The sequence below is a fragment of the Bos taurus genome, chromosome 4 (genome assembly GCF_002263795.3).
Source record: "Bos taurus isolate L1 Dominette 01449 registration number 42190680 breed Hereford chromosome 4, ARS-UCD2.0, whole genome shotgun sequence".
NCBI lineage: Eukaryota > Metazoa > Chordata > Mammalia > Artiodactyla > Bovidae > Bos > Bos taurus.
The window spans coordinates 63905936-65059368 of NC_037331.1; the positions used below are offsets into that span (position 1 = coordinate 63905936).

General features: G+C 40.9%; 6 protein-coding genes and 2 pseudogenes across 22 annotated transcripts; 5 read left to right on the top strand and 3 right to left on the bottom strand.

Annotated features, from left to right (window-relative positions):
- Positions 1-431: 431 nt before the first annotated feature.
- On the top strand, positions 432-20949 carry KBTBD2 (kelch repeat and BTB domain containing 2). Of its 6 annotated transcripts, none has more exons than XM_059885556.1 (5): positions 432-450; positions 6775-6852; positions 9814-10324; positions 15399-15564; positions 18251-20949. In XM_059885556.1, the coding sequence occupies exons 3-5, from the start codon at positions 10155-10157 to the stop codon at positions 19784-19786; spliced, it is 1872 nt and encodes a 623-aa protein (XP_059741539.1). In that variant the 5' UTR covers positions 432-450; positions 6775-6852; positions 9814-10154; the 3' UTR covers positions 19787-20949. The 6 variants fall into 6 exon arrangements, with proteins under 6 accessions (XP_059741539.1, XP_005205529.1, XP_005205532.1 ...); XM_005205472.5 differs by lacking the exon at positions 432-450 and adding an exon at positions 752-1003; XM_059885555.1 differs by lacking the exon at positions 432-450 and adding an exon at positions 925-1535.
- Positions 20950-38361: 17412 nt separating this feature from the next.
- On the bottom strand, positions 38362-104284 carry AVL9 (AVL9 cell migration associated). Of its 5 annotated transcripts, none has more exons than XM_059885886.1 (16): positions 103977-104284; positions 84069-84189; positions 82313-82398; positions 79081-79152; positions 76480-76569; positions 75736-75802; positions 74606-74646; positions 73338-73376; positions 68982-69051; positions 68163-68695; positions 60934-61068; positions 58731-58950; positions 56112-56229; positions 53546-53599; positions 52942-53030; positions 38362-41738 (listed from the first exon to the last, which is right to left on the bottom strand). In XM_059885886.1, the coding sequence occupies exons 1-16, from the start codon at positions 104064-104066 to the stop codon at positions 41716-41718; spliced, it is 1848 nt and encodes a 615-aa protein (XP_059741869.1). In that variant the 5' UTR covers positions 104067-104284; the 3' UTR covers positions 38362-41715. The 5 variants fall into 5 exon arrangements, with proteins under 5 accessions (XP_059741869.1, XP_059741868.1, XP_024846849.1 ...); XM_059885885.1 differs by lacking the exon at positions 38362-41738 and adding an exon at positions 44875-45374; XM_024991081.2 differs by lacking the exon at positions 38362-41738 and adding an exon at positions 45994-50546 and having other exon boundaries at positions 68331-68695.
- On the top strand, positions 60060-60890 carry LOC782987 (large ribosomal subunit protein uL15-like; annotated as a pseudogene).
- A 4748-nt stretch (positions 104285-109032) lies between the features above and the next one.
- On the top strand, positions 109033-112635 carry LSM5 (LSM5 homolog, U6 small nuclear RNA and mRNA degradation associated). 2 transcript variants are annotated; one of them, NM_001046553.2, is made up of 5 exons: positions 109039-109104; positions 110195-110290; positions 110566-110593; positions 111192-111264; positions 111863-112635. In NM_001046553.2, the coding sequence occupies exons 1-5, from the start codon at positions 109059-109061 to the stop codon at positions 111893-111895; spliced, it is 276 nt and encodes a 91-aa protein (NP_001040018.1). In that variant the 5' UTR covers positions 109039-109058; the 3' UTR covers positions 111896-112635. The 2 variants fall into 2 exon arrangements, with proteins under 2 accessions (XP_024846665.1, NP_001040018.1); XM_024990897.2 differs by lacking the exon at positions 111192-111264 and having other exon boundaries at positions 109033-109104; positions 111863-112121.
- A 67257-nt stretch (positions 112636-179892) lies between these two features.
- On the top strand, positions 179893-239048 carry LOC786199 (sodium/potassium-transporting ATPase subunit beta-3-like; annotated as a pseudogene).
- A 32209-nt stretch (positions 239049-271257) lies between these two features.
- On the top strand, positions 271258-811552 carry PDE1C (phosphodiesterase 1C). Of its 6 annotated transcripts, none has more exons than XM_024991087.2 (19): positions 271258-271645; positions 357050-357100; positions 394925-395096; positions 683832-683945; positions 685784-685966; positions 686944-687010; positions 692727-692843; positions 696194-696334; positions 706569-706669; positions 709546-709674; positions 716528-716629; positions 717167-717287; positions 727008-727089; positions 729102-729222; positions 731992-732167; positions 741780-742010; positions 748204-748281; positions 789203-789271; positions 808925-811552. In XM_024991087.2, the coding sequence occupies exons 1-19, from the start codon at positions 271561-271563 to the stop codon at positions 809092-809094; spliced, it is 2310 nt and encodes a 769-aa protein (XP_024846855.1). In that variant the 5' UTR covers positions 271258-271560; the 3' UTR covers positions 809095-811552. The 6 variants fall into 6 exon arrangements, with proteins under 6 accessions (XP_024846855.1, XP_024846851.1, XP_024846852.1 ...); XM_024991083.2 differs by lacking the exon at positions 808925-811552 and adding an exon at positions 797160-799327; XM_059885887.1 differs by lacking the exons at positions 271258-271645; positions 357050-357100; positions 394925-395096 and adding exons at positions 473912-476706; positions 477310-477412; positions 500296-500322.
- A 41153-nt stretch (positions 811553-852705) lies between these two features.
- On the bottom strand, positions 852706-873924 carry PPP1R17 (protein phosphatase 1 regulatory subunit 17). Of its 2 annotated transcripts, XM_002686828.6 has the most exons (6): positions 873784-873924; positions 868114-868220; positions 864296-864448; positions 862841-862993; positions 855526-855636; positions 852706-854040 (listed from the first exon to the last, which is right to left on the bottom strand). In XM_002686828.6, exons 2-5 carry the CDS (start codon positions 868193-868195, stop codon positions 855557-855559), a joined length of 468 nt encoding a protein of 155 aa, XP_002686874.1. In that variant the 5' UTR covers positions 868196-868220; positions 873784-873924; the 3' UTR covers positions 852706-854040; positions 855526-855556. The 2 variants fall into 2 exon arrangements, with proteins under 2 accessions (XP_002686874.1, XP_010802588.1); XM_010804286.4 differs by lacking the exon at positions 852706-854040 and having other exon boundaries at positions 854094-855636.
- A 23564-nt stretch (positions 873925-897488) lies between these two features.
- On the bottom strand, positions 897489-1013916 carry ITPRID1 (ITPR interacting domain containing 1). Its single transcript, XM_024991088.2, has 14 exons — positions 1013785-1013916; positions 1000266-1000426; positions 998942-998990; positions 998576-998619; positions 983995-984046; positions 981248-981334; positions 979067-979269; positions 974701-975275; positions 969421-969478; positions 919936-920018; positions 918054-919340; positions 913120-913247; positions 912021-912132; positions 897489-911553 (listed from the first exon to the last, which is right to left on the bottom strand). Exons 2-14 carry the CDS (start codon positions 1000423-1000425, stop codon positions 911251-911253), a joined length of 3141 nt encoding a protein of 1046 aa, XP_024846856.1. The 5' UTR covers position 1000426; positions 1013785-1013916; the 3' UTR covers positions 897489-911250.
- Between the last annotated feature and the right edge of the window lie 139517 nt (positions 1013917-1153433).

Here is a 1153433-nt window from a genome sequence, read left to right on the forward strand (position 1 = left end):
AGCCTCCCAGCACCTCTCTTTCTTCCCTGGTCTGGTGTTGTCTAGTCCACCTTGTTCCCACTCCCGGACTCAGCCTGCAAATTTCTGTATTTCGAGAGGTGGAAAAAAATCAGTCTACGGCATAGAACTTGGTGCTTGGCTGTCCGCATTTCCCAGGACTGAGTTTCTTCGTGCTGTCTTTTCACCAGGCTAGGCCTGAAGCCTCCCTTCTCCGCACCCCCTGGCGCCCCACACCCGGGCTCCTTGGAGGGCGACCCCTCCGCCGCGCACGCGCCCTCCACGGACTCTCCGCTGACCTTCCCAGGGAAACCCCTTCAAAAGCGTTTCCCCGTCACCTCGCGCCTTCCCCGCCCTTCCTGCTCTTTCCGCTTCCTCCACGCGCCTGCGCGGACCCAATTGTTTTGGCTTTCCGGTGGGATCTAGCAAAGGAAAAGGGCGGGGAAAGAGAGGGTAAGGGCGGGCGGGGTTGGGGGGGTGGTCCCAAGAACCCGGGAAACAGCGAAACTGACGTTTGTGCTGTTAGGCGCGCGCCTAGGCGCGCGCGGCGGGAAAAGAAACCTGGAGAAGGCTGGGCTACGGTCCGCTGCCCGCGCGTCCCCGGGTTTCGAAAGGGGCCCGCCAAGAGGGCGAGAGCGCGCCGCAGGGGCGGGGTGGGAGCGGCAAGCCAGGCGTCTCGCGGCCCCGGGGCTGACGAGGCGGCGAGGGCGGGCTGTGCGGCTCCCGGGGGAGGAGTCTGGCGGTGGTCGGGCCCAGAGGAGCGTGCGGCGGCGCCCAAAGAGGACGCAGTTTTCCGCTCAGGACTGAGCGGCCGAGGGAGGGCGCGAGGGGAAACCGGAAGGAAGGGGAGGCGGCGGCGCCAGCCTTCCTCTTAGGGAGGCGGAGGCGAGACCCCGGCCCTAGCCGCCGCGGGAGGGCCACGCCCCCGCCGCCGCGCTCCTGGGGCCCAGCGTCTTCGGCGCCGCCGGCCGCACTGGATCGCGACCCTCAGGACTGAGGGACTCGGGTGAGGAGGCGTCGCCAGCCCCGGGCGGGGGACCCGGGGGCGACCTGTGGAGAGCTAGGGAAGAAGGGCTGCGGCTGGAGGGGGTTCGGCCCTTTGTGGCTCGGCGGGCAGGGGGCGGCTGCGGCGGCATCTTTCAAACCGGAGACGTTTCCGCCGCGGGCGGGGGATGGGCGCGGGCGGCCGGCTCCTCTGTCCACACCCGGCGGCGGCCCCGCTGCGGCCCGGCGTCCGGCCGGTGCTTGGGGCAGGGGCGGCTGAGCGAGTCGCTCGCGGGGGCGTTTCCGGCCGCGGGTCTCCCGGGCGGCGCCCTGGCCCCGGCTGGAGCCCGCGTTGCCAAAATCAGGCTGTTTCCCTTGACTACTCGCGACGTGTTCGCGAGACGGTAGGCAGAAGGAGGGCAAGCCCTGCGTTTTTTCCTTGTCCGGTACTTCTTAAGTAACCAAGAGATGTCTAGATTAACAGAGGTCCCATTGTGGGTCTACTGATGATTTTAAAAAGAAAGCAGAAGCTGCCCTTTGAAACGGAGAATTGTGTACGTATTTACTTTAGACTGAAATCTCTCTAAGTTATTTGAACTCGACCATCTTTCTCTCCCTGTGAATTAAGAAGCCGTGGAGTAGAATATCCCCATGTGGAGCGGTTATTTTGAGTTAACGGCTCTTTTATCCCCCCTGGTTTATTAATCAAAGCTCACTTTCTACCATCTCAAAGGGAGGATAATAGGTAACTCACAAATCTCTAGAGTTGTCCGATGCCACGGATGACCCCGTTAAGATGAAAATGGAAAAAGAATCGAAAATGTAAAATTACCTGTGAAAGCTTATGTTTGTGTGAAATATCTAGCTAAAGTATCAGCGTTATAAAAACGTAGGGTACAGGACGTCACGTGTTGTTAACATGAATCTGTACGTCTGGCTCACTTAGCATTCAGGCATTTAGAAACACCCCTATCAGCAGTGTACTCTGACTGCAGTTATTTTTTATCTTTTCTGTTGAGACCACTAATCAACAAAGTGGAATTAACAGTGGTTCTCTTTTAAAGTAAGGTGGGTGGGTTGGTTGGTTTTGCTTCCCGCTGTGTTGTGTGAATTTTTGCTTTAGTTTGAGTCATATGAACTTCAAATCTCGAAATTGTGAGTGGCTTTAGTTAACCTTAGGTTAGGATTTTTTTTCCTTTTTTTTTTTTTTTCCTAAGAAGGACTTTTTCGGACCGAAAGTAAACTGAAAAGTCTAACCAGTCAATTGTTTTCCAGCCTTGATGATGTGGAATTTTGCTAATATTAAGTTTACTTCTTTACTTTGATCTTTTGTTGGTCTAGTGCTTATTGAAGCCCCTTTAGATTGGGCCCTGAAATTCTCAAGAGGTTGTTGTCCTCAGTAAACAGTACCAGGGCTATGGCATTCCTGTTGAGCTTGGTTTATAGTTCATGCTTTTCTACATGGTTCTTTTTTCTCTACAGACAGCTCTTTGTAGGAAGAGTTTTAAGTGCTATAACTCTTCTCTCCTATTTGCTCTCCTAAGCAGTACCGCAGAATCTGCTAGCTTTGGTTATTCACATGGCACTTAAGGAGGTGGTTGGGAATAGAGGTGTCAGTACTTCAGTCCACACTCCTCCACAGATTTTCTTTGTCCTAGTTAATGGAAATAATTAGCTATTTCATAACATCCAAACATTGAACACTGAATGTGTTTAAAGTGAATGGTAAATTTATAGAAATTTGAATGCAGTCTTTAAAAGGCAAAAGATTATTTGGTTTTCCCAAAGATTTTACTCATTTACTTATAAAAGAGTTGTTTTTCTTCTTGCTCATATTCCTAAGAGCAGGAAAAAGGATTGGTCCTGATGTCATAAAAAATATGAGTGAAAATACCGAAGTCCTTCATTATATCTTAGTCTTAATCATTTTCAGTTTTGTAGAGTTTGAATAGAGCAGGTTATGTTCAAATTACTCAGGGTATTAGAAATGATAGGTTGTTTTCAAGTAACTTTTTAAATATGTGAAGCTTACTCCCTGTTCGCTTGCCAGGATTTTTCAGCACTTAGATTCTTCTGTGTGGGAAGGAGGGATTATAGTAGGAGACTCGAGAAAATGTAATCATTTAATGAGAGATACTTTTTCAATTCTCCCCCCCCCCCCTTTTTTTTTTCTTCAGCTCCACTCCCTCCCGTACTTCTGACAAGTGGTAACATGTAAATAGGTTCCATGGTTGGCAGGGGATTCTAGGTATTCCTCAGTTTACCCTTCTATTTTTTTAAGAAACTGAGAAACTTAAGTAGCCATAATTGTAAGTGAGTGTGCCCTTAATGACCTCATGAATATATTTAATATCTGGGAAATAGTTTTGTTATTGTGATTGAAAGAAATCACTGATTTGGTGAAAATTGAAATCTATTGAAAAAGTTAAGGTCAGTTTTACTTTAGTCTATATTTCTTCAGCTTTCTTAAGTCTGTGCAGAGCTGAGAGGAAAAAAGAAAAGTGATAACCAAAATAAAAGGGCATACTACAAGTCATAATTATTCTATCACAAATGGTGTTTCCTTTATGTTCTTGTTTAATTTTTTAAAAGTGAAATAACTTACTGATCATAATGTAGAACAGAAGCCTATTCTTGTGACCTGAATTTACTTAGGATATTGAGCATAATTAACTTGATGGAGTCAGGTAGTCTTTTCACACTCGTTGGAAAAGGGGTCAAGAAGGAGTAGACCTAGGTTCTGAACTTGATCAGAGTAGAGGAAGCTGTACTGACATTTCTCAAACTCATACTTTCTTTAAAAGTCAGGGTGTTTGTTTTTTAATTGATGTTTGTCACAATTCCAGAAAATTCTGTATGTGTAATGGTTGACAATCAATCTGAAGATGAAGTGGTTTTCCAAACATTCCCAACTGTCAGAGTTGTGTTGATAACTTGAAAGCAAACTACTTCTAGCACCAATAGTCCTCCCTGAAGGAGAAACCTATCTTTTCACTGAAATGAAGAAAGGCTTGTTCTATGGCTGGTGCCTTCCTGGCTATCACTTAGTTTTTTTGCACAGGCATCAGCCTTCTCAAGGTTAGTCTTTGTTGTACTAGTTTGTTTCATGATTTGTACCATCAAAAATACTCCCTAAAATCTTTGAATAAATTTCTCTTATCTAAAATGCTACTCACCAAGGCAAAAAGAGAACTGAGTTTGAGTGTTGAAACCTGGTAATTGGGACTCAGACCTGTGTAGGTATGAAGGTTCAGAAGGTGCGAAGGTACTACAAAAAGCTTGACCAGTAAGTGAGTGTTAAGTAAAATAATTACAAATTATTCTTTTTTGCACAGAGTAGTATTTCTGTGTGTCAGGCACTGCTCCAGACTCTCCATAGAGCTCATTTAATCCTTAATCCAGTTGAGAAGAATTCTATTTTTATCCCGCATTTTACAGATGAGCATACTACAGCACAAAAAAGAAATAACTTACGAAAGGTCACACAACTAGTAAGTTGCAGAGTTGGGATTTCAACCCAAGTAATTTGGCTCCACAGTCCATGCTCTAATTTTTTGGCAATACTTGGCATTAGAATAGCCTTGGATTTTTTCTGACAAGTTTAGATCTGCTATATTGACATTTGTAGCACTGGAAGTTAGAGCATCACCTAAGTTAATAATACACAACTTGAAAGTCTGCGTACAGGTGGTGACCCGTAGTCCACCGCTCTTCCTCTTTATCACTGTTTCATCATTACTGTGTAGTTTTTGTGCAGTCGTTGTTTGCAACCTCCTCCCGTTTTTCACCTGGAAAAGGAAGTGGCAGCCCAGTCCGGTATTCTTGCCTGGAAAATCCCATGGACCAGAGCCTGGCTGGCTACAATCTATAGGGTCTCAAAAGAGGAGGACACAACCTAGCTACTGAACAACGACCCTATCTTTTTATCCTTCCTGGTTTCACATGTACAGCTCGATTAATTGCTGATCAGTCTCATTTTCACATTCAGTAGTTTTTCAATCCTTTATTCTTTATCTTCCAGATCTTGTCTGTATAACATTGGAAAACGTCTTTTGTATCTGTTTATGTTTCTGTAGCTATTCTGTGGAAAGGTACTATAAATGACACACTTGGGGGAATGAAAACTAGATTTCAAAGTGAAGTTAGATATATTTGCTTCCCCTACAAAATTTATAGTCACATTGATTAAAGGGAGGAAAACAAGTATTGAAACAACTTTCTGTAAGAGGTATTTCAGATTTTTAAGTAGAATTGTGTGTATTGCTGTGGATTGTTGACTGATTTAATCCTGATGACCATTTAATAACAATGCTCTGAAACTCTTGTGTGGCAAAAATCACTCAGTAGAACCTTGGAGACTTGGGTAGCCTAGAGAAAATGTTAGAATCCAAGTTTTTGCTTTTTTTTTCTCTCAGTTGTAATTCTACTCTTATAGGAAGCTTTTAGATTAAAACATAAGTTGGTCTTTGTTCTCTACTTAACTTGCAGAAAGTTGGTAAAAAGAAGAAAGGATATCATCCTGTATATAGCATTCTAACCTTATTCATTGCTATTATCCACTGGTATCAAATAGATCAATCAAAAATACTGAATATAGCCAAGAACTTAGAAAAAGAAATAAGAATATGTATACTTTTAATGCCAGAGTACATTTTACTTTGTTAGATTCTGAATGTCGTTACACTGTGTTTGTATGACTCCCATTTAATGCTTTTTCTAGTTGGCTTTTCTCACTGTGAAATATGTCCTGACAACTACCTTTAAATTACAGGCCCTTTCTATTCATCTTAAGGTACCTGATGCCTGGAAATGTGGCAACTAATAGTGGTTTCCTAGTCTTTGGCCATCAGTTCATCTGCTGAATCCACGTGTTCATTGAATGTCTTTACACACAATTGTTTTGTACACATCTTCTGTTTTTCAAATATATATAAATAAGTTGTGCCTACTAAGTCCCTTCACTCGTGTCCAACTCTTTGCTACCTTTGGTACTATAACCCGCCAGACTCCTCTGTCCATGGGATTCTCCAGGCAGGAATACTGGAGTGGGTTGCCATTTCCTTCTCCAGAAATGATGTAGTTGATTTTTTTTAAAAAGAAAGAAATTCAAGTGCTTTTGACTCTAAAATAGTTTTTTTTTTCTCATTGTGGGTTTCTTTCAGCAGATTATCTTTAGAAAAGTCCTTTTTTCTAACCTAAATAAAGGATACTCACTGGATTTTTTAAAAGTGTTTGAAAAGTTGACTGAGCCCGTAGTAAATAGGGAAAGTGGTTGTGTGACTAGGTAAGAGACGTTAAAATACTTCAGTTGAAAGGTGGACTATAGACAGCTTAGATTAAGAATTATATTTAACTCAACTTTCAAGTGTTTAAGGTTTGTGCTTTTTCCTTGTTTTTATGACTTGAAGGGGAAACATTCTTCTGGGAAAAATATCTTGAAGTGTGTATTTTTGTTACCACCTTTTAAAAAAATTCTTAATATTTGATCAAGAAGCAGCCTAAAACAGAGATTGGTACATGTAGCCTGTAGTCCTTTTTTGTAGAGAACATTTTGTTGAAACAATCATGTCCGTTCCTTTATATGTTGACTTTCGCTGTTTTCAGACTGCGACAGCTTTAGCATTTGGGACAAAGACTGTGCTTACAAATCCTAAAATATTTTGTTTTTATGATGAGAAAAGAGAGTATCATACCTTTGAAAGTTTGAGTTTTTTAATTAAATAATCATTGCATATATTAACAAAATGTAGAAGGTTTAAGTAAGTCTTCAATAAATGTTTCTTTCCTCTGCAGTGTGAGCCACTGTTAACAGTGGGACAAACCCCAGCTGCCTCCTCTGCTCATTGCACTTGTGCTACAGTTGTTCTTATGGTAAAGAATAAAATTTCTTGTATTACTTCTCTATCAAAAGTTTAGAAATGAAAGATCATGACGGCTAGATTTTATTCTTTTGCCTGCCTGTAGATTTGAATTTGTCTAGAATAAAGACACTCTTTTTAAATGATAGACATGTTTTGGCTGTAGTAAGAGTAAATGCACTTGGTGTCCTGGAGCTCTCGTGGTTGGCAACTCTCAGTCTGAGTACTTACAGTACAATGACCAGCACTTAGTAAATACTCAAAAAACATTTGTGGAGTTAAATTTAAGTAGCCATTAATTTATGATCAAAAATTAAGTAAACAGTTTCATTGATACCTGGGAATTAAGGGCAAATTTGTAAATGTGTCCAATCTTTGGTTATTAAGTAGTATAGTTCAGACTTTGTGAAATGTTTCAGAGCATGTAGTATATTGATTTTAGGGGCCTTTTGAAGGTTATTGGTTGGCCATCTTAAACTTTGCCATTTTTTACATTTTTAGTTAATACATTTTGAACTCTTTCGTTCCCAGAAAAGCAACACTTAATTTTATTTTGAATTGTACTAGATACTGATCTGGGTGAATTATTAAATTTATATGATGTCTGAATGACTTCTGCTGCCTATTTTAATGTTGAGATATCTTAAATAAAAATTGTTAGGAAGACAATGTACCCTAGATTTCAAAGGGATAGGTGGAAATAGGGGGCGTATAAAGCAGTGACAATAAGATTGTATAAAGTTGGCTCACTGCTTAATTTTCTAAAAGCAGACTAGTATTATTTTAATACAGTATCATGAATATGATAAAAAGAAATCAAATCTAATAAAATGGAGACATACATAAATGGGGCTCAGAAAAGGAACTGCAAAAAAATCAGGTTCAGAGAGTATGAAGTCTTAGAGAAATAACCAGAATGAACCTGTACAGCTACCCTGCAAGGAATTCTGGAGTGTAGAGTGTCGTCTAAATCCATCCTGGCTTTGGCCAGCAGCTCCTGTCACCTGGTTTAAACATGGATGGGGACAATTTGGGGTCCTGCAGCTGGGGTTAGGAATTTTAGCCTATCAATATATACATTTCTGTCAGATAAATTTTTAGAGGCGGAATTGAAAGATTGAGATAGTAAGCATTTACAGTGCCAAATATTACATCTTCTGTAATACTTCCTTTGCAATTCTGAAATTCAAAAAGCTCTTAAAGTCAAGTTTTAAAAAATTTGGTTTTGTAAAACTTGATCTGAAGTAATGAGATTCTATATAGTATTATTTTTCATACTATTCATATTTCCCTCAGTGAAAATAGGATGTTCAGTTACAGAGTTCTGTCCTAGACTGCTTGTAGTACATGATATATGTACCACATTAGTTTTATAAGATTTGAGAAATCCTAAATTCCAGAACATAGCTGGCTCTTAAGAGTTTTGATTAAGGGCTTGGAGGTATGTATCAACTTACACTCCTGTGTAAAAATGCTCATTTCTAACACCCAGTTAGTACACTGGGCCTTGCTGCATTATTGATATATGAAAATAGCCAGTGATTTTAGGTATTATTAGCCTTAGAGGTTATGCAATAAACTTAGATTTATAGGGTAACTTTCAGATCTGGAAGAGCAAAGTCATTACCTTAAATGACCCAAAGTCTCTGGCTTTGCACCTGTTTTAGTTACTCCCTTATACTTTACTTGGCTGGAAATTTGACAGTCTACATCAGGTTAGCAGTTTATGTAATAGTATAGCTTGGCCCGAAGTACAGTGTGACCTCTGAGAGATGGATGATATTTTTGTGAGAAAAAGTAGTAGTTCCAAATGATGGTCAGATAGTTTTCATGTCAACAGCACTTGACTTTCTGATTATGGAACTAAGAATCATCTAATTAGGAAACAGGTGATAGTTTTTTTTTTTTAACTATTATTAGTACTCTATATTATACATTCTTTTTCCTTATTTGTAATTCATTTCCCATATGTTGCTGCTGCTGCTGCTAAGTCGCTTCAGTCGTATCCGACTCTGTGAGACCCCATAGACGGCAGCCCACCAGGCTCCCCTGTCCCTGGGATTCTCCAGGCGAGAACACTGGAGTGGGTTGCCATTTCCTTCTGCAAGGCATGGAAGTGAAAAGTGAAAGTGAAGTCACTCAGTCGTGTCCGACTCTTCACGACCCCATGCACTGCAGCCTACCAGGCTCCTCCGCCCATGGGATTTTCCAGGCAAGAGTACTGGAGTGGGGTGCCATTGCCTTCTCCTGCCATACGTTATAAATACTTATTTCCAAATAATATTTGAAAATTAAACTTCAATGCAGCTGGAATTTCTTTGATGAATGGTATTAGATTTTGTTTTTTCCCCCTGGGGGTGTCCAGTGTTATTTGTTGGAATAACCCAGTCTTCTAATTTGAAGACTTCTTTATCATATCTAATACCTTTTCTTATAACTTGAGTGTATTATATTTACTTATTTTTATTTACTTGCCTTTATTATAGAACTGTTAATATATTTTAATATTTGATAAGTCATGAGGAAGAACTTGCCTCCCTTTCACTCAGATATCTTGGCAGTTTGGGGGAATTCTTCCAGATTAATTGTCTAAAAATTGGACTTGAATCTTCTGAAAATTTTAAATTTACACATTTTGAGAACATTCATATTTGTATAATATGAAGTCTTCATGTAGTAATACATTTCTGTATTTTGTCATACTGTATGTTTTTGTTTTTAAAGAACTTTGTAAGTGTATGCATATTGATGTGTTCTTTACTTTCTGAAATGTTTAAATTTTTTATAGAAGTCAAAAATAAAACTACAAATGTAATAAACTTTTAAAGTATTCTTTTCCTCATGTTTTATTTTTATGGTAGTGTCTAAAGTTGAATTACAAAAAAATGTAATTCATATGTAAGTCTGTTTAAATATTGTATTCTAAAAATGTACTGGCCTAGATACTCTGACTGATGTTTTTTTTTTTTTTTAGTTACTCCAGAGGATCCACCAAACATAGGATGTTGCCACAAAATCTACCTCGTGTGTTACTCTCTTTTGAGATGAACAGCAGTTGCAAATTTGAGCAAGATGTGTGCAGACTGTGTTGAAAAACTCTGAAGAACCTAATTAACACAGGATGACCTAATAGTAATTCTAAGCCTATAGCAAGATACTCTTCATTAGTGAGTGTGTCAGTCTTGGTTCTGAATGCTGCAGATAACAGCAAGCAGAGTTTCTCCTTTTTTTATTTCTGAAGCATTCACTTGACCTTCCATCAGTAAGACTGACTTTATTCTAATCTGTTCCTGGAGATATTAATGGAATACAGTCATGTCCACTCAAGAGGAGAAGCAGATCAATACTGAATATGCTGTGTCCTTGTTGGAGCAGTTGAAATTGTTTTATGAACAGCAGTTGTTTACTGACATAGTGTTAATTGTTGAGGGCACTGAATTCCCTTGTCATAAGATGGTTCTTGCAACATGCAGCTCTTATTTTAGGTAAGTACTTTTAATCTTGGTTAGTTTGTAATTTCAAGTGCAGAATGTTAGCTTGTTTTAATCTTTTGATAGAAATTATTTTAAACACTATTTAGAATTAAAAAAATTAGATGTCTTAATGTTTTGCCTAAATTTTCTATTTGGGTGATAAAGTGTTTGCCAGTCACCTCCTTGTGTATGCAAATAAGGGACAGGCAAGGGAAGGTTTTACAAAGATTAAATACAAGAAATTTGAAATTAAGGTTAAGTTTAATGATGCGGAAGCAAAAAGGTTCACAATACAGTACTGTTTTTTTCATTGAAAAAGAAAGGAAAATGAATGGTGTAATTTTCACTTACTCATAAGATTTTAAAATGTTAAATTTAGAAAGTGGTCTTTGTTTATGAATTTAAGAGTTACCGTATACTTGATAATAACTTCTAGACGATAATTGGTAGTGTTTAGATGTGTTAAGAACTTTTATTTCCTTTGAAAAAATGAATTTTTTGCTCATTGTTGGTTACTTTTATCATTTGTGATATCTTTTTAGCCTTACCAGACTCCTTCCCAGATTGAAATAGTTAATAACTGATAATGTTGTTCTCTGTGCCTCAGAATTTAGAAGTTGATTTAATTGTTTGCTAATTATAAATAAAACTTTACATTTTTATGACCTTTTACAATTTTTAATCTTTTTAAGGTAGGTTTTCCTTTGTTATGTATTTCATGGGAGAAATAGAATTAAGGCATAGAAATTCCTGTTTGGTCACTGCCCTTAGGTTGAATTTTTACTTAATATTTGAAGAGGACAGAGTGAGTAAAGATGAATTAAATGTGGACTGGTATATTCGTACAGCAAATCTTCGCTGGCTTAAGTGGCTATCATCAATGAAACTTACTTTATGCTGCTTTTTAGTGGCAGCTATGGACAGGACAGTATAATCTTAACTTTTCAAAGCTAACATAGAGGAAGGTGTAGAAACTTCACGTTCTCCAGTATAACACATCTCATGATGATTAAAGAAGCTTAGACCCAGATTGCCTTGTCAGTTGCTTTGCTCTTCCTGCCGTTTTTTCAGGTTTAACTGTGGATATTTCATAGTTTAAGACATTAAGAGGATCCCCTTGCTGGTTTCCTGGATAAGATGGCGGCCCCCGTGGGAGCGCAGGCCCGGAAACTTCTGAGAGACCTGGCGCTCCGGCCCCCAATTAAAAAAAAAAAAAAAAAAGACATTAAAACTATTTTTATCTTAGAAAACTTAGCATATTTGCAAACAGTGATTCTAGAAAACCTAATGGACCCAGAAAGGATCCTTAGAATCCTCTGGTGTTTCTACAGATAGAGATTCTTGGATTTCAAACCCAGAAGTTAACGATTCTTCTGGATCTAACTCAGTGGGTCCAAGTTAGAGTTTGAGGATTTGTATATTTTAAGAGCTTCCCAGATGATTGTGATTGTCAGGATTGTTTTTGTTTTTTCATTTCCATTGGCTTAGTAGATAGTGTCAGGAATTCAGAGTTACAGATTCAGTCAAACCTAGGTCCATTAGTTCTCCCTTTTTAATGGCTGTTAATTATGAATTGATTATTCTTTATTGGAAAGCTTTATGACTTGTGGATTTCCAGATTGGTATTTGTAATCATAGAATCTTTTGTGGTTATTACCCTAGTAGTTGTCTTGTTTATCTTTTAAACCTATGCAGAAATTCTATTTGCTTGTCATCTTTATCAGGAAGGTAACACATGCGATTACGGGTTAGGTGTCTTACCTTTTTTCCTCCCTTGTTAACTTTATTTTTTATTGTATAGATAACATGCTGTTCTCTAAATTCTCTAGCCATGAGGTTATTCTTTTATCTTTTAACTAATTGGGTTGGAATTGGCTTCCTGGAAGACGAAATAAAAAGTTTAAATATATCATTAGTATCAAAATTTTAAAAGCAACACAATCTCTTTAAGGCTGCTATCACTTTCACTAGTTAGTTCCCTTCTTTAGCTTTGGTGTTCTAAAAGAATATATTCTCCCTAAAGCAAATCAGATAATAGGGATTTGAAGTAACAGTAGAAAGAATAGTTCTGCCCATGTTTGGGATTAAATACATCCGTCTTTACAATACTGTGTCTGGGCCAGTTTCATAATCCACAAGACCAAACACGTGTATTAATTTTTCCTCCTATATATATCTTTTCTCTGGACTGGATAGATAATTATTATATATTCCCACAATAATAACTTGATCTTTTCCCAGGTTTCTTCAACTGGATTCTGTTTTCAACTTTGTAGATTTCAGTATCCTTACATATGTTGCCATCAATTTAACCATTAGAAATTTACTGTGAGAAATTTTGTCCTTTGAACTAGGTACATTCTTTTGCAGTTTACCAGTACCATTCCACCAAGAATTAAAAAAAACCTCTAAAATCCTAAGAACCTCTGAAGTAATAGTTTCTACTTCTTAGTAACATAGATAGTAGAACCCAAGTGAAAGGGATTACTTGAGAATTACTCAGCACCTCTCTCACCATGGTAATTCAGCCTGCTATAATATGCAATTCAGCATTTATTCTTTCTTTGAAAAGCCTGTTTCAGATTTTTATGATCAAGTTGGCTAAGCTTCCCCTAGTGTCTTTCGACTTTGGGAAGCATAAATCCTTCACAGAAGTCCACTATTCTGGTGTCTTAAACTATAGCCTGGAATAACCTGTCTGAGTGTCATCTGTATAGTCAGCTGTTCTCTTGCCCTACTTCCTCTTCCAAAGTTAACTACCTTCTATTGGAACAGAGAAAAAGCACATGACCCCTAAATCTTCCATTTTTACTCAGATCTCTTGTAATTTTTCAGGTTGCTTTTGGTCATCTCCCATGTGAGAGAAGAGACTTGTGAAATAAGTGACACCAGCTGTCTTGGGTGTTTTTATTAGGGTTTTCTTGTTAAATCTCAGATACTTTTCGAGAATAATTCCTGTTCTTTACTTTGATTAGGTTTATGGCCATTCTGTATTCTTTGGGAGGCAGTTTTCAAACACCCTGATTGATGTTTTTGCCACTTTTCCATTCCCTAACTGCTTCAAGTTAGTTGCTGTTCTTACTGCTCTTTGTGAGCTACACCAGAAATCACCAGTGCTTTCCTAATTGCGTTTGCTATGTTTGTTACCCTTGACGCTCCAGTTTTTGTCACCCTGCTTCTCTTGCCCAGAGTAGCATTATACTGACTGGCTTGTTCTTATTTCTCTGATGAATGTTTCTCAACCTTTGGTCATTCTTACTTTTTCTTCTAATAGAACTCTACCTCAGGTTGGTCATTGGGAATCTGGGTGGGTTTTTCTCTTAGTTTTTTAGTCTCTCTCATGTAACTTACTTGGCTTTAACACATGACATTTTGTAGATAATTCACAGTCTATTGCATTAATGCCTGACCTTCTTCATAGTTTCAGTAATATTAAATACTTAATTGGTTATTGTATTATTTCTATTTGACTCAGCTGCCCACACCTTCAATTAAACATATCTAAAATTTAACTCACCTTTTGTCCTCCATGTTACAATTTTCCTCTCAATGGTTAACAGTATTTTTTTTTCAGGCATTTACTTGAAAATAAAGAGCTAGCTTTGATTCTTTTCCTATCTAAGAAAGAAGCAGCAAAGAACAAGATGGTTAGCGTCACCCACTCAATAAACATGAATTGGAGCAAATTCTGATAGTTGAGGACAGAGGAGCCTGGCATGCGCAGTCCACAGGGTTGCAGAGTCAGACACAACTTAGCAACTAAAAAACAACAATCTACTTCCTATTCTTATTGCTAGTGTTCAGAAAATCACCTGATCTTGTTGGGTTTTTTTGTAAAAGCTTTTGTATCCATTTCTGCCATCCTCAGTCAGGTGGTTCTTATTTCTAACATAGATTATTGCAGTAGCCTAAAAAAAGCAGTTTTCTGGCCTCCAGCCTTTGGCACTTGAGGTCTGTCAGTACGGAGTATTCATTCTAGAATATGTTTTATTGTGCTAGTGAATCCATGCTCAGAACCCTTCAGCATTCTTCATTATGTACAAGGAAGTTCGGTAAAAAGTTTTGGCTCTGCTGTTGGGCTTGCAGATCTTACCCCCGATGCAGGATTGAACCCAGGCCCAGGCAGTGAAAGCACTGGGTCCTAACCACTGAACCGCCAGGAATCCCCTCTTGGGTCTCATTTTAAAAGCCTTCTGTGATCTAAATGCCTGAACCTCTTAGGTTCAGCAGTCTCCCCCCCCCAAAAAAGTACTTATATTCTCCCCTGACTCACTACTTCATCCACTTTAAAGCGTTTATAATCTTGTCCTTGAGGTGCCCAGGCTAGTTGTTGTGATACTACACTTGAGATCACTATAGGCTTTTCTATACATACAGTAATAATACTCTTTGCATTTTTTATCTCTCCCCTATATGTGGACATTTAGTTTGTATTCATAACATAATTGCCTTTACAGCATATTTTCCTGCATGTAAAATATTTTTAGGAAACTGTCCTGCATATTTTTAGGAAATCATTTGAATAAATTGAAATTTTAACAGCTTTGTTGAAAGCTAATTTACATACAATTAAGTATTTAAGTATATTTAAAGAGCTGTGCAACCATCTCTACAATCTAGTTTGAAATGTTTCCATCACTTTATGCCCACTTATAGTCTCAGTCACTCACCTTTCTTACCCATGGCCCGAGGTAACTACTAATCTCCCTTCTGCCTCTGTATATTTGCTTTTGGGGGATATTTCATATAAATGGAATCATATAGTATGTGGTCTTTTGTATCTGCCTTTCACTGACCATAATGATTTTAAGGTTTGTCTGTGTACGTATTAAAGAGTTTCTTTTATTGCTAAATTGCATTGTGTGAATATAAGGAATGAATTAATTTTGATATTATCATTCAGAATGGCATAGTGGAATAGTTTGGTATAGCTTTGGCACTGGATTATACTTTTCTGTTGCCTCCCTCAAAAGTTTTTCCCTGTAAGTTGTCCATCAGCAAATACCCTAAATAAAATTCTGTGTGGTCTAGTTTTGGTGTTTTTTTTTAGCTCTACTTTTGTCTCTCCCTCCCACCCTTCCTGTAGGGCCATGTTCATGAGTGGACTAAGTGAAAGCAAACAGACACACATACATCTGAGGAATGTGGACTCAGCCACCTTACAGATAATAATAACCTATACATACACGGGTAACTTGGCAATAAGTGACAGCACTGTAGAACAGCTTTATGAGACAGCGTGCTTCCTGCAGGTAAGCAGTTTTTTCTCTCAGTTGTATGTGTTAACTGTGGTTTATTTTTCTTAAGAAACATTGTTTCATCAGTGATGTATTATAGCTATGTAATTTTATTGCAGATTTTAGAATGTAAAGTTTTTCTTCTCTTTTTAAAATGTGTAAAAGAAAAACAATAGAATTTGATCATCTAGTAAACTTAGTTTTATGGTGGGAACCTTACTGAAAAGATAAGTGAAAATTTCATATTAGTTTCATATTCTGCCTAGTATACCACAGAATTTAGATCTTAAGTAAAAAAGCTTTTAACAGTGTTACTAAATTTAAATGCTTTGGTGTTTTGGCTAAAAGCTTAGATATGCTAATTTTTGATGGTATTACTTTTCATGGAAAATGTCAAGATTCTTAACAGAAGTTATCAAACAAATATTTGTAATAGCATGAGAACACACTGAGCTATTAAGAATTAAACTAAAAGAAAAAGTGACGATATATTTACATATGATAAACTATTTCACTCTCTCACTCTTTGTTTCCCCTTCAACATTTTTATTTATTTTTGGCCATGCCATGTGGCTTGTGGAATCTTAGTTCCTGAACCAGGGTTGGAACCCGTGCTCCTTGCAGTGGAAGCAGAGTCTTAACCACTGGACCAGCAGGGACTTCCACCCTTCAACGTTTCTTTTAAATTTTAAGAGGCATATAAAAATATTTTCCAGGACTTCTGGTGGTCCATTGGTTAAGAATTCACACTTCCACTGCAGGGGACATAGGTTTGATCCCTGGCTGGGAAACTAAGATCCCACATGCTGGATGGTGTGGCTAAATAAATAAATACATTTTTCTCATTTCTTTTCCTATTTGGAATAATTCTTTGTATTTTCAGAAATAAGTTTCTCCAAAGGGAGAATCATCAAACTGAAGGTTAAATTTCGGTTAGCATAGTTCATGATACCTAGAGGGTACTGGATAAATGCGTGCTGAATAAACATCAGTGACATTGGTTGAGCACCAGTTTAAGTAGCTTTCCTCCTTTTTAGTTTGTACTCTTCTCCCCGCCCCCCAGTTGTGCAGTGTCCTTGTGTACCTGTAATTCTGGGGAAACTGAAGCCCATGGTAGCTTCCTGGTGCTTTACAATGGAAGACATTGATATCCTGAATCCAAACCTAAAAGGGAGAAATGCCTACTGTAATGATTTAATTTATTTATTATTATTATATTATTTATTTAATCATTTAATTTAAATGATTTCATTACTTTTTTTAAAAGCCAGGAACTAAAAGCAGGTATTTTTACAATTGCTAAATAATTGAGGAATTTTAAGAAATTTGGATTTCAGAACACTGTTACTGTAAATAGTGACAGCTTTCCTTTTTTTTTTTTTAATCATGTTAATGAAACCCTTAGGCATATGCTTACCCAAATGCAAACCCAGACTCTGCCTCCTCCAGGACTAAGGTTGCCCTGGCAAGTCTGGGATGGGGCATTTTATTACTGCCAGCATGGCTTTCACTATTAACTGCATGAAATGTTTTTATATGCCAGGTACTGTACTGATGCTATATATCAGTTCTCATTTAATCCTAAAATAATCATTTAAAGGATTTCCTCATTTTATGCAGGAGAAAGCTGAGGCTTAGAGAAGAAAGCTACTTGTCTGATATTATACAAGTGTTGACTGGCCTATCCAAGTTTTGAAGCCAAACAACCTGACTTCTTATCACAAACTGTTTCTAGTTAATCACTGTGATCTGGAATAAATATAGGAGGGTAGCACTTGTAACTCAACTGAGATCTGTTTTGTCTTGAGAAAAATCTAGGAAACTTTGAGTGGCTAAGATGGGTTGTTAAATTTAGATTATTTATAACTGCACTATTTTCTTTTGATTGGTTATCCTAGTGCTCCAGGTAAGAAAGGCAAATAACTATCGTTAGGCACTGTGTATATCTGCTTTTTTATGAATATCTTATACACGTTGACAAAACCAGATTCTCACTTCTCAACAATAATCATTTCCTGTACTGATTTATATTGTTCTTACTTGGTTTTCTCAGTTACATATTTTTTAAAGCCTAAAAGTATTTAACTTATGCATGAATTTCCTTACCTTTAGGCTGTTTAGGTTTTTAAGAGTCATTTATTGGGGGGTCTTGTTTTTGTGCAGCATGTGGGATATGGGATTTTAGTTCCCTGACCAGGGATCTAACCCGCACCCCCTGCAGTGGAAGCTCAGGGTCTTAAACACTAGGGAAGTCCCCAAGAGCCTATCTGATGTTATACTACTGACTCCTAAATAGGGCAGTTAAGTAGGCCACTAGACAGGAAGAAAAATGCAAAACAATACATTGTGAAAGTTGCTCAGTCGTATCTGACTCTTTGTGACCCCATGGACTGTAGCCTGCCAGGCTCCACTGTCCATGGAATTCTCCAGGCCAGAATACTGGAGTGGGTAGCCATTCCCTTCTCCAACCAAGAGATCGAACCCAGGTCTCCCGCATTGCAGACGAATTCTTTACCGTCTGAGCCACCAGGAAAGCCCCTGCACAGTCTTCTAGTTTTTTATTACAGGAAGACACTATCTCTTAGCCCACAAGTGTACCTAAAAATAAAACTACAGTATAAAGATTTGATTAATATACTTGTGTGTTACATAGCAAATGTCTGGCTTGCCTTTATCAGCCTTGTTTTTCCCCCATTTTTAGGTAGAAGATGTGTTACAACGTTGTCGAGAATATTTAATTAAAAAAATAAATGCAGAGAATTGTGTGCGATTGTTGAGTTTTGCTGATCTGTTCAGCTGTGAGGAATTAAAACAAAGTGCTAAAAGGATGGTGGAGCACAAGTTCACGGCTGTGTATCATCAGGAAGCTTTCATGCAGCTGTCACATGATCTACTGATAGACATTCTCAGTAGTGACAATTTAAACGTAGAAAAGGAGGAGACAGTTCGTGAAGCTGCTATGCTATGGCTGGAGTACAACACAGAATCACGATCGCAGTATTTGTCTTCAGTTCTTAGCCAAATCAGAATTGATGCACTTTCAGAAGTAACACAGAGAGCTTGGTTTCAAGGTCTGCCACCCAATGATAAGTCAGTAGTTGTTCAAGGTCTGTATAAGTCCATGCCCAAGTTTTTCAAACCAAGACTTGGAATGACTAAAGAGGAGATGATGATTTTCATTGAAGCATCTTCAGAAAATCCTTGTAGTCTTTACTCTTCAGTCTGTTACAGCCCCCAAGCAGAAAAAGTTTACAAGCTATGCAGCCCACCAGCTGATTTACATAAGGTTGGGACCGTTGTAACACCTGATAATGACATCTATATAGCAGGTGGTCAAGTTCCTCTGAAAAACACAAAAACAAATCACAGTAAAACAAGCAAACTTCAAACTGCCTTTAGAACTGTGAATTGCTTTTATTGGTTTGATGCACAGCAAAATACCTGGTTTCCAAAGACCCCAATGCTTTTTGTCCGCGTAAAGCCATCTTTGGTTTGCTGTGAAGGCTATATCTATGCAATCGGAGGAGATAGTGTGGGTGGAGAACTTAATCGGAGGACTGTAGAAAGATACGACACTGAGAAGGATGAATGGACAATGGTAAGCCCTTTGCCTTGTGCTTGGCAGTGGAGTGCAGCAGTTGTAGTTCATGACTGCATTTATGTGATGACCCTGAACCTCATGTATTGTTATTTTCCAAGGTCTGATTCATGGGTAGAAATGGCCATGAGACAGACGAGCAGGTCTTTTGCTTCAGCTGCAGCTTTTGGTGATAAAATTTTCTATATCGGAGGGTTGCACATTGCTACTAATTCTGGCATAAGACTCCCCTCTGGCACTGTAGATGGGTCTTCAGTAACTGTGGAAGTCTATGATGTGAATAAAAATGAGTGGAAAATGGCAGCCAACATCCCTGCTAAGAGGTACTCAGATCCCTGTGTGAGAGCTGTTGTAATCTCAAATTCTCTGTGTGTGTTTATGCGAGAAACCCACTTAAATGAGAGAGCTAAATACGTCACTTACCAATACGATCTGGAACTTGACCGGTGGTCTCTGCGGCAACATATATCTGAACGTGTACTCTGGGACCTAGGGAGAGATTTTCGATGCACTGTGGGGAAACTGTATCCATCCTGCCTTGAAGAATCTCCATGGAAACCACCAACTTACCTTTTTTCACCGGATGGAACAGAGGAGTTTGAAATGGATGGAGAGATGGTTGCACTACCGCCTGTATAGTCAGGAGTTCAGGGAGTGCACGCTTCGTCTGTTTGCTTTTGTCATTTTCTTTGCTTAATGAGAGACTATGAAAGGACTGAATATGAGTACATAAAAAAATCTATCTTTGATAAATTTTATTTTTATGCCCTACTTAATATTTGCATCAGTATAATATATATCAGTGAGTCTTAAAGATATGCTTCCATAATATGAAATAGATTATCCAATAATTGAGAAACTTTTATGTGTATCATGAGAGCATAACAATCTGGATTATCTAACATTGTTAGCCCTGTGTATGTACAGTTCCAAAAGTTCACTTATTAAAGTAGTTTCCTGTTCCTAGTGTGGTATATCGCAAATTGTGCTGAGGTTATTTTGGTAAATGTATTTCATTCCCGTGCTTCTGTTTTGAAGTCCTGGAATGTAGTTTTTTTCAGTGTAGTTAACTGAGCTGCACTTAACACTAGTGTCCATGTTGGCATAGAAATGTTGTCTGAATCCTATAGTTGAGGAAGATCTTCCATTTTATGGTATTGCACAGGGAAAGTATGACTGCAGGATCAGTCTAACTATATACTATTAGGTGCATGTACTCTCTTCACTAACTTATACTTGTCTATCTAGAATACAGGTCTTCCAACCAGCTGGTCATTTACCAGGTGTGGACTTCAGTTGCTGGGCTTGCAATAAGAATTGCTAGTCCCTCATTGTGCGGGTCTGTGTGGAGCTTTAATCAGTAAATGCCTCCACTTTCTGTATTACATTAACATTGGCTCATGCATATAACTACCTGCTGCTGTTGTATTTCTCCATCTTAAAGATTTAGAGTGGGTTAACCAGGTCATTACATCTTAATTTAATAAGCATTACTGTAGAGTGATTGTGTATAGATATTTGTTAGCTGTCAGGGTGTGTTTTTTTTAACCTGTTGTGTGTGGGGGGTAGGATTAGAAAGGTGAACTGTTCAGGAATTCTCTGCACTAGCGGTGCAGAAGAGCAGATAACTAGTGCTGCTCTGGCATTAATCCCAGGAACCACTAGCAGTAGCGGGCCGCCGCCAATCTAACATGAGCACAGGTGCTTCATGACAAACATTACTAGCATGTTCAACTGCATAATGTTCTGGCACTGTATTTTGAATGACATTAATTTATTAAATAAATTGTATATATTCAAAATCTGTTTTTCTTTTGTGATGGGAATGGTGTGATTGTAGTTTTATGGGGTCAGCTTAGTTAACAGGTGATTTCTTCAGAATTTTGTTTGAGATTATATGTATATTTGTCCAATTTGAGCCTTACTGTAGCAACATAAATTACAGATCAATGACTGCCTTTCAACTGCAGTTGCCTATTAGAATCATCTCTGGGTACTTTTGAAAAAACTTGGGACAAAGGAAACCACAGTCTGACAGTCTTCAAAGCAGTAATCTTTTGGAACCCCATTGGTTTAGGCCTTAAAGGTTTGATTCTAGATTACCTAGATTTGATTCTGGTCTACCTAGAGTATATCGTTGATTATGTTTTGCCGCCCACCCCTTATTGAGTGAAGTCCAAATTAGGTCTGTTTCAAAATTATAGAAAATCAAAGAAAAAGAAAAAATCCTGAGAGAAGCCAGGTGAAAAAAAATACCTATACATAGTTATTACATCCAGCTTCTCTTCAGGCAAGAAAATGGAATAAAATATTTATAAAGTGTTTAGAGTAAAAGCAACATAGAATTCTGTGTCCTGCAAAATTATCCTTCTAAAGTGAAGGAAAAAAAAAAGATTTCTTGGCAATTCTCCAAACTTCTTTGCCTTACTATCACTTTTATAACTTGTGGCAAGCTCTGAATCTTAGATGAGTTCAGCTCTGTCTGCCTTACCTAAATACAATTGGGTTAGCTGATAACTGCCACAGAAAATAGCATAATGGTATAGACTGTTGACACTATAAATTTGTGATTATCATCCTCAACTAAGTCCTCAACATTAGCAACCTATCCTTCATTCTTCAAAACAATCTGAAACCTGTAGTCTCCTTAAATCTTCACCTTCCCCAAGTCTGTTAGCAGATTACTTCTGAACTATCCATCACCAAATTTGTCTGTACCTGCATCCTCTATAGGTTCTTCCTCTCCTGTTTAGAAAGCATAAAAGCATGACGGATCTTACAGAGTTTGCTCTATGATTCTACTAGCTCAGAGTCGGACACAACTGAAGTGACTTAGCAGCAGCAGCAGAAGCTCCCAAATTGTCTTGAGCATCAGAATCCCATCAGGAACTTAAATACAGATTCCTAAACTCTAACCAAACCTTAAACGTTGCAAGCCTCCCCAGCTGATTCTTATGTAGCCTTCTCATTCCTCCAGTACTTCAGTTTCTCTAATTGGGTCCTTGTATTTCTTTAAACATGACCAAGCCTTTTTTAAAATAAAAATCCTCCTCAACCTTTTCCCTCTTTCCCACTTATAAACCTGATTCCTTGCCTGATTTGTCTCTTGAAGAATCACAGCTCACAATTTACCACAAAACTCATATGAGACTAGTTTTTGCCACTGTTACTCCACTGAAACTTGAGTTTTTTTTAAGTCCAGAGGATACTTTGCTCATTTTACTTTGAAACATGATAGTATTTTACACTGTTGAACACTTTATGAGACTCTAAACTGCACTTGTCACGTTATGCTCCTCTGGTTTTCTCCCTGCCTCAGAGCCTTTTCTCAGACTCCTGCTGATTTCACCTCTAACCATATCTTACATATGCCCTAAACAAAACTCTTCACCTCAGTGACTTCCACTGATTCTTTTCAGCCCAGATCTTCACCTGAGCCACGCTTGGATACTGTTTTAACTGGAGCTGCTATAACAAAGTACCATAGATTAGGTTGCTTATAAGCAGAAATTTCTTACAGTTAGGGTGCCAGCATGGTTAGATTCTGACAAATTCCTCTTCTGACTTGCAGACTGCCAACTTTGTATCCTCCTGTGGCAGAAAGATTCAGTAATCTCTTGGGCCACTTCTTATAAAGGCAGTAGCCAGATTCATGAGGGTTCCACCCTCCTTACGTAATTCTCAGTGGCCTTACCTCCCAACACCCAGTTGGGATTAGAGTTTCAACTTAACAAATTTTGGGAGGACACAAACAGTCCATAACTTTAGTGTTTTCAAAGTTATCTCAAATTCAACATTTTTATTTCTCCACCCACACCCTCATTTCTGGTTCTGGTGATGTCAGTAAATGGCACCATCATCCATCCTGTTGCTTAAGCCAAAATCTTGGAAGTTAACTGACTTTTCCCTCTCCCTCACCTCCATATCCTGTCAGTCACAAGGCCTTATGGGTTCTCTTAAATATCTCTTGAATTCATCCTTACTTCCAACATGTTAATCCAGAGCTGTTATCATCTCTCACCTGGAGGAAAAAAGCTTTATCGAGCTGTAAGGCACATAGCATGCAACTCAGTGTCTTTGTGTCACACAACTGTAGAATGCTTCGTGACCCCCAAAACCCATACCCACTCTCCACTCCCCTCCAAATGCACAGTGCAATAGTTTTCATTTAAGTTTGCTTAGAACACTCACTGTCCTTAGAATAAAGCTCAAGTTCCTTTCCAACTTATAAGACCTTTATATTTTGGTCTTTGCTTACTTTTCTGCTAATTTCTTTCCTCACAGTTTCAGTTGAGTTCAGTTGCTCAGTCGTGTCCGACTCTTTGTGACCCCATGAATCGCAGCACGCCAGGCCTCCCTGTCCATCACCAACTCCCAGAGTTCACTCAGACTCACATCCATGGAGTCGGTGATGCCATCCATCCTCTGTCGTCCCCTTCTCCTCCGGCCCCCAATCCCTCCCAGCATCAGAGTCTTTTCCAGTGAGTCAACTCTTTGCATGAGGTGGCCAAAGTACTGGAGTTTCAGCTTTAGCATCATTCCTTCCAAAGAAATCCCAGGGCTGATCTCAGCTCACTAAATTAAGATTTTTAGTTACCTTAATGGGCCTTGTCCTCTTTCACATAGTTTTTTCTGCCTCAAACACTTCTCATTTGACTGGTTAGATTTAAGGTGATTATACATCCTAGTTTATGCTTGTTTTCACTTTGAAAATTGTCCCTGTTTGGATAGTAAATGATATGGTAACCGTGGTTGAATTCAATTTACCATTCAGGTAACTTCCTCCAAGGGACTTTTTTTTTTCCCTTCAGCCGTGCCATGGGACATGTGGAATCTTAGTTCTTGGACCAGGGATAAAACCCATGCCCCTTGCATTGCGTAGTCTTAACCCCTGGAGCTCCAGGGACATGTCCCCTCCAAGCAGCTTTAAAAAAAATTATAACATGGTTCCCTTTGTATAAATCTTAAATTTTACTCTCTATTGCCTAACACTTATTAAACTATCTTACTGTCTTCACCACAGTTGAGAGGGTAAGGGCTGTCTACCCTATTTATTTCTGTATCCTCAGTGCATAATAATGCCTGGTACATAGTAGGCACACAGTAAAATCTATATAAAGGCATGCGTAGGTCACATGGGGAGTCTGTGGGAGTAGATAATTCAGACCACCATTTCAGAATTGTAGTAATTAGTAATGGACTATCTCTGACACTATGGAAAAAGGATTTGTCAATAAATTAACATCAAATGAACCAACATTAAAAACACAAACTTTGCAAAAACAACAAACCACAAACTTTCCAACAATTTTGATTTGACCAAGTGGGATTTATCTTAAGAATGAATGGTTGGTTAAACATCTGAAAATCATACATGTGAACAGGATAAAGGAGAAAAATCATATAATCATTTCAATAGAAAAGTTATTCGAGAAAATCTAAGGACCATTTGTGATAAATTTTTTAAAAAGCTACTAGAACAATTTAGCAAGTTTACAGGATACAGGAACAATATATATAATTCAGCTTTGTTTTATGTATTATCAACCATCAAAATTCAAAGTAAGACATGGCAAAATATGAAAAAGGTTTATAAGTGCTAGTATCTCTAATATCTTTAAAGAGTTTTTAAAAATAAAAAGACCAAGTACCCTGTAAGAAATTGAGCTTTGAGATGAACAATAAACTTAATATATGCTGATTTTATTCATACTACGAGTAACACACAGACAATAAAACCAACACTGGGATACCATTTCTCATGTATTAGGTAAAAATCCAAAGTGGGACATACTGTTGGTCAAGAACCAGGTATGCTCACATATTCCTGATACTCATACAAATTATGGTAGTTGTGGGAGATTTGACAGTACTAGTAATCTTGATCACAATCCTAAATCTAGGGATCTCATTCAAAGAAAAAAGCATTTTTTAAAATATATGCACAAGACTTATCCTTTACAATAGCATTCATAACAGGAAAAAGACCAGAAACAACCCCAAATCCATCAGCAAATGGTTAAATCAGGAATGGTTAAATAATGTCAGATCCACCATAGATCTCCAGAACATATTACTAAGCTAAAAAAGTGGGTGTATACAGTAAAATTACATTATTTACAAAATTTGTGTTTAAAAAAGATAAATATAAACATTTTAAATGGTTAACTAGAAGGAAAGGAAAGGAACAGGATGAGGGATCAAAATATATAAATATTTTACATAATTATAAAACAAAGATTTTAAGATGAAGCTAAAGAATCTAAATTAGTATACTGGGGTGGGAGAACCCCAAAAAGGAACTTTTAATCAACTTAAAACAGTAATTTGTACATCTCTAGTGGAATAAGATTTTTTTTCCACTTAAGAAAAAAGAAAAAAATCTTTTTAACTTGTTTTAGTCATATTATTAGTGGTAATGTTGGTGTTCGTTTTCTAATACTATTGTGTGTGTACTGTGGCTAAAGCAAATGAGTAATAATCTAATCTGTTATTACTAGAATCTTCTTAGAGCTGGAATTCTCTGCAGAGGAGAAAGGAAAAACAGAAGAGGATGAGTAAAACCCTATATAAATTTACACTACATTTTATCTTAACATATTTTCTTTCTATTGAATAGGCCGTTGCTCATTGCAATAAGCAATCAATAGATGCAGAAAAAGCTTTTGACTAAATTCAATACTGATTTATGACAAAAACTCTCCAGAAAGTGGTCATAGAGGGAAACTACCTCAACATAGTAAAGGCCATATATCACAAACCCACATGAAAAACTAAAAGGTTTTTCTAAGATCAGGAACAAGATAAGGTTGTCACTCTCACCACTTTTATTCAAAATAATTTTGGAAGTCCAATCATGGCAATCAGAGAAGAAAAAAAAGGAATCCAAATTGGAAAAGAAGAAGTAAAACTTACTATTTGCAGATGATATGATACTGTACACAGAAAATCCTAAGATGCCACCAGAAAACTAGTTAGGGCCCTTCAATGAATTTGGTAAAGTTGCAAGTACAAAATTAATACACAGAAATCTGTTGTATTTCTAGACACTTAACAATGAAAGATCAGAAAGAGAAATTAAGGAAACAATCCCATTTACCATCACATCAAAAAAGAATAAAATTCTTAGGACTAAAGCTACCTAAGGAGGCAAAGGACTTTTCCTCTGAAAACCATAAAGACACTGTTAAAAGAAGATGACACAGATGGAAAGATACCATGTTCTTGGATTGGAAAAATCAAATAGTGTACTACCCAAGGTTATCTAGATTCGATGCAATCCCAGTCAAATTACCAATGGTATTTTTCACAGAGCTAGAACAAAAACAATTTTAATTTGTATGGAATCACAAAAGATCCTTAACACGCAAAGCAATCTTAGGAAAGAAAAACTGAGCTGGAGGAATCAAGCTCCCTGACTTCAGACTATGCTACAATATAGTATAGCTACAATAATCAAAACAGTATGGTATTGGCACAAAAATAGTTTAATGTGACAGAATAGAAAGCCCAGAAATAAACTCACGCAGCTATGATCAATCTATGAAAAAGAGCAGGGGAAACAACAGTCTCTTCAACAAGTACTGGGAAAACTGGACAGCTCCATGTAAAAGAATGAAATTAGAGCATTCTATAACCCCATACACAAAAATAAACTCAAAATGGATTAAAGACCTACATGTAAGACTGAAAAATATTTAAAACTCTTAGGGAACATAGGCAGAACATGCTTCAACATAAATTGTAGCAGTATCTTTTTGGATCCACCTTCTGAAAAAGTGAAAATGAAAGGTGCTCAGTTGCGTCTGATTTTTTGCGACCCCATGGACTATACAGTCTATGGAATTCTCCAGGCCAGAATACTGGAGTGAGTAGCCTTTCCCTTCTCCAGGGGATTTTCCCAACCCAGGGATCAAACCCAGGTCTCCCACGTTGCAGGCGTATTCTTTACCAGCTGAGCCGCCACCCTTTCTAATGAAAATAAAAACAAAAATAAACAAATGGGACCTATTTGAACTTAAGTTTTTGCATAGCAAAGGAAACTATAAATGAAAAGACAACCCTCAGAATGGGAAAAAATATTTTGCAACCAATATGATTGACAAGGGATTAATCTCCAAATATAGAAACAGCTCATGCAGCTCAATATAAAACACACACACACACAAACAAAAAATGGGTAGAAGAGCTAAATAGACATTTCTCTAAAGAAGACATACAGATGGCTGAAGAGCACATGAAAAAATGCTCAGCATCACTAATTATTAGAGAAATACACATCAAAACTACAGCAAGCTATCACCTGCCATGGATCAGAATGGCTTTCTTCAAAGTCTACAAACAATAAATTCTGGAGAGAGTGCAGAAAAGGGAACCCTCCTACACTTGGTGTGAATGTAAATTGGTACAACCACTGTGGGGAACAATATGGCGGTTCCTAAAAAACAGGGGACTTCCGTCGTTGTCCAGTAGTTAAGACTCCATGCCTCCAATGCAGAGGGTGTGGGTTCAGTCACTTGTCGGGAAGCTAAAACCTTATGTGCCACATGGCACAGCCACAAAAAAAAACAGAACTACCATATGATCTAGCAATCCCACTTTTGGGCATATGTGTAGAGAAAACCATAATTCAAAAAGATAGTCACTTCAATGTTCATTGCAGTACTATTTACAATAGCCAAGACCTGGAAGCAACCTAAATGTCCATCAACACAGGAATGAATAAAGATTACATATCACAATAGAATATTACTCAGCCATAAAAAGAATGAAAAAAAAATTAAAAAAGAATGAAATAATGCCATTAGCAGCAATGTGAGTGGACCTAGAGATGATCAAACTAAGAAGAGAAAGACAAATATTGTATGATATCACTTATATGTGAAATCTAAAAAAAAATTTATACAAATGAATTTATTTACAAAATAGGAATAGACCTACAGACTTCAAAAACAAATTTACAGTTACCAAAGGGGACAGGAAACGGGGAGGGATAAATTAGGAGATTGGGATTATCATATGGACATTACTATATATAAACAGATGAATCAAAAAGACTTGCTGTATAGCACAGGGAATTCTACTCAATGTTCTATAATAACCTATATGGAAATAGAATCTGGAAAAGAATAGAAATATGTATATGTATAACTGAATCCCTTTGCTGTATACCTGAAACTAACACCACATTGTGAATATACTCCAATATAAGATAAAAATTAAGTTAGAAGAAGAAGCACCTCAATTGCAAAAAAAAAAAAACAAATGTACAAAGGAGCTTAGAAGATCTTATTTTGCCAGATATAAAGAAAGCTATCAGGGACTTCCCTGGTGGTGCAGTGGATAACAATCTGCCTGGCATAGCAGGGGACATGGGTTGAATCCCTGCTGTGAGATTCCACATGCTGCAGGGTAACTAACCCAAGCGCCACAACTACAGAAAGCCATGAGTTCTAGAGCCCATGCTCCGCAACAAGAAAAGCAACTGCAGTGAGAAGCCTGAGCACAACTAGAGAAAGCATGTGTTCAGCAAGAGACCCAGCACATCCAAAAATAGATTTAAAAAAAGCTATCACAGACTATTAGAGCGTCACATCAAATGACTTTGGAACCCACTGGTCAACAAGAACCACTGACCAGACCTGACTACAGCTCCATGGGATGGGAGACACCTGGGATTCATAATTAACTAGACCCACAGGGACAGCAGGAACTGTGAACACCATTTGAACCCCCTCATCAGTTGCAGAGTGGGGACAAACTCCTGGCCCCAGGAATGTGGCCTAGTGGGGCAGAGGGGCCTGAGGCCCAAGGGCAAGTGGGCAAGAGCTAACTGCATGTGTGCGTTCCACGGTGATTCAGCATCAAGGCTCCCCAGAATCAGTTCCCAGGTCTGGCTGTGTAGGGACAGACAAGGCCACAAAAAATTAAAAGCAAACCAAAAAGCCACTGAGCAGAGAGAGGGCAGTATGAGCAACAGTAAGAATAAAAACTCCAACCAATCAAGAAGATATTTAGGCTAATGATTTGTTGAAAATTAGAGCTTCTGAATTATAACACCTTTCACTTTTATTGTGGTTAATTTTCCCTGTTATTTCTCATTGTACCAGTAACATTATTTTTAGTGGAAAAACATTAAAATACAAACAGTAGATGTATTTGAAAATATTTTCCCAATACTAATCACATATTGTATCATATATTTCCCATTTTGAAAATATTCCTCTGTGGGACAGTGCCAGCTGTTTAATGATATACAAAAGAACTTATTTTTACCCTTAATCCATGGAACTTCCTATAAAATATATCAGTGTTTTTTTTCTTGGAAATGATCTACTAAATAATCTCTTTATTGTCTTCAGAAACAAAAACATTAGCCTGAAAATTTTATTTTTATTTGCGAATATTGTACACATTCAAACATATGAAATATTAAACTCCAAATAAGAGGACTTTATATTAAAAGAAATAGCATTAATCACCTAATATAATGAATGTCAAAAATTCTATTTATGTGTTCCTGCCAAAATATGAAAGTTATTTTTAAATATTGAATTATTTCTGTGTGTCTGTAATTCAGATGTTATTCCGTATTATGTCATTCCATACCATTTTAAGTAAATAGACTTTGAGAAAATATACTGGGAGATTTTGTTTGTTTTTTTGGCCATGTGACTTGTAGGATCTCAGTACCATGACCAGGATTGAATCCAGGCCCCAGCAGTGAAGCACTGAGTCCCAACCACTGGACACCCAGGGAATTCCCTACTGGGAATATCAAACAGATGATGGCAATATTGATGAGAATGTTCAAGTATTTTACGTAAGGAAGTAAGAGGCACCGCTGCCACCATCACCCCCCAGAATCTCTATATTTCATATAAAAAGAGTTCATTGGCATTTAACTAACATTATTCTTTGTAATCTTTGAACCACAATATGCTTGAACAACAGTAAAATCTTCAGAGCAAACCAAAGCATTTTCTTCCACTAGTAGATGTAGCATTTTCAGTTTCTTTAGGAAAAAAAAAATTGATTTGACAGAAAACAAAATTTCTGTAAAGCAATTACCCTTCAATAAAAAATTTTTTAAAAAGCAAACTAATCAACACAACAAAAACTAAACACACAATCCCAAAACAGAACTTGGCATATTTCAGTGGTCCTAAATTTTGAAGTTTCTATAGTATAGAAACAAATAAAATAAAAAAATGTGATTCAACATTTAAAAATGAGGTTGAGCTTCTTTACCATAATTATACTTACTTTATAATTCAAACAATTTAATTGAAGCCATTGTTAACCCAGCCAAAACCATGAATACAACTCAAACTTCCCTTTCCCTAAGATAACTTCTTTAAAAGTTAAATATTCTTTAAAAACTCAAATCCAAGCTGTATAGGTGTAACTTGAGGAAGCAACGACTGACCTTCCAGAAACCACAGCTGTAGTTCTAAGTGATTTTGAAGCTGGGGAGCATATATGAAATCACTGTAAATTGCACATTCACATCAGTAACTTCTTGATAAAACTTTTTTCTCTGCTAATGACTAAAGAAAATAAGCAGGTACTACAGTTCAGCATTTTAAAGACTTCTATATATTTTTACAAAGATGCTTCAGACATATTATATATGTCTCACGTTCAAAATGAGACATACATTTGAGTACTTGAAAACAAACAAGGCTTGAAATGGAGTTTATGTGAAAGAACTTAGAACTCAGTTACCAAACAACTAAAAATACACAACAGATAAAAAGGAATTTATTAAACCCATTGTCTCTAACAATATAAAAATTAAATATTAAGGAATCTTTTGCTCCCATTTGGGTATATGCAGAAAAGAGAGTGTTTTAAATAGGAACCAGCATTTCTATTCAAATGCTTTCTAATGCATTTAGCAGATTTTTTCTCTTATTCCATATACCATTGGACGCTCTCATGATCAAACATCATGTCCTAAACCAAGAGAAAAGTATAAACAGATACTGACTTATTAAAAACCAATTCACCCTTTAAAAATAAAAAGCAACTGCAAAGAATATTATGTATAAAGTTCAAATACTAGTATTTAAATTTCTCTGAGGTAATTTATGCTTCAGTGGTTAAGAGAATGAAGAGATGAAGACTTCAAGATGAGAAGTTTATTAATATGGCTATTTTTATTTGCCACCCCAAGAAACTTCTGGGATCTTAGTTCTCCCACCAGAGATGAAACCCTGCAGGGCAGTAAAAGCTCCACGTCCTAACCAATGGGCCTCCAGGGGATTTCATGAGTTAATTTTTAAAGCTCACAAACAGTTGGTCATTATTAGAGTATGATAATGAATCAATTCATTTTGAAAACTAGGAAATAAAGGGAAACATTCAAGCATTTTATCCTTCCTTTTATATATAAATTGAATGATACAGTAACAAAACAGTTAAGGGCAAATTTTTTCTTTATACCATATTCTAGCTAATAAAGAAATGACAGAATTAAAGTATTGCTACTTCTCATTCCATAGTGGATCTAGGCAATAATCATCAATGGCTGCTAATATAGAAAAAGAGAAAACCAGATATGATGTTTGTAGAACAGACATATAATGTAATCTTCCTAGCTTCCCTCCCCCATCAAGTCTGAATCTGATCAAGCCTCTACACTCAGCTACCAATCTATGAAACTATAGATATTAGAGTAACATGTTAAATTACTTATATCTAAAGGATCCAATCAGCAAAATCCTGATTTTGCAAAACTGTACAGGACAGATGACTCAGTTTCTTCAACAAGTTGGAAAAAAAATACAAAATTGTAGAGGAACCTCTAAAGACTTAAAAGATTTATCAGCTAACGGCATTATGTGGACTTTATTTTGGTACCAATTCAAAGAAACAAATTAAATAGGGCTCCACACAAACACTTGTACATGGGTAATGTTATTTGCAAATAGCCAAAAATGGGTAAACAAAGTGTAGTATCTCCATACAATGGAATACTATCCAGCCACAGCAAGAACTGAAGTACTTAGTCATGCTACCACATAAATCAACCTTAAAAACTTTATACTAAGTGAAGGTATTACCACCAGGTTTGTTTTGCCAGATGCGCAGGAAGTCAAAACAGTGAGATGCAGAGGTTTGTAGCAAAAGGAGACAGGAAAACAAGTCTCCAATCTGCTTCCCTTAAGGCAAGAGTCTCAGGTATGGGATAAAGAACAAAGAAGCAGGGTGGTCTGAGGCCTGGGGAGAAAGGAAAGATGATTGGGAAAAGGTGTGATAATTGTTCTCTACAGGCATAGCAAAGCTACAGGCCTCTGCACGTTCAATACAGCACAAGCAGATGCTCCTGCGTGCCCAGGTGAAGGCCTGGTGGTCCCATCCTGACCTAAACAGCTCAGTTCAGAGCAGACACAGCTGACTTTGGCTCAACTTGAAGCAGATGCAGCTGACTCCAAGTTCCTGAAAAACAACTTGGGCAAACACGTTGTTTAGGCTACGTGCTGCTTGGGAGGACCTGAAAGTCTTAAAACCTTTGTAAGTAAAGGCAGGTGACATGGATTACATCCATGGTTTCAAAAGAAATCAGGCATAAAATGTCACATACTGTAATTATTCCCTTTATATGACATATCCAGAAAAAGCATATCCATAGAAAGCATATTAGTGGTTGTCAGGGACTGATTTGGAAATGGGAAGTAACTGCTAATGATACAGGGTTTCTTCTTGAGGTGATAAAGTAGTGGTGATGATTGTACAACTCAAAATACTATAAACCACTGGATTGAACACTTTAAAAGAGTGAACTCTGAGGCTTGTGAATTGTATCTCAATAAAAAGTACAGCATTCACGGGACACATGGAAATTTAAATACTGACTGCCTGACTGCTCAGTTGCTCAGTTGTATCCACTCTTTGTGACCCCATGGACTGTAGCCCGCCAGGCTCCTCTGTCCATGGGATTATCCAGGCACGAATACTGGAGTGGGTTGCCATTTCCTCCTCCAGGGGATCTGCTATTTGATATTATAATATATAACATTATAAGTTTATAATATTAAAAATACTCATTTTAAAGAGATACATTCCCCAAAATTGATAGATGAAATATGATGCTATAATTTGCTTATTAAATAATACAGGATAGATGGGAAATCATTATTTTGAGTAAAGATTAAGCCAGGCAAGAATCATCAAAGGATGCTGTAATGGCCCTAACCGATGTCCACCAATTCTTTGATATTCTCTGTTCAAAAGTTGAAATTTTAGGGAATTCCCTGGAGGTCGAGTGGTTAGGACTCAGTGCTTTCACTGTGGAAGGCATGGGTTCAATCCCTGGTCAGGAAAGTAAGATCCCATAAACCAATCGATGAACCCACCAAAACATAAAGAGAGAGAGGGTTGGAACTTAAAGTTGGAGCTAAATTTCCCTTCTCTGGAACGTAAGCTGGACTTGGCTCCTCACTTCTAACGAGCTGACTGTAAGTGGAAGTGAGTGTGTGGCTTCTAAGTCTAGGTCACAAGGCTTTGTCCTCTCCTTTCCCTCTTAGGGATCACTTGCTCTAGAGGAACCGAGTGCCATGCAAAGAGGATACCTAAGTGACCCTTTGGAGAGGTCCATCTGGCAGGGAACCTGAAGCCTTCTCAGTTCCCCACTGACTTCCCAGGCATGTGAACGACCCATTCTGGAAGTGGATTCTCCAGCCACAGTCAAGCCTTCAGGTGCCAGCAGCTCCTGGCCAACAGCTGGAATGTAACCTCATAAGGGGACCCTGAGCCAGGAACCATCCAGCCAAGGCAGGGCCAACATGCTGACCCACAAAAACCGTGTGAGATCATAAATATTTATCGTTTTAATCTACTAAGTTTTGGCATAACCTATTATGCAGCAACAGGTAACTAAACACAAATACTGAATGTAGGGGAAATTTTGATAAGCAGAACATTTCTGTGATCTTACAGTGCCTCCCCACAGGCTGTTTATTATTTATAAGAGAGGGGAAAAAAACAGTAATTGTACAGTGATGAAGCTGGGCAACAGCCTTGACTGGTGAAGATTACCACCACCAGTAAGGAGAGATGGGTATCATATAGCTCCCATGTGATGCTCTGAGGTCACACAGCCTCATCTAGGTAATGTTCTGGCCAAGAATGCATTTCTTGAGTCTAATCGTAAGGAAACAGCAGACAAACATCAAATGAGAAATGTCTTGTTAAAAAAAGGAAAAGAGGGACTTCCCTGGAGGTCCAGTGGTTAAGATTATGCTTCCACCGCAGGAAACACGGGTTCAATTCCTGGCTGGGGAACTAAGATCCTGAACAGTGTACAGCATGGCTCAAAAAGAAAAAAAAAAGAAAGGGAAAGGGATTCATTTTCCCAAAATGTCAATGTCATGAAAGACAAAAGCTCTGGAAATGTTCCTGATCAAAAGAGACTAACAACTAAATGTAATACCTCACCCAAAACTGGATGCTATACTGAAGGGGAAAGACACGCTCTAAGGAACACAACTGACAAAATTGGAATAAGAATAGAGTAGATCAAGTAATGAGTCAGTGTTCATTTTACTGAAGTTGATTATACCATGGTCTATTAAAGAATACCCTTATTCTTAGGAAATACACATTCAGGGATAAAGCGTTGTGACATATGTAACTTACCCTCAAATGGTTTCCCCACAAATGTCCGGGAGATAGTGAAGGACAGGGAAGCCTGGTGTGCTGCAGTACATCCGGTCACAAAGAGTCGACTTAGCAACTGAACAGCAACCAAAAAGTGTAAGGGTAGGGTGGGGGGTGGTGAGAGAGAGAAAAAAAGTACTGATGGAGCAAATGAATAAATGTTAATAATAGAGGTAAAGGGTAATGGGTTTTAAAAATATTTTCATTTTAGCAACTTGTATGTAGGTTTGAAATTATTTCCAGATAAGGACTAAAAAGATAATAGGGCCAAAATATTCTATGAGATGGAGGAAAATAAGCGAGGGTAAAGATTAAATAAGACCGACCATAAATTGATGACTACTGAAGCCGAGTGGTTTATTATAAAGAGGTTTATTATACTTTTCAATGTATTTGAGTATTCCCATAATAAAGGAAGGTAAACAGTGAGGAGATTGAACTTGAAGACCCCCCATGTCTCTTACAGTTCAATGGTCTATTTGAGTGTAGTGGATGATATATGATATAAATTTGAGTTTCCTTGGTTCAAGTTTTTCCTCCAAAAATTGGGGAAAATAATTTCTACTAGTAAGATTATTTGCTACTGTTTAGTCATTAAGTCATATGCGACTCCATGGACTGTATCCCGCCAGGCTCCTCTGTCCATGGGATTTCTCAGGCAAGAATACTGGACTGGGTTGGTTGCCATTTCCTTCTCCAGTGGAAATTCCTGGAGCTAATAATCCTATTGGGCTTCCCTTGTGGCTCCGTGGTAAAGAATCCCCGTCAATGCAGGAGACATGGGTTCAATCCCTGGCCCAGGAAGATCCACATGCTGAGGGGCAATTAAGCCCATGTGCCACAACTATTAAGCCTGTGGTCTAGAGCCCGGGAACCACAATTACTGAGCCCACGTGCCCTAGAGTCCATGCTCTGCAACTAGAGAAAAGCCCGAGCAGCAGTGAAGACCCAGTACAGCCAAAAATAGATAAAAGTTTAAAAATAGGATTATTAACGTTGTTTTACACATGTTAAAGTTGTTAGCACGTTGTCTAGCACATCCAGTTGTTCAATATGTGTCAGTAATAACTATGACTACCGGATGAATAAGTAAAATATAAAGATTAATTTCCACTTGATGGTTAAAAGATGGAGTATCGTCTCCCGAAGTTTGTTGGTAAGGAAGTAGACCTGCATAACCACGATCATTATCGGCATGAGATAGTACTGGAATAGGTTCATTTCGGGTGCTGCAGAAAGATAACGTCCTTATGATTAATTAGGTTGTTGTTATTGTTCAGTCGCTCAGTTGCGTCCGACTCTCTGCGACCCCATGGACTACAGCACGCCAGGCTTCCCTGTCCTTCACCATCTCCCAGAGTTTGCTGAAACTCATGTCCATTGAGTCAGTGATGCCATCCAACCATCTGTCTTCTGTCATCCCCTTCTCCTCCTTCCTTCAATCTTTCCCAGCAAGCAGGATCTTTAGTTGCACCATGTGGGATCTAGCTCCCTGACCAGGGATCTAACCCAGGCCCCCTGCACTGGGAGTGCAGAGTCTTAGCCACTGGACCACTAGGCAAGTCCCACTGGAGGGATCTGATAATAGAAATCTTGGTTTAGGCTTTGGATGCTGGGTGAGCATGGGCAAAACTGACATTGGTCAAGTTCACAGGAAGGGGCCTGGTTTTTCTTCAGGAATAAAGTCTTCTTCTTAAGGTCCGAGAACTGTTACTTGCTCACGTTTGGTTTTTCCTGTGCACCCCTTTACAATGGTATTTATCCCCACTTTGCTAGGGTTACATAATTATGCAGATCAGCATCGTGGGCCTTTTTCCCTGGACAGTACTTTCTGGAACTGCTAGACTTCCAGATGAGAACTGTTTATTCTGGATCAGACTTAATTTGGTCAGCTGAAGTCTCTTGGGTATGGAGAGTTTTTCTTACCCTTGGCCTACTTTTTGTGGTGCTAAATATCCTCTTACAGTTTCACCAAGTACTTTGTAACAGAAAATAGTTGAAAGCACTGCTTTCTTAGTTTCTCTGGCTGTATCACTGCATCAGTTACATGGTGCTTCTTGGTAAGTCACAACCACAGAGGAAGGAAAGGAGGGTTTTGTTCATGTCACAAGTGCCTACTATGTGCCATGCTCCTGTCCTCATGGTTCATCACAAAACTGGAACAGTAAGGATGGTGATGGAAATATATTTAGGTCCCAGCAGGGCAGAAAGGCACTGGAAGCCCGAGGCTCTAACTACCATTCAATGAGTTCTTTAGGGCTTCCCTCGTGGCTCAGTGATCAAGAATCCACATGCCAATGTAGGGGACGCAGGTTTTATTCCTGGGTTGGGAAGTTCCTCTGGAGAAGGAAACGGCAACCCACTCCTGTACTCTTGCCTGAGAAATCCCACGGACATAGGAGCCAGGTGGGCTATAGTCCATGCAGTCGCAAAAGGGTCTGATGTGACTTAGCTACTAAACAATGAGTTATTTACCTCTCTTGGTGCTTGGGTTCTGTGGCCTCCTTCAAGACACAGTTCAGAAGCAGAAAATCACCACAGGGTTATTGACCTCATAAATCAACTCATTTTTCCATGTTTCAATAGCAACGTGGGAGAAACTGAGAAAAGACACAGGGAAGAGGGAGGAGAAATGCAGGGGAAGCAAACTGGACTCCCACCTCCTTTACATGCATCACTATTCTGCACTTTGCTCTTCTCCCCGTTATCCCGTTTCCACAGTGATTGTTCTCATAGCCGTCTGATGTGACAGTGAGCAGCGAACTTATTAGTATGACACTGAACACCGTAACTCGTCCTTCCTCCTGTTGGCTGTTTCTAGTTTTGCATTTTTCATTATAATGAAAAATACAATGACAAAGAACTCCATGCACATGGCTTTTTTTTTTTTCCTTTTGGATTATCTCCTTGATATTAACTGTTAGGAATGGAATGCCAATCAGGCTTAGTGGGGATTAAGTCCGTTGACATTGAGTTAGATGCTTTCCTGATGAAGGGACAGGGTCATAAAAAGGTTCACACTTGCGTTTTTGACTGTCTTCCTTAAAAGCCCATCTCTCTTAAAGCAATGAAATAAGTGTTAGCTTAACATTCTGACACGCTTAAAAAAAAAATTCTGCTGGAGTGTGGGAACTCGATACAGTACAGGAAGCACTGAGTCATGGAGACCTAAATGAGGAACGAATAAACAGTCAAGTGCCGGGGGAGGCGTCTTCTTCAGTCAGCACCCGGAGGACTTTGTCTGAGCAGTTTCCCACCTAAGAGAAGATTGAAAACCACTAATCCTCCTCCTTCATTTTATTCAGAACACAGGCCTGGAGTTTTCTGGTTTTTTTAAAAATGTGCCCACGATCACATAACAATCCAGGACTGTACTGTCTTCAGCTTTTGGGGTTCTCAGAACAGAAATCCCCTCCCAATAAGGGAAACTCAGGTAGCGATTGGAACACAATGCAGGAGGCCCTGAGGAAAGCAGCCTGTGTGCTTCCCTGGGCCTTTCCCCTCTTCCCATCTTTTCCCCAGCTTAGAGTGATGAGAGATACCATCTTAAATCAAGTAATGGAATGCTCATTTTATTGTTATCCTGTATACCCTGGTGGCTCAGACAGTAAAGAATCCACCTACAATGCAGGAGACCCAGGTTCCATACCTGGAGAAGGGAATGGCTACCCACTCCAGTATTCTTGCCTGGAGAATTCCATGGACAGAGCAGCCTGTTGGGCTACAGTCCATGGGATGGCAATGAGTTGGAAATGATTGAGCGACTGAGCACACTCATATAACCACATAGATCAAGTGAAAATAGTCGATTTTAATCAACATTATGTTTGGACTTGAAATCTGTCACAGCTTGAAAGTGGGAAAAGCATCTTTTGGTCCCCATAGAAAACAACTTGATGTTTCTTTTCAAAATGCCTTGTTTTGTGACGTTGATATAAAGCTAACTGTACTTTCCAAACTTTACAGCTTACTTGATGGAGTATTTCATACTCCTGACTCTGGGAAGGTGACCACCTCATCCAACAGAGGTTCACAACATATAGATGAACCCTTCCTTACAGGTACTTCTTTTTCTTCCTGTATTGGCAGGGATTTCCCTCCTCCTCATTCTCTTTCCCTTAGTCTTTGTCTTCTCACCAAGGCTAATCTTGGATGGTTTCTATACTTCTCAGGTTCCTTCTGGCTTTAGCACCTCCAGAGACTGTTCACTTCTTTCTCCTCTGTCATCACTCCATATCTCTTCATAGGCCTATAGCCACTGATCCCTTCTTCTCCTGCATCACAGATCATAGGACCCCTGGTTAGACTAAAAATCTGCCCTGATCTTTACTGTCTCTACTCAAAATCTTAACATCTTCACTCAAGGAGCAGTGTGAATGTCACCTCATTCTCACTCCTGTGAATGTCACAGGAAGCCTTCTCTGATTGTTCCAGTCATGGCACTTTATTGGACCTCTCAAGATATTCATCACTCTTTTTAATATCAAAATTTTGAGCAGATCTCTTCTTGTCTCCTGGACCCTTGAACAGCACTTCACCCATAGTTAAGTGGTTTTGTGACTGAATCTTGACTTATTCCCACTGGAGCTGTGCAGAGGGTAGCTATGTTTTCAGCTGTCAAGTTGTAGGTTATCACATTTTTCTGTCTATTGTGTGGAGCATTTCAGTTCTCTAGCACCTTGTACTTATTTGGTACATACTCTGGCTCTCTGACATATAGGCTTTTACGAGCTGAGGCCCAGCTCCCATAAACAACATTGTCCATTAGGAATCCCATTCCACATTCCCTGAGAATTGTATCAGAAACTTTGGAAATACAATCTGCTCTTACAGAATAGCCTGTAAGAACAGAATTCTGGGAGAATAGTCACTGAATTTAACCTGATAACCTAAAAGGAAACAGAAAACATGTTTTCCAACTAGAGAAGTAGCAACTAGCATCCTTCTTTTCCAAGGAGACCCAAGAGGAAAAATCCTAAGGATTCTTTAAGTCCAGATGCTCAAAGGAGTGGAATTAAATGGCACACAAAATAAAAATGTTTTAAACCTCGAGTCTCAAAATGCACAATCTATCACCAATGGAAAAACGCACTTTAAAATATGATTGTTGTAAAATATAAGATTTAAAAATTTCAGTCCTGCTGGCCTTGGGCTTTTAAATAACCATAAAGTGGGTGACACAGACAAAAAATACTCATTTATCTTCATCTGTTAAAACCTTACCTGAGAATTTCCATTTCTAAGGCATTTAGAGGGAGTGAATGATCTTTTGAGGGCACTGAGGCTTTGGTGTCTAAGAGACGATCTTGTACAAAGAACCAATTCAGGATCTCTGCAGCCGAGGCCGGTGCCCTGTAACTTCTGTCTCGGTGGTTTCCAGGAAGTGCTGCTGGGTGACTGTTTCCTAGGGCAGAGCCAAGGGGCAGGTGGAAAGGCTACTTCTCAGATTCTCTTCTGTCCTACTTTGGGCTAATCATTCATCAGAGAACATGGTTCATCTGGTAACGTTGACCAGAATCAAAATTCCATGGATTAGACTGAATATAAATCAAAGTCCAGATGTTAACCACAGATGGACTTTTTGAATACACGAAGTATATCCTTCCTGCTGGTAAACTAAAAAGAGCGTTGCACCCAGGTTTAAATATATCCACACAGCAGTGGTGGCAAGTGTCTCTTGGGTCTCTCTTTTGCCAAAAAGGAGTAACTTCAATGGGGACTTCTCTGGTGGTTCAGTGGTTAAGACTGAGCACTTCCACTACAGAGGGTGCGAGTTCCAACTCTGGTAAGGGAACTAAGATCCATGGCCAAAAAAGGTAACAACTGATGCTGAAGAGTCCTCTATGCTCTCCTGGCACTGCCCACAGTCACTTTGGAGTTGCTTTTCATTCACAAGCCCCTAAATGCTGGGTGCCCAAGCCAGAATGAACTTTTTCAAATGCAGCATCCTGCCACTTGCTCTTAGGAAGCCCTTTAAGGTTTTCCACTGGCCTTTTAGAGCAAGTCCACCCCCCTTTGCCAGGCTGACAGGGATCTCTTTTTCCTGGTCTGGGCTTAGCCTCATCTCTTGCTCAGCTCTCCTTGCCATTTATGTTCTAGCCACACCAAAGTACATCTGCTGTCTCCCAGTCTTTGCCTATGCTGTTCTCCTAAGGCCCTGGAGCTCTCTGTATCTTACAGCTTCTTCCTCTAAACCCACCTCACTCCTAAAACCATCACAGTCTTCAGGGGAAGAAACATCTACAAGTGCGTGTGTGCTCAGTCGTATCTGACTCTTTGCAACCCCATGGACTGCAGCCCACCAGGCTCCTCTGTCCATGGGATTTCCTAGGCAAGAATAATGGAGGAGTTGCCATCTCCTCCTCCAGGGGATCTTCCCAACCTAGGGACTGAACCAGCGTCTTTTGTGTCTCCTGCATTAGTAGCCAAGTTCTTTACCAGCTGAGCCAACATCTACTCAATCTGTAAAAAAGCAGCTGGCCGCCATGCTGTGGTCAAGCTGGGCTGGGCTTTGACCCTTGACCTGGCCTTTACCATCCATGGTAACCATCCATGGTAACTGTCCATCTCCCCCTGCTATGTGTGGGGCATGTACTGTGTGTGTACACAGTAGGCACTCAAATACTTGCTGGGAAGAAGGTGGTATTTAAAATGCAGTATGAGGGACTTGCGTTAGTTTTGAGAGTGATTTCCCAGGGCAAGTCAAATATGTGTACATCTTGGATCTCTGGAGCCTAGTATGCATCTCTGCTACAGTGTTAGAAGTCCTTATTGCTAGTGGCTTCTCTGGACAGTTATGGACACACTGGACATTATGTGGTTGTTAGAATTGGAGAACATCTGCCTTTCAAAATTTAAAAAAAAAAAAAAAAAGGATTCCTTCCTCCATCTTCATAAACTTATACTTAGGCGAAGTTCTGCAAAGGACCTGTAACAAAATGAGAAAAATATGGACAAATTAAACTAGTATAACACAAAGAGTTAATTATTTGATTCAAAGGGTTCTCCTTTACTCTGACCTATGCTCTTCTCATGTTTTGGTATCAAAATGTCTTGGTAAGAAGTGACAGTGATAAGAGAAAGACCAATATTATATGACATTGCTTATATATGGAACTTAAAAAAAATGATACAAATAATTTATTTATAAAACAGAAGTATTCACAGAGACATAGAAAACAAAGCTATGGTAACCAAAGGGGAAGGGGAGGGGGGAAGGATAAATTAGGAGTTTGGGATTAAAATATACACACTACTGTATATAAAATAGATAACCAATAAGGATCTACTGTATAGCGCAAGGAGCTCTACTTCATATCTTATAATAACCTATAATGGCAAAGAGTATAAAAAATATAACTGAATCACTTTGCTGTATACCTGAAACTAACAAACACACTGTAAATCAATATATTTCAATAAAGATTTTTTAAAAAACCAAAAATAAATAAAGAGTCTTACTCAGCAAAATAAGAAGTGCCAAGACTTTCTAGTCATACTGGGTAAGGAAGAGAGGGTGGGGATTGGGAAAGAAATTTCAGGTAGAGAAATTCTTTAAGTATGAAAAGGAAAACTGATACACTAGAAGATTACAGAGAATATCCTTATGACCTTGAGGTAGAAAAAAAATTTCTTAAGTGAAACACAAAAAGATAGGATTTCCTCTAATCTTAAGAGGAAAGATAAAAGTTTGACTACATTAAGAACTTGATTCAGCAAAAGAGACCATAAAGAATGAAGGTAAGCCACAGAACAAGAAATCTGCAATATAGTGAAGAATAGTATCCAGCAATCCCTAACAATATATATCTATAGACAGACATATACACACATACACACTCAAGCAAATAAGAAACAGATAGACTAATAGAAAAACGGGTAAAAAACAAATAGGCATTTCCCCAAAGTGGAAATCTGAACAATCAATCAATAAATAAAAAAGTACTCAATTTTACAACAAGGAAATGCAAATTAAAACCCACAGTGAGATACCATTTTACACTCACCAAATCAGGAGAAATTTAAATTCCTGATGATACCCAAGCACTGGGGACGATGTGTTCTCATGCCCTGCTGGTGGGAGGGTAAATAGCACCATCTCTTTGAAAACAAGTTGACATTAACAAAAAAGTTTAGAGGGATACATATTTCCATGCCTCCAGTTTCATTCCCACATTTATCCCCTACAGAAAACGCGCATTAGGTGCACTGGAGGTGTATTCTAGAAGGGTCAGAGAAGCACTGATCCTCACGAAAACCTCAAACTGGAAATGGCCAACGCCTACCCACAGTAGAGGGGATAACTGTGCAGCTGTACAGTGAGACAGCTTAGGAAGCAGTGAAAGAGAATGATCTCCTAAAACCAAAATTAGGCAGAAAAAGACAATACCAATGAGGTGATTCCATTTATACATGTTCAAAGATCAAAACAATGCTTTGTGTATATATACATAGGAAGAAGGAGGTAGAACTATAAAGAAATAATTATCTCCAAAATCAGAGAACCAAATATCTCTGGAGGAAGAATTATGCTCTGGGAAAGACACAAAGGATGGGGCGTTTTAGGTGCTGGCAATACCCTATTTCCTCCCTGGGCATCGGTTGTATGACTGGTTAATCTTAATGTACACGTTTCTTTCCAGATGTATATCTCACACTTAATTTGCCATCCCTTTCTTAAAGTTTTGCTAGCTGAAAATCTCCAAAACTGGGAAGCATCTATTTGTGTTGGTGCTCAATAAAGGCATCACGGACTCGATGGGCACAAATTTGGGCAAACTCTAGGAGATAGTGGAGGACAAAGGAGCCTGGCATGCTGCAGTCCATGAGGTTGCAAAGAGCTGGACGTGACTTAGCAACTGAACATCAACAATAAAAGCTGAGTCCAAGTATTTTAGAAAGAACTTAGGTTAGCCCCAGGGGAGACTTTGAGGAACACAAGAGGGGTTGAAGCTGACGTTCAGTTAGTGTCTAGCTGACGTTCAGTTAGTGTCTACAGGGCTTTTCTCAATGCTCATCCAACGGCTAGAGGGAAGGAAAGTGTCATCACAGCAAAGGTGTCAGTTAGCCGGGGGCTTGTGGAGGCCAGGGGGTCACTGGAGAAGCTCAGGACATTACTGTGTGGCAGACACTGAGTGCCAGATTTAGGAATCTGGATTTAATTCTGTAGACAGTTAAGTAGACTTGAAGGATTATCATGTAGCAAGGAACAATTAAAAATACCCTAAAGTCTTAGGGAGATGAATCTGGGTGTGAGGGGTAGGGTGGACTGGAAGTAGGGAAACCAGTAAGGTGCAGGCATAATGGACCAGGAATGATGGAAGTGAGGGCTTCCCCAGTGGCTCAGCGGTAAAAAATCTGCCACAATTCAGAAGACATAGGACATAAATTCAATGCCTGGATTGGGAAGACCCCTTGGAGGAGGGCATGGTAACCCACTCCAGTGTTCTTGCCTGGAGAATCCCATGGACAGAGGAGCCTGCCGGGCTATACAGTCCACAGGGTCGCAGTTAGACACGACTGAAGTGACTGAGCACACATGCACAATGGAAGTGAAGTTAGAATGAGATGGAACACAGATGAGTTACTGAGGAACAGTGAGAACTCAGTGACTGAACAAACTTTCAAAAACTTATTTTCTGTCCTTCCCAGCCCTTCCATTCTAAAGTTAACGAGAGAGATTCTGCTTTACAAGGATGAGTGACCAGAACCACATAAGGTCAGAAGAGGACTAGCAGACACTGACTTGATGCTGAGAGCCTGACTGAAGGCCTCAACATTCTCTGCAACTACTTGAGAGTATTGCCAGGGAAGGGGTGGCAGCAGCGGAGCCTTTTCAGCAGCAGTAGAGTTGTTTGACTAGCAAGTTTTAAACTTTTCATTATGAAAATTCTCAAACATATACAACACCAGAATAGTCTAACAAACTCCTGTGTACTCATCACCTGGCTTCAACAATGATTAGTATCTTATCAAGTGACTTGCATCATTTTCCCCACAGTCCACAGCTCTGGGCCCCAGGAGTGAAGCTAGGTCCAGTGAAGGATAAAACCTACATTTAGAAATATATGACTTAGTTTTTGTATTCTGTGGGGATGTCAGTGGTTCCAAAAATAGGTATATACATGGGATCAAGAGCAACAAGTATGACCATTCAGTTCTCCTACCCCAGAGGCTCCCAGCCTGACTCCATAGTCATACAACGCATGTTACCTATGCTGATGACTAGACCTTAGCCATCTTGACTGGAGTGGATCAGTCATGTGACATGAAAGTCGAAGGCCAGTTGGCGGTTTGTTGATTGTAAACTTGGGACAGATCAGTTGTTACTGAGCAGTTCCCTGAGCCTGTGATTACTGCAGGAGGAGGGAAGCCCTTCACAATGGGTGAGTCCTTGGAAGAAACTGGCTCTATAATCATGCTCCTTCTAGATGTTGCCAGATTTGTTGATTATATCTCCCATCCTATGAGAATGAACGCCAGGCAACGCTGATCCAGGAGACGAAGGGGGACCATCCTCTCACCATGGCAGAGCCTGAAGTGTAGGTCCCTGGGAAGGCAGGTCCTAGGAAAAGGGGAGATGCCAGTAGTGTCGAGCTCTACTGCCTCAGTCACCTTGTCAGATCCAGGCAGCAATGGTCCACGTTGTAAGAACACTGGTACCTTAAACTTAATCCTGCACTCAAGGAAGTGCCCATTCCCGGGAGGGCAAAGAAACTTGTCTCCTTCTTTGAAGCTGTTTTGCAAAACAGCTGTAAGGAAAGAAACCATGGTACATGGAAATACATATGAAAATGTGTTAGGAGTCCTCAGTGGCAATGTCAAGGCTATTTTGAAGCTCACCAGTCCAGATGGAAAAATGAGTTGCTTGCGACAATGCCCCTGTCCCCTGGGGATTTCTGTCAGTGCGCATGTGACAAGATGTTCTTGCATGACCAAGCTCTGTTTGGCGGTATGCTGTGTAGCCCCAGGTTCTGAACATTCTTGCTGCAAGGGTAACCACCTCACAGACTCAAGTACCACCATAAGTAATTTCAAAACGACAGAGAAATGAGCAACGAGTCCTCTAGTTCTGCTAGTTTCCTAATAAACGAAGCTGGCCCTTCTGTGCATTGGTGAAACAGGCCAGAAACCACACAGAAACATGAAGGGTACTTCTAAGAAGACAGACCAAATACACTGTATGCAGGACAAACAGGATAATTTATTCTCATTTTTCCTTAAAAGAAGGATACAGTAGAAGTTTTATAATTCAGTATGATTAGACGTGATTTATAATTTTAACATAAAAAAAAATGACAACAGAAACAAATAACTAGTACAAATTATAAAACTAACAGAGCAAAGAGAAACTACCTTTCTGATCGGAACATGTACCACAGCTATACTCCCTTAGAAAACTTTCTAAGTTTTCTAAGCTAAAACTTCTTAGAAAGGGATCGGAGGAAAGCCTTTAATCTCAAGTATTTAAACTATTCCTGTACCCACTAAATGTTTTCAACAACTTGTTAATCAAGTGCTTCCTAAATTTAGGAACCAGTGACCAAGTGGCCTGAAATAAGTCTTGATCTTATCTTTCCAGCTATAAATTATTACTATTTCAAGAAAACAAAATATTTTCTAAGCAACGTTAAGTTTTCTAAAAACTTCAATTACCTTTTCTGGCTCAGTACCTGCCTGACTGAAATGTTCAAATGTTCATATTGCACACAAAAAAATTTGAGCAGCATACTATATGAGTGTGAGAAGCTGATGAATATTAAGATTGAGGAAACTCCCTAATGAGTCACATTTACATGATTTAAATATATACTTTCTATATCTTTAATTAATATAAGTAAAAAGGTAATCTTTAGAACAGCACAGAAATACAAATGCATTAGTTTTATAAAATATATTCAACCCCTTATACGTGCAACAATCTTTTAATTTTGGAGCTGCCACATAAGGGAGCTAGTTTCTTCTCCTTCATATGAAAGCAGGAAGTCATGTGTACAAAGTTATTTATGTGAGAAGAATAAAGAAACACATTCCTTTTCTTTGTCCTTGACAAATATTTATGGAATGTTGGGAATTATGAAAAAACAATTCCAATGTTACGAAGCCCAAAGACTTGGAATGAAAAAACTCCTAGCAACACATTGCTCTACGTGGAATGAGACAATCTTCTAGAAACTAGGGCTGCGTTCTCTATCTTGTTTAGAGGGTACCACAGAACTGGGTGGGCAGACTGAATGCCGTGCCGCTCTGAATACTCTGGCCACACAGTCAGAGCACGCCAGTGTCAATACCATCTCCAAAGTCCCAGCCAACTCCCCAATAGAATAACAGGCCACATTCATCGGCTACCATCCTAACAGGCTACTTTCCAAAACTGCTGAAGCAGGTAATAGTTCAAGGGTTCAGGATTAGTCCACTGGCCCCTCCAAGAGCTGGGTGTTCCTAAACTCATCACCACACCTCAGGGAAAATGGCCACTGGCTTGAACTTCCACTAAACCAAACCAAAATTTGCCTGCCAGGGAGACAAAGTTTCATTTTACAGCTTGTAACTAGCAGATGAAAAACCTAACTTCTTCATTAAAGAACTTGTGCATCCTTTAGCATATTAAATACTGCTCCCAAAATACTTTCATGCAGACTTTAAGAACCTGTCTCTCAGCTTTGCAACAATAAATGTCTCATCTCTCCCTTCAAAGTTTGTTTCCTCCTTGCCTTTCTAAGTAAATTATCCTTAAAAAAAATTCAATGTTTAATATAGGACTCAGAAAGCAAGATAAGATTGAGGAGATCAGGTTATATGCTCTGGTCTGCTGCCCAAGGATATTACTGCTGTGTTTCTTAAAGGAAAAAGTGGAAGAGAATTGTTTTAGGGTCGGAGGGCTGGCAAATCACTAACGGATTTGGGGATAGACTATTCATCCTGGTTACAAGAGCCAATGCAAATACAAAATAACCACAAGCCACACTTCGACAGGCAACTTCTTCTATTCATTAGCCTGGGACACTTGGGGCAGCTTTAGCCCTCTTTCCCTTACCTATGTCATCGTCATTACAGTGCCTAGTAGGAATTAAAGCCAGCCAGGGACTTTTTCCAAGCACTATCTTTAAGTCACCTGGATAGCAGAGAAGTGTCCACCAAGCTGTGGATGCAGTCTGTGTGCCTGGCGCACTCTGAAAAAGCCTGGCTGACCCTAGCTCCCTCAGGCCTACTTAAAACACTCAGTTCTCAGACGAAAGCACTGTGTGGCCAAGCAAAGCACTCATCTTTACCAGTGAGATGTCCACAGACGGCCACATCCGTGCTGGCTGCTACGGCTCACAGAGCCAGTGACTGGAGGAAGCTACTGTTTCCATGCTGCCGCTGGGCGGAGCCCAGAATCCAAACCTGAAGCGCAGGCCCCCAGGACCAGGGGCCAGGCCTCCTGCCTCTCCCTGTGCTGGCTGCCCTGGGGCCCCGCCAACAATGTGACAGCCTGCACTCCCTGAAGACCCCCCTACCTCCTAGAACCTGAAAGAATAAATATAGTTATGGTCTTTTGACCGTCTCTATGACAGAAGTTCTATCTTCTGAAATATTCATTTTATGTTGAAAGCCAGTTTAATGACCACTGTAAGGGTAGAACTCTTAACTGGAAACGTGAAGAGAAAGTTCCATTAAGGTGTGCATTAAAATGGGGAGTGATAGCAAAGCAAAGTTAAATTTTATGTAACTATTTTTATTTCAATGGGATTCCAAAGTGGACTGGGCTGCTTTGAATGACAAGAGATGAGAATTCACCCCAATCATACCAAATCAAACAAACTAAAGGATGAACCAGCAGCATGCTGGCTGACCCTCACAGCACTATGAACGCTATCTGATGCACTATCATACTCTAGCCAATGACGCGCCCTCATGAAACAACGAGATGTTCGTCTCAGTGCAACTTTAAAGTACCTTTTAAAACTTTTGTTCGGTACTACCTTCTTCTCTTCAAACAGTATTTTCCTGAGAAAGCTTTCCTAGAAGTAAAATTAATGTTTCCCACAATAAGCCCTTTATCATCAATGAATTCTTAAATTATTATACTCAAAGGGAAGTATGCTTTAGGTTTGTAGGACTTGTGTTAAAACACAAATTGGAAAATTCAGGGATATTTGGATTATGTCCCTATGCTTCATTTCACACACCCCAGTAGTGCTTCTTACACAAACATTTCTTAAAGGATAAATCAAATATAATCAAGAGTCCCCCTCCCTAATTAGGCCCCTGATTTTCTCAATACTTGTCACATCAAATGTAGATTATATTCACAATGTATTTCCCAAGTATCTTTTGTTACTGAAAAAGCAGTCTGTCGCCTGTAAGTACTCCCTGAGAACACCCAATCAGAGTCCCCTTGAAAAGCAAATGAGAGCTGAGCCTGGCAGCTACATGAGGTCTAGATGTGTAAAAATCTTCAGTTGTGAGCACACCTGTGTCTAACATGAACCCAGATGTCCTTCACAAAACATGACTAATGTCATGGCTGAAGTTTTTCTTCTCTCGCTTTTCTAAATGTGAGCCAAGATGAGAATTCTATTTAATATTTACAGATCATCTTTTCTTTTGTAAATGCTTTTGGAAGGGGGTAGACATTGATTACATGAGGATTTTCTATCAGGGAAGGAGGAAGGCCAAGTGCCTCGAAAAGCTTCATGAAGAGTAAGACTGAGAAAAAACCTGTTAAATCTGTAAACACCCAATGGAAAACCGTCCAAAAGAAGAAATAGAAGGCACAAACTTCGGGTTAAAAAACGCATGTAAAGATTGCAACGTTACTACAGTCAACAGAACCCACCTAGGTCCTTAAAAATCTTGCCCTAAATACACAGTTAAACTGTTTCAACTCTGCTGTAACCATCACCATGCTCATTCTTTGCACATCTACTTGAACAATTAGGAAGAGGAGGAAAGCACAGTGACACTCCTTGACACCTCAAAGCAAGTGTGTAGGGTGGGAAAAGGATACATTAAAATCACAAAACATTCCATCCTCAGAACTACCACTTCTGACTTCTATGTTCCAGGAGGAAGTGAATGACAAATTTGTTTTGTAGGTAAAGAACCCACAAACAAAAAAATCCTTATATAACTCAGCAAAATAACAGCAAAGGGTTGGATTGTATGGCCCCTCCACGCTATCAGAACATTTTAGGGCTCACTTTAGAGAAATTAAAATAGTAATATAAATTAATCTTAGCACATATAAATATCCATCTGGATATTCAAACAGCAACAACAGAACAAAACTTACATCAAGGAGAAACTTTTCTAAAGTAAACAAATGTATAATGTCAGAACTCAAAATTCATTAGAAGGTTCGCTGTGTGTTTTAATCAGGCTCAGACTGAAATAAACGTAGTCAATTTAAACCCCAACCTGGGAAGCCGTCCCGGCTGCGGTTGTGGTTTTCATCTTTTCAGTGTCCCATGACATTCATTTAGATAGAGGGCAACCGTCCATGTAAACAGTTCGACCTATTGGTCCCCTGCTGTGGACCTGCAGCCGATGAAGAGGAACAGTCTGGGAGCAACAGACAGACAGGGGACGCTTAAAACTTAAGAAAGCGACAGCAGCTTCTGGGTGGCTTGCTCGGCTCAGGGTTTCCCGTCAGGCAGCTCAGTGAGACTCTGTGGAGTGGAACTGGTGAAAGTAGAAAGCCATGAAGACATAGCTGTCTTCGCACTGGAAAAAGCTCCTCCAACCGACTGGCCTGAGTGGAAAGGAGGGGAAAAACAGAAGGAAAATGGTCTTCACTTCTGTTAGGAGACACTGAAAAAACCAATGCTACTTAACTGCAACACACTGATATGTTAATAGGTAGTGCAATAAAATTGACACTTGTGGTTTCAAAATAATCCCTTACCATGGGAATGTCTAAGAGGAACCTGACTGGGTATAAGATACTGCTCTCCTAAGTATTTTGAAAGTCTTTGGGAAACTTTTCCCAGGCTAGTGGTTCTTAAACGTCTTGGAGAGCTAAAAACAAACAAAAAAACACAACAAAACAAAACCAAACTTCTATGTGCTCTCTGTAACCCAAATCCAAGTTTATAACTGAAAACCACCTACAAGAAAGAGTTGTTAGGCTGCTTAGGGAAATTTGTTATTGTCATCTAAAATCATGTTGCATCACAGGACTTCCCTGGTGGTCCAGTGGTTGGAAATCTGCCTTACAAAGCAGGAGAAAACGGGTTTGATCCCCCATCGGGGAACTGGCATTCCACATGCCTCGGAGCAACTAAGCCTATGCGCCACAACCACAGAAAAGCCTGCAGCGCTGCAAGACAGGCCCGAAGCGCTCAAATAAATAAAATAAATAACCATGGTGCACCAAATTAAAACATACAGAGCTCTACCTGCCTGAGGTCTGTTTTGCTTTTAACAGCATTATCTCAAAAGCTGATGTTATAATGAAATTATTTAAGTTGAATCATACACACTCACTGTTCTTGGAGAGGGGAATGTGCAAGAAGGGAACAGGCCATAGAATTTAAATATCAGCAGCATCACTAAAAATTAACTGACATCATATACCTTTGATGAAGTAGAATTTTTCTATCAAAAACAAAGAATTCAAAATAAGTCAAAGGTATAATATTGTATGGAAATAAATGCTTATATATTTGATTCTATTCCCTTGTACAGGGGTCACAGGACTGTGTACCCCGTGTTTGTCTTTAAGTCTGTAGAATAGTTCTCTTACCCATCTCCAGATGTACAGGACATTAGAGCTAGGAAGGCCCTGGCACAGAGATCACCTAGTTCTGGGGCTTTAGAGTTGTGTTCAGTAAGGGTTAGTCAGCTAACCTTTAGCTAACCCTTAGCTCTCAGGAGCTAAGGAATGAGATGGGCCCAATTTTTAATACTGATATTACAAAACAAATGTAGCCAAGTGTAAATAACCGGACACTTGAGATAACTGGGAGTTCCCTGTACACTGTTACATGATTTCTTTAAGTCTAAATAGTATAAAAGTAAACAGTTAAAAATGTAGGAAAGAAGGAACAAGAAATTTCTTTAGAAAAAGAGATGGCTGCTACTGCTGCTGCTGCTAAGTCGCTTGAGTCGTGTCCGACTCTATGCGACCCCATGGACTGCAGCCTACCAGGCTTCTCCGTCCATGGGATTCTCCAGGCAAGAACACTGGAGTGGGTTGCCATTTCCTTCTCCAAGAAAAAGAGATGGAATAATCTTCAAAACAGCCAAAGTGAAAAAAGCTAGGTACAGAAGGATATACCTAACAACCATTCGTCTGATTTTGTTATCAGGGTAATATACCCTCATAAAACAAGTTGGGAGGTATTACCTCAACCATTACTTTCTGAAAGAGTTTGTATAAAATTAGCATTATTCCTTAAGTGTTTGATAAAATTCGTAAGTAAAGCCACCTGGGCTTAGATTACATTTAAAAACCTGTAGCAAGCCTTTAAACTTTAACTCAATTATTTAATATATTTAGGGCTATTCAGATTTTCTATTTCTTTACTGCACTGGTTTTGGCAATTAGAGTCTTTCAAGGATTTTGCAGATTTCATCTAAGCAGTTGAATAACTGGCACAAGATTATTCATAGTATTACCTAATTATCCTTTTAATTTCTGTAAGATCTATAGTGGTATCCCCTCTTTCATGCCCAATACTGGTCATTTGTATCTTCTTTTTCTCTTTACTAGTCTGTAGAAGTATCATTAATGTGATCTTTTCATAAAAACAATTGTTGGTTTTCACTGATCTTCTTTACTATGTGATACTACCTTAAAAGACAGCTGCTCCTAATGCCTACTTTATTATTATATAAATAGTACTCTACTATTTATAAAGAACTGTGGGCAGCTCAGAGACAGAAAGAGAAATCCAGAGAAGTTTGATTCCTGATAACAGATATGACAACATTTGCTAAACTTGGTTTGGCATTATCTAGTGTCACAAGCATTGTTTTAATGAATAAGACCAAAATTAAAAAGAAAAACCACTGTATATTCAACCATCTTGCATTATTATGTGATACACACATCTCTGCAACTTTATGTTTTTATCAATGACATACTGAGGATAGAGAAGAGATGTTTTATGATTCCAATCTGTTCCTGCCTAAGACATCCTTACCAACAGCTTTTCCTGTTTGTACAACATTCCGACTTGTTGTAACCATGACGTTTCCAAGTTTTTTGCCACGCTCACTGTTTTGAACAGAACTGAGTAAAGGAGAGAAATGTTAAGTAAGTACAGTTAAAAAAAAAAAAATCACTCACATATACATTAACCACTCTATAATCATCCCCCAAATCAGAATTATTGAGAAAAGAAGATAAATAATTCATTATTTGTTATACATCAATTAATTTACTAATATTTTAAATACAGGAATTTTCAGAAAATTTTAAAAGAATATACAGATGAGCCAGAAAGTGGTGTAAGGACATAAGGATGTATGGTTATACATAATTTGTATGGTCATAATTTGCTGAAGTTACTTCACCAGAATAAAAACGGCAAATCCTGCTATTAGTTCACACCATTCTCCATGGAACAGCAGTGTTTTCATTTTGAAACATACACACTGCTGAGCTAGAGAACGTTATGCACATATTTGGTTACTATTTGAAGCACAAGTCTATGAAGTGGAGAAAAACAATTCCCAATTAGCGATGAAACACATGGCATGAATTCAGACAGAAGAACGTTCCTAGTATTTTCCCTAAATACTCACTGTGAGAATCTTAACTTCATGTCTGACACTGAGTACTGTCCTTGGAAAGGATGGCTGTAAAACAAAGTTTGAGTTTAGACTATGAGTGTCTCACCAGTGAAGCTGTAACACAGAGTTATCACAAGGAAGTGTCAGGAAACTGCACTGGGGTGACTCAGGTGGGCGGCGGCGCTCCAAACGCGACACCGGAAATAGGGCTCCGATCACAGCTCTCCACTCACAGTCACGCAGTCTCTCTCAGCTTATGTACTTTGCTTGTAAAATAGGTGTTTTTTTTCCTTGGGTGGGGTTGGTTTGTGTTAGTGCCGCCCTAATGTTCCTCTTTGGTCTGAGGTGGGGCCCAAGCACCAACATTTTAAAAAAGCTCCTGGGACAGTCAGGGTTAGAGTCGTTGACTTTGGACATGGCTTGATTCTGGCCATCTTATAAATGGGTGCTATTGGTCAAAGGAAGATTTAATCTGTGGTATCAGAAAAGCAACTCAAAGTGCAGATCTTAGGGAAACAGTATGTATAAAAATCAAGCAACCTGATCAACATTACACTATAAAACAAGGAATCAGTAAACATTCAGATTCTTATCTCATACACAGGGCAGGGGTCCTTCTGTCAATGTCTAACAAAGAAAGTGACCAAAAAAAAAAAAAAGTCACCCTGGTGAAATTTGCAGCCACTTATTAAAACATTAAAACGCTATTATGTGGCTAATTCACGTGAATGTATGGCAAAAACCACCACAATATTGTAAAGTAATTAGCTTCCAATTAAAATTTTTAAAATGCTATTATGGCTTTTCAAATGATAACAAATTTATTTACTGGTCACATTAGGCATACATAACAACCTCTCTTTTATCTGGATTTCTGAATCACCAGTTGAAAGCATTGAGAGGACTTAATTTTCTAATCTTTAGGAGTGGAAGAAAGGGTTTCAAAGATCTCAAACCTTACATTTAGTTTTGAATATTTCTAAATTATATCCCCTGATGACAGCTGAAGACTATCATCATTTCTGTTTTTAATTTGGTGAAAATACTGAAAATCTGCTGACTATCATATCTGCATAATTTCCGAATTGAATTTTCTGGTCTTTTGCTTCAGCTTTCTTTCTCCTCAACCTAAATAACCTCAGTTATTTACATAGTTTTAAAAGCACTATTTTCACAATCCTTTAAAACACATGCCAGCTAATCCTCATAAGGACCTGCATTAAAATCTGTAGCGCTGCTTCAAGTTAAAGGCACTACGGCAGATGTAGCAGCTGAGTAAAGATCTGTCCAGGCTAACAGAGCCCCAGGGGAGGAGACAGAGCTGTGAATGGCCACTCCCCCAACACCACTACAACCAGCGCCACTGGGCAAACAAGCTCACATCCGTTTCTCTTCATTATTCTTTAGAACACAGACCTTGAGGTTAGTGAGGGAGAAGACTTTGAACTTAGACCTTTCATTTAATTCCATTAGTGTTTTTGCCTTTTAATTCTCTATGTTTTTACCACATCCAAATGGCAATCTAGGTTTCTGCCATAGCCCAGTATGAGGACAAAATTCACCAAAACTGGTCCTGAACCTAGTCATGGTTCTTGATGGATAAGTTTAGCCGACATGTTCTCCCAAGCCCTGCTTCCTTGCAGATGCTTCTGCAAGTTACAATGACATAAATCCCTGGGTTTTGTGTGTGTAGCCCCACTAAAGCACATTCCCAAGTCAAGTTTACCCAAGTTCCTAAATAATATGGTAATCAGTACTAAGTTGATTTTTGTCATATTTTCATGAAGAAGTAAAGTTTAAAATACAATGATACACCAATAAAAAGTAATTAAAAAACACATACACCAAAAAAACACAAATGAAAACAAAAGTTCAATGTATACTTATATCATAAAGAAATTAAAATCCTTTAATTTAGAAGTTCCCAATATGTACACATTATATCAATTGATCTCCTTAGACTCCACTCTCCCATTCACATGGTATTTTTTTTCTTAATGGCCCAATTCTCTAGCACATTTAAATGCCTTTTACGTGGAATAAAGTCTTTGCCCAGTCAACAGTCAATATTATGACAGGTATTAAATTTTGTTGGATCTTAGAATCTGATATGGAAATGGCACCAGATTTTACTGATTATCTAGGAATTCAAATATTGACTTTAGTTGTTCACACTTCATATTTTACAATAACCTCTCAGTTTTAACCAGTGCTATTTCCCTCAAGGCTTCTATCTCGCTTGACCATTCTGCTGAGGCAAAAATCCAGAGAAAGGGAGGAAAGATCGATATGACATACGAGCATCCCCACAGGCTAAGACTTTCGTCTCCTAATTATACTGGAAGCTGGGAGAAATGTTAGTGCTTCCAAAATGCCTTGTGCTTTGTGAGTAAGAAGTGTGAATAGGGAAGCAGTTTTCAGCTGCTTCCCTGTACTTAGGAGCCTTTTTTATTAAAAAATCTATTTAAGGGATTCTTGAAGATATTCACAGTATCATCAGAGTTCAGACATGATTTTCTTTATTCAGAAACCCTTAATAAGTCAACCACCTCTATCACCCTGTAGAGGATGTGCTTACTTCGGATTTATTTCTGCAAGTGCTGGATGCTTGTTGCTGTTCCAGACCCTGTAGTTGTGAGTGTTCTTCCATGCTGTAACAAAGGTCGTCCCATAGTCCGATAAGATCTTTTCATTATCTGTCAAGTAAATATTTGAAAGTTGGGCTGGACTGTAGCCAGTCAGGGTTATAAAGATTAATAACCAATAACAGTAAAGAAATGGCTTTAGCCTCCCTGTCCCCTGCTGCTTTCTTGGGGACAAAGCCTACCAAATGTCAGGAATCTTGGGTCAAGTTCCAGAACCCTAGTAAGAAGCTATGTGGCTTTTGCTAAGTCACTTGATCACCTGGGATTTCATTTTTCTTACTAGAAAATAAGGGGGTTGAGCCAAATATTTTCTAAGGTTCCTAAAAACTCCAAAATATTTCCATGTTCTCCTCACCAAGGTAAGGAGGCATAGTACTATTTATTAAAAACTACAGACTAGAGTGGGTTAAACATACTGACATATATATATATATGGAGTAGGCAATTAGGGTATTTTAAAAAATCTTTTCACAAATACCATTTTCTAAGAAAGGAAATTAGAATAATTGGTTCTTTTTAGCCATTCTTTTTTCTTTATCTTACTATTCGGTGAAACTCATTCTTGAGCCTCCATGCATTTCACGGTCAAAATACTTAATAAGGGGATTTTCATATATTTAATGCATAAAACTTTTTGGCTTCATCACTATCAAGAGGAAGCTTCAATCCACAGTGCTTCTTCTACTTGGAAGAACAGAAAAGGTTTGGAGAACTAATTCAAATGGCTATTGCTTCATATATTAATTCCAAGTTGCTTGCTTTGAAGGTGAAACATGTGACTTTCGTTGCTGGGAGAGGAAGAAAAGAACATTCATGGTTCTATATGTACCATAAGGAAGTGCTTTTAAGAACATATTCATCAATCAGCTCACTGGGCTAAATTTCCTTTAAAAGCTTGGGTGTGAACCAGACTACTTGGGTTGAAGTCCAGCTCAGTCTCCTACCAGGGGGGAGAGCAAGTTATTTAACCTCTCTGTGCCTCACTTTCTCAAATCTGTAAAATGAGGATGACATGGTATCTACCTCTAAGATTGCTGAGACGATGAAATGAGTTAGTAGATGTTAAGTGCTCTAAAAAAAATAAGGGTGGGTCTCCACACATGTTAAATGTTGCCTCTGAAAATACATAGCTACTGTGTACTCAGGAAAATATTTTTAAGAAGTAAATTAATCACTCAGGAACATACATGACTGGTGGAGACTTGGGTTTTCTTAATAGACAAACTGAGTGATTCTGGGTTAGAGGATTTAATTTGGGGATCTCAGTTGCTACAATTGTAGAAGAGGCAGACACTTAAAAAAAAAAATCCCATTAACAAATAAGGAGTCACTCCATAGATTTCTTAATGAATGAAGAACATGCCTGAAGCCTGGATTTAAAACTCTACAAATACTATCGGAAGAACTAATCTAGGAGGTGGCAGCAGTGGGGTTGATTTAAATATCTACAGACACCACAACTCGAAGGTATTTAAACATTGTGGAATCATACACTTATAAATGGTTAAGACGGTAAATTGTATATGGATTTCACAATTTTTAAAAAAGCAACCTGGAAACAGTTGGAGAGATCTTTGAGAAGCAGGAAAAACAGAAGCTCCATATACTTTTAACAGCCTTACCACCATCACTACCAAATCTGCTGCTGCTGCTAAGTCGCTTCAGTCGTGTCCGACTCTGTGAGACCCCATAGACGGCAGCCCACCAGGCTCCCCCGTCCCTGGGATTCTCCAGGCAAGAACACTGGACTGGGTTGCCATTTCCTTCTCCAATGCATGAAAGGGAAAAGGGAAAGTGATACGACTCTTAGCGACCCCACGGATTGCAGCCTACTAGACTCCTCCGTCCATGGGATTTTCCAGGCAAGAGTACTGGAGTGGGGTGCCAGTGCCTTCTCCGACTACCAAATCTACTGATTTGCTAATATGCAGGGTGGCAGGTATCCCAGGTGTGAAAACTCACTGCAGAGCTTCATTTTCTCCTTGAATATATTCGTTTCTATGGGGAATGAGAATTTTAACACAGGAGTGATTCTATGTTTGCCTGATCCATTTTAAACATTTAATAGGGATACTGTTAGAATGGATAAATTTGAAGGTTTAATCATTCAGAATGTGATCTGCAATGATTTCTACTTTTTAAATTTTTTTTTCCATCCCTCATATATCTTAAAAACATGTAAGCAGTGTTTATAAACAGCACTCAACTACTGATATATCCTTCCATATGGTGGGATACTAAGTCATGTAAAAAGTGATGAAGATCTGCATTTACTCTCTTGATACATGTTTATATTATAAAGAAAAACTAAGCTATAAAAAACATGAAAAATGGGATCCATGTTTGCAAGAGGACTACCATGAACACTACAAAACTAAAATCCAAAACATATGCATAGAAAAAGGTCTAGAAGGATATGAATTACTCAAACTGTGAAGAGTAGTTAATTCTATATGTGTGGAGTGACAGGTAATTTTTCTGATTACTTTATTTCTTATGCAATTCAAAGCATCCAGAGTTACAAAATGAGAAAGTGACTGTGAGCTCCTTACCTAGCTGCAGTGTGGCGGCCAACAGCGCATGAATATAGACTGCAAACTGTGCTCGGATCCACTCGTCACCTCCCTCCCAGCCCGTGCCGTCCAGGAAGACGTCGTCCCGGTTCTCAGTCACATGCCTCACTAGGTAATCTGCGAACCTTAGGTCTGCAGTGGTTGGATTGAGCAGCTTCCTAAGTTCTGGATCATGGATCTGGATCAGAGCTTCTTCTACCTAGAGGGTACCCAGGTACAAGTCAGAGTCTGGGCATTCATGCAGACATCCATGCCACACTTTAACTACTGGGAAGTCGGAGTTGGAAATAAAAAATATGAATAATAGCATTCTCAAAAGATGAGCCTAAGAAAGAGAGGTTTTTTATTCTGAAGCTGTTTCTTATTTTTCACTATTTAAAAAAAATGCTCATTTTTTGTTCTTACATGCATAAATACTTAATTTTGAATTATAAAAGTGATTCATGTTGACAAACATTTTGGAAAATATAGAAATGTACAGTAAAAATCACCTTTATCATACAAATAGAAATGAATACAATTAATTAAATACAATTACTAAAAATTTTTGCTTTGACCACGCACAGATACTTTGGGGTATATTTATTATATAATACTTGACACAGAAAGAACTATATGTAACTTACAGGTTAGTTTTAAAGTATAATAATAAATAATCATCAGCTTGCCAACCAACTAGAATGTAACAATAATGTTTAAGAAAACTCTGTGGTCCTTTCATCTATATCCTCCTGTCTTGGAAGGTATGATATATGTATTTTTCTCCCTCAATATTGGGATCCATATAGCTTTGAATCCCAGATTTTTAATTTATTGTATTATAAACATTTCCCCAGGAAGCACATTCTGGTACTTTCTGTTAGGAACTACAGAAACCTTAGGGTGGCTGAAATCCCCTCCACCCATTTATAAAAATTATTTTAATTGTAAAAGTTAACAAATTATTTATACTTCTATATTAATAAGATATAAAATGTTTATCTCTAGCTCCTTCCACTTGATATTGGGGCATATTAAACAAGGTAGAGGTATTTAAACTATTTAAATGATAAACACACTTTTATTGTGAGACTACAGTAAGACTCGGAGAAGGCAATGGCACCCCACTCCAGTACTCTTGCCTGGAGAATCCCATGGACGGAGGAGCCTGGTAGGCTGCAGTCCATGGGGTTGCGAAGAGTCCGACATGACTGAGCAACTTCACTTTCCCTTTTCCCTTTCATGCATTGGAGAAGGAAATGGCAACCCACTCCAGTGTTCTTGCCTGGAGAATCCCAGGGACAGGGGAGCCTGGTGGGCTGCTGTCTATGGGGTCGCACAGAGTCGGACACGACTAAAGCGACTTAGCAGCAGCAAAGTAAGACTAGATTGCCTTGGTAGGAATCCTGGCTCATCCACTTAGCAGCTGTCTGATCCCCTCTGTTCCTTAGCTTCACAGGTGTGATATGGACAGTAACAATGCCTATCTCACAGGTTGTTATGAAAATTAGATAAGTTCATATACCTAAGGTGCTTAGGATGCCTGGCAAAGGAAGCAATTATGACCACTATTAGTGTTGTTACTATGCCCCAAATTCCATTTAAAAAAGAAAAACAGGCTCTTTCGTCTAGGCCACCGACATGCCATCCAGACTAAGGAAGACCCGGAAACTTAGGGGCCACGTGAGCCACGGCCATGGCCGAGGCCGCACCGGCAAACACCGGCAACACCCGGGAGGCTGAGGTAATGCTGGTGGCATGCATCATCACAGGATCAACTTCGACAAATACCACCCAGGATACTTTGGGAAAGTTGGTATGAGGCATTACCACTTAAAGAGGAACCAGAGTTTCTGCCCGACTGTCAACTTGATAAATTGTGGACCTTGGTTAGTGAGCAGACACAAGTAAATGCTGCCAAGAACAAGACAGGAGCTGCTCCTATCATTGATGTGGTGCAATCAGGTTACTACAAAGTTCTGGGCAAAGGAAAGCTCCCAAAGCATCCTGTCATCGTGAAGGCCAAATTCTTCAGCAGAAGAACTGAGGAGAAGATTAAGGGTGTAGGTGGGGCTTGTGTCCTGGTGGCTTGAAGCCACATGCTGGGAAATTCATTAAATGTTAAGTGCTTTTCAAAAATAAAAAAAGAAAAAAGAAAAACAGGGACCAGCAGTCAAGTATCTGCACTCAGATGTCAACTTACTTCCACAATGGCATCACTGAGGTGTTTCTGTTGTCGAAAAAGGATGTTAGTAGCTCCAGCAACAAATCCTCGAATGGTGACATCAGAGAGAAGATGATGCTGCTGCAATGCCATATAAGGCAAACACAGATATCCCTATGAATTACAAGAGTAGAAAATGTTAGAAAAGTAATGGAACAGCCATGTCTCTCATAACAGCTGGTGTTTTGGTGGTTCCGTCACTAAGTTGTGTCCAACTCTTTGCGACCCCACGGACTGGGCCATGGTAGCCCACAAGGCTCCTCTGTCTATGGGATTTTCCAGGCTAGAATACTAGAATGGGTTGCCATTTGCTTTTCCAGGGGATTTCCCCCACTCAGGGATGGAATCTGGGTCTCCTGCATCACAGGTGGATTCTTTACCAACTGAACCACCAGGGAAGCCCCTCGTCAAGCCTAGACAGCTAATAGTAGGAAAGGAAAGTTCCAGTCTTCCTACAACCTCATGCTATTCCTAACACAGCTGATCTTTGAATCAACACAATAATATACCAATAATAACAACCACAGGTCCTGACTGTATTAAGGCCAGTTAATTGCTAACCTGCTCCATTAATGGTCAAATCTTGGCAAGGTGGTCTAACATGAAGGTTTGTCTTGTGTGACCTCTTGGCTTTCAGTTCAACTTAAAAGCTACTATATATATAAGCTAGGGTTTTTTTTTTTTTCATTTAGGAATGAAGTACTAATATTAAGCCCATTAAAAGTCTGCCGTTTATTAGAAAGCTGTTCCTTCTTCCAGTAAAATTTTAAAACACAGGCATTTGCACATAACCACCAAAGTACTCTTGTGAGAATAGCAAAGCACTGCATGGCAATTATTTTACTGTCCTATAATTTAAAATGATACAGTATTTCAAGATATTTGCTACTAAATGTTCAAAGCAAAAATGACCATGGCAGTAGTTGTGTATTTAAAATTTCCAGTTGAATTGCATTTGAAAATGCCATTGCCCTGAAATTTATATTTTAACTGCCAAACCACAGCAGGGAGTTAAGTGTACAAAAAATAGCCTATATCCTGAGAAAAAAGGAATGCTAACACTGGAATGATGCACTGAAGGAGTAAATGGAATTTCTGCTGAAAAATTCTAAATCAAGATAGGTCTCAACAAGTGGCATAATTTGTGTATAAAGTCAGGAGGGAGGACTCGCTGAACTCCTGAGTTTGTTTTCTATCAAGTTCGATGACAGCTTTATTTATTTGTTATCCTAATCATCTTTAAAAAAATAAAACAAAACACTGAACCACAGTTATCCAGATAATGTCTTGTTTCTACCATGAGAATTTCTCTGAGGGAAGGAGACACTATTTCTGCTACTTCATGTCCTTCGCTATGTCTAGGATGTACCATACCGCCAGCTATTAGGAGAAGACATGAGAGAAGACTTCCAGAAGTTGGAATACATGTCTGGTAAACTGGTTTCATTCTCCTTCTTGACAATGTTTTCCTCCCCTCTATAAAATGCGAAATAGCAGAAGCAGCAAAAATAAACCCATGTCTATGCCTTACACATATTCAGTATATTATAGTGCTTCTCAACCCACGCCCTCTTGTGACTAAAGGTGGAAAGGACCCATGCTCATGCCAAAGCACTCAAACGGCTGGCAGACTCATGGGTCATACTTTACCTTGTGTGCTGCGTATTAAAAACTTGTTACCTGTTTCTTTTTTTTGGTTACCTGTTTCTGAACATAAATACTACAATGCTGAATGCTCTTTAAAACTTTATATGGACTCCCCCGAATACTCCTACCTCCCCAGCCAGGACTGAGAATCCTTGATAAGGGCACTTTCAGAACTACCAATATTTACAAAGATTGATTCAGTTGCTCATAGTATTGCATTTCACAACTGATTCTGTTAAAGAAGAAAAGTCTGTTGTCAACAGTGGAATTCTTGGCTAAGTCGCATGAAAACTAAGAATGTAGTTTTTTTAAAAAGTCAATAGTTCAAAGTTCTTTTTTTTAAATGAAGAAACACAGTCCTTAAAATATTACACATATCCATATTCTTTGACCCAGGATTTTACTTCTTACAATTTATCCTACAGATACACCTGTTCATATGTGAGATTTGTAAAAAGTTACTTATTGCAGCATTACTTATCATTGCAAAAGACAGGAAACCTAACTATTCATGACTAGGGCAATGAATCGGAGAAGGCAATGACAACCCACTCCAGTACTCTTGCCTGGAAAATCCCATGGACGGAGGAGCCTGGTAGGCTGCAGTCAATGGGATCGCTAACAGTCGGACACGACTGAGCGACTTCACTTTCACTTTTCACTTTCATGCACTGGAGAAGGAAATGGCAACCCACTCCAGTGTTCTTGCCTGGAGAATCCCAAGGACGGGGGAGCCTGGTGGGCTGCCGTCTATGGGGTCGCACAGAGTCGGACACGACTGAAGTGACTTAGCAGCAGCAGCAGCAGGGCAATGAATAAATGTTTTTCTATATGATGGAGTACCCTGCAGTAAGTGATGAAGTTCATCTCCAGGGAATATTTTGTTAAAAAAAAAAAAAAAAAAAAAAGGACATAGATTAGGTAAGGTTGGTTACCAACAGAGAGGGGAATAAATTTCCTGCTATTCTCTGAGTAGCAGGGAATGGAATGAGAGAGATTTTTTATTATTATAGATGCTCTGGAACCTTCTTAATATTGAACCATGTAAAAGCATTGCAGATTTATAAAGTTATTTTAAATAGTAGTTCAAAATAACCTTAAAATTTTAGCATCATCACTTTTACCGATGGTCAATCCAGCCTAAATTTAAAGGTCTCCAACGTACAGAGGTATGGCTTCCCTGGTGGCTTAGACGGTAAAGCGTCTGCCTACAATGCAGGAGACCCGGGTTTGATCCCTGAGTCGGGAAGATCCCCTGGAGAAGGAAATGGCAATCCACTCCAGTACTATGGCCTGGAAAATGTACAGTGGCAGCAAGAGTCTGAGTACATTAAAATACAGCAGCCTCTACACCCAAACACACCACCACTTTCCACTTTTCTAGGGTGCTTTAACTTCTACATTCGGGCTGAGGTATATAATGGCCAAAAAAAAAAAAAAGAAACTGAAGAGATATTTGCACACCTATGTTCACAGCAGCACTACTCACAATAGCCAAAATGCAGAAGCAACCCAAATGCCCATTGATGGATAAATGGATAAGGAAAATGTGGTATATACATACAATGGAATATGATTCAGCCTGAAGAAGGACAGGAATTCTGTCATTTGCTACAACATGGATGAACCTTGAGGATATTGTGTTAAGTGAAATAGGCCAGTCACAAAAAGATAAATGCTCTATGATTCTACTTATGTAAGTATTTAAAAATAGTTAAGTTCATAGAAACAGTGATGGGTGCCAAGGGCTGGGTGAGGGGAGAATGGGGAGTTGTGGTTTAAAGAATACAGACTTTCAGTTTTGCATGATGAGAAAGTTCTAGAGATCTGTAGTACAACCATGAGAATACACTTAATACCACATAATTATGCACTTAAAAATGATAGAGTGGATAAATCTTATATTTGTTTTTTGACCATGACTAAAATGAAGAAAAAGATAGCATCAAAAAACACACCTCAGCTTGGAAAATCTGGCAGACCTGTTGTGAGCTGATCTGTTACAGCACTTCAAAAGCATACTGCCTTCTCCGTTGTGACCTGGGAAGGGCTACAATGTCATCAGGACCAACTGCCACTTTCTTATCTCTTAGGTCTGAGATGATAAGCATGTTTGTGAACCGCAAGCCTCCATACTGTAGGGGTGTCAGTTCTCTCCAAACTTTATCTAGCACTTAAAGGTAACCCCTATCTAAATCTTAAGTATAAGAACTTAAGTTGATCCTGAAATTGATGCGGAAATGCAAAGGGCTAAGAAACTCCTGAAGAACAATAGCAAGAGGGGAAGCCTTTTCTCTGCCTGACACGACATAATGGTAATTAATACAGTGCGGGACTGACCCAAGGATAGACAGATACATGGATGAAGCAGCAACAAAGCACAGAGACAGACGCCCTTCCTCAATATACACAAAAATGAATTCCAGGTAGACAAAACCCAAAATGTGGAAGTCAAAACTACAAAGCCTGAAGTCTCACAAATCATGACAATGAGGGAGACAATCCAGAAGGTTTAAACAATTACTACACAAAAGGAAATTCAAAAGGTTACCAAGAATATGAAAAGATGGTCAGCCTCAACAGTGACTACTGAAAAAAAGACAAGAGCCACGAGATACCATCAGACTGGCTAAATATTAGGAGGTTTGACAATAACAACCATTGGTGAGAATGTGAAGCAAAGGGAACTCTTATCCACTGCTGTGGGAATAGAAATTGTCACAACCACTTTAGAAAACAGTTTGGAATTATTCTAGTAAAGCTAATCTACCCATTCCTTATAATCCAGTATTCCCACTTCTAAGCACTGACTCCTAAAGAAATGCTTGCACGTATACAGCCAAGATTACTGAATAAGAATTTAACAGAAGCGTTATTTGTAGTAACCAGAAACTAGAAACAATGTAGATATCCATCCACAGAATTTATATATTGCAGAATAGCCAAAACCAGAAAACTACAGAGGAATAATAAAACACAACTTCATGCAAAATTATGATGAAACTAAAAATCATGTTGAGAGAGGAGGGGGAAAAATTGTGGTGCCACTTAAATAAATAAAACTCAAAAACATGCATCTGTTACTTTTTAGCTAGTCGTCAAGTTATTTATAGGTTCCCTAAATTTGAATATGACACACTGTAAGCAAGCAAACCAAATATAAACTCAGAAGCAATATTTAAAGAAGTTTAATACATGAAACAGAAAAAATTTTGTTTTCCAACTACATTTACTATTAATTCTTTCTTAAGTTTATTGCTTTACTAAAACAGTTACAGACTGAAACAACAGAATTCTAAATTAAGTGATCTTCTGGTGGAGGCAATTATTACTAAATTTTTAAAAGTACCAGATACATGTAATTTAAAAAACTAAGAAGTAGGTGTTCACCTTTTTTTAAAAGTTAAAACTTTCACTTTGAAAAAATTTTTTTTTAGTGAATACCTAAAATCACCATAGATATCTATGAATACCTGGGTACATTTCCTAAATTTTCATCTTTCTCCTTTGGTTCCCTCATTGCCCTCCCCTCATCCCGCGGAATCCTGTCCTAAAGTTGCCACCAGTCCCATCTCCTCCCCCTCAGCAACCTAGTTTCTTCCTCACATCCCTAATTAAGCTCTCAGGAAAAGTTCAAGCATATTTTCGGGTCTGGTACCTATAGTGTTTATGTAATAAGCCTCATCTCTAAGACTGAGAAGAAATGCACCATCAATTTCAAGCCCCAGAGAGAAGACTGGAAATTCGGAGCTTTGGAATCTCTCCAAGCATAACTTTCATATGTGAACACAGTCAGGGGACCAGTCAACTCATTATTCTCTTCAAAGCTTGCTATCTTACTTCAGCAATACTGTGTGGGCATCCAAGCTTCTCTCTGGCTATATTTGAAATGACTTTTCAGGATGTTTTGCTAATCCAGGTCTTCTCTACAAGTATTTTTAAGATCTTCAAGAGAAGGAAAGAAGAAAAGCCTAAAGGCAACTCATTTTTAAGTATATTTCATATTCCAAAGCTGCTGACATCAAAGAATCAGCAATTGTATTTGAAACTGTGATTAAACAAGTTAGATTTGAGTCATTACATAATAAAACAGAAAACCTAAAAGGAAAATGTTTAATTTACCATAATGATGGTGGTAAGCCCATCATATATTCAGTACTAGTGTACAAAGAGAATATTCTGTCAAACAGTTTATTAACAGCACATACAACACATTAACATTGCTTTGTTTAGTTCAGCGACCTCGCAGACAAAACCAAAATCCCCCACCCCAGTTAATCTCCCTCCTGGTATCTCCACAATGATAAAAATTAGAGTGGGTGGGTTAAGTTGCAAAAGTAAGGGCTCCAAAAAGTATAGGCAGTCATGACACCCACGTGTGAGTTCAGAAAACCCACAATTTGTGGCTGTTGAGTACACTTAGTAGTCTGAGGGCCCAGAGTTTTCTCCCCAGGCTCCTAAACTCCAGTTTTAAGCAAATATGCATTAGTTCAATCAAGAAACCGATTAAGATAATTTCAACATCCCCTAACAGACCACAAAATGAACAAAGACAGCATTTTCTGCTAACTATTCAGCAATACTGACTTGGGGCAAGTACTTATTTGTAAAACTAGATAAACCCAGAAAGAATTTACCACATAGTGGAGAAGAACTGATGTCAAGTCAATGCTATCCATTTTCTTTTCCATATAAAGTTTTACTTCCAGCATAAAGGAAGGTATTTAGAGAAAAACATAAATTTTGTTCTAGTTACTGGACAGATGCATCTGTCTTTCATGGTTAAACTGAAAAGCCATGGATACAAGAATTTAGAACCTAGTATAGGGCCTGGCACGTAGGAAGGTAATAAATACTTCTTTGACTGAAAAATGAAATGGGACTTTTCATCTTCTTCATTACAAAAAATAATTCATGAATGAGAATAAAGTAGCTTCTCCTGTTAGGATTAAAAAAAAAAAACCAAACCTCAAATGTAGCTTCCAGAATCCTAATATAGTATTACTGACATAAAGAAATGATATCCTAGAAATAAGATACTAAATCAAAGATGCAATTTGTTTTACTATGGTGTGTTTAAATTATTTAAAAAAATTAGAAATACGTTTTGTATGTTTTTCCATAAAAAGATTAAAGATTAATTTTTAAGGCAAGTTAACCAAAACAGTGTATTATATCTATGAAGGGTACTAATATTTAAGTTAGCCATCTAAGCTTTTTATTCTTTCTTATAAAATTGAAGCTTTTGGAATTATGGTATTTTAATATAGATTCATTAAATGTAATCAAGGCTGTCTTGTTTTTTTTCCCCTGAAGGTAAACCTGACTAATGAAAAACACACCAAACACAGTGATTGCTGACCTCAGTTTCCAAACTCTAATCAAAATCCCCTGCAGTCTTACATCATGGTCACAGGTGTCATAGTACTACACATCTGCTATGTTATTTTACACTTTTCAATGAGAATTTGCACACTTAAATGTGTTCAACACTGAAAGTTAAATTCTGAAAGGAGTTTGTGCTATCCTTATGGGCTTTAATGAAGGACGTTAACTCTTACCTTTGTGAAGATGGCCAGGGGCATGCCATACTGGTCCTCCTCCAAGCCAGAAATCAGCCCTGGTATTAGGACCACCTGGCCGGTATTAGCTTGAGGTTGAACAGTAATCGGAGGACTATCTGAGGGCAAAGAGTCCTTTGGAAATGAGTTTGTCTGTTCTGACCCCACCTGTTCTCGTTCTTTCAAGGAGGAGTCCTCTAAGACAGTAGGATCCAAGGTCTCCCAGTCACTTTCTGAAGACTCTGGAGATGGGCGAGAAGGAGGTTTCAGATACTGATTGCTATCACTGGCTTCTTGTTCACTGCTATCATCTTCTACCTGGAACAAAGGTTCTTCAGTTTTGATGGCTGCATCTCCTCCATGGTTTCCCAGGATTTTCTTGACAGTTCCCAAGTTGGTATTTGAAATGTCAGAAGCAGGCACAGAAACAAATTCATCTGCAGGGGGATTACTTTCCTGAAGCCCAGCATCTTCAGACATACTTTTTCGGGGTCTATACTGAGAACTGTCACTGAGTCCATGTTCAATCATGCCTAAAACATACAATATTGGAGAATAGTTTGGCTTAGAAAAAGATATCAGAAGATAAGAGCTGTGTGTTCTGCTTTAAATAGTGGAACTCCTATAAAAATTTTTAAAGAGCTATGCTTACTCAAATTTTAATTGAAAAAAAGAAAATCTCAGACAAAAGAAAAATCTATTGTCAAAGTAAAAATATCCTATTAAAATAGACGGTGACCCTAACCACTTTGTCCTTGAAAATTTTTATCATTCAAAGGTCCAGAATAAGTAAGAGAATGGAAACTGCTACCCTCTTACCTGGAAAAAGGGATAACACAGTCATCAGGGCACCCACCAATTTATTCACTGGAGAAATATAAAAGAGAACCTGAAATGGAGTCAATCAAAATTAAATTAGAAAATCCACAAGTCCACAATGACACTTTTTAAAAAAGAAAAAAGCAAAGAAGGGAGAGAAGAAAACTCTTCTTTATGGAAGTATAACAGCTAATAAATACAGAATTTATGACAGAATCAGAAAACCATGGTTCAAGTAAAAATTACCAACGGATGCTGAAACTATTGTGCAAGGCTCTTGGGCAACAGGATATTTATTCATATTAGCTTCAAATTTATCATCCCACAGTTCACCTATTAATTGCAAAGGAAAATAACAAGTACTAATATGAAGAAACCTGGCGATCACCACCTTAGTCAAATGATCAAACTTCATATCACCAATAAGAGAACAAGCAGTTATGGGCCTCCAGTTATGATGCCCCAGGAGGACACATCACTACCTATACAATATTCTTGCCAAAAAAGTTTAGTCTGAAATGAGAAAAAGGAAAATAATCATACAAATCTAATATAAAAATGCAACTAATCTGGATTATTAAAAAAAAAAAAAATCCATGTTATAAAAACAGAAACAAAACAAGAAGCGAGGTGGTAGAACTGTTTGAGATTAAAGAGAGCTAACAATGCAATACATGATCCATGGTCCCCAGATTAAGAAAAGCAAACAGTTTATAGCACATTATTATGATACCTAGGGAAATCTGAAAAGGCACTGTACATTAGATATCATTTATTATCTCAGTGTTAAATTTCTTGAATAGGAAAATACTTTTGTTATGTAGGAATATACCCTATTCTTTTTTAAAAGGTTTTATTTATTTACTTTTGGCTGTGCTGGGTCTTCATTGTTGTGTGGGCTTTTTCTTTAGTTGCAGAGAGCTGGAGCTCGGAGAAGGTGATGGCACCCCACTCCAGTACTCTTGCCTGGAAAATCCCATGGATGGAGGAGCCTGGTGGGCTGCAGTCCATGGGGTCGCACAGAGTCGGACACAACTGAAGTGACTTAGCAGCAGCAGGAGCTACTCTCCAGGTGTGGTGTGACAGCTTCTCATTGTGGTGGCATCTCTTGTGGAGCATGGGCTCTAGGGCTCACAGGCTTAGCTGTCCCACAGCATGTGGGATATTCCTGGATCAGGGATTGAACCTGTGTCTTCTACATTGGCAGGTCAACTCTTTACCACTGAGCCACCAGGGAAGCCCCAGGAATATACCTTTATTCTTAAGAAATATATCTGAAAATGTTTAGGGATGAAGTACCGTGGTTCTACAAATTAGTTGAAAATTATTATGATTCAGGGAGAAGAATGAATGTATATAAAACAATGTCATGCAGAAGTGGCAAAATGCTACAACAGATGAAGGATGTAAAGTGTCCATTATAAAATTATTCCATCAACTTTCTTGTAGGGTTTTCAGAATAAAAATTGAGGGATAGGGTTCAGTTAGATACACAACTACAACTAACACTAGTGATAATTAAATGAGATGAAAAAACAAGCATATAGTTGCTGAGGTGAGTTTTTTTTCTTTGTTTTAACAATTAAATCATTTAGTAGCACGAAGTCATATCTAATAAAGCATGGTGCCCACAATCACCTGTGCTCTCCTTAAACATTGATGATTTAAGGAGTAGTGTGCAAATACAGAGAAACCAAGACTTGCATTAAAGGATGTCTTTACCAAGTGAATATAAAAAGGGTATACCTATGATCTGCCATGTTAAATAAAGTCTACTTGATCATAAATGTGGCTAGACTAAGTATTATTTTGCAAAATTTTTTTTTCAGATATATGTAACCATGTGTGCTGCATTGAAAAACATTTTTTTACAATTATAAGTTGCAATAAAAATTTGAAACTTACAACTAAACAACAAAAAACCAAATCTGATTAAAAATGGGTATAGGATTAGGGAAGACATTTCTCCAAGGAAGATATACAAGTGGCCAACAAAAACATGAAAAGGTGCTCACATAACTAATTATTAGGAAAATGCGAATCAAAACCAGGAGATACTACCTCACACCTATTAGGATGGCTACTATCAAAAAACAAGCAAATAACAAATGCTGGATAGAATGTGGAAAAATTGGAACCCTTGTGCACTGTTGGTAGGAATGTAAAATGGTGCGGCCACTATGGAAAACACATCAGTTCCTCAAAACATTAAAAACAGAACTACCATGTGATTCAGAGATGCCACTTCTAGGTATACACTCCAAAACACTGAAACCAAGGCCTTGAAGACATTTACACAGACCCATGTTCACAGCAGTATTATTCATGAGAGCCAAAAGGCGGAAGCAACCCAAGTGTCCATCAATGAATGAAGGGATAAAAAAATGCTCTATGTACATGCAATGGAATATTATTCATCCTTAAAAAGGAAGGAAATTCTGACATCTGTTGTACATGGATGAACCTTGAGGACACTGTGCTAAATGAAATAAGCCAAACACGTATGATTTCACTTGTGAGAAACCTAGAATAGTCCAGTTTATAGAGACAGAAAGTACAAGGGTGGTCGCCAGTGGTGGGAGAAGGGGTGAAAGTGGAGTTATTGTTTAATGGGTAGAGTTTCGGTTTTGCACAATGAAGAGAGTTCTGAGGACAGATGGTAATACCACAACAACGTGAACACACTTAATGCTATGAAACTGCACACTTGAAAATGGTTAAGATGGTTAATTATATGTTACATGTATTTTACAACTAAGAGCTTCTTTTAAAGGTTGAAATATTGCACTAGTACATGCTTCATTCTTTTTTTTAAATTTACTTTCCTGTTTGAAGAAAGAATACATATTCATTCAGAAAACCAGAATAAAGAAAAGTATTTCCTTGTTAAAAAATATGCATGGTCACCAAACTGTTGCTGTCTTTCCTTCCAATCTCATTTAAATGAATAAATACATTTATTTATAAAATCAGAATCCTGGGCTTGATATGTAGTTGGATCACCATTTTTCACTTAACATGCTATGAAACATCTTTCCAATAATAAAACCACTCAGAATCTTTTTTGTTGTTTGGAATTATATACAAGATAAATCAAAACTTAAGTTATCCATTGATAATTTATTATTAAAAATGATTCTGTGAAAGAATCTCTTGGAGCTCTGTGTCAACTCAGATAAATTCTGGAAAATAAATCTCTTAAGAGGACAATTACTGGGCCAAATGGATAAACATTTTTTATGATAATGAATTATACTGGACATTGTGAATGACTGACCTTCCAACATCCATTCCATCTCTATTGAGCACAGTAATAGTGACCACAGATCCAGGGATGGCTCCTGACTAGTCTAAACCAGAGGTCAGCAAACTTTCTATAGAAGGTGAGATAGTAAGCATTTTTCATTTGTGGGCCATTTGGTCTCTGTTCCAACTACTTAACTCTCCCACTGTAGTGCAAAGGCAGCCATAAACAATAAGTTGAAGAATGGCTGAAACTGTGTTCCAAGAAAACTTCATTTACAACAATAGCTGGTGGGCCAAATTTGGCCCTTGGGCTTAAGTGTGCAGACCTTGGTCTAAAATCCCTTATAATTTTTTATCTAAAATCATGGTAATCCCATCCCTTTGTACCAGAGAGTGCATCTGGAACCCAGACTTAAGCCAATCAATACAGGCATTTCTTTAGCAACAATTATTAGTTCTGAGTAGGCATATGGCCTCACAGGCCCAAATGAATTGAAGGGAAGAATTCTCATTAAATTAGGGAAAAGATATTATCTCTGCCACTAGCATATAGCTGAGGCAGCATATAGCTCAACCACTGTTGGCAGTAATCCTATACTACAAGGGAAATCAGGCTCAAGATAAAGCTAGCACTGTGGACTGTAGAGCAAAGAGATGAAAAAAATCTAGGTAATTAATTATATTATCAAACCATTCAGTCAACATACTCTCAAGTCTGAAGCAAGCCAATACATTTTTTAAGTCAATTTAGACTGAGTTTTGGGGACTTCCCTAGTGGTCCAGGGGAAGACTCTGGACTCCTACTGCAGAGGGTGCAGGTTCCATTCCTGGTCAGGTAACTAAGATTCCGCATGCCAATGCAGCACGGCCACATATGCATACATAGATAGAGTTCTCTATTACCTATATAGTCAAAACCACCTTGATAACTGAATACTATCAAACTGCCCCCAGAAAACACTGCACGAATTCACACTTCTATAGTAGTAAAAAAGAATACGTACTTTAAGCTCACCACAATTTGATAGCCAAAAAAGTCTTAATTTATACTTTAGTTTTATTTTAAGAAATGTCAATAAATGTTAAATATTCCATCCATTCAGATCTCACCTTTTTTTCAAGAAGAATTAGTTTAAATAGGATTAGAACCTGAAGAAAGAAAAATAATATTGTATTAAAATAAGAAATCCAAGCCTATTATTCATTTGCCTTTGTCCTTCCTCAAACATAACCATGTAACATTGAGTCAATAATATTAAATAATTCTAGTGCTTTAAAAATAATTGAAAATCATGAACTTATACTGAGAAATTAAGTATCTGAGTTCTCTAAAAAATGTGATGCTGCTGCTGCTGCTGCTAAGTCGCTTCAGTCGTGTCCAACTCTGTGCAACCCCATAAATCACTATCAAATTGGACTTTTGGGAGGAAGTTGTGCCATTTTTTGCTTGAAATATCTGCAAGCCCGTTAAAGGGAAGGTACTTTTCATTTACTTCTGTTTGTCCAGGGCACTCACAGAGCAGACACTCACTATATGTGTTAAGGGAACAATCAATGCGTGTATGCCCCAGTCAAAAGATGTTAAGTATAGATATTTTGCTGGAAAATGTTTCACTCTCAGGGCAGCATACAAAATAGTCTACAAGATTAATTAAAACGTATTTCTTTCACATGTTGTATACACACACACACACACACATACACATATACACACAATGGATTACTACTCAGGCATAAGAAACAATGCCATTTGGAGCAATACGGATGGACCTGGAGATTATCATACTAAATGAAGTAAGTCAGAGGGAGAAGACAAATGCCATAGGATATCACTTACATGTGGAATCTAAAATACAATGCAAATAAACTTATCCATGAAATAGACTCACAGGCTTACAGAACAGATTTGTGGTTGCCAAGTGTGTGTGGCGGGGGTTGTGAGGAGTGATTGGGAGTTTGAGATTGGTGGATGCAAACTATTACGTACAGAATGGATAAACAAGGTCCTGCTATATAACATAGGGAACTATTCTCAACATCCTGTAATAAACCATAGTGAAGAAGAATAGAATAAAATAAAACATGTTTCTTTCCACTCTAATTTCATAATATCCAAAATATCAACAACTGTATAAAAAAGTATCCTATCCTGCAATGAAATAAACAGACACCGTGTACTTTTAGAAATTTCTATTATATAAGCACTACCAACACTTTTAACTATCATTATGACAGCTGTCTCAGAAAAATTAAAACATGGTTATGCCATAATCTGCATTAGACCATGCAGCTCATGAAATCTGCCTAGTTAAATGAACATCTGCCTAGTTAAATGAACATAATTTGAGTACATCATAAATTTAAATAAGGTATCATACCTTATGTCGAAAATGAAGCACAAGATCCCGAGGAGATAAACCTATAATGTTAAAAAAAGAAAAGAAAAGCTAATCTGTGACTATAACCTACTGTTTTTGTCAAAGGAAGTTTTAATCTCCTCCAAAAAGTTGGGTAAAAGTAGGGCTATGCAAAATTTAAATATTTATATAATATCTGATTATGTACACATACAAACAGAACTTCAACACTGTCGGACAGAACGTCCTGAAATAATGGAAATATTCTAAATCTACATTGTCCAATAGAGTAGACGTAAGTGGCCACTGAGTACTTGAAATACAGCAACTGACAAACTGATTTTTAAATTTTATTTAACTTCTATTAATTCTAATCTAAATGTAAAGTTATTTGTGTCTAGAGGCTCATGTTGTGGCTGTGCAACTCTCACACCTTCTCCCCATTCTAAAGCCATCTCACAAATTACACAAGTTTAGAAATCATGAGGCTTTACTTCACAGTAGCAGTCAATCATTTAAACAAGGTTTTTGGGCACTATACCCCATAGGTATTATTTCTGAATCACAGGCTTCTCTTATCGCCTGTCATAAGACAAGATAAATTTATTCAGAGAAAAATATATCCTCCGAAAACGAGTTTTATAACTAGTTCACATTACACATAAGACTGCAAAAGTGAACCTAGCACAGTTTGGCTACTTTATGCTAAAATTCGAAGTGAGTGAGCACAAATCACTATGTGATCAAGATGTGATCATGATTCTTTTTAAAAAATAATTATGAAAATGACTTTTACTGAGTGCCTGACACACCAATGGATGTTCTTGGTTGTGAAAATAGCATAAAACTCCCACTTGAAAAATCTTGGAATAGAAAGACACTAATAAGCAGATCTCTCTCTCCCTCGCTCTCCCTCTGTGTTATGACAAGGAACTGACCTGATCAGCATTAACGTAAGGAAAAGAAAAAACTTCCATTATTATTCTGAAAAGCTGAAATATGCTTTATACAATAATGCTTCTAAATTTTGGTTGGAGAATTTAGATACCATATAGAAATCTAACTCTGATCATGAAGTTTTACATGCAACCAACATGCCAAACAAAAAGAAAAGAGGGCATTTCTTCTGACTTGTAGAAAAAGTGACTTACCAAGATATACCTGGGATCCTTCTAACGAAGTTCCTCCCAGGGAACTATTCATATGTTCATAGAGCTCCTATAAAATAAGATTCAGTTTAGAACACTTTACCATCAGTTTAGACACTGAATCAGAAATAGAATGACCAGGAGAAAACTGGTTCTTTGAAGCAGTTTTGTCTCTTTGAAACTCTGCCAGTTTCCAGCACTCCTTCTTTCTGTACCTCTATATTTTAGAGCTTGATCCATTCCCATGGTGGTATGGATTCCTAGGATAAATTCCCTCTGTGTCCTTGCTAAATAACTGTCTCTCTCTCACTAGAATCCAGGGGAGATCCATGCTGTATACAATAATGGCAGCCTTGAGAAAAACATTATTCTTCAGTAAAATAGTCATGTAGTTTTTCTGTGCTTTTTGATATGGGAGTTAGGATCCAGAAGCCTGATATATAAACATACGATGCAGGGTATTAATGAGATAACAATTGTAGAGAAGCAATGCCATAGCAAAAGGGCTATTACCCACTAACAGAAATATTTGTTATAATCAACTGTAGTCATCATTTCCTAATAAAAGATAGTTTTGTTAAATTTACTAAGTAGAAATTGTACATTTTGGGCAGATCTTTGGCCCTTCAATGTTATTTTCAAAGAAGAATGTCTTTCTTAAGTTAATAAATCATCTCTCACAATATTAAAGATCTACTTGATTCATGAATCTGTCTTCAGACACATCCATGGAGGATAAAAAGTTACCTTTAGAATGGAAATTTGTGAAAAATCCTTCTCTTCAAAATATGCATGTGTAATGAGTTGAAGTTTTGCTTGGAGTAAGCCATAGAGAGGCTTAAAGAAAAAGAGAGATTACCATTAGTTTGATAATAGTAAAAACAAAACAAACACCCCACAATTTTTTAACTTGAAAAGACCAGAAAGGAAAAAGTTACTGACAAAGTTAGTATCTTATTATTGCCTGGAGAATCCCAGGGACAGAGGAGCCTGTTGGGCTGCCATCTATGGGGTTGCACAGAGTCGGACACAACTGATGCAACTTAGCAGCAGTAGGAGTAGCATTCACAGTTGAATGTTGTTAAGTCATGTGTTCTAGTTCCTGGGGTGCAGGTACAAAGTAACCACCACTCAGAGCACTGGGTTGAGACTGTGGGCACAGACCTCCGGCGTGTTGCTCTGGTCACTCAGTCACATAACTCTGGGCACTTAACCTTTCCACATCTGCTGCCTAATGTAAACACAGGTATATGGAAGGATAATCCCATGGAGAGAGGAGCCTGGTAGGCTACAGTCCAAGGGGTCACACAGAGCTGGACACGAGTGACTGACTAACACTTTCACATTGAAAAGCACTTACTAGACTATGTGGCTATAGAAAGCACTTAAATGTTAGCCATTAGTATCATACAATTTAAAACATCGTAATTCTGCACACTGTTCTGCTAGGCTGTGGTTACATTTAATCATCCTTGCAGCACTCAGTTCTTATATCTAGTTGAACACTCATGATTAAGTTCATTTTGCCTTTTTTGGCCTTCAGTAGGGGCTTAAAATCTAAAAAAAACTACTAGTCTGTGTCCTTTATTATATTCTATATAATATTCTTTTGTGTATCTGAAAACAAAGTTACTCCTTAATTCTTACCTATTTAAAACCCTCTTCCTACCATTTCCATCCTTTTATGTTCTTTTCTTATGCTGGGAAAGATTGAAGGCAAAAGGAGAAGAGGGCGGCAGGGGATGAGATGGTTGGATGGCATCTCTGACTCAATGAATTTGGGCAAACTCCAGGAGATAGTGAAGGACAGGGAGGCCTGATGTGCTGCAGTCCATGGGGTCGCAAAGAGTCGGACACGATCTAGCGACTGAACAACAATAAAATGTTCTTTTCTAGATGTTTTCTGGTTTCTATGTCCTTTTCAGGATGCAGAAACTAATGCTGCATATATTCTCTAACTAGTTAAAACAAGTTAATAGTTTTATCCCCCAGTATCCCAGTTAATGAGCTTTCCTGGTGGCTCAGTGGTAAAGAACCCGCCTGCCAATGCAGGAGATGCGGGTTTAATCCTTGTCGGAGGACATGGCAACCCACTCCAGTATTCTTGCCTGGAAAATCCCATGGACAGAGGAGCTTGGCAGGCTACAGTCCCTGAGGCTGTACAACTTAGCAGCTAAAACAACAACAAAAGTCAATAAAAATCATTATGTTTCAATGTAAGGTAGCAATCAGAAAAAAAAAAATATCTTGCACTTAATAAATTAAAGTACTGATTAAGAATCTCAGAAGATATTTATTGAATGAATAAACATCAACCAGAGCACTCTGTGCTAGACTCTGGCAGGCAACAACAAAAATCCTGGTTAATATATCATTATTACTATTTAAACCCACTCCAGTGTTCTTGCCTGGAGAATCCCAGGGACGGGGGAGCCTGGTGGGCTGCCGTCTATGGGGTCACACAGAGTCGGACACGACTGAAGTGACTTAGCAGCAGCAGCAGTAGCAGCACCAAACATATTTTTAAACATAGGCTAAAAGGCAGTATGAACCATCAGATATTTCTGTGTGAGCCAGCTCTCTCCATCTCCCTGCCTGTTTTATCTGTCCAATAAAACTGGATTTTCACTGCAATTTTATCGTTAGCAGTTACATGTCTCTGAGAGACATTTTTTGTCTGAGATGTAACTTTATTTGTGAAACAAGAACAGTAAATACTTAGATCTCTCTTCTTATGAGGTTTAAAATGACAAGGCTATCTAAAAAGTGCCTGCTATAGAATATCTGACATACAGGCACTTGATAAATGGCACCATTATTATTGTTCTTTGAAGAATGATTGTTCAGGAAGCCTTTCAAAATGGTGTATTCGTCCAACATTCAGCACTCCTATACATTGGTCATCTGGTCCAGTATACAAAAAAAATTCACTGATATATATTTTTTCGGGCTACCCTTCGAGAAACTGTGTACAGGAATCAGATTAGCAATCTACCAATTTTCTGATATTAAAATCTTTTATAATCATTTCTTTTCTAGGAGACTATTCTTGCCCTATGTTTAAAATTACTATCTGGGAAGAAATACCCTGATCCTTCAGATCCTATTAGTAAGGTCCATATTATTAAATTATTTTTAAAAATATTTCTCTATTTAGCTGTGCCGGGTCATAGTTGTGGCCTATGGGATCTAGTTTGCAGACCAGGGACCAAACCCCCTGCAGTGGAAGCACAGCGTCTTTACCACTGAACGGCCAGGGAAGTCCCTCTCCTCATTCCAATAATGCTTTATTCTCAAATAAAAAGCTGCCATGAGTGTTTGATATTAACAGGTTATTTAGTCACTTACCAGCTTGCTTAGAACACAGACACTTTTTTGAACAGTCTCTCTGGTGATATCTGCTTGCCGTACTTTCAATGCCTATTATAAACAAATAGTCACTATTAGAAATTTTTCATGGAAATATTTAAAAATCATTGTTTCAATATAAGATAGCAATCAGAAAAAAAATACTTGCACTTAATAAATTTAAAAGTACTTACTGAGAATCTCAGAAGACATTTATTGAATGAATAAATGTCAACCAGAGTACTCTGTGTTAAGACTCTGGCAGGCAATGGGAATGTAAGAGTGAGAGACCGTCTCTGCTCTCAAGGAATTTATAGTCTGGTGGAGAATACTTTATGCGTAAATTGCCACAATCATAATGCAAACCAGTCATCCTTGGTTCCAGTTTTAAAATGGATACTCCTTTCAGAGACTTTTGTTTCTGGTGAGAAGGGGATAGTTTAAGAGCTTGTTTCTCCAGAGATGGAAGAATCGTCAGCAGTTTTGTTATGGTGGTTATTCTCCACTGTTGGGAGTCTGTCCTGGCACACCTGTATCGTACTGTAGTCCAGTTCTGAGCCAAAACTCAGGTCCTGGTGATTTTGAGGATGACCACATAAGATTTCTGCAGTTCTCTGCTAGGAAACAAGACTTGATCAACCCCAGGAAAGGCTGTGAGGGCAGTAAGAGCGACTCTTCCCCTTCTCATGTACTGCCTGATATCTCCTTGGCTCTGAGTCTTCAACTGCCTGAGAACTGATGATCTGTTGTTAAATTACATTGAGAGTAGAGCCTTTCTTCAATCTGCTTCTACCTCTTTACCTTTATTGGATTCATCCATCAGGTCTCACCTTTGTTCAAAGGGAATGAAAGGCTTTCTCCTAGGCTCTATGGCCTCTGATGTCTGGTTTATCTGTCTAGTTATCAGAAAAGGAGAGAACAGCTTGGAGAAATGGGCAACCCTAATAGACTAAAGTGGGTCAGACTCAGGAGGTAAGGGAGACAGGCAGTATGGAGTGCCACTTAAAGGATGTCTAGGCAGAGCATGAGAACTGCTGTTAATAACAACAGTACTGGAGAAATAATTTTACTAGTGATTATACAACTAATTGGAGAAAGGAATGGCTACCCATCCCAGTATTCTTGCTGGGAGAATTCCATGGATAGAGGAGCCTGGCAGGCTACAGTCCATGGGGTTTCAAAGAGTCAGATACAACTGAGCAACTAACACACACACATACAATTTACAGGGGTAAAAGGTGGTAAAAGGAACAGATTTCCAAGAAAAGGCAGCAGCTTGATTCATTCCATCTAGTAATATCAGTGTGCAAGGGTAACAGTATGTGAAGAAATCAAATACAAATTCTCAGATTTCTTTATCTCTAAATTCAGTTATTCATTTGAAGGGCTTCCCAGGTAGCTCAGCTGGTAAAGATTCTGTCTACAATGCAGGAGACCCTGGTTCGATTCCCGGGTCAGGAAGTTCCCCTGGAGAAGGGATAGGCTACCCACTCCAGGAGTTTTGGGCTTTCCTGGTAGCTCAGACAGCAATGTGGGAGACCAGGGTTCGATCCCTGGGTTGGGAAGATCCCCTGGAGGAGGGCATGGCAACCCACTCCAGTATTCTTGCCTGGATGATCCCCATGGACAGAGGAGCCTGGCGGGCTACGTCCATGGGGTTGCAAAGAGGCAGACACGACTGAGCGATTCAGCACAGCACAGAAGTCACCTGAACCACAAACATTTACAATGTGTGTCCTTGGTTCTAGGCCCTGTGCGTGGAGGGTTATTTCATGTAGTTAACTAGCTTGTTTACGCTGGAATTTACTTATTACTTTCTAATGGTTCAGGGAAACACACACAGACAAAGCAAATGTGGTAGAATATTAACAACGGCTGAATGTAGATGGTTGGTATACAGGTATTTATTGTACCATTCTTTTAATTTATCTGTGTTTGAAACGTTCATTATAAAAATTGAAAGAAAAATTTTTATGACTAAGTTAATTACCCACCTGAGGAAGCTTTTAAAACTTTGTGATCGCCTAGGATCAATTATTAGAGATTCTAATTCAGTTTGTAGAAGGAAAGGCCCAGCAATTATGCTTATAATTAAAAAGCTTCCAGGTAGTTCTGGTTAAAAACCAGTGTTTTAGAGCAGTGGTTCATCATCTGGCCTGCATATGAGAATCACCTGGGGAGCTTTTAATACTCCTGATGCCAGAACATTAACTCAGAATCTCTGGAGTGGGGACCCAGTCATCCCTACTTATCTAAAACTCTCCAGGTGATTCCAATGTGCAGCTGAGAACTACTTCAGGCTTCCCAAGTGGCATGAGTGGTAACGAATCTGCCTGCCAATGCAGGAGACCTGGGTTTGACCCCTGGGTTAGGAAGATGCCTTGGAGAAGGAAACGGCAACCTACTCCAGTATTCTTTTTTTAAAAAATTAATTTATTTATTTTAATTGGAGGCTAATTACTTTATAATATTGGCCTACTCCAGTATTCTTGCCTGGAGAATTCCATGGACAGAAGAGCCTGGCGGGTTACAGTCTGTGCGGTCACAGTCGCACATGACTGACACATACCAGTACCACTACTTCAGAGTATTAATGATTTCATAAAAGGAAAGCGATCTACTCAGAAAAGGTATCCCCACTGCAAAAAGAATGGTGGTGCTCAGAAATACAGCAGGAAAGGTGAAGCTACCCATCTCGGTTTATTTGAATTTATTAATCAGAGCTATTATACTAAGTTAGGCATTAAGAGGGCAGGTAAGTTTAAGAATGATCAAAATCTTATAGATAATTAAGATAACTTGTGAGTAGTTTGCAGCTACTGTCAGTACTTTCCACTATTTCTAGAAAGCTTCTAAAAAAAAGAAAAACACTCATTACCGTTCCTTTTTTTAAGGTTTCATACCAAACATTAGAAATAGAAAACTCAAGGATACCATGAAACTGAAATACAGTATTCTAAAGATAAATGGATAGTTTAGGTATCACTATCTAAAAACAATGTACCAAACATTATGATACAAATATAGTCACTAATCTCAATTTAGAAAAACATTCATGTGAATTAACTGGTACAGTAGAGAAAACAGCTAAACAGTTTATAAAAATTTAAAACTATATTACAGGTACCACATAAAAGATAAAGGCTTATGTATTTCCCCAGATTCTACATCTTAAGTGGCCAGTACAAGGAGTTTTCAAGTGTTTTTTTGCTTTTCATTTTAACTGTCTTACCTTGGCTTCAATTTGTCGATAGCAAGAGATACCATATATAGTGGCTCCATTTCCATTTCTGGGTGGCAAGTGAAAAAACACAGTATCTAAGAGATATACAGAAAAATGTAAATACCAAAGTAGACTACTTATATTTAATAATCAACTCTGACATTAGTATAATGCAGTCATTGAAACAAAAATGATGAAGTAACAGGAACCCATGTCAGATTTATTTCTAGCATCAAACCACTAGTTTCTTAGAATTCCTCTCACTGCCTTTCAGTGTATACTCATCACACAAAAAGCTCTAGAGGCTGAATTGTAACAGGATGAATTGAGACTACAGCTGCCCTTCTCAGAAAATACTTTATTATACAGGATTATCCCAGATTAAAAGAAAGTAAAGAATCATACAAACCAAAGGCAACACAGAAATTTTGAACAGATCCAGGAAATTCTTAGGACAATTGAGGAAATCTGAATGTAGGCTGGATAGAAGGTGGTATTATGGAATTACTGTTAAATCTCTTAGCTGTGGTAAAGGTCAAATCCGAAGTCATCCCAGGAATGATCTTATTTTTAGAAAATGTCAGCTGAAGTATTTACAGATAAAGCGTCATGATGTTTACAACTGACTTTCAAACAGTATAGGCAAAACCGTGAAAGTGTTAGTTGCTCAGTCGTGTCTGACTCTTTGAAACCCCATGGACTATAGCCTGCCAGGCTGCTCTGTCCATGGGATTCTCCAGGCAAGAATACTGGAGTGGGCAGCCATTCCCTTCTCCAGGGCATCTTCCTGACTCAGGGATCGAACCTGGGTCCCCAGCATTGCAGGCCAATTCTTTACCATCTGAGCCACCACGGAAGTATAATATAGGCAAAACCGTAGACATATATAAAGAAAATCCGTCAAATATTTACTATTCTTCCAACTTTTCTGTATGTTTAAAAGCTCTCATACTAAAAATATTTTTACAAAAAGATTTGTGAATTGGCTATTCCCGGATACAAAATAAAAAGTTAAAAAGGTTTGTGAGGTTAAAAATACAGCATTTAAATTTTATGTTAAACTGCATAGTAGGATTTGCCTCATTTCATACAAAAAGTAATAAATTTTAGAAAAACAAGCAACCAAACCAAGTTTAATCTGGCGTCTTGGAAGAGCCTATAAAACCATGATAAAGCATATTTCTTCATTAAGCCATTCAAAGCACTCATGTATAGGGTGATAGGCGATTCCGTACTAACTTCACAGCGCTGCTTTCTTTGAGGGTGTTAACACGCTCCTCATGCATGAAAACTTTTAAGCAGACTGTGACGGCAATGCTTCAGGAGGAGAAACAACCCCAGGTGTTTTCAGGTGGGCACTGGGAGATGAAGCTAGTCAACCTGTAGCTAGAGCTTCAGTCAGCCTGCAGCCGGTGCAGGTAACCTTCCTGAGTTTGCCTCTGAGAGGAGTCTGAGGTTTAAATACTGAAAGTGCTACCAATAGCAGATGTCCTAATATGGCTAATCACTTACCTTGGCCAGAGCTCTTGGCAAAAGAGTGGCCAATGTTCACCAACCATTGCCAATATAAGCCTGGCACTCCTCTGCAGATCCTCTAGTATAAATAACTAACTGGTCATCTTCAAACAAGCATTTAAATATTTTATGAACAATCACTAGGCCAAATGTCTTTCCTTACCAAAGTACTCAGACTCTAAGATGTCTGAGCAAATGTGAAAAAAACAAAAAAGGTACCTACTGATTGCTCCACTGTCTGTTTACATACCTTCTTGGTAGTTGTGTGCGCCGTCTGGTAGGGCAAGGAAGGGCAAATACTTCCACTCTTCAGGTAAGGTGTGACTATCATGTCCATCTCCTGGGATCAGGGGTGGGTAAGAGAACTCGACCTAAAATGGTAAGGAATGTTAGCCAACAGGGCGAAGATCAAAGGGAAAGTTATACCTCAACAGGCAAAAATGCTTTCAAACTCTCAATGACAGAAGTAAGGATAAGCCATGCTTGTTGACGCCATTTGACAATATCAATAAACCTATGGGTGTAGAAGAAGAAAAAGAAAAAAGGAGGAAAAGGAGAAGAAAAAAAAAAAAGTAAGCCTTTCCCCTTTGTTGATTTAAAGGAGTTTAATTTTGATGTGTTTAAGGGTAGGGTGTAGGTGGTGGTGGTGACTGAATTGGAGATGTTTGGGAGTTGTTGCCAAATAGATCAATACCCAGTTGTGGATATGACTGGTGATAGAAGCAAGGTCCGATGCTGTAAAGAGCAATATTGCATAGGAACCTGGAATATTAGGTTCAAGAATCAAGGCAAATCGGAAGTGGTCAAACAGGAGATGGCAAGAGTGAACGTCGATATTCTAGGAATCAGCGAACTAAAATGGACTGAAATGGGTGAATTTAACTCAGATGACCATTATATCTACTACTGTGGGCAGGAATCCCTTAGAAGAAATGGGGTAGCCATCATGGTCAACAAAAGAGTCCGAAATGCAGTACTTGGAGGCAATCTCAAAAACGACAGAATGATCTCTGTTCGTTTCCAAGGCAAACCATTCAATATCACAGTAATCCAAGTCTATGCCCCAACCAGGAACGCTGAAGAAGCTGAAGTTGAATGGTTCTATGAAGACCTACAAGACCTTTTAGAACTAACACCCAAAAAAGATGTCCTTTTCATTATAGGGGACTGGAATGCAAAAGTAGGAAGTCAAGAAACACCTGGAGTAACAGGCAAATTTGGCCTTGGAATACGGAATGAAGCAGGGCAAAGGCTAACAGAGTTTTGCCAAGAGAATGCACTGGTCATAGCAAACACCTTCTTCCAACAACACAAGAGAAGACTCTACACATGGACATCACCAGATGGTCAACACTGAAATCGGACTGATTATATTCTTTGCAGCCAAAGATGGAGAAGCTCTATACGGTCAGCAAAAACAAGACCGGGAGCTGACTGTGGCTCAGATCATGAACTCCTTATTGCCAAATTCAGACTTAAATTGAAGAAAGTACGGAAAACCAGTAGACCATTCAGGTATGACCTAAATCAAATCCCTTATGATTATACAGTGGAAGTGAGAAATAGATTTAAGGGACTAGATCTGATAGAGTGCCTAATGAACTATGGATGGAGGTTCATGACATTGTACATGAGAGGAGACAGGGATCAAGACCATCCCCATGGAAAAGAAATGCAAAAAAGCAAAATGGCTGCCTGGGGAGGCCTTACAAATAGCTGTGAAAAGGAGAGAAGCAAAAAGCAAAGGAGAAAAGGAAAGATATAAGCATCTGAATGAAGTGGTGTTGGAGAAGACTCTTGAGAGTCCCTTGGACTGCAAGGAGATCCAACCAGTCCATTCTAAAGGAAATCAGTCCTGGGTGTTCATTGGAAGGACTGATGCTAAAGCTGAAACTCCAATACTTTGGCCACCTCATGCGAAGAGTTGACTCATTGGAAAAGACTCTGAGGCCGGGAGGGATTGGGGGCAGGAGGAGAAGGGAACGACAGAGGATAAGATGGCCGGATGGCATCACTGACTCGATGGACATGAGTCTGAGTGAACTCCGGGAGTTGGTGATGGACAGGGAGGCCTGGCGGGCTGCGATTCATGGGGTCACAAAGAGTCGGACATGACTGAGCGACTGAGCTGAACTGAACTGAACCAAATAGATAGTAACTGAAGACCGGGAGCCCTGAGAAAAACCAATATCCTCCTGAACTGAGTAGGAGAGAGCCAACAAAGGAGCCTGAGAAGTTGAGTCAAGATCTAGCTTTGCTTCCCATCAGTTGACTCCCTTGGTCCCAATACTGGAGCTTATGGTTTCAATGGGCTGTTAGTGGGGGTGAGTGGGCATTAACTACCACTTTAGGTTATTTTTTGCCCCCAGATTGAGAAATGATCAATGAAGTCTCTCTAATACTGTGTCTTATAGAAATAACAAAGTTTTTAGCATAAGCCCGCAGTTTCTGGCATTCCCCAGGTTTACCAGCATTTTTCCCTCTCCTTCTTTGTCTTTTGGTTGTCTCAATGAGAGCTGACAAAATTCAATACTGAAGACCTGGATTGTATCACACTGACTTACATTTAATTTTCTTTCAAAGTATACTTAAAAGGGATTTGCATTGCATCAGTAATAAATACACTAAAGTTGGAACAACAGGGATGAGAATCACTTTTAGATCTCACCTTTAATGTGGAAGGACATGATGGCTGATTTCCCTACATTTAAGGTAATCAAGGTGCCACTAGTCATATGAGACTGATTATAAAAGGGCTTTAGAAATGATTATTTTTGACAGGTAATCTAGTGCCATACTGAAATGTTTAAATTTCCCTGCCCCCCACCTTCAAAAGCAATCAACATTTCAGTTTGAAAGCATTTTTCAAAGGTTTGGTTTATGGAGTCAAACTTTCTCTCCAAGATCAGGTATTTAATATCAGTTAACTGGAGGCATAAATAATCTCAAGTTTTATACTGGCAATTCTTCAAAGTGTGCTGCTGCAGCTAAGTTGCTTCAGTTGTGTCTGACTCTATGCAACCCCATAGACGGCAGCCCACCAGGTTCCCCCGTCCCTGGGATTCTCCAGGCAAGAACACTGGAGTGGGTTGCCATTTCCTTCTCCAATGCATGAAAGTAAAAAGTGAAAGTGAAGTTGCCCAGTCGTGTCCGACCCTCAGCAACCTCATGAACTGCAGCCTTCCAGGCTCCTCCGTCCATGGGATTTTCCAGGCAAGAGTACTGGAGTGGGGTACCATTGCCTTCTCTGTCTTGAAAGTGTAAGGGGAGGCAAAATGTGCCATAAAGAGAAGGATGTAAGTTCAAAGCTGAAGCTATGAATCAGGTAGTTACAAAGTTAAAAAAGAAAAAAAATTACCAACTCAGAATCCTTGGTTTAACAGGAAAAACAACAACCCCCCCCCCCACACACAAAACACCAAGGAAATAAATTATTGTATTTTATGTAAACACTAAAGCCCAATATATAACACTTAACATAAGAAGACTTGGTAATATTACAAAATAATTTCATTTGAAAACCACTAATTTTAATGTATAATATTTACTTAAAAAACATTTAGTATGGAATAAACATGCTTTTAAATAAATATAAGCATCATGGATTCAAATGATCACAAGTATATCAAGAAGTATGTTGCTCTTTATGATCCAAAAAGTTTTTGCCAACTAAAAATTATCACTTGAAACCTGTCTATACAAGGATTAGGTCACTAACCCCTGCAGTCACGGACCTTCAACAAACTCTGCACGGAATTTAGGGCAGAGATTAGGAATGCGGAACTCTGTGCTCTCAGAAGAACTGGCAGAGCAGGCTGTCAGATTATTTTCAGAATATTTATGAGCCTAAATTCTTACATCTAAAATCTTAAAATTTAGATATAATTCTAAATTATATCTAGAAAAGCACTAAAATCATTGACAAGGATATCTGCTCCTTGTGACTAGCAGTAACCCTTTGCCAAATGTGCGCTTAACTCCATGTATCCCCCCTTCTCCAAAATCACACAGTATTGATATATATACTGACCTCCCCAGCTACCTCTTCAGAGCAGTTCCTCAGACGTTTCCTAGAGGCTGTCTCCAGGGCTATACTCCTCATTTTGCCCCCAAATAAAATTTAACTCACAACTCTTATGTTGCGCCTTTTTTTTTTCATTCGACAAGTTTAATCGTGAAAATTCCAAAAGAAAGTAGTACAACAGTGCTCAATCTCTTATTTAAACATATGAAAGTAATTTCAAAATTTTTACTTATCATTGAAAAACATGAAAAAAATTATTCACACTTTGTGTTGACAAGAGTATGGGGTTTGGCTGTGTAACTATAAATTGGTACAGCAGTTTTGGTGGCTATTTGGCAGAATTATCAAATCAATAATACATTTACTCTGACTTAAGTTCTATTTTGGAGAAGGCAATGGCACCCCACTCCAGTACTCTTGCCTGGAAAATCCCATGGACGGAGGAGCCTGGTGGGCTGCAGTCCATGGGGTCGAGAAGAGTCGGACACGACTGAGCGACTTCACTTTCACTTTTCACTTTCATGCATTGGAGAAGGAAATGGCAACCCACTCCAGTGTTCTTGCCTAGAGAATCCCAGGGACGGGGGAGCCTGGTGGGCTTCCATCTATGGGGTTGCACAGAGTCGGACACGACTGAAGCGACTTAGCAGCAGCAGCAGCAGCAAGTTCTATTTTAGGAATTTATTCCATGAATACACACAGATATTCACATGGAGCAGTACAAAAATGTTCACAGTAATATGACTTACTGTAGCGTAAAAATTGGAAAACTAAATATTCATCAGAGGATTGGTCAAGTAGATTTTACATCAGTTCTCTGCAGCTGTTAAAAAGAATGGTAGATTTATATATATAGATAAAGCAAGACAGGTGTGATATACTGTAAAGTAGGTAAAATAAAAGCCCTCCAGACATGTCCACCTCCTAATTCTCAGAATCTGTCCTTACTTTACTATGCAAAAGGGATGTTGCAGACAGGATTATCTCCAGATGGGGATTATCCAGGCGGTCCCAATGTAATCACAAGGGTCCTTATGAGAAGCAGAAGAGACAGAGTCAGAGACAGTGATGATGATTTGCTTCAAGATGCTTTGAAGATGGAGGAAGGCACTTGAGCCTTCAGAAGTCCCTTGAGCGAAGGAGTGCAGGTGATCTCTAGAAGCTGGAAGATGCAAGAAAACTAATTCTCCCTCAGATTATCCTGAAGCAACGCAGAGCTGCCAACACCTTGATTTTAGCCTTACTGAAACCCATTTCAGATTTCTGACCTCCAGAACTCTTAATAAATTTGCACTGTTTTAAGTGTGTGGCTTGTGGTAACAGCAATAGAAAATTAATGCAACTATTAAATTTAATGAGGAAGCAGGGTATCAGTAAATATAGTATAATCCTACTTCTACTGTAATCCCATTTATGCAAATAGTTACATAGCACATCTTTGTAAATGAATTAAAAAACATCCTTGAAAAACATCTTTAATATAAAGATGTTTTATCTCTGGAGAGGTAAATAGAGTTGGAGATAAAGGAATATTCCTGCTTTTTCCTTTTCATCGTTTTTTAAAATTTCCAAGTTATAGAAAATTCGAACAATCTTTTAACTTTCATCTGTATTCACAAACTGCTAATTTTTGTCCACATGTGCTTTATTTGTGTTGCACGTGTATACGGATACATTTTCTAAACCACTTGACGGTAAGTTGAAAATATTATCGTTTACTTTTAGGTAAACTGGTATTTATTTTTAAATGACTGCTTTTAGCATTTAAAAAAAGCAAAAGATAACCACAAGGAGTTCCAAATTTCTGAAGGAAATCTTATTTACATCCTATCATTTTGGAAGCAAAGGGAGGTGAAAAGATCTATTTTTCTGATGATTTAGTTAACAAGTTACCAATGGCCAGAGTCTAATTAATATCTGAGGCTATGTTATGTTCAATATATTCTCCTGATTCTACTGAAGGAAAATCTGCTTTGAGTGACTCTAGTTGGAATATAAAATATAGTCAACTCATCAAACTGTTTTAAGTGTAGATACTATGCATGCTCTAAGAATTCCATGAGTAAATTAAAGCAGCTTTAGACTGATTTGCACCCAGAATATTTTTAACAACACTTCTTTGGGAATATGTATTCAGAATTTCAAACAGCCAACTTTGGTGATACAACTTTTTACAAATTGAACATTGCCTATATTGTGTTGGCAACTTTCTAGAATTCTACTGGTTTACCTGCCACCAACAAATCCTTGCATTTGGAGATGGCTAAACTTGCTAATCAAGTTTATAACACTTCCACACAAACTCCTTTGTGTCTACACATAAACAATAATTTCAATATAGTTTTGTTTCATTATTTAGTCAACTCTCTACTGTTGAATATTTTTATAGCTTTTTTTTTAAACATTATTATTAGCTATACAGGACAGTTAAGTATAATGTAATAAAAATATATATATATTTGACCTATGTCCCTGGTCCTAACCCTAAGCTCCTACAACCCTTTGGAATTTTCCAAGTGATAGGAACATCTTTTGTTATTCAAAAGAAGATGCTTGCAACCACGCCAGTGTCTGAAGGCTGGAGGAGAAGGGGAGCAAAGAGAACAAGATGATTGGACTGGCATCACCGACCCAACGCACGTTAGTTTGAACAAGTTCCAGGAGCTGATGAGGGACAGGGTGGCCTGGCGTACTGCAGTTCACGGGGTTGCAAAGAGTCAGATACGGCTGAGCAACTGAACAACAACAAGCTAAGGAGGTGGACTCTAGGTGGGGTTAAATGACTCTGGAACCGGGCCTGGTCACCAGAATGAGAAAGCCTTGATTCAAAGCTAGGAACTGTCAGCTCCACCTCTCAATCTCAGGGAGGGGAGAGGGAGTGGAGATTGAGTTCAATCACCAATGTCTACTGATTTAATCCATCATGCCTATGTAATGAAACCTCCATAAAATCCCCAAACAATCAGGTTCAGGAAGCTTCTCAGCTGATGAAGACATTGAGGTGCTGGGAGGATGCTGTTCCCAGAGAGGACTTGCAAGTTCCATGCTTCAGCTCACATACTTTATCCTATGCATCTCTCCCATTGGGCTATTCCAGAGAGGTATCCTTAAATAAATCAGTAAAAGTAAGCAGTGTTTTCCTGAGTTTTGTGAGTTGCTCTAGGAAATCTCAGAATCTAAATGGGGAACACGGGAACCCCTGAATTTGTAGCCAAGTTGGACAGAAATGCAGGTAGCCTGGGGACCTGGGACTGGTGTCTAAAGTAAGGGCATCTTGTGGGGCTGAGCCCTTAAACCTGTGCAGTATGAGGCTAACTCTGGGTAGCTAGTGTAGAATAGGACTAAATTGTTAGATACCCAGTTGATGTGTGGGGAAAAACAAAACAACAGTGAATCTGTTATTTGCACTTAATGGGATTTCTAAATCTTAAGGTGTAAATTCTACATGTTTTGAGTGCTGACTGAATACTCTGTATGCTCCCATTCAATATATCCAAAATAATCCACAGACATACAATTCACGGCACAAAGGCTTAAGAGGAATTCTCTTGGAGGTTACCTGAGACTCTTACATAATACTCTGTTGAATCAAAACACAATTTAAACAATAAAGCCAATAAAACTAAGCAGAAAGTAAAGGCAGGTATATAGGCAGTCTCACTGTATAGTCTAGGGGGACCCACCAACAATGGCAGTCTACTGGAAGGGCTCTCCCCTGCAGCCATGCTGTACAGGGTCTGCACACTGTATATGGCAGCCCTGAGTATATGTGAAAAATCACTGACAAAAAACAAAGTATATCTCCAGAGACTAAGAAATATTTAGAATGATTATCATCCAGTAAGAGAACTATTATATAGTGAAAGTTCACAGCCCAAAATCTAAGTTAAATATGGAGATCAAACATGGTATCTGGTAAGGTATTAGCACAGACAGTGTGTAACAAATGTATCAATTGCTCCCCTAAAAATATTAAATTAGTAAATATTAATATATAATATGATATTAATATATATCCCCTAAAGGATAACATTGGAAGGACTGATGCTAAAGCTGAAACTCCAATACTTTGGCCATCTCATGTGAAGAGTTGACTCATTGGAAAAGACTCTGATGCTGGGAGGGATTGGGGGCAGGAGAAGCGGACGACAGAGGATGAGATGGCTAGATGGCATCACTGACTCGATGGATATGAGTTTGGGTAAACTCCGGGAGTTGGTGATGGACAGGGAGGCCTGGCGTGCTGCGATTCATGGGGTTGCAAAGAGTCGGACATGACTGAGCGACTGAACTGAACTGAACTGAAAGGATAACACTAAATATTAAATCACACATATTTCAAATATCTTTTTATGTCAACAAACACTCATACGGCAAAATCTATTTTGATCTCAATTAGCAATAAAATTTTCACACTTAAATAACTTAAAAGAAGATAAGAGGAGGGAAAAAGAAGACAAAGGATGATTGTTAACAAGTGAAAACTGAATTGTTGTTTAGTCGCTAAAGTCAGAACTGGACATGGAATAACGCACTGGTTCAAAATTGGGAAAGGAGTACATCAAGGCTATATTATTACCCTGCTTATTTAACTTATATGCAGAGTACATAATGTGAAATGTCAGGCTGGATGAAGCACAAGCTGGAATCAAGATTGCCAAGAATAACAATAACTTCAGATGTGTAGTAGAGAAGGCACTGGCACCCCACTCCAATACTCTTGCCTGGAAAATCCCATGGACGGAGGAGCCTGGTGGGCTGCAGTCCATGGGGTCGCTAAGAGTCGGACACGACTGAGCGACTTCACTTTCACTTTTCACTTTCATGCATTGGAGAAAGAAATGGCAACCCACTCCAGTGTTCTTGCCTGGAGAATCCCAGGGATAGGGGGGCCTGGTGGGCTGCCGTCTATGGGGTCGCACAGAGTTGGACACGACTGACATGCCTTAGCAGCAGCAGTAGCAGATATGTAGATGACACCACGCTAACAGCAGAAAGCAAAGAAGAATTAAAGAGCCTCTTGATGAAGGTGAAAGAGGAGAGTGAAAAAGCTGGCTTAAAACTCAACATTCAAAAAACTAAGATCATGCATCCAGTCCCATCACTTCATGGCAAATACACAAGGAAACAATAGAAACAGTGACACACTTTATTTTGGGGGGCTCCAAAATCACTGCAGACAGTGACTGCAGCCATGAAATTAAAAGACGCTTGCTCCTTGGAAGAAAAGCTATGAAAAACCTAGACAGCATATTAAAAAGCAGAGAAATTACTTTGCTGACAAAGGTCCGTATAGTCAAAGCTGTGGTTTTCAAGTAGTTACGCACGGATGAGAGAGATGGACAATAAGAAAGGCTGAGCGCTGAAGAACTGATGTCTTTGAACTGTGATTCTGGAGAAGATTCTTGAGAGTCCCTTGGACTCCAAGGAGATCAAACCAGTCAATCCCAAAGAAAATCAACCCTGAATATTCGTTGGCAGGACTAATGCTGAAGCTCCTTACTTTGGTCACCTGATGTGAGGAGCTGACTCATTAGAAAAGACCCTGATGCTGGGAAAGACTGAAGGCAAGAGGAGAAGGGGATGACAGAGGATGAGATGATTGGATGGCATCACTGACTCAATGGACATGAGTTTGAGCAAACTTTGGGAGATGGTGAAGGATAGGGAAGCCTGGCGTGCTGCAGTCCATGGAGCTGCAGTCAGACACCACTGATTGATTGAACAAGTTACTAAGTTATATCCAACTCTTTTGCAACCCCATGGACTGTAGCCAGGTTCTTTTGTCCATGGGATTTCCCAGGCAAGAATACTGGAGTAGGTTGCCATTTCCTTCTCCAGGGGATCTTCCCCACCCAGAGATCAAACCCACATCTCCTGCATTGGCAGGCAGATTCTTTTACTACTGAGCCACCAGGGAAGCCCAAAAGCTGAATAATAATTTTCTAACCACAAGGAATAAAAAGACAATTTTTCAAAATGCTAAATGAACTATGTAAAAAATAGTGACATATGTTTACTCTCCAGGAATAATAAAAGTTACCACCCTTTCCCATAGTTTTCAAGTCAAATTGGGATCCCCTTCCCTGGTGGCTCAGAGGGTAAAGAGTCTGCCTGCAATGCAAAAGACCTGGGTTCGATCCCTGGGTCAGGAAGATCCCCTGGAGAAGGAAATGGCAACCCACTCCAGTACTCTTGCCTGGAAAATCCCATGGACAGAGAAGCCTGGCAGACTACAGTCCATGGGATTGCAAAGAGTCGGACACGAGTGAGTAATTTCACTTCAGTCAGAGTCCATTTACTTTGTCTTCAGAAGCAAAAGGTTGGAAAAACACCAATGAAAAACTACAAAACCAAAACAATAACATAGTGTCCTAATGTGAACTTTGAGTACTTCAAAAATACCCTTGTTTGCTATCTAACAATGCAACATCCACTCCACTGTCAGAGACCCATAGAAGCCACAGTGCCAAACAGCACATCAACTAAACACATCCGTGGACTCCACTGATAAGGATACAAGGCTTACTGAGGGAAGGAGAGGACTTCATGAGATTCTGAATCAGCTGCTCCACTTCTCTGCTTCCTTTGTAAGCATCTTAGGGATTTGTTTTTGTAACAGTCAAAACATTATAGGCACCAAGGCTCTGTCAGAATTTTTCACTTTAAATGAAATGCTGGACATTAAAAGTAGGTCTTCTCTAAGTTATACTTTCCTTTGCAAATTTCTGGAAGATTCAGTGCTAGAAAAGAACTGGCACTCTTCCTCACTATTCTCTAACAAAGTTGGCAGAGCTGAAATTACAAAGGGATATAAAGAATTCCATATACAAAGCCCCTAGAGAAGGAAATGGCAAGCCACTCCTGTACTCTTGCCTGGGAAATCTCCTGGACAGAGGAGCCTGGCAGGCTACAGTCTACAGGGTCGCAAAGAGTCGGACACGACCTAGCGACTAAACAGTAACAATGGGAAGACAGGAAGAGAAATTATTAAAAAAATATCTGGTGCAATGTTGAAGACTGACCTTCTGGAAAAGATGATATAAATGGAACATTAATCTCTAGGCTATTGCGAATATATACTAAGATGACAAAAAATTATTTTCTTACAGGAAAAAAATTAGAAAACTTCTTAATAAATGATTAAATCTATTTTAATAAACTCTGTCTTAGCAATCTGTTACACATAAATTTATTTTGAACATTTCAATACTGAACTTCTACACGGCAAAAAAGATTTCAATTTCTGGGTGTGCACCATACCCACCAAATACAACCTAACAAATTACTAATATCACCTGTGAAGGCTATGGGAGCAGGAACAGGTTTCATTAACAACTCTGCAGTGATTCCCTTAATACATAGGTAGCAAACCTTGTGACAACAAGTTGGATTAAGAAAATACAAGTGCAGAGGGCTGTTTTCAAATCTAACTGAACACCCAAACAGTCTACCCTGAACTTGGACTTCTGACGATTTAATTACCTAGAACACTGCCGACCAGGAACAAGTGAGAAAAGCATCTATCAGCTTAACTAGCTATCATGAACCCCTAGATAAAGAGAATTCTTTAGGTCTTCTTTCAAAATTCATGACTGTCATTGTATTTCATACACATTTAGTAGATATGCCCTTCCAGTCCACAAAAGAAAAGAAGCAACACATGAGAAAGAAGGGAGGGTAAGTTGAAAACTACAGCGTTGTTTCTGGTCGACACTGAGAAGTAACTGCTAACTGCTCCATCATCTCCCTCTCTCTGACTGGTTATCAAAAGCCCCGCTGAGTCAGAGGCATGTGCGAATCACCCTATGTTAAAATAAACCCAGAATGCCACAGTACAATGGGTGACATTTGTGATGAAGACAGAATCATCCAGAGTAATTTAAATTGTGTCCAGGATATTCTGCTTCAAAGTTTATTTTAACAAGCTCTCCATTAAAAAAAAAAAAAGAAAAGAAAAATGGTGCAATGTCACAATGATGTTCTTGGCTGCACTATTTAAAACAGCAAAACACTGGAATGCCACCTAAGTGTCTAAAAAGGAGACCAGTTAAATAAAGATTTCAATAAAATACTTAGCTATTTTAAGATGCTAAAATTCAATACTTCTCAAAATGGAAGATATTAATAGTATAAAGTTACATTAAAAAGGCAGGTCAAAAAACTTGTTTATAGTTTAATACATTTCTGGAAAAAGCTATGTATATTAATTAAAAATGGAGAAATGGAGGAATATTTATTGAGGCAGACTTCTCTAGGATAAAGGATTTTAAGTGCCAGTCTTCTTTTTTCTCTATATTCTCACTTTTCTATCACAGTGAACACATATTACTTCTGAAAAGAAATGTCATTTCTTAAAACAGCTGAAATACTATTTTAAAACCTGTCCAAAAAATCAACTTAAATAACAGCCTCTAAAAATATCCTAGGAGAAAACGAGTTTTTAATCTGATGGCATCTTAACCAAAGAATATAATAGGACCAGTCTTTTAAAAAATTATTCAGTAGATAGGTCTTCATCTTCCTCTTATAGTGCCCATCCCTGCAAAATCTGTGCTCAGCAAAGGATCTGCAATCACACTGATAACAAGGAGAAGACTACCCATGATATTACTTAGGTAACTTATGGGTTACTGGGGATCAAAGACTTAAGGTAAAGAAAGAAATTTATATACTCTTAGGCTCTTGGGCACTGTCTAGCCATCTGCGGAGAATCTTAAGACAAAAGAATCTTCCTGATTTCTTGAAGGCTGCCCCCCTGCCCCCCTATCCTGCTTAGCTGTGATGCCAAGGCCTAAAAAAAAACCTATTCCACTGCTACTAAGTGTTAATGTTGCAGCCCTACAAAGTGAGAAAGTTTCATCATTTCAGCACAGAAAAAGCATGGCTAAAATCAGGTAGAAACCTCCACCCACATATAAAAATGCTATGGAGGGCCAGAAAACGCAATCTCATTTCAGGAGTTTTTCTGCATAGCTAAAAAAAGAACAAAAAACCCCCCAAACTTTAGATTTTATTCTTCCCTAACCTCTAATTCTCACAAAATTTGTTTTTACTGTCCCAAAGACCTATTTAATTACAACAAGAATTATAAATAAGATCTCCCCAATATTTCATCATTGTCACCACAGGATCCCATCAACAGCAGGTGCCTAAACTGTATATTTGTCAGCCAGCCTTCTGTCCCCAAAACCTGAAGTGGGTCAGAACTTGACACTATAACCCTAACGTAAACCAAATGTCCCTCCAGATCTCCTCAACCCACCCCTGAATTTACAATGCTTCATCCTGCCACTCACAGATACTTTCCTCTGATCAGCCCACTCAGTCCAAAAGGAAAATACACTGTTCTCTTCACTGTATCTAGTTGCTTTATTCACTGCTGTAATTAGTGCAAACGTGAGTTCTAGTTCTTTCACGATTCTACCTTTTAGAGAAGTACAGGCTGGTAAAAGCAGTTTCTTCAAGAACTAAAACTGTTAGCTACGTATATAAAACCATGAACTCTACCAGAATAGTGGCCAAAATTAAAGCAATAATTCCAACTGTTTTTGGTTTGGATTTTTTTTTTTTTTTTGGCTGTGCCATGCAGGATCTTAGTTCCAGGTCCAGGGATTGAACCTGTGCCCTCTGCATTAGGTGCACAGAGTATGAACACTGGACTGCCAGGGAAGTCCCTAATTTCAACTTTCTATGACATCATTTTTGGAAAATAACTATTTCCTACTAATTTGAGTGCTTAAAAAAGTTCCACTCTAAGAAATAACCAGATTTATTTGCTATACATTGATTATGTTATTTTGCCAAAATTATGGTGAATCTGACAAATTCAGTTTATATATTTACTTCCACAAAGCAAATAAAGAGCAAGCAAAACTCTGGGACACACAATCTAAGCAAACTGCTACAGAGAAGTCTACAAATTACCTCATGTTAATGAGTCTAACCAGAGAAGGCAATGGCACCCCACTCCAGTACTTTTGCCTGGAGAATCCCATGGATGGAGGAGCCTGGTAGGCTGCAGTCCATGGGGTCGCTGGGAGTCGGACAGGACTGAGCGACTTTGCTTTCACTTTTCACTTTCATGCATTGGAGAAGGAAATGGCAACCCACTCCAGTGTTCTTGCCTGGAGAATCCCAGGGATGGGGGAGCCTGGTGGCTGCCGTCTATGGGGTCGCACAGAGTCAGACATGACTGAAGCGACTTAGCGTAGCATTAGCAATGAGTCTAACTGCAGGTGACTTTTTAAGGAAGAAGAGTTCTTTACTAAGTGCTAAATTTTAAACAATTTCAGGGGAAGAGTCGGAATGAGTAAATATTTCAAAACCATTTGAAATGTCATGGTAGTACCTTAGCTCACCTAAAATGTCCTAAATGTTAAGTATATCAATAAATGAGAACGACCACTAGAAACGAATGTGTACCTATAGAAGAATCCATCCCCATGAATTAACCAAATAAAAGTGAGAAAATAATCAAATGATAACGTTAATAGATGTTCATTCTAATTTAAGAGGCATTTTTCATTTAAAATACATCTGAAGGCCTCAAAGGTGGAAAAATGTCAGAAACAAGATGAAGGAATGAACATCTACATGCCTAGTTTGAGGACCTTCAACACAAATGGCTTTTCCTCTGGCCCATGTGAACGGACCTGACTTCTTTATCACAGCATTATAGAGCACCTTTACAGCAGAATATAGCAGAAGAGTCTACAAAAATTTAGTACATTCCTCTAGATAAAGTCACCATGTTCAACCCAGCACAGTGTTACATGGAGTTACTTTTTTAAACGAAAGTTTAACTTCGGCTCACTTGAATCTAAATATTATAAATTACAACCAAGTATGGAAATTTTTTCTATGAATGATCTCAGTGCATTGAATGAACTGATGCTCAACATGACCTGCAGCATTTTCAGTACTTGGAAGAGCAGTCTAACAAAGCACCCTCAAACCGCCTAAAACAATCCGAAGCCAGCCACAGTTCAATGAGCCATGTACTTTTAATCCTTTACACAAGAAGGTACCTGATTAATTCATCCTGAGGGAAACCTTATGTAATTAAAAAGTCTGAAACACCTGAAGCATTTAACTTTCAGTTCAGTTCAGTCGCTCAGTCATGTCCGACTCTTTGCAACCCCATGAATCGCAGCACACCAGGCCTCCCTGTCCATCACCAACTCCTGGGGTTCACTCAGACTCACGTCCATCAAATCAGTGATGCCATCCAGCCATCTCATCCTCTGTCATCCCCTTCTCCTCCTGCCCCCAATCCCTCCCAGCATCAGAGTCTTTTCCAATGAGTCAACTTTTCGCATGAGGTGGCTAAAGTACCGGAGTTTCAGCTTTAGTATCATTCCTTCCAAAGAAATCCCAGGGCGGATCTCCTTCGGAATGGACTGGTTGGATCTCCTTGCAGTCCAAGGGACTCTCAAGAGTCTTCTCCAACACCACAGTTCAAAAGCATCAATTCTTTGGCGCTCAGCCTTCTTCACAGTCCAACTCTCACATCCATACATGACCACTGGAAGAACCATAGCCTTGACTAGATGGACTTTTGTTGGCAAAGTAATGTCTCTGCTTTTGAATATGCTATCTAGGTTGGTCATAACTTTTCTTCCAAGGAGTAACAGAATATCAAACATATTTGGATTTTTGACAGATTAAGAAAGCAGAGTTGGATACATGCACCCCAATGTTCATTGTAGCACTATTTACAGTAGCCAGGAGATGGAAGCAACCTGAATGTCCGTTGACAGAGGAAAAGATAAAGATGTGGTGCATATATAATGGAATATTATTCAACCATAAAAAAGAACTAAATAATGCCATTTGCAGCAACATGGATGGACCTAGAGATTGTCATACTGAGTGAAGTAACTCAGACTGAGAAAGATAGATATCATATGATATCGCTTGTATGTGGAATCTAAAAAAATGGTACAAATGAATTTATTTACAAAATAGAAAGAGAGTCATGGATGTAGAAAACAAACTTGTGGTGAGTAGGGGGAAAGGGAGGAAGGTTAAACTGGGAGACTGGGACTGACATATATATACTACTATATAAAAATAGATAATAAGGACCTATTTATAGCACAGGGAACTCTCCTCAACACTCTCTAATGATCTATATGGGAAAGAATCTAAAAAATAGTGGGATTTATGTGTAACTGATTCACTTGCTGTACATCAGAAACTAACACATTATAAATCAACTATACTCCAATAAAAATTTTTTTAAGAAAGCAGAGTTGTAGGTCTTCTAGAATCATTTGCAAAAGTGAAGAACATCATTTAAGAACTAATACGACGTATGTTTTGCCTATGTGTTCAGTCATGTCTGACTCTTTGTGACCCCATGGCTGTAGCCCATCAGGCTCCTTTGTTTATGGAATTTCCCAGGCAAGAATACTGGAGTTGGCTGTCATTTCCTACCAACCCAGGGATTGAACTCTTATCTCTTGTGTCTCCTGCATTGGCAGGCAGATTCTTTACCACTGAGACACCTGGAAAATCCAGTATGACTTATATTGGATTTTTAGTACACTTTCTTGATATTTTATAAAAACTAAGGCAAAAAAGGGAGGAAAGTAGGGCAACCAAAAATTAGAAATGTAGTTGAACAAACTATTTTCCCATCTTTTTCTATACTATTACACATCAGCTGAACATCCTATTCCAGCTGGATGAACTTCCACTAATTTATACAAATTATGTCTCCAGCAAAAGTTTAATTATTTTTGACTGCATTGACCTGTCAGTTTTATCAACCAACTCAGTGTGAGAGCCTTTTCATTCATTTGCTCTGCTGTCTGAGTGGAGTGGCTATTTAGCAGTCCCTAGGCACCACCTGACTACCACCACAGAGGATTTTAGAAGTTTTTCAGATTATTAACTCACACAATTATAACTCTCTTTAGAGTCTAGAAATCATAGTGTCATTTCTCCACCCAATTTCAATTTGAGGAGCAATAGAAAAAAAAATCGATTATTAGTAAGTTAAAATTTTTGTGAGAAATAGTAATAGTTCTATTAAAATTATAAGTAAAAACTATAGAATATGCACTAGTTCAATCTAAAAATCACCTTTCTGCTCACTGCATTTTGACTTTGACAAATTATAACAAATTCTTGTTTGATTTGCAGAACCAGGTTCTTAGCTCTTCGATTTCTGCCATTCTATTTAAGTATACTTTAAAAAAAACTGTTTTCAGTCAGCAATAAGACAATAACAATGCATCTTTCACTGCATTGTGGTAGAACCTTTTGCATTCTCTTTAATTCTATCAGCACCCCAGGTGAGAAAACACTCAGTAAGTGTATGTATTAAAAAAATCATTGCTTTGGTCTCCATGAGGCATCATGCAGATTACAAAATATTTTTGTAATATACAAGGCATGTATTTTTCCTTTCTACTAAAAGCCTACAACCTAAAAGTGCTACTAAAAGAGTTGCAGTTATAAAGACTAGGGACATCTGGGCTTCAATGTCAGTGCTGACAATGAGGCTCGTCTTAACCAAACTAGTCAGGCTCCTCTGAACTCTCTTCTCAATGAGGCTCTGACTTTGGGCTTCCTGGTTCACTTCTGCCTTGCCTAATTTTATCAAGTATCCCATTAGGTGGCTTTAGCTAGAAACCCCTCTGACCCTTGATGTAGTAAGTTTCCAGCCATTGGCCCCCACTTTGCTCCTTGGCTATAAATTCTCATTTTAGGGAATCCCCTGGTGGCCTAGTGGTTAGGACTTGGTGCTTTCACTGCTGGGGCCTAGGTTCCATCCCCGGTTGGAGAACTAAGATCCTGCAAGCCAAGCAGCATGGCCAAAAAAACCCAAAACACACAAAACAATCAGTCTCAGGGCTGAAAGCAAAAGCCATATAAATCCTGAGAAAGATCATGGCATCCAGGTTGCTGCTTCACCTCAGAGTTCTGCTTCATTTTAAAATCTGTTGTTTAGTGCTCTTTAATCCCTAATTGGAGAAGGCAATGGCAACCCACTCCAGTACTCTTGCCTGGAGAATCCCATGGACGGAGGAGCCTGGTAGGCTGCAGTCCATGGGGTCTCGAAGAGTCAGACACGACTGAGCGACTTCACTTTCACTTTTCACTTTCATGCATTGGAGAAGGAAATGGCAACCCACTCCAGTGTTCTTGCCTGGAGAATCCCAGGGACAGGGGAGCCTGGTGGGCTGCCCTCTATGGGGTCGCACAGAGTCGGACACGACTGAAGTGACTTAGCAGCAGCAGCAATCCCTAATTAGTATATATTTTTCATACAATAAATCATTTTTCCTTACTGGAAACATAAATTATATTACTTCTACCAATAAAACAGAGAGAACACATAATAATCTTGACTTTAGATGACAAAAATGATTAAAAGATTTTATTCTATTCCCTACGAATATTTTCTTCTTTTTTGTCATTAAAAATTTCGTTTGGTTGTGAACGGGACCCACTCCTTACTTTTTCATACAGACTCCTACATGCCATGTGGCTCAGCTGAATGAACACACGTGGTGCCAAGGCAATTCTAAGCCTGACTCCAGCATAACCGTGGCAAGATCAGTTACTTCCTCCAAGTTTCAGTTTCTTCACCCATATCTGAGGTAAGCGGTGTTCATCATCCTTAGATTTTTAATACTATAAAACTTCATCTCTTTGATGTTAGTTGTCATACAACTAGATGAAGTTTTAAAGTATTAAAAGTCTAAGGATGATGAACACTGTTTACAGGCTTCCTAGGTAGCCCAGTGGTAAAGAACTCACCTGCCATGCAGGAAACGTGGACTCTACCCCTGGCTCGGGAAGATCCCTTGGGTAGGAAATGGCAACCCACTCCAGTTATTCTTGCCTAGAGAATCCCATGGACAGAGAAGCCTGGCAGGGCTACAATCCATGGGGTTGAAAAGAGTCAGACACGACTGAGCATAAAGGCACTACTTACATGCCATAGTACAATTATCTCAAATATTTATTTTCTTACCTCCAAATATAAGGCCACATTTAAAAACCATATATATTCCACTGCTGTTGCTTGGAATTTTCTAATACTACCCTGAACAATGTCACTTCCTCCTTGGTAACTATGTCATTTTTACTTGAAGGATGAGGAATATATTTTTAAGTGAAGCTGTCTTTAAAACACATACATACACAACTACTTTCATTCCATCATTTTTCTGTCATTATCCTCTAATGAACTGAAATTTTGCCAATCAGTCTTTTAAAATATTACATTTTCTTTGAAATGCTACATTACCTAGCGGTAGCAATCAGCATTTTTATTACTTTAAGCATTTCAATTTACTGTTCACTAGCACATTATGACATCATTGCCTTCCAGTTCTGCGCTCATTAAATAATCCTCTACCTTTGTTCCCCTGCCTTCGATACATAGATTGCAGATGTCCTATTGTTCCCGTTCACCATTTCAGTGAAGAAGCTTAAAAATGACTTAATATTTGCACGTTTCTTTGCTCAGTAAATAACACTTCCCCTCACTGCAACTGAACTGGAGAGTCTACCTCTCATCAAAAGGGAAGATCTGGACAAGACTAAAAAGGAACTCGAAGGCCGAATGGGAAGGGGGGCGGAGTCAGTACATCAGCCCAACAGGGGTTCCAGGGCTTTCACAGATAAACAAAGGAAGTTGATTTTCCCACGGTGCCGCATGTGCTTCGACCATCCTAAGGTACTCGTGCGGAAGCCCAGAGCTCATTACCTTGAAAACGCAGCCCAAGTGCTGATTTTTTTTTTCTAAGGGAATCCCACTAAAAGCAGACAACCAGAAAGTCAACGGAGACCGAGATGGATGAGGAAGAGAGTGGGCCGACCATCGATTCCTTCCTCTGACTCCACAGAAGAACCTAAATATCTACCAACCCCAACATACCGACACATAGCTCCTCCGCTGCTCAAGATACAATTTTCAGGGGGAGGGGAAAACAGGGAGCGTGCGGGGTGGGCTTCAGGTAAGGTGAGTGCGAGGATCAGGAGAGAGGAGTCAAGTTCAGGGGCGGAGGGCCGAGGGCACTGGAAGATGGTCTGAGCCGAGCGGAACGGCGTGGGTGTCGGCGGCGCGCGAACGCCAGAACAGCCAGGGGCGGGCACAGGCCCCTTCCTCACCTGGCAGCCCTTCTTGTGATGAAAGCCGACCACTACGATGTGCAGGACGGGCCCCCGTGGGGGGCCATCGCCGCCCCGCCTGATCTCCATGGACGACCGCCGCGGGCCCGCACAACGATGACTTCAGCCGCCGAGGGCGGCAAGCTCGGCGACCCCGCGATCCCCAGGAGGACGGCGAGAGGTGGATTTCAGGTGTCAGCGAGGGAGCCGCATGAGAGCCGCGAAGGGGGCCGGGAAGAGGCCGAGGATCCTGCAGCTCTGCACCGCCCCCCCGGGCCGCGGCCGCGCTTCCCTCATCCGCTTCCGCTGTTTCCGGGCTGTCACCTGATGCCGGGGCCGCCGCGGGCGAGGCGGGACTGGGAAGGACCGGGAGGGACCTGAGAGGGCTGGGCCTGATGGCGGGGCGGGGCCTGGGGAGCGGGGCGGGGCGGGGGCGCTAGGTGGGCGGGGCTGAGGGCGGGGCCTGGTGGGGCCTCTGGGCACACCTGTCCCCAGTTCACCCCCCCGCTCTGTGCTACCTTCTCCCCCTTCCTCCTCTGTCCTTGCTTTTTCCTCCTTAACATCTCCGCCCCTACCCATCTCTTCCGTCAGTTTTTTCCTACCTTTTTCCCCCTTCATTTTCTGTGTATCCAATTCTTCCACCTCCTTCCCTTCGCCTCTCTGACCTGGAGCCTTTATCCTTAAATTTTGGTAACATGGAGACATATCGGTGCACCTCTACATCTGTGTATTCAGCCTTTAAGTTACTTGCTTACCCACAGTTGCTCTTTTGCTTCGTTCTGTGTTTTTTCCTTATTTAAATATTATGTATAGGAGTTTGGAAGCGTTTTAAGGCCTCGTGCAGAATATCCTTGAAAATAAAGTAAATTTACAGGGAGACCTGTAAAAATGATTATTCTAGTCCTGATATTTTATTTTTTACTTTGTTGTGAAAGCGTTGGTTGCTCAGTCGTGTCAGACTCTTTGCGACACCATAGACTGTAGCCGGCCAGGCTCCTCTGTCCATGAAATTATCCAGGCAATACTGGAGTGGGTAGCTGTTCCCTTCTCCCGGTGATCTTCTCGACCCAGGGATTGAACCCAGGTCTCCTGCATTGTAGGCAGATTCTTAACTGTCTGAGCCACCAGGAAAGGCCAATTTAGTCCTGCTATTAAAAAAAAAAATTTTTTTTTCATTCTATCTTTCTGGGTTTAGTACTCTAATCAGCACAAAATACATGGAGTCAGTTATCATCAGAGGTTTTTATTTCCTTACTGATTGTACTAGTTGAATTAAAAAAGAAACTGAATCTCATTTTATGTCAATTTAAAGTGAATAGTGGAAATACTAGCAGATTTAACAAATCTTGTCCAGGGCAGTTTGAAGGTAGGTGCCTGCTTCAAATAGCATTCACAATCATTGCAATAACTAGTTGTGAAGTTTATCATTACAAGTTGCCCATCTCTTAGTTTAGACAACCTTAATAGTTGATGTTTTCCACTCTGGCCTTAAAATTTAAGGACCTACATTCTAATCTAAGTATGGCTGGGAAAAACTGTATAATGGCAGCTCAGATGGTAAAGAATCTGCCTGCAATGCAGAAGACCTGGGTTCAGTCCCTGGATAGGGACCATACACTGTAGAAGGGAATGGCTACCCCCTCCAATATTCTTGTCTGGAGAATTCCATGGATAGAGGAGCCTTGAAGACTATTAACATTGGTGAGGTCTCCAAAGAGTTGGACAGGACTGAGTGACTTTAACTTCCATTTTCTTCTTATTAATAGAACATAGTTTCTGTGATTCAGTAGAATTGTTTTAATGCTAATAATACTGTAGAAAAACTTCAAGTTGTTGCTACTATTTCTTTCTGTATTACAAAATTTTTGGCACTGACTCAGAACTGTGTGTGAAACTATAACATTCCCTGTATACAGAATATGTTACTCTTTTCTTCCATCTGCTTTGACATTTTCCACAATTAGCCTAGCTAAAATTGAAGTGAGATTGAACATTTTTTTAAAAAAGATGAAAGGTCAGGGCATCTTAGAACTCTATATCTATAATGAATGCCAACTGTTTACTTCATTGTGCAGGAGACCCCAGTGATAGCAGTATAAAATCTGTATCAGAACTTTCCTGGTGGTCCAGGGGCTCAATGCAGAGGGCCGGGGTTTGATCCCTGGTCAGGGAACTAGATCCCACATGCCACAGCTAAGAGTTTGTATGGCACATCTAAAGATCTCAAATGCCACAGATAAGGCCCAGCACAGCCATACTCCCCCAAATCTGTTACATTTTGCATGCTAGGGTCTCCAACTAAGATGAAATCATTTATTCCTGACCATTATTTGCCTAAATGTTTAAAAAATATGTCATTTAAAATAATGGTGTAAACAAGATATGTCACAGGGAAAATTGGGAGAGAAAGTAAGCAAGGGAATTTCTAAAAATTTTTCCATCTCTAATTATACAGACTGGTCCATTTAACAATTTAACAACTTTTACATTAGTTTTTAATGAGTTCTATTAATATAAAATACATTCATTCATTAGTGACATTGTCTATAAGGACACATTGAGGGAAAATAGGAATTTCTCCTTTATTTTAAAAAGTGTTGGAAAGAACAAGATTGGAAATAGCAATTTGAGATAATGAAATACTTCCTTAATATTATTTTGAAAGGAAACATTTGCTTGTATTTTATGATGAAATTTATCTCCAGGGAAAAAAATAGAAATGTCTTTCTGAACATACAGTACATTGAAGAGCTTCTTGTAATTATGTGTTATATGATAAATTATAAGTTCTAATTTATATCTACTCTGTAAGTAAGAACCAGGAGAAAAACCCTGAAGACAGAGCTATGATATGTTTTCAAATTCATTTGGAATTGGCCTGTTGTTTCTTTTAGTGTCTTGCCTCAGGAAAGAACTCAATAGAATAAAAACACCTCTTCCTGCAATCCCCATTAACTACTGTGTAAACAAATTGTATCTCCTTTTTCAGAGAATAAGACCTCCTTTATTCTTCATCAATAGTGCTGAATATTGCTAATGTTAATTTGGTTTCTGTAATGGAAAGCAAGATATTGACTTAAAGCTTATTTTCTTGAATTTTAAACTCTATCAGGTAGCAACAATGCCTTGAATTTGGTTGAATTTGGTTCCTATTCACATTATGGTATAGTGAAAATGAAACAAGAATAGATAAAGGAAAAAAAAAATTTCGGGCATTACTTTGTCTTGCCAAAGAATGATGTGACAATTGACTACTTTAAGATCCCTGAAGTTAAGAGGACTTTTTGCTTTACATATTAAATTCCACGTGCCTTGTACATAATGCTTGCTAGCTGTCTTTCTCCCCCATTTATCCTTTAGCTCTTATAAAGGCAGAAGATGTTGTAGCTCTGTTCTTTACACTATTTTATACTGAGCAAAATGCCAATGTTCCAACTAAAGTATTTGTTCGATGAATGAATGATTGGTGCTTTACAGCCATTGTGTGAATGAATGATGTTCTTCCTGGCCTCTCCTGCTTAAACTCTTTAGCTTTAAGCTCCTCAGATATAAACATAAAATCAGATCAGATCAGATCAGTTGCTCAGTCGTGTCAGACTCTTTGCGACCCCATGAATCGCAGCACGCCAGGCCTCCCTGTCCATCACCAACTCCTGGAGTTCACTGAGACTCAACATCCATCGAGTCAGCGATGCCATCCAGCCATCTCATCCTCTGTCGTCCCCTTCTCCTCCTGCCCCCAATCCCTCCCAGCGTCAGAGTCTTTTCCAATGAGTCAACTCTTCACATGAGGTGGCCAAAGTACTGGAGTTTCAGCTTTAGCATCATTCTTTCCAAAGAAATCCCAGGGCTGATCTCCTTCAGAATGGACTGGTTGGATCTCCTTGCAGTCCAAGGGACTCTCAAGAGTCTTCTCCAACACCACAGTTCAAAAGCATCAATTCTTTGGCGCTCAGCCTTCTTCACAGTCCAACTCTCACATCCATACATGACCACAGGAAAAACCATAGCCTTGACTAGACGAACCTTTGTTGGCAAAGTAATGTCTCTGCTTTTCAATATGCTATCTAGGTTGGTCATAACTTTCCTTCCAAGGAGTAAGCGTCTTTTAATTTCATGGCTGCAGTCACCATCTGTGGTGATTTTGGAGCCCAGAAAAATAAAGTCTGACACTGTTTCCACTGTTTCCCCATCTATTTCCCATAAAATAGACGAGTGCAAAAAATTTGTTCGCTTTTTCTTTTCAAAACAGATGCGTAAAAGCACCAAGGTTTCCTAAATGTGCTGTTATTAACATAGAGTGACATCTGGTGGTTGCCTGTTGGACTGTGGAAGAAATAGTGTATACAAAAAGTGTACAGCAGACTCCTAGATATTACAAGATTAAAAAGGACAGTTCAGTTCTGTCGCTCAGTCATGTCCGACTCTTTGCGACCCCATGGACTGCAGCACACCAGGCTTCCCTGTCCATCACCAACTCCTGATAGTAGAAGATAGAAAACAGTAGAAATGGAAAAAATATAGAAAGTAGAATAGAAAAATAGAAAAAGAAAACGGTAGTAGAAAATAGAAAACATACTTAAAATTTCCCCCTCGCCCAGAAGAGTTTTTAAAAAATGCTAGTTGTGGGTTTTCAAATCATCAAACTTTTAAAAGAAGCGGTAGATTTTTTTAACGAAAATTGCAACACAATCGGTGGCGGGAAAATCAAATTTATTGATACTGGTCGAAGAAAGATCCTGGGTTAATATGAGACACAGCTTGATAGGGGAAAATAAGACAGCACAAAGGCTTTCGTTTCGCAAAGTCTTCCGGATTAGAGAAATAACTTATTTATAATACCGGAGATCTCTAAAGTCTCTTGGAAGTTTGGAGAGGAGAGTTACCTGTGGAGAACCTAGAACGCTCAGTGAACTGAAACACTTTCTAGAATCTCACCGCAGGATAAAGTGGCTGGATCTCCTCAATCGCACTCTCGGCCTCAGATTGGTCGAGCCTGCCCGGGCAGGAAAAAAGCGGAAGCGCGCTCTTTCAAACTCGCCGTTCCGACGTCGCTAGAGGCAGGCCACTTCCGGCGTAGCCATGGCGGCTAACGCTACCACTAACCCGTCGCAGCTGCTTCCTCTAGGTAATCTTTGTCCTGTTGGGGAGCGGAGGCGAGGAGTTGAAAGTTAGGGTTGGGGCCGAAGAGCACCGCAGTCCCTAACCGAGTGTTAGAAAAGTGTAGCTTTCTCCGCCGCTCTCCTTTCGGCTCCAAGTCTCTGCGGCCTCAGGCGGCGCACGTCTCTTCGGCGTGGGGGTTCTTCTTAAGGCAGGGATTTTTGACTCCCCAAACCTTCACCGGACAGGTTCACTCTTGGTGAATGCGTCGTCGGCCGTCTTTGTCGTGCGCTCGCCTTTTTAATAGTGAGTAGCAGGCCCATTCCGCAACCGGGCTTTTAAACTACCCGGATTATATCCTGTCTGGCTGGTTTTTGAGTGAGGCACTTGGGTCTGGAATGAGCATTTAAAGAGGCCTCTGAAAACTAGCTCTTGTTACTCATTTATTCAGCAAACAATTACCGCGCATCTGTGCACTAGACACCGTGGTTGGGCACTGTTCAACAAATTTAAATCACGGCCGTTACCTTCAGATAGCATGCAAACCAGTGTAGGAAACAGGATACAGGGCGGACGCAGACTTAATGTCAAGGAGGAATCTCTGGTGAAGACAGTCTGCCTTTTTTTTTCCTTAATATTTTATATTTGAAGGGTTATCGGGTTAGTGGATGTGGCAGTGATTGTAAAGTGTTTTTGCTTCCTGGAACAAATTCTTCTGAATAACCAGTACGTTTCAGGCACTGTCCATTGGGGATACACTGATGAGTAAAAACCACCTCTCAGCTCTCTTTTAGCTTAGAGTCAAGAGGGGCGTTCATATGTTAATCAGATAACTAAAATAATATTAAAGCACAACCATGATAAATTGCTACAAAGGAGGGTTCAATGAAGAACAGGGAAAACTTTGCTGTTAATGGAATGACTGAACAGAGATCCGTAACATAAGGTCCAAAGTTTTGGAGTGAATACTTTGCCTGGCTTATCTTTTCACCATATGCACGTAGTAAGTGTCAGTAGGCACTCAAATATTTGTTAGTGTTATGAATGGGCAAACTAATCTTTTCTCTCTCTCGCCCCCCCCCTCTTTTTTTTTTTTCTTTTAAAAAATATATCCGTAGAGCTTGTGGACAAGTGTATAGGGTCAAGAATTCACATTGTGATGAAGAGTGATAAGGAGATTGTTGGCACACTTCTGGGATTTGATGACTTTGTCAGTATCCTTTTAAAAGGTGGTTGTATGGGGTTTTCTTCAGATTTTTTAAAAAGAACTATAGACTATCAGTACTCACCGATTATTATAATAAAGTTTATTTTCTTGGAAATTGTGATAGTGTTTTAAGGGATGTGGTACTGAAAGATGAAGTTCCTTCCAGTTGCACGCAGCTTGCATTTGAGCCATTGTATTCAATGTTACAATTAAAACTGAACAAAGAAATAAGCCAGAGTAAATTTAATTTGGTATATTTATTTTCTTAACACCAAATTTCAGATATGGTATTGGAAGATGTCACTGAATTGTGAGTAGTGTTATAAATTAAAGAATGCATAGGGGGAATCTCTGTGTTTGATTTAAGGCAGTTTTAGTGCTGTTGAGTCAGTAAAAGGATGTAGGAGAGCACACTGCCTGTTTGAATTATTCTAAAGAGAGAAAGTTTACCTACTGATGTTAGTAAAATTGGATTGGAGGATTATTACCGTAATGTATTTGTCACTAATTGCTAGGAAGTTAGTGGAGACAAAGGTTTAAGGTAAAAGATACTAAAAGCAGCCAGGGATATTAGGGCTCAGATCAAGTAAAGGAACTGATAATGAAAACATTTAATGTTTTAAATTAATTACAACTTATGTATATATATATAGACATTTTGTTTCATATTTGATCTCCTTGGCAAGTTTCAGTTTTTTAGATGAAGATCTGCACTAGTGGATGTGGGTCTTAGGCCAGTCAGTCCACTCTGTTGCCTTTGGAGAATTGACATCATGAGGGAGATAACCTTGTCTCTGGAAAGCGTTTGTACAGTTCATTTACATAGAGTAACTAACCTTTTGGCAGATCAGAATGTTGGCTTTGACTATCACTCTTTATCCTGACTTTTTGAAAATCTTTTTGTTTAGTGAAATCACACCAGAAGGAAGAAGAATTACTAAATTAGATCAAATTTTGCTAAATGGAAATAATATAACAATGGTAAGACAGTGACGGTCTTTTATTTAGACGTTAAGCCATCTTTGTGGGGCAGGGATTACAGAACTAACTTGCTTGACTCAATGTTCTTGGCCCAGCGGTGCTTATGATGGGAAGGGAATGCTCAGTTGATCAGCTTCTGTGGCCAAACTGCTGAAGATGACATTAGGCCTAAGATTAGTTTGTTTATGCCTTTTATCTTATGTATTTTTAAAATATTTATTTTTTTATTTGGCTGCATTGGGTCTTAGTTGCATCATGAAAGATCTTTACTTAGTTGCACCGTGTGGGATCCAGTTCCCTGACCAAGGATCAAACCTGGGCCCGCTGCATTGGGAGCATGGAGTCTTAGTCACTGCACCACCAGTGAAGTCCCTGCTTGTGCTTTTTAATCATTTATTTTACCAAGAATTATTGTTGAAACATTAAATCACTAAGTATTAATTTGATACTGTTGGAATTGTAAACAGAGGTGACATGGGGAAAATGGGAATATGAGGGAGAGGCAAAGACTGATCAATGACCAGTCAGTGAGCTCTCAGTAGGGGTTTTTAGATCATGTAGTACTAAACTAAGTATTAAACTTTTTCCTCCTTTGCAGCTGGTTCCTGGAGGAGAAGGACCTGAAGTATGAATGGATTTCCTTGACGTATGCTAGGTTCTGTTTTGTTTCATAATGACAACAAAGTAGAATTTTTTTTTAACCTTTTAATATTTGTATTCTGTGAAGCCAAGTTTCCCGTTAAAGGGAAATGCTTTGAAGATGCATTGTAAATGCCCATTTTTGTAAGTTAATCATGGTTATATTGGGAAAAGAACAGTTTGTTCTTTGAAGACAAAAATAAACATGTTTTTGTTAACTGTCATTTTATTTATTATACTGCACTAGCCAGTGAAACAAAGCTTGTAGTTAGTTTCACTCACTTTCCTGTCACTTTATGTTTATTTGTGTTCTCATCTACATGACATTCGATTCTCAAACAAAAAGATGAGCCTTGATTTTGAACAGGTACATTTAAAAAACTAGAAATGATTGTTTACAAAACTCATTGCAGACTCTGATGCTTTGAAATGATAATTTTTTTTTTTTTTACTGAACTCAAATTCATTAACTCCTATTAAACAAGCAGCATACCCAGATAATATATGTACATTGTAGACATGTAAAGTGAAAAGGAAAATATTAATCACACTTTGTTGTATATCCTCTTAGACTTCAGTACACTCTGTACATTTTTTTAAAACTTCCTAAATGTACTGTTTTGTTGCCTCCATTTAAGACTTTTTTGAATTTAAATGGTGAGAAAATTTCTATGTCAGATATTTTGGCAACATTAATGTGGGCAAAGTATTAAATGGTTTTACCATAACTTATTTAGCCTATTCTTTATTACTGGTCACAGTAGTCCTAACTAAATCTTTATACAGTTTTAGTTTTCTTAGAATAAATTCAGAAATTTGTATGGTCAGTTTGGTATATATTTACCTTACATGGTAAGGTCAATGGTAGATATTGTCAATTGCCAGCAAAAGTTTATGCCAGCCTCACATTGTAGTTTTTCTTAGTGTGTGTGCTCAGTTGTGTCCGACTCTCTGTGACCCCATGTACTATAGCCCACCAGGTTCCTCCATCTATGGGATTTTCCAGGCAAGAATACTTCAGTGGGTTGTGCTTCCCTGCACCAGGGGATCTTCCCGACCAAGGGATCGAACTTGCATCTCTTGCACTGGCAGGCAGATTCTTTATCACTGAGCCACCTGGGAAGCCGTTTTTCATAGTACCCATCACATACTTATCAACACTGGCTGTGTTCCATTTTTTCCCCTCTTTGCCATTGTGATAGGCAAAATCTGGTATATTTAATTTTTTTAAATTAATGTTGAACTCATTTGTATTTTGTGAGTTATATGAGGTTTTTGCCATTGGGATACTGTTCTTACTAATCTGTAAGAATTCGTAATAGGTTACTCCTAATGCATTTTACAGTAACTTCCCCAGTTTGTAGTTTGCCTGTTGGTACTTTTTTTGAATAATTTTTGTGTTGGCCTTGTCGTTAATGGTTTTTATCTATGATTAGAACCATATGATTATATATATATATATATATATTTTTTTTTTTTTTTAGTGCTTTATTATATTTTGTTTCATTTCAATCTTGAATCCATCTTCAGTTTCAGTGTTTCCAAATGGTAAAAGGACCTAACTTTACTTTCCAAAAAACAAAGCACTGATTTGTGTGTTTTTTTCACTTTCATGGTGTAAACACTCCTGCTTGGCTGGTTTCAAGCTGCTGTGGGTTTAATAGCTGGCTTGCAAACTTTGCATAGATTTAACAGTAGGTTCTTAGGAGTCTGTTATTCCATTCCACTACTTGCGACCCTTGTTGGAAGGAGAGGAGGCAATAGTTTCCATCCTATTATTTTTCCCTTTGGAGGGAACATAAATGAAGTAATGCCATCCTCTTTCTACCCTTTTACTTGATATCCGGCAGGAGCTAGGTGGTTGGTCATGCTCATTTGTTTGCTCCTGGGAGTTAGTAGCCCGAAGGGAGCACATGTTCTTAATTCCAACATGCTACGAGTTCTAGAGAAATGTGACCTCACAAAGGGAGGCCTCCAGTTATCTAGTCTGTGGCAAGCAGATTGGTTTTACTTCTGGGTTTCAGTGACGGGAAGTCCACTTGCCTACAGATGAAGTATGTCTCTTAATCTAGTCTTTAGCTGTAATACCGATGGTCTGACTCCCATCTGCTTATACTTTTGTCTTACATTGCAATTCTTTTAGAATGGATACTGTTGTAAATAAGGGTTTCTTAACCTCAGTGCTACTGACATTTTTGTCTGGATAATTCTTAGCAGCATGCGCGGTCCTGTGCATTGTAGGCTCCATTAGATGCCAGTAGTATCCTTCTCTGCTCCTCCCAGGGAAATGGCTCCAAATATCCCCTGAGGGCAAAACAATCAGTGGGTAAGAACCACTGTTATATATAATAAGAACTCTATTTATTTGGCTCTCTAAAATCCCTCAGAATTTAGTGCATGGGCAAGGAATATTGATTGGATCTAGAGGGGTAAAAATTGGGGAGAAAATGTGACTGAAGATTCTGGCAGAGTAAAAGAGGTGATTTTAAGCTGAAATGATGTGAAAGGATTTTCACTTTGGCACTCTGCTGGTGAATGGCTGTTTTTATACAGGTGTTTTCATTTCTGTGGTGGCCGGGCAGTATATGCTGGGCTCTGTAGTGAAGGTGGGGCCTTAGCAGAAAAGGCTGAAGCTATGCTGGCATTGGTGACTTAGGTCAGTTTGCCTCAGACTTCGGTTTCAAAACTGGTATGACAAGTCAGAATGACTTGGAGAGCTACTATAGGACACAGGCCCAGGCTTACTGAAATAGGACAGGGCCTTTGGCCTTTGCATTTTACCAAGTTCGTAAATTCTCCAGGTAGTTATGTTCCTCACCAAAGCCTGACTCACTGCCTTAGGTGTAGCTTTTTAAGGCAGATGCCACTGAAGAAGAGACTTAATTATAGAGATAAGACTGGGTATATAGATCTTTTACACATTAGTGGAGAGAATAGTATTTGCTGCATTTAAAGTGAAAGACAGGGACTTCCCTGGTGGTCCAGTGGTTAAGGATCCTCCTGCCAATGCCGGGGATATACATGAATTTAGTGCTTGGTCCAGGAAGATCCCACATGCAGCAGAGCAACTAAGCCCATGCCACAGCTACTGAAGCCTGCGTGCCCTACAACCCATGCTGCATGACCAGAGGAGTCACTGCAATGAGAGAGTAGTAACCCCTGCTTGCTGATAACTAGAGAAAACCCACCTGAGCAGTGGAGACCCAGTGCAGCCAGACAAATAATAATATTTTAGAAAAAGATCCTGTTTTTTAAAAAACTGCTCAAGGCAGCTAAGTTCTCTGTCATGCACAGTCCTGATGCGGAGAGCTGACTCATTTGGAAAAGACCCTGATGTTACGAAGGATTGAGGGCAGGAGGAGAAGGGGATGATAGGATGAGATGGCTGGGTGGCATCACCGACTCGATGGACATGAGTTTGGGTAAATTCTGGGAGTTGGTGATGACAGGGAGGCCTGGCGTGCTGCGGTCCATGGGGTCGCAAAGAGTCAGACAGGACTGAGTGACTGAACTGACTGAGGAGGTCAGGGATTTAAGGCTAGCAGGTCCTCTTATCTAGAGTAAGATAAACTAAAGCTAAGTTGGAGGATCGTGCCAGGGGTATTTATTCTTGGTTTCCTCGACAGCGAGGTATTTCTGGTTAGTGCAGGCTGACAGGTTTTGGTTTGTGACATGAGCTGGGTCACTGAGGAGGCCTCCATTTTGTGGATCCCAAGATGAAGTTACCTTTGTCAAGAGTTACATGGGGGTTTCTAAGAGCAGTTTTAACTGTAGCTTTTCTAGATTTCATTAAGAGTACCCTTATCCTCTCAGTTCTCCCTTCTGGTACTTACTTAGCACTGTGCCTGGCGTGATAATTGTTGACTGGTTACTTCTGCAGGGAGTAATGTTAAGTTGAACATTGAACATTCCATATCACCTGGAAATTTAATGTACTTGTTCTTTGGTAAGAGGAAATAGCAAGTTGGTTAGAGGTAGAGTAGAAATTTAATAACTCCTGAAACAGAGAAGTAACATTGAAATTTCAAAACAAAAATACAGCCTATATATATAACTCTATAGCAGAAATGAGCTCCTAATAGAAAAAAAAGTGTGTGGGGGGAGCAATATGCTAAGTACTAGGTTACCTTTGGCTTAGAGTTATATTAGCCTGGGACACAGATGTCAGGAAAGTGACATTAACTTCGTTTTGGTTCTTTTTTTCCTGTAATTAAAAAACACTGAACATTGTTTGAGGTAATGTATTTGCATATAAATAAATGTTAAGTGAAAATAAAACTCCCTCCCTCAGGTATTCTTCCAGAGATATGCAGTTCCCGTATATGCATGTCTGTTTATATAAATGTGTAAACACACACAATCTGTTTTTTCCTGTACACACAAATACAAGCATATGGAACACACTGTCCTGTACACTGCTTTTCGTTTTTTTTAAACTATTTTGGAGATCTTCCTGTATTCATTTTGGGATAATCAACATATTTGACTGCTAAATGATTTAACATTTTAATGTTTACTATGGCTTCCTAATGCCAGGAAAGACATTTTCACTGAACAAAATTCAGAAAATTAAGCTGGAATGAGAAAAAGATCAGAAAATTAATCATCTCTGAAATGACTGTGTACAGCAATTTGAGGACTTGCTCATTTCCAAGCTGTTGAAGTCAAGACAGAATTTTAAATTAGTTACAGTGCCCATGCCCTCTCAGTAAAATTTCTCTGTAGAGACATTGAAGACCTGAGATACTCAGTGGTCCTGCCTCCTTTTCCAACTACTATAAGAAGGGGGTTGCATCCTTATGTCTCAGGCTACATGTTGCATAGCCTGGAATGTGTTAGTACTTGAAACTAAACATTGTCACACCTAAAAGTAATACAATGTTACATGTCAATTACATCTCAATTTTTTAAATTTAGAAAATTTTTTTAAAAAATGAAAATGAGCAGTTGTTGGTGCTGCTTTTGTAGTTTGGCATCCAGAAGCCATTTCTGGATATCCCAGCAGAGCAATGAAAAGTAGAAATTGGGAGTACAGGCATGATCTGTATCCTTAAAACCCTGGGGTCTGAGAGCTCTGTTGGTAGAAGGAAAAGTTGGCTCACAATCAGTCTTCTGTTTGTCTAGCAGTTTTTAAAAAAATAGATGTGCTGGGTGTGAGTTGCAATGCTCAGGTTCTCTGTTGCAGTGCATGGGCATATTCACCGTGCAACATGTGGGGTCCTCCCAGGCCAGGGATCCAACCCACGTCCCCTGCATTGGCACGTGGGTTCTTAACCACTTGACCACCAGGGATGTCCTAGCAGTAGTTCTTTGCTGAGTGCTGCCTGTCTAGCAGGAGTCCCACATCCCAAGTCCCGAGAGGTCAGTAAAGGGCAGAGTGGGTGATCAGGGAGCTGAGCAGCCGACGGCAGCCCCACAGCCCCCTCAGAGGGCAGGACTGGCCCGTAGGGAGGATACTGAATCCAGAGCTGTGGGTCGTGCTGGTGGGGGGGCCTCTGGGACAGATCACCCCCACCTCCTTCCTCTACAAAAGGCTCTTCCCTCTGGCTTTGCTTCCTCCCCCCTGCACACCCCCTTCCTCATTAGAATAGATTACTCACACCCTACCCCCATGAGCCTCTCAGTGTCATGGAAGTTAGGGTAGGTAAATCACACACAATTGTAATGACAGATTGGAACCATGATTAGGTTAAAACTTCTGCCCTCCAATTTTCCCTGCAACCTTTTGCTTTCTCCCAAAAATAAAAAATCAAGTTAGTTATTTTGGTGAATTTAAGTTCTACATCCCAGCATGATGTGGTATAGAAATATAGTATCAGTATATTTATATAGAATCTGACTACTGGGCATATTTTATTAACCTTTAGTTACCAAAAAAAAAAAAAAAAAAGTTGCTCCTGTCGCATCCAACTCTTTGTGACCCTATCCTGTAGCCTGCCAGTCCGTGGGATTCTCCAGGAACACTGGAGTGGGTTGTCGTGCCCTCCTCCAGGGTCTGAGCCACCATGTGAATGTGAAAATCACTCAGTAGTTGTGTCCGACTCTACCAGCTGAGCCACAAGGGAAGCCCTGAGCCACCTAAAAACTAAAAAGACCCTTTTAATTTTGGTTTGTTGTAGTTTTCTGCAGATTGAAATGGCATGTATGAGATCATAAACATGATAGTGGCTATTTTAACTTAGAATGTTATATTTATTATATCAGGAAACTTGTTAGATTTTATGCTTTGTCTCTAGCAGAAAATTTTGTGATCTTAGGATCTGATTTTGTGACCTAGAATCAGAACTTGGAGCTCACAGATCATCTCTGTGTACACTAGTAACTGCTCTAAGAACAGCTACTTTGTTTTCATGTTCAGCTAGCTCTTCTAGGATAGTTATTTCTACTTTTTTCTGTTGTCTGTCTAGCTCTTCAGAAGGTCACTTATGATGACATTAGGATCTCCAGCCCATGAGAAAGCCAGACAATGCTGTGTTCTCAAACAGGTGAATTCCAGTGTTTGTTGGTTTGTTTTTTTTTGCTGTAGAGTTTACACACTCATCTCAGGAAGGTGAGACTAAGCCAGAAAACTGTATACCAGAAGTCCCAGGCAATGAACATGCCAGGGAACTTCTGGTCCACAGACCAACCAAAGATCTGGATGCCACTGGGGAAAGAAGTCAAAGTCATGCAGTGTGAGTGTGGAAGGGTTTCAAGTAACACCCTCAATACACACAAGTTACAGACCACCATTTACAAATGAGTTCACTTTTAATACATTCTCACACCATGCTGTTAAAGTCAGGCCATGATCTCTAGGTAATAGATGAGGACGCCACCTTGCAATTGTTTGTCAGTGTCTGGGGTAAGAGGCAGAGCAGTGCCTTGACTCCAGGGCTTCTGCCTGCAAGGGCATTGGTCTTCTGGACTGTAGCTGCTTACAGAGTCTATGCTTCAGTAATCCTGTAACAGAAAGGATATTCCATGTAGAAATGCCATGGGGGACAAAGGATGCATTGGGGGGTGGTCCCTTGGGTTTTACCTCATCCGGTCCTCATAATCAGTGGTGTTAAGGGCCACGCAGGGTGGGTCTGGACCAGGTGGAGCTGTGTGCACACTGTCCACTGCAGCAGCATAAGATGGTGTTTGTTAAGAAGGGGTGCTGCTGCCTTAAAGACATTGTACAAAGATCCTTCATGCACACAATTAATACAGTGGTTCCCAGCCTCTTTCCCTCATTCCCCATCACCTCAAAGGGACCACCTTCAGCCTCTTTTAAGATGGTTATTTTGAAGCTTATCTGGACTAAAAAAGGACTAAACATACCAAAAGCAAAAAATTTGCTGATAAACTCATCCTGTTTTTAAAAATCTCTTCCAAATCACTAAGCATGGATCAGAAAGTCATGTTAATGATCAGGAGTTAAGTTGTGACAATATCCCAACCTTTAGGTAGAAGGGGTAGGCTTACACATTTCTTCAGTCTAAAGGTTTTAGGACTAAGTCAGGAACTTAAAACTTCCCTGGGACCATTATGTATCCCATTCTTCACTTACCTGCTTTGGTCATTCTTTGCACCCCAGATGTAATCATCTCCCAAAGTTCCCCTTAGGGTGCTCCCTCCCCACTCCTGTCAGCTGTGCCCCTGCCAGTCCTAGGGTGCTCCAAACTCACGCCTCAACCAGGTGTGGGTGGTCTGCCAGTCCAGTCCCTCAGTCTCACCATTTTACACTCCTACCTACAACCCACACAGCAAAGCAAATCAACTCTTGCCAACTTCAAACTCTTGTCTTTTTTTAAAGGTTCAGTTTTGTTAGTCCTCGCACATATTTTTTACTCCTGTGTGAATCAGAACCCTCACCACTTGGTTCTGTTGAATAAAACTGCTTTTCAGCCATATAAGCACTCTCCATTCTAATTTCTCCTATAAAATACTTTATATGCTGGTTGAAATTCCTACAGCACATTCGCTTCATTTCTCTACTCAATCGAATTAGTCGCTTATTGCCTACAGGATAAAAATCTAAGTGAAAAAAAAACACACTCCTTTACCCTATTCTTAGCCTCTTGCCCAATTCCTCACAATTCTCCTCTCTGGGAGGATGATCTAAAACAGTTCTGCTCTGGCTGTCCATTTGAGCTCAGGCTGCTGTCTTCATCCCCACTCCAGACTTTCTCCTTTCACCTCCAAACCACAGATCCTGTCTGTTCCAATTCTCTGCCTCCATATGGACCACCCTTTCTCAGCAGTCCTGCTAGATCGATGTTCTCAACTATGCCAAACCCTCCTTACCACCACCACCCAGATCTTTATCATCTACTAATGTTTCAGATTACACTGCATTTCCCCTGAATGCAGGAATTCTAACTTAAGACCTCTTTTTGCAGATCCTTTGAATATGGGCAGTATAGTTAATAGGGCTTTCCAGGTGGCACGAGTGTTAAAGAATCTGCCTGTTAATGCAGGAGATGTAAGAGATGCAGCTTCGATCCCTGGGTTGGGAAGATCCCCTGCAGAATGGAATTTCAGCAACCCACTCCAGTATGCTTGCCTTGGAGAATCCTATGGACAGAGGAGCCTGGTGGGCTATAGTACATATGGTGGCAAAGAGTTAGACACGACTGAAGTGACTTAGCACACAGCACACTATACTTTAAGTGACAACACACTTTCAAAGTGGAATGCTGTTGATTCACCTGGTAGGGAACCACCACAGACAACCAAATAGTATATGAATCCATTAGTCACTTACACTCCAGTGATTTGTGAGAGGCTCTCCTGGACTGCAGTCCCTCCGACTTGGCCATGGTGGGTTTGCTTTGGAGCCTGACACCAGTGCTTTCACAGTCATCCTGTCGTAATAACAGGGACACACTCACATTGACCACAGACTTGTAAAAACTTGCACTTATTTCTGGTGGGCCAGACTACAAGTCGGGAAGGGACAGGGCTCTTAGGTGGCATCCTGATTATCCTTCCAGCCTTGTGATAAGACCTTCCTGTGGAAGATGTCAGAGGGCCCTGTGGACTCACTTCTTCAAGGAGGCATCCTACCTCATCCATGTCACCCTCCTCTTCCAGCTCAGAGTCTTCTGAATCCTTGAGAAGCACAACGGTCAAGATAGTAGTTTTCTTCAACAGATAGGCTGTCTTAGCATTTGAGAAGCTGTTCATGTCTTTCAGCTTCCTGCCTTTCACAGTCTTTTTAACTTTTGCACACCTTTTCAAGTTCTCATGATATGCCTCCTCAATCTCATCATTTAAGATCACTTCATCTTTATCCACGCTCAGTTTCCTGTTTGTAACTGTTTTTTCCATGATCCCCTGGTTTTGCTGTCTGATGCCGTCTCTTCACCCCTGGAAGGCATCTGCTGGGGAGATTTCTCTACCTGGGCTTTGTAGCAGCTCATGTCGCACTGGATGCCCTCATCCACTTTGTTGACCTGGGCCAAGCAGGTAGGGGAGGAACCCTGTCCCTCATAGTTACTGTTCTCTTCCTCACCTTCATAACCCTGTTTATCCTGGTTCCTACACTCGGTCTGCTTTGCTGCATATCTCATGTCACACTGGATGCCTTCACCCACTTTGTTGGACTGGGTCAACCAGGCAGGGGAGGAACCGTGCCCCTCAGTTATTCTCTACTGCACTTTCATATTCATACTCATCTGCATCCTGGTACCCACTCTCCACTGGCTCTGCTGCCTCTCATTTCCCATTGGATGCCCACATCCAGTCTATGCAGAGTAGGAGGAGGGGAGGAATACTGACACCCCTTATGGAGGATATGATCATCACTTCTGGATGGCATTTGCTGGGGGTCTCTCCAATTGTATGTCCTCACTTCCTTCGTTTTGCAGGGAGGCAGGGAACAGTATATGGGAATAAAAACACTCCTCGTAACTACCAGAATAATCATCATCATCAAATTCAATGAGATCCGCATACTCCCACCATGGTCCTTCACTGCTTTCTTACGATGGCTCGTTCTGCTTATCACAGCACTGAACCATGTGCCCCTGGATGGCCTCATCTACTCTGTTGACCAGGGTCAAGCAGGTAGGGGAGGAACTGCACCGCTCACAGTCACTGGGTAACTCACCTACGTATTCATCCTCATGCTGGTACCCATTCTCCACCTGCTCTGCTCCTCCTCTCATTTCCCCCTGGATACCCTTATCCTCTCTGTACAGGGTGGCATGAGGGGCGGTATGACACTCTTCACGGAGGATGTGAGTGTCACCTCTGGAGGATGTTTGCTGGGGATAGATATTCCCTAAGCTGTATGCCCTCACCTACTTCATTTGGCAGGGGGACAGGGGACATTGAGAGGTGGGGAGTGAACTCGTCATAACTCTCAGAATCAAAATCCATCATCATCAGGTTCAATGAGGTCCCGATAATCCCAGCACGGTCCTGCACTGCTTTCTGATGATGACTCGGGCTGTGCATCATGGCACTGACCCACATCACCCTGGTGCCCTCATCTACTTTGTTGACCCGAGCCAACCAGGTAGGTGAGGGAATACCTCCCTCAGGGTGGCCACTGCTCTCCACCTCTTCCTCTTCAGCCACATTCTCAGGGATACTGGTCACCACTCGCATGTCATGGCTGTTGCCTTCTGAGTTCACATCTTGCTTTTTATCCAAATTTTCAGCCTGCTGAGGTTCAGCTTCTGTTTGCGTGTCTTTTGTTTTCATTTCTTTCCAGCAGCCACCATATTGTTGGAACTGTGCCATGTTATAAAACACTGGGACCATGGATCTTTGGTCAAGAGTAGTGGGTAACAGGGACTGAGGGATGAGGAAGGTAGGATGCTCATTGAGCACCACTGGAAAATACAGACTTCCACTTGTGAAACCTAGAAAGAGAAGGGGATAGTTAGCCATCCTGTCTCCTGCCGCCAGTCACAACATTCAGCCAGTACACACTGCACAGCCACAGCTGCTCACACCCACCACCGGCCTCCCACCTAGTCTTCTACCAAAGCTACCAAAGCAAAGGACATAAAGTCCTCCCCTAGTTGTTACATGAGTAACTCCTAACGACTTTCTTAACCCATCTCCCATGTCTCTCACAGGTCTACAATCCATTTTGCTTCCAGAACAACCTCTGAACAATCTGTGATCCTCACTCCAGTTACGGTAGTTGAATGGCACATCATGGGCTATCAGATAATGAGGGACAGTGACCACATTCCCTAGGATGGCATAAAGCACCTCATCATCTAGTTTCTCACTGTATCACCTCATTAAGATGTCCGTGGTCCAATAAGGACCTAGGCATAGATGGGTCATTCCCCATAAGGTAACTTCCCTTTCCCTCCTTTCCCTGCTATCAAAACCTAATCATCTTTAAAAGGAAATCCCGCCAACACAAGGACCTAGAAAGCTTGAGACATTTTTCTAAGAAAAATCAGTTGGACAGAAAAAAGTAAATGTTGTATGATCACTTTTGTAAAGATACAGAAAAAGTGGAATTGCAGAAATAGAATGGTTGTTGACAGGTGGGAGTGTAGAGAAATGGGGAGATGGCCCATGTCAGAAATCCTAATTCAGCTTATTATACATAAGACAAAACTGAGGCAAAGAAGTTAAATATTTACTAAAATCAACCCATACAGAAGAACATAATTCAGGGAATTCCCTGGCAGTCCAGTGGTTAGGACTCTGCTCTTTCACTGCTGAGAGCACTGGTTCAATCCCTGGTTGGGAAACTAAGATTCCATGTTTCCTGATGTGGTGAAAACAAAACAACAACATATCCCATAAATCAGCCATCTCTTTCAATTCTGTAGGACTGTGTACTCCATGTCTTAATATTCAAAAGGTGTTAAGACATTCTGGATATGTAAAATGCATGGAAGTCACTTAATCCCAAAAGAGTTAAAAAAAAAAAAAAACTAATACAATGCAAGCTTTTCTCAGATCATTCACAGTGAAGTTACAGGGAAAACTGATCCCCAATACTAGACAGCCATGTGAACAGAAAGCCAAAACATACAGGAACGGAAACCCTGTAGGGGATCTCATCTCTATCTGCCAACCACAAGTGGCTTCATCCCTGAATTCCAGGTTTCATAGGACCATCCATCCATCCTAAGTCACTTCATCGTGTCCGACTTTGCAGCCCTGTGGACTGCAGCTGGACAGGCTCCTCTATCCATGGGATTCTCCAGGCAAGAATACTATAGTGGGTTGCCACGCCCTTCTCCAGGGAATCTTCCCCACCCAGGGATGTAACCCACTGTCTCTTACACCTCTTGCACTGGCAGGTGGCTTCTTTACCACTAGGGCCACCTGGGAAGCCCTCATAGGACAATAAATCCTATCAGTCTTTCCTCACTAAAATCTGAGCCATGTTACAATTAAGAAAAACTCATTATAAATTTTATTTCTATTTCCAGCACTTACACTTTTAATTCTCCCAAACCACAACTCTAAAGGACAAATAAAATAATGTAAATCTTAAGGGTATGGGAAAACCAGAGGTATACAGCAACTCTGTGAATTCTCAGAATGTTTAAGATACATTCTTCCTCTCACAAACTTCCCTCCACTCTGTATTCTGTACTCAAGAGACTTTTCCTCACACAATTCTTGTCTCTGCAGCATTTCAAAACAGCATTTCAACATCTGTAGTCATTAGAGAATCTCCAGAGAAACAAACCCAATGGTTTATGTACAGTAAGGTTTCTTGAAGGAAGTGGCTCATGGTGGAGGTGCTAGTCCAACATCTGCTGGGTAGAGACACAGTGAGGAACTGTAGGTCACCGGCCATAAACTGGCTCAAGGTTCTCTTTCTCAGACTGACTACTATTCATCTGGGAATGGTGACTGACGAATTCAAAAGCTCTCCTCATCACACCTGGTTTTCTACTTGGAAAAGCTACACTATATACACAACAGGCTTTATCCACAGCAGGATACTTGGGAGAATCACCCCATGGATCCTCCTGCCTGCCCACAGCCCCTTTCCCCCATGCACTGATGAAATCCTAGATGTCTAACTTCCAGACATTTTCAAGTCTTGTTTGTCCTTCTTCCTCCAAAATACTTTTCTGACCTCACATAATAGCTTTTAGAATGTTTGTTGTTGTTTAGTTGCTAAGTCATGTCTGCCTCTTGCGACCCCAGGACCTGTAGCCAGCCATGCTCCTCTGTCCATGGGATTTCCCAGGCAAGAATACTGGAGTGGGTTGCCATTTCCTTCTCCAGGGGATCTTCCCCACCCAGGGATGGAATCCAAGTATCCTGCATTGGCAGATTCTTTACCTCTGAGTCCCCTTAGAATGTTTAGGCCTCATCAAAAGAAGTATAGAGACCAGGACCTGTAAGGTACCTCGTCCAACCAGACTGGTCTCACAACCCAAGGAGACTTTGGCTGGATTACTCTGTGAGCCTGAGCCAATCTCTGACTGAGAGCCTGCTGCTGCTGCTGCTGCTAAGTCACTTCAGTCGTGTCCGACTCTGTGTGACCCCATAGACGGCAGCTCACCAGGCTCCCCCGTCCCTGGGATTCTCCAGGCAAGAACACTGGATTGGGTTGCCATTTCCTTCTCCAATGCGTGAAAGTGAAAGTGAAGTCGCTCAGTCGTGTCCGACTCTTCGCGACCCCATTGACTGCAGCCTACCAGACTCCTCCATCCATGGGATTTTCAAGGCAAGAGTACTGGAGTGGGGTGCCATTGCCTTCTCCAGACTGAGAGCCTAGGTTCCCTCATTTGGGGAGCAAGGGCAGCAACAATACCGAGCTCATGGGTTGATGTCAAATGAGAGAACCCATTTCTACTATTGAGCAGAATAACTGGCACAAAGCTAGAATTCGCATATTTTCTCTTAACCTGAACCACAAACACTGCTCCATGGGCTGCCAGTCTCTTTCGTGTGAACACAGGGTGAAGGGAAGTAATGGACAAAGGTGTTAGAAAACCTTCAGGCTTTGATTTACAGGGAGGGTCCCTAATCCCACTGAACCTCCTTGGGGATTCAGATTCCTCACCTGCCCCAGGAATGGAGAGTGGATTATAGGCAGGATTCTGGTACCAGGGACCCAGGTGAGGCTTCTGGGCCATGACCGGCACGTAGAAGAAAGGTCTGGAGGTACTGCCTCTATAAGCCTCCCTTCTTTAGCTCAGTGTCTGCCTCTATGAGCCTCTGTGGTGGCACACACGACTGGAACTGCTGTGAACTTGCCTTCAAGGCAGCCTATACTGCGGGTTCTGAGGGCTCCCACCTTTATATACCATGTGGGCCGCACGTGCTAAGTCTGACGCAGGTCTCGCCCCTGCCCCGCCCGGCTAGGCCCCGCCCTCGGCTGTTCCACGCCTGCGTCCTGCGCAAGGCCTCACGTGGGGCAGCTTTCACCCAAGACGCTGGAAGAAGCCGGTGCTGAGACTTGGTGGAGGAAAGCGGTCCCCTGCACCCTGCTTCCTGGTGAATCCCAGTCCTCCCTTCTGCACATCCCTGTGCTTGTGGGCCTTGGCTCTTCTAGAGGACAGAGCCCTTTTGCCCCCCACGGTCTCCCCGACTTTCCCCTCTCTGAGTGTGTTGAGTTAGTTGGATCGTGGCTGCTGGTTTGAGCTCCTGGTCTCCTTCCTTCCTTGGGCCCAAAGCCGCTGACACTTAAGGAGGAGGAGCCTACCGAGAAGAAGCGGAAAGGAAGGAGGCCAACCTGGACCTAGGACAGACCTGAGGGGGGGAAGATTCCCACAGGTGGGGTGAGCAAGAGTGCTTCATGCTGCTGAGACCAACATCTTGGGGGAAGGGGCTCTGGCTAAGAGGACCGCAGCGATCGCTGTAAGTGATGGGACAGGGAGGTGTGGGCAGTCGACTCTGGGGTGATGGGTGGGCAGTGAGAAGGGGAAGCGGCCACCTACAGTATTCTTTGTACATGAGAGAAAAGAAAGACAAAGAGTAGTGAAGAGGGCAGAAATAGTACTTCTAGGGAGCACTGAAAGTTTGTAATGACTGTGTTACTGCATAGAAATTGTGTTTGGCCAGAAATTGCAGTGGTGAAACAGTATTCTTTGTGAAAAACAAAAACAAAAACTCTAGAGGTGACCTGCCAGAGGGCTGGTTTGGTGGCTTCTTGGTTTCACAACTGACCTGATCTAGTTCACTCATTACCCTAACATCCTTAGCACTGGCTTCCTTCATCAACTTGCCCAGTTATCCAAATACCTGTTCCAAACAGAAGGCATGTGGAAAACAAGAGAAGTGGTACAGGGATGGGGAGCAGGGGAAGCCCAAAGCGTGCACAGCTGCTGTGCAGGCGTTAATGTGGTTTTCAAGGAACAACTAGAATATACAACCAACTTCAGATTATATCTCTTTGGTTACCCTCAGCTGAAAAGATGTCTGGGAGTGCTTGTCTTTGAGTTGGACATATTGCTACTTGGAATAAAGTGGGATGCTGTGATTAAGAAAGAGTGATGGCCCACCAGAAGTAAGTACAAGTTATTACAAGCTTGGGCTGAATGTGAGTGCCTCCCTGTGCTTTACAAGTTGAAAGGACAGGATGGCTGTGAAAGCACTGGTGTCAGACTCCAAAGCAAACACACCAATGTCAAACCGGAGAGGTGGGAGTCCATGGGGAGCCTCTCACAAATCACTGGCATGAAGATTACTGTGTATACTCCTCAGGCAGCTACAGTTCTGTGGAAGATCATAGCCTTGGGCCAGAAGCCCTGAGGCAAAGCGCTGCTCTGCTTTTTACCACTTGTTGCTCAAACTACCGCACAATTGCACTCATCTCACACTCTAGTCAAGTAATGCTCAAAATTCTCCAAGCCAGGCTTCAGCAATATGTGAACCGGGAACGTCCAGATGTTCAAGCTGGTTTTAGAAAAGGCAGAGGAACCAGAGATCAAATTGCCAACATCTGCTGGATCATGGAAAAAGCAAGAGAGTTCCAGAAAAACATCTATTTCTGCTTTATTGACTATGCCAAAATCTTTGACTGTGTGGATCACAATAAACTGTGGAAAATTCTGAAAGAGATGGGAATACCAGACCACTTGACCTGCCTCTTGAGAAACCTGTATGCAGGTCAGGAAGCAACAGTTAGAACTGGACATGGAACAACAGACTGGTTCCAAATAGGAAAAGGAGTACATCAAGGCTGTATATTGTCACCCTGCTTATTTAACTTATATACAGAGTACATCATGAGAAACGCTGGGCTGGAAGAAGCACAAGCTGGAATCAAGATTGCAGGGAGAAATATCAATAACCTCAGATGACACCACCCTTATGGCAGAAAGTGAAGAGGAACTCAAAAGCCTCTTGATGAAAGTGAAAGTGGAGAGTGAAAAAGTTGGCTTAAAGCTCAGTATTCAGAAAACGAAGATCATGGCATCTGGTCCCACCACTTCATGGGAAATAGATGGGGAAACAGTGGAAACAGTGTCAGACTTTATTTTTCTGGGCTCCAAAATCACTACAGATGGTGATTGCAGCCATGAAATTAAAAGACGCTTACTCCTTGGAAGGAAAGTTATGATCAACCTAGATAGCATATTCAAAAGCAGAGACATTACTTTGCCAACAAAGGTCTGCCTAGTCAAGGCTATGGTTTTTCCAGTGGTCATGTATGGATGTGAGAGTTGGACTGTGAAGAAAGCTGAGCACTGAAGAATTGATGCTTTTGAACTGTGGTGTTGGAGAAGACTCTTGACAGTCCCTTGGACTGCAAGGAGATCCAACCAGTCCATTCTGAAGGAGATCAGCCCTGGGATTTCTTTGGAAGGACTGATGCTAAAGCTGAAACTCCAGTACTTTGGCCACCTCATGCGAAGAGTTGACTCATTGGAAAAGACTCTGATGCTGGGACGGATTGGGGGCAGGAGGAGAAGGGACGACAGAGGATGAGATGGCTGGATGGCATCACTGACTCGATGGACGTGATTCTGAGTGAACTCCAGGAATTGGTGATGGACAGGGAAGCCTGGTGTGCTGCGATTCATGGGGTTGCAAAGAGTTGGATACGACTGAGCGACTGAACTGAACTGAAGCAAGTAGCTTCTTCATCTATGGAGTAGGGATCATACCCTGACTTCAACAGCACTGTTGTGAGAACAAATTAATGAAAAGAAAGTATACCTTTTTTGTAAAAACAAACAAACCAAAATGTGGAGATAGATTTTAACTGAGCATGTAACTGTCTATTGTAAGGGTTCAGGTCATGAAAGAAGCAGTATTCTCTCACTTCCCTTTGCTCAATATTGTCCCCAGTCATCGTACTCCCTTCTTCCCTTCACAGCTAAGTTCCTCTGTAGAGGATTATAAGCACTCAGCCTTCTCCACCTCCTATTCCTTCACTCACTGCAAATCCAGATTTTGTTACTATTATGCCCACGCATCCACCCTCACCAGGGACACTAATGAGCCACTTGCTGCTAAATGGCGTGGAAACTTTTCAGCTCATATCACTAAACTTCACCTCCCAGGTACCAGCCTAACTGGTTGTCTCTGCTGTCTCTTCTTAAAGGCTTTTACTGACTCTTTTCCCAAATTTCTCTCTTTCATGGTCCTGTTCTCCAGGTTATGGCCTTAAGGTTTTCTCCTTCTCTCTCTTATTGCACCTTCACTGTCTGCGTTTTCACCCTTTTTCAGGACTTCCAATATGCAACCAGCACACTGCTCCAGTCTCTCTACCAGATATTTATATCTCTGCAGAAGACTTTTGTTGTTGTTAGGAGAGGCATGAATGCTGATTTTTATATACATCCTTGTGGGGGAGGCAACATCGCAGCACACCTCCACAAGTGGTGTACCTGTTGGGGCAGTTCTGTTACACACTCGTGAGTGGACAGTATGCTATTTAGACAGCGTGTGGTTTTTCACCCAGCCAAACAGGTTTGTAGGTTTGAAATTGTTCTTTCTGGCAGTATGTTTGAGTATAACAACTTTATGTTGGCGGATAGTTGGCAAACTATATGTAAGACTTATTAGGTCTGAGGGCAGGGCATACAATCCTTCAGAAACCCCCAAGAACACCCTCTGAATAGAAGGCCTTTCCAGTTCCCCTTGGTGGGAGGTCAGGGTCCAGTCTCCTTAGAAATAATGTGTGAGTGGTCCCATGCAGTTTAATACTTCTTACACTTCATCTTTTCCTATATAATTTTCCTCTTTCATTTTCCCCTCTATATTCTACTGTTTTCATTATGGGCAAGAGAAATGGATGAAGGAAAATGGACTATATGTATGCACTGAAACATAGAGTTGTTATAATGTTTGCTTTTTTAGAGGTCAAAGAACTATTTGGACTCATTCTAACCATTTTGAGCACTTTGCAAAAAAGAAAAAGCATATGCCTGTAAATTATTAAACAAAACATTTAAGTAGCAATCGTATAGAACTAAACTATTTTAAAGATCAATTAAAAAATACAAAGCTGCAAAGAGAGTGTTATGGTTGAATTGTGTCCTTTTAAAATCCTTTGTTAGAGACTTACCTGGTGGTCCAATGGTTAAGATTCCATGTTTCCACTTCAGAGGGCATGGGTTCAGTCCGTGGTTGGGGAGCTAAGATCCTGCATGCCATGCAGCAGGCTGAAAAAAAAGGATTAAAAAAGAAAATCCTGTTAAATTCAAACCTCCAGAACTTCAGACTGTGTCTGAATTTGGAGTTAGGGCTTTTACTGAGGAAATTAAGGTAAAATGGGATCACATGGTTGGCCTAATCCAGTGTAACCTTCTAAGAAAATGAAATTAAGGACCCAGATATATGCAAGTACAAAAAGAAAGGTGGTCATAAGAAGAAACCAAACTTCTTGACTCCTTGATCCTGTGGACACCAGAACTATGAGAAATAAATTACTGTTGTTTAACCGACCCCATCTGTTTTATTCATACGGCAGCCCTAGCAAACTAATAGGGGCTTCCCTGGTGGCTCAGTGGTAAAGAATCCACCCGCCAACACAGGATAATCAGGTTCCATCCCTGGAAGATCCCCTGGAGAAGGAAATGTAAACCCACTATTATTCTTGCTTGGAGAATCCGTTAGACAGAGGAGCCTGGTGGGCTATAGTCCATGGGGTGGCAAAGAGTCAGAAACAACTTAGCAACTAAACAAAAGCAGACTAATAAAGGTAATTAATAGATAGGATAGTGTGTTGTTTAAAGTGCCACAATGTGAAAAAGGAAACAACTTTTCTAACAACCAAATCAAGTCAGCATAATTTCTGCATTCTGGTATGATTGGCTTTTATTTCTAATAAAAAAAGAATATGATTGTTCTTGTATTATTTCAAAATATAAAATACCTTCATAATTCAAAATACACTTAAGTGCTACAGTCCACTAAACCTATGTTTTTCAACACATGAAATTATATCTCAAAATATTTTTCTATGAATTCCAGTGACTTACTGTATCAGAAACATCAAAACTTATGCTTTCTCTAGAGAACTGAGAACTATACAGTAGCTTGTTTCCTAAATATTTTTTGGTAAGCAAGATGACCCTAAAAGTTAGGGCATAATTATGGCAATCATTATAATACACACTTTTTAAAAAGAAAGTCTTAAAAAATAAAAATAAGGAAGTCTTTTTTGTTTCACCTCTGAAAGCTTGGTCACAAGCTTTCACCTCTGAATGCATGGTCACAGATCACTTATATTATCTACTTCCATTATTGTTAACCTCAGACAAAGAGTGTCATTTCTTCTCAACCAACAATAGACCACCACTCACAGACTTTTAATAAAGACATTTTCTTTCCTTTTTAGAGGAAACATATCTTTAAAATGAACAGCCACACTATGAATTATCTCTTAAGGCATAACAAATTAAGTGAGGACACTTTCGAGAAGAAGCATTCTGTATTAACTTTGTTATGTTTTATGACCTTATGTGAAACTATAGGTCCAGATGATTAGAAACATGATTTTCCCTGACATTGGTAGATCAGATTGAGAAATTCTGAGGTTTAGGTTGGGCTACATTCTCTTTGCTGGAACATTTATTTGGATGACATTTATACAGTTAACCTCAACCCCCGTAATATTTGGAACTTACCATGATTCATATTCTGCAAGCACTAGTTAGCACCTGTGTCCTTAGGAAACTATCTAAATCCTTCCGATTTTGTCTTTGGAAAGACTGTGTCAAATAGTCACTGTTGAGACGGCAGATGCATCACGAGAACTCAGAAAGTGTCCGTTCTCTCTGCCATTTCAAAGTGAAGAAAGGCAAAACAGGAGAGGACAAGTCCAGCCGAAAAAGAATCAGAGAACTGGGTTTAGGTTCACTTGTGCCACTTCCTGCCTCTGTGTCCTCAGGCATGTCACCTCTGCTTTGATTCCTCACTTAGAAGAAAGATAATCTACCTACTAGGTTGTGGATGTGGAGGATGTCAGAACCCCTTGGTTTGTGTGTGTGTGTGTGTGTTAATTATGGTAGAAACATCATAAACCCATGGATTCCAAAAGAGCTTATTAAATATTGCAGCATGATAAACACATAGGTTTGATTGTGTCTCTTGTTCCTGGCACAGATAACCTAAAACACTTGGGCTTTCCTGAGTGATGGAAAAGAATCTTCTGTTTTCCTAACAAGCCCTTTTGGAGGAGTCCCTGCTGCTGCTGCTAAGTCGCTTCAGTCGTGTCCAACTCTGTGCAACCCCATAGACAGCAGCCCACCAGGCTCCCCCATCCCTGGGATTCTCCAGGCAAGAATACTGGAGTGGGTGCTAATAAGGGGCTCAAGGGGCTAACTACAGGGTGGAGGCCAATCACCAGAAAGATTAAACAAGATTAGAGGGTTTGCTGGAGATTCAGTTAAATAAAATCTTGAACAAGGAGATTAGGAGAGCTTTCAAGCTCTCCCTCCAGATTTTTGACTGTTTTCATAATAGGTGAGAGAAATGGTGTGGGAAAAAAATGGGTTACTTGTCTGTATACTGATGGGATGGGAAGAGGATGTGAGGGCATGGGAGTGCTGTGCCCTTCCCATACTCCCCAAACTTGACTTAGGCACTGTTGTGGAGGGGAAGGTCCGCCTTCTCCACCTCTGGAGGGCTGTGGCTGAACTAATAATATTGACACAGCCAGATTAATGGGAGAAGTAGAAACAAAATTTAATTCATGCGTAAGGAGGTCCTGTAAGAATAGGACCCAAGAGGTGTCCAAATCAGGCAGCTGTTACACTTTTTAGAGACAGATACAATAAATCTGTGAGGTGTACACAGAACAAAACTTAGATTTTAGGTGCTTAATTAGTGAAGAATCTAAAGAGAGATTAGGCCTAAGGTGGTAAATTTAAAGAAGGAATAAGGTGTTTCCAGAGGCATCTTGGCTCTGAATTCCCAACTCTGGGGATAAAGGGGTGTCCTTCTACCTCTAGGTGTGGGGAGGGCACCTTTCACAGGGGAGGTTGATTTCCTGGTTTTCAGGGAGACACAGGAGGTTCAGGATTTCCTATTTCCTGCCAATCCAAGAGACATAAGAGGTGCAGGTTTGATCCCTGGGTCGGCAAGATCCCCTGGAGGAGGGCATGGCAACCCGCTCCAGTATTCTTGCTTGAAGAATCCCATAGACAGAGGAGCCTGGTAGGCTACAGTCATAGGTTCGCACGGAGTCAGACACGACTGAAGTGATTTAGCACACATGCGCTGGAAAAGACAGAAAATACGCTGAGGCATTGCCTCTAAAGGCCATTTGGGGGAGGTCCTCATCGATACACATGCATTCAGGCCTGGCTGCAGCAATGATAAAGCAGCTGTTGGGAAGCCAGAGGAGCAGAGGCCAGAGCCTCTGTCCATCTTCACTCAGAAGTGGTGACTGAGGCTGATGTACAAGGGGAACAAAAAAAAAAAAAAAAAGACTTAAATTTTGGAAAACAGGGAAACTACCCTCCTATTTTTAACTCAGCTACCTGCTATTCTGCAAAAGACAATTTCTAGAACAGTTTTGAGTGGGTAATTTTTCCTCCAGATCCACAAACTGAAGCTAGTGTCTAGCTTACTAAAAGAAAAGGAAAAAAAAAACCAGAAGTGTACATAATATTTAAGACCCTGAGAATTTCATAGGAAAGCTGAATGCTGCTGTAAAGTGCTCTTTAAGTCTTTTTTTTTTTTAATCTTCTAATGAATAAAATTACAGGAATTTCAGGGGACAGAGATGGGATTTGTTGTATGATAAATGTATATATGAGTAGTTCTAGTCTTTGTATATTGAGAAACAGTGATTGGGGCATTTTTAAAGATAGCTGGCTACACTTGTTTTCCTTCATTATAATAAATTTATCATAACTCAGTAAATATGGACTTGCCCTAGAGGTAGTTCTTAATAACTTTGAAATAGTAAGGTCTTGCCAAGGCTTCTGATGAGCCAAATTCATACTCCTGAATATTAAACACAGACTAAGCTTTCTGGTGTGAATATCTTTTTTTTTTCTTTTTAATGTATTTACTTATTTATTTTAAATTTATTCATTTTAATTGGAGGCTAATTACTTTACAATATTATAGTGGTTTTGCTGTACATCACCATGAATCAGCCACGGGTGTACACGTGTTCCCCATCCTGAACCCCCCTCCGTGGTGTGACTGTCTTGAAGGAGCAGTTTCTAAATATACAGAGATAACTTGACTGTCTATGTTTCATCCTGTGTTACATCCCTCCATATTGACATTTGATGAAGATTTTAATTTATATGAAACTTCTAAAGCACAGTCAAAGTTCCTCCTGGGAAATGTCAACTCTTTAGGATAAGCAATCCTATATGAATAATACCAAAGCGTGACCATTTGGTAGAGAACAGACTATTTAAAATGTTAAGTTTCCTGAAAAATAAAATATGCAAGTCTTCAAAATGGCATACACATACAAAAACAAAGGTTAATGCTTCTTGGAGCACATTTCTTAAAGTGCTTGCAAGTGTGTAAATAATTTATGTTACATGACTAGTGACTTCATTGAAAATCTACATAATTTAGTTTTATCTCTGGATTACCTCAGTTGACCTTTGTGAAGGTTTTATCTGTGTAGAATGGTTGTTTGACTTGTTTTAACCTATTAGGATTTTAAAAAATATTCTATATTAATGTAAAATTCTACTAAAAAATACCTTGTTCTAGGGAGCTGAATAGTTCAGTCTATCATTTGCAAAGGGATTGTTGAGACCATATAGTAACTTTTTTTTTTTTCAATTTAAGCCAAATTTAGCAAAACCAGATCCCCCCTCTGTCTCTGCCTTGGAAATGCACTGGGGCCCCTTAGAATTCCAAGTCTTAAGTAAAGAGCTCAAAAATATTTTTTTAGAGAAATTAATTAAAAACAGTGAGATCTAGGGGCTTTGCTGGTGGTTCAGTGGTTAAGGCACCATGTTTCTATTGCAGGGGGCACAGGTTTGGTCCCTGGTCAGGGAATTAAGATCCTATATGCTGTGCAGTTTTTCTCAAGGGCTATAGACAATATTGTGAGCTGTATCCTCTAAGCTGTCTTAGAGATACTGAAACCCCTCATGGGGGAGAAGTTAACTGCATGATGAACAGACTGTAGCCATGACACAAGCTGTCAAAGCTGCCACAATTCCAAGAACTGGCCTCAAGAAATGAAAACAAACCAACCCTGGAACTGAAGAGTAACTGAACTTAATCAAGATCATGCTAGTCAGACCACCTGTGACCAATTTCAAGATGACTGTCAGAGCTGCCTCTGCTGTTTCTGCATGTAGCTCCCTCTCTCTGTCTGTAAAAGCTCTTTCCTCCTGATTGTCACCGGGTTGAGAGGGTAGTCGGCCTTTGGACAGGCGTCTGCCCTCCCAACTCCACCCTTGGTTGCTGGCATACAAAATAAAGCAAACTTTTCTATCAAGCTGGCCTCTTTATTGACTTTTGAGTGAGGAGCAGCCAGACCCCACTTTCAGTTACATTAGGGGTGTTCAAGAATATTGTTCTTGAGTTTCTGCAAATGATGTATTTATTATCAATGAATTAATTATTTGATACAAAAGTAGAAACGAATGAACGAAAGGGACCCAAATACAAACCAGTGGTGAAGACTGGTGGTGTAGCAGTCGTGGATGAGGAAATACATGCCTCCAAGTTGGAGCATAACAGCAACCAGAAAGACATTATGGAGTAGTCGGGACAGAAGCAATGCACTTCGGGTGTCACTGTCTCCCATCACACCAAGATGGGACTGCCTAGTTGAAAGAAAACAAGCTCAGGGCTCCTGCTGATTTGCACTGTGGTGAATTGTATAATTATTTTGTTATATATCACAATGTAATAATAATAGAAATAAAGTGCATGATAAATGTAATGTGTTTGAATCATCCTGAAACCATCCCATCCTCCCAACCCTCACCACCTCTGTTGTGAAAAAATTGTCTTCCACAAAACCAATCCCTGATGCCAAAACGGTTGGGATTGCTGATATACATGATATATTTATTAATTCATCTATGTTATATATTACATAATTGTTTCTGCAGGTTGGAAGTCTGGACACAGAGTGGCTGGTTTTCTGCTTCAGTTCAGTCACTCAGTTGTGTCCAACTCTTTTGCAACCCCATGGACTGCAGCACGCCAGGCTTCCCTGTCCATCACCAACTCCTGGAGCTTGCTCAAACTCATGTCCATTGAGTCAGTGATGCCATCCAATCAGCTCATCCTCTATTGTCCCCTTCTCCTCCTGCATTCAATCTTTCCCAGCATCAGGGTCTTTTCTAATGAGTCAGTTCTTCGCATCAAGTGGCCACAATATTGCAGCTTCAGCTTCAACATCAGTCCTTCCAATGAATATTCAGGACTGATTTTCTTTGGGATTGACTGATTTGATCTCCTTGCAGTCCAAGGGACTCACAAGAGTCTTCTCCAACACCACAGTTCAAAAGCATCAATTCTTCAGTGCTCAGCTTTCCTTATAATCCAACTCTCACATCCACACTACTGGAAAAACCATAGCTTTGACTAGACAGAAATTTGTTGGCAAAGTAACATCTCTGCTTTTTAATATGCTGTCTAGGGAGAAGGCAATGGCACCCTACTCCAGTACTGTTGCCCGGAAAATCCCATGGATGGAGGAGCCTGGTAGGCTTCAGTCCATGGGGTCGCTAAGAGTCAGACACGACTGAGTGACTTCACTTTCACTTTCCACTTTCATGCATTGGAGAAGGAAATGGCAACCCACTCCAGTGTTCTTGCCTGGAGAATCCCATGGACGGAGAAGCCTGGTAGGCTGCAGTCCATGGGGTCGCACAGAGTTGGACACGACTGAAGTGACTTAGCAGCAGCAGCAGCAGGTTGGTCATAGCTTTTCTTCCAAGGAGAAAGTGTCTTTTAATTTCATGGCTGCTGTCACCATCCGTAGTGATTTGGGAGCCCCAAAATATAAAGTCTTTTACTCTTTCCATTGTTTCCCCATTTATTTGGTTTTCTGCTTAGCGTCTCACTGGATTGAGATCAAGGTGTCTTCATGGCTGCCATCCTCATCTGGATGGAGTCTGGGGTGGTCTTCCAAGCTCCCTGCTTGTTGGCAAAATTCATTTATGAGGTCCCTACCCCTTGCTGGCTGTCAGCTGGGGGCTTTGAGTTCTGGGAGGCTTCCTACTTTTTCTTTCCAGGTGACTTCTCCATCTTCAAGCCAGAAAAACATGACAAATCCTTGTGTTTCAAATTTGCAACCAACCAGACTTTAAACTTTTTGAGTTTAAAAAGCTTGTCTGATTAAGTCATGCCACAGAGATAACCACCCAGTCTTAAGGTCAACTGTGCCATTTAACATAACCTAATCATGGGCATATGGGGCCTCCCTGGTGGCTCAGATGGTAAAGAATCTACTTGTAATATGGGAGATCTGGGTTTGATCCCTGGGTCAAGAAGATCCTCTGGAGGAAGAAATTGCAACCCACTCCAATATTCTTTCCTGAGAAATTCCATAGACAGAGGAACCTGGCAGGCTACAGTCCATGGGGTCGCAAGAAGAGTCAGATACCACTTAGAGACTAACAATCTCTAATTGTTAGAGATCATGGGCATAAACCCATCACATTGACAGCATCCAGGGCATGGGACTCAGAATAATTTCTACAGAGAAATATTCTCAGAATATTTCTACAGAGATGTTGTGTTGTCAAGATTGAGTTTTTCCTTTTGTGAAGATAAAAGTTATACATATTCTGAAAAAAAAAATCCATACCTAAATAGTCAGTGAGATGTAGAAAGCAAGGATTAATGGTGATTAGGTGATTGACTATCTTAAGAGTTTGGCTGGATGGTCTACTGACCCTTGGAGCAGTGATGAATTTAGGCTTTGGCTGGTAACAGGAAGAAGCTTGGGGAGCCCCAGCATGGTCCCAGCACCCATGAGTACCATTCACTGCTAACTCTAAGTGATGAAGCTGGCACTTGATCTCCGGTCAGCCTGATGCTCAAATCCATGGTGTGCCTACTCCAGTCATAGGAGTGTGAGGTCATTTGGCAGGAGACTGGAACAAAGAATGGCTGGAAAATTCTGCTTCTGCTTTATCCAAGGTTGAACCTGTCTGAATCTTAGGTTGTTGAACATTTCATTCCTGAACCTTAGAAGAAAAATAATGACATGAGCTGGCCACCAGAGGACACTGTGGACCAGGCTACTAGTTGCTGAAGCCAAGGCAACTTCATTTCTTCCAGATTCTGCATTTCAAATCAAGTCTGGTCTTCCATTCTGCTATACTTACTTTGGGATCACACCACAAGGGCAGGTAAAGGGTTGAATCAATAGTATTTTACACTTATTTTTGAAAAGGAGGAATCTTTTCCTTCATCTTTTCTCCATGAGGTGGTGTAAAAAAAAAACTGTCTCTAAGTATGTAACATGGATAAAAACGCAGGCTCTAGAATCAGACTCACCCTGAGCTCTGGTTCCAATCAATCAGTTATTAGTTGTGTGAGTTTAGGTGTCTACTTAATGTCTCTGATTTCAATCCTCTCATTTCTTCACTGGGGAAAAAATAGCCACCTCTCAGAGTTGTAAAAACGAAAATAATATCTACAATGCATCCAGTATAGTTTTCAATCAGATAGTAAATGCTCAATAAATGGCAGTAGTTATTACTACTATTTAAAGAGACTGTGGATCAACTTATTTTTATGTTTTCTGACACAGAAATTCCATTTCAACAATTCAAGCTGTCACTCAGTCCACAATATTGCCCCCAAGAATTGAGCCCTTTTCATCTTCATATTCTTCTACCACAAAGCTCAGTGCCTAGGCACAAGTGTTCATGTGATTTGTTGAATTAAGTGATGTCAATAGAGTAAGAAGCTATCTTTTAAGACAAGTTTGAGAAAATGGGCTTTACTACTGGGAAAATGGCTGAACTTACAGAGCAATTACCTTTAAGGTTAGCAGAGGAAGTAAAATAAAGAGACAAGGAGATTTCAAAATGTTCCTGTTTATCATGAACAATACAGTCATTTATTCAACACCTACTTCGTGCCTGCCCTCTGGAAGCTCACTGCCTGCCTGGGAGCCAGATCTCCCTAGCCATGATCCAGTGTGGTAAATAGATTAGGTTTTGCAGCACATGGAGAGGGAAGGATGGATTCTGCTTGTGGTGGGGATGGGAATCTGGAATACAGGTGCTGCTGAAAATCGAACCTGGCTCCGAATGGAGTCCTGGGTAGTGTTAAGGCATTCTCTTCTCTGAAGGATCTGTTTGTGTTCTCTAGTTTACAAGGAGGATGAGGGGTCTCTTGGAGGTTGTAGGTTAGACCCATTCAGGCTTATCTGATGGATTTGTAAGAGAAGTGCTACATACAAAGCCAGTTTGAAGGGAGGGATTTCAGAGGTCTCAGAAAGACTTCTTGGAGTCAAAAGTTGGGGGATAACTCCAGGCCACAATAAGTCTAGCTCCTCCCAGAAGCCATCACTTCAAGATCCATCTTGGCCGAGCAGTGTATGTGTGTGCCCCAAGGGAGGGTCCCAGGGTAAGTCAGGTGTGGAAGAAGAAACCAGATAAATGGCTTGGAAGGAAGACAAAGACCCAGAAGAACTGACCTATATAAATGACTTAACTGCCTCTTCACTGTGCTCCTCCTCACTAGGGGGACGCCCACACCCTTTCTCTGGGTGTGCATCTCTGCCTTGCTTCTATCTCAGCTAAACAAACCGTTTCTCTGCGCTCTCCCACTTGTTGTTGTGGCATGTCTGTACTGATAAACTCTGTACCTGCATTTACAGTTTTCTGCCTCCGTGATAAGTGCATTTTTCACTGGGGACAAGGATCCAGGGAAAATTAGCTTCTAGCATCTAGCCCTTGCTGGTTTGGTGGTTAGGATTCCTGGTTTTCATCCAGGCTACCCAGGTTCAGTTCCTGGGCAGGGAATTAAGATCTAATTTCATGCCACTGCTCACTGCTGCCTTGCCAAGAGCACCACCATTTGAGTAGGATTTTTCTCTCTTGAGGCTATACACACTGTCTACTAGCCTGCGAAAGGGTTCCACTCTCCCTTGAGCTGGTCTGCTGTTCTAACAGCATCTCACACTCTAATAAATTTTATTCTGCCTCATGTCTGGAAATTCTTTTCCAACCCGCATGTGTACCATAACAACATCGGCAAAGCCCAAGCATGCTCCTTTTCCCCCTCTAGCAAATGCCACCCCATCACCACCAACTGTGGTGTGTTTGGAATCTGTTGTGTGTTGGTAGCCATTGGAAGTTGGAGGCATGTTCCCACATCTGCGAATCTTCCCATGACTTCTTTAAAAGGCTTTACCATATTGTGTTGGTTTCTGCCATACATCAACATGAATCAGCCATGGGTATACATATATCCCCTCCCTCTTGAACCTCCGTCCCCTCGCCCACCCCATTCCACCCTCCCATGACTTGGGAATCTAGTGATTTTGGATACTGTGGTTACACTTTTAAAGCTATTGTGCTTCCTGTTCTCCTCACTGCCTCTTCTTTTTCTTTTGTTTCAATGACAGTGAACCTGACAACTGTCAGAGTAGAAACCACATGGAGAGGAATCGCAGTCAGGGGTAGGAGCTCTGTCATTTACTTGACTGAGTGAGCTCAGGCAAGCCATTTATCCACTTTGGCTCTTGGTTTCTTCGTCTTTAAGACTGGGGCAGGACCTCTTGCCTTTCCCATCCTACACAGATATTCTGAAGATGCAGGGGGTTCACAGATGTGAAATGCTTTAACTTGGCCAACTTTCTGTATTGATATGAGGATCGATTCTGGATCCTTATTCATTGTCATTGGACACCAGCTGATAACATCCTGGTTGACTTTTTTTGTTTTGAGCAGAGAAACTTTTATTGCAAGGCTGTGCAAGAAGATGGGTGGCTCATATCCTAAAAAGTCCTGAACTTTCAGCAAAGCATTTTTAAAAGTTTGGTGATGGGGTGAGTGTTGCAGGGTAGTGATCAGATCATACAAAATTCTCTGATTGGCTGAAGATGAGGGAATAGGGCAGTGTCACAGGAGTTAACTTTATTAGTCCTTAGGCTCCAGGAGGCCTGGACTCATATGCTCATGGTCATCAAGTAGTTAACATCTTCCATTTGGTGGGGGGTTTTCATATCTGCAAAACAATTCAGGAGATTTGAGTCAAATAATTCAGGGAAGAGCTAAAACAGGATCCTGGTTGATTTTTGAGTCTATACCCTACCACTTTCCAGGAAAAAACTGTGGCATCTTTCAGAATGCCTACAAAATAGTTGATCATTATATTTTCTATAAAATAGAGAAATATACTCGAGTAGAAGATCATGACCATGGGGTGGGATAAATCATAGATACATGGGTCATGGGCTCACTCGCTTCCCCTGATCCCTAGGAAGGAATCTATTTACCCCTTTACAATTGTCTCCTAATTGCAATTTCTTGGGCCATGGGCCCCATTAACACTTCTTCATAGCAACCCTGTTATTTGTCATTGGTTTTAGCCAGCCTCACTATCACCATCTCCCAGGGGTAGTAAGAAATAGGAGGAACCTTATTTGTCCCTCTGCTCAAGTACCTGGAGAGCATCTCTTAGTGATTATAGCTGGAAGTGTGACATTTAATTAGTGGAGAACATTGAGTCAGGGGAGAGGCTGGCTGTGCCTTCCAGAGGGTGAGAGGAGGCTGGGGAAGAAGTGAAATGCTCAGGGGGTACAATTTGGTCCAGGTTTCCTCCCACATCCAGATTGGGTGTGCACATCACTGCAGGTAGAGATTGAAGAAGCTTCAGGAATTTTCCATCATGATGGGAACCATAAATGAGCCCCCCACGGACACCCTGTTTCTTCTGTTCCACCCATGCTTTATCTGAGGAAGCAAATGATGACCTGTCAGGAGGTGAGGACCTCACCCAGTGGAGCCTGGCCTCCTGCTGGCCTAGAGGCTGGTGCTTGGAGATGACCCTCTCCTCCTTGGAGCAGTTCTCTCAGGGTTACTTGGGATGCTGTCTCCAGGGCTTGAAGTCCTAAAAATTCCAACTGAATAAAACATAACCCTTTCAACTTTTAGGTTGTGACTATTTTTTAAGTCACCATTAGTAATCCTGAAGCCCTTAGGGAAGAAAGGGATGCAGATTCTAGTTGGCTCTCCATCACTCCAGCAGGGGGACCCAGCCATTCTGTGAACTGACTGAGAGAGTGGGTGGCTAGGAATTAGGAAAATATACACTCACCTTCTCATTCGAGTGGTTCTTTGGGGCACTGGCAGAGCATACAGAGGGTGTGGTATAAACACCTCCTGCCCCTAGCTCACAGCCACAGTCAAGTGATCTCGAGTAGGTGAATTTGGTGTGTTTTTTTTTCTTTGTGTCAGGCATTGTTCTAAGCATGCTAATCCTTGCAATGGCACAATGAAAGGGGATGTATTATTGTCCCCTGAATCAGTCAGGGTTATCCAGAGAAACTAAGCCAGATGAGATCTCTGCCTCTCTGTCTCTATCTTTACAGATCTATTATCTATCCATCATCTATCGATCTCAAGTAACTGGCTTACACAGCTGTGAGCACTGACCAATCTGAAGTCTGTAGGGCAGATCAATAGGCTTGGGCAGGAGCCTATGTTGTTAGAAGCAGAATTTCTTCCTCTGAGAAACCTCAGTTTTGGTTTATAAAGTTGTTCACCTAATTGGATGAGACGGACCATAAAGAAGACTGCTGCTGCTAAGTCGCTTCAGTTGTGTCCGACTCTGTGTGACCCCATAGATGGGAGCCCACCAGGCTTCCCCATCTGTGGGATTCTCCAGGCAAGAACACTGGAGTGGGTTGCCATTTCCTTCTTCAAAGCATGAAAGTGAAACGTGAAAGTGAAGTCCCTCAGTCGTGTTGTTACAGGAAGGCGGACCCCTTCCAGGGCCCAAAACTGGGCTCTTGTCTAACACTCAGAAATGAATTGTCTGAGGAGGCACATGTGCTGACAAAACAAGAGATTTTATTGGGAAAGGGCACCTGGGTGGAGAGCAGTAGGGTAAGGGAACCCAGGAGAACTGCTCTGCCACGTGGCTCGCAGTCTCGGGTTTTATGGTGATGGGATTAGATTCTGGGTGGTCTTTGGACAATCATTCTGACTCAGAGTCTTTCCTGGTGGTGCACACATCGCTCAGCCAAGATGGATGCTAACGAGAGGGATTCTGGGAAGTGGACAGACATGCGGTGTCTCCTTTCCACCTTTCCCAAACTCTTCTAATTCCGTATTCCTTATCAGGATCTCCTGTCATAAAACAACTCATGCAAATGGTTACTATGGTGCCTTGCCAGGGTGGGCGGTTTCAATCAGTGTGCTTCCCCTAACAACTCCCCCGGAGAGACTTCATACTCAAGATACTTCTTGGGAATTGGGGCGGGGGTCTCTTCCTTCTGTAACTTCTTCCTGCTGTGCATGGGCGTAGGCCTGCCTGGCAGAGCAGAAGTCTCTCTCTACCTGATCTAAGTTGGGGTGTTCCACATCTGAAACCAGCTTCCACCCTTGTAGTAACAGCAATTTAGTTTGAAACTGTTGGCCCCTCTCAGAGACGAAATAGACAAGGGCCAAACAGGAGATCTAACAGGATGGTCATCTCTGGTCCCCAGAAACAGAAGGCAACATTTGGGGTGAGGGCTGTAGGGTTTGTGACCCTTTTTGATTGGTTGGTGGTGAGGCAACAGAGCTGTGCTCCAGGAATCTTGTGTTCAGTCTGGAGTTCAATCCTCCACCTGGGTGGGGGCTCAAAGACATTGTTATGCATATTTCTTTGAGTAGGAACCAGGGCTCTGTCTGGAGGCTGTACCAGCCTTTGATTGTTTCTCCTGTTTCTGTATCCCACCCCTTCCCTGATTAGCATCGGTTTGAATCCACCCTTTGGAACTCAGGGAAGGTCAAGGAGGCTGAATGAAGCCTATATCCTACAGACAAGAATGAAGAACACAGAACAGATCTCTACTCCAGAGCCCCACAGAGTTCTACTCAGTTTTAATTTAGGGAACTAGGCAACTATGACTGTGATAAATTCCTGTCAAAATGGAGCACAGGACTGCCTCAGCTTAGAGTATAGACACTGAATTGGAAGTATTTCTGAGTTCCAAGTTCTAGATCTGAGTCTAAGTGAAGAGGAACTAAAAAGCCTCTTGATGAAGGTGAAAGTGGAGAGTGAAAAAGTTGGCTTAAAGCTCAACATTCAGAAAACGAAGATCATGGCATCCGGTCCCATCACTTCATGGGAAATAGATGGGGAAACAGTGGAAACAGTGTCAGACTTTATTTTTCTGGGCTCCAAAATCATTGCAGAGGGTGACTGCAGCCATGAAATTAAAAGACGCTTACTCCTTGGAAGGAAAGTTATGACCAACCTAGATTGCATATTGAAAAGCAGAGACATTACTTTGCCAACAAAGGTTCGTCTAGTCAAGGCTATGGTTTTTCCTGTGGTCACATATGGATGTGAGAGTTGGACTGTGAAGAAGGCTGAGTGCCGAAGAATTGATGCTTTTGAACTGTGGTGTTGGAGAAGACTCTTGAGAGTCCCTTGGACTGCAAGGAGATCCAACCAGTCCATTCTGAAGGAGATCAGCCCTGGGATTTCTTTGGAAGGAATGATGCTAAAGCTGAAACTCCAGTACTTTGGCCACCTCATATGAAGAGTTGACTAATTGGAAAAGACTCTGATGCTGGGAGGGATTGGGGGCAAGAGGAGAAGGGGACGACAGAGAATGAGATGGCTGGATGGCATCACTGACTCAATGGACGTGAGTCTGAGTGAACTCCAGGAATTGGTGATGGACAGGGAGGCCTGGCGTGCTGCGATTTATGGGGTTGCAAAGAGTCAGACACGACTGAGCGACTGATCTGATCTGATCTGTTGACTACAAAATCTCAATCCCTTGGTCTGCCATTTTAGTGTAACAGACCCAATTAGAAGTAGTTGGAGGAGTGATAACTGGAATTTAGTAGACAAAATAAATCTCATTTCTTTTTATAAGAATAGGCCTGAAACCCAGTCTGGACCTGGCACTTCAGGGAGACAGGTAGCCAGTTGCCTAGTTTTATAAAAAGTAAGGTCGCAGTTACTAGCTTCCAGCAGACACTGTTTTGAGAATGGTGGCATCCAAGCCTGACACGATTCAGAAAACTCAAGTGTTTAGCAATTCAAGGTCTAATCTGAAAGTACACCCATAACATCACCTAGTTATTTCCTAGGATATTGGAACCATAGCTACTCTAATAGCCAAAGCGGATTTCACCATTAATGACGTCAGTTTTCTCTAGGTATGAGAAGATGCAAGAATTGGGACTCATAAAATCTTCTCCTGAAAAGATCTAACTATCTGAAGGCCTGTTCTGCCAGTTTTTCCCAGAGCACAGAGTGCCTCATTCCTGATTTTCACCCTGAACTCCTTTCAGGGGCATTGAAAGTCAGCAGTTGCAGCGGCCATGATTTAATCTTTGTAGATGTAGATGGTAAGTGTCAGTCTTCAGTTGGCAGAGCCCCTTTTTGCTCATAAACTTGACCGTGATTTTGAGGGGGGCATTTCATGACCATTTTATCCCATTGTGCTGAGAATGTCCATTCTCAGGTTTGGCAAAGATTTTGTTGACAGGCCACTCAATGTGCTGTTACTGGACTAGACCATAAAACAGTATCCAAAATTCTCTGGACCACCTGTCTTGCTAGCCTCTTGGTCCAGGAAAATATTCCCTCTTTTTCTTCTTCCCATATCTAGAGTTACACTGTTACCATCATTGATCTCATATGGGACTATATATTATTCTATTAGAGGCCTCAGATACACATTTGATGATGTAAGAAACAGTAATTTTGTAGAACAGGTGAAATACAAATAACATAGCCAGCAGTATTAGTAAAGTCACAAATAAGAGCTTCCATTAGATGTAGCCCAGTATATCTCAGGTCATCTGACTTAGTCTGCTCTGTAGAATCGTTATCTTCCAGGGAAATTACATATTGGCACCGTCTGTAAGGCACATAGCCCCGTTTTCTAGTGTTACTAGACTGATTGTCCTTAGTATGATTTAATTGTTTCCAACACAGAGGAAACTTTAAACCTAAATTACCATAGCCTGGTGTTATCTATATAAATCCATCCCATAATTGTGGGAGATTTTTCCTCCTTTGCTGAAACTTTTCTTGTTGCTCTGATTAAGCTTGAGTAATAGAAAAAAGCTCAAATTTATGGCCAGAGTCAGAGCAGGCATTATTAATTGGCCTGGTGAGGGGATCCCATCTAGTAATATCACAGTAACCTGAATATGACTATAATTTTTTTTTTTTAGTAAATTTCTCAGGGCCAACCAGTTAGAGTCTTGTAGTAGAGAAATTTAACAAGGTAACCCAGAACTAGACACAGGTAATTGGCCACAAACCCAACAATTGAATTGATTTCTAAAACTAGCATAGAATCAGGCCTATGATAGAAAAGCATTTGGTTTATATGCAAAGGTCTAAGAAGTCAAGAAAACATAAATGATCATACGAATTAGGTCCAGCATCTTGGGCAAGCTGTCTACCTCTGATGTCATCGTCTTCTCATCCTGGTGTAATGTAGTTTCTCCTGCTTGAGCATCATTTTAAGATGAGATCAGGTCAGCTGTCTTCTCTATAGACCAATCCACTGTAGGGGCCTTTGGAAGTGGGAATTAATCTAAGAGTTAATTTCCCTTCAGTTTCATTGTGCATGAGCTAGTTAACAGTACCTGGTAAAAAAGTCCTTCCATCCAGGTTGGAGACAGTCCCTTAAATTATGTCTTTTTCCAGTCCTGGTTGCAGGTCATGAGGCATCTGATCTTCATCCAAAGATAGATTACTGAGATAAACTTCAGAAACAAACTTAGGGTGTTCTTTAAGAATTTAATTAAATTTTACATTAATATCACATAACAGCAAATAACTATCTAAGAGATGAGTCTTACTAGATGCAGACCTCCATTAACAAACTGGGATTTAATATTTTTTGAAATATCTTTTTCTCCCTAGAGTTACCCTCATTTTTATCAAATATAACCAAATTAAGGCTAGTTTGTTTGCAAAATAGGTCTGTTCTCACTAATTTTGGTCTGATGATTTATATAACCATAATGGATTATAGACTTTTTATTTTGCTGAAACATTTATAGAGTCTCAGACTGAACTTTTAAAATAAAACAGGGCTGGGAAACACACACCAAAGGCTTATCACAGATTTTGCCTAACAAATCTAGGTGAATTCTTCCCTTTTAAGGTCTCAAAAATTTCTCGAGATTTTTGTACCCTTGAGATAACTTTCCTAACTCATTTGATACTGGAAACCTAAGAATTTCCAATTTTTGGAGGAGTCAGATAGAGAGAAAATATAATTGTTTTGTTTATAACATTTAATTTTACCAAAGTATTGTCATAATTCGTTTGAGAGGAAGGTTTTCCCTACTCCCTGAAAACCCGTAATTTTTCAGATAGAAACCATAAAAGTTATAACCACATTCGCTGGTTCATTCAGTCCTTCTATTAACTTTTGTGAAGTCATCAGGTTTTCTATTAGAATACCAGGACATATCAGATTGTTAAGAACTCCATATAATTTCTAGGATATCTGTATTAGTAATTTTACCATACATTGTAACATAAGCAGATTTATTACTCATTTGATAATCTTTTTCATATAATTTAACCACCCAAATAAACACAGTTTAATATTTCTCTTTGGGATGTTTCAGGGGTCCTCTGAAGCATCCCAAAGTTAGCTAGAGGTCAAAAGAACTTCAAAAGAATTCTATTTAGGAAGTTTCATCGAAAAGATCAATTAAAAGGGTTTAGAACATTTGGTCAGATTTAGTCAATGTTGATGGGGGTATCATTTAGCTTGTTGATATGGCACAATAGGCCTAAATACCAAGGCTCAAGGTCTAGTGAAAGTCAGCTCCGCCATCTTGGACCTAATTGGCTCTAACCAGTTTTCTTTTCTTTTTTTTTAAGAGAAATGTATTGGTTTATTGGTTCAATTCAGTTCAGTCACTCAGTCTTGTCCGACTCTTTGTGACCCCATGAACCGCAGCATGCCAGGCCACCCTGTCCATCACCAACTCCCAGAGTCTACCCAAACCCACATCCATTGAGTCAGTGATGCCATTCAACCATCTCATCCTCTGTCATCTCCTTCTCCTCCTGCCCTCAATCTTTCCCAGCATCAGGGTCTTTTCAAATGAGTCAGCTCTTCGCATCAGGTGGCCAGTGTATTGGAGTTTCAGCTTCAACATCAGTCCTTCCAATGAACACCCAGGACTGATCTCCTTTAGGATGGACTGGTTGGATCTCCTTGCAGTCCAAGGGACTCTCAAGAGTCTTCTCCAACACCACAGTTCAAAAGCATCAGTTCTTCTGTGCTCAGCTTTCTTTATAGACCAACTCTCACATCCATACATGACCACTGAGAAAACCATAGCCTTGACTAGACAGACCTTTGTTGGCAAAGTAATGTCTCTGCTTTTTAATATGCTGTCTAGGTTGGTCATAACTTTCCTTCCAAGAAGTAAGCATCTTTTATTGGTTCAGGTAACTGAAAAGCCTGGGAGTAGATCTGGCTTCAAGTGTGATCTGATTTAGCGACTGAAAAGATGTCATTGGGATCTTTGAGTCTTGGTTTTGCCTTTTCTCTGTTAGCTTCGGGCTCCAGACACACATATTTGCTGATACAAGTTGAGAGGAAAACTCAGTTCTTCCTAGTGGGGCCCACCAAAATCCCCAAACTCATTTTTATTAAACCAATTTGCAGCAAATGCACATTTGTAAACCCACAGCTATAGTTAGGGAGAAGCAGTTTCCATTGATTAAACAATGCCTGAGTCACAAGTTCCAATCCTGGGGTTGGGAATAGAGATCATCTAATCACATCATGTCAAAGTAGAAGAGAGCTGGTTCCCCAAAGAAAGTTATGATACTCTTTCCAAGAAAGGGAGGTGAACACTGGGCAATGTTATCTTCTCAACTCTAGGCAAAGACACAAAATGTCCTAACCTGTTTCCAAGGTTCTAACCAGTTTTCTTATGGCTGTGTCATTTCTAACAAAATCCATTTATCTAACTAATTGTAATCCAACTTTAGAAAATCCTGATCATGCATAACTCTTTAGTATTTTTCACACCTTTTTCTTTCTTTCTTTTTTTAATACTGAAAACACACTTCCTACTTTCATTTAGCAACCAAGAACTAACTTTTATATTAGCATTTTATAGATTGGTGAGCATAAATACCAGTGATAATTTCTAAAACCCTTGCTTTCTTAGAACATTTTAGGATGGCACCAAACATTATTCATTTATAGTCCCAAATCTCTTTAGTTTCTCTGTAAAAGGAAATTAGTGATTAGTAGTAAATGTTTCAAAATCTTATTTTATTTGGAAATGACCTAACTATTCAATAGACTTCCAACACTTAGCACAACCCTTAGAAATTTAAGTTATGCCAATCTGGAGAGACTATTTTAGACAGATATTTATAAAGAATAATTATTCTTAATAGAGTTTATGTAAAAGCTCATTTACATTTTTTTAGAAGTTTCTTCACTCGAGGTAATTTCCTTGTGAACAAACTTGTAACAGATATAATATTTAACTTATATTAAACCTAGGTACAATGAAAATATTCTACTTAATGTTAATTACTCTAAGACATGTCTATATTTCTATATTAGATAGGTCAACAAACAAACATTAATATTAGGTATTTAATACTGAATATTTCCCAATTCACATGAACCTGGAATTTATTGTTTAATTTAGAATTATTTGATTTGTAAACACTTACCTTTTTTAAGCCAGTTAAATAGAGCTCATTTACAAATTAACCTCAAAAATATTACCCAGAGACAAAGACATACCAAGACATATTTAGACAGACACAGTGCCAGATCAAGCTTCATTTTCTAAGTTTAGTCATGAATTAGATATTACAATATAAAATTTACTAGTTTATAAAAAAACAGTTGAAATAAATAAAAATTTTAAAGTCTTTTTCCCCTTTTCCCTCAGTTTCAGGAGTTAGAGATGGTCTAGATAAGTGTTCCTGAGAGCCTCAAGACACAGGGAAAGAAAATCAAGTTCTAACAAAATGGCGGCAGGTCTAAACCAAATGGTGGCCAGACAAAGCAAAATGGCCATCAAAAATCACAACACAGAACACAGAGTTAAAACACACACATATAAACCTGGCAGTCCTCATCAGACACTCCCTTAAATACAAGAATACAGTCTCTCAGAAAACCTCCTATAGAAACACAGAACTTCAGATCCAAGTACTAACATATCTCAGGTCTTCAAAGATTTCAAGGGTGGAAAGGAAGCCCAGTTGAAAGAAGAAGGGGGAGGAGGCAGGAGAGGAGGGCGAAAGGGGTGGCCTTACAGACGTCTCCTGCCACCCACAGATACCCAGGCGTTATGGGGCTTTTCCCTGGGCTTACAGAGAAGGGAGGACTGGAACTCGGCCCTACCAGAAATCAGACCAGACCAGAACCAGAATTCGAGTTCTCTGCCAAGAGGTGATCAGTCTCTAATCCTCAGCTCAGGCTGAGGGCCTTTCGACCAGATTCCTGCGTCCAGGACTGGGGGACTAGAAAAACGGGGAAAGATAGGAAGGGTTAAGGAGAGGAAAGAGAGAGGGAAAGGGAGAGAGGTCAATAAAGTCTCTTGTTCCTTACCCGGTTGGGGCACTCTGGCCAGTTGTCCACGTCAGGAGGAGACCAGGGACAAAAGGGTCCCAGTTGCGGCCGCTGGCTCTGGTCCATTGGCAGGCAAGCTGGCCCCTGAGTACCTCGAGTGGTCAGGATGTCAGTCTCAGCAAAGAAGAGTCCCCGCCAGAGTCGCCATTTGTTGCAGGAAGGCGAACCCCTTCCAGGGCCCGAACCTGGGCTGTTGTCTAACACTCAGAAATGAATTGTCTGAGGAGACACATGTGCTGACAAAGCAAGAGATTTTATTGGAAAAGGGCACCTGGGTGGAGAGCAGTAGGGTAAGGGAACCCAGGAGAACTGCTCTGCCACGTGGCTCACAGTCTGGGGTTTTATGGTGATGGGATTAGATTCTGGGTGGTCTTTGGACAATCATTCTGACTCAGAGTCTTTCCTGGTGGTGCACACATCACTCAGCCAAGATGGATGCTAGTGAGAGGGATTCTGGGAAGTGGACAGACACGCGGTGTCTCCTGTCGACCTTTCCCAAACTCTTCCAGTTGGTGGTGGCTTATTAGTTCTGTATTCCTTATCAGGATCTCCTGTCATAAAACAACTCATGCAAATGGTTACTATGGTGCCTGGCCAGGGTGGGCGGTTTCAATCAGTGTGCTTCCCCTAAAAGTGTCCGACTCTTTGCGACTGCATGGACTTCAGCCCACCAGGCTCCTCCGTCCACGGGATTTTCCAGGCAAGAGTACTGGAGTGGGGTGCCATCGCCTTCTCCGAAAGAAGACTGAGCACCAAAGAACTGATGCTTTTGAACTGTGGTGTTGGAGAAGACTCTTGAGAGTCCCTTGGACTGCAAGGAGATCAAACCAGTCAATCCTAAAGGAAATCAACCCTGAATATTCCTTGGAAGGACTGATGCTGAAGCTGAAGCTCCAATACTTTAGCCACCTGATCGAAGAGCCAACTCATTAGAAAATATCCTAATGCTGGGAAAGATGGAGGGCAGGAGGAGAAGGGGAAGACAGAAGATGAGATGGTTAGATGGCATCACTGACTCAATGGACATGAGTTTGACCATGCTCCTGCAGATGGTGAAGGACTGGGAAGCCTGGTATGCTGCAGTCCATGGGTCGCAAAGAGTTGGACACAACTGAGCAACTGAACAACACCACTCACAATATTGAGAGTAATCACCCTCATTTAAAGTCAATGGATTGCAGCTGTTAAACATATCTACATAATATCATCACAGCAACACCTAGATTAGAGTTTGATTAAATAGCTGAGTGATTTCCCTGGTGGTCCAGTGGCTGAGACTCTGCCTTACTTCCAATGTAGGGGGCCTGGGTTCGAACCCTGGCCATGGAGCTGGATTCCCACATATGCAAGTTAAGAGTTTGCATGCTGCAACTAAAGATCCTGCATGCTGCAACTGAGATCTGGTGCAGCCAAATAAATGAATACAAATAAATATTAACAAAATAGCCAGGCACTATAGTCTGGTCAAGTTGACACTCGAAACTAACCGTCACACCTGCTTTTACACATGAGCAAACTGAGGCAGAGAGTTCATGCCCAAAGTCTGGGCTTTGATATGACAGGGTTAGAATTGCAACCTGGGCTCCTCAACTGTGCCTTTCCCCATTGTGCTGCTCCATGGCCTCACTGGTTGTGATTTCCTCAAGTAAAGATGAGACTGATACTGCCTGCCCCTTCCTTTCTTTCTTTCTTTTTTCTTTTTTTTTCTTTTTTAACATTTTGACAGTGTGGCATGTGAGATCTTAGTTTCCTGACCAAGGATCTAATCCTCGCTCCCTGTGGTAGAAGCATGGAATCTTAACCACTGGACCACCAGGGAAGTCCCTGCCTGCCTCTTTCTGCTCAGAAGATTCCTGTACTTATTTATGTGCTCTTATTCTGTCTCATTCCAAATTGGATTCAAGGAAGCTCTGAGAAATCAACAGCTCAATTCTCATAAAGATATTTGAAGACTATGACGGGAAAACAAAAATCAACATTGACCATGCGCCTCGGTGTTTCAGAAACAATGCTAGCATCTCCGTTTGTTGTCTCATTTAATAGTCACAAAAATGCAACTCCATCCCTGGAGATTCTTTGACGGCATCTAGACCTTGCCAGTTTCCTTGATGCATTTCTCAGGGCTGGGAGCAATGGAGACACATTACTATTAAATGCCTAAGAATTATCATTAAATGCCTAAGAATCAGTGGGATTGTTGCCCAGGGGTGAAACAGGAGAACAAGGCGATTGTTGCTAAGGGCTTCTTGAGTGGGGTGAAGGGTTTTATATGGGATCCAGTTTTCCAGGAGATGAAAGAAGAAGTCTAGATCATGTTGCCCTGAGAGGGAAGGAGTCTTCTCCAGAGACTCTTTGGGGAAATCATCTGCAGGTGTGCTTACTAAAATTATCCACTTATTTAGTGCAACACACTCCCCAGGCTGGAAAACACTGCCACATACATCACCTGGACTCTTTAAAGCTTGCTCCTCCTGTAGGCAGTCACTCCTCTTAATGGGTACTGAATACCTTTAATTCCAAGCCCTGGAAAGTGTTCCTCTGGAGGGAAGTAACAGGAGTAGGCTTCTGCTCTGGCTTTTTCTACATCAATCCCTCCTCGTATAAACCCAAAGCAGAAAAATAGCTGGCCCAGCAAACAGAAGGCTTTGTGTTAAGTGGATGAGTGTGAAGGAGTGGTTTACCTGTAGGCACGGTTTGGGTACTATGTTTGTATTAGTAGAAGATATCCTGGCAAATGGTCTGGTTTATTTCACCCTTGTCTCTGGGAAGACTGGGGCTTTCTGAAGTTCCCTAGAATGTCAACTTGAGTCTTGATCTAAGGGAAATATGCTGAGGTGAAGAGGCACTGGCCTCTTGTCATGTGTTAGGAGGAAAGGGTGTGAGGTTTTGGAATTAACCATGCTTGGTTTGAAGGGGCTTCCTTGGTGGCAGAATTTGTCTGCCAAGGCAGGAGATGAGGGTTTGGTCCCTGGGTTGGCAAGATCCCCTAGAGAAGGAAATGGCAACCCACTCCCATATTCTGGCTGGGGAAATCCCATGGACAGAGGAACCTGGTGGGCTACAGACCATGGCGTCGCACAGAGAGTTGGACACAATTTAGCGACTAAACAACAACAATAGCAACAAATGCTTGGTTTGAGTCTTAGCTGTGTCAACTCCTAGTCGTTTGAGATGGAGCAAGTTACTTTCCAGGTCTGTTTTCATCAGATCAGATCAGATCAGTTGCTCAGTCATGTCCGACTCTTTGTGACCCCATGAATCGCAGCACGCCAGGCCTCCCTGTCCATCACCAACTCCCAGAGTTCACTCAGACTCACATCCATTGAGTCAGTGATGCCATCCAGGCATCTCATCCTCTGTCGTCCCCTTCTCCTCTTGCCTCCAATCCCTCCCAGCATCAGAGTCTTTTCCAATGAGTCAACTCTTTGCATGAGGTGGTCAAAGTACTGGAGTTTCAGCTTTAGCATCATTCTTTCCAAAGAAATCCCAGGGCTGATCTCCTTCAGAATGGACTGAGTTGGATCTCCTTGCAGTCCAAGGGACTCTCAAGAGTCTTCTCAACACCACAGTTCAAAAGCATCAATTCTTTGGTGCTCAGCCTTCTTCACAGTCCAACTCTCACATCTGTTTTCATATATATGTGTATATGTATATGTATTCAATACATGACATTGGGAGATACTGTGAAAAACATAGAGCTGTTTGGGGCATCACCATGAGACAATAATGTACAGGACTTGGCCTGTGGTAGGTGCTCAGGAGGTGCTGAGTCTTATCCTTTCCAGAATAAGGAAAGATTCAGGTTCCTGCTAGAAGCTTGAGGTCAAGAGATAGCCAGATCTCCCTGGGTCCTCATGAGGGGCAGAGGCGCCAGACTTGAGCACCCTCCTGTCATCAATACCTGCCCCCTCTTCCTAGTCCTCCGAGGCTACAGAGGCTGCAGACAGGTGATGTGTTTGTTTGTGAGAGGGAGGGGATGTGCATGGCAGTAAGAAGGCTGGGGTAACCCGGGAGCAAGGACATCAACTATTCCTTGAAACCACTCCCAGTCAAAACACACACACACATATACAAATACGTATGTGTGTGTGTGTGTGTATATATATATATGTATATGTATATACATACATACATACATATATATATATATATATATATATATATATATGTCAAATCTGAAAGCCGAGGGACAGTGTGGAGGATTCGAGAGCAAGAGAAGGGAGGCCTGACTAGTTTATTGTTGTTTTGCTGCTGGCAGGATGCTAATCAATTTAGATCTCTTGTCCAACAAACCACAGGAATAATCTTGCTCAAGTCAACTTTTCTGTATCCTGAATCTGTCACCGGTCTTCCATTTGTCCCATGTTTTTCTCATTCTGTTGGGGTTAATCCCAGTAGATGTTATCTTTAGATCAAGGCCTCTGACTCTACTTTTGCAGTCGTTTGCAAGAAGTTCGAGTTTCTTAACGATTTTCATCTGTTGACTTCTACTGAGGGCTGTTTTCTCCCATATGTTTTACAAAATGCTGAGGTCATTCTGACTTTGTTTCCTGGGAGGGACTCCTCTTGCTTCTCTGAGAAGCATGCTCTCCATCTGATGCTTTGCCTGGTGCCTGTGCTCAACCTCCATAATCTTTCTTTGCTTTACTGCTGTACTCTCTGTGGAAAGAAAAGACACTTTCCTTCTTTTTTAAACAATCTAAGCCACTTTTTTTTTAATACTTAAGAAAAATTAATTATTTGGCCGCACAAGGTCTTAGTTGCAGCATGCAGGACCTTTAGCTAAAACGTGAACTCTTAGCTGTGGCATGTGGAATCTAGTTCCCTGATCAGGATCAAACCTACGGCCTCTGGAAGCCTGGAGTCTTAGCCATTGCACCACCAGGGAACTCCCAAGAAGAGGTGTTTTCTGATGAGGGTCTTGACTGGGCACAAAATAACCTCCCTACAGGTTTTTTTGTTGTAAAAGTTTTCCTGCTAATCAGCAGCTAAAGTAACACATATGGGGAAATTACAGGGGCTCAAGGCATCTCAAAAAGTTCCCATAGTAGTGGTTTTATGGTCTATACCAATATACTGGATATCATTTTCTTTTTATGTTGTAGTTCTTTTTTTGTTGTTACCATGTTATACTTTGAATTAAAATTTTCTTTGGATTTGGAACTCAGTTTTTAAAAAAAGGATGAATATTAAAGCATCAGATCTCTGTTTTAAACCTTGGAACAGGGAATTCCCTGGTAGTCCAGTGATTAGGACTCGGTGCTTTCACTGCTGTGACTCAGGTTCAATCCCTGGCTGGGGAACTAAGATCCCACAAACCATGTGGCAAGGCCAAAAAAAAAAAAAAAAAAAAAATTAAACCTTGGAACACTTCTTTATGGTTTTAGGATAGGGATAGAGGAATATTTGTTTTGTTTTTAATTTAATTGTCTTGAATGAGAAATGTCTGTATTATTTTGCCTTGTTGTGACAAGTAACCTTTACCTTTGTTCTTATGGTACTTTGAGACCACAGTCATATAATATAATTGTACATAATTATATAATTTCCTTATGTAACATAATCCTCTCATGATAATTCAGACTTTACATATATTTCTGAGATTGTTAAAGATAACTTCCTATTAAAACACATTATGTATTAGTTTCAATTCAGTTCAATCCAGTCGCTCAGTCATGTCTGACTCTTTGCTACCCCATGGATTGCAGCTCGCCAGGCCTCCCTGTCCGTCACCAACTCCTGGAGTTTACTGAAACTCATGTCCATTGAGTCGGTGATGCCATCCAACCAGCTCTTCTTCTGTCATCCCCTTCTCCTCTTGCCTTCAATCTTTCCCAGCATCAGGGTCTTTTCCAATGAGTCAGCTCTTTGCATCAGGTGGCCAGAGAATTGGAGTTTCAGCTTCAACATCAGTCCTTCCAATGAATATTCAGGACTGATTTCCTTTAGGATGGACTGGTTGGATCTCCTTGCAGTCCAAAGGACTCTCAAGAGTCTTCTCCAACATCACAGTTCAAAAGCATCAATTCTTTGGCGCTCAGCTTTCTTTATAGTCCAACTCTCACATCTACACATGACTACTGGAAAAACCATAGCCTTGACTAGATGGACCTTTGTTGGCAAAATAATGTCTTTGCTTTTGAATATGCTGTCTAGCTTGGTCATAGCTTTTCTTCCAAGGAGCAAGCATCTTTTAATTTCATGGCTGCAGTCACCATCTGCAGTGATTTTGGAGCCCCCCAAAATAAAATCTCTCACTGTTGCCACTGTTTCCCCATCTATTTGCCATGAAGTGATGGGACCAGATGCCATGATCTTAGTTTTCTGAATGTTGAGCTTTAAGCCAACTTTTTCACTCTCCTCTTTCACTTTCATCAAGAGGCTCTTTAGTTCTTCTTCACTTTCTGCCATAAGGGTGGTGTCGTCTGCATATCTGAGGCTATTGATATTTCTCCCAGCAATCTTGATTCCAGCTTGTGCTTCATCCAGCCTGGCATTTCACATGATGTACTCTGCATACAAGTTAAATAAGCAGGGTGACAATATACAGCCTTGACGAACTCCTTTTCCTATTTGGAACCAGTCTGTTGTTCCATGTCCAGTTCTAACTGTTGCTTCCTGACCTGCATACAGGTTTCTCAAGAGGCATGTACATGTACTAGTTTACATGTAATAATAATATTATGAATATTTGAATAATTAGGGCTTTATTTTGAATGAACATTAGGGAATCATGAGATACCTTGAATGTTGACTTTCAGGGTCAAATAAACCAGTTTAACTGTTTTGCTTAATTTGAACTGAACTTTATTTAGCTAAAAATGGCCAAAGACCCATTTCTTTTCTCATATGAGTTAGAAAAATCAGTGGTGATGTAATTATAAGTAAATGCAGTTTTCTGAATTGCCTTCAGTTCTACTGGGAAAACTTTTAAACCACCACTTCTTAAAACATGTGATAACTACTCACACTTACTTGAAGTTCTAAATCTTAAAATTCCAAAGTTATGTACAGCAATAGAGCTACTTGCTGTAAACTTACCATCAAACTGATGAGCAAATTCTGACTGTCTTAGTGAGCTGCAGATTGAAGTTGGAAGATGTACAGAGTTGCCTAGTTCTTTGAGATGCATTTTAATATACTCTTCCATATTATTCTTTTACATTATATTTTTTAGTTTCTACCCTTCATTTTTCCCTCTTTAATTTTATTTTATGGATTTCCCCAAAATAAAGACTATCAAAATCCATTAGAATGTATCCAGTCTGACACATTAGTTTGCCTTTTCATATAGGAAATAGATGACTTTGTTATGAATATCTCCAAATGCATAAGCACTCTCCTTTTTCTTTGTTTCTTTCTGTCTGATTAATTCATTCATATTAAATATGCATTGCTTTTTGTATTCTGAAGTCTCTTGGGAAAATGATTTTTTAACTATCAGATTTTATCTGAAAAATAATTTCAACAATTGGAGAATGTCAAGAAAAAAGTACTGGTAAATAAACCTTAATTGTTTCATTAGGATATTATTGAAGAATTATCCAAAGTAAAAACAATGGTGGGGAAAAGCCCACTGAGGATTTTGTTATTCACAAACTGGCAGTTTACCACATTTTCCTAAGTGAGACCGCACACTGCCTACACAGCTGAAGAGAGGACTGAACACTTTATACAGACTGAGTGTACATTCAACTTGAATAATTCAGGTCAGAAGGAGAGGAGGGGATTTGCTTAAGTGGAGAAACCCTAGGAACCTTCATTCTGCCCAGTCTTTCAAAAGGGAGAAAATACATTCTGATCTGAATTCTGTGAGTTGAAAATCAAAACTATGGATCAAACAGATTTGAATCACATTTAGAGTTTTGGTTGAATCGTTAAGTCATATCCGACTCTTTTGCAACCCCATGAACTGTAGCCCACGGGATTTTCCAGGCAAGAATACCAGAGTGGGTTGCCATTTCCTTCTCCAGGGGATCTTCCCAACCCAGGGATCGAACCTGCGTCTCCTGTGTCTCCGGCATTGCAGGCGGATTCTTCACTCCTCCAGCCATCGGGCAAGAGTTTTAGATTCATATAATAAGAGGTTAAAATTGAAGCTAGCAAATTTCTTTAAGTTTGTGTGTGTGTGAGTGTGCAGAACTGGTATACTCTACAGTACCTTTAAAAAGTTTTCAAATGACAACTTTATTTTAGTCTGATAAGCTGTACAGCACAACTTATATCTAGAAAGAATTAACTTAGCATGATAAAAGGACCATTTGTTAAAGCTGTGTAATAGTAGTAACTATTTGAGAAATCTGTGAGTTCTGCATTTGGATTTCTTCCTTGCACAAATGGAAATGTAGTTTTTGACCTGTTTATGAAGACATCTTGACATTCAGATACAGACATGTTGGTGTGGCTAAAACAAGTTCATTTAGAGGTAAACATTTTGTTTTGAGATATTTAGAGTTTAAGAATACACTGAACTAGCTTTAAAATGATCCTTGAGAGGGAGAGCTGCCTATGTTGAAGGATACAGCCTGTGGAATTTCCACCTTTTGCAAGGTTGAAATCACGGTAGGTCCAAAAACTGATGCCCAATTCCATTTCAAGGGTATTAAAAAAAATATTTCCTTGCTTTGATGGTCTTATCTTCCTTCAAGTTAAGGTTTAAAAAACCTCCAGCTATGAAAGCAGCATAAACAGGTTTAAATTGTACCTCATCTAAGTTCCAGTGCGGAGAGAAGCTAATGTTAACTCATCATGTGATACTCAATTTGTACTATAAATTATGAACTTGGGAAAAAAATGATCCTCAGACAGAATATATGACTTAACAATCTGTATTGTCTTTCCCTGGCTTAAATTGATTGCTCCTTCATTACTTAACATTACTTTTGTATTTTAAGGTATTTTATACACATTTGTGAATACTTAGGCTGGATTTGGCCATATTCAGGGGCCAAATTTTTAGGGAGATTTGAGGGTTATAATCCAACCCTGTTGATAAAGATTGTCTGTGAGCAGCGGGTCTCAGTGTTTCCCCATCTCTTGCTCCTTATTGATCCAGAATCTGTGAGACTAATCACATTTTCTGGTCACATCTGACTCCGTTGAATGCACAGAGACTTTACCTTTATCTAGCTAAACAAGGCAGTTAGGAAAATATGCAAAAATCATTGAACCCAAAGTTACATTATGTCAGCCAATTTACAGGTGTTCATATGATATTATATGCCAACAATATCCAGGAATAGTGGTACTATTGAGTCTGTTTGGAATATGATGTTCTTCTAATACCATGATAAGCATTTTCTTTTTTTTTAATTTTATTTTTTAACTTTACAATATTGTATTGGTTTTGCCATACATCAAAATGAATCTGCCACAGGTATACATGTGTTCCCCATCCTGAACCCTCCACCCTCCTCCCTCGCCACACCATCTCCCCGGGTCGTCCCAGTGCACCAGTCCCAAGCATCCAGTATCGTACATTGAAACTGGACTGGCGACTCATTTCATATATAATATTATACGTATTTCAATGCCATTCTCCCAAATCATCCCACCCTCTCCCTCTCCCACAGAGTCCAAAAGACTGTTCTATAACATCATGTAGCAAGTGAAAATAAAATGACCAAAAGAACATCCCTTTCTTCTTAAGAATATCTTATTTCTTCTTGGTGGGGGTTTCTGGTAAAGTTGTTCTAGTCAGGTGATCTCAATGAGCTAAAGTAGCTAAGAGGCATATCAAAAACTGCTGGGATCCACAGAGATTAAACAAAAATGCTCAGAGCAACATTAGCCATGATAACCAAAAGGTGGAAACCCACATGTCCATCAATAGATGAACAGAAAATTATCTGTGCAATGGAATATTATTCAGCCATGAAAAGGAATGAAGTACTGATACCTGCTATAGCGTGGATGAACCTTGAAAACATGTGTTTTCAAAACATGAAACGATGCCAGGCATGTAAGGCATGATTTCTTTTATATGATATATCCAGAATAGACAAATCCATAGATTTGGGAAAACCTATAGAGACAGAAAGCAGATTAGAGGCTACCAGAGATGGAGGTAGGGGAGAATGGGGAGGGACTGCTTTATGGGTACAGGGTGTTTTTTTTATGGGGTGATGAAACGTTTTGAAACTAGAGAGAATTGATGTTTGCACAATTTTGTAAATAAAATGCCACTGAACTGTATACTTTAAAATGGCTAATTGTAAGTTTTGTGAATGTTACTATCAGTAAAAGAAATACAGGACGTTTTTTTAAAAAAATCCAAGCCCCTAGTTTTCTCAGCCCCATATTTTGATTTGCCTCCCAGGGAGCATATTTTTTAAAATTTATTTATTTTTTGAATGAAGGATAATGGCTTTACAGAATTTTGTTGGTTTCTGCCAAACATCAACATGAATCAGCCATAGGTATACATATGTCCGTGCCCCAGGGAGCATATTGACCTGCAAGCCCACATTATAAGGGATGTGAGTGAGGTGACTACCTGGCTTAGGGTGACTCATCATCATGTATTAAGCAATCTGGAAGCTTGAGAGCAGTGCATTTCGGGCAATTTGCTGATTCCTTTAGGCAATCTTAATGCTGAGCCCCGTGGGCAGCAAGAACTAGCATGTGATTAGAGCAGAAGCAATTACTCTCAGAAAAGCATCATTAATTTCAAAGGTTCTTGTCCTGAGCTCTGTGGCTAAGTGGAGACAAATTAGGATGCTGTCTAGAGGAGAGAAAATGCAGTCGTTTCCCCCTCTTTAGGACAGAAAAGAAACCTAAAGTGGTCTATTTCAAGTAGTTAATTCTTCCTTTGGGTGCTAGGTGGGAGTGGGGGGTTTGGGGGAGGGTGATAGGAGGCAGGTTAGTTCAGAAGGTGTGGGATTTGGATCAGTTCTACTCCAAACTGCTTTGGTTCTTTGTTGCTTTGTTTCCTTGGTGATACAAAGAAGCTGTTCACACAGGGTCTATTTTATGAGGTGGAAAGGGCAGTGGACCGATTTCAGGGGTCCTGGTTTCTAGGGTCTGCTCTGGGATCTCCTTTTTGGGCCTTGCTGTTCAGTAAGGTAAATCAAACAAAGCAAGGCAGGATCATCTCCCAGGTCCTTATTTAGAAACAGATCCTGAAACAGATTCTTACTAACAAAGAGTTTGAAGCATTTGGACAATGTGCTCTTACTTTTTGCTTCTGAAACCCCACTCAGCCAGCATACATTAATAAAAACAAAATGAAATAAAAACCTCGAGGAATGCAATGGGAATTTGTCAAGATCATTGACCTGATTACCTAGGGTAGTAGCTGCTCTCTCTCTGAGGCTTACAATAACACACATTGGGCAGATAGTATATGGTAGGCTTTCTACTTTTTTTTTTTTAAATTAAGATTATGTCATTGAATGTTATTTTGAAGTATTACTAGCCCCATTTTACTAAGGTCTAAAGAGATTGGAAAACAAGCCCCCAGTCTTGTAACCAAGATTTGAATCTAAGTTTTTAGAGCCCTCCAAATCCAGGGCTCTTTCTACATGACAGTATAGCTGATTTTCTCTGGGAGATGACTTAGCCTACACTACACTTTGTCTTCTAATGCTTCTCCCCTTTCTAATTTCATAATAGAACCCTATTCCTTCAAAAGATAAAACCACAACCGATCTTTAAAATTCTGTATCCCCGCTTCATTTTATAGCCAGATAATATGACTTCTGCTTCCATCTTTCCACGGACACACTCTGCCAAGGGCAGTTTCCAGAACATATGGGTGTACTGAATCATGTTCTTATTGGACCTCTCCCCGGTGGTTGCATTGTTGACCAACATCTGCCTTCTTCTGGTTGCCTGTCCGGGTCTCTCCTGATCCTACTCCTTCTCTGAATATTCTTTTTCCATCTCCTTTGAGGGCTCCTCTACTCAGAATTGTCAACAGTGGAAATGTCCATTGCATTGCAAGGAAAGCCCCATCACCATTCACAGTTACACAATTGTTGGATGAGAGCAGCTTGCCTAGAGGGCATCCAGATTCACTGTTTGAGAAATTCTCAGGGGGTGGGGGATGGGATGAACCAGGAGGTTGGAATTGACATATATACACGACTATGTATAAAATAGATAACTAGTGAGGACCTACTATATGGCACGGGGAACTACTTGGTACTCTGTGGTGACCTAAATGGGAAGAAAATCCAAAACAAAGCAAAACAAAATGGAGATATATGTTTACTTAGAGCTGATTCCCTTTCTGTACAGCAGAAGCTGACACAGTATTGTAAAGCAACTGTACTCCAATAGAAAACACAAAAAACAAAAATGACTTTCTTACAATGTTTTAAATGGAACTGTTCATGAAATACTTTCAACCCACACTACACTTTCAAAAGGCCCTGCCTTAAAATTTTTAAGGGCAGCATACATTCTAGAAGTTGACAGTAAAAAATAATAGCAGAAGGAAAATTACCAGTAAATGGAACTTCCACAAACACTCTCAAGTTCTAAACCACTGCATTAAAAAGTTATTGCCTTAAAACATTTGAAGATACAGAACTAGACAATTGATAATGAAGTGAATTAAATCAATTCTTTGCAGTTCCTATTGTACTTTTTAAATATGAAATTGGAACTTTCTCCATCTTATAGACCTTATCCTACATCTCAGGTGAAGGAGCATGCTGAGACGCATACTTACCAAATCACTCTCCAAAGTGAAAGTGAAAGTGAAGTCGCTCAGTCGTGTCCGACTCTTTGCGGCCCAGTGGACTGTAGGCTCCTCCATCCATGGGATTTTCCAGGCAAGAAGACTGGAGTGGGTTGCCATTTCCTTCTTCAGGGGATCTTCCCAACCCAGGGATCGAACCCGGGTCTCCCACATTGTAGGAAGACGCTTTACAGTCTGAGCCACCAGGGAAGTCTCAAACAAAGATCGGTGATTCTAATTTCAGCAAGATTGACTTCTGGCCTTTTTTTCTAAATTGCCATTTGGACAAAGGGGAAGTCATCTTAAAAATAAAAGGGTTTTTTTTTTTTTAATTAAAAAAAATTAAAAAAAGAACAGTCCAGTGGTTAAGACTCTAAGCTCCCAAATTAGGGGGCAGGGGCTGGATCCCTGTGGGGAAGATCCCACATGCCAGGTGGTGTAGCCAAAACAAAGAAGAAGAAAACTTCTCAGTCAATGGCCCTAGTGATTCTGTTCAACTTTGGTTTCTATCTTCAGTAAGGTAGCAAGTGCACCCCTCCATGAGCTGTCAGCCTCAGCTCATGGCTGACTAGAGTCAATGGATCTTTGAGCACCTCATTTACTTTATGCCCTGCCTGTTCTGCCTCACCAGATGGAAAGGAAACATACAAATCCTCAGGTGCCATTGAGATTCTTCAGGGATTCCAGTAATTGGCTGGCTGTGTGAGACAGACGCCTGTAAAGTTAGTTTCATCATAGCAAGGTCTTGAGAGATTTGGGGAACTGGTCCATTTGACTAATCTTTATATTTAACACACACACACTTGTATAGAAAAAGTTTGAACATGAAATTAGGGTTAATGAAAATAAGGTATGACAACTAGAACTGACTTTGACTTGCTATTTGGGGTGTATTATATATATATAATCTTACAAAGACAGGAATTTTAATCACAGAAGATAGCTACTCTTAGGTGACCTAAAAAACAAACACTTGCCTGAAGATATGAGAATCAACACTCTCCTTACCATATTACCTATCAGAAATTACTCAGCTTACTCTCCATCCATTTTCCCTTGCTCTCCTTTCATCCTACTTATCAACATCTATGCTAAGTTGCTCCGGTCGTGTCCAACTCTGTGCGACCCCATAGACCGTAGCCCACCAGGCTCCCCCGTTCCTGGGATTCTCCAGGCAAGAACAATGGAGTGGGTTGCCATTTCCTTCTCCAATATCAACATCTTTAATACTGAATAATTTTAAATGCTTTGCTTGAGGAATACTATTTGGTTACAAACCCAAGAATGGCTATTGGGCCTTTGAGTGGATAAAGTAGGCTGGAGGTAAGAGACTGCTCAGAGCAATTTCTACAGAGGATGTGTGAAGGAAGGGCAAAGACGGGACGTGGTGAGATACCAGAAGTAGGTCTGGAGGGTGTTTCCAGGGAGAATTGTTGGGGTGAAGGGCTGTGCACTGAAGTTCTCCACTCCTCTGTGTCTGCTTCTGAGGACTCTTCAGTGAAATATCTATGACCAGTCCATTTGTTGAGGAACTGGTCTGTTTTAGGATGTATCAAAATTGCCAAGTCTTTGGATGTGAGGATAGCAGAGCCTGGGTGCTATGAGTAATGTTCGTGGGAAGAACTTCTGTGGTATAATTAGCAGACACAGGTTCTCACACAAAGTGCCTCCCTATTCATTAAGAAGAACTTGGGTTTGATTAATCAAGGACCAAGTTCTTGGGAAGGGTACCGGGTAGGTTGGGAGTAGGAGGTAGAGCCACTGCTGCTTGCCTAATCTTGTTAAAAGAAGCCTGTGTTTTCCTTTTCTTTTTGCTAACTGAGGTATAGTTGCTTTACGATGCTGCGTTAGTTTCTGCTGTACAACAAATTGAATCAGCTATGTGTATATAGCACCTCCTTGTTGTACCTCCCTCCCACCCCACTAGCTTATCACAGAGCACCAAGCTGAGCTCCCTGTGCCATACAGAAAAGCCCCATGTTGTCTGGGACACGATTTCCCAGCCCCAGGTGAGGAATCAGGATTGGCTTAGGCTAATCATGGGATCTCATTTCCCTTCCTTAGTGGTTTAAGGAACTGGGCATATGACCTGGTTCTGGCCAGTGGGATATAGCAGGGGACATTTGCTATGTGATTTCTAGGGACAAGTTTTTTCTCTAATAAAAGAGAGGTCTGTACTAAGAGAAAGGCCTTTCCCACTAGCCCTCTTTCTTCCTGCTTGGACCGTTATTATGTGAGGATGCAATGCTTGGAGCTTTGGCAGCCATCTTGTGATGCTGAGAAGAAGGCCAAAAGCAGAACAACCTTGGAACTACCTATCTCCAGAAATTTTCTTAGGTGAGATAAATAAATACATTTGTGGGTTTCTTTTGTTTTACTTTTCTACACTCTTTGTAAACTAAAAAAAATTCTTAAAATGTGATGGGAGATGAGGCAGTTGCAGCCACTGACACAGCCTGTTCTTGGTTGAAACTTTGTTACAGAATGAAGCAGGAACACAGAGTTGCAATCACAAGGAAGCCCCAGGTGAAACAGGATTTGTTTTTTTTTTTTTTTTTCCCTCAAGAGTAGAGAAAACTTGCTTGGTCCACAGTTGCCAGGACCTAGTACAACGCTCGGAGAAGGCACTGGCATGCCACTCCAGTACTCTTGCCTGGAAAATCCCATGGACGGAGGAGCCCGGTAGGCTGCAGTCCATGGGGTCTCGAAGAGTCGGACACGACTGAATGACTTCACTTTCATTTTTCACTTTCATGCACTGGAGAAAGAAATGGCAACCCACTCCAGTGTTCTTGCCTGGAGGATCCCAGGGACGGGGGAGCCTATTGGCTGCCGCCTATGGGGTTGCACAGACACGACTGAAGCGACTTAGTGGCAGCAGCACAATGCTGGCCGTTCCCGGGCAGTCAATAAAGCCTTGAGGCGGCAGGCCAAGGAGATAAGGCAGGGCCCGGAAGGGTTAGCTGGATTCTGACAGTGTAGGGCTATCCCACTAAGCTCACTCACTCGGGCCACGTGGAAACACAGGGCAGGAGGACGGATGCCCACGTGCCTGAGAGCTGGGCACGGGTCTGGAAAGCAAAGCTCCCCCGCTGACAGGCGTCCAGTCTCCCGGTTCCACAAGGTTGTGGTTAAGCAAGCCGCTGTAGGTCAGGTTTTCCTGATACTCGCAGCTGACACAGAACCCAAGTTTTTTCCCCCCACTTTGTTTACGGGCTAGATGAAATCAGATGCTTCACTGTCCTCACCTAGAGTGCAGAGTTGGGGTTTCCAAGTTGCAGCCCGAGGCAGCTGCAGAATTGAGGTCGTGATCTGGGGTCATGTAGGCTTTGCTCTGGTTGCTAGGCAGTGCGCTGGGGTCTGGTCCCCACAGAGCTCTCTCTCCTTCGTTTACCTCCATCCACGCTCCTGCCTTCTGTGGAGAATGGCATTTTGACTGGAGCAGCAGCCTGTTGCTTGGAGGAAGAGCCCAGAGGCAGCTCCAGCTCAGTTGGACCTGGGTGTGTCCTGCTTGGCTGGGGTCCCTTCAGCCTAGACAAGTCTCCTGGAGCTCCCCACAGCTCACTAGTGTAGACGCAGTGCTCCACCTGCAGCCATCTCAGTCCCCTCTGCAGTGTGCTCTGTTGTGCTATCTGCACCTTCTTTCTTTTCCTCCATGCCCCACATCTTAAGCTCTAGTACAAGTCCTGCTACAGCATTTAACTAAAGTGTAAGTCATTTAACATTTCTGTCTCACAGTTTCCGTGTTGCTGGGTAATTACACCTGTATTTAATTGTTACTGCGGGGACCAGAGGAAGTGGAAATGCCCTGGTCTCAGGTGGGCATTGCTGTTTCTCCTGCTCTGACCTCCTGTTTTGGTTAGGCTGCCCCTGGGTACCTCCCTGGGGGTTGGGACGCAGCCCTCTCCTCATACAACAGAGCTGGTGACTTGTTCTTTGGTTGTCCAGCCATGGCTTCATCGTCTGCTAGACCCTACTTCTATTCTGAATAAACAGCCTGTTAGCCAAACTGGCAAAAAAGTTCTTCAAATGTTAAAAAATAGACAAAGCAAACGCACACAGATCTAAACCACCTCTGTCATTTTCAAAATGCTGCAGATTTGATAAATGGTGGGAGTCTGACATAGCACAGTGGTTAAGAACATGCGTGGGTCTGAGTCAGAAAGACCTAGATTTGAACCTTCATAAACTTGGACAGGTAGATTAATCCCCCTGAACCATTTCCTTGTCCATAAAATGGGATTAATCCAAGCTTGACCCTTGCTGTGTTATAATGATGACATGATAAAGTGACATGCTAACAGGTGTTGATATTTACTATGGCCAGAATTTTATAGAGAGAGTTCAATGTCAAATTTCTTACTATCTTCACCCATTTCACTGAAGAAGAACCTGAAAAAATGGAGATGTGAGATCATCTCCCAACATCACACAGCTGTTAATTGTGGAGCTGGGCTTTGAATCTAGGACATTATCAGAAGCCCTGCCCTGAACAATCAGCTAAGTGCTGCATTTACCAAATCCCCCAGCTCATAGGAAGTGCTTAAGGGGGACTCTCTATGATTATTATTGTTATTAAGCACACTGACTGAAGAATCATTAATTAGATGACTTTGTTTGAAATTCCTTAAAATATTCCAAAGAAGGTAAAATAATAATACAAGCTAACAGATGCAAAAACACTGAAGAATGTTAAAAATTAGTTTTAGTTTATAATATAACTTATGATCGAATAAATTATTTTAGAAGAGACGACCCCCAACTTCCTATTGTCGGGTGTGGTCTGCTGGCTTGCCCTTGCGTATATCAGCTTCTTATAGCTTCTTGGTCACCATTTTTGCCTTCCTGCTGGGCTTTTCATTCTCTTGATGGAGACTCCCAGACAGGCACTGGGGACCAGGCTCCTCAGTCTTGCATTTCTCTCCTCCGGGGCTGGGTCCTAGGCCTGCCACATACTGGCCACGTGTAATGTCCCTCCTACTTTTGTTTGTTCCACTTTATGAGTTTCTGTTCTAATGGACCGGTACACAAATTTTAGTTCAGAATTTTGATAGCTAGTCTGGAGTGAGTTCATCATGTGTAATTGTTAACTACTTCTCAGGGATTAGCCCATTTAATTTTCACAATGAGACTATAATTAACATTAATCTTAATACAGATGTGAAAACTTTTTAAGTAGAAACATCCAGCCAGAGGCATCAGTTTGATTTTAACTTGTGCATGTGGGAGACAAGGAAAGTACCATCAACCTTTTCCTGGCTTAAGGAAAATTTTTAAATATTTGTACCTTCTAGAAAATAAGGATATCAACTTCACTATCGTTACACAGGCAATACATTGTTAAGAAAGATCGTATTTCAAGAAGTGAAAGTAGAATTACAGATTTTAAGAGGTGAAAGTTTTAACAAGCTTCTAACAAGCTTTTCTTGTTAGAAAAGCCACCAGCAAGGGCCACTTTGTGAGAATCCTGCTTGCCTTTCTGCAGCTGGAAGAGAGGCCTGTCCTGGGGAGGTTTCTCTCATAAGCAGGTGGGAGGGCATTTCTTTTTCATGGCCATGCCTGGTGTTTTTCACTAGTTACTACTGACAAAAACAAAGGCTGCCCTGAGAAACTCAGAACCAACAAGGAGAAAAGGGAACCGGTAGAATAGGATTAGCAACAAAAGGCACAGGAGCAGTGTTTATTTTGCACTAGCCTAGCGCCTCCGCCCACACCCCGCCCACCCAACCACCTCCACTTTTTTTTTTTGAGATTTTGGTTTATCCTCACTCAGCAGATGCCTAGAGTCAGGGCCCAGGCTGGGGCTGCCTGGCCCAACCATTGGTCTGTACTATGTATGTACAGCGAACACACACAGTGTGCGTGTGTGTGTGTGTGTGTGTGTGTGTGTGTGTGTGTGTGTGTGTGTGTTCGCACTCTCCAGGGACTTGGGGAGGGCGGGGCCACCCTGCAGTGGTTTGATTTCCAGAGAGGAAACTGGGGACATCGAGGGGGTTCGAGAGGGTGTGGCAGACGCCGGGCCTCTAGCGCTCAGCATCCCCTACTGGAAGCTGCTGGTGCCCTTGCCGCCCAGGTGTGCCCAGCATGAGCAGGTGCAAGTCATCGTGCGTGAACTGCACGCTTGTCACGTGGCTGCCATGACTATGACCCACGAGGCTCGGTGCCTTGGTGCATGCACAAGTGTACTGGAAGTGGTGCACTTTGCAGAAGTAGTTGTCCACAGCCTCCACGCTGGTTGTGGAAGCTGCTCAGGGAGTTGTTGGTTCTATCTGAGCCATCTGGCCACACGCCAAAGCCATGGCAGCCCAGCATGTAGGTGTTGGTGGCCCTCTCCTGGTCTCAGCTCTCATAGTGATCCCTTGTCAGCTTACAGCCTCCAGCCATCTCAGTAAAGGATCTCATAGTCACCAGAACTGGACATGATGAAGTTGCCAATCCTTGGACCAGACAAGGTGAGTGATAAGGCTGCAGTGACCCATTCAGCGGTCAAAGCAGCTGGACTTGGCATCATCACTCTTCTTTATCCTGTGCTGTACCCTGGGATGTAAATGAAATACAGGAGGCCTAGTTAAATTTGAATCTGAAGTTTAGTAAACAGTTTTTGAGTATAAGTATGTCTTATGCAATATTTGGGACATACTTGTAGTAGAAAGGTATTTCTTGTTTATTTGAAATTTAAACATATCTGGGCTCCTGTATTTTTATTAAAGTGGCCAAGCCTAGTTTAGGAGGCTGTCCTGTCTTCACTGCATCAACAAGCTTTTGTCTTCTGGCTTCCCATTAGGTTTGATCAGTGGGAGACGTTGGTAGGAGGGAGGGTGAAGGAAGAGGAGGAGGTGGGGGTATTCTCCTCAGACTCAGTCCAGATTGACTGCAGCTCTGGGGTTGAGTAGCTGTTCCCTCCCCTGACTCTCAGGCCTCTGAGTGGTCTGTCTCCTGCCTTTGCTGATCCTGGGATACTATGCTCTCCCTTTTTGGTTTTTCTTTTTTTGGCCTCACTACATTGCATGCAGGATCTTAGTGCCCCTCCCGGGGATTGAACCTGTGCCTCCTGCGGTGGAAGTGCAGAGTTCTAACCACTGGTCTGCCTAACCATTCCCTCTTCTTGGTTTTTCTATACTCTACCCACACCTTTGTAGATGAGACCCTTTTTAAAAAAAAATATTTATTTATTTTATTGAAAGATAATTTCTTTACAGAGTTTTGTTGTTTTCTGTCAAACCTCAACATGAATCAGCCATAGGAGACCTTTTGTTTATCACTTATATTGTCCAGTTTGGGGGTGCTTCCTCCTTCCTGTCATACCCTAATTGGTAAAACATGTCATGTTTTACATATAAAGAAGACAATTATTATCTCTCTTCTACAGATGAAACCAATGAGGATCAGAGAAAGGTTAAGTAACTTGCCCAAGGTTTCAGTGGTATACATGATGAGAACTAGGTAACAAACCCAAATCTGTCTATTCCCAAACTCAGTTTGCTACTATGCTCTGTTTTATTAATGAGTTTGAGGAGCCTCGAGGCTGGAGCTGCAGGACAGGAGACATGAGCTTGCTTATGCTTTTACACCAGTGTTCAGAGGCAGAAACAGATGCTGTGAGTAGATTGTCTTTGGTCCCAGTTCTTTAGTCCTCCCTTTGGGTTGGGCCTACTTCCCTGCCTTCTCTTCCCCCATAACGTCATTATTTGTTGCTTTATATGAATACTGTATTAAAAGACCATTCCCTGCCTTCTTGACTTGGGTTTGGCTGTGCGAGTTGCTCTGGCCTATAGAATGATGTAAAAGTGGTGACTGCCATTGATAAACCTCAGTGAGCCCAGTGGAATTTGTGAGCTCCAGAAGGACAGAGGAGGGGAGCAGCCCTAAGAACAATGAGGAGGGAGAAGCAGGGCTCCAGGTAGGAAAGTAGGGTTGGGACAGAGGGGCAGAACAATTGCTAATTGGCTGATGCCATTCAATATTCAAGAATGTGCTTCTAAAAAAAAGTCAACAGACTGGTTTTGGGAAGCTGGTACATCTTAGCTTAGTCTAATTTTTATAGAGGTTTTTTTTTGTTTTTTCTTCCAATTTTCTGGTTTGCAAGAGTAGAAGCAACAGTGACTCAAAGATTTCACTTAAAAAAAATGGCAGAACTTAAATTTTCAAAAAGAGAAAGTAAAGAAATCTCATGGATTTATCATTTTGATTGGTAAGCTTTGAGAATATTGTCTTGACAGGAGGACAATTGTAAAAACCGTTTCCTAACTAAGGATCTTTGTAAAAAATATTCTTAGCTCAAGACTGTATAAAAACAGGCAACAGACCAGATTTGGCTCAGGGACCATTGTTTGCCTCTTAACATAAAAATACACTGAGTGTGTTTAAATATAACAGCTGGCAATACAGAAGATATTGTGATTAGTTGTTCCTTTTCCTATGTATTTCTGCTGTGATTTTATATGTCCTTGTATATGGTATATGGTATAATGTATATGATGGTGTGATCACTTACCTAGAGCCAGACATCCTAGAATGTGAAGTCAAGTGGGCCTTACGAAGCATCACTATGAACAAAGCTAGTGTAGGTAATGGAATTCCAGCAAAGCTATTTCAAATCCTAAAAGATGATGCTGTGAAAGTGCTACACTCAATATGCTACTAAATTTGGAAAACTCAGCAGTGGCCACAGGACTGGGAAAGGTCAGTTTTCATTCCAATCCCAAAGAAAGGGAATGCCAAAGAATGTTCAAACTACTGTACAATTGCATTCATCTCACATGCTAGCAAAGTAATGCTCAAAATTCTCCAAGCCAGGCTTCAACAGTACATGAACCGTGAACTTCCAGATACTCAAGCTGGATTTAGAAAAGGCAGAGGAATCAGAGATCAAGTTGCCAACATCCAATGGATCATCGAAAAAGCAAGAGAGTTCCAGAAAAACATCTGCTGCTAAGTAACTTCAGTTGTGTCCGACTCTGTGCAACCCCACAGACAGCAGCCCACCAGGCTCCCCCGTCTCTGGGATTTTTCAGGCAAGAACACTGGAATGGGTTGCCATTTCCTTCTCCAATATATGAAAGTGAAAAGTGAAAGTGAAGCTGCTCAGTCGTGTCTGACTCTTGGTGACCCCATGGGCTGCAGCCTACCAGGCTCCTCTGTCCATGGGATTTTCCAGGCAAGAGTACTGGAGTTGGTTGCCATTGCCTTCTCCAGAAAAACATCTACTTCTGTTTTATTAATTACACCAAAGCCTTTGACTGTGTGGATCACAACAAAGTGTGGAAAATTCTTCAAGAGATGGGAATAGCAGACCACCTGACCTTCCTCCTGAGAAATCTGTGTGCAGGTCAGGAAGCAACAGTTAGAACTGGACATGGAACAACAGACTGGTTCCAAATCAGGAAAGGGGTACATCAAGGCTGTATATTGCCACCCTGCTTATTTAACTTACATGCAGAGTACATCATGTGAAATGCCAGGCTGGATGAAGCACAAGCTGGAATCAAGATTGCTGGGAGAAATATCAATCATCTCAGATACACAGGTGACACCACCCTTATGGCAGAAAGTGAAGAAGAACTAAAGAGCCTCTTGATGAAAGTGAAAGAATACATTTGAATCAGTTCTAATGAGGTGGATGAAACTGGAGCCTATTATACAGAGTGAAGTAAGCCAGAAAGAAAAACACCAATACAGTATACTAACGCATATATATGGAATTTAGAAAGATGGTAACAATAACCCTGTATACGAGACAGCAAAAGAGACACTGTTGTATAGAACAGTCTTTTGGACTCTGTGGGAGAGGGAGAGGGTGGAATGATTTGGGAGAATGGCATTGAAATACGTGTAATATCATATATGAAACGAGTTGCCAGTCCAGGTTCGATGCACGATACTGCATGCTTGGGGCTGGTGCACTGGGACAACCCAGAGGGATGGTATGGGGAGGGAGGAGGGAGGAAAGTTCAGGATGGGGAACACATGTATACCTGTGGCGGATTCATTTTGATATTTGGCAAAACCAATACAATATTGTAAAGTTTAAAAATAAAATGAAAAAAAAAAAAAGAGTAGAGTGAAAAAGTTGGCTTAAAACTCAACATTCAGAAAACTAAGATCATGGCATCTGGTCCCATCACTTCATGGCAAATAGATGGGGAAACAATGGAAACAGTGAGAGACTTTATTTTTTGGGGCTCCAAAATCACTGCAGATGGTGACTAGCCATGAAATTAAAAGACGCTTGCTCCTTGGAAGTAAAGCTATGACCAAGCTAGACAGCATATTAAAAAGCAGAGACATTGCCAACAAAGGTCTATCTAGTCAAGGCTATGGTTTTTCCAGTGTTCATGTGTAGATGTGAGAGGTGGACTATAAAGAAAGCTGAACACTGAAGAATTGATGCTTTTGAACTTGGAGAAGACTCTTTTGAGAGTCCCTTGGACTGCAAGGAGATCCAACCAGTTCATCCTAAAGGAAATCAGTCCTGAATATTCACTGGAAGGACTGATGTTGAAGCTGAAACTCCAATACTTTGGCCACTTGATGCAAAGAAGTGTCTCATTTGAAAAGACCCTGATGCTGGGAAAGATTGAAGGTGGGAGGAGAAGGGAACGACAGAGGATGAGATGGTTGGATAGCATCACCGACTCTATGGACATGAGTTTGAGCAAGCTCCAGGAGTTGGTGATGGACAGGGAAACCTGGTGTACTGTAGTCTCTGGGGTCGCAGAGTGGGACATGACTAAGCAACTGAACTGATAATGTATATGTCTTTCTACCTTAGTGAGCATAGGTTGATACACATATACACACAACCCACATACAAATTTCATATACAATTGAAAGAATATTTTTACATACATATGTTTTATATTCTCTATAATTAAAAACAACATCGTGAATTATGTTTGTTGTTTTTGTTTCAGACACTTGCTCAAAACTGGGTGGGAAGGGACAAAACAGAATAATCAGCCCAATACGAGCAGATGTCTTTTAAAGTCTGAGGGAATTACAGATATTAGGTTTCCTTTCCTAGCTTTATTTCCTGCTATAGGGTAATGACAGTTAAGAGCAACTGAAGCACTCTCGCTAATAGCCTTTAGATTTCAATCACAGGACCTTTGGCAGAAATTCACCCACAATAAAACCCACGGGGCCTTGCTGGGAAATCAGTGGCATGCTTGCCTCTCTCTTCCTGCTTCTGTCTTGGACAGATCCCTGCGTCTTCCCTGCTTTGCCTTCACATGGCTTCAGGTTCTGCTGAGCACAGTGCCGCAGGCAGCCACTACCAGTCAAATGCAGGCACACTCAACCAGACTGATTTGTCACGTGTGTGATATTTTTGTCTCGGTCTTCATCTAAGAAAGCTTAGTTGTTGAAATTTATCATGAGAAGAACAGTTGAAAAAACTGGGAAGGGAGATTTATGTGACTTTCAAATTTGGTCTTTTTTTTTTTTTTTACTTAGACCAAGAAATCTAATTTTTTTCCCCCCATTCTTTGCTTCTTTGAAGTGGTTCAGTTTAATTTAACACAGCTGAGGCAAAACATGAAATTAAGTAACATAGAAACATATGGGGAAAGTAGCGTCCACAAAACAGCCCTGGGGTTTTTGTAGATGACATTCTCTAAGCAAATGGATGGAAGCCAGGGTCTGCTGGATTATAGGGAGGAACACTTTCAAGATACTCATTCTTTCCTGATTAGACCACCCCTGGATCATGGTCTTCTGTCTTGGAATCCAACTTTAAGGGAATTCAACTTTAAACAACAACTGGAGAGTATTAAAAGAAGCACAATGAAGGAGAACAAAGGGCCAGAGCAGCCTGTCATATGGGGATGAACTGATAAAGCCAACAGTTGGCTTGGAAAAGGGAAGATTGGTGGGAGCACAATAGGTATCTTCAGATATAATTTTATCACCTAGAGGCAGCACAGGTTCATTCTGTGTTGCTTTAGGGAATCTTTTAAATAATTGGATTAAAAAATTGTGGTTGAATACAAATAGCATAAAATTTACCATCATAATAATTTACAAGTGTACAAGTCAGTGGTATTACATAAATTTGCATTGTTGTACAACAAATCTCCATAACTTTTTCTTCTTGCAAAACATTAATGGAAAAGGCAATGGCACCCCACTCCAGTACTCTTGCCTGGAAAATCCTATGGATAGAGGAGCCTGGTGGGCAGCAGTCCATTGGGTCGCTAAGAGTTGGATACGACTGAGCGAATTCACTTTCACTTTTCACTTTCATGCATTGGAGAAGGAAATGGCAACCCACTCCAGGGTTCTTGCCTGGAGAATCCCACAGATGGGGAAGCCTGGTGGGCTGCTGTCTATGGGGTGGCACAGAGTCGGACACGACTGAAACGACTTAGCAGCAGCAGCAGCACACCCATTAAAGAACTCCCCATCTCTTTTTCCCCCCAGCTCCTGGTAATTACCATTCTACTTTCTGTTTCTGATAGCTTGACAACTCTAGGTACTTCATAAAAGTGAAATTATACAGTATTTGTCTTTTGTGACTGACTTGTTTCATTCAGCAAATGTCCTAAAGGTTCATCCATATGATAGCATGTGACAGAATTTCCTTCTTTTTCAAGACCGAATAATATCTCACTGAATGTGTTTAGCACATTTTCTTTATCCATTCATCTATTGACGGACATTTGGGTTGGACTTTTGGCTATTGTGAATAATGCTGCTGGGCATAGGGAAATCTTCCTGAGATTCTGTTTTCAATTCTTTTGAGTACATATCCAGAATTGGTATTGCTGGATCATATGATAATTCTATGTTTAACTTTTTGAGAAACTACTACAGTATTTTCCATAGCAGCTGGGCCATTTTATATTGTTATCAACAGTGCACGGAGTTCTAATTTTTTTTCATATCCATGCCAATACAAGAATATAGTATAAGATACTATATATATATATATATATATATTCTTTTTTTTTTTTTTTTTTGATAGTGGCCACATTGGTGAATGTGGTGAGGAGTGTTTTGTAACCTATGGGAACCCATGCTTCTTTTGAAGGAAAAAAAAAATCTCAAGCCCTTTAAAAATGGTATTTGAAATTTCAAAATAAATTTAATATCTTATCCCCAAACAAATCTCAGCAATGGTAAATTTACTTTGCTTTCCCAATCACACAGATCCTAAAATTTTACCAGGGAGACTTTCTTCCTCCCTACAATAAAGTTTTTCATCAGGATTTCCAGAGCAGGGGTTGGCAAGTGATAGTTCACTGATCAGATCTAGTCTGCTACTGTTTTTGTTCCTAGAGCTAAGAATGATTTTTACTTTTTTTTAATGGTTGGGGAAAAATCAAGAATATTTTTTTATATTCTTATACAAGAATAATATTTTGTGACAAGTGAAAATTGTATGAAATTCAAATTTGAATGTCCAATTCAGTTCTCAGGAGGGGCTGTTTGCTGGTTCAGGCTGAGACTGGGCCACAGTGCAGAGCCCTGGAAAAAGGAGAGGAGCTTAACCACAGTTTGTTTACCAAGCATTTGGTTTGATTGATCAGTGGAGATGAAACAGTTCAGCTAATCATTTATGAAGCAAAGAATGGGAATTTGTAGGGTCACTGTTTACCCTTGTCATAAGTAAGCAAAGGGACATTCTTGAGTGTTAGCTAAGTCATCTGGGAAAGGGTGATTTTTTGGTTGTAAGCTGTTTTCCAGGACATGAAAGGATGGGGGATTTCTCCATCATCACTCTTTCAGGTAATATTCAACACTGTCAGTGGTAAAACTCCCAGGATCCAAGGTCAATCAATTTGTGACATCCTCGAAGGATGCTGAGGGGTGAGTCAGATTTTTCCAAGGCCCTTCAATGTGCACTCTGCTGAGCACCCACTGGTGGAAGTCTGGCTGGCTGGGAGCACTCCTGCCCTTGATTGAAGAGGTCAGTGGCCTGAAAAAGGAAAGGCAAGGGTTTGAGAATGAGATCACCTACAGCTGGCATATTCTCTAACAACTCCCTCTTTAACCAAGCTCTAGCTCACCACATGTGGTCCTTTTTTAAAAGACAAGATTGTTTTAAATTTTCCAGGCTTACCACTTCCCACTTGGAGGAGAACTGGGGAGAATCTGATTATCAACAGCAGCATCAACAGTCAAACTCTTAGTTGAGCTATGTCTCCCTCTTGGAGAGGGTGTGTGTGTGTTCTGGGGAAAGGCGTGGGTCAGCCAGTATGGCAGGCAGCGGCGGGGTTGGGGGGGTGGCTGAGAACTTAGGGTGGCTCTTTACCATTCCATTCAGAAGTATTGTTGTTCGATTACCAAGTCATGTTTAACTCTTTGTGACTCCATGGAGTGCAGCACGTCAGGCTTCCCTGTTCTTCATCATCTCCCAGATTTTGCCCAAGTTCATGTCCATTGAATTGGTGATGCCATCCAAACATCACATCTTTTGTCACCCTCTTCTCCTTCTGCCTTCAATCTTTCCCAGCATCAGGGTCTTTTCCGATGAGTCAGCTATTTGTATCAGGTAGCCAAAATATTTGGAGAAGGCAATGGCATCCCACTCCAGTACTCTTGCCTGGAAAATCCCATGGACGGAAGAGCCTGGTGGGCTGCAGTCCATGGGGTCGCAGAGTCAGACACGACTGAGCAACTTCCCTTTCACTTTTCACTTTCCTGCATTGGAGAAGGAAATGGCAACCCACTCCAGTGTTCTTGCCTGGAGAATCCCAGGGATGGGGGAGCCTGGTGGGCTGCCGTCTATGGGGTCGCACAGAGTCGGACACGACTGAAGCGACTTAGCAGCAGTAGCAGCAGCAGCAGCCAAAGTATTGGAACTTCAGTTTCAGCATCAGTCCTTCCAGTCAATATTCAGGATTCATCTCCTTTAGGATTGACTGGATTGATCTCCTTGTTGTCCAGGGAACTCTCAAGAGTCTTCTCCAGCACCACAATTTGAAAGCATCAATTCTTTGGCATTCTGCCTTTTTTATGGTCCAGCTGTCACATCTGTACATGACTACTGGAAAGACCATAGCCTTGACTATACAGACCGTTGTCAACAAAGTGATGTCTTTACTTTTTAACACACTGACCAGATGTGTCATAGCTTTCCTGCCAAGAAGCAATTATCTTCTAATTTCACAGCTGTAGTCATCATCCACAGTGATTTTAGAGCCCAAGAAGAGGAAATCTGTCACTGCTTCCACCTTTTACCCATGAAGTGATGGGACCAGATGCCATGATTTGAGTTTTTTAAAAAGTAATTATTTTAATTAGTTTTTCTTTAATGTTGATTTTTAAGCTGCCTTTTTCATTCTCATCTTTCACCCTCATCAAGAGGCTCTTTAGTTGAAACTTAATCCCAGGTTGCTCTTCCTGCTTCTGGATCCAAGTTAGGTGTCACCACCTTTCCACTGCAGTCAGAAAAGGGAGGGGGCCAGCAGGGCAGGCCCATTAATAGGGTCCCTGATTGCTCTGGGTTCCCTTCATGGAAACCCTGCGGATTGGCTGGTGACTGCCTCCCCGCTTTCCCGAGGAGAACCAGCAGAGTTGCTTCCCCTTACACCATGGCTTCCCTCTCTGGCCTCAGTCCCCCTCCAGGATGAGGGCATGGGGAGGAGGAATGCTGGGAAGGGGATTGCCACGCCTTCCTCAGGGACAGCCAGGAGCCAAGCCTGGCTTTGCAGGAAAGCACAGCCTGGAAGAGTAGTGGTGTTAGCCCTAAGAAGAGAAGAGAAGAAAACAAATGTAGGCTCCTCCTCTGCCTTGGCTAAACCTTTCATCCTCCCCAGGGACAGTGGCAGCCCAGAAGTGTCGACAGGAGCGGGAAGAAGGTGCCAGTCCTTTGGCCCCAGGTGACCAAAGTACAGAAAGTAGAGGAAGAAAGTCTCCCTCCTTTAATGCCACTCTCCTTCCTCCCCTCCAATCCCCAGTAAAGTCTCGGGGCAACCTCTGCACACGGACCCCTCCAAGTGTCGTCATCCACCCTGGATCATCAGACAGGCGCAGACACCGCCTGGGTCCTCCTCAGTCCACCTGGGGTGGGTACGCAGCCTTCCCTGCTGCCTCCTCCTTCTCTCCCGCGCTGAGGAGGGACTGCCACCCGCGGAGTCAGAGGCGGAGCAGAGGCTGGAGGTGCCCCGGCGCGAGAAGAGAGTAAACCTTTGGCAGGCAAGGGGTGTGGGTCCCACCGGGAGTCTTGGCCGCTCATCTGGGCCCAGCCCGGTCCCCTGAGATGGGTTCCGTCTCCTCAGCGCTGGCGCGGTCTCGGTCCCGCAACGCTGTGGTGCAGTTGGGCTCATCGCCGCCACCCCAGCCCGAGGCGCCTCCGGCTGACCCCGCTGCTCGCGAAGACCGTTTCGCGCTGCACAAGACCGGGAGGCTTGGACCCGGGCGTGGAGAGGCGGCCACCCGGCCGGCAGCCTGGGAGGCTCAGCGGGTAGCGCCAAGCGCAGAGGGGCGCGCGAAGTTGGCGAGTCCGGAGCTGTCCCCGGTGCTGAACAGTGACGAGAGTATGCCTCAGTCTCAGCTGTCTCGAAGCCCCAGCGCTGCGGGTAAGTTTCTTTCTTTCTGTAAGGATCGCGGGGAGCCGCTCCGTGGAGACCTAAAGGGGCCCTTTTTAACTTCAAAGGGAGAAGAGAAAGCTCTGTCTCTCAACAGGATTTCGGCTTTTTTGTTCTCTTGCTCATAACTTGCCCAGAATCTCTTGCCCATAAAAATTGCCCATTAACTTTCACAAGTTAAGACTCATTTCTGACTCATTTCAATAAGGATTTATTTCAGAAGGATCATCTTTCACAGGCGTTTAAACAGTAGCTGGCAAGGCAGTTAACCCGCTAAGGGTCCCTTTCCCCGTCTTTGCACTGGCGTCCGCACCGCGGGGAGACATCGTCCTTGTTGTTTTGGAAAGGAGGTGTACCTTTCTCCCAGGGGAACGGGGAGAAGGACAGGAGATTCCTGCTTGTCCAGGACTTATCCATGTGTGAAAAAGGAAACCTGTGTCTGCTGAAGGGACGTGGGGTGTGTGGTTGGAGGAGGACATTTTAAGGGTAAAGAGAGAGGTGAAGAGAGCACATGAGATTTGGAGTTGGTGGTGGGTCTGAATCTCCATCACCTGCTTTCATTGTGATCGTGGGCAGGATACTCTCCTTGTGCCTCAGTTTTATTATCTGTGACATAGAGATGATACCAAGACATTTCTCACTAGGTGGCTAGAAAACCTAACCAGACACAGTGTATGTAGAAGTACTGAGTGCTATACCTGAACAAGATCTCTAAAACTTTTCAGCTGAAACTGAAGGGAGTTGTAAAACTTTTCAGTTTTGGGTTTAAGATATTCAAAGATCCATTTCATAGGGTAGGTCCTGTTTTTGTGTAAGTGGGAGGAAAAGTCCTTAGTTGGTACATGTAATAAAAAAAAATCACACTAGAAAGGTTACTAAATACATCAGCTGGTCTTTTGGTCTCATACATAAATCCTCACTTTCATCCCAAGCAAGGTTGTGATGCTCATTGCTATTGTCCATTGAGTTTTCAAGAAGGACTCATTAGATTTAGTGGGCAATATTAGTTCCTCTAAAGAGAAAAAGTGGAGCAAGGAATTGACTCACACTTTGACTCATGAGAGGCCAGGATATATGTATCCTTGTTCCCTTGAGAATTTTCTTGAGTTTATGGTTTTTATTTGTTATTATTTCACTCAAACAGCTTTTTAAAACAAAAATTAAAAGAATACACATGCACATTGCCCTTGCATGGATTTATCATTATAAAATATGTTAGTTTTTCCATTTATAGGATATTTTTGTGGTGTTAGTGGAAAGAGAACCAGATTTGGAGTCAGGGTACCTAGGTCTTGCTCAGCTTTGCCTCCTAGGGCTGCTGCTGCTGCTGCTGCTAACTTGCTTCAGGCATGTCTGACTCTGTGCGACCCCACAGATGGCAGTCCACCAGGTTCTCCTGTCCCTGGGATTCTCCAGGCAAGAACACTGGAGTGGGTTGCCATTTCCTTCTCCAATGCATGAAAGTGAAAAGTGAAAAGGAAGTTGCTCAGTCATGTCCGACTCTTCGTGACCCCATGGACTGCAGCCTACCAGGCTCCTCCATCCATGGGATTCTCCAGGCAAGAGTACTGGAGTGGGGTGCCATCGCCTTCTCCGCCTCCTAGGGCAGGAGACCTCTATTTCCTAAACCTGTGCTATCTGCTCTTTTAAAATGAGTACAAATAGAGTTGTAGTGCCATCTCCTATGCCATGAAGCTCAAAGGAAACTATGGAGATAAAATCAACTTGTAAACTGTAAGTACTATACAAATGTAAGGTATTATTCAAGCATCTGGAGGCTTAATATTTTCTAATGTGTAGGATACAAAATTTTTTTATATGATCTTATAGTCTATCACAGTTACATTGGATGAAACATGAATTGTTTCTGAAATGATTCAATGTTAGATTATATATGTGTGTGATATCAGTTAAATTACAACTATATATGCCTATGGAAGAATATTCACATATTTTTCATCATACCTCTGGTGATATGAACAGTAGATTTGTATATTGCATAATTCCTGAAAGCTAATTTCTAGGAATTTTCATTGAATTAATTTCTGTTCTAGATTTGATGAATACATCCTGGGAATACTATTAGCTTTAACTTTTTGATTGAATGAGTTTCTTTTTTTCCATTCCTTCCTTTCATAAAGCAAATGAGATTCTTTTTTTCCATTCCTTTCTTTCATAAAGAAAATTTCAAATTAAAGATGACATTCTGAGTGTTATATCACCTAAGGATACTTACACAAAGTTATTCAATTTCTATCCTTTGCTCTTAAAAAAAAGAACTTGAATCTTTGAAGTGTGGTGAGTTTAGATAGTTGAAATTGCAGATAAGGCTCAGTTTTATCATCTTTAAAAATGAGATGAGTTGCGTTTACCTGTGAGTCTGGGTAGCCCTTGCTTGGAATAGATTGGATTTCTCCAGGTATTGGGTAGAACAGCACAGAACTTGTGAATCTGGGAGAAAAGTAGCTGTGCTGCAAACTAAAACCTTTCCTTTATAAGCCAAACTGAATATATACTTGTGTGCTATGTACCAGATGTTATTTTACGAGATGGTGGGATGGGTCATTTAGTTATCATTTTACAGATGAAGATATCAAGGCACAGAGAGGTCAAGTCACACAGCTAAAAAATGACAGCCAGAATTTAAACCTAAATAGTTGAATTCTGGGATTCTTATCTGTTTCTCTATACTACTTGTCTTAAGTGGGTTTATTTCCCATTTTCCAGTCCTTCAGTTTACTAATATTTAGTAATACTCTTTGAAAGCTTTGTATTCTCTGAGCTATACTCAGGGAAACCAAGGAAGGTACATTGGTTCTGGGAGGGAGATATCAGATTAAGGAAGAAACAGTCACCTTGGATATTACTGTGGTGATACTTAAAGCCAAAAATTTTAAGGGGAAAGTTAGACTTGGGAGAGTCAGGCCAGTAAGGCCAGATGTTTCCCCTTATCTACATTAAAAGCTCTGAGGTCCTGAGATTTGTCTCACTGAGGATGGTGTTAGTTTCCTAACTCTTGTCTTATGATACTGTTGTGAAGATATGGTATCAAAACCTGAGGCGGGATCTGGCTTATATTAAGCATGGTGTTTGTAGGCTTGTTTGTTAGAACTTTGTGACCCCACTCACTGGTAGAAAGGAAGGATGAGGTTGATTCACTTTTAATAAAAGGTTATCTCAGTTCAGTTCAGTTCAGTTGCTCAGTCGTGTCCAACTCTTTGCGACCCCATGAATCACAGCATGCCAGGCCTCCCTGTCCATCACCAACTCCCGGAGTTTACCCAAACTCATGTCCATCAAGTCAGAGAGGCCATCCAACCATCTCATCCTCTGTCGTCTCCTTCTCCTCCTGCCCCCAATCTCTCCCAGCATCAGAGTCTTTTCCAATGAGTCAACTCTTCACATGAGGTGGCCAAAGTATTGGAGTTTCAGCTTCAGCATCAGTTCTTCCAACGAACACCTAGGACTGATCTCCTTTAGGATGGACTGGTTGGATCTCCTTGCAGTCCAAGGGATTCTCAAGAGTCTTCTCCAACACCACAGTTCAAAAGCATCAATTCTTCGGCGCTCAGCCTTCTTCACAGTCCAACTCTCACATCCATACATGACCACAGGAAAAACCATAGCCTTGACTAGATGGACCTTTGTTGGCAAAGTAATGTCTCTGCTTTTGAATATGCTATCTAGGTTGGTCATAACTTTCCTTTCAAGGAGTAAGCATCTTTTAATTTCATGGCTGCAGTCACCATCTGCAGTGATTTTGGAGCCCAAAAAAATAAAGTCTGACACTGTTTCCCCATCTATTTGCCATGAAGTGATGGGACCAGATGCCATGATCTTCGTTTTCTGAATGTTGAGCTTTAAGCCAACTTTTTCACTCTCCTCTTTCACTTTGATCAAGAGGCTTTTTAGTTCCTCCTCACTTTCTGCCATAAGGGTGGTGTCATCTGCATATCTGAGGTTACTGATATTTCTCCCAGCAATCTTGATTCCAGCTTGTGCTTCTTCCAGCCCAGCGTTTCTCATGATGTACTCTGCATAGGAGTTAAATAAGCAGGGTGACAATATTTGGAACCAGTCTTTTGTTCCATATCCAGTTCTAACTGTTGCTTCCTGACCTGCTCAGAATAAACCAATAACCAAATAAACAAAAAAAACCTTCCACAACTACCTGTCTATTGTGTAATCATCAGAAATAGGTTGTCTGAGGCTCCTAGCTTTTGTCAGAAATTTCTCTGGATGGAGAGAGACTTTGACATTATTGATTAGGGTAATTTTTGGTTAATAATTTGTGTATTAAAATTGTTGGGGCTTTTTCAATTTTCAGTTGTTATCTCCTCACCCCTTTTTTTGTACTGCTGTTTTAACATTTGGAAAAGATGTATCCTGCAAGAATTGGTTTCAGACTGCAACCAGTATTTGTCAGATGATGGTCTTGAAACACTGTCTTGCTGAATTTGTTTGGTTGTTTGTTTTTGGCTATGCCTGGTGACTTGTGGGATCTTAGTTGGAGAAGGAAATGGCAACCCATTCGAGTATTCTTACCTAGAGAATCCTGTGGACAGAGGAGCCTGGTGGGCTGCTGTCCATAGGACTGCACAGGCTTGGACACGACTGAAAGTGACTTAGCATGTGTGCATGCATTGGAGAAGGAAATGGCAACCCGCTCCAGTATTCTTATCTAGAGAATCCTGTGGACAGAGGAGCCTCATGGGCTGCTGTCCATAGGGTCACACAGGCTTGGAGATGACTGAAGTGACTTAGCATGCATGCATGCATTGGAGAAGGAAATGGCAACCCACTCCAGTGTTCTTGCCTGGAGAATCCCAGGGACAGAGGAGCCTGGTGGGCTACCGTCTATGGGGTTGCACAGAGTCAGACATAACTGAAGCGACTTAGCAGCAGCAGCAGCAATTCCTGACCAGGGACCAAACCCTGGCCCTGAAAGTGAAAGCACTGACTCCTAACACTGGACTGTCAGGGAATTCCCTGTCTTGGTGAACTTTATTGCCTGCTGCTTGGTTTCCATCTACGTCTTCTGTGACTCCTGATAAGGTTACTGCCTTTGGGAGGAAAAGATTTCTTCTACCCACTTAGATTTATAGTCAGGAGCCTGCAAATTAACTGACAGTAGCTTAAGAGGAGAAAAGACAAGGTTTATTTATATTCACCCGAGGGAGTACTTAATAATGAGTAACTTGCGGAATAGCTAGAAGTAAAGATTTATATACCAACTTGACAAAAAGAGAGGCTGTTTAGGGCTTCAGTGGGAAAGAAAATGTGAAAGGTTTTATTGAACTTTTCCATGCTAAGGGACAGCTGAAACTGTGGACTTCCTAGTGCTAAGGCTCAGTCTTTCCTCAATTTTGAAACTCCCTTGGGGGGAAGGGGGTTGTCAATGGCAGCTGTATTTTCTGGACACTCTGCTTAAGTTTTGAAAGTGTTTCTTGCTGTTGCTGTTGATCAGATGTTTTCAGTTTAAAGTAAATATCATACCACTGTGGTGGGCTAATAATCCCTTTACCACTGTTTGCCTCTAACTCTGTCCTCTCATATGTTAGAGGCCCTAGACTGCCACTTCTGGGGTTAAGGACAAAGATCCCACACATACGTCATCCCTGGTGTTATATTGTCTGTAACTTACTCAAATTGCTCAATCTAGACAGTAGTTTGTGTGTGTGTGTGTATTTTTAGTCTGCTTTCTGAGTGGCTAGTTAACACCCTATTGAGAAAGTTTATTCCTCTGTTCTTTTTTTCCCCCATAGTTTTAATTTATTTATTTATATATTTTTTGCTGCTCTGGGTCTTCGTTGCTATGTGTGGACTTTCCCTAGTTGCATTGAGCAGGGGTACTCTCTGGTTTGGGTGCTTGGGCTTCTTATTGCAATGGCTTCTCTTGAGGGGAGGATGGGCTCTAGGTGTGCAGACTTCAGTAGCTGCGGCTCGAGAGCTCTACATCCAGGCACAGTAGTTGTGACACACAGGCCCAGTTGCCCTGCAGTACGTGGAAGCTTCCCAACCAGGAATCAAACTCTTGTCCCTTGCATTGGCAAGTGGATTTTTAACCACTAGACCACCAAGGAAGTCCTGTATTCCTACATTTTTCACCTGTCCCGTTCTTCCAACTGCTCCAATTATGTCATGTCTAATTATATTAAAGGCTTTTAAAATCAGCATGAAAGTAATTGGGAGTAATTTTTCATTGCTTGCAATGAGTAATATTCAAGATATGCCAAGGAACTTCTGCCCTTGTATGAACAAGGAGTAAGAATCTGGTGAATCCAGTCTTCTATACCTGCCCGAGGGACATGTCGTTTCCCTGAGAACCAGACCCTGCCCCACTCTGGGGGAAAGGCTGCTGAAGGGATTTTCATTCACTCTGTGACCTTGGCGATGACTAGTCTGTAAGCCAGCCAGTAAGAGTTTCTGCTTTTTCCACTCTGTCACTTTTTCCATAGCCATACTAATTCTGGGCTCCCCGGGGAGGAGGAATCCTCTCCAGCCTCCAGCCTTTCACTTAATATGTCCTGAGATCTGGGCTCTACTGGGTCAGGAAGCAGGGAGAGGATGAGAGTGTCAGATAATTAGGGGCCGCTGATCACTGCCTGCACCCCACATTGCTTTTCTAGCTGTCTCAAAATGAAATGACCCCCGGTACAAGGTGAGTCCTCTTTTTCCCCTTTGAGAAGTTTCCTCAAAAAAAATTTTTTTTTTAATGGCTTACTTGAATATACAAACTTTGAAAGGACTAGAAAAAATATTTTAATATTTATTTTGTTACTTTGTTACACCTATCTCAAAATCTCAAGTTACACCTATCTCAAAATCTCAATTCTATTAGTTTAGAATATCATTTTTCCCACTCTTACATTTCATAAAACACTTTTCTTTTGGATCTGATTTATTCAATAACTTAACAAATACCTGCATGTTCATTATGTGCCCAAACACATTTATTTACTCTTCTTACAAGCTTTTTTTTATCACTAGTATTATTGTCTTCACTAAAGGCACTTTGGGGTCATCTGACAGTTTTCCAGAGCACAGCATCTTCACCTGTTTGTGCGACATACTGAACATACTATGCTGTTCGTATGACAGCGCTTTTGGAATCTGTGAGTAATGCTGTCACGGGAACTTTTATAAGGTGCAGACTGATGGAGGTTTAGCTTTAAGCCATTCAGATTCACCTCTCCTCCTTTCATGAAATCTGACTTGTAACCTTTATGAAGGAGAGACTTGGGAGCTCAAGTGTCAGTGAGTCCATCTTTCCTGAGGGTTAACTTGGTGTGTACACACACACACACACACATACACACACAGTCCTTGCTGGTCATTTGGGCATACATGGCATTAATGAATCTTTATAGCTAGGAGGGATCAAGGAAAATATATGGTAGTAGATACCTACTTCTTTTAGTATTTTAGTATGAATGGAAAATGGCTTTATTATTTTTATAAACATAATACAAGCTTGTTGAAAAAATGTCAGTGTAGAACAGTGCAAAGAATAAAGCATTAACAAACAGCCCAAGATAATCACCTTAACATTTTGTTGACTATCCTTCCAAGTATCTCTTTAGGTGCACACACACACACACACACACACACGTATTTTATATAAAAGATATCATTTTATACTTGCTATTTTATGATATAATGCTTTCTACTCAGTAATATTTTATGAGCATTTTAAATATCAGTATAGTTATACATCATTGTTTTTAATGGATGCTCTTCTGTGTATAGTATAGTTTATCTCTCACTCTCAAATCAATGGATTGTGGAGTTGTTTCCAATTTTATTTATTATCAACAATTCTGTGATAAACATCTCTAGATTCTGAGTCACAGTTTTAAAGATAAAGGCCGTCTTCTCTAATCTTATCCAAGTCTATCAAGGAATTTTCCCATTTTTTCCTAGTAGTTTTATTTTAAAAAATTATTTTTGCTATTTTGGTAAAATATGCATAACATAAAATTCACCATTTTAAGAATTTTTCAGAGTAGTTTAGTCAGTGGCATTATCTTCACATTGTTGTTTTGCCATTATCACTATCCATCCACAGGACTTTTTTCATTTTGTCAAACTAAAACTCTGTTCCCACTGAGAAACATTTAATATCTCACCATTACCACCCCAGTCATCCCCTGGCAACCACTATTTTACTTTCTACATTCAGATTCATCTCTCTTTCCTTTTTGGTGAAGGCTGAGTTTTTTTTCTATATATTTATTTATTTAGCTGTGCTGGGTCTTAGTTGCAGCATGTGGAATCTAGTTCCCTGACCAGGGATCAAACCCCAGCCCCCTGCATTGGGGGCACAGACTCTTTGCCACTGGACTACCAGGGAAGTCTCCGAAGGCTGAGTTTAATCTGCTGGAAAGGAGAGGCTTGAGAATTTGCTTTATAAAGTGACTACTTTAGGTACCGTATGTAAGTAGAATCACATGGTATTTGTCCTTTTGTGATGGCTTAGTTCTCTTTGTATAGTATTTTTAAGGTTCATCCATGTCATAATAGTGTCAGAATTTTTTCTTCTAGTATTTTAAAAAATTAAAAACTTAAAACGGAGCAAAATTGAAAGAATTTTATAGCAACACTCCTATACCCACCACCTAGATACTACCGTTTACATTTACTGTACTTGCTTTATCATGTATCTATTTATCTATCCCTCTATTCATCCCTTCATTTATCTTATTTTTGCATTTAAAATTATTTTGCAGATATAAGTACACTCTTTCTTAAGTAAATCCACATGCATACCACAAACTAGAGTTTGATATTTGTTGACCCTTTTTTGTTTTGATGTAAAATCTATATATGACAAAGTATGAAAATATTAAGGATGTAACCTAAACCTCTAGCAAGGTAGAAAACAATAGCATCATCCCAGAAAGTCCCCTCATGCCCCTTCACAATCTCCACCCTGTTCCCACCCACAGATTCACCCTTCTGACTCACTGTTCTGATTTTTCGCCATTCTGCATTCATTTTTATGTCTTCTAGAATGTCCTATAAGTGGAATATCATACAGCACAAATTATTTTCTGTAAACCTTTTATCATTCCACATGTTTTTGAGATTCATCTCTGTTGGTTGTATCAAAAATTCATTTCTTTTCAAAAATTTAATTTAAGTTAATTAACTGTTGTTTTTTTTTAACTGCACTGGGTCTTCGGTGCTGCTCACGGGCTTTCTCTAGTTGTGGTGAGCCAGGACTGCTCTTCGCCGTGGTGCACAGGTTCCTCACTGTGGTGGCTCCTCTTGTTGCGGAGCAGTAGCTCTAGAGTGCAGGTTCAGCAATTGTGGTGCACGGGCTTAGTTGCTCCATGATCTGAGAGATCTTCCCAGACCAGGGATTGAACCTGTGTCCCCTGCATTGGCAGGTGGATTCTTAACCACTGGATCACCAGGGAAGTCCCAACAATTCACTTCTTTAGCTGAGTAATATTCCATTGTATGACTATACTACAGTTATGATTTTGTGGTTTTATTTTGTTTCCATTTAATTACATTTGAAGTTTATTCTGGTGTACCATGTCAGGTAAAGATTTACCCTAATATTTTTCCAGGTGGCTCTCTGTTTATCTCAACAGTATTTATTAAAATGTCTATCATAATTCCATTGATTCAAGATGCTAACTTTATTATACACTGACTTCCTATATACATTTGAATCTTTCTGGATTGTCTATTCCATTTCATTATCTATGTATCAGTCAAGTTCCTGGGAGGAAATAGAATTCCACTCTGATGGTTCAAATGAAGGGAGTTTCATGGAAGTTTGGTCAAGGTTCAAGGAACCTGCTAGGGATGAGAAAGCACCCAGACTAGCGATGGTGGAAAGCCATTGCGCTCTTATACCTGAGGGAGAAAGGAGAGCAGAGAATCCTACCAGATTTCTGTGTAGGAGGCATCAGAGCCACTGCCTGAAAAGCAGTGAGGGATCTGGAGGGAACCATCTGACCTTCTCCTCTCACCCTCTGATCTCCAGCCAGGGCCTCCGCTTGGCTGAACCCACAGGAAGCTAGAGGGCAAATGTCAACGGATACATGGAGAAAACAGCAGCGGGGCAGAGAAGGTGGGAGACGAAGTGTGGGTAATGGCCACTGGAGGAAAAGCAGCATAGTCCACCTGCTGTTCTGTGCCAGAACCACAGTGTTCTAATTATTGCGGCTTTGGGAAGATCCCTTGGAGAAGGGAAGAGCTACCTACTCCAGTATGCTGGCCTGGAGAATTCAATGGACTGTATGGTCCATGGGGTCACAAAGAGTCAGACACGACTGAGTGCCTTTCGCTTTAGTAATAGTAGGGCCTGCTCATTGCTTTCCTTCCTCAGAGATTTTCTGGCTGTTTTATTTTCCATATGAATATTAGAATCAATTTGCCTAGCTAAGAATGAATTAGAGATAAAACTCAATTTGTTGATATTTTTGTTTGGATTAAGAGATTTATCTGTTAACCTAGAAGGAAACTAACATCTCAATGTTGCTGAATTGTCCTTTTTATGAACATGTCTTTACATTTATTCAAGGAATGAGCAAGACTTTTCTCTTTAAATCAACAGATATGAATAATCAATAGATTTCCTAATATTGAACAATTTCTGCCCTTTATAGAATCAACTTTACTTGGAAATAACATATTGTTATTTTAATGTGCTACTGTGTTCTGTTGGTTAATATTGTATTTAGGATTTTTGCATTGGTATTCTTAAGTGACATTTGTCTTTAGTTTTTAATATATGTGAAATATTTATTAGATTTTGATATCAGTGTAATACTTTTTATAAAAATAACTTAGGTTTCTCTTTCTTTCTAAACTCTGCATGTGTGGTAGATCACTTCAGTGGTGTCTGACTCTTGGCAGCTCTGAGCTATAGCTCACCAGGCTCCTCTGTCCATGGAATTCTCCAAACAAGAATACTGGAATGGGTTGCCATAGCCTCTTCCAGGGGAATCTTCTCAACTCAGGGACTGAACCCGCATTTCCTATGTCTCCTGCATTGACAGGCAGGTTCTTTACCACTAGGGCCATCTGGAAAGCTCCCCACACCCCCACCCCCGAGACGAGTTCAAGTAACACTGAAATTACCTGCTGCTTGGAAGTTTGTATAGTTCCGCTGGACACTATGGACCTGGTGCTTTTTTGAGGGGCAGTTTTTTCGATAACTTCTTTTCTTTCTCTCCAGCAACTGGACCAATTAGATTTTTGGTTTCTTCTGTGACATCTTCAGGCAAATCATATTTTCCTACAAATTTCTATTCCATTCAGATTTTCAAGATGTATTTATTTAGGGCTGAGTAGTCTTTTATGCCTCTTTGAATTTTATTTATAAGAAGAGTGGGCTCAGAACTCTCTAATTAATGCACTGGGCACAATCTTTGTAGTCACTCCAAGTTTCCAGTTTCTAGATTCTGTGAAGTTGTCCGTTTCTTTCCTCTGTATGTTTTTGCTTGCGCATCACCACCCCACAGCCTCATGGGGTAGCCCTCTGATTCTGTCATTCCCCAAAGTACCATCCACCCAGGATTGTGGGTGTAACTGTTTACAGAAGTCTTAGGGACAGAGGAGATGGCTAACATTGAGCTCAGCAAAGCAAACTGCTTAATACCATACATTAAACTCTTCTTTGCACCATCTCTTGACATACCTCTTTTGCTTTGCTCTTTTCTCTTTCCTACCTAATATCTATCATCTTCCTACTCCTCAGAATTCATCTCACCTGTTATGGAGAGTTTTCTAGTCCTCTTAGTCTTATTTCTTCTCATGTTGATATGCTGGAGCTTATTTTTCACAAGTAAATATAATAAAACCTAGCAATAATAGTGCCCTGGGATGATGAAATTCAGATATAACACAATGGACAATTTTCCTTTGCCTCTGCCCTGCTGGATTTTAAATTCCCGTCACTTGTAGGGGTGAGAGAGTATGGTGAAGTATGGAAGTGACTCCTCTCTGATCACGTGGAACTTCCTCAGTTTAATGTAAAGTGCTCCTGACTCCCTGTCTGAGCCAAGAAATGTCCTCTGTCTTAGGACACTGTCTGTCTTCCAGGCTGGTCAGGCTCAGAGCTTCAGCCCTGTGCGATCCTGGCTTTTCCCTTCTTGTCCCCACCTGTGCAGGGTTTTAACTGGAGCTGTGTTTCCCTGCCTCCCCATCTTAGCCAGGAAAACTGTGCAGCTTCAAGGAGCATCCCCGCAGTCCCACACGCATGGGCATTATACAGTAACTGGAAACCCTTCTGAAAAATACTGCTTTTCATTAACCTTGCAATAATGCACCTTAAGCATTTAATGTAATTGGATTCTCTGGATTCCCTTTTTTTGCATATGGAGGGGTTTTATTATAAACATCAATATGTTTTGCTGAACAGGAGGAAATCTGCAGCCAGCTTAGAATAGCAGTGTTTTCTTCATCATATTTCTAATCCACCACCAAAAATAGAGGTCCTCAATGGCATCTGGAAGAATTTTATGTTCCTTTCCTTGCTATTCTCTCTACAGATTGTACCTGAGTGTAGAATACTTGAAGATTTTATTTATTTTCTCCTCCCAACCTAGGAGCTCCTAGGAAAGACTTCCTTTTCTTCTCTTTGGTTTTTAAATCTCAGTTCCTGACCCTGGGTCTGGTTCATGGTTAGAGCTCAGGAAGTGTGGAGGAAATGTCCATAGGTGAGACCAGGGACTAAATCTCAGGGTGTTGCTGTGATAGCAGCCTGATGGTGCAGACGAAAGACAGTGGGTGATGATTTCACTTCCAGTTGCTTTTTGGCCTCTGTGGCATAAGACACGCAGCTTCTCTAGAAATCTCTTTCTTTTCTGTAAAAATGAAGATAAGCATACCTGTAACATCTAGCTTATAGGATTGTTGAGTTTACCAAAGAATATAAGGGGCGTGAAAGGCACTTTAAAAAGTATTCTGCATTCCGTAAGCATGACGACTCATTGATCTAATGCATGGGGAATGGGTGTGCATCTCATGGGTACACAGCTATACCAATATGCTTCTGAGTTCCATCCCATCTTTATAATGAAATAGGTATCCTGAAAACCTCTTCTTATAAATTCCTAGAATAATTAATAAACACATCTTTTTAAATGCAGAGCTGAGAGTTTGCAGGAAATTCAGGGAACTTCTTGGAGGCCAAAGAAGTGAGATGGGGCTGCAGATCTCAGTAACCAGGGTTTAACCTCTCTGGGGGACAGGAGATAAGGGCTCAGACCTGAGTTAACTAGAGGATTGGAACTGAAACACTTGCATAAAGTTAAGGCCCTTGTGGGAATGTGCTAAAAGACCAACAATAAGAAAAAAATAATGGTATGCTATTTATTTAATTTTAGGTGTGAGTGGAGAAAAGGAAAAGCCCCCTTTTAGCCTCTATCTCTGCAGGTTTGCTGTTACTTGTGTTTGAGTTCTTGATTCACATTCCCTGTATGCTCTGGAGCATTGTAAAATATACCCAATATATATAACATACAAATATATATATTTGTATAATATACAATAACTTACAAAATAAAGTAGATTTGGGTGGGTAGTTCCTGGGTTCTATGCAAAGAAAATCTGATACTTTCCAGAGAGATGTATCCTCAACCCAAGTCCCACGGGGCTCCCTGAGTCTTGCTGAAATAAATACTCCATCTAAAAATTGTAAGCACAAACTTACAAAGAAAGAAGCCACCTTCAGCAGAGGTGAATTTTATTTTTTCTTTTAAATTATTATATATTTATTTATGGCTGCACTGGGTCTTTGGAGAAGGCAATGGCAACCCACTCCAGTACTCTTGCCTGGAAAATCCCTTAGCAGGAGCAGCAGCAGCACTGGGTCTTAATAGCTGCGGATGGGCTTTCTCCGGTTAGGGCAGGTGCAATGCACAGGCTTCTTATTGTGGTGGCTTCTCTTATTGTGGTGCACGGTTTTAGTTGCTCCCTGGCAGGTGGGATCTTCCCAGATCAGGGATTGGACCAGCAGGGAAGTCCCAGCTGAAGTGTTTTAAATGAGAGAAGCAAGATGCTTACATAGCATGATCTCATTTTTAAGAGAACAAACCCTTTCATCTCTCATAGACACATACTTATATATACCCCTCTCTGTAAAGTTTGCATATGATTGCTGCTGCTGCTAAGTCGCTTCAGTCGTGTCCGACTCTGTGCGACTCCATAGACGGCAGCCCACCAGGCTCCCCCGTCCCTGGGATTCTCCAGGCAAGAACACTGGAGTGGGTTGCCATTTCCTTCTCTAATGCGTGAAAGTGAAAAGTGAAGGTGAAGTCACTCAGTCGTGTCTGACTCTTAGTGACCCCATGGACTGCAGCCTACCAGGCTCCTCCATCCATGGGATTCTCCAGGCAAGAGTACTGGAGTGGGGTGCCATATATAGTACAAATTGTGCATCAGTTGTTAACACAGGTGATATGGAGGGAGCCTGTATCAGTAAGAGGGGCAAAGGGACAAGCAGAAATGAAGAAGTTTATACCATTCTGGCTCCTTCCTTCTGCCCAGTCCCTCTATATCACCCTGTGCAGAGTTTACACTGGAAGCGGGTGTCTCCCTGCTTCTCTGTTTCAGTCAAGTAAAACCAAACAGCTCCAGGAAGTACCTCTACCCCCTTGTAATTGGAGTGTGTGTGCTCAGTTGTGTCCAGCTCTTCGTGACCTCATGGACTATAGCCCACCAGGCTCCTCTGTCCATGGCATTCTTCAGGCAAGAATACTGGAGTGGGCTGCCATTTCCTCTTGCAGGGATCCTCCTGACCCAGGGATTGAACCCATGTCTCCTGTGTCTCCTGTATTGGCAGGCGGATTCTTTACCACTGAGCCACCTGGGAAGCCCTGTATATGGAGCACATCGGCACAAAGAATATGTGGAGTCATCAATGCCAGTGGACAAGTAAATAACAACTACTGAAAATTTAAACTCTAGTTAGGTGCCGTAATGAGCAGCCTCCATTTATTCATGCTATGTGGCAGGCACTTTCCAAATGCTTTACCTGTATAACAATTCTGTGAGGTATGGACCACCACTGTGATTCCCATATTATCCACGAGAAAAGGGAAGCATAGAGAAGCAAGAGAACTTGTTAAAGTCTCAGGTCCATTTTCCCAGCTGGAGGAGACAGGATCCAGACCCAGCCATTCACTCTCCAGCCCAGCTGCTTAGTCACTGGGCTAATACAAATGTGTGTATATGGAAGATTTGATGGACTAGCGACAATTTTTGTGTTGGGGGTGGTAGTATGAGTAAGGTCTGGATTATTACTGTAATTTCATTTTCCCTTAAACTTGTTACCCTTAAAATTAAAAAAAAAAAAGGAAAAAAGGGTATTTGTCCTTTTGTAGCCCTATCCCTCACCCCCAGTACCTAACACTGTGACTGGTACTAAATAAGAATGTTATTGCGTGGATTGATGAATCTGTCAGCATAAAATGTGATTTAGAGGGCTCTCTGTCAAAGTGTAGGGGTATAAAAAGTGTTTATTGAATGGAGTCAGACTGAATCATGGAGGGTTTTCACGCTGATTGCAAATTGAATCAACGGTCAACCGAGAGAAGCAAACTGAGCCAATATTTCTGCATATTTAGAGAGGACAAGAGTGTAATTGTTGAAACCTTTATGTTTCTGTGCCTCTGCTGCTGCTGCTGCTAAGTCACTTCAGTCATGTCTGACTCTGTGCGACCCCAAAGATGGCAGCCCACCAGGCTCCTCTGTCCCTGGGATTCTCCAGGCAAGAATACTGGAGTGGGTTGCCATTTCCTTCTCCAATGCATAAAAGTGAAAAGTGGAAGTAAAGTCACTCAGTAATGTCTGACTTTTCACCACCCCGTGGACTGTAGCCCACCAGGTTCCTCCGTCCATGGGATTTTCCAGGTAAGAGTACTGGAGTGGGTTGCCATTTCCTTCTCCATTCCATGCCTCAAGTCACCTTTAATGATTAGTTATGAGTGATTTTAGGACTAGTTTACATTTGTAATATGGCTTCTTCTTTTGGAGGGTCAATACACCTCTGGAAACCAATATTGATTAATTCAAAAGAGGGAAAGTGGTGAGGCAAGAGATTTAAGTGCCATAGTTTAGAACTCAGAAAAGAGCAAAGGAACATCAAAATTTTGGGAAATGAAAGTGTATAGTGGAGAGAGGTGAGACTAAATGATTTTGCAAAATCCAGCTGTTCAGAAAACATGGGATCCAGGTGTTTCCCCACGTCTTGGAGTTTAAAAGATGTCAGTTTAGTAATTTTGTTGCCTTATTTAAAGCATTCATGCTCAGTGAACTCTTCCCATGGTAAACTGAAAGGCTTTCAGAAGTTCGTGTGGTGACCGTGGAGTCAGAATAGAAGTAACTGATGATCTTAAAGCCAGGCGTCATGAAGCTGGGAAGGTCCTGGGTTTCTACCTCCTATTCAGGTGTGTCTGCCAGCCACAGGGATAGGGCAGGGCAGGCCACATGCCCACACATTCTTGCCCTTGCTGGGGCTCACTGCAACTCCCTCTCTAGCACCTTCTTTTGTCAGACAAGGCCTGACGTGATTAACTTTCTTTATACTCTTATCCTGATGACTTACCTTGGCACCTGGAGAGTTCAGCAATAACTGCTAACATTTTTGAACCCAAGTGCCATGTTCACACTGTATAAATCCCGATTCTCTCCATTTTGAATTTACAACAACAGAGGCTCAGAGAGGGTGAGTGTGGAAGGCAGTAGAGAGTGGTGTCAGGAGTTAGGAGTGTGGAGTCAGGCAGATGTGGGTCTCATTTTAGGCAAATGACGTATCCATTTAGTGCCTTGGCTTCCTGAGTTATTAAACGGAGATGATAATATCTTTACTGCATGACAGACATAAGGATAAATAGATAATAAGCATCGAAGTGCTTAGTGGACTGCCTGATACCTAGTAAATCCTTAATAAGTGAGAGGTACTATTACTATTATTATTATTTAATAGTATGTGCTCAAAGTCACATGCCAGCAAAGAGCTACAGTCAGAATTTGAAAGCAAGGCCAATTCAAGCTAAAGCCCATATTGTGCCACACCCTGTTGAAATGCTACAGGATCTCCCCACAAAGGCTAGTCACCTCTCTCAGAAGTGAGAAGCTCCCCTTATCTGCTCAGCTCAGAAGCCTGAGGCGGGCTCTACATCTTCCTCCTTTAGGCTGGTAACCTGAGGGGGAGTACAGAAAGTGGGGCTTATGCACAGCAGAGGAATCCAAGGCAACCTGTAGGGGGCCATGTGAAAACACTAGAATTTTTACTTCTGTTTCCTCATCTGATTTACATTTCTGTGAGTTCTATAGTTATATTACAACAGCAGAACACACCCACAGTTTAGAAATAAATGTATTGGGAGTACATATAAAAATGTTTTTGCTGGTTTGCATATACAGTCAAGACACTTGGGTGGTCTTTTGGTGGTGCAGTGGTTGAGAGTCTGCCTTGCAAGGCGGGGACATGGGTTTGATCCCTGGTCTGGGAAGATCCCACATGCCTCGGAGCAACTAATCCTGTGCTCCACAAGTGCTGAGCCAGCACTCTAGAACCCACTCGCTGCAACTACTGAAGCCTGAGTGCCTAGAGTCTATGCTCCACCACAAGAGAAACCACTGCAGTGAGAAGCCTGTACACTGCAGCTAGACAGTAGCCCTTGCTTGCTGCCACTAGAGAAAGACCACCTGGTGCAGTGAAGACCCACCACAGCCAATAAATAAATAAATGAATCTTAAAAGACACCACTTTGGAGGTCACTAGTGTAGGTAATGGTGTGTCAGTTAGGTCTAGTCCATGGCAATTTGCCAAGGGTAAGCAAAATGGAAGCTGATGCCAGCTGGGAGCTTGGATGGAAAATGGATGCATTTTACTCAAGAACTGCTTAGGCAAAGTGAAGGTGGATTCTCAGAGTCATGGTGAAGAGCACAGGTCATCTGGATGACTTTGGCTTGGAAGGTTTGTGTGACAGTGGGAGCTTGCCCAGCAGTGCCCATAGAAGGTATGTGGAAGGGGACTTTCTATATTATGGCCCTATAAATACAAGCACTATTTAAAATATGTTCATGAGCTCAGTCTTAACATTTGTGATTTCATTTCTACTGTCTAGCTTGAGTATTTTTCAACTTCACCTGGAGCTATTCTGGGACAAAACTATAAATCATCAGAGCAGGGAAGAGCCTTGAATGTCTTTCTTGTTTAGCTTTTCCCAGCACCACTAACTCCATGAGAAAAGTTTTCATGGCCAAATGCACGTGAGAACTGCTGGGAAGACAAAGTCAAACTGATTTCCTCACTGCTGGACTTTTTTTTTTCAAGTTTTTTTTTTTTTTTTTTTAATGTGGACCATTTTTAAAATTTTTGTTGAATTTCTTGCAATATTTGTCCTGTTTTACGTTTTTTGACTGAGAGGCATGTGGGATCTCAGCTCCCTAACCAGGGATTGAACTGGCATGCCCTAGATTGGAAGGCAAAATCTTAATCACTGGACCACCAGAGAAGTCCCTATTGGTTTGTTCTGGAAATGTGCATTTTGCTTTTAAGAGCAGAATCTAGCCTGAAGATTTCTCAGAATTCTCCACTCTCTTTTTTGTTATTTTGCATAGAGCATCTTTCCCTGGGATACAGTTAGGAAAAGTGGATGAGGAAATTCAGAGTTAGAGAAGGAGACTGATTTGTTAAAATCATGTCTTGAGTAAGAGGCAGATTTGGGATTAGAACTCAGGCGTTGCTTCATTCTCCGTTCATGTAATTACAAAATCATTCTCTGTGACAGACACCTCTGTGCCAGGTACCGTGTTATAAACCTGAACAAGAGAGAGTCTTTTTCTGTGGAGAGCTCACACTCTTGTTGGGGAGACAATTATAATATGCTATGAATTTAGAGATATACACAGGATGCTATGTCCTCAGAGAGGGGAACATTCTACATCAATGAATTTATTTTTTATTTTTATTATTTGGCTGCACTGCACAGGTTGTTGCATTTTAGTCACCTGACCAGGCATTGAACCTGGGCCCTTGGCTGTGAAAGCACAGGATCTTAACCATTAACCCACTGGGGAATTTCCTCAATGAGTTTATTTTAAGCATATAAGGTCTCCCTGCTGCTGCTAAGTCACTTCAGTCGTGTCCGACTCTGTGTGATCCCATAGACAGCAGCCCATCAGGCTCCCCCGTCCCTGGGATTCTCCAGGAAAGAACACTGGAGTGGGTTGCCATTTCCTTCTCCAATGCAGGAAAGGGAAAAGTGAAAGTGAAGATGTTCAGTCGTGTCCAACTCTTAGCGACCCCATGGACTGCAGCCTACCAGGCTCCTCCATCCATGGGATTGTCCAGGCAAGAGTCTCTATATACATATATATAATTTCCCTTCCTGATTTGCCGGTAGGGATTTAAGTCCATCCTGACTGGCCTCTGTGCCCTTGTTCACCTCCTCTACAACCATCTTTCACACTCACTTGGCTCCTGAGCAGATGGAATCACAAATATCCCCATACATCCCACCCTTTTCATTCTCTGCGCCTCTGCTCCTGTCTTTGCCTGTGGTTCCTTGATGCTTCATCTTTCTAGGCAGCTTCGATTCTCTCTGTAAACTCAACTGAAGAGTCACCTTTTCTAAGAAGATGTCCCTGATTTTTCATAGCACATTTACTCTCACAGTGGGGCTTCCCTGGTGGCTCTGATGATAAAGAATCTGCCTGCAGTGTGGGAGGCCTGAGTTCAATCCCTGGTTTTGGAAGATCCCCTGGAGAAGGGAATGGCTACCCACTCCAGTATTCTGAATCCAGAATTCCATGAGCATAGGAGCCTGGCGGGCTACAGTCCATGGGGTTGCAAAGAGTCAGACACGACTGAGCAACCAGCACTCTCATAGTGTGCTCCGTCCTATGTTGCTCGATTGCTGTTCTTATGACGTGGCGAGGTGATGTGTTTCACATGTCTTTTCCTTCTTGGTGCCTGTTTCTCCCCATTCTTGTATTATTGGCAACTAGTATAGTTTAGAATAGAAAGTCATGCCTTTGAATTGTGCTGTTGGAGAAGACTCTTGAGAGTCCCTTGAACTGCAAGGATATCAAATCAGTCCATCCTAAAGGAAATCAGTCCTGAATATTCATTAGAAGGACTGCTGCTGAAGCTGAAACTCCAATACTTTGGCCACCTGATGTGAAGAGTTGACTTATTGGAGAAGACCCTGATGCTGGGAAAGACTGAAGGCAAAAGGAAAAGCAGGTGGCAGAGGATGAGATGGTTGGATGATTCATGTCCATGGTTAAATGGACATGAATTTGAGCAAACTCCGGGGGATAGTGGAGAACTGGGGAGCCTAGCATGCTGCAGCCCCTGGGGTTGCAAAGAATCAGACATGACTTAGCGACTGAACAACAACAGTATATTGGCACATAGTATACATTCAAATACTTGTTGAAGAAATGAATAGTTACAGCTCAGTTGATCGCCTTTGCCTTGGAGCAGCCCATCAAATAGTTGGAGATCCCTATCATGCCTGTTCTGCAGTCTTCATTTTTTAGCCCTTTTAACAGTTTCCTCTGTGAAGTTCTTTCCAGATAATCCCTTACTATTTGAAGAAATGTTTAACCAGAGAGTCATTTCATAGTTTTCTACAACCTTTCCATCACTATCAGACCATGCACCTTAATTACTAACCCCTAGGGTTCCCAGTGGAGGGTCAGGCAACTCAGAAACTTTTTGTATACTTGTGTGTGTGAGTGCCAAGTCGCTTCAGTCATGTCTGACTTTTTGTGACCCTATAGACTGTAGCCTGCCAGGCTTCTCTGTCCACAGGATTCTCTAGGCAAGAATACCCGAGTGAGTTTCCATGCCTTCCTCCAGGGGGTCTTCCCAACCCCAGGGATCAAAGTTGTGTCTCCTGGGGCTTTTGCATTGCAGGCAGATTCTTTACTGCTAAGCCATAGGGGAAGCCCTTTTTGTATACTTATTTCTCAACAACGAAATTTTCCACAAACAGCCTTGTACAATAACAGCTCTGTATGATGTCATTTCTATGTCATTAGTGACCTGCATTTTTTTCCTATCCTTCTTAAGCAAAAGGTAACAGGTATATATTTCTTATAAATATTGAACTGTTTGTGATGTAGGGAAAATATCTCATAAAATGTGGTTAGGGGAAGACATAAAAAGGGGTGTTAAGATTTCTTGGCAACAAGAAGAGAAAGTATATGATTTGAGTCTTGGCACAAACTTAGGCCTAATACTTGGCTGGAATTCTGAAGAGATTTCCAAATTCATATGGTTATATTTTTAAATTATTTGAATGCCAGGTCTGTGATTTTTAAAAATGCTGTTTCAGGCTTCTAGTGGCTGAAGCAAGCATGTTTCCTGGAATTATTCAGGAGATAATTACTGAATAGGATGGCTGATCCATCCTAGGAAATTGGCCTTAATTTACAATTGAAATAAAGGCCAATATTTTCATTTTATGTCATAGATTTGTAAATTAAACAATGAAAACAATTAAATGATAGACCACAGAATATTCTTTAGATCTATAGAGCCTCAAACATAGTAGATACATCAGAAGGAGAAGAAATCTGTAAAATATTTTAGATACTTCTACATGTTTATTGAGATTTGCTCTTTCTGCTTGAGTCAATTTCAGTAAATTGAATCTTTTGGGGAATTTGTTCACTTCAACTAACTTGCCTAATTTGTTGCCATAAAGTTATTTATAGTAGTCTTTATAATTCTTTTTACATGTGTAAGGACACACTGAGGGATATTTGGGTAGTGAGATGTGAACATTGTCCTAAGACCCAGTGGTGAGAGGCTTTTGAAAGGGGTGCTCAGGTATTAGGAAAGGCACAGGAATTACTGAAGGGAAGAGTGGCAATCTCTTATGTGCTTTAAGATTAAGGAATGATTTGGTTATTATACTATTATTCTGAGTGACTGAAAAATAGCAACAAAGCTATTATTCTAAGGATTCAGTCATGAAAGTGAAAGTGTTAGTTGCTCAGTCGTGTCTGACTATTGACGACCCCATGTACTATAGCCCACCAGGCTCCTCTGTCCATGGGGATTCTCCAGGCAAGAATACTGGAGTGGGTTGCCATGCTCCCCTCCAGGGGATCTTCCCAACTCAGAGATCAAACCCAGATCTCCTGCATTGCAGATGGATTCTTTACCAGCTGAGCCATCAGGGAAGCCCCCTTTCAATCATGCATACACATAAATATGGAGTTAATATAATTTTTAATACAATTTATTTATGAGAGTGAAAAATTAGAAGCATCTAAGTTCTATTTCCAAGAATATGGTGGATCAGGTTAATTCAACCAAACTTTCCCCTTAAAACAACTAAAGAAAAAAATACTCGTCACAAAAATAATGATGTGGCTAGGACTTCAAGACAAGAGTCAAGGAGAAATGGGCCCAACTCTAGGGAGCTGACTGGGGTCTTCCTAGAAAGCCTGCTCTCAGAGACCAGCAATGGTGTCTCTGGACACCTCCATGGTCAGGAATGGAGGTGGATGGGGAGAAAAAAGTGTGTAAGTTGGACTTCAAGGGGAAAGCTTTCATTTCTTTCTTTTAATTCATACAAGGTAAAGCCATTGTGGACTCTTCTCAGCTTCATTTTCTTCTGATTGGTTGGTCTTTCTGCTTGCCCACCTCTTCCTTCCCACTGAGGGGAAAAATGGAGATGGGAGAAAGAAGGAACAGTTATTGGCTACCTACTAAACATCAGGCACTATGCTAGTGTTTTACAAATGTGATCTTGTTTAATCCTTGTAAACATGCTTTAAGAAAGGTGTGATCGCCTCCATTTTACAGATTAGAAACCTAATGCCCAGAGAGAACTGACTGTTCAAGTTTATTCAGCCTGGTTTAAGGATGGCAAATATATGGGAGAGTTAAGACGTGAATGTAGGCTGTCTGACTTAGGGGCTCATGCTCAGTACTGGTGCTCACCACTACTGAGCCTGTGTGGGAACTACTGAGCCTGCACACCTGTGCTCTGCAGCGGGCGAGACCCTGCAATGAGAAGCCTGTGCACCACAGCTAGAGAGTAGTCCCCACTCTCCGCAACTGGAGAAAAGCCCATGCAGCAGTGAAGACCCAACACAGTCAAAAGTAATAAATAAAATTAGAAACATTTATATAAATATATATATAAAGAGCCAAATGCAAGCTAAGGGCATAGATAGAAGTATAAATGGATCTTTCACTCCTTTAAGGGATTGCAGACCTTTTTTCCACATTGAAATCTATTTTTTAACAATGAGGGCTCAGAGAGAAGTTACTTATACAAAGTCATAAAACTAGTAAATGGTGGTGCCAGAACAATGTTTCTTTACTTTCAATATCATGCTTTTTTCCACCCTAACTTAGAGTAAAATGTGATTGGATTAATTGAGGCTTTACTCTGAAGCTATGACATCCATGTTAGGAATTATTACTGACATTTATTAGGTTTCCTTTTGTGCTGAATGAAATAATATTGGAGAAAAAGGAAAACAGAACTCACAGAGTAAGAGACAAGAGATGGCTCTAAAAGTGTGTTTCCCTGCTCTTTTCTAGGAGAGGGTTTATGCCACATGAAAGAGAGGTGAGTATGCAGATCACCTAGTGGGCCTACATCAGCCTGAGATTCACACATGCCATGCAATCCCATCATTTTTAACTTCCATTGTTAGGAGAGAAGTCACCTGTTAATCTAATGGTTGTCTGACCACAGATAATCAGCTTTTTAATTTTTTTTGCTTTTTTAGATTTTTCTCTCTATATTTAATGATTTGTAGTTTGAATATAGTGTGTTTGGCATGGTATTTTTGTTGTTGTTTTCATTCTGCTTGGAGTTTTCTGGTCAACCTGGGGTCACGTTAAACTGATGTTTGACTTGGGAATTTCTTCCCCACAGGTAGTGTAGATTCCAGCTCTGAATCCATATGAGTAAAACCTTGTGATGAAGAAATCTTTAGGGAGATTCCCGTCCCGCTTCTTTTTTTCATACTTTAGCCTGAGTCAAGGTCAAAACACTCAAGATCTCCACTGTCTACCCATAGTGTGGGAAAGGTTTATTTATTTGTTTATTTTTTAAATCTAGCTCATACCATTAAGGATGGTGCTTTTTTGGAGGTCCAGGTTTTTGGTGAGAACTCTAATTAGTATTCCACCCGTTTTTGGTTCCAGACTTTATTTCCTGTCCTGTTATGCTCACGAGGACCGTTAAAATCGGTCTCTAAGCCAATAGGGACTGACAGATTTCTCTAGAGAGCATGCTGATTTCAGTACTTGCTTATCTCTCTGGATTTATGGTTTCTCATTGTTCCTAACCTCTGAGCATTTCTTTCATTCTCACACCAGCCTAGACATGTAAATGAAGAGATGTTAAAAAAAGTTTTAGTAGCATTTTAGGTGTCTTGTGCCAGGAGTCGACTTCCAAGTCTATCATATTGCTGAAGATGGAAGTCAGTCTATTCACTCAGCAGAAGAGTTTGGCTATTACATTCGAATGTTATCTTGATATCACTCTAGTGCAATAACCATATGAAACTCAGTCTATTGAAGGAGGCAGTTATACACAATAAATCGATGTGCAGGATATGTGGGTCATCTATACAGGGTAAATGGGGACACGAAGGCATGGGAAGTCTTCTGGCACATGCTGACTTGAGCTGTTTTTTTTTTTTGTTTGTTTTGTTTTTTTAGGACTGTTACTATGCCTTTTCTTGTACTTTATTTATTTATTGTTTATATGTTTATTTTGTTTTTGGTTGTGCTGGGTCTTCATTGCTGGCTCATGTGCCCTGCACTGGCAGGCAGATTCTTATCCATTCTACCACCAGGGGAGTCCCTGAGCTGGGCTTTGAAAGGAAAGGGTGGCGAGGTGAAGGAAAGGGTGGAGTGAGCTGAGTCAGTAAAGGCAGGGAAATGTGAAATAGCATCTTTCCAAGATCCCAGTCAGAGCTACATGGTCACCTCAGTCTCTGAAATGGGTCCCAGTTTTTGTCAGTCCAGTCCCATATGGAAAAATCGTTGCCAAGACCACTGTCAAGAAGCTTTTCCCCTATGTTTTCCTTCAGGATTTTATGGTATCCCATCTTAGGTTTAAGTCTTTAATTCATTTCAAGTTAACTTTTGTGAGTGGTGTGAGATAAGGGTCCAATTTAATGTTTCTGCATGTGGTTATCCAGTTTCCCTACACCATTTGTTGAAGAGACTAATTTTTTTTTTCCTCATTGAGTGTTCTTAGATCCCTTGTCAAATATTAGTTGACTGTATGTGTGGGGTTTCCTCCTGTATTTCTTGTTTCTCGTGCCTGCTCCTATCTGGGGCTTATTTGACCTTCTGGGATTTAAGCCCTGCTGAGTTCTTGCTGGTTCTCCTGGGCAAAGTACTGCACGTGACTACAACCTAGCTCCCTCTCTCCACTCTCTGGAAGGCATTATGCCAGACACCCTTTGTAATCTTCTCTCATTTTCTTTTCTAAAATATTCTATGAAGGAGATTGAGTGTGGATTTCAGTGGGCGGAAATAAAGTCCCAGGATGACCTTCCCATAAGTATGTGAGAGGGAGCACTGTTCTCTCTCTCAGTCGTGGCTGAGTCTTTGCCACACCAGTGACTGTAGCCTGCCAGTCTCCTCTGTCCATAAATTCTGGAGTGGGTTTCCATTTCCTACTCCAGAGGGTCTTCCTGACCGAGGGATCGAACCCAAGTCTCTTACATCTCCTTCATTGGCCTCTTAGGTCTCCTGCATTGGCAGGCAGGTTTTTTTTTTTTTACCACTAGCATCACATGGGAAGCCCATTCTCACCAGCAGATCCCAACCATATTTGCTTGTGGGGACCCTTGAAGGAGCAATAGGCAAGCCTAAGAAGGGGAGTACCGTAGAGCTATAAGCTCCCTGCCCCATCACATTGGAAGTATTTCAGAAGCTGCCAGAAGGAAGGAAATTATAGCTCTAGTCTCTTTGGTATTTCAGAGAAGAGAAAAATATATACATGCTGATGGCTCCCAGTTATATGTGTGTGATCTAGAATTTTTTATTTTTACAACTTTTTAAAGAAAAAGTTTATTTATTTGTTTTTGATTTTTGACCATACCCTGCAGCATGTGGGGCCTTAGTTCCCTGACCAGGGATCAAACCCTCACCCCTTGCACTGGAAGGCAGAGTCTTAACCACTGGACTGCCAAGGAAGTCTTGATCTAGAACTCTTTTCTGAACTATGTATCTATATATTCAACTGCTTACTTTGATATCTCTACTTAGAATTGTTAGAGGAACTTCGAAAGAACAGTGTGTACAAAGATAAAATCATCTTCCCTCCCAGACTTGGCTTCTCCTCTGGGCCCCTGTCTTGGTGAATGCTACCCTGATTCACTCAGGTGCCTAAGCCAGGAGCCGAAACACCATTCTTGCCTTCTTCTCCCCAACAAATCCTGTAATATCCCATCTCTACTCATGTATTTCTGTCCCATTTGTCACTTCCTCAGCTCGTTTCCTCACTGTCACTTATCCAGTTGGTGTTCCTGTCTCCTTGGTCTTGCTCTCTTCCAATCCATTTATCAGAATTAGCTGGAGTGACCACTCTAAACCCTTGGTACTCAGAGTGTGGTCCACCGACCAGCACCATTATTAGCATCACCCAAGAGCTCTCTAGAAATGTAGAATCCTAGGCCCCACCCCATATCTGCTGAATCAGAATTTGCATTTATAACTCCCCCCCTCTCAGATAATACACAAGTACATCGGGACTTGAGAAGCATAGCTCTAAAATAAATATCTAATGACATCTCCGCTTTTTAAAAGCCCTTAAAGGCTTTCTACTGCCCTCAGGAAAATCTGCCCTTCTTAATTGAGTCCTTAATGTCTTTTAAGATCCAGTCCCTGTGGACTTAGGTAGATTGGTCTCTTTCCTTGGTGCTGGTGACCTCTGAGCAGCAGTCACTGCCCTACTCTCAGTTCTCTGACAGGCTGAGCTCTGTGTCTTTACTCCAGGATTTGCATTGCTTTTCCCTCTGCTTGGAATTTTCTTTCTCAGAAACGTTTCTTTCCCCAAGGAAGCCTTTGTGACCTGCCATATCTGATTTTGGTTTCCCCTCTATGTGTTCCTATGGCACTCATGATTTTCCTTATCTTGGTAATTAATTCTTTATCAAATAATATTCTGATAATATTAAACTTTATCAAATAATATTCATAAGTACCTGTTTGCTCCATGCTAGGATGAAGCTTCTGAAAATACTCTCGATTCTAGATGCTATTGTCATATCCATTTCTCCCCTACCCACCCCGAAGATTTGAAGCTTAATGTGGCTGGAAACCACGTGGATTTATTCACTTGTGATCCTGAGAATTAGCATAACACCTGGAGCAAAGTGACGCTCAATAAAAACCTGTAAAATAGATGTGGAGTCCCAAGTATACTGATGATGAGTGTGGGATATTAAAGACCTATTTAGTGAATTAAGGGGGGAGGTAGCAAACTTTTACTCCCTTTGATCTAAGTATGCTCACACAGATCTATTCTCAGTCTTCTGGAGACTGGGTGATGGAGGCAATGGAAATGATTATTTCATTTTAAAGATGCAGAAACTGAGGTTCAGAGAGGTTAATGAATCTCCCAAAGGTTATACCAATTGTGAGCGCTGGAGCTGGGATTCCAACCCAAGAGTGGTTGACTCCAAACTGAGAACCTTTTCCAGAGCCAGGACCCGAGTGAAGGTTAGGTTGACCACTCCTGTCCTGAATGAATGAATGAGTGAACGAGTGCATACAGGCATCTGCCCATCATTCTGATAGTTATTTTAGTATATTAGCATTTCACACTCAAAAGGCCAACCATCTCTAACAGAGAGCATTCCTTCCTGGTCTTTTCCATGGACAGCAGACTCCCCCAAAGAAATTTTCCTTTGGCCTCTACTGTGTATAATCTGAAGCCTCTTTGCCTCTCCATAGAATGCCAGATGTAGAAAATATTTCATTAGAAGCCAGTTGGTTCCATCTATCTTTTCATCAAGGCCCAGAGACACAGAGTGACTTATCCAAGGTAACACAGCAAGCAAGTGGCAGAGCTGGGGTCTTGGGCCTTTGAGTAGTCAGCTCAGAGCTCTCTCCACTGGACTTTGCTACCTCGTATGCAGTAGGTATTCAAGGAATGCCTGCTGAGGGTCTTGTGATTGTTGCTGACTGCTGGGAGCCCTGGCAGGATATGGAATGACTCAGGCCTCTGTCAGCGGCAAGTCCCCTGTGATTTTTAGTAAGCAAAGAGAAGCTCATGTCTCGAGCTATGATTATCTGTTCAAATTCCTGCAATTAGTGTCAAAGATAATAACTTGATTGTTATTATTAAATGTAAATGGGGATAGTCCTGAGATGCCCCAATGCAGCTGTCTGTTAATTTTGAACAATGACATCCACTGGCTGAGGCCTTGCCTCAGGACTCTATGAAAGAGAGAGAGTATGTGAATGTGTGTGTGTGTGTGTGTGTGTGTATGTATGTATGTGTGTGTTTGAATGTAACACTCAGACAGTGAGGACAATATGTTTCAGAATTTCCTACCTGCTGTTGTCTTTGAGATGCATAAGGCATCAGCGGCCATGTCCACAGGCTGGGAGGGGTCTGCCTGATGATGGTGAGGAGGAGTAAGGTCAGCACAGGCACTGGAGTCAGACTGATTAGGCTTATATTCCCACCCTGACCTTTGGCAAGTTTTTAAACGTTATAGATTTGTAAAGTGGGTTTGAGACTACCCACCCAATTCACAGGATTACATAAGGTAATATATGGGACGTGCTGTCCACAGTGCCTGGCTCATTGCATGTGACTTAGGGATGGTTAGTGACCATAGACCAGTGACTGGTGAGGTCAGCTGGAAGGGGTTTGTGGGCAGGCTTCTCCCTGTGGGCCAGTTTTGGATGCAGTTACTACTGGGCTCCAGCCACGTTCTGAGGGGTGAGCTGGCTGCAGTGTGGCATGGTGCCCCCAGGGTGGGCTCTGTTCAGATAGCTAGATGGTCAGTACCCGAAGGCCTGTTGGCCTGTGCAGAACTAGAAGCCTTCTTGTCTCTGTGGAGGGCTGTCAAAGGACCCAGTTCTGGAGATAGGGATTCTGGGCAGGTGAACCAGGACAGAGGCTTAGGATTCTTTTGCCAAAGAGTTAGACAGAGGTGAAAGTGAAAGTTAATCTTCCCAGGTGGCACTAGTGATAATCTGCCTGCTAATGCAGGAGATGCAGGAGATATGGGTTTGATCCCTGGGTCAGGAAGACCCTGAAGCAGGAAATGGCAACCCCTTATAGTATTCTTGCCTGGAGAATCCCATGGACAGAGGAGCTCGGTGGGTTGCAGTCCACAGGGCTACAGAGAGCTGGACACAACTGAGCAGGCACACAAGACAGAGGTGAAGCTGCCAGAATGGGGCTCAGCTGTGTGCAGGGCAGAGCCTGCGAGCAGGGCTGGGGCCAAGGCCAGAGCCAGAGTGCTGGAGTGTAAGTCTGGGCAGCATGGAGCCACAGAATTCCTCCAGTATACACACCGAGCTTCTTGAGGGAGGTTCAGTGTGGTGGTTGGAGAGCAGGTGCTGGGGCCAGGCTGTCTGGATTTGAATCCTGCTTCTGCCATCTGCTAACTGTGTGATTTTGATCACTTCTCTGTGCTTCACTTTCTTCATGAAATGGGAATGATAATTATATTGCTTACCCTGTCATCTCTTTGGAGGATTAAATGGATTCATTTATGTAAAGCACTCAGATCAGTATTTGACCTGTGGTGGCACTCAGTGAAGATTAAAGGGTTGTCTACTTGCCAACAGGCTTCCCAGGTTAACAGTAGTAGTAAATAACCCACCTGCCAACGCAGGAGACATAAGAGATGCAGGTTCAGTCCCCAGGTTGGGAAGATCCCCTGGAGAAGGAAATGGCAATCCAGTCCAGTATTCTTGCCTGGAGAATTCCTTGGACAGAGGAACCTGGTGGGTTACAATCCATGGGGTTGCAAGAGTCGGACATGACTGAGTGACTTAACAGGTATGCATACAAGCCAGCACTGTTCCAGGCTCCAGGGATATAGCAGGAGACCAAATAAGGTTTCTCTTCTCGAGGAGCTGATATAGTGAATATATGTGGTGGGGGGCAGACAAATAATGAACAAATACATAAATACATAGACACTCTTAAGAGATAATGCGTAAGGCAGGCTAAGCAGGGCAGAAAGACAGAAGGGTAGGAACTATTCTAGATAAAGAGGTCAGGGAAAGCCTCTCTGACTAGGAGACTTGAAAAGAGGCATCAGTGATTGAGAGAGTCATGTGGATATTAGAGGAGAGTACTTTCCAGGCTGAAGAAAGAATAACTGGGGAGGCTGGAGGTGTAAGCACGTTTGGGTGTTCAAAAAACCATCAGGAGGCTAGGAGGCTGGAGTGAAGGGGGCCAGTAGGATGGTGGGGTGTGAGGTTGGAGAAGAAGTTTGGGCAAGTGGACACAGACCTTGGCTGAGCCACGGTGAGGATACTGGGTCTGAGATGGAAGGCCAGGGAGGGCAGGCAGTTGAGCAGCTGAGCCGTCAGTTTTACCAGGGTGCCCTGATAAACGATCTCTGGCTGGAGAATAGGCTGGTGGGCTGGGGTTGGTGTTGTTCAGTTGCTCAGTCAAGACCGACTCTTTGTGACACCACAGACTACTGCATGCTAGGCTTCCTGATCCTCCACTATCTCCTGGAGTTTTCAAGTTCACGTCCATTGAGTCAATGATGCCATCCAACCATCTCATCTACCGTTGCCCACTTCTCCTCCTGCCCTCAATCTTTCCCAGCATCAGGGTCTTTTCCAATGAGTCAGTTCTTCGAATCAGGTGGCCAAAATATCAGAGCTTCAGCTTCAGCATCAGTCCGTCCAATGAATATTTAGGGTTGATTTCCTTTAGGATTGATTGGCTTGATCTCCTTGCAGTCCAAGGGGTGGGGTGGTGGGGAGCTCTTTGAAGCTATTGCAATAATGCAGGCCAGACAGAGTGGTGTCTTGAACTAGAGAAGAACTGGTGGGGTGCTAAGGAGTAGTCACACTCTGCATGTACTTTGAAGACAGAGTGGACATGGATTAGGAAAGAGTAGAGTTGAGGGTGACTCTAACACCTTTGGTGTGAGCAACTGGAAAAATGGAGTTGCTGGATCCTGTCCACCAGATGTGAAGAAGATGGGGAAGGAGAAGGGTTAGAGGGGAAAACAGTCCTGCTCTGGACATGTTACACTTGAGAAGACTAGGAGACATCCAATGGAGGTGGCCAGGAAGCTGTTCAGGGGAGAGACTGGAACTGGAGGTGTGAAATGGGGCCTGGGTGGCGTGTATGTGGACAAGTCCCCTGGGGAGTAAGAATAAATGGAGAAGACCTGAGCCCTGGGGCTCCCCAAAGTTGAAGATCAGAAGGGATAGGGACAACCCTCAAAGGAGGCTTGGAAGGAATGGCCAGTGAGGTGGGAGGAAAACCAGGAGTGTGGTGTCTGGAAGTCAGTGAGGTGCGTTTCTGCAAGGGGGTGGTGATCAAACGTATCACAGGCTGTGGAAGCGCAATAGGGTGACACCTGAGGTTAACCATTGGCTTGAGAACACAGAGTTGTTGTCGAGCTTGACAGGAGCCACACCAGTGGAGTGGTGGGGGTGAAAGCCCAATTAGGGCAGGCTCAAGAGAGGCTGGGAACAGAGGAGTGGAGGCAGTAATTACAGACACGTCCTTTGAGGGGGTTTATTAGATACAAAATGGACAGAGAATGGGAACAGTATCTGGAAGAGCATGCAGTCAAGTGAGAGAGCATTTTCTTTTATGATGGAAGATATAACAGATTTGTGTGCTGATGAGAATGATCCAGTAAAGAGAGGGACGGCCATAGCAGGAGCCTTGATCTTGAGTAGACAACAGGGGATGGACCTGTGTGCCCTGAGTAGAGGCTGGGCTCTCACCGCTGCTCACACCCCCAGTGGAGCCCTAGGTGCTGGCTGGGCACTTCCTGGGGGCAGCGGTGGCATAGGGAGTCCTGTTCAAGGACCAGTGCTAAATTCCTTTTATAGCTTCAGATTTCTGGTCTTAAATGTATACTGAATTTGATGAACTTATTACCGGAAACCAGACAGGGCACTCGCTACTAACAGCTGCAGGAATTTCTTGGCTTCCAAATTATGCAACTGTCCGTCAACAGCTCAATTAAAGCTCTCAGGCAGCAGCAGTTCATCAGCTGTGTTTGCACTGAACATGGTCAGAGAGAAACCCTCAGGAAAATCAGTGAGATACAAGTCCACCATCGGGCTTATTTTTAGATATTCTCAGCAACTCTTATGCAGGTGGAATCTGGGGCTGCTTTATGTCAATGTCGCTGGAACTGACAATCGACGAGGTTGCCCATTCAAGTAACAGAGAATTTCCTGCAGCTCACGGGCAAGTGTTTTATTTATTTTTATCCCAAGGCATAACTTCTTTTGTTTCAGGAATCCTGAGTGGTAGGCTGTCTATTTGCCAGCCCTAATTATGGCGGATAACCTTGCCGATTGGCTGGGCTGGCTTCAGGAACTGTCCTCAAACAGGAATTTAGGGACTTTGCTGTGGCTGAGAGGGCTTCCCAGGCGGCGCTAGTGGTAAAGAACCCACCTCCAATGCAGGAGATGTAAGAAACGTGGGTTCAATCCCTGGGTTGGGAAGATCCCCTGGAAGAGGGCATGGCAACCCACTCCAGTATCCTTGCCTGGGGAATCCCATGGACAGAGGAGCCTGACGGGCTACAGTCCATAGAATCTGACAAGGAGTTGGACATGACTGAGGTGACTTTAGCACGCACGCTGTGGCTGAGAGCAGCTCTCTCGTCTCTGAGGTTGTTTCTGTTTTCTTCATTACTGAAAGCCTAGCTGCCCTCTCTGTTTCCTTTGGCCTGTAGCCCAAATGACTGTCTCGGTCGGTGCCCCTGATCTTTTCGTCCTTGGCTCAAGGGATCTCCACCTGGGCTGTCCTAAGCTGTGTCCTCTTGTCTGGACTTGGGCTCTCTGTCCTACCTGCCTGAAGGTCTTGCCCTGTATGGCTGCAGTCCCAAGGTCTGACTGGTAGAGGAATGTGCTCCAGTCCCTACCTGAGCACAAAGGAGACCCCCTGAGGCTGGCTGCTTGGACCAGCCTCTTAACTGTACTGATACTCTGCGCTAGCTCAGGCCTATGTTTGACAGTGGAGATTCGGAGACAATCAGGGCTGACGGTACAGTGGGGAGACCAGCCCGGAACTGCAAGTTCTCCGGGCTGGAGCTGGAGCTAATGGGGAGGCAAACCAGAGCAGGAACTTCACACTGTGGGCCATGGGGAGCCACTGACATTTTAAGAAGGCCAGTGACATGTCATATTTGCATTTGAGATTGGCGTGTCTCCCTGGCTTCTGCTGCGAGGAGCATGGATTAGAGGGGATAGGAAAGCTGGTGAGGAGGCCTGATCATCTCTGCACCTGCCTGAACAGGGAGGTGGCAGAGGGGATGAGGGGGCAGATGTCAAAGAGAATAAATGTGCTCAGTTGGCAGGACTCCCAGCTTGGCTTTAGAACACAATGCTGCTGAAGTAACTTGCACAAACTTGCTTTCTTTCAGTCCTTGTGCAAACCCCTTACTCTCCCAAATGTAGGTGGTTTTCAGTGGTGTGACTTTACATATTGCTTTCCCTCCCAGAAATATTCTTTCTCTGTAGAGACCGGAGGAGGGGATTCTCTTTCTTTGTGGACTCCTTTGCATCAGAAATTATAGTTGCAGCCTGTGGGCCATGGAGACAAAGCTGAAGAGGAAACTCATGTTCTGTTTTCAGCTTTTCTTCCTCTGTTATTTGGTTTGCTTGGAGAGAGGTAGCAAAGTATAGTGTTGGAAAACACACATTTTTGAAACTGGATTGACTGGACCTGAATCCCAGCTCCTCCATTTACTAATGATGCTGGACAAGTTACTGAACCTCCCCGTGCCTCAATTTCCTCATCTCTAAGATAAGGATAATAATAGTAACCTACATCATAGTATTGCTGTGAAAATTAAGTGAAATCATACCTGTCAGGTACCTGGACTGGGGCTTGACCCCACCCAATAGGGTTTAATACATTTTACCTATTATTATTGGTGAGTTGAAACGTTTGAGGACCAGAGAGCAAGGATGAAATGCTTCTCAATGGCAACGCAACTACAAAAAGATTCATCAAAATAGTCCTTCTCAACTGGTGTACCAAAGAGGCAGTGATGGGGCCCATAGACTATTAAAAATAGCTAACAGAAAGCACATGTTAATCTAAGGCGAGTATCATAGGCAAACTAAACCTCAATGCACTGTGCTTACAATAGTGACATGAACAAAGTGCTTGGAAAACAGGGAGGCATCAACCCTGCATTTGATGGGAGGGGTGGGAGCAAGGAAGGAGGCAACCAGGCTGCTGAGCTCCTTCCCAGAGACTCAGCCTTGCACACTGTGACTCTTGACCACCCCGGGGGCAGTTTCCACTGCTCAGCTGTTGAATATCCTGGGGTCACTGTCTCATTCTTTTCATTTCATTTCTGGATTGATTGGTGGGCAGAAAGGTAGCGAAGAAGATGGCTGCAGTAGGGACAGCAGTGATTCTTCCCTGGGCCCATGAGGGGGTCCTACACCAGGGGAATGGCTGCGGGAGCATTTTTGAAAAGGGGACGTCATCTGTCTTTATGCTTGTACAGAGGGCCATGTGCTTAGGTGTGTGCTCAGTCGCTTCAGTCATGTCCCGACTCTTTGCAGTCCCGTGGACTGTAGCCCTCCAGGCTCCTCTGTCCATGGAATTTTCCAGGCAAGAATACTGGAGTGGGTTGCCATTGCCTACTCCAGGGGATCTTCCTGACCCAGGGATCAAACCTGCGTCTCCTGTGTCTCCTGCATTGCAGGCAGATTCTTTTCCCACTGAGTGACCTAGGAAGCCTAAAAAAAAATGATCCTGTTTTTATGTTTTTACAAAGGGACATGGGCTTAGGAGGCTCCAGCAAATGCTGACTTAGTCCACTCAGAGCTCTCTGCCACCCTCCCTCACTCGGGGGCCCTTATGTCTGCCTTTAACAGCTCCCAGTCCTCAAGGTTTTATTTCACTCAGCAAGCATTTATCTCCTAATGTCATCAAGGGAAGGTCATTGTAATTAACAAAAGCCAGAAGTTTTCCTTTCTTTGCCATCCCAGTGCTTTGGGAACCCTAAATTTTCCAAGGAGACATTATGGGGTCTTAGCCAGTTGACCAGTGTCTTGGCTGTGAATACCGTGGATTTCCTGTAGTTCTAAAGTGTGAGGGTTGGCTAGAGCCTAGGTGAGCATTGGCTCCAACATTCCATCCCTGTGGCCAGATAAACCAGGAGCTGCAAAGATATATAAGGTCCCTGTTTCCGGAGAGTTCGTGGTCTCCCTGGGAAGCAGAAAATAAAGAAATAACTGTACATAAATACAGCACATTCGGTGATATCTTAGCGATAGGAACAAACTGCTAAGGGAACTCAGATGAGGGAGAATTCATTCACCCAGGTATGGAGAGGCTGGGAGAGCCACAGATAGGTCATGCTGTTTATCATGGAACTTGCTGGGTGTTGAAAAATGGTGAAGAGTTGACTGGATTTGGTAGAGAAGCAGAAGCAGGGGATGAGAAAGGGTGAGGTGGATTCACCTAGTAGGAAAGGGAAGAGAATTGTGACATCTGAGAAGTGAGTGCCATGATGCCTTCCTTTGTTTCAGTAGAAATCCTTTCACCTAGCGAGGTGCTGCAGTGCCGGTTAGCAGCCTGGCTACCCCTCCTTGCTGGGGCTGTGTGCTGTTTATATTAAGTCTGTGGTGAGGAATAAGGGAGGCTTGACTGGCTTCAAGACTGAGATGACCCCAGCAATCTTGCCTTCAGTTCAGTTCAGTTCAGTTCAGTTGCTCAGTCGTGTCCAACTCTTTGCGACCCCATGAATCGCAGCACGCCAGGCCTCCCTGTCCATCACCAACTCCAGCAATTCACTCAGACTCACATCCATCGAGTCAGTGATGCCATCCAGCCATCTCATCCTCTGTCATCCCCTTCTCCTCCTGCCCCCAATCCCTCCCAGCATCAGAGTCTTTTCCGATGAGTCAACTCTTCGCATGAGGTGGCCAAAGTATTGGAGTTTCAGCTTTAGCATCATTCCTTCCAAAGAAATCCCAGGGCTGATCTCCTTCAGAATGGACTGGTTGGATCTCCTTGCAGTCCAAGGGACTCTCAAGAGTCTTCTCCAACACCACAGTTCAAAAGCATCAATTCTTCAGTGCTCAGCCTTCTTCACAGTCCAACTCTCACATCCATACATGACCACAGGAAAAACCATAGCCTTGACTAGATGAACCTTTGTTGGCAAAGTAATGTCTCTGCTTTTGAATATGCTATCTAGGTTGGTCATAACTTTCCTTCCAAGGAGTAAGCGTCTTTTAATTTCATGGCTGCAATCACCATCTGCAGTGATTTTGGAGCCCAGAAAAATAAAGTCTGACACCGTTTCCACTGTTTCCCCATCTATTTCTCATGAAGTGATGGGACCGGATGCCATGATCTTTGTTTTCTGAATGTTGAGCTTTAAGCCAACTTTTCCACTCTCCTCTTTCACTTTCATCAAGAGGCTTTTGAGTTCCTCTTCACTTTCTGCCATAAGGGTGGTGTTATCTGCATATCTGAGGTTATTGATATTTCTCCTGGCAATCTTGATTCCAGCTTGTGTTTCTTCTAGTCCAGCATTTCTCATGATGTACTCTGCATAGAAGTTAAATAAGCAGGGTGACAATATATAGCCTTGACGTACTCCTTTTCCTATTTGGAACCAGTCTGTTGTTCCATGTCCAGTTCTGACTGTTGCTTCCTGACCTGCATATAGGTTTCTCAAGAGGCAGGTCAGGTGGTCTGGTATTCCCATCTCTTTCAGAATTTTCCACAGTTTATTGTGATCCACACAGTCCAAGGCTTTGGCATAGTCAATAAAGCAGACATAGATGTTTTTCTGGAACTCTCTTGCTTTTTCCATGATCCAGAGGATGTTGGCAATTTGATCTCTGGTTCCTCTGCCTTTTCTAAAACCAGCTTGAACATCAGGAAGTTCACGGTTCACGTATTGCTGAAGCCTGGCTTGGAGAATTTTGAGAATGACTTTACTGGTGTGTGAGATGAGTGCAATTGTGCAGTAGTTTGAGCATTCTTTGGCATTGTCTTTCTTTGCGATTGCAATGCAAACTGACCTTTTCCATCCTGGGGAAGGATTAACCTCATCCACCTTTCTTTCAAAGATGCAACCAAGACCAACAAAAGCCAAATTGGGTAAATAAATAAGTTTTAAACAAGGTAAAAAGAAAAAAAAAACAAGAGGCTAAGTAAAGCTTACTTAGGATGACGTGGGATGGAACCTAAAAAAATTACTTGTTTTATCTGAAGTTCAAGTGTGACTGGGCGAGATGTACTTTTATACAGACTCTGGCAACCTTGGGTGGGTGGCACCTGGTGACCCCCAAACCTTGAAGGCTCATTCCTGCCCAGCCAAAAAAATTCTAGACTCTTTACTTGATCAGAAATTCAAAGCTTCCCTTTTAACTGTAAGTGCCATTTGAATGGTGGTGACTGCCTCTCACACTCTGGCTGCCCTTCACTCTACAGAGTCATCTCTGGCTTTCTGAGCTTCTTTGTAGGTGAAGGAACTGTGGTCAGTTACCCGCTACATTTTGAAGGCTACAAAAGCCTCAGGGGGTTGGGAGAGCCTGAAAAACACTTTGTAAAGAAGATTTAGAATTAAAAAGAAAGCCCTAGAAACTTCCCTGGTGGTCCAGTGGCTAAGACTCCACACTCCCAATGCAGGGGCCCTGCATTTTTGATCCTTGTCAGGGAACTAGATCCCACATGCTGCAACTAAGACCCAGCACAGCCAAATAAATAAATAAATAAAATATTAAAAAAATATAAAGAAAGTCCTAAAGAGTTGTGTGAACCCTTAGACCTTGTAGAAATCTTCTAGCCCTGGGATAACAAGTGTGTTTCTTCTTTCGTACTGCATCTCATTGAAAAACCGTAGTAGTCTGGAAGGCTGGCTTGGGGAGGATGATCTGTACACATGGGAAAGGGTCTCTTGTGGGTTGAGTGGCAACAACAGAGAATTCCAGATCTCTCGATTCCTGGGCAGGACTTTGGGACACGTGATGTGGCCATTCTGAACCCATGGGGTATAGACTCTTGCCCTGCAAAGATTTGTACAACCTCATCAAGGTCAGAAAAATTCAGACATCTCTGGGAGTCAACTAGATAACAGCATCCTGACAATGTCATTAGTGAAGTGAGAAGGAGAATTCTCCAAGTTTATCTTCATTGGCCAAATGTTTACATTCATCAAAGCTCAAGGGGGTGGCCTGGGATCTGGTGTATTTTATTCTTCTGAAATTATTTGGTAATTAGGTCTTTTCTAAGAGGTGTAGATGTCATCCTAATCAGTGAGAATTAAAACCATGTAGAGACACAGGTTCGATCCCTGGATCGGGAAGATGCCCTGGAGAAGGGAATGGCAACCCACCCCAGTATTCTTGCCCGGAGAACCCTGTGGACAGAGGAGCCTGGTGGGCTACAGTCCATGTGGTTGCAAAAAGTTGGACAGGACTGAGTGACTAACACCTTCACAGAGGAAGCAGGACAGGTGAATGTCAAAGGAATGAGTATGTCCAAGAGCCCTGCACTGTTGCGCCTTGCTCCCCGCACTGGGGCACTCTCTCAGTGCTTGTGGCCCTTTGAGATCCACTATTGACTTTGAAGGAGACAACATCTGACTTGTAGGATCAGAGGAGACTGTATTGATGTCATGATACTGAATAGGACATGCTGGGAGTGTAGATATGGCTGTCCCTGTATCAGCTCCAAAATGGACATTTCTAAAACAAGACCAATGTGAGAAAGAGAAAAATATCTTCTTCCATAAGATCATTTCATAGACTCCTCCAAGTTTCAGATCCTCTAACATAAGAAGTTTAAGTAACTTTTAGTTAAGTTGATCTAAAAGACAACAAATACGCTCGACAAATTAATTAAATGAAAAATAAAGAATGGAGGTGATACCTATAGACTAAAAGAGGTTTAGACACGTATCAGTCAAGTGCCATGTGCAGACTTTAGTTGGACCCTGATTCTAACAAACTGAAAAGAAACACCGCAACCATTTGACTAATTTTGGGGAGCTTGGATATTAGAACATTGAATGTTTAATGATATTGAGAAATTGTTATTCACTTGGTTTAGATTTGGTGACAATGCTGTGGTTACATTAAAAGAGAACTTTTGTGTTTTAGAGACACATATTGAGGTATATAAGATGAAAAGATTTGATATCTGGGGTTTGTTTCAGAATGATACTGTAGGTGGTGAACTGGATGGAGGTGGATAAAGGACAAAATTGGTGGATTGAGGGTAGCTGGGGCTGGTCAGTGGGTACATGAGGGTCCATTATATTATTTATATCTATATTATTTTGTCTATTTGGGGATATATACAGAAAAGACAATATGAGGTGATGCCACAGGCAGGACTTGGTTAGCTATCACATGATTGTAACGTATCGGGGTAGGAATACAAAGTAAGGACCGTATTATTGTTCACAGAGTAAAGAAACTTAACTTACTTGCATGCAGAGTGTTCTTTTTTAAAAAAGATTTTTAAAGTAAATTTTTTTGTTAAAAGGGAAGTATTTTTAAAAATCGAAGTATAATTTACAGCATTGTGTTAGTTTTAAGTGTACAACAAAATGATTCAGTTATACACATATATGTTCTTGTTCAGATTATTATTTTCCATTATAGGCCATTACAAGATACTGAGGACAGTTCCCCATGCTGTACAATAGACCTCATAGAATATTCTAAACAGAACTTTTTTGGATCTACTTTAGTGAATAGAGGAGACAGCTGTAATTGACAGATGCATTCCTTAATAGATGTTATAAAGGCTAGTTTTGAAAATTCTCTGCTCAAAGTGTTCTTAGAAAATTGTTCTCCAGAGAGTACAGAAGTTAACTTTAGCCCACACATCTCTGGGTGAATTGAATTTCGGGTCTCTTCCCTGGCACCTGCGGTCCTGGCCTTGCCCCAACCTCCTCACTCATCTGTGTCATCTGTGTCTTTATGGGTCAAGCACACTTGTCCTGTGTGTGCCATGGTCTGCCTCACTGTCCAGAGTTCCTTAAGAGCAAGGGCGTGAGTGTCCAGCCACAACCCAGGGCCTAGAGCACCTTGGGGTTCAATAGACACGAACTAAACTGAATTGAATAACATTTGGTCCAGTCTGAACTTTATGCCTTATCTAGAGAACTCCCAAAACCACAGGTCACCTTGAGGGCTACCTCTGTGGAGGGACTCATAAAGGGTCCTTGACGTTTGATAATGAATTTGAAGTGAGCCAGCTGATGAGCCCGTTCATTGTTGTTTTTTTTTTTTTTAAATGGTATGACGCCCCCTGGTGGTCCTTTGTTAGAACAGCTTCTTCCAGGAGCTGTCATTCACAGCTTGGGTTGTGTGGGAGAAAAGAATGTAGGATCCTTCTTTGTCATACATTTAAGCTGCAACTGGCAGCTCTTGTCATTTATTGTTCTTTAATGTAGGAGTGGGCAGTATGAGTGAGCCCACCTGCATATGCCAGAGCCATTGGGTGGTGCAAATATTGTGGCTCTGTAATAGCTTCAGGATCACTTTTTAAAAATACGTCCTTTGCTGGCCTGTTAAGGAGTCCTGATACCCTAGATAAGAAAATGAAGCTGGGCCTTTTGTCTCTAGAAGATCACTGTTAAGATGCACATGGACATTTTGGGTTAAGCAGAAAAGAAGAGTCTTCACATGGGTTAAGAGTAAGGTAGCACTTGTTATTTAGTTGATAAATCATGTCTGTTTTGCAACCCCATGGATTGTATGTAGCCTGCCAGGCTCCTCTGTCCATGGGATTTCCCAGGTCAGAATACTGGAGTGTGTTGCCATTTCCTGTTCCAGGGGATCTTCCCGACCCACGGGTCCCACCTGCATCTCCTGCATTAGCAGGCAGATTCTTTATCACTGAGCCACTGAGAAGCTCAGAAAGTAACATGGAACATCTATCATGCGCCAGGTATTGCTGTAGGCCCTTCCACATACCTTCTCATTTTAAGCTATAGCAGTCACCCATTCTGATGTTAATGGGATAAAATTGATTTCCGATCCAGCCCCATTTCTCCCATAAAGTCGTGTGTGCTGTGCTGTGCTTAGTCACTCAGTCTGTCTGGCTGTTTGTGACCCCATGGACTGTAGCCTGCCAGGCTCTTCTGTCCATGGGGATTCTCCAGGCAAGAATACTGGAGTGGGCTGCCATGTCGTCCCCCAGGGGATCTTCTCAACCCAGGGATTGAACTCAGGTCTTCCGCATTTCAGGCAGATTCTTTAGCATCTGGGCTACTAGGGAAACCCAAGAGTACTGGAGTGGGTAGTCCAACCCTTCTCCAGGGGATCTTCCCGAATCAGGAATTGAATCCGGGTCTCCTGCATTGCAGGCAGATTCTTTACCAGCTGAGCTACCACGTTTAGTTCTCTGGTTTTCCACAGCATCCCAATGGCTCAGTCAGTAAAGAATCTGCCAGCAATTCAGGAGACAGGAGACAAGTGTTTGATCCCTGGGTCGGGAAGATCATCTGGAGAAGGAAATGGCTACCCACTCGAATATTCTTGTCTGGGAAATCCCATGCACAGAGGAGCCTGGCGGGCTACATACAGTCCATGGGGTCACAAAGAGTCAGACATGACTAAGTGACTAAGCACGTACTCATGCAAACTCAGTTGCCACACTTAATAGTCTACTCTCAGATGCCCTGATGAGATGTAACTGTCTTAGAGTCGGACAAAGTTAAGGATGCTTCTTCTGTGTGGGCAAGAGTATATTTTTCTCTTGTTGTTTAATGAATTACTGTAAACATAGCTATTGAACACAAGATACATTTATTATCTCCCAGTTTCAGTGGGTCAGGAGGTTAGTATAGTTTAGCTGTGTTCTCTGCTGAGGCTCTTGTTGGGCTGCAGTTAGGGTGTTGGCTGGACTGCATTCTCATTTGGAGAAGAATCTGCTTCTAAGCTTCCCCAGGTTATTAGCTGAATTGATTTCCTTCCCCAGTTCAGTTCCTGGGTCAGGAAGATCTGCTGGAGAAGGGATAGGCTACCCACTCCAGTATTGTTGGGCTTCCCTTGTGGCTTAGCTGGTAAAGAATTTGCCTGCAATGCGGGAGATCTGGGTTTGACCCTTGGGTTTGGAAGATCCCCTGGAGAAGGGAAAGGCTACCCACTCCAGTATTCTGGCCTGGAGAATTCCATGGACTGGTCACAAAGAGTCGGACATGACTGAGTGACTTTCACTCACTTCCTTACAGCCCTCTAGCTGAGGGCTCCAACTTTTTACTGACTTTCAGCTGCAGGCTGCCTTCAGATCTTAGAAGCCACCCACAACTCCCTGCCATGTGGGTTTCCTTAACATGGGGGCTTACTTCATTAAGCCAGCAAGGGGAATTTCTGACCTCAGGAAGGGCTCTCACCTGATTTAGTCAATCCCACCCTTGATGATCTCCCTTTTGATGAACTAAAAATCAACTGATTTGAAACCTTAATTATATCTGCACAATTTCTTTTTCTTTGCCATATTCTGTTGTTGTTCAGTTGCTAAGTCATGTCTGACTCTGCGACCCCATGGACTGCAGCATGCCAGGCTCCTCTGTCCTCTATTATCTCCCACAGTTTGCTCAAATTCATGTCCATTGAGTTAGTGATGCCATCCAATCATCATCTCATCCTCTGTCATCCCCTTCTTCTCTTGCCCTCAATCTTTCCCAGCATCAGGGTCTTTTCTAATGAGTCAGTTCTTCGCATCAGGTGGCCAAATTATTGGAGCTTCAGCATCAGTCCTACCAATGAACATTCAGGGCTGATTTCCTTTAGGATTGACTGGTTTGATTTCCTTGTGGTCTAAAGGGACTCTCAAGAGTATTCTCTAGCAACACAATTCGAAAGCATCAATTCTTCAGTGTTCAGCCTTCTTTATGGTCCAAATCTCACATCCATACATGACTACTGGAAAAATTATAGCTTTGACTATACGGACCTTTGTCAGCAAAGTGACGTCTCTGCTTTCAAATACACTGTCTAGGTTTGACATGGCCTTCCTTCTAAGGAGCAAGCGTCTCTTAATTTCAAGGCTGCATATTCTATTGGCTAGATGCAAATCACAGATCCTGCCCACTCTGATGGGAAAGCAATTATGCAGGGAATGACCACAGTGGGTAGGGATTCATGGGGGCCATCTTAGGGTTCTGTCTAGCACAATAAGATTGTTCTTGATTCTTTCTTATTCCAGAATCACAGAAAACACAGGTTCCATAAAGACAGACTGGCCAATAGAGTTCTACTCTTTCTTGATTCCTTAAGAAAATTCAGTACCATGTACTACCCAGGTATTGGCAGTACTGTCCCATCTCTTTGCAGATGGCGGTGGTGGTGGGTGTGTGTGTGGATCTTCAGTTGCCCAGGTGTTCTCAGCCTTGGGACGAATCCTGTTTCCTTGGCTTTGGACTGAGGAGTCCCTACACTGCAGCTGCGTCTGCGGGCCTGGCCAGGCTGCCTTATGAGATGCGTGGGTCAGTTGTGGGAAATAGGAGCAAGGACTTCAGATTCTTTTTTTAAGCAACGTTATTGAGATACAATTTGAATACCTTAAAATTTACCCATCGTAAGTGTAGAGTCCAGTGAGTCTTAGTCTTTAAATATATTTAAACCAGCTCCACAATCCCATTTTAGAGTTCTTCCATTACCCTGAATGTTCCCTTGGGCCTTTCACACTCAATCTCTGCTCCCATCCTCCAGCCCCAGATAAACACAGATCTGCTGTCTGAATCTATAGTTTTGCCGTTTGATTCCCTAGAACTACTATATAAATAGAATCATGCGATCTGTGGTCTTTGGTGTCTGCTTGTTTCATCAAGCAGAATGGTTGTGAGGTTCATGCCTGTTGCTGTATAGGTCATTACTTCATTCCTCTTTATTACAGCTTCTTTATTTGTACCTCTAGTGCAAAATGCAAATGCCTGGCCCTTTGTTCAAAAAGCAGGGAAAAGGGCCATCAGCAATATTAAAGCTTAAAGCTTTTCCTTTTTACATTTCTACTAGCAACGTCTGAGGGTTTCTTCATATCCTCCCCAACACTTATTATCTATCTTTTTGATTATAGCCTTTCTGCTGGAGGATTTGTTATGGTTTCTCATCATGGTTTTGATTTGCATTTTCACAATGATCAATAATACTGAACATCTTTTTATGTGTTTACTTGCTATCCTTATGTTTTCTTTGGTGAAGTATCTGTTTAAATCTTTTGCCCATTTGTTTTAAAATTGAATTGTTTGCCCTTATTATTGAATTGTAAGACTTAAAAAAATGTTCTGGGTACAAGTTGATCTAGTTATATGATTTGTAAATATTTTCTCCTGGATGGTGACTTGTCTTTTCATTTTCTAATACCGTCTTTTGAATAGCAAACATTTTTAATTTTAATGAAGCCCATTGAATCAAAAACTCATTGGTTTTGTGGTCCATACTTTGTGTGACATCTGATTCTTTTCATTACTCTCTTTAGAGGAGAAATTGGAGTTGTGGTGAAAGGCAATCACCAATTTTTTACTTGTTTTGGGGGAATTGAGGGACTGATTAATCTTGATTGTATTATAGATATATACAGAGAAAATGAACGTGGTTTTTAGATGAACAGAACTTTGCAGCCTTTGCCTGGCCTCCTCCTCACTGCAGACATGCAGTGCGACATGCCTGGTGGAGAGGCTCAGGGAGGGGCTTAGAGATGATGGAGAAGAGTCATAGACTGAAAGTGTCACTCTCCACATGGAGGGAGAAAACACCACAAGAAAATTTTAGCGATCATGGAATCCTCTGACCCTGTATGAGGTTTTTTCCCTAGAAGATCTGACCTTGTGATTATGCTAGAAGGGGAATGGTTTGAGGCTGAAGCTCTAGTTGTTTTTTTTTTTTCCCCCAAAAATCTAAGCACCACTTGAAATTAATGATTAGTGGCCATCTCAGTTTTAGCTAAAACTGCAGACATGATAATAGGTGCGATGCTCATAGTATAAATGGTAAAGAGACATCTTTTACTCAGGAAAATCTTGTATTATTAATATCTTTCAGCTAGCTAAAAGATATTTACTTAACATCCATTATATGCCAGTCTCTGTTCTAGGTGCCATGGATACTTAAAAAGGGCAAAGCAAACAAAAATCCTTGCTCTTGTGGAGCTTACATTCCAGGAAGGGGAGACAGACAATACATAAAAAGTGAAGAAAATAACACTGTAAGATAGAAGTGACAGATGCCATGGGAAAAAAATAGCGGGGGTTGGGGGTGAAGGACACTGATGATGTTTCATATCATAGAGGGTGATCAGGGGAGAACTCAGTGAAGGGAGCTATTTGAGGTAAGGAAGTAATATCCGGGGAAAGAGCAAAAAAGGAAGAGCCTTCAGCTAGTGCTCAAGTTTCAAGACGATGGTTGGGCCAGGATATTCAAGGACTGATGCGGAGGCCAGGGTAGGAAGAACAGGGAAGAGCGAAGTAGGAGACAAGCCAGAGAGGAAATGGGGCTGGATACCATCGGCCTCAAAACCCATAAAAACTTGAAATCTCACAGAGAGTGAACTAGAACACGTTTTGTGCAACTATAACATCCAAGTTTCTCTTCTGTTCAGGTGTTTAACAGTTACAATTTCCTCCAATGATTTCCTGAACAATGCAAGTAATTCAGTGTGTGATTGAATAGTAGTTAACTTTTAAAAATGGCAAATGATGCTGTGTGGATAATAAAAGTTAACAAATGGATCTAAAATGTTACTACAGCTGCCAAAAAGATTAAAATACTGCTATGTACAATTGAATACAATTTAAATATAAGAATGCATCTATTTTTTTTTTTTTGAAATAGGTTTTAAATGGATTAATTAAAAATAGAGACTGGGAAATGACAAAGATAATTTTTTACGAAGCAGGCTATAAATGGAGAACTACAGTGTTACAGTGAAGGTGTAGATTTAAAAAGTGACTCACCAGAACACGCAATTATTAGGTACAAGTAAGACGCACACTTCCTGGAGGAGGGCATGGCAACCCACTGCAGTATTCTTGCCTGGAGAATCCCATGGACAGAAGAGCCTGGTGGGTTATAGTCCATGAGGTCACAAAGGGTCAGACATAACTAAAGTGACTTAGCATGCACACTTAAAGATATTTTTACATATACCTGAGTAATATGGAATAATATGGACAGTGATTCAATCAGAATATCTTCGTGTGCACTGGAGGCACAACAGGAACACACTAACTCCGTCGGGAATGGGCTGGGCCATCGCTGGAGGTTTGTGAGCCCAGCTCACCATCTAAGAGGAAGTAAGTCTTGAAAGTCGAATGGCAATGTGACTCAGAAAAAGGTGTGGGCTATGTAGCTTAAAACTCAAACCAACATCAGTCATTTAAACCAGAAGGTTCTTGAGGCTGAAACTGGACTTTTAAATATAAACAAAGTATCCTGCCTCAGAGGGACTGGAGTAGGCCCGGAAGTCAGTTTAATGTTAATCTACCTGTTTCTGCCTTTCCTTGCCTTCATTTTTGCACAGCTTTGTCAGAAACCCATTGTTGGCGCCCTCTGGTGGCAGGTTCAAGCTGTGAACTAGAGACTGGCAACACCTTGCAGTTAAGGTGGCCTAACGCCTACTCGATGGACGTGAGTTTGAGTGAACTCCGGGAGTTGGTGATGCACAGGGAAGCCTGGTGTGCTGCAATTCATGGAGTCGAAAAGAGTTGGACATGACTGAGCGACTGAACTGAACTGAACTGAACAGTGCTTACTTGATGAGAAGTGCCTGTACCAACTCATTGCTTGTAAAATCTAGTGTTTCCCTTTGTTAGTGATGCATATTCCAGAGTTACTTGAACGCTAAGTTGGGCTTACAAATAAATAAGCACTTGTAACATTTCTGCATGATAATAACATACTTTCAGAGTTCTTACTGTTAAGTGCTTCATGTTTATTAATTCATTTCAGCCACATAACAATTGTATGAGGTACTATTATATTCCCATTTTACAGAAGGGGAAACTGAGGCATAAAGAGGTCTCATCCATAGAGGGTGACATAACTAGCAAGTGGGAGAGCTGGGATTTAAACTCAGAAAGTCTTGTTACAGATTCTGTGCTCTTAACCTTTGCACCCTACCATGGCTCATGTGGCAGGGTATACAGTTGGTTTTGTATAATGCCTGGTTCTCTAGCACTGTCTTTTATTCTTCAAATACTTTGCTTTTTAAAAGCAAATCAAGGGGAAGTACTTATATATATTTGTATGTGCACACACATAATATATATATTGAAGTGAAGTGAACTGAAAGTTGTGCAGTCACGTTTGACTCTGTGACCCCATGGACTATGCAGTCCATGGAACTCTCCAGGCCAGAATACTGGAGTGGGTAGCCTTTCCCTTCTCCAAGGGATCTTCCCAACCCAGGACAGAACCCAGGTCTCCCGCATTGCAGGTGGATTCTTTACTGAGTCACAAGCCCAATACATATACATTAAGTACAGATATCATTTAAAGACAGCCATATAAAAAGGAAGAACTATAAATATGAAGGAAGATAAATACATGGCTTTGAACTTTAAAAGTATTTGAAAATTTTTTTTTGTGGTGATGTATACATTCTTATAACATTTGCTGTCATTTATGAATTCAAGTCATTCTTCAAATTGGGATTGAAATATAGTTTGCAAGTCTTAATCTCTGTTAGTCTAATATTTTTGGGAGTAGAATTAGGATATGATTTCTCTTTGAGTACCAGTAGTGGGGACTCCATCAATACTTACTGTTATGATGAGCAATGGAATGGATGAGTGGGTACATGAGCTAAACTTTATTCAAAGTATGGCATAGGCATTGTATTGATAGCAAGGGCTCATAGGCCGTTAATGAATTCATCACTTTCCTTGCTATTTTGTACTATCTCAATCTACAGCAACCGTAGGAGGTAGGTACTACTATCCCATAGGTAAGGAAACTGAAGTACAAAGGTTAAATAAACTGTCCAAGCTGGTAAGTAGCAGAGCTGAGATTCAAACCAGGGAGTTTGGCTCTGGAGTCCATGAGCCCAGCCACCATCTGCATGGCTTGAGCTGGCCTTGGCTGCGATGTGTGTGTTTACAGAGCTGCAGGGGTGCACACTGGGGGCCTTTATTTGGGGCTTAATTCTTATAATGGAAAAAGTATTAGGCATGGATGCCTTTCAGCTCTGGGAAACTGAGACTTTACACGCTTCCCCTGACTCTACAACTAAACTCACTGTGCCTGTCCCCCAATCCCTAAACTCACTCCTGTTTTCTGCTCCCTGTCTTAGTGAGGGGCAACAGCAGTCTCTTGTCTGGGCTGCCTTTCTCCAGGGTTGTCCCTGTCCCATCCATCCTCCACATAGTACTCTAGAGTGATTTAAAAAAATAGACTTAATTTTCTTTTTAGTAGTCTTCGGTTCACAGCAAAATAGAACCTAAAGTACAGAGAGTTCCCCTTGCTCTCCCACACAGCCAGCCTCCTACACTCTCAACGTTCAGCCCCATAGGAGTGCATTTGTTACAACTGATGAACCTATGTTGACACATTCTTGCCAAAGTCCACAGTTTACCCGTAGGCTTCACTCTTGTTGTATATTCTGTGGGTTTGGACAAATCTATAATGACATGTGTTCACCGTCACAGCAGCACACAAAGTAGTTTCACTGCCTGAAATAGCCCCTGTGCTCTGCCTGTTCGTTCCTTTTTCTCCTCTAATCCATGGTAACTACTGATCTTTCCTTTTTACTGTCTCCATAGTTTTGCCTTTTCCAGAATGTCAGTATAGTTGGAATCATACGGTATGTAGCTTTTTCAAATTGGTTTGTTTTCCTTAGAAATATGCCTTTAATTTTCCTCCATATCTTTTCATGGCTTGACTGCTCATTTCTTTTTAGCACGGAATAATACTTCATTGGACTTCCCTGGTGGCTCAGTTCATAAAGAATCCACCTTCAATGCAGGAGACCCAAGTCCAGTCCCAGGGTTGGGAAGATCTCCTGGAGATGGGAATAGTAGCCCAGTCCAGTATTCTTGCCTGGAGAATTCTATGGACAGAGGAGCCTGGCGGGCTACAGTCCATGGGGTTGCCAAGAGTCGGACACAACTTAGCAATTAAACCACCACCACCAATACTTCATTATCTGATGTGTCATAGTTTATTTATCAGAGTGATCTTTCAAAAACACAAATCTGATTGCAGTTCTCTCTACTTAAAATCCTCTAGTAGCTTCCCCGTGGATAAAAAATAAACTCATTAGCATGTGATCCAAAGTCTTCATAAAAATAGCCTTGCATTCTTCTCCATTACCTTCCCCATGGTACTTGGCTCTCCATTCTTAATGAACTTTTTTCTGTTCCTCAAAGTGACATATTCTCACTTACCCCAGGGCCCTTGCACTTGCTTCACATCCCCCTACTCTAGCTCACTGTTGTCTTCCTGTTTGGTTGTTCAGGGTGACTTCAGCATCCTTGTAGGTAGTCCATTCAATATTTAGAAATGGAACTTTTATGGTTATATTTTTAATGTCCTTTATACAAATGTCCCACACTTTCGTTAATATCCTGGTATTCAGGTAAAGTAAGTTCATTTTCTAATCACAAATGTGGTCAAAATGTTAGTGGAATTGTGTTAAAAAAATATAGGTCAGGAAAAAACAATTAAATACATAATATATATTTAGTTAGCCCCAAATGAAGGATTTGTATTTAGACGGTTGCAGTTGAAGTTATTTTTCTCTTAGTAATTATTTATTGTCACTGGAGGTAGTTTAGTTTTACTGAAATAAATCTGATTAAATTACGAAATTAGAATAAATTTACTTTTATGGTTTTTATTCTGGGCCTTCTTTTCATTGGATCATTAACTGGTGGTTCAGTTTATTTTTAGTGTTAGTGTGTGTACCTGAAATGGTGTCGGTTCTATGACTTCAAATTTAAGGTTCCAATGCTCTTCTTCTCTGTATGTGTCTGCTTTTCTTTCTGAAATGACAGGGTTGGCATATTTTTAAACATTTTCTGAAAATGTCTATAAAGCAAGTTCAAAAGACCTGAACTTTTGTTCTCACTCAACTGTGGAAAAAAATAGAGACTATTAATGTATTTACTTTTAAATGAGTAGAATTGCAAGATAAACTATCTGCGAGGTTACTGCAGCTGTCTAACATTTGTTAAGGGCTTAATACATAGCAGGCACTTTCCTGTAAATTATTTTCTTTAATTCTTGCTCCAGTCTCACAATTTATGTAGAACTTCCTCCATTTTATATGAGCCAAAACAGAGTCTAAGAGGTTGAATCACTTGGCCAGGGGCACATAGATAAATTGTGGGCCCCAGAGAATGTGTTTTTTTTTCATTTCATAGCACAGTTTTTTGATGACCAGGCCAGCTTCTCAAATCGTTTTTGGGTTTCTTTAATGAGCAGTCAGTGGCAGGGAGCATGCACACACAGAGCAGGTGTGATGATAAAATAATCAGACTCATTTTGTGGGTGGTTATGGGAATCATTCTCATTGTTTTATAGTCACAAGCTACATTGTGCACAGTATATATCCTTGTGGGTAGATGGGTGTGTACATGTATACGTGTACAAAAGCCTGCCTTGGAAAGGATGCAACAATGCCTTTGTAAACTTCCAAAATACAACCAAATCATATAGACAAAACCTAAGTTGGCAGCCAAATGCTGTGATAACAGTACCTCAAGGCTCAGAAAATAAACATTTTAAAGGGGTTTTACAATCTATTAATATTATTTTTCACGCTCATTCTTTTAAGTTGGTGCTTGGCACTGATCGGCTATGACCTTGGTTATCCTCGACTATGCTTTTGGTTATTTATTGTAGCTGTATTGCCCCGGCCTGCCATAGGCAAACACTCTCCCAAAAGATGTTTTTAGAGTATATGTTATTGATGTATAGCATAAATAAGTTTCAATGTAGACAAACCGCAAGGCACAGGTTAATGGTTTTAATGAAATGGACTCGCCCATGTAGCAGACACCCAGATTAAGAAAAAGAACATTACCAGCATCAGAGAAACATCCTCATATCTGGTCTTAACCACATCACCCCCTCTCCAAAGGCTTCTACTCTCCTGGCTTTTATCACCAGTTTTGCCAGTTTTTGAACTTCATGTAAGTTGAACCATAGAAAATTTTGCATTTTTTTTCACTTTTCAACGTTTATTTTGTGAGATTCATCCATGCTCTTACATGCAGTGTTGGTTAGCCACTTTGATTTCTACACAGCATTCTTTTATCTGAATATGTTACAACTAGTCCATTCTCTTGTGGATGTACACTTGAATTTCCCCCAGTTTTTGTTATGAATAGTGCCCCTCAAAACATCCTCATATGTATCTTCTGACACAAATACATATATATATCATTGGATGAATGCACAGGAGTGGATTGCTGGGTTGTGAGGTATATATATATTCAGCTTTAGTAGATGCTGTCAAACACTTTTTCCAAAGTAGTTGTGTCAATTTAAATTCCCATTCATAATATAGAAGAGAGTTTGCTGCTCTGGATCTTTGCCAGCTACTGGTATCATTAGCTTTTTTCATCTTAGCTGTTTGGTGGGTAGGTTCATCATAGTTTTATTCTGTGTTTCTCTAATAACTAATGCAGTTGAGCACCTTTTCACATGTTTATTGGCAACTTGGATATCCTTTTATTGTGAAAGGCCTGTTCACATCTCTTGCCCATTTTCTATTGGGCCGTCTATGTTTTTCTTACTGATTGTAGAACTGTTTTATGTTTATCTCCCAAATGACGTACTGGCTGGAGGTAGTGTAGGAATCCTGGGATCCTGGAAGAGGGAGAACAGAAAGGAGGTTGGGTCACCTGGGTAAAACCTCACTTGCTTCTCCTTTCAGCCCCAACAGCAGAAAGGTATTTTAGGTAGCAAGGCCTCTAGTCCCTGGTGGCTCTGTGTTTCTCCAAGAGATAGCTGGCCCCACTTCTTGCCTATTAGTGTGCATTTTGAAGCCCCATCACCTGGAAATCTTACAGTATTCTAAACATACAGTTTCAGATGCTCTTAGCCAGTCCCAAACTTGGGTGTCATCTCCATTTCCTCACCTTTCCTCCCAGCCCTCACCTCTCCAGTCCCACCAAGTCCTGGCAATTCTGTGTCCAAAATATGCATCCAGGGAGTTCCCTGGTGGTCCAGTGATTAGGACTCTACACTGCCAGTGCAGCGGCCACCGGTTTAATCCCTGGTCTGGGAACTAAGATCCCACTGCAAGTTGCATTTTGTTTCACTTTTCTTTGTTATTTTGTGAGATTCATCCATGTGAATCTCATGTTTATCCACTTTCATTTCTACACAGCATTCTTTTATCTGAATATGTGGCCAAAAAAAAAAAAAAAAACATCCAATAGGATCGCTTTACCCTACTTCTACCACCAGCACCTGGTTCAAGGCATAGCACCCTTCCCCAAGGTCCATGAGATGGCTTCCAAATGGCCTCCAACTGGCTCAATGAACTGTTTAAAACACAAGCTGAACCCTCCTTGAAGTTCTTTATTCTCATGTTGTTATTCTTCATACCCCCTCTTCTTGGACTCATGGCACCACCACAGTTGGTAATTACATGTTTCTTTCTGCCTTTGTTCTCATGCCTGTCTTCTCCCCTGACCTTTCAATTCCACGAAGGGATCAGGCCTGCTTCGTGCACTAGTTCAGCTCAACAGTTGGTGCATTTGAACACGAGAGGTTGAATGAATACCCCGTGTCAGATCTGAACCAAGTCCCTGCTGTCCCCGTCAGGTGTTCATCCAGCCTCTTCTGAGTATTTCACGTGATGAGGCTCTCACTAAACCTGAGGTCACCTGTCCTGCATTGGGAAGGAAAGCAACATACCTCACTCAGTGTTCAAAGAGGAGGCAAAGTGTGTAAGCCGAAGGAAGGCTGAGGTCCCAGCAAGACGGGAAATAGGAAAATCTTCTCAGGGCACCCGTGTCCTTGCTTAATTGTTTTAGTTGGAAAACTCCCCTTAGTCAGCAGATGCAGCTCCTGACTCTTTGGCCCTCACTTCCCTCCCACCCATAGCATTTCTAGGGAACACAGTGCACTTCTGTTCTGGGGGCAAAACAAGCTTGTGTGTTTGTGGGGTCTATCCTGTTCCCATATCCAGCCTCTGACCTCTCCCTCTGGAACTGAGGTCAGAGTGGAACATGACATGACCTGGGGCTCCCAAAAGGGCCTCACCCATCTCTCAGTGGCCCAGTCCCTTACCCAAGTGTGGATTATTGAACACACTGTCATCAAAGGTGGTAGCAGGGATCTAGACGTCCAAATGCATTCCCTGAATGAGACAAGACAGTGGTTTGCAATTCTGGCTGTATTGAGGCCGGGTCCCCAGTGTGGTTAGTCTATTAAGTAGGAATCTCACCCCGTGATGATCTCAATTAATTTGATGTTTTCCCTAGTTCCCTTTAATAGTCTGTACTCAGCACTGTGGGCTCATGAGCAGTTTTAAATCCAACACAGGGAAAGTCCTCCTTGTATCCCCACGGTTCACAGTCAAGGCAAAGTCTATCAGTATAGCTCAACAAGGCCTTGGAGCCAGAGAGAGATGAATTCTAGCTTGATCCAGGCACTTGTCAAGTGGGACCCTGGACATTCACTTACCTGGCTGAGCTTCAATGTCTTCCTCTGCCATGTGAAGCCACTTCTTGCCTCTAGGGCCATTGTGAAGATTCAGTAAGTTATGGAAAGTGTCCAGCACTGTAGCTAGGTCAGAGTAGGTGTCCTGTATAGGATGATTCGTATTTCAAACAGTTTCCCATCTTATGGGAAAGATGACCAAATATGGCTTGTGAATCTGTTTCATTGTTCTGGGGGGTACTACATTTACTCTTGATTTCAGGGCAGTATTTGCTGAATTGCTATAGTGTGAGGTACTGCAGGCTCATTGGCATTTCTGATGGGGAGACAGAGGTAAGGCGTAGAAACTGATTTGAACAAGTGAACTGGAAGCAAGTCCAAACTCTGAAGCTTTTAATACTCTATCTTCAATTCATTCCCAATTAATTCCCATCAGTTATGAGTAAGGAGGACTTTAGTTCCCTCTTTTCCTAGCACATATCTGAATAATTAGAATCCCCCAAATACCCTTCTTTTTTTTTTTAACTTACATAGTTTATTAATTGCCATACATACAGGCCAATGAGGTACATTGTTTAAAGTTCAGGAATCTATAGACAGATTCTCTTTAATGACATTGTTCTATTTCCAAGGCTATAGAAATGAGTCAGTTATGCTTCTTCCCTCAGCTGAAATTGTTGCATCAAATCTGTTATCAAAGTCAAATGTATTGAATTAATCAATCTTTTCTTTTCTTTTCTATTTTCTCTGCTACCACCCATGTCTAGGTTTTCCCAGATTACTACAATAGACTTGAAAAAAAATGTTTATTATGGAAAAATTCAAACTTCAAACATACTAAAAAATAAAGAGAATATTATATTGAACGCTCATGTACCTGACATAAAACTGCACCAATTGTAAACTTTTTGCCATTCTTCTCCTTCATTTTTTTCTGGACTCATAGAATGTCCGTGTGTATCTCTAACAAATAAGCAATTTGTGTCCCCACAGCTTTTTCATTATTCTTTCTCTAATATCATTTTTCTCACCAATCCAAAAATTTCCCACCCAAATATCCTACTTTATCCAGTAATTCTGGACATGTGCTCTTGTGAGCCTTTTGAGTAATACTGACAATAAAGGAAAAAAAGAAACAATGAAGACTTGAGGGGGAGGGAGGGCCCGCTAATTTTCCCTGGGTAATAGAAGTGTGGATGGTAATTATTTTTCTCACCAGTGTCCCACATTTAGTAAGCCATAATGTATTAGCATTATTATCAGAATATGCTCCCCACCAAACTTTCTAAATTAAAACACCAGGCAAGTTAATTTAAATGCTGCTGTACCTGTGAAGTACCAGTTACCCTATATAAAGTGGTCAAAGCAGAGAGCAGGAGGCTCAGGGCACCTTGGGGTCAGCCATACTGGATTAAAAGCTCATCAGCACTGAGAGGGAACACGACTGTGGTTTCTCTTGAAGAGTACAAAGGGCTTATTCCATCAATGGTAGATGCTCAGTAAATAGTGGCTAAGGTGATGAAGGAAGCTGGAATCAAGATTGCTGGGAGAAATATCAATAACCTCAGATATGCAGATGTCACCACCCTTATGGCAGAAAGTGAAGAAAAACTAAAGAGCCTCTTGATAAGCTTGAAAGAGGAGAGTGAAAAAGTTGGCTTAAAGCTCAACATTCAGAAAACGAAGATCATGGCATCTGGTCCCATCACTTCATGGCAAATAGATGGGGAAACAGTGGGAACAGTGGCTGACTTTATTTTTCTGGGTTCCAAAATCACTGCAGATGGTGACTGCAGCCATGAAATTAAAAGACGCTTACTCCTTGGAAGGAAAGTTATGACCAACCTAGACAGCATATTAAAAAGCAGAGACATTACTTTGCCAATAAAGGTCCATCTAGTCAAGGCTATGGTTTTTCCAGTGGTCATGTATGGATGCTAGAGTTGCACTATAAAGAAATCTGAGCACCAAAGAATTGATGCTTTTGAACTGTGATGTTGGAGAAGACTCTTGAGAGTCCCTTGGACTGCAAGGAGATCCAACCAGTCCATCCTAAAGGAGATCAGTCCTGGGGGTTCACTGGAAGGTCTGATGTTGAAGCTGAAACTCCAATACTTTGGCCACCTCATGAGAAGAGTTGACTCATTGGAAAAGACCCTGATGCTGGGAAATACGGAGGGCAGGAGGAGAAGGGGACGACAGAGGATGAGATGGTTGGATGGCATCACCGACTCGATGGACATGGGTTTGGGTGAATTCCGGGAGTTGGTGATGGACAGGGAGGCCTGGCGTGCTGCGGTTCATGGGGTTGCAAAGAGTCGGACACGACTGATCGACTGAACTGAACTGAACTGAAATGAAGGTGATGAATGAATGATTCTTCTCTTTCAATCACCTGGCAACATTTGCTTTTTATATTTTCCTCAGTGACAAATGCCTGCTTAGCTTAGATCCCTCCAGACAGGGACACTATTTTTCAAACCAACCAGTTGATAAACATTTACTGAGTTCTTATTATATGCCAGGCACTTGGTATGCAGTTGTGACCAAAGACAGTCATGTCCTTGCTGTTGTGGACCTCATAAGCTGGTGGAGAAGACAAGATGTAGTCAAATTAAATAAAGAAAGAAGATGGGAGACGACAGGCTCCCACCATCGGAGCGGCGGCCCGGCGCGGCGCAGCGCCGACAGCTTGAGCTCTCATTGCAGCGAGTGTTCCGTTCCCGTCACCGGGCGGCGCCGCTCGAGCCGCAACGCGCCTCCGCGCTCCTCGCCGCTTCCAACCCCGCGGCCGCCGCTCCCCTAGCAGTCGGCACACACACCATGAGGACGTCAACCAGAGCCTGGCCGAGTGGAAGCTCTTTATCTACAACCAGACCACCGGAGAGTTCCTGGGGTGCACCGCCAAGAGCTGAGGTTTGATCTTGCTCTTCTACCTAGTCTTTTATGGGTTCCTGGCTGCACTCTTTTCATTCACAATGTGGGCCATGCTTCAGACTCTGAACAATGAGGTTCCAAAATATTGTGACCAGGTTCCTAGTCCAGGACTGAAATGGTTTTTCCAAAACTATTGTCGGTGTTGGACTTTTCATTCAGCCTGTCTGATTCAGAATCCTATCAAGGGTACATTGATGACCTTAAGAAATTTCTAAAGCCATATGGCTTAGAAGAACAGAAGAATTTCACAGATTGTACCAGCGGAAATTTTTGAGCAGAAGGATCTAGAATACACTGCGTGTCAGTTTCCTCTTGCCTTACTTGAAGCATGCAGTGGTGTGGATGATCCCACGTATGGCTACCAAGCAAGAAACCCTTGTATTCTTGTGAAAACGAACAGAAAAATTGGATTAAAGCCTCAAGGAGAACCAAGGATAGACTGTATTGGAAAGAGTGAAAGCACTGGAGTTCTATCCACTTATTCTCCCAAAGGAATGATAGATTTAAAATATTTTCCATATTATGGAAAAAAAACTGTACGGGAGCTACCTGCAGCCACTAGTTGCCGTCCAGCTCAGCTTTGGTAGTGATGGTGACGTAGAAGAAGTAATGGTTGAGTGCAAGATTGATGGATCACCCAACCTAAAAACCCAGAATGACCGTGACAAGTTTTTAGGACGAGTTGCATTCAAGATCACCACACATGCATAGTAGGAGTTAGGATATCTCCACAGAGTAAACGTTGTGTTGTCTGTCTTCATTTTGTACCAGCGGGACCTGCCATTCCAGAATTATGAGACCACCTTGGAGAAACATGGAGTGGTACATGACACTGGGATAACATAATGTGCTTCCAGATAATAGTGGTCCATGTCTTTCTAAGTAACTGCCTGTTGCCTCTGCTGCCTTTTGAACCATGTACAGACACCAGATAGGGACTGTGAACACCTGATTCTGAACATGTAGGTTGGGGGTCTTGTCCAGTTTTTATGTGGTTTAATTGCCAAGTGTCTAAAGCTTGAACGTGCTGTGCTATGTAAATATTTTATAGATTTAACACTGGTTAACTGTCATATTTTGATGTCAGCAAAGTTTTAGGCGATAAAATGGTACCTGATCAATATCAAATGACTTTATAGCTGCAAGAAATTTAGTGTGTGGAAAAGTTCTGTATGTGAGGAGGAAAAAAGGAAAATAAAAGTGTTCAGTTCAGTCACTCAGTTGTGTCCAACTCTTTGCAACCCCATGAAACACAGCACGCTGGGCCTGCCTGTTCATCACCAACTCCCGGAGTTCACCCAAACCCATGTCCATCGAGTTGGTGATGACATCCAACCATCTCATCCTCTGTTGTCCCCTTCTCCTGCCCTCCATATTTCCCAGCATCAGGGTCTTTTCCAATGAGTCAACTCTTTGCATGAGGTGGCCAAAGTATTGGAGTTTCAGCTTCAACATCAGACCTTCCAGTGAACCCCCAGGACTGATCTCCTTTAGGATGGACTGGTTGGATCTCCTTGCAGTCCAAGGGACTCTCAAGAATCTTCTCCAACACCACAGTTCAAAAGCATCAATTCTTCGGTGCTCAGCTTTCTTTATAGTCCAACTCTCACATCCATACATGACCACTGGGAAAACCACAGCCTTGACTAGACGGACCTTTGTTGGCAAAGTAATGTCGCTGCTTTTTAATATGCTGTCTCAGATCAGATCAGATCAGTCTCTCAGTCGTGTCTGACTCTTTGCGACCCCATGAATCGCAGCACGCCAGGCCTCCCTGTCCATCACCAACTCCCTCAGTTCACTCAGACTCACGTCCATCGAGTCAGTGATGACATCCAGCCATCTCATCCTTTGTCGTCCCCTTCTTCTCCTGCTCCCAATCCCTCCCAGCATCAGAGTCTTTTCCACTGAGTCAACTCTTCACATGAGGTGGCCAAAGTATTGGAGCTTCAGCTACAGCATCATTCCTTCCAAAGAACACCCAGGGCTGATCTCCTTCAGAATGGACTGGTTGGATCTCCTTGCTGTCCAAGGGACTCTCAAGAGTCTTCTCCAACACCACAGTTCAAAAGCATCAATTCTTCGGCGCTCAGCCTTCTTCACAGTCCAACTCTCACATCCATACATGACCACTGGAAAAACCATAGCCTTGACTAGACGAACCTTTGTTTGCAAAGTAATGTCTCTGCTTTTGAATATGCTATCTAGGTTGGTCATAACTTTCCTTCCAAGGAGTAAGCGTCTTTTAATTTCATGACTGCAGTCACCATCTGTAGTGATTTTGGAGCCCAGAAAAATAAAGTCTGACACTGTTTCCACTGTTTCCCCATCTATTTCCCATGAAGTGATGGGACCAGATGCCATGATCTTCATTTTCTGAATGTTGAGCTTTAAGCCAACTTTTTTCATTCTCCACTGTATGCTGTCTAGGTTGGTCATAACTTTCCTTCCAAGGAGTAAGCGTCTTTTAATTTCATGGCTGCAATCACCATCTAGGTTAAAAAAAAAAAAAGATGGACAGATGTGTAGGTGCTGCAGAGGAAATAAACTCTTGATTGGGAAGTCAGGCAAGAGTTCCCACCTGAGGAGGGGACGTGTGAGTTGAGACCTGAAAGGTTAAAGCAGGAAGGTGGGTTGTGATGGAGAGTGGGGTTGTGTTTTAGGCAGAGAGAACAGCGTACAAAGAGATCCTCAAGTGGCAGACAGCTTGGCTTCTTCAAGGCGGTGAGGAGGCTGGTGTGCCTGGAGCACTGTGAAAGATGGAAGATGGGGGTGTGGTTGGCGTGAGATGAAGTTGGACAGGCGGGTAGAAGCCAGATCATGCAGGGACCTGGAGGCTGTGGTTATGCATTTGGGTTTATTCTGAGTACAGTAGGAGCCTGCCCTTGCTTCCTCCAAACTTACTTCACCTGCAGTTTTTTTTTTTCATCTCTGTTTTTGGCAATTCTATCTTTCCAGTTGCTTAGGCCAAAAATTTTGGAGTTATCCTTAACTCTTCCCCCACCCCGCCTTACACTACATCTTCCTTGACAACAAATTCAGCTGCCTGTTCCTTTAAGTTATAATAGACTCTCACCACTTCTCATCACTTCCACTCCTTCCTGATCTAAGCCACCATCATCTCTTATCTGAATTACTGGATTTACTTCCCAGCATCTTGGGCTAAAGATGCTGTCAGATTATCTCCCTCCTGTAGTCAAAACCTTGTAATGTTTCACCATCTCAGAGTGAAAGCAAATCTTACCATTGCACAATCTGGCCCCTCCCTTGTTATTTCCTAGATCGTGGGTACAAAATCAGAGGGGGAATCAGAGGCTATAACCATTTATTCACTCAGTCCTTCAACAAATAGTTATTGAGTATCTGTGATATGTCAGGCACTCCTCTAGGTGCTTGGAACACACTGGGGACAGATAAAAAGTCTCTGCTTCATGGAACTTACACAGTAAAGAAGTAAATTACATAACTTGTTAGAAGGAAATAAGTGTTAGGGGAAAAATAGTTAGGTTAAGGAAAAACCCAGAATCTTGGGTGGGGAGAGATTGTAATTTTATATAGGGTAGCCTTGCCGAGAATGGAAACAGTGACAGACTTTATTTTTTTGGGTTCCAAAATCACTGCAGATGGTGATTGCAGCCATGAAATTAAAAGATGCTTGCTCCTTGGAAGAAGAGTTATGACCAACCTAGACAGCATATTAAAAATAGAGACATTACTTTGCCAACAAAGGTCCATCTAGTCAAAGCTATGGTTTTTCCAGTAATCATGTATGCATGTGAGAGTTAGACTATAAAGAAAGCTGAGCACTGAAGAATTTATGTTTTGTTTTTGTGTGTGTTCATTCTATAACAAGCCTTTATTTTTTATTTTTTAATATAAATTTATTTATTTTAATTGGAGGCTAATTACCTTACAATTATTGTATTGGTTTTGCCATACAACAACATGAATCTGCTACGGGTGTACATGTGTTCCCCATCCTGAATCCCCCTCCCACCATTCTCCCCATACCATCCTCTGGGTCATCCCAGTGCACCAGCCCCAAGCATCCTGTATCATGCATTGAACCTGGACTGGCGATTGGTTTCATATATGATATTATACATGTTTCAATGCCATTCTCTCAAATCATCCCACCCTCTCCCTCTCCCACAGAGTCCAAGACACTGTTCTGTACATCTGAGTCTCTTTTGCTGTCTCGCATACAGGGTTATCGTTACCATCTTTCTAAATTCCATATATATGCGTTAGTATACTGTATTGGTATTTTTCTTTCTGGCTTACTTCACTCTGTATAATAGGCTCCAGTTTCATCCACCTCATTAGAACTGATTCAAATGTATTCTTTTCAATGGCTGAGTAATACTCCATTGTGTATATGCACCACAGCTTTCTTATCCATTCGTCTGCTGATGGACATCTAGGTTGCTTCCATGTCCTGGCTATTATAGACAGTGCTGTGATGAACATTGGGGTACACGTGTCTCTTTCAATTCTGGTTTCCTTGGTGTGTATGCCCAGCGGTGGGATTGCTGGATCATAAGGCAGTTCTATTTCCAGTTTTTTTTTTTAAGGAATCTCCACACTGTTCTCCATAGTGGCTTTACTAGTTTGCATTCCCACCAACAGTGTAAGAGGGTTCCTTTTCTCCACACCCTCTCCAGGATTTATTTCTTGTAGACTTTTGGATAGCAGCCATTCTGACTGGCGTGAAATGGTACCTCATTGTGGTTTTGATTTGCATTTCCCTGGTAATGAGTGATGTTGGGCATCTTTTCATGTGTTTGTTAACCATCTCTATGTCTTCTTTGGAGAAATGTCTGTTTAGTTGTTTGGCCCAGTTTTTGATTGGGTCATTTATTTTTCTGGAATTGAGCTGCAGGAGTTGCTTGTATATTTTTGAGATTAATTATTTGTCAGTTGCTTCATTTGCTATTATTTTCTCCCATTCTGAAGGCTGTCTTTTCACCTTGCTTAGAGTTTCCTTTGTTGTGCAGAAGCTTTTAATTTTATAGGTCCCATTTGTTTACTTTTGCTTTTATTTCCAATATTCTGGGAGGTGGGTCATAGAGGATCCTGCGGTGATTTATGTTGGAGAGTGTTTTGCCTATGTTCTCCTCTAGGAGTTTTATAGTTTCTGGTCGTACATTTAGATCTTTAATCCATTTTGAGTTTATTTTTGTGTCTTGCATTCCTATACACTAATAATGAGAAAATAGAAAAAGAAATTAAGGAAACAATTCCATTCACCATTGCAATGAAAAGAATAAAATACTTAGGAATATATCTACCTAAAGAAACTAAAAACCTATATATAGAAAACTATAAAACACTGGTGAAAGAAATCAAAGAGGACACTAATAGATGGAGAAATATACCGTGTTCATGGATTGGAAGAATCAATATAATGAAAATGAGTATACTATCCAAAGCAATCTATAGATTCAGTGCAATCCCTATCAAACTACCAATGGTATTTTTCACAGAGCTAGAACAAATAATTTTAAAATTTATATGGAAATTAAAAAAAAACTCAAATAGGCAAAGCATTCTTGAGAAAGAAGAATGGAACTGCAGGAATCAACCTGCCTGACTTCAGGCTCTACTACAAAGCCAGAGTCATCAAGACAGTATGGTACTGGCACAAAGACAGAAATAGAGATCAATGGAACAAAATAGAAAGCCCAGAGATCAATCCATACACCTATGGACACCTTATCTTTGACAAAGGAGGCAAGAATATACAATGGAGAAAAGACAATCTCTTTAACAAGTGGTGCTGGGAAAACTGGTCAACCACTTGTAAAAGAATGAAACTAGAACACTTTCTAACACCATAGACAAAAGAATTTATGCTTTTGATCTGTGGTATTGGAGAAGACTCTTGAGAGTCCCTGGGACTGCAAGGAGATCCAACCAGTCCATCCTAAAAGAAATCAGGTCCTGAATATTCATTGGAAAGACTGATGCTGAAGCGGAAACTCCAATACTTCGGCCACCTGATGTGAAGAACTGACTTATTTGAAAAGACCCTGATGCTGGGAAAGATTGAAGGCGGGAGAAGGAGATGACAGAGGATGAGATGGTTGGATGGCATCACTGACTCAACGAACATGAGTTTGAGTAAGCTCCAGGAGTTGGTGATGGACAGGGAAGCCTGGCATGCTGCAGTCCGTGGGGTTGCAAAGAGTTGGACATGACTGTGTGACTGAAGTGAACTGACTTGCCGAGAAGGTGATATTAGCACCTTCTAACATGAGTGGAGGGAGTTAGCATTGCAGGTGACAGCGGTGGCAGGATCTTGGGGCAGTGGAGCAGTGACCTCTCTTCAGGGTGATGCGGGCTGTGGCTGCCACATAGTTTATGCTACCCACAGCCAAGGACAGGGAGTGGTGGTCATGGCTAAGCCAAATAACTTGGGTTGGGACAGTGAGTTTGCAGGACTTTCCTGGTGGTGGAGTGGCTAAGACTGTGCTGCCCATGCAGGGGGCTCAGGTTGGATCCCTGGTCAGGGAACTAGATCCCCCATGCCACAACTAAGAGTTTGCATGCTGCAAATAAAGATCCCACATGCTGCAATTGATTGAATATCAGAGATCCTGTGTGCTGCGACTAAGATCCAGTGTGGCAGTAAATAAATAAATATTAAAAACAGAAGTGTGTCAGTTTCTAGGGATATACCATAAAAAACAATGAGCTCTCCATGTGGCCTTGATGACAATATATTTGTCACATCTCTACTTCCTTTAGAATTGGATTCCCAGAGTGGACTCTGAGTAACAGTTGCCAACAAAAAGATTTCAAAGGGCAAATGTTTGGGAAATGTTGCTTGGAGTTTCACAGGGGACATCAGTATATTAAAGGCTGTGTGGAATTCTGTGCTGAAGAAGCATGTTTAGCTCAACATTTATTTATTTTTATATTTATTTTTGGGAGTATGTGTGCTTATCCGTGTTTGACTCTTTGCGACCTTGTGAACTGTATGTAGCCCACCAGGCTTCTCTGTCCATGGTATTTTTCATCCAAGAATACTGGAGTGGGTTGCCGTTTCCTTCTGCAGGAGATCTTCCCAACCCAGGGATCAAACCCATGCCTCATGTCTCCTGTATTGGCAGGCGAATTCTTTACCACTAACGCCACTTGGGGGGATAACTGCTTTACTCTGTTACACTGGTTTCTGCCATACGTCAATATGAATCAGCCACAGGTATATACACACGTCTCCTCCCTCTTGAACCTCCCTCCCACCTTCCACTCCATGCCACCCCTCTAGGTTGTCACAGCACCGGTTTGTAGCTCAACATTTATTAAGCTAATTTAGTTGTGGAATATATATATTTTTTTTTTTTGGAAAATAGAACTCCTAGTCAAATTCCACAGAAGTACATATTTGGAAATCCTTATACAGACAGATTGGAACCAACTGATCTGGGAAGATTCATTTGGGTTCTCACTAGTAGCAGAGTGCTTGGGGAAGCTGGAAAACAAAGCTGGTTGCTGGGTGAGCAGAGTCCTCCAACTAGGAAAGTCTGGATAGTTATGAGATTAAAAAATGGCTGGGGATGCATCTAGGGTCAGATAATCATTAATCAAGCATCGATTCAATGTTTCCTTTCTCATGGCATGCTGAGAGTTGGCAAACTTTTCTGTGAAGGACCAGAGAGTAAGCGTTTTAGGTTTTATGGGCCATATGGTAGTGTGAAATACGTTAATGAAGGACATGGCTGTGTTACAATAAAACTTTGTTTATGGATACTGAATTGGCATTTCACATAATTTACATGTATTATATTATTTTTCTTTTGATTTTTTTCTCCCATCCATTTAAAGATGCGAAGACCATTCTTGGCTTCTCTACCCTATAAAAGCAGGTGGTGGGCCAGATTTGGCCTATCGATTTGCCAACATCATATGCTATTTGCCTGCAGGGGCTCCCAGCCGAGTGGGAGGCATCTACATGGATAATTACAGTGTTCTGTGGAAAGCCTTGCAGTGGAGGTCAACACGGGGTCCTTCTCTGAGAGCCTCAAGGAGGCACTGGGAGCAACTTGGATGTGTTAGAAGGGGAGCTGGCAGAGAAGGCACTCTGGATTTTGTACTTTGACTTCAAGACCTGGTTGGATGTTGCCTGAAGGCTGTGCCTACCTGAACTCAGGTGTTTCCTCTTCTGACTGGGCTTAGTGTTCAACGTGAGTCTCTCTTCGGGTGCTACTATTTTCCTCTGGGCTCCTTGCCTTGTTCTGTGGTTTATATCCCTGTCCCCTGGTTTACTGTGGGGGCCTTAATACTTCCGTACCATCCTGGCTGCTGCAGCCTTCTAGAGATCGAGCAGGTGTTCCCTCCCTCCTAAGTGCCCTCAGCCTCTCTCCCTCAGGGGTGGTATTTCTGTACCCACTGAACTCTTGGCTCCCTCAGCTTCTGGTACTCACACAGTGGGTGTGCTGGTGCCAGCGCAAATCGGCACTTGACATCCAAAGTACCCATCTCATCCCAAATGAGTTCAGTGATGTCTGGTTGGTAGCTTGAAATCTGCTATGGTGAGAGTATTCACCCCATAGAAATTGGCAAAGGAAATCTGCAAATACAGATCAGTGGTCCCCACTGCCCTTTCCACTGTAGCCATTTCTGCCCTGGAGGACTGGTTTACCACTCCTTATGTGCCCAGGCAAAATTATTTTTTAGGATATCACACAACTGTGGGCTTTCCAGGTGGCGCTAGTGGTAAAGAACCTGCCTGTCAGTGCAGGAGATGTAAGAAATGTGGGTTCAATCCCGGGTTGGGAAGATCTCCTGGAGGAGGACATGGCTACCCACTCTAGTATTCTTGCTTGGAGAATGCCATGGACAGAGGAGCCTGGCGGGCTATAGTCCAGGGGGTCACAAAGAGTCGGACATGACTGAAGCAACTTTAGCATGGCACACAACTCTACTCAGCCCTGGGAGAAATTTAGATCTAGGTGTAGTGTCAGTTACTAAACTATGAAAAATGCTTGGAATATCACTGCCCTCTGGCCCTTCCTGACACATTCCCCCTACACTTTCCCAGTCTGTATTGGTCCCCCTTCCTTGATATGTTCAATCATATGACACTTCTGTGTCATCTTCTGATTCCATGTGGGTCTTTCAATTCTGAGGCCCTGAAATGTGAACTTGGAGAGGCAGTTGTAGTGATTAATTTCCAGGGCTGTAGAGCCAGGCTGTCTGGGTCTAAATTCTGGTTCCATCACTTACAATCTGAGTCATCCTGAGTAAGTTATTAAGTGAATCAGTTTGCTTCATCTGTAGAATTGGTCATATTTGCAAGGTCTAAATAATTTCAATACACAAAAGCACTTAGGACAATATCTGCTCTTAGTATGCATTCAGTGAATTCAGCTATTATTAGTAATCATTTTGTTTTCGATTCCTATCATTGCCTGGCACATGTATGATACACACTTAATGCATTAAATATATATGCTGCTGCTAAGTCGCTTCAGTCGTATCTGACTCTGTGCGACCCCATAGACGGCAGCCCACTAGGCTCCTCTGTCCCTGGGATTCTCCAGCAAGAACATTGGAGTGGGTTGCCATTTCCTTCTCCAATGCATGAAAGTGAAAAGTGAAAGTGAAGTCGCTCAGTCGTGCCCGACTCTTAGCGACCCCATGGACTGCAGCCTACCAGGCTCCTCCGTCCATGGGATTTTCCAGGCAAGAGTACTGGAGTGGGTTGCCATTGCCTTCTCCGATTAAATATATATATTAAATGCTAATTATATGAGCAAAAGTACACATAGAAGTAGAGAAGGGAGTGATTGGGCTGGAGTAAGGGAATTTAAACAGCTGATGGGGGGTGAAATAGGGCTTGAAGGGTTAGTTGAGTGTTGATAGCTAGGGAAAGTTAATGGTTAATTCAGCTGGTACTTCAAAAGTTAGGCCATTTGGTAAATATAGAAACTGAATGTGAAAAATAATTAGCATTAAGCTGATTTCATTTCAATTTAGTAGGAGACCTACTATCAAAATTCCATTTCTCTCTTCCCTGATGTCCTGTGAGGTGTTACTAAGTGGTTTGCTTTAGGAATATAATAGATTTTAATTATTGAACGAAGTACTTGAAGAGAAAGCAGGAAGTCAGGAATGGTCTGTAGCTCTGGGACATTAATTTTATGCGTTCTGGAGAAATTAACATGATGCGGTGACATTTCCATAGCATCCAAAAGTAGTATTATCGATACAATGTCTGAGAGATGGCGACCCTTGATTCTTCCTGTTCTCACATCCATTGTCACTGTCTTTTCTGAATTATTTTTCCTTTCAGAACTCACCTGTGTTGTCTTCTGGCAGATGAACACCAAGCTAATAAAGCACAGTTCTGCCCCGTGATTTTGCTAAAAGAAAAGCAGCTTCCCCAAAGAAGGGAAGGGTATTTATTTGCCTATTTTAGGACTTGCACAGTGATAGAGGTTGACATAATTCTCTTTGAGGTTTTTGTTCTCTTGTTACTGAACAAGTGTTCTTCAACTGATAGGAGTAGATCAGACCAAGAAGATGAGGACTGCTGTAGACGAAGAATCGGGACTGTTTGAAATGTATTCCTTGTCTTCCCCCCATTCCATTTATAGCCTCTAAGCAAGACAGATCTGGTTTGAATGAGGAATCTCACTTTGCAGTGAGTGGTCTAGGACCTGTGGCACACCTTTTATTTTGAGCTTCACTTTTCTCTTCTGTAAATGGGGTTATGGCACCCCTCTGGATGGTGATGTGGGTGTCAGTGATCGAGCTCTGGGGTGACAGTATGAGGCAGAGCCCTGGTGGCTTAGTTGGTGCTTAGGAAATGCTTCTGTACTCAAAGTTTCTTTCTCCCAGAAATTGTTATAGGTATGGTAGGATTCTCCTTAAATATATTTAAATTGACAAAGATACGTGAAAATAACATTTGGATGAAATATCTACTGTATGTGTTTGTGTGTGTATGACCTAGGAAAGCAGGCACGTACAAGTGTGACAATATTTCTAGAACAGTACTTGCATACTGCCTTCAACACCACCTTTTTCTTCTCTTCCATGAAGAAAGCAAATCCATTAACAAAGAGGACTAGAAAAAAGTAGCAGACTGGTCTGAAAATGCATTGGACAATAAAACCCCATTCTATTCTTACAAAAAATTTGATATTTGTGACATACATGATACTTGAAATTCACAATACACCAGCAATTGTCATTCTCAAAATTTACAATACTTTGGATAGTCTCAATGAAATCCCAAATTTGTGAATTTTACTGAGTGTCACTACAGACGAGGGTCTGTCAATAATCTGCCAATTAGCAGGTTGAAGATTAACTGTTTGGAAGATTATCAGTTATTGAATTGACTTAAAATCACAAGTTGTATGAGTTGTGGACAAGGACACTTTGCTCTGTGCCCAAGGCCATGGCGTTCGGGATGATCTTTTACCGGCTCTGTTCATTTGGATTTTGGAACAATAAGATGTATAATTTATTTATCTATGCTCAGGGGGTATAAAAACTATGCAAAACAGAGAAAATACTTTGTAATCATACTTCAGTTCAGTTCAGTAGCTCAGTCGTGTCCGACTCTTTGTGACACCATGAATCGCAGCACTCCAGGCCTCCCTGTCCATCACCAACTCCCGCAGTTCACTCAGACTCACGTCCATCGAGTCAGTGATGCCATCCAGCCATCTCATCCTCTGTCGTCCCCTTCTCCTCCTGCCCCCAATCCCTCCCAGCATCAGAGTCTTTTCCAATGAGTCAACTCTTCGCATGAGGTGGCCAAAGTACTGGAGTTTCAGCTTCAGCATCATTCCTTCCAAAGAAATCCCAGGGGTGATCTCCTTCAGAATGGACTGGTTGGATCTCCTTGCAGTCCAAGGAACTCAAAAGAGTCTTCTCCAACACCACAGTTCAAAAGCATCAATTCTTTGGCGCTTAGCCTTCTTCACAGTCCAACTCTCACATCCATACATGACCACAGGAAAAACCATAGCCTTGACTAGACGGACCTTTGTTGGCAAAGTAATGTCTCTGCTTTTGAATATGCTATCTAGGTTGGTCATAACTTTCCTTCCAAGGAGTAAGCGTCTTTTAATTTCATGGCTGCAGTTACCATCTGCAGTGATTTTGGAGCCCCCAAAAATAAAGTCTGACACTGTTTCCACTGTTTCCCCATCTATTTGCCATGAAGTGATGGGACTGGATGCCATGATCTTCATTTTCTGAATGTTAAGCTTTAAGCCAACTTTTTCAGTCTCCACTTTCACTTTCATCAAGAGGCTTTTTAGTTCCTCTTCACTTTCTGCCATAAGACTGGTGTCATCTACATATCTGAGTTTATTGATATTTCTCCTGGCAATCTTGATTCCAGCTTGTGCTTCTTCCAATCCAGCGTTTCTCATGATGTACTCTGCATATAAGTTAAATAAGCAGGGTTACAATATACAGCCTTGACGTACTCCTTTTCCTATTTGGAACCAGTCTGTTGTTCCATGTCCAGTTCTAACTGTTGCTTCCTGACCTGCATACAGATTTCTCAAGAGGCAGGTCAGGTGGTCTGGTATTCCCATCTCTTTCAGAATTTCCCACAGTTTGTTGTGATCCACACAGTCAAAGGCTTTGGCATAGTCAATAAAGCAGAAGTTGATGTTTTTCTGGAACTCTCTTGCTTTTTCCATGATCCAGAGGATGTTGGCACTTTGATCTCTGGTTCCTCTGCCTTTTCTAAAACCAGCTTGAACATCAGGAAGTTCACGGTTCATGTATTGCTGAAGCCTGGCTTGGAGAATTTTGAGCATTACTTTACTAGCATGTGAGATGAGTGCAATTGTGCAGTAGTTTGAGCATTCTTTGGCATTGCCTTTCTTTGGGATTGGAATGAAAACTGACCTTTTCCAGTCATAAAATACATGCAATTAAACACCATCTTAAGAAAAATTTCTGTAGGACTATTTTCACTTTAGAAGGACTTAACTTTGTGGCCGTCATACCCAGTGGGGTGGCTGTGGGAAGGAGCAAAGTATGCTAGACCCCAGTTGAAGACCTGTGTTCAAATCCTGACTTTGCCTCTTATGAGCTCCATGAGCATATTATTCAACCTCTTGGAGTTCATTTTTCCATTTGAAAAATGGAAGTCATCATAACTACTCACCAAATTGTGGCACATACAAGTAACATTCTATAGTGAAGTTTGTCCTGTGTTTCCATTCCTGCCTCCTCTGGACCAACACTGGCCAGATGCAGGAATATTTGCCTTCTGCAGAACGATTTGTGGGGATCATTGCGAGGGTCTGGAGGAAGCTCCTGTCGTTTTTCCAACCGGTTCCTTTCCAGGGTTGGTTTGCCCATTGCTCAGATGGCTCAGTCCCTTCATGCACTGGCTGGAGAGATGGGAGTCAACAGCACCCAAGGGGGCAGACGATGTCACCTGGAAAGTGAGAAGATAAAAAGGGTCTGTAACAAAGCACCAGTTGCTTAGGGTGCAGAGGAGAGTCCCAGGTCAGCCAGGACGGAGCTGGGCATGGGAGTGCAGGAAGAGCCAAAGTCAAAAACGGAGGCAGAGGAACTAGACAGTTGCACTGGACCCCAGAGACATCCCCGAGGATGGGTTCCTCTGCTTACCTTCAGGTGCCTGACCGGGAATGTTTCTTTTCTTTGCAAATAGAGACAGGAGCCGTGGAAGAAGAGCACCACAGCCCCAGGGAAACCGTGGAGAAACTTGAAGATGCAGGAGAGCAAGGTAAGCCCCACTTGCTGTGTGCAACTGACTGGGTGCAAAATCCTCCAGATGGCTCTCCTTTCCTCTGCTCTTGCAACAGTTTAAGGGAACACAGAAGTGACCAGTACTATCAGTTTCAGTGAAATGAGGAAAAAAATCGGGACTCAGAGCACTAATGCTTTTTCCAGCCATGGAGAAGTTAGGGTTTGAATCCAGCTCTTCTGAACCTTAGACCCGAGCCGTTTGCACCGAACCAGCCACCAGTCTCTCGGGAGTTTCCCGAGCATTTACCAAAGCATCAATGCAGCATTTCCTGCAGGTATCTTGGCCACCAGAAGGCGATGATATAGGATGCCATGCTGTCTCTCTCAGTGGGAAAGTATCCAAGCAAATGTGGTTCATTTTAATGACCTCGTGGCTAGTCCCTTCATGATTTCTAGCCTTTGCTCCTGCTTCTGTGCCTGATGTCCTTCGCCCTGGTCACTTCTGCCAGACAAGTGGGGTGTGCTTTCCTCCTGGTGAGAAGAGACCGGTGGGGTGCAGGGGGAGTGTCACCCCAGAAGGTGCTGGGAGCCCCACCAGCACACAGGCGCCCTCCAGCTGTGCTGGTGCTAAGCACATTGTGTTGGCAGCGCCCAGGTAGGGAGAGCCCGCGTTTTCCAAAGGGAGCTTTCTTGTACTGTGGGTTGTGGCAGTTTGGATTATGTTGGACATAGAAACCCCATGAGACTTTGGAGGGATTTTTATCACACTCAGAAAGACATTCTTTTGGATTTTAAGTATTCCCAAATTAACCCTAGGGGTAAGGTCCTCCAATCTGTTGAATTGTCAGTTCCATTGTCTTCTAGGGCCATTCCCCTCCTTGTTTATGTGAAAATGAAGGCTTTAAAATTTTTTTTTGTTTATTTTTAATTGAAGGATAGTTGCTCTACAATATTGTATTCATTTCTGCCAAACATCAACATGAATCAGCTATCAGATCAGATCAGTCGCTCAGTCGTGTCCGACTCTGTGCAACACCGTGAATCGCAGCGCGCCAGGCCTCCCTGTCCATCACCAACTCCCGGAGTTCACTGAGACTCACGTCATCGAGTCAGTGATGCCATCCAGCCATCTCATCCTCTGTCGTCCCCTTCTCCTCCTGCCCCCAATCCCTCCCAGCATCAGAGTCTACCTATGTCCCCTCCCTCTTGAACCTCCCTCCCCATCCCACCCCTCTAGGTTGTTACAGATCCCTGATTTGAGTTCCCTGAGTCACACAGCAAATCCTATTGGTTATTTATTTTATGTATGGTAATGTATATGTTTCCATGTTACTTTCTAAATACACCCCACCCGCTCCTTCCAGTAGAGCCCAGCACCCACCGTGTCCATAAGTCTGTTCTCTATGTCTGTGTCTCCACTGCTGCCCTGGAAATAGGTTCATCAATACCGTGTTTCCAGATGCCACATATATGCGTTAATGTATGGTATTTGGTTTTTCTTTCTGACTTACTTCACTCTGTATAATAGAGTGAAGTGTTCATCCACCTCATTAGAACTGACTCAAATGCGTTCCTTTTTATGGCTGAGTAATATTCCACTGTATATATGTACCACAGCTTCTTTATCCATTCATCTGTCAATGGACATCTAGCTTGCTTCCATGTTTTAGCTATTATAAATAGTGCTGCAACGAACATTGGCGTACATGTGTCTTTTTCAATTTTGGTTTCTTCAGGGTATATGCCTAGTAGTGGGATTAAAATTGAGACTTTTAAAGGAACTTTCATCTAAGAGTTTAGAGTCTTTTAAAAAAATTATTGAAGTGTTGTTGATTTACAATGTTGCATTAAGAGTTCAGGGTTTTATTTATTTATTTTTTGCATTTTTTTGGGGGGGTTCTTTTTATTTATTTTTTAAAATTAATTTATTTATTTTAATTGGAGCCTAATTACTTTACAATATTGTGGTGTTTTTTGCCATTCACTGACATGAATCAGTCACAGGTTCCCCCCATCCCAAACCCCCCTCCTGCCTACCTCCCCATCCCATCCCTCTAGGTCATCCCAGGCACCGGTTTTGAGTGCCCTGTTTTCATGCATCAGAGTTCAGGGTTTTAAAACAATTTTATCAAGTGTTGTGAAGTGCTGGAAATAACATGGACCGTCAGAAGTTCTGGTGCCAGAACTGTGCTGATTAGTTGTGAGGACAACCTGTTTTCCTCTCTGACTGTTGCTTTTCCTATGACTTCCTACCCTTCACAAGTTACTGGACAAAAAGTCACTGAAATGCATAAGGTGTGAAAATAAAGTAATGACCCAATAGCAGAAGCTGATATTTGTTGTGTGGCTACTATGTGCTAAACACAGCTCTAAGCACCTTTCAAGTGTTAAGCCATTTAGTCCTCACAGCTGTCATTGAAGGAAACTGAGGCACAGCCCAAGGGCAGACAGCTAAGAGAAGCACCAGGATTTGACCTTGGCAGGTCAGGTTTGGAACTTGTGCTGTTCACTGTGATGTTTTTAACACGAGCGAAGTAGGATGAAAATGAATATATTTAGGGTGAAAATGACACCAATGTTGTTTTTTTAAAAAAGCCAAAACCTTATCATTTTTGCTCACATGTTTCTATCACTCATCTCAAAAAAGAGACTAGTGGTGATGTTATCTCCTCCAGGAAATTGTGGGCTGGACTAACAGCCCCATGCTGGCCTCCCCCCATGTCCTGAACTTCCCTCTGTCTATGAATCCTGTTCAGTGATCTTTTGTTCACTTGTGGGTTGGTGCACCTAGACAGTGAGCCGCCGGAAGGCTGGACGATGAGCCAGAGTCTAGCAAGTAGCTTGTGGAGCTTGAATGTTCGGCCTCTGGGTATTGTTGGCATTTTCTCCCCTTCCTTTCTCCAGGCTACTCCTTCAAGCCAGCTGAATCTCCCGCCCATCTTCCCAAGAGAGTCTCTGTTAAGTGGTTCGCAGGGTCTATCTGGGTTTCAGGGAGGCAGGTCTGCAGTCCTTTAAGGGGCTGCTGACTTTAGATGAGTCATCTTCATGACACTTGGGGCTTTCCCACTTCCCCTTGTGGGGCAAGAAGCTGAAGGTGGTCAGTGAGGGGGTAGGGGACATGGGGGTGAGGAAACTGACCCATTTTGTGGATGGGAACCAGGACCACATAAGACACTTGGGGGATGTGCTTGGGGACAGGCTGGGGAGGCAGCTAAGGCTCCTCTTGCAGGGACAGAAACCTCGGGACCATTCAAGGGCACAGTTCTGTATTCTAGGTGAGAGATGGGAAAGGAAGCCTGCCTGTGGTCTCTAACTAGCACTTGTCTCCTCTCTGCTTATTTATTTCTTTGAATTTAATAAAAAAAGGGAGAGGTTGAAAAAGTAAGAGTAAGTAGAAGGGCCAAAGGGTGGGAGTGTCTGGAAATTTCCACCCTTTGAGATAATGAAAACAGGCAACCTGGTGAGGGTGTTGGAGACTTGGGGAGAATTCAGATTGGTCCCCATTTAGACGTGTCCACCTTGCTGCAGCTGGCCTCAGTTTCTTAATGTGTGAAACGGGCACAGTCGTGAGGGCTGAGATTCTTTCTGTAGGTGGAAAAGTCTGTCCCAGTGGTTGAACCTCGAGGAACAGGAGTTGAAAATGAGGATCTATTGACTCTTCTTTCAATTTAATTACTGAATTAACACCTTGTTTTTACCCTTTTCCAGTTCTTATTATTTCCAAAATGTGGTCCTGATTTCCAGCATACTTCAGCAGTTCAATTTTCTTTGTGAGTTGCTTCAGTTGTCACACATTTTTGAGTCAATCCCATAACCGTTTGCTGAATGCAGGCTGCGTGTCGATGACAATGCTTCACGGTTTGTAGGGATATCTTCAAAATCACAGGGAGAATAATTAAGTCAAGAGGCAACTCATTTGGAAAGTGGAAACCCAATAGCTTCCATTCTCTCAAATGCCCTTTGTTGGCGTGAGAGGCATTTTGTTAAAAATTCAGTTGCCAAATGTGAAAGGGAATTTATCACAATGAAAAAAATACCTTTTGGTAACTTAAATACCTGACAAAAGCATCTCAGTATTAAATCGTTAATTCGTTAGTACTCCCACCTGCTGCCAACTATAACTGCTTTCTTTTATCATGATAATACAGACTGTCTGATTCTCTGGCAGAGTTTTTGGGCAGCAGTGAAATCAACATCTGGCAAAATCTGCTTGTAACTCTGAGATTTCAGTCTTCTTGTCAGTGTAGAGACTTCGTGCTTTCCCCACCCATGGAGGTTTTCATAATTCAAGATCATAGTTTAGAATTGCCACCACCCAAGTCTGCAGTCTGTTTCTTTTGGTGCCATCTTGCCTTGCATGGCAAACACGCATAATAGTTTTTTAAAGTATCAGTAAATAATGTGTCACATTACTGATGCTGTGGTAGCAGGACTTTTCTTTTAGGTCCTGTTATGTTGGAAGAATGGAATCTCCTTTGAGAAGAGGAGCCCAGGAATTTTTAGACTATGAGTATGAAGTTTTCTTTACCAATTGGTGGTTAAAGATGCACCATTTATCCTGATTCATGGAGGCTGGTTCGAGCACATCCTTGATTTAGAAGCCTGATGTGTTAATTTCCATATGTCTTCTGTCAGAACCAGAATATTCAAGTGCTCATTCAACAAGTATTTATTAACTGCCTACTCAGCACCAGGATTGCTCTAGGTATTTGGAATATATCAGTGAATAAAACAGGCATAGCCCTCATGAAGCTTACAGTCTACAGATGGGTTATTGATATGGCTCATGATAATTTAATATATTTTTTAAATCATAAAAATGATTAAACATGAAAAATACAGGAATAATTTTGAAACCCATGTTTATATTAACAACTGACTTTTTATTTGTTTTATTCCTTTTTATTTTTTTATGTAATAATGTTTTTGGCTGCACCACACAGCCTGTAGGATCCTAGCTTCCTGACCAGGGATTGAACCCAGGCCACCTCAGTGAAATTGCCAAGTCCTAACCATTCAACTTCCAGGGAATTCTTAATAATTGACTTTTTAAATGCTTTTCTTTTTCTCCCTCAAATTATGGGCAGAGTAAAAAATTTGGAGGACACATTAAAGAAGAAACTAAATTCCACCAAGGTTCCTGGGTAGGAGGATAAGCCTGAACTTGCTGCTTCTGGAAAACCAAGTAACCTGTAACTCCAGCATTACACTATAGACATTATTACAACTTTGGTGTGTTTCCTCTCTGTCTTTCTGAAGTGCATTTTTTACATGGTTGTGACTACATTGTATCTTAGATAGTTTGCTCTTTTTCCCTAAATATAGTTTATCTTTACTCTTACTAACTGTGTTTTTCTGTGACATTTTCTCCAAAACATCAGCATCCTTATCATTATCATCATCAGCAGAGGCCACATCCAGGACACAAAGTGTGTGTGGTGTGTGTGTGTGTGTGTGTGTGTGTGTGTGTGTGTGTGTGTGTGTGTGTGTGTGTGTGTGTGGCTAGCTGTGTATATCTGTGTGGGTGTGTGTTTGCTGGTGATAAGGGATGTATTTGCTGTCCTGTTGAAAGTGAATCACTAAGCTGGAACAAAGTCCTGGATGAATTTAGCTAGCAGTGAACAACAGATGGGGGAGAATCTCTCTATTAAAAGTCATTCCAACAAATAGTTGGATCCAGTCTGGTGTCAGAAATCTCCGTTGGAGCTGCCTGTCTGTTCTCTTTGGTTCCAGGGTTCTTGGTGCTCTTGATGATTCTGTTGCCAGGGTTGCCTCTGAGAGGAGCTACCTTCTCCGGGGATTTCAGAATCACAGTAGGAAAGATCTTGTAACTGAATCTAACGCCATAATTCCATTCTGTGTCATTGGAGGGCTGGAAAGTAGATGTGTGGGTAGAATGCTTAGCCTGGAGCCTGGCACGCGGTGGCCGTTAGATCCCAAAGGCCACTCTGTTAGACCCCAAAGAAACCACGTTCCCTTCCCCACACGCAGGTGCGGGCGCTACCGACTCTGCCCTCAACAGCTATCCATCTGGGACCTACAGCTGTGCAAGCTGTAACCTTGGCTGCTCTGTATTTATAACAACCCCTATTCCTCAGAGCCTCCTCGAGCGCCTTTGATGTGCAAATTTTGCTGGCCTACTGAAGATTACTCACCAAATTTCTTTGTTATGCCCCCGCCTCATAACCAATAACTGATGTTATTGTACTTCTAGATACTTATGTTTTCTAGTTACAGAAAGGAAAAAGTCATATGTCATAAGATGGTGCAATTTTCAACTAGTACATGAATTATCCTTTTGGCTGCTTTCTAACGCCAGAGCTATAACGTGCTATTTTTTTTTTTAACTTTTTATTTTGTAATGGGATGTAGCTAATTAACAATGTTGTGATGGTTTCAGGTGAACAGTGAAGGGACCCAGCCACGCATATACCTGTATCCATTCTCACCCATGTAACAGCATACTATTAAAATTGTTTATACTCTCAAAACTTCTGTAAGTGATAATACCAGTGTCAGGCCACATGAAAAAGAGGGGTTCTTACTAAGGCAAAACTTTAATTTGTATCATGGCTGTGAGCTTAGATGCTTTTTTTTACTTCAGACCAAAGCTCCTGGTAAATTGAAAATTTGGTCAAAATAGTGAAGAGGGGAGTGTTTAAAATGGATCTTAATTCACCAAACCCTCTTTTTTTTTTTTTTTTGCAATATTTAGTTATTTATTTGGCTGTGCTAGGTCTTAGTTGAGGTATGCAGGATCTTTGATCTTCATTGCAGCATGCAGAATCTTTAGCTGTGGCATGCGGGATCTAATTTCCTGATCAGGGATCGAACACAGGGCCCTCTGCATTGGGAGCATGAAGTCTTAGCTACTGGACCACCAGGGAAGTCCCTCAAACCTTCTTCTCTTTCCTAATTTCATTTCCCAGAGCCCCTCTTGCAGTTGGATGGGGCCATATGACTAATTCCGGCTAGTGGAATGTAGGAAGAAGGAATATGTGTTTCTTTCTGCCTCTTACAGTGTGTGTAGGGGGGCGGTCATTGAGGAGATGTGACTGCTGGTTGACCTGTGAGCTGGATTCAGCCAACTGGAGGCTCCCCACCTCCTCCTCTGCCCTTGGCCACTTGCATCCCCTATTTTCAGAAGCTTCTCCAAGGATACAGCTTTAAGATAGAATGTAGTATTGAGACTGTCTGGATGACAGTGTGACTGAACCCAGTTAAATCCTCTATATAAACTTTTAAGATTCGGCGTGTGTGTATGTGAAGACTTACTCATCTTGTGGCTGCCCAAGACAAGCCTGGTAAAAAAGTTCTCTTGTTTATTAAAACTGCCACGCAGTAATCTGCAGTGGTCTGCCTCTTTCTTCAGGCTCTCCCTGTCTTCTATATTTTGGGCTCTGTAACAAGCAAGAAATATACCTTTATTGTGGTGTCTGGCCACTGAGAATTTGGATATTTGTTACAGAAATCAGCCATACAAACTAATACAGGATTTGGGTCATAAATATGTTTAATAAATATTAGTTTTTTTTTTTTCCTGTTGGTCCTCATGAAGCACAGAATGTCAAGAGTCCTCTCAAGGAAGTCTGAACTGAGAAGAGTGGATAGGGTATGTCTAAGAAAAGCCCTTGAGAGAAAGTCAGGAGTCAAGCAGGAAAGCCAGATACATTGCCAATGGCACATGGTAGGGTTTGCAAGGAAGACACGGCCTCGGGTCAGGAGCCAGATAGGAACGTTGTGATGGCAGCAGATTGGAAACAGACTAGGAGTGTTTGGGATAAATGCTGCCAACTGGCAGTGGTTCTCATCCCTGGCTTCTCCCTGGAATCATCTGGAGAGCTTTAAAAAATACCAGTTCTTAGCCTTCCATCCCCATTCAAGACCAGTGAATCAGAATCTGTTTTGGTGAACCCTGATGTCTCTGTGATCAGCTTGTGATCACACTGGTGATTCAGCATGCTGTTGTTGTTGAGACTCACTGCTGTGAACAGGATTGAAGCATCTGTGCCTCACCTTTACTGAGCACTGGGTACTAGTGTGAGGCATGCTTGGATGACCCGAAGGGACTGAGTAATATGATGGCGTGCTAGATAAAGGTCAGAGACAGTTGCAGCCAGAAGAAACCATGGCTCATACACACCATTCCCTAAGACATCTGTGACTTTTTTTCCTGCAGAGATATGGAAGGTCAGCCTGAGGGACTGCCATGGTGCCTTTGAGTTCCATTCCCTATGCCCTTGGTGCTCTGATCAGGAGAATATCTCAGAGTTCTGGAGTCCAGAGGCCCCTTCCATGTTGTCCTCAGTCATGTTCATGCCATCTTGGGGAACAATGGAGCTTCATGTTTATGAGGCTGGCATGTGAAACAGCAGGGAGTTGTTATTAGTAGCCACTGTGGATAACAAGGCATAATGATAGTGACTGCTAGTAAAGTATTATGCCTTTGAGGGTGTGGGCAAGTTAATGGAAGTCAGATTTAAACTGAGCTTAAATACCTGCTATGATTTCTGGAAACCTTATTCAGTTCAATGCCAGCTTATTAAAGTAGACCAAAGTTTTAGTCTAAAGAGGAGTACTGAAAGGTTGTGCTGTAGGCAGAGGAATCACTGGCTCTAATCTGACTTTTTTTCTTTGGGAAACACTGTACTTTTGGAGGTTTACTCAGTCCTGTGACCACTGTGTGCTGTGCACTATTAATTTGTTCATTCATTCATTCAATAACTTCTAATGGTAATTTACAAGTCTGACATCGTGCAAGGTGCCAAACCAGTGAATAAACATGGTCCCTAACTTTCAAAGGGGCTTCCCAGGTGGCTCAGTGGTAAAGAATCCACCTGTCAATGCAGGAGACACAGGAGATGCAGGTTCGATCCCTGGGTCAGGAAGATACCCTGGAGGAGGACATGGCAATCCACTCCAGTATTCTTGCCTGGAGAATCCCGTGGACAGAGGAACCTGGCGGGCTACAGAGTTGGACACGACTGAAGTGACTTAGCACACACTACTTTCAAAGGTCTTTTTGAAGGCACTTTCACTTGTAACTTGTGGATTTATAGGGCCCTGCAAGGGAGGCAGGTTGATACCCATTTTATAGGAGAAGAAAGTGAGAGGGCAATTAAACCACTTGCCTGAGGTCACATATGTGACAGCCCCTGTATTGTCACCCAAGGCTTCTGACTCAGGTTCAAGGTCTCCCCAGGGAGAAGAGCCAATGGCTGCAGGAAGTTGGAGAGGAGAAAGCTGCTGGCCAAGGCTAATGTTTCCTTCCAAACCTAGCAGGGAGAGGGTTCTGAAACAAAGCATGAATGTGAATTCAAGACTATTCTGTTTCACTATGGGGGAAAGTGTGTGAATCTAAAGGCAGATGAGGAAACAGAGGTGGCCCAGAGGGGTCTTCAGGAGTCATCAAGTGCCCCGAGGTTGCTTGGGCCAAGAAGCACAGTCAGATCCGTGGAGAGAAAGAGATCTCCTCACAGACTCATTGTGTCGAGGGCTTCTTGAGCTCAGGCTACCTTTCTCAAATTGCCTTTGGCATTCAGACCTTTCTTAAGGGGTAGACTATGATCCCTGCAGGTTCTCGGATTCCTGGGAGAACTACTTGATGGTCACGAGTATCCATTCCCCATCTTCTCCAAATTCTTTCTTATTGCCTTTGTATTAGACAAAGAAACACAACCAGCAGGATTTATCTGTCTTTCCATCTCTCTGCCTATCTATCTATCTTTGCAGAGAGAGAATGGTTTATTTTAAGGAGTTGGCTCATGTGATTGTAGAAGCTTGGCAAGTCCAAAATTTGCAAGGTAGGGTGACAGATTGGAGACCTAGGGAAGAGTTGCAGTTTGAGTGCGAAGACTGTTGGTAGAATTCCTTCTTTCTAGGGGGAGGTCAGTCTTTTCTATAGTAAGATCTTCAACTGATTGGACAAGGCTCATCTACATTATAGACGGTAATCAGCTTTCCACAAAGTTGACTGACTTAAATATTGATCTCACCCTCCTCCCCCGCAAATATTCACAAACATTCTGTGAAACATCCAGAATATTTGACCACTGAGCTGGGTACCATGGTCTGGCTAAACTGACATAAAATTAGCCATCACAGTCCTCTTGCCCATCACATGTACACTCTACTTGTCAAAGTGTGCATGGAAAATGAAACATCCAAATGCCCACTCTGTTCTCTTCTACTGACAGGAAGTCCCCTAGATATGAATGGGTTCCATTCCGAGAGCACGTTTTTAAGTCCAATTTGTTCGTAAGTCCAGTTTGTTTGTAAGTTCAACAAAGTTAGCCTAGGTACCCAACCAACACAATTGGCTATATAGTTCAGTTCAGTTCAGTCACTTAGTCGTGTCCAACTCGTTGCGACCCCATGAACCACAGCACACCAGGCCTCCCTGTCCATCATCAACTCCCAGAGTTTACCCAAACTCATGTCCATTGAGTTGGTGATGCCATCCAGCTATCTCATCCTTGTCATACCCTTCTCCTCCTGCCCTCAATCCCTCCCAGCATCAGGGTCTTTTCCAATGAGTCAACTCTTCACATGCGGTGGCCAGGGTATTGGAGTTTCAGCTTTAGCATCAGTCCTTTCAATGAACACCCAGGACTGATCTCCTTTAGGATGGACTGGTTGGATCTCCTTGCAGTCCAAGGGACTCTCAAGAGTCTTCAACAACACCACAGTTCAAAAGCATCAATTCTTCGGTGCTCAGCTTTCTTCACAGTCCAACTCTCACATCCATATATGACCACTGGAAAAATCATAGCCTTGACTAGACCGACATTTGTTGGCAAAGTAATGTTTCTGCTTTTGAATATGCTACCTAGGTTGGTCATAAATTTCCTTCCAAGGAGTAAGCGTCTTTTAATTTCATGGCTGCAATCACCATTTGCAGTGATTTTGGAGCCTCCAAAAATAAAGTCTGACACTGTTTCCACTGTTTCCCCATCTATTTGCCATGAAGTGATGGGACCAGATGCCATGATCTTCGTTTTCTGAATGTTGAGCCTTAAGCCAACTTTTTCACTCTCCTCTTTCACTTTCATCAAGAGGCTTTTTAGTTCCTCTTCACTTTCTGCCATAAAGGTGGTGTCATCTGCTTATCTGAGGTTATTGATATTTCTCCCAGCAATCTTGATTCCAGCTTGTGCTTCCTCCAGCCCAGCGTTTCTCATGATATACTCTGCATAGAAGTTAAATAAGCAGGGTTACAATATACAGCCTTGACGTACTCCTTTTCCTATTTGGAACCAGTCTGTTGTTCCATGTCCAGTTCTAACTGTTGCTTCCTGACCTGCATACAGATTTCTCAAGAGGCAGGTCAGGTGGTCTGGTATTCCCATTTCTTTCAGAATTTCCCACAGTGTATTGTGATCCACACAGTCAAAGGCTTTGGCATAGTCAATAAAGCAGACATAGATGTTTTTCTGGAACTCTTTTGCTTTTTCCACGATCCAGTGGATGTTGGCAATTTGATCTCTGGTTCCTCTGCCTTTTCTAAAACCAGCTTGAACATCTGGAAGTTCACAGTTCACGTATTGCTGAAGCCTGGCTTGGAGAATTTTGAGCATTACTTTACTAGCATGTGAGATGAGTGCAATTGTGCAGTAGTTTGAGCATTCTCTGGTATTGCCTTTCTTTGGGATTGGAATGAAAACTGACCTTTTCCAGTCCTGTGGCCACTGCTGAGTTTTCCAAATTGGCTGGCATATTGAGTGCAGCACTTTCACAGCATCATCTTCCAAGATTTGAAATAGCTCAACTGGAATTCCATCACCTCCACTAGCTTTGTTTGTAGTGATGCTTTCTAAGGCCCACTTGACTTCACATTCCAGGATGTCTGGCTCTAGGTGAGTGATCACACCATCGTGATTATCTGGGTCATGAAGATCTTTTTTGTACAGTTCTTCTGTGTATTCTTGCCACCTCTTCTTATCTTCTGCTTCTCTTAGGTCCATACCATTTTTGTCCTTTATTGAGGCCATCTTTGCATGAAATGTTCCCTTGGTATCTCTAATTTTCTTGAAGAGATCTCTAGTCTTTCCCATTCTGTTGTTTTCCTCTCTTTCTTTGCATTGATCGCTGTACTGTAATAGGTTTATAATACTTTTCATACAAATAATACATACAAAAACACAAAACAAAAGGTTTTAAATCTTACAGTACAGTAGTACAGTACAACAGCTGGCATACAGGGGCTGGCATCGAGTGAAAAGGCAAGAAAAGTTATTGGCTGGAGAGGGAGAGGAGGTGGGAGATGGTAGAGCTGAAATATTGTCAGACTAGGAGACAGAGGGCAAGCTGCAATTTCACTCTTTCCTGATTTTGATGGAACACATGTTCACATCTTTGAAAGTTTGCAACTTGAAGGTTAATATGTAGGGGACTTACTGGAGTTAGAATCTTCTTTATAAAAAGCAAATCTGATTTGAGCAATGTAGCAGATTCTGTCAAGGCCCTGTCTCTGTCCCATGCTCTCACCACTCTCAACTGCTACACTGGCATTTCTTTGCCTGGGAGCTTCATCTGGCCACTGGATCTTGCTCTGCTGTCTTTTCAACAAGTCAAGAACACAGTCTGACTTCTGTTTCCATGGGTTCTGCATCTGTGGATTTGGCTAATAGCATATCAAAAATATTTGAAAAAAATTCCAGAAAGTTCTTAAAAAGGAGAACTTGAATTTGCCATGCTCAAGCAACTATTTATATAGCATTCATATTGTATTATCATAAGTAATGGGGCTTCCCTTGTGGCTTAGACGGTAAAGAATCACCCATAATGCAGGTGACCCAGGGTTCAATCCCTGGGTCAGGAAGACCTAGAGAAGGGAATGACTACCCACTCCACTATTCTTGCCTGGAGAATTCCTATTATTAGTAGTATTATAAGTAATCTAGAGATGATTTAAAGTCTATGGGAGAATGTATGCAAGGTATAATCAAACACTATACATTTTATGTGACCCTGAGCATCTAAGGATGCTGAAGCATCTGAAGGCGGGGTCCTGGAACCAATCTCCTGCAGACACCTGGAAACTGGTGCATTCTGAGAGCTACCCTGAACTTTCCCTCTCCTGGTTGACAGTTGAGGCACGTGCCTACCCTGGCTCCTGGTGCCCTGTGGAGGATGAAGCTGCTGTTGCCCACAGGACTAGCTTATCTTTACTGCTACTTTCCCTTCTCTGTCAAACTTCCCCAATCCCTTCCTGAGAGTGCTCATCTCCTATAAAAGCATCTTACAAAATGCAGATTCGATCTCTGGGTTGGGAAGATTCCCCTGGAGAAGGGCATGGCAACCCACTCCAGTATCCTTGCCTGGAGAATCCCATGGACAGAGGAGCCTGGTGGGCTACAGTCCGTGGAGTCACAAAGAGTTGGACTTGACTGAAGCAACTTAGCACATGCATGTAGACAATGTTCCAAAGCACCTGGCCTCTGCATCCTCATTGAACAGCTGAATTGATAATTTATGTGGCACTTAATAATAAATCTTCTTATAATTTAAACCACCCAAGTCAGGGCTTTTTCCTATTACTTGGAGTTGGGAGAAAACATATTAAATAAATATTAGGACAATATCTAACATCAAGAAATGTCTCGATGTCAAGTATTATTTGAAACGTCATCATATAAGCTTATTTGATTATTATAACAATCCTTGCAGAATGTTCGCAGGCTTCCCAGTTGTTGTTGCTAGTGGTAAAAATCCCATCTGCCAATGCAGGTATATGTAAGACCTGGGTTGGGAAAATCCCCTGGAGGAGAGTGCAGCCACCTACTCCAGTATCCTTGCCTGGAGAATCCCATGGACAGAGGAGCCTGGCGGGCTACAGTCCATAGGGTCACAAAGAGTTGGACATGACTGAAGTGACTTGGCACACACACACACACACACACACACACACACACACACACACACGGCACTGCTGCTTGGGGAAGTGATCTGGGCTGGAACTAGATACTTGAGAGTCATTAACAGAGCTATCAAAGTGAAGAGGATTGCTCCGTGGAGAGGGAAGAGAGCGAGAAGAGGTTCTTGCATAAGAGCTTCCCTGGTCAATGACAGCAGTGAAGGAACTGGCCAAGAAAGCTGCAGGGAAAACCAGGAGCAGGTTGTACTCTGGATGCCCAGGGAACAAAAGACATCCTAAATATTGCCACCATGGTTCACAGAGTTAAACACGCCAGGAGGCTGAGAAGATGAAGGCCACATGTCCACTAAATGCAGTGACGCCTAAGTGACAACAGTGCTGTGGGACGGGGAGGGGAATGGGGGTGGTGGCGGGTGGGAGAGCGCCAGAGCATCTCCTGAGGGTTCTTGCTGAGCCAGGCCCTCTCCAAGCTCCAGACTCCAGCTCTCAGGAAGCCTGTGGGTGTCTGCTCTCAGCTGAGAGATGGAGGCTCAGAACCATGGCTTGCTTCATTGCTTAAGGGATGACTGATGCTCCAGAGCCTTGGGCCCATGGTGAATGAGCCCTGCGTCTGTTCTTCTTGCCTCTGGGTATGGCTTATCTCAAGAACTCTATGCAGGAAATACACACAAAAGGGGCCTAGAGTCCTAGTGATGATGATGATGTTTAAAATAACATGACATGTATTGATGGGAATTCCCCAGTGGTCCAGTGGTTAGGACTCCATGTCTTCACTGCTAAAGATGTTGATTCAATCCTGGCTGGGGAATTAAGATCCTGCAAGCCACATGGCTTGGCCAAATTGAAAGAAGAAAACACAACCATATATTGAGAGTTTACTATGAGTCAGGTTGAGGGCAAGTCTTTAATAGAAATTATCTCAGTACAACTCACGTATCCCCTCTAAGATAGTTACTACGTCTCCATTTTACAGAAGATAAAAGTTGAGACTCATAGAGGCTAAGCTACTTGCTCAAGGTCACACAGCTAGCAAACAGAGAAGCTTTTTGTTCTGTTATAAATGTTGTTAACACATTTATCATGAGTTGGCTCTTAAGCTCATCACAGAGGAAGCTAGAGGATGAATGAAGAGAGGGAATGACTAAGAATGACTCTAATGCCCCCATCACGTCACCTCCTGGCTGTGCAGCGTTGTGTGTTACATCCGTGTCCACTGCTTAACTGATCACATGTTTCAGCCTACACTGTGCTTGGGCTGAGACTGAAGACCTACCCTGCTACCAGCAGCTCATATCCTCTTGGGGTGACCAGCTTGCACACAAGCAGTGTGAGTGCAGTGCAGTGGTTCCAGGATAGAGACATGGGGTGGGGCCCAGGGGAGGCTTAAAGTGGAGTGTCTTCTTCCCTCCAGAAGAGGCAGGCAGGAAATCCTTTCTGGAGGACCTGGGACATCAGTGGAGACTTCAAGGATGAGGAGAAGGTGTCTAGGCAAACCAGGTGGACTGAGGGGGAAGAACAGTCCAGGTTTGATAATCCGGGTTACAAAAAAGAAATTCGAGGCTCTCATTTGGTCTCTGCTCCTCCACTGCAGAGTGTCTCCAGTTCTCCAAATCTCCTAACTGCAAAAGGCTATCAGAAAATTCTCCCTAAATCCTTAGAGCCAAAAAGAAAGAATTTACTCTAATTTGCTCCTGATATTATGGGGAAAGCATTGATCTGGGAGTTGCTCAGCTAGTATTTTTTGGAACATGGAAGGATTTTTTTGAGACACTGAAGGCAGGTGTAGGAAATGTCATTTTCACAAATGCACTGCTGCTGCTTCTGCGAAGTCGCTTCAGTCGTGTCCGACTCTGTGCGACCCCATAGACGGCAGCCCGCCAGGCTCCCCTGTCCCTGGGACTCTCCAGGCAAGAACACTGGAGTGGGTTGCCATTTCCTTCTCCAATGCATGAAAGTGAAAAGTGAAAGTGAAGTCGCTCAGTCGTATCCGACTCTTCGCGACCCCATGGACTGCAGCCTACCAGGCTCCTCCGTCCATGGGATTTTCCAAGCAAGAGTACTGGAGTGGGGTGCCAGTGCCTTCTCCATCACAAATGCACTAATGGTATGGAAACTTAGAAAAAACATTGACAAATAGATGAAGGCCATCTCTATCACAAAGAAAAACTGTCTCATTGTGCAAATAAAATTCTGTAATCTCCATCAGGGGCTTCTCTGGTGGCTCACTGGTAAAGAATCCACCTGCAATGCAGGAGACTCAGGGTTCAATTCCTGGATGGGGAAGGTCCCCTGGAGCAGAAAATGGCAACCCACTCCAGTATTCTTGCCTGGGAAGTCCCATGGTTAGAGGAGCCTGGCAGGTTACTGTCCAGGGGGTTGCAAAGAGTTGGACACGACTTAACAACTAAACCATCACCACTACCAATCTGCATCAGGCCTTCAAGGCATCTTTCTGGGAAATTTTTCTGACCCTCAGGTGTGTAGGTACTTTGCTTTTTATTCTGTTTATTTACATAGTCATTGCCTTCCCTGGGCCTAATTAATACGAGAAACAAGAATAGGCTCTAGGGAAGCAATAAGGTGGAAGCAAACTGAAGCAGAAAAGGGTGTTAGGAGAGCTGGAGAGGAGTTTGCTTCCATAAACGTAGACTTTCTGAGACCGCTGTTTTGTTCCGAGCCCTGGTTCCATAGACTGTTCAGGACTTTCTCTTCCTATAAAGTCCTCAAAGGCAGGGACCATTTCCTGGTTAGCAGCAATGCCTATCACATAGTTGGCACTCGGTAATGTTAGTGTCATTCCACTCTTTCTCTGTTTATTTATTTTTTCTTCTCTACATCTCTCCTTGAAGGGACTGTGTTTGATGGATTAGCTAGGATTCAAGATGGCAAGCAACAGAAACTCCCATCTGCTAGCTCACTCACAAAGAGGGAATGTAGTGTAAGGTACTAGAGCATCTCATAGAATTTGCGAGGAGATGCTTTTTAGATTCAGGCTGAAACTGGGCCTGGAATTTCCTGTAACTTTCTCTTCACCTCTCACAATTCCTACTCCAAGCAAAGACACTCATTAGTCTTATCTGGATTGTACCAATTTCAGCCAGAAGAGCAGGGCTACAGTTCAGAAACTTCATTGCCTATGGCATTTCTGTGATGATGTGACTGCAACGGGGTCCTCCCCCCCAATTTAGAGTAGTTGTCACACAGCTGAGGATGTCCATGAGGGCTATAAACAATGCTTTTATTGAGGTAATTTGGTTTTATAATTCTTGGGCGACTGGAGAATTCCAAATGAAGTGCTGGGGAGTTGTCTTCTCTTTGGTATGACAAAAAGTTATTTTCTTAGAAAACTGACTTTTTGATAACACATGCTACATATAGTCTCATCTTTTTCTAGATGTTTAGAAACCAATGAGCACTAGTTTAACAGTGTTAGCTGTTAACACTCTTTCTCTAACATGGAAACAGTTACCAGCCCCTACACAGGGAGTATCAAGGGACATGACATTAGCACCTGAGTCAGATGAGTTTCCTGCCAGATTTTTATTTTTCCATGTATAGTTGTTATATTTTGAAGGACATTATCTGATCCATGAGTTATGAACTGATTTAAGTACTAAATTCATCCTCTTCTACTTTCTTGGGATGAAACCAGATTCATGCATTATCTTGGGAGAAATTAATTTTAACCTAATTAATCTTGCTAATAACTGGATCAAACTCTTATGTATATTGTTTCTTTCCTTCCTTCTTTCATCAAACATTTGTTGCTGTATCTTCCTTGTTAGAATCTATTCCAGTAATTAAAAACAGATCAGTGATTTATTTTATAAATCAAACTTATTTTTTAGTAAATAAGTCATTTTATAGCAAATATAATAGTATTTACTTATTTTATAATAAATATAATAGAATCAGAAGTTATCTAAGCCTAGACAGGTGAAAGATATTTACGATAATCTAGGAATCAGCAACCATTTTCTCTAAAGGGACACAGCAAATATTTTGGGGTTTGTAGTCCATACAGTCTTGGGCACAGCTACTCAACTCCACCTATCGGTTTAAAAGCAGCCACGCGCAATATGTAAACAGATGAGTGTAGCTATGTTCCAATAAAACTTTATTTGTGGACACTGAAATTTGAATTTCATGTAGTTTTAATGTGTTACATGTTCTTCTTTTGAATGGGAAATTTTTGAATTTTTCACTCACTCAATCACTTTTTTAGCTTGAAGATTCTACAAAAACAGGTGAACAGATCTGACCTGCAGGTGTTTGCTGACCCCTGCTCTAAAAATAAGGGCATGGGATTCACCCACCTACTTGGGTATCTTGGTATAGTTTTCTTATTTCACAGGCATTCTTAAAGGAGCATTCCTGAAAGAACAAAGCAATGCTTCTGTTGATCTTGGTGTTGAACTCCTTCTTTCTTGGCTTATGGAATGTTAGTATTCCACTTCACTTAGTGTAGAGTAAGAGCCCCACACTGAGAAGGTTGCTTTTAAGTCTTTGCACTTGAAGCAGCACAGTCAGTGGTTCTGTAGGTGTGCAGTTTCTAAAACCAGGGAGAGAGAGAACAATTCTGGGGAGAAGCAATTTAAAACCAGTTCTAATTGTTCACGCAAGTTATTTTTACCAGTCTTAGGGGTCAGATAAATGATCACATTGTTATTATTTTTATAGATTATATTTCAAAAAGCTTTTCTGCTAAGAGTGATTAAATACCAAGTTTTAATTTCACTCACTCAGGGAAAATTTTCCATCCCACTAGGATTTTTTTTTCTTGATAACTTACCGTAGGAGACTATAACTCAGGGTTTTCAGGAACCTCATTCCAGAACTTCCAGTGACACAGAAGACATGTGATTTTGCTAAATGTTTGGGAAGGTGGAAGAAATACAGGGAAATGAGAATGATAAGAAACTTTTGGGGGTTACTATATTAAAATGCATTATATATAGTATATGCTATTATATGTAATATTATATATAGTATATATAATAAACTATATATAATATAGTATGTAGTCATATATATTATATATAAACATTTTACAGATAAATTTTTTTCTCTATAAAATTAATGATAACAATAGCAAAAATATATTATTGCTACGAAGAATTTTCTCCAGTGTCTACATAATGAAACTTGGGAGTCACCTGGTAATTGCAAAAACTAAATGTCCACAGTATGCCTAAGTTTCACCCATTTCCTCTCGCTTAATCCTCATTGTAAGATCAGGAAAGCAAGACTCAGGGAGGTCTAGTATCTTGCTCAAGGTCATATATTTGGTAAATGGTGGAGCCAGATTTCAGACTCAGGTCTGTCTATCCCTAGAGCTTTCTTCATGCTTTTACACTGTAACCAGTTCCAGTCTCAAGGAGCGCCTCAGGGTTTGACGCATGCTCTACTACCAAGCGAGGATGTGCCATTCTGTGTGACATGAATTCTGTGATACTCATTGCCTTTTTGGCTCAATCAATCTTGCCATTGATCTCAGCAAACTATCAATGTGGTTCTAGGTCTTACCATAGAGAATTTATAATTGAAGTTCCAACTCTATTTGACATTAAAAAAAACCCCTCATTTCTCTCAAAATATATGGTAAATTGAGGAAGATTCAGGTCCTGAGATATTAATCTGATTTCCATGGGGCTTGAGAGGTTTATGGTTCCCCTAAAATTGCATGTGGAATATTGAGAGAAGAGTTCTAATTTTAGTTCGAGTCTGAAGACTTATGACCACTGTTCTCTAAACTCAGAAACAACTAGGGATATACCTGATTGACTCATTAATATTGACAAGTGCTTGGTAAGTGTGTTAAATTCCATCACAACAAATGAGGTTGACTTAACTAGTTCTTTAATAACCTGAGCATAACACTGTCATTCCATGTGTTACACTGGGTGGACTCCGCCAAGGGACTCAACTCTGGTCTCATTAATGTGAACTCCCCAGCCCCTGACAAAGAACACTACAACTGTAAATCCTTAGCACTGCTTGCTGATTGGAGGGAATGATGTCCCTCATATAAACCTTGCCTGGCTCAGTCATTTCAGGTACTGGAAGGATCAGTAATTGATTTGGTATTATAAAGTCAAGCTCCTCTATCCAGACACGGCCACTTTTTAGCTGTAGGACCTTAGTCCAGCCCCTGTCCACCTCAGTTTCCTCTTCTGTGACAAGAGGGGTTAGCCGTAGGGGTGGTTAAATCTCTACCACCTCCACAAGTTCCAGGAATCTCTATTTGGCAACACACTTTGCCAAGTCTATTTGACAAAACCAAATTGGAAAGAGCTCGGACAGTTCGTTTGGAATAGACTAGAACTTGCGCATCTTAGAACCTCTGCATGAAAGCGCTTAGCCACCAATATGGGTTACTTTGATAATTATCTCCTGGCCCGGGAATGCCGAGAAGTAATCTTACCGGGGTCCCAGGCTAGTTCAGGGGACAGCTGCAGGGAGGAAGTGGGCGTGGCGATTTCCCCGACTTCCTTGTTTGGAGCAAACTTTGGCAGCATCTGACCGGCTTGGATGTTTGCTTTTCCATCTGTTGATGTGTTTTTTGGGAGCTCTCTTGCCTGCCAGAGAAAACATCCAAAAGAAGCACGACGCCAAATCTTAGCCATTCCCTTGAGTCCCCAAACCCCACCAACCTCCAGAGAGGGGAAGGCGAAGCTGAGAAAGAAAACAGACGTGCCTGGAGCGCGCTGGCTTCCAGGGAGAAGGTGGCAAAGACAGGGACCTCGGTACCCACCCACCCACCAGCCCGCATCCACGCGCGCGGGTGCGCGTCGACTCCCTTTGTTCGCACTCCTCTCGTGGTAGCTGGAACCTGGCACTGGAGATGGGGCATTTGCGAGGCTCGCTGGCTCCGCCGTGCGCCTAGTGCGTTAGTCGACTTCGCGCTCGCGGTGCCAGCAGCCGGCGCGCTCCGCTCTCAGCGAGCCGCGGACCGGCGGGGACAGCGCCCCGCGCGCCCGGGTAGGGGACGCGGCTGAAAGCGGGGCGCCGGCGCCGGGGTGCGCGCCCCTCCGCTGGGGACCTCGAGACGCCGCCGGCTGAACCATGACGGACGCCAGCAACAGGAAAGAGGGCTTCAAAAAATGCCGGAGCGCCACTTTCAGCATCGATGGCTACAGCTTCACCATCGGTGAGAACTTTCCGCCCTCTGCCCTACTTCCGGCTTTCCGGCGGGTGGCGAGGCTCCTTCCGAGCTAGGGAGGTGGGTGGTCGGAGTGGGGCTGGGTCGCGAGGCGCTCGCCAAGCGGGAGACCCGGGGAGCGGCGACAGTGCCGGAAAGTCGCGTGTGTGGCTCGGCCGTCACCGGGGCTGTCCTCGTGGTGCCCCTCCCGCCGCTCTAAGTCGGCATCCCGCTTAAGCTGGTTTTTAGGGTCACACCTTTCTGAACGGCTCCATTTCCTCGCTGCGATTTTAGTAACGCAAGCCGGGAAAGGAGGGATGGAGGCAGAGAGATGGAGAGGTACGGGGAGAGAGAGCGACACAAAGACGTGCACGACAGACAGTAAGACAGAGACACAGAAAGACGCACAGATAGGAGAGACCGAATGACAAGAGACATCCGGACAGGTACATTAGTAGACACACCTAGACACCAGTTCAGAAATATGAAGTCAGAGAGGCCGATAGAATGTCAAAGATGCGGAGAAAGAGATGATAGAAACAGAGATGAGCTGACTCTGAGGGACAGACACGTAGAGATAGATTCAGAGAAAGAGATTGAAGAGCAGGTTTCACAAAAGTTGAAATGAGAGAAAGGAACACAAGGAGAGAGAGAGAGAGAGAGAGGAAGGAGGTAGGAAGGAAGACAGGGAAAATAAGGCAGAAAAAGAGACACATTTAAAGTCAGAAGAAGGCAGGGCGGGTGGGATGTATTATGCTACTAAAACATTTGAGAAACATCTGTCTCATGTCCTCTGGATTCCCAGCGGCTCCTTTCCCAAACCTTTCACTAAGAGGGGCCTGGAGGTGTCTCCATGGTCCTTAGAGGAAGCAGGACCACAGGGCTGACTCTCCAGAAGCTGAATTTAAGATCAGTTCTTGGTGCTTTTACTACCGGTTCCATGCTGTACTGTTTTGAATCAACTGGTCCAAGGATTATCTCCTCATTTTCCCAGGAGATGGGCTAAGCCAGGGAGGCTTCCTCTCCAGGATGTCAGAGATTGGAGACCAGCAGGGCACAGCTAGGTGTCAAGTAGCTGCTTCAGCTTTTTTACTTCTGTGTGTGCTCAGGGCAGTGTTGGAGCCTTTGAAAGTGAGGGGTATATTAAGGTGCTTTTTGGAAGTGTAGCAGAAATTTGTCAGGGGCAAGAAAAGGCTATTGGAGGGGATCTGGGCCACTTTGCTTCTTCTAATGGAGTGGCCCAAGATTTGGGGGGCATGGGCTGGACACATTACTACCAGAATTCACTCTGAATGCCTTTACCTGCTTCTCAAGTTTCTCCATTCTGGCTTGAACTTGCCCTTCTTGCCTCAGTTGTCATGGCAGATCTGTTTCTTCCACACACTCATGATGGCTTGCCCTGGCCCCCATCCCACCCCTCAGAGCCTTTGCTCAGGCTGTTGCCTCAGTCAGGAATGCCATTTCCCCAACTCTGCATTGAGAAATCTTGTCTATTCCAACTCTCACTTACTTCCTCCTCTGCTTTTCTTCCCCATGAGAAAGAGCTCCTCCTTCTGCACTCATCTTGGCCTCCTAGTCCTGTGTGAGGGCTCACACCTAGCCTTGAACCAGTATTTCAGCAACTATTCCTTGTCCTCTTGCACTGCAGGTTCCTTAAGAATGAGATTGTGCCTAATTTTATTTTTCATCCTCTAATAGTGAGTGCTTGGGAGTTTTTGTAGGAATGAATTAAAGGTTGCCGAGGTCCAAAGTGATTAATCAAAAGGTTGTGTTAATACTAGTTTTTGTGAATCTAGTTAGAAAGCTCCCAAAAATGATTTTTAAGTTTTACCTGGCAGTTCCCTGTGAAATCTTTCAAAAACTGTGGCTTCTAAAACTCAAGTTTATAGTGTGGCTGTCCCGGCCTAACACCTACTCCCTTTCTGCTCCTGTTCTCACTAGAGGAAATGGTCTAGCACGTTGGTGTGGTCTGCTGGTCAGATGGGACCTCAAAAGTGAGCAGGTCACTTCCTGGTGAGAGAGCTGCCAGCTTGTTTCACATCTTTGGGCATTTATTCATTCACTCCTTTCCATCTGCCCTCCTCCTTCCCTCCCTCCTTCAACAAATTTTTATTGAATTTTATGGTATTAAAAAACACAATTTAATAGAATGCCTACCACATGGCAAACATTCAATAAATGGTAATTATAATTATTCAATACCCTAAGCTAATATCATGGGGAGTTGATGAAGATAAGTCAGACCTAGAACCTAGGATTCAAGGAATTCATACTCTTGAGGTGATATGATGTCTTCATACATAACATTTTACAAAATAAAAGCTTTTAAATGCTTCCAGATACATGTTAGAAGTTTTAGGCCAATATAGACATTGTAGCAAATACAGATAATCAAAAAGTAAAAAAAAACACTTGTAATTTTACCACCCACTGCTAAACATTATTAATATTTGTTGTATGTACTTCCAGTACTTTTTTATATATACAATTTTTTAACAGCAATCATAATGTTTGGTAATGGTACTTAATATCATAGTAGCTTTGTTTCATACTCTTATTTGTTTTTATTTAAAAAACTTTTGGCTATTTAGGTTGCTTTTACTTTTTACCATAATTGACAAAGGAAAAAGACTAAATCTTTGAGCACATCCATTTACACTTTTGAGAATTAAATTTCTAGAAGTACAATTGCGTGGTCTAAGCCTATGTGTATTTTTAGGGATTTTAAAGCATATTATTAAATACCCTCTGGAAATACCAACTCACACTCCCACCAGCCATGTATCAGGTGTTCACACACTCTCTTGAGTACTGATAATTTTTGAAGAGTTGTTTGTTTGGGAGGTGGAAGGTAGTATCTTACTTCCACATGTTATTTCACTTCTTTACATTTTATGGCCTTTGCCTGTATGTTTTTCCTCTGGGGAAGTTTCATCATTTATTTTTAATTTTCAAGCACAGTTGACTCTTAAACAATGTGGGTTTGAATTGCGCAGGTCCACTTATACAAGAATTTTTTTTCTATAGTAAATACTACAGTATACACAATCTGCAGCTGGTTGAATCTGAGGATGTGGAATTGGGGCTTTGGAAGAATCACATATAGGATTAGTTATGACACAAATTTTCAACTAACCCTAGTTGTTCAAGAGGCAGCTGTACTCTTAATGTATGTAATACATGTTAATTATACATATAATCAATGTATCAAATGTACATAATATATAATTATAGCTACTACGTATTAATTGTACAATATATTATGTAATTATATATTAATCATGTGATAATTAATATGTACCAATAATACGCATTATGTACACACCTTGTACGTGCGTCTCTGTGTGTATTTGCAAGTGCTGTCTGTCCTGTGTGTTATGTGACATTTTCTTCTAAGCAGGGGGCTTCATATTCCTGCAACATCGACCTGTGGCATTTAGGACTTGGTTTGTGGATGTACAGATATCTTGTAGCCCACACCCATGGTCTCCGGCTTGTCCTATGGTTCCAGCAGGGTGGAATAGGTGGACAGTCCCCCTCTAACTATGTGAGGGAAGAATCTTGAAGAAATTCCAGAGCCCAGATCGCTTTTTTTCTCAGGTGTCCGACATTCTGTCATCAGGAATCACCTTCTTTTCCAGTCTGTTAATTATGCAGAATTTCCAGGTCAAAGAACTTTACTAAAGGAATTTATGTTACAGTCCTGGCGATTCAAGAGATTTTCTCTCAGATTCAAGAGATTGTTACCCCTGGCTTATGAGGCCAACAGGGTTCTTGGCATTCTGCAGAAGAGGGGTGTGTGAGCCCCCACCATGGCAAGGTCAAGAATCAAGTTTCCTTGGAGGGCTCCTGACGGAACTTCTCTCTGTTAAGTGGACGTTTCTGGGTTAGGAGGGGCTTTCGTGATGGCTCAAATTGGTAAAGATTCTGCCTGCAGTGCTGGAGACGCAGGAGACTTGGGTTCGATCCCTGTGGTCAAGAGGTCTTGAAAACAAGACCGTGAGCTTCAACACGTGCCACATCCAGAAAGCGCTGACTGTCGTAGAGCTTTCGTGATTTGAGGGTTGCATTCCTAGGAAACCATTGTAGTTAGGATTGTTGTTATTTAGTCACTAAGTTGTGTCCGACTCTTTGTGACCCCATGGACTGTAGCCTGCCAGGCTCTTCTGTCCATGCAATTTCCCAGGTAAGAATACTGCAGTGGGTTGCCATTTCTTTCTTCAGGGCATCTTCCTGACCCAGGAATCTAACTGCATCTCCTGCATTGGCAGGCGGATTCTTTACCACTGAGCCACCTGAGAAGCCCCAGTTACGATTGTAGCCAATAATTATAACAATTAACATTAATTGAAGCCCATGTGTAGAAGTTCAAGTGTAATTTGACTCTGTTTATGAACTAGTATTTGAATATGAAATGAACAGTTATGGGGAGAGTTGCTCTATTACTATTTTCCAGAAGAACTTTCTTTGTCTCCTGGGGTTTGGATATCTGTTTGGGTTTGTATTAAGTGGATTTGCAGATTCTTACTTTCTCCATGAGGCTGCCCAAAACACACACTTTTCCTTCCAAGGTGAAGTATGTCTGCAGAAAGCAAAAGCACTTTTTTCTTTTAACTACCTGAGGGGGACTCTCTTGATCCCTCTTGGTGCTCCTCACCTCTCAGTTTCCGGATGAGAAAATGGGTCTTGGGGGGGCCCTCATTTTCTCTTCTCCTCAAGGTGATGACCTCTACGGTGTCAGAAGGAAGTGGGTGAAGCTATGGGCCAGGAGGATGTGAAGTTGGTGGGGTGTGTGGACAAGAAGCTGCTTCCTCCACAAATGAACCTGGTGGTGTTGTGGAAAATTCTAGGCCTGTAAGGTGTTGCTAACAGAGGGATGCGTTGCCAATAGCAACTGCCTCAGGCTCCCTTGCCCCTGTGTTTCTCTCTGCAGGGTTGTCCCAGAGGAGGAAAAACAAGGGGCCCCTAGACAGCAGTCAGAGGCCCAAGGGGCAGGGTGTGAGGGTTCCCTGTCCCACGTGGGACTGCTGTTTGCTGGGAACCCCCACTAAGTGGGGAGGTCTGCTGGTGGGTACGTCTTTCACAGGGGTTCTGGGTGGGCGGGGCTCTGTGGGTGGCCGAGGCTGGGATTTTGGGCTGCATGAACTGGGGGTGTGGCCCCTTTCCAGCCCGGGCATAGAGGCTCCTGGCCTTGGTGCACAGGGTCGCAGACTGATCTCAGTGTTCTGTGTCTCGTCTGCCCGTTAGTTTGTCTGGCTTGTTGGGGGTGCTGGTGGGTTGCAAGGAACTGAATTAATATCCAAGGCAAACTGTCCTGCCACCGCCTCCCAGCACCCGTTGCCCTAATTCTCTCCTCCTCCTCCTCACGTCCCTGGGAAAGATTCAAACAGAGCCAGGTGAAGGGGGCATTTGGACTGAGGGCTCATGCACACTGGGACTGCAGTTTCTGCTCTGACTTTCACCTCCGCCCCTGATTCCCCTTCTGCATCTGAGCCACAGTCCTTCATGTGTAAGATGCAGAGTGTGATCCTTAGTTACCGGGCTGTGGTGAGGATCAAGTGAAGTTACATGTGAAAAAGTTGTTTGTTAACCCTGCAATGTCATTAGACAGCTTCTTGTTATGAGGGAAGACAATACTGATTAGAGCTTGTGTGTCCCTCTGCACGGTGCTTGCACTTCAACAAAGAAAGTGTGAGAAATGAGGCTCTCACCTTGGGGTCTTACTGGCAGCCAGCAACTGGAGCGCATGGTGTTAGGGATGTGTGTTGTCTGAGAAGGGGTGTTTGTAGCAGGAAACCCTGGGCGTTGGAGTCACACGAAGACGTACTGTGCTGGCCAAGCAAGTCAGTTAGCTTCGCTGAGCCTCAGTTTCCTTCTCAGAGTAAATGGGGCTGGGGTGAACCTTCCTCCTGGGTGGACCCGGCCAGGGGAGTGAAGTTCCATGCATAGTGCCTGCTGTCACACTGTGTGCTTGCTCAGCAACCCTTCCCTCCCCTAGAGATTATACTGTGACTAGAACTGGCTCTGGCTGCGAGTGGGTGAGGGTTAGTGGTGTGATCCTGAGGGTTAGTAAGTGTGTCTAGGGCAGACTTAGGGGTGAGTCAGTACTGCTGTGTGCTGGCCTGGGAATGGCCACCAGGAGGCCCACATCTTGGCCCCTGACGCCAGATGGGAACAAGAACAGAGTGGGTACTGGGTACCTCCTGCCCTCCCATGGACTGGTGCACCTCCCGGGGCTACCCAGTGCCCCAGGCATGTCTACCAAGCCTCCATGGACTTAGCAGAGCAATGGGCACAGTCCACCTGGGGTCATGGGGACGTTGTGGGTAGTGGGGGAACATCACTGCAGGAATGAGCTTCTGAACTTGACTTGGGAAAGGGGACCAGATGGTAAAATGGGACCTAATAGAGTTCAGAATATAACAACCTCTGGAGTTAGACACTGGGGGTTCAGATTCTGAACCTCATGTTTTTGTCATGATCTTGGAGAGGTGGCATCAAATGGCTAAAGTTCAGTGTCCTCAACTGTGAAATGGACATAATAAATAGTATCTGCCTTGCTGGACTGGGCAATTAAATGAGATCATGCAAGCAGAGCTCCTAGGCATTATCTTATTCTGGATACCAGAACAGAATACCATAGGTTGGGTGGCTTAACAGAAATGTATTTCTCTCAGCTCTGGAGGCTGAGAAGACACCAGCATATTTGGTGTCTGGTGAGGACCTGCTTCCTGGTTCATAGGGGGCTGTCTTCTTACTGTGTCCTCACATGGCACAAGGGGTGAGGGAGCTCTCTGGGGTCTCTTTTATAAGGGCACTAATCCAATTTATAAGGCTCCACCCTCATGACCAAATTACCTGCCAAAGGCCCCACCACCTAATACCATTACAGTGGGGGTTATGAATTTTGAATATGAATTTTGAGGGGACATAGCCTATAGCACTGTTTTTTTTGAGAGATAATAAACATTTGCTGAATATAGCACTGAGTTAAGCACTGTAGAAGGGCCAGGGGAACCACAGGGGAAAACATGCACAGTGTTAGTGGGAAACACATACCAGACTCAGAACTGAAAGTTCTGGTTAGGTTCTTCCTAACTTGCTCTTTAATCCTGGGAAAGTCACTTAACGTGGGAGGTAGTTTCTCCATCTGTAAGTGAACTGGTTGGGTACAGAATTCTCCGTGGTTCCAGCCACTCCAGAAAGGTGGTGAGCTTTCAGGCCTGAAGGCCATTGTAGCTCTCCCAAAGCTGGAAAGTGCAGGAATATGGCTAAGTGAGGCACTTTCAGACTTCTAGTGAAAGAAATTTGTAGAGTTCAGAGCATCACAGAGGCAAGTAGAATGTAAGACTAGCAAAGAGTTGAAATTATTATTAAAGTAAGTAGACTAGATTTTGTGTATCCAACTTTGTATGATAATTCACTGTACTCACAGTGAAGTCTGATAACTATTGAGCTCTCACCAAGGGTAAGTCAATGTTAGCTGCTTGGGCCTTCCAGACTTTTCACCTCTGTGATGTCAAATTCCAGTGAGAAATGGGGGTGTGCACGGAGATTTCCAAGTGTTGCTGTTTGCCTGCAAAGTTAGCTCCTTGCTTTTGTGATATGAAACCTTTGTGGCTTCAATTCATGTTACTACATTTGTTTGTAATGAACAATAAATGTGATGATAGATAATAGTAGTGGAAGGACCTAGCATGGATCCTGCTTAATAAATGTTTGTTGTAGTAGAGAGGCAGTGTGTGTAGAGGTTAAGAGTATGGATTATGGAGCTTGACTACCTTGGTTTGAATTTTGGCTTCATAGTTTATTAGCTATGTGATTGTTGTGATCTTGGACAAGTTACTTAACCATTCTGTAAATGGACATAGTTATGTTACTCGTCTCCTAGGGTGTTGCAAGATTAATGGGTTAATGTACATTAAGCACTCGGAACAACACCTGGTACATAGTAAAGTCTATATAAATGTTTGTTATGATGTTATTTCCATATAATTATTATAATATTCATTACTATATACTGCTCTGCTGCTGCTCAGTCGCTTCAGTTGTGTCTGAGTCTTTGTGACCCTATGGACTGTAGCCCACCAGACTCCTCTGTCCGTGGGATTTTCCTGACAAGCATACTGGAGTGGGTTGCCATGCCTTCTTCCAGGGGATCTTCCTGACCCAGGGATTGAGCCCATGTCTCCTGTGTCTCCTGCATTGCAGGTGGATTCTTTACCACTGAGCTACTGGGGAAGCCTGTACTACTACATATAGTAATAATAATACATTTCCATAATATATAACTAACATGAGGATAGTAATGACTATCTCTGAGACCTTCTTGATCAACACCTATTTACGCTGTTCCTTGAAGGGCCATAAGGATGGCCTTGATCTTCTGCTTTCTGTGGTTCAACATTGCCATTTCCTGCCAAGAGGCATTGACTTGTGTGTGTTCTTGGGTGTTGGAGTCCCAGTACTGTACAGGTGTTCTCACATCCATGGTGGACCTACAGATGCTCCCATCTTCTTCACCAGCTGACCATCTTTTAGGACTCAGTGTGTCACCTGTGATGGCTTTGCAAAGTGAGCCTCTCTTTGCCAGGCCGTTTTTATGTAGTTTACTTTCCAAGGCCAGGATGTCTTGCAGAAAGGAAAGTGATGCAGAAGACCTGGGCTCTTGACCCAGTCCTGGCACTTCCTGTCTCTGTGATGGTGGGAAAGATCATTCGTCTTTGTGAGCCTCGGGTCCCTCATGTGTAAATGTGGATAGCAGTTCCTTCTTTGTTGTGTTATTGGGGGAGTTCAGTAGAATGAGGACCGGATGAACTCTGCACGCTCTGGATGCCCAGTAATTGGTAGCTGTTGGTTGTGATAATGGAGAGGCTCTGAAATCAGGGAACAGGCAAGTCTCCCAGACCCACAGCTGCTTCCCTGGCTGGAGGTCCCCAGCCTGCCCTCTGGCTGCCTCCCCCAGCCCCTGACCAGCCACTGTGTTGTGTGCTGGCGCGGCTGCAAGGCTGCCTTTGTTTGAGTGTAGGATTTCCGATCAGGCCGGGCACCTGGAGCTCCTGCCTCATCCCAGCTGAGTGTTTCCAGCTGGGTTTGGGTAATTGGTGCCAGCTGCTCTGGGGAAAGTGGCTGGCACTTCCTGTGCTATTGGCGGGCAGGCTCCAGAGTGTGGCGGGGGCTTGGCCTGAGAACCAGGCCTTCCCCCAGGGTCCCTGTGGGGGGACTTGGAAGCAGAGCTGCTGGAAGTTGGTTTTTACTTGTCTTGTGGACAAAGGTCCAAATTACTCAAGACTCCGTGAGTATTGGTCCTCAGACACTGCTGCCAATGTTTGCTTCTCAGAAAAGAAATAATTTTAATTGATTAGCTGGTTCCTGACTTTTCTCTCTGATTCTCCAGCAACGGTGCTTTTTCTCTTCTTGATAACGGTGTAGAGTGGGTCAGGTGTGATTCCTGGGGCTTGGAGAAGAAAGAGAAGGATCAGCTCTGCTGGACTTGCATCACTACTAACCATAGGCATTTGTCTAGCCTTTAAGAAGGGGCCTTTAAGTTTCTCTGATTCAGCTTTTATAAATAAGGTTATAGGTAGAGCAGTTACTGGTGAGGATTTCAATGCCGGTCTTGAGCGCTCAGGTTCAGTGTCTTTCCTTTTTTTTTTTTTTTTTATTAGAATTTTTTTTGGGGGGTATTGAAGTGCTATGCTGGATTTGCTGAATTACATATTTTATTCATCAGATATCTTGACTATTAGAGGTCATCTCAAATAATTACTGTGTTGTATAAGGTGGAAAGAATATTCCTTCTTTATTTCTGCACAAACCAGAAGTTGAATTGCTGAACTCTGATGTTCACCAGGCAAGAGATATTTGGCCACACTGTTCACTTTTCTGAATCTTGTAAAGCAGGAATAATAGTATCTATATTTGATTATGCCGTTTGTAAATTGCTGGCCCAGTAATGTGACCATTCCAGGTTCTTATAAACCTTAATTCCTTTCACTTCTCTATTCTCCTTCCTTGGCTCATGCCATACCTGAAGGCATTTTGACTGGGTTAGATGTTCACTGTGATACAAGGTATGAGAACCCTCCAGCCCTTTGGAAACTTGATCTCTCTGAAAGGTCCCCAGAGGGAGCTGGTTTTGATTTACTCTGACTCCTGGGCCCAAGTATCCCAAATGAACACATGGGATTTAGGCAGCGAGTGGGAAAGTGGATGGATTTCTATTTTAAAGTCATTAGCTTACAATTTCCAAGAAAGGCTCATTGTGTTTAGTGACTCATTTTCTTTAACCATTGGAAGTTCCTTTAGATTTTTGAAATTTGTCAAGTCAGTAAGTATTGAAGGGGAATCCAGCATGTCTTAAAGAGGGAACCAGCAGGACTCTGACTGGGACCAGATTCCGGCTGTCTTCTGGGCCCCGGGGAACTCAGCTTTTCAACAAGATGCCTTTTCTTCTTTCCTCATCAGGTCATTCATGAGGCTAACTGTTTAAGACAGGGAATACAGGTTAAAAGATACAGAAATCAGGCCAGTTGTGTAAGACCGTAAGCCTGGTCTTGGTGACTATTCCAAGAAGGCTGTTTTCTGGGGGTGATTATGCAGTTGTTTTGTAATCGGTTGCCCTAATGATGATGATGATGATGATGATAATAATAATAATGTTTTACAATCTGTGAAGTGCTTTCCCAAACATCAGCTCATTTGAGTCTACCAGTAACCCTGCAGGGAAACTATGAACAGCTTCTTTTTACAGGTGGACAAGCTGGGGCTTCAAAAAGTCAAAGTTAGAACAATGACCCAAATCCAATTTCTGCATTTTGGAAAGCTCTGGCATCTGAAGCGGAAATCTGGGAACCATCTTAGTTCTTTTTCTGTGTCCCCACAGCTAATTAGTTATCGGGTCCTGTAGATTTCCTTCTCCAGACTCTTTACAATTCATATTTTCCCCTTCATCTCCTCTACCTTAGATCAGACCCTTCTCTTCTCTCACTTAATCTATTGCAATGTTTCCAAGTGGTTGCCCTATCTCCCCAGTTTGTCTCCATTCTAAACTCCTCTCAACATGGTAGCTAGAATCTAGCAGTTGGAACACGCAGCTAATCCTGCTGCCCTCCAGTTTAAAACTGTCTGGTAGCTCCCATCACTTGCAGGATGAAACCTACATTCCCTAGTAAGACTCACAGGCCTTTTGTGGTTGGTCTTTGCTCTTCCCTGGGCTTACCATGTCCCTGCCTGCCCGTGAATGGTAGTCATTCAAAGGTTGGCCTTTATTAGGTGCCCTCCACATGCCAGCTATTGTGTAAGGAATTAGGGATATAATGTGAGTCAAACTGTGGGCCCAGTGGAACCCACAGATGTTAGTGGTATAGCTGTGCTTTGATGGAATGGCCTGGGTGCTGTGCATGTGCCTGAAAATGGCATGGAGCCTAGTCTGGGGTGTTGGGGTAGAGCCTACCCTGGGGATGGACTCCCCTGATGAGGCGGGTGGAAGAAGGAGGTGGGGAAGCATGCAGATGGAGTAGAGGAGGAATAGGGGTTAAGAAGAGGCCCGAGAGGTGGGCAGAGGTTCTTATGGGCCACCTGAAGCGTTTGATCTTTTTCCCAAGAGCAGTGGAAGGCAACTAATAGTTTTAAGCAGAAGTGACACAATCAGATTTGTGTTCACAAAAGCACAGGCTGTTTATTCTGGGGCAAATCAGTGTGTGAGTGTTTGTTGACTGGAGCTACTCTTGTGTCATAGCGGGCCACTGCCATATATATGCCATTCCTCCTCTGTATCTGAGCCTTCCTATACCCTTCCGAGTAGTCCTTCTGACTTTGGAACAAACCAGACAAACTTCCAGGCTGTCAGAGAGGCAGATTGTCCTTAGGGGCTGAAGGTTTTCTTCATTTTCCTAGTTACTTAATTCATTTTTTTTTTTAAACAAAATGAAGATAGGATAATTAATTTCATTTGCCCATAAAAATGATCCGTATTCATTTTGGGAACTCAGGAAAGAAAAACTCATTATTCAGAGATGACCTCTGTTAATATTTAGGTGAATCTGCTTCCATATTTTCTTTATATTAAATTTGCATGGTATTCTATAACAGTTTTCTTTTTTTATCTAAATGGGATCATCCATGTTGACTTATCTGCATTTTAAAACTTATTGGTGTGCATGAACATTTAAAATTACTCAGCTCTTTCCCTCTCTTAGTGCCTAGGCCCTCTTTGGCCCTGTGTTGACTTCTCTAATCTGGATACAATCTGGACACAAGCCAGGTAAATCTTATTGGAGCATCTCACAGCATGGCCTGTTGGGCAATGCTGCCTCACCAGTTGTACACAAACGTATTTTATATATAAACATACACACCCACATACACTTATTCTCTCTCTGTGTGTAATTGAACATTTGCTATTTGCCAGACACTGTTCTAAGGGCTTTGAAGGCACTAGCTCATTTAATTTCCCATTTTTTGATGATGAAACACTTAAAAAAAAGTAATTAATTTATTTTAATTGGAAGATAATTACTTTATAATATTGTGTTGGTTTTTGCCATACATCAATATGAATGCATGCCACAGGTATACATGTGTCCCCCCACATCCTGAACCCCTCGCCTTCCTCCCTCCCCACCCCATCCCTCTGGGTTGTCCCAGAGCACTGGCTTCGAACTGGCCATCTATTTTACATATCGTAATGTACTTGTTTCAATGCTATTCTCTCAAATCATCCCACCCTCACCTTCTCCCACTGAGTCCAAAAGTCTGAGGAAACAGACACTTGCCCTGGGAATCTGAAGCTAACATGGTTGTGTGTGAGGCAGCCAGGCATGGGAGATGTCAGAGGAAGGGCCTTCTTATACGGGGACAGGCCTTTGGTAAAAATTCAAAGCACTTTTGGGACATCCAGCATCTCCTCTTAGCCTCCCAGATGAGAGGGTTTATGACCTTGAATGGGGGAGGCAACTGGATCTGAAGGTTTTAGGATTAGAATGTTCCTTAGAGTGTATTTCAAAAGAAAGCCACTCCTTCCTTCCTTAACTCTCTTACAAACATTGGCTAGGTGCCTGTCTTATCTTGTCCTCCTTTTCCCTCCCCTTCCCTTTGATTCATTCAGTTTTATTTTTTAAAAATTAAAAAATTAAAATCTTTTGTCTGCAGTGGGGTCTTAGTTCCCTGACAAGGGATTGGACCCCCATCCCCTGTGTTGGAAGTGTAGAGTCTTCTTCTTTTTTTAAGTGTGCCAGTCCATTTGGGACATTTTATTTTTTATAAATATTATTATTTAAAAAACGTAATTTATTTTTGGCTGCTCTGGGTCTTTGTTGCTCTGCAGGCTCTCTGGTTGCAGAGAGCAGGGGGCTACTCTCTGGAGGTGGTGCATGGGCTTCTCATCGCGGTGGCTTCTCTCGTGAAGCATAGGCTCTAGAGCACGCCGGCTTCAGTAGCTTCGGCTCCCAGGCTCTAGAGCATGGGCTCAATAGTTGTGGTGCACGGGCTTAGTTGCTCCGTGCTATGAGGGATCTTCCCGGATTAAGGATCAAACCCATGTCTCCTGCGTTAGCGGGTGGATTCTTTACCATGGAGCCACCAGGGAAGCCCCCTGTCATCATTTTCTTGGGTAGATTTCTACGAGCGGAATTTCTGGGTTGTATGATAAGTTAATATTTAACTTTTGAGGAACTGCCAAACTGTTTTCCAGTTGCACCATTTTACAATCCCACCAGCAATGTAGCAGAGTCCTTAAACCAAGCTTTATAGAAGTAGGAATTAGCTACCTGGTTTTCAGATGTTACAGGGGCAGGGCTGGCTGCATGTAAACCAAATGAGGAGCTTGTCAAAGATTTCTGGGCCCCATGCTTTGGAGATTCTGATTCTATAGTAATGGAGTGGGGCCTGGGAATGTGCATTTTCAGAAAGCTGTCTAAGTAACTCTGATGTGTGGCTTTGTTTGGGAATCACTGAACTGGATGAAGTTCAGGATGGGATGAGCAGGGGAGAATTCTTGGGAAAACTGTAGGCAAAAATGCATGTGTAAGAACAACATAATTTGTGCTTGTAATTAGCGACTGAGCATGCGTGCACACAGTGAGTGGGTTAGCAGTAGCACTGGCCAGAGAGAGAGGCCCTTGAGGAAACTTTGACATTGGTTCAGTCAAGACCAGTTACTTCGTTGATCTATCCATTTAGTTTTCTGTGAACATTTTTTAGGGGAACTAACTTTTTTTTTCAGTACCACACACTAGGCTCAGAGCTTTATATTTAATCTTCTTTCCCCCCCGCAAAATCCAAGAAAAGATTTTGTTTTTATTTTTTATTTATTTATTTTTTGTTTGTTTTAAAATTTTTAGTCTGATAATTTTAAATGGCAAACCAGCTGATCTCACATATAAATACATATTATGAAACTACTTAATTACTTTTCCAAATTATTTACAACAAAATTAAAGGTCAATCCATTTGTAAATACCAAATGATTATAGGATTTTTAAAAAATCAAATAAATAATACTTCATTACAAACTGTAGTTAACATGATGTACATTAGATCTTTAAACTTATTCATCTTACAACTGAATTTTATACCCTTTGATCAGCATCTCCTCATTTCACTCCCATCCTGCCTCAGCCTCTGACAACCACCACTCTACTGTTTCTCTAGACTGGACTTTTTTAGATTCCACATACAAGTGATATCACCCAATAGTTGTCTGCGACTGGCTTATTTCACTCAGTATAGTATCCTCCAAGTTCATCTACATTGTTACAAATGGTGGGATTTCCTGCTTTTTAAAGCCTGAATGATATTTCATATATATATATATCACAACTAGAAAGATAGGTAATAATTTCTTTGTCCCTTCATCCATTATTGTTGTTATTGTTTAGTTGCTAAGTGTCTGACTCTTTGGCACCCCGTGGACTGCAGCATACCAGGCTCCTCTGTCCTCCACTGTCTCCCAGAATTTGCTCCAATTCATGTCCATTGAGTTGGTGATGCCATCCAACCATCTCAGTATGTTTTTATTTTTTAAATTAATTTTTATTGGAGTGTGGTTGCTTTACATTATGTTAGTTTCTACTGTACAGCAAAGTGAATCAGCCATTTATATATGTATATGTATATCCTGCCTTTTTTGGATTTCCTTCCCATTTAGGTCATCATATATTTCAACAACTCTTACTAATTATTATTCTCAGTTTGGGCTTTCCTGGTGGCTCAACGGTAAAGAATCTGTCAACAATGTAGGAGTCGTAGGAGATGTGAGTTTGATCCCTGGGTTGGGAAGATCCCCTGGAGGAGGGCAGGGCAAGCCATTCCAGTATTCTTGCCTGGAGAATTGCATGGACAGAGAAGCCTGGTGGGCTATAGGGTCGCATAGGGTCACAGAGTTGGAAACGACTGCAGTGATTGAGCATGCATTCTCAGTTTACAGATGAAGAAACTGAGGCTTGGGAGATTAAGTAATAGGGCTGGGACTTGAAACCCGGTCTGTCTAGCTCTTTCCATTGTAGCAGTTTGCTGCTACTCTGTGCAAGGCACTGTGTGAACAGGGTCTTGGGATTTCATATTTATTGTGGAAGAATTCATTACGCATTTTCATATTACACTTGATTATCTGGCTTGCTGTGTAATCACTGCTATTTGCTCTTCCTTTCTATGGGTTAGAGATATAGGTTTTTCTAATGGTAATGACAATATTTAAATATTCTAGGGAGATGCAGAATAAGGTCCCTTAGTTAAACACCTTGAGACTTTATGTCTGCTTCAGTGAAAAGTTCTCTGACTGCTTCTTCCCTCCTGGTCCCTGTTCATTGAAGTCGCCTTTACTGACTGTGCCAACACTCGACCCAGGATCTCTGGTGGCTGACAGTCTGAGCTCTACAGAAGGGGGAGATTAGCCTGTCTGTGAATCTGGAGTTGGGAGTTCTGTGGTAGGGCTGTCTTCAGAGTTGGATGCATGATGAGGGGAAACTTGTAGTAATTACTGAACAGATGCTCTTAATGAGGTCTCTGCTGGATTTCCAGCTGGCAGTGAGAGCGCTGCATTGGGACAAGGATGTTGCAGTCACTGGATCATTATGTGACATCACATCCTCCCCTTGTTGTCATAGCAGCTGTAATCATCCCACTGAAAGTGTCCCTCAGGGTGCTGGCAAGCCACATCTTTTTCCATTAATGGGAATCCATGGTGCTTTCTTCCATGATAAGGAGAAAAAGAACTAGTATATTAATGTTCTTGGAAAGGAGAAAAATGCTTAACGATTTTCAGCATGTTATTGCTATAACAATTTTTATGTAAGTTGTACATGTTGATTGCAGAAAAATTTATAAAATAAAGATTGGCAAAGAAAACACAAAATCCTACCTGTAATATCAACATGCATGAGAATTACTGTTAACATTTTGAGAAATTTTTGTTTTTCTGCTATAGTTTTAACCCATATGAACAATTCATTATTGTTTTTTCAAATATGGGTCATTATTGTATTGTTGTTTACTTTTTTCCTCTTACCTGACAATGTATAATTAATGTCATTTCTTGTCAATAGTCTTCATCAGCCGAGTTTTTTAAGATCCCATGATTTATTTAGCTGACCTCTATTGTTTGACATTTAAGTTCTTTCTGCTTTCTTGCTCACTCAGTGACTACCACTCATTTTTACATCTTTATAAAGCATTTTTGCCTTAGGATAAATTCTAAGAAGTAAAGTTGAGTTGAAAGTGTTTAATATTTTTGAAGCATTTGAAATATACATTATCCTTCTCTAGTGTTGAAAGTGAAAGTCACACAGTTGTGTCCGACTCTTTTCGACCCCATGGACTATACAGTCCATGGAATTCTCCAGGCCAGAATACTGGAGTGGGTAGCCTTTCCCTTCTCCAGGGAATCTTCCTAACCCAGGGATTTAACCCAGGTCTCCTGCATTGCAGGCAGATTCTTTATCAGCTGAGCCACACATAAGTATGACTTTCCCTGTTGACCTTTATATTGGCTCTCAACCTTTAAAAAAAATGTTATTTGGTAGGTCAAAAATGGCATATAACTCTACTGTTTATTTATTAGTGAATTTGATTTTAATTTCTCATCTTATTTCTTATATAAATCACATCTATATTCCTTATATAGATAGCATACCTGTTTTTCTATTGGAGAATTCTCTAATTTATGTAAACTTTTTATTTATTAAGGCTATTAAACTTTGATAATATTTGATGTAAATTTCACTGTTTGTAAATATGCCTTTTAACCTTGCTCGATGCTCAGAGTTTAAATTTAAAAATAAACCAATCAGGGACTTCCCTGGTGGTCTAGTGGTTGAGAATCCGGATTCCAATGCTGGGGATGTGAGTTTGATCCCTAGTTGGGGAACTAAGATCCCACGGGCCATGGGGCAACTAAACCTGCATGCCACAACCCTATCCCAGCACAGCGGAAAAAAAAAGTCAGCCTCAAAAAAACAAAACCCAACTTTTTTTTTTCTATTTTTGGTTCCTATTTAAAAAAACCTATTACACTGAAGAGATTATGAAAATATAACTTTCTACTGTTTGGGGCCAGAAGTGTCATAGCTGATTTTCTAAGACTAGTGCAAAACTTTTAAAATGCCTCTTGGCAATTTTTGAAGACTTTGTAAAAGTGAGGTTTCTAGAAAATTTAAAAAGATAGCTATTTATTTTTAAAATTTATTTATTTTAATTGGAGGCTAATTACTTTACAATACTGTGGTGGTTTTTGCCATACATTCACATGAATCAGCCATGGGTGTACATGTGTCCCCCATCCTGAACCTCCCTCCCACCTAAAAAAGATAGCTATTTAAATCTGAGTAGTGTCATATGTTGCTCATTGTGGGAAAACCTGGCACAGACGCAATTTTTAAGTGATGTGGAGTGTAGTGGTATTTTTTTTTTTTTAATGTATCTAGGAGCAGAATAGTGCACAGTTGCTTTATAGAAACCAGGATTTTGGCTTCTGTCTTCTTAACTTTTTGTGCTAACCAAAGCCTTATTTTCCAGCTCTTTCGTTCTCCTGTGGAGGTGATAATGGTAACTGGTATTGTTGAGTGATTCTTGTGGACCAGGAACCATGTTAAGGCTTCATATGTAGTAGCTCATTTAATCCACACAACGACCTTGTGAGATAGTTGTTATTTATTAGTTTTATTCCTGCAGAAATGTCAAACAATTTGCTTAAAATCTCAGAGCTTACAAGTCGGCGAGCCCAGGTAGAAATCCAGGCTTTCTGGCTCTGGGGCCCCAACTCCTAACCATCACACTTCTCTCAAAATAGCTGCCTTTCCTGTAGCTACTTGACCCTCCTCCTAGATCCTGTGTTAGCCATTCAGTTGTGTCCGACTCTTTATTACCTATGGATGGTAGCCTTTCAGGCTACTCTGTCCGTGGAATTCTCCAGGCAAGAATACGGGTGTTAGTCAACTCAGTCATGTCTAACTCTTTGTGACCCCATGGACTGCAGCCCACCAGGCTCCTCTGTCCATGGAATTCCCCAGGTAAGGATACTGGAGTGTTTTGCCATTTCCTTCTCCAAAGAATACTGAAGTGGGTAGCCATTCCCTTCTCCAAGGGATCTTCCTGACCCAGGGATCGAATCTGGGTCTCCTGCGTTGCAGGTGGATTCTTTACTGTCTGAACTACCAGAGAGGCACACTAGATCCTGAGGTTCCATTTAACCCCAGCTCTATCATTTAATGTCTTTTTGCTCTTGTTTTGTCTTTTCTCATCTGTGTTAACAGAAGAGTGAAGATGATATGTTTGAGATGTTTAAGCTTTTTCTTTACCTTGTTTTTTGAGTAGTAGGTAGATACCAGTGAATGTCTAGATAGGAAAAGACACATGTTCATTTAAGTCTGGTTTATACTTTTTTTGTCAGTTCTAGTATTTAATTTCTTGTTTTTGGCTTAATGTTTGTTGCTGTAAAAGGGGGCTAGTAATAGTATCTATTTCTTAGGGTTACAGTGAAAATTAAAGTGGTAATGAATATATAGGGTTAGAACTTCATGGTACAAAAACAACGTGATCAATAAATCTAGCTATTGTTGATATTACGAGCAGTATTATTATAATACAATTTTCTACTTTCATAATAGCCGTTTATGCCCCAAGTAAGTGAAAATATGTTTCATTTTCACAAATTGGCTATCTTGCAGTTCATAATTAAGGTTTCCCAACTTGATGGTTGTTTGTCAACAATTATAGGGTCTCACTAAGTGAACATGATTATGTATCATGTCATTATGTCAGTGAATTTGCTGGATGTTTTTACCCAAATATACCAATTTTCTTGAACATATTAGCAATTGTAAACATGTTAATTTATGTTGCAAGAGTAGTTGTTTTTCTAGTGGAACTTGGAATGAAGCTTTTTCTATTATTTCAACTTATTTGAGATTACAGTGTGAATAGCAGAGCTCCTCCAGTTTGTTTCTACTTATAAATACTAATCTCTTTTTTTTGAACCTGTATAACCAATACATGACAGAGAAATACATCGGATGCTAAACCGGACATAACACGCAACCATCTTTCTCAACTCCCAGTTTGAAAGTTTCACATCAAAATGAAATAGCGTCTAGTTGATTTTGTTTGCCTACTTTACAGTAAATATAAAAGTTTCGGCTTCTAAATAAAATTATTATAAGTATATACCATTATATCCATATTGGGGTTCTGTGTAAAATTTGATTTGAATAAAAGGTTTACTGCTAAAAATATTTGAGACATTGTGCTAGATGTTTTTAAGTATCTTGTATTCTAAAACCCTCTTAAGATTTAACCTTAAGCCTTCCTATTGTTCTTTGATGTACGTTCATCACTATGCAACCCTCCATTCCCCTCTTCTATAGTGAGAATAGTGCTCAGGTCATGTTTCGAGATCTCTGGAAATGAGGAAAGCAGGAGTTGATTTTCTGAGTACATTATTCTCAGGAACCCAGTGAAATGGTGATACTAGGAATCAGTGTTTTTAGATTTGTGGCATCTATCATATTTGATTTCTGTGCCACCACAGTGATGGTATCTACACAACTGATTTTGTTAACAAATCATTCGGCTTGATGCTGACTACAGACACTGTGGCGGCAGTGCCTCCACAGATTGGTTGTACTAGCCTTTGAAGGCAAAATTCAAACTTCCCCTCTGATTCTCAAGGATGTCCTGCTTTGATCATCACTATGCTTTCCAGTCAACTGAATCCTAAAGTGAATTCTGTCTTACTGTCAAACAAATGTGAGGACCCAGTGGATTTTGGAACTTGAGTTCCAGTTCTCACTCTGTGTCTACTGTAGCTGAGGAAATAGTTGTGGGATAATGTCCTCCTTTTCTGTAGCCGCAGCATACTTTCACAAGTATTGGAATTCCAGGAAGTTCTTGGTTTATGTTTATACTTGAATCAAAGCACAGGGGGAATCCCCAGGTGGCTCAATGGAAAAGAATCTGCCTGCCAGTACGGGAGACACAGGAAACGTGAGTTTACTCCCTGGGTTGGGAAGATCCCATGAAGGAGGAAAAGGCAACCCACTCCAGTGTCCTTGTCGGCAAAATCCCATAGACAGAGGCTCCTTAGGGTCACAAAGAGTTGGGCATAACTGAATGACTGAGCATGCACACATACACGCAAAGCACATGATTTTATCAATTAATTTTTTTTAATGGATGGCTTTTGTTTTCCTCTAATTTATTTTGCAAAATACTGGCTGCCTACTTTCCTGGTAGGAAATATGGCAGGTTCTACATTATCAGCCTCTGACTGGGCACTCTTTGCCCTATGTCTGTCATTGCTGCTACTGCAACTACTGTTCTTTTTGCAACTATTTGAATGCTGTGCTGGAAGAGTCACTCCCTGGGTAGCTCCAGGCTGAAGTAGATGTCTCCATTGCCAGGTGTGAAGGCATTTCCTATTGAATAACCTGACACCCCCCATCTCCATCTTGAGGCTGATGCTGCAGAGGTTGCTGATTAATTATTCTATATCTAATATTAAAGGGTTAACTTAGCATATGATAAATGTTTAATAAACACTTAAAGTTATAGCATGGACCTGACTTCTTTTACCAAATGTATTCTTTTACATTGTTATATTTGACATATATACCCAATTAGAATAGATTATATTATTTTAGGTATTTATTTATTTGGCTGAACCAGGTGTTAGGTGCAGCATGTGGGATCTTTAGTAGGGGCATGCAGGGTCTTCTTGTTGGGGTATGTGGTATCTTGTTCCCTGACCAGGGATAAAATCCTGGCCCCCTGCATTGGGAGCTTGGAGTCTTAGCTACTGAACCACCAGGGAAGTCCCTAGAATAGCTTTTCAATTAGCAGCTTTTGCTTTCCAGCTCATCACTTAATATGAAGGCTGCCTCAGCAGTTATCCCCTTTTATCTCTTTTGCTAGAACTGGGTCATATGCACATTCTTAGACCCATCACTGGCTTAGTAGAAGGGGGTTGTCTTTGTTCACTTAGACCAATCATGAGACCAGTCATGAGTCATTCCATGAACTGGGTCCATTGCACTCAAATATAGTCAGGATTCTGTTGGCTAGTCTTTAAAGGGAGATACTCTTAGACAACCAAGAGTATCTGACACAGGCAACCTAACTCTGAATAGTTTGCTGGTTGAAATGTCAAGGTTTTTGCTATGCAGTAAATCTCACTGCAGGCAATACACTTTGATCTTGGGACTCTATTGATTTGTGCAAGTAAGTGTTTAGAATTTTCAGAATTTACTTAAAAATGGAATCACATCCTCGTTGGTTCAATGTGAAGTAACTTATTTTCTGAAATTTCTGTGTGAAACAGGTGGGCATCTATTGGTATGGTCTGGTCTATGCTGCTGCTGCTAAGTCGCTTCAGTCGTGTCTGACTCTGTGCGACCCCATAGACAGCAGCCTACCAGGCTCCTCTGTCCCTGGGATTCTCCAGGCAAGAATACTGGAGTGGGTTGCCATTTCCTTCTCCGTCTGGTCTGATGGGGTGTTTGGAATCTTTGTGCTGGATGTGTGAGAATTTAGTCACTTCTTAGTCTGGCTGCATTCCCCAGCACAGGTCAGTCAAGCTGGGTTATGAGTCTCATTGGGTCTCACCTTGCTCTACATGCCTTCTTATCACTCCTGGTCTGCTGCTCTTTTGGACACATCTGGCTCATCTCCGTCCTCCTGGCTGATCACAAAGGGCAGGGAGATCTGGCTAAGTCTCAGGATGCTCCATGGATACACTCCCCAATCTACTCACCCAAGCTAATGAGCATCTTCCCTTCTCAGGCAAGGTCCCTCCCAGGCTGAGATGCTACTGGGGTGAACAGGTGAGACAAAGTGGAGGTGATTTATAGGTACTTGTTGCAACTAAACCAGTGAAAGAAATAGCAGGTCTTCAGTATCCCGAAAGTTCACCAGCAAGGAGGCCCAGTTTATGTCCTTAGATTCTTCCCTTCATCACTTCATCCTTTGTTTGCAACAAAGAGCCCTCCCAGATGCCTCCCCAGGTGTTCTCCAAGGTGGAGCTAGAAAGACCCCAGGAGGCTGCTCCTCTGACTGGCATTCACTTCCTTTGCAAGCATTTTCCCATTTATCATCATGCTAAGCTAGAGGCCCTGTTGTCAAGTCAGAAAAGGATGGTGCAAAACCTGAGACAAGTGTGCCGGTTTCTTCCTGTTTTGCCTATTTGTCCATAAGTTCTTGTGGGACTGTTAATTTTCCAAAAGTTCCCAAGTAATTTATTTAAGTTCAACTAACTAATACGATGGGCTTCCCTGGTGGCTCAGCAGTAAAGAATATGCCTGCCAATGTAGGAGCAGATGCAGATTCGATCCCTGAGTTGGGAAGATTCCCTGGAGGAGGGCATGGCAACCCATTCCAATATTCTTGTCTGGAGAATCCCATGGACAGAGGAACCTGGTAGGCTACAGGCCATAGGGTCCCAAAGGGTTGGACACGACTGAAGCAACTGAGCATGCGCACACATATGCAACTAATCTGATACCGTAACTTCCTCCAAGGTCATGGATTTCTTTCTGATGAAAAGTACTCATTTCATAGCATGATTCCTATTTCAGCAGTGATCATGTTCCTGAGTAAAAAATTCTTATTTTTAAACTTTTTTTCTCATACATATTTCTTTAAAAATGGTACCTCTTCTTTATCTACTCTAGAATTTCATAGCATTTTATCCTTCTACACATTCATTCAAAGGAAGGAATGCTTGCCCAGTTTAGCACAACAGTATGTACTTAGGTTAAAAAAGAATTCCTTCCATAGGCACTGCCCTAAGTTGTTTAGATTGCCCAGAGGGTTGGCATTGTAGAAGGGACTTTTCAAAGGTCATCTTGTTGAATAGTTCACCCGAGCCTTGCTTGCACCTCTGTTTTATTCATGGAGACAGGAGGAAATGGAGGAAATGGAGACAGAGAGAGGTTAAGGGACTTCTGCCAAGTGCAAAGGTGTATTTGATCTGGATCTCACCTGCTCTGAAGCTGGTACCCCCTGCACTGTGCACCCCCACATGCCAGAAGATTGTTGAATAGGATCTCATGGGTCATGGCATCCAGGCTAGGGGTGCCTCACGACTTGAGGCTAGGTGGCACTCTGGCCACTGTTCCTAACCAGCCCCTTATTTGTGGAGTTTTGAGATTTCATGTATAAAGTTCTTTCCTCAAGTCAGGCCCTGGGAAACCAATCTTATTTTCTAAAGGCTTTTTGGAGAATCTTGATGGGTGGCTTGGGCACATTTGAAATTAGCTTGAGTTCCCGAGAAGTCTTTCATCTCTTTCCTTTCTTGATTGTGCCAGTATAGATTTTCTTGCCTGAAAATCGGCGAGAAAGCCTTCTCCTGGGCCTCAGAACCTCTTGCAAGATTTCTTCTTCCTCTGTCTCCCTCCCTCTTTTCTTCCTTCTTTTTGTGCTTCCTTTATCTCTTCCTTTCTTTCTTTCCTTCTTTCTTCCTTCCTATCTTCCTCCCTCCGTCCCTCCTTCCCTTTCCTCTCTTCCCTTCCTCCCTCAACTCAAATGCAACTTATTATTTTTTTTTAAGATATTTCTTCAGTGAGTTTATTTTTTTAGACTCATTTTTTTTGAGAAGTAATAGAAGAAAATACAATTATTGGATGACAACTGCTCTACAATATTGTGTTGACCCCTGCCATATGTCAACACAGATCAGCCACAGTTATACATATGTCCCCTCCACTACTTGATTATTATAAAAAAATTTAGAAAGTACAGTTGCACAAAAATACAAATTAATTCAAATCACTCTAAAGCCCCCCATCTGGAGATATATACTGTTAGATTTTGCCGTGTATTATTTTAGATTTTTTACATGTAAAATTTGAACATAGAATAGAATTTTTCTGTGTATACTGTTTGTGCTCTGCTTTGAAATGTTTTTAATTGGATGACCTCCTTCTGTTGCCTTACAATCCATCCTAAATGCCTTTCTATATGAATATATGAAGATTGGTATCATCATTTTTGAAAGTGCGAATTATTCGTGTATGCATTTATTATCCTGTCAGCAGGGCCTTGCTACTCAGAGTGTGGTTTGTGGGTCAGCAGTGTTGTCTCATTAGGAAGCTTGTTAGAAATGTGGAACCTCGCCCACAGCCAGGCCTGCTGGCTTGGAATTTGCAGTTTAACGTGACTTCCAGGTGATTGTGTCACTGTAATGTGTGATGAGCCCCGGTTGAACGCAGTCTTCCTCGTAAAACATTCCAGTGTTTTAACTATAAGCAACGCTGTGCTGAACACCTGTTTAACAGTCGTTTTTCTGGAGGCCTCTATACTGCACTTGTCATGGCTGTCATGACAGCGTGCGTTCAGCGCTTTCAGCTGACTCGTGCTTCATAACTCACTGCCTTTTTCAGGCCTCGTGGGGAAAGGATTCACAAGATTTGAGAGGTTCTAGCCAAGTCAGGATTCATCATCAGGGCTGCTAGCTGCTTCTGTGTCCTCTCTTGCCCCCTCCCCGACCAACGTCCAGGAATCCCTTCCTACTCACGAGTTTGAGGATGGGTGACCAGAGGTCTAGTTCAATGATGTTAATTACTGAAAAGCTGCGTGTTACTTGAAATGTTACCTAGTATCCTGACTGCATTTAAACACTAGACTCATTTCTGCCCTTCCTAGGCAAAGGCTGGCATTCACGTCATTGATATTAAAAACAACCTAATGAATTTCGCTGTAGGCAATTTTTCCTCATTTGTTCCCTGAGCCTCTCTGTGGGGAGCAGGCTCATTAGTCTGTCTTTCACATTTACCCAGTCAACAAATATTTATCATGTGCCAGCTGCCTTAACTCTCTTTAGAACAAGGCAAGGTAGAAATTAGTCAATGCAGAGCATCTTCTTTTTATTTTTAACTGTAGCATTTCTTGTATCCTCTGAGTGCTGTGCTTTAGATACTGTTAGTCCTTCTCTCATTCCAAACAGAGAGGTATCATTCGTCTCATTTTCGAGTCAGGGGAGGGAGACTGGAGAGCTTGGTGATTTGCCCATAGCCATGGGGTCAGTGTGTGAAGGGGGCAGGGTTTACTCCCAGGTCTGTCTCCACTACCCCAGCTCCCGACCCAGTCCATGCTCAGCAAGGCAGTCTCCTAAGCCTTTTGGGGAAACGTAGGAATGAATCCTTCAGAAACATCAATACTGAACTGAACTTAAATTCCTGACATCGGGTCTTACCCTCAGGAGCTCAGGGCTGGGTCTGGAAAGAATGCGCACAGGTGGGGCTCTGGTGTGGCTGGGTTGGCAGCACCACGGGACCCTGCTGCTCCCCCAGCTCCTTGTGACCCCCTCTGCTGTGCCTGCCGCATCCCCGGAGCATGGCTTCTTTCTCTACTGACAGGCACACCCTGGTCATCATCATCAGTCATCCCCACTGAGCCTCTTGAGCCTCTATTTCCACTTCTGTAAAGTGTGGAATAACCCTGAATTCCTGGGAGTGCTGTGATGATTAGAAATAATAATGCCGGTAAAGCACCGAGTGCTCCTTAAAGAGAAGGCTGTCTGTGGGTGGCCCCTGCTGGGTGGAGAAAGGAGGCAGTGGCCAGGAGAAAAAGCACTGATTCCTTCACTGTGACATTATATCCGTCCCTGCCAGGGTTGTGAGAGGAGACTCCAGGTGGTCAGGAGTGTCATTTGCTGGGGTGTTAGGGGGAGAGAGAGAGATACAGAAATAGAGAGGGGGGATTTTTCTGCAGTTTGAGGGGAAAGTCCCTTTGGCTCCCTCTTCTCCCAGAAGCCTTCCCTGGCTGCAGTGCCTGATGGATGTCCTCTTCTACCTGGCTCCTCTTTTTTCCTTGTTCCATACCTGGTGGTGCCCCTGGTTTGGGTCTCAGCCCATCTTCTTTTCGCCGCACCTGCTGAGTGTTCCCATCCATGCCAGGCTGTGTGCCAGAGACTCCCAGAGCTCTCTGCCCAGCCCCAAGATCTCTTTCAACCTTCTGAATTCTACTCCCTGCTGCCCACTGGACATCTCCACCCTCATGTCCCCTAGACACATCCCGCTCAGCATGTCCCAAACCGAACACACCCCAGCTCTCCCTCTGCCCTTAGATAAAGTCCTTTAAGCCCAGTTATCTGGATGTGTATCCATCTATGTCAGTCGGGATTTCTTTGGTTGTGTGTGTGTGTGCTAAGTCACTTCAGTTGTGTCCGACTCTTTGTGACCCTATGGACTGTAGCCTGCCAGGCTCCTCTGTCCATGGATTCTCCAGGCAAGAATACCAGAACGGGTTGCTGTGCCTTCCTCCAGGGAATCTTCCTGACCCAGGGATTGAATTTGCATCTCTTACATCTCCTGCATTGGCTGGCGATTTCTTTACCACTAGTACCACCTGGGAAGCCCCCCTTTGGTTGTAAGTGACTCAAATCAACTGACTTTAATGGGAAAAGTATTACACATTGAGTCAAAAATACCAAATAGTAACCTGGCTTTAGGCATAGCTGGATTCAGTGATTCAAATTATGTCCTCAGATTTTGTCTCTGTGCCTCACTTTCCAGCTCTTGACTCTACACTTATGTGTGTTGAGTTCACTCTGAGGAAAACTCTTCTAGTTACCTTATCCTTAAAACAAAAAAGAAAGAACAGCCATCTTCTCCCCTGTTATTGCCACATAAAGTCCCATTATATAGTTTGTTAGCCTGGATTGGATCATGTGCTCATCCCTGAACGAGTTGTTGTTTCTGGGGGACTGTTGGATTCGCTGATGGGCCAGGCTTAAATCAGGTGACCACTCCTAGAGTGGAAGGATGGGGCTGCCTTCATCAGACCTCATCAGTTGAGAGGGCTTGAGTGTGTGCCCTGCCTAGATTTACTCAATAGTCCGTTAGTAAGAATGTAAGTGGGGGCTTCCCTGGTGGCTCAGACAGTAAAAAATCTGCCTGCAATGCAGGAAACCCAGATTTGATCCCTGGATTGGAAAGATTCCCTGGAGAAGAGAATGGCTACCCACTCCAGTATTGTTACCTGGAAAATTCCATACACAGAGGAGGCTGGCAGGCCACACACACACACACACACGCAGCAGGTATCTGGCCTGAAGTATAGTGAAACAGCTCAAAGTGCTGGTGAAATGAATTCCATTCTCTTTTACTTCTTTCTTGCTAATTTTGCCTTCTCTGAGTGTCTTTTCTGTCTTGTTAATAGTTTAAACCCATTAATACTCTTTTCAAAAAATATTTCCTTTTCTGTCTTGTTAATAGTTTAAACCCATTAATACTCTTTTCAAAAAATATTTCTTCTCAAAAGATTTTTATTGAGGCGTAATCAACATAACATTATGCTAGCTTCAGGTGTCCAGCATTTATTACTATTCTTAATTTTGTATATCTGAATGAGTTTTATTACAAACTGGATTGTTGCCCTTGTTTCTTAGCAGTGTCAGCCTGGATTCCAAAGGGAAATGTAATTTGGATTAAAGAACAATAGGGGGCATTGTAGTATGAGGCTGGAGGAACAAAACAGCATCTGGGCATTTTGGAAAAGCCTGCTTGAAAAGAGAGGGAGAAGTTCAAAATACTTCTAGGCAGGATCAGAGACTGTGAGGTCTGGAACACTTTGGTTCATCAGTGTTAGGACAGTTAGGAAAAAGGACAAGATCAGTGTGGGCACTGAATCCAGTGGACCCACTTGAATAATTCCTGGTGCCATTTATTATCCATTTCTTGAGCATTGGGTGCAGGCTGCACCCAGCCAAAGTCCCAGGTGGCATAGAATGTTCCTGCCTGAGGTTTCTCACCCCAGTGGACACAGTGTGATAAGATCTAACAGCTTGGGTCCATATTGGAGGGAATCATGAATCATATACTAGCCATGAAAGTAGTAGTATGTCAAAGGCATGGACTTTGAGTCAGGTGGACCTCCATTAAAATCTCACTATAGTCACTTGGGAGCTGGTTGACTCCAGGCATATTAGCCAATCCTTCTGAGCCTCAGTGTGTTAATCTGTGAAAGAATAGAAACACCTCCCTCATAGAGTCATTGACAAGATGTATATAAATAACTTGAAAACAGTGGGTGCTTGATCCATGTTGGCTTCCCGTCTTTCAAACGTTCTCTCTTATATCTCTGTAATTTGCACATTAAAGCATCAAAACCTAGTGTTTTGGGGTTCTCTACCTAGTGGTTCCATTTCCTGGAGTATAGTGGTAACTTAGAGACTCTTTTTGGAAAGTGGGAGCATTCAATCATCATTTCGCAAACATCACAGCAAAGATTGGATCAGGCAAGAATCATCAGTGGATATGTATCTAGGGGTTGGGTGGGATTTTGATGAAGGGCAGGATACTTGCATCATCCTAAAGCATCTTGCAAGGGAGGAAATAAAAGAATAGCAATATTGATAAAAATATCTGATACCCCCTCTGGTCAAGTGACCAAGATTAAAATGACTTCTGAAAGACAGATGGATATCATTTGCCTCCAGCTATGAGACTCTGTGACGGAAATGCTTATGCCATGTTCTGGCCAAGAATGCAGACCTCAGTCGAATCACGAGGAAACGTCAAACACGCAAACGGAGGAACATTCTCTTATAATCCAGAACAAGTGTGCATGGGTGGGGCAGTTCAAAAATGACATTGTTGTAAAAGATATGCAAAGGCTATTGGAAATGTTCCAGATTCAAGAAGTCTAAGGAAGTATGACAGTTGAATGCAATTCCTGATCCTAGATTCAGTCCTGTTATGGATAGGCAATGACAAGCGTGCTAAGTGGCTTCAGATGTGTTCAATTGTTTGTGACCCTATGGGCCATAGCCCACCAGGCTCCTCTGATTCTCCAGGCAAGAATACTAGAGTGGGTTGCCATGCCCTCCCCTAGGGGATCTTCCCAACCCAGGAATAGAATTCGGGTCTCCTGTACTGCAGATGGATTCTTTACCACTAGCACCACCTGGAAAGCCTGGGAAATGCAGAATATGGATGGTTACTTAGATAAAAGCACTGTCAGTGAAAACTGTATTGTGGTTACTCCTATTCTAAGGAAATACACCTTTAACTATTTAGGAATAAAAGGCCATAATGTATGTAATAAAAATAAATTTATATACATATTCATAGTAACAACCACACCCATATGCAAATTAAATATGTATGAACTATGAGTATGGAGAGACAGGGGGAGACAGAGGAAAGCAAATGAGGTAAAATGTTAACAGTAGGTGAATCTGTGTAAAGTGTTTGTGTGTGTTCCTTGTATCATTGTTTGCAACTTTTTGCAAAATTTCTCAATAGTTAAAAGTAATACATTATGCTTTTCCCACCTTCCCTGCCGCCTGAGACCTGGGGTACTAAGAATGTTGGGGGTGGTGGGGATGAATAGGTGTGCATTTAAAAAACTTTCAAGATGATGCTGATATCCTCCCAACCATGCCTGATTGAAAAGTGGAAGCTGGACTCTGCAGTAGGAATTCCACTTGACGTCTTAATTCTTTAATCATAACTCAGAGGTGGTAAAATCAAGAAACATAATTTTACAGATTCGTGAATAAAATGATGTTTGTGCCTGAGGACTAAAGAATCCAGGAAGAAAAGAGGGGATTGAGGCCTTAAGGGACAAGGAGAGCTTTTGGGTAGACATCTTCACACATACATGTAGGTGTGCAAGACATGTAATCATCCTAAAAGTTAATTTGAGCTTTATCCAAAGCTCCTATCCCAGTTGGTTGGCAAGAAGTTCAGAGAGTCATTACTGGGACCCCCCTTCCCTGGTCCTAGGAGTGAGAGCATCACTGGTTCACACTGGGACCATGGAGATGCCTGGTTCCCTGCAGGTCCCACCCTGATTAGTAGCTTGACTGGCTAATTCTTCACCATATTCAACACACCAGGAATCTTTGGCCAGGGGTGCTGCTGTGCTGGGGGCCTCTTGCAGTCACCCCTGTGAGGTCCTCTCACAACTGCATGGCAGGGTGTGGACCACTACTCCCCATGGGACCCCATCCCCAGACAGAACCTCTTACTGTCTGGGGGATTGTCTCCCTTTACTGCTTCAAAACCTTCAAAGTTGCATAGCACTCTCTGTGTCATCCTCTTGGACTAGCTACTCACCCATCTGCACCATTTTTTCATTGAGTTTAGAATTTTACAAAAGACGAGATGGAACCATAGACTTAGCAACCTAGTTACTTGCTTGGAATTGGGTGTGAGGTGGAGGTGGGGTTACAGAAAAACAAATGAATGTCAAAAAATATCTTGACACATAACTTATCAGCTATGTATATGTAGTCTAGTTTAGATTTAAAACGTATCCCCCCCACCCCCACAAAACAAAAACAAAAACGTATCCCCCCCCAAAAAAACCCCAAAAAACAACAACAACAACAAAAAGTATTCCCATCTATATGTGCAAATTGGGCAATTCTGCTTGGTCTTTGGCAGCTGTTTTCTCACCAGTCACTGGGTAGCACATCTGAAAACTCAGAGTAGCCCCAGGCGTGAAACTCCTATGTTGGAGGTCAGTACCGCCAACACATAAAAACGTCGTTTTTATAAGTATTTTGGTGTTCAGAATGGAAGGCACAGGATGATTTTAGTCCATCACGGGTTTTCTTTTTCCGACTTAAGGACAATCCTTTAGGACTAGTGGCATATTGAAAGGAAAATCTACAAAGTATGATATTGAACTGATGCCAAAGGAATGAATGATTTCAAAACATGAAACACCAAAACATCTGTCTCAGTTCAGTTCAGTTCAGTCACTTAGTCATGACCGACTCTTTGTGACCCCATGAACTGCAGCACGCCAGGCCTCCCTGTCCATCACCAACTCCCGCAGTTCACTCAGACTCACGTCCATCGAGTCAGTGATGCCATCCAGCCATCTCATCCTCTGTCGTCCCCTTCTTCTCCTGCTCCCAATCCCTCCCAGCATCAGAGTCTTTTGCAATGAGTCAACTCTTTGCATGAGGTGGCCAAAATATTGGAGTTTCAGCTTTAGCATCAGTCCTTCCAAAGAAATCCCAGGGCTGATCTCCTTCAGAATGGACTGGTTGGATCTCCTTGCAGTCCAAGGGACTCTCAGGAGTCTTCTCCAACACCACAGTTCAGAAGCATCAATTCTTTGGCACTTAGCTTTCTTCACAGTCCAACTCTCACATCCATACATGACCACTGGAAAAACCATAGCCTTGACTAGACGGATCTTTGTTGGCAAAGTAATGTCTCTGCTTTTCAATATGTTATCTAGGTTGGTCATAACTTTCCTTCCAAGGAGTAAGCGTCTTTTAATTTCATGGCTGCAGTCACCATCTGCAGTGATTTTGGAGCCCCCAGAAATAAAGTCTGACACTGTTTCCACTGTTTCCCCATCTATTTTCCATGAAGTGATGAGACAAGATGCCATGATCTTAGTTTTCTGAATGTTGAACTTTAAGCCAACTTTTTCACTCTCCTCTTTCACTTTCATCAAGAGGCTTTTTAGTTCCTCTTCACTTTCTGCCATAAGGGTGGTGTCATCTGCATATCTGAGGTTATTGATATTTTTCCCAGCAATCTTTATTCCAGCTTGTGCTTCTTCCAGCCCAGCATTTCTCATGATGTACTCTGCATATAAGTTAAATAAGCAGGGTGACAATATACAGCCTTGACGTACTCCTTTTCCTATTTGGAACCAGTCTGTTGTTCCATGTCCAGTTCTAACTGTTGCTTCCTGACCTGCATATAGGCTTCTCAAGAGGCAGGTCAGGTGGTCTGGTATTCCCATCTCTTTCAGAATTTTCCACAGTTTATTGTGATCCACACAGTCAAAAGCTTTGGCATAGTCAATAAAGCAGAAATAGATGTTTTTCTGAAACTCTCTCACTTTTTCCATGATCCAGTGGATGTTGTCAATTTGATCTCTGGTTCCTCTGCCTTTTCTAAAACCAGCTTGAACATCTGGAAGTTCACGGTTCACGTATTGCTGAAGCCTGGCTTGGAGAATTTTGAGAATTACTTTACTAGTGTGTGAGATGAGTGCAATTGTGCGGTAGTTTGAGCATTCTTTGGCATTGCCTTTCTTTGGAATTTGAATGAAAACTGACCTTTTCCAGTCCTGTGGCCACTGCTGAGTTTTCCAAATTTGCTGGCATATTGAGTGCAACACTTTCACAGCATCATCTTTCAGGATTTGAAATAGCTCAACTGGAATTCCATCACCTCCACTAGCTTTGTTCGTAGTGATGCTTTCTAAGGCCCACTTGACTTCACATTCCAGGATGTCTGGCTCTAGGTGAGTGATCACACCATTGTGATTATCTGAGTCATGAAGATCTTTTTTGTACAGTTCTTCTGTGTATTCTTGCCACCTCTTAATATCTTCTGCTTCTGTTAGGTCCATACAATTTCTGTCCTTTATTGAGCCCATCTTTGCATGAAATGTTCCCTTGGTATCTCTAATTTTCTTGAAGAGATCTCTAGTCTTTCCTATTTTGTTGTTTTCCTTTATTTCTTTGCATTGATCGCTGAGGAAGGCTTTCTTATCTCTCCTTGCTATTCTTTGGAACTCTGCATTCAGATGCTTATATCTTTCTTTTTCTACTTTGCTTTTTGCTTCTCTTCTTTTCACAGCTATTTGTAAGGCCTCCCCAGACAGCCATTTTGCTTTTTTTCATTTCTTTTCCATGGGGATGGTCTTGATCCCTGTCTCCTGTACATTGTCGCGAACCTCATTCCATAGTTCATCAGGCACTCTATCTGTCAGATCTAGTCCTTTAAATCTATTTCTCACTTCCACTGTATAATCATAAGGAATTTGATTTAGGTCATACCTGAATGGTCTAGTGGTTTTCCCTACTTTCTTCAATTTAAGTCTGAATTTGGCAATAAGGAGTTCATGATCTGAGCCACAGTCAGCTCCTGGTCTTGTTTTTGCTGACTGTATAGAGCTTCTCCATCTTTGGCTGCCAAGAATATAATCAGTCTGATTTCAGTGTTGACCATCTGGTGATGTCCATGTGTAGAGTCTTCTCTTGTGTTGTTGGAAGAGGGTGTTTGCTATGACCAGTGTGTTCTCTTGGCAAAACTCGGTTAGCCTTTGCCCTGCTTCATTCCGTGTTCCAAGGCCAAATTTGCCTGTTACCCCAGGTGTTTCTTGACTTCCTACTTTTGCATTCCATTCCCCTATAATGAAAAGGAAAAGGACATCTTTTTTGGGTGTTAGTTCTAAAAGGTCTTGTAGGTCTTCATAGAACCGTTCAACTTTAGCTTCTTCAGTGTTCCTGGTTGGGGCATAGACTTGGATTACTGTGATATTGAATGGTTTGCCTTGGAAATGAACAGAGATCATTCTGTCATTTTTGAGATTGCATCCAAGTACTGCGTTTTGGACTCTTTTGTTGACCATGATGGCTACTCCATTTCTTCTAAGGGATTCCTGCCCACAGTAGTAGATATAATGGTCATCTGAGTTAAATTCACCCATTTCAGTCCATTTTAGTTTGCTGATTCCTAGAATGTCGATGTTCATTCTTGCCATCTCCTGTTTGACCACTTCCAATTTGCCTTGATTTATGGACCTAACATTCCAGGTTCCTATGCAATATTGCCCTTAACAGCATCGGACCTTGCTTCTATCACCAGTCACATCCACAACTGGGTATTTTTTATTTTTTTCTTTGGATCCATTCCTTCATTCTTTCTGGAGTTATTTCTCCACTGATCTCCAGTAGCATATTGGGCACCTACCGACCTGGGGAGTTGCTCTTTCAGTATCCTATCATTTTGGCTTTTCATACTGTTCATGGGGTTCTCAAGGCAAGAATACTGAAGTGGTTTGCCATTCCCTTCTCCAGTGGACCACATTCTGTCAGACCTCTCCACCATGACCTGCCCGTCTTAGGTGGCCCCACACGGCATGGCTTAGTTTCATTGAGTTAGATAAGGCTGTGGTCCGTGTGAGTAGATTGGCTAGTTTTCTGTGATTATGGTTTGTGTGTCTGCCCTCCGATGCCTCTTGCAATACCTACCGTCTTACTTGGGTTTCTCTTACCTTGGATGTTGGGTATCTCTTCAGATCTGCTCCTTACCTTGGAGGAGGGGTATCTTCTCACAGTCGCCCCTCCTGCTTTGAACGTGGAGTAGCTCCTCTCGGCCCTCCTGCGCCCATGCAGCCACTGCTCCTTGGATGTGGGGTAGCTCCTCTCGGCCACTGCCTCTGACCTCGGACGTGGGGTAGCTCCTCTCGGCCACCGCCTCTGACCTCGGACATGGGGTGGCTCCTCTCTGCCGCTCTTGCACCGTCGCAGCTGGTACTCTCGGCTGCCGCCCCTGACCTCGGATGTGTCTAGCTTTTCTTATTTCGATCTTTTTTTTGGTCACACGATTGGGCACTTACTGGCAGGTTCAGTGTAAAAATCAAAGTTGACTTAATTACTGGCTTCTGATCCTAGGGCCCAACAGCAAACTCATGGTGCAGTTATGGGAATTTTGAGCTTCTCTCAGTCCCCCACGGGTGAGGAAGATGAGCTCTGTCCACAGAGAAAACAGTCCATAGTCCATGCCCTCCACATACTGGCCACTCAACCCATGAAACAGAGGACAGGGGTGTATAAGGTTAGAAGGGAAAGTGATGCATGTTTCATTGGGACCTTCTCTGTGCCAGATATTTTTCTTGTACATCATCCCATGATGCTTACAGCAGGCCTGAAAAGTAGGGATAATTACATACCCCCATTTTGCACATGGGAGCATTGAGGTCCAGAAAGATTGTAAGACTTTTCCAAGGTCATGTAGCTAGTGAGGGGTGGAGCCAGTCTTCCCCAGATCTCCACTGCTGACTGGATAGTTCATTTACTTTTGGTTGGACTATATTAAACTCTGGAGTAGGAAATGGCAGCCCACTCCAGTATTCTCGCCTGGAAAATTCCATGGACAGAAGAGCCTAGTGGGCTACAGTCCACGGAGTCACAAAGAGTCGGACATGACTGAGCAATTGAGCATGTATTAAACTCAGTTACTGCCCTTCCCATCGTTGCCTCCCTCCATAACCTTGACTGTGGTTTTCATAGACTTCCTGCTTGGGGTCAGGAACTTGAAGCCAAAGTCCTAACCACTGAAGTCTCCTCTGGAGAGATGACCGTCACCAGTGAGCCTGGACACAGAAAGATCCACGTAGCAGCTCTCAGGAGACTTTTTAGGCCCAGTCCTTAGGGTCTAATCACAGTTCTTGGGGAACAGCCCAGTGTTTAGGTGGGACCAGAGACTTTCTGGGCGCTCGTCCATGACTGGGTGAAAGAAAGGACACGCTGAGGGTTTGTTTATGCAGTGACTCTGACAGATGTGTGGAGCGGAAGTCAGCCTGCTGAATACATGGATTCGTCTTCTGCTTGGAGGCGGGAGGAGCTTGTTGAGGGGACAGGTGGCCTCTATTGACCGTGTTCTCTTTCTCTGGATTAATTGGGTCCACTTCGGCTACCGTTGTGATATCCCAGGGTAGAAATGTGAGGATGTTTGTGCATGGTGTTTCCCTGGGAATGGATGAGAGGATGTGTAAAATCCTTCCTGGAGAGTAGTGTTTCTGCTTCTGTGTTTGTTTTGCATTTTAAAACTTCAGCCCAGGGTAATGAGAAACCGTGAGCTTTTAAGTCATAGAAAGACTCAAGTCCTGGAACTTCTCTGGCAGTCCAGTAGATGAAACTTCACCTTCCAATGCAGGGCACACAGTTCAGTCTGTGGTTGGGGAGCTAAGATCCCACATACTTTGCGGCCAAAAGACCAGAACATGAAACTGAAGCAATATTGTGATAGATTCAGTAAAGATTAAAAAATTTAATCAAGATCATTAAAAAATGATCCACATAACGAAAAGATTCAAGTCCCAGGAAGGCCTCATCTTTCCTAAGAGGACACACAGAGGTTTGGAAACTTGCCCAAGGTCCCCCAGCTGCTAGGAGGTGGAGCCAAAATTGGATGCACTGGTCCTGACTCCAAGGCAGTATCCTGTCTGGAACAGAAACTCATCCATATTTGTCCTGTACTTTTGGAGTACTTGTTCCGTTATGCCTGCTTGTGCCAGGGCATGGGGGGAATTCAAGGATGTGCTGATGAAGGGGGAGAAAATGAACAAGAAGCCTGGAGACGGGAGTTCTCCAACTGGGCTCTCAGTGCTGCCTTTTACCAGCCCTGTCTTCCTCCTTGTTTAGATTATGGGACAGGAGTTTATCAAATCTTTTTGGCAGGATCAAAGTGCTGGTGACTGAGTCTGGGGAGTTGGGAAACACACGCCATATGAAATGTTTAAAAATCAGGACTGTCAAAATGTCCATTTTGATAAGTTTGTGCTGATTGCCTACCTTGTGTGATGATCCATTGAGATCCCACCTATGGAGTGAGGTGGGGGCCTGCTGAGGCCCCTCATGCTGGGCACGATGACTGTGTCACTTCCTTCAGTCCCATAGTTTCTCTGAGAGGGACATCCAGTTGTTTTCAGTTCACAGGTGAGTGGACTCGGGCTCTGGGAGGGGCGGTGACTTGCGTCTAGCAGTCCTTTTGAGAGCAAGAGCTGCCTTAGGAAGGAGCTGAAGCTTTTGAAGAATTCTTTTTTGAGGCTATGAGGAAGGATATCTTTGGCTTGTATAAAATAATCACAGAAGCCTGCATGCTTGGCTAGAATAAAGTCTCAGGGAGTTGGCTGCCTTGCCCATTGGGTTTCCTGGAGCGTCCATGTATGAGCCAGTCCCTCAGTTGAGTCTCTTGCATTTACTGGCTTGGCTATTTTTTTTTTTTTTAAATGATGATTCCTCAGGGACCCCGAAATCTTGAATTCCCTTGGCTGGCACAGGGTGTGCTGGGCACACAAAGCTTGTTAACTGAGAATTCCCCAGGGGCGTGACCTCGCCCTTGTCCGTCTGCACCCCAGTCATCCTTGTCATGCCTTGGGCCAGGGGCCCAGCTCTCACAGGTAAGAAGCGAAGAGGTGTTGGTGAGAGAGTCATCGTCCGGCTTCTGTGTTTTACATCGGCAGGTTCACAGGCCGGGGCTGATTCGGTACCAGATGCAATACAGACTGCATTCAGTACAGACATTTGGAGTGTCTCTGCTTTGCTGGGCCTTGTGTTAGGATGATTTAATTCTGAGAAGTTTTTTTTTAATCCCCATTATATAGATGAGGGCACACTGATTGTAAGAGCTTAGGGAACTTGCCCAAGATCTCCAGCTGGTGGAAGGCAAAAAGCAAAATTAAATTCAGAGGCATTTGTCCTTTACCTTTGGGACACTTATTCCTTCATCTGCTGCCTCTGGAAACTTCGCAGAGGGGCCTGGTGTCTTTGAGTCTGTCCTTCCAGCTCCTTGGAGGTTACCCAGCAGGCGGAGTGTGTAGATGGGATGGATATAGTATATAATCTACTGAACCCATCTCCTTGGCTACAGAACAGCCCCGTTTAGGGCTGGTCTCTGTCTGTTTCTTGCAGCTGCATTGTCAGGATGCAATGAGGGCATTTGGTTCTGCTTCCAGAAATGGAATGTGGCCAGAGTTAGAGAGTGCCAGGCAAAGCTTTTCTGGTGTCTGGTGGGGCTAGGGGCAGCCTCCCTGCTGGGGCTCTAGCCTCACCGGTAGCCTATACTGGGTTTGGGCAATTGAGCTGAAAGTGAACTTGAGAGCATTGTGGGTCCTGTTGCCCAAGAGACAGCCAACACCTTACCCATTTCATGATTACTTGAGAATTGATTATAGTAATAATAGTGATGACAACAATAATAATAATAACTCATAGAATGACTATGTTGCTAAGACTGTACTGAGCATTTTATAAATATTAACTCATTTTAATCTTCATACCAACACTTTAAAGTAAGTGCCACCATTATGTACCTCTTTCATAGATGACACTGAGGTACAGAGAAATCACAAAATTTGCCCATGATCACCTTGTAAATGAGGGAGCTGGGATTTGAATTTAGGGAGCTGGTTTCTGATGCATCATTAAAGTGTAAACAAGTCTTCATTGAGCCTCCCTGGTTATTATACTCTGATTGAGAGGCTCTGGTGTGAGCTTCTGGAGGTCAGGAACTGTGTGCCTGGTCACCTCAACAGCTGCGCAAAGTTTGATGCATAAACTATGCTTGGTACATGTTTGTAGAACAGAGTGGTGGAGGGATGGATGGATGGACTGATTAATTTCAGCCCTGCTACGCAGTGATAAGAACTTCCCTGGTGGCTCTGAAGTAAAGAATCTGCTTGCCAATGTAGGAGATGTGGGTTCAATCCCTGGGTCAGGAAGATCCCCTGGAGAACTCTCTGGAGAAGGAAATGGCAACCCATTCCAGTATTCTTGCTTGGGAAGTCCCATGGATGGAGGAGTCTGGCGGGCTTCCATGGAGTCTCAGAGTTGAACACCACTGAGCGACTGAGTGCACTCTTACACACACACACACACACACACACACACACACACACACACACGCATACGGACCCCTTTCCAGGGCAGTCCTTTCTAGAAGTGGACATCCTATAGGGGGCTCTGAGATGTCCTCTGCCTTACCCTGGCTCACCTATGAACGTGCACACATATGCATGTACAGGCACTTAGACATGCATAAACGTTCACATGTGCACGTGCACGCACACACACACACACACACACACACACACATTCACCTACTCTGAGTGCATTTCCCTAAGTAGGTACTGTCCCTGAGGAACAGTAGAGAAAAAAAGTCAGAATCTTTCTCTTTTCCTCTTCGGCCTAAAAAATAACATTTATTGCTTTCTTTGGGAATTTGGTGATATCACTGAAGGAAGCTTTTGGGCTTTATGGCTACATTTTACAAATATAATTATCTTTATTTTTGTCTGTCCTGGGTCTTCAGCGCTGCATGGGCTTTTCTTTAGTTGCTGTGAGCAGAGGCTACTCCCTAGTTATGACGTCTGGGCCTCTCATGGCGGTGGCTTCTCTTGTGGTTCCTGGGCTCCAGAGCACCGGCTTAATATTTGTGGCACATGAGCTTAATTGCTTTGCAGAACGTGGTATCTTCCTGGACCAGGGATCGAACCTATGTCTCCTTTATTGGCAGGCAGATTCTTTATCACTGAACCACCAGGAAGCCACTGGCTACTTGTAAAGTTGGGAGGAAGGGCGAGCAGTTTTTCCTTGTTCTCTCTGGGCTGAATAGAGAAAAGTTGTTCTTTTTTTTTTTTTTAACCTTCTCATGAATGAACAGAGAACCCAAGTTTCCTGGATCTGGCAGCACAAGTGAAATCACATTAGCAAGTCACATGTCACTTGCTTTTGTCCTCACCTGTATAGCATAGGACTTCCAGCCCCCTCAGAGTCTCACTGTTGTTTCTAGAGGTATCCATGAAGGAGTATCATGTGTACACAATCACTTTTTGGTTCTGTTTCAGCTATAACAGTAACGACAAAAATGACCCGCATTCAAATGTGGCGTTTGGTCCAGCCCAGATCCTCAGACTCTGTATGGTTTCATCTCATTGCTTCATTGGTGCACAAGGCCCTTGGTGATTCCCCTGTCCTTGTCCAGTCTTATTTCCTTTCCCCTTTCTCATATATTTTTATTGGTAGTGAGCTTCCTATGGTTTCCAGATGCATCATTCTGATCTCTCTCACAGGATAGTGTTCTTAGGCTTGTCTGCTTGGGAAATTCCTTTCCCTGCTTTCAAAGATCAACCACTGCCTCATTCAAGAGGCATTCCCTGACCCGCTGTCCTCCTGACCTCAGAGTGGACGGCAGAGTGTGTGTGTGTCTGTAGGGCATTCACCCTGCAGCATCGTGCTTTATTATTTGCACATTGTCGCCCTATGTCTGTAAACTCAGTGTTCAGCTCAATGCCTGTCACATTGCTTGTGCCACAGAAATGTTTGTTTGAATGTAACCATCTTTACACGAGATCCTTGAATGAGCCAGAGTAGAGATCTTTGGCTCCATGTTGTGGATAAGGAAACCAAGGCTTTGAGAGGCTGAGTGATGGGCACTGGGTCTAGCAGCAGTTGTATGATGGAGGCGGGTCTCAGGGGCCTCCATCTAAAAAGGCAGAGTCCTTTGCTCCTGAGCTGGGCTGCCTCTTGCCCCGCCCCCACCCCCCGCAACCTTTTCCTTCCTCAGTGTCATAAACTCAATCATCTCCTTTTAAAAGTCATCAGGACCTTTTGGAAATCCATCAGCTTAAGAGAGATGAGAAAATAGTGAAAAGCACAGCCCATTATACTCAGATTCTCTTTCTCCCTCTGGGGTTTCCTTCTTTGCAAGACATTTGCATGAAGAATGGAGGCTGTGTTCTCTGGAAGACTGGGTAATGCTGATGGATCACTGAGGGGTTTCAGTAAAGGCCAGTAGGCTGTAGATGGCACAGAAAGGCTATTTACAGAAGCAGCAATAAAGATTTTGTTATAAGGTCACCAATAAGGTAGCCCTAAGGACTACATTTAAATAAAGCTTCAGAGAGCCTGGATTTACCAGGTTTGGGGAAATGTGAATTCTACTTCTGGAGATGACCTTAAACCTCACTTAATAATGAATGTTGATGACTACCTCGTAAATTATTACAAGTGTTAAATATCATTGCGTCTAAGGAATATCATCTCTCACCAAGACGCCTGAAAGAGCCCCAATTGCCCCTCCTGCCCCAGAGACATTCTCCACACTCCAGCCAGAGTGATCTCTGAAACACGATTCTGGATTTACTTTACCCATGCTTAGAGCTCTTTCATGGCTTCCCATCTACTGTTCCTTGTAAAGTGTGGCCTGTGGACAATTGCCTGCTTATCAGTAAGCCCTGAGAAGGAACATACATTGAGAACAAGTATTTAGAAGCTTTTATAGTAACTGGCAGAATCATTTTATGTCTGTTAAATATGATGAGTAAAAATATTTAGGCTTATGTTTTCTATGTCTTTAAATTGTTTAGTAATCCATTTTCATCAGTCTGGGACTCATTGGAGATAGTTTGAGCAGCACTGGCCTGCAGGGCCTGATGGCTCTCACCCTGCCCGCCGCATTCGAGTCTTCTCACATCCTCTGTGCTGCAGCCTCGCTGACCTCCTCACATTCATCTTCCTTCCACGTGGAGCTTTACAAATGCTCTTCCCTCTGCCTGGAATGCTTCTTCCCTGCTGGTCCTCACCATGGATTTAATTCCCGCTTATTTTTCAGGGCTCAGCTCACACATCAGTTTCCCAAAGAAGTCTTCTTGTTTCTTTTTCCCTCCAGACTGGCTCATTGTATGCTCTCCTTGCACCTGGTTTTTCTTTATACTACTTTACCAAATCATCATCAAAAAATTAATTATATAACTTGTTTAAAGCCTATTTTCCAACTAGGTTGTTTGTTCCACGAGTGAAGGGACAGTTCCTGTTTCGCAGATTGCCTTTTACTATTGGGATAGTGCACAGTGAGTGGCAGGCACTTAGTAGATGCTCAGTAAAGTTACTGATGAGCGAATGAAGAACCAGTTGGCAAATGTGCTCGGTACACATTGCTTATTATCTGTTTATATTAGCTATAATTTTGAAACAAGAGAGCAGTTTACTAAGAGTAGGAGAAAGGAGGGGATGCAGGTGGTCTGTATATCACACAATTAGATCATCACCCCTGAATAACTGGAATTTACCTAAACTACTCATAATCCTTGAGTATAATAAATACAAAATGGAGTCCTCCCTGGACACGTTAGCCTTCAACTGGGTTTCTTTACAACCCGGGGTTGAAATCTGATTGATACAGGCAGTCAGATGAGACCTCAGCTAAAAGAATTTCACTTTGGTTGGACTGTAGAGTGGGATGAGGGAAGTGACAAATGACATACTTAGAGAGATGACTATGACCAACTTTGTAAGCTTTGTACTTAGTTTTAACAGCATGAGGAAGCTGTGAAAGTTTAAGGGAAGTGGAGTAGAGAATGGAGAGTGGGGCACGGGCAAGAGGCTATCAATATTTTAATTGATGGTGGTGGTTTAGTCTCTTAAGTCGTGTCCGACTCTTGCGACCCCATGGACTGTAGCTTATCAGGCTCCTCTGTCCACGGGATTCTCCAGACAAAAATACTGGAGTGGGTTGCCATTTCCTTCTGCAGGGGATCTTCCTGACCCAGGAATTGAACATAGGTCTCATGCATTGCAGGCAGATTCTTTACCAACTGAACTACAAGAGAATTGATGGCTTAGTGTGCATATTTCCCTCCTCTGAGCAGGTACCTCCTCTGTGAGGTGCTGGAAAGAGCAATCCTTAGGTGCTGGAAGAGCAATCCTTAGGTGCTGGAAGAGCAATCCTTAGGTGCTGGAAAGACAGCAGTCCTTAAGACTTGGAAGAATCTTGAGGCCAGAGAGCAGTTGGGAGACTGTTATGGTAGTCCTGGGGGAGCATGGCGGCCAGAACAAGAAACTAGGGTCAACCTGGAAGGCAGGTGATGATGCAAAGAGGCAGACAGACTACAAGTAGAGCTGATGGGAGTTGGTGATGGATTCCATGGAAGTTGAGGGAAAAGGAGTGAAGGATGTTGGATGACTAGGTGCCTGGTCTGGGAAACTGGATGAATCATGGTGCCTTTCCCTGAGCTGAAGCTTCAGGCTGCTTGTGCTGTCTTAGAGTGGGCCAACCCAGCTTCAAATGTGCAGGCAGAGGTGGGTTGGAGGAGGGCCTTTGGGGCCTTAGCCTGGGTTGTCTGCCTTAGACCTAGGTCTGCCCATCTGTGGACATGCGGGCTACAGGAGGGTGGATGTGGAAAAACATGCAGCTGTGAGAGGCTGGGGCCTGCAGAGGCTGGGAGAGAAATAGGCTGATGGGAACTCTGCCGTCACAGCTGGAAGAATTTAGCATGAGCCGTGTGTGTGTGTGTGCGTGCGTGTATAATCCCCATCATTTTCTTGATCTGCATCATGCTTCACTAAAGCTCTTGACTTAATCCAGCTTGACTTGTACAAATGTCACCATCTGGCACTGGATCATGTGGCTTTTCAATCAAAAGGAGTGGAAGGCTTCCATTCAGAAATGCGAATCTGCGATCGAATGCCTTTGCGGTGTGTTGCAGCCAAACTCGAACTTGTAATCAGCCTTTGAGGTATTTTTTTTTTTAAGTGAAAAGCTTATTTGGATTAACCATGAAACAGATTTCATGCAGGAAAAGTTCTCACAGCTTCAGAGGCTTTATTCTGCCCTGAGTCATTAAAACAGACCCCAGGTGGCTGGATGTGCTTGTGGAAGGACTCGGGGCATGTTGCCTCTGAGATGCATGGTAAGAGGATGTGGGTATAGTATTATCAGTCAGCATCATCCAGCATTTTATTAATAGCCCTCACAGCACCAGGCAGATAGCACGGGCGTGTGGTTTAGTAGAAAGAGTATTAAGCAGGAAGTTAGAGCCTACAGCAGAGTTTCTCAAAATGTGGTCAGTGGTTTGTCCACATCAGAATCCAGTGGGAAGGAAGCCAGGATTCTGAGTCCATTGGTCTGAGATGGACCTAGGAAACCCCAGTTTTGACGTCTTGCTCCCCAGGTAATACTGGTACACACCTGGTTTGAGAATCACTCCTTTGAGCCCGTGTTTTTGAGTCAGACAGAACTTTGGCTCCACCTCAGCTACTTACTGGCTATGTGTGTGACCCAGAGCCACTGCTTCTTTTCAGCCTCAAATGTGTCAGCTGTAAAATGAGGATAGTAGCAGTGTCTGCCCCATAGTTAGGTGGTAGAGAAGATTCAGTAAAGTGCTCAAAGCAGAGCTTAGCAGTCAGGAGATACCCAGTAAATGGGAACTGTTGAGTCATTATTCAGCTTCTGCCAGGACAGATGACCTGGGGTGGGGGGTGGGGGTCATCTGTCGTGATACGAAGCTATAGAATTTGATACCCAGGGTGGATGGTAGAGTAGTGTCATATGTACGCTTGATTTATAAAAACTGTGTACCCTCATTTCTTCTCTTATGTAATTTGAAATTCTCCAAATGTATAGTTTGCATGTATATTCTTATATTTGACTTGACTATTACTGCATGCATTTATTTCAGGCACTGTTTAGAATTGTATAAGTCGACCAACGAGACTTTACTTTTCAGTTGATTTAAGGGATTTTCAAAGGCAATCCTTGAGCACATTTGATTTTGTCTTCTGAGCTAACTTTAGAACCTCACCCCAACAGAAGGTATGACTACACTATACTTAAGAGACAATGATTGACTTATTTTTGTGCCTTGATTTTTTTTTTTAATGTGCAAATTGAAATCATCTCATGAGCTGTTGAGTGGATACATGAGATAGAGGTTGTGAAAGGCACTTATTTCTTAAAAAGTTTTAGATTAGTTCAAAGTAGAATTGACAAAAATAATCACCAGTGTGGTTGGATGGCCCTTTAAAATCAGCTTCCAGAAACTGGTCTGGGGCATCTTTTGTCCTCTTCCCACACCTGTCAACAGACTTTGTATTAGGTGGGTGTTTAAGGGGCCTCTCTCCTTTTCCCCAACATCCCGTGGAACCACTGAGGGGACACCCTTGATTATAGCACGAGTACCATTTCCCACGGTCCAAGTAAGGCTATGCTATGCTATGCTATGCTAAGTCACTTCAGTCGTGTCCGACTCTGTGTGACCCCATAGACGGCAGCCCACCAGGCTCCCCCGTCCCTGGGATTCTCCAGGCAAGAACACTGGAGTGGGTTGCCATTTCCTTCTCCAATGCATGAAAATGAAAAGTGAAAGTGACGTTGCTCAGTCGTGTCCGACTCTTAATGACCCCATGGACTGCAGCCTACCAGGCTCCTCCGTCCATGGAATTCTCCAGGCAAGAGTACTGGAGTGGGGTGCCATTGCCTTCTCCACCAAGTAAGGCTAGGATTTTATTATTGATCAGATCCTCTAATGTGCAGTTAAATGCTTGCTTCTGAGGGCCTGCATTTACCCGCTATAAGGAAGGACCCATTGGTGATTCTCACAGCCATATTTTGAAGCATTTAGAAGCACCACCTTCAGTGAAATAATCTAGATTCTTTGCCTAAGAACTGTAGAACCTTAGTATCTTAGAAAGGATTTTCTGTGCCATATTGAAATCTGCTCCATAGCTATCCCTGATAAGAGGTTGTCCAGACCCTGCTGGGACAACCAGTGGTGAAAGGGAACTTGTTATCCCCCAGGGCTGCGGCTTTCTTCCAGATATCTGACTACTGGATACGTTCTTTACAATGTTTCAAGGAATGTTTAACTCCCAAGTGTTTCCATCCACCTTAGGACTTGTGTCCAGTCCCTCTTCTGCATGACAGCCTTTCCTACATTTGAAGACTGAAGATTCTTCTCTTCTCTACCATAGAGAACTTCGCTGCTGCTCCCACCCAGCACATCTCCTGCCTGTTCGTCCCATATGTGCAACGCACGAAAACAAAAGGAAGCTTTTCAGTGTCTTTCTCTCCAGGTGTTTTGTTCTCCAAGAATTGGCGCAGTTTTGCCCATTGGTGTGATTAGAAGTTAATGATGCTGCAGCATCTGGGTCAGAGAGTATTTGCTACAGCAGTGGGTCGTCCTGGCACGTCTGTTTGATGAGAGGTGGTAGTGGTTATTTGCAGAGGTTGTATTTTTCTGTGGTAATCTCAGCTGTCCATCTGGGTCTCTGCTAGCTTACGTCCTCTGGAGGTCTCCTGTCATTCTGTCATGTCATCTGGCAGTGTGTCTATGTAGTTCACTGGGCAGACTTTCTTCTAGGTCCTGGGAAATCCCTTCTGGGGCTGAGTCAAGCTGTTGTTTCAATTTTACATGCTGTTTTCATTCTCCATATGTTTATCTCTTGACTCCCCTGCTAGATTTTAAGCTTGTTTAAGGCCAGATTCTGGTTTGTACGTATTTCTGGTCCATTGATTGTCACACTCTGGGTATTCAATGACTATGGTATTGATTTGAAGAAGATTTGGTCTTCCCTTCAGTACTAAATTCTTTTCCTTGAGAACCTTACCCATTGCAATAGTTTCTGTATAGAGCCCCTCATTGTCTATATCAAACCACAGACTCATATGTCCCATTGTTAATTGATTCTGTTTATACATCCTCCAGGGACCTCAAAAGCAACATATACTATGTTAACTAAGTATCTTTTGAAAGTTTTTATTTATTTATTTTTGGCTGCACTGGTTCTTTGTTGCTGTGGGTGGGCTTTCTCTAGTTGTGGGGTGGGGGACTACTCTTTAATTGTGGTGCATGGGGTTCAATCCCTAGGTCAGAAAGATCCCTTGGAGGAGGGCATGGCAACCCATGCCAGTATTGTTGCCTGGAGAATCCCATAGATAGAGGAGCCTGGCAGGCTACAGTCCATGGGGTCGCAAAGAGTTGGACATGACTGAAGCGACGTAGCACTCCTTCATGGGCATCTCATTGCGGAGGCTTCTCTGGTTTGCAGAGCATGGACTGTAGGTATGTGGGCTCAGTAGTTGTAGCACATGGGATTAGTTGCCCCTCGGCATGTGGAGTCTTCTGGGCCAGGCATTGGACACAGGTCCCCTGCATTGGCAAGCAGATTCTGAGCCACTGGACCACCAGGGAAGTCCAACTAAGAATCTTTTAAACCCCCCCCAGGCCACCCAAACCTGTTCTACATGGCAACGTGTCTTACTTCAACTAACAGCCAGCCCATGAACATACCCATATAGTATATTCAGTTATTTATTGAGTTGAGGCAATTCATCTTTGGAAATGTCTGTGAAATCCATTCTCTCCTCTCCATTTCCACTGTCGCATCTCCTTGGTCACCCTCTCTACTACCATAGAGCTGACATTGTTTGGAGAGACAGGAAATAAATAAAAAATCCTGAGCTTGGCCAACAAGGCCCTTGGCTCCCAAGCCCTCATCTCTGTCCCCTGCTAGTCATTCCCAATCATGCCACACTCATACACCCTTCTTGGCCTTTGCACATGCCGAACTCTTTTTTCATCTATTAACTCCTACTTCTCCTTTATAGGTTCAAGGGTCGCCTCTTTTGTGGAGGCTTCCTTGGCTTTCTCAGGGAGGTTAGTGCCCTCCTCCTAGATCTCCACACAACACTAACTTCCGTACTTCCATTACTGAACCTCTAAGGTTATCATTATCTGTTTCTCTGTCTCTCCCACTGAGTGCCTCTTGAAGGTGGGGCACTGTGTTTTATACCCCCAGCCTCAACACAGTATTGTGCTTGGCACAGAGAGGCACCCACTGTATTGGATAAAAATTAGAGCCATCGTTTCTTGACTTCTTAAGTGCTGTGTGACATTGCATTGTGACAATACGTTGTTAACATGAGTTATCTCATTTTGTTTTTGTAACAGTCTTTAGAGGGAGACACTGTCAGGAAACTCATTTACACCTGAGGGAGCTGAAGCTTTGAGACATTAACCCGCCTAAGGTCACACAGCTGGTAATTAGGACAGCCAGGCTTTGACCTCTCATCTCTTGGACTCCAGAGCCCTTGTTCTGCACAAACATGCCTCCCTGCCTCTTGTAATAGATATTTCTTGAATTCGTCAATTAGAGGACTTCCTAGAAGTTATGTATTTCCATGTTCCTGTACCACTGGCTCACTTTTGCCAAGTGCTGCTTCTCTGAGTTCTAGGCACTGGCGACCCACTCCAGTACTCTTGCCTGGAAAATCCCAGGGACGGGAGCCTGGTAGGCTGCAGTCCCTGGGGTCGCAGAGTCAGACACGACTGAGCGACTTCCCTTTCACTTTTCACTTTGATGCATTGGAGAAGGAAATGGCAACCCACTCCAGTGTTCTTGCCTGGAGAATCCCAGGGACGGGAGCCTGGTGGGCTGCCATCTATGGGGTCGCCCAGAGTCGGAGATGACTGACATGACTTAGTCGCAGCAGCTTCACTGAGTTCTAAGAAGATTCCAAATACATAAACATGGAATGTGTGTACTCAGTTGGGTCCAACTCTTTGCCACCCCACAGACTGCAGCCTGTCAGAGTCCTCTGTCCGTGGAATTTTCCAGGCAAGAATACTGGGGTGGGTTGCCATTTCCTACTCATGGGATCTTCCTGACCCAGGGATTGAATAGTATGGCCAACAGCAAATTAGGGTTGTATTTCCTGCAGGAGTTCTGAACACCCAGGTGTTCTTGGCATTATCTAGTGATAGTTGACCTTGGGGTATATACCCCATCCCCTGCTCTCACCTCTGACCCGCCTCTCAGGAGGCAAAGCCCTTCTTTCATCATGAATCTGAGTCTATGTCTGATGCACTTAGAAGAGAACACAGGAGCACACAATGCTCAGTGGGCTCTCATTGGCTGTGAGCAGAGAGCAGGGCAGGGTTGGGAGGAGGTGGGGGTACAAGGGGGGAGTGGAACGGGCCTGGCTGGATGAAGGACAGAAAATGGCTTTAGGCAACAGAGCTCACAGAAATGAATTCTGCTTTCTTCACAAATAGACTTAGGATTAGCTTTGCACAACCAAGGAGCTTATTATAATGCATAATTATTTTATAAATGCAAAGTATTTCAGGATTGGAAGGGATCTTAGAGGTTTTGTTGTTTCAGCTAAAGATAAGCCAGGAGAGGGGCTGTCTGTCTTTTAGCTTGGGCCTGACTGGGTGGCAATGCCAGGACAGAGTTACCACAACTCCCACCTGTTGCTTTATTTACAAGGAGAAATTTAACTTCCAAGGGCATGAGAAGTCTTGTGTTGTGGCCAGTGCTTTTTCTCCTGGGCAGCACACTTGGCAAGGGAGAGTGTGTGGCCTTTGGGTCCCCTCCAGCCTTGGCTGGCTCCTGCCTTGCCACCCACTGGTTGTGCAAGCTTGACTCCATCCCACAGCATGAGGGGAGAGGGCCTGCCTTGCAGGGCTTTCCCAGGGTCCTGTGAGCCGACACGGACAGAACACCCGGCGCTGCTCCAACAGGAGTCTTTGCTCAAAGAGGTTGAAGGTGTTGTTTGCTCAGTCATGTCTGACTCTTTGCGACCCCATGGACTGTAGCTGGCCATGGGATTTTCCAGGCAAGGATACTGGAGTGGGTAGCCATTTCCTTCTCCAGGGGATCTTCCTGACTCAGGGATCGAACCTGGATCTTCCACATCGCAGGCAGATTCTTTACCTTCTGAGCCACCGGGGAAGCCCTCAGTTTGACAGTTTATGTGCAAAGCCGAGTGACCTTTGGAAGTGTGCTTGGTGAGATTAGAGTTTCCATTGAAAAATGTATGCTTTTAATGCTCCTCTTGTCAAGTTGTGACCAGCTGAGCGTCCTTGCTCCCACCTGGAAGCGTCCCTGCTGGTGGGACTGTAAGAATCCTGGCTGTTGTCAAGGCAGTTTACTGAACAGTGTTAATGTTCCAGTGTGTAACTGACGCCTTCCTTTCTTAGGCTTCCTTTCTTGTCACTGTGAATTCGGTGCTATCAGTTTCTGTTCTTGGTTTCTTAAAGTCTTGTCTTGCCTCAAAATCCTTTGTGAACTCTTTTTTTAATGATTTTTAAAAAAAATTGAACTATAGTTGATTTATACTGTTGTATTGTGAACTCTTAATAGTTCTGGAAATCTCAGGTTCAATAGTTTTCGGACATAAATAATCATGAATCAGAATCATGTGGGGGAAGATTGCTTACAATGCAGATTCCCAGGACACTGTCCCCTTAATTCTGATCCAGAAAGTCTGGGTGGGCCTGAGAATGTGCATTTTATTTTCTTGTGTGATTCCAAGAGGTAGGATGATGACACACTGAGAAATATTTGTTTTATTCCCACTAATAACACTAACCCACACAGTCTTATAATTCATGTGGTATTTCTCAATCCATGGATTTATGGGGAAAAAAACGGTAGTTTTAAGGAACGGGTATAAAGTACCTATTCTCACAGTGAGGTTGGTTAGTGGCCCTAGTTACTCATATGACAATCAAAGAGGAGCCTTAAAACGGAGCTGGTCTTCACGGTGCCTCCTTCTAAGAATATTCTCGGTTCAGCAAAATTGTCAACTTTCCCCTCTTCTGAAGTCCTACCACACCTTGTCTGTTCCTCTTTCGAAGCTAGCATCTTTCAAAGAATCTTTGCATTCTTACTGTTTATTTGTGGGATGAAAGAAGGCAGAGGCTCCTTGCTTTTGCAGAGTCCAAGTCTTTAGTTTAGGTCTGTTTGGTGGGAAGGCACCCTTCCCACATGGCCTGTCTTATGGTGTTGGTATTCCATAGAACTGCATTGGGAAACAGTGCCCCAGACTGAGGGAGCCGTGATTAGATGGAAATAGTGAACACCCAGTAAGGAAAAAGAACTAAAGTCAATTCTATTTTCAGTGTTCAATGTTAGGACTCACAGACACCTGCTGTCAGAATGCTGCTTCAATACAGGACTGGCCAGGACAGGGCAATAGGTTTTGGAATATTGAGTGTGCTTGGGAGGCCAGCTTCCACATATGATTCTGGCTGTATGGCTGCATGGTGTTTGAGTGCACTGAAAGATTTAAGAATGAATCTGGGCTCTTGCCTTCTCTTTCATTATCAACCACTACTTCTTGTCCCTGTTGCCTCTGTGCTCCTGCCTGGGGCCACATGTGGCCACTTTTACACATCCGTCTTTCTCTGCATGAAGAAAAATCATAGCGTTCGTTCATTAATTCCACAAATCAGGTGTGGGGGTGCAGTCTTTGTATCCTGATGCTAGGCCTCTTCCTCCTACATTTCCATCATTTGTCAGAATGTAGAAAAAGCTCCTGAAGAGCAGGAGCGTTATATTATCTTGGTTTTGTAAGGAAGTGAGTCTCATAGTAGCTTTTGTAAAATCTATCTCCTTGGAAACCCACTGACACATAAATCGTCATCTTGAAGGCTTTTGAGACGTGCTTCATTCTACTGCCAGTTCAGAAACTCTAGTGGTTAAGTGTGCTTCCCTATGAGAAATACTCGTATTTCCTTGTCCTTTTACTCACGTCTGTATGTCCCAGATTTTAGTGTTTCTTTCTGGGAAAGAAGGTGATAAGGGAAATTAGCACTGATTGAGTCCTAAAAGCCCAATAGAGTTTTCTCTTCACAACTGCTGTCAAATGTAGACATCATACAGGGGAACTGAAGCTTGGAGGAATGACTTCCAGGCAGGTTTGAACCAGGCTGCTGCCTCTTACCTTCAGCTGTCAATTGTTAGAAGGACTTTTCCAGGCCCCACTGTCACCAACTCTTGCCCCAACCACAATGTTCTCGAAGACCTGACTTTTCTGCTGATCTGTGTGATGGTAGAAGACTTTATTTTGCTGTTTTTAATGTGCAGTTTGAATCATGTTGAGTCCACCCAGAGCCAGTTCCCATGACAGGTGGTCAAGGAAAGTGTGACTCATTGAAAACCACAGACAGTTTCCACATTCTGTTTTAAATTAATGTCATCAACTTCCTCCCACTCAGAAACATCATGCCAAGCTGCTGATCTTTAAGGCTCAAAAGACTAATCCGAGTGTTCCCTGTTCTCCCTGGCTTGTAAATAGTCTGTGCTTATCAACCCAGGAAGACTGGTACTGCCTGTGTGTGGAGCTGCCTTTTACAGTGTTAATTTGTGAAAAACTGTCTTGGAACCATCTCCCTAAAAAAGTACTTCATTCATGTGTTAATTGTGCAAGAGTGTTTTCATGCCCATGTGGTCCACACAAGCCTCACTCTCCCTCCTCCTAATTGTCCCCGGCCGGGGTCCAGCCCCGGTGGATCCAGGGAATTCGAAGCGGGGACGGCGTCGGCGAGGATCAGGAAACAACTGCTTAATTAAACTTTACTTAAGGATATAGAGTAATGGAATAAGGATAGCTCAGTGAGGAAATTCAGTGGAGAAAAGAAGCTGAATAATTCAGCCAGAAGGTAAGAGAAAGAACGACATGGTGAGACCAAGTTTCGGTGAACAAGGCCCGCACTTTATTTTCCAAAGTAGTTTTTATACCTTAAGTTATGCATAGAGGATAATGGAGGAAGGGGTAGAGTCATGCAGCAAGCCAGGCTTTCTTCCCACAAACTTATCATATGCAAAAGCTTAGGTGATTTGCATCATCTTCTGGCCCGGAGGCCTGTTAACATTTTAAGACCCTTTCTTCAGAAAACTTATTTTTCTCTAAAGGTGATAAGTCAAGCGCCACCCTCCAAAAGCATTAGATAAAGTTGCCTTCCTACAGAGCAAAGGTGTGGTGGGCTATAACAAGAAAAAGAATGAACTCAAGGGTCCCAGGTTACAAACATTAAAGCTACTATTTACACCAATTATATTAATCAATACACTGCCAGGGACACAGCAGGTAAGGGATATGGAGACTTAGCAGCAAACATTGGCCCAACAAGTGAAAAACCCTTCACCAATACAATTTCTAATCAATCTTTTAACTGCTCAAAGGAATCTGTATTTAGACAGTTTAGAACATCTCATGCCTCTCACAGTTGGGAGGCTCTGAACAATCACATGTGGCCGGAAAAACCTATTCAGGCGGGCTAGAGGATTTCCAAAGGAGTTTGTAGGTTAAACACTGTCACACCCAGGAATAATTAACTGGAGCTGTAAGCTAACTCTTTTTTTCAGAGAGAGGTAGTGGGGGACAGCCCCCGGTAAAGTCAGAGGTGTAGGTGAACGCACAAAGCAGAAAGTAGGCAGACTCTGGTTTTGGGTGTAAATGCTTGAGAATTTCCAGGGGGACTCCTGAGGCTCGATCCCGCCTTTGCGTATGCCAAGCCTCCTTCCTCATGACCTTTGTCATGGGCGGAGTTCCTCACGCTGGCTCCCAGCAGTGATAGAATTCAGTTGAGCTATTCCAGATCCTGAAAGATGATGCTGTGGAAAGTGCTGCACTCAATATGCAATATGCAATATGCACTCAATATGCAATATGCCGGCTCCGGGCAGTCCCCCTTTCCTACCCCAATCTGCCCAAGACACCATCTCTGCAAGTTGTCTGTTGGGAGTAACTCATTTGTATCAGGCACTCCAGGAAGTCAAGACCCTGGATCATCCATCACCATCTCCCAGACATTCATCTCCACATCACTCTTGTATCTTTTAATTGGACTCAAATTTGCTCTTTTCCCTGTTACTTTAAACCTTCCACGGGGCCCTGTGGAACTCTCATTGTCTTATCAGTAAAATCCCACGTCCTCAATAGTTTCTCTGAATGGCTACTTTACATTTTTTTTCTCCAACTTAAACTGGGCTATCTTCTGAGGACATTGCTTCCTCTGGCGGTTTTATTCTCCCATGCCCCCCAGGCTCAGAGGCGAGCATGTGAACTTCTTATTCTTCACGGCCACGTCAGGCTGTTTTCTTTCCTCCTGAGAAGCCCCAGGTCTTTCGAAGTTCCTGCCTCAGTTGGTACCATCTACCACTCTTCCTCGTTATAATTGTCTGTAAACCCTGTCCAGTCATTCCTTGAAGACTTATACCTGATTCACCACTCGTCACAGTATTTGGTGGTTTCAGTATACCAATACCAAGCAGATGATCCTTGCTTTCTATTAATTTACTTTCTCACCTGCAACACTCTTGTCTTTTCTTAGCCACTCATTCCCTTGAGCATACCCCAGACTTTGTAGTTACCAATCATTGTATTCTCCAACCACTCCCTCCATAATCTCATTAACAAGATCCCACTTGCTGATGGACCCTTTCCTTCCTTGTCATTCCTTCTAAAGCCCACCTACAACAATTATTCAACCTCATGGCAACTCCAAACTGTCGGACCTACTTTGTTTTCACTGTCAGGTCATCAGTTCCCTTCTTACCCATCTCGTTTCCATGTGCCACCATCACAATTGCTCCTGTGCATACCATTTCTGCTTACTCTCTGTTTGATTTGCCGGGCACAAACCCGATAGCCAGGTAAGCCACCAACTGTCTGTCTACTCTCTGACAGCTGAAATGTGGCTGAGAAAAACATCACTAGGCTTACTGTCTCATTTAAAAATTGATGGCCTTGAGATGGACTTGGAGGGTATATTATGCTCAGTAAAAGGTCAGACAGAGAATGACAGATACTGTATTATGTCACTTATATATGGAATCTAAAAAATAAACTAGTAAGCATTAGGAAAATGAAATAGACTTATGGATATAGGGAATAAGCTAGTTGTTTACCAGTGAGGAGAGGGATGAGGCAGGGGTTAGGAGTAGGAGATTAGGAAATATAACGCAAACTACAGTGTGCATAATAAACTATAAGGATGGCACAGGAAATGTAGCCAATATCTGATAATCACTTCAAGTGGAATATGACTTTTAAAAATTGCAAATCACTCAGTTGTATACCTGAAACTTATATAATATTATACAGTTATACCTCAATAAAAAATTCATGACCATGAATCCCGTATCGGACCCTTGTTCTTCCTGGTAAATCTTAATACCCTCTCCTACTTTGAGAGACAACTGTTTTATTTTTTATTTTCGCTGTGCTGGGTCTTTGTTGTGGATCTTTAGTTGCGGTGCATGGGCTTAGTTGCCCTTTAGTCTGTGGGATATCAGTTCCCTGACCAGGGGCTGAACCCACATCGCCTGCATTGAAAGGCAGATTCTTAACCACTGGACCACCAGAGAAATCTCTTGGGAGACTATGTTTGATATACTTTCCTCTCTCCTTAAAATTTTCATTCTGTTTCCTCTTCTTTCTCTGCTGATGACATTGCTACTTATTTCCCTGAGAGAAGCAGCTGAAGAGAACTTCCAGATGCTCCCATTGCCATGTCTTGAATCCTTCCTTCGTCTGTGCTCATATAGTCTGCATTTATATCCTACACTTCCTGTTTCTCCCCGTGTGCTACATGGGCTGGGTCTGAGGCCAATATCCCACCTGTGTAGGTAGACCTTATGTCTTCTCACCTTCGCAGGATCTTTGCTCATGATTATTGTCCTCCATTTCTTCATCAATTTTTCTTTTTCTACTGGGTCATTCTCACCAGCACACAAGCATGCTTTAGTAGTGTCTACCTTAAAAAGAAAGAAACAAATCCTGTGTGCATTGGATTCTCTTCCAGTGATTGCCCCATATCTTGGATCTTCTTGGTAGGAAAATTTCTCAACATAATTTTTATACATGCTGACTCAGTTTTCTTTTTTTTTTTCAATTGAAATATAGTTGACATATAGTATTATGTTCTCTTCAGGTGTTCTACATAGGGATTTGACATTTGCATTCATTATGAAATGATCACCACAATAAGTCTAGTAACCATCTGTTCCTGAACAAAATTACTACATTATAGACCATATTTCTTTTTTTTTTAATTTCTTTTTTTTTTTTAATTTTATTTTATTTTTAAACTTTACATAATTGTATTAGTTTTGCCAAATATCAAAATGAATCCGCCACAGGTATACATGTGTTCCCCATCCTGAACCCTCCTCCCTCCTCCCTCCCCATACCATCCCTCTGGGTCGTCCCTGTGCACTAGCCCCAAGCATCCAGCATCGTGCATCGAACCTGGACTGGCAACTCGTTTCTTACATGATATTTTACATGTTTCAATGCCATTCTCCCAAATCTTCCCACCCTCTCCCTCTCCCAGAGAGTCCATAAGACTGTTCTATACATCAGTGTCTCTTTTGCTGTCTCGTACACCGGGTTATTGTTACCATCTTTCTAAATTCCATATATATGCGTTAGTATACTGTATTTATGTTTTTCCTTCTGGCTTACTTCACTCTGTATAATAGGCTCCAGTTTCATCCACCTCATTAGAACTGATTCAAATGTATTCTTTTTAATGGCCGAGTAATACTCCATTGTGTATATGTACCACAGCTTTCTTATCCATTCATCTGCTGGTGGACATCTAGGTTGCTTCCATGTCCTGGCTATTATAAACAGTGCTGCGATGAACATTGGGGTACATGTGTCTCTTTCCCTTCTGGTTTCCTCAGTGTGTATGCCCAGCAGTGGGATTGCTGGATCATAAGGCAGTTCTATTTCCAGTTTTTTAAGGAATCTCCACACTGTTCTCCATAGTGGCTGTACTAGTTTGCATTCCCACTAACAGTGTAAGAGGGTTCCCTTTTCTCCACACCCTCTCCAGCATTTATTATTTGTAGACTTTTGGATCGCAGCCATTCTGACTGGTGTGAAATGGTACCTCATAGTGGTTTTGATTTGCATTTCTCTGATAATGAGTGATGTTGAGCATCTTTTCATGTGTTTGTTAGCCATCTGTATGTCTTCTTTGGAGAAATGTCTATTTAGTTCTTTGGCCCCTTTTTTGATTGGGTCGTTTATTTTTCTGGAGTTGAGCTGTAGGAGTTGCTTGTATATTTTTGAGATTAATTATTTGTCAGTTGCTTCATTTGCTATTATTTTCTCCCATTCTGAAGGCTGTCTTTTCACCTTGCTAATAGTTTCCTTTGATGTGCAGAAGCTTTTAAGGTTAATTAGGTCCCATTTGTTTATTTTTGCTTTTATTTCCAATATTCTGGAGGTGGGTCATAGAGGATCCTGCTGTGATGTATGTCCGAGAGTGTTTTGCGTATGTTCTCCTCTAGGAGTTTTATAGTTTCTGGTCTTACGTTTAGATCTTTAATCCATTTTGAGTTTATTTTTGTGTATGGTGTTATAAAGTGTAGACCATATTTCTTATGCTGTATATTACATCCCCATGGCTTATTTATTTTGTAACTGGAGGTTTGTAACTCTTAATCCCTTTCACATAATTTCTACCATTCCTGACCTCCTTCGCTTCTGGCAGCCTTACATTTGTTTTGTGTTTTTGATTCCACAAATACAAAAATCATATGGTATTTGTCTTTCTTTGTCTGACTCATTTAACTCAGCAAAATAAACTCTGGATCCATCCATATTGTCACAAATGGCAAGATTTTATTTTTTAGTGGCTGAATAATAGTCTGTTGCTTAAGAAATCCTTTCCTATCCCGAGGATACGTTAATTATACTTTATTTTAAAAGTTTTGCTTTTTGCATATAGGTCTTTATTCTGCCTTGAGTTGAGAGTTGTACATGGTGTGAATCAGGACTTTATTTCTTCTCCAGTTAAGGGTAATGAACAGTTCCAGCATCCATGAATTTATAATGCCTTTTCTGTTATATATCAAGTTTTAATATATAGCAAATATTCCAGGACTCCTTATCATGTTCCATTAGTCTGTGTGTCTACTCTGAGGCTAATGAAAACATTCTTAATGGCTTCATAATTAAATGCTAATGTCTAATAGAATGAGAATTATCCTTCCCACCTCTGTTCTTCAAGATTGCTTTGGCTATTTTTAGACCATTTTACTGCCTTAAAAATTTTTAGAACAAGCTTGTCAAGTTCCATGAAAAACTTTGTTGAAATTTTGATTTATTTCTTCAACAACAGTTATTTGTCACTTATTATGTGCCAGCCACTGTACTGAATGCTTTGCAAATACTTACTCAGTTAAAATGTATACTTTTATTTGGAGAGAATTGACATCTTTATGCTGTTGAGTCTTCCTCCTCATGAATATGGCAAAGGTCTAGCTTTCTTTAATATCTTTTAATAAAGCTTTGTAATTTTCTCTGTAATGATCTTGATGGTTCAGCTAGATTTATTTCTTGGCACTTTGTAAATTTTATTGCTGTTGTAATGAATATCATTTGAAAAATTACACTTCCTAATTGTACATTGCTGGCATAAAGAAAGCAAATATGTATAGATTCTTATTATTAACCTTAAATTCAGCAACTTTGTTTAACTCTTTTGTTAATTCAATTATTTGTCTCTGAATTCTCTTGTATTTCCTAGGTAAAACAATTGTAACCTCTGCTGGTTAGGACTCCTAGTTGAGCAGAAGTGGCGATAGTGGGTATCCTTATTTCATTCCTGATTTTCAAAGAAATTTTTCTCATTTTTCACCACTAAGAAGAATGTTTGCTATAGTTTTCTGATAGATTTTCTTTATGAGATTAAGGAAGTATCCTTTTATTTTTAGTTTGCTGATTTTTGTTTTGTTTTGAATTTTATTTTGTAAATTAATGTAACATTTTTTCTGGTGTATTAACCTATGCTTAGATTTGTATAATCACCACCAGTGAGTTTATAGAACAGTTTTACCAACCCCCCAAAACTCCCTCATGCTATTCTTTTGTACTTAGACCCTCTCTCTGCTTTTAACCTCTGGCAATCACTAATCTCTGCCACTATAATTTTCTTCTTTTCAAGAATGATACATGATTGGAATCTTTTTTTTTAATATAAATTTATTTATTTTAATTGGAGGTTAATTACTTTACAATATTGTATTGGTTTTGCCATACATCAACATGAATCTGCCATGGGTGTACACGTGTTCCCCAACCGGAACCCCCCTCCCCGCTTCCTCCCCATACCATCCCTCTGGGTCATCCCAGTGCACTAGCCCCAAGCATCCAGTACAAGATTGGAATCTTACAGTTATAACCTTTGAGACTGGCTTCTTTCATGGGGGCCTGTGAGATTCATCCAAGTTGCAGATATCAGAAGCTTGCTCCTTTTGTGTGGCTGAGTAGTATCCCACTGTATGAATGTCCCACAGTCTGTTTGTCCGTTTACTCTCTGAAGGGCGTTTGGGTTGTTTTTGGTTTTTGATGATTATGAATAGAGCTGCCACAAACATTTGTATACAGGTTTTTGTGTGACCTAAATTTTCATTTAGGTAGATACCTAAGTGTATGTGTAACTTTGTAAAAAAGTGCCAGGGTATTTTCCAGGGTGACTCTACCATTTTGCATTTGCACCATGTTTGAGAGTTCCAGTCATTCTGGATCTTCACTAGCACTTCATACTGTCAATTTTTTTTACTTTAGCCATCTTATTTGTCCTCAGAAGTGTGTAGTGATATCTGATTACGGTTTTAATTTGTACTTCTCTGATGGCTAATCACGTTGATCATCTTTTTATGTGCTTTTTAAGCCTACTGTATATTCTTTTTGGTGAAGTGACTGTGTTTTTGCCCAGTTTTTAATTGTGTTGTTTCTTTTCCTACTATAGGGTTTTTAAAAATTGTGGTAAAATAACATAAAATTTACCATTTTAACCATTTTTAAGTTTATAACTTAGTGGCATTAAGTACATTCCCAATGTTGTACAAGCATCACCATCATTTATTTCCAGAACTCTTTCATCATCCCATGCAGAAATTGTACCCATTGTATAATAACTCCCCAATCCCTACTCCCCCCACTCCCTGGTAACATCTGTTCTGCTTTCCATCTCTGTGGATTTGCCCATTCTAGGTATCTGGTATAAGTAGAGTCATACAACATTTGTCTTTCTCTGCCTGGCTTATATTACTTAGCATAATGCTTTCAAGGTATGCACATTTTGTAGCAGGTATCAGAATTCCATTCCTTTTTATGAGTGAAAAATGTTCCTATATGGATGTACTGCATTTTGTTTATTCATTTGTCTGTTGATGGACATTTGGGTTATTTCCATTTTTTGTCAATTATAAATAATGCTACTGTGAACACTGGTATACAAATATCCCTCTGAATCCTGACTTTCAGTTCTTTGGGATATATGCCTCAGAGTGGAATTGCTGGATCATCCTTTTTGTCTTTTTTTTTTTTTTGGTGTGTGCTCTTTTATTCTTTGAAAAAAAAAAAAGTATAGTTGATTTATAGTGTTGTGTTAATTTCTGCTGTACAACAAAGTGACTTAATTATACATATATGCATTCTTATTTTACATTCTTTTTTCATTTTGGTTTATCTCAGGATATTGAATATAGTTTCTTGTGTTGTATAGTAGAACCTTGTTTATTGTGTTTTTTCATTCATGAATAAGTATTCTCTGATTTTTTTCAAAGACTCTTCCTACATCTATGGATATGATGTTTTTGTTTTCTTCTATAATTTCTTAGTATGCAAAATCATAAGATTAGTAGATCCTCTAATATTATTCTTACACTTCTGTGATAAGCATAATTTGTTTAAGCTGTATCATAAAAAGTACATTTTTGCTTTCCAGTTTACTAACTGCTATTGTCTCTGGTGTTTTTTTTAGTATTATTTCACCTGTGTGAATGTTCATGTTAGTAACAAGAAAATATTAAAATTTCCCATACTTTTTCCATGTGTTTCTCTTTTAAATAGTTATTTCCATCTGCTGGCTTTAAGATTTACTTTGCTCCTGTGAAGAGAGAAGCTGGTTTTCCTCATTTATAGAAATTGGACTGTCAAGTGTAATGAAAGAGGGCTCAACTGGAAGACAGCTATACAGAGAGAACTGTTAGTGGTCACTAGACCCTTCTTCTAGTAGTTATACATAAAAGCTTCTTCCAGCACCAATTTGCAGGTAACTCACCAGTCTCTTCTCTCCCAGGCTGTGTGCAGGGTGTGGAACCTGGGAATCTGCAGTCCTGGATCTTCCTCCTGCCTGGTTCCTAACCAGCTGTGCACAGGGTCAGTGTCAGGGATTCAAGCAGAAAATGGATGGACCAGGCTCACAGAAAGAGTGTGTGATCATGTTCAGTGATGTCTAAAATGTCATCTAATGACTGCTCTTGAGCCAGGAAGGACCAGTTGAGTGATTTTGAGCAGGTCAACCTGCTCCTCTAAGCTTCAGTGTCCTGGGAGGCTTGGTGTTTCTAGAGGTCTTTAAGGCCATTGTGCCTTTTAGCCTACTGTGGGGATGTCTGGGCTCCGTTGTCTGGGAAGGAAGCTGGGTGACTCTTAGGCGTCTGGAAGGGGCTGTTAATGAGGCGCCAACAGGAGCAGGGCCGAAAGCGGCTTCAGGAGGGTGAAGCGTTTTAATTGGCATCTTCCACGGAATAGCAAATTAAGTGCTCGGATTTCCTCCCTGTGTTCTTTCTCCCTTGGCTCCTGTCACCCTGGCTGGAGCCCAGACAGAATTGAGTTGCTGCTTGGGGACGGTTTTCAGGGTCTCCCAGGGAGGCCTGTGCCGAGTCTGAGTCCTCCCTTCAAGGTGGACGCCGACCGCCCTGGCAGCCACTAGGGAGGGCCTAGAAGCCTCCACTTAGCAACCGTTTCCCTCCCAGGACCTGACAGGCCTACAGAGGGATATACTTCTTGCCTCTCCTGGAGAGGCTTCGGAGGTGTGGCCCTTCCAGCTCCCCCTTCCCCCCAACCTCCTTTGTCCTTAAGCTTGGACTTCAGAGAGTTGTTTGCTAGGGGATTCTCCCTAAAACCCCTCACTTGCTGCCTCCACCTACAACTGAAAAAGTGATTCTGATGCAGAAAATGGATACTCTCTCCTAGGTAATCTAGTTCTGATCGTCTGTGGTTGTACTTTATATCAGGACTGGACCTGCCTTTAGTTATAAAAGATGCAAGTCCCAGCTGTGCCACACCCAGCTGTGTGATCTTGGGCAGCTCGCTTCCCCTCTCTGGGCCTATTTATTTAGTTATTTTTGGCTGCACATGGGCTTTTCCTTAGTTGGGGCAAGCGGGGGCTATTCTCTAGTTGTGGTGCTCAGCCTTCTCACTGTGGTGCTTTCTCTTATTGCAGAGCACGTACTCTAGAGCCCATGGGCTCAATAGTTGTGCTGCATGGGCTTAATTGCCCTGTGGCGTGTGGAATCTTCTTGGACCAGGGATGGAACCCGTGTCCCCTGCGTTGGCAGGCGGCTTCTTATCCACTGGACCACCAGGGAAGTTCCCCTCTCTGAGCCTTGTATTCTTTCAATGCAGAGGGAAAGTTTTGAGGTAAATTATTGATTGCCAACATCTTTTCCATCTGAGATTGTCTAGAAGTCTGTTATCCCATTTCTGCCTATAGAACTATGAAGAACCTTTGACAATGCTTGGAGTTATCCCAAGGAAGGTATAGACATCCAGGGGAAAGACCAAGGGCCATGGAGTCAGACATACATAAAGTCAAATCCCCACATACTGGCAGGGTGGTGGTTATCTTGTAGAACCATTGCTGGCTCCTATGTACCCTTGTACAAACTGGAGAAAGATACCGTATCTGAAGTCACTTTCTGCTGAAAAATTTTCATGACAGATGTATAAATCTACAGACTGTGATGTGGCTTGTGCTCCCTAGAGTTGTGCAGTACACAGCCTGGCCAGCTGTACACCTCAGCTGTCTGTGCCCTTGGGTAAGTTCCTCAGTCTCTTTGGAATTTTGCTTATCTGGAAAAAGGGGATATGATGTCTGCCTCATAGGGTAGTGGTGAGGATAGAATTGTGTACAAAGTCCTGGGCTCATACAGAGTGGTTGCTCTGGAAACATAAATTTCTCTTTTGTTTTTCCAGGAATAATCTTCCTGGGAGATGGTTTTTAGAGCCCAAAGGCCGCACTCTCCAAAAAAAAAAGAGCAGCAGGTGGTAACTTAGTGTTTCCAAGGTGGGTTTGGGAGTTGGAATCACATTCTCTCAGTTTGCCTCAGCTTCTGGTTCTGTCTTGGGAGTTCATTCCAAGATGCCTTGGAATGTTGCTTCGGTTTGCCCTGCAGGAGGGAGGGAGAGCCCCCAGTGGCAGGGTGATTATCTAGGGTATAGAGTGGTGTTATGGTTGCAAGGCAGTGGGAAGGCTCAGGAGACCCAGGGCTAGAAAGGAAGAGGGAAATGGGCTGTGAGAATTCTTGCCTGGCTTGGGGACACCCTGGAGAACCCTCCCTGTGGATGGGGTGAGCAGAGACACACAGGCTGTTCATACCTAGTCCTCCTCCTCCTGGCAGGCAGGGCAGAAGCACTGGTCACCCCCTGAGGCAGGGGACCTGGGGTGGAGGCTGCCATGGCTGGAGTCAGGGAGCTCTCCCAACACAGAGGTGTTGGAAAGAGCACCGCCTCTGGTGTTCGTTTCTCCTGCATTGGAGTTTCAGGATTGCCACTTTTGTCCCTGCTCCCCATGAATTCACATGCATCAGTGGATGTGATAGGATTTGGAGGTGGGGCCTTTGAGAGGTCATGAGAGTATAGCTCCCATGATAGAATTAGTGTCTTTTTGAGAAGAGGAAGAGAGCTAGCCCTGTTGTCATCCGTGCCAGTATGCAAAAGGAAGGCAGGTACATTTGGACAAATTCCTTAATCTTTCTGAACTTCAGTTGCTTCATTTGTAAGATGTAAGTAATTACTTACAAAAGGCTGAGCACAGAAGAGCTGATGTTTTTGAACTATGGTACTGGAACAGACTCTTGAGAGGCCATTGTACAGCAAGGAGATCAAACCAGTCAGTCCTAAAGGAAATCAACCCTGAATGTTCATTGGAAGGACTGATGCTGAAGCTAAAGCTCCAATACTTTGGCCACCTGATGCAAAGAGCTGACTCACTGGAAAAGGCCCTGATGCTGGGAAAGATTAAGGACATGAGGAGAAGGAGGCAACAGAGGAGGAGATGGTTGGATGGCATCACTGACCCAATAGACATGAGTCTGAGCAAATTCTGAGAGATAGTGAAGGACAGAGAAACCTAGCATGCTGCAGTCAATGGGATTGCAAAGAGACAGAGATGACTTAGCAAGAGACAGAGATGACTGAACAAGGGCAACAAAGTAATTGTATTTCTACCTCTAAAGAGTTCAGACCTTTTAGAATAATATTCAACGACTGTCAGGCCCCAGCCTGAACCTCCCTTTTCACTATCATTCCTGAGATGCTTGCACTCCCATCATCTGAGATGCTCTCCCATTTCCCAAACACAAAATCTCCATGCCTTTCCTTCCTTTTTTCTTTTTGTCTCTGCAGGAAATATAGTGTGTGTCTCTTCTGGGCATGGTGAAATCCTCCTTGTTCTTCAAAAGCCTATTCTCTGAAGGTTCTCTAGTCCTTTCCTGTATCAGTTATCTGTTGCTGAGTAACAAATAGTCCTGCAGCTTAGTAGCTGAAAGCAACCATGAACACATATCATCTCACATAGTTCTGTGGGTCAAGAATCAGATTGGCTAGGTGGGTTTTAGCTCAGGCTCTTTCATGAGGTCGCTCCATTCATCTGAAGTCTTGATGAGGACTGGAGGATCTGCTTCAGTGTGGCCACTTGTATGACTGCCAAGTTGATGTTGGCTTTGGTGGGAAGCCTCAGTTCTTCATCATGTGAACCTCCCCACAGGGCTGCTTGGTTTCCCTAGAGAGGCCGTCCAAGGTGTGAGTAGCAGTTTTTCTATGACGAGGACTTGGAAGCCACACACCATGCCTTTCCCAGTATTTTGTTAGTCACATTGGTCAGTGGGTTAGTACCGACTCTGCGAGAACAGGGCACATGAGGGTGTGAGCATTAGGAGGTGAGGCTCATTGGGAGCTGTCTTAGAGGCTAATATCATATTTCCCCAATGAAATAAAGTGTCCTGGTGTTCAGTCACATTCATTTATTGACAGGGTCTTTCTGTGTCCCTGTCCCATGCCAGCTGTGAGAATATAAATGTGAACAAGATAGACAAGGTCTCCTGCCTCATGGAACCCACAGTCTATGAGGGGAGACGGGCATTACTTCTGCAAATCCTGAATCCATTACAGATTTCATAAATGCCATGAAAGAAAGAAAGGAAAGGAAGTGGGTACAGTAAGAACATACGATGAGGGGACCTCATATAGTCTGAGTGAGGTACAAAGGGTGGGCTTCCCTGAGGATATTCCCTCCACTGTGCTCCTAGCACTTTGTACTGAGGACCTCCTTGGTGCTTCTTCAACTGGGCTATTATTATTTTCACCATTTTTTCCTCCAGCCCCCACCCCCCACCCCCCGACCCCTGACCAAATACTGAGCTCCTCAAGAGCAAAAATCTCACCTTACTGCAGTTCCCTTTTCCAAGCCCCGCCCAGAGCTGAGCACCCACTAGGGGCTCAGCAAACGTGAGCTGAGTGACTGTATGATCCGTTGCTAGGGGAGACCTCCTTTCCTCAGGAGGTGTGTGTGTTTGGGGAGAGGTAGAAGGCAAATATGGAGGCAGTAGGATCTAATTACAGAGAAGGCGATGGCACCCCACCCCAGTAATCTTGCCTAGAAACTCCCATGGACAGAGGAGCCTGGTAGGCTGCAGTCCATAGGGTCACTAAGGGTCGGACATGACTGAGCGACTTCACTTTCGTTTTTCACTTTCATGCATTGGAGAAGGAAATGGCAATCCACTCCAGTGTTCTTGCCTGGAGAATCCCAGGGACAGGGGAGTCTGGTGAGCTGCTCTCTATGGGGTCACACAGAGTTGGACACGACTGAAGCGACTTAGCAGCAGCAGCAGCAGCTCCCATGGGGTTGGCGGGGTGGGGGGGGCGGTGGCGGCGGGTATGAGTTTGATCCCTGGTTGGGGAGCTAAGATCCTGCATGTCTCACAACCAAAAAACCAGAATATAAACAGAGGCAATGTTGTAATAGATTCGACGAAGACTTTAAAAATGGTCCATATCAAAAAATAACAACAACAACAACAACAACAAAACCAAAGGATGAAACAGAGTGAATTTTCCACCCTCCTGTGTAAGTACTAATTCTTCATGGCCTCTGCCCATGTGTGGCTGCTTTTTGTAGCAGCATTAAAGGAGCCCCCAGAGAGGAGTTCTGATTGGATGTTGTGATTTGGAAAGATTCGAACTAGTTAAGTGTTGTGATGTATTGGGCTTCCTTAGCTTTGATGTATCCACGAGTGGAAGCTGGCTATTTTGGCAGCAGTGAGAATGCTAATCTGAATCACAGTAGCTCCTGTTTAGTGTGGGCTTATTTTGTGCTGGGCCCTGCAATGTGCCTTCTCGCCACTCCATCATGTCCCGCCTCAGAGCCTTTGCACTAGCTGCCCCCTCAGCCTGCCATGCTTTTCCCTGGATATCCCCACTTCAGGTGGGTGTCTGCTCAGAGGTCCTCATCAGAGCTCCACTTGATCATCTCATCTGAAATTGCATCCCAGTCCACTTCATCTTCCTACCTGAGTGCATTTCTCTTTATTGTACAAATCATATCTGCTACTAGGTTATCTTAAATGCAAACTCTGGCATTTTAGTCCACTTGGGCTTCTGTAACCAAAAGATCATAAACTGAGTGGCTTAAACCATAAGTGTTTGTTTCTCACAGTTGTGGAGGCTGGAAAGTCCAAGATCAAAACACCATCAGGCCCAATTCTTAGTGAGGGCCCAATTCCTTGCTGGTAGACAGCTATGTTTTTATAAGGACTAATCCCATTATGGGGGCTCTACCCTCATGACCCAATTGCCTCCCAAAGCCCTCACCTCCAAATATCATCACATTAGGGCTTCAGCATATCAATTTGGGGTAGGCTCAAATGTAGCACCTGGGGATAAATAAAGAGGTCACATTGTTTGTCTAGGGTTGTAAAAGATTTGTGTTAGTTTAGATATAAAATTTCAGTGTGACCACAAATTATGCTGATGTCTTCTTCACTTCATAGATTACAGTGTTTACTTATAAGGTTGCTCATCGAGCCCTTTCTTGAAACAACAGTGTGAAGAAGGAAGGACAGGTTTTCTGTTATTTAAAAGCCATTTTCTTGGAGAACCAGCTCAGACTCAGAGAGGCTGAATAAGGGAGTCAGGGCCAGGCAGAGAGAGACTGGAATTCAGACCAGGCCCTGGAAGTCTAAACGCAGAGCTCTGTTGCTGCCCTTTGTTGTGAGTGATAAGCTACAGTGGACATCAGAGTCTGCAAGCACATGAAAGTCGCTGTCCTCGTACAGCTTTGCTCACACACAGTTGCCCAAAGTGAGTAGAAAAAACTGTCTCCATTGACTGCATGTCCCTGGCCTTTCAGACACGGTTCATGTCTGTCGGGCTCTGTGCAAGGGCCAGCTGACAGGATGTTGGAAGCTCCAAGGCAGTGTTTTTTCAAATCTCATTCTGAGCTTCAATTCAATTTCCTCAGACAGCGCTGTTCTCCCCAGTCAAGGATACACACCCCTACCACTGCAACCTCACTCTGTATGGGAGTACCCTGGACTTTTCTGTCACAGCACTCATCACAGTCCTTAGCAATCAGACTCCAAGCTCATTAGCAGAAGAAGCTGTGAGAGAGAAAATGAAAGATGCTGCGGTCCTCCAGGTAGTCAGGAGACGCCCCAGGGGATGCGACCATGGTTGTGCTTGGAAGAAAAAGATGCGCTTATGTGAAAACTACAAAGGGAAACAGAAGAAAGCATCAGGAATGCACCCTGAAGATTTGCAATGTGCATTCCAGAAGCGCCCGAGGCTGCCTCACCTCCCCTTAACATGATTTAGTTGGAATGTGTCCTCTTAGTGGGGAGGCTGTACAAATTGAACAAATCCAACCAGGAACCGCCAGATGAGGACTGGCACTCTTTGAGAAATGGATAATGCTTCCTGTCTTTCTGGTTCACCCATAGATTGTGGTATATTTTAATAGTTTTCTCTTAAATGATAAAGTTGGCCACCAGTGCCCAGGTCCCTGGGAGTTTCCCCCATCTACAGCTTGTCCTTCTCTGCCTCCTCTCAGGGACCAGAGGTGGGTCCTCCCCCACATTTTTTTTGTGAGTCAGTTTTTCTAACATAAGATTAAAGGTGCTGAGCACATAGTTTTGTCCATCTCTCAGTTTCTCCCCTTGTTAATGGTAAAACGAAAGGACCACAGTGAGGTTTTGACTTCCTAAGATCCCAGAGCATCTGACTCCAGAATCCAAAGACACCGTTCACCCATTTCTGCAGCAGACAGTGGTTGAGATCTGTGTGTCATGTACATGCTAAGCAGTGAGGATAGAGAGGGAATTAAGACAGTGTTCCTACTTCCATAGAACACACGTTATTGGAAAAATAAACCCAAAGGAAATAATACGAATACCATCGTCTGGCTTTTATTGGGCATCTCATCTCATGATGAGATGGTGCTGGGTAGCTCACCCATTTTAGCATGGGCTTCCCAGGTGGTGCTAGTGGTAAAGAACCTGCCTGCCAGTGCAGGTTACATGTAGTACACATGGTTTGATCCTTGAGTTGGGAAGATCCCCTGGAGGAGGGCATGGCAACCCACTCCAGTATTCTTACTTGGAGAAGCCGATGGACAGAGGAACCTGGCAGGCTACAGTCCATGGGGTCACAAAGAGCCGGACATGACTGAAGCAACTTAGCACATCTCACCCATTTTATCTCCCGTCCCAGTAACCCTGAGAGGTATTGTGACTTAGCTGTGCACATGAGAAAGGGATTCAGGGAAATTTGGTAACACAACAGAGGAGCCCGGATTCCAAGTCAGGTCTGTCTGACTTGAAAGCCTCCAATCTTCCCACCTGCTGTGATAGAACACTGGTGTCCAGAGGACAGAGCAGGATCCCAGAGAGTATGATTCTCTGGGGGTGGTTGCATTTGGGTCTTGGTGTGTGAGTGGGCATTTGTTAGTTGGAGAAAGTGGTTCAGTTCAGTCGCTCAGTCCTGTCTGACTCTTTGTGACCCCATGAATCGCAGCACGCCAGGCCTCCCTGTCCATCACCAACTCCTGGAGTTCACTCAAACTCATGTCCATCAAGTCGGTGATGCCATCCAGCCATCTCATCCTCTGTCGTCCCCTTCTCCTCCTGCCCCCAATCCCTCCCAGCAACAGGGTCTTTTCCAGTGAGTCAACTCTTCGCATGAGGTGGCCAAAGTATTGGAGTTTGAGCTTCAGCATCAGTCCTTCTAATGAACACCCAGGGCTGATCTCCTTCAGAATGGACTGGTTGGATCTCCTTGCAGTCCAAGGGACTCTCAAGAGTCTTCTCCAACACCACAGTTCAAAAGCATCAATTCTTCGGCACTCAGCTTTATTCACAGTCCAACTCTCACATCCATACATGACCACTGGAAAAACCATGGCCTTGATTAGACAGACCTTTGTTGGCAAAGTTTTGTCTCTGCTTTTGAATATGCTATCTAGGTTGGTCATAACTTTCCTTCCAAGGAGTAAGCGTCTTTTAATTTCATAGCTGCAATCACCATTTGCAGTGATTTTGGAGCCCCAAAAAAGAAAGTCTGACAGTCTTTCTGCTGTTTCCCCATCTATTTGCCATGAAGTGATGGGACTGGATGCCATGATTTTAGTTTTCTGAATGTTGAGTTTTAAGCCAACTTTTTCACTCTCCTCTTTCATTTTCATCAAGAGGCTTTTTAGTTCCTCTTTACTTTCTGCCATAAGGGTGGTGTCATCTGCATATCTGAGGTTATTGATATTTCTCACAGCAATCTTGATTCCAGCTTGTGCTTCTTCCAGCCCAGAGTTTCTCATGATGTACTCTGCATGTAAGTTAAATAAGTATATAAATGTATATACAATATTTATATTGTATATAAATAACAATATACAGCTTTGATGGGGAAGGACATGAAAGTCAAGAGAAGAGTGTGAATAAAGGCATCAATAGGCAAGTGCCCAGAGTGGACCCCGTGGGTAGAGGGCTCAGGATGGCTGGTAGGTAAGGATGTGGAAGGATGGCTGGGGCCTCAGCAGTCAGGCATGGACTCTCTCCTGGAGATCAGGCTGTGGGGAGACCACAGATTATATTTAGAAAATGGGACAAGACGGAGGATTGAAAGCTCAGATGCCTTCGGGATGCAGGCAGGTACATAAACGAGGTAATGAAAAGCAACAGTCACTCAGTCGTGTCCGACTCTGCGACTCCATGGGTGGTAGCCTGCAAGACTGTCCATGGAATTCTCCAGGCAAGAATACTGGAGTGGGTTGCCATTCCCTTCTCCAGGGATCTTCCTGACCTAGGGATCAAACCTGGGCCTCTCGCATTGCAGGCAGATTTTTTTCCTACTGTCTGAGCCACCAGGAAAACCCTGATTATCCTTGATATGATTTGTTTCCAGTATCAGTTCAGTTCAATTGCTCAGTCGTGTCCAACTCTTTGCGACCCCATGGACTATAGCACACTAGGCTTCCCTGTTCATCACCAGCTCCCGGAGCTTGCTCAAATTCATGTCCCATCGAGTTGGTAATGCCATCCAACCGTCTCATCCTCTGTCGTATGGTCATTTAAATCTAAAGCCTCCTCTATACTGGAAACCATCTCAGATGATAGAGGATGAGATGGTTTCCAGGATAGAGGAGGCTTTAGGTTTAAATGACCATATCCTGATGTTAACTACATAAGTCCGTCCCATAATTGTGGGAGATTTCATCCTTAGTTGAAATTTTGTTTGTTGCTCTGATTGAACTTGAATAATAGAGGAAAATGTATATTTATGGATACGGTCAGAGCAGGAATTAATAACTGGTTGGGTGAGGGGCATCTCATCTAGTAATATCAATAGTGGTCTGAACATGACTATAATTTTTCTTTTAAGATACATTTCCTAAGTGAAAGTTGCTCAGTCGTGTCTGACTCTTTGTGACCCCATGGGCTATATAGTCCATGGAATTCTCCAGGTCAGAATACTGGAGCAGGTAGCCGTTCCCTTCTCTAGGGGATCTCCCTGACCCAGGAATTGGACTGGGGTCTCCTGCATTGCACATGGATTCTTTACCAGCTGAACCACTAACCAATTAGAGCCTTGGAATGGAGAAATCCACCAAGGTAACCCAGAAGTGCTAGACAGGTAATTGGCCACAAACTCAACAATTGGATTGATTTTTAAAACTAGCATAAGATCATGTCTGTGATAGAAAAACATTTGATTCATATGCAAAGGTCCAAGAAGTCAAGAAAACATTATAAAGGATCATACGAATCAGGTGGAGGATCGTGGGTGAGTTGTCTACTTCAAATGTCATCTTTTTTATCCTCCCGTGGGTTTAGTTTTCCCTCTGAGCATTGTTTGAGTAATTTTGAGGTCAGCAGTCCTCTCTATAGGCCAGTAGGTTGGTTCATATTTGTTGAGGGGGACCTTGTGCAGGGATTGTTGAAGGGTTCTTCTGCGTTCTGGGGTACAGAGAATAAGATTGCTGGGAGCTGCTTTCAGAAAGTTTGTATCCTCTTGTTTTAGGCTTTGTGATGGAGAGATGTGTTCATTCCAGATAGTCCTGAGAGGTACTTGAGATGAGAGGGTGGTGATCAGGGAAGGCCTCTAGGACACGCCATTTGGGTTGAGACCTGGAAAATGAGGAGGCTGCTGTGAAGGAGATGAGATTTATAGAGAAAGACCTTGGAACTAGACCGCCTAGTTATGAATCCAGCTCTACTGTTTACCAGCGCTATGGCGTGGGCAGGTCACCTGACCTCTCTGTGCCTCAGTTACCCCATCTGTAAAGTGGGGTAACCATAGCCCAACCTCCCAAGGTGGTTCAGAGGATTGACTGAGTTAGCACTCATATGTGCTTAGACTGGCACCTGGAAGGCCCGTGAAGGGGTCTGCAGGGGTTGCTGCTACTGTTAATAAGAAACCTTATTACATTCCAAACAGGAAAAGGAAGTGAAAAGGCTTGGGAATGTGTTCAGTGAGTTTGAGAGAGAGAAAGGTGGCCAGGGTAGCAAGAGCTGTCAGCCAGCAGATGGGAGGAGATGAGGTCAGATCAGGGAGGGTTTGTAGGCAGTGATTTGCACACAGTGAGAAGCATTGAGGGTTCTAAGCGGGGAGGCAGTATGGTCTATGGGTTGGCTGCCAGGCGGAGCAGGAGACCCTGGGAATGTGTTAGGGTCATCCAGGTGAGGGTCTCTGGATGCTCAGACCAGTGTTTTAGGAGAGGAGCTATGAGTTAGGGTGTATTTTGGAGGTAAGGATTTGTTGATGGAAGGGCAATGGGAAGGAAGGAGACCATTTCTGCCCTGGAGGGAGGAAGGTAGTGGGGAGTGGCGCCATTGACTGAGAGTGGGAGAGAGCAGATTTTGGGAAGGAACATTTTGCTTTGCCATGCTGGGTTTGAAAGTCCTAGCGCATACCCATGTCTCAGGTAGGCAGCTGGAGGGAAGCGGACCTGAGGTGAGCAGTAGCAATTCATGTCACTGTGGTGAACTGCTCCCAAGGGAATTCAGATCATTTACTTTTAAACACTGCTTGCCAAGCAGAATACATTTGCCTCCAATCTGTGGCCCCCAGTGGTTCCCAAACTTGCATTCATTTTAGAAAGTAAATATAAATTGCTAGATTAAGAGTAAACCTTTAACTGGTTGCTAGCAAAGCTCTTAGGTGTCACGGAGGAGGAGGGTCCCTGGCTACTTGGCCTGTGTCCATCCAGGGGCCTCTGTGACTTCACTGCCAGTCCTGGCTTCCTCCACTCATTTACCAGCCCCTCACTTAGCAGCCTATGTGCTGGCCCTGTTCTGGGCTGGAGGGAAATTGTATGAAATGTGGGCTCTGCTGTGAGAAGCTCATTCTAGCGGGCATCCGAGTTCCTTGCCCAAAGGAATGATATCTTGTGCTAGCTTTTTACTTCTGGTTATCTTTTTTTTTTTTTACATTTAAGATTATGTATTTATTTACTTATTATTGAAGTGTAATTGACTTACAGCATTGTGTTAGTTTCAGATGTACTGCAAAGTGATTCAGTTATATATATGTTTATATAAAATATATATTTCAGAGTCTTTTCCCTTATAGGTTATTACAAATTGTTGAGTGTGGTTTCCTGTGCTCTATAGTATGTTCTTGTGTGCTAGTTTTATTTACTGGAGGCATTTGATCTGTTCAGCCTGCAGGCAGCTGGTAATGATGCAGTGATTTATGGTGCTGGACATATCAGCGATGGCACTGCATGTCCAAGCCACGTATTGGGTGTGTGTGTGTCTGTGTGTGTATGTGTCTGTGTGTGTGCACCTGTGCACTCTGAGGTGCTTAGGGAGTAGCTCTGGTAGTTGTGGCTGCGTGGTTGACCTGTGCCCCAAGTCTGAGGACCTCCTTGTTTGTCTGAGCCTTTGTGCCCTGCTGGTGGCTTGGCTAGGGCAGACAGTGATCTTCTAGGTCATCTGTCCTATTTAATACCTGTGGAGAATCTGAAATATATATTTTATATATACATATATATAACTGAATCACTTTGCAGTACATCTGAAACTAACACAATGCTGTAAGTCAACTACACTTCAATAATAAGTAAATAAATACATAATGTTAAATGTAAAAAAAAAAGATAACCAGAAGAAAAAAAACTAGCACAAGACATCATTCCTTTGGGCAAGGAACTCAGATGCCCGCTAGTTCTATAGGTCATCTGTTCTATTTAATACCTGTGGTCCAAGCAGAGAGAAACTCACCCTCTCTGCCTGGACCCTACTTCTCACATGCACACCCTCTTGGTCTCTGTCCTCAAGTGGGTTTCAGAGTCATACTGGTAGCTGTTGTTTTTAACAGCATGACTGAAAGAAACCAAGGGGACTGGACACTGAGTTCAACAGTGTGCACTTTTAAACCACACAGGGTCTTTCCAGTGAGCTCTCAGAAAGTGTGCTTAGCTGTTCCTTTTTAGGAGGGTTATGTTCTTTAACAGCTCGCTGCTCAGAGTGTGGCTTCTAGACCAGCCCATTGGCACCACCTGGGAACCTGTTTGCAATGCAGAATCCCGGGCCCCACCCCAAACCGACCGAAACAGAAGCTGCAGTTTCACAAGATCCACCAAGGGTTTTTGTGCACGGGGAAGTCTGAGAAACACTGCTTCAGATTGCAGCCTGCTGTAAAATTCAGCCTCTTTGCATGGCTCCTGAATGTACAATGAGAAGTTTCCCAGGTGCCCTGTGTGTCTCCTGAGAGCCAAGCGAGAGGAGAACCTTGTCTGAGAAGGTGGAGATCGGGCTTCGCCTGGAGATCACTGTGGAATGCATGTTCACCAGTGGGTTGCCGAGGCTGTCTTTTCTTTTGTCAATGATTTAAGTGACTTTACTTTTGGGGGTCAAGGCCTTGGGATATTTTTGTCAAATGAGGGGGGAATGGGGCTTGTCCATCAGGAGAAGAGAGGGCTCACGGGGCCGAGGCCATGATCGTTGTCATCAAATGTTGGAAAACCCTGAGAAGGAATAGAAATCAGGCCTGTTCTTGTGAGGGCAGAAGGAAGACCTTCAGAATGACTCCATCATCATGAAAAAGCTTAACATTCAGAAAACTAAGATCATGGCATCTGGTCCCATCACTTCATGGCAAATAGATGGGGAAACAGTGGAAAGACTGTCAGACTTTATTTTTCTGGGCTCCAAAATCACTGCAGATGGTGATTGCAGCCATGAAATTAAAAGACGCTTACTCCTTGGAGGGAAAGTTATGACCAAACTAGATAGCATATTCAAAAGCAGAGACATTACTTTGCCAACAAAGTCTGTCTAGTCAAGGCTATGATTTTTTCCAGTGGTCGTGTATGGATGTGAGAGTTGGACTGTGAAGAAGGCTGAGCCCCGAAGAATTGATGCTCTTGAACTGTGGTGTTGGAGAAGACTCTTGAGAATCCCTTGGACTGTAAGGAGATCCATCCAGTCCATTCTAAAGGAGATCAGTCCTGGGTGTTTTTTGGAAGGAATGATGCTAAAGCTGAAACTCCAGTACTTTGGCCACCTCATGCGAAGAGTTGACTCATTGGAAAAGACTCTGATGCTGGGAGGGACTGGGGACAGGAGGAGAAGGATACGACAGAGGATGAGGTGGCTGGATGGCATCACCGATTCGATGGACAAGGGTTTGGGTGAACTCCAGGAGTTGATGATGGACAGGGAGGCCTGGCGTGCTGCAATTCATGGGATCGCAAAGAGTCGGACGCGACTGAGCGACTGAACTGAACTGGAGGTTGCAGAACTAATTAGAGGTGAAGGGGCCTATCTCCAGGGGCTGAGGTCCCATTCCTAGGCACAGTCCAGGCATGAGCTGGACAGGCCCTGTTTGGGACATGACAGGGAGTCTCAGCAGGCTGTGTGGAGTGGGACCAGTTTCAGTCCTGTGAACTGTTGAAAAAAGAGAAGAGCTCACAGAACGAGGTTCAATTTCAGCTTATCAGACCTGACTGGGGCAAGTTACTAACTTTCCTAAGCCTCAGTTTCCTTATCTGAAAATAGGAATCATAATACTTACCTCATGAGATGGTGTGAACGTTTAATAAAAATTATGAGTCCAAAAAAGTTATTGGTGTAAAGTTCTTGCCAGCCTGGCATGAAATAGGGCTTAATACACTGTAGTGTTTTCCTTCTTCTCTGTATTCATCTCCTTTTCCTTATTTGAATTGAGCTTAATTAGTTAAGAGTTTGAACAGCTGGCGTGATGTTGGATTTCAGTCTTGTTCACTATTGATCTCCTTAACTGCTTGTGGTTGTTCTGGGCCTGGTTTGCTCAATTAGGGGGCATTTTAATGAGGCCAGAATAGTAGGGGGGCCCTGTGTGGGTACTGCTTTGGTCACTCAGGTGTCACCCCTGTTGTGTGCCTGAGGCCTGTGGCCTGAGGTCTGTGGTGGTCACCAGGGCATCATCCAGGAGGGCCAAGCAGAGCCCACAGGCTGTCACTGTCAGGAAGCAATCTGGCCCACTTTGGGTGGAGGGCTTTGGAGTGACTGCTGACCCTGGACCTGTATACCTGGCACCTGAATATGCAGACATATCTGCTCTTGGATAAATTCACATGTCTATCTGCAGATGCAACATGTTTGTAGAGGAGAATGGGAGAGAAGGCCGAGTTGCAGCGAGAGGCATTTTATAATTTATCAAGATAGGAAAGAGCATCTTTCTCTACTTTTTACTACTGCCTCCCTCAATAAAAAGCATTTCTTACTTGAGAAAGGGAGAGATTTGGGGTATAGTTGGTCAGTCTCAGTCTGCCCCGTGGTCCTAGAATGCACAATATTTCTTCCCTCTCCTATCATCCTTTCCACCTCCCTGGCTCTCACCTGTCCCAGGTCTCCTAGAAGCCTCTGTACTCCTTATTCCAGGCCACCCCAGCCTCTCCCTTCTGTAAACAAGGACTCTTCATTTGACATTCAGCAGAGTTTAGGTCAGGCTTCCTAGGTGGTGCTAGTGGTAAAGAATCCGCCTGCCAATGCAGGAGACTTGGGAGACTTGGGTTGGATCCCTGCATTGGAAGATCCCCTGGAGGAAGAAATGGCAACCCGCTCCAATATTCTTGCCTGGAGAATCCCATGAACAGAGGAGCCTGGAGGGCTACAGTCCATAGGGTTGCAAAGAGTTGGACACAACTGAGTGACTGAGCACAGAATTTAGATCATGTTGTATATTAATATTATGTTTTCCCAGCTTGACCTCAGGTTTCCTGAGGTCAGGATCTGGTAGCTTGGCTAGGTGGTTTTTGCAGAAATACCAGTACCATGATACATTCATATTGCAATGACTCTAATAAACTGTGTCAGGAAGCTCAGTGCCAGGCTTCTGGTCTCAGGGGACTACTCAAGGACCAGTTGTATTTATCATTAGTCCAGCAAGACATGTGGAGGCAGGGAGTGGCAGGGAGGACTCTGGGAGTGCTCAGTGGAGGTTAGTAGATTGTTTGAGTAACTGGAAGCCATGTAAAGTTAGTCTGAAACCTGGCAACTTGGAAAGAGAGGCCAGGAAAAGGAGCCAGGACGTGATTGAAAAGAAAAATTTCACCTCTATTAATATCCTAGTTTGTTCCATAAAGGATGGGTGTACAGAGCAAAATAGAAATGAAATATAATTTGTAGAATGACATTGAATATAGATACATAAGTGTACAAAATCAGCACTAGGGAAGAAAGAAATATATTACATGAGCCTTTTCATATGACCTGAATTCCTTCAAATTAATTTTTGAAAAAGTAGAGACAGTCTGTTTCCCAAGGTATCTTCTCGGTTGGCAAGGGCTTCCTTGATTCTCTGTGTGTGTGTGTTTCCTCACACTCTGGGCTGAGTGAGCCAATTTGACCTCTGGCCCACAAGCCTTGCCTTCTGCAAGGATTTGCCCATTACTCCAGGAAAGAAGGGTCTGTAAGGTACACCATCTCTGCCACTCACATCATCAACCCTGATGAGTCATCACTACAAATTGGTTTTATTTTCTTTTGTGTTAGAGCTTGATTCAGAGTCCATTTGACAGCCAAATTGGCCCCAAAGGTATAATGAGGCAGTGCCAAGCATTTCTGAATAAAGAAGTGGAGAAGGGAGCAGGCTGAGGGGGGTGGTGATACCTTTTTTGTCACTAGGGCACATGGTCCAGCTGGATTGCAGAGCTTGGTTCTGTTTACAGAACTGGAGAACAGAGAGCCTTCCTCTGCGGCGCTTCTGACCTGAGGCTAAGTGGAGGCAAGACGAGGAGTTCTCCTGCCAGGTCTGGGTTTCTTGGCAAAAGGCTCATCAAACAGTACTGATACTCGGATGTTAAAAGTGTGATGGGCAGCACATGAGTTAAGAGCACTGGCTCTGGAATAATGTATTGGATTCCATTTCCAGGTCTGCTGTAGTTGTTTCATCACAAGGAATTTTCTCAAGTTCTCAAAGACTCAGTTTCTGCATCTGGAAAATAGGGAAATCACGTGATGGCCTCACAGAGTTGCCATGAGGATAAAATTAGGTGATGAAAGAGTAGCGCTTAGTGTGTTCCTTAGTTATACAGCAGCTCTCATTTTAAGCAAATTGGACAATATATTTTATAGAAGTATTTAATTCAGTGATCTTTTTGAATTATCCACTTTTTGGCTAATTCTTTTATGGCCTATCCAACCTGGCAAAAAGCCCCTGGAGAAGGAAATGGCATACCACTCCATTTTTCTTGCTGGGAAAATCCCGTGGATGGAGGGACAAGTGGGCTGCATCAAGAATTGGACGCGACTGAGGGACTGAGCACGCAGAACCTGGCAGAGATTTCCCTGCACACTCATCCTTCCTGCCCCCTTCAGTCTCCTGTCCCGCCCACGACAGGCTTGGTAATGTGTTACAGACATATCTGGCTACACTCAGACTCAGCATCAGAAGTCTTTCTAACACTGTACTCTGCTCAGCCGTTGCCAATCAGAGTTGTATATGTTTTTATTTAAAATGTATCCTGGGGTTGGCAAGCATCAATATTCATCAAACCCAAGGAGGGCAAAGGAAATGAAAGCCTTTACTTTTACTCCTGACAAATGACTCCGAGGGAGCTAAAGAGGTGGAGTACATTCCCTTCTCCAAGAATGCTGGAATTGGAGGTGGAAGAATTGGATGACATTTCCAGCTCTGATGTCTGGACTTAAGTCTGATCTCGGACAAACCACTTGATCTCTTGGAATGTCAGTTTCTTCTCTTGAAGAGAATCAAGTCTTGCCTCCTAGGAGCTGTTTTTATGAGCTGTACTGATTTCATGCTAAGATGAATTTGGTTCTTATTTCTAGTCCCCTGTTACTGTTTTCTAAGTAGGAAAGTTTTGATCAGGTTACGGAGACACTGGCTAGCTGGCATTCTTGCATGAATGTGGCAATGAAACTCTTCTGTTTGTAACTAGGTTCTTCCTCTTCTGGATCCTGCTGTTGTGAGTCCTGGCCCCGGGACTGCCCATCTCACAAAAGGGCCCCTCTCTACTGACAGTCTCCTGGTCTTGTGCCAGGTATGAGATCCCAGGCAGGTGACATCCCCCTTCCCTGTAGGCTGGTGCATGGCTCTCCCTGGGGCATGAGGTACAGGGTCAGACTTTTGCATGACTTTTCTCTAGGGGTAGCCCTCTCTGGAGCACAGATCTTATCTGCTTGCATTTCTTGGAAGGCAGAGAGGCTAAAGGGAAAGGCCCTGGGCTTTTGAGCCAGGCATACCTTGGTTTGGAATTCGGACACACAAATTTGTGGTCTTGGAAAAGTTACCTGACCTTTCTGAGTTCCTGTGTCCTGTCTATCAAATGGGAATGACGGTCTTACTCAGTGTGTAAGCAGGGACCATGACAGGCTGTTCAGGGCTTTATCTGTGATTTAGTCAATGCTTGATAAGTATTCCTGAAGGACAGATACTTATAGAACACTTAAATGTTTGGTAGGTGTTCGTGTCCTTCTGGTCTGCTTCCAGTTCTTGGCCTCTAGTGCACGCTGCATGGTAGGAGGCTGATCATTGACTCAATAAATATTGTGTATCAGGCATTTAGGCACTAGAGATATGATAGTTCTTGTTTTTGTTTTTGTTTTCATTGGCAGAGGATCTGTGCTTGTGTGGGGAATTACAATGTGGTGGGAGGAAAATGCAGTAAACCCAGTGAATAGAGAAAAGAGCATGTAAGAAGGTGAGGAGTGCTTCCAGGAGGGGTTGTGTGGGGAAGGGGATGAAGCAGAGAAGGAAGGGAAGTTGGGAGCTGTGATCTTAATAAGGTGGTCCTGGAATACCTTAATTAGAAGATGACAGCTAAAGAAGAGAGTTAGTGACCTTGGACCAAGTCTCTTTCTCCCCAGTGTTCCATCCAGTTTTCCTTGCTTAGGTCTTTACAAGTAGAAGGCAAGGTAAGATGAAGCCAAGCATCTGTAAGCAATTCCAAGCTGTACCTTCTGCAGAAACTAGGAGGGGGCCTGGAACCTCATTCTAACACTCTCTTTTCTGAAGTCTCTTATGAATGGTTTTCTAGCCTGAAGACTTCCCAAAGGACCTCACCTGGAGAGGATTCCTGATGAGCCCCAGAGCTCATGGCTGAGCAGCAGCCAGTCAGCATGTTGGGTGGATTTCCTTGCAGGAAGCAAGGCTCTTCTGTGGAGCTGCTTTCTCATTGTGTGTTTGCCCTGGCACCCAGCACCCCAGCTGCATTTATGCTCTGGGTGCCAGGTGCCAGGTTTTCAAAACAAGAATGGCCGTGTTTTGGGTGCTCATTTTGGTTACAAAGCAGTGCACACCTGCCCATGCCACCACCGTGCCTGTTTGGACCACCCTCCCTCCCCACCTCCCCCGCATTCTGATGGCCTGAAATGTTAGTGGCTCAGCTGGGATTGGGATGCTCATTGCTCTGAAATATCTTTCTCACTGTGCTGTCTCACCTGCCCCTCTCACCCTCGAAGCTGGTCTCCTTGGAGAATCCTTACTTTAAGATTTGTTTCTGGCCAGTTTTCTAGTTGGGGGTGGGGGTGCAGAAACATAAAGCAAACATACCAGGGACACACTTCATTTAGAATGCTGCTTCTCAAACATTAAATAGCTTTTGAGGCAGTTGTTTAAGTTCTAGAATCTTGTCTTCCCTTGCAAGACTCTAGTTGAGTGGGTTTGGGATGGGACATGGCATCTGTATCATAGCACCACCTCCACCATCATCACTGTCATCAAGTCACTTCCCTAGCTGAATACACCTGGATAAACCCCGATTGAGAGGCATGGTTTACCTCCCTAACTTGCTTATGTGTCAAAGTTGAGTGAAATCAACTGTGGTCATCCTCCCAGGGTCCAGCCTAGAGCTGAGCTCCGGGGGGCACTCAGTGCACATTTATTGGAGGTTAGGGGCGATGTGCGGTGTATCCTTTTATAAAGAACCCTTCACAGTGTGACAAATTGCCTACTAATTGATCTCCATAGCTATGTTTGCAGTCTTAACTGTTGAATTTTTTTTTTTAAAGCAGAGGCATGTCTCTTTCAGGATTATTATGACAAAACAATAGCATTCTGCAAAGACGAACTGAGTAGGGGTAATTATTTTTGAAGGAAGCTGAGCCACACCTCCCTCCCTGAATGTTGTTTTGATAAAGGTGTCTGAAGTTACACCATTTATTAGTGCTTCTCAGCCTCAGCTACTCATTGGAATCATCTGGGAACTGGGAAAGTATGGAGGCCTGGGTCCCACCCACTGAGGCCCACCCTCTGATCCTACCCACTAAATCTGGGCATCAGGGTTTTTAAAAAGTTCTCTAGTGATTCTGACATGCGACCAGGGCTGCAAACGACTGACTTAGAAAGTGTGGAGCCCCCTGGAGGGGGTGGGAGGGTGATTCATTTCTTGAGTCTTACGGGGAGTCCCATGGGACTACAAAGATGGAAAGTCCCCTGATTTGTGATCCAAGACTGCTCTGACATGTATATGAAATACATTTCATATACATACATATATATATATATAAATATATGTAAATATACATACATATATAATGACCCAAATCACATATAGTAGTTAATTGTTTTATACCCCTTTAATAAAAACATTTTTTTCTGATTGTAAGTATGGCGTGTGCTTATCCAACTGTTGGGTTTAAGTAGCAAAGCATAAAAATGGCTGATAATCTCCCCAAATGCCAGCACATGGAAGAAATAACTGTTAGTATACCTGGTACACCTCCTTTCTGTTTCTCTGTGGCTGAATATACACGCAGCCTAGACATACAATTCGACATCAGTGGCATTAATGATACATACTGGTCTGTGTGTTATACCCAGCATGACTTTTGGTAAATCTACATAAGAACTTCCCTTAAATCTCATAATCGTTTTTTTGAGCTCTTGCCAAATTCAAACTTTAATTGCATCTGATAAATGGAACATCTACTTCATTATTGAAGCTTGCTGGATTTTTTTTTGAAATAGAAAGCAAACAACAGTGTAGGAAGGCCCCCTTGTGTGTCTGAGCTGGCCAGCATTGTGCTGGAGGGCTGTTGAATGTCTTGGATCGGTTTGTGGGCTGGAAACAGAGGGGCTTAGCAAGCTTGGCCACAACCACTCATTGTTGTGTTGGTCTTGGTTGAGCCTTAGTTTCATTTTTTAAAAAATTTTGTTTTTAATTGGAGGATAATTACTTTGCAATACTCTGATAGTTTCTGCCATACATCAGCATGAATCAGTCATAGGTATACATATGTCCCCGCCCTCTTAAACCTCTCCCCACCTCCCTTCCCACCCCACCCCTCTAGGTTGTCACAGAGCATCAGCTTTGGGTTCCAAAATTTCATACAGCAAATTTCCACTGGCTATCTATGTTACATATGGTAATGTATATATTTCAGTGCTACTACTCAAATCACCCCATGTTTGCCCTCCCCCACTGTGTCCTAAAGTTTGTTCTCTATGGCTGCATATCCATTGCTGCCCTGTAGATTTTTAAGCCCTTTAAGAGGTCCTGTTTTCACTTGCCTTCTGGACTCATGTCGAGTATAGAAAGCCCAAATGCCAGTCAGCAAAAAGGTGCCTCCCAAACATGCAGGAGCTGGACCTGCCCATAGGAGGCATCTCAGGGGCAATCCATGGCTGGCCAGTAAGTCTGGACAGTTTTCAGTTCCTGAGAGAAGCCGATAACCTGCATTTATGTTTGAAACCTCTTGATTTTTAAATGCAGACAATAAATTGTTTAAAAATTAAATACGTTGTAGGGGCCAAGCAAAACACATCTGGGGCTTTTTATAGCCCTCTGGCACTGAGGGCTCCATCTACTGAGCCATCTGTGGCACTTGGTATCAATTTCAGTTATCAATGAACTACTTCATTCAGTTCTAAAAACATTGACTGAACACAGTATTCTGCATGCCAGTCACTGAACGATTGGAAACACAAAGATGAAAAGTGATCATCCTTGTCTTCACTACAGTAGTTTATAGTTTAGAGCAGTTCTCAAAATATGGTCCCCAGAAGAATGTTCTCCATATCTACCTGGAAACTTGTTAGAAATGCAAATTCTTGGGCCCTATTACAGGTCAGCTGAGTCAGAATCTGCATTTTAACCAACCCTGCTATCTGTTTCAACAGACCTTCCTGGTGGTTCTAGTGTCTGCTGAAGTGTGAGAACCACTGGCCTGGGAGGGTAGTGAGGCAGGGGCAGAGGTCTATGGAAGGTAGAAGCTGTGCTGGGAGTCAGGGGAGCTTTTCAGAAATGAATGGCTCTGGGACTTCCCTGGCAGTCCAGTGGTTTAAGACTTTGCCTTCCAATGCAGGGAGTCAGGATGTAAGTTCAATCCCTGGTCAGCAGCTAAGATTCCATATGCCTCTGGGCTGAAAAGCCAAAAACACAAAACAATATTGTAACAAATTAAATAAAGACTTTAACATGAAGAAATGAATGGCTCCGGTTGAATCTTAAAAGATGAACAGGAGGGAAGCAGTGGGGAGGGCTGTCTGGGAGGAGGGGGCAAAGGAGCTGTAGCAAAGAGGACAGAGAGTGTTTGAGATTTGTCCACATATAACCTGTGGCTGGGTTCTGAAGCCAGTGCTGGGAGGTACAGTGAGCTGAGAATAGGAGGGGCCAGCTGTTCAGTACTTGGCCAGGTAGACCGGATTGTATCTTGCAGGTGTTGGGGCATCATAGAGACCTTGTGGTATTGGGTCTGCATTTAAGAAAGTAATGCTGGGAGCAGGGTTCAGATTTCTTCTGGGGGAAGACAACTCTCCTGGCATGTCACTGGCCTAGATCTTATTTCCTGCCTCTCCTGGCGTGACTTGGATCTGGGTCAGCAATTCCCACTCTTGGATAGGGTGGCAGGGAGGGGAGGAAAAGCCTAGGGGTGAGGATGCAGCCAGCGATGCCTGTGAAATTGTGATGGTGTGTGCCTACTCCTTCTCTGTCCCTCGGGGAAGACATGTGCTCTCTAAGCTGAATGTTGTAATGGTGGCCGGTGTTCTCAATGATGGCAGTGGTCTTCATGATCCTACTTTAAAAGTGGCCCATCACTTTCTGCAGCAAATATGTTGGAGTATAACCTTGCTCTCTTTCTTTAGAGATCTATAGTGTCCAAAGAGGAAGTGATTTGAACTCAAGCTGGGGAAACTCATGTCTATAGCTAACTAGGTCTTACTACTTTCTCTTGCCCTCCCTTTCTTTCTTTCTGTCTCCGTTTGTCTCTCTCTTTCTTTTCAAAATGCTAGAGTGTGAGATAGTGGAAGCAGGATGCAATGTCACCTCCCCCTGCTGGTCATTTTGTACAATGTCTTGTTTATAATAAATACAGAGTGGAGACAATGGTCCATGGAAATGACAGAAATATAAAGTAGCTGAAATCGAATCCATTAATTTAATAAATTATGGTAAATTAAAAAAAATTTCACCTTTTTGAAAGGGTGAAAGGAATTTTTTGACTCCTTCCATTCTTTGCAAAATGATGTAATACATTTGTGAAGTAGCTATTTCTTGCATCCTGCACTGCAAATTCTCATAGATGAGAATGATTTTAATGATTACATTAGCAATTTCCTTTATTCTGCCTATGTATTGGATGTTCTTTCCTAAACTAAGATATTGAACAAGTTTTTTCCATTTGATTGCTTTGGGTGTTCATTCAAGTTGATCATACATACTTACAAAACACCCAGGGTTATAGTCTTTATGGGCATTGAAAGTGATATTTAAAGTGAATGAAACTTGTGTTGCAGTTTAACCTTTTTTTATTCGTGACGATGGTGTTCATCAGTATGTGTCCATGCTAAGTTGCTTCAGTCATGTCTAACTCTTTGCGATCCTATGTACTGTAGCCTGCCAGGCTCCTCTGTCCATGGGATAAAGATTGCCATGCCTTCCTCCAAGGGATCTTCCCGACCCAGGGATTGAACCTGTGTCTCCTGCATTTCCTGCATTGGCGGGTGAATTCTTTACCACTAGTACCACCTGGGAAGCTTGTTCATCAGTATGCTGCTGCTAAGTCGCTTCAGTCGTGTCTGACTCTGTGTGACCCCATAGACGGCAGCCCACCAGGCTCCCCCGTCCCTGGGATTCTCCAAGCAAGAACACTGGAATGGGTTGCCATTTCCTTCTCCAATGCGTCAAAGTGAAAAGTGAAAGGGAAGCTGCTCAGTCCTGTCGGACTCTTAGCGACCCCAGGCTAAGAGCTCTGCAGCCTACCAGGCTCTGCCGTCCATGGGATTTTCCAGGCAAGAGTACTGGAGTGGGGTGCCATTGCCTTCTCCGGTTCATCAGTATAGGGGATAGTAAAGCTTCTAGAGAAGCTTTCTGAACAATTTTCTCGATCCTCTTATTTGTTAGCTTCTAAATTTAAATATCCTTCTTAACAAAAACCAACCTTACTGTTTTTTTCTGAAATCCTTGCCTTAATTTGCCCCATGGATCAGGAAAATCAGACTGATGTCAGGTAGTTGGGGTGCATTTGTGTGTTGAAGGACATCCCACTGAGAGGCAGCCTGAAGCAGAAGGATGTGCACTGGCTTGGAAGCCAGGCGTGCACACCTCTTACTCTGCCTGCAGGCCAGTTAACTCCCCTAAGCCCAGTAAACTAGGTACTGTTTAGGTTGCCAGCTTAATTCACTGTTTTAATCAAAATGATGAAGACATTTGGCTTCATTTAGGCAGTGAGAGCGGCACTGGAAATATAGAGAGGGAGTGAAGTTGCTTTTATCCTCTTACAATGACTTTCAAACACAGCTTAATAGTGAATCATCCTGAGGATTAGCTGTAGGTTGGCATCTTCTGTAGACACACATGCCTTGTACTTAACTGCATCTTCTGTTTTTTTTTTTTTTCCAGTTGCAAATGAAGCCGGAGATAAGACTGCCAGGCCACTTGCCCGCTTCTCCCGTGAGTAAATCTTGCTTCATTCCTCTCCTGGGCTCCTTCAGTGGCTTTTTGCCTGTGTGGTTCACCCTGCCAGGTGTCAGGGAAACACTGCCCATAAAAGAGTAATATAGGAGGTATATTCAGTGGGCTGATACTCCACTTGAGCCCTATCACCAGTGAGTTATTCATTGCTATTGCTTTTTCAATCTTTGGAATTGCGGTTTATCAAATTGTGCTCTAGGCCTTTGCTATGCTAAGTGTGGTCCTGGGAGCAGCAGAACTGACATCATCTGATGACTTTTTCAGAAATACAGGGTCCAAGGCTCCCCTAGACCTCCTGAATCAGAACCTATATTTCAGCAAATCCCCAGATTCCTGTGCACGTTTGAATTTGAGAAGCACTGCACTGGAGGATCCCCTGAGTGTCCTGCCGTGGGGTGAGACTCATTTCTGAAGAATGAGTACAGAAGAGTCTGTGAAGTGCTTGTAGCTGTCCAGGTCCATAGAAGTGTAGAAGCATCATCACCTCCCAATGTGGACTCAAGGCCTTGCTCTACTGGCTTTGCCTCAGTTCATTGACATTTTGAAACTCAGATGCAATCCATGACTGCTTCTCCTTTGGCACTGGAATATTTGTAAGGGCCTGGGAGCTCCCCATGAATTTCACTTGACTCCTGTCTCCAGCTCTTGATCCCAATGGATGAGCAAGAGTCAAAAGCCTCTTGGTGTTTTCTGTGCCAGAGTGATCAGCAAATTACACAGCAAGCTAATGCATTCCCTTGGATGAAAACCCAGATTCCTTGGAGTGGAAATACCAAGGGAGATTGAGTAGGGTTGAGGGGAGATGCTCCCCAAATGGGTGGAGCATCCAGTGGAGAAATAGCAGAACTGTGAATCAGAATAGATGGATTTTTGTTCCAGCACGATCACTGCTTGCTGGCTTTCACTTAAAGTAATTTAACTGATACTTCCTGTGCCTTAGCTTTCCCATCTGAAAAATAGGAAATTCATATCTACCTTCTCTCCTTTATAAAAAAGTTGCCATCTTTTGAAATGATGCTTTGAGAGGGGTTACACAGATTCTGAGTTAAGCATTGTTCACAAAGGTTGACCCAGTCTTGAGTGTGGATTCTACCATAGTAAGTCTTAAAACCTAGAGGTGCAAAAGTATCGTTTCTCTTTTGTTAGGACTTCTTCTAAACTCTGCCTTCTAGCTCTTTTGTGGCAGGGGGTGGGGAGCTTCAAAAATTTGGGATTGATTCCTAAAAATGATTTTTATAGAACTGTAATAATATATGGTAATGAAAGAGCATTAAGTGCTCACATTTTAGAAACTGTGTAATAAAAGTTGCTTCTCACAGGCCCTGTTTTTCACTGCTCTCCTACTTGGAATCATTATTTCCAAAGTAAGTATGTCATCCCACAGCTCAGTGAGGGTGATGAATATGCTTTTAGTCCCTTTATTTCTGCATCTCCTGAGCAGTAGTCGGCAAATGAATAAGCTGGAGCAGTAATGTGCCCACGCAGTGCAGGCTGCATCCCTCGGGAGTTCCTGCTCTTCTGATGCTCCTCACGAGGTTAGGAAGGGGATGGAGCCCTTTAACCATGAGGCCAGAATGAAACCTGCAGCAGTTAGGCCCTTCACAGAGAGAAGAGGGTTCCTCCTTTTGTAAATGGCTTCCACATTTTCTAAATTGTGACACTGGGTTGGAGGGATGGTGTGTCACTTGAAAGCTTATTTGTAAGGAGCTGAGTGAAGAGATGAGGAAAAATAATATTGATACAGGAAAAAAGTAGATAGTGGCAAATCAGTTAAGTTGGGCTAATTCTGAAAAGAAAAAAAAGTCTCCTGACAGTCCTATGTCCTGGGAAAAAGTCAGATAGCACGTTATCTACTAAATCTTTCTGTAGAAAGTCCTAGAGGAGAAAAAAATAGATGACTTTTAGGAAGGAAAAAAAAATCCTCAGTGTAGCATTGTCTGATTGTCATTCACCTCACTTCACCACATTGAAAATGGCCTCTTTTGAAGTGTTCAGTTTGGGAAGACTGGAAGGGTTTGAATAGTAGACTTTCCTTTTGAGACTGGAAGGTGAAGCACAGTAGCATTCTCTAAAGTTCACACCTCACAGGACACATGAAAGCCCTGCCACACGGCCCAGCACAGAATTAGGAGAAAGAACACAGGCAGGTAGGCTTGTGAAAACTGGACCCTGTTCAGCAGAAAATACCTGCAGAGGGGAGAAGAAGCTGGCACACTGGCTTCCTTAGTAGTCCCAAGGTTTTCATTCCCTTTGGGGTTCTTACATTCATATCCCTGATGCCTCTGCAACATGTTCGTTTCTTTGTAGATTTTGCCCCTGTTGAATCTATATACTTTTCTTGGTTTCCCCTTATTGTAATGGAGATGAATTCTGATGATTATAGTAAGGAATCCTAAAGGAGAACTGGAGGTAAATAGAGTATAGACTCATGAAGACATCTGGCTTTTCCAAGGGCTGGCTTCCTATCCTACCATGGCCATTTCATTTACCAGTCTTGCAGGCTCTCTCTAGTCCAGTTATGAACCAGGATCACTTCCACAGTATAGCCCAGTGCTTGGGTTTCTTCTCTGTGTGACTGATACCACCACCCAGAACACCATGCTTTCCTCAAAGAAGTTGATTCCAAAACCCATGGGTTAAGCTTACTTCCTATAAGACTTAGACTGGAGACACTTGCTGTGCCATGAGGTGGTGGGGTGCCAGGAGGTGAGTCCTCCAAAACTCTGGATCCTGTCAGTCCCTTTGCCATCCCTGTCCTCATCATTTTAGGCTTAGCAGTGGCTTTGGATTAACCTGACCATAATCAGAGCATCTGTCTAACAACAATGGGTACAGTGAGTAACAAGGAAGTCATCCCCCTGGGAGTAGGGGGAAAGGAGCAGGAAGGAGTGGGGAGTGGGATTCAAAGGAAGTAGGGAATATCATCTTCCCCTCAGAAACCTGCAGAAAGATGAGGGTGTCCAGGAAAATGAGGAGTTGAGAGTGACCCTGACTTTCAGGCACTGCTTGAACCCAAAGTACATTGGCTATGAGTCAACAGATGGTTTAGAATGGCTCTTACCACGAGGCTAGCTATCCTAGGGCTGGAGCCCCTGTGTGTGGGGACCACCCCTCTCTCTGCAATGGTTGGGGTGAGTACTGCACTTGAAGCTCTCTGACAGGCAGGGCTAACATTAGCCACGCAGTGTCTCCATTGTTACAAATGAGAACAACAAGGCTGGGAGGAAAGATAGAGAATTGCTCACCGCTGGAATTCTAGGTCTTCCAATTCCAAATCTTGGCTATTCCCAGTGCATATTACTTCCTCTTTGGTCTAAGAGGTTAGAGTTTGCTGGTTCTGGGACTTGGGGGCTCTTCCAGGTCAATGGTGGAGGTGCTAAAGCTTTACTGCAGGGCAGGCTTCAGAGATCCATGTGGCTGTGACCTCGACTACAATTGGTTTCATCTGGGGTGGGAAGACTTTTCCTCCACCATCCCCTTCCGCCAGCTTACTTGTATCAGGAATCACCTAAAGTAAGGGAAAAACCTGATATACAAATCCCCTTGGGAGTGGAAACACAGAGGGTTCATTCTTACTGTGAGGAAAATGATTGATTGATAGCAGATTTAGGCATTGTTTTCCCCAGATACCTGAAAGTGTTTCCTCAGTGTGTAAAGAAAGGGAGGGGACAAAGGGATTGCTTCATTTAATTGCTCACTTGGTCATTCATTTAGTTACTCATTCAAATAGTTACTGAACATCATCATGGGCCTGGCTGTGTGCTAAATGCTAAGGACACAAATTCTGATGAAAGCAAGATCTCTGCCATTAAAGAGCTAATCAGGGAATTGGAGAAGTAAGGGGCTCCAATGGAGTGTGTGGAGGGAAATGCTGGAGGTTGGTACAGAAGCTATGGGAGCCTGATGCTGGAGACCTCATCTGACTGGGGGTGTGGGTGGATTCAGGGGAGCCCTCCTGGAGGAGGCAGGCAATCCTTGAGGCTTGGGGAGTGCATGGGGGTTAACAGGTAAGGAAGGTAACTTCCAGTCCTTCAAAAAAAAAACATAAACACAATACCACTTTTCAAGGAGTAAAGGCCATGTGTAGTGTTCAGACATGGCCACAGTGTGGCAGGAAAAGCCCAGATTTTGGTGTCCATGTCTCCTGCAGGAACAGAGGCCAGTGCAGTGGACAGAGCACTTTTTTGTGACGGAGCATGTGGCATTGGAAGAGACTGTGAGGAGGGAGGGGTTGGCCCCAGAGCTTGTGTAGCTGGGCAGCTCCATTCTGGAGTTTTGATTACTTCCCTAGCTGAGGGAGAATCATTTCTCCCCTGAGATTAGCAATGGTTGAAAAGAAAATAGTGGTGTCCAACTCAATAAGAAAATGGAGCCTAATTAGTAATGCCTACAAATGTGGCCTCTCTTGCTTTGGGAGGTAATCATCCAGATAGTGTTGAAAATAGATTATTCTACAAAGGAACTCGAGTAGTTTCTGTGGATGGATGATAAAGCAAAGAGAAGTCGCCTGGTATTTTTGTACTGGGTGTTTAATTGGGTGAATGGTCCCCTTTCCTGGGCAGAGATGGGCATGGGCAGACAGGGGTGTACAGCTAGGCTGGGTGCTGGATGAGCCTAGTACTTATTACATGATGATGTCCGTTGTGGAGCCCAGGGCAAATTCAGATAATGTCCCATAAAGTGCTTGAGTCTATTTAGAGATCATTTATAAATTGATGGTCATGGTGAGGAGGGTTTGTTGCAGGCATTGGGAGCTTGAGTTGACAGTGGATGGGTTACACAACCAGGATGATGAGAGCAAGGATAGGATAAAATGGGTGGGAGAAAGGCCTGAGAACTGTCAAAAGTGGTTGTGAGCTGTGGCTGTTGGCTGGGCATTCAGTGTTGTCAGCAGTGTGTTCTGTGGATGGTCTACAGCCATAAAAAGGGCCCAGGACAGTGTAGGAAGAGGATGTGATTTCCTGGCTTGTCTTAAACAACTGTAACTGTTTCCAAAATGTTCAGATCCCATGTGGAGCGCTAGGTCCCACCTCAACAGTGTTCACAGACCGAACATCTTCATTTCTCAGTTGCTCCCACAGAAAGTTATCTTCAGCAATGGCAGCTTTAGAGGGTAAGAGGGCAGCAATCCAGCTCAGTGGTCTTCAAAGTGGGGTCTCAGGGAACTTGTTAAAAATATGAGTATTTGAACCCCTCACCAGATCTGCCGAATCAGAAACTTTTTGGGGTGGGTCTCAGCAGTCTGTGTTTTAACAAACTCTAGTCGTGATTCTGATGCACACCAAAATTGAGAACCACTGCTGTAGTTGGAAGGACTGTGTTGTGGTGGAGGTGGCAGAGGCAGAAGCCAGCATGCAGAGCAGTACAATGGTTCTATTTAGTTTCTGTATTATAGAACAATACAATTTATAGTTTTCAATTGCCCCAAAAGGAGAAGGGGGCGGCAGAGGATGAGATGGCTAGATAGCATCAGTGACTCCATGGGCATGAATTTGAGTAAGCCAAGAGATAGTGAAGGACCAGGAGGCCTGGCGTGCTGCAGTCCTTGGGATCCCAGAGTCGGACACGACTTAGCGACTGAACAACAGCAACAACAACAATATGTAATTACATACAGACATAAGACAGAACAGATGTTAATTGTTCTTGTCAAAGAATAGTATATTGTTATTTAATTTTTATTGGTGGAGTTTGTGGGGACTGATGGAGATTATGGAAAGACGATCTAAAAGTCCCCCTAATCCACCTCTGCGACTGGCACTGCTCTGCATCACCTCTTGAATCTAATCTTCTCTTTTCTAAGGTCATCTCCTACCTGGCTCTGGCCTTTCCTCTTCCACAACAAGGTCGTTGGAAGAACTGCTAGGCTGGCCCTTAGCTTCTTTCTTGTAGCTTCAAATCACCCTCCACACTGTGACCTGTACCGTTATGGTCTAGTTTTGGTCATGACGTATTTGTGCTTCAGAACTGCAGTGGGGGACAGGTGCTTCCCTGGTGGTCTGTGGTTGAGAATCTGCCTGCCAGTGTTGGGGACAAGGGTTCAGTCCTTGCTCTGGGAAGATCCCACATGCTGAGGGGCAACTAGGCCCTGTGCATCGCAACTGCTGAGTCCACATGCTGCACCTACTGGGCCTGTGCTCTGCAACAGGAGAAGCTGCTGCCATAAGCCCATGAATCCCAGCGAAGAGTAGTTCCTGTTCACTGCAACTAGAGAAAGCCTGCTCCCAGCAATGATGACCCCACACAGCCAAAAAAGAAAAAGAATGAAAAAGATCAAAACAAAACACAAAGATGGTAACGATAACCCTGTATGCGAGACAGCAAAAGAGACACAGATGTATAGAACAGTCTTTTGGACTCTGTGGGAGAGGGAGAGGGTGGAATGATTAGGGAGAATGGCATTGAAACATGTATAATATCATATATGAAACGAATCACCAGTCCAGGTTCAGTGCATGATACTGGATGCTTGGGGCTGGTGCACTGGGATGACCCAGAGGGATGGTACAGGGAGGGAGGTGGGAGGGGGGTTCGGGATGGGGAACACGTGTATACCTGTGGCAGATTCAAGTTGATATATGGCAAGACCGATACAATATTGTAAAGTAATTAACCTCCAATTAAAATAAATAAATTTATATATATAAAAAATAAAATTTCAGGCATGATCAAAAAAAAAAAAAAGAAAAATAAAAAAACAAAACAAAACACAGGAAGTTATTCCCTCACTAGTGTTCATCCAAGATTTCTCTGTCTGACCACAAGGGTCCCACTGCTCTGACTTGCCCTCTTTCTCCATCCCTTTCATCAAATATAGTCATTATCAGCCAAGTAAATGTGCTTGATTCAGTAAACAGATATATCAACCCATTATCTTAGATATGAAAAATTTCAAGTTAGACTAGAACTTGCAAATGATCCAGTCCAAAGTTCACCATCTCCCATAAAACTCATCCTCTTTATCACATCCCTGTTAAAGGGGTCATGAACACTCCAAAGGAATCCATCCTGTGATGGAAAACTCCCTTTGCCTTGGCAGAGTCCCTTCATGTCTACCTGAAACCATCACAATATTGTTAATTGGCTACACCCCAGTACAAAGTAAATGTTAAAAGAAAGGTAACTTACCTTGTCTTAGAAAAGGTTGATATTATGGTCAAAATGAGGGACTGGACTGTTACGTGTTTGCGGGAATTGAAACTCACTCTGCTTTTCTTGTTTTGAATGTGTTTGATCAAGTCTTTGAATATGTCTACTATATCACTTGATCCCCAGTATGTTAGCCATTGGTCCACCAGTGAATGGTCGATGGTACTGCAAGTAGCTGTCTAGGAGCTTGTGGACGATATGTAACCCAGGTGTTAGCTGGAGGTTCTTGATCTTTTGAGGTCTAGGTGAAGTGTTAGTCGCTTAGTCATGTCTGACTCTTTGCAGCCCCATGGACTGTTGCCTGCCAGGCTCCTCTGCCCATGGAATTCTCCAGGCAAAAATACTGGAGTGGGTAGCTATTCCCTTCTCCATGGGATCTTCCCTTCTTAGGTATCAAACCCAGGTCTCCTGCATTGTGAGCAGATTCTTTACTGTCTGAGCTTCCAGGGAAACCCATTGAGATCTAGGTAAGTATGTTTAGATCACTGTTGTATGCCCTTTTGAGGTTCAGAGCAGACCCCAGTATCCCATGAATACCTGGGATGACTGTTCTTCTGACTCTTATTTCCTACTTCTGTTGATTGTGTTCCTCTATATGCCTCTGGCTTTTTCATATCTGCACTGACATAGACCCAGAAGCAGGCCAAAGCCCCTTCTTCCTCTCTTCTTTCCGAGTAACCAGAGGCTCCTGGTCAAAGCAGAACTTAACTGAAGTTGAGGAAAAGAGAGATCACAATATGCAATTGCATGCAGACAATTAATGTCATAGTTCTGTTCTCAACAATTCTTCCATCCATCCCACAGCCAGTGATTTTTTTAAAAGACCATGTTGCCTATGCAGCTGCTAGCTGACTGTCTGTTGATCCTCCTCTATCCACCTTCCTCCACTCTTTACCCTTTATTTCCACTTCTCTTTTAGGAATAAAAAGACGCTCCTCCTGGTCTCTCGTGTGGAGCAGCATGACCATTATATTAGTTGCTTTGGTATCTATTGACACCCTTGACTTCATCATCTCTCCTCTACTTTCAGTTTATTTCTTTTTCTACATGTAGGTCAGTTGCTTCTTCTTTAGTGGGAATAGTGGTCCAACCTGCTGAGATACTAACAGATATTTAACCCCTTGCCACTTGAAATATCTGATCAGAGCTTTGTGTGTGTATATAATGTGATCCTGAAGAGGGCAGGGAAGACATGGGTTGGCTTTTGTATGCCAAGCATCTCCTCCTCTTCCCTTTCAATGTATAGTCCTTTGAATAAAATTAGGATAAAGTTTCTGATTCCAGTAAGAGGTGGACTAAGAAAACCCAAAAATCCTTTAATTTTTATAAGCGTGTAGAAGTGCTGAGTAAAATATTTTTTAAAAATGTCTTTAAACCAATAGTTAAACTTGCAGTAAAGAAAGGGAACCTTGCAGGTGGTAGAAATGAAAGAGGAATTTAATATCAGTACAGCAGGCTGTAAACATGCCTGCTGAGTCTGCAGCTATGCTCCCTGGGGGTGGTGCTGTTAATTCTGTGGAATCTAGTAACATGTGTTTTAACATCTACCTGGGGAGGGGAGTTAAGGCCTTGGTCTGTGCAGGTTGGGAAGTTGGGGTGAGACTTCTGCCTGAACTTGGATTCTTAAAACATATGGCAGATCATGTTTTCCAAAAATATTTGCAGCTCTATCTACCATCACACATGCTCTTCTTATAGTGTGATGTTGACAAGCCTCCCAATGAGATGTGAAACCCATGCCCCCTCCCCTTGAATATGGGTGGCCTGTAACTGTGGTGGATATGTCGATGTATGACTTACAAAGTCCACTTGGGGCCTGTTGGGATGCTTGTTTTTGGAAGCTACTGTGTCTGAGACTATAGGTTTAGTTCTTTTGTATTAAAATAACCTTGATTATTAGTGGGGCCTATGTCTTCGTGCCTCCAAATAGAGTGCTTTCTTCAGGTTCTCTTGAAGCTTAGTATGATGATGTAACTAATTCTGGTCAGTGAAGTGTAAGCAGAACTGTTGGGGTAGATTTCTGGAAACTTTCATGAGGCTCTTGTGCTCCCTTTATTCATTTTCTTATTTATCCTTTCTCCACCATCCTGCCTGGAACACAAATAAGTTACCTAGAGCTCTAGCTGCCACCATGGGCCATAGGAATCATGATCACACCCAGAAGATTTTGTGAAACAGAGATAATGTATCAGCCCTGAAATGCTTACCTCCAGATTTTATACAGCTGAACATAAACTTCTGTATTGTTTGAAATTTTGGAATTTTGAGTTTCTGTTACTCAGATATATATTATCCTAATAATGCACCTTCCAATAGACTTCCAATAATGCATCTTTCAATAGACTTCTAATATGCATACTTCTCAGTAGCATAATTAGAAGTCTGAAGACAAATTGAATATTTGTGAAATGATGAAGGAAAAGAACTTTGTCAATCTGGAATTCTGTACTGAAAGAAACATTACTCAAGAGTGAAGCCAAAATAAAGACATTTTTCAGGCAAAGAAATTCCAAGAGAGTTCATTATACATATATCCTTTCTTGGGCTTCCCTGGTGGCTCATATGGTAAAGAAATCTGCCTACAATGCAGGAGACCTGGGTTCGATCCCCTAGGTTGGGAAGATCCCTGGAGGAGGGCATGGCAACCTACTCCAGTATTCTTACTTGAAGAATCCCCATGGAAAGAGGTACCTGGTGGGCTATAGCCCATGGAGTCACAGAGTCAGACATGACTGAGGGACTAAGCACAGTACACGCATATTCTTACTTAGAGAACTGTTAAAGGATACATTGCAGGAAGAAGACAATTGAACCCAGAAACAAGAATGAATACAGAAAAAAGTGATGACTCACAATTCTTTTCAGTTCAGTTCAGTTGCTCAGTCGTGTCCAACTCTTTGTGACCCCATGAACCACACGCAGTACGCCAGGCCTCCCTGTCCATCACCAACTCCCGGAGTTCACCCAGACTCACGTCCATCGAGTCAGTGATGCCATCCAGCCATCTCATCCTCTGTCGTCCCCTTCTCCTCCTGCCCCCAATCCCTCCCAGCATCAGAGTCTTTTCCAATGAGTCAACTCTTCGCATGAGATGGCCAAAGTACCGGAGTTTCAGCTACAGCATCATTCCCTCCAAAGAAATCCCAGGGCTGATCTCCTTTAGAATGGACTGGTTGGATCTCCTTGCAGTCCAAGGGACTCTCAAGAGTCTTCTCCAACACCACAGTTCAAACGCATCAATTCTTCGGCGCTCAGCTTTCTTCATAGTCCAACTCTCACATCCATACATGACCACAGGAAAAACCATAGCCTTGACTAGACGGACCTTTGTTGGCAAAGTAATGTCTCTGCTTTTGAATATGCTATCTAGATTGGTCATAACTTTCCTTTCAAGGAGTAAGCGTCTTTTAATTTCATGGCTGCAATCACCATCTGCAGTGATTTTGGAGCCCAAAAAAATAAAGTCTGACACTGTTTCCACTGTTTCCCCATCTATTTCCCATGAAGTGATGTTTAATAGCTAAAAATTAAAAAGAATATTGGGATTTTTTTAAAAAGCAGTTTTATTGGGATATAGTTCATATACCATAAGGTGTACCTGCTAAAAGTGTACAATTTAGTGGCTTTTAGTATATTTGTGGAGTTTTGCAATCTTCATCATAATCTAATTTTAGAAATCTTTTGTCACACCTAAAAGAAATCTTCTGCCTGACAGCTGCTGCTGCTAAGTCGCTTCAGTCGTGTCTGACTCTGTGCGACCCCATAGACAGCAGCCTACCAGGCTCCCCCATCCCTGGGATTCTCCAGGCAAGAGCACTGGAGTGGGTTGCCATTTCCTTCTCCATTGCTTGAAAGTGAAAAGTGAAAGTGAAGTCACTCAGTTGCGACCGACTCGTAGCGACCCCATGGACTATAGCTCACTAGGCTCCTCCATCCATGGGATTTTCCAGGCGAGAGTACTGGAGTGGCTTGCCATTGCCTTCTCCCTGCCTGACAGCAGTCACTTTTAATTGAGACCCACACTCCCAGTTCTAGCATATCATGAATCTACTTTGTGCCTCCATATATTTACCTATTCTAGCCATTGTATACAAATGGATTCATATAATATATGGTCTTCTGTGATTGGCATTTTTGACTTAGCATAATGTTTCAAGATTCATCCATGTTGTAGCATGTATCAGAATATCATTTCTTTAAATTGCTGAATGATATTCCACAGTATGGATATTTTCTATGTCTTTTTCATTTGAGTTGATTCCACTGTGAATATTGTTGCTGTGAATATTCGTGTTTAAGTTTTTGTGTGGTTGTATGTTTTTATTCAGCTTGGATATATACCCAGGAGTGGAGTTGTTGGATTCTACGGTAACAATAATTTAAACATTTTGAGAAACTGCTCAGATCTTTTTCAAAGTGGCTAGACAATTTTATTCCTATCAACAAAATATGAGTGTTCTAGTTTTTCTAAATCTTCCCCTACACTTTGTTATGGTTATTCTTTAAAATTTTAAACCTAGTATGTTTATAATATGAACAACTTCGTACAATATGAAGTTGTATCATATTGTATTTTGATTTCCATTTCAGTTCAGTTCAGTCGCTCAGTTGTGTCAGACTCTTTGCGACCCCATAGACTGCAGCACGCCAGCCCTCCCTGTCCATCACCAACTCCCAGGGCTTTCTCAAACTCATGTCCATCGAGTTGGTGATGCCATCAAACCATCTCATCCTCTGTCGTCCCCCTCTCCTCTTGCCTTCAGTCTTTCCCAGCATCAGGGTCTTTTCCAGTGAGTCAGTTTTTCACATCAGGTGGTCAAAGTTTTGGAGCTTCAGCTTCAGCATCAGTCTTTCTGATGAATACTCAGGACTCATTTCCTTTAGGATTGACTGGTTTGATCTTCTAGCAGTCCAAGAATTACTAATAGTGTTAAGCACCTTTTCATATGCTCTTTGGCTGTTTGTATATCTTCTTTGGAGAGCTAGTTCATTTTTAAGAAAACGGGCAGCTTCCCATTCTCTGATTTTCTAGTTGAAGGACATAAAATAAGATGAAAAGAAGGTGCCAAACTTACTTATGAACCAAAGTTAGAGGAAAACAGAGACTTCAAACGCAGCAGTTCCCAAACTGGACTCATCATCTTTATACACGTTCCTACTCCTATGTTTCCTAATTGAATTGGTGCCATTTTGCTCATTAGTAACATCAACCAAAAACCTAGAAATCACATGTGTATCTCCCGTCTTCCTCACCAGTCATTACATTTACTGAATCCATCTCCTGAATTCTGTTTCCTTCAGATCGTTTCACCCCATTCTCATTGCCACAACTTTATTTTAGCCCCTTGTTTTCTCCTACCTAATAGATTTCACTAAGCCTCCATTTTTCTCTGTGAAGTCCGTTCTCTTCCCTGCCAGAAGAATCTTCCAAAAGCATAGCTTTTGGAATGACATAGCTGACTATGTCATTCCGCTCCTTAAAAGCCTTCAGGTGTGCTTCTGGGAAGATGGAGTAGACATAATTTTTCTTGTTACTACAAGAAGAAATACAACTGAAGCTAAGTATAATGGAAAACTCTGGTCATTTTATATAAAACAAACAAAAGCCAAAAGACTTGGAAAGATAAACAGAAGAAGCCAAACCAGCTAGAGATATTGGGACCTGGGGAATGACACAGTGGTGAGTTTTCTGGGTTTTCTTTTTGCCTTATACATCTCATACTTGGAGGTGGAGAAGCCATAAACCTGGAAATGCCAAAGACCCAGACAATAAAAGCACCTCCCCCCCCTAAACCCTGCTGTCTCTATCCAAAGGACCAGGGAAGGGACAGTCTAGTAAGGTAGAAAACTTTTAGATGCTAGCTAGATGCTGTACTCCAGCCAAACAGTGCAGAAAAAACTGGGCCTCATCCTTACTGCTGCCAACAGTGGCTGGGAGTGGTGAACTGAATGTCTAGCCTCACATGACTACCCCACTATGGTGGTTTCAGAGAAGACCAAGTAGGGATCTGGCCAATAATGAGGCCCCTTCCCCACCATGGTATCAGTGGAGAACAAATGGGGAACATGGAGTTCCACTTCCAGTTGGTAATGAAACATCCTTCTTCTTCCCTGTTGAAGTGATTGATGTCACAAAGTTTGAACCAGCACATCATAAATGACAAATGATACAGACACCATCCTTATCAGATGCTACTGGAAATCACATGAGGAGCTGGAGTGCTCACCGTCTCCCAGCAATAACAAATCTGCCTCTCTTCCTTAGAGCTCAAGGGAACTACAACAGTTAACATAACTTAAAAAAGGGAACAAGGTGCAAAGAATCAGCGTATTTGATTTTAAAATAATGTGTAGCTATAGGAGGGCTTCCCAGGTGGTGCTAGTGGTAAAGAACCTGCCTGCCAATGCAGGAGACGAAAGAGACGCAAATTTGATCCCTGGGTCAGGAAGACCCCTGGAGGAGGGCACAGCAACCATTCCAGTATTCTTGCCTGGGGCATCCCGTGGACAGAGGAGCCTGGTGGGCTACAGTCCAGAGGGTCACAAAGAGTCAGACATGACTGAAGTGACTGAGCATGCACATAGCGGTAGAAATAAAGACTTGGTGGTACTGGTGAAAGGAGAGAGTTATAGATCAGTGGAACACAATAGAGAAGCCAGAAGTAGATCCATACAAATATGCCCAAATGGTTTTTGACAAAAGTTAAAAAGTAATTATGTGGAGATAATATAGTCAAATGGTGCTGGAGTTTTGGGGACTGGACTATTTGGTCATTCATAGGCAAAAACTCCAACTTCAACCTATGTTTCAAAACTTAAAAACAAAAATAGGCTTCAATGTAAAAGGTAGTTCTATAAACAGAAAAAAACAAGAAAAAATATTTGGAGTGTAGGGCTAGAAAAGAAAGACTTGTTATCAAAAACATTGCCTGTAACAGGAAAAAATGAATAAGTTGGACTTCCTCAACATAAAACCTTTCTTATGCCAAATACTCTGTTAAAAAATTGAAAGGATAAGCTACAGTCAGAAAAGATTTGCAAATAATGCTACTATCCAAGAGTTCTGATATCTACAATTCTCAAAACTCAAAAGTAAAAAAGTAAACAGTCCTTTTAGAGTATGACCAAAAGATATGAAGAAACATATTTACCAAAGAAGATATACAGATGGCAGATAAGCACTTGAAATAATATTCAACATCATTAGCCGTTGTATGCATGTGTGCATGCTTAGTTGTTTACTCATGTCCTACTCTTTGCGACAGAATGGACTGTAGCTCACCCGGCTCCTCTGGGAGGAGGGATTCTCCATGCAAGTCCATGGGATTCTCCAGGCAAGAATACTGGAGTGAATTGCCATTCCCTTCTCCAGGGGGTCTTCCTGACCCAGGGATCGAATCCTAGTCTCCTGCACTGCAGGTAGATTCTTCACCATCTGAGTCACCAGGGAAGCCCCATTAACCATTCAGTTCAGTTCAGTTCAGTTGCCCAGTTGTGTCTGACTTTGCGACCCCATGAATCGCAGCACACCAGGCCTCCCTGTCCATCACCAACTCCCGGAGTTCACCCAGACTCATGTCCATCAAATCAGTGATGCCATCCAGCCATCTCAGCCTCTGTCGTCCCCTTCTCCTCCTGCCCCCAATCCCTCCCAGCATCAGAGTCTTTTCCAATGAGTCAACTCTTCGCATGAGATGGCCAAAGTACCGGAGTTTCAGCTACAGCATCATTCCCTCCAAAGAAATCCCAGGGCTGATCTCCTTTAGAATGGACTGGTTGGATCTCCTTGCAGTCCAGGGGACTCTCAAGAGTCTTCTCCAACACCACAGTTCAAAAGCATCAATTCTTCGGCTCTCAGCCTTCTTCACAGTCCAACTCTCACATCCATACATGACCACAGGAAAAACCATAGCCTTGACTAGACGGATCTTTGTTGGCAAAGTAATGTCTCTGCTTTTGAATATGCTATCTAGATTGGTCATAACTTTCCTTTCAAGGAGTAAGCGTCTTTTAATTTCATGGCTGCAATCACCATCTGCAGTGATTTTGGAGCCCCCCAAAATAAAGTCTGACACTGTTTCCACTGTTTCCCTATCTATTTCCTGTGAAGTGATGGGACCGGATACCATGATCTTAGTTTTCTGAATGTTGAGCTTTAAGCCAACTTTTTCACTCTCCACTTTCACTTTCATCAAGAGGCTTTTGAGTTCCTCTTCACTTTCTGCCATAAGGGTGGTGTCATCTGCATATCTGAGGTTATTGATATTTCTCTCGGCGATCTTGATTCCAGCTTGTGCTTCATCCAGTCCACCGTTTCTCATGATGTACTCTGCATATTCGTTAAATAAGCAGGGTGACAATATACAGCCTTGACGTACTCCTTTTCCTATTTGGAACTGGTCTGTTGTTCTATGTCCAGTTCTAACTGTTGCTTCCTGACCTGCATACAAATTTCTCAAGAGGCAGATCAGGTGGTCTGGTATTCCCATCTCTTTCAGAATTTTCCACAGTTTATTGTGATCCACACAGTCAAAGGCTTTGGCATAGTCAAGAAAGCAGAAATAGATGTTTTTCTGGAACTCTCTTGCTTTTTCCATGATCCAGCGGATGTTGGCAATTTGATCTCTGGTTCCTCTGCCAGTTTTCATTCCAATCCCAAAGAAAGGCAATGCCAAAGAATGCTCAAACTACTGCACAATTGCACTCATCTCACACGCTAGTAAAGTAATGCTCAAAATTCTCCAGGCTTCAGCAATACGTAAACCATTAGCCATTAGGGAAATGCAAATTAAAACCACAGTGAGAATGCCATTATACACCTAGCAGAATGGCTAAAATAAAAACAGTGACCACATCAAATCCTGGTGAGGATTTGATGAGAAATTTGGCAGAGAAACTGCATCATTCATATATTGCTGGTGGTACAACTATTCTGAAAAAGTTTGACTGTTACTTAAAAAAACTAATATACAACTACCATGTGATCCAGCAATTACACTCCTTGGAATTTACCCCAGAGAAATGAAGGTTAATACTCACATAAATGTTCACGTAAAATTCACATAATTATTCACATAAATATGTTAATATTCACATAAATATTGTGGAAACACAGTTTGTATATGTGATCTTACTTCTATTAGAATGGCAAGTATAAAGGAAAAAGAAAAAAAAAGATACAAGAGTTGGCGACAATGTGGAGAAATTAAAACACTTGTGCAATGTTAATGGAAATATAAGATGGTGTAGTCACTGTGGAAAGCACTTTGGTGGACTCTCAAAATATTAAAAATAGAATTACCATATGATCCAGGCAATTCCACTTCTGGATATATACCCAGAAGAATTGAAAACAAGGACTTGAACAGATATTTGGACTCTCTTGTTCATAGCAGCATTATTCAGAATAACTAAGAGGTAGAAGCAACCCAAATGTCTGTTAATGGATGAGTCAGTCAGTTCAGTCGTTCAGTCATGTCCGATTCTTTGCAACCTCATGGACTGCAGCACGCCAGGCTTCCCTGTCCATCACCAACTCCCAGAGCTTGCTCAAACTCATGTCCATAGAGTCGGTGATACCATCCATCCATCTCATCCTCTGTTGTCCCCTTATCCTCCTACCTTCAATCTTTCCCAGCATCAGGGTCTTTTCCAGTGAGTCCATTCTTCACATCAGGTGGCCAAAGTTTTGGAGCTTCAGCATCAGTCCTTCCAATGAATATTCAGGACTGATTTCCTTTAGGATTGACTGCTTTGATCTCTCTGCAGTCCAAGGGACTCTCAAGAGTCTTCTCCAACACCACAGTTCAAGAGCATCAATTCTTCGGTGCTCGGCTTTCTTTATAGTCCAGCTCTCACATCCGTACATGACATAGCTTTGACTAGACAGAACTTTGTTGGCAAAGTAATGTCTCTACTTTTTAATAGGCTGTGTAGGATGGTCATAGCTTTTCTTCCAAGGAGCAAGCATCTTGTAATTTCATGGCTGCAGTCACCATCTGCAGTGATTTATGAGCCCAAGAAAATAAAGTCTCTCACTGTTTCCATTGTTTCTCCATCTATTTGCCATGAAGTGATGGGACCGGATGCTATGATTTTAGTTTTTTTAATGGATGAATAGATAAACAAAATATTGTAAGTACATCCAGTGGAATTATTATTCATTCATGAAAGGGAAGGAAATTCTGACATATGCTGTGACATGAATGAACCCTGAGGACTTTATGTTAAACGAAATGATCCAATCACAAAAAGATAAATGCTGTGTGATTCTAGTTGTATGAGGTATCTAGAGTAGTCAAAGTCATAGAGATACAAAGTGGAGTCATGGATGCCAGGGACTCAGAGAGGGGAGAATACTGTTTAATGGGTACACAGCTTCAGTTCTGCAAGATGTAAAGAATTCTGGAGATGGTTTCTGGTGATGGTTTACAACAATGTGGATGTACTTCACGCCACTGAACTGTATACTTAAACGTGATTAAGATGGTAACGTTTATGTTATGTGCATTTACTACAATTTAAAAACCCTGTACATGAATATTTATAAAAGTTCTATCCATAATAACGTCAAGTTGGAAACAACTCAGATGTGTTTATCCAGTGGTTGATTAAACAGAATGTGGTACTTTCATATCATGGAATACTATTCAGCAAGAAAAAGAACAAACTATTGGTACATGTAACAACCTGGATGAATCTCCAGAGGATGATGCTGAGCGAAAAAGCCAACCCCCAAAGTTATAAATTCCACGTGTACAGCTTTCTTGAAATGACAAAATTATAAACAGAGAACAGATTAGTGGTTGCCGAGAGTTAAAGACGGAGTGTGGTGGGGTGGAAGTGGGTGAGGCTATAAATGGGCAGCATGAGGGATACTGGTGGTGATGACAGTGTTCTGCATCTGTGTCAACATCCACCACTGCAACGAAAAGAATTGTATATCTAGGAATAAACTTACCTAAGGAGACAAACGGAGAAGGCAATGGCAACCCACTCCAGTACTCTTGCCTGGAAAATGCCATGGACGGAGAAGCCTGGTAGGATGCAGTCCATGGGGTTGCTAAGAGTTAGACACGACTGAGTGACTTCCCTTTCACTTTTCACTTTTGTGCATTGGAGAAGGAAATGGCAATCCACTCCAGTGTTCTTGCCTGGAGAATCCCAGGAATGGGGAAGCCTGGTGGGCTGCCGTCTATGGGGTCGCACAGAGTCGGACACGACTGAAGTGACGAAGCAGCAGCAGCAGCAGCAGCAAGGAGACAAAAGAACTGCACACAGATAATTATAAGACACCAATGAAAGAAATCAAAGATGACATAAACAGATGGAGAGATATTCCATGTTCCTGGGTAGGAAGAATCAATATTGTGAAAATGACTATACTACCAAATGCAATCTACAGATTCAATGTGATCCCTATCAAATTACCAGTGGCATTTTTCACAGAACTGGAACAAAAAATTTCACAATTCATATGGAAACACAAAAGACCCTGAATAGCCAAAGCTGTCTTGAGAAAAAAGAATGGAGCTGGGGGAATCAAACTTCCTGACTTCAGGTTATACTACAAAGCTACAGTTATCAAGACAGTATGGTACTGGCACAAAAACAGAAATATAGACCAGTGGAACAAGATAGAAAGCCCAGAAATAAACCCATGCACCTATGGGTACCTTATTTTTGGCAAAGGAGGCAAGAATATACAATGGGGCAAAGACAGCCTCTTCAATAAATGGTGCTGGGAAAACTGGATAGCCACATGTAAAAGAATGAAATTAGAACACTTCCTAACACCATACACAAAGATAAACTCAAAATGGATTAAAGACCTAAATGTAAGACCAGAAACTATAAACTCTTAGAGGAAAACATAGGCAGAACACTTGATGACATAAGTCAAAGCAAGATCCTCTATGACCTACATCCTAGAGTAACGGCAATAAAAACAAAAGTAAACAAGTGTGACCTGATTAAGTTTAAAAGCTATTGCACAGCAAAGGAAATTATAAGCAAGGTGAAAAGACAGCCCTCAGAGTGGGAGAAAATAATAGCAAATGAAATAACTGACAAAGGATTAATTTCCAAAATATACAAGCAGCTCATACAACTCAATACCAGAAGAGCAAACAACCCAATCAAAAAGTGGGAAAAAGACCTAAACAGACATTTCTCCAAAGAAGACACACAGATGGCTAACAAACACATGAAAAGATGCTCAACATCTCTCATTATTAGAGAAATGCAAATCAAAACTACAATGAGATATCACCTCACACTAGTCAGAATGGCCATCATGAAAAAATCTACAAACAATAAATGCTGGAGAGGGTGTGGAGAAAAGGGAACACTCTTGAGCTGTTGGTGGGAATGTAAATTGATACAGCCACTATGAAAGACAGTATGGAAACTCCTTAAAAAACTAGGGATAAAACCACCGTATGACCCAGCAATCCAACTCCTAGGCATATACTCTGAGGAAACCAAAATTGAAAAAGATACATGTATACGATTGTTCATTGCAGCACTGTTTACAATAGCTAGAACATGGAAGCAACCTAGTGTCCATTGACAGATGAATGGATAAAGAAGTTGTGGTAAATATACACAATGGAATATTCCTCAGCCATAAAAGGAACACATTTGATGTGTTCTGATGAAGTGGATGAATCTAGAACCTATTACACAGAGTGAAGTGAGAAAGATAAATATCGTATTCTAACACACATGTATGGAATCTAGAAAAATGGTACTGAAGAATTTATTTATAGGGCAGCAGTGGAGAAACAGACACAGAGAATAGACTTATGGAGATGGGGAGAGGGGAGGAGAGGGTGGAAAGAGTAACATGGAAACTTACATCACCATATGTAAAATAGATAGCCAATGGGAATTTGCTGTATGGCTCAGGAAACTCAAATAGGGGCTCTGAATCAACCTAGAGGGGTGGGATGGGGTGGGAGATGGGAGGGAGGTTCAAAAGGTAGGGGATATAGGTATACCTATGGCTGATTCACATTGAGGTTTGACAGGAAACAACAAAATTCTATAAAGCAAGTATCCTTCCATTAAAAAATAAAAAAACTTTAAAAAGCAACTCTGTGATGACCTAGAGGGGTGGGATGAGGGATGGGAGGGAGGCTCTAGAGGGAGGGGATATATGTATACATATAGCTGATTCATTTTGTTGTACAGCAGACACTAACACAACATTGTAAAACAATTATGCTCCAACTGAAAAAAAAAAGATGAAAAAAACAACAGCTATAAATAGCTTTTTATTGACTGTCTCTCTACTAGATTTGGGTCATTTGAAGGCAGAAACTATGCCTTGCCAGACAGTGTATAATAAATGTTCAATAAATATTTGTTCAGTTTGACTGAAAGCAGAGTGAATGGGAATGTTCTGGATCTGTAACAATTCCAAACAAGGGGAGAAATCCCACTCATTGCCTGGACAGCTCTTAGGGATGCAAAGTCAGTTACCTCACTAGAAAGAAGTCAGATGCATTTTAACTTATAGGACTCCCATGATTTTCCAGTCACAACTTCCTGTGATGCCTTCTTTTTCAACAAATATTTATGGAACACCTACTGTGTGCCAAGAACTGTGTCTGCTCCCCCTCCTTTGACAGTTCAGTGGTTCCTGCCATAGTGTCTTTAGGCCCTGGCTAAGTCTTGGGTTGAAGCCCAGGCTGGACACCTATGGCCTATAGGACTGTGAAATGTGCAATTCCAAGGACATCATCCTGCAAACTCAGCTATGAACAACTCCTCCTGCAACTGTACAGTCCTGGAGACTCTGTTGAAATTCTCATATTCGCAGCTGCAGTTCTTGGAACTTGTGAAAGAATTGCTTAGGTTCCAAGTCAGTAATTTTATGAAGCTAGGTTCCCTAATACAGGGCAGGATAAGAAGAGAGGTCAAGATGTGATGCTAATTGGGTGAGAAGCTAAAAACTCTTACATGATACAATTAAAACACATGGAAGAAAAGATTGATGAGAGATTCATTCATATTTTAAATACAGTTTTACAGCCTCAGAAGCAGATATCTAAGGAGGAGATAAAAAAAAGTTAACCTTGAAGGACATTTTGAGTGCAGGAGTGTAAACATGAGTGGATCACTGTTCTTTCCCTAAAGGAGCCAGACAATGCATTGTTCTTACTTTATTACCAGCAGTGGCTAGTTTGGGCCAAAATGAGAAGTTCTTCTCTGTGACTAATAAATATGCTTGTTTTTCTGGAACTCTCAATTAAAACTCCAGATCTCCAAGCAATTACTTCGCATATTCATATTTTTGATCACAGTATACATACTATTTAAACATGTAGCAAAGAGTCAGACGGGACTTAGTGAGTAAACAGACAACAAGGATGAACGTGGCACATTGTTCCGAGTGCTCAGAATACTTTCGTACGTGTTGAAAGTGACTGAATTCATTCCCACCAGGTTTTTATAATGAGATTAAAAAATCAATCCTGGAACTTCCCAAAGGAATACTAGGCAAATTTACAAATGAATCACCCAGCAGATGGTAAGACTTGGATTTTTGCATGCTTTGCAGACATTAGCATACTTCAAGGTAGTTATGCATTGAAAAATTTTACTCAATTATGGGGTGGTGGTGGTGGTGTCTGAATTAGTGGTAGTCTAAATTATAGAAAAATTTAAAAAAATACTCTCTTCTAATTCTCAAACTTCCAAGTTACCCTAACCATTAACAAAGTGTTTGTCAAGTAGACTTCACTCTTAATAGATAAAGTTTCTCTTTTAATTAGCATACTAAATGCATGCTGTCAAAGTTCTTGAAAACAGTCTCCTTTTAATCTTGTCTACATCATTACTCTGCTGAACAGGCTCATCCTTTTGATGTGTGGCAAAGAATAATCGAGACATTTCCTCTTGGAATTGATGGTCTCACTCTGTAGTGATCCACTGCACCAGATGAATTTCTAAATAGACTTTGAAAATTATGTAGGAGCTGTGCCCATCAACTGGGTAAAGACAAATGCAAGGCTTTGCTTTGAAGCAGGTTGGGCACTGTTCTTACTGTTCTCTTTAGGCTTGGGTTATGTATTACTTTTGTGAAAACTAGCTGTTGCATATGAATGTCAGTCTTAACTCTTGGTTCTTTCGGCTGAGTTTATGTGGCAGCCCAGATAATTGAAAGTCACTCAGTCGTGTCCGACTCTTTGTGACCCCATGGACTATACAGTCCATGGAGTTCTCCAGGCCAGAATACTGGAGTGGGTAGCCATTTCCTTCTCGGGGGATCTTCCCAATCCAGGGATTGAACCCAGGTCTCCCGCATTGCAGGCGGATTCTTTACCTGTTGAGCCACAGGGCAGCCCAGGTAGATTAGTGAATGAAACCTAGAGTGACCTACGTGCCTTGCCTTTTAGGAAACAAGTTCTATATCACCTTTTTGCATTCCAGAATGGTTAAACTACGGTCACCCCCCCAACCAAATTATGAAGAACTAGGGAAATTAAGCATCATCCTAAAGACTTAGGGAAAAAGTAGACTTCTGAAAAATGATTTAATATAGAAACTAAAAGAAAAAATGTAAACGCTATTTTGCATTCTCCAGAAGAGGCAAAAAGACACAGTCCCTATGATAGGAGCAGAAAGCTGTTAAGAAGAAGAGCAGGCTGATTTTTAGTTGAGATGCAAAAGTAACAATGCAAAGAAAGTAAATATGAAACATAGGAATTAAAATCTTCTATGCTGAATTATAGAAATGATCCTGGAAAGATTTTCATCAGTGATTGGAAGACAAACTTGAGAAACGGTGTGTTAGACTACAGGAGAAGGCAATGGCACCCCACTCCAGTACTCTTGCCTGGAAAATCCCATGGACGGAGGAGCCTGGTAGGCTGCAGTCCATGGGGTCTCGAAGAGTCGGATGTGACTGAATGACTTCACTTTCACTTTTCACTTTCATGCATTGGAGAAGGAAGTGGCAACCCACTCCAGTGTTCTTGCCTGGAGAATCCCAGGGACGGGGGAGCCTGGTGGGCTGCCGTCTATGGGGTCTCATGGAGTCGGACACGACTGAAGTGACTTAGCAGCAGCAGACTACAGATGAAAGGGATGAACTGAAAATGAGAAAAGATAGTAGTAGGAGGTCAGAGAAAGAAACAACCTAAACAAATTAATGAATCATAGATATTTTGATTCTGAAGCCACTCAATTGGTACAGAAGAAGTAATCAAAGATAAAGTTGAAGCCAGCTTGCCTGAACAGAAAAAAGTAAGGTTTGAGTCTGCATATTGAAAGGGCTTGTGTTCCAGAAAAAAATTTAAAAATCAATGAACATAATCCACAATTACATATATACTAGCAAATTTTTTGAGATACAAAGATAAAGAAAAATGTCTGCCTGCAAAGGAAAAGCAACCACTATCAGCTTGGTTCCTAATTCCCTTTTACAGCATATAAATAGTAGAAGATAATTGAGAAATTGTTCCAAGTTTAATGTAAAATTCAGTAAGTCTGTACCTAAGCTGTTGTTCATGTGTATCTCGTTAACCAACATGTCTTTCCTGAAAAGAGTTATTTGAGGATGTACTTAAGCCAACTGAAACATGAATCAAAGTAAATTCTGTAGAGCTGTCCTGTTTCATAAAATATAACTGTTGAGCACCTGAAATGTGGCTAATTTTGAGATCTGTAAGTATAAAATACACATTGGGTTTTAAAGAAAAAAGGAATAATGTAAGAATCCCATTAATCATTTTATATAGATTACTTGTTTAAATATAATATTTTGGATTTACTGACTTAAAGAATATAATTTATTGAGTTAATTTTACCTGTTTGACTTTAATAAATATAGCTACCAGAAAATTTAAAATTATACACATGGCTTCTCTGTGTTGGACAGTGCTGCTGTAGATGATAAATTATTATGTTAAAGAACTGTGAGCACCAAAACCAGGTCAGTGTATCCTAAGTCCAAAGTTAAGGATAAACAAAGTTGGAAGGCAACACGTAATGTTCAACAGAGTTCTTAGCAGTGGAACTTCTTAATATTAAAATATCAATTTAGAAACAAACTATAAAAATTCGTATAACATCAGTGAAAGAGAATAGAAGAATTGGAAGGCTACCTTTTTGTTGTTGTTGTTGATAGGTAAGAAGTGGATTTAGTCACAGAGAAGTACATTTCACAGACAGAGTGTGGGCCATTGCAGAGGGTGAGTGCAGTGGCCTCAAAATGTGGCATAGTTAGCTTTCATGGGCTGAGTAATGTCATAGGCTAATAAGTGGGAGGATTATTACTAAGATCACAGACCTGGGTTTCAGAACCTAATAAAGCTCAGGTTCTTGATGTCTCATTATAGAAAGAATTCCGTGAGAGACAAAGTGATAGGTAAGAAGTGGATTTATTCAGAGAGAAACACACTCCACAGACAGAGTGTGGGTCATGACAGAGAATGAGTTCAATGGCCAGGAAGGCTAATTTAATAATTTCATACAGGCAGGAGTAATAGCAACTGGGTTGTTATTGATGTTGACAGTAAGATAATAAGAGAAAAAGAATATATAAGAATGTATATTTTTAAATTTAAAGATAACTATCATAGTTTTCCAATTATTACAACTATGTATTATTTCAATAAATAAAGACATCACTTTGCTGACAAAGGTCCGTATAGTCAAGGCTATGGTCTTTCCAGTGGTCATGTACAGTTGTGAGACCTGGACCTTAAAGAAGGCAGAGTACTGAAGAATCGATGCCTTTGAACTGTGGTGCTGTAGAAGATTCTTGAGAGTCCCTTGGACAGCAGGGAGATCAAACCAGTCAATTTTAAAAGAAATCAACCCTGAATACTCATTGGAAGGACTGATGCTGAAGCTGAAGCTCCAATATTTTGGCCACCTGCTGCAAACAGCCAACTCATTGGAAAAGACCCTGATGGTGGGAAAGATTGAGGGCAGAAGGAGAAGAGGGCCTCAGAGGATGAAATGGCTAGATGGCATCACCAATGGAATGGACATGAACTTGGGCAAACTCTGAGAGATGGTGAGGGACAGGGAGGTCTGAAGTGCTGCAGTCTATGGAATCACGAAGAGTAGGACGTGACTGGGCAATTCAACAACAGCATTATTTCAAAAGGCAAAACTAAAACAAAAAAATGATAAGCAAGAATGTTTCAGGCAAGCACAAGGAAAAAGGAGATAGCTATGGCAGTGTTGAATTTTATGAAAAGCAGAATAAAGAGCTGAGTCATTTTCTATTGATAAAGGTTGTAGTCCACAATGCAGATGTGATAGCTGTATATCTTTTTTTCTGCACATAGAGTGAATCTTTTCTTTAAATAAAGTGCCCATGAAATAGTTACAAAAGTTACCCTGTGTTGGATGACTGATGCACATCACTAAATAACCTAAAGCAAGATTTGATTACATAGAGCATAATCTCTGACTATATTGTTATAAAATCTAGAAAGTAAACAGAAAAAATCAATTAAGGAAAGAAAAAAAGGAACAAAGCAAAAAAGAAAATGGAAGAAAGAAGAAAAGCTGAGAAGCTTACATGACAACAACCAAAATACTTTAACCATTTGAAATACGTTTTCAGAAACAGTCAACTTCTGAGTCAAAAAAGAAAATAAAAAATTTCATTGCAGTCTTCTTAGAAAGGACAGTCAATTGGAAGTTGGCATGCCAAAATTGGTGACTTGTACCAAAGCTATAGACACAAATACTCTGCTGAAAAAAAAAATTAGGGAAAACAGAGGAATATAAACTTACTCAAAGTAGAGGGAATGAAAATATAAACCTAAAAGCAAAAACAAATGAGTTAGAAATGAGAAAAGCAGTAGAATGTATTGATTCATGAGCCAGCTCCTTAAGGCAACAAAAGTAACCTTGAGAATGGCACTCCCCATTCTGGCACTCACAGAAAGCCTGTGATGATAGAATGTTTTATATTGGCACTATCCAATGCAGTAGCTACGAGTCACATGTGTCTGTTATGCATCTGAGGTGTGACTGGTGCAACTGAGGAAGTGAATTTTTAATTTTGTTAAATTTAGATTTTTAACTGAAGTAAGTGGAGAGTGAAAAAGTTGGCTTAAAGCTCAACATTCAGAAAACGAAGATCATGGCATCCAGTCCCATCACTTCATGGCAAATAGATGGGGAAACAGTGGAAACAGTGGCAGACTTGATTTGTGGGGGCTCCAAAATCACTGCAGATGGTGATTGCAGCCATGAAATTAAAAGATGCTTACTCCTTGGAAGGAAAGTTATGACCAACCTAGATAGCATATTCAAAAGCAGAGATGTTACTTTGCCAACAAAGGTTCGTCTAGTCAAGGCTATGGTTTTTCCTGTGGTCATGTATGGATGTGAGAGTTGGACTGTGAAGAAGGCTGAGTGCCGAAGAATTGATGCTTCTGAACTGTAGTGTTGTAGAAGACTCTTGAGAGTCCCTTGGACTGCAAGGAGATCCAACCAGTCCATTCTAAAGGAGATCAGCCCTGGGATTTCTTTGGAAGGAATGATGCTGAAGCTGAAACTCCAGTACTTTGGCCACCTCATGTGAAGAGTTGACTCATTGGAAAAGACTCTGATGCTGGGAGGGATTGGGGGCAGGAGGAGAAGGGGACGACAGAGGCTGAGATGGCTGGATGGCATCACTGACTCGATGGATGTGAGTCTGAGTGAACTCTGGGAGTTGGTGATGGACAGGGAGGCCTGGCGTGCTGCGATTCTTGGGGTCGCAAAGAGTCGGACACGACTGAGTGACTGAACTGAACTGATAGTTAATTTACAGTGTTGTGTTACTTTCAGTGATTCAGGTATATCTGAATCACTATGCTGGACACCTGAAATTAACACAACATTGTAAATCATCTACACTTACATATATACTTTTTTCAGATTCTTTTCTACTGTAGGTTATTATAAGATACTGAATATAATTTTAAGCATTCCTTGGCATTGTCTTTCTTTGGGATTGGAATGAAAACTGGCTTTTCAGTTCTGTGGCCACTGCTAAGTTTTCCAAATTTGCTGGCATACTGAGTGCAGCACCTTCACAGCATCATCTTCCAGGATTTGAAATAGTTCAACTGGATTCCATCATCTCCACTAGCTTTGTTCATAGTGATGCTTCCTAAGATCCACTTGACTTTGCATTCCAGAATGCCTGGCTTTAGATGAGTGATCACACGATCGTGATTATCTGGGTCATAAAGATCTTTTTTGTTTAGTTTTCTGTGTATTCTTGCCACCTCTTCTTAATGTCTTCTGCTTCTGTTAGATCCATACCATTTCTGTCCTTCATTGTGCCCATCTTTGCATGAAATGTTCCTTGGTATCTCTAATTTTCTTGAAGAGATTTCTAGTCTTTTCCATTCTGTTGTTTTCCTCTATTTCTTTGATACAGAGGAAAGAAATCTTTGATCACTGAGGAAGGCTTTCTTATCTCTCCTTGCTGTCCTTTGGAACTCTGCATTCAAATGGGTATATCTTTCCTTTTCACTTCTCTTCTTTTCACTGCTATTTGTAAGGCCTCATCTACAACCATTTTGCCTTTTTGCATGTCTTTTTCTTGGGGATGGTCTTGATCACTGCCTCCTGTACAATGTCACGAACCTCTGTCTATAGTTCTTCAGGCACTCTGTCTATCAGATCTAATCCCTAGAAATCTGTATATAGATCAAGAAGCAACAGTCAGAACTGGACATGGAACAACACACTGGTTCCAAATCGGGAAAGGAGTACATCAAGATTGTATATTGTCACCCTGCTTATTTAACTTATATGCAGAGTACATCATGAGAAATGCTGGACTGGATGAAGCACAAGCTGAAATCAAGACTGCTGGGAGAAATATCAATAATCTCAGACATGCAGATGACACCACCCTTATGGCAGAAAGCGAAGATGAACTAAAGAGCCTCTTGATCAAAGTGAAAGAGGAAAGTGAAAAAGCTGGCTTAAAGCTCAACATTCAGAAAACTAAGATCATGGCATCTGGTCCCATCACTTCATGGCAAATAGATGGGGAAACAATGCAAACAGTGAGGGACTTTATTTTTGGGGGCTCCAAAATCACTGCAGATGGTGACTGCAGCCATAAAAGATGCTTGCTCCTTGGAAGAAAAGCTATGACTGACCTAGACAGCATATTAAAAAGCAACAAAGGTCCATCTAGTCAAAGTTATGGTTATTCCAGTAGTCATGTATGGATGTGAGAGTCGGACTATAAAGAAAACTGAGCACCTCGATGCTTTTGAACTGTGGTGTTGGAGAAGACTCTTGAGAGTCCCTTGGACTGCAAGGAGGCCAAAGTAGTCCATCCTAAAGGAAATAAGTCCTGAATATTCATTGGAAGGACGGATACTGAAGCTGAAACTCCAACACTTAGGCCACCTGATGTGAAGAGCTGACTCTTTTGAAAAGACTCTGATGCTGGGAAAGTTTGAAGGCAGGAGAAGGGGATGACAGAGGATAAGATGGTTGGATGGCATAACCGACTCAATGGACACGCGTTTGAGCAAGCTTCGGGAATTGGTGATGGACAGGGAAGCCTGGCGTGCTGCAGTCCATGGGGTCGCAAAGAGTCGGACATGATTGACTGACTGAACTGAACTGAATATAATTTTATTCAATTTTAATTGATCTAAATTTAGTCACCACATATGAATAATGACTACCATATTGGAAAAAACATTTCTGGAAGGTGAACAGAAAAGAAAATAAATAAGTGAAGAAATACTCAAAACTATTAATATATCAGTTAGTTCAGCTGCTCAGTTGTGTCTGACTCTTTGCAACCCCATGCACTGCAGCATGCCTGGCGTCCCTGTCCATCACCAACTTCTAGAGCTTGCTCAAACTCATGTCCATTGAGTCAATGATGCCATTCAACCATCTTATCCTCTTATTATTATTGTATAGGTGAAGATTAAGATACAAAATGTCATAGGAATCCATGCTAACTGAATTGAATATTTCTACAAAATGGCAGTTTCTAAAGGGATATATTGACTTCTGAAGAAATAAATATTCTCAGTGCAACTATAACAAAAAAAGACATTCAAAAGTTTGTAAAATGATGACTTTGCTAGAGATACTTTGGATCCAAAGAGTTTTATAGGCAGTTTTATTCAGATATCAGGGAATAGATTATTCCCATGATAATGACTACGTAAGAGAAAGAATTAGTGGCTAATTTCCTTTATGTATATAATATGCAAAAAAGTCTTAAATAGACTTCTAGTAATGCAAATCTCTTAAGTATAGTACAATAACAATACAATATGACCAAGTAGAATGCATTATTTGAGTAATGCAAGGTGGCTTAAGTATTAAGAAACATTTTAGAGTATATTTCAGATGTCGTATAGACACGACTTTTAAGACCAATACATGGTTATCTCAAATCCTCACCCCACATCTGTTTCAATCTCTAAAATTCAATCAGTGGATTTTTCAGGGGTTTCTCTACATTTCTTCTTATTATCTCTGACTATCTTTTCCTGTCTGTTGAATTTTTTCCTACACTTTCTGTCTTGCGGATGTCGACTTACTCTTTTCCAGACAACAAAAGACAGTTTTTGAATTCTCTCCCCAATATCATTTTTGCAAAGCAACCTGTGTGTGAGATATTTACTCTTACAGAGTGGCGGTTACACTGCAGTTCCACATGCTGCTGCTGCTAAGTCGCTTCAGTCGTGTCCAACTCTGTGCGACCCCATAGACGGCAGCCCACCAGGCTGCCCCGTCCCTGGGATTCTCCAGGCAAGAACACTGGAGTGGATTGCCATTTCACTTAACATAAGCATGGATGTCAGACTTCTAGGTTCTTTGAAAGTTCTTCACTTATTTTTGCAAAATATGATTGCAGCTGTATTGCTCTGCCTTCTCTCTCTCCTCTTCTTTTCCCCCTCTCTTTTGTTCTTGCCCTTCTCTAAATTCTGTTCATTTTGAATGAAGAATAATTTAACTCTTTCTTTGTTGTTTCTCCCTCCTCCAACCAACTTCTGTGATATCAAGATATTTTCACCACAAAGTTCCCTAGAGGAAACTTGATTCCATCTGGAAAATAGGGCTTTTTCTTTTTTTTTCCTTCTCTTATTTTGCTACTAATTTAACACATCCATAGATGAGAGGGAGACAGAGAGGTAGAGAGAAAGAGAGAGAAGAAAAAACACATGATCATCTCAATAGATGGTAAAGTCATTACCATTAAATATTTTATTTCTTGCAACAATCACCCAGACAACTAGCTTATAAAAGAAAATTTATAATAAAACTACAACAGAAAATTCTATAGACATGTCTCTTTTTGAACTTGAGAAGCCGAAATAAAGGAGGAGGTCTTGCACTATCAGATAGATATAAAGTTAAAATAAGGAAAATAATGTGATTTGGTTGTTAAAAAAGGTTAATTTAATATGATAACTCAGAAATAAATCCTCACATATTTGAGAATTTAGAATATGTCATCACAGATCAAGTCGTATTATTATATTTTGCTGCTGCCCACCCCCCCAACCTCAGTGTGTATGATATCTGAAATGGAATTAAATTTTCCAATCTCTTTGAAATTACAGTAGATAGAATTTGTGAAATGTTTATAACACCAAGACTTAGTATGTTGAAAATAATAGAGCAGTACCTGTGTAACTGATTTAAAGGTATTCAAAACATTATTAATCCTTTGCCTTCCACAGCATCAGTAGCATTTTATTTTAGTGAGCAACTGGGCTTTATTAGCTTCATTCCGGACCTCTGTACTCCAGCCCCACTTTTTCTATTCCCTGGGAATTTTAGGAGCCTTATACTCCCAAAAGGAGAGAATGTCTACAAATGCCATGTCACAGATATTTTGAGAACTGTTGAAGGTTTTCAAGGTTTTTTTTTCTTTCACCACCTTTCTGGAGAATTAAATCTCTCTCTCTCTCTCTCTTTTTGTAGGACTCTAACTTCTCAGCCTTCTGCCAGCATACTGCTTGTGTATTTTTTTTTATTAGGAACCAAGTTGATAAGTCACTTGTCAGATTTAAATGATATTACCACATCACCTTGGGCTCCTCCTGCCAGCAGTTTATCAAGCTGCCATCATTAGACACACTTTGAAATGAATCTGTAGTTATTTTGGATTTAGAGTCTTCTCACTTTCTTGCCTTCTTGTCTTTTCTTAACCCATTAGACTCATCTTGCATTATTCATGTCTCCCTGCAGCCTGAACCTCCTTTAAAGTGAGGTAGCGAAAATCACCCAGTTGTATCCATCTCTTTGCGACCGCATGGACTGTAGCCCGCCAGGCTCCTCTGCCCATGGGATTCTCCAGGCAAGAATACTGGAGTGGGTTGCCATGCCCTCCTCCAGGGGATCTTCCTTACTTGAGGATCTTCCCAATCCAAGGATCGAAACTGGGTCTTCTGCATTGCAGGCAGATTCTTTACTGTCTGAGCCACCAGGGAAGCAAGCATGCAGAAGGTTCTCTCTAGTGTCAGATGGGATGTATCTTTATCCTTATGTAAAGGGATATCTTTTTCATAGTAAAAAATGCAGAGCATTTTGCTGGGTCTACACTATGTGTGTGTTTATTGACTCACAAATAAAATACAGTGTGGTGTACCACTCTGAGCCCTGGATTAGGAGAATGAGGGTTTTGGATCAGAGCAATTTGTGTCTTCTCTGTGATCTAGGTGATTTGCTCTCTTGGAGTCTTAATGTCTTAGTGTTCAGTAATGTTTCAGTAATACATCCTGTGGGTTGATTTGATGATTAAATGAAATAATGCTGGTGAAGGTGTCATGACAATGCCCAGAACACAGCAATTACTGAACAAATGTTGGTTACGTCTGGATCTGAGCACTTGTTCTTCTGATAAACTCAATGGTGTGGATGCTGACTTTGTGATTCTGGAAGGTTTATAAGAGATCTGAAGTGTTCATAGGGTACACAAAAAGTTGTCTTTGTGAAGAAAGAAGATTTATGGCAGGGGTGGAGGGGGTATAACAGGAAAGGAGGAGGTTATAGGCATTTGATAAGAGTCAGGAACAAGTCAAAGGAGAGACGAAAGCTGGAACGGGGAGGGGAGGGGAGTGGAGTGAGCAGAAGCAGATGAGATGGAGTGGGCTGAATGGAGTTGCTCATCTCCTACACCTGAGCCACAGTATTTTTGGTACCCTGAAGGCTTATTTTATCTATGATTTCCCTCATGGGGTTTTTGATGTTATTGAGAGAGACCTGTGTGACTCTGTTTCCATGTTTTTGCTTCTACTTAGTCAGAAGGAATTTTCATGCTTTCAAAGTCAACTGAAAATAAATTAGAGCAGGGGAGTTTTTATTTTTCATTTTGCCAGAGCAGACCATTCCAGTGTCCCTGGAGATGGCTCTGCCCACATTTGTGGAGAATCAGAGGAGAAGTTCTCTCCCCTTCTCGTGGAGTTCAAAAAGGAACTAGATGGGATGCCCACCGAACTTTTTTGTCCATTTCAAAGTCTTGAACCATTTCTCTCGACCATGTTTATTGGGGAGGGGTAGGGGAAAACCAATTCATTTTTCAAAAGCCTGGCTCTAGTCTGAAGCAGTCAAGGCTGCCTTGCATTTTTCTGCCTCTCCAAAGTTTTTTGAGAGCAAGGGTGGTGTAATAAAAGTTTCCATATGTCTTGAAGCATCTGACAGAGCTCTGAGTGCTCCATACTTTCCTGGAGTGTTGGCGTCACAAAAATATGAATACATCCCCTTCTGTGGATGGTTGGCGTGTTATCAGTAGAGTCGTGCCCCAGGCATAGCCACTGTTTTGAAGCCTTCCAATTTTGTGCTGTGTTGTTCACCTAAAGTAGACTGTTGTCAAAAATTTACCTTCAGAAAGAGATTAAAACAGATAATAGCAAAATTCTCCTCATAATGCTTTACGTTATGCCAGCTTCCTGGATCTCCCTTGGGTTTGTGCCGTAGGGCCAGGTTATAGATGATAAGACACTAATGAGCTGTTATAATTAGATCCTTGTGGATGGAGCCCAAGTTCTACTTAAATTACAGCTTTTATCAAGTCAGATAATGGCTGGAACACTCCAGGACAGGGCTGGGGTTTTGGTATTGCCCTTCTCTAAAACGTTTATTATTATTTTAGTTTTTTAAATTATTGTTTGGGTTCAGTGAGAAGGGTAATTTTTCCCCCTATGTTATCATGCTATGAAAGTTTTCTTATCTCAGTCACGATAGAAGTACTTGCTGAAATAAGAGTATTCTTATTTGAATCACATAGTCATCATCTGTGTGCTTCTTCTTCATGAATATGGAGGAGATCTTTGCTTATATTTTCTATCTTGAAATGCAACTTTGCAGAACACGATTCAACTCTAGGCCCATGAACTGCTCCACCTTCAGCATTTTCTAATGGCATCACAGTCTACCTTGCTGCTTAAGCAGAAACCTCAGTTCATCTTGCTACTTCCCTCTTCTTCATCCTCTACACCCAATTACCAAATCCTACTGATTCTACATCTCTTAAATTCACCCATTTCTCCTTCATTATCAGTAAGCTTTTCCAAATCCCTCATTTTCTCACGGCCAGTTTGTGTTTTGGCTGACCATCCAATTCTAGACTCTTGCACACTTCCCAACTGGAATGTCCTCTGAATTGCTGGATCCCAACATTTTTTTCTCTTTTTTTGAGCAAAAACTATCCACTCTGCCTTTTTAAGTTAAAAACCAAAACAAAACAAAAAAGAAATCAAAGACTATCCCAAGAGAGTAATTGTTCTCTGGACTCTCAAAGGTCAAGAGAAACAGGCCACTTCCATTTAAGTTTCCCAGAATATTAAAAAATGAGGAAATGTCAAAATAAGTTATAAAATTTTCGTGTGTTATAACTATGCACTTAAGAATTAATACTTTTAGCATGAGGAAACTATGCCATGTAGTTATGCCTTTCACAAGATGATTGGAAGATTTATTAAAATACCAATTCCTAGTACTTTATAGGTGGTGTTTTTTGGATAGGGGGAACACCTTTATATTAATGTGATGAGCATACCTATAACATTTAGGAAAGCATTTGTCTGCAAACAACCGAAGACCTAAGAATGTAATAAGTAGGTATTTATACATCTCACATCTAGGAATCTGCCTATTTATTGTAATTGCATATGGGCTGATTCATCCCAAGGGAACCAGTCTCATTCATTTTTCTATTTCTAGAGCCCAGAGTGGAACCTGGCATATTGAGGGAAATCAAAATGTGTCTATTGAATGAATGGGCTTCCCATGTGGTACAGTGGTGAAGAGTCTGCCTGCCAATGCAGGAGATGTGGATTTGCTTTCTGGGCTGAGAAGATCCCCTGGAGGAGGAAGTGGCAACCCACTCCAGTATTCTTGCCTGGAAAATTCCAGGACTCAGGAGCCTGGTGGGCTACAGTCCATAGGGTCACAAAGAGTCAGACCACGACTAAGCCACTGAGCACGCACATACATATTGAATGAATAAATGAAAGAATGCAGGGAATGGGTGGGGAGTTTATTGTACGGCTTCAGTTAGGTCAAATTTAAGAAAACAGGCTGCTGCTTTTTATCTCTCTCCTAGAACCAGAACTTTGTTAACATAGGACCAGACCTGCATTAATAGGTCCAGATCTTCTTAAGATATGTGTTGAGGACTTTTAAGCAGCTTTTAGGAAAAGCTGTCATGTATTTCAGGAGTTTGAGGGTTCTGTTTCTTGCCCTTAATGTGCTTTACTTTTCTCCTGATTGACACAGAAGCAGTTTGGTTGTGAGACACCCGCCAAGAGGTCAGCTGTGACCATGGTCATTAACAGAGTTGTTTGCAGGACTTCTCTGGTGGTTCAGTGATTAAGAGTCTGCCTACCAATTCAGGATTCATGGGTTCGATCCCAGGTCCAGGAAGATCCCAGATACCATGGAGCAGCTAAGCCCATGGGCCACAACTATTTAGCCTGTGTTCTAGAGCCAGGGAGCTGCAACTACTGAGCCCATGTGTCCTAGAGCCCGTGCTCCGCAACAAGAGAAGTCATTGCAGTGAGAAGCCCGCACACCACCAGTAGAGAGTAGCCCCCAACTCACCGCAACTAGAAAAAAGCTCAGCAATGAAGACCCAGCACAGCCAAAAATTAATACATTAAAAAAAAAGTTTTAAAAAAGATTGTTTTTGGATTCATGTGTGTCCTTGGTGAAGGTTCAGGAATCCTTGTGAGATGCTCCCTTCTGTGTGTAAAGTTCTTTTGCTCTTAACTGCAGAGACAGCCTTCAGGCACAGTAAACTGTGGTGATTTCTTATGTTGAGGGCTGTGGATGGCTGGTCAGGGAGACGTTCCTGTGAGCATACAGATCTATTCTCTACCCCACCCATCACATGCATTTTACTTTAGCTGAAACTGCTCCTTATTCCTCCACGCACATTTCCTCATAATGAGTCTTTGCATGAATTACAAAAATGTCCTTCTTCTGCATGGATCGGGTAGGAAAAGCCAACTCCCTCTGCATGGACACAGTTCCATGGGTGCATGACTTGGAGACCTGACATTATATCTATGCAAAGATAAAGGTTTTCTTTCCTCTGAGCGGAGTGTAACCAGCATTGACCAATGGTAATTGGGTAATGATAATAGTCATGCCCTCAGTCTCTAAAAAAATTACTTGCTCATAGACTTTTAAACTAATAATGATTTTTATTATTTATTTTAAATATTTATTTATATTTCTATAAATTTTAATTTTATAATATTTTTAGATTTATAGAGAATTTGCAAAGATGGTACAAAGAGTTCCCATATATCCCCTTTCAGTTTCCCCTATTTTTAAGCTCTTATATGAGTATGGTATGTTTGTCACAATTAATGAACCAAAATTGATAATACATCATTATTAACTAATGTACATGCTTGATTGAAATTTCCTTAGTTTTTCCTAATATCCTTTCTGAGTTTCAGGAGCCGGTGAGGATACCACATTTAGTTATCAAATCTTCTTAGGTTCTTCTAGGTGGTTCCAGGTTTTCAGACTTTCCCTGTTTTTTGATAAGCTTACTAGTTTTGAGGAATACTGGTCAGATGTTTCGCTGAATGTCTCTCAGTTGAGATTTGCCTAATGTTTTCCCTATAACTAGATTGTTTTAATAGGCTTTATGATTATTTAGGTATGACAAGGCCAGAGGATGACTGCCATTGAAAAGATAGTTTGTTGATCTTCACAGGTCCCCCAAGAGGGAGTACATGTTATACCGCAGAGGCCGCGCTGGAAGCACTGGGGTTGGTGTGAGGCAGAGGGAGGAAGGGACGCTGGGCAGGAGTCTTTGTGTGGTTTCTGCAGTAAGGACTGGTTCTGCCGGGTGAGCAGGCTTAGGATTGGCTAGTCTGAATAATGTCCGTGGGCTCTGGGGCATAGGGACTGTCCCTAGCTGTCTGCTACCTGTCTTGGGTCATCGGGGCGGGTGGGTAGTGGCTTAGGACTTGGAAACTTGGTACGGGAAGTGTCATGCTGTGGACTCTGGTTTGGTTAGTTTGTTTCTGAAAAGCATACCCCTGGGAAGGGGACTCTTCTTGGAGAATTGGGGCGGGGGGAGACGAGGGAGGGAGGAGGCCAAGGCAGGGTGGCTCAGGGATGTGATCTGGTTTTCCAGAACAGAGCGTGTCTGGGGTATGCATGTAACACAGGTGTCTTACAGAACAGCCTACGAAAGCTAGAAACATGCTTAATACATGGGGTTCTATATTGTGGGTTAAAGTGCCACTTTCAATCCGTCATATCAAGGGTACCTGATATCCGTATAACTTATCATTGTTGATATTGACCTTGACTACCTGGCTGATCGGACCGTAATTTGTGGCACTGTACCTACTTCATGTCTGCCTTGAATGTTCATCTCGTATGTTTGGAGTGTTTCTAGGGTAGGATATTGATTAACGTTCAGTGTCGTTTTCCTTGAGTCTTGAGCTTCCAGAAGAATGAACCTGCCTATAGTGGGTTCTGGCTCTCTTTGGTGTGGCTGTCTCCATAGACTAGAGGTTTGAAACTTGGGTCTTGGGCAAGATAAATTCATGGGGAGACTTGTGTCTGAACATCCTGCGTGCATGCATGCTAAGTTGCTCCAGTCGTGTTCAACTCTTTGTGACCCCATGGACTGTAGGCTCCTCTGTCCATGGGATTCTCCAGACAAGAACACTGGAGTGGGTTGCCATGCTCTTCTCCAGAGGATCTTCCCGACCCAGGGACTGAGCCTGCACCTGTTACGTCTCCTGCATTGGCAGGCGGTTCTTTACCACTAGTGCCACCTGAGAAGACGTCTGAACATCCTACTGTTCTCTAAAACGGTAGTCCTGTGTATACTTCCAATTGCTGAATAGACATATCAGTGAATACTGACAACTGTCAGGAGTTAGAGTTGATTACCACTGAAATGAAACAGAATATATATTCGTAATACTTAGCTGTCTGTTAAGATACTCACGAGTATGAACCTATTTTTGTATATAAATTTAAAAAATCCTGGTTACTCCATAAGTTAAAATCTTTTGGAGCCCTCCGATGTTGGTGCAGATCATGAAAAATATGTCAGTGTTACTGCTCTGCTTTTGAAAATCCTGAGTTGGGCAAGGCAGGACATGGAGTTGGTTGGTAACTCACCTGCATCCTTTTATTTTTCCCCTCGTGCTTCAGGGTCTAAGTCGCAGAACTGTCTGTGGAACTCCCTCATCGATGGGCTCACGGGGAATGTCAAGGAGAAGCCACGGCCTACAATTGTCCACGATCCTCGGCCACCTGAGGAAATCCTTGCTGATGAATTGCCTCAGCTCGATAGCCCGGAAGCCTTGGTGAAAACATCCTTCAGGTTTGGTGGATTGCAGCTCAGTTTGTTCCTTCTTGTTTGAGTGTGCATTGATTTCAGTCCAGTTGGACGCATCGTCAGCATGGCCCGAAAATTACCTCATTTCTTTGCACTTACTTAGAATTGATGAAGAAGTGTTTGAATTAGTGCTCACTGGACTTGTGGCTGGATTTCCTGAATGTAGTGAGGACTGTATCAGTAGTTAAGTTGCTGTTGATACTTAATTGGTATTGGCATCTAAATGCTGAGGCAAAGAATTTACTGATATTGGCAATTTGAATGGGATTAATGAGTCTTTTGCTTCAGAGGAGGTTGCAGCATGGAGATAAGCACACAGAGAAAAAGCACGCGGTGGGGATGAATTCAGCGTCCCTTGCTGGGGGAAGAGTTCTGGTTGTGAGAGATGTGAGGGCTGCGGGCTCCTGAAAGGAAGTGGGGGATCTTCTTGTGTGGTTTCCCAGATGGCTGTTGACTCTGTTCTTATTCATCATTTGGTTTTGCCTCTTCTCTCAAAAGTCTCTTGTGTTTTCTTTTCATATGGTATTCCACTTTCGTCATAATTGTATCTGTATTAAATAACAATCAGTCTGAGTATGGATGTGGTATAGAAGTGATTTTTTTTTCCTCAGTGGGTCTTTTCAACTCACTTTTGGAATACATGGTCGTACTGGTATCAGAAATGAAGATTTAATGATTTTGCCAGCCTGCCTTCCTCCCCGCTTCCCTTGTTACCCTAATTTTACTGCTTTCATTTTTCTCTGCATTGTCTAAGACTCTCATACCCTCCACATGGCTAGTAGAATGCATGAACTTCCCTTTTCTTCCCTCATAGACAAATCAGACAAGATTTGGAGTCCAGGAAATACATCTGAAAACTGTGCTCTCCTTTGCATGCAGGTGATGTGTGTAATCGCCCAGTAAAAGCCATTTCATTGTGCGAAGGTTCTTAGTGTGGACTGAATTATAGATGAGTTCTGAAAAGGAGTGATGAATAGGGGGTTGGATTTCTTTATATAATGTGACTGATGCAGTGGCGGGACCAGAATTGCAAGGCAAATGCTTTTCTTATTCCTCATAAAGGTTTGGTTACTGCATTGTGAGGTTTAAATAAAATAAAACCCACTCAAGTAGAGAGAATGAACCTGCAATTCTCTGCAAGTGACTGTGAGGGAAGAGGGGAGGGTGAATGGCTCTCGTGGTCTGTGTGTTCCCGTCTCCAAGCATCTCTGGTGCAGTCAGCCCCTGTGTATTCTGTCTTCTGGTAGCTATGCCTTCCACCCCAAACCAGGTTCATGGTCTTCTTCAATGAATGGCTGAAGAGTTGCTCTCATGAAGAGAACATCTTATTTGCTAACCCAACTCCATTACCATCATCCCTTCTCTTTGCATCCCCTCTGTGCTCTTTAATAGAGAAACTGTACTGGCCATGAAACTGGCCATGAACTTCTTTTGATCCACTAGTTATATTATGTGCCAAGGTCTCAGTTCCAGAAAGAGATTAAGTTATAAGTTTGTTAAGATCAAGATTTACTTCGGGTTCCTTGTAGTGCTTTGGTGTGGTTGGTGTAGTGTTTGGTGTAGTGCTTTTGGTGGGTAGGCTTATTTACACAGCAGGTGTAGATATGCCAGTTGTACAGCAGTGGGAGCCAGAAAGGTATTGGCATTTGTTATTCATTTATTGGTCTCCTTAATGCAACTCTGTGCTATCCTGGAACCATCCTTTGTTTCAAGGAAGATAGTTGATTCCAACAGCCATGTTAGAGGGTAAGTATTCTCTAATGTAGTAGTCCTTAACTGTGGTAGTCATGTCAGTTGTGAGATTTGTTGCAGATAAATTATTATAAGCCAAAGATGGGAACAGCTTGCTTATCGAGAAATAAATTTGAGCAGGATCAAGGTTGCCCTTGTAATAATGCTGCTTGTTTTCTGTATGCCTTTAGAGTTCAGAGAAGGAGTGAGTGATAGCTGGATTGTAAATAATGCTGATAGGAATATATCCCTGTGTGTTCCCCTACCTCACCATTTACTCCAGGAGTGAAAAAAGTGAGAATTGCTGACTCCAATGTTAGTGAGTCTGGGAAATCTAGGAAGACTGGTGTGTTATACTCCTAAACTTCAGGGGTGCATCTGTGATCAGTGCTCTCAACCCTAAGATAACTTAAGTGTAGTCATTCCTTTGCTGAGATTGAGGTGTTGGGTTCTTTTTTCTGACTCTGAAATTCAGAGCCTCTCAACCACCATGCCTTGTGTGTATGTGTGTGTGTGTGCTTTGGACACATTTATACACAACCCCACACCCAGTTAAGGGATCCAGGCATGTGACTATGAACATCCTGCCCTTTGCAGTTCTGCAGAGTTGTGTTTACTGTGGAGGAGCATGTGATTCTCATGAGTTGGCATCATCTGCCCTCATAGCTTCCCTGCAGGAGCGTTACTACTGAGCAACACGGGGTAAGGGGTAACTTAGCTTGCTGTCTTCTCTTTCTCCTTCATCACACATGGAGGGCATTTGGAAATTTGGGGCCACAAAATATGGTCTTTTTTTTTTCTCCCTGGGCAAGGAAATGCCTCTTTATCAGTGCTGGAGTTGTTCCTGTGGGAATCAGACCAAGGGACCCTTATTGGGACCCTGACGCTCAGCTACTTCCTCCTACAGGAGATGCTCTGTCCCAAGGGCACCTCTTCCATCAGCCTCTGTAATGAGTGTATGTGGTAGGTGGGGGCATCCTCCCCAGGCAGCAGCTCGGGACACACCTGCAGGCAGTGGTTGGCGGCCGTCTCCTGCTCCTCCACGCCTTTGAGTGATACACACCATGTGAATTATATCAGACTTGGGTTTTGTGGCTCCAGGTGCAGACACTGTGGGCTCTGAAAGCTCATGAAGCCTCTGGCATGAAAAGTCTGCTTTTAAGACTGAGACTTATGAAAAGAAGAAAGCAGGAACCGTAACTAAATAAAAAGACTTCATTGTTTGGGAAGTAGACAGTCCTGGGAACTGTACCTCAGATGCCTGTCTTCCTTGTTCCTCACCTCTTGTTCCTTTGAACCTTGTTCTACTCAGGGTTTTCTTAAAAGAGATGAGAGAATATGCTGAAACTGGAGCTTAAGGAAGACAGACTGCTCCAGCCAGTCTGATTAGTGACAGGAACCTCAGGAATTACCACTAGAGGACCCAAGAGAACAGGAAAGAGCTGGCTGCTGAGCTTCCTTTTCTCCCCAGCTTCTAGTGTGCACGTTTGCCAAGGTGGGACCTGGCCCAGATTGTACTGAAAGTCAAGGAAACCCATGTTTATTGAGCATCGACTGTGTCTAGGAACCGTCCATTTGGTTGCTCATTTAATCTTCTCAAATACAAACAAGATGAGTAGCGCTATTCCAGTTGTACAGGTCACAAAACTGAGTCCTAGAGAGGTCAGTCAGCTTACCCAGAGCCATCCAGCAGGAGGCAGAGCTGGGAATTTCAGTCCAGTCTGCCTGGTTCCAAAGCCTTACCCTCTCCAGTGTGTTCCACTATCACCACGCCACCTTGACTTTCCTGCTCCTGGGTTTGCTCGTGGTGAAATAAAGATGGCATGATTGGCTCTACTAATTTGGGTGTGCAATTTAGATATGTAGTGAGGCTTATCCTATGAGACTGACCCTGTTCTATTGCACTAAATCCTTTTTCTAGTCCAAATTTATATTTTTAATCCACTTATTCTTCTTGGGTGGGAGCCCTTTAAGGCAAACTTTGTGTCCAAATTCCTTGAGGGATCCTATTAAATGCAGATCCACATTCATTAGATCTGGGTTGTAGCCTGTGAATCTAACAAGCTCCCAAGTAATGTGATGGTCCAAGGACCACCCTCTGAGGAGTGAGTCATGGGCTTTGGAATACCACAGGCACGAATTTGCACACTGTCTTCTAAACTGTGTGATTTGAGTTATGGTTTTGATTCTCAGTTGCCTTATTTTACAAATGAAACAGTGAAATAACAACATAATGGCCTTGGGCCCTATAGCTGGTATTAAGTAAATGATGAATAAGACAGACCCTAATTCCTTTTCTCTCCCAGGTTTCAAAACCCTCTTTAGGAGTGGATTGATCCTCCACACCTTGACCCTTTCTTCTGTGACTGGGCTCTGCAGTGAGCCCCAGGCTGGGAATATGAGCCTAGTAGGTACTTTGTGAGCAAGACCAGCCACTGGTCTTGCCTTTGTGGGCAGTAGTGGAAATTCTGAAGCCAACCAGTGCATTGGCCATTTCAGTTATTAGTGCTTACCTTAAATTATGTGACTCAACACAGGCAGAGTTGCCAGGTTTTGGGAATTTTGCATTTGGAAGAAGAGCATGTTCACTCCCTGGAGAATCACTGGGGGTTTGATGAGCTTCTGTTCCCACGTTGAATGGACTTATCTGGGTTCTGGCAAAAGTGTTCCTGATTCTATACATAGCTTATTGAGAATATGTTCCAGAGAGCAGAATTACATTGAGCCAACACCCTTGGCCACAGATGAGATTAAGTTCTTGTCAGATCCCATTTAATGGATTATGCTTGCACTGCAGAATTACATTTTTGAACTCATCCTCATTTTGGCTTTTGGCAGTCATTTTTCCACTAGGGGCTGTGGCCAAGAAGCCAGTTTCTGACTTGATTACTTTCAGGAAATGTGCAATCTGGCTGATGATACAGTGTGGCATGGGGTAGCATCCCCTGTAGCTTTGGACCCCACCCTGGGATGAGTCATGGGTTACAATTCCCAATTAGCTCATAGGAAGTCTGCTCACATGTCTTTCTTTATAAGCATATGTTGGTCACCCACTGGGAACTTCGGGGACCCTAACTTCTGTGACTTGTGCTGCCTCCTGGGAGTTGACATTTTTCTTCTCTAATCTTCACTAATCCTAAGCAGTAGACTCCTGCTCAAGTCTGTAAAGGGGAAAAAAGAAAGGATGAATTCTGATTTTTTTTTTTTAACTCAGTAGAGTTTCTGTTGTAACTTTGGCTTCCCACAGGGGAAATATTGATATTTAGGCTTTTCTTTATAAGCGAGTTTTTATAGACATTTTTTTCAGTGTTGGAAATTGACAAAGCATATATTATGTAGACACTTCCATCTGCATTCTGCCTAGTCTTTCCATTGGTATTTTGGGAAAGTGGGAGTTTGTCTGTGTGGTAGCCTTATGAATGCACCTTTCCCATCTCTGACCACCGGGAACATGCTTCACCCATGGCCCTGGCTTCTGCAGGAGGATATTTGTCCCTGTGATGGTTCCGTCTGTGTTTCTCAAGGGCACTTTCAGCCAATGACTGAGAGTGCCTGGGGTCCTAAGGGTGACCATTCTTGGGAGACTTGGGTCTCCTCTGATAGGGGCATCTGCTTGAGAGCTCCCCAGTGACCTCCGTGAGCTTTCTTTAGAATTGCACTGTGATCTAAGAGGCTGCCACCCAGCCTATCTCCTTCTCTACTTCACTGGGAGTCAGATCTGCATCTCGCCTTTCCCTACCTCTCTGGCTGGCTGCCCATTTTCTCTTTCAAATGTTTCCCCCTGATAAGTTCTTTGCATATCTAATCCTTCCTTGGTACTTGCTTCCTCGAGGGCCCTGGCTGATGCAGTCTCCCACTATGCTCTGATCCTCAACTGGCCCACCACTGCCCGCTCTGTGCTGTGGACACAGCTTCCAGGCTACTGGCCTAGAAATCCTGGGCCAGTTTCTCTACTTGATTTTATGTCTTCCCCATGGGCTCTAGTAGTGAGATGAATGTGGGGCAGGCCACAATTTTTTTTTTTCTAGTGTTTTGTGTTTTTATTGCTCACTAGGGACTTTGTTAAAACATTGAGATTAACTAAAGAAACTACAGCATAAGAAGGGAGCATTTAAAATTATACCCCAAATATAATTGTTTCATTTGTACAAGGAGATGCTGAAGAATGTTGGACATTGTATAGATGGTTTGCCAGCCAGTGGACCAGTTTCCAGGGCTAACTTCCGCTTGAGAGCACATCCTTTTTCAAGCCAGACACTTTCTCATCAGGCTATTGGGAAGCCAGGTTTTCATTGACACAAATGGTGCTCATCTGGGTGTTCTCAACCTCTCAGTCTATGCCTAAATCAGAATAACCTTTGGAAGCACATTTAGCAAAGTGTAAGTCAGTCATCCTAGGATAATCCCACTGAGAGGAGTGGTGGGGAGAGGTGTCTTCAGAACTGTTTGGTGGGGGAGGGGCTGGGATCCTCCTGGGGCCTCTGTCTCCATTGCTCTGCCCACGTGCAGTCTGGGTCAGCCTCCCATGCTTCCCGATGAACAACAGGAACTTCTGTCATAGGTCACACAGAGACCTGAAGTGTGCAGGGAGTCCCTGAAGTTCTCTCTAAATGAAGGAAGGCCTCTGTTTCTGGCAGTGCTTTGTATCCCACTGAGGTCTGGTCATGATACTCAGGTGCTTCAGGGTCAGATGGTCTGGCGTTTAGTCCTTGGCTACTTGGGCCCCATGTCAACCTCATGAGCTAACTTCCCAGTCATTATTTCAGGTAACTTCTGAGGTTCGGCCTCAGGAGCTTGTGGGGACCTCTGGGGCCTGTCCAAACCACATAGAACCCAAGAGACAATATGGGAAACTAAAATCCAGTCTTCCTCTACCTGACTTTACTGGCCACAAATGTGGAACTTCTGCTTAATGGGTGGATGTCCCTCTAGAAAGAGAAGATGAAGTCTCACCCCTACCTTGTCTGCCTTGGTTTCCCTTCTCCCTATAACCCCCCCAAGTATGAAAACTGGGCCTCTGGCTCCCTGCATCTCTTACGTTATAACCCCCCTCTTCCCTGGGACCAGGCCTTGGGCTAAGTCTTGTTGGCAGATGAGGTAAAGAGACAGATTGACCTAACTGATATGGGCCCCTACCCTGGGAACTACCTCAGAAGCACCATATGTTATGTCTTACAAACTTTCAATGATGAATGACTTTACCTAATTTTTCTGTGGTAAAATTAAAGTTCCCTAAGTGAAAACAAAGCAAAACCCTTTGAAACTGTGCCCTGAAGTAATGCATGTCTGGATATCCCTTGATTGGTGATTGGTCCCTGTCTTCAGAGTGGGGGAACCTTGGCTTACATTATGAACTTCACAATAATGTGACTGTATGTTTTACTCAGTAGAAATTTTTGTTCCCATTTTCAGCCTTAGGACAGGGTTTCTGCCCTTGCTAGCAGGAGGGGGAAGGTTTCCTTCTCGTTGACTCTTTCTCGTAATAGATGCTCTCTTCCCATTCAAGTGTTCAGTGCATGTTCTGCAGTCGTATCCCATGCCTAGTGCTAGAACCACACGAGGTGAACTGAACCCGTACATAGTCCCAGCTCCTGGACTTCGCAGGGATCAGTGACTGTGTTGAATGGCACTTGGTGTAACCATGAAACAAGCCAGCCTGGAAACGTAAAGCTGAGGCCAAATATGGCAGGGAATTGTTTACCATCAGAAGAAGGTTCAGTTTTATTCCAGGCAAAGATCTTTGGAGGCTTTGGAGATCTTTGGGGAAGCATAAAGAAAATAGCATTTTTTTCTGATTAAATTACAATGTTAGGATTTATATTTTCATGCCTTGGTCCTCTTTACATAGCACATCAAAACTAATGTTTCCTGGCCTGCAGCAGAGGCGGAATAATGGGGCTGGAATAATGGAGCTGGAAAACAACATGGGATTTAAACACCTATGGAGAAAGGGCATGGAAAACCTGGAGAAGAAACTTTTGAAAATATGTTTTCCCTCATGGGTATGAACAGGGACCAGTTTTTTCTATTACTTGTAAATGCAGTAGTAGCTAATGGTTATTGATTAGACATCCCCAAAACTGTAGTCAAGCTGTTCCCATTTATTGATTACTGTTAAGTACAGCTAGAGGTGAATTTGCTAAGATGAATTAGACTCCAGAGGCCAGCTTGGTTGGGGAAGGATGGTTATTTGAACCAGAGCTGCAGCATGCTTGTCTTCCTTTGGAAGAGGTAATGATTCCAGCTCAGGTGATGGGGTCAAGTGTTTGAAGGCAGGCACACTGAAAACTGTCCAAGAGTGTAACTTGTGCGCACTCTACAAAGTTAGAAATAGGAAGATATGAATCAAATAGCAAACTTGGATTACAGATCCAAAACCTTGATCTGTTCATCAGTTTCATTGTTTGAAAATGATCCAGATTGAGAATTAGAAAAGGGATATATGAAGGGAGCTGAATTACATTTATTAAATTTTGTGTTTCTTCACTGTTCTGCTAATTATTATCTTTGACCATGTCTGGCCATGTCAGGGTTGAGTTTTCTTTGTCGTAAGGTTTCCATGGGTAGCACTGAATTGGGCTTTTGTGTCTAGCTCTAAGCCAACTGGTAGGTACCTATTAAATATATTGTTTTTCAAAAATGATTTTTGATAATTTTTAAACCTTCAGAGAAGTTTTAAAAATAGGAAAATGAACAGCTGTCTATTTTCCACCTAGAGTCACTTGCTTGCTTGCTATCTAATCAGTCTATCATCTATTTACCTTTGTTTTTTCTGAATCTTTTAACCCTAATGTGTAGACATTGTGGCCTTTCTGCCTCAGCTTGTATTACTTAAGAATGAGACCATTTACTTACACAGTGTAATTACCAAATTCAGGAAGCCTAACTTTGATATAATACTATTTTCTGATATACAGCCCACATTCAGATTTCACCAAATGTTCCAATAATGTCTTTTATGGCAGTCATTTTTCTCATCTAGAACACTTTCCTGAAGCACGTTACGTTGATTGTCATGACTCTTGAGTTTCATTTAATTTGAAGCCGTTTTCTAGTCTTTGTCTTTCATGGCATTAACATCTCGAAGCAAGTGGCTCGTGTGTTTTGCACTGCAGAATGTTCCTCCATTTGGGATTGTCTGATCGTTGCCTTGTGATATGATTCGGGTTATCCATGGTGACAGGACTACTACATAAGTGACGTAGATGTTGTGCCCCTGGTGCAGCAATAGGAAGAGGATTGTCAATTGTCCCATTACTGGTGATGTTAACTTGGATTATTTCATTGTTTGCCCCAACATGTCCACAGTAAAGGTGCCAGTCTGCCCTTTGTAGGTAATAAGTTATCTGTGAGGAGATAACTTTGAGATGATGTAGATGATCGCTTTATTTTATCAATTAATTAATTACTTTTTGGTTGCTCTGGGTCTTTGCTGCTGTGTGAGGGCTTTCTCTAGTTGCAGCAAGAAGGGGCGACTCTGTTGTGGTGCATGGGCTTCTCATTGCGTGGCTTCTCTTGTTGTAGAGCACAGGCTCTAGGCTTGTGCGATTCAGTAGGTGCAGCATGTGGACTCTAGAGGGAGAGCTCAGTACTTGCGGTGCATGAGCTTAATTGCTCTGTGGCATGTGGAATCTTCCCGGATCAGGGGTCGACCAGGGGTGGAACCCATGTCCCCTGCATTGGCAGGTGGATTCTTATCCAGTGCACCACCAGGGAAGTGCAATGATCTCTTTCTTAAAAAACCTTTATGCAATGGTTTTAGCATCACTTGATGTTTCTTGCCTGAATCAATGATAATATCTGACTCTATTATTCTCTATTTATTAAATGGCATTTGATGATAAATAAGAGTTTCCCGTTCCTCCTTCTCTTGCTCCTTTTCTGTATTGTAGTATCAATATGGACTCTGGATTTTTCTTCCATCTAATGTTGTATGAGCCATTATATCTTCATCCTACCTGTACCCCAGGGGGGCTGTTTGTGAGAGAAAGGACACAAAGGGGGTTGGTATGGGCAGTCCTTTAGTCTAAATGCATCAACCCTAATAGGCAGAAATAAGTTTGACTTGGAATGTAAAGAAGTGTATCAGCAAATCCAAGCTCTTATCCCCTGTCCTGCCAGTAGGGATTCCATGGGGTCCTTTCATCTGATGGAAGGCTGTATTTTGACCTGAATCTGTTGGTGCCACTGGAATTATAAGACATTGCAGCGTGGTGAGAGTGGCATTGTTTTCCCATCAATTTTCCATGAAGTGAGAGGACCAAATGCCATGATCTTAGTTTTTTGGATGTTGAGTTTTAAGCCAAGTTTTACACTTCATGGCAAATAGATGGGGAAACAATGGAAACAATGACAGACTTTATTTTCTTGGGCTTCAAAATCACTGCAGATGGTGACTGAAGCCATGAAATTAAAAGATGCTTGCTCCTTGGAAGAAAAGCTGTGACCAACCTAGACAGTATATTAAAAAGCAGAAACATTTCTTTGCCGACAAAGGTCCATCTAGTCAAATCTATGGTTTTTCCAGTAGTCATGTATGGATGTGAGAGTTGGACCATAAAGAAAGCTGAGTGCCAAAGAATTTATGCTTTTAAACTGTGGCGTTGGAGAAGACTCTTGAGAGTCCCTTGGACACCAAGGAGATCCAACCAGTCCATCCTAAAGGAAATCAGTCCTGGGTGTTCATTGAAAGGACTGATGCTGAAGCTGAAGCTCCAATACTTTGGCCACCTGATGTGAAGAACTGACTCATTGGAAAAGACCTTGATCCTGGGAAAGACTGAAGGCAGGAGGAGAAGGGGATGACAGAGGATGAGACGGTTGGATGGCATCACTGACTCGATGGACATGCTGCAGTCCACAGGTCGCAAAGAGTCGGACATGAGTTATCGTCTGAACTGAACTGACAGTGACAGAGTGTGTTGGGGGAGGCATTACTTAGCCATAGAAAGGAGTTTGAATGTATTGTCTGGACTTCTAACTAGTCTCCAGGTCTTTTCTCTCCCCCTCTTTCTGCCATGTTGTGCTGCTCCTTGCTTTCAGCTTTTGTAGCCCAGAGTCTGATATCTATTTCAAACCCCATGGTCCGAAGAGTTGCCTGCATCTTATCACTGATGGGTATAGTGGGAATGCCTGAGTTCCGATTTTAATCCCAGCTCCATCCCTCATCTGCTCTGTGACCTTGAGCAGGCAATTAAGCTGAGCCTCAATTTCCTCATCTGTTTAAAGGAATTAAATTGTTTCTTCCAGGGGTACATGTGAGAAGTCAAGGGGTCCGTGCTTGTCAAGCAGTGTTACTGTGTCTGCTATCAGCAAGTGCTCTATAGCAGTAGGTAATGTGCAGTTCACTGTAGGCCCTGTGTTGTGTGAAGATGTTCACGTTATCTGGTTGTCCCTCAGGTGTGTCCTTTAGTGCTGAAAAGCCACTCTGACACCAGGCACTTTTGAGGCACCTCGCCCTCTCTTAAGTTTCTATCATTTTCCTCTTAATTCTTGTCTAGTCCCATTGTGTGTAATAACAGTAGCTAACCTGACTGAAGATTTTTGTGCCAAGCAGTTTTCCACTGCTTTACATGCTGTCTATTCAATTTTCCCAACAACCCTGGGAGATTTTTTAATTTTTATTGCTTTAGTTTTACAGATGAAGCAACTGAGATGTAAAGAAGTTAACTTGCTGAAGGTCATCCCACCAATTGGTAGGTCTGGGTGGGATTCAGAGCCATACGTTCTGGCTCCAGAACCCACATATAACCGCTAGACCACACTGCCTCCCTGGTCTAGCATGGAGTGGGTCTAGGTTCTCTGGTTTTATTGCTGGTGTGGATTTGCTTTCAGCTGGGCTCCTGCTTCTTGCCTACTTCCCAGTGAAGTGCCAGCATCAGCCTACTCTCTTCATTTCCTGCCGTTTCCTCACGCCTGGGGTTGACTCTTACTGCATCACCAACTGGCCTGCTTGGGCTTCATTCCCTGCCTGTCCCTGCCTCCTGTAGTACATAGCTCAGCCTGAAAATGCAACTTTAGCTGCTGGGCCGGAGAACTGGAAAGCTTAAGACTCACTGCTGTCCTGGCTGTAAGCTCATATGCTTGCTATCCATAGGCCTCTTCTGTGAGCTTGTCCTGCGGTCTTGGACAGAGCTGCAGCATCCCCCTGCAGTCTTGCCAGAGCTCTGTCTCTGGCAAGTGAACCATGGTGGCCATGAACCTGGTACAGGGGCCTGGTAGAGGCAAATGGCTTAGAACTGGGATTTAGAATCAGGCAAAACTGCGTTTCTCTCCCAGTTCTGTCACTTACCTCCTTGGGAAGGTTACTCGACTTCTCTTGGCCTCAGTTTTCTTTCTGCAAAATTGAAACAGTAGTGATGGGAGGATGAAATAAGAAAAGTGTATGGAAAAACACTTAGCATAACAACTAGTGAAATCTGAGTAAGGTTGTAGTTTAGGTAACTGTACTGTGTCCATGTCAGCTTCCTGACTTTGATAACACACTATGGTTGTGTAAGATGTTATCATTAGTGGAAGCTGGGTGACGGGTACATGGGAACACTCTGCACTGTTTTTGCAACTTATTGTGTGTCTACAATCATTTAAAAAAAGATAAAAAAACATTTAATGTAGTCCCAAATCTCAATTAATTGTAGTTTAAATTATAAATTATCAATCACTAGATGTGTCCTTTAATACCGAGAATTCAGTTATTTGACTCAAGCTCAACTTTTTGAGGGGTGGGTGTATGTGTGTGTGAGAGAGATCTAAGTTAAAGTAAACCAGACAAATTCTAAAATGATTTCCCCTTTCTAATGAACAACATCCGTGGTGTCAGGAGCAGCCACAGATGAATTCCCTGTGTGCTGTAGATTCATTGTCTCCCAGTTGAAAACTTTGTCTTTTACTGCACTTGGTAATCTCTGTTCTCTTCAGATTTATGATCTACTTTCTATTTCAGTGGTTCTTTATCCAAGCTGCACAGTATACTCATGGCTGATTAAACTAGCACCCCTGGGGTGGGGCCCGGAGAGCTGTGTGGTTTGAAAGCGTCTTTGGTTCTGTGGAGGCCTGGGGACCACTGTGCTGCCTGCACGGTGGGCTCTCCTTCGGCCCCCTCTGCCTTGGGCCCTCTCTGCCTTCAGCCTTCTCCTACGTCCACGTTGCCTTGGCGTATGCTGCTTCCACAGGGCACCATTTTCTAATGAGCATCAGGGCCTTTTCTGACCATGGTTGCCAGGTAGACTTTGCCCCTTATCCTTATAGTATTTAGTATTATAGTATCTGGAGTGGATGTCTGGAGTTCTGGAATCATCACTGAAGGAGCCCTCCCACCCTTTGAGATGCCATATGTCCGTGCCATTTTAGATAACTGAAGTGTCACCAAATGTCCCTTATGTTGTGTTTCTCCAAAAGCCAGTTTAACAGAATGCAGGCGACATGTGTGTTTTCTCTGGGGAATGTGATGGGTGGAAGTTTTCAGAAGGCTGCTGGGCACTGACTACTTTTGCTATGGTTTCAGTGGCTGACGTGTTTTCACCACCTTCTGAGTAAACTCACTGTGGGACCTTGTCTTAGTTACCAGTCCTTTATTCGTCTTTTGTAGGATGAAGTTTTGTCATAAAAAGAATATACTTACCTTGTTGAACATTTGATGAAGGGTAAAAGAAAAAAAAAAAAAAAACCTGAATACAATCCCTGCTGTCATTTTGGCATTCTTCCTGAAGTCTTTATAACTAAGCCTTCTTCTTATCATCATAATTATAGTGTGGATACAGTTTCATATCCTAATTTTTTTCACTGAATATTTTAAGCATTTTCCTAATTTGCCACATATGTGCATGCACATGCGTGTGTGTATGAATATATGTTGGATGTTTAGGTTGTCTCAAAGTTTCTCATTCTTTACAGGAATGCTTTGGTAAAAATTCTCATGCACCTAGAAATTCCCATATTTTAAACTGTATCCCTAAGGGTGGGCAACTAGAAATGGAAACACTGGCTCTCTTGCATTGCAGGCTGACTCTACTGTCTGAGCCACCAGGCAAGCCCATACAAGCAAAGTGAGGTTCAGACTCCTTGACTCTTAATGAACTGCACCAGAAGAGGAGCCCTGGGTCCCCGTTTCAGTGGGACTTCTTCCAGCAATTCCAATCCTTAGATTGAGTGGGATGGTGCTCTTATCTAACAACTTTGAATTGACCATTATTACTATTTTTTTCAAGATGCCTTGTCCTTTCATTGAAGTCATACAGGGCCACTGCTGATGACTTTTGTGTCTTTTGATGACATAGTACTCACAGGAGTAGTACAGTCACTTTTTGATCGGCTCCTGGTAGATGTCAATATCATCTCTCTCTTACATACAAGCAAAGTGTGTGTTAGTTGTTCAGTCATGTCCAACTCTATGTGACCCCATGGGCTGTAGCCTTCCAGGCTCCTCTGTCCAAGGGATTCTCCAGGCAAGAATGCTGCAGTGGGTTGCCATTCCCTCCTCCAGGGGATCTTCGCAACCCAGGGATCCAACCCAAGTCTCCTGCATTGCAGGTGGACTCTTTACTGTCTGAACCACCAGGGAAGCCCGTACAAGCAAAGTGAGATTCAGAGGAATCAAATCACTTGCCCAAGGGCACACAACTGAGAAGGAGCAGAGCCAAAATTAAACCTGAATTATTTTGGCCCCAAAGCCTGTGTGCTTTCCACCCCACTCCCTAACCCTATCTGGAAACAGGAGCACAGAGACTAGAGTCAGAAGTTGTTCCTGGGGGGAGGAGTTGAAGAGGAGAGGAGAAGGAGAAGGAGAAGAGAAGAGGAGAAGGAAGATAAAATCTTGTGTGAATGATGTACATAGAGTAGAGCAGAACCCACACCAAAGAAAGAACACTTAACAGAGTAAATAAACCTTAACGGGTAAGTATGATACAGACATACTGATTTCTCTAAAATACAGTTACTCTACATCTGAGCCTCACCTGGGAAGGCCCTTTGTTTTTGGATCCCAAGAGACCTGGGTTCACTGGGGCCTCTGGCATATGTCACACAGGCAAACTACTTAATCCCAACCCTAACCCCCAGCCCCAACATTAGTTTCCTCATGTGTAGAATGGAAATGATCACAGTTATACTTCGTGGCTATGGTGAGGATTAAATACAGTACAGTCTGTAAAGCTCAGCACAGTGCTCGATAAAGTACAGATGTTTGTCCACTGATACTAGGAGATGATTAACCAATACTGCAAATGAAGGAAACCTTGACCTTTCATGGTTCTCACTAAGGACTTGGCCCTATTCTAAGTGTTCTTTTAATCCTTATGATAATCTTTTGAGATAGGTACTACTACCAGTATTGCTCATTTTACAGATGGGAATACTGAAATGTAGTTAAATAACTTGTCCAAGATCACTTAGCTCTCAAGTGGTAGAGTTGGATTTTGAATCTCAGTTCTGTCTCCAGAATCCAAGTGATTAATCACTGTACTAAGCTTAACCTTTCAGTTGAATCTGAATGGTTCTGCCCGTCCCTCTGGATGCCCATCCGCAGGATGTGAGATTTGATCACCTTGGCGAGGATCCTTCTGCATTTTAGCCATTGCTCCTCCTGGGGAAACCCTATCAAACTTAGAAGATGGATGGTCTATTTCATAGACAAGGCCAGAGGGAAGCCTTGTAGGGATTGGGCGTGGTCTTTGCCAGCTTCTGGCTTGCTGCAAGGGCATTTCCTGTTCCAGTCTCTTAATCACTGAGGATACAGGTGATCATCCACCTCCCAAGGTGTACAAGGCAGCCCCACAATGATGTGGTCCGGTGGGAGGTGGGTCTGCTGGCAGCCAGCCAGAGTACTTTGGGAATGTGAGCAGCTCTGCTGTGACAATTGAGTGTATCTGTGGCTTGGACTCAGTTCTGCAGAGCTACATGACCTTGGGCATCAAGTTAGACTGTGGCCCAGCAGTTGTCACATCCTTTCAAAGTTCTTGACCCACCCAATAGCTTAGACCGACAACTCAGAGAAAAGGATTATCTCCTTGATTCCAAATGGAAGCCCATGTTCCAAACAAAAAGTAGAAGAAGCTTTTCCTTTACTTAAGCTTCATTATCCATGGTAGGCAAGTGGGCAAGGGGGAATTGAGCTGTGTTTGCCTGTTTGTTTAAAAGAAGTTTTTTTTTTTTTTTTTCTTTAATGTTTCTGTGATCTATGCTCATAGAAAAGGGAAAAGAGGAAAATGCTATTCATTTTTCTTTCTTTTCAAATTGTTAAAATTTGATTTCTTCTATGAATATGTTTAACTTCTTTAATCACACAGTGTCATGTTCTAAGATTTAACATTATAACCTACCCAACATTTTTCCATGTTTAAACTTTCATGAGCATCAAAAACTTTGAAATGTTGTTACTTAGTGGTGGTACCATAATTTAGGAAACCATTGTTGATATTTGAAGTTTTTCTAGTGTTTTGCAAATTTAATGTACTCAGTGCTATGAGGGACATCTTTGTGTTAAATTGTTGTGGATTTAGGATCATTTACTTGGGTTAGATTTTCATACCCTAGGCAGATGTGTGGGACAACTCAGATGAACAGTGTGTTCTAAGAGGTGTTCTGGCTGTCAGTGACTTTGATATTCTTCTCTCAGCACTGCTCTAATCCTTTCACTTGGCATTTTCTTATCAAACAGGTATTAACTGTAATCTCTTTGGTCTTAAAATGCTGTGGCTTAACTTTTATGAAGCAACCATATCTTCCCCTAATTGACACACAGGATCTATGTAATTTTGATATTCATATTATCTATTGATACAGGCATGGGGAGAAAACTTTTCTGGCTGTACTGTACTTTGTGCTGTCTGCAGTGAATTCAATTCTATAACATTTGTTGATCATTAAAGAGCAGCTGTCAGTTTGAAGGAGCTTTAATTGAGTGTCAGAAAATCTAGGTTCAAAATCTGGCTGTGCCCTTTACTAAGTGACCTTATACACAGAGACTAAGCTCTCTGAATTTTGTTTTAATTTTGTTTTCCGTCTGAGAAGTGAACATAGTATCTTTCTCAGTGGGTATTTGTGAAGATGAATAGCTGATGAGCATAGTAAACTGAGTAACATTATGTAAATAAGAGGTAAAATTATTGTCGTACTTGCAGAGTGTTCTGCTTGATACCGTGGGTGACACGAAGGGGAACCATTCATTCATTCGTTTCCTCAACAGACATTTATGGAGTGACTCCTATGTGTAGGGCAGTGACCTGAATGCTGGGCATACAGTGAGGAATAAAACCCAGTAAGCTATTGATGAGTTTGTAATCTAGTAGGACAAAGGACTTTATGAATGAGACCTTTCCACCTTTAAAAATTTATTTTTATTTGATCCTGGGCAGTTATTCTTTAATTCATAATAACTGCCTTCAACATAGGAGATGCAGGTTCCGTCTCTGGGTCAAGAAGATCCCCTGGAGAAGGAAATGACAACCCATTCCAGTATTCTTGCCTAGGAAATCTCATGGACAGAGGAGCCTGGCGGGCTGGAGTTCATGGGGTCACCAAAGAATCAGGCATGACTTAGCAACTAAACGACAACAGATGCTGTGCTGTCCAATGTGGTGGCCGTTTCCTACATGTGGCTAGTGCCACTGAGGAGCTACATTTTTAACCGTATTTAATTTTAATGAATTTAAATGTAAGCTTGACAAAAGAGATTGTTCAATAACTGAGTTATTGGGAAACTCTTCATGTTTTCCATTGAGAATTATGTCTGGAACAACTTGAGTGTGTTAATCTGCATTTTAAACTATACATTGTATGAAATCTAAATACAATCAAGTTTTCCAGTGAAAAGTTAGCTTCCTAATTGAAATATGCTGTAAGAGTAAAGTGAAAAGTGAAAATGTTGGTCACTCAGTCGTGTCCGACTCTGCGACTCCATGGACTGTAGCCTGCCAGGCTCCTCTGTCCATGGAATTCTCCAGGCAAGAATACTGGAGTGGGATGCCATTCCCTTCTCCAGGGGATCTTCTCAACCCAGGGATTGAACTGGGGTCTCCTGCATTGCAGGCAGATTCTTTACCATCTGAGCCACCAGGAAAACCCCAAGAGTAAACTATACACTAATTTCTAAGATTTGATATATATAAAAAAGTAAAATAATTGATAATTTTAATATTGATTACATTAAAATAATATTTTTATATATATTTAATGGATATATTCGTTAAATAAAATATATTGTTAATTCACCTACTTCCTTTTTAGTTACTAAAATGTGGCTATTGGAAAATTAGGCATGTGGGTTGGTTTATGTTTCTATTGGCAGCATCGGTGTAAGTAGAGATGTGTGAGTCACAGTGTGTGCTCTAGAGTAGGCTGCACGAAGGTGCAAAATGCTCTGGGAATTCTGGAGTTGGAGGAGAGAATCATTGCACCAGCAGGGGGTTCAGCAAAGCTTTTTGGAACACTGTCCTTTGAGCCTTTAAGGCAAGCTATGTGGCTATTTTTAAGGTTAGGTTTTATTAAGAAAGAGCAAATTTCAGTAAGAGGCATCAACTTTCACGAAAGTGTAGTGGTCAGAGGGTTTGGGGCATGTTATTAGGAAGTATAACGGACTTAAAAAATGTTATTAACTTCACTCTGCCTTATCTGGAAGCCGCAGGGTTTTTTAACTTAGCCTGAGCTCTGTTCAGGTATCCTGAAATATCATCCTGATCCCCTAGGGGGCAATAGAAAACACATACTCTTTAAAGCACGTTTTCTGGGGCATTCTGGATTAGGGCTGTAACAGAAATATAGGCAGATAGTTTTGGGAATAGTCTTGTGGTGCTCTAGTGATGGAGTAACTTTGAGACAGGATTCTTGTTGGATCCTTAAGACCAAACCACCTGGCAGCCATATGCCTTCTGCCCTTAGGGCTGAGTATTAGCTTCTACTTTCCCCAAACTACCTATACTGCATTCCTCCTGATTTAAATTTTCTTTTTGGGAAAATGTAAGTAGCTTAAAATCTAAAGTTAAATGTTGATGCAGTTCTCAGACTGAGAACTTTTTTTTTTTTTAATTATTAATTGTTACTGCTAGTAATGAGGACCAGAACCAAGAGGAAAAATCACGGTCCTAGGAGTCATAAATCTGGAGTTTAAACCCTGCCCCTGCTGCTTATCTATTGTCATTCTGCTAAGCTGGTGAAAATTAGATCAATAAAACTTGTTTCTCTGGAGCCTATTATACAGAGTGAAGTAAGTCAGAAAGAAAAACACCAATACAGTATATTAATGCATATATATGGAATTTAGAAAGATGGTAACAATGACCCTTTATGCGAGACAGCAAAGGAGACACAGATGTAAAGAATAGTCTTCTGGACTCTGTGGGAGAGGGTGAGGGTGGGATGATTTGAGAGAATAGCATTGAAACATGTATATTATCATATGTGAAATAGATCACCAGTCCAGGTTCAATGCATGACACAGGGTGCTCAGGGTTGGTGCACTGGGATGACCCACAGGGATGGGATGGGGAGGGAGGTGGGAAGGGGGGTCAGGATGGGGAACACATGTACACTCGTGGCTGATTCATGTCAATGTATGGCAAAAACCACTACAATATTGTAAAGTAATTAGCCTCTAATTAAAATAAATAAATTAATTAAAAAATAATACTTGTTTCTGAATTATTGCTAAAATGAAATAAATAGAGATAAATGAAAGTGTATAGGTGGTAAAGTGCTATAAAACATGAAGCATCGTTTTGAGTTGTTAGTAATTACTATTGCTAAGTCACTTCAGTTGTGTCCGACTCTGTGCCACCCCATAGACAGCAGCCCACTGGGCTCCCCTGTCCCTGGGATTCTCCAGGCAAGAATACTGGAGTGGGTTGCCATTTCCTTCTCCAATGCATGCAAGTGAAAAGTGAAAGTGAAGTCGCTCAGTCATGTCCGACTCTTAGCGACCCCATGGATTGCAGCCTAACAGACTCCTCCGTCCATGGGATTTTCCAAGCAAGAGTACCAGAGTGGTGTTAGTAATACTAATTCTGTAATAATTAGCAACTGTAATTATAGGTATTATTAACAGTGCCCACACAATCATTAATAATCACATGAAATCACCAACAATTATTATTGCAAATTACAATTTTACTATATTTTAAAGTACAGTTAGTAAGCAGTTATAAAGAAACACTTTTTTGAGCCTGACAGGAAGAGCTTGTTATCGATTGGAATCGCCATGTCTACTCCCTATCATTTGCTTTTTTCTGTGTGTATGTTGTAGTTGGGAGGCAAGTGAAGTTGAAGGGGCAGAGGGGCGAGAATGGATGAGATGGAAGCTGTCAGTGAAACTGATGCGTCCTCTGTTGCTGCTCTCCATTCAATAAGTAGTTACATCCTATACAATACCTCTATAATTAGTTTCTCCTTTTCCATCCTCTCCAGCTATTAGTTTGGCTCGTGTCCTTGGCACCCCTCACCTTTCTACCATAATAGCCTCCCAACTGGCCTCTTTGCTTTTAGAATCACCTCATCTGACCCATCCCACATTTAAAAATCTTCAGTGGCTCCCCACTGCCTACAACATCTGTGCTCATCTGAGGCACTGGGAAACATTGTTGAATCAAAGTAATTTGTTACTACTAATAATTAGAGAGCAGAAGTCTGTGAATAATTTATTCTCTTTTTGTTTTACTCTTTAAAAACCAATTAGAACAAGGTTTACTGTATCTAGCATGGGAGAATAAGAGTGGAATGAAAGCTAATGCATGGAAAAATTGTGAATAAACCCCAGATATGGCTGCAAGACGGTGTCATCTATCATTTATGTTGTGGGAGAAAACTGTTGAGAAATGGTAGCCTGGAGAATGAAATCCATGTTCCTTTGCATAAAAATGATCCGTGATAAAGTCCTTGTTTCATCCTTCTTCTTCCCCCACCCTCCCACATCACCACTCCTGCCAACCCTCCCCCCTGTATTTTTCTTCAGCCATACCGATTGCAGTGACATTTGTTTCCTACCCAGAATGTGCTGTTTCTTCTGTGAGAACACCAGCCTCATTCCCTCTAGGGAAGCTCTGTTCCTCTACCTTCTGCCCACCTGGCTTGGGTGAGGCTGACCCCACCTTCAGTCTCCTGGGTTGGCCATCTCCCATGCCTGACTGGCAGAAGTATAGGATTCCTCCAACTATGGGGATTGACTGGAGATGGGCTAATCAGAACCAACCTGTGGTTTTGTAGGAATTACTGGGAGCTGGTAGGGTGTGTCTGATCCTTCCAGGGGCTGCGTTGCTGCCATGGTGATAAGGCTACCTGGGTACGAAGCTGACACAGAAGAGAGGAACACAGAGAGGTGGGCACAGAGTCATCACTTGAGACCCTGGATCCACTGGAAGCTAGATAAAGCTTGGTTTTATGAGCCACTCTAATGTCTCTCTGTCTCTCTTAAGTCAGTTTGAATTCAGTTTCTGCCAAAAGTCCTGACCAACATTCTAGACTCTTTACTGTCCCCAATCTTGGCAAGCCCTTTACCATGACGTATTTTTGGTCATGGCCCAGAACGCTCCTCCCCATCTCTCAGCTCAGCAGTATTCTGTGTATCTGTCTCCTTCCAGGTCAGATATCCCCACTGCCTTTCCATCCTGCCTGGGCAGAATGAGTGTCCTATTTGAGGTCCTGTAGTCCAGGGTCACACATGACATTGTACTTTGTATTAAAGCTGCTATACATATGTCGGAATTTCTGACCCCTTACTTATGAGATACTTAATTTCAGGCACTTTCTTATTTAAATGTATATCCCTAACACTTTGCACAGTTGCTTTGAATAGACAATAAATATTTGTTGATCTGAATTTACTAGAAAAAGAGAAATGATAAAAGTAAGACATAAAAAAAGAAAGAGAAAAAGTGCCTTTTACCGTTTAAATTGTGAGTCTTGGACTGTGGATAAAGGAAGATGGGAACTACTTGTTGAGTAACAAGTTAAACCTATTTAATCTCTTTTTCTGAGAACTGTTGGTCTTTGACAGCTGCAAAATATATGGTAGTCCCTAGATGGGAGGAATTTAGCCTAGCACATGGGGATGGTAAAAAGAGAGGCTAAAGAGGTGCTTCTAAGTTATATAAATCACTGTCAATGATCCTGTGTCTGGCACAGCTGAATAACTCCTGCCAGCCGATGGGATGTCAACTCTGGAATATCTCTCAGGACTCTTCCCTTTTCATATTCCCTGGTTCAGGCCATCCCCATTGGACTACTGAAGGAGTCTTCTCACGGGGTTTTCTGCCTGCCTTCTTTCACACACAGCTCCTCCTGCATGTTGGATCAGAATGATCCTGTAAATTTGCTCCCATCACACCCTTGCTTGCAAGCCCTAAGCCCCTAAGATCTCTCTTTAAAGCATTACTTAGGACTTGCTATGAACTCTCTTTCACTGGCTCATTTCCTAGGACTTCCATTCTTCCCTATGGTGTTCCAGCTAAAGTGAACCATATTCCAGTCCTGACTGTTGACCGTGCCCTGCTATGTTGTTTTGGTAGCTCTCCTAGATTTATCCACCTGGGATATTCAGTTCCCAACTCTGCAAGACTATTAACTATCATCCTTTGATGCCACAGACGAATGCTATCCTCTCCCCTTTCCACACTTGGCACTGCCCTAGAATGTTTTAGTTATCAGGGTCATTCGTATATACGTTCTGTATTAGGATAGACTGGCTGCTCTAGCAAACAAGACAAGCTTCAAAGCTCAGTGGCTTAACACAGTGAGGCCTTATTTCTCATTTGGCCATCATCCTATGCAGCTTGAACATCTCTTCAGTCTGCCCACTTCCCAGAAGAAACTCAGGAATCTGGGCATCTTCTGTAATGTGGCTTTGTCATCTAAGAGGCCTTAGCTTCTAGAGAGCAGGAGAGAAGGAGAGAGAATGGTGAATGGTGTGAGATGTTATAGATGCTAGACTGGGAAGTAGCACACGTTATTCCCATCTATATGCCACTGGCCAGAACTGAGTCTTAATGTAAGAACTGCAAGGACTTGCAGTTTCTGGAAATGCAGTTTCTGTGTAAGCCCTGGAAAAGGAGCTGGAATTGGTGAGCCTCTGGCTAGTCACTTGCACCTCCCTGCTAGAGAGGTGTGTCTCATCATTCCTGCACCCTTTGACATTTCTGACCAAAATGCCCTCAACATATAAGATGGCAGTGAATTGACACCTGTGAGGACCATGTGCTACATGGGTAGCACTATACTTCATTTTGCTTTCTTGCTCCTGACCAGCTTAAAACCTTTAGTGCCATCATCTTTATACCTTCTTCTCCCCACTTCTCCTCCCCCCTTTCTTCTCTGTAGATTTTTCCTCCTTATCATCTAATTTTTCCTATTCCCTTTACATCCTTTTAACCTACTTTCATGCTCAGCCAGAAGCCAGTTGCTAGACGTGTAGGTGCACACAGAGTTAGGAATGGATACGTGTGTGTTCTTGGGTAGGTAATAATAGAAAAGAGGGCAGCCACTCCAGTTTCTTTCTTTCTTTCTTTCTTTTTTTTTTTTTTTGGTGTGGGGTGTTAAATAAACCTTTTGTTTGGAAATAGTTATAGATTTACAGAAAAACTGCAAAGATGATAGAGTGTCTCCATGTAGCCCTCAACCCAGTTTCTCCTAATGTTAACATCTTATATTTCTGGAGAACTTTTGTCAGAACTAAGAAACTAACAGAAATATGTTATTAGCTCACTTCCAAGCTTTATTTGGATTGGACCAGATTTTCCACCAACGTCCTTTTTCTGTTGAGAGTCCCAGCAGGGTACCACATTGCATTTGTATTTTGTGTCTCCTTCATATCGCATCTCGTCAGTAATAGTTTCTTAGTCTTTCTTTGTTTTGGATGAACCTTGACAGTTTTGAGGAGTACTGGTCAGATATTGTGTAGACTGTCCCTCAATGTGAGTTTATTTGATATTTTTCTTATGATTAGTCTGGGGTCTTGGGAGGAAGACCACAGAGGTAAAGTTCTCTCTTCATGACATCATATCAGAAGGTAAATTGATAGTCACATGATATAATTCATTATAGTAAACTTGATCACTTGTTTAAGGTAGGGCTTGCTAAATTTCTCTACTGTAATGTTACCATTTTCTCCTTGAAAGGTGAAGTCACTCAGTCGTGTCCAACTCTTTGCGACCCCATGGACTACAGTCCAGGGGTCCTCCATCCATGGGATTTTCCAGGCAAGAATACTGGAGTGGGTTGCCATTTTCTTCTCCAGGGGATCTTCCCGACTGAGGCATTGAACTCAGGTCTCCCGCATTGCAGACTCTTTAGCGTCTGAGCCACAAGGGAATCCCATATTTTGTCCTTTCCATATACTTTTTCACTCGACACCACTCACTAAGGCCAGCTCAAAGCAGATGGAATTAAGCTCCATGAAAGGGAGAATATCTACTTAATTTTATCTGGAGCATCTTATTCTTTATGGTTCCCCTCTTAAATGCTTTCAAAGCCCTAAATAAATTGGTGCCTCAATGATAGACATAAATCATGGCCTCAAAAGCTATCTCTCTGACAGCTAAATGAAGAGCCTTGCAAATTTTTATCCCACAGGTAAGAGAGAGTCCATCCTGAGAAATCAAAACAAAGCAAGCAACTGAACCTATTAGCATATAATCATTGTATGAAGTAGCACACCTTGGAATTGGCTTAATGATTGCAAAAATGCTGCTTGACTCATCGCTGCCTCCATTATTCATGAATGCACATCCTCACTCTTGGGTGCAGTGGCAAGGTGCCTAAGCTTTTCAGAAATGCTCCCGTTCTTTGTGGCAGGCCAAGGTGCTGAGGTGTTCTGTTGGTTGGTGAGGGAAGTGGGCGGGAGGGTGTATTTGGCCACTGTAACAGCCACAGTGACCTCCCCCGACCCTGCCCCAGCTAGCTAAGAGCATCAGCGATGTCAGAGAGGAATCTCAGAATGTCTGATGGGAGGTGGCATTTCTTGCTTCAAAGCCTACTTTCTCAGCTGTCAGGAAAAGTGTGAAGGGAATGCTTTTGAAATAAAAATTGAAATGAGTCACAGCTCTAATTGTTTTCCATTTATAATCATAGTTGGGTGAGATCATCTAGATGGATCACTTTATTCTACATGTGAGAATCTACAGATGATGTGAAAAGTAATACAGCTGAGTGCAGGAACCAGGCCACTTTAAGAGTTACCTTCTAAGTCAGCTGCTTAGTGGGACATATAGTTTTGAGAGGCAGGAGTTGGAAGAGAGGTGCGTGAGTTTTGGCATCACCTGAATTTCAATCGTTTTTTTTTTAATTTGCTTTATTGAAGTATAGTTGATTTATAGTATTGTGTTAATTTATGCTGTATGGTGAAGTGATTCAGCTATACATATATATGTATTCTATTTCTTATTCTTTTCCATTATGATTTATCACATATGTTGAATATAGTTCCTTGTGGTATACAGTAGGACAGTATTTTTTTTAATCTATCCTATATAAAATGGTTTGCATCTGCTAATCCCAAATTCCCAATCCAGCCCTCCCCTGCCCATCTCCCCCTTTGGCAACCACACGTCTGTTCTCTGTATCTGTGAGGCTGTTGCTGTTTCACAGATAAATTCATTTGTGTCATATTTTGGATTTCGCATGTAAGTGTTATCATATGGTATTTGTCTTTCTCTTTCAGACTTACTTCACTTAGTGTGGTATTCTCTAGGTCCATCCATGTTGCTGCAAATGGCATTATTTTGTTCTTTTTTATGGCTGAGTAGTATTCCATTGCGCACACACACACACACACACACACACATATGTATACACACACACACACACACACATATATATACACACCACATCTTATTTCTTCTTTATCCGTTCATCTGTTGTGGATGTATAGGTTATTTCCACGTCTTGGCCACAGTAAATAGTGCTGCAGTGAACATTAGGGTACATGAGTATTTTTGAATGAGAGTTTTGTCCATATATATGCCCAGGAGGGGGATTGTAGGATCATATGGCACTTGAGTTTCAATCTTGACACTGCCATTTATAATAAAGTTTGCAACTGTATGTGTCTTGAGCCCCAGATTTCTCAGGTGCAAAGTGGAGTTACTGAAATTTTTTTGGATAGTTGTTCCAAGGATTAAATGATGAGATTCCTGTTATGTGCCTGCCTGGTATTTAATAGATGGCAGCTGCATCAGATTGCTTTTGGTGAAAATTACAGAAAATCCATCCCAAGGTGACCAAAAGAATCAAAAGAATATTTATGTTATTTCACATAAATAGAAGAATAGTAGTAGGACTACTCCAGGACTGGTTGTTTCAGAGGCTCAACATGGTCATCAGAAGTCCAAGTTCTTTCCATTTTTCTACTCTGTTGTCCTCAGCAGGATGTGTTAAGTCCTCAGAGAAACTCTCCTCACAGTCATATGGCTGCTGAATTCCAGGGATCATATTCATAGATGACAGTCCCAAAGGAAGATGAATTTTCTCTTCTAGTCTTTCTTAAGATGAGGAAACCATTTTCAAAAATAGCACATCCCTGTTTTTCCTATCCTAGTTGACTACTCAGCATCTCATTGATTAGAATTACAATGCAGATTTGTATCTAAATCGTGGTTCACCATAAATTGGTTTAGGCCAATCATGATCCACTCCTGGGACACTGTAACTGGTTAGGCCAGTTAGGATCCATCTGGAGGCAAATGCTGGTCTAGCCTCCCTTACCTGAAAAAAAAAAAATGAATACTGTTAAGAAGGAAGAGCATCTGAATATGTCAAACTTCTGCAGGTTCAACAAACAAGGGTGTTGTGGATATGAGGATAGTCATTGCCAGATTGATTAAAATGTAGATATTTCTTCCTCTCCTCTAAATTAGTCATTTGGTTCACTCTTTAGTATAGAATCTTAGAGTCTGAAGGTATTTCTTTAAAGTATATCTAAAAAATGACTACTTACTCTGCTTGAATTCCCACCAGTATACAGGAATCTGTCCCTGAAGCATGGCTAAATGGCTTCTGGTGAGCCAACCCTGGGATTATTTCTTGAGATGATTATTTACATCAAAATTAATTGCAGTTCAATAAAGTTAGACATTCAATTCCTCCGTTGTGCTAGGCACGTTTCAAGTGCTCAATAGCCCCATTAAACAGTGCCAATTATATTAACACTTCCACCATTGCAGAGGGTTCTTCTGGACACCTCTGCGGTAGCTTGTCCTCCAGACCTTTCCAGTTTTAAAATTCTGAAAGAAGAGACTTGGGATTACCAATGTTTATGTACAGACTTAATATTTTGATGAATGTATTGGTTGGGGAAAAAACAAACATGACTTATGGGTCAACATTTAGAAGTTCTTACCATAAACTTTTTGTCAGCTGATCCATGTGGATTAGAATTAATGGTTTTCAGTGTGCCTAAATTTGTAGTATAAGTTTTAATTAATTAGTATTTAATTTTTTTCATACTCAGTCATTCCTACAAACCTCAATTATTGGGTATTTGGGGAACGATAGTCTCCGATCTTACTATTTTCTCTCTGTCTTGGTCTGCCTAGTACTCGGCATTCCCTTGCTGCTAACATTTGCATCAGCCAGAAGGTGGGAAAAAGAGAGTATATTAAGTTCAAATAGTTAAAAATTACAGCTTTTCAAGTGTCTTGGATGGAGGTTTGGTGGGAAAACATTAGTTCAAATAAGAAGTTTGGACCATCTGTTGATTTAACTATCTGCTGGCCTAACAGTACATTATATAGGCATGTCCCATTCACATTTCCAATTTAATTTAATATTCCTATAAGTTATTGTATTATCATATACAATGGGATAATATTATATTGTTAAATTATCCTATATTATAATAATAATATGTTAGTGCTACACAAGAGACTAAATTACCACTGTGTAACATACATTAGTTGCAGCTAATGTTTTTTTAAATTTTATTTAATTCTTACTTGAATTTGGGTTAATAAAACTCACACTGAATACATATACACACAAAACAAGTGTTTCAAAAGGTCATAAAACTAGAATTTGAACACTGAACTTCTGATTCAAAATTTGGTGCTAATCGTATCTTTGGCTACCTTTGTTCTTTTCTATACCTTGTAACCTTTCCCCTTTGCCTGAGATAATTGACACGTGGCCATGCTAAACTCTCATAGGAAGTTGCAAAATACAAAATAAAGGGACTGCCTTCAGAAATAATCATGAAAGAGCTTGAGGATCTTGACATGACAGGTACCTTATATAAAGGTACATAGACTATAATAGAATTTCCTTCTTCAGTCAGAGATGTAAACACTTACAGATTAATGCAAGTCTCTTATTTACCGTAAGTAGCTATTTCTATTAACATGCTGGGATGGTGTCAAAGAAAGTGGAGGGGAAGAGTAGAAAATGGTGAATTGAATGGACTGAGATGTCTTTCTTCTCTAATGTGTTCTCTATTAATATTGTTTCCAAAGAGGAAACAGTCTTTCAACTGATGTAGACAAAACTTGAATAATTGGTCTAGTGAACTGGATAACAAATACTGAAGTGGAAAGTGATTATTGGATCTTTTCATTAGTTAATCTGATGCTGAGCAGCCTTTGTCACCTCCCCTTCTGTTTCTTATCCAGTGGACAAAGGAGATACAACAGCTGGCGATGAAGCCATCCCTCACTTATTGATATTTAGTTTTAGGACCTTTCTTTAACTGTGGTTGCTAATCAACTTTTTTCCAGGCAGTCTCCACATTGCTTTTTAATCATGGTGATACCCAAGCAAAGCATGTGACAGGGATTAATTTGATTGTGTTGTCCAGAAAATGGAGCGTGGGTTCTAAGGGTGCTACAGTTGTACAGCCCTTGAAGAACCAGGTGATGCAAACTTTTTTCCTAATGGACAGTTGAAGATGGAAAGTGCTGGGGCTGGAGGTGAATCTTGGTCTATTTTTAGATTGCTGTGGATTGCTTGCTATGCATCTTTGCTTGAAGCATGAAAGCTGGTTTCTGGAAGCAAACTTCCCTTCACAATACATAATGTGTTTGGTATCTTGCAAGATCTTTATTGAACCAGACACTTACTCTAAAAACACCGATATTCTCAAGCCCCATCCTGGATTACTATAAACAGGAATAAAATGGATGAATGAATAGATGAATGAATGAATACATGATTCTCTGAGTGGGGGTGAACACCATAAAGAAAATGAAATGCTTTAATTTCAAAAAGCCTCCCAGGTTGTAATCGCTTCCTCCTTTTTCTATTCAGTTCAATTCAGTTTAGTTGCTCAGTTGTGTCCGACTCTTTGCAACCCCATTGACTTCAGCAGGCAGACCTCCCTGTCCATCACCAACTCTCAGAGTTTTACTCAAACTCATGCCGATCAAGTTGGTGATGCCATCCACCCATCTCATCCTCTGTTGTCCCCTTCTCCTCCCACCTTCAATCTTCAAAAGAGTCAGCTTTTCACATCAGGTACCAAAGTATTGGAGTTTCAACTTCAGGATCAGTCCTTCCAATGAGTATTCAGGACTGATTTCCTTTAGGATGAACTGGTTGGGTCTCCTTGCTGTCCAAGGGACTCTCAAGAGTCTTTTCCAACACCACAGTTCAAAAGCATCAATTCATCGGCTCCCAGCTTTCTTTATAGTCCAACTCTCACATCCATACATGACTACTGGAAAAACCATAGCCTTGACCAGATGGCTCTTTGTTGGCAAAGTGATGTCTCTGCTTTTTAATATGCCGTCTAGGTTGGTCATAACTTTTCTTCCAACAAGTAAGCGTCTTTTAATTTCATGGCTGCAGTCACCATCTTCAGTGATTTTGGAGCCCCCTAAAACAAAGTCTGCCACTGTTTCCACTGTTTCCCCATCTATTTGCCATGAAGTGATGGGACTGATGCCATGATCTTCGTTTTCTGAATGTTGAGCTTTAAGTCAACTTTTTCACTGTCCTCTTTCACTTTCATCAAGAGGCTCTTTAGTTCTTCTTCACTTTCTGCCATAAGGGTGGTGTCATCTGCATATCTGAGGTTACTAATATTTCTCCCAGCAATCTTGATTGCATCTTGTGCTTCCTCCAGCCCAGTGTTTCTTATGATGTACTCTGCATAGAAGTTAAATAAGCAGGGTGACAGTATACCTCCTTGACGTACTCCTTTTCCTATTTGGAACCAGTCTGTAGTTCATGTCCAGTTCTAACTGTTGCTTCCTGACCTGCATATAGATTTCTCAAGAGGCAGGTCAGGTAGTCTGGTATTCCCATCTCTCAGAATTTTCCACAGTTTATTGTGATCCACACAGTTAAAGGCTTTGGCATAGTCAATAAAGCAGAAATAGATGTTTTTCTGGAACTCTCTTGCTTTTTCCAAGATCCAGCGAATGTTGGCAATTTGATCTCTGGTTCCTCTGCCTTTTCTAAAACCAGCTTGAACATCTGAAAGTTCACGGTTCACGTATTGCTGAAGCCTGGCTTGGAGAATTATAAGCATTACTTTACTAGTGTGTGAGACGAGTGCAACTGTGTGGTAGTTTGAGCATTCTTTGGCATTGCCTTTCTTTGGGATTGCAATGAAAACTGACCTTTTCCAGTCCTGTGGCCACTGCTGAGTTTTCCAAATTTGCTTGCATATTGAGTGCAGCATTTTCACAGCATCATCTTTTAGGATTTGAAATAGCTCAACTGGAATTCCATCACCTCCACTAGCTTTGTTCATAGTGATGCTTCCTAAGGCCCACTTGACTTCACATTCCAGGATGTCTGGCTCTAGGTGAGTGATCACACCATCATGATTATCTGGGTCATGAAGATCTTTTTTGTACAGTTCTTCTGTGTATTCTTGCCACCTCTTCTTAATATCTTCTGCTTCTGTTAGGTCCATACCATTTCTGTCCTTTATTGAGCCCATCTTTGCATGAAATGTTCCCTTGGTATCTCTAATTTTCCTGAAGTGATCTCAAGTCTTTCCCATTCTATTGTTTTCCTCTATTTCTTTGCACTGATTGCTGAGGAAGGCTTTCTTATTTCTCCTTGCTATTCTTTGGAACTCTGCATTCAAATACTTATATCTTTCCTTTACTCCTTTGCTTTGGCTTCTCTTCTTTTCACAGCTATTTTAAAGGCCTCCTCAGACAGTCATTTTGCTTTTTTTCATTTCTTTTTCTTGGGGATGGTCTATATTCCTGTCTCCTGTACAGTGTCACGAACCTCTGTCCATAGTTCACCAGGCACTCTGTCTATCAGATCTAGTCCCTTAAATTTATTTTTCACTTCCACTGTATAATTGTTAGGGATTTGATTTTGGTCATACCTGGATGGTCTAGTGGTTTTCCCTACTTTCTTCAATTTCAGTCTGAATTTGGCAATAAGGAGTTCATGATCTGAACCACAGTCGGTTCCTGGTCTTGTTTTTGCTGACTGTATAGAGCTTCTCCATGTTTGGTTGCAAAGAATAGAATCAATCTGATTTTGGTGTTGACCACCTGGCAATGTCCATGTGTAGAGTCTTCTCTTGTGTTGTTGGAAGAGAGTGTTGGCTATGACCAGTGTGTTCTCTTGGTCAAACTCTATTAGCCTTTGCCCTGCTTCATTCTGTACTCCAAGGCCAAATTTGCCTGTTACTCCAGGTGTTTCTTGACTTCCTACTTTTGCATTCCAGTCCCCTATAATGAAAAGGAAAAAGGCATCTTTTTGTGTGTTAGTTCTAGAAGGTCTTGTAGATCTTCATAGAACCGTTCAACTTCAGCTTCTTCAGCTTTGCTTGTCCTTGTTCTATTAACGAGTGCTAAATAAACAACACCAAACTATTTCCAATTAAACAAGTGAACTCTGCGTGTCTTTTCACATGAAGATAACTTTTTGGAAAAGGAGACAGACATCTTAGATTCTGTTTGGTTTAGACACTTCCTCTGTTTAACTACAATGCGTTAGAGATTTTTAAAATTCGAATATAAGTGACATATAATATTACATTTCAGGTGTATGACATAATGACTTGATATTTGTATATATTGTGAGTGATGCAGTATGGATTTATCCTGGGAACAAAGAACTGATCTGACACCTCCTCAACATGGATCAGCATTTCAGCAACTTTGGCCAACTGTTATTGATACATGCTTGGTTTGGCCTCTCTCTCTTTGTAAGCAAATAATCTTTTTTTTTCTTTATTAGAAAGAGTCCTTTAATGAGAGAGAATATCAAGAGAGCAGTAACACAGAGCACTTTGAATCAATTTATTCTTTCAACAAATATTTATTGGGCGTTTGCTATGTGCTCGACACTTCTGGGGGCAGAGAAAGCAAAAACGGATAAATAAATTAGGGTTAAGTTAGCAGGGTTGACCATAGAGGGCTCTCTGTGCTTCCTTCAGAATTTACCTTGAGAGGTCTAACTTCTCACCATCACTACCCCAAAAGAGTTTTTTGAACAACCTCTCAGAGGACTTGCTATGAGAGGAGTTCTGGCACCGTGCTTTTCTCTATTGTATCACATTTCCCTTGATGCTTTAGTCTTCCTTCTAGGTTGGCATGTTGGGAAGTAACCCTTAAGACCCTTAGTCTGTAAACTAAGGGTCTAAGAGTCTGTACACTCTTTTGGGGAAGATTTTGGATTCCTGTATTCAGGTTGCTGAATGGTTTTAACTTAAGAGCAAGGCATAATGAGTTTTGCAGTTTAGAAATTCTCTGTTATCAGAGTGAAGGATGGAAGTCTTTGACCCTCTTCTTTGCCTTCCTTTCTTTCTTCACCCTCTTCCTGTTGTACTTTTTTCTCTACCCTATCTTCGGGACTGCTCTCATCTAGGTTCCTGCTGGTTCCCATGTTGCCAAATCTGATTGCAGCTTCTTTGCCTTCATCTCATTTAATCCATGCCACTACATGCTACATAATTAATAAATTCCTTTTTCTTTTTAAAAAAGTATTTTTAAAAAATTATTTTTTATTGAAGTATAGTTGCTTTGCAGTGGTATGTTAGTTTCTACTGTACAGCAGAGTGAATCAGCTGTACGTATACATATATCTCCTCTTTTTTTGGATTTCCTTCCCATTTAGGTCATCAGAGAGCCCTGAGTAGAGTTCTCTGAGCTATATAGTAGGTTCTCATTAGTTATCTACTTTATATGTAGTATCCACAGTGTATATACCAATTCCTTTTTCTTAAAACACTTTTTCTCTTCATTAATGTGACCACTATATTCTCTTGGTTTTTTAAAAAACAACTCATTGGCCATTTTTCCTTAGTCTTCTTTACCAGCTCTTCATCCTTTTCTTGACCTCTCCATTTCAGGGGTATCCTAGGGTTCAATGTTCAGTTTCCTCTCTGGCTTACCTTTGCTTGTATTATCTGTCTCAAGTCTTTATCATTTGTTTTTTTGGTTTGTTTTGTTTTAACACTTAGTATTATGTGCTAGATAATGTGGTTTTCTTGAATACACTCTTTCTGAATCTGTATATATATATGTTTGTATGTATATTATTTACTAAATTTGGGAGGTTTGGGCCCTTTTTTTCTATTATTTTTTCTGGCCCATTTTTTTTCTCTTCTCTTTCTGGGCTTCCCAGGTGGCTCAGTGAGTGAAGAGCCTGCCTGCAATGTAGGAGACGCTGGAGATATGGGTTCGATTCCTGGGTTGGGAAGATCCTCTGGAGGAGGGCATAGCAGCCCACTCCAGTATGCTTGCCTGGAGACTCCCATGGACAGAGGAGCCTAGTGGGCTACAGTCCAAAGGTCTCAAAGAGTCGGACACAATTGAAGCGACTGAGCATAGCACTCCTTCTGGGACTCTATTGTTACCTTTATGATAGACCTTTTTATTTATTTATTTTAATTTAATTAATTTATTTTTATTTATTCTGACCCCAGGGGGGTCAGAAAGATGTCCTGGAGGAAGAAATAGCAATCCACACCAGCATTTTTGCCTGGAGAACTCCACGGACAGAGGAGCCTGGCAGACCACAGTCCCGTAGGGTTGCCAAGAGTTGGACATGACTGAGCAACTGAACACACAGTCACATCAAACTACGATAGACCTTTGGAAATTTCCCACAAGTCGTTGACCTGTTTTAACTTATTGCAAAAACTGTTTTCCTTGTTCTCCAGATTATGACATGTATATAGTCATAATCTAGAAGATAGATGATGACATTTATCTTCAAATTCACCGAATCTTCTTTGTCTGTCTGTCCCTACCATGAACTTCACGAAGTTAGAGTCCATGTCTGTCTTGTTCACTGCAGTGTTCCCACTGTCTGGAACACGGTCTAGCAGTGCTAAATAAAGCGCTGTTGAGTGAGTGGAGACAAGAAGGTAATGTCTGTGGTCTAGTGAGACAAGGAGAAGCTGAACTAGGGCACTGGAAGTCAGAAGAAAGAGAAGATAGACCCAGAGAGGTGTCTTATCATCAATATTATCAGATCAGTTTGAAATCCAATTCAAGTAAATTATTCTAAGGCAGAGAGGGAATGACTTAGCTTTAAATAGACTTATTGACTCTAATGTGGTGGCTTCTTTGGGGCTCCTAAGGTCACTCATTCATTAATGAAGGTCCAGTGCTCAGCTCTGATGTACAGATGACAGCATTTGCTTCTTTCTAAGCATTAAAGGATTTCAAAATTTTAGTTCATCCATCCAATAAACCAATCATCTAGCCAATAAATTATTCCCCCTGCTGAGAATCTACCATGAATTTGAACCTGGGCCAGATCAGGGTGATACAGAGGTGATTATGTACATACCTTATGTTAAGCAGGTGGAGTCAGAGAGTCAAAGCAATCAGTGCCATCCAGCATGATGAAGTGCTCTAAACAGGGTGTGTGCCAGGGGCTCTCACTTTGAGAATGAGTGTAAAGGGTTCAGGGAGCATTTGAAAGGAGATACTTCATTTTTTGAAGGACAAGTAAAACTCCTCAGACACCAAGGGGAAGGCTTGTGTGCAGATCCATGCAGAGAAACCATAATCTGTCCCTACAAAGAGGTCCATAATCTGTGGGAAAATTCCAGCATCTGGTGGTGGAATGTGGCAGTCTTGAGTCACACAGATTTATCCTGACCCTCTCAACTTGAAGAAACCAAGAACATGAAACAGGAATGGGAATACAAGATGCCAACAAAAGTTGCAATAATAATGGCACTTATTACCACCCTTAGTATAGTGGGGGCTGGACAGAGATGAGCTCAGGAGGTTCTCTTGTACTTTTTACATCACTTGCCCAGCTGGGAGGCTGTAAGGGGAGAGAGGCTTTCATTTTTCAGTCTTGCTTCTCTCGTTTTCTTCAGTACAATATTCACAGTGATGCCATTTAAGGACTTCTTTATCTCCTGCACCTGAGGTGGTCAAGGAGGTGAGAGGGGCACAGGGAGTCTGATTTCTGTTGGTTAGGTTGACGGTAAATGCTGCAGGGCTGGCAGAGCTTGACCATAAGTAGTTATGGAAGTAAGGGACTGTGATCATTTTGCACTTGAGGGAAAGGGGGTCTAATGAGGGAAATTCACTAAGCTGAAATTACAGATATGAATAATAGCTTTAATAGGACAGTAATACTTGAGTATCCAAACTCCTACTTAGGAACTCTTCCCCAGAATACAGTGGGGAAGGGAGAGAGAGAGAGAGAAAGAAGGGAAGAGAGAAGAGGAGAGCAGGAAATCCTTTGCGAATATTCATATCTTGACCAAATTTGCGACGTATTTACCTTGTCTTGTGTACTTAGCTTCTATACTTTGTAATAGAGAATTGCTAGTTCGCATTTCTTTCAGGAAAAATACTGTGATATTTTTCCTTTGGAAGGTAGATAGATAGGTAGCTTCTGTATTGAGAGAGATAGAAATTCACATTGTTGTGAATGTGAATGAGAAACTGTTCCTGGTAGGCTCTGCCTTTCCTAATTGCACATGTTAACACTATTTTCTGAAAATAAGAACAAATAAGAACCAGAAAGAGAAATCATTGGTAAAACTATTTAATCCAAGTGAATGGTCAGCTTGGTTATTGGACTTGTATATTAGAAATACATTTTCATTATTATTGTCTGAGGTACGTTGTCTCCAGGTAACAGTGAAGAAAAAGTTTGGAAGGTCAGAATCACAGTTTTATAATTCTGTAACTTCATAAAGTTCCATATAAAAGAACTTTAAGCTTAATTATATTGGAACAATGTGTGCTCTATTTTAATCCTGAACTGAGATAACAAAGTCATTGGGAAGATTATTTCTGTCTTAACTCAGGAGAAGAAGAAAAAAATATAAGTGCATTAAAACAATTTAGGGTCTTTGAATGAAAGCAATAAAGAAGTTATACTATTACAAGATGATTTTTGTGTTATTTCAAGTTAATGTGGAGTGACTTGAGAGAGTAAATGCAAAATACTTTGAATTGGAGGAAAGCTATTTAACAGCAAGGCAATTGGAAAAGCAAGAGTGAGTTTAAATGTTTTTTCCTTTTGACAAAGCACTACTATTGTAACACTTTGATAAAAAAGGAACTTGAGAGCCATTATTATATTTTAACAAATTAAAAATAATTTGTTTTCTTGTTGCAAAAGTATTATGTCACATGTTCTTTAATATACTGAAATTAGTAAGCAAATATGTATATATTAGTATATTAAAGTTTGTGTAAAAATATTAAGCAAAAATTGAAAATGTAATTTTAATAGTCAGATATAATCATTTGCAGTATCTTTTATATATTTTTATTGTGTGCATATGTGTTTCTCAAAAACAATTTATAATTTGTAATTAAATTTTATTATAAATTATAATTACGAAGCAAATTATAATTTTTCTTTGCATGAGTCATATATCAGGGGTGTCTTTCCATATCAGTAGATGTGTATCTTCAGTCCAGTGGTCTCAACCATTTTTTTTTTAACTCCAGTGCAACTGAGGGATTAAACTCAGTTTTGATAGTGGTATTCTATGTCAACTCTTTTTTTTAAAGGGTGAGGAGATGGGGCAGAGAAGAGGGAAGAAAAATGGCTTTATGTCAAAAAGCTCCATGTGGCAAAAACCTATCTGCAACATCACTTTTAATGATTATATAAATTATAAAGTTTTAGAAGCAAGTTCCCAGTTGTTAGTCATTTAAGTTGTTTCTAAGTTTTAATCATAATGTGTAATATTGTGATTAACACTCCTTCCCACCTCCTTCTAATTACTTACTTACAATGAATTTCTAGATGTAGAATTATTCTAGCAAAGAGCCTTTCCTGTACTACTGCTGCTGCTAAGTCGCTTCAGTCATGTCCGACTCTGTGAGACCCCATAGACGGCAGCCCACCAGGCTCCCCCATCCGAGGGATTCTCCAGGCAAGAACACTGGAGTGGGTTGCCATTTCCTTCTCCAAGGCATGAAAGTGAAAAGTGAAAGGGAGTCGCTCAGTTGTGTCCGACTCTTCACGACCCCATGGACTGCAGCCTACCAGACTCCTCCGTCCATGGGATTCTCCAGGCAGGAGTACCGGAGTGGGGTGCCATTGCCTTCTCCTCCTAATACACTGATTTTAGGTCATTGCCAAATTGTTCCCAGAAGTATCATACCAGTTGATACTGTAGCTATATTTTATGAGATTGTCCATATTCTACCATTTAGGCTAAGATCATTTAAAGAAAATCGACACCAATTTGAGGCAGAAAAACATTATTATTGTTTCATTTCCATTTTAAAACAATAATGATGACAAACATTATTATAATTTTATAGACTATTTAAATTTCTTTTTTATATGTGTTTCTTATAATACATATTTATCTCAGTGAATTATAAAAATTAAGACAATACTCCAATTTTGTGTCATTAACATCTTACAATTTCTTGGTCATATATTGTTTACTTTTAATTTTATATGGGGTACTGACATGTAACAATTCTTACAAAGCCAAATTTCTTAATGCTTTTCTTTATTTTTTATGTTCTTCAAGAAGGTTTTATCATTTTTTGGATGTAGTTCTTATTATGCTTATTTCTAGATATATTGCATTTACTGTTGCTATTAGAAGACCCCCATCTTCCATTGGAGTAGGAAATGACAACCCACTCCAGTATTCTTGCCTGGAGAACTCCATGGGCAAAGGAGACTGGCGGATTACAGTCCATGGGATCATAAAGAGTTGGACACAACTGAGCAACTAACACACCTTCCATATTATATTGTCCTGATTATAGTTATATATAGGACATTTAAAATACTATATATATATATTTTTTTTTTTCAGAGTTCTTGTTGGTCTTCTTTTGAGTTTTCCTGGTATTCAATCATAGCATTTGCAGATCGACCCAGGAAAGTTTTCTTCTGTTTTGTTTGATTCTTCTTGTTTCATTAGATCTGCTCTTTCATTAGGAGCTACTATCATGTTAAAGTATAGTGATCCCTCAGTGTCCAGAGGGGATTGGTTTCCAGAGTGCCTGTGGATACCAAAATCCAACAGATGCTCAAGTCCCGGATATAAAACGGCATAGTATAATGAATACAGAGAATCCTCCATATCTGTGAGATTCAACTAAAGGATGTGAAACCTGAGGATATGGAGGGTTGACTATACTTTCTTTGCATTCTGTAGAGCTCTTAAGTTGGTCTTCAACATTAATCTCTTTATTAATTGGGGTTCACTGCAGATATAGACCAATAGGATGTATGTATAGATAGAAAGAGGTTGATTAGAAGAAGTTGGTTCAGATGATTATGGAGGCTGACAAGCCCCAAGACCTGCAGTTGCTGTGCCAGTGACCCTAGAGTGTCAGTGTTATGGTTCTAATACAAATGCTGACAGCCTGGAGACCCAAGAAGGGCAATTTGAGTTCAAAGGTATAAAAGAACCAATGTCCTAGCTGAAGAAAGTCAGACAGACTTACTCTTACTGACGAGAGTCAGTTTTAGGCTGTTATGAAAACTGGAGCCTTTACTCTGAAGCTGTTGCTTTTCTGAGATTCCTCTGTCAGCTCCCAGTAGGAGCCTTAAGTGAGGCGAGCTTAGACTTGCATTTAAGACTTGGGCTTAACCTGGGGCTTTTCAATGTCACTCCGTATGTTTCCAGCTGACAGTTTTGGCTTAGGAGCTTGAGTGTTTGCAGTCTCCCTTCATTTCTTCCAGTTTCCTGAGAATCTTCTTGAGCTTTTTGTAGGCATAGAATTTTTAGTATAAACAAAGGATGTCCAAGTATTTCCATGGTTATTGTGAAAGGCGAGGATTCAGTGATGGAGGGTAAAGGAGAAAATAAAATCTGACTTTCAGTTTGCCATTAAGGTTGGTGTTTTTCAGCTCCTCTGTCCCCATGGACCCTCTCACACATTATTTGACTTAGCATTGGTGCTACTCCCCATTCTGGAGGAGTCCTTATAGAAGAAATTCTGGGTTGGATCAGAATCAGCCATATCACCATAGTATCACAAAGAATATAGGGCAACTGCAAAATTCTTTATGACCTCAAGGTATGAGTACTGTCATGTTTTATTTTTGTTTTTTTAAATGAAATAAAACCTGGCTTTAAGCCCTGCTAACTATGGTTGGGGAAGAATCTAATGTCTCTTTTTATTGGGGCTCTCTTTTCTACTGAATCATGCGAGGACCTCAGCAGTTATATGTGCCTTCTGAAATGGAGGAAGGACCTGTCCTTCAGTCCACAGTAGTCACCAGTATTAGTATCCTCCTATCTGCTCCTACATGCTCCAGCTGACACCTGGTTCTTCATGTATGTCAGGCTCTGTTTCTAGGCTTGCATGGGAGGATTCTCCCAGGATCCCTTCCCATTGACCATGTGATGCTGTGCAACTCCCCACTTCCTTCTCCATATCCTTCACTTCCCCAAACACATTCACATGACTTCCTGGGCTCTGGGAATCCAACCCTTAGGGAAAGGACAAGTCTGTCTTTCTCTTGTTGCCCCAGTGTCCATCCTGTCCTCCCCTGGTCAGTCTTTCCTAAATTACTGTCTTGTTAACTTTTCCCTGAGGGTAACAAACCCAGCCTTTCAAGCCACAGAATCCAGCTTCCTCTTGAGTGGAGAATGGAAGAATAGCTTTTGTTCTTTCAGCTAATGAGTTCACAACTTCTTGCCCCCCAAATTCAAAGCATGCTGCTGCTGCTAAGTCACTTCAGTCGTGTCCGACCCTGTGTGACCCCATAGACAGCAGCCCACCAGGCTCCCCCGTCCCTGGGATTCTCCAGGCAAGAACACTGGAGTAGGTTGCCATTTCCTTCTCCAATGCATGAAAGTGAAAAGTGAAAGGGAAGTCGCTCAGTGGTGTCTACTCTTCGAGACCCCATGGAGTGCAGCCCACCAGGCTCCTCCGTCCATGGGATTCTCCAGACAAGGGTACTGGAGTGGGGTGCCATCGCCTTCTGGTACCAATTTAATTTTTCAATAACTCAGACTATTCTAGAATTTCTTTGCTCATTTAGGGGAGAAAAGGGGAGCAGTACATTTTGAACTTTCCTGGCCACAACCTATGACAAGAAATAGACCTAGCCAGTCTGATCAGGTGAATAACAGAGAAGACAGATGACCAATATCAGCAGTGAAGGAGAGGGCATCACTAAAGATCCTGGTACAAATACATGTATTTGTGCCATGTGTGTTCTCACTTGTGTGGTGAACTGACCAACTATTATAATAAATTTCAAATACTTAAGATACAAAGAGGTGAAGAAGTACTATGCTGGAGTTAGAAGTTTTATGTTGCTTTTATAAATCTGATAATAATTTTTAGCAAGTCTCTCAAATGGCACTAGTAGTAAAGAATTGGCAGGAGATGTGGGAGACCTGGGTTTGATCCTGTGTCTGGAAGATCCCCTGGAGGAGGGCATGGCAACCCACTCCAGTTGTCTTGCCTGGAGAATCCCTTGGACAGAGGAGCCTGGTGGGCTATAGAGTTCACAGGGTTGCAAAGAGTGGGACACATGGAAGTGACTTAGCAGACACAACTGTTATGGGCCTCAGTTTTATTACTGTGTATAAAAGAACATAATATACCTGTACCCTTAGACTCTGAGACCCAAGAGGAATCATGTACATGAAATCATCATACAAACTATGAAGTTCCACGTACATGGGAGATGGGTTTCTTATAGTTATTATTGTTAGCAGAGTTTGGTCAGGTAACTCTTGGTCAAATAGTTTGGAAAGCCTAGCCAGATAAACAGCTTGAGATCATTATTTTTCTCTTAACCTTTAAAACAAAATCTCTCTGAAGGGTTGGATAGAAAGAAAAGTTGAGCATGTCGAGGAAATGAGAAATTTCAAGGCTGTTTTCCCTCTGATGCATACCAAGTAAGGATTTTGATTTCTACATTTTACATCTGTCTTCTCCCAGGAGCAGAGAAGTAGAGGTTTTCACTTGCACTGCTGAGTAATAACTTGCAAATAAGAATACCCTTTCCCATATGGTCCAGGAAGTCAAGTGAGATGAGCAGTGCCAGCACTCCATTTTAACGTTTAGTTTATTGCTGTGAAATGGGCTGTAGGGTGCTGTTTATAAACTTGTCCAGAGATGTGACTGAAGCTCTGGGAAGAACTCTGTAGCTATAAGGGGTGCAAGTTTTGTAATTCTGTAGTTTTATAGTCTAGAACAATAGCCAAAGAGGACCCACATCACCTAACAGGGACTGTGGACTGAAAGGGCTGTCAGATCCACCTCTCTTGTTCTGGCTTCCTCTCAATCTCCAGCTCACTGCTCCTTCAACTCCCAGCTTTCCAAGGTTACTGCACCTTGTATGTTTCCAACAGCTTATCATCCCTCTCACCCCAGGTGGTGGAATCAGGAGAAAGAGGTACAGGTGGCAGGAAAATTCTGGCACCTTCTCTTTTGCTATTTTACATATGTATGTGCCCATTATGAGCAGCCCCCTGCCATTTGGGGAAGTCATTAAGGTGTTTACTTGGAATAAATCTGACAAACCCCTGCCTGCTTCTTCGTTATTATGACGCATCAGCTTTAATCAGAAGCAGCAAGGACACGATCCTCCCATCCCCTGAGAATAGCAGGTGTATTATCTTCTGGGGTCTGCTGAGCACGTTAGGAGTGTCCTTTGGTAATGAGATGGGTACAGCTTTGAGTTGGGAAGAGGAAAAGTATGCCAAAATCCCCTACAAACCGAGTATCATAGGGGCACCCCATAGCAGACATACATGCTGGGATAAAAAGGGGATGCATTGACTGAGCTGATGCCTCTAAAACATCCCCTGAAGTTTCAAAGCACCCTGTAGTTCCGGCCCAGGAAAATGTCACATTTAAGGACAAAACTCTCTTGACTTACACTTCTGTAATGTTTTAGGGATTTTAAAGACTTGGTCTAAGGAGAAAAAACCCTCATTCTCTCTCTTTTTATTTATTTTTAATTGAAGTATATATTTAATTTACAATATTATATTAGTTTCAGGTGTACAATGAGAGTGATTCAATATTTTTCAGATTATTCTCTATTTCATTCTGTCTTTTTCTAGCCTCAGTCTCCTGAAACTTTCTTACACTTTTACTTGAGCAGCCTCTTTTCCCCATGCCAGTTGGTCCCCGCCGTCTTGGTCCCCCAGTCACGTGCAGCTTTTGATGATGGACTTTTAAGTCACATTTCTTTCCATTGTGCAAAGCATTCTAGGGTGTAGTTCTTTCTTCTGATGCTTGTTGTCTTCTGAATCTGCCTGTGCAGGTTTCATCCTTTTTCTCCTCAGAGAGATAGGGACAAGGAAGAAGATAAGAAAGCAAAAAATTGTGGAAATTTGGTAAAATATTTTGTGTTTATTATTGTGTCTTACAAAGATTAAGTTATCACGCTGGTTGACCTAATATTTGGCAGATTGCCTAGATTCATTGGCATATTTTTCCTCAATAGGACTATTAAGCTTCACAGAGTTTAGAAATGGGGAGACTTACAGTGAACCAACTTTGCAAATTGTGGTTATGATTTTTCTTTGAAATTATATTGCAGAGGCAACTACTGGCCAATCACACTGCTGAATATAGATGCCAAAAATTCTAGGAACATTATCAAATTCTAGTAGTATCATGACCAAGTAAAGTGTAGGCCAGAAATGCAAGGATAGTTCAGTACTAGAAATTCATTACGTTATTAGATAAATTGACTTTAGAAGGTAATATCCATTTTTTCCTTTTTCTTATTATTTTTAAAAATTATGATAAGAACACATGAGGCCTACCTTCTTAACATATTTTTAAGTGTAACATTGGCTATATGCATTTCTAAGTTCAAGCTTATAAATAAGTAGAAGAGAGGATAATTATTCTTAGAACACAGTAGTAATGGAGGAAGATTTCCACTATTAGAAATATGGATATAAAGCTATAATGATTAAAATGCTTGTGTAGAGATTCAAGTGTAGACAAAAATGAAGAAAACAGAGTACAAAGTCCAGAAATGGGCCCAAGTATATATGAATTTTACCTGTAATAAAGAAGGTTTTTTAATTGGTTGGTAAAAGATGGCTGAGTCAATGAAATATGTTGGAATTGTAAAACATTTATAAAGTGGAAGTGAAAGTCTCTCAGTTGTGTCCTACTCTTTGTGATCCCATGGACTGTATAGTCCATGGAATTCTCCAGGCCAGAGTACTGGAGTGAGTAGCCTTTCCCTTCTCCAAGGGATCTTCCCAACCCAGGGATTGAACCCAGGTCTCCTGCATTGCAGGTGGATTCTTTACCAGCTGAGCCACAAGGGATAAGGGTATGTCGTTTATACATAAGCTTTAGAAGGAAACAATGTGAAAAGAGGAAGAGGAGGAAAAGGAGGAAGAAGCATGAGGAGGAGGAGAAAGCAGAAGAGGACAATTAAAATAAGCTAAGGAAGTGGAAGAAGGCATAGAAAACACTATTTTGGAGTGAGGAAGGCTGAGTAGGGGGGCTCTCCAGCAGTCTAGGGTGAGAACCTGAAATTGTGGGAGAATCCATGAGAGGCCTCATAGCCACCTTAAGGGACACACATTCTTTTTAAAACAGAGATTCACCTATTATCCCCAGGATATTTAGAAGGTTTTTGTTTTTGATAACTCATCTTTTGGGAACAGAGACCACGTTTTCATGATTGAAGGATAATATTTTAGCCATGAATGAGTTCAAGCAGTGTTGGAAGAAGTTACCAAGATGAGGTTTGGAGAACATCAAGGAAAACCAGCTTTATTCATTTTTCATCAGTATTTTCTTGTAACATCAGATCAGATCAGTTGCTCAGTCGTGTCTGACTCTTTGCGACCCCATGAATCGCAGCACGCCAGGCCTCCCTGTCCATCACCAACTCCCGGAGTTCACCCAGACTCACGTCCATCGAGTCAGTGATGCCATCCAGCCATCTCATCCTCTGTCGTCCCCTTCTCCTCCTGCCCCCAATCCCTCCCAGCATCAGAGTCTTTTCCAATGAGTCAACTCTTCGCATGAGGTGGCCAAAGTACTGGAGTTTCAGCTTTAGCATCATTCCTTCCAAAGAAATCCCAGGGCTGATCTCCTTCAGAATGGTCTGGTTGGATCTCCTTGCAGTCCAAGGGACTCTCAAGAGTCTTCTCCAACACCACAGTTCAAAAGCATCAATTCTTCGGCACTCAGCCTTCTTCACAGTCCAACTCTCACATCCATACATGACCACAGGAAAAACCATAGCCTTGACTAGACGGACCTTTGTTGGCAAAGTAATGTCTCTGCTTTTGAATATGCTGTCTACGTTGGTCATAACCTTCCTTCCAAGGAGTAAGCATCTTTTAATTTCATGACTGCAGTCACCATCTGTAGTGATTTTGGAGCCCAGAAAAATAAAGTCTGACACTGTTTCCACTGTTTCCCCATCTATTTCCCATGAAGTGGTGGGATCAGATGCCATAATCTTCGTTTTCTGAATGTTGAGCTTTAAGCCAACTTTTCCACTCTCCACTTTCACTTTCATCAAGAGGCTTTTGAGTTCCTCTTCACTTTCTGCCATAAGGGTGGTGTCATCTGCATATCTGAAGTTATTGATATTTCTCCCGGCAATCTTGATTCCAGTTTGTGTTTCTTCCAGTGAAGCGTTTCTCATGATGCACTCTGCATATAAGTTAAATAAACAGGGTGACAATATACAGCCTTGACGAACTCCTTTTCCTATTTGGAACCAGTCTCTTGTTCCATGTCCAGTTCTAACTGTTGCTTCCTGACCTGCATACAGATTTCTCAAGAGGCAGATCAGGTGGTCTGGTATTCCCATCTCTTTCAGAATTTTCCACAGTTTATTGTGATCCACGCAGTCAAAGGCTTTGTCATAGTCAATAAAGCAGAAATAGATGCTTTTCTGGAACTCTCTTGCTTTTTCCGTGATCCAGCGGATGTTGGCAATTTGATCTCTGGTTCCTCTCCCTTTTCTAAAACCAGCTTGAACATCAGGAAGTTCACGGTTCACATATTGCTGAAGCCTGGCTTGGAGAATTTTGAGCATTACTTTACTAGCGTGTGAGATGAGTGCAATTGTGCAGTAGTTTGAGCATTCTTGGCATTGCCTTTCTTTGGGATTGGAATGAAAACTGACCTTTTCCAGTCCTGTGGCCACTGCTGAGTTTTCCAAATTTGCTGACATAGGCAGATAATTCATAGGGGTTTATTACTGAGTCTTGTTCTGTCTACCTTTCTGCCCCTGTGCCATTCATATGCTGACCCATAAGGGTGAGATCCCAGCCTTTAAAGAGTGGTAGTACACATCCCTCATTTTGAGCTGTTCTTGTTCTCATCCTGTCTGCTTAGCTCTGACCCTCCCCCTGCGATTCTGATTGCTGCCTGATTGTGATCTAAAGGTCTCCTGGCCTGAATCTTAGTTTCCCAAACTGATTTTGATTTGGTGAGCTGTGGCTCCTACTACTTCTGTGGCTGCATAAGAACCCATCTCCTGACTGTGGTTCTACAATCTCAGGCTGTGACTCAGCTCACCTTGCCTGCTACCTCGCTCCACCTCTAATCCCTGTACTACTTCCCGTGACGAGAGAGTGGTTCCAACAAGTTAAGAGATAACCGACACCCCACACTCATATATTTTTGTGTCTTTAAAATGCTGTGAATGGGGTAATCGTTACAAGATTTCAGGATCTGTAATCACATGTACCATCTTTGGTGTCTCAGAAACATCTTATTGTCATGTCACACCTGCCTCTCTGCTCCAAGCTTGAAAATAGACTCGGAACTCAGTTCAGTTTAGTTCAGTTCAGTCGCTCAGTTGTGTCCAACTCTTTGCGACCCTATGAACCACAGCACGCCAGGCCTCCCTGTCCATTACCAGCTCCTGGAGTCTACCCAAACCCATGCCCATTGAGTTGGTGATGCCATCCAACCATCTCATCCTCTGTCATCCCCTTCTCCTCCTGCCCTCAATCTTTCTCCATCATGACTCGGAACTGGTCATATGTAATTTTGAACTTTCTGATTATATTGGCTTACATTTTCCCAGACTTCTAAGAGATTTTGTCCTTTTGAGCCTCATCTGGAGAGTGCTCTTGAGCTATGGGACAGAGAAGGATCAAACTGCTCATTCTCAGAAGCCTGGTTTTGCCATCTGGTTGCAAACCCTTTGTCTTGCTGTAGTGTATGTGAAAGGCCCTACTCTGAGTTTAATTTGTGTCAGCTCACTGCTTCCCTCTGCATCTCCCAATAGCACCCTCCAGCTTTGTTCACTTAATGAGAGGATGTTCAACGTGAGATGTTTTACTACTGGCGATGTGCAGCTATGCTTGGAGGTGCTCTGGAGTTTTTGAGATTTCTCTGGGGAGCTTAAGGAGGTTTTTTTTTTTTTTTTTTTTTTTAGTTTCCTCTCAGGCAGTTAAAGTTGTCTTCTAATATGCTAAGTTGTTACTTTCCCCACCTGTTTCTGAGGTTTTAAATGCAATCGTTTGGAAAATACCACCCATCTATGAGGCTTAATCAGATGGCAGGCCCTGAAAGGCTGCCAGGTGGCAGCGGCACTGTCTTGAGGGCCAGTAATTCACCAGCATCATCATTACGCTGTGTATGGAGTAAGGTTGGTATTTCACTTTAAGTTAGGCAGAGAAGGCAATGGCACCCCACTCCAGTACTCTTGCCTGGAAAATCCCAAGGACGAGCCTGGTAGGCTACCGTCTCTGGGGTCACACAGAGTCGGACACGACTGAAGTGACTTAGCATAGCATAGCGTAGGCAGAGAGAGAGGGAAGGGGTGGGGAGGGAAGGGGTAATGACAGAAAGGATCAGGGAAGTGGGACCTGGTGAGACACGTGTGTAGCTGTAGCCTTCTTTTGGTCATTCAAAGGAAAGATACACTCTTCCTTAATTATCATGTTTCTTTTTTCATGAGCAGCATAAGAACTATATAATGAAAATAATGCTGAATTATGTATCTTACTTACCTGCCTCTTGAGAAACCTGTATGCAGGTCAGGAAGCAACAGTTAGAACTAGACATGGGGCAACAGACTGGTTCCAAATAGGAAAAGGAGTACGTCAAGGAGGTATATTGTCACCCTGCTTATTTAACTTATATGAAGAGTACATCATGAGAAACTCTGGGCTCGAGGAAGCACAAGCTGGAATCAAGATTGCTGTGAGAAATATCAATAACCTCAGATATGCAGATGACACCACCCTTATGGCAGAAAGTGAAGAAGAACTAAAGAGCCTCTTGATGAAAGTGAAAGAGGAGAGTGAAAACATTGACTTAAAGCTCAACATTCAGAAAACGAAGATCATGGCATCCAGTCCCATCACTTCATGACAAATACTTGGGGAAACAGTGAGAGACTTTATTTTGGGGGGCTCCAAAATCACTGAAGATGGTGATTGCAGCCATGAAATTAAAAGATGCTTACTCATTTGTGGAAAAGTTATGACCAACCTAGACAGCATATTAAAAAGCAGAGACATTACTTTGCCCACAAAGATCCATTTAGTCAAGGCTATGGTTTTTCCAGTAGTCATGTATGGATGTGAGAGTTGGACTATAAAGAAAGCTGAGCACTGAAGAATTGATGCTTTTGAACTGTGGTGTTGGAGAAGACTCTTGAGAGTCCCTTGGACTGCAAGGAAATCCAACCAGTCCATCCTAAAGGAGATCAGTCCTGGGTGTTCATTGGAAGGACTGATGTTGAAGCTGAAACTCCAGTACTTTGGCCACCTGATGTGAAGAACTGACTCATTGGAAAAGACCCTGATGCTGGGGAAGATTGAGGGCAGGAGGAGAAGGGTCGACAGAGGATGAGATGGTTGGATGGCATCACTGACTCAATGGACATGAGTTTGAGTAAACTCCGGTAGTTGGTGATGGACAGGAAGGCCTGGCATGCTGTGGTTCATGGGGTCACAAAGAGTCACACACGACTGAGCAACTGAACTGAACTGATGTATCTTACTATGTGTTAGGCACTGTTCTTGGGCTTCCCAGGTGGTGCTAGTGATAAAGAAACTGCCTGCTGATGTAGGAGACATGAGATGAGGGTTCAGTCCCTGGATCGGGCAGATTCCCTGGGGAAGGAAATGGCAGCCCACCCCAATATTCTTGTCTGGATAATTCCAGGGAAAGAGAAGCCTGTTAGGCTACAGTTTATGTGGTCGAAAGAGTCTGACGCAACTGAGCATAAACTTTTTTTTTTTTTTTAAATTTTTAATTTAATAATTTTAAAACATGTGTTCCCCATCCTGAACCCTCTTCCCTCCTCCCTCCCCATACCATCCCTCTGGGTCGTCCCAGTGCACCAGCCCCAAGCATCCAGCATCGTGCATTGAACCTGGACTGGCATCTCGTTTCATACATGACATTTCACATGTTTCAATGCCATTCTCCCAAATCTTCCCACCCTCTCCCTCTCCCACAGAGTCCATAAGCCTGTTCTATACATCAGTGTCTCTTTTGCTGTCTCGTATACAGGGTTATCGTTACCATCTTTCTAAATTCCATATATATGCGTTAGTATACTGTATTGGTGTTTTTCCTTCTGGCTTACTTCACTCGTAATAGATATTTTGAAGAAGGTTCACGAGCTTTGAAGACATACACACCTGGATCTATCGCTTGTGTGTTGTAATGTGGGTGAGTGACTTTTTAAAGCCTCAGTCTCCTCATCTTTGGGGCTTCCCTGGAGACGCAGACGGTAAAGAATCTGCCTGTAATGTTGGAGACCTGGGTTCAGTCCCTGGGTCAGGAAGATCCCCTGGAGAAGGGAATGGCTACTCACTCCAGGATTCTTGCCTGGAGAATCCCACAGCCAGAGGAACCTGGTGGGTGACAGTCCATAGGGTCACAAAGAGTTGGACATGATTGAGCGAGTATCATTTTCACTTACTTGCTGCTGCTGCTGCTGCTGCTAAGTCGCTTCAGTCGTGTCCAACTCTGGGTGACCCCATAGACGGCAGCCCACCAGGCTCCCCCATCCGAGGGATTCTCCAGGCAAGAACACTGGAGTGGGTTGCCATTTCCTTCTCCAGTGCATGAAAGTGAAAAGTGAAAGTGAAGTCGCTCAGTCGTGTCTGACCCTCAGCGACCCCATGGACTTCAGCCTACCAGGCTCCTCTGTCCATGGGATTTGCCAGGCAAGAGTACTGGAGTAGGGTGTCATTGCCTTCTCCCTTACACTTACTTATCCATAGCCTTACTCTGAAGGATAGTAAGAGAACCTACTGTAACACTGGCTGGTGGCAGGCTGTCATGTCAGTTTTGTTTCATGATCCTTCATTGATTCCTCTTGACCTGGGTGTGGCACACCTCATCTCAGACCCAAACATGTTCTTATCTTGCACTTGTAAAATATACTTCCCTCACTTTATGCATGACCTAAACCTGTTACTGTTCTTCCATGTGATGGTCTAGTGATTCTGTTTGGCCATCCGTCCCTCTGTCCTGAAAGTCCTCACATCCGTCTTGAAAGTGAAGCCCTGCAGAAGGCAGTGGTCAGCTCTCTGCCGCTCCTTCTCTGCTGGGCCAGGAGAGCTAAACAGATCATGCAAGTGCTGTGACTCAGTACTTCACGGAGCTCATGGGTGAGAATGCACACACACTTCCCCAGCCAGAACCCACTCTCTGTGGCCTCAAGAAAGCTAATTTGTGTCATAGATGACTGTATTGGGAGGAACATGTGTACCCTTGCTGGTAAATTTGCATACCTGATATTCAGGTATGTTGGCATGTGCCAGGTGCTGTTCTAGGCACTGGGCATATAGCAGAGAACACAACAGACACAAGTCCCCGGTCATTTTTAGCTCATATTCTTTAGCCGGTAATAAATAAATAAAACGTAGGGTATGTCATGTGGAGAAGGGCTCTGGGGAAAAAAATGTCAAAAAATCAAAAACAGGGAAAGGAGTGGGTGGAGAGTGCTGGAGTCATGGGAGAGGATACAGCATCAGTCTTGGCCTCCCTGAGAAGGTGGCTTTGAGCAGAGACCTTAGCGAGGTGAGGGAGTGAGTCAGGCAGGCCTGTGGGAAGGAACTTCAGGCCAGGGGAAGGGCCAGGGCAGAGGGCTGGAGGAGGGAGTTGGTTGAGGAACTGCGAAGAGGATGGTATGTGGGCTGGAGCAGAGTGGGCAGGGTCGAGGTGGAGGGCAGGGAGATGAGAGGCCAGTGGGGGACTAGAGGGTCACAGAGGTCCCTTCCATCTCTAAAATTCGATTTTGTTCCTGAATTAAAACTCATCTCTGTTCCAGGTATATCTAAGTATGGACATTCGAGATCCAAGCACAGAATTGGTATATTTCATTTTGGGTTTATCAACAAACTTTACTAACCGAGTCGAGTTGTTTATTTCAACTTGAATACCTGGTATTTTAAAAAACATTAACAACTCCTTAAGAAACACATGTTTAAGCTATAACAATCTGAAGATGCCTCAGAGGACAGCCTTACTCTGTAGTGAAGAAAAGACAAATCACCTGTTGCCTCACCAAGCAGAGACAGCCATGGGGAAGACTTGCTGACTGGTAAATACCAAAATCGACCTGTGCCCTTCTAGGCTTCTTTATTGAGGGCAGTGTTTCTCAGCTGGGGACAGTTTTTCTACTCAGGTGCAGTTGGCACATGTCTCAACACATTTTAGGTTGTCACAACTTGGGAGTAGCTATTGGCACCTAGTGGGTGAAATCCAGGGATACTGTTAAAAGTTGTATAACACACAGGACAGCCCCACAACAAATTATCTGGTTCAAAACGTCAATAGATGCAAGGCTGAGAAACCCTCATTGAGACTTATTAGATGCGCTGTCTGTACTTTTATTAAAAAGCAAAAGTGGAATCAAGGGTATACACTATTTTGTGATCTTTCCCCTCGCATGTCAATAAACATCTATCCTTGTATATAAACCCATCCCTCTGTGATTATTAGAGTCTGGATAACGTCTTCTGAATTTTCAGCTATTCAGGTTGTCTCCAACTTTTTGTTTTTGATTTTTGCAATCATAAACAGCAGTATGAGGAGAATTCTTATACATAAATATTAATGCATTTTATTAAATTCTGCACCCCACTGACTCGCACTGTGCTTGGAGAAGGGTGGGAACTTGATAAATGTATCCCAAAGCTGAACTTCCATCTCCCTCAATCCTCTGCTTCTACAGTATTCGTGGCCAGTTCCTTGTGTGTTTCTTTGGCCCAAGGGCCTTATTTTATGTAAAGTCCTGGAGTGAGGACCAGATGAATTAGAGTATGTGTGTGCCAAGGGGAAGGCTGAATTGAAGAGAAGGCACGAACATTGGAACAGAAGCATGTGGTCGTCTGAATACTGCACTGGGTGACTCAGATTCCATTTAAAATCTCCAAGCTCTGGCACAGCCGGTGGGCCTGGCTCTGTGGGCCTGGACCAGGCCAAGAGAGGACCTGGGTTGATATTTGACAATGTGGGATACAGAAAAAAAAAAAAAGTGGCCAGATTTTATAAACTGTGATCATTTATGCTGTGCATCCAAATGCTTATTAGAGCAAGAAAGGAGCAAGTTGATATGGGTTTAGAGCCAAATGTTGATGTTTGTCATGGTACTGGGAACATAGTGAGTACTCAGTCAACCCTTAGAAAAGTATTGGAGCTGTATGTTTTGTATTTCTATAATTTTCTTCTGCATCATGGCCTGTGCAAACCCTTTGAGCTTTCACATTCTTCTGGATTGATCCTCTAATTTTCTCAAGCATATTTCTACTTATGCATTTTTTCCCCTTCTTTGCTCTACTCTGTGGAAGAATTCTTCAACATAGATGAGCTTTGATTGAATTTTAATTGTGTCCAGTTCGGGGAAATGGGTGGTATTATTCCTAATTTTTTCCCTTCTGTTTGCTCTTTATCCAGGACTCTGCTCAGTCAAATATTTGATATTCTGCATTGTCTTCTCATTTAAAAAGCTTTTCTAGGAGTTTCCATGTATTTGTCCTTTATTTTACTTTGTATTAGATTTTGCCAACCTTATCTTCTATCCTTTGTGTTGAATCTGATTTGTCTAATGTATTTAAAATATTTTATAGCTTTCTTGTTTCCCTTTCTTTTTATTTGAGTAGCATCCTCTTCTTGTATCTTGTCTGCAATATTTCTTCATAACTCTGCAGATATTAGTTATTATCTATCTTCAGAAGTTTCTTCTCTTTCCTGCATCATATTGCAACTTCTTTACTGTAGCTTTCTTTTGTTTTGATTCTTGTCATGTTGAAGGATTTTCTTAAATATATGACAATCTTTGTCTATCCGTTCATATTTAAGAGCACTAAAAGCCGATATAGCAAGCCCTCTCTATGGGATTAGGCTTGTCAACTATTAGGCTTTACTGTAGGGTAACTGGGCAGGTTTCTAGCTGATTGTCTTTTTTTGGGGAATCACATCTTAGTACCTAGTGGTATTTTCTCTGAAGCTCTTCTATTCTCAAGTATTTTCCAGTCTCCCAACTGGGCAGGAGTATGTGGGAGATGTCTGTCTGGCTGCCAGCATCCTGTGATAAGAAGAAGGCTAAGGCCTATATCCTCAGCTTCAACCTCATCCCTGAACTTGACCTCACTAGTCTCAGATATTCTCAGGGTTCTGCAGGGTGAATCAGCTCACTTTGCTTTTAGAGGTATATAAGCACTTTGCGGTGTTCTCTGCACTGGTAGCATAGCAAAACTTTATCTGTAGCCCTTCCCTTTTGGCTTCCAATGATCTTCCAACTCTCTTTCACTCTCTGGTCCCTCCTCCACATTCTTTGTGTCCAGTATTTACTCTAGCGGGGCATGGAGAGGGGAGAGGGGAGATTATAAAACCCTGAACTTGGTTGTTTTATTTAAGCAGCATCCCCTAGACCTGTGCTTTTAGCCTAATCAACTCTGTTACTTGGAAATGGCTGCTGAGTCTAGCTGGCCTGGGCAGAAACTTCCTTCTTTTTTTAAAAATTATTTATTTATTTGTCTCTGCCCGGTCTTAGTTGTGGCGCTCATGTTCTGCAGTTGTGGCATGTGTGAGCTAGTTCCGTGACCAGAGATCGAACCCAGGCCTCCTGCATTGGGAGCTTGAAGTCTTAGCCACTGGACTACCAGGGAAGTCCCAGAAATGTTTTTCTTTATTAAATAAGATATGGTTTTATGTGGCTTGTCATGTGCTCCTCAGTCACCTGGAGAAACCCCTCAATCCTGACTTCTCTGTGTGAAGCAATCCCACTGAGGCCAAGGGAAGGCTGAGAGGTCTTCAGGAATACATGTGCAGAAAGCAAAATGGCCATAATGAACCAGCTTCTCCATGGCCTGCCTTTGGCAGCAGGTATCTGGCAGGTGCTTCTGGCAGCAGTCTCCAGGAGGTCACACCAAAAACCTGACAGCTAAATAGTCACCTCAAATGTTACTCTTTGCCCCCAGTCTTCCTTTTGGCAGCATGCCATGCTGTACAAGCAGTTGTCACTCAGGAATGAGTGCAGTTTTTTCCTGGACAGTTGCCTCCTACCATATAGGAAAAGAAGGAAGGAAAGGAATTGACATCGACTGACGTTGGCACCATGCCAGGTGCTATATGTGGGCTTTATACTTCATTCTTGTAACAATCCTTTGAGAATAGTATTATTACACTTATGTTATGGAGGATGAAACTGAGATTCAGGGAGGTTGAATAGCCTGCCCAAGGGCATGGTCACTAAGTGGCAGAATAAAGATTTGAACCCCAGTTTGTCAAGCTCAGAAACTAGCGGACTCTCCAGTAGGCCACTGGATGATGGTGAAAAGGGGGCCTCTATTTCCAGGAGACCTCCGAGGACCCATGATCTGTTAGGTGTGTCCCCAGGAAATGCTCGATAAATGTGGTCTGAGTGAATAAATGTGATGTAAATAAATTCCTTTTCTAATTACTTTTAGTGCTTTAAGAATTCCTGAAATGATAGGTTATTGTTTAGAAGAATCCAGAAATTGAAGTGCCCAACCAATTTTCAATTGTCCTTGAACAAGAAATGTATCTTGGGTATCTGAGAATACTCACATCACATTTTTAGCATAACTCTCAAGTAATTCCCTGTGTGTGGAGAATTCATTATAAGAATAACTTTGAAGGTTGATGTCACACCCAGATGTTTGAGAGGCACGTTGACCTCCTTTTTGTGATAGTTTTTACAAGAACATTTTAAAAAGTAACAGGGAAAAAACACATTCAGGGAGCAAAAGGATTTGGATCTAGGTCATGTTTCTTAATTTCCAGCACCACGATCCTGTATTTAGCCAGGGATCCCAGTGTGAGAAGTGCCATTGAGTGTGAACAAAACATTTAGTTGATCCTGTCTATTGTGCTACGTGGAAATTCCATTAGTTAGAACAAGGTGAGCAGAGCAGTCAGTTCTTAAGTGCATATTTGTCCACTTCTTTCTTTTTCTTCAGCTTGTTTATTCAAGTGCCGGGGAGAACATAAGAACATCAGGCCTGGTCCCGGACCAGATATTGGGACTAGACTGCTCAGCAAAGAGAAAGTCAGGAGCAAGAAAGCAAATGTGTGTGTATCTTTGTACATGCTTCTGCATATGTGTGTGCATGTGTGTGTGTGTGTGTGTGTGTGGTCATCTCAGGCGTTGTTTCAGATGATGTTTGGTATTTGGAGCTCACTTTTCTTATTTTGGGAAGCAGGTAAGTCATGAATGGATCAGTCTAGATGAAAGGAGAAGGTCAATGTCTAACTCTAAAAGGGACTGTAGACTGCTTTTGGCAAAACTGAAGTATTCATGTGGCTTTCTGAAAAGTTCAAGTAAACATCGTCTTTGCATTCTCCTTAATTTAGTAGAAATTGGCAGCTCAAAGCATACGGCAAGAGTGTGTAATTTAAGAGAAAGTAAATTAATATGCCACCAGGCAAGAATTTAATTTATGACATTGGATGACTAATGGGAGGGATCAGAACTATGTACTTTCCTATCAAACATAGCTGAGTTTATACCACCTATTTCCTCAAATAAGAAATTCTTCTTTAGGAATGTCATAGGAAAACAGCTTGAAGTTTGATGGGACATCCAGAAATGTTGCCGGCCTTCCTCTCTTTTTTCCTCCCTGTCTTCCTTCTTTCATCATCTCACAATATATACATGTAAATATGAAATTATTATGTTGTACACCTAAAACCAGTAGAGTGTTGTATGTCAATTATATATCAATTAAAAACTGAACCAGACAGACAACAAACAGAAACAAAAAAGAAAATAAAGATGCAGAAAGTAGAACGTATGCTTTTTCCATTTCCTCTTTTTTTGGCCATGCTGTGCAGCATGTAGGATCTTAATTCCTCACTTCCCCTGCAGTGGGAAGTCCTGAGAACAACTGCTGCTTTTATGTCAGTGGTGAGGATGATAAAGGGTGTGGGCATGAGAAGGTGAAGATCCCAGGAGACCTCACTGAAGAGGTGATAGTTGAATTGGGTTAAGGGAAGAGTCAGGGTAAAGTGGGGGGACATGCCCCAGTTGTAGCTGGATATAAGGGAAGGGGAAGCAGAGTGAGTACCTCTAGCCAGTGGAAAGAACATACTCAAAGGCACAGTGGGTGGTACACTCGAGAAGAGACCATGACTGTAGCTTATAAAAGGTGAGAGTAATGGGAGATGAGGAGCTGAAGCAGCAGGCTTACAGGGCCTTATTTGCCATGCTCAGGAGCTCAGGATGGATTTTGTAAATCAGAGGGATCCAGCAGACATTTTTTGGTCTTTGTTAGTCAAGTAATTTAGTATTTATTTAATTATGTAATATATAAAATCTTGTACAAAATACGCAAATGACACAACTTATGAACTGTTAAAATAGAGAAGGACTTGAGGTATGACTCAATCCACCATTTTTCTTCCAGATAACAACAGTAACACAGTGGAGGTGAAACACACATGAATATGGTGTTTTGCAAAATAGCACACAGATATTGAGTATAAGTTTTTAGAAGCAAAACCAGATTTCTGATTCAGTCTAGAGTTCTCTACAAGGCTGAAGATGACATTTTCTCCCTTTCGTTACTTTCTTTCATTGAACCGAAGAATCTGTGAATAACTTTCTTTTGTAAAAAGACTTAAGTCTTAAATAAAGACTTATTCCTGCCCTGCACATAGGTTCATAGGTTAAACCTATTTTTTCATGAGGGGGAGATGTTTAATACGTTTTACTTTGTTTTTCATGTTTATATAAAGATACTTACAAATTGCTTTTATTGTTCTCTCCTTTCTGTGTATTGTTAAGAACCATTGTTGTTGCTACACCAATTTTTCAGAATAATTCACCCCTACAACATTTACTTACTTAATTATATTGTGATAAAGTGTACATAGAGTTTACCATTTGAACTCTTTACGAGTGTACAATTCAGTGGCATTAAGTGTATTCACATCGTTGGGCAACCATCACTGCTGTTTCTCTCCAGATTGATTTTCACCTGCATCTGATTTTTCATCATGTCAAACTGAAACTCTCCCCCAACCCCTGGTACCCTCCATCATGCCTTTTTTCTCTGTGAATCCCTCATAGTTTTAGTGAAAATTTTCAAATATGTACTTTAGGTGATAGAATTGTATAGAGAACATCGTATATCTATCACCTTGACTGTACAATTAACAATTGCTATATTTGATTTCCACAGATCTGTGCGTTTATCCTTGTCTCTATCATTCATCAATCCACATTATGCCTACCACACACAATTATTTTTTTAGAAATTGGAATATAATTGCTTTACAGTATTGTATTAGTTTCTGCTGTAGAGCACTGTGAATTAGCCATATGTATGCATATATTCCCTCCCTCTTGAGCCTTCCCACCCCCATCCCACCCATCTAGGTCATCACAGAGCACCAGGCTGAGCTCCCTGTGTTGTACAACAGCTTCCCACTCGCTATCTGCTTTACACATGGCACGTATATGTGACAGGGCTACTCCCTCAATTCATCCCACCCTCTCCTTCCCCCACCATGTCTCCAAGTCCGTTCTCTGCTTCTGCATGTCTGTTCCTGCCCTGCGCGTAGGTCCATCGGTACAAGTGGCAGACATCACTATCCTTTCCCCTAACACCGTGGCAGTGAACATCTTTTGAGTTCCACATTTGTTTATGGAAGTAAACAGATGTTTTTAATTTTAAGAATAGGGGACTGACTTGTTCAGAAAAAGTGCTCCATGAGACTTCCCTGGTGGTCCAGTGGTCAAGACTCTGCTCCCAATGCAGGGAGTCCAGGTTTCATGCCTGGTTAGGGAACCCTGCATGCTACAACTAAGACTGGGCACAGTCAAAGGCAAAAAAAAAAAAAGAGCTCTGCGCTTATTCAATGCAAGAGATAAAATGGGAATGATCTTAGAGAAAATTACTCAAAGGTCTGTTGCAAGCTTAAGATATACAGATCTAGAATCACCCTAGAAAGTCCTGATGGTATAAGAAACGAATCGCCAGTCCAGGTTCGATGCATGATACAGGAAGCTTGGGGCTGGTGCACTGGGATGACCCAGAGGGATGGTACGGGGAGGGAGGTGAGAGGGGAGTTCAGGATGGGGAACACGTGTACATCTGTGGCGGATTCATGTTGATGTATGGCAAAACCAATACGATATTGTAAAGTAATTAGCCTCTAATTAAAATAAATAAATTTAAATTAAAAAAAAAAAGTCCTGATGGGTGCATAAGTGGGACAGAACAACAAAACAAAAACCTAATTGAACAATCCTCTCCAACTTAATGCAGTAAAAGGAGTAAAATCTTTAGAATCAGATAAATCTGGATCATTGTCCCAGATGTCCTTATATATTCGGTTTTCTAACCATCCTCCTTCTACTTTGATTTATAGAGAATTTGATGTGGCTTATAAGAATGTAAGAAAAATTGAAATTAAATCCATATGCAGGGATTATATTCAGATTATTTGAAGTTGAGTTTCGTGGCATCTTTAATGAAGGGGCAAATACTTTTATATAATTCTTATTGTCCATAAGGAGAAAGGCTCTCCAATGTCATATAACCTTGAGCAAGTCACTTAACTTCAGAAGTCAGTTCTCTCATCTCTAAGCCTGAGTGATGGTAAGAATGGTGTGGGTCAGTGTCTTGGCTTGGCACGGTGCCTGGAACATCAGTGCTCAGCAATTGTTAGTTACTCTTTCCTTTCATGTCAGGTTACCTTGTGACTTGGATTCCTACTAGAAAAATGAAGTGTAGATCCCAGAAGATCCCAGTAAATCTGGGATTTGGGACAGTCAGAACGCCACAGTGCCAAGCAGCAAGTGGGAATGCCAAATGACAACCCAACTCCAGGGCCAAGATGCCTGAATAACGGAAGAAATAAATCTAGCTAGAATGAACAATTTAGTAATTTTGTCTGCTGCCCTACTAAGATCCCAGCAGAATATGGTCTTAGTTGGAGTCTCACTAGCTGAAGCTTTAGTGCTCCTGGCAACTGTTCTTCTTCTGTACCCACCCATTTCCCAGCGGCAGTCTCAGTTGCTTGCTTTGCTGTTCACTTTTTCAGGGTTGGCCAAAGTTTGCTGGGGTGCTTCACTGCTTTATTCTTTCAATATGCACCAACAGGATTGGGCTACATGATTTAAAAAAAAAAATGCTGTCAGTAGGGGATGCTCGTTTGTTAGCTTGGAGCATTTTCTCTTTCATTTACGATTCTCCAAGGGCTGGCATTGAAGTTGGAGGCACAATTGGTTGATCTTTGGGGTCAGTCTCAGCAGCAGACAAAATTATTAAATTGTTCATTCTAGCTAGATTTATTAAGGGATTTCTTCCATTATTCAGGCATCTTGGCACTGGAATTGGGTTGTCATTTGGCATTCCAACTTGCTGCTTGGCACTGTGGTGTTCTGACTGCCCCAAATCCCAGATTTACTCAACCTGGTTAATTTTATAGCTTTATTTAGATTTTGTGATGGTTAAGTTTATGTGTCATCTTGATTGAGCTCTCAGGAGCCCAGACTTTTGACCAAATATTATTCAGGGTGTGCTTGTGAGACTTTGTAGATGAGATTAGCATTTAAATGGATAGAGTGAGTAAAGTAGATTGTTCTCTGTAACGTGTGTGTGTGTGTGTGTGTGTGTGTGTGTGTGTGTTGGGGGGCTCATCCAGTCAATGGAAGACCTGAATAGAATAAAAAGGCTGAGTAAGAGGGAACTCCTCTTGTCTGATGGCATGATCTGAGACACTGGGCTCTTTGGTCTTAAAACTGAAACAGAAACATCTGCTTTTCTTGGTGCTCAAGACTGCTGACCTTTAGATTGAATTTTATACCACTGGTACTCCTGGGTCTCCAGTTTACCAACTGTAGATCTTGCGACTTCTCAGATTCCAATTTGCATAAGCCAATGTCTTGTAATAAATCTCTCTGTCTCTATCTACCTATATTTGTTGTTGTTATTTAGTCTCTAAGTCATGTCTCTTTTGTGACCCCAGGGACTGTAGCCCACCAGGCTTCTCTGTCCATGTGTTTTCCAGGCAAGAATGCTGGAGTGGGATGCCAGTGCCTTCTCCAGGGGATCTTCCCAACCCAGGGACCAAACGTGCATCTCCTGCATTGGCAAGGCATCTAAGAAGCCCATCTACCTATATACATATCTCCAATTTGTTCTATTTCTCTGGGGAACCTTGACTAACACAGATTTTCCTGTACCAGGACATATACCAGAACTTGGTATAGAACCATCTTCTGTATAGATAGAACATATGTTATTTGCATTAAGACATTGTGGGATGTTTTCCATATCATAAAAAATAATTTTAAGTCATATTAATTATTTTTTATTAGCGATGCTGTTTATTATCTTACTGAATTCTCATAACAATCCTACAAGTCAGATTTCGAGAAGTAAATAGGAGCAGAGTCAAGATTTGCAAATAGGCTTATCTAATTCCCAAGCCTGTGCTCATTCCACCATGATGAGATGTGATAAGATGTCAGGGGGAATGAATGGTTTATTCTCTTGACAGTATTTGATGCTCAGTGTGGCTATAACTGAGGATTAAAAGATTTGTTTTTGAGATTTTAAAATACATTTTCTGTTTAACATTCTGTTGTCTAAACTCACCCAATATATCTCTTTGATGAGGGCTTTAAAGAACATCTTCCAAAACCATTAATGCTTTCTTCCCTCTAGCTTTGGGTGAAGTCCCTCACCTGCTCTGTGATTAAATGAGTTCATGAGGCTAGAGCTGAATTCCCAAGGTTATGCTGGAAGAGCAGCAATGCCTTAAGATGAACCACCAAAGAAAGAGGTGATGAGGATTCCCATGATCTATTAAGTCTGGGAAACACTGCATACTACACTCCATTTTGGAGGTTCATAATACCCCATACCATGATAAGGCTCTCAAATGTCCTCCAGTAAAGATACCCTCTTCATATCCTGTAATCCAGCCTTTCTATAATTTATTTGACCAAAGGCCATTTTAATTTTTATTTTTTTAACACCAAAATATTTTGTACTGGGGTATAACTGACTAACAATATTGTGGTAGTTTCAGGTAAACAGCAAAGGGACTCAGTCATACACATACATGTATCCATTCTCTCCCAAACTACACCCCCATCCAGGCTCAAAGGCCATTATTATGATGCCAGTTTATAATTCTGTGCAACATAATAAGATGGGGAATATTGGCCTAAGCATGGGATAGGCTATGGATTAGCACCTGTTGAGACTGGAGAGGGGTCGAGCATGAGGGGCCTTGGACTGTGTTCTTCTGTAGGCTCTTCGCTTACAGCCTGGTTTGTTTAGGTCTTATTTGGGATGAGGGTCTGGATGACATATCCACATTTGCACAAGGACAGTCTGATACATCTAGTTTCTAAAGTTCAAAAAGCAGAAAGAAAACCTTCCCCAGAAGCAGCATTCTAATTCTGCAGACTCAGTTGATGAGGACCATCCCTGCCGGAAGCAGCATACTGGGGATATTAGAAGGATGCAGCAAAGCTACACTTGTGTTGGAGAGCCAGAGTGGGCTGTATGAGAATAGACACTTCTGTCATGCTTGGACTTCCCACACCCAGGTCAAGGCCAGTGTGATTCTGGCCAAGCTGCACACATACCAAGCTGCACACACAGCAGCTAAGGGCAGGCCAGTCCAGCTGAGGATGGCTTCTGGGAGCGACACATCTTAGATGCCATTGTCTGGAGGGAAGAAATTGCGCATGAGGAGGTGGGATTGCTTGTGCACCCATAGAGGGGCTCCAGCTCTTTTCATCCTGGGAACACAGTCTTTGGTGGTTGTCTTGACTTCAGCCTCATCAGAAATATTGTGGCTGTTTGGTTTCTTTCCTAAGGAGATTTTCAGTCTTCAGGCTGTCTGAGTATGAAAATTGTTCTTCTTAATGAAATAACAAGATGATTCAGCATGCATTTATTAAACATTTCATATATGTTCTGGAGGACAAATTAACCTAGTCCTTGCCTTCAAAGAATTTATTTAGTATAGAGGGCTAGACTGTCTTTTAAAGAAGTAGGGATAATAAATGAGTAGAAAGATGTGCAATGATGAGTGAGCAGTACTAGCAAATGGTGCAAGCCAGGTTCTGGAGAATGCTCCAAGTTCTAGGATCTAAGCAGCTGAAACTTGTCCCCAACAGCCAAATTCATTGATGTCCCCTTAGCAAGACAGTGGGCCAGAGTCCTCGGGTAATTAGTCAAGGATATATAGTGACCAGAGCAAGAAATCTAGCTGACATTTTGCAGCAAACAGATGCAAAAGAGGCCTGGGTTTGCAGAACACTCACAACTACTAAGCTTGCTTTGGGAGCCAGCTGGTGAAATGGATCCTGGTAAAATGTGTAGGAAACTGGGGATTAATGATCTGTAGCATATTCTCACCAAGGGCTCCACTCTTATAATTGCAGAAGACGTTTTGTAACTGGGTGGGAAAGAAACCTGCTCTTCTTAAAGATAAACCCCATAGGAGCCCATATTACCTTGAATAAAGATGTGTATTTGTAACTTTCTCAGTGATGTTTTAAAAGACTTTGTCTACTGAATTGTCTAGGTATTTGTGAAATTATTGCATTTTACATGTGGATATTTTCATTTAAAGGGGCAGCTAGGGTAACTCTCTGGCTGTGGTTTGCCCTAGACTTTCCTGCTAAAGAATATGCCTGCAAAGCAGGAGACCCAAGTTCTATTCCTGGGTTGGAAAGATCCCCTGTAGAACAAAATGGCTACTCACTCTGGTATTCTTGCCTGGAGAGTTCCATAGACAGAGGACCCTGGTGGGATATAGTCTCTGGGCTGGCAAAAGAGTAGGACACGACTGAGCAATGAACACTTTCACTTTTCCCACATTTAAAACTGAAAGCCCAGCATCTCAGGGCCCCACTCAGTCCCAGGCACATGAAGACTATCTATTATCCTGGAGGCAGTTGCTGTGAAAGCTGTGCTTTGAAGTTGGACATCTGTATTGACTAGCTGAGCACTTTGGGTAAGTTGCTTAACCTCTCTAAACTTCTTTTCTCAGAAAAATGGGGAAAGTAATGCTGACTTACCAGATGCTGTGTAGATTCAGCAAGATGGTGCTTCTAGAAAACACTCAGCACAATGCCAGGCACCTTTAGATGTGCAGTAATTTTTCCTTCCAAAAATATAGTTTATCTACCATCTCAGCTTTTCCATTTTAGCATTTAAAAAAAGCAAACCCTCAAAGGAAGCCAGTGGGAGATTTACCCTCTGCCAAGCCTTCAGCACTTTCTGTGGATTATCTCCTTGGCTGAGCAGTCTGAGCCGGAAGTGAGCTCCAGATTCACTTTTGATTGTGTCCAGAGCCGATGCCTCGACATTTGCCTGGCAGCCTAGGCTAACCAGGAATGCCTGGTGAGGGGAGACAGCCCTAGCATCTCACTCTTGGTGTCAGATTCAGGTCACCTGGAAGTCAGCATCTGCCTAAAATTCCCAGTTTCAGAAAGCATCAGCATTTTGTGGCCAGCAGGCATGTGTCCAGTTACTGACCTGGGGTCTAACAGAGGAGGAGAGAAGATTTTGCAGCCTTCCACCTGGAGAGGATCATGCAGCCCTAGACATGAAGGTAGGGAGTCAGACAAAGGAAACAGTCTCCAAAGCTTGCTTTCCAAACCTTAAGTGAAAAACATGCACTTTTAAAGGAAGTTCTTCCTGCCTCTTGTCACAGGGCTACATGGAGAAACATCTCTCTTATGAAAAGAAAGAAGGAAACATCTTTGGAAGCTGTAAACATCATATTATTTCTCCCTAGGTTGATTTTGAGGCTTTGAGAATAAGACAGCAGGCTTTTAAGGCTTGCCTTAGAATGGAAGGATGAGCCTAAACAGATGTCAGTTTTGTTGCTTGGGCCAAAAAGCTTGGAGTCATTCTTAATTCTTCTCTTGCATATGGGGATATGCTTCTCTTTATCTCCACTGCTACCACCTGGCCAAGCCACTGGCATCTTTTGCCTGAATCACTTGATGTGGCCTTCCACCTGGTCTCCCCATTCTTGCCCTGGCCCCTGCCGTGCTTTGGCCTCATGCCAGCAGCCAAACACATCTTTGTAGGATGAGTTAGATTATGCCCCCATCCTGCTCTGAATCTTGCAGCGAATTCCCATCTCATTCTGAGTAGAAGCCAACGTCCTTGCAGTAACTGACATGTGTCCTTTCCACAGTCCCTTGTTATGGGACCCTCCCTCCTATGACCTGATTCTAGCCACACCAGTCCTTGTTCCATGAGCCCACCAGGCATGCTACTGTGCTGGAGCTTGGCTCTAGCTCTTCCTCGCCTTGGCCTACTCCTCTGCACAGCTCACCCCTTCACCTCCTTCAAGGTTTTGCTCAAATCTCACCTTCTGGGGAGGCCGACACTGGTCACCCTGGTCAGGGTTATAACTTGTCCCTTTCTCATACTCTCAGTCCCCCCCCCCCACCCCCGCTTCCTTTTTCCTGTTTCCCACAGCACTGCACCCCAACATTGTATATAATTTCTTGTGTGTGTCTTTGCTTTGGTCTCAGAGAAGATCACATCAAATGTTCATCAAGGTGTAGGGGGCAGGGGGCAGGCAGATCTGAGTTCAAATTCTACCTCAACCATTCATTCTCTGTCTGATTCGTGTAAGTTAATCTCTTGGAGGCTCAGTTTTCTCATCTACAAATTAGTAATAATGAGTTCACTCAGCAAGTGTTCGATAAGCACCAGCACTGTGACAGGCACTGGGAACAGAGAGGTGAATGTGAAAGACACCTTCCTTGTTGTTACACAACTGTGAGAAGAGGAGTTGCAAAAGCACATGTCATATGCCTGGTAGAGAACTTGGCATATATTTGTTGTTCATTAAATGCAATTCCTTGTTTTTGAAGTACTTGAATGTATTTTTAAAATTTTTTCCCAATTTAGTTCATACCATTTTCTTTTGGGGCTTCCCTGATGGCTTAGCAGGTAAAGAAGCTGCCTGCAATGCAGGAGATTCAGGTTTGAACCCTGGGTCGGGAAGATCCCCTGGAGGATGAAATGGCAGCCCACTCCAGTACTGTTGTCTAGAAAATCCCATAGACAGTGGAGCCTGGTGGGCTACAGTCCGTGGGGTCGCAAAGAATCAGGCATGATCGAGGGCAGCAACATTTTCATTTGGTGCTGTGAAAAGCAAACACACACACATACACAACACATGTTGTTGTTAAGCCAAAGCAGGATTTTTGGGAAAGGGGGATGGATGAGCTCTGAGAGGGTCAAAGAGCCTCCTAAGAATATATGTAAATTGTGATATTCACATTTTGTTAAAATAGGTAGAAATAGAATCTGTAATTTTTTAAATCAAATTTTCAAATTTTAAACTTTATCCATTAAAGTTTAAAATCTTTCCAGCACCCCATGATTGGTCTACTTTTCTAGGCTTCTCCAAACAAAGATTTGTAATGGAAACTGTGAAATGATGATTAATTCCAGGGTGGAAGATAGTTTTTTGTCCAGTCTTGATGCTGAGCTTCCTGGGTGGTGAGAGGAAAGCCTGTGGTATGTCAAGGTCATTGGCTTTTGCATCCCTGGTATCACTGGAATTTCAAGGCTTGTTCCCATGCAGATCAAACCAGCCCTGAGAAGGCTGGGATGACAGTGTAAAAAGTGTAAGCACAGGTGTTAGGAATGCGTCATTAATCTAGGTTGAGTACAGATCACAGAAGGCAGAGCCCCTCCAGCCCTCAGGATAATTCTGCACTTTGATTTGGAAAGCTTGAGAAAAGGACCATCCCAAAGAGTTAAATGCAGAAGTATTATTACTTTGTTATGACTGCTATTTATGTCATAAATAGCATAAATAAGGCTGCTGGCTCACTTAGCCCCATGCGTTATTTTCAGCTCTGCAGCATTTAATCCCAGTTCCCATCATTTTGTCTTCATTTGCGTATATCATTCCAGGAAAACATATTGTTTTGATTTCTTGCTTCTTGTAAGAGAAAAATTAGATGAAAGGAATGAGTGGAGTTTAAAAGGCAAGAAAATGGTATCTCCTTTGCTCTGCCTTAATGGATCGAGCAAATGAAATTTTTCCTTGATCTCCTCTCTGCTTGGAGAGAAGGAAAAATGCTGCCAAGCAAAAGCAAGAAAAGGGAGTGGGTGATGGAGGAGTTTCCTCTTTCTTTGATATGCAGTGTTTTTTTCAGAAGTCCTTAAACTGTACTTCTGTTCCTGAGCATGCTTGTGTTTTCCTTTTTTGTCATTTGAAGCTCTTGGGAAGAGAGCATGCCTCCCTGTGAAACCTGTGTAGTACATTCCCCTGAGGTCTGGGGCATCAGCCTGGCAGTCTGTGGCTTTCAGAGACTGTGGGTCTAATCCCTAGACCCTCAAATAAATGATTAAAGGAGTTACCATAATGAGAATTGAAAGCTCCTTTCCACCATCCCCAGCCTTGTTGAGGTGAAAGTGAAAGTGAAGTCGCTCTGTTATGTCCCACTCTTTGCGACCTCATGGACTGTAGCCCGCCAGGCTCCTCTGTCCTCAGGGATTCTCCAGGCAAGAATACTGGAATGGGTTGCCATTTCCTTCTCCATGGGATCTTCCCAACCCAGGGATCAAACCTGCGTCTCCCTCATTGCAGGCAGACTCTTTACCCTCTGAGCCACCAGGCAAGCCACTATTGAGGCTTTATTTATATTTATATTTATTTATAATCAATCAATTAAAAAATGTATATATTTAAGGTGTACAGAGTGATGTTTTGATATATGTATACATTGTGAAACGATTACCATCAAGCTAATTAACATGTCTGTCGCCTCACATAGTTCCCTTTTTTGTGTATGTGGTGAGAACACTTAAGATTTACTCTTCTAGGGTGTGGAGAAAAAGGATCCCTCTATTACACTGCTGGTGGAAATGTAAATTAGTGCAGCCGCTGTAGAGAACAGTATGAGGATTCCTTTAAAACCTAAAAATAGAACTACCATATGATCCAGTGATCCCACCCCTGGGCATATATCTGGAGAAAAAAATAATTTGAAAAGATATGTGCACCCCAGTGTTCATAGCAGCACTATTTATAATAGCCAAGACATGGACTCAACCTTAATGTCCATGGACTATTCTTTATCCATTCATCGACAGAAATACTACTCAGCCATAAAAAGAATGAAATAATGCTGTTTGCAGCAACATGGATGGACCTAGAGATTGTCATACTAAGTGAAATAAATCAGACCAAGAAAGACAAACGTCGTATGATATCACTTATCTGTGAAATCTAAAAAAGATGATACGAATAAACTTATTTACAAAATGGAAATAGACTCACAGACATAGAAAACAGACTTATGGTTATCAAAGGGAAAAGATGGGGAGGGGTAAATTAGGAGTTTGGGATTAAAATATAGACACTACTGTATATAAAATAGATAGCCAATAAGGACCTACGGAGAAGGCAATGGCAACCCACTCCAGTACTCTTGCCTGGAAAATCCCATGGACGGAGGAGCCTGGTAGGCTGCAGTCCATGGGGTCGAGAAGAGTCAGACACAATTGAGCGACTTCACTTTCACTTTTCACTTTCATGCATTGGAGAAGATAATGGCAACCTACTCCAGTATTCTTGCCTGGAGAATTCCAGGGACGGCGGACCCTGGTGGGCTGCCATCTGTGGGGTCGCACAGAGTCGGACACGACTGAAGCGACTTAGTAGTAGTAGTAGTAGTAGCACGGGCAACTATACGCAATATCTTGTAATACCAATAATGGAAATAATCTGAAAAAGAATGTATGTTTATCTGTATCACTCAGCTGTACACTTAAAACTAATACAACATTGTAAGTCAACTATATTTCAATAAAAATTGAAAAAAAGTTGTCAAAAAAAAAGAGGTTTACTCTCTGAGCAGTCCAACTCCTAAAAGCAGAGTAGAACAGTGCTTGCCAGGGGTGGTGGGACAGGGGAAATGGGGAGATGCTGGTCAAAGGGTACAGAGTTTCAGCTCTGCAGGATGAATAAGCTCTGGAGATCTAAAGCACAGCATGGTGACTGTAGTTAATAACACTGTATTGTGTGCCTGAGATGTGCCTTCCAGTGTTCTCGCTGTGGGCTCCTTTCTAGGCCCGCACTGCCACTCTTTGCAAGTGTGGCCTTGGGCTACACTCTCTTCTCTGCTCTCCTCATTTCTATTTGTACAGCTGCTTAAACATGGTTGAAATGGTCAGTAATCGCAGAGTCCCAGTACCATCATCAGAAGGCTTTGGGACAGAGGGCTGTTAATTGTTCAGGCACGGAGAGTTAACCTACCAACTTTTACAGAACATTGGTATGTCTGAGAGACCCCATAGTGGGGCAGGTCAGTGACAGGCTTCAGTTCAAATCCAGTTCTTACAGTGTGGCCTTGGGCAAGTGTCAATGTGAAGGTATCATGGGATATCATACTTGCAAACAGGGAAGTGCATACATACATACCTATGATAGAGGATAGCCATTATTATTATTACTGGTTGTCCTATTGGTAGCAGTATTTATGTCTGGGGAAAGGAGGATTGGATATGTCCTCTGGACACCATCCAGGATTAAACCTGCCCTTTCAGGAACAGTGACGGCTCTGTGCACACGTGGCCTTTCAGAGCTGTATTTTGACAACCGCTCAATTACCCAGATAGCTGAAAAATGTCAGCCGTGGATCCCGATGCATTATTGATGTTGGCCCTTTGCTTCCAGCGGCATTGCATGCTCCTTGTCTGCCGAGAACAGGAAGGGTATTCTCTCTCTGTTCTGTCCCTTGGAGGCAGGCCAGGGTGGAATCCTGCTGCAAAATGTTACTTCCCTCCAAAGGTGAAAAGCGTGAGTCACATCTGGTAGTCCTGGTGGGGTGATTTCCGCGCAGCCTCTCCTCCGCGGGCTTCTCCCTGTACCGCTTCACGGGTGATTAAAGGCAGGGCATCACGCTCTCCTCCGCGGGAGAGTGAGGTCAGAGCCCGCGGTGCGAAGAGGGATTTTCCTCGGCTTTGCAAACACCCGGCGACGTCACAGAGCCTCGGGGGCGCTATCCGTTGCGGCGGTGAAAGCGCGGCTGACGGGATATAGATTCATTCGGCGCGGGGGTGCTCGGCAGCTGAGACAAATCAGGCCTCCTGCCCGGGGCTCCGGCCGCCTTGGCGACCCAACGAACAAGAAACGCGTGGCGGAGTGTTTGCCAGTGCCAGGCGGGATGGCCTCGTCCCGCGGCACGAAATGACGTGGGCCCGGCTGCTGCCAGGAGCCCAGAATAATGTGTTCACGTGTACTTTCGCAGAGCACTCAGATAAGCTCGCAAATGTAAGCGCCTGCTTAATTGGCTTAAAAAAAAAGAAAAGAAAAGAAAAGAAAAAAAGTTCAGTCACAGCATTTTCCCAAGTCCTTTTGCCTTGGCATATTCCGTAGCTTTCTCAGGATTGGTTTTTGTCCCTTCCTCCCCTCCCCCTTTCTTTTGTGTTTTAAATGGTTTATAATGATGCATTTTTATTAGTCGTGACTTCCAGAGCTAGATAGTGACAGTGGGAGGTAGGCTGTCACTGAAATTCTAATCAAAATTTATAATCAAGCCTCCCTTGCCAATATTGTGACATAAACACAGTTTCATTCTGGTGAGAACGTTTCTAAAAGCCACAGTTACCAAATAAAGCTACGGAGGTCACCAGCTGTAAATGACCAGCCCTCTGTCAATAAATCCCTAACCAAGTTTGGCTTTGCTGTGAGAGGTGGAGAGGTTTTTGAAAAGGTCATGCGTTAAAATTTCCTCTCTGATTAGCTGGCTCTGGAACACAGGCACAGAAAAATCCTGCAATGAATTAATAGGAAGTGGTCCCAGTCTCAGGCAATCGGAACATCTTTAGGGATTGCTTAGCATTGATCTGGCAGAAATGGTTGGTTTCTGGTGGATTGAATCATATACTATAGAATTGGAGTACATATGGAAAATTATTATGAACACTAAAATTATGATCATTAAAATTCCGACTTCCAGGACAGATGAGATGGACTTCCGCACAGAATGCAGAAGGCACTTATGCTGGGCTGTATGAATGGGCGAGATGGAGACTGGTTTTCACAGATGCTTTTGTGCTTGGGTTGGGAAAGGGAAGTAGTAAATGAAATCTTTCTTATTTAGAGACTAATTGATTCGGAAGGCTCTGTTCGGTTTACCCATAGTGAAAGCAGAGTGGCTTCTAACAGGATCTTAATTGACTTGATTGGAGGTATTTTCAAGGACTTAGAACTCTTCCCTTTCAGAGCTTTAGTTAAAATTTTCAAGTGCTTCCTAAATCCCACTGAAGACAGTAATGTTTTGTTGCTTCATTTACATTAGCCAGGCTGTGGGGAAGTCACATAACCCTCACTGGAGGGTCCACCTGCTTCCATGGTGGTAATAGAGGCACCCAGTGCTTTTAGAGTTTTTCCCTAATCTGCTTTGCATGCTAATGACTTTTCAGTTGTGTCCGTAAGTTTCCGTTCTCCATAAATCAAGTCCCACTCCTTGCTTATAGGAGTCTGTTTCTGTTTTGGGAGTAGAAATGTAAGCATATATCAACCTGTGATTGGTCTGACAGCCTGTACGTGTGAAAGATTATGGGCCAAATCAAGGTGCCTTCAGGGTCTTTTTTATGAGCATGAATCTGTCAAAAACGTGTGGGTGAAAGGCATTCATGGAGACGTTGTTCTTTTACTCTCCTGGGTCTTAAAAACGCTTTCACTTCTGAGAATCACAGGGACTCGAATGGACCACTTAAATGTCCCCAAGGACAATTTCAAAAATACTGTCAGGAGTAGTTAGTATCTCTCATTCCCTTTGTGTGCTGAATCACACAGAAAGTAACACTTAACTTCTCTGGAGGTGAAGCTGCCAAATAACCAGAAGTTAACATTGTATGCACCAAAATGTAACCTGGGCTTTATTGCCTTTCCCTGGATAATCCCACAGTGGCTTCTGATGTAGTTGAAGGTTCATTTGTTTTCATGGCTCAGATTTGCTCTTTGAGTATAGTTTATATGGCAGGAATCATCTTGGACCATAAATGAAGTAAATTTTACAGTCCTTCTCTGAGGAGCCCATTTTGTCATTAATCAGTTGGTTTGTTATGCACTTGAGGGACAGTAATGGGCAAGACACTTATGATCTTTTGTCGTCCAGGAGAGTAGTCTAGTGAATCCTGTAGTAACCCTGTGCTTGGTCGCTCAGTCGTGTCTGACTCTTGTGACCCCATGGACTGTAGCCTGCCAGGCTCCTTTGTCCATGGGGATTCTCCAGGCAAGAATACTGGAGTGGGTTGCCATTCCCTTCTCCAGGGGATTTTCCCAACCCAGGGATTGAACTCAGGTCTCCTGAACTGCAGACAGATTCTTTACCATCTGAGCCACCAGGGAAGATCTACTCTATTCTGATGCTAGCGATTTTTGTATGTATGGGCTATGCATACTCTTTGTTGTTGTTGTTCAGATAGTAACCCCACCAATAAGGAAATGAATTCATCATCACTGACGAATTAGTTCAGGATAATCACTGTGGATTTTGGATACTGGAGCTCATGTGTCTGGGGTCCCTCCTCAGTTCAGGTCACTTCTTGAGATCATTTAGCATCTTTGATTAAGCCAGAGGATATTCTTGCTCCTTTCCAGCCATTCTTCACATAGCAACCAGTGATCCTTCATAAACACACATCTCTTGTAATCCCTAATGATTTCCCATTTCTCTTCAAGAGAAAGCTGGCCCATAAATCTGCCCTCAAGACTGCTGTGGCTCCACCCACCTGCTTCCACCACCTAATTCCAGGCCAGTCTTCCCTTTGCCAGGTCCCTCCTCCAGTCACAAGTCGCCTCCTTCCAATTCCTTGACCCATCAAATGCTTCTTTCTGCCTCAGAATCTATGCCTGTGCTGTCCCTCTTTATCAGAAATGCTTTTCTCGGGCTTATTACCTGGGTGACTGCTTTTCCTCCTTCAGGTCTTGGCTCAGATGTCACCTGTTCACAGAGGCCATCCCTGACCACTTAGGTGGACTAAAGATGGCTGTAAAATCTGTGTTACTTCCACCCCACCTCTGCCTTGGAAGGTGGAGTTTATTTCTATTGCCCTTGAATCAGAGCTGAGGCCCATGGTTGCTTTAATCAGCCAAATGCAGCAGAAGTGATGCTGTGCCAGTTCTGGGCCTGGCCCTTAAGATGACTGGCAGCTTCTACTTTCTGCCTCTTAGAACACTTGCTCTTGCAATGTAGTTACCATCTAAAGAAGTCTCAGCAAGCCACATGGACAGACCATGTAGAAAGAGGAGGGGGGAGGGGAGAGGGAGAGACAGAGAGAGAGAGAGAGGGAGATCCTTGCCAAGGCCTCAGACATGTGAGTAAAATCACATTGGATTGGATATTCTGGCCTGATAGCCATCTGACTGTAGCCTCATGAGAGACCCCTAAACAAGACCAGAGGAGGAACTGCCTGGTCAACCCACAGAAGCATGAGAGATAAAAGCTTTGTTTGCTGTTGTTTTGAGCCCCTACATTTTAGAGGGTGGTTTGTTATAGAGCACTAGCTGGTTGAAATTCTTGACCTATTTATACATAGGTCCCACTCCCATTGTTTTCTATACTGGAGAAAACAGTTTCTGATTATTTTCTTTTCAGCACTTTTCACAATTTATAATGATGTATTTATTGTTTTATAATTCATCCAGCATCTGGTACCCTAATTAGACGGTTGCTTCATGGTGTAGGCACTGGATGTTTTATTGACCTCTGCATATCTGCCATCACAGAGTGCCTGGCACAGAGTAAGCACTAAGAAAATGTTTGTTGAATGAATGAGTGAATGAAATTTAAAAGTTTCCAGCATTTATTTGTGAGATTGCCACCCTCCCCCACCCGCCCCACCACCTTCCCTAGTACAGAGACAAGAATCTTCAAATCTTCTCTGGTGGCTGTTCAAAAACAATTTTTGAGATTTATTTTTATCTTTCTTCATAAATCATACTTGTTAGATCATAATTCTACTTTGCTTCTACTACACACCTGCTTAGCAGATTTTAATGATTACTTATCGGCAAGAACATAGACAAACTGAGCTTCCCTGTGGTGGTTCAGGCTCACCTTTGTCTGCAGATCCAGTCTTTTTCCATTGTCCCTTTCCTGTCCCCCTGGCCCCCATCACTCCTTGTTCCTTGTTGTGACCTGAGCCACCACACATGTTTCCACTTTCCTGGAGTTCTCTTCCTCTAAATTCTTCTTTTGGAAAGCCTTTGCCAATGACCCATGGGTTGAGCAGACGTCCCTTCTTTATATCTGTGAACCAACCCTTGAGCCAAATCCTTGGGTGGCCACAGGAGCTGTTTTTGAGACCCGGGAAGAAGTTCAGAGATAAAAGAGCCCTGGGCCAGGTTCAGGGGACACGTGTCCTAGTCGCGGCTTTACCAATATCCAGCTCCAGGCCATGTGTGGTTATGGAACCTACCTGGGCTGCACTTTTCTCTCAGTAGAACTTAGGTAAAGGGATCGCTAAGGTCCCTTTCAACACTGAGGCTTTCATATTCAAATTTCCTTTATGGGGATATAAGAACAACCAGCCAATCAATGTATGTGCATTTGGGTCAGAATTTGGCTGACTACAGCATCAGCAGTTTTACATGAACAAAATTTTCAATTTTGTTAGTACAGCCAAGTTAATTCTGCTGGGTTGGCAGCATGCTCTGAGAGGCAGGGTGGCCACTGGGGGCAGGAGTCAGGGAAGCCTTGTGCTGTTACGTTTCCCGGCCATTAGCTGGAGGGTAGACCAGCTGGAGGGCAGCTGAGAGACCTCTCAGACCTCATCCGCTTCATTTCTAAACTAGGGATAACAATAATATGTGTTTCACTCATTCTAGGGTTGTTTTTTTGGAGGGGCTAATGTGTATAATATGGCAGTGCTTTGACAGGCCATTATCAGAAAGTTATTGAAACACAATTTTTGATTTATTTACCAGAAATCAGATTTAATTTATTTTTTATGCATTTATAATAAATATATATATATATAAAATCAGAGACTTTATTAAAATAAAATCTCCTTTCAGCTTCCCTTCTTTCATGTGCTGTTGGACAGATGAGATAGGGGAGAGACTGTTGTCTCATGAGAGCCTTCAGAGTTTAAGATACTGGTCATACAGGTTTTCTTAAAACTCCTTACAGCAATCCCCTAAGAGAGGAGTTGTGTTTGCTAGGATTCTTTTAGTCATCAGTGACAGAAATCTTATTCAGGTTAGTTTAAGTGGAAAAAAAAGAAAAAAACACAACATGGGATGGGGTAGAAGGTATTTATTTTGTTAATGTAAGTTAAAAGTTCATGGGTAGGCATAGCAGGCTCAAGGAGCTCAGAAGATCCTGTAACATTTTATTTTTTTAGTTCTTCTGTCTGCTTTTCTCTATGTTGGTGTCATTTTTTTTCTGGTATACCCTCTCTACATGGTAAAAAAGATAACTTCAGGGCCAAGATAATCTCAAGCCTTTTAGCTTGTTATCTCAGAGAAAAGACAAGTAGACTTCCTCTCTTTTTCCCAAAGGCCACATCAGATTTTCCATAAAGGACCAAGTGCTGGATCTGCTTTAGTTACATGTCACCCTCAGACCACTTTGTTCAGACGTGGGAGGTGGATGACTCGATTGGCCAACCTAGCCGCCTTGTTTATTATAGTCAAATCTAGCCAGGGGCCAGATTCTAGGTTTTCCTACAGCTTTTTTGGGTCCATGAAAAGCTTAGTTAGCTCAGACCAGGCTGCAGGTTTTGAGAGGTTACTGAGCCCAACCCAGCCCTGGCGGGAGAAGAGAAGGGACTTGTTCCAGGTCACATGTGATTCAAAGCTACTCCTGGTCCTTTCCTCTTCCTGTGTCACCTCCACTAGAGGGGTGACACGAATTTCTCCTGTCAGAGCAACTGAATGATCCTTCCAGAGGGAGGGGCAAAAACTGGGTCACATGCAGGTTACATCAGACGACCCCTGGGACTCCATCCTGTCTCTCCTCCTATCTCCTCTCCCTGGCTTTCTGGGCCACACTCTGGATAGATAAGCCACATTTCATGTGGGGCTGAGACTCGGTCCTCTGAGCTTCATCAGTCCACTTTCTCTTTTTGCACCTTTTATTTTCATGGTGGAGGTGGTTCCTGGTACAGAGTCTGCCCCATATTATGAAGCCAAAAAGAGAAGAAATCAAGGGGGAAAGCAGTGTGATCATTACCAAAGAGGCCCCTTGCCAGAAAGAAAAGCCCGTGGGAGAGAAGAGCCTGTGTTGACAGTGTGTCCTGGGGGCTGGCTCACATCCGTGTAGGCGGGAAGGAGGGGCTGCTGTGCCCAGTGGTGCTACTTGTGATGTCCTAAAGGCTTCTCCAGAATTTCCTCATCAACAGACTCTAGATGATGCCATTGGCAAGTCATGAAAAATGTATCAAGGGCAGTGCTTGTCTCATGGAGGTCAAAGCAACTGGTCATATTCTCAAAGCTAGAAGATGAGTATTCATGGGAGATAATCCTGTGTTTTTCCTGACTTTATCCAGCTATCCAGTTTTCTTTATCCAGATCCTCCTTGGTAAGCCCTGGTTATCATTTGCCCAGTGGTTGTTGCATAGTACTGTGGCAGCTTCCCTGAGTTGACCTCAGTATATGATGAATATTCAGGCAGCAAGTACCCTCCACATGTGACTGTGCTTCCCTCTACATAGAGTCATCCATGGCTCCCTGTCATCCACAGAAGAGAGCCCAGACTTCTTCCATGACCACACAGGTCTGGCTGACCCCTCCAGCACTTTCTCTTGCTTCTCTTAGTCATGCACTTATAGTCAAGCTACATAAAATTGTTTGTGGATTGCTGGACACTCCACCCTTTCTCACGCTTCTGTTTCTTTCCCTACAGTTCCCTCTTTCTAGAATGACCTGCCTCCATCCACCTTCCACCTTCAGGATCCAGTTCAGATGTTATCTCTACTATATAACCTCCTTGATTCCCCCCACCCCTCAACTGTGCTGCTGCAGCTCCACCTTCTCTGTTATATATCTTTTGTCTTTTTATGTGTCTGCAGGGAGGAGATATAACTAAGGGAAAAGAACTTTGCACTCTGGTCTGGATTTAAAACCTGGCTTTACCCCTATAGCAGTGCATCTTCACAAAAATGATCAGACTTTTTGGGAGCCTCTCTGTCTTTACTTGTAAATGTTGTTGTTCAGTTGCTCAGTCTTGTCTGACTCTTTGCAACCCCATGGACTGCAGCACGCCAGGCCTCCCTGTCCATCACCAACTCCCAGAGTTTACCCAAACTCATGTCCTTTGAGTCGGTGATTCTATCCAACCATCTTGTCCTCTGTCGTCCCCTCATGCCTTCTATCTTTCCCAGCAATGGGGTTGTTTCCAAAGAGTCTGCTCTTTGCATTAGTTGGCCAAAGTATTGGAGCTTGTAAATGGGCATAATGAATTCTCCTCAAGTGTTTCATTGAGGGTGAAAGTGAGCCAGCCTATGATGTGCTTAGCACGGAGCTTGGCACATGGTTGTTCTCAATAAGCAGTAAGAGTAGTGGTGTGGTTAGTGTGGTTATTACTGAATTGTGACATTGTCACAGTGAAAGGGACCTTGAGGGGTCATTGTTATGTTTGCAAAGCCTGATTCCTACTCCCTTGTCTGATGGTCATGCAGCTTCTGCTTGAACTCTGCCATGTACAGGGAGCTCACTCTCTCTGATCTTGTGATCCTTAATGCTGATGATGCAGAGGTTTTTTGGTACTTAGGTTAAGTTATTCTTTGTCTATTTGGGGAACTGTTTTAATTCCTGAACCAAAGATCTTATTTTTTGTTTTTATTTTTATACAGTTTGTTTTAATGGCTATACTCCACTTACAGTTGTTACAAAATATTGGCTACATTCCCCACGTTGTACAGAACATCCCTGTAACCTATCTTCCACCCTGTAGTTTGCATCCCCTCTACCCCACCCCTCTATTGCCCCACCTCTCTACCCTGGTAACCACCAGTTTGTTCTGGTGGTTTGCAACAAACCATTAGTTTGTATCTGTGAGTATACTTCCTTTTGGTTTTATTCACTAGTGTGTTGTATTTTTTTTGGATTCCACCTATAAGAGATATCACACAGTGCCTTTCTCTGTGTGACTTACTTCACTTAGCTCAGTGTCCTCCAAGTCCATCCATATCACTGCAAAGGACAAAATTTCGTTCCTCTTAATGGCTGAGTAGTATTCCATTGTGTGTGTCTATCACATCTTCTTTAGATATTCACTTGTTGATGGACACTTAGTTTGCTTCATACCTTGATAATGGTAAGCAATGCTGTATTGATCATTGGGGTGCACATATATTTTGAATTAGTGTTTTTGCTTTTTTTTTGGATACCCATGCCTGGAACTGCTGGGTAATATGGTAGTTCTATTTTCAGTCTCTTGAGAAATCTTCATACTGTTTTATGCAGAGGGTGCATCAATTTACATTCCCACAAACAGTGCACAAAGATCCCCTTTTCTTCATGTCCTCCCCACCAACTGTTATCTTTATTCTTTTTGGTGATAGCCATTTTGATAGGTGTGAGGTGATATCTCATGGTTTTGAATTGTGTTTACCTGATGAGTAGAGATGTTGAACATCTTTTCATGTTCTGTTAGACATTTCCTTTCTTCTTTGGAAAAGTGTCATTTCAGTTTTTCTTTCTGCCCATTTTTAAATCTAGTTGTTTGTTTTTTGATCTTGAGTTTATATGTGTTGGACATTAATCTCTTGTCAGTCATATCATTTGCAAGTATTTGCTCCCATTCAATTGGTTGTCTTTTCATTTTGTCAATGATTTCCTTTGCTGTGCAAAAGCTTTCAAGTTTGCTTAGGTCCTATTTGTTTATTTTTGGTTTTGTTTCCATTATTTTAGGAGACAGATCCCCCCCCAAAAATTCTGTGATTTATGTCAAGGAGTGTTCTGCCTATGTTTTCCTCTAGGAATTTTATAGTATTCAGTCTTAAATTTAGGTCTTTAATTCATTTTGAGTTCATTTTTGTATATAGTATTAGAGAATGTTCTAATTTCATTCTTTTACATGTAACTGTCCAGTTTTCTCAGCACTACTTATTGAAGAGACTGTCTTTTCTCCATTGTATATTCTTGTCTCCTTTATACAGTTGACCACAGGCGCATGGGTTTATTTCTGGGCTTTTCATCCTGTTCATTGACCTCTGTGTCTATTTTTGTGCCAGTGCCGTACTGTTTTGATTACTGTGGCTTTTGATTACTGTCAGATTGTGTGAAGTCAGGGAGCATGATTCCTCCAGCTCTGTTCTTTCTCAAGACTGTTTTGGCTATTCAGGGACTTTTGTGTTTCCATACAAATTTTAAATTTATTTGTTCTAGTTCTGTGAAAAATCCCATTGATATTTTTATAGGGATGGAATTGAGTCTGTAGATTGCCTTGGGTAGTATAGTCATTTTAATAATACTGATTCTTCCAAACCAAGAACACAGTATATGTTTCCATCTGTTTGTGTCATATTTAGTTTTTTCATCAGTGTCTTTTTGAGTATAAGTCTTTCACCTCCTTGGGTAGGTTGATTTGGTGAATTATTAAGTTGGCAATTATATGTATGTATATATATGTTATGTATATTTATGTATATATGCACATCTATGTTTAATTAATGATGTTTTACCATATAAGATTTCCTAAAAGGTCTTATTCAAAAAGCTTGGAGAGGAAGTTGCCATGGAAACTGACCTCCAAAGCAAGGTTGCCAGTGGAAATTGTAGCTTGTAATGTTGTGTTGCTACAGTGTGCAAGCATACCCTGTCTGTGATAGATAAAGAGACAACAAAATCTGAGTAACATAATAACATAGTGTATCCAAAAGTAGCAATATTTTGCAGGCAGAGAGAGGATGAATTCTTTCTGATGTGGTTTAGAAAGAGCCTTCAATGAGAAGCAAGGAATCCTGAGGTGTTTTATGGTACTTTGACCTCAGTTTTCTCATCTGTGAAGTGGGAGCATTGGTTACTCAGAGATGGAATATCGAAAAGGCAGAGGTGGGCTTTGACCCTGAGAACTAATTACTCTACTTCCCCATTCAACAAGAGTAGCTCTTTCTTTACTTTTTAAATCTGAGGTATGTATTAAAATCCCTTATAAGTATTAATTTGAAATAAAATATTCTATTGCTTAAAGAATTTGAAGATAATCTAAATTAGATTATCTTTAAGGTTTCCCCAGCTCCAAAAACTACTTTGGCTCTAAAATAAAGTTATGTCCTTATTTTATTTTTTTTTAAATTTTATTTTATTTTTAAACTTTACATAATTGTATTAGTTTTGCCAAATATCAAAATGAATCCGCCACAGGTATATATGTGTTCCCCATCCTGAACCCTCCTCCCTCCTCCCTCCCCATACCATCCCTCTGGGTCGTTATGTCCTTATTAACTTTCTCATACATGTTTACTTTTTTAAAACTTTTCTAAAATGAAACAAAATCATGCTCCACAAACTTATAAAGACTATTTTTGGTCCTCCTTCTCTGATTAGCTTACTTAAAAGTGAAAGGTTATTTCTTTCCTTTTTCTTCCAAAATTTGCTTTTCTCTGACTTGATTAACATCCCAGTAACAAAGAAAAAGTCATAAATATGGTGGATGGCAGGAAACTGAGTATCATCCTTTTAAATTCCCTTCTATCCTTTCTTTCTAGGCCAGTCCTTGGAGAAACCATGATGTAGTTAAAGTATGTATTCAGCAATATGCATCTTTCTTTTCAGCATTTCTTCTCCCCAGTTCTCTCCAGATGACCTCATAGAATCATAAAGGTGAAACAGACATAAAAAACTTTTTGCATAAATTCTTTAAAGATGTGGAAAATGGGATCCTGTGAAGGGGACAGTTTTGTATTGGATAAGGTAATGAGTCATAACTCAAACTCTGGCCTTTTCCAGTTCAGTTCTCTTCCTGGTAGGTTTAGACAACCTCCTTGTGCTTCAGTTTTCTACTATAAATTGGAGATAATAATAGCATTTTCTTTATAATATTGTTGTTGGTATTATGTGAGTGTAGAGCCCTTAGAACAGGGTTGGGACCATAGAAAGTTTCAATATATGCTCACTAATATACGGACGGAAGAGCCTGGTAGGCTGCAGTGCATGGGGTCGTGAAGAGTAGGACACGACTGAGCAGACTTCACTTTTCCTTTTCATTTTCATGCATTGGAGAAGGAAATGGCAACCCACTCCGGTGTTCTTGCCTGGAGAATCCCAGGGACTGGGGAGCCTGGTGGGCTGCTGTCTATGGGATTGCACAGAGTCGGACACGACTGAGGCAACTTAACAACAACAACAATTATCATTACTATGCTTCCATATTATGATAGCAGGTTGCCCAAGGTATACAGTCTGATGGGAACTCCATTTGGGTATCATACACTGTTTTGTATCCCCCAGACAAGTCATTAAAATAACCTCTTAATGTCCAATTCCACCAGGTCATTGTTCTGAGCTTGGTGACATTGGGTGAGTAAATTGGTTTCATTTAGGTAAATGAATTTTATGTTAATATGTTGACTGCTTAATGCCACCTTTGCCTTTAACTCAGTGGAACTGTAAGTGCTTCCAGAAACTCCTTAAGGACCAAGTTTAATGAAGTGACTTAAGATTGTTGTAGGTGAGTGTGTGAGTCCTTTTCAGTCAAAAAGTTCTGTCATCTCACCTTGAAGCAGATACCTTTTCCACTGGAATGAATGGGGCCAGCCATGCCATCCTCATCACTCTTAACTCTAATTTCTGGAAAATAAATGCCCACTTCCCAATGGATGAGCATTTAGGATTTAAACACTCTTACATTTTTCTTTATCAAGGCCACTTGAATGGAATTTTACTTGAGCAATGGAGAAAAGCTAGTTCTCACCTTTACATTTATCTTAATTTTGAGAAGCAGGCAAATATCTGATGGACAGAAAAAGAATACTGGGAGTGTAACTAGAAGAATCATTAACTGCCAGTGGAGGAAAATACCATTATGGGGGCAAGCTGTGTCTTGAATCTCAGGAGCCCTGAGTCCCAGGTTTGACATGGCCCCTGGGAAGTGATGGTGGCTGCATTTAGAAGGGAGTTTGACCACCAGTCTGTGACGTCAGGGCTGAGATCAAATTGTCAGAGTCTTTCTTTTTCTCTTTGGTCTCTTTTTGAATCCCACCTCCCGCCTCCCCTTGTGGCTCAGCTGGTAAAGAATCCGTCTGCAATGCAGGACACCTGGGTTCGATCATTGGGTTGGGACGATCCCCTGGAGAAGGGAAAGGATACCCTCTCCAGTATTCTGGCCTGGAGAATTCCATGGACTGTAGAGTCCGTAGGGTCGAAAAGAGTCGAAAAGACACGACTGAGCGACTTTCCCTTCTTTCCCTCCTCCCCTTACTGCATACCTGATCCCATTCTGTTTGAGCAATTCACTTTGTTGACATTGTGAATGACCTCGGGGGACTCAGATACTGAGTTGTAGCCTCCTGAGCTGAAACTCCTCTCCACTGTCAGCATCTGCCCAGCACAGCCCTGCAGGGACCCTTTGAGAGTCTGTCAGTGGAAACTACTACCGCCTTACTTTTGTTTATATTTTCCTTTTTTCACACCATTTTTTGGCGGCGGGGAGGAAGAATATATCGAGACTTTCTAAGTGTGATGTGTGGTTACTTTAGTCCCTGTCAACTGCTTTAATATTTCAAAATGGAACCGGCTCTCTGGCAGGCGTGGAAGTGAGCGCTGTGAATGAAAGCTCCAAGCACGAACTCCGCGGAACCTCACCTTGGCTGTTTGCCCCACCAGCCGCCGGGGAGGACACAGACCTCGGTTTCCTGGGATTTCCGAGTGTGGAGCCGTGCTATTCATTTTGTGCGGGCTCCGGGAGCCATCGGCACGCGGGGCTGGGGGCCCTGCGCCGCGGCGGGCAGCCCTGGCGCGCGCGGGTCTCCGGGTGCGGGGCTGGAGCCCCGCGAGCTTGTGCCCCGCAGACGGCAGTGCTCCGCGCGCCCCTCCCTTCGCGCCCGCGGGTGCCAGACCTGACGCCGGTCCCTGCGCGCTCGCAGACGACTCTTCGCAGTTGTCAGTTTTCTCGCTTGTCAGCAGAGCTGCTGGTAAGTGACAGAAAACAGAGAAGGGGCACGAAGGCAGCGGGGCAGGGAGAGAGGGACCGGGAGGGGGAGCCTCGGGGCGCCCCAGGGCAGGGGGCGCTGGCGCAGCCAGGGTGTGCGGCCTCAGGCTCAGACAGACCGGCCCCGCGCTGGCTCCTTCTGGGCTCATCCCTCTCCCCGCTTTCCCCTTCTCACTTTCTCCCTCCTCGCCGCCTCTCTTCCCTTCTGGGTCCTCCCTTTCCCCTCCAATCCAGCTGCCACACGGTTCGCTCCCGCGGCTTTGTGTTTGAGGACAAAAAAAAAAAAAAAAAAGAATACGAGTTGGTCCGAGGTGCTTTCCCCTAGAGCAAAAGCACAATTCCTACCCTTGGCACTAGCCCGGGAGCGGGTTCCCGCAGCTGCCTCCGGGGGGCATCTGGGCCCAGGGTCGCCGGCTCTCCGGGCCCGCTTTAAGCCGGGATTTCGGGGGCGCAGAAAGGGGAGCGCACGCAGAAAGTGCGGCAGACGCGCGGCGCCGGGCTGGAGCTAGAGGGCTGGACTGGGCGAGGAGGCGGGAGGGACAGCCCAAACTCACTCGGGCCTCACTCCCAGTGTGATAACCTGCAGCTATGGAGTCGCCCACCAAGGAGATTGAAGAATTTGAGAGCAACTCTCTGAAATACCTGCAACCCGAACAGATCGAGAAAATCTGGCTTCGGCTCCGAGGGCTGTAAGTAAACCTGTTTACTTCTCTTGCCCCATTTCCCTCTCTCATCTGTATTTTAACTACACAGCCCCGGTCACGACTGCTCACCCTCACTCCTACATGGCCCTTTAAATACAGCGGGAGAAGTTCCACAACCGCTTCCTAGTTAATTACAGTCACTGCTGCCTTTCTTTCAACAATGAGACGTGTCTTTCTGAGTGCTGTAGAATGCCTTGCTGTTTCCAAGTCATGCTTTCTTTAGGGAAGGGGAGATGTCCTTAGATTTCACTTACAGTATAGCTCAATATTCATGGAAGTATTTCTTTTTCTTTTAAAATTGATCAGGGGAGAAAAGTTTGGGGACTCAGATCACAGATTTTTAATCAAAGGAAGAGTTGTTCTCTGGAAAATGCTTGCAGACACCTTGGCAGGTGGTCCAAGAACTTACCAACAGTTCAAATTCAATATGCTTTCTGGCTGTTAAATCTTCCTCTTCCTCTCCCTAGCCTACTGCAACTTCAGATATTTTCTTAGGATTCTTTCTAGCAGGAAAAGAGTTACTGGAAGGAAGGGCTGTTTTTGGAGACAGTAGGGTTCAGAAACAATATTGGAGTTTCCTAGCAAGATCTGAACACTGAAATAGGTCATTTGTTTTCAATATGGTGGCCAGAGTTCTAGCTGGACTGAGGGACAGTTATCTCTGAATTTCATTCACTTCATTGGGTTCTGCCTGTTCTTGGGTACTGAGGAGAAGTGATCTGAAAGTACATGTTTTTTTTTTTTTTCTGTGAAAAGATTTCTTAAACAATGAACTGCTGGTTATCCCAGTCAGGAAGCTATAGTGACAGCTGTACGGTTACAGCTTGCTTCTCAATTGACCTGGTAGGTTCCAAAGATACCTTCCATAACCACCAGATATTTGCCATCAAATATCTAGTGCAGATTAAAAAAAAAAAAGGTTTTCTCCAAGTATATTCTCCAGATACTCTGTTCCTACCAAGGGCAGTGATAGGAAAACCAGCTCGTTCGTAGTTGTTTTGCTGTAGGTATGTTTTTGAAAGCACACACGTATGCCTGTGCACGTACACACACACACATACCCCAAAACAAAACAGAAAGGCACTGATCTGAGTTATCTTCATCTTGGGGGAGACTGTATTCCAACCAGGATATTCAGAGTTTCTAAAGGAAAGCAGTAAGATAGGTGTTTCTTTAAGGCATCCCTATTTAAAGTGCACTTTGTAAGAGCCCTTCCATCAGTAATAGAGTGAGTTTCATTGCCATTGATCTAAATGGGAAACCATGCCACGTAGCATGAGTTTTGGATTGTTTGGCTGCTGCAAGCAGAGGCTGTAAACTTATGTGGAAATCTTGTCTTTTTGGCTGGCAGGCTCTTCCAACAGTTGAGATGCATGCAATGCAGCACCTCTTTCACAGAGGTGTTTACAAGTTCACGTCCTACGTAATGAACATCCCATCTCATCATACTGAGGGTCAGCACACAGAAAGTTTGTCGCATCCACAAAGTCTGGGTCCCTGGTATATCCAGTGTGAAGGTGTTGTCAAGCTGGTCTCCTTGCCATCCCAGTAGGAGGGACTCATGTGCACATACTCAGAAACTGCTTCTCTTAGGCTGCTTTACAGTTTCAACCAACTCAACAGAGCTACTCAGGTTGGAGTAGAGGGTTTGGGCAAATCAGCCAGGCTGAGATGGGAAATTTATATGAACAAGTCATTGGAGCTTGGAATGAACACACTGTCTCGTAACTTGCTCTGTTTCATCAGTTAGGCTTCTCTCCCCAGATTGTTGGGGTGTGATGTATCTGCATTTTTGTTTTCATGTCTCATGTTTACCCAGCACCCTGTACTTTTGAACATAAAAGGTGTGGGTTGATTCTTTTCCAAGCATGTGTTTTTGAGTCCCTCTCTTTTTACCCTTCCTGCTGAAACATCCTGCTCAGCAGCAGTCCCAGGAGATCTGTAACTTCACGTTCTAATTTGAAAAAGGACATGTTACTATTGTTATGAGATTATTTTTTTACTACTGTTATGGTTCTTACTACCACTTCAAAATAAAACAGTAGTGCTATAATAAGTTGCTAAAGATTCTGGAGACCAAAGCACATGATTTTTTACACAACTTGGAATAACACTTCTGCAGTTAACAAAATAGAAACATTAGAAGATGGGAAGATGTGTATCTATCTGTCTGCACAGTGCATTAACAATAAGAGAAAAGAAGCTGCTCTTCCACATTTTAGAAAGACTCAATAGCCATAGTTGGATATTTACACCAATTTATTATCATGATACCCTATAGTAGGGGCTTTATACATGACCAGAGATAGTCAGGAATTTGGTTCAGCTCATTTGAGAGCCATCTAAGTTCAGGACTTGATCATCTCCTGCCTGGACTGTTCACTGGCATCTGTCTCCTTCTTCTAAGTATCTTGCTTATTGAATCAATTTTTGAATTTTTCATCTCCTCAATTAAAATGCAAGTTCTTTAGGGTGGTGACCGTGCATGTCTTGCTCACTGCTGTAACCTCTAGTGCCTAAAACAAGGTTTGGTACATAGTAGGTACTTACTCAATATGTGATGAAAGAAGCATGAAGACTCAGAGGTAAACTTTTCAATATTGAAAATGAAGATTATAAGCTTATAGGTCACATGATACTATCAACACAATAGTTCATGAACTAGATGGGTGGTGGGTTTAATTAACATCATTGCCCAGGTTGGGCACAGGAATCTAAACTAAGGTGGAAAGTTGGGAAGGCCAAGGCTTACATTTAGCTAGGTTCTCTTGTTTCCTCCCCTTATCTCTCCTCTTTTCTGCACTGGTCTGGAGTGGTCTTTACCAGCAGCAAGAGGATTATTGCCAAGAATCTACAGTGCAGAGAATATAGGGGATGATCCTCTATATATTATAAGCCCCACACACCCCCCTTTCTGCACTCTACTTTTTTCTTTAGCATGTTTCACTATCTTGACACTATATGTTTATTTGTTATGTTTACTTCCTCCAACTAAAATATATGTTCCCTGAGGACATAGTTCTTTTTTTTTTTTTTTTGGTCTGTTTTGGTTACTGAAGTATCTCCAGTGCCTACAAATACTATGGGGTCTGTAGTAAATTACCAATACATATTTGAAAGCTAGGACTGTTTGACGTATTTCTCTAGGAAAGAATTAGGAAGAACTCTTAATCTAACCTTGTAACATCCTCCGCATACTAATAGTACATCAAATATTGGAAAAGTGAATTTTAAGCACTATCTGCCACCGCTGAGATGACAAAACCCTGCAAGCCCAGGTGTTTATTATGACAACTCCCTCTTCCCTTGAGGGCGGTGCTGCCCACCACTGTGTGGAGGCCATCTGTGGTTCCAGGAGGGGGCGATGTTCCTCAGCAGCCCCCATAGCCCTCTCCTACACATGCTCACATCTCTCCAAGCCAGAAGGGAACACACACTCTACACCTGAGCCTTCTTAATTACATCTGTCAGGGGGGTGCTGTCGTCTTGTGTTTCTGAGAAGAGCCTTTTTGTGTGAGTGTTTCTGTTTCCTGAGCTGTCCCCCAAGTGCTGTTGTCTTGCTCTTTCCTCTGTAGGAGTGTGGGTCGAATTGTTAAGGGCCCCACCCAATGGCTGTTTTGTTAGAGAATCTTCCAGTCAGGGAAAACATGATGAGTGCACTTGCTTCCTCTGGTGATGAGGGGGAGCCTCACGGTGCTCTGGGTTTGAGTCATAACTTGTACCTTGGGTCCCAACCAAGAGTTTGTCTTGTTATATGATGACAAAAGGGTGCTCTCTCTCTCTCTTTTTTTTAAATTGAGGGCAAGAGAACAGGTTTCACTTATTTTTTGGCATTTATTGTCACAATGGTAATTAAGCCATTGTGTATTTGTTTTGCCCAACTATGAGGTAGTCAATAAAATAAATGTTATGCTTACATAATACTCTGTGAAGATGATTGACGCTTTTTTCACATTATCTAAAATAGTATTATGAATATAAATGGAGGTATGATTTCTTATGTTTATTGTCTCTTTCTTCCAACTAAAATACAAGTTTCATGAAGGTATAGTATTTTGGGGGTCTGTTTTGGTTACTGAAGTTTCCCCAAATGTATGGTTATTAGGGTCACAGACTGGAATTATTGTTTCTGTCTATTCAGCATGCTTCCCCCACCACCACCCCGCCCCCCATTATGGCAGTAGACCCTGTCCCCTCACTCCTTTGCCTACTCCCTGCTCCCGGGTCCCCATGGGCTCAAGATGCCAGATTGGCCAATCATTGAATTTTTGCCTTTCTGCCAACAGTGGTCATTCTCAAGTGTGGCACAGAACCCAAGCAGTAGAGTCCTCCACTGAGATTCTCTATTGGCCAAGGGAGAGTGCTGCTTTGCCTTTTTCTGGGTTCTCCTGGTGGTTGCTGCTGGGTTCATTTCTTACTGCATGGAGAGGACGTTTCAATGATTGGAGACAGGCCAACACTTACAGAGAAGCAGAGGGGAGAAGAAGGAATGAAAATCCCTGGGTCTGCTCCCACATTTCCCCATTCCTACAGTTGTTTATCTGGTTCAGTCTGCTGTCCCAGCTACATGAATCCATCAGGCTCTGTTCCTGCTTAGACTCCTTTGAGTTTGGGGTCTCTGAAAGTCTTCACTAAAACCCCACTGAGGTACAGAGAACTTAAGTGACTTTTCCAAACTATACATCAAAAGTAGGCCAGGGGGTAGCGGGGGGATCCGTAGGCAAAGATGCCCAGATCTTTGGTTTCATATTTCTCATTTAATAAAGCCTTCTCATTCTGTATTTTCTTTCTACTCATCTGACATTTTTTAAAAATAGGGTCATCAATGGTCAGGCAGCTGTTCAGAAGTTTAGTCACTTAACATTTACTGAGAATCTATTATGTGCCAGTTACTTTGATAAACTCTGGATATGCCAAAGTAGATAAGCTATAAGGCTATAGCTAAAGAGATGAACACCTGGAAGTGTTGACTGTAGTTACAAAGGGATGTGCGGGGAGCCACTTCCTCCTGGGAGGGCCAGAGAAGGTGTGAGCAGTGAGCTGCCGACAATGTGAGCAGAGTCCTTGGAGTCACGAGGAGGAAACACGCACAGATTTCTTTCATTCATGTTAGCCTTTTGCAGTGACATAAGGAAAAAAGGGAGTCATCCAGTCAGTCCAGAATAAATCAGCTCAGAATTCTGAGCTGTTTTTATGGACCACTGGAGAAGCTGTGCCTACTTACTAGGAATACAGCCTGAGTTCAGTGCCTTTCCCTGTGCTCACCTTTTACTGTAATCCCAAGGGAGAGAGTGCGTTTGAGTCTAGTTGCAGTCATTCAACATGGAGCTATTGGACGGAAATCTCCCAGCTCACCTTGGAGGCAGTGGGCCCCCACATTGGTCCCTGGTCCATCAGCTGTCCAAGAAACAGGGTTACCCTCCCTGTGTAAGACCTTAGATATTTTTCTTTAAAAGGTAACTGTGAGGTATCCTCTGGCAGCTCATCAAGTACAATATTGAGGGATAGATAAAGCTAGTAAGTGGAGGTAACAGTGTGCCAAGGTACAGAGGGATGGGAGGAGGGAGGGATAAAATTGGAAAGGAAGGCAGGGGCCAGGCAGTGACACATGGAATTTTTAAAAAATTTATTTTTGGTTTATTCAAAACTATACATGCTCATGGTTTAAGGAGGCAGGTATTTGCATACATTGTGTGTGTGTGCTAAGCTGTTTCAGTCGTGTCGGATTCTTTGCGACCTTATAGACCGTAGCCCTCCAGGCTACTTTGTCTATGAGATTTTCCAGGCAAGAATATTGAATGGTTTGCCATTTGAGCACATTATACACACATACAAATGTTTTCCAGTCACTCTCCATTCATCTTTCAGAGAATCTTTTTTTGGGATGCATGTAATTTCAAGGACTTTACATTTTATTCCTTAAGTTCTAAGGCAGTGTTAAGAGACTTTAAGCTAGAGGGTAACAAAAGGAGATTTGAATTTTAAGATGGCTATTCTGGAAGAAGTCTGGAGAACAGATTGGAGAAGAGACTTGAGGCCTGGAGATGAGTTGGAGAAGATTCTTCAGTGATGGTAGTACCACCAAGGAGGAAAGAATAGGAGGCATCTTTGACACTAGAAAAGAGAAGAGAGAAAGAAAGAGAGAGAAGTTGTCTTCCAAGTTTGTTTTGCCTCATATGTCTTAGTGAGTTTGATGTCTTTGCCTTGTTAGAGACCACAGAGAGAAGCGTGGGCTTGGATGCACAGAATGATACATTTGGATTTAGATATGGTGAACTTGGACCATCTTTGGAAGGTCCAAGCAGCTGTTAGTAATAACAGCCTAGAAAACATGGAGAGACCTCTGGCCTGGAGCCTAAGGTCTGAGAGTTATAGTTGTGAGTTAAAGCCTTGCAAAGAGATGAACAGGGAAGAGGGGCTTCATCTGAATCTCACTAATAAAGCAAATCCAAAAGAATAATGTTAAAAATTGTTGTTTATTTCCCACAGATTACATATTTTAGGGTATTAATTGGGCCTTCCACTCTCCCATTTAATTGCAAATGTCAGAAAGTTCAGCATATTTTTATTGGATTGCTATTATATATTGGATATTAGGAGCTTCAGAAGAGATATGAAAATATTAGAAAAAAAGCCCTGCTTTTGGGAAACTTATAGTCTAGTTAAGGAGACAAGACAATTCTTTATAGGGGTGAAAAGTTAAAAAAAAAAAGACAAAGTATGGACAAAAAAAAATTAATTGCTGGATAAATGACATTGACACAATGTCCTAGGATTTAGAGAAGGAAGACATTTGTGTTTGAGGGACTGTTTTTGAATCTTTTTTCTCCTAATAAAGATGGATTATCTCCCTGAATTATGTTCTTAATGTATATGGAAGGGGAGAAAGAGGTGAATATCAAAAAGGGTTAAGTAGATTCTTAAATTTAGAATGAAAATTTCTATACTTGAATACTAATACAATATATTAGTACATCGTCACTTGCTTGTCATAATTTGGTTGTGCTAACTTACTAGCTAATTGGGCTTCCCTGGTGGCTCAGACTGTAAAGAATCCGCCTTCAGTGCAGGAGACCTAGGTTTGATCCCTGGGTAGGGAAGATCCCCTGGAGAAGGGCATGGCAATCCACGCCAGTATTCCTGCCTGGAGAATCCCCAAGGACAGAGGAGTCCGGTGGGCTACAGTCCATGGGGTTGCAAAGAGTCAGACACAACTGAGCAACTCAGCATAGCACTAGCTAATTACAACTCAGTATTTTGCAACCAAGTGTTTATTATTTTGATGGCTCTACAGCCTCTGTCTTTTGAGAAGTAGCCCTAAGCAGAGAGATTTCTTCATTTCTAGCTCCATTTTCTGTCTTCAGTTTTCTTTGGTTCATTTTCCTTGGTTCCTGTTTCCTCTTACGGAGGGAACGTGCTCACATGACCCACCTCATAGCTTTTGGAGGGACGACTAAGAAAAATAATGATTAAACGTAAGGCACATTTATATGGCTTTGCTTAAGATCCCTTGTATTGACTGATAGTGTCATGTCCATTACAACATGGGTTTGCAGCAAAGACAGAAACCTGGGGGCTAGGTGGGGTCGTTTCCGCTATTTTAAAGGCAGAAAGAGACCACGACTCAGGAAACCAAATGGAATGAGGCTCTTGTCTTGGACCTTGTGGGGACTGCTGGGCGTGAGCCAGGCAGTGAGGCTAGGAGCTTGGAGCCTGCCCCCTGCAGAAGGGTCTGGTGGAGCTTGGCTGGGTGGATGGAGCTCCCTACACCCTGCAGGAGGCCATCCTGTTGTATAGGCTTGTCCAATGGGTGCAGCCTTGTGCTGCTGCTCCCAAGGTGTCTTGTGGCACACACACTGGGCCTCTGACTCTTGGAGCACCCAAAGTTCTGCGATAGTGCTCACCCTTCACATCACCTCGGCCTCATTCATGGCCCTTTTCCTGACAGCTCTTTGCCTGCTAATTTGTTTCAGTCGTATCCGACTCTCTGTGACCCCAGGGTCTATAGCCTATCAGGCTCCTCTACCCATGAAAATTTCCAGGCAAGAATACTGGAATGGGTTGCCATTTCTTACTGCAGATCTTCCTGATCTAGGGATCAAACCTGTGTCTCTTATGTCTCCTGTGTTGGCAGGTGGGTTCTTTACCATTAGTGCCACCTGGGAAGCCATCCAGAAGTGGTCCCCCCACCATTCTTTTCCACTCCCTTCCAAAGGCCTATTGCAGGGACCCAGTATTCAATGTTCAATTAAAATATAGCTTTCCTTTCCCTTGAGGCCACTAGAAGCATGAAAATCAACTTGAGGATGTATTTTGGCTGAAAGTCACTATTGGACATTCAAAGAACATTAAATACTATTTATCCAGATTCCAAACACCCAAAATTCTTAAATAACCAAGGCTTTTCCTACACTTTAGAGACACTGAATAAATCTAGCAGTGGAATATTAGTCTACTAATATTAAAACTACTCCCCGATGTGTTTTAGTAGTTCAAATTCAGATTAATATCCCCCCCCCCCTTTTTTTTTCTCTACTTCTCTGAGTCTTGTCTGAGGATGGCTCTAAGAGGTCTTCAGTTCAGTTCAGTTCAGTTCAGTCGCTCAGTCGTGTCCGACTCTCTGCGAGCCCATGAATCACAGCACGCCAGGCCTCCCTGTCCATCACCAACTCCTGGAGTTCACTCAAACTCATGTCCATCGATTCGGTGATGCCATCCAGCCATCTCATCCTCTGTCGTCCCCTTCTCCTCCTGCCCCCAATCCCTCCCAGCATCAGAGTCTTTTCCAGTGAGTCAACTATCTGCATGAGGTAGCCAAAGTACTGGAGTTTCCGCTTTAGCATCTTTCCTTCCAAAGGACATCCAGGACTGATCTCCTTTAGAATGGACAGGTTGGATCTCCTTGCAGTCCAAGGGACTCTCAAGAGTCTTCTCCAACACCACAGTTCAAAAGCATCAATTCTTCGGTGCTCAGCCTTCTTCACATCCATACATGACTACTGGAAAAACCATAGCCTTAATTAGATGGACCTTTGTTGGCAAAGTAATGTCTCTGCTTTTTAATATGCTAAGAGGTCTTACAAGTCTTTAAATTACCCCCCCTCCAATATTTTATATTTACTATACTATTCTCTTGCCTGGAAAATCCCATGGATGGCGGAGCCTGGTAGGCTGCAGTCCATGGGGTCGCTAAGAGTTGGACACGACTGAGCGACTTCACTTTCACTTTTCACTTTCATGCATTGGAGAAGGAAATGGCAACCCATCCCAGTGTCCTTGCCTGGAGAATCCCAGGGATGGGGAAGCCTGGTGGACTGCCGTCTATGGGGTCGCATAGAGTCAGACACGACTGAAGCGACTTAGCAGAGCAGAGCAGCAGAGATTCTAGGTTGTTACTTGGAGCCTGGTCTGTTACTATGAGAAACTATAAACATTTTCATGAACAACATCCTTTGTAGCTGATTTGTGAAATATAAGGGTGAATTATTGTAAATCAGGGCTTCCCAGGGGGTGTAGTGGTAAAGAATCTGCCTGCCAATGCAGGAGACACAGGTTCGATTCCTGGGTCAGGAAGATACCCTGGAGTAGGAAATGGCGATCTACTCCAGTATTCTTGCCTGGAAAATTCCATGAACTGAGGAGCCTGGCGGGCTATATGCCATGGGGTTGCAAATTGTTAGACACGACTGAGCGACTGAGCACACACAGCACATTGTAAATCACGCCTCATAAATGTTTAGAACTGCCATTCTGCCTATGAAACCACTGACTGAAATTAGTCATGGTTAAAAAAATGGAAGAACTGTTCAAAGCAGTTGTTTCTGGGAGTCTGAATAGTTTCAATGAAGGTAACTGTGGCTGAGGAGAATTTAGTTTGAATGCTCAACCTATTCATTCGGTTGACTGCGGAGCTCTGAGTGGTCTCTAGAAGTGCATCTGGTAGGTGAGTGGGCTTTTTTCCCCTGTAATTTGAGCATTGACCTTACTTTTGCCATGTTTAAATTGCTGAAATTTGTAGAGTGTATGTCCAGACAGGAGCCTTCTCTAGATGATTCTATTGTGAGAGAAGATTTTGGAGGAAACAAGGACTTCTGCTTTCAAGGAGCTGTAGTATTGACTTAACATTCACCTGAAATTATAAATGACCAACAGCTGCTTTCTGCCAGGAGCAGGTTATGATAACAAGGTGGGAGGACGACGGAAGGAGTGCTACAGGAGTAGATAGGAAAGGCTTAAAAAACATTAGACTGGCCTCTGAAGTTAAATTTGGCAGAAGATACATTTTTGTTCTGGCTAAATCTACATGGGAAAAATAGAGTAGAAAATTCAAGCATCTCTCTGGATAATTCAATTAAAAACCCACCCCTCCTCCGGTTTCAGGGCTATATCTGCAGAGTGAGATTTTGTCTCAATCCTTTGGATTTATCTCCCTTCTGGCAGTGTCGTCACAGATACTAAGAAATATTTTTGTTTTCAGCTTTTCTCATTGATGTTTATCTAAGCAGGAGACAGGCTTCCAGGAAGGAGGTCACAAAAATCTCTCCCATTCCCACCCACACAGTTTTACTGTACTTAGAACACTGTAAGTGTAAGTAAATATGTGAATGGAGGGATAGATCACTTATGCAAAAAAGTACTGTTTGGACATCTGCAAGTGTGGCATTTACTTTCTGTTTTCTTTTTCTAACAGCCTTTCTATATTTTTTCACTGATGCCACTGATGGGCTCACTGCACAGCTGTAAGCAGTGGATGTTAAGCTAGAGGGGAAACAGTGCTTGATCTGCTCACAAATAATGCTTTTCAGAGGAAGGTTTCAGCTTTCTTTTGGGAGGGATCATATTTTGGGGCCTGTTAGACAGTAATCTGAGTGCTGAATTTTTAACCCAGGCCCAGGAGAGAAGCAGGCATGACCAGGAGATTTGGATATTTGTGTCTCAACAGCTGTCTGCAGGCAAATGATGGGGCTGGGGACGGGGAGCGATGAAGACACAGGCCTGTGAGAATGTGGGCGCCTTGGGGATTGTGTGGAGTGACTGTGAGTTGTTGCTGGTATAGATGGGACTTCCTGTGGGGTCTGTGTGTGTGTGTGTGTGTGCATGTGCACTCTCGCATGCACAACGCATGCATGCTCAGTGGCTTCAGCCGTGTCTGACTCTTTACGACCCCATGGACTGCAGCCCTCCAGGTTCCTCTGTCCATGGGATTTTCCTGGCAAGAATACTGGAGTGGGTTGCCATGCCCTCCTCCAGGGGATCTTCCCAGGGATCAAACCCATGTCTCCTGTTTCCTGTATTGCAGGTGAGTTCTTGACCACTGAGCCACTGGGGGTCGTGTAGTTTAAACTAAATCTTCTCTTTAGAGATTTCTCTTTTTGCCACAACCAAGCCAGAACTAGATAGAAACACATTTGCTCCCAGAAATGAGTTAAACATTGAGTATCTTATGCACAGATCTGTTTCAGATGAATATGCTCTCAGTTTTCTGATTCACCATCCTCAACCCCAAACCACTCTTTTGAAGGTTTCCTTCATTTGACTTTGATCTCATCACTAGTTTAAACATACTGGAATTCTATACTTTGGGAGTTGCTGTCCCCAAACATTATCTTAACTTTCTAAGAGCCCTAAATGAAAGAGTATGAATCTATAGGACAATTTTCCCCAATAGACAATCTGGCAGAAAAATTCTTTAGAAAATTGAAGCAGAAACAAATCTTTCCTAATTGTTGGGTTATTCCAGGTGAAAGTGAGTTTATGTCATTTCATTATTTTTTGTTCTGCCTTGGATCTTTGACAGAGCAGGAAAATAGAATCATTGCCCACATGGTTTTTCATCCTATAGCTTATCAGTTAAGAAATATTTGAGCGAGTAAGAGAAGAAAGACTCACTTTCTCTAATATCTTTTTCTCCTTCTCCCCTCAAATAGTCTGCTTGAATGTGCCAGGAGATTGAGATATATATATATATATATATATATGTACACACACATGTATATATATATATATTTTTTTTTTTTCCCCTCATTGGTATTTACTTGTTAAAAATATGGGAGGACTTCCCTGGTGGTCCAGTGGTTAGGATTCTGTGCTTCCACTGCAGGGGATGGGAGTTCAATCCCTGGTTGGGGAACTAAGGTCCCATGTGCTGAGTGGTATGGTCATAAATAAATAAAATTTTACAAAGTAATAAAGCAACAAGGAAGATCAAAATAAAATTACATTAAAAAATAAAAAATGGGAAAATCCGTTAAGCAATTAGAATATATAGCTTTGCAAATCTAGGTTTTAACATGGGTATCATGTAATATGAAATCACTGGTAGAAATGAGAAGAAATGTCAAGGGCCTTCCATTTTCAGCAACATCTAATGTAGTCTGTACAAATAGTTTAAGACAGATTCAGTGGAGTTTTCTGGGGATATCCAGTTCTGCTAAGTCTGTACCCCATATGCCACTAAAAAACAAAACCAGAGGATCAGATGATCACGCAGGTCCTTGCTTCTTTCACGGGTATTTGTGGCATTTTATCCCAGTCCACTTTCCCACGAATGAGCCACACGTGACCTGAACTTGTGAGAATGTGTATTTAATTCCCTGACTCTTGCTGTGTGCTTTTTATTTCTGAGTCTGTCCCCCAATCTCCTCTCCCTTGAGGGAACTGAGGCCTGAGAACCAAAATCTCCAAAGCTGTTTGTGTATCAGTAGCAGTAGTGATCTCAGTAAGGAAGGATGGAGATGGAATCTGATGGGATCTGGAGCAGTGTGAGTCATTATTGCCCAGAAACCCCAGAGAAGATTTCAGGCAGAACTGGAATTCTCACCATGCATGTGGAGTTGTTGCGTATTAAATTTCCCAGACCAGAAAACCTTCTTGTGTTCAACTGGGAGGTATCTTGCTGTCAACCTGGAGCCTAAGCACAAGTTTTGGTTTTCCTAAGCCAGATTGTTTGAATATTAAGCCTATTTATAAACCTCATTATTGCAGTAACCATATGGCTCTTACTCAGAGATACTCACTTTAAAAAAGTGAGACTGCCAGGCACTTCATGATTTAACCTCAATGCTTAATTGGCTCTCACTCACCCAGGCTATCAGGAAGGATTCCCAGGTCCTCTGTTTGACTTTGAAGTATGTGAAACTTACATGTGGTTGTGGGTGTGTCCAGTACTTTGGAAACTCCTAGCTACCAAAAAGCAAACAAAGCTCTTTAAAAGCATCCTCGCTCTCCCCACTCCTTGTTTCTTGTTATTTCCTTGCTGAGTCTACTGGGCTTTTGGCTCTACTTTACTGTGTTTACTGTGGCTGGAACCACTCCTTAAGTTGGCCTAGTTTCATCCCTTCTCTCTCTGACTGGGTCCAAGAGAGGTAAAATGAAGTTCAAGGTCTAGAAGTTAAGGGTCTAGATGACACAGTCATGGACAGCTTTAAGGAACCTTTTACAATATTCTAGAAGTTAAGGATCTAGATGACACAGTCATGGACAGCTTTAAGGAACCTTTTACAATATTCTAGAAGTTAAGGATCTAGATGACACAGTCATGGACAGCTTTAAGGAACCTTTTACAATATTCTAGAAGTTAAGGATCTAGATGACACAGTCATGGACAGCTTTAAGGAAACTTTTACAATATTCTAGAAGTTAAGGATCTAGATGACACAGTCATGGACAGCTTTAAGGAACCTTTTACAATATTCTAGAAGTTAAGGGTCTAGATGACACAGTCATGGACAGCTTTAAGGAACCTTTTACAATATTCTAGAAGTTAAGGATCTAGATGACACAGTCATGGACAGCTTTAAGGAACCTTTTACAATATTCTAGAAGTTAAGGATCTAGATGACACAGTCATGGACAGCTTTAAGGAACCTTTTACAATATTCTAGAAGTTAAGGATCTAGATGACACAGTCATGGACAGCTTTAAGGAACCTTTTACAATATTCTAGAAGTTAAGGATCTAGATGACACAGTCATGGACAGCTTTAAGGAACCTTTTACAATATTCTAGAAGTTAAGGATCTAGATGACACAGTCATGGACAGCTTTAAGGAACCTTTTACAATATTCTAGAAGTTAAGGATCTAGATGACACAGTCATGGACAGCTTTAAGGAACCTTTTACAATATTCTAGAAGTTAAGGATCTAGATGACACAGTCATGGACAGCTTTAAGGAACCTTTTACAATATTCTAGAAGTTAAGGATCTAGATGACACAGTCATGGACAGCTTTAAGGAACCTTTTACAATATTCTAGAAGTTAAGGATCTAGATGACACAGTCATGGACAGCTTTAAGGAACCTTTTACAATATTCTAGAAGTTAAGGGTCTAGATGACACAGTCATGGACAGCTTTAAGGAACCTTTTACAATATTCTAGAAGTTAAGGATCTAGATGACACAGTCATGGACAGCTTTAAGGAACCTTTTACAATATTCTAGAAGTTAAGGATCTAGATGACACAGTCATGGACAGCTTTAAGGAACCTTTTACAATATTCTAGAAGTTAAGGATCTAGATGACACAGTCATGGACAGCTTTAAGGAACCTTTTACAATATTCTAGAAGTTAAGGATCTAGATGACACAGTCATGGACAGCTTTAAGGAACCTTTTACAATATTCTAGAAGTTAAGGGTCTAGATGACACAGTCATGGACAGCTTTAAGGAACCTTTTACAATATTCTAGAAGTTAAGGATCTAGATGACACAGTCATGGACAGCTTTAAGGAACCTTTTACAATATTCTAGAAGTTAAGGGTCTAGATGACACAGTCATGGACAGCTTTAAGGAACCTTTTACAATATTCTAGAAGTTAAGGATCTAGATGACACAGTCATGGACAGCTTTAAGGAACCTTTTACAATATTCTAGAAGTTAAGGGTCTAGATGACACAGTCATGGACAGCTTTAAGGAACCTTTTACAATATTCTAGAAGTTAAGGATCTAGATGACACAGTCATGGACAGCTTTAAGGAACCTTTTACAATATTCTAGAAGTTAAGGGTCTAGATGACACAGTCATGGACAGCTTTAAGGAACCTTTTACAATATTCTAGAAGTTAAGGATCTAGATGACACAGTCATGGACAGCTTTAAGGAACCTTTTACAATATTCTAGAAGTTAAGGGTCTAGATGACACAGTCATGGACAGCTTTAAGGAACCTTTTACAATATTCTAGAAGTTAAGGATCTAGATGACACAGTCATGGACAGCTTTAAGGAACCTTTTACAATATTCTAGAAGTTAAGGATCTAGATGACACAGTCATGGACAGCTTTAAGGAACCTTTTACAATATTCTAGAAGTTAAGGATCTAGATGACACAGTCATGGACAGCTTTAAGGAACCTTTTACAATATTCTAGAAGTTAAGGATCTAGATGACACAGTCATGGACAGCTTTAAGGAACCTTTTACAATATTCTAGAAGTTAAGGATCTAGATGACACAGTCATGGACAGCTTTAAGGAACCTTTTACAATATTCTAGAAGTTAAGGGTCTAGATGACACAGTCATGGACAGCTTTAAGGAACCTTTTACAATATTCTAGAAGTTAAGGGTCTAGATGACACAGTCATGGACAGCTTTAAGGAACCTTTTTAAATATTCTAGAAGTTAAGGGTCTAGATGACACAGTCATGGACAGCTTTAAGGAACCTTTTACAATATTCTAGAAGTTAAGGATCTAGATGACACAGTCATGGACAGCTTTAAGGAACCTTTTACAATATTCTAGAAGTTAAGGGTCTAGATGACACAGTCATGGACAGCTTTAAGGAACCTTTTACAATATTCTAGAAGTTAAGGATCTAGATGACACAGTCATGGACAGCTTTAAGGAACCTTTTACAATATTCTAGAAGTTAAGGATCTAGATGACACAGTCATGGACAGCTTTAAGGAACCTTTTACAATATTCTAGAAGTTAAGGATCTAGATGACACAGTCATGGACAGCTTTAAGGAACCTTTTACAATATTCTAGAAGTTAAGGATCTAGATGACACAGTCATGGACAGCTTTAAGGAACCTTTTACAATATTCTAGAAGTTAAGGATCTAGATGACACAGTCATGGACAGCTTTAAGGAACCTTTTACAATATTCTAGAAGTTAAGGGTCTAGATGACACAGTCATGGACAGCTTTAAGGAACCTTTTACAATATTCTAGAAGTTAAGGGTCTAGATGACACAGTCATGGACAGCTTTAAGGAACCTTTTACAATATTCTAGAAGTTAAGGGTCTAGATGACACAGTCATGGACAGCTTTAAGGAACCTTTTACAATATTCTAGAAGTTAAGGGTCTAGATGACACAGTCATGGACAGCTTTAAGGAACCTTTTACAATATTCTAGAAGTTAAGGGTCTAGATGACACAGTCATGGACAGCTTTAAGGAACCTTTTACAATATTCTAGAAGTTAAGGGTCTAGATGACACAGTCATGGACAGCTTTAAGGAATCTTTTTAAATATTGGGGGTCAGTGCTCTTTGATTTTTGGTATTGCTCCTGCCTCGGTAGCCACTTGTCAGAATGTGCTCAGCTGGACGTAAGGGGACTGAAGGCTTCCAGGGGAGCTCATCACTTCCCCTGTTCTGTATACCTGCCTGTACACGTAACATGTATACACTATTTGATACTTCTCAGGCAATCCACAGTTCCATAGCAACATTCCAGACTTAAACAAATACTGATTTTTCAGTGAAGACCAGGAGTCTTTTAATTTGCCTAGCAGGTGAACGGATGTGGTCCACCATTGATTCTAGTTATAGCATGATATCTCTGTGCTTAGTTGTAACTTCTAGAGGATGCTTAGGGAGTCTGTGTAAGCAACTCACTGGGCTTTAGCCTTTCGGGAATTATCAATAAAAAGGGTTTTTTCTTAAAAGATCATTTTAGATATTTCTAAGGATTATCATAGTGTCTAGTTCCTAAATGCTTAGCTTTTCTTCCTTTTTTTTTTCCCTTTTCCCTTTCTTTCTGAGCAATGATCCAGCTTTGACATTAGAGGAAAGTGTGTGGATCTGCTAGGCTAACAGGGACCACTGCTGGATGGGTGTCAGGATGAACAGCCTGCAGGCTCCCGTAGGCATGGGCGAACACAGAGAGCTGGGCAAGGATTTAGTTCCTTCTCCACTTAGTAGGACTGAGATTAGCACTTGCTTTCTTTGTGGCCCAGCTGTTCTAAAATGTGGAGAATTGGGAGTGTTCAGTTTTTCTACTTTAGAAAACAATCTTAAACTTTATTTTATTTTAAATTTTCTAATCAATGAAAGACTATTCTTTTTCCAAACAAAATGTGGAAACCTATGAAATCATTATTAGTTTTGTGATACTATTCTTATAAATACAGCAGCTGACTTGCACTTGAACATTTACTGGATGCCTGGCACTGTGCTGAGTGTTTTACACCCACTACTACATTTATCTCTCGCATCAGCCTGTGAAGTACACATTACTGTTACCCAAATCTAACAGATAAGGAGACTGGTGGTTGTGAAAGTGATGTAAGTTGCCAAAGGTCACATAGCTTATTGGACACAGTAAGTCGGAGAAGGGATTTAGCTTAGGTAAGTGATCTCAAGCACTATGCCATAATGCCTCTCCTTAAACAAATAAATAAACAAACGACCAATGCCATGCGTGTGTGTATGTGAGTAAGGTAGAGTGCATTCCGGGGAACAGAGCTTGCAAAGTGGTCCAGACTTTCATGGATGCAGTTTCCTCAGTCTGGCCTCATGAAGACGTCCTGCCTTCTGCCTCGGTGTGGGGATGTGCTCTCTCCATCCCCTACTCTGCCCAGATTCCAGAGCACAGCAGCTTGGTCATTCTCTGTGGTCTGAATCAGCTTAGTCTAGCTACCTGAATCTTGGGACTTCTGATGTATTAATTTTCAAAAAATTATAAATTTAAGTTTGAGAAACCAAAACAAAACATTTAAAAACCTTTCCTTTGTCTTTCGGGGCAAATTCTGTTGAAGTTCTTAAAAACAAAAGGCCAAGAATAAACCAGTTTTTAATCCAGCTCATTTCCTGCATTTGGATGGAAGAGCCCAGTACATTTCTATTGTCGGCTTTGTTTGTCTAGTGTCTGAGTTTCCTCCAGGCATTTTTTGACTTCTTTGACTAATTTCCTCAGTTTTCTTGGAGGGCTTCAGAGTTTGCTTTCTATCTCAATCAGTTCAGGATTCTGTATCCTTAGTCAAGTTACTTAAACTCTCTGAGCCTCATTTCCATCAAGTATGTGTGTATGCTTAGTCACTCTGTCATGTCTGACTCTTTGTGACTCTTTGGACTGTAGCCCTCCAGGCTCCTCTGTCCCTGGGATTTCCCAGGCATGAATACTGGAGTCAGTTACCATTTCCTTCTCTAGGGGATCTTCCTGACCCAGGGATTGAACCTGCATCTCCTGCATCTCCTGCACTATAGGCAGATTCTTGACCTGCTGAACCATTGGGCATCCCTTCCATCAACTATAAAGTGACGTTAATCTCCTAAGGTCTGTTGGAGGTCAAAGTGAGTTAATTTAGGTAACAGACAAGGAACAGAGGAGGTGCTCAACAATTGTGAGCATCCCACCACTGTCCACCTCACAGGCCTTCTCTCATTGCATTTCTCCTGTGTGTAGAAAACCATGTCTGTGGTAGATGTCCTCACTGCTTATAGTGAATTATCACTGAACATAAGAAAAATGAGTAGAAAGAAAACATTTTGGTTAGTGTCTTGATAAATCCACTCATTCACACAGCATCAGTGTATTGAGCACTTGTCATTTGTTAAGCACCACGTTAGGCAAGAGGGAACCATTAGCAGATACTGGACAAGCCATCGATCTTGCCATCAGTGTAACAGATGAGCTCAGTCACCATGGAACACACAAAAGGGATGATCCAGTGTGGGAGGCCCTAGAAGGTTTTCAGGAGGAAGGTTTTCAGCTCTCAGCTGAAAGCATAGGACTCAGGCCTCACCATCTTGCTGAGTCAAGATGATCAGTGAGTAGGATCTTGAGTAGAGCAATTTCCATAGATCTGTATTTTCTTTTGTGTTTAAGCAGTGACCTTTTAGCTCCAGTGTAAGAGGACACTGTTTGGGTTGGGTCTCTTTTGATGAGGGAGCTGTCTGTCTAAATGGGACAAAATGGGAAGGGAGAACTTCAGAATGTGTGAGTTCAGGAATGCATTGATGATGGTGGGGAGTGCGTGTCAGGGAGGTGAGTTGGACTGAAAATCAGATTTTTGGTCTCTCTTTTTTGGGTCTACCAAAGGCACAACCCATATTTTGGTAGTTGTGGGTGACAGCTACAGATGATTTATTTATTTTGCCAGCAGACATTTGTTGCATGCCAACATGTGCTGGTTGATGTGCACACCCTTGGGATAGATACAGTGAGCCCTATGACAGGACCCCTAGGCTCAAGAAACTGAAAATGAGGGGCAAAGGGTCCTAAACCTTTTAGAATGGCCCTTACATGGCATGCACTGTGCCGGGTAATTCAATACACTATATTCTCTGAGCTCATTCTTCCCATTTTAGAGATGTGGAGGCTAAAGCTTGCTTTAGTGTTGAGCTTGTCTGAGTCTCAGTTAGCGAGGGAGAAGTTGGGTTTTGAACCAGGTTTATCACATTCCAGAGCCCTATCACCTTTCCACAGAGTGATGTAAGAGGTGAGCCGCCTTCTCTCTGGTGTCCTCTTTTTTCTTTATTACTTTTCTTGATTAGCTTTGTTTTGAGCACTTTTTAGATTTAGAACCTGCTATCTGCTTTCGAATCTGGCTGAGGTGAGCTGGTTTGAGGCCACCAGGCATACCCTCCTCACCTGCTTGCCCCACGTTCTTACATATTTCTCATTGTTGAACTCTGTCCACCCCAACCTTCCCCCACCGCCACCGCCACCCCTGCCCCAGTCCATCAAAACTACCTCTTTGCCGAAGCTTCCTGAGCCATGTCTCAGTCTTGGTTGTTATAACAGAGTAACACTTTTGGTAACATGTCTTAATTTCCTTTTTTAGAATTCACATTCTTTGAGAGAGTGGATCTTAGCAGGGTTATTATGAGGATTAGTGATACATGTCGGAGAAGGCAGTGGCACCCCACTCCAGTACTCTTGCCTGGAAAATCCCATGGATGGAGGAGCCTGGTAGGCTGCAGTCCATGGGGTCGCGAAGAGTTGGACACGACTGAGCGACTTCACTTTCACTTTTCACTTTCATGCATTGGAGAAGGAAATGGCAACCCACTCCAGTGTTCTTGCCTTCTGCCTGGCAGCAGCAGCAGCAGTGATATATGTTAAGTGTTTGTTACTAGTAGTTGCTGAAAATGGAAGCTTTTCTTATTTTTGTCCATTTTGATGCTCTCAGGGTTCTCAGTGGTGTTGGTATGTGGTCCTTTGCAGATGCTGGGAGAGTTCTGTGGAAGCCAACAGCAAAGGTTGTCTTCTTCTGGCCTCTGAAGATGCCCTTTGTTGATAGAACTAGTTGAGTTTCTGGGTGGGAACCAGGGGAATCCATCTGGTCTGAGTGTCCCCTTACCTTCGGTCCTTGCACACTTTCAGTGGGTTGTTTTCCAGTCTTGCCAAACACTTCATAGCTCGGTTTGTCAGACAGCAGTTCTAACGAGGTTCCAGGGCGCGGGTCACACCCATGGGTCACTGTGCTCTGTGCCTGTAGATGAAACCTCTGCCCTTGTTACTGCCTGGTGAGTGTGAGCTGTCACTGCTGGAGAGGGGTGTCTAGGATGGTCAGTGCACATTCATCACAGTTTTTGGAGGGAGTGCAAAACATTGTTTTAAGTGATGGGATACAGTGGCTGCTGCTGCTGCCGCTAAGTTGCCTCAGTCGTGTCCGACTCTGTGCAATCCCATAGACATCAGCCCACCAGGCTCCCCCATCCCTGGGATTCTCCAGGCAAGAACACTGGAGTGGGCTGCCATTTCCCTCTCCAATGCATGGAAGTGAAAAGTCAAAGTGAAGTTGCTCAGTTGTGTCCAACTCTTAGCGACCCCATGGACTGCAGCCTACCAGGCTCCTCCATCCATGGGATTTTCCAGGCAGGAGTACTGGAGTGGGGTGCCATTGCCTTCTCCAGGGATACAGTGGAGAGGCATATAAAAAATCTGCCTTTGGGGAGCTGAAATTCAGGTGGGTGATCTTTATTTCTCACTGTAAAGTCTTGAGAGAGGTTCTCTGATTATTCCCATTTTACAGATGAAGAAACTGAAGCTCAGAGGGGTCAAATATATGGTCCAACACTGTAGAGCTGAGTGGCACAGCCAAGATCGGAACACAGGTAGTTTACTCTAAACCCCAAGCCAAACTCATTAGGTCAACTGTTAGTTGATCTTCTTTCCTACCTATATGTTATAATTCAAACGTGGAAATATTTCTGTGTTCATCCTATAGATATGTATATCTGTATATGTGACTGTGTATGTAGGTGTGTGAATATTTTATACATTTTTTTCTAATTGCAACCTCATTTAATGCTCATTGAAAATAGAAATGCTCATTTAAATAGAAAATATAGAAAATTAATGCAAGTAAAAATAAAAGTAGTGATTCAATACCCTGGGCTCATGGTTATCACTCTGGTGTGTTTTCTTTGTACATATCAGGTCAAGATCACACTGTGGGTTTGGTGCCATACATGGCTTACTTCATTTAACATGTCACATCGTCATATATGTTTTCATTTGAACAAAGTGTCATAGGTTGTAGGGATTCTGAATTTGACACGTCTGTGCCTTTTTTTTTTTTTTTAAAAGCATGTGCAACTTACAGTTCTATTAGCAAATCAGTGGCTTGGCTTCCTGGTGCAGTGACTGTAATGGAAATGTTGGTGTGGACCCAGGGACAACTGGGAAGCGTTGCCCTTCCTGGAGATGCTCCTGGGAGGTGCATTTTCCTCTCTTACCACTTCTTTTCCTCCAGTACCCTCCAGTAAAGAGTCTTCTAAAACTCTTTTGAGGGTCTTTGAAATCTACAAAAGTTGACACAAACGTGAAAAACATTGGGATACATTGGAAAATAAACTTTTATGGCCATTTCCTCCTTGAATGCCACAATGACCCAGGTAAGAGAGACAGGGCAGATGTAACCTCCCTCTGATAGATTGAGAAGCCCCATGCCCAAAGGATTTGCCCCTGGCTAAATGAGGAACGTAAATAGGAGTGGTGGAGTAGACCTCCAGCCACTGTGCTTCCTGGGACTTGTTTTTCTGGGGGACCGAGCTCACAGCTGAGCCAGTAAGTAGCAAGTTCCTGATGCTGCTCTCACCACTTTTGCTTTTAGACATTCCCATTGTCCTCTCCCTTACTCCTTCCTTCTGTGAAGACCTTATGTCTGATCTTACGGTCTAGTTGCATGATTACACATTTATATTTTAAAAGGCAAATCTTTAAAGAGACTTCATTACAAGCTGATGGGAATAATAGTAACAATAATGACAGTACGAATAGCTAATAGTTATTGACCATTTAATATGCCAGGTATAAGACATGCTTTGCAAGTGTCTGCTCACTTATTCCTCAACAACCCCATGAACCTGCTGAAAGGCTGAGATTTGAACCTGGTTCTTGCTGTCTTTAAGGTCTGATCTCAACCAAGATGCTACAGTGCCCTCAGAGGGGAAAGGGCGGAACATCTTCTGGGGATGCTGTGTGTAACTGCCAAGACTGTGGTTCTATGCATTCAAGCTCAACATTCTGTAACACAGAACTTTTAAGTGGGCTTTGAGATCCACCGGCCTCACAGAGAGAACTTTGTACAGTTGATCACCTCTGAGTCCATCCCCACTGAAGCTTTTTCTCACCTACCACCTGCAGCAAACTCTCTTCTGATCTGTGTTTATGCTTCTTTTCCCACAGGAGGAAATATAAGAAAACGTCCCAGAGGTAAGAGCGTCTCTCTGAGAAAGGGGAGCTGGTTGGTTGACTCCTCTGTGTCACGGTTCTTCACAAGTCAAGCTCATGATGGACATTCATTGTAATAAAGAGTCTTGGTTCCTTCTCAGTGAGTTGCCTGCTTTATCTTCTAGTTGTTACTGTTGCTGCAATTAAAAATTGATTGCAGGCATTTGGTGTGGCACAGTAAGTGTATACCCGCACATAAGAGTGGGTCCAGTTGCTTAAAAACTCATTACTGCTGAACTATCCAGTGATTTTACTAAACCTTGACCAGAGTGGGGCTGGGCTGAGGGCGAGTGTGTCAAGGTTTATGGATGGGAGCACAGAAAGGTCTTCAAATGCATGTTCAGGTTTTGGATTCTCCTAGGCTGATTTGCTGACAAAATGCTATTGAGCTCAAAACATAGATACAGATTCCTTAAGGGCAGTCTTTTGATTTAACCATAAAAAGGGTAATTTAAAGTAGAATATCATCTATCATCACCCTCCATTACTCTGTTTTATTGCGAAGAGTTTGGAAAGCACATTCCATAGAAATAGAGCCTCTTAGGTCTTTTATTTGCCAAGCAATAGAAGCCTACGGCTCAGTCTAAAAAGCTAGTGTCTGGTTTTCATTAATTGACTTTGGTATTGTGACTTTAAACAGGTTACGTGAGATAAAAAATTACTGTTGCAATTAAAATCTTCCAGTAGGTTTCAACAATGGTACTTTCAGGGCTTCTTTGGTGGGTCAGTGGTTAAGAATCAACTTGCCAGTGCAGGGGACATGCAGAGCAACTAAGCCCACGCACCATAACCAGAGAGGTAGCCCCCACTTGCTGCAATTAGAGAAAGCCTGCATACAGCAATGAAGACCCAGTGCAGCCAAAAAGAAATACATAAAAATAAAAAAAGTCTTTTAAAAATAGTATTACCTTCAGAAGATGACTGTAATATGACCTTTTCTAGAGAGTCTCATCTCATCGTAGAGGCTCCTATGTCCTATGGTTTCTAAATAAAGTCAGTAATCCAAAGTAGTGGTGTCATCATTTGTGAGGAGGTACACATTCATTGAGAGAAAATGAACTAAAACTTTAAAGTTTCCTAGAGGGGTGCTGTACTATTAATAAGCTTATAAAGATGGCCAATAATTTGGTCTTGTTCAGGTTCATCAGGCTCAGGGTAGTGATTGCATTTGAACCACTAAGAATGGTGTAAATTAATCACTTAGATTAGAGGGCATAATAGTTGTCAGTAGTAAAAGGTAATTTATCATTTTTACATGTAGTTAACTAGGGGTATAAGATGTTTCAGTGTTGCCTCAATTTTATGTTAAGGGGAGATAAATAGACAGGTAAGAGGGAGTTTTACAGGAGACCTGCTCAAACCTGTCAGGCTTCAAATTACTATGTCAACTTTTGAGGAAAGCATATTTTTGCATATCTCACATGAACACTGTTGCATTTTGATGTCAATGTAAGGAAAAAGACCGATTTTAGCTTATTAGCTTTGTTGAAGTGAAGTGCAAATTAATAGAGGCATGGTTTGAGCTCTTCTGTTTTTAATCACATACCTATCCTCATATGAAATAGATCCATGTCTGCTAATCTATCACCACTCTTATGGATTAGAACAAAGGTTTTACTTTGCTCGTGATTTTGTAGGTCAGGAATTCAGGAAGGACTTGTCTGGGTGTCTTGGATCTGACGTACCTGGTGTCATCCAGGGCTGCTGGGGATATAGGACCCATGTACAAGATTGAGTCTTCATTTGCACTGCGGAGCTTTGGTGCTCCTTGTTTCTTCTCTCTCTTCACACGGTGTTCATCTTCCAAAATGTCTCCATGAGCTTGAGCTTCTACTGCAAGGTGATCTCAGGGGAGTTGAACTCTTAGCTGGCTTCTTAGGCCCTGTGTTCCAAGAGATAAAGAGTGGAAGATGCTATCTCCCTGAAACTGGCTCAGTGTCACTTCTGCTGTATCTTATTGGTTAAGGTATTGCACAACCCATCCAGAGTTGAGAGAAGGGGACATAGATTATATCTCTTGATGAAAAGGTGTTAATGAATTTGAGGCTATTTTCATGTATCAAACCTTCAACCTTTTGCAGAATGATCTTGCTTGAGACCTTTTCCAGATATCTGTAAATTGGGAGTCTGTGGATACCTCATTTGATGAATGGTACACAGTTTTAAACATATCTTGATACCTGTCTCTGATGCTGGTATGTTTGAATATATGCTTGTCTCTTGGTTGATTCATTTGGACTGGGAATAGCTGTGATTCCTTTTTCATGTTCAGTTCAGTTGCTCAGTCATGTCCAACTCTTTACGACCCCATGACTATAGCATGCCAGACCTCCCTGTCTTATCACCAACCCCCAGAGTTTACTCAAACTCATGTCCATTGAGTCAGTGATGCCTTCCAACCACCTCATCCTCTGTTGTCCCCTTCTCCTCCCACCTTCAATCTTTCTCAGCATCAGGGTCTTTTCAAATGAGTCAGTTCTTCACATCAGGTGGCCAAAGTATTGGAGTTTCAGCTTCAACATCAGTCCTTCCAATGAATATTCAGGACTGATTTCCTTTAGGATGGACTGGATTTTTCATGTTAGGGACAGGCATACTAGTGTGGATTCAGCTGGTCAGTTGAATTCTAAGTGTAGTTATTTGGCTTCAGTTAATAATGAGTCAAGTTGGTGGCTTCATGTAGGAAAATGAAATGACTCAAATGTTACATTAAAGAGCTTTAAATCTTATAGGTTTGCTTTGAACAAGAGGGGAACGACAGCCTAAGGTACACAAATCATCTACCTTTGTTTAAAGTCTTCTTGCTAAGTTTAATTTAATTTCACTCATGTATTTATTTACCTTCAAAAGCAATGATAAGAAAAAAAAAATCCACTAGCTTGCAAAGTCATCATTATCCAACTACAACCCAACTGAGGTAGACATCTTTCTTTACCTTTTTCATAAAATGCTAGGCAGATCTTCGTAGCCCACAAGAAGGATATTTTGATGATAGTGATTCTACTGAGTCTCACATTTAGTGTTAAGGAAAATGTACTCATCTCTTTCAAGAGCAGAATTTCAATCAAAAGAGTGATGTTACAAGTACTCTTTACTGGGTTAGCAAGGGCACCTGTAGGTAGGAGGTAAGCTTCTCTCCGCATGGAAAGCCTTACTGGATTGAGCTTTAAATCAACACAATTAAGGGGAACCATCTTTTGGCTTTATGAATGGGTGTTGTCCACGAAGGCCAATCATTTCAAGAGATTTACTGAAGTAGTGAAATGGCAATTTGACAGCTAGAGCGGATGACACCGGAAGCCTGCTTCCCTGAGAAATTCTTGTCAGGTCGTTTTCAGTACAGCTACAGCTTCAGGGTGTCAGGTCTGGCTATGAGAAGTTTATATCTTTGAGAAAGCATGCCAGACCATGTATAAAGTAATCACAGATACTTAGAGATAATCTAATATTTCTGGGCTACTCCTAAAGAAAAAAACTGTTACAAAGGATGATGTCTGTTAGAAGAGCTTCCAACACACACACACAAGAACACACACTCACCGTATTTCAGTGTGTGAGGGGAACTGTGACTGTTCTGCACGATTCCAGGCAGAGGTACAAGGAAAGACGTATCCACACACCCGAGGGGCCTCCACGGACTGCTGTGCTGTGTTCATATGACTGGTATCCACACACCCGAGGGGCCTCCACGGACTGCTGTGCTGTGTTCATATGACTGGTATCCACACACCCGAGGGGCCTCCACGGACTGTTGTTCTGTGTTCATATGACTGGTATCCACACACCCGCGGGGCCTCCACGGACTGTTGTTCTGTGTTCATATGACTGGTATCCACACACCCGAGGGGCCTCCACGGACTGCTGTGCTGTGTTCATATGACTGGTATCCACACACCCGAGGGGCCTCCATGGACTGTTGTTCTGTGTTCATATGACGTATCCACACACCCGAGGGGCCTCCCTGGACTGTTGTTCTGTGTTCATATGACGTATCCACACAGCCGAGGGGCCTCCATGGACTGTTGTTCTGTGTTCATATGACTGGTATCCACACACCCGAGGGGCCTCCACGGACTGTTGTACTGTGTTCATATGACTGGTATCCACACACCCGAGGGGCCTCCACGGATTGTTGTTCTGTGTTCATATGACTGGTATCCATACACCCGAAGGGCCTCCACGGACTGTTGTGCTGTGTTCATATAACTGAACAGTGGAAATACTTTGGTCAAGATGGCCAGGAGTTGCAGTTTTAAGGTCACCAGATAGCGAAACCCTCATTAGTGTGAAGGTTTTTGTTAATTTGTTATTAATCCTAGCTCTGTTTAGCTCTTTTAGTGGAAGTTCTGGTTCTGACTCTGTCTGATTGATGTACATATTTCGTAATTCTAGACATTTCTGTGAGCAGTTGAGCCAAACTTGTCTCTCTTCTTGTTAGTTGATATTAGGTTGATAGTTACATGCATAGTACTTTGCAATAATCTCCCATTTTAACAAAAGTTTACTTAATATTTGCTATTGATGTATACTTAAAAAAACACTGGAAATAAGAACATATACATGAAATAACCTCTGTGAAGAGGTTCACAGGCTTGTAGACATGCCTGCTTGCTCAGTCACTCAGTTGTGTCCAATTCTGTTACCTTATGGACTGTAGCCCTCCAGGTTGTTCTGTCCATGGAATGCTCTGTCCAGGCAAGAATACTGGAGTTGGTTGCCATTTTCTACTCCAGGGGACCTTCCTGACCCAGGGATTAAACCCACATCTCCTGTATTGCATGGGTTCTTTACCACTAATGCCACCTGGGAAGGCTTGGGATTGTTAGGTGTGACTGTGAAAAAAATTACAATAAAATATGGTAAGTGCTATAATAGATGTAAATATTGAATGTTATTGGGAATGATTAGGTCTTTGGAGAAGATACTTAAATTATTGTATACTCTTCTGTCACTAGATCACAAAGAGACCCTACAGTGTTTTTTAACATTCATGGTGCTTAGAAGTATAAGTATATTAAAGTCTAATGAGATAGTTGAGTATTTTTGGTTTTCTTCGTGTCTTCAGTTATTTTAAAAATGTATGTTTTGCTGAGTCTAGGTTTTTCTCAAAAGGGCAGTTGGCTTTAAGATATTCTGGACATTAAGAAGACAGCTCAGGATACAGGCACGTGAAAATAATGGATAAAGCGTGTCTTGTACACATAGAAAACAGAATGGCCTCTATCTGCTGCAAGGCAAAACAAGTTATTTTTTTCTCTCAAGTGTCTAATGCTTCTTTCACTTGGATTTTTATGTGACTCAGTAATCACATTTGATGAACCCAATAATTGATTAAATCCAGCAAATGATTCCTCTAGTCAGGTCTGCCTGTGTCAGCCTTCACGAATCAGCATACTTAATGAGTCATCAACGGAACCTCCGCCTTTGCTGTTAATAATAGATTGGTGTGTGTGGGTGGGGATGGGCAGGAAGGTGAGTGGATATCACGCTTTGGGAAGACTGCCTTCCAAGTTCTTGTATTCTTGTGTTGACAGGTCCATCTTTTGCTGAACTGCGCCCATTTCATCCCAGACATATTAGGACTCATTGGTGAATCCTGAAACTCTTTGGCATTGTTGACATAGACTCAATGGATATAGTCTTTTACCTTCACGGTAAAAAAGGACAGCCAAATAACTTGTTGGGAAAGTTAAAGGGGTGATAGGTTATGTCAATACACATATTTCTGCATGCTTATGGATAGTAGTCTTGCATACTACTACTTACTCAGTTGTATTGACATTTAGAGCCCATGTATTAGTGGTGACGTCTAATACAAGGGGCAAAGGAATCTTCTAAGAGATAAAACCCTTTAAAAATATTTTCCTATATGTATCTGTGATGACTAATCAATTCTCAAAGTAGTAGGAACCATGTGATCAGCTGTGAGAATAAGTCCAGTTTAAGTTCCGAGATTGCCAACGGAGTCAGGGTGACTTTACAGTGAATGGTGGCAGGTACAGTGGACCAGAGGGAGGAACAGAGTGGTGTGGTGAGAGCACAGGTCATAGATGGACACTGAGACTTAGCCACAAAGGATACTCCAAAGGCAGTTAACATGGAAAGTGGTCTATTAGTACTGTGATTTCAGGGGAAACAGCGGGGGAGAGTGGAGGGTGACAGAGGGCCCACATAGGTAGTTTGCTCCGATTGTAGCATATAAGGCAGCTGCTGCTCATTCATCCCTTACTTGCTTAGTCGAGCACAGGCACAGGATCTGGATTCAAGAGTCTGTCTAGCAGGAGCTGGGGACTTGGCCTGGGAGGAGAGGGTGCTGAGGTAGAGTAAGTAGCTCAGGCACTAAGTCTGGGTAGTCTGTCTGTCTGTCTATTTAGGCTGTACTGGGTCTTCATTGCAGTGCACAGGGACTTTGTGGGCTCTGGAGTAATAGGGCTCAGTAGTTGCTCTGAGGCAGGTGGGATCTAGTTCCCTGACCAGGGATCGAACATAGCCTTGCAAGGAGGATTCTTAACCAGTGGACTTTCAGAGTTGCATGGGTGGTTTATTTAGATACCAGTAGGAGAAGGCAATGGCACCCCACTCCAGTACTCTTGCCTGAAAAGTCCCATGGACAGAGGAGCCTGGTAGGCTGCAGTCTATGGGGTCGCTGAGAGTCAGACATGACTGAGCGACTTCACTTTCACTCACGAATTGGAGAAGGAAATGGCAACCCACTCCAGTGTTCTTGCCTGGAGAATCCCAGGGACAGGGGAGCCTGGTGGGCTGCTGTCTATGGGGTCGCACAGAGTTGGACACGACTGGTGACTTAGCAGCAGCAGCAACAGCAGCAGCAGCAACAGCAGCAGCAGCAACAACAGCAGCAGCAGCAGGAATTACCTTGGCATTGAGTTGCCATTTTTTGAGTTAAGAGGACCACCTGGACAAAGTCCAGTCTTCTTTTCTCTTCCGTCTCAGTTCTGAGAATCACTACCATTCTCCCACGCATCCAGGATCTCTTGAGTTGCTTTATGTGGACTGCTGTTGTGTGTGTTTTTCCAACTTTAGCTTTGTGTTTTCTCCCTCCAAATGTGATAAATGGGTCTCTAATAAGTTGTGGGCTTTTCCTCCTCCCTCTTTTCATTCTCATGATCTTGGTCCAGTCTCATTATCTGTGTCTCAGAGTCTTGAATAGCCTCCTAACTGCTCTTGTTGCTCTGGTTATTTCATCTCCATTCTGCTCACCCATGTCTGATTCCTTTTTCCACAGTGTCTCTGATGATGTCACATCTGTTTAGAAAATAACAACGGTAACTACAAAAGCAACAAACCTCCACTGGCTTCCTTTAAGCTAGTAAAGACTACTTTCTTATCTAGAACTTGAAGGATTTCTACATCTGTCTCCATCTCAGTTTTCCTACTTTGTCTCCGTTATTCCCTCCCATGCACTTTGAGTTCCCATCAATCTCAACTCTTTGCTGATGTCCTATTTGCCTTGTGTTTTGTGTCATCCCTTCTTCATTCATAATCTTTTCTAGTATTTTGAATGTTCTCATTTTTACCTGTTGAATTCCCACTTTTTCCTCTAGGTCTAATTCAAATGCTATTTCTTTCCATGGGGCCTTCTTTCTATCGTTCTACCTAAAAGAGAGTTTGTTTCCCCAGTCACTACTTTAGTGCTGGGTACAAGAATTAGTTGGATGCTTGTCATTCTTCTTGACATCATTGTGATTTTTTTGAGTAGGGACTGTGATCCCCCAAAGCATGGTGCTTTGGACATGGTTGGTATTTATTAAATGTGGGTTGACTTTATGAGTGGATCAGATTGAGATCCTTCATGTATTTCTACCATGGGTCAGAATTAAAGCCAGAATTACCAGGTGGAACTGGGAGTAAATAAGCTTAGATTGATGAATGACTCATACTTGCAGATCACCACATACTCCCACATTCAGGCTCTATTTGGCCTTCACACTGGCCAGGGTGGAGGCCTATGAGGTCAGCAAGCCAGATGGCATGCAAGGGCAAGAACCAAAAAATACACAGTTGCTTGGGTCATTGCAGATCCTTGGATCTGCTTTTCTGTTTAAGATCTTTTACTATGGAACTCTAGCGTTGGGTGGAAACTCTGAGAGTGTTTTTGCTGTACATCGGTGCTTCAATTTCTCTCTCTCCTCCATTCAGGCCATTAGTCTGGGAGATGTTTAGTGCAGCATCAATGTATTTGTTTGTGGTGCATTATTCTGAATATTTGATAACTGTGTGGTACACATCATTTGACGGTTCTGTGATGTTTTGCCAAAATGGTTTTGAGAATCATTTTCTTAGATTGCCTAATAAGACCTAAGTGCTTCTGTAAGATTTCAGTAGCACTCATGCTGGCATGTCACTGTGCTTCAGAAGTTAAGCTCAGACTTTCATTTGCCTGAGTAGGCATGTTTCTGTATCCTTCCTAATCCCAGTAGCCCTCAATACTGAAGAGGAAGGATTGACTTGATTAATTCAGTCATCAGTGAGGACTTCCAAATGGGCGCCAAGTCCAGTGTCCAACCGTGTCAGCTTATAAGGCAACTTTTGGAGTGTTGGGAGACTCTGGGTCCAGTAGTGCAGATCAGAGTATCCTAATCTTGGTGCTGTTTGTGTTTTTGTAGCAGCTGTCCTTTGCATCATAGGGTGTTTAGTAACATCCCTGGCCTCTACTCACTAGATGTCAATAGCAAACCCCCTTAAAGGTTCGTTGGGGGACAAAATCACCTGTGATTGAGAACCACTGGTATGGATGAAAGATTAAGAATCAGATTTATATTCTGTCACTAGTTTAGCTTTGCAAGTAACTCCTCTCTTATCTCAGAGTCCTCTCAGTAAAAGAGAGAAGCTTGAACATAAGAATTGATATGGTTCCTTTTGGCTCAAAAATGTTATTCTCTGATTCTAATTGCTGAGGTGTTCTACAAAAAAGCTCAGACCACCAACCAACATGTATAGTGATGACAAACACTCTGTGACCTATAACTGAATCACTGGGGCGGAGCAACATTGCTGATGAGCATGGAGGTCACTAACATAGTCTGGCCCTGTAGTGATGGTCCTGTGACCACAAGCCAGATCACCCATGATTTAGATACTTCCAGCTTCACCTAAACAGAGTGAACTAATCATGAGAAGGATATTGAAAGGACAATTGTCAAAACATAAACTTTGGCAAAAACATAAGTATGTCTGAAAGGTACTCTGTTGATCAAATTTATTGTATGTCTACCACATGGTAGGGCTTCATGCACATTATCTTATTTAATCTTCACAGTGATTCTGGTTCACAGATGAAGAACTCAGGGAAAACAAGTAACTTGACTGATGTCACAAAGCAGAGAAATGATTGGGCTAGGGTTTAAAGGCAGATCTTTGAGATACCAAAATGTCTAATTTTTTTTTAAATTTAAATTTATTTATTTTAATTGGAGGCTAATTACTTTACAATATTGTATTGGTTCTGCCACACATCAACATGAATCCGCCACGGGCGTACACGTGTTCCCCATCCTGAACCCCCCTCTCAACCTCCCTCCCCGTACCATCCTTCCGTGTCTGGTAGTTTTATAATTTTTTACAGCTGTTGAAACCCACCCCCACTTCCAAATGAAGTGGTTCAAAACCGAATAAAGTCAAAAGGATCAGAAAAATATGCCTTTTGGAGTTCATTTCCCTACTCTGTCAATTTTTATTTTCTCATCAAGACATTTTACATTTGAAAATTTTCATATTTGGTTTCAGCCCAAAAGTTAAAGTTCTCAGGAAAATTCAATGAAGGCTTAAAAAAACCCCAACAAGCTATATTTAAATAATGTGATTTAAAGGGGAAAGGGGAAAAATTCTTCACCTCTACCACCAAGTAATGTTTTTTTCAAAATTATCTATTTTTGTACTTAACCACTTAAAATGCTTTGAAGCAGTGTAATCAGTCACACATGAATATATAACCCTTTATGCATAAAAAGTAAATAACAAAAATAGAATCAGATAAAGGAAAACTTGTATTTTTCTGTCCTCTGATTTAATATAATAATGACTTTTCAAAGTTCATGAAAAAAGTTCACGGTCTGAATTTTCCCCTGTGTCTCTGCAGAAGTAGAATCATGCTATGCTCTGTATTGTTTATTCCTGTAACTTTGGGGAAGGGGAACCTGCATGAAAAGTTCTAAGCAAGCTGGAGGGAGTAGACTAAATTGAGAACATGCTTTGGAAGAGGCATGTCTGTAATCTTTGCTCATCCGTGAAGAGAGAAGGGCAGAGGGTTGGGTCAAGAGCGGGGGTTTAGAGTCACCCATTTCTAGACTGAAATATGAGTTGTGGCACAAATCTTGCGTCAGGCTTGGGTAGGTTCCCTTCTTACCTGAGCTTTCATTTCCTATAGGTCCAGTGGAAATGTTAATACTTCCTGGGGTTCTTGGGAGCCCAGAATGAAATCGTATATGTGAAGCACATAAGAAGATTTTGGCACATGGAAAGTGCTTAGTCATTGAAGGCTTGGGGGATCCCTCAGAGAGAAAACAGCATTTGATGGTCAGTGTGCAAAGGGCTTGTGCTTTGAGACAGAACAGGGTCACGTAAGGGAGCTGGTAGGAAGCAGATGGCCCTGCTCCTTAGGGACAGGGACTGTGTCTTATTTACTGAAGAGTGGAATCAGCCTTAACCAAGTGATTGGTGACCATCTTTTGGAAAGAACGTTGGAATAGGTGGGGTGGGAGAGCACTGTGCAAGGTCGACAGCCTCTGGGACATGGGCCTTAGTTAGGAAGACAAACTTGGAAGGGCCCAGTTTAATGTGGTCATAAAAGGTTTTTCCACAGGAAGACTCTTACTCATAGTTCATCTTCACATTTAGTTTTCTATTTTGAGGGAAATTTTATGTCATTTAAACTATCACAGAGGGACTTCCCTGATGGTCCGGTGGCTAAGACCCTTTGCTCCCAGGGCAGGGGACCTGGGTTCTATCCCTGGTTGGGGAACTAGAGCCCACATGCTGCAACTAAAGGTCCTGCGTGCTACAAGGGAAGACTGATGATCCCGCATGCCACCACTAAACCCCCATGCACCCAAATAAATAAATATTAAGAAAAAATCACAAAGTGAACAGCGCTTTGTTTTATTGGCTGATGGCAGGCACTGTAGAGTCAGAATGCCAGGCTTCTAATCCCTGCTCTACTATTTTCTAAGTGTATGACATTTAATAAACTCCTTGATTTCTCTAAGCCAGTGGTTCTAAAGTGGAGGTGCTTTGGCTCCCAGAGAACATTTGGCAGTGCCTGGAGAAGGCGATGGCACCCCACTCCAGTACTCTTGCCTGGAGAATCCCAGGGACGGGGGAGCCTGGTGGGCTGCCGTCTTTGGGGTCGCACAGAGTCGGACATGACTGAAGTGACTTAGCAGCAACAGGAGACGTTTCTGGTTGTCACATCTGGGATTGGGATATACCACTGGCATCTAGCAGATAGAGACCAAGGATGCTGCTAAACATCTTACAATGCACAGAACATCCCCACCATAACCAAGAACTATCTGGTCCAAAATGTCCACAGCAAGGTTGAGAAACCTTGCTCTAAGCCTCACTTCCTTCATCTGTATGGAGAGAATAACAATAGTACTTACCTGATAGGGTTGTTGTAGGGTTAAATGAGATAAAGGTTGAGCACAGTAAGTGCACTTCCTGGGTTTTAGTAAATATAAAGGGTCTTTTGCCATTATTATCAACATTATGACCTATGATTCATTGTCTGTATAGCAGATTTATTAATTCTATTTCATTGTTTATGTAGCTGACATATACAGTTTGACAGGTGTTTTGATGCATTTAAATTGTATAAGGAACAAGAAGTACTTTAAATCTTGCATTAAAGGAGATTTTGAAATTGTCCTGAAGGGATAATATTGTTTGGATTATGTAAACAAAGTATATACTCTATGCTGAAACAAATCAGAAATCATAAGTCTACATGCTGTTATATTCTGTTAGACCTAAAAAGTGTAAAATCATGGATCTTAAAAGAAATACTTTGATTTTATTGCATATTGTTACACTGGAAGCAATGAAACAATACAAATTTACAGAGAAACCCAGGCCCATCTCTTATAAGTGGGGGTAAAGTTACCATAGAAATTTCAGTGAAAGCTGGTAACTACAAAGTGAGCCTCAATATAAATTGGGATAGATTTCTACTTAGTACAGCAGACAGCAGAAATGCCCCTTGAAACTGGTACGAGCCCAGAGCCAGTGCACCACCTCTAGAAGCATGCCTCTATCTGGAGTCACAGGGCAAGCTCCTCCTTTCTGCTGTGAATTTGTGAGTTTCAGTGCTCAGCCACTAGGGGATAGGGTTGCCTGTGTTGTCGTGTTGCCCTCTGATATAAATATAAATGAAGGTCTTGTGGGTTGACTTTTTAATAATCAGTTTCTTAATCTATGTTATATCATTTAGATCATAATCAAAGGTTTCTTAGAGTTAGCAAAGCAATTAAATAGCTCAAGAAAAGAACCTGATGTGTGCAGTGTGGACTGTGAGGTACGTGATCGCCTCTGCTGGTATGCCAGGTCCATAACTCCAAACAGTGTTGTCATGATTTTGTGATAATTTTACTAATTGTAGTATACCATATCATTAATACACTAATTGTTTAGTCTCAGTGGTGAAGAATCTGCCTTCTAATGGAGGAGATACAGGAGACGTGAGTTCGATCCCTGAGTCAGGAAGATCCTGTGGAAGAGGCAATGGCAACCCACTCCAGTATTTTTGCCTGGGAAATCTGATGGATAGAGGAGCCTGGTGGGCTACAGTCCATGGGGTTGAAAAGAGTCGAACACAACTTAGTGACCAAACAACAATGATATTGTTAGTAAGAGTAATATATTTGCTTGTTATCATGGCTCACTGATGACCCATCATTAAGAAAGACAGAAAATTAACCCTTTTAGTAGTGTTGACAGTGCTTGTTTGGTGGATAAACAGAAGCCTCGTTCTTTAGGGATCATCAGTTCAGTTCAGTTCAGTCTCTCAGTCGTGTCTGACTCTTTGCGACCCCACAGACTGCAACACACCAGGCCTCCCTGTCCATCACCAACTCCTAAGTTTACTCAAACTCTTGTCCATTGAGTTGGTGATGCCATCCAACCATCTCATCCTTTGTCATCCCCTTCTCCTCCTGCCTTGAATATTTCCCAGTATCAGGGTCTTTTCAAATGAGTCAGTTCTTTGCATCAGGTGGCCAAAGTATTGGAGTTTCAGCTTCAGCATCAGTCCTTCTAATGAATATTCAGGACTGATTTCCTTTAGGATGGACTGGTTGAATCTCCTTGCAGCCCAAGGGACTCTCAAGAGGCTTCTGCCAACACCACAGTTCAAAAGCATCAATTCTTTGGTGCTCAGATTTCTTTATAGTCCAACTCTCACATCCATACATGACCACTGGAAAAACCATAGCCCTGACTAGACGGACCTTTGTTGGCAAAGTAATGTCTCTGCTTTTTAATATTCTGTCTAAGTCGGTCATAACTTTTCTTCCAAGGAGCAAGTGTCTTTTAATTTCATGGCTTCAGTCACCATCTGCAGTGATTTTGGAGCCCCCAAAAATAAAGTTTGTCACTGTTTCTACTGTTTCCCTATGTATTTTCCATGAAGTGATGGGACCAGATGCCATGATCTTAGTTTTCTGAATGTTGAGTTTAAGCCAACTTTTTTACTCTCCTCTTTCACCTTCATCAAGAGGCTCTTTAGTTCTTCACTTTCTGCCATAAGAGTGGTGTCACCTGTGTATCTGAGGTTATTGGTATTTCTCCTGGCAGTGTTCATTCCAGCTTGTGCTTCATCCAGCCTGGCGTTTCTCATGACTCTGCATATAAGTTAAATAAGCAGGGTGACAATACACAGCCTTGACGTACTCCTTTTCCTATTTGGAACCAGTCTGTTGTTCCATGTCCGGTTCTAACTGTTGCTTCCTGATCTGCATACAGATTTCTCAAGAGGCAGGTCAGGTGGTCTGGTATTCCCGTCTCTTTCAGAATTTTCCACAGTTTGTTGTGGTCCACAGTCAAAGGCTTTGGCATACTCCAATAAAACCTTTGGCAAAGTCAATAAAGCAGAAATAGATGTTTTTTTGGAACTCTCTTGCTTTTTTGATGATCCAACGGATGTTGCCAATTTGATCTGTGGTTCCTCTGCCTTTTCTAAATTCAGCTTTAAAATCTGGAAGTTCATGGTTCACATACTGTTGAAGCCTGACTTGGAGAATTTTGAGTATTACTTTACTGGCGTGTGAGATGAGTGCAATTGTGCGGTAGATTGAGCATTCTTTGGCATTGCCTTTCTTTGGGATTGGAATGAAAACTGACCTTCTTCAGTCCTGTGGCCACTGCTGAGTTTTCCAAATGTGCTGGCATATTGAGTGCAGCATTTTCACAGCATCATCTTTTAGGATTTGAAATAGCTCAACTGGAATCCCATCACCTCCACTAGCTTTATTCATAGTGATGCTTCCTAAGGCCCACTTGACTTCGCATTCCAGGTTGCTAGAGGCCCTAGTGCTCCTTTTTGGGAATGAGGTTACTTTTTAATTACAATTGGGATGATAGTGATGCTGGTGGTGGTGGCCCGAGGGCACAGCTCTTCATTAGAAGACTGTAGTTTATGCTTATGAGATCACACTAACTTCATGCTTTCACCTGTTTGCTTTATATCTGCTTTTTCCCGGCTGGTTTCTCTGCATGGAGAGATGTGTTCCGGGAGCATGATTCGGGGATTTGACAGGTGAGGTTCTGATGAAGCCATTGTTAAAGTGAAATTGCTTTCCATTTAGCACCATTATTTTGAATAGAAGGAAAATTTCCTTAAATTAGCCTCTTGTGTGGAAAATGAATCATGTTTAAAGGATACTTTTGATCTTTAGATTGGTGAGGTGGCTGGTTCCCCCCTCCTTGATATCAGTGACTTTCTTCTGCTGTTGGTTTCTATGGGACCTTATAGGGGCATAATTATACCAGTGGTCTATAAAGAAGGCAGTATAGTTTTGGCACTCAGAGCATAGATTTTCAGGTCTGAGAGACCTCCGTTTCAGTATCATTTCCTCCCCTCCTTAACTCTGTGATTTTTCAGCTAGTTAAAAGTAAATATCCGCAGGGTATGGGCTACTGATAGTACCTAACTCATAAGGTGGCCAATAAGAATTAAATGCGACAATGTATGTATGGTTTGTGACCCAGTTCTAGGTATATAGTAGGTGCTTAATAAATATTAGCTGTTAATATAATACGTTCCTTTCCAATAAAAATTAATGGCCACAGAATGCCATTCTTCATCATAATTAAGAATGAGACCTTGCAGACTCTGTAAAACTTGACCTCCCTCAAGGACTTGTGCTACTTGTACAGGAGATGAATTCTTTATGATCTCATGCGACAGAGGAGTACAGTTGGAGTGGTACCAGAAAAGTATGGGTAGAGTGCGTGGGAGAAGCTGCCGCCTTTTGCTTCAGGCTGATCCACAAAGCTGTGAAGATGAAGTACAGGTCTATAGAAAGAGTCTGAAAGAAGGAATCCAGCCATTTTAGCCAGAGATTCTAGGTGTCATCTGTTTACTGCTACCCTCTTGGTCCCTGTATTCCTTCTCAAAGAGATCCTACAGTGCACAGGTTGTGGGCAGACCTACCAGAAACTATCACTCCCACCAGAGTTTTTAAAAAGGGAGATCAGTTATGCAGATGGAAGCCAGCCACGTTGTTTGCATTAACTATATTATTGAGTGATTGAATGAAGAGTTAAAGGTGTCTGGTTTTAAAAGAGTACTACCAAAAGTATTGAGTAAAGTCAAGTTAAGCATATTTTATTTATGGATGTAAATTTTGGCTTGTTCGATTCCACTTGTAGACTCATTTCACTACATGTTTACTGAGTACTGATTATGTGATGGTCAGGCACTGTGAGACACTCCAAAATAAATATAAAGAGCAAGATGTAGTTTCTGTCCTCTAGCAGCCGATAGTATAATGGGAGAGAAAGGGACCCAGGCCGGTTATGTCAATCTAAGTGTTTTGATTGAGGTGCAGAGGTACAGAGGAGGAGTTTTCTGCTAAGTTTGGGGTTCAGTAAAGGCTTGCTGAAGGTGATGCCTGAGCTGAGACTTAAGAATGAATAAATGAATGTATGCTGATGTGGAAAGGTCATATGGGTATTTATTTAGAGGGGATACCATGAGCATGATTGATCATAAAATGATTGATTTTAACCAGTTATGTTATATGAGCCCCAGTGTTGTTATATGAGCCCCAGTGTCTGCTCTGGCTTGAGTGAGGTTTGATTCAAGAGTGTCAGGAAGGGTCACAGTGCTGTTGGTATCCTTGTGGGTGAGCTTCAAGCCTTAGCTGCTGCAGAGAGAAGTGGATAGCTGCTTCTCTAAGGGCTGCAGGCAAAGGGGAGAAGACAGTTCATGAAGACTTGTCTACTTAAAGGCATGCAGTGTGGCTACCTGGACACTGTGGATCTCTGGTCTGTCAGAATGGCTCCCTCCAAAGAAACCAGGAGTCACTTCAAAACAAAATCAAAAGGCAGATAAAAAGAATCTCCTACACCTTCCATAAGGGAGTAGAAATTAAAAGTAATAATGTCAAGTGTTCTCTATTTGCTCAGAGTTTTTGAGAGGCTGGCATTTTTCTTTATTCTGTGTCTGGTAAAATTTATTAGCTAAACCTTATGGGCCTGCATTTTTTTTTCTTTCTTTCATTTTTTTTTTGGCTGCACTGTGCAGCATGTGAAACTTTCCTGACCAGGAATCAAACCCACAGCCCCTGCGGTGGAAGCACAGAGTCTTAACCACTGGACTGCCAGGGAAGTCCTGAGCCTTGGTTTCTTTTGAGACAGTGGTATTCAAGCAGTTCTCAAACGATATCAGAATCACCAGTTTACCTGTTAAAACAACTTGCTGAAACTGCAGCCCCCAAATTCTGATTCCATAGGCCTGGAGTGGGGCTGGAGGATTTACATTTCAGAAAATCCCCAGGCATACCTGTTCCTGCCATTGTGGAGAACCACACTTGGATAAACACTGCCTTAAAAGGAATATGGCTGTTCAGAATTTCCATTTCTTCCTCATTCTTGATAAGTTATATTTGTCAAGAAATTCATTCATCCCTGTGCTGTGATATTCATTGGTATAATGTTGCTTATCATCTTTTTAATATCTCTAAAACCCTGCAGTCATGTTCCTTCTTGCATTTCTGGTATTGGTAATTTGTGCTTTTTCTCATTATTTCTTGATCAGTCTCACTACTTGTGTGTTACTCTCATTAATGTTTTAAAAATCTAACTTTTTCTATTGATTGTCTTACATTTCATTGCCTTCTGCTCTTATTTTGATATTACTTGGGGTTTACTTTTCTAACTTCTTAATATGAAACTTACAGCATTGATTTTAAATATTTTATTTTTTCTGATGCAACCATCTAAGTTCTACAGTTCCCTCTGAATCTTGTTTCTCCCCTGTACCTCTCAGGTGCCTCATCCATAGTCATAATGTTACAGCTGTCAACTGGATTCTTGTTTTTCTCCATAAACCATCCCATAAACTCCTTCATAGAAAGACCCTCTTACGCATTTTGTTTCCCTAATAAACTCATAACGATGAGCGTGTTGAGCAGTAGAGGAGTAGATGTGTTTGATCTAGTGGTTTGGATGCCTCCTCTTTGTCCTTATTTCCTGCATGTATGGTTCTCAGACAAAAGAACACTACTTGCAGGAGGAAAAGTCATTTCTGAAGCAAGCTTTGTGGGAGTGGAGATGTCCTTGTTTTGAAAAACTGTTGTAGTAGGTGTCGGTAAGGCCGCCTTGACACTCAGAGAACACCATTCTGTTGCCTGAATTGGGTGTTGGTTGAATTTTCTCCGAGTTGTCCTCTCTCTGCCATTTCCTTTGGAGGTCAGGCTGCGCTTCGTGCTGAACACCAAGTGGAGTCAAAATGAGATTTCTCTCCATTCAAGTCGAATTTCACAACTGACCAGGTGTGTTAGAGCTGCAGTGTGGGCCGCTTTTCCCGTTTCCTTGGCAGCAGTTGGTGTCTGTGGCTGTCAGAGGCAGAAGTAGCCCTCTGCTAATGTACTTCTGTCCTAGGACACATATGGACTCATCCAGTTGGAATTTCTAACTCCTGGGTCTTCAGAGATAAAAACTCCCAAGTGTGTGAATTTTCTGACCTTTGGTAACTCGTTTAAAGGGAGAAGAATTAGGGTGTTCATTTCCCAGGGGAATGGGAACTTCCCTGGGGGACTGATTTTTGGGGCCCACATTGTACAAATCATTTACCATAAACAATTATAATAAAATATCACATTTTTATTCTTACACTTTAAAATCGATGCCAGTGGTATAGGTCTCAGAACAAAACAGACAAGGTAGGCTGAAGAGAAATCAGACTTCAATCTGAAATGGTAATGAGTGTGATGGCAATAATAGTAGTCATAATAATACTCGACGGTGGGACCTCACTGGTGGTCCAGTGATTAATAATCCGCCTTCTAATGCATGCTTCCCTCCTAGCTCAGTCGGTAAAGAATCTGCCTGCAATGCGGGAGACATGGGTTCGATTCCTGGATTGGGAAGATCCCCTGGAGAAGGAAATGGCAACCCACTCTAGTATTCTTGCCTGGAGAATCCCATGGACAGAGGAACCTTGCGGGCTTCAGTCCATGGGGTCGCAAGAGTCGGACATGACTGAGTGACTTTCACTCACTACGTCTAATGCAGGGGACAGAGTCTGATCCCTGGTTGGAGAACTAGGATCTTCCATGCCTTTGCCATATGCCCACAGCACCTCAATGAAGACCCTCTGCAGTCGAAAATAATAAAATAAAGGCATCACTGCTTAAAAAAATTATACATGATAGTTATTATATTCCTGGCACTGGTTTGAGTGCTTTCCATGTTTATCCCATTTAGTTTTTACCATAACCTCCAAGGTAGGTGCTATTATTGTCCCTATTTTATGGGTGAGAAAATGGGGTCATGGAGAATAGAACTTTTCCAAGGTAGAGAATAGAAAGGCTGGGTTTCAAATGAGATATGACTCTTGACCTCAAGCTTTAAGTCCTGTGCTGTGCTATCTTTCTGACTCTGGTGACATTGGGATGTGGTGACAAAAGTGGGGTTATGACTTTTGTTTTTTTTTCTTTTTTATGTGTTTTTTATTGAAGTATAGTTGATTTACAATATTATATTAGTGTTTGCATTAAAATTCATCAGCAGTGCTGATTACAGTCATTCTGATGTGGATGATTTTGGCCTCTTAATTTCTCTGTTTAGGTTTCTTGGACATTTGCAGCTGAGCATGGCTGGGGGCTACCATGAACATAACTGGGGCAGAAAAGGGAAAAAAATCTTTGTAGAGAATGAAGACCTTAGTGAAAACTCTGCTGACAGCAGTATCTCCATGTTCTTGAGGATTATCTTTTACTGCTATGGGAAGTTCACGCTCTTGATTGGCACCTCTGTGTGAGGCACAAATCTGTGCTAACACAAGTCAACTTTTCTTCCTTTTTGTGAGACTTATGATGAACTGTGGCTCCTGATTGAGCTGTGATTGGAGGAGGGGATGGGGGAGAGAGGGGGAGTATCTAGAAGCCCCAGTCCCATCAATCTGGCCAAGGAGGACTTGATGTCTTCCTCTGTTTATAGAAGCTTATGGAGGAAACTGGTTTTTCCAGTTCCCTTCCCAGGATTCCTCCCTTCTCTTTCCAGAAAGAGCCCCGTTTGCAGATGCTCTGAGGCAGCAAGTAGCTTTCCTGCTTACTGTGACCCACAGTGAGACATACATTTACCTGTGACTCCGTGTGTGTTCGTACTCGTACACACAACTCACAGACACACACATGCACACACTTACACTGAAATATGTTTTATCATACTATCAGTGACTACATCTGATATTTCCTATTATATTCTTTTAACATACAAAATGTTGACTGTGACCCAGTAAACTGATGTTATTATTCACTGATGGGTGGCATCTCATTATTTGAAAATTACTGATGGTGATGTTCAAGCTGGTTTTAGAAAAGGCAGAGGAACCAGAGATCAAATTGCCAATATCCGTTGGATCATCGGAAAAGCAAGAGAGTTCCATTTCTGCTTTATTGACTATGCCAAAGCCTTTGACTGTGTGGATCACAATAAACTGTGGAAAATTCTGAAAGAGATGGGAATACCAGACCACCTGACCTGCCTCTTAAGAAACCTATGTGCAGGTCAGAAGCAACAGTTAGAACTGGACGTGGAACAACAGACTGGTTCCAAATAGGAAAAGGATTACATCAAGGCTGTATATTGTGATCCTGCTTATTTAACTTCTATGCAGAGTACATCATGAGAAGCGCTGGACTGGAAGAAGCAGAAGCTAGAATCAAGATTGCCGAGAGAAATATCAATAACCTCAGATATGCAGGTGACATCACCCTTATGGCAGAAAGTGAAGAGGAACTCAAAAGCCTCTTGATGAAAGTGAAAGAGGAGAGTGAAAAAGTTGGCTTAAAGCTCAACATTCAGAAAACGAAGATCATGGCATCTGGTCCCATCACTTCATGGGAGGTAGATGGGGAAACAGTGGAAACAGCGTCAGACTTAATTTTGGGGGGCTCCAAAATCACTGCAGATGGTGATTGCAGCCATGAAATTAAAAGACGCTTACTCCTTGGAAGGAAAGTATGACCAACCTAGATAGCATATTCAAGAGCAGAGACATTACTTTGCCAACAAAGGTCCATCTAGTCAAGGCTATGGTTTTTCCAGTAGTCATGTATGGATGTGAGAGTTGGACTGTGAAGAAAGCTGACGCCTAAGAATTGATGCTTTAGAACTGTGGTGTTGGAGGCGACTCTTGAGAGTCCCTTGGACTGCAAAGGAGATCCAACCAGTCCATTCTAAAGGAGATTGAGATCAGTCCTGGGTGTTCTTTGGAAGGAATGATGCTAAAGCTGAAACTCCAGTACTTTGGCCACCTCATGTGAAGAGTTGACTCATTGGAAAAGATTCTGATGCTGGGAGGGATTGGGGGCAGGAGGAGAAAAGGACGATAGAGGATGAGATGGCTGGATGGCATCACGGACTCAGTGGATGTGAGTCTGAGTGAACTCCGGGAATTGGTAATGGACAGGGAGGCCTGGCATGCTGCAATTCATGGGGTCACAAAGAGTCGGACATGACTGAGCGACTGAACTGAACTGAACTGATGGTGATTGGTGGGAGCTGAGTGTAAGAGCAGAAACTAAGTCCTTTTGTGGATATATTTGAATGCCCAGATCCAGCCTGAATGCATTAATAAATCCAGGTGCCATATTTCTTTTCTAACTAACTCAATATTCTTTTAGGAGTGTTGGAGTTTTCCCTCTAATGTGAATTAGAAGCAAGTCATTTGAACACCCCTCTCAGGTCTGTGGGTCAAGTCAAAGGAAGTAGCCCACAGAGAAGAAACTTGGTAGAGTTTCACAATGAAGGCCCAGGGCTTTTGACCTTCACCTGCCTACATGTTGTGAAATGAAGGCATAAGTTATGGGAGATGACTGTGTCTTTGGAACCACTTCTTACACTAATAGGCCCTTTGGGAGTTTCAGAGTGGATAACAGCAATAATGAAAAGCAGATTTTTGTTTTCTTTTTTGCTAATGTACTGACAGAGGGCAGAGGGAAGGACATTCATCCCTTTAATGACAAAGGGAATAGGGCTTCTCTGATGCACAGGGCAGGATGGCATGCTGGCTGCTGACATATTCCACGTGCATCCTTCACCCTGCCTTCCAGGCTATACATTCATTAAAGCTACTGAATGAATTCCAGGGTAGGGAAGATTAAGCTGTAATTTACTATATTTCATGGCTTGCTTCTCCCTTTTCTTTAAGCTCATTCAGCTGTGGGTGAGTCACAAAGAGAAAGCAAATTCACCTCAGTGCATCCTGCATCCTAAGACAGCTTTGGGAATTGACATTTGATTCTGCTGGGATGCAATCAGGAGAGACACAGTCCCTCCCCTTCTGCCTGTCCCTGCCTGTGGGTTCCGTCCTCTGTTCACCGTGGGAAGGTCTCAGAGTTGTCAGCTGATCTCAGTTGAGGATGAGTTTTGAGAAGTCACCTTCTGAATGGGTTCTGCTGGTAACAGAACTCCTGTTTTCTAGTTCATGGCCTGGTCTTTTCCATCTCTGTCTCTTTGCTGGTTAGTCCTTCTTTGGATACTTGAGCTTTGCTGCTGCATCACTCCTGGGTACAGTACAAGCAGCACCTCTTAAACATTAATGTGATCATCTGTCAGTGTTGCTAAAATGCAAACTCTGATCCAGTCGGTCTGGGGTGGGGCCTGAGACTCTGCATTTCTAATGGATGCTGCTGGTACCCTGGGTTTCTGGCCCTGCTTTGAATAGTGAGACTCGGTAGGTTGGTGTGTAGGTGGCTGAGAGGGCACTGTGTGTGTGAGTGCGTGTGTCATTTTCATAATACCCTGTATGTGACTGTGGGGTGGTAGATTTTAATCTATGATAAGAGAATTGGGACTGATCATTCCATCTAGGTAGAGCTGCTCTTTACCCTCCAGTCTGATCACTTATCTTTCTGCATTCACCTTGTATTTCACATGTACCTTTTGGGAATAAAGGTTCCATTCCTGGCTGTCTCCACATCCCCTCGGCAGTGGATGGGTTTACTATGACTTCAATTCTTGCTTTGAAGTTGTGAGGAGCAGTGTATGCCCAGGTGGCAGAGAGATGGGGAAACTCTGAGTGTGTGAGAAATTCTTGATAGTGACACATTAAACCAGAAAAGAGCAGTCTAGGCTTGTTGTGAAGTCCCTGCTGGTTTGAGACAGAGCCTAACAATTGAGTGACTGCAAGTTCTCTGCTTTCCTCTTTAAGCCCTGGAGTTTCCACTCCTCTTTCAGAATCCCCTTGATACAACCTATTCTCTCCAGGACTTGTTGTTCAGTCGCTCAGTTGTGTCCAGTTCTTTGCGACCCCATGGACTGCAGCACGCCAGGGTCCCTGTCCATCACCAACTCCCAGAGTTTACTCAAACTCATGTCCATTGAGTTGGTGATGCCATCCAACCATCTCATCCTCTGTTATCTCCTCCTCCAACCTTCAATCCTTCCCAGCATCAGGGTCTTTTCCAGTGAGTTAGTTCTTCACATCAGGTGGCCAAAGTATTGGAGTTTCAGCTTCAACATTGGTCCTTCCAATGAATATTCAAGACTGATTTCCTTTAGGATGGACTGGTTGGATCTCCTTGCAGTCCAAGGGACTCTCAGGAGTCTTCTCCAACACCACAGTTCAAAAGCATCAATTCTTCAGCGCTCAGCTTTCCTTATAGTCCAACTCTCACATCCATACATGACCACAGGAAACACCATAGCCTTGACTAGAAGCCCTGTAGCACACAGCTTTTCTCCAGGAGAGCACATGGCTTTTCTACCTAGTTACAGCATCCTGGATTTCTAAACGCATGTGATTATACCTCAGCACACTACCATGATCAGTTTAAGAGGAATCTTAAATCTTATCTGCTGTTTTGACCTTGCTGTAGCTCTGGTCCTAGAAGGAATTGTAGATGTCATCTTGTTCAGTCTCAGGTGAGGCAGAAAGCTCATATGGTGAAAGGTCATGCCCAAGGTCATACACCTTGCATCTCCTTGACTTCTAGGAAAGTAGAGAGCTTGCTTCACAGCCTCTTGGTATTTCGCCCCCAAGCAGTGCTGCCGTTCTAATGCATAACTGTGGCTTCTGTGCTTGGTGCCCTCTGACACCGTATAGATGCAGAGCCTCCTTGCGGCTTTGACTCCCCCTTCTGTGTACATGTCCGTGGACCTTCTGATAGTGGTGGTGAGGTTTTTCCTTGCCCTTGTTTCCTGTGTCCGGCCAATTCTGGTGATTCTACTTATCCATCAAGCTTCTGCTCAGATTCAACTTCCTCCTTGGACCCAAGATCACTGGGCTGGGTGTCAGGAGTCCTGAGTTCTAGTCCCTTCCCAAAATAAGCCGTGTGACACGGACAAGATCTTTAGACTGATGGGCCCCAGTTCCCTCCTATGACACAGGAACTGAGCCTTGTTATTTCTGTAATTTCATGATACTCTAATTCCACACGAATCACTCTGTGCTCTGAATGGTGGCCTGCCTGTCTGTCAGCTAGACTTGAGTTTAGATTTCCAGCTCTGCTCTTAATCTTTGTGTGGCTTTATGCAAGTTGTTTAATCTCTGGGTCTCCATTTTGTCATCAGTAAAAGATGGGGTTGTTAGGAGGATTAAATGCATAGTAAAATCATCTAACACATAGTAAGTACTGTTAAGATAATTAAAAAAAAAACAACTAGAACTCATTCAGATGTAAAATAAATGTGTGTTAAAGATTTTCATTAACTCATTATTAATGAGGGACCTGGTAAGAAGTTACAAGTAGTACACATGTCAATCCAAAGAATAGACACATTTATAGGTTAGACCCTGCTGCTGGGAAAGTTTGAGGGCAAGAGAAGAAGAGGGTAACAGAGGATGAGATGGTTGGATGGCATCAGCAACTCAATGGACATGAGTTTGAGCAAACTCAGGGAGATGGTGAAGGACAGGGAAGCCTGGCATCTGCATTTCATGGGGTCGCAGAGTTGAACACGACTTAGTGACTGAACAATAGGTTAGAAGTGAGCAAATAAGGAAGGCAAAACTTCTTCCACGTGGAAGAGGGAAGTTGACTGGTATGCCACCAGACAGGATGTATTTTCATGTCCATAGACAAGAATTATTTTGTATTATTATCACTATACACAATTTACAGAGTTGTAAAATAGCTTAAAGGCCATGTGGGGCATGCCTCTTCTGGTGAGGACAGATGCAAGAGAGACACTACTTGGTTACCTTTAAAGCTTTTGCTGTGTTGCAGTGTATGCCATGACTCATTCTTTTGATAAAAGATAAAACAAATCTTATGGCTGATAAAAGATAAAACAAATCTTATGGCTGAATCCAACATCTGTGGATGGAAGAGTGTAGTCCTCCCATGGTGGGAGAAGAGGTCCATATTAGCAAATAACAATAGCATCTTCGGCCTTTAGCATTTATTTTATAAATTTTTAATCAGGTTTATTATAAATTCTTAATCAGGTTTATCATAAAGTTGGTCAAAGATGATGAAGAGCTGTGAATCACCATTGCAATCTCACATCAAACTCGGTATCTGGTTTATTTCTCCGTTTTATGTTTATTTCATAGTACCACCAAGATCCTGATTCATTTACAGATATGTAGATGCATACTGATGTGTTGTTTTACATGAGAAGATTTGCAGAGACCTGATTAAAAAAAAAAAAACAATTCAGAGGAAGTACTTCTCTGTATTGTGGATCCATCCACATGTACAAACATATGCACAGATATGGTAGGAGAAGCTTTATTCTTAGGTGAGCACAAACGCCTAACTAAGTATGAATCTGGTAGGTTCCAATACATTAAATTTTGGACAAGCACATTTGAGGGTGACTTGTTTTTGAATTCTTTTTTCTTTTCTAAAAAAATATGAATATGTTCTCTATAAAAATATATTCTGTATAAAATATGAATATATTCTCTATAGAAAATGAAAAATTGCTTAGAATGTAAAGTGTCCGTCTCTGCTAACTCTCCCTCTGTCCCTCCAACCATCCTTCTCCCAGGCTTTTCCTGAGGTAGAATAGCTCTTATCAGCATAAGATGTGTACATATTTTATATAATAGGTATTTTTCTACAACTGGCTTTTTTTTACTTAGTCATATCTTGGAAAGTTTCGTATGTCAGCTCATAAACGTTTACCTCTTTAAAAAAATCCATAATGTGGCAAAATCATAATGAATTGGATTGTTTTCCTGATGATAGGCATTTAGGTTGTTTCCAGTTCTTTGCTGGGATGAGTTATGCTGCAGTGAATTAAGAAGGCCAATTTTATGTGTTTATTAAGGGACAGTCTTTAAAATGCACAAATGTACTGGCTAAACTGCTTTCTCATCCTTTCAGATTTATCAGTGCATGTGATTAATGTTCATTGCTCTGAAAATCCTTTTTATAACATTTACACAGTCTTTTAGAACCCAGATCACATTACCTGTTAGGGTGAAAGTCATTAAGTTTGAAAATCCTGCTCTCAAATGCTTGATACCTTGAGTTTATTTCTATGAAATTTGTCTCTCTTTCTCTCTTCTCCTCTTTTCCTTTCCTCTTACCTCTCACTACACTTATATTCACTTTTATTTTTTCTGCAGGCCCCAAATAGTATTACACATAATATTTCTTGATTTATTGTGCATCTTTAAAATCTGTAGATTATTAAGACAGAACTATGTGTGACATCACTTTGAATCACAAAGATAAACTTGAGATGAGAAAGTCTTTGCTTTTCCAAACAACATGGGAAAAATATGAATTGGAAATAAATTAATATTAATAATGAAGTTGAACTGATTTTCTCATTAATATAGATCTTAACCTTTTTTAATGTTTTCATAGATTGAAGCAGTGACTGAAGTCTATTACTGTTTCATCCTAGTAGCAAGAAGTGTCATGTGTGAAGATATTTAATAAGTGTATTGGAATGAATAAGTGAATATTTGAGAGAGGGAAGCTTGGGGTCTTTCAGATTTACACTGAAAGTCAAAATCTGTGCTGTTCAGTATGGTAATCACTAGCCTTAGTGGCTGTTGATCCCTTGAAATGTGGCTGCTGCTGCCATATATTAAAGTATAAACATTTGGGTACATTGAGTTAAATAAAATATACCATTAGATTAATTTCATCTGTTTATTTTTAAAAATGTAGCAACTAGGAAGTTTAAAATGCCACATGTGATTGGCAGTATCTTTCTGTCGGACAACACTGTTATAGCTGTTAAATGGGAAAAAGGCGGTCTCTGGCCACGATTGGTTTTGCGTCACCCTCTTTGTTAAGGACATACTTAAGTTCTGATCCCAACTTTAGTCCCTAAAGGTGATTAAGTCAAAATCCCAAGAAGACTTGCCTATGCTTTTTTTCTGATTGGTTTTGAAGATTTAATATGGTTTCAGTGTAAGACATACTGTATCAGATTGTTGCTGCTTTGAAAACAAGAATTTGAGAAAATGGTCATCACTACATTAGCCTAACAGATAAAGATGATTTCTTTTTCAAGTTTTTCTGCAGGAGTTTGTAATGCAGCTTCTAGCAGTGAGGCTCATTTTGATAGAGGATCAGAGTTGTGATTTTTGATGGATAAAAATTACTTCCTTTAGCTTCTTTACCATTTTTGATGGGCTTTTTTGCCTTTGCAAAGAATATTGAAGCAGTTGTGTTCATCTGTGACCTTTATATTTGGAATCTTCTAGTTTCTTACACTGGTAAAGACAGCATTCTTTTTGCATGCTATACCTTGGTATCTAGTCAAACACTCATATAAGTAGACACAGAAACACATGCAGAAGTACAGACACATAATATACCACTAATTTTGCATGCCAGTGGTTTTTGGTTTGGTTTCGCTTTGTCAGTCCCTGAGATTGTTTTTAATCAATAAGATTTACTGTTTTAAGTGAGTTTTAGGTTCACAGCAAAACTGAATGGGAAGAAGGACAGGGAGTTCCATATACCCCTGCTCTTCCACACAGACAGCAGCCCCACTCTCAGTCAGGGAACCTACACTGACACCGTCATCATCCAAAGTCTGCAGTTTCTCTTGGGATTGTGTTTTCTATCGCTATGGACAAATGCATAATGACATGTATCTGTTCATTATGGCATCGTATAGAGTAATTTCACTGACCCTCAAATCCCCTGTTCTCCATCTATTCACCACCCCCTTTCCCCAACCTCTGGCAGCCGCTGATCTTTTTATTGTCTTCCTAGTTTTATGTCTTCCCTAATGTCATATTGTTTATTGTTGTTTAGTTGCTCAGTCGTGTCTGACTCTGTGACCCCATGGACTGTAGCCTGCCAGGCCCCTCTGTCAGTGGGATTTCCTAGGCAAGAATTCTGGAGCGGGTTGCCATTTCCTTCTCCAATAATGTCATATAGTTGGAATCTTACAGTATTTAGCCTTTTCAGATTGACTTCTTTCATTTACTCATATGTGTTTAAGTTTCCTCCAAGTCCTTTCTTGGCTCAGGTTGATGGCTCACTTCTCTTTAGCAATGAATGATATTCCATCATCTGGGTGTAGCAGTTTCTTTATCCATTCACCTACTGAAGGACATTTGTTGCTTCCAAGTTTTGGCAATTATGAATAAACCTGCTGTAAACATTTGCATGTAGGTTTTTGTATGGATGAGTTTCAGTTCATTTAGGTAAATACTGAGGTGCAAGTTTGTAAGATGTTTACTTTTGTAAGGATTTACCAAACTGTCTTCCAAAGTGGTTGGACCATTTTGCATTTCCAATGAATGAGAATTCCCATTTTCCACATCCTCTCCAGCATTTGGTGTTATCAGAGTTCTGGATTTGGGCATGCTAATAGGTGGGTCATGGTGACAGTTGCTTTAGTATGACCAGATCAGTAAGTGATTCAAGTGCCATTCTTTTGTGCCAGCAGAATGCTGTTCTTAGAGGACCAAGTTATATTCTTGATATTCTGAGATGGACCGTGAGTCCCTTCTCTGGTAGCTATTGAAGGGTAAGAGAAGATGGGGTGCCAACATTTCACCCAGAACTGTAAGCCATGGCTGGCTTTACTCTGTGGGTGAACATAAGTATAGCACAGGCTGTGGATTTGGCAAAGGAAAAGGTGGGAATGCTGAGTGTAAGCTGGAGGTGGCCTTTGTTCCGTATCATGCTGGGTTCATTCTGACCACAGTTTCAGCTTTGTATTGTCGTGTGCTTGCGTGTGTGCACATATGGGGGTATTGGTTACCTCAACATGCAGCTTTTGTTTTCTGAGAGCAGCTTGTGTAACCAGCTGTCAGTTGGAGGGGTCTAATTAGCGGTGCAAATTCCTGGGAAGTTATTACAAGGAAATGGACTGCCAGCGCTTGGTTGGTGGCGGTCATGGCTATGTAGGTGTTCTGATCAAATGAAGACTGAAAGAGAAATGTGCTCCCTTGTGAGCAGAGCAGTGGAGCGGCACCTACACCCTGACTGTGTGACCTTTGGCTGTAAGTATGGATTGGAAACTGCCTCTGTGACATGGGTGCTGAATGAGTAATTACAGGCAAGCCAGTCTGAGTCAGCCAATAATCGACCTTAACCATCCTCTCCCCGCTCTGGGGAGATCTCACCCATGGCTGTGCCCCAGTTCTGATGCTGTTAGAATTGCTCACCCGGAGCTGCTGTTCCCATTCCCCGGTACCACCCCCTTCTGCCAGGCTCCTCTGATTGTCTGTCCCATCTTGGAAGTTTCGACCAGCCCTCCTGGGATCGCCCCCTCATGTTCTGAGTGTAGCACCAGCCTGCCATCTCAGTGATGTCGCCAAGCCCTGAATGCACACAGGCTCCTAATTCCTGTCTTCATGCCCAGTGGTTTCTGCTGAGCCCCCCTCCCCCCACATCCCTACTGTTGTGTCCCACCTCCACCTCCTCACCACTCCCACCTGGACTCTGACCTTGGGTTTCAGCCTGTCCTTGTGTTTGACCTCTCTCTAATACTATCTTTTAGGTGTCTGGCATACAAATTTATATAAAAAAGTAGGCACTTTCAGAGATGGGAAAGTCTTTTCTGAAAAGATGGCAACCCACCACGAAGATGATCCTCAGCATGCTGCCCATGTTCTGTCTTGTCTGCTTTGACCCTTGAGGTTAGAAAGGATCCAATGACTCTGGGATATTCACTTCTCCATCAGCTGATTCTGGGGCCATTTCTTGGTTTGCTGGTCCCTGACCTGCTTAACTGTTCCATGTTAAGTCCCCTGGCTAGGTTCCCTCATTGGGCCAGTACTTGAAGACATCACTTTTCCATGTTATGTTTGCCATCTGCTCATGTTACAATAATCCACTGAAAGGGGTGGGGGAAGGGTAGGGGGAGATTATATTCACTGAGAAAAGTGGTATTGCAGTTACCTTGGAAAGGAGACAGAGGTAGAGAGCTTGGGTGTTAAATGTTCAAAGCATGTTGTCGTTGTTGTTCAGTTGCTCAGTTGTGTCCAACTCTTTGTGACCCCATGAACTGCAACACACCAGGCTTCCCTGTCCTTCACGATCTCCTGGAGTTTGCTCAAACTCGTGTCCATGGAGTCAATGATGCCATCCAACCATCTGATCCTCTGTCACCCCTTTCTCATCCTGCCCTCAATCTTTCCCAGCATCAGGGTCTTTTCCAGTGAGTCAGCTCAAAAGCATGGCTCTTGTTACAGAGCTACAACTGTTCAGCCATGGAGCTGAAAGTGTGTATGGAATTCTGTGCTTCTGAGAGCTCATAGAACTGTGACTCTGTAGTTCAGTGATTAAACTTAGACATACTTACAACAGATGTGCCTGGATGAAATGAGTTCCGATTTTGTGTTTAATCTTTGCTGTCTCTGATGGTTGTTGAAGGAAGAAGAAATAATTCTATCAAGAAATAAGGTCATGCAAAAAGGGAGAGTAGAATAAAATGATTTTTTGGTTTATTGGAAGAGCATGAATACTTTTCAGGTCCCAAGTGCTTAGTAAATGCCATATATGTTTCTTTAGTTTGCACAACTGCCTTAGGAAGTGGTGGTCATATCCCTGTTGTATATTGAAAACTTAAGACAACTTTGTAACTTGTTTCCCAAATCAAGTTTTCATCAATTTTGATTTACTAGGGATGTTGTACATCTTCTCTATGTTCCCTCCCTCCCTTCCTTTCTTTAGAAAAGCATTTACAATCAGCGCTGTATATCTATGGATTCTGAATCCCATGGACTCAAATAACCATGGATTCATGCTGCAGATGCGGAATCCAAGGGTATGGAGGGCCGACTATACTATACCACATCAGATAAAGGACCTGAACATCTGCAGGTCTGGTATCTGTAGGGGCTTCTGTAGCCAATCTGCCATGGGTACAGAGGGATGGTGTATTTTGTACCTTAAGTGGCAGTCAGTACTGTGTTTAGTTTTGTTGAAATTCAGTGGAAGTGAACCTCATGACACATTCTGATATGAATTGACCATATATTTTAAAACTTTTGATTTTTAAATAATCATAGATCAATAGGAGGTTGTGAAGGAATATACAGGGAAGTCCTGTGGCTCCATCCTCCAGCCTCCCTCAGTGTTAACGTCTTACATGACTGGAGCATGACATCAAAACTAAGAAATTAACGTTGGTGCAATCCATAGAGCTTCTTCCGATTTCACCAGTTGTGCATGCACTCATTCACATGTGTGTGTAGCTGTATGCAGTTTTGTCACATGTATAGCCCTGTGTAATGACCCCCCACAATCACAAGATTCATGTTACTCCTTTGGATTTATGTGCGTCTCCTCTTGTCCCTCCCGAACCCCTGGCAACTGCTGACCTGTTCTTCATCTTTATAATTTTATTTCCTGAGAGATATAAATGGAACCATACAGTATGTACCCTTTTATGACTGGCTTTTTCTTCACTCAACACAATTTCCTTGAGGTTCACTCAAGTTCTTGTACGTGACAACACTTCCTTTTTGTTGCTGAGTAGTAGTTAACAGTATGAATGGACCGGTTTATTTAATCATTCACTCACTAAAGGTGTTTGAGTAGCTTCAGGTTTGGAACTATGACAAGTAAGTGGCTATGAACATTTGTGTCCAAGCTCCTATGTAAAAAAGAGGTTAAGTTCTTCTGGTTATGTTTAAAATTTCATTTGACCTGAGGCATGAAAAAAAATCACCTTGTATAGAAAGCTTGACAGCTATAGAGTGAAAACTCAATTAGACCTTAATGATAGTGACTGAGATTTTTTTTTAGCAAATATAATCTTTAACAAACATCACTAGTCAGAAGAGATTTCCACCATTGTAAGCCTTATGTTAAAGCTTTCACTAATCTCATCGGCTTTTATATTGATTTTGTTTTATCCATCTTACTCTAGAATTAACATTTCTGCCAGGACCAATTGTGCAGCAGTGTGTCCTATTTCTTAGTTCTTTAATAGAAATAACTCAGCCATAAAAACCAGTAGGAGAAGTACCTCATTGACACATTGGTTGGCCAGTCTTTAATGTGTATGTGCAATTAATGGTGGGGAACAAGCAGGCAAGAGGAAAAATAGGAACAGAGACTTTTTTGTTGACTTTTAAATGTTAGAAAATATCAGAAATAAAAAGACAGACATGAAAAGCTAACTTACACTGGATTGTTATACTGGTAACAAGAAAATAACAATCTATTTCATTAAATTCCTGTATCTTTGGGATTCAAATAAAATAACATGCAAACATTGTAAAATAGTTAAAGGTATGTCATTCTTTTTTTATCGCAGTGTAGTTGATTTACAATGTTATGTTAGTTTCAGGTGAACATAATGATTTGATATTTTTATGGATTGTACTGCATTTAAAGTGATTATAAAATAGTGGCTACATTTCCCTGTTCTGTTCAATGTATTCTTACTGCTTACTTATTTTATGCATAGTAGTTTGTATCTCCTAATTCCATCCCATTATCTGGCCCTTCCCTCCTTTCCTCTCCCCACTGATAACCTCTAGTTTGTTCTCTGTATCTGTGAGCCTGTTTTGTTATATACAGTTGTTTTATTTTTTAGATTACACATATAAGCGATAACAGAGTATTTGTCTTTCTTTGACATTTCACTAAGTATAGTACCCTCTAGGTCCATCAGCATTGCTGCAAATAGCAGAATTTCATTCTGTTTTATGGCTGAGTAACGTTCCAAAAAGGAGTACGTCAGGCTGTATATTGTCACCCTGCTTATTTAACTTCTATGCAGGGTACATCATGAGAAACGCTGGGCTGGAAGAAGCACAAGCTGGAATCAAGGTTGCCGGGAGAAATATCAATAATCTCAGATATGCAGATGACACCACCCTTATGGCAGAAAGTGAAGAGGAACTCAAAAGCCTCTTGATGAAAGTGAAAGAGGAGAGTGAAAAAGTTGGCTTAAAGCTCAACATTCAGAAAACAAAGAGCATGGCATCTGGTCCCATGACTTCATGGGAAGTAGATGGGGAGTGGAAACAGTGTTAGACTTTATTTTTTTGGGCTCCAAAATCACTGCAGATAGTGATTGCAGCCATGAAATTAAAAGATGCTTACTCCTTGGAAGGAAAGTTATGACCAACCTAGATAGCATATTCAAAAGCAGAGACATTACTTTGCCAACAAAGGTCCATCTAGTCAAGGCTATGGTTTTCCCATTAGTCACGTATGGATGTGAGAGTTGGACTGTGAAGAAAGCCGAGTGCCGAAGAATTGATGCTCTTGAACTGTGGTGTTGGAGAAGACTCTTGAGAGTCCCTTGGACTGCAAGGAGATCCAACCAGTTCATTCTAAAGGAGATCAGTCCTCGGTGTTCTTTGGAAGGAATGATGCTAAAGCTGAAACTCCAGTACTTTGGCCACCTCATGCGAAGAGTTGACTCATTGGAAAAGACTCTGATGCTGGGAGGGATTGGGGGCAGGAGGAGAAGGGGACGACAGAGGATGAGATGGCTGGATGGCATCATCGACTCGATGGACATGAGTTTGAGTGAACTCCGGGAGTTGGTGATGGACAGGGAGGCCTGGCGTGCTGCGATTCATGGGGTCACAAAGAGTCGGACATGACTGAGTGACTGAACTGAACATTCCATTGTATATATAAATCACATCTTCTTCATTTTTTCATCAGTTGATGGATGCTTAGGTTACATACATATCTTTTCTACTGTAAATAATGCCGCTATAAAGACTAGGGTGTGTGCATCTTTTTTAATTGATGTTATTATTTTTTGGGGGGGGATATATACCTAGTAGTGGGCTTATGGGATCATACAGTAGCTCTGTTTTGAATTTTTTGAGGAAACTATCCTGTTTTCCATAGTAGCTGCACCAGTTTACATTCCCACTGATAGTATACTAGAGTTCCTTTTTATCCTAATCCTTGCCAGCATTTGTTATTTGTAGACTTTTTGATGATAGCCATTCTGACAAGTGAAAAAGTGAAAGTGAAAATGAAGTCGCTCAGTGTCTGACTCTTTGTGACCGCATGGACTGCAGCGTACCAGGCTCCTCTGTCCATGGGATTTTCCAGGCAAGAGTACTGGAGTGGGTTGCCATTTCCTTCTCCAGGAGATCTTGATAACTCATTGTGGTTTTTACTTGCATTTCTCTGATGCTTAACAATATTAAACGTTTTTTCATGTGCCTATTGATCACATATATGTCTTTTTTTGAAAAATGTCTATTCAAGTCTTCTGCCCATTTTTAAATTGGGTTGTTTGGGTTTTTTTTTTTTTTTGGTATTGAGTTTTATGAGCTGTTTGTATATTTTGGATACAAACCGCTTATATCATTTACAAATATTTTCTCCCATTCAGTAGATTGTCTTTTCATTTTGTTGATGGTTTCCTTTGCTGTGCAAAAGCTTTTAAGTTTAATTAGATCCCATTTATTTATTTTTGCTTTTGTTTCTTTTGCCTTAGGAGACAGAATCATAAATATATTGTTATGATTCATGTCAAAGAGTGTTCTGCCTAAGTTGTCTATTAGGAGTTTTATACTTTCCAGTCTTACATTCAGGTATTTAATACTTTTGAATTTATTTTTGTGTTCTTTTACATGAAGTTGTCCAGTTTTCCCAGCACTGCTTGTGGAAGAGACTGTCTTTTCTCTGTTATATATTCTTGCCTCCTGTGTTGTAGACCAACTGACTGTAAGTGTATGGGTTTATTTCTGGGCTCCTTGTTCTGTTTTGTTGATCTGTGTGTCTGTTTTTGTGCCAGTACCATGCTGTTTATGCTGTTTTTATTGTGGTTTTGTAGTACAGTCTCAAGTCATGGAGTGTGATACCTCCAGCTTTGTTCTTTTTTCTCAAGATTGCTTTGACATTAATTTTTTAAATTCAAGTAGACTCAATTTGATGAAAGGAGGCTTTCCCACTAGATCCTTTGCAGAGAGATAGAGGTGTAATTTGCTACCATCCAGTGGATAGATGGTAGAAGCCATGTTCACATTTGTCTTTTACCTTTAAAGTGCTGTCACACTCAGTTACACAGCTGTGTCTGACTCTTTGTGACCCCATGGATGGTAGCCCACCAGGCTCCTCTGTCCATGGAATTTTTCAGGCAAGAATAGTGGAGTGGGTTGCCATTTCCTACTCTAATTTTAAAGTGCCAGGCCTAACAATTAATTTGTTCATTCATTCAGTTGCTTACTCATTCAAGTGATCTCCTACTCATTAGTAATATTTCTGCTATATAATTATAAGCCTGGATACTAAAGGCACTCCTTTCTATATTCTATACTCTCTTAAAACTCTTTATTTCTCTTCACTCCATGATTTCTCATGTTCATGACTTCTGCTTGGATTTTCTTTTCCCCTTATGATGACTTGTCTGAAATCAGCCTGTTCTTCGAGGTCCCTCAGTTATTTTCTCCATTGACTTGCTCCTGATTTCTCTTATCTAGAATTACATAACTTTCTTCTGATTTTCCCCAATATTTCATTTGTGACCCTTTAAGATTTTCTGCTTTGTATTATGTTATTTATGTATATTTTACATCTTTGCTTCCCTACTGTTAATTGCTTAAATGCTGTATCAATGTTTGATACTTTTTAGTATTTATTTGTTCTCTTCTTTTCTTCTCTTCTACTTTTCTTTTCTGTCTCCTTCTGTTTATTTTTTTCTCTTTCATGGGTGCATGCAGGTGTATTCACTCAGTTGTGTCTAACTCTGAAACTCCATGGCTCTATATATGGCTCTTTGAAACTCTATAGCCTCCAGGCTCCTCTGTTCGTGGGATTCACCAGGCAAGAATACTAGAATGGATAACCATTCCCTTCTCCAGGGGATCTTCCCGACCCAGGGATTAGACCCAGGTCTCCTGCATTGCAGGCAGATTATCATCTGAGCCACCAGGGAAGCCCTTCTTGTGGGTATTCATTAAATATTTGCTTACCACCTGCTGTGTGCCAGAGACTATAATACGGCCTTTGGGTAGAGTGAATAAAAATAAATACTAGGTCCCTGGGTTAACTTGATTATATATTTAAGTTACACATTAGGAATAAAAAAATCTGCTTGCTATATTGAGAGATTAGGGACATATTGAAAGAGAGAGTATGGACTATTCCCTCTTAAAAAATTTAAACAACAGTAAATTGTGTTTTCTTTTTCTGAGAGAGGGATGTATAAATGTAGTCTTCCTTAAATAGGACCAATATCACTCCTAGATTCAGGATTCTATGAATTTAAGAAAAACTATTATGTTCCTAAGTGTTGTTGACAGGCATCAACAAAGTGTCAGTTGATGATGTAAACTGAAAATGTCAAGTAAGGCATGACTGAAATTCAAATTTTATGTTAAAATAAGTTTTACTGGTACCCAAAATGTTTCAGCCAAGTATTTTGGAAGCTCTGAAAATGTAAAAAAGATATGGGGGAAGTAGAGAATACGTATTATATTGTATTGCTTATCATTCATCTCTATGGTATCTGCTGTTGTATATCTTGTCCCATGATGAAGTGCTTGATAAATGGTAAACAGGAGTTGTGTCTATAACAGGTAGATGTGTTTTCCTCATGCTGTCCTCTAACTCTTTTCTGAAACAGTTACTGTGGAAAAAACATGCCCCAAACTGAGAACTTTCACTGAGCATAATTTGTTTAAGAAGTCAGCAGAGTAGGGGTTTATAAGGAAACATCTGCAAAGCAGTCAGAAGTTTGGTTTCAAAGAGAAGTGTAGAGTCTGACAGGTCCACGTCCAGACAGCAAAGTCTCAGGGAAACGTTCCTTTCGGTGAAACTTGAGGAAGGCCTATTGGGAGGATGAGTATGCAAATCTCAAGGAGATGGGCAGGTATAGGGCAGCCTTTCATGACTGGCTTCATGTGGGATCAAATGGACTGTGACGCTACAGCATAACTGGATCATAGTACGCGTTAGGAAAGAATACAGAGGGTTGGATTAGGACTCGTGCTAGAGTTCATTTCTGTATCCTCCTCAGACGTCAGTTCTGTGGAGTTTTTCTTCTCTGGGTAAATTGGTTTCTGTCTGGAGGAAGGCATTTGGCAGCAGAGAAATATAGCTGCCCCACCTGACGCAGGTCATAAGAGTTTTACCAGATGGAGGGTGTAGAAGTTACTGCAATGCAAAACATGGCTTTGAATTGCATGTTCCTGGCAATCTCGACGAAAATAGACACCGTAGGAGATGTACTTTGCCAGGAAGATTTTGCTTTGCTCCCCAAAGTAAAATTTTAAATTTGTGTAAAATTTGTCTGACACAGGCTGAACTCTTTTGGGCCTTGTTGGAATGCAGTTTATCCTTGTACAAATTGCCTGGAGTTGGGGCTGTGGTGTACTTTTCAGAAAATATAACTGCGATTTTACTCTACGTGTTTTTACTCTGTAAAACCAAGAATCTGTAGGTATTTTTTTTTTCGGTCTTGATTTTAAAGGATCTCCAAATTTCTGGGTCTGATGTCGCTTACATTTTTTTCATCTCCCTGCACAACCAGGCTTTTTAGGGGGCAGTGAATCTCTTGGCTTCTTTATACCCCCTTACCCAGGACAGTGCTTGGCACATAGCCTCCCTTAGTATTCTTGGGATGGATGCTCACTGAAGGGGCATGAAGGGCTAGGATGTCTGGGGGCCGAAAAAGAAAAAGCAGATCCTTCAGTGGTCAGGTCTTCGGTGCTCAGGCTGACCAAGCTCACCACTGTGGTCTTTTGTGTTTGGCTTCTTTGAGGTAGCATAATATTTTCAAGACTCATCCCTGTTGTAGCATGTATCAGTATTTTATTCCTTCTTATTGTCAAATAATATTCCATCTAATGGATATATCGGACTTTAGCCACTCATCAGTTAATAGACATTTGGGTTGTTTCCAAAGATCGGCTATTGTGAATAATGCTACTGTGAACATTGCTATTAAGTTTTTGTGTGGACTGTTCTTATGTTTTCATTGCTGCTGAATATATACCTACATGTGGATTTGCTGGGTCATGTGGTACCTTTGGGCTTCCGAGGTGGTGCTAGTGGTAAAGAATCCACCTGCCAGTGCAGGTAGATGTTAGTGACATGAGTTTGATTCCCAGGTTGGGAAGATCCCCTGGAGGAGGCCACTCTAGTATTCTTCCCTGGAGAATCTCATGGACGGAGGAGCCTAGTAGGCTGCCGTCCATAGGTTTGCACAGAGTTGGACACAAATGAAACAGCTTACACAAGTGCGTGGTGCGTCTATGTTTAGCATTTTGAGAAACTGCCAGATAGTTTTCCAAAGCAGCTGTAAAATACTATATTCCCATCGACAAGAAACGTAGGTTTCGGTTTCTCCACATCATCAACAACACTTGTTGTTATCTTTTTTGGATTGTTGTCATCCTGGTGGAGGTGAAGTGTTATCTCATTGTGGTTTTGATTTACATTTCCTCAATAGATAATAATATTGAGGATTTTTTTGTGTGTGCTTATCGGTCTTTTTTATTACAGGTGTTATTATATCTGTAAAAACCTACAAACTGAAGGGCTACCATTTATAAACTTTTCTTTCAGTTTTTTAATTGACATTTTTAGTTGATATACAATATTATATGTTACAGGTATAAAAGGACCACCATTTATATTGTCAACTAAGCATTTAATTCCTCAGTTTTTGGTATCTGTTCAGTAATGTCTGTTTTGCCTCTGAAAGTTATAAATATATAACCATATACACACCTAGAAAGCCAAGCTTTCAGATACAATTGAGGTTTCTGTGCAGGACTGTAGACCCATATTTTTCTATGAACTTGGAAAATACAGCTAGGTCAAAATTAATACTTTATAATCTTAGAGTTAAAAAAAACATTAATGTATTTCTTAAAGATTCAACATTAAGTTTCTTAAATAAAAGTTATTGAAGGTGTTTGCTTCTAAACAAACCATATCTGTGGGCATTAAAATGTCATTACTTTTACATGATCCATTGCTGTGCAAGATGTGATCTTTTCAGTCAGATTACACCAGGGGTTTTCGTTTTGTTTTGTTGACTGTGTAGGTTTTAAATGCTTTCAAACTATCTTCTTAGTGGCTTGACATTTAATGCCTGTTGCATGTAAATTTTCCTTATTTTATTTTCCAAACTGTCAGCAAACTGCTTGTGTAGCTTGCCTTTTTACTAAATTATTGCAGTGCTTAGGGACATCTTTCTAGGCTTGGTCTTCCACTCACATATTACGAAGATGTTAGCCGGACCCATTTCTTCCCTTTGCACAATTCCACAATCCTATTCCCTGGTCTGTGGGAGAAGACAGCAATCATGCATGTGTATACTACACATGTGTAAAAAGACCTTTAGGTTGAACATTTTGAAATATGTGTGTGTACGTGTGTGTGTATTTGTGTATGTGTTTAAAACTTGAAATGTGGTTTTGCTACTTGCAGTTGAAGTAGGATTACATATGCATGATAAAGTGTAATCTTGCTGACACTGTATAACCATTTATACCAGGTAGGATGGGTCACAACTCATATTTGAAAATTGACTTTCGGCTAGTGTACCTTTTGATTTAGCAAAACTCACATTAGCACTATCTGAAACACTGAATAAGAAAGTAAAGACTCAGCTTTCTAGGTTCTAAAAATTGTGAGGTGTATGTCTTGTTTTTCAAGTTAGCTTTTACAGGAAGTTAAAAAGTAAGAATGGGTGATGCTACTATTGTTATTATTAATAATAGCTGCAATTTATTGAGTATTTCTTATGTTTCACTGGGTTGGTTATCAGCTGACATCTGCAATACCTGTGGAAAATAATAAGTGTTACAAACTGCCATTTTTACAGTCGGACAGTGTGAGGCTCAGAGATAACTTGTCCAAAGTAGCAAAGCTAAAAAAAGATAGAGCCAGAGCTTTAGACAGGAGGCCATCTGAACGCGAAATGCATATTTAAAAATCAGCTTTATTGAGTGTAATTAACATGTAATGCAATGTAGTTAAACTGTACACAATAAATTTTGACATATGCACACACCAGTGAAACCATGACCACATTCAATAAAGAATGTGCCCATCACCTCCAGAACTTTGCTCATGATGCCTCCTTTAAAAAAAAAATTGATTTCTGGTAGCATCAGGTCTTAGCTGAGGCATGCAGGATCTTTGTTGGGTTATGAGGGCTTAGTGGTTGCAACACATGGGCTTAATTTCCCTGTGGCATGGTGGATCTTCCCAGACCAGGGATCGAACCCATGTCCCCTGCAATGGCTGGCAGATTCTTAATCATTCGGCCACCAGGGTAGTCCTTCACAACCCTTTTTAATGCTTTCTTCCAGCTCCACCCTGCCGTTCTCTACCCATAAGCCCCTTCCTGTGCAGCCAGTTATCTACTTTCTAGCTCTGTAGCTTATTTTGCATTTTCTAGACTTTTGCATGTATGGATCTACACACTGTGTACTTTTACAAACTGGCTTCTTTCTCTTAGTATAACTGTTTTGAGAGTCATCCATGTCATTGCATGTATCAGAGGTTCAATCCTTATGTTGTGGAATTTTATTCCATTGTATGGGTTTTGTGCCACAGTTTATTCATTCACAGTTGATAGGCATTTGAGTTATTTGAAGCTCGGGGCTGTTACAAATAAAGGCATTAAGAATATATATAGGCAAAAAAAAAAAAAAGAATATATATAGGCAAATTTTTATATGGACGTAGGCTCTCTACTTGTCTAGAGTAAAAACATAAAAGTAGAATGACTAGATCACACAATCGTCACAAGTTTAAAGTTTTAAGCAGGATGGGGAACACATGTATACCTGTGGCAGATTCATTTTGATTACAAGTATGTAAAGTTTAAAAATAAAATAAAATTAATTAAAAAAAAAAAAAAGAAATGGCCAAACTGTTTTCCAAATCTGTGCCAGTTTACATTCCCGCCTGCAGAGTATAAGAGCTCCACTTGCTCCATGTCCTTGAGCCATTTGGTGCGGTCAGACTTTTATATTTTAGCTGTCCTAATGGATGAGCAGTGGTATCTCTCATTGTGGTTTTAATTTGTTTTTCTATTAATATCTTATGAGGTAAAACCTTTTTTCTTATGATTTGAAACCTTTTTCCTCATGCTCATTTGCCATTCTTCTTTGGTAGAACATCTAGTCCGCTCTTTTGCTTGGTTTTAAAAAATATATTTATTTATTTGGCAGTGCCTGCTCTTAGTTGCAGCACGTGGGATCTTTAGTTGCAGCATGTGGGATCTAGTTCCCGACCAGGGATGGAACCTGGACCCCCTGCATTGGGAGTGCGGAGTCTTAGCCATTGGACCACCAGAGAAGTCCCCCTTTTTTCTGATTATAGTTGGGGGCTCTAGGGTCCACAGCATTATCTTCTTCCTGATGTCTATTGGTCCTAAGTGTACCTCATTGCCAACATCAATCATGTATCTCTTCCATACCCAATTTACTCACATATGAAATTTCATCATGTTTTTGTTTCCTGCTGTGCCTCTGGATAGAAGGAAATATTCCAATGTTGAGCACTTATTGTCCATGGAAAATGGTCCCAAACTCTAGGACTGTCAGCACAGATTGTAAGTGATGGGCCTGGTGGTGGAGCACAGGGTTTCTGATTCAGGACACCCACCTACTGGTGGTGTCTGAAGGAACTGGGACCCAGGTCATGGTTCATTCCCACTGTAAACATCCATTACTATAGACACAGGCTTCCCTGGTGGCTCAGATACTAAAGAATCCGCCTGCAATGCAGGAGACCTGGGTTCGATCCCTGGGTTGGGAAGATCCCCTGGAGGAGGGCATGGACAGAAGAGTCTGGCAGGCTACAGTTCATGAGGTCGCAAAGAGTCAGATAGGACTGAGCGACTAAGCATATACTGTAGACATATTTCTTTTCTTTTACTTATACCCTTCACCTCTTTGACTTACATAGTGTGGGAGAGGATTTTGTATTTTAAGGTAGAGAAAGCAATTTTTCTAAATTGATCAGCCCATGAAGAAAATGTTAATTCTTCTGAGAGCACCATTTCTGTAAAGTGAAACTGCTTCACCAATGTAACAAGCCATGAGAACAAGAGGAGAGTCATTTCAGGCAAAGAAGTAGAAATGAATTAACTATAAAAATTTAAGGACTCCTTTTTTAGGTGAGTTTATTCGTGGATTATATAAGTGAAACTCCATACCTTTTCCTACTAGATTGGTTTCAGTCAGAATGAGTGGAACCAAGAAAGTGATAATCCTGTTGTGTGTGTGTGTGTGTGTGTGTGTGTGTGTATGTGTGTGTGCTCAGTTGTATCCAACTCTTTGCAAGCCTCTGGACTGTAACCCAATAGGCTCTTCTGCCCATAGGATTTCTTAGGCAAGAATACTGGTGTGGGTTGCCATTTCCTTCTCCAGGGGATCTTCCCAACCTAAGGTTCGAACCCACCTCCCTTGCATCTCCTACATTGACAGGTAGATTTGTTACCACTGCACCACTTGGGAAGCCGCCAATAGACCTATTATTATTTGCAAAAAGAAAATTCCACCAAAGAAAGGCAGTATTGACATTTTAAGAAGTGACTTTCAAAAGAATTTTTTTTTCATGAATACTTTAAGTTGTCTCCTATTTTTGCACTGGAAAAATCTGATTTAGGTCTGGCTTGACTATCACAGCATGTCTGCAGATACCAACCAAATTTTTGCAAGATCTCTTTAAAATGACCACATTCAAAGAACTGTTGATAAATGGAAATCAGAAGAGACTTGTTTCCTCTTATAACAGGTGGCTCTTTGGATATATTTAGAAGTGTGTTCAGTTCTCAATAATTTGGTATTAAGGAAAGTTTACCTGTTGTATGTTTTCAGACTCATCCAGTGGCATCTGATTTTTTTTAAAAATCCATCATAAATTAGAATAAGAAAAAAAAGTATATTAACCAATGATTTTGAGAATCTGTGAACAAACTGGATTCAGGTGTGGCTTGATCCAGGTGCTCAGATGATGAAGACAACTAGGCCCAGTGTCTCACTCCATCTCCCCACATCCTGCTCCTCGGAGGCTCTGTTCTTTGCCAGGCATACCTGTTGCAACAAAGCCTCACTTACCTCCAAGTTCTGTCCATCAGGATAAAAAATGTAGGAACTCTTATACAAATCCCAGGACCTACATGGACTAGAGAAGCTTGGGTTACATGCCCATTCCCTGCCAGCTCCAGTGGAACTGGAGCTCCAGTGGAACAGCTTCAGTGTGCCCACTGGTGGGTCTGGGTGAGGCCTTCCCACCTGGAGCTGGGAGTGGGGTGATCTGAGAAGGGGGATGAAAGAGTGAGCTACTGTCAGAAGACAGAGGGTGGGGACGCCAGGTGGTCAGTGTACAGCCAGGGTTCACTCCATCTGTGGACCCATTGGTTGTTTTCTTCAGGACTTTGTAACCAATTCCTGCTCAGGTAAAGTTTAGGGAAGGGAAATTATTCTTAACAAGGTAAGGACATTATTCTTAACAAGGTAAGAATATTATTCTTAACAATTCAAAACAGTTTACTTTGTTACATGATTCCTGTCTGTTTTCATGTGTCTTGGGAGTCATTTAAACAACAGGGTCTTTCCACAAATGTCTAAACTACACATAAGGGTCTGACCTGATCTCTTTATGGATCTAGAGATTTTGGTGCATGGAATTGAATTCAAGTTTTCACAGTCCGTCTTAGCTGTGACTTTCTGGAAAACAGAGCAGCATGCTTCTTCCACAAAGCTCCATGGAAATATGGATAGAAATCATGTTAAATTCAGTGCCAAGGGAATTCTTTGCATGGATGCTGCTTTCTTGTCATCCATAATTTTAACTGCGTCAGAAAAACCTTCCTGATTCTTAATAAATCATTACCTGAAAATAGCTTTTATCTGTTTTTCCTCACAAATGGTAAACTCCATAAGAGCAAATTTTTTTTTTTTTCTGTTTTGTCTTCTCTGTAGCCACAGCACCTAGATCTGTGTATAGCACATAGCAGGCACTCAACAAACACGAGGGCATGAATGGATGGCTCCTACAACTATTCTTTTCCTCCTCACGAGGCATAAAGTGTCCTCTGAAAATGAAGTTGGTTGGAGTAACTACAGTAGCTGAATCCAGTCATAGTTATGTTGTTATAATGAATGGGCAATGTAATATAATGAAGTTAATTAACTCCCAAAGTGTGTACTTTATCCAAAAGATGTATTACTGGCTTTAGGCAAGGAATGAGTCTGGCCTCCATGATAGATAGAGCTTACACTTCAAGACAGTAAGCATTGTCCTAGAGAGAGTGTTTAATATTGAATCACACAGTTACGTCTGAGGACAAGCATGATTGTACTACGTAGAAATGGAATAAGATTTGTTATCAATGCACTTTTGGAGTTCACAGTCTCATAGTCTACTTGGAAGAGGTATCTAAGCAGTCACCCTGTTCACAGACTTTACCTTTGTGCCTGGAAGGGAGTTAGAGTTTCCATGGTTAATTCCTCCTATCACTTCTGTCCTCCCACTAAGCCCTGAGAAAGAGAACCGATTCTGGTGACTGTGCTTGTTAAAGCGAGCTTTGTTCTTGTTGTTGTTTAGTTGCTAAGTTGTGTCTGACTCTTTTGTGACTCCATGAACTGTAGCTTGCCAGGCTTCTTTGTCCATGGCATTTCCCAGGCCAGAATACTGGCGTGGGTTGCCATTTCCTTCTCCAGGGGATCTTCCTGACACGGATCGAACCCATGTCTCCTGAGTCTCCTGCATCGTAGGTGGATTCTTTACCACTGTGTCACCTGGGAAGCCCTGGGTGGGGTGGGGGGGGGGTGGGGGGGGGGCGGGCGGTCTGCACCTTCCCATTCCAGAGAGAACCTGGAGATTGGATCTCTGAGTCTGTCTGTGGCAGGCTGGGCTCCTTGACAAATTAGATTCATTTGGTCAAATGTGTTGGCTTAAACTTTGCAGAAATGAAGTTGAATGAACATCAAGAAAAGCTATAGGGCTGATAGTCTAGCACATTAGTGGACCTCAGAGTACAAGTTAGCTTTATTTATAGATATTGCTTTTATGGTGAACTAGCTAAAAAGATATCAGCAAAATGAAAAGAAACTGAATTTCAACATTCAGAATATTGCTTGCAGTCATCACTGTGTGAGTCTAAATGATTCAAAATTTTTCATTCCATTTTGACATTTTTAACAAACATGTATGAGCAATTTCCAAGTTCTAAGCATTGAGAATATAAATTTGAATTAGATAAATCTGTTTTGGGCTTCACTAGTGGCTCAGATGATAAAGAATCCTCCTGCAATGTGGGAGACCTGAGTTTGATCCCTGGGTTGGGAAGATCCCCTGGAAGAGGGCATGGCAACCCACTCCAGTGTTCTTGCCTGGAGAATCACCATGGACAGAAGAACCTGGTAGGCTACAGTCCATGGGGTCTCAAAGAGTTGGACACGACTGAGTGACTAAGCACAGCACAGCACAAGCCTGTTTTGGTTTCAGAAAAACAGTCTCGAAAGGAGAAACATGGAGAAGGAAATGGCAACCCACTCCAGTATTCTTGCCTGGAAAATTCCATGGACAGAGGAGCCTGGAGGGCTACAGTCCATGGGTCACAAGTTGTACATGACTGAGTGCCTTTCACTTTCAAAAGAAAGCAAGAGAAAGAAAAAAAAATATCATCAGCTAACAGTCACATATTTGGTTCTGAAGGACAACTGTTATTTGATACTGTTTTGATTTCTGGAGAAGATAAGATTTTTTAGTACTCATGTATAGGTGTTCTCCTTTCCTTTAGTATTAAAGGACAAAGTTGGAAAGAGAATTCTATATATCTATGAAAGTTAAAGTACATATCAAGGCATATTTGATCCCACAAGGATTGATTTATTAGTACTTGTACAGCCTTACGAAAAGTACATGGTGCGCCAGGTCCCTTGGGGGCGCATTCAGTCTCACAGAAAAGAGCAGCATTTCAGGGTCAGGAACCATGGTTTCATGGGGAGAAGTTCTACAACTGACATCAAAAATATTTTGGAAACAATTATATTCAAAATGTAAAAATAAATGGGAAATGTACGCCTTAAAAAGATGCAAAACCAATGTCTCCACTCCTTGGAGACTGCTGATTAGAAGCTTCAGGGATTTTCACAACATAAATCTTTGTTTTGTGTACTGTTTATTCAAACAGAAATTAATTCAATGATGTGCAATAAAGGTTTTCTCAAAGCAAAAAAAAAGAAAAAGAAGAAACAGATCTGTACACAATTAGTTTTAGAATCTATGATAAGTAGTATGACAGAAGTCTGTGCAGAATACCATAGCAGGTGGCAAGGAATTCTTCTTGGAGTGGTGTGTGTGTGTATATGTGTGTGTGGTGTTTATACTCTGTCTATAGCTTTTTATCTCTAATAATAATGGAAGCAATAAGTATACAACTAACATTTGTTGATTGCTTTTTATGACAGGCGCTGTTCTGACTCAGTTCAGTTCAGTTCAGTCGCTCAGTTGTGTCCGACTCTTTGCAACCCCATGAATTGCAGCATGCCAGGCCTCCCTGTCCATTACCAACTCCCAGAGTTCACTCAAACTCAAGTCCATCGAGTTGGTGATGCCATCCAGCTGTTCTGATTACTTTATACCTATTATCTCCTTTAATCGTTGTAGTAGATTCTATGCAGAAAGTATCTGGATCGTCCTCATTTTGCAAAAGAGGAAACTGAGGTTCATGGAGGATTGGTAACTTGTTCAGGTTTGTGTGGCGGAGTCTGTCTACATCTAGGTAACTCTTGTTACCTGAGGCCTCACAGCACTGAAGGGGGCTGGACCCCCTGCTTCCATGCTAGTTGGCAGGACTTTTTTGAAAGTGCTCTCTGTAGACCCTAAGGGGATGTTTCATTCCCATATAGGTTACTGCCTTTCTATTTGGAATCCATCATGTGTGTGTGCCTCTAAGGTGCTTTACTACTGTCATGGTTCATTTTATATGTCAGCTTGACAGGCCATGGTGCACCCAGGAGCCTCATTAAACATGGTTTCTGAGTGTTTCTGTGAGGTTGCTTCTAAATGAGGTGAGCCCTTGACCCAGTAAACTCGAAGTAATAGCTTGCTGTCCCCAGTGTGTATGGGCATCGTCCGATCCGTTGAGGACCTGAATAGAACCAAGGGTGGAGAATGAAGAAATTTGCCTCTTTTTTCTCGACTACTCCTTAAGCTGGAACATCTTGGCCTTATTTTCTCCTGCCCTTGGACTGAAGTTTACACCATCAGCTTCCCTGGTTCTCAGGCCTTTGCACTTTGTCTGAATTATACCACTAGCCTTCCAGTGTTGCCTGCTTGAGAAAAGTGGATCGTCCATAATTGCATGAGCCAGTTCCTCATGATAAATCTCCTTTTATATTTGTGTGTGTGTATATATATACATTATATATATACATCCCATTGGTTCTTTTTATCTAATGAATCCTGAGTAATATAGCTTGTATCATAGGGAAATCTTACTACATATATGTATACAATGAAATGACATTTGCCGGTTTCTTTTAGAAGGCTCACTTCCTTGTAGTCCCAGCTGTGGTTCTCAAGGGTTCTCAGTATGTCTCCAGCACTGAGTCTAATCTGTTGTGTTTGAATATGCCTACTACTGCTGATAGAAAGCTCTGCCTGGAAGTCTTGGGGATCTGGATTTTGTTTGAGCTCCTCCCCCAACTGTTTTGGAGAAGGAAATGGCAACCCACTCCAGTATTCTTGCCTGGAGAATCCCATGGACAGAGGAGCCTGGTGGGTTACAGTCCATGGGGTTGCAAAGAGTCAGACACGACTGAGCAACTAAATCACCACCACCCAGCCATTTGACTTTTGGCTATTCATATAACTCTGCTGGACCTTAGTTTCCACACCTGCAAAATGGGCATAAGGATGCTTTTTTTTTCTCTCTCTCTCTTTCACCTAGGGGCCATGGGCAGGGCATTTATTCCTGAGTGTTGCTTCAGTCAGCTAGTCTGTGATGATGATCTCATGTGTGGGGGACACCACGTGTGCTATGTGAGTAAAGGCCAATCCAGACAGGAGCCATCCCCATGGAGCTCACAGCCTCACTGGGGACATGTGATGCACATAATTGAGCTTGAGCACAATTATCACTAGACACATAGTTATCATACAAATAATTATACTTTATTAGTTATGCAAAAATTGTATACATGTAATAATAATATTGCAACAGGTAGCTATCATTTACTGATAACACTTAGCTATGTATCAGGAAAACATACTTTTATTCAGGCATTAGGATCAACTTCTGATGTGAGGTTTCTTGCTTACTTATTAAAATCACTTAAAAATTTGAAACAGTACACATGCACTATATAAAATTAATACGTACGAAAGTGTATTAAATGAAAAGTTAGTTTCTTTTTCACTGTAGATTTCTCAGTCCTACTCTCCAAAGAAAACTCATTGTAAACTTTTTTTGTATCCTTCAAGATTTCTTATTCAGGTACTGGCAGTACAGTCATATCCATTCTTTCACACAGATGCGATGTGTTATGTACAATTCTACATTTTCTTTTTATACTTCGTTCACTTTCTTTCTGTCTCTGCCACTGTCTTTGTCTTCCTCTATGTCTGCCTCACTACACACACACACACACACACACACACACACGCGCGCGCACGGGTGTAAGGGGAGAGGTGGAGAGATCAAGCTCCACCTCATTACTTTTGGTAGTGATTAGTACTCTTTCTTGAGGACTCAGTAGGTTAAAAAAAAAAATCGTATCATGTGAAGTATTCTGTAAATGTAAAAATATAAAAAAATAAACATAACCCCTAAGAACAGCCTGAGTCCTGGAGCTCAAGCTAAGTGACCCCTGAAAGGACTCTCCTTCCAGGGCAGCTTACCTAAGGAGGGGGGAGCATGGCTCTGTGGGCAAGTGGCTGGGTGTAGAGACAGTGTCATGAGGCTGTGTATGTCCAGGGCTTGTCTCGGGCGCTGGCTCTGCAGTGAAAGCCCTGATTCCCAGCCCTCTGGCTGGTGGCTAAGCTGGTGAGAGGCTGTGGCACTGGTCACGACTGGCTCATGAACCATGTGGGACAGTACAGCTGATGACAGGGAACTGAAAGACAAGGGCTGCCATCTTGAGCCCCAGGCCTCCCAGACCACTTCCTGCCCTCCACCCCTTTTTTTCCTTTTCTACATTTCCACTCTTCCCACCCCACCTGGGCTCTCTTCCCTGGAGAAATCCTACTCTTCCTTCAGAACCTTCCCCTGTTCCCTCGCAACTCATTCTTAAAGCACTGGGAGTATAGCAGTGGTGAGAACCAAATTGTTTCAGGCTCTCACTGCATTCCAGACATTTAAGTTTTTTTGCAAGAATTGACTCATTGAATCCTCACCTCCACCCTATGAGAGACTCTTATCATCCTCGTTTTACAGATGAGGAAGCCAGAGGCACAGAAAGGTCATGCCTTGAATGAGTGGTGAAGGCCAGTTTCAGATGATGGCAGTCTGATGAACTGATGTAACACCCATAATTGCTACCATTTAGTCCTCACAGTGACCTTGAAGTAGGTGTGGTGATCTCCATTTTTACAGATGAGGAAATGGGAGTGAAGCACCTTGGCAAAGGCATGCAGTAGCAAGAGGTAGAGCTGGGTTCTCCATCTGATTCTCGCGTTCTCTCCCCTCTAACGTGTTGTCTCTGCACCTACACCTTTGACACTAGAGGCCCTTGTGCCCAGTCTCCTCACTACACCTGGGGTCTTCTTTTTTTTCCCCAACCACAGCCATGCTTAGCACTGCTCTTGACCTATAGCTGGTGCTCAGTGAGTAATTGTTTCATGATCAGTCTCTCTCTTGGCTGAGTGTGAGTGTTGTTGCTGTACCTAAACTGACAGGTGTGTCCCACTGCAATCATTTTGAAATTATATATGGAAAAGTATAACATCCTGTGATGATTTAATGTTGTCATGTCACCTGGGCCCTAAGGTGTTTTTGCATCCAATGTGGGAGTGCCTTTTCCTCCACATTCCTGACATTGCCTGAAATCAATAGGTTTAATAATTTATCCTTGTCACATGGGGCTCGTCCTGAGCTGAGAATGAAGTGGCTGCAGGGTCTAAGAGCTGGAAAACCACAGGAATTCCTGGTGCTTCTTTCAGGTTCTACTGTGCCCTACTGAGGGTGTTTGACACAGACCCCTGGCCAAACCCACACCTGTCTGGCTGTGCAGACCCTGAGATGGGCATTTGGATGGAGTTGTGCTGTGCTTAGTGGCTCAGTTGTATCCAACACTTTGCAACCCTTTGGACTGTAGCCCACCAGCCTCCTCTGTCCGTGAGATTCTCCAGGCAAGAATACTGGGGTGGGTTTGCCATTTCCTCCTCCAGGGGATCTTCCTGACCCAGGGATGGAACCTCTGTCTCCTGTGTCTTCTGCATTGCAGGCAAATTCTTTACCCACTGAGCCATTGGGAAAGCTCAGGATATGTTTATAATAGAGTGTATATCAGTAAAATTCAGTCCGTTCCCAGGTGCAACTTGAGCACGTTGAACAAGTGATGTGCCCTTATGAAGAGCATATTTGCGTATTAGTATGTCTGTGTTTTGATTCTAAGCCCTTTACTTCCTTAGGACTGTGCCACTGAATTTTGTGGTTGGGTTTGAGAATATCTGTACGTTTCAGCAGGGCCAAGCCTGTGTCTGATATAACTCTGTCCCCTGGCATGCAGTGAGCTATCATAACATAAATACTGAGTGAATGAATGTTTGTGTCTTTAGGGAGGTGAGAATGGTTCTGGGTGGGAAAGAGTTTCTGAAAATGCTCCAAGTATATCAGTTCCTCTGTTACTGAACCCTGACATTTGACTTGCAAATGATTTGTGGTGTTTCTGACCACAGCCATTAGGAGGTGGCATAGTAACCGTGGCTGTAACCTTGGCGCATTGGCTTTTGGACAGAGAGTTGCTAAAATTAAACTGTTGCTTTGGCCTAGTGCTGTTGATCTGCTTTCATTATTTGAGAAAATGTGCAGATATTAGAAAACTTGCCAGGGGCCAGAATTTGCCTATGGATTTCAGTTAATCCTTCCTTTAGCTAAAGAACTTCTAGCTGTGTGTTGATCAAATTGTTAATTATACTCAAAGCAGTGTGTATGATGAGTAAATTAGCATAATTTTGCTATTAATGGTCATTTTCTGCTTCAATCCTTCAGTTGTATTATGGACCATATACATGATGATCATGTAGCCTTCTTGAATTTAGTGTAACAGTTCTTTTCTGAACCAATGATAGCGGCTTATAGTTGTACCTAGATGTGTACAAGTGTAATTAATGATGATAATCGGTGTATTATCTTTCCTGTTGCTGGAATTAATTGAAATAGTATACATATAACAACCAAGCACAGAGCAGACATATGGTAAAGGATTGCTAAGTTTTTAGTCATCTATCTACTATGCATACATCCGTTTTCCCATCTGGTGGTAGTACTGTTAAAATATTTCTTAGCAGCCATATCAAGCATTTTATTTGATTTATTTTATTTTTTCATTTTTTAAAGTAGATGACATTTATTTTTAAATATTCCAAGTTCAAATTATTGCTCCAGAGACCTATGATACAGAGTTCTAGAATCCCAATTCATTCCTATCTAAACATTTGACAGGTTCATGATGTATATTTTCTTGGAGACAAAGGATTAGCTTTGTCTCTTATCACACCTATAGTCAGCCCTCTGTATGGCAGTGGGATAGCCCACTATCTGGGTGAGACAGTTAAAAAGATGGTTAATCCCACCGTTTGGAAATGAATTCTGCAACAAGTCCCTGATTGTGGTCGAGACCACTGTTACTCTAAGGGACAGACCAGCCACCATTTCTTCAGGTTCTCTGTTGTTGCATCTGACTAGCAGTTTATTTAGACCATTGTAATATCTACACTTTTAGAGGAATACCTTCAAAGGCATTAGGTCTCTGACTTTTTTTTTTCATCCACAGAGAGACCTGAGTGTAACCATTGTGAGTGGGGCCAAGGGATGGGAGATGGAACCAGTATTTTGTGCACTTGCCAGACAGGTACCATGTGAGGCCCTTTGCCTGTGTTATCTCACTTAATCCTCATGACAACCATAAGAGGTGGGTAACATCACCTCCATTTTAGAGATGGGGAATCAGAAATTTCATGTGCTTATGTAGCTTGACCAGTGATCCAGTTACTAATTTGAACCCGGGTTTATCTCCTGCAAAACCCAAACTTTTGTGCTGTCTTGCTTCATGCAGCACTGTTTGTTGTTCTTTAATGTTTTGTTGCTGCTGCTGCTGCTAAGTCACGTCAGTCATGTCCGACTCTGTGTGACCCCATAGACGGCAGCCCACCAGGCTCCCCCGTCCCTGGGATTCTCCAGGCAAGAACACTGGAGTGGGTTGCCATTTCCTTCTCCAATGCAGGAAAGTGAAAAGTGAAAGGGAAGTCGCTCAGTCGTGTCCGACTCTTAGTGATCCCATGGACTGCAGCCCACCAGGCTTCTCCGTCCATGGGATTTTCCAGGCATGAGTGCTGGAGTGGGGTGCCATTGCCTTTTCCGAATGTTTCGTTAATATTTGTCAATTTATCTATTCATTCTCTACATTTTCATGTAGTAAATTTCTCCTAAATTCACTGCTAGAGAGACCAGTCTTCCTATAAATTGATAATACTCAGATCATGAGGATTGTTTCACTTCTCATAGTTTCTTTTTGTTTGATTGGAGAGCCAAATTGAGTGCTCAGTTCTAACAATTCTTATCTCTGATTTCTGGTACCACTACCTCTCCCTTTCCATCTAGAATTCTCTATTGATCTTTTTCTCTTATTTTAACTGCCTCTTAAGCTTCTAAATTATTTCTTAAAATAGACTATAAAATCATCATGCTGTGTGTGCTGTGCTGTGCTTAGTTGTTCAGTCGTGTCCGACTCTGCGACCCCACGGACTGTAGCCCGCCAGGCTCTTCTGTCCATGGGATTCTCCAAGCAAGAATACTGGAGTGGGTTGCCATGCCCTCCTCCAGGAGATCTTCCCAACCCAGGGATCGAACCCAGGTCTCCCACATTGTAGGCGGATTCTTTACCGTCTGAGCCACCAGGGAAGCCCTAAAATCATCATAGAAATTTTCAAATGTTTAAATAGCTTTACCCATCTTGGAGATTAGCTTTAAAAACGTGCAACAAATAGGGAGATATGGGATCCATTTATGCAGTAGCTATATATTTTGTCCTTTCATGCACACATGTGTGCATAAGCGTATCCATGTGCATTCACACACAGTATTGGTAGGGCATGCCCTTTGAGTCTCCTGACCATGACTTGCATCCGTCTGTCTTGTGTAACCTTAGTCTCACTGCCTCTATTCTCTGATCAGCTGATCTGACCAACCACACAATGAAACTAAAGGTCATCCACCCTGAGGACACTCCTCTCACTCCTGTTATTAATGCTGTTTTAAAAGAGGCAGTTTCTGAGTATTTCAAGACTTAACAGTAGATCTGTGACCTTGAAATTTAGTTTTGGACTTATCTAGGATGATCTTTATTAAGTCTTTTCGGCTATAAATTACTATGCCATTCTGGGGACGGGGGCTGCAGTGGGGCAGGCAGGTGGGAAAATCTTTTCCTCCCCAGCAGGGACAAGTCCATGTAGTAATCATGGTGGTTCTTCATTGTGTGCTCCTTGAACCTCTGCCTAAAATGTGAGGCAGACATTTTAGTTGCCAGCTTCTCTGTCCGACTTGCATTTATACCCAATCAGTGCACAGAAGAGAGTGTGTGTGTGTGTGGCCTGCAGCATAAAGAGGCAGATGGTTCTGAAGGCTGGTACAGAGTGGGAGCTTCCTGCTGAACAGATCTGTCTCTGGGGGTAATGCCGGCTGCCCAATAAACTTATGTTTTCTGGCACCTATACCCATTGCCAAGGGTCTTCCCTCTGAATTGCCAACCTGCATCTCAAGTAGACAGAGGGAACCTGGGCCAACCAGAAGTCATGAATAAGCACAAGGCGTTTGCGTGGCCCGGAAGCTGGTGACAATTCAGAACTGATGCTTTTTGTTTGTTTGTTTTGGTCCTTGAATTTCTTGCTTTTTGATAGGAAACCAGTTGCTCTATCAGCTATAAGCAGCACTCCCTCTCTATAGATACAACTCTCTGAGGTTCTTTGGGGAATTTAAGAGTTGAGTGAAAAATCTATTCTTGCTCACAAAAAGCTTATGAGCCAATCAATTTTTCCAATGCCAGAATCTAAGGGAGTAAGGGGGAAAAATCCTTTGGTTCAAAATTTGGAATGTAAGATGATAATTCTGTTATAATTTTTAAAATGGTTTACTATTAAATAGACTTACATACAGTGTTGGACAAATGGGAAAATGCTAGAGAAGTGTTCTCTACTATATAGTAATAGAAGTGGGCCTCTGGGCATCGGGGGTGTGGTGGAGAAGGAGCTGCTGCAGATGGGTGTGTAAGTTTGTATTTTGGGTCCTCAAGAATTGCACAATGGATTATTGATAGCTTAAGGTGAACAGTTTTGAATTCGTGATCTCCGAAGAAGAAAATTTAGCTTTGGGGCCAGGGACCAGGCTTGATCACTCAAGAGCTCTTGTGTAGCAGAGTTTTATTAAAGTGTAAAAAGGGACAGAGAAAGTTTCTGACATAGACATCAGGAGGAGGACAGAAAGTACCCCCCTAGATAGTCTTATAAGGCTTTATATACTTTTACCATACCGACTCCCACAACATACATCTTAAATTAACAAGATTAAAACTAAAAATAGACAAGTCTTACCAGACCCACTCCCCTAATATGCATCTTAAGATAACAAGATTAATCAGAAGGTTCTTGTTAAAGAGAAACATGTCCTTGAGCAAGATACATTATTATTATTGACTAAGACAAAGCAATGTAGAAAAAAAACCCTTTGTCCTTTTCTCCTCCTTGAGAACCCCAGGTCCCTTTCTCCTCCTCAAGGGCCCTGGACTCCTTATTAACCTACCTAAGGATTAACTCTCTCACCATCTTGTCCATTAAATATTTTACAAGATAGACCTCCAACCAAGAGTGGCCTTGCAGGCTCTCTTCCTTCTCCTTATCTTCTCACTCTAATGTTAGGAGAACCTTGTGCAGTAATTACAGGCATTACAGGGGGCACTCAAGGAAAAGAAAAAGCTTCTTTTTTTGAATAAGGAAAAATATCCAAAATAGCATCATGAAACAAGTAAAGATCATCTGGGATTATTTGGGCTTCTCTCTGAAACGGTCCTATTTAGGATACAGGATGGAAAGCGTTTCTAGAAAGCATTATCATGGTCCAGTCAGTCCTGACAATGTGGCTTTTTGTTCCATTGGTGAAGACCATATCATTACATGCTAGCTCTTGCTACATCTCCGGTAGGATCAGGAATTTTGCTGTAATCATTGGTAAACAAGCATTTGCTAACACCTCTGCTGCTGTTGTGTTACAAACCAGTTAAGAATGATGGCTAAATGGATTCCGACAAGGATCATTACTCTTCCCAGATTTGCATAAAGCTATAAGCCTCGGGTTGAATTCACTTCCTTTGTAGATGTTATTTGACCTTCTGAGGATCCTGAAGTTCCCTACTGCCCAGTTGTTGGACCTGTGAAACTAAATGGCTAAAAGAGAGGGGGGATGGTCATTATGTTCCCTCTGACTGGAATGAGGCTATCAAGAACTCACCTTTTTTTTTTTTTTTAATAGTCTGCTCTAGTTCAAGGAATGACATACATTTCGTAATCTCATTTGAATTTGGCTGCCTTGGGGTGGACAGGGAGGATTTTCCAATTTGCCCTTATTAGATGAGAAAACCGAGTGAGAGGTCAGGAGGCTGTCTGGCTCACAGATATCAAACCTGCTGTAAGTCAGTTTTTTATTCCAAGTTCAGTGCCATTAAGCACATTAACTCTCAAATCTAGTAGAGCTTTCTATTCTGAAATGCTCTGATTTTGAATATGTTAAAAATACTTATGTTTTTGATGACAAAGGAAGTTTAGATAATATTAATTACACATCTAGATGAGAAAACTAAATCATGAAGGAATTTGGGGGCTTACTCAAGGCCGTATCATGAAATTAGAGGTGGAGCATTAGAGAATTTGGCTTTGTCTACCACTTTGCAACTGTTGTTTGTGTGTGTGACTCCTCCTGACTTGAAGCACTTGCTGCTACTTGAGGTACTGAAGAAATACAGGAAAAGGGGACTTGGGTGTCTGACACCAAACAGTAGTTTCAGCAACATCATGGAATTTCTACTTTCTAGTTTCTTGTTCTTGGAGGTTTATGATTTATTCTTTTTTTTTGTGCATGCTAAGTTGCTTCAGTTGTGTCTGACTCTTTGCAACCCTGTTGACTGCTAGCCCACCAGATGCCTCTGTCCATGGGATTCTCCAGGCAAGAATACTGGAATGGGTTGCCATTCCTTCCTCTAGGGGATCTTCCCGACCCAGGGATTGAACCTGTGTCTCTTATGTCTCAAACATTGGCAGGTGGGTTCTTTATCAGTAGCGCCACCTGGGCAGCCCAAGTATTTGCTTGGAAAACAGCAATTATTTAGTGGGTTAAATATTCATATTGAGTGATAAGAAACGATCATGTTGTACTACAGACAGAAGGTAAGGTCATAGCTGTTGTCTCAGATATAGCTGAGTCATATTCACAACATTGTTTCATAGTATCTCAGTGTGATACCACTTAAATATTAACCAGTATGTATTAGTAAGTATGATGCTGTGAAAGTGCTGCACTCAATATGCCAGCGAATTTGGAAAACTCAGCAGTGGCCATAGGACTGGAAAAGGTCAGTTTTCTTTCCAATCCCAAAGAAAGGCAATGCCAAAGAATGCTCAAACTACTGCACAATTGCACTCATCTCACACGCTAGTAAAGTAATGCTCAAAATTCTCCAAGCCAGGCTTCAGCAATATGTGAACCGTGAACTTCTTGATGCGCAAGCAGGTTTTAGAAAAGGCAGAGGAACCAGAAATCAAATTGCCAACATCCACTGGATCATGGAAAAAGCAAGAGAGTTCCAGAAAAGCATCTATTTCTGCTTTATTGACTATGCCAAAACCTTTGACTGTGTGGATCACAATAAACTGGAAAATTCTGAGAGATGGGAATACCAGACCACCTGATCTGCCTCTTGAGAAATTTGTATGCAGGTCAGGAAGCAACAGTTAGAGCTGGACATGGAACAACACACTGGTTCCAAATAGGAAAAGGAGTACGTCAAGGCTGTATATTGTCACCCTGCTTATTTAACTTCTATTCAGAGTACATCATGAGAAACGCTGGACTGGAAGAAACACAAGCTGGAATCAAGATTGCCGGGAGAAATATCAATAACCTCAGATATGCAGATGACACCACCCTTATGGCAGAAAGTGAAGAGGAACTCAAAAGCCTCTTGATGAAAGTGAAAGAGGAGAGTGAAAAAGTTGGCTTAAAGCTCAACATTCAGAAAACGAAGATCATGGCATCCAGTCCCATCACTTCATGGGAGATAGATGGGGAAACAGTGGAAACAGTGTCAGACTTTATTTTTCTGGGCTCCAAAATCACTACAGATGGTGACTGCAGCCATGAGATTAAAAGACACTTACTCCTTGGAAGGAAAGTTATGACCAACCTAGATAACATATTGAAAAGCAGAGACATTACTTTGCCAACAAAGGTTTGTCTAGTCAAGGCTATGGTTTTTCCTGTGGTCATGGATGGATGTGAGAGTTGGACTGTGAAGAAGGCTGAGCGCCGAAAAATTGATGCTTTTGAACTGTGGTGTTGGAGAAGACTCTTGAGAGTCCCTTGGACTGCAAGGAGATCCAACCAATCTATTCTGAAGGAGATCAGCCCTGGGATTTCTTGGGAAGGAATGATGCTGAAGCTGAAACTCCAGTGCTTTGGCCACCTCATGCAAAGAGTTGACTCATTGGAGAAGACTCTGATGCTGGGAGGGATTGGGGGCAGGAGGAGAAGGGGACGACAGAGGATGAGATGGCTGGATGGCATCACCGACTCGATGGATGTGAGTCTCAGTGAACTCCGGGAGTTGGCAATGGACAGGGAGGCCTGGCGTGCTGTGGTTCATGGGGTCGCAGAGTCGGACACGACTGAGTGACTGATCTGATCTGATCTGATTAACAAGTAATAGAAGACACCGAAGGCATCATCACTGGAGAAGAGTGATGAAAAGAAAAGCCACTATAAGAAATGTCCCCAAAGCCGTGGGTGTAAACTAATCAGAGTTGAATTATAGACAATACACTATGTAGGTACTGGTTGTATGGTGTGAGGATTAGAGATCAAAATTTATTTGCATTGTGCATATAAAGCCACTGTAGAATGGAAAACAATAAAACTTCAGCTGCTTGTAATTGATATTTATACAGTGCCTTTCTCTCAGGATCCTGACAAGAGCTAGCAAGCTATCATTATCTGTTATCTTTGTGTTGCAGTGAACAATAAGGGTTCAGAATATGTTTGCTTAAAAAAGTCAAGTTCATTAATATTGGTGCCATAATATTTATAAACTATGTTATTGACACAGCTATAATGTAGCCCTTTATTCTGCTGCTGCTCAAGGCACTGAGACTGAACTTCTCCAGTGACTGTGACCCTGGCTGCAGACATCCCTGACTTCAGGTGCTGGCCTTCCTCCTTAGATGTTCACTTCTCTTTGCATCGGAGAAGGCAATGGCACCCCACTCCAGTACTCTTGCCTGGAAAATCCCATGGATGGAGGAGCCTGGAAGGCTGCAGCGACCATGGGGTCGCTGAGGGTCAGACACGACTGAGCGACTTCACTTTCACTTTTCACTTGCATGCATTGGAGAAGGAAATGGCAACCCACTCCAGTGTTCTTGCCTGGAGAATCCCAGGGATGGGGAGTCCTGGTGGGCTGCCGTCTATGGGGTCCCACAGAGTCGGACACGACTGAAGTGACTTAGCACTAGCACTCTCTCTGCATCCCTCCTCAGACCTCCCCAGCCTGTGATGCAAAATGAATCATATCAAGGGAATTCAAATTTTCCTGGCTGGTATTGCCAGTGAGGAGGTGTTACCACCTCACTGCTCTCTAGCAAAGTCTTCCCCACTTGCTTTGGAGTTCCCAGGGGTATGATCACGACACAGTCATTTCATGGTTTTCCTCTGTGAACCCTCTTTTCCCTGATGTCCAAGCTGCTTGGAAACAGCAGGTCCTAGTGCCTCATTCATCTTTGTCTCTGTGGCTGGTGTCCCCTGTAGGAAAATGGCTTTGCCTGGACTGATGGATATTTCTGCTTCTCCTAAAGGTGACAACTTTGTGATAGTCCTAATGCTGTGGTCCCTTGGGTGTCACTGAGCTGAAGTCACATGTGTTCCATTCACAATAAGAAGGGTTTCTCTTCTCTGTTTTCTAACTCTCTTGATGTCTTTGTGAAGGTACTCCTCCAGGCTTTCTCCATGTTCCTCCTCTCAACTGGATTCGGGTCTGTGGTTGAGGACTCCACTGGGAGACAGATACTTTTTATGGTTTGTTCTCTTTTTACTCACCCCTGACTCCAGAGCCTTGTTCAGGCTCTACAGGTACACTTAGGGAAATAGATATCGCCAGGCTGCCTCCCTGCCCCCTTTCCAGACTAACCCAGAGATCTGCAACCAAATAGTAACCCTATACATATTACCAGTCATAAAGACGATGGCTTTGTAACTGTTAGAAGAAATACTGATTCATACCACAGAGGTCCAGGTGCAGAATTATGAGCAAGAGTTTATAGGTTGTTTCAGTGGAAAGGGAACTAAGCTGTTCAGTAGATTGTTTATAGTTGGGGGGGGGGGCGGGTAGGAAGAAAACAACAAAACAACCCAGTGGTTACTGAGTTCTTACTATTCACTGGACCATATACTTAGTATTTGCTCATTTTAGACACACAGTTACATATGCACTAATACATGCACACAAACACATATATGCATGCATTTCACTTTTTTTTTAAACAATACTATATTGGAGCTCATTTTCTCCATAGGCTGGGGCAGGTGACAGGTTCAGAGGCAGAGGGAGAGGAGGAAGGGAGCCAGTGTGTACTGAGTGCCTGCTCTGTGCCAGGCGTTGCGGAGGTGTGTTACATGTGTTACTTACTCAGCCCTTACAGCCATTGCCATTTTGCAGGTGGAGATATAAAGACACGGAGAACATAGTTTGTCAATGGCCGCAAAGTTAGTAACTGACGAATCTGAGATTCTGACCCTGGTCAGAATTGAGACAAGAACCCTGGAGACTTTTTTTTTTTAACTCTGTACCCATTACCCATTTCCAGTTTTGCCTCTAAGACCTTAACCTTACTTACTTCATCAGATTCAGGGCTCAAGGCCTCTAATTTTGACCATTGCCCCTACAATATTTTCTCCTTGAAGATGTTTCGTTTGGTGACCAGATGCTATAGTGTAATAGATTTTTTTCAAAATACAAAAATTGAACTGTATCTGTAAAAATGTTTTCACATCACTGCACTTCTAGTAACACTTTCCCATTTATCACCTGTTGCCATTCCCATTCCTAATTGTTCTGTGAATCCTGCATTTCTGTGATTTGAATGGTCTCTCTCTTCTCCTTTCCCACCATTCACCATTTATCCATTTTCTCTACTTTAACAGGCCAGAGCTCATAGTCTTCAAAGCTGTAACTATCATTTCATGTTATAAAAGTTACCATAAATTTAAGAATTTCTCTCATTTCTCCCAAAATCTGTATGAATAAAAAATGCTTCTAAACACACACACAAAATTGAAGTATAGTTGATTTATAACATTATATTATTTTCTGGTGTACAGCATAGTAATTCAGTGTTTTTGCAGATTAGTATAATAAACTTTTGAGGGCTTGCCTGGGAACCTAAATACTATTAAATATCATCTCTATAAGAAAGTACATGTCACATTCCAATTAAATGACTTACAAATAAATTTTAGGTAGGTAATACATGTTTAAATATATATAAATGATAAATGGAAAAATTCTAAGTTGGATATACATAGCATTAATAGAGTTAAATTTATTTAAAAAGTAGACCTGTCTTCCTCAGTATCCATCACCATCTTTCTTGGTGGTGTGTAAGGACTCTAGGAACTGGTAACCTTACTTACTATTTGGAGGCAGCTTGGGGTTGCTGGTGAAAATCATGTAGAAGACTCCCTACTATGAGAAAATTCCTGTAGTTTAAGCATGAAATAAATATCATAGTAAGATCAAAATGATGTATTGAACTTTTAAGTATAATTTTCAATTTGAATTAATTTTTCTCCTACATCTTGCTGCTCTGAGTGAATCTTCAGCAGAGATATAACTTAATTTTGAAGTTGAATTAAATTCCGTAGTCAGACTCAGCAAAGCAGAAAATTTCTCTTTTCACATATAGAATTCAAATAAAGTTGTGCTGATTTCGTTTAATGAAAACATCTTTCTGCTGCCGCCACTGTGACTGACATTGTTTCCATGATTCCCCAAATCAACTGGATGTTGACAGTGTTTTTCTGTCTAACTCTGGCTTAGAATTAGGGACTTGGTTTAGTGGCTCCTTCTTCTGGGCCTCTTCCCATGAGCCAACTGGAAGACCCCTTCCTGTGGTCTCCCTCAGGACCCTACACTGACACCCATCATCTTCCCAGACCAGACGCACCATAGAACTCTTTCTGTTCCTCTGTGTCCCCGCCAGACTGCAGGCTCCATATGGGAGGAGCTGCTTCAGACCCACCCCTTTCCTATGTCCTGCACAATGTCTAACCCTCAATAAGTGGTTACTAAATAATCGAGTCAATGAATAGCAAAGTGATTTCCATTTTCTTTAGCTGAAGAAAGCAAAGCTCAGACAGGGTAAATAATTGAATGGGATTGCATAAGTAAGTGATGGAGTGGACAAGGGGAAAGTGCCTGCCCAGAAGGCTAAAGACAAAGACACAGCTGACCTCTGGAGCTCTCATAGTCGGAGAGACCAAAGATATGATGGTGTCTCATTAAAGGGAAAAGGGAACAAGGGAGAAAGTAAATTTTCTCAAGATTAGTAGAGACACTGAAGTATAAGGATGTATTAAAAATGTCTGGGGACTTTGCAGGAGACCTGGGTTTGATCCCTGGTCAGGGAACTAGATCCCACATGCTGCAACTAGGAGTTTACATGCCACAACTAGGACCTGGTGCACCAAATACATTAAAAAAAAATATATATATATATGTGTGTGTGTGTGTGTGTGTGTGTGTGTGTATGTGTTTGGAGAATGACTTGACCAAAGGTGAAAATTTATTTTATATCTCTATCCCTATATTTGTATTTGTATCTATATCGTCTATCTGTATGTACATATATCAGAAGAGGAAAATTGGTTTATTAAGAAACTTTTAGTGTAGGATATAGAAGATATCTATATGCAGATATAGAAGATATAATGTATATATGTTTGAGCAAACTCAGGGAGATAGTGATGGACAGAGAACCCTGATGTGCTGCAGTTCATGCGGTTGCAAAGAGTCCGACATGACTTAGCGACTGGACAACAACAAATATGTAGATATAGAAGATATAATGTATGTATGTAACATTTAAAAACCTGCTATGTGTGTTTATGGAAATGTTCTTGGTTTTATGGTGACTTATAATTGAAAATACTTACCTGGCTAGACTTATAACAGCAGCAGCACACATTTATTGAGTATGTGTCTAGCATACTATTATGCAACTAGTTACTAGGTTGGAGGAAGATATATAAATTAGGACTATTTTGTCACTGATCTTAAGGCGTTATTAGAGAAAGAGGATATGAGCTGAATACAAATGAAAATAAAGCAGAATGAGGAAAAGTATCATAAGTCAGGAATAATGCCATTTTAAAAAACACAGAGGCCCAAATGTGGAAGAAAGTTATGCAGTTTGAAAATTTGGGAGAATTTGTTAAAAGGTGATTCTTGACGCGTGGGCAAAATTTCAGCAGGTGAAGGTAGAATGGAGAGACGGGCAGTAAGGTGAAGTCATGTGGTTATGATTATTTATGTGAATAACACAGACATATTTAAAAGAGACTTAGAGATGTTGGCATTGTTGCTTATCAGTCCCAGTTCTGGCTGCAAACCTGTGGCAGATCTAAGGGTTTAATTCAGGGTGGTTTAATGAAGGTTCTCTTTACAGACAGGGAGCAGAGTTAACAGAACCGGAAGGAAAAGCGAGGCACCCAGGGACTGACAGTAACTGGAAGATGTCACTGCCTGGGCCTGATGGGAGGGGAGGGTGAAATAACCAGGGCTGGAAACGTCTCAGAGCTGTATGAAAGGAACCCACCTGTCAGTGCTGAACAGTAGTGATCTCAGAACAGGCCATAACTTCCTTCTCTTTCCACTCTCTGATCTTCTGCTGATGCCTCCAGTAGAAACTGAGCAGGGATTGGAGGGCCAGAGAGATGCACAGGCCATGGAATTCACCCCCGTTGGAGGCACGTAGAGAAGGTCCATCTCTCTCTTCTTACTTAGCAGAGGATTGACTAGCACAGATACATATATTTTCTACTCACTCTAGCTTTATACTGAGAGTTCATTTTAGAACTGTTCACATTGGAGTACTCAGAAAAATAGTTCCATATTGGATATCATTCAGAGAGATTTTACTACTGAAGCTACCAGTAAAATAACCTCTTTGAACTCCACTTCATATGCTAACAAAGTTATAACATGGTTCTCCAGGGAAGAGAAATTGTAATGATGCCTCAATAAGTTAGTTTTATTAGGGAAGGGGATATTTTATTATCCAAGACCTTTTCCCTCATTTCATCCTGGGACTTTGCAGAGATGGTACTCAGAGAACAAAGCCCTCCAAGGAGATTGTTGTTGTCGTTCAGTCCCTCAGTCGTGTCCAACTCTTTGCAACCCCTGTGGACTGCAGCGCACCAGGCTTCCCTGTCCATCACCATCTCCCAGAACTTGCTCAAACTCATGTCCATTGAGTCAGTGATGTCATCCAACCATCTTTCATCCCCTTCTCTTTCATCCCCTTCTCCTCCTGCCTTCAGTCTTTCCCAGCATCAGGGTCTTTTCTAATGAGTTGGTTCTTCACATCACGTGGCCAAAGTGTTAAAGCTTCAGCTTCAGCATTAGTCCTTCTAATGAACATTCAGAAATGATTTTCTTTAGGAAGGAGATTGTGGCAGGAGACTTTTCTTGATTTCAAAGGTCATTCTTTTGTTCCTTTAGGTTGGGGTGTGGTTTTCTCTTTAGGCAATGTAAGAAGTTCCAGATCTTGTAGTATCTTCCAGTTCCTGAGAAGGGATTGAAGAAGGATTTAATTTAGAGACATTCTGGAGGAATGAGGTGGATACTTGGTGAGCTCAGCTGGGTGGGGGCCCACCCTGTCCTTCCTGGTTTCGAAGTGCCTCTGGACACACATGCTTTGAGTCACATATTCCATTTGCATCCTGTTCACTTTTCTTAATCTCCTGGAGAATCCTTAGGGTATTCAGAGCTGTTTGTTCCTGTAACAGGGATTTCCTGATAAAACAGTTTAAAGATCCCTTAAAAAAAAAAAAAAAAAAAAACACAACTCCACTAAATAAATACATGAATGAATAAATACATAAAGGAAATATCTAGTAGCTTAATAGTCCATCCAAGAATGTTTCTACTTAGCTGTTTAAGGAACAGATTCAATGAAATTTAAATCATTCTGACTCTTAAATTCCTTTGATTTAATTAGTGTTGAGATTAAATTACATAAGTTTGGATTTTGTCTTGAAACAGATGCATTTCCCCTTTCTCCTTTCCTTCCTTTCTTCCTTCCTCCCTCCCTCCTCTCTTCCTTCTTTCCTTTCCTTTTTCTTTTGGAAAATTGAAGCTCAGTAAGTTTTGCAATAATTAATCTTTATCAGTCTTTTATCCCCTCAGTTAGTTCCAGCTGCTGTAACAAATTGCCAGAAACGTGATGGTTGGTTTCAAGCAGTAGGAATTTGTCCTCTCGCAGTTTTGTTGGATGGAGGTCCAGAATCAGGTGTTAGTGGGCCATGTTCCCTCTGATGACTCTAGGGAAGAGTCTTTCCTTAACTTTTCTAGTTTCTGGTGGCTCCACACATTCCTTAGTTTGGGGACAGAGTCCCCAGTCTCTGTCTCAGTCCTCACTCTATGTCCTGTCATCTTCTTATAAGGACACCAGCCTTTGTCCATGGGATTTTTTGAGGTAAGAATACTAGAGTGGGTTGCCATTTTCTCCTCCAGGGGATCTTCCCGATCCATGGATCAAAATCATGTCTCCTGCGTCGCAGGCGGATTATTTACCCACTGAGCCATCAGGGAAGTCCATAAGTGTTTCCAGATAAGATCACTGTAATCGGTTTGGGTAATGTTCTCCCCAAATTCACATCTACATGGAACCTCAGGATATGCCTTTATTTGGAAATAGAGTCTTTGCAGATTTTTAATTAACTAAATTAACATGAAGTCATAAATCTGAGGGCTTCTAAGGTGGTGCTAGTGGTAAAGAACCTGCCTGCCAATACAGGTAGATGTAAGAGATGCAGGTTTGATCCCTGGATTGGGAAGCTCCCCTGGAGAAGGATATGGCATAAATCCAATGGCTGGTATCTTTGTAAGAAGGGCAGAGCACCCACAGAGAAGAGGGCATGTAAAGTAGGAGGAAAAGATTGGAATAACATAGCCACAGCCAAGGAACATGAAGGATTGTTGGGGGCCACTAGAAGCTAGGAAGAGAAAAAGAAGGATTCTTCTCAAGAGAGCAGAGAGAGCATGGCCCTGCAACACCTTGAGTTTGGAATTCTGGCATTCAGAATTGTGAGAGAATAAATTTCTGTTGTTTTTAACCACTGAGTTTATGGTTATTTGTTATGTGTCCCTAGGTAACTGACAGCCACATGAATTTGCGGAACACTATTCAATCCACTGTACCTCCTTCCCCTACTCCTCTTCATGTCCACTTTTCAAACATTTACTGAATACCTGCTGTTGCCAGGCACTGTGCCAAGTTAAATCTCCTATCCCCCAAAGAAAGGAAACACAGGCCCTGCCTTCAAGGAGCTCCCAATCTAGTGAGGGGGAGAAAGACATCTGAAGGAAACTATTTTGATGTGTCTGCACCAAGTGCTATGATCCGGTTAGAGGCACAGCACAGAATGCAGAATGCAGAATGGTAGAATGCAGGAATGTCATTACATCAGGAGTGTGTGTGTGTGTGTGTGTGTGTGTGTGTGTGCGTGTGTGCATGCCTGCTGCACATATTCATTAGGGAAGACTTACTGGAAGACGTGACACTATAACAACATCCAAATTGAAATAAGAAGAACGAACCCTCATTTCAGGAAGCCAGGGCAGTGTGTTCACGATAAGGGTCAGAGAGAGCCACTGGTGGAGGACTTTGCGTCCGGGCTTGGCTGGGGTCACACTCTGCTTATGCCAGGTTGAGGGTCTTGTGTTGGTGCCCTAATTTCAAAGCTGGACTGCTGGTAAAGGGAGAGACCCCCGTGCAGCTGGGGCAGGGGCAGGGGAGGGCAGTGGCTGACAGACTTAGCTGAGAAAGGAAGACCATGTCCTAGGACATCGTCAGTTACAGTGAAGAAAGGGAGCTGCTCCACAGCAACACTTACATTAGTGATTAATTCATCCAGCTTAACAAACGCTTTTATATAAATGAACTTCTTATTTGGCCCTTAGCAGTCCTCACTGTGAGGGGAATTGGCCAGTTTTGTTCTACTTGTTTCACAAATAATGCAGTAAAGGAAGGCACCTTGAATTCAGTTTATTTAATTTAATTTTGTTTTGTTTTGTAAATTGAAGTTCAAAACTGTTTTCTCTTGGAGATAAGAAGAATTCTTAAAGTTTCCAAGAAACCATTTCTTTGGGTTCAATTATACATTTGATTTATCTGGTTATATAAATAGCCCTAATATTAAAGATGTGATGTAAGACCATTTAGTGCTTTGGTGGCACAAAGGAGAATCGTGGGAAACTCATGCCTTCCCTTCCCTGTGAGGATGTGTTTTATTTCATGACTGTTAGAGTACTGACCAAGTAGTCTACTTTCAGCCCTTGTCTCTTCCTTAAAAGAGAAATTACACACTCATGGGCTGGTGGTTCGCAACAGCAGTCTCTCAGTGCTTTTCCTTAAGGGTTGCTTTTTGATCATTTCCCCACATTTCTCCTCTAGTATTTTGAAGTAAGGATCATCTTTCGGAGAAGCTGAAGAAGGAAACTGGACTGAGAAGTTTAATGTCCAGATGCTCTGAAAGATGATGTTTTGTTAACTTCCCGAATTTCCTGTCTGAGGCTTCCATTTTTCAACTTGCTGATTTACTGGAATTTCTGAAAGAGAGAAGAAGAGTTTATATTCTTCATGACAACATCTGTTTATGTCAACATTTAATTCAGCACTCAATGTTTTTATAAACTAAGGACATAGAGAATCCACAAACTGATTTAAGAACCATTTTTCAAAAAAAAAAAAATTCAGAATCAATTTTTAAAAGATCATTGCACCAGAGATGACCTTCCTTGGGAATTTCCCCCTGGAACTCTGCATCTAGACTGGCAAATCCCTGAATCTTCCAGTCAGGACCAGCCACATAATTTGTGGAACTCAGTGCAAAATGAAAACATGGAGATCCCTTGTTCAAAATTGATTAAGAATTTCAAGATAATAACAGCGGAGCATTAAATCAAGTGTGAGGGCTGTTGAATCCTGGTGGGCTTCTAGGATGATGACCCAGGATGAGAGCATAGAGTGGAGGGTACAGGTGGGGTAGGTTGCTTAAAGATACAGACGTCTGGCTAGGAGGAACAAGCAAGGAATAAGGCAAAAATACAAAAACAAAAAACAACCCATAACCAGGAAAATAAAGGACGGGGGAAAAACAGTCAAAAGAGAGGGAAGGAAGAGTAACTGAGAGATGGTACCAGGGAGAAGGAGAGGGAAAGGGCTGGATGGTATGGATGCATTTTGCTGCTGATACTGCCTCAAAGTTGTTGCTCTTGTTTTCTCTTTCCCTAAGAATCTTCACGCCGTTTTCTAACCTAAGCATCACTTTCCTTTCTTTGAGAGTCAGTGCCTTGCACTTGATCTTAGCCAAAAGAGTAGCAGATGTAGAAAATAAATTTATGGTTACCGAGGGAAAGGGGAGGAAGGACAAATTGCAAGACTGGGATTGACACATACACAGGACTATATAAAATAGGTAACTAATAAGGACCTACTGTGTAGCACAAGGAACTCTACCCAATACTTTGTAATGGCCTACATAGGAAAAGAATGTAGAAAAGAGTGGATCTGTGTATCCACTCGGATATATATATAACAGATTCAATTTGCTATACATGTGAAACTAACAACATTGTGAATCAACTATACCCCATTGAAAATTAAAATAAAAAAATAAAAAGAGTCTGTGCAGAGTTCCACTCCTCATGCAGACCTTCCCGAATTCCCTGGCCAGCCAAGTGTGGGCGAGCAAGAGGCTTTCAAGGCTTTGCAGGTAACAGCATGTGTAGTTTGACCTTCAGTTTTGCCAGACCGCCTCTTCCTTCCCACTCTCCCACCCTCACAGTGTGTTGCATCCTGAGTGCCTCTCAGCAAGAGGCTTAGTGTTTCTCCCGCCTGGAAGGATGATTCTGGCAAACAAAGTCTGCTGAGAGGTCATTCTTTTTTTTTTTTCTTTTTCCATAGCAACCAATGTACCTTGGTTATTGTTCTTATCAATTGACTGGAAACTCTGTCAGGTCAGGCTGTGTGTTGGGGTTTTTTGTTGCTCTGTCTCTAGGGCCTAGCATCGGGCCATGTACTTAGTAGGCATTCAATTACATATCTGTTTACTCCAGATTATTACTGTTGGCTTACTCATATATTTACCCTCTAGACTTAGAGTTATTTCCATAGTGATGACTGTAGGCATACCTCGTTTTATTGTACGTCCCATTTCGTCTTTGTTTCATTTTCTTTTTTTCACACATTGAAGTTTTGTGGCAATCCTGTGCCGGGCAAGTCTGTCAGCACCATTTTTTCAACAGCATTTGCTCACTTTGTGTCTTTGTCACATTTTGGTAATTTTCATAAGGTTTCATACTTTTTCATTATTTTTACTTTTGTTAATGGTGATCTGTGATCACCATTTGCTTTATTGCAGTAATCTAGAACTAAACTTGCAATATCTCAGAGGTATGCCTGTGTATCTTATTCTCTCTGAATTCCCAGTGAATGAATGAAGGTATTAGTTGCTCAGTCGTGTCTGACTCTTTGCAACCCCATGGACTGTAGCCTGCCAGGCTCCTCTGTCCTTGGAGTTCTCCAGGCAAGAATACTGAAGTGGGTCACCATTCCCTTCTCCAGGGGATCTTCCCAACCCAGGAATCAGACCTGGGTCTCTCTCATTGCAGGCAGATTCTTTACTAGCTGAGCCACCAGGGAAGCCCCTGTGAATGAATGAAGGAATGATTAATTCATTGATAAAGGCCACTGTAGTGTAAGAGGGAAATTGTCCAACTGTGTGGAAGAAGTACAGTTTCCTCATGTCAGTAAAAGTATTGAGGTATGGCAAGGCAGGAGGTGGGGGTAGGGAACTGCTTCTACAGCAATGATTCTCAACCTGGGCTTTACATTGGGATCACCTAGGGAGCTTTTAGGGCTTCCTTGGTGGCTCAGATGGTAAAGAATCCGCTTGCAATGTGGGATACCTGGGTTCAGTCTCTGGCTTGGGAAGATCCCCTGGAGGAGGGCATGGCAACCCACTCCAGTATTCTTGCCTGGAGAATCCTCATGGACAGAGGAGCCTGGCAGGCTATGGCCCATGGGGTCGTAAAGAATAGACATGACTGAGTGACTAAGCACAGGGAGATTTAGGACCCTTAGCACTCTGGCTATACCCCTTAAATAAGAACCTCTGGCATCAGGATTGTTTAAGGTAATTCAAACACATGAAGTCAGATTTGGGACCCACTGTTGTTGACAATGACGCTGATCTCTCCAAGGGAGGAAGGGACTGAAACTTCATCTGATCACACTGTTGAAAAGTTGAGTGACAACATATGCAAAGCAATTTCACAAAGCCTGTTGTTCACTAACCCACCTGTGGTTTTTGTTTTTTGTTTTGCTGAATGTATATTATGAGTTCTTTTATAGATACCTTCCTATTTCCTCTTGCTTTGATCTAGGTGTTATCATCTTCTCATTACAGATAAAACAACAGAGCTCAGAAAGGTTTGCCCAAGCTTTCTCAGCTGAGTGGTGGCCCACGTCTGTCTATTTTAAAGTCATTGGTCTTTCTGAGATAAATACTTCCTTTCAAAAGTTAGTAATCTTCAATTAAGAGGATTTTTTACAAAGAGTTTCAGGTAGCTTAGTTTTTAGTGCCTTGTATATGCCCTGAATGGGGCTTCCCTGGTGGCTCAGCAGTAAAGAATCTGGATTGCCTGCAATGCAGGAGACGCAGGAGGTGCGGGTTTGATCCCTGGATCAGGAAGATCTCCTGGAGAAAGGCATGGCAACCCACTTAAGTATTCTTGCCTGGGAAATCCCATGGACAGAGGAACCTGGCAGGTTATAGTTCATGGGGTTGCAAAGAGTAGGATATGACTGAAGCAACAGCATGCACGCACGCATGTGTCCTGAATATCTTCTCCAACTTCACTTGTTTGGTTTGGCCACTTACTGGAGATTCATCTGCTTGTTGAAGGTTTGTTTACCAAAGATAACCATGACTCTTCTTATTCTTTCTTTACAATGTCCTGTAGAGTTTGATGACATATTCTATGTAGTTTGGCCACTAATTTCTAGAATGATTTTCTGTATGGTTTGGTCACTAATTCCTGCCAGTGTTATTTTTCCTTAAAACTTACTACAGCCAGCCTGGATGGTCATGTGCTTGGGGCTGAAGGTTGCCTGAAAGAAGCAGGAAAAATAGAAACACAGAAATGGGAAAGAAATGCTGGAGTAGAAGGATAGTAGTATGCCTGAGAGATGGCGTGGGAGAGAGAAAGAAGACAGGGTGCAAGGTGTGTGGAGGATGAAGTCTGCCATGTGGAGTAGCTCAAAGAGGTTCTTGGCACCTTTGCCAAGAGTTTCTTTTTTATTCCCGATTAGTTGGTTTTACAAGCAAAATATTTAAGTTGTTGAATGATGAATCGCAGGGTTTCCTAATGTTTACGGTAACTCTCATGTTTAGTGAAAGGAATAAAAAGGCATTTGCATCACACTTCGGAACACGAAAGTTCTGTGCAGCGGTAGCAGTGTTCTTCCCTGTAAACCAGGGCGCTCTTTGATTCTTGTCTCACTTTTCCAGGATCACTTGTTTAACTTTCTGATGATGACAGAATGTTTTGGGTTATCAGCCGTGATAGTAAAAAGAATTGATGTTTCACTGCATTTACCTTTGTACCAGATTTTCTGTTGTGAAAGCGTCTTCATCTATCAGTTGGTCTTAAGTACAGGCTCTTTTTGTATCTACGTCGACCTGAATTGTTCATCCCCAATCCCACCCCTGTCTTATTTCCTTCCTCTTCCATAGAAGCTTTCATGAGACTTTATTTATTTGGCTCCGTTGAGTTTTAATTGAGACTTGCGGGATCTTTTGTTACAGCTTGTGAACTCAGTTGTGGAATGTGGGATCTAATTCCGTGAGCAGGGATTGAACCTGGACCCACTGCACTGGGAATGCAGAGTCTTAGCCACTGGACCGCCTGGGATGTTTCTCATGAAACTCTTTTGACATTTGTCATTTTGAGAAATTTTAGTTAACCAAGTGTGCAGGCATTAAAATGTTCATTGTCTCTGAGTCTGTATAACTAGGAGCAATTGGAAAATGGTTCTGTCATTGCTTAGCCTTGGGGCAATTTGTAGTCTGACTTAAAGGGTGTGACAAGGACAGTTACATGAAGAGTGGATGGCTTAGATTATTTTAATTGTTGTTCTAGTATTTGTCAGTATGACATGATCTGGAAAATGCAGTTTCTCTAAGGAATTTAACTATGCCAGTCACATTTTGTTCATTCAAGAGAGGTATGAAGCAATGTGGATTTCTGTTTTCTCATGTTGTAGATTTTATATAAAATTTTTGAGGGGGATGGGACTATATATGGAGAGATGAAGTAACTGGTTTGTCTGAATATGCCTCAAGGCAAATTTCTCAAGTTTAAATGTTTCAAAATTTTTCTTATGAATTATTTCTTTTTCTATTTTACCTTTTTATTTTGAACTTTTGATTTTTAATTTTTTCCAAATGTAAAGGAAAGTTAAAAGAATGTCATGAACACCTTTACATCCACCACCTAAATTCAACCATTATTACCGTGAGTTGGATCTTGATGTCAATTAACAATTGGCAATTTTGTGTGTGTGTGTTATTCATACGCCCCTTTCAAAAGCTATTGGTTTTGGCTTGTCACTGAGAATTTTCCAAACTAAGAGGAGTCCATTGTTTTTGCCTGTATGCAAGGAAAAAGAAAAAAAAAAAAATTAGAACCTTCTGTAATAATATCTTTAATGACAGGAAGTTGTTACAGTTGTTGGTTTTAAGTAAATATTCTTATTTTTCTGAATTTTATTTATCGTTGTCCTTTCACCTTCTTTTGTATAGGCTATGGAGAGTGGACTATTATGCCTAGCTGAAAGCAGTTCAGTTCAGTTCAGTTGCTCCGACTTTTGTGACCCCTGCGACTACAGCACACCAAGTTTCCCTGTCCATCACCAACCCCCAGAGCTTGCTCAAACTCATGTCCATTGAGTCGGTGATGCTATCCAACCATCTCATCCTCTGTCATCCTCTTCTCCTCCTGCCTTCAGTCTTTCCTAGCATTAGGGTCTTTTCAAATGAGTCAGTTCTTCACATCAGGTGGCCAAAGTATTGGAGTTTCAGCTTCAGCATCCATCCTGCCAATGAAATTTCAGGACTGATTTCCTTTACAATTGACTGGTTTGATCTTCTTGCAGTACAAGGGACTCTCAAGAGCCTTCTCCAACACCACAGTTCAAAAGCATCAATTCTTTGGCGCTCAGCTTTCATTATGGTCTAAGTCTCACATCCATACATGACTACTGGAAAAACCATAGCTTTGACTAGACAGACCTTTGTTGGCAAAGTAATGTCTCAGCTTTTTAATATGCTGTCTAGGTTGGTCATAACTTTCCTTCCAAGGAGCAAGCGTCTTTTAATTTCATGGCTGCAATCGCCATCTGCAGGGATTTTGGAGCCCCCCAAAATAAAGTCTGTCACTGTTTCCATTGTTTCCCCATCTATTTGCCATGAAGTGATGGGACTGGATGCCATGATCTTCTTTTTTTGAATGTTCAGTTTTAAACCAGGTTTTTCACTCTCCTCTTTCACTTTCATCAAGAGGCTCTTTAGTTCCTCTTCACTTTCTGCCATAAGGGTGGTGTCATGTGCATATCTGAGGTTACTGATATTTATCTCCCAGCAATCTTGATTAGTTTGTGCTTCATCCAGCCTGGCATTTTGCATGATGTACTCTGCATATAAGTTAAATAAGCAAGGTGACATTATACAGCCTTGACATACTCCTTTCCCAATTTGGAACTAGTCTGTTGTTCCATGTCCAGTTCTAACTGTTGCTTCTTGACCTGCATACAGATTTCTCATGAGCCAGGTCAGGTGGTCTGGTATTCCATCTCTTTAAGAATTTTCCGCATCTTCTTGTGGTCCACACAGTTAAAGACTTTGGCGTAGTCAATAAAGCAGAAGTAGATGCTTTTGTGGAACTCTCTTACTTTTTTGATGATCCAACGGATGTTGGCAATTTAATCTCTGGTTCCTCTGCCTTTTCTAAATCCAGCTTGAACAGCTGGAAGTTCTTGGTTTATGTATTGTTGAAGCCTAGCTTGGAGATTTTTGAGCATTACTCTACTAGTGTGTGAGATGAGTGCAATTGTGTGGTAGTTTGAGTATTCTTTGGCGTTGTCTTTCTTTGGGATTGGAATGAAAAGTGTCCTTTTCCAGTCCCATGGTCCCTGCTGAGTTTTCCAAATTTGCTGGCATATTGAGTGCAACACTTTCACATTATCATCTTTTGGGATTTAAAATAGCTCAACTGTAATTCCATCTCCTCCACTAGCTTTGTTCGTAGTGATGCTTCCTAAGGCTCACTTCGCTCTCTAGGATGTCTGCCTCTAGATGAGTGATCTCACCATCGTGGTTATCTGGGTCATGAAGATCTATTTTGTATAGTTCTTCTGTGTGTTCTTGCCACCTCTTCTTAATATCTTCTGCTTCTATTAGGTCCATACCATTTCTGCCCTTTATTGTGCCCATTTTGCATGAAATTTTCCCTTGGTATCTCTAATTTTCTTGAAGAGATCTCTAGTCTTTCCCATTCTATTATTTTCCTCTATTTCTTTGCACTGATCACTTAGGAAGGCTTTCTTATCTCTCCTTGCTGTTCTTTGGAGCTCTACATTCAGATGGGTATATCTTTCTTTTTTTCCTTTGCCTTTCTCTCTTCTTCTTTTCTTAGCTATTTGTAAGGCCTCCTCAGACAACCATTTTGCCTTTTTGCACTTCTTTTTCTTGGGGATGGTCTTGACAATGTCATGAACCTCTGTCCATAGGTCTTCAGGCACTCTGTCAAATCTAATCCCTTGAATCTATTTTTCACTTCCACTGTATAATTGTAAGGGATTTGATTTAGGTCATACTTGAATGGTCTAGTGGTTTTCCCTACTTTCTTCAATTTCAGCCTGAATTTGGCAATAAGGAGTTCATGATCTGAGCCATGGTTAGCTCCTAGTATTTTTTTTGCTGACTGTATAGAGCTTCTCCATCTTTGGCTGCAAAGAATAAAATCAATCTGATTTCAATATTGACCATCTGGTGATGTCCACGTGTAGAGTCTTCTCTTGTGTTGTTGGAAGAGGGTGTTTGCTATGACCAGTGTTTTCTCTTGGCAAAACTCTGTTAGCCTGTGCCCTGCTTCATTTTATACTCCAAGGCCAAATTTGTCTGTTACTCCAGGTATCTCTTTACTTCCTATTTTTGCATTCCAATCCCCTGTAATGAAAAGGACATCTTTTTTTGGTGTTAGTTCAAGAAGGTCTTGTGGGTCTTCATAGAACCATTCAACTTCAGCTTCTTCAGCATTAGTGATTAGGACATAGATTTGGATTACTGTGATATTCAATGGTTTTCCTTGGAAATGAACAGATCATTCTGTTATTTTTGAGATTGCACCGAAGTACTGCATTTTGGCCTCTTGTTGACTATGAGGGCTACTCCATTTCTTCTAAGGGATTCTTGTCCACAGTAGTAGATATAATGTTCATCTGAATTAAGTTCACCCATTCCAGTCCATTTTAGTTCACTGATTCCTAAAATGTCGATGTTCACTCTTACCATCTCCTGTTTGACCACTTCCAATTTGCCATGATTCATGGACCTAACATTCCAGGTTCCTATGCAATATTGTTAATTACAGCATTGGACTTTAGTTCCTTCACCAGTCACATCCACAACTGGGCGTTGTTTTCACTTTGGCTTTGTCTCTTCATTCTTTCTGGAGTTATTTGTGCACTCCTCTCTGGTAGCATATTGGTCACCTTCCAGCCTCAGAAGTTTATCTTTCAGTTTCATATCTTTCTGCCTTTTCATACTGCTAATGGGATTCTCAATTCAAGAATAATGAAGTTGTTTGCCATTCCCTTCTCCAGGGGCCATGTTTTGTCAGAACCCTCCACTATGATTCATCTGTCTTGGGTGGCCCTACATAGCATGGCTCATAGTTTCAATGAGTTAGACAAGGCTGTGGTCCATGTGATCATTTTGGTTAGTTTTCTGTGATTATGGTTTTCATTCTGTCTGCCCTCTGATGGATAAGGATAAGGGGCTTGTGGAAGCTTCCTGATGGGAGAGACTGTGGGGGATACTGGTCTTGTTCTGATGGGCAGGGCCATGCTCAGTAAATCTTTAATCCAATTTTCTGTTGATGGGCAGGGCTGTGTTTGTTTGATACAGCCACAGGTCTATTGTTTGACCTGAGGCCAAACTATGATAGGGATAATGAAGGTAATGGCAACCTCTTTCAAAAGTACTTGTGCACGCACTGTTGTGTTCAGTGTCCCAGACCTTGCCGCAGGCACTGTGGGAGACTCCTGGACACTCAGAGGCAAGTCTGGCTCAGTCTCTTGTGGGGACACTGTTCCTTTCTCCTGGCTCTAGGTGTGCACAAGGTTTTGTTTGTGCCCTCCAAGAGTCTGTTTCCCCAGTTCTGTGGAAGTTCTGTAATCAATTCCCACTGGCCTACAAAGTCAAATTCCCTGGGAATTCTCAGTCCCTTTGCCTGATTCCTAGGTTGGCAGAATTTGACATTAAATTCTTGGTTTATATCTGACAATTAGATGAATATCACATGGAACTTTTTCATTCTTTTGAATTCATATTAATATACATGTTGAAAAAAATGTCTGAAAAGCAGGAACCTCAATGGCCTCTCAGAGAAGGCAATGGTACCCCACACCAGTACTCTTGCCTGGAAAATCCCATGGATGGAGGAGCCTGGTGGGCTGCCATCTATGGGGTCACACAGAGTTGGACATGACTGAGTGACTTCACTTTTACTTTTCACTTCCATGCATTGGAGAAGGAAGTGGCAACCCACTCCAGTGTTCTTGCCTGGAGAATCCCAGGGATGGGGGAGCCTGTGGGCTGCCATCTATGGGGTCGCACAGAGTCGGACACGACTGAAGTGACTTAGCAGCAGCAGCAGCAGCAGCAGTGGCCCCTACTGGCGGCTGCTTAGGGACAAGTTGAGAGCCATTCCCTGCATTGCCTTTGGTCCTTGGAAGAGATACTTAACCTGTACATAACTCTGGGTATTTTCACATGGAAAGAACAATGCTTTATTTTGCACTTCAGTTAGAACAGCAGACAAGATAGTGAATGAATTGTGTTGCGTAGCTTAGAAGAGTGTTATCTAAGGTAACACAATAGGCTATTTTTAAGGCCCTGACAAGTGATATGATAGATGGGAAGTTGGTGGTTTGAGTAGAGCTCCTGGAACAACATCTCACATATAAAATGTGCTCAGAAAATGTTCTATTCCCAGTTCCCAGGCATCAGTTTCATCTGCAAGATATGAAACTCCCCTTTTTCTATCTCATATTTAACTTTTATATATAACACTTGCTAAATTGCTTTGATATCATGAAAAGATAAAATATATGCAGTTAACACTTTCTCTGTTATCTCCTCTTTTCTTTTATGTGTTTTGACACATACAACTATATGTAGTGCTATATAAGTATCATCTCCTTAAGCTAAGAAAGTAGGCATGGCTGTCTAGAAAAAGTGCTTGAAGGCAGACATAACTTTTAAAATTAAATCAGTGTTAAAAATTTTTGTGATTTGAGGTAGTTGGGTAAACTGTGGATCGTGGTTTGTGAGGTTTTTGTGCTTGAGTAAAATGTCATTGATCAAAACCCAGAGAGAAAACTTGCTTCAGAATGATGGATCTGTTGGAACATTTGAGCAAAGATTTTTCTGTTAGCAAAGATCTTATAATTAAAATATATGAAATAAACTAAAGACAAATGGTATGCTATATTTGTCTAACAAATCTCACCTATCTATAAATCCATAGGTATATAAATGTACAAAAACAGAACTCAAGATTTAAATTTTTTGCTATATTTTTATACAGATGATATTATAATGCAATAGTCTTGGCTGTAGTCTAACATAATTTATTATTATAAGGTTGAGTTGCTAGATATGAAAAAGGTGGTGTATAGTTACAAAAATATCTGAAAACTTAGTATTTTTGACATTTATTGGTTTTATAGAATAGGAGAAAAGACTTAAAAAATTAAAGCCTTAAGGATCAAGTGGCAGGTAGAATAAGACCCCCACCCCCACCCCGCTGCCAAAGTTGTCCACATCCTAATCCTTGAAATCTGTGAATGTATTGCCTTTGGTGGCAAACAGGACTTTGTAGTTGTGTTTAAGTTAAGGATCTTGAGCTGGAAAGATTATTCTGGATTATCAGGGTGAGCTCAGTGTCATCGTAAGGCTACTCATACGAGGGAGGCAAGAGTGACAGAAATCAAGAGGGATTGAAAATGTCACACTGGCTGGCTTTAAGATGAAGAAAGGGGCCATAACCCATGCAATGCAAGTTGTCTCTAGAGGATAAAAAAGGCCAGGAAATATAAGAAACTCAACACTGCTGATGTCTTGTTTTTAGCCACATAAAACCCTTTAGTTTTTTCTCTTAATATATATATATTATTGAAGTATAGTTGACTTACAGTGTTTCAAGTGCATAGCAACGTGATTCAGTTATACCTATACACATGTATTATTTTTGAAATTGTTTTCCACTATAGGTTATTACCTATATGGCATCATTGACTCAGTGGGCATGAGTTTGAGCAAACTCTGGGTGATAGTGAAAGACAGGGAAGCCTGAGGTGCTGCCGTCCACAGGGTAGCAAAGAGTTGGACACGACTGAGCGACTAAACAGCAGCAATAGTTTATTACAAGATACTGAATATAGTTCCCTGTGCTGTACAGTAGACCTTTGTTGCTTGTTGAATATCTATTTTTCATTAGAAATCTAGCATTCTATTCATACTAAGTCAAACAAGTAGAATCAAAATGTCATAAATTTTTTAGTTAAGCAAAATGCATAAGTTTTCTAAAATATATGTATTATACATATTGTTTATATATATTCATACAAAATCTTTTCTACTATGCTTGAGACAGAGCATCAAAAAAAAAAAAAAACAGATGGAGAAATTAGAAAACAAAAACTAAATGAAACGGGAACACTGAATATGAAATAGAAAAAGTGAAACAAACTAGATAAAAGTAAAACCCACTTCAGATTTCTGACTTCCATAACTGCAGTATAAGATTTGTGTTACTTTAAGCCGCTGAGTTTAGTCAGGAAGCAGGTTGCTCATAGGTATAAACATGCTGTTCTTCGAGAAGGTGAAACTAGATTATGGTTCATTTCCTAGAGTAGTAAACCAAAGATCTTATATAGAAAAACATTGGTAATCCTGCTACCCAGGATTTGCCAAAGCCTTTGGAATTCATCATTTAGGAAGTGTTAGGCAAATTCAAAGTACTTTTATCAAGATGAGTCAGCTGTTAGTAGGTGGAAGCCAGAATTTAAATCATTCTGCATAGGATAAAGCTTTCATTTCTGTATTTCTTAAAATTAAATATTTCTAAAACATAATGTCTTCCTGAAATCTTAATCCTCAGTCCTTACTGACTCACTTTTTATTTGTGACTGACCCAAAACCTTGTGATTAAGTGATTCTGCCCATCTTGGTGCTGGGGTACCAGCAGAATGCTAGATGAAATTGTTAAAAGAAGCCAGCATCTGGGTGGAAGATTCATCATTTGAAGAGCAGAGGGGAGCTGACAGTCATGGAGAAACCGTCCTGAAGTCTAAGCAAGTGTGAAGAAGGCTACTTTTTGCTAAGGGAGCTCTCTGCTAGAACATTGATGTTGGCCTCCATTTCTCCATGGTGATTTATATATTATTTCTCCCCTACTGTCAGGATAAGAAGAGTATTTTGAGATCTTGTGATTTGAGAAGGTTGGTCCTATCTGTCTCCTGTCAGGAAGACAGAGATCAGCATCTTCTATAGCTGTTGACCTGTAGCAAAATAACCTTACCTGTGTCCAGTCCTGCTGCTTCTATTTCTCCTTGTTCTATGCTTGGAGTAATGAAGTAATTATTTGTATCTTTATAGTAATTTTCACATGGAGATCTCAAAGCAAAGCCTGCAAATATGGACAGTCCACCCTCCTTCCACCTCATTTGAGAGTGTTTAGCTCAATCCTTCAGCCCCAGGGTTTTAGACTTCTTACTGTAGCTCATCCTCTGGCAAATCTAAGCTGCCCTCACTGATTTCAGAGTTAGAGGACCACTCTGAATAGCATGGCCTACTTAGCAAGCACACACTTCTTTCATCCTGACCCAGCTTCCCAAAAAGACCAATTGGGTCTGCCTTAATATCTGTTTAATGCTTCCTAATTTGACAATAATCTTCCAAACATCTGTACTCAATTTAAGAGTCTTCTGAAGTGTACATTCTCTAAGTACCCATCAGTTAACATTATAATTTTGTGAGGCTTGGAGGGGCAGAACTGGCTACTTCTCTCCCCAGCTTCCATCTGTAGGAGATCTGACTTGTGAAGACTGCTCCTTTACTGGGGCATCCCTGCAGAGAGACAACTGAAACCCATGGTGAAAATATCTGGGCAGGATAGGATGGTGTTTATGTGTATGAACTTGGAGTTGAACCGACTGAGTTTGAACCCTGGTTCTGTAAATACTGGCTCTGTGTATGCTAAGTCACTTCAGTTGTGTCCAACTCTTTGCAACTCTGTAGACTGGAGCCCGGGAGGCTCCTCTGTCCATGGAATTTTTCCCAGCAAGAATACTGGAATGAGTTGCCATTTTCTCCTCCGGGGATCTTCCCAAACCAGGGATCAAATCCGTGTCTCTTATGTCTCCTGCATTGGCAGGCAGATTCTTTACCATTAACACTACCCGGGAACTGGCTCTGTAGTCTCAGGCAATTCAGTTAACTTCTCTGCATCTCAGTGTGTTCATCTCTAAAGTGGCGATGATCATGATTCTACCTCATTGAACTTGAGGGAGAATTAAAGGAGAAAATACCATAAAAGATTTAACCCAAGGACTGACCCCATAATATGCAGGCAATTTGGGTAATTGTTGTAAGTCAAGATTGAGTCTTCATCACTGTTACTATTCTAACTTTAGGTTAAGAGTTTATGTTGGCTTTATTTGTTAATTTATTTAGTGGCTGTTGAGAACTGTTGTGTTTAACCCATTGGGGCTCCAGTGGTTGATTAGACAGACAAGTGCCTTGCTCTCAAGGAGGCTGTGTTTTAGTGTGCAGACAGAAAGTGAGCACACGAAGCAAATAAGACACAATCAGATTGGGCTAAGTGTTATGATAGAAATAAATAGAGTGATATGGTAGAGAGCAACTAGGGACAGGTGCAGTTTTACTAAGCCCATGGGAAAAGGATAATCGGGTAGTGGTGTATGGGGCAGGCACATTCTAGGCAGAGCTACAGGAGATGCAAAGACCCTGAGATAGAAAAGAACTTGGGAATTTTCTAACAATAGAAAGATGGCCAATGGATCTAGAGCAGTGGTTCTCAAATTCTGTTTTTCTGAATCATTGGAGTACTTGTTGAAACCTAGCTTTCTGGGCCTCAAACCCGGAGTCGTGGGTTCATCAGGTCTGAAATGGAGTCTGAGAATCTGATTTTCTAAAAAGGTCTCAGGTGATGATGCTGCTGATCGTGGGAGCACACCTTGGCTGTTGTGTGGTCGGTAATGCTGGTGGTAGATGATGCTAAAGAGGAAGGTAGGAGCCAGGACATGAGGGTCATGGGTCCATAAGAAAGGATTTGCTTGTTGTTTTAAGTACAAAGCCTCTGATAAATGTTAATCTGGGGCATATAGTTTGATATGTATTTTCAAAACTTCACTCTGGTGTGAGGGAAATTGGTTAGGAGGCTACCAGACTTGCCCTATGAGGGACTGTAGTGGCATGGACCAGATGGTGGCAGGGGTACACTGGTTCAACAAGCACTGTGGAGGTATACCCTGCAGTCCTTGCTGATAGTTTGGATGTGGCTAGAGGGAAAGATCTACCCTGGTGGCTCAGATGGTAAAGAATTTGCCTGCAATGCAGGAGACCTGGGTTTGATCACTGGTTGGGAAGATCTCCTATAGAAGAGAATGGCCACCCACTCCAGTGTTGTTGCCTGGAAAATTCCATGGACAGAGGAGCCTGGCGTTGCAAAGAGTCAGACATCACTGAGTGACTAACACTTTCACTTTTTCAGAGGAAAAGATAAAAAATAATTAAGGATGACTTAATTATATTGAATATTTAATGGAAAGCCCATGTCTGCTAAGATATGTTCATCTTTTATCCTTCTACATACCTATTATGAATTTAATTATCATTGACCTTGACTTTTTTTATTAACTCTGGGATTAAGGGCCCAATAGCATAGGAAATGGCAACCCACTCCAGTGTTCTTGCCTGGAGAATCCCAGGGACGGCAGAGCCTGGTGGGCAGAGCCTGCAGCAGCAGCAGTGACTTAGCAGTAGCACCATGCTTCTTATGCTCCTTTGTAGTACACATTCCACTCACAGATCATAGGTTACCACCTCCTGGACTGGTGCTTTGTCCTTTCACTTATCATTTGGTCAACAAATGTTTGACATGGGGTTGAATGAATAAATTTATTCTTGCCTACTGCTGCTGCTGCTGCTGCTCAGTTGCTTCAGTCGTGTCCGACTCTGTGCAACCCCATAGACAGCAGCCCACCAGGCTCCCCCATCCCTGGGATTCTCCAGGCAAGAACACTGGAGTGGGTTGCCATTTCCTTCTCCAGTGCATGAAAGTGAAAAGTCAAACTGAAGTCGCTCAGTCGTGTCCGACTCTCCGCAACCCCCTGGACTGCAGACTACCAGGCTCCTCCGTCCATGGGATTTTCCAGGCAAGAGTACTGAAGTGGGTTGCCACCGCCTTCTCCGCTCTTGCCTACACTGGATTGCAAACAGAGATCCCATAATTTTTCATCTATGTGGGAGCATGCAGTTACATATTATTTTTATTTCCCAAGTTTTGTGTTATTTTTTTACATGCTAAAATGTTATGTTCCTTTGACATATTCTCTTGGTGGCTCACGGCCTGACAGTGAACATCATCTCTTGGAATAAACTCTACAGACGTGTAGTTTTAAAAGCAGATGGAGATGCTGTAGGACGTGAGACTGGCTGTCATCAGTTTCAGTTGTGATGCTGTTTTGGTCAGTCACACCTGGGCCAAACATAGAGGAGAGTGTAAGTCAGTGATGTGGTTCTTAATGCATCTTGTTTTTGATAATGTCAATTATTGATCCAGCAGTCTAAATAAGGATGTAGAAGTGGAATGACATCTATAAGTAGCATAACTGTGAGGTGTAGGTACAGCTCCATTTTACAGATGAGAAAGCTATGTGCTTGCTTTGATTTAGGCTGTTATAACCATGGAACATTTCTCACAGTTCTGGAGGCTGGAAGTCTGAGGGTACTCGCATTGCTGAGTTCTGATAACCCTCTTCCTGGGTGCAGACTGCCAGCTTTTCATAGTGGCCTTACGTGGTGGAGAGCAGAGAAAGTGAACTCATTCTCTGACCTCTTTTTGTAAGAGCACCCTCATGACCCCCTTATTTTTCAGTGGCCTTACCTCATAATTATGTTTCCCTGATGGCTCAGTACTGTGGTGTTGGAGAAGACTCTTGAGTGTCCCTTGGACTGCAAGGAGATGAAATCAGTCAATCCTAATGGAAATCAGTCCTGAAAATTCATTGGAAGGACTATGCTAAAGCTCAAGCTCCAATACTTTGGCCACCTGATGTGAAGAACTGACTCATTTGAAAAGACCCTGATGCTGGGAAAGATTGAAGGCAGGAGGAGAAGGGGACGACAGAGAATGAGATGGTTGGTTGGCATATTGACTCAATGGACATGAGTTTGAGTAAACTCTGGGAGTTGGTAATAGAAAGAAAAGCCTGGTGTGCTACAGTCCATGGAATTGCAAAGAGTCAGACACGACTGAGTGACTGAACTGAACTACTGGCTCAGTGGGTAAAGAATCTGCCTGCAATGCAGGAAACACAGGAGATGTCAGTTCAATCCCTCGGTTTGGAAGATCCCCTGGAGGAGGAAATGGCAATCTGTACCAGTATTCTCACCTGAAAAATCCCACGGACAGAGGATCCTGGTGGGCTACAGTTTATGATGTCGCAAAGAGCTGGACATGACTGAGCAACTAAGCACTAACTCCTAATACTGTTACACTGGGAATTAGATTTCAACACACTCCATAACCGTCCTCCTTGGGGAGATTAAGTATCAATAATTTGTGCTGTGATATAAGTAGTGAGTGATGGAGCAGGGTTTGAACTCAGGTCTCTGACTTCCAAGTTTGTTTTTACTACTATATATGAGAGATCTTTAAAAAAATTGTTTTTAATACATTCTTTTCACTGATGCTAACATAGTTCTTTGACTTGTATCCTGCAAGCAGAATACAGACTTTGTTCTTTTGGCTCCCTTCCACAGTGGATCACCTTCTTTGTAGCCTCAATCATCTTGCTCATTATCTCTGTAGGTCTTAGGAGGGAAGAAGTGGTGCTCCTTGGGTATTTTGATAGAACTGTAAATGTCTTTGTCATCTTCAAGGAAGAAGTGTTCATTGGCTGTGAATTACTGGATACTTTGGAGGAACACAAGACGAAGTGGCCATTTCTACCCAGAGGGTCAGGAAAGCTTCCCGGAATAAGAATTAGATTGAGCTGTGTATTTTACCCCATTCAGTGCTTGTCAGGCAGCTGCAGTGAGGAAGGCTCAAAGGCAAATGGCAAAGGAGTAAGATGAGCAGATACATAAGGCTGTACACCTTGGATTTTATGAAGACTATATGTTATTCAGTAGACAGAATATAAGTAGAGTGGTAGATCAGAGGGTTGGGGGAATGTGTGGTAAAAAAGATATGATGTGAGATAATCAGGAGCCTTATCATTTAAGGCTCTTACATGCTTTTATGAATTTGGGCTTTATTCTGAAGGTGATGGGGAGATTTTTTTAAAAGAGTTTTATTAATGTGTGATTTCCGTATTGTAAAATCCACCTAAGTGTACAATTCTTTTTAGTAAATTTATGGAGTTGTGCAATTGTCACTACAATGTTTTAGAAAATTTCTGTCAACCCCAAAAGATCTTTCATATCCATCTTCAGTCAGTTCCCTCTCTGCAGATTTTTTTTTTTTTTAAGCATTCTGTATTTCATTTAAGAACTCTAGGAGTGAGGTGGAGAAGAGATTTGAGGGAGGTAAGTACAGAGTCTGGGTCTCTCTCTTTTCCTTCCTTCATCCCTTCTATCCATCACACTTTATTGAACATTTAGTATATCCCAGGATGTCCAAGTGACCTCTCCAGCCCCAGAATAAATGTCATTCATAAACAGTGCTGTCATCTACAGTGAACATGAGTGCAGTTTAGTGTAAAAAAGCACTGCACTTTCCTTCTTGGTTTATACGAAATCACATTTCTGGAAATGGGTTATGTAGTAGAAAGAAAAGATAATGCTGGCCTGGGAATCCTGAAAAGGACAATTTAATCTTGAAATCTGTGCCATTTCTAAATGCAACAAAAGATTTTACATTGTTCAATGTGTTTTTATTGTTTAACTGTCTAATTTCTTTCTTTTCTTCTTTTTTTTTGTATCTTCCTTTTAATTAATAGGATACTGGAGAGATTTGCTTTCTGTATTTGACAGTATATCTGTTTTAATAAAAACCATTTATGATGTTGGTATGTGGAAAATGATATTAACATTGATGTTTAATGAAAGCATTAACCCAAGGAGACCTCCTGCTTATTGCAGCTGTAAAAAAAATCATAGATGTCTTTTACTATATGATTCTGGCAGAAAAATATTGTTCTTATTAAGTACAATTTCTATTTAGAATCAGTTCTGAACAATAATAGTTATTAATATTCAGGCCCACATAACTTATAATGTCCAGCCCTAATATATGTTTAAAGGAAATCAAACAAAAGCAAATAACCAAAATACAGCTAGAACCAAGTCCTGCATTATTCTTTGTCTCCTTTTCTAGTTTATATAGACCTTATAATACTACTTCCAAGCATATTGTTAAGACTATAGATTCTAGAGCAAGATTGCCTAAGTTTGAACTCTGGGCTCTGCCACTTACTAACTGTGTGATCCTGGGCAAGTTAATGAGAATGATACTATTTACTTAATAGATTGCAAATTCAGTGAGTTAGTATTTGTCATGTGCTATGGTTAGTTGTTCAGTTGTGGCCGACCCTTTGCGACCCCATGAGCCATAGCCTGCCAGGCTTCTCTGTCCATGGGGATTCTCCAGGCAAGAATACTGGAGTGGGTTGCCATGCCCTCCTCTAAGGGATTTTCCCAACCCAGGGATTGAACCCAGGTCTCCCACATTGCAGGCAGATTCTTTACCAACTGAGCCACTAGGGAAGCCCAAGAATATTGGAGTGGGTAGCCTATCCATTCTCCAGGAAATCTTCCTGACCCAGGAATCAAACTGGGGTCTCCTGCATTGCAGGTGGATTCTTTACCAGCTGAGCCACCGGGGAAGCCCAGTATTTGTCATAGTGCTCATAAATACCTGACACTTTGTATTCGCTATATTGTATTATAATTATATCTGTCTATCTATGTAGCAGAAATCTGTTAGTATTCTCAGTATGCACAGGCTTCTCAGTGCATAATATCATCAAATTTTAACTTTTTTTATATTCACCGTGTTACTGTTTTTTGCTATTAGTTTTTAGAAGTTTAATTATGATGTGTTTTAGTGTGGATTTCTTTGTGTTTTTCCTGTTAGGGATTCTCTATGCTTCTTGAATCTGTAGATTTGTCTCACCAAATTTGGGAAGTTTTCAGCAATTATTTCATTAAATATTTCTTTCTTTCTTTCTCTTCTTTTCATTGACTGTCTCCCCTCTTTCTTTTTCTTCTCCTTTTGGAACTCTGATGCTATGACTCTTAGGTCTTTTGTTTTCATTTCACAGGTGTCTATTTCTATTGTTCTATCTTCAAGCTCACTTACTTCTTTTCCTTTATCTTATCCATTCTGCTATTGAGCCCTTCCAGTGAGTTTTTAATTTTAGTTATTCATTTTTAGGGGCTTCCCAGGTAGCACCCTGGTAAAGAATCCACCTGCAATGCAGGAAATGCAAGGCACACGGGTTTGATCCCTGGGTTGGGAAGATCTCCTGGAGTAGGAAATGGCAACCCACTCCAGTATTCTTGCCTGGAGAATTCCATGGACAGAGGAGCCTGGCAGGCTACAGGCTACACACATGCAATTCATTTTTAAGTTCTATAATTCCCATTTGGTTATTTTTTGTATCTTTTATATTTTGTGATATTTCCTATTTTTCACTGTTTTAAAGGCATTTGTAATTCCTTTATTAAATAAAAATGAAACATTTCTAATGTATAATATCATATAAGATAACTATTTTAAAATCCTTATTAGATAATTCTAACATTGGATCCATCTCAGTTTTTGACCTGATGCGGTTTGATCGCTGGGTCAAGAAGATTCCCTGGAGTAGGAAATGGTGACCCACTCCAGTATTCTTGCTTGGAGAATCCCATGGACAGAGGAGCCTGGCAGGCTACAGTCCATAGCGTTGCAGAGTCGGACATGACTGAGCGACTGAGCATGTATGCATGGTTGTCTTTTCTCATACAAGTTATGACTTTCATGATTGTTGTGTGTGAAAGTCGCTCAGTTGTGTCTGACTCTTTGCAACACCGTGGACTGTAGCCTGCCAGGCTCCTCTGTCCATGGAATTCTCCAGGCAAGAATACTGGAGTGAGTAGTTGCTCCCTTCTCCAGGGGATCTTCCCAACCCAGAGACTGAACCCAGGTCTCCTGCATTGCAAGCAGATTCTTTACCATCTGAGCCACCAGGGAAGCCCTGATTGTTGGTATGATCTATAATTTTAAATATTGTGTCTTGGACAGTTGGATGTTATGTTAAGAGACTCTAGGGTTCACCTGGGCCTGGGCGATGCCAAGCCTGCAGGATTAGAAGCCTCTCTCTTGAACTTGGGCTGCTCAGTCCTGGCAGAACTCTCACTGAACACTTGCTTGTGCTGCCCGTGAAGGTGGAAGATGCTTCCCTGAGTCTTCCTGGCTCTGTCGCAGTGGTGAGTAGAAGATGCTAGACCTGCAGAGGCAACAGTGCTTCCTTTGGCTGCTCAGTGCTGGTAGGCTCCAGCTCAGTCCTTGCTGGCATCTGCATGGTAGGGGTTAGCACCCACAAGGGCTGTCTTCCTCCCTGGGCTGGGGATCAGGAGATATTGAGCCATGGCTATTCCTTAGGTCTTGAGGATCCTAGCCAGCTGCCTTCTTTCTGCCATTTGGAGTCTTCCTATGATTGCCTGCTGTATTATTTATAAGGTTTTTTACTGGTACTTAGTGGGAAGGAGCAGAAAGTAGAGTTTATGCCATCTCATCTGAAACTAGGCAATCCCATTACTTTTTTCAAAATATTCTAAAACTAAGACCTTGGGTTTGCAGCTGGATTTCTCCTGCACATGACAATAACAATAAGAATTACTCTAACACCTCACATGTTTATAGCACTTTCTTGCCATTGTCGTTTCCTTTGGTCCCTAAAGCAGGTGTGTGAGGTAGGAAAGGCTAGCACTTTCTACAGCACCCCCACATATCCAGAGGATGACACCAAGACCTAGGGAGGGGAAGGGACACTTGTACAGTCACACAGCCTGCCGGAGGGGAAGCTGGGGCTGGAGCTGGAGCTGGGATTTCAGTTTTAATCTTGTGCTGGCCCAGTAGGTTCATCCAACCAGCCCTCTTCTTCATCTCCATAGTTCTGTAATGTTGGAGTATTTTGAAGTGGAGGATCTAAGAGTATGTTAGCCATCTCAGACTGCTGCAACAAAATACCACACAGACTGGGTGGCTTACACAACGGAAAGTAATTTTCCCACAGTTCTGGAGCCTGGAAGCCCCAGATCAAGATGCCTGCAAGTTTGATTTCCTCCGGGGCCTTTTTCCTTGGAGTACAGATGGCCATCCTTTCAATGTTTCTTCTTAACATCTTCCTTCTGTGCAAGGTGCCTCTGGTATCTCTCTGTATGTCCTAATGTCCTCTTCTTCTAAGGATACAAGTCAGATTGGATAAGGGCCTGCCTGCCCCTCTTTAAAAACCTTATCTCCACATACAGTCACATTCTGAGCACTGGAGGTTGGGACTACAACTGTGACTTTTGAGGGCTCATGACAGAGCGTAGCATGTGTATTATGCACACTTTGGCAAACCCTGAACTGCGTTCACTGCATCCTCATTAGTGAGGGGATGCTCTGCGTAAGACCTGGTAGGAGGGGAACTTTGGCCTTAAAAGTGTAACTTTCTCATTTCCTGGTTTTGCCATGAGGTGATTCAGCCTAACTTCACTTTGGTCTTGCTTGTCATCAATTCTTCCTTCCCTTCCCTCTTTTCCATTTTAGGGAGCTGGAAGCTCAACCTGTGGCCCAAACTCTGTTTTTAGTTAGCTTTCTGACATTGGCTTGGGATCATCACGTTTATGGACCTGGGCTTCATTAGCCCTCGAAAGGAAGGGGCTGAATGAACTTCATGCCCTATACTTCCCTTCCAAAAAAAAAAAAAATTCCATAATTTTGTTGACATCTCCATGCCAACTTTGCTGTTTTCTCCTCACATTTTAGCTTGGCAACATTGTTTAACTTTATCTGCTATTATTTCCAGTGTGTAAATGAATTCTGTGAAAAAGATGTGGGAAAGGTGCATCTTAAGTCACTTATACAGCACTCAGATGAGGGTATTGCGTTGATTAAAATGTTCATACTGACAATCGTGAACATTTGTTGAGTACTTAATTTGTGCCAGATGTGGTTCCAGTGGTGGCGGATTGCAGTGGGTCTGGCATGGGGAGTGCAGAGGCAGTGGGAAGGGCACCTCTGATAGCAGGGGTGTCAAGGGGAGCCACAGGCTGGGTTCTCTGAGTGTGTGCAAGCCAGAGAGGGTCTGGTGGGTACAGGACGCCTGTGACATTTGGTGTGGAACAATGAGCAATGCTTTGATTAATTAGATGGCAAAGTGAGCTATATTTTGAAACATCCAGGTGGATGTCTCATTCATTCATTCATCCATTCTTTTATTCATCTACCCATTTATCAAGTATTTCTTTTTGCCTGCTATGTGCCAGGAAATAATCCAAGAGCTAATTAGAAGTTGGCAACTGGAAAGATGAATGTAAATATAGAAACATCCTGACAAAAAGGGTGAACAGATCTGGATGACTAGTGTGTACATGCAAGGAGGCTCAGATGATGAGGAAGTGTGAGTTAGGCTACCTTATTCTTCATGGACTCTGAAATATTTTGATGGCACATCTCTCTAATAAGAAGAAATATTATAAGCATCACTTAACCCACAGTATTTGGGACAAATGCCCTAGTATCCGGGACAAATGCCCTAGTATCCGGGACAAAACTCAGCAGCTGTGTGGCCGTGTGGTGTAGTGTGTAGGGCAGGAAATTGGTAAAAATTCTGTGTCCAGCTGACACTGCAGCTGGGAATTAAGATTGGCAGAATATAATTATTGAAAGTGGCAAGGTGCCAGGCTCTCAGAGCTCACATTCTGTGCCTGCCTTGCCAGCTTGAAGTTTGTTGATGACCAGCAATTGTCAAGACCACTGTTTCATTGCTCCATTCCAAAATGGGAAATTTGCAATGATTCACTAATAATGTGAGGTCACTCATAAAATTGCTTCAAATCATTAAAACTGATTACAGTCTTGTGAAACACTATAGCACATTACTTCAAATGTTTCATCTAATGTGCCGAAGCTTCACACAGCAAAGCTGAACACCAAAACAAAAACTATAAAAAGATTTGCAGAAACAGCAGAACGGAAACACTGAAGCAAACACAAATTTGAGTCTTTGAAAACATACAGTACGCCTCTTTTGGATATTGCATCCATTATCCCTTGAGCTTGGAGGATACCAACAAATGCCCCTGTAATTACTCTTTAACTGAGTAATTACATGCTTATTCATGCCCCCTGGATTGATTAGCAATTACACATGGAATTGGTCGGGAAAAAATGAGACCTGCTGAAGTGACTTCTGTCAAGTGCTAACTGAACATGGTTGAAAGTGATGGTTTGCAAAATGATTCTGGTGGTACTTCAATAATGATGGTTTCCAGGACTTGAAGCTTGTGATAAACAGCTTTCAGAAGGAGCCAAGACAAACTGTGCTGGCTACAGCTGGGGACCTTTTGTCAAGATTCTATCAAAAGTCTTGGTCTTCCTTTTTGACAGAGTAGAGTCATAACAACATTTCATAGAAAGAAAGCTGGATGGTAGTTGGGTGTGGATGGTACTGTGTGTGGGACTGAGTTTGGACTAACTTGGGTAATTGGGGTAGGGCTTTCAGAATGTATCAGAGAACATTTTCAATATCAAGTCACCAAATGACTTTTTCAGTAATTGCTAGTTATACTCTGACAATGCTTCTCTCCCTTCTAAGAATGGTTATTTAATATTTGGTCATTTATAAACTTTTGCTGTCCTATAAATTACTACTGATGATGAATCCGAGTGGTACCTGGGTCCCTCAGTTACTAGCATATGAATTTTGAGTTTCTCTGTCACAAAGGGTTTAACAGGGAGTGGACTCCAACTCAGATGGTTCAAGAGGTTTTACTTGCCAGAGTGGGCACAGGGTAAGGGTGGTGTTGTTCCCAGAGACTAGTAACAATAGGAAGCTGTTATTACTCTTGGTTCTGATAGCACAAGAAGAATTGGTATCATGGAAAGCCAGTGAGATACACCAGCCGGAGTCACGGGGTTGGGGGGGAACTGGGAGTACGGGCACGGGCGTTGCCAGAAAATATAACTCAGTGGAATAATAGAGTGGGTGGAGATTCCTCAACTTCCCCTCTCCTGATCTCTGACCTTTTGTTAGTGGCTCCCCTTGGTCTTATCCAACCAGAAGTGTGCCAGTGAGGGGGCTCTGGGTAATGCATCTCGAGGAGGAAGTCTCAGCTCATAAAACAGGGCAGAGAAGGCAGGAGAATAATCCCAAGTGGAGCTGGGGACGAACAGAAGACTCCATGGAGAGCCTAATAATCTTGGCTGCCGTCTGTTGTGCTGCTATATGCCAAGCACTGTGTGAAGCGCTCTGTACCCACCATCCTCCTCGTGGCCCCAGACCCTCATGATGTTCTCTACCCACAATTCTCAGTGACTGTAGACCCCCTCAGAGTGCTCTATGTACATAATTTTCATAGTGAGGCTTAGACTTGTTATAGCATATGTGAGGCATATACACACAAGCTTGGTAACGTTAAACTAGGATTTGAATATCAGCTCTGCTGTTGACTAGCAGAAAAAAAAAAGTTTTCTTGACATTTTATTGATGAAGAAATTAAGCCTCAATGTGATTAAGTAACTCAAGATCACACAGGGAGTAAGCAGCAGAGCTGGTACCTGAATGGTAGACTTATGATCCCAAGCCTGTGTGTATACCCCTTCCATCTGCTGTAACCATCCCAGGCTCAGTTTTCAAGTTGTAAAATAGGGGTAAAACAACTTCCTCAGAAGGTCATTACCAGGGAGACCCTGTAAAGTGTGAGCATAGTACCAGGCTCCATAGTGATTCGTTCCCTTCCCGTCCCTGCCCCAGTCATCTTTCCAGATCAAAATGAGGGGAAAAAGTGTGGTCTGCAGCCCTACATTCTTGGGATGCTTTCCTCCCTGGTGAAAGTGGAGTGCCTTAAAACGTCTTTGCCTCTCTTTCCTTCAAGGATTTTGATCAAGGCATCAGTTTATAGTGATGTGTTGAGGGAAGTGACTCAATAGAAATTCAGTGCAGGAGCAAAGTTACTTAATAAGTGTCAGTGAAAATTGATAGCTTTACACACTGTTTATTCAACATTGCAATGTTCATTTCTGAGGAAAGGTGAAACTGCAATAAATTCTTTTTTTTTTGTAATTTTGATAATTATATTTATTAACTATAGGAAAGTAGTAAGTTTCACCGTGAAAATAAAAACAAGATTATATAAATGATATTATTTATAATTAAATATTGAATTAATGCTCATTTTGTAAAAGAAAGTTGATTTTGGGGGTACATAAGACTCATTAACAATTTAGAGATAGTCCTGCCTTTACCATATGTGACCATAGAAGGACTATTACCTTTACTAGCTTTGTATTCCTAAAGTGAAAACATGTAAAGTCAGAAATGTTCTTCTGTTGCAGTTTTCTGTTTCTTACCATAAAAGGCTGACAATAAAGGTTTCACTGGTGTCTGGTTTTTATCTATGAAAGATTATGGATGTATTAACTCATATTAAGCATCATTAACCACTGATGCTTCTGGAGCAATAATTTAATTTCATGATTTCTATCTATATAGGACTCTACTTATCATTTAAATATGAAACTAAATTTTTCCACATCTAGATAAATCTGAGAGATGGTTGTGATCAGTCAGTTATTTAATTCAAAGTGTGAATTTATTCTATCTAAAACCAAAAATAAAAGATGGCTAGATAATGTCAAATACTGAGTATATATTGACATGTTTACAATAACTGTTTTTCTTTTTTTTTTAGCAATAAATTCTTAACCAAAGAAAAGAAATTTGTGTCTACAACAGTTGAATAAATTAAGACTCAAGGAAGACAGCAGCCTATGCCTTTTGACTTTCCCATGTCTTAGCAATATGTTTCAACTTTGAGAAACAATTCCATAGTTATCTGTGGTCCCTTTTCCTACTGGCCCCTGAGATTTTCCCATGAGTGTTGTTGATTGTTTTCACTGTTGAAGGAATTATACAATTAGAGTTTAGTGGACTATTGGAGCTCACCATGAAGATATTATCCTGACTTTATATTAAAAAACAATCGCTGTGTTTGTATTGGCTTGTTTGCCAAAATAATATAGGCTTATTTATTTTGGTGGGATCTTTTCCCACCACCTTAGCCCTCTAGATACTTTAACACTCAGCACGAATGAAGTCATGTTACACAACTTAGTGTTTACTGTCTCTGTAGATGCTAAGAAATTTTCATATGTGAACTTCCAACCTCCCAACCAATGTGTAAACTCTTGCATGTCAAGGTCAGTGCATAGAGAATTCTTTTATAACCCTCTAGTGTCTGATTCAGTGCCAAAATGAGTCAATGCTGTTTGATGTTTACTGTATTCTGCACTTGTTTCTATGTCTTGTAGGGAAACCAATCCAATTTAACTTCTAGTTACTCCTCCCTCCATCTGCCACCAGCTTTTAATCCTTATTAGAAAATGCCTTTTGGTCTTCTCAGCAGTGCAGATTACTCTCAAAATTGCAGGGAATCCAAAATAAATAATACAATATATTATATTAAGGACCCTAGTGATAACTGCATCAAGACTAAAACATGAACTCGACAAAGTATGAGCAGAACATATACGAAGAACAAAACGCCACAGTTTTGCAGATGGCTAGAGTGAACGTCGACATTCTAGGAATCAGCGAACTAAGGTGAATTTAACATAGATGACCATTATATCTACTACTGTGGGCAGGAATCCCTTAGAAGAAATGGAGTAGCCATCATAGTCAACAAAAGATTCCAAAATGCAGTACTTCTGTGCAGTCTCAAAAACAACAGAATGATCTCTGTTCATTTCCGAGGCAAACCATTCAATATCAGGGTAATCCAAGTCTGTGCCCTGACCAGTAACACTGAAGAAGCTGAAGTTGAACGGTTCTATGAAGACCTACAAGACCTTTTAGAACTAACACCCAAAAAAGATGTCCTTTTCGTTATAGGGGACTGGAATGCAAAAGTAGGAAGTCAAGAAACACCTGGAGTAACAGGCCCATTTGGCCTTGGAGTACAGAATGAAGCAGGGCAAAGACTAATAGAGTTTTGCCAAGAGAATGCACTGGTCATAGCAAACACCCTCTTCCAACAACACAGGAGAAGACTCTACACATGGACATCACCAGATGGCCAACAGTGAAATCAGATTGATTCTATTCTTTGCAGCCAAAGATGGAGAAGCTCTATACAGTCAGCAAAAACAAGACAGGGAGCTGACTGTGGCTCAAATCATGAACTCCTTAATTGAAGAAAGTGGGGAAAACCACTAGGCCATTCAGGTATGACCTAAATCAAATCCCTTATGATTATACAGTGGAAGTGAGAAATAGATTTAAGGGACTAGATCTGATAGATAGAGTGCCTGATGAACTATGGACAGAGGTTCGTGACATTGTACAGGAGACAGGGATCAAGACCATCCCCATGGAAAAGAAATGCAAAAAAGCAAAATTGCTGTCTGAGGAGGCCTTACAAATAGCTGTGAAAAGAAGAGAAGTGAAAAGCAAAGGAGAAAAGGAAAGATATACCCATCTGAACATAGCGTTCCAAACAATAGCAAGGAGAGGTAAGAAAGCCTTCCTCAGAGATCAGTGCAAAGAAATAGAGGAAAACAATAGAATGGGAAAGACTAGAGATCTCTTCAAGAAAACTAGAGATACCAAGGGAACATTTCATGCAAAGATGGGCTTGATAAAGGACAGAAATGGTATGGACCTAACAGAAGCAGAAGATATTAAGAGGTGGCAAGAATACACAGAACTGTACAAAAAAGATCTTCACGACCCAGATCATCATGATGGTGTGATCACTCACCTAGAGCCACATTGTGGAATGCAAAGTCAAGTAGGTCTTAGGAAACATTATTACGAACAAAGCTAGTTGAGGTGATAGAATTCCAGTTGAGCTATTTCAAATCCTGAAAGATGATGTTGTGAAAGTGCTGCACTCAATATGTCAGCAAATTTGGAAAACTCAGCAGTGGCCACAGGACTGGAAAAGGTCAGTTTTTATTCCAATCCCAAAGAAAGGCAATGCCAAAGAATGCTCAAACTACCACACAATTGCACTCATCTCACACACTGGTAACTGCTAACTGCTAAGTCGCTTCAGTCATGTCTGACTCTGTGCAGCCCCAGAGACGGTGGCCAACCAGGCTTCCCCGTCCCTGGGATTCTCCAGGCAAGAACACTGGAGTGGGTTGCCATTTCCTTCTCCAGTGCATGAAAGTGAAAAGTGAAAGGCAAGTCACTCAGTCGTGTCCAACTCTTCTCGACCCCATGGATTGCAGCCTACCAGGCTCCTCCGCCCATGGGATTTTCCAGGCAAGAGTACTGGAGTGGGGTGCCATTGCCTTTTAAAGTAATGCTCAAAATTCTCCAAGCCAGGCTTCAGCAATACATGAACTGTGAACTTCCAGATGTTCAAGCTGGCTTTAGAAAAGGCAGAGGAACCAGAGATCAAATTGCAAACATCCGCTGGATCATCGAAAAAGCAAGAGAGTTCCAGAAACACATCTATTTCTGCTTTATTTACTATGCCAAAGCCTTTGACTGTGTGGATCACAATAAACTGTGGAAAATTCTGAAAGAGATGGGAATACCAGACCACCTGATCTGCCTCTTGAGAAACCTATATGCAGGTCAGGAAGCAACAATTAGAACTGGACTTGGAACTACAGACTGGTTCCAAATAGGAAAAGGAGTACATCAAAGCTGTATATTGTCACCCTGCTTATTTAACTTATATGCAGAGTACATAATGAGAAACGCTGGGCTGGAAGAAGACACGGTGGAATCAAGCTTGCTAGGAAAAATATCAATAACCTCAACCTATGCAGATGATACCACCCTTATGGCACAAAGTGATGATGAACTAAAGAGCCTCTTGATGAAAGTGAAAGAGGAGAGTGAAAAAGTTGGCTTAAAGCTCAACATTCAGAAAACAAAGATCATGGCATCCGGTCCCATCACTTCATGGGAAATAGATGGGGAAACAGTGGAAAAAGTGGCTGACTTTATTTTTCTGGGCTCCAAAATCACTGCAGATGGTGATTGCAGCCATGAAATTAAAAGACGCTTACTCCTTGGAGGGAAAGTTATGATCAACCTTGACAGCATATTCAAAAGCAGAGACATTACTTTGCTAACAAAGATCCGTCTAGTGAAGGCTATGGTTTTTCCAGTAGTCATGTAATGATAATTTGACTATAAAGAAAGCTGAGTGCTGAGGAATTGATGCTTTGAACAGTGATGTTGGGGAAGACTCTTGAGAGTCCCTGGGACTGCAAGGAGATCCACCAGTCCATCCTAAAGGAGATCAGTCCTGGGTGTTCATTGGAAGGACTGATGTTGAAGCTGAAACTCCAATACTTTGGCCACCTAGGTGAAGTGCTGACTCATTTGAAAAGATCCTGATGCTGGGAAAAGTTGAGGGCAGGAGGAGAAGTGAACAACAGAGGATGAGATGGTTGGATGGCATCACCGACTCAATGGACATGAGTTTGGGGGAACTCCAGAAGTTGGTGATGGACATGGAAGCCTGGCGTGCTGTGGTTCATGGGGTCACAAAGAGTTGGACACGACTGAGCAACTGAACTGAACTGAATTGAGTTGATCAGGAGATATAGGCAGTTATTCTTATGTTTTCATTATTGGCCTTGCTGTCCATCTTCAGGTTAATAATGTTTATCACTATGGTGAGGATCTGGCTTGAACTTCCAGATGTTCAAGCTAGTTTTAGAAAAGGCAGAGGAACGAGACATCAAATTGCCAACATCCGCTGGATCATCGAAAAAGAAAGAGAGTTCCAGAAAAACATCTATATCTGCTTTATTGACTCTGCCAAAGCCTTTGACTGTGTGGATCACAATAAACTGTGGAAAATTCTGAAAGAGATGGGAATACCAGACCACCTGACCTGCCTCTTGAGAAATCTGTATGCAGGTCAGGAAGCAACAGTTAGAACTCAACATGGAACAACAGACTGGTTCCAAATAGGAAAAGGAGTACGTCAAGGCTGTATAACTTATTTAACTTCTTATTAACAGCTTATTAACAGCTTATTTAACTTCTATGCAGAATACATTATGTGAAACACTGGACTGGAAGAAGCACAAGCTGGAATCAAGATTGCTGGGAGACATATCAGTAATCTCAGATATGCAGATGACATCACCCTTATGGCAGAAAGTGTAGAGGAACTAAAAAGCCTCTTGATGAAAGTGAAAGATGAGTGAAAAAGTTGGCTTAAAGTTCAACATTCTGAAAACAAAGATCATGGCATCTGGTCCCATCACTTCATGGGAAATAGACGGGGAAACAGTGTAAACAGTGTCAGACTTTATTTTTGGGGGCTCCAAGATCACTGCAGATGGTGACTGCAGCCATGAAATTAAAAGACGCTTACTCCTTGGTCATGTATGGATGTGAGAGTTGTACTGTGAAGAAAGCTGAGCGCTGAAGAACTGATGCTTTGGAACTGTGGTGTTGGAGAAGACTCTTGAGAGTGACTTGGACTGCAAGGAGATCCATCCAGTCCATTCTAAAGGAGATCAGTCCTGAGTGTTCATTGGAAGGAATGATGCTAAAGCTGAAACTCCAGTACTTTGGCCACCTCATGCGAAGAGTTCACTCATTGGAAAAGACTCTGATGCTGGGAGGGATTGGGGGCAGGAGGAGAAAGGGACGACAGAGGATGAGATGGCTGGATGGCATCAGCGACTTGATGGACATGAGTCTGAGTGAACTCCGGAAGTTGGTGATGGACAGGGAGGCTGGCGTGCTGTGATTCATGGCATTGCAAAGATTTGGACACGACTGAGCAACTGAACTAAACTGAACTGAACTGAGTAATTGGCTTTTATTTTTCTTACTTATATTTTCTGATTTTTCTCAAGCATTGCTTTTGTAGTAAGAAGTTAACAGAAGTTTCTCTAAATCAGAAGGGAAATGGCAACTCCAAAGGCACCATAAGCAAGATGTTCTTGTAGTGGTCCCCAACCTTTTTGGCACCAGAGACCAGTTTTGTGGAAGACAGTGTTTGCATGGACTGGAGTTGGGAAGATGGTTGTGGGATGATTCAAGCACACTGCATTTATTGTACACCTTATTTCCATTTTTATTACATCACTCCACTGCCGAGGACCAGCCCCGGCTGATCCAGGGTATTCGAAGGGGAGACGGCGTCGGCGACTATTTATATGCTAATTAGAGATATAGAGAACAATAGAATGAGGATAGCTCAGTAGGAAATTTCAGTGGAGAAAAGAAGCTGAGTAGCTTGGTTTACGCGGGAGACCAGTAAAACTTCAAGACAAGAAGTTTGCACCACTTACGTAGGCCGCAGGCGCCCTCTCGAATAGCGGAAGGTGTCTCACCCTAGACACCTTCTCGAGTGGGTCTTAGAAGCCCAGGCATGATTAGTAAGCGTGGTGGGTTCCGCGCTCCAGATGGAGACTCAGCTGGAAGTTAAAAGAAAGAATGACATGGGGAGACCAAGCATTGGTGAGCAAGGCCCGTAGCTTTATTTTTAACAGGGGCTTTTATACCCTAAGTTACACATAGAGGATAATAGGGGATGCAAAGTCAGCAGTCTTTGATTCTTATCAAAAACCAAGGTTTCTTTCCTGCAAATGTATCGTATACAAATGGTTTAGGTGATTTACATCATCTTCTGGCCAGAAGGCCTACTAACATTTTATGACTCTTGACAAGGACTTATCAACAAAGACTTACTTTCTCTAAGAGTAATTATTTCAAGGTTTGGCACCATCTTCCAAAGATAAAATTGCATTCCTATAGGGCGGATGTGTAATGGGTTTACAACAAAGAAAGAATTTATTACCTTAAGGGTCTAAAGTTACTAACACCAAGGCCACTACTTATTTTTTCTACATACCCACTATTAATTGATACATATTCAAGGATACAATTCAGGGGATGTGAAAACTTGGCAACAAGCATTGACTCATCAATGAAATCCTTTACTAGTTTATTCTGACAGTTTTTAACTCTCTGAGAGGCTCTAAGCTATTTGAATATCTTAAGCTTCCCATGCCTCTCGAGGCTGGGAGACTGTAAACAATCGTATGCATAGCTGCAGGAGTCCGGGTAAACTTGTCAGGCGAGTTAGAGAGCCATCTGAGGGGTTTGGATTTAAACACTCCTAATTGCCCAGGAACTTTATTAATTGGAGTTGTAAGTTAACTCTTTGACAGAGAGAGAGCGATGGTGGTAGGGGACAGCCCCCAGTAAAGTCAGAGGTGAGAGCACAAAGCAATAAAGGAGGCAGACTCTGGTTTTTTGGGGGAAAATGCTCGAGAATATCCGGGGGGACTCCTGAGGCTCGATCCCGCCTTTGCGTATGCCGAGCCTCCTTCCTCATGACCTTTGTCACGAGTGGAATGCCTCACCGGCTCCCCGCACTCCACCTCAGATCATCAGGCATTAGGTCTCAGAGGTTGGGGACCCTGCTTTAAAGGGACTGAACTCCATGAGGGAATTGACAGGTGATCCACCCCAGCCACAGGCCTGATGATAGACCTGTCTTTGCAAAAGTCCCTCACTGTGTTCATGTTCAGCTTGTGGCCAGTCTTGGTTCTCAAATTATTCCTGCTGACCTCTTGTGTAGCCAGTTGCCTGCCATCTGTGTGAGTCTTGAGTGAAGATGGAGGGGCCTTAGGTGGTAAACTCGGATGTGGGTATGCTGACTCACTCGGCTAAGACCGATCCCAGGTCAGCTGGTTCCCAGGTCTGGGACCCTCCTGTGGGTTTGCTGACCTCCCAGGCCCATTTCTTTTACTGTCAGCATCTTCAGGCCCCCTGAAAATAACCACGTCATCTTCACCTTCTTCTGCCTCCTGCTGGAGCCTTATCTGGTTCTCTGGCGAGAGAGCTGTATCACTACGATCACATTGTTTTAGTTCTAATTCTGTTCCTCCGCTCTCCTGACTTCTTCTCCTGTCCAGTCCCACCCACTCTCAAGCCCTTTAGGGATAACAGTTGAAGCAAAAGTGAGTTACTTCTGAGTGGAAAATGTGGCCTGGGACCTATCCATTGCAGGATTTATTTTCTCTCTTCAAAGAACTGTCTCAACCTGGATATCTTTGGTTTTCAACTGTTGCAAATAGCAGCAAGGGACTTACTTTTCTGTGCAGACTCCCAGAGGTTGCTGGCACTTACCAGCCAAATTAAACTTGCTTTGAAAGATGTTTGTACATATGTGCTTCTGAAGTAAAGAGTTTTTAAGAGTAGGAACACATTTTAAAAATACTATTAATATTTAGGCTCCTCTAGTTAGAATTGGTTTGCTTTCAGGAAAAGACCTGAGAAGTCCATGGGAAAAAAAATGCCCCTGTATTTTGTGTTGTTTTGATGAAAAAGTGCTGGAAGATTTTTGAATATTTAGAAGCAAGAGCTTGAGTTCTGATTATGAAACTCTGGGTGTTATAGTATATCAGGAATTTTCCTTTGATATTTATTCTAGTTTTATGGACATTAATCACTACAAGTTTTGTTTCTAAGACTTGATATTTGAACCATCTGTGCCTTAAGATCTTTTTTTTTTTTTTTTGTACAGTTCTTCTGTGTATTCTTGCCACCTCTTCTTGATATCTTCTGCTTCTGTTAGGTCCATACCATTTCTGTCCTTTATCGAGCCCATCTTTGCATGAAATGTTCCCCTGGTATCTCTAATTTTCTTGAGGAGATCTCTAGTCTTTCCCATTCTGTTGTTTTCCTCTATTTCTTTGCACTGATCGCTGAGGAAAGCATTCTTATCTCTTCTTGATATTCTTTGGAACTCTGCATTCAGATGTTTATATCTTTCCTTTTCTCCTTCGCTTTTCGCTTCTCTTCTTTTCACAGCTATTTGTAAGGCCTCCCCAGACAGCCGTTTCGCTTTTTTGCATTTCTTTTCCATGGGGATGGTTTTGATCCCTGTCTCCTGTACAATGTCATGAACCTCATTCCATAGTTCATTAGGCACTCTGTCCGATCTAGGCCCTTAAATCTATTTCTCACTTCCACTGTATAATCATAAGGGATTTGATTTAGGTCATACCTGAATGGTCTAGTGGTTTTCCCTACTTTCTTCAATTTAAGTCTGAATTTGGTAATAAGGCATTCATGATCTGAGCCACAGTCAGCTCCTGGTCTTGTTTTTGTTGACTGTATAGTGCTTCTCCATCTTTGGCTGCAAAGAATAGAATCAATCTGATTTCGGTGTTGACCATCTGGTCATGTCCATGTGTAGAGTCTTCTCTTGTGTTTTGGGAAGAGGGTGTTTGCTATGACCAGTGCATTTTCTTGGCAAAACTCTATTAGTCTTTGCCCTGCTTCATTCCGTATTCCAAGGCCAAATTTGCCTGTTACTCCAGGTGACCCAGATAATCACGATGGTGTGATCACTGACCTAGAGCCAGACATCCTGGAATGTGAAGTCAAGTGGGCCTTAGAAAGCATCACTATGAACAAAGCTAGTGGAGGTGATGGAATTCCAGTTGAGCTATTTCAAATCCTGAAAGATGATGCTGTGAAAGTGCTGCACTCAATATGCCAGCAAATTTGGAAAACTCAGCAGTGGCCACAGGACTGGAAAAGGTCAGTTTTCTTTCCAATCCCAAAGAAAGGCAATGCCAAAGAATGCTCAAACTACCACACAATTGCAGTCGTCTCACACGCTAGTAAAGTAATGCTCAAAATTCTCCAAGCCAGGCTTCAGCAATATGTGAACCGTGAACTTCCAGATGTTCAAGCTGGTTTTAGAAAGGCAGAGGAACCAGAAATCAAATTGCCAACATCCACTGGATCATGGAAAAAGCAAGAGAGTTCCAGAAAAACATCTATTTCTGCTTTATTGACTATGCCAAAGCCTTTGACTGTGTGAATCACAATAAACTGGGAAAATTCTGAAAGAGATGGGAATAGTGGACCACCTGACCTTCCTCCTGAGAAATCTGTATACAGGTCAGGAAGCAACAGTTAGAACTGGACATGGAACAACAGACTGGTTCCAAATAGGAAAAGGAATATGTCAAGGCTGTATATTGTCACCCTGCTTATTTAACTTCTATGCAGAGTACATCATGAGAAACGCTGGGCTGGAAGAAACACAAGCTGGAATCAAGATTGCCGGGAGAAATATCAATAACCTCAGATATGCAGATGACACCACCCTTATGGCAGAAAGTGAAGAGGAACTAAAAAGCCTCTTGATGAAAGTGAAAGTGGAGAGTGAAAATGTTGGCTTAAAGCTCAACATTCAGAAAACGAAGATCATGGCATCCAGTCCTATCACTTCATGGGAAATAGATGGAAAAACAGTGGAAACAGTGTCAGACTTTATTTTTGGGGGCTCCAAAATCACTGCAGATGGTGAGTGCAGCCATGAAATTAAAACACGCTTACTCCTTGGAAGGAAAGTTGTGTCCAACCTAGTTCGCATATTGAAAAGCAGAGACATTACTTTGCCAACAAAGGTCCATCTAGTCAAAGCTATGGTTTTTCCTGTGGTCATGTATGGATGTGAGAGTTGGACTGTGAAGAAGGCTGAGTGCCGAAGAATTGATGCTTTTGAACTGTGGTGTTGGAGGAGGCTGTTGAGTCCCTTGGACTGCAAGGAGATCCAACCAGTCCATTCTGAAGGAGATCAGCCCTGGGATTTCTTTGGAAGGAATGATGCTAAAGCTGAAACTCCAGTACTTTGGCCACCTCATGTGAAGAGTTGACTCATTGGAAAAGACTCTGATGCTGGGAGGGATTGGGGCCAGGAGGAGAAGGGGACGACAGAGGATGAGATGGCTGGATGGCATCACTGACACGATGGACGTGAGTCTGGGTGAACTCCCGGAGTTGGTGAGGGACAGGGAGGCCTGGCGTGCTGCAATTCATGGGGTCGCAAAGAGTCAGACACAACTGAGCGACTGAACTGAACTGATGCCTTAAGAGTTACCTCAGCAACCTGAGGCAGGATTTTTTTTTTTTTCAAATATCTGGTTTCTTCAGTTCATATATTCATTAACTCCTTTTATTGATAAGGGTAAAAAGAAGGAAAATAGTTTCTGGAAATATTTTTATTGATTTTCATTCTTGGTGAAATGATGTCATGTTTAATATATTCATGTTTATTTGTTCATGTATACGTGTTTATTATGCAACATACTTGTATATGTAGAAATGACTATGCGTGGGGAATGGGAAGATTCAGCAAATCCCAGCATGATCCAGTATGGAGCTATATAGATGGGCAACCAGGAGGGCTAATTTCGCACTCTAATTGACCAGTCTCGCTAACAATGATTTTGTATAGTACAAGTCTCTTATCTCATTTTAGGCCAGTGTTCTTATCTGTTAGATGAGATTGTTTGCTATTTTACTCAGAAGAATAGAGTGGGGGATACAGGAGAATGTGAATCATATACATTCTGAGACCACACAGAAAAAAATATGAAATATAAATTTAAAGCCACTTCACTGGAAGGACTGATGCTGAAGCTGAAGCTTCATTACTTTGGCCACTGGATATGAAGAGCCGATTCACTGGAAAAGACACTGATGCCAGGAAAGATTGAAGGCAAAAGGAGAAGGGGATGGCAGAGGATGAGATGGTTAGATAGCATCACCAGCTCAATGCACATGCATTTGAGTAAACTCCAGGAGATAGTGAAGGACAGGGAAGCCTTGTGTGTTGCAGTTCATGGAGTCACAGAGTCGGACACGACTTTGTGACTGAACAAAAACAATGTCCCTTTTAAAGAAAAATTTCAATATTATGCTTCATGTATTTTACCAGTTATATACAGAGTAACTTTATACATTTTGAATTTAATTATATACTTTGAATTTTTATTTACTATATATATGTTGCATATATATGTATGTATATATTTATATAATGCATATTATATATGAAATATCACATGTATAGGCTATAGGTCAAAGAGATGTAATGGTAATGAAGAGTTTTGGATACATTTTGTTTTCTAGTGGAAGGCTTGTTTTTTTTTTTCCATATGCTGACAGTTTAAACCCAGCTAGATTAATTGTGGATCATTCAACTTTAAACTTAATTAATTTGTTGCTTCTCTAGGCAAAGCAGTTCATGCTTATGGAATAGAAAATGACACTTCCTTTACTCTTAAGAGGGTGGCAGACAGAGAGTGTCAGTTTGTTAGACAAAATTAAGAAAGGAGATGATAGAATTGAACATACACATCTTGTTGCTGGAGAATGTGTGAACAGGAGGAGCTCAGGAGAGTAAGAATTATATGACTGACAAGGTTCCTAACAGAATAAAGAAAGGAAACAATCCAGAATTTGCAGCATTTTGCAACATTTTGACCAATGCACCTGATAAGATTTTGGAAAATTATCTACTTCCTCCCATGTTCTCATTTAACATGTAGATTTTATTTACTTAATTTTGAAATAATTGCAAATCATGGAGAATTGCAAGACTAGTACAAATAACTCTTATATATCTGTCACCCCAGTTCATTAACTGTTAATATTTTGCCAGTTTCACTTCATTCTTCATTATGTCTATCTACCTATCTATTTATCTATCTATCTATCTAGTCTACCTGTCTATCTTCCTCCCTATCCATCCAGTTTGTTTCCCTGGACCATTGGAGAATATGCACTCTCTTATCTTTATGTACTTCAGTGTGCATTCCCTAAGGACAGTGACATTTTCTAAGACACTCAGTATAATTGGCAAGATTGAGAAGTTTAACTAATGAAATACTATTGTCTAATTGTGTTTAAATTTGTCTTGATGCCTAGAATTTTCCCTCCAGATACAATCACCTATTGCATGACTCCAAAACGGTCACTTTATTTTCAGTAGCTTCCATGACCATGGCATTCCGAAGAGTCAAAGTCAGGACTCATTGTTTTGTAGAATATCCCTCCATCTGGGTTTGTCAGAAATGTCTTCATGGTTAGAATTGGGTCATGTGTCTTTAACGAGCATATCCCAGAAGTGGTGTCATATCCTTCTCACTTGGACACGGCAGGAGGCATAGGATGCCCATTGTCCCATTTCTGGTCTGTTAACTTTGACCACAAAATCACTGCAGATGGTGATTGCAGCCAGAAATTAAAAGACACTTGCTCCTTGAAAGAAAAGTTAATGACCAACCTAGCTGCTAAGTTGCTTCAGTTGTGTCCGACTCTGTGCGACCCCATAGATGGCAGCCCACCAGGCCCCCCCATCCCTGGACAGCATATTAAAAAGTAGAGACATTACTTTGCTAACAAAGGTCCATCTAGTCAAAGCTGTGGTTTTTCCAGTAGTCATATATGGATGTGAGAGTTGGACTATAAAGAAAGCTGAGCACCGAAGAATTGATGCTTTTGAACTGTGGTGTTGGAGAAGACTCTTGAGAATCCCTTGGAATGCAGGGAGATCCAACCAGTCCATCCTAAAGGAAATCAGTCCTGAATGTTCATAGGAAGGACTGATGCTAAAGCTGAAACTCCAATACTTTGGCTACCTGATGTGAAGAGCTGACTCATTTGAACAGACCCTGATGCTGGGAAAGATTGAGGATGGGAGGAGAACGGGATAACAGAGGATGTGATGGTTGGATGGCATCACCAACTCAATGGAGATGAGTTTGAGTAAACTCTGGGAGTTGGTGATGGACAGGGAGGCCTGGCGTGCTGCTGCTGCTGCTGCTAAGTCACTTCAGTCGTGTCCGACTCTGTGTGACCCCAGAGACAGCAGCCCACCAGGCTACCCCGTTGCTGGGATTCTCCAGGCAAGAACACTGGAGTGGGTTGCCATTTCCTTCTCCAATGCATGAAAGTGAAAAGTGAAAATGAAGTTGCTCAGTCATATCCGACTCTTAGCGACCCCATGGACTGCAGCCTACCAGGCTCCTCCATCCATAGGATTTTCCAGGCAAGAGTACTGGAGTTGGGGTGCCATTGCCTTCTCCGCTGGCATGCTGCTGCTGCTGCTAAGTCACTTCAGTCGTGTCCTACTCTGTGCGACCCCATAGATGGAAGCCCCCCAGGCTCCTCTGTCCCTGGGATTCTCCAGGCAAGAACACTGGAGTGGGTTGCCATTTCCTTCTCCAATGTATGAAAGTGAAAAGTGAAAGTAAAGTTGCTCCGTCGTGTCCGACTCCTAGCGACCCCATGGACTGCAGCCCACCAGGCTCCTCCATCCATGGGATTTTCCAGGCAAGAGTACTGGAGTGGGGTGCCATTGCCTTGCAGCAGTCCATGGCAAAAGAGTTGGACATGACTGAGTGACTGAACTGAACTGAGCTTTGACCACTTGATTTACGTAGTATTCTTCAGATTTTCCTGCTGTATTGTTACTATTAGCCAGTAGAAAATGATGTTATTTCTGGTGTATTGTCAATATTGATCATTAATAATAGAGCTCTATTACTCCTGAAAGTGTTTGCAACAGAATATTTGATATGATTTGATACCTAATATCATCTTTTAAAAAATAATAGGAATGAGTTCTTCTTTACTAGATGGAAACTAGTTTTCATTCCATCTTCCTAGAGAATATTATATTGCATTTGAATATCTCTTATTGATCACCTATCATGATTTCCTAAAAAATATGAATATTAATCAAGCTATTTATTTACAATTTCTTACAACTAAGTCTTAGTGTTTCCCTCTATATTGGGTTATCTGTACAATTATTGTTAATATAAAATTGATCAAAACTATGTGAATTATAATTTTTTACAACTAACTGTTACATATAAAGGTTTCCCAGGTGGCATTAGTGGTAAGGAACCTGCCTGCCAATGTAGGAGGCACGAGTTCAATCCCTGGTTGGGAAGATCCACTGTAGGAGGGCGTGGCAACCCACTCCAATATTCTTGCCTGGAGAATCTCATGGACAGAGGAGCCTGGTAGGCTACAGTCCATAGGGTCGCATGGAGTCGGACACAACTGAAGTACTTAGCACGTTACATATAAATAGTAAAGCTAACAATGTATCACTTAATAAAATAGATGGAGGTGGTGATGGTGCCTTGATTAAACTAGGGATTGGGGACTCCTATCTTGACTTTTTGTTTGTCATTCTTGAGGTTTCTACAGGGGGAGAGGGGCAATAGGAAGGAGATTTGGCAGGAAGCCTCAACTAGAGGAAGATTAGTTCTGGGAAAACTACACATAGAAGTCAAGGATCTGGAAATTGATTCCCCAGAAGAATACCTCTTTGCTAATTAACCAAATCCAAAGATTTCTTTGGAATTCAAAAATTCCATGAAGTCGTCTACTATCTGAAAGGGAACTAATATGCCTGAATTGTTTCAGAATCATAAACTTGTTCTTGGATTTTATGAACTGTGTCTGGATGCACTATGATATATAGATTAGTTTATGGATCTCCTTAAAATGCCTTAAAACATAACATTTATTGAATGCCACTGTGTGCCAGGTGCCGTGGTAGGCAATCTTATGCTTGACGTGTGATGGCTGAGCGACTGAACTGAACTGAACTGAACTGATGATGTCTGGAAGTTACAAAACTGATACATCAGGTTTGGATGTTCAGATTGCAAAAGGGAAGTTTGCAAAAGAATTAGTCATAGGCTTTCTATAAATAATTCATACTCTCTGTTGCGTGTTTAAAGTGCCTAATTTATTAAAAAATCAGTTTACAGACTGTTCCTTACGAATATTTGACCATTTATATTAAATGCACCTCTATGCCTGAGCAAGTGTTTACAAAAGCTGAAACATGTCTATTTATGATTATAATTTTTAAAGGAAGCAATTATTGATGTCCTTTGGAGGCATATTAGGATAAATTGATGAGACCTGAAAAAATGCATGAGCCTGAATGGGGAAACTGAGATCAAACCTTTCTTATCTGTGTCACATAGCGTGGCAGTAGCATGGATGCAAGGTAATTTACTCTGCAGATGTTTGCATAAGACAACATTGTACAACATTAGATTTAAACCAGTTTGTAAATCAGAAGAGGCTTCTTATTTCATCACTGCAGTATATCCAAGGTTTAGAACTTCTCTGTGAGTAGAAAGCAAACTCACTGGTTTATCCAGCATCTCGTGTAGGGCAAACTGAAGAGCAGTGGCTAGAAACAGTGCTTTTCATGAAACTCAGTTGATTTTCAGTCATTTATCTTAGGAATGGAGACTTGTTAAAAAATTATAAAGCACTTCAGGTCCTTGTTTCTGGGCAGTGATTTGATAAGAGATGATGTTTCCTACTTGCCCTGTCTTCAGCCCCCACCACTGCCACTGGTAACCAGAGCTACACCTGGGATGTGAACTGCTGAGAAAACATGTTTGCTTCACTACTCAGGAAGGGGACACCGGTGCAGGTAATGCTGCATGAAAACTTATGTGGGCAATGATTCTCATTTTTTTTGAAAAGAAAAAGCAACAGTGCTTTAATGGCAGAGGGAAGAATTCTCCTGTTCTAGCACACACACACCTTACAGAGGACTGATCTCAACATGCCCACGACAGCACAGCTTCCAGAGGCTGCATCAGTCCCTGCCATCCTCTTGCTTGGTACCCAGTTCATCAATGAGTTTGTTCTGTCCATACAAGAGGTGGCTTACCCAGGTTCTGTTGTCTGCAGCTGTTTTCAAGGACCACATAGATACTTTTGAATGACAGAGTTGGGTGATGCTGGGCTTACAGGAAGAGGTTGTATTTGTGCCTGAGTCACAAGTTATCTAATGTCCACAGTAGAAGCACAAACGGAAAACTAAAATGTTATCCTTATGCTTGAAATGCCAAATATTTGGTTGCATAAAACTTTTTTATGTCACCATTATAGGAGTGAACTGACTTGGCTGTTAATGAAATGAAATGTAAGACTGGGGAAAATCATATAAATTTTAAAACTTCTATTTTTAATGGCACTGTGGTTTTAATACAGAGCAATTTTTTACCTCTTTATGATTTTTAATGAGTTTTCCAATTTTTATTTCTTACAGTTCTTCAGTTCTTATAACTTCTTTCTTATAGTTCACATATTGGGCCATTTTGCCTCTGGCAAAATTTGCATGTTTAGATTATGAACTCTTTGTAGACTTATTAGGAAGAATATTTGTACTCCAGGAGAAAAATCGCTTCTGCATAGTTGGACATGCCAGTTGATATGAGAATAGCAGTACTCTTGCCTGGGAAATCCCATGGACGGAGGAGCCTGGTAGGCTGCAGTCCATGGGGTCGAGAAGAGTCAGACATGACTGAGCGACTTCACTTTCACTTTTCACTTTCATGCATTGGAGAAGGTAATAGCAACCCACTCCAGTGTTCTTGCCTAGAGAATCCCAGGGACAGGAGCCTGGTGGGCTGCTGTCTATGGGGTCACACAGAGTCAGACACAACTGAAGCGACTCAGCAGCAGCAGTGGCAGAAACCTGTACAAATATAAATTGATTTCATTGTTTATCTGCCCATGATATTGACTGACTGATTTTCAATTTTCTGTTTGTGGATATTTTGAAAAACTCTTACAGTTTTGATAAAGGTTAGGACTTTTGGTTTGGTTGTTGGGTCCTTGATTCTTAGAAAAAAGTAAGTTTGATTTTGGTTTGAATTTTTGCTTGATTAACTCATTCTGAGTCCTTTTCCCTTGGTGGCTGCAGGCGACGTGGATCAGTAGGTTACACAGAAACAGCTTTCAAGACAAGATTCCTAAAAGGGCAAGTTTGAGGTGCTTCACACTTTGACCCTGTAGTAAGAGGGAGAAAAACTTAATTACAAGCCACTTCCATTCAAACCGCATTTAACAAATTTTCACTTTGCTTAATGTGTCTCTGCCTACTGAGAGATTTAAAGAGCACATTGTCCCTGAGAAGCTGGTTCATGCACACATGTGGAAATTCATTTTATTTGTAAATCTATTATTGATCACACAGTGAACATACGTTAAACTCCATGTTTTAAATATTAAAACATTAAAAGTATAAATATTAAATGTTTAAAAATCTTTCATCTTCCATGACTTGCCCTCCAAGTCAAATTGATCATCTTTACCTTTGACTTGGAAAAGTACAATAAGGGCTTCCCTTTTGGCTCAGCTGCCAAAGAATCTACTTGCAATGTGGGAGACCTGGATTTGATTCCTAGGTTGGGAAGATCCCCTGAAGAAGGAAAAGGCTACCCACTCCAGTATTCTGACCTGGAGAATTCCATGGACTATTTACAGTCCATGGGGTTGCAAAGCATCAGATACAACTGAGCGACTCACTTTACTTTTTTTTTAAACTAATTCATATGAGGACCATTCCTTAAGCCTTCAAATTCACATCGAAATTAGAAATCAGGGTCTTCTCTTTCCTTGGGCAGGGCCCTTCTGCTTGTTTGTGTATGGGCACTTCCATGTATGTCTGAGTTGCAGCCTTTTTTAAAGAAACAAACACAAAACCAGAATCTCTCAGTAATGAACAAAAGAAATAGATCCATTAGAAGGGGCTTACTCTACTGTCATGGACTGTCTGATTGGATGTTCAGTCCAAAAGAAAGATACTTACTGAAGCCACATTCAGTTCCAGGACAGAAGGCTCCATGGGTCCCCATCACATCCCCCAGTTTGAGCCCTCTTATTAATCCCATTTTACTGCTGGGGAAACTGACCCTCAGTGAAGAGAAGTGACTAGGTCAAGGTTACTCAGCTCGAATCAGATCATTATGTCTGCAAAGCTCTCAGGATTGTCTGTATTCCTCTAAAGGAAGACTGTACAGTCAGAAGAGGAGCTCTACAGTGAGCTTCTGATACCAGAGTGACATGGAGCCAGGTGACTAGGAGTCACTTGACTGTTACATGGCAGATCAGTGTGTTCCTTCAGTTACCATGGGCAAGTCACTTAGTCTCCTGGGGCCTCAGTTTCCTTACTTTTAAAATGAAACAGTTGCACCAGATGCCGTCTAGACTTGGTAATAGTCTTTAAGTGTCCAGGTATGTACTTACATAGGTTAAATGTCCAGTCTGGAGTACTGCCGTTACTTATTGACAGTAGGGATTTTTCCATTTTAAGATAATCCATATAAACTTCGTACTGCCCGACTCCGTTTTGAGTACAAGGAAATTTGTTTTGAACCTATTCTCTGGAAATTGCCTTCTGAAGTCCACGTTGTTTGACTTCTTTGTTGGACTAGCTCATATTTACCTGATGGTTTGTGCATTTGGTTTTGATTTGAGAGTGAGTAGTTTTACCAGCGGAGAAGGCAATGGCACCCCACTCCAGAACTCTTGCCTGGAAAATCCCATAGACGGGGGAGCCTGGTAGGCTGCAGTCCATGGGGTCGAGAGCAGTCAGACACGACTGAGCAACTTCACTTTCACTTTTCACTTTCATGCATTGGAGAAGGAAATGGCAACCCACTCCAGTGTTCTTGCCTGGAGAACCCCAGGGACGGGGGAGCCTGGTGGGCTGCCGTCTCTGGGGTCGCACAGAGTCAGACACGACTGAAGCGACTTAGCAGCAGCAGCAGCAGTTTTACCAGTGAGGGTAAAACTTTAGTCCTGATTTCTTAACTGCCAGAATAAGGAGGAGGAAAACACCTCAAATGGGTATCCATGCATGTGTTCTGATTTAGCAAGAAGGATTTAATGAAATGGGCAGAGTAGATACCAGTTTGACAAATAAATGAGCAGCCAGATCAGATTGTACATAACAGAAAGAGGTAGGGGGAAGCCACTAGTTGTATAGCATAGGGAGCTGAACTCAGGGCTCTGTGATGACCTAGATGGGTGGGAGGTTCAGGAGGGAGGGGTATATGTATACATATAGTTGATTCATGTTGTTGTATAGCAGAAATTAACACAACATTGTAAAGCAATTATTTTCCAATAAAAATAAAATTATATTAATCAAGTAAAAAAACAAAACAAATTGGGGGCAGAGAAGATTGTCAGCATAAACCTGCATCAGATCATACACAGCTGCTTCCAGGTGTGCTGTGTATCTGTTACATAAAACAGGATTCCTTAGTACCAGAACTATTGCCAGGTCTGTTGGGCTGATGATTCAGAGTTGCAGAGAGTTATGTATGAGACTCTTTGGGACTATGTGAAAAGTTATGTCTTCACATTTTGAGACAAGAGAATGAAATGTCAAGAGAGAGAGAAATGTGTTACTGTCCTTTTACAAAGGAAGAAACTAAGGCTTGGGAATCTGCCCATGGTTACCCGGAATCAACTCTTAAATGTACATCTATCCACTTCACTACAACTCTATTTTAAACACTTTTCAGTGAATAGTAGTAGTGTGGTGTGGTGAGCCAAGCTGCTGCAGATGAATGGAGAAAATAACAGATAACTATTTCAGTAAGCTGGAGGGACAAATTCTTGGCAATCCACATGACAGAAAAGCCAGGAATAGATCAGAGAATCAAATTGTTGGTTATAGAGCAATGGACCCATTAAAAGACATGTCAAAATGAAAAGTTTATAATAGAAAATTAAAATAGCAAATTGGATCAGTTAGGGTAAAGCTAGATTGTTGATGCCTCAGTGTTATTGGACTTCTTGCTCTCATGTTCCTGGTCAAGTGGGTGACCACCTATCCAGTCAGTGATTTGGGTATGCAGGTTCTTTCTGTGCGTTGCACAGTCTATGACACCTCTGCATTTCATAGGCAGGAAGAAGAGTGAAGACAGGGCAGTGCTCAGGATTCCTGGCCCTAAAGTGACACATGTCACTTCCACTCAAGAATTAGTCCCCTGGCTTCCTCACCTAGGTGCCAGGGGCTTGGGAAGTGAAGTCTCTGGCTGTGAAACCACTTCCCCCAGAAACAACTCCATGCCCTGGAAGAGGGAGTGAGAGTCTCTCGGAGATCATCAGCCACTTGGCTAAAAGTAATTAGCCTCCAATTAAAATAAATAAATTAAAAAAAAATTTTTGCTGGAAAAAAAATGGGCCTTCTAGACCTCACGTTAATGAGTTTCACTTACTTATCATAGCAGACGATCAAATGGGAGGATGTCTTTGGGAAAGGAGCAGGGTGGTGTTTAACTTATAATGTAGAGTTTCCAGTTATCATAGTTTAAAATATTCCCATCAACATATTATTCACCATGGTTTTAAAATACTCTATTTCTCTGGTTCTACTCCTGTTTTGTTGTATTTTTCTTAACATTTTACAAACTTAAAAGAACAGGACTTACTGTCTTTTTTTCCTTTCAGTTTTCTATTTTGTTTCATGAGAGATTATGAAACAGTTTCTGAGTTGTGACTCTCTAAACAGAGGCTTGCCAAGAGCCGTTTAAATGGAATTTTCGGAACAATTTCTACAGCTATTCTGATGTGTCAAAATGCATTTCTCTTAACACGGAACTCCTGTGTTAGAGGACCTGGCAGGATGAATAGGTATTTTCTCCGGAGAGTGGTTTGAAATGAAAAAAAATCTGAGTTTACTGAGGAAATCTAGCTAAGAGTCTTCCTAGTGAAGGTTGTCAATTACTCTGATTGTTACTAATTTCCAGTTTTGGTTTCTGTACTTTCAGTAATTTTGCTGAGTATCTGTCTATGTCAAACTTAGACAGTGGGGCAATTTTTTTTTTTTTTTTTTGCTATTTATTTGGAGACTAAAGAGTCAAAGCTTCTTCCTTCCCTCCCAGGGTTCCCCCTCTGCCTTCTGAATGGAATGTGGATTTCCTTAGCTGTGAAAATAGGATATAAATGGTGGAGTCCATTAAGCTGTGTTCTGAGTAGAATCTACTGTGGTTACTAATTGAATCAGCACAGTTGCAAATCTGTGTTCTTGTAGACTTGAATAGCTTCAGGCATATTGGTCAAAGATGCAATTAGTTAATCAGTTAATTTTGAAATAACTTTAATCTGTTGTTTTAAATAGCTGCCAGTTAATACCCGTAAGCATACGTATTTATTATCAATCCAACCAAATGTTTTTTGATGATCACATGGAAAGCACACAGGGAATGCTGGATAAAGGAAGGCCCTGTCAACCTGTGGTTAGCTGGAAGAGGTAAGTAAGAAAACCTGAGAATTGTGCAGTAGCAAGTGAAATAGCTGTTAATTTCACCATTTCTTCTTTGCCTCATTGCTCAGACTTACTGGCTACCAATAACTAAGGATAGTAACCTCCAGTGAGAAAGAGTGAACTTGGGGAGCGATGACAGCTTAACTGAGGGCTGAAAAGAGGAGCTAGTGGCTGAAATACCACCTATAGTTGGTAGGTTCCAAATCACTTGACAGATTTGGGATCTACTTTAGTTTGAGTCTACTGATGGATAATTTCTGGGTCAGATGATTCTTACATTAATAGGAATAATAGCTAAACTCCTGGGAGGTTACCATGCAGTCAGGATTCTTTGTACTTTGGTGAAGATAATGAAATTTCTAACCTTCTTTAATTCTATTTCAAATTCAAGTCTTATTCTTTTTTAATAGGTAATATTTACATGAGATTAGTATCTCGGTAATGTCCACTGTGGATTGATCTTGTGGCGTGTCACAGATAAGTTGTTAATAATAAAGTTTGTGAATGATTCACTTAAATGAATAAGTGGACTTAGGCTATTCCTATAACTCTTACTTTCCTTCAAATATACTTTTCATGAGTGAGAGAGAAAGGGAATGGAGTGCTAATAAGAAGTTACATAGAGCATACAGGAACATATGTGTGCATATAAACTCACTCATGTACTGAAATCTTCCTTGGTGACTCAGTGGTAAAGAATCTACCTGCTAATACAGGAGACTTGGGTTCAGTCCCTGGGTTGGAAAGATCCCCTGGAGAAGGAAATGGCAACCCACTCCAATATTCTTTCCTGGGAAAATCCCATAGACAGAGGAGCCTGGCAGGCTATGGTCCATGGGGTCAGAAGAGTTGGACATGATTTAGTGACTAAACAACAGCACATGTATTGAGATTCTCTGCTAAACAGATCCCTTGTCTAACGTGGTTAGTTAGTTCTCTCCTATTTTGCTTATTTTAGGATGTCAGGGAAATTGGGGTGAGCTATGAGAGTGTGCTTCAGTTATTGACATGGAGGTAGACTTCAGATGTGTTTCAGTTTATCAAAATTGGGGTGGGCTGTGAAAATGTGTTTCACATTTTTCATATTAATTAATGGCCAGCCCTTAAAAAGACCTCTATTTTTATGTCAACACTCTCTTGGACCCCTTGGGAGGTCTTTACATGCAGTGCTGATTGATCATAGTGCCAGAGAGATTTAAAAATATTTAAATGGGAATTTCAGTTTTTTAACCTGTAGAAGGATACCTTCGGAGAAGGCAATGGCATCCCACTCCAATACTCTTGCCTGGACAACCCCATGGACGGAGGAGCCTCGTAGGCTGCAGTCCATGGGGTCGATAAGAGTCAGACATGACTGAGCAACTTCACTTTCACTTTTCACTTTCATGCATTGGAGAAGGAAATGGCAACCCACTCCAGTGTTCTTGCCTGGAGAATCCCAGGGATGGGGGAGCCTGGTGGGCTTCCGTCTATGGGGTTGCACAGAGTCGGACACGACTGAAGCGACTTAGCAGCAGCAGCAGCAGGATACCTTAAGGACTAGGTTAGTTAACTGTTACCAAAATGAAGAAGGAGAAATGGTCAAGAAATACTATCTGCACAAGTATATCTTTTCTTTATTAAATGAGAACAAAATGATATGTACCTTTTTTAATGTGAAAGCTGGATAATTATACTTTCATGCTTATGAAGCTTCCAAAATTGACTGGAGCGGGTTTTGAAGACACAGGAAAGTCAAACACCAGTTAGTCAGGAAAAAAGTAAACTAGCAACTGTTTGTGATACCAGTTGGCTGCTTTTCTGGGCTCGCCATTTATCAGGCATCTTTGGGAAATGAAGTACTCCAAGTAACTTAAGTTACTAGGTTACCATTGTAAGTCAAATTGAGAGACAAAAATGGTTTATTTGGGGTGAAAATTTCTGTAAAATGTTGAAAGTTCTCAATCAAGAGGACAGTCAACACAGTTCAACTTTTTGTAAATATTAATAACTTCATTTCTTATACTCTAGATTGTGAGCTATATCATTACTGAGTTTCATTAAAGGAAAGAAACACTATTATTTTAAAGGAACACATCAATTCCAAGACTGATTTCAATTTCAGAAACATTAGAAAATGAAAACATAGAGGAAAATGATAGTAATTTTTAAAGACCAAACTAGATAGGGTTATTGAAATTGTTCTTTATTCTAAAAGACCCCAGATTTTATTGTTTGAGCAATTTTGTTTGCTTTTTGTAGGTTTTCTTGTGCCCAGTAAAACCACCCACTGGGGACAGCATGTCTACCTATCGCCTTTGCCCACCCCTTAAAACTTGCAATTTCTAATACACTTGGGAGTGGTGAACCAGTTTGTTACACAGTTAAGACATCTGTAAGATTAGGTGTTTCCCAGGAAACTGCACTAATTTGAGTGTATTGACTTTGACGGTTCTCATTTTGCTGTGCTCCAATTTGTGGCTTGTCATGAATCTTGTTGTACTTGCCAGATTTATGATTGCTATTAAACTATGATCTGTCACTTTAACAAAATGTCCCTCTCCTAGATGATCAGGAAAGAGTACCTAGGTGTTAGGATGATAGTTTTTTTTTTAAAAAAAAAAACCCAAAATATAAAAATTCTGCACCCGCCCTGCTGCCCTGCCACAGCTTAGCCCTTCCCTTCAAAAGTATAAGTAATACTGAAACATCGAGGTGGGGGAAAAGTAAGGAAAGAAAGTTAGGAGAAGGAAAAAAGTCTGGAGAAGATGACAAGAAGTTATTTTATCAGTTTATCAGTTATCAGAGTATCAGTTTATTTATTTTATCCTTAAAATCACAAGAGTTGATTCACAACCTTCATGGAGCTAGGTAAATGTAAAGGAACGAGTCATTTCCAAATGATATTAATAAAATAAAATTCAGCTATCACTTTAAGTAATTAACTGTCTTTAAGTTTCAGATGATATATATTTTTTTCAGCCAATATCTGAACTGTTGTAGTAAAGGTAAACAGAACTATACTTGTGCAGAGTTTATCATTTACAGCTTCTATTCCTGGTTGCCAATCAGCTATCTATGTTTACCGAATAGGAGAGTTCCTATTAGTTAGGTTTAAAGTACACATAACTGTATAGATAAGGCAGGAACTCTCACATGAGTCTCTGAAACTGACAACTCTAGGGAAATTGGAATGTATTTTTATGTGAGTGTTTGAAAAGATGTCAGCTAGTTGCCTGGTTAGCTGGGTTAACAAACACATGAAAATATGCTCAACATCACTCATTATCAGAGAAATGCAAATCAAAACTACTATGAGGTACCATTTCACACCAGTCAGAATGGCTGCAATCCAAAAGTCTACAAATAATAAATGCTGGAGAGGGTGTGGAGAAAAGGGAACCCTCTTACACTGTTGGTGGGAATGCAAACTAGTACAGCCACTATGGAGAACAGTGTGGAGATTCCTTAAAAAACTGGAAATAGAACTGCCTTATGATCCAGCAATCCCACTGCTGGGCATACACACTGAGGAAACCAGAAGGGAAAGAGACACGTGTACCCCAGTGTTCATCACAGCACTGTTTATAATAGCCAGGACATGGAAGCAACCTAGATGTCCATCAGCAGATGAATGGATAATAAAGCTGTGGTACATATACACAATGGAGTATTACTCAGCCATTAAAAAGAATACATTTGAATCAATTCTAATGAGGTGGATGAAACTGGAGCCTATTATACAGAGGGAAGTAAGCCAGAAAGAAAAACACCAATACAGTATACTAACGCATATATATGGAATTTAGAAAGATGGTAACAATAACCCTGTGGACGAGACAGCAAAAGAGACACTGATGTATAGAACAGTCTTATGGACTCTGTGGGAGAGGGAGAGGGTGGGAAGATTTGGGAGAATGTCATTGAAACATGTAAAATATCATGTATGAAATGAGTTTCCAGTCCAGGTTCGATGCACAATACTGGATGCTTGGGGCTAGTGCACTGGGACGACCCAGAGGGATGGTATGGGGAGGGAGGAGGGAGGAGGGTTCAGGATGGGGAACACATGTATACCTGTGGCGGATTCATTTTGATATTTGGCAAAACTAATACAATTATGTAAAGTTTAAAAATAAAATAAAATTTAAAAAAAATAAAAATAAAAAGCCCCAGAGAGAAGTCATGGTTGAGGACTAGCAGTGTTTCAGGAGCTGTACCAGTGGGCAGGACCTCGTACCTGATCTGGTTAGTATAGCATTTAGTCTCTTAGTCTTTGACACAATCCTGAAAATAGAAGTAAATCTCAATGTTTTCTGTCACGTTTTGCCACCACCAGCTGTTCCTGACTGCATTTTCTTTTGACTAGTAATATAGTTCGGAGAAGGCCATGGCACCCCACTCCAGTACTCTTGCCTGGAAAATCCCATGGACGGAGGAGCCTGGTGGACTGCAGTCCACGCTAAAGGTCAGACACGACTGACTGTGTCTTCCCTTTCACTTTTCGCTTTCATGCATTGGAGAAGGAAATGGCAACCCACTCCAGTGTTCTTGCCTGGAGAATCCCAGGGACGGGGGAACCTGGTGGGCTGCCGTCTATGGGGTCGCACAGAGTCGGACATGACTGAAGTGACTTAGCAGCAGTAATATAGTTAGACTGATCTCCCCAGGTAAATATACCTAGTATGTGTATTTGAGCTCTTCTTAAGTATGTGTTGAACTAATGTGTTGTAGTCTTATCTTTGCAACTATATTTTAAGCTCCTTGAAGTATGGGATTTCTTTGGAAGGAATGATGCTAAAGCCACCTTTGGCCACCTCATGCGAAGAGTTGACTCATTGGAAAAGACTCTGATGCTGGGAGGGATTGGGGGCAGGAGGAGAAGGGGATGACAGAGGATGAGATGGCTGGATGGCATCCCTGACTCGATGGCCATGAGTCTGAGTGAACTCCAGGAGTTGGTGAGGGATAGGGAAGCCTGGTGTGCTGCTATTCATGGGGTCGCAAAGAGTCAGACACGACTGAGTGACTGATCTGATCTGATCTGATGCTCAGTCATATCTGACTCTGTGACCCCAGGGACTGTAGCTCAGGTTCCTCTGTCCATGGAGTTTTCCAGGCAGGAATACTGGAGTGGGTTAGCATTTCCTACCCAGGGGATCTTCCAGACCTGTGTATCTCCTAAAATGGCTTGATTACAATAGATATTCAATCAATACTTTGAGTGAATGAGCTACTTCAGGGCAGGGACTATGAGAACATTTATCATTGGTGACCCTAAATATATGAAGATCATTGACACAAATCAGTCAAATGATATTTGGAGTTCCTCATTTAGCAGTGGGGAATAATTAGGAATTCCCCTTGTGGTCACTGGAGACCCATGAAGGACTGGCTGACTTAGGAAGTGTGCAGTGATGCCTTTGGAAGTGATAAAGACACCACCTGACTTGATCTCAAAGACCTGCTAGTTGTTAAAGGTAAATTTTTAATAGAGGTAAATCATGGCTCTCTTTCAAATATAACATGGACACATGCTATAATGCTTAATTTTATATGTCAATTTGGCAAGACCATAGGACCCAGATACATTATTTAGATGTTTCTGTGAAGGTACTTTTCTTAAATGAGATTAATATTTAAATCAGTAGACTTTTAATAAAGCAGATTACCCTTCATTTTGTGGGTAAGCCTCATCCAGTCAGTACATCCAATCAGTTAAAAGGCCTTAAAAGAAAAAATACTGACTTCCTGGAAGAAGAGGGAATCCTGCCAACAGACTACTTCAGCTTCAACCTGATATATTATCTCTTCTCTTGGTCTCTAGCCTGCTGGTCTACCCTGAAGATTTGAGACTTAACAGTCTACATGAGCCAGTTCCTTAAAATCAGTCTCTCAATCTTTCTCCTCTCTATCTATGGACAGATTTTATGTATTATATATATATTTATTTATTCTCTATATAAATATTACATATATATATGTGTGTGTATATATATATATATATATATATATAGTATATGCAGGCTTCCCAGGTGGCACTATTGGTAAAGGACTGGTTTGCCAGTGCAAGAGACATGAGAGACACGGGTTCCATCCCTGAGTCAGGAAGATCCCCTGGAGTAGGCAATGGCAGCCCACTCCAGTATTCTTACCTGGAGAACCCCATGGACAGAGGAACCTGGCGGGTTATAGTCCATAGGGTCGCAAAGAGTTGGACATGACTGAAGCAACTTAGCACACATGCATATAGTATGTGCAACAGTCCGTCACTCCTTATCCGTGGAGGATATGTTCCAATACCCCCAGTGGATGCCTGAAACTGTGAATAGTGCCAAATCCTATATACACTATGTTTTTTTCTATACTAAGTAGAAGGTGCCAGAGGATGAAATGGCTGTTTGGCATCATCGATGCAATGGACATGAACTTGGGCAAACTTCAGGAGATGGTGAGGGACAGAGAGGCCTGGGCATGCTGCAGTCCATGGGGATGCAAAGAGTAGGACATGACTGGGCGACTGAAAACAGTGGGCAGGTAGTGGACAAAAGTATCATTCATATCCTGGGTGGAATGGAGCAGGATGGCTCAAGATTTCATCATGCTACTCAGGATGGCACACAATTTAAAACTCATGGGTTATTTCTGGAGTTTTCCATTTAATACCTTTGGACCATATTTGACTATGGATAACTAAACTTTCTGGTGGCTCAGCAGTAAAAATCCACTTGGCAATGCAGGAATCATGGGTTCAGTCCCTGGGTAGGGAAGATCCCTTAGTGAAAGGAATGACACCAGCTCCAATATTCTTGCCTTGGAAATCCCATGGATAGAGGAGCCTGGTGGGCCATAGTCTATTGGGTTGCAAAGATCCGGACATGATTTAGTGACTAAACAACAACCAGAACAACAACAAAAATTGCAGAAACCATGGATATGTGGTGGGGGGGGTGGACTGTGTATAGTTTATATATGTAGTCTTTATATAGTAATATCTAATGATAACATTTAAAACCCCAAACATACTGTGTGTGTGTGTGTGTGTGTGTGTGTGTGTGTGTATATCTACTATTGGCTCTGTTCCTCTGGAGAACCGTGACTAATATACATGCCAAATATTTTACTTAACTCACTTATTAATGAGGGAACTAGTAAGATATTACAACTGGTTCAAAGGAGAATTCGGAGTACCAACACTTTGATAAACAAAGAATGTTTTAAGAATAAATACATGATTATTTTTGGATAATCTGGGCCTTGGAAAATGTTAACATCAGTCATCAGTTTGAGAGATCTTATTTTTAAGCAAATTCCATTTGTGAGAGTGAGTGTGAATGTAAGTTGTTGAAACAGATTTAGTAACTGAATAAAACTGTTTATTAAATTTCTTTAGCACCATATCTCTTCAAACAGTGTTGATACGGCCCCTGGGGCGGTCTTACTAGAAGAAATTTAAAGCATTTGCAGCCTGAAATTTGATTATTCCATATTTGGGCAACCAACTGTATTTGGCATTACTAGAACTTAGTACAATATTTATGGAGCTAAAGAATGTACCTATGTAGATAGTTTGTGAATGAAGGATTATGATTTTTCCATTAAAAACTTTTCCTAACCATTTGATAAAATGGTGGATTTCTATATCCATTTATTCATAAATGGCAAATCTTAATTTAAACTAAAGGCAATAAAATGATAAAATAATAAGCTAGTCAATTGTGAAAATAATTCACAGAGAACCAGACAAAAACCTGTACTAAATATTAAAGAAGACTAATTTATTATAGCTGTTAATATAGATAATGACCACTATATTAATTTTCTATTGTTACTGAAACAAATTACCACAAATTTAGTGGTTTGAAACTCCACAACCATTTTCTTGCCAGTCATTGGCCAGAGGTGGTTCTCAGCTTCTGGAGGTTGCCCACATTCTTGCCTGGTGGCTCATTTCCTACCTTTAAAGCCAGCAACAATAGGTTGAGTATCTCTCATGCTTTGATTTTCTCTTCTTCCATCTTGTCTTTCTGACTGTGGCCAGGAAAGGTTCTCAGTTTTCAAAGGCTCATTTGATTAGATTTGATCCACCTGGATAAGCCAGGCCATGCTCTCTATTCAAAGGTACATAACCTTAATCATTGTCTGCAGATTCTTTCTTTTGCTATTAGCATGTGGACATTTTGGGGGGTGGCGTTATTCTACCAGCTCCTAGCCACGTTGTAAATCATGTGCATGTACTTGTTGACCTTGATGTAGGTGAATACTTGAACACGACAGTGATAGGAAGAGAAAATCAGTAAGAGTCGAGTACGATGAGGAAGTCTCAAAAGAATTTGAAAGTGTTAAAGGGTGCCTTTTGATGGGTCTTGCCTTGGTGATTTGAAAAGTAGGGTTTGGCCTTGTTTAGTCGCTCAGTTGTATCTCACTATCTCACTCTTTGCAACCCCTTGGACTGCAGCCCAGCAGGCTCCTCTGTCCATGGGATTTCCCAGGCAAGAATACTGGAGTGGGTTGCCATTGCCTTCTCTAAGGGTTTGGCCTAAGTGAAGTTCAAATACAGAGTATCAAGGAAACTAGGCCTATTAGTTGAGGTCTGGGGCTGTGGGGAACTGTGCTGAGAGTGAGGGGCAGTTTCCACTGGAGAGCTCTGCTTGACCACTGGATGATTGTGGTTGAGGTCCCTAGTGAAGATGCTGCTGCTAAGTTGCGTCAGTCATGTCCAACTCTGTGCAATTCCATAGACGGCAGCCCACCGGGCTCCCCCATCCCTGGGATTCTCCAGGCAAGAACACTGCAGTGGGTTGCCATTTCCTTCTCCAATGCATGAAAGTGAAAAGTGAAAGTGAAGTCGCTCAGTCGTGTCCGACTCTTCGTGACCCCATGGACTGCAGCCTACCAGGCTCCCCTGTCCATGGGATTTTCCAGGCAAGAGTACTGGAATGGGGTGCCATTGCCTTCTCCCAGTGAAGATGAGGGGGGATTTACCAAATATGAATTTTGTCCTACTTGATATTCATTTGATGAGATTCTGAGATTCTTTGTTTTTTTTACCTACTATCTGTATCTTTAAGAAATGGTATCTTAGATTCCACTCTAGTTTTTCTGAACTTACTGTTCTTTCACTGGTAGGGATTCAACAAAATCATTTAACAGTTTTGATCCCAGTATCTGAAATTCTGGTCATCCTCCAAGGAAATGTGTAGTTTCCCTTTCCTTGAGAGGAAATCCTCATCACAGGCCTCTGGAAAGAAGACCCTTGTGTGCACAGGAATTCTGGAGAGAATTAGTTAAATACCTTGGAAGAATTACTTATTATTTAGGCGTTTATGCTGATGGTAATTGATGTTATGAGGCTACTGTTGGTGGACTTGCTTTCACCTGAAGATTGGAATGCTAGTTTTAAATTGGCAGAAAACAATGACTCTAACGTCTCCAGGTGTATTGCTCTGGGTATGGCAAATCAGTTTATTTATCTACTGCATAAAAAATGCAGAATGAATTAACAATCAATATAGCTCTTTGTTGAATAAGACTTCCGTTGGAACAAATTCCCTGAAGTGGCTTCTGACCCCAAGATGTTGGGTGAGCAGTGACTGACGGGCAGAGGTCAAACCTCATGTTTCTGACCCTCACTAAGCTAAACTTCATGCTTATATACTTTTGATGTTGTGAGATCGATTGTAGGCATGTGGCTTTTAATTGTGACCTCACATGGAGCTAGTCCAGCAGCACTTGGTTTGCATTTATGGCTCTTCTATGTGCATCCTACCCTGGAGCTCAAAGGTTTCTAAACTGCCAAAGGACAGGATCTTTTTTAGGGGTACCCTCACCAGGCAGCACTCCTAGTGCAGGGAGTTTGCATGCTTTATACTATGGACCTGGTCTTGGACACCTCAGCTACTACAGCTATTCCTTCTGCACCAATCATGGCCATTTTTTGTGTTTTTGAGCTTTGTGGACACCTTGCTTTTATAATAAAATAACCTACATAGTACTATTTTTTTCTTGTATACATGTATCTTTATGTTTTCTTTTTTGTGACAGTTTTATTGAGATATGGTTTCATGGGTTTATCATATGCATAAATTCATCAAATTGTATACATTAAAATGTGTAGTTTTGATTATCAACAAAAATAGCTGTTTTTAAAAGCACCTTAGTGATAGGAACAAGATTGTTAGACTTAGAAAAATTTCTTCAGTGAATGAAGAAATATTTTGTTATTACATGTAAGGATCAGCTCTACTGGATGAAATTTCAATGAAGACAATATAGATTGTGTTTGCTTTTCACATTTGAACATTTCCTAAGGATAGCAATCAACTATCATGATAGATCTAATCCAGGTAAGATTTGCTTTTTTTTTTACTGCCTCTAGACAGTAACTATCACTTGTGTCTAGAAATAAGTGGCTTCCAAGAAGAATGATCTCAAGTTACTATCTCAGATCCTTCTAATATTTTGCATTGCTGCTTACTTGCGCAGTATTATTTATTACCTATGAGACAAAGGGCAGCACACATCCATTTTAATACCCCTTGGGTCAATTTCAATCCATGTCATTTCTAAGGTGTATTTCTTCTGGGAATTCAAATGGCTTTGACATCATTCTGCCAGGTTCATAAATTATTGAGGGTCATAACTTAAAAAGTGTACCTTTTTCTGGGGTAACACTGGTAACATAAGTGGATTGCTGCTGTTACTGCTAAGTCGCTTCAGTCATGTCTGACTCTGTGTGACCCCATAGACAGCAGTCCACCAAGCTCCGCCATCCCTGGGATTCTCCAGGCAAGAACACTGGAGTGGGTTGCCATTTCCTTCTCCAATGCATGAAAGTGAAAAGTGAAAGTGAAGTCACTCAGTTGTGTCCGACCCTCCACGACCCCATGGACTGCAGCCCACCAGGCAGGTTATGATAAAAGGCTAGTTTAAGGGCATAAGTTGGGAGCTAGCAACCCTAAAGCTGATACTGTTACTGGAGAAGTTTGGAGGGGTTCATGATTCAGACTGACACAAAATACAATGCTTGATACGGCTTATTATTTCCCTCTTGAGCTGTGGAATGACTCTTCCACTTGGATCTGTAGCACACTGGGCTCTTATTAGTGTGGTTTCCTCTGGCTTCTCTGGAAGGAAAAACATGGGCTTCTTTTTTCTCTATTTTTAGGTAGGTGTTTAGTTACAGTCTTTAGAGGCGAATGTGAAAAGAAAACCCAGAAAAGTTATCTACCTCCTTTCTGTGTATTCACATGAGTAGATATCTATTTCACGGATAGATCTTTGATTCTCAGCTGGAAATATTATTCCGTGTTTTGTACATCTTTGCTTTTTTAAGTACCCACACCATTTTTATCAAATCAGATCACAATTTAAGATCTTAAATTGTGATAATTCTGAAAGAGATGGGAATACCAGACTACCTGACCTGCCTCCTGAGAAATCTGTATGCAGGTCAGGAAGCAACAGTTAGAACTGGACATGGAACAACAGACTGGTTCCAAATTGGGAAAGGAGTACGTCAAGGCTGTATATTGTCACCCTGCTTATTTAACTTACATGCAGAGTACATCATGAGAAATGCTAGGTGGAAGAAGCACAAGCTGCAATCAAGATTGCCGGGAGAAACATCAATAACCTCAGATATGCAGATGACACAACTCTTATGGCAGAAAGTGAAGAGGAACTAAAAAGCCTCTTGATGAAAGTGAAAGAGGAGAGTGAAAAAGTTGGCTTAAACCTCAACATTCAGAAAACTAAGATCATGGCATTCGGTCCCATTACTTCATGGCAAATAGGTGGGGAAACAATGCAAATAGTGATAGACTTTATTTTCTTGGGCTCCAAAATCACTACAGATGGTGACTGCAGCCATGAAATTAAAAGACACTTGCTCCTTGGAAGAAAAGCAATGACAAACCTAGACAGCACATTAAAGAGCAGAGACATTACTTTGTCCACAAAGGTCTGTCTAGTCAAAACTGTGATTTTTCCAGTAGTCATGTGTGGATGTGAGAGTTGGACTATAAAGAAAGCTGAGTGCCGAAGAATTGATGCTTTTGAACTGTGGTGTTGGAGAAGACTCTTGAGAGTCCCCTGGACTGCAAGGAGATCCAACCAGTCCATCCTAAAAGACATCAGTCCTGAATATTCATTGGAGGACTGATGTTGAAGCTGAAACTCCAATACTTTGGCCATGTGATGTGCAGAACTGACTCATTTGAAAAGACCCTGGTGCTGGGAAAGATTGAAGGCGGGAGGGGAAGGGAATGACAGAGGATGAGATGGTTGGATGGCATCACTGACGTGATAGACCTGAGTTTGAGTAAACTTGGGAGTTGGTGATGGACAGGGAGGCCTGGTGTGCTGCAGTCCATGAGGTCGCAGAGTCAGACATGACAGAGCGAATGAGCTGAACTGAACTGAACAGTTTTCAAGCACTTTCATACATCATATTTGGCCAGCTTAGAAACCCTGAGAAACTCACATCATAGTAAGATTACAAATGACAAAGTCTGTGTGAAAAGGTAAGGGATGAGCCCGGGTGATTGGGTTAAAGAGCAGTAGAGATAAAATTAGAGACTTCCCTGTTGGCTCAGTGGTGAAGAACCTGCCTGTGACTGCAGGAAACCAGAGATGTGAGTTCAGTTCCTGGGTTGGGAAGATCCCCTAGAGAAGGAAATGGCAACCCACTCCAGTATTCTTGATTAGCAAATGCCATGAACAGAGGGGCCTGGTGGGCTACAGTTCAGGGGGTCGCAAGAGTTGGATACAACTTAGCAACTAAAACACCACCACCAGAGATAAAAATCAGAAGCCAGGTCCTCTGACAACTTTAGTCCAAAGCTCTTTTTTCAGAATGTCTGAAAGACTTTAATCAGGGATGACCGACAGGAGGATGTTGGAAGGGCAACAAAATCCTTGATATTTACATATTAAAGTGTGTATACTATACATTATTTGGTACCTTCTCTCTGGATCTGTCAAGATCTTAAGAGCAGATATACCCTTTGATTCAATTCTGGGAGCAAGGAGTGAGGCTGCTATTAAAGAAAATAAAGGTTACTTGAACGCGAGCACTTTATACTATGATTGTTGATCGGATAACCCAGATGGCTACTAGTCACTTTTTGTAGTATATGCCAGACAAAGTGATGATTCATGTTCTGGGCTGGATGAAGCGAGATGTAGTGAGATTTCATCACACTGCTCAGGATGACGCATAATTTAAAACTTATCAATTGCTTATTTCTTGAATTTTCCATTTAATATTTTCAGATCACATTTGCTTCAGGTAACTGAAACTGTGGAGAGTGAAACCATGACTAAGGGCAGGGGCGGGCACTGTATTCATCTTTAACAGCCATTTCATTAGAGAGTATGCTGTTTCAAAAAGCACACCATTTGGAGAGGCTAATGATGAGTTCTTTGAAAAGGTGTCAGCATAGTTTTCACTACATGACAGATGAAAATTTGAAGGACGTGAGAGCACAGATGCAAACCTGGGAAAAGGACAGTGGTTTGCAGACTTTTATTTCTAAGCTCTCTTCCTAGAAGCCAGTGTCCAGTGTCCCAGACAAACATACCTACTCATGGGAGCAGCTATATCGTGCCCAGGGTCTACCTGGTGCATTCTTAGATGAGCACTTCCCCAGAGTAAAGATATTGCTTTGAAAAGTTGGGCGTCCCACCCTCAGGAACACAGTCATGCCGTGAGAGCTCTGTCCTTCCCTTCCTGGAAGAGCTGGTGCCCCTTGTGCAAGGTATTTCCTCTTCTCCTGCTCTGCTTGTTGGGGTCCACATCTTCCTGTCTCTTAGGTTCATTCCTTTTGCTAATCTTTAATTAATTCTTTAAGAGATGGTCTGTGGAGATACATTCTGTGAATTCTAGAATGTCTGAAAAATACCTTTTTTCGCCTTTCTCTTTGAATTTTATTTTGGTAGGATACCAGTTCAAAATAATGTCCTGTTTGTATTCAAAGAGAGTAGTTCTTCCTTTCTTAGCACCCGGTTGACAGTAAGAAATTTGATGTCAGTCTCTACCTTTGCAGGCAGTTTGTTTCTTCTCTTTTGAATTGTGTATTACTCTCTTCTTTGATACCTTTTATGTTCTAAAATTTCACCACAGTATACCATGTGTGGTTCCATCATCCTGCTTGGCACTTCTGAGCCCTTTCAAGTTGAGACTTATGTATTTAGCTCTGGAATTTTTTTTCCTTTAAAATTCCTTCGTGTCTTCCTCTGTCTTTTTCTCCTTCTGAGCACCTGTTATATGTATATTGAAATATCTTGCTTTATACTTCATGTCTTTTAACATTTCTTTATTATTTAGAAACTCTATTGTTTTGTTTTGCTTTGCCTTCTGGGAGCGTTCCTTTCTGTTGCCAACGTTTCTATTCAGTTGAATACTATTTACTTTTTAGTCCCTCATTCAGTTTTCTTCCAGTGTTTAACATTTTAATTTAAATGATCTCTAGTTAATCTACTTATGGATAAATATCAAATTCCATCTCTTGAAAATAGTAAATATATTTATTCTAAATTTATCTTCTCTTTGATGCATTTCCTCTTAGTTAGTTCTATTGAGTTTGACATGGGTTTCCTAAAACATTTGGTGGTTCTTATGTATCTTTTGTCTTTGTACTTAAAAATCCCCATTTTCCCTATCATACTGTATCTACAGTTCATGTGGAGGGGACATTCTCTAGGAGATGTTTGCTGTTGACTTGTCTTCTGGGTATCAGCTAATTGCTGTCTTTCCTAGTTTTCAGTAATTCCTGCATCTATGATCCCAGCTCTACATCCACCGCTTTAGCCAGTGATCAATGTCCCTGCTGTCTGTTGCTTAGCACGGGAGAGACAGTGGTGAAGGATTAAGTGGTAAGAAACTCTAAATCTAGCTCCCTATTAGATCACCATGATGAATACCCCAGGACTTCTCCTATATCCTACCTCAGTTGACCTTGAGTTTGGCTTTCCCCAAAATGGCAGTGATGTGAGTATGCTGATAACTCAGAAAATTACAATAACAGCAGTGAAGAAGAGGAGAAGCTACTTTGAAGGAAGTTACTTGAGCAAGAAAATAGCATCTCTATATTGCATAGAAGTTTGTATAACTGCATGGCTCTTCACACTATATAGGTGATTATTTTAAGTTGCTGATCTGTTAGGTTCAAATGGATTTTAAAACCCTGAATTTTTAATCCTCTCCCCTTCCCAGTGTTTACTGATTTTGACATCATATTTTACATCTTTTTTTGTTGTGTATCCTTTAACTACTTTTTGTAGCTATAGATGATTTTTATTATTTTTGTCTTTTAACCTATATATACTTGCCTTTACCAGTGAACCTTTTCCTTTCATACTTTTCATGTTTCTAGCTACAGTCTTTACTTTTACAGTTAGAGAAGTCCCTTCAACATTTCTTGTAAAGCTAGTTCTGTGTAAAGTGGTTCTGTCTTGGATGGAGTGAAATCAGAGTGCCATGAATATGTGATTTGTTAGAGCATATTGTTGAGTTTCCTTTCTGATTGTTTTTTATTTAAAATTTCTAGGAAAGAAATCTTAAACCTTTGTCAGAATTAGGAGAAACAATCCTTCTAATTTGTTGTTTGGAGCATTAGCATTAATGTAATTTGAAGGTGTTGACTTGTCCCAACACATGCAATGAACTTTATGAGCCATTTCTAATTAATAAAAGTTATTTGCAAGTATATAGCTATATGTCATTTAGTCTTTAGGCCTTTAAAGCTGTTTATGCAAATGTACATAGTTTTTTATTTGAAAAAAGTGGATCCTTTTCAGACCACATGTCTCAGTTTCTGGTCTGTAGAACATGGTCACTGTGGAAGCTGTGTTTAGTTGCTGAGTCATGTCTGACCCTGTGCAACCCCATAGACTGAAGCACACTAGGCTTCTCTGTCCTCCACTATTTCCTGCAGTTTGTTTAAATTCAGGTCCGGCCGTTAAGTCAGTGACACTATCTAGCCATCTCATCCTCCACCACCCCCTTCTCCAATTGCTTTCAATCTTTCCAAGCATCAGGGTCTTTTCCAATGAGTTGGCTCTTTGCATCAGGTGGCCAACGTACTGGAGTTTCAGCATCTGTCCTTCCAATGAATATACAGGGTTGATTTTCTTCAGGGTTGACTGGTTTGATCTCCTTGCTGTACAAGGGACTCTCAAGAGTCTTCTCCAGCACCACAATTGGAAAGCATCAGTTCTGTAGAAGTAGGTTATTATTGGAAGTAATTGAAACCTGAACAGAGGTTGTTGCCAATATCAAATGGGAGGTATTCTCTCCTATGTCCCCCTATAGGAAGTGGGGTGAATCCTTATCCCTCTATCAAAATGTGAGAAGTGAAAATAGGCCTTATTGGCCCTACCACTCCCCAACCTATGCAAATGTTGTGGGTATTGCAGAGGTACTCATACAGGTAAAATTGTCCTTCTTCCCTACTAGTTGTCCCATGGAGGTGTTCTGCCCTGATAAATAGGAGCTACCAGAGCCAATTAGGCTTTAGTACCAAGGATCCCAGTCCCTGTCCTTGGGACTACCATAGCATTTTGTCTATACTGCTCTTAGCACATGTGACTTCACTTTAATTCATTTTATTTGTCCCTGACCAGATTTTAAACACCTTGAGACAAGAGACTAAGTCATATTTGTCATTATATTTGTGTCCAAGGCCTAACACTGGCCCTGCCACAGTGTAGGTGGTTGTAAATAAAGAAATGAATCAATGAATGTGCTCTATCAGTGGAATTTCTCTGACCTTGGCATTACTGTATTTTTATTTGTTCTGAGAGTCGCTTTATGAACTTCAATGTGAAAAGCAAGAGGCAGGGGAGAGTGAACTGGGGCCCTGAAATCAGTAAGAGGGAAGTTCTGTCATAGAGTGAAGTGTGGACTTGGGTTCTGGGACAGATTTGGAGTAATGACTTGATTTGTTAAGGAATTAGAGAATGCCCAAGGCCCAGGGTTGCTTGCCAAAAATTTTGTTTAAGTATTGATTTCAACTAAATGAAGGCGTTTGTGACAATATGTGCAACTTTTTGTTACTTTCCACCTACCAAGGATGTTTTCTCTTCATTATTTCAATGTCTTTCAACATTTTAGAATTTACAGACCCATGTATCAATGATAACTTTATTCACTGGCTCTTAATAAAGAAAACACTTGAGTTTTTGTTGCCTTTGTCATAAGACAAATCTATTAACTTGACCTTTTAACTCTTACATGTGTGTTCAAGAAATAAGATTTTTAGTTTAAAAATTCAGTATTATCATTGCATTTTTATAATGAAATTAGACATTATCTCTCACTTTCTTCTATTCTGCTGCCCCCCACTCCCCGAAATCAAATGTTTGTAGGACATTGTTTTTTTGTAGAATCAGACCTTCATGATCTTCTGACCCACAATGATCCTACAGAGAATGGAAGTCAAGCCTGCCTATCAGTCATCTGAGAACAACAAAAATGACTTTTTCTTAGAAAAAGTCTGGTCACACATGGCCCTTAAGAGAATGGTGGCATAAGAAGAAAATGCTCTTCCTCATTTGTACTGCAAATCAGATCACTTTTGAGTGAGTCACTTTTACCATATACCCAGCTGGCATTAACTCATAAGCTAGTGTGAATTTTTTCTTGGTTGTGCTAATTGAATTTGCAGGAGATTATTATATCCCAAATCTTCTACTTCAAAGAGGTTGTGCTGTGAACTTAGACTCTTTACACAGCACATGTTACACAGAGAAAGGTGCCACTGGAATAAATGATAGAGATGACATTCATTATTATGTTGTTATCTGAATTATACCTATCAATAAAAATATTGTTAGTGAACTAAGGCTGTGGAGCTTAGAGCTCTTTACCCAAAATATTTTATTATAGTAAGTGTATCTAAAAAAATTAAATCATTTTGAAATTCATATAACTCTTAACAGCAGAGTTGTACATCAAATATAACATCCCTTTTCATGCTCTGAAAAGCAGTTTTTCAATCCGTGAGTTCTACGTTTGATGCTATCTTAGCACTGTGGCTACCAGAGGATATAAGTATATGGAGCTTCCTAGTAGAGACCTGAGAGGTAGCACTTAGCCTTCTTCAGACAACTCTCTTCTTTCTTCCCATACGATGGAAAAGCATAAAATGGTACAGCACATGTGCAAGTGCCTTGAAAAAGTAAAATTCATTCTGTGGGTGCTATTCATTTGTGTCATCCTCAAACTGTTTCTTCTAATATGATAATTTCTGTTAGAAGGCAAAAGGTTCCCTTTTTTTTTTTTGAGTGAAAAGCTGTTTCTTTGAGTGAAAGTCACTCAGTCGTGTCTGACTCTTTGCCACTCCATGGACTATATAGTCCTTGGAATTCTCCAGGCCAGAATACTGGAGTGCGTTGCCGTTCCCTTCTCCAGGGGATCTTCCCAAGCCAGGGGTCGAACTCAGGTTTCCCGCGTTCGGAAAATAAGAATCCACATAAAGAGGTGGATTCTTTACCAACTGAACCACCAAGGAGGCCCTGTAACAAAGTCTGACTAGTCTCATTCTTTGTTGGTGGTCCTGTGTTTGAACTTCACTCTTGTGAATCCTAAAATTATTTTCATAGCAGGAACGTATTGTCTCCATAAGCACCAACCTTTTCCCCCTGGGGAAAGTGCAATGCTTGTTCTTTCCAGTTAGTTTCAGCAGCAGAATAAGAGCATGGAGCACTGCCCATTTCCTTGAATGAGGAAAGCATCCGGGTAGACACTGCTATAATGTTCTCCTTCTAAACTCTGCCTATATATGAAAGTGGGGTCCCCAGAAGGAAGGAGCAGCTGCTGGATCAGTGGAGGAAATGAAAAGGCTTTTTACATGAACCAGGTGCCTGTGGCTATCATTGATTTGTTGATCAAGCTGTATGAAATGCTGCAAGGCAGGGATCTGTCAGTGGCAGTCATATGCCTGCAGGCTACAAGTGAGTTGTTTTTGGTTGCTTAGGTTGGATTCCAAAGCTGATGGCACAGGAGGAATGGGAAATTTCAGAGTAACCTTCTATTCATCTTTGTGGCAAATTAAAAGGACGCCTTTATTACTTGGGGGAGACCCTGTATTAGCCTCTTCTATTGAAACCCCTCAAATAAATACTGCTAGCCAAGAAGATAGAACCCTCACACTTGGATTTTAAAATTCAGGTTTCTATTGACTTAAAACCAGAGCTATATAGTATTAATAATGGGACTCTAAAAATTCACCTTAGAAAGTTGAGACTATTAGACTTACTCCTGGAGAGTACCTTGGTATAAGCCCTGGACTTGGTAGACCTCACCCTGACTTTGCTGGGACTAAATCCCACTTCTAATCTCATGCAAGTTTCTAACTTTTCGGTGTTTAAGCTTCTTGCAAGTATACTGTGAGACACAGATAAATATAGTTGACAGAATAATTTCAGTTATTCATGGGCGGTGTGCCATTTAAAATTTATAGAATACTAAATTGAAGATGACACAAACAGGTAGAAAGATATACCATGTTCATGGATTGGAAGAATTAACATTGTTGAAATGACCATGCTACTCAAGGCAATTGACAGATGGAATGCAATTCCTATCAAAATATCAAGGGCATTTTTAATAAAACTAGAACAAATAATTTTAAAATTTGTATGGAAACACAGAATATCCCAAATAGCCAAACCACTTTCAAGAGAGAATAACAGAGCTGGAAGACTCACACTCCCTGATTTCAGACTATACTACAATGCTACAGCTGAAATAAGTCAGACAGAACGACATATACTGTATGAAATCACTTATATGTGGAATCTAAATTTTTTCAAAAAATTAGTGAATTCAACTAAAAACAGGCTCACAGAGAACAAACTAGTGATTACCAGTGGGGAGAGTGGCAAGATAGGGGTAGGGGACAAGAGGTACAAATTGATGTATATAGAATAAGCTACAAGGATATGTTATATAACACAGGGATTTAATAACTATAAATGGAGTATGACCCTAAAAATTGTGAGTCACTCTGTTGTATACTTAAAACATATAGTGTTGCCATCAACTATATCTTAATAAAAATTTTTTAAACTAAAAATGCTTTTATAGAGTAGTAGTTGGCCTCATCCATGTTACTCAGTAGATAATCGTTAACCACCATTACATTTTGACTGCCACTCACCCTGAACCAGTGGTTCTCAATTCTAGCTGCTCTTTAGAATCACCTTGGGCCCCCCTCATCCATCTCCTCCCATTCACCAATAGATTCCAGGTTAACTAGTCTGGCCAGGGCCTCGGCACCCCTGGTTTTAAAAAGTTTCCAAATGATGCTAAGATGCAGCCACTGTGCATGAATCCTGCTGTGTGGTTCAAGTGAGAAGCAGCTCAGCACAAGCCAGAAGGACATTTCAGGGCATCTGCCACTGGAATTATTGTTTTGGGGGCTCAGGTTTACAATCCCTGTGGATTTTCTCTGTTTAGAGGATCTCATTGATGCACATTGCTTGGATCTCCCTACTGTGTTTGAGCATCAGCTGCTCAGAGTACTGCTCCCGACATGTCTCTGCCCGTCGGTAAAGCATATGTCATTTGGGTCTATGTTTAGACAATAGCTTCCCAAATGTATACTCCAGATTTGATGAAAATGCACCCAAGCTGACAGAAATGTCTTTATATAGAGATAAGGAAAAAAAAAAAGGGACAGAGGCTTTCAATTCTGGAATAGTGGACTCGCTTTCCCAATTACATTGTCTTTTACTATATCCTTTCAAGGACTTTTGTAATGAATTTTTTAAAATAAAACTCATTTTTGGCTCCACACTTTAATCTTGAAGATTAACATCCCTTTCCCCCTTTTGCTTATAAACCACTGAGTGAATAATTTTATTTGCTTCTTCAACTATTTCTCTAAGCATAGCTGTCAGCCTATACAATTGTAAAAATGCTCCATAAACAGGATGCAGTTCATACATTTTGTCCACCCAAATCACTTTGTTATATCCTCATTTGCTTCAAATACCCAAATGTAATTTGGTTAACTGTAAGAGAAAGATATGCCAGGGAAGTTTTACGACAGCCTGTGCTTAGATTAAAGCCTTTGAAATGCATTTTACCTCTGAAATATGCTGCTTAAAGAAAATAAACATTTATACGCATTCAGAAAAATAGGCATACAGAAAAGTTAGTAGGATTACAGCCTCCAGATTGACACTTTTGGAATATAAATTCAGAATTAAAGCTCTATAAAATCTGTATCACTATGCAAATGATGGAGAAAAATGGCTATTAAATTATAAGCAAAATCTGGCTCTAATTTCAGAAAGCATTCTTGCTTGGGGCAATGAGAGTTTTTATTTTAAAAGCTCAATTCCATTGGTATTTCCAGAACATTCTCCTACGATTGTTAAATAGAGTCTACTCAAAATAATCTGAAGTATTTGTAAGAGGCTGAGGTATTTAGAGGAGACACGGATATTTTACAAGAAAGTATTTAAAGAAAATTAAAGTATTATCAATGTAGACTGTCTTTTCATTTTCCATTTTAGTATAATAATGAAGGGAACTTTGTAGACTGACAGGATTCAGTCTGTAGTTCTACCACTTATCATCTGTCCAACTTTGGCAAATTATTTATTAACCTTTCTTAATTCCAATTTTCTCAACTATGCAACAGATGATTAATAACAGGTATCTCATAAGGATTAAATGAGTTAGCGTACATCAAACACCTTGCATAATGGCTGATACAAAGTAAATATTTAAAAAAGTTAATTAAATTGTTAAATATAATTACTAATAATAGAAGCAATATTGATTCTGTTGAATATTCTATATTCCATTGAGGAATATAGAATAATTTCTCACAAAAATCAGACTCCAGAGTAAGATGGTGACAGAGAAGGCTTCTGGAGTTCCTTTCTCCCATGCACGCACCAAATATACAACTACACATGAATAAGGCCCTCTAAGAGGATTTCAGAAACTAGTTGTGTGATTCCTACATATCAAGAAACTGAGAAAATAGCCACATCAAATCGGGTAGTAAAGACTGAGACATGCTCTCACCAGAAACCCCACTACTGGCACAGCACGTGAAATAGAGAGGGAATCCCCAACTCCCAAAGCTTTTGGACCATACGTCTAGCACCGCAACTTTTAAATCTCATACCAGAAGGACAGACCCCCAAATCACAAACTCTGAACGTCACTGGAGCTTGCGTTCATGAGTCCTACAGGACTATTAGCAAACAAAGAAGCAGTTGTTAAATGGGCAGATAGCACTGTGGCTCTACATCTGGGCTCAGTGCAGAGGCCAAAAACACCCATCTCTGGGTTTCTTCCTGAAAGGGCTTTGACTGTGTCATGTCCTAGCTGCAGCCTGAGGGTCTGGCTCCTGCTCAGCCTGCATCTAGGTGCTGACTATAATCCTCACGTTGGGATAGTGGTGAGTCTTGGCACACCCTCAACAACTGCAAGCCACTTGGACGATCACAAAGGTTTGAGAGGTGAATAGAGGCTCAGGCTGTGTGGGTTAATGAGGTTTATCTCCTGCACAAGACTACACAATCAGTCAAGACTGGAAGAGATGACTGTTTTATCTAGTGCACAGAAACCAACACAGAGAGTCAAGGAAAATGAAGAAATGGGAATGAGTTCCAAATAAAACAATAAGCTAAATCTCCAGAAACATAGCATAATGAGCCAGAGCAACATGATTTATGGAATAGAGGGTTCAAAATAATGGTAATAAAGTTTCTCAGCGAGGTCAGGAAAGCAGTGCATGAACAAAGAAATTCAACAAAGACAGAAAATATATATAGAAAAATACCAAGCAGAAATTGAAGTGATGAGGGTTCAATGAAAATACTTGAACTGAAAAATTGAATAGAAAAGTTCAGCAATGGAAAAGATCAAGTGAAAGGAACAGATGTTCTCTTATCATGTAATCTTTACTCCATCAACCTCAGTCTTTTTACTTCACATATTGGTCACCGTATTGACCATATTGTATTTAGGGCTGTATGAGTTATACCCTGACATCATGACTCAATGATTTTTGTTGTCTGAGCATTAATTCCTATTTTAAATATCTTAATAAGATACTAGTAGCTATCCAAATACTCAAATTTTAACTTTGGGATTTATCTGTAAGTCCCAGCCTAATATATTTTATTCATAGCAGCAGTGCCGCTGATTATTATTTGCATATAACCTGATTCATGAAAACAGAAGATCTGGAAAAAAGAAAAGGAATCCCATTCACTTTACTTTTTCTTAGTCTGTTTCACCTTAAAAGTTAACCATTTTGAGCCAAATAGATTTAAATTGGAATACTAGATAGTTGGGCTTTCCTGGTGGCTCAGTGGTAAAGAATCTGCCTGCAATGCAAGAGACCCAGGTTCAATCCCTGGGTTGGGAAGATCCCCTGGAGAAGGGAATGGCAACCCGCTCCAGTATTCTTGCCTGGAGAATTCCATGGACAGAGGAGCCTGGTGGGCTATAGTCCAGAGGGTCGCACAGAATCAGACTAAAGTGACTTAGCAGCAGCAGCAGTATGTATAGTACAGTGGAGGCTTCTGGCAAAATACAGCAGATTAAATACTTAGGTTCACATCTGCTCCTTTATAAAACCCTTCCATGTGACAGTAAAGCAATGAAGAAGACATAGATGTAAAAAAAAGAGATATCAACAAAAAAATTGAGAGCTGGAAAGCACCTGAAAAGTTGAAAGCTAGTGGCCACTGTCTTAGCAGGCTGGACACAGCAGAAAAGCCTTTAGCAAGAGAAGGTAACAAGAAGCAAGCCCCTTTGTGGGGCAGAACAGAGAGACTGCAAACCTGGGGAAATGAGGAGGCTCCAGTGACTGGCTCACAGTCTTTGGAGGGACAGTTGGACTCCCACGTCCCCTCTGCAACATACCCAGCTAAACAACTCTCTTGTCTTTACTCTGGGTTTTCATGGGTTTACAGAGCTGACCTGGGCATACATGCATGGTATGGACATATACCAAAATAAGTAATGCTTTGCTTCAGAGTTGGCAGTTTGGTGCAAATTTTGTTTGTCATGAGGTGTTCTGCTCTGAAACTCTGCACCCAGAAGGGGAGAAAAGTGTGACAGAAAAGGTCCGTGTTGTGCTTAACTTGAGACCAGGACACTGGAACTACAGGTGTGGTGGGGGAGTCAGATTCGTATTTTATTAATATCTGTCATGGAAATTGAAAATGAACATGTTAAAAAAATCAATAGTTATTCATGGGCCTGTTTGATACAATGAATCAGTAGATGAATTTGCATTTTAATTAAGGAGGCCTAATCACCTTGACCTCTTGTAAATCTTCTGGGGCTTAATATTGGAAAGGTCTTCCATACTAAATATTTTTGACAGTCTTTGATGTATGAAGTGTGAGTAGCACTCAATATTATTTACTATCGTATTATTATTTCCATAGGGTTTAAATCAGGGCAATGATTTAACTATTCAATATAGCATTTCTAACAGAGGCTTTCCTAGAGCAGAGGTATAGATATTTTTAACAGGTCATTTGGCAAGGCAAGTTGATTATCAGACATCATGATTCAAAATTAGAATTGTACTGAAGAATATGGTTATTTGGAAGAAATGCAGAGTTATGACGAGTAGATCAATAGCTTGCCAGGTCCTTAATGTAGGTTTAATATAGTAATTCAGGGAAAAATAATATTATTGATTGATCTCTATGGTTTTTCATGTGTTTCTTGTTAGGTTTGGTTTTTACACTCAGTTACTATATGAAAAAACCTTGTATCAAAGCCTTGTACCCAAACCTAGTATCAAAGCAATTAATGTCATTAAGCAAAATATTTCTTTGGCAGACTTATTCATAGAGCTGGAGAATTAAAACTACTTGACAAAGGCTTGATTTTGACAGTGTAATGAACCATAATGGTCAAAGAGTCATAGGTCTGACTCACAATTTGCTTTAAAGAGCAATACCCATCTGTGATTGTTGCACTGGTAAAAGGTCTTAAACCTCAAAAACCTTAAAATGAAATTGATAACTATAAAAATCTTCTTTTTCTTTAAAACATTCCTGGAGTCTTAGAGCAGATAATAATCTAACCTAGTATATCCTTTCTTTGTAAAAATGAATTATCCCCACCCAAACAGATTCTCTGTTTATCTTGTGGTTGTATTTGAGATGGAACCTGGGTCTGGACTGGGCCAGTTGCTTCACCTGTGGCTGGATAGAAGTGAAGCCTTTCCCATGCAGGAGAACTGCCTTGCTTGGACCTGCTAGAGCTTGCTAGGGCCACGTACATTTCTGTTCATAACTGGTAGTTAGGATTTTTTTCTAGGTAGGTTGTAAAGCATATACTTTCTGCATAGGGATTGGCAGCAAAATAGCAGCATTGCACCCATCTCAGCATCAAATCATTTCCCTTTACTGACCGAGTGTTGGAGAAAACTGGTCCAGTGGCTTCTAGAAAGGGATGTGAATAAATGGGAAGTAAGCTGATATTTTCATTACAGGTGATGTAAAGGAACAACCCCTCAATATTATGCTTCACAGTGCAGTCCAGTGCTCAGTTGCTTAGTTGTGTTTGACTCTTTTTTGACCCAGTGGACTGTAGCCAGCCGGGCTCCTCTGTTCATGGAATCTTCCAGGCAAGAACACTGGAGTGGGTTGCCATTTTCTACTCCAGAGGATCTTCCCAATCCAGGGATGGAATCTGTGTCTCTGGCGTCTCCTGCATTGGCAGGCAGATTCTTTGCACTGTGCCACCTGGGAAGCCCCTATTATGTGTCACACTTATCACAATTTGATATAAAGTAATGTTTTGTTTGTGTAAACTCTCTCTCCCCCAAAATGTTAGTTTAATGAGGCAATGCTTTTAGTCTGTTTGGTTTACTGTAGTCTCTTTATACCTAATTTAAAGTTCTGACACAGGACTGCACAATAAATATATGAATGAATGAACAATGTCTAAGCCACCCTATGCCCTTTCCTTGCCTAAGGGGAAGTATATTTACATAAAATGTAAGGTCACAGTAAATGTATTAGTTCTTTTATCACAAGAACAGTATGGTGTAAAGATGGTGTATGGAACTAGCAGTGTGGGCTTAAGACTGCCCTGCATTCTTGGCTATTTTGGTGACTTCATGTCCTGAAGTAGGCAATTGGGTATATTTTTTAAATTATCTTTGGCTGTGCTGGGTCTTCGTTGCTGCGCGCTGGCTTTTCTCTAGCAGTGGTGAGTAGGGGCTGCTCTCTAGCTGCGGTACATGGGCTTCTCACTGTGGTGGTTTCTTTTGTTGTGGGGCACAGGCTCCAGACTCACGGGCTTCAGTAGTTGTGGTGCATGGACTTAGTTGTCCTGCAGCGTGTAGAATCTTCTGGGACAAGAGATTGGACCTGTGTCCTCTGAATTGGCAGATGGATCCTTAGCCACTGGATCACCAGGGAAGTTTAGGCAATTGGATTTCTGTGGTCATACTTTCAACAGCTATATGATAGATATAGTATTTCTAGATATCTTTTGAAAGTACTTAAGAATTCAAATTTACTTGACAACCACTTATTGCCTGAGATATGCAAATTACCCTTTAGATCTGAAGGGTTTTAAGAATGAAAGAGACAGTCTTTATCTTCAGAGATCCTACAGTTTACTGGAGGAAGTCAATAATAACAGTAATCATAATACTAATACTTATAAAGTATGTATTATCTTCAGGCTCTGTTGTAAGTTTCTAAGTTTTATATACTTATAAAACTTATAAAGTATATATATTTAATGTATTATAAATAATTAAATCTTCATCATATCTTCTGTGGAATATAGTAACATTATTTCCCTTTTACAGATAAGGAAACAAAAACATAGAGAAATTAGTATAGACTTTTAAGGCTAAGCATGCCCAGAGAATAATTCATGGGTTCAATGAAATGTGAAGAATATGTGGGTACCATTATCCCCCAAAATGCATAAGTGGCATCTGTCTAGGACAATTTTGTCAATATCATAACTGGAGGTAGGGTAGGTTTTCATGGTGAGGTAACTTAGCAGCAGGTATAGCAGGGAGGCAGGGATTTTTAGGAAGATACAGCAATATCCAGCCAAGACCTAGATGGAAGAACTGTGACTCAGCAGCAGAACCTTGAATATTGGAAACACTGGAGAGCAAAGCTAAGCCTGGATCTGGGGCTGCTGGGGAGCTTCTGGGTTGAGCTGTTGTGACAGAGATTGGGACATGGAAAGCTCAACTCTCATTGGATAAAGTGAAAGTGAAGTGAAAGTTGCTCAGTCATGTTCAACTCTTGGCAACCCCGTGGGCTATATAATTCCATGGAATTCTCAGAATACTGGAGTGGGTAGCTATTCCCTTCTCTGGGGGATCTTCCCAACCCAGGGATTGAACACAGGTCTTCCACATTGCAGATGGATTCGTTAACAGCTGAGCCACCAGAGAAGCCCCTCGTTGGGTAAGGTCGGGTCTTATTGAAAGACAGAGGCTCAGAGCCTAAAGGTCAGTATATACACAGGAATGTGGATGACTTTTGATTAGATTCTTCAGGAACTTTAAGTCCCATCTTGGCTAGCAAATGGATTAGTTCTAGAGGGTAATGGAATGAGTGAATATTTGAATGAATGAATGAATGGACACCATCTTGGTGAGGCTAAGTAAACAGAGGTAAATTAATGGAGATATCTGGGAACAGACAGACAGACATATCATTGTCACATAAGTGGTTTTTCAGTGATAATGGGTTTATTCTTGAGCAAACCCTCTCGTAGCTTCAGAGAAATAGTGACTGTATTTTTTGTAAGTCAGCTTGAGTCTTGTCTTCCAAACTGTTTTCAAATGGACAGGAATCTTTGGATTACAGATGCTAAAAGGCAGCATTTATAACAGAAGAAGAAACTTGAAGTAACTGTGAAGTTATATTTCTCTATGTAGCATGAACATCTTTTACCAAAGTTGTTTATTGAGATAATATCTTTTTATGTATTTGGTAGCTTAGTATTCAACCTTTGTGATGATTGAAGAAGACATTTGGTAATGGGAGAAAAAAGGAATCGGTCTGCTTTACCCGTGTATCCTTGCCTTGAAAAAAATGCATTTAGAGTGGATTGACTGTAGGTAAAGTGAGAGGTACTATGTTTGGTCTGCTATTTCCTTTCACTAGATTTCTCTTATTATCAAGCAAGTGCAAGTATTCCTATTTAATACACAAATAAAAAAAAAAAGCAAGGTGTGTATTGACATTTAGATGTAGATGGATCAAGATGGATACAGAATTGCTAAATTCTTCCCTGAACTCCTTGTAATGAAGCTTCCATTTCAGCCTATGCTTATTTTTACACATGTAATCTCAACTACGGAGAAGGCAATGGCACCCCACTCCAGTACTCTTGCCTGGAAAATCCCATGGATGGAGGAGCCTGGTGGGCTGCAGTCCATGGGGTCGCTAAGAGTTGGACACGACTGAGCGATTTCACTTTCACTTTTCACTTCCATGCATTGGAGAAGGAAATGCAACCCACTCCAGTGTTCTTGCCTGGAGAATCCCGGGGACGGGGGAGCCTGGTAGGCTGCCGTCTATGGGGTTGCACAGAGTCGAACACAACTGAAGTGACTTAGCAGCAGCAGCAATCTCAACTATTATATTTATCTTGATATCATAGGCTTTTCCAGTAATAATCTCTACATGCTGTAGAGTAGACTATACTTTAATTGAGGTCTTGGCCTCTGACTTCTTTTATCATTGTTTTGGAGATATTTGTGTAATTGATTTGTACTTGGTATAGAACCAACTTTGAATTTCACCTGTAAATCAGATTGGAGCTGCTTAAAAATCATCTGAGTGATTTTGAGACAATCTGAGTTATGTTTATGTGGATTTATTTAAGCTAGTATATGCTTTTTTTTGCCTTGGACTGAATTCAGACTAATTGTATGGAGTGTCAGTAAGAAGGAATGAAGATAATTGCAGTGATAATAATGAGGTTTAAAAATATAGCTGTTGTAGATTTAACTGGCATACAACCTGAGATGTAGGCGGAAGGTGGCAAGTTGAGAGATTAATGAAGTGGACTGTGGAGGTTCTTTTTGAAAAACTCTTGTCTTTGTGCTCATAAACAAAGATGACAAAGTGAAAGTAAAAGAAAGTCACTCAGGCATGTCCTACTCTTTGTGACCCCATGGACTGTAAAGTCCTGGAATTCTCCAGGCCAGAATACTGGAGTGGGGTAGCCTTTCCATTCTCCAGGGGATCTTCCCAACCCAGGGATCGAGCCCAGCTCTCCTGCATTGTGGGCAGATTCTTTACCAGCTGAGCCACCAGGGAAGATGGCAAACTAGCATGTAAATCCTGTTCAGTAGCCACAGCTGAACTGGTTTTAGGACGCTGGGATTGGAGAATTCTGTGTTAGGATGAATACTGGTTTGCACTTGGTCCTTCAAAACAGGTGCTGATGCCGTCTCTTGAAATTACTACAGACTACTCTTGTTTTGGCCCCAGACCACAAATTCCAGACTTGACATGATCACTTGGGCTGCCTTTCAACCTCAAGTCAGCCCACTGCTTGTCCTATTCATTTCAATGTATTTTGTCTGCTATTCTTCGAAGGCACTTGTTGCATCACTCCTGGCCTTCTGACTCCAGGCTTTGTCTTTGTCTTTCTGGCACGATGTTAATTGTTACCATTAGCCTCCCTCCTTCTATATGACCCCAACTGGCCACTGCTTATTTATGCCGAGTGCTTTTTTCCCCAGCCCATTCCTTTATAAAATGGAGCTGGACACAGCTGCTGCAAAGGATTGGCTTGTACCCTGGGGATTGCTTTTCTTTTAATCAGCATCAAAATTTCATTGAAAAGTTTTCCTTAACTGTGTACCACACAGAGAGCTAAAGTGAAAGTGAAAATAGGTTTATGAGTTATAAATAGTGTGGGATAAGGTAAAGCCCCAAATATATGCATCCTTTAATTATGATGATGATAGTGAACCCTTAGCACCATTCCTTTTCAAAAAAGAAATCTGAGATCTGGGATGTTTGTGTCCTCAAATTTATGTGGTAAATCAGGACATTTGGAGTTCTGAGCCCTAGTGTTTTTTCTTTTTTAAATTAATTTTATTTATTTATTTTTGGCTGTGCTGGGTCTTTGTTGCCGAGTGGGCTTTTCTCTAGTTGTGGCGAGTGGGGGCTCATCGCCAGTTGCGGTCCGAAGGCTTTTCATTGCAGTGGCTTCTCTTGTGGAGCACGGGCTCTAGGGCACGTGGGCTTCAGTAGGTGCAGCTCCCGGGCTCTAGAGCACAGGCTCAGTAGCTGTGGCACATGAGCTTAGCTGCTCTGCAGCATGTGGGATTTTCCTGGACCAGGGATTGAACCCATGTCTCCTGCATTGGCAGGTGGATTCTTTACCACTGAACCACCAGGGAGGCACCCCTACTGTTTTTTGATCACCAAACTACAGGTTGAAATATGAAACACTTGTTCTAGCCAACTACTTGGGGTCATAAAGATCAAAATCAAGTTTAACTATGTTGGCAAACATTTGAGTACTAATCTATGTAATCATCCTCAGTGGTTACCTGTTAAATATGTTTTTTTGTGTGCAAAAAATAAAATATATATTTTCCATATCATTTCTAGCCAGCTAGCTATTGTCTTTCTTTAAAAGGGCCCTATTGGATGCATCCTGCTGTCTCAAAGTTCAGTTTTTTTATTGCCTATGTTTTTATTATTTATGTTTTAGTATACCATGATATAAAAATAGTACTTCATTTGCCCCAGTAAATTTCATTTTAGAAATACTGGTTTATCCAAATGGAAGAATGTCCGTATGCCAAGTCAAAATATTCTGAATATTTCTGGTAGTAACTGTGGCTCCAAGACCACACAATTAACTAGATTTGCGCTAGAGTTCTTTCTCCTTATCTGTTGTTTCAGAATTATAGATTTTGTTGCTGATTTTTATCCTCCTTCTGATTATGATGACTTTATATAGGTAACTTTTGGTCTGTTGACATCACTCCTACCTCTCTAGAGTACCCATTTGCTCTGTGGAAACTAATGGATTGAACATTTGATTAAAAGAAAACTAACCCAATGAATTTAACGCCACCTACCTGCACAGAGACAACAGAGGAAATAAGCTTCTGTGACATCTTGGATAGAGGGACAGAGAGTGGTGGTCTTGAGGAGGAACACAAAGGAATGAGACCAATTTGCTTCCTCAGGCAGCATAGATAGCAGGCCTTTAAAAGAAGTAAACAAGGAATTTCAGTGATCAGATTGAGATACGGGCACTAGAGTTTTCACGTGGATGTCTTAGTTGACTTGAGGGAAAGTTACTTACCTTTTCTTAGCTTTAGTTTTTCCATCTGTAAAAGGTGCATCATAAAAGTGTAGATGGTTACAAACAAACAGATATTTGTGAAAATTTTGCAGCATCTGGCTCATAGGTGAAAGTGATTTGTTGTTATTGTTTGGTCACTAAGTTGTATCCAACTCTTTGTGACCCCATGGACTGCAGCATACCAGGCTTCCCTGTCCTCCACTATCTCCCAGAGATTGTTCAAATTCATGTCATTGAATTGGTGATGCTCTCTAACCATCTCATTCTCTGTCACCATCTTCTCCTTTTGCCTTCAGTCTTTCCCAATTTCAGGATCTTTTCCAATGAGTCGTTCTTTGCATCAGGTGGCCAAAATATTGGAGCTTCCGCTTCAGCATCAGTCCTTCCAATGAACATTCAGGGTTGATTTCCTTTAGGATTGACTGATCTGATCTCCTTTCAGACCAAGGGACTCTCAAGAGTCTTCTCCAGATCCACAATTTTAAGGCGTAAATTCTTCAGCACTCAGCCTTCTTGGGGAAGTCCTGGTAGCTCAGTTGGTAAAGAATCTGCCCGAAGTGCAGGAGACCTGGGTTTGATCCCTGGGTCAGGAAGATCCCTTGGAGGAGGAAATGGAAAACCACCCCAATATTCTTGCCTGGAAAATCCCATGGACAGAGGAGCCTGGCGGGCTATAGTCCATGAGGTCCTAAGAATTGGACACGGCTTAGAGACTTAGCGACTAAACCACCACAGACTTGTTTATGGTCCAACAGTCACTTCCATACATGACTACTGAAAAAACTATAGTGACTTCCCTGGTGGCTCAGATGGTAAAGCATCTGCCTATAATGCGGGAGACCCAGGTTCAATCCCTTGGTCAGGAGGATCCCCTGGAGAAGGAAATAGCAACCCACTCCAGTACTCTTGCCTGGAAAATCCCATGGACAGAGGAGCCTGGTAGGCTACAGTCCATGGGGTTACTTTGACTATATGGACCTTTATCAGCAATGTGATGTCTTTGCTTTTTAATATGCTGTCTAGGTTGGTCATAGCTTTTTTCCCAAGAAGCAAGTGTCTTTGAATTTCATGGCTGTAGTCACAATATGTAGCGATTTTGGAGCCCGAGAAAATAAAATCTGTCAATGCCTCCACTTTTTCCCATATATTTGCCAAGAAGTGATGGAACTAGATACCAGTCTTAGTTTTTTTAATGTTGAATTTCAAGGCAGCTTTTTCACTTTCCTCTCTCACCTTTGTCAAGAGGCTCTTCAGTTCCTCTTAACTTTCTGCTATTAGAATGGTATCATCTGCATTTCTGAGGTTGTTAATATTCCTCCTGGAAGTCTTGATTCCAGTTTGTGACTCTAGCTTCATTATCACACAAGTCCCTTCACCCTGACAAGGCTGTGATCCATGAAGGGGTTTCTTGTGGTACTTTGATGTTATTACATTATTTTGGCTGAGCTTATAAAACATCAATTAATTGACAGAGTCAATGAAATGAATAAAAGATGCCTTTTTGCATCAGTTTGGTCAGTTTATAAATTAAGATTTAAAATGTATAATTAATTGTGTCAGCATTTTGAGGACACAGTCTCTACCTGTTAATATTTCTCTTCCTCGGTTCAGTTCCTTCCTTGGATGGCAGTGTTCGTAATACTGGGCATGGTCTTTGGGGTCTATTGATTGTAACTTGGGAAATCTACAAACCAAAATTTAAGAATATCCTTTCTCAAACTCAAGAACCTAAATAAGAATATGATCGTGGTGTTTAGTTTAGTTTATTTGTTTAATCATTTGTTAAATCATTCAATCTTTATTATTTGTTGAATGATGTGATTAAAAACACAGGCTCTGGAGTCAGACGTTATCACTTTCTAGGGGTATAACCTTGGTAGAGTTAAACAAACTAAGCCTTTTTTTTATCTGTTGTGAAATAGGAATAATATTAGCTACTTTATAGATTTGTTTTGAGGACTAAATAAGGTTATCCTGCAAAGTCAGACTGTTTGCTTCTTCAGCTCATGGGCCTGACTTTCAGTCTTTGTGTGTCTTGCACAGCACAGAGCCTGACAGAGGCATACAAGCTGACCATTGCAGCACAGTGTGATGTGCCCTGTTGGTGGTGGATGCCCAGAGTGTGGTGGAAGGATACTGGAGTGAGAACCCCCATGTACTCTTTGCACAGGGGCATTGTGGCCCTCCACTGCCCACTCAGAGAGTGAACCTCAGCATCACCTTCAAATCTTGGCATCGAAATTAATGATGTGATAAAAGAAGAACTGTTTCATCAAGAAGCAACAATTAAAGAAAACGGTATTGAATCTTTGCATGGGAAGCTTGATCCATAATCTCAAAAAGTAAATTTAAAGATCCTAAAGAAATTTCTAGGCTAAAGAGCAGTAGTATGAAATGACTGAATATCACTTTCTTAGGGATTTACCTACTGGGAGTTGTCAAATAACCTCAAGATTATGTGTCCTAGAGTTAAATTATCGTGTGGTTACTGAGTTCTTTTTAACCTTGTCTTTAAATTATTGTTTTACATCTTTCTTTTTTTCTACCCCCCTTTATTCCATGCTCTCATCTGTTTTATTCCATATGGTTTTATTTTGCTCTAGTTATTTGGCTGTATATAAATACTTCTTACTTGCAGGAGTAATTTTCACCTGTTCTCTGGTGATTTCTGATATTGAAAGTAAATGACTCTGTCAAGTATATTTTCAATGAACTTCTGCACAGAGACATTAACTCACTTTATGAATGCCTTCATATGTGAGATGAATTTTCCAGCTATGTATAATAAATCTGCTTATATCTTGGGGATATTTTTTCACATTCACAGATTTTATTGTTTTTTTATTAGATTACTTTTTTACCCTAAAACAAATTGCCTGCCAATGAGTTGCAATACATTAACTTTCAATGAAGAATAAAATGAAAGGGAGGATATAAAATTATAAATAGATGTATAAATGGCGTTATCCTAACAACAGGAGACTTATCATAGTCTAGTTTGTGGGGCATGTGATCACATTCCCATCATTGTTCGTGGGCAGAACAACCTCGCAATAGTTCATATAACCCTTTTGGTTAGGCTCATGTTTCATAAAATGGGACTCAAACACCTGCTTCCCATAAAGTTTTACAGGTTCTAATTTATTAAATACCTTTTATGATTGCCGACTTTTCTTGGTGCTAGTTTCTGTAAAGAATGAGTTATGAGTCACAGTTAATTCTATCTATAGAGGCCTGTATGGTTTGGGAAGGGAACAGTTATGCACAGGAATGCAGGTGAGGTTGGATTCCCATATAATATGCCTTGGATACCACTTTGCTTGCTCTTTACTTCCTTGGACAAGAATATTTATCTTGCTTTTACCCGTAGATTCAGAACTTCTCACCCTCTGTGGTTATCTTTGAACACACACATACACACACTCTTGACATACCAGAAGGTAGTTGGCTTACTCTCAAAATCTGTTCTTGCTCTCAGTTTAACTCTCTCTCTCTCTTAAAATTCTGCCTTGCAACGTAGTTATTTATATACCGAGCAGAATGCCTGCCACAAAGTATACACACACAAGCATACACACTTATGTACACATACTGAGGATTTAAAAGCACTGTGCTAAACTCTCTACATATGTTATTTTATGTAAGTATCACCTAACCTATGATGTAAATACTCTTATTATTCCTATTTTACCAAAGAAGAAATGGAAATATTGGGAGTTTGAATAACTTTGTTCAAGGTTATACAACTAGTAAATAGAAAAGCCAGGCTTTAGAACAGAAGGCTTTAAACTCCAAAGGCCACATGCTGGACTGCTGGACTGTCCCTTCTCTTATTTACTCGTTGGTGCATGAGTGAATGCTTGTCTCCATCACTCAACTGGAAGTTTCTTGCATCTTTTCTCTCTAAGCCTGTATGGCACCAGCCACGGACTTGGCAGAAACAAATACCATTGGCTCAACTATACACTTGACCAAGGGCATAGGGATTCTGATCTATACACCTTCCTCTATCATACCAATCAAAAGACAGTGTATTTCACTCTATAAAGTGAAGTGAAGTAAAGTGAAAGTCATTCAGTCATGTCTGACTCTTTGCGACCCCATGGACTATACAGTCCATGGAATTCTCCAGATCAGAATACTGGAGTGGGTAGCCTTTCCCTTCTCCAGGGGATCATATAGCTAATATGTTTAAAGCGAAAGCAAAGACAGGATTCACATATTGAGCATTATCCAAGCTTATACTGTAATATATAAAAGTTAATACAGGGGGAGGAGCTAAGATGGCGGAGGAGTAGGATGGGGAGAACACTTTCTCCCCTACAAATTCATCAAAAGAATATTTAAATGCCGAGTAAATTCCACAAAACAACTTCTGAATGCTGGCAGAGGACATCAGGCACCCAGAAAAGCAACCCATGTCTTCGAAAGGAGGTAGGAAAAAATATATAAGACAAAAAAAAAGAGACAAAAGAGGGAGGGATGGATCTCCGTCCCGGGAAGGGAGTCTTAAAAAGAGAGAGGTTTCCAAACACCAGGAAACCTTCTAACTGCCGAATCTGTGCCGAGCCTTGGAAGCACAGAGGGCAACATAACAGGGAGGGAAAATAAATAAACAATTAAAACCCGCAGATTACAAGCCCTACTGTTACTCCCTCAGCGGAGAAGCAGCGGAGATGCCTGCATCCGCCATTAGCAAGCGGGGGCTGGGCAGGGAGGCGCGGCGCGGGCTGCATCACTTAGAATAAGGATCTGGCCTGAATACCCCGAGCGCTATCTGAATGAAATAATTTGGGCTACCAAACCAGACTGTGGGATATCTACCACGTGAAAAGCCAGCCCTAACCAAAGACACCGCCAGGCCCGCGCATGGAACAAAGGACTGTACAGAGAAAGCCGGCTGCAGACTATCCCCCTCCAGTGACAGGAAGCCAGAGCCGGAAGGGGGAAATTGCAGCCCCAGAGAGACATTATCTATAAAACTGTAAGCCAGCTTCTTTGCTAACTAAAACTTCTTGGGGGTCTGGACGGTCAACATCCGCCTGAGACGATGCACCAGTTGTACACCTAGATAACCGAGCGGCGGGGAGGCGATAAGTCGCAGCAATCGCGCTCACCAAACACCTCATCACCTGAGCTGCTGGGACCTGGGAAGGGCACAAAACGCAGGCCCAACTGAGTCTGCGCCTCTGAGGACTACCCAAGTGCCTGAACCTGAGTGGCTTGGACCTGGGAGGTGCAGGCAGCCCAGGGCCGGCCACGGATGGTTCCCGGCAGAGCAACCTAGAGCCTGAGCAGTGTGGGCAGGGAGGCTACATACGCCGTGAGGGGAGGCAGGCCCAGTGTGGCTGAGGCACTGCAAGCACACGCCAGTGTTATTTGTTTGCAGCATCCCTCCCTCCCCACAGTGCAACTGAACAAGTGAGCCTAAAAAAAAAAAAAAGGTGTCCACCACTGTCCCCTTTGTGTCAGGGCATAAACCAGACACTGAAGAGACCAGCAAACAGAAGAAGCTATAACAGAGGAAACTGCCTTGGAAGCTACAGGCAATAGATTAAAACCCTGTGGTTAGAACTGAATACATAGGAAGGGGCCTATAGATCTTGAGAAATAAAAGTCGGACCAAGGAACTGGCCGGAAATGAACTGACCCCACAATACCCAAAACAAAACCAGAGAAAGTCCTAGATATATTTTTACTATTTTTATGATCATTCTTTTTTTTTTATTTGAAAAAAAAATTTAAGTCCTCTATTATTCCTTTAATTTTCACTTTTATAACCTACTATTACTTTGCAAAAAAAAAAAAGACTATTTTTTTAAAGCAAACTTCATTAAAAAAAAAAAGCAAACTTCATGTATATATTTTTTATCATTTTTGTGACCTTGTTTTTTTTTCTTCTTTTCTTTAACATTGTATTTGTGAAATTCCAAACTCTACTCTAGATTTTTAATTTTAGCTTTTTGGTATTTGTTGTCAATTTTATACCTATTTTTTTTTTTTATATAATTTTTGTGACTTTTTTTCCTCCTCTCTTTCTTTCTCTTCTTCTTTTATATAACATTGTATATCTGAAATTCCAAACTCTACTCTAGATTTTTAATTTATGCTTTTTTGGTATTTGTTATCAATTTTGTACCTATATTTTCTTTATAATTTTTGTGACTTGATTTGTTTTTGTTCGTTTTTTCTCTCTTTCTTTTTCTTCTTCTTCTTTTTTTTAACATTGTATTTTTGAAATTCCAGACTCTAGATTTTTAACTTTTGCTTTTTGGTATTTGTGATCAATTTTGTACCTATATTTTCTTTATAATTTTTGTGACTTGGTTTGTTTTTGTTTGTTTTTTCTCTCTCTCTTTTTCTTCTTCTTCTTTTTTTTAACATTGTATTTTTGAAATTCCAGACTCTAGATTTTTAACTTTTGCTTTTTGGTATTTGTGATCAATTTTGTACCTATATTTTCTTTAGAATTTTTCTGATTTGGTTTTTTTTTTTTTTTTCCCTCTCTTTCTTTTTCTTCTTTTTTTTAACATTGTATTTTTGAAATTCCAGACTCTACTCTAGATTTTTAACTTTTGCTTTTTGGTATTTGTTATCAATTTTGTACCTATATTTTCTTTATAATTTTTGCAACTTTGTTTTTTTCTCTCTTTCTTTTCCTTTTTCTTTTCTTTAACATCGTATTTTTGAAATTCCAAACTCTACTCTAGATTTTTAATTTTTTCTTTTATGTATTTGTTACCAATTTTGTACCTTTAAGAACCCAATCTTCAGTACCCATTTTTCACTAGGGAGCGAGATTACTGGCTTGACTGCTCTCTCCCTCCTTGGACTCTCCTTTTTCTCCACCAGGTCACCTGTGTCTCCTCCCTAACCCCTCTCTACTCTATGCAACTCTGTGAATTTCTGTGTGTTCCAGATGGAGGAGAACACTTAGGGAACTGATTACTGGCTGGATCTGTCTCTCTCCTTTTCATTCCCCCTTTTATCCTCCTGGCCACCTCTGTCTCCTTCCTCCTTCTTCTCTTCTCTGTATAATTCCGTGAACATCCTGAGTGGTCCAATTGTGGAGTGCACATAAGGAAGTGATTACTGGCTAGCCTGCTCTCTCCTCTATTGATTCCACCTTATCTCATTCGGGTCAGCTCTAACTCCCTCCTCCCTCTTCTCTTCTCCATGTAATGCTGTGAACCTCTCTGGGTGGCCCTCATGGTGGAGAAACTTTTCATCTTTAACGTAGATGTTTTATCAGTGGTTCTGTATAGAAGGAGAAGTTGTGAAACTACTGTAAAAATAAGACCAATAACTGGAAGCAGGAGGCTTAAGTCCAAACCCTAACTCCAGGGAACATTAATTGACAGAAGCTCATCAAATGCTCCATACCTACACTGAAACCAAGCACCACACAAGGGCCAACAAGTTCCAGAGCAAGACATACCAAGCAAATTCTCTAGCAACACAGGAACACAGCCCTGAGCTCCAAGATACAGGCTTCCCAAAGTCACCCCAAAACCATAGACATCTCATAACTCATTACTGGACACTTCATTGTACTCCAGAGAGAAGAAATACAGCTCCACCCACCAGAACACCAACACAAGCTTCCCTAACCAAGAAACCTTGACAAGCCACCTGTACAAACCCACACACAGTGAGGAAACGCCACAATAAAGAGAACTCCACAAACTGCCAGAATACAGAAAGGACACCCCAAACTCAGCAATTTAAACAAGATGAAGAGACAGAGGAATACCCAGCAGGTAAAGGAACAGGATAAATGCCCACCAAACCAAACAAAAGAGGAAGAGATAGGGAATCTACCTGATAAAGAATTCCAAATAATGATAGTGAAATTGATCCAAAATCTTGAAATCAAGATGGAATCACAGATAAATAGCCTGGAGACAAGGATTGAGAAGATGCAAGAAAGGTTTAACAAGGACCTAGAAGAAATAAAAAAGAGTCAATATATAATGAATAATGCAATAAATAAAATCAAAAACACTCTGGAGGCAACAAATAGTAGAATAACAGAGGCAGAAGATAGGATTAGTGAATTAGAAGATAGAATGGTAGAAATAAATGAATCAGAGAGGAAAAAAGAAAAACGAATTAAAAGAAATGAGGACAATCTCAGAGACCTCCAGGACAATATTAAATGCTACAACATTCGAATCATAGGGGTCCCAGAAGAAGAAAAAAAGAAAGACCATGAGAAAATACTTGAGGAGATAATAGTTGAAAACTTCCCTAAAATGGGGAAGGAAATAATCACTCAAGTCCAAGAAACCCAGAGAGTCCCAAACAGGATAAACCCAAGGTGAAACACCCCAAGACACATATTAATCAAATTAACAAAGATCAAACACAAAGAACAAATACTAAAAGCAGCAAGGGAAAAACAACAAATAACACACGAGGGAATTCCCATAAGGATAACAGCTGATCTTTCAATAGAAACTCTTTAAGCCAGGAGGGAATGGCAAGACATACTTAAAGTGATGAAAGAAAATAACCTACACCCCAGATTATTGTACCCAGCAAGGATCTCATTCAAATATGAAGGAGAACTCAAAAGCTTTACAGACAAGCAAAAGCTGAGAGAATTCAGCACCACCAAACCAGCTCTCCAACAAACACTAAAGGATATTCTCTAGACAGGAAACACAAAAATGGTGTATAAATTCGAACCCAAAACAATAAAGTAAATGGCAACAGGATCATACTTATCAATAATTACCTTAAACGTAAATGGGTTGAATGCCCCAACCAAAAGACAAAGACTGGCTGAATAGAGACAAAAACAAGACCCCTACATATGCTATCTAACAAGAGACCCACCTCAAAACAGGGGACACATACAGACTGAAAGTGAAGGGCTGGAAAAAGATTTTCCATGCAAATAGGGACCAAAAGAAAGCAGGAGTAGCAATACTCATATCAGACAAAATAGACTTTAAAACAAAGGCTGTGAAAAGAGACAAAGACGGTCACTACATAATGATCAAAGGATCAATCCAAGAAAAAGATATAACAATTATAAATATATATGCACCCAACACAGGAGCACCGCAATATGTAAGGCAAATGCTAACAAGTATGAAAGGAGAAATTAACAATAACACAATAATAGTGGGAGACTTTAATACCCCACTCACACCTATGGATAGATCAACTAAACAGAAAATTAACAAGGAAACACGAACTTTAAATGATACAATAGACCAGTTAGACCTAATCGATATCTATAGGACATTTCATCCCAAAACAATGAATTTCACCTTTTTCTCAAGTGCACATGGAACCTTCTCCAGGATAGAGCACATCCTGGGCCATAAATCTAGCCTTGGTAAATTCAAAAAAATTGAAATCATTCCAAGCATCTTTTCTGACCACAATGCAGTAAGATTAGATCTCAATTACAGGAGAAAAACTATTAAAAATTCCAACATATGGAGACTGAACAACACACTGCTGAATAACCAACAAATAACAGAAGAAATCAAAAAAGAAATCAAAATTTGCATAGAAACGAATGAAAATGAAAACACAACAACCCAAAACCTGTGGGACACTGCAAAAGCAGTCCTAAGGGGAAAGTTCATAGCAATACAGGCATACCTCAAGAAACAAGAAAAAAGTCAAATAAATAACCTAACTCTACACCTAAAGCAACTAGAAAAGGAAGAAATGAAGAACCCCAGGGTTAGTAGAAGGAAAGAAATCTTAAAAATTAGGGCAGAAATAAATGCAAAAGAAACAAAAGAGACCACAGCAAAAATCAACAAAGCCAAAAGCTGGTTCTTTGAAAGGATAAATAAAATTGACAAACCATTAGCCAGACTCATCAAGAAACAAAGGGAGAAAAATCAAATCAATAAAATTAGAAGTGAAAATGGAGAGATCACAACAGACAACACAGAAATACAAAGGATCGTAAGAGACTACTATCAGCAATTATATGCCAATAAAATGGACAACGAGGAAGAAATGGACAAATTCTTAGAAAAATACAACTTTCCAAAACTGGACCAGGAAGAAATAGAAAATCTTAACAGACCCATCACAAGCACGGAAATTGAAACTGTAATCAAAAATCTTCCAGCAAACAAAAGCCCAGGTCCAGACGGCTTCACAGCTGAATTCTACCAAAAATTTAGAGAAGAGCTAACACCTATCCTGCTCAAACTCTTCCAAAAAATTGCAGAGGAAGGTAAACTTCCAAACTCATTCTATGAGGCCACCATCACCCTAATACCAAAACCTGACAAAGATGCCACAAAAAAAAAAGAAAACTACAGGCCAATATCACTGATGAACATAGATGCAAAAATCCTTAACAAAATTCTAGCAATCAGAATCCAACAACACATTAAAAAGATCATACACCATGACCAAGTGGGCTTTATCCCAGGGATGCAAGGATTCTTCAATATCCGCAAATCAATCAATGTAATACACCACATTAACAAATTGAAAAATAAAAACCATATGATTATCTCAATAGATGCAGAGAAAGCCTTTGACAAAATTCAACATCCATTTATGATAAGAACTCTCCAGAAAGCAGGAATAGAAGGAACAGCAAACATTATCCTCAATGGTGAAAAATTGAAAGCATTTCCTCTAAAGTCAGGAACAAGACAAGGGTGCCCACTTTCACCATTACTATTCAACATAGTTTTGGAAGTTTTGGCCACAGCAATCAGAGCAGAAAAAGAAATAAAAGGAATCCAAATTGGAAAAGAAGAAGTAAAACTCTCACTGTTTGCAGATGACATGATCCTCTACATAGAAAACCCTAAAGACTCCACCAGAAAATTACTAGAACTAATCAATGATTATAGTAAAGTTGCAGGATATAAAATCAACACACAGAAATCCCTTGCATTCCTATACACTAATAATGAGAAAACAGAAAGAGAAATTAAGGAAACAATTCCATTCACCATTGCAACGGAAAGAATAAAATACTTAGGAATATATCTACCTAAAGAAACTAAAGACCTATATATAGAAAACTATAAAACACTGGTGAAAGAAATCAAAGAGGACACTAATAGATGGAGAAATATACCATGTTCATGGATTGGAAGAATCAATATAGTGAAAAAGAGTACACTACCCAAAGCAATTTATAGATTCAATGCAATCCCTATCAAGCTACCAACGGTATTCTTCACAGAGCTAGAACAAATAATTTCACAATTTGTATGGAAATACGAAAAACCTTGAATAGCCAAAGCTATCTTGAGAAAGAAGAATGGAACTGGAGGAATCAACCTGCCTGACTTCAGGCTCTATTACAAAGCCACAGTCATCAAGACAGTATGGTACTGGCACAAAGACAGAAATAGAGATCAATGGAACAAAATAGAAAGCCCAGAGATAAATCCACGCACATATGGACACCTTATCTTTGACAAAGGAGGCAAGAATATACAATGGATGAAAGACAATCTCTTTAACAAGTGGTGCTGGGAAATCTGGTCAACCACTTGTAAAAGAATGAAACTAGACCACTTTCTAACACCATACACAAAAATAAACTCAAAATGGATTAAAGATCTAAACGTAAGACCAGAAACTATAAAACTCCTAGAGGAGAACATAGGCAAAACACTCTCCGACATACATCACAGCAGGATCCGCTATGACCTACCTCCCAGAATATTGGAAATAAAAGCAAAAATAAACAAATGGGACCTAATTAAACTTAAAAGCTTCTGCACAACAAAGGAAACTATAAGCAAGGTGAAAAGATAGCCTTCAGAATGGGAGAAAATAATAGCAAATGAAGCAACTGACAAGCAACTAATCTCAAAAATATACAAGCAACTCCTACAGCTCAATTCCAGAAAAATAAATGACCCAATCAAAAAATGGGCCAAAGAACTAAATAGACATTTCTCCAAAGAAGACATACAGATGGCTAACAAACACATGAAAAGATGCTCGACATCACTCATTATCAGAGAAATGCAAATCAAAACCACTATGAGGTACCATTTCACACCAGTCAGAATGGCTGTGATCCAAAAGTCTACAAGTAATAAATGCTGGAGAGGATGTGGAGAAAAGGGAACCGTCTTACACTGTTGGTGGGAATGCAAACTAGTACAGCCACTATGGAGAACAGTGTGGAGATTCCTTAAAAAAACTGGAAATAGAACTGCCTTATGATCCAGCAATCCCACTGCTGGGCATACACACTGAGGAAACCAGAAGGGAAAGAGACACGTGTACCCCAGTGTTCATCACAGCACTGTTTATAATAGCCAGGACATGGAAGCAACCTAGATGTCCATCAGCAGATGAATGGATAAGAAAGCTGTGGTACATATACACAATGGAGTATTAGCCATTAAAAAGAATACATTTGAATCAGTTCTAATGAGGTGGATGAAACTGGAGCCTATTATACAGAGGGAAGTAAGCCAGAAAGAAAAACACCAATACAGTATACTAACGCATATATATGGAATTTAGAAAGATGGTAACAATAACCCTGTATACGAGACATCAAAAGAGACACTGATGCATAGAACAGTCTTTTGGACTCTGTGGGAGAGGGAGAGGGTGAGATGATTTGGGAGAATGGCATTGAAATATGTATAATATCATATATGAAACGAGTTTCCAGTCCAGGTTCGATGCACGATACTGGATGCTTGGGGCTGGTGCACTGGGATGACCCAGAGGGATGGTATGGGGAGGGAGGAGGGTTCAGGATGGGGAACACGTGTATGCCTGTGGCGGATTCATTTCAATATATGGCAGAACCAATACAATATTGTAAAGTTTAAAAATAAAATAAAATTTAAAAAAAAGTTAATATTTTCTTAGGAATTATTAAGACAAGTTGACATTTGAGAGATAATAACTAATTAGAACCTCATGATACTAGCACTTTGAAAAGAGCCTGAAGAAACTGGAAGATTTGTGTAAGATTGAGTGAGATGATTAAAGGTGTTAAATGTGATATTTGTGAAGAAATGACTTGAGAATGTTTAACATAAAGAAGAGACGCTTATAGTTAGATAATGACTCCAAAGATATGAAGATTTTGAAAGAAACTGATAGTGACCCAATTTGTATTCAATTTACACCCAAGAGGAAGATGTACTTAAAGTAAAATGTTTGTTTTCACACTTATTATTCATAATGTACCTAATGTCCACTGTGATCAACCACAAAGGCTTTAAAATAAGGAATTCATCCACATTAAGTTGTATAGTTGTGACTGTCTGGTTGAAGTGGCAAATTTTTTACTGGCTCTAAAATGTTGTTGTTGTTCAATTGCTCAGTCGTATCTGACTCTTTGCGACCCCTTGGACTGCAGCACATCAGGTTTCCCTGTCCTTTACCATCTCCTGGAGCTTGCTCAAACTCATGTCCATTGAGTCAGTGATGCTATCCAACTATCTCATCCTCTGTTGTCCCCTTCTCCTCTTGCCTTCTATTTTTCCCAGCATCAGGGTCTTTTAAAATGTAGAGGGAAGTTATTTTACACATCCATGGGTAGAATAATTTTGAAAAAAAAAAAAGGCAAATAGAAATTTTCATCTCTAATAAAAAAAAATAGATGGCATAACATTTTATCTTAATTCGATTTTTTTCCAGGCAGTCAAGATAGCAAAGTCTAGGTCTACTGATACCTCATTATATATTTTAGTGATCATACTTAATCTATGAAAATAGAAATGTTGTCTCTTATTTGTATGTCTGAAACCAAATGAACATTGTCAATTTGTGACCTGTTTGCTTTTGTCTCCTTGGGTTTAGAACAATGTACAGTACATTAACAGTCTTCAAATGTTTATTAAATTAAATGGAAGAAGTCATTTGGTATCTTGTAGTGAACTCACACCATTAGACTGTGAGCTGTATGAGACCAAGGTCCATGTTAGATTCCTCTGTTCTCTACAGTGTCTTGCATAGTATCTAGTTTATAGTAACTATATTCACTTAATATATAAGAGAATAATTTCCAAAAAATTCAGCATAGTTTTTTACCACATTTTTAAATTAGATGATGATTCAGTTCAGTTCAGTTCACTCGTTCAGTCATGTCCAACTCTTTGTGACCCCATGAACGGCAGCATGCCAGGCCTCCCTGTCCATCACCAACTCCCAGAGTCCACCCAAACCCATATCCACTGAGTCAATGATGCCATCGAACCATCTCATCCTCTGTCATCCCCTTCTCCTCCTGCCCTCAATCTTTCCCAGCATCAGGGTCTTTTCCAATGAGCCAGCTCTTCACATCAGGTGGCCTAAGTATTGGAGTTTCAGCTCCAACATCAGTCCTTACGATGAATATTCAGGACTGATCTCCTTTAGGACTGACAGGTTTGATCTCCTTGCAGTCCAAGGGACTCTCAAGAGTCTTCTCCAACACCACAGTTCAAAAGCATCAATTCTTTGGTGCTCAGCTTTCTTTATACTCCAACTCTCACATCCATACATGACTACTGGAAAAGCCATAGCCTTGACTAGACGGACCTTTGTTGGCAAAGTAATGTCTCTGCTTTTTTAATATGCTGTCTAGGTTGGTTATAACTTTTCTTCAGGAAGTAAGCATCTTTTAATTTCATGCTGCAGTCACCACCTGCAGTGATTTTGAGGCCCCCAAAATAGAATCTGCCACTGTTTCCACTGTTTCTCCATCTATTTGCCATGAAGTGATGGGACCGGATGCCATGTTCTTAGTTTTCTGAATGTTGAGCTTTAAGCCAACTTTTTCACTCTCCTCTTTCACTTTCATCAAGAGGACCTTTAGTTTTTCTTCCCTTTCTGCCATAAGGGTGGTGTCATCTGCATGTCTGAAGTTATTGATATTTCTTCCGGAAATCTTGATTCCCTCTTGTGCTTCATCCAGCCCAGCGTTTCTCATGATGTACTCTGCATATAAGTTAAATAAACACGGTGGCAATATACAGCCTTGACGTACTCCTTTTCCTATTTGGAACCAGTCTGTTGTTCCATGTGCAGTTCTAACTGTTTCCTATCCTACATATAGGTTTCTCAAGAGGCAGGTCAGGTGGTCTGGTATTCCCACATCTTTCAGAATTTTCCACAGTGTATTGTGATCCACACAGTCAAAGGCTTTGGCATAGTCAATAAAGCAGAAAGAGATGTTTTTCTGGAACTCTTGCTTTTTCGATGATCCAGCGGGTGTTGGCATTTTGATCTCTGGTTCCTCTGACTTTTCTAAATCCAGCTTGAACATCTGGAAGTTCACAGTTCACATATTGTTAAAGCCTGGCTTGGAGAATTTTGAGCATTACTTTACTAGCGTGTGAGATGAGTGCAATTGTGCGGTAGTTTGAGCATTCTTCGGCATTGAGTTTCATAGGGACTGGAATGAAAACTGACCTTTTCCAGTCCTGTGGCCACTGCTGAGTTTTCCAAATTTGGCGGCATACTGAGTGCAGCACTTTCACAGCATAATTTTCAGGATTCGAAATAGCTCAACTGGAGTTCCATCACCTCCACTAGCTTTGTTCATAGTGATGCTTTGTAAGGGCCACTTGACTTCACTTTCCAGGATGTCTGGCTCTAGGTGACTGATCACACCATCATGATTATCTTGGTTGCCAAGATCTTTTTTGTACAGTTCTGTGTATTCTTGCCATCTCTTCTTAATATCTTCTGCTTCTGTTAGGTCCATACCATTTCTGTCCTTTATTGAGCCCATCTTTGCATGAAATGTACCCTTGGTATCTCTAATTTTTTTAAAGAGCTCTCTAGTCTTTCCCATTCTTTTGTTTTCCTCTATTTCTTTGCACTGATCACTGAGGAAGGTTTTTTTTTCTCTCCTTGCTATTCTTAGGAACTCTGCATTCAGATGCTTATATCTTTCCTTTTCTCCTTTGCTTTGGCTTCTCTTCTTTTCATAGCTTTATTTGTAAGGCCTCCTCAGACAGCCATTTTGCTTTTTTTCATTTCTTTTCTTTGGGGATGGTCTTGATCCCTGTCTCCTTTACAACATCACAAACCTCCATCCATAGTTAATCAGGCACTCTGTCTATCAGATCTAGTCCCTTAAATCTATTCCTCACTTCCACTGTGTAATCGTTAGGGATTTGATTTAGGTCATACCTAAATGTTCTAGTGGTTTTCCCTACTTTCTTCAATGTAAGTCTCAATTTGGCAATAAGGAGTTCACGATCTGAGCCACAGTCAGCTCCCAGTCTTGTTTTTGCTGACTGTATAGAGCTTCTCCATCTTTGGCTACAAAGAATAGAATCAATCTGATTTTGGTGTTGACCATCTGGTGATGTTCATGTGTAGTCTTCTCTTGTGTTTTTGGAAGAGGGTGTTTGCTATGACCAGTGCATTCTCTTGGCAGAACTCTTTTAGCCTTTGCCCTGCTTCATTCTGTACTCCAAGGCCAAATTTGCCTGTTCCTCCAGGTGTTTCTTAATTTCCTACTTTTACATTCCAATCCCCTATGTTGCAAAGGACATCTTTTTTTTCTTGGAGGGGTGTTAATTCTAGAAGGTCTTGTAGGTCTTCATAGAACCGTTCAACTTCAGCTTCTTTAGCATTACTGGTCGGGGCATAGACTTGGATTACCATGATACTGAGTAGTTTGCCTTGGAAATGAACAGAGATCATTCTGTCGTTTTTGAGATTGAATCCAACTGCTGTTTTTCAGACTCTTTTGTTGACTATGGTGGCTACTCCATTTCTTCTCTAAGGAATTCTTGCTCACAGTAGTAGATATAATGATCATCTGAGTTAGATCCACCCATTCCAGTCCATCTTAATTGGCTGATTCCTAAAATGTTGACGTTCACTCTTGCCATCTCCTGTTTGATCACTTCCAATTTGCCTTGATTCATGGACCTAACATTCCAGGCTCCTGTGCAATATTGCTCTTTACAGCATCGGACACTGCTTCCATCACCAGTCACATCCACATCTGGGTGTTGTTTTTGCTTTGGCTCCATCTCGTCATTCTTTCTGGAGTTATTTCTCCACTCATCTCCAGTAGCATATCGGGCACCTACTGACCTGGGAAATTCATCTTTCAGTGTCCTATCTTTTTGCATTTTCATACTTTTCATGGGGTTCTCAAGGCAGAAATACTGAAGTGGTTTGACATTCCCTTCTCCAGTGAACCACTTTTTGTATTTATATCTATGAAATGATGCTATGGTCTTGCCCCAGTGATATGTAAACAGTTTGAAATGACCAGTAGAGAGAATCACTCTCAGCTTATTTCTGTCCAACATTTGCTCTTTTTTTTTAAAAAAAAAAAAACTTTTTATACAATTTTAAAGATTACTCTCCATTTACAGTTATTACAAAATATTGGCTGTATTCTCCAGGTTGTATAAAACATCCTTGAGCCTGTTTTATGATGAGTTGTTTGTGCCTTCCACTCTTCTACCCCTGTATTTTCTCCCGCCACCACCACTTGCGCCAACGTTTTGTTCTCTGAATCTGTGAGACTGATTATACTGTCTTATATTTACAGTTCTTTATAAGTTTAGATGCACATATACGTGACATCATACAGCGTTTGTCTAAGTCACAAGCATGATGCCCTCTAAGAACATCCATGTTGCTGGAAATGGCAAAATCTTGTTTTTTTTTTTTATGGCTGAGTAGTATTCCACTGTATGTATGAAAATCCCTCTTCTTTATCCACTCATCTGTTGGTGGACTCTTCAGTTACTTCCAAGTCTTTGCAATTGTAAATAATGCTGCTATGAACATTGTAGTGCCTATATCTTTTCGAATTAGTGTTTTTGTTTTCGGGGGGTGTATATACCCCGGAGTGCAATTGCAGTCATATGTAGTTCTATTTTTGCTTTTTTTAAAGCCTCCATTCTGTTTTCCACAGTGGCTGCACCAACTTACATTCCTACCAACAGTACATGAGGATTCCCTTTTCTCCACATCCTTACCAGCATTTGTTATTTGTATATGCTTTAATGATAGCCATTCTTGCAGATGTGAGACATCTCATTGTGGTTTTGATTCACATTGCCCTGGTGATTAATGATATTGAGCATCTTTTTATGTGCCTGTTACCCATCTGCTTTTCCTCTTTGGAAAAACATCTATTAAGTTTTCTGCCCATGTTAAAAATTGAGGTGTTTTTTTTTTGATACTGAGTTGTATATTGTCACCCTGCTTATTTAACTTATATGCAGAGTACATCATGAGAAACGCTGGGTTGGATGAAGTACAAGCTGCAATCAATGTTGCCGGGAGAAATATCAATAACCTCAGATATGCAGATGACACCACCCTTATGGCAGAAAGTGAAGAGGAACTCAAAAGCCTCTTGATGAAAGTGAAAGAGGAGAGTGAAAAAGTTGGCTTAAAGCTCAACACTCAGAAAACTAAGATCATGGCATCTGGTCCCATCACTTCATGGCAAATAGATGGGGAAACAGTAGAAGCAGTGGCTGACTTTATTTTTCTGGGCTCCAAAATCATTACAGATTGTGATTGCAGCCATGAAATTAAAAGATGCCTGCTCCTTGGAAGGAAAGTTATGACCAACCTAGACAGCATATTCAAAAAACAGAGATATTACTTTGCCAACAAAGGTCCGTCTAGTCAAGGCTATGGTTTTTCCAGTGGTCATGTATGGATGTGAGAGTTGGAGTACAAAGAAAGCTGAGAACCAAAGAATTGATACTTTTGAACTGTGGTGTTGGAAAAGACTCTTGAGGATCCCTTGGACTGCAAGGAGATCCAACCAGGCCATCCTAAAGGAGATCAGGTATTTATTGGAAGGACTGATGTTGGAGCTGAAACTCCAATACTTTGGCTACCTGATGTGAAGAGCTGACTCATTTGAAAAGACCCTGGTGCTGGGAATGATTGAGGGCAGGAGGAGAAGGGGAGGATGGAGGATGAGATGGTTGGATGGCATCACTGACACAATGGACATGGGTTTGGGTGGACTTTGGGAGTTGGTGATGAACAAGGAAGCCTGGCGTGCTGCGGTTCATGGGGTCGCAAAGAGTCAGACACGACTGAGTGACTGAACTAAACTGAACTGTATGCCACATTTGCTCTTTACTATTGAGATTCATGGGAAGATCCCTTGGGTGAGGGCATGGCACCCCACTCCAGCATTCTTGCCTGGAGAATCCCGTGAACAGAGGAGCCTGGTGGGCTACAGTCCATAGGGTCACAAGAGTCGAATTCGACTGAAGCAACTTAGCATGCATAGGTTGAGATTCAGGTAGAGTTAAAAAGCCAAAAATCACTATAGGAACTGCCATATTTACTCATGTTTCTGTCATTTTTGAAATCCCTCCGTTCCTTCAGACTACATTTTGGGGTGAAGGAAATTAATATTTTTTAAATCATCTTTTTTCTTTTCTCCCCTTACATTCTTCTCTGTTTGAGACAATGACTGCTGCTGCTGCTGCTGCTGCTGCTAAGTCACTTCAGTTGTGTCCAACTCTGTGCAACCCCATAGACAGCAGCCCACCAGGCTCCCCCGTCCCTGGGATTCTCCAGGCAAGAACACTGGAGTGGGTTGCCATTTCCTTCTCCAATGCACGAAAGTAAAAAGTAGTTGTGTCCGACTCTTAGTGACCCCATGGACTGTAGCCCACCAGGCTCCTCCGTCCATGGGATTTTCCAGGCAAGAGTACTGGAGTGGGGTGCCATTGCTTTCTCCGGAGGCAATAACTACCAGTGCCCATAAGATGCTGTCTTAAGTGGCAGCATCAAGGAGGGTGGTGCCCTCCTTGCTGCCTCCCTGCTCCCTGTAAGTTTATGTTTATTGTTCTTCCACCTTCTCTGGAAGGTGAGAAGGGCTGTTGGCTGGCAGATACTCTGTTTATATTCTAGGGAGACATGAGCAATGTACTTGACTAATATTTCCCTCCTCCCTCAGTGGGAACAAAGCTATTATATTCCCAAATCTGAAGGGAATAAGTTCAGGAAATCCCTGGGAAATAATCATGTATCTTCCCCCTCACATCCACCCCTCCTTGTAATATCTCTCTTAACAAACTCGTTACTCCTTGATGGGGAGTAGAAGGTCCATTACGCTTTGGCACTGATTGTATTCTACTTTGTTTTCCTTGGTGTTCTTTCAAAGTTAAAGCCAATAAGTTCAAACTTTGTGGGTTCTTCCATGATACCCGATGCAGTCTATTTAAGACTCTTGTGTGGAATGTATCTGTCTGTGTTTGCCTTCCCTACCAGACTGTATTCTCAAGATGCATGGAGTCAGCCTAGTGGCAGAAATACGATGAGAACCCATGAAGTATTTGTTAAACCATTGAATCTCACCTGCATGTTGCAGCCTTGTCCTACCGTGATCAGTAGTTTCCCTCTTCTCTGTGTTAGAATAATATTTGATTATATTTCTGCCACTGGATTTGCCATAGCGAGTTCTGGTTGTTTTGCATTTGTCTCCCATACCAGGTGTGAGTGCCTTAGTAATCTGTATGCCACTGAGGGGTTGCTCAATGCTGTGAATGTAGCAGGCCTAGCCATTCATTCACAGGGCAGTGGAGATGTGCAGTGTAAAACTGAGGCTTCTGATCTTCCTAAGCACCACGTCCTGGGTCTGGAGTCTGTAATGGGATGGTGTGTGTGTGTGTGTGTGTGTATGTGTGTAAGAGAGAGAGGGAGAGTGAGATTGAGAAAACAGGGTGGTAAGGGTGGAAGAGAGAAACTAATTATAATCTAACCTATGAAATTACAACCAATTTAATAATTGAAGCAATCTTTTTAGGTAACTCACTTTTTGAAAAATTTAAATAATTAAGACTTTCAGATTTCCTTATTATTCTCCCTACTGCTGTCCCAAGCAGCACAGGTCCATGTGTTCTTGTGTTGTCCTCTGGTGTCTCTTGTCCACTTGGTCACTGAAGGTCTTGGTGACATCTCTGGCCAAGGTCTTTGATTGTGTCCTTCCCCACCCTTTTGGCTCTGCTGAGCTTCTGTGACACTGTGGCCCTACTGAGGTCTGGCTGTAACTCCCACCCAGTCCCTGGCTTGGGGGGATGCCCTTGGGGTGCTAAGTCATGGTGGCACCACTGGTAGCTCTCCCAGTCAGCACTCGCAGCTGCTGCCCTCGTCCTGCTTGAAGGCATGGGGGACCCTTACACCCTCCTCCTCCCTGCTCAGGAGCTAAGAGAGACTTGAGGGATCTGAACTGTAGCTTCCCTCTGTCTAAACAGTCATACAGTAGCTGCTTTTACTCTGATGGTGCCATCCTGGGTTGATGTGAGGGTGTCCCAGGAGTGACCTCAGAGGTCGTCTCCTTGCTGAGTCTAAAACAGAAAGTCGGGCTGAATGCCTCAGCTCTCAGCTTTCGCTGTCCCCACTGATACTCCCCTCTCAGAGCCCTGGTCCAGGACCTACTCGCTTCACAGAATCTTCTTTACCCAGACTCCTCTTTTCACTGCTCTCTGGGGTCTCATCATGGTGGGAATGGCTATTGTGACCACAGGGATGGGGACACAAAACAGGAAATGACAACACAAAATACTCTTTTTTGTTCCATGCAGTGAATTCAGGTGGCAGAAATCCCCACACTAGGAGGAACTAAGGTTTTAGGTAAGGGAAGTCTAGTAGGTGGATCACGGAGGTCATGAGTTTTAGCTTGTCACTTCCTATTCCAGTGATGTCTTTGGAATGGCGTTCAGGGAAATGGGAGGGTGTGGGGACTAAGAGAACAAGGGAAGGGAGACGTCCACCCCTGGTCCATGGAGGGCAGGAGTAAATAGCCCAGAACCAAAGGCACACACAGAAGTAGCCAGGGCTGTTCACTGAATCTCATTATGTTTGACTGTAAATTTGAAGACCAGTCCCAACTCTGATAAAGATGCTCATGTTGTTCTCGTTTCACACCAGTGAGGGACTGAGCTCAGCCGCTTCTCAGACTCCACTGGGAGGCTCGTAATCAGGGGTCACACTTACTCTGTGTGGCCGTAGGCTTTGCTGGGCAGTGGACAGAGCAGGTGCCCTCTCTGCTGTGATGCCAGGCCAGAGATATCACTGAGCCCCAGTTGTTTGTGTTGGTAGCCTGGTAGAGAGAAAGGAAAACTCCTTTAGAAACATTTGACAGCATAGGCTTGAACGCAATCCTCCTTCCTCAACATTTTGCAGATCTCCCGGATGCTTCTAAAGAGTCGATATCAAGTATTGAACGTTACGTGGTGTCTTGGTGTCTCTTTTTCCTTTAATAGAGAATCATTCAGTGGAACTGTTTCTTCTTCTTTCTAGTCCCTGAGACAAAGTCTAAAGCTCTTCTGAAAAAAAAAGTCCTTATGCTTTTTTACATTCAATAAATAGGACATATTACGATACCACATAGGTTCAAGTGTTGTTAAAAAAAATCTTACAGAGTATGTGCCGAGATTTAGGAGGCTTTAAAAATGCTAAATGAGGAAGTTCTAGTTCAGTAGAGGCTCACACTGCTCCTGAGGGGAAAACTCCAAAGAATTAGAAAATTTTTTAAACCATAAAAATTACCATCGTGAACAGTGAGGAATAGTTTACTTGGGGCAAGCAGAGTGCTTTATCCATATTGATCCATTGGCATTTGCTATGATTACTGCTAATTCCTTTGTAAATCAACTCTTCTTGAAGCTTCTGACAGAAAATAGATAATAGGGGATGACTTTGGTTCCTAAATATTTATGGGAGTTGGGTCCTGTATTATTAGCATTTACCTCATTCAGTTACCTGAGCTAGTCAAGCTTGTGTTTTTTCTAACCGCAGGGGTTGGGTAGGGGAATGTTAGGTGTAGGGGGGTGTTAGGTGTAGGGACAGGCAAGAAGATGGGTGCTATTTTAATAAAAGGAAAATAAAACAAGTTCGAGCCTTAATATGCAAAGACATGGAGGCAGTGCTGGTGAGTGAGATAATAATGTCTGAATAAAAAGTCTGCTGAGCTCTTTTTTTTCTTATAATGTGTAGCAAAATAATGAAATTTCTGCTTTGGACACATTCAGTTATTAGAATTTGCTAGAGCAGACTGACAATGTATGATAATAATGATGATAATAACAAACACTACAGATCCATACCTGCCCATACCTGCCCCCTACCCCCAAAATATTGCAAAGGGATTTATGGTTGGCAGGAAATTGAGTGGCAATTTGCTTGAAAACAAATGTCAAAAGTTAGGAATGTGCAAATTGTTTTCCTGTTTGATTGGAAACGACTATACAGTGCAACATAATCACATGCAGGCACCACAGGCGCAGGTTCTTTCACACGCCAACTTACCCTACTGCATCAAGCCTCAGGCCTGGCTTGGAGCTTCCTCCTTTACAAGCCCTTCATGGCCACTCCCTGGTGGCTCAGACGGTAACTCATCTACCTGCAATGTGGGAGACCAGGGTTCAATCCCTGGGTTGGGAAGATCCCCTGGAGAAGGAAATGGCAACCCACTCCAGTACTCCTGCCTAGTAGGAGTAGGAGTAGATGGAGGAGCCTAGTGGGCTACAGTCCATGGGGTCACAAAGAGTCAGACACGACTGAGTGACTTCACTTTCTTTCTTTCTTTCATGGCCCCTCGGGGTAGTAAAATTAACCTCAGAATAAAACAAGCTTCTGAGGATGAACTGAAAGAGGGAAAGAAAATGCAAGAAAGGAGAGGGCCCCACACTTCAGAGGGCCCAAGGGATTGTGGCCAGCAAAGGTGGAATCAGTGACCCCTTAGTTGAGTCCCTGGGGTTCTGCCTCCCTCATCTTATTTGTGTGCTGACCACTTGCTGGCGTCTCAGTTTCCTCAGTTGTTCCTGAACACCTCTAGCATGAAATCTTGAGTCTGTCTCTGTTTCTCACCAAGCTTCAGACATCCCTGGAGGTAAGCCCTCCTTGGGTCCTCTCCAAAGCCATCAGAGATGGTGAACAGCTCACCTGTGAATGTCTCTCTCCCACGATACAGGAGAGGCCAAAGGGGAGGATCTGGGAGACAGACCCTAAATGTGTCACATGAACAGGGAGGCCCTTATGAAACCTGCAGGATAAGGGCAACTCAAGTGCAGCCTTGGACCTGATATTGATATCCACCTCAATGTTGCATGAGCTGGAGGACTGTGTCTCTTTTTTTAAATTAAGCTTTTTATTTGGAGATAACTGTAGATTCACACAAGGAACAGTAACAGAGAGACTTCCACGCACCCTTTGTGCAGTTTTCCCTAGTGGCAACGTGTTGCAAAACCATGGTACAACCAGGATATTAACATTAGCACAATACACCAACCTTCTTCAGCGTCCCCCAGTTTCATTGTACTCCTCTGTGCGTGTGTTTAGTTTTATGCAATTTTATTCTGTGTGTAGATTTGTGCATGCATTATTACACTCAAGGCACAGAATTATGCCATCATGACAAGACTCTTTTTTACAAGCATCTTCATTCTACATTCCTCTCCCTCTAAACCCTGGCAACCGCTAACCTGTCCTTCATGTCATAATTTTGTCATTTCAAGAAGTTTTATATTAATGGAATCATATAGTATTTAACCTTTGGGAACTGGCTTTTGTTATTCAGGATCATTCCCTTGAGAACAGTCTCAGTTTTATTAGAATAATTGGGAGGTTACCTCATAGTCAGGCTAATTATGTCTCTCAGTTCAATGGATTATAAAGTTAACAAGTCATTTTAACATACAGTATTTCATGTAATCATCTCAGCAGAGTAGAAACAAAAGGCTTAAAAGGAATGACAAGCATGGGTGACAGGACTCCATTTTCTAGCTGTGGCGGAGATGGGCTGGCTCTCCACCCAACCTGCTTCCTCATCCTCCAGGGCATTCACCTGGACTACATCTCCCACCTTCTTTTTAGGAAAGATGTGGCCATGTGACTGGATTCTGGGCCATGGCAAGTTTATGCATATACACACACACATATATGTATACACACACACAAAGTAACTGTATAATGGTACAGTACAAAAGCAATTGTATAAACACATATATAAAGCAATTGTATTTATATATGCTGATATATAAATATATTTATCTCTGTAAATAGGTTCTATTACCATATTTAGGTGATGAGTTCCAATCCAGCCTCTCACACATGTCCTTCCATCTTCTTTTTCCTTCTATGGCAATCTTGGAAACTTAGGTGGAACTTAGTGGAGCCATCATTGGGCCCACAATCCTGATTTAACTCTCCGGGATCTCTTGACCTTCAGAGTTCTGAGTCACCAGGGGTGTGGGGATGGCCACTGCGGATCTGGAGGCCAAGGAGGGGAGGGAAACAATAGCAGACTAACACTTCCTTTCTTGCCATTTCCTCCCAGGTCTGGTGGGGCTGCCTTCTGTCCTATAGCATGGACACACACTGCCCGGTCCTCACACGTTCAAAGCAGTGTCCTTAAGTGACCTGAGGAGTTTCTCACAGTTTTCTTTGAGTTTTGTTTTTTATTTCTATAATTCTCCTGGAAATTAATTTTAAGGAAGAGAACTGTGCTAATTCAGCATCTCTTTAACCATTCTTTGTAGATTTTATGTTTAACTTGATACTATTTCTATTATTGGGCTTCCGTGGTGGCTCAGACAGTAAAGAATCCACCTTCAATGCAGGAGCCTCAGTTTTGATCCCTGGGTCAGGAAGATCCTCTGGAGAGGGAAGTGGCTACCCATTCCAGTATTCTTGCCTAGGAGATCCCATGGGCAGAAGAGCCTGGTAGGCTTCAATCCATGGCGTCACAAAGAGTCGGACATAACTGAGCGATTAACAGACACACACATTTACATTATTACAAGAAAAAAGTGAGGGAATAAGTAGTCTTAGATGCATTTAACTAAAACTGTGTTTTGGGCATGGTCAGATTCCTGTGAGTTTGCTGGGTGAGTGAGCTTTAGCTTTTCTGATAATCATACCAACACAATGCAACTCAGATTGAGTAAGGGACTGAATTCAGGAAAGGCAAGTGAGGGAGCCATGGAGTTGGGTTGACTCTTAAGATGCAGAGGAACATGTCTCTGTGTTGTTCCAACCTTCCTGAATGTTCCTGCAAGCTTCCTTCTCATTTCTGCTCATCTTCTTTCTCTCATTACCACCATTCAAAGATGTTTTTAGTTCTTCTCATTTTTTTAGTCTATTGAAACAGATGTTTTTGAAGTGGAATGTTTATCAGCAGAGGAAAGGGATGGTAATTCTTTCCACATGAATAGCTGCAAATGAAAAATGGCTTCTGGAACTTACCTTTTGGCAGCCTGGCAGTATTTCATCTACTTTTCCCTCCACAGTCTGCAGCATGGCCTGTGGTCAATTCTGAATGATGCTTATTCACAGCTTTTCTTTTATTTCTTTTTCCTGAAAAACAGTGACCAAAAGAGTGGGTTCATATATTAACATGCTTTTCCAATAATCTCTGCCAACCTAGAGTCAGACTGCAGGTTTTTTTACACTGTTTCCTTTTAACAAAATACGTGAGCTGGGTGATGGTAAAAACAAGTAAGGGATAAACTGGAACTAGTTCTTTAGATGGAGAAGGAAATGGCAACCCACTCCAGTATTCTTGCCTGGAGAATCCCAGGGACGGAGGAGCCTGTTGGGTGCCGTCTATGGGGTCGCACAGAGTCGGACACGACTGATGCGACTTAGCAGCAGCAGCAGCAGTTCTTCAGAAGACCAAAATGACAGTGGGGAGAACTCCTTTCTAAATTACTGTGTTGTGTTACTGCGAGAACTGCAAAGTAATAAAGTTGATATCAACTCTAAAGGGACTGAGACTTAAACCCTGGGTCGTAATACTTCTGGAAGTGAAAATATGAGGCTTCTCTTCAACCAGCAGTGCTTTTTGCCTGGTGTTCACAGATTCCATGGCGTGCACACATACTCACTCACTCAGTCTCACACCCATGCATCCTGAAGGGAGATTTACTTGGTTGAAAAGTAACTAGGAGAAGGCAGAATACGCAGGACTACTCCACGGCATAGCCTCATGAAAGCAAAAGGAATGCAAATATTCATTAGAAAACCCACAGTGACCAGGAGAGTTTGTAGTGTTTTCTTGAGTGGACATCTGAAGAATGGATCTATGCTAATGGGATAGAAAAATCACACATAGAGTAGGATAATCAGAAAAGTATTTATATTTAGTTTTTAAATTTTTCTTGCAGCAGATTTCTTTGCCTACTTACGTTGCGTTTATGTTACTATCAAAGCATGTGTGTCAATCCTTACATATGCCAGCTGGATGTTGAGAGGAGAGGGCTAGAATAGTGAGGTGGTCAAGGGTACAGGCCCAGATTAAATGCTTTATAATTAATCTTGATATTTGGTAATATAAGTCCTTCAGGTTTGTTCTTTATAATCAAAACCATATTTGGCATATTTGGTTGTTTGCATTTCCAAATAAATTTTAAAATCAATCTGTCAATTTACACCAAATGACCTGTGATGAATTTGTTGGGATAACATTGACTCCATAGGTAAATTTAGGCAAAATTCATATTTCTAAAATATTGAGTTTATAATTTATGAACATATACTATCCTTATGTTTATTTAGGCCATTTAAGTTTCTCTCAATATATCTTCCCCTGGAGAAGGAAATGCAACCCACTTCAGTGTTCTTGCCTGGAAAATCCCATGGATGAAGAGCCTTGTGGGCTATAATCCACGGAGTCATAAAGAATGACTGAACACATACACACACACAATAATATCTTACAGTTTTCGTAGGGTACTTTTTTATATGTTGAAGGATTTGTTTTTAGATACTTTCTATGTTGATGCTTTTGTAGATAGTACCATGTTCTAATTGTTTATTGCTGTTTTTCTAGTTATCTTGCTTAATTCACCTTTTGATTTTAATAATTTATTTGTGAATTATTTTAGGTATCCTATCTTAAGTATTATTTCATCTGTAGTGACAGTTTTATTTTTTCTTTCAAGTCCTCATATCTTTTATCCATTCTTTTTTCTTATTAAACTGGTGAAAAATTCTCATACAATCTTGAAGAGAAGTAGTAGTATTAGAGCTAATTCAATAGGAAAGTTTTCCATGTTTCAGGATTGTGTATGATTCTTTGCTATATCATTTCTGTTTTAAAGACCCAGTATTGGAAATTCACGTTCATTCCTTTGCTGAGATATTTATCACTTACATGCTTTCTCTAAGTCTTTTATGATGATCATATGATTTTTCTCTCTTATTCCTGTTAAAATAGTGAATAACGTTTATTCATTGATTTAAAGTGTTAAATCAACCTTGGATTCTTGTAAGTTTGCTTGGATTCTTACTGTTTGCTTTCTTTTCTATCACTGGATTTAATTTGTTAAAATTTCATTTAGGATGTTTGCATCTATGTTCATAAGAGAAACTGTCTTGTAATTCTTTTCCTATGATGTCCCTGTTTGGTTTTGGAATCAAGAGTATGTTGGCCCCATAAAATGAGTTGGAATATGTTTCTGCTTTTGCTTTTCTCTGAAAGACTGTGTCGGTTCCTCTTCGAATGTTTAGATGAATTCATTGATAAAGAGATTTAGCACTGTAGTTTTGTTTGTGGGAAAACAGTAAACTATGGATTCAGTTTCTTTGCTAAGTATAGAAATATTCATATTTTATCCTTTCTTCTGTCAGTTTTGATAAATTTTCATGTAATTTTCCCTTTTTATCTAAAATTTTAAATGTATCTGCAGAAAAGTACTTGTGATATCCTTTTATTACAGATTTGTAGGATGTTGTTTTTGATGTTGTCTACTTGTGCCTTTTGTTTTCTCTTGATCAGTCTTGTGTGGCCTTTAATTAAGATTTCAAAAATATAGCTTTTGTTGATTATCCCTGTTATTAAGTTTTTTTTCCTACTAAAGTTTTGCTTTTGTGTTTATTTTTTGCTATCTTTATCAAAAAAAGAGGTTTCTATTGATTATTTCTGTTTTTAAGTTTGTTTCTACTGAAGTTTTGCTTTTATGTTCATGTTTTGCTTTTACTTTATTTGAATTTATTTTTTCTTTTTAAAATTTCTTGAGGTGGATAGTGAAGTCACTTATTTTCAGATTTTTTCCTTTTCTCATATGTCCACATAAGGTCTATACATTTCCCTCTAAGTAGTACTTTACTTGAGTAATACAGGCTTTGATGAATCATATTTTTATTAGCGTTTAAAATTATATTCTGATTTAATCTTTGATTATTTAGAAGTTTCTTCATAGATTTTCAAGCTTTTGGAGTATATCTAGACATTTTTTTTTGCTACTGATTTCAAGCTGAGTTCCACTGTTGTCATAGAACATTATCTGTATGATTTCAATTAGCTGCAACTTGCTGAGGCTTCTGCTGTTACCCAGCATAATGTCAGTTTTTGATGACTTTACATGTGTGCTTGAAGAGAATGTTTTATTTTGCAGCTGGGTATAGTGTTCGGTATATGTTCAATTATGTCAGTTTTATGAATGATGTGATGTAAAATCTTCTATAACCTTACAATTATTTTTATTAGTTAGTAGATTATAAGAGAGGCATGAAAAAATACAGATATGAACCTACGTACCAATTTTGTTTTCTTCAGTGAAACGATAATTAGACCCCGATAATTGACTTAAATCTCTTTGTATGTCTGCCTCAAGTATGTGTAATTGAGAACCATAAAAGCATTTTTTTTATTTATGGCATTGACAGTAGGTAAAATTTACATAACTGGGCTATTTTTGCCAGTTTTATTTTTGTTGGTGACTCGATGGACATGAGTTTGAGCAAGCTCCAGGAGTTGGTGATGGACAGGGAAGCCTGGCATGCTGCAATCCATGGGGTTGCAAAGAGTTAGACACGACTGAGTGACTGAACTGAACCGATTCTTTGTTTTGGTTTGGAGGTCAGCTAAATCAGGAAACCGTATGCCTAAAACAAGCCATTTCCCAGAAATTATTAGAAGCAATGATCCATACTGCCACCTTGGTCATGCAACACCCTAAGCAGAGTGCTGTCACATGAGAGATAATATTCATATATGTTCAGGGTACCAGACAAGCCTAATTACAACAAAAATATATATAATTTTCCTACTCACTGAGTCCCTATGGTCTTCTACTCGTCTGCTAGATTGATCTTTCTAAAATGCCAATCTTATCATGCCACTCCCATCCCACTTAAAATTTCTCCAAAGGCTCCCCATTGTCTCCAGGAGAAAATGAAATTTCTTTAGCTTGGTCTGCTAAGTCCACCAGGGTCTGACTTCCACTGTCTTCTAAAGTTTTATCTCTTCTTGTCCCTTGAGTTCCAACCACATTGGGATTCCTTGAATGTATCACTATCTTCCCAGTCCACCAGTTTCTCCATTCCATCTTGCTGGCCTGGCTGATGTCTATCTGGCCTTGATTCAGCTCTGATATCCCCTCCTCTAGAGAGGGCCTTGTGACTTGGCGATTCCTCTCCTGTGTGCTTTCTTAGCACCCCTGTCTCATGCTGCCATCACGCTTGCTGTACTTGTGGGGTGAGTTCTGATTAGTTGTCTGTCTTCCCTAGTTGAGAGAAGGCAGTGCATATTCCCACTTTGTACTCCTGGAGCCTATCACAGTACCTGCATTCAGAGAGCACCCAGACAAGGCTGAAGGGATGTTTCAAGGACCACAATGTTAATTATGGAAACAAACAGATATCCAGAAAAATATTCAAATGGTATCATTGGATGACATTAAAGCATGAGCCTGCAATCCCATTTGGAGGAGTTGTTTCAGTTTGCTTTCTATGGCATTTAGGTAAGTGGCAGGAATGGGAGTGACATAGAGGAAACAGGTGTGTGGAAAGTATAGAGAGACGCCTTTGGTTTGCAAATACATGGATGTGATGAACTGAGATGATGGTTTTTTTTATTATTCAAATGAAGTTTTAGGGCTCATGATTCACTGGGGCATGGACGGGAAGTGCTGTAAAGGATCCAGTTCCTTTTGACATTCTTTCAAACTAAACAAAGCCTGTCTGAGACAACAGCCTTTGTAGGCTACACTGGCATTTTGGGACTGCTTATCCATTCTCAGGGAGAATAACCTTGGACAGAATGGACAGATAGAAGAAAGCATGTTTCATGGCTTCTTATTCCAGTCTATTTTTGCTTGTGTTTTTCTGATTTCATTCTAGCAGCATTTAAAGCTCAATAAATATATGTGCTCTTGAAGCCTAGTGTTGAAGGGTTTTGCAGACCTCACTTGGATAGGGAATTGTGCCAAGTCCATTTTAGGGTGCTTGTCTAAGTTATACAGTTGAGTCAAAAAGTTGCTTCCTAATAAAGTCAACTTTGTTGGTCCTAGAAATTATCTTTGTGGGAAAAGAAAAGAGACTTTGTCTTTTCCACTTGCCTTCCACGTTCCAAAATACAATGAGCAGGTCTTGCCTCATTTAGTGTCTCTCTTCCAAAAGTTTTCTGTAATCCAAATAATGACATGGTCTCCAAGTGTTCATCCAGGACTTGCACTGGACCTGAGGGTACTGGGAGCCGAAGGGATGTAACGTTTCATCATATGCCTTGCAGCAGAGAAGCTTAGAGAAAGCAAAGTGTTTATGTGGAGAAATGGAAGACTCATGTAAAGATGGCAGAGGCTCATCCACAATGAAATGATACACTATCTTAAGAGAAAGGCTGCTTCCCTGATGGTTCAGCAGTAAAGAATCTGCCTGCCAATGCAGGAGATGCGTGTTCAATCCCTCGGTTGGGAAGATCCCCTGGAGGAGGAAATGGCAATCCATTCTGGTATTCTTGCCTGGGAAATCCCATGGACAGAAGAGCCCAGCAGGCTATAGTCCAGGGGTTCACAAAGAGTAGGACATGAGTGAACGTGCAACGAGAAAGGCGTCTAGCCAAAGTTTGAAAGTGTGAGCTATTCCTAAAATGGTGTTGCGCTTCTATACTGGAACTATTATCTGGCAGCCACAGTGACAGAAATGGATGGGGTGCCGGAAACTATGAACATTCACTCAAAAGAGAAACTTTATTATTCTTATTGCTTTACATTTCCCTTCTCCCTCCCTCCCTCCCTCCCTCCCTCCCTTCCTTTAGGTTCCTGGACCAAAAATCCTTTTGAATAGTATTAGAAAACTAGCTGTACTACAGCTTACCATGGGACCTGTCCTTGGGAACACTGGACTTTTAGGTAAAATGAATTAAATGGAAAAACATCCAGACAGACTTTACTGGGGAAAAAAAGGAAGGCACCTGAGCCTTTCTGCTTAACTAGTCTCTCCAAGTCTCACAAAAATTGTTTGTAGTATGGGTATGAAGGATTTTGGCTGTTTTCAGACAACTCTTAAGATGGATTGAGCTTTAGGGTAAACCTGTACTATGATGAAAAATAGGTAAGGGTGCCTCCATATTCCCAGAAACCTTAAGACATTTTTCAGTTTTTGAGACGAGTTCATGACTAGTGGTAAAAGAGCTAATTTGAAAGTCTGCTCACAAAGCAGCAATTTCACCAACAGGTAGCCTGTAGGTGGCAGAGTGGGGTGGGGGTCAAGGCAGAATGTTCTAAGAAGTATAAAGGATTAGAGAAGAGGGCGGACTGTGGGGCCAGTGAAGCATCACCCACCTGAGTGCTCCCCTAAAGCCCAACAATATTTGAAAATAGGGATCTGGAATTTCCTAGGGTTTGTGTGGATGGTTTAGTCACTAAGTCACATCTAACTCTTGCAACCCACTGGACTGTCACCCGCCAGGCTCCTCTGTCCATGGGATTTTCCAGGCAAGAACACTGGAGTGTTTGCTGTTTCCTTCTCCAGGGGATCTTCCCGGCTCAGGGATCAAAGCCAGGTCTCCTGCACTGCAGGCAGATTCTTTACTGACTGAGCTACCAGGTCTTTCCATTTGTGTGGCAGCTGCATAAAGCAGGAAGCCAGCAGCTATGTGGACAGGGAAAGCTGTAACTTACACCTGTGACAGGTCCTAGTCCGAATAGGAGCTGGGTATATAGAAAGTTGGTCACTATTTTTTTTCAATTCTTAGTCTTTTTGTTGTCGGATTTCATTTCTTTTTAACTACATCTTCTCTCAGTATGTCCACTTTTATTACCTATGATTTCAGCCTTCACCTTTGTTTCTCAGATCTGTTTTCTTGAATTTTATTGAACACAAAGCAGATGCTCTCTAAAATTTACTTGTGTTTTCAGTAGTGAATTTTTCTTTTCAAAAGTGAGTCCTTTCTCTGCAATTTGAAGATGATTCTCTACTTTTTTTTTTAATTGCTGAATCTTTTTGGAATTTTTTTTTTCCTGGTTAGTTGTCCTTGAATAAAAAGAGGTGAATGTCTCTGGGTGTTTTCCATAACACCATGGATGTGTTGGCATAGATTGCTTCATGTCTGCCAGAGTGTTGGTGGACCTTTCACTCATCTCATCTAGAGAGATGGAGTGGATATGAATTTCTAGTAAGTCTTAGGGATCTTGAAGATACCCTTGTTTTAAGTGGAAGATAATTGCTTTACAAGGTAGTATTGGTTTCTGCCATACAGCAGCATGAATCAGCCATAGGTTTACACATGTCCCCTCCCTCTTGAAGCTCCCTCCAACCTCCCTCCCACCCTTTGAAGATACTTTATTTTGTGTCATTTCTTCTCTGGGTTTGTAGAAGCCACTGGGCTAGGGGTTTGCTTCTGTTTACAGCTCTCTGTTGAGTCAGGCTGGATTACTGGGTTGTAATCCAGCGGGTCACACTGGTTGGCTTATGCTGGATACATAGGTGTGGCTGTGTTCAGTGTCTGTCCAGCTCTACTGGTGACTACATCTAGTTGAAGCCCTATGCTGCTGATTTTCTGCTCGTTGTGACATGATGCCTGGGGCTTTCTGGGGAGATGATTTTCAGTGCTGCTGATCTGAACTGCTGAGTGGGAGCACCACCCCGGGTCTGGCCTGGGGTCCTGGACTACATATTGCAGATTGATGTACAGCTCTTCACGACTTGATCCACAATACTGTACTTTCATGACTTAATTCTCCCAATACTGTACTTTCCCCGGATTGGGAATTATTAAGAATGGATATAAAATGATATTCCATATAGTGTTCTTAGTAATTTCAATTGTTTTTGACTGATTATAATTAATTTTTAGTTCATAAAAGTGACACAGGAAGCATTTATACTATGAATAGGAACTTACCTAGAAAAGAAGGGTCAGTCGTTTTCACGTGTAGTTGTCTTTGTATAATGAGCATTATATTTCACCTGCCACTCCTTTTTAATGTTTTTAAACTACTTGTCCATTTTGTCAAGGTTGGCTTTGTTACATTTAAGTCATAAATCAAGAATCCATTTAATTGGAGACCCACAAATCTATCCTCCTTGAAAGGTCACTATCCCAGAGTTTGCCTTAAAGTATTTGTTTTTGTTTTCTGTAAAAGCATATGAATGATGAAATTTTGAGCTTGTCCACACCTGAGAATATATTTGTTGGCTTCATATATACATGACAATTATACTAAATATAGGTAAATATTTGTTGGTGTTTAGTCACTAAGTCATGACAACTCTTTGTGACCTCATGGACTGTAGCCCACTAGGCTTTTCTGTCCATAGAGTTCTCTAGGCAAGAATACTGGAGTAGGTTGCCATTTCTTTCTCCACGGAATCTTCCCAGACCAGGGATTGAAACTATGTCTCCTGTGTCTCCTGAATTGGCAGGCAATTCTCTACCACTGAGCCACCAGGGAAACCCATAGGTATATCTAGATATCTTGAATTTTGCTGTATTATTCTCCAAAACTGGTATTGTTATTAAATTGGTTTCTGATATTGGGCATGGTGGAAGTCTATGGCTAGCTTGAATTTTTGTTACTTTGTAAGTAATATATTTTTCTTAATGTTTTCTTTTTTAATTTTCAGAGATAAAAAATGACAACAGAATATGTTGGATTTTTTTCTGGTTTTATTTGATCCCTTTTCATCTGCTTTAAAGGTTTTTCCTCAGTCTAGGAAAACTTATTTGATTAAAGCTGCTTCTGTTTGTTTCTTAGGGACATCCTTTTGTAGGAAGAGAGAATCATCTGGTTCTTACTTCTATTCATCTTATATGTTCCCTCATAATTTTTTGTGTTTTGTCTTCTCTTAGGTTTTGAGAACTGCGATGGGTCCTATTTGAAATTCATATCAAACCCTGGTAGAATCTTTAAGCCCTAAATTAAGGGAGAAAGTTTTTAGAAAGCTTACATTTACCCTCATTTTACTTTGCCAGTGGAGAGTCCACACAGCCTATTGGGTAGTTTGGCTTCTGAAGTGAGAGTCAGAATTAGAGGCAGACTTAGCCAGGAACATTTTTTGCTAAAGAGCTTCCATTCCTTATTTGGAACAGTTCTCAGGGCTTGCTTCTGCGGTCTCCCCATTCTTTGGCAGGCTGGCTGTCCAGTGTGTGTGAGTGACTGGTACACCCTTCCATGCCAGCTCCCTGTCTTGGGCTGCCTGGGAAACCAGAACATTTCCTAATGCTGCTAATGGGATCCATAGGCTGACTCTCACCTCCAAGAGTGCAGAGGCCTCTGCTTATTTCCTTTGCATATTTCCCTTTTGCATGATGGAGATTCACAAGTCAGCTAGCCATTACCCTCCATCTAATTTCTTTTGTATTTTACATCACTGAAATTCCTGGAAATTTCTTTTGTATGGCTTACCCTCTTGTCTACTTTATAAGGTTGATCCCGAGCTTTTCCTCCTTCATTATTGTTTATCATTTTCATGTAGATCTGGAGGGGAGTAGTTTATGCCTTGTGGAGAAGTTGACCTGTCCTGCCTTTATGAATGCAAGCCTGAGAATATTTTGAAGTCAAAAAAGTGGAAATGGCCTTGGGAAATGGATACTTGATAATAATCTTAAGTATCCTGATAGGATGACTCTCCTGTGGTTATCTGTGATGACCAAGGCCACTGAATAACAACAATGGCAATAATGATAACAAATGCCTTCTAAAATAAGCAGTGGTAAATGGGGGGTGTTAGTCAAAGAGTACAGACTTCCAGTTATATAATAAATAAAATCTGGGCATCTATATATAACATGATGGTTATAATTAGCAAGCATTGTTGTTGTTCTTTAGTCGCCAAGTTGTGTCTGACTCTTTTTGACCTCATGAATTACAGCACACCAGGCCTCCTTGTCCTTCACTATCAGAGTTTGCTCAAACTTACGTCCATTGAGTTGGTGATACCATCCAACCATCTCATCCTCTGTTGTTCCCTTCTCCTTCCTTCAATTTTTCCTAGCATCAGGGTCTTTTATAATGAGTCAGCTCTTCACATCAGGTGGCCAAAGTATTGGAGCTTCAGCTTGATCATCAATCCTTCTAATGAATATACAGGGTTGATTTCCCTTGGGATTGGTCTGATCTCTTTGCAGTCCAAGGGACTCTCAAGAATCTTCTCCAGCACCACAGTTCAAAAACATCAATTCTTTGGCGCTCAGCCTTCTTTATGGTCCAGCTCTCACATCCGTACATTACTACTGGAAAAACCATAGGCTGCCATTTCCTACTCCAGGGGATCTTCACGACCCAGGCATCAAACCTGCATCTCTTGGGTCTCCTGCATTGGTGGGCTGATTCTTTAGTACCAGTGCCGTCTGGGAAGTCCAAATACATTCAAACTCAATCTTGTCCTCAAAGTGACGTTGTTTGCAATCTCCAAATCTCTGCAGTATTTACAGTGTTCCCAGTTTCTGGTCTTTGATAATCTGTTGGCATTTTATTGTTCTCATATGTAGGAAGTCTGTCTCTGTGGGGATGATGTTCATATAAGTAAGAGGAGAGTTTATTGTTTCTCTTACACTGTCTGGAACTTGTGCATGCTCAGTTGTGTCTGACTCTTTGGGATCGCATGGACTGTAGCCCACCAGGCTCCTCTGTCCATGGAATTCTCTAGGCAAGAATACTGGAATGGGTTGTCATTTCCTACTCCAGGGAATTCTTGAAGAGCAGTGGGAAAGGTCTTGTCCTCAGTACCTCAGTTTATCATCCATACTCCTTTAAAAAACAAAACTAGGGTATTTATCTGCTCCTAGAGTAATTCTTGGAGAAGGACATGGCAACCCACTCCAGTATTCTTGCCTAGAGAATCCCATGGACTGTAGCCTGGCAGGCTTCTCTGTCCATGGGGTTGCAAGAGTCGGACATGACTTAGCGACTAAACCACCACCACAGCACCACCAGAGTAATTCTTCCTGTCTAGTAAAAGAGTTTGCCTTCTTGTATTCCTTCTGCAGCCCTCTGTGGTGATTTTGGTGCTCTAAGTCTCATTGCCTGTCTTGGAACGCCTGTGGGCCATGAGACTGCTGTTCTCTATGGTCACAGCTGAACAAAGTACCTTCAACTGAAGCAGTGTTTGGTGATGTTGCTGGTCATGCTTTACTCTTTCCAATTAGGACCAAAAAGAATTAAAATCAGAAAAGAAGCAAAATTATTGATAATTTAGGAAACTGTTAGAAAGATGAAAGGTAGTTAGAAAGTGAGGGGCAAGGTCAGTCCTGGTATATGAGAACATTTTTGTTCCTGATTTCATAGTGGGGAAAAAAAAAGTGTGAATTTATTTTATAACTTGCTTCTTTGAGAAATAATGGTTTCATCATTAGATTTGTATTTTCCTTTCATATATATTGGGATAAATAAAAACATTTAATGGCTATAAACTGTTCACTCTAATTGTAGGATTATTTTTTGTTTCTTCTATTCTAATTGAATGATGTCTCTTCCCCCACCTCCAGGTTACGATCTTTGGTCAAACAGTTAGAGAGAGGGGAGGCTTCAGTGGTAGATCTCAAGAAGAATTTGGAATATGCAGCCTCCGTGCTTGAATCTGTGTACATTGATGAAACCAGGTGAGCTAAAATGGCAAGAAGTCGATGATAAATTTTCTATTATATGACTTTTTGAAATGTCCCACATGGCAAGTAGGTGGTAACATTCAAATGATTGGTTTGATTTGAGATTTAGTTTTCACAAATGGGGTAGATTTGGATATCACATATCCTCTGTACATCCTGATTTATAAAAGGATTACTAAATTTCTAATCAAATGTGGAGTTCTTGTGGAATTATTACATATTATTCATCTCAGCCTAAAAACTGCATTCAAGTTTTAATTCATGATGTCCATGTGTAAATGGAAGGTTTTGAAGGGTTGAAGAAGCATTTGTTTTCTTAAACACCCAATATTCCTCCCTCAATCCTTTGATATGTTATTGATTTTCTTAGAAGACTCTTTTCACTTGAATTATCCATAAGTACCAAAGCACTTCCAGTTACAAAAATTTGCTTTTCTTTGAAAAACATTGAATTGGTAAATATGAAAGGCTTTTCTTGGTTTTACCTAGTTCAGAGAAGCTCCACCATTAGTATTTTTGATGACTAACTTTTCTATGCCAAATTTCAATCTGATAGGATTTCCCAGTACTTTAAGAATTGTGTGGTTTAGTTTTTGGTGATACGCTTGGTTCCTAATTTAAGGAAATTTGATACCATGGTTTTTTTTGTTGTTGTTGTTTTTGTTTTTGTTTTTACTAAATGTTGTATATTTCTCCCTTACCTTCATTGAAGGATCTAAAGAAAAAAAAAAAAAACTCATTGACACCTGTTTTTACTGCTTGTTTTTAGTAGGGCTTAACATAAGTATAAAATACAACTTTTAAAGTTTTACAGTATTGTAATTTATTGCTGTTTATGTTCTGTTCTAGCCTAATCCATGATTAGGTCTGAAAAGTCTGCTAAGCACACATGCCAAATCACTATTCTCAAATAAAGAACTGAATTATTTAGGCAATTTTGCTTAAATTTAGACATTTAAGTTTCTGTAATGTCCTATCAAGCTAGAGAGGGTATTAGTATTTGCCATTTGGGTTTATTACTTCAGAAGACTGAGTTGATGTGATTTGAGTAATACTTTGCAAAGTCTTTTTTTTTTCTTTTTTAAAATTTAGTTTTATTGAGATGTAATTGACATGTAACATTGTAAAAGTTAAGGTATACAGTGTGTTGTTCTATTTATTTACTACCATAAGATTACCACTGTAGGGTTAACTAACATCTGTATCACATCACATAATTATTATTTATTTTTGTGGTGGGAACAGTTAAGATCTAAGATCTTCAGAGCTTTGAAGTTTGTAATACAGTATTGTTGTTTATCACTTTTTAAAATTTAATTTGTTTTAATTGGAGGATAATTACTTTACAATATTGTGATGGTTTTTGCCATACATCAACATAAATCTGCCACAGTGTTGTCTGTAGTTTTTAAGTGCCATTATTTTCAAACAAAATAATGTCACTTGGCCATCTATGAAATAAATCTTGTGGATGCATTTTAAATGAGAGGTTTAGATTCCAGTCAAATTCCACAAATCATCAAGGAATCACGATACTGGTTACACCTGAGTGCAGTGGATCAGGCCCACAGAGCCTGAGATGGAGACTGTTTGACCTTCTCCGACTCCTTTGTTCCTTTATCCAGTCTGGTAGAGAAAACCACCTTGAAACACAAATGCTGGGCTTTCACAAGCCTTGCCCAAAAAAGTACTGGATGTTTTTGTGGCCCACTTATTATGGGTTTTTTTGCACCTGTGTATTCAGGTGGGTTGGAGAGAAGGAACAGCTGCTTTGAACAGGGAGCTCTAACTTCAGATTTAATCTGTGTCGTGGTTCTGTTTCTTGGGTCCAGGCGACTCCTGGATACGGAGGATGAGCTCAGTGACATTCAGTCAGATGCAGTGCCTTCTGAGGTCCGAGACTGGCTGGCCTCCACCTTCACACGGCAGATGGGGATGATGCTCAGAAGAAGCGAGGAGAAGCCGCGGTTCAAGAGCATCGTCCATGCAGTGCAGGCTGGGATATTTGTGGAGAGGTAAAGATATCTGTCATTCAGTAACCAAAGCAGTGAAAGGGACACTGGTCTCTAATAACTCAAGACTTTGCTTTGATGTAGGTTTGGTATTTTTATAAATACTAAAAATTCTGGGTGGAAACAGTCTTGAATAAGAAGAGATGGAAAACGTATCTCTGCAGCATCATTAGCCCAAGCTTTTTGCCTTTGCTTGGAATTCTTTTTGTTCACATTAAGACTTAGTTTGAGTTCAGCCTCTGATTTTTAAAAAAAGACATATCTTATCATCATTATTTGACATACATGGATGATGTCTACATTGGAAACAGGTCCAAGATGCTTTGTGAGGGTATTGATCCAGGGAGAAGTTTAGTCAAGGGGTTTGAGTTCCCCATGACACTTTCCAATTTTGTAAGTCACTTTGCTCTTTGAAATTAAATCGCCCCCATCCCGAGAAATAGATTCCAGAAATTGATTTATTCTTCTTTTAATCCTTACTATACAATTAAGAGTTTTAGAAATGCTGTGGTTGGCTCAAAGTTTACCTGGGACATTTTTCTCTTTAGTTTTTGAGTTCTTTTAGTTCTCTTTTTGAGTTCTCTTTAATCTTTTAGTTCTAAACAAAAATCTTTTCTAAATGGGTCCCCCATAGGAGTTCTTTTTTCAGAATAAAATAATACATTACATACTATCTGTGCTACACTATAATTCACTTCCAGCCGAAGAGGAGACCCATTTTAATAACTTCATTTGGGTCACACAGACTTAATTTTTGTTTATTTGTTTCCAGTGGTTTACATGTTTGGGATTGCTTTAATTTCATTTGATTTGAACGTTTAAGCCCCTTGAATGACTATGAGAAAGGTTGTAAAATAAATTTTAGGTTCCTTGGGTTTATCAGATGATATGACTTCTTATTAATTGTCAATACTTGTGGCCTGCTAATTTTTCTTTGTAAGATATAATATTGTATTTTTTTTTCCTTCTGACTTTGCCAGAATGTATAGACGGACATCAAACATGGTTGGACTGAGCTATCCACCAGCTGTTATTGAAGCATTAAAGGTAATACCAATAAAAAAGTCTTACAATGTATATACTGCCCTATAAAAAGTTAAATTTGTTGTTAGAAAATGAGTTTTCATTTACAGTTCATTTATAGTTTTCCCAATCATTCCTGAATTTTTTCTTTCATTATCTTTTCTTATCTGTTCAGTAACAGTATTGCTAATTTTTAAGCCTTTGTACTGCCATTTAAAAAAAAAATATGGAATTCTGTGTAGTTTCATTTCTTTCTGCTCTCTTGGAGTAGTTTGGTGATCAGTACAGTGATCTAGCATAATGAGACTCAGTCTGACTTTGGCCATAGGAGATCAAATTTGTTCTGGTTATAAATGTCCAACATTAGGAGGAACTTTTGTGACCATAATTCTACCATTATCTTCTTACCTACTCTATGTACATTTTGTAGATGAAGAGACTAAGACTCAGTGAGACTAAAAAAAAGGCAGAGACAGAACTAAGGTTTGATACCAGAGTTATAGGCAGATAGATAGCTCTCAGTTACATTTTATGTGTGAAAGTACGTTCTCCAGAACCCTCGTCCTCTTCATGTATCCTACTGTTTCCCCAGAACGCTCACAAAACCTGAAAGTTCCATGGAAAGTCACAAAATGCTTGAGTTTAAAGAGTTTAAATCCTACAGAATGTCTCCCAATCAGACAAGCTCTTGGAATTGTATAGAATATCTCTAAAAGGCCTTGACAGTGAAAGTGTATGTCGCTCAGTTATGTCCGACTCTTTGCAACCCCATGGACTATATAGTCCATGGAATTCTCCAGGCCAGAATACTGGAGTGGGTAGTCTTTCCCTTCTCCAGAGTATCTTCCCAACCCAGGTATCGAACCCAGGTCTCCCTCATTGCAGGCAGATTCTTTACCAACTGAGCCACAAGGGAAGCCCTTGTGTAGATGTATTTTTGTATGTGTGTAGATTCAGGCTCACTGGTCTTTTAAATTTAGGGGCTGTGCTAAGGCCCAGGATCACGGAACTGGTTGACATTGCCTGGTGCCTACACACGGAGTCATGTCAGCTTAGTCAAAGAGGTTCCAACATTCTGACTCTCATTAAATAGGCTTCCCTGGTGACTCAGTGGTAAAGAATCCACCTGCCAATGCAAGAGACATGGATTTGATCCTTGGTCCAGGAAGATCCCCTGGAGAAGGAAATGGCAACTCACTCCAGTATTCTTGCCTGGGGAATTTCATGAACAGAGGAGCCTGACAGACTATAGTCCATGGGGCTGCAGAGAGTCAGACATGACTTAATGGCTGAAGAGCAACTACAAAGATATTTTAATCTTTCTCTGAAACCTGAAAAGTGTATCCCTGATAGAATTTTCAGAAGATAATTTAAATTCCCTATTCGCAGAATCAGATCAATTTAATGTCAAAAAAGAGCTCTTTAGGGCCAGTTTGATTCCCTTTCTCTTGTCTCAGGGACATTCACTAGCTGACTTTGGGAAACTCTGTATTCAGATTCTCAGTTCACCATTTTCTGTCTCTTGTCAAGTCATCTAGGACAGGAAGGGTGCTCAGGAAAGATACAGCAAGAAGACACATGTTTTCTCTCCCTCCTCTACAACCCCAACTCTAATGCTTAGTAAATCATTGTATAATTCACAGCAACATTTCTTATTTAATCTGTGAAACCACTTTATAAGATCTGATGTTTCATAACACCCACTGTGAAGTTGCATTGATTTTCATAATTGAATCTGAAACCTTCAGTGAAAGTCTTAGGAATGTTAAAAGCATCTTTTATCCTTAATTTCTTCCTTTATCGTGAAAATAAATACAGGTGGTTATATGGGTACTAAGAAATTTATGAAAATATTTCTTACAAATTGGAGCTTCTTTTCTATACAGAATGACTGAAGAAATGTGAAACAACCTGTGATGTGCGTGAATTGTTATTTTATGCTTGGGGAAAAGTAATTCTCAGAAGCACACATGTTGTCTTTTGGAGGGGAAAGTTACCTTGATGATTCAGAATGAATACTAACTGTGAATTGCTGCCCTTCTCCACACCTTTGCTAATACGTGCTGAAGGCTAAAGCTCTTGTTTCTCTTGGTTGTATGCTCTGTTTACTGTGGAAGTTCAAGACCTTTTTACAATGTAATATTTTTCTGTGTCCCTAGACTCTGGTTTTATTTTCAGTGGATTGGAGTTGAACTGGAGAGATGACATAGATTCTTTTTTTTTTACATAGTGGTTATTAGAAAAAGGTTATTTTTCACTCCGCTGCCAGCAATTTATATGGAATCGCTATTGTTTTCTTCTGTTACAGAAAATTTCCCAAAAGCCTGAGAGAATACAATTAATAAAATAATCATCCTGCTACTGTCATCTTAACCTTTGTGATTAATGTAAGAACATAGCACAAAATAACATTTAAGGAAGAGAATAATTAGCCACCACCAATCTCTAAATTTGAAATATGCTGCACTTTTATTCTTTTTATTTGTTTCCATGCAGTGAATACTAGCTTCTAATTTGGGTGGTTTTATCTCTAATCTTCTAAGGTGGGGTTATCAGAAATGGAGAATTGTGCTGTTCTTTAGAAGGGCATATGCTGTGTGACTCAGGAAGAGACACCCTGGACAGACTCCAGGTTTAAAGTGGGAGGAAATGAGGAGGTTCAGGCTTCCTTCACGTTAGACTAATAGGAAATTCACAGGACTAGTGCTTGGGCCAAATTTGCTAAGAAGAGAAGATTGGTTTAAGGCAGTTAAATTAGGTGCTTGTTAAAATGCATATTCCAGGCCACAAGCCAGGATTCTTCAGAATCCTCCACCAAAGAATCAACATTTTTTTCTGAGCACCCCAGGTGGTTCTAAAGAACACTGAAATTTGAGAATATGAGCTAAAGTCTCCCAAAAATGAGGGGCTAGAGAGACTATCCATCTCACAGTTTCTCACAGTATCCATCCTTCTGTTTCTCTAAGGTCTAATATTCAGAATAAATCTTGACTTTTTACTATGATTATCTCTTCATTTCCAGTGATAGCTTTTTTTCTTCTTTTATTCATTTAAGTGAAGAGGATTAAAAATAGTCAGATGTGTCCAAATGTTTTCCTACCTACTGAGTTGTCAGTGGACTTTTCTTTAGGACTATTAGCTAGACAATGGCTGTCATATGACAGTGCCAATTTTGGTAGCCAAGGTGAACCTTAGGGCTTCCTTGATAGTTCAGTCGGTGAAGAATCTGCCTGCAATGCAGGAGACCCCTGTTCGATTGCTAGGTTGTGAAGATTTGCTGGAGAAGGGATAGGCTACCCACTCCAGTATTCTTGGACTTCCCTTGTGGCTCAACTGGTAAAGAATCCGCCTGCATTGCAGGAGACCTGGGTTTGACCCCTTGTTGGGAAGATTCCCTGGAGAAGGGAAAGGCCACTCCAGTATTCTGGCCTGGAGAAGTCCATGGACTGTATAGTTCATGGGGTCACAAAGAGTTGGACACAACTGAGCAACTTTCACTTTAAAGGTGAACCTTGGGTCTTGGATTAATCTTAAATGGCTCCGTGGTCTGTGGCCTAGGCACTCTTGCGGGTATTTAGGGCCTAAGGCTTGGGTCACAGCACATATTCACTGAGTTTACAATGTCATCTGTCAGTAATGCTATCACTGGGGCATCAGTGGAGTTATTGCCTGGTATTGGCATTAGACACTTCATTTCATCTCTCTAGGGTGGCCATCTATGAAACTGGAGAAAGTTTTTAGGGTTATAAGGGTTTGCAAATGTGTATCAACAGTTCCTACTGTGCCTGGCACAGAAAATGTTTAGCCCTTGTGGCTCTTTACTTTTTATAATGGAGGAGAAATTATTGAAGGCTAAGGTGAGGTTTACTACTAAATGTGAATTGAAACAATCTGTTTGAAACCTTTCTGGGAATGTTTGGTTTTCCCTATATACAGTTGGTTTCCCTGTGCCCTGGTGTCCATGAGAGAGACCCTTCATGATCTCAGGGTGATCTTCATGACTGAGATCTTTGGAGAGGAACAGGATTGGGATGGATAGATGATGTTGGAATGCAGTGAAGGCTGATGTGGGAGTCAATGGGTCCAGCAGTTTCTGAAAGCCAAGATCTCTTCCAGGAGACCATCTGACACCTAGCTTAGGTTCAGTGTGGTCTCACATGCATCCTTATTGGCATGCTCACGGCAGTACACTTTCCTTAACCACTGAAATAAAACTCTTGATATGCTGAGAAACCAAATGACTATTGCTTTAATTATTTCTTAAGCAGCCTTTGTTTATAACATCCACAAGTAGCTATATATAAGTCAAAGACATATTTGACAGTGTTTACCTATATTTTGAAGTCACTATTTTATGGACAAATAAAACTCTGAACTTTAAGAGTAGAGTGTGAGGAGTGTGTTCAGCTTAGCTCTTAGTTTTATATTTTCCAGTAAAGTGACTTACAGATTTGAGGACTCGGTCCTCAGATCAGTGACTCCAGAAGTGATAACATTTTTCCATCCCGTGAAATGAAGGCTTTGTCCTTGGTTTCAGCTTAGCAGATTAGATTCTTGAGGTGACACATTGTTTTGCATTCTTCATCATGCAAGTTTCTGAACACTTTTAAGTGCATTAGCATTCTCCACAATGGACTAAGAGGAAGTCAGTAGATGGTATCACAGGGTTGGTTAGGGGTAGGAAAGTTATTGTGAAGTCAGTTAAAATTTTGGAATTCAGCAGAAGTAGTGGAAGGTTCAGAGAAGGCAATGGCAACCCACTCCAGTACTGTTGCCTGGAAAAGCCCATGGACGGAGGAGCCTGGTAGGCTGCAGTCCATGGGGTCTCAGAGTCAGACACGACTGAGCGACTTCTCTTTCACTTTTCAGTTTCATGCACTGGAGAAGGAAATGGCAACCCACTCCATTGTTCTTGCCTGGAGAATCCCAGGGATGGGGGAGCCTGGTGGGCTGCCATCTATGGGGTCGCACAGAGTCAGACACAACTGGAGTGACTTAGCAGCAGCAGCAGCTGCAATGGAAGGTTAATGGAAAGAGCCTGAGTTTAAACTTCAGTTGAACATGTGTTTGTGTTTTTGCCCCACATGTATTCCTAACACTTGCCTTCTATGAATCTTAGGGAAATTAGCTAACTTCTCAGTTTTCTCATTTGTGAGATATGACTGATAATACCTACCACTAGACTTGTCTTCGGAGAAGGCAATGGCACCCCAATCCAGTACGCTTGCCTGGAAAATCCCATGGGGAGGAGCCTGGTAGGCTGCAGTCCATGGGGTCACAGAGAGTCAGACACAACTGAGCGACCTCACTTTCACTTTTCACTTTCATGCATTGGAGAAGGAAATGGCAACCCACTCCAGTGTTCTTGCCTGGAGAATCCCAGGGATGGGGTGGCCTCGTGGGCTGCTGTCTCTGGGGTCGCACAGAGTCGGACATGACTGAAGCGACTTAGCAGCAGCAGACTTGTCTTCAGGATGAGTTATGTATTTATCATTGATCATAATGCCTAGGTAGGTACCCAGTAAATTATAGCTCTTGTTATTACTAATAAGGCTATTTCATATTTTATCAGCAAATGCTATGTAGGATTGCCATATTGGAAAAAGTTTGAGAGGGGAAACAGTATTAGAGTCTTAGATTGTGAATTACCAAGTTAGGGCTACAGGCTAACCCCAAAGTAGGGAGATAAGTGTAAGTGGTTATCAACTAATGAATTCTTTCTTTCTGCCCTTACCTGTAGGATGTGGACAAGTGGTCCTTTGATGTCTTTTCCCTCAATGAAGCCAGTGGGGACCATGCACTGAAATTCATTTTCTATGAGTTACTCACTCGATATGATCTGATCAGCCGTTTCAAGGTCAGTGTCTAATTAAAACAAAACAAAACAACTGCACATATTTGTCCAGCCTTGCAGGACTTTTGGGCTAAGACCAAGAGAATCCTTCTAATGTAGACTGAAAGCTGCTCTGGGGTGACATGTTCAGAAAGCCACTGCCACAGACCCCACACTGAGGGGAGCTTTCATTATTCCCTTGCCTGGTGAGCTCATCAATAAGGGAGAGACTGGAGCCACCTATTTAGATCCCAGTCTTCCTAGAAGTACAGCTGGAAGTCTGAACCAGACCTACCTGCCTGCTCTGCCTACAGTTCTCCTTTCAGCCAGACTCTGTGTACTAATGACCACCACCAGCAAAGAGACAGGAATGGAGATAGAGTGTGCATTTATTGTCTCCATGAACTTCTCTTTCGGCCACTTGGCTCAAATTCACACAAATACTCTCACTTATCATCTATGATAGATCATTGATATTTCCCAGCCATTTATGTTTTAAATTAATTCTTCAACTTTAAGAGCATGAGCCCATTCCAGTGTTCCACCTCCTCAGCCTTCTAATTCCACAGATTCTGGAGGTGGGGTCCTATTCTCTAGAGAACCTGAGCTTTATCTGCTGGCACTGCCGTATCATGCCCCTCACATTTCTCTCATCAACGAATGAGTCTCCGGAAGCAGGTCTTTTTCTGTATAAAGTATCAATTTGTCTGGGCAGCATGATTCTTTATCACTTTCCTAAGGACTGCACATTTGGGAGCGTGTTTATTACATAGTTATTAGCACTTTATGACAATGGTCTTTAATTTCTTTTGCATCAGAAGCCTGTTTGACACTCAAAGGCTAATACCATGTCTGGTAGACCAGACACTAGAATGAGATTCAGGAGATCACCTGGATCCTGATGTCAGTTCTGACCCAGTAGCTATGTGACCTTGAGCAATGACCTTTACCTTTCTGTGACGATCCCATCTGGGAAAAGACATTGCTTTCCTAGAAGGGATAGAACTCACTATGCCAGTCCAATGATTTCAATAAGAGCAATAACTATGAATCTTATGCTTTCTTACAACAAAATTTCCAGTGGTGTATTACAAAATACCTGGTCAAACATCAGGTCTACCCAAAGTTATATGATCCCCACCTAACTCTAGTTCTCAAGAACTGGCATCATTCACACTTACCTCTGTGTAAGGAACATTTTGAAGCAAGACTTAGTTACATCATGGACAGGTTTCAGGATTTCAGAAGAATTCTAGGCACCAGCAGAGGTGGTGAGCAGGAGGACTAGCCATGTTACAACCTCCAGATGGATGCTAGGCAGCTTGGCAAGGGCTGGATGGACAACCTGCTAGAGGGGAGTATAGAGCTCTCATGCTCCACTCATGCCCACCAGGAATCCTGGATTTGCTTTTAAAGTCCCTTATATTAAGGAGAAAGAGTAAATGGCCACTTTTTCAAGTTTCCTCTCTCTCCACCCGAAACTCATTTCATTCTCTTCTTGTTTAGGAGCTACTGGTCACGATCAAAGAGGAGGAGGGGCGATGATGGGTTAGGAGTCGGGACCAATCCCATTTTATTGGCCCCTGTCCTGGAATAAAGTTTTCATCCTGTCAGCTTAATGTCTTGGGTTTTATTTTGTCAGGCATACATGCTGGAAGATGAAAACAAAACACAACAAAACAGTATTCAGATAGCTTGAGGAAGAGGATGGTGGGGGAGAGTCATATTTCTCTTGATCTATTACTGTGGTTCATTTCATAAGATCAAAAGGCAGATCTTTCACTGACTGAGCCAGTGGAGAATGGGACATGAACTGGTCTCATTGGACACTCCCATCATCAAACTGATGCATAATTGCAGGCTTTTAAGGCTTATGTTTTTAAAATAGAAATATTATAGATTGGAAAAGAATAAAAACAAATCTGAATGAAATAGACTAGTAATTTCAGAGTCTTGGAGACTTGACAAAGAAATTGTTTTTCAAAAATTTTGTTTTATCTATTTTGGGGAATTTTGTTTGTTTCTGCTATTTATTAAAATAAATTAGAAAGAAGCCTGTTTAAAGATCCAGTGGATGCTCAAGACCTCAAAAGAAGCTCCAGTACACATGCACACACCTTTATCTAGCATTTCAGTGGCCCATAGCTCGCCAATGAACAGCTCAAAGAATCTAAGTTCATTGGATCTTCAATTTAAAAAGATAATGAATTAATCTCTCACATCTGAAAGGCTATATTTAAATTTTTTTAATCCACAGATAGTAAATATGGAGCAATGTTCCCAAGGAAGAACATAATACGGATTCTCATGAAGCACTTATTTTTTTCTTATGAATGTGATTTCTAGTCTCCTGGAACACATACTTTATTTTTCCCCCAATCTTACAATTGATAATCTACCCTAAACCAAGGAATTGATCCAGAAAACTAATACAATGAATGTTTTCCAAGGCCCCTTATTTTGTATAGGCATTTTGCAGTTGTTCACTTTCTGCCAAATAGAAAAAGAAGGTATGTATATTACCCATATTTGAGAAAGAAAGCAGCTAGGATAACTGGAAATATTTTTCCAGATTGCAAGGCACCAGTAAGTTGGGCTTCCCAGGTGGCGCAACTGGTAAAGAATCTGCCTGCCAATGCAGGAGACGCTAGAGACAGGGGTTCGATCCCTGGGTTGGAAAGATCCCCTGGAGTAGGAAATGGCAATCCACTCCAGTGTTCTGGCTTGGAGAATTCCATGGACAGAAGAGCTTGATGAACTACAGTCCATGGGGTTGCAAATAGTCGGATGCAACTGAGCGACTGAGCATAATAATAAGTTGCCAAGTAATACACACAAGAACACAACTTGTTTCTGTTATAGAACAGACTATCATTTGTAGTTTGTTTTTTTTCTCAACTGTCCAGTGTACCCATCATTCCTTCTAAAGGGTGCCGTTTTCAGAAGGCTTGCATTTGTTTTACAATCTTTTTATAACTTAAATCTTTGTGTACTTTATGTTTTCCCACAAGTAAATAAGATGCTGCATAGTATTTGTTCATTTATTTCTTAACAAACAAAGACTTGAACCTTTGTCTGAGATTTAAGTGAACATCTGCCTTTTGCCCTCAATGGCCTTGAGATGATCCTGTCATTACCCTGGGCCTCTGAACTGGAGAACAAAGAACAATTTGCAGGGCAGACCAGAGACTTCCTGTTTTATTTTCAAATTATCCAATACTTTGTTCAGTGATTTTCATTAACTTTGAAAAATTCTTGTGTCCTTGTGTGCTCTTTTAATGCTTTCAGAAAGAAGTAGCTAGAATACCTTAGACTTTTTTGGTCTCTCAAAGCTACTAAATCACTAGCCAATTAACCTTGCCACTCTCTTTCAGATCCCCATTTCTGCACTTGTCTCATTTGTGGAGGCCCTGGAAGTGGGATACAGCAAGCACAAAAATCCTTACCATAATTTGATGCACGCTGCTGACGTCACACAGACTGTGCATTACCTTCTCTATAAGACGGGAGTAGCAGTAAGTACAGATAGGAACTCAGATTACACAAAGATGTGACGGTGACTTTTGTTTTTAATTGGAGGCTGTTTCTATTCTGGTGAGGTTTAGCCCGCAAGAAATGTATTGTTTTACAGACTTCCTATTCCCCAATAATTATCTAACCCAATCATGGAGAGTGTTGGAATTCCTTATTGCCTGTGACTTTTTCTGCATCCTGGACTTGATGAAAAAAAAAAAAAATCCGGTAGTAACTTGTATCCTTACTAGGCTATGGCCAAATTAAATATAATTTCTATAACTAAATATGCATTTCCAGATATAGAGAGTGGTACTATTAATCTCTTGCTGTGTTCAATCACATTGATATCCATGCATGCGGAAATTGAATTGAATATACTCGGGAATCATATTATACACAATTTGCTTTTGGTTTAAACCAATAGATCTTTTTTACAAGGGCTGTGGTTATTCCCATCTTATTTATTATGTGCATTTGATTTTTTCGAACCTAAAGGTCAAGCTTCACCTCTAACCATTTGGAAATTTCTTGCTTTGATCCAACATTTTAGCTCTTTAGATATTTTTGAATCTCTGATCTATAACTCATTGTTTTAACAAACCTACTCAATTTTGTCATGTACTTCTTGCCCTCTTTGCCTTAATATAAACTATTCATTTTAAAGACACTGCTGTTAGTGACAGTTAGATCTCTGTAGTAAATCTTTATGCCTTTTTACTTTGAAATCTTCTTCACAATTGACATTGGGATAGACATTTAGGGGGTGTGGTTATTAATTAACCCATAAACCCAGTACACATTTGTTATCTTTTCTGCTAGGGCATGTTGAGAGGCTTGGTCTAATATCTCATATTAAATGTGGAATACAGTGGGAGGAGTGTGGGCTCTGGAGCTAGATATAGTTGGGTATAAATCCTTACATAATTGCTTATTAGGTTTGTGACCTATGATAAATTGCTTGAATCTCTGAGTCAAGATTTCCTCATTTCTAAAATTGTGAAAAATATTCTGTCTTGTGGAAGTACTGTGACAGTTGGGAATACAGTATCAAAAGTATGAATGCTCTCTCTATCTCATAAAGAAAGCTCAACAGTTAGGAATTGTTCTTATTTAAACTCTGTAAGATTGCCCTTAACCTCTCAGCAGTTTTCATGTTTTCTTTATTATAAAGTCAATTATAAAAACAGTATATAAAAAGGTGTTTTAAAAATTTTAGAAACTCTACATAGGAACCTTGTATAATATGATAAAGGGTTTTTGCCCCAAATTTAGAGCAGATATCAGTTTATGGTGGTTCCATGAAATCAAGGAGCAAAACAGGAATCCAACATTAATATTGCTAGTGAGCACTTTTCTGGAGATTCTCAATCAGTGCAGTATGGTATCTGCAAAAATTGAAGAAGCTTTCTATGAAAATAATTTGATGATCTGTCAAAAATAAACCCAAAACCCTATAAATTATTAGATCAAGTAAAAGGCTTAGTAAGATATGGATAAAGTAACTGTCTTATACACTGTTTCCCAACATACATTCCCAACAGTTTTTAAAAAACCTACAAATTACCCATGAAGAACTTCAAAATTAATGAAAAGGAAACTGAAATTAAAGGGCACGAAAATAATGTTTAAATAAGTGAAGAAATATACCATGTTTTTAATTGAAAGCCTCAATATGAAACAGATGTTAATTTTTCTCAAACTCATCTTTATAAATTCAGAGCAATACCAGTAAAAATTCTGAAAGGATTTAGCATACAAAATAATAAGCTGAGTCTAAAATTTACGTAAAATAGATATTTAAGAACCATAGAAAAAACACTTTTGAAAAAGACAGTGTGTGTGATGGGGTAGTTCTTACTCTACTAGATGTTAAAATATCTGCTAAAGCTATAGTAAAGCAATGTATACAGTGTGCAAAAGTAGACAAATATATCCATGGAATTGATTGAAGTTTTAAAAACTGAACCCAAATATCGATTGAGCACTTACCTATGTGCCACGTACTTTATAAGAGGATGAGGGTGCATTGTAGCTCTTAGAGAACTTGCATTCTGGTAAGAAGTTACAGGTAAAAGACCAATGAAAAAGTAAAGAAGAAAATATCGCTAGTATTCTGCAGAGGATTAGAACAGGGGACCCACACAGGGTAAATTAAGTTTTATTAGATAGGAAAGGCATCTTTCCAGAAGTAATATTTAATCTGAGACAGTTGTGATTTTAGGCTTGAGTCATGCTAAGAGCTGAAGGAAGGTATGCCAGTGGAATTAGGGCAGGATTAGTCAACTTCCTCATGACTGGAGGGAGTCAATTGTACGCACTTCCAGTTATAAAATAAAAAATCATGAGAATGTAACGTACAGACCAAGTTGGCTTTGTAGGCTTGGCTAATGGGTCTCAGTGTTATGCTAAGTGCAGTGTGAGCCAGTTAAAGCATTTTGCCATGGGAGTGTGATGATCTGGTAAAGGCTAGACAAGGATTACTGTGAAGAATGGGTCTTGAGGCATCATGTTGGAAGAGTGTGCAGAAGTCTCCTGGAAAGATGATGGTAGTTTGGACGAGAAAGGACCTTCCTGGGGTATAGAGACCAAATGTCCTGTTGCTGAGGTAGACTTGAAAGAATTGGATGGTATAAAAGGATTTCAGATACTAAGGAAGGGAATCAAGAGGACAGATTAGATTTTTGGTTGGATAAACAAGGTTGATGAGAGAAGCTTTCAGGGAAGGGGAGTCAAGAGTTTTGATTCAGACATGTTGAATTTAAGATCTTTATGAGATATCATTGTGGAGATGTTAAGCAGGAAGAAAACCAAAGAGGTCTAGAGTTCTGGGGAGGAGTCAGGGATGGACAAGGAGATTAGGCTCTCAGGGGCATATCAATATTATTTAAGGACATGAAACCAGATGACATGGTCTAAAGAAAGGGTGTGAATAGAGAAACAGAGGCACTGTGAAGTGAGTCCTGGAGCAGTCTAAAGTTTAAAATGGAGCTCATTACTTCACCATTTTAGTTTGGATAGTTTCCTTTAGAGGATATCATTTGATTAACCACTCAATTAACATTCAAAGTAACTTGAGATTTTTTTGAGAAACTCGGCCTTGGAGATTTTATATGGCCCTTGTTCATCCAGATCATTTACAACTATAATATATATTTCAAAAATGGTGTGTGCAAAAACAATAAAATGAGGACAAAGAATTAGAGCCAACAATAGTAACTGAAAAAGAGTAGCCAGTATCATTGGGACAAAACCCATGACAGTGTGAGGTTATGGAAGCCAAGGAAAAGAGCTCCAAAGGAGAGCTGTGACTTGTGTGCAACTTGCTGAAAGGTTGAGTGGGATGAGGACAGAGAAGCTACCACTGCCTTTGGCAACATTGGGAGTCATTGGTGCCCTTGTCAGGATCAGTCCCCGTGGTTTGCTGGGGATGGAACATGGACTGACGTATGACAAGGACAGACCTGCAGGTGAGAAAGTGAGGACCCGTCTATAGAAAACACTAGTAGAGGGAAAATTACTTGGTTCCGAAAATGTTTGGGGGACAGTTCATTTGGGGGGAAAAAAAAAGCAATGGTTTTTATCCTACTTGAAATCATTCACCAAATATCAGACAAATGAATTAAAGATGTGAGCATAAATTTTTGATTATATTAGAAGAAAATATGAAGTTATGTTTATAACCTTGAAAAAGAAAATCCTTTCTCAAGCCTCAAAACATGAGTTATATAACAAAATATTGATTATTTTGAGTACATGAAAATGAAAACCTGTAGGATAAAAAAAAAATCACTGTAATTAAGTCAGTACTTGAGGAACATATGTAGAGATCAAGGATTAAGATCCAGATTATATAAATCAACAAGAAAGTGGTACAAACCCAGTGGGCAAATAGGAGGAAACACACTGAGTTAATGTTGTCCTATCGCCAAGTCTCTGTCATGAGCTGAATTTTGTCCCCTTTCCCTAATCTCCAGTGCCTCGGAACGTGACTCTGTTTGGAGATAGGGCACTTAAAGAGGTAATTTAGGTAGATGAAGGGCATTCCTTATAAGAAAAGATTAAGACACAGACATGTAGATGCCCTGAGGAAAGAGCATGTGAGGACATGGGGAAGGGAGTCCTCTGCAAGGTGGAAAAGAGCTGTCACCACAAACCAACCCTCCTAAAACCTTCATCTTGGACTACTAGCCTCCATAATTCTGAGAAAATAAATTTCTGTTATTTAAACTGCTTGGTTGGTGACGCTTTTATATATCAGCTGTAGCAAACTAATACAGTGGCAGAGCCAGGATTTGGTCTCAGTCTGACTTCTAACATTTAAATACTTCATGCATTTAAATGTTAATATTTAGCCATGCTTCTGCAATGCTGGTGGCGAAAAAAAAGCCCTGACATTCTTATACCTTAGTATGCTCGTGTGGTGAGGATTAAAATGGATATGAAAATATACTTTGAAATCATCTGTTTGACATATACGTAGTTAGCACCTACTGCATTCAGTGTACTATGGAGACATAAAGGTGAATCATAGGCAGTCTTTTTAGCCATCTGGAAAAACTCCCAAGCACTTATGCTAATGTAAGTTATCATTAACATAGATTAACATAGATGTTATTTCATAGCAGCCAATGATCATGACTTACTGCATACTATTCTTGAATGAGCTCATTTGCCATTGCATTTTCATTATCAATTCAGGCCATATTCAGAATAATTCTTAAATATAGAAACTACTTCCTGCCCACTCTCTCTTAGAAACGCAGCTCAAAACAAACTTCTTTCATTGCAAGCTTACGAAAACAGTAGGAAGCATTCTGATGAATGGAGAGCATATTGTGACTCTAACCTTTCATTACAAACCAAGTGGGAGAAAATGGTTGAAATCATTTCAGTTTTATAAACTATAAGACACATAGGGAATGAAAATATCCCATTGATAAAGCGATGTCTGGGCTTCAGCATCCACCGTGTTACTCATTGTAATCTGTTTATATTACTCATTATTGCTTAGTCTAGATGCCTAGTGAGGCTTGAATCTTTTCATCATGATTTTGCTCACATCTAAGAGAAAATCCTTGAACAGAATTAGACTGAAGAGTTGTTGATTGAATAGATATGAATCAGACTCCGAGCTCCAGTCTGCTTTTGAGTTAGATCACAAGATTTCAAACTCCAAGCCTATCCTTTGTCCCATTGATTGCTTTTATTAGGCAAGGTGCCATTAATTTTTCTTTTGCTTTTTTTTTTAAGAAAAGAGAAATGTGTATCTTGTTTTTTTGATTATAAATGGCATTATCATATTTATAAGGGACACACTAAGGACATGTAAACAGCATCCTGGTTAAAGAGTGCTAAGTAATTTTATTAGGGTTTATGGTCAGTATAATTTTGGGCCCCATGACCTCTGCCCTCTGATGTCACATTTTTTAATACATTATATTAAATAGCAAAAGGGGTTCTGCAGATACAGAAGGGTGCTAATCAGAGGACCTTAAAATAGGGAGTTGATCCTGGATTCTCCAGTTGGGCCCAGTGTAATCACATGAGTCCTTAAAACTCATGAAGTGTGTCAGGGGACTTCCCTGATGGATCATTGGTTAAGACTTCCCTTTCCAGTTCAGGGGGTGTGGGTTTGATCCCTGGTCAGGGAGCTAAGATTTCAGATGCCTCATGGCCGAAAAAAACCCAAAAGGAAACAGAAGCAGTATTGTGGTAAATTCAATAAAGACTTTAAAAATAGTCCACATCAAAAAAAAAAAAAATCTTTAAAAAAAGAAATGTGGCAGAAGGAAGGTGAGCAGGACTCCATCAGCTGTTGCTGACTTGAAGATGGAGGTGCCAAGTGGAAAGCATGGAAAGGAAATGAATTCTGCCAATGCCCTGAAGGCACCTGGAAATGTGTTTTCCACAGAGCTTCCAGAAAGGAACATAGCCTGCCCACGCCTTGGTTCAGCCCTGTGAGATCTTCACCAGAAAATCCAGCCGCACGATGATGGCTTCTGACCTACCGAACCCATAGGAGTGTGTGCCTTCCATGGGTGGTAATCAGTTAAGGGAGCAAGAGAAAACCGATAGATGGAAACAGACTACTAAAGAAACTCTGTCGTTCACCTGTTGAAGTTACAACTTGCTAATAATGTCTCCTCTGGCAATGACAAATTATCCATGTCTTTTCCTTCAGGTTTTCACAGCCCGCTACTTGTTCCCCACTCCCAGCCCACAAACAAGCAGGGCTTGCTCTCCTGAGTCATACACAACATAATTCAAAATCCACCTTTACCCATTGGCAAGGCATCCCTGTCGTCGAATTAGTTGGGACACTCATATTTTGTAGACGGAAATTCTGGAAAGGTCTGTTACTCACACCTTGTCACAGTTTGATAAATCTGGAATACAATTATCGCGGGAATTAAATTTCTGACTTCTTATGGTTTGTCATAAACCTTTGGGATTGACAGTATTGAATTTGGATGAAGCAAGGAAATCTGAGCTATATTGAAATATGAAACTATATTGAAATATGAATATTTCCCACAAAATAGCTTTTCCCACTCTCTGTTTCCAATAATGCTACCCTCTAATGCCACCCACCATTTTTTTAACCACTCAGGCTAGGAATGTCAGGATCTTTATTTTTTTTTAATTTAAATTTATTTGTTTATTTTAATTGGCAAATAATTGCTTCACAATGTTGTGATGGTTTTTGCCATACATCAATATGAATTTGCATAGGTATACATGTGTCCCCTCCATCGTAAACCCCCCTTCCCACTTCGCTCCCAACCCTGTCCCTCCAGGATCATCTTTAATGCAACCTCCTTTGGATTGCAACCTCTTCGTGGCCACCTGCATTCAGTGAGCTGATCAGCTGTAAGGATTCTAGTTCCATACCATCTGTTCATCCTATAAGGACTTTTCAATCCAAAAGTAGAGGTCTTACTTCTTTCCTTTGTACTCTCTGCTTTCCTATCTCTTTCTCAATAGCATGCTGAACATATTATCTTTTGCATGTAAACTTCACTGCCTAATAGACCTGATTTGTATTCTTCATCCTGGCTTTTAATGCCTGTCATCACAGGGCCCTAATCAACCCTCACTCCTGCTCCACTGGGCTTCTCTCACAGCTCAGTTGGTAAAGAAGCTGCCTGCAATGCAGGAGACCCTGGTTCAATTCCTGGGTCAGAAAGATCTGCTGGAGAAGGGATAGGCTACCCACTCCAGTATTCTTGGGCTTCCCTTGTGGCTCAGCTGGTAAAGAATCCGCCTGAAATGCAAGAGACCCCAATTCGATCCCTGGATCAGGAAGATCCCCTGGAAAACGGAAAGGTTATCCACTCCAGTATTCTGGCCTGGAGAATTCCATGGACTATATAGTCCATGGGGTCACAAAGAGTCAGACAGGACTAAGTGACCTTCACTTTCACTTTCACTTTCCTGCTCCACTAAAGGGAATCATTTCCTTACTTACAATGAATCAGCTTTTGCCACTGGTACGTTTGTTCATTCTGAAAATGCCTGATTCCATCCTTGCTCAGTCCAGGCTTCATTATGTGTTTAATTGTTTGTTGTATGTTCATTTAATAGTTGTTGGTTTTGATTTATTAGAAGTAAGTTATACTTAAGATATAATTTTGTCAGTATATTTGGATAAGGAGAGGAGTTACACTGATATTTGTGAGAACTGTGATTGCGTAGTTATTTAGACACGTTCTGCTGGTTGAACTGAGGCTCTGTGATTCAGCTGGTACACTGTCTCCCATTCATAATCTTATCTTAAAATGTTAAATTATTAACTTGACATGAGCTTGGAGAAAGAGATATGTTGGTGGGGGGGAGATAGGTGGAGGAAGTTAGGATAAATAAGCAGGGACAGGGTGTTAGGGAGGAAAAGAAAGACATTGCCAAAATAAGAAAAATATATGTGAATGAAAAATATCAAGAATATTTGTAATATAAATTCATAACTATGCAATTTTATGAAAAACTGAGTAAACATATAAACAGTGACCCAAAGGAATAGTGACTTAGAGAATATAAAGTAAGAACTCTGAAGTGTGTGGCTTGTCTCAGGACTAGCCTTGGGACCTTGGGTGAGTTACTGGACCTCTCCTAGCCTCAGTTTTCTCATCTATGAAGTGGGGATGAAGAGTACCTACCTATATGGAGTTGTGTGTATTGCATGAGTTTCTTTGTGTAAACAGGCGAACACAAAGGGAAGCTCCCTTAAGTGTTAACCCTGAGGAGGATGTCCTTGTTGCTTTCAGGATAGTTTTACTGTTTTCTTGTCACTGTCAAGATTTTATTTGCCAACTTTTTTTCATTTAATTTTGTTGATTTTTCACCTTATTCTCTTTTCTCCTTGCGTCTTTTTGTTCATGGTGCGTTAGTTTGGTTTTTTGAGATGTATTATCAAGAATGCCAAAATGTTTCCTGACATTTCATGCTGCATTCTGCTACAAGTCATTTTTTAAAATACAGTTTTTTCCCTGAGTTTTTTTCTGTGCTCATTCCTTCCCTAACTATGAAGTCTTTTCTTCATAGGTTATATGTAGTTTGTTTGTTTTTCCCTTGTGCCTGCTGATGTTTGAGGAAACCTATCCCCATCCACATCACCAAAATTGGTAGTTCAGTGTAGTTATTATCTTCAAAGAAGACAATGATTTCAGTAGTTAGGTGAAGACCAAAATTAGTAATTAATTGGAAAAAAGTTAGTGAGAATTATTAGAAATTAACCTGTTTGCTTTTAAATCATTTTTGTTAACAAATCAAATAAATATGTTGTATTCACTGATATCTAATAGAGAACCCAGGCTGCCTTCGTTTTTAAACTAAATTTCAATTACGTTATTTACTTATTTAAAAAATTTTTGACCTCACTGTGGGGCATAGGGGTCCTAGTTCCCCAACCAGGGATCAAACACATGTCCCTGCAATGGAAGTGTGGAGTCTTAACCACTGGCCCATCAGGGAAGTCCCCGGCTGCTTTCTGAATTCTTCCAGTTTAGGTACTCATATTTGCAATACCTTAACCCTGCCTCTGTCTAAGACTTCTAGTTTTATTTCTTCAAAGGAATGGGAACTTAAAGATTTCATGAAGAAAACTGAGTGCAGAATCTCCCTAAATTTTTATAATTTTTTTCTACTGTTTCCCAGTGATCATACCTATTAAGACACCAGTTCTTTTAGTGACTGTGCAAAGCATTGAACTTCTATGGACATAACCTTTTGTGTTTATATTTTATTGGTTTAGGTCATATTTTATTATATAATTATAATAATAAGTACAATTTGTCAAAATTGCATTTAAGATAAATCACACTGAAGCTTGTAATCATTAACTCAACTAGTACAAAAGTAAGCAGTGATACCAAAGGGTGAGCTGACAGTACAAATGTTCCATCCTACGGGCATCAGGCAGTGTGGTTTACAGAAGGGAGGGGAGGCACCAGTGAATCCAGAGTCTCTGAAATAGAAGTCAGTCGAGGGAGCTTCAAACAGAGCAGTGGTTCTCAAACTTCAGCATGCATCATAATTATCTGTATGGCTTAGTATAACACAGATCGGTGGGCTGCAACCCAGAGTTTCTGATCCCAGTGGGACTGGGGTGAGGGCTTGCATTTCTAACAATCTTCCAGGTGATTCTAACTCTACTGTTACAGGGAACACACTTTGAAGACCACTGAACTACAGCCAATTTTGGTAACATGGATGGGGACAGGTTTCTTCAAACATAGATGGGTGGACTGCAACCCAGAGACCAAACGTTATTTGGCAGAAGACCAAATGTTGTTTTTCCACTGTATCTACTATCCATCTTCTAGTGGATAAGCACTAGGTTATCTGTTACTCTTAGCTTTGGTATTGTGTTGAAACTTAAAATTGTTTTTCTGTGTCTACTCAGGAACTTTATTTGAAATTTGGTAAAGGATGGAATGAGAACTGTTAAAGTCTCACATTCATTATTTTTTGCTTCTTTGAAAAAAAAGAAAAAAAACCTACTAGTTAGCTCCCTCAACCGTGCTATGCAGGCTGTTTTCAAATCACACATTCCCCAGTCTCCTTACTGAAGGGGAAAAAAAAAACAACCATTTCTGTCTGTCAGAAACGCGTGTTTGGCAACAGCTTGCCAGCTGCAGGGTGGATAGGCAGCAATGTGGGTGTGTTGTCAGCAAGCTGGAGACTTTGTCTGAGAAGCAGGCAGATTATGTGATTGCTCTGTAATCTCCTTTTCAGAACTGGCTGACGGAGCTGGAGATCTTTGCTATAATCTTCTCAGCTGCCATCCATGACTATGAGCACACCGGAACCACCAACAATTTCCACATTCAGACCCGGTGAGGATGTTGAAATGTTTGGAAAAGAGGCAAGAGGGGTCAGGGATAGAGTGTGGAAGTCAGAGAGGGGCAGCCACCTTTCTTTTGCATGGTGGCTCTATTTTGAGTTTCTGAAGAAAAAATAAAATGAACTTATATAACAAGAGATCAGCTGGGTCAGCTTCAATCAAAACCTAAGAATTAAAGAAACCATTTGCTCCTGATTCTCCTATGTTATTCACATTAAATACGGATATACTTCTCTTAGTCACTTCAATCATGTCCAAATCTTTGCGACCCCGTGAACTGTAGCTCACCAGGCTCCTCTGTCCATGGAATTCTCCAGGCAAGAATACTGGAGTGGGTTGCCATTCTCTTCTTCAGGGATCTTTCCAACCCAGGGATCAAACCCACGTCTCTTGCATCTCAAGCAGATTCTTTGCCACCTGAGCCACCAGGGAAGATCTATTCTCTGGTCCAGTGCTAGCTATTATGTAGGTATGGGCTATGCATATTCTTTGTTGTTGTTCAGTCCCTAAGTCATGTCCAACTCTTTGTGACCCCATGGACTGCAGCACATCAGGCTTCCCTGTCCTCCACTATCTCCCAGAGTTTGCTCAAGTTCATGTCCATTGAGTTGGTGATGCCATCTAACCATGCGTACTGTACCCATTTCTAATAGGAGGTGAAAAAATTTACATTAAAGGTGCAGATACCATGTAGGCTAAATCAGGGAGGACAGGCAAGGATTGAAGTAATTCTCTTGACATTAGCAATAGCAGAGCCATCTTACCCTCTGACCTCAGGGATTCTGCTGATGCTTTTCTCATCCTCCCTGATTTCATCTCTGCCCTATTCAGGGGGTATGTCACTCCCCGACACACAGCTTTGGGAGCTAGGTGGTCTCATGTAGGCCACTTTGCACCCTCTGTAAGGAGCTTCACAGGTAGACACAAACTTCTGTGGGGCATATTAAATATAGGTCTGGGTGCCTCCCTCAGAACCTCTTCATTGTAACAGACATCACAAATCGATTTTGGTAATTTTTTTCTTACCAAACTGCAGATTTGTCTTTAGTATTCCTCTCGGCACAGAATTCCAGGCAAGCAGTACAGTCAATTGTCATTTCCGTTTAGGGTAAAACCTTATCTGCCTTCTCCTGGTCTAAGAACTTAACCTCTCTTATGACAATGATGTAGAACTGGAGAGACTCTTGACAGTAGGATTAATTGGATCTTGACATAGAAATCAAAAGAAGGTAGAACTGGAAAAAGGCGGTGAGACACAGAGAAAGAATATTGTGGAGAGGGTTGAGTTTAACGCTAAAATACTTGCTGATTTCACTTGAAAAAGGCAGGTGCACACTCCAGATATATTTGTGTTTGTTAAGTCATTCTACATGTGTTTAATGAAGCCAGCACTTAATTATGGGGCACACAAAAGAAGACAATATCATCCGATCTCTTGTTTTGAAGGGCATTTCAATAGAATGGAAGTGGACAAAAGGTCTTCAGCCACATGCTTCATTTTCTGCTTTCTGCCTCCTCATAGAGTGTCTCAGCTGCTGTGGAGCAGCTTTCTGTAGCTTTGTTGCAAGACCTTTGAATACAGGGATTCCACAGAGCATCTCTGTTTAATAGGTATCTGCCAGTGGAGCCTTGACAGAGATGGAGGTGAATAGCACCTGCTGAAGGAAGAGAGGTGGGTGGAACATTTGTACCTGGATCTTGGCTGGAGAGCAATGTCAAAACTAGTCACAACTCAGAGGAAAATGGCTTAATTACAGTAGTTAGAAAATAACTTAATGTCACAAAATACACGTCAATTGGTGCCTTACTTACTCAATGGATGTTAAGATTAGATCTTCCACCTCCTCGGGATTTGCTTGTTTTGTGTTATCTCCACTGGAGTGGGAAAATTCCAGAGGGTTCAGTTGAGCTTGGTTTGGAATGACATTTAAACTTTCATCTTCTTTAACTGAGTTTTATCCATAGCATCTTTGCCTCTGAGATCCTTGTTTAGGAAAGTAAATATGTGACCAGGTTCTTTGCTCTTCGATGGGCAGACTGTTGAGCCTAACACTTTCAAGGTATTCTACATACATTCCAAAGTTTGGAATGTGAATGATACTTGGAAGTTATCTTGAGGGGAAATGGCTGAAGTGTCAGAATACATTGCCTTTATTCAAACCCTGAAAGCCACTGTGGAGCTCTGCAGACTCTCAGTGTATATATCTGGGGCTCAGTTTCCTTCATGAGAAATGAACAAGCTCTAATAATCTAAAGTTTCATTAAATTAAATGTATTAAAATAGTATACCTCCCTATGTTGGTGTCATTCAACTGTTTGAGGAAGCGACTAACAATTGTCATATAACCCTTATATTTTTTATTCTCAACTTCCCATGTATGACTTTCACATGGCAAAATTTTAAGATCAAGCTACTAACAAAAGAACTTGCAAACTGTACCTTCCAGGTGGTATGTGTTCAGAGAATTACAACTAAAACAAATAAACACATTCTCTCATTGAATAAAATAAAAATAATCATTTCAGAAAATATAAGGAAGTTTGACATGACCTGCATTTAAAAAAAAAAAATCACCTTTGCTACCACTACAGGTAATTGAGATCTTATTATAGAATAACTTTTAGAGAGTTCTCAAGTTGGATATCACATGTGAAATAATATCCATATATTGACATTTCAATACCATACAAACATCAATTGATAAATTGTAGTGTTGGTGTTAGCTTTTTGATTGATATAAAGGACATGGGGCCAAGTTAATTGCTAAAATAGGATAAAAAGATGTTGTATTTCTATCTTTAGGAGAGTTACCTGAAAAATCTCAGCTGTTCAACATCCCAAATTATTTTTCTTGGCTTTCTGTTCAGGTCTGACCCAGCGATTCTGTACAATGATAGGTCTGTTTTAGAAAATCACCATTTAAGTGCAGCCTATCGCCTTCTACAGGAGGATGAGGAAATGAATATTTTGATCAACCTCTCGAAGGATGACTGGAGGTAAGGATGAGCCACAAGAGAGTTTTGGAAGCCAGGTAAGGAGTGGTGAGATGAGATGAAGTGTGCTTGTTTTGAAGAAAATAATACTCTGAAGTTTTTCTTGCTGTTTATTTCTCTTTTTTTTTCTTGACACAAATATTCAAATATATTGTAGGCACTTTGGACATATTTGCTATTGGTTACCTTAAGAAACTAGTATTTTGATCTTAAATGAATTTTTTCATTTAACATATTTTTGTCATTTTATTTTTGATTGGACTTCTTTAAAAAAATCTTTCAAAATTTGCTAAGGAAATTGACACTTTAAAATAATCATGAGTACTTAATTCTGTCACCTTTGAATTCTGTCAAAGCTCTACTTGGGTAGAGCTGAGTTTGAATACACAATCATTTATTAGCTATCTGTCATTTAGGAAGCTACTCAACCCCATTACACCTTTTAAAAATTTAATTTATAGAAAATTTATAATAACATTTACCTTATAATTTGGTTAGGGTAATAATAAATGCTAAAATCCATCTAAAATGCTTAATTCACTTTGTGATACATATAGCAAGCCTGTGGATCATTGTAGCTGTTAATGTAGGGTCAAGATGTTTCAAAACTTGTAGGAAAAGTCATTTAAATGCTTAAAAGCTTCTGAATCTACTGTGGTGCAAATAATACTTGTATTTTAATTAAACGATTTGTTGTTTATTGAATATCTCTGGGTCGTTATACAAGGATTCAGAGAAATAAGCCATTCTGAACAAACAAATCGGAAACTGATATTCAGGAAGAGTTGGCTATTAGTTTCCATGCAGCTCTAGTTCATTAAAACCTAAAGGAGTATTTGTCTTGGATTTTATTGGAAAATGGTAGATTTAAGAAGCATCTAAAAATGCAGAGCATTTCAGTGAATCAATGCAAAGCTTTCAGAAAAAGGAGCCCTCTATCCAATTTAAATGTTTGTAAAAGTATAATGAAAAATTTGAATATGGCAGAGAACAGCTTTACACATATTCAGATGTGTCCTGGTTTTGAAGGATTTGTGCTTCTTTAGATCCTGTATGTTCCTGGTCTCAGGACAGTCTAATGAAGTGCTCCAGAGCTTACATGATTACCTCTTTTTTTTTCTTTCTTTCTTTCTTCCCACCCTCCCTTCCTTTCTTCCTTACTTTTCTTATCCCAAGGGAGGGAAACAGGGAGGCAAAGTTGGGTAGGTGCATTCTAGAACTCCATGAATCCTAAAGAAAGTTCAGCAAGGCTATCAGGAAGTTCTTGAGCCACAGTCAGCCATCAGAGGAGTTCCATGTCTCCCAGGAAGAGTTACCCTCAGTCGCCTGATGCAGCCCAGGGAAACATGACCTTGGGCAAAAACGGCAATAGTTTTCAGAATGTAGTAGCTGAGGCCCATGGCCAATTAAAGTCCTGTAGTTGGAAGTCTGTGTGGTATATTCTCATGGCCACTATCCCATGGAGATTAAAATATTACACTATGCTATGCTAAGTCACTTCAGTCGTGTCCAACTCTGTGTGACCCCATAGACGGCAGCCACCAGGTTCCCCCGTCCCTGAGATTCTCCAGGCAAGAACACTGGAGTGGGTTGCCATTTCCTTCTCCAATGCATGAAAGTGAAAAGTGAAAGCGAAGTCGCTCAGTCGTGTCTGACTCCTAGCGACCCCATGGACTGCAGCCCACCAGGCTCCTCCATCCATGGGACTCTCTAGGCAAGAGTACTGGAGTGGGGTGCCATTGCCTTCTCCGAAAATATTACACTGAATGGCTGCATAATATCCCATCTGTGGAAGTGCCATAATTAGTTTTGAATGTGTGAGTATGGGTACATTTGTGTGTTTGGGTTATTATGAAGAATCCTACAATGAATATCTCTTTAATGTATTTTTATGTGTAGAATTAACGCATCACAGGATGTTTGATGTTTTAAAGTTCTTGTTGAACTTTGTCAAATTGCTTTCAGGTAATGTGCTGATACTGCTGGCCTGTGGGATTCGTGGGCATATGGGAGTTAAGGCTGGATGGGCATAATTGCCTCTTAACCTATTTTCAAAGTACAGATATGCCACTTCTATTATCTATAGTTTTGTTAAGGATTTTCTATTTCTACTTAACTATATGTTTGTCAGAATTTAGTTATGCTATTTGTGCTTCCACTTTGCTATGATCATGAGCCTCATTCATTGTTTAGTGTACTGCTATGTTAGGGAGGCTGATTTTGGCAATATCTAAACCCAGAATCATTGCAACACACCGGAACATATCAGTTCACACTGGAATACACTAACATCCACCAATGCAAATATCCTAATTATTTATCATTAGCCCTGTAAAGTCATACTCAAAATTCTCCAAGCCAGGCTTCAGCAATACGTGAACGTGAACTTCCAGATGTTCAAGCTGGTTTTAGAAAAGGCAGAGGAACCAGAGATCAAATTGCCAACATCCACTGGATCATCACAAAAGCAAGAGAGTTCCAGAAAAACATCTATTTCTGCTTTATTGACTATGTCAAAGCCTTTTACTGTGTAGATTAAAACAAACTGTGGAAAATTCTTAAAGAGATGGGAATACCAGACCACCTGACCTGCCTCTTGAGAAATCTGTATGTAGGTCAAGAAGCAACAGTTAGAACTGGACATGGAACAACAGCCTGGTTCCAAATAGGAAAAGGAGTACGTCAAAGCTGTATATTGTCACTGTGCTTATTTAACTTATATTCAGAGTACATCATGAGAAACGCTGGGCTGGATAAAGCACGAGCTGGAATCAAGATTTCCAGGAGAAATGTCAATAACCTCAGATATGCAGATGACACCACCCTTATGGCATAAAGTGAAGAAGAACTAAAGGGCCTCTTGATGAAAGTGAAAGAGGAGAGTGAAAAAGTTGGCTTAAAGCTCAACATTCAGGAAACTAAGATCATGGCATCCAGTCCTATCACTTCATGGCAAATAGATGGGGAAACAGTGGAAACAGTGTCAGACTTTATTTTTTTGGGCTCCAAAATCACTGCAGATGGTGACTGTAGCCATGAAATTAAAAAACACTTGCTCCTTGGAAGAAAAGTTGTGACCAACCTAGACAGCATATTAAAAATCAGAGACATTACTTTGCCCACAAAGTTCTGTCTAGTCAGGGCTATAGTTTTTCCAGTAGTCATGTATGGATGTGAGAGTTGGACTGTGAAGAAAGCTGAGTGCTGAAGAATTGATGCTTTTGAACTGTGGTGTTGGAGAAGATTCTTGAGAGTCCCATGGACGGCAGGGAGATCCAACCAGTCCATCCTAAAGGAGATCAGTCCTCAGTGTTCACTGGAAGGACTGATGTTGAAGCTGAAACCCCAGTACTTTGTCCACCTGATGCAAAGAGCTGACTCATTTGAAAAGACCCTGATACTGAAAGATTGAAGGCGGGAGGAGAATGGACGACAGAGGATGAGATGGTTGGATGGAATCACCAACTAGATGGACATGAGTTTGGGTGAACTCTGGGAGTTGGTGATGGACAGGGAGGCCTGGGGTGCTGTAGTCCATGGGGTCACAAAGAGTTGGACACGACTGAGCAACTGAACTGAACTGAACTGCATTCTTATTGGTTGGTATTTGTGAAGTACTAGTTGAGAATACTTTGAATCCTACCTCTGATCAAAATAAGTTGTAAAATTGAATGGTGTGGCAAGACATAAGTAAATTTAGTATATAAAAAGTTAAACTAGTTACTTGAAAAATATAATTTAATAAAATCTGTTTATGTGCTAGCCTTATATATTTTTGTTGTTTTTTAAATCAGCACAATCTTTATTATCTCAAAAAGAGTGAAATATAGTTGAATTAGGTCATGGAGCATCTCAGATATAGGAATTTCTGGTTCAGTGGAAATGTCTTTATAATTATAACCCATAGTGCCATACCTTTTTGCTATTCCTGTTTTGGGGGATTCTGTAAGTTAAGAAAAGATTGTAGTTGCTAACTTCTTAAGTTACATAGATTTAGTGTTCATTTAATGTTTGAAAATATTATTTCATCATATTTTATTAATATTGAGATACATTGCTTCAAGACAATAGTATTATCCCATAAATAAAGTATTAACTTCTTTTTTAGGGCTCTCAGTAAAGCCCATTAACCCAAAGATGACATATGTTTAGTATTTTACATCTTTCTAGGAAAGCAATTTAATATCTGGTAGATTCTATTTGGATACAAAAGTGCAATGGAATTTTTAAGGACTTTATAAGTGAATATATTACCCTGTATTTACTGCATTTCAAAGTGGAAAAACATGAAATACCACACTGGGAATGCCAGTTCAGCTGCTCATAAAGCAATTCTGCAAATAACTATTAACTATAGACAGAAGCAAAATCAAATTACCAACTTTGTTGAATCATAGTGAAAACAAGGGAATTCCAGAAAAACATCTACTTGTGTTTCATTGACTATGCTAAAGACTTTAACTATCTGGATCTCAGCAAACTATGTAAAATTCTTCAAGAGATGGTAATGCCAGATCACCTTACCTGTCTCATGAGAAACCTATATGTGCATCAAAAAGCAACAGTTAGAACTGGACATGGAACAACTGACTGGTTCCAAATTGGGAAAGGAGTATGACAAGGCTGTATATTGTCACCCTGCTTATTTAATTTATATGCAGAGAGTACATCATGTGAAATGCTGGGCTGGATGAATCACAAGCTGGAATCAAGATTACTGAGAGAAATATCAACAGCTTCAAATATGCAAATGATGCTACTCTAATGGTAGAAAGGAAAGAGAAACTAAAGAACCTCTTGATGAAGGTAAAAGAGGAGACTGAAAAAGCTGGCTTAAAACTCAGCATCCATAAAATGAAGATCATGGCATCTGGGCCTATCACTTCATTGCAAATAGAAGGGGAAAAAGTGTAAGCAGTGACAGATTTTATTTTCTTGGGCTCCAAAATTACTGCAGATGGCGATTGCAGCCATGAAATTAAAAGATGCTTGCTTCTTGGGAGGAAAACTATGACAAACCTAGAGAGTGTATTAAACAGCAGAGACATCACTTTGCTGACAAAGGTCTGTATGGTCAAAGCTATGATCTTCTCAATAGTCATGAACAGATGTGAGAATTGGACCAGAAAGAAAGCTGAGTGCAGAAGAATTGATGATTTTGAATTGTGGTGCTTGAGAAGACTCTTGAGGGTCCCTTGTACAGCAAGGAGATCAGATCAGTCAATCCTAAAAGTAAGCAACCCTGAATATTCATTGGAAGGACTGATGCTGAAGCTCCAATACTTTAGCCACCTGATGGAAGAGCCAACTCATAGGAAAAGACCCTGATGCTGGGAAAGATTGAAGGCAAAAGAAGAAGGGGATGTCAGAGGATGAGATGGTTAGATGGCATCACTGATTCAATGGGTGTGAATCTGAGCAAACTGTAAGATAGTGAAGGACAGGGTAGCCTGGCATGCTACAATACATGGGGTCAGAAAGAGTTGGACATGACTTAGTGACTGAACATCAACAACAATGAACAAAATGCAGAGACACAAACACAACCTCCAATGACTTGAGGGCTCTAGAGAGTAAACAAAGTTGGACAAATTTCGAAGATGTGTTACAATTTGGAGACTCTGATAGGAGGAGGTGACTGTGATGTTTTTGTCTCTGAAGGCAGTCTCAGTCAAGGCAATACTGGATGGTTAAAACTAGATTTATACAAAACCTTCCAGTATGTTTCTGGCTAGAGGCATTCAATGGGGGAAGGAAAAGATTTTCAACAAATGGTGTTGGAGCAAATGGATATCAATATAAAAAAAACTTTTACCTTTACCTCACATCATACTCAAAAATTATCTTGAAATTGATCATTGTCCTAAACATAATAAAAGATTAAAATGATAGGACTTCCAGAGGAAAAGTCCTTTCAGTGTGAGGGATTTCTCAGAGAGGACCCCAAATGCATGAAACCTTAAATAATTATTTTAAAATGTAAAACTTCTTCTCTTTGAAAGGTACTGGTTTAAAAAAAAGCGACAGGAGTAGGAGAAATTATTCACAACACACTGAAATGTATTGAACTGTGCAGCCTATATGGAAGTAGTTTATTCTATGCAAATTCTACTTCAATAAAATTCTTAGAGACAGTAAAAAGATCAGTGTTTGACAGGGGTTCAAGGCCAAGAAGGTAAGCATAGGCAAAGCATATGGGATTTTAGGGTATGGAAACGATTCTTATACTATTGATGATAGGAACGTGAGTGGATGCTTTGTCCAACCCCATAGAACTGGGCAACATGAGAATGGTCCCTCAGGCGAACCATGGGCTGGAGTGAATGCAAAGTGTAGATATTGGTCATCAATTATAACACGTGTACAGCATTAATGTAAGAGGTTAGTAATGAAGGAAACTGTAGGGGAGAAGGGGTGTATGAGAGCTCTCTGTACTATCTTCTCAATTTTTCTGTAAACCTAAAGCTGCTCTAAAAATGTCTATTTAAAAAAAGTAAGATCCCTATATCCCGTGTGCACCATGGATTATCAGTTACTCTCCTAGGATTAATTTCAAATTAATTTTTTCTCAAATCTTGAGCTCAGTGCAAAAAGGAATGCTTTCCTATACTTTGTTTCATTGAAATTTTTCCTGTGAATTAATTTTCCAATGATGTGCATTCCACATATGTTCCTAATAAGTGATGTCCTTCATCTTTAATCTTTATTTCTCATAAAAGTCTACCTAAAAGACTCATTAGATTTGAAATGTCACAACTAATTAACTGATTTTGATTAGAACTGGAAAAGAATAAACTAATTTTTACTTTCTATTTTTTACTTCCACCCTTTTTCCTCTGTGATGTATCTCTGAAAGGGAATTTCGGACCTTGGTAATTGAGATGGTGATGGCCACAGATATGTCCTGTCATTTTCAGCAAATCAAAGCAATGAAGACTGCTCTTCAACAGCCAGAAGCGTGAGTGAGCCTGTAACCTCATGTGTTTTTATAGGTGTTTGACCTCCTACTTGTCCATGTCACTGTACCTTTAAAGTTTATCTCTTTTAATATAACTTTATTAAATGGTCTCATAATGTAGTGACGCTTGGAGGAGAGCACGTGAGAATATTACCTATCATGGATATTTCTCATCAGGGTTAAAATATATAATAGGGCCAGTAACAATTTGCCCTAGTGAGAATTTAAAAGACTCCTTCAATGCAGAGGCAACAAATAAAGGTCAATGAGTGATTCTTGGATTCTTGTTGTCTTTTTCGTGATGGCAGATATTCCAGAAATGGTTTTGAGTCAGTTTTTGAGGTGTCCAGTTCAATAAACATGGAGACCACGCTGATAAATGTCCCAGTTGGAGGATAATTTCCCCCCGGTTCAGCAGCAGTGGGCTTTGAGATGGGAGAATGGAAGGGAATTTTTTTAAAACAGTGGTATTTAAAAAACTCTTACTGAGATTTTGTGAGTTTGGTCATTATGCGTTTGCATCCTTTGGGTTTACAGAATTGAAAAGCCAAAAGCATTATCCTTGATGTTGCACACGGCAGACATCAGCCATCCAGCAAAAGCGTGGGAGCTCCACCATCGCTGGACCATGTCACTCCTGGAGGAGTTCTTCAGACAGGTACCGTGTTGCTTTGTTCCCCCCACTGGTGTCACCCGTGGATATAGCCTGACTTTTATATTTCAGCAACACTGTGATCAGGACTGTTGTGATTACAGTTATCTTCTTTTTGAAGGGATGGTTCACAGCTTTTATTTTTTGGCCTTCTGGTCATATGGTGTTTGACTCTCACCTACGTTCTGATTCTCAGAATGTTATGGTATCTCTATCCTATGCATTTCTGCTTGGGGGGAAAAACATTTTCTTGTGGCAATTTTTTGTCAAAATATCATCTGAGGTATGCTTTTACTTTTTTTCCTAATGGGGTGACCAAATGGCAGTCACTATAACCTGCTTCTCTGTTACAATTGACTGGGCTGTTCCTTTCTAGCAGACAAACCCATATTGTCCAATTCCAAAACCAGTTAGAGCAATTTGAGTTCAGAAAATTATTTGAGGCTACTGTCCCAATTATATTTAAACTTACTATATCCTAAGATACACAGTAGTGTTTTCTACAAGAAAAATCAGTCTTTAACGAGGATACACTGCTTTAATTTTTTTTAAGCTGCATAGAAGTATAGAAATAAAACGGTAACTAAATACCTAGCACCAAGACTACTGTCTTCTCAAACCCAGGCAATGTGCACGAAGCTCATCTCAAGAAGAGCTGCCATTAAAGTATCTGCTTTGAGAAGTGAGGTCCTGAGGTTCAAGGCAAGATGGCATGTAGATTGTGGGACTGGAACTACAGTTAATTCAAGCTCATATGGTTAATTCATTAGTTCTTGTTAATGTACTGAGAGAGGTTACAGTACAGATTCAGAGACCTCTGAAGTTCCATAAAACATTACATATTAATCAGTCTCAACTCTGTCCCCTAAACTGACAAGAGATATACCCTTTCACCAGTTACTCAGATTTTTGGAAGCAAATTATTCTTAGGATTACTCTCAGGATTCTCATTTGAATAGAGAAATTAGAGAAGGCATTTCTGTGTTCGTTTTCTTTCCTTCTGAAGCTGCACACGATATCTGGTGTTGATGTGGGACTAGAGTTAACTGTACATTAAGCAAAGTTCAGAAGCCCCTCTATTGGAATTCTTGTTCCAGCTGCTCTGTGGGCTGGGACTAGTGAAATGACTGCTCTGGTTCCCAGTGGTCTTATCTGTGACTTGTTTCGGGGGATATCGGGGGATTTAAAGGAAGGTTGGACCAGCCTTTTTTCCTTAGAGTCCCACATTAAGTGTTTTCTTCATTCTGCCCATGAGTGCACATTCTGTCCAACATTCTGTCCAACACATATACACGTGTGTGCCCCCACTAAGCTGTTCTGAGTATGCCAGCAGGTTCCTTATTCAGCATATGGCTGTCTTCTTACATGGTCGACACTTGGCCTCACAGAGTGGTTCTCAAGGGGAACCCAAGGGGTGAGAGGAACTAACACTCCTTACAGGTGTGGCCATGTTGTATATACAAGAATGACTCCAAATTCATTCTTAATTGAGAGTTAATTTTGAGCCACTTTTCCAGAAATTACTTCTCTAATATTAAGCTCCACTTTCATTATCATATGCTTTTTTTGATCATTGCTTTTGTAATACACCCACTATAAACTAGTAATTTTAATTTGAAGCTAGAGGTAAATCATGGAGAAGGCAATGGCAACCCACCCCAGTACTCTTGCCTGGAAAATCCCATGGGTGGAGGAGCCTGGTGGGCTGCAGTCCATGGGGTCGCTAAGAGTCGGGCACGACTAAAGCAACTTAGCAGCAGCAGAGGTAAATCATAGTTAACTCATAAATTTGAGTTATTGAAGTGGTCCCTTTTTTAATTGTGAGAAAGTGAATATAAGAAATTACTTAAACGTGGACATTTTTCCCACTAAAGGAAACCTTATTTGCACAAACATAATCTTGAATTGAAAGAAAATGTACCAGAGGCAATATGAAAATAACCATATTGAATTTCTTGCCAATTGGGAATAAAATGTTAGCTCACTGGACTGGAACTATTTTTTTAGCAATTATGATTCAGTAAATTATTTTTATTGACTTAATATTTTAACCCAGATGCCATAAGCCATAGTAAGTAACCCTTGTAGGAGAAATGTTGCCTTAGCTCTTAACTATAGATTTTAAATTGGACAGTTCAAATGGGAAATCTCAATGGGACTGTAGAGTCTTTGAAAAAATTACATTTAGATGTTGGGTTATATTTCAAAATAACGGCATAGCCTCAATGCTGATAGACCAGACCTTCTATGCATTGCTGAAAGAGTAAGTTACGTCTTCAGTTTTATAACCATATTTTACAAAATCCAAGCCTCTGCCTCAGGTCTTTTTCAATGAAATACTGACTTTAAGAAACTGTGAGTTTGCCTTTTTGGTAAATACATCTTGAGAAACTCTGGAGATTCATTTCCTAAGTATTGCTGTATATTTTTATATTTTGCAAACATCACCTACAATTCTTTTAATTTCCTCTCTGTTTGTGGTCATTTTCCCATTTTTTGTTTATTTCATATACCAGTGTCTTTTCTCTTCTGTATAAAATTAGCTGATCATTTGAATATTTGATTATTTCTTTTTTATTTTATGATATAAATTACTGCTTTCATTTTTATTAATTTATTTATTCTGCTTGATTATTATTAATTCATTTCTTTTGCTAACTCCCCAAGTTGGATGTCCAATTCATTTATTTTCATTCTTCCTGTTCAATATTAGTAAATATAAGGCTAGGGATTTATCTTTTTGTTAATCATGAATCTTGTAGGTTCTGATATGCAGTGTGTTCACAATCATCTTCATTAAACATTTTCTAGTCTAGGTTTTGATTTTTCTTTACTAAGAGTTGCTTCAAATGGATGTGTTTGTTTATGTGATTTTCCCAGTGGTAGTTTCCTTTGCTTTCTACTTTTGTAATTGATTTGTGACTTATCAAAATTTGATCAGAGAGTTTTTCATTGTTTGGGCCTTATTTAGTAGGTGAAATTTGCTTTTCACCTACTAAAAAAAATCAATTTTTGTGAATGGTCATGGCTCTTGAAAAGTCAGTTTATCTTCTACTTGCCAAGTATAAAACACCAGGCATATTCTTCCTCCTTATCAATTATGTTGTTTAGATATTTTATATGTTTTTTAAAATGTGATGTTTCGTGGGCTGACAGGTGTTTCTATTATTATTTTCTGTTTCTATGTAGTATAGTTTTTGCTTCCTGAATGTTGATTCTGTGTTATTTGGTTCTTAGATATTCATAATTGCTAGATTTTCATAGTTTATTGAATCCTCTATCATTATAAAGCCTGCTTCTTTGTCTTATCTAATGCTTTACCTAGAATTCACATTCAGCTCATTTTAAGAACAGACTCTTGTCTTTTTACTCTAAACTTTTACTTTTAACTTTTTACCCTAACCTTTCAGAGACACTTTTATTTGGATGTGTCTTTTAAATGTTGCTTATAATTGAGGGTTTTTTAATGAGCCAATCTAAGATTCTGTTATTATTTGAAATTAACCGTATTAACATTTGTTGATATGACAGGAATCTTTGCTCTTAGGTACTATCATATTTTACATTATGATTTCTGTTTTGTGGCTTATTTTTAAATTGTTCACTATATTGGCTGTACCATCTGCTTATTATGTATTTATTTCTTCTGATGACTTGGAAGTTTTATATTATGTTTTTAGTTTTAATATTGGCTAACTTGGTAATGCAAACTTTATATCCTCTATTTATTTAGATAGTATTGATTGAAATTAGCAGGCTTCTACTTCCTCTTGCCTCTTCCCCAACAGCTAGTTCTTGTAGTCTGTACCTTTGTCATTTAGGTATAGCTCTATTCCTTTATATGTATCAGGTTTAAATGGTATATTTACACCCCCATCTATACATACACGAAAGCTAGTGCTTATTCAGTACTTCCCAACATTTTTCCCCTTTTTCTTTCATAACATAACTAATTCCTTGTTACTGTTTGTTGGCTGTATTATTTCTAAATTCTATTTTCTAAGTGAGCATTCTATCTCATGTACTATATGCTGTTTCCAAAATATACACCAAAAACAATGTGACCCAGGAAGATGGAAAATAAACAAGTTTGGCAAAAGCATAATTTTTCCAGTTGTTCTTGTCTAGGCTCTACTTAGTGCTGGCACTTTGGCCATGGTTGGTTCATTCATCTATTTGTTGGTCAAAGTTGTTCCTTGAGTGGTGTCTTCTAGGAGTGCTAAAAGCCGCATTTCTGTGTGTTTACAAGTTTTTCTACTGCTTTTATACTTGGGTCACAGTTTGCTTGGGTAAGAAATTTTTTGAATCAAGTTTCCTTTCCCTGAGGTCTTTTTTGATTGATGCTTTTGAACTGTGGTTTGGAGAAGACTCCTGAGAGTCCCTTGGACTGCAGGGAGATCCAACCAGTCCATCCTAAAAGAAATCAGTCCTGAGTATTCATTGGAAGTACTGATGTTGAAGCTGAAACTCCAATACTTTGGCCACCTGATGCAAAGAGCTGACTCATTGGGAAAGACCTTGATGCTGGGAAAGATTGAAGGCAGGAGGAGAAGGGGATGACAGAGGATGAGATGGTTGGATGGCATCACTGACTCAATGGACATGACTTTGAGTAAACTCGGGGTGTTGGTGTTGGACAGGGAGGCCTGGCGTGCTCTTTACAAGAGTTGCAAAGAGTTGGACACAACTGAGTGACTGAACTGAGGTCTTTTTTATATTTTGTTCGAATGTCTTCCACCTAAGAATGTTGCTATGCAGAGGTTGGAGGCCATGCTAGAATTATTTTCATGTCTAGGCGGTATATATTTTTGCTTATGTGCCCTAAGAATTTTTTCTTTACCTTTGAAGCCCAGTGACATTACTAGGCTATATTTCAATAATGATTGCTCTATAACAGTTTTTCTTGGGGCCTGGTGTGTTCCTTTTCTGTACAGATTCAAGTTCCACTGATGAAAACTTTAATGATTTCCTTTTCCATTTGCTTCCTTCTTTAGGAAATACAGTTATTTGTATGTTTCCTCTCTTGTTTTTCTTCTCTGTTATTTTCCTTTAAATTGTCTTGTAACTCTCTGATGAGTGGTATTTTTTTTTTCATTCCTAAATTCCATGTCTCTTAATGTGTTTTATCAAAAATAACTCTCCTCTGTGCTGCCTCCACTACACTCTTCATTTATGTGATGGTTCTGTTTTTCTTTTCCATGTCTTCCCTGAGCTCTGCTAGGTCCTCTTTCCCTGAGCCCTGGTTCTTAATTTCAGGAATTTTTTCCCATCATGGGAGTATGTATGTTTGGTCATCACTTGGTGGCACTTTTTTTTTTTTTTTCTGATGAATGTTCCCTATCTGTTATTTTTATTTTTCTGTTCCCTTTTCCATTTTTTCTTTCCACGTAAAGTATCTTTCTGTAAGTTTTATTTTTTTCCTCCTGGTATTGGTATAGTGCTACCTCTTCCTCCTCCTTCCCTTCCTCCTCCACCTCCATCTCCTCTTCCTCTGCCCTTCCTCTCCTTCTCCTTCATTTGATTATTATTTACCATCTTTGAGTGAAATGCATTATTTTTTGACCAACAGTTTTCAGGAGATAAGTGCCAGGGAAAGACTGGAATAGCAATGTTCTAAGCTGCATGAAGATCATGGGATCTGGTCCCATCACTTCATGGCAAATAGATGGGGAAACAGTGGAAACTGTGTCAGACTTTATTATTTGTGGCTCCAAAATCATTGCAGATGGTGATTGCAGCCATGAAATTAAAAGACGCTTACTCCTTGGAAGAAAAGTTATGACCAACCTAGATAGCATATTCAAAAGCAGAGACATTACTTTGCCAACAAAGGTCTGTCTAGTCCAGGCTATGGTTTTTCCAGTAGTCATGTATGGATGTGAGAGTTGGATTGTGAAGAAGGCTGAGCGCTGAAGAATTGATGCTTTTGAACTGTGGTGTTGGAGAAGACTCTTGAGAGTTCCTTGGACTGCAAGGCGATCGAACCAGTCTATCCTAAAGGAGATCAGTCCCGGGTGTTCTTTGGAAGGAATGATGCTAAAGTGAAACTCCAGTACTTTGGCCACCTCATGCGAAGAGTTGACTCATTGGAAAAGACTCTGATGCTGGGAGGGATTGGGGGCTGGAGGAAAAGGGGACAACAGAGGATGAGATGGCTGGATGGCATCACCGACTCAATGGACGTGAGTGTGAGTGAACTCTGGGAGATGGTGATGGACAGGGAGGCCTGGTGTACTGCGATTCATGGGGTCGCAGAGTCGGACACGACTGAGCTACTGAACTGAACTGAACTGAAGCTGCATGATTTATTATGAGGTTTCTATGACATGGGGTGTGTGTGTGTGTGTGTGTGTGTGTGTGTGTGTGTGTGTGTGTGTGTTACCTTTACTTCTTCCCAGTCAGCAGTAGGCAACAGTTGTAGGACGGCTCATGGTACAGTCTGTTATCCATATACTCTTGCCATGCTTGTATATTTTCTCATTCAGCATTTTCTTCTTTACTATTTCTTGAAGCTAAATAGGGTTCAGAGTAGCTCTTTACATCAGTGTCTGCTGTCTCTCTGGTTTTCCCACATGATGGATGTGGGGTATTTTTCCTATCTGAGTGAATTTTGAAAACCTCTGTTCTTCAAATTTTATCTGATCTCTGCAGCCATAGGTCTTTGCTCTGGGCATCTTATATCACCCCCTCCTGGATATGCAAAGCATTTGATAGTTGTTCCTCACGTAGTTTTGATTGAGTTTACAGATTTCTCCTGCTATTTGTTGGTTTCTGTTGTTTCTTGTTCTGTTTTGAGAGGATAATTTCTGAGAGGGGAGGGCAAAGATGTCTTTACTATACTTATCTTAAATCCAGAATTACAGTAATTTGCTCATACTTCATATTTGTAACTTCTTCCCTGGGAAAGAAGAGTATATATTGCTGCATTTTGTTCAACTTGATGCTTTTGTTGTCTCCCCAGTTAATTACCTTTTCTCCACTCTACTGGGAAATACTCTCTTGTGATATCACCCAATGATCTTTTGAAGCTCTTGCACTGAGAGATGCAATCTGCCCTGTAAAGTTCCAATACAGAAAGAACCTTTGTTTCTCTTGCTTGGTTTGCTGCTTACAGCTAGCTGCTTTAACAAACAAGCCCCCGAAATGTAAAACAGCACACATAAAATAAAACTTTATCACCAACTCATATAAAGTACCAACAAGTATTTCTTGATTGGAAGATGGTTTACAATAAGCAGTGCTTTTAGACCCAGACTCTGCCATCTGCATGGCTTCCAGGGTGCTTATCTACATCAAGGCAGCAAAAGAAGGAAGGACATAAAGACATAGGCTTAGGAGATTTTGTAGGCCAGATCTGTGGTAGAGACATACCCTCTCTCCTCTTGTTTTATTGTCTAACACAAACTGGCAGAGATTCTGGGAAGTGTAGTCTAGCTATGTGGACAGGAAATAAGGGGAGGTTGTGAACAGTTAACTGCCTAATTGCTCCTTCAGCTTGCTTATCACAGATGTCCAAGTGGCCAAAGGAACTTGAGTATTTCTAACCAAATTCACCTTTTTATTCATAAATCAAGCATTCATTGTGTTCTTTTGTAGATAGCTTATGTAGATTGCTTAAGTCAGCTATCTTAACCCTCCCACAAGAATGAAAGTTATATATTTTTGTGCACTGTCCTGAAAAAAAAAATGAGTTCACTAAAAAAATCCTTTGTGCCAACTGAGACTCTTGCCCTTTTTTTGGAAGACATTGACCTCTTTAATAAACAGGAAAGTGAATGAATAATTCCACAAGGGCCAGTATTCATGGAGTCATACGATATTGTATTAGTCAAGCTAGATTCACCTGTAGAAGTACATTCTTCTGTATTAATTTCTATGTATTTTTTTCGAGTTTATAAATGTATCTGCCTCCAGAGGTAATTCAGGGATCACTATCTTCAAATAGGTTTATAGAAGTTAGGAGTAGTAGTTATTTAAATTCAAAGGATGTAAGTGATATGGGTATGGGCAAGTCCGTAGGATAAGTTACTTAATGATGTTTAGACTTTTCAGTAATAAAATTCAAATTAATGCATATCTTAGTAGTTAAGCACTTAGTGTTCTTTTAAGCCACCCCCATTAAAATACACCAACAAAACAGTGTATATCCCCACTTCATAGGGGATAAGAGTGAGTTTTATTTGTGTTGGCTGAGCTAGCCCACTGAACCATCTGCACAACTACATTTACGTTGTAATACTCTTCCTTCTCATCGTATTGCCCAAATAGAAATAGCTTTGGAGTAAGTTCTTTTTATCATGCTATTTGAGCGATAGAGCAGCCCTTAGCAAGGCATACTTGGAAACAGAAGGACCATTGTGTCCTATGGTTTGTTAATACAGGAAAAGGGTACCGAGGTAACTAAGCCACTTCAAGATTGTTCCTGAGGCCCTTGGATGTCCCAGCACCCACTGTGAGCCCCACTATTCAGCTTCCTCAGATGCCCATTCCTTTTCCTTCTTTTCAGTAGATCTTAAATGTGCGTGTTAGTTAGCTCCTTTCTCTGTGGTAGCATGCCTTAGAAAGAAAAAACATTCAGTTTTTGAACTAGACCTGGTTGTCGAACTAGCTTCTTATTACTCTTTATTTACTATTAGTTAACTGGTGATATTTATTACAGTCAGAGTGTAACAGTTAGATGTATTAAGTTCAATAAATGTTTCTCAGATCTTCACTTAGTGGAAATAGCTATTGAGAAATAATACTTGTTCTTTGAATTTATTTGTATACATTTTCTCATGTAATTGTCATTGGTATTGATGACATAGGGATTATTATCCCACATTTTATAGGTGATAAAACTGAAATGTAGAGAGGGAAAAATATACTTACTATGATCACACAGGTGGTGGGAGCAAGGCCAGGTTCAAGCTAAAGTCAGTAGCCATTAACCTGAGCAGATCTTTTCTTGTGAATTGAATAAACACAACTTTGTGGCTCTCAGAAGCGTGACCCACTTCCCCTTTCCTCTGGATGCGTGACTGAAGTACTGAGCTCTGGTTCAGAGCTGTTCTTTAAAATCATCTCCATCTTTAATTAGACTTTCCATAGCACGTGCTTATGATAGTCTTGCCTTTTGGTGAGATTGAGAACATGTTGGCCATAGAATCATGTCTTATTATTGTCTAACTTGATAAACAGAAGCAATTATTTACTCCACTACTTTTTTGTTCCACTTTTCATCATCACTGAGCCCTGCAGGGAAGGCCCCAGAAGCACTTAATTCCGGTTGTGTATGCCTTTAGGTAGCATTCGGGGAATGATTCCAAATCAGTCCAGTTAGAATTGGTGTCTCAGGCACTGTCCACAACTGGAGGGGTCTGCAGGCTCAAGAAAGGCTACAGGTAGGATGACTGGAGAACACACAAGAATTCTGACTCCTGTGCTGGCTCTCGGCCACAGGATGCGTTGCTTTGCTTATTTTCCTCAGGAGACCTATTGCTTCCTGATGAGGCTTTCTATACAACAGCAAGCACTTTTGCAGTTGGATGGAATGATTGGCCCCTGGAGGGCTTCAGCCTCTTGGTGTCTTTTACGCAGAGGAACAGGGTGCAGGACTTACTACATAATGTGATTGTAGTAATGAAAAGAAAGACCAGTGGCCTTGGTGGAAGTTGAAGTTGTGAAGTAAAATCTGGGTGGCTCAGCCTTCTGTTCTTAATTTACTTTGACCTCCTGTTTTTCTAGGGCGATAGAGAAGCAGAGCTGGGTCTGCCTTTTTCTCCTTTGTGTGATCGGAAGTCCACCATGGTTGCCCAGTCGCAAGTAGGTACGTGTTTGCCAATCCACTGATGGAGAGAAAAACTAGAGACAGGTGTCTGGAAGTAAGCTCAGATGCTCCACATGATTCTTTGGCTAGAACCTGGCTCCATTCTGCTGCTGTACTTGTGGCTTTGGCTGGTTGGGTTGATGGAGCCACTGTCCCCAACCTCCTTCCTGGAATGTAACTGGTTCCTGGGAAGATTAGATAGTGACACTGCTATCTCCATCATTCCCTGCCAAGAGAAAAAGGGGATTCAGTCCTAAGGCAATGACAAGAATTAGTGGTGGGAAGCCCATTCTGTTTCAGTCTCGGCATTCTGCATGCAGTACCAAGAGTTTTCTCAATGATGCTTCCTGTAGCCCACTTTCCAAGACAGCACCATTTCCTGGATGACCTTACTGCCAGGAATGGCTCTTTTAAAATATCTCTTTCCTTTCTGCCTGCCTTCTTTCCTTCCTTTCTTTCAAAAAAAAAAATTAGCACCTTTTTTTGGGTAAAGAATACTTTTTCACTGCTAATAACTGTAATATATGTGCATTATTATTATTTTATTATCTCTTATTATTTTATTCTCTTGCTACTTGTATAGGACAACTTTTGTCTTGCCAATTTCATTACAGGATTTTTTATCATCCTTCACTTCTGTGTATTAAATGCCAGTATCACTTCTATCTTGGTCATTGTAAAGTCAAGTAAGCATTTGTATATTTTCAAACACCGTATCTCCTTTGATTGGCATTTAGTTTCCTTCCACCTTTCATGTCACTGTGTAATGAGTTACCACCATTAGTCCCAGATCATGTATTTTCTCCTGACATGTCACAGCATACTTTGGTATTTTTGAGTTGTTGAGATGATCACTCCAGCCCAACATCAACTGTCTCTCCAGCATGGTGATCTCTCAAAGGTAACATTTCCAGACCTGACCCCTCTCTTGGTTTCCAGCCCTGTTGGCCCTCTTCCATCCAAATGTGGCCCTGGTACCTTGAGTCAGCAGGTCTAAGATGAAGTCCACCATCTTTCTCCCTGGTCACACTCTCCCCCATTGTCTCTGTTCTCTCTGCCTTCCTGGTGGAAGTCTCTGACAGATTCCACCTACAGGTAGGACCACCTGCTGGTGTGCACGTATCCATGCCTCCGTCACATGCCCACCTTAAAATGGCACTGGATCTCACCTCCCTTACTTTGTCTTTGAGCTTTGTGAAGTGAAGCTTCTAAAATGATTTTCCCAGTGTCAGCCTCCATTGCTTTCTCCCACCCCATCCATCTTGCCAGATTAACTCTCCCAAATAACAGCAGAAAACGTCTTAGTACTATCCTGCCCAAACATCTTAAGGGGCTTCTAGTGCCTATCTAAGCCCTAACCCTAGCTTGGTACTTTGGAACCTCCCTCCCTGAACAGATTCATGACCCTTCGCAGGCTTTCCCTTTCTGACTCTAAAAGAATTCCTAAGTTCGAGTCATTCCCCAGACACATCCTGTACTTTTCCCTGTCCTGTCACCTTGCTTCACCCCCTCCACCTGGAATGAATAGCCTTAGGGCTCAGCTCAAATATCACAACCTCCATAATGCTGTTTGCAACTGTCACAGTGGGAGGAAAAATACCCTTGTTCCCTTACCTTCCTAGGGGCTTTTCTTGGGGCTTCTCCTTTGGCCCTTTCCCTTTTTATGCTCACTGAATTCTGTAAACTTCCAAGGGCAGGCAGGTTGTGTTACAACTTTTATCACAGTGTTTTTTATATAATAGACATTGAATTTTCATTTTTAAGCATTTTATTGAACTGTCTACTAAAAAGTTAAAGGAAAGCTATTTAGGGGAAATGGAACTGACTCATATGATAGTCAAAGCCAGGATTATATTAAATGATTAAGACCAACCTAAGCTCTCCTAATCTAATTTGGCTCTCCTATGTAGATGAATTTTAAAAGAAAGCTACAACTCATCAGTTTGCATGGGAACATTGGAAAGGCCCCAGTTACTATGTAGTTCCTCTGAAACTTTGCTGTTTCTCTCCAGGTTTCATTGATTTCATTGTGGAGCCCACCTTTACTGTGCTCACAGACATGACAGAAAAGATCGTGAGTCCACTGATTGATGAACCCTCTCAAACTGGGGGCACCGGGCAGAGGCGTTCAAGGTCAGTGTTGAAGCTTGAAAGCTGGGGGTCAGGGTGGTCTGTGCATGGGGACAGACTTCTGGAAGGCATGGGGGTGGTACTTCTTAATCATGTTCACCCTACCTCCTCCTTATGAGACGTGTCTGCTTCTTCCTTTTTCTCAGAGGAGTCAAAGTTGTACACTCTGTATTCTCTAGGCTGGCCTGTAAGGGGGTGATCAAGATCCAGGTCATGATATATAGGTTCCCAGTACTGCCCCCACCCTGACCCCATCCATTCTGTCTTTTGGTGGCTTTGCCCACAACATCGTCAGTCACTGCACTTCACCTGCTGTACCCAGAGAGTCCTTATTCCCCATACTCCAGAAGGAAAGAACCATGGATCAGAGTTATCATTTAAGTGAAACTTTCATTTCTAGGTTCAGGAAGAAAATTAAGTAGAGGGGAAAAAGAGCTGAACTGTTAAATCACCTTCTGCCACAGCATCATTCCACCCATCCGTCTGACATCCATCCATCAGTTGAGTCTGACACTGTCCCACAGGCAATCTTGGTGGTGACATCATGAAGTGCTGGCGCCTAAGAAGTCTGGCACTTTGCGCCGTATTCTGTGTGTTGTGTGTGTCGCTCAGTCATGTCCGACTCTTTGCGACCCCGTGGACTGTAGCCTGCCTGGCTCCTCTATCCATAGAATTCTCCAGGCAAGAATACTGGAATGGGTTGCCATTTCCTTCTCTATCAACACCATTAAACGGAGTCAAAGTGTACAGCCTCTGGAGTCATATGGCCAGTTAAACATCCTGACTCCATTCCTACTTAACTGTACCATCTCAGGCAAGTTGCCTCAGTTTCCCCATTTGTGAAAATGTGGATTATAATACTCATAGGTTGCAGGGAGGATTAAGTGAATTATTTAATCTACGTAAAGCCTGTATATGATAGCTCAGTTGGTAAAGAATCCACCTGCAATGCAGAAGACCATGGTTCAATCCCTTGGTTGGGAAGATCCCCTAGAGAAGGGAAAGGCTACCCACTCCAGTATTCTGGCTTAGAGAATTCCATGGACTATATAGGTCATGGGGTTGAAAAGATTCCGACACGGCTGAGGAACTTTCACTTTCGCTTTCACTTTCACTTTCAAAGCCTTTATAACAGGGTCCAGCACAGAGGAAATGGCAGCTACAATAATGCTAACCCAGTGTTCACTAGTATTAAATGGTTTGTATTACCACTAGTACTGCTATCGCCTCCTCCTCATCCATCAAAACCTTGGGCCCTGTCATAAAGGAGAGAAATGGAATGAAGAAGAAAAAGAATAGAAGAGCAATGAGAGGAAGAAGGACAAGAAGACTAGGACAGAGGGAACCCAGGAATGCTTAAGGTGAAGGGACCTAGTCAAGGCTGTCGACAAAGAGGTCAGAAGCCCCCTGCCTGAGTCCCACACCCCCACAACTCTGCCAGCACTGGGCTGAGATCTGCTCTACTTATCTAGTTAGTCTTGATTGTCCTTCAGTGGATTTGTATTTGTGCCAGTCACGACTGTAGTTCCCTGGAAATGTGTGATACTTTAGGCCCTGTGTTCACCTAAATCAGAAGGGAATCCAAAAAAGAGGGGATATATGTGTACATACAGCTGATTCACTTTGCTGTACAGTAGAAACCAACACAACATTGTAAAGCAGCTGTATTCCAATAAAAGTTAATGTAAAATAAGTACACCTTCAAAAAAGTAAAGTTTCCCAGAAGGCTGGCACTTTCTATGTTTTTATATATATATATATATATATATATATATTTCTGTATTTCCTAAAGTTGCCTCTGTTTAAAGCTTCAAGTGGTATAATATATTTTTGTAATTTTATTCATTTATTTATTTTTGGCTGTTTGGGTCTTTGCTGCTGAATGGATTTTCTCTAGTTGCAGTGAGCAGGGGCTACTCGTTGTTGCCGTGCATGGGCTTCTTGTTGCAATGGCTTCTCTTGTTGCAGAGCATGGGCTCTAGGGCATTTGGGCTTTAGTAGTTGCCAGGGTACTAGTACTAGTACTAGTATTAGTACTCAGGGCTCAGTAGTTGCCATTCCCAGACTGCAGAGCACAGGCTCAATAGTTGTGGCACACAGGCTTAGTTGCCCCGAGGCATGTAGGATCTTCCAGGACCAGGGGTCAAACCCATGGTTATTGCATTGGCAGGTGAATTCTTTACCACTGAGCCACCAAGGAGACCTCTCCAGTGGTATTATATTAAAAAACAAGTCTTATGCATGACTGATTTCTCAGTCTCCATGCCTCTCTACCTTCCCCCAGGTACAAGTGGAAGTCCCCTTATTCTAGCCTTGGGTATCTTGGGCTCAGAGTTTCTTGAGTACAGGAGGAGTTGGAGCTAGAGAGAAAGAGGACCAAGTGACTAAGTGACTTGGAAATGTGGTCAGTGGGAAGGAAGGTAGGCAAACTGTGGAACCAAATGGAAGTCAAGTTTAAATGGGTTAATTTCAGGAAGTCAAAGACAGAATTCATGTGTGGGGAATCTAGTCATATGGAAAAAGAACATTTGAAATATGGGGACCTTTGGGACTATCAATACTCATGAGACTGAAACCTTGACTTTTTTTCTGCTGAAAATGGAGAATTTCCCAGCAGTTGCATATTGAAAATAAAAATGACAAACCTCAGGCCCCAGGAATTTCACAACAGTAACTTGATGCATGTTCACCACTCTTCTTTTAGGCTTGCTTATCAGCACACATTTTCAAACTCTAACCCTCTCTTTGGTATCTTTTTCTTTCATCCTCCAGTTTGAACAACATCAGTTCAACAGATGCAAAGCGATCAGGTGTCAAGAGCTCTGGCTCAGAAGGAAGTGCCCCAATCAACAACCCTGTCATCCCTGTTGACTATAAGAGTTTTAAAGCCACTTGGACTGAGGTGGTGCACATTAACCGGGAGAGATGGAGGGCCAAGGTGCCCAAAGGTAAGATGATGGGGAATCTTGTTCATACCACTCAGACCCACTCACCAAGCAAGATGTTGCCACCCCTGATTTAGAGGTGTTGAAAATGAAGCACAAACTCAGGTTATATATTCAAATTGTTGAATGTTAGGACAGACCATCTTTTGCTCTTTATTATATCTAATACTTAGTGCATGAGAGAATGAGGTTGACTTCCAAGCCACCTGGTGGAATGACCTTAGTGCTATATGTCCAGATACTTCTCAAAAGGAAGATTGTACAGAGGACCACCTATTTCTTGGTTTCTGCTAGGCCATCTTGTCATTCTTATTTTATGACATGTGGCACATTTATCAGGCCTTTACTCCTTTTATCTACCTCGGCCATTGCACTGGGATAGAAAAAGCTTTAATCTCCTTACATGCATTTTTAACTTTATGTTCTCAACTTCCCTTCAGTTATTACTCAGGCTGACCTTCTGAGATGAAGGTAACTCACAGGTAAACAGAAATTCAAAGAAAAGTCATCACTCTTGGTACTATGCACAAAAAATGACTGAACTCTCTTTGTTTTTTGAAAGTCAGAATTCATTTGCATGTTTGTGTTTACCGAGCATGTGCTCCATGATTCGTACGTATGACATGTTCATACTGTAGTCTAAGCAGGAACACATAGCTGTGGTAAGTCTCATGAAGCTATGATGCCTGATTCTAGAGACAATTCTAGAGTGGATGATTCTAGAGTTCTAGAACCAGGAGGCTAATCTCAGTGGGTTTTGTGGAGGTACACCTTCAACAGCAGTCAGTTTTTGCCAACATCTGTTGCATGCCTACTGTATGCCAGGCTCTGTACTGTGTGTTATTCACCGAGGTGAATATCAGGCATCCTTGTCCTCAAAGCTCGAAATCTCCTGGGTGGGGACAGGGAGGCATTAGCACAGAATTTCTTTCCAAGTAGGAATGGGAGTTCAGTGGAAGCCTGTACTCCTCACCAGCACCCACTGACCTTGAGCCCTGGACTTTTATAACAGGCAAGCAAAGTTTTATCACCGGTCACAGCATTCCACACATTAATATACCCAGTGTCTCTGCCCAAGGGAGAAGGGTAGGAGTAGGTCTTGTTCCTCAAATATCTGGGGCGCTGCTTCCAGTGTTGAGAGAGAAGAGACAAGATCACACTGCTGGAGTTATTCAAAGGCCAACATTGTGTCCTGTCCAAGTGGCTTCTCAGTTCAGGTGGGGCAAAGTGTTTATACTTACAATTCTTTTAAGGCATAGTTGGGCCCTTATCATTTGGGGACGTCCTGAGCTATGGAGAAGAAGCCAGCTCTTCTTCGATATTTTAAGTGTGGCCTCTCACAGTCTATAAGGATGCTTTAAACATTGAAATCCTCCCTGTTGGCAGGCTTTGCAACCAGCAATGGCAGCTACTGCATCATTTTGAGAAAGCAATCTCTTATAATCAATTACACTCATTACACTTGAAAATTCAACTCCTGACAATACACAATTGAAAGTGGTATTTCAAGATAATTTGTTTGCAATTATCTGGCTTACTAAAATTACCTTCTGAAACTAATCACCTGGGAGAGCATTAGACAGTTTCTTTTCTAGAAGAAAATTGGTCCTTTAAAAAGGACAGGTAAATAAACACTGAAAAAGAAGTGAAAGTGTGTGTTGCTCTGTCGTGTCTGACTCTTTGTGACCCCATGACCCCATAGACCCTGCCAAGCTCCTCTGTCCCTGGGATTCTCCAAGCAAGAATACTAGAGTGTGTAGCCCTTCCTACTCCAGGAGATCTTCCTGACCCAGGGATCGAACCCAGGTCTCCTGTGCACAGGCAGATTCTTTAACATCTAAACCACCAGGGAAGCCCAAAATTAACACTAATAGTTTTAAAATATGTGAGGCATGCTAATAGAGATAAGCTCAATGGCACCCCACTCCAGTACTCTTGCCTGGAAAATCCCATGGATGGGGGAGCCTGGTGGGCTGCAGTCCATGGGGTCGCTAAGAGTCAGACACGACTGAGCGACTTCACTTTCACTTTTCCCTTTCATGCATTGGAGAAGGAAATGGCAACCCACTCCAGTGTTCTTGCCTGGAGAATCCCAGGGACAGGGGAGCCTGGTGGGCTGCCGTCTGTGGGGTCGAGCAGAGTCGGACACAACTGACTTAGCAGCAGTAGCAGCAGCAGCCTGGTTGAGGTGCTTGGGAAGGCTTCTTGTGTCTAACTAGGATTTGAAGGATGTCTGGGGTTGAGCATGAAGTGGGGAACAATGCAAAAGGGATTGACAAAGGCACAGCCCCCAGGGTTTATGTATTTTTTTTAGGAGGACAGTTTGGGTATCAAAGCAAAAGTTAGTTGGGGAATGGGAGAATTGAATCCCTACTTCCCCTATGCTCTTTGGCAAATCCAGGCAGATTCTTTGAGAAAATTCCCTTTGGGGGATAATAATAGATACCCCAGAGGTGGTGCAAAGAACAGAAATTATATAAGTAAAGAATGAGAACAGAGCCTGCACCTGGTTATTGCCTGATAAGTGGTAGCTCTTATTTTGAAAAATTGGAAAAGAAAGTTTAAATGCAAAGTTAAGAAAGTGGTGGTCAAAATGCAGCGTATAATTAATATTTTATAACATTTTCTTATTCAGTTTGCATCTGTTTTTCTGTTGGTGATTGGTTTGTGCTGCACTATCCAAGAATGTTTTGTTCGTGATTCTTTTTCACCGGAAAATCCTGATTTCAGCAAAGGCTGCCCTGCATTGGGGCACTTGAATATATGTTGTTATTAAATTGATCAGAAATGGAATTAAATCTAAGGCTTTAATTTTTTAATCAACCTATCTAGCTAGGCCAGAACACATAGTTGTCAGGAAAGATTGAATCAATATATATTTTTTTACAGCTCTCAGGACTGAAACTCATTATTCACATACAAAGATATGTAGGCATGACAATTTGCAAGTATTATCAATATTGATTAGTTTCCATTCAGAATTTGACACTTTTTAAACATGTTTTTCTGGTGTAAGAATAATAGGTGTCTAGGTTACAATGCTGAAATATAAACAAAATATACAAAGAAGAAAATAAAAGTCACTCATTCCAGCAAAACGTAACTATTGTTGAAATTCTGATGTAATTTTTTAAAATTTGATTTCCTGTGCACCGTGCTCCTTCTCTGTTGTCTTATCCAGTCCTTTGTGACCCCTGCCAGGCGGTAGCCTGCCAGGCTCCTCTGTCCATGGGACTTTCCAGGCAAGAATACTGGAGTGAGTTGCAGTTTTCTCCTCCAGAGGATCTTCCTGACCCGGAGATTGAACCTGTGTCTCCTGCGTTGGCAGGCAGATTCTTTACCACTGAGCCACCTGGGACGCTCCCTTTTGTACATATTCATAAGTAAACATTTTTTCCTTAAATTGAGATCATAGTGTAATATTGTATTTTCCTTCTCTGTTTCTATTTTGAAGATTTTATTCTTATACTGAATATTCTTAGAAAGTGTGATTTATATGGCTACTGTATGTAATATCATAGTTGAACCATCCCTCTGTTACTGAGTATGTTAGTTTCCAATTCTTCATTATTGTATATAACATTGTTATGAACATCCAAATTCATAAATCTTGAGTCTCCATATGATCATTTACCTAGAATATATTTCTAAATATTTGATTTCTCTATCAAAGTAGGTGAAAAATTCTAAAGCTCTTGATATATGTTATCAAATTTGTTTCTGGAAAGTTTTTTTTTTTTTTAAACTAGGTGTTCTCCTTCAGTAGAAGTGTAGTGAGAATGCCATTTCTTTATATTTTTTCCCATTATTTTACTCTTGAGGATGTTTACATTTTTATTATTGATTCATAATAACTCTTTGTATATTAAGGATAGCAATTCTTCAGTTGACAAACTGTCTTGCAATTTCTATCCTACCTCCATCCAGTTAGTTAGTCAGTCAGTTTGTCCTATGTCTTTTAACTTTGTTTATGGTCTTTCAAAATACATCTTATTTTTATTTTCTCAGAGATTAGCTTTATATTTTTATTGAATTATATCTCTGTCAATGTAAATATGAAATAGTATATAATGATACTCCTTTGCAAATGCTGAGAAGTTTATTGAATTTTAAAAAATTTCCTCCATTGTCACTCAGTTTTTATTGAAATAATATAAGATTTTCAACCTAGGTGATTATAAGTAAATTGTAAGTAAATGACTATTTTATAATTCCTTGGTGGTTCAGATGGCTAGCATGTAGTACAGGAGACCTGAGTTCAATCCTGGGTTGGGAAGATCCCGTGGAGAAGGAAATGCAACCCACTTAAGTATTCTTACCTGGAGAATCCCATGAACAGAGGAGCCTGGTAGGCTGCAGCCCATGGAGTCACAAAGAGTCGGACACAACATGTCATAAGAAGACTTATAATTAACTTATCCTTTAATATTATTTTAAATAATTGCATCAAGTTTTATATCCAACTTAATAGTTATTTTTATTTAACACTATGATTTACTAGTATTTTTGCACATCATTAACATATTTTCCTCATTCTGAATTTTTAATGTTGACTAAATTTTCTGTCAGCTGAAGCACTTTGGTTAAAAATTTTAGAAAGGTACCATGGAAACATCTTCTGAGTCCTGAAGTGGCTAGGAGTACCTTTATGTTGTACTTACATATTATCAAAAGTTGACTATTCAAAACTAATCTAGTATGTTGTTTGTCTTTTTTAAGTTAGTTTCTCTCCTTTTCTTTCTTTCTTTCTCTGTAGGTAGTTTAGGTAGGCATTTTAGAGAATTATATTAAGAGATAATTAGCCCAATACCACTTTTAAGCAAGAGCCTATAGTATCATAATTTAGAAAAGCAAGTAAAATGAAGAAATCAATGTATTTCTCCAAGACTGCACAGACATTCAGTGTGGGATAGAATTAGCTCTCAGGAGGGATGCATTAATAATTTATGGATCATGAGGGGTCTGTGCTGCCGTAACTCTTAAGCTCCTTGTTTTGGGCCATTCTCATAATGGACGGAGGAGCCTGGTGGGCTGCAGTCCGGGGGGTCGCTAAGTCAGACAAGACTGAGCGACTTCACTTTCACTTTTCACTTTCATACATTGGAGAAGGAAATGGCAACCCACTCCAGTGTTCTTGCCTGGAGAATCCCAGGGACGGTGGAGCCTGATGGGCTGCCGTTTATGGGGTCGCACAGAGTCGGACACGACTGAAGCGACGCAGCAGCAGCAGCAGCAGCAGCAGCATAATGATCACATCACCATACATAGTGTGAACTGAAAAGCAGAAGGAAATGAGATTGAACTACAGCATTTGCTTTCTACTAGTCTAGAAGCCTAGGATGTTAAATCTAAAGCCCCCAAAGTTCATTCTGTACATATATGTCATCTCTGGAACCTGTAATCAGATACAAATTAATTGTTCTATCACCTGCTTTATCTCATAGTAGGAAAGATTTAATGTCATTAATACTTCACCCTGAAAATATAAGGGGATCAGATTACAGTGGAACAGATGTATCTCCTGTAGTTTATTTTTTCTTTTCTTATATATGTGTTTACTTGCTTTTGTCTACCTACTTGGAGTAGTAGCACTTAAAGCTGATGGCTGATCACATCAATGTCATATATTTCAGAGATGTGAGGGAGAGATGGGAGTAGAGTAAGGTTGTAGACCATTTCAGAACAATCCACTGAAACGCAGTTGCTGCAAGGAAAGGAATCGCATCACATCTGATTATGGTATCATAAAAGCTCAGTTCAATTCAGTTCAGTTCAGTCGCTCAGTCGTGTCCGACTCTACGACCCCATGAATCGCAGCACACCAGGCCTCCCTGTCCATCACCATCTCCCGGAGTTCAATCAAACTCATGTCCGTTGAGTCGGTGATGCCATCCAGCCATCTCATCCTGTCGTCCCCTTTTCCTCCCGCCCCCAATCACTCCCAGCATCAGAGTCTTTTCCAATGAGTCAACTCTTCTCATGCAGTGGCCAAAGTACTGGAGTTTCAGCTTTAGCATCAGTCCTTCCAATGAACACCCAGGGCTGATCTCCTTTAGAATGGACTGGTTGGATCTCCTTGCAGTCCAAGGGACTCTCAAGAGTCTTCTCCAACACCACAGTTCAAAAGCATCAATTCTTCGGCGCTCAGCCTTCTTCATGGTCCAACTCTCATATCCATACATTACCACTGGAAAAACCATAGCCTTGACTAGATGGACTTTTGTTGGCAAAGTAATGTCTCTGCTTTTTAATATGCTATCTAGATTGGTCATAACTTTCCTTCCAAGGAGTAAGCGTCTTTTAATTTCATGGCTGCAGTCACCATCTGCAGTGATTTTGGAGCCGCAAAAAATAGTCTAACAGTGTTTCCACTGTTTCCCCATCTATTTCCTATGCTACCATTCATTAAGTTAAACATTAATTGCCTATTGTCAGCTGTGGTTAAGCCCAAACAGACTTGTTTCTGAAATGTACCACCCCCAGTTTTTTTTTTTTTCTAGATTTTCCATATAAAATTGGTCTGACTCAGTTGTCAAATGAATTTTTATTGCTCAGATAATATGTTGTGCTCTTGTAGCAAACCAGAATTTAATACCTTCAGCTTTTATCAAAATTACTTTTAACTTGGAGATATTCTGAATGTTTAAAGTTTGCCACAGATTCAGAGGGGATTCTATAAAGGGATTATACATTATTTTACCTGATGCCTAAGTATAAACGAATTATCTTCCCCCTTGCCCCACTTTCCCTCTCTGTACAGTAAGTACAGTCCTCTTTTTCTTACCTACAGTCAGCTACAGTCAAATGGCTAATTCTTTCAGGACTGGACTTCAGAGTGTGTATAGTTTCTGTATTTTATACTGACCTGGATTGCTGATGATGGAATCAAGTCAGGTTCATAGGCAGACAGGGTGAATCAAAGCCATTGTGTACATTTCATGTAGAAATCAAGTACTTCATGAGCATCTTCTAGGTGACAGACACTATACCAAGCAGTGGGGGTTCAGTGATGGAGGTGACATTTGACCTGTGTTCTTGGGATACTACAGAAGCATGAGAGGAAGTCTGGGTGAACATGAGAGGAGCCATTTTGGGCCTGAGCCTACCGAGGATGCCATTTCCCTGTCTTATTCTGCAAGGGTATTCTTTTACTCTCTAGTTGCACCTTTCTGTAGAAATCAGAAGACCTACCACATATGCACATAATTATGTGATTTTGTAAAGAAATTTTTCTTTACCTTTTAAAAATAATTTTATTTATTTATTTATTTTTGGCTGTGCTGGGTCTTCATTGTTGCATAGGCTGCTCTCTAGTTGTGGTGCGTGGGCTACTTATTGCAGTCGCTTTTCTTGCTACAGAGCACAGGCTCCAGGCATGTGGGCTTCACTGGTTGTGGCACGTGGGCTCAGTAGTTGCGGCTCCCAGGCTAGGGAGCGCAGCCTCAGTAGTTGTGGTGCACAAGCTTAGCTGTGCCATGGCGTTTGGGATTTTCCCAGACCAGGGATTGAATTCGTGTCTCCTGCATTGGCAGGTGCATACTTTACCACTGAGCCACCAGGGAAGCCCTCCTTATCTTTACATTGTAAATTATAAATACATCCTGTGGGGAAGTAGAATGTCATGAAACGGTGAATTGCAAACATTTAAAATTTAAACCAATGCTTGTCAATCCCGATTGTGTGTTAGATCATCTGGAGAGCATTAAAAATATCCTGTTCTTGCCACTCTCCCTCCAGAGTCCGATTTAATTTGTCTGAGATGAGGCCAGTGCATTAGTTTGGTTGAGTGAAGGGGTGGATAGATGAATCAGTGAAAGGATGAATGAAAACTTCATAATGTATTAAGGACATCTGAGCCAGGCAAATTTAAGGGCAAGAAGAGTAAAATGAAGCCAGAGATCATAGACATGCACGAAGTATAATGCCATAAAGCCCTGTGAACATGTGAACCTGAAACCAAATCTGAGCTTTGTGCGCTTTAGCAGCTGAAACAAAGGGAAACACAATCACGTGGATAATGACTCTGGTGCCCATTCGATTAAAAATGCTCTTGTCATCTATGAAAGCCAGATGTTTCTGGACCAAGACTAACCAGGAGAAATAAAGAGGACCCTTGGTTATGAGGTGTGGGATATTTGTAACACATTTAGAGAAAAAAAAATACAATTAGTCTTTCAGAGTGGAGGTGAAAGACCTTTTGAGTGATTTGAATGCTGGACAGTGAAGTCTCTAGACCCTAAAGCAGAATTGGTCTTTGTCAGGTATCTTCTATTGGTCTCTGTAGGTTACTTCCTACAACCAAGCTTCATTTCATTGCCTCCAGCCTTACATGTCATTCGTCGCTTGACCACATCACCTGTCACTTTTAAGTTGATTTAACCATACTGGCCAACTCACTGTCCCTGGAACATACCAACCTTGGTCCAATCTTATGACCTTACATTTTTTATTTCCTCTGCCTGGAATACTTTTTCCCTTTATTTTTGCATGGTCAACAATTCATCATTCAAAGTTTAGTTAAATCTCCTTCTTCACCTCCTTATGTAACTCTATGTCCTTCACGTATGCTGATCATTTTCTACCATATTACTCCAGTTTCCTTTTTTTGTAAAGCACCTGAAATTTATCTTAGTGATTCATTAGTTTAATTATTGTCTTTTCTACTCCTTAAGTCTTCTTGCTCACTACTGTATTCCCAGTGCCTAAAATGGTGTTTGACACTGTAGTTGCTCAATAAATATTAATTGAATGAATGTATCAAGTTTTTCATGAATCCTTGATGATAGGCAGTTACCCTATGTGTTTGGTTAAACATAGAGCCAGACCCTTTCAGTCAACCAAATTGTAAATAAGACTGATATCCTCTCATTAAAGAGGAAGACACAGATCAGGATCCCTGGCCATACTCAAGGCCACCTCTCATCTGGTTTGGATACCAGTTTGGAGACCATGTTTTTCCGTGAGGCTTCATTACTCTCTTCCCACTTTTAAATTCATAGACAGTAGCCTGAAACTATATGATTTCAGTGGTGGTTTTTGTCCAAGTCTTTTTGTTTTGTAATCAATTTTTTATGTTTAAACTCCAAATGTACATGAAGCTTCAGTTTTTACATTCAGTGAGGCTGTAGGAGAGTTTTGTAATGTCTCTGAGCCTTGATTCCACTTTTCAAAAATAGGGTTATGATAATAGTATATGCCATATAAGGTTGAGAATGAGAGGAAGTAATCCTTAAGAAGCACTTAGTGTAATACCTGACACTGAGGATGCATTCAGGAGAACTTATTGATGATAATAGTAATATTAATAATGCCAGTTACAGTATTGGTTTATTAATTATTATTATCCTTATTATTACTTTCTCCCTGCCCCTTCTTCTAACGTACTGTTTTGGGAAGTGACATCACCATTGAACTGATTTTATAGGTTTCCTGAGTATACGTACCAATCTGACTTGAATTAATCAAAATTATATTCCAAACACTTGGTAAACACCTTAGGTCATTTTAGTGCATTAACTCCCAATGCAAACTCTTGTTTTTGTTCAGAGAGACAGTTCTCCTAGTGGCATGACTTCTTACCTTTTCTCCACCTTTCCTGACTTGCCCCGGATGCAGAGGAGAAAGCCAAGAAGGAAGCAGAAGAAAAGGCTCGCCTGGCCGCAGAGGAGAAGCAAAAGGAAATGGAAGCCAAAAGCCAAGCTGAAGAAAGTGCATCTGGTAAAGCTGAGAAAAAGACATCTGGGGAAGCTAAGAATCAAGTCAATGGAACACGAACGAATAAAAGCAACAACCCTCATGGGAAAAATTCCAAAACTGAGAAGTCATCAGGAGAAAAGCAGCAGAATGGTGAGTAGAATTGTGCCGGTGAAAGGCTTTTTTCAGGGTGTTAATGATATGATGAATGGACGCTGGCAAAGAACTGCCCCTGCAAGGACAGCTCACAGAGCAGGACAGCCTGGCCATTCCAGCTGCTGCTGATCACATCTCTCTGAGCTGTGGATCCCATCAGGATCCCATCAAAGGCAGCCAGAAGTTTGCTTGGGCCATTGTCTGTGGGGAGATTTATACCTTTGGGCCCTGCCCAGCTGTACTGGAGACTCTGGCAAATGCCTGCTTTCTAAAGGAGAAATTCGTATTAGCAATCCCAGTACAATTTCTGAGTGCTTAGTGTCAGAATGGATGAATGGAAAGGCAGCTTTCTGTATGTACCTTCCCCCGGGAGGGCCGGGACTCATGTCTGTGTAAGATCTGTTCGGTCTAGGGATTGCCAGATGTAGTAAATGTCAAATAAAACTTTAAGAAGAGGTGGTGTCTAACGTGGACTTTAAATGCAGAAATTTGGGGGAACACAGGGACTTCTCAGCCGTAGAGAATAAGCGGAGCTAAGGCACAGGGGCATGGAATTGGTTACCTTGTTTAAGGGAACAGCAGGAAGTTCAGAGTCACTGGAGCTGACAAGTGCCAGCCTGTGGTGAGGTTGTTCGGCAGTCCAACAGACCTGGGTTCAAGTCACAGCTATGCCTCTCACTTTTTCTGGTCTTGGCCAGGTTACTTAACCCTCCACTGTCTCTGTAAAATGTGCATAATAATAGTTGCTCACAGCCTGGGCCACTTGTGACCTTCCAACAATAATAGTGATAACAACAACAACAAAACAACTAGCATTTATTGATTATATACCAGGTGCTGTTTTCGGTTCTGTCCTGGGAATTCTGTGGCAGTTTAGGAGTGTTAGGACTCCGTGCTTCTATTGCAGGGGGCCAGGTTTGGCCCCTGGTCGGGGAACTAAGATCCTACAAGCTGTACTGTGAGTTAGCTGTGCTTGTGTTTAGTCCTGTCCCACTCTTTGTGACCCTATACACTGTAGCCCACAGTGCTCCTCTGTCCATGGGAATTTTTCAGGCAAGAATACTGGAGTGGGTTGCCATTTCCTCCTCCAGGAGATTTTCCCGACCCAGGGATTAAACCTGTGTCTCCTGTGTCTCCTGCATTGGCAGGTGGATTCTTTACCACTGAGCCCCCTGGGAAGCCTGCAAGCTGCACAGCTCGGCCAAAAAATAAATTAAAAAGACCATACTTTAAAAAAGATTTTTAGTAAATAAACAAATTCTCTCTTTACATATTCACTGTCTTATCTACCTGGTAGATCCAGGTGATCTCCTCTGAATGATCTAGCTATGACACTATGCCGCTCAGGTAAATGAGAAGTATGTTGAAAGTGTTAGCGTAACACTCCCCAAGTATTTTTGCAACTGACATATTAGCATGTAGAATCAGAAAACAATATTTTAATCCATAAAATAATGCTAATAGCTCATATCATGCCTCAAGAGCTTTGCATAAATTCCTTCAGGTAAGCCCCAAGAGCACCCCAGGAAGCAAGGGAGGCCATCGTTTGACTTGCCCAGCCTGTTAGCAGCCAGGTTCTGGAGCCTGCTCATAACTGATTGACTCTGTATTCAAGTATCATAGTCTGGCAAATATATTCAATTTAATAAGAATTTATAATAGAACTGATGAAGTTTTAGTGCATGCATGCTCAGTTGTGTTCAATTCTTTGTGACCTCATGGACTACAGCTCGCCAGTCTCCTCTGTCCATGGGATTCTTCAGGCAAGAACGCTGGAGTGGGTTGCCATTTCCTTCTCCAGGGCATCTTCCCGACTCAGGGATTGAACCTAGATCTCCTGCATTGCCGGCAGATTCTTTACCATCTGGGCCACCTGGAAAGCCCTAGAGAGCAATGTAGTATACTCCTTTCTTCCTCCCAAGGAATGAACCAACTGAGAGATGCAAGAATCAAAAAGTGGTCAGAATTTTAGCTCCACTGCCAGTGGAGCTGTGAAGTGAAAAACATAGAGTTGGTCTGCTGAGTGTGGGCTTCTCACATATGGCCTACACTAGGCTTAGCCCACCAGACACCAGCAGAGCAGATGGGCTCAGGTCTCGCCCCATCACTCCACCGGAGCAAGCTCTTTCTGCAGTAACAGAAAAGGGGTGTGTCTTGTGGAAAACACATCTCAAAGCGGGTTGAGGGCTGGACAGTGGGTGGCTGGACTGAACCATGCATATTCAACTCTTCCTTTTAGATAAGCATCTCCTTCCCAAAGGAGGAGTACATAAGGGCTGTGAGAAAGGCAAGATGTGTTTCTTCTCTACGTTTTTCCTATTAGAAATGTGGATTTTAAATGCCTTTTCCTTAACTAAAAAAAAAAAAAAAAGTTATTATTATGTCAGTAACACTTATGGAATGCATAACATGTGCTAGACATTATAGGTGGGATTTTATACACATTAAATCATTTAAAAATCCTAACAACTGTGTGAGGTAGACATACTCATTTCCATTTTGTAGATGAGGAAACTAAGACTCAGAGAGGTTAAATCACTTGCTTAAGCCCAAGGAAACATTCAGTAGAGATTTTAGGCCAAATTCCAGGATAATGTAGATCCAAATTCTATCTTCTTTCGCCAGCATGACCCTATTTGAGACGTTCAGCACTGTCGGGAAGAGCGGGAAATCAGAAGAACATTGAGACTCAACTCTTGTCCACAAAATGTTTATAATCTACTTCTTCCAGGGGTTGGCATACTCTTTCTATAAAGGATCAGATAGTGAATGTTATACGTTGCTGCCATTTGGTCTCTGTTGCAACTGCTTAACAGAGACCTGTTTTAGCACAAAAGCAACCGCAGATAACATGTAAACAAATGAGAATGGCTGTGTTGCAATAAAACTTTATTTATGAACATTTAGATTCTCACATAACATTAAATAACCTTCTCTTTTTTATCAACCATTTAATAATACAAAAACTGTTCTTAGGTCGTGGGCCATATACAACCAGGCAGTGGGGTCAGGTTTGGTCCCTGGGCCATAGTTATATGGTCAGGAAATGAAACCAATGAATACAAATACGCTGGTCACACAGGAGGTTATACATTCTATGAGACAGGTATAAATTAATACCCAGTGAGGGCAGAGGTGACAATAATTTATCAATATTTTGAAGATAATTAGGGGGAGAGCCTGAAAGGCACAAATAGGAGTCCAAATTTTCAACTAGGCTGGGTTGACTCACAACTGTGTTTACTTCCCAAAGTAAGCACTGGTCTGCCATTTCCCTTAAAAATTAAGTATTAAATGAGAGGTGGGAAAATAAATCAATTTTGAGCAGTAATAAGAAAGGCTGATGGTGGTTTGGGACCGGGTTGCAGCAGCCTAATTAAAATGATTTGTAACTGCACAGAAAGGCGCTTTGTTTCCCCATGTTTATTGAAGAACAGCTCATATCAGCTGTTAGTCCATTTTCAACCCATGGGAAATTCCTAATGGATTCCATTCAAGGAACATCATAAGACAAACATATGTCACTTTACTGGCACCCTTCTTTGTGGCTGCCTAAGATACTTTTAGGATAGAACTGAAGGACGTTGGCTCATTGGGGTTCTAGAAGTTTGAGCCCCTATCAGCAATCTTGGGAACCCCTAAGCTTTGGTCTCCATCAAGGCACTTTCCCTCTCAGCCTCCCCAACCCTGACTGAGGAGAAGGCAGGCCAGCCTGCCATGGGCTGCTGGCCAGCATCCAGCACACCAAACCTCTCCTGCTGACTTCCTGGCTTTGCTGCAACTGTGGGTAAAGCTCCAATGCAGGGCAACCCTGAAAGCTTAAATTATTGTGCTTTAGGGGTATGAAGGCTCATTGAGGAAAGAAAGAGCATTTTTCTGCAGGGAATTGGTTTGACTGCAAGGCTCAAGATCATCCTTGAGTTCATTTCTGGCATCCTTAAAACAGGGAAAAGCCAGTGTTTGGACTGTGCCATGGGTCGCCAAAGGAATCCATCTATTTTGGCCATTGGTGGTGGTGGTAACCACGTACTGCGCTCAGACTCCTGCTCGCACTCTGGCCAGAGTTGGCTCCCCTTCCCCCAAGCTTAGAATTTGTCAAATTCCATTAAAACTACTTATTTTGTATTGCAAAACTACTTAAGAATGTATTGCAACCTAATTATCTTGAATTATCCTTAGATAATTATCTTGAATTATCCTTGAATTCATCTTGAATTAGCCTTACATAACCATTTCTTTATTAATCAGTAGACCAAAGGCATTTAGAAATGGCAACAGTAAATGGAAGTCTGAAATCTAGAACTTAAACTTCTTAGGGAAGTTGCAAAATACAGTACTTGAGAACTTGGCTTCTAAAATCAGATCCATATGTGTATGTTATGGTCAATTACTTTACTTGTGCTTCAAGTTCCATAGCTATAAAATTGAGATGTTTATACGAGTCTCACATCCATTCGTCTGTTTAATATTTAAGCAAAATGGTCAGTTGGTCATTTGTCAGATCAATGGTTTAAACCAAATCTAAAGTAGCCAATAGCAACAGTTTGGCTGCAGAGGGAGATACTTCTGCAAAGTTTGGGAGAAATGGGGCCTGGGAGAGTGTGAAACACTAGAAGGCTGGCAGTCCATTGCAACTCAACACGGTTGGCCTGACCAGTGTGTGAACTTGCAGTGAACTCAAGGCAAAATTCAAATTGGAAGACATCCTCAATCATTTGGTGACTTATTATTCAGCATATTGATCACTTAGTGAATGAATCTTTGATGAATTTATATATCAATAATAATACCTTCATAATGGGATTGCTGTACAAATTGAGTGAAATGATGCATGCAAAGCATTTAGCATACTGCCTGGCACAAAGAAAGTAGAAAGGGTAAATGTAGCCCTCCCACCACAGGCCCTATTCCCCCTTCTTCCTGGATGCAATAATTATTAGGATCTTTTTGCTTAAATAATGCCAGTAATTCAGTAGTGACCTATTCTTGGTTTTATGCAGGCTAGAAAGAAAGCTGCCATCAGTATGCTTTGTAAGAAAAATATCTGAAACTTGAGAGTTTGAGAAAAATGTTGCCATGTCCTTTCAATGCTAGAAAAGCATATTTTCAAACAAATCTGCCCAAGGATTATTTAACTATCTTGGACAGCAAACATTTTCTGTGTAGGCCCAGATAGTAAATATTCCTGGCTTTGTGTGTCTCTGTTGTAACTGTTCAGCTCTACCACTGCAGCTTAAAAGCAACTACAGACTGTATGTAAATGAATGGGTGTGGCTAGGTTCCAATAAAACTTTACATCCATTAATGGTAACGGGCCAGACTGGCTCGTGGACTGGCTCATGATTTGCTGACTCCTTGCTTTAGAAGAACATGACTGTGTTTAGCTTCATCGTTTACTATTTGACTCAAGCCTAGGTACTGTGACTTTCTGTGAGAACTTGTAGATTTTTGACTGTTAGGGATGATAACCCCAACAATTAACAATTTTTTTGCTCTGAGGACATAACCAGGTTTGTCTGTAACCTAGTAATCTTATTTTAATGTATTTCTAAAACAGCCAGAAATAGCCATTTCCTTATTATCTTCCTGGTTCCCTCATAAATGAATTAAATAAATTTTTGGCATGCATTCACTCTACATTTGTGTGCATAGTGTTTTTTAACTTTTATATATTACACTTCAACAAACTCATTAATTAAAGTGCCACTTTACAGCTCTGTTTTAGAGCTGTAAAGCCGTCATTGAGTGAAGTGCGAGATAGCACATTCAATACCTTAAATGCATTTGTCCTTATATTATGTCTATAAAGTAGGCATTATTATCCCCATTGTGCAGCTAAGGAAAAGCACATAGAAGTTAAACAGTAGCTATTAATTAATATAACTTAGAGTAACCCAGGTTTTTCCTCACTCCACAGCCTAACAGTAAAGCTTAACTGCCTGCCTTGGAAAATAAACATCATTGACTTAAGTACAATCCTGTTTAACATGAACTTTTAGTCTTGATTTCCAGATCATAATCCAACTTCCAGGACCTAATCCAATTTCCTGATATTTACACTCTGACGTGTAAGCCCTCAAGACGAAATTGATGCAGTGCTTTGTTTTCTTTTTTTATCTTGACAGGTTTAAAGACATTTATAACTTCCCCGGGCTTTATACATACTGTTTGTCATGTTTATTACTTTCAGGTGACTTGAAAGATGGTAAAAATAAGACAGGCAAGAAGGATCAATCCGATGTCGGAAATGATTCAAAGAAAACAGATGGTAAGAGCATAATTCCCATTATATTTTTCCATAAAATGTGCAATTTAATGCAAGCTTGTTAGAATTACACATAAAGTTGAAATTGTGGTTGTTAATATAGTCTTGTACCCCCAAAAAAACATTCACTACATTTAAAGAATACTATTATCCCTTTTTCAATAATTTATAAATTATTCTTGTATCTTTTCCCTTCCACCATACTTTCTCCATTACAAATGTATTCTGTACTCTTTCTTTTCCCACTTGCCATTTTTCATTTTAAGCTTTTTGAAAAGTTGATTCTGGGATTGTTGAATGGAATGGAATGGAATATAAGTCTTAATGAATTATTCAATATAAATGGGAAATGTGCCATGTTTTCAGTTTTTTTTAACTTTTAATGAGTTACTGCTTTTGTGAAAAACAAAAACAGAAATCTGTTCAGTGTTATCAGTATGTCAGGAGAACCACATACTGGAATGTGGGTAGCTGTAGAATAATAGTTTGGTCAGCAAGAATATGTTTTAAAGGCAAGTTTTGAATGAGAATCCCAAACCAGCTAGAATGAACCTACATTGTAATGGGCTTCGTGAGCACGGCTTTTGCTTTGCATAAATAGCATTCTAGTCTTTCTAAAATCTGAAAGTTCAACTTATATTACCAAATTATCCCTTTGTACCATTTGATTGAAAAAACTATTCTCACCTTTTATACAATCCTCCTGTTTCAGTTATAACATGGACTCATTACTAGTTATACATATACATGATATTAAACTAAAAATGGAAATTTTAGGGAGTAGTTTTTGTTAGAGTCCCAGGAGCTAGTGGTAAAGAATCTACCTGCCAATACAGATTAGAGGTAAGAGACGCGGGTTCAGTCCCTGGGTTGGGAAGATCCCCTGGAGGAGGGCATGGCAACCCACTCCAGTATTCTTGCCTGGAGACTCCCATGGACAGAGGAGCCTGGTGGATTGCAGTCCATGGGGTCGCACAGAGTTAGACATGACTGAAGTGATTTAGCACACACAGCACACAGACTCTTTGAACCGTACCTCCCTGCAGACATTGTATTGGAGGCTAAATAGTTTAGTTATTCAAAGAACAAATGCAGGGTAATCAGGTTGAGGAGTAAGAATTTTAGATACTCCTCCTCATACATCTGTTGAAAAGAATCTCCTTAAGCTTTTATCTCTAAGCCATTGTGATGTGCTGTCTTTACCCATATGCATGAAATCAGTTCTTTCCTTGAAGATCATTCAAATAGTTCACTCCAGGTGTCTTGTCACATAATACCTGGGGAACACACACGTCCAATTTTTTTTTTTGCCATATTGTTTATGCAAATGGAAGCCATTTGCTTAATACATACCCTCTTTGATTGATTGTGACTAAGATGTGAATTACAGGGAGATGAAATAGAATCCCTAATGATGGCCTCTTAGCCAGATTCTGTTATGGGTAAGGTTTGTTCAAGTATGAGACATCATTACACCAAGTCAAGGTAACACAAGCCAGAATATGTATAGTAGAGGAGAATGGTGTTAGTTATAAACCCAGCACCTGTACACCTCCAGCCTGTATCCAGTGACTGACCCATCTGAATTCCTACAGCCTAAAAAGCCTAGAATAAATCAATTCCCAGATCTTTAATGTGGAATCTTAAATCTTGTTGCATTTTTGTATTGTACTATAAATAACTGTTATGATGTATTCATGTGAGCATTATAGTTTAAATTTTATTACCTTCATTAGGCCCCTTTACCTGTGTCCTTTTTAATTGAATTATCACCAGATGTTTTAAATAATTAAAACTTCTTTTTGGTGGGGAGAAGTAATGAAATAGATATTTTGTTCTATTGTACAGAAAAGTATAAAGCTTGATTATTTAATGAACAGGATTCTTGATCCCTTAGGGCAATGAACAGGAGGCAGTAAATAAAGAAGGGACATTTTCTGATGTCTATACTTTTTCCTTCCATAACTTTAACCTTCACTGATTCTAATAGGGTCTGGTGTATCCCTATACTTGTAAGTTTGAACATGAACAACTGTGTGTTTTAATTTAGTTGATGGTCTAACATGACATCAGTAATTACCATTGCTTTGATATCATCAGGAATTAGACCATTATGCTTTAGTTACTTGTGCTATCTTATCTTAGCCCAATATCTCATCAGGAGTAAAGTTATTTCTTGGTGGCATGAAGTAGAAAAGAATTTGTTCAGCTTCATGTACCCCTTGTCCTTTGGTCATTAAAATTCTCTACCTCAGAAAAAATTTTTATGTAATAAGCACAATATAATGGGATCAAATAAGAAACAGTATAGAAAATTAAGGGCTTCTGTGGTGGCTCAGATGGTAAAGAGTCTGCCTGCAATGCGGGAGACCTGGGTTCAATCCCTGGGTTAGGAAGATCCTCTGAAGGAGGGCATGACAACTCACTGTAGTATTCTTGCCTGGAGAATCCCCATGAACAGAGGAGCCTAGTGTGCTACAGTCCATGTGCTACAGTGCAAAGAGTCAGACACGACTGAGCAACTAAGCACACAGAGAAAATTAAAACACTTTGCATCTCTACTAGGGTGTTTTCAGTTCTTATTGGAAGATCTAACAGCATAGTGGTTAAGTTCCTGGGTTCTGGAGCCAGGTATTTTGGGTTAAATCTCGCCTCTACCACTTACCAGTTTTCTTAACTTTGGACAGTTAATATTATTTTAAAAATGAAGTGCCAGCTGGATGGAGAAATTTGAGGTGTCTCTTCTTCTCTCTTTGTTCCTGGAATGCACAACCTGCCTACTCTTTCTGAATGAGGAACTTTTCCAAGGAGGCAGCCTTGAGAGAGTAAGGCAGTGTTGCGATCATCTACACTGAATACATGATTGAAACCCAGTTAAAGCTTCTATGTGAGCTTTTGAGATCCTTGCTGGCAGGTGCACAGAGCTACTTGTCTTAAAGTCTGCACGAGACAAGTCTCTTATGAGATCCTCTGGAGAAGGAAATGGCAATCCACTCCAGTATTCTTGCCTGGAGAGTTCTATGGACAGAGGAACCTGGCTTGCTACAGTCCATGGGGTCGAAAAGAGTCGGACATGACTGAGCAACTAATACAGAGTTATAATAGACTTCAGAATTTATTGTAATTTTGAACCATAGGAATAATCACATAACATTTAATTTAGAGTGATACCTCAAAGTTTAGACACCTCATTTAATATGTTGGAAATGTAGTTTGAGAGAAGCGTTAGTAAATGTAGCATTGCATTGTGCTTAGAGCATGGATTTAGATCAGAAAGAACTAGGTTCCTGTGCCAACAATAGTGGTAGTCCTATGACCTTGGATGAATTATAATCTTACTGTGCTTCTGTTGTTATCATCTATAAGAATGGTGATAAAGATTCTTCATAGGGGTTGGAAAGCAACTGGAACATTGCTGTCTATATGGTAAATGCTCAATATATGTTAGTTTTCCTAAAAATGATATGTATATCGGTTAGATCTATTGATTTTCAGAAACTATCTAGTGACAAACAGATACACTTTGAACATTTCTTTTTAATGGCTCTTACTACATCCGATGACCAAGGGGAGTCGATTTAACTATTTTTAATGCCCCTACCCTTAGTACAACCCCTGGGAACCAGCTCTAATTTTTGAAAGGGAGTGCCCAAGCACTATTCAGTGCCCAGTGTGATCAAACCCACTCTGTTTAGAAGTTTCAATATTGTATACGTTCAGAAAAAAACCCAGTGGGAACTAGACCACAGTTGGTTATTCCGCAACTCCAGTGAGCGGTGGAAGACAGAGAGGGAAGGAGCATGTGCTGAAAGGGGTAAATTACATACTGGCATAATGAACACATTGCAATTGTAAATTATCTCTGTCAGGCTGCTGAAGTACTGTTTAATACCCTGCAGCACTAATTTTTCTAACTGACTTCAAAGAATGAAGGCTCTTTGACAAATACCTTGTTTATTCTTAGGGAGAAATGTACTAACATAAAAAGATCTAGGCTTCTGAGCCAAGATTCTCTCAGGGCCTAAAGTTTTACATGATCTTTGGAAGACTTGTAAGGTACTATGTGAATGAATTATTTTCAATGTGTTTTTAGTCATGTTTGAAACAGCATAGCTGTAATTTTTATAGTGGCCCAGAAATATGAAGTTGCCCTTAACTTTACTCCACTGCATTAACAGAGATATAAGAGACAGCCACTGTTTGTGTCTCTCAAATGATTGACTATAATTGGGCCCTGCGGGGTTATTTATCAAGTCCCAGTGGGGCAGTACAGCACCAATTTTTCCTTTATTGAATGTTCTGAGAAGTAGAATGCTTAAAGATGTTGGTTCATGAAATTTTGGTTAGTTGTGAAGAGTTGACATCTGCTTCTCCAAAGAGGATGACCAAGAATTAGATTTACCCTTCCACTTGAAACATTTTTTAATAAAGACAATGTATATGGAAGAATGGTTTTCAAGAGATTAAGACATTAAGAAATATTGGACATCATGAAATGAAAACAGTCTGTCTAAGAGACAAGAAGCAAATGAAGTGAGCCCTACAATTGCCTCAGCTTACTGCAATTAGTGGGTTTCCAGGCAGACCTGAGGGACTCCTTGAGCTGAGGAGTTGACTGAGGATGCAGGGAGGCTAAAGTGGCTATGATTAACAGCATAAAGTATCAGAGAGAAAAGAGCTGTAGAGAGATAGAACTCTAGAAGTCTGAAGAGCATTCATCAGAGTACTGATGGGCCCATTCAATGAGGAAACTACCTGAGACCAGAAATGAACCATTCAACAGGTCTAGAGGAAACAGTCCTGATCTTTACACTTCACAAAGAGCAGTAAAAGTGCCTATTCTCTCTAGCCAGATTAGAACCCTTCATAATTTAGAGAATTAGTTATAATACTCATAAATGTCTTGCCTTAGCTGGGGAATAATTCAGTTCATTTCAGTCGCTCAGTCGTGTCCGACTCTTTGTGACCCCGTGAACCGCAGCACACCAAGCCTCCCTGTCTAGCACCAACTCCCGGAGTCCACCCAAACCATGTCCACTGAGTCGGTGATGCCATCCAACCATCTTATCCTCTGTCATCCCCTTCTCCTCCTGCCTTCAATCTTTCCCAGCATCAGGGTCTTTTCAAATGAGTCAGCTCTTCGCATCAAGTGGCCAAAGTATTGGAGTTTCAGTATCAGTCCTTCCAATGAATACCCAGGACTCATCTCCTTTAGGATAGACTGGTTGGATCTCCTTGCAGTCCAAGGGACTCTCAAGAGTCTTCTCCAACACCACAGTTCAAAAGCATCAATTCTTTGGTGCTCAGCTTTTTTCACAGTCCAGCTCTCACATCCATACATGATCACTGGAAAAACCATAGCGTTGACTAGATGGACCTTTGTTGGCAAAGTAATGTCTCTGCTTTTTCATATGCTGTCTGGGTTGGTTATCGAAGGCAGTGGCAACCCACTCCAGTACTCTTGCCTTGAAAATCTCATGGACGGAGGAGCCTGGTAGGCTGCAGTCTATGGGGTCGCTAAGAGTCAGGCATGACTAAGCGACTTCACTTTCACTTTTCACTTTCATGCATTGGAGAAGGAAATGGCAACCCACTCCAGTATTCTTGCCTGGATAATCCCAGGGACAGAGGAGCCTAGTGGGCTGCTGTCTATGGGGTCGCACAGAGTCAGACACAACTGAAGTGACTTAGCAGCAGCAGCAGCAGCAGCAGCAGGTTGGTTATAACTTGCCTTCCAAGGAGTAAGCGTCTTTTAATTTCATGACTGCAATCACCATCTGCAGTGATTTTGGAGCCCAGAAAAATAAAGTCAGCCACTGTTTCCACTGTTTCCCCATCTATTTCCCGTGAAGTGATGGGACCAGATGTCATGGTCTTAATTTTCTGAATGTTGAGCTTTAAGCCAACTTTTTCACTCTCCTCTTTCATCAAGAGGCTATTTAAGTTCCTCTTCCCTTTCTGCCGTAAAGGTGGTATCATCTGCATATCTGAGGTTATTGATATTTATCCCTGCAATCTTGATTCTAGCTTGTGGTTCCTCCAGCCCAGCATTTCTCAGGGGAATAATTGCTTGTAGGCTAAATGTTGCTTTAGTCTCACCAAACAAATCTTTTTTAAAAAATTTGTATATATTTTAAAAAATTTATTTATAATTGAAGGGTAATTGCTTTACAATATTGTGTTGGTTTTTCTGCCATACATCTCTTAAAATAGAGATATAAGAGAATCGAAGTGTTTCCAAATAGCTGCATCCCAGAATGAGGGTTTTATGAGTATGTGTGTATGTGTGGGTGTATGAAAATATATAGTATCAAACAAGCTAAAATTCACAATGTCTAACATCCAATCAAAAATTACTGGACATGCAAAGAAGGAAGAAAATACTATCCATAAAAAGAAGAAAATAACAACCAATTGAAACCAACCCAGAACTGAAACAGATGTTAGAATTAGCAGACGAGAACTTTAAAGTAGTTCTTACAACTGTTGCCCATATGTTTGAAAGATGAGTGGAGACATGAAAGATATAAAAAAAATAAAATCAAATGTCTAGAGGTGAGAACTACAAGGTCTGATATGAAAAGTGTACTGGATGGTATTAACTAAATAACATTGGATTAGATTAATAAAAAATACACAAGGTGTGAATAGACATTGTAGAAGAGTAGTGAGAACTAGCAATAGAAATTATCTGAAATGAAACACAGAAAACAAGCATAGAAATTGTAAAGAGCCTCAGTGAGTTGTAAGGCACCTTCAAGCAGCCTAATGTATGTATAATTGGAGTCCTAAAGTAAAGAAGAGAGAAAGGAGAAAAGAATATTAGAGAAAGTCATGGCTAAAATTTTGCTGAATGATGAAAACTGTAAGCCCATTGGCTTAAGAATCACAATAAAACACAAGCACAAGGAATATGAAGAAAATTATACCAAAAGCTTATCATAATCAAATTATTCCAAATCAGTAATGAATAGAAAAAATTTTGAAACAGCTGGAGAAAAGAAGATACATATATAGAGATGAACAAAGATAAGGATAACAGTAGGTATCTCATCAGAAACAATGCAAATGAGACGACAGTAGAGTAACATCCTTAAAGGGCTAAGAGAAAAATTTTGATCAAAAATTCTATACCCAGCAAAAATATCTTTCAGATACAAAAACTGAAAGAATTCATTTCTGGTAGACCTACACTATAAGAAATGTTAAAGAATGGCAGAAGGATGGCTAATGCCTGATGGATTGAAGTATTGAGGAGCACTAAAAATGGTAACTAAATGGATAAATATGCAATATTTTTTCTTATCATTTAAATATCTTGACTAAATAATTGACTATTGGAACAAAATATATTTTGGGTTATAGTATATATAAAATAAATATATGACAAAAATAGCATAAAAATCTGGAGAGGAGAAGTGTATATGCTATTATAAAGTTCTGATATTATACATGAAGTGATACAATATCATTTGAAAGTAGATTGAGATAAATTAAAAGCATTTACCATAAACTCTAAAACAATTACCAAAATAACAAAATAATGACATATAACTAATAAACCAAAAGAGATAAAATGAAATCATAAGAATAACTAATCCAAAAGAAGGTAAAAAAAAAAAATGATAACAAAGAATAGATGAGACAAATAGGAAACAAATAGAAACACTATAGATTAACACTAAGCATCATGCTGTATATTCCCTCTAAATATTGTTTTATTTAGTAAAATGCCACAAACTTTGATATGTTGCATTTTTATTCGCATTTCATTCAAAATATTCTCTAATTTTTACTTCTACATTGATCTAAGGACTATTTAGTAGTATATTATTTAGTTTCTGAGTATTTTCCAGAGATAGTTGAAATTTAAGTTCTTTCTAATTTGATCTATAGATTCCATGCCATCCGTTAAAATCCTGGCAGGCTTTTGGGGTAGAAATTGACGAGCTCGTTTTAAAATTTATATTTAAATGCAAAGTACTCAGAATAGGCAAAGCAGCTTGGGAAAAGAAGAAAAAAGTTGGAAGACTGAACAGGTAAGCCTGCTTTCAAGACTTATAAATCTATAATAATCAAGGCAGTATAGTATTGGCATCCAGATAGATAAAAGGGTCAGTGGAAGAGACTAGAAGTTTCAAATCCACATGTATATGGATATCTTATTTTTGACATTGTCAGACAAATAAATTCCATATTGACAGTAAATGAAAGGTGGATTCTGCTATAGAAGACTTGTTGACACTGAAATGAATACTTGTGCCCAGGGTGTTGTTTTGATTATCATTTTCCTATAAAATATATCCTTCATGTACACTGGAATGCTCACATCTACTGGCCAGTCAGTGGTTTCTTTCTCCTGAAGGAAAGGCTACTCAGGAGGTCAATTCATACCAGAAAGTTGCCTGGTAAGCTGAGAATGTAGGGGATAGGGGAAGTTAGCTGATGCATTGTAGCTTGCAAGTAGAATGTCTTGAAACTTTTGTCTTTATCTTTGGGATGGGTGTGCCAAGAAAAGTTAATAGAGATGATCTTGTGTACTCTAGATCCTAACAGTGCAAGAGGAGGCCTCCATGGCATGTATTTTACATCTAGTCTCCTTTTGGATCTCACATTCAGTATCAGATATGTTGATATTTGGGATAGATTCACACTCTTAATTTTCTGTCTTTGCTTGCCTGGACCTTGATCTTGATCAAACTTCTTTGTTTTTAAGGCAGAGATCCTCGGACTTGTTTTTCTTATTTTCTTTTCCTATCATATAAGCCTAATATATTATCATAAACTCTGCGTACTCCCCAGAGTATGCCCATGTCATGAACCTTGGTGGGTAAAATAGGCCAAAGATGATGAACAGTTCTGGGAACACTAGCTGGTACCCTGTCCTTTTCTCTCATATGCAAGATGGTGCTATAACAATAACTTTGAATCCTTTCTAATTTACTTTAAAAATTAAACCTGTGAGACTCTAGTGCTAAACTGGTTTTAACAATGAATGATTTACAATACACTTCACCATTGATCATGCTGCTACAGTCAACACTACTGCTGTGAGGTAGTTTCTACCAGTAGTTAATCCGATCCTTTGGGTTTTTTTACTTCTTTCTTCTCAGTTCAGTTTAGTTCAGTCACTCAGTCGTGTCTGACTCTTTGCGACCCCATGAACTGCAGCACGCCAGGCCTCCCTGTCCATCACCAACTCCCGGAGTTTACTCAAATTCATGTCCATCGAGTCAGTGATGCCATCCAGCCATCTCATCCTCTGTCATCCCCTTCTCCTCCTGCCCCCAATCCCTCCCAGCATCAGGGTCTTTTCCAATGAGTCAACTCTTCACATGAGGTGGCCAAAGTATTGAAGTTTCAGCTTCAGCATCAGTCCTTCCAATGAACACCCAGGACTGATCTCCTTTAGGATGGACTGGTTGGATCTCCTTTAAGTGCAAGGGACTCTCAAGAATCTTCTCCAACACCACAGTTCAAAAGCATCAATTCTTCAGCACTCAGCTTTCCTCACAGTCCAACTCTCACATCCATACATGACCACTGGAAAAACCATAGCCTTGACTAGATGGACCTTTGTTGGCAAAGTAATGTCTCTGCTTTTTAATATGCTGTCTAGGTTAGTCATAACTTTCCTTCCAAGGAGTAAGTGTCTTTTACTTTCATGGCTGTGATCACAGTGATTGTAGTGATTCTGGAGCCCCCCCAAAATAAAGTCTGACACTGTTTCCACTCTTTCCCCATCTATTTCCCATGAAGTGATGGGACCAAATGCCATGATCTTAGTTTTCTGAATGTTGAGCTTTAAGCCAACTTTTTCACTCTCCACTTTCACTTTCATCAAAAGGCTTTTTCGTTCCTCTTCACTTTCTGCCATAAGGGTGGTGTCATCTGCATATCTGAGGTTATTGATATTTCTCCCTCGTGCTTCTTCCAGCCCAGCATTTCTCGTGATGTACTCTGCATAGAAGTTAAATAAGCAGGGTGACAATATACAGCCTTGATGTACTCCTTTTCCTATTTGGAACCAGTCTGTTGTTCCATGTCCAGTTCTAACTCTTGCTTCCTGATCTGCATATAGGTTTTGCAAGAGGCAGGTCAGGTGGTCTGGTATTCCCATCTCTTTCAGAATTTTCCACAGTGTATTCTGATCCACACAGTCAAAGGCTTTGGCATAATCAATAAAGCAGAAATAGATGTTTTTCTGGAACTCTCTTGCTTTCTCCATGATCCAGCGGATGTTGGCAGTTTGATCTCTGGTTCCTCTGCCTTTTCTAAAACGAGCTTGAATGTCTGGAAGTTCACGGTTCAGGTATTGCTGAAGCCTGGCTTGGAGAATTAGAGCATTACTTTAGTAGTGTATGGGATGAGTGCAATTGTGTGGTAGTTTGAGCATTCTTCGGCATTGCCTTTACTCTTTCCATAACCCTTCTCCCCATGTACATAAGTCTATTCCCTATGTCTGTTTCTCCGTTGCTACCCTGTAAATACATTCTTCAGTACCATTTTTCTATGATTCCGTATATGTGCCTTAGAATACGATATCTATCTTTCTCTTTCTGACTCATTTTACTCTCTATAGTAAGTTCTGGGTTCATCCACCTCATCAGAACTGACCCATATGCATTCCTTTTTATAGCTGAGTAATATTCCATTGTGTATGTGTACCACACCTTCTTTATCCATTCATCTGTCCATGGACAGCTAGGTTGCTTCCATGTTCTAGCTATTGTAACTAGTGCTGCTATGAACAATGGGATACATGTGTCTTTCAATTTGATTTCCTCAGGGTATATGCCTAGGAATGAGATTGCTGGGTCATATGGTGGTTGTATTCTTGTTTCTTAAGGAATCTCCATACCGTCTTCCATAGTGGCTGTATCAATTTACATTCCCCACCAACCGTGCAAGAGCATTCCCTTTTCTCCACACCCTCTCCAGCATTTATTGTTTGTAGACTTTTTGATGATGGCTATTCTGACCAGTGTGAGGTGATATCTCATTGTAGTTTTGATTTGCATTTCTCTAATAATGAGCAATGTTGAGCATCTTTTCAAGTGTTTGTTAGCCATCTGTATGTCTTCTTTGGAGAAATGTCTATTTAGGTCTTTTCCCCACTTTTTGATTAGGTTGTTTGTTTTTATGGCATTGAGTTGTATGAGCTGCTTGTATATTTTGGAAATTAATCCTTTGTCAGTTGTTGCATTTGCTATTATTTTCTCCCATTCTGAGAGCTGTCTTTTCACCTTGCTTATAGTTTCCTTTGCTGTGCAAAAGCTTTTAAGTTTAATCAGGTCCCCCTTGTTTACTTTTGTTTTTATTTCCGTTACTCTAGGAGGTGGGTCATAGAGGATCTTGCTTTGATTTATGTTGTCGAGTGTTCTGCCTATGTGTTCCTCTAAGAGTGTTATAGTTTCTGGTCTTATATTTAGGTCTTTAATCCAATTTGAGTTTATCTTTGTGTATGGTATTAGTAAGTGTTCTAGTTTCATTCTTTTACATGTAGCTGTCCAAGTTTTCACAGCACCATTTTTTGAAGAGGCTGTCTTTGCCCCATTGTATATTCTTGCTTTCTTTGTCAAAAATAAGGTACCCATGGGGTGCATGGGTTTATTTCTGGGATTTGTATCTTTTTCCATTGATCTATATTTCTGTTTTTGTGCCAGTACCATACTATCTTGACTATAGCATTGTCGTATAATCTGAAGTCAGGAAGGTTGATTCCTCTAGCTCCGTTCTTCTTTCTCAAGACTGCTTTGGCTATTTGGGGTCTTTCGTGTTTCCGTATGAATTGTGAATTTTTTTATTCTAGTTCTGTGAAAAATGCCATTGGTAATTTGATAGGGATCACATTGAATCTATAGATTGCATTTGGTAGTATAGTCATTTTCACAATATTGATTCTTCCTACCCAGGAACATGGAATATCTCTCCATCTGTTTATGTCATCTTTGATTTCTTTCATCAGTGTCTTATAATTTTCTGCATACAGTTCTTTTGTCTCTTTAGGTAAGTTTATTCCTATATATTAAATTCTTTTTTTTTGCAGTGGTGAATGGGATTGATTCTTTAATTTCTCTTTCTGATTTTTCTGTTAGTATATAGAAATGCAAGTGATTTCTGTGTATTATTTTGTATCCTGCTACTTTGCTAAATTCACTGATTAGCTCTAGTAATTTTCTGATACTATCTTTAAGGTTTTCTATGTGCAGTATCATGTCATCTGCAAACAGTGAAAGCTTTATTTCTTCTTTTCCAACCTGGATTCCTTTTATTTCTGTTTCTTCTCTGATTACTATAGCTAGGACTTCCAAAACTATGTTGCATAATAGTGGTGAAAGTGGACACTCTTGTCTTGTTCCTGATCTTAGGGGGAATGCTTTCAGTTTTTCACGATTGAGAATAATGTTTGCTGTAGACTTATCATATATGAGGGCTTCCCTGGTGGCTCAGAGATTAAAGCATGGAATGTGGGAGACCTGGGTTCGATCCCTGGGTCGGGAAGATACCCTGGAGAAGGAAATGGCAACCCACTCCAGTACTCTTGCCTGGAGAATGCCATGGAGGGAGAAGCCTGGTAGGCTGCATTCCATGGGGTCACATTAAGTCGAACACAACTGAGTGACTTCACCTTTACTATGTTGAGGTAGGTTTCTTCTGTGCCCATTTTTTGAAGAGTTTTAATCATAAATGGGTGCTGAACTTTGTCAAAAGCTTTTTCTACATCTATTGAGATTATCATATGGTTTTTATCTTTCAATTTGTTAATATGGTGTATCACATTGATTGCATACACTGAAGAATCCTTGCATTCCTGGAATAAACCCAACTTGATCATGGTGTATGAGCTTTTTGATGTGTTGCTGAATTCTGTTTGCTAAAATTTTGTTGAAGATTTTTGCATCTATGTTCTTCAGTGATATTGGCCTGTAGTTTTCTTTTTTTGTGGTGTTTTTGTCTGCTTTTGGTATCAGGGTGATTGTGGCCTCATAGAATGAGTTTGGAAGTGTTCCTTTCTCTGAAATTTTTTGAAAGTGTTTTAGGATAGGCATTAGCTGTTCTCTAAATTTTGATAGAATTCTCCTGTGGAGCCATCCTGTGAAGGTCCTGGGCTTTTGTTTTTTGGGAGATTTTTTATCACAGCTTAAATTTCAGTGCTTGTAACTGGGTTGTTAATAATTTATATTTCTACCTGGTTTAGTCTTAGAAGATTGAACTTTTCTAAGAATCTGTCCATTTCTTCCAGGTTATCTATTTTATTGCCGTATAGTTGTTCATAATGGGAGAAGGCAATGGCACCCCACTCCAATACTCTTGCCTGGAAAATCCCATGGACGGAGGAGCCTGGTGGGAGTCAGACACAACTGAGCAAATTCACTTTCACTTTTCACTTTCATGCACTGGAAGAAGGAAATGGCAGCCCACTCCAGTGTTCTTGCCTGGAGAATCCCAGGGATGGGGGAGCCTGGTGGGCTGCCGTCTCTGGGGTCGAACAGAGTCGGACACGACTAAAGCTAATAGTCTCTTATAATCCTTTGTATTTCTGCATTGTCTGTTGTAACCTCTCCTTTTTCATTTCTAATTTTGTTGATTTGATTCCTCTCTCTTTTTTCCTTGATGAGGCTGGCTAAAGATCTGTCAACTTTGTTTATCTTCTCAAAGAACCAGCTTTTAGTTTTATTAATCTTTGTTATTGTTTCTTTCATTTCTTTTTCAATTATTTCTGCTCCGATCTTTATGATTTCTTCCTTCTACTAACTTTTGTTGTTGTTGTTCTTTCTCCACTTGTTTTAGCTATAAAGTTAGGTTGTCTGTTCAATGTTTTGCTTATTTCTTGAGGTAGGATTCTATTGCTATAAACTTCCTTCTTAGAACCGCTTTTGCTGCATCCTACAGGTTTTGAGTTGTCATGTTTTCATTTGTTTCTAGAAATTTTGATTTCCCTTTTAATTTCTTCAGTAACCTGTTGGTTATTTAGAAACGTGTTGTGTAGTCTCCATGTGTTTGTGTTTCTTACAGTGTTTTTCTTATGATTGATATCTACTCTCACAGTGTTCTGGTTGGAGAAGATGCTTGATATGATTTCAGTTTTCTTAAATTTACTGAGGTTTGATTTGTGACCCAAGATGTGATCTATCCTGGAGAACGTTCCATGTTCACTTGAGAATAAAGTGTATTCTTCTGCATTTGGATGGAATGTCCTGAAGATATCATTGAAATCCATCTCATCTAACGTATCATTTAAGACTTGTGTTTCCTTATTAATTTTGTGTTTTGATGATTTTTCCATTGGTGTGAGTGAGGGGTTAAAGTTTCCTACTATTATTGTGTTACTGTCACTTTCTCCTTTTGTGTCTGTTAGTGTTTGTCATGTACTGAGGTGCTCCTGTGTTGGGTGCATAGATATTTACAATTGTTGTGTCTTCCTCTTGGATTGATCCCTTGAGCATTATGTAGTGTCCTTCCTTATCTCTTGTAATCTTTATTTTAAGGTCTATTTTGTCTAATATGAGGATTGCTACTCCAGCTTCCCAATTGCATGGAATATATTTTTCCATCCTCTTACTTTCAGTCTATATGTGTCTTTAGGTCTGAAGTGGGTTTCTTATAGACAGCATATATGTGAGTGTTGTTTTTGTATTCATTCAGCCAGTCTGTCTGTTTTGGTTGGAGCATTTAATCCATTTACATTTAAAGTAATCATTGATATATATGTTCCTATTGCCATTTTCTTAATTGTTTGGGGGTTGATTTTGTAGATCTTTTTTCCTTCTCTTGTGTTTCTTGACTATATAAGTCCCTTTAACATTTGTTGTAAAGCTGGTTTGGTGGTACTGAATTCTCTTAACTTTTGCTTGTCTGAAAAGCTTTTTATTTCTCCATCAATTTTGAATGAGATCCTCGCTGGGTACAGTAATCTTGGTTGTAGATTTTTCCCTTTCAATACTTTAAATATATCCTGCCATTCCCTTCTGCAGAGTTTCTGCTGAAAGATCAGCTGTTAAGTGTATGGGGTCCCTGGTATGTTGCTTGTTTCTTCTCCCTTGCTGCTTTTAATATTCTTTGTGTTTAGTCTTTGTTAGTTTGATTAGTATGTGTCTTGGCATGTTTCTCCTTGGGTTTAGCCTTTATGGGACTCTTTGTGCCTCTTGGACTTGATTATTTCCTTTTCTATGTTGGGGAAATTTTCGACTATAATCTCTTCAAAAATTTTCTCATACCCTTTCTTTTTCTTTTTTTCTGGGACCCCTGTAATTCGAATGTTGGTGTGTTTGACATTGTCCCAAGAGGTCTCTGAGAGTATTCTCAGTTCTTTTCATTCTTTTTACTTTATTCTGCTCTTCAGAAGTTATTTCCACTACTTTATCTTCCAGCTCACTGACTCATTCTTCTGCTTCAGATATTCTGCTATTGATTCCTTCTAGAGTATTTTTAATTTCAATAATCATGTTGTTTGTCTCTGTGTGTTTATTCTTAATTCTTCTAGGTCTTTGTTAATTGATTCTTGCATTTTCATCACTTTGTTTTCAAGGTTTTTGATGATCTTTACTATCATTATTCTGAATTTTTTTTCAGGTAGTTTGCCTACTTTCTCTTCATTTATTTGGACTTCTGAGTTTCTAATTTGTTCCTTCATTTGTATAGTATTTCTCTGCATTTTCATTATTTTTTCTTAACTTACTGTGTTTGAGGTCTCCTTTTCCCCGGCTTCAAGGTTGAATTCTTTCTTCCTTTTGGTTTCTTCCCTCCTAAGGTTGGTGTAAGTGGTTTGTGTAAGCTGTAGGGTGAGATTTGTGAGTTTTTGTTTGTTTGTTTTTCCTCTGATGGGCAAGGCTCAGTGAGGTGGTAATCTTGTCTGCTGATGATTTGGTTTGTATTTTTGTTTTGTTTGTTATTTAGATGAGGCATCCTGCACAGGGTGCTACTTGTGGTTGAGTGATGCCAGGTCTTGTATTCAAGTGGCTTCCTTTGTGTGAGTTCTCACTATTTGATACTCCCTAGGGTTAGTTCTCTGGTAGATTAGAATCTTGGAGTCAGTGCTCCCACTCCAAAGACTCAGGGCTTGATCTTGAGTTTTGCGTGGGTCTATGTATTCTTTTCCACTGGTCAGTTACTCCTATCCACTCTCAGCTGGTGTTCTGCATGCACTTCTGTGTCTGAAGGTATATTCCTGATGTATCCATGGAGAGAGATGTACTCTATGTCCACATACCCCTCTGCCATTTTGTCCTTTCCTCTGTTTCTTTAATGAAGGAATTTCCTTCCACATGAGAATCTAGGATCCTTATTTTCCATCAGTTTATAGGACCAAACATCTGGAGTGCCCTTGGTCCCAACTAAGATAAATCATCATAACAACACATGTTCTGATTAATACCCCATTTCCCTTAGCCATTTGTCCATGAAAACTCTTGTGACCCATTTACTTAATATATTTGTATGTATCAAGATATGGAGCATCAACAGTAAGTAAATGCTATGGTTTAGCAAAAAAGAGACATGAAATATGTGCTTTTTCAAAACATTTTATGCATTATTTTCTCAAGTTGTGTGACAACCCAAATGTCTTAACCCTCTACTGCAATGTCCCTGTCAAAGGAAAACAACAAAAAGTTCATAAATGAAAGAGAGAATTTCAACATTATTTTTAGATGCTTATTATTTTTATGCATCTAGATAAGATACCCTAATTAGATCCTGAAAGGTTTTGTTACTTACAATTTTTCATTGATAAACTTCAGTGCCATTTTCTAATTAATTTTAGAAACCTTGCTATAGGTTGACCCAAGAATAAGAGTTTTGTGAGTGAAGTGATGTCAAAACCCAGTATAATTTTTTTGGATGGATTTTGGGGAAAACTATTAACCAATCCATTGTATGTGAGTTGCAAATGGTCAAATGGGGTGAAAATTTTTAAAAAATCTCTTTGTTCCTTTTTACTGAGGATGATACACTTGAAAGCATGGGAGTATAACAACTGTGACATCCGCATGGCTCTAGCATAGATGAGTCACAGTGAATCAGAACAGTTAGCTCTTTTGGTTATAAGCACCCATTTCAAACCAATGTGTTTTTAATATAGTTTTAGGTTCAGTGAATGTGCTTTTTAAGGAGGATTTATAATAGATATCCTCATGATGGATCATAAAGGAACAAGTGATATTAAACTATTATTTACTCCTGTAAGTTTTATGTTGTTGAAATTCACATTTGTAGTATCAAACAGCAACTGAATTTGTGTGTGTGTGTGTATATATATATATATATATATATACACACACGTATATACAATATACATATATGTGGATTGTGTATATGTATATAGTATGTGAATATATGTGTGTGTATGTATATATGTATAATACAGTGTTAATTGGCACATTTACAATAATTAAATTGTGTTATAGTAAAGAAAACTTCTCAAGTCCATTCTTGTTTTTCAGATAGCCATTTAGATTCCAGTCTCTTACCAAATAACTACATAGTAGAAATGTCACATAAAAGTATATTATGTGCTCTCTGTTAATGATGAAATTAATCTTTTTAAACAACTTTTCCCTAGCAATTATTGGTATATAAGCTTTCATTGTTTCACTCTATCTTCTAGACATTTCGTTACACTCTTAATGTACCATTGAATTTTTCAAGGAACCTGGTTTGACAGAGATTACAATTTTGGAACTACTGGGGAAATGTGATTTGTCTTTTTTTTTCTTTTATTGATGTTCAGGATTAAAAATAACTTTTTAGTATTCATGAAATAAATATTTATCTGTTTTCCCCCTAGAAAAATTGTATTCTGTCAGATTCTTTGCAAGTGATTGGAGAAACACAAGCAACAATGCATTTGTCAAAAGAAACTCTATTAATATTATAAATTAAAAAAAAAATAAACAGCTGCTTTTGAAATATGTGCCAAAGCCAGTAACTAGCTGTCTAGACACCCACAAGCTAGAAGAGCTGTTAAAAATGCAACGTCAAGCGAGTATCAAAGCTTTCTTTTTGTGTTTATTCTTAGTGTTTTACACCAAAGGGCAGCCTGATCTCCAAGTGATGATAACTGTATTTCACAAGTATTAGTTATCTACAATATATGCTATTTTTATTCTATAGCCTCGAGCCACAGTGAAAACATGAGAATAAATGTTTGGTTTTTTTTTTTTCCTTTCATTCATTTTGAATCTTTCTTTTTCCTGAACTAATAAAATAGGGAAAAACATGAAAAGTAGTCAGAATACTTCAGGCCTAAAATCTCAGCTTCATTTAACTTTCTCTGAAGGACTTCCTTATTCTCTGGTTTCTTGTTGGCTTCAAAAATAGAAGATTCAAAAGCTGATCAGAAACAAAACTTGGGTGCAGATAACTCTGCCCTTCCCTGACCCGGAGGAGTGATATGAGCTGTTGATGCCTGACTTTTACTTACCTCTTAATCGGGGTCAGGTCCGGGAGCGCTTGGTGAGCTGAGTATTTGGTTTCCTTTAGTGTTGAAGTTGGAGAAGGCAATGGCAACCCACTCCAGTATTCTTGCCTGGAAAATCCCATGGACAGAGGAGCCTGGTAGGCTGCAGTCCATGTGGTCACTAAGAGTCGGACATGACTGAGTGACTTCACTTTCACTTTTCACTTTCATGCATTGGAGAAGGAAATGGCAGCCCACTCCAGTGTTCTTGCCTGGAGAATCCCAGGGATGGGGGAGCCTGGTGGGCTGCCGTCTATGGGGTCGCACAGAGTCGGACATGACTGAAGTGACTTAGCAGCAGCAGCAGTGTTGAAGTACTAGGTTCTTAATACAGAGAAGAATGGCAGTAAAATACCTTAGACAATACGGGACAGAAGAACAAGAGACAGTTATTTACATAGTTTAAGTTTGGAAAGAAGAACCATGCTATATAAAGGAAGAAAGAAAACAGCAAGGTAAAAGGATAAAAGTTAACAGGATCATTATTCTCAGTGATAGCACAGATGCCAAGGATCAAAAGAAAAGGCAAAGAAAAGTCACAAGTGTTGAACCTAAGAACTGCCCTTTGTACTTACTCTGTATATTTGAATCAAATGGGTAAATGTTAGGAAATGAGGAAATGATACCATAGGTAAGGTTTCAGGAAATTATATTCCTACAAATTTACTTTATCATCTGTTTATTCTCTCCATCCATCATCCATCCATTCATCCATTCATCTACCCGTCTTAGGAGAGCTATAGCCTTGGTATTATATGCAGTAAAATTAATTTAGAATAATTCATTAGAATTATTTAGAATAATAATATCCTCTATCATTTGGGGCAAGGAGAAAGCATGCATGTATACTTTGGGGTTTTGGTGGTAACCATTTAAAATAGCTGTCTTGGGACTTTCCTGGAAGTCCAGTGGTTGAGACTTTGCATGTCCAATGCAGGGGGCTTGGGTTTGATCCCTGGTCAGGGAACTAGGATCCCACATGCTGCAGCCAAAAAAAAAAAGAAAAAGAAAGAAAGGAACAATAAAATAGCTGTTTTGCACCTACGACCTAGAAGATTGAAAACAATGCCTATCTCTAAGTATTGTTAGTTTGTTTTTAGTATTTCCTCATTATTAAGAAACAAAACCAGACCAGGACCTGCTTATAAGCACCACAGAAATTCTACTAGATATTTTGTTGTTGTTGTTGTTTTTTATTTATTTAAAATTTTATTTTATTTTTAAACTTTACAATATTGTATTAGTTTTGCCAAATATTGAAATGAGTCCGCCACAGGTATACATGTGTTCCCCATCCTGAACCCTCCTCCCTCCTCCCTCCCCATACCATCCCTCTGGGTTGTCCCAGTGCACCAGCCCCAAGCATCCAGTATCGTGCATCGAATCTGGACTGGCAACTTGTTTCATACATGATATTATACATGTTTCAATGCCATTCTCCCAAATTGGGTTTAGTTTTACCACATTTATTCTTCTGCAGGTTTTTTTTTTTTTTTTCTATTTAGCCTTTTAAAGATCTTTCTATTGCTTACAGTATCACTTTGTTATTTTTGTAGAAAGTTGACTCCATGGAGAGGCAGCTCTAGAAGGATTCCTGGGACTTGAAAATCTGGTTTAATTCCAGCTCTGTGCTCAGCCAAGTCAGCTTGCTTTTGAGCTTGGGTGATAGTTGAATCAGGCAATAAAAAAATCAAGCCCAAGAAAAATGAAAAATAAAAGTATTTACAGATGTTTTTAAAACCCAGTGCCAGATTCCATGAGGCCTGCCTTGTAGATATTCAGCTTGTGATCTAGGAATAAACAGTATGACTGCTAAACACATATCTGGAGTCAAATCAAATCTGAACTTTAAGCCTCTTAAAACAGCTATCTTTAAACCAAATGATTTTCTGTAGCATCTCTACTTATCTCTGGAGCAGCCTGGGAAGGGAGGAATAGGGCCACATTGTTGTAAATCTCCATCTTCTATTTCTTTAAATGAAGTTGCGGAAACATTCTCTACTGTTCATTCCCTCGGAGTAAATACCTTTCTGTGAATTCATACAACCACACACTTCAGGCTTCAGAATCCGCATGGCTGCATCACTATGAAATGTGAGAAGTTTCGTCTAGTGGCAGTTAAGGAGGTGGCACTTACTTAGATATTTTCTTGAATTTTCCCAAATTGAGTGAAGATATTTTCCATTTCAGCTCATCAATCACTCTTAAAAAGATGAGTGAGTTTAACTACTTTTTGTGGCCTCCAAAAAGCCAACTTCGATTTACAATCAATGGAATTCAAAGCAGCTATAACAAAAATAGTCATGTAAATGAGATCAATACAGAGTGATTTCTCACACTCTGGTTTTAGGTCCTCATTTTTATTAACTTTGTAGTTTTACCCAGTTTTAGTTTTAAGTGCTTATGCAGTTTTAGTTTACATTGAAAACAAATACACAAAACTGAAACACAACAAAGCAAGTCTGTGACATTTGAAGCTCAGGAGAGAAAGAGTAGAGTGAGGAGATTTACGAGCCATGTCAAAGCCGCTTGGAAAGCAGGTGCTATTTCTCTGGGAGCTTAGTCTCACAGAGTGTCATGCACAGTGGGCTATTTCTTCATAGGGAGTACACATTTTTGACATATCATAATTTGCTATTGAATATATTATAAAATCAGTGTATTTATGATTTCCTTTTTATTTGAGAGATTTCCTACTCATCATTACACCTTTGTCTGTCCCATCCACCTTATACTTAATTCTCTGCCTTTTGATGAAACAACAGTAATTTGCTGAGTATATGCTGTGTGTCAGGCATTGTACTACATTCAAGAGGAGTTATACTCTATAGCACGGGAACTCTACTCAAAACTCTGTAATGACCTATAGGGGGAAAAAATCTAAGAAAAAATAGTGACTATAGGTATATATATAACTCACTGTTCTGTGCAACTGAAAGTAATACAGAATTATAAATCAACTATACTCCAATAAAACTTTTTTTTAAAGAGTAGTTATAAAGATAAATAAGGTATTTTCCTTGCCCTCAATCTACAGTCTGGGATGGAACATCTTCCTATAGATAGACACTGGAGGCTGAGTGCCCTAAGAGATTCTTATTTAGAGAGAACATGCATTTGGAAAGTCTGGGGACAGTCACTCAGGTCACAGGCCCAGCCGCAGAGTTATCTGCCTCTTCCTCTTTTACTGTTGGTTGTATTTAGTGACAGTGAATAAGGCACAGCTTAAACATACAAGCCACCTTTATTTACCCCTTTTTGCTACTCCTTGACCAACTCCTTTCCTAATCCCTGGCCAGAAGGCTGAGGAGGGGGAGGCAGAGATTCATAGCCAGCCACTCCGCATATCATTTGGAAGCAGTGATTACCAAGGGAGGAAGATCTCCTCTCAAGGGCTTTTGGGTTCTACTGACACCCTGGATGGACCTCTTCCATCTCTGAGATGCAGCACTCAGGACAGCGGGCCTCTACAAACCCAGACTGCATGACACAGAAAGTGCATCATTTTCGTTTTTTGGCTAACTGGAGGTTACTGGGTGTAACACTGATCCATATCAGCTATCTCTAGCTTCTTTCCAACCAATCAATCATTTAGTAAAATGTTAAACCTAACCTTGTACTGTCATAACAAAATTGAGCTTTATATGTGAGGGTCTGGGCCCATCTTTTGAGGTGATTGGAACTATAATAACCATCTAAAAATAAAAGGAGTCTCATTATGTATGACCCCAGACTGATAATGACAAGGCCAAGCGTTAAGGAGTCAGTCCTGTCTTGCGGTTCCCCCTTGGCCCAAACTTCATAGAAATGATCAGAAACATTGGAAAATTTCTAATCCTCGATTTCCGCTTTTGTTTCTCCTCTTTCTGTCACTGGCAAGTTCCCATAAGGCATTTGGCAACTTCTCTCTCTGGTCCTGCTAGAATTGGAGTGAAGTGGTTGGCCAGAAGTTTTTCTCTTCTCTGTTATTTCTCCCAAGTGGGTGAAGGTGCTATTGGAGAGTAAACACACACAGGACCAGAATGAAGAAAGAGGAACCACAGGAGGCCTGGATCAATGGCCCCTGAAAAATCTGAGAATTGACCATAATTACAATAGATCAGAAAGCGCTCTCCTCTCTCCAGACTAGTTTGTACCTAATTTCAACTCAGTCTTGTTTAGGAGAGCATCTTTGTCTTTAAAGTTAAAAGGGAAATTTTCTTGTCCTTTAATGACTCCTAACATTTCTGGAGATAATGATGTTATCCTCTTAAAGTCTCCTATCCCTCTGGAACCTTGCACAGGAAGGAGCCCTCTCTCACCGTGAGGCATGCTGATTTACAGAGCACACAACACTTAGGGGAAGCAACCATAATAATATTTGTTTGCTTGCTTTATAGAAATCTTGTCCAAGTCCACTGAGGGTTGCATGTTACAGAGTAGACCAGGTGAAAAAAAATCCAATATTGTTTATTTCCATTAATGAGTCCTGTTAAAATCTTTGTCTTCTTCCACCACCTCACTCTCGGCCCAGTAGAGAATTCAGGTGATTTATCCATTTGCTCAATAATTTCAGTTGGAACTCATCTTGCTTTGAATCTTTTAGAGAAGCATTTGTTAAGCATATGCTATGTGTCAGGCATTGCACTACATATAAGAAGAGTTATAAAGATAAAAAAGATATTTTCCCTGCCTTCAGGGAGTCTCTAGTCAGGTGTGAAACATCTTCCTGCAGATAGCTATGGATCCTGATAGAGGAACATAGCTTTATGGAAATGATTGGGATTAGGTGAACCCGATTTCTTTCAATACTGCCCACCCCGGAGGCAAATTAACCAGATCTGGCAGTCATTGTCATTCTGATTGCAAAATAAGGTGTCTTAATATCCATATTGCATGAACCAAATATTTGATGCTCTAGTTCAAGACAAGTATTATTAAAGGCTTTCAAAGTAACCAGTGTTTAAAATTCTCCACTAAGATTTCTCCTTTATGAATAGAACAGTTGTGTTGCAAAGGACATGTCTATGACGAGTATTGAAATGTGTAATTGATCCCCCCTTTTTTATCCCTCAGATTTTCTTCTCAGACCTGAAGGGTGGAGAAGGGGGGGAAAGGCAGCATTGACACTTTTCTTTTTCTTTTTCTTTTTTTCAGATTCAGAAGAGTAAAACACACCTCATAGACAATAAGAGAGGCTGCCAGTGTCTTGCATCATTTTAGCTGAGCTTCTTCATTCTCTTCTCCTTCCACAAAGACCCATATATGGGGAAGTTGTACAACTTTCAGAAACAAGTCCCCCTGCACTTGGCCTTCTCTCATGCCATCTCCTTCTAGGAGATGACTTCCTGGGAGCCGGTTTGAGGTCTTAGAACTCTGGGGGAACACCCCTTCCCCTGCACAGCCCAAGCAACCAACACAATTCTGATTTTTGTACAAACAGAAACATGAAGGGATTTCCTCAGAATTCTTTGCTAATGCCCTGGCTTTCAAGGCACCTGTCTGGCCTGGTGGGAGTGGACATCCTGGAAATGCTGAGAGAGGCCTGAGAAAGCCACCACACAGGAATTGCAACTGTATTTCTTGATATATTGTTATTTTTGCACTGGTTACTGATGGTGGATGCAGCCAAGCTGGCCTTCATCACAGATAAAACTATAATTTCAGTCTCTGGTTGCTCATTTTCTGAGTCAGAAGCATCCTTTTTTCTCCAGTTTCCTTTCAGACTTAGAAATTGTTCTCATGCTTTTCTTCCATTTGTGTAATTTGAAATTCTTTTTGTTTTATAAAAAAGGAGATTTTCTTTATTTGATGCTTAATTTACATGTGTATTCGTTAATATAAGCCTGAATGTTTCAGCTCATGGCCATATTGTTCAGGTAGTAAAGCCAGTGTTTTCACTGGGTATCATAACTATGTGGTTACTGAAATTTTTACCACTGGCTGGTTCTCTTCTTTTGAATATCTGTGGTTTGACTTCTTCACTCTTCTTTCTATTCAGGGAAGCACTAAGGGAATTAGTATCAGGGAGATATGTTCAATAATTTTTTTTTTCATTCTAGTGAGCCTTTAGAAACACAAGGTAGGAGATGATTAATAGCACAAATCAAAAATAAGGAATACTAGATGTAGCCCTGAAAGAGAATAAAGATACAGCCCCTGAAACCAAGTCACACATGAGATCCAGTGGAGTGCAAATCAAGTAATTCTGTGGATTTAAATGGTGTGATTTGGATGAAACTGATCCTTACAGTGTGGTTGTAGTTCACAAAGGAATCTTTGAGGCCTTCCTAAGGAAATGGCAACCCACTCCAGTGTTCTTGCCTGGAGAATCCCAGGGACGGGGGAGCCTGGTGGCTGCAGTCTGTGGGGTCGCACAGAGTCAGACACGATTGAAGCCACTTAGCAGAAGCAGCAGCAAGGAGAAATCCATGAATATGCTCGTGATGGAGGAGGATCAGAGAGAGGAACAGAGAGAACTAGATGATAGGCTTAAGTGTATTCCTCTTTGCAAATTTAATTTCCACATTAAAAAAGCACAAAGACACTCAAAAAAATCCTCTCAATATGAAGGCAAAATGCTGGTATTCAGACAGAAAGAAGGAGACTGCATATATAGTCTACAAGGCCTTTTGTCTCACTGAAATATTCCCCAACAGAAAGGTTTGGAGAACCCTGTGGTACAGAGTACGGTGGTATACTGGTATTCGAGCAGAGTTTTCAGGTCATATTTACATTTTGCTTGGTAAGAACACAGGTTTTTCTGCTGCTCCTCCTCTTTTCCTAACAGTGACCACAGTAAGTCAAGTGATCACACATTCAAATCAGAAGCCTGGCAAGTCAGGTAAATGAGTGAAACAAGCCATAATATCAGAGTGATTGTGACAAATGGCAGTCATCAGAGAGGCAGTGGGGGCTGTGAGGAATGGGGAGGGTGTGCGCTGCCCCCCCCCCCCCGGGGCAGTGGCTGGCAGCTGAGAGATTAAGTAGGAATAAGGGGCCAAGATATCTAAGATTTTCTATAAACCCTCTCCAAAATTTTTTAATATTGGCAATTAATTCGGAAATGTATAAACACTGTGCTAGCCAAAGAAAACACGCCTATGAACTCCATTCAGTGCACGGGACACTGATTTGCAAACTGTGCTGTTTGAGATGGTCTTAGACAGGCATGAAATACAACCAGTGCGTGTCAGTTCTTGACCTTGGAACTTGAACCTCTGACCTCATTTCAATTCTGTATTTTTCTACATACAGCTTTGCAGCCAGTCGAAATACAATGCCTACAGCTTTCCTTTTATACTCTAACACACAAGACTAAACAATATTTGAAAATAAAATAGGAATATAGCCATTTTCTCTAGCACCAATAAAGACAGAAATGTTTTTCATTTGCTTTAAGTCATTAATTTAGCTGGAAAAAAGCGGGAAGAGAATTTTATTCAAGATATCACTCTGCTTGGAACTCTCAGTGTGATAAAAGATTAGCTCCATGTAACTCTTGTTTTTAAATCCTTAAACAGTGTTTTGAAGGGACATTGAGTAAAAAAGCAAAATTATCTGTTTTTATAATTTAAAAATGTATTACTGTGCTATAAATTGATACTGGAGCTGGTAAGCCAACAGTATTGCCTGGAACACCAGTATTTCCAGAGTTCTAGCTCACTCTCTGTGGTCTTTTCCCTTCTTTTGACACAGACAGCCCCCTCCAAGTTGAGCAGCAATGTGGGATGCACATTTTTCCATTGCATGGATTATGACACCTTACTCTGTTGTCACATAAAAAGCAAAGACTTACACACCTGAGTTCAGAATTAATTGGTATGTGGGGAGAGTACTAGGGACATTCCAACCAGTGACAAACCACCAGCTCTATGTGTTCCTGGGTGGAAAGTGACATGTAGCCCCTGAGTTAGCCCCTGGAGTTTGGGTCCCCATGTCACCAAATAGCTTTACAGCCACATTTTGTTGATGTGGTACGTTTTGGTGCCATGATGACCCATCCATAGGCAGGACTTTGTTCCAGCTTTTATTCACACCAACCTTTCTAAAGCCCTAGTTGCTTATGGCAGCAGGCAAGAGATTCATTTCTAACCCATTAAATTCAAGTGGATTTTCTTCCTTTGTCCATTTCATTCCTGGAGCTTTGAAAAACTGTTCAAGACTTTGGACAGGTTCACATTAAGGACTTGATATGCTTAAACAATAAAATGATATCTAGACATCTCAGAGCCAAAAAACAATGCAGTGCACCCGTTCATTCCATTTTCAGAGTTAAAACCATTACGTTATATTCTCCACCTGAAATGATGCCTCTAATAAGTATGAAAGATAAAAAGTAGAGAGCAGTATTATCACAGAATGTGAGACAGAGAGCAGATAAAACTATGGAGACCAATCCATATTTTAGGAGTAAGCATACTGGTTTTTTAATATCACTTCTGTCATGGATCACTTTTCTTTAGATAGGTAAATAGGAAGAATATGTAATATATTCTATTCTTAACTTCTGAGCAGAGACTTTCATGATAGAAATAATTTCATAATATTCCCCATGGAGTAAAGAGGAAAAGAAAAGAAAAAAAGGCCCCAAATCTTCTCTCATAAGGAGAGAAGATTCTGAGATTAAAACCTATGTATGTAGTATTATTTTCCCAATAATGGGGGTTTCAGGGAGTAAACTTCATTCTGATTCCATGATCCCCGCACATCCCGACAGGAGTTGCAGCACTGGCCCAGCGCAGTGCCTGGCACACGGGCAGCCTTCAGGAAACACGTGCTGAACTGTCCAGCTGAATTCCACTAGCCACCTGTGAGTGCAAACAAAGTTCACATTTGCCTGAAAATTCACTCAGCGTTTTCTAGATGTCAGGCGCATTGCTAAAGGCTTATCTTCTAAGTGTGTGCTGACATACCCTAGTGACACAACTTCTTATAAGGGACTGGAAACTGAAAGTAGTACAGGGAAAATTATCAGAGCCAAGTTCATGGGAAAAAAAAAAACTAAAACTTCTTTATGGTCTTTGGGTTTAAGAAAAGCAAACAAATGAAAAACCTAAAAGCAAGCCAAAACAGGATTATATGAAAATGCTCTTCTAAAAGGGATGATGACACCATTACCAGTGGGTTTATTTATAATCCAAGTTGTAACATTTGAAATACAAAATAGGCTTTCTTGAAGTGAGCAGAAGGTTGTATATGTGCAGTGTGGGGAATCAGTGCTCGGCCAATATTATGGTCGCCATAGTACTGAGACAGCAAAATTGGATGTTAAATAATGTTGCAATAATGATATTATATTGGATTCTCTGTATGAATAAGTGGAAAGCAATATTTTTAATTCATTGACAGTGATCCACGATTAAAGGCCTCGTTATCATTTAAGAAAATGAACTTAATGAAAAAATGTAATGAACAGCACTGTATTTGTATAAAATATCCCTTTGAGAACCAAAAGACATACTACCCACCAAGACCAGATTTCAGTTGTTAAGGTTTTCCTCTCATCAAGAGTGCTAGTGGGCACAGAGATGACAGTAGAATTAGAATTGGTAACCAATCCTATAGAACCTTAGACAGGGTTTATCTAATAAGTGAATTGGGGTTCAGGGAGGTTTAGAAAAGTGAGAATTCTTCTGCATGTTTTTATTGGACATCTGCAAAAGCCTCAGTGCTCCTCTAGGAAACCTACCTAAAAGTGTTTCATCAAAAAAAAAAAAAATAATAATAGCTTGTTTTCACATTGAACAATTTCAGTCTGGGTGCAGTGGGAAACCCGGACGGAAAGATTCATGAACGTCAATTTAAACATTATTAATTCCTGATTATTTTAATTAATGCTCCTCCACCTCATCCATTTTTTTCTTTAAAATATTGGCAGACATATTTGAAATGAATTGACATTTATTCTGGCTTCTGTTCTCAAGCGGAAGACAGTGGCTGACTTAACTGGAACCCAGCCTAGGTAGATATCCACTGAACCAGGAGAAGCAGGGGGTGGTGTGTGGGCCCTTCCCCTCACTCAGGGTCTCTGTTGCGGAGATCTCACAGTCTCGGAATGAAATGCTGGCTGTGGTAGGCCCATCAGTGCCATCTTGGAGGCCGTCAGCTCTGGTCAGCTTCAGTCATGTTTCCTGAACCACACCTGTGTATCTTCATGGGAGCTGGCTTCTGAACTAACAGAAACCCAATGGCTATGGAATAACTTTTAAATAGATTGCCCTGGAGGCATATTCTTGTATAGTTTTTGCTTCTCTGTGGTGATCTATCTTGGAGTAGGTATTTGTATGCTACTGTCCTTGTCTTTGAATGGGTATATGTGTGATGGTACAGAATATAGTCATATACCAATATACACAGATTTATGGTAAAAAAAAATCTACAATCATAGGTATTGTCCAGTAACTGATTCTAGAGATAGAACTGTACACATTTTCCTTTTTTTCTTGCTTTGATGATATTTTTATACAATTTTATATGCTGTAAAAATTTTTTAAAAATAATTGCTGTTTTCATTTGTAGAGCTCAGTTAGGTTTTTATCAACTCTGGTGCCCACCGTACAGCCAGATTCCTCCCTGTATCTTTTTCATACCCTTTCTTTCACCTTTCTCTTATTTTCTTCTCTCATTTTTCTACCTTTTGCAAATTCCTTCTTTTGCCTCTGCCCAGGCAAGCCATTCTGCTTGCAGCATCCTTTTAGCACATGGAAACACAAAATAAGGAAAAAACAAGATTATCTTGTTCCACTGTAATCCACATGAGGACATGTTGTGGGCCAAGGATGAGGTTGGGGCAGATGGGGAAGAAGGAATAGTTTAGGGAAAGGAAGCATGAAAAAGGAAATTCTCATCAGAGATCAATTACCCAAACCAAGGTGACTCACTTTGAGCTAATATAAAGTAGCTCAGCGATAAAGAATCATACAATGCAGGAAATGCAAGTTCCACCTCTGGGTCAGGAAGATTCCCCTGGAGAAGGGAATAGCAATCCACTCCAGTAATCTTGCCTGAAGAATCCCATGGACAGAGGAGCCTGGCAGGCTACAGTCCATGGGGTTGCGAAAGAGTCAGACACGACTGAGTGACTAAACAAGACAACTTTTACTATCTCCCCTCAGTCTAGGGCACAATTTTTGTGCAGAGTTTTTCTCCTTAGGAAGTTATGTCCTCACCATGGGTCTGTAGGCCTTTTTTTCATTAGGGCACTGACCATGTATGAATGGATAACTCAGCTCATCTCCTCAGTCTTAGATTTTGCTACTGTTTGGCTGGATATTGGGGGAGTTGTCTGGATTAAAATCAGGAATGTTTAATAAGACTCAAAAGAAGGAGGCAAGCAGAATAAAAATCTTGAACCCAATCCAAATCATGCTGAATAAGTAGTTCCTTGTAGGAATAAGGAAGGCATTTCTGGATATGTTCTGAGAAAGTCCTTCCAAAAGTAAGGATGATGAAATGGACTTCGTGTTTTATGACAGTGATAGAGTGTACTTCTGTGATGTGAAATATGTTTCTAGCAGATAAAATGCAGGTTGAAATTTGCAAGAGAATGACCATTCATTCTAAAGAAGAGTGTTTTGTTCCTCATGATGCTCGTTTGTACTAAAAGAAACTATTGAAACGCCATAGCATTACATCTCTAAATGCAAAAATAAATCACAAGGATTCATGTAAAAGAATATGCTAAACTGCTCTCAATAAATTATGTGTTTATTGTAAATCTTTACTGCACAGATGAAGGCTGACAGTCCCTCAATGTATTATTTTCCCCCAGTATCTAGTATTGAATAAGTACTTGTATGTTCTGATTACCAAATAAAAATAATGAGTTAACCTCTCTATTGGAATTTGAAAAATGCAAAGGCTGTGTATGTTCATTTTAATATTTTTCATTGCTGTCCATGTTCTGTCCCAGATATGGGACTGTCCAGACTCACTCAGCCATCTGTCTCTTTTGTATTCCTCCAAATGCCACGCAGTACCCAGATCCCAAGTGCTTTTGCCTGCACACTGAAGATATACACGGTGTATCACGTCTCATATAATCTTTTTTGAGAAATGAGTGGATGGACTATCAGAAGCTCCTTGGAGGCATAAGAAATGTCAGTGTTCCAGGAATTAGACTGGCTTTCATATGTTTGATTTTCTTCTGGGTACCATGATATGGTTTTACACTCCTACAATGCTAGTTTTCGAACTCTATAAACATTTTTTTTTCCTTCTCCTTCTCTTTAAAAGGCTACCTGACAATATTTTCTTGCTCTCCAGCAACAAACATAAGGAGTCTGACTAGTGAATAGTCATTACTCCTGTTTGTGAGCATGTATACATGAATGGTGTCCAGCCTGTGTCCTTCAAACCAGCCCCTAAGAGGCACCCCTTAGTGGTGATGGTCATATTAGACAATCACTATACCCTTGTCTGGGCCACCTCTGTATGTTGTTCCTGTGCAGTAACTCCACTGGGTTATTACTCTGACTAAAGAGGCTGTGGTGTTCCTCCTACGTAGATGTGTTTGTCATGCATTAAAACACATTTCTTTTTTATTTCTTTTTTCTGAAAGCAAAAAAAAAAAAATTTATGTTGAAAAATATAGAGAAGTATAATAAAATCACTGTAATACCCCATGCAACAATTATTGTCAGTTCTTTACTCTATTTCTTCATGGTCTTTTGCTATATGTGTTTACACAGTTGAGGCCATACAGTGTATTTTATTTAATTTTTTATTGATTTATTCCCTTAACATTGGATTGTAAGCATTATGCCCTTTTTAAAAAATTCTTTATTAATGTAATTTCAGTTGTGATGAAAGTTTTCATTTTGTGGCTGTAGCATAGTGTACTTAACTACCTCTCTGCTTTTGGACAGTTAAGTTACATGCTTTTATTTTCTGCAGTTGTAAATAACAGCAACAGGGCTCTTTGTACCTAGGGCTTTGTCACATTTCCGAATACCTCCATTGAAAAAATTCTTAGAATACTGGGTCAAAGGTCATGGACCTTTATTTCAGCTGCTTATCCATATGCCCAATCCCAAGTCATAGTTAAATATTAAAACAGCTATATCAAAATAGCATATAATATTCGATAGTTGAATAGCTCTTGTGTTTTTGATCATTGTTCTTTGTGATGAACAGAGATCAAGTCCCCCAAAAACAAACATGGTATTCATGCTGGTTGTATTGTGGAGGAGAAATGTTATCAGATATTCTGACTATGCTGCTCTAATTTATCCACTATTGGAAAACAACTCTTAGGAAAGTACAGGAGGTGAGTTTGGAGCCCTCCAAACTTTCAGAGATTCCACAGGCCTAAGCAGAACATGGACTTCTTTTGAGGCCATTTTGTCAAGGCTGCAAAAAAGATGACCATTCATTCTGGCTTGTTGATCTCTGCCACCTCCCACCCCAAATGGAACATGGAGAGAATGTTGGTGGATGTTCTCAGCAATGGCTGTCAGAGGTTGAGTGTATCCTAAGTCAGACACTGTGATATGCTAAAAGAAAGAGAGTGGGCTGACACACACTTTTCCTACTTTAATCCCCCAACACCCACCTCATCTTGGGACCCCTTGTGTTGTAGCGGCTTTGTTATATGACAAACGATGATGCTGGGTCCCAGGGGCTCTTAAATCACCCTTTCCCAGCAGGCTTGGACCTGGTTGTGCTAATCCTACTTTGCAGAAGGGAAATTATTTGAGGTCAGGCTGCCAATCATTGGATTGAGTGCTAACCTCACATCCTGAGTCTTAGGTGTGTATCTTTGCCCCTAGACAGGCAGCCTCAGCTGTCACTTCCATCACTGTCCTTTTCTCCAGACTCCTGATGAATTGGATTCATTGCCCTTTAGCTAAACCAACCAAGGACATTAATTTGAAATATCTGAAAGCTATTTGTTTGTCAAAAGATACTTCCAGTCACACAGGCTGCAGTGATGACATATCTGCCCCGAGCTGACTGATTGGGCTGTTTACTTCTTGAACATTCACATGCTTTTGCTAAAGGACGGTGTAATGTATGACCTTAAAGTGCTTCTCTTGCTCAGAGGACATATTAGCTGCGTTACTTGCCTGCACACACACACACGCACATTTTCTTTTGAATATAAACTAATGACAAACACTCCATTGCATGTCACAGTTTGCTGAGTACTTTCACTTGGTCCTCACAGTTATGTCCCAAATCAGTGTTTTTAAATTTTTATAGATGAGGAAAATGGAATTTAGCACATTGTCAGAACTATGTAGTTATTTGTGTTTTTATGTTCCTTACCTCATTTATAAAATGTTTCGAAATTCTAAAATCACATAAATTTAACCTTTTTTTTTTAAAATGAAGAATGCAGAATAAAACCAGAGGCAGGAAGTTGAGCTTGTGTAGAGAGAGCTAGCCAGGGAAAGAACATTAGTAGACAGTCATGCAGGCTAAACGGGCCTCCCCAGTTCCCAGCATTAGGTTGTAAATTGGATCTGAGTTTCCTGGAAACCGAAATGAAGATGAAAAGAAACCATTTAGAAGATTCATATCATCCATTAAGACAAAGCACATCCATTGCTTAGTAGAAAGTGCCTCCCCCGACGGCTGAAAGAAATGTCTTCATAGGTGTTCACTGGGGGTGCTGCTTCTCACTCAAGGCTGTGGAACAGACTCCCCAGCGCCCCATCAGAAATCATTGAAATATCATTCCTAGCAGGAGGGCCCAGGGATCAGCATATTTTCTGTAAAACTCCCAGGCCATCCTAATCTGGAGCCAGGTTTGAAAAGCACCCACAGAGTGAATTCTGAGTCACTTGCGGAGCAGCATCCCAGGTAGATGTCTACAATAAATCCCAGAGCGACATCTATGCATCTGCCAGCTTGGAAGGTTGGTGGACAGTTTGGAAGCTGATCCGGAAGTGGGTGGGTCTCCCAGCTCAGTTTCTGATGTTTTCCCTGGGAATGGGAGCAAGGGAGGGGTGGAGGGTTTTAGTAAATGAAACATAAGTGAGTAATTATTTAGTAAGTGAATATTATTCCCACAAATGGAACTTGGAGTAAAGTGATAGGTAATTTGGGGGCTTCTGGGTGGAAAATAATTTCAGGGACACAATCTGGATTAACAGGGAGCCTATGGGAGACTGACTCAGAGCCTAACCACCCCCAGTGGTCCATGCGGCCACCTGATGGTCCGGAGAAATCACCAACAGGTTTATTTTACACGTCTCTGCCTGCCACCTGTTTACGATTCATGATTAGGAGAGGTGTGCATGGTTTCTCCCCTTTCCTGATATATTGGGCATTTCATGAGGCATGCACAGAAAATAGCCAGAGGGCTCGGAGCTCTGCTTTTCCACTGACCATGGCCCCCAGGGTTTCCTGTCTCATTCACTGTCTGCAAAGGAGACATCAAGAGAATGAAAAACTGCCCCAAGAAAAAGCCATCAAGCTTCAGACTTTGGGAGTACCCTAATAGGTGATTTTTTAATTGTGCCAAGCACTTCTATGAAATAACCCGGCAATAGCAATGTGGCTATAATTAACACCATTGAAAGCTTGTCATCATTCGGTGATTTGCTGGCTCTTAAGTGCTCATTTAGGTCACAGCACATTTGACCAGTCAGCCTCATGAGCATATCTGTGGAAATCAGAGTGCCATGTTTTCCAGCAGTTAGAGGAAAAGAAGGGAATTTCTGTCACACAAGGTTTCCCAAGCCTCCCTGAAACATCAGAATCAGCTGAAACACTTGTGACACATTCAGGCTCCTCCAGAAATGCTGACTCAGTAGTGCTTGCCCAGGCCAGGGAATCTGTTTTTTTTCCTCCTTTTTGTTAAAATAATGATCCTGGGTTCTTTTGCCTTTTCATATTGTGACACTTGGAGGGCACAAAGAAAACCTTGTGTGCACCAGGACTGAGGGAAGAGAGCAGTGACCCCCAAAAGAGACTGAGCCAGACCTGCCTTTGGGCGTCTGAGGGTCTCCTGCAGAGGCATGAGTCAGCATCCGCCTCCTGCTTGGACAGAGACTCTATCGACAACAGTCCAGGGAGGTGCAGGGTGTGGCTTAAGTCCTCTTGAAGGAGGTCGCCATTAGCCCCACTATAGTCATCAGGCAGGCGACTGACAAACTGGAGAACAGTTATACCAAAGAAGTTCTCACACTGCTGTGAAAGTTCTAGGCTCCACAGCAGACTTCCCAACCTGGGGATCCAGCAAGGGACTGAATATCCCTAGGGAATCTGACTTTGAAGGTCAGCAGGATTTGATTACAGAATTTCCACAGGCCTGGGGCAGCAGAGACTCTTGAAGGAAACAAAGAAAACCTTGTGTGCACCAGGACCCAGGAGAAAGGAGCAGCGACCCCACAAGAGACTGAGGCAGACTTGGCTGTGTATGCATGGGAGTCTCTGGTGGAGGCGTGGATCGATATTGGATCAATAGTGGCCTGCTGTGGGGTCAGGGGCATTGACTACCACAGTCCTGGGAGGACTGGGAGGCCTGGTGTTTTTGCATAAGTCCTTTTAAAGGAGGTCACCATTACTACCATTATCCCTCAATTCAGTTCAGTCGCTCTGTCGTGTCCGACTCTTTGTGACCACATGAATAGCAGCACGCCAGGCCTCCCTATCCATCACCAACTCCTGGAGTTCACTCAAACTCACGTCCATTGAGTCGGTGATGCCATCCAGATATCTCATCCTCTGTCGTCCCCTTCTCCTCCTGCCCCCAATCCCTCCCAGCATCAGAGTCTTTTCCAGTGAGTCAACTCTTCACATGAGGTGGCCAAAGTATTGGAGTTTCAGCTTTAGCATCAGTCCTTCCAATGAACACCCAGGACAGATCTCCTTTAGAATGGACGGGTTGGATCTCTGCGGTAAAAGAGACTCTCAAGAGTTTTATCCAAAACCACAGTTCAAGAGTCAATTCTCTGGCACTCAGCTTTCTTCACAGTCCAACTCTCACATCCATACATGACCACAGGAAAAACCATAGCCTTGACTAGACAAACCTTTGTTGGCAAAGTAATGTCTCTGCTTTTGAATATGCTGTCTAGGTTAGTCATAACTTTCCTTCCAAGGAGTAAGCGTCTTTTAATTTCATGGCTGCAGTCACCATCTACAGTGATTTTTGAGCCCTCCAAAAAAATAAAGTCTGACACTGTTTCGACTCTTTCCCCATCTATTTCCCATGAAGTGATGGGGCCAGATGCCATGATCTTCGTTTTCTGAATGTTGAGCTTTAAGCCAGCTTTTTCACTCTCCTTTCACTTTCATCAAGAGGCTTTTTAGTTCCTCTTCACTTTCTGCCATAAAGGTGGTGTCATCTGCATATTTGAGGTTATTGATATTTCTCCCTTGTGCTTCTTCCAGCCCAGCATTTCTCATGATGTACTCTGCATAGAAGTTAAATAAGCAGGGTGACAGTATACAGCCTTGACATACTCCTTTTCCTATTTGGAACCAGTCTGTTGTTCCATGTCCAGTTCTAACTGTTGCTTCCTGACCTGCATATAGGTTTCTCAAGAGGCAGTTCAGGTGGTCTGGTATTCCCATCTCTTGAAGAATTTTCCACAGTTTACTGTGAACCACACAGTCAAAGGTTTTGGCATAGTCAATAAAGCAGAAATAGACATTTTTTCTGGAACTCTCTTGCTTTTTCAATGATCCAGCGGATGTTGGCAATTTGATCTCTGGTTCCTCTGCCTTTTCTAAAACCAGCTTGAACATCTGGAAGTTCACAGTTCATGTATTGCTGAAGCCTGGCTTGGAGAATTTTGAGCATTACTTTAGTAGTGTGTGAGATGAGTGCAATTGTGTGATAGTTTGAGCATTTTTGGCATTGCCTTTCTTTGGGATTGGAATGAAAACTGACCTTTCCAGTCCTGTGGCCACTGCTGAGTTTTCCAAATTGCTGGCATATTGAGTGCAACACTTTCACAGCATCATCTGTTAGGATTTGAAATAGCTCAACAGGAATTCCATCACCTCCACTAGCTTTGTTCGTAGTGATGCTTTCTAAGGCCCACTTGACTTCACATTCCAGGATGTCTGACTCTAGGTGAGTGATCACACCATCGTGATTATCTTGGTCGTGAAGATCTTTTTTGTACAGTTGTTCTGTGTGTTCTTGCCATCTCTTCTTAATATCTTCTGCTTCTGTTAGGTCCCTACCATTTCTGTCCTTTATTGAGCCCACCTTTGCATGAAAAGTTCCCTTGGTATCTCTAATTTTCTTGAATAGATCTCTAGTCTTTCCCCTTCTGTTGTTTTCCTCTATTTCTTTGGATCGATCGCTGAGGAAGGCTTTCTTATCTCCCCTTGCTATTCTTTGGAACTCTGCATTCAGATGCTTGTATCTTTCTTTTTCTCCTCTGCTTTTCACTTCTCTTCTTTTCACAGCTATTTGTAAGGCCTCCCCAGACAGCCATTTTACCTTTTTGCATTTCTTTTTCATGGGGATGGTCTTGACCCCTGTCTCCTGTACAATGTCACGAACCTCCATTCATAGTTCATCAGGCACTCTGTCTATCAGATCTAGTCCCTTAAATCTATTTCTCACTTCCACTGTATAATCATAAGGGATTTGTTAGGTCATACCTGAATGGTCTAGTGTTTTTCCCTGCTTTCTTCAATTTAAGTCTGAATTTGGCAATAAGGAGTTCATGATCTGAGCCACAGTCAGCTCCCGGGCTTGTTTTTGCTGACTGTATAGAGCTTCTCCATCTTTGGCTGCAAAGAATAGAATCAATCTGATTTCGGTGTTGACCATCTGGTGATGTCCATGTGTAGAGTCTTCTCGTGTGTTGTTGGAAGAGGGTGTTTGCTATGACCAGTGCGTTCTCTTGGCAAAACTCTATTAGCCTTTGCCCTGCTTCATTCCGTATTCCAAGGCCAAATTTGCCTGTTACCCCAGGTGTTTCTTGACTTCCCACTTTTGCATTCCAGTCCCCTATAATGAATAGGACATCTTTTTTTCGGTGTTAGTTCTAAAGGGTCTTGTAGATCTTCATAGAACCGTTGAACTTCAGCTTCTTCAGCGTTACTGGTTGGGGCATAGGTTTGGATTACTGTGCTTTGGAATGGTTTGCCTTGGAAATGAACAGAGATCATTCTGTCATTTTTAAGATTGCATCCAAGTACCACATTTCAGACTCTTTTGTTGACATGATGGCTACTCCACTTCTTCTAAGGGATTCCTGCCCACAGTAGTAGATATAATGGTCTCAGGCTAAACTATAGGGTGGAAACACAGCCCCGCCCACCAGCAGAAAATTGGATTAAAGATTTACTGAGCAGGCCATGCCCACCAGAACAAGGCCCGGTTTTCCCCACAGCCAGTCCTTCCCATCAGGAAGCTTCCACAAGCCTCTCATCCTCATCTATCAGAGGGCAGACAATCACTGGAACACTTGTGATACATTCAGGCTCCCCCCAGAAATGCTGACCCAGTAGTGTTCAGCCAGGTCAGGGAGCCTGGTTTTGTTTCTCTTTTTTGTTAAAATAATGATCCCAGGTTGTTCTTGCTACTGCTAATTCGCTTCAGTTGTGTCCGACTCTGTGTGACCCCATAGACGGCAGCCACCAGGCCCCCCTGTCCCTGGGATTCTCCAGGCAAGAACACTGGAGTGGGTTGCCATTTCCTTCTCCAATGCATGAAAGTGAAAAGTGAAAGTGAAGTCGCTCAGTCGTGTCCAACTCCTAGCGACCCCATGGACTGCAGCCCACCAGGCTCCTCCATCCATGGGATTTTCCAGGCAAGAGTACTGGAGTGGGGTGCCATTGCCTTCTCCACATGTAGGCAAATTTAGGAATTCAGCACTTGAAGGAAACCTGGGTAATGGATTTTTTAAGAAATAGCAAGAGACATGGAGAGAAGTTTTCTCCGTTTCAACTCTGAAGGATCTTGGCTTAAATTTTGTCCCTCAACATTCAGTAACTTTGTGCAAATTACTTGCACAGGCTTTGTTTCCAAAACTCCATAAATGAGGAATCATTTTATCATCAGAGAATTAGTGTCAGGAAAGACAACTACAACTAATGTACATTTACTTGTCCATAACTAATACGGTGCCTGGCACATGGTGGCTGCCTGATATGTGTCAGTGACCGCTATTAATGACCAAGTGGCCAAATTGTGAATCACAGCTCTGAGTAAAAAACCCTAAACCCTGCCTCCCCTCCTAAAGCAGTGGTTCTTCACTGAGGGCAGTTTTGTTCCTAGAGGACATTTGTCAGGTTCTGGAGGATGTTTTTGATTATTACAATGGGGAGGTGTTGCTCACACTCAGCGATAGAAGCTGGGGATTCTCCTAAACATACTGCTCTGCACAGGACAGCCTTCACGATGAAGAGTGACATAACTAAATATCCCTGTGCATCTGTTAAGAAACCCTATCTGACAGGGATAGTGAGACAAGTAAAGCATCCTGTGAGTAGAGGTCTAAACACTTTGAGTCATTGGCTTCCCCACGGTGGAGGCGGGTCCAGTGGGACACAGGTTGTTCCTGGTGGGTCAGGAATGGCTGTGGATCTGCATCCCGGTAGCGCCCTTGATCAGGGCTGTTCTACTATTCGTCACATAGGCTACAGTGTGAGCGGTGCTGCCTGGAGTTGTGCAGTGAGGCTGCCCTACCCTGGACCCCACATACCACTTTGGGTAAATCTATTTACCTCACGTGTTTGAGCACCCCATTTGATGGATGATCATTAGACTCACCTGGAGAACCTGTTGGCCTGCAAACAAGTGGCTCCATTCTCTTGAGGTTTCCTTTCAATGAGTTCAAGAAAGGAAGGACCCTAGCAGCCATATTTATAAAAAAATCACCCAACTCTGACATCAGGGCATCTATGAAACCTGAAAAATGAAGACCTAAAGTTCTGCCGGATGTCACGTCTCTCACCTCATGCAAATTAACAGCTTTTGTGGGTCTGAAGTGTTTGGATTAATGTTGTGTTTTCTATTTTTACTATTATCACTACTAACACTGTTAACACTACTACTGCTGCTGATCATAATCATCATAATTAACTGTAACACAGAATGTCAAGGGTAGTACCCTGTTCTTTAAGACTAAAAGGAAACAATCTCAAACACCATCCCTCATGTACATCTTCACATCTTACCAGGCATCCTAGGGTAGTGAAATCTTACTCCTCACCCTGTCCCCAAGTTCCTGCTTCCCCTGATTTCAAGATTAGTCAGTATGTTCTCTAGTTATCTTTACCCATGACTGTATTCACTCAAACTAACACAACCTCCACTCACACCAGGCCTGTGCATGGAAAGTAGACTTTATGGAAAGTTTGCATAGGTTCAGGAAACTTGTTAAAGAAATACCTTGACATTGAATCATGACTCTCCTCTGCCTAAGAATTCTGTCTGCATTTCTGCCAGCTCAGACTCCAGGTATATGCCATGATGCTGGATTCTGGCCTCCAGGCATCTTTGCCCCCTTCTGGAAGGCCAAGTAAAGGAATGAAAAATCAAATAATATTTGCATTTATGGATAAAATATGTATGTATTTAGGTATAAATGTGTATGTGAGTTTTGCGTGCGTATCTTTATGTATAAAATAATATATATGTGTATGTACGGGTATATATAGTTATATATATATATATACACACACAAAAATGCACACACACATGCAAATATTCTTTTGAAGAATAATTCATCCTTCTATTTGTTTTGCTCTCTCCTTCCTGCTCCCCACCCAGGGCTCTGTCTTTTGATTCCCTTAAGGCCCACTGAGCTGTTAACATGAACCTCTGTTAATCCCTTTCACAATGGGGACATTGTCACCAGCTGTGGGGACCCATAGATCCCACTAACCTCAATTTGCGTGGTCTCCCATAATTCCTGAGCACTCACACACACCTCTAGCCTTTGTTTCTCACCAGGACACTTTGATTAGTTGTTATTTCCCTCGTTTTGCAAATGAAGCCTTCATCTTCACAGCTCTTAAGAGGCTTCAGAGAAGTCAAGTCTGTTGCTGGAGATCCAATAGGGAGTAAAGGCTAGAGGGACAAAGCAGAGACAAACCCCTGACTCCTTACTTCTAAATCCAAAACTTTCCTTTTCATAGCAACAGTTCTCCACTCTGGATGCACATTAGCATCACCTGGGCTAGGCTTTAAAAATCTGGATGCTGGAGCTCCGGCTCAGTACAGTGAACACAGAATCTCTGGGGGTGGCGCTCAGGCAGCTGCACGTTTAGAATGCTCTCCTGATAATCCTAAAGTGCATGCCTGCTCAGAGGTGTGTTGGTCCTTAACAGACCAATCTGGAGAATGAGATCCATCAGAAGCACAAAGATAAACGCTGTGCTCCTGGTTTTTCTGGATCATGGAATATGCCCTGTTCCCATAACCTCACTCAACCTTCTTCTAAATGTTGTTTTCAGACCCAAACTTTTAGATCATTTGATAAAGTTACAGATGAGCATTTACTGGTCTGAAAAGTCTGTCCACAATCCTATTCTTTCTTATCCTCTTTTTCCTCTTTATAGGCACAAAGAAGCATTCTCAGGGCTCACCTGCCCCAAGCACTAGCTCCATGAGTCGCCTTACCTTGCCAGGTGGGTAAACAGCATTGTGTCATAATCTTAGGTAATCACAGACATCAGAAAGAACTGTTTCTTCATGAGTTGAGTTTAGCAGTTGATAAGGGGACAATCTGGCCCCTTGTGTATCCAGTCGACCCTGTGTTAGCAGAGGTCTTTGTCTCTGTCATCCTCATTGTAATGCTCTTCCAAAAATGGACATCATATTCATAGTTGGTCTACAATCTCCTGCTCACAGATGGAAAGAGCAGAATTGTGATCTTCCTTAATGTTCATCTGGACATGCTGTACAAGTGTTTCTTTGAGAGGCAGATGGTGCTAGGGGAGGAGTGTGAACCTTTGGTGAGACAGACCTGGGTTCAAATCTCAGCTTTATTTCCTCCCTTTTAAAGTTCACCATTATATCATAAGCTTTCTCCCAGGTTATTAAATATTTTTAAAATATTTAAGTGGTTGACTAACATTTCATATGATGATACTATAATTTATTTGTATACTGCATCCATGGGTAATTGGGTCCAGGACCCCACTCAGATGTCAGGATCCATGGATGCTCAAGTCACCTACAGTTAACCCTCTGTATCTGCAGGTTGCACATCTGTAGATAAAAGGACCAACTGTATTCATCAATAATCTGGCATTTATATAACTTGCTTTTTTATCATTAACAACTTTACATTCTGATATATAAATCTTCTTCTGAATCGGCAAGTATGGATTTAGGGCAGATTCCTGTATGTAGAATTACTGACTCAAAGAGTATGTATGTATTTAGGTTCTTGACCCATTATTGTCAATATGACTTCCAGAAAGGTAGTATTATTTTGTACTTTTAGCAGTATTTGACCTTTCAATGTGCTCTTGCTAATACTAACATTAGTACTTCATTAATTTGATAAGAAAAATTATATCCATATTATGTTTGCATTATTTCATCTTTTAAAAAACTGTTTTCTAATATTAATGTATCTTTTATGTTGCTTCTTTGGGGAATTGCTGTACTTCATCCATTCGTAGAAGGAAAGTACCTTGCATTTTAGCTCCTCGGAAATAGGAAACTTTTGCAATCTTTGGCACGTTACAATTGAATTAGCAGCACTTTTTCTTGGTTGTACATGAAATAATAGTTCACTTTACAATCGGTGGCAGCTTAGATTAAGTATAATCTATATCTGTTTGCTTTTTCAACCTCTGCCATGTCCGCAACCCCGTCCAACAACTGAAACTCAGTGTCCACTGAGTAGCCCTTGAACTTTCTTGCCTTTGTCACTCTGCCTGTAACACTCTTTAGGCTTTTCTTCCCTGGCTAATTTCTTTTTGCAGTCTCTCCAAATCATCTAGGTAGACTTAGTGCTGATTTATAATGATTTGCTTATTAGTCCTTTAACCATTAATCGGTGGCTTTTTCAAGGGTGAGGACAGCCTTATTCCTTTATGTCCCAGTGCCCACTCAGACGACAAGCATATATTGTGTGCTCATTAATGCTTAGGAGGCTGGGTGCACTGTTGTATGAGTGAGCATTATCCAGTTTAATTTATGAATAGATAGAAAGCAACCGTCCCCTAAAGAAGGCTCATCTTGGTGTTTGGATTGATATAAACTAAACTAACGTACAGCTATACGACTATACTGACTGCTTTTTAGTATTGAGTATTAGTATTGAATAGACCCTGCTCTGTAGTCTCTGGAAGTCCATTTCATCATGTCCCTATTTGTGGTTATTGTGCTGTGAGAATTATAGTAATTAGGAGGCAAACAGCTCTAACCCCAACAACTTCAGTGTGTGGTGATAGTGTTTGTTCTTCTTTGTAAAATCGTAATATTCCTGGGTCAGGTGGGATCTCTAATGTCATCCTGGACCCCTGTGAGAACAGGCAGAGCTGACCTGGTTCCCATCTGTTGAATGGGGACCTATTGCTGGCCTGCTGGGTTTCTGAGACCTCTGAGTCAGAGGCTCAGGCACCTTGTCTTTGGCTTTAGTTTGGCAATCTAAAGTGGTCCCAATTTGGGTGTTGGGCTCAGAGTTCATGGTTTCTTTAGCAGATACCCTCTACCTCACTTTTAACAATGATCAGCCCACTGTTTCTCCTTCCAGTCTCACCAATGTCATGTGTTACCTCCCACAATGCAAATATATCTTTACAAGCTCTTGGTACAGGCTGTCAAGCAACTTAAAATATCATGTTTTAGGATACTCAAAGAGCCAAGTGGAGGAATAAAAATCTTTAAAAACAATAAAGTAAAATTGTGTTGAAACCAAATAAGAACAGAGATATGCAAAAGAAGCAATCTAAAATATGAGATTTAAAGAAGCAAATAAACATGAAGGCATTCACATTTTTAAAAATAAACACAGTTAATAGAATAAACTGAAGGTAAAATACAGTTGGAAAGAGAATTAATGTTGGAACATAGTCCTGAGGACTTTATGCTAAACACATTGTAGAGATGGAATCATAATTTTAAAAAAGAGCTTGAACCATAAAACTCTTAGAAGAAGACATCTTTATAAACTTGAGTTAGGCAATGGTTTCTTAGATATGATTCTTAAAATGTAAGCAATCAAAGAATAATTGATAATATAGAACTGCCTTATGATCCAGCAACCCCACTGCTGGGCATACACACTGAGGAAACCAGAAGGGAAAGAGACACGTGTACCCCAATGTTCATCGCAGCACTGTTTATAATAGCCAAGACATGGAAGCAACCTAGATGTCCATCAGCAGATGAATGGATAAGAAAGCTGTGGTACATATACAATGGAGTATTACTCAGCCATTAAAAAGAATACATTTGAATCAGTTCTAATGAAGTGGATGAAACTGGAGCCTATTATACAGAGTGAAGTAAGCCAGAAGGAAAAACATAAATACAGTATACTAATGCATATATATGGAATTTAGAAAGATGGTAACAATAACCCGGTGTACGAGACAGCAAAAGAGACACTGATGTATAGAACAGTCTTATGGACTCTGTGGGAGAGGGAGAGGGTGGGAAGATTTGGGAGAATGGCAATGAAACATGTAAAATATCATGTAGGAAACGAGTTTCCAGTCCAGGTTCGATGCACGATGCTGGATGCTTGGGGCTGGTGCACTGGGACGGCCCAGAGGGATGGTATGGGGAGGGAGGAGGGAGGAGGGTTCGGGATGGGGAACACATGTATACCTGTGGTGGATTCATTTTGATATTTGGCAAAACTAATACAATTATGTAAAGTTTAAAAATAAAATAAAATTAGAAAAAAAAAGATGAAAAAAAAATTAAAAACATTACATTATCAAGAAAATATACTGAATGAAAGAAAATATTTGTAAACCATATATCTGATAAGGATTTAGTATCCAGAATATGTAAAGAATTCTTACAATGCAACAGTAAAAAGATAAACAGGATAATTAAAACTGGGCAAAAGAGTTGAAGAAACATTTCTCCAAACAAGATATACAAATGGAATGTGAAAAGATACTCAACATCATCAGTCACTACAGAAATGCAAATCTAAACCACAATGAGATACCACTTCACCTGCCCTAGAAGGGCAAGAGTTTAAAAGTTGGATAATAACACTTGTTGACAATGACGTGGAGAAAGTACCATCATACATTGCTGCCAGGAATGCAAAATGGTGCAACTCAACTATTTGGGGATCTAGGGTGACAATTCCTTAAAATGTTAGTCTTAGAGTAACCATAAGACCCAACAGTTTCTCTCCTAAGTATGTTCCTAAGAGAACTGAAAACATATGTTCATACAGAAACTTGTCCACAAATATTCATAGTAATGTTACTCATAATAGCCAAAGAGTGGAGACAACTTAAATGTCCACTGACTGATGAATATGTTAACAAAATGTGGTATATCCATACAATAAATTATTATTTGACATGCTAAAGGAAGAAAGTGTTGATACATTTTACATCTTGGATGAACCTTGAAAACAACTTGCTAAGTGAAAGGTACGATTCCATTTTTTTGAAATACAAAGAAGACACAAATGGCCACATACTGTAAGATTCCATTTATGTGACATGGGAAGAATAGACAAATCGATAGAGACAGAACATAGACTAGTGGTTGCTGTGTGTGTGTTAGTCGCTCAGTCATGTCCAACTCTTTGCAACCGTATGGACTGTAGCCCACCAGGCTCCTCTGTCTATGGAACTCTCCAGGCAAGAATACTGGAGTGGGTAGCTGTTCCCTTCTCCAGGGGATCTTCCCAACCCAGGGACTGAACTCAGGTCTCCCTGTTTGCAGGCTGATTCTTTACCGTCTGAGCTACCCGGGAAGTCCAGTGGTTGCTAGAGGCTGGCAGAGAGAATAATGGAGAGTGAATTCTCATGGGCATGGGATTTTTTAATTGGTGAATAAAAAACCCACTCCAGTGTTCTTGCCTGGAGAATCCCAGGGACGGAGGAGCCTGGTAGGCTGCCGTCTATGGGGTTGCACAGAGTCGAACATGACTGAAGCGACTTAGCAGCAGCAGCAGCAAAATGTTTTATAATTAAGTATTGGTGATGATTGCAAAACCTTGTGAACATAATGTAAAGCACTGAACTGTATACTTAAAATGATGAATTATATGGTATGTGAATTTTATCTCAGTTTTAAAAATGAAAGAGCATCAAATATGGGTAAACAGCTCTAAAGGCTCAAATTCTTAGACAAGAAATGCACCTCACTTGCCATACATAGGTAAAACCAAATCCATACCTAAATGCATTGTGTGAGATTGTTCCAAATTATGTCAAGTGTGAGAAAATCTTAAATGCTGTGAGAAGCTGGTTATGTTCAGGGGAGCTGTAAGCAGGTTACCTATAATAAAATTGCAACCAGCTGACAGCAACAGTAGATGCCAGAAGACAATGAAGATATATATCTTTGATATGCTTGGGGAAATCAAGCATTATATAATAACTAAATTATTAGTTATGAATGAAGGCAATGTAAAAACATTTTAGGTATACAATGGCATAATTTACCACTCACAGACCTCACTAAAGAAGTATTAAGAGATATTCTTCAAGAAGAAAAGTAAATCCAAAAGCAAAGTGTAAGAGACAGGAATTAATGGTGAACATACAAGTAAATAAAGCAAGTTGTATATGTAACTAGTCACCATAAACATAATGTCCATTTTTGGTGTTAAAATAGGGAACAGAAGTGGTAGAAGATAGAGGAGTTACTTAAGAGGGAGTTACAGAATGCTAAGATCTAATCTGTCCTTGGACAGAGCATGTAATTGTATAACTTTTTTGATGATCCACAAAGGATCATCAATAAAATAATAGAAGTATAACTTACAGCATCTAAATCAGCAAATAAACACCAAAGAAAGGGAACATAGAAAATGTATCTACTTAATACGACCCCATGGACTGTAGCCTACCAGGCTCCTCCGTCCATGGGATTCTCCAGGCAAGAGTGCTGGAGTGGGGTGCCATTGCCTTCTCCAATAGAAGGCAGAAGAGAAAATAAAAGAAGCAAGGAATAAAGAATGATTTTAAAACTAGATAGTAGAATCAAGTCCAAAACCAAAACAAAATTAGATAGTGGAATCAAGTCCAAAAATATCAGTAACTGTCCATTAACAGAGGAATGGATAAAGAAGATGTGGTACATATATATATTGGAATATTAGTTACAAAAAGGAATGAAACTGTGCCATTTGCAGAGACATGGATGGACCTAGAGATTGTAGTACGGAGTGAAGTAAATCAGAAAGAGAAAAACAGATACCGTTTAATATCACTTATATGTAAAATCTAGAAAAACAATATGAGTGAACTTATTTGCAAAGCAGAAGTAGAGAAAAAAATGTATGGATACCAAGGGGGGAGGAGGGGTGGGATGAATTAGGAGATTGGGACATATATACACTACCATGTATAAAATCCATAACTAGTGAGAACCTGCTGTATAGCACAGGAAACTCTACTCAATTCTCTGTGGTGACCTAAATGGATAGGAAATCCAAAAAGGAGTGGATATGCGTATATATATGACAGATTCATTTTTCTGCACAGCAGAAACTAACACAACATTGTAAAACAACTATACTCCAGTAAAAATTAATTTAAAATATCACTAATAACAATAATTTCAAATGGCTTAAACTCTGATACTAAAATACAGAAAACAAAATCAAGCCCTATCCTGCTTTAAGAGGCATATTTTAAAGAAAAACTCCAAGAAAGTTTGCTGATGTGTGGCAAAAGAAATTCCATGCGAAATATAAGGCTAGTTCTTCGAAAAACATCCATTTTAACATCTGTGCAACATTCTGTTTTACAAATATGCCACAGAATATTTAATCATTTTTCTTTTGATGGTGGTTTTCCATTTTTTTGCTATGACAAACAAGGCTCAACATAATGATGGGCAAGAAAAAGAAGTTCCAATAAGATTTATACCATCTAATACAATTTACATTATCTTTTAAAACTTGCAAAAAAATTAGATATTTTGTGGATGCATATAAATGCAATCACTAAATGACTATAGGCACTGGAATAATAAAAATCAAATTCTGGATAAGTTTTCTGAGAAAGGGGAGAGAAACATCATGGAAGGGTATGTGAAAGTGTTAGTTGCTCAATCCTGTCCCAAAGGACTGTAGCCTGCCAGGCTCCTCCGTGCATTGAATTATCCAGGCAAGAATACAGGAATAGGTTACCATTCCCTTCTCCAGGGGATCTTCCTGACCCAGGGATCGAACCCGGATCTTCTGCATTGTAGGTGGACTCCTTACCATCTGAGCCACCAAGGAAGCCCCCATGGAAGGGTATATTAGTTATTTAACTCCACCTTTTTATTTAATCTCTTTAAACAAATATTTGAACAAATATTCAAGATGTTCGGAGAAGGCAATGGCACCCCACTCCAGTACTCTCACCTGGAAAATCCCATGGGCAGAGGAGCCTGGTAGGCTGCAGTCCATGGGGTCGCTAAGAGTCAGGCATGACTGAGCAACTTCACTTTCACTTTTCACTTTCATGCATTGGAGAAGGAAATGGCAACCCACTCCAGTATTCTTGCCTGGAGAATCCCAGGGACAGGGGAGCCTGGTGGGCTGCCGTCTATGGGGTCGCATAGAGTTGGACACGACTGAAACGACTTAGCAGCAGCATGCAAGATGTTAAGATTTTATTAAACTGTATTTAGAGAGTACATAAGTGTTCATTTTATTATTAATCCTACTTTTCTATATGCTCAAATAGTGTATATTAAAGAATTTCTTAAGTGAAAAATCTGTGACTGTCTTCCAAGACAGTTTTGTCGGTCACGTGCTTCAATCCTGAAGCCACCAGGTGCCACTTCATTAAAGAACTGCTTGTGTGGTTGCTGAAATTAAGAAAGCTTCCTCCTGAAATGCCAGCACCAGGAAACTGCTCTGGGGACATCACCTGGATTCCTTGCACATCTATAGCAAAATGACTCTTCTTTGGTAAAGGAATAGCACCTGCAGCCAAGTTTTTCTAGTGCCAACTTCAGCTGTACCCCATGAGGTTTATGAACCCCGTCAAGCCCCATGGGTGGGCCATAAGTGATGGAGAGCTGAGCAAATGTTGGCTTTCACTGGAGGAGTGGCCCCGAGCTTCACTTCCAGTCATGACTGCTAAGGATGGAGTCTAGTCATTGGCTTCTAAGCAGATGCCCCCGGGAGCCTCGGTCACATCACTTTCCTGAAGTGATCCTTAGATGGACAGGTACAGTACCATAATCATCCAGGGATGCAGATAGCCGATTGCTCCTGTGTATGCAGCTGCTGGCTTGCACGGTAGTGTTGACAATAGATGTGGCTCTGCTTCTAATCTCTGTTGCCTGATGTAGAAAGAGTTTGTGTGTTGAGATGCCAACTGGCTTGCAATGACATTGTTATGTGTCCTGTTCTAGGGGACTACGGATAAAATGTCCAGCCAGAGGATTCTTCAGAAGAGAACTGACCAGCCTTGAGGTCTGAAGACATTTTAGGAAGCTTATGTGGTTTTTTAAAAAAACAAACTATTATGTGTATTGTAAGTTATTGAGTGATGAACTTCAAAAATGGTAATTTCTTATCTTACTTAATACAGGTTTTTAACAATAAATACTTTGATACGTATTGCACATCTATCAAATATCAGGGACAGTGGTAGGTTCCTCACACATATTATCCCATTTAATCCTCACAACAACCTCTAAGGAAGATACTATTATGTCCATTTCACAAATTAGTAAACTGAGGCGTACTCAGATAAACAGCTTGCCCAAAGTTAGCAGAGTTTCACTTTCAGGGGTAAAAGCTGATGTCAGTCCACATTGGAATGGTCTTTCTTTCATACCTATATTCTGCCTGGGATTAGATCAGTTATGTATGTACCCATTTCAAGCACAATTTTGGGGTGTGAAGGGGCCCTGAAAAATGAAAATGTTAGTCACTCAGTCATGTCTGAATCTTTGCAGCCCCATGGACAGTAGCCCACCGAGTGCTCTGTCTATGAAATCCCTCTGCATTGTCTTAACTTTAAGTGAAGATTCCCCCAAGTGGTCTCTTTGCAATTGCCTTTTACCTTGAGCTCCATTTAAGGGAAACCAGTTGCCATTCTTACTATGGAGTAGAGCAAAGCATATTTGTTATGTGGTGATTTAGCATTTCAGAGCTCTAGAACCCTAAAGAAATGTCAGGCTTCTTCTGACAGAGGTCATTGTTGGTGTGAGCAAAGGACAGAGATTTAGCCTTATACTCCCCATCTTCAGATGCACACGTAGAAAAATACACAAGCTAATGAAAAAAAAAAATCAAGCAAAAAACTTAGAAATATTTAACTTCCTAAATATTTCTTTCCTTTGAAAGAGCATGCCTCAAGTGCTTCGTGCTCTCCAGGGCAAATAAAATGAAAACAAAGAACTCAATTAAAAATGATCGTCTCCTTGAAGGAGGACTTTCTTATTCTTTTTTATTAATTTAAATATTATTTTTATTAAATTAAACCATTAATCATTAAATCACGAAGTTGCAGGGCATTTAATAGCTAGCAATTGTTGGAATAAGGAAAGATCTTATTTTCCAGCCTTTCCTGATTGCTTCCCCTCTTTCACCTAGCTGTCAGAGGGGCTTGAAAATTGTGCCTCGGGCTCTCCAGACTGTGGGAAGACCTGTAGAAATGCACTGAGATTGTAGCATTGGTGTAAAGCAAAAGCGCTCAGATCCAAACTTGAACTTTCAAAGGAAAGGAACTTGCTGACATTCTTCTTTGAGCAAACGTGGGCAGCAAATCTAGGTATCAAGGCATTGCTGATGCAAAGGATAAATATTAGGCTGTCTAGATTTTACTCAGCTTTGCCAGCGGGTGTGTGTTTTAAGTGATTCACCACTTCTGTAGTAAATGGGAGCTTTATGAAGGTTAGTGAGTGTGATGCCAAATAGTTTCTTCAATCATTAAATATTTTTCAGCACCAACTGTTAGCAGTACTGGGGTTATGTTCTGGGGATGCAAATGTGTATAACACCCTATCTCATCTTCATGAAATTTAAGCGAGGATCAGTGATCTATGGAATGAAGCATAAGAAGAGGAATCCCAAAGACCAGGGAGACAGTGGTCCAAGAATGACTTCCAGTGAACGTGACTCAGAATTATCATGGCTTAGCAAAATAAATGCAGAGTCTTAAGACTCAAGAGTCATTTGCTGTCATTTTCCTAATTCCAAGATTAGTGTTCCAGACTGAAGCTTCTTCCATCCTGGTTGAGTATCTAGGCCACACTTCGAATCTGGGAGCTCCAGGATTCTACACTTATGGTTGGGCATTGCCCAAAACAATTGAATGAACCTCTTTATTTGTACATCGTATAAATAGTTTAGAACATGGGCTGGATGTTTCTGCTTTGCTTAAAATGGCACTAGGTTTCAGCAAAGTGTTTCCCTCAGGTAGCTGAATGGGGAAAAAAAAAAAATATATATATATATATATATTTCTTTTTTTTCCACAAATGCCCATTTTGGATAATTAGCCTTTTGTGAATCACAGTGGTGTATTCTCTGCCAAATGTTCACAAATAAATTTATTAAGTTAATCTCTTCATTGTGTGCTGAGGTTTTTCAAGTAGTAAAATCCATTTGTGCAGGGAATTACATGACTTTTCTATACTGTAATAAGAAATCCACCAGGGAAGCCACCACTTAAAGGCTCCCAATGGTGACCTTTCATCTCCTGTGCTATGTAATAATGGTAGCCACATACCAAGCACCTAGGACATACTGGCACTCTGTGAGGTTGCAAGGTACCCTACATACATTATCTAAGTTATAGCTGCTTTAAAGTCTCCCTGCAACCATGCCAAGAAGTTACCATTTCCCCCATTTTCTAGAAAACAAAAATCCTGAATCCCAAAACAGATTATCTCCTTAGGATCTCACAGCTGGTAATAGCTTAGCCCAGTTCTGTGACACCCCAAATCCATGCCTCTCTCACAAATACTGCATTACCTCTCCCCAAAGTAGATCTTCATGGGTTCGATTCTTGTGACAGATTTTAGCATATGGGCAAGGGTTGGCCACTCTTATATGTGATGACCAGACCCCGTTAACTGCCAAAGGGAAAGTCACTCAGTTGTGTCCGACTCTTTGCGATCCCATGAACTATACAGTCCATGGAATTCTCCAGGCCAGAATTCCTGGAGTGGGTAGCCTTTCCCTTCTCCAGGGGATCTTCCCAACCCAGGAATCTAACCCAGGTCTCCCATATTGCAGGCGGATTCTTTACCAATTGAGCTATCAGGGAAGCCCCCACTAGCCACCCCAAGCAGCCCTCAAAACTTAAGTACAAGCTGACTTATTCTCAAAATAAAAGTCCCTGAGACAAGTGTTTCTCAATCTGGCTATGAGTTAGAATCACTGGGTATCACAAACATACTGATGCATGGGCTTCACCTTAGCACAGCAGATTACTTCTGAGACTCTTGGCAGCTGGGCTTAGGAATCGGTTAATCTGAAGCTCTCCAGGTGATCTGATGGGCATCCAGGGTTGAGAACTGTGGGAGGAAGCAAACAGCTTCAGGTTGGATGAAGGGCAACACAACTAGATGGTTTATCTTTCCTCTGTGTATTTCACGTGTTTCTCAGAGGATCTAAAAATGCAGGTTCGGTTGTTTGGTTCAGGCAGTGTCAACTGGGCTTTTTCTGACTAGCTTCTCCGACAGCAGGCTTCCTATCTCCTGTGCTCCTGGCTTTGTGAGTTTCAGATATAGAAATAGTAGTTAGTATTCTCATTTTCTTGAGGAAAAGTCCTTGGAGAGCCAGAGTCTTTTCTGACATAGATGTAGGGTTTAATTATTCTAATTTTAATATAAACTACACTTTGAAGAGTTTAGGAATAGACCCTCACCTTAGACAACACTACATTTAATGTGCATGGTTTAAGAGTAATTTTCCGGTTGGGTTCATGTTCTAAGAGTGTATTTCTACAAAAAGAAAGGACATCCTGAGCCTGGCCTTCATATTACTGCTTTCATGTCTTGAGGAGACAAAGGAATTACTCTAACCAGGGGAGTATGCTGTTACTGAGTTTTCCTGACAAACGCAAACCTTCCAGATAATTCCTGAAACGTAGGATCTTCCTCTGAGGAAAAGGATGGAAGCTGATGCTGGGTGAGCACCTACTCTGTGTCTGTGCTGTGTTGGCTGTCTCTCACGTGTTGGTTTCTTGTCATTCTCACCCTGGCCTCTGCAGTGAGTGTTACTGTCTCTGTATTTTTATAATGGAAAACTGAAATTATACATCCCAGTCATATGGGGGCAGAGACAGAACGGAATCTGACCCTCCTTCCAAGGATGGGGGAGGGTGACCACAAATGAGAGAAGGGATGTAAGGACACTGAAAGGTGCAGAAGACAGGCCATGCTACCGGGCTCCTTAAACAGCAAAGCCCCAGCTTCACAAAAAGTGAACTTTCATTTTCAAAACTGTCTGCTGGGAAGCCTAAGTATTGAACGAGGACCAAATCTCCTGCTCTGGTGAAACAAATGAACATCTTCCACCTTCCCTTTAAGGAAAAGACCAGCTATGAAAACCAATTCAGCCACACCACTAGTTTTAAAAGATGTGTTTCTGCCTCTGGAATTGGGATGAACCCACCTTGATTCTGCGCTCCATGGAGCTGATGTTAGCAGTGAGAGGAGGCTTTTGGCTAATTGTATGTGTTCCCACGAGCTCATCTTCAGAATGCAGTTAATTCATACCAGGCAAGCCAGTGTGGTTGCCTCGATCAGAATCTGGCATGAGTCAGGTTTGGAATGTAGATGCTCTGACAAGATGTCCTGAAAGGAAGCTAGAAAGAGTCCAGAGGGAAGACAAATCTGGAGCCAGGACTGATATCAGGCTGATTCTCTGGGAAGGACAGGAGGAGTGAGCAGCCCCTTTCCACCAGCCTGAGATCACGGATGGCAGTGCCCGGCCCAGAGTCCTTTAGGAGCTCCGTTCGCTCTGGGTTTAGTCTCCCCTTACGCACCAGCAGTTCCCTCAGATTCAGTCACTGTCACTATAATAATAATAATAATAATGATAAAAGTTGCCCTTCACTGAAGGCCTTCTTTTGTGCCAGACACCGTGATAATCCTTCACGTGCCACATCTTGCTGAGTCCTTCCAAGGAGCCCTGTTCGGTGTATAATGTTGTTATTCATAGGGGAAAAGGGAGGCTTCCAGAGGGGAAGTGTTTGCCCCAAATCAAATAGCTGGGGGAGATAAAGGAGGCTTTAAAACCAGGTCTCTCTACATCAAATCTCCCACTGTTACTCTCATCCCTTAGTCAGACCCCAGGAACATACTCTTTGGTCTTACTCTTTGCTTTTCCAAGTTTTCAATGTGTTTAGAAAAGATTGCTGACTCTGAATGTTGGCTCTTCTACATGTGGACTTCCTCACAGTTCTCAAGTGATAACATCAAAGTTGTTTTTCCCAACAAAAAGAACCTTTTTATTTTTTCATTTCTCAGAGCTTTTTCTTCATGATAGACCCAACAGGAAGAAAAACCTATGCCAGTAGGAGAGAAAAAAAAAAAAAGCACAATTTTGATCACAATTGGGATCACATCTCACGATCCATCAGATCATCCATACTAGAGAGAACCTTACCAGTGTAGAATACATGGCAAGGCTTTTAGGTATCCCCTGTATCTCAGTGTTCACCAAATACTTTATACTTAGAAATGCAAATTTTATGGCAGTTGTGACAATTACTGCTCACTCTTTAGGTATCTAAGAACATATATCCTGGAGATAAACCACTAATACAATATTTGTGCAAAGTTATTGTGAAGAAACTTGAGTCAAAAGAACCAGGAAAGTATGCATGTGTATCTGTTTCATCATTGATTGCTGCCATTTCTGTTGTACCATTGTTTTCTTCAGAATGTATCATAAGTCTTGTGCTCTAATAAAATTTGTGTAATTTCACACAAGTAGCTTTAAATGCTGCAAAAAGGATTCCTTCCCAAACAGGCAGTTTGTTGTGATCAGACTATAGCAAGAGCCCTAGCCAGCTGTTTACGGTTTACAGAACACTTGCAATGTCCAAAATATTGTTGGTGTTGTTTGCTTTGTGAAGATGCGGGAGGGGAAGATTGGTGAGACTAAAACAGTTTGCAAACTCCTGCACCATGAAATTTTCTGAAGAGCTAACTCCTGAGGCCTCAGCCTAACACCCAGCCCCAGTAGATTCTGCTTTTGTGGGTCTGGGGTACCCAGGACTTTTTCAAATTAATTTTTATCAGAGTATAGTTTCTTTACAATGTTGCACTAGTCTACTGTACAGCAAAATGAATCAGCCATACCCATACATGTATCCCCTCCCTTTTGGATTTCCTTCCCATTCAGGTCACCACAGTGTGTTAAGCAGAGTGCCCGGTGCTATACAGTATGTTCTCATTCAGTTCAGTTCAGTTGCTCAGTCATGTCTGACGCTTTACGACCCCGTGGACTGCAGCACACCAGGCTTCCTTGTCTATCACCAACTCCTGGAACTTGCTCAAACTCATATCCATCAGGTCGGTGATGCCATCCAACCATCTCATCCTCTGTTGGCCCCTTTTCCTCCCGCCTTCAATCTTTCCCAGCATAGGGGTCTTTTCCAATGAGTTAGTTCTTCGCATCACGTGGCCAAAGTATTGGAGTTTCAGCTTCAGCATCAGTCCTTTCAAGGAACACTCAAGACTGATTTCCTTTAGGATTAACTGATTTGATTCCCTTGCAGTCTAAGGGACTCTCAAGAGTCTTCTCCAGCACCGCAGTTCAAAAACATCAGTTCTTTGGCACTCAGCTTTCTTTATAGTCCAACTCTCACATCCATACATGACTACTGGAAAAACCATAGCTTTGACTAGATGGACCTTGGTCTCCCTGGTGGCTCAGCAGTAAAGAATCTGCCAGTCTATGCAGGAGACATGGATTCAATCCTTGGGTCAGGTAGCCTCCTTGGAGGAGGAAATGGCAACCCACTCCAGTATTCTTATCATGGAAAGAGGGCCCTGGTGGCCTATAGTCCATGGGGGTTGCAAAAGAGTCAGACACAACTGAGTGACTAAACAACAACAAATCAATTGTATATATGTATCAATCCCAATCTCCCAATTCCTCCCTTCCCTTCTTCCCCTTTGATACACATACATTTATCTCTACATCTGTATCTCTGTTTCTGTTTTGCAAATAAGATTATCTATACCATTTTTCTAGATTCCACATATATGTGTTAATATGTGATGTTTGTTTTTCTCTTTCTGACTTACTCTACTCTGCATGCCACTCTCTAGGTCCATCCACGTCTCCACAAATGACCCAGTTTCATTTCTTTTTATGGCTAAGTAATATTCCATTGTATATATGTACCACATATTCTTTATCCATTCCTCTGTTGAGGTACATTTAGGTTGCTTCCATATATACTCAAGATTTTTAAAAGCTCCCCAGGTGGTTGTCGTATGCAGTTGAGGGGTGAGAACCACCAAGTTAAAATTTTCATTCAAGACTGTGGGGCTCCCCTAACTTGAAAGCTTGTCTCCCATGCTCAGACTTCTGGAATAGCTGTTAGCCTCCCAACCCTGCATAGCTGAGGGAAGAGACAAAAGCAACTATTATTTAAGAGATTTTTAGCCATGACCTTTATGCAATTCCTTCCTGAGCCGTTACCACACAAATTGTATTAATGGGGTGTGATTTGCTTTTGCTTTGGGGGAAATATGATTATGGTTACTAATAAGGGTGCTCAGGAATCCTATGTATCACAGATACATACTCGGATATGTTTTAATTTATTACGGTAGTCATTAAAACTCACCCTGAACTTAGGTCTCAGGTTATTTTAAATATTGGAGGTCTGAGTTCAGACCACTTGGCTGTGAACCCAGAATCAAGACTTCTAACATGCGTGTGTAAACTTTTTCTTAAGCTCTTTACACCTCAGTTTCCTCACTCAAAAAGGAGGTGATAATAGTACCTCCCTCTGGACTGTAGTGAAGATTAAAGGCTGGTTCATATTAAATTCTTTGCATCATGCCTAGTATATGATGTATGTCAGATATATAATTTTATCATCAGAGATCCTGAAATAAAAATCACAGACTCAGTTCTTACATCATTCCATCCTCCATAGAATGAATTTTAACATGTCAATCCCTGGCAATTCAAAACTCATGGATGATTTTTGTGCATTTTTATAAGGACTTTGCATCAAATTTCAGATAGATACCAATAGACATGGATTTCAGAAAAGGAATGTGTGGCAATTGGATTTTGTTCTCCATGTAAAATAGCATTTAAGAGGCAATAAAAGATTATTTTGTACTTTGTTAGTTTTAGTGTATGTGGTGTGTATAAATGAAATTACAAAATGTGTCCAGGTTTTTTCAAGATCATGTAATGGCATTATCTTTGAAAGAGAAGAAAACACATGCTCAACACTTCTGTTTTCTTTTTTTTAAAAGGTACCAATATTAGAATTTTTCAGAAGCTAAAAATGAACCAAGTTGCTGTCTTTGGAGGCAGTGCTCTGCAGCAAAGTTTCAGAAATTCTCGAAGTTGCTGCTGCTACCAATGCAGTGGTTCCAAAAGATGACACTGCAGTTGTACGGGACCAAAAACACAGAGTTGAGCTCTAATACAGATTTTGATTTAACCACAGAAATTAGGCTGCACCTAGATTAGATGAGTACTAGCCACCATTCTTTCTGCCTGCTCTCTGTGCAGACAACAGGGCATACTGAATTAATAGAATACATGATATGATAGCAACAGGAATGATGAATTAACAACCCAGTCTTTGTGAAAGAGTGGCATGCTCCTGATAAAGGGGGCTCCTTAGCCTAATGAAATCGAGAAAACCACATGCCATTGGGTGTTCTTAGGGATTCACAATCCATGTCACCTTCAGTTAGGTCTCGGAGAAGTCCTGCCATGAACATACTAGTTTAACCTAGTTCCTTTGACTGAGGAACACCTTGCTCCCCCAGCAACGCTGACCACATTTACAACTTGATTGAAGGGTACTTGGGAATCAGTACAGACAAGCAATTCAAAAAACTTCGTTCATATTTCAACATCTGAATCCAACCAACAGCTATATTAATTCAATATATGAATAAATCTCTATCTATTTTCTGAAGAATTCTCTGCGTTAGTTTCCTAAGGGGGGCAGTGGGGGGAGGTAGCTACTGAGCAAAATGGTCTTAGAGACAGACAGAATAAAAGGTTGATGCTGGGAGGGGAAAGGGTGAAAGTCATAGACACTTTGGGAGGAATGAAAAAGAATGAATGAGAATGAAAACACCTTTGCGTTTATGAAAAAATAAGATTTAAACAAATGAGGACTAAAACTCCTAAAAGAGCATCACTTCTATGAAAAACAAACATTGTGTGTAATTGTCAAATAAAGGATGATGTATCAGTTTTTGTCTGGAACCTTTCTTTTCCCAAGCACACTTGAAAGTATTCAGTAATATAGAGAATGACTTTCCCAAGTTCACTGCAGATATTTGCCTTTGTCAAATCTGCATTAGCTAATGAGGTAATTTTCTCCAAGAAAATTGCTCTAGGAAACAACAGCAGACTTTGTGTCCCCAAGAGGGAAAAGGTCCAAATTGCTGATAATCAAGCATATGAAGGGAAGGGGGTTCTGTTCCCAATTTGGTTCTTCTCTGCCTGAGTGGGGAGAGTTTTGGGGTGGGTGAGTGGAGGAAGATTGTAACACTACTGCTTGGGTTCAACTGTAGGAGGCATCCAGTCATTGAAAGGGAAAGGACCGACCCCCACTTCCAGAAATAGCTCAGGAATAGCCAAAAGATGAAGAGTCCTTAAGTGGCCACAGCATCACCCCAGAAGAAAGGCCCTCATTAGAATCAAAATGGTGCGCTCATCCCAGGCGCTGCTGTTTTGCCCTGTCATCAAATCACATTCCCCTGCAGAGGGGGAAGGCAATCAGTGTGTACAAACAGCACTTATGAATTCTTCTTTTTTCCCACATTTTGAGTGGGGGTGACAGCAGGCATGAGTATTTCCACAGTCTCTGTGGGGAGCCGATCTCTATCAGCGGGTTTGACTATTTGCAGCAGCTCCAGTGGCAAGGAGAGTTTCTGTTCTGACAATCAGAATTCTAGCAAACGGTAAATGTTTCTTCATGCTGAGAAGTGGGAAATCCAATAATACTTTGGCTGGGTTCATGCTGAGTAGTGAAAATAGAATGAATATGGAGAGGGGTTGTGACTTAAAGAGCAGTAAATCAGCTAGCCCAGACGTGTGGGACAATCAGCTTTTAATTCAAGGCCCTCACCTGTTTCTTTTCCATTCTCCAGGGTAACATGACTCTTTTTATATCTGTTCATAGAGTGTTTTATGCTGCGATCTCTTGTTTACCTCAAGAAACAGAATGAACTTTCAGAGATCTTTTTAAAATCATCTATTCTGTATATACGTTATTATGGCACTACAGGCCCATTTGCTGAAGATCTTAAGTATGTGTTAGTCTAGATTCTAAAGGCAAAGTTGGTGTGGGTAGTATGCAGCTTGTAGTAATATCATCACTTATTATGACTGAACACTTCCTTCTGTAAACAAGTCACAGGTTCCAGAGGGGGTCACTGGAATGAAAGCCCAACGAGGGCAGAGGTTTCTGCCTCTTTTGTTCAAGACACACAGAAAGTGCTCTAAGAAGTTGATGAATGAATACTAATCTCTAGGCTATGAAAAGTATACTCAGCGATGAGTACTCTGAAAGGTCTAGGTCTAAAGCTCAGAGTAAACTCAGTTTTCCCGACTTTCTGTTGTGTATGATTTTATTCAATAGCTCTGATACTTGATTCTATTGAAGAGATTTTTAATAGTATGTTTCCGTTTAAAAGTAGTATGTTTCTTTCAAAAAAAGTTTAGTAATGTGAACACTGAAACTTGATCATCATAGAAAAAATAGAAAATGTATACAACCAAAAAGAAATAAAATTTCCATGTTTATACTACTCAGAGATATCACTGTTATGGTTTATATGTACATTCTCCCAGATTTTCCTATGCACACATTTATATGTTTTTGTGAGATTAGATGTATCTATGCTTTTTTTCATTCAACAGTACTACATCCTAATAGATATGTAGTGTATATATATCATTGTTATTTTAATTTGCAATTCCTGAATGGCAAAAATTGTTGAGCATCTTTGTCCGTGCTTTTTGGCTGTGTGTATATCTTCTTTGGCAAGGAGTCTGTTCAGATTTTTGCTTATATTTATTTACTGTTAAAAATATGTGTTATCTTTGGCTGTGCCAGTTTTTGTCACTGTGTGGGCTTTTCTCTAGCTGTGGAAGGCAGGGGCTGCTCTCTTGTGGTGCGTGAGCATCGCGTTGCGGTCACTTCTTTTGCTGTGGAGCGTGGACTCCAGGGCACTTGGACTTCAGTAGTTGCGGCTCCCAGGCTCTAGAGCGCGGGCTCAATAGTTGTGGAATACGGGCTTTGTTGCTCTGCGACATGAGACATCTTCCTGGATCAGTGATCGAGCCCACGTCTCCTGCATAAGCAGGCATACTCTTTACCACTGAGCCACCAGGGAGGCCCTTATTTTTAAACTGGGTTTTTTGTTTCCTTTTGTTGAGTTTAAGAAGTAAAGTAAAAAATAATAATAATAATAATAAAAAAAATAAATTAAAAAAAGAAGTTCTTTCTATATTTTGGTTACTAGACCTTTATACAGGGACTTTGTGAATATTTTCTCAGTGGTGATGTGCTTCTTATTAGCACTCCAGGATTGCATGCTGCTTTGCAACCATAGAAGCTTACATACAGTGGTAAGTGCTGATTAACAACACGGCCGTGCTCACCTGTGTTTACTGTACTCTTTCCCAAAGTGACACCACTGCTCTCTCTTCCTTAAATTCATCCATTCATTGTCACAGAATCTTTGTATTCTAGCGTCATCACTGTCTATCTCTAGGAAATTGTCTTTATTTATTTTAAGTGAATGGCCAAGGTAAGAATGTGCTTATTCGTGTATTTGCAATAAGGTTTCTAGTGAGAGTTCAACCCTGTTTGTTTCCTGCTTTTAAAGAAAACAAACGCGTTTAGGGGCCAGGAAGTTGCCACAGGATTCAGGCACACTGTGTCACTGGCGAGGCTAACCGCTGTCTGTCTTCCTTTGCATGGCTCCAGTCATCAAGCCTCCTCTGCGTCACTTTAAACGCCCCGCTTATGCCTCTAGCTCCTATGCACCTTCGGTCCCGAAGAAACCTGATGAGCATCCTGCAAGGTACAAGATGCTGGATCAGAGGATCAAAATGAAGAAGATTCAGAACATCTCACATAACTGGAACAGAAAATAGGTCAAGGGGAAGAGGGAGTGAAGGAGAGGCCTGCTCAGCTGCCTCTGTCCACTCACCAGCCACAGCCAGTTATGCCTTCAGGAACTTTGGAGGCCTTTGAGGCTGGCACTATCGTTGTTGACTCCACCAAGGCATGGTGAAGACTGTATGTGAATTTCCCCTTTGCTATTCTGTTATAGATCCATCAGTCACAGGATTTGGGCAGCCTCTAGCAGCAAACCAGTAAGAGTTGTCTCCTGTGGCTGTTATCAGTATAGATCTTTCAAAGTCTAAATTGGACCAAAGTTAAAAGGATGCAACCCGTTCAGAAAAAATGAAATTCCTTCCACTGACACTTTTTTTCATCCCTGGAAATTAACTTGCCTCAATGAAAATATCGGTTTAATAATGATTATTGTTTTTAAGAAATGCACTGTTTAAAACATCATTTCTGATTTTCAATACAAATATTTAAAATTCATCAAAAAACAGAATTTTCAAAGTAAATGCGTTCCAACCAAAAGTTGTACTTCTGAATGAAGCAATCTTAAAGGGAAAGGAGGACTGATGAATTGTATTCATAGGTACTTCTGAACTTAGGCTTCACAAAGCAGGTCCAAGTGAAAAATAAAGACCCTTGTCTTCATTCTTTCCTTTTTTTGCTGCACGGGTTGTAGGGTCTTAGTTCCCTGACTGGGGATTGAACCCAGATCCTTGGTAGTGGAAGTGTGGAGTCCTAACCACTGGCCTGCCAGGGAATTCCCAAGGATTTATTTTGTTTCTCATTGTAAGCCTTATGCACGATTGCCTCACTGTCGGGACTAGAGAGTTGGGAGGAGATGCATTTTGGCTCTGCTTTCCTCCAGTCCTTCGTCTTCATTCACAGTAGACAATGCCAGGAGTCAGTGGGATGCCGTGCCTCAGAGTCTCCTGCCGTAACATTCACCCAGGAGATGGCCGTTTAGTCTCGTGGTCCTCCTTCAGGAGAATATAAAATGCTGAACCTAATTTGAATTCCTTATTTCCTGGTTTTTCTCCATAAGGTTAGAGGTATCTTTCAGTAAAATTTCTGGTCATCTTCCCAATAGACCACATATCTAAGTCTCTTTGGGAGCCCAATTGATCTCATAGCTGTGGGCAGCATAGAAGTCTGTAACTTACCTTTCTTCATGGTGGCATTTTTTAGCCCTTCCGTAAGTTTCCCTAGAGTTTTTACTTTGGGACTAAATTCACAGAAATGGTAAGGAGGGTTTCAAGGTCAGAAATAGCTTTTGATCCCTTTGGAAATAGTCTGGTGCAGTGGAAAACTTCAGGTTTGTTGTCGGGCAGGTCTGACCTCCAAGCCTGTCCTGAATATGGCTAGTTGCAGGCCCTGTCTATATGGCATAACCTTGAAAAGCCTCTGTTTGCTTACTTAGAAAGTGGGCTTCACAACTCCCACTCTTTCCTTTTGGGATGAAGATTAGGGATTTCTGGGTTCAGATCGCTATTGCTGAGCCTGGAGAGTCATAATTGCACAGCGGAGGTTGCTATGAGCATCTCACAGCCAGGAAAACTCTCTGGGATGCCTCTCAAAGGGAGGTCTGTGCCCTGAGCCACAGCCTTTGGGATCTGATTGTAAAGGGCTTGTCGTCTTCTCCTCTCTTTCTCCACGTTTATTTCCAATAAACCACAGCTTTGCAGGTTGAGTTAGCACCAGAGTTTAGTGCCCATCATGCTATTGAGCAATGTATTTACAGTGTGCTTTGTGATAGTATTTTGGGGAAATTTAATGAGTATACAGAAAGGAAAATCACTGTAACTCCCTTAAGGAAGCAATTGTAATTCTTAGCTCCTTGCTTGGTGCCTGAGCAAAAGGACACTTCCTGAGGCTGGTAGAGTCTCATCCACCTGAATTAGGTTAACTCAATAGATAATTCCTACCTGTATTGTTGTTTAGTTGCTAAGTCATGTCTGACTCTTTTGTGACCCCATGGACTGTAGCCTATCAGGCTCCTCTGTCTGTGGGATTCTCTAGGCAAGAATACTGGAGTGGGTTGCCATTTCCTTCTCCAGGGGATCTTCCCAACCCAGGGATGGAACCAGCATCTTCTGCATTGGCAGGCAGATTCTTTACCGCTGAGCCACCTGGGAAGCCCACTTGTTTGTATACAGATACATTAGTGCTTGCTGCCCAGAGCCATTCAGACACACAGTGAAACTGACCATGAGGTGGTGGCCTCCAGTGGATCAGCCGACACGTGATGGTCCTCACCTGTCTGTCAGTACCTTCAGTGGCAGTACTGAAACTGTGTGCTTCTTGGCATTGGAAGTCATGATCCTGGGGAAGAAAGTTGGCTCCTTCTGTATTCTTTAATCCCAAGCTGTCACTTTTGAGCCTTTGTTTATCTTTTATTTGAGCAAATGTACAGATATTGAAATTCTGCATTGCTTATGAAATGCCTACCATATTTTTTGCATGATGGATTGTATAGATATGCCAGATTATATTCTTTTAGCAAATAAAAAGATACTTTTAAAGAACTTTCTTGTGAGTCATCTTTTTCTTCTGCAGATTTTGGGATACATTTGAAAAGAGCTAGATTTCCCTTATGCATGGCACTATTCAGTCCTGAATATCTTGTCAAAATGAATAGTCTAACTTACCCTTTCATCTTTCTTCCTGATGGTATAGGTGATAGTTTGAAAGAAAAAAAAAGAACCCTCCTTCTCCCTACACTAGAAAGCCAATAAATCACTGAGAATATGAGTAATAATAGCAGCTAGTCCATAGGTAACCATCTGTGTTATCTAGCAACTCAATTTATATCATCAGACTAAACTCTATGGCTTGTCATTAAGAACTGAGACTTTGGGGTTAAAAAAAATCTGTAATTAAATCTCAGTCCTGTCTTTTGTTTGCTCTGTAATCTTTACCATGTTTATATTCTTGCTGAACTTAAGTTTCCTTAGCTATAAAGCAAGAATGATAGTATCTGCCTCAGCATAACATAAGGCTGAGGGTATAGTAAGGACTCAATAAATATGAGCTATTACTTCTAGGAGAAAGAGTGGAATGCAGTAAAAGAAGTAAAGTTTTTGAGTTTAAGATTAATGTCCCTTTCAGTTCTATGACCAAATAGGTTGCTAACATTCTTCCATTTCAGTGAAGTTAATCATTTAACTATGTGTTACCCACCAAGGTATTCCCATAGGCATCAGCTTCTGCCTCACAGTGCTCTTGATTCTTTGGTACATGTTTCCACATTCAGTTGGAAACCCAACATCCCCGCCCTTGGTACTGCCCTCCTGTGTGTTCCTGCACCTTGGAGTTCAAGGGCCTCTGTCTTTTCTCTGTTACGGTCACCTCTACTCCCATACCCCACCTCCTCTGAAGCCCTGACCAATCTCCCTGCATTTTACTTCCTGCTCTCACTGCTCTTCATTCTGTTCCTACTCACCCCACTTCACTTCCCTCATTCACTGTCTTTATTCTTCCCAAGTTCTACCCACAAAAGTCCACTGTATAGAGCAGACTTTACTGGGAGGTTGAAGATGATGACACAGAAGAAGCAACTAATTGAAAATGTAACACCAACACCAAAGCTGGTCTCCCTTTGTGGAGGGTTCCTCACTGGCCATGTGCTCCTTAGGGACTCACCTCTGTCTTCCCAGGTTTTCCTTCTACCGAGACCTTGTGTGCTGTCACTTCAGTCGTGTCCAACTCTCTGTGACCCCAGGGACTGTAGCCCACCAGGCTCCTCTGTCCATGGAATTCTCCAAGCAAGAACACTGGAGTGGGTTGCCTTTTCCTACTCCAGGGGATCTTCCAGTGGACCCAGGGATCAAACCCGTGTCTCTCCTGCATTGGCAGATGGGTTCTTTACCACTAGCACCAGCTGGGAAGCTGCCAAGACTGTAATCCCCTCTTGAACTTCAAACTCCTGTGAATATACAGAGCTATCCCTCTTATTTCCTACACCACACAAGTCCTAGACATTTTTAAAGCTTATGAACCCACTCTGCCAAACAAAGGACATGTGATCCTGAAAACACAAATTAACTGACCAAAGCTTTGAAATGACATTCTTTGCTCTTTAATAAAACCCAATCCTATCCTCCAATAAAAAATAAATTTAAGAAAAAAAGGAAATGCTATGTAAAAAACAAAACAAAATCCTAGGAAAGAATTAGGATTGGTTCATTTCAGACTCAAGTCCTTTCCTTTAGACCAATTACTGTGGCTAAAGATGTGAGATCTCACACACACCCCCATTTAAATTTTGAAATATGTTCAGATTAAACACAAATAATGTTAACAACAACAACAATCCAATTCTTAGGCAGGACCAGTCTGTGTAAGAAAAGAACAATAAATATGTGTCTCAATTTTCTAAGCCCTGCCCCCCTTCCCCCCGAGCCCCAGGAGTTCTGTTTTTGTTTTTTTTCCGCCCAATCTGGCTATAATACCAACCTCATATGGCTAGGGGAGTGACTGCAGTGACTAACAGGTGCTCAGAGAATACTAATTTTCTTCTCTTTCTACCTTCCAGTACCTCTTCCTAGCACAGGCTGGTTACACCTTGCCCCTGCACATCCACGGAGCTTTTGAAATAGGGCCAGCATCTAACATTCTCATTGTTACAATTATTAATCCCCTAATCTCCCAATCCCCCAAGGCCCCATAGGACAGAGGAAAAGCGTGGAGATGGTTGATGACCACCACTTCATAAATCTAGGATTTCTCTCCAAATTCATTCCTAAAACATACGGAAGTTCACTTATTCGTTGGCAAGATTTGAATTTGTTTTCCCACTGGCAGCCAACTTCAGTTGGTCAATTATATTCTCTGTATCCACTTCCAGTTTAAAAAAAAATCCTATTGGGCCAACATCTTGATTTATTGAGAATCTGTTAAATCAGGTTAAAAGTGAAAATGCCTTTGGGATAGGAGTTGGGGATGAATGACTTGGCTCCAGGCTTGGTCTCAGGCATAGCCCTGGGGTGCCCTCAGCAAAGCCAGGTGAGGCAAGAGAAGAACCTGCAGTATCATAGATACTGCAAAGTATGCCTTTGCTGATGGTAAGATCTGTTTTTAAGACTAATTTAGGAGATTTGTGAGCAATCATTATACTTTTGTTTTATTCAAAAAACATGAAACTCTGCTTTTTGGAAATAAGTGACAATAACTGTGGCCTACTATATTCACTTGTATAATTTCAATATTCAACTTGGACTCTCTGTGGATGTTCCATGGAGTGTTTTGTTTTGAGCACCTGGGTGAGAGGGTCAGCAGACCTGTGCTTATTATAGAAGCACCTTGCCTGGCAAGCAGCCATCATGGAAGCAATCCATCTATGATTGTTGCTCTTTTAGCTGCATCTCTTATGGTTCACCTGGTAGAAGAGGATTCTAAACTTTAAGACACAAGGGCAAAAGGATACTAAGTCACTGCTCTGGTTCCATGACTCTTGTGCTCATGTTCAGTCGTGTCCAACTCTGTGACGCTGTGGACTGTAGCCCACCAGGCTCTGTTCATGGTATTCTCCAGGCAAGAACACTGGAATGGGCTGCTATTTCCTTCTCCAGGACCATAGCTCTCACTCATCAATTAATACTTTTTCAGAATCCACTTGGTCCCAAGCACTGTAATAACCACCGTATGTTTAACTCTTCTAAGAAACCTGTGTGGGAAGACCGATTGTCCTTATTGCTGATCAATACATTGAGACGTAGGTTACATTTTTGCACAAAGTTTGCAGAGTTCCTTGCCTGCTCTTCAACCAGACTCAGCCTAAACAGGTCAAATAAATGCCAAAAGTGTTTGAATTCAAGGATTCTAAGCCATAAGGGCTTGCAGATAACATCGGGTGATTCTGTTTAATGAATAAATGTTTGGGGGATATATTAAAGGTGCCTTTCCAGACAAGCAAGTTCCTCAGGAAGTGACAGCTATTGCCTTCAGAACTATTTTGTTCCTCCCGTCTTCCCCCGGAGCAGCTTCCTGACTGAACAAGGCCCATTCTCATTTATATTTGCATCACTGTGTTTTCGTGGAATTCCTTCTACATCTAGTCTCCCTGTGGAAATCTTAGTTATTCTTCATGACCCAGAAGAAAATTTCACCTCTGGGACATATGCTCTGATCTCTTTGACTAAAGCTATCTTTACCCTGGTTAACCCTCAGAGTGCTCTATTTTTACTTCTTAGCGAAACTTTAGTGATTCTGCTTCAAGTTACATAGATTTTAATTCTTCCTTCCTGTATTATCGTCTCTGGGAGAGCAGGAACCATCTCATTTTTTTTTTTCATATTTGTGTACTCTAAAGCAACCAACATAATGTTTAATATAAAACAGATATTCAAAAACGTAATGACTGGAGATGGTATCAAACCAGAGCAGGATGGAGATAGAAAATGTATAAACAGGTAGCACGTACATTGCGAGGCCTTGTCTCTTCACTTATGGCAGACATCACTAAGCAATTAGTGTAACTTTTCTAATCAAGTCCAGACATGGTCTCAAAATCCTTCCCAGCTCAAAGCTCCATGTAACTGGTTCTAGTCCATTGGAACCAGTTCTAGTCAACTGTTAAAATCAATGCATCATCCCCAGATGAAGATCAAGTTTTTCCTTCACCCTAAGGCTCTGCTGATTCGACATCTCTTTATGTGTCAAAATCTCAGCTGATTAAGAAAAACGAATATATATATTTTAAGATTAATGTGTCATTAGGGGGCTTCCAAGGCCAAATTTGCCTGTTAGTCCAGGTGTTTCTTGATTTCCTACTTTTGCATTCTAGTCCCCTAAAATGAAAAGGACATCTTTTTGGGGTGTTAGTTCTAGAAGGTCTTGCAGGTCTTCTTTGAACCGTTCAACTTCAGCTTATTCAGCGTTACTGGTCGGGACACAGACTTGAATTACCGTGATATTGAATGGTTTGCCTTGGAAATGAACAGAGATTATTCTGTTGTTTTTGAGATTGCAGTCAAGAACTGCATTTTGGACTCTTTTGTTGATTATGATGGCTACTCCATTTCTTCTAAGGGATTCTTCCCCACAGTAGTAGATATAATGGTCATCGGAGTTAAATTCAACCATTCCAGTCCACTTTAGTTCACTGATTCCTAAAATGTCAACGTTCACTCTTGCCATTTCCAGTTTGACTACTTCCAATTTGCCTTGATTCATGGACCTAACATTCCAGGTTCCTATGCAATATTGCTCTTTACAGCATCGGATTTTCCTTCTGTCACCAGTCAAATCCACAACCGGGTGTTGTTTTTGCTTTGGCTCCGTCTCTTCATTCTTTCTGGAGTTATTTCTCCACTGATCTCCAGTAGCATATTGGGCACCTACCGACCTGGGAAATTCATCTTTCAGTGTCCTATCTTTCTGCCTTTCCATACTGTTCATGGGGTTCTCAAGGCAAGAATACTGGAGTGGTTTGCCATTCCCTTCTCCAGTGGACCACATTTTGTCAGAACTCTCCACCATGACCCATCTGTCTTGGGTGGCACTACAGGGCATGGCTCATAATTTCATTGAGTTACACAAGGCTGTGGTCCTTGTGATTACACTGGTTAGTTTTCCATGATTGTGGTTTTCAGTCTGTCTGCCCTCTGATGGAGAAGGATAAGAGGCTTATGGAAGCTTCCTGATGGGAGAGACTGACTGAGGGGGAAACTGGGTCTTGCTCTAATCATCAGGGCAATGAAATTTTCAGTTCAGTTCAGTTCAGTCACTTAGTCATGTCCGACTCTTTGCCACCCCATGAATCGCAGCACGCCAGGCCTCCCTGTCCATCACCAACTCCCAGAGTTCACTCAAACTCATGTCAATCAAGTCAGTGATGCCATCCAGCCATCTCATCCTCTGTCATCCCCTTCTCCTCCTGCCCCCAATCCCTCCCAGCATCAGAGTCTTTTCCAGTGAGTCAACTCTTTGCATGAGGTGGCCAAAGTACTGGAATTTCAGCTTTAGCATCAGTCCTTCCAATGAACACCCAGGACTGATCTCCTTTAGAATGGACGGGTTGGATCTCCTTGCAGTTCAAGGGACTCTCAAGAGTCTTCTCCAACACCACAGTTCAAAAGCATCAATTCTTCAGCACTCAGCTTTCTTCACAGTCCAACTCTCACATCCATACATGACCACAGGAAAAACCATAGCCTTTGACTAGACAGACCTTTGTTGGCAAAATAGTGTCTCTGCTTTTTAATATGCTATCTAGGTTGGTCATAATTTTCCTTCCAAGGAGTAAGTATCTTTTAATTTCATGGCTGCAATCACAGTGATTGCAGTGATTTTGTAGCCCCCCAAAATAAAGTCGGACACTGTTTGCACTGTTTCCCCATCTATTTCCCATAAAGTGATGGGACCAGATGCCATGATCTTAGATTTCTGAATGTTGAGCTTTAAGCAAACTTTTTCACTCTCCTCTTTCACTTTCATCAAGAGGCTTTTTAGTTCCTCTTCACTTTCTGCCATAAGGGTGGTGTCATCTGTATATCTGAGGTTATTGATATTTCTCCCGGCAATCTTGATTCCAGCTCGTGCTTCTTTCAGCCCAGTGTTTCTCATGATGTACTCTGCATAGAAGTTAAATAAACAGGGTGACAATACACAGCCTTGATGTACTCCTTTTCCTATTTGGAACCAGTCTGTTGTTCCATGTCCAGTTCTAACTGTTGCTTCCTGACCTGCATATAGGTTTCTCAAGAGGAAGAAGGTCAGGTGGTCTGGTATTCCCATCTCTTTCAGAATTTTCCACAGTTTATTGTGATCCACACAGTCAAAGGCTTTGGCATAGTCAATAAAGCAGAAATAGATGTTTTTCTGGAACTCTCTTGCTTTTTCCAAGATCCAGCAGATGTTGGCAATTTGATCTCTGGTTCCTCTGCCTTTTCTAAAACCAGCTTGAACATCTGGAAGTTCACGGTTCATGTATTGCTGAAGCCTGGCTTGGAGAATTTTGAGCATTACTTTACTAGCGTGTGAGATGAGTACAATTGTGAGGTAGTTTGAGCATTCTTTGGCATTTCCCTTCTTTGGGATTGGAATGAAAACTGACCTTTTCCAGTCCTGTGGCCACTGCTGCGTTTTCCAAATTTGCTGGCATATTGAGTGCAGCACTTTCACAGCATCATCTTTCAGAATTTGAAATAGCTTAACTGGAATTCCATCATCTCCACTAGCTTTGTTCGTAGTGATGCTTTCTAAGGCCCACTTGACTTCACATTCCAGGATGTCTGGCTCTAGGTGAGTGATTACATCATTGTGATTATCTTGGTCATGAAGATCTTTTTTATACAGTTCTTCTGTGTATTCTTGCCACCTCTTCTTAATATCTTCTGCTTCTGTTAGATCCATACCTTTTCTGTCCTTTATCGAGCCCATCTTTGCATGAAATATTCCCTTGGTATCTCTAATTGTCTTGAAGAGATTTCTAGTCTTTCCCATTCTGTTGTTTTCCTCTATTTCTTTGCATTGATCCCTGAGAAAGGCTTTCTTATCTCTCCTTTCTATTCTTTGGATCTCTGCATTCAGACGTTTGTATCTTTCCTTTTCTCTTTTGCTTTTCACTTCTCTTCTTTTCACAGCTATTTGTAAGGCCTCCCCGGACAGCCATTTTCCTTTTTTGCATTTCTTTTCCATGGGGGTTGTCTTGACCCCTGTCTCCTGTACAATGTTATGAAGCTCTGTCCACAGTTCATCAGGCACTCTGTCTATCAGATCTAGTCCCTTAAATCTATTTCTCACTTCCACTGTATAATCATAAGGGATTTGATTTAGGTCATACCTGAATGGTCTAGTGGTTTTCCCTACTTTCTTCAATTTAAGTCTGAATTTGGCAATAAGGAGTTCATGATCTGAGCCACAGTCAGCTCCCGGGCTTGTTTTTGCTGACTGTATAGAGCTTCTCCATCTTTGGCTGCAAAGAATAGAATCAATCTGATTTCGGTGTTGACCATCTGGTGATGTCCATGTGTAGAGTCTTCTCTTGTGTTGTTGGAAGAGGGTGTTTGCTATGACCAGTGCATTCTCTTGGCAAAACTCTATTAGCCTTTGCCCTGCTTCATTCCATATTCCAAGCCCAATTTTGCCTGTTACCCCAGGTGTTTCTTGACTTCCTACTTTTGCATTCCAGTCCCCTATAATGAAAAGGACATCTTTTTTGGGTGTTAGTTCTAAAAGGTCTTGTAGGTCTTCATAGAACTGTTCAACTTCAGCTTCTTCAGCATTACTGGTTGGAGCATAGACTTGGATTACTGTGCTATGGAATGGTTTGCCTTGGAAAAGAACAGAGATAATTCTGTTCTTTTTGAGATTGCAGCCAAGTACTGCATTTCAGACTCTTTTGTTGACATGATGGCTACTCCATTTCTTCTAAGGGATTCCTCCCCACAGTAGTAGATATAATGGTCATCTGAGTTAAATTCACCCATTTCAGTCCATTTTAGTTTGCTGATTTCTAGAATGTCGACATTCACTCTTGCCATCTCCAGTTTGACTACTTTCAATTTGCCTTGATTCATGGACCTAACATTCCAGGTTCCTATGCAATATTGCTCTTTACAGCATCGGACCTTGCTTCTATCACCAGTCACATCCACAACTGGGTATTGTTTTTGTTTTGGCTCCATCCCTTCATTCTTTCTGGAGTTATTTCTCCACTGATCTCCAGTAGCGTATTGGGCACCTACCGACCTGGGGAGTTCCTCTTTCAGTATCCTATCATTTTGCCTTTTCATACTGTTCATGGGGTTCTCAAGGCAAGAATACTCAGTGGTTTGCCATTCCCTTCTCCAGTGGACCACATTCTGTCAGACCTCTCCACCATGACCTGTCCGTCTTGGGTGGCCCCACAGGGCATGGCTTAGTTTCACTGAGTTAGACAAGGCTGTGGTCCATGTGATTAGATTGACTAGTTTTCGTGATTATGGTTTCAGTGTGTCTACCCTCTGATGCCCTCTCGCAACACCTACCATCTTACTTGGGTTTCTTTTACCTTAGACATGGGATATCTCTTCACAACTGCTCCAGCAAAGCACAGCCACTGCTCCTTTCCTTGGACGAGGGGTATCTCCTCACGACCGCCCCTCCTGACCTTGAACGTGGAGTAGCTCCTCTCAGCCCTCCTATGCCCACGCAGCCACCCCTCCTTGGATGTGGGGTAGCTTCTCCCAGCTGCTGCCCCTGACCTCGGAAGTGGTGTAGCTCCTCTAGGTCATGCTTCTGCGCAGTTCACCACAGCCAGCTGGCTTCTGCATGGTCCAGTAAATCTTTAATCCAATTTTCTGTTGAAGGGTGGGTCTGTGTTCTTTTCCTGCTATTTACGTGGGGCCAAACTTTAGAGGGAGGCCTGGGGTGCTGCAGTACATGGGGTCACAAAGAGTCAGACACGACGGAGCTACTGAACTGAACTTTTAGAAAAAGCAGAGAGAGGAACCAGAGATCAAATTACCAACATCCACTGGATCATCTAAAAAGCAAGAGAGTTCCAGAAAAACATCTACTTCTGCTTTATTGACTATGCTAAAGCCGTTTGTTGACTGTGTGGATCACAATAAACTGTGGAAAATTCTGAAAGAGTTGGGAATACCAGACTACCTGACCTGCCTCTTGAGAAATCTGTATGTAGGTCAGGAAGCAACAGTTAGAACTGGACATGGAACAACAGACTGGTTCCAAATTGGGAAAGGAGTACGTCAAGGCTGTATATTGTCACCCTGCTTATTTAACTTCTATGGAGAGTACATTATGAGAAATGCTGGGCTGGATGAAGCACAAGTTGGCATCAAGATTGCTGGGAGAAATATCAGTAACCTCAGATATGGAGATGATACCACCCTTATGGCAGAAAGTGAAGAAGAACTAAAGAGCCTTTTGATGAAATTGAAAGAGGATAGTGAAAAAGTTGACTTAAAGCTCAACATTCAGAAAACTAAGATCATGGCATCTGGTCCCATCACTTCATGGCACATAAATGGGGAAACAGTGGAAACAGTGACAGAGTTTATTTTGGGAGGCTCCAAAATCACTGCAGATGGTGACTGCAGCCATTAAATTAAAAGACGCTTACTCCTTGAACAAAAAGTTATGACCAACCTAGACAGCATATTAAAAAACAGAGACATTACTTTGCCAACAAAGTTCCATGTAGTCAAGGCTATGGTTTTTCCAATAGTCATGTATGGATGTGAGAGTTGGACTATAAAGAAAGCTGAGTGCCGAAGAACTGATGCTTTTGAACTGTGGTGTTGGAGAAGACTCTTGAGAGTCCCTTGGACTGCAAGAAAATCCAACCAGTCTATCCTAAAGGAAATCAGTCCTGAGTGTTCTTTGGAAGGACTGATGCTGAAGCTGAAACTCCAGTATTTTGGCCACCTGATGCGAAGAAGCGATTCATTGGAAAAGACTCTGATGCTGGGAGGGATTGGGGGTGGGAGGATAAAGGGCTGACAGAGGATGAGATGGCATCACCGATGTGATAGACATGAGTTTGAGTAGGCTCTGGGAATCGGTGATGGACAGGGAGGCCTGGCATGCTGCAGTCCATGGGGTTGCAAAGAGTTGGATATGACTGAGCGACTAAAGTGAACTGAACTAAGGGGGCTTCCCTGGTGGCTCAGTGGTAAAGAATATGCCCACAATGCAGGAGATCTGGGTTCGAACCCTGGGTTGGGAAGATCTCCTGCAGAAGGGACTAGCAACCCATTCCAGTATTCTTGCCTGGAAAATCCCATGGACGGAGGAGCCTGACGGGCTACAGGACAGGACTTAGTGACTAAACAACAAGACTTTTCCTTTAAAAAAAAATCTACTTTACTATTCATATGGTCTCTATTTTATCTTTGGATTTAAAATTCCTAGAGAAGAAAAGAATATAGCTCTAGCCTTTACAACCTCGCCCTTAAAAGTAGGTAGTGAGAAATTGAATTTTGTCTACCATTGTGCTCAGATGCTCAGTCATGTCTACCTCTTTGAGACCTCAAATATTTCCTACCATATTAGTAAACAAAGGATATCACAGTCATCAAGGATTGCAGCCACCATGGATGGTGAGCTAGTGATCTCTGAGGGAACTCAGGAAGGAAAGAATACCTGCCATTTAGCAGCCATCACACTGCAGCCACTCCCTACAGTGAGTCCTGAGGAACTCCGGACATGAAAACATAGGAAATCATTCCCAGATAGCTGAGGTGCATATTGTGGTGTGTTGCTTCCAACCCTTTGTGACCCTATGGACTGTTGCCCACCAGGCTCCTCTGTCCATGGGTATTTTCCAGGTAAGAATACTGGAGTGGGTTGCCATGCTCTCCTCCAGAGGTGTATATCAAAGGAATGATTTCAGTGAGCCCAGACTCTTGCATCTTTCCATACATAGAAAAGCACTAAATTCCTTAAGTATGTGTTTTTCCTTTAATTAACAATAGTATTTTGATGTTCTGATTACCTGCTCTTTTTTTTTTTTTGCAAAACTTCTGTATATTCTGGCTCCCTTATTTCACCTCTTTGGAGCAGATCTCTCAGGGTTTTTTGAGATGCTGCTGAGGGCTTGAAGTCCTAAAAATTCCTGCCAAATAATATATAGCTATGAACTTTTAGGTTGTGAATAATTTTTAAGTGGACAGTTGCCTAAGTCATCCTGCCCCCCAGACAAGGAGGTCCCATTTGATCCAGATTGGGAAAACAAATATGAGGGTGTGATCTCATCATTTCCTCAATTCAATTCAGTTCTGAGTTCAGTCACTCAGTTGTGTCCAACTCTTTGCAATCCCATGGACAGCAGCTCACCAGGCTTCCCTGTCCTTCTCCAACTCCCAGAGCTTGCTCAAACTCATATTCATCAAGCTGGTGATGCCATCATTTCCTAAAATAGGCTAAAAATGCCTTGGGTGAGGTTGCATCAGACAACACAGCTGTGTTTTTAGTAAACAATCTCCTATCTGAAAAGAACTTGAATATTAAGAAGTCAAATGATTTGTGTGCCACCCAGAGGGCACCATGAGTGGCTCATTTCCAGAAATAAGGTTGAAACCATGATGAATTTGTAGCACAAGGATTTAGGCACACTTTATTCAATTTGATGGAATAAATTTGTGGATCCAATCTAACTAGACCCACTCACTTCCTGTGCTGCACTGACCCCTGGTGTCTCTTAGAGGCATAAGCTATTTGCCAAGTTCTCTTTTAAATCCTGGCTTCCCTGGTGGCTCAGTGGGGAAGAATCCACCTGCCAAGAAGATGCAAGTTTAATCTCTGGCTCCAGAAGATCCCCTGGAGAAGGGATGGCAACCCATTCTAGTATTCTTGTCTGAGAAATTCCATGGACAAAGGAGCCTGGAGGGCTACCATCCATGGGGTTCCCAAGCAATAACAATTTTTAAATTCTAAGATTCATCCAGCTAAAAATTATCACCATTAAAGACCCAGGAGAATTCAGCAAGCAGAATGGGAAGTTAGTGTTTAACAGGGACAGAGTTCAGTTTAGGAAGTTTAAAAATTCGAGAGATTTGAGAGTTGCCCAACAGTGTCAGTGTACTTAGTGCCACTGAACTGTCCAGTGCTTAAAATAGCATATTTTGTAAAAGAAATGGAATATTTCCTGCCACATCAGTGAATAAGGATGGCACAGTCAACAGCAATTGCAGTCCTCTGGTGAGCCTTAAGGGGACTCAGGAGGGAGAAGAATACCTGTTATCTAGCAGCCATCAGACTACACTCACCTCCTATGCTGGACCCTGAGAAAAGGAAGCTCAGGATGTGAAAACACAGGATACTGGCCAGACAGCTGATCTGTATATCAAAGGAATGATTTCAGTGAGCCCAGACCCTTGCACCTTCCCATACATAGAGAAGTACTAACTTCCTTCACTTGGGAAGGAAGCTGGGATATCTTCACTTGGGATATCTGGTTTTCTTTAATTAACAATGATTTTTTGATGTTCAGGCTACCTGCCCTTCTTGCAGAACTTCTATATAACCTGGCCCCTCCCCTTACCTCGTCAGAGCAGTTCTCTCAGGGTTACTTGAGATGTTGTCTTCCAGGCTTGAAGTCCTAAAAATTTCCACCAAATAAAACACAATTCTCAACTTTCAGGTTGTGAATATTTTTAAGTTGATGTGTATTATGTGACTTTTACCACAATAAAAGAAAACTTGAAATAAAAGGGAAGGTGTTTGTGGAAAAAACCACTCTCTTTCTCCTAATAGCGCTGCTTCATTCTGAATGGATTGTCCCTGGTGGCTCAGATGGTTAAGAATCCACCTGCAATGCAGGAGACTCCAGTTCAATTCCTGGCTTGGTAAGATCCACTGGAGAAAGGATAGGTTACTCACTTCAGTATTCTTTGGCTTCCCTGGTGGCTCAGTCGGTAAAGAATCCCCCTGCAATATGGGAGACCTGGGTTCGATACCTGGGTTAGGAAGATCCCTGGGAGAAGGGAAAGGCTACCCACTTCTATATTCTGGCCCAGAGAATTCCAGTTTTCCATTTTTCTGGCCTAGAGGATTCCATGGGATGGCAAAGAGTCGGAAACAACTGAGCAACTTCCACTTTCATTTCTGAATAGGTTTACCCTGCCAAATCATAGGACTGAGGTTCTTGAGGAGTCCTACTGTTTAAAAAATAATAATAATCCACAAACAAACTGAAAAAAAATCTATGGAGAAACTGAAATAGAATTGGGGGACATATTGGGAGACAAACTGCAGAAATCCTGGTAAACGTGAAAAAGACAGAGCTCTAAATAAAACACAATACGCAAAAGATATTTTCCTGGCTCCAATTCTCATAGGTGCCAACCTTTTGGTCACTTTGCTTCAGTTCAGTTCAGTCGCTCAGTCGTGTCCGACTCTTTGCGACCCCATGAATCGCAGCACGCCAGGCCTCCCTGTCCATCACCAACTCCCGGAGTTCACCCAGACTCATGTCCATCGAGTCAGTGATGCCATCCAGCCATCTCATCCTCTGTCATCCCCTTCTCCTCCTGCCCCCAATCCCTCCCAGCATCAGAGTCTTTTCCAATGAGTCACTTTGCTTAGGTAATCCTAAATCAAAAAGTAAGGTGAGTTGGAAGGAACTTGTAGTAAGCACTTTACTTTCACATGTGCTTTAAGACACATGTATACATGTGGTGGATTCATTTTGATATATGGAAAAACCAATACAATATTGTAAAGTTAAAAAATAAAATAAAATAAATAAAAATATGAAAAAAAAATAAAACTATTGACGTTGCACACATGCCAGTCTGCTTGTATCTTAGCTCTGTTCTTTTAATTCCTTCAGTTAACTTCAGAGTCTGAGATGTAAGGAGAAGAAGAGACCAGTGGCTGTGTTTCAGATCATCACTCATGAAACCGGCCAGGCCAGGACGCGAGATCTGGTCTCGGGAGAAGTTCCTGCCGTTGAGACAGAGTGACCCATGTTTATTGTCTACATTAGTTGTGATCCCGTGTGATCTTTCTCTCTCCTTCCCAAGTTTATGTAGACACTAGTATGAAGGCAGTTCCTATTTTTTCCCCTAGAGTTGATCTTTTTTTCTAATTGCTTGCCTGTCTCTAGTATTTTGTCATGTCCTCAGTACCTGTTTCTCCCTATCTAAGCAAATTGTATGTTTGTAAGTAAAAATGTTAATACATTAAAAGATTGTTAACCTTAAAGCATAAAAAAAGACAATTCCTATGACATTTAAAATATGGAAATAATCTATTTACAGTACTGTTTGATTACATCAATTACCACTTAATTACAGTACCATTAATTTCTATTTATTATCCCTAGTATGCTCATATGCTCACGCAACGTCCATTTCTAAGCCCTTTCCTTTTCACTTCTTTTAGAGAAGCTGTAAAATTTAACATTCAATTCCCTAGCTTTTTTACATGCAGGGCAGCCAGGTAACACAGCAAAAGACAGAATGCCTTGGTTGGCTGACTGCCGCTTTGTGGTCTGCCTGTGACATGCTTCCTTTTGCAGGGTGTGTGGAAATGAAACCCATGTGAACATGCAGATCCAGTCTCAGACAGCTCACTTTTAGGAGAGACAATCAAGTTAAAAGTCTGGAAATCAAGTCACTTAAAGTGCTCTATGTCCACCTGCCCTTGGAAAGTCCTTGTGATACTCGGCTGGCGCATCACATTTGAGGACTGCTCTTTGAGACTCCAGGGCTGGCGCCTGCTTGGTTCCTTTTGGATGACGATGCTTTAATCCTAGGGTTTTACCTGTTTTGGTGGGGGATGCTGATATTGACTGTTTACCAATTGGTTTCCTTTCCTGCTGGCCACACGCTTAGACTTCCTTTCTCAGAGCCCTCTGTAATTAGGTGACTGATTTCTGACCAAAGCAATATGGGGAAGGTGATGTATGTGGCCTGCAGCTCTGGCGGTCAAATCTCTTCAATTCTCAACAATTTTTGTCATCCCCTAAATACAATGGGTGCAGAGGAGGGAACTGAAGCTCTATGGGTTGGTGGAACCATGAGGTGGAAGCTGTATAAAAAAGCATCCTCTCTCCCCACCAAGCCTTCTCCAGGCTACCAACCCACTTTCACAGTGGCAACATGCGAATCAATCCTTAAGTGTAACAACCCACTGAGATTTGGGGCTATTTACTTTAGAAGTTAGCACACCCTGATGAGCAACTTTTCTTTCCAGTTTCTGCAAACTGTGTGATCCAAACTATACAACCTTTACTTATATTTTACAGACTCTGAAAATTAAAGTTGCTCAGTTGTGTCTGACTCTTTGCTAGCCCATGGACTATTCAGTACATGGAATTCTCCAGGCCAGAACACTGGAGTGAATAGTCATTTCCTTCTCCAGGGGATCTTCCCAACCCAGGGATCAAACCCAGTTCTCCCTCACTGCAGGTGGATTCTTTGCCATCTGAACCACCAGGGATACCCTTACAGACTCTGGTTGGTGATAAAATGACTTATATGTGTTATCACTGTCCTTGTACTTCAGGTTTTGTATTCATATTTTGGGGTAGAGGAGAAGGACAAGCCAGTTGGTCTTTAGATGGCTGAATCTGCTTATTTTAAAAATATTTCAAGAATTATTTTTGTGGTAGTAATATTTTATTTTATTCCCCATCATGGACTGGATAATGTTTTATTTACAAAGAAAGACTTTACCAAAAGAAAGCCTATGATACACACACCTATATTTACATATAGATATAGATATTTATATTCCTCCTGAATCTTTGTGGATGCTAGTGTAGATAATAAAAATACCTTTAATATAGTTGAAATTATAATGAATTTTTCCTGTTAATTTTTTCAATGTTTTCCAAACGTCTAACTTACTCATATGAAGGTGAGACTGTCTTCAGTTCAGTTCAGTTCAGTCGCTCAGTCATGTCCAACTCTTCGCGACCCCATGAATCGCAGCACGCCAGGCCTCCCTGTCCATCACCAACTCCCGGAGTTCACTCAGACTCACGTCCATCGAGTCGGTGATGCCATCCAGCCATCTCATCCTCTGTCATCCCCTTCTCCTCCTGCCCCCAATCCCTCCCAGCATCAGAGTCTTTTCCAATGAGTCAACTCTTCGCATGAGGTGGCCAAAGTACTGGAGTTTCAGCTTCAGCATCATTCCCTCCAAAGAAATCCCAGGGCTGATCTCCTTTAGAATGGACTGGTTGGATCTCCTTGCAGTCCAAGGGACTCTCAAGAGTCTTCTCCAACACCACAGTTCAAAAGCATCAATTCTTCAGCACTCAGCCTTCTTCACAGTTCAACTCTCATATCCATACATGACCACAGGAAAAATCATACCCTTGACTAGATGGACCTTTGTTGGCAAAGTAATGTCTCTGCTTTTGAATATGCTATCTAGGTTGGTCATAACTTTCCTTCCAAGGAGTAAGCGTCTTTTAATTTCATGGCTGCAGTCACCATCTGCAGTGATTTTAATCACGATGGTATGGTCACTGACCTAGAGCCAGACATCCTGGTATGTGAAGACAAGTGGGCCTTAGAAAGCATCACTACGAACAAAGCTAGTGGAGGTGATGGAATTCCAGTTGAGCTATTCCAAATCCTGAAAGATGATGCTGTGAAAGTGCTGCACTCAATGTGCCAGCAAATTTGGAAAACTCAGCAGTGGCCACAGGACTGGAAAAGGTCAGTTTTCATTCCAATCCCAAAGAAAGGCAATGCCAAAGAATGCTCAAACTACCGCACAATTGTACTCATCTCACATGCTAGTAAAGTAATGCTCAAAATTCTCCAAGCCAGGCTTCAGCAATATGTGAACTGTGAACTTCCAGATGTTCAAGCTGGTTTTAGAAAAGGCAGAGGAACCAGAGATCAAAGTGCCAACATCCACTGGATCATGGAAAAAGCAAGAGAGTTCCAGAAAAACATCTATTTCTGCTTTCTTGACTATGCCAAAGCCTTTGACTATGTGGATCACAATAAACTGTGGAAAATTCTGAAAGAGATGGGAATACCAGACCACCTGACCTGCCTCTTGAGAAATCTGTATGCAGGTCAGGAAGCAACAGTTAGAACTGGACATGGAACAACAGACTGGTTCCAAATAGGAAAAGGAGTACGTTAAGGCTGTATATATCACTCTGGTTTTTTAACTTCTATGCAGAGTACATCATGAGAAACGCTGGGCTGGAAGAAGCACAAGCTGGAATCAAGATTGCCAGGAGAAATATCAATAACCTCAGATATGCAGATGACACCACCCTTATGGCAGAAAGTGAAGAGGAACTAAAAAGCCTCTTGATGAAAGTGAAAGTGGAGAGTGAAAAAGTTGGCTTAAAGTTCAACATTTAGAAAACAAAGATCATGGCATCCGGTCCCATCACTTCATGGGAAATAGATGGGGAAACAGTGGAAGCAGTGTCAGACTTTATTGTGAGGACTGTCTTATTAGTGTAAAAAAATACTTTAATATATTACAACATCTTATAATACAACAGACCAGTGGTCAAGATCATCACATGTGGAGAAAAAAACACACACATATGAATGCATGAATGCATGTGTGCTAAAAAAGTCACTTCAGTTGTGTCTGACTCTTTATGTCTCTATGGACCATAGCCCACCAGGCTCCTCTGTCCATGGGATTCTCCAGGCAAGAATACTGGAGTGGATTTCCATGCCCTCCTCCAGGAGATCTTCCCAACCCAGGGATCAAAACCCACATCTCCTGTATGAGGGCGGATTCTTTACCCCCTGAGCCATCAGGTAAGCCCACATATATACATATATTTCCCTAACACTAAGATGTCCTAAACACACTCAAGACAAAGTGTTAAAATCTTATTGGATGATTAGTCTTCACCTAATCACTGTGAATGAAATAGTCCTTTCAAAAAGAGAGTTTTCTGCACAATGATTTATTGCCTGGTCAAGCCTCATTGCAGAGAAGGCAATGGTAACCCACTCCAGTACTCTTGCCTGGAAAATCCCATGGACAGAGGAGCCTGGTGGGCTGCAGTCCATGGGGTTGCTGAGAGTCGGACATGACTGAGCAACTTTACTTTCATGCATTGGAGAAGGAAATGGCAACCCACTCCAGTGTTCTTGCCTGGAGAATCCCAGGGATGAGGGAGCCTGGTGGGCTGCTGTCTATGGGGTCGCACAGAGTCAGACATGACTGAAGCGACTTAGCAGCAGCAGCAGCAGCAGCAAGCCTCATTGAGAATTTGTCTGCCTGTTTAATATCATGATTCTCTCTATTGATCCAACATCTAAACTCTAAACTCCAGATCATCATAGAATGGGAGCTGACATTTCAGATGATTTGGGCAAAGGATCCCATTCATCTTCAAACTTAAAACAGGCAACTTTCATAGCATTGATCACTAAATAATAGAGACGATTCATACCTCATAAACCAGTACACTGTTACTAATGTCTGATCTCTCCAAGTTTCTTAAGACAAAATTCCATTCATATGATCATACTACTACTACTACTAAGTCACTTCAGTGGTGTCTGACTCCGTGCGACCCCGTAGATGGCAGCCCACCAGGCTCCCCCATCCCTGGGATTCTCCAGGCAAGAATACTGGAGTGGGTTGCCATTTCCTTCTCCAATGCATGAAAGTGAAAAGTGAAAGTGAAGTCGCTCAGTTGTGTCCAACCCTCCATGACCCCATGGACTGTAGCCCAGCAGGCTCCTCTGCCCATGGGATTTTCCAGGCGAGAGTACTGGAGTGGCGTGCCATATGATCATAACCTAAAGTAAATAATAATTGAGAGCACCACAGAATAGTTGCCTTTAACACTTACATAGAGATACCTCATTTAAATTAGGAGGTGAGATGTTCTTAATACTAATACAGAGAAACATTAACTTAGAAAAATCTCTAACATTTGCTCCCTTTTCAAAAATTCCATAATTTCAGCTAACTCTTTTGTTTTACTTATAGGTAAGCTTAGCACTGTCAATCCAGGTGGAGAACCCACAGCATGTAACAAAGAAGAAAATTTTTTATTTTTAGATCAAATCAGAAATTGAGTTCTATTTTCTAAGATGGATACCACTTGTAGTTCATCACAAACTTGTCAAGCGCCTAAAAACAGTCTCCTGGATTAGGGAATAAAAGGGCAGACTGACAGGTGAATTCAAAGTCACAGCTGCTAGAACTACAGAGTGATATTTTTCTTTACAAAGTCAATCCAGTCACTGCCCCTGCTTAGAACCTCTAGTAAGGCCCCACTGCTTTCAGAACACAGAGTGAGTGCTGAGGCTAGCTCGGGTGCCCTCTGTGGTCTCTGCCTTCTTGCTTCCCATACACGCTCCCTAAACTCCTGCAGCTGAAAACACCAAAAGTCCGGGGGTTCACAGGCTTTGCACGCCCTGGTCCCTGTGCTTGGTCTGGGTTGGCTGGGGAGCCAAGGCTGGGGGTGAGGTGGGACAGGGATCAGTAGCTAGGGGCAGCCTCTGGACAGGCTGAGCTGGCTGAACTCTCACCTGAGTGAAGACTTGCAGTCACTGTAAGTCAAGGTCACAATCTGAGAGCACCAGCAATGCTGTTCTTTGAGAAGAACATGAGACAGGGTGGTCAGAGGGCTCAAGAACCAACCTGTGCTGTGGGTGTGCTCAACAGGACCCCTGCACGTGCCCTGGGCTCCCTAGCACACCACCAGTATCAGAATGTCTTCACCGCTGCTCAATTTGTCAGCTTTATAACCTTGAACAAATGATTTAATTCTTCAAGAAACCATTTCCTCTGAAAAACTACTGTGTGTGTGTGCATGTGTGCGTGTGTGTGTGTGAGTGTGTGTATATTACTGTTGACTGCTAGTCAATGGAATCAGTGGACAGGAAATCTTTGAAAAAGAATCCTAAGAGATGTCAATAGATTATTGTACAGTATGAGCAGAAAGTTGCCACTGAGTTTGGAGGCCAAGGATTTGAGGACGGCAGGCTGGCAGATGGGGCATCCATAGAGGTTAGCGGTGAGGTGAAGTATGCATTTATGTTTTGGGGGCTCGGGAGTGAGACCAGGGTTTGGGGAGACACCTGGTGTTTTCCAAAGGGGACAAACACATTTTGAACTCTTCCTGTAAGAAAGTCTTTATGGGACAGGCTTTCACATGTTAGTTCATTATATCCTCACCTTGTCATGAGTAGGAATGACCATCCCTGTTCTACACAGGAGAAAACAAAGGCTCAGAGGATCCAGTGCCCTGCATGAGGCCACAGGATTGACGACAGCTGAACCCCGGCCTGTCTGAGCCCAAAGCCCTGGCTTCACTCTCTTCCCAGGGACCGGTGGATTTGATGTCTTCCTGGCCCTGTAAGGGCCTCTTATGAAGTGCTTGGTGCCGTGGGAATTACTCCCCTTAGAGTGTGTGTGTCAGTCGCTCAGTCGTGTCTGATTCTTTGTGACCCATGGGCTGTAGACCACCATGCTCCTCTGGCCATGGAATTCTCCAGGCAAGAATACTGGAGTGGGTGGCCATTCCCTTCTCCAGGGGATTTTCCTGACCCAGAGATTGAACCTGGGTCTCTGGCATTGCAGGCAGATTCTTTACTGTCTGAGCCACCAGGGAAGCCTCCTTAGAGTGGCCTTTCAGAAACGCCTCCTCTCCCGGCCCTGTTTCTTTTCAGGCAAAATCTATTTGAAATGAGATTACGTTTATCCTTGCTTTTCCTTACTCCTTCTCAGCTTACACAATTCCTCCTCCTGACCTGCTTGGCTGAGTTGCTGGAAGAAATTGTGAACTGATAACTCCCTAGGACCCACCTCATCACCTGTGGCATCTAGTGTGGCCTTGGCTTTCGTGGTGGTGGCAGGGAGGCCATGGGGCAGAGATGGGGATGCAGAGAGAAATCCCAGCCCACTGAGAAAGCAAACAAATTTCTGTGGAGCATCTACTATGTTTTTCAGGCTTTGAATTGTCTTATTTAACCAACATTACAGTTGTTTGATTCAGGCAAGGCTTAAGTCAACTGTTCATTGCTCTTCTTATTAATAATGACCAAAATCAGTATTTCAGAATAGTTGTGTCAGAAGAAAGAGATACAGGTTTAGACTTTAGACTTCCTGTGGTACATTCTCATATCTTTGGAGAAGGGGTGACATTTTACTTGTGAGAAAATGAATTTAGGCTACTATTTAGGGGAGATCAGTTTGAGCTACTGGAAAGCTTAATTCTAAATTCTAGGTTTCAACAGGAATGGTTTTTATTGTACATGAAGACAAAGAGATCAAACTAGGTTAATGGTGGTGGGGTTCATTTAATTTTTCCCTGCAGCGATGTCTACAGTTAAAGGGGTTGTTATAATGAACAAATAGTTAGTGATGAGAATGTCAGCTGCATTAAATGACCACCTCTAAAACGCGTGGAGGCTGACCTGCTTTGGTCTTGGCCTCCTGTGTCTTTTCACACCATTCTCACCATTTGCATTGTTATCCTGGTTCTTTTTCTCTTGTACACATTTTTTGTGCAATCAAAATCTTAATTCTATTTCATTTTTATCTCCCAGAAAAAAAACTTGACAAAGCAGAAAATAAATCTCAGTCTTGTCTAAAGGATCACAAAAATCCGAATACGGTATTGCAAAATCAACGTTTGCTGAGTATCAAAGGCCCAGAAACTGCAATGTGAGAGTTCTTCCAGCAGGTGGCGGTGCTGTGTAGGAAGAAAAGCTACCCTCTGGCTAGAGGTGGTGGGAGGCTGTTGCTGCTGCTGCTGCTATGTCGCTTCAGTCGTGTCCGACTCTGTGCGACCCCATAGACGGCAGCCCACGAGGCTCCCCAGTCCCTGGGATTCTCCAGGCAAGAACACTGGAGTGGGTTGCCATTTCCTTCTCCAATGCATGAAAGTGAAAAGTGAAAGTGAAGTCGCTCTGTCGTGTCCGACTGAAAGTGAAGTCGCTCTGTTGTGTCCGACTCCTAGTGACCCCATAGACGGCAGCCCACGAGGCTCCTCCGTCCGTGGGATTTTCCAGGCAAGCGTACTGGAGTGGGTTTCCATTGCCTTCTCCGGCTGGCTGGAGACAATTTGTTTAAGTTGACAAATTAGCCTTTCCAGGCACTACCCTAGGTGTACAGTGGAGCCAGCCAGTAGGAGTCAGGCAGGCTGTCCCAGCTTGGGGAACTCCCAGTCTTAGGGGTCATCCTCAGCTATCAGACTGGGTCATTCATTTGTGCTGCTCTCGGAAAAGAACTTAAAGAGTTTAAAAAACAAACCCCACATCTTTTGTGCTGTTGATAGGAGTGTAACGTGGTAGCCAACAGCAAGGTTGTTCCTCAAAATATTAAAAATAGAATTGCCGTACTGTCCAGCAATTCCACTTCTGGATATATACCTAAAAGAATTAAAAGTAGGGTCTTGAAGACGTGTTTGTACACCATGCTCATAGTACGACTAATCAAATAGCTAAAATGTGGAAACAACCCAAGTGCCTATAGATGGGTGAATGGATAAACAAAATGTAGTATATGAGTATCAGTTCAGTTCAGTTCACTCGTTCAGTCATGTCTGACTCTTTGCGACCCCGTGAATCGCAAAACGCCAGGCCTCCCTGTCCATCACCAATTCCCGGAGTCTACCCAAACTCATGTCCATCGAGTCGGTGATGCCATCCAACCATCTCATCCTCTGTTGTCCCCTTCTCCTCCTGCCCCCAATCCCTCCCAGCATCAGGGTCTTTTCCAATGAGTCAACTCTTCACATGAGGTGGCCAAGGTATTGGAGTTTCAGCTTCAGCATCAGTCCTTCCAATGAACACCCAGGACTGATCTCCTTTAGGATGGACTGGTTGGATCTCCTTGCAGTTCAAGGGACTCTCAAGAGTCTTCTCCAACACCACAGTTCAAAAGCATCAATTCTTCGGCACTCAGCTTTCTTCACAGTCCAACTCTCACATCCATACATGAACACTGGAAAAACCATAGCCTTGACTAGACAGACCTTTGTTGGCAAAGTAATGTCTCTGCTTTTTAATATGCTATCTAGCTTGGTCATAACTTTCCTTCCAAGGAGTAAGGATTTTAATTTCATGGCTGCAGTCACCATCTGCAGTGATTTTGGAGCCCCCCAAAATAAAGTTTATGTGTATAATTCAGCCTGAAATAAAGGATGAGCATTTTGATATATGATGCAGCATGGATGAAGCTTGAAGGCACTATGCTGAGTGAAATAAGCCACTCACAAAAATACAACTGCTGTGTGATTCCACTTTTATGAAATACTTGGAGTCCTGGAATTCACTGAGACAGAAAATAGAAGGCAGTAGTTGCCATAGAGTAGGGGAACGCTGGACTGGAAGCAACACAAGCTGGAATCAGGATTGCCAGGAGAAATATCAATAACCTCAGATATGCAGATGATACCACCCTTACGGCAGAAAGTGAAGAGGAACTAAAAAGCCTCTTGATGAAAGTAAAAGTGGAGAGTGAAAAAGTTGGCTTAAAGCTCAACATTCAGAAAATGAAGATCTTGGCATCCGGTCCCATCATTTCATGGGAAATAGATGGGGAAACAGTGGAAACAGTGTCAGACTTTATTTTGGGGGGCTCCAAAATCACTGCAGATGGTGACTGCAGCCATGAAATTAAAAGACGCTTACTCCTTGGAAGGAAAGTTATGACCAAGCTAGATAGCATATTAAAAAGCAGAGACATTACTTTGCCAACAAAGGTCTGTCTGGTCAAGGCTATGGTTTTTCCTGTGGTCATGTATGGATGTGAGAGTTGGACTGTGAAGAAGGCTGAGCACTGAAGAATTGATACTTTTGAACTGTGATGTTGGAGAAGACTCTTGAGAGTCCCTTGGACTGCAAGGAGATCCAACCAGTCCATTCTGAAGGAGATCAGCCCTGGGATTTCTTTGGAGGGAATGATGCTGAAGCTGAAACTCCAGTACTTTGGCCACCTCATGCGAAGAGTTGACTCATTGGAAAAGACTCTGATGCTGGGAGGGATTGGGGGCAGGAGGAGAAGGGGACGACAGAGGATGAGATGGCTGGATGGCATCACTGACTCGATGGACATGAGTCTGAGTGAACTCCGGGAGTTGGTGATGGACAGGGAGGCCTGGTGTGCTGCGATTCATGGGGTCGCAAAGAGTCCAACACGACTGAGCGAATTAACTGAACTGAGGGGAAGGAGAAGTTAGCGTTTAGTTACAAAGTTTCAATTTTACAAGATGAAAAGAGATCCAAGGATAGATGTTTGCACAATATGAATATATTTAATACTATGAACTGTACAGTTAAACGTGGTTTAGACGGTAATTGCTCTGTTATGTGTAATTTACCACATACACAAAAACCCCACCACAAGTTCTCTGCCCATGGGCCTGTCTGCAGTGTATACCCTCTGTAGGACACAGTGAAATCCCTAAGGCAAAACTACCCGTATTTTCAGGTAGCCTTCTGGGCTGGAGACCTGGAAAGAGAGTGTGTGTTTTTCACTTACTTGGCTATTATGGCAGGTGTGGTCATCAGTCCAATGACCTACTATGAAATTCCACTTCTCCCTTCCACAGTTGTGACCTTTCAAAGGTGCAGAAAAAGAAGACAGTCGTCTGCCCTAGAGCCACAGACCCTGGAAGAAGAAAGAAAGGACAGTTTATTGTTCTCCTCCGGGCCAGGCATTCTCTATTGTAAGCATTGTCTCATTTAACCTTTATTTTATCACCTCAGAGAGTCAGGATCAGCCATCACTCTCACTTGGCAAGTAAGGAAATCATGGCTCAAAGTTCACAATGTTACCCAAGATCCATGACTAGAAAGCAGCAGGATCTGAGTTCTGACTGCGTCGATGGATACTGTGTGGCCTGATGAGAGGAGAGCAGACCTGGGCTGTTTGCTTATACGGTACTGCCCTTATGATGCTTAAATACAGTGCTTTTCAAAAGCGAATCAAGTATGCATTTCTAATAAGCTCCCAGGGGATATGGAAGGTGCTGGTATCACTTTGACTAGAAAGACTTTAATCTGCACAATTTCCCAAACTTTCTCACTGTCTCAGCAGCTTTTTCTCAGAAACTTAGGTCAAAAGAAATTCTTATTCCATTTTTTGTTAGATCAAAACACCTTACTAAATATTATGTTCTAGCAGCTGGGTAGCCATTAAGAAATTATGTATATAATAATTGAAGAAAACTATAATATTTTTATTTTATTCTTAAATAAGCACCATGACTTATAAGTGGGATTTATGCCCCTGCCCTGCACAACTTCTCAAACCCTGAGATCATTGTGGACGCCACGGCCCTCCTTTCCTATTTCATATTGATCTTTTATGATGCTGGCTTCTTAGGACAGCAACACCCAGCTTCCAAAAGATATGACATCATCAAAAGAAATTCAGTGCACTGTTGAAACTGTGAGCTACTGGAATTCATATTTTGCACAGAGACTGACAGATATCAAGCATTGCTGGATGTCCTTTGAAATCTATCCCAAGGCACTCCACAGTTTGGAAACTGTGGCTTTTGGGCAACCTGCCTGTGTTAGAGAACAGCAGCAATCTAACATTGCTAGTCTGTGATAGGAGCTTAGAGACTCTTTCACTAAATCACTGTAAAAGGTTGCCAAGGTCTTGAGGCCTTTTTCTGACTAGAGAGGGGACCACATGAAGTGACCTCTAACATTTCAGATAGAATATCTGTGGTTCTTATGATCTGTACACATGTCTCAGCTCTCCTGTAAGATTAAGCTCTTAGAAGGCAGGGGCTGAGTCTTATTCAGCATCAAACCCCATATCACCTTCCTCATATGTTGTTGTTCAATAAAGACTTTTACAGTAAATGCCTTTTGAAAGTCTCGATCAATTCCCAGGGGGTTGGGGGTGGGGTGGGGTGGATGGAGATTTTATTAATTCTTTTATATCCAAAAAATTTTCAAGTTTGGTAAAAGCATTTTAATGGCCAGTGTTTCGTCAGTTATTTTATTTTTTTGTATTTTTGGCTGCACTGGGTCTTCGTTGTGGCGCTCCGTCTTTCTCTAGTCGCGGAGCATGGGCCCTGGAGCTCGCGGGCTCAGTAGTTGTGGGGTGTGGGCTTCTAGTTGTGGTGCAAACTTAGTTGCCCTGCAGCATGTGAGATCTTAGTTTTCCAACCAGAGATCGAACCCACGTCCCCTGCATTGGAAGGAGAATTCTTAACCACTGGACCACGAGGGAAGTCCCCATCAGTAATTTTAAAAGGAGAGACATATGTACCATGGGATTCCAGAAGGGTGGGAAGGGAAATAGCAATGGAGAAGGACTAGATTCCAGTGGGTTTGGGCAAGTCACTTGATTCCTGTACCTCAATCTCTGTATCTGTTTAATGGGAATCACGACAGCTACTCTCTGCCTATGGAGTAATTGTGAATATTTTAACAGGTGCCGTGTGTGAATGTGTTTTGTGAGTTAGGCATCCTCGTCATCCCACCACAGTCCTCTCACTGCCCCCTCCACAGAAGAGTGACTACTGCTGTCCACTCTGTCCAGTAAATGCCAGCAGCTTCCCAAAACCATAACCAGGAGTAGAGCTCCCTGCCCAGCGTCACTACTTTAATTACGGGGTTCAGATGTGATCCAGGTAATTGGAGAGCAGTCATTAGGAGAACTCAAGGGGACCCTCAGTCTCTATCCATGTGAGAGGTAACAAATTAGGCATCATAAGTCAATTTATTTCATATTTATGTATCCTTTGAGATAGAATCTTTCACCTTAATTTAAGGAACAGAAGAAAATGGACATCAGCAGAATGTCAGTCTTATCCTTTCCTTGGAACAAATCAAAGTGTGGAATGGCTTTCCCTTAAAAATGAAAATTCCAAGCTCAGAACCTGATACTCTTCCTTAAACAATTGAACCATCTTCCAATCTCACCTCAGTATCAAGATGAATCCCTTTGTCCATCCACATAAGTCAGTTGTCCTCCTGTCCCCTAATTAATGAGACCTCAGGGCCCTACTAACTCTCTTTTGGGAATCAGATTCAAGAACATCTGCCAGTGAATCCTCAAGGTGCCCCTTAGGTTTATCGTTCTTCATTATTGATTTTAGCTGTGGTGGTTGTGCTAGGCACTCAGTTGTGCCTGACTGTTTACAACCCTGTGAATTGTAGCCCACCCTCTGTCCATGTAATTCTCTGGGCAGGAATACTGGATTGGAGTGCCATTCCCTTCTCCAGGGCATCTTCTGGACCCAGGGCTCAAACTCAGGTCTCCTGCACTGCAAGCCACCATTGCCCAAATCCACACAGGTAGTAAGCACTTGTCCTAGAATTGGGATCTAGTCCTTCTCCATTGCTATTTCCCTTCCCACCCTTCTCTTGACTGTTTCAGCCACCAGGGTGGCTCTGATTTTAGCTGTATTGATTATTAAATCTAAAATAGACCAGAAACATTCTGTGGAAATGAAAAACTCTGTGTGTATGGGTGCATTCATCAGAATTATTCAGAGAAATGGAACCAATAACACAGAGACACAGAGAGAGAGGTTTTGAGGAATGCAACTGTGGGGTTTTGCAAATTTGAAATCTGCAGGGCAGGTTGGAAGCCTGTGAATTCAGACAGGGTTTCTGTTTTGCAGTCTTGAAGCCACATTTCTTCTTTGGGAAGCCTCTATCTTTGTTTTCAGCTCCATCCACTGATTAGACGAGGCCCACCCACATGCTTTACTCAAAGTCTGCACATTTAAATGTGAGTGGCATCTAAAACTTACCCCCTAGTGTATCTAGACTGATGTTTGACCAAAAAACTGAACATGTTAGCCTATCCAAGTTGACACATAAGTCAAGCATCAGAACTGGTGTCTAAAAATAACTAAGGCCATCCATAACAGCCTAAAAGTGGCTGCTTATTGTAATTCAACTGGTACCACCAGGAGATGAATAAAATCAAGTGGGAGAAAAGACTCAGGATGGAGGAGCTTTCCCAGGCAGCTGTCTTAGGAAAACAAAATACCAGTGTTCCTCCTCCAGCACCCCCTGTCCCTGTTTCCTGGCCCCACACACTGAATGGGAACATCTGGGTAGGTGTGGAAACATCTGCACTGGTGTGTTCACTGCAAGGCAATCAATCTTTGGGTGGATGCACCTTTTTCATCAACATTTCCTCCTCCAGTGGGGCGAGTCCTTTCTGGATAACACTGCTTTATCTGATCCAGAGGAGGGTTGGAGCTCTGGTGAAATAAACAATGCAAAATGGTCACTCAGGGAAAGTAATGCCCTTCTACTCCCCACCCCACCTCCTCTCCCCCCTCAGCCATAACATGGGTTAGATCAGCTTAGTGGGAAGAGGCTAACTTGTTGGAAGGTTGACCAATGCCTGGAGTATTGTGAAAAAGGAACCCCTGGAAATATTTTGGCTGCTTATTGAAAAATGTAATTCCCTCTCCCCATCTCCCCCAAAATGTTGTGCTTGGTTGTACTAGGAGGTGATTTCTTCATTACAAAATATGTATTTACTTATTTTTGGCTGTGCGGGTCTTTGTGGCTGCAAGGACTTTTCTCTAATTGTGGTGAGCAGGGGCTACTGTACTTGTGGTGTGAGGTTTTCTCAATGTAGTAGCTTCTCTCGCTGTGGAACACAGGCTCTAGGGTGCACGGGCTTCAGTAGCTGTGGCACATGGCTCAGTAGTTGTGGTTCCCAGGCTCTAGAGCACAAGCTCAGTAGGTGTGGCACACAGAATTATTTGCTCTACGGCACATGGGATCCTCCTAGCCCAGGAATCAAACCCATGTCTCCTGTATTGGCAGGCGGATTCTTTACCACTGAGCCACCAGGGAAGCCCCTAGGAGGTGATTTCTAGCCAGTGACTAGATGGTACTTCTGAGAAGAGCTAAAGGAACCCACCCATTGGTCCTCAGGCTCCCTTTCCATCCTTAAGGTCCTACAGGTTCCAGTGAGCTTAGCTTGCAAGCTGTGGTTCCTGATGTCCTTAACTGCCTCCCTTAGGCACTGATGTCCTGTCCACCCCCAGCATGCAGTGAAACACAAACCACACGGTGTCATCTTGTTCTGTAGTGCCATTCCACGGCTGACGGTCGAGGGGATGAAGGTCCACGTCCTGTACATGGTCTGCAAAGCCCTCCATGGTCTGCCTCCATATTGTTTTCTCATCTTATTCTCCCTAATCTTCCATTTTCTGGTCTAGTTAGATTTTCTGACCTGCCAGGAGATTTGGGGGTCTCCTTTATTAATGTTGCTTCCTCCCTCCCTCTGCAGTGTCATTTTCTTTTTCTGTCCATCCTTTGTGGGGTTTCTTTGGCTGGTGAAGGGGCTGAAAAGGAAGTAGAGTGAAGGGAACAGAGCTGGGATTGGAGAGCAGTGATCCTGAATTGTTTTGCTTGAGCTGAAAGAATGATGTGTGTGTGTATGTGTGTGTGTGTTGAATGTGCACTTGTGCACACACACATGTGAGTTTGTGCAGCACAGTATCTGTTGGTGAACCACCTAACTGATGTAAACAAGGTCTCGGACACCAAGAGGAAAGTGATGGGAAAGAGGTGAACTAAGATTGGGTAAATGTCTAGGGAAACCAGAGGCTTTAAATCCATTATCTGAACTATTTGTCACATCAACCTGGAAAGATGGTATAGCCCAGCTGTTTTTACAGATAAAGACACTGAAGCTAAGAGAGTTAGAGAAACTTGCCACATAGGCAAAGCTAGTAAATGACTGAGTGGTTAGTGATACCCCACAAGTCTGGTTCCAAAGCTCCTCATTGTACCACACACCCTCCCCAGATGTGCATTTGTACTCTCAAATTATGTTTGGATGCTCTCTATTTAGAAAGTCCTGAGGACAGTTTAAAATACGTTGTTTCCCAAAGGTGACACAATCAGAGAAACAGGTCTCGTGTATCATCAGGGAAGCCCCGTGGCTCAGTGGTAATCCACCTGCAACACAGGAGCCTTGGGAGACAACAGGTTCGATCCCTGGGCTGGGAAGATCCTTTGGATCAGGTAATGGCAACCCACTCTGGTATTCTTGCCTGAAGAATCCCATGGACAGAGGAGCCTGGCAGGCTATAGTCCATGGGATCGCAAAGAGTCAAACACAACTCAGAAACTGGTGGATCCTGGATTACATGGAGATGATCTCCTGACATCCAAGCCCAAGCAACCTTCACTTTCCAGATCCTTTTTTCCTCACTGGACTGAGCATAACATGGACCTGGCCTCCTGTCAACAATCTGGGTGGGAATCATCTGGGTGGTAGCCCTGTCAACACTCTTGCTGTGAGCAGTTCTCCTCCAACGGAAAGAGGGATGTCACCTACTGAGTGCTTTAGATTCAAAATCTGCCAGCATCTATGAGATTAAATTTACTACTATTGTTCAGTTTAAAAAGTATCCTGCAACAGGGAAAATCTTCAAAACTACAAAACTTATCATACCCCTTTCTCTCACTGGTTGGGTCCTCAACAAGTGCCTACTCTGGGCAGCCTTGTGCTATATCAGGAGTTGAGTTTTTATGAAGTTTGTCATTCCTGCCAGAGCAAATCTTTTGAGACTGAACAAATAGAATCCACTGAATCCAAGGTAACCCCAGACAAGACCTGTCACTGTGTCATATTTCTAAGAAAGGCCCCCTGGAAACTTACTTGTACAGTGCAATGAAGACAGAAAATTCACTTTTGTCTTTCCTTCACATATGTTTTTATTTATTTACTTATTTGGCTGTGCCAGGTCTTAGTTGCAGCATTGTGGAAACTGCAATTTGTTGCAGCACATGAACTTAGTTACCGCATGGGATATCTAGTTCCCTGATCAGAGATCAAACCTGGACCCTCTGCATTGGGAGTGTGGAGTTTTAGCCATCACAGTCAGCCATTGGACCACCGGGGAAGTCTCCACATATGTTTTTTACATTTAATCCTCACCAAAGCCTAACAAAGTCTGTATTTATCGGGGTTTTTTTCCTAGTGAAGAAGCAAGACGCCAAGGAAGTAAAGACTCAAGTCTTAGGTCAAATGTCAAGGCAGTGATGTGGTGCCTGACACTGAGCTAAGTCCACCTGATCACAAGCACAAACTACAGGCTCTAGATGGGAAAGATTTATCCCCATAGGAGATGGAATAGTCTTTTAGGTCCATCCCTCTGTTTTCATTTAGGTGTCCTTAGATCTGGACACCTAAGTATTAAATGAACAAATAAAATCCACTGAACTCAAGGTAACTCCACACTCCCAATGCAGGGGGCCCGGGTTTGATCTCTGGCCAGGGAGCTAGATATCCCATACTGCAACTAAGAGTTCATGTGCTACAGTGAACACTGAAGATTTCACAATGTCGCAGCTAAGACCTGGCACAGCCAAATAAATAAATTAAATAAATCAATACTGACACCTAGTATTTCAAATGTTAGATTGAAATACTCTCTATTTTCCAAATTTTACCTTCTCTGTGAAATCTAAGATGCTCCTGGCAGCACTTAGCACCCCCTCCCCCCAAGTCTTCTGGGCTCTGGGACTGACATTTATTTAGCACTGAACTTAGTAGGTCAGTATTATGCAGTATTATCATACAGTATTATGTGTGGTACTTGGGGGTGGTTCCCTCCCAGATGGTGTAAGCTCAGGGAAGCCTGAGACTGTGTCTGATTCTATCTCTGAAACTCCAGAGCTCAGAAAACAATTGATGGTCCACATGCACCTGAATTAATATAAATTACCAAGCACCAGAACAGAAAATTGACATGGATTGTGAAATAACTGCCAAACAACACTGTTAAAAAACAGAACCAGATAAAAGCAATGCCACATCTCTCTATTTGGTTGGCCTAGGATGACCCTTATTAACAAATCGGAGAAAGAGGTTGGTGGCCCCACATGCCTTAGGAGATATTCACCCAACAGAGAAGTGCTGGCTTATTTCCTTTCCCAGAGGACAGGTGGCAGCTCCAGGCTCTCCTGGGCCACTGGCTGTAGGATTAGTGCCAAAAATTCTTGTCCATCGTGGCCTGAGAGACTGAGTACAAGACCATTCCAGAGAACATCAGCCCGACTGAGGACTTAACCCCTGTGATGGTCTCTACAATTTCAGTGGTTATGAGCCAGGCAAAATGCCAGGACCTGAAATGTTAAATGGATTGATTGCATGGCTCAGTGTGTGTGCTAAGTTGTGCTCAGTTGTGTCTGACTCTTTGTGACCCCATGGACTACAGCCTACCAGGCTCTTCTATCCATGGAATTTTCCAGGCAAGAATACTGGAGTGGGTTGTCATTTCCTTCTCTAGGGGATCTTCCCAATCCAGGGATTGAACCCATGTCTCTTGAGCCTCCTGCATTGGCCAGGGGCTTCTTTACCACTTCACCACGCAGGAAGCAATTGGTTATATACACATCTGTAGTTGTAATCTCAAAAAAATTTTTTTACAGCCTTCACTTACAAGAAACATAGGTCTTGAATCTGTTTGCATTTGGACAAGTCACTTTCTGTCTCTGTCCCTCAGTTTCCTTCTCCATAAAATGAAGAGATAAAATGCATCAAGGACCTTAAAAACATGCACGCTATTTGTCTCAGAAATTCTACTTCTATGCCTCTTACCTGAGGAAATGATCAGAAATATTTTTGTAACAAAGTGCACATCATTATGGAGAAACTGAAAAATAGCTAAGGTCCATTATTAGGGTCAAGTGAATCACGATGCTTTCATTGAATGGAATATGTGCAGCTATTTAAAAGGAGAAGTGAAAAGATGCTCAACATCACTCATTATCAGAGAAATGCAAATCAAAACCACTATGAGGTACCATTTCACACCAGTCAGAATGGCTGCGATCCAAAAGTCTACAAATAATAAATGCTGGAGAGGGTGTGGAGAAAAGGGAACCCTCTTACACTGTTGGTGGGAATGCAAACTAGTACAGCCACTATGGAGAACAGTGTGGAGATTCCTTAAAAAACTGGAAATAGAACTGCCTTATGATCCAGCAATCCCACTGCTGGGCATACACACTGAGAAAACCAGAAGGGAAAGAGACACGTGTACCCCAATGTTCATCGCAGCACTGTTTATAATAGCCAAGACATGGAAGCAACCTAGATGTCCATCAGCAGATGAATGGATAAGAAAGCTGTGGTACATATACACAATGGAGTATTACTCAGCCATTAAAAAGAATACATTTGAATCAGTTCTAATGAGGTGGATGAAACTGGAGCCTATTATACAGAGTGAAGTAAGCCAGAAGGAAAAACATAAATACAGTATACTAACGCATATATATGGAATTTAGAAAATGGTAACAATAACCCAGTGTACGAGACAGCAAAAGAGACACTGATGTATAGAACAGTCTTATGGACTCTGTGGGAGAGGGAGAGGGTGGGAAGATTTGGGAGAATGGCAATGAAACATGTAAAATATCATGTAGGAAACGAGTTGCCAGTCCAGATTTGATGCATGATGCTGGATGCTTGGGGCTGGTGCACTGGGACGGCCCAGAGGGATGGTATGGGGAGGGAGGAGGGAGGAGGGTTCGGGATGGGGAACACATGTATACCTGTGGCGGATTCATTTTGATATTTGGCAAAACTAATACAATTATGTAAAGTTTAAAAATAAAATAAAATTAGAGGAAAAAAAAAAAAATTCATCAAAATATTGTATCTGAAACTGGATTTAAAGCTCCTCAAGATCTGAAAAAAAAAAAAAAGGAGAAGTGAAAGACATGTGTGATAGAATAACTGAATGCTCATAATAGAGCTTATCAGTGCCTTTCAGCAAAAGACCAACAGAAACTCACTTGTAGCTGGACAAGTCAGGCTTATCACTCATCATGGTGAAGGGGCACACCCACAGGTAACTGCCGGGCATCTCAGCATCAATATCAGGAGCTGCTTTCTATTTGTTTCTCAATTGTTAATTCTAAAAGCATAATATAAAATATAATACAAGGAGTCTTATTTTTAACTTTGTGAAAGCCATGTGAAATATTCACCACGTGGGTTCTATCATCAAATTAATGAAGTGGGAATAAACATAATTTGTTTTTCCCCTCACTTTTCAGGATTTCTCTTTTTCTCTCTCCCATAAATCAGAGGTTGCTTCTATAAGAAAAATTTTGACCTGCAATAGGAAGTGTACATTATACACTCAGTAAAAACAGATAAAGGGAAAATATTGACCCTGATGATCTTCAGTCCTTTATATTAAACTTTCATTTTAAGATCACTGTGAATTCATGTGAAGTTGTAAGAAGTGATATGGGAGAGATTTCACATACTCTTTACCCCGTTTCCCCCAACAGGTAACATTTTGCATAACTATAGTATATTATCATGCCAGGAAATGGAAGCAATCCAGTCCCTTTTGACACAGAGAAGTGGGACATAGATAAGGTAGAGCGCATCAGATGGCAGAGCAGGAGAAATTATAAGTCATTTCTCTCTGTAGCCCTTGGGTTCAGGTGGTTCACTAAACCAGTTAGGCTTGGAAAAGTAAAAAGCAGTAAAATGGTGATTCAGTAGGGACACTGGCTTTTTCCTCTAAACCTGATGCTAAAGAGGCCACAGAATGAATAAAAAGGTAGAAGAACCTGAGAAAGCAATGCAAACATGGCGAGAACCCCTGCGAGAGACTGATGATAGGTACCGGGTTGGTGTGTAGATCTGTGTCTCTGTATTTGGAGGTTGGGAACGGATGGGAGCAGCTAGAGAGACCAGGATGCTGTGGATGGATGAGAATAAGCTAGAGAAAAGCCTCTATGTTGCATCTTTTTTTCTCCTGCCCTCCCACCCCATTATCCTGTATAAATTCTTACTCTGTGACCATTTTGTGGCAACCAAAAATCTGATGTGGATTTTGATGTGGAGCTCTCTTGATCCAGAGCTCTGATGTAGAGCTCTCTTGATCACAGAGCTCCGTGATCAAGCCTGGCCAAGACAAGGTACAGGAAACAACAGGTATAGATGGACCTGCTGCTCCCGCTCCCTGGACCTTTCCCAGGTGTGCCCACTGGTCCCCAGAGTGGCTCATTACATGTGGGTGGGGCACACAGCTCCTGCATAAGCGGATTTCCTTGAGGCCCAGAGTCCCTTGGGGTGGGCTAACTCACAGAAGTCAAGAACAGAGGACCCCCACCTCCCCAGGCAGGTCCTTCCAATTGCCCAAATCATCAGGAGGGGACCAAATTAGGCTTACGTTTAACTTGTTCCTCAGGTACAAGTTTGTAGCTAAGGAAGCAGTTATATCGCAGGAAATATGAGTTCGCACACAGTAAAAGAAGAAGATACCAGAGGAAGGTAAGCAAACAGGCATCAGGCTGGTAAACTCACAGAGATGAAGCATATCTACTGGACTAGGTAGAATATTTTAAAAATAAGCTCATAAAGGAAGAAGATATTAGTATGAAGCAGGAGCAAGCAGTTATCATAGTGTGTGGTCTAGCATCTCAGCAGGTGTTCACATAAGGGATGATGTTTCCTAACTAGAGCTTGCCCAAACTTTGCTGGAAATCTATGAAATCTCATTCTGTGGTTATTCAACCTCTAGCATTTAACCTGAAGTTCCTAAACTCTTTGCAACATGTGGATGCTAAGATATATTCCAACTTAAAAGTCTTCACCCCATGTCCTCCATCTGACTGCTTGCATGGTTGATTCTACTTCCAACCACAGCCTCCTAATATCTTAACTTCCAAACCTGCATTGCCCAATACTGTGGCCACTACCCATATGTGACTATTTAAATACATCAAAATTAAATAAAATTAATCATTGTATTCCACAGTTTCACTAGACACATTTCAAGCGCTCAGTTGGCACAAGGGGCTTCCCAGGTGGTACTAGTGGTAAAGAACCCATCTGCCAGTGCAGGAGACATAAGAGACCTGAGTTCCAATCCTGGGTCAGGAAGATCCCCTGGAGGAGGACATGGCAACCCACCCACTCCAGTATTCTTGCCTAGAGAATCCCTATGGACAGAGGAGCCTGGAGGGCTGTAGTTCATGGGGTCACAAAGAGCCGGACATGACTGAAATGACTTAACACACACACGCCTACCATATTGGACAGCACAGACCACGAACATTCCATCATCGCAGGGAGTTCTATTGTTCAGTCCCATTTCAAATAGTTGAGTATTATTTCCTAATTTGAGTATCATGGTAAAAGACCCCTATTGACATCCTATCATCTGTAGATGAGAAACAGGATCTTTGCTCTAGAATTCTCTTTCTGTTGGCTTCTCCTGCTTCTTTCAGTCAGGATTGAGATTGTAATGAAAAGGACCCCAGAATGGTCTGCCTCTTGACAAGCTACTGTGTACTTGACTTTTTGGTTAAATATTTTGGGTTGAGATTTATATGCATACACTCACATGCACATACAAGCATTCTTGTTGGATTCTTTTAACCTCTTGGGATAGACCAAGACTACTCTTTTCTCTCTAAAATTAGTACCTGTGCCTGATAGAATTTTTTTTTTTTTTCTGGAGAGGCAGGGTTTGGTAAAGTTAAGCAATGATTCTCTGTAATTCCACTACATCTGAAACAGTGGTTTAAAGTAGTAAAAAGGATAAATATTTGTACTGTTGGCAAATGAACATTGCTCTGTCACCAAATACCCAAATGGAGGGGAAAAAAATTAAAACTTCCTTTCTGCTTTGGGTCGTTAGAGCAAAGCTCTAGGAGGGGATTTATAACTACACAGTTACAAATTATGAATGTGCATTTGTTCAAGAACTACACCCTGTTGATTTGCTATTTAGTTTTTTTATTGCTGGCTTTTTGCTTTGCTCTATAGGAGAGCGACTGCAGATTTGGCCGCTGCTCAGACTGAGGAGTCGCCAGGGACGTTGTTCCTATTCAGAAATGCATGGGGTATATCAAAGACGGAGCTTGCAAACTTGTATATTAAAACCCATACATTACCAGCACAATGAAAACCCTCATCCCACTCCAAGTGGGAGGCCTGGGGCTGAGTGTGAATGGAGGGCTTTCACATTGGAGGCAGCTGAAGGAATGCTTGGCCTCCCTAATTATCTAATTACAGGGCTTCTGACCCTGCTTGGCAAAGTCCTATGAGTTCCTTAAAGACCACCAAGGGAAGTGATAGGGAAGAGAAAGGAAGGAGGGGAGAAACATAGGGCTTCCCGCTAACACGCTACCCACTTAGTGCGTCACGTTCTACCTGTTCTATGTACTGGCCTTCTCCATATGATTTCCCTTCAACAAAAGCATCCCCCCAGTCGGTACAATGGATAAAAATCTGCCTTGCAATGCAGGTTACACAGGTTCGATCCCGGGTCTGGGAAGATTCCACATGGTGTGGAGCAACTAAGCCCATGGCCACAACTACTGAGCCCATGTGCTGCAACTACTGAAGCCTTTACTCTAAAGTCTTGTTCCTGCAACCAGAGAAGCCACAGCAATGAGAAGCCCACACCCCACAACCAAGAGTAGCCCCCACTTGCTTCAACTGGAGAAAGCCCACGCAAAGCAACGAAGATCCAGCACAACCAAGAAACTAAATATATAAAATTTTAAAAAGAAAAAAAAATCATCCCCAAACACTGGATAATGGAAGCATGACACTTTTCTTTTAAAAAAATTTTATTTATTTTTATTTATTTATTTTAATTGGAGGCTAATTACTTTACAATATTCTGGTGTTTTTTTGCCATACATTGACATGAATCAGCCATGGGTGTACATGTGTTCCCCACCCTGAACCCCCCTCCCATCTCCCTCCCCATCCCATCCCTCAGGGTCATCCCAGTGCACCAGCCCTGAGCACCCTGTCTCATGCGTCAAACCTGGACTGGCGATCTATTTCACATATGATAATATACATATTTCAATGCTATTCTCTCAAATCATCCCACCTTCACCTTCTCCCACAGAGTCCAAAAGTCTGTTCTATACATCTGTGTCTCTTTTGCTGTCTCACGTATAGGGTCATCATTACCATCTTTCTAAATTCCATATATACGCGTTAGTACACTGTATTGGTGTTTTTCTTTCTGACTTACTTCACTCTGTATAATAGGCTCCAGTTTCATCCACCTCATTAGAACTGATTCAAATGCATTCTTTTTGATGGCTGAGTAATATTCCATTGTGTATATGTACCACAGCTTTCTTATCCATTCGTCTGCTGATGAACATCTAGGTTGCTTCCTTGTCCTGGGCTAGGTTGCTTCCTTGTCCTGGGTATTGTAAACAGTTCTGGGATGAACATTGGAGTACATGTGTCTTTTTCAATTCTGGTTTCCTTGGTGTTTATGCCCAGCAGTGGGATTGCTGGGTCATATGGCAGTCTTATTTCCAGTTTTTTAAGGAATCTCTGCACTGTTCTCCATAGTAGCTGAACTAGTTTGCATTCCCACCAACAGTGTAAGAGGGTTCCCTTTTCTCCACACCATCTCCAGCACTTATTGCTTGTAGACTTTTTGATAGCAGCCATTCTGACTGGCGTGAGATGGTACCTCATTGTGGTTTTTATTTGCATTTCTCTGATAATGAGTGATGTTGAGCATCTTTTCATGTGTTTGTTAACCATCTGTATGTCTTCTTTGGAGAAATGTCTGTTTAGTTCTTTGGCCCATTTTTTTATTGAGTTGCTTATTTTTCTGTAAATGAGCTGCAGGAGTTGCTTGTATATTTTTGAGATTAATTCTTTGTCAGTTGGGAAGCATGCCACTTTTCTATGGGATTAAGGGGCTTAGGGAGAGCAGGATAGGCCATGGTACTTGTTTTCTTTCTGAGCAGATGCCTTAGAGCAATGGGTGTTGGCTGGTATGCCTCAAGCCCTTCCTATGCGTGATGGTTTGTTTCAATGAATGTGAGATTCATTCTTACTCCAACTACTGTCTGTAGGATAGGGAGGGAGAGCAACATGTGACTGGGGAGAGGATGGAGGAAACGGATCAAGGAAAGATCTGTGTTTCCTGGCACATGTGAGACCCTGGCATCAAGAGATTATAATAGTGCTGACCAGGGGAGGAAGAGTTGTGCCAGTCACTCAGCAGTGAAGGACAACCTCGTCAGCATGAGAAGAACTGTGGGAAGTCTTCCTTTTTGAACTTCCTGAAATAGGTATTCTTGTGTTATTAATGTTCATCTTTTAATTCCAGCAATCAGTTTTAAATTTCAGAACTCTCACCAGCATGTATCCTCTTGATTGCTGAAGGTAGCTGGGAGCCTCAGAATGTTCAGGGGGAAGGCAATGCCAGGTTGCCATAAGGAAGCCTTTCTGGTAAGATGTTAGAGAAATCACAGAAAAGAGGACTCAGATATTTAAGATTCCAGAACCTACATCTACCACTGGGCTCAGCCTCTCCCCCACTCCACATCCTCCCCACCTTATCCCCCGATTTCACACACCTTTCCAACTACTGTCTTCTAATCTGACTTTGTGTACATCATTAGTGCTGTTCAGCAGCCCCAAGCTGATAATTGAGGATCGGTTTGGTATAAAAACTCTGGTTATAGAACCTCAGGAGGGGCACAATCTTGACTCTACTTACACCAGAGAGCATTTCAGACACTTTCCTTCTAAGGTGATCCCAGGACCCATGACAAGCCCGTAGGAGCTACCCTGGGTGCCTGGCAGCTAGGAGCTGCAGAAGGTTGCACACAGCAGTCATTCTTCCATACCCAACTGCCAGGACCACAGCACACATGAGTACAGAGGCCTGAATTCCCATCCTGGCTCCTCCTCTATGTCAATTTCCTTGGTTGTTTAGTTTTCTTATAATTGCTTTTGAGGATCAAATGGGATGATAGAGGAAAATGAACACATACGAGGGCACAGAGCACACTCTTCTTTTCATTAAGGACATTATTTAAGTAGTGACTAAATAATACATTTTGCATGTTTTTCTGAAGTTCTAACACTTAATTGCAAGGACATGAAAATTTGTGGTTCACTGTTTTTCATTCAACTCTCAAAGCTCACATTTGGCACCAGATTGGAAGAGTGATGTTGGTTTGGTTGAGCCCAATTATCTTCCATTTTCTGCTGCTTCTCAACAAGTCTCCTGAAAGATGAGGAATCTTATCTTGGAGGAAGGACATGCTACTGCAAGTTAGGAAATAACCTATCCTTCTCTTATTGAGAAAGGCAAGTTGGTATCTTGGATTTCTCAATGGCATAACTCATTTCAAATACTACATTATTTCCCCTATGAATACAGATATCTGTGGAGAGTCTCCTGCCTTGAGTTTTTGGGTCAGGGACTATGGTCCTTACCATGTTCTGAACTGCTATAGAGATGATACTTTCAAACCATCCTAGACACAAGTCAGGAGGTCTTCTCGCCCCTGTCCAGAAGGAGACGCTCAAGTCTGGGCGTGGATGCCCAGCCCCTTCCCCCTGCTTCCTTGGGAAGCAGGCAATTTTTCCACCGCTCCATTCCTCTTCAAGTCCAATGTCATGTTTTGCTGTGGCAGCTACACTCCTGGTTGACTCTTCAGAATAAAGCAATTTATTTGACAAACCAAAGAAAAAACAAAGGCAATCCTGTGTTCAGGAGGAGGAGATTTTTAGTCCATCTGTTTCCTGTGCATTCATTCACTGCCTTGGGGAGTTTTCTGAGTAACTCACACTTAGAAACTACAAGTTTTAAGGGAGCTTCATTCACACTAGATTACAGAGAGTCTACACGTTCATCCTGTAGCTAGGGAAAGTAATTGCTCCATCAACCTACTCTCACGGCCACATGCCATCTCAGTGTATCCTTGTTTTAAGAAAACAGTATGGACAACACAGGCTAGGGAGGGAAAACTCATTTAACGGTGTTTAAAAGGAAACTCTGCTTGAGCCCTTTGTGGTCCTATCCACATCTTGTCAGCAGCCGCCTCTGCCTTTCCAGGTGATAATTAGGCATTAGAAGCTGGCTATGTGAACTCATCACAGATTCAATGGACATGAGTTTGAGCAAGCTCGGGAGTTGGTGATGGACAGGGATGCCTGGCATGCTGCAATCCACGGGGTGGCAAACAGTCGGACACGACTGAGCGACTGAACTGAACTGTGTGAACTCAGAAAGCAGCTTTTAAAGAAGATCTGGATAAATGAAGACACCAGTGCTGTGTGGGTTTTGTGAAAGACAGCTGAGAGTTTCCTGTCTAGTCCCTCCTCCTCTCAGGCAGCCTGGGCTTGGGATAGATGCCTTCAGAGTGAACAAAAGGCCAACTGATTTACCAATTCTGTTGGGATTGCCTTTAATTTGGGCCTTCTTTCTGAATAGGCTACCATGTAATGCTCCTATTTTCTTAATATGACAATTATTTAGCTGGAAGGAAGTTATTCAAAATGTGTTGAAAACAACTTTAATCCGAATGTAACTGTAATCATTAAACTTCTAATTTACCTGCTCAGAAAAGGGCCACGTGCATCAAGGGAAGTGAGGGAGACTTGGCTTCAATCCAAATCGCCCAGTGACATCCGGAGTTGCTGAGATGTTCTGACTAGCATTGTCCCTCACCATTTCTGTGAGTGCTTCTTTGAGGCTGGGAGTGTTACAAAGACCATCTTCCTGGAAAGAGGAGGACTAGTCTTTCAGTTAAGGGGACCGGATCTCCCTCTTGAAGTACTTCTTCAGAGGCTGTGATACAGTCCACATAATTGCTACTGACTTAAATACCAGGCAATGGGGATTTGGCAACAGAAAAGGTACAGTCCATATTCTGAATACATCTTAAAACTATCCTGTTACAGATGAATAGAGCTTACTATACCCTTTGCCATTTGTTATTAATACCTTATGTAATTCTCAGACTGTGAAGGTACAGTGGGGATTATTGCCTTCATTTTCAAGATAAAGAGACAGACTCCGAGAATTCTAAGGTCTTGCTCAATGTTGCACATTCAGGGCAAGAACTCAAGGCCTTTGTCTCTACAACTGCCAGTCTACTTTCCACCACATTCCAGGAAGTCAGAAACGAGGAGGGCTTTTCTGAGCACCTGCGAGTTTATTGAGCACACCCTGTGGGCATGGCTTCAGGTATGCCAGGCATGTACAGAGAAGCTGACAGGATGATAGTTCATCTGTGTTTTCTTACTAAGAATCCCTTGGTGCTGATATAACCCTATTTATCTAACACCTGTAATTGCATGTGGCTTTTGAAAGATGTTATGGTGGCTTGTTTCACCACTTATGCTTCAACTGGCATCCTGGCCGCAATTTTATTCCCCTCCTCCCAAAGCTGTGAAAGTGGAGTGACTACTGGGATCAAAGAGGGAGAGATCCTTAGGGACTCAAAGTAGGGATCATCACCAGGGGTTCCAGACTCAAATGTGAAGGCTGGAGGGTGAAGTCAGAGGGAGAAATACATGTGGTGGGGCAGATGGTGAGCTGGAGACTGTATTTTCTCCTAAAAGGACTGGTGCTTAGCACCCACTGACAGTCACTGTGCTTCTAAATCAGGCTCAGGTGGCCAGATCTTGAGGTGTTTTTTCAAGAGAATCTGGAAATCTAGGATTTTATGTAAATTCTCCTGATTGGATTATTAAATATTAATGGTTGGTTGAAACATTTTAAAACCTCTGTGAGTTAAAAACAAACATGACAATTCTCAAGTCTCTCTTGCAACCTCTTCTTCCTGTGAAAAAAAATAGGATATTTTAGGAAAAATGTGCACAGAGATGCATCCTGTTACCAGAAGCATCTTTATTACTAGCAGGGTCCTGCATCTTTTCCATGTTTGTGAGAAGGACAGAAAGACAAAAAGGATTAACAAACTGATAGAGTCAGTGTTGGAGAAGGCAATGGCACCCCACTCCAGTACTCTTGCCTGGAAAATCCCATGGATGGAAGAGCCTGGAAGGCTGCAGTCCATGGGGTCGCTGAGGGTCAGACATGACTGAGCGACTTCACTTTCACTTTTCACTTTCATGCATTGGAGAAGGAAATGGCAACCCACTCCAGTGTTCTTGCCTGGAGAATCCCAGGGACAGGGGAGCCTGGTGGGCTGCCGTCTATGGGGTCGCACAGAGTCGGACACGACTGAAGCGACTTAGCAGCAGCAGCAGAGTCAGAGTGTAAACAAAGCTTCCAAATGATTGCTTTCAGCCAGCATCTCTTTGAATATCCACCCTAATACCTTTGAATAATACCTTTCATCTTTCCTCATGTCCATCACCCAGAGGATGAGGCCCTTGGGCAGAAAGCCTTTCCACCGCATCCACAGACTGCAGGCTGCCACCAGGGTTATGCATAGACTCCTGCTTACTAGCCAGCACTACACCTTCCCCTCTCACCCATGAAAGCTCACTGGGGTCTAAACAAGTGAGACTGCCAGAAGTACAGGAATGGCCTCCCATTGATCTTATTTAACTTTTTAAAAAGTAAATTCATCGTGAATATTGGTCTTCTACCTATCGTTAGTAAAGGTTCATTTGTGACACAACACACAAAATTTCAGGTCAACATGGTTAAGGTTTTAAAAAATAACTAGGGTATATCGCTAAGCTCTCCAGATAGATGAACACTCTCTATGCATGGTGTTTTCAGCCAAGGCATGGTTGCCTAGGTTGACTCTCCCAGCTCACATACTACTTACACCCTAAGGGGTATCAGTTACAAGGCTCTTAGGTATGTAAGCAGAGACACTTGGACTCTTGAGAGAGGATAAAAGAGATAAAAGACTATGTTCTCCAAAGCAATCAGTGGGTTAGAACCCAAACATTCTCTTCCCTAATCGGCACGAGGGAACCCCCACTTGAACTGGTGCTGAATGATGTGAAGTCAAGTCCATGCGGCAGCACAAACCAAAAAATCTACAGTTCCCCTGTTATCCATGTTCTTTGCTCCATGAACTGATGCAGGGGCTGAGCACTAAAGCTTTCCCTATTATCTACCGAGTTTAAGATGGTCTGCTTTCTTTCCACTTTTCATCAGAAAAGTGAAAATTCAAGCAGTGGGATTGAAACTAGATCTAAGAAAGAAGAGACAAAGAGGTGACTAGCGATCTGATATAGTGTGCCTCCTGGGGAAAAGGTGCCTGGATGTTAAAGGTGGACTATGACAAAATGAGAGCAGACACAAGCCTATTTTTTGCTAGATTGCCATAGGAAACCAATCTAACCTATTTACAAGTGGTCTCAGGGGAAATATCTTTAAATAGCTATCTTGTCACCATCTTTTTCATCATCTTCCACGATCACTTTGGGTCTCTCGTCCCTGAGCAGTGTCACACCTGAAAAACAAAGAACATCTGCAATTAAGTGCCTCTAATTAAAATAGTAGATGACTTTACAGCACAGACAGTCCACAGGAGCATGGCAACCCCGAAAAGTTTTAGTAGCTGCAAAGCTAACTGCTAAAGATGCCAACAGAGAGAGAGAGAGAGCGCTGAGTGGCCTTATTTGGCTTTCCCAGAGGAGCTGTGGCTCAATGAGAATACTGCTCTGGTTAGAAGAGATGCTCAGCCTGGGAGCCACAGGCAACCTTCACCCCCTTCTCTACATTCTGCAGTTATGCTTGCAGTAGTTAGGATGGAAAACGTACAAATTGGGGAGTCTAACCGCTTTGGATTTCTCATTCTACCACTCACTTAATCTGTACTGGGCCAGGTTACACTTTCAGACTGAAATTTTCTTGTATATAAAATGAGGGCATTAATACTTATATTAAGGGTTATGGTGACAATTAGATAAGAAGTATGAAATAATGCTTAGCCCAGTGCTGTACCTGTGAGCAAATTAGTGTTTCCTTTGCTTGCACAATTTGCTAGTTTATTTTCCCTTAGAAAAGAACTGGTAAACCTCACGAAGTCAAACTACACATATTTTACTAACATCTGGGGAAAATACTGAACTGAGACTCTGAACATGCCATTTCCGAATGTCAGTGCTAGTAGATTGATAAAGTTCATGTGGTTTAGAGCAAAATGAGAAAATAAGAAAAATGCAGTGAATTTTTTCATACAGCTCTATGGCTCTAGTTTAAAAAATTGTCCTTATTTTAAAACAATTCTTTCTCTTCTTTAAGGGATCAAAATATTCTTTCTTTTATGAAGTTTTAGGGATATTCGATGGCTGTATTTTCAGCATCCTCACTAGGCAAAGCTCAAAGTTGTGATCCCTCTTTTAGACTCCACAATATCTTGCTTTAAAAGTTTACTGATCTGTGGAATTTAGAAGCCTGAGAACCATTTTCTGGACTGGTCAACCCAGAAAAGGCCATTCAAGGTCTGGGTGGTTCTGCTCATCCTGTGAGTTATGAAATGGGATCATTTTAATAAAAGGAAAGGGAGCTGTGATCCAAGACCAGTCCTCCATGCTTTCTATCATCTCACTCCATCTATCAGCTTTGTTTTCCCACCACTGCCTTGCACAATCTCCCACCCCTTTCCATAATTAGAGACCTTTCCGTTCATGAAGCATTTCATAAAGATCTAAACTTAAAGGAGGAAAGCTGTGCACCACAAGAGGCCTTTTTACAACACTGGACTCCATTCAACAGTGGCAAATTAATGAAAACTGTGCTTTGATCTTAATGACTATTCATTTGATTCAGTCGCTAGTTTCTTTATATGGGTTCTTTACCAATTAGCTGATATTTATTGGAGGAGAAAAACAATTTCAGGAGTCTGGTTGAAACTAAGGCTTTTGTATAAATCACTTATGAAACACAGTGGGAGATATTTTCTCTTATATCAGCCACACAGAAGTTTGAATTTTTATTTGGAATGTATGCTCTCCTGGTAAGAGAACATAGAGTTAGCCATGCTGAGTTCCCAAGTATCCCATCCTTCTTGCCTTGATATTTCTTCACATTAATCCAATTTTTGGTAGATTCAAAGTGGACAGACAGTTCAGTCACTCAGTCATGTCTGACTCTTTGCGACCTCATGAACTGTAGCACTCCAGGCTTCCCTGTCCATCACCAACTCCCAGAGCATGCTCAAACTCATGTCCATTGAGTTGGTGATGCCATCCAACGATCTCATCCTCTGTCGTCCCCTTCTCCTGCCTTCAATCTTTCCCAGCATCAGGGTCTTTTCAAATGAGTCAGCTCTTTGCATCAGGTGGCCAAAGTATTGGAGTTTCAGCTTCAGCATCAGTCCTTCCAATGAACACCCACGACTGATTTCCTTTAGGATGGACTGGTTGGATCTCCTTGCAGTCCCAGGACTCACAAGAGTCTTCTCCAACACCATAGTTCAAAAGCATCAATTCTTTGGTGCTCAGCTTTCTTTATGGTCCAACTCTTACATCCATACATGACTACTAGAAAAACCATAGCTTTGACTAGATGGAACTCTGTGGGCAAAGTAATGTCTCTGCTTTTTAGTATGTTGTCTAGGTTGGTCACAGCTTTCTTCCAAGGAGCAAGAGTCTTTTAATTTCATGGCTGCAGTCACCATCTGCAGTGATTTTGGAGCCCCCAAAATAAAAGTCTCTCACTATTTCCTTTGTTTCCCCATCTATTTCCCATGAAGTGATGAGACCAGAGGCCATGATTTTTGTTTTCTGTTGAGCTTTAAGTCAACTTTTGCATTCTCCTCTTTCACTTTCATCAAGAGGCTCTTTAGTTCTTCGCTTTCTGCCATAAAGGTGGTGTCATCTGCATACCTGAGGTTATTGATATTTCTCCCACCAATCCTGACTCTAGCTGTGCTTCATCCAGTCCAGCGTTTCTCATGATGTACTCTGCATATAAGTTAAATAAGCATAGTGACAATATAAGCCTTGACATACTCCTTTCCCTATTTGGAACCAGTCTGTTGTTCCATGTCCAGTTCTAACTATTGCTTCTTGACTTGCATGCAAATTTCTCAGGAAGCAGGTCAGGTGGTCTGGAATTCCCATCTCTTTAAGAATTTTTCACAGATTGTTGTGATCCACACAGTCAAAGGGTTTGGCATAGCCAATAAAGCAGAAATAGATGTTTTTCTGGAACTCTCTTGATTTTTTGATGATCCACTGGATGTTGGCATTTTGACCTCTGGTTCCTCTACATGTTCTAAATTCAACTTTCTGGTTATTTTTAGTATCCTTGACACCAAGTTATACAAGCATCTGGGCAGGGGGAAAAAGTACTGAGATTTCAGGGAAAGGAAGAGGTCAGCCCTTCCCAAAGTAGGCTAGGCTTTCCACAGGGACACAGGAGATGATTTCAAATGGAAAGTGAACTAACATTTATATTAGCGTAGTTAAGCATTCACTTTAATGTCTTAGAATGAAAAAAAAAATGTGGTAACTTGTCACAGTCTTGATTTCATGGATCTTGTTGCTTAGGATGAGGCTTAAATCAGTAGCATTTGTATGTCATCTCTATGTTCTTACTCTTGATGCTTCATTTTATTACCTTTGATTATTTAAAGATGAATGACTTTTGATAAACACTAGTCTGGTTTAACTGGCTTAACTTGATCATGATCCTCACATTTTCCTGTAGAAGCTAAGGTGTGTTATCAATGCAATGTGCTTTAGAGCTGGAAAACTTTGCTTTCAGTGGCCATTCATTCAGTTTGGAGCAGGTAACTCAACCTGTGTGAATTTCAGTTTATTCATCTGTAAAACTGGAGGAAACATACTTTGTACCTACCACAGGAGGTGATCCCATCAGTAAAGATCTAGTCAAACATTCTTTTTGGCTTCAACCACACCTTACCATGAAGACTTCCTTGGTGGATCAGATGGTAAAGAATCTGCCTGCAGTGCATGAAACCTGGGCTCGTTCCCTGGGTCGGGAATATCCCCCAGAGTAGGAAATGGCAACCCACTCCAGTATCCTTGCCTGGAGAATTCCATGGACAGAGGAGGCTGGTGGGCCACAGTCCATGGGGTCACACAGAGTCAGACATGACTGAGTGACTAATACTTTCACTTTCACACCTTACATGAACCTCTGTTAAAATATTTTTCACATTGTAGGAATTACTGGACAAGACATCTGTATGCCCACCAAATTATGAGAGTCTCAGAGGATATTCTAATATCCAGCACAAGACTTGGAATATAGTAGGGATTTAGAAAATGTTAACTCTTTCCCTTCCACTCTTTCTGTAGGCAAGTTTAGGGAACTTGGCTACTTCTCAGAACGTGATGTGCTTTTAAGGCTGAAGCTGTCAGTCCAAGACCTCTAAAGTGTCAGTTAGCTCTGCAGCAACCTGTCTTCAGTTATGATCCCAGCCAGAGCACCATCCAAAGGTGGTCACCTGCATCACAGATGTGTGTGGATCTAAGGCAGTCAGACCTAATATACCACTGTTCCTGGTCAACCACACCAGAGAGAGTGCTCTATTCTCGGCAGGACAGAAGAGACATCAGTTTCAAAGGACACGCCTGTGTCCTTTGCCATTCTACAAGCACAATATTGAGCTTTGATCTCCAAGTGTTCACAGTTCATGGGTCAGTTACCTAGGAGGCTTCTCTTTAAGACTTTCAGCCAAATTATTCATTACTTTCTAGGGTTTCTTTTGCCACAGATCTCAACTAAAGATTCTTAAGTGGATCTTGGCTACTCAGATCTAACCAATCCCAACCCAATGCTCCCTGCCCCTCAGCTCTTTGGCCCTGGCAACCTCGGGTCACACTGAGAGCAAAGCTTGGGCTGGAGAGGAAGCCCAAGATGGCTCCTTACTGCTCAGAGGAGTTGTCTGGTGGTTGGAATCTGTCACAAAAGCTCGTTAACCTCCAGGAATGAAGGTAGTTAGCTGGAAATTTAAAGGAGAGAGTGAATCCTTGTCCAGCCTTCCCTTGCCAAGGGCTAATGAGAGGAGATGTCTCTGGAGAGCATTTTTCTGCAAATTCCTCTCAACATCCTTATTAAAACCAATGTGAGTCTCTCTAAACATCTGCTGAAGGCTCTATCCTTATCAGCTTAACTAACATTTTGATTACTGCCAAATCTTTAGATACTAAAAGGCTCTTCAAAAATAAAGTACTTTAGCTAATATGCTAATAAAAGCTGGAATCATAGAACATGATAATTGCAAATACTTGCAAGACAGAGATTTGCTGATTCAAGGAATTCAATAATGTGTATAGTCTATGAATATACAGCAACCCCTCCCCCAACACTCTTGTGTACTCTGCACAGTTTGATAAACATTTTTTATTTGTCCAGGAAGCTTGTTCTCTTAGAATATTGATTTTGGGATGTAGGGAGCCTCCACTGCCGGAGAAATAGAGCTCAACATTTTAGGAAGTTCCTTGAATCAGCAGCTTTCCATGGAGAGGTAAAACACTGTGGCTAGAAAAATTCTCACCTTTAGAGATGGTTTAACATCTGAAAGAATATAATGTTGAAAAGAGGACGGAGGCAAACTATTGTTTACTGAAGACTTTCAATAAGCCAGGAAGTGTGCTAGGTGCTTTATACATTTTATTTAAGTTTTTTAACAATGTTGGGAGATGCGTTTTATGGTTTTTCTTTGAGAGATGGATAAAATAAAGGAGGCTCTTCTAGTTTATGTTAGTTGCCCAAAGTCATTAAGCTAGAATGAAGCAGAACCAGAGATCAAGCCTACACCTTTCTGACTCCAAAACCCATGTTCAATGCTGTGTACTAAAGTAATTCTCTGCCCATAAACAGTTTTGTTCCTCTTCCAAGTCTTCCCCTAGAAGGACTTCAATAAAATAAAGGACTTCAATAAAACTTCAATAAAATTTAACTTCAATAAAGAATGAGCAGAAAACAGTCTCCTAATGGAGAACTTTAAATGCTGAATCATGATTGCCAAATAGAATACCAAATCAACAGATACTTACGGAGTGGGGGCTACATAGGAGGGACTGGACCAGTTATCAAGGTCAATACCAGCAACATAAGGCAATCCCAGGCCATTTCTAATGACTTCATCAAAAAGTCTTAGATGTAAGTCAGTTAAATAACAGCTACAGTAACAGCAACAAGAAAGATAAGGACAATACTAAAAGAGAAGGCAAAGTCTTGGTATTTGCGCATCCAGCTCGAATTAAAAAAAAAAAAAAAGGTTTAGAATTAAAAAGATTCATTCTGGACTTGGAGGTGTCTGTTGGTAGAGACCTAGAGCTGGCTGTCGTAAAAGGTGACTAGACGTGGACAAAGGCAGAGCGTGGAGAAAACACGGGATGGATTTGAGGATCAAGGGGCAGGTAGGGATGCATGAAAACTATGAGAAGCATGGCTAAGGCAGAGTCACAGCCTACGGATGGGTCCTCGGTCCATTTCTCCAGACAAGTGCCTCCTCATGCTTCATGCCTCTTTGCCTGGCTTTTCTCAGAAATCAGTGACCGTCTGCTCCCCTGATTGCCTTTTTATGATGTCTTCTGAGCCATCTTTCAATTTTGTTATTAGATGAAATCATGGGAAAACACAGTCTTATAATAATGACTAAATCTCATCGTCTCCCAAAAGTGTCCCTTCTGGATTGCTGTAATGCTATAGGTCCAAACCATAGCATGATACGATGAAAAACTGCTCACAGATGAGACAAACCTGGATTGGAGCCCCAGCTCTGTCACATAACAGTGTTTGATCATGAGCATACTTTGATCCATTCATCAGTCCTTCTAATCATCCCATCATCAATTAGCCAATCAGCTATCTATCCATCAATTTCATCAACAAAAGATTTTAGAGTAGCTAAGTTACTTAAATCCTCTCTCAATTTCTATATCTGTAAAGTGAGATGATATCTATTTCATTGTGTTATTCAGTTGATTTTTTGAAAATCCATGAGACATGCCAAATCCAGTGCCTAACATTTAGTAGGCTTTCAATAAACATTAGTGCATTTTCTCCTCTGCCATTCTCCCACCCCAGACTATCTGTATAAAACAAACACACACACTCCCATCTTATACTGTGACCATGACTTACTCGTCTCATTCCCCAATTTCCCAACTTGTACCTAAAATTCTCAGGGACAAAACTATATCTCACACAGTGGCTGCCCTATAGTGTGGGACTGTGCCCATAGTTCAGCAAGATTTTTTGGTTTGATTTGACTCACATAGACAGAGCTATCATTATTTTTGCAGCTCTCTCTCTCCCCCTCCCTCTCCCTCTCTCTCTCTTCTTTTGAGGATTTGGTCAATATATCCAGGTGTTTTGGGAGAATCAACCATCAGTCATAGGATGCAAGATCCCTGGGTGACTGGGGAGGAGGGTATTTAAATTCTTTTCAAGGACCCACTGACATTTCTATTTTATTGACTCAGTGGATCTGACCAGTTCTGCTGAAGCATGAGTTATGCTCTGATCCTCACCCAGCTCCAAGCCAGCCCCAGGGAAACTGCCAAGGAAGGCAAACCTGAGAGGCAGCAGTAAATACTCCTCCCGTGAATGTTCCTGCGAGACACAGACTGCTGGGCCAGGACAGAGGCTGAGCCTGTGGCACTCCAGATGGTAAGGCTCTTGACCTGTTCCCATCACCCCTTGCAAATGCCCTGCACCAGCTCTTTTACCTGCTGCAAAGGGGGACACATGCAGGGCAGGTGTGTCTTTTCTCCTTGGCTTTTTCTGTTCCAGGTCAGTGTTATGAAGAACTGGACTCATTTTGCCCTTTGGTTGTATGTCTTGGACATCGTATCTTGTAATTAAATGTTCTGAAAGGACGTCTGCATAGTTAGGAGAACAGAGGGAGAAACAGGGTGAAACACATATGTCTCAGAACACAAGGACAGTGTGTCCATATTTGCACATGCATCTGGTGATGTGCAAACATCTAATAATCAACTTTTCAAATATCTTAATAAAAGCAGGTTCTTTATCATAAGAATTCATATCTATGGAGGCTACACTAGATAACATGCTTTATACAAAGGGTTTTTACATGACTGATTTCATTTTAGCCTCACAAAACCATGAGGTTTTTTAATACTACCACTGTTACTTTGCTGAAGAAAGTGAGGCAAAGATGTGCTGGAGGAATTGAGCTGAGTTTTGTCTGCTGCTGAAGCCTACCCTTGCTAGAACGATGGGGCATTTGCTGTTCCATAAGCTATGTGCTACTATGTAGCTTAACTAGTTCTCACTGGCTTAACTAGTTCTCTGCTTCTACCACCTGCTTCCTCTCCCCTCTTCTACACATGAACGTTCTCTCCATTATGCACAAACTCTCTAAAAACAGCCTCCTCTAGAAAACCAGTCTACAGTTCATAGCCCAAACTGAGCTCCCAGGGTCCTTATCTGAGGCCCTCCTTTATGATGTTATCTCTTACTGCATATTTCAGCTGCTTATGTGTTTCTCTTATCTCCGTTTTATAAAATGGAAAGTTTCTTTCCAGAAAGGAAAAGTTCTATTTCTTTTGTCTCCCTAAGAGTAGGTGTGAATAGAGAGGACATTAAATAAATGGCCTGAAAGGAAGGGGTAGAGGAAATAAGACAAAACTTTTGGAAACAAGAGAGTGTCACAAGTCACATGCATGGTTGTTACAGAGACTCATTAACTGTTCCCAAGACTGTTTTGCTCTGCTCCTGCCTCAGACCTGGGCTGCATTTCTCAGCCTCCCTTGCAGTCAGGTGAGGAAGTGACTGAAGGAAGTGTGTGCGCCTGCCAACCCTCCATTCTGTCTGCCCTGGGTCTGCTGGATGCCCCTTATGGTGACTTTAGAAGCCAAATGCTGATGGTGTCCATTGTCTTGAGTTCCTGAATGACTGTTTGGAGCAAAGCCTGCCTCTCCACTTCCCCCAACTTCCATTGATGAGAGAAAAGTAAATTTGTATTCTGTTATCCACTCATATTTTAGAATTTACGTGTTATAGTGACCCTCCTTAGAGTAACTAAGATAAATACAGAGACTGTACCAATGATTGAAAAATATCGAACTATTTAAGGGGAAAAAAATGTAAGATCCATGTGGTCTAGAAGCCAGTAGCTCCCTTTTACAGACATGCAAACTGACCTCATTGTCCATTACCTGGTATGAAAGGCGGAACATGCAGGGCTGGTGTGTCTTTTCTCCTTGGTTTTTTCTGGTCTGACTCAACATTCAGGGTGACTTGTACATTTTTCCCCTTTATAGGCTTCTTTTTGAGATCACAATCCTTAATAAACTGGTCTGAAAGATCATCTGATTTTGACAAGATACAAAAAAAAAAAAAAGAATATGACATGAGCAAAGGTTCAGTCACAGACTGGTTGGTTTACAGTTAAATCTGATGGGAGGGAGGAATCTTTTGATCTGAGAAAGAAAAGCATTTATTGATTGTGGCCTCTTCTATGGAGGACTTTGCATGCACAGATATATGCAATAAAAGGGAAAAGTAGAATTTTGTAAAACTCCAAATGAAGGGAACTCAAATGGGATGGATAATCAAGGCAAAGAGGAACTTTAAAATACACTTAAGCAAGCCACAGAGTGGGTTTAAGTTACATTTCAGATTGGGGAACAGATTCTCTGTACCAGAATGTTCCTCCTGGATTTTCTTTACTCAAGCCTTACTCTCTTTGGAAGGCCCAAGGGCCCGTAGGGAGCCTTATTCTCTCTTTGGTCTTACAGCAAGGTTCTGTCTATTCCTCACAGCTTTCATTTCTATGGCTGGTCAAGTCACACCAGTGATTAAGGCTTGCACTTCAGCACTGGTCTTTACACTGCCCCCTGGCTTTACAATCCTCCTATTTACTTATCCCAACCCAGGCCTTCTTATCTTCTTATTCATCACCTTACAGTCCCCACTCCCCTGCGTTACCTCACCAGAGCCTCTGAAGTCTGGATTCGGCATCAGGTCCATCAGATGTTGTTGTATACAATTAATTCCATCTGATACCCTGTTGCCCATTAAGGTATTTTCTCTGCTCTGTCTTACTCCTCTGTGCTTTGGTTTCTGTGGCTGTGCTTCGAGTTCCTCTGTCATTGTTTTAGCACTTCATTCCCTAATGATCTATCTCCTGAGCTGGATAGAGCCTTCTTGGAGATTAAAGGTTAAACGTCCTTTCGATAATTTTATTCTTAGTTGTGTTTCCCACCAATAAATGCATGTTGAAACAATGATTAGGTGGAGTTAGACTGATATGAGTTAAAATTTTGACTCTGTTTCTTGTTAGTTCTGAGAACTTGGCAAGAATTTCTTTTTTGGGGGGGGGAGTCTTAATACTTAGGAACTTTAATATTCTCTCAACTTATAAGATGGGGATAATATTAAATCAATGTGTGCGCATGTGTGTGTGAGAGAGACAAAGACACAGAGAATTAAATTTGTTGATGATGGTAAATCATTTGATACTTTTGATATATTTCAAATACTTAAAAAATGCTCACTCTGGCCATTGCTAACCCCCAATACTTTCCCAAAGGCTCAGAGGAAAGCCCAACCCTCTCACCCCACCCCATCTTTATCTTACCTCGCTAATTATAGTCCTGCATGTTCTTTCTCATTTTATAAATATCCACAGCATTTTTACTCATGTAACACCTTTAAAGGATAATCTAGTTATTATTTATGCATATGTTTTCCCTGCCCTCTTTGATGACAGGTGTCTTGTGTTTTATCTCCTTAATAACAATGAATAGATATTTGTTGAATGTACGCTTGAATGAATGAACTCAAATATATTTTGTATAAAGAGCTCTTCTTTTAGGATTCTAAGAAGCTGCAAAACAATGAAACTATCTGTTTTCTCTGGAAACTCACTATCACCTGGATATTGCCTGGCTAGATCCATAATTATGAATGAAGTTGGGGAAATTTAGGGAGTAATTGGATCTTTTCAACCCCTCTTCCCTCCCTCCCTTCCTCTTATCTGTCTTTTCTTGCTTTATCTTTCTTTTTTTAATGAAAACATTCAGGTGAGCTTCTTTAAAACGTGGAGGATTAAATGTGCCAAACATTTTCACTTTAGTTTTATGGGTCTAGACATAGCCTGTGTTATTCATTCATTTATTTATTCAATGAATGTTGATTAAGCTCCTACTATATATGCCAGACATTGAGCTAGGACTAAAACTAGAAGTAAAACATACTTTGTTTCAAGTTACTTATGGTCTATTGGACATTATATCTGGATGACTCTTTGTTTTAGAAAACCCAAGGTGGCTCAGCAGTAAAGAATCCGTGTGCAATGCAGATACCTCAGGCAACAAGGGTTTGATCCCTGTGTTGGGAAGATCCCCCGGAGAAGGAAATGGCAACCCACTCCAGTATTCTTGCCTGGGAAATCCCATGGACAGAGGAGCCTGGAGGGCTGCAGTCCATCCATAGGGTCGCAAAGAGTCGGACACAACGGAGTGACTGAGCATACATAAATATGTGTGAGGAACGTATCACCAGACATATTTAGTAACCATACATCATTATGCCTGCATCATCAAAAGATCATAATACATAACCAAAAATGAAATAGCATCATTCTTCAGCCAATAGTAATAAATATTTCCTTCTACCTAGGAGATTTTAATAATTTCATCCAATCATTTCAATTTAATAAACACTTATTTAAATTGTACTATGTGTAAGGCATTGGCCTGTATGATTTTAAGTTTCTGTGCACACAGGAAAGGAGATGAAAGGGGGACTTTACTGAGTGCTACTTATCAACTTGATGATTTCACCTCATTTTCATGTGTGGAATAGACCAATACCTTCTAGTATTCGTCAATGCCTCTGTCTTACTAGCTGTTAAATACTCTCACCATTCTAAATACGTTATCTCATTTAGTTCTTATATCATGCCCACAAGGAGAGGTATTTTTAGCCATAATTTGTAATGAGGAAACAGGTTTAGAAGGCCAGCTAAAAGGCTAAAGATTCCACTGTTGGTAGGTTATGGCAACAGGGTTAAAACCAGGTTCTAGGGACTATGTATTTCAATGCCTGGCTGAAAATGTAATTTCAAAACTTTACTACCACAGAGCACAGTTAATCTCCCCCCACATTATACATACTATAGACCTTTGCTGAATGAATGAAAGCTCAGAATGGGTACTGCCCAGCTGTGGGGTCTCTGGAGGTACAGGTTGGCTATGGACCAGTCACGGGTCACCATTCAACCCCAGGGTGCCACTCATGGCACCATACAGAGAGCAAGACATTTCCTTCAATTTTAACTTTTACTTCAAATGCATTTCCCAGATTTTTGGAGAAATCCTGAGTACAACATATCTTGATAGTAAATGGGGAGAAGGGAGAGGTGGGGGGGGGCGCGGAGTCATAACCAGGCGAGGCATAAACAAAGGCTATGAATATGCAAAAGACCCATCCATCAAAAGTCTGAGTGTCTCATTTTTAGAAATGGGTAGAGGCAGAAACGTTTCTGGTATTTTCATTACAAAGGTTATGCAGAAAGTCAGTTCTGGAAAGGAAACAGATTGACAATAAAGCAGAAAAAGGCTATTTAAAATTCTGTCTTGATAGGCAAAGAGAGATATTTGAAATATTTTATTGGCACTGCACATGGGGTGTAAGTGTGTCGGGAAATACTGGAAACAAGCTAGACTGCCACTCTCCATTTATGGCCTCAAAAGTGCTCTGCCTGGGACTCTGACAGACCCGAAAAAGAGGACAATGCCTCTTCTCTCTTTTAAATTCTAATGAACTTCTCTCCAGTGCTTCAGCTAATATTTACATGACAGACCCCACAGACCCATGGGCTATTTGCCTGTCCATCTGGTGTTGGCTGTCACCAGAAATCTCAAACTATCGGGTTTCAGGGAACCTCCCTCTGACTTGCTTACAAACTGAATTGCAGAGACGCCCCCTTTCTGATTTTCACCACAGACATTCACACTGTATCATTTACCTAAGTGGCTGCAGCGAGGGTCTAGCTTGTCCAGTCTGTCTTCTGAGAGCTCCAGAGGCTGCATTTGCTCAGTAGACATCATCAAAGGAGAGCAGGTGTGTGGATTTCTTCTCCAGCACCACAGAAGTATACAAACAAGACCATTAGTATGTCTTCTGCTTATTCACTCACTTATTAAATAAGTATATTTACTGAACATTTACTGCTATGCTCTCAATTCAATCCTATTTTTAAGTCTGCTTTTTCTACTTAGCTACTAGAAGTTCTAAACTTAATATTTAAGCCAAAATAAATGAATCACACACACACACACACACACATATGGATTTGTCAGTAATTGTCATGTATCAAATGTTCAATATTTGCCATCTTTCAGAAGTACTGTGTGAGTTTTAGAATGAACCCTTATAAAATCTGAATTAGAAATGAGTTATCTGGGAGTTACAGGAAATCTTAATTAAATCTTGCCTGAATTATTTTTTTTTTTTGGTTGAGTTCTGCAAAGTAGGATTATGCCTACTTCACAGGTAAGAAAACTGAGGATCAGAAAATTTAATTAATTTATTCAGTCACACATTTATTAAATAGCCACGCTTGGATATATCTCTCTTTCTGCAAACTTCCACTACTGACCCCAAGACACTTGAAATAGTGGTTCCTTTGAATCCACATTGAACAAGGTTTCTGATTTTCTACCATTACATGCTTGTAACTATGAAGTACTGAGACTTCTTCCCTATTCATATTACAATTCTTGTAGGAAAATATCCAGGTCTCGAAATAGATCTTTATTATTTTCTCCCTAGAGATTTCTGACATTAGAGCAAATCTGTTTCCTCTTCCCCGCCCCCCTGCCATTGCCCATCTTTCCTAAACCGCAAATCCATTGAACTTTTCAGAGCTATTAGTTGTAGCCATTGTCTACTAGGAGTAGAAATTCCGAATGGACATATGTCAGGTCTGAATGAGGAATGCATTAGATGAGATTTATAGGAAATCTTCATTAGAGTCTGCCTATCTTCTATTTCTTTTGGATAATTTATTACTCATGTTCTACCATAGCAGTAATGGTTGGAGAGGAATACTATTTAAATGACCCAGTTTGTCCTCTTTTCTTGAGATTCTTGGATCACCGGTATGCAGAAGAATACACACACCAACTGTGTTAACATTTCAAGCTCATAGAATTAGTTCAACTCAGTTGTCTTCTGAGGAATAAGCCAATGTTCTCTGGGAAGGCTAGAGGGCTTCTCCCCCTACAAGCTGAGATCATTGCGGAGCAGATGGAGCCATTAACAGATTACTTGAGCCAGCTTTTAGTGTCATTCTGAGAAGACTGACTGCTCTGAGTGACTTCAGCAGAAATCAATTCGGGCCATTGTTTTTAGTGTTTGTATGGAGACTGCCAATTCCCTGGAACCATAAGGAAGTACACTGCTAACTTGGGAGGCCGGTTCCTACCTGCTTTCATGAAGAAGAAAGCTATGGGACCGTCATTCGGGATGAGGGGACTTAGGGCTGAGGTCTGGAGGCAAAATCATCAGATATGGACTGTGCACCTACTCAATCAATCTTTCATCTCTTTGGGCAGAAATTCATGGGCTCTTTCATAGACTTTGGGCTGAAGGTCACCCCATGCAGGATCTAGTTAAAATATTCATTTTCTAGAAAAATAAATGGAGACTCAAAGAGCTTAAAATGACTTACAATTAATTACATACTTAGAGTCAGAATCATCACTTGAACCCAGACCTCCTACCTTCTACTCTAGGTCCTCTCTGGCGGGAGTACCTGCTCTTCTCCAATCTATGGTAAGCTGGTCTTTTCACTTGGATCACATGGCTGCTCCTATGTGCTCAATAACTGGTTATTTAATTTGAATCTGAGCTTTCAAGCCAAATAGATCTGGGTTAAATCTCAGTCTTTTAACTAAAAGCTATACGATTTTGATGAAGTGACTAAATCATGATGATGTCATGAGGATAGATGAAGCCCACGTGCAATACAATCATTTCTGTCCTTTCTCCCTACAGGCTGCAGCTTCGGTGGTAGAATTTGCCAAAGTCAGCATCCTACTGGGACACCCACAGACTGGTACCTGGGGATGTATGTTCCTCTCTGTCTCCCATTCTTAGCCTCGATTTTCTTATCTGTAGAATAGACTTAATAGTAATGATCCTGTAGAGTTACTGTGACAATTAAACAGTAGCTCTGTGCTGTAGGCATTGAATTGATGGCAGTCACTGTAACATAACATTGTCTATACCTTCCTAGATATCTAGCTAAGGAAGACCAGCTGAGGAACTGAAAAAATTCGAAAAATCATTGACTCATTTTCATCTGGATGTTGAACCATGGGATGGCCAGCCCTCATCTGAGAAAACTGGCTCTCACAGTACAGGACTTGAGAAAGAGGAGGCTGCCCTAGGCGGGTGAACTGTGTGAAGTTCAGAAGTCCCTGGACAAGGCAAGGCTCCCTGGTGATTAGTCATAAAACTGACACATGATTGCTCCTCAAGACAGCAGCTAGTATCTATGGGGGAAAACATCACTATTTTAAATCAGTGTGAGTGAAAGAATGATGGTAAGCCTCTGTTTGCAGGGGTCTGAGAGATGATTTTTCACATTTGGGATTTTACATCACAAAACTACCCCGTGCTGGGCAGGGATGTGTTTTGCCCATGGAATTAGAAGCTACTTTTATTATGGATGATGTCACTACAATCTTCTTGGCAGAAAACCTTCACACAAAGAAAGGAATAAATGCACAGAAGAGAGAGAGATTTGGAGTTAAGCATCGCCTGACAGGATTGTCATTTTATGTGCCTGTTTAGCACATAATAGAAGATGTTCTCCATATCTTTATTCCCTCTGCTTTTCTACCCTTAGTGAGAAGGGGTGCTCCAGATAATTGAGCTGCTGTAAATCAGGAGCTGGCCTCATTCTCAAACTAAGAAATGGAAAATTTCTACTTCCTATTCCTAACTGCGCCCATGCATTCCTCTCTTGAATTCAGTCCCCACACCAAGCACGACAAATGGATGTTGCCTTTGTCATGCTGTCCAGGGAAGTTTTCAGCAGCTCCCTCAGCAGCTCCCTGTTATTTGGGAACTTTCTGAAGCATCAGCTCTTTCTTTCATACCTAAGCACCTGGTGGGCTAGGGACTGAAGAGATGCCTTAAGGGCATTTTATAAACTGTTTTCTAGTCAAAGATTTGCAATTCTTTAGCATTCTTTTCCACTTTTTGGTTCAGTGTGGTCTCTGAATTTTAATACTCACACAGTGACAACTCTAACTGCCACTGTGATTGTCAATATCGGCCCTCCCACCTTCTTCTGAAAAGCCTGGGGCTACCTGTGTGGTGGAAATCAGGAAACTATGATTATGTAGCCTGTCCAGAGGGGTCACAGGAAGTGCCACAACCACAGGCATTACTTCTGCAGCAAAAATGCAAGCATTCGGGCTAAACTATAAAATCATTTATCTTTTATGTCAGATTTTGCTACAGAATGAATTTATGTTGACTTTAACAACAAAAAAATTATGGTTTTTGGATTTTCCCATTAGAGAAGAAAGCATAGGTCTGTCTGACTTTTTTCCTTGCTGTTTGAGAGAATGTGGTTGGATTGGTGACACATGTGCAAAAGACCAGGTGATGGTATTTCAGGGGCTTAAGGAGGTTTTCAGGACCCTGACCACTAAACTGTTGTAATTCCTCTTGCTAATTCTCACATTGCTCTTCTCAGAGACACACTTGTAAATACAAATGCAATTGAGAGGAGCTACATTAACTGATGTCAATACCTAGGGGTTATTAATGACAATGATGTCTTTCTCTTTTGAGAACAGAAACAGAAAGGTCTAGGGAACTGAGTTGCAGGGAAGGAAGTGCATGGTTGCAGGACAGGCTGCCAGAGCAGCCTGCGGAAGCCGAGGATGCCTGGAGGGACCCTAACTCCACAAGCTCAGGTGTGTGTCAACAGTCGCTCAGTTGTGTCTGACTCTTGTGACCTCATGGGCTGTAGTCTGCCAGATTCCTCTGTCCATGGGATTCTCCATGCAAGAATGCTGGAGTGGGTTGCCATTTCCTTTTCCAAGGGATCTTCCCCACCCAGGGATCAAACCCACATCTGCATCTCCTGCATTGGCAGGTGAATTCATTACTTCTGAGCCACCTGGGGAGCCCACTAGCTCAGAGCTGATTCCTATTTCAGGAGGACAGTCATGCTATTTCTGTGGCTAAACAGATCGGTTGAGTATGAGGTCAGAAAAGGCTCTGGGCATTTTGACCTTAACAATGAGTGGATTCTCAGGTGGGTGTTAGAATATGTGGTTTAATTCATAGACAGAAAATCCCTCACTGACTATAAGCATTCGGTGCTGTCAGGTAATATGAGGTAGAAACAAATGCTTGGTCTCACTCTCTAGCTGGGTGAACTTGGGAAAGTTATACGTCCTCTTGGAAACTTAGTTTCCACATCTGTGAAACGGGCAGGGTAGTGGCTCTTCTCCAGGGCTGTTGAAAGTAATAATACAATGTATGTCAAGCTCCCAGTATATGCTACCATTTCAAGAATGTGAGTTGTTTTCTTTGCCCTTTTAGTCTGCTTCTTGTAATTACAACATGTACATCGAACCACTGGAATAATTTCCTTGTCCCATTTCTGGCCTTTTCTGAAGCTATGATGAGATAAGAACAATTCAAAGTAGAACATACTGTACACCACAGGAAACTCTACTTAATGCACTGTGGCGACCTGAATGGGAAGGAAGTCCAAAAAGGGAGGGGATATATGTATATGTATTGCTGACTCATTTCTCTATACAATAGAAACTAACATGACATTGTAAACCAACAATACTCCAATACAAATTAATTAATTAAAAAAATACACTTTTATTTTTCAAAGCAAAACAAAAAAAAAAAAAAAGAGAGAGAGAGAGACAAAGATAAAAACAAACTGCAACACACCCTTTTCCAGGCCTTGGGAACATGCTAACACTGATTCTGAGGAGCAAGGTGACACTTAGCTAAGTCATGTGATATTCTAAAGAATTTCCCTATATTAGTCAGGCTTGGATTTACTTGACGGAATGAAAAGTTAGAAGGTTATGTCCACAGCCCAATGTGATATCTGATTAACGTACCCTCTGGTTATATAAAAATTCATATCTTTTGTCAAACCTATTTTTAACCTGAGGGCTGAATTCAGGTCAAAAATACCACATTTTAAAATCAAATTTGTTCTTTTAGAAGACCTAAATTTGCAGTATTCCTCGAGGAATGACTGTTACTCAAAGTAGGGCATAGAAAGGTTTTTTGATTAGGACACTCTCAGCTTTGGAAGATAAGCCTCTCCACACTGTTGTGTGAATACACAGATATACTTGTGTTCATTGTGAAACTTCGCAATTTAATTTGTGAGGGCTCTTGTTTTTACAGAACTCAGGACTCCACTTCTCTTGGAAAAATGATTTGAAAGTGGTAACTTTCCCAGGTCCCCATCTAGCCCCGGCTTAGTTTTGCTCCAGAAAGTACCCTTATCCCTCACACCCCCTGTACCACCAGCTGCAGCCTTCTTTGTCTTAGCAACCACAAAACAGTAACTTACTGGAAACTTGCTTTTCTCGCCGTAAATGTTCTCAGAGTAAAGACCTGAAGCACTTACCAGGCAGTCCAGGTGCTGAGATGAGAAGGCAAGGGATGGGAAGGAAGCGCTTCCTCTCTGAAGCTGGGCCGGCTCCTCAGTGGCAGTGGCTGCTGCTGCCCGTCTCCAGCTCCTCTTATCAAGGGACCAGCTGCTGCTGTTGCCATGGGGATGCTCTGTTTCTCAGGCGCCAGGGTAAGGGGGATGGAGAGGGAAAGAGGACTCATCTCACAGCCACTGCTCCCAATTGTAATAATTGTCCATTACAAAAACAATGCACAGAATAGTGCTTTGAGTACCTGGTGTGCAAGAAGTCCAGACAAACCAGCTAGGTCCTTTAATCCCAATAACAACCCTGCATGTGCATGCTCAGTCATGTCCAACTCTTTGTGACACCATGGACTGTAGCCTGCAAGGTTCCTTTGTCTATGGGATTATCCAGGCAAGAATACTAGAGTGGGCTGCCATTTCCTACTTCAGGGGATCTTCCTGACCCAGGGATTGAACCCATGTCTTTTGCCTTGGCAGGCAGGTTCTTTACCCCTGAGGCAACAACAACAATAACAACCCTATGTATAAGAATGTTTTGACCTGACTTTACAAATATGGACGTTTAGGCACAGAGAGTTTAAGTGACTGGCCCCCAAATCCATGCACCCTGGAATCCATTTGAATTTAAATTCAGAGTACTCTCACTACCTACTGTTGCATCTTAAGAAGAATAGTAGCAGTTGCTTTGCATAAGGCTTCCCACTGCCAGGCACTCCAGGCATATCAACTCTAACCCTCATAACAACCTTGCAAGATAAGTTGCTGCTGTCATGCCCAGTTGCTGTCATCATGCCCATCCTACTGATGCAAAACCCAGGGCCCATGTTCTCACTGCTAGTACAGGGTGAGGCTAGGGTTTGAACTAGGCATTGACTGCTAGAGTCCATGCTCTAAACCAGTTTGCAGTCCTGTTCACCAATGAGAGTGTTTTAGAAAGAAACAGAACATAACAAAGAATGCAGCCCTCACTGTACAGGTGGGGTGTGGAGGGCAGGGCAAATCTGCTCCTTCAAGGGAACTAAACCATATGTTCTAGTGTTAGGAATCCACACTCACTCCAGGGAAGGCTTAGGGTCAAAGGGCATTTAAGCCAGTGTGTGTTGGGGGGTGACGCACTGTCAGATGGAAAGGAAGAATCCATGTTTTCCATTAGCTCACTCTAGGAAGGTCCTGTGCTGGTTGGAGGAACAGAAGGATCAGGGGTTTAGTCTGGGAGGTCACATAGGGGTCAGCACAGTCTGGAAGGGCTTGAGATCCCTGAGGGCACTCAGGAGGCTATCCACCAACGTGGCCCCAAAAATGGGTTCTCACAGAAGAGGTCTGGTTGCTTTCCATGCACGTTGTTTTCTTTCCTTCCTGAGGATGCATGTGGCACGGGGTCCTGAGAAGCCCCTTGTTGGCTTCATCTACCTGTTAGCTACCAGTATTGAGCTAGTCAATGTCTCTGATATTTGCCAGCATCCCAGTCACAGAGCAAGAACCATAGTAAATTCATTCTGAGGTTGGCTCCTAGAGTGAGAATTTCTTCACATGCATGGTAATGAATCAGTAGACAGTAGGCTTCCCTGTTTGATCCAGCTTGTCTTGGCCCTTACTGGAAGCTAGGAGAGAGAAGAAGGCTGCCGAAGAGTAATGCTCCTGACTAGGAAAGGAGATCCCCTGGATGCTGGGGAAAGTCTCTAAAAGCAGTTCTTGGTTCTGAACTGCCTGCTTTATCCTCTTACCAACAGCCTTGTTGGCCAGTGGGTTAGCAGTATCTTCATCTGCAAACCTAAGTGGAAAAATTATACTTTCTTCCTATCTTTTCAATTCTTATTTAAAACTAAACTCTTTTTTGGAGTTAATTGTAAGTTCACATGCAGTCATAAGAAATAATACAGAAATATCTGTGACCTTTTATCAATTTCCTTCAGTGTTACTATCTTGCAAAACTATAGTACAATGCCTCAACTGGTGTACTATTATGGGTACAGCTGAGATACAGAACAATTTCATCATCCCAAGGCTGCTTCATGTTAGCCATCCCTCCCCTTCTCTTCCTCACTCTTCCTGCCCTTAACCTACTCCTTATCCCTGGCAACCATTAGCCTACTTTCTATTATTTTGTCATTTCAAAAATGTTTTGCAGCTAGAACCATACTGTATGCAAATTTTTGAGTTTTTTATTTATTTATTTTTAACTTAGCATTGTTCCTAGGGATTCATCTAAGTTATTTCATGCATCAGTTATTTATTCCTTTTTATCATTGAGTAGTATTCCATATTCACCTGTTGTAGAATATCAGGATTCTACCTGGTGTTTGTGTGTGTGTGTTAGTTGCTTAGTTGTGTCTGACTCTTGGTAACCCCATGGACTGTAGCTCACCAGGCTCCTCTGTCCCAGGAATTCTCCAGGCAAGAATAATGGAGAGGGTTGCCATTCCCTTCTCCAGGGGAATGCTGGACTATTAAAAATAAATCTATTATGAACATAGATGTACAGGCTTTGGTAAGTGTTCATTTATCTGAAACAAAGCCCAAGAGTACAATTCCTAGCTCATATGGCAATTGCATGTTTCATTTTATGAGAAATGGACAAACTGTTTTCCAGAGTGGCTGCAGCATTTCATGTTTCCACCAGTCATTTATGAATGATCCAGTACCTCTACATGCTTGTCAGCATTTGGTGTTTGATTTTTTTAAAAGTAATTCTTATAGGTGTGTAACATTATCTCATCATCATTTTATTTGCATTCCCCTAATGAGTAATGCTGTTGATCCTCTTTTCATATGCTTGTTTGCTATCTTAATGTTTCTTTGGTGAAATTTGTCTTCATGTCTTTCACCCAATTTCTAATTAGGTTGTTTGATTTTTTTTTTAACTGTTGAGCTTTGAAAATTCTTTATACGTTTTAAATACTAATCCTTCTGTATCAGAAATATATTTTTGCAAATGTTTTCTCCATCTATAGCTTGTCTTCTCAATTTTTAGCAGAGTCTATTGTAGAGCAAAAGTTTTAATTTTTACCATCGTATATATCATTAGATTAGCTATAAAGCATAAGTTGAGATGATTTCTGGGGGTCTTCAGTGAAGCTGAACAATGTTAGGAATTTTAAAACAGTCTTTTGTCCCTTAATTTCCCAAGTTCAAAGGGAATATTTTCAAAGAGAGAAGAGAGTATGAATTCTTTATTTCCCGTTGGATAGACATCTATTTCTCCCAAGTTCAGGTTGTTGGTGGTGATGATTTTTTTCCCAAGGCTTTCTATGCATACTTTAAATGATTATGCCCAACCCCCCCTTAAGGCAGATGTAAACAGCAACTGAGATGGCAGATGGTAATGTAAATCTAGACCTCGGAGAGTTTGAAATAACAGCCACATATGTGCAGTGTTGAAGTCATGGACCCTTGGCCTACAGTGTTCCCAGTTTAAGTGCAAGGAGCCATTGTATCTGTGACATGATTTGTGGATCCAGGAGCCCTCTGATGTGCGGCTCAATTGGCTTCTGGCTTCATTTCTGATGAATGCTTAATGGTAAATAGCTTTAAATGAACGTATTTTTATTTTAATCACAAATGTTCAATCTTTATGAATAAGAGTGGTCACAGTGATGGACATTTTCAGACAGTTTATTTCAGTCAATAGCCAATAAAATGTGCACTTGAAATATTTGCCTTCCAAAAGCAATCTAAGGCAGCTCCGTGTTGATGGGTGTTGGGGCTCCAGCTTTTCAATTAAGAGAAAGAGAGGGAAAGAGAGAGAGCACTGAACATTTGTAGGCTGGTGTTTAATCCCAGAGATCTGGCTGGATCACTTTGGTTATCTCCTTAATCCTCAGAGAGGAGAATTACGGTTTTAGATCAATATCTTCTGGTAAATAGTGTCTGTGGGAAGCTTTGAATACAACTTTAACTCTTTATAATGGAGGATGATTTGAGATAATCTATAAGAAAATGCTGATATCATTTATTCTCATCTGAAATAAAAATATAAACTGTATTTAACTTTCTAGAAATTGCCAAATACTTAGTAAGTACTTATTGAAATTAGAGGTAATATTATTTATCCACTTGAGATAATTATAGCTTCACATGAAATTATAAGAAATGCTACAGAAAGATAGATCCTTTCTATATTGTGCTCAGTTTCTCCCAGGGGTGACATTTTGTAAGACTATATCACATATCACAATCAGATATTGATACCCATACAATTCACCTACCTTATTCCAATTTCTCCAGCTGTGTGTATGTATTAAGTTTTATACAATTTTATCACCTGTGTAGGTTTGTGTATCTAGAACCACAGTTGAGGTACTGAATATATCCACTGCCAGGAAGATCCCTCTTGCTCTTCTATAACCACACCCTTCTCCCTACTTCCCACTCCTGTGGTCTCTGTTCCATCACTATATTATCTCTGGCCCTCTGGTAGCCACTAATCTGTTCTCCATTTCTGTGATTTTGTCATTTCCCGAATGTTATATAAATGGAATCATATAGTATATAACCTTTGGTACTAGTTTTTTTCCTCTTGGCATAATTCTCTGGAGATTATTCATGTTATCAGCAGTTCATGTTATTTTTTTATTGCTGAGTATTCTATTGTATGCATATACCCCAGCTTGTTTAACCATTCACCTGTTGAAGGCTATTTGGGCTGAATTCAGTTACCATTTATTACAAATAAAACTGCTGTGTACATTTATGTTCAGGCTTTTGTGTGAGCCTAAGTTTTCATTTCTCTGGGATTAAGGCAAAGGGGTGCAACCGTTGTTCTGTATAGCAATTGAATATCTGATTTTTTAAAAAATGTGCAACACTTTTTATTCCAATCACCTCTCAAAACAGATTTCGGTATGATGAGAACACAATTCAGTGAACACATGGGAACAAGGTAATGCATTGTTTAATTTTCTAAAAAGTCACCAAGCCATTTTCTAGAGTGGTTGTATCTGTTTATATTCCCACTAGCAATGTCTGAGCAATCTGGTTTCTCTGCATCTTTACAGCAATTGACGTTGACACTAGTTTTTATTTTAGCCATTATAATAGGTGTGCAATGATATTGGCTGTCTGAGGAGGCCTTACAAATAGCTGTGAAAAGAAGAGAAGCGAAAAGCAAAGGAGAAAAGGAAAGATATTCCCATTTGAACGCAGAATTCCAAAGAATAGCAAGGAGAGATAAGAAAGCCTTCCTCAGCGATCAGTGCAAAGAAATAGAGGAAAACAACAGAATGGGAAAGACTAGAGATCTCTTCAAGAAAATTTGAGATACCAAGGGAACATTTCATGCAAAGATGGGCATGATAAAGGACAGAAATGGTATGGACCTAACAGAAGCAGAGATATAACAAAGAAGTGGCAAGAATACACAGAAGAACTGTACAAAAAAGATCTTCACGACCCAAATAATCATGATGGTGTGATCACTCACCTAGAGCCAGACATCCTGGAATGCAAAGTCAAGTGGACCTTAGGAAGCATCACTACAAACAAAGCTAGTGGAGATGATGGAATTCCAGTTGAGCTATTTCAATCCTGAAAGATGATGCTGTGAAAGTGCTGCACTCAATATGCCAGCAAATTTGGAAAACTCAGCAGTGGCCACAGGACTGGAAAAGGTCAGTTTTCACTCCAATCCCAAAGGAAGGCAATGCCAAAGAATGCTCAAACTACTGCACAATTGCACTCATCTCACACACTAGTAAAGTAATGCTCAAAATTCTCCAAGCCAGGCTTCAGCAATACACGAACTATGCACTTCCAGATGTTCAAGCTGGTTTTAGAAAAGGCAGAGGAACCAGAGATCAAATTGCCAACATTTGCTGGATCATCGAAAAAGTAAGAGAGTTCCAGAAAAACATCTATTTCTGCTTTATTGACTATGCCAAAGCCTTTCACTGTGTGGATCACAATAAACTGTGGAAAATTCTTCAAGAGATGGGAATACCAGACCACCTGACCTGTCTCTTGAGAGACCTCTATGCAGGTCAGGAAGCAACAGTTAGAACTGGACATGGAACAGACTGGTTCCAAATAGGAAAAGGAATACATCAAGGCTGTATATTGTTACCCTGCTTATTTAACTTCTATGCAGAGTACATCATGAGAAACGCTGGGCTGGAAGAAGCACAAGCTGGAGTCAAGATTGCCGGGAGAAATATCAATAACCTCAGATATGCAGATGACACCACCCTTATGGCAGAAAGTGAAGAGGAACTCAAAAGCCTCTGGATGAAAGTGAAAGAGGAGAGTGAAAAAGTTGGCTTAAAGCTCAACATTCAGAAAACGAAGATCATGGCATCCGGTCCCATCACCTCATGGGAAGTAGATGGGGAAACAGTGGAAACAGTGTCAGACTTTATTTTTTTGGGCTCCAAAATCACTGCAGATGGTGATTGCAGCCATGAAATTAAAAGATGCTTACTCCTTGGAAGGAAAGTTATGACCAACTTAGATAGTATATTCAAAAGCAGAGACATTATTTTGCCAACAAAGGTCCGTCCAGTCAAGGCTATAGTTTTTCCAGTGGTCATGTATGGATGTGAGAGTTGGACTGTGAAGAAGGCTGAGCGCTGAAGAATTGATGCTTTTGAATTGTGGTATTGGAGAAGACTCTTGAGAGTCCCTTGGACTGCAAGGAGATCCAATCAGTCCATCCTAAAGGAGACCAGACCTGGGTGTTCATCGAAAGGACTGATGCTGAAGCTGAAACTCCAGTACTTTGGCCACCTCATGCGAAGAGTTGACTCATTGGAAAAGACCCTGATGCTGGGAGGGATTGGGGGCAGGAGGAGAAAGGGACGACAGAGGATGAGATGGCTGGATGGCATCACCGACTCGATGGATGTGAGTTTGAGTAAACTCCGGGAGTTGGTGATGGACAGGGAGGCCTGGCGTGCTGCGATTCGTGGGGTCACAAAGAGTCAGACACGACAGAATGATTGAGCTGAACTGAACTGAACTATGGCTAATGACGTTGAACATTTTTTCATGTATTTAGTTTGCTGTTTATCCTCTTCAGTGAAGTGTCTACATGTGCCGTTTGCTCATTGTCTAATTGTCCAATGTTTACTGTTTAGAGAATTATTTGTATATTCCAGATATTAATCTTTTGTTGGACATGTGGTTTGAAAAGATATTCTTGTAGTATGTAGTTTATCTTTTTATCTTCTTCACATGAGTTTCACAGAGCAAAATTTTAAATTTCATGAGTCTTATTTAAAGATTTTCCATTGAAACCATCTAGGACTAGACATTTCCTTTGAGAGCTTTCAAATTACAGTTGCAATTTATTTACAGGTTCTAGGTTTATACAGATGACTTGTTTTCTGTGGGTTAAATTTTGATAGTTGGTTTTCAAGCATTGGTGGTTCATTTCTTCTAAATTACTGAATTCTGAGCATGAAGTTATTATTTGTTATCTTTTAAGTGGGTGTAGGATACATAGTAATATTCCTTGTTTCATGCTTGATATTGGTGATTTGGTGATCTTCTATTTTGTCAGCTATTTGTTTCATTGACTTTTTTTTTTCTGTTGTTCTGTTATTTCAATTTCATTGACTTCTACTTTTATCTGTATTATTTTCTTTTTTTCTACCTGATTTGGATTTATTTTGTCTTTCTTTTATTGGTTTCTTGGAATAGGAAAATAGGTTATTGATTTTCTTCATTTCTCTCTTCATTTTAAATGTATTAATGATATAAATTCCCCTCTCAGAATTACTTTAACAGCATGCTACAGAGTTTGATGTGTTGTATTTTCATTTTCATTTAATTCTAGGTGTTTTCCAATTTCCTTTGAACCTTCCTTCTGACACAATGTTAGGTACAACAGATACAATAGTGAATAAAATACAGTGTCACTATAATTTCAAAGTCCTTTGCATGAAATATGGTTCAGGCAGATAGCCAAGAACAGTTGAATTTTGGAGGTTGTAAGACTACAGCAACTATTTACCTACCCTTTTGAAAAAGAACAAAAAATGACATTCTTTTAGGAGGGACAGTGTAACATCATTTTAAGGACTGTCAAATTTTAAATGAAACTTTGAATTATTGTGATGTTTTGGCCTCAGTGATGACATCTCCCCAGGAATGTGGGTGACTGCCTTTAGATGACAGTGGTGTCCCTACTCTCTGATGTCAGCTGACCTGCTTGAATATCTCATAGGATGGGCCCATCATCTGTCAGGACCTGACACTGCAGCTTTCCAAGACCTGACTGGGTATTTGATCTGTGATATACCCATGTTTTCCATGCACACCCCATCTTTTATCTCACTGTCATCTCTACATTGATTTTCTCTCATTCCTGCAGCTGATTCTGTTCCAAGTTTTGCCCCACTTATGTGCCTTTCTCTCTAGACTCCAGGCCCTGGCCTATACTGGTTTGTCTTATCCAGTTGAGATCCAGAACCATGAGGTTCTGAGCATCATTTTGACCAAAGAGGGCACAGTCCCAGTGACCTTAAGTGCCATTTTAACCCAGAGAATCACAATCACACTAATTGTTCTTGAGCACTCTTCTGATCCAAACAGACATCATCACCCTGCCCTACAGCCTTTTATTAAGTTCTCATTTCAATCTAACTATATTCCAATGAATTCTCATCACAACCCACTAGGTATGTGTTATTTTATGTTACAGATTTGAAACTTGATTATCAGAGATCTAGGTCACTTGTCAATGCTGAATAGCTGCTAAGGAGCAAGGGAGTGGCTTGAACCCACATCTCTCTTCCCCAGTCAAAGTTCTTTTCTCTATCTTGCCTGTAATGCATGTGACACTGTCCCCAGTTGTCTCTGCATTGGTGGTCTTCCCATGCTTCATTCTCTTGCAGCAATGAAGCAAACAGATACAACCCATACTTTGCTTCCTCGTAAAAACCAAGTGTTTTATTCTTTTTGAGTAACATGCTCTCAAAGCTGGACATTAAAACGGTGATCACCACTCAGTAGAATAGCAAGAGAGCCATGCGGCTTTTCTTCGGTTACTAATCCAAAGCTTTGTTCAAATATTAATTCTATCATGGCTTCTCTGATGCTCGATTAAGTCACTGTACTAAAGATGAGATACATGCTGAAAATATGCTAAGGCAACTCTAAGTCATTCAGGCACTTCAGTTCAGTCGCTCAGTCGTGTCCGACTCTTTGTGACCCCATGAATCACAGCACACCAGGCCTCCCTGTCCATCACCAACTTCCAGAGTTCACTCAGACTCACGTCCATTGAGTTGGTGATGCCATCCAGCCATCTCATCCTCTGTCGTCCCCTTTTCCTCCTGCCCCCAATCCCTCCCAGCATCAGGGTCTTTTCCAATGAGTCAACTCTTCGCATGAGGTGGCCAAAGTATTGGAGTTTCAGCTTTAGCATCAGTCCTTCCAAAGAACACCCAGGACTGATCTCCTTTAGAAGGGACTGGTTGAATCTCCTTGCAGTCCAAGGGACTCTCAAGAGTCTTCTCCAACACCACAGTTCAAAAGCATCAATTCTTCATTGCTCAGCTTTCTTCACAGTCCAACTCTCACATCCATACATGACCACTGGAAAAACCATAGCCTTGACTAGACAGACCTTTGTTGGCAAAGTAATGTCTCTGCTTTTCAATATGCTATTTAGGTTGGTCATAACTTTCCTTCCAAGGAGTAAGTGTCTTTTAATTTCATGGCTGCAATCACCATCTACAGTGATTTTTGAGCCCTCCAAAAATAAAGTCTGACAGTGTTTCCACTGTTTCCCCATCTATTTCCCATGAGGTGAGGGACCAGATGCCATGATCTTTGTTTTCTGAATGTTGAGCTTTAAGTCAACTTTTTCACTCTCCTTTTTCACTTTCATCCAGAGGCTTTTGAGTTCCTCTTCACTTTCTGCCATAAGGGTGGTGTCATCTGCATATCTGAGGTTATTGATATTTCTCCTGGCAATCTTGATTCCAGCTTGTGCTTCTTCCAGCCCAGCGTTTCTCATGATGTACTCTGCATAGAAGTTAAATAAGCAGAGTGACAGTATACAGCCTTGATGTATTCCTTTTCCTATTTGGAACCAGTCTGTTGTTCCATGTCCAGTTCTAACTGTTGCTTCCTGACCTGCATAGAGGTTTCTCAAGAGGCAGGTCAGGTGGTCTGGTATTCCCATCTCTTTCAGAATTTTCCACAGTTTATTGTGATCCACACAGTCAAAGGCTTTGGCATAGTCAATAAAGCAGAAATAGATGTTTTTCTGGAACTCTCTTGCTTTTTCCATGATCCAGCAGATGTTGGTGATTTGATCTCTGGTTCCTCTCCCTTTCCTAAAACCAGCTTGAAGATTGGAAGTTCACGGTTCACATATTGCTGAAGCCTGGCTTGGAGAATTTTGAGCATTACTTTACTAGTGTGTGAGATGAATGCAATTGTGTGGTAGTTTGAGCATTCTTTGGCATTGCCTTTCTTTGGGATTGGAATGAAAACTGACCTTTTCCAGTGCTGTGGCCACTGCTGAGTTTTCCAAATTTGCTGGCATATTGAGTGCAGCACTTTCACAGCATCATCTTTCAGGATTGAAATAGCTCAACTGGAATTCCATCACCTCCACTAGCTTTGTTCGTACTAATGCTTTCTAAGGCCCACTTGTCTTCACATTCCAGGATGTCTGGCTCTAGGTGAGTGGTCACACCATAGTGATTGTCTGGGTCATGAAGGGCACCCAAATGCTCTCTGGTCACTGGTTACCTCTCCGGTATGAACATGCCTGTGGAGAATGAATTCATAGTCCTTTTCCATGCTTGCTTTCTTCTAGCTAAGCTATTAGTGTTTTCCAAATCTGAGACTTGTTCAGATTCTGAGAAATTTCCACTACAGGCAACACAATGAGGGAACTGAGCCTAATTCCCACTGCATCACCAGAACCTTTCAAACGTTACTGCAAGCATTCATATGAGGCTGCCTGGTTGGAGGAAACCAGCGAGGGAATTGATGTCAGCTACCAGATGGTAATAGCAGTGCAACACGCTGCATTGTTTATGGGGGCTTCTAAACACAGAGGGAGCAAGCACGTATATTTTCCCAAAGGGCACATGGAATTTTAAGGTATGTGCCATGTGGTTTAAAGCTTTTGTTGCTCAGAAAGAAGTAGTTAAATGAGGGGTTATCACATTTGAATCATGCTACAAAAATATTAATAAGTAAGTTCATTAACTTTCTGTGAGCATACGAAAGTGTTGACTAAGGTTTCAGGATATGGAAAAAATCTTTTAAAGTTTTAGGACTTGGCCTCTTTAGTTCCAGTGTCATGAAAAATGACACACCATTTAGCAATATGTGAAAGCAAATTTTAAACGCAGCATGTATTGAAAAAAGCGGCTATAACTTCTGCACTTGATTTCAAGGAAATTACACACCTCATATTACCACAGACATAAAGCCCAGTGGGGAACTCTCTTGCCTTTTGCCAGTGAGAAGGTCAGCGCCTCAGTCTCTGGCAAGGGCCTCTATCTATGCAGAAGTCTGGCCCTGCTTCCTGTCTGTCCAGGACACCCTGGCCTGGCAGCTCTAGCATGCTGATAGAGGAGCAGCCCCAGGGTGCACTGTGGTTGGAAGGGGAGGTTAGAGGCTCTGCCTCAAAGTTGCACTTGCAAAGCAAGGCATGGTTATTACTAGATTGCATGTTCATTTGGGTTTGGATTGGTTATACACACTATGGGGAGGTTAAGTCAACCAGCCCCTTGTCTCTGCCAGTGCTTCCAAAGGAGTTTTTCTTACATTCTCATCACTATCCAGGAAGTTGAAATGATACCAATTGCCTTTAAGGTCAATTGTGACCATCTTCATCTCGGATCAAGGCTGACTTGATCTGATCCTATCTCACCTTTCCCACTAGGTTAACACTACTGTCTAAATGATTTCCTCTGTGTTCCCCACATATTCTTGTCCCAAGCATATAATATACTGCAAAAGAAAGCTCATGGTTTCAAATCATAGAGAACTGCGGCTAAATCTGTATCATGTCTGGTGACACTCTGGGTGACCACAGGCAGTTTAATCTTGAGACCTCATTTTCCCACCTATAAACAGGGATAGTAATACCCATATTATACAGTTGGGATAAGTACTAAGAGAGATGACTACATAAAAGTATCTGATACAGTGCCTTGGCTCATAGCAGTTCCCTAATAAATACTCATCCTCTTCCCTTGTCCTTTGCTTTATTTTTTATTCTCCAATCCCCATAAATGATAAAATCAAGTTTAATTTTGTCAGATAAAAACCTCATGGATCAACTTAGACAAAAATGTGTATTTGGAGGGTCAGTAGAGCTTTGAAAATCATATATGAGAACAACCAGTAAAAGGTAAAGCTCCATGACTATCTATCCTTTGTACAATCCCATTTCTAAATATTTACTTAAAAAACAAAACTGAAACAAGAATTTTCTAACAGAAAAAAATTTCAAATTAGTAACAGCTCTAATGTCCATCAATAGGAAAATGGATGAAAAAAATTTGTAGCATCCTACATAGTGGAATGCTATACTACAATGAAAAGGAGTACACAACTATTACAACAACAGTGTAAATGAATCTCAAAACATTTTGTTGAATGAAAAAGTCCAGATACTTATTGCATGATTATATGAAATTCAAGAATAGAAAAATGCAATTTATGGTGAAAGAAATAAGAAGAGTATCTGCTTGCATAGATAGTTAACTAAAATAGGCACAAGGGAACTTTCTGAAATTGATGTAAGTATTCTACATCTTATTTGGGAACAGATTCCTAGAAGTGGCATAGTTAAAGAGCGAAAATATATGCCATTGTCCACTGTTCACACTGTTAGTTTTGAGAGAATGTTTCCTCATAGCCAATAACATAATAGTTGTCAAACATATAGGTTTTTCCAAAATGATATCTCAATATACTTCTGATTTCTCTCATTTGGGTGAGGTTGAACATTCTTTCATACAGTAAAGAGCCAACTGCGTTTCTTTTCTGTGAATAATCCATTCATACTTCTGACCCTTTTCTCAGTAGCTCTTCTATGTTAGTGTTATGCCTTTGTCTACGATAGAAGTTGCACACACTTTCCTGAAGCTTGCTATTTATGTAGACAGTTCCTTCTCATTTTGACGTGCAGAAATCTTAAAAAATTATATAATTAAATATATCATTTTCCCCAGTTGCATCTGGAATTTATATCATAGAAAAGATTTTTCTACTTCTACATTACAGAGGAATTTTTCCATGTTCTGGTATTTTTGTGGTTTCATTTTCTAACATTTAAACATACAGTTCACTTAGAAATGGGTATATCATGAAAGAAATGGATTCAATTTCATCTTTTCTACATGACTATCTAGTTATCTCACCTATTTAAAAGTTCACTCCCTCTCTTCACCCTTAAGATGTCACTTTTATCATATTCTAAATTTCTATTTGCATTTGGGTCTATTTCTGCAATTTCTGTTCTGTTCCATTGGTCTGTTCCAGCTATTGAAGTGCGAGTATCACACTGATTTAACTATGGAGGATTTATTATATATAATAGGACTATTCCCTTCTCTCATTGCTTTTGTTTTTCGGGGATATTCTGGCTATCTTTGTCTCAAATTTACTTATTTTTTGTCCTTCAGGACTGTTTTATAGTTTTTCTCATGTAGCTTTTGAATATTCCTTATTAAGTTTGTGCCTAGGTTTGTGACTTTATCTTTTTTTGCCATTGTAAATGGGGAATTTTCTGACTATGTTTCTAGCTAGTTTTTGTTTATAAATATGAGAGCTATAATTTTTACATATTGATTTTAAAAGCTGCTATTTTATCAAATTCTTGTGGTTTTCAGCAGTTTTCCCATGATTCTTTGAATTTCTCAGATATATGATTATTTCATCTGTAAGTAGAGATAGTTCTACTTCTTTCCTCTCAGTTTATATGTCTGTTTTCTCTTTATGAATAGTACTGGATGATACAGCATGATAACAATTCTTAATAGTTGAGGAGATAGTGGGCATTCTTGTTCCTGACTAGAAGAAAAGTCTGGAAGTTTTCCAAATATGTATCTGGCTTTCCAGGTGGCACAGTGGTAAAGAATCTGCCTGTCAACACAAGAGATGAAAGGGACATGGAGTTCAATTCCTAGGTCGGGAAAATCCCCTGGAGTACTAAATGGCAACCCATTCCAGTATTCTTGCCTGGACAATTCCACAGAAAGAGGCGATCGATGGGCTACAGTCCATGAGGTTGCAAAGAGTCAGACACAACTGAGCGTGCACACACACACGCACACGGTACTATACTATACTAATTTGGGTTACATTATTAAGAAAGTATCATTAATTCTTTTATTATTGAGTATTTTTAATATGATGGGTTCTAAATTTTATCAAATATCTCTTTCAGAGGTAAAAATATACTCTTTTTCTTTATTTTTATTAGTATGCTGGATTAATTTTAAAGCCTTTCTAATAATTAACAAGTGTTATATTCCTAGGGGCACTCACTATATTTGATTTTTCATTGTGCCATCAAATTCTATTTGCTAATAGGTTAAGATTTTTGCACTGATGTTCAAAAGTGAGAATGGTTGTATAGTACCATTAGTATCATAAGTGAGAATGGTTGTATAGTTTTCTAGTTTTCTTTTTGGTGTTAATCTTTTTCAAATTTTGGTGTCAGTGTACACTTCCCAGATAGCCCAGTGGTAAAGAATCTGTCTACCAATGCAGGAAGCTCAAGAAACATGGGTTCGATCCCTGGGTCAGGAAGATCCCCTAAAGGAAATAATGGCAACCCACTCCAGTATGCTTGACGGGAAAATCCCATGGACAGAAGAGCCTGGCAGGCTACAGTTCATGGGATCAAGAATCAGATATGACTCAGCATGCACACACCCTACTCTTTTTACAAACTGAATTTGGAAGGTTTTTTCTTTCTTTTTACTGTGCTCTGGAGTAGTTTAAGTTATACTAGTATTATTTTATCTGTAAAAAGTTTGGTAGAATTTCCCTGAAACTTCCTGGTCCTGGTGCTTATTTTGTTGGGAATCCGTAAAACTATTTTCTCTTTATCTTCTACAGTAGTTGTCCTGTTTAGATTTTCTGTCTCTGCTGTGATTAATTTTGTGTCTGCATTTTTCTACGAAATTATTCATTTTAATTTGTGTCCAAATTTATATATAGAGTTGTGCAAAATTTGTTGTTGTTGTTTAGTCACTAAGTCGTGTCTGACTCTTTGTGACCCCATGGACTGTAGCCCATCAGGCTCCTCTGTCCATGGAATTCTCCAGGCAAGAAGAGTGAAGTGGGTTGCCATTTCCTACTCTAGGAGATCTTCCTGACCCAAGGATCAAACCCACGTCTCTTGTATCTGCTGCATTGGCAGGCATGCTCTTTATCACTGTGCCACCTGGGAAGCTATGCAAAACTAGGGTGACACAAAAAACCACTTTGCAATTGAGAACTAGAGAATGTGATAACTGGATGGGATGCTGGGACAACAGTGTGCCCATGATAAATTATTGTAGGTAATCCAGACTCTTTTCCAAAGTGGCTGCAGCAAAATATATTCTTATTAGGGGCGTTCTAGAATTCTGTTTTTTTCCATATCCTAATATGTTGAAGCTAAAGCTTCAATACTTTGGCTACTTGACATGAAGAGCTGACTCATTGGAAAAGACCCTTGCTAGGAAAGACTGAAGGCAAAAGGAGAAGGGGGCAGTAGAGGATGTGATGGTTAGATAGAATCTGACTCAGTGGACATGAATCTGAGCAAACTAGAGGAGATAGTGGAGGACAGGGAGCATGGCGTGCTGCAGTCTATGGGGTTGCAAAGAGCTGGACATGAGTTACTGACTAAACAATATAATTTTGTATTATTCACTTTTTAAATGTTTACCAATCTGATGAGATTTTATCTTGTGGTTTTAATTTGGATTTTGTTGATTTCCAGGGAGGTTAAATATAGTTTAAGTGTTTTGTTGTTGTTGTTCAGTCACTAAGTTGTGTCTGGCTATTTGCAACCCTATGAACTGCAGTCTGCCAGGCTTCCCTGTCCTTCACTATCTCCCAGAGTTTGCTCAGACTCATCTCCATTGAGTTGGTGATGTCATCCAGCCATCTCATCCTCTGTCGCCCCCTTTTCCTCCCACCCTCAATCTTTCCCAGCATCTTTTCCAATGAGTTGACTCTTCACATCAAATGGCCAAAGTATTGGAGCTTCAGCTTCAGCATCAGTCCTTCCAGTGAATATTCAGAGTTGATTTCCTTTAGGATTGACTGGTTTGATCTCCTTGCTGTCCAAGGGAATCTCAAGAGTCTTCTTCAGCACCACAATTTGAAAGCATCAATTCTTGGGTGCTCAGCCTTCTTTATGGTCCAACTCTCAAATCTGTACATGATATTAATTAGACTTTCCTCTTGTTTCTGCATTTTTAAACATCCTCCTTTCTATTATTGATTCATATTAGTTTAAAACATCTATTTTTGATTATAATCTGTACCAAGAATATGTGTAGCAAAAACTATCAGCTCTGTTGTGAATATTTTCCTCTACTTACGGTGTCTTTTGTTGAACAGAAATTAAACATGAATTATTGGATTGGTCAAAAAGTTTGTTCAGGTCTTTCCATAGCATCTTATGGAAAAATCCAAATGAACTTTTCGGCCAACCCAATACTTTGATTTATGGCTTGTTTCGTACATCTTTAAGAAATACTTTCCCACAAAAAAAAGGCAATAGGGTATTTAATACAGGCAACAATAATACAAGTATTTTAACAGAGAAGTGTTCAAAAGAGGGAGTTCTAATAAAATCTAGATCCAGGATCAAAATGAACTCCATGATGTAGGAGGAAGTCATAATCACATAGCTGTCATGGCCACCAAATCAACCACATCTCAACAGCTCTGAAACTGGTGACTGAAGGCTGGGACAGAGCCTGGCTACCACTGCCATTGCAACTGGCCCTCCACTAGGTGGGCAGGAGGCCTGCTCCCTTTGCCATGGTCTTGCTTGAGCAGAAAACAGCCTAAAGCAGCAGGTGGGTGGCCTTGGCCTCATTGCCACCTTCTAAATCTCATGTGAGCACACCTATTTGATGAGACCTAATTTGTATCCTGGGTCTTAGCTACTGGGAGTTTAAGAAATGTCTTTTTTTTTTTTTTTTAAAGATTTCTGCAGTGCAGGGATATACATCAGAAGAAAGTAGGAATGGTTTCTGAGCATCAGTCAACTGCATCTCACACCTCCTCTAAAACTATTACAGCTTTGCCTTCCCATTTAAGTCCTTCATCCATTTGGTATTATGCTGTCAGGAACGAATCTTGTTTTATTTTTCCACATGGATAACTGATTGTCCAAGTACTATTTCTTGAAAAGTTTGCTCTTCCTCCACCAATCCAAGATGCTGTTTCCATGCGTAAAGTTTCTGCTACTTACGAGCTTGTTTGGGGTTCTCTATTCTTTTGTTGGTTAGTTTTTTATATTTTTCTGGATATTTATCAGTATTCCTTGATGTTGATCTTCTGCAGAAGTGTTTCAGACCTTGAGTTTTTGCTTTTCTTCCCCTAACATTTTATTATGTAAATGTCCAACCATAAAATGTTGCAAGTATTTTACAGGGAATAAATGTATAACTATAACTCAGTTTTAATCATTAACACTTTACTATATTTGCTTATTGTATAGCTATCCATCTACTCATTCCTCTGTCTTTTAATTTTTGATGTATTTCAAAGTATGTTGTAGAGGATAACAGGAAAAACAGATGAATGATGGGAAAAAATCAGAGCAGTGCTGGCCTCTGTAGGGTGGGGCAGGGCTGACTGGGGAAGAACATGAGGGAACTTCTGAAGTGATGTGATGTTCGTTATTTTGATAGTATCTTGGGTTGCATGGGTGTACCCATTTGTCAAAAGCTGTTGAATGATATATTTAAGATTGGTACATTTCATTTTATGTTTAAAGGGAAAAAAATGTGAACACAGCTTTTGTGAATGAGATGCACACTCCTACAACAATTAGTTCTGGATTTTCTTTTAAAATGCCCACAGTGGTATTTATTCCCTGCCCTTCCCCCATATTAGACTCTTACCCTTTAAAGCTCTGTGAGGCACTTCATAAGCTTAGAATTTAATTAAAAATTCATAGGCTGATACTATAATTTAATCAAAACCAAAACTATTGGTGGGAATCTATTGATGGGCACCAAATGAATTTATTAATAAGTGACATTGAGGCAACTACATATTAATTTGGAGAAAAACTATTTTTCTACCACCCACCTTATACCAATATAAATTCCAAATACATTAAAAGTTTAAAAAGATAGTATAAATATTAAAAGAACATGTCAGTGAATATTGTATAATATCTGAATGTGAAGAATCTTCCTAGCTAACTGAAGCAGAGGTTATGAAAAGTATTAGTTTATATACAATTTAAAAATTGATATAATATAAACTCATTTAAACAAATTCAAAACTCATGATTGATGTGCAACATTTATGTCAAAGATTGAATCTCCTTATCCTATAAAGAACTCTTACATATTAAAGAGAAAGAGATATTTTCCCCCTCCCCAAAGACTGAATATACAAACCAACAACATATGTAAAAATAAAAGGAATTCTGACTCACAGTTCCTGCAACAATCAGCCCCAGAGATGGCCCTAAGTTGATAATTACTGCCATCTTCCTTAATTTTTACCCCAGTTCCAACTTAGAACCAACCAGAAAAATTAACTATGCTCCCCAAACCAATCATCCAAACTAGTTCCTTTCTAGTTAGCTCATTTCCAGCTTCCCCATGCCAACAACTTTCAATCACAGTGTTCTCGAAGGCCTCCACTCACTTCACTACAAAGCTTTCCCCACTCCCCTGCTTGCCCTAGAGCCCCTGCCAAACACAGTGCTGCTGGCCGACTCCATCATTAGAGGAAGCTCTGAAATGAATAGTCTCTGCTTGTTCTCATCTGAGTGATCTTCACTTATTTCCACATTCCGAAACATGTGCTAAGAATATGAATAAGCAATTGAAATGAAAAAGAAAAAAACGAGAATAAAGGAAGAAATGAGTCAGAAATGAATGTAAATACGTTTGATCTCACTGATATTCAGATAATGCAAACCAAACTCATTTAACAGATTGGTGGAGTTGAATGATAACGATTTATGAAGAGTATGTAATAAAGGTCATCGCTGGTGAGTTTATTTTGAAATGGGGATAGTTTGGTAATATGTATCTAAAGCTTTAAAAATGTTCACATTTTGGTCTGGGTATCCCACTTTTATTAATTTAATCTATCAAAACTGTCTGGCCTGTGTTCAAAGATATCTTTTCATTGTTAATAAGAAGGAAACATGAGAAGCTATCTATGTATCAACATGGGAAATTACCAGTATCGGAAAACAATTATAATGACTGATGCAGTCATGAAATGATGTTCATGTCTGCAATTGTGTAATTTTTTGAAAGCTCATTTAATATATTCTTGGTAAAGTTTACCTCCTGCCCTCTTGCCACACATTTTTTTTTTTTTTGACATAAACACCTGGTCCTGACTTTGAGGATTCTTGACCCAGGAGAGGGCAGAACTGATAGTGTTTAGAATGTAGAAGTCATAGCTCAGCTTTGAGCACTGTAACATCGCTATCAAGATAAAAATCATAAAAACAGGGCTTTAGGAAAGAAAAAAGATAATTTTCTAGAAAATTCCAAAACTGTTTTTTTTTTTTTTCCTCCACAAATCAAGAACAAATCTTTGGACCATGAAATACTGTAAGTTATGACAAAAGGAACATTCTCGCCACACAAGCACAAAAGCCTTTGCAGAGTCAGGAGTAGGAGAAGCTAGGAAAGAGATAAAAGGGGAAAAATAATTTCAGATTCAGTGGGTTTTGTGTCCTGTTCCTGCTGTGCTACTAGAGCCCTGTGAGATCTCTGGGATTCCCTGACAGACCTATGGGAATCCCAGAGCTCAGGGGATTTATACCATGCTTCCTATGTGATCTTCTGGTTGAGCACCTCTGTGTCTGCCACGTGGCTATATGGTGTGGGCACATCAGAAGTGCTGGCATGGTGGATCTTGGTGGAGAAAGGGTCTGAGATAGGGTTCCAGGGTTCCCCACAGCCTGAGTATGATGTTGAGGAGAGTCAGACATTCCAGCGTGCCCCAGTCTGGAGATGAGGGTAGAGGTGTGGAGTGGGGAATGCACAGCAGTTAGCTGACTATTAGAGACCCAGAAGACACGTGAGGCTATCACCACGGGACAGGGCAATAAGTGACCAGTGAGGGACAATGAGACTTTCTAACACAGGTGGTTGGATAATCCCATAGCAGCTGTAGGCAGGGCTTGAATCTGAAGTTCTTAAGTTATCTGCTATTATCTTAAGTTATCTACTTTAAGGCATAATTTGACTTTCCTAGAATCTATGCTATTATGAGACAAGAGTTGCCAGTTAGAGAGATTAGGAGCAAAACATATTTCACAGGAGGATGCGCAGTATCACAAAGAAGAAAAGCTGGAAGAAAACTGCACCGAAGCAGGGGCAGGTTTAGAATTGATAAACAAGCTCTGAAATGACTGATAAGATCACCAGTGCATGGGTGTAGCTCAGTTTTATGGAGAAGTGGGCATGTGGTATATGAATGCTTGGAGCTGGCTGAAACACAAGGTATTAGATCACTCATACTTTCAAGGTGGATTGGCTCCTGACATAGAAATAACTGGGTCAAGTGAAGAGATACCTTGGGACCTGTCACGAGATGGGAGGAGGGCTGGAGGAGTCCCAGAGGAGAGTGACACAATCCAGGATTGAGCATAGTACTCTGCTGAGCAAACCTCTTCTAGGAGAAAAATGAACGAATTTGAAAAGATGGGGGCTGGAGGCATTTTGTACGCTTTTATTTTTAAATTATATTTGCTAATCAAAACATCTGTAGGCTGCAGTTTAGCCCTGGGGAAAGTGCCCATTGAAAATTGTGTTGAATAGCAGACCTCAGATCTCATTATGTGAGTAATGGTCTCACAAAGCCTGCCTATTCTTTGCCACCCACTTGAGCTTGCTCCATGGAAATAACCCCTTAGGCAAGAAGAGGAGTCAAACGCAAACAGTTTTCTACAGATGCCTTATTGTTCCTTTGCCAAATATAGCACTGAAGGCTGCAGTTTGTTTGTGATTCGGGAAAATCATTTAGCTGCTGTGAGCTAGAAAACTGGTGTGGAAAGAGTTGTCATGGACAAATTAAGTGACCTATGTTTTACTTTGACAGTGCTATTTGGAGTGAAAGGTAGGTTTTGATACTAAATTGGGATAATACCTTCTTTATGAGGATTAATTATATAAGAGTTTACACTTTTCATTATAAATAGATTGTTCTCTTGTGGAGTGATGTATAATTTTTTGAAGTACTAAAGGTTAACAGTGGGTCAAATATTCTGGCTAAGTAGTCCTTTTCTGGGACAACTCATGAGAATTGTTCTGCTAAATATAAAGTCACCTTGCTGTTTGTTTATGATAAAGAGCAGAGAAAAGAAAGGAAGGGAAGGGAACTGAAAGGAAGGAAAGGGAAGGAATCTATGACTTGTCTGAGTATTGCCCAAACTACTATAATAGGTCCTGGCAGCTCTGTCTGCTTCCTTTCACTCCCCATGAGTCAATAACCCACAAGATAGTCAGACTAATCTTCTTAGTGTGTATTACATTTGGTCACTATCCTATTTCAAATCCTTCGATGGCTTCCCATTCACTCGAAATTAAACTCAAAAAGATCCTACCATGGCTTGAGACCCTTCTGACCTATTCCCTACTTATTTCTCCCTCTTTGACTGCTCCAGCCTTACTCTGTTCCTTATATAGGGCAAATTCATCCCCAGCTTAGGCAGTGTTCTTGCTGTTGCCTCCTTGGAAACACTGCCTCAAGTGTTTTATGATTGCTTTGTTTTTATTGATTTTGCATTGTTATTTTTAAACACTTCATTGAGATATAATTTATGTACATTTAAAGAGAAAATTTTAATGGCATTTAATATAGTTATAGAACTGTGCACCATAATCTGGGGGCTTTCCAGGTGGCACAGGGGTAAAGAATCCCCCTGCAATGCAGGAGATGTAGGTTGCAATCCCCGGGTGGGGAAGATCCCCTGGAGTAGGAAATGGCAACCCACTCCAGTATTCTTGCCTGGAAAGTGGACAGAGGTGCCTGGTGGGCTACAGTCCATGGGCACACAAAGAGTGGACACAACTGAGTGACTGAGCATGCATGCATACATAATCTAATTTCAGAATATTTTCATCACCCCCAAAAGAAATCTTATACTCATTAGCAGCCACTTTCATTTCCACACCTCTTTCTCTAGCTCTGCTGCTGCTACTAAGTCGCTTCAGTCATGTCCGACTCTGTGCAACCCCATAGACAGCCACCCACCAGGCTCCCCCGTCCCTGGGATTCTCCAGGCAAGAACACTGGAGTGGGTTGCCATTTCCTTCTCCAGTGCATGAAAGTGAAAAGTGAAAGTGAAGTCACTCAGTCGTGTCCAACTCTTAGCGACCCCATGGACTGCAGCCTACCAGGCTCCTCCGTCCATGGCATTTTCCAGGCAAGAGTACTGGAGTGGGCTGCCATTGCCTTCTCCCTCTCCAGCTCTAGACAACCACTAATCTACATTCTGTGTCTATAGATTCAATAATTCTGGACAATTTATATGCACGATAATAAAATACAGAATAAAATATATAGTATTTTGTGTCTGGCTTCTTTCACTTAGGGTCTTCCCTGGTCGCTCAGTTGGTAAAGAGTCTGCCTGAAATGAGGGAGACCCGGGTTCGATCCCTGGGTCAGAAAGATCCCCTGGAGAAGGAAATAGCAACCCACTCCAGTATTCTTGCCTGGAGAATTCCATGGACAGAGGAGCGTGGTGGGCTATAGTCCATGAGGTCACAAAGAGTCGAACACGACTGAGTGACTGACACTTAGTGTGATGTTTTTGAGGTTTATCCTTTTTTTTTTTTTTTTTGAGGTTTATCCTTGTTACACCATGTATCGGTACTTCATTTTCATATTGTTTGTTTTATTGATTACATGGTGATACTTATTATTTGAAATTTCATTGTTTCTGCTTATTTGTTTACCTGTTCACTGTCTATTCTAAATGGCACACACTCCCACTCAAGAAGCCCTTTCATTTGATGTAAACAAATCAGCTGTCCCACAGTGAGTGAGTAGGTGAAGTGAAAAATCTGACAAATAACTTACCCCTGTGGAGGATTCAGGCAAATTAGAGCAGGTTCAGATGAGAATCCTTGCCTACCACCTCCACTACTGTATCTAGGGACAAAAACCTAAAGTTTAGGGGAAAAAAATAAACCCTTGGATAAGTGCATGTGGGATCAGTCACGTCTGACTCTTTTGAGACCCTATAGACTGTATCCTGCCTGGCTTCTCTGACCCTGGCATTTTCCAGGCAAGAATACTGGACTGGGTTGCCATTTCCTACTCCAGGGGATCTTCCTGACCCAGGGATCGAACCCTTACCTCTTGAGTCTCCTGTATTGGCAGGTGGATTCTTTACCACTGTGTTACCTGGGAAGCTCAAAACAGTTGGATAGGGTGAGCCTTATTTGTAGTTTTTAGGACCTTCTTTGTCATGCTAGGGTGCTGCTCACTCAACCCATATGAAGATCATCTGAATATTGAGCAGAAGAACACTTGTTGGACTTTAATTAGGGCCACTGGGATTCAAGAACTCCCTACAGTTAGATGTGTTTGTCAAAATATGATAAAATACAAATGATGTTATATTCAATAACAATTGCAAATAATATTTATCCAAATAGAAAACCACCCCTCAAAACAGGATTTATTGCACTGTAAGACATTTGAGGAAAGCTGAGCACCGAAGAATTGATGCTTTTGAACTGTGGTGTTGGAGAAGACTCTTGAGAGTCCCTTGGACTGCAAGGAGATCCAACCAGTCCATTCTAAAGAAGATCAGTCCTGGGTGTTCTTTGGAAGGAATGATGTTAAAGCTGAAACTCCAGAACTTTGGCCACCTCATGTGAAGAGTTGACTCATTGGAAAAGACTCTGATGCTGGGAGGGATTGGGGGCAGGAGGAAAAGGGGACGACAGAGGATGAGATGGCTGGATGGCATCACAGACTCAATGGACGTGAGTTTGAGTGAACTCTGGGAGTTGGTGATGGACAGGGAGGCCTGGTGTGCTGCAATTCATGGGGTCGCAAAGAGTCAGACACGACTGAGCGACTGAACTGAAGGTATTTATTTACAGTAGAAATTTTTATCAAGCATTTGTCATACACTCATTACATAAACAAAACATTTCTCATGTTATTGTTTATATAAACTCTGTTATCTTACTAGTTCCCTCTTTAATGAGTTCAACAAATTTTCATTATATATTTGAATGGATTATGTCTTTTTTTCTATAATCATTTGAAAAATTACATAATTCACACAAACTTAAGACTAGTTTGTATGGATATATTTGATTGCACTAGGAGAAAATCAAGTTTGGTATACAGACCTGATTTGGTTCTTTGGAAAGACACTGCATGCATGTGTGCTCCAACTCTTTGTGACCCTATGGACTGAAGCCCGCCATTCTCCTCTGTCCATGGGATTCTCCAGGCAAGAATGCTGGAGTGGGGTGCCAGGCCCTCCTCCAGGGGATCTTTCAGATTCAAGGATTGAACCCGCATCTCATTATGTCTCCTGCACTGCAGGTGGGTTCTTTACCACTAGCGCCTCCTGGGAAGCCCTTTTGAAGGACACTGATTGCTTTTTAGTGGAAGCTTGTTAAGATATAATTTATATACAGTAAAGTCACCCTTGTATGGTGTGCAAATCTATGAATTTTCACAAATACATTTGGTCATAGTTCATCACTATGAGATGTAGGACATTTTCCTCACCCCAATAGTTCCAACTTAGCCCTTTCTGTAGGCAATGGCAACTTTTTTAACATTCTAGATTATTTTAATAGGACTTCAGATATGAGAATCACTGACCTAGATGATTTACCCTAATCTGAAGATCTCATATAGGCATGGGGTTCAAAAGTAAAGGAAAACTGTCCATACTAAATTCTGATTCAAAGCAGGTGCTTGGGAGGAAGTAGCTTTACAATAAGGTAATAATTCCATGTGCTGGTGAAGCAAGCAGGGGCCTGGAGTGGAGGAGAATCTTTGAGGTGGATGATATGATTTGGAGTTAGGTTTGTGATTGTCCATACCAAGAGGCAATTCCTCTAATTTAAAAGGAGATATAGCCCTGAAATAAGAGGAAGAACACTGTTACATTAACAGTGTTGCATTTATTTTATTAAAGACTTGCTATGTTGTCCTGATATTTTTTCCTCAGTTTCCCTACTGTCTGGTACAAATGATGATCCCAGGCCCAGAAACTCTGATGTTCATAGGGAATTTTTGAAAAATATATAAATAAATAACATAGACAGGTTATTAGCTGTCTGTGTTTTCCTCCCCAAATCAAAAATTTCTTGATGGATTAGATTACATCTCATCTTTGTTTATCTAAAGTTTATTAGTGTTGGTATATTGATTTAGCTAATTATCTAATTAATTCTCTTGTCTATTCACTCATAAAATTATTTTATGAACTGATAACTTGCCAGGAAGTGTTTTAGGCCTGGAGATAGGACATGGAAAGAAGCCAGACAAGTCTCTTCCTCACAAAGCTACATTCTAATAAGAGAAATAGCCACTAAATAAATAAACAAATAAAGTAATAAAAATCCAGATAACAAAAGCCAAGAAGAAAATAAAGGTAAGTGGATAGAGAATATACAGAGATGAGTATAGGAAGAAGCTGTTTTGGATAGAGTTATCATGAGAAGACTTTCTGAAGAGCTTGCATTTGAACAGAGATTTAAAGGAGAGGGTGCCAGCCATATGAACAGCTAGGGAAAGTGGACTAGCAAATGCAAAGAGGGAACAGCAAGGGAAATATCCTTGAAATGAGAATGACCTTGGCGTGTTCAGGAATTAGCAAAAATATTCATGAAATTGGATCACAGTGATAGAGGCAGAGAGTAGTATGAAATGAGGTCATAGAGGTATGTAGGGCTGGGTTGTGTAGAGTTTTGTAGATCTTGGTAAGAAGTTAGGGATATAACTAAAAATACATGAAAAGCCATTGGAAATTATTACACAACGAAGCAATCCATCTGATTTATGTTTTTAAAAGACTACTCTGGCTATTGGATGGTAAGTGGATAATTTCAAGAAGAGAATTAAATATTATTATGCTCCATTATGAGCATATAAGTCTTGGTTAGGTAAGGTAAATTGAGTGTTTCAAGACACAGAATGGAAAAACATCCCATTCAACTATATCCTTTGGATGTCATTATGATCTAAAAGGACTCAATTAATCTCTTTGAAGAGAAAATTTCCTTTGAGAGACAATTCCTGTTGGATGATGTTCTATGTTATTGGCAAGAGTTTATTAAACACCTTTCCTTCACATCATCTCAGACATGGTAATACAGGAGGACTCAGGTACTGCATCTTAATTGCTGTCATCGTAAACAGTTGCATCTGGTTGCTGGAGAGACAGACACATGAGTCTGTATTCCATACCTATGGTAGCTGGAACATCATTTTCTATTATGTTCTATTTTGTTCTGACAGACAAATGATTAATTAGCACAATCAGCATCTCTCCTTGAAAAGGGCCATGGATCAGCGTGTTCCTCTCCATCATGTAATTGAATCAGGGCCCACACACCTGTTTCCACTTCCTTTAAACAAACACCTGCCCAATAACCAACACAAAGCAATATTAAATCTCAACCTGCCTTGTGTATAAGTACATCTTTCAACTTGACCTAATCAATGCTGAAAGCTAGGAAAACATAGGTCTCAGAGAAGACTGCTTCCTGGCCCTCACGTGTAATCAGAGCATCTGTGGCTCTGTCCCCACTCATGACTATGTCGCAGAATGATTCAGAGTGACTCTGCAGTCAGACCAGTCAAGGATCATACCGGATTTTCCACTTGTGTGACACTGAGGATTCACCTAACCCCTGTTAAGTCTCTATTTCCTCATCTTCAAAATGGGGATAGTGATGTTTATCATAAATGTTTGTTGTTTTTCCATATGTAAATCATGTACATAAAAGGCTTAGCACACTATTTTGCACATGGTAAGCAAATGTTAGCATTTTTTACTATAATAAGATAATATAAAAAACAATTAGGTTGAAAAATTTCAGTTCTGGATAACATGGGGGTAAATGCATGTACCCTCTCCCACTGATTACAACTAAAATCCTGGACAGAATACACAAATCAACTATCTGAGGACTCTGAAAAGTATATAATGACAAGTTAACTAAGGAGGAGAACAAAAGCCTCAAAGAGTAACACTTAAGAAGATGACTTCCTGCTTCTTCTCTCCTCCTGTATTTCCAGGCATAGATTCTAGGACCCCCTGAATCTTGAGACTCTATGAGTGTTAACAGAAAAAGCTGCACGAAAAGTCCTCTCTCATGGGACAGAGGGCTGGGAATGGGGACCCTGGGGAAGAAAGATCTTTTACTTCTCTTAGCTCCACTTCAGTAATAAAGTGGCATTCCTGTGACAGTGGAAATTGCAGCAGCGGTGGAAGCGGCATCATGGGTAGCAGCTACAGCAGCAGGGGTTCTGCAAGCTCCTTTCTCTTGTTACTTTGCCCTGAGGTAGACTCAGTTTCAGGCTTTCCAGGTGGCTCAGTGGTAATGTAGGAGATGCTCATTCCAGCCCTGGGTTGGGAAGATTCCCTGGAGGAGGAAATGTCAGCCCACTCAGTATGCCTGCCTGGGAAATCCCGTGGACAGAGACTGGCGGGATATAGTCCATGGGGTCACAAAGAGTTGGATATGACTTAGCAACTGAGCATACGCACAAATCCAGTTTCAGTAAGTTCATTACAGTACAGGAATGCTAAAACCATGGTTTTCTAGGCAGAGCCATGCAAAGGAGTCAATAGGAGTCAGAGAATGTGGGGGGATTTACAAAGAGGAGGTAACTGGAGAAAAGAATCCTTTAAATCTGAGTATAAAGTATTGGGCTCATCATGAGTCATGCACATGTAGAACTTGATCATAAGCAACCTAGAAAAGCCTTTGAGACTGAACTACAGTGTAGACCACCATCCAGTCCTGGACTGAATCCTGGGTGATGCATGTACAGGTAGGCCAGATAGTACAGAACAACTATGAAAACTAAATTGACAATAGAGCCACAACCCGAGGGTAGGTCAGGATTGTGGTCTGAGCCTAACTAGGTTAACAGCCTACTAAAGAAAACACAAAACAAAGAAATTAACACTCCTCAGAAAATTTCAACAGATCCCACAGTCAGTCTCAAAACATAATAAAGTATCCAGGATACAATCCAAAGTCACTCAACATACAAAGAACCAGGAAGATGTAAATAACCTGCAAGGGAAGAAGTAATCAACAAATGCAAACTCTAAAATGACCTAGATGTAGGAATTGTCCAATATTTAAAACCACATCTCATAATGATTATTCATGCATTAAGGGTGAACATTCTCAAAATGAATGAAAAGATAGATATTTTCAGCAGAGAAATAGAAGATGTGCCAAAGAACCAAGTGGAAACTTTTGAGTTGATAGATACAATAACAGAACTAGAATGTCCACTAGAGACCTCAAAAACAGAATGGAGGTGAGAAAAAAAAAGGGCCAATAAGCTTGAAGGTCAATCAATAAAAATTATCCAATCTGGAAAACACAGAAGAAAAAAAAGTTTGATAAAAAATGAACAGACTCTCAAAGACCTGTGGGACAATATCATAAGTTCTTATACATTATGATTATAGTCCTGGAAGAAGAGGAGAAAAAATTTGTGCAGAAACATATTTGAAGAAATAATGGCTGAAAATTTTCCAAATTTGGTAAAGGACATTTATTTGCAGATATACGAAATTCAGCAAACTTCAAATAGAATAAACTCAAAGAAAACATGCTCTTACTCATCATAATCAAAGGGTAAAACCAAAACAAAGCAAGAAATCTTGAAAAGGCCATAGAAAAACAATACATTAAAAAAAGAAGCAGTGACTCAAATGATGGCAGATTTTCTCATCAGAAACCATGCAGGCAAAAAACAAAAACAATAACAGCAACAGAACACCAGTGGAATAACATTTTTTTAAATGTTGAAAGAAAAATACTGTCAAAGCATATTTTCATGACCAGTGGAAACAGCACTCAGGAATTTAGTTCTGAGACTAGTCTGGTATTTCAAATTTTTTTTTTCACCAAACATTCCTACTATGTTTAAGATACAGTGCTCAGTACAAGTGATTTCAGGAAGATCAAGACTCAGCTCTCCCATCAAGAAACTTACTCTGAAGTCCAAGGTAAAGTGGAAATGTGAGCAATTAAATGTCACGTTAACATTGGAATGAAGGATGAAGTCCATAGAAGGGACTCTGTGACACAAAGGAGGAGGTAATCATCTCTATTCAAGTAAAAAGAAAGAACCAGGCATACTGTTGAGAGGAGGTTATGTTTGACTTGAATATTCAAAGGTATATCCCAAAGGGTAGAGAAATCTGTGCAGTCGACTACAACAGGTAAAAACATGAATACAGTGTGCAATGGTTTGTTGGTATATTTGGGTAACTTTTAATTTTTTAGTTATAGAGTATACATACCTCTAAACACTTATTTTTTACTCTGATCAAATTTCCAACTTCCAGTTCACACAGAACATTGATTGATGGATCTAATTCTTCCTCTACATAGAGCTATCTGATAATACTGGGGAATTAATGCTCGAGGGGCAGTTTTCAAACAATGACTGATGAGAGTTGAGGAATAAATACCCAGCTTCCATATCCCTTGAACAGGATAACTCTGAAGCACTGAGGTCCCAGATTTCACCAGTGGAATTAAGTTCTGTTTGCCCACTCTTTGTGAACTTGCTTGACAATGCATATATTATTGATTTTCATTCACTGCCTCTCCTACTTCCCCACTTGCCTTAGTAATGTTTTTAGGGATGACTTCTCAAACAAACTATTTGAATTTGTATCCTTGTTTCAGGACCTAATTCTGAGAAAACTCAAACTAAAATGGCTTCATAGATTAGGTTTCCAAGGAAGCAGTCTCTGAAATGGAGATTTAGAATTTATTAAGAGTACTCTTGTAATTGGGTTTCCTGGTAGCACTAGTGGTAAACAACCCGCCTGCCAACGCAGGAGATGTAAGAGATGCAGGTTTGGTCCCCAGGTGGGGAAGATCTCTGGAGGAGGGCAGGGCAACTCACTCCAGTATTCTTGCCTGGAGAATCCCATGGACAGAGAAGCCAGCAGGCTATGGTCCATAGAGTTGCAAAGAGTCGGACACAACTGAAGGGACTTAGACACTCTTGTAATTAACATCTGTGAGATAAGAAAGCAGGATTGGACAAAGGAAGGACTTGGGCTATAGTTACAACAAAAGTCTCAAGCAACTCCAAGGTGAGCTTGGAAGCCAGAGTGATTCTTGAGAGTTGTCCTAAGTTGAGGTGAGGGGTCTTGGCTTACATTCCTTCGTTTCAACCAGTCATTAGATGCAGGTTGACCTGAGAAAGGGAACATGACTTTGAGCAGCATAGTTCTTTTTAGGAGCATGTTAGAAAAATGTTCTATTTCCTTGAAGGGACCATTGGGAGAAACATGTTAAAGTCAATTCTGGTGAGGGCTTGGGAAGAAAAGAGGAGAGCTGGAGAGAAAGCTTCTGTTGTCTTAGAGAATACACACACACACACACACACACATATCTGGAGAAGGCAATGGCAACCCACTCCAGTGCTCTTGCCTGGAAAATCCCACGGACAGGGGAGCCTGGTGAGCTGCAGTCTATGGGGTCGCAGAGTCAGACACGGCTGAGTGACTTCACTTCACTCACTTCATACTTTATCACTGGAGAAGGAAATGGCAACCCACTTCAGTATTCTTGCCTGAAGAATCTCATGGACAGAGGAGCCTGGAGGGCCATGGTCCACGGGGTCACAGAGAGTCAGACACGACTGAAATGACTGAGCACACATATACATATATATACATATATATATATCATCATCATGAGCAGACTGCTGGTAGAAGTATGAACATTAAAACAATTCTGGTGGGGTCTCAGGCCTCAGACAGGAATGAGGAGTATGCTATGGAAACTGGAGAAAATTTGACCCTCGTTATAAAATGGCAAAGAACTTGGCTAAATTGAGTTCTTGTGTTTAGTGCAAAGTAGAGCATCTGAGCAATGAAATTGGATATTTAGCTGAGGTTTCTAAGCCAAGTGTTGAAGGTACATCCTGCTTTCTCCTTACTGCTTGTAATAAAACACAAGAGGAAGGAGATAAATTGACAGGACTGTTAAGCAAAAAGGAATCAGACATAAAGATTTGGGAAAGTCTCAGTCTATCCATATTGCAAAAACGAGAAAGCTTGCTTTGAAGAAAACGTGTACTTCAAAACTCTTCCAGCCTCTACTCACCACCCAGTTCCAATGTCACTCCCACATTTTATTTGTTATAGCAGCACCCCACTTCCTGGCACCAAAATCTGTACTAGTCTGCTTGGGCTGCCATAACAAAATACTGGGTGGCTTAAACAACAAGCATTTTATTTATTTTTTTCTGAGTTCTGAAGACTAGAAGTCCAAGCTCCCAGTGTTGGTTTCTGGTGAGGACTCTCTTCCTGACTTGTAAGTGGCTTCCTTTTTCTCTGCGTTTTCACATGCATGGCCTTTTCCATGAGCACACGGATTGGGTCCCACCCTTGTGGGACCACTACATTTAACCTTAATTACCTCCTTAACACCTCCATCTCCAAATACAGTCACTTTGGGGGTTAGGGCTCTAAGATAATGAATTCTGGGGGACGCAATTCAGTCTATAATGTGTGTCCTTATAAAGAGAGTGTTACGTGATGTAGTGGCCTATAAGTGAAGTGAACTCGCTCAGTCATGTTCCGACTCTTTGCAACCCCGTGGACTGTAGCCGGCCAGGCTCCTCTGTCCATGGGATTCTCCAGGCAAGAATACTGGAATGGGTTGCCATTTCCTTCTCCAGGGGATCTTCCCAACCCAGGGATCGAACCCTGGTCTCCCGCATGGCAGGCAGATGCTTTATCCTTTGAGCCACCAGGGAATTCCTGTAGTGGCCTATGACTTTATATAAATACATGTATAAGTAAGTCTCACCTTGAGCATAAATGAAGAGAAACCCCTAAACCTTGTTTAAAAAGCAAACCAGTTCTCCTTAATTTATTTCAATAAGAATTTATAAAGAAGTGACTATGAGCAAGATACTGTTATCAGATGTGAAAGATACAAGAGTGAGTAAGATTGGGTTAGAAGTTCTTGCTGTAATTTTAAATGACTTGAATGTTTTACAAAAGGATGCATGAAATATTCTTGAAAGCTACAGTTTTTTCAGAAAGCAGACCACTCAACCACAAGAAAGGAAAACCATTACCTTTCTAAATTTCAAAGAGCATGCTTATTTTAATTAAGAGTTTTCAGAAGGCAAATGTATGATGCATCGCTCTACAGTCATTCAGATTAAACAGATAGTAAAGAGTTAAGAAAATATAAGAGCATACACATAAAGTGACCAAGTGTCAGACAAATATCCTACTCTACCACTTGGAGCCTCCACTATGGATGGAAGAAACGGTAAAGAGATTGCTGGAGGCTGAGACTGTAAAGAATAGATAAATGAAAAACTGGGCAAGAATGAGAGTTGAACAGGGCAGGGAACTTTCCTCTGTAATGCATCATGGTTATGTACTCATTAAAGCAAAGAGAAGTTCATGAGATTTAACAGTTTTCAACAGTTCAAGAAAACTGTGTCAATAGATAATACAAAAAAGTAAATTTTATTTTATTTATTAAAAAATGCAACAGAGAAATATATTTGATAAATGCCCACCCGGTCTCCATAGAAGAATATAGACCGTCCAAAGTAGAAACAATAACTTTTTTTCTATGAGTAAAGACTTATTATACCTATTATATTTATTGTTAGAAATTATATACTTTTAAATACCCTGAAATATTTGCTTTAAAAAATAAAAATAGAGATGTCCTGTGGCTCTGGTACATTGTCATTAGCAAATAAGCAATTATTGAATGGGAATGATAATGAAGAAACTGTGGGTGCATTTAGGAAGTATTTCTTTTCTTTCATTCTCCTGGTGAATGAACAGAGAAGGACTGGCTTGAGGGCTAGAGGGTTACCAGCACAGGACAGCACTGAGCTCTTAAAGCACTCAAAAGGGAAAAGTCTTCAAATTGATTCTAATGATTAGAAATCATTCTTGATGTGCAAGTTTCTTTCTTTACAAAATTCTGTTGACTTAGAAAGGGAGCATCTCATACTAAACTATTGGTTTATTAACGTTGGAAAATTAGACTAGTAGAGCCTGAGTTTTGGGTTAGAGAAAGATGCCACCAATATTTTGGCTTCTGTTCACCTCTCATTTGCAAGAAAGACAATTTGACATCATTTCAAATAACCTATGATCTTTGCAAATTGTGACTGTTCTTTGCTGTTTGCATTCAAATCTGAAATTAGATATGCAACACATCAATTTACAACAAAACATTTCAAACTTCTCTCCTCCCACACAGAAAACTTTTATCCTTTAATCTCTGTACAAATGTCCTATTTTATGATCTGTATTATACATCAGAAATCATTTCTCAACAAACAAACAGGTAGACTAGGTTTTCAAGTCATTAGGAAGTCTTCTGATTTTATTTTTTCCATTTTAGGAAAATTATTTTTGAAGATAAGGTAACTCCTGGACCTGCAGACAAAAATGCACATATAAAAGAATATCTGTTAAGCAAAATCTAATGGAATTTTGTAAGCATGCTTTTCTGTGGACTGAAAGGAAGATTTCCTTATACAAATCTACATAGCATATGAATGTTCTGAGGTTCAGAGCAACCTTCAATGTTTTATTTTTTGTCTTCATTGGAAAACCTGGGTCTTCACTCATGCAGAACAAAACAAAGAAAAATACGTGATCTGGTTTTACAATTATTGTTTCTAACTCAGTTTTCTCTATTCAAATCTTTGGCTTCGAATATTGAAATGGAATCTAGATGGAAGAAAATTAATACAGGAAAGGACCCCTGTCCTTCCATATAAAAGAAGTTAAATTGTTCCCTTGCCAATTTCTAAATTTGAAAATGATCAGGCAGTGTGGTTTTTTTATTTTTTTCTTCTTTTTCATTGAAATGGAATCATTCCAACCCTGAGTTGTGTTTTATAATTAAAAGATTTTCTATGTTTTAACTTTGCACAAATATTTACTGCAATGATTTCTGATTTCAAATATGTGGCCTGGATTTCCCTGAATAAAGTTAACATGGATAGGTTTAACTTCATTAAAAAAGAGAATGAAGGATCTTGGAACTTGAAGACAGAACAATGATATTTCCCAGAAAATCATCCAGGGACTACAAAGGAACTCTTGGCATTATTCAATGGGACAAGTCATAGTAAGCTAAGAGTTGCTAGGATGGTAGGTTCCCAAGGAGTCTTTGTGGAGGAAGTCATCACTTTGTAAGAAAGCAACTCAGAACCTATGTTTGACTACAAGAGTCATATGCCATTAACATAGTGCCGTGTTTTCAAACTTTTATACAGAATGAGATTGTTTTTTTAAAGGAAAATCTCTGCTAAAGCTAAATAAATATCACAGACAGAAGCAGGGCTACTTGGTTGATGTGGACACACCTGTAGGCTCCACACAAGCCCTATGGCTTGGTAGAGCCATAATGGTGAACCACTGGCAAAACAGGGAATCAGAGAGTCAACTCAATTCCTTACCAGTTGTCAGAACTTAGACAATTCATGGTTTTTTTGAGTATGTGTGTGCACATGTATGTGTGTGTGTATTAATTCTTGCCTCTAGGTGATAAGATAGGTGGTAATGCATATAAAGTGCTTGGCCCGGTACCGTGCACGTTAAGTAGATATTCAAAAATCGCCTCTACTCTTGTTCTCCTCCTCATCAGCATAGTAATCATACTGAGCTGTACTCTGCATGGACTCATATGGGAAAAACGTTGCAGGCTTGCTCTAAAGGACTAAATGTGCATTAACTCTAATAATGTACAGATGAAGGCACTGGGGGTAAGCAATTTATCCAACATCGATAGTGGAGCTGGATTTAAGCTTCTCGATTTAAATTTAGAGCTTGAACCCTTAATCCCAGTGTGCAGGTGTTTCTGATTAGTAATACAGTGCAGGACTCGGTGTGTACGTGTATAGATCATCCTCTCCGTATCTTAGCCTCCTCCTCATTCACATGGGGAATGCTTCCCTTAGCACTGAGAGGCTCCAAAGAGGGGAAGTCTGTCCTGTTACAGGTAAAAGACTTCTATTTTCATATGGCAACTTACAGGGTTGGTCCCTTTTATGCAATTTGATTGTATAAACTCACAACCATCAAATATCATTTCCACCTGTTTCATGTGGAAGCAACTCAGGTCAAAAACACGTCTGAGCTTTGTCAATACTCCAAACTCCCAAATAGAACTTTTTTAGCTTCAATATAGATTCTCAGAAAAAGTATTTTTCTATGTCTAATGAGCAGTTTTGCTGTGGGCTGCTTTTGAGAATAAGAGATTGTCATATAAGCTCTTGGCATGGGATGCTGTGTATCACACAAATAAAAAGATTGATACTGAGTAAGACATGGAGACAGTTCTTCCAGATGAAACAATCTTGTGGACAGTAGACAATGCTGGAGAGGAATTCTGGAGAGAGCTGGGGCCTGGGTCTCTAGAGTGAGTGTGTATATTGAGAAAGACGAAGTATGGAGGGAGACAAAGAAGACAACTGAGGATGGAAGGGGGATGTCCACACTCTGAGGAAGTATAGTCAACAGAGGAAACTGCAGGGTGGCCAGAAGGGGAGAAGGGCTTCACTAAAGCCAAAGGGTTTTCAAAACACAAGGCGGATGAAGAATGGAAATGGACCATGAGTTAGGTTCTAGTAATAAATAGTTTCCAGTGAAATAACTTCCTAGTGTCCTTGCACTTGCCCATCTTATATAAATTATGAACGTCCCTCAAGGGGCTACTTTTCCGTGAAGTTTTTTCTGGCGGTTCCAGTCTTCATGCATTTCCCCTCCTTGCAATGTCCGGCCGCATTAGAGACGGCCAGTGTACTCAATTGCTCTGCACAGCTCCCCGCATTTCCCTGGGGTGGCGGGGGTGGGGGGCTCACCAGCCTCCCCAGCTGGATGGAAGACACGTGACAGCTTTGCTTTTCCCCTTTGGGGGTGACACCAGCTGCCTTCTCACTGGGAGCTCAATTCTAACTGGGAACTCTGCCCAGTGGTGAGTCTCCAATGGTGCCTTCTCCACAAGGCTGTTAGGGTGAACGGTAAATGTAAGTCAGATCATATGACAACCCTTCTTAAAACCCACCGTGGCCTTCCATCACACTTGGAAAAAACTCGGGCTCTCAGACGCCAGCCTACAGTCATCCTGAAGGCCACCTCTCAGACTTCCCCTCCCTCCACTCCCCTGTTACTCCTTCACTCCACAATGAAGGCAGTTTGTGTCACGGAGCCTTTAAACTTTCCATTCCTTCTGCTTTAAACGTTCTTTCCCCAGGATCTCACATTCAGGTCTCGCCCGTATAGCTTCCCCTGATCCAGGCCGACTGCTCTGGTGTACAAGGCACATTACTCACCTCACATCATCTTCTACAATATCGCCACAGAGTCTTCACCATGGCGCAGACCTGACACTATCTTATTTACTTTGTTGGTGTGGTTGCTGCTTCTCACTTCTCTTCCAATTCTTTGTGAGTAGAAATTGTTTCCTGTTCACAGCTCTGTCTCCAGCACAAGAGGGGGTCCTGACACCTGGTGGGAGCCTCCTCAGTAAGTCTGGCTCGCTGACTGACTCAAGGCTTTAGGACAGGCTGGTACCTCTGACACCTGGATCTTCTTTCCTCTTTCCATTCTCACTCATTCAAGCAAACCCTCCTAATATGCGGAGGTTAACTCAGACTCCCTGGTACACTCTCTTTCATGAAACCCTGTTACTATATTTCCTTCAAAGCACGTTCACAGTTTCAAATTCATACCTATGTATATGTTTACATTCTGTCTTCCCCAGCATACTCAGCAGGGCAAAGACAGGACACCACATGCCCCTTGAGGTATATCTATATCTATATATCTTGGCTACTGCACTCTATGCCAGGCACACAGTAGGTGCTCACTTATCCTATATCAAATGAATATTAACATATTCCTCCCAGGTTTAACCATAGAGTAGAATATTCAAAAAACAGCAGCTGATGAAGGGTTGATAGGTATTTCTCCTTAGGGAAAATTTAGATATGCTTGCTCTGGCTAGCATGTGCTTTTACATTTTGTAGGAAGGTCATCAAACCTGCTCTGACCTAAAGGAAGACATCTGTATCCTCTTCTCCAACAGGACAATTTGATGGAGGGCCTGGATCTAATTCTGCCCACGATGGAGGAGACATCCCAGTACTGCTTCCCAAGATGGGTGGAGTAAAGGCAGTTAAATGGGTCCCTGAGGAGGGAGGCTGCTGGCCATCACCAGGAGGAAGGGCAGCCCCAGGATGCATGGCAGAGTGGATCTTAGCACCTGGAGTCCGGCCACTCTTTTCTCCTGTCCAGTTATATTGATGTAGATTTGTGTCGTTTTCAGGTGGTTCCCCTGTGAGAAGCTCAAGCTGCTAAAAAGAAAACAAGACCAAAATGTGTGGACCACTTCCCATATTTACATGAAGTAGCTAACTCAGGCTGGTGGGAAAGGCATTGACGTTTGGTGAATTCTCTAGGGTGGGTTCGGCGTGATGGCAACAGATTTCGGCAATGACTTAGCCCACATGAGGTCAAAAGCGGTTTCCTATTCTCATTCGGGAAATGGGCCACTGATACTTATATATTGCTTACAGGGCAGAGGAAAAGATTGGCATGGAGGTTAGCTGACCTGAGTTCTGGTCCGGAATCACCACCAGCCAGCTGTGTGGCCCTGAGCAAGGCAACGTGCTTCTCTGGGCTTCAATTTCTTTGTACTTAAAATCAAGGTGTTGGCATCTAATCTTAGAATCTGGAATGGCTGTACAATCAGGTTTATCATCTAATTTACCCCTGCTACAGTGGGTGGGATCTAGTAAACCCCACACCCCATGGCCTGTACCAATAGCATCCCTTCTCGGATTTGCTGAGCCCGGTCTCCCAGTTGAAACTCCAGCTCTTCCACCTCCTGCCGCAGGGCTTGCCGTAATGTCTGCAATTGCTCAGCCTCCTCCCTGTGGGTAAATAGTAGAAAATAACCATATTTCACAATCACCTCCACGTATAGTTTTCCATGGTCCCTCTCAAAATGTAGGTCACACCTTTGACACATCTTAAAAGAGAGTCACCATCTTTATTCGTCTCAATTGCAGGCATGGGTTTATTGTTAGGGCAAATTTTCTTTCTTTTTTAAACAACTCTTTGCAGAATAATTAATGTACCATATATGTGTGTGCTAAGTTGCTTCAGTTGTGTCTGACTCTTTGTGACCCTATGTACTGTAGCCCTCCAGGCTCCTTTGTCCATGGGATTTTCCAGGCAAAAATACTAGAGTGGGTTGCCATGCCCTCCTCCAGGGGATCTTCCAGACCAGGGATCGATTCTGCATCTCTTATGTCTCTTGCATTGGCAGGTGGGTTCTTTACTGCTAGTGACTCCTGGTCTATGTACCATAAAGTTTACCTATTTTAAGAAAATAATTCAATGATTTCTAGTAAATCTGCCAAGTGTGTAACTATCACCATCATTCAATTTTGGAACACTTACATTTCACCAGTAAGAAGCCTCATGCCCCGCTATAAGTTAATCCCTATTCCTATCCCCAGCCCCAGGCAATGCCTAATCTACTTTTGGGACATATACTTTTCATCTATGTGAAAATAGTGCAGATTTTCAAAACTCTAAAAACCGCCAATATTGCTTTTGTGAGAGCTCCATTCATGATGGTTAAAGATACCCTGCTGGCTAGCCCCTCTTCCCAGTGGCTGCCTATTTTCTGACCTCAAGGAGCCCTGGCCTTGAAAAGTAAGTGTTGCTATCCAGTAAATGGCTCTCACAGACTCCCACTGAGAAAGTAAGACCTGGAACAGGAAAGCAAGGAAAAATTGGCCAGTTTCTCATTAGCCCTGCTCCCTGCTGCACATCTGTCCTGCCCTGATTACCTTTCCTTGCTCCAGGTATGTGGGCTGGTACTTACTTTTATGGCTCTCTTAGATAATTACCTTTCCTCCTCTGTCATGTCCCTGGAAAGGAGTGCCTGTTGTCCTCTGAGGTGCTGCTCAATTTCTTCTAAATGCTCCCGGAAACTCTGGCACACCGTCTTCATTGTTTCCATCTCATGGACTGTGCACTGCGAACAATTAGAAAGAGCTGGGAAGCAAGGGCTTTCTGAGTCACTGCAAGAGTTCACTGCAGTGGCACCTGCCTTCCCACCTGGGCTTTCTTGTGTGCAATGTAGCCCTGCTGCTAATGTGCTGGAGAGAGAACAGGAAAAGCCTAGACTTCGGCTTTTTCAGTCAAATAGAGACATATGTGGCTGGGACAAGAGAGCAGTGACTATTGAATGGCCCTTGGAGACATTATGTTCCAGGGACAAGAAGTCAGTCTGGAAACCTAGGTAATATAGGGTGTAAGGATGTAGACAGGATCAGAGAGGTAGGGCCCCATAATGAAGGCTTGTGTTTAGAAAAGCTGAGTCTTGTATAATCTTGTTTTACTTTGGTGCCAAGTCCTGCCTCACTCTGAATCTCAGTGATATTGAACACATCTACTGGATGATATGTGCTTGATTAGAGAGTCTGCTTAGAATATTTTTTACTAGTCTTAGCTCTGCTTAACTACAGGCTTTCCTAGTGGCTCATGGGTAAAGAATCCTCTTGTCAATGCAGGATATGAGGGTTTGATTCCTGGGTTGGGAGTATCTCCTGGAGAAGGAAATGGCAACCCACTCTAGTATTTATGCCTGGGAAATCCAGGTAGAGGAGCCTGAAGGGCTACAGTCCGTGAGGTTGCAAAAAATCTGGACACAACTTAGCGACTAAATGACAGCTGCTTAACCACGGTGTCTGGTGGTTGAAATCTGCAGAATCAGCCCCACCAGTTCACAAGCTCATTCACAGTGAGGCAGGCATAGACTAGGCATCCCATCCTCCATGGACTGGAATCTAGAATTGAACTGTATGCCCTTCCAATTTTGCCCCTCATCGTTCCTGATGTGAATCACTGTTTAAACCTTACACTCTATATGACAAGGCTGTTGCCTTGGTTTCCCTATATGAATGTCCTCTTGCAGCCACCAAGCCCAGTCGATTTGTCAGCTACAGTGTAGCTGGTCGCATGAAGTTATTTGTCCCCTAGGAGTGATCCGATCAGGCAGTGAATTCTTACAAGGTGACTGAGTTCTAGAAACAGTGAGGCCAGGGCAATGTAACTATGGTGCTCAAGTAGGCTGAACATTATAAAAGAATTTTATGCTTCACCTAGATATCCAATCACCTTTGTGATTGGAAGGCATGGGGGCTGAGGTTTAGGAATAATTGATGGTGTTAAGTGCTCCCTGTGAAGGGAATGATGTGGAAGATTCTGAAATGCTGCCATCTCCTGGTCATTTGGGAACACTGAAACTGCATTTCCACTCTACAACAGACAAAAAAATAGTTTCAGACAAAAAGGAACCCTTAGGTGGCTCAGATGGTAAAGAATTTGCCAGTCATATGGGAGCCCTGGGTTTGATCTCTGGGTAGGGAAGATCCCCTGGAGAAGAGAATGGCTACCCACTCCAGTATTCTTACCTGGGTAATTCGAAGGACAGAGAGTCAGAACAGAACAACTAACACTTTCACTTTTCTTTAGGCAAGAAGGGAAAAAAAAAGGAGACTGTTTTGAACTCTTTTTTTCCAACATAAAGACTAGGTTTTAATTCAAATACAATGCAGTATCTACTCTCTGATTCCCCCAAAAGTGAAAGTGTTAGTTACGTCTGACTCTTTGCAACCCCATGGCCGTGGAATTCTTTAGGCAAGAATATTAGAGTGGCAAGAATACCAGAGTGGGTTGCATTCCCTTCTCCAGGAAATCTTCCTGATCCAGGTATCAAACCTGAGTTTTCTGAATTATAGGCAGATTCTTTACCATCTGAGCCACCAGGGAAGCCCCAATCTCTGACCCAAGCTGGGCCTTAAAACAAACTTTAACTTCAACAGTAAGAGCAACAATATTGACCCTTAACGTTTGATTGGCTCATTGTTCAGTTGCTCAGTCATGTCCAGCTCTTTTCAACCCCATGGACGGCAGCATGCCAGGAGTCTCTGTCCTTTACCATCTCCTGGAATTTGCTCAAACTCACGTCCATTGAGTCGGTGATACCATCCAACTATCTCATCCTATGCTGCTCCCTTCGCCTCTTGCTCTCAATTTTTCCCAGCAACAGGGTCTTTGCCAGTGAGGCTCTTTGCATTAGGTGGCCAAAGTATTGGAGCTTCAGCTTCAGCTTCAGCATCAGTCCTTCCAATGGCTCATATTACTTTTAAAAATTGGCTCATAATACTTTAAAAATTCATATGACTTTTTTCTTTAAATCTAAATCATAAACATTGTAGATGAATCTTCTAATATCCACAGTTCTTATTCTGTATATGTCTAATTTTCTTGTCTGAAAAAATTTTTTTGAATTAACAGATTATTGTGACTAATTCACATCTTTATAAGATTTAATGATAGGTAACCCACAAGAGCACGTTCTATCTGTGCCTTTGTTCTGAAGTCTTAAACACAGATTTGATTTTCATGCTTTATTATTGGAAACAAAATATAAAGCCAAATATGATTTAATTTATATATTCCTATAAAACATTTTAAAATGTAAATTAGAAAAAATATTTTTTCAATATATGTTAGATCAACAATCTGGTTTTTACCATGGAAACTGGAGTATCTAACTATAGGATTTAATATTTTTCCCTTATAGCCTCTTAAAATATCACCTTCTCCAGCCATCTTTCATCTCTAACATTTTCCTACATGAACTATATGGTCCAGTTTATTCCTTTAGAGCTAAGTTTTTAAACTTTGACATTGTTGACATTTTAGGTCAGATGGGTCTCTGTTTTAAGGCGCTGACTTATGTATTGCAGGATGTTTAGCATCATCCCTGACCTCCACCCACAAAATTCAAGTAGCACCTACCCTAGTTATGACTACCAAATATGTCTCCAATTATTGCCAAATGGCACCAGGGCTGGAGGCAAATTATTTCCAATTGAAAACCACTGCTGTACAGCATTTACAGTCTCTCATTAACATTGATGATGACAATGACAATGACTCCTACTCTTCTTCAGAATTTGAACCTTGGTCTTTTTACTCCAAAGGACCCCAGCTATACACTAGCCTTAGTTCTTTGCTCCCACTGAGCTTTAGAATAATATTATACCCAGAACTGACCTTCACACCTTCTTTTACTAGTTCAGCCCTCGCTAATGACTCATTTTAAAATATTACAAATACCTGAGAGTTTTACAATCCGAAAAAAATGTAGTAAGTTATTTTATCTTTTATATAATCACTTTCTATGTTTATATTACATTTATACAGATTTTTCTGTGTTGAAGGACCATGTAATTTGCTGTATCTTTCAAACAATCACTTTCTTATGCTACTATTTCACTTACACAGATGGACATATCTTGAAGTTGGACACATCTTTGGAATATATTATCCAAGAATTTGGTGTCAGCTAAGTCTGAATTTGAATCTGGACTTAGTACTCAGTAGTTGCGGGAAGTTGAAAAATTACTTAAACTCTCTCAGTTCTTACTTTCTCATCTGTAATAGAGGGAAGACTTGACACATACTAGGGAATCAATAAAGATTTATGGTATGGATGAAAATGACGGTTATTTGACGTGGCATAAATAAAATGCTTAGCATAGCACTCAGTAACTATTTGTGTAATTAAAAGAATGGGAAGGTAACATAGAAGGTACCAAATAGCAGGAACTCAGTAAACTGTAGTTGCCTTCCATTCTCCTCTGAACAGCTGTAGTCCTACATTACATGTGCTGTCTTTTTTCCCACCTGTGGGAAAAAAGTTTCATGTGTCGTACTCATACTTTTTTAAATCAGTGGCTAACCTTGACAGCCCAGATTATTTCTGACCTTGAGAACTGCTGAAGTCATTGGAAGGACTTGCTAAATGCCTGTTGATTTATCAGGGACTGAACAGGGCTGAGGCTCCTTCAGTTCTCAGTAATCTTCATGTCCACTTTTAAACAAACTTAGCAAAAGTAAACCAAAAGTTCCTCTATTTGACATGAGAAGCTCTATAATTCAAGACCTGAACAATAAAAAATAACAAAACTTGACAACCACACACAACTAGCATTTTTTAGGGCTTTTTATGTGCCAGGCACTGAGTGTCTGACTGTGCTGCGTGCCTTACAAGCTTTCTCTCATTTAATCCTAAAACAATCCTGTGTCAGTGACATAAGTAATCTCCCTATTTTATAAGAAGGGGACTAAGCTCAGAGAGATGACACGTCTTCCTCACAATTATACAGGTAAGTGAATATGAGAATGTTCAGTTAAACTGAACTGAAGAGGAGATTCAGATGCACGAATGCTTAGAACCTTACCTGTGAATGTACTGTTTTATATCCCAGTGTAAAATGGGGGTTAATAATAAAATTTGCTTTCCTTCCTTCATGAGGTGATTGGAAATATCAAATAAGAAGAAATCTATGGGAATTCCCTGGTTGTGCAATGGTTAGAGCTCCATGCTTCCACTGCAAGGGACTGAGGTTCTATCCCTGATCAAGAACTAAAATCCCACAAGCCACATGGCCAAACATAAATAAATAAAAATAAGTAAATAAATAAAAATTATTGACAGTGCCTGCTGCTTAAGACAATATCAAATAAATTTCTATAGGTGTTAAATCAGAGCATTTAAGAACTAAGTCAATGGCTACCTTTAAAAAAAAAAGACATTTGCGAGAGTATATTATAAACGATAAAGCACTCTACAGCTACTACTCATGATTTGCAATGGAAAGGTATATCCTGAGAGCTCACATTCAGAAAGGGAGGCTGAGTATCCTCCCTGAGGTATGTATTGTTGCTGCGTCTGCTTCCCCACTTTGTGGAGGCAAATACTTACAGAATACAGCTCCCTCACTGTGGTGTCCTGAAGGACTTTCAAAGTCTTCATGAGCTGGGCTTCCAGATGATTATGTAAGCATAAGCAATGCCAACAAGTTGGAGACACAGAGTTGGGGCTTTGCCTCTCCGCGGTGCAGTGGCGGTGGTGATGACAGCAGATACAGCAGTGGGTGGGCACAGCTTGGCAGGTGGCCCCTGGGTAGTTCTTAGGGAAACCTGTGTCTAAAGAGACAGATTTGGTGAGGGGTGGGGCCTTTTTACCTGGAGCTGAACAGCAGTGCCAGGGTGGAGCCTCCCATGTGTCAGTCTGAACAGAAACATCATTGAACTGTCTTGCTTCTGACCCCAGTCCTGGTTCTGCTGCAGTAATAGGGTCACACACAGTGCATTCTAAAATCACTCCTTTAGAATCTGTTCCCAAGACCACAGCATTCTGAGCAGGTGATGCCAGTTTGGAGGACAGCTGGCTTGTCACAGACATGGAGCTAGCAGCATGTAAGTTAGTATCTGGAGGAAGGTCTCCCATCTCAGATTCTTCCCTAGGTGATATTTGACCCAAAGCTCTACACACTGCTCTCCCTTGGGGACTATCTCCAGCCACCTTATCTAGATGGAGAATGGACATTCCAGAAGTTTGAACAAGGTCCCTTGTATTGGATGTGGCTTCCCTGGGCTCGGGGACATGCTGCAAGATACTGTTTTGCATCAGTAAGGCATTGTTGATGGAAGGACAGAGTTTACTGACTTCTGTTCCTCTTGGGGCCTCTGAGTCATCATGATCTGGAGCAGGATCAGTTCCGGGTGATCTCACAGACTCACAGGGGTGGTTGTGCACGTATACTTCCCCAGCTTGCTCAGGCCACAGAAGCCCATCCTTTGCATCTGTGATGTGTGTCATTGTAACACCCATAGAGCTACCGTATTTGAAGGTAACTGTGCCTGTAGTGGCCTCGTATTCAATTTGGGGCACGGGTGGGTGTTGCTGTAGCTGGCCACCTCTCCTTGGGAGTTCTACCCCAGGGATGCTCTTATCAAGGGCCAGATCTTGGGTCCACAGCTCTGGGGTCGACCCCATGCCCTCTGACTGAGACTCTTTTTCCACCATAGAGGCTGAGGCTTTCTCTTCCAAGACACTCCAGTCTTGACTTGAAAAAGATGTGCTCACTATACTCTTGGAATCAGACTCATCTGACTCTTGCTGACAAGACTCTAAGCTATGGCTCTGAGCCCTTGGCGTTTCATATCCATTCTCGGCAGGACTTGGGCTGCTTGACAAGGGGTGTATCTGTGGGAGAAATGGGAATAAAGGCAAATGGGTCAGAAATGAGGGAGAGGCACTAGGTTTAAGAAATAGTTCATTTTACATTTTTTCCCCATTATCATTGACTTAAGAATCATGAGACAAGGATTACAAAATCAGGTTTATGTGAGTTTACTACTTTGTTGCTGTTTAATTGCTCAGTCGTGTCTGAATCTTTGCGATCCCAAGGACTGTAGCCCACCAAGCCCCTCCATCCATGGGATTCTCTAGGCAAGAATACTGGAGTGGGTTGCCATTCCCTTCTCCAGGGGATCTTCCCAACCCAGGGATCAAACTTGTGTCTCCTGCATTGGCAGGTTGACCGCTGGGCCACCTGGGAAGCCCTTTACCTGGGACCTTTCAATGAGGCTCAGTTACTTTCTTCAGAAAAATCGAAAGAAAATAAAAAGGAAAGGAGCACTGAGCTTTCTGCACTTGCCCACCGTGACTCCACTCTCCCCTGTCCCTTGGGTGCCTGTCACATGTCTTCTAAGCATTGGTTGCTCTTTTCAACTGTGGTAACACACTTTAATCTTATCAGTCCTTCTGTTCCTATTTCAACTCTCAAGGGGCCCTCTACCTGCAGGGGTGGTGGCTCCGGTGGCTCCTCCAGGAACCCGCTGCTGTCAGATTGGCAGCTGTTTGCTCTGTTCACCATGGCTCCTGCAGAAAGGAATAAAGAGACCTCCGGTGAGTAAGGTGAGACAGACAGGCACCCAGACTGAGGTCAAATCCTCTCTGTGCCTGACACACCATAGAGCCTCAACAGATGTCCACTGTGTGAAGTATAAAGGAACGAGGGAATTTCAAGAATTTTCCCCTCAATTATCAGAGGGTCCATGTAAAACTGGGTCACTGGTTTCCTGTTACAAGGAGTAAAGCATGAAACAAAGGAAGAGGAACTAACATCTCTTAAAACTAAATAGCAATCTGATTGTGAGATGCATCTTTACTAAGGGGAAGAAAACCCAGAAGGAAATGCAGCCTTAAATGCCCCACTGACAAGAAAAAAAACACCCAAATTTGTATATTTGTGTATATATATTGCAAAGGACTGAATGTTACATCTCCCTTCCACCATGCTATATAAACATTAGGAGACCCAAAGATATTCAACAGGATAGTTGAAACTTGCTGAAGAATGGCCAAAACAGAGTCTGCAATTTTTCACTTTTGCTATATTTGTTTTGGCTCAAGATTTGTGCCACAGCCTGTGAAGGACTCCTGGTACATCACTATTCTTTAAACTTTCCAGATAATGCCTGCTAAGTCACTTCAGTCGTGTCTGACTCTGTGCGACCACATAGACTCCAGACGACCAGGCTCCCCCGTCCCTGGGATTCTCCAAGCAAGAACACTGGAGTGGGTTGCCATTTCCTTCTCCAATGCATGAAAGTGAAAAGTGAAAGTGAAGTCGCTCAGTCATGTCTGACCCTCAGCGACCCCATGAACTTCAGCCTTCCAGGCTCTTCCATCCATGGGATTTTCCAGGCAAGAGTACTGGAGTGGGGTGCCATTGCCTTCTCCAAGATAATGCCTAAGCAATAGCTATTCTAGAATATAAGCTCCATATAAAATTGTTGCCATTCTTTCCCTTTCTCATAACTCTTGGGTGAAATGATATATTAGAGCACTAGAACAGAATTATAGGTTAGAGCCCATCCATCTACATGCTTGTAGGTTCAAGACAATCTGGTCAAAATGAAAATAAAAGCCCACAAACATGAAGCCCTAAAAAGTAGAGAGTAATTTCCTTTAAAAGGGATATATTTATATAACTGTTAGGTTTAGTTAACTGTACTTGTGTAAATCACAAACACCTATAATAAGCAAAAATAACCCCTGAAACTGATTTAAGTGAATTAGAACTTCTCTTTGATGGTGGAATTGGGCATAATTCTCTCCAATGTGTGTATTAGTTGCTCAGTCACATCCAACTCTCTGTGACCCCTTGGATCGTAGCACACCAGGCTCCCCTGTCCATGGAATTCTCCGGGTAAGAATACTGGAGGGGGCTGACATTCCCTTCTCTAGGGGATCTTCCCGACTCAGGGATCAAACCTGTGTCTCTTGTATTGCAGGCAGATTGTTTACTCTCTGAGCCACCAGGAAAGCCCCCTCTATCTAGAGTAGAACTTTATTTATCTTGTATTTTAGAGGTCAAATACATGCATTTGAATCATTTTGAGCAAGTCACCAAGAAAATGTGGTTCAATTTACTAACAGTTTAGTTTCTTCAGGAAACTAAAAATCTACCTGCCTATAACCCACCCTTTTTTGGCAACTTGATGATAAACATCTCAAAACTGGGTTTGTGAATTCTGAACATTCTCTTAGAGTGGTAGGAATTACATGATACAAAGAATGAGAAATTGCCTAGTCCAGGATGGCTATAATGGATGATTAAGCAAACAGACAAAGACAAATGTATATCATTTAGCACTCCCCCCACCCTTACACCTAGTATGTAATATGAGGGAGGGCATGACTTAGAAGACAATGTATTCCATTACTGTCTGGCAAGAGTAATGGAATTAGTGCCTGCGCCCGCAGGCCATCAACCCAGTTCCTGAAACTACTGAGGCCAAGACAGGTGGAACTTTAGAAGCCTCATCATCTCCAATAGGATTTTCCCTATGCACTTAATAAGCCCAGGGAGTCATAGCTCTTCCTTACTCCACTAGACTGGGACCTTGACTTACTTATTCCTTATCCCTTACCCCTACCTCCTTTCCCCCTTATTGTTATTCAAATCCTCTCCTACTGGGCGGATCCTGTTTCAAACCACCACCAACCCCATAGTGGGTTTGTCATGCCCTTAGACTGCTGATTCTCCCACTCTGCCAGTCCCATAGTGCTGGGGGTGGGGGTGGGGAGGGGCTTGAATTCTTTACAATGTACAAAGATCTAATTTGCCTCCATAACTGAGTCCTCTAGAAAACCTGGATCCAGATCTACTGGGTTAAGATTCTGACTCTCTTACTTACTAGCAGTGTGGTCTTGGGTATGTCACTTACTCTCTCTGTTTCCTCATGGGGAAAAAAGTAAATTTGTTGATAATGTTGCTTCTGGGGTTGCAAAGAGGATACTCTCCAGTAATATACACATGAAGAATTTATGGACATGGAAAAGATGATGCAATTATATGCACAGTTTTACTGCAGGACATATCTTGATATTATATTCTCTATCACAACTCAATCATTGCTGTTGTTCAGTCATTAAATTGTGTCCGACTCTTTGACCCCATGGACTGCAGCACACCAGGCTTCCCTGTCCTCCACTATCTCCTGGAGTTTGCTCACTGAGTCAGTGATGCTATCTAATGATTTCATCCTCTGTTGCCCCCTTCTCCTTTTGCCTTCAATCTTTCCCAGCATCAGGGTCTTTTTCAATGAGTTGGCTAAATCATTACTAATGTCATCATTAAATATCATTAATAAGCTCCATTATTAATATTTATTAGAAATTATCTTTTTCAGCACAGAGCTGTCCTCGCAGAGTTAAGATTTTACCCTTCCAATTAGCTAGAATCTGCCCAGGCAAGATTGCTTCACCAACTCAGGAGTGTGAAACATTTCTGCCTGAGAGACTGATGCCTCAGGCACTTTGTCCAAATAATCACCAGGTGGCAGCATTACATCAACCACAGCACAGAAGAGTCAGGGTTTGACAAGAGTGTCTGAATGGCTTAAGCAGATAAGTCATGCTTGCTAAGTCTCATCCAACTCTTTGCAACACTATGGACTGTAGCCCTCTAGGCTCCTCTGTCCATGGGATTCTCCAGGCAAGAGTACTGGAGTGGGTTGCCATGCCTTCTTCCAGGAGATGGTCCAGATCCAAGGAGGGAACCTGTGTCTCTTATGTCTCTTGCCCTGGTAGAGGAGTTCTTTACCACTAGTGCCACGTGGGAAGTTCAAGTCAACAAGAAGGGGCTGCTTTTCTGAGCTGAGTTACTGATAAAAACTCTGAATCCTAGAGGCTCAGGAAGAAAGAAGCCTATGGAATTGAAACATAAATAAAGGATGGGAGAGAAAGGAGTGTTTAAGGAGTGTTAAGAAGTGTTAAGGAGTCTTTAAGGTGGCTCAGTAGTAAAGAATCTGCCTGCAGTGCGGGAGACCTGGGTTTGATCCCTGGGTTGGTATGATCCCCTGGAGAAGGGAAAGGCTACCCACGCCAGTATTCTGGCCTGGAGAATTCAGTCCATGGGGTCACAAAGAGCTGGACACGACTGAGTGACTTTCAGTTTCACGTTCACTTTCGAGGTGTGATGTACACTTTGTTGTGCAGAGCAAAAGAAATGGTTCAACCTTAGGCTGCTTGGGGTTCCCACCTTCACGGATCTATTCTACTTTACCTATCTCTTTGTCAAGTCTTTTCTCTTCCATTGCACAATGGTAGAAAATTCCGTGACAGCTCCATGGTGAAGTTGCATCTCAGAGGCAAATTATCTTCAAACTGGACTGTGCCTTTCAGATTATGCAAACTCAAATGCCCGTGGAAGCTGAGCAGTTCACAAAAGTATGTGAAGCAGCAAGATTCAAGACAATAGCGAGCAGTGTGGATGGATGGTTTGGGCTCCAGAGTGTTTGTCACCCAAAGGCATTTATAAAAATTCACTTGTAGAACAAACAAAACCTCTCTATGGGCCAGTTGGTCCCCCAGGTTGGAAGCCTTCTTGGTGCCACCTACCATTCAGTGCAAGAGTCGCTTCCAGAATATTTCTTATAGATGGTCATCTAGCTGGTGCTCGCCCACTTGTGGTGACAGAGACCTACTCCTGTATAGTCAGAGTGTATCATACCTTATAGAAAATACCTCTTTATATTGAGCCAAATCTACTTTAGCACTTTCCATTTGTTGGTCATAGTTCACTCCATGGAGTTATACTGAAAGTGTTTGACCCATTTTCCTCAAGGCAGCTCTCATGTACAGGCTTTTCTCCTCACCTTTAATCTCCTCAGCTCAGTTCAGTCGCTCAGTTGTGTCTGACTCTTTGCGACCCCATGAACTGCAGCACTCCAGGCCTCCCTGTCCATCACCTGTTAATCTCCTCAGACCCCCTTAAATCAGCCCTCAGAGGGCAGGGTCTCCAGGCCATTTGTGTTTTGTACTTCTTAATAAGCACTTACTTAAAAATATTTGCTATAAAACTGGGCACCCAGAACTAGACTCAGTGATTGAGACATGGTCTGACCAGTACAGAGCTGAGCAAGACTGTCTTTCCCTCCTCTCGATATTTCATTTCTACACACACAGCCTAAGGTTAGTCTAGTCAGAGGCTGTGTTTGCAACGTTGAGTTGTACTGAGATTAGTCCCTTGTATTCTTACAAAATTTGACCTAGCTAATCTGGGACCATGGTTCCATCCTGTCAAGGATGATTTTGACCTGCATTCTGAAAGCTCTGTGATATCTATGGGTTTGAAACACACTCCTGCTGTTGGCCAAGTCCGTGTTAACATTCTGATGAGAACAGGCCATGAGACAGAGCCTGAGGATGCTCACTTGCAGGCTCCATTCTTCCATTTAACGAATGTTCACTGGATCTTGCAGGATCCTACACTGCTCTAGAAACTCCAAAGACACATCAACAAAAGTACAGCTCAGATGGTAAAGAATCTTCCAGCAATACAAGAGACCCAGGTTCAATCCCTGGATTGGAAAGATCCCCTGGAGAAGGAAATGGCAACCCACTCCAGTATTCTTGACAGGAAAATCCCATTGATAGAGGAGCCTGGTGGGCTTACAGTACATGGGGTCACAAACAGTTGGACATGACTGAGTGACTAACACTTTCACAGAGCTTATATTTATCTTGACTAGAGTATAGAATGAACAAAGGCTGAGAATATTTGTGATTGTGGCAGATATACTTGAAGTGATTTAATTCTTCCTTCTATGCCAGAAGGAAGCAAAGTAATGTAAATTAAATAAATTAAATTAAATAAATTAAAAGTTAATTAATTATTTATTATTAATTATTAATTAATTAAAAAATTAAAGGAAGTAAAGTAATGCAAAAATTCTCCAAGCCAGGCTTCAGCAATACGTGAACCGTGAACTTCCTGATGTTCAAGCTGGTTTTAGAAAAGGCAGAGGAACCAGAGATAAAATTGCCAACATCCGCTGGATCATGGAAAAAGCAAGAGAGTTCCAGAAAAACATCTATTTCTGCTTTATTGACTATGCCAAAGCCTTTGACTGTGTGGATCACAATAAACTGTGGAAAAGTCTGAAAGAGATGGGAATACCAGACCACCTGATCTGCCTTTTTAGAAATTTGTATACAGGTCAGGAAGCAACAGTTAGAACTGGACATGGAACAACAGACTGGTTCCAAATAGGAAAGGGAGTATGTCAAGGCTGTATATTGTCACCCTGTTTATTTAACTTTTATGCAGAGTACATCATGAGAAACGCTGGACTGGAAGAAACACAAGCTGGAATCAAGATTGCCAGGAGAAATATCAGTAACCTCAGATATGCAGATGACACCACCCTTATGGCAGAAAGTGAAGAGGAACTCAAAAGCCTCTTGATGAAAGTGAAAGTGGAGAGTGAAAAAGTTGGCTTGAAGCTCAACATTCAGAAAACGAAGATCATGGCATTTGGTCCCATCACTTCATGGGAAATAGATGGGGAAACAGTGGAAACAGTGTCAGACTTTATTTCTGGGCTCCAAAATCACTGCAGATGGTGACTGCAGCCATGAAATTAAAAGACGCTTACTTCTTGGAAAGAAAGTTATGACCAACCTAGATAGCATATTCAAAAGCAGAGACATTACTTTGCCAACAAAGGTTCGTCTAGTCAAGGCTATGGTTTTTCCTGTAGTCATGTATGGATGTGAGAGTTGGACTGTGAAGAAGGCTGAGCGCTGAAGAATTGATGCTTTTGAACTGTGGTATTGGAGAAGACTCTTGACAGTCCCTTGGACTGCAAGGAGATCCAACCAGTCCATTCTGAAGGAGATCAACCCTGGGATTTCTTTGGAAGGAATGATGCTAAAGCTGAAACTCCAGTACTTTGGCCACCTCATGCAAAGAGCTGACTCATTGGAAAAGACTCTGATGCTGGGAGGGATTGGGGGCAAGAGGAGAAGGGGATGACAGAGGATGAGATGGCCGGATGGCATCACTGACTCAGTGGACATGAGTCTGAGTGAACTCCGGGAGTTGGTGATGGACAGGGAGGCCTGGCGTGCTGTGATTCATGGGGTCGCAAAGAGTCGGACACGACTGAGTGACTGATCTGATCTGATCTGATGCCAGAAGGCTGGAGGCAGAGGGGTTTTATCGTATGAAGATTTATATTGGGTTGGCCAAAACATTTGTTAGGGGTTTTCCATAAAGCGTTAGGGAAAAACCCACACTTTGGCTACCCCAGTACCTAAGGATTTGGTAACTTCCATTAGCGCCCTGCTGACATTTTTGTTAATCTCTTTCTTACTACCTGGGAATCCTTCCTTTTCCTTTTGCCTTTTCCCCCTTCTCCACTCCCTCTCCCTCTCTTCCTCCTTTTTTTTTTTTTTTCTGTTTTTTTGTTTGTTGCTCCATGTTGAGCAATTTCTCCTTTGTTCTTTAGTCAGAATAACCTTCCTTTATCATTAAAAGAGCTGTCAATAAACAGAGCTGTTTCTCTATAATCTTTTGGCTTAATACCATTATAGAAACATTATAAAAGTAATACATAATGGTAAAAAAATTTGAAAAATGAAAAAGCACACAAAAGAAAATAAAAATTACATTTAATCTAACCATTCAGGGAAGTAATATGTATCTATTTCAATCCATTACATTTTGTTTGTGCACATGTATCAGTTCAGTTCAGTCACTCAGTTGTGTCTGACTCTTTGCGATCCCATGGAATGTAGCATGGCAGGCTTCCCTGTCCATCACCAACTCTTGAAACTTGCTCGAACTCATGTCCATTGATTTGGTGATGCCATCCAACCATCTCATCCTCTGTCATCCCCCCTCTCCTCCTGCCTTCGATCTTTCACAGCATCAGGATCTTTTCCAATGAGTCAGTTCTTCGCATCAGGTTGCCAAAGTATTGGAGTTTCGGCTTCAGCATCAGTCCTTCCAATGAATAGTCAGGACTGATTTCCTTTAGGATGGACTAGTTGGATCTCCTTGAGGTTCAAGGGACTCTCAAGAGTCTTCTCCAACACCACAGTTCAAATGTATATATATGTTTTATAAAGTGATAATCATAACATAGACAGTATATATTTTGCTTCTTTTCACATAATGTACTGTGAATTTTTCTTTATCAAAAATTCTTTATAATTTGTGTGTGTGAGTTTGTTTGTTCATGTGTGTGTTTGTAAGCACATGAATTTCTTTTTCAGATTTTGGTATCATAATTGTGCCACTCGTATAAAGAATAACCAGATAGGTTTCTCTTTTTTCTTTTTCTTTCTATGCTTTCTAATCAGCTTAGAAAGTTTAAGTGGTATCACTTCCTTAAACTTTTAAAAGTGCTCAGCCATAAAACCACTAATCATGGAGCATCTTAAAAGATGAAATTCTTTGACACCTTTTAATGTCTACAATAGTTACTGACATTTTAAAATTCCTACTTCTTGAATTAATGGAAATACTTTCTTTTTCTTACTTATTTTCTAATGTCATCAGTCAAATAAATAATTTATTTTCATTCTGTAGTCTCTAAAGAAAGATTAAGTTTCTGCCTCTTGTCATAGCTTTGGCCTTATTTTATTAGTTTTAGTATATACTTTTTTCTACTTGAATTCTACTCTAATAATAATAATGTTGGAATTTTCATTTTCTTTTGGTTTGCATTAGTGTACTTTTTGGCCTATTTTTGCTGACTCATTTTTCTTTAAACTTTTCTGTGATTCTTTATTTTAAATGTGGTTAATTTTTTAATGACCTTTGAAGCTTTTCTTTCTTGGATTCATTTATTATATCTATAGCTACTTCATAAAATATTCACTTGGTCTTACTGTTTATAATTTTATGTTATCTAATTTTATAATTGTGATTGATGTAATACACACATGGTGTACTTGATACAAATCTTCTTTCTCTCTTTTATTTAGAAAGTAAGCATCACTAATATTCCATGCTATTCTTTTCTGATGAGCTTGGATTCAGCCTCAGAATATTTATCAGTTCAACATTATTAAAGGCTAATACTAATCAATGAGAATTGGAACATAAGTTACAATCTATTTGCTATTCTATTGTTGTATTAATAAAGAACATAATTTCACATTTAAGCTGACCTGCTTTTGACCTGCATCATATATAGCTTTCTCAGAAACATAAATGGGGATTTAAGGAGATAATGTAAAATACTTAGCCTAGTGCCTGGCACTCAATATTTGTTAGTATCATTAGTATGATTAATTTTCAATGATTATTCTTTTGCCAGTTGGACTATAACTTCTTAGACTTGTTTTTGCCTTCTTGTAATTCATTAAGGTTTCCCTGGTGGCTCAGATGGTAAAGAATCTGCCTGCAATGTGGGGGTGGGGACCTGGGTTCAATTCCTGGGTAGGGAAGATCCCCTGGAGCAGGAAACGGCAATCCATTCCCATAATTCAAAGGCATATAGTGTGTTTTGGGCTTCCCTAGCTCAGATGGTAAATGCAGGAGACCCAGGTTTGATCCCCGGGCTGGAAAGATCTGCTGGAGAAGAGAATGGCTACCCACTCCAGTATTCTTGCCTGGAGAATTCCATGGACAGAGAAGCCTGGTGGACTAGGGTCCATGGGGTCGCAAAGAGTTGGACACAATTTAGCAACTGAACAACAATCCAAATTAGATCTGATTTTCTTACACTTATAAGGAAAAACTATTTGTTAAAAATATAATTTTTGAAAAAGTAATAATCCAGGATGAGAATGGAAAAAAAGTTTGGGTTTACCAAGCTGGAGAACTAAAATTTTCATCAAGAATCAGAGTTATGATTTTTGTCTAACTGCATTCTAGGGGACAGATGGAGGACCTGTGGCTGTGCTGGGGACAAGGGGGAAACTCTCAGGGAAGCCAGTTGTGTGTTGGCCACCCTCTACTTGCCCTCCCTGGCTTTTATTGTCACTATTCCAGTTATTTTGCCCTTTCTAAACTCCAGGTTGGGGCTTCCCAGGTGATTCAGTGGGTAAAGTATCCTACTGCAATGCAGGAGTTGCAGGTTTGATCCCTGGGTTAGGAAAGGTTCCCTGGAGAAGGGCATGGTAACCCACTCCAGTATTCTTGCCTGGAGAATCCCATGGACAGAGGAGCCTGGTGGGCTACAGTTCATGGGGTTGCAAAGAGTTGGACATCACCGAAGTGACTGAGCACCCATGCACGCATTCCAGGTTTTCACTTGTGCTCATTGAGTGGGAGGCACCAGTAGAGACTGAAGAGCAGGAGAAAGAATATTGAGTACCTATCTACCACAACCTCCTTCAGGGACCCATTTGAAAATACCTGCACTGCTTTATGATGAAATCTCCAGGTAAGATGTTTTTCTTCCAAGGCTTCCACTTTTACCAGGCTCCAGCAACATGATTCTTTCCCACTGTATTTTCAGACCTAGGAGTGGTCATGGCTTTCTGCTCTTGCTAGCCTAGGGGTGCTTCCCCATATCTTATAGGTGCCCTGAATTCAGCTCACCTCAGCGAATAGTTTTTTTTCAAAGATCTCTTCAGTTAAACTCTTTTGAATATGCTATTGCCTTTTTGTCCGAGTGTAACATCCTGTACAATCAACCAGACAATTAAAAATATTTTGCAAATCTAGTATAAAACACGTAGCATTGTATCTTTTTATTTTAATCCTAATTAGTTTCCTTTTAATAGAAAGGGGATTAGGGTTTCTAGGGACCTGAACCCACCCTAGTTTGGAGAAAAGATCGACAGAGGACTGGACACTAACCTCCATATCTGTCATATTTAATCTCTTTCACTTCTCTGTCCTGTTCATTTTGATGTTTGTCTAAAGAATGTATTTCATATTACCTTCTTATTTTTGCACTATCAGTATTATTTTTTATTACTTCTAAGTCATTTTAAAGTCTGATAAAATTATTTTATATATTCCCATTCATTTATTTAACAACTATATTACTAATTTGCTACTCTGTGCCAGGCACTGGTGGAATGAAGAGAGTTGAAAGACACAGTCCAGCCTGTGAGGAACTTGTTTAGTGGACAAGGCACAGATTATGGGTAAAATAGATGGTAAAGAAAAATTACTAAAGTGCCTTTTAATTTAATAACAATAAAAATACACTAGAAAAAAAATACACTAGAACATCTTTTTCAACATATGTTTTAGGAACACATAATTCACAAGGCATGCCTCCTAAGCAATGAAATAAAGTAATCTTAAAGCTGATGACTAGCCGCTGTCTAGGAAAAAAAAATAGCTTGATGTATTTATTCATTTATTCCAGAAATATCTATTGAGTGCTTACTGTGAGGTAGGCAGTGTTCTAGATTTAGGGGATACCATGTAAATAACATTGTATCTCTCCTCTGCAGAAGTTCACAGTCTCATGTTCTGAGAATGAACTCTGAGGATGTCAGTAGCCCTTACAAAGTAAAAATGTCCTTCTCACAAGAGCCTTTGGACACTTTTGAAACTAAGTCCCTTTATCTGGGGTTTCAGTAACACTGTCTTTTCCCTTAAAGCATGATTTCACCGACACGAGTAAACTATTTGGATTCAAATCTAAAAACTATTCAGAAGAGAAATTCTGAATACCTATTACAGGGAGGAAAAAATCAAATGAAGCTGTCGTAGGTATCTTTGTGATATTCATGATAGCAAAGGAAGACATGATAACAAAGGAGAAAGATAATCACGGATCTATAAATAGTAAAATGCAAACACAAGTATATTAGAAAATCTTATTTCTACCTAGTAGCACCAGATTAGTGACTGTAATTGGAATATTGTTAATCATATTGCTCAGAATAAGGTTACAACACCCAAACCTAAGGCATGATTGTGGTCATAAGCTGCGTGTGTGCACGCTCAGTGTCCAGCTCTTTGCAACTCCATGCAACCCCATGCCAGGCTCGCCTGTCACTGGATATTCTAGGCAAGAATACTGGAGTGGGTTACCATTTCCTCCTCCGTGGGATCTTCCCCACCTAGGGATCGAACCCTGTATTGGCTGGCAGATTCTTTACCACTGCACCATCTGGGAAGCCTGGTCACAAGATGGCCTATTTCAAATCGACTTTTTGAAAGGAATTATACAACTGGCTTAATTTCAAGCAAGCAATTTAATGTCTTTTGTTACACAAAGTAACTTCCATTGCTTTGTGTGATGTTATGATTCTTTTTTTCCTGGCCTTTGTTTTTACAAAAGAAAAACCAGAAGATACATACAGCAGTAACAGATTTTGAGGCTGAATTCTTTTTTTCTTGGTAGTACATGTTTTTGCCAAGTTTGCAACCCACTTGAACTTCTGTTTGTTCTTTGATTTTAGAATAAACTTGGGTTCGTTTTAACATTGGAAAAATTACAAATTTTGCCATAAAGAAGTCTTAACAAAGTTTACTCAAGATTTTTTTATCATCACCAAGTATATGTAATTAAAGAACCTTCTTAATACATCCAGTGTAGCTTAATCTGAAATATATATCATGTTTGAATTTAAGGTGAAACCATTTTATTTTCAATTAAGCATTTATAAAAATAACTTTATAAAGAAAATATTAAAAAAAATTCTAAGGAAAGCTTACTCAAATTTTTAACTGTTTGAAGAAGAGGTTGCTTTGTTTAAAAAACTACTTGATCATTGGTTTTCCCGGCAACATGAATGTTTGCTCTGTACTGGGCACATAAGGTAAATTCTGGGGATTGAAAAGAATCAGACATTTTTCCTACCATCAAATTCTATTACCTGCTTAAATTTACCTTTACAGATATCATTTAAAAAAAGAATAATTGGGGACCATGTTGCACATGGTTAATCATAAAATACTCAGAATTGATTTAGAAGAGTCTTGGGTCTGGATTTGTCACTAATCATCACTGGCTTCGAAATGAGTCACTAACCTTGTGGGCCTTTCTCGCCGTATATGTAAAGTATGAGGGTTGGGCTAGAAATGTAGTTAGTAAGCCTTCCATTTTATAGTGACAACAATTTGATTGCCTGAACTAACTAGAAACCTATGCCCACCCCTAAATATCTGAGTGTGCATATTGGCTCAATATGTTCCACTAAAGCCTACCTAGACATGAAGAAGATAACCTGCATGTATTTATAGACAAAGAAGAGGAGGAGGACTAAATCTATTTTTAAAGATATTTATGGTTAATAATATATCCATATTAAAGATAATGAGGGTATATATTTTAGAAATTATAAGAAGATGGAAGTGAACAGGGAGAAGAGCAGAGAGGATTTCCTCTCTCAGACATACTACAAGATAGTGAGTAATCAGGTCTAACAGCATGAATATTGAAATGCTTTGCATCAAACCCTCCATCATGACACATGTGATAGAACATTTTATCTGCTTTGGCTTCTAATAAAATTCAATCTGCATCAGCAAAACTCATTTTGCAATAAAGTTACATCCAATAAGTTATTTGCCACACAGAATTTGGTCAGGGCACTCCATTTGGAGTCACAGAGATCTGGGTTAGGGTTAGCCAACACTTGCCAGCTGGGTGAACTTGACCAAGTTACTTGACTTTTATGAGTCTTGGTTTCCTCATTCACAGATTAGAAATAATTGCTGGCAAGTCTTTATATTCAACTTTAATTATGGAGTTCTACATTGTAAGCAAATTAAGGAAGGGAAGTTCCTGAAATCTGCCTTGGCCTTTTTGACTGCCTTTTATTTTCTTGGCTCAAAGCCTTTTCTGACATCATCTCTACCTTCTCCAAGGAAAAGGAAAGACTCTGCAGAGGCATTTTGTCTTGAAATTAGGCTATGGATCAACAAATAAACATTTGTGAAACTTGTGTACCAAGAGTTAGCAAAACCCACTGCCTTTAGCAGTGTTGTTTATTAAAAGCAAAGGACATGAGCGGAATCTCCCAAAGAATAATGTAAACTTGCCCTCTTCCCATTTTCCTATAGACAACCCTAATTATTTGTTATGGGATATTGGTTATATTGGGAAGAGGGGCAAACTAGGTGGTGACTGGAGAGATACACACAAAACTGAAAAGTTCTTAAGTTTGGAGACATGGTTATACCTTTGATCTGGATTCAGACATCAAAGTCTTTGCTCTCATAACACGAATGAGTACCAAAAAGGCATGTGAATCCTAAGCATTTGTGAACCAGTTGGCTTCTGTCTTCTCTAGCCTTCCTTAGTATCCCAGGGAATGTCTGAAGAGCATGTACAATTTCTCTAATATCAATGAGTAATGATCTGAAATTGCTTTCCCCTGTCATTTCCCTTGCACATGTATGTGCTCAGTTGCTAAGCTGTATCTAACTCTTTGTGACCCCATGGGTTGCTAGGCTCCTCTGTCCGAGGGGTTTTCTAGGCAAGAATACTGGAGTGGGTTGCCATTTCCTCCTCCAGGGGATCTTCCTGATCCAGAGATTGAACCCAAGTTTCTAGTGTCTCCTGCATTAGCAGGTGGATTCTTTACCACTGAGATACCTGGGAAGCCCTTCCCTTGTTATCATACAAATAAAAGAGGGAATTTATTTTCTTTTCCTGAAGTGACTTGTGTTGCTGCTGCTGCTGCTAAGGCACTTCAGTCGTGTCCGACTCTGTGCGACCCCATAGACGGCAGCCCACCAGGCTCCGCCGTCCCTGGGATTCTCCAGGCAAGAACACTGGAGTGGGTCGCCATTTCCTTCTCCAATGCATGAAAGTGAAAAGTGAAAGGGAAGTCGTGACTTATGTTAGAAGTATGTTTAAGTGCCTTTCTTCTGAAGTCAAATATTCTCATCTGAAATTCAGATACTTAATGTTCACTTTGTCAGCCAAATTTATTGAATTTATTTTAGGTAAAGCACTGTCCCTAAAGTACTGTGAGAGCAGGAATGAGGCAAAAACATAAACCAGAAAATTACAAGAGAATATAGTGATATTTTTTCTTTAGAAATGGCACATTGAATGATGTGAAAGGTAAGGGACTTGTCTAAAGAGTGACTGTTAATGGAGGAGACCAATCAGGATATGTTTCCTCTGAAATAATTGGTCTGAACTCTGTTCTTTCCACCTACAGTGCAGTGTTATTCACAAAAGTCAAGATACTTTTGATTTTATGCTGATATAGATTTTAAGTAAATTACTAAAGGTATTTGGTTATATATATCTCAACACCCCTCTTGTGTAACTTAGAAATGCTTAATGTTGCACTGAGGTATGATACCTTGACATCTAAAACTTGAGGCTAAATTCATTATAGGTTATCAAAGAAATACTTGATATTGAAAAACTCCATATTAATCATCCTCTCTGCACAGGCCTATCACTTTTTAATTGCTGGTGTTGTCTCCATTTTAATTAGAGCAGTGCTCCAAATCTACTGAGGTTATAGGAGTAACAATAGGACTTTCCCTTCTCTAGGCTTTTCTCCCTGAAGCATGCCAAGGAATTTAAAAATTGAACAAGTTGATAGATAAATTATACTGGGATGAGCACAACTGCCGCTGATGTGCAGCTATCTCTGGGGTAGCTCCCTCCAGCTGTTTACCATCTCAGGGTGATGCCTGGAAGCCCTTGGTTAAAAAGGAAAGAAGAATGCCACTTGGAATATAAGCAACAGGGGGTTTGAGGAAGAGAAGATACAATTATCTAGATTGGAATGTGACCAGGACAGACACACCGTATATGCAAACTACCAAGATTAAAATCATTCTTTTTTATTAATGAAGTACTCAGATTTGGAAAGGCAAAAAATAGGCAGGAAAGGTTTGGGATTCTGACAGTTGTTTAAAAGACAAGCTAATGTTTTTACACTGCCAACATACGCATTTGAGAAACCTTTTTGGACTTGTGGGTTTTGTCTCATTCACTTGTACTGATTCTCATGCTGTTTCTTGCTTTGGGCACAGAGGAAACCAGAAAAAAAAAAAAAAAAAAGAAAAACATGAAAACTACTCTCCCAGATATCTAGGGAATCTACTCTGTGATTTAAGGTCATAGCTCTTTTCAAAGCTAAAATAACAGATAGTGCCTGTGGAATCAGAGATGATGAAAAAAATTAGATCTTTATCAGTGTGTGGAAGAGTGTGTTAAAAAGTGAATTACCTTATTCTGTTGCCAGTCCTACTTCACACCCCTCTACGGTTTTTTCAGGGAATACTTCCTAATAAATCAGTCTAAGACAAATCTTTTACAAAGATTCTTCCTGGGGAACCTAATCTAAGATAAATGGTAGGAATGATTCATGAACAAATGTTAGCACCTAATGTTAAAAATCTAATTATTGAAGGCAATAGGCCAAATTTATAAGTATTCATCACTAGGATATTAAGCTGCTGCTACTGCTGCTAAGTCGCTTCAGTCGTGTCCGATTCTGTGCGACCCCATAGACAGCAGCCCACCAGGCTCCCCTATTCCTGGGATTCTCCAGGCAAGAACACTGGAGTGGGTTGCCATTTCCTTCTCCAATGCATGAAAGTGAAAAGTGAAAGTGAAGTCACTCAGTCGTGCCTGAATCTTAGCGACCCCATGGACTGCAGCCTACCAGGCTCCTCCATCCATGGGATTTTCCGAGGATATTAAGCTAGAGAAGGCAATGGCACCCCACTCCAGTACTCTTGCCTGGAAAATACCATGGACGGAGGACCATGGTAGGCTGCAGTCCATGGGGTCGCGAAGAGTCGGACACGACTCGGCGACTTCACTTTCACTTTTCACTTTCATGCATTGGAGAAGGAAATGGCAACCCACTCCAGTGTTCTTGCCTGGAGAATCTCAGGGATGGGGGAGCCTGGTGGGCTGCCGTCTCTGGGTTCGCACAGAGTCAGACATGACTGAAGCAACTTAGCAGCAGCAGCAGCAGGATATTAAGGGCTAATCATAAATAGTATAAATGAAAAAAGTAAATTGACAATAATTTACTTTACAAAATCAAGAAAGAGTCACAACTGAAAATCCTGATCAGTTCAAGATACTGTTACTATTAACAATATATTGATAGTGTTAGTCGCTCAGTTGTGTTCTACTCTTTGCAACTCCATATACTAGCCCATGAGGCTCCTTTATCCTTGAATTTCCAAGCAATAATGCTGAAGTGGGTTGCTATGCCCTTCTCCAGGGGATCTTTCTGACCCAGGGACTGAACCTGGGTCTATTGCTTTGCAAGCAGATTCTTTACCGTCTCAACCAACATACATTGATAACAAACCATAATTTGTGAAAATTGTAAGAATTATAATAATTTCCATGTTTGTATGTACAGTAGGTATCTTGTAATACTGTCAAAGCACTGTGTAGCAGCTAGGCCTCTTTATAGAAAACTGAATTAGAATTCTCAGTAAACTCTAATGCACGGCTTGTATTATTCCTTAATTAGTAACTTAGTATATTACGAGTAATAATCTGGATCATATCTGAAAATGAAAGTCTATGTAATTACACAAACTTTGCTTATAAAAATCAAAGGGAAGACTTCCATTTGTTTTAATCAGTTAATGTCTCATTTTGCTTAAGAGAGTACTAACTAAAGACTGTCTCTTGATAGTCACTTAGCATGTCTACATATCTTTGTCCATAGAAATGACAGAAGAGGATTTACAAATGACTTTCAAGATGAATCCATAGTAATAACAGTACTAATAGCCGCTATTTATTGTGTGCCACTACTGTTCGTGATGTCCTGTACATATTGTTTCTGACCCTTACAACTGCCCAGCATGGTTAGATCTCATCAGCCCATCATAAAATGGAAACACTGGGGTTTGTGGACCACAAATAACTTTCCATAGATTACACAAACAGTGTGACCTGATCTCATGTTCATGCTTTTCCCGTGAAAGCACACGTATTAAATCTTTGGTATTTCACCAATCAGTCTTACACCCATGTCCAAAGAAGAAAGAAGAACATATTGGCAACATATGAATCTGTATCACTTTATTTTCTAAGAACTAAATTCTGGATTATGGTAATTTCTAGAGTTTTGCCAAACAATATATACTTTCTGGAAGTCACTCTAATGCTTCTTAAGGAAATCAATAAAAATTAACTTAAACTAAGGAGCACTCTCAAGCCTACAGCTTATATTTAAAAAGAAATATCTGTTTAATCCCTTGGCTGATGGTGATACAAAACATTAGCAGTGGACCTGAAGTGAGGTCCTGGCATTCTACTCTGGGGGATAAGAAATGACATTCCAGGGTTCCTTGTGATCTGAAGGGGGCTTCCCCGGTGGTTCAGAGATAAAGAATCCACCTGCAATGCAGGAGAAGGGATAAATGGAATTTCTGAGTCAAGAGTTTTCTCAGTGTTTGTTTCTGAAGTAGGTTTTTTAAAAAAATGAGCAATGATTGTTCTAAAATCAGATGACAAGCATGTCCAATCCCCTGTCTTCAGAGAATCTTTCCTAACCACCTAATGTAATGTGCCAGAACACCCTATACTCTATTACTCCATTTTATTTTTTATAACCTTTAAGATTACCTTATTGGTTAATTAATTATATAAATGTTTATTGAACACATTATATATCAGGATCTGGGTATGTCCTAAGGATCTGGGCATACAGTATTGGACAAAACAGAAAATTGTTCTATTTATAAGATAAGATGTATACACCTATTAATTGTATGTCATTTCTTCCTTTTGTGGAGACTTTGTATTATTTAAAGCTCTGGATACATAATAGGTGTTGAATAAATATTTGTTAAATTACTAGAAAAAGTATAAATCTGCAAACCTGCATGCAGGTTTTTTAAAAAAAGAAGCTAATGAGCTAAAGTTGAATCTCTATTTTCTTCCACACCCTGCTCTCCATGAAAAACAAAGATCACTAGCTCTAATCTTCCTTTATAAAGCATAATTTTATTGGAAATATTGATGAAATGACTTCTCCATCCTCCTTACTTTAGGTGCTTAAGAAAATATTGGAGATTACATAGGTATTTTAAGCACTGGATGGTTTGGACTAAATAACAATCTGAAAGGCCATGAAACCTGGAGTCAAGGACATTGGATGGTATAGTGAAGAGGTCTCTAAATCTTAATATAGATGACCTGAATTCAACTTCTAACCTTGGTGCATACTAGTTGGTTGGTTTGTAGCAAGTCACTTAAATCCACAATAATTTAGCATCTGAAAAAATGTGTATAAGTCTGACTGCTTAAGCTATTGTACTGGTAACAGTAAGGAAACACTTATGGACTAGACAAATCTGAAGCTCTTATCAATGGCAAGAATAACTCAAATGTAACTTAATGTCATTATACTGCACTAAGAGCAATAAAGAGTTCAAAATGATTATCTGCATTGTTGAGAAGCTATCTCAAATTCAGGAAAGTCCAGAATGCTGTTGCATATACAACATAAATATAAACATAACCACTGAATCTGGCTTTAGACTGAAACAAAACAGACTGCTGATCATATGGGGATTTAAAAGAAGGATGGCCTTAACCAAGAATATCTTTCCTTCTGGTGTATCTTACTACCTGATATTCTACTAGTAGAAATGTTTCAATCCACTGTTACAGAATAATTCAACAAATGTAGACCCTGGACTAAAATGGTAGAACGAATACATAAAATTTTTTTTCTTTACAAATATCTTGCTAAAACTATAGTAAATAAACTTGTTTTATCACAAAGACATAAAGAGAAGTACTTCTGGAGTGATGGAAAAATAGCCTCTCAAACCCCATTTCTATATAAAAGCACAAGAACACTGGCAAAATTTTTCAAAATTAACTTTTTCCGAACTCTATAAATTTTGTAACAGCTTAAGAAGCATTTATTCAAGGGAAAAAAAACCTGGATATAAATAAGAATAGTGAATTTTGTGGCATTTTAACTTACCCTAATCTCATCATTTTCCCCCAGTTCTGTATTAGCCTTGAAAACCAGCAACAATAGCTGTGAAAACCAGAAGCCTTAGTAGTTACTAGAGGAAGCATAAAAAGTGTGAAGTTCCCAGAAAAGCCCCATTCCTAGAGAATTGTCATTAGTTGACCTGGCTGGCAGCTCTCTGGTAGAGCCCCATTCAGTAAAGTTGTTTTTATTTGATCTTACTCACACATCCTTAAGTGAGGAAAAGTCACATTATCAGGGTATTTGTCAAAAACAACCAACGAGAATTGTTTAACATTGCAGTTACCTGAGATGGTGATTCCACTTGGGGCAAACATGAAGCTGACTAATATCCATAGAAGATGTTGAAAACCTCCAATATATTCCTATGGATCTGGAAGACTGTACATATGGCTTAAAACTCAATATTAAAAAAAACTAAGATCACAGTATCTGATCCCATCACTTAGTGGCAAACAGAAGAGGAAAAAGTAGAAGCAGTGACAGATTTTATTTTTCTTGGACTCCAAAATCACTGTGGACAGTCACTGCAACAATGAAATTAAAAGACGGTTGCTCCGTGGAAGGAAAGCTATGACAAACCTAAACAGCATATTAAAAAACAGAGACATTACTTTGTCAACAAAGGTCTGCATAGTCAAAGCTATGGTTTTTCCCACAATCATGTGTGGATTTGAGAGCTTGACCATAAAGAAGGCTGCATGCTAAAGAACTGATGCTTTTGAATTGTGGTGCTAGAGAAGACTCCTGAGAGTCGCTTAGACTGCAAGAAGATCAAATCAGTCAACCCTAAAGGAAATCAACCCCAAATATTCATTGATGCTGAAGATGAAACCAATACTTTGGCCCCCTGATGTGAAGAGTTGACTCATTGAAAAAGATCCTGATGCTGGGAAAGATTGAAGGCAGGAAGTGAAGGGGACGACAGAGGATGAGATGGTTGGATGGCATCAGTGACTCAGTGGACATGAGTTTGAGCAAACCCGGGAGATGGTGAAGGGCAGGGAAGCCTGGTGTGCTGCAGTCCATGGAGTTGCAGAGTCAGACACAATTGAGTGACTGAACAACAACATCACTAGTATACCTGCCCTATGAGAAAAACTAGTGGAGGTCCTTCAAGCTGAAGTGAAAAAACATGAAGAGTTGGTGACACTAAGACATCCTAAAGTGATCACTGTCCATCAGGTATTAGGGGGCACCATCTAGTTGATTAGAAAGACACACTGAGAATAGACATTTGTTTCCTGATTAAACATTTTTTTTATCTAATGAAATCACTAGAGGAGGTTCTCTGAGAAAAGGGGGTACCCAAAGAAAGAAATGAGCTCTAGGAAAAGGATAATCAAAGATGTAGGGGAAAAAAAAAAGGGCAAGGAAAATCCTCGAGGATGACAGTTTGATAGCAAGCTTAGAAATCATTCTATCCAGAGGAAACCAAGGATAGAAATTACCATCAGGGTAGCTGCCAAGAGTAAACTGAACTTATTAGATTTGTTAGTTTATCTGATATAAAATTTTATTTTGTGAAAAAATATATTAAGGTATTGGAAAGTGTAGGAAGAGTTGTAATATGTACGAAGGAAAATAAACAGAAAAAGATGTACTTTGCCAAAAATATTTTGGTTCATTCTTTCATTCAATATCTCCATGTAAATTTATAATTTTTCAGATTAAATCCCCAGCTGATACATTATTTGATATTAATATTTGAAAATAATAGTCTGATGGGCATACCATTTTTTTATTCTTCTATATTCAAAGCTTTTTATCATTATCAAGTCAGGTCAACAGAAATCCATGGTACTGCACTGCCTTATCTTTGCAAAATTTTATTTAAGTGGCCTTGGTTTTATTTAAGCCTTTAGAGCTTGGCCATCATGAGTTTCTCTGTTTACTCTATTTGTCATGTCATTGCACTATGAAGACATTTACAAAGGGGCTTGGTTTTTTCTTTTTTTCATAGGCAGACATACAGCCCTCTTGAGAAATCTTTGTTGTCTCACTTACCCATTAAATAAATACTTTCTGAGTTTCAAATAAGTGTCAGGTCCCCCACTAGATTACCAGGGTATGCATGCTAGGGCTTTTGGACAGCTAGGAATCATAATTTCGTCACTTTGCAGCTAGCAAAGAGCAAACATTGGTTTTTGAAATAGTCATGTTGTTCAGGAGGCAAGAATTTACACTAATAATATTATCTATTAATACAATAGGAACAGTAGTTATTGAAACAGAGCTCTGAATTTGTAGACTCTGTACATTTTTAAAAGAAAGTCATTTAATGAAAGTAGAATATTTATAAATTTGTAACATGTTATCTTTTTAAAAATAAACTTTAAATTTTATCGGTTAATGCATCAGACCATAACCAAGGTTAAACTTGTGTGATTGCCATGCAGGTGGGCAAACTGCACATGCTGAAGGAAATAGACCATGTCAGATATCATCGCTGAAGTCTGTGTGGGCATCAGAGCAGACTAGAGTTGGCAGCAGAAGAAACCAATCAAATTCTCAGCTGCTCTGGCTTGGAGCCACGCTCTAACCTCTCTTCCCAGGGAGAAGAACCAGTCTCACCTCTGGCTTCAACTTTCCCAGGGAAGACTAAGAGGGGAAAATGCCAACTCTCTTTCCAAAGTGGGGTGAACACTCAAAATAAATAGATAGCCGATGGGAATTTGCTGTATGGCTCAGGAAACTCAAACAGGGGCTCTGTATCAACCTAGAGTGGGATGGGGAGGGAGATGGGAGGGAGTTTCAAAAGGGAGGGGATATATGTATACCTAGAAGGCAATGGCACCCCACTCCAGTACTCTTGCCTGGAAAATCCCATGGATGGAGGAGCCTGGTAGGCTGTAGTCCATGGGGTAACTAAGAGTCGGACACGACTGAGCAACTTCACTTTGACTTTTCACTTTCATGCATTGGAGAAGGAAATGGCAACCTACTCCAGTGTTCTTGTCCTTGGAGAATCCCAGGGACAGAGGAGCCTGGTAGGAGGGCGTCTATGGGGTTGCACAGAGTCGGACACGACTGAAGGAACTTAGCAGCAGTAGCAGCAGCATGGCTGATTCATGTTGAAGTTTGACAGAAAACAGCAAAATTCTGTAAAGCAATTATCCTTCAATAAAAAAAAGTAATTAAAAAAAAGATCAGATATGAGAGGAAAAACCCTAATATTCAAAGCCTCTTCTAGCACCAGTTTCCTTTTCATTTCCTCAAACTTTTCTGGAGCCTTGTGCTTATCATACAGGCAAATGTTTGCTACACAAGACAGGAACTGGGATCTTCCTCCCAAAAGATTCCTGAAAAGAAGGTTGGGAAGCTAAGCTTTTCCCCATGCACTCCCCCAACCCTTTGATCTTCACATTGATTTCATTTCACCTTGGACTTATGGCAAAACACAAACTCCCTTATTAATGGCCTAGTTTCTTAACGCGATATTCACCTTGTATGGTTTTATACTAGCACTTGGTCAGTAATTAAAGGGACCTTGAAAGGAGTAGGGGAAAGTGGTGAGGTTGAGCTCACTGAGGTTGAGTGGGGCAAATAGGGCATGGATACACGTGTACTCAGTTGCTTCAGTCACATCCATCTCTTTGCTACCTTATAGACTGTAGCCTGTCAGGCTCCTGTGTCCATGGGATTCTCCAGGAAAGAATACTGGAGTTGGTGGCCATTTCCTCCTCCAGGAGATCTTCCTGACCCAGAGAATCAAACCCACGTCTCTTATGTCTCTTGCATTGTAGGTGGATTCTTTACTCACTGAGTCACCCAGGAAGCCCAAGAATAGGGCATAAATCATGTGATTTTAAAAAAAACCTGAAATGTATCCTCTTTCTCTTCCCTTATTTACTCTTAGCTACACCCTCCATTCCTTCCATAATCACCTCTCCAGGCTCAAAAAAAAAAAAAAGGCCTGTGAAAGATCGATTTTATAATTCTCTTTCAAAACAACCTCATGCAATGGCACCCCACTCCAGTACTCTTGCCTGGAAAATCCCATGGACGGAAGAGCCTGGTAGGCTGCAGTCCATGGGGTCACTAAGAGTCGGACATGACTGAGAGACTTCACTTTCACTTTTCACTTTCATGCATTGGAGAAGGAAATGACAATCCACTCCAGTGTTCTTGCCTGGAGAATCCCAGGAACGGGGGGGCCTGGTGGGCTGCCATCTATGGGATCGCACAGAGTCGGACACGACTAAAGCGACTTAGCAGCAGCAGCAGCAGGCTAAAATAAATGATTGCTGGTTTCATATATGACACACGCTATCCTCTGAAAACACCCCAAAACGTATCATTTGTTTTGCTAAACAAAAAATTAAGTTTTAAAAGGGGTATCAAAGAGCATACTCTTGTTTATTTTCATCTAGCATAGTTCTGTGATGTTTTATATAATGATACTACTACTAATTATTATTATTATTAAGCCTGGATTTAAATAAACTCAACCTCTGCTTAATTCAAAAACTTTGGTTTGCCCCTGCTCTATTTTGGTGTGGATCATGTCAATCATACTAATATACTTTGATTTTAATATTTCCTTAGAAGGAGAGGGTGCTTTCATGAATTATAAATCTAATTCTATCTACATTTTAATATTATGGTTGTATCTTTATTCTAACATAACATTAAAGATTTTGCTAGGGAAATAGAGGAATGTTTTGGCAGGAATAAAAGTTTTTGAATCAGATAGATCTGTGAATCCTAGTTCAGCCATTCAATAGTTAGGTTATCTTGATTCAATTACTTATCTTCTCTAAGCCTCAGTTCCCTCATCTGTAAAATGGGAGTAAAATCCACTTATTCCGATAGTAGTTTTAAGGGTGAGTTAAGAATGTGAAGTGCTGTGTGTGATGTTCAGCACATAGAATACTCAATACAGGTTTATCCTCATTCCTTAATCTTATTTCCAATGCTAACCACTCCACAGATGTGATATCAAGCCCTAGTCAAGACATGGCTACAGAGATGTAGGCAAAGAATGCTTAAAATAAATAGAAGTTTAGTTAGGGACATACGTTTTGCACCAACTAATTACAATTCAAGGCAAACTATGTTCAGGCCTATGGTAAAGGCATATCAAAATTTATGGGAGCACTAAAGAAGGAGTACTCCAGGGAATACGGTTCTTAGAAGAGATGATAGAAGAGGCAATAATAGAACTAAGACCTTGAAGTGTGGATGACTTTTGCAGGTAGAAAAGAAAATTGGAAGTGAATTCTGTGAAAAGCAAGCAATGCAGCTACAAAGATGTAAAAGTGGGGAATGCTAGGGGATGCAGAGAAACCCCAATATATGCAATCTGGGCTGTGGGAAAGGAGTTGAGACTGTCAAGATGGACTGAGGCCAGAATGGGAAAGACCTTGAATTCAATCCTAAGGACATATGAATGTATGGACAATTAGGAGAAATGAATTTTTTTTTAACGAACACTAGAGCATCCTTACAGAAGCATGAATGAACACTAGAGCATCCTTATGGAAGTAAAAGCTCCCAAACAAATGTAGGGTTATAGCTACAGAACTTAGCATCAAGCAACTGCCCCTTTCGTATGATAGTGGATAATAACAGCTTCCATGCTATCGGAACATACTCAGTCAATTAAGAAAAGTACTGATTGCCGGCTGCAAAATATCCCCATGGTGCCAAAATGTCTGTGGAGTAGGTGGGGAGGGGGAGGGAAGGTGTGATAATTAAAAGAATTGTTACTTGCGATATCACAGGAGCCAATGTGTTAACTCTGCATGCTGGGAAGCTAGAGTGCTCCCAGCTGCCACGGGGAGGGAGGATGTGGTTTGATCCCTGGCACCACTCGTTGGGACAAGATGAATCACAAATGTGTTAATAGTAAGGTTCCATGTCATAATGTGCCAGATGGAGGTGGTTACATCTCTGATTGATTGCCTCCTGGCCAAGACAGGGGTTTTCCAGAAGGCGAACGTCTCCAAATTGGCATTGGAGCTCTAGGGATCAGCAGGTCTTTATTTTGGTCAATGTGGACCTGACATTCTCGACTTTATGAAGTGTGGCTACCCCAAGACACAGGCAGCCAGAAACAGTATGTGGATGAGGAAAGATGTGATGAGGGTGTGATATATGGAAGAAAGAGTTTTGTGCTGGACTAAGTGTGGCTGTTAATGAATCTGTGTATGCACTGGGAAGAAGGGGGGGTGGAGTAGCGGGTGGGAAGATGCACTAGACACCCTGCTTGTGAACGAACTAAACAGCTAGAGAGACGAAAAGAAAGAAAAAGAAGAGAAAGAGCAGGGAGGGAATGTTTCCCAGGCTCAGACCCCAAATCCCCACAACAGCTGAGCCTGTATGCCAGGCCGAGGCCACCAGGCAGAACTACAGAGCAGAGTAATGCAGGGTGACCTTCCCGCCTGTTCCGTTCCTTTCCATTCACCCCGAATGTAACCACCCAGCCCTTTGTTGTTGTTGATTTTTCTCCCCATTGCAAGCTTTCGACTATAAACAGCCAACTACAAGGGCAATAACTGTGGTGTCCTACTGGGAGCGAACGCAGCCTCTTGTTGCAGGCGCTGGGTCCTAATACAGGACAGTGAATAAAGCTTCATTACAGAACAATGGAGTTAGCTGCCAGAGCCTACAGATTTGAATAAACAACAAATAAGCAACATCTGCTCCAGCATATGTGTATGGTAAAAAAAAAAGTCACAAAATAAAAGAATTTGTAAATGCCAAAAGCAACACGAAACTGGCAGTGTTACTGTAGAGTGAATTTTTAATTGCACATGCAAAGAGGCAGGCTGTGGGTATTAGTCTCACATATGTCTTGTTGCTGCCAACCTGGGAGTATAGATGAATTTAATTAAATAAGGATTATCCCTTCTCCCCAGTACAATTACTTATTTATAACAATGATAAAATTGCCTAATAAAAAATTGTAATATTTCAAAAACAAGCCTAGAAAACACCCTGCTTTCTGTGTAAGTCGTTCAGGGCTGTTTGAGTTTGAGTATGCCTCTTAAAATTAAGTCTTTGCCTACTGCCAACGAAGAAAAAACCAAACGGTAACCCTTATCATAAAGCCTGCCGCAGTTAAACAGCCAGAGACGGTATTATGGAGAAATATAAAGAAGACACAGAGCAGCATGGGAATTGGCTTTCATGGGGTGTGCAGAAAATGAAGCAATTGGACTCAAATTGAGGCCAGGCGACTGAGCCAAGGGACAGAGCCACGGAGACTCGTGCTGCACCAGTGTCCTGATCCTAATCTGTCTTGTGAACAGGCAGTCGCCAGCAATCTGATCCCTTCATTCTGGATATCCTCTTCCCTGTGCACTGATCTCCCCCCGCCCTCAAAAAAAAATAAAAATAAAAAATAACACCACCTAGCCAAGCAAACAACAAAAGAGATGGGCACTCCAGCCCCTCTTCTCAGGGCCAACAGGGTCTATTTTTATCTTCAAGTTAGCAAATCACAGCATTGGGGAAGCCAGTGATAATAATCCAGGTATGAAACTACAGATGCCAAAGTTGGTTCTCATATAGGAGGTTATCATAGAAATCAGTATCTTCCAAGTGTCATGATCTAAGTTTTATCTTGAGCAATGCTGTTTCAGTAGACTTTCTGAACTAGGATTTAAGGCTCATCACAGGGATTCTGTCAAAGGCAATTTAGAAGGCAACCAGAAACAAGAAATAGTCAGGGGCTCTGAGATGTGTGGCCGTGGGCAGCCACACAGTCTCTCTATATCAGTTAACTCATCTGTGTAATGGGAATGATAATGATAGAATCCACCTCCAAGGGAGGAGTCCATGAATTAATTGATGGAAAGTCCCCAGAAGTGTGCCTGACACAGAGCTAGCACTGAAATGTTGCCAAGAAGTTAAAATGATGCTTTATCAACGCACTCTGATCTGTGCTTGGCTGTTGCTGGGACGTGAGTAGCTTTCGATTCATTTTTTTGTTTTTTGCTTTTGACACTTGTCACAATTGTATTTTAATAATTAATTGGTTTCCTAAATCTTGAAAGCTCTATGAGACTAAGTTTTCTTTGGGTTCCATTTGTATCCCCAGCACCTAGAGCAGGTTCTTGTATGGATAAGTATTCACTGAATATTTGTTGAATGAATTTAGTATGGAAGGAGGAGTAGATTTGAATTAAAAAGATCTTGCCTTGACTTTTGGTCCTTCCCAACTGTGTAAGCTTAGTCAAGTTACTTAATTTCTTGACATCTTATCTCTAAAGAGGAAAGAATAGGGGCTTCTCTGGTGGCTCAGTGGTAAAGAATCCACCTGCCAACGCAGGAGACGCGGGTTTGATCTCTGAGCCAGGAAGATCCCACGTGCCTTGGAGCAACTAAGTTCACGTGACACAGTTATTGAGCATGTGCTCTAGAATTGGGAGCTGCAACTGCTGAAGCCCATGTGCCCTAGAGTCCGTACTCTGCAACAAGAGAAGCCACTGCAACGAGAAGCCCACACACCGCAACTAGAGAAAAGTTCACACAGCAACAAAGACCCAGTACAGCCAAATATAAATAAGTAAGTAAATAAAGTGATTTTTTAAGAGGAAAGAATATGGATGGGGAACACATGTATACTAATTAAATAATTTTCTATTAAAGAAAAAAAGAAAAAAAATAAAATAAAATGTAAAATTAAAAAAAAAAAAGAGGAAAGAATAATGTGATAATTGCATTAAGTAATGTAATTCACACACACAATTGCGCTCATCTCACACGCTAGTAAAGTAATGCTCAAAATTCTTCAAGCCAGGCTTCAGCAATATGTGAACCGTGAACTCCCTGATGTTCAAGCTGGTTTTAGAAAAGGCAGAGGAACCAGAGATCAAATTGCCAACATCCTCTGGATCACAGAAAAAGCAAGAGAGTTCCAGAAAAGCATCTATTTCTGCATTATTGACTATGCCAAAGCCTTTGACTGTGTGGATCACAATAAACTGTGGAAAATTCTGAAAGAGATAGGAATACCAGACCACCTGATCTGCCTCTTGAGAAATTTGTATACAGGTCAGGAAGCAACAATGAGAACTGGACATGGAACAACAGACTGGTTCCAAATAGAAAAAGGAGTACATCAAGGCTGTATATTGTCACCCTGCTTATTTAACTTATATGCAGAGTACATCATGAGAAACGCTGAGCTGGAGGAAGCACAAGCTGGAATCAAGATTGCTGGGAGAAATATCAATAACCTCAGATATGCAGATGACACCACCCTTATGGCAGAAAGTGAAGAACTAAAGAGCCTCTTAATGAAAATGAAAGAGGAGAGTGAAAAAGTTGGCTTAAAGCTCAACATTCAGAAAACGAAGATCATGGCATCTGCTCCCACCACTTCATGGGAAATAGATGGGGAAACAGTGGAAACAGTGTCAGACTTTATTTTTCTGGGCTCCAAAATCACTACAGATGGTGACTGCAGCCATGAAATTAAAAGCCGCTTACTCCTTGAAAGGAAAGTTACGACCAACCTAGATAGCATATTCAAAAGCAGAGACATTACTTTGCCAACAAAGGTCCATCTAGTCAAGGCTATGGTTTTTCCAGTGGTCATGTATGGATGTGAGAGTTGGACTGTGAAGAAGGCTGAGTGCTGAAGAATTGATGCTTTTGAACTGTGGTGTTGGAGAACACTCTTGAGAGTCCCTTGGACTGCAAGGAGATCCAACCAGTCCATTCTGAAGGAGATCAGCTCTGGGATTTCTTTGGAAGGAATGATGCTAAAGCTGAAACTCCAGTACTTTGGCCACCTCATGTGAAGAGTTGACTCATTGGAAAAGACTCTGATGCTGGGAGGGATTGGGGGCAAGAGGAGAAGGGGATGACAGAGGATGAGATGGCTGGATGGAATCACTGACTCGATGGATGTGAGTCTGAGTGAACTCCGGGTGTTGGTGATGAACAGGGAGGCCTGGTGTGCTGCGATTCATGGGGTCGCAAAGAGTCGGACAAGACTGAGCGACTGATCTGATCTGATCTGAATGTAATTCAAACTGACTGGGATACGCAAATCTGTGTGTTGATGTAATTGTTAATTAACAAGTAATTAACTGCTTCTTAATAGTAATTGCAATTGACTGGAATATAAAGTTCGGCAACTGATTCCACATATATTCAGGTAAACCAGCTTTCTGAGACATGTTGCTGCAATGTGTACAAAACCAAAGTAAATTGTCTACATTACTTAGTACTAAATGCAACATGAAAAGATTGAAAGAGCAATTCATACATTTAAAAAGAATGTACAAATTGGATATATTCATATAAAATATTGAAATGCATGCAAGTGAAATCATGAAAAATACCATGTATTACATTTTAAGATGTATTACATTATGATGTATTACCTTATAAGTCATTATACTCTGCCCATATTGCACTGCTGCAATATTAAGTCTCCGTGGATTAGAATTGGGAACTCTTTTGGCTCAAACAAGAGAAGCCTGGATGGTAAAGAGGAGGGAGGCATTGTGGGGAGGCAACATGTATGTATGGGATTCCCCAATAGGTCAGGCACTGTGCTAGGCTTGGGAATACTAGGTAAACAGGACAAAATTCCTAGTCCTAAGAAGAACACAGTTTAGCACAAGAGGGCAAGTGGTTACAGTTTCGTCCCCATTCTTCAGGGTGGAGGTGTCATTCATCAAGGGCAATAACAACAAAGGGAAGTGGTTATAGGTAGAGGAAAAAACAAAAGAGGAAGATAGCAGGGACTGTGGAATTTGTCTGCCTAATGAAGGAAATGAGCCATTTTTGCTGATTTCTAAATTAGAATTTTAGCCTCTTAGAAATAACACAGGAAGAGGAAGAGAGAGAAAAAGGGGAAGGGAAGAGGGAGAGAAAGAGAAAAGGAAAGGAGGCGACCAGAGGGAAGGAAAAACCTGAGAGAGAATAGACAGATTCTAGTTTGGTGGTAACTGATGAGAAAGAAGACCAATCAGGATATAGGATATGAAAGTTACCTTTTCCAAATCTGCTTTGGAGCAAAAATTCTCCTAGCAAAACATTAATAATTTAGTTTTCACTAAGTCCCCAAATATATTTAAGTTGTAAACATTAACATTTAGGGTTATGTTTGTTGAATAATCATTCTGCATAGTCAAATTAGAAAATATGGATAAGCAAAATAAGGAAAAGCCATATGTAATTCTATCATCTAGAGATTGCCACTGTTGATACTGTGATGTCTCCCTCTCTCTGTATCTTGATGGATCAAAAGATTTATTTTTTGTTGCTGTTGTTGTCAGAGGGCTAAGGGTTAGAAACTTGCTTAAAGCATTTAAATTTGTATGATATCAAAGGTAAAAATGGTACAGAAAAAAAATATTACCTGAAACTCATCACCATGAGATAGTCACCAAACTATCACCTGCAGTTTATCTCATATGTAATTTTTATGTATATTTTATGGATTAAACACATAATTTTATATAAGCAAATTGAGATACTTTCTTGTTCAGTTCAGTTCAATGCAGTCACTCAGTCATGTCCGACTCTTGTGACCCCATGGACTGCAGCATGCCAGGCTTCCCTGTCCATCACCAACTCCTGGAGCCTACTCAAACTCATGTCCATTGAGTCAGTGATGCCATCTAACCATCTCATCCTCTGTCATCCCCTTCTCCTCCCACCTTCGATCTTTCCCAGCATCAGGGTCTTTCCCAATCAGTTGGTTCTTCGCATCAGGTGGCCAAAGTATTGGACTTCAGCATCAGTCCATTCAGTGAATATTCAGGACTAATTTCCTTTAGGATGGACTGGTTGGATCTCATTGCAGTCCAAGGGACTCTCTCAAGAGTCTTCTCCAACACCACAGTTCAAAAGCATTGATTTTTCAGTGCTCAGCTTTCTTTATGGTCCAAATCTCACATCCGTACATGACTACTGGAAAAACCTTAGCTTTGACTAAATGGACCTTTGTCAGCAAAGTAATGTCTCTGCTTTTTAATATGCTGTCTAGGTTGGTCATAGCTTTTCTTCCAAGGAGCAAGCGTCTTTTAATTTCATGGCTGCAGTCACCATCTGCAGTGATTTTGGAGCCCCCCAAAATAAAATCTTTCTATTGTTTCTCCATCTATTTAGCATGAAATGATGGGACCGGATACCATGATCTTAGTTTTCTGAATGTTGAGTTTTAAGCCAGCTTTTGCATTCTCCTCTTTCACTTTCCTGTAGGAACATGCAATCTGCCTACAATATGCGAGACCTGGGTTGGGAAGATCCCCTGGAGAAGGGAATGGCTACCCACTCCATATTCTTCTCTGGTGAATGCCATGGACAGAGGAGCCTGGCAGGCTACAGTCCATGGGGTCACAAAGAATTGGATACAACTGAGTGACTAACACATTTGTTTTTGTCTCCTAACTCTAAGTCTGTAACCACTGTGGTATAAAATACCAGTTGTATTCTAATTTATCACTGCGTGACACCCAGAATTATTTATTTAAACTATCTTCTATGATGGATATCTAGGCTAGTTCTAATTTTTCACATCTCTTGTTTTAGGATGACAGTCTAGAGGGTACACACAGCTTAGAAGGTAAACCATTTGCAATATTTCTGATATGTATTGTTTTATTGACTTCAGAAAACAATGAGTATTCTTGCCAATAATAGATCATCATGATTTCTTATACCTCCATCAATTTAGTAACTCATTTGTCTATTTTCAATTCAGTTCAGTCTCTCAGTCGTGTCTGACCCTTCGCGACCCCATGAATCACAGCATGCCAGGCCTCACTGTCCATCACCATCTCCCGGAGTTCACTCAAACTCATGTCCATCTAGTCGGTGATGCCATCCAGCCATCTCATCCTCTGTCGTCCCCTTCTCCTCCTGTCCCCAGTCCCTCCCAGCATCAGGGTCTTTTCCAAAGAGTCAACTCTTCGCGTCAGGTGGCCAAAGTATTGGAGTTTCAGCTTCAGCATCATTCCTTCCAGAGAACACCCAGGACTGATCTCCTTTAGGATGAACTGGTTGGATCTCCTTGCAGTCCAAGGGACTCTCAATAGTCTTCTCCAACACCACAGTTCAAAAGCACCAATTCTTCGGCACTCAGCTTTCTTTATTGTCCAACTTTCACATCCATACATGTCTATTTTAATGTAATTTAAATTTATATTTCTTAAATTACTACTGAGCTTGAAAATGGCTTTATTTACATTATATTGTCTAATAAAATTCCTACTGACACCTTTAGGTTTTTTAAAAATTAATTAATTAATTTTTTTTTTTTTTGGCTGCGCTGAGTCTTTGCTGCTCTGCTTGGGCTTTCTGTAGTTGCGGCAAACTGGCTACTCTTCATGGCGATGTGTGGACTTCTCATGGTGGTGGCTTCTCTTTTGCAGAGCACAGGCTCTAGGCTCTTGGGCTTCAGTAGTTGCAGCACTCAGGCTCAGTACTTGTAGTGCATGGGCTTAGTTGCTCCGTGGTATGTGGAATCTTCCCAGCCCAGGGCCTGAACCTGTGTCCCCTGATTGGCAGGCAGATTCTTGTCCACTGTGCCACCAAGGAAATCCCATCTTTGGTTTTTGTTAAATTTTCTCACATTGGGAAATATTTCAAACATGAGGGGTTAAAAAAATAACACAGCAAATGTCTATTCCTTGTAACCATCCATCAGCTCTATTAAAGTGAAACATTTTGCCATAGTTATTCATACTCCAGATTTTTCTTTTAAAGGAAACACCACTGATAAAGTGGAAGCCCTGGGTTTATCTTGTCCTGATTCCATATCCTCAGTCCTTCCTTGCTTGTCAGTTAACCAAGATCCTGAATTTGGTGTTTATATTTTTCCTTGCATAATTTTATGCTTTTACTTTAAATGCACTAATACATAACAAATGTTACTAAGGCCACTATATTTTTTATGTATTTATACACCCAATTGGGATTTGTTTGCATCCACCTTATAGTTGTGATATTATCCCATGTGGATAACTAGTTTATTATCACTGCTGTGTATTATTGTACTATATGACTATATTACTTTTAACATTCTTGTTATTGATTTGATTGCCCTTATGTTGTTTTCAGTTTCTCATTATTTGTGTTGCAAAAAAATATTCTTATACCTTCATTCTTCTGCATATATATGAAGATCACTCTAGGGCATCTACTAAAAATGAAATGGATGAATCAGAGACTCTGTATCTTAAACCTTACTAGATTTTGCTAAACTGCTTTGAAAACTGCTTTGCAAAATGGTTGTACCAATTCATAATCTCACTGGCAGTATGTCCTCCCCTTTCTCTACAGGCTTACCAACATTTGGTAGTATCAAAATCTAAAAAATTTACCAATATTTTGGATCTAAAAATTTATCTACTCCTGATTATAGTGGGATGAAGCATTTTTTCTTCTTTATTGGCCAACTTTTCTGTGAATATATATTTATATGCTTTGTCCATTTTTGTTTAGTCATTTGCCTTTTTCTTATTGACTTTTAGACATTATTAAATCTGGGAATGAATATTTTGTTGTATATAAATTGCAAATATCTTCTACTTCATGACTGGTCTTTGAACTTTGGTTATGCTATCTTTGGTGAACCAATATTAGTAATTATAAGGAAGCAGTTATCAATATTTCTATTTATAGGGTGCTATAGTATACACTTTTTGAGTGTCCTGTTTAGGAAATTGTTTCTTATTGTGAGGTCATAAATGTAAACCTCTGTATTTTCTTCTGTAAGTTCTTCTGTAAGTACCAAAGCTTTGTCTTTCACATTTAGACCTTTGTTCTACTTCGGATTTATTTTTGTGTATGAGGGAAGCCAAGGCAAGCCAAGGGTTTAATTTTCTATCTTTTCCATATGAATGGTCAATTCAGTTCATCCTTTCTCCACTGATTTTGAAATGCTCTCTCTGACTTATTATTTCCATGTATATAGGGGTCGGATCTGTTTCTGATCTGTTTTGTTGGTCATTCATTCTATTTTAGCAATGGCACAGAGATAATTACAATTGTGAAAGTGAAAGTTGCTCAGTCGATTCGGACCCTTTGCGACCCCATGGACTATACAGTCCATGGAATTCTACAGGCCAGAATATTGGAGTGGGTAGCCTTTCCCTTCGCCAAGGGATCTTCCCAACCCAGGGATCGAACGCAGATCTCCCTCATTGTGGGCGGATTCTTCACCAGCTGAGCCACAAGGGAAGCCCAAGAATACTGGAGTGGGTAGCCTATCCCTTCTCCAGGGGATTTCCTGACCCAGGAATCGAACCGGGGCCTCCTGCATTGCAGGCAGATTCTTTACCAACTGAGCTATCAGGGAAGCCCTATGTAATAAATCTTTTGATTTCTAGTAGGGCAATTTCATCCTCCATGATCCTCATAATTATCTTAGCTTTTCTTTGCCCTTTACTAGTACATATGAACTTTAGAACAATTTTGTAAGTCCTACCTACAAAAACCCTCTCAGAAATTTTATTGAAGCTGTGTTGCATTTCTAGATTAATTGGTAAAGAGTTAATTTATGACATTGAATTTTCCCATTCATGAACATAACTCTGTTTTTATTTATGTCTTCATTATGAAATATGGTAATAAAGTATAATTGTTAATAAATATTCTGAGTCTTCATTTAGATATATTCCAAGGCACTTTTATAGGTTTATTGTTTTTGTCAAAATTATGAAAGAAATTCTTTTTGTTTTCTTTAATGATCTCCTTTGGTTATTGCTGATGCATGGAAATAATACTGATTTTTGCATTTTGCTCTAGAATTCAATAAGCTTGATAAATCTTATTATTCTAAATACATGTATCTAGTCCCTTGAGATTTCTATATAGACAGTCGTCTTGCCTGCAAATGTGAAGAGTTTTCAAGTTTATACACTACTTACTTCATAGTGTTGTCATTCTGCTTTGACTTTTAGTTCAATGTTGAATAAAAGCAATGTTAACAGATTTTGTTCCTGGTTTAGTGAAATTCTTCTAAGGTTTCTTTGTTAGGATTGATATTTGCTACCAAGATTTCACAGATAACGTTAGGTTAAGAAACTTCCCTTCCCTTGCAAAGAGTTTTTATTTCTTTGCTCTGACATTTAATAATTAATTACTTTCATATTTTGTTATTTTCTTCCCTGTATATTTTGAGATTATTAATTTTTTTGAAACTGTTAATGGAATATGCTCTAAGTGACATTACTGACGATGGTCCATCTTTAAATTTATGGAAAGATATTATTATTCTTGTTGGATGTTTGATATGTATAATACTTATATAATAAAAAATCACAATCTTTTTTCTTTATGATGAAAATATACTCCCAGCTTGTCATTTACCTTTTTATTCTTTATTATGTTTTTCACATATAGGTTTTCATTTTGGGTAGAAAAAATTATTAATTTAATTGTTCTTGTATTTTAAGTAAAACTTAAAAAAATTTTCTAATTAATTTATTTAAAATTTTTATTGGCATATAGTTGCTTTACACTGTTAGTTTCTGCTGTACAAAAAAATGAATTAGTTATATGTATACATATATCCACCCCTTTTTAGATTTCCTTTCCATTTAGGTCACCACACATTAAGCAGAGTTCCCTGTGTTAAACAATAGGTTCTCACTAGTTATCTGTTTTATACAGAGTGGTGTATATATGGGCTTCCCCTGTGACTCAGTGGTAAAGAACCCTTCTGCAATGCAGGAGATGCAAATTCTATTCCTGGGTCGGGAAAATCCCCTGAAGGAGGGCATGGCAACCTACTCCAATATTCTTGCCTGGAAAATCCCATGGACAGAGGGGCCTGACAAGCTGCAGTCCATGGGGTCACAAAGAGTCAGACATGACTGGAGCAATTGAACACAGTGTACATATGTTAATCCCAATATCCCATTAAGTAAAGCTTTAAAAATCATTCTCTATTTCAAATGATATAAATATTCATCTACATTTATTTGTAACCCTTTTATTTTTTCAAAATGTATTTATTTATTTATTGGCAGTGTTATGAAGCATATGGGACCTTAGTTCTCCAACCAGAGGTCAGAGCTGTATCTCTTGCAATGGAAGCTCAGAGCCCTAACCACTGGACTTTTATAATTTGCTTTTCTTTTTTTACATTTAACTGTCTATCTTAAATTTTATCTATCTGAAATTTATGTTGATAGAATGAAATATTTTATGAACATACACATTTTTTTCATCAAGTTTTAACATTTATTTTCATAATTTATTATAGTAGTCAATGATAAGCTATATTAGTTTTTCAACTGCTGAAACACTACAGAAATCTCAGAATGAAAGAGAATTGTTCAAGGATTGGTATTCTTTTATATTTTATTGAACTTAAGTCATCACTATGTTATTAAAATATTTTGCATATATATTCACAGGTGAAATTTATCAATTTTGTGAATTATTTTAGTCATATTTTGATATCAGGTTTTAAAAATATCTGTAAGGAACTGGAAAGATTTATAACTGTTTGCATTATCTGAATTGCAGAAAATTGAGTCTGGTCACATAATTTTTTTTATAGCATTGCAGTTCATGGGCATTCTCAGAGATACTTTTTGATAAACTTAATTTTTTTGTTACTCTCTATGTATTATTTATATAGCTAGGTTATTTTGTTAATTTTATGTATGAAAAGTGAAAGTGTTAATTGCTCTGTCATGTCCATCTCTTTGCGTCCCCATGGGCTATAGGCTACCAGGCTCCTCTGTCCATGGAATTTTCCAGGCAAGAATACTAGAGTGGGTAGCCATTCCCTTCTCCAGGGGATCTTATATATATATATATATCGGAGAAGGCAATGGCACCCCACTCCAGTACTCTTGCCTGGAAAATCCCATGGATGGAGGAGCCTGGTGGGCTGCAGTCCATGGGGTCGCTAAGAGTCGGACACGACTGAATGACTTCACTTTCACTTTTCACTTTCATGCATTGGAGAAGGAAGTGGCAACCCACTCCAGTATTCTTGCCTGGAGAATCCCAGGGACGGAGGAGCCTGGTGGGCTGCCGTCTATGGGGTTAAACAGAGTCGGAAACGACTGAAGTGACTTAGCATAGCATAGCATATATATATATGCTATGTATATATACATATGTATATATATACATATGCTATGTATATATATATGTATATATATACATATGTATATATGTATATATATGTACGTATTCATAAATATTGGTAAATAATACTAGTATAAAATTTAATGATATAAATATATTTTTTCCTAAAATATCATCCTTGTTAATTATCTGTGGTTTTAGTCTCACTAGTAGTACTTGTGTATCTTCATAATTTAGAAAAGGGTTTGCATATTACACAGTTTATTTATCAGTGATCATGTGTCTTTCCTCTAATTTTACTTTGATTATTTAATTTTGTTTGTATGCATTATTCTCTTTTATTTTTTTTTGATGGTGTTGCTTTTTTCTTCCCCCCCTCCAAAAAAAATAAAACTAGTGCTTGGATTTCACTTGTCAAATCATTTGTTCTCTGCTTCTCATATTACTCATTTCTACCTGTCCATTAATCTCTAATTATGTTTACCTTATTGTTTGTATGATTGTATCTTGAGACAAATGCTTACTTTTAGCTTTTTCTTGTTTGATTGTGAAAGCAATTAGTACTATGAATTAGCTTCAGATCAGTGCTTTTGTTCCAATTCTCCAATTTTATATGAAATGTTCTCCATTATTATTCAAATGATGTGAATTTATAGTTTTAACTTTTCATTTTCTGTACTTTTCTTTAAGATGGAGGACTCAGTCCCCAAGTCTTGGATCTGGAATTTTGTTTGTTTGGAGGATAAAAGTGTCACTTATACTTTTATTATTGAATCAAACATTACTGCACTTATATCTATGGCAGTGGTCTATACATTATTTGTGAGTATGTGTGTATATACGATATCAATGAAATAATCTTGGCATATGATTTATAGATGCTGGTGCTGGTTTAGTCGCTAGGCTGTGTCCGACTCCTGCAACTCCATGGACTGTAGTCTGCCAGGCTCCTCTGTTCATGGGATTCTCCAGGCAAGAATGCTGAAGTGGGTTGCCACTTCTTTCTCCAGAGGACCTTCCCGACCCAGGAATCAAACCCAGGTCTCTTGCATTTCAGGCAGGCTCTTTACCGACTGAGCTACAAGAGAAGCCCCTGTAGATATCTAACAAATATATAACTATTTGTCAGATAGCTTAATAAATATTCCAAGAACATTAGCAAAGAATATTTAATTAAATATTTTGCTATTAAGTGCTTATTATAAATTATAATGTTAATATATTTTTCATCATATTTTGTTTCATGCTTGATCTTAAAAGATGAGAATATTAAAATCTCTCAATTTGAGTGGAGATGTTGCTCAAAATGTACAAAACTGCAATTGTGCTGGAGGAGTAAGTCTAGAGATCTAAGGTACAGCCTGATGACTATCATCAATAATACTATATTGAATATCAGAAATTTGCTAAAAGAGATTTCAGGTTCATTTAGTACACACACATCCACACAAAGTTAATTACGTGAAGAGATGATATGTTAATTATCTTGACTATAGGAATTATTTCACATGTACATGTGCATCAAATTATCATGCTGTACACCTTAATATATATAATTTTTGTTAAAACAAAATGTCCCATTTTTATTGTGTCAATTTCCCATAGTGTGGCAGGGTTCTTTTGCTAAGTAGTGTTATGAAAATAACATATGCACATGGTAACATAATAAAAGATGCCAGTTAATGTAAAACATGTTAGTTTTCCTTCTGGTAAGGCCATTAGTAGTCCCTCACACATTCTTCCAGAAGCATACCGCACATGCTCTGCTCCCTCAATAGAAATAGACATTGTCTTAATCCAAAGAAGTATTTATACAGACTCTTTGCACATATCTTCCCCCCTCCTTTAACAACTGTATATCTCAGAGACCTCTCTGTATCAACACATAAACACATGCCTCATTAAATAAAACACTATCTGAACAGATTTTAACATAAGGATGTACGATAATTATTTAACGCAAACGTATTTCCCGCACTTAGGCTGCCTCTAGTTGTTTGTTCTTATAAACAGTTTTATAGTAAAAATCCTTGTGTGTATATTTGAGTCTATTGGTAGGTCAAGCTTCAGAACTATAATAGTCACATGAAAGTTCAGTTCAGTTCAGTCGCTCAGTCGTGTCCGACTCTTTGCGACCCCATGAATCACAGCACACCAGGCCTCCCTGTCCATCACCGAAAGTTACATACATTTAAAACTGCAACATGAACAGATTATACTCTAAGTAATGACAATTTAACTTTCAACCAACATTGAGTGTTTGTTTTAAATTTTTACTATCATTAGGCATTGGTAAATATTTGTTGTTGTTTTGTTTAGTTGCTAAGTCATATCCAACTCTTTTGCAACTCCATGCACTGTAGCCCGTGTCTATGGGATTCTCCAGGCAAGAATACTGGAGTGGATTGCCATTTCCTTCTCCAGGGGATTTTCTTGGCTCAGGGATCGTACTCGCATCTCCTGCATTGGCAGGCAGATTCTTTACAAATGAGTTATCTGGGAAACCCAACAAATCTTTAAATATTAAGATTTGCTAATATGACAGGTAAAAAACATATGTTATCATTATTGATTAAATTTGTATTTCTTTAGTTATAAGAGACATTGATCATGTTTTACCATTTTAATGGAGCTTGTATATTTCTGCCCTTAATATCGTATTTATTTCCTTTCCTTATTAATCTATGATTTTATTGTTGTTCTAATTGATTTGTAGGGGCTTCTCACAAATTCATAAAATCAGTCTTTATATATTAGATGTTAATTATTTGATATGTAATGATTCATTACTGTTAAATCTTAAATGAGGTTTATAATTTTGGTTAGTTTTTAAAGTCCTCTTTTTAATTCTTTCTTACCTTGAAGTATACTTTATTAGATTTTAATATTATAACCTTGATAGCATTTGTCTTTATTTCTCTTTTATCCTATTTTCAACCTTTCCCAGTAGTTTGTTGTAATCAAAATAGGATTTAAGCTAAACATTATTGTAGATTTTATTTTTATCCCAAGTTACTTTGTAATTTTTGTCTTTCCAAAAATTTAACAAAAATTAACTTGGTATGTTTAGTTGGTTTTGAGTTCATTTTTTCCATACTCTATGTGAATTATTCTAGAGTATATTGTTTTGAGTAACATCTTAATCAGTTAGAACATTGTCCTAGAAGGGAAGCCCTCCTTTGAAAATGACTTTATGTTGCCCTTGCATATAGAAAACATATGAATGGGTATAAAAAATAGGTTCACATTGTTCAGCTTCTAAATTAAATGTACAGTAGTTTATTACTATCTATCATTTAGTGTGCTAATGTCACAGAAATTTTTTACTTTGTAAGTAATCTGTATTTTTCTGTCTGAGAATCTGTGGATAAACCCTTCCCCAGCTTATCTTTGTACTTCACACATTGCACTGTGATATTTAGGTGTTCTCATTTCATTTGTGTACTTGGCTTATTTAAATCAAAGAATGACTTACACATTGGCTTCCCTGGTAGTTCAACTGATAAAGAATGCATCTGTAATGCAGGAGACCCCAGTTTGATTCCTAGGTTGGGAAGATCCCCTGGAGAAGGGATAGGCTACCCATTCCAGTATTCTTGGGCTTCCCTGGTGGCTCAGATGGTAAAGAGTCTGCCTGCAATGTGGGAGACCTGTGTTTGACCCCTGTGTTGGGAAGATCCCCTGGAGGAAGGCATGGCAACTCACTCCAGTATTCTTGCCTGGAGAATCGCCATGGACCAGAGGAACCTAGTGGGCTGCAATCCATGGGGTCACAAAGAGTCAGACACAGCTGATCAACTAAGCACACATACATGACTTACACATTAAAAAAAATCAGATGGTACCAAGAACCATGTAATGAAATTCCCCAAAGTTTAATTGCTTTTAACACTTTCTATGTGTGATTCTTGTTGTTATACAGTTTCTTTCTAAATAATATACTTCATCTCTATTTTTGACTCATTTTCAATAACATATTGTTGAGTGCTTAACATATTCCAATTCCCTCACATGGATTAACTCATTTGATCTTCACGACACCTCTGTAAATTATATTGCTATTAGTTTGCTTTTAAGGAAATTGAAGCATGGAGTTTGACTGACTTGCTTTAGGTTAGCCATTTTAAGCAGGGAAATAGGTAGAATAGGAATCCAAGTCCTTCTGATTCCACTATAAACAATAAAGTTTAGCTAATTTACACTGCTACTCCACTCCCTTTGTCCTTACATATGTATGTATGTATCTATCTGCCTATCACCTATCTAAACTTTCCTTGCTCAGTCTATCAGCTTTATTCAGTATCTTGCCAGATTTCTATTTAAGGTAAAGACATTGGTGCACTGTGCTTAATGTTTTCTATTTGCTTCCCCAGATCTAGTGTCTTTTCTTTTCCACCCTACTCTATGGGTCCCATATGGACTGAATCAACGAGCTTCCTTGATATCTGGTATCATCTTGCGTTTGGCCCTGGAGATGGGAGAACGGCAAGGGAAGGAGTTTGGAGTGTTTATTTTTCCTCCTGCCTCCCTCCTGGGTCACCCATAGTTTGGTTGCCTCCCTCTAAAAAAAGCCACAGCTTTCTGTGTAACTCTTCGTCCTAGGTTTTAGTCACTACTCCTTCCCCTGCCCTTGTAGTCCTGATAGTGGTAATTTCTCCCTAAAATTTCTAAACCTAGAATTTGGCACCATTCATTGTTGGTTTTAAGCTTGCTCATATGTTTATAGAAACCACTTCTCAGTCACCTAGGTTAGGTGCCATCTGTTTTCTTTTTGGAGGAAAGTCCGTATTCTTTCCTCCACCTTGTCTTCAGACTTTTCATTGACCACTTCCCAACAGATATAATTCTACCTTCAAAATGTTCAGTTTGATATTTCCAACAGTGCCAGAATTAAGCCTTCGTGTTTGCCTATTTGTTGATTCTCAAAGCTGAAAACGAATCCACAGCGTTTATACTGTTATGGCTGTGTAAACATGATTCACTGCAGTCTGTAGTTTGGTCCGGTGGCATTTACTTTTCTCTATACCCATTGCCACAAAATGGTATTAATTTTAAGACTTCTATTATTTGTATACTCCTCAAAAAGAAAAAGAGCCATCTGCCAATTAAATTATGACCTGCCATCAATTGTAAAATATATCTTGATTTTAATGAAAAATTGTTCATCTTGAAACTGAGGAAATATTCTGGTCAACTCTTCTCTTGTCTTCTTGACCGGTTCTTGAGCAGCTTTCAGCCTCGAGTCACAATCCATTTTACAGCCTGTTGTTATTACTCTCATGCACCAACCATGTGTCCTCCAACTGCAGAGGGGTCATTTCAAAGTTGTATGGTACAGTATTTAAGAGTACAGATTCTGGTACTAGCTGACCTGAATTTGAAACCTGGAACCCCTTTTTACTATGGGGCTATGGAAAGATACTTAACATTTCTGTCTTACAGTTTCTTCGTCTAATAATTAGAAGTAGTAATAATGCCCATCTCAGTGGTTATTTTGAGAATTAAAAGATGTAATGCACATGAAATACCCAGGACAATACCCGTCACACTGTGACTGTCTACCTTAAATTTAATGGAAGTGCTCTGTAAGTGGTCTCCTTCAGGGGTCTCTTGCTGCTTGGTACTCAGAGTAGCATCTCCAGTCCTCCTCCAAATGATGGAGGGACACAGAGCAGGGCCTTACTGCTCCCCAGTGAAATATCTTCAGCAGTCTTCTCTGTGTGACTTGGCCCCTCTTAAAATACACGATGGGTTCACGAGCTGTGTAACTGGGCCCTACAATTTCCTTAGAAAAGTTGCAGGTACAAATTTGTCACATACTGACTTTGTATCTGATATCTATCTTTTTTAGAACCTCAGTAAAAACTAAGACAGGGGGAGTCCAGTTCTAACCACCTGTTACGTCTATATAATACACTCCTTGGATCTGTCTTCCTTGACATTTTGTTTATTATATCCATTCCTTTTTTCCACTTTATTCTTAAACAATTTCTCACACTTGTCTCCTACTTTTTATTTAGCTATTTTTTTTCTAGTATTCAATCTGTCACCTACTGTCTTCATTGTATTCTTTGAATTATATTTTAATTTTTCTACTAGCATTTTGCTTTAACTATAAATAAATGGTTGTTTTATAACCTCACAGTGTACTTAAATTTAATATCGTACGATTTCACATAAGATGTAAAAACTCTGAGCTGTATTGATCCATTTACCAGCCTCCCCATACTCCAAGCTAAAATTGTCATAGGTATTATGTTGGTGTTTGGTATAAACATCACAGTTCACTGTCTATCATTAGTCTGAAGCGCTTCCTTTAGCATTGTTTACAGTACAGTTATGCTGATAATGTTAGCTTTCTTTTTTCTAAAATTTCTTTTATCTTTATTTTCCTTCCTGAAGGACATTTTTGCTGCGTACAGAATCTGGTTGACAGTTACTGCCTGCTGGTCTCTATCATTTCTAATGAAAAGTTTTCATTCACTCAAATTTTATTCCCTATATACACCATGTAATTTTTATGTCCCTGTTTGAATATTTTCTCATTATAATTTTGACACTAAGTATAGTTTTCTGTGTACTTTTCATACACGGGAATTGCTGAGTTTCTTGAGTCTGTAAATGTGAATCTTTGAATGAATTTGGGAAATTTTCCATAATTATTTCTTTAGATTTTATTCCTGCCCAGTTTTTCCATTCTCTCCTTCTCTGACTGCAACTTCATGTATATTTGAACTTTTGATGTTGTCCCACAGGCTCCTAAGACTCAGATAATTTTTTTCATGTGATTTTTAATGTCTTTTTTCTCCTGTTCTTCAGTTTATTGGATACTTTCTATTGGAATCAAGTTCCCAAGTCTTTATTTTCTCATTTAAAATAAAGCTCATCAGCTGTTAAGCCCATGCAGTAAGTTTTGTGTTTCAGAAATTATAGATTTTCACTCACAGGATTTCCATTTCATTTTTATTATAATTTCTATTTTGCTTTTTAGATTTTCTCGTTTCATTAATTGTGAGCATATTTTTTCTTTGCATCCTTCAGCATGATTACAATAAGCTCTTTAAGATACTTCTGCTGCTGATTCCAACATCTTGGTTTTCTCACAGTTTATCTCCATTAATTGCCTATTTCTTCAGCCTAAGTTATATTTTCTTATTTTTTTCTTCTATTTTCCAGTAATTTTTTTTATTGTACCCAGACATTGTAAATGATATGATGTTTTAGCAGTCAGGAAAACTGGCTAGAATCAAAGTCCAATTGGAAACGTCATTTCACTCTTTTAGCTTTAGCTGAGATTCTTCAAGGCTTCCTCACGCATGTTTAGTTTGACTAGCAATGTGAGTAGATTTCATACTCGAATTCTGAAGATTGTCCTCTAGACTCTCTCTTTTCTGGGATTTCTTCCCTCACTTTCCAGCTTTTGTTATTGCCCTAAACTCCGTCTTCTGATTTTTCTAGCTAGTAAGACTGATAATTTCTATAAAAATTTTTAGAGTGGTATAAATTAGCTCTTGCTTTAGGCTAAGTGACTGAAAACAAAACAGGAAATTCACTCAGTGGCATTCTTTTATCCCAAGTGTTGAAGCTTTCTGTACAGTCTGCCTGCTTTTGGTCACTCTCTAGTGACTTTAGGTTGCTTTGTTGAGAATTCAGAGTTATCTGTGGGAGGGTTGGCCATTGGGGGTTCCTTCAGTTCAGTTCAGTCACTCAGTCGTGTCCAACTCTTTGTAACCCCATGAATCACAGCACACCAGGCCTCCCTGTCCATCACCAACTCCTGGAGTTCACTCAAACTCATGTCCATCAAGTTGGTGATGCCATCCAGCCATCTCATCCTCTGTCGTCCCTTTCTCTTCCTGCCCCCAATCCCTCCCAGCATCAGGGTCTTTTCAAATGAGTCAACTCTTCGCATCAGGTGGCCAAAGTATTGGAGTTTCAGCTTCAGCATCAGTCCTTCCAGTGAACACCCAGGACTGATCTCCTTTAGGATGGACTGGTTGGATCTCCTTGCAGTCCAAGGGACTCTCAAGAGTTCTCCAACACCACAGTTCAAAAGCATCAATTCTTCAGCACTCAGCTTTCTTCACAGTCCAACTCTCACATCCATACATGACCACTGGAAAAACCATAGCCTTGACTAGATGGACCTTTTTTGGCAAAGTAATATCTCTGCTTTTGAATATGCTATCTAGGTTGGTCATAACTTTCCTTCCAAGGAGTAAGCGTCTTTTAATTTCATGGCTGCAATCACCATCTGCAGTGATTTTGGAGCCCAGAAAAATAAAGTCTGACACTGTTTCCACTGTTTCCCCATCTATTTCCCATGAAGTGATGGGACCAGATGCCATGATCTTCGTTTTCTGAATGTTGAGCTTTAAGCCAACTTTTTCACTCTCCTCTTTCACTTTCATCAAGAGGCTTTTGAGTTCCTCTTCACTTTCTGCCATAAGGGTGGTGTCATCTGCATATCTGAGGTTATTGATATTTCTCTGGGCAATCTTGATTCCAGCTTGTGTTTCTTCCAGCCCAGTGTTTCTCATGATGTACTCTGAATAGAAGTTAAATAAGCAAGGTGACAATATACAGCCTTGATGTATTCCTTTTCCTATTTGGAACCAGTCTGTTGTTCCATGCCCAGGTCTAACTATTGCTTCCTGATCTGCATATAGGTTTCTCAGGAGGCAGGTCAGGTGGTCTGGTATTCCCATCTCTTACAGAATTTTCCACAGTTTATTGTGATCCAAACAGTCAAAGGCTTTGGCATAGTCCATAAAGCAGAAATAGATGTTTTTCTGGAACCCTCTTGCTTTTTCAATGATCCAGTGGATGTTGGCAATTTGATCTCTTAGTCATTATCAAAAACAGAATCAGACACTGTGTATTTTACCTGAAAGGAATGGTTACTTACTAGAGGTTGTTCTCGTACGTAGAAGCAGTGTCTTCATACATCTCACTGAGGATATTCATTTCTGAGGATCCTTAATGATTCTTTGTAGTCATTCTTTCATTTGTGGGCATTTCTTGAAATAGCCTGTAATTGTGAACTACTAGATATTGTGGTAATTTTTCTGTGTTTGCTAATATTAAAAAGTGACAGGAAAGGTATACTTTGCCTAATTTGAGAGTTAACTTAGATTCTTTTGAAAATTATGACCATAACATGTACACTTAACTCTTTAAAACTTAGGTGAGCTCCTATTATAGATTTGTCTGCAACTTCACTCACAATATATCTCAAACAAACTCTTCAAGGATTCTAGAATATGAATGATTGATTTTGTTCTCAATTTTCTAATCACACCATTATTTGTTTCCTTCTTATATTTATATTCTTTTTCATTCCAACGATAATTTTTCAATGATAAAGGGAGGATGGTGCATTTGTGGGCTTGGGTCCTAACCTTTCATCAGAAGAAATTTTGCTCATTTTTTTAGGGAAATGCTTAAATACACTTTTTATGCTAGTGTTCAGAGCATTGTACATGAGTAGAAGAAGTATAAAATATCTTAAAACTAAGTGTTAAAGGTATTTGAAGAGTTCGTTACACGCCTTTGTCTATTTGTGTGTATCTGTGTGGCTTAATCTTGCCTGGAAAATCCATGGACAGAGGAGCCTGGTAGCCTGCAGTCCATGGGGTTGCTAAGAGTCGGGAATGACTGAACGACTTCACTTTCACTTTTCACTTTCATGCATTGGTGAAGGAAATGGCAACACACTCCAGTGTTCTTGCCTGGAGAATCCCAGGGACGAGGAAGCCTGGGGGGCTGCTGTCTCTGGGGTCACACAGAGTCAGATACGACTGAAGCGACAGTAGCAGCAGCAGCAGCAGCAGTGTGGCTTAAAACTATAACTTATTGTTGCTTCCCTGTTAGCTCAGACAGTAAGAATCTGCCTGCAATGCGGGACCCCCAGGTTCAGTCCCTGGGTCAGGAAGACCCCCTGGAGAAGGAAATGGCAACCTACTCCAGTATTCTTGCCTGGGGAATTCCATGGACAGAGGAGCCTGGTGAGCTACAATCCAAGGGGTCACAAAGAGTTGGTCACAACTGAGGGACAAACACTTTCACTTTCACACATGTGGCTTAAAACTAAAATTTATTATTACTTTCATGGTTCCATGGGCTGATTCAGCTCAGCTATGCATTTGTTGCTTGGATTGTCTCAGGCAGCTCCAGTCAGATAGCATCTGGGCTGGAGTCATTTGAAAGTCTGACTGGACTGGGTAACAAGGATGGTATATTCACAGGGATACTCATTCAAAGTGGTCACACACGTGGCACACCCATGTGTTGCACTTTTCACACAGTATGAGGATCAGGTTCTCAGAAGAAATGTTCCAAGAGCAGGTATCTCAAGAGCCAGGAGTCAGTTGGATGGATTAAAGGATATGTTTGGAAGAGGCACAGCACCACTTCTTCCACATCCTATTGGTCAAACAGTCCATGTGCCTTCATCTTTTGTGTAAAGTCATCTTTTGAACTTTGTGTCAATGTTCATTATTTCATATGTGCAAATATATATATATATAATATGTGCATATACAATTTATGTACATATAATCCATTCATATATATATATCTATCTATCAAAGTAATAGTTTCCCCTTTCCCCATTAATCAAGCTAGTTTTACTTATTTCTTCTCAGTCCTATTTTTCTTGGGTTAACAACACTGGTTTTGAAAGTAATAAAATCACATTTGCTTTACTAGAATTCATATTTTCTCCATTAGGTTAACCTTCACCCATCTTAATTTGCTCTCTGAATCTGAGATTAAATGTAGATTAGCACTTTTGCGTAACTTTCTGAATCATTTTTCAGAATGACTGAGGTGACTTACATGATATCAGCAGACCTCTTAATTGAATGTCAAGGAAGGCAGTTCTTATCAGCAAGGGGACCTCCAGCTTCACTGAGAATCATTCAATTAGATGGAAAACAGATGCTTATTTCTGTCTTATAAACCTCAATGTAGGTTAGGTGGTAATTACTTTGAAGAGCAGGATAACAATTTATGTAATCAGCAGGACCCTATAATTACTAATGCATAATTTCTAAACAGCATTTAGCAAAATGAGGCCCATACATACACTTTGTAATGAAAAAGATGTGTTTGACACCACACTAAATTAAATTTAAAATTTGCATATTTTCTTCCAGGAAACACACGAGCTTCATCTGCTTTATTTTGCTTCACTAAACCCTGTCTACTTTTAGCTCTGTTATAGGATCATGGAAATGCTGAATCATAGTGATGGCTGAATGGCAGCATAAGACCCAGCAGTAGAGAAAGACTTCCTTCTCTTTGTCTGGGATGATATAACATCAATCCAAGAGATGACTTGGAAAGTTACATCTAGGCAACTTGTTTCCATTGAGAGTTTAATATGATGTTTATAGAATCACTTAATTTAGATTATAAGTGCCAGCAGAGAACTTAAAAATTATCTACACTTCTTTCTTTATCACAGATGGAAAAACTAAGGTCCACTAAGAGTTGACTCATTGGAAAAGACCCTGATACTGGGAGGGATTGGGGGCAAGAGGAGAATGAGACGACAGAGGATGAGATGGCTGGATGGCATCACTGACTCGATGGATATGAGTTTGGGTGAACTCTGGGAGTTGGTGATGGACAGGGAGGACTGGTGTGCTGCGATTCACGGGGTTGCAAAGAGTCAGATACGACTGAGCAACTGAAATGAACTGAACTGAAATTGGTATGACTCGTGCAACAGCAAGCAACTGGCAGTAGGAGTAAGAACGTATTCACTCAGTCCCAGTTCTGTGTGAAATCCATTCCACTAGCCTATTCAGGTCATATAGTGTTTTTGTTAGATAGGACACAAACTATATCAGCCCCAGGAATATTGAACATTTCTGTAGTAATTATTTTGAAATTTACATGTACATATGCATTGCTAGTAGGCGTTTAATAGTAGCAGGTACAAGTAGTAGTAATAGTAGGTATCGCATCTCCTAAATAAGCTCCTAAATAAGCTCTACATATTAAGAAAGTTGAGTACTAGTTCATTACATTTTCTTTCTGAAAGATGAAATTATACACCTTGATGAAGTCTTACCTACAGTTTCTGAAGTCATGTCGACAGGATTGCTGGTCTCTTCTTCAAAGCTCTGGACCTGAGACACCAAAATACATCAATTCATAATAAATTCACTTAATTTGTTTAATCAACATATACTGAATATCGACTGGCTCCTACTAAGAGGATTAAACATAATATCTGACTTCAAAAAGCTAACAGGCTGCTGCAGGCAAGTGACATGTACAAGGCACTCATATCAAAGATTCAAAGAACTAAGGGAGATAAGATGAGGGAAAGAGGGGCCTCCTAGGTGGTCCAGCAGTTAAGATGCAGCACTTCCACTGCAGGAGGTGTGGGTTCCATCCCTGGCCAGGAAAATAAGGTCCTTCATGCTTGGCCAAAGGTTATAAAAGAAATAAATAATGGGGGTTAGGATAAATGTTCAAATCAATTTGGAGAGCACTTGCATGTTTACAATGTTTTCACATTGACAGCTACAGAATCCATTACTCCATTCAATCAAGTCTCTTATGTCAATAAAAATTTAAGGCTTTATTCAAAAGAAAAAAGAAGGGGGAGGGGGAGGGAAAGATTATGTCTGGGTGGGAGGAATAGAGACCCTGCCTGGAGATGTGACATTTGAACTAAACTTACATAATATTATTACTATTAACCTAGGAAGCTTTTTTTATTTTTTTGCTCCTAAAGAGCATTAACTATATTTGGAGAAAGCAAGTTATTTCCCATATTTAATTTTAGCTCTCTAAGGGATTTATTTACAACTTGGTAAATTTGTGGAGAGCAATTTAGGAAATTCATAACTCAGTTGCTATGTAAGTCTTAGAAAGCTAAAAGAAAATCTGATTTCCAAATTAACAGGGTTGAATTTATTTTAAAAATTCTTTTTAGAAATTAATGAATACTACTCTTTAATGAGAATAAATCATTGCTAAAACTAAATCATAATTATTTCTTTAAAAATAATAACAGCTCACTACTGAAACTTGATAAATATAAAAAGTCAAAGAAGGTAAAAAAAATGGTTAGTGTTACTATTTTGGAGTATGTCTTTGCAGGCTTTCTTTTAATACATTTATTCTGGATAGAGTAATGTACTCAAATTTTTTCATTCAAAATTTGGAAGGACCTTTTCTCCTCATATTGTAAAATTTCTTTGAAAATACCACCTTTAATGAGTACACAATAGGCTATATTTTGAGGTACACTGATTTAATTAATGTTTCTCTTAATGAGGGAATGTTTTCTGGATTTTGCAAACAGAAATGCTGCTGAGATGAGTATCCTTGTACCTAAATCTAATCCACCTGCTAATGCACAGACAAAAAAGCCATGGGTTCAATCCCTGGGTCTGGAAGATCCCTTGGAGAAGGAAATAGCAACACACTCCAATATTCTTGCCTGGAAAATTCCATGGACAGAGGAGACTGGCGGGGGACAATCCATGGGGTCCAAAACAGTTCAACATGACTTAGCAGCTAAAATCTATTTCTGCTGCTAAGTCACTTCAGTCATGTCTGACTCTGTGCGACCCCATAGATGGCAGCCCACCAGGCTCTGCCATCCCTGGGATTCTCCAGGCAAGAACACTGGAGTGGGTTGCCATTCCCCTCTCCAATGCATGAAAGTGAAAAGTGAAAGTGAAGTTGCTCAGTCATGTCCGACCCTTAGCAACCCCATGGACTGCAGCCCACCAAGGCTTCTCCATCCATGGGATTTTCCAGGCAAGAGTACTGGAGTGGGGTGCCATTGCCTTCTCTGAAATCTATTTCTACATTTCATATTATTTATATGGGATTTATTTATGAATATTGAGGGCTGAATCAAATGATATGAACATTTTAAACATTGTGGTACACATGGCCAAAAATTACATTTAACCCATGAATAAACAGGACATGAGAAAATGGCTCAGCAATGTAAGAAGAAATATTTATTCCTTATGTTTTAATCTTTCATATCTTTTTTTTCAGAGAAGTTACTTTACACTTGTAATTGAGTAGATATAGCTCTTAACACTATTTTAATTGGTTTTGTAACTCAAACCAGTGTATACCATGTACATTTTTCAGTATAAGAAAATGTTTTGCTGTGAGCATTACCCTGGAGAAAAAGCCACTTAGTGCAAAGTAAAGTATCTATTCATCTATTAAATAAAAGAACAATAACAAAAAAGGTCCCAATAACTTCAAGTGGAAACCAGGTATATTCCTGGGTCATTCCACCTGGGCCAAACTTACTAATAAATTTTAAAAATAAAACAAGAAATGATGATTACTTTGGAAACATTTCCCATCCAAACAAGATGTTGACTGGCATTATTTAATAATATGGGTAACATTCTCACATGAGTTCCAGAGAGAAGGATCCTTGTTTATAAGCAAGAGGGAAGGTTAAAGACATTATATTGCAGATACAAAGAAGCACCCTAAGAGAGTCTACAATTACAGAAGTTCCATAAGTATTAAATTCTCTTCATATATTTGGGAATTAAAAAAGAAAGGAACAGACTTAGTTTAGGTAAAACTAAACACAAAAATATGTTGATTTTTGCATTAAAATTATCTATGTACAACTTTGTTGGAATCATAATTTTGAGAATTGGCCAAATATTGCCATATTCAGTCTCTAGTAGTACTTTAATGAAAACATCAAAGATTGATCTGGAGGCAATTTGGCTAATCAGAGTTGAAATTGATAGGTAGATATTTAAGTACATTGGCTCATGTTTTAAATGCCATGAAAATCTGCCAATTTTGCACACATTTTTCATAATTAGATTTTTAAAATTTGCCATTAAAAATTACTATTAAATCTGGCATTAGCTCCTGTTTAAGCTACAATCTACCCAAGCCTCATTTAATGATATATTGGTATTGAGTGAAACAAACATTTTTTTCCCAGCCTGTGTGATGAAGATATAGTATTTTAAATATATTTTTTAAGAAAACAAAATTCAAATAGTGAGTTTTTTAATATCATTTTGAAGGATCTCTCTGCTTTACATATACATACACCCTTTTACACAAATCTGGGTAAATATTAAAGAAATTTAAAAAACAAAGTTGGCTTCAAAGTTCAACAGGACATTCTGTCTTTATACAGAAGCCACTCATAGACTAAATTAATATTACCAAATACTTCTAATATTAATTTTACTCTTCTACAAATGTTTGCCAAGTTCTCACTATGTACCAAAAAATATGTGTGAGCTTTTTTTTTTAATTTAGGCTTTTGTTAGTGCCCTAGTGTGTTCTCCCTTCCCATACCTATATATACTTATATCTATATCTGTATCTATATATATATCTTTTCCTTGAGTAATTGTCATAATTGTCATAAATGAATATTTGAAAGTATGTCCTGCAGGGACTAACATTCTTTTCTTAATTCTTTACATTGACTATGATGGTATTCATTTCTGCCTGTACTCTCACACTAGATGACATACAGTGAATTTTGTTTCTTTCTAAGTCAACCTAGTCTGAAGCAGAAGAAACTTAGGAGGGGGACAGTAGAGTCTAATGGGGCTTGTCAAGAGGCTAGAGTTTGGCGAAATTTCCCGTTTAGATCCTACGAAATAGGCAGCAGACTGACTAACGACTTGCAGACTGTCTTGATTTTCTTTATAGTAATTTAACTATTAGCTTGGTAGTTAAATAAGTTTTGCAAGATGGAATAAAACAATATACTCTTTTTTAGAGCCATCTCAGTTTATACTCAAATTAGGGTATTTGACCAAAGCTCTGTTTTTTCCTCCGTTTATAATTTGTATTCATTTTTATGCTATGTGTTTTTTTTAAGATGTTTTGATACAGGCCATTTTAAAAATCTTTATTGAATTTGTTATCATATTACTTCTGTTTTATGTGTTGGTTTTTGGCCATGAGGCATATGGGATCTTAGCTCCCCAACCAGGGATCAAACCCATATTTCCCGCATTGGAAGGTGATGTCTTAACCACTGGGTCACCAGGAAAGTCTCTCTGCTACTGTTTTAAAATGAGATTAATATTGTAAGGTTCTTAAAATAATTTTTGACATAAGATGTATGCATACAAAAATATAGATAGATACTAGCATCATTAACAGTTATAAACTGAGGCAATTTCTATCTCTTTGTGGGATGGAGAGACCTACCAATAGGCATATTCATTCACCTAACTCAGTCTTCTTTTAAAGTTATTGTCAAGTTTCAACATCCTACAGTTTCCTTGGTTGTCTCTGCCCCATGGCTGGTTCAAACTTGTAGCTTTGGTGACAGAGCTGTCTCCACCCCTACCGTGTTGTTGGTTTCTGTGTCCATCCCTGGGGGCACTGTGGCTGCCTTGAGGGCAGAGTCTGTGCCCCGGAGCGTCATGCGTAATGGGTTTACATTTAGAGTGTCTCACACTCAGAGGGCTTGAAGAAAGCTGGCTTGACCTTAGGACTGGCATATAAATATTCTACCCTACTTCCAAACAATTTACATGGAAAGAGGGGAAAGACTTGCTCTTCTCTACTATCTTTGTAATTATTAAAGATCAGAGAAGTGAGTGAAAATGTGTATCTATTTGTAAAAAGACTTAGAAGTACAGTTGGGTAGGCCATCTAAATGATGAAAATTCACACGCGTGAATGAATATGGGATGAAGAGGCAAAGGGCATGTGTGAAATGGGGGTCAAGCTATGTCAGTATTAAATCCCAAAGCAAGCAAACAAAATACTATTAAACCCAAGTCCCTACTTCTTTTGTCCAAGGCTCTGCAGTAGGCATTGCAGAGGAAGTATTTTTAAGACATATTCTCTTGAGAATAAAACCTGGTCCTGAAGGAGATTTTAGTCCAACAGGGGAGATGTCATCAATACCCACACACATGCACACACATGCACACACACACACACAGAATATTTAGTGTAACAGGCTCTCCCTGCCAAGGCTATAGAACACAGAGGAGGATTGGTGGGCAAGCTTCACTGAGTGGGAAGTACTTGAACTGACCTTCAAAGAAGGTGAAACATGGAAAGTTAGAGAGCAGACAAAAACATACTGAGACACATAATAAGACACTGAGGAAAAGTAAAGTCAAAAATAACCAGTGAATTCAACTGTGAGCAAGAAAAGGAAAAGAAATAAGAGAAAGCAAAGGCTGGTTTCATGCTGGTTGAGTTCTGACTGAAGCAACAAGAAGGACCAAATAGAAGTTTGGAATGATAGCATGTGCTGCTGAGGGGCTGAAAGATGAAAGGGTTACATGAGGGCTGGAAGGCGAAAGATGCCGTGGTGAAAGTTCCCTCACTTAGATGTGAACACACTGACCTCTTCCATTTCGAAGGAGTCCGGTGCTTTGCCTGAAAGACGGGACAAGCTCTTGAATTTATTAGTCTGAACTGAATTCTCCTTTCGAGTTCTGTCCTTGACTGACCCCTCAGCCACACAGGAAGGAGGAGCCTGCTTGGTCAGCATGGATGACTGAGGCCCCTGTTTGCTCAGAAGAGCTTGGGGAGGATGATGAGGTGTCAAGCTGTCACAGGCTTGAGGAGACCAATGCTCTGCCGAAGGAGACCAATGACTTTGGACATATTTCTTTGTCACAGCTGATACCTGTGCTCCATGCTCCCTTGTGTCTGTAGAGGTGATAGAAAATTTGTCTGTTGTCTTCAGTGACTCTGATGCTCCCAGGTTATAATCCTTTCTAATGGTCTGCTTTGAGCCTTTCCTAAAAAGTTCACCTATTCTTCTTCGATGTTCTTTGGCTTCACTCACTGAGGTTCTTTGCACACCTCTCCCTTCATCTTCCTCTTCAGCTTTGTTCTGCAGGATGTTAACATCATTCAGCAAAGACGAGAAAGTGCTGGCCACGTGATCCAGTATTTCTAGCTGTCGGAAACGACCTGAATAATTCAAGAAACACACAATTTTTAGTTTCAGTGAAACTGCATTAATGTAGTAAAAACTGAAGAGATTGAACACACTTGATTTTCTAGATGGGAAGGAGTTTACATTTCTGAAACTCAAGTTTTCCCTTAGTATATATATCACTGGTTACTGTGGACAAGATTCCCCTATATAACAAAGTATCACTGTGTTATAGGGAAAGCGAATACCTTTTATATTTAGTAGAATATACATAACTATATAGATTCAAATACTTCCTATGTGTTAAACTATAAAAACTACAGACAAGGATGAATCTTGAGATTAATCTCATGTGTTTAAGTAAATGGCAGAGTAAACTCATTTCCTTCATATGAAGTAAGCTTGAAGATTCTTCCATAGCTTGAGACAGTCCCTATCATCACCATTATTACCTCCATCATCTCCAGCTACATCGGGGGTCCCCAACTTCTGGGATCTAATGTCTGATGATCTGAGGTGGAGCTAATGTATTAATAATAGAAATAAAGTGCACAATAAGTATAATGTGCTTGAATCATCCTGAAACCATCCCCCTCCCCTGCCTTGGTATGCGGAAAAACTGTCTTCCACAAAACTGGTTCCTGGTGTCAAAAAGACTGGGGACCACTGAATTCTACACCCTTCACTTGAGAGTGTGGAGGCGTCATGACATACGGAGTCAGATGGCCTGGATCCAAATTCCAGATCAGCCAATATCTGGAAGTATGACCACAAAGTAAATGAATTAATAGATTCATGGTGTTTAGCCCTGTGCCTGGCACATAGTAAATGGCCAGTTTCTTATCTGGAGAATGAAGTAACAGTACCAGTCTTATGTATCTCTCACATCTGTTGGGAAAAGCACAATGCTAAATAGATATCAGCTAAAATTACAAATGTGCTCAGCTCAGAAAGGGAATATATTGTCCTTAGTCTTCTAACAGAAGATAGTCGTTAAGGTGAAAATCCATTTACCTTTCCAAGCAAGCCAGCTCCTCAACTTCTAAGTCTTCCTGGATGATCTGTCCTCACTCATCCAGGCGATATGCAAGAACTGGCTTGATTAGTATGAGAGAGATCTAATGCAACAAGGGCTATCTGGGGACTATTTATAAAAAACATTGTAAAAAATATTTTTGTATCTCCAGATAATAAAACCACAGTAATGGAAATGGAACACTCTTTTAAATTACAGAACCTTCTCTCAACACTAATGGTACATGCAGGGTTGCATAGATCAGCAGTGATCAAGGGCCCCATTGGTGTAGGAACTGTTCCGTATTCTGTTTGCACCATCATAGCAATGGTACAGACGTCTCCATTAGGCAATCATTGTGCCTATTTGTGTCCTTCACCTGAAAATGGAGATACTGACTATTCATCCCTCTAGTTCAATGTGATGGGCTTCTTATGGAGGACGATGATATTCTGTTGAGGCCTAGAGAAACTCTTGGGTTCCAGATGTTTTCAGAAACATTCTGGTTATACTTCCCACTTAAATTTAGTTGTAAGCTTAAGAACATGATTGAATCATCATTCCATTTTTATGATTGTGTTAGCATCCATTCTATAGAAGATTTTAATACTTAGACAAAGCCTGTCAATTTTAATGGGTTCAGGTAATTCAGAGAACATAACAGTGTGAAGTGTCGGATGAGGATTTTTGTTTGTTTGTTTGTTTTGCTTTGGGGAACACTGAACAATGAACCAGTTCTCACCCCTTCAAGTTTGAACTTTTTGTACTGACTTTGAATGAGACATACTTTTCCATTCTGTCTTTGGGACAACCAACTAATTTTATTATTGCTTATTTTGCGTTTGACCTTCTCAGCTTTCTTGAGTTGAAAGTGTATGAGTAAGTGTTGAGTGAGAATAGTGACCATGCACTGTTAGCACAGGGCTAAGCGGTGGAAATAAGAGCGGGCCAGCAGTTACAGGATCGGGGGCTGACTTCTCGTTTCCCTATGATCCATGTGTCAATTTCATCTGTGAAATGTTTACTTCACAGATCAGCTCAAACAGTCCTCAAATATCGGTAAGTGTTGCTATTCTCCCCAAATCAAGAATAGATCAAGAATTTTGCATCTCTGTGCAGCTTGGAGAAGGAGACAACAAAGGATGATATTAATTTCTTCTAAAGGTAAAGAACCATTAGTTTGCAATGCCTGCAGTTTTGCGTACTTTTTTTAAAAAATGTTATTGCTGAGATTTTGGACACCCATTTCACCCATGTGAAAACAGAGGAGACAGAAACTGAGATGAAAAACCTAAGCAAAACGTCTGTTCCAGATGTCTATTTGAGAGAAACACTTCATTTCTCTTGACTTTTCTTTCAGTGAATTTATTTAGAAGAGTTTATTTCGTTAATAGAAATTTGGCAGGTTCCCAGTCCAGAATTCTGTGAACTATTCCATGGAGGAGATATTCTTCAAGGCTCCTCTAAGAGAGGTTCTATATGGAAATGATTTTGAAAACACTGCATTGCACTCCCTCCAGGGAACTGAGAGTACAACTCAGCATATTAAACAAATCTTGCAGTAAATAAACTTGTTTAACTGCAAGCCATCTTTCTTCCGAATTGTTTGAGCACAGTACACATACCCCAAGAATAAGCTCAGTTGTGTCCTAGACAGTAATATTTCACTGACCACCAGCTGGAAAAAAATTGTAGCATGCATGATAACTATAAGATTTAAGTATGCATTAATCACTCAGTCATGTCCTACTCTTTGAGATTCCATAGACTGTAGCCTTCCAGGCTCCTCTGTCCATGGAATTCTCTAGGCAAGAATACTGAAGTGGGTAGCCATCCCCTTCTCCAGGGGATCTTCTCAGCAACGGGATTGAACCCGGGTCTCCTGAATTGCAGGCAGATTCTTTACCATCTGAGTCACCAAGGAAGTCTAGTTAATCCACAAATCTGAGATATGACATATTTATAGTTACCAATCACAGCTTATGGTGGATAAGAGTGTTCCAAGCCTCACAGATGAGAAAATTAAGGTTTCACTTAGTGACCCATGATAAGTTTGCCAAATTCTGGGTTCTCTGACCTCTGGGTATGTGGCTACAGTATGTATTAGTGCTATTTACCAGTATAGTATTATCTTCTCTGCATGTAGTAGGATTGCACATCGTCACCCTTTTGGAGTTAAGTGTGGCCACATGATTTATTTTGGACAATGAAATCTGAACACACTTGATATGTATAAGTTCTGAGCAGGAGGCTTTAAGGCCTAGTGCCTGGTGTGCTGCAGTCCATAGGGTCACAAAGAGTTGGATGCAACTTACCAACTGAACAACAACAAATGGTTCTCTATTTCCACCTTTTCCCTGTTACTGCCAGCCAGTATGTTCCACACAGTGGAGTCAAGTCCATGGATAAGGAAAACATCATGGAACAGATCTCTCTTCCTCCTCATGGACTGTAGCCAGCCAGGCTCATCTGTCCATGGGATTCTCCAGGCAAGAATACTGGAGTGGGTAGCCATTTTCTTTTCCAGGGGATCTTCCTGACCCAGGGACTGAAACTGAGGCTCCCGCATTGCAGGCAGATTCTTTACCATCTTAGCCATCAGGGAAGCCCATCTTCCCCCTCATGTATATACCAATCCACAGTGAACACAGAGAGTTATCAAGACATAAGCCTGTTTCTGTCTGAAGCCACTGAGCTCTGGGAGTTGATTGCTACTGCATAGATCTCCTGGCCCATCCCTCCTAGTACTGTGGTTCATCTGACTTCTCATAGCCACTGCTGAGATTCTGATGCCAAGTGGTCCTCACTTACTGTACAAGTTAGGGTTCTCAGTGTCCATTCGCTGCTTTTGAGCTTCAAGAAAAACACGGATGTTGATTCCTCTGGCTGCTGAGCCACAACCCAGGAATCTGGCTGGGATTCGAGTGCAGATGTCTGGTTCATCAGCACCAAACCCCAGATCCAAGAGAATCTCCACTGGATCTTTTTCCCAAAATTCCAGCCATTCCGGAATGCTGCAGTGAAAATATGAATATCTTTATCCAGTAACAGTTCATTTAACCAAAAGTCATTTTTTCCCTAGTCACTTCACCCACTCAATCTTCCAGATATTTAGTAAAGGAGGAATCTGAATAGACAAAAACAGATGGTGTATTTACTAGAGCTCGTATATACTTCCTCAAAGGATAGTCCGTTACCCGCACTCAGGGACTGCTTTCTGTACTTTACAATGAATTTACTTAACAGGTTTCCATTTCACAACATGGAAATGTTCAATTAGATGGAGCAAGGAGATTGTGGGACAAAAACCAGAAGCAGTGGAGTGATACCCACAAAAAATGGTAGATGATGTCAATATGAAACAGAAGGAAAAAAAATCCTGAAAACAGTAGAATATTTTAAAAGAGAGATATTTTAAAAGAATATTTAAATTATTAAATATTAAAATAATTAAAAAGAGTATCAGTCAGGGGCATCCCTAGTCACACAAATTTGTTGAGGATATCACTAAATGGACACTGCAAGTCTGATCACAAACAATGAGTTTAAGTCCCTAGGTGGGGTTAAAATATGTTCTGTATTTTTTTGGACTTGGCTGAAAAGAAGTATTTTTTTCAAGTTGTTCTATTCAGTGTTGGCACTTAAAATGATACCCTTCAGTTATCTGGAAATTATATGTATATATACCACCTCACTTTCTAATCACTGAACTTTTTAGTGACTATACTAGTGACTCTTTAAAACTCATGGACTCCATGGGAACCAGAACTTTTCATCAGGTTTTCTTAGGTTCATCTTTAAAAGCTTCTGTTTACCTTTACATGCAAGTCTAGGGAGCTTATCTGAGATAGCTCGGATAATTTTACTTTCATGATGCCAGCATTTAAATTGGATTAACTACAATTCATTTATTTAGCCATCCACACATTCAACAATAGCCACCTCTAGTCTCAGTTGGCAGGCCACCCAGCATCACGTTCCAACATCAAGTTCACACTTTCTTATGTGACATAGAGATCTTGTGCTTTGCCTCCTGATTCTACCAAGGAAGAAAAGACAAGCCAAGAACTACTACTGTGGGGCTTACATGGCTCAGGCTGGATCTTTTAATTATTGGAAAGAACTGGTGAACTGGGGGTGCCAATCATTTGATATTATAGAAAAAATTTTGAGGGAGAAAAAACTCCCACAAAAAAATCTAAATTTTGAATGAAAGATTTAATTTTTTATTTATTGACTTCATCTACAAATTTTTATCTTACTCATTTATACAAATATTCATTGAATGTCTGTCATGCGTCTCAGCTAGGCACCCAGGGGACAAAAAAGAACAAAAATAACATAATCTTGTTTTCTAGTGGCTCACATTCTTATGGCCAAGAATATAAGTATTGATTGATTTGTCATTAAAAAATATTTTCTACATCATTAACTTTTTATCTATATTTACCCATGTAAGAAAAGCATAAAATACATTCACCTTGTTACGAATTATAATATCTTACATAAGGGTCTCTCTCCCCTTGGTTATTACCCCTTCCAATCCTGACTCCCTTCCTACTGAATTTATGTGTATCCTCCTAGGCATTTTTTTTATATAGTTACATATATGCTTTATAGTTTTCACTTGTTGGCTTTATAAACAGTAACTTATTCTATGTATCTTTCTGCATCTTGATTTTTTTCCTCTTAAAATATTACTTAAAGATCATTATAAGTTAGTAAAATTGTCTCTATTTCTTTTATCACTATGTGGAATTCCATAAAATGGGTGAGCCAATAGTTCATCTGGCCATTTCCCCAATGATAGATATTTAGTGCAACTTCACTGACTTTCACATGGTTCTTGCAGGTCGGAGTTTGGAAATCCTATATTCATTCTCTCACCGATTCATTCAACAAGTATTTCTCAAGTGCCTGTTTGTAATTTCATGAAACCCACTGTTGCACAAAACGATTTCTCTGGGTAAAAAGTGCCTGGAAATCACATACCTTTGTGGTATACTGGCAGCAGAATGGCAAGAGTTGAAACTGGTCCCTCTGGAGAGAGTGGGAGTTTCTGAAAACTGATGCAGAGATCTGCAGTTGGGGGAAATACCACTGATGAGATGTGTTGATTTAGAGAGTCCCCTGGGAGGTCACTGTGACTCTTTCCCTTCCAGAGCAAACACTTGCATTTCCTCTTCATTTCTCATCATCTCATAATGGCCACATCTTCGAAGAAGAGACTGCAGGCAGCGGAGGAATTGCTCCCCTCTTTAAGAGCGTTGTGTTACAGAAGGTGTGAGAATTTAGGTGTTAGGTGCCCGCTAGTGCTCATTACAAAGGTGACAGAATGTCTCACTTTTGACAGATGGCAAATCATTGGGGAACCTTTCAGGAAAACAGCTTTGCAAGGCACTAACTTTCAGGAAGAAGTTAAGATTATGGGATGAAAGAGGTACGGTAAGCATCTCTTTCAGAGGTCACTGAAGCATCTTCCCTTAATGGTGGAGGATTTCATATTGCATAGTTAACATTCCCCAGGTGCTGTCATCCATGTGCAACTCTAGCGAACTCCTTTATTCTGTGTGTGTGCTCAGTTTGCTTAGTTGTTTCCGACTCTTTTGAGACCCCATAGACTGTAGCCCACAACACTCCCTGTCCATGGGATTCTCCAGGCAAGAATACTGGAGTGGGTTGCCATTTCCTCCTCCAAGGGATCTTCCTGACCCAGGGATTGAACCTGTGTCTCCTTCATTGGCAGGTGGATTCTTTACCATTGAGCCACCTGGGGTCCCCTTTACTATAGTAAAAGCGAAAATGTGTGTCTCTCTATCCTAATAGGCAGTACAAGTCACTTGAAAGTGTTTCCAAACAGAATAGAACTGTTACAGTTCACTTTTATATAGCTTAGATATACTATAACTCATCTAGTTTCATCAAATATAATAGAAGTTGGCAAAAAATTATAATTTATTGAAGAATACAATGTTGATATCAATTATCCCAAGGCGACCAAATTATCTTACATGGGCTCCTGAATTTGCCTTAGTCCTGTCCATGTTTGGTAAGAATAGCTGGGCACTACCTATCTTTTTTCAATTGCTTCTCTGCCTAAGGCTGAGAAAGTGCACATTTCTGAAAAATAAAGATTCTGTTTTAATAGACGATTGAGCTTTCTGGGAGCCTTGGAGGGGCTTCCCTGGTGGCTCTGCTGCTGCTACTAAGTCACTTCAGTCATGTCCGACTCTGTGCAACCCCATAGACGCCAGCCCACCAGGCTCCTCTGTACCTGGGATTCTCCAGGCAAGAACACTGAAGTGGGTTGCCGTTTCCTTCTCCAATGCATGGGCTCAGACAGTATATAATCCGCCTGCAATGCAGGAGATGTGGGTTTGATCCTTGGATGGGGAAGATCCCCTGGAGAAGAGAATGGCTTCTTACTCCAGTATTCTTGCCTGGAGAATCCCATGGACAGAGGAGCCTGGTGAGCTGCAGTCCATGGGGTATAAAGAGATGGACACGACTGAGGGACTAACACTTTCACTTTTCTTGGAAGACAGACAGAAGATACCTTTCACTTCCTGCCTCCTCTCAGTGTGTCCTAGCCCTGCCACAATTTTTGTTTCACTCTGTGTTTGAGATTCATACCTAATTTTGTAATGTTCAGCAGAGCTACCCAGTCATTGGCCTGGACTTGGATCCAGGGGAAGCCACATATAGTCACAGTTCTAAGGAAGCTGGAAGAGCATGGGTGAGTCCTTGGCCTTGACTCTCATTTTCCTCTTCCACAAAAGGAGTTGCCTGAAGAATTTCTGTGGTCCCTATTTCTATATGGTTCTGTGAGTAGCAAAAACATACGATCTTCTAAGAGGGAAAAATTATGCCCAAGTAGCACTTTAGGTGTGAATTGATACAAGTTGGAAGAATACAGTATTGAATATTTGGTTTTCTACTAGTTTGAATGATCTGGAAAATGTAAGAGTGACTAGAATGGAGGAGGCAGAGTTCCCAGTCCTCCAATGCACATGGTCCACTCCAGTGGTTCTTAAACAGTGTGCTTCAGAATATTTGAAAGGCTTACAAAAACATTGATTTCTGACCCTTAGGTCCAGATTTTCTGATGCAGTGTGCTGAAGTGACTTGGTATTCTATTAAGTTCACAGGTGATATTGCTGCTGCTGTTGGGACCATTTTGAGACCTAGTCTATCCTCATATTAGGAAACTCGAATTTCCAGTGCTTTCTACCTAGCACTGGAAATTATATGTAATACTGTCTAGTTAAAAGAAATGGCAACCCACTCCAGTGTTCTTGCCTGGAGAATCCCAGGGATGGGGGAGCCTGGTGGGCTGCCGTCTATGGGGTCGCACAGAGTCGGACATGACTGAAGCGACTTAGCAGCAGCAGCAATAGCATGATAATCAATCACATTGGCAATATGAAAATATGAATGTAACTATTTTATGAACAGGTTCTCATGAATAGCTGAATTTTAGTAGAATACCATTTAGGAATATATTTTCATTAAATTCCCCCCTAAGTCAGCATTTACTGATTTAGTTTGCTCACTCCTTTAGGACAATTAAAGAACCTCTATTTTTCTCAAGGCTGGTGAAAATAGTCTAGGCACTCTGGCTGAACCAGTGCCAAGATGCCAAGACCCATGGCATTACTAAGAGACCTCCTCACTTCCATGTCGCTTATGAAAGATGTGTCAGCACAACCCTGGAGTGAAACAGCCATCCTGCCACCTACCTCATGTAGTCTTTCACAGTCATTTGAACCATTCCTTTTTCAGGAAAAGGAACTGCAACAAAAAAGAGGAGATGAGCTTAATTTCCTTGTTTTCTCATGGAATACTTTTCTCACCCTCAAATGAACCAACATGGGATTGATTTCCATATCCACGATTGTTATCAACATGAGATACAAGGCGTCTGTACCAAACAAGACAGAATGTAATTAATGGCTAAATTGTGTGATAAGTCCTTGAGGAAATGGGGTAGTTGCTCAGTGAAGAGGGAAGTCAGTGGTGAATGAAGTAGTCAGCAAAGGTTTCATGGAGGAAGAAGTACCTGTCTTGGATTTTTAAGAATGGGGATAATTTGATAAATGGAAGAGGTATTGTCATGAAAGAAGAGGGTCTATAGCAATGTCAAACATAGTGATAGGGCTAAGCTGATTAGATCACAGGACATTTTGGGATATTCTCTCCTGGTACATAAGATTGAGGAGTAAGGACAGATGATACATGAAGGACCCAGCATACCTGGAGTATCTTCCAGTAATCTGTACCACCTAATCCTTACAACAGTCTTATGATTTAGCATCTATTCTTATCTTTCAGATAAGGAAATTGAGACTCACGGAAAGTTGAGTAATGAGCCCATGATCACACAGTCAAAAATAGCAGATCCAGGAATTTATCATTACCTTTATTATGTATTATAGCGATAATAAGTGGGTGCATGCTTAGTCGTGTCTGACTCTTTTTTGTGACCCCAAGGACTGCAGCCTACCAGGCTTCTCTGTCCATGGAATTTTGAGGCAAGAATACTGCAGTGGGTTGCCATTTCCTACTCCAAAGAATAGAACCCTTGTCTCCTGCATCTCTTGCATTGGCAGGTGGATTCTTTACCACTGAGCCACCTGGGAAGCTCATTATAACAATAATAAGTTACTATTTATTTAACATTATCTTTGTGTGAAGCAATGTACTAAGCATGTTACATGCACAAAATTTATCCATGAAATAAGTATCATTCATCCCCACTTAACAGAGAAGCAAACTGAGGCTCAGAGTAAGTGAATTTCCCATGGTCAGTAGGATGCAACCATTTATTTTTGTTTGTTGCTATTGTTTCAAGACACTGCACTGTCAACAGACTGTCTTGTAGCTGACCTGAAAGTCAGAAAGAAGAGTTTACATGTATGTGTCAGGACATGGGAAACCACAAAAAGTTTTTCAGCAAACAAGTACATGTGAGAAAGATGATGCTGAAAGTCCATTTGCCTGGTTAGTGGTGCTGAGGACAGAATAGAAGAGTTACATGTCAGATGCCAGAGAGGCCTATTCAGGGGCCGATGCAGTACTCAGAACCTGTTTCGTGAGATAACCCTGTAGCAGACATCTGCGCTTTCAAGGTGAATGACCATTATTATAATAAATACGTGACATTTCTTATCTGACTCAAACTTATGAACCAAATTAGAAATGAACATAGAGTCCAAATTCCAGTCTTTTTTGCCTGTTATATCTATAGTTTTAAAAATATGGGTTTTAGCAAAGGAATTCTTTTACAAATTTCCAGTAATTAAATTATGTAAAAGGAGTGTTGTTCTGGACAAAGTGAATTACCACTTAGCTCTTCTTTTACCCTGTGAGTCACCTCCAAGATCCACAGTTTGAAAAACATCATCTGTTCAAATCTCTCATTTCGGTGTTGTGTGCGTGCTAAGTCACTTCAGTTCTGTCTGAATCTTTGTGACCCTGTGGACTGTAGCCCCCCAGGCTCCTCTGTCCATGGGATTCTGTAGGCAAGAATACTGGAGTGGGTAGCCTTCCCCTTCTCCAGGGGATCTTCCCAACCTAGGGATTGAACCCAGGTCTCCCACATTGCAGGCGGATTCTTTACCAGCTGAGCCACAGGGGAAGCCCAAGAATACTGGAGTGGGTAGCCTATCCCTTCTCCAGTGGATCTTCCTGACCCAGGAATCGAACCAGGGTCTCCTGCATTGCAGGTGGATTCTTTACCAACAGAGCTATCAGGGAAGTCCTGATAGAGCCACCTGGAAGGCAGTACTAATCCATGCTGGACTCTTGCTCGCTGAATTCAGCCTCAGAGCTGCTCAAATCATAAAACCAATGCCAATTGATTGAAGTTGTCACATGGAAAGAAAGCCTATTTGCCGCTTTATTAATCATGTTATAGACGCAAGCATGGTATAATTTTTGGCAGTCATGTTGTAATGACTTGACAAATTAAATAATAGGTTGTCCAAAATGAAAGGTTAAAATAAATATTTATCATTTTAAGCAGTTATTTTTTTCTATTTCTCTCCCCCCTTTCATCTATTGCTTTGCATATATCTTACAAAGTCAGCCTCCATTTGTGCTTATCCAGAGAATTTTGGAGTTTCTGAGCAGCATTTCTCACATAAAATATTCTAGAGTTCTAGAATATCTGGCTTCATATTCTGCCAGTGTCACCACTCTTGCCACTACATCAGTCTTTTCTGGTTGTTGGCTATTGAGCTGGATTTCCTGGAACTTGTGAATGAGCGTGTACATCCAGACCAGGGGGCTGACATTGTGGTCACGGAAAATTGCTCAAACTGTCAGAGAGGAAATGACCCGTTTCAGATATTGATGAAAAGAATTAGCACAGCCTTGTTGGGTTTTCAAAAGCCGTAGCCCCATAGAACATCTAAGTCATCCAGAAACTACCACGTCCCTACACCCAGGGCTTCCTCATGGGATTCTAGTGTCCACACAGATTTAGTGGTTATGTTCCATGGATCACACACCGCAGCTCTTGCTGTCCAGCTTCAGGACTGACCTGGTTGCCAGGAAACCCAGGGCAGCCCCACAGGGGAAAAGGAGCCCCTAAAGATAACATATTTTCTAGGGAATGTGCCAAGTGGACCTGCTAGTTCACAGTGGGGGAGTCTTATGGTTTGATGACACACACATGAAAGCCTTACACAGTTATAGCATCAGCAGAGGAAAGGCTTTCTCTCCTTCCACTTTTATGGCTCCCTTTAAGGCCCAGACATTGCTGATGATTAGGGGCTGGGCGAGATGTTTGACTCTCCTTACCCGAACCCCACTCTCACTAATGTTCAGATACAGCTTTTACAGCTTTTGTTAGACTCATCATCCTCTTTCGTCTTGATCTTGTTTAAAATGACACAAATGTCAATCTCTATCCAATATATTCAGATGCGTAGACTTCTCTGCTACCAAGCTCAGATTTAAACTCACTAGATAAGCCTGATTTTTAAAATTACAATACAATGATCAGAAATTAAGCAGCTTCACTGGTTTCATTTCCATGTTGCATCAGGGCTCCCGGTGTCCTAGGAGACCAAGGGGCATTTTCAGTGTTGTTACGCGTTTACCTCCTGTGGTGACTGTGGAAGCAGCAGCTGGCCTTCCCAGTGCTTGGACCCACACAGGTGAAACTTGCACAGGACAGCGTGAGACTATTATTCTATGCCTGCCTGAGGGCTTTTTGGTTTTAGTTTTGTTTTTGTTTTCCACTTCGTTGATGTATAAAGTAAATTTCCTGGAACCTGAAGACAGGCTTGTTAGGGTCAGCCCCTTGCAATTTTGCCTGTTTTCAATAATTAGCCAGAAGCTGGTAGTCTAGTTCTCAGGAGCATTGGGATTTTCATTAAGACCCAGAAGATCCAGCGCAGTTCTCTTCAGGGCAGCCTCTGTTAGGCGACACGCTCTGCAGTTCTCTGCAGTCTCTCCTAGTCTGCCTGGTTCATTAGCACTCACCTGACTGGCTTCTGGAAGCATTGGAGTCTGGGACCTCTAATCAGAGCACGAATTTGACACCCAGGGAATGTCATCATGGGACAAACAAACCGCTCCTGTTACAAACAAACTGTTCCCCAAGCTTCTGCAGGTAGAAGAAGTGGGGCTACTACAGATGGGCCTGTGCTCACCACATAAGCCTGCTGCTGGTGCTGGTTTAGTTGCTGAGTTCTGTCTGACTCTTGTGACCCCATGGACTGCAGCCCGCCAGGCCCCTCTGTCCAAGGGATTCTCTAGGGAAGAATACTGGAGTGGGTTGCCATTTCCTCCTCCAGAGGAAATGCCAAGTCCCTTCAGTTGTGCCCAGCACTTTGCAACCTTATGGATTGTAGCCCACCAGGCTTCACTGTCCATGGGATTCTCCATGAATACTGGGGGCAAGAATACTGGAGTGGGTTGCCATGCCCTCCTCCAGAGGACCTTCCTGAACCAGGGCTTGAACGTCCGTCTCTTGTCTCCTGCGTTGGTAGGCGGGTTCTTTACCACTAGTGCCACCTGGGAAGCCCTTTTTACTGCTAGGCCTCCTCAGTTCCACACTGGCTTCTTCTCTGGGTGTTTGGTTCTGTATTTTCTCCATTTCTTTATCCTTCCAAGATAGTACTCTTGTTAGATTTTTAAAACCAAATTTTACTCTCTAAAGGCATGGAGGCAACAAAGAAAAAATTAAGGTCCTCCTATTTTTGAGATTCCTAAGGGCTGATCTGAAGGAAAATTAAAGTGAGAAAAAAATTTCCCTGCTCTACTGAATACGTCTCATTGCATGGGTTAAAATGCCAGTTCTGATTCCCTTTCAGATACTTGAGTCTCCAGCCATCCTCCCTACTGTTAGGTGGACTTCTGCCATCTGAAGCAGCAGACACTGCACTTAACCCTGCAAAATGTATTACTGGAGAAGATGTAGTGAGATATGCAGAAGGCACTAATTAGCACCTTTATTGGCTTGGAAAGCATTTTTTATTTTGGTTTTCCTAAGCATCTCTAACTGATTCATGGAAGACATTTGGTTCTTTGGAATATCGTCCAATAGACTAATCAAATTACATTTTCACAGGGCTCTAAAATAATAGCATTCTGCGGCTTTCTGTATATTTAACTCCTGCATGACCAAGATAGTAGAGGCAGTTAAAAGGGTTTGTTTGCCTCGGCTGGCAATTTATTAAGCTATATTCTTACAAAGAAGAGACTCTGGCATTCTCCCTGACCCTCATGCTCAGAACTTTAAAGCTAATTGTGATGCTTTGCTTCTGTTCAACCAGATAGTTGTTTATTTTACAGGTGCTGTGGATTCTTCCTCTCTATTCCTCTGCTGACACCCAGCCCAAGCCTGAGATCAGCTTCTTCCCAAAGCATGTGCCCTCTTCCCATTGCCAGGATGAACACTGGAACCTGTCCTTTCTCTTCTCAGAAACCATTCCTAACTCATGACAATAGAGATGGCAAATGTGAGACACCTGCTTCAGCTCCCCAGTGCAACACCAGTGGGGTTATTAGTTATTATTCATGACCCTCTATTCAGGTGAACAAAGATATGGCTTCACAATTCTACTCAACACAGACCCCGGCTGTGCACCACCCATCCTTTCCCTGGAGCCTGAGATGATATTTCTTTGCCATGTCTGTGCTAAGAAAAGGTGATACTCTCTTTCTGGATTTTAAGGCATTTATAAACTGATCACACCTTATTTGACAGAAAAATATCTCCCTTTGCTCCTAGCATGAGACCTTCTCTCTAGTTGTACCATCTTCTGCATGCTTTCCTGCACAAATTCAATTTACTTCTGCTTCTATGCCTTTGTTCAAGCTCCTATTGGTTCCAGGAAATGACATTATCATGCTTTGTCTCTTTATTTTTTCAAAACTATACTCCTCTTTGATTGACTAGCTCAAGTCTCACCTTTTCTTTGGAGATTTCCCAATCTGAATAAATCATCTTTATTATGGACCAGTTTTTACTAAGATATCTTTATGTTGACTAGGTTTAGGGAAATCAGCTGTGTTAGAGATGATTCTTGCCTCAGTGATCTTTACAATTTTGTTAATAAGATGGATCATATCTTACTAATTTGAGGCAGTACAGACCAAGTGTCATAAGCATAGAAACTATGATGGATGTGACTGGTGTTCAGAAGGCAATTTGAGTCTCTTAGGGCAGATGTCAGGAAGGGCCTTACAGAGGACATGGCACTTGGGTAACATCTCAAAAGAAGGAGGAGAGGTAAACAGAACAAGAAAGACTTTAAGACAGGAAAAACTGGATGAAGAAAGAGAATGGACTAGGGATGTAATGAGAGGAGATAAGACTAGACAGTCTTGTAGAAAATTGGTATAGGTTATATTCATACTGTAATGGCCCTGAAAAGTCAGAGTAACATACTTGAGAGCAGGAGTCATATATTCTACATCTTTGCATCCTTCACCTTGCACAATTCTCTGCTTTGAATGCTTTCATTTGAAAAGCATTATTTTTCAATATGTTCATCTCTAACACATTTTCTAACAATGTTTTCAAAGGGAACATCTATTATGTTACACTGGATTTACTTTAACCTATTCCTATAATATAGGTCACAAATTTAGAACTTGATTTAGCAAGTGCTTATTATTAAAAAAATTCCTCTGGAAAGGGATAGGTTTACTCTTCAGGGACCTCTCTGAAAAACAGTGAAGAAATGTCTAAATAGTAAAAATGGCAAATGAATTAAGCACCTATCATGTAATCTATGGCACAGAGCAGAACGTTGACAGAACCTGTCTCGTGCTGTTGAAGTTGGCTCTACTTTTTTCACCCTCAGTTATGTGTGGATGTGTTATTAAACAAGAATATGATATATAAAACTGCATGTCAGCTCATGCTTTTGGTGTACATGTCTGCCCAGGTAGCATCAGGATGGTGTGCTCCACAGGCAGACAGAGCTGATGTCAGATTTGTACTCTGTGTGGCCCTGGGTTTGCCACACATCAGCTCCTCCCTCCAAGCTTTCTTATACAGTTTTACAGTGGAATCTGGGAATAAGGGTGAGTCAGCAGCCTAAGAAGAGGACCCTTAACATCCATGACCATGATCCCTGTAGCACTACCAGTGACCCCAAAGAGGCTCTGAATGTCCTACTGTGTCTGTGGTTAAAGGAAGGTCTGTGGATCCTTATGGAGCCCAAGCCAAGAATCTGACTTGTTTGCCCGTGAAGTTGGTAACCAACAGGAGTTAGTCTGCACCCATTGATGGTGGTTCTTAGAAAGGAAAAAGAGAAGGAAACTGAAGGATGCCCATGGGGCTCTTTCCTGTAAGTTATCCATGTGTCCTGATCAGAGGTTCCCTGAAGATACGTAAAAAGGAGACTGTGGGACCACTCCGCTAATATGCCCTAATGTTTGTCAGAAGACAGGGCAGAAAGTACAAAACCATGCCTTGCGAAGACTCGGGATATAAGTAGTATGGGCAGATGTGTCCAACTTTTGGTAACTCTTGATATTCATATGGAAAGAAGGAGCAAGGGCCTAAAGGTAATTTTCATAAAAGGAGCATCCCAAATGATTTCTATCAGTAAGTGAACCTGGGTAAGCAATGTTTCAATGAAAGAAACTTCAAAGTCTCTTGAGACTTTGAAGAGACTTGAAAGAGACTTCAAAATCTCTCTCAAAGCCTCAAGAGACAAGGCCCTAGAGGGAGATCCAGGCTCTGCTGATGGCTCTGGGAAGCCAGGGAAAGTGTCACAAGCACCTCAGGACCTCTTGGTCACTGGATCATTCCCATCAGCCAATACACCTGGTGTAATAGCTCTCATCCCCAGAAAAAGAACATCTTTTGTCTCTACCTCTCCTCCAGCTATCTTTTTAGTCACTGCTCCCTTTTGCCTCATCACTCCTCCAAATACTTTTCTGTCTCCACTTCCTCTACTCCGATTTCTCACTTGAAGGTCATATAACTGGCCTTTCTCTCCAACTATTCCTCTGAAATAGCTCTTTTCAAGGTCATCAGTGACCTAATTGTCAAACAATTCTCATTTCTCATCATATATAACCCGTTAATGACAGTTGACAGTGTTGATCATCCCCTCCTTGACACCTTAACTTTACTCATCTTCCAGACACTTTTCTCCTTTTCCTCATTTTACTTCATGACCTTCTCCTCCTCTTTCTCCCTTGCTGGTTTTTCTGTATCTCTCAGGCTTCTTCTCTGTCTCTATGCACTTGCTTGGTGACCTTATTTGAACTTCTGGGTTATCATCATCTATATGCCATCTAGACCCAAACAGTTATCTATTAATTCCTGGACTTTCCCCCTGAACTCGAGATTGGTATTTCCAATTTGTACTAATATATCCCTATTTGGGGCTTCCCTTGTAGCTCAGTTGGTAAAGGATCTGCCTGCAGTGCAGGAGACCTGGGTTCAATCCCTGGGTTGGGAAGATCCCCTGGAGAAGGAAATCTCAACCCATTCCAGTATCCTTGCCTGGAAAATCTCATGGACAGAGGAGCCTGGTGGGCTGCAGTCCATGGGGTTGCAGAGTTGGACACGACTGAGCGACTAACACTAACACTAACTAATCCCTATTTATTAGTATCTCTTTAGGTTTCTATTAGGTATTTGAATCATAGCATGCCTAAAATTGCATCTTTTATCTCAAGCCTGATTCTTCTATGTTCTTCCCATTCCAATAAATGATCATGCACCCTGCCCAAATGCTTGGGCAAAATTCACTGCGATCATCCTTGGCTTTTCTTTCTCTCTTTTATATTCTATATCCACAAGCATATCCTCCCCTACTTATATTCCAAATATATCCAGAATCTAACACTACTCTCTGCAGCATTTGCTATTGCCCTGGTCTATGCCCTCATCTTCTTTTCCATAAGTTATTTCCTTAGCCTCCTAAGGGGGCTCCCTGGTTCCACCTTTTCTCCAACAGAATTTATTTTCCAAGTAGCCACTACAGCTGTCCTGTTAAAAAGAACCAAGGCTATGCCACTACTTTGTATAAAACATTATACAAATGTTTTTGTATAAAACATTTTCCCTTTGAGTAAAAGAAAGATTTTTACAGGGATATAGCCCTAAATTATGTGACCTCTGAATAGTTCTTCAACTCATATCTCTTTGCTGTATTCCTTGCTCACTTTGCTGCAACTATTTAGGCCTCCTTGCTATTCTTAAAATACAGAGAGCACATCCGCATCCCAGGGCCTTTTTGCACATTCTGTCTCATGTGCCTGGAACAGTTCATCCTACAAATAAGCAAATTCAGGTAGCTGCTCAAAGGCACTTTATCTGAGACATTTAACCTCACTGTCTATACTCCTGGCATATTATATATTTATTTTTTTTATTGTGTCTATCTCCACTGCATCTTTTTTCTTCAGTATCTCCAATATTAATGGAGTATCCAGTTTGTACGAGGCAGTCTATGCATATTTGTTAAATAACTGGAGAATGGAATAAAACGGAATCTGTCAGAAGTTTTGTGTACTTATGGGTGTGGAAATGGAGTTGATAGCATATTTGTTCTCTAGTCTCCAGACTAAGTCTAAGACTCAAAGAGAGATATGGGTTGCAGGAAGAAGCTGAAAGTTGATTCCCATCATGAGTTTTGCGTGACCCAGAACATTAGTGATGCTACCTAGATCCACACATGCAGTATAATAGAAAAGAGTGTCTCCATAAATTCTGTAAGAATTGGAGCACCAGAGGAACACAAGAAGAATGGACACTCAGGAAGTGATGAGACATGAACTGTCCATATGTTGACACCCAGGAAATTCTGTTAGAGTAGAAGCAGTGACAGTGGAAGTCAATTCTTTCATAAAAGAATGTGAGGCATCTTCTGTTGGCTCCCAGAAATACTAATATTTACAGGGGATACTTTACAATAGACCCTGTGACACCAAGATAGAGGCAATAATCTCTCAGAATTGGTGGACTAATTTCATTGTAATGTAATGTTTACCCACAGGCTGGAGAAACCTGAGGCAAATTTGAGTTATAGGAGTTATTTATAGATTAATTTCAGAATATCTTTTTATATCTTCCTCTATATGTTTTTTAGTTAACAATTTAAAAATATTTATGCACCTCAAGTATAAATGAAATAAGGTTTTATCAGTATAAAAAAATCCTAAATTTAGGAAGTGTCCCTTTTTGCTATCCAAACTTGGCTCACAGAAATAAGGAAAGTCTAGGGAGAAAATTAACAGCCACAGATTTACACCGGTATGTGGTATACTGGTTTCTGGTAAGAAAAGAATAAACTTTGAAATCAAACAGACTTGAGTTCAAATCACGTTTCCACCTCTTTGGCTTTATGTGGTTTTGGGAAAATCTCTCAACTTTACTGAGTCTCTGTTTCTTCAGTATTTAATGAAATTAATCAATCACCTTGTTTGAGGAGTACGTCATAATAATTTTCAAATATGCAATAAGCACTCGATATATGATAATTATTACTCATAATACTCAGAATTATTATAACTTTTGAGACTGATATGTATAGAGATCAGAAACCTAGTGAGCCTCAGGAAAAAAACCAGAATTTTCCAACTATTAAGCATTCATTTCTTAGTCATGTCAATTTTCTAAGAGCTTAGTTTCTTATAATTTAAAATTTCTAGAGTTAAGGTAGAATGACTTATGACTTGCCAGAAAATTCTCTGATGCATCTTTTTTGTTTTTAATTTTAAGATCCAGATGTGGCCATTTTGTATTTCTACAGATACTTGATTGACATTTAAAAATTAGCATTGTCTCACTTTAGAAATTTTAAGTTCAAGAGAACTGAGCTGTGGCCCTGAAAGCTGGTACAAGAGTCAGAAGAGCTGGGAGGGGAAGTGGTTGCCAGGAAGCTGACCCACTCTGCTAATGCTTTGACTTTTCCAGCAGGGATGCTGATGCAGAGCTTTCCTCCCAGGATGCTCCCAGGGGCATCCATGCATAACATGGACAGTAATTCATACTGTAGTCTAGAGAGGCCACGTGGCTGCAGTCAGACAGACCCATGTTCAAATCTCAACTCACTTTCCTCCTGACTGGTTACTTTTAGCAAGTTACTTAACCTTCCTGAGCTTTATTTACCTCTTTGCAAAAGTTAATAATGATGATATCTGCCTCAGAAGATGGTTCTGGTAAATGAGATAATATGCATATAGGGTACCTAGCCTGTGTGCCCTTGACACGTATTAATTTCTTTCTCCTCTGAGTTTTACTGAAGGCACTGAACTGCCAAGGGTTAAGGGGCCTTACCTAGCATAACGGTGGTGAAAAAGATGGGCCAACCAGATTCCAGCTGAACAAAAATTAGAATTTAGGGAGCCACAGAGCATCATGAAAGCCAAAGAATCACCATAAGAAGCCAAGACCTGACCTTGGCCATCTCAAAACAGAGGAGGAAATCAGCAACAGAGCCACTGAAACCTTATTCCACCTCTTCATTTTATCTGAGGCCCACTAGAATGCTTTCCATGAGAGGTACAGGGTCATGTGAAAGATGAGTAGGCACTTGGATGTTGTTGCTACTTTAATGCAGAAAGCCTCAGAATTATCACTGAGAGAAGCAAACAGCAGAATGATTTCTACTTGTAGTTGGTTGAATAGTATCCACCCAAATTTCACTTCAGTATTTGAAATGTCACTTCAGAATTTGAAATTTCACTTCAAAATATATCCTTTATCTGGAAACAGGGTCTCTGCAGATATAACTAGTAAAGATGAGGTCATACTGGGTAAAGGTGAGACTTAAACCCTAAATCCAATGACTGGTGTCCTTAAGAGAAAAGAAGAAGACTCAGTGGGGAAAGTCAGCCATGTGAAGACAGAGGCGGAGGATGCAAGGGTGAAAGGGATGCCAGGGTTGATGGGAGCCATGAGAAAGAGACCAGGCAGGCCTCTTCCCTAGAGCCTTCAGAGAGAGAATAACCTTGCTGACACTTGGTTCAGACCTTCAGCCTTCACAACTGTGAGAGAATGAATTTCTGTTTTTAAGCACCAGTTCAGTTCAGTTCACTCGCTCAGTTGTGTCCAACTGTTTGTGACCCCATGAATTGCAGCATGCCAGGCCTCCCTGTCCATCACCAACTCCCAGAATTTATCCAAATTCATGTCCATCGAGTTGGTGATGCCATCCAGCCATCTCATCCTCTGTCGTCCCCTTCCCCTCCTGCCCCCCCAATTCCTCCCAGCATTAGGGTCTTTTCCAATGAGTCAACTCTTCGCATCAGGTGGCCAAAGTACTGGAGTTTCAGCTTCAGCATCAGTCCTTCCAGTCAACACCCAGGACTGATCTTTAGGATGGACTGGTTGGATCTCCTTGCAGTCCAAGGGACTCTCAAGAGTCTTCTCCAACACCACAGTTCAAAAGCATCAATTCTTCAGCACTCAGCTTTCTTCACAGTGCAACTCTCACATCCATACATGACCACTGGAAAAACCATAGCCTTGACTAGATGGACCTTTGTTGGCAAAGTAATGTCTCTGCTTTTGAATATGCTATTTAGGTTGGTCATAACTTTCCTTCCAAGGAGTAAATGTCTTTTAATTTCATGGCTGCAGTCACCATCTGCACTGATTTTGGAGCCCCCCAAAATAAAGTCTGACACTGTTTCCACTGTTTCCCCATCTATTTCCCATGAAGTGATGGGACCAGATGCCATGATCTTCGTTTTCTGAATGTTGAGCTTTAAGCCAACTTTTTCACTCTCCTCTTTCACTTTTATCAAGAGGCTCTTTAGTTCCTCTTCACTTTCTGCCATAAAGGTGGTGTCATCTGCATATCTGAGGTTATTGATATTTCTCCCAGCAATCTTGATTCCAGCTTGTGTTTCTTCCAGCCCAGCATTTCTCATGATGTACTCTGCATAAAAGTTAAATAAGCAGGGTGACAATCTACAGCCTTGTCATAGCCACCAAGTCTGTGGTGATTATTTATGGCTGCCCTAAGAATGAACACACCACTCTATATCATAGTGGGATTGTGGGGGTTTTTTCACGATTTTCCCTCCAGCAGAGACTCCTTTCCTTTCTCTACTTCAGTTCCTTTTGGTTTCACCATAGTTTTCTCTCTGAAACACTCCTCATGACCTTCAGGTCTCCAGTTTCTGCTACTACTGTTGTAGTTTCCACTTCCTAGTGCAGGGTTTGGCTTCCCTGGACTTGGGATGCCTTGAGCTCATTGTGGTAAAACCAGCACCCAGAGGGGCTGAGAGGATGCCTGCCTGCAGGCTCCTCTGCCCACCTCTAACCAGCTGTGACTAAAAATTGTGGCACTTGACCACTCAGATTCTTCACCTGTGAAACATAGATGAACACCAGCCTTGCTAGGCTATTGAGCTTAAAATATGATAGATGAGGAAGGGCCTTGTAAAAGTGAAGGCTCAATTAAACTTGTAAGAAGCTATTCCATTATTATTAAAAACCTTACTAAAGATAAAGACCCTGCGAAATAGAAACTGTGTGTGTCTGATCTCAGAGTCATTTTGTTATCCCTTCTTTCCTCCAGGTCTTCACCTCGTGCCTTTATTTAATTGACTTGATTCAGAGGAGGAAGGTCCATGATTTGTCTTAATTCCTGGGAAATGAAGTTTCTAATACATTTACTGACAACCCCAGAATTGGTTGCCAGACCTCTCACTATAAACTGGGAAAGATGAAATATCAGACGGATCTGAAATGCTGGCTATATTTCTTAACTTCTTGTCTTTTCTTGAGAATGAACTATCAATAACAAAGGTTCTTAAATTCAACTTATTGGCAAGCATCTTTAGAGATTTTGGCATCATGAAACTTTCATATTTAAAAAAAATAAGCTTGGCGAAGGAGGAAATTTTAATGATATACCTAGATTTTAAAGTAAAAATTGTTAAATTTAAACTGTCTTGTAGCAAATGGTCAATCTTAATTTAAATGGCAGTGAAGAAAGTGAAATAATTAAAACCAGCCAAGTAAGTAACAATTAGAATAATAATTTTCCCTCTAGTCATTAAATTCTTGTTTTATGTCATTTTTACATATGTTATTTAGGGCATTTCATCAATTTTAAAACACACTTTTTTTCACATTTTAACAACTATGAAATCAGGATGTGTCTGGTAGTCAGTGTGGCCTATTATAATGCCTAGTTATAATCGACATGGATGGTTGTTTTGTTTTCTTATCTGAGTGGTACTTAAAATGTGGGTGCATTTTACAATTGAGGAGTCTTACATTCTAGGAAATATTATATTTGATTTAGTGAAGATGGAAACTGTGAGACCTGTAGATAAATTTCTTTGTCTTCTTATAATGTTCTATCAAATCTCAATGTAACAAGTGTGCCACACTTTCTGCCTCGGAAATACATACTTGATATATACACTGTTTGCTATAGAATTCAGTCATTCATTCTTTTTGAGAACAAATGCATCATTAGAAAGAGAAGATATAATTTTAAGACTGAAGGGTAGAAACTAGATTTAGAAATAAAAATACAATACAGTGTAAGGAAATATTAAACAGTTTCATTTCCATAATCACATCCTTGCAAAATATCTTTACAGACCCAGCTAGTTTTCTGTTAAGAGTCTGAGCTAACGATATGGGCAAGAGTTCTGGTTCCCAGTCCCTGATCTGCTGCTTGATAACACCTATCCTTTCTGAACTTGTCTTATATATTACACAAAATGATTGAGCTGAATGGTTTCTGAGATCTGTTTCATTTCTAGGAATCTCTGATAATTCTCATTTTAAAAAGATTTAGTCAAACAAACATTTTAATACATCTCCTACTCAGGTCCACAAAGCATAACTGCTTTTGGGTTCTCTTGTCTTACCAATGTGGTCGACGACTGGCTGAAAGTTTTCATTAACAGAGACACTATAAAGAAACAAAAGTATTGTGAGTCAAACAACAAAATTATGCTAAATTAATTTTTAATTAAACAGACCAGAGTAAATGAAGAGCTAAGCTTTATGACAAGAGGACTTTAGGAAATCAGTGAACAGCTAGGAACTGAAATAGTATTATTCTATTTTGTACTTTTAAGTGGATATATAACATTTGCAATAAAAGATTAGTCCTTCAAACACCCAGTTAAAATGAAAATTCCTACATGTCACACCTTGTCCCAGGAGGGTTACCCACATGTTTTCATGGATCTTTGCAAGAAGGATGTGCAAGGGCATAAAGAAACACTTACAAGAATCCAGAGTCCAGCCACTGCTGAATAATTTCTTGTTTGGAATCTTCTACAAATGAGAAACAGACCAGTCAGTCAAAACATAACCAGGTGAAGAGATATCAGCCCATTAGTTAGCCACTACCCAATAGGTCCATTTCCTAGTATTTAATTACATGTTTCTATAAGCAGAGTCATTTTTCCCCCAAGGCAAAACTTCCTGTTTTCCATAATTGGCTTTTCCTGAGAATAAAGTATAAACTTGCCAAAAGACTATAACTTAAAGAGAAAGAAAACGTGAAAAGGAATAAAAGAGCAAGAGATGTTAGAATAATTTTTAAATTACCTGGTGTGATACAAAGGCTGAAAAAGCATGGAAGATTTTTGCCTTTCTCTTGTTGAATATGAATCACATGGAGCCTCTCCTTACTGAATCACATTTACCTAAGGCAGCTAGCCAGTGATGTTTATTTGCAAGGAGTTCTCTGCCAGGTTAGAAAGTAAATTTGCATTCATTCCAGGGGCAAATTGCACTACAGTCCCAGAATTGCCAAAGGCACCCTGTGTTATAAAAGCATCAGTCTTTTAAGGTGGATCTTTGTCACTGGCTCAACCAACGAGTCAAGAGGCAAAAAGGAAAGGCTATAAAAGCAGTTTTTCCTGTAAACATTTGTTTCCTTTCCAGTTGGTTACAGGTTACTCTGGGCTTATTTTCTCTGACTTTATCCTAAGAAGCAGTAAGATACATGAATTACTCCCTCACAAGGTGTCTGGTGAACCAAAAAGGCCAAGGTGACATGGGAGATGCTTAGTCTTCAACTGAGTTACTGTGAAGGGATAGAATAAATTGGTGGTGGCAAGGAAGAAAAGCCATCAAACAGTAACATCATGAACAAGCAAATAAGAAATCATAGTGAAAGGACAAAAGTTCCCTTATTTACTACTCTTTAAATGATTAAAATTAGTAGCAACACCCTGTGCAAGGCTCTGCAAATAAGAGCCTTTCAATAAGATGTTTGATGTCCTGCAAGAAGTCTCATATCTCTGGCATGAGCTCCACAGTTTTGGGGTCCTAGGGGACTTAGAATGAGGGGACATTGGAGTGGAAAGGGAGCCAAGTTCATTCTTTAGTTGGTCTGTTTCTATTAAGAAGGTTTGTATTTTAAGTGTCTGTAGGTGAAGTCAGATGTGCCCATTTCATAAGTTTTTGGTTATCATACCAGCAACACTGGCATCTTAACAGTCAAGTCCTTGTTCCAAAATCATTTGCCCCCAGCCCAAAGCTCCACATCCCTCACCACTCATAATAGGTTGGTTTCAAATAACCCTGATGGCCTGTTCTCACCCAGCAGGGGGTTGGTGAGACTGTGGCCCTCCTCCTCAGAGCCAGGGGGCAGCTGCTCATCCAGGGGAGCCCATGCCCGCTTGGTGGACTTCAGGATGTCTCTTCTGCTCTTTTCCTGGCCTCGTTGTGACTTCTCCTCCATCACAAGAGAGTAATTCATGCTAATTAAAAACACACACACACAAACAAATGAGACACAATGAGTTCAGCTTCCAGGCTTGGTTCAGTAAGACGGAGAGGACCAGAGGGCTCACAATCCAATGAATGGATCCAGCTTCACAATTTCTGGGAGCCTGGCTCATATCCAAGCAAGTTCCCTGCCTCAGTGCAAGAACTGTTTCTTTTTCAATGGAGACACAGCTGGAGGCCAGAGAGTAAAGGCCTCACCCTTTATCCGGCCACATCCACACTCTGGAAGATTCAATCTAGTGGTCTTGAAAGTGGATGAGAAGCAAAGAAACTGGACTGGAGAGTGCCCCCAATCAAGGAGAAAATTTAAAAGCATTGATTAACATAATAAGTATCCTACAAATCTGCCCAATAGTTACATCTATAATGATATGTTTAGAGACCCAAAATGTAAAAAATGAGGAGGGTGTTGGCAATAGATCAACCTGGCTGAATCTCATCTCTGCAACTTATTGTGTGGCCTTGTACAAATTGTATAATTTCTCTGCATTCCCTTATTTTTAATTGGGGGTAAATTGTACTGAATTTTAATAACCTTTAACCTCAGCAGAATATTTATTATGTGCTAGATTCTATGCTGAATTCTATAATCTGTTATTTAATTTAATTGTCAATGAAAGAAGTAATCTAATTGTCACAATTTTGTAGTAAATTTAAGAGCAGTGGGGTTAAATTGCATACCCAAAGTCACACAACAAACAGGATTCAAACCCAGGTTCTGTACTCCAAACATGCTCCCATACCTATTAAACTGTGTATGAGGCTTCCCTGATGGCTGAAGTGGTTAAGAATCTGCCTACAATGCAGGAGACACAGGTTCGATCCCTAGGTCATGAAGATCCTCTGGAGGAGGGCATGGCAACCCACTCCATTATTCTTTTGTTTTGTTTTTTAAGTATAAATTTATTTATTTTAATTGGAGGTTAATTACTTTACAATATTGTATTGGTTTTGCCATACATCAACATGAATCTGCCACAGGTATACATGTGTTCCCCATCCTGAACCCCCCTCCCTCCTCCCTCCCTGTACCTTCATCCTCTGGGTTGTCTCAGTGCACCAGCCCAAGCATCCAGTATCCTGCATCGAACCTGAACTGGCAATTCATTTCATATATGATATTATACACGTTTCAATGCCATTCTCCCAAATCATCCCACGCTCTCCCTCTCCCACAGAGTCCAAAAGACTGTTCTATACAGAATCCCATGGACAGAGGAGCCTGGTGGACTACAGTCCATAGGGCTGCAAAGAGTCAGACACAACTGAGCATGCAGATTCATGCTTATCTGCCCTAAAGGATGGTTGAGACAATTGGGATATTAATAAATATATTATGCACATGATATAAGAAACATAGTCTGCCCCCATCATTTCATTTGGCTTTTATTAACATCATTGTGACCTTTATTAATATCTCCTATCGTAAGAAAGGAGACAGAAGCCTAGGGCAGTTGTGTAAATTGTTTAAAATCCCCAGACTATTAGCACATTGAGAATAAGGGCCTCTTTTACTAGCTGGTTGTCAGTATTTGAATTATCAGCAGATAGTAGGTGCTAAATAAATATGTACAAAATTAAAATAGCAAGTGCAGCAATCAGAGAAGAAAAAGAAGTAAAAGGAATCCAAATTGGAAAAGAAGAAGTTAAACTGTCACTGTTTGTAGATTATAAGATATCACATATGGAAGATCCTAAAAATGCTACCAGAAAACTGCTAGAACTCATCAATGAATTTGGTAAAGTTGCAAGTTATAAAATTAATACACAGAAACCTGTTGTATTTCTATATCCTAACAACAAAAGATCAGAAAGTGAAATTCAAGAATAATCCCATTTACCATTACCTCAAAAAGAATAAAATACCTAAGAATAAACCTACCTAAGGTGGCAAAAGACTTGTACTCTGAGAACTATAAGACGCTGATGAAAGAAATCAATGAAGACATAAACAGATGGAAAGATATACCGTGTTTGTGGATTAGAAGAATCAATATTGTCAAAATGACTATCCTACCCAAGGCAATCTACAGATTCAATGCAATCCCTATCAAATTACCAATGGCATTTTTCACAGAACTAGAACAACAACAACAACAAAATCTCAAAATTTGTAGAGAGACACAAAAGACCCTGAATAGCCAACACAATCTCAAGAAAGAAAAACAGAACTGGAGGAATCAGGCTCCCTGACTTCAGACTTTTCTATAAACTTACTGTCATCAAAACAGTATAGTTCTGGCACAAAAATAGAAACATAGATTAAGGGAACAAGATAGAACACCCAGAAATAAGCCCATGCACCTCTGGTCAATTAATATATGACAAAGCAGGCAAGACTACACACTGTTGGAAAGACGGTCTCTTCCACAAATGGTGCTGGGAAAACTGGACAGCTACATGTAAAAAACATGCAATTAGATCATTCTTTAACTCCATACACAAAAATAAGCTCAAAATGGAGTAAAGCCCTAAATGTGAGACTGGAGACTATAGAACTCTTGGATAAAAACATAGGTAGAACACTTTCTGACATAAATCACAGCAGTATCTTTTTCAATCTGTGTCCCAGAATAATGGAAATAAAAACAAAAATAAACAAATAGGACCTACTTAAACTCAAAAGCTTTTGCACAGCAAAGGAAACGATAAACAAAACAAAAACACAGCCCACAGGTTTGGAGAAAATACTCGCAAATGATGTGACCAATAAGGCTGCTGCGCTGTGCTCTGCTAAGTCGCTTCAGTCGTGTCCGACTCTTTGTGACTCTATGGACTGTAGCCTGCCAGGCTCCTGTCCGTGGGATTCTCCAGGCAAGAATACTGGAGTGGGTTGCCATTTCCTTCTCCAGGGGATCTTGCCCACCCAGGGATAGGACCCGTGTTGCTTATGTCTCCTGCATTTGCAGGCAGGTTCTTTCCCACTAACGCTGCCTGGGAAGCCCTGACTGATAAGGGATTAGTCTCCAAAATTTACAAACAGCTCATGACGCTGTTTGTAACAGCATCAAAACAAACAACCCACTCAAAAAAGTGGGCAGAAGATCTAAATAGACATTTCTCCAAATAAGACATACAGATGGTGAACGGGCACATGAAAAGATGTTTGGCATTGTCAATTATTAGAGAAATGCAAATCAAAACTACAATGAGATATAGCCTCACACCAGCCAGAATGGCTATCATAAAAAAAATTCCACAAACAATAAATGCTAGAGAGGGTGTGAAGAGAAGGGAATCCTTTTACACTTTTTGATGGGAATGTAAATTGGTACAGCCACTATGGAGAACAGTATGGAAGTTCCTTAATAAACTAAAAATAAAGCTACGATATGACCCTGTAATCCCACTCCTGGGCATATGTCTGTAAAAAAAACATGACCCAAAAGTAAATTTGCACCCTAATGTTCATTGCAGCACTGTTTACAATAGCCAAGGCACAAAAGCAGCCAAAATGTCCATTGACAGAGGAATGGATAAAGAAGATACGGTATGTGTATACAATGGACTATTACTCAGCCCTTAAAAAGAATGAAACAATGTCATTAGCAGCAACATGAATGGACCTTCACTCTGTGTCATACTGAGTGAAGACAGTCAGAGAAGGAGAAACATAGCATGACATTCTTTATATGTGGAATCAAAAAATAAATGAAACATATTATATTCCTTACAAAACAGAAAAAGATTCATAGACTTAGAGGATGAACTTATGGTTGCTGGGGATGAGGAAGGATGGGGAAAGGGATAGTTAGGGAGTTTGGGATGGACATGTACACACTGCTATATTTAAAATGGATAACCAACAGAGATCTACTGTATAGCATATGGACCTCTGCTCAACGTTACGTGGCAGCCTGAAAGGAGGGAGTTTAGGGGAGAATGGATACACGTATATGTATGGCTGAATCCCTGCGCTGTTCACCTGAAATTATCACAACATTACTAACTGGCTATACCCTAATACAAAACAAAACATTAAAAAAGTTAAAGTAACAAAACTAGAGTACAAAACCATTAAACTTGACTAAATTATTTCCAAGCATCTATCTGCAATTGTGTTAGTTTATTCTTCAGGTTTAAAGAAATGACTGAATAGTCAAATACCTACTTCAAGCATCATGTCTTAAACCCCTAAACTTCTGCACAATCACTGATAATATGACACGGAGACAATCGTTCCTAATCAGTGTTTTAACAAGTCAAATTGTTCAGATTATTATAAACATTTGAATATTTTTATTTAATTACAGGTGAGCATTCTATAAGCAATTGGCAATAAGAGTTTTCTTACATGCTTATATACTAAAATTCTGTTGCTCACTTGTATAAATATACAATTATTGTTGCAATAATAAATTACTGCAAATTATTATTTGGGATGACTGCTAACTTTATGTTTAAAAAGCAATTATTAAGAAATCTCAATTAAAAAAAAAGAAATCTCAATTAATTAAAAATAAAAGCAGAGGGTGGACAGTTAATATCTATATTAATGGTGGGCCTTTAGCCAGCTAATTTTGGAAAGTTAATTTTAGAAATGTCTTCTGGGAGCAAATAAAGGTTTATAAAAATTTCAGTGATAACATAAGACAGAATACAGAGGTGATTATATTTCTAAACTATAGAATTATTTCATACACTAGAACCCATAATATGACAAAATAAAATTTAGAAACTACATTTAATGTTAGTTATTTAACTTTTGAGTAAAAAAGTTCTCTCTGGCAATTGCATTTTGTATGTGTGAATTATAAAAAAAAGCATCAACTTTGACACTGCAAAATCTCACAAGGAGGAAACCCCCAAAATCATGCTCAACAACATTCATGAAATATCAGACTCAGTAAAGGATCAGGGTTTGAAGAAAAGAATAATGTATGACAAAAGAGTAAGATTCCCCAAGTAGTCTTGCTCCTTAATTAACCTAGCGGAAAGTCAGTTTCTGTATAGCAAAAAGATTTTGCTTTGTAGTGGGACCAGGAGGTGGTAAGCAGATCTGACCTCAAATTGCTGCTTCTGTCCTATAAAGTGGAATTTTCACCTATCGACTACTTTTTCAAACCTGATACTGTAAAAATCATCAAAACTTTAGATCAAGCTGCTGCTTTATACATACGTCCCCCAGTTTCCTTTCGACGATGACATGTGTGACCTCAGACACCAGCCTTGCACAGCCAGTGAGGATATGCTCCCTGCCAGCTCAATTGTACTTGGCCTTAGAATAGGAAAAAGCTTGCCAAGGAAAGTGGGAACTCTTGCTAAAAGCAGAGGTCAGGGACTGGTTTGTAAAGAAAAATTCTTTTGTTCCCTCTGTTTTAGTGGATGCCTTCCCAGTTAGTAAACAAATCTGCTTCTGGAAATGTATTCTCTGATGCTTGAATGACCTTGCTTTGGCTTCATCCACCAGCTTGACCCCCCAGGGCAGTCTCTTGGAAAAGGACACAGATAAAGCATGATGCGCTTATTTGCTTCAGTCGTGTCCAACGCTTTGAGACCCCATGGACTGTAACCTGCCAGGCTCCTCTGTCCATGGGATTTCCCCGGCAAGAATACTGGAGTAGGTTGCCATTTCCTCCTCCAGGGGGTGTTCCCTATCCAGGGATGGAATCTGTGCATTTTGCATTGCAGGCAGATTCTTTACTGCCGAGCCACCCAGGAAGCCCCACAGATTAAGTGGCAGGCTCAAATAGTCCAGTGGACTGACAGGGTAGAAGTTATGGCATTGGCCTCTGCTGACTCCCCTAGGTTAACCCAGTGTCCCCAGGACCACTTGGAACCTAGGTCTTGCCTATTCTGACTTACCCAAAGTTAATTCTCATTCTGAATTATGTTGTCTTTTGTGCTGGAGAGATCCTTCTCTCTTTTCAGATCCCTGGTGTTCTGATCACTGTTGTTGTTGTTTAGTCGCTAGGTCCTCTCACTCTTCTGTGACCCCGTGGTAGGTAACTTGCCAGGCAAGCATACTGGAGTGTGTTGTCATTTTTTAACTTCATGAGATCTTCCTGACTCAGGGATCAAAACTGAGTCTTCTGCATTGGCAGGCATATTCTTTACCACTGAGCTACCAGGGAAAACTGGTATTGAGTCCCCAATGCAGATTTCAGGTCCATAGGTTCGGAATAAGATTCTTGAGATGCAGAATAGGGTATCCCAGTTACTTGACATCACCACACAAATCGCCACTCAAACTTATAGGCATCTTTAACTTATTATGTACCACACTGAATTCTTCATTCTTTCTTTGACTTCTACATGACCCTCCCACATATCTGCCTCTATTACAGTGTTCATCTCAGTAAATGGTACCACTATTCAAGTAGTTGCTCAGGCCAGGAACTTGTGAGTCTTCCTTAATTTCTCTGTTCCTTTCACATCTCACATCAAGCCACTAAAATTAAGAGAGCAGACAGACAGGCAAAGGAGTCCTTATATATCAGACCAACCACCTTCACTGCTATCAACCTGATGTGAAACAAAACTTGTAGTTTTGCTTGGAGCATAGGGAATGATCCCCATCCACACCTCCCATTCTCTTTATAATGCACTCAAATCAGCTTAATAATGGTCAACTATCGGTTCTTATCCTTTTGGAATTTTCAGCAGCACTTGTTATAGTTGACCCCTTCCTCTTGCTGCTGCTGATGCTGCTAAGTCGCTTCAGTCGTGTCCGACTCTGTGCAACCCCATAGACGGAAGCCCACCAGGCTCCCCCATCCCCGGAACTCTCCAGGCAAGAATACTGGAGTGGGTTGCCATTTCCTTCTCCAATGCATGAAAGTGAAAAGTCAAAGTGAAGTCACTCAGTCGTGTCCGACTCTTTACGACCCCATGGACTGCAGCCTACCAGGCTCCTCCATCCATGGGATTTTCCAGGCAAGAGTATTGGAGTGGGGTGGACCCTTTCCTCTTAATTGGGCTTAATTGGGCTTCCCTGGTAGCTCAGATGGTAAAGCATCTGCCTATAATGCGGGAGACCCAGATTCAATCCCTGGGTCGGGAAGATCCCCTGGAGAAGGAAATGGCAACCCACTCCAGTACTCTTGCCTGGAAAATCCCATGGACTGAGGAGCCTGGTAGGCTACAGTCCATGGGGTCACAAAGAGTTGGACACGACTGACTGACTTCACTTCACTTCCTCTTAATGGAAGCAATCTTTTCTTTTGTTTTTTTGAACCACAATTTCCCAGATTACCTATCTTACTCAAAGCTTTTTTCAAACTCTTTTGCTGGTTTTCTCCTTTCCAGCCTCTACATTTTGAGTGGGATTTACCTCAGTCCTCAGCTACCTCTTATCCTCTCCATCTATATGCTCTCCCTATATGAGTGTAGCCTTGATAGCTACTTGTTAATTCCATAGTGTAAATACTGTTAAAGCTTTTACATTGCTTTATAAGTCTGCTTACACATCAGTTTAACCACCCTGAGTTTTTCTTCAGGACAGAGATCTTATCTCTCAAATCAAAATTATGTGAAAAAGATACGCAATGTATGTTTGTTGAATGAATGACTGCCAACAAGGCACTGACAATATCAAAGAAAATCTGGTTATGAAAGCATTAAGAATGGTTTAACAGTTAAACAACTTACCAGAAATAGGCATACATAATCAGACAATAGTGCATTATGGATCTGAATTTTAAAAGCGATAAAGTTTAATATGTATATTCATGCACACACATATGTACATGTGCATGCATGATAGTCGTGTCTGACTCTTTTGTGACCCTATGGACGGTAGCCCACCAGGCTCCTCTGTCCAGGGGTTTTCCAGGCAAGAATACTAGAGTGAGTTGCCATTTCCTACTTCAACATACACACACATACACACATACAAACATATAACAACCATTTTGAAGCAGGATTTTCTGTCATCACTTGATGCCCCTTTCTGCCATTTTGGCCAAAACTATGAGTAGATACCTTTTTTAACGTTCTCTTATGAGCGTTCCAACAGCTAACAAGCAGATGAAAGATATTAATTCATCACCAGGAAAATAAAAATTATAATTAATCCACAGATAGTTAATTTGTGTATGATATTGGACATGTAGTTTCAAGTTTTCTTGGAAACTAGTTTGTTCTTGCATAATATGAGAGAATTGGATGAGATGAGATACTTTCCTAAGTTGATTACTCAGTTTCTAGCCTCCGCATAGACTGATATTTGACCAATGGAGCTCACATTTTAAAAATATTTTAAAGCTATATTCATCAAAACTATAAAAGTGAGAAGAATAAAACATTGTTCCTATTACTCATAAGTTTGGAAGACCACTCAAAAACTCAAACAACAAACCCAAGCCAGGAATGCCCTTCTGCTCTTCCTCCCTATCCAAGTATTAAAGTCCCACAAACACTTGTAAAGATTTCAAATGATTCAGTGAAGTAGAGGCAGAGCCTGGGGAATAGAGTGTTCTGTCAACACTCTGTTGGGAGGAACAAGCAGTCTGTGGATGACTTGTTCTGTGGGTGGTTTCCTCCCACCATGAAATATGTGAAGGGTGTTCACTCCTGCCATTTAGGAGCAAGCTGGATTTAAAGACAAGGCAGTTGTGCCCAAGTTGGAACCCAAAGTCAGTTCTCTTGGACTTGGAGTTTTCCTCTTTTGTTGGGGAAAATAATTAAAAGATTATTATTTCAAGAATCATATACACAGCTTCCCGGAAACCTGAAATGACTTTGAGGCTGGTAAAGTTGGATCAAATCATTCACCTACAGCTAGCTCTGTCTGTGCCAATCCCCTTTCAACTTCAAAGAGGTCTTTATTTCTCAGTGATTCCCTCTTTTGTCATCATTTCTATTCTTGTCTTCTCAACATTTTCTTTGCTTCATCCTAGGGAAGGAGAATGAAAGGATGTAGGGCATCTGTGCTCTACCTTGGGTCTTCCATCCCAACAACATTGCGATCTAGGTTCCTTCATGTGCGTTATATTCTGGTTGCACAGAATTACTTGCTGTTCTCAAATGTGTCCTTGTCTCTGGTCCCTCTGGGTGCAGATCCTTCTACATTTCTGCCCCTTCTCTTTAACGGATACCATCTCACTGAGCTCAAGCAGAACTTATTGTGTAGAGCTTTTTCTCATATCGCTCTCCACTCCCAATCCAGCCTGCTTCTGAAGCTCACACCAACTTTAGCACTCTTCATACTCCTTTTAAGCAGTTTATGTACATTTCTGCCTTTCCCACTCAGATAAATGGACTTCTGGGAAACAAAGACCATGACGTACTCATTTTCGTATCCATGATACTTAGTCTAGAGCATGGATAATAGGTGATAAGCAATAACCACTTATTGAACGAATTAATATTTCTGACCCCGGGCTCTGTCTTTGCTCAAAATCATGGGAATTGTGACTTGCTCATCTTTGTTGCTAAGTCACTTCAGTCGTGTCTGACTCTGTGCAACCCCATAGATGGCAGCCCACCAGGTTCCCCCGTCCCTGGGAGTCTCCAGGCAAGAACACTGGAGTAGGTTGCCATTTCCTTCTCCAATGCATGAAAGTGAAAAGTGAGAGTGAAGTCGCTCAGTTGTGTCTGACTCTTCACGACCCCATTGACTGCAGCCTACCCAGCTCCTCCATCCATGGGATTTTCTAGGCAAGAGTACTGGAGTGGGTGCCACTGCCTTCTCCATCTCCACTGCCTTCTTCATCTCTATAGTCTCCATCATTTCAGCAAGGTATATACACTAGTAGTCGCTCATGGAAGCACACGATATAAATGAACTGTAAGTTAAATTCAATGATGACATCCACTAATTCAATTTAATATTATACTACCCACTGTGTACAAAGAAATTTTGAGGAGCTTATAGTATAAGAAATAGTATTTATTAACTAAATATCATGAAGCAGAAAATGCTTTTTAAAAGAAGTACAATACAGCTATTCACAAAAATTAAAAGAGGAAGATGTTCATTTAGGGGCATAAGAAAAGGCTTCTTTGAAGCGAAAATATGAATTCTGGCTCTTGAAGATGGGATAATGGGTAGGCAAGCATTCCAGACAAGTGGTTTAAAATACATGTAAACAATAATAGCATAAATTTTACCAAAGGGCAATTACCTTGTGCCTTTGCAACAATTAAACAGATGTTCTTCAATGTTAACTTACTGAAATCTTGTGTTGTCTTATCTGTTGCTGTGATGATTAATTTTATGTGTTGTCTTCACTGGGCCACAAGATACCCAAATATCCAGCTAATTATTATTTTAGGTGTGTCCGTGAGGGTGTTTCCAAAAGAGACTATTAGCGTTGGACTCAGTAGACTGAGAAATGCAGATTGTTCTCCCCACTGTGGATGAGTATCAGTCAATCTGCAGAGGGCCTGAATAGAAAAGGTAAAGGAAAAATTCCTTCTCTCTGCCCGACTGATTGAGTTGGGACACGAGTCTACTCCTGCTCTGGAGCTGGGATCGACACCACTGGCACTCTTACGGCACAAGCTTCTGACTCTGGTTGGAACCTCACCACCAGTTTTCCTGGATCTCCAACTGGCAGACAACAGATCATGGAACTTCTTGGGTTCTGTTATTGTGTGAGCCAATTCCTTATACCAAATGTCTTGGTAGATAGATAGATAGATGCAGATATAGATATTTCTGTCTCTACATGTATCTATGTCTGTATCTGTCTGTCTGTCTATCTCTCTGTCTCTCTATCTTCTATTTCATTTCTCTGGAGATCTCTGACCAATGCAGATGTTTATTTCTCTGAAGAGTAGTTTTAGTTGGGCTCTATCACACTTTCCTTCCATCTACCTTTTTTATATGTGTATAATTTTATCTATTTCTGGCTGTGATATGTCTTCAATGCTGCATGGGCTTTTCTCTAGCTGTGGTGAGTGGAGGCTACTCTCCAGTTGCTGTGCACAGACTTATTGTGGTAGCTTTTCTTGTTGTAGAGTTTGGGCTCTTGGGCATGTGGGCTTCAGCAGTTGTGGAGCATGAGCTCTGTAGCTGTGGGCTATTGACACAGGTGCAATAGTTGTGGCACATGGGCTTAGTTGCTCCGTGGTACGTGGGATCTTCCTGGACCAGGGATTAAACCCATGTCTCCTGCATTGGCGGGTGGATACTTAACCACTGAGCCACCAGGGAAGCCCTGCCTTTCTTAGTACCTTTGCAAAATGACAAGTCCCACAGTTTGCTATAAGATCCTCAGGTGCATACATCTCAAATTTAAAAATACATTGTTATACAGTAAAAGTTGCATCATACTGCATATTTCATATTTCATTAGAAAACTATCATGATGGTAAAGATCTTAATTACATAAATGAGCTGGTAATGAAGACATCAAGATTTAACCCAGCTCCTATGTCTAAATTCCCTTTCCTTCCAGACTGTTTACTGAGGCAAATTCTAGCAGTATTCTTTACTCTTCTGATATCAGAGAGATCATCGTCATTCTTGCTTTTCCACCGTGATCATAACCATAGAATCTCAGGGAATGTAGCAAAGGGAGTAGATCCTATTCATTATAAATGGACTTAAGAAATGATCATGATATTACAACTTTGTACCCATTGACTATGTTTGGAAGACAAAATCTTCCTGGATAAAATGTGTACATGCAGAAATAAGTTATGTATTCATTGTTAAAAAGATTCTGCATTAAGGCAGGAAGGCTTTGTATTATTTTCTACAATTGTATGTCAATATACAATTGTTTCTAAATTAAATATTAACTAAAAAGCAATGAATAAAAGAAAAATACAGTCCTAAACAAGTCATCAAAATAAATTTCAATAGCATTAAGGATTTAATTTGAAAACTGAAATAAAAAGAGTCCTAGAATAAATTATTGGTGAACATTCTCCTAATCTTACGGTGGTAAAAGTCTAGAGAGAAATGACACCAAAGGCAATGAAGGGAAATCATGATGGATTTGACCAGATAAAAATCTAAAGTTTACTCTATCAAACATAGTAGACATGTCAAAATGTTTACAAAATGTAAAAATACTTGCAGTATATGTGACATTAAAAGTTTTCCTAACATTAACGTATGGCATGCAATTAGAAATCAAAACATATATACATGGAAATAGAAGCAGTATAATAATCAGGCAGTTCAGAAACAGAAAATCTATGAATGACTAAAAACATAAAAGTCATGCTGTTGCTGCTGCTGCTGCTAAGTCACTTCAGTCGTGTCCGACTCTGTGCGACCCCATAGATGGCAGCCCACCAGGCTCTGCCGTCCCTGGGATTCTCCAGGCAAGAACACTGGAGTGGGTTGCCATTTCCTTGTCCAATGCATGAAAGTGAAAAGTGAAAGTGAAGTCGCTCAGTCGTGTCCGACTCTTAGCAACCCCATGGACTGCAGCCTACCAGGCTCCTCCATTCATGGGATTTTCTAGGTAAGAGTACTGGAGTGGGGTGCCATTGCCTTCTCCATAAAGGTCATAAATCTTACTAATATTCAAGAAAAATGAAAACTAAAAGGAGAATGAATTACCAAATTAGATTCTCAGATAGAATTCATTATAGTGAGAATACCTGCCTCATTATGATTATTTTTGACTATTCCTTCTTCCTATTAAGGTTTGAATCCCAATAGTAAATCATTTCCTAATATAGTATATATAGCAAGAAAATGATAATTAGGTGATCTTTCAACGAAACTTTAGAGCAAAAGGTTTGTGGTAAGAAAAATGAATACTTTTTTCTTGTCCTTTTAAGTCTTCAGTTTTCATTCCTAAATCAAATAGTCTGGCTTAGCAACTAATTATATAAGGTGTTTTGTTACATTTAAATTTCAGATTAAAAATAAATAATGTTTAGCATAAGAATGGATCCTGCATTATTTAGGACATATTCACACCAAAACAAATTGCTATTTATTTAAAATTCAAGCGTTACAGGGTGTCTGGCAAGCCTATCCCTGAATCAACTTTCTCTACTCTTGCAAAAGAAGTTTTCACTTCTACAGCAGTTTCCACCCATACCAAAAAAGGTCACATGGCCAGAGCACATTAGGCTCAGTTTTCATATTCACTAAATTCACGGATTAGATAAAAGCCAAAGGCTTTTGGCTTTATCCTAATGTATTAAATTTCCTTCAGATAGTAAGGAAAAAAAGAATCAAGAGATCCAAGATGCAGACAACAGATACCAAAGGAAGGAAATAGAATTTCTGTATCTCATCTTATGAACATTGCTTGAAACAATATTCATGATACAGGAGAATAAGGTAACCATTTTGAGCCTAGAGCATTCCCATCCCCTGTGTTTTAGACCTTTGTGTGTTAATGGCAGTCACCCAGGAAGTCACAGGGATGCAGAAATCATCCAGGCCAGAAACCATGGCAATTAGATTGCTTACCTTATTGCTAATAGTCTTTCTTCCCAGGAATTACCCAGTCACACAGCTGCAGGTAAAAAAAAAAAAAAGTTTCAGAACATGCCACAGCTGCCCTTTAATTCCTACTGAGAGAAAATGAGAACAGAGAACTAATATCCCCTCCCCCACAGGCTGGAAACAAATAAATTATGAAAGTTACTATACCAGAAGAAAGGAGTCTCAGCAGAGAAGTGGCCCTTGGAGTTAACTTGCTGTAGTCATTCTCAAAAAGTGTTTGGAGAGGTTTTGGATGCTTTCCTGGCTCCTTGAGCATCACAGCTTCTAACACTAAATAGTCTTTGTGACCACAGGACTGTGAGCTAGGTTTATATTTGTGCCTATTTAAAAGTAGTCATAGAAAGCCAGGACAGTCTAGTTGCCAAGACCCATGATCAAGGTAGGGATAAAGATATATAGTGATTCTCTTTAGTCTCCCCTCTAAGGAAAGGAAAGCAGCAAAAAAGTACTAGTGAGGAAAAGAAGAAGTTATTAGTAAGATGTCCTGGACTCAAAAGAGTGTGTGGGGAATAGATACAATGGTTCCTGCTGTGTTTTTATTTCTATGAATCCTCTTGCTGTCCCTTTAATACCCTCTGACCTGCTGGCAGTGACATCAAGTCTGAATATAGGACTGGAAAGCACTTCACTGAGGAAGTAAAGCAAACTTGTCTTCATTTGGTTACCATGGTTATGGTACTGAGTGTTAACAACCTGATGATTTGCATTGCAAACCATCATTGGAAATGAGGACAGGGGAACTTGATATTCTGGGTGGAGAGGTTCAATTCTCAAGAACTTCTACTGGAAATTTTCAGAGTAAACAGAACATAAATATATACACATACTCCCAAACCCATAAGGAAGAGGACCAAATTCTAAGGGCTAACAGTCTTATCCTCCATGGTATTTCAATATCTATGAAGTACTTTAGTTGAAAGATCAGACAATTTCATTATTGAAAGGTAAATAAGCACATTACTAGCCTCATTTTAAAAACTTAAATTTCACAGTCACATTCAGCATGCATTCTTATGAAGGACATAATGCTAAAAGCATTCCCTAAAAATGATTCTATCCTTGAGTCATGCCTGCCAGCAAATTTTCTTCATTTTGAAAAGCTGCATTAGCAGAGTTTTAAGTGATGGAAAAGACCATGTGCATTTCTAATTACATTTAATTTCAAACAAACAGGAGCCCCAATATGTTAAAGGAAAGTGCTGAGGTTACCTTCAAGGGGAGTAAGGTGACAGGGCCTCATCGAGTCTTCCCTCTCTCTCTATGACAGCTAGTGAGGCTCCTCTGCAGAGCTCCTAGTGTCAATGAGTAGAATCTGAACAGCCCTATAAACTGGTCTGAAACCTACCCTAGGAGAAACCCTTGTCTCTTCAGGTTCTCTCACCTCTCCACCACCAGCATCTGAGATCTTTACTCTCATAAGCCCAGGAGTCTCTAGAGACCTGAGATACCACCACAGCCTCCTTTTCCTCCTGTGGGCATCCACAACCCATTTAACCCTAAGAAGACCAGAAACTTAGTCTTTGACAAAGGCTAACTCGCAAGGCATACTGTAACTGAACTATCATATCCAGAACTACACTTGGAAAATGAAGTCCATATTTTAAGTTCTCATTTTAATATAAGTGATTTTTAAATAAAAGTAGACATGTAATTGCATCCCAAGAAACCATCAGTTACTCATATTTTAGTTAGCCATTAGCTATATATATATTGTTTATGTAGATAACTTATTGGGAGGTTGCCGTACACAATGCGTTGAAATCTGCATTATAAATTAGGAGGCTAGGACTGGATCTTAACCAAGCTGCTACTAAAATGGTCCTGGGAAAATCAATTCCTTTTCAGAGGCACAGTTAATTCAGAAAAATTATGTGTGCATCACTGAATTTTTTAAAGCGTCTTCTGCATGAATTTTGGAACCCAAGAAAATGAAGTCTGTCACTGTTTCCAATATTTCCCCATCTATTTGTCATGAAGTGATGGGACTGGATGCCATGATCTTAATTTTTTGAATGTTGAGTTTTAAGCCAGCTTTTTCACTCTCCTCTTTCACTTTCATCAAGAGGCTCTTTAGTTCCTCTTCTCTTTCTGTCATAAGGGTGGTGTCATCTGCATATCGGAGGTTATTGATATTTAAATAAGATATCATCATTTCAGTTCAGTTCAGTTCAGTCGCTCAGTCATGTCCGACTCTTTGTGACCCCATGATCGTAGCACGCCAGGGCTCCCTGTCCATCACCAACTCCCGGAGTTCACTCAAACTCATGTCCATCGAGTTGGTGATGCCATCCAGCCCTCTCATCCTCTGTTGTCCCCTTCTCCTCCTACCCCTAATCCCTCTCAGCATCAGGGTCTTTTCCAATGAGTCAACTCTTCACATCAGGTGGCCAAAGTACTGGAGTTTCAGCTTTAGCATCAGTCCTTCCAATGAACACCCAGGACTGATCTCCTTTAGGATGGACTGGTTGGATGTCCTTGCAGTCCAAGGGACTCTCAAGAGTCTTCTCCAACACCACAGTTCAAAAGCATCAATTCTTCGGCACTCAGCTTTCTTCACAGTCCAACTCTCACACCCATACATGACCACTGGAAAAACCATAGCCTTGACTAGACCGACCTTTGTTGGCAAAGTAATGTCTCTGCTTTTGAATATGCTATCTAGGTTGGTCATAACTTTCCTTCCAAGGAGTAAGCGTCTTTTAATTTCATGGCTGCAATCACCATCTGCAGTGATTTTGGAGCCCAAAAAAATAAAGTCTGACTCTGTTTCCACTGTTTCCTCATCTATTTCCCATGAAGTAATGGGGCCGGATGCCATGATCTTCGTTTTCTGATTGTTGAGCTTTAAGCCAACTTTTTCACTCTCCTCTTTCACTTTCATCAAGAGGCTTTTGAGTTCCTCTTCACTTTCTGCCATAAGGGTGGTGTCATCTGCATATCTGAGGTGATTGATATTTCTCCTGGCAATCTTGATTCCAGCTTGTGCTTCTTCCAGGCCAGCATTTCTCATGATGTACTCTGCATATAAGTTAAATAAGCAGGGTGACAATATACAGCCTTGACGAACTCCTTTTCCTATTTGGAACCAGTCTATTGTTTCATGTCCAGTTCTAACTGTTGCTTACTGACCTGCATACAGGTTTCTCAAGAGGCAGATCAGGTGATCTGGTATTCCCATCTCTTTCAGAATTTTCCACAGTTTATTGTGATCCACACAGTCAAAGGCTTTGGCATAGTCAATAAAACAGAAATAGATGTTTTTCTGGAACTCTCTTGCTTTTTCAATGATCCAGCGAATGTTGGCAATTTGATCTCTGGTTCCTCTGCCTTTTCTAAAACCAGCCTGAACATCTGGAAGTTCACGGTTCACATATTGCTGAAGCCCAGCTTGGAGAATTTTGAGCATTACTTTACTAGCGTGTGAGATGAGTGCAATTGTGAGGTAGTTTGAGCACTCTGGCATTGCTTTTCTTTGGGATTGGAATGAAAACTGACCTTTTCCAGTCCTGTGGCCACTGCTGACTTTTCCAAATTTTCTGGCATATTGAGTGTAGCACTTTCACAGCATCATCTTTCAGGATTTGAAATAGCTCAATTGGAATTCCATCACCTCCACTAGCTTTGTTCGTAGTGATACTTTCTAAGGCCCACTTGACTTCACATTCCAGGATGTCTGGCTCTAGGTGAGTGATCACACCATCATGATTATCTTGGTCGTGAAGCTCTTTTTTGTACAGTTCTCCTGTGTATTCTTGCCAACTCTTCTTAATATCCTTTGCTTCTTTTAGGTCCATACCATTTCTGTCCTTATCAAGCCCATCTTTGCATAAAATGTTCCTTTGGTATCTCTAATTTCCTGAAGAGATCTCTAGTCTTTCCATTTTGTTGTTTTCCTCTATTTCTTTGCAATTTGGAAGTGGTCAAACAGGAGATAGCAAGAGTGAACGTTGACATTCTAGGAATCAGCAAACTAAAATGGACTGGAATGGGTCAGTTTAACTCAGATGACCATTGTATCTACTACTGTGGGCAGGAATCCCTTAGAAGAAATGGAGTAGCCATCATGGTCAACAAAAGAGTCTGAAATGTAGTACTTGGATGCAATCTCAAAAATGACAGAATGATCTCTGTTCGTTTCCAAGGCAAACCATTCAATATCATGGTAATTCAAGCCTATGCCCCAACCAGGAATGCTGAAAAAGCTGAAGTTGAATGGTTCTATGAAGACCTACAAGACCTTTTAGAACTAACACCCCCAAAAGATGTCCTTTTCATTATAGGGGACTGGAATGCAAAAGTAGGAAGTCAAGAAACACCTGGAGTAACAGGCAAATATGGCCTTGGAGTACAGAATGAAGCAGGGCAAAGGCTAATAGAGTTTTGCCAAGAGAACGTACTGGTCATAGCAAACACCCTCTTCCAACAACACAAGAGAAGATATCATAGACTATATTAAAATATGTGAAACAGTGGGAAATTGATAGCCAGTGCACTGCTACTCTAAGAACAGCTTTCCAAATAAACACTTTCCTTCCAGTTCTGTTTCCCAGCATGCAGAATAATATCTTCCTTAGTAATAAAGAAATAGTTAAAGCTGAATTAGTTCACTGTCTAAGGAATTAGGCAATAAAGTAAATCAAAATGACAATTGAGTTACTAAGTTTAGAGGGGTAAAAGTATAGGGCTTTATGGGATTTCATAGTTAGAACCCTCAGCTCATCATTGACGGTTTGGAAAAAACCATCCTGGAAAATACAGGGTCTAAGCTTGATTCTAGGGGAGAATACAAGTCAGTAAAAGAGGTGAAGCAGAAAGGAAATAAGCTAAAGGGGATGTTCCAGTTAGTAGGGAGATGAGGGTAGGGTAAAAAATGAGATTGACAAAGTTAATGTCATGAATTTTCTGTATTTTCAATAAATATATCATTCTCATAATTTTGATCTCTTTGGAAATCCTGTAACACAATGGCAGGGATAGGGGAAGTGAGACCCAGAAAACCATGTCATTTGACAATATCACAAAATGATTTTTTGGTATATTAGACACTAGAATGAATGTGTCAGGAATTTCTTACTTAAATTCTTCTACCATTGATATGTCATCCTGGGAAAATAGGCTAAAAGAAGAGATACAGGTTTAATGTCTTTCCAACTAAATGAGTTTATTTATAGTCCCATTTGTCTGGTAGGTAGTCCTCTTAAGGGTGTCAGAAAATAAATGCAAGCCCCTAAACTCTGCATTGGGAGGGGAGATAGAGGGTGATCCAGGGAAAAGGAACAGCATATGCAACGGTCTGGGGGCAAGAGAGAAAATAGTATCATTGAAGAATTGCAAAAGTCTAAGTGTTCTTGCCTGGAGAATTCCAGGGATGGCGGAGCCTGGTGGGCTGCCATCTTTGGGGTTGCACAGAGTTGGACATGACTGAAGCGACTTAGCAGCAGCAGCAGCAAGTATGGCTACTGCAGTCCATGGGGTCATAAAGAATTGGACATAACTTAGTGACTGAACAACAACAACAACTGAATAACATATAGAGTCAATGTCAAGTGATACGGATGAGGAAAGGAGTAACCAAATCATCAAGGATTTTGCACTCTTGAAGATCATGGCATCTGGTCCCATCACTTCATGGGAAATAGATGGGGAAACAGTGGAAACAGTGTCTGACTTTATTTTGGGGGCTCCAAAATCACTGCAGATGGTGATTGCAGCCATGAAATTAAAAGACGCTTACTCCTTGGAAGAAAAGTTATGACCAACCTAGATAGCATACTGAAAAGCAGAGACATTACTTTGCCTACAAAAGTCTGTCTAGTCAAGGCTATGGTTTTTCCTGTGGTCATGTATGGATGTGAGAGTTGGACTGTGAACAAAGCTGAGTGCCGAAGAATTGATGCTTTTGAACTGTGGTGTTGGAGAAGTCTCTTGAGAGTCCCTTGGACTGCAAGGAGATCCAACCAGTCCATCCTAAAGGAGATCAGTCCTGGGTGTTCATTGGAAGGACTGATGCTAAAGCTGAAACTCCAGTACTTTGGCCACCTGATGTGAAGAGTTGACTCATTGGAAAAGACTCTGATGCTGGGAGGGATTGGGGTCAGGAGGAAAAGGGGATGACAGAGGATGAGATGGCTGGATGGCATCAGTGACTCGATGGATGTGAGTCTGAGTGAACTCCAGGAGTTGGTGATGGACAGGGAGGCCTGGTGTGCTGCGATTCATGGGGTCACAAAGAGTCGGACACGACTGAGTGACTGAACTGAAGAGGTTTGCACTTAATTATGAGAGTAGTGGAGAAGTGACAAGATCAGATTTATATTATAAAAAGTTCCTCCTGTTTTAATATGGAGAATGGAATGAGTGGAAGGAACATGACTGAAGACATGAGGCTGGGGACCAGGTGAGAATATTAATGACCACAGCCATGGCCCAGAGTTAGAGATAAAGACATGAGTTACTTTAGAACCACGTGGGAGAAAAAAAAAAATCAGCAGGTCTTATTAACTGATCTACAAAGTGAGGAAAGACAGTGGTCAAAGATTTTTCTCAGATTTCCAACTTAGTCAACTGGTCAGTATCATTTCATGTAGTGACCAGGGATTACAGAAGGAGGTATACGTTTATAAGTGGATCTAGTGTGTTTTGTTTTGCAAATGTAGTTTGGGGTTCCTGTGGAAACACCAAAGAAAAGTATCAGTATGCAGTTTGAACTACATGAGTCTAGTGTTCAGTAATGAAGTCTGGGTTCACACACGTCTTCAGTCACAAAATAGCTTCTAATTGAAGCCAAAGTGACAGGTGAGTTCACTACAGGAAGGAGTGCAGAGTGAGAGGAGGTCCAAACCGAGAAGCAGAGCAAGTTGAAGGGAAGAATCAAGAGTGTCAACATCAGAAGTGTAAGCTCTGGAGAACTGAAACCTTCGATCTACATGAGAAGCCCAATTATAATCATCAGGTGGCTTGATAAGTCTAGATTAGAGTCAGTTGTATTGCTGAAACGTCTAATGGGTTTGAACTATTGAATATTAAAGGGAGACATGACAGAGATTTGAGACTTTTGATTCAAGGGTTCTCAAACCTGAATGTGCATGGAAGTCTCTAGTGCCAGAGATTTTAGTCAGTAGGTCTGGGATGGGATGAGAAAATCTGCCTTTTTAAGTTCTCCAAAGCAACTGTGATGTAGTGAGTCCCAAAGGGCAGCATTTCAGAATCATTGTTTCTGGTTAGTGCATCTTTTTTCCTAATTGGTGCTTCTTGACATTGCTCTTCTACTCACAAATACTCACCCTCTATTACTAAACATTAAAAGATATATTGACTGTTGAACTGTATGCAGAGCTTGTGTTTTCTAGTATGTTTCCAGCTCTTTGGGAATGTTCCCACTTTTACTTTTTCCACTTATATCCTGTGAAAATGTCTCTTACAGAGAACATGTTAGTGATAAGTGATAATGTCTCTGATCATTAAAAACCTCAGAGACACAGCCTGATAGGGAAATAGAGCTTCAGCCTCCCTAGAATTTCATCAGACCCACATTCTTTACTAAGACTAATTGAGTGTTTCTGATCCTGTAAAAAGGATTATGTCAGCATAAGTTCAAAGATATACCCACTCTCATTTCAGCTGAGTCCTTCCCATAAAGGAATTCTGTACATAACCATGTTGACAAAAATAAGATGATGATAATGATAGCTCTCCTTTATTATTGACTTGTGCCAAATCCCACACTAAAGGTTGTACATTTTCTTACTTGGTGTAAGTTATTATTATTTCTACTTCATAGATGAGTAAACTGAGGTTCACAGATATTAAACAACTTGTCCCCAGTCACATAAGTCACAATGGATAGACCCAGGAGTCAGGCAAAGTTAGACCTATCTGACTTCCAAATCCATATGATTAACAATTATATATATATTCTAAGAACTCAAATAAAAGTTGCTCTTATAAACTTTCCAAATGGTTAGTTCAGAAAAAGAGAGCATATTATTTTTCAGAGTTGTCAGAATCTTTCTTGGTTTTCCAATTATTTTAAATAAAGGGGAAGTAGATTTAGCCCAGTTATTCTGTGTCCAGCAAGCTAAGTCAGAGAACTGGTTATCATGTGTGTTGCGAGAGTTTCTCAGCAGGTCCAAGAGCCCTAGCTAAACACAAATGAGAGCTAAAGGTAGGCTTTCCTTCCTTTTACATTGATGCAAAGACACTCAGGCTCAATATTTTTTGAATACTCCCAATGAGCCAGAAATGTACTAGAAAATACAAGCTCCATGTACCCTTCAATTAAATGATGATTAGGATGATTTATAGGTTAATAAGCTACAAAAATAAATGAGAGGTAATTCTTTTCTATAATCTTTAGTAGATAATATGATAAATTGAGATGCTAAATGCATATCATGAGATTAACTGACCCCAAATAGCTCCAAGTTCCAAATAACTCTTAATTTCCAGTAGATGGACATTAAGATGGCATTTTACGTATTGAGATCTCTAATTATGCTTATACTGTAATTTAACCCTTTGAGTTAGATTTGTCGCATCAAGCATGTGCACAAATATTGGTATTCATTCTTATCACAACAAACCCTACTCAATTCAGTCTTTCTACAGTAAAGATCCAAATCAAACGCTGCCTCCGCCTGGAATGGGACTCCCCTATATTATTTTTGTTTTGCTTGTGCTTGTCACGGAACACCTACCATCATGTGCCTGCTATTAGACCTCTGATTCTCAAATGGAGCTGATTTTGCCCCCGAGGGGACCTTTGACGATGTCTGAAGACATCTGTGGTTGTCACAGTGGGATGAAGGATACTGTTTCTTGGGCAGAGGCCAAGGATAGTGTTGTGCATGTTGTAATACACAGAGCACTCCCTCCATTACAAAGAACTGTTCAGTCCCAAATTTCAAGAGCATTAGACTGAAAAAACTCTGTAGGACAAAGGAAAGACATAAATTGCTTAGGACTTAGAGTCACAGGTGCTTAGCTCAGCTCTGGCTCCTGTATTTACTACCTATGAGACATTGGGCAGGTCTTAATTTCTGAATCTGAATATTCTCATCAGTAAAAAGTAGATACTTATTTTACAGATGCTCCCCTTACAGAAATGTTGTAGGGTTCACAGCAATAATGCCTTAAAAATGGCCTATAAACTGAATACATTGTCATTAGATGCATTGAGCCTGTATTTATAATGATGATTGTAATAGTAATAACTGTGCAGGCAATTTGGATACATAGGTCTAGAGCTCAATCATGAAATCTAGGCTGAATTTCAAATTGAACTAGAATCTTACTCATTTTAATTTCATCTCAATGAGTATTTATTGCACAGGATTTCTGGGCTGGCATTCTTCTAGGTACTATAGATACAAAAATGAGATATTCTCCTTGAATTAAGGGACTCTTTTTTAGGATGGAAATAGAGTCATAAACAAAAATTATAATACCATGTAAAATAACCAAGATAACAGAGGCTAGGTGAATAAAGTTTTTTAGAAGCAGAGCAATTCAAGATATATTTTAAAAGTTTAGAAGATGGCGGAGGAGTAGGACGGGGAGAACACTTTCTCTCCCACAAATTCATCAAAAGAGCATTTAAACATGGAGTAATTCCACAAAACAACTTCTGAATGCCGGCAGAGGACATCAGGCACCCAGAAAAGCAACCCAACTCTTCGAAAGGAGGTAGGAAAAAATATTAAAAACAAAAAAAAAGAGACAAAAGAGGGAGGGACGGAGTTCCGTCCCGGGAAGGGAATCTTAAAAAGAGAGAAGTTTCCAAACATCAGGAAACCTTCTCACTGCCGAATCTGTGCCGAGCTTTGGAAGCACAGAGGGCAACATAACAGGGAGAAAAAAATAAATAAACAATTTAAAACTCGCAGATTGCGAGCCCTACGGTAACTCCCCCAGCAGAGAAGCAGCGCAGACGCCTGCATCCGCCATTAGCAAACCGGGGCTGGGCAGGGAGGCGCGGCGTGGGCTGCATCGCTGAGAGTAAGAATCTGGCCTGAATACCCTGAGCGCTATCTGAGCGAAATAATTTGGGCTAGCAAACCAGACTGTGGGATACCTACCACGCGAAAAGCCAGCCCTAACCTAAGACCGCCAGGCCCGCGCACGGAACAAAGGACTGAACAGAGATAGCCGGCTGCAGACCTTCCCCCTCCGGTGACAGGCAGCCAGAGCCGGAAGGGGGCAATCGCAGCCCCAGAGAGACATTATCTATAAAATTGTAAGCAGGCTTCTTTGCTAACTAAAACTTCTTGGGGGTCTGGACGGTCAACATCTGCCTGAGAAGGTGCGCCGGATTTACCTCCAGATAACCGAGTGGCGGGGAGGCGATAAGTCGCAGCATTGGCGCTCGCCTGGGAAGAGCACATTGGCGCTCGGACCTGGGAAGAGCACAAAACGCAGGCCCAGCTGAGTCTGCGCCTCTGAGGACTACCCGAGTGCCTGAACCTGAGCGGCTTGGACCTGGGAGGTGCATGCAGCCCAGGGCCAGCCTCGGATTGTTGCCGGCGGAACAACCTAGAGTCCAAGCAGTGTGGACAGGGAGGCTACACGCGCCGTGAGCAGGGGCAGACCCAGGGTGGCTGAGGCACTGCGAGCCCACGCCAGTGTTATTTGTTTGCAGCATCCCTCCCTCCCTCCCCACAGCGCGACTGAACAAGTAAGCCTAAAAAAAAAAAAAAAAAAAAAAGTGTCCTCCACCGTGCCCTTTGAGTCAGGGCGGAAACCAGATACTGAAGAGACTAGCAAACAGAAGAAGATATAACAGAGGGAAACGCCTTGGAAGCTATAGGCAATAGATCAAAACCCTGTGGATACTACGGACTACATAGGAAGGGGCCTATAGATCTTGAGAAATATAAATCTGACCAAGAAACTAGCCAAAAATGAACTGAACCCACAACACCCACAAAAAAAAACAAAAACAAAAAAGTCCTAGATATATTTTTATTATTTTTACGATCATTCTTTCTTTTTTTTTTAATTAAAAAAAAAAAATTTTAAGTCCTCTATTGTTCCTTTAATTTTCACTTTTATAACCTATTACTTGGCAAAAAAAAAAAAAAAAGACCCTACTTTTTTCTTCTTCAGCAAACTTCATATATATATATTTTATAATTTTTTGACCTTGTTTTCTTTGTTTGTTTGTTTTTGTTTTTTTCTTCTTTTCTTTAACATTGTATTTTTGAAATTCCAAACTCTACTCTAGATTTTTAATTTTCGCTTTTTGGTATATGTTATCAATTTTGTACCTATAGTTTTTTTTTTATATAATTTCTGTGACTTTTTTTTTTCTTTCTTCTTCTCTGTTTCTTTCTCTTCTTCTTTTATATAACATTGTATATCTGAAATTCCAAACTTTACTCTAGATTTTTAATTTATGCTTTTTGGTATTTGATATCAATTTTGTACCTGTATTTTCTTTATAATTTTTGTGACATTGTTCGTATTTGTTTGTTTGTTTTCTCTCTTTATTTTTCTTCTTCTTCTTCTTTTTTTTTTTTTAACATTGTATTTTTGAAATTCCAAACTCTACTCTAGATTTTTAATTTTTGCTTTCTGGTATTAGTTATCAATTTTGTACCTGTACTTTCTTTACAATTTTCACGACCTTGTTTGTTTTTGTTTGTTCGTTTTTTCTCTCTTTCTTTTCCTTCTTCTTTTCTTTAACATCGTATTTTTGAAATTCCAAACTCTACTCTAGATTTTTAATTTTTGCTTTTATGTATTTGTTACCAATTTTGTACCTTTAAGGACCCAATCTTCAGGACCCATTTTTCACTAGGGAGTGAGATTACTGGCTTGACTGCTCTCTCTCCCTTTGGACCCTCCTTTTTCTCCACCAGGTCGCCTGTGTCTCCTCCCTAACCCCTCTCTACTCTACCCAACTCTGTGAATTTCTGTGTGTTCCAGACGGTGGAGAACACTTAGGGAACTGATTACTGGCTGGATCTGTCTCCCTCCTTTTCATTCCCCCCTTTTATCCCTCTGGCCACCTCTGTTACCTTCCTCCTTCTTCTCTTCTCTGTATAACCCCGTGAACATCTCTGAGTGGTCCAGTTGTGGAGTGCACATAAGGAAGTGACTACTGGCTAGCCCACTCTCTCCACTATTGATTCACCTCATCTCATTTGGGTCACCTCTAACTCCCTCCTCCCTCTTCTCTTCTCCATGTAACCCTGTGAACCTCTCTGAGTGACCCTCACTGTAGAGAAACTTATCATCTTTAATGTAGATGTTTTATCAATGGTGCTGTATAGAAGGAGAAGTTTTGAAACTACTGTAAAAATAAGACCGATAATCGGAAGCAGGAGACTTAAGTCCAAACCCTGACTCCAGGGAACTCCTGACTCCAGGAACATTCATTCACAGGAGCTCATCAAATGCCTCCATACCAACACTGAAACCAAGCACCACACAAGGGCCAATAAGTTCCAGGGCAAGACATACCAAGCAAATTCTCCAGCAACAAAGGAACACAGCCCTGAGCTTCAAGATACAGGCTGCCCAAAGTCACCCCAAAACTATAGACATCTCATAACTCATTACTGGACATTTCATTGCACTCCAGAGAGAAGAAATACAGCTCCACCCACCAGAACACCGACACAAGCTTCCCTAACCAGGAAACCTTGACAAGCCACCTGTACAAACCCACACATAGCGAGGAAACACCACAATAAAGAGAACTCCACAAACTGCCAGAATACAGAAAGGACACCCCAAACTCAGCAATTTAAACAAGATGAAGAGACAGAGGAATACTCAGCAGATAAAGGAACAGGATAAATGCCCACCAAACCAAACAAAAGAGGAAGAGATAGGGAATCTACCTGATAAAGAATTCCGAATAATGATAGTGAAATTGATCCAAAATCTTGAAACTAAAATGGAATCACAGATAAATAGCCTGGAGACAAGGATTGAGAAGATGCAAGAAAGGTTTAACAAGGACCTAGAAGAAATAAAAAAGAGTCAATATATAATGAATAATGCAATAAGTGAAATTAAAAACACTCTGGAGGCAACAAATAGTAGAATAACAGAGGCAGAAGACAGGATTAGTGAATTAGAAGATAGAATGGTAGAAATAAATGAATCAGAGAGGATAAAAGAAAAACGAATTAAAAGAAATGAGGACAATCTCAGAGACCTCCAGGACAATATTAAACACTACAACATTCGAATCATAGGGGTTCCAGAAGAAGAAGACAAAAAGAAAGACCATGAGAAAATACTTGAGGAGATAATAGTGGAAAACTTCCCTAAAATGGGGAAGGAAATAATCACCCAAGTCCAAGAAACCCAGAGAGTACCAAACAGGATAAACCCAAGGAGAAACACCCCAAGACACATATTAATCAAATTAACAAAGATCAAACACAAAGAACAAATATTAAAAGCAGCAAGGGAAAAACAACAAATAACACACAAGGGAATTCCCATAAGGATAACAGCTGATCTTTCAATAGAAACTCTTCAAGCCAGGAGGGAATGGCAAGACATACTTAAAATGATGAAAGAAAATAACCTACAGCCCAGATTATTGTACCCAGCAAGGATCTCATTCAAGTATGAAGGAGAAATCAAAAGCTTTTCAGACAAGCAAAAGCTGAGAGAATTCTGCACCACCAAACCAGCTCTCCAACAAATACTAAAGGATATTCTCTAGACAGGAAACACAAAAACGGTGTATAAACTCGAACCCAAAACAATAAAGTAAATGGCAACGGGAACATACTTATCAGTAATTACCTTAAACGTAAATGGGTTGAATGCCCCAACCAAAAGACAAAGACTGGCTGAATGGATACAAAAACAAGACCCCTACATATGTTGTCTACAAGAGACCCACCTCAAAACAGGGGACACATACAGACTGAAAGTGAAGGGCTGGAAAAAGATTTTCCATGCAAATAGGGACCAAAAGAAACCAGGAGTAGCAATACTCATATCAGATAAAATAGACTTTAAAACAAAGGCTGTGAAAAGAGACAAAGAAGGTCACTACATAATGATCAAAGGATCAATCCAAGAAGAAGATATAACAATTATAAATATATATGCACCCAACACGGGAGCACCACAGTACGTAAGACAAATGCTAACAAGTATGAAAGGAGAAATTAACAATAACACAATAATAGTGGGAGACTTTAATACCCCACTTACACCTATGGATAGATCAACTAAACAGAAAATTAACAAGGAAACACAAACTTTAAACGATACAATAGACCAGTTAGACCTAATTGATATCTATAGGTCATTTCATCCCAAAACAATGAATTTCACCTTTTTCTCAAGCGCACATGGAACCTTCTCCAGGATAGATCACATCCTGGGCCATAAAGCTAGCCTTGGTAAATTCAAAAAGATAGAAATCATTCCAAGCATTTTTTCTGACCACAATGCAGTAAGATTAGATCTCAATTACAGGAGAAAAACTATTAAAAATTCCAACATATGGAGGCTGAACAACACACTGCTGAATAACCAACAAATCACAGAAGAAATCAAAAAAGAAATCAAAATTTGCATAGAAACGAATGAAAATGAAAACACAACAACCCAAAACCTGTGGGACACGGTAAAAGCAGTCCTAAGGGGAAAGTTCATAGCAATACAGGCACACCTCAAGAAACAAGAAAAAGTCAAATAAATAACCTAACTCTACACCTAAAGCAACTAGAAAAGGAAGAAATGAAGAACCCCAGGGTTAGTAGAAGGAAAGAAATCTTAAAAATTAGAGCAGAAATAAATGCAAAAGAAACAAAAGAGACCATAGCAAAAATCAACAAAACCAAAAGCTGGTTCTTTGAAAGGATAAATAAAATTGACAAACCATTAGCCAGACTCATCAAGAAACAAAGGGAGAAAAATCAAATCAACAAAATTAGAAACGAAAATGGAGAGATCACAACAGACAACACAGAAATACAAAGGATCATAAGAGACTACTATCAACAATTATATGCCAATAAAATGGACAACGTGGAAGAAATGGACAAATTCTTAGAAAAGTACAACTTTCCAAAACTTGACCAGGAAGAAATAGAAAATCTTAACAGACCCATCACAAGCATGGAAATTGAAACTGTAATCAAAAATCTTCCAGCAAACAAAAGCCCCGGTCCAGACGGCTTCACAGCTGAATTCTACCAAAAATTTAGAGAAGAGCTAACACCTATCCTGCTCAAACTCTTCCAGAAAATTGCAGAGGAAGGTAAACTTCCAAACTCATTCTATGAGGCCACCATCACCCTAATACCAAAACCTGACAAAGATCCCACAAAAAGAGAAAACTACAGGCCAATATCACTGATGAACATAGATGCAAAAATCCTTAACAAAATTCTAGCAATCAGAATCCAACAACACATTAAAAAGATCATACATCATGATCAAGTGGGCTTTATCCCAGGGATGCAAGGATTCTTCAATATCCGCAAATCAATCAATGTAATACACCACATTAACAAATTGAAAAATAAAAACCATATGATTATCTCAATAGATGCAGAGAAGCCTTTGACAAAATTCAACATCCATTTATGATAAAAACTCTCCAGAAAGCAGGAATAGAAGGAACATACCTCAACATAATAAAAGCTATATATGACAAACCCACTGCAAACATTATCCTCAATGGTGAAAAATTGAAAGCATTTCCTCTAAAGTCAGGAACAAGACAAGGGTGCCCACTTTCACCATTACTATTCAACATAGTTTTGGAAGTTTTGGCCACAGCAATCAGAGCAGAAAAAGAAATAAAAGGAATCCAAATTGGAAAAGAAGAAGTAAAACTCTCACTATTTGCAGATGACATGATCCTCTACATAGAAAACCCTAAAGAGTCCACCAGAAAATTACTAGAAATAATCAATGACTACAGTAAAGTTGCAGGATATAAAATCAACACACAGAAATCCCTTGCATTCCTATACACTAATAATGAGAAAACAGAAAGAGAAATTAAGGAAACAATTCCATTCACCATTGCAACGGAAAGAATAAAATACTTAGGAATATATCTACCTAAAGAAACTAAAGACCTATATATAGAAAACTATAAAACACTGGTGAAAGAAATCAAAGAGGACACTAATAGATGGAGAAATATACCATGTTCATGGATTGGAAGAATCAATATAGTGAAAATGAGTATACTACCCAAAGCAATTTATAGATTCAAAGCAATTTATAGATTCAACGCAATCCCTATCAAGCTACCAACAGTATTCTTCACAGAGCTAGAACAAATAATTTCACAATTTGTATGGAAATACAAAAAACCTCGAATAGCCAAAGCGATCTTGAGAAAGAAGAATGGAACTGGAGGAATCAACCTACCTGACTTCAGGCTCTACTACAAAGCCACAGTTATCAAGACAGTATGGTACTGGCACAAAGACAGAAATATCGATCAATGGAATAAAATAGAAAGCCCAGAGATAAATCCACGCACATATGGACACCTTATCTTCGACAAAGGAGGCAAGAATATACAATGGATTAAAGACAATCTCTTTAACAAGTGGTGCTGGGAAATCTGGTCAACCACTTGTAAAAGAATGAAACTGGACCACTTTCTAACACCATACACAAAAATAAACTCAAAATGGATTAAAGATCTAAACGTAAGACCAGAAACTATAAAACTCCTAGAGGAGAACATAGGCAAAACACTCTCCGACATACATCACAGCAGGATCCTCTATGACCCACCTCCCAGAATATTGGAAATAAAAGCAAAAATAAACAAATGGGACCTAATTAACCTTAAAAGCTTCTGCACATCAAAGGAAACTATTAGCAAGGTGAAAAGACAGCCTTCAGAATGGGAGAAAATAATAGCAAATGAAGCAACCGACAAACAACTAATCTCAAAAATATACAAGCAACTCCTACAGCTCAACTCCAGAAAAATAAACGACCCAATCAAAAAATGGGCCAAAGAACTAAATAGACATTTCTCCAAAAAAGACATACAGATGGCTAACAAACACATGAAAAGATGCTCAACATCACTCATTATCAGAGAAATGCAAATCAAAACCACTATGAGGTACCATTTCACACCAGTCAGAATGGCTGCGATCCAAAAGTCTACAAATAATAAATGCTGGAGAGGGTGTGGAGAAAAGGGAACCCTCTTACACTGTTGGTGGGAATGCAAACTAGTACAGCCACTATGGAGAACAGTGTGGAGATTCCTTAAAAAATTGGAAATAGAACTGCCTTATGATCCAGCAACCCCACTGCTGGGCATACACACTGAGGAAACCAGAAGGGAAAGAGACACGTGTACCCCAATGTTCATCGCAGCACTGTTTATAATAGCCAAGACATGGAAGCAACCTAGATGTCCATCAGCAGATGAATGGATAAGAAAGCTGTGGTACATATGCACAATGGAGTATTACTCAGCCATTAAAAAGAATACATTTGAATCAATTCTAATGAGGTGGATGAAACTGGAGCCTATTATACAGAGTGAAGTAAGCCAGAAGGAAAAACATAAATACAGTATTCTAACGCATATATATGGAATTTAGAAAGATGGTAACAATAACCCTGTGTACGAGACAGCAAAAGAGACACTGATGTATAGAACAGTCTTATGGACTCTGTGGGAGAGGGAGAGGGTGGGAAGATTTGGGAGAATGACATTGTAACATGTAAAATATCATGTAAGAAACGAGTTGCCAGTCCAGGTTCGATGCACGATACTGGATGCTTGGGGCTAGTGCACTGGGACGACCCAGAGGGATGGTATGGGGAGGGTGGAGGGAGGAGGGTTCAGGATGGGGAACACATGTATACCTGTGGTGGATTCATTTTGATATTTGGCAAAACTAATACAATTATGTAAAGTTTAAAAATAAAAAAAAAAAAAAAGTTTATGGGCTGCATTATTACTGGCAACAAAAAACTTTCTGTACTACCTCTCTTTACTGATCCCCATGGGGGAAAATATACATTCTTATGTCTTAGATTACACACTCTACAGAGTAGCTAAAAGTCAATAAGGAACTGAAGTTGCTTTTTAACAATGATTATGTTAAATCTGACCATATAGAAAAGTAACAAAAAGGAGGCAGTTCTCTAATCTTTAATCCTGAAATGGGACCACTAGCCATGACTCAAAACTGTAGCATATATTGTGAACTGCTCATTGCTGTAATTGAGGTACAAAATGTTCTCAGAATGCAAATGAATGATATTCAGGGTACGTTATCTAGAACAGTCCAGGCAGCTGGAAAGTATTCCCAGTTACTTTGTTCATAGGAAATAACTACTCAGTAAATGTCTGATAAACTGAACAAGATTCCTTGACAGTAGTAGAGGAAGTGGGCACTGACTTTTCCCCTTTATCTACCACACTTTTGATTGGAAGTGTGTTCATGTGAAGTTGCTTCAGTCGTGTCCACCTCTAGGCAATCTTATGTACTGGGGCCTGCCAGGCTTCTCTGTGTGTGGAATTCTCCAGGCAAGAATACTGGAGTGGGCTGCCTTCCCCTCCTCCAGGGGATCTCCCCGACCCAAGGATCAAACCTGCATCTCTTATGTCTCTTGCATTGGCAGGTGGGCTCTTTACTATTAGCACCACATGGGAAGCCCCTTGATTAGGAAACAAAATACCTAATATCATCTTCTCTATACACTGTCGTGGGTACTTAACAATTTTGGCATTACTGAATAGGTACTATATTACTAACGTGTACTTCCTAGACTGTCCATTGTCATTTCCCTTTCATGGATCTGCTAACCTAGAAACTACTCAGTATTGCCTATGCTAATGGCTCCAAGCCGTTTTAATCCAAAGGGATCCTCAGTGATTCAAGAAGAATCAACGCAATTACAGCTACCATTTACATCAGAAAACCACATAGAGTTAGTAAGTAAAAAGCTCTACTATTCCACACTATGAACAGAGTGAATATAGCACACTTGGGCAGCATCTAAGATCTTTCAAGAATGAAGTCCAGAGAATCTCTCCCATTTTTGTGAGCTTTACTTTCAGGAAACCCAATAGGTCCTCACAATGAAGATGTAAGAAAGAGACTCTCATGGCTCTAGGAGACATAGGGCAGGAGTAATCATTGTGAAATATTAATATGACCAGATCCTTCTCCATAACAAAGGTCTGTTTTCCAAGAGAAAATGTTTTGCAAGAACCTTACCCCAGTTGTGGAAGAACATTCCTCCTATTACAGACCACTTTAGATTTCTTGTCTCATTTAAGAAAAAGCATGGTCCACTGGGGTCAGTACTTCAAGGAAATACATCGGGAATGCTTCTTCCAGGTATGACAATAGGGCAGGAGGGAAGAAGCTATATAACTGGAGAAACATTTGTGAAAGTCTCAACCCCACCACTGAGTCTCAGCCTCAGTGTTTTAGAGGCCCACTAAAACACTGAGATCTAATCAAAAGATTGCAGAATGCATTCCCTTTCCCACATTCTACTCACACACCAGCAGAGTTCTGATATAATAGTACTGGATTACAGCTGAAAGATCTATAATCTCTTTTTCCTTCTCTTCTCCTTCTCTCTCTTTCTGAGGAGTACTTGGGGAAAACCAAAGTTAAGATGGGAGATAAAAACCAGGACACTAGAGGAATTTGAAAGCCTCTGGCATCCATAGCCATGGCTGACATTTAATATAGACCAATCTCTGGTCAGATTAGCATAAATTCTTATAATAAAGGCCATTTGCTTCAGTTCTTATTACCTGATTCAACATGTGCGACTTTCAACAACAAAAATTTAAAAGCAAGAAAAAACACTGTATAAAGAGGTAAAACAATGATCAGATCCAAACTCAACTATGACACAGATGTTAGCATTATCAGATAAGAAATGTAACTTAACTAAGATTAGTATGTTAAAGGTTTAATGGAAAAAGTATACATCATGCAAGAAAAGATGGTTAATATAAGCAGAGAAAGGGAAACTAAGAAAAATATAAAGGAAAGTCTAGAAATAAAAAATGTTGTAACAAAAATGAAGAATACATTTAACTTAGATTAGTTAAAAATGAGTAGTAGAAACTCTACGGAAACCACACAGTACGTTTTCAAATAAGTATTCAGGGCATGCTAAGAGAGAAAAAAGAATAGAGTCATAGAAGTTGACAGTAAAACCAGAACAACAACAAAAAAAAAACAGAGGAGGAAAAAGAAACAAATCACAAATACAATAGAAAATGATTGCAAACACAGAGGCATAACATGGAGACATTATTCCAACTATATCAATAATCACTTTAAATGTGATTGCTTGAAATACAGTAATTAAAAGACAGAGATTGTCAGAGTGGGTTAAAAAAAAGGTTAAAAAAACTCCAAATTTGATGTTTATTAAAAATCCTTTTTAAATACAAACACTCAAATAGATTAAAAGTAAAAGGGATGGAGAAAGATACACCATAATAATCAAAAGAAAACTGGATTAGTTACATTCATTACAAACAAAGCTGACTTTAGAAAAGGAAGATTAGCAGGGATTAAATTTGGCATTATGTGACGATAAAGGTACAAATTCTCCAGTTGGTTGTTGTTGGTCGTGTGCGTTCTCAGTTGTGTCCGACTCCTTGTGACCCCCACAGACTGTAGCCCACTGGACTCCTCTGTCCATGGGATTTTCCAGGCAATAATACTGGAGTGGGTTGCCATTTCTTCCTCCAAGGGATCTTCCCGACCCAGGGATTGAACCTGCATCTCTTGCATTGCAGGTGGATGCTTTACCATTGAGCCACTGGGGAAGCCAAATTCTCCAGAAGACACAATTCTAAATGTGTATGTGTAACAGAAAACAAATCTGACTCCATATTGGATCTATTCCTTTAGTTCTACCCTTTGTGCTCTGTTGCCTGTGCTTAGTCATACTGGCTCTGCTCCTTTCTTTCATCAAACAGTAAACTAGTGTTGCCTATAGCAACACTTTCTCAAAGCTCTGTCTTCCAGGCTTGACATTTAAAGGCATGTATGTGCTTAGTTGCTCAGTCGTGTCTGACTTTTTGCGACCCTATGGACTGTAGCCTGTTAGGTTCCTCTGTCCATGGGGATTCCGCAGGCAAGAACAGTGGAGTGGGTTGCCATGCCCTCCTCCAGGGGATCTTCCCAATCCAGGGATCGAACCCAGGTCTACCACACTGTATAACTCTTTTCACATATATATATATAAAGATGATAAGTTGCAGAACGGAAAATAACATTCATTTTTTTGAAGCTTTACAGTTATCTTGTGATAACAAGAACAGTTATCACATCTCCTCCAGAGTCTGGCCGGCACCAAGAGGTCTGAGATAACCAGCCACACCTTTAGTATAAAAGAAGCCGGACTTCTAACCCAGGTGGGATGGTTCAATAGTCTATCACCTTCTCTGCCTGCTGCTTTCTCGAATAAAATCATTATTCCTTTGCCCCAACAACTTATCTCTTAATTTATTGGCCTGTTAAGCAGTGAGGAGTATGTTCGTGGACTGGGCAATGTATACACTTAACACAAGAGTATAGACACACTTGAAATGAACACTAATATAACTGAAAGGAGAAACAGGCATTCCCACTATTGTAACTGGAGACTTAACCACCCCTCTTTCAGTACCTGATACACAAAACAGGTAGAGAATCAGTGAAGATACTTATACTATTAACCAACTATTAGCCAACTTAATGCATAAAAAATTTCATTCAACTATAGGAGAATAAACATTCTTCTCAAGCTCACAAAGAACATTCAACAAAGTTGATTGCATTCTGGGCCATAAAATGTACCTTAATAAATTTATAAAACTAGAAATCACAAAGCTATGTTTTCATGTTGCAGTAGAATCAAACTAGACATCAGTAACAGAAAATATAACTATCAAATCTCAAAATATTTGCAGACTAAATAACACGAATTAAATGAGAAATCTTAAGTTTAAAAATATTTTAAACTAAATGAAAATAAAACCTATCACAATTATAAACATTTGTAAGATGTATCAAAACCAGTGCTTAAAAGGAAATTTATAGTATTAAATGCATATTTTAGAAAATAATAAAGATCTAAAACCTATAACCTATGCAATATAAGCTTAAAGCAAGCAGAAGGAAATACAATAATAAAAATAAGAGCAAAAAATCAATAAAACTTAAAAATAAGAAAACAATAGAGAAAAATCCATGAAACCAAAAAACTGGTTATTTGAAAAGATCAATAAAAGGGATGACTCTTTAGCTTGGCTAAGTGAAAATAAAAGGGAAAAGAAACAAACAATGTGGGAGCCAGGTTTCTCACAGTTGGAGGGGAAATTTACAAATAAACAAGGGGAAGAGGCTAGAAGAATCCAGGTGGTAATGGATTAGAGTTGAGGACATCAGTATTAACTCACAATTAGCTTAACATACATACAGATGGTTACATATGGAAATATTTATAGCTATGTTTATACGGATGAGTTAGCATACACATATATATTTCCTCTATCTGTCAGATGAGAGGGTCTAGAAACAAAGCACCCAATAGTAATAAACTTGCATATGCATAGTACCCAGAACTTGGTTTCTAATATTCTTCTGTGAAAGGAACCAATGCAGCTTCAGAGATGGCTGGACTGTAAACGATAAACTTGTAACATCTCAAAGTAAGGGAGTGCTAAACACACACACACACACACACACACAATGCTGTAATATGTCAAAGAGATACAAAAGCCAGCTGGAAAAGCTCTTATTCATCAATAAGAGCACACAATAAATAAAACAGTATTGAATAATAATCCCAAATTTAAAATAAATGTCCATGAATCCATACTGATACAGAAGAGTGATTACTTAAATAAATAATTCTGGGAGAATAGACAAATCTCCCATGCAGAACTCCAAATAATTTATTTGGCTACTGCACCATCTAACTTTTACTCCTTGGATATGGGATTAACATAGTGACTTTCTTCCAAATAATAAAGTATAGTAAGGTGAGAGGGAGTAACTTTACAGAAAAGAAACCTGAAAAACAATACGTGAACCAGGTGATCAAGTCATGTCATCAAAAGGACATAAGCAGTCATGTCCTGTCGATATTCAGAGAAGGCAATGGCACCCCACTCCAGGACTCTTGCCTGGCAAAGCCCATGGATGGAGGAGCCTGGTAGGCTGTAGTCCATGGGGTCGCTAAGAGTCGGACACGATTGAGCGACTTCACTTTCACGCATTGGAGAAGGAAATGGCGACCCACTCCAGTGTTCCTGCCTGGAGAACCCCAGGGACGGCGAAGCCTGGTGGGCTGCTGTCTGTGGGGTCGCACAGAGTCGGACACGACTGAAGTGACATAGCAGTAGCATGTTAATATTAACTGTTTGTGCCCTTGATGCAATGTGATGAGAATGCTACTTTAACTCTGTGAGCTTCCTCCCTCACACCCATAACTCCAGCCTGATTATAAGAAAAACACGAGACAAATTTCAACAGAGTTGACATTCTACAAAATATTTGATAAATATTCTTCAAAAATGTCAACATCATCAAAAACAAGAAAGTCAGAAATCCTAACAGTGAAGAGGAGACACAGAAGATATGAAAACTAAATGTAATGTGGTATCTTGGATGGGATAATGGCACAGAGAATATTAGGTAAAATAAGGAAACAAAGGTAGGGACTGTAATTAATAATGATGAATCTATATTGATTTATTAATTGTAATAAATTACCTTATTAATGTAAGATGTTAATAATAGAGCAAAGAGGATATGGTGAATTCTTTAGTAATAGTAATCTTTGCATTTTTCTGTATATCTTAAATTATTTAAAAATTTATAAAAATTATTTATTTGCAGTTGGACAAGATGGTACTCAGTATATTTATTTTAACCCTCATGTTCAGTGATTTTGAAATAAGTGACAAATAGCAGAAGGATGCATATATATCTATTAAAATTATACATATGTTGAGAGAGACAAACTAGAAATATGTACATATTGCATGGTTGTGTGGATATATCTATGTAGATCTAACAGCGACTGATCTGATCTGATCTGATCTGATAAGACAATGCTAAGAGTAGTTATCTCTGCTAGCGGGAAGCTGCTGTATAACACAGGATGCCCAACTTGGTACTCTGTGACAACACAGAGAGGTGGCATGGCAGGGAAAGGGAGGCTCAAGAGGGAGGGGATGCTGCTGCTGCTAAGTCGCTTCAGTCGTGTCCGACTCTGTGCAACTTCATAGACAGCAGCCCACCAGGCTCCCCCATCCCTGGGATTCTCCAGGCAAGAACACTGGAGTGGGTTGCCATTTCCTCCTCCAATGCAGGAAAGTGAAAGTGAAAGTGAAGTCGCTCAGTCGTGTCCGACTCTTAGCGACCCCATGGACTGCAGCCCACCAGGCTACTCCATCCATGGGATTTTCCAGGCAAGAGTACTGGATTGGGGTGCCATTGCCTTCTCCGAGGGAGGGGATACATATATATATAATTATGACTGATTCATGTTGAGGTACAGCAGAGACCTCTATAGCATTTTAAAGCAATTATTCTCCAATTAAAAAAAAAAAGTAGTTCTCTCTGGATGATATGATTATGGACAATTTTTACTTTCTTCATTTTATTGATAGTATTTTAAAAAAAAACGACCAAGGACCAATTGCTTTTGTAAAATAAAAACAAGCCAATAAAAGCCTTTATTTTAAAAATCAATGAATATCCATGATGAGTGATGCCTATCTGGTCTATGTGCCCTTCCTTCGATCTAACCAATTCTTGATGCTTATTTCTATCATTCTATTTACAAAATATTATGTATTTATTTGTCTGTCTTCCTTCCTAGATTATACAATTCTTAAGGACAAACAAAATTTGTCACTTCTGTATTGCTACTGTCCAGTACAAAGCCTGGAATGTTGTTCATTTAGGGGCATAGGCAGAGGACAATGCAATGGGAAATCTTGGGCAAGTAACTGAAGTAACTGATTCAGTTTTCTCATATGTACAATGAGGAATCTGGGCTACTTCCATCTCTGGGGTTCCTTCCAGATCTAAGATTCAACATTCTCTACCCATCTCAATGAATTAGGCATAATTTCACAAAATAAGAACTCCAGGGAAATTATGTTACTTGCCCAACTTCTTCTTTTGCATCTTCTGGAAGATGATAGAAGATTGAGATTCAGGAAATGTCTGCTCAGTGGGAATTGGTTCAGAAAGCCTTTTCACTGTAGGTTTTAAATAATTTATTATTTGTAGTTAAATTTGTCCTTGAAAATTTACAAAGGTTTGAACAAATTAGAGTGGTTAAACTATGGAAGGATTTAATATGAGGATAATTATTTCATTAAGGCCCTACTGAAATTATTCTTGAAAAACTTTCTGCAATATGCAGAAAATACTCTATGTGATAAAGCAAGGATATTGCTATATGTGTGTCATTCTGATTACATTGTTGTTTCCTTGGACCTGAGATTAAGGAAGAATGATGAAAAAGGACAAGTCACTTGCACATTTTGAAGTCAAACCCTGAGACCCTTCCAACATCAGTAGTTCTGCCATCTCTTAAATCAGCATCATTCTCCAGTTTTCCTACTCCTATTTCCCACTGACACAGATCCCTTGAAACATCAAGTTCATCTACAAGAGCCTATTATCATTTGTTTGAGTTTTCTATCGAGCTGCAACAAAGTACTACAAGTTTAGTAGCTTAAGACAGCGCAAATTATAATGTCTTAAAATTCTACAGGTCAGAAATCCAAAATGGGCCTCGCTGGGCTAAATTAAAGGGTTAGCAAGTTTGTGTTCCTTTCTGAGGGCTCATGAGAAGAATCCATTTCCTGCCTTTTCCAGTTTGTAGAGGTTACCCACATTCTTCCAGTCCTGGCTCCTTTCTCCAGCTTCAGCACAGCATCTTCCAATCTCTCCCTGATACTGACATTCTATTCATGTCATCACCTCTCCTATCCTGACTCTGACACTCTGCCCTCTCTCGGATAAGGGAGTTTACAGTCCGGTTGGGCCCACCCAGATAATCTCCCCACCTCTAGATCCTTAATTTATTCATATCTACAAAGTCTCTTTTGATCCGTAAGGTAATACATTGACAACTTTGGGATGAGGACTGTGTTTCTGTCTACCATGTATATGCTTTTCTCTCATTATCCAACAGAGTGGACACCTCTATCCAACAATCGGAAAGGAGGGCAAACAGAAGGCACACATACATGTGTATGTGTGTGTGTGAGTGTGTGTGTGTGTGTGGGGGGTATATATATGTAAAGTAATTGTATTTATATGCTGATATATAAATATATATATACATGTAAATATGTTCTATTGTCTTATTAAAATAATTTCATTAGTATTTAGTATGTCTCATTAATTAGCAACTTAAAGTTGAGGTACTAAAATATCATTCTGATTATAGCATTCTGAATATTCTTCTGAATGACATCCTTACACAAAAATATCACCATCTGGAAATCAGAAATGGAGCATCGTACTTATAAGCAGTTTTTACCTCCTGGAGTTTCTCTCTCTTTCTCTCTCTCACTCTTTGTCCCCAACAACCCACCCCTCTACCCCCCGCCCCCAAACACACACACACACACACACCTCTCTCCTTTCCTGGAATTAGCTACTGCTCATGACCACATTTTTTTTTGTCATTCTCAGCTGCAACTCCAGATTCTCATTTTGATTTGCTTCCATCCATGGCTTGGTAAAGAATCCGCCTGCAATTCAGGAGACCCCGGTTTGATTCCTGGGTCAGGACGATCCACTGGAGAAGGGATAGGCTACCCACTCCAGTATTCTTGGGCTTACCTGGTGGCTCAGCTGGTAAAGAATCTGCCTGCAATGTGGGAGTCCTGGGTTCGATCCCTGGGTTGGGAAGATTCCCTAGGGAAGGGAAAGGCTACCCACTCCAGTATTCTGGCCTGGAGAATTCCATGGACTATACATACATACAAGGAGTCAGACACGACTGAGCAACTTTCACCTTTCACTTTTTTCATGGAGAATTAATTCTCCTTTTTCTGTCTGTTCCTCGGTGAACTTTTCAATCTCCTCATCACCAATGACATTTAATGTCATTTTGTTTCTAACAGCTGCAGTCCCCTCAATTTTCACCTTCATTCAACTCAAGCCTGTTAGCTTAGTTTCAGTCAAAAGATTATTACAGATAGGAAGAGAGAGAAAGCAAGCTGATTTCCTGTGTCTCTTCTCTCAGAGATCAGGGAGAGCATTCAGGTTGCTATGGCACAAAGGAAAGATTCTGACAAACAGTCTTACCTCCTTCAGCTGGAGTAGAGCTGAGGGAACAAGAAAAGTTTATTCCCTAAAGAAACCAATTGTCACAGTCCTGTCCATCAGCACCATCCACTAGTAACAAAAACTCAACCGCCGAACTATCTGAAAGTTGTATAGGTGGACAGTTCCTGCAGGAAAGTCAGTAGCATTTGCTTAATCTTGCATAACATTTTCATAATCCATGCCCATTTGTCCTAAGGCGGGGGGGGCGGGGGGGACTTGTTTTCCTGATCTTTTATATCAGGAAGAATTTGAAACAGGGAACTTAGACAGTGAAACTCCTTCAGACAAATGAACCAGACTAGAGGAGACTTCCTGCATTCCTTGGCCACACAAGATTTTTGGAGATCTACTTTGTGCCAGACCATGGGCTGGGAAAAGGAAATGTGAAGATAAATCACTCTTCCCTCTCCAATGGAGCTTGCTGCCTTTGGAGGGCCACAGTCAGTGGTTCCCATGGAGGAATACTGAGGGCAGAGAGGTAGAGGGGATGTACCATCTAATGGGAACTTGAGAAGGCTTCCCTTCACCAGGGACATAATGCCTGCCATGAGTTTTGAAGCATGATTAAGAGCTTTCCTGATGAATAAAGATTGAGCTAGGCTTAGAGAATGCATAAACAAAGGCACACAATTATTGAACTGGGTGATACATTTGGGGAACTGCAAGTTGTCTGTATGGCTGAAAGGCAGAGTGTGGGATAGCAAAGGGGCAAGATAAGGCTGAAGAAAAAGGAATTCTCACCTGGTGGGCTGACTTATGACTTAGAAAACAATAATTGTGAATCTGGCTACTTATAACGATTCTACACTTTAGTGTCTGAACTCAGCTTATCATTTGTAATTGTGAGAGGGAAACATTGAAGGGAAGAGTTCAACATATATTTAGTTACTCTGTATTCTCACAAAATGAGTGGTTTGGTTGGTTAAATGACTTAGCTTGAATTAGAACACTGAAATACCAACTTCCAAATAATTAGAATTATTAAAATTTGTTAAATATTAAAGCTGTCATTAGCACATGGGAATCTTCCTCTGACACTTTGGAAGGATCTTCAAGGCTTTAGAAAGGATTGGGACTATGATCAGCATGAGTACAACTCTGTGTAAGGTCCAAGTTGATTGCCCACAAGATCTGCTGGGGAAGAGGTGTTCAGTTTTCCTAGCCTAAAAATCACTTGCACTTACGTATTTTTATACTTTTGTGTCCTGAGAAACCTCCTGACAGCTTGAATTTGGATCAGCATAATAAATGAAGCATTGCACTAATAATGTTAATACAAACAATCAGGATAAACCACATTTCCCCACCTGATCTAACAAACATATGGTCTTGCGGTTGAAACTTGGCAAGTTAATTGTCATAAGAACCCTGAAAGGAAGGTGGAATGAATTGGTAATTTTATCCCTAGGTCAGACCTCAGTCCTTGACATTTCCCTGTTCCCACAGACTGGCAAATCCGTAAACTAGCAAGCACATTCTATTGACAACATTTCTTCCTTGGTGAATTCACATTAGTGATTATAATATGCTCCATTAGTATTAGCCTTACAGATTCATTAAGTGCTTTCACATACATTAATTTTACTTTGTTTCTGTAGACTTGCCCTTACCCAGGGCAGGAAACTTGTTGTTTTTTATTGTTTGTTTGTTTGTTTTCTCCTTCTACGTTTAGTCCCTTGGACTGCAAGGATATCCAACCAGTCCATCCTAAAGGAAATCAGTCCTTAATATTCATTGGAAGGACTGATGCTGAAGCTGAAATGCCAATACTTTGGCCACCTGATGCAAAGAACTGACTCATTGAAAAAGACCCCGATGCTGGGAAAGATTGAAGGCGGGAAGAGAAGGGGACGACAGAGGATGAGATGGTTGGATGGTATCACCGACTCAATGGACACGAGTTTGAGTAAACTCTGGGAGTTGGTGTTGGACAGGGAGGCCTTGCGTGCTGCAGTCCATGGGGTTGCAAAGAGTCGGATACGACTGAGCAACTGAACTGAACTGACTGACTGACGTTTAATATATAAGAAGCTAACACTCAGAAAGGTGACTTGCTTTGTCCAACGTCACATGACCCGAACCACAATGCTGGCTTCTATCTCCAAGTCTGAGTACCCTTTTGCAGTATCACTGCTTGAGGACATTTCCTTTGAAGGGAGCTGTCCACAGTTAGTAATGTGTACTTGGATGGTCTCCAGGAACTCCTGAAAATTTTCCAGAGTTCTCAAGTGATTTTGGATGGCACAATGTCCATGTTCCCTTAGCCACCTCCAATGTCCTGACCGGGTACATCACTTCATAAAACTGGCTGTTTCCTTCCACCTTGGCTTTGACCTCTCTTGTACTCACCTGGCTTTCCTAGGTTCTGTCTCCTGCCTCTACTTGGACTCCCTCTCCCTCTAGCATCTTAGAGTTTCATATCTCTTTTGAATGCCTTTAATGCATCTTGTGTACATGATTATAATATCACTTGTCTATGTGACTTTCTTATCCAGTAGACTTGAAAATGCTGTACAATTGAGCCAATAACTTAACTTTGTTCATAGCCTTGCACTTGTTAACCCCAGAAAATACTGCTGCTGCTAAGTCACTTCAGTTGTGTCCGACTCCGTGTGATCCCACAGATGGCAGCCTGCCAGGCTCCCCTGTCCCTGGGATTCTCCAGGCAAGAACACAGGAGTGGGTTGCCATTTCCTTCTCCAATGCATAAAAGTGAAAAGTGAAAGTGAAGTCGCTCAGTCGTGTCCGACCCTCAGCGACCCCATGGACTGCAGCCTTCCAGGCTCCTCCATCCATGGGATTTTCCCAGGCAAGAGTTCTGGAGTGGGGTGCCACTGCCTTCTCCAACCCCAGAAAATAATCCTCTGTATTTCTGATCTCAATAAATGATATAACCATTTACTCAGAGTCCAAGTCAGAAACATGGGAGTTATTTAAGGTGTATAGGCATATATCTGGAGAAGGCAATGGCACCCAACTCCAGTACTCTTGCCTGGAAAATCCCATGGACAGAGGAGCCTGGTAGGCTGCAGTCCATGGGGTCGTGAAGAGTCGGACATGACTGAGTGACTTCCCTCTCGATTTTCACTTTCATGCATTGGAGAAGGAAATGGCAACCCACTCCAGTGTTCTTGCCTGGAGAATCCCAGGGAAAGGGGCAGCCTAGCAGGCTGCCGTCTATGGGGTCGCATAGAGTCGGACACGACTGAAGCAACTTAGCAGCAGCAGCAGCAGGCATATATCATCTTCATTCTCAGCACAATCAAGCCTTTTCAATTCTTCCTAATTTGCTCTCAGATTTTTCCTTTCTTCTCTGTCTCCACCAACACTACCTGTTTATGCTTGAACATTTCTTTTCTGAATTTTCTCAGCCACCTTGTTTGAAGTGCTCAAAAGATTTTTCCGTACATCATGCCTGTGCAGATCCTGCTTCCTCTTTTGTCATAAATTTCCCCTACTTCTTTGCCTATATAGTTCTTATTCATCATACAAGACTCAACTCAATTTATTTTGCTTATTCATTCTACCATTGATAAAACCTCAACTGAGCTCTAGTGCTACCCAATCACCTACATTTAAATAATGTGCATTCTTGTTCATGTCTTTCAGGACTGCTGCTGCTGCTGCTGCTAAGTCGCTTCAGTCGTGTCTGACTCTGTGCGACCCCATAGACGGCAGCCCACCAGGCTCCTCTGTCCCTGGGATTCTCCAGGCAAGAATACTGGAGTGGGTTGCCATTTTCTTCTCCACTTTCATGACTAGTATTGCATAATGCTGTATATGAGTTTATCAGGACTACATACCTAGTAGTGAGATTTTAAGATCAGGTCATCTAGTCAAAGTCACCAAGGTTGGTCCAGAGTCAGGATTGGTGAGAATGACGATTCAGACATGGCTAAGCTTATATTTTACTTTGCTTTTGTGTAAATGATATATTTAAGATCAAGAATTTATGGTGTTTTCAATGACCATAGCTCCCAGGGGTCTCTTTTTAATTCAAGGGGACACCTCCAGAGTTTAGAGATCTTAGTTAGCTTCAAAAAGTGAAGGTCACGCCAGAGCAAAATCTTGGGCTACCTTCTTCAATGTTTTGGGTGGGAATGTAGGGTTGGTGGGAAACAGTAACATCAATGGCCCACCTTAGAGTGACAAAGGGAATTTTATGCCACAGCAGAACTGAATAATCTAGTTGCTTTTCTGTTTGCTTTTTCCTTATGGCATTGCAGTACGTATTCATTTACACAGATCAGTCAGGCCTTTGCCTACCATAGTGAGTTTATGCATTCCTAATATTACCTAGTTCTGACACATTGCTCTGAGAAGGGTGCATTATTGTCTGCATTTCCACCGGTGGTTCAGGAGAGATCTCATTACCCAAGCGCTTGCTAACTCTGGATGTTACCTGATTTTCACCAAGATGAGTATAAAGCAGCGTGTCTGAATTTTTAAATTTTTGCTTCTCTTACCACACTTTCACTAATAGCATTGTATAGTCATAACCTTTGCCTATTTTCTATCGTGTTCACTTTTTTTTTCTGGTTGATTCATTAGAGTCCCTTGTATTTTCTAGATTAATCCCTTGTTGGTTTTTGAAGTTGCAATATGTTCCCCCTAATCTGCCACCCATATGTTAACATAATCTATAGAGCAGTTCACTAAACAGAGGTCTTTAATTTTGATGTTGTCAAATCCAACATCTGCCTTATGGTTTGTGATTTGGGGTCCTTATTTAAGAAGTACTTCCAACCTAATGATTTTTAAAATTAGCATGTTTTCTCCCATTCATTCTATAGCTTTACCTTTTATATATAGGTCATTTATATCTTTGGAGTTCACTTTAGATATGATATAAAGTGTGGACCTAAACTTATTTTATGTGTATTATGAGCCAGTTTTTGGAATACTATCCACTAAACAATCCTCAGTCAACTCACTGCTCCTTACCCCTGTTTGTGGTGCCATTTATTTAGTATATCAAATCCTTCTCTGTCTCTGTCTTTATCTCTGTATGTGTGTATGTCTATATCTGTCTCTGTATCAGGTATATGTCTTTGCATATATCTATCTGTTGAGAGATATCTACAGACACAGTCACATATACACACCCTGTGGGCTCTAGTTCTCTGAAAAACTCTGACTAATACAAGTATAGAAGAATGATAAGTTTGTGTTTGACAATTTTGCTGAACTCTCTTATTTGTTACCGTATTTTGAAAATTCTGTTAAGCCTTCTATGCAGATGATCATATAATTCACAGCAATACCTATGTTGCCCCCTTAATTTCTATCTTCATACCTTTTCTTTCTTCTCCATCTTGTACTTTTTTTATTATTATATTGGATAGAATATCTAACAGTATTTTAAACAATACAGAAGTAGTGATAGAGGGCATACCCTTGTCTTATTCCCTTCATTAAAAGGATCAAATTTATATGTTTCTGATTCAAGTGATGTTTTCTGGATATCTTTAATATGCACACTTTATCAAGGTAAGGAGACTATCTTCTAGTCTTAGTTTTCTACTCATTTTTAAGTGTTCCTTTTATGTACCACTTTCCTGAGATAAATCCTCATTGAAGTAATGTGTCATCTTTTAAAGACACTAAGTATTCCATTGTTGTTTTTAGTCACTAAGTTTTTTCAGACATTTTTGCAATCCCATGGATCATAGCCCACCAAGATCCTTTGTCCATATAATTTTCCAGGCAAGAATACTACAGTGGGTTGCCATTTCCTTCTTCCGGGGATCCTCCCCACCCAGGGGTCAAACCCACGCCTCCTCCATTGGCAGGAGAATTCTTTACCACTAAGTCACCTGAGAAGCATCAGCTAATATCTAATTTGACTTCTTTAATCTATGTTTTTAAGTGAAATGTCTGTACAATTTCCATTTCTTATTCTATCTAGATTTAAAATTACAAATATACTAGTCTCAAGAAAATTTAAAAAAATTTTTTTTTTTAAATGAATAGAACTCATTTAGAGCCATCTGGGCCTGGGGCTTTCTGTTGGTGAAAGTAGGCAGAAGACCTTAGATTGTTATTTTGATGATATGATTTATTCGTGTTTTCTATTTCTTCTTGTGCCAATTTTGATATTTAGTATATTTATAGAAATTCATACATTTGGCTCAAGTTTTTCAAATTGTTGCCTATAGTTGTTCATGATATTATTTTAAACTTTACAAGCTTTCTATTTTGTCCATAGTTATATCTTAACTTTCCAAAATATTTTATAGATAAACATTTTAAATTTTCTTGATTAGTCATGGCTTAAGTTTATAAATCTTTGCAAAGATACAAGTTTTGATTTTATTATCTTCTGTATTGCTCTTTTGTTCTCTATTCCATTTATTTCTGCTCAAATCTTTATTATTTCCTCCTTCCTCATTTTTAAGTGCTAACTTCTTTATTTTATATCCACCTTCTATATTAGAAATTTTGTTTTATCTTATTTATTGATTATATATTTAAAATCATAAGATTTCTTTTAAGTCATTGCAGATTTCTTTTTAGTTTGTGTGATGTTGGTTGATGGTTTGAAATTGATTCATGGCTAGTACTTCAATTTTTATGATTTCTCTTTATACTATTATAAATAATGTAAATTTCTCTTTTATGGTTTCTCTGTATAGCTATTAGTTCTGATATTCCTTATATTTCTGAGACTATCTTTTTTAATATTCAAATTTAAGTGAAAATTTAGCTGGATTTAAAATTCTAGATTCAATATTTTTTCCCTTCAATCTTCTGAAATTGCATCCCATTTTATACTTGCATCCAGGATTGCTATTGAGAAATCTGATGTCTCTCTGATTATCATTCTTCTGTAGGTGATCTTTTTCTGCTCAGAGGCTTTCAGGACTTTCTTTTTTTCTTTCGGGTTCTTAGATATCACTATAATGCAACTGCAATATATTTAACATTTGTACTTTCAAAAGTTCTTTATGAATTCTTGTTCCAGGTTGTAGCTATTACACAAAAAGGCTGAAAGTAAATATCGTCTCTTGAGAATACTTATTGAGTAGTTATTATCCATTTATTTGTTGCATTGACACTTATTATATGTCAGGTATTATTCTCCATGCTGGTAATACAGCTCAGATAAAACATGTCTCATTGAATTTATATTACAGTGGAGGGAGATAGACAAGCAAATGATCAAACAAATGTCAGATGATAATAAGTTTAAAAGAGAAATATAAGCAAGGAAAGGGACAGGAAATTTGTGTGGGAGTCATATTTTTAAACTTTTAATTTTGATATAATTCTATTCTTAGAGAAAACTTACAAAAATAGTACAAATGATGTATACATGTCACTCACTCTTCAATTCCTTATTCTTAACATTTTACCATACTTGCTGTGTTCTCCTTCTGTCTCTCTCCCTGTGTGTGTGTGTGTGTGTGTGTGTGTGTGTGTGTGTGTGTATGCTGTGCTGTGGTTCGTCACTCAGTTGTGTCCAACTCTTGGCAACCTCATGGACTGTAGCTCGCCAGGCTCCTCTGTCCATGGAGATTCTCCAGGCAAGAATACTGGAGTGGGTAGCTTATCCCTTCTCTAGGGGATCTTCCCAACCCAGGAATCAAACCGGGGTCTCTTGCACTGCAGGTGGATTCTTTACCAGCTGAGCTACTTGGGAAGCCCCTGTATGTATGTGTGTGTGTGTGTGTGTGTGTTTCTATCTATCTACAGGTATAGATAATCTTTATGCAGATACAGATATATAGGTCTGAATCATCTAAGAGTAAATTATAGAAATGATACCTCTTTATCCCTGAAGATTTCAGTGCTTAATGTCTAAAAGCAAGAGCAGTCTACTAAATACTACTATGTGTGTGTGTGTGCTCAGTCACTCAGTCAACTCCTTGCAAACCCATGGATTATAGCTTGCTAGGCTCCTCTGTCCATGGGGTTTTCCAGACAAGAATACTGGAGCAGGTTTCCATTTCCTACTCCAGAGCATCTTTCCTACCCAGGGATTGAACCTGCATCTCTCACATATCCTGCATTGGCAGGTAGGCTCTTTACCACTGTGCCACTAGTGTCTAGGAAGCTCCTAGATACTAATATGCCAGTGTTCAAAATCAGGAAATTAACACTGATAAAATATTATTATTGAATTTATAGACCTTATTCAGAACTCACCCATTTTGTTCCCCATAGTGTCTTCTATAACGAAAGACAGAGCTAACAAAAGATGGATCATGAGCTGCATTCAGTTATATTGTTTTTTTATTCTCTTTTATTCTGGAACACTCCTAAATATTTTGAATATAATGTCAGCAACATTTTGAAGCATTATCTTGCAGAATATTCCTCAATCTGGGTTTGTCTAATGTTTCCCCATGATTAGATTCAGGCTATGCATTTTGCAAAAATAACACTAAAGTGATTCTATGTTCTACTCAGTGCATTAAATCAAGTCATATGAAGTCAATTAGTCCCACTACTGGTAGTGTTAACTTTAATAATTTGATGAAGGTGGTGCCTTGCCATATATGAAGTCATTTAAAGATTTTCTCTGGCTGATTAATATTCCTTTATCCAGTATAGGCTCTTCAAGTTGTTCTCTCCCTTTCAATGTGGTTTGCTCTTTAGCTATTTTTCTGTTTTTTCCTTCTGAGTCCACATTCCCTTGGAAGTAGTGGGCATCTCAGTTGGTGATATGAACCTGTAGGAAAGAGCTGAAGTATATATCCTTCCTTATGTCCTTAGGAGTTTAAATAGTAGGAGAGAATAAGGGAATCCCCATCAGACAGAAGAGCCTCTGAAGCTACATTCATACCTGTGGATATTAATACTATACCTACTTGACTCTAGAATGGCTTTGAGATACAAAATAGTTAATAAATATTCATTTGCTTTAAAATAGTCCAAAGGTGTTGTATTGATAGCTTAGCACTTGTCTGTGGAGTTTACTGTGGAAAAAAGACCTATGTGTGCTACAGACCAGCTTATAAGGCGTATAGATATAAGTAAGTCATTCGAACAGAGAAGCCATTTCACTCTCCAGCCATATCATCCTCCTGTAGTTCCCAGCATGTGTTAATCTCTTAACTGTATCCAACTCTTTGCCACTGCATGGACTGTAACTGGCCAGGCTCCTCTGTCCATGGGATTCACCATGCAAGAATACTAGAGTGGGTAGCCATTCCCTTCTCCAGGGGATCTTCCTGACTCAGGGATTGAACCCAGGTCTCCTGCATTGCAGGCAGATTCTTTGCCATCTGACCAGCTTAGGGTATCTCTAAATTCTGAACATGATCTGACTGCATGTAAGTGGATCTGGTCCTTTATTTTTCAATTACTGATGAATCCCTGGTCACTGGACTCAAGTCAATTTGCTAATTTTTTCTTCAGGGCTGAAAACAAGTGCTGTAACTATTACAACCTCTACCCCTTACTCTCACCAAAGGGATTTTCGTTTACCCTGAGTTTAGAGGTGAGTTATCACACCAGTTACTTACAGTCTGATTTCCCACTTCTGCAGCCAAGTATTTTAGGCCACTGGCCAAACGTTGTGGTGAGAGAATGGTACAGGTGGAATTCAGCTATGAAGCTGTTATTCTATCACAGTGAGATACGGAGAAGCTCTGCCTGTGATAGAATGTCTTGTGCTTCTACCAGAGAAAGGAAAAATGTTAACCCAATTAAATAAAGAGGCTGTTCTAAGGCTTTCATTATCATAGAATTTTACTTGTGAAAGGTTTTCCCATATGCAACAGGTTTTCTTTCTCTTCTTTCCTGCTCCTACCAAACTGGAATGAATTCACAACCTTTGCACAGAACAGTGGTGCTGAGGGAAATATTTCTTTACAACTTAAGAAATGCAAACTACTCTGCAAATATCCTCCTGGGTCTGTTGACAGAGCAGGAGTGGCAGTAAACCTCCTTGCTAAAAGGTATAGAGGGATTTCTGGATTTTCTTCTCCCTTCTGGTTGTTTTAGGAACACAGGTGTTGGCAACCTGACCCTTTTCATGGAAATAGAGCTGGAGGCACAGAGTTGGAGGCACTATGAATGTGTGCGGTATTAGGAAATGAAGGTTTCTCACCTTCAGTCCCAGGAGCTATGACCTCATAGTACTCGCCCTCTCCACCCTCCATATTTTTCCTATGACTGTGGCCGTGGGAACATCAACTCTCCCTACCACAATACATCACCTAGTTTTATATCAGTGTTTCCCATGACCAAACAAGTTGTGCATGGTGAAGGTGGAGTGCAAACCTGGATCTTTATCACTCCAGAGCTGAAAGACTTTCCTTGATATGCTAAGTGTTTAAAATGTGTTGCTTCACACAGGTCCACAGCTTATCTTCCTTTAACTATCTGAAGCCCAGATCAAAGGAGCCATATCTCTTCAATCAATAATCAAAACAAAATTATACCTCTATGCATAATGATACAGCATATTTAAAACAAAGAAAGTTCTAGAAAAATCTAGTAAGCATTGTCATGCTACACCTTGTTCTTGGGATCCAACATTTTCAGTAAACATTTACTAGATGTTTGCTATCTTCCTTAGTCTCTGTTAAAAGATAAGTTCAAAATATGAGCAATTAGAGCCAGTCATGGGCAAAAATTGTGTTTTCCACTTCCTGTTTTAGGAGGCCCAGCACCTACCTAACCAAGTCCCAGCATAGGGGACCAGAAATAAGACCCACACTATAATTCAAACCCAATTTAAGATATTCTTTTTTACTATATGAATCACTGAGCACTATGGTTCAACAAAGCCAAATCTCTAAAACTTTCTAGAGTAGGGATGTAGCATCATGCTCAAGAGCAGCTTAAGAGTCAAATATATCTTTCTTAGATGGTAACAATGACCCTATATGCAAGACAGCAAACGAGACACAGATGTATAGAACAGTCTTTTGGACTCTGTGGGAGAAGGCGAGGGTGGGATGATCTAAGAAAATAGCATTGAAACATGTATATTATCATATGTGAAGCAGACCGCCAGTCCAGCTTCAATGCATGAGACAGGGTGCTCAGGTCTGGTGCACTGGGATGACCCAGAGGGATGGGATGGGGAGGGAGGGGGCGGGGCTTCAGGATGGGGAACAACACATGTACACCCATGGCTGATTCATGTCAATGTATGGCAAAATAAAGTAATTAGCCTACAATTGAATAAAATTATTTTTTAAAGCTATAGCAAAAAAAAAAAAAGTCAAATACATCTTTCTGTTTTGAAAAACTCTGTGGAATTTTTCCCTTTAGGCTTCTGAGCTATGGAGCAACACACTAAGACCACAGCACAAAGCTGATGAACATCTGAGCTATGAAAGAAAGCAAAATCAACCCAACCCACTGGGTCTGAGCACAGCCAAAGGGTCCTCAGTGGTACCGTCAGTGACCCGCATGGCAGGCATCTCCACTGTGCAGGGCTTGGAGAAGAGCCAGGAATCAAGGCCTGAACTTCTGGGAAGATTCTACAGTCATCATGGGACTGGTTTTTCAACTTAAGCAAAAAATAAGTAATTCAGATAAGCTTGCTAAAGGCAGGCCAAGGAAGGGGAACAAAAGAGCTTGATGGTATGTATTTCTCTTATTATTGAAGGCTTGCCCTCAAAGGGCAGGAAAGAAATGTTCATAAGAGGTGGGGGCAGGTGACTGAGCACATACCCAACTTAGTGAATATTTTCTGCTTATCTCAGCCTTTATAGGACAACTTAGGCTTGTTTGGAGTCAAATTTCCCCTCCGCTTTGTAAAATAGTTTACATTTCCTACAAAAGCAATTTGATCTGAAGGGTGAGGTACCATTTGGTAATAAAAGCGATTAATAAAAAAGTCCAATCTGCTTTAAATAACTGACCTTTCCTTAAGCTGGTAATGTGACATCTTATTTAACATCTATCCAAATCTGAGACTGAAACAAGCAACAACATACATCTTCCAAAGATTTCCAACATTTAGCACTTTCAGTTCAGTTCAGTTCAGTTACTTAGCCACGTCCGACTCTTTGTGATCCCATGGACTGCAGCACAACAGGCTTCCCTGTCCATCACCAACTCCGGGAGCTTGCTCAAACTCATATCCATTGAGTTGGTGATGCCATCCAACCATCTCATCCTCTGTCAGCCCCTTCTCCTGCCTTCAGTCTTTCCCACCATCAGGGTCTTTTCCAATGAGTCAGTTCTTCACATCAGGTGGCCAAATTATTGGAGTTTCAGCTTCAACATCAGTCCTTCCAATAAATATTAAGGACTTATTTCCTTTAGGATTGACTGGTTTGATCTTGCAGTCCAAGGGACTCTGAAGAGTCTCTTCCAAAACCACAGTTCAAAAGCCTCAATTCTTCAGCGCTCAGCTCTCTTTATAGTCCAGATCTTACATCCATACATGACTACTGGAAAAACCATAGCTTTGACTAGACAGATCTCTGTTGGCAAAGTAATGCGTCTGCTTTTTAATATGCTGTCTCGGTTGGTCATAGCTTTTCTTCCAAGGAGCAAGCATCTTTTAATTACATGGCTGCAGTCACCATCTGCAGTGATTTTGGAGCCCCCTAAAATAAAGTTTCTCACAGTTTCCCCATTGATTTGCCATGAAGTAATGGGACTATCTGCCATGACCTTAGTTTTCTGAATGTTAAGTTTTAAGCCATCTTTGTCACTCTCCTCTTTCACTTTCATCAAGAGGCTCTTTAGTTCTTCGCTTTCTGCCATAAGTGTGGTGTCATCTGCATATCCAACGTTATTGATATTTCTCCCAGCAATTTTGATTCCAGCTTGTGCTTTATCCAGCCCAGCATTTCACATGATGTACTCTGCATATAAGTTAAATAAGCAGGGTGACAAGATACAGCCTTGACATACTCATTCCCAATTTGGAACCAGTCTTGACCTGCATACAGATTTCTCAGGAAGCTTGTAAGACGGTCTGGTATTCCCATCTCTTGAAGAATTTTCCACAGTTTGTTGTGATCCACACAATCAAAGGCTTTGGCATAGTCAATTAAGCAGAAGTAGATGTTTTTCTGGAACTCTCTCACTTTTTCAATGATCCAGCGGATGTTGGCAATTTGATCTCTGGTTCCTCTGCCTTTTCTAAATCCAGCTTGAACATCTGGAAGTTCACAGTTCATGTACTGTTGAAGCCTGGCTTGGAGAGTTTTCAGCATTACTTTGCTCGTGTGTGAGATAGTGCAATTGTGAAGTAGTTTGAGCATTCTTTGGCATTGCCCTTCTTTGGGATTGGAATGAAAACTGACCTTATCCAGTTCTGTGGCCACTGCTGAGTTTTCCAAATTTAGCACTTTAGATGGAAGCCAAAATCCAAAAATTCAACCTGGTTTATTTGGAAATGTTGTTAATTTGCTGATGCTTTCATAAATCCATATTTTGTTATTAAATTCTAGTATTATTGCATTAGGCCAGAGATCAAGACTTTGAGGTCTGTACTATTGCTTGTTTGGAATTTTTGATACTGTTCATATGAATTAGCTCATATATATTGATTTGCATACATGTTTTATGGGCACTGAAATTTTAGATTCTCAGTTTTGTGTGAATGTAAATGTGAGACTATATATATACATATAAAGTCATCTTATTAATGATATTATTCACATCATCTATAACCTTGCTTATTTTATGTATATATAAAATATTAAATTGTATATCTACAGTAGATAATTTTTTTTATATGTCAGTTCTACTTTTTTCCAATGTAAACTTCAGTGGTACTTTAGTCTTTTAAGATCGATTGGAGCTTCTATAGTATCTCATTTAAATGTGTATATATACAATGTTATATAAAAGAATAAGAGAAAGAAAGAGAGAGAAAAAATATAAAAAATTATAAAAAAAAATATAGGTACAAAATTGATAGCAATCCCAGTGCTGGGCATACACACTGAGGAAACCAGAATTGAAAGAGACATGTGTACCCCAATGTTCATCGCAGCACTGTTTATAATAGCCAGGACATGGAAGCAACCTAGATGTCCATCAGCAGATGAATGGATAAGAAAGCTGTGGTACATATACACAATGGAGTATTACTCAGCCATTAAAAAGAACACATTTGAATCAGTTCTAATGAGGTGGATGAAACTGGAGCCTATTATACAGAGTGAAAAGTAAGCCAGAAAGAAAAACACCAATACAGTATACTAACGTATATATATGGAATTTAGAAAGATGGTAACAATAACCCTGTATATGAGACAGCAAAAGAGACACTGATGTATAGAACAGTCTTTTGGACTCTGTGGGAGAGGGAGAGGGTGGGATGATTTGGGAGAATGGCATTGAAATATGTATAATATCATATATGAAATGAGTCACCAGTCCAGGTTTGATGCACGATACTGGATGCTTGGGGCTGGTGCACAGGGAAGACCCAGAGGGATGGTATGGGGAGGGAGGAGGGAGGAGGGTTCAGGATGGGGAACACACGTATACCCATGGCAGATTCATTTTGATATTTGGCAAAACCAATACAATATTGTAAAGCTTAAAAATAAAATAAAATTTTAAAAAAGCCCTCAAAAAAAAAAATAAAATAAATGCAGACTTGCAGAGGAACTAGGGTTCAAGAAACTGGAAAGAATGAATCTAGACTCCTGAGTTCGTGGATCATGGGACTAGAGGCACACTAGGGAGCCTGGACATAGCAGGAGCTCCCTTAAAACAGTCTGCATCTCAGCAGAGACCAATGGGAACTCAAGAAAAGACATGGGTTCAAACACCCATCTGCTGATGTCAGGGAGACTTGTGTGTTTCCCAAAGAATTACCTCTAAGGAGAAGGAGAAGCAAGGAGGTTAAAACTAACTCAGTATTTATTTTTTTAATGATATTATTTTTAAAAAGACATTATTTGTAAAATAAAAATGAATGACTGATAAAAAAAATAAATGTGTATAATATGTATAGTATTTATGCATTTGTTCTGACAAAGAACAGTGTAACTAAGCCAGGAAGTATTCAGTCACTCCTTTTATATTGTGACTTTTTTCTTGAGCTCTGAAGTTTGCTTTACTTCCTGGCTAATTGGGATGGATCTATAAATCATTTTGTCAGGTAAAGTAGGTATGTCATTGGTATATTGTATGAGTTTCCGTTTATCAGAAAATATGCTGCTATTTGCCTTCTCACAGTTGTCCGAGTCTGAAATTCTTGGGTCTAAACACTGTTCATTGAGAGAGAAAAAAACAAAGCTTTATTGTGTACTGACATTTTAGGTTATAAATGAGAAACTGAGCTAAACTAATGTTTGTTTCTTTGCAGAAAATCTGTTTTTCTTATTTGGATCATAATTGATTTTTATCTTTATCCTAGTCATTTGTTTTTATCCAAATGTCTAGATATATGTATTATTTCTTTGAAAATGTTCTATTATTATCATTTTATGTCTTTTCTACTTTTTCTAAGCTTTCATTCAGAAATAATACTTATTTGCAAATTGGCCATCCATATTTGTCCTTAGGGTTTATAATCATTTCTTTCAACATTATTCTCTTTTTTGCATATTGCCTCTGTATTCTTGAAAAAAATTACAAATGTGTCATTCACATCACTGATAATTTTTTCACATATCAGTTCTACTTTCTTTCAATGCAAACTTTAATGCTGCTATTATATTTTAAGATTCCTTGAAATCTTTATTATCTCACTTAAGTCCATTTTAATTCCACACACCTACCTTTTAATCTCAATCTGCTCTCTCTTTATGACTGTGTCTGTTCATGTTTCACAAGAAACCATGTCTTTTTGTTCTGTGCCAAACATATTTGGGATCATGAGTGGATGATTTGTAGAAATCCTTTTCTTGTTTTCTCCAGTGATGTTCCAAGTGCCCTGTTCGGATGTTATTTTCTCTCATAGTCACCATTCTGTTTTACTATTATTGTCCATCCTTAAAGAAAGGTGAGATCTAGTAATTCTCATATTTATTTTCAGACAAGGTGAAGGGATAGCTCCTCCCTTTTTTTGTTCAGATTCCATTTGTTGACTTCACTTCTCAATCTAAAATGGGAGGGCATTCTAGATGGCACAGATGGTCATGCCCCACTAGGAGGGGAATTGTGGTTCTTGCCCGGCCTTGGTGATTCCAGCTACTTATATAAGCATTCTACTTGCCAGCTTTCCTAAGAGAAGCTGGTACATTCTTTTATATCCAAGACTATAGCATCATCTGTCCACACCAGGAAGTGAACTCACCTTTACCTTGCTTTCCTACTCCACCCAGCATGTGTGCATGCATGCTAAATTTCTTCACTCTTGTCCTGCTCTTTGCATCCCATGGACTGTAGCCCGCCAGGCTCTGTCCATGGGATTTTGCAGGCAAGAATATTGGAGTGGGTTGCCATGCCTTCCTCCAGGGGATCTTCTCAACTCAGGGATCAAACCCGTATCTCTTATGTCCCCTGCATTGCAGGTGGGTTCTTTACCACTAGCGCCACCTGGGAAGCCCCTCCACCCCCCAACACCTTCTAATTCCTGCCACTCCCAGGAAAACATGCTAATCCCCAAATTATTTTCCATCAAATTCCCATCTGCAATATTAATATGATAATGGTGAAGAAGGAAAGTTGGGGCAATGATTGAGCCTACTTGCAATAAAAAGCAAGTGAAGTATCTTTTGAGTGAACTCTGGGAGTTGGTGATGGACAGGGAGGCCTGGTGTGCTGTGATTCACAGGGTTGCAAAGAGTTGGACACGACTGAGTGACTGAACTAAACTGAACTGAACCGAACCAAAGTATCAGAATTTATCTGTATTTACCTACTCCCTTCTTCCCAATTAGACATGGTGATAGGGCTCAGGCTCTCGTACTTGCTCTCTCTCTCTTAGGTTCTTACATGCATGCACGCACACATACATACACACTGAGTATTAATATTTGCTTTGACTTTGATTTCTTATCAAAGCAGAATAAACCGTGGTTTTACGAGCTAACAATCCAAGGTCCATGGTATGTTAACATATATTACATGGAAACAAAGAACAATCTCCTGAATAGCAACAACAATGACTAATGGTGGTGGGAAGAGACTTGGTGGTCAAATACCTTCGAGAAACATAGATTCAGCACAGAGTCCTTATAGTAACAATTCTCAGGATCTCTACTGAACTAGTGCGCACCAAGAATCTCCAAATTCAGGGTGAAATAAGCAGTATTTCCCACCTTATTGAATATCTCATGATGCCCTCATGAATATCTCATGGGAATCAGATTTTTTATCCAGAGCAAGTTTTAGAAGTAATGGACTAAATTACTTAGTCCCAAACCTTTCAGTTTTGGGGGCTCTGGAAATATAAAGACTTGTATTTAAAACCAGATTCTACTACTTGCTATGTGGCCTCTGTTAAGTTGGCTAATCATTCTGAGCTTTGGTTTCATTTTACACAGGAATTTAAATAATAATATGTGTTTGATGGCATTAGAGTATTAAATAATAATTCTACTCAAATGCCTAGCAGCCTGCCTGTATCCTTTTTCCTGAAGATCCACTGCTTATAAAACATTTTCAAGTATGATAATGAACCTGGTGGCTCATATGGTAAAGAATCTGCCTGCAACCCAGGAGATCCGGGTTTGAAACCTGGGTCAGGAAGATCTCCTGGAGAAGGGAATGGCTACCCACTCCAGTATTCTTGCCTGGAGAATTCCATGGACAGAGGAGCCTGGCGGGTTACAGTCCATGGGATTGCAAAGAGTCAGACATGACTGAGTGACTAACACACACACAATGAACCTGGTTCAGTTCAGTTCAGTTCAATCGCTCAGTCGTGTCTGACTCTTTGTGACCCCATGAATCGCAGCACGCCAGGCCTCCCTGTCCATCACCAACTCCCGGAGTTCACTCAGACTCATGTCCATCAAGTCAGTGATGCCATCCAGCCATCTCATCCTCTGTCGTCCCCTTTTCCTCCTGCCCCCAATCCCTCCCAGCATCAGAGTCTTTTCCAATGAGTCAACTCTTCACATGAGGTGGCCAAAGTTAGACCCTACTCAAAATGGACAGATCTCCAACAAGCAGCTAGCCACGTGAGTAGCTAGGGACCCTCTCATGCTCCCTCAAACCTCTATGAGGTTTCCAAGGTGCTCAAACACTTCATATATGATCATTTGTGTTAAAACATTGAAGACACTGCTCTTGTTTGTGCATGCATGCTAAGTCGCTCAGTCATGTCCAACTCTTTGCAACCTTATGGACTGTAGCCCACCAGGCTTCTCTGTCCATTGGATTCTCCAGGCAAGAATACTGCAGTGGGTTGCCATGCCCTCCTCCAGGGGATCTTCCTAGGGATTGAACCAGTGTCTCCTGCATTGGCAGGCACGTTCTTTACCACTAGTGCCACCTGGGAAGCCCATAGAGGCCCTTAGGAAGACAACAATAGGACTTAGTAATACTGTGTGAGTCAGCTTGTTGGATTAACATTACTAACCAACTAGGCCCCTAAAGAGAACAGTTACTGAGAGATACTGTGTGCAAGCATCAACATTAAGGGGACAGGTTTTGAATCTTTTGATCTACAGCTCACTGGTTGGGACAGAACTGAATGATGTGTGAATCTCTTAGCATAACACCTAGTACACTGCAGGCACTTGATTGAAAAAGTATGAATATATATAATAATTATTATTATTATGCACTCATTACTTGAGCAATTTCTCTGCACAAGGCACTGGGGATACAATTCTTGCTATCATTATATGGGCATGTTCACTGAGAAGCCATGCACAATTTGTGTGCATGCATGCTAAGTCGCTTCAAGTCATGTCTGTCTCTGTGCAACCCTATGGAGCATAGCCCTCCAGGCTTCTCTGTCCTTGAGATTCTCTAGGCAAGAATACTGGAGTGGGTTGCCATGCCCTCCTCCAGAGGATCTTCCTGACCCAGGGGTCAAACCCATGTCTTTTATGTCTAGCAGCATTGGCAAGTGGGCTCTTTCCCACTAGCATGACCTGGGAAGCCCATACACAGTTTAAATAACATTAAATCAGCCAAGCCACTTTAATACACTCCTTTCCATTCAGTGGTTAAAACCACTCCAAATCTTCACCTAATGGTCACCTGGATTCTGCTGGGCATGTGAACGGAAGTGGGAGCTCTCTATTTTCCAAGGCAGCCGATTTCAATTTCAGTGTCTCTGGCAGTAGATCCCCTCTCTCAGAGTGAATCCAGGTCTCCAATTCTGCTGATTTTACTTCACAAGAATAACTTCCATGACTATTTCCATTAACCTTGACCCACATTAAAATCACAGCCAGCATTTTCCCCCTTTCTTTTTCAAACAGTAACTCATAGCTGAAACATTCCACTACCTGCCATTCCTCTTGCCTGGTGCTGCTAGTGACCCCTGCCCTCCTTCTGTTTCAAAGAGAGCTGATGCCACAATATCTGACATGATTAACTACAATGTCCCCTCGGCTGCTTGATTAACTGTGAAGTCCACTTGCCCTCCTGAGCAGCAAGCACTCCCTGTTGGCATATGGGATGCAGCCCTGGTAGACTGGGCAGTTTATGCTCACATCAGCGGTGAGGGCCACTTCCCTTGGGAAGTGGGTGGCTGTTTATTGCTGTTGAGCAGAAGGATAGCTGTTCATTCTTGGCTTCATCTGGATCCCCATGGCCTGTATCGAAAGAAGCCACAGGATTTCTATTTCCCTCTTAGTGAGCACACTGGAAAGTGAAGGTAAGGGAGAGGATCCTATGCTAAAGATCTTGGATTATTCTTTATTTTTTATTTGGAAGGGACACACTCAAGTCCTGGATTACACAAGATAAATTTGTATCAAGACAAATGTGGGTCGATGCTCTGTTTCAGCATCTATCTTCTGCTTTCTCTACTCAGACTCAGCACCTATGAGAGGTCAAAAACTCACTACATCAAGGCCTTTTGCCTCCGTCACTCATTTTTTCTAGCAATGAGTGGTGGTCGGCTCAGTGGGCAAATGAGATTTAGGAGGACTGAAGAATTTCCAGTCTCATTTTCAGTGTTATTATCTCACAGAGAAAACTCTAGCATCAGTGACTGGGCTCAAATTCTGGTTTTACCCTTTGCTAACAGTGTTGTTTGGGGCAAGTTAATTCTCAAATGACTCTAGAAGACATGTTAAATAAGCCATCATTTAGGAGAATAGAAAACTGTGACTCAGAGTGAAGTGACTTAACCTAAAATCAAAAGACAAATGTGTTCCAAAGCAAGGTATTGCACTGAAGTCTGAATCCAGAATCCACGTTACTTGCTTTGTTACTTGTTCAAGTTCCCTAATCAATTACTTGAGTAATCCAGGACTTGAGTCTGTCCCTTCCAAATACAAAAGAAAGAATAATCCGAGATCTTTAGCATAGGATCCTCTCCCTTGCCTTCACTTTCCAGTGTGCTCACTAAGGGGGAAATAGAAATCCTGTGATGAATGAACCCATACCAATTGCTAAAGACTATTGCAGATTTGCCACTCATGGATTTCCCTGGTCAGCGACAGGTTTTGCATGTAGACATCTTTTTCCTTTTCAGTGATATTGACAGGGGAAACAGTTCCCAAGGGGACTGAGTTTGAGACCAAGCTCCATTTGGCCTCAACTCAGCTAAACTCTTTGAGCTTCAACTTTCTTATTTAAGAAACAAGAAGGTAGCACCTCTCTTAGGCATTAGTGTCAGGATTAAAAGATGATGACTATTAAAGTACTTCTTAGTCTCCAAAGCAGTTTATATAAGTGTAAGGGATTTCTAGCATTGTTCTCATTGCCATGAAGCATCCAGGGCTCTGGCAGGGGTTTCTGTGCATTAATGTGAACTCCCCTTTTGCTGAAATGGTAAGGAACGTGCAGAGGAAATGATACAGTCACCACTTCCAGATGTGAGTAGAAAATGAGTGGCCTTGGTTCTTCCTGCCGCTTTGTCCTGTAAAAGCTATTTCTGTTGCAATGTGTAAAGAGCAATGAGGGAACAAAGAGTCTTTGAGGTAATGTCACTCATGAACGTTCCCCAGCCTCTGGCAGGAGTGGGGATGTTTGACTAGAAATTCAGCCAGAGGTCAGGAGTAAAGATATTTCTGCGGATAGAGTTACAGCCCGGGTATTCTTTTGATGGCGTCTTTAATCATATTACCTCTTCCTCAATTACTCTACCATCATATTCATTCAACAGGTTAAACAAAGATTTATTATGCTCCAGGCTCTAGAGGTAGAGCAGTGAACAAAACCAACAAGGACTCTCACTTCATGGGAAGGACCTTCCAAAAGGGGAGAGAAACAATAATAAATAAATAAGCAAGCAAATAAGTGGTGAGATGATTCTCGGTGGTGGTAAGTGCTAAAAAGAAAATGCAAGGTGATGGAGTTGAAAAGGACTGGTGAAAGGTGCTTTAGACTGGATGGTACGGAAAACCATTCTGAGGGGATGGAAATGGTATAACAAGAAGCCACGTGAACTGGGGATTCTCCATTTGTCCCCATCCATTTTCTGCTTTTCTCCGTTCTGACTCCCTTCTCAGCTCATTTCCAGGGAGATTTAGCCAATGAGACACTGGAGGTCAGAAGGAGAGCGAGTAAGTAAATCTTGCCTTGCTTACAGCCTGAGCCTTATCAGACAGGTGGAGACTGGTCCTTCAGAAGGCAGCTCTTATGGAGTAGCCCCTCCCTGGTTCAAATTCCAGGTGGGCTCCAGTAACACAGGTCCTTCCACCCCAGCCCCAGTTCCTCTGAATCCTCAGTCCAAGTTTGCTGTCTGAGGGTATTGTTTACAGTCTGTTTGCTGTAAACTGTTTACTGTTTACAGTCTAAGGATACTGTCTAAGTTTCCCACCTTTCCTATCTGTCCCCTCAATCCAACCCACAGAATAGTCTCTCAGCCAAAACATTTGGGATGAATTCTGCTTTTGGCTGGAATCTGATACAATACATCTTGTGAAGATGCAGGGGCAGAGCACTCCAAGCAGAGGGAACATCATTATTTTATGGACAAAGTCGATATAATAATTAATGCTTGTGTGATGTTTTTATAGATCAGGAAGTGTTCTTACATGTATCAGTTCAGTTCAGTTCAGTTCAGTCGCTCAGTCATGTCCGACTTTTTGTGACCCCATGAATCCCACCATGCCAGGCCTCCCTGTCCATCACCAACTCCCGGAGTTCACTCAAACTCATGTCCATCGCGTCAGTATGCCATCCAGCCATCTCATCCTCCGTCATCCCCTTCTCCTCCTGCCCCCAATCCCTCCCAGTATCAGGGTCTTTTCCAACAAGTCAATTCTTTGCATGAGGTGGCCAAAGTACTGGAGTTTCAGCTTTAGCATCATTCCTTCCAAAGAACACCCAGGACTGATCTCCTTCAGAATGGACTGGTTGGATCTCCTTGCAGTCCAAGGGACTCTCAAGAGTCTTCTCCAACACCACAGTTCAAAAGCATCAATTCTTCGGCGCTCAGCTTTCTTCACAGTCCAACTCTCACATCCATACATGACCACAGGAAAAACCATAGCCTTGACTAGATGGACCTTTGTTTGCAAAGTAATGTCTCTGCTTTTGAATATGCTATCTAGGTTGGTCATAACTTTCCTTCCAAGGAGTAAGCGTCTTTTAATTTCATGGCTGCAGTCACCACCTGCAGTGATTTTGGAGCCCCCCAAAATAAAGTCTGACACTGTTTCCACTGTTTCTCCATCTATTTCCCATGAAGTGATGGGACCAGATGCCATAATTTCATCTAAATCCCATGACAACATAGAGAGTCTGGGAAGGTATTACTCTCATTTTACAAATCAAGAATGGGAAACTCCAAGAAGTAAATGACTTGCCAAAGGGCAATGTGAATGGTCATCATCAGAGGCTAATCTGAAATGAGGTTTCTGGCTCCAAGTCTAGGGTTCTCCAATCCCATCATTGTCACCTAGCAGGCAGATGGAAAAGAGAATTCAAGGATATTTCCCAGGGACCAGTTTCAATAGCCTTTCACAAAATCCATCACATTCAACAAATAGCCAACTAGAATCTTTAATTCAGCCATAGAGTCCCATGAAGTGCAAACTCTCCCAAGACATAAAATGGTGAAGATAATCATCAAATCTTATTAAGGGGAACGCCATGTGATTAAACCTTAAAGTTAATACTTTTGTTTCAGAGAGCATATATCTTCCATGTTATTCAAAATAAAACTTTTCCCTAAATGTGTATAAGTAGTCACAAATAATCTATCTTAAAGGAAGTGAGAGAGGTGGATGTTTATCTGAATCATTCAACAGAAAAATATATTAATAGAGTTATTTTTAAATTCAAAGAACAAGTGTACACTTAATGTGTCTTGGAGTTGAGAATTTTCTCAAAATGGGTACATTCATAGTCATGACACCACCTGTGTAAGCAATATAGTATGAATCTAAGATTAACAGCAGAATTTATCCTTCAAAGTGGAGCAAGCCACAGAAAAATCCAATTTCCAGCAGTAGATTATTCATTGCAAGACTTCTACATGCCCACCTTCCTTGTTAACTTATCCTCTGCAGTTTAAAATATCTACCTGCACCTCTGTGACATACCAGTAGTTAGTCCTCTGGGGGTTTCTAAGCCAGATTGAACATCTGGATTTGCAGCATATCCTAAAGGTCACCAGATTCAGTGTGGGACAAAGAGATGGATCGATGGGCATGTGACAACAAGCAGCCACCAAGACAAACTGCGCCTGCTGGCCCAGGCCAGCCTCTGAAAGCTTAGACACATTAGGACCACATGGATATCTGCTGAGGGATGAATTGTTATATGGCTTTGGAAAAAGTCAGTGTTTCCATTTCTTTCTCTCCCACTTGGCATTTTGGAGCCTGCTGTCAGGATTCACACCGATTTTTGGCTTGGTTTTAGAGGTTTTTTTTCCCCTTACTACAGTTGAGCTTAAAGAAAAACAGCACAAAGAAATTGTTAAGAAGAGAGAAAATCGTGCTCCAGATGGTTCTGAAGAACTCAAAACTGACCCAGAGCCCAAGAAAAGGCCTTTCATTTATAGAATGTTGAGGGAAATGATATTCCTTTTATTTGATCATAAAAGCAACAACTGAAAATACCCTGAACATCCATAAGAATGCACTCCAGCATGTACGGCTTTGTGCCTGTGTGTGCATCTGTGTGTGCATGCATGCATATCCAAGAGGATACAGTATGTGTATGTCCAAACTAGAGACTCAGAGAAGCTATGGAGAATATTCACTTGCGATCTTGCTATTCTCTAACTGCTTCTATGATAAATGACACCTCCAAAAACTGAGAAATGGTCAAATTCAGTTTTCCAATGATAGGAAGTTTCTGACAAACCCACCTTGGGAAACATGGACTTTCCCTCACTGTATTTAAACTACGTGAAGGGAGATGAAGTCCTAGGCAAGGTGGGAGTGTGGCAACGGATGCACCCTGGAGGTTGTGAAGAGTCGGGGAGGCTGCAGTTGTAATGTCTTTTTAGTTAAAGGTCATAGAAACTGTATTTAAACAAGCTTAGGCAAAACAATAAGTAGAAAGGGTTTATTAGAAGGTTTCTAGGGTATGGAGAAGGCAATGGCACCCCACTCCACTACTCTTGCCTGGAAAATCCCATGCACGGAGAAGCCTGGAGGCTGCAGTCCATGGGGTTGCTAGGAGTCGGACACGACTGAGCGACTTCACTTTCACTTTTCACTTTCATGCATTGGAGAAGGAAATGGCAACCTACTCCAGTGTTCTTGCCTGGAGAATCCCAGGGACAGGGAAGCCTGGTGGGCTTCCGTCTATGGGGTCGCACAGAGTCGGACACGACTGAAGGGACTTAGCAGCAGCAGGGTATTGAAGGAACCAGGGCAGCATAAAAGGTCAGAGACTGGGACCTGTGGCAGATACTGTTTCAATTTTCTGTTCATCTATCCTTTGTATCAGTCTGCCTGTTTGTTTTCATTTTTGACTGCATCATGGGATTTCCGTTCTCCAACCAAGGATGGAACTCACACCTATTGCACTGGAAGTGTGAAGTCTTAACCACTGGACCACCAGGGAAGTTCACCACTCTTCCTCTTTTGACCCCATTCACTTCAATGCACACAAGTTTTCACCTTGAGGTGAAGAATGTAGACACAGGCAGTTGGAGTTCAACAAAAGAGACACACACAATTTCCTGGTGGTTCTATATAGCCAGGTGGCTTCCCTGGTAGCTCAGATGGTAAAGTGTCTGCCTACAATGCGAGAGACCCAGGTTCGATCCCTGGGTCAGGAAGATCCCCTGGAGAAGGAAATGGCAACCCACTCCAGTATTCTTGCCTGGAAAATCCCACGGACTGAGAAGCCTGGTAGGCTACAGTCCATGGGGTCACAAAGAGTTGGACACAACTGAACGGCTTCACTTTCTATATAGAATAAACCTCAGAAAGGTAACCTGATGAGTTTGGCTTTCACCACACATTCTTCTCTTGACCAGTCCCTGAGTCCAAGCAGATTATGCCTGCTTCCCCAAGGTCAGAATCTGTACAAGAATAAGCAACAGTATAGGAAAGAGCAGTCACGGAGGGTGGTGATGGAAGTGCCCTGCGCCAATGAAAAAGAATGTTTCCTACAGAAGCTAATGGAGGCTTGTCAAGGGTTCCCCAATGGCTCAAGAGTAAAAGAATCTGCCTGCAGTGCAGGCAATGTGGGTTCAATTCCTGGATCAGGAAGATCCCCTGGATAGGAAATGGCAACCCACTCCAGTATTTCTGCCTGGGAAATCCCAATGACAGAGGAGCCTGGCAGGCTATAGTCCATGGGGTCACAAAGAGTCAGACATGAGTGAGTGACTAAACAACAAAAAAACAAACCAGGTTGAATCAATTTGTGTTAATCACACTTAATACTCCAAGCAATACACAATTCAAACATGGGGCACAAGTTGTAAACCTGGGGACAGACTTCCATTGCACTTAGAGTGGAGAGTGAACCGCTCACATGGCCAGCAGATGCTACGTGATGTGGCATGCCACCTCCCAGCCTCACCTCATGTCCCTTTCTCTAATCACACTGCTCTTCTTTCAGGTCCTGGAGCACAGTGGGCTTTTTCCCTCCTCTGTATTTAATGCATTGCATTCCTCCTTCCTATAAATGTTTCTTCCTTGCCATTTGCATGGTTAAGACCTTCTCATAATTCAAGGTCCCATCCTCAGAAAGGGCTTCGCTCAACACCCTGTTTAAGTAAGCCTTGCTCTTTAATTCATCAGAGCACTTGGTTTAGTTTCTGTGGTACATCACCAGCTTGTAACTGATATATTTATTTGTGTAATTGTTCATCTGGTCTGTGTTCTAGACAATAAGCTAGTAAAGTAGGTAACACAACTGATTCTTTCATCACTATATTCTCAGTATCTGTAAATGTGACCCACCCCACTCCAGCATTCTTGTCTGGAGATTCTCATGAACAGAGGAGCCTGGCAGGCTACAATCCATAGGGTCACAAAGAGTTGGACACAGCTGAGTGACTAACATTTTCACATTCATAGTAAGAGCTCATAAGTATTTATTGAATGAATGAATGAATAGGTAGATGGATACACTGCCCAGATGAATGCAGCAGTAAGCAAGGAATAAGAAGGGGAAATGAAGTACAATTTGAAAGGTAGGAAAGGGATACAAGGAGTGATTCTGGCACCAGGAGTGGGACCCACACAGAGCTGCAACACTCAGAACAGCAGGGGGCGCCATTTGCACAGACTACACTGATAACTGGGACCCCTGGAGTTAGCATCTCCTAGACCACATCCATCCACGGTGCGGTGTATCTTGTTAGGAGCAAATAAGCCAATTCTAGAAAAACACAGACGTTTTGAGCTGCCTCAGACTTAAGGTCAGTGTTTCTTAAATTAACGGTGGTGTAAAATTATTTCCAAACCATTGTTCACCAAAACTTTTGTTAACTACAATAAAAATGAATTGCTAAAAAAGAAAATTAAAAACCCAGAAGATATGTGAAATAAATGCCCAAATTTGTAAGTAGATTGAACATAAAATCACTTTGTCCAATTACTATCCAAGTAAACAAACACTTTCAATTCTGCACTTATCTCCTTAATAGACTAACAACAGTTTATTGATTAACACTGGTCTGCGAACCACACTCAGGGCATCACTTCAGTTTTAGAGAAAACTGAAGTCAGACTGAAAGACCAGCCACTAGACAGGTGGCTGTTAACACCCTGCACTGAGTCCTCATGGTAACCCTGTAAGAAGGGCAAGATGAAGAGAGTGAGGTGAGTAATGTAAGTGCAGAGTAGATACCGTTTTATTAAACTCTGAAATCGCATTCATCATGGATTTCTTGCATTAATTTTGATTTTTAAAAATATTATATTAAAATAATATTTTCTTGATTCTTGAATTTTTTGATGTCCCCTTAAATTTGGCATCCAAAGGGAATTCCTTATTCACCTCCCCCTAGCCAAGGCCCTGAGGAAGGCATAATGTTTGCTATTATTTACTATCATAGATTAATTCATAGCGATTAATCTATGTGAACAAATGACTGAGACCTGAACACAGGTCTAGCCTTTCTACTGCACTATACTACTTCCTATGCTGAGCATCTACCATTCATTCATCCACTCATTCATTCACTCACTAACAATGCCAACAGAGATTAACATTAAGTATGTGCCACTTATGTAACTGGAAATGAGTAAGTTCCCAGCAGTAAGGAGGAGACAGGGGATACATGACCTTGAATGAAGTTGATAAATGATACATGACCTTGGTATGTAGATTTTATCTGGAGTTAGAGGGGATTCTAGAAGTGACACGGTCAGATTTAATATTTGGAAGGTTCACTCTGAATGCAGTGGGGTGATTTGGTAGATAGGAGTGGACAGAACTGGAGACAGGTGTCCAGTTAATGGAAGAGTACAGCAATCCAGGGAAAATAAGAAAAAGAAAGTAAGGATGCTGGTCACATATGGAGAGAATGTCATCATTGGCATTTTGAGGCTTCAAGGGAAGAACAAAATCACCCCTGTCACCTCCAGGCTGTGTCCGAACATGCTCACTGGAATAAGGAAAGACATAATAAAGATCTGTTGGAAAAACCAAGCAATATAGAACTGTGCATGGGGGATGGCAGGGGGGCTTCCCAGGTGGCACTAGTGGTAAAGAACCTGCCTACTATTGCAGGAGACATAAGAGACATGGGTTCGATCCCTGGGTTGGGAAGATCCCCTGGAGGAGGGCATCGCAACTCACTCCAGTATTCTTGCCTGGAGAATCCCATGGAGAGAGGAGCCTGGGGGGCTACAGTCCCTGGGGTCACAAAGAGTTGGATATGACTGAAGCGACTTAGCACGCATGCACATGGGGGATGGGGAGGGAAACACAGTGATAAGTGAGAATCTGGAGAGAGGAAAACGGGTGCAAGGAGAAATGGAAATACAAGAAACTGGTAAAGGAGAGAGCAGAAGGCAGGCAGCATCTGCGTCTCAAGGACAGGAGGAAGGAGGAAGGCGGGAGTAGGCGGAAACAGCAGTCAGATTCTTAGCAGCACTAAAATTGTCCCTGCCACTTGGCAGGAGTCAGTTCAGATGTCCCAGATCCAAGATCCAGGGCCTTCTCCTCATTCATATAACTACATGAGGAGCAAAGTGGTGAGATTCATGGACCAAAAGATCCCTTGGCAAATATCAGTTCTATCCTTGGGGGTGTTTTAAGCCCTTAGAACACTGTTTATTGAAGTGATGGCAGTGACAATGAATTATTTCTGCCAGAATGAACTATAAGAAATTTAGTCTGGCTGATTAAAAGAAAGTTTATAAAGCACAGTTCAAACATGCACAATGCTTTTTAGAAGAAAATAATTTAGCATCTAAATTAATATATAATTGATACTGTGATTCAATCTTTAGGGACCCTAAAGAGCACTCTTTTCATTACTGGCCATTTTTATAATGAAAAAGAGAGACCCCCTGATACTGTGGACGACTTTAAAATCCTCTACGCTTTTTCACTCACATTATGACTCTATGTTTGCATTTGCATTTGCTTTGCATATTCATTATGAAATTGTTGATTCTGTCAACAATTCTATAAAGTATAAATGGCAGGAATTATTACTCCCATTTTGCAGAAGTTAAAACTGAGGCCCAGAGGGGGTGCAGAGATTTGCCTAAGCTCACACATATGCCAAGCATTGGAGCTGACCCTGAGACCCAGCTCTCTTGACTAAGAGAACTCTTTCCACTCATTTCCATCATCCATTCTAGGTAGCTTATATTGGCTGTCTTTTCTGGAGGGGCAATGTGATGATCATTTCATCATCTTCTCCCAAAGATCTGCTGAAGGACAGCTGCGAGGAGTATCACATACTTCTTTTACAAGGCAACTGCAGAGCTTTGGGCAAAAACTTTGGACATTTCCACATTACAACTCGCCATCTCTCTAACCTTGGGCAAGGCATTAACCTGAGAACCTCAGTTTCCTTACAGAAAAATAGCAGCCACTGTCCCTATCTTATTATTAATAGATTTTTTTAAGTGTTACATCCAGTAAAAATGAAAGTGATCAAAGAATGGGGATACAGGTCCAGTAAATGAGACAGAAGAAAAAAAAAGGAAATACCCCCAGGATATTTAGGGCTTCTAAGGAGAAGCAAGCCCCACAAAGAATGTATGAACGGAGAAGAGGGCATGCAGAAGTAAGTTAGAAATCAGCACAGTCCTGTAAGCATCTGCCTGCAATGCAGGAGATGCAGAAGACACAGGTTCAATCTCTGGGTGGGGAACATCTCCTGGGGGAGGAAATGGCAACCACTCCAGTATTCTTGCCTGGAAAATCCCATGGACAGAAGAGCCTAGCAGGCTACAGTCCATGAGGTTGCAAAGAGTCAGACTCGACCGAGTGACTGAGCATGCACGCATGCACCTGTAAACACCTGGAGGATAGAAGAAAGCTCATTCCTTGAGCACCTGCTGTGTACCTAGCACTGTTAGACACTTTTGTTGCTGTTCAGTTGCTTTAAGTCATGTCTGACTCTTTGCCCACGGACTGCAACACACCAGGCTTCCCTGCCTTCACTATCTACAGGAGTTTGCTCAAACTCATGGAGTGCATCATTTATTTAGTGACTGTTTCTGACCACTTCCTAGGTGCTCAGCACTGCTGTAGATGTTGGGATGCCCGAGAGAGGAGAGAAGATAGCTTGGCCCTGGAGGCTCCCCTCTGCTCCTTCAATGGTCCAGCAAGGAGGGTTAATTCACTGGGACAGGGACCAAAGCCAACAGTCACAGGGCTCTGAGGTTCCACTTTTCTAACGAGGACACTTTAACAGCAGTTTTCTGTTGTCATCTGGTCGCCCTCTCTCCACCGTTAAATATGTATAACGTCAGGGCAGAAGAAGCTTTCTCTCTACCAGAGCTATTTTAACGGTGTTCCTTACCTGGGTACCTTCTCTGGAATAATAAAACCATGGAGGATCATGTACACTCATCCCCTTTTTGCTGGTAATATTCCCCCCAAACGCCCAGTTTATATTTACACCACACAGTTCTAGTGGCATGTATGCCATGCCTTTGTTGCGGAACACAAAGACGTTATTCTCGAGAAACTGACATTCTTGTGGACAAGGCAGAGAGCAAACAAGTAAAATACTCCTTGTCACTGATACCTCCCAACTTTACCATAATTACTCAGGTTTGAATCCCTGCAGGAGATCTCTGACTCTCATCCAACTATGGCAGACACCCTCCCCTGGGTATTCTCAGCTACTCTTACAGATTCAAGCACTATCTACAGGCTTGAGGAATCCCCTAGACCTTTACCCCAGTTTAGGTCTCTCTTCAGAGCCCCAGACTTGTCCCTTCAGTTCCTTCCCTGTTGTCTCTACACTTACGCCAGAGGCACTGCAAATCCCTCCTCCTCTATTTTCAGTCTTCACTCCTATAGTCACCATTGATCCTGACGCTCAGGCTAAGAACCAAGGATCAATCATCCTCAATCTTTCCCTCACCCTTTCTTCCTACAACAAATCTGTCCCCATGCCCTGTCAAGTCTTGCATTTCTGGCCTCTTAATCTCTCTCCCCACACCCCCTCTGTCTTAGATTCCTCACAAAGATCTGAGTTCACACTCACAATAGACTGTTGACTGACTCTCCCCCGCAATTACCCCTCGCTCTGGAACTCTCTGCACCTTGCACCACTGTGATCTTCCTAGAGTAGACAGTTAAGCGGATTACTCTCCAATTTCCAAAAGCTTGTAAGAAAAGGACTGAACTTCCAAGTGTGACTCAGCTCTTTCTTTCCCCCTTCCCCACCCTCCCCTACACTCCTTCCCTGGAAGTGGCCTGCACTCTGGGTACACTACACCTCCCCAGTTTCCAAACGTAACTTGCCATTTTGAGACTGTTTAAATCTGCAAACCCTTCCTCAAATGCCCTTCCCTCTCATCAACCTGCAGAACCCCAACCCTCTATCAAGACCGAGCAGCATGAAGCATACATGTAAAATGCCTTTTCAGCTTCTCCTGGCTAGAGAAAGCTGGGCTCTCAAAACACTTAGAAAGACTTATCTTTACGTATTATCTTTACATGCCTATTTCCCCACTAGACTGTGAACTCCTTAAAGAGCTCTTTGTATCCCTAGTGCCTAGATATTGATACATAATAATATTATAATATTTATATTAATAAGTGTTAGCTGCTCAGTTGGGTCCACTCTTTGTGACCCCACAAACTGTAGCCTGCCAGGCTTCTCTGTCCATTGGATTCTCCAGGCGAGAATACTGGAGTGGATTGCCATTTCCTTCTCCAGACATTGAATTAATAAAATAGCAATAAATACTGATAACGCCTGTCATTACACAGTGCTTACTGTGTTACCAGGAGTAAATTTGTGCATGTGAACGTGTGCACACACATGTATGCATATTCAAATAACCTTCAAATAATCTGTGAGATAAATGCTATCATTAGTTCCATTTATAGATGAAGAGACTGAGGCAAATATATTAACTGACTAGGCAAATATCATACAGTAAGCATGTGGCAAAACTGAGTTTTACCTTGGGACCAGAGTCCTCAGTCTTTACCACTAAGCTTTACTGACTTTCACAGGGCATTCTGCAAAATTTAGATATGACTGGATAACTGACTGGATAAATTAAATCACAAGACAAAAGGTGGTGAAGATGATAAGAATGTTTAAAAGAGACCAAGGGCTATGATTTTACTTTTCAGTACCTATAGTGTTTCAGGCATTGGGCCGGACCCAAGCCTGATGCTGGGAAAGACTGAGGGCAGGAGGAGAAGGGGTCGACAGAGGATGAGACGGCTGGATGGCTTCACCGAGTCAACGGACGAGAGTTTGAGCAAGCTCCGGGAGATAGTGAAGGACAGGGAAGCCTGGCATGCTGCAGTTCATGGGATCGCAAAGTCAGACACGACTGAACACCAACAAAGCAGGGCAGGAAGAGACAAAGGTGCACAGTCACACAGTAACACTGGTGTCCAGCCCAATGGTGCTGAGTTTAAATGGAAAACAGGTTTGGTAAGAAGTATGTGGCCAAAATAACGTAGATGCTAAAAAGCCAAAACTAATAAGGAGGAGGGAAGTACAGTGGAGAAGGACAGCTGAAAATCTTCCCGCTTTCCATGGGGCTGGCCAGCTCTGCCCTTCTTGCCTCTGTATCCCACAAAGAGAAAAACCCAGAATAAAGCCTCCTAACAGAGAAAGATTTGTTTGTGTAATTTCCTAATAAACTAAAAGTTGGCCTGATACTAGTCAGCCAAACATTCTCCACCCTCCCCCTCACCCCACGTTGGCCAGGCTAATAAGAAAAGTATTGTATTGAGGAAGATTGGGCATGAATTTTATCACCCCCCGAACAGTTCTGAACAATAGAAGGGGAGGCATTACTATGAAGTTTTAAAACTCATACTACTTTGAAATTATCACACAAGAATTGTCACAGGGGAACACAGTAAGACTGTGATTTCTTCTTGTTTTACACCACAGGACTGAAAAGGGAGTTGAAGGAGATTAATTACATTCCCTGCTAATCAATGCAAAGACATATTTTTCTGCTTCTCCATCTCATAATTTTTATTTCATCTAGTTTGGGCTTTTTTAGGGTTGCCAGATGTCCCAGTTTCAGTGGGACAATCCTGCGTTTTGAAGGTACGTCCCATCTGCTCTTGAAAATATTTCTGTTCACTGCTCTCTCGTGGACTGTAGGGTTTTAGAGCTGCCAGCCAGAGTACGGCTGCTGGAGAGAAGATGATAAATTATTGTAACACTATAAAAAAAAATCACTCACATCCTCCGCCACCCCACCTTAGCAATGCTGTGAATTAATTCTGCAGAAATCTTTGTCATGAAGGTGAATCTCCAAGTCTCCAGATGGGAATGTGAAGCTCTTTCCACACTGGCTTTGAGAGACAGAAGTAGTCAGGGCAAGAAAGCATGCATGGACTGATAACTGGATTTGCCATCAGAACACCTGGCTCTGCCATTTTCCACAAGAGTGACTTTGGTCCAATTGGTTAAAAGAAGAAACAGTTTTTTGAGCACCTACTGTCTACCTCACTTGATGTTCAGTTCAGTTCAGTTCAGTTGTTCAGTCATGTCCGACTCTTTGCGACCTCATGAATTGCAGCATGCCAGGCCTCCCTGTCCATCACCAACTCCCGGAGTTCACCCAAACTCATGTCCATTAAGTCGGTGATGCCATCCAATCATCTCATCCTCTGTCGCCCCCTTCTCCTCCTGCCCCCAATCCCTCCCAGCATCAGAGTCTTCTCCAATGAGTCAACTCTTCACATGAGGAGTCAACTCTTCGTATTGGAGTTTCAGCTTTAGCATCAGTCCTTCCAAAGAACACCCAGGACTGATCTCCTTTAGAATGGACTGGTTGTATCTCCTTGCAGTCCAAGGGACTCTCAAGAGTCTTCTCCAACACCACAGTTCAAAAGCATCAATTCTAGGTACTCTCAATAAAGTAGCTGATTAATTTTTATAATAATGTAGGATATTATTTTTATCTATTAAATCTATATATTATATAGATTTTATCCCCATTTTATAGTTAAGGATGTTGAGGTTCAGATCCACTGAATCCAGAACTCTATGGTACCAAACTCTACTCTTTCCACTATAGATGACTCTCTTGCTTCATCTGTTAAGCAGAAATAATAATAATCTATACCTTGTAAGATATGAAACAGAAGGTTATAAATAGGTTCTCTAAAGATCTCTTCCAGGACTCCTATCACCGAGATGAGGAAACTTGCCAACTGAGGTCCCATTTGTGGAACATTTTAAAAGGACAAGTTCCACAGAGCAAATATTCTTAGAGATGGTCTAAGCACTTTGTCACTGGTCATAGCAAACAACCTCTTTCAACAACACAAGAGAAGACTCTACACATGGACATCACCAGATGGTCAATACAGAAATCAGACTGATTATATTCTTTGCAGCCAAAGATGGAGAAGCTCTATAGAGTCAGCAAGAACAAGACTTGGAGCTGACTGTGGCTCAGATCATGAACTCCTTATTGCCAAATTCAGGCTTAAATTGAAGGAAGTAGGGAAAACCACTAGACCATTCAGGTATGACCTAAATCAAATCCCTTAGGATTATACAGTGGAAGTGACAAATAGATTCAAGGGATTAGATCTGATAGACAGAGTGCCTGAAAAACTATGGACAGAGGTTTGTGACATTGTACAGGAGGCAGTGATCAAGACCATCTCCAAGAAAAACAAATGCAAAAAGGCAAAATGGTTGTCTGATGAGGCCTTACAAACAGCTGAGAAAAGAAGAGAAGTAAAAGGCAAAGGAGAAAAGGAAAGATATTTCCATTTGAATGCAGAGTTCCAAAGAATAGCAAGGAGAGCTAAGAAAGCCTTTCTCAGTGATCATTGCAAAGAAATAGAGGAAAACAATAGAATGGGAAAGACTAGAGATCTCTTCAAAAAAATTAGAGACACCAAGGGAACATTTCATGCAAAGATGGGCACAATAAAGGACAGAAATGATATGGACCTAACAGAAGCAGAAGATATTAAGAAGAGGTGGCAAGAATATACAGAACAATATAGAAAAGATCTTCATGGCCCAGATAACCACAATGGTGATTACTCACCTAGAGCCAGACATCCTGGAATGCAAAGTCAAGTGGTCCTTAGGAAGCATCACCATGAACAAAGCTAGTGGAGGTGACAGAATTCCAGTTGAGCTAATTCAAATCCTTAAAGATGATGTTGTAAAAGTGCTACACTTAATATGCCAGCAAATTTGGAAAACTAGGCAGTGGCCACAGGACTGGTAATGGTCAGTTTTCATTTCAATCCCAAAGAAAGGCAATGCCAAAGAATGCTCAAACTACTGCACAATTGCCCTCATCTTACATGCTAGCAAAGTAATACTCAAAATTCTCCAAGCCAGGCTTCAATAGTACATGAACTGTGAACTTCCAGATGTTCAAGCTGGATTTAGAAAAGGCAGAGGAACCAGAGATCAAATTGCCAACATCTGTTGCATCATCAAAAAAGTGATAGAGTTGCAGAAAAGTATGTGCTTCTGGTTTATTGACTATGCCAAAGCCTTTGATTGTGTGGATCACAACAAACTGTGGAAAATTCTTTAAGAGTTGGGGATACCAGACCACCTGACATGTCTCCTGAGAAATCTGTATGCAGGTCAAGAAGCATCAGTTAGAACTGGATATGGAACAACCAACTGGTTCCAAATTGGGAATGAGTATGTCAAGGCTGTATATTGTCACCCTGCTTATTTAACTTATATGCAGAGTACCTCATGTGAAATGCCAGACTGATGAAGCACAAGCTGGAATCAAGATTGCCAGGAGAAATATCAATAAACTCAGGTATGCAGATGACACCACACTTATGGCAGAAAGTGAAGAAGGACTAAAGAGCCTCTTGATGAAAGTGAAAGAGGAGAGTGAAAAAGTTGGTTTAAAACTCAACTTTCAGAAAACTAAGATCATGGCAGTTAGTGCTATTATTTCATGGCAAATAGATGGGGAAACAGTGGAAACACTGACAGACGTTATTTTGGGGGGTCCAAAATCACTGCAGATGGTGACTACAGCCATGAAATTAAAAGACACTTGCTTCTTGGAAGTAAAGCTATGACCAAGCTAGACAACATATTAAAAAGCAGAGACGTTAGTTTGCCAACAAAAGTCTATCTAGTCAAAGCTTTAGTTTTTCCAGTAGTCATGTATGGATGTGAGAGCTTTTCTGTCACAAAGAAAGTTGAGTGCTGAAGAATTGATGCTTTTGAACTGTGGTTTTGGAGAAGACTTGTAAGAGTCCCTTGGATTGCAAGGAGATCCAACCAATCCATCCTAAAGGAAATCAGTCCTGAATATTCATTGGAAGGACTGATGTTGAAGCTGAAACTCCAATAATTTAGCCATCTGATACGAAGAACTGACTCATTGGAAAATACCCTGATGCTGGGAAAGATTGAAGACGGGAGGAGAAGCGGACAACAGAGGATGAAATGGTTGGATGGCATCACCAACTCAACAGACATGAGTTTAAGGAGGCTTCGGGAGTTGGTGATGGACAGGGAGGCCTGGCGTGCTGCAGTCTATGGGGTTGCAGAGTCGGACACGACTGAGCGACTGAACTGAACTGAAGCACTTTTTAACTTGACTTCAGATTAGATGTCAAGAATGGCAGTATCCGAGATAAGCTCAGTGATCTTAGGGCCATGGAGCCAAATTATCTTCATCGTTTGTATTGTTGCATTCCTAGTTGAGGCCTTGAAAATGAAGCTTCAATTTAGCTGTCATTTCAACAGCGCCACTCATGACACTATGAACAGCCATCTTATTGAGAGTAAGTTTATCATATTTAACAGATCAAGGCCCTAACAGCAGAGGCCTGGCTGGGCAAACACTGTTGGTGGCATCGAGGCAATGTCTAGGAGAGAGACACTGCAGAGGAAGCTGTGCTACCAAGAGGCAAAGAAGAAGGTTCCCAAATCCTGTGGGAAAGGCACTGAAGAATTTTATTAATATACACAGTGTAGTGTTCATTGCACCAATAGCTTGTGTTTCCCAGGACCATGACTTTGATACTGTTATGCCTCAGTAGCAAAGCCTCAATGGGAAGAGAGTCAATCATCTGTACTGTGGGCCTTCGTCAGTGTATCTAAGGAACAAATGTGCGAGTGGTGGAGAGATCCTAAAATACTGTGAGCACGTCAGCTGTCATCACTTGGGATGTTTTGCTGGCAGCGCGTCACACAGCCTACTCATCTTGCTGTTTTCCTCCTGCCCTTCAGCAAGGCATTTTCTCCCGGTGATGAGGAAAACGTTCTTGACAATGTTTTCTTAGATTTCAGCTCGGTGCTCTCTAACCCTTCCTGCCTCTTTCTGTCTTTTACTGGAGGTTAGGAGTTTTTATCTCATAAATTGCAGAAGTGCTTCAGAAAGGGGTCAATAAACCACTTGCAATTTTTCAAGAGTGTGTGTGTGGACACATATATGTATATACCATTAGATTCTCAAAGGGATCCATGATATTAAAATAATTAGGATCTAATGCGGTACAATTTCTCTTTTTTCTGGAGTTATAGGACTACACAAAGCAATCTAAAAAGGTGGTAGGAACCCCAGCCAGTATTTTAACCTGAGAAGAAAAGAGTTATGTTTAACCCAAATTGCCTATGTTACCAAAGCAAATAACTTTTGCCCCAAATTCCTCTGTTGTCTCAGCTGTTCAACGGGCTCAATGTATCTCTCATTGACTAACTCTACAGCCTCTTGTTTCCCTGCCTCTGCTGCTCTAAGCACAGATTTTCTACCAGTTCTGAATATTCTACACCTTGTCACATCTTGTTTTCTGTGCTTCTGACCTCTAACCACTCTCCCATCACATGCTCAATAACTACCTACTTAGATGCCAGCATCCCCTCTGTTTGCATCATCCTGAGAGTGGTAGCCCTGACTTTTTCATTTACCACCAGTGTCAGACAATGAATGAAGAAATTCAGAAAGTTGTTGTGAGATTCAACTTCTCTGAATCCCCACGCACTCCACCACCTTGCATAGAGAGAAAGGAGAAATGAGCTCTATTGGCATGAGTTTCTAAGGGAACAAAAAGGGTGGGCTTGTGGGCAACTGCCTTCCAGCTTTCAGTGTGCAAAGAGGCATTTGAGTGGCTTGTTTAAAACATAGATTCCTAGGCACCACCCACAAAGATCCTGATCCCATTTGGGATGAGGCATCTGTAAGTGCCCCCAGCTGCCCCTGCGAGGCATCGTTTGTCAGGGTGGCTGGGGACTGGACATTAGTGGACTGAGAGGTAATTGCAGCCTCTCTCCCTGAGATCAGAAACAGGTCTGAAGAGCTGAGGAACCATTGAATTTCCTTAATTGTCCTCTGAAGCTTCAGTGAAATGGAAGGTGGCTCACCTCTGGGGCATGGAGCTGGCCCCCAAGTGGGGCTTCTGGCTGTGGTTTCAGGATCGCCAAAGCCAAGGTTTACATGAGGTGATGTCTGGCAAGTATGAGGGTCTCATCCAGAGTTCTCTGCTCATACTGACTCCAGGAGAGACCACTGTTTCAAAGATAGGAAGATGTGTCTAGGTCCCAGTGGTGCTTGCTACTTCTCACAAAAGGCAAGGAGCTCAGAATGGCTGGGGGCTTCAGTTACTCGACTAGTTACTTTTATCCTTCACTGTAATTTTTAACTACAGAAGTAATGCATGTTTTTGTAGATGACTTCAAAAAAAGCATATAAACAAAAATAAATTTTAAAAGTCACCTGAAATTACACTACCCACAAATAACCACTGTTAACATTTAGTGCATATCCTTAAAAGGAAAATGTTTGGTAACCTGCTTTTTCTAACTTAATAATATAAGGAGAACATTTTCCAGGCTAGTAACTACATTTAATGTTTTTTAAAAGTTTCCCAGTATTAGAGTATTTTATTTCTAGATGGATCATGGTTTATTTAACCAATTCTGTACTATGAGACATTAAAGTTTTTTTTTTTCTCTCTGTCTCTTTCCTTCTTCCATCCTTCCCTTCCTCCCTCTCTTTTATGACCCTTTACTTTTATGACCAAATCTGCCATCAGCATCCTTATAGTTACCCAGTTGCCCTTTCATACTCTTGTCCAGTAATTTCCTAAAGTACAAATTCTGAAACAGGAATATCTGGGACAAAGGATATATAATTACAGTTTGTAGTTCTTACTGATTAATGGAAAAGTAGCCCTCTTTGGGGCTTCCCAGGTAGCTCAGTGGGTAAAGAATCTACCTGAATGCAGGAAATGTGCATTTGACACTAGGGTCAGGAAGATCCCATGGAGGAGGGCATGGCAAACCCCTCCAGTATTCTTGCCTGGAGAGCCACATGGCAGGAGGAGCAGGGCAGACTACAGTCCACTGGGTTGCCAAGAATCAAGCACAACTGAAGCAACGGAGCACGCACACAGCCCACTTTGCTCACACCACCAGTGAACAAGATGGGCCAACAGGACCGCTAAAGGGACACTCTGAAGACTTTGATAATCTGTCCTGCTGCTAGTCTGGCAGAATTCAGTGAGGAATTAGCTTACCAACCTACATCTCTGGGAGGCAGAGAATCAGGCAAATTCAACAGCCCCTCTGTGATGGTATTCGCCTCGTTCTAACAGAGCAGTCTCATAACAAAACTGCTCATCCTCTCCACTCTTACCTCTTTGGCTTGGGAGCCTAAAATTAACCAAAACTACTTCAGAATTAGTGCAAGAGGAGAAATCTGGGCACAGTGGTGGTGACACTGCATGCAGTGGCTAACGTGAATTCAGTGTCAGTTCTGCTAAGCTCATCTCTCTTTTGGACGATGATACTGGCTGTCTTTTCTCCCTATCACACTGAATTTCTCAAGCAAGGGGAGTGAGAAAATGACTGCAACTTCATGCTTTGCCCCAAGGCAGGTGACCCAACAATATCCATAGACAAAATACTGGAATCTGTCCCATCCCAGCAGGAATGAGAGGGAGAATAGACTTACATGGTCAGAGTTAAAACTCTATGTGGCCATGAAGTTAGGTTGCAAGAACCCCACATGATAACATTTAGCATCAAAAGCCAAGGCATGAATCAGACGAAGACCAAGAAGAATTGAGTGTATTATGGCACTGGGCAGAATGTTCCATATGTATCTGTTAGTAGATCTAGTTGGTTTATTATGTTGTATATATCCACCATTTCCTTACTTATCTTCTATCTGGTTATTCTAGCATTATTGAGAATGAATATCGAAATTTACAACTATTACTGTAGGCCTGTATTTTTCCCTTTAATTCTGTAAATTTTTGCTTCATGTATTTTGATGGTCTTTTATTAGGTACACAAATGGTTAGAACTGGTATATCTTCTAACTCTATTGACCCTTTTATTTATTTATTTTTTAAATTTTATTTTATTTTTAAACTTTACATAATTGTATTAGTTTTGCCAAATATCAAAATGAATCCATCACAGGTATACATGTGCTCCCCATCCTGAACCCTCCTCCCTCCTCCCTCCCCATACCATCCCTCTGGGTCGTCCGTGCACCAGCCCCAAGCATCCAGTATCGTGTATCGAACCTGGACTGGCATCTCGTTTCATACATGATATTCTACATGTTTCAATGCCGTTCTCCCAAATCTTCCCACCCTCTCCCTCTCCCACAGAGTCCATAAGACTGTTCCATACATCAGTGTCTCTTTTGCTGTCTCGTACACAGGGTTATTGTTATCATCTTTCTAAATTCCATATATATGCGTTAGTATACTGTATTGGTGTTTTTCCTTCTGGCTTACTTCACTCTGTATAATAGGCTCCAGTTTCATCCATCTCATTAGAACTGATTCAAATGAATTCTTTTTAATGGCTGAGTAATACTCCATTGTGTATATGTACCATAGCTTTCTTATCCATTCATCTGCTGATGGACATCTAGGTTGCTTCCATGTCTTGGCTATTATAAACAGTGCTGCGATGAACATTGGGGTACACGTGTCTCTTTCCCTTCTGGTTTCCTCAGTGTGTATGCCCAGCAGTGGGATTGCTGGATCATAAGGCAGTTCTATTTCCAGTTTTTTAAGGAATCTCCACACTGTTCTCCATAGTGGCTGTACTAGTTTGCATTCCCACCAACAGTGTAAGAGGGTTCCCTTTTCTCCACACCCTCTCCAACATTTATTATTTGTAGACTTTTGGATCGCAGCCATTCTGACTGGTGTGAAATGGTACCTCATAGTGGTCTTGATTTGCATTTCGCTGATAATGAGTGATGTTGAGCATCTTTTCATGTGTTTGTTAGCCATCTGTATGTCTTCTTTGGAGAAATGTCTATTTAGTTCTTTGGCCCATTTTTTGATTGGGTCATTTATTTTTCTGGAGTTGAGCTGTAGGAGTTGCTTGTATATTTTTGAGCAATTAGTTGTTTGTCAGTTGCTTCATTTGCTATTATTTTCTCCCATTCTGAAGGCTGTCTTTTCACCTTGCTGATAGTTTCCTTTGATGTGCAGAAGCTTTTAAGGTTAATTAGGTCCCATTTGTTTATTTTTGCTTTTATTTCCAATATTCTGGGAGGTGTGACCCTTTTGTTAATACACAATGTCTTCTTTGTCTCTTGTAACCTTTTTATTTAACGTCTACTTTATCTGACATCAGTATAGTCACATTGCTCTCTTTTGATTACTATTTGCTTAGAAATTTTTTTTCCATGTGCTCAGATTCAATCTATTTTTGTTTCTTGTACTCTTCTAGATAGAATTTAGTTGGATCATTATTTTTTGATTGGACAGTTTAATCCATTTACATTTGAAATAAATGTAATGAAATAGATTTTCTTCGAGATTTCTGTCACTTTGCTGTTTGTTTTCTAAATGCCTCATAGCTTTTCTGTCCCTCAATTCCTGCATATCATCTTTTTTGTGTATGGTTGACTTTCTGGAGTAAAGTAAACATTTATTTTTCATCTCCTTTTTTGTATATTTTATATCTATTTTCTTTGTTGTTACCATGAGTACTACAGTTAATATTCTAAAGTTATAACTCTCTAATTTGAATTTATGTCAACTTAACTTCGATAACATATAAAACACTGCTTCTTTACAGACCCATCCCAGTCTTTTTTGATCCAAAATTACAACTTTATAGTTTGTGTGTCCTAAAACATAAACTAATAATTATTTTAAATGCACTGATCTCTTATATCACATAAGAAACAATAAGTGGAGTTACAAACCATTGTTAAAATAATACTAGATTCTATAATTTGCCCATGTTTTACTTTTATTGCTATATCCATGTCTTCATACAGCTTTGAGATATTGTCTAAAGTTACTCATTTAAAGTAAGTAAGTAAAGTTCATTTCACCCTGCAGGACTCTTTTGAGCATTCTGTCAGTATGCTAATTAAATTAAATTAAAAATTTGCAATAACTGAACCAAATATTGTTGTTGTTCGGTTGCTCAGTTGTGTCTGACTCTTCAGAACTCCATGGACTGCAGCACGCCAGGCTTCCCTGTCCTTTACCATCTACTGGAGTTTGCTCAGACTCATGTGTATTGAGATGGTGATGCCATCCAACCATCTCATCCTCTGTCGTCCCCTTCTCCTCCTGACTTCAATCTTACGCAGCATCAGGATCTTTTCTAAATGAGTAGGCTCTTCATATCAGGTGACCAAAGTATTGGAGCTTCAGCTTCAGCATCAGTCCTTCCAATGATTATTCAGGGTTGATCTCCTTTAGGATTGACTGATCTCCTCGAAGTCCAAGGGACTCTCAAGAGTCTTCTCCAACACCATAGTTCAAAAGCATCAATTCTTCAGCACTCAGCTTTCTTTATGGTCCAACTCTCACATCCACACAACACTACTGGGAAAACCATAGCTTTGACTAGACAGACCTTTGTCGGCAAAGTAACGTCTCTGCTTTTAATATGTTGTCTAGTTTGGTCATAGCTTTTCTTTGAAGGGGCAAGCGTCTTTTAATTTCATGGCTGCAGTCACCATTTGCAGTGATTTTGGAGCCCAGGAAAATCAAGTCTGTCACCGGTACCATTGTTTCCCTATCTATTTGCCAAGAAGTGAGGGGAAACTCAAATAAAATAAAATTTAATACTCATTTTTTTTTAAGTTTCTCTAGTCACATTTCAAGTTTCCAATATCAGTGTATAGCTACTGTTGACCAGATAGGACTGCAAAGATTTAAGGGTGTGACCTTGGAGAAGTTGGTTATCATCTTGAAAGTCAAATTTACCATGTTGGTCATGAACTGATTGGACTAGTTTATTCCATATGTCACTTGGCATTCGTTCTATCACTTAGCAATTCAAAATGACCCAAAACCCCAGCATTAAAGAGTATCTCAGCAACTTCACTTCAAATCCTTGAGCAAATTCTGGGTTGGTTTCCTCACCTATAAGTTTTATATTTCTGAGGGTATTTTAAAACTTTAGCATGTTAATTATAAATGAATAGACTCCACTTTTTAAAAATTTGCTAAGTTAACTTTGAAGTTATACTGTCACATCCCTCAAATACCTTTGCATTTTTGTCATATATTTAAGTGTTTGCTCTAAAATTTTTGGAAATCTTCAAGGTGATTATGCCAGAATCAGTAAGGCCTGGGAACATAACACAGCGCACTGCCAACTGCCTTCCTCTATCATTATTCATCTGCTCGAGGATGATTCCTTTCCATCTCCCCATGAGCTTGTTTTCTACTTCACCTACCTGTCCACATGAGTTAAAGTTAACTTCTAATTTTCTATATTATCTAGGAAGCTAAGAAAGTAAGTTGAGAACTACACGTGTGCTGCCTTCCTTTTGGATAACTACATACAATAATATTCTATACTGTATATGGATCATACCCTATAAATTTCAGGAATTTTTATATAAATAACCTCACTTAAATAGTCGAGGTTCAAGTCAACATGAATGAGAGGAGAAGAGGGGTTAAAATGACTCAATGAATAAACAGAAACACCTGTATACAAAATCTGTTTTCTAAGTCTTAGTTGAGCGCTCTTCTAACACATCATTTTGAACCTCCCATATCAGTTCCACTGGAGATAACATGATACTTACTGTCACTTAGTACCTATAATAAACCCTTAACTTAGGCACTTTTCATCCTATTTCTTAGAATGTTCTACAATTCAAAGAGCAACCTTGTAGAAAATTAGGATATCATCTGCTTTTTCAGATGTCAGATTTCTAGAAAGTTTCTTCAACTCTTTAGAACACGATACTGAGTTCAAAATCAAGAAAAAATAAACCAAAATAATTTCATTACTTGATACTTAGCAATAAGTGATTAACTGGGCTGTCAGTTGCCACTGTTTCCAAGGAGATGTTACTTGAAATTTCCATAGTGCAAAACAACAGGGAATCATTTTCTAACTCAGATTCCAAATAGGAGGTCACTCTTCCCTCCAAATGGATTCTTTTCCCACAAGGAAAAAAAAAAAACTGGGGAAGGAACAGGGCACACAAGTACAATCAAGGACAACAAATGGTGCTCAGTGAGCACAAGGAACAGGATGAAATGATGTTCACCAAAGGTCATAACTTATATGCAGAGTACCTCATGAAAAACGCTGGGCTGGATGAAGCACAAGCTGGAATCAAGATTGCTGGGAGAAATATCAATAACCTCAGATATGCAGATGACACCACCCTTATGGCAGAATGAGAAGAAGAACTAAAGAGCCTCTTGATGAAAGTGAAAGAGGAGAGTGAAAAAGTTGGCTTAAAGCTCAACATTCAGAAAACTAAGATCATGGCATCTGGTCCTATCACTTCATGGCAAATTGTTGGGGAAACAGTGGAAACAGTGACAGACTTTATTTTGGGGGGCTCCAAAATCACTGCAGATGGTGACTACAGCCATGAAATTAAAAGATGCTTACTCTTTGGAAAGTTATGACCAACCTAGACAGCATATTAAAAAGCAGAGACATTACTTTGTCAACAAATGTCTGTCTAGTCAAGGCTGTGGTTTTTCCAGTGGTCATGTATGGATGTGAGAGTTGGACTATAAAGAAAGATGAGCACCGAAGAATTGATGCTTTTGAACTGTGGTGTGGGAGAGACTTTTGAGAGCCCCTTGGACTGCAAGGAGATCCAACCAGTCCATCCTAAAGGAAATCAGTCCTGAATATTCATTGGAAGGACTGATGTTGAAACTGAAACTCCAATACTTCGGCCAACTGATGCGAAGAATTGACTCATTGGAAAAGACCCTGATGCTAGGGAAGATTGAAGAGGAGAGGAGAAGGGGATGACAGAGGATGAGATGGTGGGATAGCATCACCAACTCAGTGGACACGAATTTGGGTAAACTCGGAGTTGGTGATGGACAGGGAGGCCTGGCGTGCTGCAGTTGTGGGGTCGCAGAGTCAGACATGACTGAGTGACTGAACTGGACTGAAAGGTCATGGAGTGATCCATGGGTGAGGAGCCTGGGCTTTCAACATACCTACAGCATGTGATACAATAAGTCGACAGAGAAATAGCAGCAACAATGTCATGTCATCGCCACTGTCACTTGAGGGAACACGGACTTAGAATATTCAGGTTAACGAGATAGAAAGCTACAACTTCTCCTACCATCTCAAGGCAAAGACCTCACCAAACTTACATTAATAATAATTGCCTTGAAGCAAGAAAGGGATATTATGAAAAAACTGATCATTACAATAAAATTAACAATATTAATGGTAATGATGATGGTGACATCAATGATAGTGAAAGGCTGATTTATGGATACTTTGTTGTGCTTATTCGCAGTTCATGAACTAAGATAGGCCTGGTAGAGAAGGTCTAGAGCAGATCATCATAATTACCCTGGCCTTGACTGGTGGCTCAGCTGGTAAAAAATCCACCTGCAGTGCGAGAGACCTGGGTTCAATCTGTAGGTTGGCAAGATCCCCTGGAGAAGGAAATGGTAACTGACTCCAGTATTCTTGTCTGGAGAATCCCCACGGACAAAGGAGCCTGGTGGGCCACAGTCCATAGGGTTGCAGAGTATTGGACATGAATCAAGTGATTTAGCACACAGACACACTATATACAGGCAACTAGTATCAGATCTCAGAGGTAAGGACTCAGCCCCACAAGACTACCTTACCCCACCTCACTTCAGATGCCAGCCACAGCTCAGGTTATCATCTAAACCTTTGATTGACTGGCTATACATCAGAGCTTCTATCAACTGCCTCCTCCAGTTCAGTTAACTAGAGTGGCTCATGGAATTCAGGGAAGTACTTACTTACTTTTACGAGTTTATTAAAGATATGATGTGAGGTCTGGGAGGGTCCCAAGCACAGGAGCTCTGTCCTGTTGAGTTGGGGTTGTATGACCCACTGATGTGGATGTGTTCAACCCACCTGGAAATTCTCAGAATTCCTTTATTTGAGGATTTTTATGCCTTATCAGGCATGATAAATGACTAATTCCAATTCCAGCCCCTCGTACCTCTCTGGAGGTTGAGGAATGGGCATGAGAATTCTAATCTAACCATGGCTTGGTCTTCCTGGTGACCAGTCCCCATCCAGGAGCCCATCCAGAGCCTCAGTAGAACAAAAGACATCCCCTAGCACTTTTATCATTTAGGAATTCACAAATGTTTTTAAGAGTTCACGTCAGGGCTGAGGTCAAAGGCAAACATTAGAACAAGAGATATTAGAAGACTCCTCATGTTCTTATCACTTGGGAAATTATAAGGTTTTAGCAGCTGTGTGTCAGGAACTGACACATTTTGTATATAAAACATATTTTATATTTTCTCCCACAAGCGTTCTCCAATAGGAATGGTTTTGCCCCCACCCCAAACTCCAAGGGGACATCTGACAATATCTGAATAGATTTTTGACACCTGGTGTATGTGGAGGGTGCCACTGGCTTCTAGTCTGTCAAGGTCAGTGATGCTGATAAGCATTCTACAACATGGAGGAGAGGCCTCCACAGCAAAGAAGTATCAGTCCAAAATGTCAACAGCAGTGAGGTTGAGGAACTGTGTGCTAGAGAGTAGGGAAATGGTGGGGAAAATTCTGTATTATTAGAAAGGATAGAAATATTGAGCTGATTTGATAGTGGAAGTCCCTACAAATGGTAAGCTATGGAGGCTGAGATTCAAGCCTGAGAATAAAGGACAGGGGTCCAGGGGCCACTTGTAAGCTCTGATTCTCATGTTTAACTTGCCTGAGTCTGGGCAAGAATCCTCTGAATGGTCCAGCCTAGTTGGCAGGCACTTCATTCTTTTGAGGGGGCAAAGCCTCTCATTATAAAGGCTTTCTCTTGGCTTTGTTCTTGTACTTTCAGCTCTCGGAACCACATCAGGTGTCTGGGTATACTGGGAGCAGGGGTGTCTCTGCTTACCCTGTGTGCTCACCCACTGCCCCCTCCTGCTTTGCCCCAAAAGAGCTCTGTGCCTCACTGCATTAACCTCCCTCTCAACTCTGTACCTCTGTGTAGGCTTGTCCCTTTTCCTCTAACTGCCTAGTTACTCTACCCTTTAAGGCTTAGATCATGGATCACTCCTCCAGCAAGTCTTCCATGAACCACTCTCTTTCTCTCTCTCTCTCTCTCTCTCTCATACACACACACACACAACCAGAGGAGATGTCCCACACCTGTGCTCCTATAGCATTCTAGGCTCACCTTCACAAAGCAAACATCACATACTACTCCAGAGGGAGGTTTTGGATCTCACATCTCCAAAATTCAGCAGTCTCCATGAGCTGAGTGACTATGTTCTTCTTCTGGATCTCCAGTACCTAGGACAGGGCCTTCCATGGTGACTGTGACTTTATCTGTCCAAAGTGAAAATGATCTCTGGGACCTCCCTGGTGGTTCAGTGGTTAAGACTCCATGCTTCCACTGCAGGGGGGTGTGGGTTCAATGCCTGGTTGGGTAACTTAAGATCCTACATACTGCATAGTGTGGCCAAAAAAAAAAAAAATCTCTAAAGGCTCCTTACTATCTCAAGATTTTGGATGACTAATAATAAATTGTAAAGGTCAGAGGTCAAAGTAGATGATCTTTATTTATATGCAATAAAAATGAAAGACTCTGTTATAAAAGAACCAGAATGGCAATAAAGGGAAGGGGCAGGCCCTATCTTTGTCCTACCTAGATAGGCCTCAATCCAAAATGTCAGTCTGAAAACCTTTTTTTCGTGAGGATGTGTTAAGAGCTCTTGTGTTCAACCTGGCACCGACGCAGTTAAAGCTGCACCATTTGCTGTGTGAGGCTTTGATTCTGCTGACTTTATTTCAAGCAATCAAAAATATCTAATTTGCATTCACATTCACATCAGTGGCCCATATGTTAGCCCTGCTTAAAAGCTATAGGCTTGCATTCATTATGAAAGACTTGGCTCCCCTTCCTTATCTTTTCACTTGAAAATTATTGAGATACTGTCGCTACAAAGGGTTATATTTAGCTAAGACAGAGCGTTTCCGTGTGCGTATGTGTCTCTGCCCATGTCTGTGTGTCTGAAAGGAATTTGATATTTGCATCTTCCTCCAACATATCTGATAACTTTCAAAATGGGAATAGGAAGAGCCGTCTCTTTCTCTAGCCATTTCATATGTGACAGCGCTGCCTCCTACCTAAGGCATCATTAAAATACGGCATTGCAATATGTCAGTGCACATGACTCTAGACCACACACTGAGCCCCGATGAGCAGACCCCTCTGGAGAGCAGCAGTGAGGAATTCAGTTTTTTGAGAAGGAGCCCAACCAGGATTTGCTCCTGGGATTCAATCACATCTCAATTAGATTCAACTCACCAGTGGGAAGGTCTTGCCTGTGTCTTCTTTTATTTATCAAAAATGTTCAGAGCCCCTACTATGTGATAAGCACTCTTCTATGTAAAGTCACAGAGAGTTGTAATGAAGGGTTTCTGCCATCAAGGGATTTACAGGGACGGAGGAGGGCAAGCATTCCAACAATGGCTCTGTTGGAAACAGGCTACAGTACTGGTGTGTGCAGTGCTCTCAGACTGCTCTCCAAGGAGACAATGGGTTCTTCCCGGAGCGTCAGAGCAGGAGGCAGGTGGGAAGGGAGGTGGTCCCAGAGCAGGGCACATTTACTCTGGTCGTTCATGGAGGAACCCACGATTGTGGAAAATCAGAGAGAGGACAGAACAGCAGGAGCAAGAGTAAGGTGTGAGTTCAGAAAGCATCTTTATTCCATACCCTGGCAGATTCTAATGCCTTAAGCACCCCACCCCCATGGGACGAAGATAAAAGACATAATGGCTGGGGCGTGCACAACCAATTTACAATAGTTTCTTTGTTCTCTAGAAGGATATATAAGCAAATGGCAAAGAGGTTGCCTAATAGGAAGTAAACTAGGGGACTAAGGATAGAAGTCAGGAGAAAACTATGTCTTTTTTATTCACTTGAATCTTTTTCCTGCTCTGTGTAGGCAGTACTATTTAAAGAAAAATTAGAAAAAATATTTCGAAAGTTTTATTATTAGAGATGTAATTGCAGAAGATGTACATGACATCAAGTTAAAAAGATCAAATAAAGTGAAGGGATTAAATAGCATGTATGTATATTCAATATTTTAACTAATGGTATTGACAACTACCCCCCACCCCCACTGAACAACTCCCCCACACAACTTCCCACCCCAACAACTCTGGACTGATGGGGAGCCCCCATTCCCATCCTGGGAGTTGGAATACGTGGTTGAAACACCCAGAGCTTTGCTCTGGCTGAAATAAAGAACAAGAAATGTCACTCACTTTTGCCAGCTATGCTCAGACTGCCTTTGAATCCTAGCTTTACCATTTACAGTATGACCTTGAGTAAATTACTTAGCTTCTTCCTCATCTGTAAAATGGGAATGACAGTATTATCTTGTAGGGTTGCTCTGTGAAGCAAATGGGATTAGTGGTGGTGGTAGTAGTAGTGTTAAGAGTACTAAGTGATACTTCCCAAATCCTTTACTCAAGAAAACAGCCCTGGGCTGCTGTTTACATTGGAATAGACACTAAGACTGAACAAGAGATTAAGCATGGGAAGTGACTTCTACCGGACTTGCTGTTGTTCAGTCGCGTCTGACTCTTTGCGACCCCATGGACTGCAGCACACCAGGCTTCCCTGTCCTTCACTATCTCCTGGAGTTTGTTCAGACTCATGTCCATTGAGTTGATGATGTCAGCCAAGGATGGAAGACCTGTGTTGCCTGTTTTGAAATTGCCTGTATGAATTTTTATGCTCTTTTAAAATCTGAACAGAATTACAAATGAGACTAGCAGTGATAGAAGGGCAATTTCGTGTTGCGTCTTACAGATGAATCACAGGAATCAAGAGGAAGTAGAGAGCAGAGACTAAAGCACACACCCAGAGAAAATCAGAGAGTGCACACAAGTGCAATCCTGCTGCCTCTATAGAAAGTAGCCCAGGCTCCTGTCCACTTTCCAGGTCGCAGTTCCAGTTTCCAGGAGTTCTGGCTGTACTTTGATTTTCTGCACTTTGATTCCAATAAACGTTTCCTTTGTGTGACTTTATGATAAATGTCTGCATTTTAAAGCTACATTGACAGATTCTCTGCTCAAGTCATCCAGAAGTTTCCAAATACAAATTCGTTGCAGGTATGTCACCCTCCACCTCTAAACTGTTGACTATGAACAACTTCAAGTAAAGAGCTAAATCACTTTTTTTTACTTAAAAATATTTCAAATATATTAAAAATTAGAAATAATGTGAATTTGTGAACATAGAATTAGTTTTAATAATTGTTGTAATAATTGCCATGCTTGCCTCATAACTCTTATTTAAAAGAGAGAAAATATTTCGGTACAGGTGAAACCTCTTGGATACTCATCCTCAAATCTATTTTCCTTCCTTCTCAAAAACAGCCACTATCTTGAATTTGGTATTTATCACTCACATATGCTATATATATGTGTGTATACATATATACTGGAGAAGGAAATGGCAACCCACTCCAGTATTCTTGCCTGGAGAATCCCATGGACAGAGGAGCTTGGCGGGATTCAGTCCACAGGATCACGGAGTTGGACATGACTGAAGTGACTTAGCATGTACACATACATATATACATAAATATATATATACATATATAAGTATCAAATATATATGATATTTATATGTATGTATATAAATATGCTTAAATTTACAAAAAGATGTAATTCTGCTACTTCAATATGGTTTTGAAAGTTACCCATATAGATATACAATGATTTCATTGCATAGTTAAATCATAATTTGTTTGTTCTGTCGATCATTTGGGTATTTCTTAGATTTTTTACTGTTATAGTCAATGCTTCAGTGGACATTCTTACATATATCTTCTCATAGACACACTGAAATTTTCCCTAGGATAATTGTTTAAAAGTGGATATTGAGTCCTACCATTCATGAACATGGTATAAATCTATTTTGTTAAATATATTTCATGTCCTCCAGAAGTATTTTTCCAGTGTTGGGTTACAGGCTTGTTGGATGAGGAATATAGAATATTAAAGGAGACAGTGACAGATGCCAAGGTTCATGTCTTGAGTAAATGGAAGGAGGAGTCATAGCTTACTAGGATGTGTAAAGCTCTCAGGAGAGCCAATCGCAGCTTAGGGGTTTGGGGTTAAAGGTTTGGTTTTGGACACATTGTTTGAGTTGTGTCTTAGACATCTAAGTAGAGAAGTTAAATAGAAAATTGGTTTTATAAAGTCTAAAAGAGAAAGGATCTACAGTTGATATGTAAATTTGAGATTCATAAACATATGATTGGTATTTATAGCCACCGTGCCAGAATACATCAGTTAGAGCCAGAGTGTAGACAGAAAATAAAGAAGTTCCAGAATTAAGTGTTACATTATTAAAAGAATGAAGAGATGTGAAAGAACCAGCAAGGAAATTAGAATTGGCCAGTGAGGTGGGAGGAAAGGCAAGAGAGTAGTGTGTCCTAGAGGTAAAGTGAAGAAAGTATCTCCAGGAAGAGAGAGTAGTTGTGTCAAAAGCTATTACTAGAACAAGTACAGTAAGAATGGAGAACAGACCATTGGATTTAGCAATGAGGAAGTTACTGGTGAGGTTGACATGAGCAGTTTGGTTGAGTGGTGTTGGCAGAAGTCTGATTTATATAAATTCAAGAGAAAAAAAAAAAAACAAGAGGTGAGAAATTGGATTGAGTAGAGACAACTCTTTTAAGATGTTTTGTTGAAAAAGTTAGCAGCTCAATGCCCATAGGGTAGCTCAGAAGGGATGTGAGTTCAAGAGAGAATTCTTTTGGATGTGGTAGAACTCAAGGCACATTTATATGCTAATGAGGATGATCCAGGAGCGAGTGGGAGGTGATGATAAAGATATTACAGAGGGTAGTGGGATGACTACTGGAGCAGGGATAGAGGGAAGGAATCAAGGCTACAGAGTAGTTAGCTTGAGTTGAAAGCATGAGCAGAAGCATCAGGAGAGGTAGATAATACAGGCACTAATGGAGATAGGTGAGTAGGAGTGAGAAAGGTGAAGATTCTATTTTGATTGTTTCTATTTTCTCTGAAATAGGAAGTAAGGTCAGAAATTAAGAGCATGAAGGATGGTGATAGGTTAGAATTCTGAGAAATGAGCACATCTACTAGTTTTGATAACTTATCTAAAATGAATTAATGCCCTTTTATTTTAATCTGATAAACTTTTGGAAATGGAAGGCTAATGTGAACTAAGAAGAATGTTCTTATTTTCTGACATGACCTGTGGTTTAGGATGTTGGAAAGGTTAAACCAACTTCTACATTAATTGAGAAGAATTGTTTCATTCCCATAAGGCATCCCTGTAATGCATCATTCATCTTCTTTCTAAAGATTTCACTCTCACACCTCCATTATCCATCTCTTACTCTGAAGTTAGATTTTTTAAACACATATAATCATTTCATTCCCCATATTTACTGGATGTTGAACACCTCTTTACCTAACATATTATTTCATACCTTTTAGACACATTTTCTAGGAAGAGCTTTATCCCCTCCAACTAATGCCTCTTATCTTTACTGCCACAAAATTAGTCACCTAAGTATATTGTAATTAACTGTCTGCATATGTATCTCACTCACTGTTGAAATCTTGGAACAGAAGTTAGCAAACTTTTTCTTTAAAGGGCAAGATAGTAAATATTTTAAGCTTTGTGGGCCATTAGTCTCTGCCATAACCACTCAGCTCTCCTGTTGTAGTGGAAAAGCAGCCATAGACAGTACCTTAAAAATGGGAATGGCTGTGTTCCAATAAAACTTTACTTATCAACACTGAAATCTAAATTTTATATTTTCTTCTTTTGTTTTTTCCAACTCTTTAAATACATGAAAACAATCCTTAGCTCACAGGTTGTACAGAAGCAGACAGTGAGCTGGACTTGCTCCATAGGTCATAATTTGCCAACTCCTGTCCTGAACAACTGTGATTATACCTTTTCAGCTTTGCATCTCTCTTACCCGTCATGGTGCCTGACACATATATGCTCATTAAACTTTATCAAATAAATGAATGAAGAGAGAGGGCAATAGGAGTAAATAATCTTGCCTGTTCTCTCCATGCACATGGTTTAGGGCCCAGGACTCTCAGCTGTGGGATTGTTAGAATATGAACAGAGCATATGCAGAGCCTAGCCCGCATCTTCTAGGGTTCTCTTCTCAGCAGGGCCAATAGAATCACTGAAAACTGTTCAGAATCACGTTAACATTCCCAAAGAAGTCAGAATAACAAGGCAATGACAGCCTGTGGAGTTAAGCTGGATGGAGAAAGAGAGAAGCCCATGGGAGTGGAACATGAGCAGACTCAGAGCAGTCCAATGTAAGGTGAAGTCAGGGAGGTTCATCTGCTGCTGCACCAGCAGCTGTTACAGCCTTGACTTCTCTCCTACAGCTGCAGGCAAGGGTGTCCTGAGTCCTTGAGAGAACAGCTTGGGAAATGAGGCTTATGTGACATGACAGGAAGAGTCATTGTGACAGAGGGATAGGATAGAGTAGGAAAAAAAAGTGAGAGGCTGACATAGTGCCAGACTGACAGGAGTTTTATAAACCAGGCAGAGGGTGTTAGACATGAAATATGATCAGAAATTTAGAGCCATGAAATTTTTGTTGGGGGTGAAGATAGGATTTAAGAATTCTTTTTTTTTTTTTTTTTTTTGCTGTTTACAAGCTTGGGAGAGACAGAAGTAAAAAAAGAAAGCTGGGAGTTTCTTGCATAAATTCAGGTATGACATGACGAAGTTTGGCAAAGGAAATTGGGGAAATGGTGGTTTTACGAGCAACTTCAAAGGAACAACCATTAAGACTGCGTACCCTCAGTGTGTGTAGAGAGATAAAACAAAGACAATACCAAGATTTTATACATAGCTGACTGAAAAATATGTAGCTCCTTTCTCAAAAGAGACAAGGGACAGAGAAAGGGAGGGGCAAGACATCTGAGACTCATGTTTTAGTTTTGGCCAGCAGAGTTTGAGATGACCGTGATAAATTCAAATAGCTGTATCCATCAGGCTGAACGTTAGAACTGAGTTCGAGAGACATGTAGTGGTGTACTGATAAATGTTTAACAATTGGCTTTCCAGGAATAAAAGCACTCTCATATTGTATTTGCCAATTTCTATGATGTAAATGCTCCTGCTATGACTGATTCCAAGCTACCAATCTAATGTTACCAAATGCAGAGCTGGAAAGAGCTGCCAGTGGGGACAAGTGGGAGCTGATCCCCGCATGCCACAGGAGCATGGCAGGGGTGGGGACGTGAAAACCAAGGGGAAAACAACTGGAGCTGGCTGAGTCCTTCGTTTTGCAAAGATGAAACCGAGACTAGAAACAGGACACAGAGGAGACCTGAACTCTTGAAAGTAGTGGCAGAGTGGTTTTAGAGATAGAAGAGCAAAGTATAATGGGTGTAGTCTTTACATAGAGAACAAGGTTATAGAAACATCCCATTGAAAGATTAAGAAAATTATGGCATCTACAATAAAAGAAATATAATTCCCAATGATTACCAGTGGACAGGAAAAGAATAATGCTCTAGTTTCTGCTTTCAGTTCTGATTTGCCTATTGTCCCTTTTCTTTAGCTACCAGCTTATATTACTTCAGGTGCTAAGGCTCTGATTTTGCATGCACCTTCAATTTCACTAGTTCATATAATATAGCAAAAGAAGGAAATGATTTTTGTAGGTGTTTACCAGGGCATCCTAAAGAGAAGGCTATGAACCCACTACTCAGATTCCATTGAGAGCACTGGAATGTCCAAGAGCATAGTGGAAATTCATCTGTTGTCTCTGGGGAGGTGGAGGTGGGATATCTTCTTAGTTCTTCATGACTCATAAAACCTTACTTCTAAGGAGACTGCTCTAGGAACACTGTTCAGTTCAGTTCAGTTCAGTCACTCAGTCACATCTGACTCTTTGCGACCCCATGAATCGCAGCATGCCAGGCCTCCCTGTCCATCACCAACTCCTGGAGTTCACTCAGACTCACGTCCATCGAGTCAGTGATGCGATCCAGCCATCTCATCTTCTGTCGTCCCCTTCTCCTCCTGCCCCCAATCCCTCCCAGCATCAGAGTCTTTTCCAATGAGTCAACTCTTCGCATGAGGTGGCCAAAGTACTGGAGTTTCAGCTTTAGCATCATTCCCTCCAAAGAACACCCAGGACTGATCTCCTTCAGAATGGACTGGTTGGATCTCCTTGCAGTCCAAGGGACTCTCAAGAGTCTTCTCCAACACCACAGTTCAAAAGCAGCAATTCTTCGGCGCTTGGCTTTCTTCACAGTCCAACTCTCACATCCATACATGACCACTGGAAAAACCATGGCCTTGACAGACCTTTGTTTGCAAAGTAATGTCTCTGCTTTTTAATATGCTATCTAGGTTGGTCATAACTTTCCTTCCAAGGAGTAAGCGTCTTTTAATTTCATGGCTGCAGTCACCATCTGCAGTGATTTTGGAGCCCCCCAAAATAAAGTCTGACACTGTTTCCACTGTTTCCCCATCGATTTCCCATGAAGTGATGGGACCGTATGCCATGATCTTCATTTTCTGAATGTTGAGCTTTAAGCCAACTTTTTCACTCTCCTCTTACTTTCATCAAGAGACACACTGTTATTACACTGTTATAATAACACTATAATCACACTGTTATTATGCCACTTCATTTGGTATAGTTTTTCTGCCAAGGAAAGTTAAGGGGCTCCTTAGAATGCAGGGGTTACAGGTTTTATCAAACCCTCAAGTTCAAGGGAAGTTCAGTAAATATTTTTCTTTTGATAACTTTAACTTCAATGATGTGAAAGTTCTCAACAATCTTAACATCTGAGTATACCCAGTTTTTCTATGTTAGGAAACATAGGTTGGTTCAGCTTCATGGTGTGTTGTGGAATTTTCCCCCACAAGTCATTGAAATGATGCTTCAGCCTCCCTTCTAATGCTAGGTTTTCCTAGTCTATTGAGGTCCTGTGAGAACTTACTTTTATAGAGTGGGAAGTATCCTCCTATGTGGAAATATTCTACAGGTTTCTTTCCATTTCATGAAAATGAAAAAAATCATGTTTTTCTTTAAGACTTTGAACTAGGTGAGATCAGACTCTGTAGACCACTGATAGATCTCAGAAGCCAACTGACTTCAGAAAGTTCCAAAGCCATGGGAAAATTTTAAACATACAAGGACCACTGGGATCTTGCTGAGAAAATGTTCATATGGAAACATCTACTGTCTTGCAAGCAAATACTTACGAGTGCAAATAACACTCATTCTTCCTCAACTGCTCCGTCAGTAAAGATTCAACTTATCAGTTTTCACTGTTGTTTCAGTTTACTGCTGCAATCCAAATTAAACTGGCCCCCTGTGGCCTTCAGGCTCATCTCATCACACACAAAATACACATACTCTGACACACACACACACACACACACACACACACACACACAAATACACGATGTCTACAAAAGTTTTAAAGGGTAATATAACCCTTTTTTAAGGGCTTCCCTCATAGCTTAGTCGGGAAAGAATCTGCCTGCAATGCAGGAGACCTGGTTTCTATTCCTGGGTCAGGAAGATCCCCTCGAGAAGGAAATGGCAATCCACTCCAGTATTCTTGCCTGGAAAATCCCATGGACAGAGGAGCCTGGCAGGCTACAGTCCATGGGGTCACAAGAGTCAGACACGACTTAGCGACTAAACAGATCCTTCTAAAGGTGTTCTTAGAATTGGGTAGTAAGTGAAGGGAGGGCTTATGTTTGATACATCCAAATTTTATGAAAAAACCTTCTTAACTGCATGGCAAGTTTCCCAGCCTGCTTTCCTTCTTAAACTTCCACTCTCAACTCTTTCTCCTCTCCTTTCTCTCATCGGTCCTATGGTCTCTTTTCTGTTTATTTTCTTCTCTGTCTGCTGTGGTCTGAATGTTTGCATCCCCCATAATACACATATTGGAATCCTACTGCCTAATATAATGGTGTTGGGGGGGAGCTTTGGGAGGATATTAGGTCATAAGCATGGAGTCCTCATGAATGGGATTAGTAACCTTATAAAAGAGACCCCACAGAACTCCCTCATTCCTTTCAGTGGTGAGTACACAACAGGAAGTCTGCAACCTTGTAGAGACCCTCACCCAACCACACTGGCACCTTGGTCTTGGACTTCTAGCTTCCAAAACTGTCAGAAACAAATTTCCATTGTTTATAAGCCACTCAGGCTGTGGTATTTCGTTATAGCAGCCCAAATGGACTTAGACAGTGACCATCTTTTTTGTTAAGGAAAGCAATCTGGTCCTTTCTTAAATCCTCTCAAAATCTTCTTCATATAAAGCCCATGTGAAAGAAAATGTGGTAAATATTTTTACTTTAATTTTTTGTTCTGTTGTAAAAATACTTTGTCATGATTGTTGTGCAAACAAATAGTTTGTTTTTATACCAAATCAATGATGTAATCTGTGTGCAAATTGTGGCTGTTGCTGCTGTTCCTTCTCCTCATTTCTTTTTCCCCACAGAATGAATCTTCCATATCCTTAAGAGAGAGGAGAGTAGCATCACTCTACTATCTATGGGCTCTTGTCTACAGGTCAGCCAAGTGTCTACACTGAGGATAGGTAATCCTGATCTCACTGAAGACCAGAGATACCCTTTTTCAACTTTGTTCCTAATATCACCCACTCCCTTTCCTCTGAGTGAAAGCAGACTACACTAGTGAATTTCCCACTGTGAGTCATGACTCATTGTGGGTAATGAAACCATATTAGTAGGTCACACTGCTTTTTTCTAATGAAATATGGTAGAAAAGAATAAAATATAATGAGATCAACAGGAAGGATGAGTAGAGTTTTATGAAATATTTAGTTAAAACTAATGCAAAACATATTTCTTACCGTGAATAAGTAAAAAATGTTTGGAAGTTTGAAAGCCACTACTTTAGTAATGTCTTATTTGAGAGTTCAAAGATTGGTACCAACTCTGCAGAGTAGACTGAGGAAGGGAATTAGCCATGATACTGCTCTGGCTCTTGTGTGCCTTGTACCAAAACAAAGCTTTTCCCAAAGCTTTTGGGGAAAAGTAGAGAGATCCCATCAGACCTGGAAACGGGCCTTAGTCAAGCTGTGTCAGGAAACTGAAGAACATTGGGTTGAGTTGCTTCTGATTGCCCTGCTTCCTATATGATCGGCCTCAGGGGATAAGGTAAAGTTATGTGCATTTGAACTCAGGTATGATAGACCCATTCTCCAAGTCTGAGAGAAGACACACTTTATCTCCCTTGGAATAGAACAACTTGAGTATGCCCTTCAGATAGGAGAAACCATGAATGCTCTCATGGAATATGGTAACCAGCTGCTGCCCACACTCACCCACCTGGCCCTTGGCCACTTCCAACCAAGAGACTGGGTGAACCTAAAAACCTGGAAAACCAGCAGCCTGGAAGATCACTCCTTTTGAAGTGGAATGGACCCCACTTGGTGATCGTAACCATGCATCCTGTCCTGAAGTTGCAGGGAATCACTCCATGGATACGACATACTCTAGCGATAAGGGCCCCAAGCCTCAAACTCTGGAGAGACAACCTGGGGCAACACCCCCCTTGACTACTCATGTGAGCATCTATCTGACCTGAAGCTTCTCTTCTGAAAAGCCAATGTATGACCAGGGATATTCAGGCCACCGTGTTGGTACTGAACCTTGACATAAGGGCACGCTTTTGCCTATAGACAAAAGACCTAGATACCTTCATTGTTAGGAAAATTTGACACGTGACCATTGTTCTCTTGCTAATGTTTGGGCTATGTACCTTAAACTGTCTGGCATCCTTTGTCTCCTAAAGTTAGGCTGATTGTGGTTACTCAGGGATGCAAACAATTAGGGCTGAGGCCTGAACCATATACATTTAAAGGCAGCTGAGAAGAAGCTCTGCTCCTTGCTGGTTGAGGTTATGATGATGCCCAAACTCAGCAGGAAGTAATTACAGATGGACCATCACCCCTCAGCGCCTCTCTTGAATGAGGAGCAGGACATGAGAGAAGGATTTGTGACTGGCAAATGTTAGTCATTTAGTAGTATCTGACTCTTTGTGACCCCATGGACTATAGCCCGCCAGGCTCCTCTGTCCATGGGATTCTCCAGGCAAGAGTACTGGGGTGGGTAGTCATTCCCTTATCCAGGGGATCTTCCTGACCCAGGGATCAAACCTGGGTCTCCAACACTGCAGGCAGATTCTTTACTGTCTGAGCTACCAGGGAAGTCTGGTGTGACCGGCAAAGCTCATAATAATTCCCAAGAAATAAAACTAGAATCTGGGTAATAAAGTCAGACAATTTTTCTCCTTTCCTTTGTGCTTGGTGTAGTTCCACTTGCTCATAGGGTGCCACGTGCAGAGGCCTTGCAATGTCAGATTAGAGTTCCAGTGTAAAACCGCTGCACTGACACTTCAGCTCCGGGACCCTGTGCAGAAGCACTGAGCAGGACACTCAACTCAAGATGGTGGTGGCAGGCCATGTGCAAAGATACTCCTGGCACTGCAATCTGAGCCTGAGCAACACAGCTGAACCTTGCCCCGCCCCGCTTCCCCACTGTGAGACCTCCACCCTCTCCTCTGCTGACAAAGACGCTTAATGCTCCCCTCCCATAGGTGTTGGGAGAGTGGAAGAGCTTGTGCTCTAGAGCCTGAGCATATACCTCTCCATTCTCTGATCACAGAATAGCTTTCCAGGCTTCCCTGGTGGCTCAGTGGTAAAGAACACATCTGCCAATGCAGGAAACATGGATTCAATCCCTGGTCTGGGAGGACCCCACATGCTGTGCAGGGGAACTAAGCCTGTGGGCCACAACTAATGAGCCTGTGCTCTACAGCCTGGGAGCTGCGATTATTGAAGCCTGATGGTTCTAACAGCCTGTGCTCTGCAACGAGAGAGGCCACAGCAACGAGAAGTCTGCACCCTACAACTAGAGAGTAGCCCCCGCTCCCTGAAACTAGAGAAAAGTGCATGCAGCAATGAAGACCCAGCACAGTCAAAAAGAATTAAATTTTAAAAATAAAAGAACAAGCTTTCCTTTGCTTTTGGACTGAATTAAGTCTTGTTCTACTGGCTTGAATGACACCAGACAGGAAGACCCCGGGGTGGGGGGCGGGGGGGGGCGGCCTGACTTGAAAGGGTAGAGAACAAAGCCATTTGATGGAAGACTGCAAGTTCTAGTAGTTGCCTGAAAACCACCAGCTGACACATTCTGGTAAGGCCAAAAAACTTTCAATGTCAAAACTTGCAGAATGGATATCAGTAAATTATGAAGAAAAAGACAGCAACCAAAAGTGGCATGCTCTTTCAAAGAAATGCACATCACCAGTGTTCTTGATGGTACAGAAAATGATGCTGATGGAAAAGCATGAACACCAACAACACTGAGTGAAAACTGACTCGGAAGACTCCAACTCTCAAGTTTTATTTTGCTTGAATTTTTCTGCATAGTATACCTAAATAAAGAGAAGGCAATGGCACCCGACTCCAGTACTCTTGCCTGGAAAATCCCATGGACGGAGGGCCTGGTGGGCTGTAGTCCATGGGGTCGCGAAGAGTCGGACACGACTAAGCGACTTCACTTTCACTTTTCACTTTCATGCATTGGAGAAGGAAATGGCAACCCACTCCAGTGTTCTTGCCTGGAGAATCCCAGGGACGGGGGAGCCTCGTGGGCTGCCGTCTTTGGGGTCGCACAGAGTCGGACACGACTGAAGCGATTTAGCAGCAGCAGCAGCATACCAAAAAGAAAAAAATATATGAGCTACTTTAGTATATCAAATAAAAATTCCAGTTGGATAAGAGTATTTTATCAGAGTTTGTTAAGCAGTTTTTATTTTATCTTAGTGGTACATAATACAAGGTTCATCTTACGTCCAATGGCATCTTAAATTGATGAAACAGGGAATTACAATTTGAACCCCATTTCCTCACTTGTGACATGTCCAAGGTCACAAATGACTAACCCAGAACCATAATCCACTCTCCTAATTCTTGGCTTACTTCATCCTCTTCTATATACCAGAGTGCTGATGCTAAGCCACCAGGCTCTTAGAGGCAGACTGTCTTTTATTAGAATCCAGCAGAATGTCTGACATGTAATGTCATTGAATGCATATTTTCTTTTTTAATAAAAAATGGATGAAGGACATGATGGACATTTTAGCATTCAAAGAGACCTGCCTTTTGCTTTATGAGATGTGATGATCAGTAAGTACCAAACTCAGTTTCAGAAACAGGCTAGCATTTCCCTTCTTCTGAAACAATGGAATGATTTCAGAATGCAGATCAAGAGGCAGAGCAACTTACCTTTCATGAAGACATCATTGTTTCAGGCCATTTGAGTAGTAAGGGCGAAGAAGAAAAAAATACCCATCATTTACCAAACTCATCTAAACTTAATTAGCAAAGCAAAAAGAAAGAAACTTTATTTATGAAGGGTTACTATTTCTTTTCACATGGAGGAATGCATTTTTCCTTTAATTTGTGCATGGAATCTATAAAGATAGCAGGATGTACAAACCCAGATCTAGATAAATTTAAGCCAGTACCCAAGACACTCTGAGTCTTTTAGGAGGCTCATCAGTGATGGAAATGTGTCATTTTTGCCCAAGGCAATGTCATTGCTCAGGGGAAAGTAAAGCACAAGTGTTAGGTCAAGGGAGTTGTATACACAGAGCACCCACGGGCATAAGAGCTTTCTTCAAAGAAAAATGTAGGGAGAACTATGAGTGAAAGTATGCAAATTGCCTCAAAAATGAGATGAGAAAGTCTTTGAGAACTATGTGAAGTCCTTGATGAACCCATAGCTCTGATGCCTCATTTACATGCCAATTAATTAGAGAACCCTTCTAAGGGAGACAGAAAACTCAGATTGAAAATAAAACTGCAATGGTACTTGGGCCCTAACCTGCAAACAATCAATAAGATGTCTGGTAGACCAACATTACGCAGAAGAGATTTTTGGCTTCAGATTTGGGGGAAATCCCTTTTATGGAAATAGAGAAAACACTGCAAGTCATCAGTTGAGGAAAATGGAACACCCAGCTCAGGAGGAAAATAGAACCAAGAGGAAAATATTTAATAGAAAACTCAGGAAAAGACATTTGATCAAAAACCTAGCTTCCCACCAAAAGTAGTCAGCTTACCATTCACTTCACCAAATTGGATAACTGTTTTGTCCTTAAGTCTTGAAGTGGGAATGGGGGACAATTTTTATCTCTTGGATAGATTATAGGACAATTATACCTTCTTGCCCGAATGGCTGAATCATAACTTAAGGTGAAAGTAAGAAACTGACAAAGGAGAGGGTAGGGGTAGGATACGACCAATAGTTTAGTGATCTACAGTAATGAAACGACCTAAGGAAGACTTCACAACCCAGCACCAATACGTACTCAACACTCTTGGTGCTCTTAGTTCAAGTCCCAGATCGCTGCCCTAATGGTTTCTGTTATAAGGAGAGCCCTGGGACGAGTTCAAGGGAAAAAAGCACGCGGCAATTCATTCAGTTCCAGCAGTATGAACCAATAGTAAGTGTAATCAGAAAATCCAACCCCAGTCCCGGCTCTGCCTCCAACTACAACATAAGACACTGGAGTACTAGTTCACATCACCGAGCCTCAGTTTCTTCATACTTAAAGTGAAGACACAGCAGTAGATTACAAGCCCTTACAGATTCACTGTACTATAGATCACTTCTGCTCTCAAGAAATTTAATTTTAGGCAGTAAAAAGAAATAATAAATCCAAATGGTAAATTAGAAATTAATGAGTTCCAAAAGGGAGGAATAAGTAAGTTCTCTAAGTGTGCAATAGAAGAAGAAACACTTCAGGGAGGTGTTTCAAGTGAAATTTCATGGCCTGAGTATCATTTAGAATGAATAGAACTTGAGCTTTCAGAGAATTAGGGGAAAGCATTTCACGCAGAAGATAATAGCAAGAGTAATTCTCAGAAATAGAGAGATTCCTGTGGAAAATAGGAAGAAGAAGGAAGAGGGGAAGAAGAAAGAAGAAAACTAAGATTTATTAATTTCCTCCTGTGTAACAGATTCTATGTTAGGAACTTCTAATGTGTTAATCACTTAATCCACAGAACCATAGCAAGTGTCAATTTTTAGGCTTACTTTGTATCTGAAGAAATTAAGTCTCAGAAAATTTAGTAATATGTTTAGAGTCATTTGGCAAGTAAATGTGAAAGTAATTATATGAACTCATGTCTGCCTAGCTTCAAGGATGAGTTGGAAGCTAATCAGAATCTTAAAGAGCACCTAGGAATTGGATGGGTTGAGAGACGACAAGAATTAGCCTCATGACTAAGATCTTAGGGCTTCCCTGCTGGCTCTGACGGTAAAGATTCTGCCTGCAATGTTGGAGACCTAGGTTTGATCCCTGGGTCAGGAAGATCCCCTGGAGAAGGAAATGGCTACCCACTCCAACATTCTTGCCTGGAGAATTCCATGGACAGAGGAGCCTGGTGGGTCCATGAGGTTGCAAAGAGTCAAACATGACTGAGTGACTAACACACACTAAGATCTTGATGTTGGTAATCTGTTGATTTGGAGACTGGATTAGGGAGTTAGGGCTCATTGGAGAAGGATCAAGTCTGCTTTGATGTGATATCAACCCATGAGAGCATCACAAGTCCCCAGTGGGTGCCATCACGTGAGGGCATGGGGGGTGCGGGGTGAGGAAGAATATCGCAGTGTAGAAATAATACATTTCTGAACATACACTGTGCTTTTTCACATGTCAATGGTGTTTATATTTTTCACCTCACTTCTTCCTAACTACTCTGGTAGACAGTACAGGAAGCTGTTATAATTCCTTTGATGAAGGAGAGTCTTTGTGGCTGACCAGGAGGAGCCTGGTAGGCTGCAGTCCATGGGGTCGCTAAGAGTCGGACACGACTGAAGCGACTTCACTTTCGCTTTTCACTTTCATGCATTGGAGAAGGAAATGGCAATCCGCTCCAGTGTTCTTGCCTGGAGAATCCCAGGGACGGCGGAGCCTGGTAGGCTGCCGTCTATCGGGTTGCACAGAGTCAGACATGACTGAAGCGACTTAGCAGCAGCAGCAGCAGCAGCAGCAGGATTATTGGTGTAATTAGAGACAGAGCTGGGGATGTTCAGGTCACCTCTTTTCCCTCTTTTTTTCCATTCTCACTGGTAATCCTCTCATGAGCATCTACTCTTTCAAATATTTATTGTATTTAGATTATAAAAGTCACTTACGTACAGTATTCCGCTAAGTGTAGCCCTCCCAACAATTTATTCCCATTTTGCATGTGAGAAAACTGAAGTTTAGAAAGGCTAATCACAGAACAAATGATGCATAGTGCAGAAGCCTCTCTATTAAGAACTATGAAAGACATACAGATGATTTTTTTCCTTGGGAATCTGAAAGGAGGAGGGATGTGGAATAACAGGTAAAGCTAAAACTCTTAGCTGGCAGCTCTCTTCAAATATTTGAAGGCTGTCACAGATAAAAGAAGTTAGATTTGCTCACCTGGAACAATAAGAACTAGTTGATTTCATAAGAGTGAGAGATTTCAACTCAATTGAAAAAATATTTTTTTCCAGTGTTTTCTGCTTATAGAGGAAATACATAATGATAAGGGGAAAATTTTAAAAACCAAGAAAAATATAAGAACTATTCATAATACTATAATCTACGGGTTATATTAACATGTTAACATATTTCTTTCCAGCACTTTTCAATGAGTATGAATGGTTCAGTTCAGTCAGTCCAGTTGCTCAGTTGTGTCTGACTCTTTGTGATCCCATGAATCGCACCACGCCAGGCCTCCCTGTCCATCACCAACTCCTGGAGTTTACTCAGACTCATGTCCATCAAGTTGGTGATGCCATCCAGCCATCTCATCCTCTGTCGTCCCCTTCTCCTCTTGCCCCCAATCCCTCCCAGCATCAGGGTCTTTCCCAATGAGTCAACTCTTCGCATGAGGTGGCCAAAGTATTGGAGTTTCAGCTTTAGCATCAGTCCTTCCAATGAACACCCAGGACTGATCTTTAGAATGGACTGGTTGGATCTCCTTGCAGTCCAAGGAACTCTCAAGAGTCTTCTATGAAAGGTTGCTGCTGCTGCTGCTGCTAAGTCACTTCAGTTGTGTCCAACTCTGTGTGATCCCATAGACGGCAGCCCATCAGGCCCCCTCGTCCCTGGAATTCTCCAGGCAAGAATACTGGAGTGGGTTGCCATTTCCTTCTCTAATGCATGAAAGTGAAAAGTGAAAGTGAAGTCGCTCAGTCATGTCTGACTCTTAGCGACCCCATGGACTGCAGCCTACCAGGCTCCTCCATCCATGGGATTTTCCAGGCAAGAGTACTGGAGTGGGGTGCCATTGCCTTCTCCGCTATGAAAGGTTACTTCATGGCAAATAGATGGGGAAAAGTGGAAACAGTGACAGATTTTACTTTGTCGGGCTCCAAAATCACTGCAGATGGTGACTGCAGCCATGAAATTAAAAGATGCTTGCCCCTTGGAAGAAAAGCTATGACAAACCTAGACAGCTATTAAAAAGCAGAGACATCGGTTTGCCGACAAAGGTGCACATAATCAAAGTTATGGTTTTTCCAGTAGTCATGTATGGATTTGAGAGTTGGACCATAAAGAAGGCTGAGTGCTGAAGAACTGATGCTTTTGAGCTATGGTACTGGAGGAGACTCTTGCACACCCTTGGACAGCAAGGAGATCAAATCACTGAATCCTAAAGGAAATCAGTCCTAAATATTCATTAAAAGGACTGATGCTGAAGGTGAAACTCCAATACTTTGGCCACTTGATGCAAAAGGCTGACTCATTGGAAAAGACCCTTATGCTAGGAAAGATTAAGGGCAGGAGGAGAAGGGGGCAACAGGAGATAAGATGGTTGGATGGCATCATTGACTCAATGGACATGAGTGTGAGCAAATTCCAGGAGATAGTGAAGGACAGGGAAGCTGGGGGTGCAGTCCATGGGGTCACAAGAGTCGAACACGACTTAGTGAATGAACAGCAACGTGTATGATTAAATAATAGAGATGATTTTATACATAAAATTTTGTATGCTATTTTTTCACTCAACATTATATCATCTTACAAGCATTTTTTCAGCTCATTAAAATCTCTTCGTAAACATAATTTAATGGATGCATAAGTTTCAATTGTATGGCTCTATCACAATCTATTTAACTAATGTCTTATTTTTGGACATTTATGTTCTACATAATTTTTGGCTATTATAAAATAATGCTTCACTGAAAATCTCTAGTGCATAAATCTTGTTTCATGGTTTTTAGAATTTTATAGACTATTTTTATAAGTTGAATTACTTAATAAAAAGTGTGATTATCTTTAAGATGCACATATTGCCATTTTCCCTCTGAAATTAATAATAACTCTGCATTCTCACTTTTTTTCTCTATATAGTCAAGATTTTACATGCTTCTGTTTGTATTTTCCTTCTTCATTGACTATTCCTTCTCAATCCATTTGTTTCTTTTTCTCTTCTGATTGACCTCCAAATGCTGGAGAGTCATAGGACCTCTCTCTGACTCTCCCTTCTTTTCACTACTAATATGTATTTCCCTATATGAATTAAAACAGTCCCTTGGTTTTGAAAACAATATAAACACCCAAATTTATATCTCCACCATGACCTTTCCCTAAAAATTGAACCTAGTATATTTAAGTGCTCACATGACGATTGCACTTAGATGTATAACAGATATTCAAACACAAGCCCAAACTCTTGATTTTCCTCCTAACCCATCCCAACCTGCTTTTCCAGAAGCCTTTCCCAGCCCAGTAACTGGAAAGTCCATCCCCACCATTCACAGTGAGTGTTACCCTGGGCTCCTCTCTCCTTGAACTACCAAATCTAATCCATCAGTAAACCCTATCAACCCATTCTCCAAAACCTATCCTCATATGATTCCCTCTGATCCCATTTCTCCAACCTTTGAGACTGACCTTCTCAGTGGGACAAGAAATAGTACTTGGAGTGAGACAGCTGGAATTTGAAGTGCCCAGTGTTTGTTGAAAATATCTGGGCATCTTGGATTCCAGGAGAAATTTTACCCCCTCCTGCCAGGGGAAGGAAGCCCTTATTCCATGTGAAGCAAGTGTTGGGACAGATTCTCCTGCCCAGGAACTTCCGTGCTCAGTTGTGTCTGACTCTTTGTAACCTGTTGGACTGTAGCCCACCAGGCTCCTCTGTCCATGGGATTTTTCAGGCAGGGATACTGGGTTGGTTGCCATTTCCTTCTCCAGGGGATCTTCTCCAGCCAGGGACTGAACCCATGTCTCCTGCATCTCCTCTATTGCAGGCCAATTCTTTAACTGCTGAGCCATCAGGGAAGTCCAGGAGAGCTCCAATTAATTTGTTGTCCAGGTAACTCCAAGTGAGCATCCAGAGTAATTTTCTTTTAACATTCCTCTTATCAAACTATATTAAAAAATGGTAAGGAGGCCAATAGTTTTGGAGCAGGATTGGTAGGGGGAAAGTAGTATAAGATGAAGAGAAAATGATAGGAGGGATGGGAGCGATCCTGCAGAGCTTTTAGCCATTGTTAAGATTCTGTGCCCACATATACTGCCTTTAGTCTTGTCACTATGGATAACAAGTCCATGATCCTCTCTAAGCCTTCTCACAGATGTGTTCCATCTCTCCTACATCATCAGTTCTCTCTCTGCAAGATCAGGCAAACATGTGATCATCTTCCGATTTTTCAGAATCTCTCCTTTAACTCCAGATCCCCTGTCAAGTCCTGGCTCCATGCCCTGAAATTTTAATGGACTGAAAACCCTCACTACCCCTGCTTTCTGACTTCTAGTTAAGTTTTCCCATGGAGATAGGGTAGCCGGATTTAATAACAACAATAACAACACAGCACACCCAATTAGAATTTCAGATAACGAAGAATAATAATAGAAACACCTCCTACCATTGCACTTATACTAAAAAGAAATTCATTTTTTATCTGTAATTCAAATTTAGCTGGGTGTCCTATATTTTATCTGGAAATCTTACATAGGAATTACTGAGGAGACTGAAGGATAGGGAGGAAAAAGGGGGAGACTCTCTGCCCCATCACCCCCATTCCTGCAGGGCTCCAGTGTAGCCATCTCTGGGGTCCTCTACCTGAGACTACAGTTCCTGTCAGGATGCCCTTCTCCCAGGTCTAGAGTGGCCTCTGTTTCTGTGACAGCTCCCTTCCCTGCCCTGTCAGGCCCAGAGGTACCAGGGCTCCCAGCTTTTGCTCTTTCCTGGGTGCCTCACATCCTTGTGGTTTTAAGATCCCTGTTCACACCTGTGTAGTCTCTCTTCCTCTTTTTTTACTTTCCCACTTCGAATACACTGATTGTTCTCTACTTTTTTCTCCCTCACTTGAATGTTCCTTCCTGAGGGCCAGGATGGTATCTGACTTGGGTGCTGCACTTGACCCCAGCACACCCTCTAAGTATTTGTCGACTAACTGATTGCATAAATTCCTTTCTTCACATATACTGGGTCCTTTGGACCTTGGCTAATTTAAGAAGGATCATCTGGAAACTTGTTAGAACTACAAATTCTCAGGTTCATGTGTGGCCTACTGAATCAAAGACTCTGGAAGTGGCTCAGCAATCTTTGTTTCAATAAATCATCTTGGTCATTCTGATGTCTGCTAAATTGGAGAACCACTGGGCTAAGAAATGGAGGTATAGTAATGAACAAAAATGGCAAGGTCTCCAGACTCACAGTAATTATCAATACAGCAGACATATCTGCACACACTCCACTTAACAAGCAATATAACTAACAGACAGCATCTGAATGTCCTACCTATTTATACCTGCAAATGGGTGCCCGTAAGATTCACTCTCTGGGCTTGTCCTCTGTATGAAATCCCTAGAAACTTCAAGGATTCACAAATCAGGCCCTTTGTGAACCCTGTTGGCTAAACCAATCTCTCCATAGGAACTGTCCTGGAAGGACAGGTATAGGAATGGGCATATTCCAGTTTGAAACAAGAAAACTCAAAAAAGGCCCTTCTGGGGATTTTCGAGAGAGAAGCTTTCTCATTCTTATGAGTGGATCCAGGAAGCATCCTTCACTCTTCTTTTGGACATTGCAAAGTGAGGACCCAAGGTCTAAAACTGCAGAAGCCAGCTCACTGCCAGCTGAAAGACAAAACTAGCCTGGTGAGGGAGAGGAGAGACAAGAGAGGTGCAGACAAAATCCACAGCTTCTGGATTAATCCGACTGTGGCCACCTACTTTTGTTTCAATGTGATATGTGAGCCAATAAATGTTTTTTTATCTAAATCATTTGGAGATGAGTGCTCTGTGTCCCTGGGACATCAAAGGGGAATGTTAATGAGGTGGAAATCAAGGGAGTGATCTGGCCTGAAGAAGCAAATTTGAGAGACAGCAACACAAAGTTTTTTAAATCCACAGGATAGAATTAATTCATTTAAAGAAAGAGTCACTGGAGAGCAGAAAATGCTCAGGATTCAAATCCAAGGAACCACAAACTTGAGGCTCTGGATAGAGAGTGATAGGAGCCAGCCAGGAGCCAGGAGGACCCATGGACTTACTGCCACTGACACCAAGAAGACTAGTATAAGCGCACTTGTTTCCCTAAGCTCTTGCCAACATAGTGCAATGTTTGGTTTTATTTTTCCCCACTACTGTTTATAATATCTTCCCCAGACTCAAAACTTGCCAAAGCTCTCATGCAAATGGGAATTGTTTTCATGTAAAAATCAATTAATATGCATGAAATGGATTATTTTAGTGTTTGAATTGTATCCCCCTAAAACACATTTGAAAACTCGACAAAGCAGTGTGAATACAAATTTCTTTTTCTCACATGGGGAAAGTCCTTGCTAAAAGAAAAACTCAAACAAATGCATGTGGTACTATGAACTGACTAACTGTGAGTGCAGGCTGTTCGCTCCTTTTCAGTCTACAAGCACATACAGGTGATTGGCCAAGATGAGCTTTGTGGGCCAGGACCCAGAATGGTGAGGCCATCATGAGTTTAAGGAGTCTTCTCATATACTTCTTTAGGAAGAATGGAAAAGTGGGATGCATCACCGACAGGGAAGGCGAGAATAGCAATTGCTAGGGAGATGGCGCAAGGCAAAAAAGCATTCGGAAACACTGATTTTTTTAAAGCCAACCTTTTATATGAACTATCCTAAACAAAAATGCCTTGTTTAACACTTGCTGATTTTAGAAAAGTCACCTTTAAAAGGAGTTCGTCTTGACTGGTCTCTGCCTCACAGAGACTTGGTACGCTTCAGCTAGACTGTATCATCCCATCTTGTGCCCTGATGTTTTATCTGGGAGCCCCACTCAGTCCTCAGTGATGGAACCAAGGTGCCCTTTGCCACCTGGTATGGTGGCTTCCAGGCTGCTTTCTTCCCCACTTGTTCCAAGCACAGGCCTTCAACTCTCAACATTCCATCACAAAAATGTTATGTATTTCTTATCATGTCTCATTCAATCAAATAGATTTCTGATACCCTACTGTATACACACTCACTGAGCAGCTCACATTACCTTTAGGGATAACAATTCAATCCAGGAAAGAGCTAGTCTTCATATCAGACATCTCACTGAAACTGCTTTCCCTTAACTTTCCGGGTTATTTTTTTTCTAAGCAGCAATTGCAAACTGTTTGTGATCCTCCTGGATCTGGTTGGCATTCATGTCTCATTTTTTCTGTAAACTACTTCTTAAAAGATCTATTTTAAAAGGTAGGACTTCCCATCCACCAACAGAGGAATGGATAAACAAGATGTGGTACATATTTACAGTGGGCTATTACTCAGCCACAAAAAGAAACAAAACCGGGTCCCTGGCAGAGATGCGGATGGACATGGAGACTGTCATACAGAGTGAAGTAAGTCAGAAAAACAAGTATCACATCTTAATGCATATAGTAGAATCTAGAAAAATGATATAGATGACCTTATTTGCAAGGCAGAAATAGAGACCCGATGTAGAGAACAAATGTAAGAACACTAAGGGGGAAAGTGGTGGTGGGATGAATTGGGAGATGGGGATTGACACACACACTATTGAGACCATGCATAAAACAGATAACTCATGGGAACCAACTGCAGAGCACAGGGAACTCTACTCAGTGCTCTGTGGTGACCTAAATAGGAAGCAAAGCCAAAAGGGAGGGGTTATGTATGTATAGCTGATTCACTTTATTGTACAGTAGAGACTAACACAATATTGTAAAGTAACTGCACTCCAATAAAAATTAATTTTAAAAATTGTTTAAATAAATAAAATGTAGGATATTTCAACATAAGAAAACAGGCTCATGGTTTCTCTTGCAAATTCATAAGACCTGGGAACCTTGGGTTCGATTCTCACATTGTGAAAATTGAACCCCACCATCGTCCTCATCATTTCCTCCTGTCTCCATGACCTATGGCCACACAATATATGCCATTTATCATTATACTATTTCTCTGCTAAAAGAAGAGGATCTTCATAAAAAATGATAAACAATGGGCCACATATTTAATGAAAATTATCTTTCTTTGTAAAACTAAAAGCTACCCCAAGGTATTTTAAAGAAAATGCAATTCCACTTCACTTGTTTTTTAATTACCTCAGTGTCCATTTGAATTTGAAACCCCTGTATGTAAGACACTGACTTTCAGCACTACTAACTTAAATAGTAAATACACTATTCAACACATTTTCAGAAGATGGGTAAAAACAAGGTTAGGGAGTCATGAAATCAAAGGGTATTACTCAGGATTATCCCTGTTATAGCTCAGAACCCAGGCTTTCTAGAACAGGTAATCTCTCATTGCTCTACAACTGCACATCCAAATTTACTTGTAATTTCAATTCTGAGGATATAAGAAATGAGACTCTACTTACTCTTACACAGAAAAGAAATTTTATTCATACATAATAGTCTAATGGAATGGGGATAGATTTATTTTTAAAATAATGAATCTAAGCCTGTATCTGCATTTAAAGTGACATTTTCTAAGTCAAAAAAGCACTGAATTCTTTTAAATGTGATAAACATGAGGCTTCCCTGATATCTCAGTTGGTAAAGAATTCACCTGCAATGCAGGAGACCCCAGTTCGATTCCTAGGTCAGGAAGAACCGCTGGAGAAGGGATAGGCTACCCACTCCAGTGTTCTTGGGCTTCCGTTGTGGTTCAGCTGGTAAAGAATCCACCTGCAATGCGGGAGACCTGGCTTCGATCCCTGGATTGGGACGATCCCCTAGAGAAGGGAAAAGCTACCCACTCCAGTGTTCTGGCCTGGAGAATTCCATGGACTTTATAGTCCGTGGGGTCACAAAGAGTCGGACATGTGAGTGACTTTCACTTCACCTGGGAAGCCCATGGGCTCACACACCACGTGGTAAACATGTAAACATGAATGAGAAGATACACACTACCAATGAATCTATGAAGAGTAAAAAGGAGAATGGAATCAAACTAGACTTTAGCTGTATAAGTAATTTTTTTTTGTTTTTAATCTATAGGTTAAAATGTTGGAAGCAAAGTATTTTTTCATAAATCAATTTACCTGGAAGCTGCTGTGTTTCTCTGAAGCAATTTAAAAGTCTGGCTCCTTAAATCATTTATAACACTATTTTGACATCACAGCATAGCAGCGCAACTAAGCTTATAGACTTTTGGTGTCCTTCTGGCTTAGGTAAGCCATAAACTGTTCTCTACCTTATCTCTTCATCTGGAAAATGGGGAAAACAATAAACTTAACTCCTAGGGTACTGTGAGGACCGTTAGTACACATAAAAGCGCTTAGAATAGTACCGGCAAATAGCACCAAGTAAATCACCACAATCATCACCATCACTAAGATTTTCACTTAAAAGAAAGTTACAAAAGCATCTTAGGACCTAGCCTCACTGTGCACTCCATGGTCAAGGATCGGTCATTCAGTCCCTAGAGGAAGGGGACTGATAAGAGCAGAGAGGAGTTTCTTTAGCCACAGATAGAAGGTGATGTTCAGAGAAGAGCTCCAAGCCTAGTGGGGACTTTGCAGGCTGGGTCAGGGAAAGAAATGAACTCCCCAAACCCTGGAGGAGGAGCTGTTGGGGCAGGGTTATTTCTCAGGGAAGACTGCCACCTGGAAGGGACACAGAACCCCAGGGTTCATCTCGGACATGATAGATCCAGTTCTGTTGTTTTTTGCCATTCAGTCATTAAGTCCTATCCAACTCTTTGCGACCCCATGGACTGCATCATGCCAGGCTTCCCTGTCCTTCACTATCTCCCAGTTTGCTCAGACTTAAGTCCATTGAGTTGATGATACCATCCAACCATCTCATCTGTTGCCCCCTTCTTCTCCTGCCCTCAATATTTCCCAGCATCAGGGTCTTTTCTAATGAGCCAGCTCTTTGCATCAGGTGGCCAAAATATTGGACTTCAGCTTTAGCATCAGTCCTTCCAATGACTATTCAGGATTGATTTCCTTTAGGATTGATTGCATTGATCTCCTTGCAGTCCAAGGGACTCTCAAGAGTCTTCTCCAGCACCACAGTTCAAAAGCATCAATTCTTCGGTGCTCAGCCTTCTTTATGGACCAGTTCTCACATCTGTACATGACTGCTAGAAAAAACATAACTTTGACTATATGGAACTTAGTCAGCAAAGTGATGTCTCTGCTTTTTAATACATTGTCTAGGTTTGTCATAGCTTTCCTTCCAAGGAGCAAATGTCTCTTAATTTCATTGCAGTCACTGTTCACAGTGATATCTGAGCCCAAGAAAATAAAGTCTATCACTGTTTCCACTTTTTCCCCTTCTATTTGCTAGGAAGTGATGGAACCAGATGCCATGATCTTAGTTTTTTGAATGTTGGGTTTTAAGACAGCTTTTTCATTCTCTTCTTTCACCTTCATCAAAAGGCTCTTTAGCTCCTCTTCACTTTCTGCCATTAGCATGGTATCATTTGCATATCTGAAGTTATTATTTCTCCTGGAAATCTTGAGTCCAGTTTGTGATTCATCCAGACTGGCATTTCGCATGATGTACTCTGCACAGAAGTTAAATAAATAGGGTGACAACATACAGCCTTGTCATATTCCTTTTCCAATTTTGTCAGTCAGTTGTTCCATATAAGACTCAAACTGTTGCTTCTTAAGCCACATATAGGTTTCTCAGGATACAGGAAAGGCAGTTTATTATTCCCGTCTCTTTAAGAATTATTCACGGTTTGTTGTGATCCACATAGTCAAAGGCTTTCACATAGCCTTTCAATGAAGCAAAAGTAGGCGTTTTACTGGAATTCCCTTGATTTCTCAATGATCCAGTGAATGTTGACAATTTGATCTCTGATTCCTCTGCCTTTTCTATATCCAGCTTGTATATCTGCAAGTTCTTGGTTCAGGTCCTGCTGAAGCCTGACTTGAAGGATTTTGAGCAGAATCTTATCTGTATGTGAAATGAGCACAATTGTATGATAGTTTGTACACTCTTTGGCACTTTCCTTCTTTGGGATTTGAAAAAAGAAAAAAAAAAACTGACTTTTTCCAGTCCTGAGGCCATTGCTGAGTTTTCCAAATTTGCTGACATACAAGTGCAGCAGCTTAATTGGTAATAAAACCAATTTCAAGCATCCCTGAATGGTGGCCCTGGGGTTTTGCTCTATTTCCTGCCTTTTCTATAGAACTGGGCTGAGCTTCCAGAGATGGGAGCCTAGATTGACACAAAATTCTAAAATCAACAGAATAACATTGTGGATAAAAAGCACATACCCTAGTACCAGACAGGCGTGAGTGTGAGTCTAAGCTCTATCACATTCTAATGGATGGCTTTTTAAATTGTTGTTGTGAAGACTAAACAAGATGATCTACAGAAAGGACTTGGCCTTGCGTTCGGCCTGTGGAAGTGATCATAGCTAGTGGGTAGCTGTTATCACTATTATATTAAGACAACCTGATGATGATGACGATGGTGATGACAACAAAATGAGATGATATGATGAACATAATGCTGGAGGAGAAGACCAAGGGAAGGGAGACAAAGATGAGACTATCCTTAGTGATGGAAAAAGAGGTAAAGATTTAACCATTCTTTTAATCAAGCAAAATGAACCCTCAAAAAAGGCCACTCTACTTAAATTTTAATGGGACATTCCTAGTTGGTCTTGCATAAGCCATCTCTTCCAGACACAGGAGTCTCAAGTTTCTAAATTGGTTTACAGGGCACAATTCTTCCCATAGCCATTCAAAGACCTGTTTAGCCACAACAGGATAAAAGCCCACATTAGTCTCTGCACTCAGCAAATGGAATGTAAAACCCGAGGAACAAAGATTTAAATAACATAGCTGACAGCAGAGAGTTATATTCCCACACCTTTGGCAGCCTGTGCAGATCTTTGACATTTCACCAAAGCTAAATGTTCCATCTCTAGAACCTGACTTGTTCTTCACTATTTTTATTGTGTTGCAGCTTGAAAAAAATTGCCAATTAAGTTAAACTAAACTGTCTCACAATCAGCTTCTATAATTACCAGCAATGGTTTATGATGGGTTCAAGCAAACAGAGGGTTTGAATTTTTTTTTTTTTTTTGCCAGAGTTGTAGTTTCCTTTTGTAGAAACAATTATCATGGTGGTGCTTCCCAGCAAAGGGAAAATGTAGCCCGAAGCCATTGCATATTTCATTTTCAGTCCAGCAGTTTTAGAGTTCTCGCTTTTCCCAGTGACTATTCAGTGGGAGGAAAAGACAACCAAAGACTCTGGGTAAAGCATGGTCTTTCACAAAGCAGGCAGCGAGGCCACCAGCTGCAGGACAAAAGGAATGCTACCCTGAGCCAGTGCTCCTAGCCTCCCATGCACATTCATCCACAGGATGGAGTCATGACAGGACTGAGATCACATATCACAGCCAGGTGAACACAGTCTCTTTCCAGCAAATATCGTGACACATAAGGATACAGATCTAGAGCTATATTTATTAACAATCAATAAATGGCAAAAACTTGAAACAGCTAGTTGGTAGGTGGCACAAGGAACATGTCTAGGGTTGGACCACTATTCCTTCACCTCCTGGTTGAGCAAGTAACTTAATCTTATGAAGTTTCAGTTTTCTCATGTGTAAAATATGGTGGTTGCATGTGTGCTCAGCCGCTAAGTTGTTTCCAACCCCGTGGACTATATAGCCCGCTAGGCTCTTCTGTCCATAGGATTCTCCAGGCAAGAATACTGGAGTGGGTTGCCATTTCCTTCTCCAGAGGATCTTCCTGACCCAGAGATCAAACCTACGTCTCTTGTATCTTCTGCATTGGAGGTGGATTCTTTACTACGGAGCCACCAGGAAAGCACATAATAGGGTTACTGATAACATTTAGCTCAGAGAGCTGCTTTGAAGGTTAGGTAAGATTGAATCCGTAATAATGGGTTCATTTATTTGACAAATATTTATCAAGTAGTTACTATGTGTCCAACACTGTCCTAGGTACAGGGGATACAGGAATGAACAAAACAAAACGGTTCACAGGAGCTTAGAGGAAAACTGTCTAGCACATAATAGGCACATCCAAGAGATGAGGCACAATTTTTATATTTGTATTATTTTGTTATATGTAGGAATTATTTTTGTCAGCTATCATATTTTATTCTCACAATGATATGATATTTTGTTATTCCCATATCACCCATGGTATAACTGAAGTTCAGAGAATCTAAGTAAGGTCATTGGTTGGACTAGTATGTTAAAGAGTCAAGTTTCAAATCTAAGTTTATGGGACTTGTGTCCATGTTCTACCTAAGCACAGAGCACAGTGTCGTTTCCTAAGCCTCTCATATGGGATCAGGCCATGGATTCAACACTGCCCTTGTCTCTCGATCATAGTATGACCTTAAATCTTTATTATGCCCCATGATCGACAGCTGGATGCTGTGGGCATAGTCCTTTTCCTAGAGAGGAAATATGGACAGTGGGTAAAAGTGAAACAAAGATAACATTCAGTTAGTCATGAGGAAAAACTTTTCAATAATTGAAGTAATTAGACTTTGGTATGGATTATGATAGGAGGCACCATAAGAGATGAATCCTTGTCTTCAAATAGAAGTGAAAAAACATTGAACTACCATGCCACCTGGGGGATTGAAATATCCATTGGTCCTGAATTTCTACTTTCCCAATCTAAGAATCTCACAAAGAGCTTGATAAAAATACGGATTCTGTGGACTCCCTCCCAGATTTTTAGAGTATCTAGAGTATTTGATATGTAGCTCAGATATCTGTCTTAAAAATTAGATAAACTAATAATGTGTATCCAACTTTTTGCAACCCCATGGACCAGGCTCCTCAGACCATGGGATTTTCTAGGAAAGAGTACTAGAGTGGGTTGCCATTTCCTTCTCCAGGGAATCTTCCCAACCCAGGGATCGAACCCAGGGTCTCCTACATTGTAGACAGACGCTTTATCATCTGAGCCACCAGGGAATGCAGAATAATGTGTGTAGTCACTCAGTCATGTCCGACTCTTTGCAACCCCATAGACTATAGCCCGCTAGGCTCCTCTGTCCATGGAATTCTCCAGTCAAGAATACTGGAATAGGTTTCCATTCCCTTCTCCAGGGAATCTTCCTGACCCAGGAATTGAACCCAGATCTTCTGCATTGCAGGCAGATTCTTTACCATCTGAGCCATTAGGGAAGCTATTTATTGAACAGTTTAGCAGGTGCCAGGACCTGTCCTGAAAGCCGGGGATATAACAATGAATAAAGTAAACAAAGTGCTTAACGAAAGGACCCTAGAGGAAAGTTACCAAGCTCAGCTAATAATAAGCACATAATAAATGTCAGCTATGATTTAATTAATTTTTGGCTGCGCTAAGTCTTCATTGCTGCACGCAGGCTTTCTCTAGTTACAGTGAGTGCGGACTACTCTAGTTGCAATTCATGGGCCTCTCATTGATGTGGCTTCTCTTATTGCCGAGCACCAGCTCTAGTGTGCAGAAGCTCAGTAGTTTGAGCGCATGGGCTTAGATCCCCCACGGCGTATGTGATCTTCCTGGACCAGGGATCCAACCGGTGTCCCCTGCATTAGCAGGCGGATTCTTAACCACTGGACCACCAGGGAAGTCCAGCTGTGATTTTCATAACTGTGTTATCTTTTTCTGCAGACTCATGGGACATCTCTGTCCTCAGGAAGGCTGAACTGAAGGGCTGGCTCTGAGATATGACCATTTCAGGCCCCAGGAATGGTGTAGTATCTTGCACAAACACTGCATGAAAGTTTCTTGACTAGATGATAATTGAATTGACCACTAGTGCTGATTCACCTGCGGGACCAAATTGTAGAAAAGCAGAACACAAGAGGAGGAATTGCCAGCTTTCTGGAAGTACCACAAGCTCTTCTAGACTCTAAACTCCTGGAAGGCAGATTCCATGCTTATTTCTGCTCTATCCCCATAGTTACCTTGTGCAAATTTGGTTGTCAATTGGAATTTAAAATTTAGAGAATGGATAGATAAATAAATAAATAAAGGCAGAGTTTTCTAACTTGCCTGATAGTATGGATTCACATTGCTTACCCCAGGTTGACTAAGTCAGAATTTTTAGTGATGAATATCTGGGAATCAATATCAACCTACCTTCCCCAGTGGAGGTAATGTCAGGAAAGTGAGGCTAGTCTTCCCTGACCATACAAGTCTTAAGATTTTCCCTTGACTCAATGGATTCTCAGTTGGTTGAACATCAGAGTTACTGACTGGGAGATGACTTGCCATGCTTGGTTTTCCCCAGTTCCTTTCTGAAACATGTGGAGACTGGAGGTGGCAGTGGCTTGTGCTGGATTAGGCACTTGAGGTTAATTCACTTCACTTTTCTGCCTCCTTCTCTCCTGCATTAAGCACCTATTTCAGACAAATTTCCAAAGATGCTTCCTAAATGCTCACTTTAAGGGGGAAAGAAAAGCTACTAAGAAGTGCTTTTTTTTTTGCTTGCTGAAATCAAAACCTGTGTTTTCTTCTTCTCCCACTGATTAGAATCTCAGCATTCCACTAAGACAATCTCCAAAAAAGGAAAAGCAAATTAGCAGGGCTGTTTCTGAGGATATGAAATACTTTACAATTAAATAAGGTACGATCGGGCTCGGTGCTGATCACTGGTGATGGGTAGGTTTCTGCAAGGCTGCAAATGAATTCAGCACGGGACAGCGTTCCAAATGGCTCCTACAAGCCTTCCCTTTATTATTTTTATTTGGTTATGTGCTGACTCTCATCCAGAATTGCACTTAATGCCCTAGTCTGAAGTTGTTGAAATGGCCCCCCATGGCATAGTGTGACAGTGAAAGGATATTGCCTTTGGAAGCTGCTAATGGTCCATGAAAAGGAAACAGCAGCAAACAGGAAAGCAATGCTCCAAAATAATGTCATATAAAAATATTCACGTCTTCACTTTCATGTCCATTTACTGGGAGAGAGGTGTGATCACAAGGAAGGCAATGATTTCCAAAACAGGCAAAGGTAGAAAGAATGCAGGCATCCAAGGTTAAAAATACACTGACATTCACACATATATTTTTCTACAGTTCATAATTAAAAGATGGAATTTACATTTGAAAACCTAATTGAGCTCCAGACTCTAAACACAGAAGGGAAAGTGCTCTGGAGCTATAACGGTAGGAATGGCGGTCAGATGTGGGCAAGGTTGTTAACTCGTTTATCAAACCAGTCTGCATAAGCATTTATTATGTGCCAGGCCATGTGTTAGGAGATGGGGATATGGAAGTAAGACAAGTCCCTGGCCAGAAGGAGCCCACTGTTGGCAGAGAAGAGAGACATAACACACATCTTATGATAACATGACAAGTCAAAACGAGATGCTGGAGGAGCTCAGAGCATTCAGAATTCAGGGAGGAGCTGGCATCCGAGTTCATGTTCTACCAAGAGAAGGTGAAGAGAGCAGTTGGGTGGCAGGAGAGGGGAGTGGTAAGGCTGTTCCAAGCAGAGGGAAAGTTAGGTGCAAAGACATGGCATGGATAAGAGGTTGTTGAGTTGGAAGAATGTTGAGAAGTTGAGCATGGAGGAAAGAAGAGGTCCTTGTGGAAGAAGGTCCAGGTAAAGCTGAGAGGAGATGGGAGGAGTTGGACACTGGGGAGGTTCAGAGAGGCTGCCTGGTCAGACACCATACAGGTCTGACTGGCTCTTAGTGACAGTGAACCCCTCGCTACTGATAAAACCCCCGCATATTCTCCTGTATACTGAGGGAGTGTTTGGCTCTCAGTGCCTTGAATGGGAGTATAAGAAAAAGCATTACTACATATTTATATTAATTAATCAAATTCATTCCTTCTGATCCTTCCCCTCCTGTTTTCTACTTCTCCCCACATGTGATTTACATATGTTGTGTGGTATGGCTACTTTGGTAAAGTTTACAAAGGCCTTCTGACCCCAATTCAGAAATGCCAAGGTTTAGCAAAGATCAGTGTATAGACAGCTGGAAGATCTGGGTCTTGGTCCTAGTTCTACTAGGAATTACCTGTGTGATTTGACCAAACTGATTGCTGTCATTTTCTGGATTCAGTCTCCTCACCTGTGAAATGGGGTGGGGTGTGCAGCAGCTAAGATGCTGTTTAGCTTGGACACTGAGGGATTGTATGACCATCCTTGGCTGCTGTTGCTGCTGTTGCTACTAAGTTGCGTCAGTCATGTCTAACTTTGTGTGACCCCATAGATGCCAGCCTATCAGGTTCCTCCGTCCCTGGGATACTCCAGGCAAGAACACTGGAGTGGGTTGCCATTTCCTACTCCAATGCATGAAAGTGAAAAGTGAAAGTGAAGTCGCTCAGTCGTGTCCATCCTTGGCTGCAACATGCAAAAACAGGTCTGAACTCTACAGTGTTACTTGAAGGCTCTCTGGGAAGGGTAGGCAAGGAGGCAGATGTTAGTTAAGACAGAGATCCGGGACCCAAAGCCACAAACCGGGGAGGGGTCTCATGTCTATGCCTTCCCTTCCCCATCCCAGAAGCCAGAATTTCTGTGAACCAACCTTCTGTCCTAATTCCATATCCACAGACACAGACCCCATGACCTCAGGAAGATATGACAGGAGAATAATAATAGCTAACATTTATGAAGTTCTTACCAGGTGCCAGACATTGTGCTAAAATATGCCCATTACACAAATGAGAAAACTTCACTCGGGGAGTTGTACTGATAACTTGCCCAGGGTATTATAGCTAAAAACTGATAGACTCAGCAGTTGGACCCAGGGTGCCTGGTGCACTGGTGTGCTTCACTCCACACAGCGCTGCAAGATTTGCCCACATCACTCAGAACTACCATAACCATCAGGTATCAGAGTCTATTAAGAAGCCGGGAATCAGTTAATTAACAATTTATTAAAACGATTATGATGCATTTGGTACAGGGCTGAGTGCCAAGAGAGTAATAGAAGTATGAAATGTGGTACCTGATTCCCAGGAACTATCTATAATAAAAAGAGCAAACACTTATGGAGTGCTTACGAGATGAAAAACTTTATTCTAAATACTGCATATGTATTAATTTATGAAATCCTCACAGTAACTCTATGAGATAAATACTATTATTTTCTTTTCCCTTTTAGTCATAGATTACATTAGATAGTTTGAGAGTATCTATTTAAGAAGATTCAAGAATTTGTTGGCTGATCTCTCAAATATTCTCTTATAGATATGGTAGACTTATCCCATGTTGCTTTTGCATAAGAAAATAATTTAAACCAGTCTAAACTTGCACTGTCCAATATGCTAGCCGCTAGCTAAGATGTGATTATTAGTAGCCAAAATGTGGTTAACCTGAATTAAGATGTGCTGAAAATGTAAAATTTTCAAACCAGAGTTTGAAAGTTTAACAGGATAAAAGAATGTAAAATATCTCAACAATGTTTATATTGACTTCATGTTGAAATTATATTGACTACCTTGCATTAAAAAAGAATATATTATCAAAATCAATTCCATCTTTTCCTTATTTTAAAATGGCTACTAGAAAAAATTTTAAGATATATTTTTATCTATTATTATATATTTTAAAAAGATATATTTTTATTGGTAGGTGCTGGCTAAATGTGGACCTTCTCAAACCCTCAAGCCTCAGACAGATTTTTTTTCCAGTTCCGAAGAGACAAAAATATGCATTCAATGAATCAATAAACAGAGGTAATCAAGGAAAAGTACACACAGATATTCACGTGCACACAGTTCAGAGGGTTGAAAGCACAAAAGTCTTTATGGTCTTTAGCAGGTGTGTGTGTGTGCACACATGCGCACGTGCGTGCACAAGCATGCACGTGGTCAGTCGTGTCCCACCTTTGTGATGCCGTGGGTTGTAGCCTGCCAGGCTTCTCTGTCCATGGGATTTTCCAGGCAAGAATACTGGAGTGGGTTGCCATTTCCTCCTCCAGGGAATCTTCCTGACCCAGGGATCTAACCCTTGTCTCTTATGTCTCCTGCATTGGCAGTCAGATTCTTTACCACTGAGACAGAACATGAATAAATATAAAAATGTCTTTAGATTTAAATTCAAAAGTAAACTCTATTCAGTCATAGTCTGTCCAGGTTGCATAACATAGCACCATAGACTGGGCAGCTTAAACAATAGAAATTTATTTCTCAGATTTCCGAAGGCTAGAAGTGTAAGATCCAGGTGCAGGCCAGTTCCACTGCTGGCAAACGCATTCTTCCTGGTTTGCAACTGGCCACCTTCTTGCTGTGTCTTTACATGGCCTTTCCTCTATACTCACAGATACAGAGAAAGTAATATGCCTCTTCTTCTTCTTGTAAGGACACAAGTCCTATTCGATGAAGCCTGCATCTCATGTCCTCATTTAACTTTACTTACTTCCCAAGGACCCATTCTCTAAATACACTCATTGCTTCAGGTTAGGGCTTTGGCACAGAATTTTGATTGCACAATTAAGCCCATAATACCAGTTTGGCTATCCTTTGTTGAAAAATATGGAAAACATTACTTTGTAACATTACATGTTGCCTACAAATAAAAGATGTGGTTTCCCAGTGTAAGTATAATCTGGCAGTTTTCAATCTGGAGTATTTTTTCATCTTATTTCTTCCTCATATAACAACAATTATTATTATAACCACAATAATAATACAATAATAATATTTTGGAGGAAAAAAATATTAACCTAAGAGACAGCTATGTTTACTGTGCAGTGATTTCCCAACAGAAATTAATTCCAAGCAAATTTACATTCTACATTTAAAGAAGATATAAATAATTCATATTTTCATATCATCAGCACTGTGCGTTTCCTACACTAGGGTACCTGTAATTTTTTCAGTTTATCTATTCTAAATTTTGGTTCCATAGCTCATTATCACATTGTTTGTGCTTCTGTTCCAAGGTGGTAATTTAATAGTCTTCCATAGAATTATGTTCAATTAAAATGTATTCAGTTCTACTATTCAAAACGTTTTTAGTTTTTAATTGCTGTAGGCTTCATTTTTATGTACCATTGACATGTTTTATTTGCTCATGACACTCACACAAATACCAGACCTCCTAAGGTAAATGAAATCCTTGACAGCTCTGGGTATGCCTGAGTGTCTTCTCCCTCCACACAACGTGACTCATTCACGCCAGCCTCTTAGAAGGAACTGACTCAGCAAAATTTTCTTTCCAGCATCTTCAACATTTTGATTCCACAGTCTCTTTAATGGTCTGCACAGTGTAGAAATTTTTTTTTACCAACTCCTGTTGCTTTTTCGAAAAGCCTGTGTAGCCTATTTATATTGTGCAGTGCTACATTCAGCATGGGTTTGCATATTACATATTCATGGCATATATCTAGATAGATTTACAAGCAAGAACCCAGGGAATTCCAAGCTGTAAACTGCAGACACCTCATTGGTTTTTTTTGCAAAAGTTTGCAAATTACAGATCATGCTTTTCATCAAGGAAAGCTATCTAAGTGTTGCAAAACCATTCTATCTACCACCTACAATATTTACACTGGAAAGAGGATATGACATGCCTCAAGTTATAAGAATGTCAAACAGGGGATATAAAACGTAAGATGGAGAATTTTAAGTCAAACCTCACTTATTGCACCTAAGATATGATGAAAATTTTAGTACTATTCACAGTAGTCTATGTTTCAAATGATTCCTGCAAAAGTAATACACTTGTATTTTGGGGAAGCAAACAAGTCAGTTCCCTGGTTCTTTGCAGCCTGGTAAAGCCACTAACCTCATCACAAGGTCTCCAAGAGAACAATACAAGAGACACTTCAGAGAAGATCACTGACTGAGGAATTCTTCTATTACACTAGAGATGCTCTAATTGCCTCTAAACCCCTTGGATTTTGTCCACCCTGTTGATGGGTAAAGATGAGTGAGGAAAACAGAGCTCAGATGTGTAGTAGGACAATTCTAGGGGAACAGCTGAAAGTTGAGGGAGGAATGTGACGGTGGCTGTAGCCCCATGACTTGGGAACAAGAGATGCACCCCACCTGTTTGCTGAAGGCAGCAAAACCCACAGCCCTGGCCTCCTTGACATCCACACATACCTCACTGTTAATGCAGTGATGACCTGACTCTTTGCTGCAACTGCTTGAGCAAGGATGAGTCCCTCTCCATGAAATGCCTGAATCAAGTTGCTCACAGGTACTATAGAAGTCCTTTGGTTCTTGATAAGTTGCCTTTTTATTTGAAATGATCAAGAGCCCACAGTTTACATGAATATAAATACAGACCTTTGAAAACACTGGTGTGGGTAGGCTTAAGGCACTGTAATAATTCCATTTTCTTAATCCAAGAAGGAAAATGACTATAATTAGGCTAAGATGTCTGCCAAGTTGCAGCCTGGAGGGACTATTTTGGCCAAGATATAAACCCCTGAGAATAGAGACTCATAATGGACACATCAAATCACACTTAACTATGGCAGAACAAGTAGCTGCTTTGTAATGCAATCACTCAATGATCATGCCTTATGTTAGCATTTTAATTAAAATAAAGAATACTTATTCCTTTTTACTGCCCATCACCCTCTTCTCAGATATTATTACCAGATAAGACATTTAGATTAGCAAAAATAGAAGAAATCTGTAAGATACAAAAGCAGAAATGAAATGTCAGCTTCATCATATCCCCACTCACAAGCTACCTCCATCAAGACAGATTGATAGGCAAAAAAAAAAAGTGAAGTAAGACTTTAGAAAGACCCAAGTTTTGGTGTATTTTTGTCTCATTCTATTTAGTGTGAACTTTACATTCACTTGGGATACAGGAAATTTAATTTTTAGGAAAGTTGAGTATAGTTTAATTAATTATAGTTGCAGAGCACTAACTGGAATCTTAATGATTTGAAACAATGAATTCATGTCCCAAAGAGCCTAACCTCCTCTCAGGGAAAAGTTACACGGAAGGAAAATCAAAATGATTATTAAATGAAGTTACTCAGTTGCAGTGAAAAACTGCAGCTATGCCATGAATTTCATATCCCACCCCATGGAGACTTGGAAAGCAAAGTGGCACCTGGCTTACAACTCCAAGTCCAACTTTAGTGAAAAGTCATGACACCAGCAAAGCTTAACCTAAAAAGGAATCACATCTTGGTATCCAGTGGAATTGACATAGGTGATAAGCAGGGTCTTATTAAAAAGTATTTCCCATCCATACATCACAGATGCTGGCCACAAACAACTTTAATGGTCATAGTGGAGGGTGCTGGCTAAACATCAGCCTCAGTGATACAGATGGAATAATGAGTGGAACCTACTCAACTTTAGTAAATGAGATTTTATGATACCATGATAAAAAAAAAAAGTATCTCCCCACCAATCTGTTTCCTGACTTGGAAATGTGGGACCTACATCTGTGGAAGGATGAAACATCCATTCATCTACTGTACTTCTTGAAGTACTCCAGAAGACAGCTGAAAGATGGCTTCCTGATCCCTTCCCTGTCTCAATCTCCCCATATCCATGGGTGCTGAAAATCCCAGAAAACTGCAAGGCAGAGAAAGAGCTGAGGGTGGTGCATTGCCTTCTATGAAACATCCCTCAAAATAAAGCACTTAAGTTAGAGACTTCAGCAAGAACAAATCTAAGAATAGCAATTTTGAAAAAGAGAAAGTTGAAGGACTCATATTTACTGATTTCAAAATCTATTATAAAACTCTAGAAATTGAGATAATATGATAATGGTAACAATAGACACGGAGAAGGCGATGGCACCCCACTCCAGTACTCTTGCCTGGAAAATCCCATGGATGGAGGAGCCTGGTGGGCTGCAATCCATGGGGTCGCTAAGAGTCGGACACTACTGAGCGACTTCACTTTCACTTTTCACTTTCATGCACTGGAGAAGGAAATGGCAACCCACTCCAGTGTTCTTGCCTAGAGAATCCCAGGGACGGGAGAGCCTGGTGGGCTGCCGTCTCTGGGGTTGCACAGAGTCGGACACGACTGAAGCGACTCAGCAGCAGCAGCAGCCACAGCAACAATAGACAAATAGACATATTCCATAATGATGAAATACAGAATTCAGAAATGAACCCTCTTATGGTCAACTGATCTTCAACAAATGTGCCAAGATAATGCAATTGGGAAAAAAATAGTTTTTTCAACAAATGGTGCTAAGACAATGGACTATCCCCATGCAAAAGAATGAATTTGGACCCTTCCCTAATACTATACACAAAGATTAACTCAAAATGGATTATAGACCTCAATGTAAGGGCTAAAACTACAAAAGTAAAACAGAATCAAATCTTTGTTGCCTTGGGCTAGACAACAGTTTTCTTGTTACAATACCAAATGCTTAAGTGACAGAACAAAAAAGACAATATAAACTTCATCAAAATTATAAATTTTTGTGCGTCAAATGACACCATCAAGAAATTGAAAAGACAATAGAATAGGATAAAATACCCACAAATTATGTATCTAACAAGAGATTTGTATCCAATATACATATATACCTCTCATACAACTCAAAGTGAAGTCGTTCAGTCGTGTCCGACTCTTTGTGACCCCATGGACTGTAGCCTACCAGGCTCCTCCGTCCATGGAATTTTCTAGGCAAGAGTACTGGAGTGGGTTGCCATTTCCTTCTCCAGGGGATCTTCCCAATCCAGGGATCGAACCTGGGTCTCCCACACTGCAGGCAGACGCTTTACCATCTGAGCCACCAGGGAAGCCCCATGCATACAACTCAACAATCAATTAAATGTGGGCAAAGTCTCTAAATAGACATTTCTCCAAAGAAGAGATACAAATGCCAAATAAACACTTAAAAAGATACTCAACACTATCAGTCATTAAGGAAATATAACATAAAACTGCAATGATATTCCTCATACCTGTTTAATTGCTATGATTTAAAAAAAATCAGGCAATATAAAGTATTGACAAGGATGTGAAGGAATTGAAACTCTCATATTCTGCTGGTGGGCATGTGAAATGGTACAGGCACTCTGTCTAAAGTTTGACAGTTTCTCAAAAAGTTACACATAGAGTTACCCTAATAGCCAATAATTCTACTCCTGGTTTTACACTCAACAGAAATGAAAACATACATTCAAACAAAACTTAGACATTAAGGTTCATAGCAGCATAATTCATAATAGCCCCAAAGTGGACACAATTCAAATATCCATCAACAGTATGGTAATTGTATGGAATAAACAAAATGTGGTATATCCAAAAAAGGGAATATTATTCAGCAACAAATGGAATCAAGTACTTATACAAGCTGCAACGTGGACAAACCTTGAAAGCATTTCACTAGGTGAAAAAAATCAGTGACACAAGCCCATATATTGTAAGATTCCATTTATAGGAAATGTCTAGAATAGGAAAATCCATTGAGGTAGAGAGTAGATTTGTGGTTACCAGGGGCCAGGAAGAGAGGGGAATGAGGTGTGACTGTTAGTGTGAATGGAGTTTTCTTAGGTTCATGACCATGTTCTAAAATAGATTGTAGTGATGGGTGCATAAATCCACCAATAAGCTAAAAATCACTATACTATTCACTTTAAATGGGTGGATTTATGGTATGTAAAGTGTATCTCAATAAAGGAAACCAGAAGGGAAAGAGACACGTGTACCCCAATGTTCATCGCAGCACTGTTTATAATAGCCAAGACATGGAAGCAACCTAGATGTCCATCAGCAGATGAATGGATAAGAAAGCTGTGGTACATATACACAATGGAGTATTACTCAGCCATTAAAAAGAATACATTTGAATCAGTTCTAATGAGGTGGATGAAACTGGAGCCTATTATACAGAGTGAAGTAAGCCAGAAGGAAAAACATAAATACAGTATTCTAACGCATATATATGGAATTTAGAAAGATGGTAACAATAACCCTGTGTACGAGACAGCAAAAGAGACACTGATGTATAGAACAGTCTTATGGACTCTGTGGGAGAGGGAGAGGGTGGGAAGATTTGGGAGAATGACATTGTAACATATAAAATATCATGTAAGAAACAAGTTGCCAGTCCAGGTTCGATGCATGATACTGGATGCTTGGGGCTAGTGCACTGGGACGACCCAGAGGGATGGTATGGGGAGGGAGGAGGGAGGAGGGTTCAGGATGGGGAACACATGTATACCTGTGGTGGATTCATTTTGATATTTGGCAAAACTAATACAATTATGTAAAGTTTAAAAATAAAATAAAATTTAAAAAAAAAAAATAAATAAATAAATAAATAAATACAGGATTTTTAGTGGGAAAGTTTATGATCCAAGGCAAACCTGAGTTTTCACAAATAAAAGCGTGGAAATATACTTTCAAATAAAAAAATGTATTATTTAAAAAATCTTATTTGGTGATATATTTCAACTAACCTAGGAAGAGACCCTAAAATAAGAATGTGGAAAGACTATAACTACCTATCCAATATCAACTTTCCCTCTCTAGTTTACTAACAGAATCCCAGCTGTGTTAGAGCTGCATTGTGTTCATCCAGATAGCTTTCGTAATGCTACCCATTGTTAGCATATTACTCAGGCTACTCATGTTACTCATGGTTACAGCGCTAGACAGAAAAAGTCTTAAAGTAATACATTGTGTGAGAACAAGCAATAGTATTAACACAAAAGAACATATTCCTATGTTAATATAAGACAACACAGATAAAGGGAAAAGGTCCGAATAAAGAGGGTCTTGGGCTTCCCTGATGGCTCAGAGGGTAAAGCGTCTGCCTGCAATGCAGGAGACCTGGGTTTGATCCCTGGGTCAGGAAGATCCCCTGCAGAAGGAAATGGCAACCCACTCCAGTACTCTTGCCTGGAAAATCCCATGGACAGAGAAGCCTGGTAGATTACAGTCCATCGGATCGCAGAGTCGGACACGACCAAGCGACTTCACTTCATTTATTATACTGATAAAACATAAATGTTACATAGTGATACAATAAATAAAAGTAAGAAATAAAAGTATATTGAAATATGGGAAAAATTGAAATCAATAGAGAAATATTTTATAGAAACATAATAGCTTTTTAAAATCTGTACTTGAATAACATAAAAAATAAGTTTCATAGAATTAATAAATGAACAAAACAATTGATTCTTTGTAAAGACCAGTGAAATAGGCAATTCTAAAGGGGGTAATGATAAGAAAGAAAAAAACAAATATGTGACATTTAGAATTATAGAATATAAATGAGAATGTGACAATCATAAGTGAATACTAGCTGTAACTCTTGGAAACTTAATTTGAAAATACAGATAAAATGAATTATTTTCTAAGAAAGTATGAATTACCAAAATCTAACTGAAGAGGAAGAAAATTTCAATATATTAGTAACTATGAACAAAATTGAAAATATATTTCAAAACTTACTTAGCCCAGATGGTTTTATAGGCAGAAATGCAGGCCCTGTTAAAAAAAAAAATCAGATAAATTTTATACAATTCCAGAGCATAGCAAGAGATGGAAATTTCTCAAATGATGTAAGTTAGCAAAACGCTGATACTTAAAGGATAGTTTTAAAATAGGGTGCCACAAAATTGAAGGTAAATATCACTTGCTAATGTAGTTACCAAAAAAACTAAATAAAATGTTAAAAAAATATATATAAGTATATATACCACAGCCAAGAAATAGTTCAGCCAGAAACTTAGGAACAATTTAACATTTTGAAATTAATGTAATTCATTGTAATAATAGACAAAAAAGGAAAAGCATATAATCATCTTGGAAATGATGAAAATATTCAATCTTGGTTTAAAAAAATCAAATAAATTCATAAATAAATATGGGATAGTGGAGAACACCTTCCACGCACAGAAAAATTCGAGAGTGTGAATGGCAAATGATCTTCTCTCTGCTCATTCCTACCGGTTGACCACAGCTTATGGGAATAGCCATGGGGTATACAAATGTAGGGTATCAACAGAGTCCAAATTCTGCAGAAAAAGTTCTGTGATTGAGTACCATTTTGGATTATTAGTAAAGGCCTAGGGGGAGACAGCACATACTTCATTAGTGCCTTGAAATCAAGAAGACCAAAATGTTCATCTTCATATTAATATTCAACATTTTCTAAAAGCTTTAGCAAGCACAAAATAACAACTCTTGGAAAAGAGGGGGAAAATGGTACTTTCATTTTCAATGCTGCTACTTAGTGTGAATTGAATCAGGACCGCTTTAAGAGAAGATTGCCATTGTGGCAGTTCATATAGCAGGGGAAGGTGGTGACTGAGCCTGAGAGGTGAGGCACCCCATAGCACCAGGGCCAGACCACTGATAACAGGCAGAAGGAGGAGTCCAATACTTTGCTTTTACCAGGCTTGCCCCTACTTTGGGAATGAAGTACTTCTAGCACCTATCTGGCCATAGAGTGTCTCTACTGGAGTATATGTCCAAGGAATTATGGATTTAATTCCTTAATTATCTTCAAAAAATAATGAGGCAATTTATTGTTATAGGAAGAACAAGAGCCAGCAAGGCAGGAGTCCTGGATTCTGACCCTGTATTTGCTGTATAGCCTTGCAAATATCAGTTGACTTTTGTCGTCATCACCTGCAACATAAGGCATCTTTAAAAAAAATCTGTCTGTAACCTATTATCCTTTTCCACTATGGAATTATATCCTTTACTGGCAGAAATAAACACAGTTTCTAGGGAACTGAACCCAGAAATTATTCATACCAAAGATAGTCAAATTATTATTATCACATTGTCTTTGAGAAAATAAAAGTAGGACAACAATCTTGACCTCAGCTTTTTCTAAATAAAGACTTTTCATGTAATCTGTGCTAAAATGTGTTGAACATTAAGTTATTATCTGAATGGAGTTCTATTTGGCAACTGATTTAATTCAACTGTTTTACAATTTGTCAAACGTTTATGCCAGTTAATTTGGTTGTCTGACAATGGGAAATTTGTTTTTAAAGATTTTGATTACTACATTAATGGTAATACTCTTCTGACTCCTCAATTAAATATCAGAAATCTGAACAAAAATGCCCATTCTGATTATAAATGAACAAACAAATAAGTAAATAAATATCTTTAACTTTCAGGAGGAAGGGGAAAAAAAATGTTTCCCTCATCAGTACCATTCAATCACCATATCATAATCAGGAGGTAGTAATTTCACAATAACTTTATTATGGGTGAACTTTATACTTATGTATATGACCTATTTTTATTTTTTAATGTTTATTTATTTTGTCTGTGCCAGGTCTTATTTGCAGCATGTGGGAGATTTTAGCTGTGGCATATGAATTCTTGCATGTGGAATCTAGTTCCCTGACCAGGGATCAAACCCAGGCCCCTGCACTGGGGGCATGGAGTCTTAGCCACTGAACCACCAGGGAAGTCCTGATTTATGTTTCGATGTACTCCTAAATGCACTGCAAGCACAAACTGACTTTTGACATCACTCATTCTGGTTTTGTAAGAATTTCGAAAGACACCTTGAGAAGACATAAAACTTTAGAATGAAAGAAACCTAAGGAATAATAATAATATTTCTAGTTCACTTTAAGTAGGAGTTTATTGTGTTCAAGTTGATGCTCCAAATAAAAAGAGTGTTTAAGAATGCAGACTTGGGAAACAAATTCAGCTCTGATACTTACTAGCCTACCTGTGCCTCCATTTCCTCATCTGCTAAGGGACAAAAATAGCACTTACCTCCTGTGATTGGTATTAATAAGATAATATGTAAAATGCTTAGAGTAGTGTCTAGTCCACAAATGTGGGCTGCTATTTTTGTGTGTACTATCTAATTTCACCCCTTCTTGGATCACTCCTTGTCATGGAGAAGGGGTCTGCATAACTCAATGAAGCTACAAGCCATGGCATGCAGGACCACCTAAGACGGATAGGTCATAGTGAAGCGTTCTGACAAACTGTGGTCCACTGGAGTAGGAAATCGTAATATTCTTTCCTGGAGAACCCCATGGGCAGTGTGAAAAGGCAAAAAGATATGACGCTTAAAGATGAGCCACCGCCCCCTGCCCCGGGGAAGAGCAGAGGGCAATTATGAAATGCTCCAGAAAGAAAGAAGTAGCTGGGCTGAAGCAGAGATGATGCTTTTGTGGATGTGTCTGGTGATGAAAGTAAAGTCTGATGCTATAAAGAACAATATTGCATAGGAACCTGTAATGTTAGGTCCAAGAATCAAGGTAAATTGGACATGGTCAAGCAGGAGATGGCAAGACTGAACAGTGACATCTTAGGAATCAGTGAAGTAAAATAGATGGGAATGGCAAATTTAATTCAGATGACCATTGTATCTACTACTATGGGCAAGAATCCCTTAGAAGAAATGGAGTAGCCCTCTGGGTGCAATCTCAAAAATGACAGAATGATCTCGGTTCATTTCCAAGGCAAACCATTCAACACCACAGTAATCCAAGTCTATGCCCTTGCCACTGATGCCAAAGAAGCTGAAGTGGATCAGTTCTATGAAGAGCTACAACAGCTTCTAGAGTTAACACCCCCAAAAGATGTTATTTTTATCAGAGGGGATTGGAATGCAAAAGTAGGAAATCAAAAGATACCTGGAAAAACAGGCAAATTTGGTTTTGCAGTACAAAATGAAGCAGGGCAAAGGCTGAGAGAGGTTTGTCAAGAGAACACATTGGTCATAGCAAACACCCTTTTCCAACAACCCAAGAGATAACTCTACACAGGGACATCACCCGATGGTCAATAACAAAATCAGATTGATTAAGTTCCTTGGAGCCAAAGATGGAAAAATTTATACAGTCAGTAAAAACAAGACCTGGAGCTGACTGAGTCTCAGATCATGAGCTGCTTATTGCCAGATTCAGGCTTAAATTGAAGAAAGTAGGGAAAATCACTAGGCCATTCATGTATGACCTAAATCAAATCCCTATGATTATACAGTGGAGAAGATGAGTGAATTCAAGGGATTAGATCTGATAGGCACAGTGCCTGAAGAACTATGGACAGAGGTTCATAACACTGCACAGGAGGCAGTGAACAAAACCATCCTCAAGAAAAAGAAATGCAAGCAGGCAAAGTGATTATCTGAGGAGGGTTTACAAATAGCTGAGGAAAGAGGAGAAGCGAAAGGCAAGGGAGAACGGGAAAGATACCCACACCGAACTGAATGCAGAGTTCCACAAAATAGCAAGGAGAGATAAGAAGGCCTTCTTAAATGAACAATACGAAGAAATAGAGGACAATGATAGAATTGGAAAGACAAGATCTCTTCAACAAAATCGGAGATATCAAGAGAACATTTCATGCAAGGATGAGCATGATAAAAGACAGAAGCAGTAAGAACCTAAAAGAAACCGAAGAGGTTAAGAAGAGGTGGCAAGAATACAGAGAAGAACTATACAAAGAAGTTCCTAATGACCCAGATAACCACAATGGTGGAGTCACTCACCTAGACATAAGACAATGAATGAAGTTATGAGCTCAAACGATTGTTTTGTATTGTTCTACTCTGTTTCGTTGTTTTCACTGTGTTTCATGGCCAACAACCACACCTCTGCTCTGCAACAAAACTCTCTTGTCCAAACCATTTCCTTTGGCCACAATGCCACAAGATAGAGTAAAGAATCACAGAACCTTCCCTCATTTAGAAAAATAACTCAGCACAAATCCTTGAGGCAGAAGCATCTGTTATCTTGTTTGAAAAGACATTTCTTTCTTATAGGACTGCCCAATGTAAATGTTGTTTTAGAGTTACATTTGAAAATACAGAAATGGAAGTCAAATGTTTCACTTTCTAGAGCCAAATACAGTGCCCTGGCACATGATAACTCCTAGAGAAGGGAATGGCCACCCACTCCAGTATTCTTGCCTGGAGAATCCCATGGACAGAGGAGCGTGGCAGACTACAGTCCATGCGGTCGCAAAGACTTGGATGTGACTGAGCAACTAAGCATCCCCACATGGCACATAATAACTATTCAAAAAGAATGGCTACTGAATTCGTAAGGCATAGTCATGGAGCTGTTTACATGACTTTTAGAATGTTTCCATGTTGCAACTTGTGCTTGTAAATTCCTTTGAGAAAGACTATGAAAGTGATGTGATTTCAAATAAAAGTGTTTACTTATACACGATAGTCCGTCCCAACCTCCTTCCCTCCCTTTCTTCCTTCTTCTTGCTACCTTTCTCTCATTCTTTATTCATGTTATTTTATAAATTTTTAATAAATAAAAAGCTACTAATTTTGAAATATAATGTATGCCCAATCTCATTCTGGATTTGAAAACAAGAGTTTCCAGTTTTCTAAATATGTTCCTTTTGATTGTTATTACAGATACACCAAATTTCACTTTCCTGGTAAAGACACTGTTGAAGTCGTCTGTTGGGCTTCCCTGATGGTTCAAAAAGTAAAGGGTCTGCCTGCCGTGTGGGAGAACCAGGTTTGATCCCTGGGTTGGGAAGATCCTCTTGAGAGGGAAATGGCAAACCATTCCAATTCTTGCCTGGAAAACCCCATGGATGGAGGAACCTGGCAGGCTATAGTCCAAGGGACTGCAAAGAGGCAGGCCATGTGTGCTCAGTCGCTTCAGTCAAGTCTGACTCTTTGCAAACCTATGGACTGAAGCCCACTAGGCTCCTCTGTCCGTGGGCTTCTCCAGGCAAGAATACTGGAGTAGGGAGCCATGCCCTTCTCCAGGGGATCTTCCCAACCCAGCGATCAAATCCACGTCTCCTGTATCTTCTACATTGCAGGCAGATTCTTTACTGCTGAGACACCAGGGAAGCCCAACTAACACCATATTGGGCCCTTAAACTTTCTCCTGTCCTTCTGTGGACCCTACCCAGGGTCACTATACTGTACACTGTATAGTCAAGGGCTTTGTAGTTAATAGATGTTGTTTAATGATCATTAGGATCAGGCATCCCCTACACTCTGTTGGTCCCAAAACAATGATGAAAATCTTCCCTGACATATTGCCACTAGCCACAAAACTAGTTATCCACTCCATAAATCCTGAGTTAGAAAGAATATCTCATTTCCAAGTTCCTACTTCCATGCCCTAAGTTAAATATAAATGTGTCCTAATGGCCCCTTGGTATTGCAGAATTCAGCTTCTGGATTGTTGTCCACCAGATTCAGCTCTCTCCCGGGGAGTAAGTTACTGTATAATAAACTGATCCATTGATTATATGGAGCTTCCTGTCTTATTTTTGGTCTTAAAATGCCATCTCAGTTTGATGGGTGCATTTCATTCCTTTGGTTCTCCAACAAAATCATTTAGTATTAAAAATGCCAAGGATTGTTTTTTTTTTTTTAAATATGTTCCTGAAAGCAATTATCCTTCAGTTAAAATGAAATAAATTTTAAAAATATGTTCAACATTTTAACTAACAAAAATCTCATTAAAAACGAAAATCTTTAAAAAGCACTTTGGTAAACATAATGTAAAATATATATAAGAGAATAATTTTCAAATCTTCCTCAGCAGAGGACAGAAGTCTGCTTGTGTGGATGCTGTTAGATCTGCAAAAGCATCTTTATAAGAGCAAATAATAGATGTTAAAACATGCATTCACAAAGAGTGGGTGCTAAAAGCTATAGGAAAATGAAAGTATTAAGAGAGAACCAAAAATACTCAGAGAGAGGGGTTAAAGGAACAAGTCTGAGGAATAGGAGAGAACAAGGTGTGAACGTATAAAAGCCATATTCCACATTCTATATATTAATACTACAAAGGTTGGGCAAAATCCAACTAATAATATGTCCAAAGAAATGATGTGTGGTTAATCATATCCTAAGAATGATGTAAATGATACATAGACAAACACAGAAAAGGGAAAAAAAAATGATGGCAAGCAACCAGAGAGGAACTAGAACTTGATATCTGGAATGCAGAGCTCCATGGGGTATCACCCAGGATGGGAAGATAACCTGGGTGGCACAGCCAGCCCAGCCTGGAAAGAGCACATTTTTCTTTGGCTCCACCCTTCCCTATTTCTTAGTGGAAACTTGAGCACTGCCTCATATACCTCCATACTGGTTCCGAGGATGGGTCCTTCTGGTGAGTCAATGCATGAGTCAAACTTGTTTCCATCCTGCTCAAGCAGCAGTAGGATGTCTGCTGTGACCGGGTTCAAAGTTCCTTAACTGAGGCATCCCCAAGCCTCCCCCAGCTCGTGATCATGCCCGTGATCTGTGCCGTCACTCAGCCCACGTGTGAACAGCGGCCTGAAACTGCTTATACCACATATGACACACAGGCTGCAACACAGTGCTGACTTCTTGCAGCATCCTAATGCCCTCAGTTCCACTTTTGACTTGTTCTTATTGCACTGCTCCTCTTGAGATTTAGGCAGAAGTCATGAGGCTTGGGCTCATCCACTACAGTACAGCCCATGTGATGGATGCTACACTTAGCCAGAATCACCCCTTGGACAATAATCTCGAAACTACCCTTAACATCTCTGCCGTCTTGGTGTAAATTCCTCCTGGAAGGCCTCTGCACAGACCCTCCTGGTAAGTCTCTGAATGGTAATGACTTCTGGATTTCAACTTCTCTGCTTGTACTGGGTTTTACATGAATTTTCTTAGTCAGTCAACAATTGTTTGGGATGGAAATCATCCCCCATATTATGCATGAATAAAATAGCCTCAGAAAATCAGATGCCTTGCCTAACAACTGTCAGCAGGTATATTACAAAGTCAAGATTTATGCTCTAGTGTTCTGCACTCCAAGAACAAAGCCCCTCACAGGTAGACAAAATTCTTCCCATGGGTAATGCCACTCTGACAGGGTCCCCATGCACTGGATTCAAGATGCAAGACTCCCTCTTGCCTATGTTTAAAGCCACGATGTTCCTTTCAACTGAATATCCAAGGAAAAGGACATGATAACATAATTTATTCTGCCTCAAGCTTATGGCATCTATAAATAACTTTTGATTTTTATAGATCAGTCTCCATCATGTTATATGGGACTGGTAAAAAGGCTTCAGGCTAACAAAAACTTTTTAAAGGTAACTGGCATTTTTCAAGTTTGAAAAAATCCCAAAGATCTGCATTAACACAATGCATGCATACTTGCTATATGTACTTTAACACAGTAATGGTGTACAATCCTATCAGAAATGTTTATTTCAGCTTTACAAGACAATTAGCAGCAAAGGACACAGCCATAGGAAATTAGGTGTCATTGTTTGATGCTGCCTTATGAAGTGGAAACATTGTACATTTTAATTCTAAGACCCAAATGATTCTAAGTAAGACAGTAGTGAACAGTCATTCCACTGGATGTTCGGAAGCAAACAGGTAAGTGCAGGACTGTATCTGAGTTTGTAGGAAACTAAAAATGACAATCAAAGCATGTACAAATGTTTGTCATAGATGTAGAGGGAAAAATAGCTGGCTACGCAGATTCTAGGTTTAAACAGCAGGGCTGCTGCTGCTGCTAAGTCGCTTCAGTCGTGTCCGATTCTGTGAGACCCCATAGACGGCCTCCCACCAGGCTCCCCTGTCCCTGGGATTCTCCAGGCAAGAACACTGGAGTGGGTTGCCATTTCCTTCTCCAATGCATGAAAGGGAAAAGTGAAAGTGAAGTCGTTTAGTTGTGTCCGACTCTTCACGACCCCATGGACTGCAGCCTACCAGGCTCCTCCATCCATGGGATTTTCCAGGCAAGAGTACTGGAGTGGGGTGCCATTGCCTTCTCCAAAACAGCAGGGCAGACATAAAGAAATAATAAAATCAATCTATCGTGACCCCTTCCCTGGGTTCTCTTTCCTTCCCAGCCCTACCCCCATGATAGTCTCACTCAGGAGGTTCTGTTTCTAGCTATCCACACAGCACCAAGACTAAAATGTCTTTAAGAAACATATCTCAATGTGCAGAATTCCAGGTACTGTTACAGGCAAGGTGGGAGCCATGTGGCACTGCTAGATTCACACCTCAGGGACATTTGCCTCTAATTCATCGCAGTGAATACTCTCTACATGAATATGTTGAGATTATTCAATTACTAGCTTAACTTCATTCTTCCCTGATTAACTTTATTTCTATCACTTTTGCTTTGAATCTATAAAAATACAGAATTACCTCATCTTTCTAAATGGGTTGCTCCTTTTATTTTTTTATGAAAGTTTGCACTAGAATATATCTTTTTTCATCCCTTTATTTCTACTTTCAGCATCACTATTTTAAAGTTGTTTCTCTTGTAAGTAGCATATGGTTGTTGCTTTTCAATCTACTTGGATAATTCTCATAATATTTTAATTGGAGTATAATAGTACCATTGTATTTTATAGTATAGGCTTTGTGTATCTTGTGCCACATGCTCCAGGCCCATCTCTGACTTAATGGGCAGCTTGGATAAGCAATTCCCAAACAGTCTGACAGTGTCTCACCTCAAGCACCAATTTTGCCCCCTATTTTTTTTTAATGTTGTTGGGGCTTTTTTCCCAGTGATTTTCATCTATTTTTCTCCCTGTGTTTTAGTGTGGATATTTTCTGTTGACCTAATTTTCAGTTCATTAATCTTTTCTTTAGCTGTATCTAATCTATTGAGCTTATCTATTTCATAATTTAAGTTACTGTTGTTAAACTGTAGAATTCCCGTATGATTGTGTGTGTGCATGTGTGCACACAATTGCTTGGTGAAATTCTTCATCTATATATTTTCTTGAATTTATTACTTACTTAAAAGTCTGCACATAATTACTCCAATATCAGGATTACTTATAAGCTTGTTTCTTTTTTTCTCTTAGTTTTTCATTCTTTATTCTTATTTTCTAATAAGCCTGATAATTTTTATTAAATGCTGGACATTGTGCATAAAAAAAAAAACAAGGCTCAGAGTGATGTTATTTTCTTCCAGATATAATTTATTTTGCTTCTGAATATCAGTATTTAGCTGACTTGAAGCTGAGTTTCATTATTGTGAAGGCTGGTTAAATTCTGTTAACTCATAGTTCTTGAGGATAGCTCTTATGTTGATTACTCCATGTGGAGTTTCCTCACCATGCTTTTGGTACACTTGGGACTCTTCACTGCTGTGGTGCAGGCATAGGATCTCAAATCTTTGTGGATATCTTCCTTCTCTCTCAAAGCAAACTTTTTTGCCCCTTCGCCAGACTAATGTATGGAGACTTTCCAGATGATGACGATTTTGATGCTAGAAACTTCATATGTAGAGCTCTGGTCTTTCTTTCCTGTCCTGCAGGTGCTGTATGTAGCCCATCTCCTGTCCTAGGTAGACATTCAAACTCCATTCCCCACCTTAAGATCTTCTTTCATGAAAACCAAGGGTTGTCCCAGTTTAGCTTCTCTTTTATATTCACGGTTCACTTCTCTTTTCATTTTTACTACTTCCCTTTTTCTTTCAATATCTTGCATGTTAATTAATTTTCACTGCCATGTAGTATTTCATTATATAAGCATGCCACATTTTATTTATCAAGTCTCCTTTTAATGGACATTTCGGCTCCTTTGTAGACAAAATGTGTCCTTCTCAGACATACGCTGTGTGTGTGTGTGTGTGTTTATATGAAGTTTCTCTGCAATGTTCACTGAGAAGTAAATTGCTGGTCTCTAAAGTATGTACATCTTCATCCTTACTAGATTTTGCTGTTTTGTTTTTCAAAAAGTAGTTATACCAGTTGACAATCCCACCAGCAGCATACGAGAGTATCTCTAACCCAATTTCCTTGCCAATAGTTTGTACCATCAGTTTTTTTTTTTAACTTTTGTCAGTTTGACATGTATAAAATGTAAGTTTTTGTTTACATTTGTCGCGATCACAGAAGAATTTGAGCATCTTTTCCTGTGTTTCTCTATTCTTTCATTTCTTTACTCATTTTTCTACTTTTTAATTTTCTCCTTATTGTTTTGTAGATGTAATACATTCAGAATGCTAATGCTATCTTGGTTATACAAGTTAGAAATCTCTCTCTAGTCTGTGGGTTGTCTTCTTAGAATTTTTTTTTTTTTTTTTTGCCTTTTGATGAAAAGAAAATTTCAATTTTAATGTTGTTAAAATTATCTCTCTTTTCCATCTGGTCTTGCATTTTTTGGGGAGGATTGATTAAGATTTTTTTTCCCTACTCCAACTTCCTAAAACATCATCCTATATTTTCTTCTAAATGTTTAACATTTGGCTTCTTGCATTTAATCTTTAAATCCATCTTTATGCTTAATATGAGGAAAGAATCCAATTTTATCTTTTACTCTATGGTTAATCATCAGACTCTCCTTGGTAAGAATGGGGATCGAATTTTGTGAATGGCCCATTGAGGAAAAATGGGGTAAGGCTGGGTAACCCTCAGTAATTTGAAAGATTTGGAGCAAAGACTTTTTAAAACTTGGTTTTAAACCACTCAAATTTCACTCTTCTATTGAACCTTTGCCTGAAATTCTTTCCCTAAGACAAAGAGGTAAGTAGTCTTTCACTCTGCAACCCAACAATGAATTTTCCTACTTTAGCAATAGTTTATTCTGGGAATATCCATTTGCCCATCTATTTCTTCCACTAACCTGTGGGACATTGAGATTTGGTGCAGTGCCTTCTGATCTTTACATCCCTAGCACCTGATTTGTAATAGACATTAATGTTTGGCAGATTAAAGAATTAATGAACATTTTTGGAGCACTCAGAGGGGAGCTTAGATGAGCCCCAGCCAGCTTGCTTAATGCTGAATGGAATTCTGTATAAATACTTCACTCTTCTTATCCTGATATCTAAAAATTGAGGAAGAGAAAGATATTCTAAGCTATGCAATAATTAGTTCTAGAAGTATCTTGTCCTAGGTTTTTATGAATTAATTTGGGAAGCAGCAGAATGCCCCATTTACTTTCATTTTTCTTTTAAAAAGAGGCAGAGAAACATCATGCATACAAAAAGCTGCATTAGGCTGAACCCAGCTCCAAGTGGTTAAAGAGTTACAATCCAATCCTGTGCACATGATTATAATCTTTTTTCATTTCTTTTATCCCAATAATTAGTTATTTCATACCTCAGTTTTTTTACCTGCCTTAACACATTTGAACTCTGTAAAATTCTCTTTTGCACATGAATTAGTGTGAAATTTATTACCATATTCTTTCCACTTATTAAAAGGGATGTACTTTACAAATACGACTGCAGTGCAAATTTATTATTTACATCCCGAGCCCTAGCCTTCATAACTACTTAATATGGATAAGGTGTTTCATTTTCCAATGGAGTCCAGCTGCATCACTGGAATCAAACTTGTAATTGCCTCTTTGGGATTTAAAACCATTATAGTTGTGCTTTTATGTTCTCTTTTGTTTTGCTTGAATCACTTTTTCAGGTCTATGAAGTACAGCTGGCACAATAAAAGTTTGATCAATGCATAACCAATGCAGTGTATATTTCTTCCAGAAATATAAAACCCAGGTGAAAAATGTTAATCTGTGAAAATTATCTCTGTCAGCTACTTATTCTTGGAATTTAAATGGGTTTCAATCTTGAGGTAAGGGCTGAGCTTGGATTTCTGTGTTAAAGTTTTCTGAGTTTACCAATGTTGTATGTTAAGGGCTGCAGGATATTGAGTTTCTATTATTGAAAAACAGGTCATTTTATTGTCTATAAAATACTACGTATTTAGACTTGTTAAATCATGTACACTTGGATTGTCTTAAATATTCTCTTAGTTAGAAAATGGGGAACAAAATGAACTATTTTATTTAATTCCTTTAAGGGGACAAATATCACAAACCCAAATATTAAAAAATATAAACATTATAGTTATAAAGAAATATCTTTCAAAACCCTGGCAATTTAAAACTGACTACTAGCATTTTATTTTTCTTTTTTTTTTGAGACCAAGATCCCAGAATGGCTAGTTTCACTTGAAGATAACATTATAATTTGAAAATAGTGCAATTGTCTAATCTCTAAGTGCAAGTGGGGTTAATCATAGACAGATGTTCACCATTAGCTCTAAATTTCTTTGTTCTTGTCCATTAAAATTAGCTGTATTTTGAAGGAAATACAAAGCTATGTCCTTGTCTCCTCATGGAAGAAAAAGTTCTTTATACTTTATATGGAAAATATGAATGTGAGAGCTACTACCTCAAAAGTTCTGATTCTACCATTTCTACCACTTGGGATTGACCTGGCCTCGGATCCTAGACTTAACGTGTCAGTGACAAGATAGAAGGGTGATTTTCATTTATACTCCTAAGGAGTTGCCTAATATACATTCTTTCCAAGGATCGGATTTAGGATAAAGAGGAAGAGCAAAGTCTCCAAACACTGAGTCACCTGGGAAGCCTCATGAGGCAACAGATGTGGGTGTAAAATACATAGGCAGGAAAGTCTGGGGACAAATAAGACAGAGACCTCTGTGTTACTTATCGTGTTTTTATCTTTTTTCCATCTGGAAAGCCGCCTGGGAAGTCCCATAAGGCATTAGATGTGGGTGTAAAGCTTAAGGCAGCACCAAACACACAAACCAACAACACCAACTAAACTCTTAAGTAATCAAGATAAGGGCTTCCCTGGTGGGTCACTGGTAAAGAATCCACCTGCCAATGTGGGAGATGTGGGTTCGACCCCTGGGTCAGGAAGATCCCCTGGAGAAGGAAATGGCAACCCACTCCAGTATTCTTGCCTGGGAAATCCCATAGACAGAGGAGCCTGGCAGGCTACAGTCCATGAGGTCACAGAGTCAGACATGACTCAATAACCAAAAAACAACAATTAAGATAAATATTTTGGTGTAAAACTTAAGAAATAAAAATTTGAGGACTCACTGGTGGTCTAGCAGTAAAATGGAGAAGGAAATGGTGACCCACTCCAGTATTCTTGCTTGAAGAATTCCATGGATGGAGAAGCCTGGGCGGCTACAGTCCATGAGGGTTACAAAGAGTCGGGCATGACTGAACGAGTAAACATCCCCACCCCACCACCTGTGGTTAAGAATCCACCTGCTGATTCAGGGAACATGGGTTCCACCTGGTCAAGGGAAGATTCATGCCACAGGGCAACAAAGCTTGTGTGCCACAACATGGAGCCCATATTCTAGAGCCTGAAAGCCGCAACTAGAGGGTAGCCTGTGCTCAGCAACAAAGACAAAGCACAGACAAAAATAAATTTTAAAAAAAAATGGGAGGGGGGTGCAGATTTTGTTCATCACTGGTGATGACACACCACTTAAAACTGAGGTGAATGCTTCACTTTAGAACTGGCCCTTCTCAGTCATTCTATTCCAAATGTCATCTATAAAAATTACTTCTGCCTGGTATCTCGAGCATTAGGATAGTCTGAACAAAGCACTTCTCATGGAGGGTAGATAATCAACTCATCATATGGCCTCTGAGAAGTTCATTATCACAGTATGCCTGGCGTAAAAAAATAATAACTGTTCAGTAAACATTTTGAAATATGATTAAATGAATTTGTGAATGAATGAGTCAATACATATTTGATATTATTATTATACTGATGAAGAGGAGACTGTTTAAACATGATCGCTAAATAAAGGCTACTTCCACATGGGTTGGCTACCTCTCTGGAAAGCAACTTACTAACAATAAACCTTAATACAAGATTTTCTGTTTTAAGCCACCACAATGTAAATTAAATCTGCAACTGGTAGCATAAATTATACATTTTTTTAAAAAGGGGGGGTCTTAAAAAGTCTTCAATTTCTCATATAAGGCAAATATAGTAAGCAAGTTATTTTAATAACCATAGTCCTTTTTAACCTTTGGATGAACTAGGATAATTTCACTTCTTTGGTGAGAAAAGGCACTTTTTTGATGGCAAATTGTAGACTTGTTGATTTTTTAAACCTATGAAATTATAAGAGCTTAGCTTTAGGATACCTCATTCAACCAAAATCAGGTGCATTTTCCGCCGTACCTTGAAAAAAATATGTCAAGTCTTTTTTTTTTCTTTTCTTTTTTTTTTTAATTAGGTCTTTTTTTTAAATTTTATTTTATTTTTAAACTTTACATAATTGTATTAGTTTTGCCAAATATCAAAATGAATCCGCCACAGGTATACATGTGTTCCCCATCCTGAACCCTCCTCCCTCCTCCCTCCCCATACCATCCCTCTGGGTCGTCCCAGTGCACTAGCCCCAAGCATCCAGTATCGTGCATCGAACCTGGACTGGCATCTCATTTCATACATGATATTTAACATGTTTCAATGCCATTCTCCCAAATCTTCCCACCCTCTCCCTCTCCCACAGAGTCCATAAGACTGTTCTATACATCAGTGTCTCTTTTGCTGTCTCGTACACAGGGTTATTGTTACCATCTTTCTAAATTCCATATATATGCATTATTATATTGTATTGGTGTTTTTCCTTCTGGCTTACTTCACTCTGTATAATAGGCTCCAGTTTCATCCACCTCATTAGAACTGATTCAAATGTTTTCTTTTTAATGGCTGAGTAATACTCCATTGTGTATATGTACCATAGCTTTCTTATCCATTCATCTGCTGATTGACATCTAGGTTGCTTCCATAGAAACGAATGAAAATGAAAACACAACAACACAAAACCTGTCAAGTCTTATTGTATTGAATAGCAAGGATTCAACGCCTGTGTCAGTTAGTTTACTAGAGCACAAACACATCCGTTATACATAGCCAATCAAATTTCATTCTCTATAACAAAGGGTATCAGATAATTTAAAATGGTGAAAACCCAAGAATCACATCCATAGCATTTGCTTAAACTTTCAAATTTTTATATGTTTAAATGTTTGCACAGGTCTGGTGCTCCTAGAAGTCAGTTTAAAAATAATATATATAAACACATAGTGAACACACTTTAGGAAGAGTTGGGAATTATATCACTTCTTTATCCTCCTGTGCCTAGAACTTTCTCCCACCTCTCTGTGCCCTGGTAGAGCTTGACCAAATCACCTTTTTAGAAAGAAGCAGGCTTCTTTTATTTCATTTGTGGTTCAGGCGAGCACATTCAAAACCACTGAGCAGAGATGAATATGGAGGGGGGACCAGGCAGAGGTGCTGAGGCAGGTCAGGGCAGAGGGAACATTTCCAGCTAAGACACAGACCTGGAGTGCGGTGTCTCAGCCGCTGTAGTCTGCAATTACAGAAACGTGCGGGGACTGGAGTGGACTGAAAAGGAGGGGAAGCACTATCATGGAGGGTCAAAGTTTTCACCTTGTTCTGAAAAATAAGGAGCTACTGAAAGATTTCAAACAAAGGAATGACATATACGACAAGATCTGCCATTTGTAAGGATCCCTTTGGGGGCAGGAGGGATTTGGATTGAAACAGAAACAGGACCGGAAGCTGAGAGACAGACACTGGTACAGCAAAGATTATGATAATTTGACAGCTGAGAGTGGCTTGAACCGAGGTAGAGGCTCTGAGGACATTTTGGCTTACAGGCTGTCAAGACTTTCACTAAAAATATCTTTTGCTGTTTGCAAGCTCCGAAAGAAGTAAGCTAAACAAGAGATGGCAAATGATCAGACTTTGGTAAACTCTCTGGGAAATTACACTAAAAATTTCAAGCAGTTCATCGCAGATAAATTGGAGTACAGCTAATCCTAAGTAGAAATATGGCTTCCCTGGTGGCTCAGTGGTAAAGAATTCACCTGCCCATGCAGGAGACGCAGCTTTGATCTCTGGGTTGGGAAGGTCCCCTGGAGAAGGAAATGGCAACCCATTCCAGTGTTCTTGCCTGGGAAATCCCATGGACAGAGGAGCTTGGAGGGCTACAGTCCATAGGGTCAAAAAACAGTTGGACATGACTTAGTGACTAAATAAAACAAGTAGAAGTATAAATGTGTGCAGTCTAGGTATGCTGCTGCTGCTGCTAAGTCGCTTCAGTCGTGTCCGACTCTGTGCGACCCCATAGATGGAAGCCCACCAGGCTCCCCTGTCCCTGGGATTCTCCAGACAAGAACACTGGAGTGGGTTGCCATTTCCTTCTCCAGTGCATGAAAGTGAAAAGTGAAAGTGAAGCCGCTCAGTCAGGTCCGACTCTTCACGACCCCTTGGACTGCAGCCTACCAGGCTCCTCTGTCCATGGAATTTTCCAGGTAAGAGTACTGGAGTGGGGTGCCATTGCCTTCTCCTAGTCTAGGTATAGTCATGCCCTAATGAATAAACACATTGGTCATTATTCACTACAATGAAGCTATGCCAGCCACCAACTTAAAACTTTGCTCTGCTGATGGACCCATAACATATTCCACTAGATAAAAAACTGAAAAAAAATTTTTTGACAGGTGTGTTATCAAATTACTATTTATTTAAGTTCAGTCACTCAGTCGTGTCCAACACTTTGCGACCCCAAGGACTACAGCACGCCAGGCTTCCCTGTCCAAGACCAACTACAGGAGCTTGCTCATGTCTATCGAGTCGGTGATGTCATCCAACCATCCAATCCTCTGTCACCCCCTTTCTCCTCCTGCCTTCAACCTTTTCTAGCATCAGAGTCTTTTTCCAAGAGTCAGTTCTTGCATCAGGTGGCCAAAGTATTGGAGTTTCAGCTTCAGCATGAGTCCTTCCAATGAATATTTGTTTAACACAGATTATATTTAACAGATTTATTTATATAGATTTGAAAATGTATCATTTTGTGGAATGTAGTAATAATTACACTAAAAATCTCTAATATCCACATGTACACAAATGCAGTGCCAGGCACATTCCATGGATATTTTACATGATGGTGAAACTTTTGAGCCAATTGGTGTTTCAACTGATTATCTCAAAAATACCCAGGATCCTGCAACTACTCAGGTCAGCAAAGAGAAATCCCATGGTTACATTCATTCATTTAACAAGCTCCCACTGAGGATGGTCTTAGCAGCTATAGGAATAGCTGAATGGCTCCCAAAAGATTAACTGGTGGGCAGTTCCTTTCTTTCTAACACTCCCTCCTCCCCTAAAGCACAGTGGTCCCCAGGGGAGGGGACTGTGCTTTGTTATAGGACGTAGTCTCCTTGTTCCAACAAGCAGCTGAGCTCTGTTTGTTAAATCCTCCCCTGCATCAGGCACAATCATAATAATGAAAATTTATACTATAATAATGATATATGTATAATATATATGTATGTGTATGTATATACATATATATAATAGAGCACTATTAGACCCTTGCAAGTGCCAAATGGATTGGCTGGCCACACATATGTATGTCACTGAACACTATAGGCCAGGTTCCTGTATGACATCTTTTGGCTTCTGTCTGATTTAGAGGCAGCTCGCCTGATTTCAGACTCACCACTGTTAAGTGGCACCATGTGTCTCCACCTTCTGTCTCAGAGCCTTCTCTGCTCTGTGGGAGAGCATATCACCCTCAGAGACAATCCTCAACCCACATGGGATGGGAGCCAGTGGGGAAATGAGGCAACCTTTCCAGACATTTCTAGACACGTCTGGGAGCATACTCTGAACCCTTCTGACAAGGTCCCATTGGAATCAGGACCTTGAGGTCCTCAGCAACCCCTCCATAACATACCCGTGTATTGGCTTTTCCTTGTCATACACCCTCTGACCCTCACTCCTGCTTCCAGTGATCCATGCTTCCCAGATAAGCGGCTATATCCAAGTGCTTATCTTGGACTTAGTTTTTGGAGTAATTCCAACTAAAACAAAAGCAGTATCTGGCACATAGTAGGTCCTCAAAAAATGAAATCTCTCGACCATCCCATTTTAAAAATGAGAAATCAGAGGTTCAGGGGCGCTGAGTATCTCGCCTGAAACCACACAGCCTAAAACCAGCAGACAATTCAAATCAAAGTTTCCTGCTGGTGGTTTCTATATTAAAAACTGGCTTTGGCTCTGTCCAGAGCAAACCAAGGAGGACCCCTAGTGGCGTGAACAAGATGGACATACAGCCACCGAAATCTGGGCCTTTGAATAACCTGACACCATTCAGAAAAGAGGTGTGAGGTCTGAGTCTGCATGGGGATTCTTGGGAGAAATTCAGCTTAGCAGGTTACACACTGGCTTCAAACCATCAAAGGTGGTTCCACACCACGGAGCTGCCCCAAAGATGACACTTCTCTTTCCTGTAGAGGAAAGATGAGCATCTTATCCCAGGTTTCCAAAGGAGATTTCTCTCTGGATCTTAACCCTCCCTTTATTGATTTGGATAATTTCCAATCTTTCCTGTATTGGCTAATTACTTTAGTCATCAATTTCTGAAGTAAGGGAAACCCCTGTCCCTAGATGAAGCATCAATAAGGGTGGGAGAGCAGGGGGCTACATCAAAGTCTACATCAAAACGGGAGCAGATTATCAGACTTCCTTGTGTTGGAGCATCTTCTCACCAGGCTGGGCACAGATGCCCACAGGCCTCCTACACTGTAGCAATTTGAGAAGCAGGAGTTTTATTCCTGCTCCTTCCTAAAGCCCTTGCAGCCTACAAGTGTTCATTCCAGAGATGTTTGGTGGGTGTCTGTCTGACAAGCACACACCCTTCAGCCCCCATGAAGCCAAGCAGACTGTTCTACATCCTATTTTAACATGGTTTCCTTATTGGGTGTGCCCTGTGCCAACTGTGTCACTTGGAAACTTGGGTATATGCAATCACTGTTCTGGGCAGATTCAATCAGGAGCTATGGGAGGTTGCTCAGTGATGAGGAAGCAGATAGAGCAGACAGAGACCCTGTGGCAGAGCACAAACCTGAGAATAGAGACGCTGGGTGCCAAACCAGCCTGGGACAGGATAGGGGAATAAGAAGGAGATGGAATTTGGCTTTACTTATCTTTTTATCCCAGTTGGTGAAGCCACACCCTTCTCCTTTACCTACTCCTTACATACATAAGGTACAGCGGAAGTGTCAGGCATCCAGGATCCCCCTAAATGCAGAGCAATCTTCCTAAGTCTTCTTCCCTGAGGACTGCATGCATGTAAGCAAGACTGATTACAGGCAGATAACGCGGGGGGAAGTGTAAAACAAAATAAGCTAAGTGCAAAGGGCAGATACGAAACAGATTTTTTTTCAGGGCTCCAACTGTGGTAGATATTATAAGCAGAACAGATTTCATATGGAAGACATTGACAAGGAATAAACATAGCCCCCAAAGCTAGTGTTTTCAAGGATTTTCTTCTTTGAATGTAAGTGTTTAAAGAAAAAGAAAAAACTCACATTCTTATCAAACAATAGGCAGCAAAATCTCTCCCCCAAAATGGCAAAGGCAGATCAAACCTAGGTATGGGTTACCTGTATTTGCAAGACCTGCTTCAAAAATCCCATTTCAATTTGCTATGAAAGCATGTGCTGCCCTAGCTTTCTAATCTATGTTGAACACTCAAAGGTTAAAGAGACTTGGCTGAATTTGTCTTAAGATATATCCTTTGTTCTGATTCAATCATTTATTTGAATTTAATATTTTAAAGGACACTTCAAACAGACTTCACAAAGCCCTGTTACCAACAGGACCATATTTATTATTTAATATTTAACTGGGGAGATTTGTCAAAACCCTTAAGAATTAATGGTTGCAAACTTGCAAGTTAAAAGGTTGGTGGAGGAAACCGTTTTTAAACAACAGGGGGACAATGCCCCTTATTAGGCTGGCTCCCTGCAGACTGGGCTACCACCATAATGTGAATAAAATTTGGGAATCCAGTAACATATTGATCCCATCTCTCCAGAAAAAGCAGGAAGCACAACTGCCTTTAAATAAATATTCTAAACTTTAAATAAAAATATTCTAAATATTATGAACTGTGAAGCTCAGCTTGTGCCTTAAGAAGGGAAGTGAAAGTGAGAGGAAAGCAACTTGAAAGGAAATTGTAAGCAAACTGTTATTTCAGGTCTTCTACAAACACTCAAGAGAGAGTCCCAAGGGTCGGGATCAATCCAACTACATTAAAATGTACCTTTGCCTGAAAGATCTTCAGACTTTGGGGAAAATGTTTTTTGATCTTCAGGATCCATAGGTGGCAGCTATAGTTTTATGAAGCCAAATATCAAGGAAAAAATTCAAAGCCTGAATTTGGGGGTCACATCTTAGAGATGGTAGATCACAGTGATTGATGAATTGCTCATTCAGATAGTCCTGTGTCCCGAAGACCAACAAGGTTGCTGGGTGGAATCTGTCATAGTTCTCAATGTCCTTATAGTGGTTCAATAATTTTGAAAACTACTCCAACTATGCAAATACCCTGAAAATAAAAATAGGTGAGGATCTGTCAGCTGCAGGCCAAGAATGTCACAGAATACATGCCAGACATAATGCCAATGAGGTCCAGACTGAGAAATGAGATACAGCCTGAGATACCAGGCTGCAATTTCTGGCTGTAAAATGATGCACTTTCCTATGAAGAAGGTGAATTATCAGCAGATCCTCACAAACACCCCCAGATTGACAAGAACAGGGCTGGGATAAAGGGTAAGCTATGGGAACAAATCTCAGTTTTATGAATGATGTCACGAAGCAGGACAGCTTACAGGCCACATGCCTCTGTCTTAGCTTATGCTTGACTAGTTGGAGGGCTAAGCCAATCTGGAGTAGCAGTAAATGACACATATGAAACCATGATGGCTTAGGAATCTGTCTTCTGCCTCCAATATGGAGTAACCAGGATCTCTAGGAGAGTGAATGACACAGCAGCCTCCAAAGGGTGAAAAGATAGCCCCTCCCAGTGGCTTCAGAAAGTCTGAATGGGACCAACATGGATGTAATTCTGCAGCCTGGACAACACGTGGCAGTCCAGGTATTAACGGACAAGGGAAGAAAGTCGTGGGCTCCAAAATGCAGAATTGCTTCTGGCTGTATTTCCTACTCTTTCTTCTTAAGCATCTGGAACCTTTATCTGTTAAAATAAAACTGCAGAAAATATAAGCTGTTTTTTTTTTTTTTGTCTGAAACTAAAATACATGTGAACAGGGATCTATAAAATCACCAAAGAAACCGTCATAATACTTAAACAAACATCTATCTCTGCTCCTACTCCCAAAGGTGAAGATTCACCAGACATATGCAAAGATTCGCCGGATCAATAGAAGCAGCAGAGTCAAATCCCCCAAATGCTATACGTTCATGACAAGAAACTTAAAAAATCTCTATATTTGAAGCTGTGTATTAAGCATACATGACAATATATACTGTTGCAAATTCAGTATCTTTCAGAGGTGCATCTTAGCAAAGAAATAAAAATTTGCTTCCATATTTCAGATAAAAAACAGGATTTTCAAATGTAAAGTACAAGTGAAGTGGTGAAGAGCAGAATAGAGAGTGCAGAAAACAGAATCTGTGAGTTACAACACTAGAGCTTCACTCAGAGAACTCAGTGCAAGACGATAAATAGAACAAGCAATAAGTGGAAAGATAAGTAACATAGATGACTGAGCCACAAGCTGTAGTATGAGTATGATGGGAGAATACAGAAAATAGAAACATGCAGGAGACTTAATTATTTAAGACTGACATAACAATAGAAAGATTCCTGTGATAAAAAAAAAAAAGCGCTAGCTGAA

Coding starts and splice junctions, on each gene's coding strand:
- KBTBD2 (XM_059885556.1), top strand. CDS start 10,155: ATGTCCACTCAAGAGGAGAAGCAGATCAATACTGAATATGCTGTGTCC. Junction 10,325..15,398: donor ACATGCAGCTCTTATTTTAG/GTAAGTACTTTT, acceptor CCCTTCCTGTAG/GGCCATGTTCATGAGTGGAC. Junction 15,565..18,250: donor AGACAGCGTGCTTCCTGCAG/GTAAGCAGTTTT, acceptor CCCCATTTTTAG/GTAGAAGATGTGTTACAACG.
- PDE1C (XM_024991087.2), top strand. CDS start 271,561: ATGACGGACGCCAGCAACAGGAAAGAGGGCTTCAAAAAATGCCGGAGC. Junction 685,967..686,943: donor GCTGGGATATTTGTGGAGAG/GTAAAGATATCT, acceptor TGACTTTGCCAG/AATGTATAGACGGACATCAA. Junction 696,335..706,568: donor TCTATAAGACGGGAGTAGCA/GTAAGTACAGAT, acceptor TCTCCTTTTCAG/AACTGGCTGACGGAGCTGGA.
- LSM5 (NM_001046553.2), top strand. CDS start 109,059: ATGGCGGCTAACGCTACCACTAACCCGTCGCAGCTGCTTCCTCTAG. Junction 110,291..110,565: donor GGGATTTGATGACTTTGTCA/GTATCCTTTTAA, acceptor ACCAAATTTCAG/ATATGGTATTGGAAGATGTC. Junction 110,594..111,191: donor TTGGAAGATGTCACTGAATT/GTGAGTAGTGTT, acceptor CTTTTTGTTTAG/TGAAATCACACCAGAAGGAA.
- ITPRID1 (XM_024991088.2), bottom strand. CDS start 1,000,425: ATGAATTACTCTCTTGTGATGGAGGAGAAGTCACAACGAGGCCAGGAA. Junction 975,276..979,066: donor TGAGAACCCTAACTTGTACA/GTAAGTGAGGAC, acceptor TGAATTATTCAG/GTCGTTTCCGACAGCTAGAA. Junction 913,248..918,053: donor CAGTGAGGGAGCTGTATTCT/GTAAGTATTTGC, acceptor AATTGTTCGCAG/TGCACAGTCCATGAGATGGA.
- PPP1R17 (XM_002686828.6), bottom strand. CDS start 868,195: ATGATGTCTACTGAGCAAATGCAGCCTCTGGAGCTCTCAGAAGACAGA. Junction 864,449..868,113: donor CCCTCGCTGCAGCCACTTAG/GTAAATGATACA, acceptor TGTCAAAATCAG/ATGATCTTTCAGACCAGTTT. Junction 862,994..864,295: donor TGTTCCGCCTTTCATACCAG/GTAATGGACAAT, acceptor CTAACTATGCAG/ACGTCCTTTCAGAACATTTA.
- AVL9 (XM_024991079.2), bottom strand. CDS start 104,066: ATGGAGATCAGGCGGGGCGGCGATGGCCCCCCACGGGGGCCCGTCCTG. Junction 58,951..60,933: donor TCAGTGATGCCATTGTGGAA/GTAAGTTGACAT, acceptor GGTACCCTCTAG/GTAGAAGAAGCTCTGATCCA. Junction 53,031..53,545: donor ATGAAGTTAAGATTCTCACA/GTGAGTATTTAG, acceptor TCCTTTACTCAG/TTCTGTTCAAAACAGTGAGC.